Source organism: Cadophora gregata (genome assembly GCF_030347475.1).
Source record: "Cadophora gregata isolate MNR1 chromosome Unknown scaffold_2, whole genome shotgun sequence".
Classification (NCBI taxonomy): Eukaryota; Fungi; Ascomycota; class Leotiomycetes; order Helotiales; family Ploettnerulaceae; genus Cadophora; species Cadophora gregata.
In genome coordinates this window covers 1,342,041-2,347,345 of record NW_026695925.1, presented here as the reverse complement: position 1 = coordinate 2,347,345, position 1,005,305 = coordinate 1,342,041, and the positions used below count along the sequence as shown (strand labels likewise).

Below are 1,005,305 nucleotides of genomic sequence, written 5' to 3'. Positions count from 1 at the left end.
AAAAGAAGTCGTAGATAGATAAGAAATATATTAATATAATAGGACGTAGCTCTTATAATGAACTAACTTAATAACTCGCTATAATATATTAATATATAACTATAAATAAGCTCGAGGAAAATTATATCTATACCTAGTTAAGTGACTCCGGTGATAGTAAGCGGGATTCCGCGAGCGTTATAAGTCTGCTTAAGAAGGATATTATTAGTACGCCTCCTAAGGACTATATATATTAAGATAATAATAGCTCTAAGCTAGATAATAATATAGAGTTAATACTTAGTAATAGTAAGGAAGAAGCCTAAGAGCTAGAGTAGACTCTGGAACTAAGGCTACTTTAACTTAAACTCTTAGGACTAAGAGTAGGTAAAACTTAGGAAGTTACTTAAAGAGAAGAGAGCTTATATTAGGTTAGCTATAATACTCGCTACTAGACTAATATAGCTACTAAGGTTACTTATTAAGAACCAGGCCTTATTAGCTTAGGGGGTCTACTATAAAGGGTAAAGTACGAAGTAGTCTACCGGGACTATAAGTATATCAGATAGAGGATAGCTAGTAGCTAGGAAAGACTAACGACCTTTATATAGTACTTACTACTTTAGAATACTACTATTCTTAATACTAGTGCGCTACTAGAGGTAAGTAAGGAATAGGAAATTATAGTAGAAAACTGATATAATAGGATATAGGTCCATGTTAATAATAATAGTTAATACTATTACGAGATATATAACCTAGTAATATATACTAAACTCGGGATAGGGCTTATATATAAAGTTAGCTTAAGCTATAGTAATCGAAAAGTATAGGAGAATATCCTCGACTATAGTATATATTAGAAGTACTTTTATATATAGTAACTTACTACTATTAGGGATAAGTATCTTATATTAGAAGTTAAAATCAAGGGAGTTAAGCTTTAAGTAATAATAGACTCTAGAGTATAAGGGAACTTTATATCTTCTATTATTATACTTGAATACTACCTATTAACCGAAGTAAAAGATAAGGGATACTATCTAGTACTAGCGGATAATAAAATTACCTCTAAAGGACTAATCGAGGTCTAGACTACTCTAATCTATATAAGTATTACTAGGTACTTTGAAATAATCTAGTTTAACGTTATTAGGATTAGAAAGTATAATATTATCCTAGGGTTACTATAGATAGAAAAGTATAACCCTATTATTAATTAGTAGATAGGAAAACTTAAGTTTAGTTAATACTAAGACTATTATTATCTACTAGGAACAGAAGTAGTAAGTATTCGAGAAGTTAGCGCTACCTCTAAGGAAGAGCTCAGATATTAAGATAAGGGTCTACTAATAAAGAGTATACTATTAGTATATAAGAAGTTTATAGTACTATTTAAGGAGGAATAAGGTATCAAGGCCTTACTAAAACACTAGGACTATAATTATTAGATCGAGTTAGAACTAAGTACTAAACTGATATTCTAACTACTTAGGGAATATTTAGTAATAGACTTAATAATAATTAAGTAATATATTAATAAAAACTTAGCGAAGGGATTTATCTAAGAGTCTAAATCTCTATAGGGGAGTAATATCTTATTCGTAGAGAAGAAAGACAAGGGGTAATAAATATATATCGACTACTATTAATTAAATAATACTATAAAGAAGGATCGTTATATATTACTATTAGCTAAAGAGCTATAGGATAGACTTATTAGAGCTAAGATTTTTACTCAGCTTAACTTATAAGGAGCGTATAACCTCGTTAAGATAGCTGAGAGTAAAGAAGAAAAAATAGTATTTCATACTTATTTCAGTTACTATAAGTATATAGTTATACCCTTTAGCTTAACTAACGCACTAGCTATATTTTAGCGCCTAATTAATAATATTTTACAGCCTTACTTAGATATAATATATATATACTATTTAGATAATATACTAGTCTACTCTAAATCAGAAGAGTAATATATGAAAGATATTATAGCTATCTTCTAGAGGCTAGAAGATACTTATCTATTACTTAAACTAGAAAAGTATAACTTTTATATAGATAAGGTTATCTTCCTAAGCTATATAGTTACTACTATAGGATTAGCTATAGATCTTAAAAAGATTAAAGTAATTATTAAGTAAATAAGGCCTATAAATATTAAGGAAGTATAATTATTCCTTAGGTTTACTAACTTCTATAGGCAGTTTATTAAAGATTACTTGAAAATCACTAGGCTACTTATAGAGTTAACCTATAAGAATAAGGAATTCTACTAGTCTAATAGCGTATAAAAAGTATTTAAGGCACTTAAAGCGGCTTTTATTATAGAACTAGTACTTACTTCCTTTACTCTTAATAAAAAAATATATATAGAGATAGACTCTTCGGACTACGCTATTAGAGCTATACTTAGCTAGCTAGGTAAGGACGGAAGATAGTAACTAGTCGCTTACTATTTATAGAAACTATTACTAGTAGAACTTAACTATAATATATATAACAAGGAGTTACTAGTAATTATAGATATAGTACGCGAATAGAAGGTCTACCTTAAAAGCGCTACTTATAAGGTATAGATCCTAATAGACTATAAGAATCTTATTTACTTTATAACTACTAAGGAACTAAACTAATAGTAAGTTTATTAGTATAAAACACTTTCTACTATTAAGCTTCGAATTTCTTATATTAAGAGAATAGAAAATACTTAAGCTAACGCTTTAAGCCGGAAACTAGAGTACCTTATAAATAAAACTTATAAATCTTATACTATACTATAGAAAGATAGCGATTTATTAGTTATTAATAGCTAATAGCTAGCCGCGATAAGATAGCTAGTTATAAAGAAAATCTAGAAAGGCTATACTAATAACCCGGTTATAGCTAAATAGTAATACTAACTAGGCGAAAGGTTCTCTTTCTCCTTAGAAGGAACTCTCTTATTCTAAGGATAAATCTATATACCTATTAAGGATAAGATAAAATTCGTTATACACTAGTATAAGCTACTTGCTTATAGATACTAAGGGGTAGCTAAGATACTATCTAAGCTATCTAGGGAATACTACTTCTTAGGTATAAGGAAAGTAGTTAAAGACATAGTAATATTATATAATATATATATCCGGAATAAGGCTATATACTATACTTCATATAGACTTATAAAGTCACTAATAATACTACCTTACTTATAGAAATTAATCACTTTAGATTTCGTAGTTAAGCTACTACTCTTGAAAGACCTAATTATAGGAATCATATATAACTCAATCTATATAATAACAGATAGGTTTATAAAGTATATATATATAGTACTAGTACTTAGGATATAGAACACGCTTATAATAGTGTAAGTATTCCTTAGAATAATCTTTATAAGCTATAGAATACCGGATAAGATTATCTTAGATAAAAATAAGCTCTTTACCTTAAAGTTCTAGAAAACTCTTATTACGCTCTTAGGAATAAAATAGAAAATATTAACTATATTCTATCCTTAGACTAATATATAAATAGAATGAATTAACTAGATAATAGAGACTTATCTTTAGTGCTATATGAACTATAAGTAGGATAACTAGGTACAACTACTCTTACTTACTTAGTTTATATATAATAGCGCGGATTAAGAGATTATTAGAGTATCGCTATTCTACGCGAATTATAAGTATAATCCTATAGTATATAATCTACTAATAACCGGTTAGGGAACTGCGTAGAAGGTTATACTATAGGTAGATAAGCTTAAGTAGCTCTATAAAGAATTATTAGCTAATATTTTTTTTATCACGTAGAGATCTGCGATCTACTATAATAGAAAGTATAGTATAAGACTAACGCTTAAGGAGAGGGATAAAGTCTACTTACTTAGAAGGAATATTATAACTAAGCGACTAAGTTATAAATTAGATTATAAGAAGCTAGGATTATTTAGGATTACTAAAGTCAAGGGACTAGTTAATTATTAACTAGCTCTGCTAAAGATAATAAATATCTACCTAGTATTCTATATATCTCTTCTTGAACTAGTACTACTAGGAGTATTACTAGCTCTTATCACTGAAATATAACTAATTAATCCGAACGCTAAATATAAGGTAGAGGCTATTCTCGATTATTAGTATTTCTATAGTAAACTAAAATATCTAATTAAATAGAAAGGGTACTTATAATTAGAAAATACTTAAGAACCTAAATCTAACCTCCGCTGCCCTAAGCTTCTATAGGGATTCTATTAAAGAAATCTAAGTTTACTTAGAAAGAAGGGGACCTAAGGTTAAGAGCTAGGCCCTTGAAGAAGGATACTAAGTAAGTATTAGGTTCGAAAGTAGGAAACTAAGAAGTAGGATTATCTTTAATAGGCTTAGAGAGAGGCGTTAGAGAGCGAGTAGGAGTTACAGTTTTTCCTATCTTAAACTAATATATAGGTTATTTAGGAGTAAACTTTTTAATATACCCTAAGGTATTATAATTATAATATTTTAAGTGAATATACTTAGAGTATTATTTTAAAATAGATAAATCTAAGAAGTAGGTATAGGAAAAGCTACGGTAAAAAGAATAAAGCTTTATGAGTTACGTAGTACACTTAATATAGAGCGCGAGCTAGATACTCTATTTTTTCTTTATCTAAGTGATACTTAATTTCTTTATAATATTAGATATAATAAATAAGGAAGATAGTTATTAGTAACTATTAATATTTCTTAAGGTTATACTTAAGCGTAGGGACTACACTAAGCTAAGAGGGGGATAGTATTATAGACCTCTTAGCGCTATAGTTCAGTTAGCACTTATATAATAATAAAACTATTAGTAGTACTATAAGGGTATTAATACTAACAAGGGAGTAGTACTATTAATAAGGTAGTACTAGCTAGGGAATAATATAAGATAAGTAAGTAGTATTATTATATACTTACGCTTTAGTAGTAATAGTTACTTAGATTATAGTAGATAATAAGTCACGTGATAGATCCTTAGATCCTTAGATCTCTTTATAGGAAAACAGATCTAAGGATCTAAGGATCTAGTATCTTAAGGGATCTAAAGTAAACGAAGGTTCTATATAAGACTAGTATATTTACTATTAGATAAGAGCTTTATACTTAATTTCAAATAATATTCTAATACTTAGTAACTATCTTCTATTTATATAATACACCTACCTCTCGATTATTAGAGATTAACTGCAGCCTTCTGTATTTATAGTAAGTAAATACCGGACTATTATATAAAGCTACTAATATTATCTTCTCTTTATTATTAGATAGAGCTCTAATAATAGATATTATAAATTATACTTATACTCTTATCTTATTACTTAACCTTAACTTACCCCCTGAGCTTCGCTTCTTAAAGAAGAATATACTTTTAGTACTACTAATACTAAGACTACGTAAGTATAATAACCTAGATTTATTTCTATAGCTATTAGTCTAAGAGTTTATATCCTTAGATACTAGGATATCTGAAGTCTATAATAAATATACTTAAAAATAGTTTACTCTTTAATCTTAGATCACTTATATTAGTACTAATAGACTAGCTTATACTAATATAATAAGTTTAATAAGGCTAAGAAGTAGAATCCGGCTATATACTTAGTATTTTATCCTAAGGGTTATTACTAAAAATAAGCACTATTATATACTATATATACTAGATTAGTTAATATCAGATTTACTACTTAGAACTAGTCTTTAGTATAATATTAATTAATAGGATTTAATCTATACTATTATAACGGTATAATAAAGGTTTATTAGTAGCTATAATATAAAGTAGAAAAGATAGCGAGAGGAAGAGGTTCCTAAGGAGCCTTAAGAATAAGTAGGGAGGATATAGCTGCTAGCGAACTAAGCTAGTCCTAGGTTCGCTATATAACTCTAGTCTTATAGCCTTATAACGTTAGCCTTACCTACGTGACTCGCTTATTATAATTAGTTTATTATATTACTCCCTTCTCTAAGGAAAGCTTATCCTTAAGCTATGAAAAAATTTCCTATAATTTACCTTAGATATAATAGTATTATCTACTAGTCTATTATATATATTATTATCCTTTGCCTCCTAAGTAGTTAGCTATTTAGGGAGTAGCTTAAGTAGTTCTAGTTCTATAAGGTAAGCCTAATAAAAATCCTAAAGTTTATATAGATAAGTTATAAAGTCTCTAGTAAAGTAGAATTTAGAGTTAGGATTAAGTCCTTTCTATTTAGCTTAGTACTATAGAGTCCTATCCTATTTAAGGCGTACCTTTAAGATATCCTAGATCTCTTATTCTTATTTGATATTAATCTAGATAAGTTCTTATTCTTATAGTACTTATCTAGGTAATAAGTTATTATTATACTACTAAAGCTTATCTATAGAGAATATAAAGTGAACTTTAACTAAGGCTAGGAGGTTTAAGCGGAATAAGTAGCCTTCTTTTTTAAGGACCTTAAATAAGCTTACTTATTAATTATCTAGCTTCTTCTTTAAGTAGTATATCTTCTAGTTTCTTATTATTACTTATATAGAATCACTTACTTCCTAGTTAACTTCCTAGCGTAACTTATTTATATTATATGACTTCTTTTCTTATTAGTTATAAAGGAACTCTTAGGCTTTCCTCTAGATTTATTTATAATAATAAGTAAACACTTATATATTAGTGATATTTAGCTTCTTAGTAACTATTTATTTAACCTCTAGCTAGGGCTTATCTTAATCCTAACTAGTCCTTAGCTTATACTTATACTTTAATTAGTATAAGGATATTCCTAGAGACTTATATAAGAGAGTTAGCTAGGTATAGTCTATTATTAATAGGAGTTTAGACTAGTTATCCTAGTAATAGTTAATAAAAGGCCGGAGACACTAGTCTAGGTATTAATTTATAATCTCTATCTAACTATCTATCTAAGTGTAGTAGGTAATAGAGAGCTTAACTTTAATATTAAGGATATAGTAGAACTTATTCTAGAAAGAGGAGATAAACTATAAGCTTTTATCTAATACTATTATTTCCGAGAGCTTATTAAACTTCTAGTAGTTAGAGATAAATAGTTATACTAAGTCATAAGCTATATAAGTAGAGAAATAAGGGATTAATATTACTTCTTTAGAGAAATAGTTTATTATAATAAGTATAGAATTATACTTAAACTTATCTTTTAATATACTCTTAAAGTCTATAGTTAAGTATTATTATAAGCAGTTAGGGATTAGTAAGAGGTAGAGGTACTTTAGTGTCTTATCTCAATAATAATTTATACGATTATAAGCTAAGTAGTTCGATATAAACCTAGCTATATCCTTAAGTATACTAAGCTAGTAGTACTTAATATAGAGTAAGCCGAATATCTTAGACTTCTTAGGATAAGCTATAGAGATTTAGTTATAAATATACTAGATAAGTCGTATATATAAATTATCTATATTCAGAACTTATAGTTAACTTTTAAATAAGAGTAAGCTATTTTCCCGGAGAGTGTACTATAAATTAGGCTCCTTTAATTCTTCCTATTAAACTATTAGAGCTTTATATATTCAATTAATATAAATAAGCTCTATAACTAGATTAGTTTTATTATCTAACTTAAACTTAACTAAGGCTAAGTAGTATATATCTAAGAGCTTCTCTAGTTCCTTTAGAATACGTAGGTCTAGCTAGCTTAGGTAGATTAGGGTCTAAGTACGTAATTTATCCTTTGTCTTAATTTACTTATTAATATCTTATTCCTTTTATAATAGTATATCTGCTATAGTGTTCTAGTTTCCTAGGTAGTATATAATAATAAAGTAGAAGTCTACTAGAATCTCCGACTAATAGGCTTATTATCTTATAAGCTTCTTAGTAGTTATAAAGTATTTTAATACTTTATAATCTAAGAATACCTAGAAACGTTAGTATCTTATTTATAATATTAGCTCCGCTCTCTAGTAAGTAAGAGAATATATAATAGTAAGTATTTCCTTATTATAGATATTATAGTTAAGTTTAGTAAGGTTTATTATCTTTAATAGGAATATAACTAGGTACTAACTATTACTATACTTCTGCGATAATACTCTTAAGATTACCTTATCTAAGGTATTAGTCTCGATCTATATTTCACGTGATATATTATAATACTTAAGATAAGCAAGGGATAGAATAGCTTCTTTTAAAGCTTAGAATATAGCTAGCCGGGTAAGTGTTATCTTAAACGGGACTAAGGCCTTAGTAAGTTCTACTAGCGGTTTAGTAACTTTACTATAATTAAGGATAAATTTCTAGTAGAAGTTATAGAACCCTAAGAATAACTAGATACCCCGGACTATTATAAAAGGTTCCTAATTATTTATATATATTATTACCTTAAGGTCGATCTTAATTCCTTTAGTAGTAATATAGAAGCTAAGGAACTTAATCTTCTTAATATAGAATTCGCTCTTCTAAATATTAGTAGGGAGCTTATATTATTATAAGTGTTACAGGACCTTCTTAATATATACCTTATATTCTAAGGAGTTATTTAAGTAGATAATAATATTATCTAAGTATATAGTATAAAAATTATCTAGGTAGTTAAAGAGTATATTATTTATATACCGCTAGAATATAGCTAAGCTATTTATTAGACTAAATAGTATCACTTTATACTTATAGCTCTTATATTAAGTATAGAAGGTAATATATTCCTTAGATATAAGATTTATTCAGATCCGGTGAAATACGCTTTAGATATTAATCTTAGTAAAGATCTTAGCTTATCCTAACTAAGTAAACACCTTATTAATAAGAGGTAAGGGATACTTATCCTTTTAAGTAATCTTATTTAATCTTTAGTAGTTAATATAAAATCGTAAGCTCCTATTAAGCTTCTTTATAAAGAGAGTCGGATAAGTAAATAAGGCGTAGCTTAGGATAATAAAGCTCTTATTTAGATTCTCCTCTAAGTATTTCTTTATTACTTAGAGCTCCGCTTTACTTTACTAATATAAGAGACTATATTTATAGTTAATATCCTTTTCTAGTTCAATCTTATAGTCTAGGCTTAAGATAAGGTTTAGTAGAGAGTTAGTAGTTGTTTTTAAGAAGGCGCTAGTGAACTCTTTATACTAGTAGGAGAGCTTCTTATCTAAGATATCCTTATATAATTCCTTAGGTTCAAAGGAACTTTATAACTTAGCTTTCTAAGCTACTTAGTTAATTACCTTATTAATTTCGTTTAGTATTACTATAAAGAATTCTGATCTAAGGAGCTATAAGATATAGTAGAATACTATAGTATTAATCTTAATAATATCTATCTTTAGAGAGGTCTTCCTTTTCTTAGTAAAGTACTAATAAGGGGATACTATATCCTTTAGAACTATAGTAGGAGGTTTATATAAAGTAGGGTTATATAGTTCCTTTTCTATTTATCTAATCGAGTCCTATACTTAGCTATTATAGGTCTAAGCAGGGGGCTTTTAGATAGTTCTCTAATTTTCCTAGTATTATTAGTCTTGTTTTTTTTCTAACTAATAGTATTTCTTCTAGTTCTCTTACTTTATTATATAATATCTTTAAGAAAAAAGAGATAAGTATTAAGATTTAGTAGATAGTATATTTATAAGAGCGGATTCTCTTATATCTCTTACTATTTAAACTATTATTTAGTAAGAGAAGGGTCTTAAAGCGTCCTCTATATCTATAGCTACTTAATATTAGAATATATCTTATTAGTTAGTTACTTATATCTATAATAAGTCTAATAGTTATAAGGTATCCCGGGAGAAGGGAATTAAATAAGAGAGAACTATAAGGATATCCTTATTATATAGCTAGATAAGATAATAGTCTTTTACATTTAACTAAATATTAAAGTAAGCTATCTAAGTTTATTTTAAAATAATCTTATGATTCCCGAGATCTAAGAGAACAAATAAGATCTCTTTCTAAATATATTAATCGATTAGAATATTTAGAAAGATCATATAAGAGGCGATATTATTAGCTTATCTGTTATAGCTTTTTACTTATATAAGGTTAAGTAGAGAGGTAAGTTTTATACTGAATTTCCTTATAAGGTCTTTAGTAAGGCGAGTATTAATAAAAGTGAAACTACTTACTTTAAAGTTAGAAAGTATAAGTAATATAATTCTAATACTATTATAAAATAGTATATAAGAGATAATAAAACTTTTACTACTTATTAACTAATATATATTAATCTCCTTAAGATTAAGTATTTACTTTAAGAAAGAGTTTTCTCTTAAGGTTCTAAGTTTTCCGAGTTTAAGGAAATTTCCTCTAAGTTATTAACTTCCTTATTAGAAAAAAGACTAGTACTAAAGTACTTCTCTAGTACCTTAACTTCTATAACTATTATTATATAAAGCTCCGGGTAATTCTTAGTAATATAACCTATTTTCTTATAGTTATAGTACATGACTACTTTAAGAGAAAGGAGGATCGCTTTTAAAGTAGCTACTACTAGAGTCGAAGTAGTAAGAATAAGAATACTATTAGAGAGCGGAAAAGTAACTAGGCCTCTTTTTAGGAAAGTAAAAGTTAAGAGGCGAACTACTAGCGTAAGAGCTTAAGTAGTTACTATAATCTACTAATATTATTCCTAAGTTTAGTATACCTCCTTATCTAAGAAATCTACTATAAAGATAAAGTCTTAGAAACTTCTATTAAGAGTAAACTTATAGATTACTTAATCCTTAAGAGCTAGGTATAAGGAGTTATAAAGGCGAGTAGTAAAGCTCTTAATAAATAGGATATAAGTATCTTAAATAAGCTTTAAGAACTTTAAGTAGTACTTAGTAAATAACTTACTAGCTGCTATTTAAAGCTTATTGTAACGGTCCGGTATTTACTCGCTGTAAATACAGAAGGCTACAGTTAATCTCTGATAATCGAGAAGTAGGTATATCACGTAGATAGAAGATAGTTACTAAGTATTAGAATATTATTTGAAGTTAAGTATAAAGCTCTTATCTAATAGTAGACGTGCTAGTCTTATATAGAACCTTCGTTCGCTTTAGATCCCTTAGGATACTAGATCCTTAGATCCTCGGATCTGTTTTCTTATAAGGGGATCTAAGGATCTAGGGATCTATCACGTGACCTATCGTCTACTATAATCTAGGTAACTATTACTACTAAAGCGTGAGTATATAGTAGTACTACTCGCTATCCTGTATTATTCCCTAGCTAGTACTACCCTATTAATAGTACCGCTCCCTTATTAGTACTAATGCCCCTATAGTGCTACTAATAGTTTTATTATTATATGGGTGCCTACTGAACCGTAGCGCTAAGGGGTCCGTAACACTTATTTAAAGCTATCTTAGTATCTTATTACTTAAAGGTATTACTATAGATACTACTAAAGTAGCTAAGTATTTCCTTAGTATTTATAAAAAGGTCTATAGTACCGACTTTAAAGCGAGGGAGTAAGTAACTTTAGATATTACTCTTAGTATAGTTATATACTATAGCTCGTTAGGCCTTCTTACTTAGGTAGTAGTTAGTATTAATATCTAGCTTACTTATTATAAAGGTAAACTAAGTATATTATTCTAAGCTATTAGAAGTACTAGAGAACTTTTTAATATGTAGTTTAAGTAAAAGTCTCTTATAGTATCTTTAGTAAGTAGAGGTAAGCTTTACTAATACCTAAGAAGCGTTATCTTAGTTATCTCTAGATAATCTACTATTATTAGAGTTATTACTATCCCTTAAGTTAAGAGCTTACTATTAGGAGCTTAATAACTTAGACTTCTTAGACTTAGAAGTTAAGTTCTTAAGTATCTCTAGTATCTTATAAAAGCTTTTATCTTACTTTTCTTAGTACTTAGCTAATCTCTAAAGTTCTTTAGAGCTCTTCGTAACTTTAACTATTAATATAAGAGTAGTATATTCCTCTTAAGAGTAGTCTTATTAGTCCTAGGGATTATTCTCCTTAAGAGATATAATATTACTATAAAAAGTTAAGAGGATAATATTATTCTTCTTTCTACTATTACATTTATAAGAGGTAATATATAAGAGAGAAGAGGTTAAAGGCGGATTTCTTTCCTTTAGTATTAGTAAAGTAGTAGGTTTAATAGTAAGAAGAACGCTATATTATATTCTATTACTTTTCTAAAAAAGATTAAGACTACTTATAAGGAAGTATAAGTATAAAAGTAAAAGGTAAGAAGTAGTACTTAAGTTATAAATATAACTTAGTTACACTTAGAAGATACTTAAGGAAATAATAAGGTATAAGAGGTAAAGTAGAAAAGAGAGAGCTAAAGATATAACTTAATTATACTTAAAAAGTACTTAAGGAATTTAGTAAAAGTAGATATTAGGACTTTTATAAGTAAGGTTAGTCTTTTCTAATATAATAATATAATAAAAGTTTATTAGTAGCTATAATATAAAGTAGAAAAGATAGTAAGAGAAAGAGGTTCCTAAGGAGCCTTAAGAATAAGTAAGGAGAATATAACTACTAGTGAACTAGGCTAGTCCTAGGTTCGCCGTATAACTCTAGCCTCGCAGCCTTATAACATTAGCCTTACCCACGTGACTCACCTATCGTGATCAGTCTATTACAACTATTAGTCTAAAGAATAATATAAGAAAGGACTTTAGAATTAAAAGGAAAAATATCTTATTATAATTATATTCTTTATATTTCCCGCGTAGTTTTTCTTTAGATTTAATATATTATATTTTACTAAATATAATACTAAAGCTATTTGAACTCTAGGGAAGTAAAAGATTTAAAAAAGATTAGAAGATTACTAAAGCTACTACTAGAGGTAAGAGAAGAATACTTTCTAATCTCTCTTTACTTTAAAGTTATATTATTAGAGATAAGAAGTTCTAGGAATATCTTAAGGATTATTAAGAGAAATCTATACTATATATTCTAAGGTTAATAAGTTAAGTATCTTATTAGCTTAATAGATATTCTAGTAGATATAAGACTAAGGAGTAAGAGACTTTCTTAGTTCGAGATAAAATAGCACTTCTTTATTATTTACTAGGGTTCGAGCTATACCTTAAGAACTTTATACTCTTATAAAATATATACCTTATAGCGTGAAGTTAGGAGATCTCTGAAGTAGACTTAGTTAAGTTAAAATAGGATTACTAAAAGTAAGTTAAATAATATAAAGAGTTATACTTTTAGAATAATAAGGCACGCTTAAAAGTATACTTAATTAATAACTATTTGTAATAGCACGGTTTAGCGTTAGCTAGCACGTGAGCGAAATAACCACGGATCAGGTGATAACCTCTCTATTAGCGCGAATATCAAGCTGAGAAGCCCTCGATTCCGTGGAGGGCGCTCGAGCCTATATAGACAAATTCCCCGGGCTATTCCCGATTAGGACTAATTAAATTTGACGTAAAACTTGACGTAAACTCCTATAGTAGCGTAGAGCTATTTCCCTTTGCGTATAACTAAGTGGGTAACTGTCGGTAAACCCCTTCAGAGTTAACCGAGCTCCACCGAGTCTTACCGAGCTTTGCCGAGCTCTAGACTCTTCCTAATCGGGTATAGTAAAGAAGTGGTTACCACTACCTTTACACTATTCTATTCTCTACCTTAGTATATATTTTAAATTATTCTACCTCTTATTATTTTATAATACTAATATTCTCTTAGCTAATTATATATAAGATCTTAGACTAGCTTAGGGATAGTAAGCTATACTAATAAAATACTATATTAGCTAAGTTAAGGGAATACTTAATAACCTATTTAATATTAATATAAACCTAGTAAATCAAGCTCTTAAGACTAACCTTTTAAATCATATACTATAATAGGAGGTCCCTACTAATAGAGAACTAAGATACCTTAGAGTAAGCTAGAAAATCGCTATCTAATATATCTTATTCTTAGACTATTTTATAAAGGTAATATTTATTTATCTACTACTAATTTAGAAAGCTATACTAAAGAACTGATTTCGAAACTAGATATATAAAAGCTACTTTATAGTATATAGTAAAAGCGAAGTTCAGCTTTATATTATTCTTAAGGTTAAATAGAAGGTCTTAATTAGATATAAGTATAGCTAAAGAGACTAATTAAATATTAGGAATTATAATAATAGCTATCTCTCTTTTTAGTATATAGGAAATAGTAAGCTATAATATAGGAGAGCTATAGTATTCTATTAAGTATATAACTAGACTAATATTATAATTATTATCTGAGAATTTAAAAGTACTAAGTTAGCGACTAATAGTAAGTTACTTTTCCTAAAAGATAATACTTTAGAGCTTATTAAGTCTATTCTCTATTTAGAAATTATTAGGCTACTTAGTTTTATTAAGAAAGTTAAACTAAATAAGACTATATTATATTTATTACTATATAAAGAGGAAATTAACTAGGACTAAATACTAAGTAGCTTTATATATAGAAATCTATAGCTATACTACTTAAAATAAAATTCAGATATTATCTGTAAAATACTCGATTATCTGTATTTTTTTAATAAAATTATAGTAGATATTATCTGAATTTTATCTGTATTTTACTATATTTTACTACTACTAGGAATACAGACAAAATATAGACAATTTACAGACGTTATCTGCATGAAAAACCCCGTAGGGCTGGAGCAAGTCCAGACGAGCTATTTTGCGGGGTAAATAAGCCGTTATAGCTTTTTATCAAGGCCCGAACCCATGTTTGAGTAACCTATCTGCCTGTCATTATGTGCAACTATTAGGTGCATCTGTTATTCGAAGCTTCGGATGGAGCTTGTGTCAATGCTTTTGGTTTTGAAGTCTCGGAGACCTCGAGATCACCATAAGAATTCTTTCGACATAGGCGGACTCTGAACTCGATGTTCATCTGCTTGCACTCACCAGCCACAAGCTGCACCCCGCAGGATGGAGCTGCTCCACCCTCCGCGAATGGCACAACTCAAAGATTGCGTCTTGTGATGTCCTTATTGCGAGCCATGTGCAGAAACTCAGCCGGCATCAAGGCCAATTACAACAATCAATTGTCTTGTCTCCCTTCACAGCATTGCACCCCTGTATCCTCGAAGATCTCCTAGCTATGTCATCCTCTCGCGGTGCATCGTCATCAGTGCCTGTACCTAATACCGCGAAATTACGAGACAATCCCATCCAATCCCCCAGAGAACGGATCGATGACATTCTAGATACAGCACGAACGCGGAAGCTCACTATGGACTCCGCGAACAACTCGGGCACGAACAGTCCGCGACGGAGGAACAATGGCGATGCTACAGCGGGGAACGAGAGCAGTGCTGATGAGGAAACGAGTATCTTCGGGCACAACGGGAGGCAGAATGTGAACTACCAGAGCACGCAGCGGACGGATCCCAAGATCGTGCAGGAACAGCCTAGCACGGGCAGCATAAGAAGGTCAGGGAGAGTACCGACACAGGATCAGGAGACACCGCACAACGAGGATGATGAGGACGAGAGCTTTTGGAGGAGGGTAATATCAAAGTACGGGTCCATAGAGCTGGAAAATAAAGGCAGTGTCGCCAGGGACCATCTAGCCCTAGGTAAACATTCCTCGTCCTTGCGCTAGAGGTAGCGAAGTGCAGAGTGAGAGCTTTTCTGACACCTTACTTCTACAGAACGAACCTTCCTTGCTTGGCTTCGAACCTCCCTAGCTTTTGCTTCGATAGGCATAGCAATTACGCAACTCTTCCGTCTCAACACCACCTCAGCAGCAGCAGGCTCTGACGCGGATCCATATCAGCATCTGCGGCAGATGGGAAAGCCGCTGGGGGCGACGTTTCTTGCTATCAGTATAGTGATGTTGTTTGTAGGGTTCCACCGCTATTTTGAATCGCAGCATTGGATAATCCGTGGGAAGTTCCCGGCCAGTAGGGGGAGCATAGCGTTGGTTGCATTTATTACTTTTGCGCTCATGATAACGAGCTTAGTCGTTGTAGTCGTTGTTGGGCCGAGGGCATTTGAGAAGAGGTGAGGATGTTTGCATAAACTGGATGGTTGGTCTGTACTATCTTGTGTTGAAGCATATCATAAGGCGTTACATTTGGACTGGTTGAAAATAACAGAGGAGGCAGAGGCCAGGCAGGGTCTATACTTCTTCGGGAGATAAATGCTCCAATCATTATATAAGGAAGATTGAAGAGAAGTATAAAAAATTTGAGATTAGTAGCAGAGTACCTAGGTAAAATAGGTGAAGATCGCGCAAAGGATATCTGAGTGAATGTAAGATTACTTGCAGAGCACTTGAAGGAATGAAGTTATCAAAATTCCGGTAACAAATTATTTTCATCTTAAAACATTTTCTCTGGACTAGTTGCACCTTGTACGCGTCGTCAACCTCACGAACACATCATTGCATCACCACCTTGTGCCACTCAGAAGAAAGCTGAACAAGAACATAAAATAAATAACAGCCATGGCACCGAAAAATGCAGTGGACATCCCATCCTTCTGTACGACTCAGCTTGCCCTCCTAGACGCTGAGCTCCAATCTGAGCTCTCAGAAACCTCATCTCTCATCTGCAATACCTCGCCTACCAGTCTCCAACGGGCAGGCATAGCAATCACCAACCTAGTCCTCTCATCCCAGCGGACCGGCCTCGGCGGCAAAACGGTTGTCGAACTCACGCCCGATTCTGCAACATCCAGCAAGAAAGGCAAGGATGATGATGGCGAGCTACCAGAACATGGGATCCGAACGGGTGACATCATCGTCGTGAGCGAGCAGCCAGCGGGCAGTGCGAAGAAGAAGGAGGTTAGGGAGTTGGAGGAGAAGGGGTCGAGAGGTGTGGTTACGAAGGTTCAGAGGACGGCGGTTTGGGTTGCGTTGGACGGAGAGGAGGATGACATCCCGGCTGCGAAGAGAATGTGGATTGTGAAGCTGGCTAACGATGTCACGTACAAACGGCGAGTTTTTCAGCTCTTTACCGTCTATATTCTTTTGTTGTTCAAAACACTCCTGGCACTTGAAGTTGAGCATATGTTTCTGACAAGCAGGCAGCATGAATCAGACAATGAACAGGCTCCTAAAGATGAACCCGGATGAGTACTCGAGTTTTGTACGGGTTCTGTTTGGGTTAACTACTCCATCACCTGTGTCCGGAGATCTGAGTGAGGGCGAGGGCGGGAAGCTTGAGTGGGTTGATCCAAGTTTGAATGATTCTCAGAAAGATGCTATTCGATTTGCGTTGGCTTCGAAGGAAGTGGCCTTGATACATGGTCCTCCTGGGGTATGTGTTATATACTCTTACTATTTTGCATTCTTGCCTTTTGCTTTGAGCAGCGTTGTTTTGCAGTGGCAGTGGAAGTCCTGGCTTCGCTTTGTGTAACCCCTCTCTTTACTCCGACCATGTGGAATGGCTACACTGGAGGGCAGTCTTCCCTCTTCCCCTCCATGTATCATTCCTTCTTGAGTCTATTACTTTTGTAAATCTGCCACAGCATCTAATCATCTTATCCACTTCCCATCACAAACTTCGCTAACCTCAGGTACAGACGGGCAAAACGCACACACTAATCGAACTCATTCTACAGATGCTCAAGCAAAACTTGCGAGTTCTAGTCTGCGGGCCATCCAATATCTCAGTTGACAATATAGTAGAGCGTCTGGCTCCCCACAAGATTCCAATCGTTCGACTCGGCCATCCGGCTCGACTTCTACCTTCTGTGCTAAACCACTCATTGGATGTTCTCACCCAAACTTCGGATGCTGCTGCGATTGTTAAGGATGTGAGAAAAGAGATGGATAGTAAGCAGGCATCGATCAAGAAGACGAAGAGTGGTAGAGAACGAAAGGCAATCTACGGAGATCTCAAGGAGCTCCGGAAGGAATTCAGGGAGAGAGAGAAAAAGTGTATCAATACTTTGATCGGGGGCAGTAAGGTCGTCCTGGCCACTCTTCATGGAGCCGGAGGTTTCCAAACTAAAGACGAAATCTTTGATGTCGTCATCGTTGACGAAGCAAGTCAGGCGTTGGAGGCACAATGTTGGGTACCTCTTCTCAGAGCAAGCAAAGTCGTCCTTGCAGGTGATCATCTTCAACTCCCACCTGTAGGTATTGGAGAAGCCATAATTTCTTCATTTCAGTGTGCCTGGATTTGCTGGAGACATGTCTCATCTTCCAAAAGTGTTCCCGATGAGCAATTGCTAATCTACTTCAGACGATTAAGACATTGAATTCGAAGACGAAGAATTCCAAAACGAGCGAAACCGAGGGAATCATCAGAGGAATGACACTGGAAACAACGCTGTTCGATCGACTCCTCAAGCTCCATGGGCCCGGAATTAAGAGGATGCTAACAACCCAATACCGCATGCATGAAAAAATAATGAGATTTCCATCTGATGAAATGTACGAGTCGAAACTCGTAGCAGCAGACGGAGTAAAGGATCGACTTTTGGAGGACCTACCCGAGGTATTACCGACTGAGGATACAATCGAGCCTTTAATATTCTTTGATACTCAGGGAGGCGACTTCCCTGAGAAGAATGAAGATGATGTCGACAAGAAGGCTGGAAAGGGAATGATGGCCGAGAGCAAGAGCAACGAAAATGAGGCGGCTCTGGTCAAAAGCCATGTCCAGAACCTGGTAAATGCAGGTGTCAAAGCTGAGGATATTGCTGTTATCACACCATATAACGCTCAGGTATGATTTTCCACTTCCTTTCGGCGTATCTCGCATGTCCCGGCTTCTTCAGAATGCAAAGGCGCAACCTTTACATTCTGATCTAGCAATGTCTTCTATTCCACCTGGCACATATACTCCGCATCGCTCATCTCAAGTCCAAGTGTCTGAAGCATCCGAGCATTCTCTCAGGGACGTCGCAGGCCCCATATTTTCTTCCTTGCGGCCTGGAAGGGAAATCAATAATGCCTTCGCTCAGATATTGGAACTACTCCCAAGTTGGCAGTGGCTGGATTTTGCTTTATTGATTTACCTTGCTGAACCTTTCGGCGAGTTGCTCCGATCGTATGTCTCAAATGCCATTGGATATTCCTAATTATTGAGATGCCTTCGCCGCCGAGGTTGATTTTTCCAACGTGGTGGGGTTGGATGCGTATCTTATCTGTCTGGAGATCATAGCCTTGCTTCATTAATGCAATGTCGGGAAGTGGCGCGGCAACATAAACCACATGCTAATTGCGTTCATTATAGCTAGCATTAATGTCTCGTTCAATGAAGGAGGCATTTCCAGGCATCGAATTGGGTAGTGTAGACGGATTTCAAGGACGAGAGAAAGAGGCCATTGTCCTGAGCCTCGTCAGAAGTAATTCTGACCGCGAGGTAGGGTTTCTCAATGACCGTCGAAGACTCAATGGTAAGACTTCAAATTCCAAACGCCACCCCACTCAGAATGGAACGCTGAATTTGTAAACCAAACAGTCGCTATGACACGGCCTCGTCGGTCTCTAGCAATAGTCGCAGATTCGGAAACGTTACAGTGAGTTCAGACCCAGCAGATCAATCCTTGCCCTTGAGAAACCGCCCTTTGCTCTCACTTGGCAGACTGAGACAAGTGCTAACGACCGACGTGTGATCGATGTGCATGCAGAAGCAACAAATTTCTGAAATCTTGGATGGGCTTTCTCGAGGAGAATTCAGACTTGCGATATCCAAATGTAGCTGATCTGAATACGCAATAGAATTCGGGGCTGCGATTTGCGTGTAGGATCATGCCGCAAACCTGGTAAGGTTGTTGTTGGGTACATCGGCGGAAAATTATGAGCCTGCTCTTATTGCATATTTTGCGCAATATCGGAATTCAACTCCAGCTGTTGGTCCCTGTCCCTTGCCAGCGAGCCCGCAAAGCCCACGCGAGTCACCGGGGTTTGCGCGCATCAGACGAACATCCCGGGTGTTTCATATAACGAACATGCAGCAGGATGTCATGTAGTCCGCTAGCAACAGTGCGAACGAGGAAGCCAACAGGTAGTACAGTAGTATCCTTCGGACTATTATCAGTCGAACTCTCCTGAGTCAACTAATAAGCTCGCTTTGGGCGAGAATATCAGCTCGCTTTCAGCACTTGATACAGTAGTGTGAGCGGCATGAATGTCTAGAGATGACCGCATCCTCGAGTCAGTGTTCATGCGTGTGGCTGCTCGCTTGTCTACCAAAAGTAATTATCCCACACAGTATATTTAGTCCATGGTCTGTGAGTGCAAGTCAACAGAACGGCACCAAGTGGCCAGAGTTGTTCAAGTTATTCCTTGTCACACTGCCCTTCAGTTGAGCTAGCTTTCCCCTCTCCTTGCCCCCCTCCCGATTCGCTTCAGCCCCGAGGGAGTGGTGCCAGAGACATCATCAGAGCCCCTCTTTTGGTGCTCAGACACCACCAACACACAGCAGTGAGAGCACTTGTTTCATGCCGTCAACCATTTGCATTGAAGCCATCCATGATACGTCGCCAGGGCTCAGACGAAATCTGCACAAGGATGGCACAAGATAGAGGGTCACAGCCGGTGTCTTCCGACTCGATTGCAACTTTGCAACGTGGAAGCTTTCTCAAATCAACTCGTATCCCTCCTGCAATTGTACAGTAGTGGTGTCGGTTGTTAGCCACTCTCGGCATCACCTGTGCACACCTATGCAGCGGACGTGCATTCAAGCGCGCTGCTTGCTGCAAGGAATGAACGAGTGAGCTTCTGTCCAACAACGATAATATGTGCTCTCCTGGGCATTAATACTGCAGAGCAGAAGGTTTGGCCGTGGTCGTAGACAGTCTTTATCAACGATTTGCTGAAGCCGACCGTCGCAAGAAATGTGGCGGGCAGCTTTCCATGGAAAACTGGAGATCTTTGACCAGGCCCCTTGCCAGCGAGATCCAGTCTCGGTACCAATCGCCAGCACTCCACTCCACTCCACTCCGTGGATGAGGCAGGCAGGCAGGCAGGCAGGGAGGCTAGAACTCCGGAATCCTGAGAAGCTCCCAGAAAGAGACGACAAAGTCTCCTGGTTTCGGATGAAAGACCGCAAAGCAGCTCTGGCTGAACTGATGGAGACTTCGTTCGCACGCGAACAAGCCGCGCTCGACGACAGACTATCCACTTTGGGCAGTCTGGCTTGTCTCATTTGCTGAATCCAAGCACCTGCTTCGTGGGGTAAGGACGGAAGCCTTCCTCATGCGGCTCAGCAGGGGGGCTCGGGGGGTTCACTTTCTCAATTTCGATGGATCTCCCGTCCGGCCATTCAATCTTCCCTTCCCTTCCCTTTTTAACCCTCCGCTGCGCTGCGCTGCGCTGCGCTGCCCTGCCCATGCCTGTCGTCTCCTATCGAACCGGTTTCATGGGTGTCTCCTTGTCGGTCGATGACAGGCGTCGCAGAGTTATATGATCTGTGATGCATCCGCTATGCATAGACTACTGAAATTCCAGCTCTTCCTATTCATGGAGCAGGGAAGGCCCACGACAAGACCTCACCGATTGTGCTTTATGATGTGCAATGTCATGGCATGTGTCTAGAACATCTGACGCACTTCCGAGCCTACCCAACGCCACTGAATTTATCTCCAGGACCTGGCAGCAAATGTATATCTCACCGGCTCTGATCCGTCGCCTCTGAGCCTTAGGTGGAACAAGTCAGTCCTATCACCAGTCTTTACCATGAGCAAATTCCGAGGAACGGGAAAATGGCGAGCAGAGGGCCCGGCGCGCTCGAACACAGGAACTTCAATACGAGGGAAGACTATCTCACAACCCATTCCATTCCCGGACGACGATGAATTCCCAATCCGAACTCCAGGATGCGGGATAGCACTACCCCTGGGCGCAGATGGCATTGAAAGACTGAGAGAATCAACGGCGACCGACGAGATTGACAGTACATCCCACCAAACAGGCATTGCCGTGAGCGACTATACAACCGGCACCAGAACACCTCCTATGCCCACGGAGCCTCCTCCCCCTCTACCAGAAGCCCAAGTCATGCGTAACATCCAAGGGCACCGTCCCAATCAGCCCAGCGGGCTCAGGAACTCCATTGCAAGTGTGCCGGATGCCCCAAGCATTGACAAGCCACAAAGGAAGAAGTCCTCCTTGAGATCTGTCTTTGGAAAGCTATTCGGTAAGAAGCGGAAAGGAAGTAGCCCGTCAAGCAGTAAGAGAGCAAGCGGAACTAGTGATGTGCGAGCTGGGCAGCATCGGAGCGTAAGTACTGAGCAGTCCTCTCCAACTTCTGTGGCTAATATGTCAGAAGGATCCATCGGCATTGAATCGAATTACGCAAGGCACCATGAACTCGCAAAAGCGCTCAGCATCCCTTCCAATCAACGAATTCAATCGCGCACTTCGATCGCACAGCATTGTCGCAACCGACTTCCAAGATATAGGGAGCGATAATGCGACCGATCCAAACCGCGAATCATTACAAGGAGATAGGCAGAGTAGGCCGCGGAGGGCAACAACACCAAGCCGATTGTGGACGCCAAACAAAGTACCGGGATATGCGGATTGGACAGGGCTTTCACCGCGGCCAGCCAGCAGCCACGCTCGCGGCAGTAAGGCTATCTCAGACGAGGACGCCAATTCGGCGATTGGAACAGCGGTTACAAGTAGCAACCACCCGAACAGACGTTCCAGGAGTGTTGGTGAGCTACAAGAGGCTATGAGAATACATGCCGTTACAAGGCGGCGTAGCGACGAGATAAGATACTGGCGGGAAAGTTATGATCCAGGATTGCTATCCCCCATGTCCTCAAATAAGGCAGAGACGGAAGACCCCATTCCGGTTGAGACTGAAAATCCACGTGATGAAGAGCCCCCTAAACCAGAGCCCTTCAATTTTGGGCCCCTGGGCGAGATGGCGGGTATGAAAATTACGCAAGCTGCAAGTTTGGAGACGAGAGTTCAGCGGCTGGAAGGCCGAATGAATAAGGTGGAGAGGAGTGTGTCCGGGTTCAGGAACGACGCACCCATTCAGCTCCAGGATCCGCCCAAGAGAAACTCCGCAAGCTACCGAAGTAGATCGGGCACGAGACCAACAACACGACAATCAGAGGTATCTTTACCCAAGAATCCAAGATGTCGAGATACGCAAGCTCGAGGGGAATCTCGTGGAAGCAGACAAGGCAGCCAGAATCGGTCATCTTCCTACAGCAGTAGCCGGCCATCAACAATGTCTACGAATGTTTCACAGCTTCAGTCGTTTGATACGACAGCTGGAGAGTTGCTCTCTATTGAAGCAGCAGATTCGGCCCAGACTACCGCACGTCCGCTTTCTACTTCCACAACGATACGCGGCATTCCATCTAGTTCTCCTACCATGCCGGCCGACGGGACTCTGAATGGCGAACACTTCAAAGCTCTCACCGACATGATCCACGCCGAACAGTCAGAACGCCTGAAACTTGAATCTGTAATTCATAGCCTCCAACGTCAACTTCAGACCGTCCTATTAGCCAGCAGGAATACCTATCCCACACCCGACTCTGCTGCTCCTCCTCACGAAGGCGGTATAGAAGGCAGTAATTTCTCCAACTTCGAGCAAGATGACAGCAGTGACGATGATGGGCGGTACGTTAACGAAGAGGTCTTTCAGACGCCGAATGAAGAGCGGAATCACTTCGAAGACGAGATTTTCGGCGATGTATCCGGAAATACGAACGACGGGAAGAACGCTCCGCGCACCTTGAGCCTGAGCCAGATCACGCTGGGGAGGAATGTGCAGCCGAGTCTGAACTTTTAGCATATCTAGCATTTCCTGCATTTGTTTCATTTGTCTTTAGGGGAAAGGCTTTATATGATACCACGGGGATTTATGACTCGCGCCCCTTACGAGGTGGATGTTGTCTTGTATGATTTATGCGAAGCGAGACTTTGCTGCGGGTTCAGTCTGTACTGCGGAAAGCGATTGGGCGATTAGCATTTGCATAGCGGGATTTTGGTATTTGATATTTTTATAGTTGGGTAATGTACATGGTGAATGATATTGCATATTTTACTCCACTTTCGTTGAGGTACATGGTGATATTATTATGTGGTCTAGTTCGCCCCTAAGTCTGCAGACCCAAGATTGATGTAGCCTCAGTGTAAGAGTAATGGTTTCACAAGAGTGGCATGTCCTACGGTGTTGATGTTAAAAAGCCGTACTGTTGACAAGGAGCGTCGTTTGACGTGCCACATTCGCTAACTAAGGGGTTAAGCGAGATCTGCCTCGATGCCTTCGACTTCAAGGAATCAGCAAGACACTACTTAGCTCCCGTAGGTGACGAACAATATTTGCGCTGTGAGTTAAGCTATTATACAAACCAATGTCGGTCAGCCTCGCCGAGACGTCGAACTACCATAAGAGGTATGTTTGTCAATCTTGTGTGACACAGTCATGCACCAAAAACCACAGTCGTTTCCTACAGCTTGTGAGAAGTAACTGGACCAGAGAGTTTTCGTGATACAATCAAACGGATAGCTACTAGTAGCTTTGTAGATACCCCTGCTGTATCCACTTAAAGTTATTAGTTATTGTCAAAATGGTGAATCCAGATACCACAAGGTGAATGTAAACAAGTCGCGCCAGTAAACGTGTCGGAATCCCAAACTTACTTACGCCAGGTATCTAATTGCAAACTGTTCAATAGAGCGGAGCAAAGTATTTTCTGACAGAATGGAGATTGTGACCATCAAGAGAATCACAACTCCATGTTTTCGCGTCGAATCCGGACTTATTTGGAATCAAATCCTTGGTCAGAATATCTGACATGCGTATTTAGCATCAAAAGAAATGATTTCTGGGGTTATATATGGGATACGATTGCACATAAATCAAACTCTGAATAATGTAATAATTTTCAAAGGTTGAATGTGGGTAGGTCGACCATCCAAGTTGACCTTGACGAACCAGAAAATGTCATCAGGGAATCTTGGAGCCCTGTTTAAAGTAGCACAATTTTCATCCATTGATGACGCTGTCACTTTGTATTGTGGTGTAGAACACAGTTGAGATTCTTCTTCTAGACTTGCAGTCGGTGAAGTTGTGGTCACAAATGATTCGTACCAACCGAGCTGTGGAATGTATCGTGTTGCAAACCTAGACTCACTTGCAATCGGCTGTTCCAGAGTCCATGTAATAATGACCTGATACGCTCGTACATGCCTTTAGTACATTCGGATTTGTAGGATGGACAGTTGTTGTAAATGGCGGGAGTGCACAACATAGCTATGAGAAGCGAGGGTGGTGGGCTCTGAAGTTCCCAGGCGCACTTGCTCTTTCTGATGAGAAGGAGGAGCATCGCCGTAGGCTGACTATCTGCAACATCATATTCAGTTTATGGTTTTGATTCAGACTCAAATTGAGGTAGGGGATGCGAAGAAGCAAAGAGGAGCTCACTAGTGCAACGCTGTTAATATAAATAAATGCCATCTCGCATCCAAGTTTTCATCCATCTCCAAACCTCCATCTTCTACTTCGCGGTGAGGCCGACACCCACCCTTCTGCACTCCAGAATTTGCTTTGTTGCCACTTCAGTAGTTACTTGTAAGCAGTAAGTAGCTTTCTCAATAAAGGTAGGTAAATACCATGAAGTGTGTTTACTACATTGTATAGAAACACAGCCATGACGCGGTGTCTTGGATCCTTCCTCGATTTTCAAGATATGATTTAAGATAGACATCGATATTACCGCCTGGCTTAATCTAGAACAACCAACAGGCAACCCATTTGTAGGTCGGACAGTAGCCTTCTGTCTTCGATCAATCTGCAGGAGAAACTTGTCCTTTTCTCTGCCGCACGCCTCCAATCAACACTTTTATACAACCTTAATCTTTAGCCTCACATTCACCTGTTCCCAAATGGGCATAACATATGCTCGCTCGAAGCAACTTCGTATTCCTCATATACTTCGGTTGTTCCGAATCCTGCTCCAACGTGGCAATTAAATAAACACAATATTTCGAACGACAACGACACAATAGCATACGATGGCTGGTTCAACTCCAGAAGCAGTGGTTTCATATATTAGAATATGATATATATAATCGTTACGCTGATTGGTATCATCATCTCCAACGCTTACCTTGGTATGTCATGGTCATCCATACTTTGGTCTCTGGCCAAGGAGAAGTCTCGTCAGAGGAGAGGTCATTTGAGTGAGGACCCTGGCTTGGGTTTACTGAGACGTGTAATAAAACACTTCCTTATAGACAGCTACTGGCTCCCATTGGGTACAGTATACTTGTGCTGGTTACATACCTCCTTGGGAGCTCATTCCGTGTCGCTGTTGTGCGTAATCCCGCCACAATAAATCGGGCCAGGTCAACGAAGACTACATACGGATTCGAACCTTTCACAAAACCCACCACTTCTAAAGGTCCTACTTTAGAACTTGACAATGAACTAACTGCCCCAGCGCCTCCTTTACTTCGGTCATACAATCTACAACGACTCAACGTGTAAATGCGGCAATCATCTTGGCGCTTCTCTTCTACGTAGGACAGAAGTTATGCCTATACCTCTTCTTAATTGAGAAGCTCATGGTGTCCAGGCAAATGCCAGACGTAGAACAATTGATTACCTATGCCTCATTGGTATGGAAATTTTTCTTGTCAGCGTCTCTGGTATTGGATCGGCACTATTCATTTTCCACCTCGATACCTTTCAACAATGCGACTGGAATTTGTCGAACCGGGATTGCCAGACCAGTAGCTGCTACGCTCTTGGCCTGGGACGTGTTTGTCAATAAAGTCCTTATATTCGTCTTCGTTCGACGTTGTAAACCTGACATGGCAAGGGGTTTCAGAGAAACTTCCTTGTACCCATTTGTTAAAGGACTTCTGAACAAGATTATCTATCGAAACAGAAGGATCTTCGCGACGAGAAGTGATATAACACTATCCATCCCTCAGCATACACTTATATGAGTAATTCAAAATGCATTCTGGGGCTGTGTGAGTATTTTGGCATCGACAGTTACCAACTTCTCGCTCTTGCTGCACTGGACTGGGAAAGGACCAGTGTCGGTTTCCTTCATGCTTTGCACACTTGATGGTATGTCCATCTTTTGATTTGATTCCGTGTCCCAGAAGCGGCGAGGGGCAAAGATCAGACTATTATTGTATCTCACAGTGACTTGGGCTCATGTTGTTCTCCACTGGCAAGTCTACGCTCAACTTTCTCTTCTCAAACAGCTCATCTAGCTGCGTCGAATTCTATTAGGCTTAAATAGAGCCAAAACATCCGGATGGGAACCTGGTTGAAGTTTTTGGAAGACTATAGAAGTTGGGAGCCGTGACAGGCTTACAGATGCGCCTCATGAGATGGGCTTAAAACAACAAACACCAAGTGTCTACTCCACAGTACCACCCGATCCTTTGGTCTCTAAACATCCACCACCTTACTGTCAGTCGATGAAGATACCAGTCCGTGAATATGATAATAGCCTTCAAGTGCGAAACAATGGAGTACGCAGCAGGACCTAGGCAGGGAATGGCTGAGGGACAAAGCTGGGAGGCGTCCTTGCATTCGACCGGGTATCAGAAAGCACTTCAGCAACCGCATGATACATGCAGCAGACGTGTAGAAGTGAATGACAGACTTAAAATGTTCAAGACAGGCGAATTGACTTGGTAATTTTCAGACGGAAGGAGGTTGTCTTAAACCAGGCGGCAAAGATGTGAGTACATGACACAGCACAGTGCGTTGGGTAAAGATTGACTGAACTCAAAGAACTTCAAAATATTCCCAAAGCACCTGAGCATGTGCTCTTAACTCTCTTTTCTCCTCGAACCTCCCAAGGGTAGCTGTTGTTGACAAGAACATCGACTCGACCTCCTCGCATGTAAGAGATTAACCGAGCAACCCCCCTTTACGAGCCAGCTACCAACCAGAAGCGAGCACTCCGACACAAAAACATGCCTCGGAATTTCACAGGCACATTCTATACGCCCCTCACATGTGAAGTATGCCCCCCTCCCCCACCCGATACCAACATCATCGTAGCAGCCACCCACCATTTGATTTGCCACTTGGAACATGAAACACATCACTGTAGGCTAAATAGGCTGCATGTCTGGTATGTCTTTTGGTAGCATGTGGGGCGGAGACGTTCTAGAAAAAGGAAGTAACGAGAGAACATCTCATTCGTTGATTCGACTGTTTTCCAGATCTCCATCTGCTCCGTCCGCCGGACTGGGTTGCATCGCTCTTTAAAATAAAGGAAGGCAAGTAAGAGATAAGCAGGTACTACAGTGCCAATCGCTTAGCCGAGCAGTAGCAAGGAACAGGACCCCGGAAACAGGAATGGCAGTAAGCAGAAGCAGAGGCATATAAGCAGCGCTCATATTGGGTTGCTTTTGGTGCTGAGAAAAGCAAGGAAGATGGTGGCAAAAAGCGGAGAAGCAAAGCTCGATGGACAGCTCGATGGACAGAAGCAGAAGGTGGTGGTGTATCATTAGTGACAAGTTTGGGGATTCAAGGCAAAGAAGAAACGAAGCTGGAGAACAAGAAAGGCGACGCACAAATGCGTCGTCAAAATCCGAAACATGCAGGGAGAGCCACGCTTGCGGGCAGATAGACAGACGTGGGCCGAGAAGTTTTGTTCCTGCATCTGTCTGGCCGTTGGTATGGCAGGAATTTTGCCAATGAAGGAGGGCTGGGATCGTGTTGATTGGGTTCTGTGTCATGAGCGTCATGTATGCAGGCCTGCATACTGCTCGAGGTTCATTCAGCAGGCTGGATGAACGAATGATGATGGATTTCTGTATGAAAGAGAGGATGGTAACGAGGACCGAGGAATGTGGGTGATAATATACGGGATTTGTTATGTATAGCTCTTCTCCTGCATCGTACAGGACGCTAGATGTGGATGTTGGTACGCTTACTGCATATCTGCGTCCCAAATGGTACTTGCATGCTGTAAGGATGATTAAGGCGAGGGAGGGTTTGCATATTATTTATGTGCGCTGTATGCATGCATATGCATGGGACCTGATTTCTACATCTTATTGTGATTGTTATATGTTCGAGTTGTAAAGTTTTTCTTCTGTTTGTGGGTGTGCTGGCGATGTGATGCGAGGGAGCTGGTTTCTCGTCATAGCGGCGGTTGTGCTGATTTTTTCTTCAATGCTGTTGGCCAACCGCTTTGGGCGGTTTCTGTAACTCGGACACCTTTGCTCTGGCTGTCACCGCCTTTTTAGGAGGAGGCCCTGGCACTCACACTGTTTTAAACAATCTGACTTGTAGAATCAAACAAAATACGGTCATTATTTTGCCCTGCCATTTTTTTTTCCTGGTGGTGTACTCGTTCGTCTATTGATTGGATTGGATTGGATTGGATTGATGTGTATTGATGTGGAACGACGCCCCTCGCTGCTTTTGCTTTGGTCCTGGGAACTAGGGTGCTGGCGGTGGTTGGTTGATCTAATTCTTGACTGCTCAATCGATTGGCCTTTCCGCGGTATGGGACTGAGAGGGGCATTTCCGTCGGGCGGTGTAGGTGCAGTGGTGAGGAGGAAAAGCAGTGAGGTAGCTGATGAGACTGCCGGTTCGACGGGCAGCAGGGTAGAGTCTGTGGCGTTATTACCACGAAAACGACAAGAACGAAAACCGTTAAGATCGTGGGGGGAGTTAGGTGAGTGAGACTTGAGACCTGTTTTGGAAACGGAGTGGCTTTGAGACTGATTCGGGATGTTTTGGTTTGGTTGGAATAGAGGTATGGCAGCAGTGAGTTCCGAGCCATGAGTGGATGACCGTGTGGTGAACTGATACGGTGATCTAGGGAAGACAATCACTTGATCGAGACAGGCTATCGGTATGCTTTCTTGTGAAGTGGGTGGATTGGCGAGCGGCTTTGTTGACATCGCCTTTAGCTCGGCTACTGGTAGCCTCTCGGCATGTATCTCTAGCCTCACGTATATTCATAACGAAACCGGTTGGTCTCCCCCAAAAGCTGGACTATAATCAAAGTTCGCTTCAAACCTGATTGTCTCCAGTGAATATATACTCGCACCTCATTGGAAGTATTATCTTCGCGGCACTTCCAGTATATCTCTTTAAGAATGAGATTCCACCACGCTATGCGGTCGCGACTTGGGCTGATATTGTCGTCTGCCTAACGTATTTCGTCGGAGTTGCAATATGTTTCTGCCTATCTGCTATGTGAGATGTTGTTCCTCGCTCTGGCATACAAGACTGACGCCATAGATACCATACGGTGATGTGCCATAGTCGGTCGATGGACTTGTTTGGAGCACAGCTAGACTTCCAAGGTGTGATCCTTCTCATGTGAGTGAAATGAGCAGAGAGTATTGGAAACCCCTTCTTGCTCACGGCACGGCACAGAACAACACTTGCTGTTTGTTTACTCCTGCTTATCGCTAGATTTTGCAAGACCAGCGAGCGCTTGCTAATTTCCTCTCATGTAGGTGGAGTGCCACTATCCCACTCATATATTATGGCTTTCATTGTCAAAGTAACTTGCAAAATGCATACTGGACGATGGTAAGCACCTTTGGCGTTCCCTTCGAACATTTCTGACAAGCGGAAGCTATCCATTCTTGCAGCTCTCTGCTCGATATCAACATTTCACTCCCGTTTTCAAGAGCCTTTCCTTCGACCAGTTCGAGCAGCAACTTTTGGTAGCCTTGGACTACTCACCATGGTCCCCATCTACTATGGAGTATACAGAAATGGATGGGGCATGCAGAACCAACAGATGGGAATAACCTGGGTCCTTATAACACTTGTCTTGAATGTTCTCGGGGCCACAGCATACGCCTTCAAGGTTCGCCTAGTGAAGAAACACCTGAAGAACTCTCTGACTGAGATACAGATTCCCGAGAGGTGGTACAGGCGGACCTTCGATACATTCGGAGCGAGTCATCAGGTGTTCCACATCATGGTTGTGCTTGCTGCTCTCACATATACGAAAGGTATACTCCAAGCTTTCGACTTCGTCCATTCTCAAGGTTATAATCCATGCTCAACGCAATAGCATGACGCGGAAACCACGAGACCATTTGCATGAGTACTTGAAGCCATTGTACAGCAAACATTTTAAAGTATAACATAATGCATTGGCAACTGCAAGGTTGTACCAGCCGTAGACTTCCGAGAGCGAAGTTTCAATCAGATACTCCATCGGCAGCAAGCGCCATTCGCAATGCATTGCGGAGACCTCGTATTGGGCTATAAAGTGATAAAGCGCAGGGAACAGTCTCCGATGGATCAATCACGTTACTCGTAAATAGAACATGAAATTCATGCGAAAGTGCATTAAAGATCCCACGGCCGATACAGTCGAAACGTGAGATTCCCCACCACGCTCTTATCAAAGACCCTGCGGACCCTGCCGTCGTGGCCGCGCCGAGAGGCCAAGAATGTGGGCCAACCACCTTCACTTTTGCCTTCTTCTTTTGGTGGATGCTGAAACATTCGAGAAGGCCCGTCATCAAGGTTCCGGATACACTGGCTTCGGACCTGCAAGCTGTTTCCAGCAAGACGTCCGCCGACAGTATCAAAGATGCAAGAGATTCGGGGACGTGATAAGATTTGGCACAGGGGCGTTGAGAGCGAACCAGCCGGGGGATTTCTCGCAACTCCACCAGGGACCTAGGAAAGACGTCGAACGACAAATATGCCGAGGATGTTGAAGCTGACCAGGTGTAAAGAAGACAAGTGTTTGGAGGGAACCATGCCGTCCTACTAGACCTCATTTAGCCAAGATCCGCTTCTTCGAAGCTAATCTTGGGCAGATCGCAATTCACTATCAAAGTTTGACTAACATGCGACACATGTGGTAAAGTGTTTTGGCCGCTCAAAATCTGAAGTGTGGCAGCGTTGGAGAATTCGAGCCCGCAAAAATGATTCGGAGGCACGGTGTTTTGCCAGAATGAAACAGATTTATTCATCAAAACCGTTGGAAACGTGCCACACAGGCACAGCAGAATGCAATCGTCCGAAGGCAGCAGCAAATCTATTTCCTCATGCAGGTCTAGATTTGATGGCCAGCCAGACAGCCGAACCTTGTTAGCGTACTAGGAAAGAATCCGGGGGAGTTCTTGCGTCCGACGATTTGCCCAAAGGGACGAGAGGACGACTACTACTCCAGACGGGCTTGCAAAGCCAGACGAACTACTCGAGTAGGGAAAATTGCCCCTGCCTCCTGGAGAATAATAGTCTCTTTGCTCAAAGCCTAGTCCCAACTACTCTGGAGTTATCGATTGTCAATTGGCCACAGACTGGTACGGGAGCGGTCGCGGGCCGCTGATGGTGTCATTCTGAATTACTGTGAGACCTGGCATGGATTCTAAGCTCTAGACGTGTGGATCAAGAAGAGAGTACGCTCGTGTGAATTTGAAATAGTTCAAAACAGGGCCACGAGTGATTTGCAGAGTGTGAAGCAGCCCCCAACTTTAAAACGAGGATTCCGAAATGATTACCGGAGAACCGGCGGGCGGGCGACGTGTCTGAGAGTTCGAAGGGCGTTTCCAACCTGTCGGGTCTTCTCCCACTTCTTCCACTTCTTCTGGCCTTCCTCTTGCAGCGCCACGTTCTCGAAGTGGATGGGAGTCGATATGGACTCTCGGACAGTTTGATAGTGCCGGCCCACTTCACATGCATCCCCTTGCCATCCAGGAAAACTTTGTGCGTTTGGGTCTGGCTAGCAAGTCCCGCAGACCCGTTGTGATTTTGGAAGAACATCCGGAGCCGCGGGTGGGGAGGCCGCTATGGATTCGCTGAATGATAGCGGTGGTTGGCTTGGCTGGAGTCCATGGCTGTTCTCAAGTCCAAGCAGCCTCTGATCCTAAACAAGGGTCTTTCCCAATCGATAGGACACGGGACGAAGCGAGTCAGCCATGAGTTGAGTTCAGTCGAAGATCAGATGGCAGGTTGTGTGGAGTGGAGTTGGGAACAGACAGCGGCCGAGAGCTGTGCGGTTTTGTGTTCTTGTGCCTTCCTTGACAGTTTCTTATGATGCCTGATATCTTTGAAACGCAGACTGACGTTCTGACATGTCCAAGGTGCATAAGCAGACCCGACCTGCCCTGCCCTGCCCTGCCCTGCCTCGAGGAGTCTGTACCTGCAGCGTACCTTGCAGTAGAAAATGCAGAGGTCAGCGTCCCATTGGAAGACGAGCCAGAAACGGCAGCAGTCATCCCCCGATTCGCCGGGGCAAATGCATGGTCGATAAGACGGCCAGGGCCGGGGAGGTCTTGACTTTGACTTGTCGTCGCTGGGGGCAGAGCCCACGCCACCGAGTGATGCCCCTGCAGGATCGGGTGGAGGAAGGGCCGGTATCCCAGCATCCCACAAGCTGGCGGCCTGGCGACCTCGATGCCGTACCTAGCAAGCGTTCCCAACATGCACCAACGGCTGCTTCTGGAAGAGTCCACCAACAAGCCAGCGAGAGCGCCCTTCATCAAGGGAAAACACAAAATTTCGAGGCGGCATGGTGTTTGTTGGCGACGGTTGTGTTGCAGTAAGTGGTGTGTTGTGGTGAGGTGCCAACCAGAAACATGAGAGGTGAAAGGTAAACGTGAAGATAGACAAGCCAGGCCACGCCAGGATATGGATCTGGATCTGGATATGGAGAGGAGATGCCAATGCAAGTCCGTGTTCCCCAAAAGCAGTTAATTATGCCATGCCCAAATCCAACCCGAATCCCAGTCGATCCAGCCCCCACTCTGGAGGCAAGCAAGCTCAAGCAAGAGGGTGTGGTAAAAGCAGCAGGCAGAGCGTCCGAAAAAGAACCTTGCGGTCATCCTATCTTTAGCTGTGCATATCGCTTGCACGTAATGTACAGTACTACTTTTACTTTCACAAGTTGCATAATTAGCCAATGCAGAGCTATTATTATGCAATTTCCACAGTGACAGCGATTGACAGTGACGACGAGCCACACTGGCCAGGGTGCAGAAAATAAGACAAAGGTTTGATGTGAGCGCGCGTCCGTGGTCAGCAGCATGTGATACACTCATGAGCGTCCTCTTCGTGACGCTGTGGCAGATGGACCTGGGCGAAACGCTGAATTTCAGTCAATTGTGCATCTGTGTTCACAATTGTGCAGTCTGACTGGACAGGCATAACTGGCTTAGGGCTCGAACCGCCATCACCAGGTCGTCCTGGCCACGCAAGAGGTGAAGAGGTCAAGCCGTCCCTCCACACAGACGGACGGGATCGATACGCGGCTGCTATCGTCCTATCGATAGGAAGATAACGAAAATGCACTAAGACCTTCGCCTTCATCTTTCACAGCTCAACCGAATCAACCTCGACAAAAGGGTTGGGTAGTATCGTGAGTCCTAAACAGCTAGGCAGATAAACAAGGCCCAAAACGAAAAGCGACTTCAATTTTCCGATACCAAAGTTCAGAATAGTGCCAAACGCCAGCTCCAGCTGCAGGCGCGTTTGGACGAAAAAGGGTAAAAGGCTACATATCTACGAGAATAGCGCTCCCGACTGCTGGCGTTTATGTAATGCAAGCTTGTCTCTGACGCCATGAGAAGATCTCGATCTGAAGCCTCCGTTGACTTCTCGACGCGCTTTTGATCGTTGCTTCTTTCCTTTCTCTAGACTCATACCGGTAGATCTTGAGATCTTTCTTGAAATGGGGCTTTCGGAATGGTATTTGCGAGGCCAGAACGAGTTGCTAGCTAGAAACCAAGGCATGAACTGGGTTGCTCCAGTGGCTGCTCAAAAAGAGAAGGGGATGTTTTGTTCCTGCAGGAAGCCACCCTGACAGCCGAAACACTCGTGTCTCGATGACCACCTTGTGCCTGGAAAAAGTGATATCTCGTAATTTAGCTCTTGGGCGACTGCCAACGGGAGGGAAGAGACATGTGGGTTTCTGTGAGACATTTGGATCCAGAAGAGACAGGCCAGTATTCCGAGCAATCTGGCCGTTAAACACACGCATCTCGTTCGTCATCCATCCGTTGTGGGAGCTTGTGGCTGCCCAAAAGCTGGGAGACGGTTGTTTCATGGCTCGCTGGAATTTCTCCCCGCATCGCAGATCCCCTCCGCTCCCCTCTCTCCGAAAAAGACAGGTGGGGCTCAGTAAGGTCCATCTGATGTGAGGGAGGAGCTGAGCGTAGGCATGGGCATGGGCATGGATAGACATGGAATATTTTGTTGGAAGGGCTGAAAAGAAGTTTATCGGTCCGCTATCGATAGCGAGGACCAAGACTTTCTGAAGTCATGGTCGACAATTGATTGACTGCACTGCATCGCAGCCAGAGAGGCGATAATGCGGAAGGGGATTGCGATTGGCGACACCGCTGTGGGCGAAAAAGAATCTCTTCACTTCTATCGGGGACGCAGCGGCCAATGGTCAAGGATGCTAGCAAGAGGGTGACTGCAGCTCTGCCGGACACGAATAGTGTTTCCTTTGTTCACTGCATCCAATGTGCATCTTGGAGGGGCAAGCTGAGTTGTGAGTGGTTGTAGATTTGAGCGCGAGACGCGAAACACGTCCATCGTGCTGCAGCATCACGTCGAATAGAAACGACGACGAAATCAAGAAGCACCAGTACTCTTTTTTTTTTTTTGGCTCTCCCCCTCTCGATGGGAAAGGCGCATATGGCGGAGACGGATATGCCGCTTTGGGCATGAGAGCATGCTTCGCTCGTTCGTTCGCATGAAGCTGCGAAGACGAGCCCCCATGTTGCAAACCTCAATGCTAGTGGTTGAGACGTTGCGATGGAGTGGAGCGTGTAGGCTGTGCTGTCTCGCTGTGTTGAATCAGAACGGGATCGCCATATGAGACTGCATCGTCGGAAAGGACAGAGCGAAGCGACAGGACAGACAGGACAGACAGCACAGGACAAAACAGGCTCGAGCGAGGTCACAGTCCCGCGCCGGCCACACCGCACGTCGGGTATGCATTTCATCATGTTTGAATCGAGCGGGTTTCTGGCGTATAACGGTATGCAGGAGTAATAGCTGCGGCAAAGTGAAGCCCGTGATGTTTCCTGACTCTTGCTCTTGTGGAGGCGAAGTATCAAACTGTTTCCATTTCTCAGGCGAGCGGATCAGTTGTTATGATTGCAGAGCATGGAACCTGGGTGGGACGGGCTAGACTCTGTTGTAAAGCAACTTTATTATTGGAAGAAATCAGCATTGATGTTGATGCTGTTCGCAATCTCCTTTGACTACAACGATCCACCACAGTTGGAAACAGCGATCTCTAGGCGATATATCTGCAGTTATTTGCTGAGGTCCAGGTCCAGGTCCAGGTTCAGGTTCAGATTCAGGTTCAGGTTTCTGGTGCACCGAGGATCGGACTGTGCGAATCATCGTCGGGTCTCGTCCATCGCCAATTGATTGCTTGACAGTGCTCCGATTTTCACATATAGTCGCCACATAGAACAGAACACGATGTTGGATTCGGTGGAGCTGGAAAGCTACCTAGCGAGCTGAGTACGAAGTCGAAGTCCAAGGACGAATGGAGTGCGGTAGGTTGGTGACGCGTTATGCAGGCCGTATCCGTACCTGACCCTAGCCTCGTATGGATAATAATGCAATTCCCTGGCTAATGCACGCTGCCCTGGTTCCCTGGCTCCCTGGCCGCTCATCTTATTTTATCACTTGGTGCTGGTCTACTACTGGTACGGTACAATGGTAGTGGTAGTGGTAGTGGTAGTGGTACCCAGTGGGAGTGGATAGTGCAGGCGACGCGGGCTTATGCATGCATGCATGCACATAAAATACAGTAGTAGTAGTGCCGCGCTGAGAGGAACAGAAAAGTGCGAGCGGTGCAGCGTCAGAGCATCTGCCCTCGCTAGGTACAGTACAGTAGTAGGTTGGTACCCTTACCGTACCTTACCTTACCTTACCTTACCTGCCCCGAGTACTACTCGCCGCTTTTCCCCCCAGCTGGCCGCTCGACTGGCTGGCTGGCTGGCTCCAATCAGCATCACGCAATTGTGACCACGAAGGGAAGGATGCTTTAACTCAACTGTACAAGTATCCACTGAAGCCCGTCGCTGAAGCTCCCGGAAAATCCATCACTTCTCTTGGGCTGGTGGGTGGGTTTGCGCATTTAGCGTCGAACACCACGGCCAGCATGTGGTGGAAATCCCGGTGTCTCCCAGCCAAGCAGAACGCTGGGAGACGGCTGGATTTAGAAAATGGAAGCCCTCCCCACTTAGCCAGCGTGCCCGCGCCCCATCCCATCCCATCCCATCCCATCCCATCCCATCGCCGTCCGGCCTGTCCCATCCATGATCCATCCCACCCCATCGAGCCCATCCCATCTCATGCTGTCGTTGCCGGATGATGTTTCTGTTCTGCTCTGTTCCTGCCGACGCCCCCCAGACAGACAGGCCTGCTGGAGCCAAAAACACTACGAAAGTAGTCTCTCCCAGCCAGCCAGTCCCTAGACGCGGACCTGTCCTTCTGCACCCTGTCTCGTCTTAACTCCACAACCTAACCTCTCCTCACCACACCACACCACACCACACACATCACCCAATTCTTCATCTGCCTCTGCCCATCCCCAACTCATCCTATCCTATCCCATCACATCCCATCCATGCCTCCCCACTGCGACGCTCCCACTCCCACTACCCGCGCCCTGGTCGTCCTACCCTAGTCCCCCTGACCCTTGCCCCTGTCCGCTCGCCATGCATCCTGCTGAGACCTAATCCATTCTAGTCCTCTTTGCCTATCTTGCCTTGCCTTGCCTTGCCTTCTATCGCTCGTCGATCTACTTATTTTGTCAGGGTCCCCTTCACCACACATTCGCTTGCTCGTCCTTCAGGTTTACCTCCACCACGCCAAATCATTCTTCATATACCGACGACCGGTTTCCCTTTTGTATCTCGCTCTTTTGGATCATTTTCGATTTGTGCTTCTTCTTAAAGCCTTTCGACTATCTTCCGTACCTTCTTTTAGCATCCTGCTACCACTGCTTTCCAGCTCTGTAAACCACCAGTCGATAATTGTTCCAAAACTCGTTGGCAACATCACAATCGTCCTTTGCAACAGCATATGTATAATCAGCGTCCTCGACAATACAACTATTAGACAGTTTTCAAAAAACTGTTGTCCAGTCGCTCTCTAAGCACCACTTTTCTATCATCTAGTTTTCGAGTTTCGACACCTTCCAGCTCCAACAACAACCTGATAAACCGGACCGAACATAATCAACACTTTCATATCGAATCCTCAGAAATCAAAACCCGTTTGGTATGTACACAACAAAAACCGGCGTTGTCATTGACAAACCGCAAGACTCGTTCATAACTGACACACGGCAGACCAGAAACTGTTCACATTTTCGACATGGATTCCTCATACGCACACCCCCAGTCGATGGGGCAATCACCTTTCTTCTACTACAACCCAGACCCAAAACCCGATAACCGTCAACACGGCCACTTCTCGCAGCAGCCAAGCAACGTCCAGGTGCCAGTATACCATCCACACATGCAGCCAATGCCGTCGACTCCAATCTACTCGAGACCGAACTCAGCGTGCTCCCAACCGCCGATGCATCCGCAGATGTACAACAACGGATACCCGATGAACATGACCCCGATGGCCTCCCCTCGTCCGATGTACCAGAACCAGAAGCCCACGATCATGATCCAGGAACACGCTCCAAGAATGGTCCTGGAGTCGGATATGCACGAGAACGACCTGTGCTATTACCCATCAACTCCACCACTGTCCGCCTCTGGAAGCACGATCAGCAGTCCATCCAGCTGTGACGTTCTGCCAACCCCAATGAACACTGTTTTCTTCGGGATGGACTCCTTTGAGGGTGTCAAGGACGGCTGTCAGGGCGAAGTTCAAGCTGAGAACCTCGCTGGCGGTGACTGGGCACGCTGCGGATCTCCTCCCATGACTCCAGGTATGTGCAGATATTTCATGGCCTGTGCGGATGCGTGCATGATATGGCCGTGTCGTTGCGATGTACTCCTCGGATTGCCCGGCTCCATTTATTTAATCATTTACATTCATTACCGCGGCGGGATCCCTGTCGTAACTTAATTATGGTTTTGCCTATGGGGCCCTCGCTGACTCGCTCTTTTCTGTGCAGTGTTCATCCAGCCCAACTCGCTTATGAGCAACGGTAGCGCTAATGAGCTTCTGTCTGCGACATCTTGTCCCTCACTTTCGCCCTCGCCTTCCCCGTATCCACGATCTGTCATTTCAGAGCAAGACTTTGATTTCTGCGACCCACGCAACCTCACTGTTGGCTCTGGAGCTTCCCCAAACCCTCCTGCAATCAAGACATCCGCTTGTATCGAATTCCCTTCATTGCCCACTCTGTGCGCAGGCGACGACGAAGAACACAGGTACATGCTAGCGGGTGAGACATTTAGCAAGGCTGCCGAGATTCACGCGAGAACATTCAATTTCTCCACGTCAACCTCTCAACACGGGCTGCCAACCTTCGACCAATTCTCTGATCTCGACTCCGAGGAGGATTTCGTCAACGGCCTCGTCAACTTTCCCTCAACCGACAACGTCCAGTTCTTCGGCACCAAGAGGCAACGCACCTGTTCTGGCTCAGACCTTGTCTCCCTTGACCACGAGCCTTTCATCAGCGAGGACGACTTCGAAGACTTCGAGGATTTCGAGGTATCCGAGCAATTCGCTGCCGCTTGCCTCCCAAGCCCACCTGCATCGGGCTCAGAGACTGAGGTCAAGAAGGAGAAGCGTAACAAGAAGTCCAAGAAGGCCCACTGCGACGAGGACAGCTCCGAGTTTGACAACCTTGTTAGATCTCGAAAGTACACCGTGCCAATGAACGCCGCCAGCGGAGCTCCAGCTGAGGAGACTGCCACCGAGCAACAATCCACCGCCGCGAGCCAATCTGGTTCATCCGAGACTAATGGTGCTAATAACACCGGTACTGGATCTGATGCCGGCAACACACCCAAGCAGCCATCTGTCAACCGCCGTGGCCGAAAGCAATCTCTTACCGAAGACCCCTCGAAGACCTTTGTTTGTGAGATCTGCAACCGCCGCTTCAGACGCCAGGAACACTTGAAGAGGCACTACCGCTCCCTCCACACTGGTGACAAGCCATTCGAATGCCATGAATGCGGCAAGAAGTTCTCCCGCAGTGACAACCTGTCCCAACACGCTCGCACTCACGGTAGTGGTGCAATCGTTATGGGTGTTCTTGAGGATGGTGAGCTACCTAGCGACCACCCGGAATCAGCCAGCGAAGGCGAGCAAGTCAATACGATGGGCAACATCCTCTTCCGGGTTGCAGCTGGTATCTCTGGCAGCGATACCGATCCGTCATCGGACGGCAGCACTGACAACGACAGCCAAGGTCGTAAGAAGCGCAAGCGTTCTGAATAAAGGCTTTTTGTTCAGAGGTTTTGAGAGTTCACGCCAGACACGAATCTCACGACTACGGATACACTTCATAATCGGCCCACGCTACCTTTTACGCGATCGGTCACTAGGGATACTGGGGTCTCGCGACCACCTTGATGTTGTCATGAGGATGGGGGTTTTGCAAACCAAAAAGTCATTTGCGTTGCTTTTCTGATACAATTTCTCTTCTATGTATTAAATTTCCTTTCAAGAATTTCGTGCCAAATTAGCGTGATGACGGGAATTGGTGGGACAGGACAGGAGGAAGCGTGTACTCTGATAAGAGAGACGATTTTGGTTGCTTATTTTCTTTACATTCGCTGTATCAACACTGCGACGGAAGCGGGCTCACCGTCATGCACCGTCTTCTGTCTTCTGCATTGCAATTCTTCGCAGCCGGCTCTCCAGATTGTGCTGGTCACGAAATGTTACCAGTAGGGCCTGCTCTGTATAGAATCCTCTTCATATCAACCAGATTTACCCCTCGCAGTCTCCCCTGAACGATGTGAAAGTTTGACCATGACATGATCATAAAACAATATAGTACAAAGGTAAGTGGCCGAAGGCTAATGTGTACATGAGGTAACAGACACAGACCCATTGAGCCTAAGTACGATTTTGAAATTCGAAAGTTCTTGTGTTGTTGGCTCGTTTGTGGCACCTCTATTGTTCCGTCGAAATTCACTAAAAATTTTGGCCAAGTCCCCGCGAGCCTGAGGCTGACCATCATCCACCAAAAAATAAATAAAAAATAGCTCCAATACTCTCCAGTGGAAGGCGGGAAACTCAGCAAGCCATAATTCCGGGGAACAGGGTCGTTGAATGCCCACCCGCCAATAAAGCCGTGTGAACAAATGCCGTCCCAAGTTGGTCACGATCCGCCAAAGTCTAAATACAATACTGCATCTCAGCTCGGCAAGCCTTCTGCCGTCTGCAAGCTGCGCGGCTCGCGACTGCACCTGCATCTCCACTGCCGCTGTGACAACACAAGACAAGGCCCACCACTGACGGGATGACCGAGTCGCTCCAAGTTATCGCGCTCATTTCAGGCGGCAAGGACAGCTTCTTTTCACTTCTGCACTGCATCCGGAATGGGCATCAAGTCGTCGCCCTAGGAAATCTCTACCCAGCTCCTCCAGCTCCCACGCCGCGCCGTCCCGATGCCGCCAATCATGGCGGGGACAGTGAGGATGAGCAAGACCTGAATAGTTTCATGTATCAGACTGTTGGCCATACGGTGATTCCTCTGTATGAGCAGGCTCTGGGCATTCCGTTGTACAGGCAGCAGATTCTTGGTAGTGCGGTGCAGACGGGCACCAGTTACGGGTATGCCGATGTCAATACCGCTAAGGCGAGGAGAGAAGGTGATGTGGGGTCTTTGATGCAGGACTCGGGTGTCGAAGACGAGGAGCAGGATGAGACTGAATCGTTGGTTCCTCTCTTGAAGAGGATCATGGCAGAACACCCCACCGCAAATGCCCTCAGCACCGGTGCTATCCTGTCGACCTACCAGCGCACCCGCGTGGAATCCGTAGCCATTCGTCTGGGTCTGACTCCTCTATCCTACCTTTGGCAATATCCAGTGCTGCCACCAGTGACGCAGATCTCTCTCCTGGAAGACATGCAAGCTATTGGCCTTGATGCCAGGATCGTGAAAGTTGCAAGTGGTGGCCTAGATGAGAGTTTCCTCTGGCAAAATGTAGCGAATCAGCAGGTCATGCGGCGAATCGAAAAATCTATGAAGAGATTTGGAACCAATGGAGATGGGGCTGTGCTTGGTGAGGGAGGGGAGTTTGAGACGTTGGTTGTGGATGGACCAGCGAGTCTGTTTAAGGGTAGGATTGTGGTTGAGGAGAAGGATAGAAAGATCGTGAGAGAGGGTGGTGGATCTGCTTGGTTAAAGATCATGGATGCAAGAGTGGTAATGAAAGAATTAGAAGTGGTTGAGGAATCTCGATGTCGGACTCCTGAATTACTCGAGTCAGGATTCACCCGTATTCTTGCCTCACTTGACGAGGTCAATAAAAGGATTCTCTCACAAGATTCCGGCAGTTCAACCACGAATTCAGAGCCAAAATATGTTCCACATCCACACGTACCTACGCAGGAAGCCAAATCTAATGGTTTGACTCACTGGACAGTTACTGCAAATCAATCAGATAACAAAGCGTCCATTTCATTCCAAGCCAGCAAGGCAGTCGAGGAGATAAGACACCTTCTCCACCAAGCATCACTACAATCAACAGACATCATCTCAACAGTCATCATTCTCCGATCAATGCAAGACTTCGCCTCTATCAACAAAGTAAAATCCCAGGACCTATCCACCCATTTCCAAACACTAACACCCATCAGGTCTATGGTTCTCTCTTCACTAAACCGAACCCACCGGCTCGAGTGACCATCTCGAGCGGAAATATCCTCCCATCATCTCTCTCCATGATAATCCACCTCACCATTCAGAACCACTCGTGTCCACCAATTCTACGCAAAGCACTCCACGTTCAGTCACGCTCCTACTGGGCACCAGCCAACATCGGTCCTTACTCACAAGCAATATCCGTCACTCTTCCCTCTTCAGGCAACTCGCAACCGTCAAGTCTCGTCTCGATAGCAGGCCAGATCCCACTCATCCCACACACGATGAACTTACCTCATCAACAGAATCAAGATTCCGAGGAGAACTTCAACCTCCAAGCCGTTCTCTCCCTCCAACACCTCGTCCGCATCGCCCGCGAGATGCACGTCTCCTGGCTCACCAGCTGTGTAGCCTACCTCCCCACCAGCACAAACTCTCTCGTCTCTCAAAGATCCCGCATTCTAAGTGAAGCATGGTCACTTCTACACCAAGCACCCACTGATCACGAAGATGATAACGAAGACGAAGAGGCAGATGATCAACCTCGCGATCTCTGGGAAGAGAAGCATTACGCTGGAATGGAAGTCCGTGGCGCCGCCAAAGACGAGAGGGCGTATCCTGCATGGGATAACGTGGATATGAGTTCATGTGCGGGAAAGGATGTTTGTCCGCCGTTCTGGACTGCTGAGGTGGAAGAGCTGCCACGGGGGAGTATGGTTGAGTGGGCTGCCGGGGTGGGTGTTGTGGGTGGAAAGGTTGAGGTATGTTCTATTTCTTTGCCCCTTTCAATCTTATGGACTCGGTAAATTTCGAAATGATATGATCGCTAACGTATTTGCGTTTTTAAACAGCTGCTTCGTTCGAGAGGTGAAGAAGGCTACACCATCCACCAAACACATCTCCCCACGTCGACCATCTCATTCATCTCCCTCTCCCACAACTCCTCCCTTTCCTCCCTGGCCACCACATTAGAAGTAGCTCTCTCGTCCCTGGGCGCAGAAAAAGGGTCGCAAAAGGCAAGCTCCGCAGCTTGGGTAGATGTTTCTATCCCGGGTTTGTGGGAGCAAGGGGACTTCGGAGGTGCCGTGCCGTGCAGAAGTATTTGGGACAGAGAGGGGAGGAGGGTGGCGGCTGTGATGGTTTTTGGAGGCTTTAGATAGGTGATATAAGTTGGATGAATTGAGACGGCAATTGAGCTCGGTATTTTTCTGGTCTGCCTAGGGAGGGCTTAACCGAGCTGATGTTTACATTGTCCGGCAGCCTGATGTGAAGCAGGTGATAATTCGCGCAAATGCATCTGACGAAACGAATAAATCCGGCGATAGCTCCACTCCTTCTAATCTACTACATTTCCTTTTCCCTCTAAAATGTTGATTCACTACTAGGTACCGAAAAGTCAGAGACGAGGCGAAGAATTAATATCAGCAAATTCCACTCGCAGCCGTGTCCTGTATTTAAACATAGGATGCCATAAAGACTGGAAGAAGGTCCGATCCATTCTTAGATGTTCTTTATAGAACTTGCCAAGTGGATAAAATTATAAAGACAAGGGCGTATAGTCGATATAGAGCGATGAGGTCATCAAAAGCGCAGAGGAGAGAGGAGGAGGGAGCTTGGACGATCTATAGAATATTGAAACAATGGCTTCATGCTAGCCTTGTAAACAGATTTTGAGCTTCGGAGCTGTTCAAAATCTGGAGGGGTAATAAGGGATGACGAGGAGTTGTAAGTAGCTCTTGCAAAAGATATGTAAGTTTATAAAGACCACTCCATAATCGTTACCACTGAGTACTACCGTTCTAGTACTTCAGATGTGTTACTTAGATTGTGCACTGAGTCTTCTAGTAGTCATTACCTTCTTCCTTACTCAATATGTAAAGCAAGAAAAAAAATCCTCGCCTAACAATGGGGGCAATTGAGCCACCCGAGTAAAAAGGATTCCAGAGTTCATCACAGAAGAAACGGAAGTTGGATCTGGAGCAGATAGGTCATTAGCATCTGAATAATAGACGATGTTTTAGGGAGAACAAGTATCGGTGGGGTATTTAACTATTCTGGGGTGTCGAGGAGGAACTGTGGGGAGAGTAGGTGGCGCTTTGTTGATCTAATGGAAGAAAATTAGCAGGCTCAAGAGAATGGCTCCTAGTCTGGAACTATAAACTGGCTACTGTCCGAGTGTTTCTGAATGGTTTCTCAGTTTCTAGTATGGGCTTTGAAAAAGCCTGGTACTCATCCTGAATACAGTATTCGCTAGTAAGAATAGCACAGTTCAGGCTTGAGGATAACTTAATAAGAAATGACCTTCACTATACATATTTAAAGGTTAACTAGAGAATTTTAGATACATTTTGAGAAATAAAAGCTAATGATGTCAAAACAAGTAGTGACACCCGAGGCCACGAATTCAGGAAAGAGGTAAGCATTAACACTCATGAGGGAGATAGCTGCTGCTTGAAGTAAATACATTGGTCTATATTGCTTTTGAAATAAATCCAGGTATACCTAGCTAGTTGATAGCAGGAGTGATTATAACCTGCCAACTGGAGGCAAAGCCAGATGTGATAAAATCAATTAGTAACTTGTTCTTCCTTAATATCATATGTCTAATTATAGTGTCGAATATGACTGCGCCCCTTGTGCTTACTGACCGCTGGATGCTATATGCGAAACTGTTCCCTTTCTCTATCGTCCCATGAATACACAAGCAGGCCTCCCTGTCAAGATATCCCAGCGCTCAAAACCCTCCATCTAACGGCTCGACGTTCAATTGTGCTACTGGTCCTAGTTTACTGAGCAACGTTTGTATTCCAGCTAGAACTATGCGTAATTTATCTCGTCCGGCTGTGACCTGTAATTTTTCTTTTGCAGCTTCGGAAGCTCGTTCCTCGACTGCCTCCCTGAGCTTCTTTTCGTTCTCGAGTAGTTTTTGCAGATCTCTGATGGAGTTATCCTTCATTTGAATGGATTCTTCTTGTACTAATAGGGGTATTGTTAGTACGGACACAGATATACACAAGTAGAAGTAGAAAACCTTACTATTGAACATCTCATTAAGTCCTTGGATATCTTGGGTATTTTCCTCCAGGAGTTTTTCCATATTCTGGCTGTTTGTCCTGAGAGCCGCACAACTCTCTTCTGTGTGAAAGAAGAGTTCTCCTCCTTTGGTATCCTGGCCAACAAGTTTCCGTCTTTTGACACTATCTCCATTCTCTCTAGGTTTTAGAGGGTGTTTCGAAGGACTTTCGACAGCGAGTTGAGCTGGCTGAGAGAGAAGCGTTGGGTTTCGAGTGATATCAGACTGTTTTGGTTGAGGAGTGGCATGTATTGGAGCCAGCTGAGATTGTTTTGATTGTGGATTGGATGCTAGGTTTGGAGGAGCTTGTAATTGACCCGCCTGGACCGTCGGTACTGGATCTGTAGTAGCTCGCGTAGTTCTTCGCTGAATTTCGGCCCGGAGTCTTCCTAAGTCTTGGTTATCATCGAAAGGATACGTGTCTTTGATCTTTTTCCACAGGTCATCTTTCAACTGATAGACGCCATGTCCGACCGCAATGCCAATCTTTCGCAAGGCAGCAGAGATATTCCTTTGCCGACTCGCAAACTCTTCATCATGAGAGTCTAATGCTCCCGGCCTTTCAATCGGAATCATCAACTGCGCCTTTGTCGCTCGTGTTTTACACGCTAGCCTATGCATACAAATTTCCTTTGTGCCTCTTTTGGGCACGGGCTGGAGAATTTGTGCGGGTTGTGGAGTTGCTGTGACTCGATGCGGTCTGTCACCTACGGGGCATTCTGAAGCCATGTTCTGCGGGAGGTTAGTATGAAAACCTGTCGAAGTACATATGATATAAAGCTGCAGTGTAAAGTTAATCAGATATTTGGAAAAAGTTAGAGGGTGGTTTGCTAGGAAAAGGTGAACACATCGAATAAAACTAATCACAAAAGTGAGAAGTTTCCAAGGCCCCCTGCTGTCTGGACAATAAATAAGCTCTGAGACTAGAAACAAATAAGAGAAATATAAGCAGACGAAATTCCTACCTTGTCTTTATCCAAGTAGGTCTGAATCTGGAAATTGAATAGCTGTTTGAGATATTGAGCCGCGAGGTGAGATCTTCAGGGTGACTGTATTATTAGCAAAGTACCAAAACTGATAGGAAACATGCAAAACATACTCTCTGCAGAGGGCATCCAATAGATGTCCCCATAAAGTGCTTGGTTTGTGAAGAAGACGAAGGTAGGCATGTTGTCTCTGAAGTCTGTTAGTGAAAGGGATAAGGGACGTCAGCGCAGGGTGAGATAGTAGTTACGTGGCCAAGAGATGAGATGGAGAAAAAGTACTCACCTCGTCGCGATTGTAGAAAGTATCTGGCCGATGTGTCTCGGAGTCCTGATCGAGGTCACCTCCTTTCTACCGCAGAGAGTCATGTCGAGGTCTAGCTTGGGGTCGGTTGATTTCGTTTATAGATGTTCGGTAGCTATGGTAGCTTAGTAGACGATAAATGTCGGAAAGAATTCTTTTGAGAGTGAAGGCTGTAGTTTTGTGAACATATTTATGTGCTGAAGGTTGAAGGATGTGGAAGAATACCTAGGTAGTGAGAGCTATATAAATAGCCGAGGGGAGGAGGCTCCGCCTTGTACTCCTGCCTCTATTCACTCCTGCCTCAATCGCTTCCACAGCCACGACTGCAGGTATGAATTCAATACACAACTTCCTAGTGAATCTCAAAGAAGCAGGCTGAAGATTACAATTACCTGCCGTGTGGGACCGCCTATAACCTGGTAAGAAGTACTCATCAAAAAGGTCTAATAAGGGTAGTCACTACTCAGTAATACTTCGATCTAGAGTTTTAATTATCAAGGTATGATTTTGCTTTAACACAGTGAATAGATTGCAGGTAATATTAGTAAATAGAATAGGTCTTACTCGGGATGCCTTGTCAGGTATATGTAGAGCGGGAATAAACATTTGTAAAACCTGAAGTCGGACATCTGAATTGCTTTGTGATTGCCACAGGGAACAGTTGGCAACAATAACAAGAGTACGAAAAGACTGTCTCACTAAGAGATAATGACAATTAGAAATCAAGTCCACGTACGCAGTAGTAAAGTACTCATACGAATGTAGTACTATTTGTTGTGGTCACAGAAGACACGAGATGGCTAAGCGAGATCTCAGATCAAATAGTTCAGATCTGAAATCACATTGTGACTATCTACCACCCCGAACCAGCACCCTTACCTCCAAAAGAAGTATCCTCTATCTTCTTCTGCCCACCTCCGCCCCTCGTAGACTTCTGTTGTGCTGCCTCGTGTTTCCGTAACTCTTCCGGCACACGTGATATCGAACTTTTCGAGAGCATTTGCTTCAAGTCGTACATGACGTCCGCATCTTCATTACCAAGGAACGTAATAGCCACACCGGACTGTCCCGCTCTGCCTGTACGACCGACACGATGCGTATAGCTCTCAATGTTGGTGGCCATATTGAAGTTGACGACCAGACTGACATCCGGGACATCGATACCTCTACCGGCAAGATCTGTCGCAACCAACACATTCGTTGCACCGGAACGAATAGATGCCAAAGCAGCCTCGCGCTGCTCTTGTGTCTTGCTACCATGCAATGTGACTGACGAGAAACCCATGTGTTTGATGTCGCGGGCGACTGCATCGCAGTTTCTCTTGATGTTGACGAAGACAATGATAGGGGGCTGGAATTCTCCAGAAGCGAGAATTTCGTTGAGGCGCTTCTTCCTCTTGTCTTCACCGGACACAAATTCAACACGTTGCTCGACGGTTTCGACGGCTTCTCCAATATTGCCGATTGTGACGATGGCAGGTCTACGCAAGTACTTCTTGGCGATTTTTTCGACAGCAGACGGCATAGTAGCCGTGTACATCATAGTTTGCCTGTATCTGTCTTTTCCTCCTAGATGTCTGCTCATGGCTTGAGCATCTTCTGCATCGTCGGTGTCGGGCTTCTCGTTGGTTACAGGAAGTGCATCGAGGATCTTGTTCACGGACTCTTCGAAACCGAGATCAATCATACGATCAGCTTCATCCATAATTATGTAGCAGCATTGGCCGAGCACCAAAACCCGCCTCTCAATACAATCAACCAATCGACCTGGAGTGGCAATAACAATTTCCGCACCGTTTCGTAGATTATACGATTGCTCCTCGAGCGAATGTCCACCAACAATACTGACGCAAGTAAAGCCTAGCGGAGTTGCAAACTTCTTTGCTTCAGTTTCAATCTGTTGTGCCAATTCACGTGTCGGCGCAAGAATAATAGCGTACGGGCCATCGTTCTTGGTCATTTCGTTCAAGGGGGGGAGCTCTGAGATGTATACTAGCAACGGAAGCAAGAATGCAGCAGTCTTTCCGGAACCAGTAACTGCGACACCAATCAAATCTCTAGCCTGCAGAGCAATGGGTATAGCGGCTCGCTGGACTGCTGATGGTTGATCGTATCCAACTTGAGCAACGACATCCAGAAGGCGTTTTGGAAGATTGGACTCTTCCCAACTTCGCATCGGATTGGGAATGCTGCCACCCTTCGTACTGATGTTGAAATCTTCTTTGAAGATACGCCAGTCTCGTTCGCGCATATGTTCGAGCTTCTTCTCGCTCCAATGCTTATCCAGTGAATTTCGTCCTCCAGCATCTTCCTTTCTCCGCCTCTCCATCTCTAAGATCTCCCTTGCACGAGCGCTTCCTGCCTCGCCATCTCGTTCCTCCAGTGCTTTGGCATATTTAATCACACCACTTTCACTTATATCCTCCGCAAATCCTCCTAGGCGTCCGCGACCGAAGAAATTTGTCTCTGCGCGCTGTGAATATATGGGATTGTAGTCGGGGCTGGTATCCTCCTCAGCGTTCCATTCAAAATTGAACTTCTTCTCTGTAGTCCGCCGCCTTTTCTTCTTGGCAGAGAATGTTGACTGATTGGTTTCTGCGCCCATATATCGTGTCCGAGTAAGAGCAGCTTGGGTGTCTTCGCCATTTGCAGGCCGTTTCTCTCCAGCCAGATGCACCTTCCCAACAACAGGAGCAGCTTTTGTAGGTGCAGAATTCGTGGTGTTTTTCTCGTAAGCTGATCGACTTTCACCAGCTCTATCTGCGCGATTGGTTCTTCCAGCAGCTGGACCTGAGGGAGTATCCCCATTGCGCATTGCCCGAGGCCCTGTTGGCACAGAGGATGTGTCGCGGCCATTTGTTGGCCTGTCTAATGAGTCCCGTGAACTCTGGGAAGTGTAGCCGTTTCCCTCGAATGGTCGGCCATTTGCTTCAGCCTCCTTCTTGCGTTTCTGCTCTTCGACTTCCTTGGCTCTTTTCTCAAGAGCAAGTTTCTCCCTTGCAGCTTTGGATAAGAATTTCGGCTATGAAACCAAATAGTCAGTAAATGATGCGCAGGGAACTAGACTAGCATTGTGAACATCACTATTTGGAAGCAATTTTCGGGATTGACAACTTACCTTTGCTGCCGCCTCATCAGCTTCTTTCTTTTTCTTCAGGATATCTTCGATGCTGAGTGGTCCTCGATCCCGCGCGGCTCCCCACCCAGCTTTCTTTTTCTTCGGCGGCTCTTCAGGAGGCGGGGGTAAAGCTTCTGAAGGGGGTGGAGGAGGTAAGTCGCTCGGTGGTGGTGGTGCACTTGAAGACGGAGGAGGTGGAGGAGCCATCGAGTCTGGAGGAGGTGGTGGAGGTGATGGTAGCCTTCCGTTCATGTTGACTGTGACTGGAGGTGGCGGTATCGCAGTGTCGCCATTAATGTAGCCCGACATCCTTTACAGGCCACTGCGTTAATTGCTTATGGGTATAAGTAAAATGACTGAACCGGGTTCGAGTTGGTGTGGGTGCAAGGCTGTTTATTGTTAAAGGTTATAAAGTTGCAGTTGAGGGAAAACGAGACGAGGCTGAAGGCAAAGGCTCGAACATTAGTCAGCCAAATTTATCTTCAAACCACGACGAACAATCCGACAGGCAACTCAAGCTCCATCGAAGAGCGCCACCAAGCCATATTCATCATGGCGACAAATCCCAATCAGTATATCAAGCTCGCGCAGCAATTGCCCCCCCGACTTACAAGATTTTTCGCCCGATACCCACCACAAGCCATCGTCTCCTCATCAGCCCTTTCCCAAGCCTCATCTCCAAGCACCCCCGCCGCGCAATCAACTGCCTCATCTGCGGACCTGATACCTACAGGTCAAGATGGATTGACAGTACCCTCACCATTCAGAAGTCAGAAGCATCCAATCACGGGCAAATGGCATGATCCCGTATTCTCGTTAAGGAGGCAAGCAGATCTGGTCAAGCTCGCGCAACAGTATGGGGTCGAGGAATTAATGCCATTCTCGGTGAAGAGCACGGCGGAGAGACTGCGAAGGAGGGAGGAGAATGGACTGAGAGTCAAGGGAACTGGTATTGGACAACGCGTGAAGGGCAAGGAGTCGGAACGAACAATGAAGGGCCGGTACGTAGTGGATGAATATTTCTGCTTTGTGGATTCAGAGGTGATATTACTATCATAAGATCGCGGGCTGATGTCGTTATGAAACAGTTTGGAGAAGCGCAGACAGGCTATGTTGGAGATGCCGCAGATGATCCAGACATGGAAGGAAGTAAGTTTTCTTTCCTACTGTATAGTTTCTCCAGTTACTAACCACCGACGCAGAGAGGTCATGGCCGTGGATGGAAGAAGTGGCCGAAATAGATGCATTGCATTACTTCATAGGCGGAAGCATCAGACTCGGGACTGTACCAAAAGCATACCTTATGTGCGAGGCATGGGAGACGGCGTTACAGAATTGTACTATATCGTTGTACACCAATCCAGAAACTTCTACTACACAACAAAAATTCTGGAGAAACAAACACTTGATACCAATCTTGCGTTTCTACTTTGGCTACTGATCGCTAGCATAGACTCCGGTAGACTATTGGACCGTTCACACCAATCTCTCATGAATACTTCAGGATTTCCAGGTAAACACAGGAGCGTCTTTCATCTACCATATATTTTGCATGTGGTTCACGAGGGACGGGAGAAGAATATGTTCAAGTCATATAGTGCTTTGAACACAACCGTGAGACTAATAGCGGAATCGTGCTTCGGTTGGTTCGAAATCATCCGAATTGTGCAGAGAACATTCCTTTCAAGAACGAACTCTCGCTTTGCGAGGACACCGTTAATCATAAGGTCTTTGCTTCAGATCTTACCAGATTGAGTTGGCCTTGTCTGCATGTTGTTGCAAAACCTTCGACACTCATGCAAGTTGAGGGGCGGCTCGATATTTCAGACAGCTTGTTACTTTCGTCACACGGCTCAGATATCAGCTGGTTATTGGAGGTGGCAAATAAGGAAAGTTCAGAGGCTAGGGGATCCACGGCAACTGTACAGAAAGAGGCTCTAAAGACTACTCGTACAGCAGAAAATACCAACTTCTCTAGCATGTGAAACTCACATGAGAATTGTTTAGAGGTTCTTAACTAGTTGAGACGAGTCATTAAGGTCACTCATATTCTGTACAAGGAATATGTCTGGTGAAACAACCAGGTATCCAGCATTTCACTTTACGACCATCAGAACAATCGTTAAAACATAATTCTGATGCGAGCCAACAACCTCGACAACACCGTTCGAGCTCGTCCTGTGTTTCCTCATGTGATAAGCAAGTAGTGTCGTTAAAATATGGACGTGCCACCAACCCCACACCTGGCATTTTCATCCTCAGGCAGAGGACCCTTCCTTCCTCGCCTTCCCCAACCAATGTTCCAAGCTGCCCAACAAAAGCTAAGCGAGAGCCTTGATATCCCTGTCGATAGATTTACACGGGCTGTGATTCGTCGAGCTGGACGTCACATCTCGAAGCAAAACATGAACTTTCGCTGTTTTCATGCAATTTGATAGGGCACATCTCCTGGTCCCCTATTTTGTTCCTGACGGATCAACCGAGTTGGGACGATGGTGTGCTGGAGCTTGACACCGCCCTGCCCTGCCCTGGATCCCGTCCCGCAACTGCATTTGCATGTGAATTGCACACACGTCTCGGTATAGACCACGATCTGTGGTTTGAGCAAGGACTATCATGCCGGCGACCTCTTTTGCTGCTTATGAGATTTCAGCTACGATCAGCTCAGGAGACAGGTCATCATGCAAATTGGTGGGGTGAGGAATGTAGAAAGTCTCTCTCTCAACAACGAGGTGCATCCTCTCTCTCTGGAGATCTGAAAGAGTTTGGGCGGTGAGAAGAGTATGTGGAGAAGACCAAGGCTGAGTTTACCATGTCCCCCACCTCGATTTAACCTGAAAAGGTGCTGGTTTGAAAAGATTTGGGATTCTCCACGAATGGTAGTTGTGCAGGAACGCTGTTCCACGATAATCAGTACTAGCGAGGCCAGGCTTGCCGCTGTCAATCCTCTGTTGCAAGCCCTAAACTAGTGGTGGCGAAAATAGGGAGAATACGGAAGTGAATAAACACAAGAAGCATTGCTGCGACAGAATTGAGGTTGTAAGTGGTGAAGCTATCACTAGCTGGTACTTGTGTCCAGCAAGAGGCTGGCGGATGTGTAACAGTAACGAGTAAGTAACTGGCGAGGTTTCTGGGCAGCGAAAACAACAACAGACTGGATTGGCAGAGGCAATGCAGCGGTGGGACATCGACGCCGAGCATACTTGGTTAGGTACTGTGCTGGTCACAGAAAGAGAAAATGATATGCGCCGACAAGCTGCACAACTTTGAAGCCACATGCAATCAGTGCTTTCCATCTGCCCGCGTGCTCACTACTCGTCACCAAGGCTCAGGCTCTGGCTCTTCGAATAGCAGATCAGAACCATATCAGATGACGAGATGCTGCCCTTCTGTGGCTGCATTGGAATCGCATATATTACTTAGCCAACAAATGTCAAAATAAAGTGCTGATCTAGAAAACCAGGCTTGTGCAGCTGCGAAGGTGTAGATTTATATCCCTAGCCTGTTGGCTTGTTTGATAACCCATACTACCTTCCTTACCTTTACGTGCCTTACCCGGGCGACGAGTGAGAGGCGACTTTACTAGCGCTAAATGCAGATTTTCTGCCGAAACAGGCCCCCAGACCCTGCCCAACCCTGGAAGGAGCCAACGAGGGCCGCGGTGCAGGTTCAGGTGCAGGTGCATTGAGAAATTTGGCGGGACGACTCTCAAATAAAACCCACCGCCAACCCGCTCTCCAAGTCATTTCTTGATCTTGCTCCTCCACACCTGTTCTTCCCGACTTCAACTGGTCCGTATCTGCTTCTTTTCTACGCAGGTGCATCACAGGTGAGTTTACTGTGCCCGGCATTTGCACAATTGATTCGCAAGAAACTGACACGTCGTGCAGTGGTCTCGTCCCACAGAAACTCGACCGGTCCCAAACTCCCCAGTCATTGGCCCCTCAACAATTTGATTTCGGCCACCAACTCTCATTGCGAGATTCAATATACTTCAGCCGACCATCTGAAAGCCCAGCTACTTAATTGTTTTCTTCAATTGCACCTACAAAAGTCTACGACAGCACAAATTTCACACCATGGCCTCTACCGCGGTTCCCAAGCAGCACAACCTCCTTAAAAGGACAGTTACTTCCACCACGAACGATTCCTCGCCTTCTACCGCTAGAGGCTCCCCCAATGATACCCCAAGGCAATCTCCCTCCTCCACATCTCTCTCGTCTATGTCATCTCTGGACGATGTGAAGGACAATGGCTTCGGAAACCTCATTGATACGTATGGCAACAAGTTCGAGGTCCCAGATTATACTGTCAACGACATTCGAAATGCCATTCCCAAGCACTGCTTCGAAAGATCTGGACTGAGAGGATTGGGATATGTTGCTAGGGATATTGTCAGTCTGGCAACTACCTTCTACTTGTTCAACAAGTTCGTCACTCCGGAGTACATTCCAAGTACCCCGGCCCGAGCTGCTTTGTGGTTCGTATATACTATTGTCCAAGGTCTTTTCGGCACAGGTCTGTGGGTTCTTGCACACGAGTGCGGTCACCAGTCTTTCTCTACCTCCAAGGTTCTCAACGACACCACTGGATGGATCTGTCACTCCGCGCTTCTCGTTCCTTATTTCTCGTGGAAGATCTCCCACGGCAAGCACCACAAGGCTACTGGAAACATGGAGCGTGATATGGTCTTTGTCCCTAAGACCAGGGATGATTACGCCAGCCGCATCGGAAAGCTTGTTCACGAAATCGATGAGTTGACTGAGGAAACTCCAATCGCTACTCTGATTCACTCCATTGGACAACAACTTCTTGGCTGGCCCCTGTACCTGTTCGCCAACGTGACTGGCCACAACAACCATGAGAAGCAGCCCGAGGGCCGTGGAAAGGGAAAGTCAAATGGCTGGTTCAATGGTGTTAACCATTTCAACCCAAGCAGCCCACTTTACGAGGCTAAGGATGCCAAGCTCATTCTGTTGAGTGATCTTGGAATCGCCATCACTGCCACCGTCCTCGTCATGCTTTCCAAGACCTACGGTTTCTCCAACATGGCTGTCTGGTACTTTGCCCCATACCTCTGGGTGAACCACTGGCTCGGTGCGTATATCAAACAATTCTGGTTTAATGTTTGTACTAAATTGCTCTAGTTGCCATTACCTACCTCCAACACACCGACCCAACTCTTCCCCATTACTCTGGCGAGAGCTGGAACTACGTTCGTGGTGCGGCAGCAACTATCGACCGTGAATTCGGTTTCGTCGGCCGCACTCTTCTCCACGGGATCGTCGAGACCCATGTCCTCCACCACTACGTCAGCACCATTCCATTCTACCACGCCGACGAGGCAACCGATGCCATCAAGGTGGTCATGGGTAAACACTATCGCTCAGATGTCCGAGGAGGTTCTCTCGGATTCTTGAAGTCGATGTGGACTAGTGCTCGCTGGTGCCAATGGGTCGAGCCATCAGAGGGAGCAACTGGACAAGGAAAGAACATTTTGTTCTTCCGCAACCGAAATGGTCTCGGCACGGCACCACTCAAGCTCAAGGCATCCCAGTAAATCGGCCATCATCAGATGACTGAGTACATCATGACTGGAAACCGGGCGATGGAGCATGGGGGCGAATTGCATTGTTTGTTCGTTGAAATAGGGAGTCCGCAACGGTGTTATGGCGTCACGGTTTTGTTTTGAGTTAAGGCTCGGATCTGGATTTTATCGAGAAACGGTATCCAGACATCCGACGCAGACAGGATTCGCAGATAGAACTGTGATGATCAATTGTTTGGTTGGTAGAAGGTCGCTTGCTGCTTGCTGCGGAGACAATGATACCATTAGAGTATTTTGTATAGAGACGAAGACCAATTAAAAAACTCATACTTTCTCCCCAAGGCTGTTCTTGCATACACTTTCAATCTATTTGTGGGTTTTTGAGATACCACACTCATCGAAGGTGATTGTGAAAGTGGCGACTTCACATGTGATGTCAGACGAGCGGCTGACATTCCACTCGCTTGAATGTCAACAATGTCATCACGACGTCCGAGGGGCGGATGTCAAAAGTCCGAAGGAAAAATGACGGGTTTGAAGCTAATTGGTCAAATCTTTTTATTTCTCAGTCTCTTTCCAGTAGCACAGCTCGGATTTTGTCTAGCCGTTCTCCTCAGTATCCACACCATACCCCCATTATCGCCCTTCCGTGAGTAGGTGACCGCTAGTACTCAGTGGGAGCGGCAGCACCGCTTCAAGCCCGTGTTCATCCGGCACCTATATTAAATTACAATCTCAGTTTCAATCCGAATAATTTGATTCTGCCGCGTTCCACTTCTACGATGGGAGTTCTCGAATTGTCTAAGTCTTATTCACAAATCGTCTCACAGCTAGTTTCGCCTCGTCGCACCTTCGGAAGCAAAGTAGAGCTTCCCAACTCAGCACAGATTGGACAGAACCAAAGCAATTGATGTATAAACGACAGAAAGTTGCTCATCTTGGCACCCAGATTGAACGTCCCAAACAAGCAAATAAAGTACGAAACGCTGAACCTCCAGATCGCCCACGAAATCCCACTTGACTCTTTTAGACAGTCCCCTCACGACGCAATACCATTCTAATCTCAAGCCGTCTACTTAGCTTTATCCTAGAAAGGGAAGAAGCTAGACAGGGTGAATAAGTGATCCACCGAGGTTCAATTTCCTCTCTGGAGAGCCTGGAAGGAAGCTGTGCCAGAGACGCCATCTACTTTCGTAGAAATCTCAGACGATGGCGTCAGCGAAGCTTTGTATCACTATTTACGCCTGTGGCGAGGTATGGAGCCAGCTTATTTTGCTCCCTTCTCGAGTTTTGGGCTTGTGCTTTAGGATGGGGTGGCAAATATGGAATCAGATGAGATTAGGTAATATTAACCTTGTAAGTAATGTGTGACATTGGGTTCATTCTGGGGAAGAGCTGGGCAGTGAAAGACTAGAAGACGAGGAAGTTGATTGGAGAGATATCTACTTTTTCGACGACACCGATGGGGAAGGGTGCAAATTTACCAGTCGCGGGTTGTTACATCCTGATAATGATCAAAGAAAAGGATGAAGGACGTATATGGGCAGGTGGGCTTCCTTGATCGACCCTACACCAAGCGTGTGAAAACGTGGACATAACAAATATACTCTCTTGAAGGTCAGGCTCGCCCTTGCAATCTTGGTTTACCTCTGCTGTACTCTCCGATTTTCTCACACTCATCCTCCATACTCGAAGACACGGAGCCTGCCAGATTCGATCCATTGTATATGTTCGCCCACCTCTACTTCCAATGTTCCCGTGCAGACATCCCACCTCCATTCCAAGCTGCAAGTTCTCGACAGCACCCCCATATAATAATGTGAAACTTATATACACTCTATGTATGATGATGTAGAACGTATGGAAAGGCGAGGATGGCGATTTTGTGTTCTTGGACCGAGCCTGACTGGTATTTGTGACTGGTATATGTGACTGGCGAGGATGAGGTAGGTGCAAGTTGTCATGCTGAGGATACAGCAGTTGGCTCAAGTGGAATTAAATCAGCATTGTGTACAGAGATGTTACAAAATTCGAAGTGTGGAGAGGAATGCGAAGGAGGCGACTGAGAGGGCTCAGGAAAACTTACCTTTGCACCACCAAACCGAGATTTTGAAGCAAATGTTCTTCTGTTTAGGACTCCCGATATTATTACGCTGGTATTCGTAGATGTCGAAGACAAGAACATAACAGCCTTCCGGAGCTCGTCTGCCTAGCAAATGTCACTCCGCGGTTCTCCATAAATGTACCCGTCGAGGGATTTCAACTCACAAGAGAAGTTGACGTCGAATCGCACTCACAGACATCCACAGCTGAACAAGTGTCTGTTAGAAAACCAAGGAGGTCTTTCCCCCACAGGGAAGCAGAAAGTCAAAATTCGGTCTCCAAAAAGGACAGGATAATCCACCCCGGACCAACTGTCAACAACCCACGATGACCGAACTCTAAATCCGGATTTCCCCAGATGGAGGTGGTGTCGTTAGTACAAACATGTTGTCTGTTCTACAGCCTTATCAACTATGGAAAGTAGGTAGGTAAGTAGTGTCAGTTGCAGCTACAGCAGTCAAGCGCAGACGAATAGTGAGGATGCAGGTGATGGAACTCAGAGCAGGGTAGTAGAGTTTGGAATTCATGAAGGTTGCGGGTAATCTTGTGAAAGAGAAATGACAAGAAAGATTACAAATACTCCACATGGTTGACACTCCAACGATCCCCACAAGCCCTTGGGAGCAAGATAAGGAGAGATCTACCTGACTTTTCCAAATTCTCCGGGCGGAAGTATAAAAAGAAAAATATAAACTCAACGCTTAGACCGAGTTTAGTACTTCAGTAGTCCATGTACAGATATAGATATACTTCAGTGGTGTAACGTAACGTACATCAATGAGCGCACCCAGGAAAATAGTCTCCCTACCTGAACAATGTTGTGTGTGCAAAGGTGCAAGCCCAACAGAAGCACACAGACTCCAGATCGTTCCTTATCTGATGGTATGCATTACTCTGACAGGCTTCACTGGCATGTAGGTCAAGAATCCTGGGGCGAAGCAAAGTTTTGCATCCAAGGGAAGCAGATCTTGTCTGATATGGTCCCGAGGAATCTGCTTCCACTGAGGGATAGTCCTACACAGATCAGGAGGATGGAGCTCTGCTATTCCGCGTAAGGCTTGTTTGGTAGGACGAAGATTGTATGGCAGCTGATACTGTACAAGGACTGTGAGTTGAAGAGGTGCATAGAAGGCAACTCATGCAAGGAGAAATTGCGAATTTTCAGCTCCGTATTCTCCGTCTCGACGGATATTTCCCACTTGCTCGAAAGATGGGAATAGGCCTCGCCAAATACCCAAAGTTTCCTGAACAGGAGAGGCTTTGAGCTATATTTTTCCTTCACAAGACCTTCGGAGTCGCACGATCGAAGGACGCATATGAGACCATGCTCGGAGCGTAGGAACAGACCATACTTTTTGTCGAGCTTCGTAGATGTGGAGGGATGGATCAACCCGGAGAAATGTCGTTTGTGTGGCGGTGAGGGCTGAAAAAGCTTGTAAGAACCCTTGGAGTAAGTGGATTAGATCTGATTGTCGTCTTGGACAAGCGGTGGTCGTGGCTCAAAGCTATACGGAGAAGTGGCAGCAAACAGCCAGGAGTCTGTGCAATGATGCTCGCCAAGCTTTATCACTGCACTTTCAATGGCTGCTGAAGAGTACCATCCTTTGAGAATGAAAAAGTGCATGGTATCATCATTGTCTTCATAGTGAGCCGATATGAATACAATGATAATGAGACTTTCATACCGCACCTCGGTTTGCTTCAACAGTGATGCGTGAATGGTGGTTCACAGTTCGGGGACGATAATCCCGAGCCTGGCAACATACTTCCGATTCGGGAAGCTTGGAGCACCTACTGGCAGTGCGAAATGGCGCTTAGATAAAGCTCACATCCGCTTGAAATCATGAAGCTACTGTGTTCATAATTTAGCAGCCCAAAATTAAGAGGGCAGTTGAAAGAAATCAAATACGAGGCAGGGGCAGCAAAGACAGAACGCCTTCAAACCTAGAACAATTCTCTTGCGAACAAAACTCCTAGGTACCAAGGCACCAGGTTGCAAATACGAAAAGCCTCTTATGTGATGAAAAGAGCAGGCGCAGTAGTAGCATATGCATCGCAAACGATTTCGTTCGTGACGCCGGCTTTTTTTCTTTTTTTTTTTTTTTTCCAACGAGCAACCCAGCGTGTAAGCCAGGAGTACATTGCAGCGGAGCCATCTCCTCACCACAACTAAAAACGTGCGACAAGATTGATGATATCTTATCTATGCCAGTCCAGGAAAATCTTTCCTGCTTGTTGAACTTTAATCGATCCGATAGAGCAACATAGGGTTAGGATTTGAGCGGCAGAAAGTTGGGCTGGTCGAGAACTTCAACCGACAGAGATGGTACGATGTATGGTTCACACTTCGCAAGTTCGAAGGTAGATTTGCAGGAGAAGTCTCCGCTCTCCCAATGCCAGTGTCGAACTATAAAACGACCCACTGTCAAAGCTCAGTTCTGAGAATGCACTGGGCTCAGAGCTAGGGAGACGGTACATAGTAAATACTGTAAGTACCTACGACCCATGGTATTTGAAGCTTATGCCAGAGTAACGGAACTTGCCCCCCATCGCTGTCCCAACCCAATACAATAAGGTTCGAGTAGTTCTTGATTGGTGCTCGCATGGGGGTTGAAGAACCGGAGACGATCTCCAAGGACTAGAAAGTAGCTTTCTTAGTTTCGACCTAGGATCTCACGCTAGGATCTCAACCTGGTTTGAGGTTTTGTGACGTTTGTCACTTCACGATGGGATTGGCTCCTCTAGGGCAGACACCATGGAACTCCACTTCCCCTCAATAGTGGCGGAACATTAGTTCTGGGAGAAATTCCACGTTGATGCCCATCTAGTAGCAGTGGCCAGGACTGGCCAGAAAGGACCGAATGGCGCCGACGAGGCAAGAGACGAGGACCCTTGGTGGCCCGTTCTCTTAGGGGAAAGTAAATTATGTTCCTTTCTTTAGCCCTCATCCGCTACCCAAACCCCGCGTTTTGCGAATTCTTACTCTCCCCCCCCCTTAAACAAACGTTAAACCTTATGAAAACTAGGCGTCGTGTGGGTAGTCAGCTAGGGTGTTAATCCAATGATTGTGCTGATTTATAGCCTTAAGCAGGGCTTCAAGTGTATCTCGAACCTTCTAAAGCTACCCTTGTCTTTATAATTAACTAGAATCTGCTTATGCTTTAAGCCTTCTCAGGGGAGGTAACCGCTTAGAAAAGGCCGACCAGGACTTCAGCCCACAAAAGTCCACGTTTAACGTTTGTTTAGGGGGGGAGAGAAGTGACACGAAATTGAAAGTTCGCAAGAAGTAGGGGGTTTACTTTACTTTACTTCAATCAATCATGCCAGTCATCATCACTGATAGTTTGGAGTACCTTGGTGGTTTGTCCTCGGCACCTACCTTAAAGGAAAGTGCTGCCCTGGGTACACTGTCCTAAAACAGTCAATTCAAAATTAATTGCCACAAGTCACCTAGAAAAATATTAACAATCCCCGGACGGTAACTTAACTGTCGACTACGCAACAACTGTAGGTATAATAGTGTACTCAGTCCCGCGCTCCCCTCTATGGTATACTTTGTGTCGAATGCTTCACGTGGTGCGTCAGAAAAAGAGTTCATGGTGTTGTTGACGGAGATGTGCATGGTCGGTGACATGGACCCTTCGTGCAGAATTGAGGCGAACTCTCCCAAAACTCTGCTGTGACCGCCAGTGCCTGCCCACTGGCCCTGCTCGGAGCTTCTCACCGCTGCGGAGATACCGTATGAACTCAAACCGGCATCATGTGGCCTGGGCCGCCGTTCGCAGAAGTCTGTTGAACCGGTGAAGCCTTGATGCACGCTGGGCATCATAGCTGATGCGAGGAGTACTGGGAGAAAGGTTAGATCCACTGGACACGGACTCGACGCTGAAGGCTGACGATACGTCATCTTGAAAGTAACTTTACAGAGGCATGCATGTATGTAATGTTAATATCGATGCTTCGACATGAAAGAGAGTCAGAAGGAGATGTATAGTTGGGGTCTTTGGTATAGGGTTCCCTCAGACAGATCAGCTGCATAGCGATAAGCAGACAATATGCAGAACATGGTCAATGTAAAGAGGCACGGCCATAGCCATAGGTTGCTGACGGGTACTACCTCGTGGCAATGTCACTTGATGCCATTCCCAAACTCGCAGCAGACTTGGAACATCTGCTGGTATTCGGCCGGGGGCGAGGTGCGCAGAGAGGTTCGTGTTCGTTAGATGCCGGTGCAGCCGACGAGCCGAGAAACATCTGTGCAGGCATAGCATAGCATAGCATAGCATAGCATAGCATAGCATAGCATAGCATAGCATAGCATAGCATAGCATAGCATAGCATACTGCGCTACCGTCTCTCTCTGTACTCTAGTAGTCTAGGTACAGGAGAAGCGATCTGGTACGGTACGGTACGGTACTTAGCAGGAGTATGGGAGGACATGCAAAGGACATGCAAAGCACGGCGTGGCACGGCCGGGCATAGGTCGTTTAGCATGCCTAGATAACATAATTTTAACATGGCATGGCACCTGCATCGTTGATGCAGAATCGAATGCAGGTGGAGTGGGAGATCTGGCTGGGCAAGGTGGTGTGGTGCCGCAGTGCAGTGCAGTGCAGTGCAGGAAGGATGTACAGAGGTACCTAAAGTAGACTGACCTGACCCAGGCCCAGGCTGGCCCTCTTACCCTCTTGCCCTCTTACCTACCCTCTCACCCCCTCACCCCCTCACCCTCACCCCTCCACCCCCTCACCAACCCAGAACGCTCTCGCTAGAGCTGCTGGAGCCGCAGCCGCAGCTAAATGTAAATGTACCAAAGGTACCTACCCTAACTCACCTTACCTCACTACTGAGCGCCGTTGCGCCGTTGCGCCCAGGAGCTGGTCCTGACGGCCCTTGCGCATTGCCCATCAAATGGTCCGAGTGGACGTGGGAAAAGAGGGCATCCGCATCTAAAGGTACAGTACATCCCACTTTCATTCGGGGGAGGTGCCGGCTCCAGACCTGCCACGATAGCGGCTGAGATAGCGCCATACATTGTATCCCTGATCGCTGCCTGGATAGATGTTTTTCGTGGACAGTGACTGGAGGATGGCATGGCATGGCATGGCGTGCTGTGTTTGTGTTTGTGTTTAATGGTTCATGGAACAGCATCTCCAGTCAGTAATCGCCCAGGAAATGTGGTTGCTTCGTTAAGGAAGTTATAAGCGGATTGTTCATGCATTGCCCGCCGCATACTTGATTTGAGAGAGAAGAAGACTAGACTGGCAATAGGGTCGGATAGGGGACTGGACTGAGGGGAAGGTCGTGGGATGGCTCGCCATGAATAGCTCAGGATAGGTGGAAGTTCGATGAGGAGTGACTTTACCAACGACTGCCGTTGGAGGCAACGCAGCCGAGGACAAGGTAATGAACCTACCGTAAGCATTTACTGCACGACAGGAGCGGCTCACGCACCCCATGCTACGGCTACTTGAAGTAAACTTACCTACCTAAATAGTAGCTTCCCTCGGAGGCAACCCGGAGCTGTTCGTCTACTTTCCTAGTTCACAAGTGAATTTAACAGAAACAAGTTGTGAAGCCACCGCTGCAGATACTGTGCCGTAGATCGATGATCCGTACAAATTCAACAAACGTTACCGCACCGTACGACGACCAATTTGCTTCTTGTTCAAGCGTGGTCAGCTGAAGCGTCAGCTCCAAGCCTTTTCTGCTGGCTGCAGATTGTGAGGCGGCGGTTGTGAGTGGCTCATGGGCTATAAGATATCTTTTTATATGCCACCTTTTTGGTGTAGCGTCACGCCCATAAAAACAAAAACAGATATTGCTCGCTTGCCCATAATCTTGCTATCTCATGAAACACTCTGTTCGACGTGGTAGAGGTCACCGGATTGGTAGGCATATCTGATGAACACAGACTAAGGCAGAAGGCCCAATCCAGATTTAAATTGTGAATGATGCTTGATTGGATATTTTCCTGCATCTTCCCAGGCTAATAATCTTCGAATCCCATTCACTCCATTCTCTTGCTTGCATGGTCGTGTCCACGTCCCATCAGTCCATAACTTTTCTCATGTGTCCAGTGACTCCAATCCGAAGCTGCTCCAATATATCCGTCCCCATATTATATCGTCGAGGTATCATTCTTGAGATCCAGCTCTCTCGCTCTCCCAAAGTAGAACCTAGCCAAAGCTTGTACAGTGAAGAAATGATAAGTTCCAGAGACTCCTATTATCCCCGTCCCCCCCAAAAATTACCCCGCCATTGACGCCCCGCTGAGAAATTCGTGAATATGTCGTTGCCGATTTGGTGTTTATTTGGTGCATCCTTGGAGATCGAATGCGAAATGTGGCTCGGGCGTGGAGCCTGAGTTGGGGATGAGTGGTGAGTGTGTAGATTTGTGGATGAAACAGCTCTGGTCAGCCGCTACAAAGCGGGCAATGCCCTGGTACCACAATGTACCGCTCATGAGGCCCTCGTGAACATCTGTGCTCTTTCTTTCCGTCAACCGAAGTGCCGAAGAAGTGTGCCCCTGGATCCACGCAGGAAGTGTAGATGTAGTAGTTTTTCGTGTACTCGCACATGGTGTATTTATAAGTGTATGTATGAGTGGTTGTGTTGGTGGTGAGGATGATCTGCAAGCATGTCAGGACAGGCAATAGGGAAGAAGATATATGCCATGGACTTACAGAAGTTTTAATGTGAGATAGAGATGAAGTGAAATGTGAGAGGAGCTTCAACCGAGGAGGTGGGTATGAATTAATAGTGGTGTCGAGAAGGAAGGGCTGTTCCTGCAATGCCGCATGCCTTTTTATATATATGTCGAGCTGAAGAGCTGTGAGTGATGAGCAGCAGGGGAGGTGTCAAGCCGGTGAACCCCGGGCGATGTAGAACAATAAAAGCAAATTGATAAATGAGGACATATGATGAGGAGGAGGGACTACAAAGTTTTCTAGTCGGCGGCAACAAATTACTTATGTGAGGGCACGACCAGCTCCCTGAGCTATGGCCGCCAAGTTGCTTGTAACACAGAGCTCGACAGCGGCAGAAACGCAGGTCGATATTTGCAAAGCAGTGCGGTAGGCTGGAGCTCAGGGCAGGCATCAGGGAGGTAGGTTGAGGACAGGATATGGTGGGTTGAAGCAAGGGCAAGGACCAGGGCAATGGGGGACAGGGCTGGAGGCTGGTCAGAACGAGGTGGTTCAAGCTGCGAGGGTGATCCACCATCGAGTGCTCGGAATGAGAGATGATTCAGAACGGTTCTACCCCTACCGGGAGCGATAGAGCCACGACAGCCCTCTGGCTCTGGGCTGCCCCCATCTCATGGAGGGGTCCCTTCCCTAGCTCGTGTGGACAGCATGGGAATCATCTCACGGCTCACGTCCCCTCTGGCAGAGCATGGCATCCCAGGCCGGTTGTGATATGGTTACCGACGAATGCACAAGCCGATGCACCCGATACGTATGTGGATGCATTAGGACCGGCTGGGAGGAGAGGTGCACGTTCCAGAGGTGCAGTGCAGTGCAGCGAAGGGCAGGGTCGGGCAGGGCAGGGCAGGGCAGGATACATAGATGGTGGGTGACTAGAGGGCAAGGTATGGGCGAAATGGGTGGTGGGCGGGGGTGCAAAGCGGTGGCAATTAGCCTCTAACCGCTGGTACTGTATGAGCAGGTGGGAGTGAGCGGGTGTGTCTCCAGGGAGGGTAAGGTAACAGTAAAAGACAAGGGACGAGCGCAAAAGTGAGGTGAGGAATGGTGAAGTTGGAGGTGCGGTGCGGTGCGAGGTGAGGTGAGGTGAGGTGAGGTCGGGTCCAGCGAGATGGTCCAAGCGGAGGAATTTAGTCTGAGATGGGGATGGGGATGGGGATGGGGATGGGTGTGCCGTAGCGAGCAGCCGATTTGCTTCTGCAGGACGAACGAACGAACGAACGAACGAACGAACGAACGAACGAACGAACGACCGAACGAACGAACGACCGACAACGAAGGATGGATCGCTGCTGGCCAGGTCTGGGTGCAACTGGGTGGTCTGGGGAACGGTAGCTACAGTAGAGGAGCTGCAGGCTTGCTTCTTGGTTGACGTTGACATTGACTTACTGAGATTAGGAGTGCTACCTCCGTAGGTAAATTTACCTAGGCTAGAGAAAAAAAAAAACTACTTCTTGTGTTCGGCTTGACGATTTTCTTCAATGCCCTTGTGTTCTATCCCTAGCCCAAGGTATCGCATACCCCTGCCGCTCGCGTTTTGCCTCCCTGGTCCTGCCCTACTGTGCCCTGGCTGAACCCGGCCATTGCTACAGTATGGTCACGGCCAGCAATAAAGACAGAACCTAAAATAATACAGAACACAATCAAATAAAATAAATTGTTAAAACGTGCGTTGGCCAGCCATGCTTTGCCCTTGTCGCTCCCAGTCTGGAGATAGCAGGCTTCCTGTCCCCTATCCCCAAGAACAACCCATGGCTGTGAACCACCAGATATCCCAGTGCGCCGATGCTTCAAGTCCGATGCACGCCAGCCAGCCTAATGATCTGTCAACTCAGAAACTCGATGAATGGATCACAGATCAGCTTGCGGGCTGCCCCTCTTTTACCAAGATACCTTACCATGCCCATGTAAGGCAACTCTGCCGAATGTCTGCCCGTATTCATCCAGTGGTCGAGTACCGTATTTCCCTCTTCAATGCATTTGTCGATTCTGCCACACTGCTGGATTCAAGTATATACCAGCGAGATTATATACGGCTTCAAAACCGATGTTCTTGAGTTTGAGCCGCTTTCCAGGTCACGCCTCTGGCGTCTCCACTTAGAACAGCTCATAGGCGCGCATAGGAATAGATTCTGCAACCCCCGCATTGTTGAGGTTTGTTGCAGCTTACGGGGAGACGTTTGGGTACGCATGCGTATGCATCCTATGGGAGGGCAAGACGTGCTCGACAATCGTGCCTCACGGGAGACAAGACAATACATACATCATGCCCACACTCGGACGAGAATGAGACAGGATGGAGGCAGTGGAGACACTCCTCCTGTTCGCAGAGGACAGCGGGAGAAGGCAAAAAGAAGGCTCTTCGAAGCATCCCGGGATGATGCAGGTTCGGACACGTCTTGTGCCGAATTTCTCGAGATTGATATATGAGCTGAGTTTTGTTGAGCTGGACTTGACACACGACCTGTCCTGCGTGGAATGGTGGCACCACCAAGAACCGAGCAATTCAAGCGCCGTGCCTTGCCTTGCCTTACGGCAACGTTTTCGAGTGCCTGAGCGGGCAAGCACTGCAAACCGTTAAAGTCAGACTGAAGTCGCGTATGAATGAAAGGTTTTAGGTTGTCAGTCCGGAGGCAGGCAAAAGTTCAGAATACATACAGTACAGTACATATTACGAATCTCAACTTGAATGAAATGAATGAATGGATTGCAAGGTCAGGTTCAAACAGGATCGTCCCATCTTCGATCTGGAGGAGCCCATTTCTGTTGTGAAATGCCACTGCTTTTGGAAGAATTGATTCATTCTTCGAGGGGCTCCGCATTGTTTACGTCCGCTGCTCTGTCCCTGTTCCCTGACCAGCTGTCGTACTGTCGTACATCACACATCGCAATAGATCGACTGCCAAAAGGGGGAGATCTGAAGGACCAGGGACCCAAAAAGATACCCCGCGAGAAGCGTCATAGCGCCCTCGAGCCTGCAGGTGGAGCCCTGGCCTGGCATTGGCAATCAATACCCGTGCCACGCCATGCACGCGCAAGGGTTCGGCTTGAGGACTCGAGGTCTGTGCATCTGCTGTCAGGGACAGGGACAGGGACAGGGACAGGGACAGGGACAGGGACAGGGTCCACAGGTCTACAGGTCCACTTGCCCACTCCACCACCACCACCTGCACCTGCACCTGCGCCTGCGCCTGCACCAAACCTACTCCACTGCAGTACCGCTTCCAGCTTTCCTGGAACTTCACCGCACCCGACAGCGACGACTGAACGGTACTCACACTCACACTCACACTCACACTCACACTTGCGCTCGTCCTCCTACCTTCGTCTTGGTCCTCATCCGGTAACTCTGGCCTTCCGAGTACCTCACAAGGTAGCCGCGGGAAACTTACCGACTTGACAATTGAGCTGGTCCCCTCACACTCTCGTCCACGTTTGAGTTGCGGTCTATTAGAATGCTCAGACATGAGCCGAGGACGAATACCTCGGAGCGGATGTCCTGTCCTTGTGTGAGAGGTGCTGTAGCCTCGCATTCCAATGCACTGAAGTCAGACCAGATAGAATGTTTCGGTTCGGTGTCTTCTCATCCAAGCGTTGCCAGGCTGCTTGTGCTTGTGTGAGGTTGAAATCATTTAGAGGTCACGGCGATTCTCGGAGAATTCTCATCACACATTCTGACACTCCAGTCAACTCGCTCGCTTGCTCGTCCAAGGAGTACAGTCAAAGCTTCCAGTTCTTGAGCTGCAGCACAAACCACTACCAAGAAAATAAATCAAAAGAGGAAAGCAACAGAGCTTGTCCCAAGACCACTGCACCCACGAATGTTGAGGCTCCTTGACTCCTCGAGCGTGCATATTCCGAGGCGTACCGTACCGAGAAGCGTCAATAGGCAGAAAGTCAGGAGGAGCTCTTGTCAGTGCATCCTGATGAAAATTCCCCGAGACGTCGTGTCAAACCTTTCACACTTGCTGATGCAGCATGCCCCCCCTTTTCCTGCACTCTGCGCCAAATCTTGCTCAATTTGTTTGCCAACATCGCATGATCTGTTCTTTGAATAGCCCAGATCGCCAATCCCTTCAGAACAGGGGCCAAAGCGTTCCTCGAAGTTTCAGATTTCGCGGGAGCAAGCGCGGGTGATGTGGACCCCAAGCAGGTCATCTCATCCCATATCTTGTCTTGCCTTGCTTTTACAAAATGCCAGTCGTATCTTGTAGGCCGTTGTGAGACTGTCTTGGAAAGAGCTCCATCCAGATTCGCCTGCACCCCATATTTCATTAAGTTTTGGCAGGTCCGAGAATCAGTCTTTGGTGGGCTGTCGGCCCCACTGTGTTTGGAACAGAGTTTGGATGGAGTCGCAAGGCTGACTGTTACCAGAAATCAAACGCTGTAAACCAAAACAGCAACGCACCCAGAATTCAATAGCCGGTGTAGACTTCTGGAAATAGGCAATAAATGTACCCAGATTTAATAGTGAGGGAGATCCTTCTCCGAGACCTCAATTTGGAACGTCACAAGTGGCGTTCACACAGACTGTCGATGGGTGTTGAGAAACTCAGGGGGTCGTAATCCCGGTCCACACTTTGGCTTTGCCCGTGCCTAACATAATATCACTTTTGCTGATAGACCCCATCTGACAGTTTATTGATTGCTGGTGCAGAGTTTCATTCTATCACCAGAATGGTGACACCTGTCTGTCGGGTTTCGATCTCTTTGGCGTCGCTGGGAGGTGAATCCCAAAATGTCGTCGATCCATACAGCAGATCCAAGCCCGCATGTAGGAGTACAGGATGCTGAAGAAAGTATCCCGGAAAACCGGGACTGCCAAAAGGAATATGGGACGGGCGCACCGCGCATCTTGCATGAAAATTCCAACAATGAGATGTCACGCGGCTGAGCATGCATGATGCTGATGGGTAACACAGGAACTCGGAATCGGGGTCGAATATCCCGGGCCAAGACAACATCTCAAGGGACGAAAAAGAAATATGAAGGTCAAAGTCCCTCGGAGGATCGCAAATCGCTGCAGATCTGGAAGATGTGCTCACTTACCAAATTCGAATGCCTCGCTAACCTGATTGATGGACAAAAAGAATTTGATTTCCTTGCAGAGTGTATTCCGGTATATCAGCAGCTATTTGACGCCGGTCTCCTGATGCCCGTGCTGAAGACAAGACTTCGAAGGTGGGTTGATATGTACGGAACTGTCACCGAGAAGTGGACTCACCGGGACGATCGAAAGGAAAATATGTCCCATACCCCTCCACCTACAAGCGCCTATCCCGCACCATGCCATCAGATGAGAAATGGATCCCCCCAGCTTCATTTGCTAGTCTCTTTCATGTAAATCAAACAATCCTCCATCACATCAGAGCAACAACAGCTACAAGTCCTCCCATGATCCCGGCACCAAGTCTTGCCGCATTTGTGGGAGCTGCATTGGCTGGAGCAGAGGTGGTTCCAGAAGCAGTAGTACTGGCGGCGTTCGCGCCACTGCTGGTGATCGTTGCGGCCGCACTACCGGTAGCAGTAGGGTTACCAGTTGATGCAGTAGCAGTCGAGGCGCACGAAACAGCCGTGGGGAGGCCGGTGACTTGATTTGCCTTGCAGAACGCGAGAGCGTATTCGGTCGCCGCTTTTTGGTCGTCGAGATTACACTTGTCTACCAGACAGCATGCGATGCCCCCCAGAAAGTCCTTGTTGGCGCAGATACAGGTTGCATCAATTCGATTGCAACCGGCGATCGTGCTGCCTCCATTGGAAGTGAACTGATTGATACAGGGTTGCTGGGAGTCTAGAGTCAGTACTGGGACAACGTCGGGTTGACAAATGCGACAGGTTACACCAACGACTTACGGCGCAAGCAGGGACGCCGCCGGTAACACCTTGAGCGCTGATGAGGCTGACCAACGCACTGGCAACGGTAAGAAGGGTGAGGGTGAGCTTCATGGCTTGGGCGTTGTAGATTCAGCGCAGGATGTTTAAGGAGGGACGCGCGCGCGTGAAGGTGGGCGGATTGAGTAGAGCGTTAACAGTGTACAGTACTGTAATGCGACGTCAGCGGGTGGTGGGCGGCACAAAAGCAATGCTCTGCCCTCAATCGACGAAGCTGGACCGTAGGGGAAAGTATGGCGTTAATGATGAAAAGAAAGAAGGAGGAAGTGAGGGAGGGAGGGGGAGAGGGAAGTGAAGAGAAGATCGTTACCTTGAATAAGGTACTTATTGATTGATTCGTTTAGCCAGCCGGGCTGGGAGAAGTCCAGTCCAGGACAGGACAGGACAGGACAGCAGGACACCAATGGGAAGTCACTTCAAGGCTTCAAGGTTGTCTTCTTGGTGGTGGGAGAGCTTCATTGGCAGCAAAAAACAAGCCCCCTGGGCTGCCTGGCTGCTCCAGACCGGGCTAGCCCGAAGCTTTAAAGTCTGTAAAATTAAATGGGTTAGGGTAACGGTAACTCGCTCCAACTTCTTCAATTTCTTCTCTCTCACTACTCTTTGGTCTTGACAATATTAAAGACAACGACAAGGACAAAGAGGTTTGTTCCGTCCTTCCTTCCAATGTTGATTTTAAAGACTTCCATGTGAGGGGCATTATTAATTAATACCTTAACTGATCAGCCCACTCATACTGTAAATTTACTGTCACTTTCGAGGGCTTTCGGAGTCTTATTATGTCCGACTGTGAGACTTCCGCGAACATGCTTTATTGATGTAATTTAGCTGGACATCGAGGACCCCCTAGGCAAGACCTCGCATCGCTCTTCGCAGTACCGAAAGTAAATTAACTGCCGAGGACAGGAAAATGCACTGCCAAACGCACCACAGTATCTATCAATCCTGCCAGAGAAGCTCACTGTTCACTGTCTGGAGCCTTGATACAGCATATTCTGCTGGGCTGTGACAACGGAACAGCTGTTCTATCACATGGGTACAGTGCTTCCATGAAACTACTGGCAGTCTTCTCTACTGTAACATGCTTCAACGTGGTAGTCACTACTTGAGGTGGAACCTTCCGTGTGTCTCGGGTTTCCGAACACAGTTCATGTCAAACTTTGTCCTCGTCGAGCATTTCCAGGGTGGTATCCTGTGCCATGAGCACATCGGACGTCGGGCATCTGTGCTCCCAAATGTCGTGATACTTGCTCAGTACTGTACTTTCGTACTTTCGACCTGCTGGTAAGAGAATGAAGAATGGTGCAGAGGCACGGTAATAAGCAGAAATGAAACAGACGCGGCCAGACTAAATACCTTACCATTGTTGGATTAATAATTAGTCTTCTAGCCTATCAGAACTGCGTGTGGCGGGCTGATGTGCTGGACGGATGGTCGGGCCCGGGCTTGTAACAAACCGCCAATCGGCCGAGGAGCGACTAACTTCGCAAGCTCACTTTCAGCCTCTTTTGGTATCAGTCGAGGCCGAAACTCAAAGTTCAACATCACCAGCAGGGAGCCGGCAGTGATGCCTTTAAAACTGTCGCTCACCCGCGAATTCTAGGACCTGACAGTCTCTATTATTCTTTGGCCGGATCTTCTAGACGTCAACTACCTACTATCCGCAGTTTGTGGGGTACCCCGCAAGAAGCTAATCCATCACCATGGGGATGTGGATACTTGAGTCCAAGTCCATGGAACATGTCCCTGGTACGTGGCTCACGGAATTGTGTGAATACCCTCAATAACTTTTCTAAGGGACCACGAGATATTTTGACGACCCGGAGCGACCACAAGCTGCGACTGCTGATTCTGCCGGCTTGAAATGCGACACGAGTGGGAGTGTTCCGATCATCCTCATTCCTCAACCAAGCGATGACCCCAATGATCCTCTGGTAAACAAGTGGCAGCCGTATCTTTCCGCACGAGTTACACAATGGCTGACATAATGAAAACTATAGAACTGGCCACTATGGAAGCGCGACGTGATCATGCTGATCCTCTGCATCGTGTCCATCTTCGCGACATCCCTCGGGCCAATCCTGGCAGCAAATACCATTACAATATCAATACTATTTTCTCGAAGGTTTACCGATGTTGCCATTCTCACGGGGTACTTTCTTATCGGCGTCGGTGTTGCAGGTATATTGTGCGTTCCATCGGCGAGGATATGGGGAAAGAGACATTTGTTTCTGCTTGGTACTGTGATTACGATCTTTTCAAGTGCTTGGGGAGGAGCATCCACAAGCTATGCTTCGCTTTTGTGGTCTAGGATATTTCAGGGAATTGGTACAGCGTACGTCGGTCTTCTATTGTGCTGCTGATCACTGCTTACAGTATTGTTAGACCATTTGAGGCATTGGTAAATGCTGCTGTAGGAGATCTTTATTTTGTTCATGTAAGAAGAAACTACACGGCGTCTCTGACTGTTACTGATAATAAATAGGAACGTGGCAAGCGAATGGCCCTCACAAATCTCGCTGTTTTCGGAGGTGCCTTTTTTACTCCAATTGTGGTTGGTAAGATCACACACTCAATTGGATGGCCCTGGACATTCTACTTCGTGGCTATCTTTGCCGGTGCCTGCCTACCTCTGGTCATCTTCTTCGTACCCGAGACTGCATACCGCCGTGCATCGCATCTCAATACCGATTTGTTGGCTTCGGATGCAACTCATAGTCAGTCATACCCAAAATCAGAGGATCCTGACCACCAGATGCAGAATTTGTATCGACAAGTTCCCATTGCGGAGCAAAGTACCAGAGATGCAGAAACTGCCCACAATGACACTATGGGACCTAATCCGAGCATTCCTAAGCAAAGCTTCACTCAATCGCTTCTTCCTTTTAATGGTAGAGTCTCTGATGAGAATTTCTGGGAGTTGTTTCTCAGACCGTTCCCACTATTCGCACATCCCGCTATTCTTTGGGCGTGTTTGATTCAAGGCTCTATGATTGGATGGACCGTATTCATTGGCATAATACTCGCCGTAAGCATGACCTACAAGCTCGACCTACTCCTGCAAACACTCCAAGCCAAGGTGCTAACGTACTTTTCCTACTCACTAGGCAATCTTCATCGGGCCTCCTCTTCTCTGGGGTGAAGTCAACACCGGATATGCTTACACAGGTGCATTCCTCGGAGCAGTGATAGGCTTCCTCATAGCAGGAGCACTGGCCGACTGGAGCGCAAAGTACATGACACGGAAGAATGGCGGGATTTATGAACCTGAATTTCGAATCGTTCTTGTGATCCCGCAATTGATCTTCGGCTGTGCGGGACTCTTCCTATTTGGCATCACGGCGAACAGACTCGTTGACTATTCATATTACCTTCCAATCCTTGGTTTCGGTTTAGAGGTTGGTGGGATGGTGATTGGCGCCGTGGCTGCTTCACTCTACATTGTTGATGCCCATAGTAAGTCAATCATTACCAGTCATCTTTGAAAATGCTAATAGATGTAGGGGACATCGCCGTTGAAGCCTTCACATGTGTTCTCATATTTAAGGTAAGATCCTCCTCAAAAATCAACCTAGTCGACTAACTCGAATAGAACTTCTTCACGGCCGGCTTGACATGGAGCGCGTATGACTGGCTTGTCAAATCAGGGACCCTTGAAGTCTTCATGTGGATCTCAGGGATCCAGGTATTCATCTGCCTGCTAAGTGTTCCGATGTGTATGTCATATTCCCCGATCCCTCTCTAAACTCGCTCAAGTAGTCGCTGACCCAACACCTGAATCTAGATGTTTATGGCAAGAAGAACAGGAGTTTCTTCCACAAGCATGACATCCAGAAGATCACTGCCTCGGCATTCCGTGCGTGCTGGCCGCCAACGCGCTTGATGAAGAGAAAGAAGATCCTGCCAAACAATTGACGATGCAAGTCCGCTTGATTAAGAAGCCTCCAGCAGTTTTGCACATGGCTTTCTAGCCCGAATATGCAACCTGAAGATAGTGTATATCGATCATCGCTGAATTCGTATGGGTTAAAGAGCATCCGTCATATGACTGGATCCATTTCTTACTCTCTGGGTCAGGCCCTACTCCTTCGTAGCGCTCCCGTTATCCCCTTCAATGAAAACAAACACAACACTTATCCCACAATTGCCATTAATACAGATTAAGTCCCTGTCGAGAACCCTTCCGAACCAACAGACCAACGAGAAATAGTAACACCGGCGCCCCATATTGTCTTTGGGCATTGTTTGGGACCGACGCTGTTCGTTCCATGCTCAGCTCCCACCAGAACTTTAAATTTTTCACAAGTGGAGGACAACAAAAGTACCCCTCTTGGCTCACCAGTACTTAGGTCTTCATCAAGCTTTTCAGATATATCTAAGTTTATCGTAACTTCCCAGCTGTCTGGACCCAAAAAGCCAGACTGGACCGGAAAGGATCCGCTTGTCTGTTTCATCTTGAGCTTACAAATGCTCAAGAACATCATAGGTATGGATTGAGACTTTGATTGAATGTGGACTGGATGAACGAGGAGAAGGTCATATTCACCCCGAACTTTATGTGGTGCGTTCAGCCTATTCGCCTCCTTGTGGGTTCTGGGAAAGAACTGCAAGAAATCGAATCAACACAGCATCACACATCATCATCAAAATCTCTGGATCAAAAACACAATCATGTGGAGGAGGTCACATCAACGAAAACCGAAGTGAGCCCAGCTCGCCTAGCACAGACGAAATCCTGTTTGACTGGTGAGCAGCGAAACTACTTCACATGTATCAAAACAGATCGGATAAGCTGCGGCTGGTCTCTAGACCTAGACTGGTTACCGAGACTTTGATGTTCCCTCATCTCTCCTACTTTAGTCATAAGTGGTCGCCGAACCAAAGACGCTTCGTGCAGTAGTTGACACCTAGGCCGCTGTCACCTTGACAAGCGTACAAGAGCACTGGCAATCGAGCTATCTAGCTCAAGGAAACATTTCGATTGGCTTGTGAGGCATTAAACTTCCATTTTTAAGAGTATTGAAGCAGCTCAGTGACATACCTCACGTCTGCATTACCGTATTCGGTGCGGAGGAATGCTCAATCCGGAATACACATCTTTGTTCCAAAAACAATCCATATGTGTAACTAAGCAAGTCTATTTAGATGTTCTAGAAAGAGTAGTAGTTTACATCTGAATACCTTGGGGCATTGAAGATAATGCTGCCTCCTTGTCCAGGTCAGCCCCAGTCAGCGGAGATAAACAAGACGTTTGGGAAGCTGGGCTGGTTCGAGGGAAGCTAATGTAATGGAGATCAACATCAATCCCCTCCCTTGCCAACTATTCCCTGAGACCTCCACTAGAATAGGTTCCGGTTGAACCACGGAATTGCTTGCACATAAACAACAGTGCATGTTGGCTTGAGCTAAGCAGCCGACATTCGTATGAGACGCGTACAGTCTATGCCCACGACTTACGAGCCGTACAAGGCAGAGCTTGCGGTGTTATTTTTCTGTTAGAGAACAAATTCATTGTGATGTTGGTGTTTGGCATTCCGAGTACAGTGCACTGCAGTGCTGACAGCCAGTGGGCTCAGTGAACATGCACGCACAGATGTTCCTACAGTACTATCAAGGGTTCAGATCACACTACAACACTACTGGGCTAGATCTCACACTCCTGCATATCCATCCGCGTGTCGAAACTTCGCCTCGAAACTTAAGACAAGCATGACCGACTAACCAAGGCGGAGAAGACAGACAAGGGTATGGCAAGATTGGAGAACACGCAGACCGGGGACATGGCTCGACCACTATGCAGTGTTGTTGTAACATGCGTAACCCGGATCCCCACGATCTCATTTTGATATCGACAGGAATGGACTGCAACGTCCCACAGCACATTGTGAACCCTGGACTTGATCTCAAACAATTCGTCTCGGAGCTCGCTAATCCTCATCAGCAAGGTCTGCCACCGATCAATGATGTCAAAATGGGAGTACGATATCGATCGCGTTATGGAGTCTCGAGACAAGCGGCATTGCGCCGTACTTAAGGTAAGTTTCTGGGTGCTCCATACCTTGGCGAGCTTTGTTTCTCAGCTGTGCTCGATGATTTCTGCGAACTACGAACATCACTTCTCAGATGGGGTTGGCCTAGTAAATTACCATCGCTAGCCTTCGGAAAGACCATTAAAATCTAACTTTACCACAATCGCTGTCTGCCGGCTGTAGATGTTTGGCAGCCCTTCAATCTTGAACTACCAGCCTGTCAAACCTTTGCCGATGTATAGATGCCGAAACTATGTGGGTTTGTCTAAGGTGACATGTGCTAACTCTGTATTTGGTTCACTCGGAGCCCATGTCCTGGCCAACTTCTTGTTCCCATCTTCAGCGGTGTCTGCATTCGACCAAAAGTATGAATCACTGTTCGAAAGACGGAACTACCTCCGTACACATGCAATTTCCCATTCAGCGTCCCTCCCACTCGAGCTGGAGAGACAGAGGATCTCTGGATGACCAGGTAGCTGTTTAGATCTCGGACATAAAGCAATCTCCAGCCTAGCCCATCAGTCTGAACCCCATATAAAAGCGACATATTAAGGCAGGGACAAGGGACTGCCGCACAATCCGAATTCCCGGACGCTGGACCCTGATCCTAGATATCTCGGTTATCGTGCTGAGGGATGAACGACAGCAGCTTACGTCTCCGCGCTATTGCTCCCTACTGGCCAATTTACCAAGTAGGCCATTTTAGCCCAGTGTTGCAGCCCAAAGCTCCTTGTCTAGCTCGCTAGCAGAGATCTGACAGAAAACGACGAACTGCTAAGAAGAACCATTGCATAGCCGATTTGCAAGGGATGCAGGGCATGTCAAACAAGCGAGGTTTGCTTGGACGAAGTGTTAGTGTTAGGATTAGCATCCTAGCCTCATTCACGAAGTCAGTCCCCCTGAAGAGCCAGAACCCATGATCTCACGAACCCAGCCTTTCTCCTCTTCGTCACAGAGCCAACGGGTGACATTTCTGGCAGATCCGATCGCAAATCGTATCGCAGGTGGCCCACTGTGGGCAATGGGAATCACTGGGATGGGCTGTGCATGCACTCGCAGCGAGGGGAACGTGCTCCCGCCCATCAAATTCCTGGGATGTGGACGAACGGCTTGACTCGTGAGAAACAAATAGTTTGGTCTCCACAGTTCGCCAGGCGTCGTTGTCTTGAACTTTGACGTCCAGTTTCGTGTGTTGCCAAGGCAGCATTCGCAAGCTCTTCCTCAATGAGAGTGTTGAAAACCGGTATGAAGACGGTCGGCGAACACGTCGATCAACTTGTCTGAATCACATCCACTCTCCGTCGTGGTAATCTTCCGAGATACGAGAACGAAAGCAGGCACAAGCGAGAAAGTGTCCCATGTTGCGTTGAAATTTACTACATAAAACAAGGGTCTAGGGTATTATTCCTAGCACCAATCTACCTTACATTCAACAATCTTCCCTGCTCTAAATATCTTTATGATTTTGGAGCACCGTCAACAATCTCCCCATACGTCACAGCGTCGTAATCTCCATTGCAAGCTAGATCATACTTCGCTAACTCCTCGGCTTTCTCCTGCGTCTTCAAGAACGTCTGAAGTTCACACCATCCATCCAAGCGGTCTGTACCGCATTCCGCAAAATTCAAGCCAAGAGGCAGCGTGCGCTGATTGAGTATGAAGTGGATATAAGTTGTCTGTTCTCCACTTTCGTATTTTCTCTGCGCATTCAACGGTGCCGGTGTTTGGATGATTTCGATATCAAGCCGGGCGCCGAATGGCTCAAGGTGAGATACGGTCAGGTTGTGAGGACCAGGATAATGTGACGGGGGAAGGAAAGTGTTAAATTGCGTAAATCCAAAGGCAGTTAGGATACTCATGATATTGGTGTCGTGTGAGAAGTCAAAGTAAAGGCTTTGGTTCAGAGGGAAAGTCTCCTCGTTCGAGTCTAGCGTTGTGTTGATTTGGGACCCCGAGTAGCCCAGCGTGTGATTCTTAAAGCGAGCAACAGTCTCTTGCACATAACCGAGACCGACTGCACGACCCGTTGGTGACTGAGGATGGTCAGTAGGTGACACCAAACGGGTGAAATAAACTACCTGGAACGAAGAGCTTCCAGCAAAATATAGATCTAGCGAATATTCAAATCCAACCCATTCATCGTAGGTAAATAAATCACAGAATACACTATATCCGTACGCAACCTTTTTTCGATCAGTAAAGCCACAGTTTCAATGAGGAATGACTGACTGTCTCATAGGGGCACATATTCTGTGCCGCATAAGTATCTTCGATTGTCCACTCAAAGCCTTTGGCCAATGGTCGTAGTCGTTCCGTTGCGTTTTGGAGGTAAATATTTACCCATTCTGCTGTCGCATTCATACCGCCTTGGTTTCGGAAAGTGTTCGCGTTTCTGCAATTGTCGTATCCAGCGAGGGAGTTATTAAAGCCCTGTTCTTCGATAATCACTTCGATGGTCGCATTATTAGTCCATTCCAAACCGAAGAATCCAGCCACAAAGTACTCCGCGCTCTGACAGCTGTCAACAATGCGGTTCTAGCAAAAGATGGTAGACACTTACTTTTAACATCCGATCTTGTGTTGTTGTTCGGACGATGATCTTGCTATTTGGATTATACAGTTGTCCATATTGATAGCTGGAGCATTGAGAAATCAGCTATTGCCCTGAATTCTGCCCTCAGAAGTACTTCAGGGCCAGAGAAATTGGCCACTGCCTGAGTAACATACTAGTGCAAAATACCACTTTCAAACAATTCTTGTCGTCCTCTTGGGACCAAAATCTCCCTACCCAATTCGTAAACCCAAGAATTTAGGAACGAAAGCTCTCCTGATGCTTCAAATTTGCCTGTGAGGTTTGCAATTTTTAGCCCAAAGGCATGAACATTGGCGCCCGATGTAGGATACCGGGAGCCATGGCGAGAGAGCATCTACAGCCATGTCAATGCCATCATTTGACACTGGAATTTCGTGACTCACATGAACCTGAGTAATGTTGGCCCCAGAGGGTAGCGGGTATTCGGCTACCCCAAATCCAGATGGATTAGGAAAATAAGGAGACAGCTGTCCCATCAGTTGAAAGATGCTTTGATTCTGGTTTTGTCCAACAATCGGTATTGCTGTCTCAAGAGGCGTATTAGGGACAAATGTGGCAGTTGGATCGAATGAGACAACATTCGTCTGCGCCAAAAATGGTGCTCTTCCCGTGGCAGTAGGACCAGCCCAGAGTTCAGGACTTGTTTGGAAGTACTGCGGGACTCTCGTTGGGGTCTTTTTCAGTGCCTCCAGATCATCCTTCCCGTCACCGTGGGTTCCAGGCAGTGCTGCTGAGTTGCTGGTGCCAGCAGTGATAATCAAAAGAAGATTATCGAATAGCATGCCGAATGTGCAGTAGAGGATCAGTCCCGTGACTGATATCAACACTGCTTTGCTCCATATCCGAGCACTCCTGGAGCCCGTGAAAAGCTTTGATGGCACATCTTTTTCTTGAGCAGGCTCCATGCGATCCTTCGAGAGTAATGTGTTGTCCTCCGCCGAGTCCCGCATCGTGTTGGATAATAGCAAGCTCGTCTTGTTTGCAACGTCACCTCCTCGCGTTACAACATCCAGCTCCTGGTACACAGATGGCAGATCTACTCATCAAAACATGCGTGATGCTTTGTGGACTGGTCTCGGTATTCTGTAGAAGTTGGGTCTCGACTCGTGACACAGTTGTGTTGATTGTGATGAGTTGAGAGACCACGGCGATTAGTGAGGTTGTCGCGATTTAGTATGCCAAGAAATATGTAACCGAACTTGACAGGGGTGGGGACCAAAACAGGCAATGGAGAATTGTGACTTCTAAATCACCTATACATCATCAACTAGATCTTTAAGGGCGGCTTAAGAAATAATCCCATGTGAACCCGAATGAAAGTGTGGCATTTGAAAGAAGAGTATCTACCTCGCCACGTCTCCGCACGGGTTGAAGATTTCCATATCCCAGGCTTCAAATAAGTGCTAGAAGCTGACGTCAAGGTTCAGTACTAGAGGTTACTACCCCGCCATATTGAAGTATTCTTTGAATCACGAAACGCGATTCCTCTTGATTCTAAAATATTTGATTGATCATCGACCTTTCGATCACTAAATTCTTCTGGTTGTGTATTTTGACCCTAAAATGTCGCCCCAGATTCCTGAGAAGATGCTTGCTGCGCAAGTAGTTGAGGTATGCCGCTTCATTTGATACATCCACCTCTTGAATCAACAAAGCATGTAAGATACTAACTCACATCAACAGTTTAGAAAGCCCTACAAGATACATGAGATCCCAACTCCAGGAAAACATCTTGATGAAAATGACATGCTGGTCAAAGTAGCCGTTGCATCTCTTTGTCATACCGATGGCATGGTCAGTGAGGGGATCATGGGTACGAAACTTCCTTGTGTGGCTTCTCATGAGGGAGCTGGTACCGTCGTCAAAGTTGGCAGCGCGATCAAAGATTTCAAAGAGGGAGATAGAGTTCTGTGCAGCTTGACGTATCACCGCTGCGGTGAATGTGCGGATTGCAAGGGCCCTGAGCAGGACCATCAGTACTGTGCTAATGCCGGAGGATTTTTGGGCGTGACTATCGATGGGTCGTTTGCGGAATACGAAGTAGTTGATGGGAGAGAATGTTGCATATTGCCTGACAACTTGAGCTTCCAATCCGCTGCTCCTCTAGCGGTACGTAATTCTTGCGCGTTGAGGTTTTGATAATCTAGATTCTCCTCTCCGAAACATGTTCCAGAGGATTTGAGATGCTAGACCTAAAACTGTATTTAACAGCACTGGCTATCTTGAAGTGTGCTGGAATAACTGTTTGGGGAGGTCTGATAAGAGCTGGATTGAAATCTGGGGAGACTATTGCACTTGTTGGTGGAGGAGGCGGACTCGGTCATCTCGGTAATATACACTGACCTCTTAGTCCTTTTCCGATCCTTGAATCTTAGACTATATCTGTAGTGTTTCGAAGTACCGGCCAAATTATATTTGGAGAGCCGTACTGATTGAGCGACCAGGAATCCAATTTGCGAAAGCTCTAGGGTTGAAAGTCGTAGCAATCGATGCTCGAGACGAGGCACTTTCTTTGGCAAGAGAGTGCGGCGCGGACACCGTTATCGATGCTCGTCCTGGCAAAGAAAACACTGTTCAAGAGGTGAAGAAAGTAAACGATGGGAAGTTGGCCGATGCAACTCTCAACGTATCCGACTACGAGTCTGCAGCTGCTACAAGCGCAGCAGTGACTAAAATGCATGGTAAGTCGATACCAAAGAATAGTTTGTCCGCCATATGTAACTGATTCTAGGTGTGCTCGTGCAGATTGCTCAACCAACGAACGTGTCGGTTCCTTTCGCAGAGCTGGTTTTTCGCGATATCCGTATCCGCGGAAGCCTTATCAGTATGTTATTGCTTATAGAGTGACTGTCTCTGTCTTGACGATCACCAGGCTCTAGAGGAGAATGCCAGAAAATGCTCAAAGTTGCCTCGGAAAATAAGATCAGGGTCAAGACAAACCCTTTCTATGGTCTCAAGGAGATTCCGAAGGCTGTTGAGCTCGCACATTCGGGGAAAATGCAGGGAAAGCCGGTCGTGATCATTGACAGCGAAGCCATTCAGAAGGAAAGGAGATCTGGTCTCGAAATGGTTTGAATGGACACTTTCTTGGGAAGCGGAAGTTCAATATGGAGTTAGAACGGCCTGACACGTTCGAAGGAGGCAATCAACATTATTGTAAGGTTAAATAAGAGATTGGTGAGAATGTAACAATGTTTGTGAACCTGGACCAATATTTGTGACTCTAAATAAAAACAACGAAAGAGAAGTATCTAGCAGTGGTGTGTTGAGACATCTGTCGAAGAGACTCAGTGTGTGTGATCTACTGAAAACAGTGGAAATAAATGAGTGTTGTGTATAAGAAGGAACAAAATGGTGTCATGGAAGGACAGTTGAAAGCAAAAGCCAGAAATCCTGCAGAGCTGACTGTAAACATCCCACGATAAGCGATTAGATCCTCCGCAGCCGTAGAAACTTATTTCATACGCTTCACCTTTCGGTCTAAGGAGCCCGCGGGTCTCTTTCCTGAAGACATGCTTAGGCCAGAACCCTTCAACTGCGAAATTAGCGCCCCCAATTTTTCACGGTAAGCTTGAGGCGCAGGACCCCAGCCGATTGTACCTAAAATGGCAAGGATCTCTTCTAACTCTTCGACGAAATGACGAGCTTCAGGCAAGGGTTGCAAGGCGTCGATGACAAAGTTCCCGCCAGCAGGGCTTGTCCGGGATGTAGTCCCGATGAGACGTTCATAAAGATTTCGGTCGATTGACAGCTCCCCGTGTGGACGTCGCCTTGGCCAGGTACTGTTCTGGTATGCATCGTGGTTCCTTTCTCTGACGACCATGCTAAGAATAGAAACCAATGCTTTGGCTGCCTCGACCCGAGATGCTGGACTGAGTGGCTGCCGCTCGCTAGCGTTGGTATCGATGGCATGGACAATGTTGACCAGGGTCTGGGCGGAGCTTATCAGATCATGTTGACCGGAGCTGGGACCAATCTCGCAATATCGGTCCAGAAGCTCAAGTGTCGTCTGCGCCTTTGCGCCCATCTTGATGAAGTATTCTGTAGCACGAGTGTTATGAGACACAAGAGTTTGAAAATGGTTGAAGATGCTGTCGTCCATGACGAGGATCTTAGCCACAGTTGCCTCCAGATCTCTCCTGACCAGGACTGGCTCCAAGGTGATTTCGTCTCCCGACTTGAATAAATCCTGCCGATAGCTATCCGTATCTATCTCAGAGAAAGTCGCCAGTATATCACGAACGGTCTTCAATCTCTCTTTGATCACACCTCTCGTTTGTCGGCCGACTTGCACAGTGGAGTATGCTTTCATGAGCTGCCATTGGGTTTCCTCAGCATCAGAGTCGGTCCCCTGTCTAAGCTCCCAATGAAGCTCTTCACAAACATTGTCCAAGCCGAGATGTGAGATATGTTCGTAGGGGGTAACACCTTGCACCTCGTCTCCGGCCGCAAGTGGACGAGTACGCGAAAGCTGTTCCAGGAACCAAGTTATGTGGAGGCAAGTACCTGGTTCTTTGCAAGAACATGTAGGTTTTCCCGAGTCGGTAGTGCTGATTCGGATGCTGTATCTTTCTACCTCTGCATACGCAATCTGGAATGCATAGCGCGTCCCGTGTTGTCGGCAATGGTCGAGTGCGAAGACTCGGCACGTGGTATCTATCTCCTCCTCTAGATTGTCATCGTCCGGATCCGATCCATCGGATTCTTCGTCAGAACTGTGTTCCGAGCTAGAAGGCTCTTCATCGATGGGCACGGCATTCCCTTTGCCTTTCTCACCGGAATGGCCACCTGCATGTCCCCGAGATGATTGCATTGCTGGCGTGATGGAGAGCTTGCTGAAGCTCGATATGGGTGGAGACATGAGGAAAACGCAGGACAATGGAATGAATCTGCTGGATTGGGAACGCCATAGCGGCACATAACTGTTTATATAGAAGAAACGACTGTAGAGATAGTTACGAATTTCCTGCCTGTAGAAACAATGTCACCGTCAATTCTGAAAGCTTCTCTAGGCGCTGTGCTGAGCCATGCACCGTTGCAAAACGGTCTGCGACCAGGCCGCTGGTCTCCCAGAAGGCCGGCTGGAAGAGCAAAGGAAGATGAACATTTGTGTCATATAGTGTAGTTGGAGGGTTTTGGTAGAGCAATTGAGGGGTTGGAGGGGTTGCGCGAGGCAGCAACGCACCTCGCCGCACTTCGTGAGGAGAAGAATGGAACGGAGTCAGGGAGGTGTTGGTGTTGAGGTCTGCGGCCAGAACGGCAACCGAGAGAACAGAGAGAGCCTTGCCCTGGAGGAGGAGGAGCCGGCCTGCAATTGGTCTCTAGTACTACTCTAGCGAGGGTCAAGGCTGACAGCTGAGCACTTGGTTCTCCACCGAGTCCACCTCTGCCCTGCCCTGCCCTGCCCTGCCCTCCTTGTCTCTCCATTCTTTTCTTTTGACGTTGATGAGCAGCATCCATCCCCGCCCCGAGGTCGGTCTCTTCGACGCAGCTTCGCTCTTACTGTATGCGCGTCAAGCCCGTCTATGGCAGACGCTGAACTTACAATACTTTGCAATAGCGGCTCCATATATGGGCTTCCCACGCCAGAACGTCGGATTGGCCGTGTAACGATGGCTACCTTATTGTTGGGTTGGTTCGGAGCAGGCACCTCACCTCCACCTCCACCTCCACCTCCACCTCCACCTCCACTCCACCTCCTTCTGTTTCCTGGCTTCCGTCACACGCATGGTGCAGACAGACCAGTATCGAGCGAGCTGTTTCCAACATCGGCGTGTCTCGATTACAGCAGAACGCCGTGGAGGTGAACCGCATCCTCCCTCCTCCCTCCTCCCGCAAGTGATGGCCTGGAGCATGGCCAACCGCAGGTGCGGCGTGGTGGAGCGTCCACAGAGATGCCAGACATGAATGCACATTTTTCGCACCGTTGCATTAGGTTCCCAGGCGTATAGCTGCATACAGGAGATATCTACCTAGGCAAATTTCATACCCAGTAATCACAGTCCAGCAGGCAAGAGCGTTTCGGCCAAAACCGCGCGCCGCGCACCGAGTCCACTGGCTCTCATGTATACCAAGCATCTTCAGCTTTTCAAAGCTCGGCAGCCATTGGACCACAGGTTTACTATCCAGAGGAGATCGTAACGAGGGGCCGGGAAATAATACAGCCCTCGACTTTCGGGAGTTCTGAGTTCGCCACTTCAGCCCTATGCTGTAACCTTCATCCACTTGCCGACCCACAATTTTCAAGCACGGGAGAGCAATTTCGTCATATACAAGTCTTATTCGCCTATAATCAATAACTCCTGTTTCCTATTGTAGCCTATTGAAGGTCGAGAACAACTCTCCCTTGCATCTTGCCCTCGGACATCTCTTGGAAGACTTCGGTCAGCTTTTCCATTGGCTCAATTCTCAATCGAGTTTTGACTATGCCACGGGCAGCCATGTCCAATACTTCGAGAGCCTCACGCTGATTTCCCACAGCGCTTCCTTTGATACTATGGGACATTGCGACCATTGCAGCCGGAAAGGCTTTTGCAATGGGAACAGAGTCGCCCTCTGGCATGCCTACGCAAACCAGAGTTCCGCCGAATCTGAGCATGTCAAGAGCCTGAGCATACGCTTTGTTCGAAGCTGTGCAGACAATAACTGCTGATGCACCAAGTCCTGAACAGGCTTCAGCACTTTGTCACTCAGTATGGAAGTCAGAACCAACCTCCTGTGGCCTTCTTGACCTCCTCTGCAATTGTCTTGTCGTCGTATTTGGTAATATCAATGAAAACTTCAGCGCCGCATTCCTTCACCAGATTTTCCTTGCTTCCATGATCAATACCAACGATTCTCAAAGCCATTCCTCGAGATCCAATTTGGCATGCTAAATGGCCTCTGGTCAAGCCCGTCAGCGAGAGGTCGCATCAATGGGTGATGGGGGACTAACAATCCACCACCGGCGCCAGCTAAAATTTCCACAAGTCAGTCAATCATATCCTCGATACAGAAAGGAGTCTTTACTTACAAATCACAACCCATTGCCCAGATTTTGCATCAGACTTTCTCAAGGCTGAATACCTAAAATAGAACAAGGTTGTGAGCTTCGCTTTTCTATGCGGCCGTTTCTGCGACCTCCTTCCTCACAGCCTCAGCGATAGACTCACGTTGTCACACCAGCACACAACATCGGCGCTGCATCTTCGGAAGACAAGGCATCAGGAATCGGAGTGACGTAGGAAGCTGGTGCAAGGCAATATTGCTGGAATGTACCGGGGTCTAGAAAATACTTCATCAATTGCTCCACAGTTTCGGACTTCAGCGATCAGGCTTCACTTACAATAATAACCGGAGATCTTTTGGTTCTAGCCATAGCAGATCATGTTAGAATGGCGACACCGAGATTGTAGGGGCACTTACAAAGCAGACGCCGTCCTGTCCCTCGAGGCAAGGTGGGCATGCTCCGCAGGCATAAGCAATCCACTATTTCATTTCAGCTTAGGCTTTCAATTGATCACAAACTCTCCATGTTGATGTCTTTTACCTTGATGCCAACGCGATCTCCAACTTTTACTCGGCCATTCTCTGATCCTGGACCAAGCTTGTGAACAAACCCTACCCCTTCGTGACCGCCGACTTGCCCAGCCTGAGTCGGGTATGGTAAACCCCGCCAGCTATTCTCCATGACGCCCATGTCCGAATGGCAAACCCCTGAGTGTGTCCTATACGTCCCAAAAGGTCAGCCGCAGGAAGTTTCGTCAATGGTGCGGAACTTACAATCGAACGAGAACATCTCCTGGACCCGGCTCAGGGGTTTCAAGCTCCTCGATCTTTGTAGAAATACTTCCAGGCTTGTCGTAAACGATAGCCTTGTATTTCTTTGAAATGTCAAAAGTCTTTGCTGGAGTCTTTGCTGGAGTCGCGGCGGCCATTCTTGCTATTATCACAGTACTTATTTACGTTCTAGGTATGGTGTGAAGGGAGTTTGAAAAGTCAAAATTCAGGAGATTTCATACATATACATTGATTTCCGAAATCCACCAAGGCTTGAAAGCGGGGGACCTCTGACGGAGTTGATCCGAGGCATCATCCCTATCTTGATGTGGCGTAGAGCGATGGTGGAGTTGATGCGGGGTAAAGACTGTGACGCGATGATATCCAAGAATCTCGGACTTTAGCTAACGTTTCCTGTTTATAGATAGTCTTGTATGACCAACTTGACTATCTCCCTAGCCTCAGCCAGGGACAGGTGTGAATTCGTAATCGTAGAAGTTCTATTGACATGTTCCATCACCCGCGAAAATGATCAGACCCAATTTTCGCTTACCTGTCAACACTTATAATCATCAGACACCTCAAAAATGACGGACATGATACATGCCAGATCAGAGGTGTACTGTGATTGTTTTGATTTGCCCACTCATTCAGGGGCGTCTTTCGTCGGCCCGCGGGAGCAAAGTTGCCTAGGCATTTAACTGTTATACCATCGGGTTTCAGTGATGTATCCGAGAGACTTTGGTTGATTCTAGACAGTAAAAGCCTCGCTGATACTATCGACTCCCTTTCTTGTAAGCTTTCACAAAATAGTATAATGAAAATTTTCCTGCTTTAACATATTAATTGTATGTGAAAGACCCCGTTTCCAACGTCAAGTTTCATTGCACATCATCTTCACAAGATGTCTTCCGCTTCCAAGAAGCAGCCTGAAGATGTTCACGGGACCAATCTGCACGGAAAATATGGAGCTTTCCAGAATGAATTGTATAGAGGTTAGAACAGTTCTCCTGATTGGACACACATTATTTTGTAACAATTTTACAGCTGGAATGCTTCATCAAAGGCTGCCGCTCGTCACTACTGATCCAAATAAGCTCGAAGAGCAAGCAAAAAGCATAATGAAACCGACAGCGTACAGTTATGTAGCTGGAGGTGCAGGTGAGAGGGCCACGATGGACGCAAATAGATTGGCATTTCGGCAATGGAAAGTGGTTCCGCGTATGCTGAGACCGACAACACGTCGAGACTTGACCATCAAACTCTTCGGCGAAACTTACGGTGCTACCCCTCAGTCTCCAAATTCGAATATAGTTAATCGAATTCGGCCATAGAAACCCCTGTTTTGATGGCCCCAGTTGGCGTTCATACCATATTCCACGAAGATAAAGAGACTGGCCTTGCTCAAGTATGCTCCGAGATCTATAGGCGTTCCATATAAACGCAGTACTGCCTCCAGTTCTTCTATCGAAGAAGTCGCCAAAGCAAACGCAAACGGGCCTCGCTGGTTTCAGCTATACTGGCCACAAGACGAAGAGGTCACCGAATCCTTACTAAAACGAGCCAAAGAAAATGCGTACAAAGTCCTGGTCGTAACACTAGACACATAGGCTCTGGCGTGGCGTCCAGCAGGTCTCGACGGCGCATACATCCCTTTCATAAAGGGCATTGGAAACAGAACCCGATTTACCGATCCAGTCTTTAGAAGGATGTTCAAGGAGAAGTTCAATGCAACTCCAGAGGAGAAACCACTTGAGGCTTCGAGCCAGTGGGTAGGAGATGTATTCTCTGGCGCGGCGCATTCTTGGGAGCAGATTGCTCATCTGAAAAAACACTGGGATGGACCAATTGTTCTGAAAGTAATTCAAGTCAGTGTCTAAGAAGTGGCAGGTCAGAATGGATGAGCTAAATTGGTAGCACTCCGAAGATGCGAAGTTGGCTGTCCAACATGGTGTTGGTGGAACTGTAGTCAGTAATCATGGAGGTGAATTCCGTACTTGCTATTTCTGGATAAGTTAGCTGATATAGCCAGGTCGACAACTTGACGGGGCCGTTGGACCTCTGGAAATGTTACCGGAGATTGCAGAGGCAGTAGGAGACAAACTTAGCATCCTATTCCGATATTCGACAGTGGTATACGAGGAGGAGTCGACACTATCAAAGCACTCGCTCTGAGAGCAAAAGCTGTATTCGTGGGGAGACCAGCTATCTATGGTTTGGCAATAGCTGGAAAGGTGAGTCTCATCAATCGACAAATGAATGCTGCTGATAAGAGGTTATTCCCTCAGGCAGGAGCCAAGCAGGTTTCCCAAGGGGTTCTGGCGGATCTCGATCGATCTATGGGGCTTGCTGGAATAGTGAATATTGAAGGCTGTAATCGCTCCATGATTCGGAGGGTTGAGTATGGTGGAGATGTAAAGTCATCCAATTAGCGCCATATCATGTAAACTTCCTGTTCCTCATCGGCACAGGGAGGACAAGTGGTTTACTAGGATAATTGGAGAATTGACTACGGTAAGCTTTTCAATAAAATAACCTTAGTCTGTCTATTTAGTTTGAATGTTTACTTCGAACTTCACCCGTATGAGACAGAAATTTCCTCAGTCCAGGACATGTCATAGAGAGGGAAGCAGACCACCAGCATTTGGGTCGTGAGCCCTGGAAAATAGAACAAATCAAGTTGAATAACAACGGGATAACCAAAGTCTCACAGATAAGGAAAGACGGGTAAGTTTTACTTCGTTGTTACGGTTCGTCAAGAGAGAGTGTTCAAGATGCTTTCTGAAGTCTCGTCTCAGGGGACTAAGTGGTGTGCCGCTGGAAATAGGACCGCTAGCCCCGAATCGCCAGCCACTCCACAACGGCACCGGCCAAGATCGGGAAAAGCACAACTTCATTGGTTACATGGAGCTACAGGCGTGTCGTTGCTTCAAGGCTAATATAGACCCGTTATTGCTTTTAGTTGCCCAGCCCGGTGATAACAATTCTGATAAACGCTGTGGTGGGGTTGCAATCCGAAACCCCTCTTTCCGTGGCATCTCCTCGCTCACTCCATTACTACAACTGAGTGCTTACCTAGAGCAGATTAGGATTGAGGGCTCGACACCGTGTTGACTTTATCATGTCTGATCAAAATATTGCACCTAGAACCTCTAACGAGCTTGTGAATGACGCGCCAGTTGAATCAAGTAGTGCAGCAACACATTCGGGTGGAAGCAGTCAGAGTGAAACCATGGAAGAAAGTGCGCTTCAGCATTTAAATGTAAGCTGTATTTACCGAAGAGCTCTTGGCTTGTTTTTCGATGGTGTTAACTGCTCAGATTGATTACGAGAATGATTCTGCTATTGGTGGTATGACGCCGCAGACATCGACTATGAGCGTCAATTCTAGTGTCTACCAATTTGTTGAAGAGAATGGGAGGACCTACCACAGGTACAAAGAGGGTAGTAAGTTAATAGACTTTATGGCTCCTTTGAAGTTTGGACTGATAGGTTGATAGCATACTTCCTTCCCAATGATGAGGTCAGTTTACTTTCTCAAGCATGTCTGATTCTATAGGAAGATGTCCTAACAGTGTGATAAGGCAGAGATGGAACGACTCGGTAAGATCTGAAATAGTATCCTAGAATACGATGAGGCTGAATCTTTCCAAGATCTCCAACATCAATTGGTTTGTGCTGTTCCGTATCCTTGATCGCTTCCTCTGTTGACTCGCCTAGTGGATGCTCACCTTGCGTGACGAGATGCATTTATCACCAATCAAGAATCCTCGACATGTTTTAGACATTGGAACTGGAACTGGAATATGGGCAATAGAATTCGGTAAGTCTCGGTCTCTTTTAGAAATTCTCACGATCATCCTGCTCACACGTATCAGCAAACAGATTTCCTTCAACGAATGTGATCGGGACTGACTTGTCTCCAATCCAACCCGAGTTGTGTGTCAAAAAGCATCGAATGATAGGTAGAATCGCTAACATCTGTAGTATTCCGTCAAATTGCCAATTCGAAGTAGATGACCTCGAAGACGAGTGGAATTATCCCCAAAAGTTTGACCTTGTTCACGGTCGAGCTATGGTAACATGCTTCAAGGACCCAGCCACAGTCTTTAAATCTGCTTTTAACTCTCTAGAACCGGGCGGATATTTCGAGCTTCAGGATATGGCTATTCCCATGCGCGCTATCGACGACACTCTCAAGGGAACGGCAATGGAATTTTGGGCTGATACGACCATGAACGCTGCTGAGAAACTTGGCCGCTCTTGGAAGAACGTTGAGAAGTACTCGAAACTTATGGAAGAAGCAGGCTTTGTGGATGTGACTGAGAGGCACTTCCAGTGGCCTATGAATCCATGGGCAAAGGGGGACCACATGAAGATCTTGGCTACGTACTGGATGGAGGATATGTTGAGGGCTTTGGAAGGTTTGAGTATGGCTGTCTTAACAAGAGCGGGTGGCATGACGAAGGAGGAAGTGGAAACCTTGACAGCGAAAGTAAGGAAGGATATTGTGAATAGAAATATTCATGCTTATCAACCTGTGTGAGTTTCCCTTTCCGGCTTAATTTTTTCCTTTGCTGACGTGCGAAGTCTCGTTGTATATGGACGAAAACCTGAATAGGTAAAGTTGATTTGACTAGTTGCAATTCCGACACAGCGTTTGAGGTGAATACAGCTTTCTGCTTGATGTAGGTACTCCAAGTTTGTACTGTCAATTATCAAGGTGTTAAGGTCAAATCAAGTATTGTGGCAATAAATCCAAATCATCACCTGCCGATGAGGCTTTCAACCTGATCAACTATACAATCATAGTTCCTCAGTCCGCATCTAGACCCAGACGTGGCCTGCTTTCATTGACGGGATGGAAGAAGTACCTAGGTACTTACTTCGTTACCTAGTGCCTGCCTAGGTACCCACGGTAGGTACCTTAGGTACCTAACATAACTCACGTGCCGCTTCAATAATATGATATCCTCAGGCCACCATAGATTTGAGTCAGAATTTCACCTGCTTTGGCAATCCACATTCTCACACAACTAAGACTCGGACCAGGCCAACTTCCGATGGATCAATGACCTACATGCCAACATACTACGAAATTCTTGGCCTCCCTCAAGCTCTTCACGATGAGCCAAATCTGCCGGCGCAAACCTTGCGGACCGCGTACCGACGAGCACTTCTCCAAAACCACCCAGACAAAACCACTACGAATCATGCCCTGAACTCGAAAGCAACCACATATTCGATCGACCAAATATCCGAAGCGTTCAATACTTTGGCGAACCCAAAATCTAGAACCAAATACGACCAGGAACTAAAGCTTCAAAGCACTATTACACAAGATGGAGGGGTAGCGGGCAGGCAGGTGTTTCGCACGGGCATTGAGTCTGTGGATTTAGATGACCTGGATGTTGACGAGGCACAAGGCATATGGTATCGGAGTTGCAGGTGTGGTGATGACAGAGGGTTCTTGATCAAGGAGGCAGATCTGGAAGAGGCTGCTGAGGACGGTGAAATTAGTGTTGGATGCAAGGGATGCAGTCTTTGGTTGAAGGTCTTGTTTGGGGTCATGGAGGACATGTAGAGGGAGACTTCGATGACAGCAGGAACGGAAGCATGCATTCGCAAGCAGATGGATGGCCTGCTCTGCCGGCGTGAACCACCTGTTCGCCCATACAAGATGAACTCTGCCTCCTCAGCTTCCCGCTGAGGTTGGCTTACGAAGACTGGGTTGCCTTGCTAGGTTGCCTCTAGCATCGTCACCAGCGCAGGTCCTTTGGCGCATGAAGTCTTAAAATGCCAGGCAGCTAGATGCCGTGTCATCGAACTCAATTGAACGTATTCTCATCATCTCATGATATTGTGCCGACTTCCTATAGCTTCCATTCATAGCGCGAACGCAGTCTTGGTCGCCTCAAACTTGCGGTGTGATTCTTCTTGCAACGTCCAATTGTATTATCAGAGAACGCCAGACACTTCGTGTAAACAATCGAGCGTGTTGGAAGAACTTTATGTTGCTGAACAGATAGATCAGGAAGAGAGCGCGCCAGGAAAAATATATGCAGAGTGGAAGTCTGCACACCGCCCTTTGTGCTCCATTCCCGAAAGAGCGTAGACTAAAGCCTCTTTTGGCAGGCGCATCCAACTTCTGCCGCCGCTACCACGAGGAATTGAATCGAGTCCAGTCAAGTCCAGTCAAGTCCGGTCAACTCGTCCTCGATGTGTTAATCGCCCTGCCCTGCCCTGCCCTGCATAGACCCCACCTTGCCTGCCCTCCCCTCCCCTCCTTCTCTTTGCTCTTTGCATAGCCCCTCCTTACTTCCATGTTGTCAATGCGTCTTTTTACTTCTGCGATCGAACTCACGATCCTCTCAAGTTCTTTTATACGCCCAACCGTGTCGACCTTTACTTCAGCAACACAAAGGAGAGCACTCTCTGGCAATCTGTCCCGTTCTTCCGCACTCTACTCTCATAATTCACTGTAAGCTTCCCATTCTGCTTCTTATTTATTCTAATACTTACACGACATTACAGATTTCACCCCACTTGCAAACGACCACAAGCTCCCACATCCCGCAAAAACAATCCTCCAGCCTTCACAGCCACTCGAAATTGTTCGTATCGAAACCATAAGATGTGTAGATCCCAAGGCGAGCGGGACGTCGAGTCGAGCGGTATGGACGTTACCAAAGGCAGACAGATTCTCCCCGCGGATGTCGTTCCCAAACACTACAACATCACCTTGGAACCCAATTTCGAGACATTCAAGTTCAAGGGCACAGTGATTATTGACTTGGACGTGGCCAAAGATACGAGCGAAATCTCTTTGAATACTTTAGAGCTTGAGATCCATAGTACCAAGATTATTTCTGGCTCAGGTACTCTCGTAAGGTCAGTTATCTCTCTATGGTATCCCCCGGTGTGGTTGTCTAGCAGTACCCATGATAAAACTCCTGCTCTTACGAGTCGTCACGACCTACAAGACCAAATCGATCCGAATGTACAGCTTCGAGAGCTTCATCTTCTTATTGGATGCATAATCATATGGTGCAGGCATTGTAGAGTCCACATCGCGACGTGCTGCAAAGACGCATTTGGCAGGGGACCATCTAGTCATCAATTTCATCTACCCTGTGATCACCTCGCCTCACCTTCGAGTTACCCTCGGAATAAGTTTCTTGTACTGACTCGGTGTGCACCAGCTCCGATCCAGCTCTGACCTACGATGAGGACTCCCAGACAACCAAGATTGCGTTTGAGAAGACTCTTGAGAAAGGATCCAAGGCAACGGTGGAAATTTCCTTCACTGGGGACTTGAATGACAAAATGGCCGGATTTTACCGATCTACATACAAGAATGCTGATGGGACCGAATCTATCATGGCAACCAGTCAAATGGAGGCTACAGATGCCCGGAGAGCTTTTCCATGTTTTGATGAGCCAGCTCTGAAAGCCGAATTTACTGTGACATTGATTGCCGACAAAAAGTTCACATGCTTGAGCAACATGGATGTGTCATCCGAGAAGCAGGTTACATCTGAGTTCAGTGGAGATATTAAGAAGGCTGTTTCCTTCAACAAGTCCCCTCTCATGTCCACATACTTGATATGTTTCATCATTGGCGAGCTCAATTACATCGAGTCCACCAAGTTCAGAGTCCCCGTCAGAGTTTATGCTCCTCCAACATCTGACATCGAACATGGCCGATTTTCTCTGGAACTGGCTGCTCGAACACTCGAGTTCTACGAAAAGACCTTCGACAGCCAATTCCCTTTGCCGAAAATGGTGAGTCTAATAACACTTCTTCTAGCGAGCATTGGTTTTGATAGACGCAGGACATGGTTGCTATTCCCGATTTTGCTGCTGGGTAAGATCAGGATCCATCACAAGATATATATGATGTTCTAATCAGTATCTAGTGCTATGGAGAACTGGGGCTTGATTACCTACCGTGTCGTGGATCTTATGCTGGATGAAAAGACCAGCAGTGCTTCCACCAAGGAACGTGTCGCAGAAGTCGTTCAGCACGAGCTAGCTCATCAATGGTTCGGAAACCTGGTTACAATGGATTTTTGGGATGGTCTATGGCTCAACGAAGGGTTTGCGACTTGTATGTTGTCCGGGCCGTGCCTGTTTACCCCAATCCAGTCTGTTGGAGTACTTCGCTCACAAATGCACTTCCGGTCATGAGTAGTCGAACAAATGCTAACGTTTTGACTTCTAGGGATGTCGTGGTACTCTTGCAATGTTTTCTACCCAGAGTGGAAGGTGTGGCAAAGTAGGTTTGGGGCTCATTATTTCAAGGTGGAATGTCTCCATGTTTTCCAGAGACATGACTTTGTTTCTTCCCATATCACTGCAGATGTGGCAACTGCTAACCACTAGTTTCAGGCTATGTTACAGACAGCCTCCAAGGTGCTCTTGGTCTAGACTCGCTGCGCAGCAGTCACCCAATCGAAGTGCCAGTTAAGAGAGCTGACGAGGTCAACCAAATCTTTGATGCAATCTCTTACATGAAGGGATCCAGTGTCATTCGAATGGTCTCGAAATATTTGGGCGAGGATGTTTTCATGCAGGGTATCCGAGACTACTTGGTACGTACTATGTGGCTTATAAAGTCCCATTGGCCCGGGATTTGGGTTGGCTTCTTTTATTTTCCTATTTCGGATCTCAATCTTGATCTATGAGCTTGAAACATTTGCAAGCAGCGGCTAACTTCAAGAACAGAAGAAGCATGCCTACGGCAACACCCAGACCGGTGATTTGTGGTCAGCGCTCAGCAAGGCCAGTGGAAAAGATGTCGAGAAGGTCATGGACATCTGGACCAAGAAGATCGGCTACCCTGTGGTTTCGGTCACGGAGAATGAAGGATCAAACTCGATCCATGTAAAGCAAAACCGATTCCTCCGAACAGGAGACGTCAAGCCTGAGGAGGATACTGTCCTCTATCCTGTCTTCCTGGGCCTCCGCACCAAAGACGGCGTAGACGAGTCACTTGTCTTGTCGACCAGAGAGGAAGACTTCACGGTCAAGGATAAGGAGTTTTTCAAGCTCAACGCAGATCACTCTTCTATTTACAGAACTTCATACACCCCAGCTCGCCTGGAAAAACTTGGCCAAGCTGCCAAAGATGGCCTGTTGACAGTTGAAGATCGTGCTGGTATGATTTCAGACGCAGGTGCACTCGCAGCATCAGGCTATGGAAAGACTTCGGGTGTTCTTAACTTGCTGAAGGGCTTTAGCGAGGAGAAAGAGTTTATCGTATGGAGTGAGATCGTCTCTAGGCTCGGCTCTGTACGAGGGACATGGACTTTCGAAGATCAGAAGATCCAAGACGGTCTCGAGACATTCCAGCGGGACCTCGTCAGCGATCTTGCCCATAAGGCTGGCTGGGAGTTCACGGATAGTGATGACCATCTCGAGCAGCAATTCAAGGGCCTCCTCTTTGGCAGCGCTGGAATGGCCGGTGATAAGGTTATTATCAAAGCTGCCCAGGATATGTTCGCCAAATTTGCCGAGGGTGATCTAGCCGCCATTCATCCCAATATCAGAGGGAGTGTTTACGGCATCAACTTGAAATATGGTGGCGCGAAAGAAGTATGTCTCTCTGAATCAAGGATGCAACTCATTACTGACAGCTTCTAGTATGATGTCATTCTCAATGCATACCGAACAGGAAAGACGGCTGATGAACGTAACACCGCACTTCGATCGCTAGGCAGAGCCAAGGATCCTGAGCTGATCAAGAGAACACTTACCTTGCCATTCGGAGGTGAGGTCAAGGAGCAGGATATCTACATGCCTGTCGGCGCTCTCAGATCCCACCCTGAAGGAATTGAGGCATTATATACCTGGATGACCGAGAATTGGGATGAGCTTGCCAGACGACTTCCTGCGGGGTTGTCTATGCTTGGGTCTATGGTTTCGATCTGCACATCAAGCTTCTCCAGTCAAGCTGATATTGACCGGATTACCAAATTCTTCGAGGGCAAGAGCACGAAGGGTTTTGACCAAAGTCTCGCACAAAGCCTTGATTCTATCAAGGCAAAGAGCGCATGGCTTGATAGAGATAGAGAGGATGTCAAGCAGTGGGTTGAAGCATACCAGGGAAAGGCGATCAAGAGTGAATTGTAATCTAACGCTGGCGGATGTGTATTTTACGGCGGCATGATGGCGAGATTTAGCACCTATGTGCGCAGCAATTGAACTGCCCTCAATTATCTCAATTATCCTGTTCTTCATGCCTTGATTGTTCATTTCGGTCTTTTGTGATTTGAGACAATAATCCCAGCGGCTCGCTTAATTGACCAAACGCTAAAACCCGTACAGCATGGCAGCTGCTATTCACTGCCTTTGTCTTGAGGCATCCCCTTATTTCCTGCCCTGCTGTCCATCCTCTCTTCTAAAGAGTTCCAAACTCAGAATACAATTTTCGTCAAATCAACGCCACAGCTCTTATATTCGGACTTCGCAAAGTGTATGGCGTCATGACTCTTGCTCAACCAATACACATCATCGGCGCCGGCATAGGTGGTTTAACACTTGCTCGTTGCTTCAAACATCGCGGCGTCCAGTCTATAATCTTTGATAAGAGCCCTTCGCCCGCTCTTCACAACTACGGAGTCTCGCTGCAGCCATGGGCTACAAAGCTTCTCATCAATGTGCTCAATGTAGATGAGTCAAGTTTCGCACGCCGAGTCGCTGTTGATGGCTTAAGGGGAGGTACAGGAAAGGTCTACCCCAGTCTAGTGTCTGGTTTGGGAAGTGGAAAGGGACATGCTGAGCTACTGAGAGCGCATCAAGGCAGACTGGAGGAAGTGCTGAGGGAGGAGTTGGACATCAAGTGGGGTCATGCATTGGAGGGTGTCGAAGCGAACGGAACAGGTCATACATTAACTTTCAAAGACAAAGAGAAAGTTCATTGTGACATCGTAGTCGATGCATCGGGTGTCCATTCCCAAATCCGGAAGTCACTTCTGCCTCATGTGCAACTCAATGTCCTTCCATACGTGGTATTTCGAGGGAGTCGCCGTGTCGAGAGAGCTGCGTTTAAAGAGACATACGAGAGTTACTTCAAGGATGGGAACATAATAGAGACGAAGCAAGACGAGACACTATTGCAAATTGCTATCAACGACTACCAGCAAATTTCGGGCGCAGTAGATATAAGCTATATCTATTCACGGCCTTCCCACACAAAGTCCGAAGATCCTCTCCACCAGCCAGATCGCTTGCCCATCCAAGCATCTGATATTTCAGAAGAGTTCTTTGCCGAAATCTCGAGATTACAAGACCTAGAGCAGCCCTTTAAAGATGCTTTCGATGAGGGGAATGTGAGGAAGGGGAGAACGCTGCATTGGCTGATGAGGGATGTGCTTGTGAAAAGAGAGGAGTTGGAGAGACTCGCGAACCAGGGGAGAGGTGTGTTGTTGATTGGGGATGCGGCGCATGCTTTACCTGTGCTTGGGGGAGAGGGGGCGTGTTTTGCAATTAGAGATGCGGTTGAATTGGCCGGGTTTGTTGGGGAGGGCTTAGGAGAGCCTGGTGAGGCTGTTGTGGATGCAGAGGGTTTTTACGGCAGCATTTATACGGATTGGGAGGATGCAGTACGTATAGGTGAGCAGAGATTGAGAGAGATGCATCTTGAAAGACGGTCAAGTTTGTGATTCTATGACTTCTGCAGGAGGTATGAAGTATACGTACTTGATTAGGTTGACGATTCTTCGTATCCGGAATGCTTGTCAGTCGAACAATCTTGCTTATTGTTTCTAACTTGACTCTTGTCGTTCTTTGCTACCCTCCACACGCCAATTATAGCTTGTTTGATAACCGTCTAATGGCTGCATTTCTCATTCCATTACTGTTAGAGGTCTTAAATTATTAGCATCTCCAGTGCGGTTGCTCACTCATATTACCAAATGAAATGTTGTAATCATGATGGTTGAAGGTGACTTGGAAGTGCCTCATTCAGATCAGTGAATAATCACATAGTGTGCCTTTGAGGATAGGAAATTTAATTCATAAATACTAATTAGGGAATTTGCAAGCACAGCTTCACGCGATGTTCTGATTCAATAGCTGGTATGGGCATCAGCTCCTGAATAGCCGGGAAGCATTCGGGATATCGACTGCCGAGTCTCAAAGAGGAAGGTGTGAGCGAGGGAGACACTTCACTTGTTGCGTCGTGATACTCATGCTGAACTTTGAGGTTTTACACTGGACCATATACTGTTCATTTGACTCTTGTATCAGGTTCAGCTTGGAGTTACGATCATAGCCATTACGATGAAGCTTCCATCGCCAACCATCACGATCCTCGGCCAAGATCCAAATAGAAGCCATAGAATCAACGCCAATTCCTTTCAGCAGAACGCAATAACCGCTGTCAAGGGATGGCAATATGCTGCATTTTATACAGCTGTTTTACCGGGCAAAAGTGGATCTGGATGTCGTGTTAACCTCGCCCGACGTCAACTCCCTCTCGATCAAGTTGAGGCGAGTACCACTGAGTGGCAAGTCTTGACGTTTGAGGACTATGAGCAAACTCGTGATGATGGACATGATACCATATCTATTGGAGTTTGCGAAGGAGATGGAACCATCCATGTCGCATTTGATCATCACTGTGACCAGTGAGTCCGACATTCCTTCCTGAGCACAACAAGTTAATGGTCTGTAGACTGAAGTTCAGAATGTCCAAAATCGATGTAGCGAGTAATCCTTCTAGTCATGTCTGGGTAACTTCGCTTTTCACGGAGACAAGGTCTTATCTACCGGGAATTGAAACAGGCGATTTGTTGAAAGAAGTTACGTATCCAAGATTTGTGGCTATTGGCAAGGATCTGCTTTTCACGCACCGAACTGGCCAGTATGTTGAGACCAAAAATCAATAACATCTCAATGTAGCAATACTGTATAGTGAATTGGCTAACACAGACCTTAGGGCAGGTCTTGGTTCAGATCTACTGCACCGATATTCATCATCTTCCCATCAGTACACATTGATTGGCCAGCACTTGATGGGGGTAGCCAACAGTCCGTATATCAACGGCATCGACTACAGGAAAGATAGACTGCACATCTCGTGGTGCTACCGCAAGTTCGTCATCACTCAAAGCCCTGTAGTAACTCCACATGTTCATCAACAGCAATCTGGGCCGAATGGACCGGAGAATAACTATGATCTGTATTATGCATTTTCTGATGACCGGGGTGTGACGTGGAAGAATTCCGAGGGAAGAGTGATTGCTTGTATGACGGGCGGTGATGGTATTGAGACCTCCTCGATCAAGCCTGGTGTCGATATTGCAAGAGTGTACGAGATCCCGATGGGAAGTGGTATTTTAAATCAGGAGGGTCAAGCGGCGGATTGGGATGGTGGATTCTGGGTTCTGAATCGGGAGAAGGTGGGAGGTGAGGAGAGATGGATCGTGTATTATCGTAATCCGGAAGGTGTGTTGCTGCTTGCAGTGCGTGGTGATCAGACATGCTAACAACAAAGGCACTTGGACGAGGATGGTCATTGACAGCGTTCCAGAACCTACGGAGACTGGCTCGAGGGGTAGTGTATGTACTGACAGAAAGGGTGATGTTTATCTTGTATTGCCAGGGAATTCTGATCCAAGTCTGAATATCATGCGGGCGAGAAAGGAGGAGCAATATTCTAGGTTCGAGCCAGTATGGATGTTGGATGGATACGATGGTGAGCCGTTGGTTGATGTGCAGAGATTGGAGACATCTGATGTTCTGTCGGTGTTCACAAGAACAAGTGCAGGTGTAGATGGGAAAAGAGATGTAGTTGTACTTGACTTACTATTAACGGAGTTGTAGAATATGGAATTAACAAGCTGAATATTGGCTCAGCCGTGCACATTCAAAAGTGAACGGAATAAAGTCATCAGGGAATTTTGAGGTGAATCATTCGGGTCTGTGCCATGCTCACGTTCTCTCAATATTTCGAGGGTAGCGGATCTGGCTCGACTTTCGCCAACCATAATTCATTGTTTTGTCGCTCTGTAGGAGCCCACCCTCAACCTCCTGCCTACCTTCGTCCCGGATTAATTGACATTAACAGCAACAGCCACAACACATAAATTGGACGAATAGCAAGCGAAAGTCCAGACAAATGGTAAGACGCTTATTCCGAGACAAGAACCTTGGATTGACCATTTCAGGCACCTAAGAACCTTCCCGCTGCTGCAAAGCAACAAAAGATCCTCGAATACTTCCGAGAATCGATGAGCGTCTTTACCCTCAAGGAGCTCGAGAAGACCCTTTCGTCCGTCGCTGCGATTCACGCAATGCAAGTCAAGGACACCCTCCAAGCCATGCAAGACGAGAACCTCATTCGAGTCGAGAAGATCGGTAGCGGCAATTGGTACTGGTGCTTCATGTCGGACGCGAAGAAATGCAAGGAGAATATTCTGAACAAGTTAAAGGCTGAGGAGAGCACCATAACAACAGCGATTGCGGAGACGGAAAGACAGATCGAGGAGGAGATGGCCAAGCGCGAGGAAGATGATGAGAACTTGCTCGATGGCAATGGTATGGACAGGAAAGAGCTATTGGAAGCTCATGTATTGCTGTTGAAGGAAATGGAGGCTTTGGACAAGGAGTTGGCCTGCTACAGCGATAATGATCCTGCGGAGCTGCAGCGCAAGATCGTGGAGGCAAAGCAGCTGAAGAACAGTGCCATTAGGTGGACTGACATCATTGAGTCCCTGGAGTCTCACATCGGAACCCTTACCTCTGATCGAAACCAAACTGCGGAGCTCATGCTGTCAGCTTGCGGCGACGAGTACGTCTTCGGGGAAGGCTTGAAGGAGCTGTGATGTGCTCGCGGGTCTTTGGGCTTATGGATGATGGTGGAAGGAATAGTTTCTGACGTGAACCGATGTGGTACACTATGATATGGCTTTGTATTCTGGCTGGTAATGCTGAGCTTTTAACGCTGCCACAGGTGCAGGTGTATCGTCTGGCTTGTTCACAATGATGGCAATGCATGTGGATGTCAACATACATGGATCCTGGGTCGAGAAAGTGATGCACAGTCAGCAACGCAGCAGCACCACAGGACAGCCAATGGAGCGATGATGCGTTGCGTGAAACCGCAATGGGATACGCTGTCATGCATGCCACGCAATTGAGGGCATTACCAGCCATTTGCGAGGGGGCTCGTGATACGAGGGCGGGAGTCAGGTTCCAGATCGCGACATGTCTTGGTCAAGCTTTTTTCATCGTCATTGATCTCCGGTCTGGTCTGATCTGGAGAAAGCTTGTCTCTGGAAGAAACCGCATTGTCTGGGTCTAGAGCCTACAACAAGCCCGGGAGATGAGCGGTGGAATGCAAGTGCTCCGTCCGCCGAACGGCAGTCTTGGTATTTATCCAGGCGAACTTAAGGACGGTTTGTGGAAAGGACGAGGTAAGAAACTAACGTTCTAGTGCTCAGCTCATCTTCTTGCGAATTTTTGGGTCACATCAAATTCCTGTAGAAGTGGCAGGTATTTCCAGTTCTCGATGGTCTGCTGCCGCAGTGTCCGACCTGATGACGAATCCGATTCTGAGGCAGTCCCAGTGCCAATGTTGCCCCACGGCAGGCTGAGTCTGTCTCCAGCTTTCACCGATGGTCATAATCCGAGGTGATGTCTGGTACTCCCTCGTCCTCATGGTGGTTGCCACACATTGCCAGCAATGGAAGGTAACCCAGCGAATCAACCAAGATCTCGAAGCTGCGCGTGATGGGGAAAGCTGGTACCATGCATCGTCCCCTTTGGGACTGCTGCTGCTCAATGAGGAATTCTAGCCAGCTCGTGTGCTGCCTTTCTTACCTCGAAGCTACGGCGATGGACGGACGAGACGGCGTGCAATATCCTGGAGGCCTGGTAGTCTTAATGGTACTCTCACACCAATAAGATCCAATTCCAAGATCATTGAAGGCTAACACAAGCACTCCGCCACGATGACCACCTCATTCTGTATCCAAGACCTGCTACTACGGCAAATTACCTCTCTTGTGGATTCTAGTATCTCCATCTCCTCATCGGCAGCATCGGAACATCCTCGCTCCATTGATGTAATGCTGCTCTGGGACGGGTATACGTGTGCAGAGACCGAGCCTACGGCTTGGTAGCACACTTGCTTATGGTATCGACGAGGACTAAACACAATTTTGGGCACGTTTGATCGAAACCGGTCTTTCGTGATTGTTGAAGGCCGAGTGTCTCAACCTTTTCCAGGGGGCCCATACATGTTCAAAACCGCACGGATTTGAGAGCCAAACGTGACTCCTTACTATTTTTGGCTGGAACAGAACATGCGTTTAGTACTTCCCATCTAATCTTTAGTCTTTTTTATCAGTTCGGCGCATCTCGATAGTAGAGCTACCTGTTACTGTAGGCCTAGTGGGTTCGAATCAGGAGCTGCTGCTGCACTGCGCTCGCTACTCTACCTAAATAATTACCATTACCTTACCTGCAGCTGGAGGTCCGCCAGTCCGCCAGTCCGCCAGTCTCGAGCGTGACAGTGGAGTCCTTCCATTCTGAAGTAGGCGGAGGTCTAGCTACCTTTTGGAGACCTTGGAGTCTGGGAGTCTGGGAGTCTGGGACCCTCAGCCCACCTGCATTATTATTCAGAGCTAACACGGGATCCCCTCTGCTCGTCTCCCCTCTCCTCTCTCTTCCCCCTGCCCTGCCCTGCCCTGCCCTGCCCTGCCCTGCCCTGCCTCCTGCCTCGCCTGCCTCTGCCCCCTCAGGAGTCAGGACCCCTCCCAACTTCCCAAGCCGGCCTCGACTATTCCAGGGCGCGCAGCTAAAATTCCCAGCGCCTGCTTCCTGCACAGCTTGCCAACCACAACCACAACCGCAACCACAACCGCACGCACAAGCAACCTTGCCTACCCTGCCGCGAGCTTGTTGCGTGTTGCTTGCCTTCCTCTTCGGTTCTCGTTCTTCGTTGATAAATCGGCCTTATCCTGCAATTGCAGTGTTGCATCTATCCATTATTATTATCCGTACTTGTGCCTACAAGTACTCGAGTACACCAGCAGCTGCCTTACTCAAGCAAGTCTCATACAGTACATCCACCCTCAATACACGGCCCCCTGCTTTTGCCAGCCAGCCAGCCAGCCTCTGGCCCGTTCCTTCTTCACCCCAGCGCTCCTCCAACACTCCATGGTCCCCGACTCCCCCGTCCCCTCCCCTCTTTTAAATTTACGAATTACTGTACTGCACTACTGGCAACGCTGCACCGCTACTACCTTACTACTGTACTGTACTGGCACAGCAAGTCAAGTCCACCTCACCCACACCCACACCCACACCTGCACCTCTCCTCCTCCAACTGTCCAACAGGCGCGGCCCAGTTTTTCTAGGTCCCTGTTCCCCCGATCAGATCTCTTGACTTAGGTTCCATTGCTTGCTCGTGCGTCCGCGTCCTCGTCCCTCCTGATGCTGGGTTGACTTCTTCTTGCACTCCCCTACTCCCCTCCCCTTTCCTCCTACTTTCCTGCGTCCGTCTCCGACGCCTTGATACATCAATCCGACTCAGCGCACACTTAACTTACTTGCACCTTGGATGCTCGGCGCGGCACTGAGGTGATCTAACACCACCAGGTCAGATCAAGTCTTGGTTTGGTTGGGCCAGTCACACCAGCCTCTGGCTTTGCGCTCCGTCTGCCAATACGGGCCTCTACATGTGACCGGTCACTCGCCGCTGTCGAGTATCCCGAATACTTGGCAAACCACGATCGAATCTTGGCGATAAACACCTCACAACATATTGACATGTGCGCAAATGTCACTCCAACGACGTCGGTGTCGCCTCTACCGTCGAATGGTCGATCGTTTTTGTCGCGACTGACCGCGCCGTTGAAGTCCCGGACGAGAAACCTCACTGAATTCCACATCCGCCCCGACGAACCTCATCGAAAGTACTCGCCCGGCGACCTAGTGAGGGGTGCTGTCGTGCTCACTGTTGTCAAACCAATACGACTTACCCATCTCACCGTCTGCCTCCATGGCTTTGTTAGAGTCTTCAAGAGCCCGAATGGCGCGAACGATCCATTGCCGGATCTTGGGTTGACCGCGTCCAGCAACCCCAGGAAGTCACAATACTTTGGCAACGGCCATGCTTCTCTGTTCCAAGATGAGGTCACTTTATGTGGAGAGGGACGACTCGATATTGGTGTCTATGAGTTTAATTTCGAGTTGGAGTTCCCCAGGAAAGGACTGCCTTCTAGTGTTGACGTAGGAGTTACCAATCTACTGACCATCCTGCGTCTACCAGTCCAGTTTACTGATTTATTAATAGTTCGAGAGAGGAACAATTTCATACTTAATCACTGCCACGATAACAAGACCAACCTCCATAACCGCAACCTCGAGCTGCGACCAGAAACTTTCCCTAGTTGAGACGGTCGACATTGGACCTATGGTGCCCCCTAAACCACAGAAGATATCCCTCGAACCCATATCGCGGCGCGTTAGGAGGAGGAAAACAATCAAGAACAAGGAAAACGGGTCACCAGAAACCACAGAAACGGGCACAGGCTCTGGAAGTGAGGCTGCAAGAGCTGTAACATCGCCTCTTCCTGACGACTCGGCGAGTCAGTGCGGATCCGTGGACCATCAAGTTACCAGTCCGAGGAGTCCGGTTCCGAGCGAGATACAGAGTACGGGCAGTGCAGGTAATAGTGCAGAGAGTACGGTGAGTAGTAGCACTGGTCTAAGCTTCAGATTGGGTGCAGTGCCTTCTTCAGCAAAATCGACAAAGGATAGCCCAAGGAACAGCAGCAAGGTGTCCCTCTCAGACCAGACAATCACGGCCACAATCGAGCTTCTCAAGTCAGGCGTTTTGCCTGGTGATAATCTTCCCCTCAAAATCTCCATAAAGCATACCAAGCCGCTCAAAAGTATGCATGGAATCATTATTACGTTCTACAGACAGGGCAGGATCGATTCTGCACCTCCATTATCACTCTTCGCGGATATCAAAGGAAAAGACGCCGAGAGACTGAAGCATGAGGAGTACTATCCCAAGTCTAAGACTGGACTTGGAGGGCTTTCTCTGTCATCCGCTGGTTCGAGTAGCATGTTCAGGAAGGACTTAGCCCAGACCTTTGCTCCAATTCTAGTCGATCCCACGAGTCTGACAGCAGTAGTCAATGTTTCGGTCAGAGTTCCGGAGGACGTATTCCCCACAATCTCTGGTGTTCCTGGACAAATGATAGCTTTCAGGTATCACGTGGAGGTAGTCGTTGATCTAGGAGGAAAGCTTGCTGGCCAGCAGCGCCACGTTCCTCGACTGGGAGCCGTCGCTTTACCATCGAGTTTCGGAGCTTCTGCTGGTGCCCGCAGCGGAGAAGTTAATCCTAACATGCTAGCCGCATGGGGCGGAAGTATTGTTGACACAGCGAACATTCGACGAGAGAAGAGTGTGGTGGAATGTCGTTTTGAAGTCGTTGTAGGGACAAAAGATACGGCACGCAAGCGAGCTCGTGGGAACAGTTCTGTGAGGAGACTGATAAGTGATTGGTCAGACGAGATGTCTGTGGTGCCTGCACCAACACATGAACCTATCTATGAGGAGTCAGTAGCCACGAACGATGAACAATACAACAATCAGCAGTATAGAGATCCTTATCCATACTATGATCGACCGCCAGAACATCCACACCCAGACCATCAGCATCCCGAGGACTTTGCGACCGAAGAATACGATTATCAAGATCATTATCAGCCTCCTAACCATGCTCAAATACATGTACCACCACCAGAAATCCAAGCCGATGAGGGTCTGAGTGAGAAGGAGAGGCTACGCCGAGCTGAGGAGAGACTGCTTCCCAGTCAGCCACCAGGAGATGAAAATGCACCTTCATCTTCGAGAACAGTCATTCCTTCAATTGCCCCTTCCGTGCCGCCAGGCGAACTGGAAGAGGATCTTTATGGTCCAGACGATGCAACTCCTCAGGAAGCACCACGCGCGTTCCTTCCACCTTCCACTAGCACTCCTCTGGACATTCCTGCTGGTCCATCAGCCCCAGCTCCGGAAGATCTGAATCCAGCAGCAGGGCAGCTACCCACAGAAGATAAGCAAGAACTCGAGCGTCGACGATTGATTGCAGAGGCAAGCGCTCCATCTGAGTTTCCTGCGGATGAGGAAGACAATGCTGGTGAGGGAAGCAGCAGACCCCAGCACGAGCCATCGGCGCCTCCAATGTTAGAGGAAGATGAATATGGCCCTCAGTATGCACATCACAATCTACCGGAGTCGTCGACGCATCGTGAAGCTTTGCCAAAGTATGAGCGATGATCGGACGTGTCGGCAAAGGATTTTTGGTTGGCATCTGTACATAGCAAGAGAAGGATGTAATAATGAAGATACCCCTTGATGTTCGCTAAAACTATCTGATTTTGAGGCCCGGCAGTGACCTTATCGGCTGACTAAAACTTTCCATCAGAGTCACAGTATCTCGCTTAGCTTACCCCTTTTTGGTCGCTTCGATGTTGGGCGGAGCCGAGATATTCTATAATTTACTACCACCTTTGGCTTTCAGTGCCGTCATCACAAATTACTATCCCTCCCACCACCCTTTTCCCCAACTACTCCGTCCTTCTCCCTCTCAATCCTCGCCCTCGCCTCCTCATTCGCTCGTTTCCACATGTCAATCCTCCTCAAATGTCCGCTTTCAAATCCCTCCCTCCACCACCCCTCAAACCTAGGTAATCGCCTACCCCTCCCATCCTCTGTCGGCTCACCAGCCATCTTTCTCACCTCCTCAAAGTACTCCTCAAAATCAGGATACAGCGCCGAGAAAGGTACACCATCCCCTTTATACGCGATGCGATCCTTCTCCCATTGTATTTGGGCGGATAGGGGAGGCAGAGTGATGCGTCCGGCAAGAAACCGGGCCGCGAGCACGGCTTGCCACTCGAATACTTTGAAAGTGAAGCCGGCAGCTACGGCACCGACGAAGCAGAGCGTTGGGTCCTGCTGCCAGAATACGTGTTGATAGAGATTGGGGAGTCGGTTGTTGCGGATTGTTGAGGCGAGGTCGGGGAGGAAGTGGAGCGTCCAGGAATAGCTTTTCGGGGGTCTGGTTAGTAGGTGAGGAGATGGTGGTGGGAAGGGAGAAAGAGGAGAAGGATGCCTTACCCTGTTCCAAATATTATGTGGTCTACGTTATCGAGTCTTGTGCCGTCTTCGAAATGTACTGTTCGTTCGTTCGTGGATCGGTTAGAGGTGATATGTGTAATTGGTGGCCGGCGAAGGATGTTGGGATGTTGAAATGCGTAGTCGAAGAAGTATGGATGATCTAAAACTGTCAGCCTAGAAATATTGTCATGGCAGGAGATGATTTCGCTCACATTTTCCTCGTACAACACAGTTCAGTGGAACTTCTGTTATGTCGGCAAGAGCATGTGAAATATCTGGTCCTGAGATACTGGCTCCTACTACCACTGTTCGCTTTCCTCTATACTTCTCTGGCTCTCTCCAGGCTTTGCTATGCTCTACCATTCCTGGAAAGTCACGCGCCAATTCCGCTAGACCGGGAGTAAAGGGGATGAACGGGACAGTATAATGTCCAGGTGCAACAACCACTGCATCGAACTCTTCAGTCCACCATCTATCCTCCTTTCCATTTTCCAGCGGCTGTCTAAGAGTGAGAATCCATTTCCCACTTTCCACGTCCTTCTGAACCAACTCAACAGTGGTATCATACGCAACCCAGTCCTGATACCCGTTCCTATTCAACAGGTTCTGAATATACGCCTCCACAGCTGTCCAATGCCGAAACGGGGAATCTTCTCCATGTCTCTTGACATTTAATTCTGATCTCTCTTCCGGGAATGGCTCTTGAGAAAATGACATGGCAAATGCATCTATATTTGTCTCCAGGGTTGGATAGATTGAAGTCTCGGAGAAACGGTACTGCGTGCTGTGAGGTGTTTTGGTTGGAAGTTTGGAGGGGATGGGGAGAGTCTCATCCGCAGTACGTGATGCTATCTTGTCGAAGTCTGGATATTGCTGGATGTGGTCTTCTGGATCGGCAATCCTGTGTTGTGGTTTAGAAGGATTTTACTAGAAAGTATGGAATTATAATTGGATGAATGGGAACTGACCAACATCCTCCGGCTTTCTCTCTCCGCTCAAAAACTCTTATTCTGTCAAATACCTTCTCTTGCGCCAAAGCATCAACGGCTATTGCCCCAGCTGGACCGGCTCCAATAACTGCTACGGATTTTATAGGAGCCATGGCTTCAATATCTAATGCTACAGCTATTCATGGGACAAGGAAATGAAAATAGATTATGACATGTGATGGTATGTGAAAGCGCTGGAGACAGTCAAACGATGGATAGAAAAGCAACGCAGCTCACACACCAACCGTCAAGAGATCGAGGATCTACAGTCGACAAAAGTGGATAAGATGAAATGGTGCAATACATGCAGAGTGCCCCTCATTTCTTAGCTCCGGCAGAGCCGTGCAGCTAGATTTTTGAGCCTGAAGGACAGATACCACGACAAAGGAGCTGAGAGTTAAGATTTCTTATACTCGCTTGAGCTTAAGATGGCTGATGAACCTTGCGGTCATTGATGTTGAGGTTGTCGAGGATTCTGAGATACGGATGATGGTCGAGGAATATTTAGGATTGAGTAGCGCGACCCGGTACCCCGGAACTGTTCTTACAAGCCAATTCTAAGAATCGACAGAGATTCGGCAGAACTTATCATGGGCTTGCATGAACCTTTTAATTGAATCCGGCTTTTTGCAAGCATAGATTGACGGCAAGTGGTGGTACGGAAGGAGCACTTTAGGAGCTGTATCTATCACGTGACACGCGATAAGGTTTCGCGTTGCGCGTGGAAGGAGCGCGACTTCACATCTAACCTCACATCATGAGCTTCATCACTGAGCAACCACACTCAGCATGGATGATGATGAAGACGATTATGGCGACATAGCCGATGAAGATTTGATGGAAGCCGAATCCTTCAGTCAACCATCTCAAACTCTGCCAACATTTCGCTCGCCCAGGCCCGCGAAGCGGCGCCGAGTATCCAACGACTCCATCGAAAGTGACTATTCTGGCAATGAAGGAGAAGGAGGCAACAACAACAACAAGAGACCGAAATACAGGATACACATTGCTGAAAAGGATGTCCCTGCTGCGAAGATTATTGGCGCAACGCAGGCAGAAGCGCTTCCAGATTCAAGTCCTTGGAGGGAGCGAGGACCAATCTATAAGATATCCAGACCAGAGCCACCCACCAGACCGCCGACTTTCTCTGCGACCCCGCGACGGCCGGTCCCTCCAGTAGCGGACTTTTTTCAGAAGAGGAATAGTGCTCCTTCACAGGGGCATGACTACAGTCGAGAGTTAGAAGACCTGCCTTCAGACGCTTTCTCTTCCCCAGACAACGATGTGACTTCAAGGAAGCCAATTACGATAGGCTCTTCTCCTGTTCGTTGTAGTCAAGGAGGTTCTTTTCGCAGCCAGCGTCTCATCGCACCACAGCAAGGACTCCGTCAAACCACGTTATTTGGTGGCCGTGCTCCGGACGAGGTCTCTGCTTCTCAAGCCAAGAAGGTTTATAACTTCATAGCTGATAAACCGCCGGAGGCTCCTACGCACCACAAATTGGATCAGGAAGCTTTGCAGACATGGGTCTATCCAACGAATTTGGGCACCATTCGAGACTACCAGTACAGTATTGTCAAGCATGGACTGTTTAATAATCTCTTGGTTGCGCTCCCCACTGGTCTGGGAAAGACATTCATTGCCGCCACTATCATGCTCAATTTCTTTCGTTGGACTAAAGATGCTCAAATTGTTTTCGTTGCGCCTACGAAACCTCTGGTGGCCCAACAGGTAGATGCTTGCTTCAACATTGTAGGCATTCCCAGATCTCAGACAACTATGCTCACAGGAGATCAACCGCCCCCCTTACGAGCTGAGGAGTGGGAGTGCAAGCGAGTCTTTTTCATGACTCCGCAAACACTCCAAAATGACCTGGCGACTGGCATAGCCGATCCCAAGAGGATTGCTCTTCTCGTCGTCGATGAAGCTCATCGAGCAACAGGAAACTACGCTTACTGCACCGTGGTGTCTTTCCTGCGCCGGTTTAATAAAAGTTTTCGGGTTCTCGCCTTGACTGCAACTCCCGGAGCAAGCGTCGAGGCTGTACAGGAGGTCATCGACAACCTCGAAATTTCCAAAGTTGAGATTCGGACTGAGGACTCAATCGATATTCAGCAGTATGTGCACCAGAGAAACATCGATCAGATTGTACTGGAACCGTCAGACGAGATGATCATGATTAAGGATTTATTCTCGAAGGCTCTCCAGCCTCTGGTAAATATACTATGCTCACAAAATGCATTCTATTCGAAAGATCCGATGTCGTTGACGCCGTTCGGCATGTTGCAAGCACGTAAGAAGTGGATGGCAGATACAGGTCGCACTGCCAACATGGGGCTCAAGGGCATGATGAATGCCTTGTTCGCTGTTCTGGGAAGCATCGCCCATAGCATTAAGCTTCTGAACTTCCATGGCATAGGCCCATTCTACCAAGCAATCAAGGAGTTCCGAACAGGCGTGGAAGAAAAATCAAAACCGTCGAAGTACAAGAGTCAGATTACTGAAAGCCCGGACTTCAAGAAGATGATGGAACGAATTCAGCTATGGCTAAGTAAGGATGACTTTGTTGGCCATCCTAAACTCACTTGCCTCTGTGAGTCTGTTCTCAATCATTTCTTGGATGCAGGCGCAGGGAGACTGGGCGACGATGCCCCTCCTTCAAGCACCAGGGTAATTGTATTCGCGGAATACAGAGACAGCGCCGAGGACATCGTTCGAGTGTTGAACAGGCACGGCCCCATGATTAGGGCCTCGGTCTTCGTTGGACAAGCAGACTCGAAGCGATCAGAGGGAATGAACCAGATCAAGCAACAAGAGGCCATAAACAGATTCAAGGCAGGAAAGATGAATGTCTTGGTTGCCACTTCGATCGGCGAAGAAGGATTGGACATTGGTCAGGTTGATCTCATTGTATGTTACGATGCATCGGCTTCCCCAATCCGTATGCTGCAGCGTATGGGACGAACGGGAAGAAAGAGGGCAGGACACATCGTGTTACTGTTAATGAAGGGTAAGGAGGAACAAGCTTTCGTCTCCGCAAAGGACAACTACGAGCAAATGCAAAAGATGATCAGCTCCGGCGCTCGCTTCAACTTCCGGCACGATCTTTCCGTTCGGATATTGCCACGAGATATCACGCCTGTAGTTGATAAGAGACTCATCGATATCCCCATCGAGAACACACAGAATCCAGCATTGCCTGAACCAAAACGACAAACAAGAAGAGGAAAGAAAATGCCTGCTAAGAAGTTTCATATGCCTGATGGAGTAGAGACTGGTTTCCGCAAAGCATCAAATCTGGATGGCGGAGGTCGAGCTCGGACAGATCTTGGAGTTAGCGTCAAGCACAAAGCTGCGCCTAAAACACAGCAAGACGACCTGGCTCCAATCCTCTCGCCCAAGTCGGTCTTCCTTACGCCAGCTGAGGAGCGACTCTTCATGGACAAGTTCATAAACGTAGGTGACGATGAATGTCAAGAAGTCAGCGCCCCAAGCATGACTTTGCATCCTATTGCTCAGCGGTCTCTCGGCCCTGCAATCCATGTACCGCACTCACAGCGAACAAGAAGATGTGTCGAGCTGTTCAGTATCCTGGCGAACTCGCAGAAGATCGAAGATCGATACGCGAGCCCATACGGTGATACAGAACCCTCACGTAGCTTCTGGGACCCTCGGTATTTGGTTGAAGATGAGTTAAAAGTCGCCAAAACAGCGGGAAAGACGAAGGCACCAGCTAAGAGCGGAGCTGCACTGGCAAGGAAGAAAGCACCAGCGAAACAGAAGCCGGAACAGTCACACGTCATCTCGGACATTGAAAGTGAAGGCGATGAAACCGACCTTGAATCCTCAACTCGTCGTCGAGCTCCGTATGGATCAATATCAGGTGATGACAGCGAAGGGCAAGGAGATGAAATAAATAGCGAGGAACCCTCAGAAGACGAAGACTCGGATCTCGGCAGTTTAAAGGATTTCCTAGCGGATGGATCAAGTCCCAGAAAATCCAGGATGGTTGGATCGTCGACGACACCCCCTCCCAATACTGGACCTGCAGAAAAGCCATTCTTTGTCCCCACCCAGTCAACCATTGAACTGAGCTCCGACGACGAGATGCCAGATGTACAGACTTTGATTGAAAAGAAGCTGAAGCGGGTTTCGAAGCCGCCTATCGATCTTGATTCTGATTCGGGAGAAAATGAAGATGATGATGAGGAGGACCTCGGCCCTGTTCAACCGCAGCGGAAGCAAAAACAGAGAGCTGTAGTAGAGTCAGATAGTGACGAATGAATGAGCGAGTGATGGATACATGTATAATTTACTATAATTTGGGAGCATAGCGTTGGAGTTCAGGAGGCAGGCACACATATGTTCTTTTCTGGGAGTGCAGGACGATGGTTTCGACCTCTGGAGTTGTCTGTGATGTGTATATATTGCGACGATCACTTATATTAAGATATAGCACTTTTGAAAAGTAATAAGTATAAAAGTACACCTACCTATATTTCACAATAAAGCCAGCTATGGACGTGTAGAGATTTTCGTACTGCAGTAGTCCTATTATGCATTTCAACTGTTCGAGGAACGGTTTCTTGTCGGTCACGTAAGAATTTCCCCCGTCCGAGTTGGCTGAGCCGCAGAAAAGGGAGGTCGCTTGCGGAGTTTATTTACTTACTCATCAGGCCATTACATATCGGGTTCAAAAGAAACAAGTTCATCGCATCTAACCGTCGATTGGTAGATTTGGAACTCCGACTGATCGGTCCAACGGAATCTTCTTGATACAATGTCGTGAAAACTGGCTGACTCGGCATGTTTTGTTTTCCATGTAAAAAGGCTAAGCGAGATTCGAGTTGGTGGATCTGAGGAGGACGGATGATGTAGTGTCTGTGGCCTTGCCCCTCTTGCCTGCACATTGGCTCTGCCTAAAGAAACTCCTAGTAAATTCATTTTGAAATCACCTTTGGTCGTTGACATAATTCATGTCAGATAGTTTTCTGCTTTATCTGTGAATGTCATCGAAAGTTGGGTATCATAGCTATTTTGGTCCTTGTGTCCAGTGAGAGACTAAATTTTGGCGTTTTGTTGCTCGTTGTAGCTGGACCTCCCTCAATAAATCTCTTCGTATACACCACCTGATGATAGAGACGGCTCGCTCAGGCTGACCCGGCGGGAAGGGCATTGTTACTCGCCTTCGAGCACTTTCCAAATCTCAGGCCATACAAAAATTTGTATACCAAGTTTCTAGATCAACGAGCCAGTTCAGGCAATGTTGCTCAGCCATGGCATACCCAACTTCTTCATCTCTACTGCCAACTGAAAGAGATAATCCAAGCTACATCCCTGTCAGCACAAGCAAGACCAGATACTTAGGTAGTCTTACCTCTCAGCCTGCGCCTTCGCTTTATCAACTGTATCGCCCCAAACATAAACTCCATGCCGCCTAACAAGCACAGCATAAGTGTCAGGGTATTTATCCATAGCCTTCTCCAGATACTCCGTCAGATCCTCCTCGAATGGTGTATTCTCAATTACCGGGATCCGCAACGTATCATGATATCCCAAGTTTCCCTGCTTCTGGTACCCGCGACCAAATGCTTTGATCTGCTCGATATTGTTTATTTCGAAGATTTTGGAGTTGGTTGGCGAGGCTTCGAGTAGGAGGGTGACGAGGACGGCCCATTGGGAGTGTGAATGGATACAACATCTTGCGCCACGTTTTGTGAAGGCGGCCATGAAGAGAGGCGTGCATTGGGAGGGCTTGAATGTTGGTGGGGAGCGGAGGTATATGCGTTTCTTGGGATCGAGCTGCTTGGACATTTCGAGTACGTAGATGTCTTCTGGTTTCATCATCTCCTTCTGGACGCCTGATGGTGCGAGGTAGACTAGGTCCCTGAGACATAAGAGTAAGTGGTTGTTCTTCTTGTTTCTTGTTTGTCTTCCAGATATTAGACATACTCGTCGCGAATGCTTGCTCCTCCCCCTGAGTGCTTGTTAGTCTTGTGCGAGTAGGGTTGCGAGAGACTCAAACCGGTTCCTGTTACCCAGCCTAACCCCCAGAATTTCTTGCATAACTCTGGAATGAGATTCGCTGGGTGTTTGGGGTCGCTGGATTTGATAAGGTGGTCATTGTTGTCTGTAGCCGCTGGAGCAGTATCTATAGAGGGAGCCATCTTGCAGCGAACGGGATAAAAGGTCAATGTTGAGGAAATCTGGCGGAAGGAATTGTTATCCAGAACATGTAAATCAGTGCAGGTGGGTAGGTAGGTCTTCCGTATTTGTTGGCTTTGATATTGCTAGTATTGACGAGTGAAGATAGAGTGGTGGAGGGGTTCAAAAACTTCAGGGCGCGGGGTCCTCGGCCTGCAGCGCTAGTGAAAGCCACCCAACCACTTCAAAACGTGGACAGAGATAGTAAGTGAACTACCTCACTACCTAAGGGACAGAGGTAAAACATGATCCACAGGGCTTGCATTTTGGACATTGTGTTATTTGAAATTGATGGTCGTCTTTGATGAAGATTGCTTATTCATCCATGAACTTACTCCTCTACCTGCACACACAGAATTGGAGGTGCCACAGGCACAAGAACGGGCAGGACAGAACACTCCACAAGATGTACCCACAGGTCGAGGCTGATTGCGCAAGGACGACTGTGGGGTAAGTGAAGGCGGTGAAGCTGAGGTGATAAGTTGGAAGAGGGAGACAGGGAGCAAGAGCAAGGAGGAGGAGGAGCTATGGAATATTCTAGTCCTGAGAATCCAAGTCAGTGAGTGCTGTTTGCATCGAAAGCGAAATTACGTGACCAGTAAGTTACAACACGGGAAACCTAATGAAAGCTGGATGTCTTGGGAGATTTTAAAATGTAGCAATAGATATGCAACCCGTTATTCAGAGCCATGAATAATATCCATGGCCCTCAGCAGCAGGACATTTCAGTAAAGAGCATCGCTTGTTTCCAAGTGGCTTTGACACAAAATCACGACACCACGACATTCGGTATTGTGCTCATCTGCTTGTGTAAATTTACAATTGCGTGTCAAGGATCCCGTTTTCGGGTGAAGCTGATGCTTGTCATCCACCGGACTTTGCGATCAAAGGGAGCTCATCCATTGGTCAGAGTATGCCAGATCTGCTCAGCGGCTCTGTGCTTCCCCCTCCTTTCCCTGTCCCCTCTCTTGTACAGTACTGTAGTCTGCACTGAACTCGAACGTTCGGGGAAAGCGCAGGGCAAACAAACTTCAGGCAATTTACAGTAGATGATAAAGTCAATGCTGTACAGTAATGCAAGGTCTTCGGCTTCTACTCTATCTACTCTACTGTAGAGTAACCGCAGGCCGTGACACGTTTCCAAATTCACCCTGTACGACATTATTGCTTCTCGATACTGTAGAACAATACCCGGTGCCTGTCATCGATGAGGATGAGGCAGAGAGAGCGGCAGCCGAACGCTCACCTACCTAGCCAGCCAGCCCAGCCCAGCCCTGCCCTGTCCTATCCGCACTAAGCTACAGCCAGCAGCGCACCGCGGTGCCCCGGCACCTGCCCTGCCCCAGATTTACTTAAGGCCACCTGGCAACCTCCTCCTCAGCCGAACCAGCGAGTATTAAGCAACTCCTCAGCCTCCCACAATTAAATCTTCTCTTCCTCTCCCTCTTCCTCCCCATTCCGAAAGAGCTCTGGAAGCAACACACCACCCTCAGTCTTCTATTACAGTCGACTACTCCATTGTTCCATCTTTCTGTCAATTGCAATTTGATTGATCGGTCCGATCTGCTGTCGTCACTATGCGTTTCTCAGCAACTGCAGCCATCTCGGCCGCTGCTCTCCTGACAGGAAGCGTCAATGCCGATGCTCAATCTGTCCTGAGCGAGGCCAGCTCCTCTGTCGCCAGTGTTGCCAGCGATGCTTCGTCTGCAGCTACCTCTGCCACCGAGCTCCCAGAGCTGCCAACCTTTACTGTAAGCCCTTCGAGCTATATCCCTGCCCAAGAGTTTCGGGCTGGCCTGCAACTGAGTGCTAACGTATCCACGAATAGCCTACCAAGATTAAGGGCGACTTTGTTGAGCAGTTCACAGACGATTGGGAGGCACGATGGAAGCCATCGCACGCCAAGAAGGATACCAAAGGGTCCGACAAAGACGAGGAGTGGGCATACGTCGGTGAATGGGCTGTCGAAGAGCCACACGTTTACAAGGGAATGGAGGGTGATAAGGGTCTGGTCGTAAAGAACGCAGCTGCCCATCATGCCATTTCTGCCAAGTTCCCTAAGAAGATCGATAACAAGGGCAAGACCCTGGTCGTCCAATATGAGGTCAAACTCCAAAGTAAGAACACATCTCTAAATCTTCGAATTAAGCGACTGCCAATATCTTCCTCGAAAGTCATACTAACCGCTTTGTAGATGGCCTCGAATGTGGTGGCGCTTACCTCAAGCTCCTCCGTGACAACAAGGCTCTCCACCAGGAAGAATTCTCCAACGTCTCCCCATACGTTGTTATGTTCGGTCCAGACAAGTGCGGCTCCACCAACAAGGTCCACTTGATCATAAACCACAAGAACCCAAAAACTGGCGAATATGAGGAGAAGCACTTGGCAACTGCCCCAGCTGCCCGTATCGTTAAGACCACCGAGCTCTACACCTTGATCATCCACCCTAACAACACCGCCATCATTAAGTTGAATGGTGAGCAAGTCAAGGAAGCCAACCTTCTTGAGGACTTCCAGCCAGCTTTCAACCCACCCAAGGAGATCGATGACGCAAAGGACACCAAGCCAGACACCTGGGTTGATGAGGCCAGAATCCCCGACCCAGAGGCTACTAAGCCTGAGGATTGGGACGAGGATGCGCCATTCGAGATTGTTGATGAGGCTGCCACCAAACCAGAGGATTGGCTCGAGGATGAGCCTCTCTCTATTCCTGACCCAGAGGCCGTCAAGCCAGAGGATTGGGATGATGAGGAGGATGGAGACTGGATGTAAGAAATCCCTACGCACGGAAGTCCTTACGGCCTTTACTAATCATGAGCAGCGCCCCGACTGTCAGCAATCCCAAGTGCGACGAAGTCTCCGGATGTGGACCATGGGAGAAGCCAACGATCAAGAACCCCGAGTACAAGGGCAAGTGGACGTGAGTATCTCCAAATCCTAATTCAATGTACTATTCTAATTCTTAAAAGCGCACCGTACATAGATAACCCAGCCTACAAGGGCGTCTGGGCTCCTCGCAAGATCAAGAACCCAGACTACTTCGAGGACAAGCACCCAGCGAACTTGGAGCCCATGGGAGCTATCGGTTTCGAGATCTGGACCATGCAAAATGATATTTTGTTCGACAACATCTACATTGGTCACTCCGTTGCTGAGTAAGTGGCTCCTGTCCTATTCCGATCTTAGATATGTGCTAACATGATATCCAGTGCCGAGAAGTTCGCTGATGAGACCTTCAACGAGAAGCACCCTATCGAGCAATTGATTGAGATCGCCGAGAAGCCAAAGGTTGACGAGACCAAGCCACCTCGCTCCCCATCTGACCTCGTCTTCACCGAGGACCCAATCCACTACATTAAGGAGAAGCTTGACCTTTTCTTCACCATTGCCCAGAACGACCCCATCCAAGCTATCAAGTTCGTTCCTGAGGCTGCTGGTGGTCTTGCCGCTGTTCTCGTTACTTTCATCGCCTTAATCGTCGGTATCGTTGGCTTGGGTGGATCATCTGCACCACCACAAGTCAAGAAGGCAGTTGAGAAGACCAAGGCCGCAGCTGTTGACGCTAAGACCAAGGTCGCTGAGGCTGCCGCGTCTGGTGTTGAGCAGGCCAAGGCTGAGAAGCGTTCGACCCGAAGCACCTCATAGATTAGAGGCGCTAGATTGATAATTAGACAAAGCAAACCTGGTTTTATGGTCGGGAGGATGTGTTACAGTAGGCATCTGGAGACAACTCTTTTTCAAGGTACATTTGCATTTCCGTCTTTTTAGCCGATGTTCCTGTCAAAATTTGAGGGATGGGGAGTCTTTTCGCATTCCTGGGACATCTGTACTTTAGGCGCACCAAAATATTGAAAACAAAACTCCCAAGATACTTCCAAGCTTTCTTCTGCTATTGTGAATAGGGTAATGTGAGTGGTGCAGTGACCAGATTCAAGACTAGTTGGGCAACTCATATGTCCTCGCTACCTTTGCTGACATGCTCAAGCGAGCCCCTTTTCTCGAATATCAACATCACAGTGCTCGCTTGCCCTCCAGCTACTCACTTTCGATAGTCGGTTTTTGACTAGGCTGCAACCTCAATCACTTCAAGGCCTAATTGAATTTCTTTTTTCCCCTAGTCTTTCCCCGACAGTAGATGGAATTTACTTCTCTTCGTGTCGCATCTTTTAGAGCCAATTCCAAATTATATGGATGACTGCAGGTAATTTATGGAGGCTTCGAGGCATTTAGGCATTTTCTAATTTAATCTTGTCTGCAACAATTATGCCTGCTTGTCTATCTTCATCAAATGTAGGCAGGTAGAAGAGCACCACCTGCAAACGGAATAATCATAATGACAAGAGAGTCTTCGATTCTTCGCCGTCCTATCCCATCCTACACATCCCTGGCAACCAAAGAACTATCCAACGATCACTCAATCATCCATAGGGAACTGCATATCGCCGCTCTGCTTCCTCACTCTTCCCACACTCTCGCCGGCCCCCACAGCCCTGTCACCACCCTTCACCACCTGCGCCGCCCACCTCTCAGGCATGATACTCTCGAAACTAAACTTCCCCTTTGAATTTCTCAGCACTTCGCCCTCTTCCGTAATAATAGCATCAATCAGCTCATGCGGCGTAACGTCAAAACTGGGATTCCAGACGTCCACTCTCTGGTCCGCAATCGCTACTCTCGCCGTCTTGCTGACATCGACCTTGCCATCCTTGTCGACCACGGCGCCTGTGATCTGCGTGAGTTCTGTGCCGGCACGGTCTTCGATCCTGATACTGGCCCCTGTCTCTGTCTCGAGATCAATGCTTGTGGTTGGTGCTGCTACGATGAATTTGATGCCGTGGTACTTGGCTAGGACTGCTAGACTATAGGTGCCAATCTTGTTCGCAGTGTCACCATTACGCGCAACGCGGCTGCATGGTGTTAGCTTTCGTTCATAAGCTGAGAAGTAAGAGCTCTGAGAGACACATTGGGGAGGGAGAATTGTTGGAGACAAGAAAAGACTGGGATATACGTACTCGGCGCCTACAATGACAGCCATGATATTCTTCTCCGTCTTCTTGCGAGCGAAGAGTGCACCTGCCATGGAGTCTGTTATAAGCGTTGAAGGTATTTTTTCGTAGACAAGCTCGAAAGCTGTGAGGCGAGATCCTTGGTTGTATGGTCGGGTCTCAGTGCAAAAGGCATGGTCGAGATAGTTCATATTGTGTAGACTTCGAATTATACCTAGAGCTGTGCCGTGACCAGAGGTAGCAAGTGAGCTGTGATGGAAAATCAGTAAGAAATTCTGTGACCCGCCACTCTAACTGCTGCTCAAAGGAGATGAAGAGAATGTGTTTAGACGTACCCAGTGTTGCAATGCGTCAAAACGCTAATCTTCCTGTACGTTCTGTCCGGTGCTCCCTGCGTACCCGGCGGACTGGTAGTATAATATCTCAGCTCATCGTTCTCATCAACAGGTGTCAATATCGGCATCTGCTGTCTACGTAGGTACTCGGCTCCATATCTGCCAATCTTGCGGTTGGTGGCTAGATCATCATCCAATATCTTCTCTGCGGTATCGATGCACGCTTGTCTAATGTTTGCACATGCTGTCGTTGAATCTGACGTAGTAGTGTTGGAGGCAGCTTCGGAGCTTTGTTTCTTGAGGAGCTTGATGGCGTTCGACAGGTCGACGGCGGTAGGGCGACTACCCATGAGATAATCCAGACGAGAGCTGATGAATTTTAGGAGATCATCTTTTGAATTAGCACCTTAGAGGTCTTAGCTGTGTTTTCACATCATATCATGTCTTAGGAAGAGAATAAAAGTGAGACAACTAACCATCCTTCTTGGCCTCCAACTCGACTGCTAATGCGAGTGCAGCGACGATAGCTATGGCAGGGGCTCCTGTTCACACCTTAGCTATCGAAACCTCATCTCAACAAACACCTCCACAGAGCAGGTCCTAAGATGTACCTCTCACGCGCATCGCCTTGATGCAATCAAAAGCCTCCTCACAGGTCGAAACTTGGTCGTAAACAAACTCATGTGGAAGCTTCAATTGGTCCAAGACCTCCAATTTGCCCCTCGAGTATTTGATTGCTTGCAAGCCATGCTGTGCCATGTTTTCGGACCAAGTTGCTGATGCGAAAGTAAAATCGGAGAGCAAGATTTCTGACCGATTGAGCGTATTCTAGCAATCATTAAAAGCAGTAAATTACCTTGATTTTTAGGAGTATGAATGAGTATAATGGATGGGCAAGGAAACAAAATATTCTGGGCGGTGGGGACCGGCAATATTAAGCACCCCGCGCCTGTTTTGGGCGTAGCTTCGCAAGTAGTTTATCGACGAACCCCACAGCGCCACCCGGAGATCTGCGTGATCAACGACTTGATAACCAGGGCCGAGGAGATAACCCCAATCCTTCTCAGTCTCAATTTCTACGCTCGATGATCAGTTCAACTTGATGTGATACGAAAGCATATGTTCAGAATAAATATCACTGTTTATGATATATTCTCCCCGATGTTTGAGACTATCTTGTCTGTAGGTTGATCATTTCTTCATTTAATAAGTACATCTCAGCATAACTGCACTGGCCAAATGGGCTTTGCTCCGAGAAATCGAGCTGGGGAATATCTCACCCTGCCATCACTATTCACCAGAACTCCAAACCAGATCCAAACCCAGCGCCTAACAAGCCTACCGATGCAAAAGCTTCGTGGGCATAGTAGCCCATCACTGACATGGGCAAGTATATAGGAAGAAGTGAATAATGCATTTGCGGCTGGCGGTACAGCTGCTACGAATCTGAACGGCCCCTGCTATTTTGATTGACGATTTCTCCTGCCCTCAGTAGAGCACTGACAGGGTCTAGGATCGAGTCATCTGCTGATGAAGTAGAATTCATGAAGTCTCTGTTTCGATAATCGGGATGATCATTCGAGATAGAGTGGTGCGATACGATTGAGCCGTAACCGCGGATTGGGGGTATAGGGTGTGCGTACTCTCCCGATTTGGGATGAGCTTTTGAATGTTAACATTGGACTTGACAAGAGGTTGAACGCTTCTTACCATTTGGAGACTGCTGTGGATGGCCAGACAGCGTAGACTGGGGAGATAGAGATGGGGGTCTGATAGGCGGTAATTGATTTTCATAGGACTTCTGCGTGTACATGGCTGGGATTGGCAGGGCTCTCTCCATTGGCGGCTCCATCGGTGTCCGAGGGGAGTAGTACACAGATGATACTGTACTGCCGGAGGACGCCGTTGATCGATTGGTTGATTCTGAAGTCAGGAGCGGCGGTGGATGAGTATGGCCTGTCCGGTGAGCATGCTGTTGTGAACCAGTGAGGTTCAGAGATTCTGGGTGAGAAGCTCCTGAGAAACTAGATTGTCTATCCTTGACACTCGCAATACGAGGAAGTTGTTGATAACGACCAGCAATCTCGTCACGTTGTGCGTCTCTCCATGGAAGAGAAGGGTAAATCGAATCGCGATAGCCTGGCAGGACTGTGGGAGAAGTAGCCGAGACCTGAGGCGCCTGTGATCCCGATGCCAAATTTAATTTCGGCGTAGTTGATAGCTTTGGTGATGACTGGGCTTCAGCTGGCTGCCACTGACTAGAACTTGAAACAGGTTGTTCAATGCGGGCACGGCTAGGCACAGGCTCTTGTTGACTGGTGCTACTGCTCGCAGTTCCACTACTCGTTGTGCTGACATGAGCTTCTAGCTTCGGTCGTTTGGATACATCTGCATCGCTCGCTGGCGAGAGTCAGTGGGCAATTCATGAGCATAGCTAGGAAGTGGAGCACGACGTACTTTGCTGAGGATTTGAATGCCTAGCCTTGAATTCCAACAGATATTGCGAGTATTCAGCGTACTGTTCCGTCTTTTTATATTCCGCGAGCTCGTTGTTATACCGCTCTTTCGCAGAAAAGGCTTGCTGCTCATAGGGATCTTTCTCACCAGGTGAAAGATTCTGCCAATTTTCACCAACCAGCTTGGCAATTTCCGTGAACGATAGATTCCTCCCCTTAAGATCCTCACGCATTTTGTTTGAAAATATCACATAGGCAGATGGTGGCCGTTCCGGGGCATTCTCATCGGGTTTTGGGTGTCGTCTATACTTGCGCTTTGCGCCGGGAACCGAACCTCCTCCATCTTTGTTTTCACCCCTTGTACCCGCAGGCTTTAAGTCATCTCCGTGTCGGTCGTCAGTGGGTGTATTGCGAGGTGACGCTAGAGCTCTGTCAGAAGACAAGCCTCTCGAATTGGCTATTTTTCGCTGTAGCTTCCTCCGATGACCCAGCTTCACACCCAACGCATCGAAATCCGACTCTGTAATGTCGAGAATTGTATCCCAAGTATCAAATCCCTGTTCGATGAAGTCGTGGAGGTAGTGAGAGATACCCAGCTCAGCAAATATGGTTGCCAATTCAGTCATACAGTTGGTTGCGTCTGGAAACCGTCCAGGGCTTATCATCTGAAGCAGCCTTTAGGTTTTTCGGTCAGACTGATGATGGGTCAAAGCAACCAGGAGCCCTCGCCTCAACTGCTACCTTTGTACCGATATCCACCAGTTATGTCCCGAGGATGATATCCTTCGGAGAAGGGTTGAGAATATGTGTCGTGGAAAGCCACATCGATGTCTGCGGCGAAAAAAACTGTTAGAAGTTGTAAAGGGACATGTGCAGTTCGCGTTAACAGGTCACAAAGTCCTTCGTGTCTCGGGAAGCATCAGAGGGTTGGTAGCGTAAGGAGATGTCTTGAATGCCGTGTGTCTGTGTTGTTTTTGAGAAGACGGTCGTTCATGCAAGGTTTGAGGTTTTCAGGTCCGCTTTCACCAGTGACTATTGCAAGGTGAAGTTGAGGTTGTTCGAAGATAGACTGGGCCAAGACTGGTGGGTTTGTGTCCTTTCTTTGCGTTAGCGCAAGCTCAAGAATTGAAATATATTCTGGAGAAATGGCAGTTGGAAATGCCATTATGATTCGGCTACCGCAGACACGACGAGAGAGAGTATGGTGCTAGAAGGATTACCTGTCGTATAAGAGGAGAAAGCCTGGGACAACTGAGGTGAAGATCGACCCAAGTGGTGCGTGATCGAGATTGGTGACAAGACTTGGAGAGAGGTTCAGGGATTGCGACTGAAGATCCTTGAGTTGAGATGGTTGGTTGTGAGAGTGTTCAGTGCCAGTCAAGAGCAGTGGAGTGGAGTGGATTGGCGAAGTGGTTGAGGGATGCTTGGAAGAAAACAAAGAATAGAAGCAAAAAAAGAAGCGAAAGGCGTCCGTATTTGCTGCCTGTATGTACGTATAAGAAGAAGAACGAGACAAGACAAGAGGGAGGACGAGTGATGTCGTGCACTAAGGAATCCGATTAGGTGGTTGAGGAGTAGAGGTGGAGTGGGAGTAGGAGTGGGAGACTGGGAGTGTCGCACCGGGAGAGAAGGCGAGCGAAGGAGCAATGCAAGCTGGGCTGGGCTGGCCTGAGCTGGGCTGCATCCAGCGTGCCTTGAGGGGGAAATTCGCGTGGACTGCGCTGCAACAGGGGCAAGCAGGGCAGGGCCAGGACCACAAGAGGGCAAAGCAGGCCGGGTCAGGGCGGCCATTCATTCATTCATTCATTCCATTCTTGCCTGATCAAAACACAAAGGCGAGTCACGCAAGTTCAGGGCAAAATGGGACGGGAGGGACGGACCAAGCTGCTCCTCTCCTCTCCTCTCCTCTCATCAGAGCCGGATCTACGTCCGCTTGCGACAGATATTTAGCTGCTCTGTTCACCCAAATATTGCTTGACCACGCCCAGAGCCATGCATTATTGCTAGGCCAGCGGGCGAAGGCTGCTCTAACGCGGCGCCAGTGCCTTGGACGGGGACGTCAACGACGATGACGGTGTTGCTGCAGACCTACACTAACTACTCACGCAGGAGGGAAGGAGAGCTGCAGCCCCGGAGGTTCGAGGTTCGAGGTTCGAGGTTCGAGGTAGGTATCGATCACAACTCACATTTCGATCCCGCCTGCCTGTGGCAATTAGAAAACCAGGCCTATAAAGAGGGCTAGCCACACCAGGACAGAGCCAGGAAGCTGTCGGGTACCCACCAGTACCCAAGCCGTTATTTAAGTGGGCTCGAATTCCAATGCAATCGTTGATGCGTGCCCACGATGCTATCGGAGGCGGAGGTGCCTCCGCTACTGCCACTTGAGCCAGTCAGGGCGAAGTATTGGGAGTCCGTCCATGGCTGAATTGAAGAGCATCGAATGCCATTTCTGTAATTTACCTTGACTGGTTGTGACGACGATTTCACCTGAAGATCAACCTTTACCGATTGCCTGGACTGGTAAACCGTCGATGGTTGATCAACAAAGGAACGGAGTTTCTCTCCTCAGGTGCAAGAGAGGTAGGTGCGTAGGGTTTATGATAGCTGTCTCACATCACCCAACTCAAGGACTTTGCAATGTTCTTGAGAATGTTGCCCCTCTCCAGAATACGATAGTCAGGTAACTCAAGCCTTGAACAAATGACTGATGGCACATACTCAGCAGATGCTCCAAGCCATGGGAAGTTACATGCCAGTGATGAGGTTTCCAGTCAACTGCTCACAGGCACGGAAAGGCTTCCCTTCCTGAGCTTCGGCATCGCCATCCTGATCTCGATGCAAATCTGTTTGAACGTCTAAATTTACCTGCTAAAGAAACTCGCTAGTAGTGGTATGCCGCGCAGGGCATTGTAGTGGCAGATACATCTCGGTAAATTTACTTGATAGCCGTGGTACGAAAAAACACCACAACCACACCACCTGCACACAACCAGCCCATCCGTGACGGCACCGCGGCCGTCCCCTCCCTCGGTTGGATCTGAGCAATGCCCATGCCCCATGCCCATACTGTAGGTAAACGATATCTTCCGAAACCATGGGAAAGATGAACAACGAACCTTCGAGGTCTGACATCCAAGTTTCTGTTGTTGCGGCCAGCATTCTGTTCTGGTTCATTGCATTGGCTCGCTTATTTATAGCGTCCTGGCTCTCCAGCGCGAATGGCATCAGAATATCGATGCACAGTACGAATCCACGATGGCCATCACATTTCCCGGTTCTTGCACATGGCCGAGAAGGAAAGGCGAGGAAGGTGACCGACCGGCAACCCGGCTCCATGAGTTTTGCCTCTGCCAATATCTCGGTTATCGCTCATCGAGTCAGCCCCTGCGATGGGTAGCCAATAATGCCGTCCTTCTCAGACCAATTTGCTGCTCGTACAGGAGATGGACAACATCAGAACATCAGTTCATCATCATCAGATTTTCGCATTCCTGGAAATGCCCTCGCTTAAAGCATACAACAAGGGCTGTCCAAGTCCCATCCTTGGCTAATCAACCTTCTAGAAGCTTGTGTATCTGCTTCAAGTTTTAAAAGTTAATGGGAATGAGGTGATGCATTTGGAACCAGAATTCCCATGTTGAACCAATCACACTAGGAAGAGAGTTCTTCATTGTGGGTAGAAATGCACTACTGTAGCACTCCAGAATACCGAAAACTTAATAAACCACATCGTACGATGTTTCCACACTTTTGCGCCTCACCCACAATCCCCGCCCCTTTCAAGTGAGCAAGATGCCGACTTCCACGGCAGATATATGGCATGAAACGGAACTTGCTTGACAGATATCAATCACGGTCGTAAATCTAGGGTAGACAGCAAGAAGGCAGAATAACCTCACAAGCTTCCAAGTTGCTCGCAGACTCATGAGGCTTGCGAGCTCCTGGGATCTACCTCGGAACCGTAAATTCGACTGAAAATAAGCTATTCCTGCATCAGAAATGCCGTTTGTTTCTGAAATTCTACAACGTTCTCACGACGTGATCCCTAGATCTCCACTTTGCATGAACGCCTCATGGGCTTTTGCAGCACGTTGCTGATCAAGGCTTGAAAGCATAGGGTACCGCGAAGACAGAGAAGGGGCACATGAAATAATTTTGCAAGACGATGTAATGGCATGGATAGCCCTGAGACTTTTACACCATTTCAAATGTTTAGGCTTGAGCTGTGAGCCACTGACTGCAACTAATGTGAAAACAACTCTCTCACCTCTCCAGAGATATCTTGGTCGGATCATCACATGACTCGTGCAATGTTCGCAAGGCATGCCAGATTCAATAGAATTGGGGCCTAGATACCTATTGAAATAATAAATTGTCTGTCAGTCTACGTAGGAAGACATGTAGAACCCAAATAAAGGTTCAGTTCAGGCAGGACTGTATCCTGCTTGTTCTCACGTACCTACGCGTCCATCCATCCAGCACAAGTAATCCTGTAGCGTGATCCCTTATTTAGCCAAGCGGACGCAATCCAGGAACAGTTAACATGCCATCGCCTTTTATCTCAGACAGCTACTTCTTACTTAAAAACCGCCCGCCTAGGTGCGCATAGACCTATTGTCGCTATTAGTCTATTTACCTCTACTTACTACGTATAGACTATTTATTAGTTCATTTACTTCAACTTACTCTTTAGCGCTATACTACTACTTAATCAGGTAATACATAGGTCTAAGTAGGTTTTCTTACTACAAAGCGTCTAAAGGAAAATAGTATCGATTTATATAGAAATTAATTTCAAGCCGACCTTAATTCTTTAGTTACTTTACTATAACTTAATATATAACTATTTAAATAACTTCAGGTACACTATAGATAATAGGTAATCTATTTATCTATTTAATAAAATATTTATTTTTACTTATATCAATTTCCTTAAGGGTGAAGTATATATACTAAGACTAAGGTATTAATTTCTTACTTATACTTAGCAGAATAGTCTAACCGGAAACCTCCCTAGTATTTTCTAATAATACCTTTATATATAGACTTAAATATCTTCTAAGGATTAGAAAGATATACCTGATTACCTCTTATTATTCTTTTTATAATATCTTATTAATTAATAAAATTACGTCTAAGTAGGTGTTACTTAATATAGACCCTTGCCTTTTTTCAGTTAGAAACACCTTTATAATTTCTTAATTATATATTCTTATATAATACGAATTAATATCTAAGGATAAGAAAAGTATATAGAGTTACCTTATATTATCCTTTTAATTATAGCTTATTAGTTAATAAAGTTATAGCTAGGTAAGTGTTCTTATACTTTTATACTTACTTTTTTTCAGCTAGAAATACCTCTACGATTTCTTAACCACGTATTCTTATATAATACGAATTAATATCTAAGGATAAGAAAGGTATATAGAGTCGCCTTATATTATCCTTTTAATTATAGCTTATTAATTAATAAAGTTATAGCTAAGTAGGCGTTCCTACGCTTATACGTTCGCGCTTTTTCAGCTAGAAACGCCTCTATTATTTCTTAACTATATACCTAGATATTACTACTAACCCCTTAATAGAGTAAGATAATTATAGTAAGTAATATTATATTACTCTTTATTTAATAAGTTATTACTTATAAGAGTTATATAAGTTTAAGTATTAAGGTAGATATTAGCTACTACCTTACGTCTATTTTATTTACTTCAACTTACTTCGGTTTCTTATCTGTACTCTAGTTTTTTAGTATTAATTAAATTATATTATATATTATCTTATCTCTTATTAGCTTACTTACTTTAATTTACTTCAGATTACTATCCGGGTATTAATATTAAGTATTAGTATTATAGTTAGCTTACTTTACTTCTTTTCCTCGTATCTAAGTCTCTAATTAGCTTACTTACTTTAACTTACTCCCTAAGTACTATATCTACTCGCTAACTAGTACTTCCTCCTTAGTGTCTCTTATTATATTAGTATAATAGACTAAGCTATTTACTAGTCCTCTTAAGTTCCCCTTTAGTATTAGCTAGATATTTATTTTCCGGTATTTCTTATATATGCCTTTTACTCGGGGATACTTATATTTACTATTCGATAGCTTATCTTATTATTAAGCTATTTATAAGTAATACTAAAAAGCGCTCTAGTAAGGGAGTTAAATAGCGCGATCGATATACTCTTAGTAACTAATTAATTCTACCTGGACTTGGGATTAGTATTGTATTTATATCCTTTACTAATAGGGATAGTTATAAAGAGATTAGTAATATTAATTAGTAATAGGATAAAGTTCATAGAGTATAAGGAGAAAGTAGTAGTACTTTATTATTCAACGTAGTAAGCGCTGGACCTTATAAAGACTATATTATATTAGGAGTAAGTATAAGAGAATCGCTAGTTTAATTACTTTCAGTAGTATACTCTTTACTAGCTCTCTTCTTTATAGCTCTTAATATTCTTTCCTTTTATACTTCCTCCTTAACTACTTTATAGAGTATTAATAGCTTATTTAATAAGCTTACTCTCTAGCTCTTTTTATATTCCTACTTATTAAGCTAAGGAACTTTTATAATTAACTTATCCTATATTAATTAGCTAAGCTTCTTATAATTAGACTTCTAATTAGTATATACTATAGCTAATATAAGAATAGTAAAGCTTAGTATAAATATCTTAGGCCTTAGATAAAAATAACTATTTAGGAATAAGGAGTCAAAGAGAAGAGTACACTTAGTATACTATTCTTTTAATATCTAAAGGGCGAAAGCTCTATAGCTGCTTTTCCTTAGTATATCTAGTCCTATATAAAACCTAGGTAGTAACTCTATTAAAAGGAGGATTAAGTCAGGGTTATACCCTATATAATAGTTATACTTTAAAAGATAGTTTCTTTTCTTGATTAAGAGCAGATATTCACCTAAGAGCTTTAGTAATATATTCCGCTAATACGCTATATTATATACTTCTTTATATATAGTAGGTAGGTTATCTCTAGATCTTATTTCAGATTAAGTCTATACTTTAAGCCTCTTGCTATTATCTATAGTATTAGTTAGTTTAGCTTTATTAGTATTACTTATAGTACTCTTATTACTATTAACTGATTTAATATTACTTAGATATATATTATCTAGTACCTTACTAATAGAAGTAGTCTCTCTAAGTCTAGACTAAGTTCGTATTATAATATAATTCCCGGGTAATAGATAATAAAAGTTTTAGTGCACTAGCTTTTATAATAAAACCTTAAGACTTAGAGCTATATTAGAACTTGTAGCTTTTAGTTCTAGATATTTCCTTTTATTATTTATTACTTAATATAATACGAATATATATACTTTGCAGGTATATCCTTCTCCTTAACTACTATATCCTACTTACTACTAGAGCTTATTTAGTATTAGATTAATTAATAACTTCTATATTACTACTTATCTAATATCTGGAATATTTATCTTAGTTCCTATTAAGGTTATAGCGATTATAAGTCTATAAGTAGAACTTAAAATACGAAAAGCGTTATATCTTAAATCTCTATCTAATTAAGAAACCCGAGAGTAGAAGGTCTATATAATCTTAATAACACTATCTAAGATATTATTTATATAATATCTTCTTAACTAAGTAGCTATCTTTAATATAAGGTAGTATTATAACTAATATATAAGTTACTTATATTACTTAATACTATTAATAAAAATAATTATCTTAGGAATCTTCTTAGGTATAATTTCTTACGTATTAACTTTAATAGCTTAGTCTAGTAAGTAGTATAGTTAGTTAAAAATAGTGAGTTTCTTTCATAGGATAAGTATAACTACTAAGGATATATCCTACCTATTAATTAAAGTATGAATAATAGTAGTCGTGTATAGTAATAGCTCTGTAATAACTTTCTTAAAGCTTATTATATAAAGTATTTAATATAATATATCTAAAGGTAGTATTACTATATATCTAAACTATATAGTATTTTTAAGTAGTATTAATCGGAGCTCTCTTAATATAGTAAATTATACTTGGAAGTCCTTCTATTACTTAATGAAATATAGCTCGTTAATAGCTATAAGCCTAACCCTACTATTAAAGCTAGGTAATTTCAGGATTTTACGGAAGTCCTTAGAGATAGCTTACTTAGGAGATAACAGAATATAATTATATATACTATCTATAATATATTATAATAGTAAATCGTTATTATACTTAGTCTTATTTATTAAGAGATATAGTTTAGTTACTCTAAGTAGTTTAATATTAAAAAGGTATTCTTTACTAAGTTAATTCAGTGGAGTTATCTGGAGGCAGATAAGCTAAGTAAGAATATAATATAATTGAAATATAATACTCTTACTAAAGCTTATATAAGTAATTAAGATAGTGTCTCCTTTATTAAATATCAGCCTTCTTAAAGTAGATACTTACTCTTCCCGAGGGGTATAGTCCTAGTCTAGGGAAAGGTACTTTAATATTTGTTTTAAATACAAAGATATGACTTTATTATATAGTAAAGGCTTATTATAAGTAGTATCTATAATACTATATAGCTTTGAGAGTAGTATATTATATATAGTCTTAATCCTTTTTATAAGGGTTAGATTAATATACTAGAGATAGCTTTTATAACTGCGCCGGTCTCGGTTCTTTCGTGAAGGCTTTAAAGGTATTAGCTGCGCTTATCTATTTAATCTTATTATTTCTAAGTATTAGAACAACTATCTGATTAACTATAAGAAAGGAGTATAATAAAACTATAGTAGTAAGAATATATATTAAGGTAAAGATATTGAAATATTAAAGCTAGCGAGGTTCCCTAGTTATACGTTGTAATAAGCTAATAAGATATTAGCGATCGGTATTTCTAAGTAAGTTAAAGTAAATTAACCTATTATAGAGCTATACTAGGTAAGACTACTATATAAAGTACCTTAGTATCTACCTACCTAGGTAACTTTATATATACTACTACTATATAAAACCGACTTTATTATATCCTCTTATATAATATAGAAACAATAGTAATATATTAGAACTAGTGATATTCTTATATTATAAGTATAATAAGGTAATAAGATATCAGCGAGTTATACTTATAAGTATTAAAGTATATAGACTTATTCTAGAGTTCTATCTAGCTTATAATATATCTGCGACTAATATCTAAGAGTTCCTAGAAGTAAGTTAAAGTAAATTAACTTATTATAGAGCTATATTAAAGTATATTAAAGTAAATTAAAATATTACTAAGCTATACTAAGTAAAGGGCGAATACGTCCTTCGATCTAGAAATTAATACCTCTTAAAATTAACTCTTTTCTAAGTCTCTAACTCCTCTTAGAGAATTCTAGAGACTAGCGAATATCTTTACTTTAGTAAAGTAAAGTATAATTATAATAAGTAAGAGGTGAGATCTTTACTAGTTAATTAGGTAGTAACCTTTCTACCTCTTACGTCTATATAATCTTATCTCCCCTCCTCTCTTTCCTTCTACTTTTTCCTCTTCTTTTAATAACTTTAATAACTCTACTTCTTCCTTAATACCTCTTTTAGATACTCTCTTACTTTTATTCTTTCTTATTCGTATTAACTTTATACGTCTTTAATCCTTAAAAGTATATTATCACTTATTTCTTTAGCTAACTATCTTAGTAGTTCTCTTTCTTACCTACTTAAGCTCTAGTACTAGATAGATACACTAATAGATCCTCTCTAGTACTTACTTCTTCTATTACCTCCTAGTAACTAGTTAACTCTACTATTAGAAGCCTTATACTACTATATCTTAAAAGTAATATAGTAAGATACTATACTTTATATATTAATATTAAGCTACTTTATCTCCCTCGCGGTCTTTCTAAGTTACTAAATAGTAGGTAAAAGAGTTAAAGTATCTCAGGAATAATCCTATTTAGCTCTATTAAGCTATAAGCTACTAATATAATAGCCTTAGCTAACTTAGGAAGTACTCTCTTTAACTATAGTTAACTAAGCTAATTATATTCTCAGGTTTTTATTACTTTTATCTTAAGGCTACTTTAATAGCTTATCTTACTTTCTACTTTCGCTGAATTAAGGCTACTTTAATAGCTCCTATCTATTATCTTAAGGCCTTTATACTAGCTCTATCTATCGATCTTAAAGCTACTTTAGTAGCTCCTCTCCCTCTTAAAAGTAGCCTTATAAATATTAGTAAGTACGTTATACTTCGATATTCCTTATTATTTTATAAAACTAATCTACTTTTATAGAACTTTAAAGTTAAACTTTAATACTACTTAAGGTTAGTTTATAATAGTACTTAAGGTACTATCTCTTACTATCCTTTTATAATATACTATAAGTAACCTTAACCTCCTACTACTATAGAGGGGTTACCTAATATTATAGAGGAGTATTAATAGACCTCTGGTATAGCTACTTACTTACTTTAGGTATTATTTAAAGCTACTTTATTTATACTATATAACTATTATTTTTTTCTATACTAGATAACTATTATCCCTTTTTCCTATTTATTACTCTTATATTTCTAGTAATAGCTAATAAGCGCGATATAAGTTATCTATATATACTACGCCGGGGGCTAGCTTCTATACTAGCCGCACTATAAGATGTATCGCCGTGACTTAATTATTATAACTTATTTAACCTATTATCTATTATCCTATATTATTATACTACTATACTATTATAAGCTAACTATTAATACTGATATTTAAGTATAAGGGGCAGCTAAGGGCTCTAGTTACCTAGTAAAGGAATAAGCTCTTATTCCTCCTGGACTAGGATAATATAGACTAGTCTCTTATAACCTTAATTAAATCGTTCGATTACTATTAAGGAGACTAGTCCTATCTAAGGACTAATCGTAATAAGCTTATAGCAGAAGGCCTTAATCAGATCCACCTACTCTATTTATTTTAATTATAACGGTCCGGTATTTACTCGCTATAAATATAGAAGGCTGCAGTTGATCTCTAATAATCGAGAGGTAAGTGTATTATATAGACAGAAGATAGTTACTAAGTATTAGAATACTATTTGAAGTTAAGTACGAAGCTCCTATCTAATAGCAGATATACTAGTCTTATATAGAACCTTCATTCTTCTTAGATCCCTTAAGATATTAGATCCTTAGATCCTTAGATCCGTTCCCTTATAAAAGGATCCAGGGATCTAGGGATCTATTACGTGACCTATTATCTACTATAATCTAGGTAACTATTACTACTAAGTGTAAGTATATAGCAGTACTACTTGCTATCCTATATTATTCCCTAGTTAGTACTACCCTATTAATAGCACCGCTCCTTCGTTAGTACTAATGCCCCTATAGTACTACTAATAGTACTATTAGCATATAGGTACTAACTGAACTATAGCGCTAAGGGGTTTATAATACTATCCCCCTCTTAGCCTAGCGTAGTCCCCACGCTTAAGTATAACCTTAAGGGACGTCGATAGTTACTAACGACTATCTTCTTTATCTATTATATCTAGTGTTGTAAAGAAATCGAGTGTTACTTAAATAAAGAAAAAACAAAGTATCTAGCTCGCGCTCCGTATTAAGCGTGCTATATAACTCGTAAAGCCTTATTCCTTCTGCTATAGCCTTTCCTATACCTGCTTCCTAGATTTGTTTATTTCGAAACGATACTCTAAGTATATTCGCTTAAAGCGTTACGATTATAATACCTCGGGGTATATTAAGAAGTTCACTCCTAAACGACTTATATACTAGTTTAAGATAGGAAAAACTATAACTCCTACTCGCCCTCTAACGCTTTCCTCTAAGCCTATTAAGGATAATCCTACTTCTTAGTTCCCTGCCTTCGAACCTAACGCTTACTTAGTATCCTTTTCTAAGGGCTTAGTCCCTAACCTTAGGTCCTCTTCTTTCTAGGTAAACCTGGATTTCTTTAATAGAATTCCTATAGAAGCCTAGGGTAGTAGAAGTTAGATTTAGGTTCCTAAGTATTTTCTGATTATAAGTACCCTTTCTATTTAATTAAATATTTTGTTTTACTATAGAAATACTAATAGTCGAGAATAGCTTCTACTTCGTATTCAGCGTTCGGATTAATCGGTTATATTTCAGTAACAGGAGCCGGCGATGCTCCTAGCAGTATTAATTTAAGGAGAGATATATAGAATACCGGGTGGATATTCATTATCTTTAGCAGAGCTAGTTAATAATTAACTAGTCCCTTAACTTTAGTAATCCTGAATAGTCCTAGCTTCTTATAATCTAATTTATAACTTAGTCGTTTAGTTACGATATTCTTTCTAAGTAAGTAGACTTTATCTCCCTCCTTAAGCGTTAGTTCTATACTACGCTTTCTATTGTAGTAAATCGCAGATCTCTACGCGATAAAGAGAATATCAGCTGATAATTCTTTATAGAGCTATTTAAGCTCACCTGCCTATAGTATAGCTTCCTACGCGGTACCCTGACCAGCTATTAATAGGTTATATACCGTGAGATTATACTTATAATTCACGTAGAATAGCGATACTCTAATAGTCTCTTAATCCGCGCTATTATATATAAACTAGGTAAGTAGGAGTAGTTACACCTAGTTATCCTGCTTATAGTTTATATAACACTGAAAATAAGTCTCTATTATCTGGTTAATTCGTTCTGTTTATATATTAGTCTAAGGATAGAATATAGTTAATATTTTCTACTTTATTCCTAAGAGCGTGATAAGAGTTTTCCAGAACTTCGAGGTAAAGAGCTTATCTTTATCTAAGATAATCTTATCTAGTATTCTATAGCTTACGAAGATTATTCTAAGGAATACCTGCGCTATTATAGGCGCGTCCTGTGTTCTAAGTACTAGTACTATATACATATACTTTATGAACCTATCCGTTATTACATAGATCGAGTCATATACGATTCCTATAACTAGGTCTTTTAAGGGTAGTAGCTTAACTATGAAATCTAAAGCAATTAATTTCTATAGGCGAGGTAGTATTATTAGTGACTTCATGAGCTTATATAGAGTATAGTATGATACCTTGTTCCGGATATATATATCGCACGACGCTATTATATCTTTAACTACCTTCCTTATTCCTAGGAAGTAGTATTCCCTAGATAGCCTAAATAGCGTCTTAGCTACCCCCTGGTATCTATAAGCGGGCAGCTTATACTAATACGTAACGAATTTAATCTTATCCCTAGTAAGTATATAGATTCGTCCTTAGTATAGAAGTATACTATCTAAGGTAAAGGAGAATCCTTCGCCTAGCTACTTCTTTTATTTAGCTATAACCGGGTTATTAGTATAGTCCTTCTAGATTTTCTCGGCGACCTAGCCTATTAAGGCTAGCTATCAGTGATTAACTATTAGTAAATCACTATCCTTTCGTAGTACAGTATAAGATTCGTGAGTTTTATTTATAAGATATTCTGGTTTCCTACTTAGGGCGTCAGCCTTAGTATTTTCTATTCCCTTAACATAAGAAATTCGAAGTTTTATAGTAGAGAGTATTTTATACTATTAAACCTAGCGTCAGTTTAATTCTTTAGTAGTTATAAAGTAAATAAGATTCTTATAATCCGTTAGGATCTATACTTCGTAGGCGGCACCCTTAAGGTAGACCTTCTATTCACGTACTATATCTATAATTACTAGTAACTCTTTATTATATATATCATAGTTAAGTTCTGCTAGTAATAGTTTCCGTGAATAATAAGCGACTAATTACTATCTTCTGTCCTCGCCCAGCTAGCTAAGCACGGCTCTAATAGCGTAATCTAAAGAATCTATCTCTATACGTATTTCTTTATCAGGGGTAAAGGAAGTAAGTACTAGTTCTGTAATAAAAGCCGCTTTAAGTGCCTTAAACGCTTTTCGTGCGCTATCGGATCAGTGGAATTCCTTATCCTTATAAGTTAACTCCGTGAGTGGCCTAGCGATTTTCAAGTAATCCTTAATAAATCGCTTATAGAAGTTAGTAAACCTAAGGAATAATTATACTTCCTTGATATTCGTGGGCCCTATCTACTTAATAATTGCTTTAATCTTTTTAGGATCTATAGCTAATCTTATAGTAGTAACTATATAGCTTAGAAAGATAACCTTATCCACGTGAAAGTTATACTTCTCTAGTTTAAGTAATAAGTAAGTATTCTCTAGCCTCTAGAGAATAGCTATAACGTCCTTCACATATTACTCCTCTGATTTAGAGTAAACTAGTATATCGTTCAAATAGTATATATATATTATATCTAAGTAAGGCCGTAAAACATTATTAATTAGACACTGAAATATGGCTAGTATATTAGTTAAGCTGAAGGGTATAACTATGTACTTATAGTAACTGAAATAAGTGCGAAATACTATTTTTTCTTCTTCTCCCTTAGCTATCTTAATAAGGTTATACACTCCTCGTAGGTTAAGCTAAGTGAAAATCTTAGCTCTAACGAGTCTATCCCGTAGCTCCTTGGCTAATAGTAGTATATAACGATCTTTCTTTATAGCGTCATTTAATCGACAGTAGTCGATATATATTTATTATCTACTATCTTTTTTTTCTACAAATAAGATATTACTCCCCTACGGAGATTTAAACTCTTAGATGAATCTCTTCGCTAGGTTTTTATTAATATATTACTTGATTATTATTAAGTCTATCGCTGAATATTCCCTAAGTAGTTAGAATATTAGTTTAGTACCTAGTTCTAACTCGATCTAATAATTATAATCCTAGTATTTCAGTAAGGCCTCGATACCTTGTTCCTCCTTAAACAGTATTATAAACTTCTTATATACTAATAGTATATCCTTTATTAATAGACCCTTATCTTAGTATCCGAGCTCTTCCTTAGAGGTAGCACTAACCTCTCGAATACTTACTACTTCTATTCCCGGTAGATAATAATAGTCTTAGTAATAACTAAACTTAAGTTTTCCTATCTGCTAATTAATAATAGGATTATACTTTTCTATTTATAGTAGCCCTAGGATAATATTATACCTTCTAATCCTAACGATATTAAATTAGATTATTTTAGAGTATCCGGCGATACCTATATAGATTAGAGCAGTCTAGACCTCGATTAGTCTATCGGAGGCGACCTTACTATCCGCTAGTACTAAATAGTATCCCTTATCTTTTACTTCAGTTAACAGGTAGTACTTAAGTATAATAGTAGGAGATATAAAGTTCCCTTATACCCTAGAGTCTACTATCACTTAAAGCTTAACTCCCTTAATTTTAACCTCTAACATGAGATATTTATCTCTAATAGCGGTAAGTTACTATATATAGAAATATTCCTAATATACACTATAGTCGAAAACACTTTCCTATACCCTTCGATTGCTATAGCTTAGGCTGACCTTGTATATAAGCCCTATTCCGAGTTCAGTGTATATTACTAGGTTATATATCTTATAATAGTACCAGCTATTATTATTAACATAGACCTATATCCTATTATATCAGTTCTTAGCTATAATTTCCTATTCCTCGCCTACTTCTAGTAGCGCGCTAATATTAAGAATAATAGTATTCTGGAGTAGCAAGTGCTATATAAAGGTCATTAGTCCTTCTTAGCTGCCGGCTATTCTCTATCCGATACGCTTATAGTCCCGGTAGACTACTTCGTACCTTGCCCCCTATAGTGGACCCCCTAAGCTAATAAGGCCTAGTTCTTAATAAGTAACCCCGGTAGCTATATTAGTCTAGTAGTAAGTGTTATAGCTAACCTGATATAAGCTCTCTTCTCTTTAAGTAACTTCCTAAGTTTCACCTACTCTTAGTCCTAAGAGTTTAGGTTAAAGTAGCCCTGGTTCTAGAGTTTACTCGGGTTCCTAGGCCTCCTTCTCGCTATCACTTAGTATTAGCTTTATATCATCGTCTGGCCTAGAGCTGTCGTTATCTCGATACATATAGTCCTTAGGGGGCGTGCTAACGACAGTTTACTCAAGCTAATCTACAACGCTCACGGAATCTCACTTATTATCGTCAGAATCGCTTAACTAGATGTAGATGTGATTCTCCTTAAGCTCGTCTATAGTCATATGTTAATACGTCGCGGCGAGTTATCGTGTTAGTTTATTATAAGAGCTACGTCCTATTACGTTAGTATATTTCTTGTCTATCTATGACTTCTTTTATCGATAAGAGCTGGCTATATAACTAGGAAGGCTATACTCGAAGTATAGCTTCTTCTCTTATCGCTTACTTATAACTTTCTTAGATAGCCCGCTACTATATAGCTTTCCTTAATAACTTAGCTTCCAGAATATTATATCAAGTTCTATTTCCTAAGGGTAGAATAGTTTCTTATTATTACCCTCTCTTCCTTAATATATATATATTCCGGAGCGGTATTAGCCTTTCTTCTTAAGTACCCTCTCGTAGTTTCAGTTATTAATCTTGATAGCTATTTCGATAAGTTCTTATAAGTCGGTAAGCGCGTCTGATCTTACTATCTTATCTTTCACTCTATCTTTTAACCCTTTATAGTACTATACTTGAAAAGCGTCGTTATTCCAGCTAGTCTGATTCGCGAATTACTAGAAAGCGGCAGTATACGTAGTTACTAACCCGACCTGCTTTAAGTTCTAGATATTCCGTTCAGTAGTATAGTTCTAATTAATATCGCTGAAAACGTAGTTAATCCTATACTTAAAACCCTCGAAAGTTATAAAGATCTTCTAGGATTCTTTAGTTATTACTGTAGAGACTCTCCTATCCTTAGTCCGGTTCTGAATATAGTCTAAGAGAAAGGTCTTGATCTAGTTAAAAGTAGATCCCCGGAGGAAGGATAAAGCCTAAAGGACTTTATTAGTCTCCGTAACGAACTAGTAACTGTTAAAGCCCGTATAGAGCTTAACTTAAGTAAGATATACTCTAAGCTTAGATCAGTCTCTATAGTAGAGATCCGGGGCAGCGATCTTAGGTATATTCTTTAAGTCGAAGACCTTAGCAGGAGCCGAGTAGTTGTTCGACGATCCTTTAACAGAGGATATATTATCTTTATAAGTTAGTACCTCTAATAAGAAGGTGCTTAAAGTGTAATAGTCCGGTATTTACTCGCTATAAATATAGAAAGCTGCAGTTAATCTCTGATAATTAAGAGGTAGGTGTATCACGTAGATAGAAGATAGTTACTAAGTATTAGAATACTATTTGAAGTTAAGTATAAAGCTTCTATCTAATAGTAGATATACTAGTCTTATATAGAACCTTCGTTCTTCTTAGATCCCTTAAGATACTAGATCCTTAGATCCTTAGATCCGTTCCCTTATAAAGGGATCCAGGGATCTAAGGATCTATCACGTGACTTATTATCTACTGTGATCTAGGTAACTATTACTATTGAGCGTGAGTATATAGCAGTACTACTCGCTATCCTATATTATTCCTTAGTTAGTACTACCCTATTAATAGCACCGCTCCTTCGTTAGTACTAATGCCCCTATAGTACTACTGATAGTACTATCAGTATATAGGTGCCAACTGAACCGTAGCGCTAAGGGGTTCGTAACATTAATATAGCTATTAATAAGCTAGCTTACCTCGCCTAAGATATCTGAATATAAAGTAGGACTAAGTAACTAACTATCTCTAGATATACTTAGTATATATATACTAATTACTTTATCTTAAACTACCTCTGCTTCTTAATAGATAGTCTAGTTAACTTCCTCTTCCTTAGGATATACTTACGAGCTTATTTACTTATATTCCCTTAAATAAATAAGTATCGATTAAATAAGGAAGTAGTAAGACTAGGAGACTTAAGTCTATATCCTAATATCTATCTGTTCTTAAATAGATAAAGATCGTAAAGGGATATAATATAGTATACCGGAGCCTAGACTTTAGTAGCTATAGAATAAGTGTTCTAGTTTAGTACTAAGTATAAAGCTATATTTAAGTTAAATAGCTATAGCCTTAAATCCTAATATTAGCCTTAGTACTATAGCCTCCCTTATTATCTACTACTCCTTAATAGATAGATTAGTTCTAAAGATAGGCTTCCTTCCTTTATAAATTAGTTCTATTAGTAAGCTTCTTTTAGAAGTTAAGGGCCTAAGTAGTTAAGTAGAAGCCTGAGTTCTTAGGCGCCTCTAGACTATAATAATATCGATCTACTCTTATTCTCTATACTAATCTCCTTAGAATAATATATATCTTATATTATATAGCTATATAATTCGCTTATTCTAATATTCTTCTAGCTCTAGCTTTTCCGATAGATTATCCTATGCCTATTTATCTATATCCTTAGTTATTATAATAGTTAAGTATATACTTCTTAGTATAACAGTCCGGTATTTACTTGCTATAAATACAGAAAGCTGCAGTTGATCTCTGATAATCGAGAGGTAAATGTATCACGTAGATAAGAAGATAGTTACTAAGTATTAGAATACTATTTAAAGTTAAGCACGAAGCTCTTATCTAATAACAGACGTGCTAGTCTTATATAGAACCTTTATTCGCCTTAGATCCCTTAGGATACCGGATCCTTAGATCCTTAGATCCGTTTTCCTATAAAAGGATCTAGGGATCTAGGGATCTATCACGTGACTTATTATCTACTATAATCTAAGTAACTATTACTACTAAAGCGTGAGTATATAGTAATACTACTCGATTATCCTATATCCTTCCCTAGCTAGTACTACCTTATTAATAGTACTACTCCCTCGTTAGTACTAATACCCCTATAGTATTACTAATATTTTTATTATTATATAGGTACTAACTAAACCGTAGCGCTAAGGGGTCTGTAACACTATCCCCCTCTTAGCCTAGCGTGATCCCCACGCTTAAGTATAACCTTAAGAAACGTTAATAGTTACTAATAACTATCTTCCTTATCTATTATATCTAGTATTATAAAGAAATCAAGTATTACCTAGATAAAGAAAAAACAGAGTATCTAGCTCACGCTCTATATTAAGCGTACTATATAACTTATAAAGCCTTATTTCTTCTACCGTAGCCTTTCCTATACTTACTTCTTAGATTTATCTATTTCGAAATAATACTCTAAGTATATTTACTTAAAGCGTTATAATTATAGCACCTCAGGGTATATTAAGAGGTTCACTTCTAAATAACTTATATATTAGTTTAAAATAAGAAAAACTATAACCCCTGCTCGCCTTTTAACACCTCCCTCTAAGCCTATTAAGGATAATCTTACTTCTTAGTTCCCTACCTTTAAACCTAACGCTTACCTAGTATCCTTCTTTAAGGGCCCGGCTCTTAACCTTAGGTCCCCTTTTTTCTAAGTAAACCTGGATTTCTTTAATAGAATCCCTATAAAAGCCTAAGGTAGTAAAGGTTAGATTTAAGTTCCTAAGTATTTTCTAATTATAAGTACCCTTTCTATTTAATCAGATATTTTAGTTTACTATAGAAATACTAATAGTTAAGAATAGCCTTTACCTTATATTTAGCGTTTAGATTAATCGATTATATTTCAGTAATAGGAGCCAGTAGTACTCCTAGTAGTACTAGTTTAAGGAGAGATATATAGAATACTAGATAGATATTTATTATCTTTAGTAGAGCTAGTTAATAATTAACTAGTCCCTTAACTTTAGTAATCCTAAATAGTCCTAGCTTCTTATAATCTAATTTATAACTTAATCGCTTAGTTATAATATTCCTTCTAAGTAAGTAGACTTTATCCCTCTCCTTAAGCGTTAGTCCTATACTACGCTTTTTATTATAGTAGATCATAGATCTCTATATAATAAAGAGAATATCAGCTAATAATTCTTTATAAAGCTACTTAAGCCTATCTGCCTATAGTATAGCTTCTTACGCGGTCCTTTAACCGGTTATTAGTGAATTATATACCGTAGGATTATACCTATAATTCACGTAGAATAGCGATACTCTAATAGTATCTTAATCCGCGCTATTATATATAAACTAGGTAAGTGAGAGCAGTTATACCTAGTTATCTTACTTATAGTTTATATAATACTAAAGATAAGTCTCTATTATCTAGTTAATTCGTTCTATCTATATATTAGTCTAAAGATAGAATATAGTTAATATTTTCTGTTTTATCCCTAAGAGCGTAATAAGAGTTTTCTAGAACTTTGAAGTAAAGAGCTTATCTCTATCTAAGATAATCTTATCTAGTATTCCGTGACTTATAAAGATTATCCTAAGAAATACTTATACTATTATAAGTATATCCTATATCCTAAGTACTAGTATTATATATATATACTTCGTGAACCTATCTGTTATTATATAGATTAAATCGTATATAATTCCTATAATTAGGTCTTTCAAGAGTAGTAGCTCAACTATAAAATCTAAAGCAATTGATTTCTATAAGCGAGGTAATATTATTAGTGACTTTATAAGTCTATATAGAGTATAGTATATAGCCTTATTCCGGATATATATATTATATAATATTATTATATCTTTAACTACCTTCCTTATACCTAGGAAGTAGTATTCCCTAGATAGCTTACATAGTATCTTAGCTACCCCCTAGTATTTATAAGCAGGCAGCTTATACTAGTATATAACGAATTTTATCCTATCCCTAGTAAGTATATAGATTTATCCTTAGAATAAGAGAGTTCCTTCTAAGGAGAAGGAGAACCCTTCGCTTAGTTAGTATTACTATTTAGCTATAACCGGGTTATTAGTATAGCTTTTCCAGATTTTCTCTATAACTAGCTATCCTATTGTAGCTAGCTATTAGCTATTAACAACTAATAAATCGCTATCCTTCCGTAGTATAATATAAGATTTATAAGTTTTATTTATAAGGTATTCTAGTTTCTAGCTTAAGTATTTTCTATTCCCTTAATATAAGAAATTCGAAGCTTAATAGTAAAGAGTGTTTTATACTAATAAACTTACTATTAGTTCAGTTCCTTAGTAGTTATAAAGTAAATAAGATTCTTATAGTCTATTAGGATCTATACCTTGTAAGTAACGCCCTTAAGGTAGACCTTCTATTTATATACTACGTCTATAATTACTAGTAACTCCTTATTATATATATTATAGTTAAGTTCTACTAGTAATAGTTTCTATAAATAGTAAGCGACTAGTTACTATCTTCTGTCCTCGCCCGGCTAGCTAAGCATAGCTCTAATAGCGTAGTCTGAAGAATCTATCTCTATACGTATTTCTTTATTAGGAGTAAAAGAAGTAAGTACTAGTTCCGTAATAAAAGCCGCTTTAAGTACCTTAAACACTTTTTATATACTATTAGACTAGTAGAATTCCTTATCCTTATAAGTTAACTCCGTAAGTAGCCTAGCGATTTTCAAATAGTCTTTAATAAATCGCCTATAGAAGTTAGTAAACCCAAGGAATAATTATACTTCTTTAATATTTGTAAGCCCTATTTACTTAATAATTACTTTAATCTTTTTAGGATCTATAGCTAATCCTACAATAGTAACTATATAGCTTAGAAAAATAACCTCGTCCATGTAGAAGTTACACTTCTCTAGTTTAAGTAATAAGTAAGTGTCCTCTAGCCTCTAAAGAATAGCTATAATATCCTTTATATATTACTCCTCTAATTTAAAGTAGACTAGTATATTATCTAAATAGTATATATATATTATATCTAAGTAAGGCCGCAAAACGTTATTAATTAGACGCTGAAATATAGCTAGTATATTAGTTAAGCTAAAGAGTATAACCGTGTACTTATAGTAACTAAAATAAGTATAAAATACTATTTTTTCTTTTTCACCCTTAGCTATCCTAATAAAGTTATATACTCCTCGTAGGTTAAGCTAAATAAAAATCTTAGCTCTAATAAGTCTATCCTGTAGCTCCTTAGCTAATAGTAGTATATAACAATCCTTCTTTATAGTATTATTTAATTAATAGTAGTTAATATATATTTATTATCTACCGTCTTTCTTTTCTGCGAATAAGATATTACTCCCCTATAGAGATTTAGACTCTTAGATAAATCCTTTCACTAGGTTTTTATTAATATATTACTTGATTATTATTAAGTCTATTACTAAGTATTCCTTAAGTAATTAGAATATTAGCTTAGTACCTAGTTCTAACTTAATCCGATAATTATAGTCCTAGTATTTTAGTAAGGCCTCGATACCTTATTTCTCTTTAAATAATACTATAAACTTCTTATATACTAATAGTATATCCTTTATTAGTAGACTCTTATCTTAGTATCCGAGCTCTTCCTTAGAAGTAGCACTAGCCTCTTGAATACTTATTACTTCTATTCCTAGTAGATAATAATAGTCTTAGTAATAACTAAACTTAAGTTTTCCTATCTACTAATTAATAATAGAGTTATATTTTTCTATTTATAGTAATCCTAAGATAATATCATGCCTTCTAATCCTAATAATATCGAATTAGATTACTTCAGAGTATCCGGCGATACTTATATAAACTGGAGTAATCTAGACCTTAATTAGTCTATTAGAGGCGACTTTACTATCTGCTAGTACTAGATAGTATCCCTTATCCTTTACTTTAGTTAATAAGTAGTACTTAAGTATAATAGTAGGAGATATAAAGTTCCCTTATACCTTAGAGTCTACTATCACCTAAAGCTTAACTCTCTTAATTTTAACCTCTAATATGAGATATTTATCTCTAATAGCGGTAAGTTACTATATATAGAAATATTCCTAATATACGCTATAGTCGAGGATACTTTCCTATACCCTTCGATTACTATAGCTTAAGCTAACCTTATATATAAGCCCTATTCCGAGTTCAGTATATATTACTAGGTTATATATCTCGTAATAGTACCGGCTGTTATTATTAATATAGACCTATATTCTATTATATTAGTTCTTAGCTATAATTCCCTATTCCTTACCTACCTCTAGTAGCGCACTAGTATTAAAGATAGCAGTATTCTAAAGTAGTAAGTGCTATATAAAAGTCGTTAGTTCTTCCTAGCTACCGGCTATTCTCTATCTAATACACTTATAGTCCCGGTAGACTACTTCATACCTTGCCCCTTACAGTAGACCCCCTAAGCTGATAAGGCCTAGTTCTTAATAAGTAACCCCGGTAGCTATATTAGTTCAGTAGTAAGTGTTACAGCTAACTTAATATAAGCTCTCTTCTCTTTAGGTAACTTCCTAAGTTTTACCTACTCTTAGTCCTAAGAGTTTAGGTTAAGGTAGCCCTAGTTCTAGAGTCTAATCAGGTTCCTAGGCCTCCTCCTTACTATTACTTAGTATTAGCTCTATATTATTATCTGGCCTAGAGCTATTATTATCTTAATATATATAGTCCTTAAGGGGCGTGCTAATAATAGTTTACTTAAGCTAATCTATAACGCTTATAAAATCTCGCTTATTATTATTAGAATCGCCTAACTAAGTATAGATATAATTCTCCTCGAGCTTATCTATAGTTATATATTAATATATCACAGCGAGTTATTATATTAGTTTATTATAAGAGTTACGTCCTATTACATTAGTATATTTCTTATCTATCCACGACTTCTTTTATTAATAAGAGCTAGCTATATAACTAGGAAGGCTATACTTAAAGTATAGCTTCTTTTCTTATCACTCGCTTATAACTTTCTTAGATAGCCCGCTATTACACGGCTTTCCTTAATAACTTAGCTTTCGAAATATTATATTAAGTTCTATTTCCTAAGAGTAAAATAGTTTCTTATTATTACTCCCTCTTCCTTAGTATATATATATTCTAAAGTAGTATTAGCTTTTTTTCTTAAGTGCCCTCTTATAATTTCAGTTATTAATCTTAATAGCTATCTTAATAAGTTCTTATAAGTTAGTAAGCACGTCTAATCTTACTATCTTATCTTTCACTCCGTCTTTTAACCCCTTATAATACTATACCCGAAGGGTATTATTATTCTAGCTAGTCTAATTCGCGAATTACTAGAAAGTAGTAGTATATATAGTTACTAACCCGACTTACTTTAAGTTCTGGATATTCCGTTCAGTAGTATAATTCTAATTAATATCACTAAAGACGCGGTTAATCTTATACTTAAAACCTTTAAAAGTTATAAAGATCTTCTAGGATTCCTTAGTTATTACTATAGAGACTCTCCTATCCTTAGTTTAGTTCTAAATATAATCTAAGAGAAAAGTCTTAATCTAGTTAAAAGTAGATCCCCGGAGAAAGGACGAAGCCTAAAGGACTTTATTAGTCTCTATAGCGAACTAGTAACTATTAAAGCCCGTATAAAGCTTAACTTATATAAGGTATACTCTAAGCTTAGATTAGTCTCTATTATAGAGATCTAGGGCGGCGATCTTAAGTATATTCTTTAGGTCGAAGACCTTAGTAAGAGCTAAGTAGTCGTTCGATAATCCTTTAACAGAGGATATATTATCTTCGTAAGTTAGTACCTCTAATAAGAAAGTACTTAAAGTATAATAGTCTAGTATTTACTCGCTATAAATATAAAAAGCTATAGTTAATCTCTAATAATTAAGAGGTAGGTATATCACGTAGATAGGAAGATAGTTACTAAGTATTAAAATACTATTTAAAGTTAAGTACGAAGCTCTTATCTAATAGTAGATATACTAGTCTTATATAGAACCTTCGTTCGCCTTAGATCCCTTAGGATACCGGATCCTTAGATCCTTAGATCCGTTTTCTTATAAGAGGATCTAAGGATCTAAGGATCTATTATATAACTTATTATCTACTATAATCTAAGTAACTATTACTACTAAAGCGTGAGTATATAGTAATACTACTCGATTATCCTATATCCTTCCCTAGCTAGTACTACCTTATTAATAGTACCGCTCCCTTGTTAGTACTAATGCCCCTATAGTATTACTAATGTTTTTATTATTATATAAGTGCCAACTGAACCGTAGCGCCAAGGGGTCCGTAACACTTAGTGCTTCTTATAAACGTATAATATATTTATATTAGCTAGAAGAGAGTCTAATAGTAAGAGCAGGAGAAGTAATTATATTTCTACCTCTACTAGCAGAGGGAATAAGTATAATAATATAAACTCCTTATATAATATATTATTCATAAGGTTTATACTCCCCGAGGTATATTCCTAAGCCTCTAGCCTAAGGAGCTATTTTAAGGGGACAAGGATCCGAAACCCGTATAAAGTAACACGTGTAGAAAACAATAAAAGAAATATATAAGTATAAGGTATTATTTATAAGAGTTACTATCCCCGGGGTATATTCCTAAGTATTCCCCGGACCTTTAAACTATAATTAGTATACTAGAGGATCTAGGTCCTCTACTTAGGCCCGGAGGCTTTAGTAAGATAGACTTTAGTCTATCTAGCAGATTAAAAGAGCCCTTCGACTTAGGCTTCCTCTTACTATAATTCAAGAGTAAATAGCCCCCTTTATATAGCTTAATTTAATACCGAGTATAAGCGTCTCTTATATTAGAGATCTTACCCCTAGCTAAGGATAAATACTTCTAACACTTATAGTTATAACTAGCGCACTAGTTATAAGGCTCTACCTCTCTCTTACTATAATCTATCTCTATAATTCTAACTATATAAGCTAGCTAGTTCCGGGCAGGGCCTACTATAACCTGCAGCTATTACTATGTTTTATACTACTAGGCTCTAACTATAGTTAGAGGAGAGAGGTCCTAAGCTATAGTTATATAGCTAGGAAGTCCCTAACCTCTTTATAGTATTCTTATAAACATAGGAGCTTACTACTAGGCGTACTTAGTAGTAGATAGAATAGTACTAATAGCTGCTAGTATAGCTATAACTATAGCTACGCTATAAAAATCAGTAAGTGTTTAGATAAGTTAGAACTTATTATAGGAAAAGGAGTTCTAATAATACTTATATAACTAGAGTATCCTCTATCTCTATATCCTTATCCCTATCCCTATCCTCCCTATTACCTAGACTAAAGCTACTACTTTAAGTATTAATAATATATTTACTTAAATAATACTTATTAAAGTGTTAAAGGGTATATAAGTAAACTTACTTATCCTAACTACTACTACTACTACTAAAGTTATTATTATCTTCTTCCTTAGCCGGAGCTAAGGTAGGAGCCGGAGTAGGAGTAAGAGTAGGAGCTAGAGCTAAAGCTAGAGCTAGAGCTAAGGCAGGGGCGGGGGCGGGAGCAGTAGTAAGAGCTAGAGTAAGAGCAGGAGCAGAAGCGAGGGCAGTAGCAGCGGAGGTAAGAGCTAAAGCTAGGGTAAAGGCAGTAGCAGGGGTACTACTATATTATATAAGTAATAGACTTTAAGTGTAAGAGAGCTCTTTAACTTATAAAAAACCACTAAGTCTAGTAGTCCCTCTAAGGAGAGAGTAAGCGAGATATAGAATAGTCTCTTCTAAGACCGGGAAATTAACTTAGTACGAAAGCACCTAAGCTTAGGAAGGTATTATTATTATTACTATTATTATTATTACTACTATTATTACTATTACTACTACTACTACTAGTACTAGTACTAGTACTATAATATAATATAATATAATTTAATATAGGATTTAACTTAGAGAAAAAAAAAAGAAAGAGAAAGGAGAAGAGAATAAAGATATACTTACTCTAACTAACTCTAACTTACTTAAGCTACCTTAGATAAAGATTATTTACTATTATAGATAAGTATTATATTATTTACTACTAGTATACTATAATAGTAGTAAGAGACCGCTAGCTATCTGTAGCTAGAATCTCTAAGTAAGCGTTATTAATTAGCTTATTTACTTTAATTTACTTTAATTTACTTACCTAATTACTACTAAACCTGATTTCAAATACTAGAATATTATAACTAGCTATATAAGTAAGAATTATATTATTTATTATAAGAGAGTATTATAAATAGAGTGAGGTTTTAATTAAGGGTTAATTAAGCTATATAAAATAAAGCTATCTAGTTAGCTTATTTACTTTAACTTACTTAAGGATGCCCTATATTCTATGTCTTATTACTTTATTAGTATTAGAGTCATAGGCTAGGCGTAGCTACTATGCGATCTAATTAGCTTACTTACTTCTATTTACTTCAACTAGCTGATATCTGATACTTCGAACCTCTAGAATTAAGTACTTACTACTAGATATATTATAATAAATATATTATTCTATCCCAGGTACTTTATTATTTATAGTTAAATAATACGCGAGTAATCTATTATTAGTAATATCCTTCTGATCGCTAGTATTAAATTCTCTACTTAAATTAGTACCTATTACCCTTTTATAAGTAGTACTATCAAGGTATATTACTACTTTATTCTATACCTAAGAAGTATAAACGCGATTAAAATACTCGACTCAGTTAACTAATAGACTTATACTAACTATACAGATATCCTTTAACTTAAATAAGCTATTTAGTAAGGTCCTTACCCTTAGTTAAGAGAGATTATCTATTATAAGTCTTATTACTTTATTAAAAATATTATTAGAAGTATTAGTAGATATATAATCCCTTAGTATATTCTCTCTAAATTAAGACTCTAATATTACTTGTATATAATAAATAGTAGTATTAGTAGTATAAATACGATTAAAAGTAATATTAGTATTATAAGTAGAATTCTAGTAATACTTTATCTTAATCTTAATTACTCTATTTAGATACTTGAGGCAGAAGTCGGTAAGCTTAAAGCTAGTTCTATAGCCTTCCTAATTAACTAGGCTAGATACAAGTATAGTACGCTAAAGCTCTAGTATATAAATACTATCTTTAAGTAACTATTAGTAGTAGAATATCTTATATATATAGTTAGTTTAATAAGTACTAAGAAAATTAATAATTAAGGAGTCTATATAACAATAAAGTATACTAATATTACTATATTTAACTCTTTACTTAACTATAAGGAATAGTTTAATTTCCTAAAGGTATTAATATATAGTTATAAACCCCAGGTCTTTATACTTAGTACTATTAGGCTATTTACTATCTTATACTAATCTAGTGAAAGCCTGGAGCTAAATAGACTCGATATACGCTAGAAATATATTAGGCGTAAGACTAGAAAGGATATTATTATAAGCCTCGCGATAGCTGAAGTTAGTCTTAGTATATTTACTATAATAATCTTTTAATAATAATATATAAAGAATAGCTAGTATATAAGCTTTAAAACTATAGGGGAGAAGTATATCTAGAATATAGTACTTCAGATTATCCCTAGCTATTATAGTATAGCTCTAAGATATTATATCTCCGAGAATAGTATACTCCCCTCTACTAGTTCTAGGCGCTATTATCTAGTGTATATATATTAATAATAACCTAAGGTTATATTAAATATAGAACTATATACTAATACCGAGATACTAATTACAATAATTATACGTCTTCTCTATGTACTATTATTCGTCCTTAACCGAGTGAATATAATATATAATAAGCTAATCTCTATAGAGTAGCTATAGCCGAGACTTAAAATCCTTATCTAGATCTAAGTATAACTATTACTAGAAGATATTATTATAAACTCCTATAGTACTAGTAAGAGTCCCCTTATTTTCAAATATAGCTCTAAACTAGTAGTATTCCGTCCTACGGACTAGAAGAAGATTAAGCTCTAGTATAGAAGGAAATAAGCTCGTCTTATCTTAGAATATTATTTGTACTATAGTAAGATAAAGATCTTAGATAGTATCTATAATTAAGAACTAGGTAATACGCTTCCTAATAAACTATAATAGAGATTAATAATATACCGAGTTAGGCGATAAAAGTAAGACTATATTAAGAGGCAAAGGATAATTAAGACTACTAATCCTAAGGGAAAATACGATATCTTTCTAAGCGAGAGAAACCGTAGGGTTATATATTAATTATATTAGACCTATAATTAGTATCTCTAAGTAAATAATAATCGTAGCTATAGTTATAGCCTCTTAAGTCTTAATATAACTAAGGACCTTATCCTGCTTATTATCTTAAAAGTTAATATTATTATAGATAATAATACTTTAAGAGTTATAACTAAGCGAAGGAAGATAAGTCTATAGTATATATTAGTCTTATAGTCTAAGTAGAAAGAATTAATAAATAAAAAGTAAGTTAAAATAAATAGAAGTAAGTAAGCTAGTAAGAAAGTAAGATATAATAGCTAATCGATTAGCTAAATAGTAGAAGTATATCTATATCTTTACTTAAGAAGTAGATTAAAGTAAATAAGCTAATAGAAGGATAGGATATAGTAGGAACTAAGAACTAAGTAACTAAGAATAAGAATAGCGAGTCTATACTCTTACTTAAAAAGTAAATTAAAGTAAGTAAACTAATAAGAGGATAGGATATAGCAGGACACGAGAACTAAATAACTAAGAATAAAGAGCGTAGTAAGCCTATATTATCGCCTAGAAAGTAAATTAAAGTAAATAAGCTAATAGTAGATAAGTACTTATAATTATAAGAGAATATAAAAGTTAAGAGAGTTTAATTATATACTTTAGTAAGAGCCGCGAGTTCTTTTATTATAGTATTTCTAGTCTAGTATAAATAGTATATACCTAGACCTAATAAGACCTTAACTACTCGACGTTTCATACTAGATCTAAGAAAGTATAAGTCTAAGTAGGACTATATATAGTTAGACTGCTTCTTAGACTATATAAAGGAGAGTATACTAGTTATTATAATAGTAGTACCTTAAAAAGATCTTAATAAAGTAGTTCAGCTTTAATTATACGTGTTCCACGAAGTATACTTATTTTAAAGTAATAACTGAAGTAAGGCAGATTAGATAGGCGCTACTTCGTTTATACTTAAGAAACCCTACTCTATATCTATCCCTTTATTTATCCCTTAGATATTAAAAGGCCTAAAGTACTAAGTTTAACGTAAGGCCTTAAATTCCGAGTATAGTAAATTAAGAGAAATAGAACTAAACGCCGGCCTAATATTATCTAAGGTATATTAAAGTATCTTCTGACGCTACTTAGCTATATAGATATATCGTAAGTATATCTTATAAGTATAATTATCTTCTATAATAAAAGTAGTAAGGAACTTCCTAAGAGACTATTTATAGTACCTGAGAACTTTAAAACCCTACTCTACTATAGATCCTTTTAAGAGTCTTATCCTACTTAGAGCTCGCTGATATTATATATTCTCTAATTCTCCTTATATAGTATTAGTAGAATTAGAGTTACTATTAGAGTCTCCCTAAGAGTTACTATTAGATTCGCTACTAGAACCTCTATTAGAGCTATTAGTAGAGTCTCTACTAAAGCTATTATTAGAATCGTAATAGAATAAGCAGAGTAGGGTTAATAGTAGGAAAGAAAGCTTACTAGAGATATTAAATAGACTTAATAGGAGATTTAAAAGCTTACTAGAGATATAAGGTAGAGGAATCGATAGAAAGTTTAAAAGCTTACTAGAGATATTAAATAGACTTAATAAGAGGTTTAAAAGCTCGCTAGAGATATAAGGCCTTATAAGTGGCAGTTATCTTTCACGTAATAGGGGTAAAGATAGTAGTAAGGAAGGGCTACTTATACCGGAAGCGCTATAAGCAGGTATTATATTTAAGTTAGAATATTACGCGATTTAAGCTAAATATAATAAATAAAGCTTAGTATAATCGATAAAGGTTAAAAAGAGCTTTTAAATATACTTTTAATAATTATAATTAGTTGTAGTTAAGAGGTAGAAGTACTATATCGTAGTAGGTAGTTTAATATTAGCTATTCCTTACTAAAAGTATAGCGTAAACTACTAAAATACTACTATTTTCCCTTAGACCCTCCGGTAGGAATTCGTAAGCTCGCCCTATCCCTAGTATCTGATTAGCTTATTTACTTCAATTTACTCTAATTTACACTAACTTACTTACTGAGACGCTAAAGGCTAGATATGTAGGGCGTGGCACGAATTACCACCAAAGGAGGGTCTGATTTATAAGATAAATCGCCTTTACCTTTTCCCATTGCCCAAAGCCCATCCCCCCATTCTCGTCTCACTGAACTTCCATCCATCCATCGCTCAATAACGCATCTCCGGGGGTACGTGAACCGCACCGATCTCCGCAGGCGAGTTTGTCACTGCCAATATCTGTCAGCAGGCGGCCCTGTCGTTCTTCTTGAACCCCTCGCGAAGACAAGCTCTCAATAATCCACCACCGAGAAAACACTCCTCTCAAGCATCGCGCCGACTAGCAAGTACCTAGTAATGGCCTCATCGAACGACTTCTCTGCTGTTCCGGCATCGGCAACGGACGAACATGATCTAGCGCAGGTACGCCTCTCACATTATCTCGTTGATTGCAACGTAGTCCATGTTTTTTGCCTTCCCAAGTTCAGGCGCACAGCACAGCACAGTTGGTTGCGATCAACGTGGGCGATCCTATTTGCCCACGCTGGCTGTGATCTCAAATGCCCCGCTGCCCTCGTTGATGTTGGTGGAGGCAATACCGTGGGCCGTGGCAGCCCATGCGGCGACACCGGCAAGTGGTTTGGCATGTTGTGCCTGTTCCCCTGGATGCCTATTGAAATATGGCAATTCTCCGGCTGCATTTCCCGGCTCCATTCTCTGTCCAGAATTCCCATCTTCAATTTATCATTCGGTGCCATTCGCATTGGTGGCACAGGTCACCGCCCTCCCTTGCACCACCAGCTAACGCCTGTGAACAATCTAGACTCTCCAGCAAATCGCAAAGTACGTTCGACCTCGGTGTTGCCCCAGAAAGCCATCACCGCTTCCTCATCACATGCATGCCTTTTCATGATGCCAATTGGAATTGGATCTTTTTTTGTCCGGGGCTTGCTCACGGGTGGCTTTGGCGGCGAGGGTGCGGCCCAGCCCAGCGCTCCAGCTGTCAGAATACCACCCAAGCCGCCAGGCTATTTTCAAGTACGACGACGCCCGGCAAAGAGACCAGGCCAGACCCAATTAGCCTCTGCGCCTTCATATCTTTATATTCACTACTCTCTGTTCTCGAACACGACGAGTCATGCATACTGACAATTTTTGGCTCTAGGGGCGAGAAAACGGCGCAGGCTCTGGAGTCGAATCTGACCAGCCTCGAGAAAAAGATTGATGATTTGCTGGCGAGTTTTGAGGAGTCGGAGCGGGCGAAAGTAGACGAGGCGAATGGTAAACAGGGAAAGGAAGTCGGTGGTATTGATGGAAAGGGGGAGAAGGCTTGATTTGTAAGCTGTGATTGAGAGGAGGACAGCCCAGGATGAAGAAGATTCTTTTACTGTCCGCGGTCAAATTGGGTCACCATGTGGCAAACCTCTACGATGACTGATTCGCTACATCCCGATCAATGGTGCCAAAATACCGGCGACTGGAGATACACGAGAGGACCTATTGACGATGTTGGCATCGGGCAAGCTATGCTACCCTCCACTAATGCTCAACCCTAATTCAAGAAATCAGTTACCATTTGCGTCGTGTCCATGCTGTCTGCCATTGTTTTCCGCACGTTGTTTGACCTGTGTCATGTTTTATATTACTTTTCAACTCAAGTGATGCCGTTTCTTTCTTTGCTCACTTACTACCTCCGTGCAGGCAGTATTTCAAGAACGTTACCTCCTCAAAGTACCCATCAAGGTACCACTTACCAATACACTATCTGCTCTTGTACCAAAAATCATCTTCCACTCCCCATTCACTTCATTTCGGAATTCTGCTTGCAGAAGTCGTGTTTCACTTCACTTTCCTACCCCCATCTATTTCCCCACCATTCCCTACAAGAAAGCAGTCTACCTAGCTCACAACTGGAGCATAGCTGCTAGCTCGGGTTTCATGCACTTGCATGCGCTTGTAAGTGACATAGATTACGGAGGCTCGCCCGGCACTGCCCCGTCCTCCTCTTTTCTGTGACCATCCTGTTCAGCACCAAGCCTCTCCGCATTGCCAGGTAAGACTTGCTTCGCAAATCACACTCCAGAACTTCCGATATTTGCTTTTGAGATCTCATCATAACTTCTGATGTAAATGGCTATGATCCTCAAAAAGCCCCAAAAAGTGCAAATCGTAATTGAGCGAGTCGCGTACTACTGCTGTGAGTTCGTCTGCTGGCAGTTTCGGAAGCGAGAAGGAAAGTCAACAAACACTACCCGTGCGAGCCGTGCCAACAATCACTCTGCAGCAACATCTCGTCTTCATGAATATGAGCATGTAAACTCCAGTGTAAGAGCATTTCAGATTGGCCAAAACCAATCAAAAACGGAAAATGGTAAGTCGCCAGGGGGACACGTAAAAGGTTCAAAAAGAGTAGAAACGAGAAGCATTGTCCGGAAATTATACATTTATAATTACTCCTTTCTGCCTGAGAGCAGTGCATGCCAAATCTATCACCTATCCTGGTACAATCTATACAAATGTTACCATTCAACGCCGTCCCATGCAATGCTGTGCTGTGCTCCTCTAATGCAATTGACCACCATTTCGCTATGCGGATATCAAAAACTCCCTGACACAAGACCACAAGGAATGTCACCAGTCTAGACCCTCTCCATGCAAAATACTCTTCAATATACCAGCACCTAAGCCTTCAACAGCCTGCGCAACCTCCTTCTCGCCAACACAACTACCAACACGCTTTTCATCTCCTATACCAATTCCGCCTCCGAACTTTGGAGCCCGCCCTTTTCTGGGTCCGGCGTTCAAGGCTACAAATGAGCCGTTCCGGCCATCAACTGCGCTGATCAGGGACAGGGTCTCCAAGCTTCCGATCACGTCTCTGAATTCCGTGCTGGTGAGAGGGTGGAGAATCGAATCGCGAGTGCACAATTTGCAATATATGTCGTACAATGCTTTGATAGTAGGCGCCACATTCTTGGACTTGGAAGGTGTGGCCATAACGTTTGCTGCTGCTTCTCGCTTACTCTTCTCAACCGCTACCAAGGCGCATAAAGCTGCCTTTTGCTGGAGATTCAGAGTCTTGAGTCTCTGATTTGCTCCGTTACCGAAAGTGGAAGAGGTAATCTTATTGACGTGCGAGATGGATGCTCGCGGCGCGGTCTCAACGGTAAGAGCTCCCAGCGACTTGGCCAGAGCCTTCGCTGGGACGAGTTTGGTTGTCTGCTGTCTCGCTGGAGAAGCAAGATTCGCATTCTCCTCGAGTGGTTTTTTAGATGGGCTAGAAGGGCACTCCCGGTCAATCAACGCTTGATCATGCTTCTGCTTGGTCTCGGACTCAATCAGGTCAATGGCGCGCCTACAGATGTCGAAAGCCTTGCGCAAATCACCACTCTGGCTGGAAACCTTCCGAGAGCAAAGCTCAATAGCTGCTGGGTGAAGGAAAGGGACGTAATCTGGCGTTGGACTGTCGGCTGGAATGAGAGACTTTAGTCGAGTTACGATGACCATCTTAATCTGAGCGGCGCTGTAAGGGAGGAATGGTAGTAGTTGGGGCTTCAAGTTCCGGGCCTTGAGTCGAGGAAGGAATCGGTCGGTCATGTCCAGAGCATTGGCGATTCCGATCAGGACTAGGCGTGACGATTTCTGGAGGGACCACTCAAAAAGCTTGTACAGAATCTCTAGGTCCAGCGTAAGGATATGGTCGATTTCGTCAAGAGTAACGATATAGACCGTGTTCGATTTCTTTCTCGGAACAAACATTCCCTGCAAAGTCTGGATCTCATCTACCTCGACGACTTCGATACCCTCGCAAAGGTTCTCCAGCAGATTTCCTTGCAAGTCCTTAGAAGTCTTCATGCTCATACAATTGATGTATGCCTTCTTGACTGTAGACGATGATTCGAATGACTCTGTAACCTCGTTGACCATAGCGCTCTTTCCAGTCCCTGGTGGTCCACTGACATAGGTACAACCCCCTGACGTCTTGGCGATTGACTCCCTGACAAAACTCGACAATTCCTCTCGCTCAGACTCCCTTCCAACGAGTCGACCAGGTTCCGTGCTGCGTGTGAACAGTTGTCGTGCTTTACTGTAGATAGTAGTGATTGATCCCCCAGGTGTCATCGGCGTACGTGGAGTGCCAGGAGTCAATGGCTTTCCAGCGAGCATGACGCGATGTCTGGGAGTAACGGGAGCTTGCTTCGACAGCGCATCTCGATGTCGCGGAGTCTGAGGCGTGGGGTTTTGGATGCGCTTTGAGTTGCCGTCTACCTCCTGTGAGTCGAGTTCACTTTCGCTCGAAATCGGATACTGACCATTCTGATTCGCGTTGAAATGCGTCTTTGATTTCGAGTCAGAAAAGACAATTCGTCCTCCAGCAGCGCCGTGCTTTGCCGGTATCGACTCATCAATCTCCATTGGCTCGCCATCTTGTGTTTCGTTATGTGCAACCTTCGTTACGAAAGGGTTGTCGTTCTCGTCGTTGAAGATCTCAGGCTGGTGGCAGATTTTGACGCGTTTCGATACTGTAAGCTGCGATTAGTGGAGCTTGAGAAAGCCGAGGTCGACGACATACCAGAGTTTGTTGAGCTTCGAGTCCGCTTTCCTAGTACAGAAGATGCCATCGTGTCTGGTGGTTCTTGCTGTGATAGTTTGGTGGAGAGGGGTGCAGGTCGAGGTCGAGAAGTTGGTTGTTGAGGAAAGGAAAGTTAATGATCGGGTCTGGGTCGAGGGTCCGAGAAGAAGAGAAGAAGAGAAGATATGAAAAATGTCAGTCGCGTCCGGTACGCGAGACAGGTCCAAGCCCACGCGACGGGCGACGGGCGACGGGCGATGGGCGACGTGACAAGCTAAAGTGGTTTCGCGTTGAACCCCTGCCCTGCCCTGCCCTGGATTGAAATGTTCCAGGCGAAGAGGATGGATGACTCAGCCGTTATTCGAGACAGAAAACTGTTTACCTACCTAGGTACTTCTTGAAGTCAGGTCGCAAGCATTAGGTGCTTAGAATAACAATGGGGTTGTGGCCAGGTCGTAGCCAAGTCGTACTTAGCTGTGTCCGATATCTCTGCATGGCGCTGCTTTTTAGCTTTCAATACCGGTACATCAGGATATTCTCGACGCTCAACTCTCGACAGAAGCTCTCTTGGTGCCAGTCTACAGTAGGGAATTCTAGGATCCACACTCCCGCTGATACCTTACTTAGTTCGCGGGAAAAGAGGGAGGTTGGGGGCCCGAAGAGCTTGGTGTTCTTTTTGATCTGTGCGGCCATGCAATCTGGATGCCAGGCCAGGCCGGCAGGAGAGACATCGCAAAGAGACATGTACAGTACAGTACAGTACAGTCCCGTACCGTACAAAGAGACATACCATACCTACATGCACGAAGGGGAGTAAGATTTACTACTGTAGTGGATTGCTTCCTTGATCCTTCGTCTTCCTCCATCCTTCTCCATCCCTTCCCTTCCCCTCCCCTCACCAGCGGCAAGACATCAGCACGTCTCCCTCAACTTTCAACTCAACTCTGTCTTCTCCTGCAGCCCAGCGCTTGTTGAAGTTGAAGGCCACGCTGCACTTCCACTTCCACTTCCACTTCCACTTCCACTTCCACTTCCACTTCCACTTCCACTTTCGTGCGCTGCCATGCCCTGCCATGCTTCGTTAGTATCATACATAGTATGGGTATGGGCCTCCGACAGTACTCGTACGAATCGTACAATTTAATGTTCTGTAGCCGCCGGCAGGGATGTTTGCGGGTGATGACTGGCCAAGGTGCCAGCGCCTTTCAACCCCGCCAATCACATTCAGCTCGCGCGGACTGTTACTACCAAGAAATTGCCCACCAACGTTGACGTGGGCGTCTCGAGGTCTGTTTGTCCTGGACGCCCGTCTGCCCAATCGAGAATCTATCGCGAAATAGCCAGCTCCTTATTGAAAGACCGCATCTACCTGTGTTTCGCTTCGTTTCGTTTCGTTCCGATCCGTTTCCTCCGTCTTGCATCGTCCTTCCACCTCTCAGTTTTCACGTATCTGCATCTGTTTTGGCATCTTACTCTGCCTCGTCAGCGGGCCTCTATTGCGGTCGCAGCAAGCCCGACCTCGTCTTGTTACAGACCCCGCCTTGCCGGCAGCGATCTCTGTGCCTCAAGACAATAGCTTACCCGTCGAGTCCAGCATCCTATAAATAACACTTCGTGCATCAAGTGTCAAATCTTTATTGGACATTTGCATCCGTACCTGACGATGGCCGGCCGTCAAGGCAAGCCCGATGAGGAGCTCTTCTTCTCTCGGCCTTCAAACGGAGAGGACAGCCCAACTGTCGAACCTCTGAGAATATCCAAGCCAACCAGCCCCAAACCTCGAGCAGACTCAGCTGCTTCAGGACGAGTCAACTATCCGGCCCCGACCAGCAAACACAGCTTCCCCCTACCTCCCGGCGCATCGAGTTCAGCAAGTCCTCTGCCTTACCCTGATGACGACGATATCTATACTCGACCTTCGGAAACACGAAAGCACAAAGCTCCATACCCTGAAGATCCTAAACCATCTTCGGGCAGATCAGGTTCGGGGAGCCAGGGTAGACCAGCCAGTAGTGGCAGGACGGCTTCCAACGATAGCACATCAAGGCTGAACACAAGTCCCCTTGACAAAAGAGGCCCAGGTCTCGCAGAGCGTCGAGGCACTGCTCCAAAACCTCTCCCAGAATCTCCCGGTCCAGATCTACCGGACAAGGAAGGACTGTTTGCAAAACAGCCCAAAAGAGATCCTAAGCCTACTGCCGCCGCATCACGTCCGTCTCAATCGACCACTCCTTCATATCCCGAATTTCGCCAACAATATTATCCACCACCAGTTCCAGGCGCAGTTGAGCTTAATGGGGCATCATCAGAAAACCCAAATCTGATCGCCCCCAGCGCCATGAACCGATTCGCTTCTACAGCTTCGACCTCGACTACTCGAGCTACAAGAGGATCACCACCTCCCCCAGAGACCCCGATCGTGGGCCCTGGGGAACAGGCTGGTGGCGGAATCGAAGCAAGATATGCTGCAGCTGGAATATCAGGAACTGCTACCTTAAGTAGCCTGCAGGCACAGAATGCGGCAGCCGCGCAAAGGCAGAATCAGTATGGACCTCCACCCGTCCCGCAGCTTCCACAATCTCCTGGTCTTATCCCAGTCCAGCATCAGAGCATTCCCAGACCTTGGACACCGACGGAGTCGCCGGACAACCAGCCTCATGGTCCGCCTACTGTGTATCAAGGGCCGAACCAAGTGACAAGTTCCCCGCCTCCGGGGCAGCAACAAGGTAGGCCGAATTCGGGAAGTCAGCCAAACACACTGGAGCAAGACTTCCAGCGTATGCAAATGTCACCGTCTCCTCCTCCAGCTTATTCTAGTGTAACTCCAGGCAGCACAGGAGCCACTCAAACATACCCAAATGAGAAAGGCCGCGCTGGCAGCGTGCCAGCTGCTATCAACACGGCGCCCAAGCCAAATATTGCCTCCCCGCTCACATCTCCAGCTCTGCAACATCCGGGTCATCCTGCCTTTGCCAACGACCCGCGAGAAGAAGCATCAAACACTCAACAGGCGGCCGCACAGGCAGCTCCTGTCCAGCAGTTTGCGAACTCGTCACCTTTTCAAGGTGCCGGCCCGAGCTCACCACCTCCACTTCCAGAAGGTTGGATTGCTCATCTGGACCAGAATTCTGGACAGTACTATTATATACATCTCCCTACTCAAGCTACGCAGTGGGAGTTTCCAAAGGGTCCAACCCCTCTGAACCACCCAGATACAGTCCCATTATCTCCCACTGTATCAACATACGGAAACCCTCTCGCCTCGCCAGGATTCAGTGCTTTTGGCAAGACCCCTCTTGGATCACCTGGCTTCCCACCTCACACGCCAGGTTATGCAGAGAGTATTATGAGCATGACATCTCAAACGCCTACCGCTGCAGGATTCTCCGGCCCACCCCCAAGTGCCGGAGTTGATATGTACAAGATTGCTCCTACCAACGGAGTCTACTTTGGTCCGTATTTGCGTTATGTGAACATGGATATGGAGAGAGGCATTTGGCTGGGAACGATAATGTTGGTAACTGATGCTCCGCAACCACCGACCATTCACATTCACCAAAGTGTTGATTTGTCTCCAAATCCTCGCCAATTAAAGCCAAGCCCGATTTTCACACATCAGCGGTGGACATTTTACCGATACGATGTCGACTTGCAAATGGGCGAGGGACCAAGTGACAAGTGGACTTACGCAATCACCTCGCATTTGGGATGTACGCGGTACGAATTCTTAGTAGCTGGCCGCCATGAGACCAATTGGAGGTTCATAGCCCATTCTGGGAACGACTTCGCCATGAATACCAGCGTCAACGAGCGCTCCAAACTCGGCGGTATTGGATTTATGTGGAAGGACATCTTGCAAAAGAACGTAGAGTGTGGCGGTTTCCATGTGCAGTTGGGTCTAGGTGATCAGATCTATGGGGACAGATTATGGAAAGAAATCCCGCTGCTGAAGCAATGGCTAGCGATGAGTGGGAAGGATAATCGTAAGACTGCAGCTTGGACAGCGAGACATGAAGAAGATGTCTCACACGCGTATTTTCATTATTACACCAGCCACTTTGATCAGCCGTATCTGAGAGAGGCATTTGCTCAGATTCCCCACATTCTCCAAATTGATGATCATGACATGTAAGCTGGCAATTCTCAGAAGGACTCGAATTCAGCACTAATGCTATATAGTTTTGACGGCTTCGGTTCATATCCCGAATACATGCAATCGTCCAATATGTTCAAGAACATTGGACGAGTTGGAATCGAGATGTATCTTTTGTTCCAACATCACACGACCCTCGAGATCCTCAGGAATGTCAGCTCTGACACTGACCTTTTCACAATCACCGGATCAGGCTGGCACTTTGTCAAATATCTTGGTCCTGCAGTCGTGGTAGTAGGACCGGATTGCCGCTCCGAACGTAACCAGCGCCAGGTTTTAGCAGGACCAACATATCAAGGCATATTCCCGAAAGTAGCAACCCTGCCACCTAGTGTTCAGCACTGTATCTGGATGATTTCGGTTCCGGTTGTCTATCCACGCCTCGACACTGTCGAAAGCATTGCTCACACCATTACCACTGCTAAGAAGGGCGTAACTGGAACTTACAACCTACTCGGGAAAGTCACAAGTTCCGTTGCTGGTGTGGTTGGCGGTAGGGATGCGGTCCAGTCTGGATTCACATCGGTCAAGAAAGCGGTTGGGAAGTCCGGCTTGATGGGCGGTGTCCTGAATACCTTTGGAGATATTGACATCGCTGATGAGCTGAGAGACATGTGGACACATGAATCGAAAGACTTGGAAAGGACGTATTTGATCAGAACGCTGCAAGGGATTGCAAACCAGAAGGGTATTCGAATGACCTTCTTATCTGGAGGTAAGCAAACACACCATTAGCATTGATTGAAGGAACACAAACTAACACAACATACAGATGTCAATTGCTGTGGTGCTGGTCTAGTCCATGACCCAAGTCACCCGAGCGACCACAAGACTATGTATCAAGTGATCTCATCTGCAGTCGTAGCTGCTCCTCCACCATCCTACGTCCTAAAAATGCTTCACAACAACAAACCGCTCTACGTCCCGGCCAATGGCCAAAAGACCACCAACCAAGTCTCCGATACTAAGGAAGACATGATGGAGATATTCCAAACCGATACCAATGGTGGCCCACGCGAGATGAAGAAGTTGATGGGTAGGAGAAACTATGCTGCCTTCGTTGCTTACGACCCCGAAGCTGTGCCCGGCACAACGTACTCTGCGAACTCACACAATGGGCAGACGGGATTGGCAAAGTTGAGTTTGGCGGTCGACTTCATTGTGCAGGGAGACAGTGGGTTCGCTGCGCCGACCAAATACGGCCCGGTCATCATTCCCAGTCTTGAATTTGGGCGCTGATTAATGGGTGAGATGGAACGACAGGGTAGAGACAGAAGGGGTGAATTGGATTTGACGATTCTGCTTATATCCTCGCGAAAACTCTTGCTATTTAAGCAGCATTGGGACAGGATATGGAGTTGTAGGGTAGCGCCTGGATTTTGATGAAGCCTGTTTTCCCCATTTCGATACTCCTATTCCCTTGTAATTTTCTCAGGATAAATCGAAGAGAAGAAAGATAGCAAAAACAATACAACATGTCTAGAACAAAATGATGTCTTGATACCAATATACATGAGCACAAAATAAAACAAGACTTTTCAAATTCTGCATCAGAATATTACATTATAGTATCGTGTTCTACTTCAGAGCTTTGATGGTCATAAATTAAATAGCTTTCTGACCTGACTCATCGTATCCTCAAAATCCTTCACTGAATGTCCAATCGTCCTTGGATCATTGTAAATCTCGTGGTCGTTTCCGCCCACTTCCGTCTTATCTCCAAAGAAGTGGATAGTTGTGTATTCGACTCCACCAGGCTGCTTGGCCTCCTTCTCAAGATGCTGTAAACAGTACCTCTTGTCCCAGCCTGTAGGGAAGACATCGAATGAAATTTGTCCTCCAATTGAATATCTGTAACGGATAACTCGGTCAGCCAATATTGCTCTTCCTTCTCCTTCTCTTTCACATGCTTGTCCAGTATACTGTAGTAAGAATGCCATGGGGGACATATGTGGACGGATTACTGTACTCACGTCAACCCCAAATGCCCAAATTTCTCTCTCAGCACACCCACAAACGTCTCGCGGATCTTATGTTCCAAATCGTACACCTGATACTCATCCCTCTCCTTCGTACTCGCATTCCTCCCAATTGGACTAACATTGATCATTCCATTCCGAAACTCCACAAACGTGCCGCGCTTTATAGGAATATCCAGATCCGCAATATAATGCAGTATGAAATTAACGAGCTCTTTGAATTTTGACTCGCCCAGCCAGGAAATGAATGAGTGTGTTGCGAGGGGCTCGCCGAGTTTGTAAGCCGTGAGGCCGTTTTCTGAGAAGCAGAAGTCGAAGAGCGCGGTTACGTTGGTTTTGGCTGGAGCGCCGAGTTGTTCTTGTTGTTTTACTAGGTCGGAACCGCCGACGAAACCGATTGCTACTTTTTGGCGGAGGGCATGAAGGAGAGAAAGCATTTCAGGGGTGGCTTCCTATGGAAAAGTTCAGGATCCCAAGAACGATGAAATTTGAATTTGTGAGGTGAGGTGTTGTGCGTTACATACCCCGCGTGGATATGTGAGAGTTCCATCCACGTCGAAAAGGCAGATTGTATGGCCAATTTCGCGATCCTTTAATGCCGGATATGCAGCTGCCATTTTGACAAGCTATGGGAGGAATTGGGTGAAGTTTTGAAGCTGTGAGCTTTGAGGAGGGAGAAGAGTAAGACAGTTCAGAAACGGGATGGAGGGGTTGTGCTGCTGACTGGACCCCGCCATGGACCCCTCCTTGGCTGTCCCTCGCGTCTTGTCCCGGCATTCCCACATGTTACCCGACTTGACAGTTCCGACCAGTAACCTTGCTTGTCCACTTTTTCATGGGACTTCAAAGATGGCTAAGAGTGTTCTTATTCGCTGGTTCTTTAACCGTATCTGGCAATCGACTTTTGTCTAACAAGAACGAATGGACACTCACCCTTTATGTTTGCTGACATCGAAAACAACGATTCCAACGTGCTACTCTAGGATTGACCAGAAATCTAATTTTCCTCCACTACAACACCCCATTCATGAGATTCGTTTCCATACTTAATGTCATTCAACCACTAAAGTGCCTCCTATTAGCCTAGGTGGTCGATCCGTATCTTAAAAGCGTAAACATACCTTCTTCAGCAGCGCAGCGTAGTATCCACTGGTCCCATCACCCATCGGGATATCCAGCTCTTTGTCCCTGAAATTGATCGCTGAGCACGGCGTAATAAAGTACTGAGTACAAGTGTCAGAAATCACTCTCTATCTTACCCATGTACTGAACACGAAACCAAGTATGAACTTACCGCGGTGCCAGACACGAAAGCCTCAACTAGTCTGCCCTCTTTCCACGCCTCTTCTAGCTCAATCATAGTGTAGGTCCTCTCCACGACCTCCAAAGCTTCCATCTTTGGAGCGAGGTGCTTCGATCCCTCGACAAGTCTTTCTCTAGACAGCTCGACGACACTTCGTCGAGTAATGCCATCGAGAATAATCTTAGAATCCAGTGGAGCAGTTACGAGTTGCTGTTTTCCCTCTTTGGTCTTCCAGACTACGAAGAAGTTGCTTGCACCTGCTTCGGTCACCTAGTAGGGCTTGGTATCAGCTCTGTTTCTTGGAAGCGAATGTTTCCAGACAACCAATTTTGATGCTTTAGGGTCATGCAAACTCACTTGGAAATCAGATCCGAGCAGCCACAAGATTTGATCGTAGCCAGATTTTCGTCCTTCCATATGAGCTACGAATGCAGGGCCGTACTATCAGTGTAAGTCAGTAATAGATCTTAAGACATGTAAGTTAAGGCCTGGATGATTATCCTACAAAATATCCTCATCAGAGTCGAGAGGCTTCACTCACATTTGCTCCAACCTTAGCATAACCAAAGCCACCAGGCCAAGCCCTAACGTCACTCTTTGACGCAAGTAACTTCAATCCGGGTGCCCTTGGCGGACTTCCAGGTCTCGAAGCACTTGACAAATCTGGCCAAGCAACAGCAACGATGAAGAGAAGAGCTTCACCTGGTGCAGTCACACCAATTTCTGGTCCATTTCCAATAACAGCTGGTCTGATATATAAGAATGTTCCTGGCCGGCTCTTTGGGAGCCATTCTACATCGGTCAGTTACGTCTTTCCGCCTTTACTTTCGCCCCGGATTAGAATCCGCGTATAAAAACTTACTCGGGCCATCCACTTTCAAGAATGCCTTCATAAGCTTCTCCAACTCAACGGGATCAAACGGCGGGAGAGCAACCCTTTGCGAGCTCATCAAGAGCCTAGCACAGTTCTTATCAGGACGGAAGAGTCGAAGCTTGCCATCGTAACCACGGTAGACTTTCAGACCCTCGAAGCATTGAGTTGCATAGTGCAGACATGAAGCGATTGGTGACATGGTCAGAGGTCCGTATTGCTTAATTTCTGGTGCGTGCCAGCCGGCGCCGGTTGTCCATGTTACCATGACCACTTGATATTTTAGTATGGAATCTTTCAAGTGAAGGCAGTTTATCAAATAAGTCTGGGCTGAAACCCAAACGCAATGAGACGACACAAGTTGGAGTTGCCACAATCGGCCAAATGGATATCTCAGTGCAAAATTCACTTACTATGGTCTGTGCAAGTCTTCATGTCCCATACTCTAGCCAAAGTCAATTTAAATCCCCAAAAGCTCTATTCCCGCTTCGAGACATTTCCTGTGACGTTATATCGGATATCCCAAAGAGGTGGTGAGTCCATTGAAGGAAAGAAATCAAAGTTACGCACTCATGAGAATTGACTTCCGGAATATCCCTTGGATTAGAAGTTCTGGTAACAGTCAACTTCGAAGCGTCGAGCTCCTTGATGGCCGGTTCATCCTGCACCATCTTCTTCGCGGCGTCGATGCCGGAGTCGGTGAGGTGAGTCAAGCTCTCTACAGCATGGCCATTCATGACTGCGACAACCTCAAAAGTTACTGATATCTGAATGAACCTTGCCCAGTCGTCCAATTGATCACAATTCGAGGATAAAGCAATAGAAAGTTTGCGAGAAACGGATATGGAATTTAGAATGGAGTCCAGCTTCGATGTCGATGTATGGATGTGGACTGTACTTCGATGACTCGGCGCCGCTATGTACACTAGATCGCCCGCTCTAACAAACGCCAAGGGTGGATGAGATGACGGACGGAGGCACTGGGGTTTCTAATTCTGTATGTAATCCGATTGAACCCTGGTTGTTCACAAGTAAGATGCAGCCGATATAGAAACAAGATTGGCTGTCTTTTTTGAAATTTAGGATCTGTGGAGAGATTCGGAGATAAGGTTCTGGTTGAGATGACGCTTCCTGCAATTTAATTCTCGTACCTCGCATATTCCCCAACAGGATATTGGCAAGTGTCATCACGTGAAATACCCTTCAGAGGCGCTGGAGGGCAAATATCGGGGGGTTTTGGTATACCTGAAGGGCTATTAGATAGACCTATATCCTGCTTTGTTTTGGACTTTCATATTCCTTCAGCCAAACGTGCATCCAGAACAGAAGCTCACCGAGAATCAACATCCATACCAAGTCAATCCTTTCTATTGTCGAGCTTTCAAACCGAACTTGGTTCTGAGTAAATATGATATCATTCATCTAAGAAAAGGCACAGGAGTGCGTCGCTTCCCAAGCCCATCTCATCGCATTAGCTACTTAATCACACTCAAGCCTTCGCAACGGGCGAAGCAGACTCAATCGGCACAGCAGCAAGTCTCTTCCTGTTAACCAATCTGAACCCACCAACCAACAATACCAAAGCTTCCAAGCCCAGAATAACAGCCAGCGTAACCATAGCACCAATCACACCCGCGACAGCCTTGGACATACCACTGGAAGATGACGATGGAGTTGCGGAAGGCGTGGCAGAGGTGGTCGCAGTGCTGGAAGCACATAGTCCATCAGTGTTTCCGCATTGAGTGCACCAGGTATCTTGGTCTCCGATAGCAAACTTGTTCACTTCTGAGACGAATGTCGTCCATGGGAGAACTGTCTCGGCTTGTCCAAAGAGAGGGTATGTGGTAAGTGGATTGGCGGCAGCTGAGCCATTGGAGAAGAGGAAGCGGACCGAGATGTCGTCGACGCCTGGGTAGGATGTGTTGGAAACAGTCGCGTTCGTGACCAGCTCGAATGTCATTGAGGAGGCGTAATCGACGACGGCAGTGAAGTTCTCAGTCACGGCTGGGAGCTGAGTGAGACCGAAGAACGAGAGGAAAGAAGCATAGGCTCCAAACTGAATACCTACAGGGACCTTGGACCTTCCGACGATGGTATTGTTCAGCTGTTGAACGATCTGAGCAGCTAGAGTGGAACCTGCAATTGCCCGAATGGATTCAGATGCATTGTAAGCCAGGTTGAACTCATGATCATCGGCCAGAGTCCTCAATTGAAAGATGGCCTCGTCAGTAAGTAGATCACCGGATGGAATGGAGGCATTGTGGATCAACGCAACATTGACATAATCGAAAACTAAAGATATCATAAGCAAAAGTGCTCAGATGGATGCAGATTACGAGAGGGTTTCTTACCAGAATACGCATTCTTAAAGGAATCAGTATCTGAAGTGAAAATGCCTTTCACAACAGGAAGTAGGCTCGTGTAAAAGTCAGAGGTCGAACTGAGCTTGTTCAAGTACTCCTCGGAGAAAAAGTAATTGTTAGAGCTAACAATAGCTTTGTTACATCCCGACTGGCCTTGAAGCCATGCAGAATTCTCGGAATTGGCACCGCTTGAAGCAGAAGCGACAGCATTAACGGGAATAAGCTGGAAGCCATTCAATGGAGCAGAGACGCTTGATCCATTGGCAAGAGACTGGGTACCTAGTGTAGCTCCAACTGGCGGGTAGAGACCTTGCAAGAATCCAGCAGCTGAGTTCTGAAGCACGGCATCGACAGGAGCTTCAACGCTCAATTGAGAGGTCTTGACAATATCTGTAGCAAGACCGAAGATGCGAGACGAGGCATTAGAATCCACATATCGGCTGCGGTAAAAGTTCCCTGATTGGAAAACTTGTTGGTATCCGAGATCTGTCAATGAAGTTGGAGGAGTGCTCTTGGATGTGCGATCTCCATGGCGATGGAAAATATAAACACCAAGGACGGTCTCCTCTGCCTGGATCAGGGCCAGCAGGGATGAGATGAAGAGGAGCTCTTTGGCGAGCATGGTGCCTACAATTATTGCTTCGACGTGCTAGGGAGTCTCAGACAAGAGAAACAATCACGACTTCTCGACTTCTCTAAGAAGAAGTAAAAGAATGATACGAGAGAAAAAATGCTTCGGCGAGACTCCCACTACCGTCATACTTATTATATAAATAGTTTGTGGTAGCTGAGCGCCGTGCAGCAGATAAGGGGAAAAGAGAAGTCGGCCCCGTCAACTCGATGAGGTATGGCCAATAACAGGACTCCACCCGCTCCCAGTCCTAAGGTAACACTTTTCCATGGAATTGATCTCCGCACACTGAGCTGGTTGGGCCGTCTGATACGTCTGATGGGTAGTTACCCCTCCTCGGCCCTCTTAGAAGATGCCATTAGCCAATTGAAGGAGCTTTCACTTGAAGCTTGCCGTTCTTGCGCCCCTCACTAGCAAGCCTTTGTTTTGTCAAGCTTGTTTTTCGCCGAGGACTGTGCTTCCGCGCCGTGCTTTGCCTCCAATAATAAGTATAGAGGTGATGAGCTCATCAAATCCGGACTACCCGGACTACCCGGACTTCACGAATCATCTCATGATTCGGGTCCATAGTCGCTGACGGCGCAGGTCTCATGAGATTGCGGAGAAGAATGTAGGTTAGAGTAGAGACGAAGACGAAGTGTCGGGTGAAAGCCACGAAGCTTATAATATCCTGGCCCTGCGACAGCTTGTCCACTCAAGCGAGCTTGGCTGCGGAGCCGGCCGAGGGTCAGTCGAACTCTGCAACAGCGGTGCCTTTGCTTGAGAAGCTGGCTTGGCTGAGGTATTATGCGCGCAAGTATGCCTCACCGTCACTGACCATTGATTACCAAAGGTGTGTTAAGAGAATAAATCGTATCGTTAACGGATGGTGGAGGCGGCGGATGCTTGAAAGGACATGTGAGCTACTTGCTTCTGCAACAGAATCTACGGATAGTACGCTTCTGCCTATCATCATGGCCGCATATGCGCCCCTAGCCATAAGGAATACAGTTTCAAAATCTGAACCGTCAGCCCGTTAATGATACTCTCCGAAGTCGTTTACAACGTGGGTATAGAAAGACAACACCAGATACACCAAAATAGCCCATATTCTAGCAAAGAGTTTTGTATCCTCTCTTCCAGCGAGGCCAAGCAGCACGCTCCGCCTTCTCTTCAGCAATCAACTCCGGGAGATTCAGTTCTCTTCTGCCTGTTGTCAGATCCATATTTTTGGCGCGCATAATCGACGTTTTAAACCAAAATTTATAGGAAAGGTAGAACGTGATGACAATCGGAGCTGCTAGATAGCCCAGGAAGAAGTGCTGTACCTGTTCGGCACCTGTCAAATCTTCATACCCAACTGGAAACGCTCCAGTCCAGAATTGAGTTACCAAGACGAGGCAATTGAAGATAAAGCCTATCCAGGACCCGATAATGCCGGGTTGAGACTTGAATGCTAGCTCATCGAGTGTGTGCCCTTGAGCCTTCCAACCATGGCGAAATCGTATATGCGAAAGGCAAATAGAGCCCCACGTAAATATTGAAGATAGCCCAGAAAGAGCTAGCATCCAATCTAACACTGTCCCTTGCGATTCCGACTCCACAACGTATGCGATTAAGCCAAGAGACGATGCGAAGCAGATAGCCAAGAGAGGGCGGCCTTTGCGATCGATATAGCTGAATATTTTCGGCGCCTGGCCTTGATCTGCGAGTGCAGCGAGAGTCCGCGAGGATCCAAAAATTGCCGAATTTCCAACAGACAGCACTGCGATCAGAATAACGACATTCATCAAGGACGGTAAAATTTCAATGCCGGCGTTATTGATGGACTAAGGACAATTTTTAGTTAGCATAACTTTTCCAAAGATGAGATGCAGGTAGGTGGGATTGAGATGGACTCACAATGACAAAAGGAGATGCCGCTGCGAGCGCGTTGTCTCCTGTCAACAGCCGTGGTTCGTCATATGGAACGAGGAGCCCAACAACTGTCAGACTTGCGATATAGAATATCGAAATACGCCAAAACACCTGCTTGATAGCAGTTGGCAGTGATTTGCGAGGATTCGCAGTTTCTGCAGCTGCAAGACCAACCAATTCTGTCCCTGCAAATGCAAAGGCAGCTGTAACGAACACACTGCAAAGTCCTTTGAATCCGTTGTGAAATGCACCCGGATTGGACCAATATCTACCACCAATATAGCCACTATCGGGGCCACCCCCACAGTTCAGAATTATTCCCAGTAGGCTGCCCAATAGTCAGAACATTACTCCGGCAGCAGAGTATGTGCAATGACTTACATGTATCCTATCACAGCGACAATCTTGACGAACGAAAAGATGAATTCGGCTTCTCCATATCCCCTGACCCCAAACATATTGATAGTGACGATAAGGACTAAGAAAATGGTGACGAATATCGAGTGGCTATACCTCTGGTGTTCGTCCCAGTAGTTAACCGTTATAGATGCAGCGATGATCTCAAGGGGAAGAACGCAAAGCCATTGCATAGCGTAATTCCATCCCATGGCGAAGCCCCAAGCTGGATCCAGAAAACGTGTCGAGTATGCCGAGAAGGATCCAGCGACGGGAAACAGAACAGCCATTTCTCCAAGGGCGTGCATAGTACAGTACAGCATGATACCAATCAGTGAGAAACTGACGAGAAGCGAAGCAGGACCTCCAGTTTCAAGGGCCTTTCCTGTAGCTATGTAAGACTCCAATTTTGCTTCAACTCGAATGACTCTAGGAGATTGAGGCTTTCTTGTATACTTCAAAGACATGCTTATTACACAGCTCCCAGTCAAAGAAGTGGCATGCTCAAATTAAAGATAGCTACATACCTGAAGCGACAAAAAGACCGGTTCCTGTATGCCATTAGCAATCGTGAACACCTCATGCATCGGCAAACCCTACCGATAGAACCGCCAATTGCAATCATCTGCAAATGCCTTCCCTTCAATTTCCTTGCCAAAGGAGAGTTGGCCGTATTCTGAGCTGCCGCTTCAGAGTGGAAGACATGACCATTCGCCCCAATAACACCATTCGGGGTGATCTTCAAGAGAGGATCTCGCTTGAAGCTCTCAATAACCCGTCGATAATAGGGCTGGTGTACGATTGTAGTCTCTTCATAGTTGGGCTCTCGGATGCTTCCACTCTGGTAACTGGGAGTGGCAGGCTTCTTGAGGTAGCCATTTCCACCCTGTTCCACGTCCTTGTCATTCATCGTGCAGTCTGCGCGACAGCAGCTGGAGATCCTTGAATCAATACGGCCCCTCTTGACCCTCTCTATCTCCACCACTCTCCACAGAGCCAATGGTTGCTGCGGATCTAGGCTGTGACTTTCCAGCGCGCCTATGTCAGGCTCCTATGTAACGACGGACCTCGTTCTCCTAGATCTGATGCTCTGCGGTCCTCGAGAGCCTCGAGGGCAGGACGTTCCAACAGCGAAAAGGGTACGGGGGCGCAGCAGGCTCGCTATCAGGCTTGTTGGATTCGACGCGGGACGGTAAGGCTTCGACAGCAGTGAGGTGTTCCAACCTTTGCCTCTGATGGCGCCGACGACGGCATCAACTGCTGTCCGGTCCAAGTGATCCTGAGCGAGGACAGGATGGAAGACATGGACGGCGTTGAGTGAAGGGCTGACCTTCTCCTCATCCCCGATCTGAAGGATCGTTGCCCAGCCTGCCACCAAGCACTCACCCATCCTTTCTGGGAAGGGCCTTATCTCACGCATCGAGAATTGCATTGCTGGGGTCAGTGATAGGACGAGAGCAGAACAGGTGGGGCACAATCCCAGCAACATGGCATGGGCAGGGGTATGGAATCAGCCGAATGAAAATAAACTTTCTCGGGTCGCAACAACCTGCACGGCCAAGCCCCGGTTTTTCTGTCACCATGGCTGCAGCTTTCACAGTCGAGACAGCTATCGCGTCCAGGCAAAATACAGTTGCAAGTGTCTGATTGTGCCCTATCTTTGGAAGAGTCTACAAAGACTGATCTGATGAATGGGCTGAATCCTATCTCATACTGATTCCTATTTTTGGTCAATACTTTCCAAGCTGGTGCAGAGTAACTGCAAGGTGAGACGACGCCGAACTTCTGAGGTATGAGCGGGTCCACGCCCCAGAGGCACGATCCGTTAAGTTTAGTTTATCGGCATGGGTCTGATTCTGGATCTAACTTGCATGAAAGCCTCATCTGACACATATCCTGGGTCGGAGCATGCGAGCTCTGGCAAGAGTTGGAAAGTAGACTCATGGCCTATCTGGGTTATATTGTACATTATACAAGAACATCTGATGTCCCGCCTGGCCGTGTCCCATTGCCTATGCAGATATACAATCGTTTCTTTAAATGCCTGGAGCTATCGTGGTAGTCCTTACTTCTTGAAGTCTCCGAGTCTCGATGACACGTTCCTCTGTCTTTGGGGGCTCAGGTAGGATTTTTCCATCCGGGCCTCGAGGTTTCCTCTCCCAGCCAGTCTTGAATAACGGACCGAGCTTAAAGCGTGGGAAGGCATGTGCTTCCGTATTGATGACAACTTTGTCTAATGGGAGAAGGTCGTTAGGTGAGAATAGGAGGTAGAAATACTTCAACGTCTCAGCCTGTACTAATGTCAGTAGTGTTCAAAAAAGGGTTTGAGAGGCTACAACGTACCAGCCAGAAGCTCTCCATATTATCTTTGGTGACTGGTGGAATAATATCGGCGTTCGACAAGCTAGTGAAACCACCTCCATCATCCACAGCCGTGTAGTTCATGAAGGACTTGAACATTTCCCAACCCCACTCCCTGTACATGACATCGCCAGTGATTCTCCACATATAAAACAAGCTTTCAACAGTCTCTGGTCGTTGAAGATTGTGGACATCGTTGGATTTGATGACAAAGTCCTTCTTCCACTCGGTGTCCTCGGTATTGCTGAAATCAACAGTTACCTTGTGAGGCGCGGACTCTGGAAGAGGAGGGTCGTGGATACTGAAATGGGTAATTTCTGCGGCGAGGCCAGTTGCCATAGCTTTGTACATTCCCCAACAGGTTTCTGTCAATTCTCTTGCAAGCTTCATCTCTTCATCCTTCTTCCTGCTCCATGTTGGTAGTTTCTTCGCTTCTGCTTCAGAGATTCCACCAGTGGCGCCGAGCGCGATCGTGCCTGGCATGAAACAGACCAGATGGTCCATCTTAGGTGACAGTTGGCCTTGAAGACCATTGGGACGCTCACCGAGAACTGTGAACTGGGCCGTCTTAGAGTATGTAATTAGATGCTTGCGTACTCCGGCTAAAGCCTCATCCCATAGCTGCTCGTAGATAGGCTCCTCTTTCGAGGTTTGGAGGTATTGTTTGATCAGGTATTCATAGTAAGAGTCTCCGCGGCTACCCAGTCGAATGTTGTTGCCTCGGAAATGCCCGTCGTGGGCATAAATGTAGATGGGAAGAAGACCATCTTCCATGCCATTATCATCAATTACCTTGATGACCTTTTCTGCCTTTTCCCAGTAAAATGTTTCCCCGGTGAGCTTCGAGAGATATTTGAGCTCCAGCTGCAATGTTGCTGCTTCTGCCGTTGAAGAAGCTCCTCCATCGTCATGTGAAGGGACACCCAAATTAGTCTTCAGATTTACGCTGGCAAAAGGGACTCCAGATGGGGAGTCAAATGCTCCGATCAGGCGATTTGCTAGATCCGTCGCTTTCTCCAAGTAAAGGTCTTCGCCCTTCGCACCTTCGTCATCATCTGTCAGTGGTGCCATCTCCGGAAACTCGGTTGACAAGTAGTGAGCCGAGAGCAAGCCCCCAAGCATTCGAATGGTCGTTTCGAACGTGTTGACCTCCTGATCTTGATCGTAGTCTAGAGATGTCGCCAGCCATTCTCTTGCGTGGGACAATCTGCTTGTCAGATTCATCAACATCATGGTGTCCAGCGCATCCACGATAATCCAACCCATGCCATGGGGTGCCATCTGCCGCCCACGCTTCGAGACCGGGTGGAATTCATCTTTACCTATTGGAAACAGGAGTCAGTGCCAGCTCAGCGTGCGCAAGTATATAAGGGACATACCCCATGCATAGCGACTGTAAGCATCCCAGCTTAACTTAAATGCATCTGTCACTTTATCTCTACGATCCATCCAGTCCACTTTCGCTCCAGGTTTCTCTGCTTTTGACAACCAACTCCAGCCATCCTTCGACTTCGGTCCTTCTGTGGTATCACTGCTGAAAACCCCCAAGAAATACAAGATTGCCAGCACAAAGAATCCAGTTCCACCAAGTGTCCTTTTCCTTTTCCAAGCTGGCCGCTGCCGCCTTGAAGAGGCATATGAATATGGTTTGTCCTTGTACATCGGCAGATCCCCCCTAGTCTTGTCGAAGAAGCCACCCACTCGTTCTTGCATGCCACTCATAACACCTCCGTTTGAAAGTGACGCCGACCTTGCAGTCACCCCTGACGAGCCCCAAACTCTGTTCTCTAATTCCCGTTGTGGGTCCGTAAAGGAAGGGACATTTTTCGGTATCGAGAAGGACATGTCTTCGACAGCCTGTCTGCCAGACTCCAATACCTGAACTCCGGCTTCTCTAACCCTTTGCGAGACGTTTACTGCTGCTTGCGACGCTGTGCCTCGAAGAATGCTAAAAGCAGGAGAGCGATGCAGATTGAACGGATCGCGTACGTTCATCGAATATCCTGGGGCATGTCTGGAAAGAGTGGCTGCGCAACTGCTGCACGGAAAGACTGACAAGAAATTGTTCGATCAGTACACGTTGTATGATGATGGCTGGCAGATACCTTAGGACGTGGAAGGCTAAGCCCGCGTACCGCCTAAAGGCAAGCAAGCATCAAGGAGAAGCGAGCCTCGCCTTTGTCAGCCTTGCCATACCTATGTCGAGAATATTGGAAGTCCATAAATAATTATTTGAATACAAACAAAGGACGATCAAACCCGCTAGAGGCGGAAACTATGAGACCTCAACACAAGAATTAATCTTTGGAAAGATTTAAAGTAAAAGATTTACCTTTTCAATCCCATAATGTAAGGTTGCACCTTCCTAACATAAGTTCTGGAATAATTTCGTAAGTAAAGTAAATTCTCTCATGCAGCTGTAACGTAATTATGTATATCACATTTAGTACTTTATCTCAAGAACTGAACCTCTCCAAATATAGTATTGATCCTTGCTTCCATTTTTAAAGCCAAAAAAAATATGGGTCGTCACGATGACTTTCGACAATGGCCGTTCCTCAACCAGGAAGAGTTCGAGCTTGCTTGTGCTTTCTTCGATCAGAGATATGTCAGAGCAAAATTAGGCCCAACGAGAAAGATCTTCAAGATACGCTCCCGCCGTGTAGCAACTACAGGGAACTCGTATATTGAGATCCTTCGCCTGCTGCAGCCTCCTGATGATGCAGATGACTTGTCACAAGCTCTTGAGATGCTTGGTGGAAGTGGTGGGTTGGGCGAAAGATGGAAGGGAAAAGAGAAAGAAGATGTTGAGATGATGATCGATACAGTGGATGAAGACGGAGACCAGGTGACTGAACTGGAGCAGCCTCGTAGATTTGAGCTGACCTGGATATAGGAAGCTCTTCGTCCGTCCTCCTCAGCAGCCAATCTAGCAACTGTTAAGGAGCCTCCCCCTCAGTATACCCAGTACTCTCATCAACCATACGTAACATATGAGATCCATCTCCACCCCACTTACAGTATGCCAACTCTGTGGTTCACGCTACACGACCTTCCTATGGGTGAACCTACTTTCGATTTGGACTCTGTCTATCGCTACTTGATACCTCATGAATTCAAGAGCAAGCTTCGAGCCGCAGGAATCACAGGGGGTATATCGGCCGCGGTGAGTTTCAACATCTACTTCCTCTAGCATGCATCTCACATCCTGTAGCCTCACCCAATCACCGATGTTCCATCCTTCTTCATCCATCCATGCCAGACCAAAGAGGCCATGGAGAACTTCGAGTGTTCTATGGAGGAATATCTCATGGTATGGATAGGATTGGTTGGAGGCTGTGTTGGACTATGGGTGCCTCCTGAAATGGCGCACGGGGACAATGTTAGTTAGGTAACCACGAGCATCCTGGTGAGCTTGATCCAGACAGTCAATCATATGAGATTACTCAAACATCCCATCCTGCAAGCACACATCTTCAAGAATCAACTCCAATATTGGTCCACAATTCAGGTCATACATAAAATGGTCTTCAATTCCGCGCTGATATATGTAGCTATTAGACCAATTTGTTGATGCCACGCCACATGATGAATCCTTCCACCAACTCCAAACACCGAAAATGATCTCAAGCATAGAGCTTAGCCTAGTCGTCATCACTGTCCTCGTCCATAGCAACGTCGCCTTCACTGTCTTCCTCAGGCTCGCTTTCCTCATCTCGCCGCCTCTTCAGACCAGCCACACTATCTGTCGGGCTCCTCGCATCCTCCATGGTTTGATCAGCACTTGGTCCAGGTGGTGGCTTCAATGTTCCTCCCGATGCTGCAGCAGTCGTTGCCGCGGATGGTGGAGCGTCGAAAATGCTCTTTTGTAGTTCAGTAGCCGTAAACTCTCCTGCAGCTGCTGATGGCATTCTGAATGTGCCGTCCAGCTTTGCAATAACATCTGACTTCGACTTTGCGTATTGAATTTGCTAAAGATCAATATTAGCCACGACGCTAAGATATCCCGTCATGAACCAACTCACAATCTGCATTCCGAACAACTCAAATCCTTGCAGAGCTCTCATAGCCTGGGTCGCCGTTTGTACATCTCGATACACGATGTGAGCCTGGCCACGCATCTTCGTGGTCTTGAGAGCTACCACGTCGAGGACAGGACCGTATGTAGAGAATAGCATATAGAGAGAGATGCGCAGATCTGACTTTTGGATTTTCGAGGATGGAATATTCGTGACATAGAGAGTCTGATTCGGGGCATATGAAGGGATGTTGCCAGTTCTCTTGCGCGCAACGGCCGATTGCCCTGGTGCCTTTCCGTCCTAGATCTAGCAGTCAACATCGTCTGTGATGATATCTAAGGAATTGGTACATACAACAACGCGAGACATGTTGGCGAATATGCAGATGGGCTTATGTGACAGAAGCGGAGGAAGTTGTTGCAATTGTCCGGCGGTGATCAAGGAGAGAAGCTTCTTTTGGCGGGGTTGAAGTGGAATCCAAATATATTTCGATTTCAAGATCACAGTTAAGGTTTAGCGCTGGCTGCGCCAGCCACCACTCCTTCAGCCTTTCTAGATTGGCCTCAGGAACCAATCTACCCCACCATTACTTCAGCTTACTCTGCAGGTCAACTGCTTCGTCGTCCAAACATCTAAACCCCACCCCTTGATAGTAGAGAGCTCCTCCTATCAACCACAACAAATTAATCACCATGGCAGCTCCAGAAGTTCACCACCTTTTCCACCACCCGATAGCCGACCACTCCTTCTCCGCTGATAAGCAGACCTTGGCGGTTGCACGAGACACAAGTGTTGAGCTCTATGGACGAACAGGCAGTGGATTCAAGCTGAAGGATGAGCTAAAGGGTCACGATAAAACAGTCACCAGCGTCGACATTGCTTTGAACAGCGGACGAATTGTCACTTGTTCACAAGGTTTGTTGTCTGACTGCTAAAAGTCAACAACCATGCTAATGTCGAGAAGACAGAAACGCCTTGGTCTGGGAGCCATCGCCGACTGGATACAAGCCAACACTTGTCCTCCTTCGGATTAATCGTGCTGCTACCTTTGTTCGTTGGTCACCTTCCGAAACCAAGTTTGCCGTCGGATCCGGAGCGCGGGTTATTGCTATATGCTACTTCGAGGAGGAGAACGACTGGTGGGTCTCAAAGCATATCAAGAAGCCTATCCGAAGCACGATCACAACAGTAGCATGGCACCCAAATTCAGTCCTTCTGGCGGCCGGTTCGACCGATGCTCACGCAAGGGTATTCTCAAGCTTCATCAAGGGTGTGGATGCCAGACCGGAGCCCGGAGTTTGGGGTGAAAGATTACCATTCAACACTGTCTGCGGAGAGTACTTGAACAACTCAGCTGGCTGGGTCCATGCTGTCTCGTTCTCACCAAGCGGTGATGCTCTTGCGTTTGCAGCTCACGATAGCAGCATTACTGTTGTTTATCCAGATGGTGCCGATCAGCCTCCAAGGGCTGTTGTTAGTGTCAGTACGCAGTTGCTGCCTTTCATGAGTCTCATCTGGAACGGAGAGAGTGAAATAATTGCTGCTGGATACGATTGCGAGGCATACCGCTTTAAAGGTAGTGAAGGAGGTTGGCAACTTACTGGATCTTTGGAATCCAAGGGGAGACCAGGACTTGGCGATGCGCGAGAAGAGTCTGCTTTCAATATGTTCAAACAGATGGACTTGAAAGGCAAGACTAAGGATGATACTCAGCTGAAGACTGTGCATCAGAACACTATCAGCACCATACGTATCTATGAAGGGTCCGGAGGTGCTGTCCGGAAGTTCAGCAGTAAGTTCTCTTGAGTGTCCGTTTGAGAATATACTAACACTTTCCAGCAAGTGGCGTTGATGGAAGGATTGTCATCTGGAACGCTTAGAATTAGATCATTGAAAATACAGAAGTGTGTTTTATTCGTCTCACAATCATACCTTCTCCTTCTTTCCCATCTTTTGACTGGTCGGATTATTCTCATCTTTATACACTTTCCTGTGAAATTCAAGCTCGTAGTAATTCTTTGATCAGCAGGTTGCCATAAAGATATTGCCTATCTTGCCCAGAGATATAACGATACTCCACCCTTTCCACATTCCTGGCCTCCTCCTTCAGACTTCGCAAATGCGATCTATGACTTACAGCATGTGGAAAAATGGTGAAGACCGCTCAAGAAGCTCTCGAAACAGGCCCGGACCACCCGTACCATTTGAACGCAACGTCAGCCATGATGAATACGGCGATTTTCGTCGTGGATTCAACTGTCTCGCTGTCACTGATTGGTCATATTGAGAGGTAAGCCACCAATATCGCCTATCTTCCATAGCGGGCATGGAACCTGCGTCTTCAAACCTTCATGCTTCGATTAATCAATGGGTCTCGAACGGTGCTGCCATGGACAACACGTCGCCAGACCCCTTACAAGGATCCAGCGAATTCGAGCGGCAAGCTTCCGAAATGAGAGCCGGCTCGCAGCCTCATATGTCTTCTTTCAACGATACGAGACATCGACACGAATCAACTTCCCAAACCAACTCGGAACAGCAGCTCACAGCGTCGCCCGTGCATACGCTCGCATTTTGGTCAACGATTTCCTGAATAATCCAACGACCGACACTCAAGTACAGACTGGAGAGAGCCCAGCAGCTGCCAGTCCAGGCAATGACTTCGATCATCCCATGGTGACACCTCCAAAGAGCACATCCGCTCGCTCAAAAGCTCGCTCAGCTCCATCAGTTCGAACAGCACTCTCCGCCCTCCCTTCAGCCTTGGTGAGGAGCGCTTCCTCTTGCTCGATACACTGTATCACATCTGCATGGAAGCAACCAGTACCTACACTAACAGGCCCCCTCCTTCAAATCGTCACAGACACAACCAACTCCCTCGTCATAGTGGCCACAGCTCTCGTCACCACCCTTATCCAGCCTACCGCGGTGGTCGATTCCGAAGTGGAGCAGCCTATTTCAGAAGAGATACATTGATGGACAACACCTGCAGTATCTCAACATACATGTGGCGCCGGGCACGTAGCAATGTTATCGCGCCACAAAGAGCTGAAGCAGACGCTGTGCAAGCTATGCGAGAACTCTACGCGTGGAGCGTGGCTGTGACTCAGTGCAGGGAACGTGATGGCATAACCTTGGGCGAGGGCAACACCCGTGATTTTATCACAGGTATCAATGTTGCTGATGCAGCTGTGAGTTTGTGCCAGTGGCTTGGTGATGAATGGGCTTGTCATCGCTGTGATGATATTCTGCACGATTTGATGGGTTTGACGGAGACGGAGGCTGCAGGTGGCAGGTGGCAGAATTAGTAAAATCGATGATGACAGTCTGGACGGGAATATTGCTTAATGGGTTTCTTGTTTCTTGGATGGTTACTTTGCTTGAGACTGATGGTTTCGAAACTCGGCGATGCAAGGATAGATTTTGAACAGGGCGGGCAATGCGAATCGGATTTAAAGCTGTCGTTAATAAGTAACGGTTGCTCAGGGAATACGAATCACAATGACTGGGGAAACACTACATGAGGGTTATCGTATTGAGAATGGGGAAGGGCAGGCAGCTAGGTATCTCACAGACATTGTCTCTTCTGAAACGCTCCAAGCGAATTAACGTTTACATGGCATATTTATTTTGACTAGTTGATTGGCGAGGAAATCATCCAAGTCTCCTTTGAACAACGAGACCGCCAGGTCTATTTTATATATGCAACTTCAAAATCCGCGACCTGGCCGCTTCCCAACAGGCCGTTTGACAGCACCTTGTGAGGCAACCTTCTTCACAACTGTACCGATCGGCTTCTTGGCCGTTTTCATGGTCTCATTCTCCAGTCTCTTCTGCTCTCTGAGCTTGTCCTCGGCCATCTTTGCCTCAATCTCCATCTTCTTGTTGAATTCGGTTTCAGTAACTCGTTTCTCTCGTGCTGAGTACCCCTTCTCCTTGACTGAATAGAATACACCTCCCAGTTCAGCAAGCCATTTGGGGTCAACTGATGTTACGGTTGACATGTATTCTTTCGACGTCAAGATGAGCTCGTGATAGACAACATAATCAGGAAGATACCCCAAGCCATAAAGGGCGCTCGTGGGATGCAGTTGGACAGTCACACTCGTTCTTAGGTTAACATATTCCCCAATGCCTTTGACCTTGGCGGCCTGATGATAGTACCCAGAGCAGATACACTTTCTGATGACATCCCAATCGGTACCACAGCTGATCATGGCCATTTTCTGCATCTTCATGATATCCAACAGTTGCTCTCTGATTTCTTTTGCACGGCGAAGCGATTTGGGATGCAAGAAGTGACGAGTACACCAGGCATCAGAATACCCGTTCGACTTCCACTGTGAATAAACGTGTAGATACGTCAAATGATCGGACTCCGGAACGAAGAATTTCTCACGAGCAGCATCTGATTCTTCTTGGCGTTCTTTGGGTCTGTAAAACACACTGGGAACTGAAAGTACGGACACGATCGTCAGCATCTCTTCGCTACAGCCGTAATCCTCTGATGTGATTAGAAGCTTGGCGAGCGATGGATCCATAGGAAAAGCTGTCATCTTTGAACCAATTTCGGTAAGGTCTCCAATGTTATCCAGAGCTCCAAGCGCCCATAAATCAAATAGAGATGTTGTGATCGTGTCCTGAGGGGGAGGGTCCATAAAGTCGAAGTCTAACAGGTCTTTCACTCCTAAAGACTTCAAGAGCAGAACAGTATTGGCGAGATTGGTCCGCTGAATCTCAGGGATTGTCTGGATATACATCTCATCTTTGAATGCTGCTTCAGTGAAAAGATGATACGCTTTTCCAGGTCCTGTACGACCAGCCCGACCAGCTCGTTGAGATGCATTGGCTTGCGAAATGGGTGTGATTTGCAATGTGTCCATGCCCATTCTCGGGTTGTAGACCTTAAGTTTAGAGTAACCAGCATCAACCACGTACATAATTCCATCCACAGTCAAACTCGTCTCGGCAATATTTGTTGCCACAATGACCTTTCTGACACCTGGGGCAGCTTTGTCAAAGATCTTTGCTTGGAGATCCGCAGGCATTTGACTGTAGATTGGTAAGATACTTAGCTTTGGTGGGTCATTGAGAGCATTGAGACGCTCTTGAACCAATTCACAGGTTACTTCGATATCCTCCTGCCCAGTCATGAAGACCAAGATATCACCAGCTCCTTGTGACACATGAATAGCAAGAACCTGTTGGACTGCTTGGTCAACGTAGTCTTCGACTGGCGATCGATGGTACATGATGTCGACCGGAAAGGTTCGTCCAGGAATAAAAAACTCGGGAGCTCCACCATAGAAATCCGAGAACCGTTTTGAGTTCATCGTTGCAGATGTCACAATAAGCTTGAGGTCCCTTCGACGGGCTAACACCTTCTTGAATAGCCCCATAAGAACATCAGTGTTCAGGGCTCTTTCGTGAGCCTCGTCCATGATAACACACGAGTAACGATCAAGATCAGGCTCATTGAGAGACTCTCTCAAGAGCACACCATCAGTCATATATTTGATGGCAGTTTCCCTGCTTGTGCAATCCTCAAAACGAATTGCATAGCCAACCGTGCCACCAAGTTTGCATTCCATCTCTTCGCTAACTCGCTTGGCTACACTCATAGCTGCCACTCTTCGGGGCTGGGTACATCCAATCATCCCCAGCCTGGCGTACCCGTCTTCGTACAGAAACTGTGTAAGTTGAGTTGTTTTTCCCGAACCAGTCTCACCGACCACGATGACAACCTGGTTATCTCTGATCACTCTCAGCAGGTCTTCTCGCACAGCAAACGCAGGCAGAAACTCTCTCTGTTCCTTCAGCGATTTGCTTTGACTGAAGTTACTTGCTCCTTCGTTCTTCTTCATATGTTGACCGAATTTGCTGTTTCCCTGATGTTCTTCTTCCCCTAGGACAGGCGCTGCGCTGTCGCCTTCCTCCTCCTTGACACCCATGAGATTTCCCAAAGCAGTACCAGCCATCTTTGTTGCCTCTTGAGCTTGCTTTTGCCTCTCCTTCTGTTGTCGCTTTTCTTTCACCACCTTACTACCCTTTCGACTGAATACTGCCATGTCACTCTGATTGTCGCGCACTGCTGGGACTGGTTCCAACTGCTTTGAGAAAACTGTTCTTCCGTCCAAGAACGGAGGCTTGAGATCGTGGACCAGTAAGTGCACTCTAGTTGCTTCCTCATCATCCTCGAAATCTTCTCCCATGTCTCTTCGTTGTGCCACTCCCGATGTAAGCATTCGATTTGTTTCCCAAGCATCAACATCTTTCTGTTTTTGAGTTGCGCGAGCACTCATTCGTTTCCCTGTCTTTTTCTCTACCAGGGCTGCCTCCTGCTGCTGGTCGGCCCATGAGTTATCATAACTCGCGAAAGGGTTGTGTTCATCCTCCCCAAAAACGTGTCCAAACTCGTCTCCGGCGTACCAGTCTCTGTCGAGTGCCTTAGAGGCTTCATCGCTCACAGATGGCTCAGGTCCATCGAACTCTTGTTGACGAGGCGTGGCGGGGTATCGCGACTGCGAGCGTGGAGTTGAAGATCTCGAGCCATTGCCTGTGCGGCTTTGGGACCGAGATGCACTTGATCTAGGAGGTCCATTGCGATTCGTCGCAGGTCTGGCAGGAACAGCGAATCTGTCGTCAGAGCGCAAGGGGTTGAAGTCTAACTTGCGCCGCTTGGGGCTTGTCTCTCCGTCGTCTCTGGCCATTTTGCGGACGTTGAATTGCTGATGTTTACTTTGAAGGACTCCCAAGATTAATAAAGTCGCCTGAAAAGTATGGTCCTCAAGCTAGCCCTGGATAGGACTGGCTCCCGCTTCTTATCGCTAATCGCCAGCGGGGTCGCAGAAAAAAAAGTCAACAGAATTGAAGGAGTTGAACCGCGACTTGCTCTGCTTTTGGCATACAGCGACAGTCCAAAGGAATCACAATGTCGATGATAACAGCTACAGCATGGGTCCCTCGCGGATTTGCCGCTCCTTTTCCCACCAAGTACACCTTTGATGAGGAAGAGTTCCAACGTATCGCAGAACTCGCGAAGCTCCAGCTCGACGATGCAAATGAGGATTTGGAGGATGCGCGTAAGGAAGTGGCAGAGGAGAATGGTGACGATGCTATGAAGGAAGATTATGGATCCTATGACGAAGCTCCTTCCAAGTCGATCAAGTCGAAAGTGTATGTTTATTTGTTCCTTACATGTTCGTGGTAATTGACGTGGTCTATCATTAGAGACGAGGACGACGATTTGAAAGAATACGACCTGGATCACTACGATGACGATGAGGATGATCCACAAAAGCAAGGAGAGGGCATTGGAATGGGAATGTTCGGAAACGTAAAGTCTTTGGCATACCACGAATCGAATGAGGACGATCCCTATATTACCATGAAAGAGAATGAAGAAGACGATGAAGATCGGGAGGAGCTTCAGATATTGGCAACAGATAACATGCTGTTAGCTGCTAAGATTGAGGATGAGGTGGCTCATCTAGAAATCTATGTCTATGAGGATGGCGCCGACAACTTATACGTACACCACGACATCATGCTGCCGGCAATACCTCTTTGTGTGGAATGGCTTGACCTACCAGTTGGCAAGTCAAATGTGGACAAAGATTCTCGAGCAAATTTTGTGGCTGTGGGAACATTTGACCCTGATATCGAAATTTGGGACCTAGATACTATCGATTGCATGTACCCGAATGCAATCCTTGGACAAGGTGGGGAGGGCAACAATAATGGGACAGAAGAAAAGAAGAAAAAGAAAAAGAAGAAGTCTAAGAAGGCCAATGAGGAGTATCATGTGGACTCGGTTCTGTCTCTTGCTGCCAACCGACATCATCGGAACTTACTGGCATCTTCGTCCGCAGATAAGACTGTAAAGTTATGGGATCTTAACACCACTAAGTGCGCCAAGTCATATACATACCACACCGACAAAGTCTGTTCATTGGCATGGCATCCAAAGGAGTCCACAATTCTGCTGAGTGGAAGCTACGATCGTACAGTGGTAGCTGCGGACATGAGAGCCCCAGATGCCAAAGCTCCGACATGGGGAGTGGAGAGTGACGTTGAGACGGTACGATGGGATCCCCACAATCCAAACTTCTTTTACATCTCGACCGAGAATGGTATAATTCATTATCACGATATACGAAAAGCTCCATCTAGCCCGGCGGCAAGCAAACCGGTGTGGATATTGCAGGCACATGACGAATCAGTTTCTGCATTTGATATCAATCCTATCATTCCTGGATTCATGGCAACTGGATCTACAGACAAGCAGGTAAAACTGTGGAACATCCAGGCGTCCGGTCCATCTATGGTAGTCTCGAGAGACCTAGACGTCGGCAAAGTCTTCTCAACCACATTTGCGCCGGATGAAGAAGTTGGCTTCAGGTTATCAGTGGCAGGCAGCAAAGGTGTCGTCCAGATTTGGGTAGGTCTTCTTTTTCCATCGATGCAAATAATTATTAACAATAAAATGCAGGACACCTCTACAAATCCAGCAGTAAGGCGAGCATTCGCGGACAAAGTGGCGCCGGTGGATGGAGAAATTGAGGAAAGATTGGTAGGCGTACAGAATGATAGCAGTGACTCGGAATCGGATGACGGCGCGGAGGAAACTGGGGAAGGAAAGGGTGAAGGTTGGGAGTCAATGGATGAAGACTGAGCATTGCGGATTGATGGTGTTGGATGGACGGAAAATGAAAATCCGTTTGCACGGTACATGTAAAACGGTCGGCATGGTCTCCTGTCAAAATTCTATTGCCACGAGAGAGCCATGTTATCCAGACAAGGGCACGAGTTCTCCTGATGCGGCTGCAGCGATCATGGAGTTGCGTAATGGGGCAGGATTGCTCTTATAGCTACTAAGAGGCAAATATCATGTGCGAATTTGAGGGTCGTCTTAATTTAGACGTTCATGTTCCAGTGCATCAAGAGAAGTCACGATTTCTCCACAATGGTGGTGTGGAGGGGCTGTGTGATGCTGCTCAACGCCTCCGACGCACTGACGAATGCATGAGGATCTTAATCAGTTCATCTCATTGCCAGTCAATGCAAAGCCGCCTTCATCGCACTGCATGTGCAGATCTAACACACATCCTTGACGCCGAGTTGAAGAAGAGCTCGAGTACATCAGTAATCGTGGGTCTTTGGTCAGCGATGTAGGCGCTGGAAGTCTCTTGCGCTTGACCCGCGGGGTTTGTCGAGTGTGGACTACCTTGCGCAGTCTATTTATTTTGCTTGAGGATCTCGCAACTTTGAGTTTTGGGGCCGCAAGTTGCTCGGCTCGGCACCAGCTGCATGAGTATGAAGAAGACTGCGAGAGCTGGATGACTCTTTTGAATGCCTATCTGATGGACGCGACTGCTTCCACATTGTGTTCCTATCTGTTCTATTCAGGGTATTCGGCCCATACTGTATGGGATGTAGCAATTGTGAGCTTCACACTCGACGCGGGTGCCACAACTTTGTACAGTACCTAGGTAGTTGACGTGTTTCGTAAATTACTGTACATGGTGAGCTGATGGCGCTCGCTTGTGACGACAACCCCTGCATAAGGTAATGTTCTCTTGTTCTCTGTTCTCTCGGTCCTGAACATCAACGTCAGTGGCCAACTCGGACTTCGATCGCGCGCGCAAGCATTGGGTCTTGGGTCCTTGGTCGTCCGTTCCTGGCGATCTGAGCCTTTGATGATTGACTGGTCTGACACTGACAGCCTTTCTGCTTGAAACATCAGACATGGGATGACGCACCAATGACAGCTCTTGATCTCGCCCTCCCCTGCGGATTTGTTTCGACTTTTGCCCGGCGGCACAGCTTATCATTCGCCAGCTGGAGGCCCACGCCTACCTTGCCCATGCCCCTGCACAAGCCCCTGCCCAAGCCCATGGGTCCATGTCCATGTCCATGTCCATGATGCCCACCACTTCAGGAGAAACGAATCAATTTGGGGAAGGTCGAGGACTCGAGGAGCGGGCGACGCACGAGCAAAAACTTCCAAAAACACACTTCCGCTTGGATTCTGTTAGATTACTGCGTTGGGCCTAGAAGATAAACTTAGCATCTTGCAAACAGGCTCGGCGTGCCACCAACAGCGCAACTAGACACAGAGCCCCCGTTATTGGCTGCTGGCGTGCCCGGATTATCCACAAGTTTGGCACAATTGAGCCTATTCACGCCTCGTCTGGCCATCCTGAGCCATCCAAAGGATAACGCCTGGAAGAAGTCAGGGGTACCTAGGTAGAGTTTACCTCCCCTCCCTTCTCCCTTCCGTAGGGTTGAGGATCCCATCCCCATCCCTCAGCCGTCTGTTGATCCCCCTGCTGTTTTCCCGAGCACCATGCATCCGTAGCCCGCCGGCACCACTGCAGCGCCAGCAAGAAGGATTCTCCTCTGTTGCTCACTCTCACCCAGACTTTCTTTATCTTCTCCTCAACACGTTCTCGTTCTCGTTCTCGTTCTCTTGCTCCTCGAAGCATCATCAGCAGTATCAGCATCGCCGGGTCGATTCGCGTGCCAGCACTCATATTCACTCCTTCTGAACCTGGTTGTTCGACACTCCTTTTCGACATCCATTAACACTCCCTCAAGATCCCAAGATTTTCACCACACCAACAAGTTTATACAGTTACCCAACGGACCGCGTCCTGGTCATCACATTCTCTCTCTCTCGTAACATTTCCATCGCCGACGATTGAACAACATATCTACTCGACGTACATATTCCTCTCATATTCACTAAAAACATATCGCCCATTCAACAACGAAGATCCCCGGGTCTCCTCTCCACCTTGCTGCCAGCTAACGCACCTGTTTGTCCAAACGGAATCAATCTGAACAGTCACCTGGACCTCATCACTACTCGCGCTCATTCAGTCCGTCCATCATTCGGACGGTCGAAAAGAGCAGGTGTGGAGTACAGCAACAAAAGGTAGACCCCTCGCGACATCTGCACGAGGCCATCTTTTTATCCGGTTAACCCCACCCTTCACAACCCACCCACACCAGCAACCTCGTTGGGTGGAAGAACAAAACTCCTTGTCATCCACTTCCGATATCTTCAGCAAAAATGTCTCTTTCAAGAGCTTTCACAACTAGGCGCAATGCCAAAATGGAAGACGCTGCGCTCAAGAGAAACCTCACCACCAAGCACTCCTTTGGATCATCACTGAGACAAGTAAAGATCTCTGCGCCTGTCGAACTTCTATCTACGACGAACATGCTCTCATACAACGCACCAGATCTGTATCCAAGCAGTGGCGCCTCGAGGTCTTCCCAGTCCGGAGATGAGTCCGACAGATCGCCTTCGAACAGATCGACACCCATGACTTCTCCAGATACCTCATCGGTTGAATCCTCTCCTAGTAAGAATACCGAGATCACATCCGATTTAGCAGTCACTGACCTCGGTGCTCCCCTAGCTACTCCAGAGCCTAATCAACTATCATGTTACTTTGGCACCTCGAAATCAATTGCTTCAGACAATGATGCGCCGTTGATTCCAAAAAGATCGCCCTCACATACCAAGAAGCTCAGTGTCGAGAGATCAGCCTCTCGGATGTCAGCCTCCCGAAAGGGCAGCATGTCAACAGCTCGGTCATCTATCAACATGTTTGCCGCAAACCCAGATGTCATCGACCAGCACCCATTCGGCAACGAGCTCGCTCAGGTTTCCGAACTGGCTGAGGACTTTGGAATTAGTAAGGAGAGGTTAGCAGTCGTCGATGAGGAGGAGCAAGAACTGGCCTCCAGGGGCCTTTTCAAGTTCCGCGCAGAAGATTACATGAGCGAAATCCAAGGACTTTTCCTGAGTACCTTTGGCGATTCCAGACCAGCTATGTCATCCATGTGGATCTAACGGGACCGGCTCTCACCTGGATCCACGGCAGCACGCAATCCTCTTCTTGTAAATAATACTTTCTGGACCATTGTCCACTTTCATACGCTCCTTTTACGACACGTTTACATACTTTGTTCTTCGTCTGGCTTTACGGAAAAAAGGGGAGAGGAGTTATATGGTTCACAGGAAGGGCTAGATATCCCGGTATTGGGCTGATGGGGAGTTTGGGCTCCCATACATTCATTTTGTCGCTTTTGGCAATCACGGTCTCTACGATTCTTCTGTACATAAACGCTGTTTTTTACCGGGCTATCCGCGGAACGGGGTAAATCATACACACTTAGGACCGCAGATTGAAGCAAATAGGACACCAAAAATCGTAAATTATTGTTCCGTAGATTCCTTAGCTACTTGCATGGCTGTGAATCGTAACCTACTCATAGAAACGCAACCGGGCCAGGATCTCGTTCATCTACATGCAACACATCTTCGGCATATTCACCTCCGCAGAGTGTGGAGAAAGTACGCCACCATGGACCTCCTCCGCTGTGCGCCTCTCTGGTGTTTCTCCATGCAGAAGCACTCGAAGGACCTTCCGCGCAGCCAGCGCATGGAGATAACTCAATTCCGCAGTGGTCTGACGATAATTCATGTTGTCTGTACCCCGCGACTAGGGACTGCTTGCCTGCCATGCTCTCTTTGTCTGATCTACCAAACATCATCCCCGGATTTCCTCGCAATAACTACTTGGACGGAGGGAAGGGATGGTTGTCAAACCGTAAATGTTTGATCCACAAAGCTTCCAGATCTAACCCACGTGATATCCTGCTAGTCTATCTTGGGGTTAGTGTGTCATCGCTTGGCATTTGGCCGACTTAATTTTCCTTTCCGGATCTTCAAACCAAAGTCTTCCAACTCAAACCCACTAAGCAAATAGACAGCATCCCCCGACCTAGGCAAGACAACCATATATCACCGCTCAGTAAGTTTCCAATTCTATCCATTCACCTCCCTTTCATCTTCTGCACTCGTCTGCTTGCCTCGCAGATCTTCTATTTGTGCATATTTTCTGCGGGACAGAAGAAGATGAGAAGCAACGGAGATGAAGGACGCAAGAGAAGGAATACAATGATGACTATCACCATAAATATCTTACAGGAAGAGCCGTATAAGGTGGGCCTCACATACAAACACGGGACTGTGTGGCATCGTCACATGCAGTAGTCCCAGTGGGGTCAGCGGTGCTTAGAAAACTGGGTTTCTGAAATTCAAATTCCTCACACACTTTTGCTCGTATACTTTTGTTCTTACAAAGAGTGGTAGCTAACTGTTACAGTCTAATGATAGTGTGGTTTCTGGGAACTGCAGTACCGATGAAATACTGAGAGGAGGGCGAGAGGTCGTAGGCGATAATTCTCCGAATACACGCTGATTCGAAACCATATTCGGGAATTGACTCGACGCTTCGTTCCATGAGGCTCGCTGGTTAGCAAGGCTGTCCATACCCCCAACCCTACTGCTCATAAACATGTTCAAGTGTCAAGTCAGAGCTCGACAGCTCAGATACAGCCGATTATTTGGAACATACATGCGGGACGGAAGCTGGCGTATTTTGTTCGCAGGGCAGTTGCAAGTGCATGGGAGGACGGCTAGTCGTCGGTAAACTTGTTGTGAATTGGCTACAGAGCCGGGAGGTGACCCAGGTCTCAAGTATGAGGGTGATGTCGAGTGCGGAATGACGGGCAGACCTGACATCGAGGCAGCTGCAAGTGCGTGCCGATGGTGGCTAGTCCGGGTGGAAGAGACATGTATCAACATCTCTAGACTTTCCAGAAGTTTGCCAGAGTCCTCCGCCTCGGGCCAATCAATTGCGTCGACTCAATGAAATTTTAAACTTTCTACATTCCCAGACTACAGATGACTTATTTGGTATACTTGTCACTGCAGTCTAGCTATCTCATACGTAGTAGTACCATTGAAATAATCTATTTCTTCACGGATTGTTCCAATATACATTCATATGTGACCCTGTGCTTGTATCCCTCACTTTATAAACATCAGCTCTTTCACTACTACAATCCTGATAATGAAGAAGATCGCTTTTAAACAAGTCGTTGCAGGCGCAACAAAGATCGCACTGCTACTTTGCAAGTGTCGTTAATGCTTCTGGCACGTCCGAAACCGGATGCTTTTTTCGGTGAAAAGTTTGGTGATATATCTTCGTTGCCGAGGCCACTCAAAATATTTATTTGCCTTAAGTTTCCGAGTTGCACCGGTGACTCGGAGACACTGCCTCGTTCGGTTCCCATATAGCCAATTCTAAGTCTCCAGCCTGCCAACAGTATCAAAGTATGGTAATTTCAAATACTTATAGCCCCCTTTGCCATCGATTTAGATTGTTTCCTTCAGAAACATGGTAGCCCATTCTCGAGAAAAGAAAAGGCGCCACATCATATTGCTTCCAATAGATACCAACCAACTTCACGAGAGAAGTTTGGTATCAAAAAATTGAATATGAAGTCTCTAAACTTCCTTCGTCAGCTTGCATTGGCTGCAGGCACTCCTCACCACCTCAGTCCTCAGCACTCCTCTCGCCATCCACGGAAGGAAAGGTGATCTGCTATTGAGCACTTCCAACGATCTTCCTCTCTTGACAAATGATGGCCCTTACTATTGTTCTCGCATGGACTTCCGTCCACCACATCACAGCTGCCAGGATTACCGTCAAAGGCGAGTTGAAGGCTGTGAGTGGGATACTAACCGATACAATGTGCTTGTAGGGTAAGAGGAGAGTCGCTACTAACGATGACATATGGGTCTTCGCGGCTAGAATTGGACTGCACTGCGATGTTTTCATATTTCCATTTTGCTTTCTTCCCTTCGCGTGGTTTCGGTCAATGAATTCTGAGATTCTGGACTGTTCTGCATGGTACCGATGTCCTTGAACAGACTTGTAATAGTATTAGCAGTACATAGACTCTTCTCAGATCCTAAATAAAGTATCCATATTGAAATGTTACTACTAAGAATTCATCTGAGCGCAACTTTGTGACTGGTGTCTCTCACTCTTGAAAACGAGTATTGAGAGAGCTCCACATCGGCCAGTACTCCGGGAGGCTCTTCTCTGCAGTAAGGAGAGAGACATATCGTGGAAAGTACAATGCACATTGCGCAGACATTCGAATTGAAGCAGATTTTATTGATATCATGACGAGACATTAACGTGAGTCTGGCTGGTATCTCTCGTCGTAGTATTCTCCAACAGCTCGCCCTCCCGTAACTTCTGTCTTAAAATCTCCAGCATGACCCTCTCCTCGGCATCCATAGACAACCACCTGGGTATCACAATACGCTCTCCATCAATCACAATCTTCCCATCTCTGCCCTGGATATAGTCATCGAAACTCGACGACTCGGCATTCTCATCCTTCACCTCCTTCTCTGTCTGCTCCTCAACATCTCCTTTCTTGGGTCTATTGAGATCAACCGGCGTCCACCAATAGACAGGAAAAGTCCGCTGGATATTATTGACGACACAAGCTACTGCCAGCATCAAGGCGCTTCCAAGGATGATCAGAGGGACTAGCATCCAGCCAATCTTCTCGATGTCAGGTGAGGTGGAGGCGAGTAACGCTGTTGCTCCAGCTGGAGGGTGAATTGTTTTCGTGATACCCATCGCCGCAGAAGATAGACCCACGGATAGAGCACCTGCAATCCAGCGAAGGTTCTCAAAGTCAGAGTTCAGTTTGAACAGTTTCGTAATACCGACCCCAATTACAGAAGAGAATACCTGGCCGAGCAAGGCATTACGTGGTTGGCTAAGTGGTGAATCGATGGTGTTGTATTCCAAAATGGCAGCAGCGCCCTGGAACAGGATAAGTAATTACCTCTAAAACACAGAAATCGTGCCATACCAAACTGGCTATTATGATAGGAGCTCCATCAGACTGCAGCTTCTCGGTCTGAAATACCGCTTCGATGACCAAAATTCCACAGAACGCCCCAATGAAAGCCCAGAACCAAGTCACCACGTTTCCAACGTTCTTGGTGGGTTTCTCTCGGTGCCCTAGAAACCATGATATTGGTTTTGGGAGTAGGTGAAGTCGTGAGCGGGGTACAATGCGGTTGATGTACCTGTCGACATCGAAATTATAGGAAGAAATGCCCCTCATCGAATCTCCAGAGGAAGCGACTTGCTTTACTTCAATGAATAGATTCCGAGAGGGAAATTCAATTTAACGGAACAAAAACTGGTTAGGAAATGCAGAGAGCGAATACAAGACGTAGATGAAACAGAGTAGCCATACTCATGTCTAAGTAGGAAAATTTCGATGCTCCATAAACCCGAATATTTGGAAGTACCGCACGCAACTTGACGCAACAATGACAGAAGGATTGGGTATCTCCGGACCTAGGTCGCACCAGGCACAGGCAGCCTGGCCAGGTACAAACAAAAATTCATGTCATCACCGCCAACTCGGGCAAAGTGGCTCCTCCCAGTGATCCAGAATCCGGGGTAGAGCCAGAAAGTAGCGCTTCCTGCGGATTTCGTGACCTAACTACCGACTCGAGCCAGCCAACCAGAATAGAACCTCGCGACTTTAATTCATGTTGAGCCAATTACGGGACTGAGAGGGGTTGTTATTATATAAGAGTTTAAGGGATCCGGAATGCTATGTGTCACTAGCGTGGTTGCAGAACAAATCGTCATTCAGCACCCATCCGGATGATTTCAAATCACGTGGAACAAACCGATCCTCCTTTCCGAACGCCGCCCGAGCTGGAAATACCGAGTTTAATCCTTTAGAGTGAGATTGTGTTTCTACAGATTTGAATATGCTGAGAACTTGTAAGATTCTACAATGATCGCGGGGTGTTGGAGTTTGGGCTACTGTAGCAGAGCCCGCCTTCATCCCTGTTCTTGGCCTTGCTAGTCACCGGGCCATCCCGCACCCAATTCCATGGCACTCGAAGTTTCACCGGCATTTACACAGCATTTACAATCTCCGGTTCTTTGCAGAGCAGCTCATTGCCAACATTCAGCGAGACCTGGATCTCCAATACGATACCCTTGTTCACAAGTTCCAGGGGTCTCTCTGGTAGGGACAAGCAATCCTCAGAATGGCAATCTCATGCTGGTGTCCACAGACACCACGAACAGCCAGTGGCGTATTTATCTCGCGCAGATTCAAAAGCTTGCTAAGCTTTGTTTACTGATACCGTGTTATCACCCACCTCCGTCACCGCCGCTGCCCGAATGCGATGGGCCTGCATGCAGCTGACTCGCTCCCGACAAACACGCCATGCTTGAACAAGATGGCAAATTGTGTACGAAATAGATCTGGGATAAACCGTATGTGTGACATATTATGGGGATGGTCCATGAAGGCAAGCATTTGTGCTTTGGCACGGACGTATGTTCTGCTACCTTGTTGACTTGACACGTCCCTTAAGCGAGGGAAAAGGGGTAAACGCATGCTCCACTTTCCTGGCGCAGTCGCACCTACACGTCAGTTATTCTCCACGTTCTGTAACTCTGTTGCATATCGCAGAATTGTGGCTTGGGATAGAACTCGGATAATGAACTGACTTCGATGGCAAACTTCAAATGCCGTCAACACCTTATTAATTTGTGGCATATAACTGGCCATACTCTGATTATTGAAGCTGGGGCGGTCACGATGTTCAGCAGCATGTACTTAAAATAAACTCTATTGATATTTATTGTATCAGAGATTCACATTTACTACAGAATCTTTCTGGTATCAGCAGCATATACTCAATCAAAAGAGTACTCGATTTCATTGGAAAGATGTAATTGTGCAACCAAGTTGCTGGTACTGCTCTCCAAAAATCTCAAGTCGCCTACGCGGGGTTCGCCAAACTGGTAAACAGATCCCAATTTTAGATGCGCAGTACAATGTCAAGTACATTTGAGACCCCTGCGCTTCAATCGTGCCAAGATAATGCTGCATTTGTGGATAGCCAATGCTATCATAGGGCAGAGTAAAAGATACTCTCCTATTCCATCCCAGTCATTTTCGAACATAGATCAATCGATAGCTCAGACTGCACAATCAAAGGCTGATCAGTAGTCTGAGTATTCAACAGTAGAAAGCTCGATCGCTAGATCTACAGTGCTAGTTGGATAACCTGGACCCGTTCCCAAACACCTGGATGCAAAGAAATCAGTAAAGATTGGGGCAATAGTGATCTAATTGGAGTGGACAAACGATGCATCTCGCAAGTGTGTAGAAAAGTAGTTTCTGCCAAGCAACATGCGCTCAACCTGGGGACTCACTGGGCTTTTTTGCGCCAGATTCTGTAGCAATAGGGGAACACTAAGTGTTCGAACCTTGTTACGCCTGGGCATGGCCCGTTCTATGGTCTTTGGGCTGATATATGCGCTGTTGTGTCGATCATGCGCGTCATGATCGAAGTTCATTGTCTCGATCCAACCATGATCCATATGGTTACTTGATGGGTTGATCAAGATGCCAGGTTCAATTGGGATATTGCCAGTCGACGAAAGTCCGTTTGCAGAGGAGAATGTGAGCGCTGCATCTCTTGGCAAATATCCTTTCATCTCTTCCAACGCAGGGGTACCATTCGATTTGAGAGAACTGGCTACAGTTCCTGACCACTCAGGATTAAGACGTTCGTCATCCACCACCCTTAAGAGAATGGTGTCCTGGTCAATGTGAAATGCTCCTTTGCTGATGATGTAATCCTCGACATCAAAAGCATTCAGGTACTGAATCGTGGGGTATGTCTTCTGTGCCTCGACCAGAGCCAGTGCATCAATCAACGGGTTGAGAATCTTCGGTTCCAATCCCGAACTGTTAGCACTGAGATACTGTAGAGATAACGACGAGCTATATCCAAACACTGCTCGTCCTAGGGCTCGCAATGCGCGAAAGCCAGGACCAAGGAACCACCGAAGATTAAATATCAGCCTGTAAACATGAACTTAGCGAAGTCCATCGCGCCTTGGAACATGGTGCACGACTCACTCTTCCTTGGTATGATACATGAGAGCGAACCCGTACATGTTCATTATTATATCGTAGTGTGAGCCGCTTACGTCCATGAGGTATTCATACGCAACACTGAGAGTTGTCTGGAGCAGCTTCACGCCAAAGGAGCCGTCCAGTTGTCCCAAATCGGCGCTTTTAGGTGGTGAAAGTCGTCGAAGGACCTCGGGCTGTAGGCCAAACCAGCCATTTCCAAAGACCTCTTTCTTCAGTAGAGTTGCCGGAACAGGATTAAAGTGCTCTGGAACTAGAAGCCTTGGTACTGGAGCCGTTGTAGACTTTGTTTGTCTGTTATTTGGTAGTGAAGTAATCCCAACTGTAGGTCGTGTGGCTTTTCCTCCATACGAAGAGTTAGATCCTGGGTAAAGCGCAGTGTCGATCACGTCATCCGAATCATCCATCACATCTTTTGCTAATGTGACAAACTTAGATGTTGCCGCGACCAGACTATGGGTAGTTGCTGGGTCTTTTTGTAATGCAGCTGATCGAATCAAAGAATCGCTTAGGTCGACGAAAACGGTGCTCATATCTTGGATACATGCTTCGAGTGACTCAACTCTACCCTCCAGAGATTTGGTTGCAGCCAATTTACGGAGACGGAACGCCTCCTGGGCTCGTCGAATTTGTGCCCTTCGCTCCTGCTGACTTTAATTAAGAGGTACAACGGAAGTGGTGGATGGAGAAGAGATATTGGCATCATCAAAATAAAGCAAAGTTCATCCAAATAGACTTGCGAATGCTCAAATTTAGAAGAAAAACATACCTCTGGCACTTTCGAGTTGTCTGAGCTCTTCAATGGTCTTCCTCGTGACTTCTTTCGTGGTTGTTGATCGGAGGCTAGGTCTTGACGCTTCGACCTCCATTGTGTAGGAATTGATGGATCCATATCTATATCCTTACTAGATTGCAATAGATAGTTGTGCTCCTATCTAAACATCCAATGTTACCAACTCTGTCTGTGTAGAAGTGAAGTCGCTGAGATGACTTGACTGCTGAGAAATCAAGAGATTGGTCATCATCGCTTACGGCTTCCAGTTGCACACGTGCAGGTTCTCCTAAGTGTTGAAGAGCAATTTTTACGAGGTCTCCAGCTTCATATCACATGGAAATTATTTTAACGTCCATCCTAAAGCATGTTTGGTGCTGTATCCTTGTGTAATCGTACATGAAAGACTAATCATCCCACCCCAACAGGTTGTCAAGACCATCAACACTTCCCTCAATCAAAGCTTATTCCAACACGCAGTCGATGTGCTGTCAAACACAGTACGTTACCCCCACATTAATCATTACTCTCTATGAAAAACTTCGGAAGGACTGGCTTTGTCCCCCAGACGCCCCTTATAAGCCATTTGTTTGTGCCGGTGGACCATCCCAGATCCCCCTTCGATGTACATCTACAGTGTCTCTACATCCATTAGTTATTTTGAGTAAGACCTACCGCTGGAGGTGAAGGAGCTTGGGGAGCATTGGCGTGGATTACTGCCAATCGAGCTTCAAGGTACTGGTCAGAGACAAGCCCGGCTCGGTTGCCCTCACTGCAGATGTAAGCTTGGTATACAAACTCGGGAGTATGGGAGCTTACATCAATACGTCCTCGAGATATGATTCATCTTCGGAGGTGTTCCCAATAGTATTGCCCATCGACAAAGTCCGAACGTTCAAGTCCAAATGTCCACCCTCTGGCCAATTCAACCCCCGAAGCTCTTGTCTTGATGCTGCGACGGAACTCAGACTCATATGCTGTAAGACTTAGTGACTATTTCAGATCAAGAGCTCTTCTGTAGACTTGGCTGTTATTAATATCTGAGGAGTAACTCACCATAATGATCTGCGCAGCTTCATATCTGAAGGTGTGGGAGGCGATGGTCTTTACGTGTGAAAGAGCATAGTCCTTGTCGAACTGCTCGTGATTTGGATTTCGGATGGCAACGGTGATTTGGTTGGCAGAATCGAGATTGGCTAGCCATAGAGCGTCGTACTCAAGCACTGCCGCATGTTAGCATTGACTGTGTAGTGGGCTGACAGATTTTGTCTCGGTAGAAATTGAGTTCGATTGGGCGACCTGGGGAGACGTACACTGAATCCACAGTTCGTAGTCAAATGTGAAATGCTTGATCAGTCCAATCTGCTCAATGAAGTTGCCTCTTGCTGTGTCATCGGCATCTGCATTCTCAGGTTCGCTCTCCTTGAAGAAGGTGTGCAAGACCCAGAAATCATCCTATCCACGTCAGCACACACACTTTGATTGCAGAACAGAGCATGCCATCCAGAAGATAGGAAAAATGATGCGAGATAAGAAAGAAATTCATGTGTGTTGCGTACCAGGTCTGCATCACCGAAGAAGAAAGAATCGACGTCAACCTTCACGTACACCTTGGCATCGTTCGTATCGTACGTGATTGGATCAGTACAACCCCAAAGCTCGTAACCCTTGATGGCCTCGTGGCGTGTGTGCTGGCAGACGTGCAGCAAACTTGGGACGAGGCGTGGGCGACGGTGAATATCAGAGATGATGCGGAGTTGGCTATGTTCAGCATCATCATCGGTCCGATCGAGGGATTTGGGGTCAGGAGCAACACGTAAGAATCTCTTCTCCTGGTGATACTGGACAGCGATAGCGATTGACCACTGAGCTCACCGTTAGTATCCCAGCTACTGGGCATTCTCCATTAAAGCAACCCTCAAGGTTATGTTGACTTACAATTTCTTGTTGCAACTCCATAGGGAGCTGGGGGAAGACGGTGAATGCTTTCAAGTGCGGGACTTGGGGTGCGAGCAGCGGAGGAAGTTGATGGACTGCAGCGACAGTAGGCACCGAGGATGAGCTATGCGTCTGAACAAGTATACTTGTAGAGACTGCTGTCCCTAGGACACGTTGAGTGGTTGGGGAGCTTGAAGGAGTGTGCGCGACTGTGCTGTTTGACGTGCTGCGGCGCGCTACTGGTTTATTTTCAACTTCGCGGGCAGGTAGATTGGCTGCGAGTGAGCTCTTTCGTACATTGGAACGAAGAGCAGGGTGACTTGACGCCTTATAGGGACCTGAGAGGCTTCTCTGAGGCCCCGATTTAAAGTCGCTGTTGTTGGCAAACACTGACGACGATGGAAGACCTGAAGTACTTTTGCGTGGCGCAACCTGAGAACCGCTGATCTTGACACTGCTCGAACGTGTTGTATTGGCAGAGAAGCTTCTATTGATTGCAGGTCGTCCTTGCTCCAAAGTGAGGTTTGAGGCCACTGGGATACTGCTTTGCTGCGGAAAATAAATTGCAACAGGTGATCGAGGAAGAGAAGTGGAGTCCGAAAAGGACTTTTGGTCTGGAGAAGGTCTGCTTTGAGCCTTCGCACTGTTCAAGCGTGAAGCCAGAGTCTGGCTGAGGGCCGACATCGTTCGTTGACCGCGCGCGCGAAAAGAGGTGGACCGGGAAGAACGGACAGTAACAGCTCGAGGTCCTGTGAAAGGGTCCTCGAGCCCATTAGTCTGATTCAAGTTTGTCATCTTCGCGGTGTGTGGATGAATTGTTGAACCCTTGTGGTTGTCTTGAATGAATAGAGAGTATTGTTGGACTATAATGCTTAGTTTTGTTTTGCTTGAGACAATTCGGGGTGTGCAAAACAACCTGGTGTACGCTGGTGAAAAATTTCAATGATATTAATGACCTTGGATGAAGCAAATAACACGCTAGTGCTTATATTGGTGGTTATACTGGTACTCTAAGGTCGCCCTGAGCCTTGGTTCTGAGGATAACAGACTCCAGACTTGACCAAAACAAACGTGGGGGATGTCCAGACCAAACAGATCATACTCTTGACAGAAGTTTTGGTTGGCTTCCAAGTACACAGGAAAATTCATTCTGCATTAATAAGTAGGCATGTATATCTAACAATCTTGTTAGACTCTTCTTATACTTCCGGCTAGAATGTGTTGCCTGCGGAGATTGCATCATAATGTGATTCACTTTCAGTTCGCACTTGGCAGCAACCCAAGGAATGAATAAACTGCTGCAGGCATAGGGAATGTTCACAGAAACATCAAAAATTAACCATGGGGTTCAAAGTAACATTTATATCAGTGAACTACAATACTGATTAGCACGTCTCAAAAAGGAACAGTGCCGCGGTAGCACAACGACCACAAGGGCCTGTCATGACTTGCTTGACCATTGTATGTGCGGGCTACAGAACCAAACTAGCTCATGCTGACTTACCATCGGAAGTACCCCGATCACCCGGTCCAGTTCCATGGTATCCTTGCAAGTCAGCACATGGCACCGAGGTGATCTCGAGGAATGCAGTATCAACTCGAATCCCGAAGACGTCCTTGAATGTAGTATCTTCAGGGAGCAGAGGAGCGCTCAACATGATTGATCCCTTTACTCCACGAGGGGTATTGATATCGCTCGACAGAGTTGTGTTGCTGCAAAAATCGTCTGTATCAGCCTTTGGGTTCAAGGACGCCAATATGCCAGAGAGGGTTAGACGATGTGATGTAACTCACTAGAAGAATATTTGATTGTCACATAAGGTACCATTGGTCATAATTGGCTGCATAGATGAAGTTAGTACTGCCTTGTGCATTTGATCCTCCCATGTTGATGTGAAATTCAAGTCACCCTGGCACCGGAACCCCAGACAGCTCCTTGAAAAATGAAGACGAACCTGATTGGTTACATTAACGTAGCTAAGTCCATATGTCAGCTCTCTCCATAGTTGTATATGCTCCATGATCTGGCAACTTACAAATTCGTGTGCCAAGGTGTAACTTTGTTAATGTCCTTGAACTTCATCGCAACAGTTGGCCTCGGTGCTAGTTCGAATGCGCTATAAGCATTGAGATATCTTTCTTCCGGGCAGGGAGTATCTCCAGAGTAACCATACGCCTCGAGATCTGGGCTGAAAGTGGCAGGGACTGGAACTGTTCCATACTCAGGGAGAGCACCTGGGAGTTACATCAGCGTAACGTTCGCCTTGGCATCCCTTGGGAAGATCATCAGGGTGACTGCTCACCTATACCTAGAAGGTTTGTGGCTGTGATGAGGAGGTATTTGTTGTAAGTGTAGCTGGAATAACCATCATTGAAGAGGTCGACGAATGGAAAGAAGGTGTGGACAGTCTTTCTTCGCATCAGATGACTGGCCTTGAAGATTGCGAATGTCAAATACCTGGAAGTCGTCCACCTTGAAGCCTATAGCCTTGAGTCCAACATCGTGATCAACCCCAGAACGAACCACGAGCTGCTGCAACGTCAGCAGGCTCAGAAGGTAAAAGATTGAGTGTTGCGCACAGGATAAGAGTCCTTGGGAAAGCCAGGAAGGACTGTCAAACTTGAAGTCAGCATCACATGTTGAGATTATTCAATGATAACCACGCGACATGAGATATCAAATAATGCTGAGAGAGAGGGGTTCACAGTATAATACGTACGCTCACGATAAGCCTTTTTATTGATTCTCCATTGTTTCGGGATGAGAGACCGAGCAAGCTTATAGGAAATTGGGATGACCTGTTAGAAAAAGCAATATTAGACAGGCATTACGAGAATAGAAACAAGCTATCACCCACGAAAATGGTACTGTTGAAGGTACCAGTAATTCCGTTCGGGTAGATATCTGCGATTGGATTGGGAGCTGATTCTTTGCTGGTTGGGGCCAGTGCACCACTCTGAGCGCAAACTCCATTAAGAAGGAAGCTGCACAGAATAGCAATGTTCCATAAAGACTGAAGAACACTCATGATATGTTTGCGCATCTTGTTCTATGAGATAGCTTGAGTTGAAATGTTGTCGAACTGATGGTGGAGGAAGGCTGAGAAGGAAGATTTAGGAATGAACGAGGAGCCCAGCTTCAAAAGTGAATAGCCAGATGGAAAATCGCTTGAGGAGCTCAATCAAAACGTCGCTCCCCGAAGAAACAAGAATTAAAAAGTCTACGAAATGAAAACGTCAGTTTTGAATTTACAATCAGGGCAAAGAGGCAGCACGTCCATTTATTACACCCAGGGAATGCAGAGTTGTCTTAGCACACGCGGATCAGATCGTCTCCGGAATATCAAGCAAATTTTAGCTGCCGCTTGCTGCACTTTCATTGGCTTGGTCTAGCCAAAATTGGTGTAACAGACCGGGTGGGAATCTAAGTGTAGTGACCGGACGAACTAGATTGCGCTAGATCAAACCTTCAACATTAATGACAACATCGGACGAGAGCATGAACCCCCTGCGTTTGCGTCTGCGAGTTTCTGAACACAAAGGATCCGCCCGTCTAGATCTGACCACATATGCAGCGCCAGAACAACGACCGAGATATTAACTGGACAGCATGAATGATTGCCGAGAAGGTGGCAGGTCAGGGTTCACAGGACAGAAGGCCGCAACAGAGTGAGCGATGATTTCATCCAACGAAACCCTGCTTCGATTTGACATGTGCTTGGAATGATTCGAGAGCCTAGAGCTGTCCAGATTCAGTATTCAGTTCAGACATCCGCGGATAATGTCAACTACAGATCATCTAGGCCAGGTACATGTTGAACCAATCTACTCCCTGTTTCTCAGCATCATCCATAGCCTTCTTATCCTTCTCTGAAGACCAATCACCTCTGAGCGCAAATCCGTGAACTTGATATTCGTAGATCCTCAGTTCGTGGGGAATATCGGTCTTCTTCGCCATGACATCTTGGATTTGTCCGACGGTGCTATTGTTGAGGAGGGAATCCGAATCGCCTACCGCCAGTGAAAGAGGCTTTGAAACCGCATCGAAGTCACCCGGTACGGCCACAAGTGATGGGTGGCAAGCATAGGCAGCATCGACAACACTGTGAGCTGCAATAACTGCATAACGACCGCCCCAGCAGAATCCAATTGCTCCAACCTTTCCCGTCCCTCGAATTTGACGAACCGTGTTGATGAACGACTCGATCAAAGGCTTTGTCACTCCCTCGCGGTGCTTCAGCAGCCATGGCGGAAGGGTAGTTCCAACGGTAGCAGTGGCCTTGGTCTTGTCAATGACCGATAGATGCTCGCGCACCTTGAGAGGAGGCTCGACAGAGTTCAGGAATTCAAGCGGAAGGGAATCCCCCTGGTGGATATCTATACGCTTGATTAGCACAGGTTGCAGTTGTGTTACAATCCTTTCCTTGTGGCAAGATTTGTTGGTGTCATTCGCGAACTTCAAATCTCTAGTATTTCAAGGGGTGGAGAACAACAATGGACAAGTTTAGGAGGAGGAGGCTTTACCTGGAACATAGCAATAAAACCCAGCTTTCGCGTAATTATCCGCAAGGAGACGAACGTTCTTGAACTCCCATCCAAAAACTAAAAGAAAAGGTCAGAGAAGACTTGAGGAGAAAAACGAACTGTTTTAAAGGAAGCTTACTGTCCACAAGAAACACAATAGTCTTAGCTTTTGAGCCATCTTTCGGAGCTGCAATATACGTTTTCAAGTTGTCGATAATCTCAACTGAGCCTTTTGGCTCTCCACTTTGAATTCTGCCCGACAGGCAACAATCACTCATACCAATACCAGTAGACATTGTGAGCAGTCAACGACACAGAAGATGATAGTAATTGTCAGAATTGCAGTTCAAAAACTTCGAATACGAAACCAACTGCAAAAATCAATGGGAGAGAATAAAGACTGAGGAAAGGTGGGGGTTCACTACCGCTGTGTTGCTGCGATGACGTTTATATAGATGCTCGTGAGCTTGCCGCAGTCTAAACTTCAGTGATGCATATTTCTAGGAACAAGATTCACGTTTATTGGGTAATCGGATGTGGCAAATGATATCGGACATTAGTTATTCTCTCTACTATCGGTCGACTAGAACATCTGCTTGGGGGGAGGGGGGGGGGAGAGCCAATGCTAAGACGGACACCTTGTTGGAGAGTTGAAATCACGGACAAACGGCATTGCAAATAATAAGACTCGGTTAGTGGAAGATGCCACTGGAGGTTATCACGTTTCTTTGGGCAACTTCCTTGTCCAATCATGATCTAACGCCCAAATTGGGGTTCATTTTTTTTCGAATTTTTTCAAGAAGTGTCATCGGTGGCTATTTTTACAATATCTCCAACTCGTATTGTTGGGAACTGGCTCGTCTTCGTGATGCCCTTGGACGGCACATGGCACATATGAGTACCAAAGAATATTTTCGAATCAAATCTGCGTGTCTTTGCCAAGGTTACGAACGGCTGGTCGTTCTTCTCTGCTGTATCCTGATCAATGCAGATCATATGGCACCTTCGACAAGATCCCAACATTTTATATGTTTGCTCTCCTATACGTATTGATGTCCAGTGGTCTTCACCATAGGGTTCCTGGGTCTGGGAATGTGGAGACGCCAAAACAATGTTGGCTCGAAATACTGACGCGGAGGCAGGCCTGCCGCCTGCTCTTGAAATTTCCTTGTTCAAAGCATTGAGACTGGCAATATTGATGGCCAGAATTGGGCTTTCATTCGACAGCAAGATTGGCCTCTTCTTCATTTCAGTGTCCGAATCGGGGGGAGTTGGAGGAGCCAATGTTTCTGGATCGTGGCTCGCTTTTGGTGCGGTCAACTTGGGATCCTGGTGTTTTTGCATATGTGCCTTTGCATGCCTCGTGCAGAATCCTGACCCACCAGCTGGAAAGCGAGCGAGAGCACACGGAACGCCGAGTATCCTGGAGAAAAACTCATTGATATCTGGCCGTGCATATGTGTGCGCAACAATAGCGTCTCCGCAAACACGGGATGGCTGTGTAGCAGTCACTGATCCGAAAAGGGCCGGATTTGATGAAAGAGGCACCGAAATATTTTCGGCAGATCCAAGATAACCCACGCGTAATACACCTTCTGCAAAATCAATCTTTGGCCGAAATAACGCCATACGTGGGTGCCGCTTTTGGCTCAATGCTTGCCTGGTACCTTGATGGACCAGACACCATTCCCTGTCCCAAGCAAGTCCCTCTGGTCTCACTTCCCAGTCCGTGTTGAGTGGGACGTCAAGACCACCACAGCTCTTAATCGGGTAGACTGTCAAGCTTTCCACGGTAAGCTGGCCTATCCCAGAGATCAGTCTGCGTTTTTTGAAAGTAATCGCGAAATATGCAGTGACATGAGCAGTTTGCGAGGAGCTCTTACCAGAGTATTCGATACCTGGATTCACGGCAACAACAGGCGGAATTACGCTTTCTACATAGAAGTCGCTGATAAAAGCAATGAATCCGTCAATATCACTCATCGTGGACATAGCGCCGATACTTGCTCGAATAACGCCGGTGATCTTTCCAGAGTATATGTCTGTTTCGACACCACATCTGAAGCCCGCTATCCTCGCAATTAGTAATGCTCTTCTCGAAATTGCCAAATGTCAACAATGGTTTTCTTCTTCTTTTCTTTGTTCTTCCTTGAACTTGTGATAGACAAGGATCTCGTTTCAAGCTCAGAGGTGCAGATTAAAGTAAATCGTTACCTACTTGAAAAATTCTTTCGCATCTCCCACGCTTCAAGTGCCAGACATGCAGCAACACCTCCTGGGTTGCATAACCCGCCACTCCTGATGTGAAATTTGCGGACAGCTGCCAATTTCTCAAATTCAGTGTTACTGACCCAGGCTCCTTTACTGTTTCGCAAGTTGAAAGCGATGATAGGACCTTGACTCCCAGCAGTTGTCTTTGAAGCAAATCCATGGGAATACATTACGCAAACGGGGTCCGAATTGGCATGCCGGAGTGACACCAGGCCGTCATATAATCTTTGCGCTAGGAATGCTGTATGGTTTGCAATTTGCTCCATTGACCCATACAATTTCTTGTGAACATCAATAGCGGCATCTAAAGCCAAGATATTGTGAAAGGAAAGTGAGCCATCTTCCAATGCTTCGTGGAGGGAGTCTTCTTTTGAGGCATGCCATTGCTCCTTATTGCACAGTACCACGTCAACTGTTCCGCCACCAAAATACTTGCGTCCCTTCAAGATAGCCCCAGATTCCTTTCGGATAATCAGAGCGCCGAGATCCGGAAAGCCAAATATCTTGTAAAAGCTCAGCACTGTGAAGTCTGGAGATGTATCGACATTACTCAAATCCAACTGAGCTGTCGACACAAAAGCAGACGCGTCCAGTAGTGTATAGGTCGGCGAAATAATAGGGCTATTCCGGGCTCTTGCAGTCCATGAAAGTGGCAACCGTCTTCCATCCATGTTCGATTGAGCAGGATAGGCGAAGAGGTTTTTTGTTGACGGTAAGCTGTCTTCCGCGAAAGAATCGCCAGCCGAGAGCCACTGCTCTACATCATCGTCGTCAAGACATCGACTCGTTCTAGCATTCTCTCGAACGCCAACAAGACTCGTATGTGCATCTTGATGATAAGCGTAGTTGAAACCTCCCTCGCAATCCCGGAAGGCATCCATGACAATCTTTATTGCAGCCGTCGCATTTGCCGTAAATACAATATCAAAAAGCGCAGGGTCGGCGTTGAAGAACCGTAGCAATTTCAGACGTATGTCTTCAATTCTGTTTGTCGATAGTTGGGACGAAGGCGAGGCCGAGTGAGGATTGCCGTACAGATTGGACATCATGTCAGACATGAATTTCTCCATGAGTGACTTCGAATAGAGCGTTGTGCCGGCATGGTCGAGGTAGATGGCATCTTCATTCTTCTGTCAGCTGTCTGTGTAGACCTCATCCACCTGCAGCTCAACACTTACCCTTGAGCATAGGATACTCCTCGTTTCGGAATGCTTCTACATCGCGGTTGTATCCATTCGCCATTATCCAAGCTTCTCGCAATGCGAAGGGAAGTGTGGCGAGCTTTCGAGCTTTAAAGAAATGGCTACTTCATGCAATGCAAGAGCTTGTCCTAGTGACCAATCCTCCTCGGATTGTCAAACAGGTTCGAAGATGCTTTGCCCTCCTGGAGAGAATAGCATAAACAAGAAGTAAAGCCGGATTTTCATCTTCCTAAAAGACCTGGAATGTCTATGGCAAAGAAAGCAACGCCAACGCCAACGCGGAGCTCAGCGAGCAAGAGTGCAGGCGTGGAAAAGTGGTGGATGTTCCCCAACCTTATCGACAATCGGAGCTCGCCTTTGCCCTTGAACTACCAGTCTACCAGCCCGCGCTTGGCGTGGAGCTCTCTTAGCGGATTTCGTGCCTGGAAACTACAATCAGGCCGCCACGGACATCGCGACTGGAGTGTGCTGGAAATATTTTGGTTCGAGGTCATGCTAATCGGCACATCACACATCCAACATGCTCCGCCCAATATTACCACGAGCGCGATTCTGCCTCAACTCTTTCCGTCGGTCACTAGTCACTGTTCCAGAGATCAATCCAAATTTCAGTAATGGAGTCCCTGGGCTGCTCTCGACAGCCGGTTTCGATATTGCATGGACGCAGTATCAAGGTCTGATGGTTGAGAAGCTCAATAACCTGATAGCCGGTACGCTGACTGCACCCTTCCACAAAGAGTCGTCCTCGAGCAAAGATGCTTTGAGCTGGCATTGGAGCTTCTTGAGAAAGCTTATTTGAGGGGAGGGACGCTGGCTAACTCTTTCTAGGAGGAGACTACGAATCCAAACCACCGAAAGATATCCTCATCAAATACGCTCGCGATCCAAATTCCGCTCCCATTTTCAACTATGCATCAATGGCATTTAACAATCACTTTTTCTTTGAGGCACTGTCACCCGTGCCAACAGCCATCCCAGAAGCCCTCCAAGTCGAACTGGAGCAATCTTTCGGTTCCATTGAGACTCTAAGGCGCGAGTTCATTGTCACAGCAAGCTCGATGTTCGGCCCAGGTTTTGTCTGGCTGATGAAAAATCGGGCGGGAAAATATACGCTACTCTGCACATACCTGGCTGGCTCGCCGTTTCCCGGAGCTCATTATAGAAAACAGACGGTGGACATGAACACGGAAGACAAGTCTGTATCAGAGGCGATACGGAGGTTGCAGAGAGAAGATCCTGTGAACACTGTTGGAGCACATGGACAGCATAGTGAGAAGAAACTTGCACCTGGTGGAATTGACATCACACCTGTCCTCTGCATCAACACGTGGGAGCATGTTTACGTGGCAGACTACGGCATGGGAGTTGGTGGAGCCGGAGGCAAGAAGGAATATGCTGAGCGTTGGTGGCAGGCTATCGACTGGTCTAAGGTGGAAGATAGGGCGAGGCCGTCCCAGGGAAGGAAGCCAAGTCTGTTGATGTGATCTGCATTGTAGCATATCGGGAGAATTCAGACGGAAATTCGGGTAAGGGGCCCACGGCGTGTACTATACTGTACGAAGACGATAGGAATTGGTAGAAGGCTGTATATGATCGGCAATGATACCTTGGGCACTGCCATTACTCAATGGCTACGTTATCTGCTAAGCGAGCCGAAAACTCCTCTAGTGAGGCTCATAACCTAGCTCTGTTTTGATCCCTTGGACTCGCATCCTGGGATACTTGTTTTTTCTTTGCATTGTTGCCTCTGTTTTCAAAATTTCTCAAGTTCGCTTGTCCGTTTATGCAAATTAAGTTACGGTAGCAATGCTCAGATTTGGTTTCAATCAGTTGTCATTCGAATTAAACTACTATTCAGAAAGGAGTGTTCTCTTCCCAATCCAATCCCAACCATCTTCGACTTCAAGTGAAGTAAAGGGCATATTCAAAATCAAACGCCCAATAAATGCCGCCCGCTGAAAGTATTCTCAAAGCTCTCGATCATAAATCGAAGTGAAGAATGCACAAATGCCGCGCTAAGAATAAAATCAAACTGGTATAATGGATCCTCCTCAATGAGTGTCATCTTTCTTCTTTTTGGTATTTTCGTATCTTAGATCATGTTACCGTTGCAGTTAACTTCATAGCCGTCAGCCTTTTGCTTCAATGCTTTGGCAAGCATCAGCTCTCTCATCCAATCGATGCGCTCATCTCGGCTCTTGACAGCAAAGTAGTGAGTCTTTGTCTTCGCACCGGCGTCCTTGCCTTCACTGCTGCTGGCACCCATGCCACTTTCTCTCTTCTTCAACTTTACACCTTTGTCGATAGCGGCGGGAATGAGCTGGAAAGCAAAGGCAGACTCGTCTCTTTTGTCCTTGCTGCCTCGGGAAATATTCATCGCCTTGAAGGCTGCGTTGAGCTTGGAGCCGGACGCGAGAGACGAGCAAGCAATTGCATAGTCATCAACATCTATGTACTCGAGAGTCTCGAGTGCGTTGGCATCCTTATGCATGGCAAGACGAGTGCCTTTGAGGGTGAAATGGTGTTCGTGCCATTCATGGCGGAGCATCTTAGTCTTCCGCTTCTTCATCCAGCCTTGAGCTGAGATGTCGTCTGCAGTGCGCTGTGCAGGTTGCGTGATGGGTGACCATGGGTAGGAGTTCGAGTGTTGGTGGCCTGGGTGGGTAGGAGGCTGGATCTGATGGGCGTGGAATTTGGTCTGGGTAGGGGGAGCTGTGGAAATGTTCTCGTCGACACGAGGCATGGCGGGGAACGATGGTCGACGCGCGGAGGTTCGTGACTGTGTGCGGGTTGGTGGTGCGGCTGCAGGAGCGGGAGCATGGCGGTATGACATGTTGGGCGGAACAGACTGGGAAGCATCTCGTGCAACGGGGCCAAGGGGAACGGCAGTCACGGGGATATCCATCTCAGAGAATGGAGTGCCGAAGCGGTAGACAGCCGTGTTTGGGGATTGAGTTGCATTGCGGAGATCTGGGGACATCGCCTCGACACGCTCCATGCGGTATGGAGAGAAGGCATTGGCGCTTGCAGACCTCGGTGGTGGTTGTTGTTGCATTGGACGAGGCGGTGGAATTGCAAGCCGGGGAAGGTTGTGAAGCTTGTTTTGGGTAGGACCAGCTGGGGCTTGGAGCGTTGGAAACATCTCGTATGGAGGAGAAGGGGGCTCTTCTGAGGACCATTGCACATGATGTGGGTCCATGTGCTGGAATCTGAGGAACTGCTTGACATTCTCCTGTGGATCACGAAGCTGGACATTGCGAAGACTCGCTTCCTCTAAGTGACGGAAAGCAGGGACAGTAGGGCCGAGAACATCGGAGGAAGCAACAACAGATGGTACAGCATCGGAGACAGGTCGAATAGCTTCAGCAACAGCGCCAGCAGTAAGTGGATTTCCGGGATCGCCAGCGATCCAGATAGATCCACCCTCTGGGCTTACTGGGTGATCTTTCTTGAAGTTATCGATCAATCGCTGCTGCTTCCTCCACTTGGAACAATTCTCTCCTTTGGCGCACTTGTGGGGCTTGGGCATGAGTTGCTCTATACCGACGATGGAGACGGATTCGAGAGGCGAGATGATGTCTGTTGGTCCACGCGCTCGGTGTCGTCTGCGAGAACTCTTGCGACGCTTCGGTTCTTCATCTGAGCCACATTCCCCATTCCTCTCCTTTCTGGATGTATGTCTCAATGGTCGTTGGAAACCATTCTGTTGGAAGTCGACACAGGGTGAAATTGCCTCATCGATAGGAGTTGGGGGCTTCGGTGTGCCAGGTGCACTACCTCTGAGCACATGTATTTCGTTCCATACCTTGGTCCGTTGTCCGAAGGAGGGGATGTCGAGCTCTCGGAGATCCTCAAACTTGAGAGTTATCAAGATTGCGCCCGATATATCATTTTCTTCGAACTTCTCAACGATTGATGGCTCGAAGCCAGCATCGTACATCCATCTCGCAACTTGGCGTGGCGTCCATAGTGCGACCTCGTTCAAGTTCAAGTTCTCAACGGCATCTGTTAGTGAGCTCAGATGGCGGTGGTGGCGTGATGGGATCTCGGGAACTTTCGGCGCATACATTTGCGCTCTTTGGAAACTCGATGGGCGCGGAGTCAAGGGTGACATTGCCAGAGTATATTGATCTTCATCTTCTTGGATCGAGGAGTCAACGGAAGCTCGGAAAAGATGCGGTCCTCGAGGACCTTCAACTGCTGGTTTTGCTGAGATATCGAAATGGAAGCCACCGAACTCATTGGAATTCGGGCTGGGCGTATGAACCTCTTCAAAGGAGGACAGTGTCCTGTCACTTCTTCTGCTACTCTGGTTTTTGTCAGTTGGCGCAAGACATACGAGAGTCTCAGTAACGTACCGAGTTGACACTGTGGCGTGGAGAGTTGTCTTCTATTTCGCTCATATCATCCTCGAAGTCTGTGTCGAATTCGGTCGCCTCGGACATTGGCCGTGGCGCCAGCGCCTTCATGTTAAAAAATGCATCTCTTGGCTGTCCCTTTTGGAACATCTCTACTCTGGGGTCGATGGGTGTCATTGGTGATGTGGAAGGCTATTCAAGAGTCAGTACCCCCAGCGGAATCTACCTTAGTGGGTCGCCAACATACCATTGTGCCTGCTTTATAGTTGGGTATCTTCAGTGAGGGTATTGCTAGAATACTAGCTTTTGCCGTTGCCGGTTAACTTTCTAGTATATGCCGAGGATGATTACAGTATGACAGTGGTTAGGAAATCGCAAACAATCAAAAGTGGTAGAGCGCAAAAAGTCCGAAACATCAAGAAAGAAGACGCTGAGGATGCTGGCGCTTGGTCGAGTATATGTATCGAGCTCAACCGCCTCGATATCATGGGCTTTCGTCGTCAAAGCGCCAATGGCCAGCATAATGCTGGTATGCCGTCTGCATTGTGACCTGTGCTCAGTACTCTGCATGAGTGACTGTGTGACTATTCTTGACTTACTTGCTGCGAGCGGCTTCCTTCACCGTTGGCTGGAGAAGCGGTCGTTCGGTTGTCGGTGCAGATAGAAACGACCCCACGATGCAGCAATGGCCAGTAAGAACAAGGTTGCTGCAGGCGAGGCACAAGACTGCAGGATGTCCAATGAGGGGCCGGGAAAAGGCATGGATTTTCCATGGTCACTACAGGATATACTGTGATTGGGTACGGAATTAGATTTTACGCGCCCACCTGTCTCTCAGTCAAATCCCAGCAGCTTCGTGCGATTCGTCTATCCAGCAAGATCCAGATTTGTCGACGACCAAGAGTGGCATCGTTGCTACGGGACAAGTAGGACCCTATGTCTGCTAGAGGGAGCAGAAATCTAATGTTTACCACCTGACGGCCAATGACGCTCAGAAGATGGCCTGAGAATTGAGAACCCCTTTTCTCGCGAGTCGTGAAGAGGGAGCGGGCCGATAGCTTGTAGTCCATCCGTACAGCCTGTGGAGAACAAGGTGCGGGAGGAAGGGAGGAAGGGACCGGCTGCTTCCATATCTCTAATAATGGGAAGACTTGTAGTAGGCCGATGGGGAGATCACCAAAAGTCGGGGGCTAGGAGGGATGATTTGGCAAGAGGATCTGGGGGCTAGGGGTCACCTTCCAGTCCTCTTCACAAGGACAGCTGTGCGTGCCATATAAGTTTCTACTGCTGCAGGTATGCCATGTAGCTCTACCACGGAGTGGTCATCCTGCAGGTGCTGGGTGATTATTGTGCAGAGTAGTTCATCTGAGATTTGCGTTCCGTGTTCAAACGGCTGTAAGTGCGAGAGGTGATGTGCTGCACAGAATGTTCACTTGATATTCCAGGGATCACATCAGCCAGATGCACGAGATCCTCGCCTTCACTGTCCCGTCCCGCCCCCAATCCCAGTCCGTGGCTGGCCGTGGCGTTCTGGATATGGAAGAAGCGAAGCCGGACCAACCCCCTCCTGCCCTCCTGGAGTCCTGGTGTAGGTACTGTACCATGCTGCCATGTTCATGTTGCACCACTTTTCGACTTACTTTTCCGCATCGCTATCACATCCATTGTGCAGCGATCACAACCCCGCTTCAGTTTCTTTGTATTCTGAACTTGGGCCGCGAGGATTGTCTCAGACCTCAATGGATCCATATCAGAGATGAGGGAGGTCCAATTGTTCAGTCAAAACTTCAGACAATTAAAGTCCAGCCAGCTGCGCAAATATTTTCTGGTCACGAAGCTGTCCTGTCAGTGGCAGGATCTCTCAGGATTGCAAGAGCTGAGGTCCGCGTGACAAAGCATTGGGCCGCCTTTTGCCGAATATAGGGAGCATTGGATACAAACTGACCGTTGAAACCTCCCCCATTCTCAACGACGCAATTTTTGATGGGCCCTCATGTGGCACGACGGGGAATTGTCTCGTTACGTGTTTGACCCGAGATATAATGTCGAGCTTCTCCAGGTCTCAGGCAAGAGCTGGCCAATTGATGTGCAGAAAGCACACACACATCACTCATGTGACTGAATGTTGATGCGAGATTCCTTGCGAAATACTACAAGAAGAGACAGATCAGATTCATGAAGACCCAGAGGCCTACGAGCTCGAAGCTTTGATTGAACAATGGCCTGGTTTTGGAAGGATGGTGGGTGTCACGATGTTCTGAGATACTTAGGACGGCATCGAATCGCCACGCTGGAACCATGAATCTCCAGCACGCAAGAAACACACCCCGGAAAGACATATGGATGAACGGGAGGTCGCAGCTCCAGCAACCCAACTCAATTTTCACATCAAAGGACTAGTGTCAGCCTAATCAATCGCATTCGAGATGCGGTTTTTATGCCATTTACTGTTCGGGAGGTCCTTGACGAGAAGGAGATGAGGTCGCATTTCTGCTCGTCAAGCACCAGCACCAGCGGTGATTCCCAACTGCTTTGATAAGCAGGGCAGGGCGGGACGCGGGCTCCTCAAGCTTCTCCACCCGTCAAGCTTAAGTTTGCTGAAAACAGCACTAGTTTCTACACTATGTCGTTTGAGGGATCATTAAACGAGAAAGCCCCTTGTCCGGCACTGGATATCGCGATGCCACAGTGACATAACGGCTCCATATCCAGGCTTGATCCTGTTTGCTGATGATCCGCACATGCGTAAATGAGGAGCAGTCGTGCATCCGTCACGAACTCAAGGCATTAATTTTCTTCACTCTTGGCAGGATGGGATGAATAAGATCCTCACGATAATAATGGCGGCCAGGGTCGCGAGGCTCTCGCATGCTGCCGAGGGAGCCTACCCACTTCTGTCAGAAGCAAATGTTTTTTTATGCGGATGCGTATGCGGATGTGGAGGGGGACGGTAGGTACAGTATGTGGGGGGCAGTGGGGTAGGAGTGGAAGTGAGGCTAATTAGCTGTGCTTCGATGATGGAACTGATGGATAATGATCCAAAATAGAACTGCATTGGGCGGTTATGGTTCTCCCGGATCATACATTTGGCGCTGGCAGAAAGCGACAAAATTAGCTTTCAATAGTCTGAATGCTCCCAAACAGCCTGCTTTGGGATCATTTATGTTTCTTTAAATAGGATAATTTGCTGGTGCGCGATCTGTTATCACAGATTATGCAAGTGCCAGGGTAGGCTGCTCTGCTCACTCGCAGATGCAGCTAAGGTGTTTCTCCGCAAAGCTCACAGGCCTCATTGCGGCATGATTGGCAGGACTAAGAACTGGGGCCTCCCCTGTCTTCCCTGTCAGGACGGATTAACTGGACGGGAGCGTCCGTTGAAAAAGCCGCTAATGCGGGCTTGTGCGCAAGTCACATCCTCCTCTCCAACGTCGCTTCCATGCTGTCCAACCATCCGCCATCACGCGATGCCACACCTTCTTCCTCCCAGCGGACAAGCGGACAGTAGCAGTAGCATCATGAGGGCTGCCATCCCTGGTCCACGACTACTCCCTGTTGAAAGCAGGAAAAAACACAGTTCAGACCGGCATCACTGGTCGAAATGCTCGGCCAATCTCGACCAGACCGCCTTTTGGCGCTGCACTACGCGAATACAATACACCATTCGACGAACTCAAAGATTCCGAATATCAATGGCCTTCTCTCTTGGGACATTGGCTTTGTTCAACTGACGAGTGAGGGGCTTTCTCACCGCCGACTTCGCTTGTCGACGGTTGTAAGTGGTGGGAGCACCTTGTTCGAGACTCGAGATCTCCATCTCCATCTCCACTGAGTCTAACATTGTTGCGCTGAGTTTGACTCAGAGGAAGCCTAATGCCCCCTGATCTTGCTCCGCATACAGTAGTGTAGAAGATTGCCGGCTGATCGGAAGGAAGATCGACAGGCAGTTAGCTTCGCTGCTGTAGCCAGGACGTGCTTTGCAGACGAAGCTCAGAGGAAGCTTCCTCAGCGGATATTCCGTATCGTTCGTGCAATAGCGAAAGTGGTCCGTGAGAGCTTTTGGCGAATATGCAGGTAAGTGTAGTACAGTAAGAGCAAAGTGATTGACAGAAACATGGGTAGCTATCGAGCTGCATATTGCCCTGCAGGAAGCATGGACCATGAAAGACAGGGTGAGCATCACGGTGCGGTACTACTGTAGGAGTACGGGGCCAGGGACGGGAGCGAGGAAGAGAGCACCGGCAGCCGATCTGGTTCGTGAGACTCGAGTCGTCCGTCCGTCCCTTTCTCAGTGAGGCGACGCTAATCTGCTGTACAGTAAACTACTTTACTAACTTTGCAGTCACTCGTCCGCTAAAGGCAACCTTGACAGATCAAGAGCCTCTCCCGTGTGTACTTACTGTGGTACAGACAGGGGACGCCAATACTGTAGCAAGGATGCATGGCTAGTCGGGGGGGGGGGGGGTCGGTTGAACCATGGACTGCATGAGGCGCCTCGCGAAAATAGGACGATGACAGTCCTCTCCTCCTCTGCATGGCCTGCTTGTCCCCCCACTGGCTAGCCACCGCCCTTTTGAGCTACCAGCCCTGCACAATATTCTTGTCTTGGTGTGGTGCTGTCCGAAATGGATCCAACCAGCGTAAGGCGTGTGCTGCCCTCCAATATTCGACCTGCAGCAACTGGCTTCTCGTTGGTCCATACCCGGTTTCTGTCCAGCATCTGCTGAACAGAGCCATTCATGCCCCCCTGCCTTAGCCAACTTCCTTATGAACACCATCTCGAACTAGCCGCACGTGTGCATGTGGATTGGAGTACCTAGCCATCGATGGACGTGGGCTGGGCCGGAATAGAAATTCGTGTCAATTGGATGTCCAGAAATAGATCTCTGGATAATCGAGGCTTGAGCTGCATTTTGCAATGCTCTCATATATGAACCAACACACAGCTTCATCTGCATTTCACGCTACGAGAGTTGAAGGCCATCATTGTGTACCTGTCCCTCGTCGTCCTTCCTCTACAACTCCGCCCTCACAATAGTCCTCACCACCTCGAACTTGTATCCATATCAAAGTTAAGCTGGACTTGCTTTGACCGTCACTCATTAATAATTTAATCGGTCCCTGGTCTCGCCAATTATCAACTCGGCATATCCTGGTCTCCCATCACTGCAATATAGCACTTGGACCCGATCCGCTTGGCCCTGCCCCCACCATTTGCGTGCGAGGTACAAATGTCAACACAACCCCCCCAACCACAGCTCATGGGCAGATCGAACGTCGCAATGGCGGTCGCTCAACCAAAGCCAAAGCCGGCTCCAAAGGCCAACTCTACACCTAAAGGAAAAATGCAAATGCATCGAAGATCAAGAACAGGTTTGTTCGAATTTACTTTGATTCCGGTCATCTTTCCTGTTGTTACTTGCGTGGTGCCAATGCTAACTTGATCTCGAAGGTTGCTACACATGCAGATTACGAAGAAAGAAGTGCGATGAAGGGTCGCCAGCTTGTACTGCTTGCAAACATCTCGGACTCCGCTGCGAATACAAGAGACCCATGTGGTGGAGCAACAATGATCAACGGCGGATGCAAAAAGACAACATCAAGATGATCATTAAGCGGAAGAAGCTCACAGAGAAGACAACCTCTTCAACCACAAATCAAGTCATGACTCCGGGCTCGGAAACGCCTCCTGGATTATCACACTCTCTACCAACATCGGCCACCCTTTCTGATCCACTTGATCGCACTCGGTCCGCCTCTATCGATTCTCAATTGTCTCTCTTTGATTTCAACGCACCGCCACACATCGCAGACTACACGGCATACAATGCGCAAATGCATACATCACATTCGCAATACGCAATGTACCCCGATTATTCCCCGTATGAAGTCGATGTCAAAACCGAAAGGCAAATGTTTGTCAATGATATTCCAACTCGTCGCGAATCGACAATATCGACGTTCAGCACCTACCACCCGCCACCGCCTCCTGAGGCAATGCTCCCATCTTTTCCAGTTGAGAATGACTGGGAAGGAGCATATGGCGACCGAAGAGAATCCATGGCCGAAGAGACCTTAAATACCAACCTTTTCGACTTCTCGCATGGTCCACCTTCGACTGTTCGCCAAGTTGCCATAGAGCTTGACGAGGGTGATCAAAGACTTCTCGACCACTTTATTGCGGACGTCCTTCCTACAGTCTTCCCAATCCTCGAGACGAATCAACATGGGTCTGCGCGAACAGATTACGTCCTTCCTGCTCTCCAGAGTAACAAGTGCTACCTTCACTGTTGTTTGAGCATTGCGGCGCAGCATTGCAAAGCCACCATGAACATTCAGGGGGAACAGATCGACAACGATATCATGCGCCACCGATATGCCACGATTTCCGAGCTTTGCGAGGCACTCAACCGAGACACAGACCACTCGTCAATTTTGGAGGCAACCCTGGGCATGATTTTCTTCCAAACGTCAGTTGGCCGATATGATGATTCCCTACCAGACATCCCATGGCACCAACACTTCCAAGCGGCGATCTCGCTTGTCCAGAAACTTGAGCTGAACCGAATGGTTTCGGAATCCCATGATCTCATCCAATTTAACATGACTCTCACAGCTTGGATTGATATTCTCGGTTCCACCATTCAGGGCCGCGCACCAACCTTTGCGCACACATATCGGGAAAAACACTTGTCATCAACAAACTCCTCCCTCGGGCTGCGCGAGCTCATGGGATGCGAAGACCGAGTTATGTACTTGATTTCTGAGATCGCTTGCCTAGAGGCTCTCAAGAAGGACGGCATGGATGATATTCAACTCTGCCAGCATGTGCATGCACTTGGTGATCAAATCGGCCTTACTGAAATTGGCGAAACCGGCCCAAAGATTCCATATAACGCTAATGGTGTCCTGAGCCCCAAGCAATTGAGCAAGAACATGACAGCTGCGTTCCGCATTGCTGCTCGAATTTACTTGTGCAGTCTCGTTCCCGGTTTCACACCAAGCCAAGCAAGCTGTGTTGGCCTCGTTTCCAAGCTTACCCAAGTCCTCGAATTTATTCCTTCCGGGCAACTTGGCTTCGACCGCAGTCTCGTCTGGGTATATCTAATCGGTGGATCAGTCAGCACAGCCGACTCGCCATTCCGACCCTTCTTTGAAGAACGTCTTTCTGCTCTCGGCGAACTTGCCAATTTCGGCAGCTTTGGCCGTGTTGCCTGCCTACTCAAAGAGGTATGGGGCCATGTCGATGGACGCTTTAGTCCAGGTGGTGGAGAAGCACATTACGTCTCCTGGAGAGATGTAATGCAGATGAAGGGTTGGGATTTCTTGTTGATCTAGACAATCTCAGCCTAGGACCTTCGACTGGTTTTGAAGGCTACTGAAAAACTTACATTCTGCTGTTGTGCAGTGACTGGTACAGTGTATCAGATCACATTTTCACTTCACCTCGGACGTCGAGCGCCCATGATAGAGTCCCGGAGACGATTTATTCACACCGTGGGATTGGGGTTTGACGACGATGAATGTCCGAGCTGCGCTGGATTACCTCCGGACTTAATGAGCTCGAGAACGCATGATGAATGGGATGAGGCAACGAACGGAGATCAAGGACTTGATCTGGGAGGCTTGGGATGGGATGGGATCGGGGTTGGGAAGGGAAGGGAAGGGAAGGGAAGGGAAGGGAACAGGGCAGGATGATGACTCGGATGATTTACCTTTCCTACACTTCAACAATATCATTATATCAGTCGATATTTTGATTCACGTCCTTCACAAGCAATCTGGCATTTACATATTTTGGCATACCCACAGCAACGGCGTTTCGGTTGGGCATGTTTATTTGTTTGTTCTATTGCTTTCGGAAGGAAATCGGAACTGGTAGGGGCTCTGGGTACTCATCGGGTTGGGTGCATACAATACGTATGGGAGGGAACCCTAGATGGGCCACAGGGCTGGTTCTAGCTACCTGCGATTTACGTTCTTCGGGAGGGCGAAAAGGGGAAGCATGTCTCGAGGATTCTGAGAGGAGAGGCATAGGAGAGGGAACGGAGTTGAGCACTGCTCCTCCAATTAGGGATAATGGGGATCGGATCAGCATTCTAGGTTACGTCTTTGCATGGGCTTTTCCAGCGCTTTTGCGTAACTTGGGAATATGATTAAATCAAAGAAGTTGAAAAAACTGGATGGTTGCCACCTGCTCAATGCTGTGCTACTGCAAATGTGCCTGTGAGACTCGACGCTGAAGGATTCAATGCCATCTGCGCGCCCATGGTAGTCCAGCAGACGTTGTGGCGCTTGTCCGCTCATCCATAACTCTCCGGGAACGTTTCCGGATATTAAAATGCACGTGAAACCGAATCGAGAAGCGGAACACTGCCTAGGTAGGGTAGGTAGGTAGGTAGGTAGGTAGGTACCTTACCGTCTGGCGAGCTTTCGTGAGGTTCACAACCCGCGGCGCACCGAACTCTCAATATTCATTCAACAAGAATCATCGAGTCTCCCTTTGTTGCACACCGCATCGGCACAGAACGGAACTAATGGCAATACTCTATTTCACATTTGCAGCTCACTTCACAGCTGACTCCTGAATTCTATGGTGATGTTTTTCCTACTGGCTCGATTTTTGGCATGATGTTCAAGGAACTGGATCCCGGCGGCGGTGCCCGTACTCGTACATGCGTGCAACATCAAGCCACATCCAGACCCTCGCAACTTGAGTAAATTTACGACGGAGACGGGATCCACCGATCACCTGTCCTCGCCCAGGTGCCGTCCCTCCATGGCTTCCTTGCTTCCTCTTCCCTGTTTACTTTTCGTGATGCACCTGTGGCTCAGCGGATTCTTGCTTGCTGTTGAGCACACTGCGATGCATTGCAGTTGTGGACTTGGGGGACGACTGATGAGCGGTGTCGAAGAAACTAACTTACCTAGCTAGTGCCAGCTTCGATCCATTTAGGTGTCGCCTGACCCGCATGTGACTTGTGACTCCCGCCAGCACGGGCATGAGTGGACGAGGAACAATGGAACTTGGAACGGTCCCGAGGAGCAATTTTTCATCCCGAGCATTATGCCTTGCTAGCTAGTGGAAGTTCACCGTTCAGCTCGAGTTGTACGGCTCTCCGTTGGGCAGCAATTCGCCGCTCGTGGGAAGTACCTCCGTACCCAGCTTCCAAGTTGTTCCCGTACCCTTCCATGTGATCTCTTGCTGCGGAGGAAGTCTACGTACTCAGTCAGTCATTACTTGCTGTCTTGCGCTCCTCATTCGCGAATTATAGTCGTTCTGGACCAAGTGATCTCCGACGCTGTACCTTGTGTGCTGGGCGGGGTTCGTTTCGCACAGTGTACTGGTCTCCTTTCCTCTTTTAGAAGCAGGCTTTGGATTGCTATATTTTGTTGGACATGCTCTGTTGTATGGCTAGCCTGGCAGTAATTGCTTCCAATCCTGCAGTACACACGTTCTCGTCCAGTAGTTCAGCTTGCAATTGAAATTACCTCTTAAAATATTGAATCCTGTATCTCGGACTGTGCCGTATGTTATTACTCCAGTCATATTTATCCATGTCCTTCTTCCTGGCATTTGGATAGGTAGGTAATTTTCCCAAGGCCTGACCTATGATTGGACAAGAGCATTCTGGTCACATGAACAGGCTATTTCGCTTGCTCCTCAGGTCTCTCTTCGTCAGACTCCTCAGATTAGGCATTATCGTTCCAGAGCTCGAATTATAACCTGGATCTCGGATCATTGATACCTGAACGGCCAGGCACCAGGTACTTAAAATGGTGAATGTTAGGACTCAGGTGACCTGCGCGCTTGAAGAAAAGCCAGCGCCTATTTCAGCGCCAATTCTCCCCTCATCCAATCATTTCTCACCGACCTATTGTTTCATCTCCTGATGTATTCCCGACGCATCTTGAAGCGCTGAGCACCACTCGATTGCAGGAGTCAGAGGAAGACAGAGACTGCACCGCCTCGATTCTGTCGTGCCTCCCAGGGCGCCTTCCTCTATCCTATGAACAACATGGCCCCTCGAACCGCCGGTACATTTAATCTGTACCTAATCTAGCACTATCAAAGTTATTCGAAGATACACGGTCAACGCGCGAAGACCTTTGAGCCAGGGAGAATCTACTGCCGGACGATATTGCCGCCCCCACCGAGGCCGATGACGAAAAACAGGTGGTGATCAGGTAGGGACAAAGGGCACTATCATGGTTAAGAACCGGCCACCGTTTCTGGGGCTTCGTTGTGACGTTTGTTTCCTCATTTGTTTCTTTGTTGAATAACTCAAACATATATCCATTTACTGTCATTGACTCAGACTCGAACCTTTTGATTCACAATTTACTGTTTCTGCATCACCGTCACCACATTTCTTGTGTTGCAGTATAGTCTTACTATACACCTTTCCACACTTTCAGATCGTGCCATAATCACAAACTTCATCTGAATAACAGCTTCTTCTCGTGGAACTGCGATGAAGGGACCTCTGCCCGCCGGACATGCGCTGCTTGCGGCGATGTTCCTCGCCACCTTTGTCACGGCACGATCCCCGGATACTCTCTTCGAACGAGACTCGACTTGCCCGGATACATCTCAAAGCCAGTGTGCTCAACCAGGTCTACCCGACAATTTTTGTTGCCCGTCTACCGCAACATGCATACCACTTGCTGGAAATACGACCGTCCTCTGCTGTCCGAGTGGCAACAACTGCAATATCATCAAACCTATCATTTGCGATGTCAGCGCGCAGAACGTCACTCTCAATAATGCTAATACGCTGAAAACGACCGCCCTGACGATCCCATTACCAACTTGCGGCGGGCAATGTTGTCCTTTTGGTTACAGCTGCAACTCTGACAAAAATTGCGTTATGAATCAAGATCAACAAGATGCACCAAGCTCTGCAAGATCTTCGTCAAGCTCTTCACCCAGCTCTGCAACATCAGCTCCGGCTACATCAAGAAACCCTTCACCAAGCTCAACCACAACCTCTTCGTCTTCTACCAATACACCAGTTGTCATCACACCCAGCTGTGACAAATTTCCAGTTACAGCTGTGCTCGCAGGCTTCTTCCCAGGTCTGGCAGCAGGGATACTGCTTTCAATAGCTGGGGTCTGCATACTGGGCTCTCGCCGTAGAAAAGCAGCTAGAAGACGTAGCGGCTCTTCGTTTGGCAACATCTCCGAACCTCAAGCTAGTAGCGACATGAGAACGGATTTTCTGCGAAAGCCACCCCAGACACCATCCACAATAGTAGCAAGCACGCCTGAACGGCGGTATACGGTACAGCGGGTGAAATCCTTGTTCAGAAAGACACCGAGCTCCCCAGGACAAAGCCCGCGACTTGCCCCGCCTCCACCTTTAAACGTGCAGAGGCCCATGGCACAAAACAACAGAGCAGTGACTCCGCCTTTGCAGCGAGAGCCGAGCTATGAAGACATTAATATATTCGCAGATGGAGATACAGCCAGCGCGCTGAGGGAGCGTGAGCGTGGTAACGGACGCGCGAACGCGGGTGGCTTGGCTCCTCCGGGGGCAGTCAATATGAGGGGCAGCCATCAGACGACATTTTCCGATATGATGGAGAGATCTGGGCTTGCTGGACTACAGAAAGGTCAACGTAAGCAGTATCCTCAACTTCCAAACTCGAAACTGTACTGATTCACTGTAGCATACGTGTACAAGCGAGAGTCGCCTGGTTTCACTCCACCCAGATAATAAGGGAGTGTATTTTTTTTCATAGTGTTATATCGCGAGGCGTTTGGGGCATGGTCATCGGAGTCTTGAAAATACCCCAATCGTGGATTACTGGCATTTCGCATGGTGTTTGGGAGATTATTCCGTTCGTTACACTTACATTCTACCCTTCAAATATAATTCTTCTTTAACTCTGGTATACTTCCGGCTCGCTTGAGTAGTCTTGTTTGGTTCCATCTCTTTTGGAGTACTTGTTGTGTTATTATTGCCATTACCTTCCCATCTTCCCATTACAATGGTAGCTCAAAAATTTCGATCAAGCCAGCTCGATTCAAATGCCGTAAAGGACGAAAGCATGATTGAAGACCATGGCCTTGCTGGGGGATCCATACCGGTAAGGCTCTGTACCGGTCAGTCCAGAGCCTTACCTCAAAGATGTACCACATGAAGCTATCGGGCCCTCGCAGCCCTGCACAAAAATGTGCCTAGGCTGTTGTTTCTGCCGGTCTGCAAGCTGCTGCATCAGATGACCCTGGCCCGTTCCTTCTGGTATACATTTCCTTTGTTTAATTTATAGATTGGAAACCAAAAAGACATATTCTAAACTTAAAGGTAACTCGGACCAAAATGGGACCCGTTGAGTCTGGCTGTCAAGGTATTTGCTCCCTCCCCTGTTTGTGTAAGGCAGGCTAGCTAACACCAAGCAGAATACACACGTCCCGCGGCCTGACCCTAGTAACGCGTGGATACAGTCTCTATATGCTGGCAATCGCTACTTAGCGAATGCTATCCAACGGTTCGGTTACTTCCCAAATCTTGCTTTGGGAATAAAGGGACATTTTCCTGTGAAAAGAAGTGATTAAATTTACGGACACTCTTTCACCTTTCTCCACACACGTAGCAGCTGGTAGGTACGTCTTCTCTAGGGTGGTGGTGCGCTATAATCTTTTCAATAGGTCAAATCACAAGGCGATAAAAGAACAAACTGAGTGAAGAATAGTTGGGTTAATGGCAGACAAAGGCTGAACGCTAGGATTGTCCTTAAATTGAACGTCAGACACTCTTGGGACATTGTTGGAAGTGAACTTGACCACAACGCTCAAACCAAACCTGAAATCTTGTGAGGAGCGCCCACACAAAGGTACATATAGGTGTCGCCCACTTGAGAATGGAAGGAAGGAGGTCGGGGTAGAGTCGGGTGGTAACCCGATTGCTTTTGGAACACTTCCTACCTACCTAGGTAGGTAGGCCGGGGCGGACCAGGTGTTTTCTTTCCAGAGGTGAACGAACCTACGGCACGCCGAGTTTGCTATTCCAAGACACAACCACCACAGTCATTCACACGCGTCGCCGGTTGCGCAAATACCGCTACAAATGCAAGCTTAGTGGGGGAAGTTACCCATCGTGATAACTTCACCCTGACCGTCCTTTCTCCCCATCCTTTCATTCCACATCCCTTCACCACCGCCATTGGGAATCAGCAACAACCATGAATCGTCAATCGCCTTCGACCACGGGTCCTCAGGCTTCTAAGGAGAAACGCGATGAGAAGAAGCGCAAGTCCAAGTACAAGTTAAAGGCCGATAGTCTCTCAAAGGCTAAGAAAGCCACCGCAGGCACTCCTATTGAACCATCTCGCAACGTCCCTGGCAAGCCGCTGGTCGACTTCTTCGTCTTCGCCAATTTGCCCGCCGAAATTCAAGATGAAATCTGGGAGGTCGTCTGCTTCCAAGACCCGGCTACAATTTCAATCATTGTCGAGCCAGCCACTGTCAAGATGGTTGGACCCCTTCCCAATTTCCCCAGTCTCCTTCACGCGACTTCTGGCGCCCGTGGCATCGGCCTCCGATACTTTGAGGTCCTGACGAGCTTCGATGTTTTCCACCGAGAGTCTCTTCACACTGGTCTGAACCTTCAAGCCGCAGCTCTAAACCCTGCTCTTGTCCAAGCTGGTCCTGGTCAAGGCAATATTCATGGTTTCGCTCTTCCTCCGGCTACCCTAAACCCCACTTTTCCATGGCTAGTACCACATGCAGCTATACATGGAACGCATGTTGGTCTTCATGGACAGATGAATCAGGCAGCTCAGATGATGGGCCAATTTGGACCTGGACATGTCCTTGGCACCGCCGGAAACAATACAACCACAAACAATGGTCCATTCACGTATTACCCTGCTGCCCCAGCTTTGCCAGGATTTGGACCTGCTCCTGGAGGTGTCAACGATACCGGAGGAACATCTATCCCCGACAAGAACACAGTCATTCTCATTGGTGCCTTTCCAGTCATTTCTGGTAACATTGTTGGTCTCTGTAATGAACCAACTGCAACCCACCCGTTTATGCCTGTCGAGTCTCAAAGAAGTGTCCTTCCGGGCAAACCAGGATGCTGCAATTTCTATTCCAATTTATCTGCTGATAAGTTCAAGTACGTACTCTTACGCGTCCAAACATACACTCAGGAGAGCTCCATCTTGGTGGACAACAGCTGACTAGTGCTAGGCTGCAGATTGGCGATGTAGTCCAGTACAACTACCCGACATTTAGTCTTGCTGAGGAATCTTCGGTCACTTGTGTGAAGAATTTTATCTTGACGGAAAAGCAGCGCCAGGAAGAGATCTCTGCTATGCTCAGCAAGTATGCGGTCCTTCCTGCCTTCCCAGGCTCTGGAAAGCTCCCACCCATTTTCAAGGAGGTCGAGAATTTGGTCCTGAATATCTCGTTGCCACCCTGCGTCAATCTGAACGAGTACTCTGAATGGGCTACCAAGAATGCTAGATCATTCCTCTCCTCCCTATACGTCCGAAGTACTGTTCGTCGTTTCCCCAACCTCCGAACTCTCGACTTCTACGTTCCCGGAGACCACAAGATCAATCCTTTCAGCAAGATGGCTCTCAAGCACTGGCGTGACGTTGTCGTACGGGACTCTGATGGCATGACCTTAAGTCGTTCACAGATGGGCCTGTTGGAGATGATCATGGCTGTTGAGGTACGTTGTCTGGAAGTGACATATCTCCCTGCTTATCCGAATGTCTTGGGAGTGCTTTGGTACTCGCACACGTGAACCTGTGCATTTACTGACTTCCATAGATGGCAGCGATCCGAAAGGAGGTGGGCAACGATGAAATCCCAGCCTCAAGACTTCTCGTTTATGTCCCACAGAAGGCGGGTAGAATGGAGTTCGATGCGGACTTCGTCGACTAATCACTTATATTTGAGATCTCCCGAGTGGCATGTTGTCGCGAAGGATTATTACGGGTACGGGATGGCACATAACTGGCGTTAAGGGTGCCTTGATCTGATTTGTTTTTTGAATGAACTGCAAGTGGGTCGGCAGAACGTCTTGAATCTACAAAAAGGCTTATTACTTCTAGTAAGCTCCTATGAAGGAAGTAGGTAGGCATGCATGAAGTTTATCTCACGTCTCTTAATGGAAATAATCTGGATTATTTTCTTCCATCTTACGTTCTTCTTCAATACGAGTTATTGACACATTTGACGCGTCGCAGCAGTGAATATGGCAAACTGAAGTACTTGTGAACGCCGATTGGCTATAGAATACTGGATGTGTGTCGCTGTAGGTCACACACCCAGATCCAACAAATACCTCTACACATGGACCGAGAGAACGGAAGCAAAGGCACTCTTAAGATGGGAACGCAAACTTCGAAGGTTCCACAACGAGATGCCTGAACTGTATTGCAAGTAGGAACAGAAACTGCAGGATATCTGCTCTCGAATGTGAACACTGACCACTAATGCTTTGGGTGTGCCCTCGAGAGAAGTTTCAACGATGCGCAACCTGGACCACCCAAACTTTCACTCTAATCCAACGACAACTACGTCCATATTTGTACCCAGTTATAGCCTCCTCCTTGCTCGCCCCCTCTGTTTGATAACTAGTAGTCTCCGACAACCCTCTGAACTGGGACTTCGTCCACTGCTCCATAAGCTATCTCATAAAAAGCCATGCGCAAAGCGGAGAAATAGGTAGTCCATTGGAACTACATACCGGCATTCTCATGTCCTTCTCCATATCATTATGAAGCGTTTCAACATGCATGTAAATCGTCCCGTTCCGTTCTCTCGAGTATACTTCGGCCTCATGGGCGAACGAAGAGCCGCAATTGCTGCAGAAGTGACGCCAGACGCTATCTCCGCCTTGGAGGGCGGACTCGGCGTGCTGGGTGCTGGAAGCAATGGTGCCGGTGCCTCTGTAGCGCTTTGTTGGACCGGAGACTGTGAGGTCTTTCTCATGGAGTTTGATGTGGAGGGCTGTCGTTTGTCAGTACAAAGCAACGCTCGGTAGTCCATTTAGAGCGGAAAAGGAGGGGTTTGGAAGCTTAGGAGCTGAGGGTTGGGATGCGTACATCTGTCGCTTCCTGTCTGGCATTAGCAATTGAGATAGCAGCAAGACTCTAAGCTTGTTCGATAATTTGGCGTAGTCGCGCTCCATTGTACCTATACACAGAGACAGTGACCTTTGAAAGTCAGTTCCTGATCTATGTTATTGGTAGGGGGTGCTGAGTCTGGAAAAGACAAACATACCAAGAATTGGAGTTCAGAAATGATCAAATTGATGTATATGAAAATGTGCATTCAATATGCTGGTTTCATGCAATTGTGTGCAACTGGAATGCGGATGGAGAAGGTGCTTCCGTAGGCCGATTATGGTGGTCTCGCCGCATTCGGATAGATAGCCCACTGTCCATGGCTTTTCGGAGCTCAGGTCATTGTTTTGAGGTCTTGCAGAAACAAATAGTCATGATGACAATGTTTTCTTGTGACAATGTTCCGAAAGTAGATTACGGCTTCGTTGTCTTCGTCGACCAATATCTCAAGGGCACTGCCTCCATTAGACTTGCTGTTTAATAACATGTGTGGATGTCTCTACCATATCATCTCTTGGAATCTTTGAACAAGTTCTGTGATTCGATGTAGCACTTGAGTTCTCCTGCATATTGCGTCTGAAGATCTTCCAGATCCCCTCTAGAAGTAAGAAGTAGGTAATAAGAAGCAAGACCAAATAAATTGTGCTGTGTACGATATTCGCAGAATACCGGTTCTCCATCTAGTGGAACAACCTTCTGAATACGTTCCGATTTCAGAAGCCAAGCTGGGTATGATATGCTCTCTTCGGTGATCAATCTGTTCTTTATGTCCAATATGTTTAATCTGATGGGAACGTTTCTTGTAACTTCATCAACGAGCACCTGTAGGTTGTCAGTAAGACTTCAACGTGCATGGATAACAAAACTGTCTTGATATCTTGATAACACATCGATGATATTGCATACCTTAAAGTTACCTTTGCTCCCAACCGGTGGTACACTAGCTTCGCTGGTGTCCTCCCACTCGTAAATGGCAAACGAAGACCACTTTGGGTACGATTTGTAGTCTATCATAGCAGAATATACCTCATCTGGTGACGCCTTAATTTTTCTCGAGGCAAACGTTCTGACAACTGCTTTGCTGTCAGGAGCAGGTCTTCCTATGGGTTTTGAGTTGCTTCTATCTTGAGAACTTCTCCTTGTCGTCATAAGAAAGAGAAATGCGATTAGAAGGAAAGTCACACCAGCAACCAAACAGGCAATATCACAAGCCATTGCGGATAAGCTTTGAAGCAGAAGACACAATGGTGGTTCAAAGACAGCACTGGAAATAAATTCAAGAAAGGTTGGATGAACAGGTTGAAGATTAAATTTCGTCATTAAAACCACTTCTAGACCTGGGCAGGCTAGATGGAAAAGCATCATCTTATTCATTTGCCCGATGTACCATCATCAATCAACGAAATCAAGCTCTTTCCGAGGATATAAACTTTCCAGCCTTCGGTGCGAGCAGAACGAAAAGAGACGAGACGAGGCGTCCAACCAAAGCTACCTATGCTGGTGATGTACCTGAGACCCGCCAAATTAGCAAACCACCACCTGCCTATCTTGGCCTGGACCCCAAAGTCTCGCGAGAGCCGAGAGGAGGCTAAAGACAGCTAGCGAGATGGGACGGAATAGTCTTGGCCTTGCGAGGTTGGGCAAACGTCAGCTTTGAAGCTTCCTTTCCTTGCTGTTCCCTCTCACAATCTCTTGCACAAACATTTCAAAACAATTGCAGTCATTTGAGTCTTGCCACCACTACTCTGCGATCTTGCGACGTATCGCCTTGAAGGCAAAAACATCCGCCGTCGATTTGAATTTCTCAAACAGAACCCCCACCTTCCGCGACACATCGACACTCGAATAGCCACCCATCTCGATTGAACACAGTACAAGAAGGAAAATAATTCAAGATGGATCCAAGCAAGGTTTCGATTTTCAAGACCTACGATAAGCCTAGAGGAGAGGGTGGCTCCAACTCTTTTGCGACTTTCATGATCATTGGCCGTAAGAGCATCCAGAAGTGCTCTTTAGATGCGCTATTTGCTGACAAGCTCCAGCTGTATGCTTCTTCTTGGGCATGCTTTTTTCTTCCTTCCCCTACGACTATCCTCTTCTCTGGACCACCGAGGCTACACCTGCGGCCTATTACGATCAATTGGAAATCCATCTTAGGTTCCTCCATGCGTCTCCCCCGATAATCGCCCGAATACTCCACATCGCAATCACAGTCGGCTTCGTCGGCTTTTTCATCAAGCTCTTTAAGCCCTCTGAAGCCAACCTCCTTTTTGATGGCGCATCTCTGGTTCTATATCTTATCGCTGTTGTCGTCTATATCACCAACATTGTGAAGGGCCTTCGAATTGTGACATTGGGTGTCTACGGTGTGCCAGAAGGAGCCACAGAGATTGCAATTGGCAGAGAAGACAGCTTGAGAGTTTTGGCTGCTAGCAATACAATTTTGGCACTTGTCTTAGTTGGAGTACTGGTGCTTCAAGCTGGTCAGTGGTATGCTGAGCGCAAGGATCTTGACGAGGCTATCAAGTATGAGAAGGAACAGGAGGAGAAGGCTGCTACAAAAAGCCCCAAGACTGGAAGCCATATTACGAGATCAGCATCCAAGAAGAAGCAATGAGTGCGGACGCTTTTGCGGATGATTGGTTGTAGGATAATCGTGCTGTACACTTTTCAATTTCGTTGCATATGAGAGCGGAACATTCTGATATTTCTCTGAAAATAATAACTCCTTCTTAATGTTGTTAGTATTTGTGCTTGTGCAGGTTACTGACCTCTTTAGAGGCGGGTGGTCTTGTCCCAATGTGCAAAGTCTCGGATTGGCAAGAACTCGAGAATTTGTAGCATAGGCTCGATATCTCCAAACGCCGACTACATGTGGGGACTACCTCGACTTTCTTAGTAGGAGAAGAATTCCGTTTCGAAGCTACTTTCATCTGTCAAGACGCAAGCGTGCTTGGGAGGTTCTATAACTACCTGTAGGTTTCCATTCACTCCTCGGCTAACGCAACTCGCGACTCCTTCCATCTACTTCAGAAGTCAACAATCGTGTATAAAATCTTCATCTCTCCCGCGAGATTTTCCTACTCACAACATCCTACTTGCGGGCGTAGCCAAGGTCTGAAGTGTGGATTCCATCCTCAACCTTGAGCGTCTTCTTCAAACACCTACATTAACACATACGTCCGATTGTGAGCTCAACACAGCTTCTTGGACTATCATCAAACACTCTGGTAGATCAGCACTTTGTCTCCCGACACTTGCTCCTTGTTTTCAACGTAGGCATAACCTCATCTTCAAGCTCTCTATCTGAGTGGAAAGGCTCTCACCTTCAGGTGGGGCTTGAAGACCAATGTTCTCTCTCAGCATTCAATCTGACTTCTGTGCAGCTAGCTTCCAAGGCTCGCCGCTTTCGAAAATCTTAGCCAACACAGCACTACTCACCTCAACACAATTACCATAAACTAACCTCGAGATGGCGTCATCTGATACGACAAGTGAGCCACCAGTAAAGCGCCAGAAATTATCAGGGTCCAGAACCTTATTGAAGGATCTTCCTGCCGACCAGTTCCTCAAGTCAGTATCTTCCAGCTACTCGGTGGTTTCTGTACTAAGTTGATCATCTAGGCACGCCGCTCTCTGGAATAGTCCTCCTGTTACCATCGTGGTTCATGGGACGGAAATTTCGGTGCCCAAGGGTCTCCTCTGCTACAACTCATCGTACTTCAACTCCGCTTTCAATGGGTCATTCAAAGAAGGCCAGGAACAGAAGCTGGACTTCCATGATTGCTCTGCCGACACCTTTCAGATGGCAGTTCAATGGATCTATTTCTCCCAGGTCAACGTGCCAGTCAACCAAATAGCTGCCCAGGAAAGCGCAGTTGCCGGCAAAGATAACAACACGCAGATTGGCACCCAGGTTACCTGTGCTACCACCCAAGCCAAGTCGACCACACCATCTCTATCCCGTCAAAGCTCTGTTGTACCCACAGATCTTGACGCAAACCTGAGAACTTGGGCCACCGACGAGAACCTTGATATTCAATTCTACCCAGACTTTGCATTGAATAAGAAGGCTCAGAAGGTCTCTCGCTTGCTTGCGTTCTTGAAACTTGCCGACAAAATTGACCTCATCGGTCCCTTCGACTCGGTCATTACCAACATCAAGCAAGTGATCGCCTCTTCTCCAAGTAGGAGAGCTCTTCTCCCTGGACATGTTCGACTTGCTGCAGAGCTTCCCCCTACTCATCCTATTCGAAAGCTCTTCGCGGATGCTTGCTTTAGAGAGTTTGTCCAAGACTTGATACTCCAGACCTCCCCAACTAAGAACTTTCGGTTTGACAAGGAACTAAATGAGTTGGACTCTTTCAGTTCCGACTTGCTCCGGTCTTATAGACAAAGTGAGAGAAAGAGAGGAGCAAACAAGAAAGGCGCGCCTGAGTTCTCCTTCGTGGATCCTTTCACAGAATCGAGATTTGCCATCACAATTTAGACTGCAATTTCAGCACGGGTATTGGCATGAACGGAGAAACGTAGGGAGGTGGTGGATTGGCGGGATAATTGAGATTAATGCATGAAGATTATGAACAAATACTCAGGTATATAACTCATCACTTCAGGCGGTTCGTCTCGGAGGAGAGAGTTCAAGGCACAGTACATCTGAGGAAAGCATTTACAAAATGGCGGAGGGCAAGTATTTGTGGATTGAGGTTCACACTTAGATGGAGCATCTCATACCGAACGAAGGGTGACACCATACCCAGCAATAAGACTAGCAAACAAATGAAATCCTGAAAGATGACATGATTCTTGCTGCCTGTCAGCTTAGAGCCAGAAGCTTGACTAAGATCCACTGTCTTATCATAAGATCCAATGATGACAACCCAATCGTAAGAACATTTCCCGATAAGCTGGGAGAGATATATTGATCTGACATAAATCATGATAAGCGAGACGACTTCATCGTGTGATTGGGCGCTCGAAGTACGAGGACCAGTCAAGTCCTGGCTATCCTCGGCGCCGAGCCTAGTAATTCAGATGAGCACATAGATATAAGGTGTGCTCATCTCGCCGATGATAGTAAGGAAACAAACAAATGATAGATCTCTGTCACAAAAGGTAAATATGACTATTTCAGCACAAATAGAAATCGATGCCTCGCCAGAGGAAGTACGGCATGTTGTGAGTTCAAACCCGATTCTCAGCTCCGCCGTACAATGGCATGATTGGAGAACTAACTAAGATTACGAATACAAAGTTCTTCGATTTCGAGCACTGGCCTGAAATCAAGAGCGACATGATCAAAGCGATCGCTCGGTTGCCTTCTCACCCAGATGGTCCGATTGAAGTTAATGAGCAGCTGGCGGTGAATTTTGGAGGAATTACGAGTAATGCGACTGTACTTGTAAGACCTCCCATCCCATCAAGCTTAATCGTCCTAGTCTAGATTATTTCGCGTCGTTGTTGCAACATGTACGTTGCCCTCGTGAAGCAAGGGTATGGAAGTCCATAGGACGAAGCGAGGAACAAAACGACAGCATGACATACAGGATATCAGAAGAAAATAAGGAGAATTCAAAAGCGTCTAACAATATACACAGGCAAACACACTTACCGAGTTCCGCTGGCGTGGCGATATCTTCTACGTGCTCTCAGGAGAGCACACATTCCGCTTCGAGCCCAGCACTCCCCATCCCGGAAAGACGCTCTTCATCAGCAGCGAGATCCCAATGAGGTTGCTGAAGCTGCTGGCTGGACCCATTGGAATGCAGAAGATGGGCGAGGGATTCTGTGAGGATTTTAAGAAGAGGGTTGAGAGTGTTGTGAAGGAGAGGAAGGATGGGAGAACTAGTTAGGGAATGAGTGTAGATGTTGTTTGCAGGTCCATCTGCAATCTCAGACTCTCAGCAACGAATCAGATGGCCAAGACTGGCTGGTCATGTCGCAGAAGACGACTCTCAGACCCTTTACTGCTGTGTTTATTACTTGAGAGTTATGAGACACATCTCCTGCATCTGCGTCCAAGGGGTTTTGGCACAAGAAAGAACAGAGGTGATTAGGTAATGCGGGCAGCCAAAGGGGGCGGCATATGTCTCGAAATGAGGGGATCTCGACATTACCCGGTCGCCAACAGTTGCTGATCGTCAACTGGCTCGCACGGGGAAACATATATTTAACCTTTCTGGGGCGAGTCTAAAAGCGTCTCGCTCGTGGAGTGCCAGGATTTTTGTGATGATCAACTACTTTGTGGTTGCACTGTGCAGCGATCTACTGTACGGTTCGGCACGTTGGTGTCACACTGATCTGGGTCTTGATCTGGTGACACGCAAATGCTACCACGGAATACAGTTTGGATAAGTGTGTAGCACGCGTGTACCAGCCTTCAAAAAGACTGGCTTCATGTATCTCAATCTCGAGGAAGTATCGGTGTGAAGGGTAAGTGTGCTTTGCTTGACTGATAGTGACATGAAGCCTTGCCTTGCAGCATCACATTCTGTACGTGCAAGCTTGGCTAGTTAGACGGTACCATACCAAAAAAGCCAGGTGCCGCTGAGTGCCGTCTGAGCATGATCTGAAACCCATGCCGATTGCTCTCGAAACAAAATTTGGCCGAGGCCCCCCTGGAAAGCTCGAGGACTACCTCCGTACTGTAAATTCACATGGAGGACGGAGATGAAGGGCAAACATGGAAGGAAACAAACGGGGAGCACGAAGCCGTGATGGAAGGAAATGAAACATGACGGGGGGAAGGTCTAAATTTAAAATTAACCTTATCTGGGGTGGTCTTTGTTTCAGGCGATGAGATGGATACTGTAAGTCTGTAACGGGGAGGATAAGAAACAGACTGGGGGAAGTGACTGGGGGAGATGGGATAGAAACGAAGGATTTGGGACGACAGATGCGTCGAGCTGAAGAAGAGCAACTGGCTCTCAACTTACTACCTTACCTGACCTAACTGACTTGCCGCCGCCATCTTATGCCCTTCTCAGACTCAGACTCAGACTCAGACTCAGACTCAGTCTCTCCAGCCGCATCCACCCACGCGTCCAGCCCGTACGTAACGAAACGAACAAAACTGAACAAAGCGCATCGCCAGGGCATGCACCCACGAGTCCACGACACGATATCCAAAGCCAGCGCTTAACTCATCCCCAGCCCTGCTTCCCGCCCTCCAATCACATCCACCATGCACGCCAGAGTATCACACCTCTTCAGCATCCAGTCAGCTGGCACGCAGCCGGCGCTTAACAGGGCGGAAAAGACGTCTTGGGCATGGGGTGGCAGCAGGGGTGCGCTGCAAGCGTCCAGGATGCCGGGCCTGTTTCCAGTCTCCATACCGTTAGAGCGGATGCTGCTTTGAGGGCGGGTTAAAAATAACAATAATTTTTGGAGGGGTTGGAAAATTGTCCCCTCCGCTGATGGATGGATGGATGATGGGCGGCGAGTTGGCGATGGGGCGGCCCATCGACGCTTGCAGTACTGACCTTAACTACCTACCTGGCTGTGGGAGCTTGGACAGCTTGGATGCGCTGGATGATCCAGGTCGTTTGGACGACGTTCACTGAGGATGGCGCACTCTGGGGAAGAGGTGGAAGGAGGGGTTCGACGATTGATTGATGGTTATCCTGTTTATGCTTACCTGATGGTGATCGATCCCTCATGTGGCAACGGGCACGCTGGAGGGATCTTGGTCGTGTCGTGGCCTTGTTATGATTTGCGTTGCAGTCGATGCAAGGTACAGTTGTTGTGAGGACGGGAATAGAAAGGCCGGCATGGCCGCCGAACGGTCATTGTTATGATCAGATTTGATGTGATATGGCTGTGTCGTGTTTTCGACGGTCTCAGATCTGGCTCTGTTTATGATCATGATACGGTGGGAGTCATTGAGTCAGGAAAGCGGAACAGATGTTATAGACAAGTTTGGTTTGAATTCATTGCTTATTCTGGTATCACCTCCCACGCCTCTTTCTCCGAAACCATTGTCCAGTTCCATTTCAGTTTCCCCAACCAGAGTACGCCGATGAACGCCCATAATAGACAGGCATTTCCCTTGCCTGCCTAGAGAAAGTTCCCACCCCCAATCCTTTAAGTGGCCCACGACATGACATCCCAAAAGTCAAACCCGGTTTGGCTCTTTCGGAGTCTTGTGGTTACCTTACTCCAACGATGCTCCAGGCGGTGCGCCGAGCAAGATAGTGACGTGAAGCGTGACGTTTTCCTCCCTGCTTCCCTAACTGAGACTCTCTCGTCTGAGCTTTTATAATCGTGAACAAGAAATAAAGACATGTAAATCGTAATAGGTGTTTTGGTGTGAAGTAGTTTGAATTTGCGAAGATAAATGTCGTGACAAATGGGCCTTGGTAGAGAGAGGATATCCATGAAGAATGTAGTGATGAAGTCGCTCGGACGTTGCGTGGATTATTGTGAAGTATTATTATTCTATCTTCCTCCTCTTGCCTTTCGGCGCAGGGCTCATCCGTGGTGTATATGTGACCGTCCGCGTAACAATCTCTCTGACTTGGCGAACGCTCGATCGTGTGGATTTCGGGGATTTGATATCAAAGTATCTTCCCTTACTCTTGAAGTCCCAGTCGAATGGCGAGCGCGCACTTTTTGCGCTGAAGGGAGACCTCACAGCTGAGGTGGCACTCATAGGAGATTCCGCGCCAGTGAAGGCTGGAGACGGAGGTATCCTTAATCGTCCTAACCGTCCTATCGAGGGAGCTGAAGAAGGGAAAACGAATTGAGCGGATGGCAGGGCGGAGGTTGGTGATTTGTGAGTTTCGCAATTGCATGAGCAATCACTGTGTTCACTCGAGCCGGTGGAAGGAGCTGAAGTTGGCGTCGTTCGTCCAGAGGATAACTTGTCTCCAGCAACAGGGCTCGCCATGGTCTTGAGGAAGTCCGTATACGCAATGGGAGGAGTAATTGGGGTCTTGATGTACTCCTCCTGTTTTATGAAGTCGGCATATCCAGGGAGAGGGCTTCGCGCAGACAATGCCGACAGTTCAGAGGGGAAGGTCGACGTCATGGGAGTCTTGAGCTGCGGCAGCTTTGGCTTGGTAGAGGGAGGCATCTTGTCTCTTCGTTCAAAGTAACGAATGTTGTGAGATCAAAGAGTGACTCGAAGCACAAGTGGCCGGCAAGCTGCGATGCGATGACGGGTAGTCCGTGATGGGAGAAGGGAAGAGAGGTGAGGTCGACCGGATGGAAGAAGTATTATAATGTGACTGCTCAAAGGGCCGCCCTTGTTTTTTCCGGTATAGTACAGCTGTGGCAGAGTGGCCGTGGTGGCAGAGCAGAGCAAAGCGCGTCCGAGGGGCAGGATGGGGAGGGAAGGGAAGGGAGGAGAGGAGAAGGAATGGCAGGACAGGGCTGCTCAGGTCAGACCGATATAGCAGCCAGTGCTATGTGGGTTGGCAGATGAAGGCGCTTGCGAGGACGACTGGGGATTGGGGAGGTCGGTCGGCGTCGAGGGTGTTGGCGTTGGCTGCTGCACCGTCCTGCAGTGTGCATCAACTTTGTTGTGCTTGCTTGCTTGTTTGCGTTCTACCCTCGTCTCTTCTGAGGTGGCCGTGGCCTTTGCCTGTTTGCGCTTGTGAAGCGGCGAGGTGGTGAGGATGCTGGAGCAAGGATGTCGCAGGGCGGTCAAAAGCAGCGCTGCGGGTGCAGGGCAGGGGAGGTCCACGGGTGCTGTGGACTTGTGTGGAGCAAGCGAGGAACCGCTAAGCCCAATTGATTGGGATGTTTTGATCCGTGGCGACCGGGGAGCGGGCGGGACTTGGGACGTGAACCTTTGGGGCTCGGGAGCGCGAAAGACAGCAAGAGACCGAGACTAAGGTACTATTGCGACTTGACTGCCCGCCTTTTTGCTGGCTGCTGGTCTTCGTCGGCGAGCAGTGGTGGGGTTGGATGGGATGGTGGGATGGGATGGGATGGTGGGATGATGACTGAAGATGTGAGGTTTGGCGGGTCGGGGTGGCCTGTCGGATACACAGCTGACACTACGCCGTGTGATTCGTGCAGAGCTGACCGAGTAGACTTGTGCTGGCGGCGGACGGGTGCGGCGGCGAGTAGGAGGCCAGAAACGAGGCCTGCGTGGAGTGGATGTGATTCGCAATGGCAGCGCGAGGACAATACTGTACTGTACGGAGGTAATGGCTGGCCCGCTGCTGGGATTGGCCGTGATTCGCGCCTCGGGAGTGCAGATGGAAACAGCGTCTGAGAGATGCTGCTCGCTGATTGGTGTTGGATGGAGGAGATGTCTTCGTGAGGAGTCGTAAATTCGCTATACTTAGCAGCCACCGAGTGCTGGCAGCGCGAAAGTGACAAGAGGAAGAGGATGATGGGGGCTGCTGGTGAAAATCGCTGCCTTTCCTACAACGGTTGGGCTGTGTTGCAAACGGTTGGAAGTACAGTATCCGACTGAACCGTGTTGCGCTGGTGCTCTTTCGAGGTGGGATTGTTGATCAAAGGATGATATGAGACCAGGGTGTGCGTTCTAAAGGTCTCCGGCAGGACGGTTGCTGGAAACCGGACGACGAATGAAGGAGCTTGGAATGATGCAAATCCAAGGGGTACGGTTTGCGGCGAGGACAGATGTTGGATGAAGGAAGATAGATGTAAGCACTTGGACCGTGTTGGACTTGGAAGAAATTATGGGCGACATTGCTCTAGGATTTCTGCTTCATTATGTATTCTCTCCATAACGCCGGTCTTTGCGTCTGATACAATAGCCCGCGCGGCAGCAACTTCCACGATGTCTGAGGAATTCCCAGTGGTCGAATCATTAGTTATGGTCAAGAGCAATTTGCTGCTTGTGAAGATGGGCTTCAGGTTGGGCCAAGGACTCCCGCGCGCTTTGGAAATCTACAAGGATGCCAGCCGCCAGCCACGAGGATAACATGATCTAGCGACGTTGGAAAGAGGCTCAAGAAACTCATCTGAGTGGCTAGTATGCCTCCAGGAGCCAATGGTAGATACCTTGACAGGACGTGGGCCAAACAAGTGTCAGCAGCGCGCGGGTATGTCTGTTTCCATCTTCGTACGTTCAAGTGTTGATAACATCGAATGGGAGGTGTGGAATCACCACCCTTCCTGACAGTCTGCCGTGGCATCCTCTTCTTCCCCTCATTTTAATTCAGTTGTCAAACGAGAAGCTGGATACCTTCAAGCATTTAGTTAGAATCTTGCACCTGCAGAAGGACGCAGAACTCTTTTCCCGCCGTCATACTGTGACACTGGGAACTCAACGCCGTGGGGCACAGTCAGCGCCTGTGCCCATCCCGTGCATCGCGACTGGGTTGAAGATATAAGCTCTGCTATTCCATGTTATGGAGGGAGGCCTCTTCTATGCGGCCCGATTGTCCCCACCACCCAATATTACTTCAGATTCGAGAGTGCACTGACGATGGCTGGTATGGCACAGGAAGGTTCTGCTACCGCCGAGTTCGTTCGGATGCATCTTGTTGGATTATAGATGACTTGTTGGAAATCGTTCACTTAACTGCTCTTCTCTGTACCTCTTGAACCATGTTCTTGCTCTCTGTCTAGTATTTCGGCTCAACTACTTGTCAAAAGTGGAGGAATGGAAAATCATGCATTCCCGATCAAAAGTAACAGATGCCCAGTGCCCAGCAATCTGGAGCAGCTTCCTACTGCTTGTCATTCATGACTTTGGAAAGATCCCAGCCAGGTTGAACGAATGACAAATCTCGTCAGAAAGCCCCATATGGCTGGCGGGTAGGCATTCTGCACAACTATTCGTACAATGTTGGGGAAACATGATGCGGTTACTGCAGGCGCTTGACTGCGCGAACAATGAGTGAGCTTTGCCCTCGCCATGTGATAAACCCTCCCACCCATTGGGGCATATTCGTTTTGAGCGGCGTACATAATTTGCTAAAGGATCAAGGTGGTGTGAAGTGGCAACCGTGTGCTTCTTGTCTACGTAATTGAGGAAGGTGTGACCACTTCGGGGTGTGTTTTGCTTAGAGAAGAGCGGCAGGAAGCCCAGCATACTTCGCCATCACAGAATTGTGCCTCCTCCTGATTTCCGCGCCTCGAAACCAGCCTCTGTTCCGATCTATGGATCCGAGGGCTCTTCCTCTCTGGCTTTCGGTCTTAGATCCTCAATGATCCTTTACCATTACAACGTCGACCAAACCACTAAGGATGGTGTCTACTTGCCAAATGAATGGACCCGTGATGCATACTGCCAGTGATCAAACTCTTCACAAGATTACCCCGCACAAATTTCGGAGAATGTCGAAGTACGTCAGATCAGCTTCGCCAGCATGTTAGAAGGTCCATCCCGTCAACAAGATAAAAGTACGACACCTGCTGACTGACATATACCAGGTCTGATACGATTTCTAGGTCCATCATCTTCTTCTAATCCTCGAACCTCTTTTCAAAATGATCATATTACCAATAACAAGTGGTCTGCAACCCTCTACGACTTCTGAAAAACCTCCACAGAGCAAGCCTCAACCAATCTTCGTGACCCATCGTTATGAACGACTGCGATATTTCGAATAGGCTCTAGTAATTCCTCTGTCCAGTAATGAGTCTCTGTATAGTCTCGAACACAGGATTGAAGGACCGGAGAATCGATGACGCGAATCCCATCTGCGAATGTAGGAATGGCATTGTAAACAAACCTATTACGAGTGGCCTTCATCTCCTCTCGCCGGCGAAAACTCGCCCAAGTGGCTAACTTGACACATTCGAACACACCATGTTGCCGATTAAAGCCGGGAACTGGAAACTGTGAGTCTCTATTGCTGGATCCGCACACTAAATATCTTCACCTACGGACTCCTCAGTTCGCATTTCTGCCTGACGGCTCCACAAGAATGCCCACTACAAGACGCAAAGTACTCCGGAAGCAGCAAGATTCGTTCTCTGGCAAGATGCATTGCTCTTGCCTCTGCTTCTGGTAACGATGTTGTCTGGACCTTCGATTCTGACCATTATTCTGTGAAACATCTGTCGGGTATGGTCACAATAGTGTTTGACTTATTTGGCTTGCTGCTGTTGAACTTGGCACTACAGGGTCCATACTTTAATTACTGCCACAGAGAGGATCAATAAGAAATAGAAACCTATAGAACTATACATAAATATATACAGATATCTTGGAGACTCAAGAGTGTTCAATTGTGAGCCTTTTTTCTCCTGTTTGGTCGGCCAGACTTTGCGTCAACATGCTAAGCGAGATTTTCTCCGAGACTTCTTCACGAGACAATTGGATGACTGTGATTCAACCGTCTGAAAACTCTTAGATGCACCGGACTGATATTTTTGGGGTATTGAGCCGCCCACATAAAATACTAAGAGGAACTGTTCCCACGGGTTTACGTGACGGTGGTCAATCTGCTGGGCAAGAAACAGGAGGAAGACAATCCTGGCGTCACAACGATAAAGAAAGTCAAGGAGTACATGTGGTACAAAAGGAAACAAATTCAGAGATCGATCTCTCAATCAATAGCTTATCATTTCCGGCCATTGCTGATCAGTTCTTCCGGAACCGCTCCAGCTTGGGGTCCTGATTGGCACGGCTTTAGGTGAAGTATCTAAAAGACCAAACTCAATGGCATACCCAACGGACACAACAGCTTTTGCATACTTGTAAACACGCATGAAGGAGGAGAAGATTCTTTAGGTCTCTTACAAACTCGAACATGATTTTTTGAGGATCAAATCATACAATGTTCTGTATTTGCAAGTCATGTGCCATAGTGCTAGTGCGACGTCGAAGTTCTGAGCCACATACTTGGATACTCCAATGTCGAACCTTCCGCAGTCAAGATCTAGCAACCCAAGAATAACCCCTCCACTAGCCATCCTTCCAGTCGGCTTCCCCGACTATCCTTTGTAATGCACTTCAGCAATAATCTCTAGTCTGGTTCAGATCAATTGTTCGGGGTCCCCTATCCATGGTTCACGTCTGGCCACCTCGCACTGCCACCCGGACGCCACTCAATATTCTCTTCGGTCAAAGGCTTGAAGATGCTGCATTGTCTGGATTGAGAAGAACCCAACTCCTTGAGAAGAGCTGGGCAAAACCCGTCGACAGTGTCAATCTCCTCCTCAAATCTGAATATATAATTCAACCTGTTACTCAGCATATAGGAAGTGATACAAGCTTGTGCGATCATCTGGCGAGCCTCGTGGTTTGGACGGAGCTCGAATGCTTCGTGTATGTTCTCCGAGGTAATCTTGTTATGTCGGAGGGGATCCAAGTGTGTCGCCTTGAAAGGGCAATTGTGGTATACGACTTTGCAACTGATACTGTGAGCAGGTTGATTTCCCTGACCCCACCCACTGCTCCATTCACGTCAAGCACACGTGCAGAAAGCTCCAGCTTTGTTCTCCTCCTGAATGCAGTTTCGGTACATTTCTATTGCGTAGTGTAGGGTGGGGTGTAAGCCAAGTGTTCTCTGAATTTTTGAAACATGGAGGAAAAAGGTCCCAAGAGATCGATCTTGTCCGCAAGTTTGAAGAAGTTCAAGAAAATTGTGGTCCTTTCCGAAGCATCCCAGAAGTCCGACTCCTGTGGAACAACAATTTTACCGGTGTAAATCCATTGCAGCATCATTTGAGATGCCATCACAGTATCCTCCGGAAGACGAATAGTTCGCTCGGCTGCTTCTTTGAATTCACCGTTGAAAGCTCGATGATCAAAGAACTTTGAGTTTTGACAGAGAAGATCCTTGGAAACAGTGAAAGCAACTTCTTTGGGGCCGACAAGAATCGTAACATTCGGGTTTGGAAAAAGCTTCAACCTCCTCCTAGGGAACATTAGACACGAAACGTTCAAAGATTTTATTTCACTCACTCGCAAAACTCCTCTGCTATAAGATCAGCCATTGACCGCATTTCTGCGGCAAACAAGGTGCATCGCGATCCACCACAGGAATAAGCCATGGATCTCATTTGATGAACAAAAAGAAGGAAGGTGTACTCACTCGTTCCCTTCCTTGCCATCACGCTCTTTGCCATGTCTTGTTGAGGTCTCTGATTGAGCACCACCTTCACCCCAGTTGCCAGCCAAAGCTTGATAAATGTGCGATCCAGAAGATGTTGTTTTGGTTTCAGCTTGACCACCATTGACTGCGGCAGAGCTAATCGTGCCTCCAGCGTTCGAGTTGGCGTGATTGCTCGTACTTTTATGAGCTCCAGAGGCAGGGTGTCCATGGTCAAAATCACCTCTCTCGCTATTTGTAGAGCCCCCTCCGCTTCCTGACGCCTTCATACCGCTGCTCTCTCCGTCTCCCTCGCTTGTATCTTCACCTTCAACGTCGCTCTCGCCATGACTTACACCACCATGCTTCATGTAGTATCGCTTTTCGTCGGAGTAGTCCTCGCCGTAGGAAGACATTCTTGCTGAAATGTATTATTATGCGGCCGACTGGCGCTGAGTAGTTGGGCCTGTACGAGGTGCTGTTGAGGAAAGGAAGCTCAGAATGGCTGGTGATTTTGACGCAATAGATATGGTCCAAGAGAAGTCGAAGGAAACAGAATGTCACGAGATTAATTTGAGAACTTCACTTTATTACCAAAAGCGAATACAAGGAAAAGCGGAGCCAGCTTGGGACGTGGCCTCTATTTTTGCTGCCCTATCGACACGTTCGTCTTGCGTATATGCTGGACGGCTTCTTTCGAGCGTCAGGATCGAGATGAGCTACGTACTTTTGGAAATGTCACATTTCCTGGGAGGCTCGCCTGAAAATCTGACATGAGTACAAATAGTGAAAAATGCGGCAGTTGGGCCCTTTAACAGTCAGCGTGCTATTGGAGAACATGGAGTGATTCAATTGGCTACACTGGGATGAATCTGTACGCATAGATGATTCCCAAAGCCAGCATCAGAAAATCTTCCTCAATCAACAGAGAACACCAAATACGCTGGAAATCAAATTCGAAACGCCACTGTACATAATTCGGGAGGTCAGATTTTAGAACAGCCGCCCTTGTCTACTGTCAATCCCGAGGGCTTGAGTATGGTATGTACTTTTGATTACTTTCTGCGCCCAATTCATGAGGACCGACCTGTGACTGACTTCTCCGAACTCTAGCATAGGACGTTAGCAAGGAATGCAGCCGTCTCTGATTCGATACTACATACCCATCTCCAGTCCCCGCATTTTCTGACACTGGCCTATCAGTCAACGTCACTGGTGTCAATTCTGATCGGCCGGGACTCTGCGGGACCGGGTGCCTTATCATAGGACTGCTCGCACGATTTGGACTCGCGGTTCCACCTAGATTCGTGTACTCCATAGCATCTTCAGCAGGTGGACTTCGCGAGCGATAGCTCTCATCTTCACCGTTGTAGTACCCGGCTTGGCTAGGAAATCGGTAGGAATCAACTTCTGCGTGTGGAGACTTGGTGTATGCTGCTGAAGATGCCATAGACATATGACCGGCATTGGGGACATAGGAGGGAGGTGGCGGCTGTTGATTGTGTCGAAGCAGTTCTCCCATTGTACGTTGGCGTCCGCAGAGATATATTAGTGCTCCTCCGAGTATCAATACCGCGGCTCCACCGATTGCTATACCCGCAATTGCCCCAGTTGAGAGAGGTGAATGTGAGCCAGAGGAGGCAGCAGCAGTAGCAGATGTTGTAGGTGTAGTTGTTACGGTCGCAGTCGTAGGAGAAGACGTCGTAGAGCTTGACGATGGAGCAGCAGACTTAGTAGATGCTACTTCTGCTGGGAAGTTCTCGCCTGGACTGAAAGCAACAGTCGAGTTGTGTGCGAAGGCTTGTTGGACCTCTAGGGTCTGGGATGAGTTTGGATTGATAACGCCAACCATAATATCCTCCTCGCAAGCACCTGGGGCAGAGCAGTAGAAGAAGATCGGCTCGGTATCATTGATCAATACACTGAACTTGGGAGGCTTTTGAAGTTAGCAGTGGAAACTTAGCCATTTACAAAACTCACATCTGATAAGACAACATTGACGGGTTTGAATCCGCTCCAAAACCCCTGCTTCCCTACATCGACAACCTCGTACGGTATGCAGGGATACTTGTATTCAGCTCTTGCCACAGAGTGGTTCTGAGGGTAGAAGCGAAATTCTGACTCGTCAGCCAACATCTTCAACTGCTTCTTAATGCCTCTTACCGACAGTGTCTCCAACGTTTGCCGTTATGGAATTCGGAGTAAAGACAAGACCAGCCTATCAATCATTAGCAGGTACTAAATGTATTAAACACACAGAACTTACAGCTCCAACGTTAACCGAATGTGTTGCTGCAGGAGAAGCCGAGGTCGATGAGGGCACGACAGATTGTGTCTGCACGTGTCCCAAATGGGCAGCAAAGAGAAAAACCCCTATATTCGCTAATCGAAACATATTGACAACCACTTGCGAACAGAATCTCAAAAGGCTGAGCAAATCTGGCAGGATTGGGGATTAAGAAGTATTGTCAAGCAGCAATATGCTGAAGCAATTCCGACAATGTGCAGATTACAGACTACAGATGGCCGCTGGGAGGGGTGCTGGCACATTTGCCCTGTCTATAAACTGGCCTTATGTGGCTTTCAAAGGATGCTTTGTTTGGATGCTGATGATCTTTGTTTGCTCGTTGGACTAAGCGAGGCCACTCGGTCCCAGAGCTTCAAGCCCGATTACGGTCAAGGTTCAGCCGCTGCTCACGTATCGCTGGGGGCTGAAATCGACCATCTCCACACAGCCCGGCATCCAGAAATATGCATGGCTGGAAATAGATCTCGCAAGGCCTCCATGAGCTTAACTCTACAAGTTGACTGTGCACTTGGTCAGGACACTTGAGACATAAAGTGAAGCAAGTAGTGTATACAGCATAGCACAGAACGGATTGAGATATGGAGGAAAGCAGCCAAAGAGTAGGTATTTGTAATGGGATGTATTGTATGCGGATGGGTGCGCATCGAGTCCGAGTGGCCGATATATTGCATGCCCACAACAGCGAATCGGTGAAATCATGGCGGACAGAGAACCTTCCACATTGAGAATCGGCTTGAATATCAAGGCAAAGTCGTAGGCTAGATGCCCGCCTCATAGAGCGTGACAGCACACCTCCTGCGGAGCACTGTGCAGCCCTTCCGAGGTCCACGTCGCTGTTCCCTACAACTGCGTTCCTGTTGAATGACAGCCAGCACTCGCTACCATATGGAGGTTCTGTGTTTCAAAGGACTAGAGGGAATTTGCTCCATCTGTCGGTTATGATAGGCCTTGAAAGGGCACAACCCCAAATAGGATATCAGTCCATTGCCTGTTGAGAAGCGTACCAGCTTTGAAACTTCCATCTTTGCAGAAGATGCTCGGTTCTTTCTCAGATAACTTTTTCGAAAGTGGTGATTATTGGTTTAGCGGCCTACGGAATAATATCAGCATAGTCTTGACTCCACAAATCTCGGATACATACGTCAATAAACGTCTCCAAGTCTTTATCCAAAGCAGCCAAATCGTCCTTACGCTTCTTATTCTCTGCAACGAGGCCTAACTTCTTCTTCAACAGGCCTTGCCTCTGGCTTTCCAAAGCTTCGCGCTCTGCATGTTCATGGTCAATTCGTGCGGTCATGAGGGCATTTTCGTCTGCGTCTGTGTGCTCTGGGTGCTCCGCAAGGAATTGTTCGACTGGAATGAGAGGCAATTGTGTGTATTTGTGACTATGCAAATAATTAGCACGGAGGACAATGATACCACAGGAGTCGACTTGCTCAAAGGATTCGCAAGCAGCAATCTCTCCCTGAAGATGTCGTTGTTCATAGTAGAGGTTCTGGAGTTGGAGGTGTAGCTTGTCGACCTCTTGACGTGCTTCAGCCGTCACGGCCTTAGTCTCTCGAGCGGCCATGTGCGCATCACGATGAAGGCCCCGTAACTGCGCGAGGTAGGTAAGGAGAAGCTTCTGTTGCCTGGATACTTGGATCTGAAAGTCCTCGGAGGGCGTGGATGTGGCGGGGTGGTTCGAGACGAAGTCGAGCAGTGCGACAGCTTGCTCCCGGGCCTGAGCAGATGTTTCTAAGGCAGCCTTGAGGCCTGGATCAGTGACAATATCTTTGATTGCCATACTGAGCTGTTGAGTGTTTGATGATCTTGTGTTGGTGTATGGTAGTTGGTTGGTAGAATTTGGAGTGTTCGTTGAACTTGGCGATGGGCAAGAAAGCGGCCGGGACCTCAGCCTCGTCTCGGTACGATGCTGCCCTAAATGAGGGCAACGTGGAAGAGACGTGATGAGTTTCCATTTGACCATATGCATCACTGTACAAGACTTTGTTCGCAAATTGGAAACTACTGTCAATGCACAATATAATCAATCACTGAAGAAGTCAAATGGCTCCACAACTGGGGTGTTTAATGCATTATTCTTCATTCACGACATGCAGCTCATTAATGATGGTGAGTAAACACAAAGTTCTCAGAATACAGAGCACTACAGCCTACAGCCCATCATCCACCCACAGTAATCTCGGCAGTGGGGTCTTTTCTAATGTCTAACTCCATGAGCCCCTCTTGCTTCTCAATCACCAAACCCTTTTCATTGGCCAGATGCAACAAGCAAATAAAACAGTAACTCGTTGAGATATCGTTCATGGCCTGCTTCGGGTAGACGCTTTGCAGATTCTGCATCACAGACGTGAATTTCAGACTGCCATCTTCTCCCTTCATGGGTTCAGGCTGAGGAGTAGGTAGTCTTCCTGGAGCTTGGGTCGGCAAGTTCTGTCCAAAGATTAGAGCAGATCCAGCAACGGAATCGAGAATACCACTTACAAGATCGAGCGCCTCAATGCCCATGCCCTTCCACAGCTCTTCCTTCAATCTCCGGACATCCACCTTCTTGGCCACACGAGCATACTGCACATATTCCGGTCTCATCCTTCTGCTCTGAGTAACGAGTTGGGTGCCAAAAGCACCTTCTTCTCCTTCAGGAAGCTGGGTCATGCCACCATTCAATACGCTATTGATACCTGCCATCACACCTTCACCGCGCTCTTCGGCACCAGGCGAAAAGTGATCACGGGCATCCGCGAATTCGATGTCATCATCGTCATCAAGTCCACCTGGCATTGGTAATCCGTCATCCTGAAAGAAGTTTGCATCGTAATCTCCTTGAGGTGCATCATCAACGCCAGCAGGTCCTTCATTCTGTGCCCAGAAAGCTTCGTCCATTTCTCCTTCAGGAGCCTCTTCTTCTTTCCGTTGACCAAAGTTGTTGGTCTTCATACCAAGGCCAGATCTACGACTACCCATGCGAGCCTTGGGCTTCAAGAAGAGTCTCAGTAGCTGCTTGGAATTGAAGTGTTTGTCGTCCGGGAGAAGGTTTCTGGTTTTTGATTTCCAGTCCTTCTTAGGGAGAGAGATCACAGTGTTTGATGACGCCGGCGTGTAGATGGTCTCCGCTAAAGTTGTGGAGAGAGGAGACAGAAAGTCAATCTCAAATAATTCCTTCTCCTTTCGTACCTTGGTAGCTGATGCTGGCTTGTTGATATCTTTGATTTTTCGGATTCTCCAATGCTCTGGCCCGGCCCAATTCTTCTGCAATGCCTCGTCAAAATAGCTCAGGATGTCATCATGGCCACCTTGGATATTTGCGCCATGGTCCAGAGATACTACATACTCTCCAGTCTCTGGATCAAAGGCACCAGCTGCAGCACCGTCGCCATCCTCACCGTCTGCGCCTCCCATGCCGTCATTGTCGAAACCGCCATCGTGGACACGCATACGCGTTTCGATTGCCGCATCTCGAGCCCACGCCTCACCACCCTCTCCAAAGCCAGCGTCAGCGGGAATGTCGAAGTTTCCTAAGAGTCCGTCGTCATCGTCTTCAAAGCCCACTGGGTTGTCATCATCAAGGAAGATGCCCGACTTGTCGCCAACAGAAGTTTCGACAGGCTTGTCTTTCTCTCTCCAGTCCTCGGGCGCCTTTAGGAATGGAATATCCATAGTACCGGAAGGATCTCCAAGGTCGAAGTTCTTCAGGGAAGGGCAGATGTCCTGGTCGTCCAGAATGTCTAGGCTAGGGAAAAACCTGGCGGCAAGAGCTCCAACATCAATTTCCACATCCTCTTCGTCCTCTTCAGCGTCCTTTGAAGTCGTATCGATCATGGAATCAGGTTCAGTTTCTTCCTCCTCGATAACCTCGCCTTTCCGTTGTCGGCCCTGGCCCTCGCCAGATACATCACCGGCATCATCACTGCTATCGAAGACAATACGACCCTGTGAGTCGATTGCAAGATGGTTGAGGAGCAAACCTTTAGCGCCGCCTTCGTCAAAGTCTGCTGAAGCTTTCTTGAATAAAGGATCGACCGAGAATTCAAGTTCGAATTTCTTCAATTGCAGAGCCGCGAATGAGCTTGCTAAAGTTGCCTCTGATGAACGTTGGGCCTGCTCCGCTGGTAAGTAAATATTCGGTAGGCTGGCGAACCGAGGCAAAACGAATAGCGCGCTAGTAGGAAAATCTGTACAGAAACAAACTTAAATCCAAGCAAAGTCATGGACCTGGCAGCAAAACAAAAATGCGAGCAGAATTACCCAACTATTGTTACCATGCAGATGGTATCAAAAAAAAAAAAAAAATGTAGATGTGTATCCGAGTTGACTCGGGGACATGAACTCTAGAGAAGCTCTCTGACGGGGAGTCGAACCCCGATCTCCCGCGACTTGTCGACTTGACAAGCGGAAATCATGACCGTTAGACCATCAAAGATGAGTAGCTTGGAAGCTGCTTGTTGGGAGAATCTGCTTATGTGGATAATTATGGGAGCGAGTGTCTTGGTACTGCTGTCTAGGCGCCGGACTTCCCGGCCTGCGAGACAGAAGCGGCGCAGCAAATATGCCACTAACCGACTAGAGGAAAACATGTGTCATACCAATTTGACACCACTGTTGGTACGACTGAGGACACTTGGCACATGTCCTAAACTCTGTGTCGTCGCGGCTTCAATCCGGCACCGAAAAAAAAGGGAAGGAAAGCAGCCAAAAGGTGTGATAAACTCCACAGCCAGAAACGAGGCGGAACTTCGACAATTCAAATCGACACGATACAGGCAAGATTAGCACTAGCATAGCCATGCCAACAGCCGTTGTGCCTGCCCAAGCCCCCGAAATTTCAAAAGAATAATTCCGGAACGGGGAATTGAACCCCGGTCTCCTGCGAACACGATTACTGTCTATTAGACAGATCATGAGAGGCAGAAATGCTAGCCACTACACCATTCCGGACTGCTTGGTTGGATGAGAGGACATATCCTATCTAGCACAATAGCAGTACGAAGAAGAAATGGATATGAAATGGTCGACGTGGGGACCAAGCCGAAAGGAGCGGGAGTTTGTGGTTTAGTGGTAAAATCCATAGTTGCTAGGCAGTTGCGTGAGCCACGAAACGTCCAATCGATAGGCGCCGCAGGTCTCCGTCAAGCCTGGCGGAGCAAAAGGTATCGGTGCCAGAAACAAAATGTAACAGTGGACCGAAAATACTGTTCTGCAATAGTAAAGAAAATTGCCATCTGTACAACGATAAAGAAACCACTTTTCCACTACAAAAAAAAAGACATTGCTGATCCTTGATAACGGCAAAAAAAATGAAACAAATTTAAAAACATACAACAGCAGGTATTCGCTGGTGGTCACCCACCCAACTACTAATCTGCCGATCTGAGGCTTATGTATGGCAGAGCGGACGGGATGCCCAGTTTTCCTCAGTCTATGGTCGTATGTGACAGACAACGCTTTATTCAGCTACACGTAGCGTTCAAGAAGCGATGTCTCTCACAATAACCGATTTTTCGCCCTCTGACCTTGCAAGGGGAACACGCAACGCTAGAAATATGCCAATGTCCTACGACACGGACTGCGCTTGCAATCCAATCCTTTTTTGCTCGCGATAACAGGAAAAACAAATGATGCGCAATAGTGCATGCTGCGACAAACTATGACAAAAAGGTGTTACTTACCCGTTTCTTTGGCTTCTTCCTAACCACTCCATCTTCGTCCTCCACTTCCTCTTCGCTCTCCTCTCCCTCCTCGCTTTCACCCTTCTTCTTCTTATTATTTCCGCTGTCTGCCAATCCGCTCAGAAGCTTTCCGGTCTCGGTCGCAACACTGTCGACTCTGCTGGTGTAAATCTTGACGCAGCCGTCCAGGGTACAACTGGCTTTCTGAAAGTTGACGCCATCTCCTTCTTTGAGAAGGGACATGTCGTGAAAGTAGTCGATGAGCGCGAAGTTCCATGAATTGGCCGCATTGATCTTGTTGTCTGTGGCCATCTTCATCCATTCCTCGAAATTGGCAAGTAGAGGTACGCGCTTCATAGGCGTAACAGCCGTTCCACCAACCATCATAACTCCTCCATCCAGGTCATTCTCTTTTCCCAGTGTCCGCCGTGGTGTCTTTGGGTTGGAGGATGGAGAGGAACTGCCAGCTCGTTCAAAGTTGCTCAATTTCCGCATTGGAGATGCTGCCGCCTTAATCTGATTCATATGTATATCATGGAGGGCATGCCGCGACTGCAGACGTTTGGCCTTCTCTTGCGCATCATCGTTGAGTGGGATTCTGAGCGATATTAGAACAGTTGATAGACGCTGGGTGAAACTCCTTACTTCACAGGCGATTTGAAAGGCGATGCAGCCATAGAACCAGAAGCAACTCGGCCATTGCTGGCTCCACGAGGATTTTGCGCAACCCGAGGCATTGTGCGTCTGTTCTGGTGTTGTCGTTATCCGGCGAAAAGAGTTGAAGCTGAATCTTGAATTTCGTGTTTACTTTGCGGAGGACGCGCTTGTTTACAGACCACGCCCAGCAACCCGCTAGCGTGGCTGAATATCTCGACTTCCGTACCGGACGCTGCACTACCTGCCTCCATAATGGTGATACATGCAAGCTCTCACGACCGCCTCGGATTATTAAATGCAAGATTCTTCATGAGGAGGGTTTAATTATGCCATTCTCAAGTTCAGTTCGGATTGTCTGTAAAGCCAGCAGATGGAGATTCACTACTGAGCCCTACCTCCCTAGGTAGGTCCATTTCCTGCCTGCGCGAGCCTATTTGATATCCTGCCTTCCAGGTTCTTGGTTGGCCACTTCACTGCCACTCCAGGGGCTTCCAAGGACTCACTTCACTACTCCACCACAACTCCGTAAAGGACAGTACCTGGCCTGGCCTGGCTTATCGCTCTCTATCTTAGCGGCATTCTCTGCAGCTTCCCCATTGCGACGAGGCAGGGCACTGGGTAGCCCGCAGGCCTGGATCGCATCGCATACAGGGCAGCGTCATCGCTCCCTGCATTTGCCGTGGCTTGGGTGAGCTTGGAAGTGGCACCAATTGTCCCAGAAGCCGACACGACACAATGCTTGATTGCCATCCCCCTCCGGCTCATTTCCACTTCCACCTTCACTTACGCATCTAAATCTCTTTGTACCACTTCATTTTGGCTTCGACAATCGCATCAGCATCGCACAACTAATTCTATCCTCAATGTGTCCGAAGTAATAATGCTTGTGGAACATGCGACAACCATCTTCAAAGGCGGTGCCGAATCGCACATCGCGATCGCCCAGGACGTTTAGGTTCCGCGCCTTCTACATTACCGTGCTCTGCTTGGCTCTGTTGGCAGTCATCAGCCTCGTGGCAGACCAGTCTGCTAGATATCGACACGGCCCTCAATATGGAGTGGCGCAAAGAAGAGCTTTGGAGCAGCTGGACAGCACCCGACTCGTGAAAAGAGACGAAGAGGTGGGTCAGACCATGATATCTCCAGGATCCCTTTACCGTTTGAATCTCAAGCTGACAATTCTGCCCCTCAGTGTCGCCTGGTTCACCATGCCGAAGATAAATGTGCTTTTATAAAAGCAAACTGTCCGGACGAAGAAGCGGGCCTCTTCTCCTACCTGTCATTCTACTACTGCGGTCTCTCAAAGGCACAACCCGTAGCCTTTATTGTCCTCTCACTATGGCTCGCCTTACTCTTTACTACAATCGGCATCGCTGCATCGGACTTCTTTTGTATCAATTTGAGTACCATTGCATCTATATTAGGAATGAGCGAGAGCATGGCGGGAGTAACATTTCTGGCATTTGGAAATGGGAGCCCGGACGTCTTTTCGACGTTCGCAGCAATGAGCTCGCATAGTGGAAGTTTGGCTGTTGGAGAGTTGATTGGGGCGGCCGGGTTTATCACTGCAGTCGTAGCAGGGTCTATGGCATTGGTACGAGAGTTCAAGGTTGGAAAGAAGACCTTCGTTAGAGACGTTGGATTCTTCATCGTTGCTGCGAGCTTCAGTATGGTTTTCCTGGCCGATGGTGCCTTGCATCTTTGGGAATGCTGTGTCATGGTCGCATTTTACATTTTCTACGTAGTGGTAGTAGTTGTTTGGCACTGGTACCTGGGACGGAAACGGAGACACCGCGAAAGGGAAGCTGCTGCCCGTGGGCAGTATCTAGCCATGGCGAATGAGGAGATAGAGGTTTCCGAGGAAAATGATGATGACGAGGATGCGCCAGCAGGAACCCCACGATACAGAGATGTTGAAGACTTCGGGGCGTTGGAGCGAGCTGCAAGTCCAGCCAATGTCCACGACGAAAGTGACGAAGATGGAGATGAAGGGATGCATCTTGCGGCTGAGATGGCAAGCAGCATGCGAGTCACCAGGCCTGCTGGAAGTCGCAGGAATACGATAACCCCTATCCGCCCTAGCTTAGTAGGCGCCTTGGAGTTCAGATCAGTTCTGTCATCGTTGCAGAAAGCTCGAGGATCCCATGCACGACCGATCCATCTACGCAGATATTCGGATGATCCAACAACAGGGCTCGCGGCGCAGATTGATGGCACAGAAGCACCACAAGAGCGTTATTCAGATAACCCTCCGGGTACTGATCACACGCCGGGAGCAGCTGGAAACGATCCGTCAAGACTTGGTGCGCCAACCACAAGGACAAGAGCCGTATCTCTAAATGATGCAGCTAGTTCCAAAGCAACTGATCCTGCTGCTTTCACGGTGGCAACCATACCACATATTGGGGTCGTTGCTGCAACGCCAACATTTCCCCGAAACCTCCATGTCCCTGGGCCAAACTCTATACATAGTTCGCCCTCACTTTCTGGGCGACCGCCACCCTCGCCGACTTTCTCCGTCTCTCCTCCTCCTTCTATACACGAGAATCGAGATGCGAGTCCCGCACCCTCTCAAGAACGACCGAAACGCGACACGCTTGCACCACCTGAAGAGGGGTTTCCGGGGGCAAGGCATCTCCGTGCCGATTACTTTAGAGACCACGAACCTGAACGGGTCTCTCCACATGACTCTCCGAAGATGAGGTCTAGAGCTGCCCAGCGCCCTCGACTCCACATACCTGGCTCGTCATCGAGGGATAGCTCCCACTCACGAACACAGTCGCCAATTATCCAATTCCCAGCATATACCGACTCGCCTGCACCGATGTCTGCCATCAGCTCCAATGCCCCAAGTATTATGCTTCCAGAGCCAGAGATGACCTCCGAATCGGTATACGGTAGTCATGACCTAGAATATCAGGAAATGGCAAGACCTATCTGGTGGTGGCCCTACAAGTATCTTCCAAGCCCTCTCGTGTTGGGAACCACACTGTTCCCAACATTATGTACATGGCGGGAGAAAACTGTCTGGGACAAATTCGTCGGGCTTGTATCAGCGCCGAGCATTTTTCTTCTGGCGATCACCCTTCCGGTCGTTGAGTCCGAATCACAAGATGAGGAAGAGGATGAGGCTACTCTTGATGAGAGAGCCCCATCGTTGCCGAGACGTCACAGCAGCGCGGTTCCCCCGTTGACACCAGATAGCCCATCACTAGAGAATGAACCTGAGTGGATTCGTTACCGGCGAGCTACAGAATCCCATGGCCATACCCCAAGGTCGCCTCAGCTTCGAGGCTACAGCGGACACAGCTCTGCCGCAGTTGCTGTGTCAGCAGAGAACCTCAACCATCATTCTCACTTGGCATCAATGCCTTCGAAACACTCCTCCATCTCACAGATAGAGGACACTCCAGGTAATGCAGAGTTGGTGTCTTCGCAGGATTGGAATCGATGGCTTGTCTCCGTCCAAATATTTACCGCACCTTTATTCGTGGTGATTATTGTTTGGGCAAATAGCGCCGAGGGCAACACGAGCCTTCTCGTCCAACTCGTTCTATATTCCCTCCTGGGCTCTTTGATTGCATTTGCTATTCTGGTGCTTACGACCTCGCCAACAACGCCTCCGAAATATCGTTTCATCCTTTGCTTCCTAGGCTTTGTCGTTGCCATCGCTTGGATATCTACGATTGCAAATGAAGTTGTCGGTGTGCTGAAAGCCATCGGAGTGATTCTCGGGATATCAGATGCTATCCTGGGACTGACTATTTTCGCTGTGGGCAACTCTCTCGGTGATCTGGTTGCAGACATTACAGTTGCCCGTCTTGGATATCCAGTGATGGCGTTGTCCGCCTGCTTCGGAGGCCCAATGCTCAACATACTCCTCGGCATTGGCTTGAGCGGGATCTACATGACAATCAAGGGAGCAAACCATAAACATGCGAAACATCCGGGGAAGAAAATTGAATACAAGCCGTACGGGATTCAGGTCAGCGGCACCTTGATGATCAGTGCAGTCACGTTGTTGATCACACTCGTTGGTCTCCTAATTGTCGTTCCTCTGAACAAATGGGTGATGAGCAGAAAAATTGGCTGGGGCTTGATCGGGCTCTGGAGCGTGAGTACAGTTGTAAATTTGGCGGTCGAGGTGAGCGGTGTGTTTGATACCTCGAGGAAATAATTAGGCGCTATATTGCATTTTTGAATGATGGAAATCGGGAAGAAGGTGTTTGATACCAGGCCAGACTCATGACAGGCCAACTTTGTGTAATATCTGCTTATTTCCTACTCTGTTCAGCATTGTGGGCATGAGCTTGAGCACTATGAAGGGAGAAATTTTCCTAGAAATTCTCTAGTTTTATGACAGCAGTTGATTATGTCAGTGCACATAAGGATATCACTGCCACGTCGGCTTTCACAGCAGACCTAAGAGTTCAGTAGCCACCTGTATAGAAGGCACCATTCTCACGCAAGAGCATTGTCATACTTTGCTTCTGAACGCATCTACTCTGAACCGGTGCATATCGGATTCTGCTTCTACCTCACCTGTCGCTCACTACCATCATGATATCACATCAAGTTCACGATGTGGGGCGTTCCAATCGGTCGGTCCCTGCAACTTTACATCACTTGGCGCTTCAGGCCAGGCCTCCCCCTTTTCCTTGCCTGGGCCTGGTCCCTGGTAAATTTACAGTACAGTACAGGACTGTAAAGCCTCGGTCTTAGCTTTACCTTGCTGCAACAGTGCAGGAGCTGCACATGCGACCATGGATAGATTGCATGCAACTGACGATCACTTCGTAAGAGAACTACCTACCTGTAGGTATGCGTTTTGCCATTAAGAGAGGATGTCTGAGAAAGATAGCTTCCTAAATACAGAAGTCGGGGGAGTTGAGAACTGGAGAGAACCTTGGAAGGCTCCTGTCATAGTCCTCATGTGATTAGTCTACTTCCGTACGGAGTACCCAGTCCGGCTGCTCAGTCTGGAACATTGAAGCTCATTCATGGTTCCCAGATGCCCGTAAGGTTAGTGCGTGGGGGACAAATTTGAAGTCTCAAAATTCGCTTTACGACATTGGGGGATTAAGGAGCTGTGTTAATAAGTTTTGGTTATGTGCTACTCACAGATATAATCGAGCCTGGGGCCGGACTTACAAACGCCCATCCTGTTCAGCAGCTGCCAATCACTTGTTTGGATCACAGGCTTCACAGCTCACGATCATTGTCCTCGCATCGGCAAACCAGATACGATAGATTATTGCACTCTGCCACGATCCCACCCACTCCTCTGAGCCTACGCCTGCTCCAGTAGCGATCCACCACCTCATGCAGTAGTTCCCCAAGTTCAGCCACCCGTTGCCGCTGCTCACCACCGTCGAAGGCACCAAGAACGCGTCGGGACGAGGACAGCAAGCAGCTAAGCCCTGATAGAGGCAGCCTGCAGTGCCACGTAGTAATTTACAGATGTGGTTTACTCTTCTTTTATTTTGGCTGCCTGTTAAGTTATTTCATGAAATGACGCTGTGGGTCGATTTACTATCACTCAACACTAACACCAATACTGCGCGAGCTGCACTGTGCTTGCTGTGCTGTGCTGAACACCTTACTTTGCTGGCTGGCTGGCTGGGAGGGTGATTAGATGAATAGTTCTTTCGATCGATCATGTCGCATCCCAAGTTCCCTCCCTCATCGATGTTGCACTGTATCCTATCGTATCGTGAATTAGGTATCTACCTTAATCCATCATGCATTTTGGCCTGCCTGCCTGCCTACAGTACCTCCCAGCTTGGTTGGCTAGCTACCCTGCCCTGCCCTGCCCTACCTTACCTGGCTCACGAAGGGTACTACAGTAATACCTACCCAGCTACCTGCTCTGCTGTAGGTATTAATATTTACCTTCGTACTGCATGCCCAGCCCAGAAAGGGTCGTGACTGCCACCCCTGGACCGTACCTTACCTACCTTACCTACCTACCTTGCCTGGGCAGAAGCCACTTTCTTTCCCAACCCGACCGCCAGCTCCGTCCCAGAGAAGCTTGAGATTTGAGACTTGCAAAGTGTCGAGTCGCAGCCGTGGCATCTGATCTTTCTTCACCTGCACAGTGCGCACCAACTTGCCCGGCCTGAACCTGCACTTACTCCCTCTGCCTCTTTCTCCTGCAGTGCATAGCATACCTTACTTACCTAGCATTCACCGCGCCCCTCCGCCATCTACCAGGCACCGCACCGCACCGCACGCCCAACGAACCGTCGGATAGCCCCAATCCACGGCCTCCAACCCCGGATCCTTCGTGCTTAGCTGCGTGAGCACCGGCAATCGAGCCCAATGACCACCTCCCTGCGTCCAGCGCCGCGATCAGACTCAGACTCTCCATCCTGGCACGTCGACCTGCATCAACATCGTGCGAACAATAATACTAATTCTGCTGCCTCAACGGCAGCTCTAACGACCAGTAACGACTACGATCACCGCAAACCCCGACAGGCGCGCAAGCCATCTCCCGGCCTCGCAGCGCGTCTTAAAGCTTTAGGCTTTGGGAAAGATTCGAATGAGTCCAACCCACATCGTTCACCCTCCAACGATCGAATAGGCCGAATACCTGAAGACCAGATCCAGAAGCTCGACCTCATCCACCGCGCCAACTCTGTAAAATCTGCGAGGTCGCCCAATCTCCAACCTCGAGGACGAGCCTGGAGTGGCACCAGCGGGCTTCTCACACCGCAGGTGACTGGCGGAAGCTCTGTGGAAATCCCACCTGTTGACCTTAGAGTTTTGGAAGGTGGAACACGTCGGCCGTCATCCTCTGCGAGTTCGAGAGAGCGGGAAATGAGCACACATGCGGAACAGATAGACATGGACTCGCAGAAGTACCGGTTGCCAGAACATACTAACGGAAATGGAACAAAGGCAATGTCGGATACAAAGCAGGCACATATCGAGAGAGATATTCCCCCAGACGACGAAACGCCTCCCCCTCCAATATCTAAGGATACCCCTCCGGAAGGTACGACACCAGGCGAATTCGCAGGAGATGAGTCCTCCTTTTTCAATCCATTTGGACTACAGCGGACGGGTTCGATATACACACTCTCAAGGGTCTCTTTTGCAAACCAACTTGCTCAATTAACTTCGCTACAACTTCCAGATGCCGAATCCCTATCTACGAAGATCTCTGCGATTCCAACTTCCAAGGCTGCTTCCAAGGCGTTGATGGGAGCCGCAGAACAAATTCGAAGCTGGATCTCAAAGGCTTCTGAAGTCGTATCTGGCTTAGATGGCGAGGACGATGTCGAGTGGGCAGCTGCTGGAGGTAGAGAAGGCTTAGAAGAAGTCGACAATGCCATATCCAGGTTCACAGAACTCATCAATGTATACGTGTCGGCGATCGAATCGCTCCAGGGTCGGTCAGACATATCTACAGTTTCACCGGACGAGCTCAGGAAGGTTGTACTGCAAGTAGAAATGATTTTGTCAGAGTGGGAGAAGATACGGAGAACATTGAAGGACGTCAAGAACTCGGTAGAGATTGCTATGGAATGGGAAGAACTTTGGAATACCGTTCTGGGAGACATTGGCAACGAAATGGATGTTCTAGCCCGGCTGGTTTTTGAAATGGAGGAAAAGAGGCACAAATCATTAATGGCAGAAACTGGTGGAGATGGAGGACTAGACCTCAATGAATTGGCCACAATTGTGAACGACACGCCTCCTTCGAAAGCGAAACTCAACGCCAGCAATCGATTTAGCGTCACGGGCTCCTTTCCTCTGAGCCCGAGCTCGCCAAACCCTTCGACTGTTGCTGCACAAGATGATTCAAGTTTACTGGCATTGTTCGCTAGAATGCAACCCCTACGAGCTTCGTTGGACTTTCTCCCTATGAGATTGTCTACCTTCCATTACAGAGCCGAGAAGATATTCCCAACAGCCTGCGAGGAGCTCGAAACCAGGAGAACAGGTCTTGAGAGCAGCTGGAAGAATCTCGAAAAGGATGCTGAATCTCTCAGGAGAGAGCTAGGCGAAGACCGTTGGGTTTTGGTGTTCAGAGGCGCGGGCCGACAAGCACAAAAAATGTACGAGTCAGTCGATCGCAGTGTTGTCAAGCTCAAGGAGGCCGTAGAATCAGGAACTCATCTTCAGAACCCAGCTTCGATGGGCAAGAAGATTGAAAGTTACGAGGCAAAGAAAATGCATTACGGTCCGGCTATTGAGCGGGTATTGTCAATCATTGAAAGAGGTGTCAAGGATCGATTGACAGTAAATGGCGAGATCTTGCGACTTCACTCCGAAATGCAACGCAAGTGGGAAGCCCTCAAGGAGCAGATGAGTGAGCTTGATATGAGCCTGGAAGAAATCCAAGCCGACAAGAAGAACCAGCAGCTTCGAGATTCGATTTCAAGCATGCTCTCCAACGATCGATCTACAACTGGCAGCCATTATGATACCCCCGGCAGTTCGCCCGCTTCTTCCGTTGTTCTCACTGGACTTGCTACACAGGACTTGACGCCTATAAAGAATGGCAAGACTCGTTCAGGCACCAACCTCCCCCAACCCGGCGCAAGGAGGAATAGCAGCAACTCGACAGCTCAAACCCAGCTCCCTCGCAAAGGACTCGTGAATCGACTCTCTACCGTAGCTGCTCCTGTTGGCCGGGCTTCGCCTTCACCAGTATTATCTAGACAAGGCTCCGCAACCCCGACGGGCAACAACAGAATACCGCGACCCTCACTAACTCACAATCCCGATGGAAGACCGCGATGGAACTCGAGCGTTAACGTCAAAGACACGATCATCGGGCACAACTTCAAGCCACTGAGTCTCACCACTCCAAGTCCACACGCTCGTTCGAAGCCTCCCTCCGTGCATTCGAACAGATCGAACGTCTCCGTAGACTCGAGAATACCGTTGCGATCGCCTCTGAGTCGCGACAACACCAGTTCTCCAGGCCCCGATACGACCCCATCCCGGAAATCCATTTCAAGATCAGGATTCCGTGACAAACTTACCAGTCCCGGTCCTTATAACCAGCAAGTCCTTGCTCAGAGCTTACCACCCGCCCGACCCCGCCTGCTCGCCGCCAAGTCTTCTATGTCAGCTCTAAGCAACAGGACCAATAGACGAGCATCTATGCAACCGAAATCTAGCGATCCTACTGGTTTCAGCAGTCCTCCGCCGAAGCCCACGAGACCCGCATCGTCTCTGGCTACGAACAGACGTGTAAGCCTGCTTCCCCAACCTAAGGGAAAGAACAGCTCTGGTATCACTGGTAGAGAGTCCCCTCAAGCTATTGCCGGCGCTGCAAGTGCCATGAGGACCAGCAGTATAAATAGCAAGGATAGCAATGGCAAAGAGAAGAAACCTTGGAAGTGAACGTCTAAGGCTAGTCTCATTCTACTAGTTGTGGTTGGAATTTGCGTTGCCCCGGGATGGAGTTTCCGATATTGATGGATAGAAAAATCGTCCTTCATGTTAGAACAACATCGAATTTATCGATTGTGCGGTCGTGTGAACTACTCTTCGGTTGGGAACTCAAGTGTTGATGTTGGAACACGTCTATTACGACACCTTATTTCTGCAATGTTCACCATAGAGCGAATTGGCAGTCGTTGGTGCTCTGCTCCACCATTACAAGCACGGCGCATACTTGTCTGGGATTAGGGATCGGGGATTCTCGTCGACCTCAGCGCTTCGCTTCACTTCACGTTATTTCTAAGTCTCTATGGTTACAACTACAAGCGTTTCGTTGAGCTTTATTACAACAACTTTTCTTCTTGAGCGATCCCTAGGGTTTTGAAGTTTTTGCGATATGAAAGAACAATCCTCTGTTTTTTTTTTGCGTGTGCGAGAAACACACGCAGTAAAGAGAGTCCGGAGAGGTGTTTTAGCATGGGTTGCTAAGCACGCCTGGGTTCGGAAGGAGAGATAACATCTGGCTTTGTGTATAGGTTGTAGATATATGCGTGCGGGCACGGATAAGCGAGATGTTGTTTGTTGTGAGAGAGTAGGGAAAAGAGATAGTGGAGGCGGTGGAAGTGATAAGATAAGAAGAGATACCATATCTGTGTATGATTAGATGCAGAGCTTGTTCAAGTTAATCCAGAATGTGATACCCTGTGTTCGAAAATATCTTGTTCTCAAGGACCTGCAAGTGCCTCGGGTTTGTTTGGACTGCGAGGCATTTATTAGATTGTTGACTGCCGTGATTTCCATAAATGATATGCCCCTCTCTGGCTGCCGAACATAGTCTTCGGTGTAATGCTACTTTGTTCTTGTAGATTGGCCTTGCGTTGTCATTGTTTAGGGCCTAAGTCAATGGATCTCCTTCAAAAAGGGGCTGAGCCACAGTATGATGCATATTTGTTCTGTATTGCAACATAAGATGCTACAAAATTGCCAGCACTTCAAAATCACTTGCAGCTTTTCGAAAGTAAAGTTTTGAGATCATATAACATGGAGATACATTCGTGCCAATACTCTCTTAGGGTTATTTACTTCGATTCGAGAGACTGTTTATGGCTTGGAGATATCCACGTATTTGTAATGTCAGCATCGGCAGTCATTTCAAATTGCCACGGGCATGTTGATTATCCAGACTACTCTGTCCCAGTTTCTCTCGTTGCTCATCTGTGCATCTAGATCATACATACTTAAAGCCAGGTTTATGGATGTTGTCAGGCTCTCAGACTCAGCCACCCATCATCCGTCCAAGAAAAGAGCAACCGGTTTGCCCTAAAGATGAGAACGCCTGGCATCTGACAAGCTAGAAGAAAGCGCTCAGTACCACTTCTAACCGAGCCGATGATGCGTACCTGGCTAATCTTTTCTTCCTGTGTTATTATTGGAGATGAGCCGCTACTCGGTGAGCGAGCCTTGCATCAGCTGTAGCCTCGTCAACTTTTCGAACCGAGTACCTCCATATCTAAATTGTATATAAGAGTTCAAATGGTCAAATGTAGAGAATATGGAGCATTTGGAAAATATGGCAGGTCATTTCATGAATGTAGTCTCAACATTGACTATCACCTAATATATTATCCAGCTCAGTCATCGACAGAAATTGCACAGGAAAACACGTCCATGTACAAGTTTCTCCTGATCTCAAATCGATTCTGTTCGTCTCTATATGCACTGTCCACGATGTGTAGGTGTGTCCTTACAGCCAGCCTTGTCCCACCCGGCTTTGCTGATTTGAATTCTCCACTCAAGCTGCCCTACCATCCTATGGAACTATCGTCCCCCGCAGCCTCACCCCTCGCAGTCTCTCAACTGAGAATAAAATCAATGTCATCATTGGCGTCTTGGCAATAGTAGTTGCTACCATAAGTGCCATGATAGCCTGGTCCACCTGGAAGCTTTCCCGGAGAAGGAGGAGGCTCTTGCATGATGGTAAATCTAACCCAGTCATCCTCCTTCCGAAGGAAAACAAGATTAACGTAGTCTCACTGACTTGGAATAGATACTGAGAGCCAATCTATACCGTTTCGGAACCTCAGTGGCGTTCAGGACTCGAGCTTGCCATATGAGTTTGCTGTAAGATTTGGGAGGAGAATGTAATTATGACTGGGTCGCCTTTCATAATATTGAGCTTGGGGGCCTGGACAAAGAGTCTAGTATAGGAGTCATTAGTAAAGGATACGGAGTAGTGGCGCAATGTGGTGGATTGTTCATTGCAGACAGGTGATTTGGGTGGTTTGTTTGTCTATATATCTTCTAAGCGAGACTGCTTCCAAGTTGAGACATAGTCTCACTGCCTCTTGTATTGAAATAGCCTCGTGGCCTGTTATGCTTACACTTATTACACTTTAGAACATAGGAGGCTTCGACATGCACTTTGATAAACACGTATCTGAGGACAGGACATCAAAGTTGTTGCGCGGGGGGGGGGGGGGGGGGGGGAGGTGAGGAGGGTTTTCATTATTTTGCAATAAATCAGCTCACCGGTTAGTCGAGTTAGCATTATGTCATTGCCGTAATTTGATGTTCCGCCTCCGAAGCTGATTCAAGCATGGCACAGCAAAATATGGACTCTGAAATTAGCGTCTCCTCGTACAAATTTGGACTGCCAGCTTGTGAATTAGTGTACGAGGTTAAGGAGAAATGCTCTTGTAGCATAAGTTTTGAGGAATAGGCATCGCTTGAGGGTCAGCACAGAATAATAGAAGTTAACTCAGCTGCAATCCTTGATGGCATAGAGTGGCAATATCCATTCCGAAGTTTTTCGTACGTAATTCATGCGTTCTTTTAGTAGAAGGTGGGTAGTCTCGGTAAAAAAAAATACAAACAACGCCATAACCCCGAGTCGAAATATGAACAAAGAGAAAGAGTCGAGAGTCAAGTATCTACCGGTTCCCCTGCCATACGTCTGGTCAAGCCCTTTCCCATTTCGTCGCAGTATCCATTCATTCGTTCAGTATCATAACCCTCTTACATCTTGTCTTACATCTCGATGATAACTAGATCCGCCGCTCCATCTCCCCAAATACCAATTGTGCTCATGGCAAAGCCGACACCTGCAATAACGGTCTTGGCGATGTTGACCTTCATGTAACCCTCGACTTGTTCTCTGATCTCCTCTCCATTGACATCCTCATCCATCTCCTCTCCGCTGATGGTACCTTCGCTGTCTCGATCGCTGACACCCAATACCTCGTAGCTAGCGTCCATCTGCCTTCCCTTGCCCTTCTTCACTTTCGGCTTGACGGATCGCGTGCTAGTAGTTGTCTTGCTGATATACGGCTGGACGAGATAGTCGGCAAAGCCAGATGAGACTACGAAGAGCGTCGTCCATAGCAGATACGGATGTTTCTGGCTTCGTGGAGAGAGGAGGTAGGCGAGCAGGAATGATGTACTAGAGACACCGGCGAGGGTCCGCAGGTGCAGGACAGAGCTTGTATTGAGGTTTGCGAAGGCTTTTGAGGCAGCGCTTGCTGATGGGAGGGTCAAAAGTGTTGGGAGAGTGAGGGTGGTCAAGGAGTATGAAAGGCCCTGTGAAGTTAATTGTCAGAAAATGTTGAAGATCCCGAGGACTTGTAAAAGGAGAGTGTGCTCTTTGCAGTGCTTTAAGGGAGGCGTTCTAGCATACGGTGAGGAGGCCTAGTGAGATAGTTCCCACGAACTTCAACGTCGAGACCGTCCTTGAGGCCATAGCTGCGAGGATGATGATTCGATGCAACGCAATGGATCAAAGCTTTGCGCAACAATCGGATTGTGTCGGAGGAGCCGTCGTGGGTGTTGACTTGATGTGATTTGGTGAAGAAGTTGAGGTTCGGTGGTGTTGGCACGTAGTCGCCGACGCCCACGTCGACGTCTTTCAGCCTCGAGCTCTCCCCGCGCTTGGAACAATCCCTGTCCCGCCAAGGCGTATGCGAGTTTCTTGCCTTGCCTTGCCTTGCCTTGCATACAAAGTGGGTGTGGGTGGAAGGTGGCTACGGATACGGACCGTTCGCTTTTAACCTAGGCCGAGGCTGTTCGGATGTCCCTGACATCGCCAACAGTCAGACATGCTTTACTCCGGAGTACGTATTACGGCCGTGAGATAAGGTAGCTTTCGATCTGCTTTCCTGAACATGCCTGTCAGGATACAAGTACCACGTTTCCCTTCCACTTGACATTCTTGCTACAGCAAACATCGTCCTCATTAATCCAAAAAGCAAGCAGCGTGTCAATTGCCCCTTCTTCAGAGTCAGTCAACATGGCCGCCCTCCCCGAATCCGAATATATGTCCTCTGTCTGGAAAGACGGAATCTTCGACAAGAAAGTTGTTTTCTGTACGGGTGGTCAGTATCTGTCTCCTTCACATCCCTAGAAGTCCTGAACGTGCAGCTTGGGAGGCGTGTTCTGAACGGTATATTCTTCATTGCAAATCCGCTTCCAGTATACTTTGCGGCTTCCCGCACATAATGGTGTACGCCCGTGCTAACTCGAGATATAGGAGCCGGCACCATTTGCTCTGCGCAGGTCAGAGCTCTGGTTAGACTGGGCGCAAATGCCATGATTATAGGTCGAAATGTAGAGAAGACAGAGACTATGGCTAAGAGCATAGCTACGGCGCGTAAGGGCAGCAAGGTGATCGGAATCGGCGCGGTTGATGTGAGGAAGATACAAGACTTAGAGGGTGCTGTGGCTAGATGTGTCAAAGAGTTAGGAGGCATAGATTATGTCATGTAAGGGTTCTTCGCGATGACATCTAACGCGAAGACTGACAAACTCCAGTGCTGGCGCTGCAGGAAACTTTATTTCACCGATATCTGGACTTTCCTCAAATGCTTTTAAGACTGTCATCGACATCGATACCATCGGTTCCTTCAATACCCTCAAGGCCACCATGCCTGAACTGCTGAAATCTGCAAAGAAGAACCCAAATACCGGGAAAAACCCCTCGACTGGCGGGCGTATAATCTTTGTATCAGCAACTTTTCATCTCACGGGTATGCCGCTGCAAGCACATGCAGCGGTTGCGAAAGCGGGTATTGATGCACTCTCGGCAACGACAGCTCTAGAGTATGGACCCAGAGGAATAACATCAAACATTGTGACCCCCGGGCCAATTTCCGGTACAGAGGGAATGGCGCGATTGGGGAGTAGGGAAGCCGAGGGTGATGGCAGCGCCTACAAGAAGGTTCCATTACAAAGATACGGGCTGGTGAAGGAGATTGCTGATGGGACCATATACCTTTTTAGTGACGCAGGAAACTATGTCAACGGCGAGGTTCTAATAATTGACGGTGGGGATTGGCGTTCACCAGGAGCTCCTGGCGGCGCAAAAAATGCTTATCCAGACTATCTCCTCGACGGCACCTTCGAGAGGAAGTCCAAGTTGTAGATAGATTCAAGAAGCCAAGCTCTGTTGGACAAAACTGGCACCATGGTGATATAATCCAATTAATCCATTGACACTCCTGTAACTTTCTAGCGATTTAGTAACCTAGCGGCATGAAAATTGTATGCCGTTGATCGATCTAATATACTCTTCTCTACTTTCATGGCTGTGCGGTGTTTGCAGTTCACCTTTCTATATTCTGTATATTCAGTGGAGAGGACTCCTGTGCCGGCCCCTGTTGGCCCATTTATCTGCCTTGAAAGTTACACGACACAGGACAATTGTACGAGAAGAAAACTATTTCACTTCCATTCTCATTAGATCCAAATGGTCTGTCTCCTGATCATGGTCTCCTGTTCACAGCGCAGATTCTTAGCTCTTGACAACCACGTTAGCTTATCAAAGCAGTTCCCGAAGTAAAGAGAAACGTTTGTAACATATTGGTGTGGTTGTACGATGCATAGACTAGATCGCCGTTCAAGGCTTGTATTGGATAGGCTCTTACATCCAGCGTGGCAGCAGGACAGGGCAATATCCCCAAAGCATGAATCTGGCATGATCGAGTCATCTTCGAGGCATTTCTTAAGCAACTGATCTCTCGGAAAGTTGCGAATCGGCCTATTGGCACGGAAGCCATTTCCGTGCCAATGCAATTCTCAAGACCGAGACGAGAGGCAGGAAGCTATTCCCAAGGCCGAAGTAAGCGTTCTCCGGCAAATCCTTCAATCAAATGCTCTCGTTTTTCGTTGTTGCGATTCATCCTCCAACTGTTGTCAACCAACTACAACTACCAACAGAACACCTCAATGTCTCCTTCTAGCTGGGAACTTTCGAAACTGACTGATCGAGAGGCTGTCCACGGCAGGAACGAACGGTGCATTTTATGTTCGCTATCACGTCCAGTACAATCCGGAGCAGCCAACGTGCCCAGCTGGCTTGCCTGTCGAAGGTATTATTGTGAATGAGCAGGTTGCTTGATCCAGTCAAGCAACCTTACATGGCTAATCCTGGCAGGCGTCAAGGGACTGTCGCTGCCTCCAGAAGCAGTGCCTACCTACGAAGAAGAAGTATATAAGGACACCCGACTTGCATTTTGCATTTCCAGCCAGCGACGTCGACGTCTTTCCTCTTACTCTGGTCTGGAGTGTGGCCCAGCAATCGGGGTGCACTATCGACTGGCTAGGTGCTAGCCTACCATTCACGGCGGCGTTGTAGCATCGGAGCGGTCACTGACAATAATATATACTTCTGCACATCGAAAGTTGGTAGGGCATCGACGACAGAACCCTTTGTATGGTTTCCTCGGGGGCGGGCTCTTCCCCGATGAGTCTATGAACATCATCAGAAACTTTCCCGAAATGTTTGTGGCTTTGCTCCTGCTGGGCCAGTATTCAAGAGACCACGCCGCAGACCTCATTGACGCACATCTCGAGTCTCCACCGACCCTCTGCCATGCGCGACGGCAAAGCTGTTACAATCTGTCGGAGCATCTACAACGTGTGTGGAGAGATCACCACACTGTGAAAACCCTTCCCTTCCCTCCACGACGTGTGGCGAACAAATTGCGAGTGAAGTACAGTACAGCAAGCATGCCGATGACCCGCAGTTCGAACGTTGCTCGATCGAATATTTTCCCCGGAGTGTGTGTGGCCCCTTTGAGATAATCCAAGGGCCCAAACTGCCAACGACTTTGAAGTGAACATTGAGTTGGGACTCTACCACCCTATCATCACCACACCGATTCTTGCCTTACCCCTCTTGGTCCCGGGAACATTTGTTTCATCGGGACCGTCTGGTATAATAATGAACGTGGACAGTGCCGCGAGCAGCACAAGCTCGGGTCCTGGCGGGCCTTCCTCCAGAGCACATCGGGGAGCTATCGCGTCCCAGGCCTGTGAGACTTGTCGTTCAAGGAAACAAAAATGCGACGAAGCCCGACCAAAAGTCAGTATAATTTCATTTGTACACATTTGTGGCTGCCGTGTTCTTGGTACTGGCGCATCCTTTCGGCAAACTCTCGACCTTCATAAAGTGTCACTGACATGTTCAAGTGCGGATTATGCAGGAGGATCAATCTGGACTGTGTTTACCGAGAACCACAGGTCAGTATATCCACTCCAGTGACTTTATCCTGTGCTGATTCCCTGTAGCCGACCAAGTAAGACCCCAGCAGATGGCATTCGATGTCTTTTGAACCTATCTGACTTTCGATTCGGCAAGAAGCGTTCTTACTGATCATTTCTTTAAAGGAAGGATAAGACCCTCGTCGAGATTTTAGACAGGCTCAAGAGCTTGGAAGGCAAAGTTGACCGAATTCCTACTGGCAGAACCCCTCAAGGGTTCGGCCCTCCACAACATCCCCCTTCTTCTCAGCCCTCTTTCAATCCCGAGACAGAGCCAAGCACCTATTCAACACCGTCTGGTCGACAACCGCCTAGCCCTAATCAACCATATCGACATGCTTCCGCCGCTCACAAGATACTTTCCTGGCCTGCTCTGCAACAGCTTATGCTGCAGGTCCTACCGTCAAATGCTGGTGATTTTAAAACTCTTGAAAGTGACGGGACGGGGTTCATTGTTCGAATGCACAATGGGCAATCAAAGTTGCCTATGGATGAGCCACTGCAGGACCGACCTTTCGTTGGGATGTGCGTATAATACATACATGTTTCCCATACCCTTATCATATTTCTGTATTATTTTAAAGCGGCACTGTGCTACTCTATCACTTGCTGAATTGGTAGCTAACACTATATTTGTCAATTAGGCAAACTCAGGCGACTAGAAACTCGGGTGGTCCTCGGGTATGTTCATCTCTCCTCGATGGATTCTTAGCTCGCATCTTTCCTCATCAACAGTTCGTGGAAGAAAAGTACTCATCTGCTACAGATCATTTTCCCAGCCTTGACACGCGATGCAATGTATCGGCTCACGGCGGCGTATTTTGACACTTTCAATTTCCTCTATCCATTCATGGATCGAAGGACTTTTGAAGGCGATACCCTTGCTAAGGTTTGCAGTGAAGGCTTTGATGGGGACGTTGACTCGGTGATTGCCTTGATGATATTCTGTCTAGGTGAAGTTGCCATAGAAGGCCTAACCGGAAGTCCTGTCAGCGAGTTCAAAGGGCTCCCGTCCGGGGTACGAGGAGGCTCAATTGGTCGTCCACCGGGCTTGGCTCTTTTCAACGAAGCAAGGAAATGCTTGGGCTTTGTGATCACTGATAGCGAGTTAGAGAACGTTCAAATTTTCTCTCTATTTGCGTAAGTGGCCCCCTTCCACTCACCTCCAAATGAATCTAAGTCACGTATGTGGATAGACCCTGAAGCTCATGAACTTGTTCTTAGGTTGTATTATCAGTCATGTTCTCGCCATGTGGTAAGTGTTTCCTGAAAGGTGCCATGGTAATGCGACTTATTTGATGTAGGACTTTTGGAGGATGACCGTAAATGCATGTCAGGCCTGTTACATCTTGGTGACTTGGTATGTGTAACCTTCCCATTGACTACGGTTTGCTGACTGGCCAAGTAATGTTCTCGACTTCGACACACCCAAAGGGGATCTGATGAGGCGTGCTGTCTGGCATTGCATTATAATGGAGACATCTTTGCACCTGGAACTTGACCTTCCACTCACCGGGATTATCGAGCTCGGTGATCGAGTTGGTATGCCCAGCTTCAACGTCCCGTTCTGCGAGGCCGATCATGTGGGCAACCAGGCAACCAATTTTGGTACGTGTGGGGAACCTTTCCAACTTTTGTTTCGCCCCATATGAACACTTTGCTTTGATTTCCTACTTTATGGGCACAGTATGTTGACTTGCAACACTACAGAGGCACACTTTGCATCCTCACTTGCCCTTCGCCGCCTATGTGCAAGTACGAACGCACAGATCTATGATTGTAAGTGTCTTTTCCAGCTTCACACCGAAAGTAGGGACTCACAGCATCCAGCCATGTCAAACAGTGATACGTCTTCAAATGATGAATTTGGTGGGCCGACTGCAAATACACTGAAATCACTAGCTGCACAATTGACTCAATGGAGGGGTTTACTTCCTCGTGATCTTCAATGGCCGGAAGATGATCCCTCCGCTTTTCCTGCACCGCAGACCGTCAATCCAAGAATTTTCAATGAATCTCTTGATCCGAGTTTGTCAATACCACGGCCATTACATCCAGGCGCGCAACTCTTTTCAACAGATCTCAAAAGCGAGCCTATGCATTATCGATTTGTCTACGATATACAGGTTGCAGTACTACGGACGAGGTACTATTATGCCAAATACGTAGTGTATCGACCATTCGTCTATAAAGCTCTACATTTCCCTGAGCAAATGACGCAAGAGGATGCTCAGGGAGTTGCTGAATGTCTCCGGGTAGGTCACAAAGTCTACATATTGGTTCTTCATACTGATGGCAAAAAGTCCTGCTTAAAGTGGCCGCTGACAATGTCCCCCACTTCACGACATAAGCGTCTCATTCCCTACCTTTTTTGTTGGTCGCAGACATTCCTCTCCATACTCCTCATCTTTCACCTAACACAGCATAATCCAATGTTGCGAGATATACGAGCGCAGCTTTGTGGGCCAAGATTCGAGGCTGATTTCGACATCAGCGTGGCTCTCATGCAAGACTGGATCCGTGATCTCAAAGCGGTCGACCCCTTGGCTCTTTGGTGCTACAAGATCCTGCAACCTCTCTACAACTTGGAGCCATGATTCATGGCACGAATAAGTTGTTGTACATGACAAATTTAAAGCTTTGTCGACGGAGGCATGTAGTGGAGTCGCGGGCACAAATCGAGCCACTGTGCGGCTGGAATCGTTTACTGAGATTGAGATTGTGAGCTAGTGAGTGGTCTAAGATGTAGATATAAAAGCGTTCGAGGGCCCGCTTTCGAGGTGTCCACGGCTCCCATAGATGAGTGGAGAAAGCGAAACCAGAGCTGGAACCTGGAGAATATGACTTATTACTCAATTTAATCAATAGCGGACCCAAATACGTCTGCGTCGTTCACATTGAGGCCTAGGTGTTACCTTTTTGCTGCGGGTAGGTGAAAGGATGCGGTACGACTTCTAGGAGAACAGAAATGGCCTCAATTGTCGTCATTGGGAGATATCTCAGCATCTAGACCGGCGCAAACAAAATAAAGCTGGGACGAAGCGTGACTACATAGGTAGGACACAGGTGCTACACTTGACTAGACATATTGCTTCAGCATCGATGCTAATGTGCAGAAGGCGCCTCCAACACTTCAATTTTCAATATCATCCGGATCATCGAAGATTCGGTCAGAGCTAGTCTCCAAGAATCTGAAATATTTGAAAAGTCATGATTCTCCGAAAGGGTAACCACGTTCCTTCCCACTCGCTGCGTGAAGTCCATTCAGGAATCGCAACAGGAAAGTTTAGATCGCATCCATCATGGAATTAAAGGAGAGGGAGTACAAATGAAGCCATGTGTTTCAAGTATCATGCAATCATAGATCATGAACGTCCCCTAGCCATGCATACACTACACAGTCCAAACATCCTCTCCATATCTACGCGCTCTAGAACCCCTGCTGACGATGCCATTTCTCTTCCCAGCCAGGAAAATATGGACTCTCAGCCAGCGTTGCAACATTCCACTCCTCCTCTCCCTCCATCTCCGGCACCACCCATCCCTTAGCCACCTGCTCCGCTGCGTATTCCTCTAACTTCGGAATGCAGACGTGCTCAGTATGCCATGTACCTTTGTACTCCATCAGGTTCTTCTTGCCTTCCTTCAAGATCTTGAGGAGTAGGGCAGGGATATACGGCTCATCGCGAAACTCAGTCACGGGAGTGAAAAGCGCCTTGAAGTTGAAGACGATACCTCCACTCAGCGGCAACCTTCGCAAAGTCTGCCAATCGACTCTCAAGTTGCACTCTTCGATCTTCAGCTCTGGGTTCTGGACTTCCCGAAGCGCCTCGTGAGGATGTCCCGGTGGCATGAACAGAGGCGTGCCGACCTCAAGACCCCAGCTTCCTCGCTGGATCGGTGAGTTTGTTGCCATCTTGCTGAAAAACCGGTCCATACTGAACGACATCTTCTCCTTGTAGTCCGGGATCTTGCCATGGATTTGCTCCAGCTGCATTCCGATCTTTGTGCCGACGTTCCAACCCAGCGAGCTGCAAATAATTCCAGCACGGAAATAGTACATGCCGTCCTGCTCATTGCGGAGAACGATGGCAAAGTCTTCTGGGACGTTATTGAGAAGGACGTGAAGTGGGTGGAAACGTTTGATAAGAGTCTCTGTACCGAGAAGTTTGTTGTGGAAGGTTTTCTTGTCGTCAGAGAGCGAGAAGTGGGCAGGGTATCTGGCGCAGTAGAACTGAAGACACATTTCCATGAGTTCCTTGCAGGCGAGCTCAGAGCCGGGCAGGTAGTCGAGAACTTTGCTGCCGTATTCCTTGAATAAACCTTGGCGTTCTTTAACTCTTGCTGCGTAGGTATTTTCGACTTCCAGCCACCAGTCCGTCTCCATCTTCTGGAAAGCTAGAGAAAATCAGTTATGTACATAGATTACTGTTCATAGACTTACACATGGTCTGGTGGTACTTCCATCTCAAAGGTCGGTAAGGTCTTGGAAGAGCTTTGGTGATGGCGAAATTCTTATATGGCTGTGGAAGTGGGACGCCACTGAGAATATCGTATGCAGGGAAATCACCAATTGCTTTGATTTCTGCAGTGGAGAATCCTGTAGGTGTGTATTTGGGAACTTTGTTATCGAGATTGTAGGTTTGCGTGGTTGGTAAGGCATGCTCCACGAGGATTTCTCCTGATGGTTCGGTGCTAATGAATTGCTTCAAAGTCGCCGAGGGAAGCGTCTTCGCAAGTTCTGCAAGAGCCGACCGCCTCGAAGGTGGGAAAGCATTGATATAGTCTGGAGCGCTATTTGTAGAAGCTTTCTTGCTAGGAGAGATAGAGCGAGGTGGTGTTGATGCCCCTGAAGTGCGTCTTCTTCGGAAGTGAAGTCGTCCCAGGACAGCATCTCGTTGTCTCTTATTTATAACAAGGATGACGATTGTTGAAAGCAAGAACAAAGTACCGAGGCCGACCATCCATTGGTCTGGTAAAAATGATAAATTCACCATCACGGAACCTGTAGACTTTGGAACGAATCAGTCAGGATTCATGTGGTTAAATATCCCCGAAGCGAAGTGTGAGAAGTGAAGCTTTCAATCGTCTTTGATCTTGGAAGACCTGGCTGCTCGATAAGAAATCTGTAAAATGTCTGGGAACACAGGCCTTGGCATAAAAGGAAAGGAGCAGATGTAACTGCAGATATGCTCTAAGAGTGTTATCTCGACCGTCGCAGCTACTTATCAAGGACCACCGGACTTATGCCCACAGTCGAGAAAAGATGGGGCTTGATTGACAGCGACTTGGACTTGGGGGCGAACAAATGTTGAGAAATGGTACGACTATGATGTCCAACACAGAGAGATCCGTGAATGTACACCATTAAGTTACTCAGAAATCCGGAACAAGCTGGCGGGGGTGCATGGCCAGGTTATGTCCTGGGTAGACGAGATGCGCCATCTGTTTGGCCATGGGTAACAAGTCCGTATCAGGAATAGGTGAAATCTCCGCATTTGACTTCCTATTCGGGAGTGTCCAAGTCCAGGTCGAAGGCAATCATCTCACTTTAACACGGTCAAGATAATGGGGTGTAATGCATTGTCGTTAGTCAAGTACGTGTGTGTGAAGCGCGGGACAATTGTGATCTACGAAGGTTCTTCTCGATGAAAGCGTTCATCTCTTGCCCTCGGCCTCCTCCGCGTCTCCGCATGTTTGAGTGTCTCGATCTTGGCGTCAACGTCGGACCTGATGGTACTATACCTTGAACGTACTATGATATTAGATCAAAAGTGATAGATGAAGGAGTAATTTCCTTATTACTTGTAGTTATTCCATGATGCCCATATCCCCATGTGGTCCTGAGCTGAGTCTTTTGCGCATGGCAGTTGATGGGGAAAAATGATTACGTATACGGGATGTATGTGGGCGTCATATAGAGAAGTGCCGATGGGAGGAGGTTGAGCGGAATGACTCGTGCGTGATTCAGCTGAGGCTCAAGTCACAAGAGGTATCTAAAGTATATACATCAAGGTACAAGAATCTTAAATTAAGATATGGTATGAGGAAACAGCAATAGGTTGGTCGACAGGTAGGTAGGGCTTCCACCGGAACTACAAGCGCAAGCTCGCAAATGTGACAAGCCATTTAGCCGAGCAACACATATTCATCTTATGAAAGAGACAATAGGGAAACTAAATTGATAAATTCGATCTCGAGCTATTTTCGCCCAACAAAATTATCGTCCATGCCAGATGGACATGTGCAAACGAAATGGGGTATATGACCATCAAACCACCACCTGTACACCGATCCTACAAGCCAGGTCTGGCCCTCCGTTCCACTGATGCATATAGTAGTACTTGTACACCTTTGTGACCTGTGACAGATGCCGACCCAATGCTTGTACGCTCCTTTCCCAATCCACCCAGTCCCATCCCATGCATGCGAAACTCACAATACAAAACTCCGAATAAATCGCTCACTACCCGAACTGAACACGTAAAATTACGCCATCAAATTATCGTCATTCGAAACCAATCAGATCATCTTTTTCCACCGACTAAAGATTCCACCGCCTGTTCCTTGAGCACTGGGTGCGCGCGACCGCGGTTCGACAAAGCCTGATTCGCGCCGGCTCGATCTACGTCCATCGCCTTGACTTCCTTCCGAGCTCTTGATAGCCTCCCGTTCTCGACGTCGGGAATCACGCCTCTTCCTCCTCTCCTCGAGGTCCTCCTCGGTTCCCTCATCGTACTTGGAATGGCGGCGCGTTTTCCTCATACGCCTTCTCTCCTTCTCATCACCAGCCGTCTCATCCCCTTGGCCATCTTCAGGTGCAGTTTCTGGAGGTGGTGGAGCATCAGAATGATCTGCGACCCATGAATCCGTGCCAGAGTGAGGCCAGCCAGCCTTCTTGCGTCTCGACTCTTTCTCCGGTTCGCGCGCCTTGCTTCCATTGCGAGAGTCGAAATAACTGTCAACAATCGGGACTGATTTACGACGGCTGGTCTTGGGGGTTTCGATTTCACGCGCTGCACGACGTTCCTCACGTCTGCGACGACGTTCTTCGTCTTCGTTGAGTGGACCATCAATTTGTGACTTGCGGCGATCGGATCTCTTCAGGCGCTCTGGACCTTCAGTAAGCGGCTCCCCATCAGTATGGGTTGCCTCTTTGGCCTCCCTTTCTGCTCTCTTGGCACGGTGCCGCTCTGCTCGTTCAGCTGCCTTTGCCTCGGCCGCTTGACGTTCAGCTTCCTCGGCCGCTTTCTGTTCACGTCGGGCAGCACGTCTGGATTCTTTCTCTTCCTGCCGGCGAGCTTCCATCTCTTCTTCTTGCTTCCGACGACGTTCTCTACGTTCGACATCCTTGGCTCTTCGGGCATCTTCTGCGGCCTTTTCCATAGCTTCCTTCTCGAGTCTTCGCGCACGTCTAGCTGCACGTCTGGCCTCTTGAGCCTCTTGATCCTCTTCAGCGGCCCCACCAGTCATTGTAACATCGACATCCTCTGTCTCGGTTCGGTCTCTGGAGGGACGTTTGATCTTCCGATCTTCACGGCGCAGACCACGAACATCTTCGTCGACGGTAGCACGGCGTTTGGTCTCTGGGCGAGGCTTCGAGAGGAAGCCGCCAAGCATTCCACCAAGTCCAGCTGCCTTCTTGGTGCTTTCAGACCTCTTCAATCCAGACGATCCTAGATTCTCGGATGGGCCACCAGCATCAACCATGACGATATCCTCATCTTGTTTAGCCTGTTTTGACGATCGTCCGTTAGCAATTGGTTCCTTCGAAGATGGTATCCTGTGTCTCCGATAGGGCATATCGTTGTCTCCAGGTGGCATTGGTACAGCTGGGGGCGGACTGTTGAACACCATTGGGTCTTGAATTACCTTCGACTTTCGTTTGCGATCGCGACTCGACTTTTCAGGTGAGCCCTCATCAGCTCCAACAACCACAACATCTTCATCGTCTTCAAGGCCTGGGAGAGGGTCAGCTTTGTTTAATTCAGAGGCAATGAGCATCGGCGACTTACCACGTGATTTGCTGTGCTTCTCAGATTTGCTTCTCGATAGCTTGCCAGGAGTGATTCCAAGCATCTTCGCTGCTTTTGCAGACACCTCAGGTGGTGGAGAGACGAGTCCACTGTCGACAACTGAATGTCGCCTGGAACTGCTCTTGCCAGAAGTACTGGACCGCCGAAGCGGTGGAGCGGCTCCAAACATGCTGGTCAACCCCCTGGAAATAGGTGGTCTATCGGCCTTATCGGACGAGGAATCTTTTGAAGACGTCTTCTCTTCTTTGTCAATTCGTTTCGATTTTGACTCCTTGGATGACTTCTTTTCGTCGCTGGGGGAAGATTTGCGGTCCTTGGACGACTTCTTTTTCTCTTCTCTAGGCGCAGCACCCCAGGCACCCCATGAACTTCCATCGCGAACAACTCGGGGACGTTCCTTCTTCGAAGATTTAGGCTCTGGCGGGGGAGTAGGAGGTGCTTCAACTACAGGCTCCTCTTTGGGGACCTCCTTTGGAAGTTCCTTGGATTTGGTGGCTGATTTACTCTTGCTCGACTTTTTGGCAGTGGGCATTTCAACAACTTCAACGATGTCGTCATCCAACAAGTCAGTGGGAAAGCTACCGGGCACTGCTTTGTTCTTCGCGGTCTTCTTTGGTGGTGTCGGTGGCTCCTCGATGGTCTCCTTCTCCTTTTTAGAGGAGGACTTAGACTTCTTCTTATCCTCCTTGGCCGGGGGTGGCGGCGAGGGCGGCGCGGGAGGGGGAGGTGGCGCCGCGACTTCTTTGGGTGACTCAAAGGCTTTCAACCTATCCGCGATCTTTCCGCCCACAGGTTTCTTCGTAATTGCTGATGCCTTCATCGAAGTCGCGGATGCTTTCAATGATGTTGTCGTGTCCTTGGAGTCGGTGGCTTCCAGAAGCTTCGCTTTGTCAGCAATCGCAATCTCGTCTCGCGACGATGGCGCCTCCTTCGCTCCCGCACCCTTGGTGGGCAATTTCTTGCTAGCTCCCCAGAAACTGAAGAGCTCGGACTTGTCCTCGATCTCGACCTTTTCCTTGACGGGGTTGAGGTCGATCAGGTCTAGCTCCGGCTCAGCTTCCTTGACTGCTGCTGCTGCTGCTGCTGCCGCCGTGCCCAGGCTCTTTTTGGACTTCTTCAATTTGCTGTCTTTCTTCGACGACTTTGCTTCGGCAAGGGCGGCCTTCTCTTCGGCTTCCTTGGCAGCCAGTTCCTCAGCCTCCCGGGCAGCGTCTTCCTCAGCCAATTTTGCTGCAGCAGCAGCAGCAGCCGCCGCAGCCGCAGCTTCCTCCTCCTCAAGCTTCAGTTTCTTGGCGAGGTCATCGGCTTTTTTCTGCTCCTTTTTACTCAGTTTAGGCGCTTTCGCTGCTTTGGCTTTGGCATCGGCTATATAAACATTTGAAGTCAGTATTTTCAGTTCAGGTAAAGATGACTGCGCCATTATAGATCATAAGCTGGACGACGGATCCGAGCTTAAGCACAACAATGCAATTGGGGCATTGGAGCGTATGGTTCAACACTGACCTTCTTCCTTGGCTTTGGCATCTTCTTCCTCTTTCTTTTTGGCCTGATTTCAGATTAGCGGTATACTCTGGTTCCGTGTTGGTGACAAAAGTCTGCTTGACAAATTTAAATGACATGCGATCGCCCTTCAGAGTATTCGTGCATCGCAAATTCTCAACAAAGTCGAAAATGGACTCTGATCGTGAAAAAAAAACCTCGTGAACTTACCTCAGCTTCAGCTTCGGCCAAAGCCAATTCTTCAGCCGCTTTGGCCGCGGCCTCTTCCTTTTCAGCCTTCTTTTTGGCCTCTGCTTCATCTTTTTCGGCTTGTTTCTTGGCTTTCTCGGCTAACTTGTCTGCCTCCTTTTGTTCCTTCTTGCTGAGTTTCTTCGCTGGGACTTCTTTCTCTTTCTCTTTCTCCTTGGATTTGGTCTTCTCGGCAGTCGCTCCAAAGTCCCAATCGGGTTCAGGTTCGGTCAAGTCCATGGCAGGAGGTGTTGGAGCTGGCGGCGGGGCCTCAACTTCTATACCCTTTTTCTTGCTTCCCTTTTTGTCCTTCTTGGAAGTAGTGGCTCCCCATCCAGATCCCCAATCATCCTCGACAGCTTTGGGCTCTTCAATAATAGGCTCAGGTGGCGTTTCATCTATGACCTCAAAGGCACTCTTGCTCTTGGAAGACTTCTTCTTGTCCTTTCTCGAACTTGACGTGCCCCATATGTCATCAGCCTTGGGCTCCTCGATAGCGTCAGGTTTGATTGAATCTTCATGAAAGGATGCCTCTGGCGAAGCTGTTTTCCCCTTCTTTTTCTTGTCCTTTTTCGAGGTTCCCCATCCAAAGTCATCGTCACCATCTCCAACTTCAGGAACAGCAGGCGGTGGCGTTGGTGCTCGCATTGGCTCTTCAACTTTGGTTTCGACAAGTGCTTTGGAGGTTTTGCCTTTGGCTTTGGTGGTTGACTTCTGGCCCCAGTTCGTCCAATCATCGTCGTCCGCTTTTTCTTCAATGACTGGCGCGGGTGGGGGAGACACTTCCTTGGTCTTGGAACCCTTCTTTTTCTTGTCTTTCGAAGATAAGCCAAAACCCCCTGCTCGTATGTCAGCATGCATTTTGGGTGGTTGTAATCTGAATGCTACTTCTATTCGACCTGCACGAAAATCACCAGGGCAACTTACATCCACTATCTTCCACCACGGGCTCAGGCTCGGGCTCAGGGTCCGGAACAGGTTCAATTTTGGGTTCCTCTTTGCCCTTTTTCCCCTTCGCCTTCTTTCCTAATCCGAAGCCCCAGCCACTATCTTCCACAACGGGCTCAGGTTCAGGCTCGGGTATTGGGTCAACTTTGGCGGGTTCGTCCTTGCCCTTTTTCTTCTTGTCCTTTTTCGAACTCCCGAATCCCTGGCCTACAAGTCAGCTCCGACTCAGAGGCAAGGCGTATCCGACGAGAGAAAACCTCGCACGCTCTAGTGGAAAAACTTACCCATCCATCGTCCTCAACCACTGGCTCAGGTTCAGGAACTGGCTCAATTTTCGGAGCATCTTCTTTGCCCTTCTTTTTCTTATCTTTCTTTCCACCAAGAGAAAATGAACCCCAGCCAGCATCATCATCAACAACTGGATCGGGATCTGGTGTAGGCTCCTCAATCTTTGGCAACTCTTCAATGACTGCTTTGGCAGCTTTCTTTCCCTTCTTGTCCTTTTTCCCAGTCGAGAAAGATCCCCATCCGCTATCCTCATCAACAACAGGTGCTGGTTCGGGTTCAGGCGTTGGTTCCTTGGCCTTCGGCTCTTCCTTCGCCTTCTTTTTCTTGCCCCCGCCCAGCCCCCACGATGCTCCCCAGCCAGAAGATTCTTCAACTTCAGGTTCAGGTTCGGGGATTGGATCAGGTTCCTTGGTTGGCTCGACCTAGTGTGAAGTCAGAAGCGAGCTCGGGTGGGAAATTTTCGCTTGTTGAAATCTATGTCCACAACGGCAGAAAACAAGTGTGTACAAGGTACACAACGGAACCACAGACTGGCATATCACGCCTCACGTGTATGGAAGCGTGTCAAATGACGGTGTGCACTTGAATATCCAGATATCAGAAGCTCACACGAAAATTTGCTTACCTTAGGTTCTTCAACAGTAGTCTTGCCCTTTTTCTTCTTCTCCTTCTTCGAGACCGTCGCGCCCCAGCCGAAATCATCCGCAACCGCAGCCGGCTCCGGTTCAGGCTCTGGCTCAGGGGCCTTCTCTTCAATTTTTGGACTCTCCTCGATGGCGTTTTTGCCCTTTTTCTTCTTGTCCTTCTTCGAGACCGTGGCGCCCCATCCAAAGTCATCCACAGCCGGCTCTGGTTCAGGCTCTGGCTCAGGAGCCTTCTCTTCAACTATTGGAATCTCCTCGATGGCGTTTTTGCCCTTTTTCTTCTTATCTTTCTTCGAGACTGTGGCGCCCCAGCCGAAATCATCAGCCACTGGCTCAGGTTCGGGTTCAGGATCCGGCGTCTTCACTTCAACTTTGGCAGATTCCTCAACAGTGCCCTTTTTTCCTTTCTTCTTTGACTTGGCTGTCCCGAATGAGCCCCACCCGTCATCTGCTGGCTCTGGCTCAGGTTCAGGGTCGGGTAGCTTGACCTCCTCGACTTTTGAAATTTCCTCGATGGCGTTTTTGCCCTTTTTCTTCTTGTCCTTTTTTGAGACCGTCGCGCCCCAACCGAAATCATCAGCTGCTGCTTCAGGCTCAGGCTCTGGCGCGGGTGGTTCTTCAACCTGTATAACATATTAGGCACATGATATGAGCTACCATGTAATTTGTAGAAAGCAAATACACCAGCAGTGTGGCAACGCACTAGTATCTCCACTGCGGCACGACCCGAGATTGGCCCACCAAGTGTCGCATCTCATACAAGCGACTCGAACTAAACCATTGGCATGGAGAATAGAGAATGTACAGCAAGAGTGCAAGGGATATCCAGAAATGATTTGTAGAAACATACCTTTGGCAGCTCCTCAACAGCAGTCTTGCCCTTCGCCTTCTTGCCTTTCTTACCCGCAGTTGCAAACGACGCCCAATCATCTTCCACAGGAGCAGGCTCTTCGACCTTTGGAGTTTCAACTTTAGGAGGCTCAGGTTCGACCGCGCCTTTTTTCGCTTTTTTGCCCTTGGTCTTCGGAGCTCCCCATCCCCCGCCCCAATCATCTTCGGCAGGAGTCTCTTCGACAACCGCTGGGGTTGGTTCAGGGGTTTCTTCAACCTCCTCAAAAGCGAAGACACCACCCTTTTTCTTCTTCTTGTCCTTCTTTCCAGAGGAAAATCCAAAATCGAAGGTGTCGTCTTTCTTCTCGGGCATGGGATCTGGCTCCGCTGGCTTCTCTCCTTCCTCGTCAAGCGAACCAAATGAGAACCCTTTGTCCTTCTTCTTCGTCGGTTTCCCGCGATTCAGACTCCAGGGATTGTCTTCTGTCTCCTTTTTGTCATCGGTTGCCGGGGCTGTGTCTGTAGTAGCCGAGAAGTCCCAGGTACTTTTAGTAGTATCAGCTATATGGCCCTTTAACTCCCCAGCAAGCACACCCTAACTTACTTAGTCGTCCCAGTATTCCAGCTACTACCCCAAGACCCAAATCCACCTGTAGCCGGTTTCGTTCCAGTATCGAAGCTCAAGTCCAACATAGGCCCAGTATCATCCAGTTTGATTTCATGAAAGGCATCGAACTTCTCCGCAGCGGGAACCGCAGGTGCAACTTCCTTTGCACCTCCTTTTTTACCCTTCTTTTTGGCAGCCTTCGAGGGTAGAAAGGAATCCCATTCATCCTCAGGAGGGTTATCACCAGCGGCATCGGCGGTACCATTTGTATCGTCCTTCTTGTCCCCATCACCACCAGCTCCCATGTCTCCGGACTTGTCTCCTCCATTCCCTCCCTCACCCTCACCCTCACCCTCACCCTCGTCCTTCTTCTTTTCGTCCTCTTCATCATCCCATCCAGACTTGGCAGCGGCCTTTCCTTTTTTCTTCTTGGCTGCCATCTTGAAGCCATCTTGAGACTGGAAATCCACCGAGGTGGCCATCGTAGGGTCGGGGAACAATGAACGGTCTTCTCCTTTTTCCACCGAAGAAGGAGGGGTAATTCGGGATTCTGAGCAGTCGTGTGCAGTCCTTCTGGCAAGTGCATCGGTATTGGTGTCGTATGGAGGGACAGGTTCGTCGTCACTTGGCGATGGCTTGCCAATCCATTTTCCTAATGTGCCCAAACTTTCTGGCACTTTCAAAGGATGGGGTTTCGACTTCGACCTGCACGGCCACGTAGATTCCGAATGCGGATGTAGTTCCTATCGACGTTCGTTAGAATCTGAGTTGTTAGGGTCCACACCGCCGAACTGCGGCAGGCTTCAGCCGCTACTGCACTCCTGCAAGACCACAGCGCCTGGTCTGGCCTGACAAAAGCCGGTGAAAAGGAGATATAAGGCATCGCGGTCCGTACCAAATGCTTCCGATATGCACTTTCAACCTTCCTCGCAGTGCGGAATTGCACCCATGCCCTCGATATGAGGTTCAGCCTTATGCGCGTATCCTCCTCATTCCAGCCCCTACCCAACCCAGTCGTCAAGGCCCCATACTCGTTCTTTGGGCGATCCGCGCAAAACAACACACCCTCGACGGCAGCCATGGTGGATATTCGAGCTGGTGAAGTCGCGGATTGGTGTCAGACTCATCGAGGGCTAAGTGCAGCGACGGGATAAGGCGCAGGAACAGAGAGTGGATTGTTGATTTCGGATATCGATCGTGAGATGAGATGCAAAGAATATGAAGATGTCCCGGAGCCAGCGAGCGAGCGAGCGAGCGAGGACAAAAGCGTAGTAATAGTAGTGGTAATAACTCGGGGATGGGAAGGTCACACGGAAGAACTGCTTCGCAATAAGGGAAGGGATGGATAGGTATGGGGAAGAATTATCGTTTGTTTCTCGCCAAGGGGGGGCAGCCACGGGCACCTGAGACAAATTGCTGTGTATCGCTCTTATCGAGGAGGAGCGAGGGAGCTTTACCTGCCCTCGCTGCCCTGCCCAGGTATGTGCCTGTCTGTGCCTGTGCCACCCGCGCGATACACAGACGAACAATTGCGGGAAGTCGTGTCGGACGGGCGCACTACTTGCTTGTTCGGCGCGTAGATGAATGAGTACAGTACTGTAGTCCTCCAGCTGTTGAAGATATTTTCCCAGGCTGGCTACGAGTACGCTACATTTTATTATATTACAGAATTTGGTGCACAGGAGCCATGCATTCGGCGCTAAATTATGGGAGAAAAAACAAAGGAGGGTGCAGGTGCAGGTGCAGGTGCAGGTGCAGGCCACGGGTACCAGCAGACAGGCATTTACGGGAGCACAGCATACACTCGCAGACTGGGCTTGGAGCCTTGGAGCCTTGGAGGCCAGCGAGCGGCCACCGATCGAGGGGGGAGACGAGCGATTTGCTGGTGTCCGCGCAGGTCCCATAATTCTGCATACGGCCTCCAGCAGTCTCCGCCAGTCTCCGCCAGTCTCCTCTTCTGGGCCTCACCGCAAGTCCGGCATCAAATAGGGAGGGCGACAATTCAATTGTGCATAAAAGGAGGCCGGTCGCCCACCTGTGGTTGGTCTGCAGCCCTCGGCCACCAGCAGAGAAAGGCGAAGAAGTGTGGCAGCCATCCCAGCCCAGCCTCCCAGCCCGAATGACTTATGTGATGAGCCAGCAAACAAGAGATATGATTCGTTTGACTCGGGTTCGCATTGACAGCCTTCGGCCAGCCATGCATTCCTCAACCCGCCGAAGCTGGGTAAAATATAAATATCGCAGTGGAGGAGGCAGGATCAGGAAGGATTTCAGGACACGGTGCCTTACAGAAGGCCGCCCAAGGCAAGATGAAGTATCGTAATACTCGGAAGCTTCTCAGCACCTTTTCAGACGTGCAGTTTGCCGATCGAGGTCAAACGGAGCGCCTGGATGAGCTCGGAAAGTTCATCTCGCACAAGAAACTCAATCAGGCCCCCATTTCTCAGGATGCTCTTCGGACATGACATAACAGCGTGAGCGTAGTTCCTCGTCGGGCAAAAGTTCTTCATCTCTCTCTCCACACTTCGTCATGTCTGCAAATGGAAAGATGCCCTCGTCACTTAAAATGGAGACGACACTGCCAGGTTCAAGGTGGGTTTGCGTCTGGCCAGGAGAACCGCCGGCTGCTGATGAGGCATCGAGATCGAGCGAGCATGGAGGGGTAATGCTAACTTTCCAGGGGACCTCCCAAGCTGGTGACATCAGTAGTCGACTCAGTGGGGTGGATAAGAACTGCCGTGGCAAGCATTTTTTTGAGATTTCAACTGCTGGATTAATAATAACAGTGTAGGGATCGGGGAGGGGAGTTAAGTAAAATGTACTGGCACATTTTCACTGCTTTAATTGCTTTCCAATCTTGCTGAACATCCATCTGTATTTATACTTTTTATCATTTCAACGTCACAGGATCTACAACTACCCCAGCACAATGTCCAAGAATACCGTCATTGCAACCCAGAAACCAGGCGAAGCTGCCGCAGTAGAGGCACCTGTGCCAGTTCTCCGAGATGATTATATTTTGGTTAAAGTAAAGGCAGTTGCGTTGAATCCTACGGATTGGAAGCATGTAGCTTGGTTGACGTCTGAGGGTGCAAGAGTAAGTTAAAACTTGCAGCGGGTCCGGATGGGGTTCAAGTCCGTTATTGGCAGTGGTACATTCTAACACGACTTGTCCAGATCGGTTGCGACTATGCTGGCGTTGTGGAAGAAGTTGGAAGCAAAGTCACAAAGCCCTTCAAGAAGGGTGACCGAGTCGCCGGATTCGCTCATGGAGGTATGAAGAACAACTACACCGCAGGCCTCAATATTGACAGTCGATTTCAGGAAATGAGGTTCACAAGGAAGACGGAGCATTTGGTACTACAATAACTGCCAAAGGCGACGTCCAGATCCGGATTCCTGACAACTTGAGCTTTGAAGAAGCTTCCACCCTCGGCGTAGGCATTACAACAGTCGGACAGGGTCTCTACCAGAGTCTTCAACTCCCATTGCCCACCAAGCCCGCGACAGAGAAGACTTACCTACTCATATACGGAGGTTCGACAGCAACTGGCTCCCTTGCTATCCAGTTCGCCAAATTGTCTGGTTTGACGGTAGCTGTCACTTGTTCCCCACGTAACTTTGACTACGTGAAAAGTCTTGGAGCTGGTATGTGACATCTGATTTTCCTATATCCCAACTATAAGGCACAAAAGTAACCCGAGGCGTGACAATAGATGCGGCATTCGACTACAACTCCCCTACCTGTGCAAAGGATATTCAAGAATGGAGCGAGGGCAAGATTTCCCATGCATTCGACTGCATTTCCGAGGGCGACAGCCCCAAAATCACAGTAGGCGCTATGTCACTCTTAGGTGGTGTCTATTCCACTTTATTGCCAGTTCCAGCAGACCAGGTGAAGAGTATCAACGATAAGGTCGAGATGAAATCCACCTTGGGATACACAGTCATGGGAGAGGGGTTCAAGTTTGGACCTAATGAGATCCCAGCTAAGCCTGAGGACTTTGAGTTTGGGAAGCTGTTCTGGGAGATGGCTAGAGGATTGTTAGAGGAAGGAAAGGTTAAGGTACATAAGCCGAGTATGAACAAATATGGGAAAGGCTTTGAAGGAATTTTGAAGGGCATGGATGAGATGAAAATGGGCAACGTCAGCGGAGAAAAACTGGTATTTACATTGTAGGATATTTGAGTGGAAATGAGACACCAGAAGTATCAAAATGATATGATGATCTGAAACGCTCGTCACATCCAATGTAGCTACATAACAATATGGTATTCATAAGAGCTCGTTGCACTGGCTTCTACGGCCAGAAGTCATGTGTCTGTAGAGAAGTAACCGGGAAACAAACAAAAACATTTGCCAGAAGGTGGTCATGCTACTCAGTGCAAAAGCTATCCAAGTAGCGCAGTGTGGTATCTAATGCGCCCCAAGTGGAATATTCCCAAATCATAAAACCCTCCGAATGTGTGAAATCATCATGTCTGATGTTGGAAGATTGGCATTTCTGTCAGCGTCCGATGTCACTGCTGTAGCCACCGTTGTACCCATCGTGCATTTGTGGCTGTCCATAGCCTTGTTGTGGCCCAGGACCACTGGATACATAGCCGCCTTCATTGTCTTCGTCGTAGTATTCCGAACCACTGGCATCGAAGCTGCTCCGGCCGCTGGGATCGTCGTCTATGCCAGGATCTCCTTGTGGTAGATCGGACCAGGTCAAGCCTGCAAGCGCGGGGTATTGAGCAAGCAGAGCGGCTGGTAGAGTGTAGTTGCCGCTCGAGTCGATCGGGAAACCATTGGGGTCGAGGCCAAGTGGTTGAGGTTGCTGCATGTTTTGCATGTTTTGCATACGCTGCTCATTCCACACGCGTTGCCTCTCAATGGCTTCTTCGTCTAGAAGAGGCTTAATACATATCCGACCAGCTTCGGAGCGAAAATGTCGACCCAAAGCATCAGCGCGAGCGAACCGGCGCCCACAGCCCCAGGAACCACCTTGTTTGAGCTCGCCTTTACATACGAACTTTTTCTCTCCTGAATGCAAGCCCTCGTGACGCTTCCGGTCGTGCTGACGAGCGAACGCTTTTCCACATACGGTACATACGAACGGTCGTTCGTCGGTATGTGTGCGCAAGTGAGATCGCAGATTGTAAGCCCTGGTGAATCTCTTTGGGCAGAGAGTGCACTGGAAAGTGGCAGGGTGTTTTTGAACACGCTTAGCGTTTCCGCTTTCCGCGACTGAAGGTTGATATTCAGGATCTGCAAGACCAAGGATATAGTCGCGGTTTGGTAGTGATGATGTTGATTGTCGACGTCTACTTGGAGATGTGGCACCAGAACGATCATTTGGAGAGAGCGAACGGTGAGAATCCGGTGATCTAGATCCAAGATCACTCCCAAGCGAAGGCGATACACTTGAAGGGGTGTTAGTTCGAGGTATGCCTGTGCCGCTATTGTTAGGATCTGTGAAAGCTCGACGACGTCGACCTAGAATGGTTAGCGGCACTCATAAAAACATGGTAGAAATATATACCTCTGTCAGGAGGCGTCAAAGCATCTTGGTCAATGGACGGCTTTGGAGGCTCGAAGCTGTTTTGCCTTGAGGCGGGTGCAAACTCAACATTGATATCGGGTACCATCTGCTGGCCCATTTCATTCTGAATTTGGGGAAACGATTCTTGCTGGTTTTGCCCATAGATGCCCTGGCCAAATCCACTGTTGTTCATCAAATACAATGGGGTCTGGTGATTCATGTTCGGCAGTTGCTGGGGACCCAAGCGTGGCGAGATAGCGGGACTATGAGCAGGACTTAATCCTCGTCTCGGGCTTGCTCCATGCTGATTGTCTGACAATGAAAAGTTGCCAATACCAAGAACATTCTCGTAAATGCTATCTTGTGGTCGTTGCATTGGCGAATGGTTTTGGTCAATTGGCTCGAAGCTATCATGGTGACCAAGATTTGGGGAATGGTGGGCAGAGGAAACAGACACATCTGAATATTCCGAGGGAGTCCTTCTGTGGCCGGTGAATTGAGGGGGCATCATGCTCCACTCAACATTCTGTCCTTGCGGGAACGCTGCACTTTCTGGTCCCAATGAAGCATGCCTGGAGTGGTTTGGCGAGGACTGGAATTGATGGCTATTGAAGTTTGGTGACTGATGCGCCGATGCAGGAGAATGGGAATCTGGTTGCAACAGGTTCCCAGGCGGGGTAGGCGCATTCTGCGGAGAAGATATGTCTAGCTGTGATGGATTCACGGACTGATTTCGCGCGTGCGACTGGGATGGATCGTTGGAGAAGAATGAGGGGTCGTATTCAGCCGGGTTTGGAGGAAACAGTGGAAAGTCTGCACCGTCATTGAATCCCGCATTCATAAGGTCCTGTGTGAAGCTCCCTAGTTGTGGCTGATTGTAAGGAGACGATTGCTCCTCTTGCTTGAATTGTTGGAATGATTGGTCTTCTTGCTTGAATTGCTGGTTGAAATCCGCAGTAGATACGTAGGTGGAATCGCCGAGGCCGCCCTGCGAGAAGGCTTGAGTATTTGAAGTCATGAAATCGTTATTGGGAAAGCCGTTATTAGCATTGAAGCTGCCGTTCAGGAATTGCTGTTCGGCGCTTTGGATCTGGCTGTTGCTGTTATTGAGGCCGATTCCCAGTCCAAGTGATGCATTATCTTGGAAAGGCTGTGGGGAAGGCGAGTGACCATGATTTATATGATGCTGTTGATGTCCAGCGGACGGTGATCTTCCACGTTGTTGATCCATGCCGGCGTCGTTGATGTTGCTGTTCTTAGAACACCGTCAGGCTTTCTCGAATTGCTGTCAGCCTCACGTTGCGGGGTGGCTGAGCCTGAAGGAGGCTATGCTCAGGGAAGCGCGAAACAACGAACTGTCCAGTAAAATGCCGTCGCAAGTAGCAGCGGATGCTTCCAAATGCCGTTGTATGGAATCTGCAGAAGTTATGAAACCGTTCGAGGACTTCAGATGTCGCTGCCTGGATTTGCTGTTCCTGACCAGTTCCGTTGTAGTTCCTGGGCTAGCTTCAACAGCAATCGACCAGACGTCAGAATGTCGAGGAGATATTTGCCCCTCTATCGCGACTGCCTAGTCGATGTTTGTACAGAGTATTCGCTCGGGTCGCAGTTTTGCGTTGTTCACGGTATTATTCTCGACTTCGTGGTCGCTGGCGCCAAAGTCTGGAAAGGAAACTGTTGCGTCAGGCAGGGATGCGACGGCTGCTAAATGGCCCCCAAGTGCGAAGAATATGATCCAGACGTCGCCGCCGCAAAGCTCGTTATCTACAGAAGAGGAGGATGTCAGCGGATGATTGCGAGTGTGGATGTAAATGTCAATCTGCGGTGGGTGGTGGGGTTATGGAGCTGGTCGCCGAGTTGGAAGATGGGCGCATGGATGACTGACTGCCTTACCTCGCTGCGTTCACAGCAGATCTGCTGAATGCCCAAAAAGATAGTGGATCGATGGCGCTGCCTGTAGAGTTGACGGGAGAGTCGACGGATTATCTCAACCTGCTTGCTCCCAAAAGAAAGGTATTCGGTGGTGGGCTTGTTATCGTGTGATGGTTGCTGACAGACAGAGCAGTAGATTGAGCATTGAGCAGCGAGAGCAGGTCGCTTGTTGAAGCGCGGACGACGCCCGGGATTGGTTGACGCCCAGCTCTAGCTAATTTCACACACCGCGCAGCATTTGAAGGAACTCTACCTACTAAACCCAACTCAGGTGCAGACCAGCGCATCATTGAACTAGCAACATGTCGCTTCTTCCTTTCTCTTTGTGATCCATAAGTCGAGCCTGACAGTGCGGGCCCTCTTGGCGAAGTTTTCTTGCCAGCCTCCCGAGGATACGCAGTATTTTCGACATCCGGCTGTGGGAAGAGTCTCAACTTTCATCTAAGATATCTGATATTGTACTCCCAGAGGTACTTTCAGTAACAACCCGTTCTGTAAACACAGACTTTGTATTTCTTGCATTGGAAACTTTTACAACGTGCACTCCGATTCTCTAACGGCCGACAGTATTTGGCCTCCAGGGGTAACTTGGTCAAGTGGAGAACCATCCCTATCCGAATTCGATTTCAGATCCCCCATTGGAAGGATGCACTTAAATACCTTGCTAGCTAACAATTTCGGGCATGAAGGTGATCCGTATCTTCTCCATTCTCAGCTTTGAGGCAGTAATACGACAGATCCACTTTGTGTCAAATTACCTACACCAGTGGATTTAATCAACGTTCATTAGCAGTGGAGGTTGTGGAATCTGATGTAGAATTGGCTGCTCGAGCTGTTTCCGCTCGAAGACTTGCGCAAAAAACTCTTGAGCATGTCCCAGACGGTGTGGACAACTTGGAAGCGTTGACCCCTTGGAAGGATGGTTAAGCTTAATTGCCATGATGATCCGGTTACCCGACCCGTCTAGCTAGCAACCTACTCGGTGTAGACTACTCCGTAAACAACACAATGTAGTTGCACAATCTCACAGCAATTCCAAGCTCAATATCGATGATCTGTCAAACCATCCTCAAGCACTAACCATCTTACTCTTCTTAGTCCTCCTCTGTCTCCTATGCTGAAGATCAAGATATACAATGGACATTGCATCGTCACCCGTAGCTTTCATCCTCGATTTCGATGGTACAATAACACAAAAAGACACAATATCCACTATAGCCAATTTCGCCATTGCATTTCACAAAGCTAGAGGGGAAGACTTCCAAGACAGCTGGGACATAAACGCCGATACATACGCTGAGAGCTACGCCCGTTGTTTACATGGCTACAAGACAGCGAGAGAGGACCGCAAAACCTTAGCCGAGGAAATCGCATACTTGCGAGCAACAAAAGGCATCGAGGTGGGAAGTTTTACGGCTGTGAGCAAGTCTGGTATTTTCCAGGGCATTGGAGAAGAGCAGTGGCGGCAAGGTGGAAGAGACGCCATCAAGACAGGTGATGTGAATGTCCGCAAAGGGTTTCGGGATTTTATTCAGCTGCTTTGTGAATCTGGCGCGATTTGGGGTGTGGTGTCCGTCAACTTCTCGAGCCAGTTCATCCGTGGAGTTCTGGAAGCAAGTCTCGAAGCTGGCGCTGCTGAGCTTGAAGTGCTTGCAAATGATCCAGACGAGGAGGGAACTCTTCGAGGTCCAAGTCGCGGCCCGGTGATGGCAACTTCGGATGCGAAATTGGCTGCAATGAATGAGCTTTTGCAAAGATGGAAATCGAGGAGCAAGGCAGGGGTTCCAAGGGTGGTGTACATTGGCGACTCAGGAACAGATATCGAGTGCTTAACTGCGGAAGGAGTCATAGGAATTGTCATTTCTAGACGCGCGGAACCAACTCCTGGTGATTGGATGGCTACTGTAATGATGGATATGCTCAAGCGTGTAGGTCTCGAGCCCGTGCATGTTGGTAGTCAACAGGAAGGTAAGGGTTCTTCGTTGTACTGGGCACGGGATTTTGGAGAGATCATCAGAAGTCCGTTACTCGGTTTGGAGACAGTGAAAGACTAGTGAAGCATCAATCACTTCCACTTTTCAGCAGCCCCACCCGAGATCAAAGTTGAATTTTATACTCCAGGCATGACACCCAAGACATGGGACACAACTATCACGCTTTCAGCACAGGACGGATGGTGTCCACTAGCAAATATATGTATTATCTACTTCAATGAATGCTCTATCAAAGCCTTGTAGCCTTTGACTGCAGTTTCCAAATCCGATACTAGTAAGTGTTCATGGTCACTATGAGCCATCAAGATAGTCCCAGGTCCATATAGATATCTCTTATGGTCTCCCTTCAAGTTAGGGATGTCAGTCCCATAGTTGACAACAATTGTCTCAAAGCCTAAATTCTCGTTAGCCAAGTCCGGGTCAGATAAGCAACAAACTATACCTGGGACATCACTATCAATGTACACCGGTCCGTAGCCACCCAAGAACTTGACATCGAGCTCTTCGCCATACTTTTCTACCGTATCCGCGATTATCTTTTTAATGTCTTCTGGCGAGCCATCTGCGATCCTGATAGCAAGAAGGGCACTCGCATCCTCTGGAATAACATTGCCAGCCACTCCACCTTCCATTCGCCCAATGTTGAGAGTGGTGTTTCCATACTTCTCACTTGAAGGCAGCTCAACGTTCAGCAGCGCATTGAGAGCAGGTATCAGCATAGCATTGGCACTCTTTCCCAGCTCAGGGTAGCCACTATGACCTGCTTTGCCCTTCGCACTAATCTGCACGCCAATTATCCCTTTATGTCCGCTCGCAAGCTTGAGTTCCGTCGGCTCCCCAAAGATCACCGTATCCCATTCCAAGCCCAAATCATTAGCTTTACGCATACCATCTCCATTGATCTCCTCTCCTACGACATATAACAAACCTACATCACCTTCCCCGATCTTGTCCGTAGCAAGCAATTCCTCTACAGCAATGATTTGTGACGCCACACTTCCCTTAGCATCTACGCTCCCTCTTCCCCAAATTTCATCTCCCCTCCTCTCATATTTCCAAAACGGCGGTACCGTATCGATATGTGAGGATATGAGCGTACGCGTCTTCCGTGATTCACCAGTGTAGGCATAGATGTTGTTTCGTGCAGTGTGAGAAGAGGTCTGCGGTGCCACTTCTTGCAATTCGACGGTAAAGTTCTTACTTTCGAGGTACTTTGCAAGGTATTTGCCCACACTCTCTTCGTTGAGTGAGATCGATTGTTGTGTGATGAGACCTTTATGGAGGGCGAGGAGGGAGCTGGTCGACGAGCTTTCAAAGTGGGGTTGTAAAGGTTCCTGCGCTGGATCAATTGAGTGCGCTATCGGGGCCCAATTGGCGAAAAGAGCCAATGTTGAATGTGCAAGAATCTTCATAGCGGCGTCTGAAATGGATATAGACAATTAGATCAACAAAGAGAGAAGAATTTGTTGCTTGCGGAGCTGTGAAATGTTGTTGTGCTACGTAAAAACTCTCGAAGTTCGGCTCGGAAGAGGAGCCAAGCCAACGTCGACCCTGTTCAGAATTGCGTCATGAAAGTGGGATAAGAGGAAATAAGCAGAGCTCCCTGAATCTGTAGGATGAATTCTATGAACTGGTTCTGTTGATAGTTACTGTGATCATTTGGGTCCGCTTATGTTATGTACTCAGCATACAAAATTGGACCTAATCCTTGATCATCTTCCTGGTCTTATCTGAATTCCATCATTGCTAACCAATGTCAACAAAATTAGCGAGGTGAGTAAGATACAACAAATGGGAAGTTGATTCATCGAACGAGCATCTCGCTCACTGTCAAAACTTTAATGGTATATACAGGATAAAAAGTTTCCAGTGATGAATAAGGCTAGAAGTTCTAGGATTGCTCAACACTGGGTGTTGTGAACAGATGTGCCAAAGACCCTCATCATGCCCATTAACTTCATTCTCTCCCCCATGATCTCTTCGTATGGCTGATATTAACCAACATCTGCCGAGACGTTCTGGCACGATTTGCCAGACGTTACATCGCAAGTCTGTACCCGCCCTTTCGTCAAAAGCCGAAGATGTTCACGAATCCTCCTTTGGGCATGTCGCGAGCAACAGAGAGTAAGGTGTCCGGACGTATGGACAACATAACTCTTTTTGGGTGGTATGTCCCCTATCTTTTCATGTGTTTGGGGGCACCTCGTTTGAAGCCATGATTTTCTCGAATTCGGGGTCGTCCTCCCGAATCGAGAAACAATGTCCGTGTTTCCAGTAGGCCCTAGTCGACACCCTCACCCTGCTCCGAAAATCTTCGATGGTTTCCCTTTGCTCCGTACTAACACAGAGTACCGGATCCAACGGTTTGAGACCCGGTTCTTTCATTATTGACAATGCCGCAAGTCCCAAATATGAATGGTAAATGTCTTCAGGACATGTCAATTAGAGAGCTCTAATCTGGGGTTGGAGGGCACTTACCTGGCGGATTACCTGGTATTTTGCCAAATCCTCCGATAGCGTGTTGAGTTTTGTGAAACAAAAATCTACGAATGGCCTTGGTATCTAACAGAGAAGTATTGTCTCTTCCAAGAATCTATTACTCAGTACGGTTACTAAAACGCTCCAACATATTGAATCTGATAACTTACACTGAGGGATGCAGAAACCCAAAAAGAATAGCAGGTATCAACCGGTTTGTTACAGCGACCATTAAGTCCGACAAATTCATGCTGCTCAAAGCTTGTAGCCTGAGGGTCGTCTTCGTATACACCTGCCAGGTTCACAATGGGTCGCCTTGCCTGTTCTTGGTCCCCCTCCTCCTCCTCATCTTCATCTTCATCTTCTTCCTCATCTAAATAGCCCACCTGTCTCGACACAAGCCATCCGATAGTCGCAGTGTGGTCTGCGAGGACAGATACGGTATCTGTACTTGCATATTTACACGATGAACTGGGAAGTCGATTGAGGAGCGAGAGGGCTGCTATGGCGCAATATGTATACCCGGCTACAGAATATGTCAGCTATATCTGTGGCAATAAAGGATGGAGACACCGTACCATGCGCTTCATGTTCAGAGGACTCCGAGAATCCACCATCATAAGTCTAACATAGATCAGCTGTCAAATTTTCGCAATTATGCTCATGCATTGTACCTGTCCAGCCCGAATATGATCCACTAAACTTTCAGTGTCAACATCGTCTTGTTTGTCTGCTGTATCGCCCCCCAGAATCCATCGGACCGCCATACCAGTCTGGCAATACCTCATGTCTCTCCCACCCTCGATAGATCCATCCTGTGTAATTAGTTCTCCAAAACTACCATCCTTCCTCTGCAGAGTCCTCAGCCAGTTGAGACATATAGCCCTGTTCACTCTATCTAGTCCTCCGACGAAACTCAAGCACAACAACGCGAAGAAAGTTGCTGGCAGATTCGCAGGGTCCATCTGCTGTATCCCGTTGCCAACATCAACATAATACTGGTCAGGAAACCGATGGTTGGGAGATCCGCAGAACCCACCGTTCGGATGCTGGCTCTTGAGAACCCATTCTCGAATTCTTGTGCGATCCTGCTCAGGAAAAGTTGAGGAGCCGGCGCCTAGGAGATCCAGCGCAGACAGTATGAAGAAGGCCAGTGTCATGCGCGACGAGTCTGTGCTAGTGTAGACGGTTGGGAGCAGAGAGTTGAGACATCGCTGCCAATACTTGATGTGCTTCTCTTTTTCCAAAGTCCGCTCCGTCATCTCTGCTCACAGGCACATAAGTCGTCCGAGGTTCTGGTTATGTGCGTAGGGGAGGTGAGGCGAAGCTTGTTGTGGACGGGTAGCTTTTAAGCTCCGTGGCATGGTACAGAATGACATTTTGACTGCTTGTGGACCATCGAGCATGGAGCATGCAGGCATGGTGGACGTGGACCCCTGAATGTCTCGGCTCGGATAAATATTGGAACCTTATTTCTTCTGGTCTTGATCTCTTGACCCAGCTTGAACATTTGCACATCAGACATGGCAGCATGACCATGTTGTAAGACCTTGCTACGTCTCTCCGATCTCAGAAATCTCGACAGATATCACTGTCTTCGGCCCACCTCGCCTCCCTTCGTCTCATCCGCAAACTCAAGATGGCGATCATCTCAGGCGCGACCATCATAACGTCCTTGTCCCTTTTCCATATCACTCTCGCATTCTTCTTCCTTACAAATCCGAACGCCATAGCAGATCAAACACTTGTGTTTATAATAGGGGAGGCTATGGGACTGGTACAGAAACCCTACTTGTCTATTGGTTCTAATCTCAGCTAAACGAATTTACAGCCATACGTGCGCTCTTTCGAGACCCAGTCCGCCCCATTGTCTTTCCTCGCGGCCGTACTCTTCGTTGTAGGAGTCAGTGACTTGGTCTCCATCTCTCTCCCTGAAGAGATCTCGCAGTATCACTGGGGTTCACAAGGTTCGCTCCCCCGATTGCCAACCTGAAAAGAAGAAGAAAAGTAACCTCCACAACAGCGCCGGTGCGGCTTGTATTGTTCTTTGGGATAACTCTATACTCCTACGCATTCTCCAACAAGTCACCTCTATACGCCCCGAATACCTACCAGCCGAGCTTATGGGGCGAGGGATTGAAGAACAGAGTGCTCTTCACTTGGGCATTCGTTGAGATGATCACTTGGTTTTGGGTATTCGTGACATTGCGGGAGGAGAGGAGAGAGATGGCCATGAGGATCCAACAGAGAAGAGCGGCAGAAGAGGATATGATGTGATTACTCGGAATAAAGATAACGGTTTCTAGCACATCGTCTGTCTCCGTCTAGTGCTCTTGTTGGTGGTCCGAAAGAGATGAATTTGCATGGCGGCAAGCCTGGGTTGTTGACAAATCAATACTGACCGGTGTGTAAGGTGGATGGGATCATATGACCAGGTAGACATCTGTGAGTGAGATGTCGTTCAAGCGCTTCACAAGACCTCTGTACAGGTCCGGCTAACTTGAAAGCATACTAAAAGCCTTCTCGGGGGTCCTGGATCGTCCCTTTCAGCCAGTTACCAATAGCCAGAACGGTAATTTTCTTAGAAGATCATTGGTGGAAATCATAGTATTTACTGCGTTGGAAAGTTCCAGTCATGTTTGAATGAATAGATGAGCTATGCAAGGCGAAAGGAGCCCCAGAAGTGGCCCGGATGAATCCGCGCCTCTGGTAGATCTGATTCTCGCTATCTATGCCTTGCCGGGTGCTTTTAGCAGAGACAAGCCAGCAACAGAGTCTCTCCAACTCTCAGTAACCTCGCCAGCCCATTGCTCCAAGAAACCCTCATCCAGATGTTCCCTCAAAGCCTCCACCAGCCCTGGCGACACTCTCTGCTCTCCTCCTGTCGCATCTGGCAGTACACACTCGAGGACCTTGTCAATCCAGCCACCTTCATCAAGACCACTCTTGACGGTGGCAGACTTGCCAATCGTAGCCTGTAGAAGACGTTGTGCTAAATCCAAGGCTGTCTTGTTAGCTTCTGCTTGCTTGTCAGAGACATCCTTGCCCCTCCTCGAGATGTAACTACAGAGGTTGACTACTGCAGTTCCAACTTCATGAGCAGTATACAAGGTATGCAGAGTACTGGCAAAAGCCGGGACCAGGTCTTCCATCTTATCTATAGTGGCCAAATGCTTCTCGAGACTCTCCGCTAGATCCTTGTTGTAGCTATCAAGCTTATCCATAATATCTGACTCGCTACACAGCGCACGATCGCAGGCATGGTAAATGATAAAAGCCATTGCATCGTAGGTAGATTTCGCCAGTGCTTCTGGCCCAGTTAGGTCTTCAGATCCCACTTTCGGGATCTGACAGTTCTTTTGAAAGTCAATATACTGTTTCAGCCACTGCTGAAGTATTTGACCCTCACCGCTCGTCGGAGTTGATGGGTCAATGAGAATGAGGAGTTTTTGGGTAACGAGATTTTGCCGATACCGGTATTCCTGGGACGTGTCAGTGATTCGATACGTGGTGAAGATGGGTTACTCACAGTTGGACGCGGGAAAAATCTGCTCAGCTCCTCAAATCGAGGGCCAGAAAAACTTTCGTAGTTGGGGAAGGTTTCATAATCGTTGGTATCCGCGAAGGTAGTCTCAGAAAGCTCCGCATTTGGTGCTCCTCAAAATCAGCTTCGTCAACTACTTAATTGAGAGCAAAACATACCAACAATATCGTACTCTTGAATGATCTCAGCCAATGATCTCTTGGGCTCCAACAAACGAGCGACCTTGCTGCTTTCGACAACATACATAACTCTCGCTAAACTTCGAGATAGGCTGTCCTGGACTTCACTGATCTCAAACACGGAGTTGTAGCTACTGTGTTTAAACGAAAGCCAGACATTCTTGATCACATGTTCTTGAGCGCTTCTGTACAACCTCCGCTGCTTCTGAAGTTGTTCTAGTGGAGTTCGGGTGTTGTCAGAACCATTTGGAAGTTGGCCGAAGGGATGAGGATGGAATGTGGATATTCTGTCGAGAATAACGTACGACAGAGTGTCGAGTTGAACTTGCTTGAGTGATAAGCGTTCAAAAGCTCTCATGGCCAAAGATCCACAACCAAGATAGCAGTATAGGCGGACCAATATCAACGATATCTGGAAATTAGATCTGGAAGGCACCGAAGCAACTTCGAGCAGAACTGCAGCTTGCAAAAGATAACTAGCCCCACTGCTGTTGATAGGTACACGGCTATTACCGGACTCTGCCAGAGCAAGCTTGATCAAGCACATCGCTGATAGGATGCTGAAATCGTCTGCTGGGTGACGATCTGTTGAGGGGAGATCTGCCACAAGTTTATCGTCTCTAGCGGCCACTCGATAAGACTTGATAGATTCTTCTGCAGTCAGTGTAAGACAGTGTTTACAGCTGATGCCACATGCCTCGGAACATGACGTGCAGAAGAAGCTGCCACTTGCGCTTCTTCTTTCTGGACTGTAAATACGCTCCAATTCTGGTAGGCAAGATCCAAGCAGGTATCTCAGCTTATCCGAGTTTATCGATTCCGTTATTTGGCGGATAGTTGAAAGCTGCGTACAATGTCAGGGAATCACTATGCTAGGGCATCGCAAATAATTTTGAAGGCTGCCACTGGAGAACTTACGTCTCGGGATTCGGCCGTACGGTCCAGAGCGCCTCTGAGCTGTTTTCGCTCATCCTGGCTTAATCTTCCAACAAATGGTCTGAGATCATTGTACGCGGTATTTGCGCTGCCATAATCCTGCAAGTACTTAGAAATGGTAGAGCCTCGGTATGACACATTAATATCTCCCGAAGATATCGTAGGGCTAGGACTCTCAAAAGCAAACTTAATCAACGCCAAGGAGGCGTTTCTCTTCCAGCTTTTATCAATCTTGCAAGCTGGATCCAAATGCGCCTCAAGTTCTTCCCTTACTTGGCTATTGAGGCTAGTATTGTTGTCAGAGTCTCGAGCGATAAATTGCATATAATACTTACTCAGTACTGTTCAATTCTTTTGCTGACCCAATGTAGGCATCCCAGACAATCCAATCACTCAGTCGAGCCTCGGAATATCGAGAAGTTGTGTCTGTCGTACGGGCTCTTTTCAGCAGTGATCCAGTTGTCTCAAAAACTGTTTTCCAGTCCTGTACACTCTGAAGTAGTTCCAGTTTCATCCGCCAGAGTTCCCATTCGCCTTTTGCCACAGCTGACTCGGGTCCGAGAAGCGGGTCTAGAAGGTAGTCTAAACTGGCTTCTCTCTTACCATAAGACTTGGTAATTCTATGTAGCAGAAGCAACTCTTGAGGTGATTGTATTGATCGGGCAGGTAGCTGCTTATGGTCCTAGCCAGATGTCACTTCGATGCTACGCTTTAACCCATCTGCAGGGCCAACTTACAGCAGCTTGCTTAGTGGCAGTTGCGAGCTTGCCAATTTGGCCTAGCGCTAAGCCTCCCCATATCTTCTTTTGTACTTCAGGACAACTGGGCGACATCTGGACTTTTTAGCAAGGCTACAGCAATTCTGGGACGGACATGACTACTGAATATAGATACATGGTGGATATATTCCAGAAAGTGTAAGCATGATTTTGGGGGAATGTTTTCTCGAGGCTATTAGCAATCTGAGTAGACTTTAGCATAGGACTACAATTACGACAAGTTTGCATAAACCGAGAGCCTGGAAGATGCAGGGTTAGACTTGCCTGTCGAGCATGGTCCAAATCGTTTCTTGCAAGACATGCTTGGAAGCACTTCAGACTGGCATCTTCATTCTTTGGTGATGCTTTGACACATTGCCATCGTAGTTCACCAACGATCCGTGCCCAATTCTCCCGCGGAACAGGAAGAACCTCGTTCAAGGCATCGTCATAAAGCTCGGCAACCACTAGCTCTGAAGGGACTGTCTTCTTTTCAGCCAGCTCTTCCAGATGCACAAGAACAGCTGCTTTTTCGGTGGCTTGAGGTGAGAGGGCCCGAATATAGATTTTGAGTGCCTAGATATGGTATTAAGAAACTGAGATCAACCTAGTCACGTGTTTGGAGGATCATTCAAAGGAAAGGGCAGGGGCTGTGATGCTCTGGACATTGTTCTGCTCACCTCATGGTAGGGAGTATGTTTCTTTGCTAGTCGCTTGTCGACCAGCTTTAAGGCTTGCTTGAGACTCTTTGACTCGATTGCATTCCATATTTGGGCATCTGCTCGGTCCTGGAGTTGGTCCATGTCGTGTACAGGACAATGAATGATCCAACGTCAATCGTAGCTCAGGGTGGCTTTTGCGATCTAACGTCGATCAAGCCTAAGTAACCTGAGATGGTGGTTGGTAAGTGGAAGTGGGAGCGTCTGCGGTTGAGCCAGAAAGGAGAGATCTGGTACGCGGCCGAATTTTTGGGTGCGTGGAATTGCTCCTAGCCGAAGCGAAACGAACTTGAACAACAATGATAATAACGAGGTCACTTAAAGCTACACTACGACCACATCCTTACTAAAAAACTCAGACAATTCACTTCGTGCAGATAGGTTGAAAAGGCTCTATACAAATTCGACAACAAAAGCACTATGGCCATGTTCTTTACGTATCCAGGACTGATAAGCTGAAGAGTGTCGCCACCACTTCACCATTCGTCTCATTCGCGACTAGCCCGGCATACCTATCGTGAGGTTTCAGCGCATGAAGAAAGCTTTAGATCTGACTTTATGTCACACGCACGTAGTAATCAATTTAAGTATGACGACAGGATGGGGTGGATTGGATCAAGAGAACCGCTTCATGTAACTTGTCAAGTGCCCAAGAATCGAGCGATCCAGAGAAGAATTATTTGTTGGTCAAATTTGCCTATATCGTACAGCCCTGGCTCATTTGGCACATCCCGAATACATGTTTTAGCCCTTCCTGTGATCTTGCTTGTAATCCTCACGAGAACCAAGATTTCCCATCCTTCAGCTTGGCTTCTTTCCTCGCTGATAGCTGTACTAGTTAGCCAAAGTCATTTTTGTACTCAGTCCACAAGTGCCTATTTTTGATCCTTGACCATTTGGTCGATATACGCGGAAATGAACGAACAGGAGGAAAATCACAGAATGGCAAAAGGCGAACTCACCCATTGCTGTTTGCAGTCTCGATATGCTCTATTAAAGTGATCAGTGAATACCTTAATTCTATTGACAATGACCATTGACTGGAATTAGATCCTTGGGAAGGGTCATAGCAAGGTTTGACATCACCCACTGGAAATAATCTGTGCACATCTCTCTATCTCCCCCATTTCGATGCAGACACTTCAGACTTCTTGAAGCCGCCTCCTGACATGGGTCGAGATACTCTCCAGGTAGTTTGCTAGTCATCGGATTAGCTTGATGGGCACCCTATGGGATGCTGTACTATATTTGGTAGCAAGCAGGAAAGGAGCATCGAGAGACGACCTACCTATTGAATTTCTCGCTTGTCTTCGAGTTCCACGGCTCACCCGCATTATCTTTCGCGTCTTTGGAGGACATGATTAGTGCTTTGATGTAGGAAAAGCCTCCGGAATTGCAGTGATTTGCCGCAATAAGAATAGTCGTCTTGAAGAACGGGGGTAGGATGAGAAGTGCTGGCTGAGGACTCTTGAACTTGCCGAGGCTTGGCATCGCGGGATCTTATCGCTTACAGCTATTCTTCAGTTTGGCGTGATTCTTCGGTGAATAACGCCGCACTTTTCAACTTACTATAACTTTATTAAAAGTAGGGTAAACTTTATAAAAAAAACATAAGAGAAAAGAGATAGATTAGGGCTTTAACTTACATAAATTTTCATGTGTTTTAGTAAAATACTTATAGAGTTAATTAATCTTTAAGTTTAAGGATCTTTAATTTTCAAAAACCTCTAATTTTCACTGTTTTTCTTTAGTATATTATATCTTTAGGACTAATAATCTAAACTTCTTAAAAACTTATACAAATTAATGCGCTATTATTAAGCTTTCTTTTAAGCTAACTTTTATAAAATTTGGATTAGTAATAAAAAGTTATAGTATATCAAACAGGCGCGGCGTTCTAACTGGAGAATCACGCCAAACTGAAGAATAGCTTATATCAGAAAGGGCAAGGACCAGACATTCGCAGGAGTGTCGAGAGTGTCTCCTCCTTTGCATCCCTTCACGCGCTTTCATCCTGGACCTTACTTCAACGTCAGCCCATGACCTTGTCCTGTCGCCGCCCTTTTCCAGAGCGGACTTGACACAGAAGTACCACCCGCTGCGACTGTGCAGCAACTGACCCAGGGCATTGAATGTGAGGTGTGAAACATAAGGACTAGCCCAGTGGCAGAATCAGTACCGTCCTTATTCATAGACATGGGTCCTGCTCGAGGGAGGTCCTTATCTGGACTTTGTTTGTGAGTTATTAGCTTAGGAGTTGATGAGCGAGCCTTGACGATCTTTCTCTCCGTCTCTATCCTGTCAGTCGGCGAGCAGATCTACTAAAGCAACATGCTTTGGAAAGACAGATATATTCCAATGGTCAAGTCGGCCAAAGTTATTGCTGCTTCAGTAGTATGTTGCCTGGCAGATCTGCCTAGCACTCTTGAATGGTTTCTTTCATATTCTTCGTATCGGAAGTGATTTGACTTGGGCTAAGGTTCAACTTGCGTCCGTTAACGGCGGCCCACGCAATTCCCAAGCTGGTTATTGGGGGGAGCCATGCCCGTCGTTTCGTCTTCCAAATCGAGTCATACGATCCAGATCTCGATATCTCCCCGCTCTAGTCAGCGTGTGATGCCTCTTAGCCCTCCACACCTATATTGAATTTCCTCCATTTTTGAACTGGCTTGTCTCCACAATCCGCGCCCAACTGATAAAGTTGGTAATATGAACCTAAAGTTCTGGAGTCAACTGATGACATGTGGGAAGGTGCCGTCACAGCTGCTCCTCGAGGCGAAAAGAATACCTCTCTCGTCTCTGTGGCTTAACTGTGTCCTTGCCGATTACGCCGATTGGTATGAAATTGTCTGCAGGGACTGACTTGTCTTCTCTCACGGCCAAGTCTAGGCGTATCTTTCTGATCCTTATCCATTTCGAGGAACCCTTTCCATACAGACATGTTGTAATCGCATGCGAACCCCTAGAGTATTTCCAGTAAGTATTGCAGACAACGTCTCCGACTGATCCGTAAACTGGCCAAGGCATCCAGTCTCACGACCAGAAGCCTCGACTGACTTAGACGACGATAAGAGTGGCGTCTTGAAGGGCAATGCGCGCGAGGTATCGCGAGTAACTTCCCGCAAAGTGACAGATTATCCCTCGTTACGTCGGGAGATTACTGCGGGAAAAGTGTGGAGGACCTGCACAAGGGAGGGCAGGATCGAAGCGTCAGGGAAGTGCAAGAATAACGGCTGGACCATCGGTAGCGCATTACCATATTGATTTGTTTACGTCGACGAACCAAGCACTGAAACGAGCAGGAAGTGAACGATAGCCACTATTGTTCCCAGTGGGACCCATTAATTATAAGAGGGCTTAGACGCCACTCTCACGACACCTCATAAACAACATCAACTGAACACACGGAACTGACGATATATTCCGTCATACACTTCCCTGTTCTTCTTCAGTATCATATTCCTCGTCCAGAGTCGCTCAACTCTCATAGTCAGTAGATTTGATTCTCATGTTGTAAGATCCGCGATAGGGTGCCGCACCGTTCTACCTCTGTCCAAAAACCCTTCTTTTTCTTCGTAGAGATACATGTCATGCTCTTAATTCTGAAGATCATTTTGGAGATTCCCTTCGTTTCTCCTGTGTCCTATTTCGTTGTCAGAAAATACACACCCGAGAGACTTCTAACGGCAAGTTCCCAGACTACAGGCGCTGAATCAAAAGCGTACAATATGGCAACTCCAGATATTTACGTGCAACCTGGCACTTCGGATTCGTCTTACTCAAAGATAGCCAGTCCACCGAGGGTGTTTCCTTCCCCAAGAGAAACCCAGACATCCCTCAAAAGATCGTTCGAAAAGTACCTTGCAGCAGATAATGGCTCCGCTGCTATTGGGAAACTCTTCAGGCCCATCGATCATTTGGCGTACGAGGAACCTAAATACATTCACACTATGGAAGATTTGGGCTTCTCTGCAAATAGCGGTGTATCACCTGTTGCCGTTTCAGATCCATTCCCTTTGTTCAGCGAAGAGGCCATCGACATCATGAGGAAGGAGGTACTCGATCCTGAAGTCTTGGAAAAGTACAGCTTCACATCCGACATTGCACCTAGGCAAATTCGCGGCTATGCTCCTAAGTAATCCAACCCTAATTATAAATCGATATTCAGTCACTGATCTATATAGACACGGAAAGTTCATCTTCGAGGCATGGAAGCACCCTGAAACCCTCGCTATCATTTCGAAGATCGCAGGTCTGGACCTTGTTCCCGTTATGGATTATGAGATCGGCCATGTCAACTTGTCAATTCCAGGAAATAAGGAGGAACACAAGGACCTGAAAGATGATGATCAAGGAGGAGCTATCGTCGGCTGGCACAGAGATAGCTACCCTTTCGTTTGTGTGTTAATGATGAGCGACACAACCGGAATGGTGGGTGGCGAGACAGCTCTGAGAACTGGTTTTGGGGATATCAAGAAAGTCCGAGGTCCAACTAAGGTATGAGAGAGCCTCAGCCTCACCTGTCAATGTCTCTAACAACGACACAGGGATGCGCAGTTGTTCTTCAAGGAAGATACATCGACCACCAAGCACTCTCGGCATTTGGTGGACAAGAGCGTATCAGCATGGTCACTTCCTTCAGGCCTAGCTCTATCAGGATCCCCGATGATACAGTGTTGAACACCGTCCGACCTATTTCCAATCTCTCAGACCTTTACGGCCAGGCGGTTGAGTACAACCTTGAGAATGCCGAGTCACGTATCCGTCACATGCTCAAGAACGTACGCGATTCCATGAAAGCTGGAGCGACGGATGTCCGTACGATTAAGTCATTCCTGGAATTCGAGATTAAGACCCTTACCCATCTCAACGAGGAGATCGTTGACGAGTCTCTGGTTAAGAAAGGTTTATTAGCAGAAGTGTGCGAAGAAGCAGCTAAGGATAAGCGTCAAAAGCTCTGAGTCATCTTAAGGACATTGAACTTGGTAAATGAGAACCATATATTGATACCAGTCAATATTTCGAGAGAACGAAGTCTGTGGATGGAAAGCAGATATAACAGCTGTTGAGCGAGAAGTGGATTCTCGTCCTCACCATCAGGATGGTGTCGGGATTGATTGCCTTGATCCGAGCGCCTACGCTACCAATAACTCGGGTTTACATCGAAAACCCCTAACATGATGGTGCGTGAGCGAGGGATCCTGACAACAGCGCGATGGATAATGGTCCATGATCATGAATCTCTTACGGCGTTCTCCTACGGCCTTTCTTGTCATGACTGCTGAAGTCTTTCTTGGATTTTTGGATAATTGGCCGATCGCTAACCGCAGCTATGTGGGCTTTCTCACCTCTTTTCCTTATGTTTCTGCGGTATGTTCTCCTGGTCGGAGACGTTTCTCGTCGAGCAATTAAGCGTGCGGCAAATTCTTTAGTAGACTGTGATAGATTTTGGATACGAGACATAATTTAGCTTTTGAGTCATAATGCACAATGTGTTTGGGCTAAATATCGAGAGTAGTCAGTATCCCGCTCCATGAGATTCGTTTTGCCCCCGCCTCCTGGAGCAATTGGACTTCACCTACCACTCATTCCTCTGGCTGAGCGTATGTGAGTCTAAGCCAATAGCAGGAGATATATGACGCCTCACCATACATTTACCGAATGCATTCACATTATATTGCGACCCAAAGACTCCTTGGGCTCGGCTGCACGTTGTCAACGTGGCAAGCAGCTCGTCCAATGAAGCTGGCGCAGCCCTGGATTTGTTGTTGTCGCCTCGAACTTCGTCCTTCGCTTCGCAATGTACCGTTCAGGTCTCATAACTTACTCCGTACACAGTTACATTCAACCTCAAAAGCCGGGTGCGCCTCTTGTGAGAATCCGGTATCGACGTAGGGATGGGCTCAGATTTTTGAAGGCAAATGTCCAAGGCTCGCAAGGCTGGGGCTGGATGATCAAGCAAAGCCGTGAAAAGGAGCAAATTCAGGAACTGGCTGGTGGTGCTTTCACGCCCGTTGTGACGTTGATCACGTTCTGAAGATTGAACAGCTAAAGACATCAGTATCCAAGAGCTTTTTTAATGAGACTTTATTCACACAGAAACCACCTGCCCTTCCTGCCGTTAAATGGTAAAGGCACCCTGCCCTGCCCCAGCTACTCGTTGACACCAGACACCCCACATTCAGATGGAGGGGTTGGTCGTGAGGTCCAAGCCGACCTTGGACTAGTGCGTTGTGATGATTGATTAGTCTTGGCAAGGTTGCTTTGGAGCAGCCAAAGCGCCAACTCCATTTCCAGAACCTCGTACATCATACAGTATTGTCCTGGCAAGTCTTTCTTGCCTTCCTCACCCACGGGAGGGAACGACAACACTCAGATCCATTGACACTACGATTTACATCTCCGATCCGAAAGATATTCCCGCCCTTGTGGAAGCCGACTGAGGCCCTTAAACTTCCATATCGCTACAGTACCACATCACCAGCCCACCTCTCAGGTCGATGATACAACATGGCACCCTCTATAACAACCCCAAGCCAACCCGTGGCTGGCAGAAGAGAACCGTGGGTAGCTAGCAACGGGCGAGAAACAACACCAACGATGGTACGAGCAGGTACTGCGCTTGCCTCCAAAGCGAAGAATGACGTGCAGGCAAGCTCGACAGCCGTCCCCTTCAGCGGGCTTTGACTGACGATTTGTACAGCCTGCTACGTTATTCAAGACCGACCTCACAGATATCCGAAATCTTGTTACTTGTACAATCTGCGACCAGCTTCTCTACGAGCCTTGGATTTTGGGATGTGGTCATACCTATTGTTACTCTGTTCGTGCTACCTACCTCCATATCCTGCCCGACTCCAGCTAACATTTCCAAGTGCCTCTGTAGCTGGTTCACCACCAACCGTAGAAAGAAGACTTGCCCCGAATGTCGTGCGAAGGTTATAATGGTTCCTGCTCCGAATTTCCTTGTAAGTAAAGTTCAGCTTTATTGATGAAGCATGAAAGTAACAACCCATCTAGGTCAAGCAGATGGTCGATCAAGTCTTCACGAAGCGCCGAGAACTGATGCCGGCCGATGAGTCTATCGAGCAACACGCCAAGCGTAGAACAGAAGAGATTGAAACTGTGGACAAGGATCGTAATGGCCCGGATGGTGTATTCAAGGGCTTGTTCCCCAAACCCCGGGCAGAGCCCATGGTGGACGAAGCAGACGGCGGTATTTTGAGATGCCCGGGCTGTGGTGCTGAGCATATAGGCGGGCCGGCTTGCACTGTATGTGGATTGGGAGTGGAGGATCCGTATGGATTGAGCGACATGGATGATGATGACATAGATGATCTCGAAGATTTAGACGATTTGGAGCAAGACTTGGACGTCGAGATCGGCGCCGAGTTTGATCATCATCATCATCACGGTCAATTTGCACACGGCCACTTTGCCCATGCATTTTTGGATGTCGCAGCTCGAAATGTTGGACATCACTATGTTGGTCACTACAATCACAACCACAACCATAATCACAATCACCACCATCCCGGCTCACAAACCACCTCGGATTCAGAGGATATGAGCGGGCTGGACAGCAACAGCGATAGCGAGGACGATGACAACTCCCTGGACGACTTCGTAGTACAGGACGATCATCCACAAAACCGCCCCGGCACCGGTGTGAGCGGCAGTTCGGGCCCAAATGATGCCATCAACCTCATCTCAGATGACGAGTCTGATGAGGGTGGTGCAATTTCAAATCGCCGGCCACGACAACGTGTCCAATCAAATAGAAGTCCAGCCAGTTTGGGAAGCAATTCCGATCGAGGTTTCACCCCTTCTGAGTCTTCAGATATCCATTATGGCAATCAATATGGACAAGGTAGTCCTGCGAGAACAAGAAGTCCCTCAGCTCTGACCGTTACGGATACTGACACGAACCTCTCTGAAGCCGGCGACATGACTTCCGCCGAGCTTCTCCGACAATCTGGCTGGAGTCCACTCGATCATGGAAATGATAGTGATGCCGAAGGCCCAATCTCACCCTATGGATATCAACATGGTCGTTATGGCACTTTGCACACAGACGATGAAGATGATTCGGAGAACAGCGACACCACTACGGAAACAGCTACCGAGAATGGTCACACTGACGAAGATGACCGCTCTCGAGAAGGCCTTTCCCAGACACCAACCTCCTCAGAAGACCGTTACCAATCTCACATCCAAGCTGGTACTCACTTCTACGACCGCGGTCCTGGCGAACAACGAGATGAAGACTCTGAGGGCGATACAGATATGACTCCAAATTCACCAAGATCACGAGAGAGCCGCAGCGTGAGTGCCAGTCCATACTTCAACGGCCGTGGCGACAGTAGAGATCCAGACGGTGACCTCACTCCTGTAGCAAGAGGAGACCGAGGTGTGAGCGCTGTGACCACAGAAGGTAGTGAGATGGGCGGTCTGTATGAGGGTACGTGGGAAAGCGATCAGGTTATCGACCGCGGCCTACAAGCACAGTTCGATGAAATACGCAATGGCAATCGCGTATCTCAAGTTCTTGGTTACTCCAACGACATGCATTACCAGGAAGCCGATTCTTCGGACAGCTCTGTATGCCCACCTCCTGGAAGGAACTCAAGACGCCCTCGATCAGTTGCCCGTGTTCAGCAGTACGATCCTCGGATTAGCATGATGTTTGCTGAGCACCAAGCCGCAGCTGCACGAGGCAGCCAAGAGAACCCTATTTCATTCGACGACTGGGAGGGCCATGAGGAGGGTCGTCAAATGGGGTCCGCCTCCCGAAATTCAATGACAGCATATCGGAGCATGCCAGATCGTCGCATCGACCCCCTTCGCAGCTCTCGCTCTCCATCTTCCACTAGAATCATCTCCTCTTCTCAGAGAAACTCTCGTCTCCCCAGACAGTACTCTCGCCGTGTGTAGAACTTGACTTTCTTTCTTTCTTTCTTTAGGGACAACTAGGGCTGGTGGGAGCATTCTGCTGGTTCTGGTCTTCTAGCACAGCATTGCATGGTGTTGGTATGTTTTGGTGGGTGTCAATTATGGAAGGATTCTTAAATTTGAGCGAAAGGTATGTGGATATGTCATTGCAGTATGCAGCACAGGCGCAGGAAGGGTAACCCTTTGGTGGAAATCAGGCGTCATTGCGATATGTGACGGCAGCCAGAAACTTTAGAAGACAATAGACTTCTTAAGCGGGCCATTGATAAAGTTTGTACAGCCCTGTTCCCTCTTTGTAATTATGAGTCCGGCAGAAGATCTCACAATTTATTGGTGCTCTAAGTAAGCCTTAGTGCAAGTCGAAACCCATAGCCCTTTCCCAAGTTGGGTATCCTATTCGAATGGTTGGAACTCAAGACGCCTCAATGCCTGTGGGCCACCAAAAGTGTTGTAGATCTCCAGGCCAAAGCCGATTTTCGTGAAGTGCTCGCTTACTTCGTTATGATAGAACTCCATTCTCTAGACTACATTGCGATCTCGCAACAGAGTTACAGTATGATGAAAAGCGGACAAGCCATAGCCATGAATCCATTCCTTTCTTTCCCAATTCCATTCCCCAAGCGCTAAAAGCAAGTACTACAATGACACAAAATTTTCTTGCCCTGGTTATCTGTCCCTCTACTCCACGGTAACGGACTTGGCCAAGTTTCGGGGGAAATCGACGTTCAATCCTTCGGCAACAGCGAGCCAGTAGGCCATCAGTTGGAGTGGAATAACATTCAGAAGACCTTGCAGACAGTCGACGGTCTTTGGAATCTCGATCTTCTCGGCTTGACCGGCCTTGAACTCCTCGTCATTAGGATTGCAGATGACAATGGGCTTTCCACTGCGCGCAATGACTAGTGACTCATTAGTAGATTTCTCAAATCGAGCACCGAAACAACATACCTTGTTGGTAAGCATTGAGAGACTTAGCAAAGATGTCATCACGGGTGAGAATCATGATAATGGGCAAGTTCTCATCAACCAAAGCCAAGACACCGTGCTTGAGCTCTCCAGACATAACAGCCTCACAATGGAGGTAGGAAATTTCCTTGATCTTCAAAGCACCTTCCAAAGCTGTTGAGAATTGGCTACCTCTGCCCAAGAGCAAAAGACTCTTCTGGTTCTTGAATGTTCTTGCACAGAGCTCCTTGATCGGCTGGTCGAGCTTCAGAATGTCCTTGATTTGCTCCGAGATCTTTCCAAGACCCTCCATGATGTCCTCACGTCTCTTCTGCTTGGATGCTCGGTCTTCGCTCAACGATAGTGCGAACATGATCATAGCAATGAATTGAGATGTGTAGGCCTTGGTAGAAGCCACACCAATTTCGGGACCAGCATTAACGTGAACACCACAGTGGGTGAGGAGGGAGATAGAGGAACCGACAACGTTCACGATACCGACAGTCAGAGCACCACGCTCCAAGCAGTAGCGGAGAGCCATCAGGGAGTCGGCAGTCTCACCAGACTGAGATACAAAGACGCATGTATCATCACGGAAAACTGGCGCTTGTCTGTCAAGGAAATCCGAAGCCAATTCAACTGCGATTGGGATCTCAGTGAGCTCCTCAAATGCACCTCGGACAGCCATGCAGGAGTGATAACTGGTTCCGCAAGCAATGAAGATGATTCTTCTGCATCGGCGGATGGTGGCAATATATGATCTCAACCCACCCAGGGTGACCACTTTGTTTTCCACGTCAATACGACCTCTCATGGTGTTGACAACTGACTCAGGTTGCTCGAAAATCTCCTTCTGCATGAAATGGTCGAATTTGCCCTTCATGATCTCTTGGAGTTCCAGCTCGAGAGTCTGAATAGTTCTGACATTGGAGGATCCATCGGCCTTGGTCAGTCTGTGGATGTTGAGAGAACCCTCGTGGATGTGTGCAATGTCGTCATCCTCAAGGTACATGACCTTCTTGGTGTGCTCTACGATAGCTGAAGGATCGGAAGAAAGGAAGAATTCGGTAGGCATTGGCGCTCCATCATCAGTCATGAATGCTCTCGATTGCGATCTGTGCAGAAGAGACTTGTCAGGGGGCGCAAGAAGGTTGCCAGCTGCAAGGAAGTTGCCGACATTTGACTTCTTCAGTGCAACATTTTGGGATGCCTGCTCGGCTGGAAGGGGTCCATCTTCGGTATACTCGACGTCAACGAAGTCAACCTTCATCCGCTTCTCTGTGCGTACACCAATGACCAATGGGGAACCCTTTCTGGCCGCGATGACTTCGTGTGGGTAGTGGACGGACTTCATCAAAAGACCGAAAGCTCCCTGCAACTCCTTGATGACAGCCTTTGCCAAATCCGTAAATCCGATTGTTGGGTGTTGATCATAGAGGTATTTCGCCAGCTTGGCAATACACTCGGTATCAGTCTCAGTCTCGAATTTGAAGCCCTTCGACGTCAACAGAGTCTTGAGCTCCTTGTAGTTGGTAATAATACCGTTGTGAACGACAGAAAATTCCCAAGTTGGGTCGGATCTGGGCTTTAAGTCAGAAAGTGCAGGTGGCATGAGGATTCTCACAAGCTTACCTGTGAGGATGGCAGTTGAGTCTAGAGGGAGGGCCGTGGGTTGCCCATCTGGTGTGTGCAATACCAGCATGCGAGTCGAAGATCTTGGTCATATCTGGCTTCTGCTCCTCGATGAGTTGCTTCAACTTGACAACTTTTCCAACCTCCTTGTATGCGAAGACCTCATTCTTCTTGTCTCCGTCGACAGCTAAGCCAGCACTGTCATATCCTCTGTACTCCAACTATCCCAATCATTAGCTTGTATTCGAGGAGACTATTTTGGTCGAAATTTCGAATCTCGAAGCTTGGGGAGTTTGGAAGACGTACTCGGGAGAGTCCATTTACGAGTGTCTCGATGATGGTCTTCCTGTCCTTCTCAACAAGGTAACTATTGACATAGTTAGCAATTGTCTCCTTGCCATTGAATGCCCAAGAACAGCAGCAGAAGCAGCCCAGCCCAAACAAACGGCAAGGAAGAGTTCGATTATCTGAAGACTGTCCAATATCTGCAAAAGCAACGTTTCCTCAACTTACTTGATGTAACCGAAGATTCCACACATGATTGCAGTCTGCTGTCCAGCAAGAGCTCGGAAGATCAAAAGGGGCGCTTCGTTGCTGATTTGCGGGGTGCGAGGGGTTGTTTTTGCTGGCAGGACTCAAGAGAATTGAAGACACAAGGCAATGCAATGAATCAACGCTGTGTTTGCGATGCGATGCAACGGGTGGAAGGATAGATGGCTTAGTTGTACGAGAGCGGGAGGATGGGATGGGATGGGATGGGATGATGGGAGGAATGAAGTAAATAGTCGTTGAAGAAGCACAGCAAGCCAGACAAGGCAAGGCAAGGCAAGGCAAGGCAAGGTAGGTACGGTAAGGTACGGACACAGGCAGCTGGGCTGGCAGGTGTGAAACTCGTCTAGCTTAGCTCAGGTAGCTGGGCCCCCTGCCCCCCCTGCCCCCTCTGCCCCCTGGCCACCCCGGTCACCTTTATTATTGCTCCAACAACCAGAACAGAACCGAATACAGTCCGTAGTACTGTACTGTACTCAGAACTGTAATCGCACTGGAACTGAGCCAAGCAAGGGCAAGCGCAAGCGCAGGGCCGCTCGAGGGGCCCTTCAGCCCTCAGCCCTCAGCCCTCAGTCCTCAGACGCGATTCACTACCTATTCGCTCCTGGCTCCCCGCTCTTTGCGCTTACCGCAAGCATCCGCACGCTTGTGCAGTCCTGTCCTGTCCAGTGTCCAGGCCCTGTCTCTCCCTCTCTCTGCCTGTAGCCTGTGGCCTTTCCGAACGCGGAATACGTACAGTAAATTTACGAGTACAGTGTGCAGTACTACTGTAGGTATCTAAATTAGCTGGTTCACATGCTCCAGGGCTCTCTCCAGCACTTTTCGGTGCAAGCACAAGCTCCTGGGCTGGCAGTGCGGCTGATGCGACGGGCTTAGGATCCCGTCTCACTGCGCTGCTCGCTCTCGCCTGCGTTGCTGGTTGTACGGAACGAAGCTTCGGCTTGCACACGGGTCAACAGCATTAATTGGATAGGGGGCCTCGGCCTCGGGGCTCCAGCCATCAGGGATGGCCACTGGGGCCTGGGCTGGGCTGTAAATTTACGACGAGCCACAGCCACACAGCGTTCCATTTTTAGGAGATCTACAGGACGGTAGTCAGGGGTATTTCTTGGGACCCCATAGTTGACACAAGACAAGATCGTTTTCATCATGTCAACGACGCCAAGGCAGTGTTCAACACGGGCCCATGACGCGAGAGTGGAGTTCTACTGTACATTTCTTGCGTGAGTTGGAAAATAGATCAGATGTTTACGGAGTATCCATTCCATTCAATAGTGCCGGCAATTCCTCATCGCCATGTCATGCCGCTGGAAGTTTCTACGCGGGAGCAGGTGAATACGAAGTCTGTACGGATGCACATTTTTCAACCCATTTTACTTGCCTCGGAGGCAAACCTGTGGCTAAAACTTTGCCTCAACCTTTCTGAATCAACAAACAGAATCCATCCTCTACACGAGATCATGGCTCAACGGCGGGACGGGCATGAAACTTGAATATTGCCCCACGTCCCGGGTGAGCCGAGAGGTTTGTTGACGGAAGACTCTTTATTATCTGAAGTAGGTTGTCTCAAGCCTTTCCTGACACTTTGGATGATGAAAGAGAACGTTATCTACAGCAGAGTCAAGATCAAGCCCGCTATACGAAGTCTCGCAAAGTTGATTCTGACCTAGCATCGGAATTTTGGGCACGAGCTTATCTTCTTTGTTGCTGTCTGGCAGATGCTGCCCATATGTAGCTCTTGCCTGTCTTGAGAAGCTTGGATAGTCATGATATGGACAAAAGCAGACGAATACTTGAATCAGAGAGAGACGGCGGCAAGTCGATTTTCATGAATCCTCCAAGCAGCTCACATTTGTCAACGGCATCTGCAAAGTCCATGTTTGATCGTTCGCCACATCCTTGGAACAAGTCCTTGGATTCTGAGAAACGTCAAGAGTGTTATTATAAGACCAAAAGCAGGAAGCGAATTGTTCAGTCGCCGTCTGTTTCGGCCTATCAAGGGGTGGTTCAACTCTTGCGGCTGTCGATTTTGAATTCCTAGACTTGGGATTGCTGCCCACATACAACGTTTGCAAGTGCAGTCTTATCATATCTTAGCCACAAAAATTATCAATCGCCACAAGGCTCTGTGTGCTGATAGATATGAAAGCGACATCCTTTCTTCCACGACGGCTGGACAAACAGGTAGCCCCTCCCAGCCGCTCTCTGTACCAGCATGAGAAGCAATGCATGATCCCATTTTCCTACAAAATGCTCGTCACTCTGCTTTTCCAATATATATCATCTTCCAAACTCCGGGTATCATGAAGCATAAACTGGAGCACCACATCTTTTAATTGCGATGGCGCGCTCTCGCCTCCCAACTTTGAAAGTCCATCGAGCGAAATGGACACTTGGAGTCGCGTTGATCTCTGCAAACCTTGTAATAAGTTTATCCATGGCTAGGTTGCACGTAACGATGTAGAGAGCAACGTGAGGAAATGTGGGTGCGGATATGTGTCGAATGATGGGCACGAGTTTGCCCGTTTAGACCCAGTGACTGAGAAGTTCCATGGCCCTTGGAGCTTTCGAATTAGTATTCACCTGGTTCTTCGGAGCCATTTTGATCTATTCCAGTGTTGTGGTATCGCTGCTACTTTGGTTGATGATGTCGAGAAGTCCTTAACAACGTCGAGTCTATGATGTCGTCAGGCTGAAAACGAATACCTCTGTCTTGCCAAAAGGGTTGATATTGATAACTTCACTTGGATCATTGCTGATTAAAGTCAGCGTTGGGTGTGCTGAAGATCGACAACTCTAGAGATTCACCCACCTGAAAACTCGTGGGAAAGCGTCCTGACAGCACAAACAACATTGCTCTCAGATTGAACCGGAACATCTGTTCGAGGTCGATATGGCGGAGGGCGATCTCGATCCTCACGAGTACCTGATATGTCCGACCCCATCGTTGCTCATAGTTTAAAAAGATGTAAATCAAGTCCGGAAAAGATGCGGACATCAAAGCGGCTTGATAATCTCTAAATTAAAAAAAAATATTGGACCAAGTCTCAAGTCAAGACCTGTGGGAGCCTCAAGTATCGTACCAAAATTTGTCTTGCTCATCCATGGACGTAGTGCTAGTTCCCACATCTAATAAAGACTGGTGCTACCCTTCTTCACTTCCAGATCTGTATGTTGCCAGGAAGCACTAGGCTTGAATTCTGGTTCCGACATATTTCATGCATACATTCGAGACGCGACAAGCAGAAAAGGAGCATATTTACAAGTTCCTCGATAACTGTTTCTTGAATAGAAGTATTTCGAGAGCTGTGAACACTATGGAGATACTTATCGCAAGTGAAGACACATGGAGCTACCAGCTCGACGCCTGCTCTAGGTAAGGTAGCTTGCCGAACCGGACATGCGCACATGATGGAATGTTCAACTAGGGATGAGCTACAGTGGTACAGAGATCCAGTAGTACCTCAACTTGAGGTTTTTTTGGCAGAAGGAGAACAGATATTGAGAAGCCTAGAACATGGCTATCACATCCAAGATTTGAGGAAAGACATGTTCAGGTAAGCTTCATACTAAAACAATTGCAAGTTGACTCTCCAACAGTTCAGGTAAGAGGAGCATTGCATTCTCACGAGTTCATATGGAGGCAGAGGCAGAGTATCAAAAGAGGACCAAGGTAGCTGTTTGAATTTGGCGGCTTTGTTAGCAAAGCTATCCACCATCGGAAGAACATACAACTAATACGGTCCCTAACAACCACCAGATCATGCTGCAGATATATTGGGGACCGGAGTATACAGTAGAAAGCACGCTCATAAGATAGAATCTATGAATTCGATATGGTATTGTTACAGAGTAAAGCCTTGAGCTTAACCTATGCCAGAGCGCCTACGCAAGAAACAGATCATTATCTAGAGCTTTTGGTATTCCAGCTTGCCCTCCAATTTCTTCGATTCAGCAACCTTGCGTACCGCTTTGTTGAAGTCGTCTTGATTGACAGCGTCCCTGTAGTCCTTGATCGCGAATAGACCACTGTGAAATGTTAGTAACTGCTCTCGTTACAATACTGGGACAAACATACGCCTCTGTAACAACATTCCTCAAATCAGCACCATTGAGCCCATCACTCATCTTTACGACACTCTCGAAATCAACATCTCCCTCAGTAACCACACCAGCTGCATGAATTTTCATAATCTCCAAGCGGCCAACCTCATTGGGGAGGGGAATTTCGATTTTCCTGTCCAATCTTCCAGCTCTGAGAAGTGCGGGATCGAGGGTATCCGGTCGGTTCGTAGCCATAATGATCTTTGTCTTGCCAAGGTAGTCGAAACCATCGAGTTGATTGAGAAGCTCCATCAGCGTCCGCTGAATCTCACGATCGGCCGAGGTACCCTCCGAGAATCTGCGTCCTCCAATAGCATCAATCTCGTCCATGAAAATAATGCATGGCTCGTGCTCCTTTGCATATCCGAACATCTCTCTAATCAAACGTGCCGATTCTCCAATATACTTGTCGACGATTGCAGAGGAAACAACTACAAGCGGTCAGCCGTGCTCAATGACAATATAATGCCTGGAGCATACCTTTCAAGAAATTTGTCTCCAAACTGCTTGCCACAGCTCTTGCCAACAGCGTTTTTCCGGTTCCTGGGGGCCCGTAGAGTAGCACACCCTTCGGAGGCTTGATGCCGACTCTCAGGAACAATTCGGGATTCTTCAGAGGAAGCTCAATAACCTCCCGCAACTCTCTAATCTGCTCGTTCAGTCCACCAATGCCACCAAAGCTGACCTGACCTGGATCCTCCAGGGACATATTGTACACGAGAGGGTCGACTTCTCGGGGTAGCATTCGCATAATAGTGAGGGTGGTCATATCAAGAGCAACTCGGGTTCCCTGCTTCAGCGCAGCCTTGTCGACCTTCGATCTACATCCAACGACATATCTTGGACCGGAGGAAGCCTTGACGATGACTGAAAGTCCATGATTAGCTATGCTAGATGTTGGAGACTTTGAGGCTACTTACATCTCTCATCATCAAGCTGTTTCAAGACCTCTCCAATGATCTGCCCAACACTTTGTAGAGCTTTGATATTATCTTCCGTATGGTCAAAGTCCTTCTGTAAGCCCTTGATCTCCAACCGTAAAGCCTTCAGCTTAGCTTCCCATTCTCTGGATTCGAGTAGCTTCGTCTTGAACGATGCGAGCGCGTGTTGACGCTCCTCGTCAGACATATCGAAGTGCAGTAGTGGTTGTATAGAGATTCAGTAGTATGTCGAAAGGAGGCCGAGCGGTTCGTAGGAGTAGGAGAATGTTGGCGGACGAAGTTACTTGGGTTTGAAGTTCTGTTGACTGTGACACTCTACAGCTCACTGGTAAACGCGCAGTAGCAATTGCCTAACGCAGGCGCGGAACAATATGAACCCGTCCGGAGACACACGTGACAAGGATTCATTTCCCAGCACCTTATTATTGAGATAATTTTGTTCCAGTCAACAATCTAGCTGGAGCAGGCAGTCGTGATTAGAAATGTGATATTTTTGGGCTTTGCGACAAGACTTGCTGTTCCAGGTTCAACTCCTTACGTAGTTTCTCTGGAAATCAAGACATATGATCTCAGCATTCGCGTTTCTTCTCTTCGAACACAATTCCACAAAAGTATGGCTACTTAGGAAGCTTAACTTTCAGTTCTGATCTCCGGCTGCCTTTGGATCATTCGTTACAATCAAAGCGATAAGTGTACCTACAGTAGCAGTGTTCTACTACGAAGATATGTACCTGTGCCTAGTTAAGTTTTGGTCAACATGTTGTGTCATCTTGACTACCATGAAGGTGATGTCATCAACCACAGCAAGAAGTTAGTTTTGTCAAAATGACATTATTCGTCTACTTATGGCTTCGAGAAACACTTTATGTGATTTTCGTATTGAGAAGTTTGACTATCTGTACTTATATCAAGGGTCCCGTCAGCGAATTGAGAAACTTGGCGTCGAGGATCTGTTTGGCCGAGTAGGGCCGCGGAAGGGGGCTTTGAAGCGTGATATGTGGGAAAGATGAAATCGCAAAGTCAGGTTAGGTCCAGTGGGACAGGAGTCATCAATATCGTATCACCCCTGAAGAACGATCATACCATGTCCTGGACTGAAGACGTACTGGCGAATTCTTGAGCACCTATCAAGATCACACGCTGAATTGTCAACAATACACAGAGAGTGGGCAGTTCCACTCGGACTCTCGAAGAAAGACATTCTGTGACATCTGAGAGTTTTGATCTTCATCAGTCAAACAATCTCTTTGTCTGGCATTTGCAGATGCAGTCTCCTCACTGGGTTTCGGGGGTGGTGTCGGTAGGGAGAGGATGGAAGTGTTTGCTTTGGCGGTGGGATGATTCACGGGACGGGCCAATGAGATATCGGACAGGTCTGCTCCAGGGCACTTCAGGTATCCTATGATCGGAGGAAAATCGCAAGATCAAATTGCGATTATCTCTACGGCCTTCGTACGGCTGTACCAACGTAGGTATATGAACGGCCTTGTCCGATGACATGAAAAGATGAAGAAACCAGCAAGGATATACATTCAAAATCAGATGAACCTCCTGTACCTGTGAGTCTAAACCCAATAGCGACATACCAAAGAGATGAGAGCAGGATGTATGAACAACCAATCTGGTTGAGATTAAACAGATAGACCTCAGTCTCAAAATTCTGAATATGACATGCGGTTTTATCAACCATGGAATTCAATCGAAGGCGAGGCTGCAAAACAAGTGGACCACCTGTACTGTACCAGGCGGTTCGGCGGTTCCCTCCTCTTCCCTGCAAGAATCATTGCCCAGCTCCAGCCAGCATGGACAGCCTCGAGTGCAGCCGAAACCCTGTTGCTCACCGGCGCGATTTTCAACCCCTCCAGACCAGGATCTGTCCCCCACCAACCTCAAAGCTCCCAACTGAAAAAGCCCCTCACTGCCACTACATCAACCCTCTACATTCCTCACTACCTCCTCTTCCTCCTCCAAAGCCACACCCACAAAGGTCAGTACCATACCCCCCCCATCCAATTGAACCTACCACATACATAAACCCTACTCTCATCTGCTCGAGTGCGTATTAGCCCGCCGATAAAGGCGCATAGCATCCCCCACGGCGTTTGGCTGTCACCTCACCCCACATCCCCTCCTAGCATATTTCTTCTTCAACTCTGTTTGCCGATCAACTGACAATCTGTGCTTCGCAGAAGATAAAACTATCACGCATACAAAAGCAGGTGAGCTACCATCGTTCCTCCCGTTCTTTCTCAACGACTAACAATTATCCCTCCATCAGAATCCAATCATGGCCATTACCAAGATCCACGCTCGTTCGGTCTACGACTCTCGCGGTAACCCAACCGTCGAAGTTGATGTTGTCACCGAGACTGGTCTTCACCGCGCCATCGTCCCTTCCGGTGCTTCTACCGGTACGTAGCCTCGATTCGAATTATACAAGACCCCGCTGATTTGAGCTGTGACTTAGGCCAACATGAGGCTGTCGAGCTCCGTGACGGAGATAAGGCCAAGTGGGCTGGAAAGGGTGTCCTCAAGGCTGTCGCCAACGTTAACGAGGTCATTGGCCCTGCCTTGATCAAGGAGAATATCGATGTCAAGGATCAGCAAAAGGTTGACAAGTTCTTGATCGATCTCGATGGAACCCCAAACAAGGGAAAGCTTGGTGCCAATGCCATCCTCGGTGTCAGTTTGGCTGTTGCCAAGGCTGCCGCTGCTGAGAAGGTGAGAATTCTGGTCATTTGAGATAATCTCATTCTAAGAAAGTGCAGCAAATCCCACTCTACGCCCACGTTTCCGACCTTGCCGGTACTAAGAAGCCTTACGTTCTCCCTGTGCCATTCATGAACGTTCTTAATGGAGGGTATGCTTGTCAAAGATGAGAAAGCGAAGTGCCAGCTGACGAAGTACAGTTCCCATGCTGGTGGTCGTCTCGCATTCCAAGAGTTCATGATTGTTCCTTCGTAAGTCTTACCCGGTTATCTCCCCTGGGAACCAGAAACCAGTGCGGAAACTAACTTACTTAGCTCCGCCCCATCCTTCACTGAGGCCCTCCGTCAGGGTGCTGAGGTTTACCAGATTCTCAAGAGTCTTGCTAAGAAGAAGTACGGACAATCCGCTGGTAACGTTGGAGACGAAGGTGGTGTTGCACCAGACATTCAGACAGCTGAGGAAGCTCTTGAGCTCATCACCGAAGCTATTGAGAAGGCTGGCTACACAGGCCAGGTCGACATTGCCATGGATGTTGCATCCAGCGAGTTCTACAAGGAGGATGTCAAGAAGTACGATTTGGACTTCAAGAACCCAGACAGCGACCCAAGCAAGTGGATTACCTACGAGCAACTCGCACAGCAATACCAGGACCTCGCCAAGAAGTACCCAATCGTCAGTATTGAGGATCCATTCGCCGAGGATGATTGGGAAGCCTGGAGCTACTTCTACAAGACCTCTGACTTCCAGATTGTTGGAGATGACTTAACTGTCACCAACCCCATCCGTATCAAGAAGGCTATTGAGCTCAAGTCCTGCAACGCTCTTCTGCTCAAGGTCAACCAAATCGGTACCCTCACGGAGTCTATCCAAGCCGCAAAGGATTCCTATGCCGCCGGCTGGGGTGTCATGGTCTCCCACCGTTCTGGAGAGACCGAGGATGTTACCATCGCTGATATCGTTGTTGGTATCAGAGCTGGACAAATCAAGACTGGTGCACCAGCTAGATCCGAGCGTTTGGCCAAATTGAACCAGGTAAGCAATTGAAATAGCGCATATTTTTCACCAAATGTGATACTAACCCTCCGTACAGATCCTCCGAATTGAAGAAGAGCTTGGAGATAAAGCAGTCTTTGCTGGAAAGAACTTCAGAACCGCAGTCAATTTGTAAATACTGCTGGTGAATCGAATGTAACGAACGGGAAGCAGAACCGGGGATGACTTGCACCAATGGCTTTATGACGAATGAACGAAAAGTTGTGCTTTACATGTCTTATTGCCTCTTCAACTGCATGAAGCACTCAAGTGATAAAATATATAACCTAAAAAGTCCTGTGAATTCTCGTGATTATCATGGACTGGAACCTGGTTTGGAGCTGCGGTCTCCTTTTTCGATCCAGGGCCGCAAAGTTACGAGAAACGTCCAGGACTTCTACTTCGTAAACAAATTTGAAAGGGAAACATCACGAGAAATTTCACAGCAAGATTTATTGCAAAAACAAAGGAAGCATCAATTTCTTTGGGTTGTGTGTGCACGTGGAAGAATCTCACGACCTGAACCCGGGCTGAGGCGACTAGCGCAGTCTAATGAAGTCAGGCCGCAACCAGTTTCCTTGCCCAAGCCCTCCCTTTCCCACAATACTCCCGCGATCGCAAACCGTTCTCTTTCCACCCACGAATATTCGCACAAAACCGATACCACATTAAGTTCTGACTATTCTCGCAAACACTCCAAATCAAAAAATCTATTTTAAAATCCGTCATCATGCCTGAGAAGTGGGGTAAGCATTTCCTTTCTTTCCCCTCATGCCTAGGGCACGTCATGATGCGACGGCCACGTCGGTTTCTACAACAACACGATTCATATCGTGATGCAAAGCAGCGTGATGCAACTTCGAGATCGGCCATGCAGGAGACCATGTACAATGATGACATATTGTATATCTTGTATTGTAAACTGACCGCTACACGATCGAGCAGATGAAGAAGTGGACAGTTCCACGCCTCCCTCCTCGCCACCACAAGCCGCCGTGTCTACTCGCAGAAAATTCGACGATGAAGAAGATGATAGCGATGTGCTAGACAGTTGGGATGCCGCGGAAGACTCGGAGGTCGAGCGTGAGAAGGCAAAGGTTGCTGCTGAGCGAAAGGCCAAAGCTGACGCTGAGGCTGCCGCAAACAAGAAGAGCAAAGCACAACGTATTGCTGAAAAGCAGGCCGAGAAGGCACGACGACTTGCTGAAGAGAGTGACGAGGAGAGCAGTGAGGAAGATGAGGCTGCGCGACGTGAACGGCTTCGACGGACTGAGCAGGAATCCGATTTGAAGCACGCTGAGGATCTGTTTGGAAATATCGGTATCAGCAACTCCCGCAAGGCTACCACCGCCGCAAATGCCGTTGTGATCGACTCTAAAGACCCCAATTCAACTGTCGACTTGACCGCGCTCCCTCTCTTCGATCCCAAGACCAAGTTGCAATTCGAGAAACTTCGTGACACTCTCGTCCCAGTCATTTCCAACAACAACAAGAAGGCTCAATATGTTATTTTCCTCCAGGAGTTCACCAAGCAACTCGCCAAGGATCTTCCCAGCGATCAAATAAAGAAGATTGCTAGCACCTTGACTGCTTTGAGTAACGAGAAGATGAAGGAGGAGAAGAATGCTGAGAAGGGTGGCAAGAAGAGCAAGGCTCAGAAGACTAAGGTTGCATTGGTTGCCAGTAGAAATGTCTCTGCTGTTGCTGATACGCAAGCTTATGATGATGACTTTGGAGAGTAAGTTTGACCGGGATCTGATCAACTAGAATTTTTCTAATGCGTGACAGTGATGATTTCATGTGAAGCAGTCCAAGATTTGCAGTATTGCATTAAGCACCTCTTCCCAGATATACCCCGCCAGCAACACGTGCAAAGCCTCATATTGGCCTCAAAAAAAACCAGAGTCACCTCGGACACACAGTACGCGGCACCTACAGACCACAGACTGGACGTCAATCTCCACCAGGTTTTCCGCGGTACCACTCGATGGCATACATGCATGGCATGATTGGGGAGGTGGGCTTGCAAGGGGGTAATGGAAGAATGAGGGCCTTTCCTTTCATCATAGAATGCATTCAAACGCGAAATTAGAACGCGTGCTCTTGTCTTGCTCTAATGGAGCTTTATGCATTGCGGTTTGCTTGGATTCCCTTGCGGAGGATGTAGTTTGGTAGATGCATGGGGAATGAATATTATTGAGCATATCCACATCACCTGCCCATTATGCGTCATGTCATCGGTACGTGCCTAAGTCTCTTCAATATTTACTGCTTCTATCACTCGATGCCCACCTAGTATCCAGTCTGCCTTCGGGAGTAACACCAGAAAAGATGAGAATATGTCTAGTGACCAAATTGCTATTCAGCCCTCCTTTATTACTAGAATTATGGTATGTGGTCGTTGTGGGGGAAATTGAGGCGATTGTCTTACAGCACTAAAATCTATAGGAGAGCTATCTGCGAAGGTTAGCCTGCAGTGGCTATAGGTGGGTTGTTGGTAGTGAAGGTATTCCATCACCACCCACGTGAGCTACGATAGCTCACATCTTACTGTTTCCAGTGATTCGCTTCGCAAGGTTCCTCGAGGAGTCAACGGCTAAAGCAATGTGATGGCTTAAAGCCACAATGTCGCCTTGCTCATCCAAGACAATAATCTCTAGATCCATCCTTCCGTTCTTCACCTGCTTCGCTGTTGTTCTACTAAATAGCCATTCCACCCCGTCCGTCGGCAATGCCTTCTTAACATCCAAATTCAACAACACAGTCGGGTACCAAAACTTCCTCGGTGAGCCAGTCCCGGATCCAGCAGCCGTTTTCTCAGCAACCTCGAGCTGGAGATGGGCCTCAACGGGCATCACTATACCCATTGGAAGTCAGTAAATACGTCTCAGGAATGTTCCATGAAAGGTATAAGACATGCACACGACGATCGCTTGGAATTAATGATAAATAGACCACGTGTCGATGCCACAGGAAAATTCTAAGATTTTGGCAAGCAGAAGAAAAAGCCAGGTACGTACTGAACATGTCCACCACGTAGCCGATAGATTCGTTCGTCCATTTCTCTCCGTTGCTCATTCTGATCCACTGATCTGCCCAGCTCCAAGTTGCTTGGCCGTTGCGAGGGAGGTAGAACTGCGTCTTCCTGGTTGCTTTTCTGAACTCGGCAAACGGCATGGGTCCTGATTTCTTCCAGTTGTCATCGTTGTCCTCTTTTAACTTTATCAAGTCCACTGATAGAGGGGCTGGGGTGAGTGAGAACCCAGTGTCAAATGAGACACCGGATTCAGAGCTGATATCGCTTTGCGTAAGGGAGCCAGCAACCTCTTCCCGGCCATCCTGGGAGAGCGTGATATGGATTACTGAAGTCTGGCGACCCAGCTTAGTGTTCTTGACTGTAAACAGAGCTCGGCCCTCTTGAGTACGTCGAAGGAAGTCGAGATGTAAAGCGATGGTATGAGGTTGTTTTTGAGCGGAAAGTGTCGTATTGAAGTGAGCACTTGCAACTTGTAAGAATACCGAGGTTACGTAGCCTCCATGGGGGACTTCTGAATGTTAGCTGTGTGCTTCAGACCATTGGCAAAACTTGTCATTTCAGCAGTTTCTCGGTCATGCAATGACAGAGAATTAGACTTTCAAGCAGGGCAAAGGGCAGCTACCCAAGCCACCTCAAAGAAAAGAACAGAGGGATTAGATGTGTCAGAAGACGAAGTACACAACTTGCCTGAACCGATAGCCCAATCATCGGGAAAGAAAGCCTCGTAGAGGTTCGAGGATAGTGCTTTCACAGCTGTTGCGGCCGCGAAAGACTTCTCTTGGTTGGAACTAGTCATGACGATATTAAAAGGTGCATGCTCTTGAAGCAGCCAAAAGTCACCTGGAACTTAATGGTTCCTCCTGCGTCGAGGCCAAGGCTGAAGGTATCCTTACAGTAGCCGAGGCCGAGGCTAGCGAGCTTCCTTATCGATACCAACGTCACAAGCCAGACAGACACCTCGCACACCACTGTCAACAATAATGTAGCACTGTACCTGTAACCTCAAAGGCCACCCCATACTGAAGCCGAAGCATGTCGTCAGGTACTTCGATAAATGACCATCTGCAAGAATGTCACCGGGCTTCTCGGCATCTTGGAGCCTTATGATCGAAATCAGCCGCCATGGCATATGATCGACCCTTGTCGACTGGTCATGCCTGGAAAAGAAAAGGTGAAAGAAGTCAGCGATGGAGAACGAGATATGCGTCAGCATTGAGGTGGATCATGGCATGCTTGAGCATTCAAGGTCGAGTCTCGCGCCCGTCTTCTCGAAGTACTGAAGCCGTGCAGTTGATCCACCTGTCAAACGCCTGCGGAAATCCCAAGACTAATTTATCCCCGCTCTGAAACATCTTGCCGTTGCAATCCTAATCCTAACCGCCCGTTCCCATGCCTGAAACGTAAAAGTGACCTCTTCATCACCTCCCTTGAAGGCAGAGATTGGTTTTTGGGAATCGCCACAGATGCAAACCAGATGCCGAATGGTCAACGGACAATCAGCAAACGGTCAGTTGATAGTAGTGATTAGCACTCACACGCGGGGGCAAACGTGCTTTTCCGTGAACGTAAAAATAACTTCAATTCTTCGAGCTCCCCTAAGCGAGCCCTTCTAGCGCCGTGGAGGGTTGTACATACCTCAGGTTCTAAAAGAGGCATCCTACACCCTCGAAAACACATTCTCCCTTCCACTCATCTCCAACCCGCATTTGTTCTTTCAATAAGCATCATTGAAGCATTCACCTAGATGCCCGGAACTATATCTTCAACTGCGCGCGATCGCATTACCCAAGACAACGAAAGGACGATACACCCACCACTTTCCAACCGTTTGCGCCCCTTGGTGGGGTAAACTTCGAAGATGGGGAATGTCAGTAGCCGGCCTGACGATGGCGCTGCCCTCTATCTCAGGGATCAGGCTAGACGTAAGTATGCGTAAGAAGAGTTCATTGAAGAGTGTTCATATGTGCGCATAGTGTCAATCTCGTCCTTGTACGTTACAAATTCACGCCGTCGAACTATCCTCAACGTGGTGCCAAACGCATACCCAGCAACTAAGGTGTCTGCATCCCGAGACCTTGGAGATAACAATGCCGTAGAATATGTTCAGGTATTTGAGATTCCTCTTATCCGTCGGGACTTTACCATTGAAGTAGGAGATAACAGTGTTGTGAAATATGGCCATGTCTGATATCAATGTCCTGCTTTTGGGCTGCGATTTTACGAACAAACAAACACTGACTTATTTGCCTGCACCAGGACCCCGAAACGTTAACCGCCCCTTCCCCGAGCTTCATACTCAAGATCAATAATGACGACGAGCTTACCTTCAAATTCACATTTGTTGTCCGACAGACACAACAGGTCATAGCTGCGGCAAATGGCAGTACACAAGACACTGGCAGCCTGGACACATCCATTACAGGCCTCACTTACGTTTCCGCATCGACCGCCAAAGATGTAGACATTTTGGTGACTCGAGAATTTCATGCTGATCCTAACTTACACAAGAATGCAAATGTACAATTGGTAGGGGATTATTCAACTGGTGGGAGTCAATCAGTATCATTCGAATTTTCTTGGAGGTGGCGGCCTCCGAAGCCGGCTGAGGATAGGGGAGGTGGTTGGAGGAACAACTGCAGTGTAAGTCACAGTATATATTTGTTTCATACGCTAGCTAATCCTTCATAGTTTGTAGAGTATGATCCTCGTGCACATCGACTCGTTACTCTCGCCAGCTTCTCCTTTTGGGTCTCAAGTAAGTCATTTCGAAGCTCAGGGCCAACCGCTATATATACTTATGCCTTTGCAGATAACCAAGGCTTCCTAAGCCAGCCGAATTCTCCCTCACCCCCATTCCATCTCGTACCTCCACCCAAATTACGCCTTCCTTCTTCACAGTCTATGGACTCGAGAGTCAGTGGAACAGATACTCGCGAATATGATGAACCCATATCCCCAAACTTGGCTTCATTTGAAATTTCGACAGGGAACACGTCAATCCCACAAAAAGATTTGGTAAAGGTCGATGTGTCTTGTCAGCGCCCCGGAGAGGATATGAGTGCTACTGAAGATGGTCCTCTGTTTAGAGCTACGATGAAGGCTCTTGAGCAAAAGACAGGCAGCATGAGACAACGCATGAAGAAAGTCTTGAAGAAGGCAGAAGCTGCTCACATGGCACAAATCGACTGCAATGATGCCATCGCAGGTTTCATGGAAGCTCTTAGGGAAGCCTCGTCATCGAACGCAAACGCCGTTCAGCCAGCACTGGAGCATTACTTCGACAAGATTGCCCGTGAAATTCTGGGATATGAGAAGCAAAACACGATTAATTTGCAAAGGATCATCATCGACCCATTGACAAAGTTGTATAATATCGACATCAAGCAGGCCGAAGCCAAAAAGAGAGATTTTGAGGAGGAGAGCAAGGACTACTACGCTTACGTGTCTCGGTATCTTGGCCAGCGACAGGACTCTCTAAAGCAGAAGAAGCGAGCAGAAAGCGATACCAAGTACCAGACCAAACGCCGGAACTTCGAGTTAAAACGTTTTGACTACTCTTCTTTTATGCAGGACCTTCATGGCGGCCGCAAGGAGCAAGAAGTATTGTCACATTTGACAAAGTATGCTGCTGCTCAAACTACAAGCTACCTAGCTACTGCAAAGAAGGTCGAAGAAATGCTCCCTCAATTGGATGCTTTGAATGCAGAAGTGCAAGATGCCGACAAGGAATTCCAGTATCAACGTACCGAACGAGAAGAAAAGCGCCGCAATCTTGAGAAGAGCACAGTCACCTATGTTGAACCCGACACGGTGCCTGCAGTTATGATTCCTCCGCAGACCTCCCACTCTACTACCAATACTGGCAGTGCGTATATTTCCGACCAAGAGCTTGGCCGGCCTGACAGCACAGCAACGACATTGAGACAAGTGCCTACTAATGGAACAGCAATGTCTCATGCACTCAATGGATCTCATACGACCGAGTTCTCAAGATCACCAGGAAGCCTTTCGTCCGTTGTTGGCTCTGTTGGAAGCCCCGGGCCAAACTCAAAATTCCGAGGTATTCGCGATCTGGAGGAAAAAGATCACAATCTTGTCTCTAACAGCAGTGGTACTCAACGGAAAGAAGGACTTTTGTGGGCTCTGAGCAAGCCTGGCAGTCATGTTGACCCGCGAGGCCTGAACAAACAAGCATGGCACAAGTGAGTTTCTGGCCGGAACTAGGATTATTCACAACTAACCGAACACCAGGTTCTGGATTGTGCTTGATGCAGGTAAGGTCTCGGAGTACAGCAACTGGAAGCAAAAGCTCGACTTGCATATGGAGCCCATTGATCTTCGCATGGCATCTGTCCGTGAAGCACGTAATGCCGAACGAAGATTCTGCTTCGAAGTAATTACTCCGCAATACAAGCGGGTGTATCAAGCAACATCGGAAGACGACATGAACAACTGGATCTCGGCTGTCAACAATGCCATACAAAGTGCTGTAGAAGGCAGAGACATGCGAGATGCCCCGTCCAAGCAGCCAGAGGCACATTCTATCCGACGAGATATCGGCTCAATTTTGACTGGAAAGAGTTCTTCTATGAACTATGGTCACAACCATCCTACGACACAGAGTGCCGCAGCTGCAAACAATGGCGTTTTTAGACGAACCACGGTTGGTGCAAGACCTGCGTATCACCGCCAAAGTAGCAGTGGGTATGACGAAAGCCCCGACAAGTTGCTACAGGTCCTAAGGGAAGCTGACCAAGGCAATTGTTGGTGCGCTGACTGTGGCTCTGGTATTAAAACCGAGTGGGTGTCCATCAACCTTGCGATTATTCTCTGCATCGAGTGTAGTGGAATCCACCGTTCGCTAGGTACACACATCAGCAAAGTTCGATCTCTCACTCTCGACATCAACTCCTTTACCACGGATATTGTTGAGCTTCTTCTCCTTGTCGGTAATCGGGTTTCTAATATGGTTTGGGAAGCAAAATTGGACCAGTCCACGAAGCCATCACCACAGGCTACGAGAGAAGAGAGGCTGAGGTTCATCACAGCAAAGTATGTCGAGAGGGCTTACATTGAACCTATCTCATCTACATTGTCAAGATTTGCAACCGCAGATGAGACGCTTTTGGCAGCCGTCAAGAAGAATGACATCCAGCAGGTCATATACGCCTTGGCCTTGAGAGCAAATCCTAATGTTCTGGATAAGTCAAGAGGAACTCACTCTGTATTTCTGGCTCTCGCAGCTGCAGATCCTGCTTCTCCATCCCCTGTAGCCTCGCCTTCGAGACCTGACACCTCCGCGAAAGTTGTTGCTTTTCCAATTGCTGAAATGCTTGTCCAGAATGGAGCGGAGATTCCAAGTTCCTTACCTGCTTTCCCATTGAGTCGAAGTGCTTCTCTGTACATTGAACAGAAGAGTGGCCGGGGAACTTCTGGTAGTGATACCTTGGGCTCCTTGCCAATTGGCAATTCGGCTGAGAGGGCGCAAAAAGACCGCGAAGCACGACTGCAGAAACGAGTTAGTGCTGGAGGACGTCTTGCGAAAGCACCAATACCTGAGCGGTAGAGGAGCATTTTGGGCGGCTTAATGACGAGATGATCTGAAGATACCATGGACAAGATTTTGCATTGTTTGGCGTTGTGTTTGATTATTTGATCGCATGCTTTGGACAGGGCATGGAGACCATGAAAGGTGTGACGTTGGGGCCTACCATCAGGCTATGGGGTAGGGGTTGGAAAGGCAAATGGATAGTAATACTAATGGCTAGGGCTTTCAGGAAGAGGCGCTTGGTTGCAGCACTAGCTCTAGATATTGGAAAGCGGAATGTTCATAATGACTGTACAGATAGCTCTTCCTAGCATTGGAAGGTCTTTAGGAACATCTGGCTTCGGTTTGTTTCGGAGCGTTCGCTAAGGTGGAAGGGATCCTGCTTTATCCAGAGGCAGAATGTCTACTATCCAGTATGAAATTCTGGCCCAATCAAAAGTGCGAGAAGAGCCTCTCCGCTTAGACGATGACTTTTGAGAGATGGCTTTCCACCTTAAAGGCGTACCATCTCCGATGCGTTACTATTCTCTCTTTCAAAATTCTACAAACTGCTCATCTCCGCTACAATACATGCCGTTCTGATAGACCAATAGATATCCTCCCTCCAGGTAGTGGATTGTTCCAATGCCAGTCCATTGCATGAAGGGATTATGCCCAATGGCATGGCATGGCTCTACTCCATCGGTAAGCTGTAGACCACCTGCAGTCGGCAATCAAAGCTTTTATCGGAAACAACCACCCTACAGTACATGTACAGCACCAATGCCACGCGCGGCGGATGTCGGCACATGAAGCATGTGCTCTACCTACCTACTGTATACTCTACAAGTGGATCCTGTTCGAAGTATATCTTCGAAATCACGGGCCAGCTTACTGTTCATGCACGGTGACGTCGATGGGGCGAGGGGCGACAACCAGGGTGTCTTCCAAGTTTTGGATGCCGCTGCGGGGATTTGGCCCAAGGAGGGAAGCAGTACAGTACTCGTACCCTCTCCCTCTCCCTCTCAAGACTTGCCCTTGTTAGTTCGATTGACTTGATCTACGTCGAGCCGTCGCTGGCGTCGCGGCATCGTGCAGTACAGAATCGCTTCGCCCAGAAAACCGCCGTTCGCAGCCAAGCTTTTTGACGTTGGTTTGCCAAGCAAAGCTTGTATTTTGAGCCCTCCCCTCGTCCAGCCACCTCCACCCGCCTCGAACACTGCCGCGATAACCGTGTGGATCGATTTTCGCTGCAACTCTTGACCTGACGAGGCGAATGAATAGCAGTATACGGCGGAGCCAGAGACGACAATCTAAATTCACGCGCCTAAGACTTCCTCGTGCTTACGCTGCCTTAATTGGCGGTCCTGCCCTCGAGTTGCGTACGCCGAGCTTCTCCTAAGGCTCTCAAGAACGCCCAAAGTCAAATTCAGACTAACAACGACGACGACAATGGTGGATGAAAAAGACGATGCGCCGCTCAACAGCCACTCGAATGAGGCAAATGCAAATCAGCAGAGTGAAGGGCAAGTGAAAGATGCTGAAAAGCAGCCAGAGCATCAACACAAGCTGAAAGATAAGATGACAAGGAAGCAAGAGAAATTGCGACTGAAGGCCAATCCACCCGGGGGGTTCGATGCAACCCCGATTCCCTCTGCGCCAGATGGCTACACCATCAGGTTCACCTTTCACCGCGCGAAGAACCTCCCAGTTTCCGATCTGAACTCCCGCTCGTCAGATCCGTACATCCAAGCTACCTTGACCTCGAGTTTGGTGAAGAGGCACAAGGAAGACCCTGATTTGGTTATAAGGACACCGACCATACATAAAAACACAGATCCAGTGTGGGATACGGAATGGATAGTGGCAGGTATACCTTCGAGCGGCTTCCGCTTAAAGTGCAGGCTGTACGACGAGGATTCTTCCGATCACGACGATCGCTTGGGAAATGTCACGGTCTATGTCAATCGCATTGGCCCAGATTGGCAAGGGATAAGTGACGAGAGCTTTGATATCAAGAAGCGCATGGCGAGCAAGCGGGCATACATGATTCGGAGTTGTGCTGTAATGCTCAGCAGTGTGAAGATGAGCGGGAACCTTTGGCTCAGTGCCGAGTTACTTGGAGAATCAGACAAGCCACATGGGCGCATGTATACGGTAGGACTAACATCCTGGGTAAAGCATTACTCTCCCATGATTGGGAGAATTGCAGGCACAAAAGCTCCTGGGAGTTCAAAAGGACAGCCTCAAGGCTCCGAAGAAAATAAACCCAGAACAGAAAAATACGAGTGAGTCTTGGGCATCGTTTTGCGCGCCATACTAATAACTTGCAGCTTCCAAGCGAATCAGTTCCAACTAGAAGGTCCAGTACCAGCAGACCTATACCACCGTTTCGTCGAGTTTAAACCGTTTGTGAAAGGCATGTTTTCGAAAGCTGGACTACGAGGACGCGTTCTGAATCATGCCCTCCACCACCAACATGCCTCTGTTTATAACTTCAGTAATACTACTGAATATGGGACCGTGCGGCCTAGATCCGAAGAAGCCGCCCTTCAATTTTTGAAAATGGTTCATTTTGATGAAGGCGGTCGCATCTTCACCTACGTATTGACGCTGGATGGCCTGCTTCGCTTCACGGAAACTGGCAAAGAGTTTGGAATTGACCTGTTATCCAAACATACCATGCACAGCGATGTAAACATCTATATCGCTTGCTCAGGTGAATTTTTCGTCCGACGTCTTCAGCATCCCGAGAAATCCGCGACCTCTCCAGACCAAGAAACGCATCCTAATTCCGATATCCCTGGTGGTCCGCCAGACTCTCCACCACCAAAAAATCCTCGAAGCTACGAGCTAGTGATAGATAATGACAGTGGCACCTACAGACCCAAAGGGTCCGTCCTGCCTCTGCTGAAAGAATTCCTTGAAAGGAACTTTCCAGGTCTCCATATCATCACAAAAGAATGCACAGACGACGAATTGACGAAGATGAAAGAGGAGCAGAGGGAGAGGAAGAAGAAGGAGGGACAGAATATTCACATGGTGCAGAATAGTGATGATGAGATCAGCAGTAGTGATGAGGAGGCGCTGGATAGACACGAGAAGAAGTCGAAGAGAACAAGAGCCCTGGATGCTCTTGAGGATCCAAAGAAGGCCGCTAAAGACCTCATGCCTGTGAATCGTGGAAAGAAAGAGAGGGAGGAGAGGGAGACTGAGGGGGATAAGCCTGAGAGAGAGACTGGAACTAGCTCGTAGGGAGAGGCGAATGGTGGGAAGAGGATATCTGTATTATTCTGTAAGTGCATGGGGACTTGCTCATGGTAGTCAGGGGTGACATCGCATTCTTGTATTGATTTAATTTCATTTATAGTCTGGCAAGCGGATAGGTTCTTTTGCTGGTCTGACCTCAATTAATACTTTTTAATGCAGCATTCTCCTTTGTACCATATAGCAGTTCCACGCGCAGGACAGACTGATTTTCAGGCTTCTATCTTAGATATTTATTAGTTGGATTTCAATATTTTGCATCTTCTCTACATGATTTAACATGTTCATGTAACTGCAAGAAGCGGTACGCCTATAGTCATAAATCGAATGTTTTAAATACTCTGATATCTACAGTACAATGTACACTCCATCCATGCCTAAAATAACATATCATACTCTCATGCCTATATGCAACATCCTATGCATACCCCAGCCATACATACATACGATCAATGAGCCCAATGGAAGAAAGTAATTTGAAATATCCCTAATCGTCAAGGTCACTGAAGAAAAGAATCCCAGACAAGGGCAAACAATGCAACGCTGGTAGAAAGAAACCACCCCGAGTCCAAATCCTCCCCACTACCAGATGGTGAGAAAGGATGCACAGGGAGGGTAAATAATACGAAAACATCAACTCGCTAAATTCAACAACACCTTCTGCTCCTACCCATATTCACATCTGAACCCTTTTGTACGAGCATAATTAATCACACGTACACTCACACATGCGGACGTCAATGTAGACCAGTCTGCAGTGAATTGGAAAGTTCGCTCCCTCACTCGCCCTGTCCATGTTAGTTGAACTTCAAAGGCTCCTTATTCCCCGGCGTTTCTCCAGCAGGAAAGACCTCCTCGACCTCTCCTGGTCCTGTGATGGGACTGAAAGCTTCAACCTCCTCGACTTCATCTTCGTCTTCTTCTTCGATGATTTCACCACTTCGCTTGCCGACTATGCTAGCACTGCGACTATTGCTGCCTGTTCTGGCGTGGCCACTGCCACTTCCCGCTGGACTTGGTGATGAGGTGTTCAGCATGGGGCCTTTGAAGATATTCTTTTTTCGCTTGGCAAAAACTAGGCCGCTGGTATTGTTCGATCCGAATCCATGATTAGAGTTGCCCCAGGGGCTTTCGTTGAAATTAGATATGGGAGGTTGACGGACCACACGAATGTTGGATGGGAAGCTGCCTGTGGTCGGTGTTGCCGGGAGAACTTTAACAGAGTGGTGCGGACTTCGAGTTGGTAAAGGGCCTTTGCTCATTGAGATAGAGCCAGAGCCATTGGAGGATGTAGATGAGGCCTTGGAGTGGGTGTAATGGTGGTGATGAATGCTGCGAATCGAGGAGACGGACGAAGACGTGGATTTGCGTCCTCGGAGACCTGTACTGGACCTTCGGAAGGTGGAACGAGGCGTCAACGGCGATGGAGAGAGAGAATGGCGCTTGTTATTTGGAGTTGTATATATCCGTGCAATCGGTGGATGCGATTGGGTTCCCGGTACTAAAGCTGGCCTTGCGGCGGGAGGTGTCTTTGAGGTTGCAGGCCGTGGGCTTTGGTCCTTTGCCCCTGCTCTTGAACTGTTTGTTGACTTTTGGAGAAGATCAGGAGTCGATCTCGTCATTCTCTTTCCAGGTGACTTGGCACGTTTTGCCGAGTCCAGGAGCCAATGTTTCCAGTTAGCAAGCTGGTTTATAAAAGCATGTTGATGCTTCCGCCTTGGTGGCCTTAGTGAATTTCCGTTTGCTGGTGGGGCTAAAAGATCATGATTTGATGTGACCAGCTGTAACGTACTCCCACGAGATCTTGCACTTCTCAGAACACCTTCTTTGGGTGGTGGTATTGGACGACGATGGCGGGAAGAGCTTGCTGAACGTATGGAATCCTTCTCGATAGGCGGAGGGGCATCTGGGGAATCTAGCTTAGAAGTCTCCGGCACTCCAGGAAGACCCGTAAGAACGAGTTCTGGATAATGTGCACTCCGCCTTTCCTTCCGCCCCCTGCTCCTTGGTGGATCACTAAGCTTGAGTTCTTGTCCTTCTTCGTCAACACCTGTTAGAATCGGGGCCATCCGCTCAAGACGACTGCTTGCACCACTAAGTCTCCGTGAGGCCCGATTTTCTGCGTCTCTTTCTTTCCGCTTGCGTTCTCGCCGAGCTGCCTTGCGCTGCTCTTTCTCTATGAGAAGTGTCCACCAGCCTGCTAGAGGATCACACCGCCGTGCGAGGACATTTTCGATTACTTGATCTATGTCCACCCCCGCGCTGCGCATACGTTCTAAAGTCTCTTTTTCCAGAGGTGTGGTGAAAGGTGGTGGTTGCTGAAGCTTCAAGATGACTTGCTGAGCAGGTGCGTTGTCCGCCAAGAAAGGATGTGCCAGAATATCCGGCAAAGCTGGACGAAGTAGAGGTCGTTTGGAAAGTAGTGAGCCTAACAAAGCTCGAGCATCTGGTGTAAAGTGGTCTGGCCACTTGGGTTCTGTGGTCAAAATCTTGGTTCTCGTAGCGTTGTCGTCGTCTTCGTCGAAAGGTAACTCGCCGCTGAGAAGGGCATAGAGAATGACCCCCAGGCTCCAAACATCAACTTTCTCACCTGCATACTTTTCTGCCTTTAGCATCTCGGGTGCAGAGTAACATATCGTACCGCAAAAAGTCTGCAAATAGCTGGCCTTTCCTTCATATTCGCGGGTGAATCCAAAGTCGCAAAGCTTAACATTCTCGTTCTTGTCCAGGAGGATGTTTTCGAGCTTTAGGTCCCGGTGAACGCACTGCGAGTTATGAACGTAACTCACTGCGCCAACCAGCTGAGTGAAGATCTTCTGGACTTTCTCCACTGGTAAAGCTCCATGGTTCAAGAGGTAATTGTATAACTCGTCACCTGTAATCCAATTTATTAACGAGTTGATCTCAAACCCACAACTTATTCATACCTGGGCAGTATTCCAATACAAGCCACACCAGATTCTCCGTCACAATGACTTCGTAAAGCCGCGCAATATGAGGATGGATAAATTGTCGGTGGTGATGGATCTCGCGGGCGAGATTTGAGTCATCCTTGTTGGCAGATTTGAGAACAACCTGCAAGATTCCGTCAGATCATTATTCCAACCTCTTATAGTATTTCTTTTTCGAGCGTACTTTGGAACCATTGGTGAGCTTGTGCGTTGCTAGATAGACCTTCCCAAAGGATCCCTTCCCGATCAGACGCCCAAGTGTGTAATTTCCCACTGATCGGAGGTCTTTCGACGAGAACTCTCTGTGAAGGGTACACTGTCAGCAAATATATCTTCTCCACGATCAAAAGTTGCGACGTACTCCAGTAGCTCATGATATGAGTTGGCAAGCTGGTGATAATCATGTTAGCTTGCGCTTCTGCCAGAACGATTGGGAAGCTTCTGAGCGCCAAATTGAGGGGCATACCTTTGCTTTCCGACCTTGCGATTCAGCCTTGAGCCTTGCCGCCTGCATACCAGTCACCTTTTACACCTCCTACTTCTGTGTGTGCTGGAGGCTCTGAGCCCGAACATTCAAGGGGGCGTCGTGGTTTGGACGTTGTTCGGCTTCAGGTCGGTGAACAGAAAACTCTGGGTAATGTTGCTGCGAAGATGTTAGAGTCGTGAGGGAGTGCCTTGGAGAAGAGCTTCGGTCTGCGCATTGAATTTGGGGATAGGAGCTTGGCAATCAATTAGAGTGTTGGAGTGAAGATCAGTAAGATTCCAGAAAGATGAGCCGAATCATGATACAAAGTTGCTTGGGCGGTGCAGGGGGCTCCTTGATTCAGGTACATCCAGCGATGCTGCATGTTTGGCTGCTGACTAAGGCTTAGGGGTCTGTTCTCGTGCCGATGTCAATAATAGGTAAAAACGGTTCAGCTTCGGAGCACTACCCAAATCTCTGTTTTCTACTCATAGCAATTTTGTTGTCGACATTGTATTTGGTTGTAGTTACTGACCTTAGCCCTAGACAGGTTGCGAAAACAATTGAATGATTAACTGCACATAAGTATTACCTTTTCTCCATGCTGATCTACAGGTCACTGGATGTTGAAGAACTGCGCTTGTACTTTCGTCATGGAAATCATCTTGGCTACGATTCAATCATCCGATGATCCGTAAATATCTTGAGGCATTTCTCATCAGCATCACAGAATTGACACAATTACAAAGCCGACTAGTTTCTGGATTCCCAGTGTCCAACGGATAAGGCTGTCCCTTCAGAGCACTAGGACGGCCCTTGGGGGGAGCAAACAGCTTGCCTGTTTCGAAAGGAATTTTGGTTAAAGGATACTAACCGGAAACTCACGTGGGACTGAAATGATATTATCCACACCATAAAGAGAGCGTATCTAGAAAAGGGTTTCACCATCGCAAGAGAGCCCTTCTATTCATGTCTCATGCCAAATATCCGCTAATAGTACAGTGCAAATGCCTAAAGCATCTCAGTTGACCTGCGTTCCATACCCCCGGATTTGATCCGCACTAAAGTTTGATTAGTTTGGGCTTGAAATGTGGAGAGGGGATAACTTACAACGCCCAACTCTGGTTCTCTAGTTTCTCATTCTCTTTCAGCTCAATACCATCCTTCGTGACCACCGCGATAGAGTATTTGTCCAAACTTCTCGCATCTCTGTAATACAACACCTTCATGCTCTCCTTGACTGCCTCTACTGCCTGCTCCTTGGATAATTTTGATGCAGCGTCTTCATCCGGTGCGATCTTTCTCATAAGTGGTTGAGCCAGATGCGCACCATAACCTGTTGCCAAACTTGGCGAGCTGAATGCAGTACCCAGCAAATCGGTGCTTGCCAGGAAAGGCTTGCCTTCTCCATCCATACCGGCAACCAGAACTTGATTCCACAACGGGTTGAAGTCGGATCGGCGCTTGTAGAAGACTTTGGTAAGGTATGTGTGAAGGTTTTTTGCATTCAAAGTGTGTCCAGCGGTACCGTAAGCTTCTTCAGTGTCCAGGGAGGTGAGAAGTCGGTCTAGATATTGCATGTCTGAAACATCGCCGCCGAAGCCAACCACGGTAGTCTCCGCGAATATACGCAGGCGCTTTACATCGCTAAATCGAGCAAGGGAACCGTACGAAGCTATTCGGAGCCAGTTGTCAGTGGGCGCCTTGTCAAGCTGGGATTTGGAAGTACGAACCAAGATTATCTGCGGCAATGACAACACCATCCTTGAACTTTATGGCTAGAACTGAGGTACCGGTGACGACAGGAGTTTGCGTGTGTTGGCTTGGGCCATTGCTTTGAAGGTATGAGGCATCATATGCACCATAAACATCGTCTCTAGGCTATTATGTTGAAGTCAGCAACTCGAACAAAATATTCTCGCCGTAAGATAACCTACACGCCCCCAGGCCTGTGGAAGATGATTCATGGTGAAGGTATCTATGCGTGACTATTGTGTACAGATGTTCGTGGATGGTCAGTGTGGGATGATTCTAGGGTGCGTTGATGTTGTCAAGAAGCTTGAAGCTCCCCAGGTACCAGTGACGCGAAGCTCCGCTCCCTGGCGCCGCCCAACTCGCTTGCGCTGAAACCATGAAAAGTAATATGCCTCAGGCCGAAAAGCGCTTCTTCCAGATAAATCACAGCTCTTAGCATGCGTCTATCCTCAAATAAGTCAAATATGGCAGGATTGGTCAGTTACACAAGCAGCGATGAAGAGGACATGGGAGTTAATGTTTACAAAGTGAATGTAAGTCGGTGTTCAAGCACACATATGGGACACGCTGATAGGACGGTCAGGCTGCGAGACCTACAGATCCAAGAAATAACACAAATGGTAATCAGTTCAGTAAGTCTTTCTAGCCCATTCCTAGAGGCTCCTTTTAATGGACTGTGTAGATGTCCAGCAGAATGGAGCAGATGGATGTTCCCCCGATCGGGAGGCCCCTATCGTCGGTCCAACACTTGGGCCTTCTGCAAGCCTTCCAGAAGCTCAATCGCTAGAGGAAGAGGAAGAGGACCTGGCTGTGGCTCCATTATCACCTTACTCTGCCAGTCGGGCTCTGTCAAGAGACCTAACTCTCCCAAGTCTTCCAAACTACGACATTCCACCATCACCTCCAGGATCGCCTCTAGAGAGTACAAATGCCAAGTTCAAGCATTTTCTTGAATTGAAAAAGCAAGGAGCTCACTTCAACGACAAGCTGGCAAATTCCTCAGCGTTGAAGAACCCAAGTCTTATGCAGAAGCTGATGGACTTCTCTGATATCGATGAAGTCGGTCAATATGCGACGACATTACCCAAAGAACTTTGGAATCCTCACTGCTTTCCTGCGTTCGCTTTCAAGGAGGAACTCGCAAAGAGTCAGCAGAGGATCCTAAAACGGAAGGAGGACGAAAAGACCAGAGGCCCACGGGAGTCCTTGGATTTTGTACCCGCAAGTTCACCGCTGGAGCCGGGAAGCCGAAGTGGAACGCCATCTAGCGGAGGGAAGCCAGCTCAGAGCGCTGCAGAAAGAGTAATGGCAGGACTCGATAGAGGACAAGGTACAAAACGCAAGTCGAGGTTCGATAATTGAGGCAACCAGCTATGGGTAATAATAATCACCACAAGTGATGGCACTTTCAGCCCAAAGTCTGATGTGGCAATCGCGGCATTATCTTATCCAGGATGTTACAAAACGATCAGACATGTCCATGATGGATTTTGGGACATTGAACAGAGTGATCATAGAAGTCACGGGTGCTCCAAGGTTGTCAGGCACACATAGGTACCTTCTTGTCTCTGGCGGAAGCTTCAGCTGATGGAGAACTCCCACCTGGCCAAGGTCACGGGAATGTTGGCAATACCTACACGAGGACGATAGACACAGTCTTTTGCTCACCACCAGACATCCATTTCGCAACGATACTTCACAACATTGCTGTAGTCTAGGCTGGAATTAAGGAGTCCATGATCGGCATGAAGAGCTAGCCTGGTGCAGGCCTGGCCTGGAGGGAACTTAGCTACTTAACGTCCCACCCCACTATTCCGCCCACCCCCCTATTCCGGCCACCTCGCTTACATTCCGTATTTCCTATTCAACACTTAATAACTCTACATTGTGTCATCTTTTTAATTAGATATTATAGAATATGATTCTCCTTATTATTCCGGTTCTATAGGTATAATTTGATGTTCTCTAGCTGCAATTTGAGCTTCCCTGATAGCACGTGTTGTGATAAACTTGGAATTCGGGCTTATTTGAACCTTCCTCTTTTTCCTTGGTCTTAATCGCTCTAATCGTGCCTCTAACTCTTTAATCCTTATATTTGCTTGCCCTAATTTATAGTCCTTCTTATTAAATCCTTTTAAAACCTTCCTAAAAAGCAAATGACGTGTTGAAAGTTGGTCATGTGACCTAGCTGTCAAGGAGTGTAGTTGTAAGTAGATCTCTTTTCCAGCCTTCGGAGTCTGTATCTCAATTGACGTGCTAGAAACCTTTATAGGTAGTACTAGCGTATCTTGAGGCCTTAGAGAAGTTGGATCTGTCGATTTGTTACTGTTTTCTAATAGTAAAGGGCTTATTAATGGCTTTACAACTGATACCGGCTATAACCCTGTAGTTCTCTACCTAGCCTTAATATTAGACAGGGTAAAACTCTCTTACCGTGCCTTATAGTAGCATATAAGGAAATTGCGCTTGCCAATTGGAGTGGAATCGATTAGAGAACTCAACTTTTGAAGTTCTTTCCGGTAGGAACGTTTGAGAACAGAGAAAACCGTTAGATCAAGAGGTTGTAGAACGTGTGACGTATGTGCAGGTAGGAACAGAAGGTAGATATTGTTTTCAAGGCATTTCCAAAGGAATTCCGTAGTTTCGTGACTCCTATGGCCGTCTAGAATAAGAAGCCTTGCTGAATCGTCACGTGGTTGCGTTTGAGGGATAAAGACTTTCTCTAGCTACTCAAGAGCTGTGGCATCAGTTGTCTACCTATTTTCAGTGGCAGTGAAGTGCTACTGATCGAATAGGTCTAATTGAGACGGAAACCACTGTTGTTGAACTGATTTTCCCTTGTATATTACAGCTGAGTGTGTAGAACCACCTGTTGCAGATATACACTTAATAATTGACGTCTAAACACGTGTACCTGGCTGTTTCCCTTGTATCTTACGAGATTCGGCACTCCCTACAATAAGTCTATTAAGACTATAACCTTCTATAACACCTGTTTCGTCTATATTCTATCGTTGGTGAGCTGGAATCGCTTTAATAGCCGGAATCTCCAGTTTTTGGAACTACAGCTGTATAACTTCGGAATAAGCGCAATTGACACGTACGGAATCAACGTATATTTGCTTCTTGGTCTTTAGAACAGGGTTGCGTGCTAGAAATCGAGTTATCCAGTGTTTCCTAAGTGGTCGGTAGTCTCCCTGTAAAGCTAGAAGCCTCTCTCTAAAAACCCGAATCTGTGCGTGTGTAACTCTATAGCTAAGAGACTCTTGAGTAAGAACCTAATTAGTCAAACGATTCTCTACTACTGTAGGGAGTCTTTGCAAGTAACTTGCAGCTTCCTTATGTGATAGAGTCGTTGTGTTGCGGTCACGAAGTGTAGACCTTGGAACACCCTAGTTAAGCGATGCCTTCCGTAAGGACTTGCTATTTGCCACGTCCCTAAGTGCACACATGACGTTATACTCAGTATATTGAGGCTTTATAATAAGATCAATTCATATTCCAAATATCAAAGAAATCTATTAAGGAATAATGGAATTAATAATTATTGAAGTAGGTAGGAAGAACTGGCGATGAGTTAAGCGAGGTGGCCGGAATGGGGGGGTGGGCGGAATGGTGGGGTGGGACGTTAGTACCTATATCCACCAAGAACAGTTGCTAAGCCACCTCCATCCAGTGTGCCTTTGAGAATATCAACACTTATTGCATGAATGCCAACACTTGTATCCCTTTAAGTGTCATTCCTTTCCAACAGGTACTCGGTGACCCAACGTGGTATGTATTGACATGGGTCGGCTGGTTCTGCTGTCGCTAGTTGCCGTTTGGTTTGAGACGAGGACAAGTCGGGGTAAGCAAATCCCCCCGTGGCCCATTCTTCCAGTCGGCTGTGCCAAGAACTTCAAATCCGACAACATCCAACTATTTGTTCGACGTGAAATCGCTGTGCTATTTGCTCGCTTTATCCGTGCTCAGGCGCAATAGGCCCTGGTTTCCATTTCATAAGCTTAAAAGTTGTTTTTCACGACATCAGCAGAAACCACGGGCGATTGCTCCTTCCACTTGCCTCAGACATCTCGACATCTCGACCGACCAGCCTGCCAGCCTGCCAGCCTGCCAGGCTCCTGCCTACCTGCCTTGAGGAAAAATGGCTCCAAGGGAGAAGAAGGGTCAATTGAAGCGAAATAGGGTATGTCGAAGCTTGTTTTGCATTACTAGTACCGTCCGCGGCTTATCTGGCGGCGCTGACAGTCATTGACGCAGGCTGGAGCTTCAGAAGACAGCACCGGTGATTCCTCGAAGAAACCCCGTCGATCAACTCGAATATCGGAATCCCAAAGTACACCTGTATCGCAAAAACAACATTTGCCATCGCCCATAACCCAGCAAGATTCCATTTCGTCGACTGAAGCCTTCAAGGAAGGAACAGCAACCCCTCCCGAAGGTCGCCCGAGCCAGCTCCATCATCGACCCATTGACCAGAACTTCATTGACGGTCATGGCATATCATCTCCTCCTCAAGATACACAGGCATTCTCTCAATTTGTCTACCCTACGGCTGCCTTGTCGGAAGAAGTACAAGACGAGACGGAGGAGGGGGTCTGGGGCTATCTCCTCCCTCTTGATGCAAAGTACGGAAAGTCTTTGGTGTTGAAAAAGCGCAATGCTTGTCCATTGCCGGGCAAGATGGAGGACTTTGGCAAAGACAAGGACCGGAAGTCGAAGAAAGGCAAGGGCAAAGGCAAAGACTTCAAAAAGGAAGAAGAAGTCTACGAAGATACAAAGATGAACGGGATCGCGTCTGGAGGTTACCTGATAGGGCGGCACCCCGAGTGTGGTAAGTTTGTCACAGTGATTCCCTGAAGCATCAAATTGACAATGGTAGATCTGATTATCGATGATCCTATTGTCTCTAACAGACACTGCCTTATCTTCACCGAGAATAAAGGCGGGGACACCGTTGCTGTGGTGGAAGACCTGTCAAGTAACGGGACATTCGTCAACGAAGCTGTTATTGGACGAAACAAACGACGAGAGTTAGAAGATCAAGACGAGATCACCGTTCTAGATAAGGCAAGATTTGTTTTCAGGTACCCAAAGAACCGCGAAACAAGTGCTTTCTTGCAGCAGTACACGCTCCTTGAGAAGCTTGGAAAGGGGCACTTTGCAGAGGTGTTTCTGTGTGTCGAGAAAGCAACTGGTACCCGGTTCGCCGTTAAGATCTTTACCAAGCAACCGGGCGTGGAAGAACGTTCGAAGACCGAGGGACTGCAGCAAGAAATTGCGGTCTTGATGGGCGTAAGCCATCCTAATCTGCTCTGCTTGAAGGATACCTTTGATGAAACCAATGCTGTGTATCTGGTTCTGGAGCTGGCCGCGGAAGGAGAATTGTTCAATTGGATCGTCATGAAGCAGAAGTTGACTGAAGAGGAGACTAGAAAGGTCTTCATTCAACTATTCCAGGCAACTAAGTACTTGGTATGTTGTATCCGAAGCTCCGCTCATTGTTGTACTTGCACTGATACCTATCAGCATGAGAGGGGAATCGTTCATCGAGATATTAAACCAGAGAACATCCTTCTCACAGACAAAGACTTGCATGTGAAAGTAGCCGATTTTGGGTTGGCAAAAATAATTGGAGAGGAGTCCTTCACCACAACATTATGTGGAACTCCTAGCTACGTTGCTCCCGAAATTCTGGAAGACTCGAGACACCGTCGATACACTAGAGCCGTTGATGTCTGGTCATTAGGTGTAGTACTCTACATCTGTCTCTGTGGATTTCCTCCATTCTCAGACGAACTCAACACGAGAGAAAATCCATATACTCTCACGCAGCAGATCAAGACTGGAAGGTTTGATTACCCATCACCGTACTGGGATTCCGTTGGAGACCCAGCCCTAGATCTGATCGACCGAATGTTAACAGTTGATGTGGAGAAGAGATATACCATAGATGACTGTCTTGAACATCCATGGACCACAAGAAAGCCACTGAACCCAAACGACAGCACTGATGGACTAGTTGGTGGTCTTGCCAACTTGGACTTTAGCAAACGGAAACTGGCTCGAGAGCGGACTCTCCTCAGCAGCATCAACGACGTGAAGATCACTAGGGTCATTGACATCGAGCCAACAAAAGATCCAGTCAAAGTCTATGTCAAGAACCCAAGTGCTAAAAACTTGCAGAACAAAGTTAATAACTCTGCTCCTTCAACGGAGTCCAACGGGGCGCCTAAATCAATTCCTGGGGCGCCGAAGCAAGAAGAAACACCTTCAGCGGCGAGAGATCCGAATGAGTTCATGGACCTTGGTGGTAAGGGTGACATCGAACTATTCGGCAACGAAGGTTCGATTTATTCTAAGAATGAAGTGCCAGTGAAGAGTTTCTGATTGATGAGCAGGGAGTTAAGCCTGTTCTTGACAACTGATTCCACTACACGTAGCCTGATCACTCTTGCACATTGTGACCAATAACGGCTTCTATGTTTTGTAATACTTTGCTTGTACATACTGATAGGGAGGTCAACAGTAGGGTTGGGAAAAAAGTGGAGTCGGTCGTTGTAGGTTGATTTGGCGACGGTTAATATCCTTGATTGGAACGCGGAGGAGTTGAAAATCGTGGTATTTGAAAGGGAAGTCAAAGCAAATGAAATCATTATGACTTGGTATTTTTGGATTACTTTTCTCAATTTTGACTCGATCAAGGGAACATATATCCTTATTTCTATATGGCTTACAAAATGTGTCAATTATGTATCTCAAGGTCCCAGAACTCCATTTTATGCAGCCATCCCAAGCTTAGCCGTAGCATCAGCTGTCCCAGACACCAACCAGAACCGACGATTCCATAATCTACAACATGACTAAGATTTTTATACATGTTCGTTAAAAGTGAGTGAAGAATCGTTGATATCATGCCACATTTCCCGCCATTCCCATAAACAGCGCCTGAATGGCTAACGAGATCGACCAGAAGCCGACCTTCTTCAAGCGTCTTAATCGTGCCTGGCTGTCCACCACATCTTTGGCAAATGCTTCGTAAGTCTCAGCTGACAAGTCTTCCATCAAACCGCTGTCGAATATTGTCCAGCTACCGTCAAACTCGCTGGCTCGCTTTACGATTCGGCAGTTTATTGGAATGAATGTCTTTTGGGAGTTGATGTACGCCACGATCGGCCGGATGAGCGCCTGATTTATATAAGACAAGTCGCGGGTGAAAAGAGGTACTGCGGCTCTGACGTCGTTGAGGTGAACTCGGAGATCCATGACGAGGAACCGCTTGTCGTCGTCTCTGCTCATCTTCTCTTGATAAGCTGCTCGTTCCTCAGGGGTGTTGAGGTCTGCTGTCCGCGGATTCTCAAGGATGTGGATGTAGCGATTTGATGCTACAGTAGCTTCCATGCGGTCGTAGAAATCGGACATGACTTTTGCGATACTGTCATCGGTATCTGCTGGAAACATGACGTCTGCTACAATGTCTACGTTCCCTTCATGGATCCATCCAAACGGTCCTTCAACACCACGATTGAGGTGATCTATTTTCAAACCGTCGATACGAAGTCGGCTCTGCTTCTTCCAGGGACTGGATTCCCCACTCGGTTCGTCATCATGATGCACGTTTGCAAAACCGTGCAATTGTCTGGGATGGATCGTAAAAAGTGATCCGTCGAATGCTCCTGACATGTTGTTCGCCGAGAGGAAGTCGTAGAACAGCCATTGTTTCCTCAACTGCGGAAGTTCACAATTGAAAATGCTTACCGAGAACGGTCTGAACCCGTTCGGTTGATATATTGTGACCAAAAGATCCTCCATTTTGAATGAGTCAATCTCAAAATCTCCTGGATGGTGCTTATGACGGTATGTCTTCGGGTCGACATATTCTCCACCCCAATGAACAGAAGTCCTGTCAACTACGCCTCTAACTCCTTTTACCTCAACATCACGGAGAAGGCCTTTCCCATTCCACCACTTTACAAATGATAGGGTGACGTTGACGGTCCCGATCGTCAAGTCGAATTGCGTGTAGTTTGTATCTTCCTCCTCTTCGTCCTTTCGTCCTCCTGCTTCAGCTTGTCTCTCCGCCGCTGCCTCAGCTGCAGCACTCATCGAGGATCCTTTACTGACTTTCGTCCTTCCTTGGCCCGGCCTTCTGGACACAAATACATTGTGGAAAGTGATGACACCATTCCTCCATTTTGGTACAATTGCGGACTCAAAAACTACCTTCACTCCTGCGGAATGTGTAAGGTAATCGCCGATCCATCTGGCTAGAGTTTCTACCGAATCATCAGTTTCGTGACCTTATCTTAGGACTTGGGAACAAACCTTGTGCTACAACGGTATTAATGGAGAAAATAACGAGCGAGAAGAAGGTTGTGGTCCCAACTAAAACCCAAACAATATTTCCCAGGACAAACCACGAAACAAAGGCACTCCAGTCGTCGATATTCCAGGGCCGAGAACTCCTTATAGAAAACCATTTAAATCGGACTTTTAATCGCGACCAAAACCCTGTTGCTGCCGCAAGCAATTCCTCCTTCGTAGGTCTATGCATATGTGGAAGATGAAGGTACGTACTCGGCTTGGAGTCCAGTACTGGGGTTTCGGTTTTTTTCGTAACGGGGGAAGCTTTGAACGAGTTGTTTCCATTTTGAACTTGCTTGAGAGTATTCTGTTCACTTGCTGCAGAGCTCTTGTTTCTCCTCGCGCTGCCCCTTTCTCTTCTTCGAGTGTTCGAATGGATTTCCCTACGCCATGCCTGCTGCGCCAAAGAAGCGATCGTTTTTCGGGGAATTCTGGTAGTAGTACAAAGTGATTTTTCTGTAGTCGCAACACATGCGGCAAGTGCTGATGGTGTCGGCGTCGTCGAAGGGCTAAGATCTATGAAGAGAAAGCCGCAGGAAGCAAAGCTTTTAGACACCGATCTCTTCGATGAAGGTGTTTGAGGTCGTGGTCGGCTCCACGAGAAGGCTCTTGTCGAATTCTGTGTGGAGTTTGACCACGGGAACGCGGATTTTCGAGGTAATCCGGATGGCTTGAAGGCCACGAAATGGCTTGCTGGATCCCGGAAATGGGACCACAGCCTCTGCGTTATATTTGAAGACATACTCTCCAGATCATTCTGAAAACGTGCGAACTCTTGAAGTCGCAAAATCCACAGAATAATCGGAAGCAGAAGACAAGCACGCGAGGGAAAGAGGAGAACTCAATTTTGATGACGCTTTACTAGGCTTTTGGTCTGGATTTCTTGGCTGGACGCGATGCACTAGCCTTAGCACGTGCCACAATCTGGTCTGAGCGCCCGGGACAATTTTCTCACAACCTTATCTGATATCGACAATTCAAATTTGTTCCCCCACCAAGAACCCTCGTCTTTCACGTCCACACAACAATGCCCGCACCCACCGCCCTGCTAAGAAAGCCAGAGGAACTGGCGGAGGCTGCCAGTGTCCCTTTACCACAGGGTGCGTGGACTTACCGCTTGCCGTGATTGCATGGACTGACAGAATGCAGAGGACGACGATGAACTTCTCCTTGATGCGCCAGATGCGGAACCAACAGATTTGAATGCAGTTCAGCCAGTGGAGGGAGATACCGAGATGCACATTGATGAGGAGGGTAGACCAAGATTTGCACCATCTAAGACCGCTGTATGGTCCATCTCAAACATGCAGCGCAAGTAGACGCTAATGCCTGGCAGGATCGTGTGGACCGAGTTGAAACCAGAAAAGTACCTATACCACCTCACAGAATGACGCCCCTCAAAGCAGTCTGGCCAAAAATGTACCCACCACTTGTCGAGCACCTGAAGCTGCAAGTTCGCATGAACATCCATTCGAAATCCGTTGAGCTCCGATCCTCCAAGCATACCACAGACCCAGGAGCGCTACAGAAAGGTGCCGATTTTGTGCAGGCTTTCTCTCTCGGCTTCGATATCGACGATGCGATCGCTCTTCTCCGTCTAGACGACTTGTATATCCAAACATTCCAGATTCAGGATGTTAAGACTTTGCAGGGAGAGCATTTGGGCAGAGCGATTGGAAGGATTGCAGGCAAGGACGGGAAGACCAAATTTGCTATCGAGAATGCCAGTAGGACGAGAATCGTACTTGCAGATTCGAAAATCCACCTTCTGGGCGGCTTCAAGAATATCCAGATTGCCAAAACGGCAGTGGTCAGCTTGATTCTTGGTAGTCCTCCGGGCAAGGTTTATGGGAATCTGAGAACTGTGGCGGCGAGGATGAAGGAGAGATTCTAAATTCTAAATGGAAGGATTCCGGGATAGTTGGCATTCTTGGCGTTGGAGGCTTCATACGGGGGGCGTTCTTTTGGCTGGCAAAAAATCATACGTGCCATGATATTAACTTCACTATTGGGACATACGTTTGGCATTGGTAGATTGCATAGTCAGCATGATGTTATGGGTGGTACTTTGCTGTGAGATACCACATGAAACAACCAATCATAGAGAATAAAGTTTCTTGCAAACTTGACGAGTATTCAATGTTGATTGGAGTATCTCTGAGTTATTGAAAACAAGATTACTGAGGAGCCTCCGACAAGAATCTTGCGAAGCTCCAGTAATTTCGTAGATGCTAACGAGAGAACGCCGGAAGACATGAACAGTGTGTCAGGCTACTCTAAGATACTGCACTATGTCACTTACCTATCCAATGGCATTTTCGTATGCTGGAAAACAGCTACTTACAATTTACATGGAGATATGTTCTACAGCCAACAAAATATCAACCCAGCTTTCAATAAATCATAGCGAGTAGGCAATCCTTTGCCTACTCGCTTTGAATCGTAGTGACAACGAACGGTCTTGGCTGAAAATCAGCCTGCACGTTTGTTACAGACTTGTATCGCAGACAGGTTTTCGAACACATGTTACATATGGCAATTAGAACATAATTTTGTTTGATGTTTGGTATTGCATTTAACTATGCTAGACTGTGAGGTAGCAACCCTTCCTTGAGTGCTCTTCATACCGTCCAGAGCAGTCAAGACCAAGTCAAGTGCAAGGCACCCAACTCCACGCTGCCAGAACAATTTCCCATTATCAAATCCATACAAGCAAAGGAAGACCAAATCACCCATCCTATCTTCTTCCACTACAGGTCATTGCCACCAATTAGAGGAAACGTCAACTCCGAATACAACGCAGAGCAAAACCCATATACCATCCCTTCATTGCATTGCATTCGTTTAGTGGGCTGTGATTGATATCTTCTTCGACTCGTGCTTCTTTGCTTTTGGAACGGTGATGGAGAGGACACCATTCTTCATACTGGCAGTGACGGCCTCCTGGTCAACGCGAACAGGGAAGGTGAAAGATCTTGAGAACTCGCCGACGCTACGCTCAGAGACCCAGTATTTGGCCTTTGGCTCCTCCTTGACAGTTTCCTTGCTCGTGGTAGCGACCTCAGTATTGGTATTGCTATTGTTTGCAGCTGGATCGGTGACCATAACAGCGTCCTCGTCCTCGACTGTGGCCTTATGGGCAGCTGGCTTGGAACTGTCGGAACTTTCGATGGCGGCTGGGGATGCAGAGCCCTCGATGAAGCCAGATGGGGGAGTGCCGGATGTGTAGGAGCGCTCGGTGCGACCACGTACGGTGATGGTTTGGACATCCGTAAACTCGATCTCAACGTCCTTTTGCTCAATGCCAGGAAGGTCGCCGTGAAGCTCGTAAGCATCGGTCAACTCCTTGACATCGAACTTGGGTGTGAAGGACTTCATGATTGAGCGGCTGTGACGACCCTCAGTGCTGTTGCCGGTGCCGGTGTTGCGTGAGTGTTGCTCGAAGTCGTCGAGGAGACGGAAAAGTGGGTGGAAGGAGGTGTTGTTGGCGGAGGGTGAAGCGAAGAATGAGCCTGGGAAGAAAGACATCTTGCGTGATTGGTGAGTATTGAGTCTCTTGAGAGATTGTCGGAGTGATTGTTTGAGTCTGAGTGTTGTGCGTGCTGATTGCATGAAGTGTTTGTTCTTTGTTGTGTTGTGATGAAAGAAGGGAGAGCTGTCAGAGGAATCTCATCTGGAATTATATACCTGAGAGGAGCATTTCTACTGGGTGCTAGAAATTTCCGGAATGAAGCCAGTCGATGATTCTGGCATCATCGTGAGGCTTCATGTTGGCTGTGTTGTTGTGGTTGCATAATGTTCAGCACGCTCGGGTATCTTCTCCAACCCACTAGAAGTTTCTACGGATTGCCAAAAGCAGCAAAACACCACAGATTGCATCCTACTCGCCGACATACATTGCATCAGGAAATCACTTCGACTCCAACCATTACTGACAACGAAAGAATAAGGTTTTCTGTTAATCGCTCTCAGTTTGGGTGTTGTTGCGGCTGCAGGACATGAGAGAAGCTCTGGAGTGGCAACAATCAGACCCCTGAAGCTGTCTCTACTATTATCAATCCACAGTATCTCCATTTCCGTCTGCAGACTAGAATACTGGACAGTTTGAGGGTACAATTTATTTTTCTCATTTGATCAGGCCATTCCTATCATTGCTCCATCGCCTGGTAAAAATGAACATTTTGAAGCTTCCTAGAATGTCGGTTCCGTGTTTCTAGAAATTTCGCTTAATTTCGTCTGTCGCCGCTTTTCCCATCTCCAATCAAAACAACCGAGAATCGCTAAGACTCGCACCGCCACAACTAAAACCGCAGCGTTCCAATTTGTGACAGACTATCCCCTCGCTGCGATTCCATCTCCACAACGCCACCACAATCGATCCATCGATCCCTCGCCCCTGCTCTTGATTTTCTGTCCCCACGTCATGGCTCCACCAGCCTTGACTTTCTCTTTGTGTCTCTCAATCGCATCATTCTTCCACAATATATTACAAGGGCATTAGGAAATACTTATTCATGCATTATTTACATGAGGTTTGCAGGTTTGTAGCGCTGCTTTAGATTCTGTCGGCCACTATCCTCGTCATAAGGGGCAAAATATGGTTTCGTGATCTGATTGGCTCGTACTGACCCTGATATCCACACCCACCCCAAGTGACTGAGACTGAGGAAGAGGGACAATTAGTGAGGATTGGCACCAGACGTGGTATTCCAAATAGATAGCTTCTTCACTCCAAGATTGTATCTCCGAGCAGTTCCCCGGGCTGTGAGCGGCTTCCCGACATTTGCGAGATTTGGTCGGCCCCAAAGCCAGAATCTCGGTACGCTAAAGTAGGGTGTATACATACAACTTGAATAGAACAGAAGGAACTCTAAGCAACCGGCGCCAGGAACAGAACGGCCTACCGGATCCTCGGTTGCCAGAACATTTGGGGCAATCCGGAGAATTTGTTGAAATCCCCACCAGAAGAAAAGTCGATATTGTACGTGAAACTCGTCGATCGCCTTCCAATCAGTTCGCAGAAGAGGAACTGATGATTTGAGAAATCGACGAAGCTCACAGTTGCACATGGCCGCAAGTATCAAGTCCAATCCAGGTTTCAACAAGTATTAAGTCCTCGGCTAAGTCTACAAATACTGTTCCTCGCGCTATGTATGTAAGTGTATGCAGAAAAATTACAATACATCCAATGCAAGTTAAGCTTCAAGCTTATTCTGATCCTAAATACATTCCTCATACGGCCTTCCTCTGCAATATAGGTCGTGGCGAATCGTTACCATAGTGTCGTTTCTCAGTAAACACCTTCGTGAAGAAGTAAAGTAGAAGCTCCTGGCAAAGACCAGCAATGGAAGAGCTACATGTACATCCAGTAGATTACTGGAACTGGCGCATTTGTGGGTATGATCCCATTGCAGGCATGTTGGGTGCAACTGGGCTCGGTATTCGATGGAATAGACTGAGGAGTCTCCGCCCAACAGCCCCTTCCAATTCAGTGCCGTCGCGTGCAATTTTGACCTCCCTATTTGAGTTCCAAGGATTTCGTAGTCCTCTCGTTCGGTAAAATGGCAGGCGGGTTGTAGATACCCACTCTACTTGGAATGGCTTACCCCAGGCCTTCGATGATGCTTTCGAGTCTGGATCCTCATCGCTTCGATTGCTTTGACTCTCATCTTCTTCATCTGCGCCTTCAGTCTCGTCTCGCTCTACCTCCCAAAATATAGTGCCTCGTGCTGAATCATCTATGATGCGTCCTTTAGGTGCATACTCCGACGCAGGGGTTGGTATAGCCTTTGGTAATTCCGGGTCTTCAACTGTATGAGCTTTCGGTGCAAATTCGATGGCTGCCGCTGGGTCGTCGTTGATCGGAGATATCATTTTCGCATACCCAAAATATTCGCCAGATTTGTTGGCAGAAAAGACCAAGTAAACATTGTCCGCGGTCTAGGCAAGAATATGTCAGCAAACAGGTACGAAACTCGTTACATGTTTACTTACCTGGTATGCCTTATTCAAGGCTTCTTCGTTGTGAGATTGAGTAGCCCAAATACCGTTCCGTACACTCAGCTCCAGATCTTCTACAGTCAAACTTTTCACAATGAAGTACTTGTCTTTGGCTCCGCTTGAGCCGCTAGTCTCATCTGTTGTCTTAGACTCAGTAGCCTCTTCTTCTCCTTCCTTGGATTTTGTGTCGCTATCTGGCGTGGTACTGCGGGCCACTGTTGGGTTTGAGGGCGGAGTGAGGGCTGCTGGGCCAGTTGGGACAGTCACACCAGCCGCCGTTCCAACAGAATTTCGTCGTAATCGGCTTACTAGCCTGACCGTCTGGAACCGAGAATCGTGTATCTTAACTTGCGCAGCAGCACATGCTGCCTCATCCTTGAAATTTGCGAACGCACAGTTGCTTTTTGAAATGAGGAACAGGGACTGGAGCCCAACTGCTTCTTTGCACACATGGAGAACCAAACTCATTAAACCAGTCTGTGGTGGCAGATTCCCTATCCAAATCGCGTGGCCTGAAATACAAAGTATTAGCGGGAACGACCCTGGAAACCTTGTGCTGAAAAGTCATAAACATACCGCTTTGACGAGGCTTTCGAGGAGGTCCTCTGACAACAGAAGATTGGGCAGAGCTGGACCCTAAAAGAGATTGTTAGAAGCAGGGCTTCACGCCGATGGAATTTGCCCTCGTATGGACTCACCTATGCTGCTAGCTCTTCCCGGAGTGCCGCCAGTCGAAGAACCACTGAGATACTCGTTTGCACGCGGCTGACCTGGTTGTCGGGCTTCTCCCAAGAAGCCGCCTCTTGCACCGTATGATCCGGAGGAAGAAATTGGATAAACCTGACCTTGAATGCCGTACTGGCTAGACTGAATCATGAAAGGTGGGTTCATCTGCTGCTGTTGGTTCAAGAAGCCCTGGCCTTGGTAGAATTGATTACCATTGCCAGGAGCAGATTGCTGTAGGTGAGATTGCGGTGTTTGACCTGGTCCATACACTCCCTGATACTGCCCCTGATACCCCATACTATACTGCATATTTTGGAAAGGTTGGCCCATGGCTTGCTGGTTGGCGAATTGAGGTACATTTGGAAATGTGTACATAAGAGGAGCAGGAGATGGCCCTGATGAATATCTTTGGGTTGCTGCAATATTGTAGTTCTGATATGTCGCATCGGGTAATGAGTTCGCGAGCGCTGTCAAGCCGAATGGGTCTGATTGAGCTTGTGAATATTGTTGAGTGCCATTGGGATGCGAAGCACCCTGGAATCCTCGACCTCCTTCATTTTCACTGTACTGAGAGTTTGAGTTCTGTGTCGTATTGTGTCTCTGTCCTTGCGGGTTGTGCGAAAAGTCGCCAGATGGCGATGTACCAGACATGTCTCCCATATAGCCTTCGTATATCGTCGGCAATTGTCCCCAGAACTGTCCCCAGAAAAAGGCCATATTAGCATTGCGCTCAGTGTAAACACAGAAGATAGAGATCCATGTCGTGCTGAACAAGGAAATAATCTGTGAAGAACAAGATAACGACAATATAACGCCTGTACAAAATGAGGGAGAGAGATTGGAGTACCTCTTCAAGCTTCTGCTTTTCTGTTTCTTCGAACTCTGTATTAATCTTCTAAAATACCTGGGGATAGGTCATGCGTGGGTGGCGAATACAACTGAAAATAAACTTTCTGTTCCTGAAAGATAGCACTCTCTAATGCGACGTCGAATGGACTTTGAGAGAGCAGTAGATGTGGGGGAGGCGCAGGTGGCTAAGTTTGGATGAGTTGACAACGGGAGAACAAGAAGCCGTTCAAGTGTATTGAAGATCTGAAGAAGGGAAGCAAAAGTGTCAGTGTTAAGCCTTTAGTTTGCCTCTAGCGGTATGCCATCTCAGAATGATGATTGGACGCCGACTTACCAGTGAGAGAGCAGTGACTTCAGAGATAAAATATCTTGGACAAATGCGGTGGTGTGCGCCGGAGAGATTCGAACCGAGCCGTAGTAGTCCGACAGGGACGTTGAATGAGCAGAGACGTATATAGAAAGAGTGCCGCTAGACAAGGATGGAGAGACACAGCCGCAGGTAAGTAGGAACCAGAAGAAGAGACAAAGTTTCAGAGCCAGAGTCTCGGGACGTTATGAAGAGGGCTTCTGGGGATGGAGTAGCTTGCCTCTCGGAAGACGCGAAGGGCAGAGGAAAGATCGCCAGGCACATGGATGAGAAAGATCCCGTGTGATGTAAGTCATGTAAGTCAGAAGAGGCCACGGGACAGGGACAGGGACATGGAACATGGAAATGGAAATGGAAATGGAGGGAAAAGGAAGAACAAGAGTAGGTAGCTCGAGGGTAGATAGGAAGAGACGGGCTCCCGGGCACAACCAAGGAAACGAATGAGCAGGACATCGCCTGGTGCATTCTTCTCGACAGGGTGCAGTGAAGAGCAGAGCAGAGCAGAGCAGAGCAGTGCAGTGCAGTGCAGGCTGTCCAGGCCAATCGAGACCGGCCCCCCATTTGCCTAGCTACTGAACAGTACAGGACATTAGCTACCACGAAGCCCTAGAAGCCAGGGCAGGGCATGGCAGCATGGCAGCATGGCAGGGTCTTGCGCAGAACCCTCCGACCCACCCAGGGCGATGTGAACGCCAGGGCCAAGGGCCGCTCGCGACTGGCAAGCCCCTGCGGAGCGTTGACATTGGCAAGCTGGGCCTGGCCTGCCTGCCTGCCTACCCCGATGTGGCATGTCGATTATTGCCAGATATGGATGGCATTCCCAGCAGGAAAGGGAAAGGGAAAGGGAAAGGGAAGGGAAGGGAAAGTCGTAAGTCAAAGTCAGTGGGATGAGGTGACAAGCCTGACTCTGGCTATCTGTGCCGTGTGGAGTTCGGCAACAGCGGTGGAAGAAGGCTGGAGCTGGAGCAGGAGCAAGAGCAAGAGCAGGAGCAGGAGTAGCACCAAGGGCTTGAAAGCGAGCGCTGGGACGCTCGCCTGCGGGGGGAAAGCGAAGCGGCTTTTTCGGATTGGCCATCTTGATGAATGGTATTTCTCACTTCTCCATGACTTTCGGCACTAGCAGGGACCAGATACAGGCACCTGCAGCGGCTAATCAATTAGCAGCCCGACCGACCCTCCACCAGCACCAGCACCAGCACCAGCGACCCTGAACTCGGCCGTCGACCCTTAATCCTTAATCCTCAATCCCTAATCCTTAATCCTTAATCAGCCGTTGCTCTGGAGCGAGTTCCATTCTCACAGTAGAGTAACTTACAGTACTTCTTAGTGACCCTCTTGCTCTGTTTCTTCTGGCCGGGCCTGGCTTGGACTACTGGCTTATCTACTGGCTGGCTGAACGGCACGCCAGAAACCGTCGGGATGGTGAGGCGCTCCCGGTGGGGTGGGGTGGGGTGGGGTGGTGGGTTGGTGGCGATCGTAGTGCGCACTGCAAAAGTTGGTACCTTCCGTACAGTACCTGTACTGTAGGCAGGCAGGCAGGCAGGCAGGCAGGCAGACAGGCTAAACCTACCGAGGCAGCGAGGCACCTGTTCTACCTACCTTACCTACCTATCTACCTTACCAGTCAAAGTTTGACGATGTTTCGCTACCGACCTACGGAACTGTACTGTACTTTCGGTATTCTCATCTGCAAAGCATGTGAATATTGGCACTCGTAATACTGTACCTACCTAGCTGTAAAGAAATAGATCATTGACAGGACTTTCGACTGGCCCGGACCTTATTAAACTGTTGAAGTTGCGTTTCTTAGACATGCATTAACTTAGACAGCTGGGGATGACTTTCCCTTGGTGGCTTTGAGTGGCAAAAGTCCCTCCCTGTAGTGAGCTAATGTAGCCCTCGAAAAAGCTAAATAGACAGGGGCGCTACGCTTAGCGATGGGAGGAGGAGGAGTCGCTTGGATCCTGCTCCTGCTCCAGTCTTAACAATGGGGTTGACGTTACTTCGTTACTCTCTTCATCCTCCCCGCTCAGTACTTCTGCTTAATTCTCTCTGCGTCTCGTACAAGAGACAACTGTCCCCATAGTCGCACTACCACTGACTCAAGCATATGCTCTGCAGCTCCGGGATAAACAGTAAGTGGCGAGCCAAGGGCCCAACGGCAGTTGTTATCCGCGAGACGTCAATCAACTCGGAAGCCATCGGTAAACAGGGCAACGCTAAAATGGTACATGCTCACCCTATGAGCCACTGTTGCAGATGAATGTGTGGCAGTTTACCTTGTCTTCTTGGACATTTCTACGTACTCTACTTACAATATGTCTAAGTATATTGCCCTTTTAGGACATCTTCCAACTATTGTTTCTGCTGCTGCATCACAAAGAGGTTCCAACATTGGACATTTGCAGAAGAGATCTGCCTCATGCTCCATTTTAGCTGTGGCTGCGTCTAGTGTTTCATCGATGATCGACTTGAGATATGCAAACACGCAAAGAAACGCTCGTACGAACTATTCCAGTCCTTTGACTCGACTTCAAAGTGCTTCGGTCTATCTCCTAGCGCTTCAGAGACTTGATGCTCATCTGAAGCCGGTCATTCTTAGACGACGAGTACGTGGATGTGTTGGAGGAAATGAGTAAATACAGTTGCATACACCGTGCATACAAAATTGTGAGACCACAAGATTCCTGGGACCCGGTACGCTCCATGCATTCTCCACGGCGGTGTCTATCGATACAAGTGGCAAATGCACGTCCAAGCCCAAAAGACAGGGTCGGTAGTCAGGGGAGCAGCGCAGCCTGCCTCTGCCAATACTTGGTAATTGGTGCAGGGCATAATATCACGCGGCGATGATGATCGGATGGGAGATCAGGGTCTTCAAAAAGTCTCCTCTTGGAAGCTTACCTTATAATTACAAGGTCTGTCGTCTTACAGTAGTGGCAAAGAGGGCGAGGAGGGTGAGGAGGGTAAGGTCGAGGTCCTACTGTAAGGTAAGGTAGTGGGAATAAGCCTTGGCGAACTTGGACCCTTGACCCTTGACCCTTGAATCTGACAGGGCGAGGGGCTTGACTGCTTGACTGCTTGAGTCGAGTTGAGTTGAAGGTTCAAACGGCTGGTGAGCCACAAGCCGCAAGCCGCAAGCCACAAGCCAACCAGCCACAATGATGCAATGTCTTCAGGTTCCGAGACGTCTTCCACAGGGCTTCCGAAAGAGCTTACAGAGTCGTCAATACGTTCTGTATCTCGAGAGAAAAAATACCAATTGACTAACATCCTTCTTCCCCAATACGATAGGGCAGTTCCAAATCGATATGTCACTCATAGGTATGCAGCGCTGCAGGCTCTTGTGCTTATGCTCCTCTCCTCTCCTTGCAATGGTATTGTTCGGTTTCAGCGAGAATGCGACTGATCGACAATGTACGAACCTGAGCTACAAGAATAGACATACAAGTATGGCGGCAGCGTTAAACCTTTGATAGAACCCTGGATCAGATCGGTCCACTTCGCAACACGCCACACACGGGCTGTGCCAACGATCAACGGACTTTCAGCCCTGTCTGGAGCAGAGATCTTCGTGTTACTCCAGAGTCCAGGTCCTTTGGAGTGCCGACAGACTTTTTCGATCATCATGAATCTGACGCGTCCTCTTACAGGTGGCTTCGCGGAGCATCGCACCCGCATGCCACGTACGGAACTCTCCATTTCAACCCCTACGATGTGGAAAGCAGCTGGGCTCTGATGCCTATGCTATCCACAGTAGTCAAAAGCAAACTTTGGTATGGACATGGAGCAAGGTTGCCACTGCATGCTGCTTTTAGCGAGCTTCCGCACACAGTAGAAGCTGCGAGCTGTGGAGTTCGGCTCGCTTGGCGACCTAAACATCGACCCATTTGGCCTCTATTTGCTCTAGCTACTCTGTTGTTCTTCCTGAGTTGCTCGGTAAAGCGCCCGCCGTAAGCATGATTCTATATTGATTACCTGGTAGCAGAAAGTTAAGGTCATGAGGCATTGGTATGTCTTCTTCTTGTTGTTCGCTTCTGATCAATGTCGAGTCGTCAAGCGGTCTCTCAAGGACATGTGAAGCCACCCAAGTTATTCAGAAGACTTGCTATCATGAAGCAAAAGATATCCTGGACCACTCTAAGCTTAGCTTATTGATTTTGGATATCAAAGAAGCTTGAAGCTAGATTCATCATAGCGTCCTCACACCGTTCATTGCTGGAACGCATGGTGCTGATCTGGAAATAAGACCGACACTGCTCAGTTCGCAGCAACTTTGCAGGCTTAAACACCGGAACTCGGCTTACAGGGTCACAGACCGTTGACGAGGTGATGTAAAGAAATCCAAAGGAATACTCAGTAATGGGGCAGCAGGAGCGCAGGACTTCTTCTCAAGCTATGTTCAGATTAAATCTAACAACAGAAGTATGTCCAGATCTCCTTGGTCTTTCGGGGGAACCTAAGAGGCCTTTCTTCCTGACGCTTCAAGTTGAGACAATATTCCTATGAATCTATCAACGTGCTACTAGTGCCTCAAATGTGGCAATGCTTGGACATTTTTGATCTTGGGAACCCCTGAAAAGTGTCTCATGCTGCACACCTGTCTGAACAAGTCTTATACTACTCTCGAGAAGTGACATCGAGAGAGCACAACGAGCATTTGGCCTACTGTTGTGTCGGCATGGTTCAGATTAGAAAGGACCTTATAGCTTCACATGGTACCTAGCAGTGATTTCGTTCTGGGGAGGGTCTAGAGCCATGAATGCAGTGATGGCGCAACGCTACTCTTGTGCTTATCGTCCCAGCCCCCACACGCATCTCATCGTCCAGGCTGTTTGATTTTAGTTGATCAGAAATTGACAGTGTCTTCGCCCTCCAGGTAGCTGGTCAGTCATGCGGTGACCAAGACTGTCCAGGACATCTGATTTCGCGGCCAAGGTGCATGTGCTTGACTACGGTTGTGACACCTTTTCCAACCTACAGTTTTCCCGCCCACTCTTGGAATTGCAGTATTTACTACAATCCATCTTCAGATACTACAATATGGTAAAAATTACAGTTCCATAGTACGGACGGGAGGTACGGGACACATGTTTTAGCGATAGTGACCCATTCAGTCTGCCACAGGACCCCAACAGCATCGATTCGTACCGAGAACATTCTCAATGCTTCTCCACAATATATCTCAACCGCTGAGGGAAGATAGCTACTGATCGAAGATATCTCCACGTCAAAGGAGTATCTGAGATAGAGAGCGCCATGATTGCGCCACCGGCTACACAACATTCGGTATGCGAATTCACTAACACGATCGCCGATCCAGGCAGCCTCCTGGTTCTGGTTCCAAAACTGTCAGGGACTCAACCCGGGATGCTCTCCTCCCTCAAATGAGCCATGAATGCACCGAGTAGACGTGCTTGTGACTCGGCCTCACTCTATTAACTTGAGTAGGTTCATTTGTCATCGCTTTGGTCATTGCTGCATTAACACAGTAGAGCCATGGGGAAAATTCAGAGGCTCGATAAGGACAGAAAGATATCCTGGCTACAAAGGTGAATCACCTACCGGAAAGGAACCAATCTTCAGCCTGCATTGGTCTCTCACACAAATGACTTCCCATGAAATACGCCATGTAACATTTTCCCCTTCTCTCCGAACACTTAGCGACCGTTGTCTCCACACATAGACCAGCATCAACAAGCTCACACTAAAGATTCCATGGAGCTCTAGAATCACAGAGACAGGAGTCTAGCCAGGGTAGCTGGAGTGCAAGAATATGGGATTCTGAAATCTCGATACCCTTCGTACCTGCATCCAATTTAATGACTTTCCTCTGGCGGCAGCACATGACCAATCACCAGCTGTGAACGACAAGTTGCTAACGAATATGCAGAGTCTCCACAGAGTCTCCACTGGCTGAAGACCAATCGTGAGCCTTTGTTTACGGGGAGATACTTGCAACTTGTGAAAGACAGATCAGCTCGCCGTGTCCGGTGGCAAGAACACGGCAGTTGAACGTAGAGTCTAGATGCTTTATGTGAAACTTTTGGGCACAGATCGTTCCTGTATGACCCTCGTTGTGTTTGTATATCGCAATCGGATAGAGAAAGAGGGTCTAGACACGGCATTTTCCCATGTGTGATCAGAAACACGAAGGGGAGGTCTGCGCCACTCGGTCTTAAGCGACGGGAGTGATGTGGCTGAGATGTTGACACGGATGGTGGCGAATACTTGATTAATGAGAGAACTACGGGGTTGCTGTACTTTGAGCTGGTGCTGTTTGTGGAAGTGACCTGGAAATGGGAAACGAGGATTTTAAGGCCGTTGCGGTAAGGGAAATATCGCACCGTTTGTTTAGGTGACTCAAAATGCGAACTGGAGCTTCCCAGAGAGCTTCAGATGGGAGTTTTGGTGGCTCCCTTCCATATTAGTATGCCGATTGGATTTGCATAAAATTTCTATGACTACATCCTGGCCTTGGTCAGAGTACGAGTGGATGATGCGAGGTTAGCGGTATTTGCGAAGCGGTAGTATCTGTGAATTCAACTCTAAAGAATGCGCCTCTTGTAGTAAGCTCCGTCGTCTGTGATGTGAAAGCTTCTGATAGTGGCATGCTGTGTAGCGATAGCGAGTAACGATTCGGCACTATCGCACTTCATGTTTAGTTCCAATGGTCGTGGTCTCGGTCAAAGCTGCTTGCTCAAATTCCATGCTAATGTACAACCAACCAGACGCGCCATACCATGCCCAACCCATCTAATCCCGCTTGAGCGGCTTGTAGATCTCCTCAATACCTTTGCTTGTGATGATCAACATTTGTAGACCATCGCCAACCTCGATATGTCTCTCTACAGCACTATCAAATGCATCTTTGACCAAGTCCTCGACCTCGCTCCTCGGTAATGGGATCTTCTCTCTCTCCTGCAACGCATGCCCGACCCCACTGCCCGGCATGTACTGGTTTTTGAAGTTGACCTGATTGTCCAAGAATGGCATGATCAAGCTTGCTGCCGCACCTGCTGCTCTGCACTGCTCCCGCTCATAACTGCCAACCGGATCATATGAGTATACCGCACCCTTGCCCTCCTCATCTAGACCACCCAGAATAGCTGTGACGTAGTATGGGAAGAAGCGCTTGCCGTATAGGATGGTGGATAATCTCTGTGCGCAGGCCTTGACACTCATGGGCTTTCCGTGTTGGTATCTGTACATCTTGACTATGGCATCCAGGCGCTCCTTCAAAGCCTCCCCATCTGCAGCAAATCCTACTACGGAGAGAACCAGCGTGGCATCGTCTTGAGATGAGGTCGTTCCGCCGATCTTGAAGACTTTCGGGGCGTAGCGGGTGTTGATGTTGTAGCCGGATGTGGATCGAGTGTCGCCTGCCATGATGGTGAAGTCTGCGCCGGAGATCGCGAGGGTGGAGCCGCCATTGTCAGTATAACTAGATAATATATCAACAAATGCGAAAATAAAAATCTTCGATCAGCTGGTAGCTTACGGATAGAAACCGTGCTGTTTGTTGCCAGCAGCGGCTGATGGAGCTTGGTTGAAGGAGTAGTTTGGGCCGTTCATCAACGAATTTTGGCTGAACATGGCAGACATCTTGACTCCAAATCTAAGAGGTGGAGATGTGAGGTTAGAAAGGGTGTGTAAAGGTTGTTGTCGTGGATTTCTGAGGTTTGGTGAGGTATCGTTGAACTGTCTGCTCAAAGAGCTTTGAGGTTCACGCGTCCTCGCAGCCTGTCGTGCCTGCCTCAACTTAGTTTTAGCGTTGTTAGGTGACAGGGGTAGCTCCTTCATGTGGTATTCGCAGAGTCCACCACAGCCTCGAAGTTGCGCCAGATAGGACAGAATCGTAGCTTCACCATGGATACGTATGATAGCTTATCTCGTACATATCCTTGATTTATTTGCTAACGCTACAACAGTGCCTCGAGGAATATCCGCCGTAAGGCATTACAGAGAATTGCTGCGCTGTCCGCGACGTCATCCACCGCGACCTTCGACAATTCAGATCTTGAGCGACTCTCCAGAGGCTGCCCAGGAAAACCTACTGCTAAGTCCAATGGGACTGGAAAGGGGAGTTATGGATCACTGGCACAGTCACCTATGGTACGAATGGTTGTTGTGGGATGTGAGGTGGTGTATTAAAGGACGAAGGTTGATTTGCCTATAGAACATAAGAGAGTTCGATGTCTTGCTGGCTCTTTGCAAAGCAGCTCCTCTGTTGGAAACGCCTCAGAGTGCGAGAAAACTGGCAGAACAGCTCTCTCCTTACATCCTCGAAGCGCATACGCAAGCCTTTGTCCCGTCCCCTTTCTTCCGAGAAATTGAACCGTCTCCTACTGAAGCTTTAAGTTACAACCTTACGACGGCTCTTCTTTCTCTCGGTATAAACCACGAGTTCCTCCAGGAGGCAGTTGCCGAAAGACTCTGGAACTACCTACGGCATTGCCTAGATGCTGCTGAGTCTGCATCTTCTCACCATGTCGCGGGCGACTCTGCTGAGGTTGAGGATGCTATTCATGTTGCCGGCCTGACGCTCTCCATATTAGGATTTCTTGATGCAGCTGCCACTTATGCAAATTTTTGGACACCTTCGGAGAGACTCGCTCTGATAGAGCGGGTACAATGTGTCCTGTCCGAAGGCTTCTTAGTTGCTGTTGAGACAGCATTTTCAACCATTCGCAATTCAAATTCCCAACATAGCAATGTCAAAGAATGGAAACGACATGCTCGACATTATGCGGCTATTGGAAGACCTCTTGGAGCTATGCTCCTGCAACGAAGTTTCATGTGGCTCTTGGTCGCGGGTACTTCGCTGCTAGTTGCTGATATCGACGTTCTTAGAGGAAGTGATATCTTGGATCTACTAATGTCAGGTACTGGAATTTCCAGACCTGATTCTCCAGGGGCTGGCGAACCGGATTTTGCAACTATTGAGACCATGGCGGATATCGCTGCTGACGAGATGAGCCTTCTAGAGGATGGAGCGGATTACCTACGACTTGGGTCAACATGGCAACAGAGGCTAGCATTTTCTGTTAAGTCTGGGGCTCTGACCAGCTATCTTAACTGCGCTTTGATCAACGAAGATGCTGCAGATGCTGATACCTTGATGACTTGGCTAGAGGATACCCTTGCAGACCCAATTCAAATGGCCGATGAGACCCTTGCTAGTGTGGTTCTTCGGTCTATGGCCCTCATCTCCAAACTTTCCCCCGGATTCGCTCCCAATGTCAGTCGTCTCTTACCACGGTTCATCGTTCAAGGTGGTGCTCGAGGTCAGACTATTGCTGTTGCTTCATCGTGCCTGGCGTATGTGCTGCAGATACTGTCGCAAGACGCTGTCATCACAACCCTCTATACTCTTGGAAATGTTCTCAGCTCTGGAGCAAGCAATGAGAGAGCGCTTGCTGGTGGTATTAACGGCGATTTGAGCCTTGATGGTAGTGTAAATTCCACCTTTTACAACGGAAAGCAATCTACGGGTAGTTCTATATCGTTAGTGATAACGGGCGATGAAGATACATCGGCGGTGTATGGAAACGTTGTGCAAGCGATATGCGGTGTGGCTGATTGCTGCAATGATCCCAAGATCACTGCCTTGGCCCAGTCTATGCTTTTGCAAAAGATTGACAAGGTTAGCAAATCCGTCGACGCCAAGATCATCACGGAAACCACAGCATTGGCATTAAACGGAGGTCAACTGGAATTCCGCTCAATGCTCAAGCTCTATGCCAGAATAAGCCACGAGGGAGTGATGCAGAATAACGAGGCTTTGGTAAATGCTGTACGTTCAACTTCAACTATGACGGTCTCAATTTAACACATGTAGGTCACGAGAGGCCGAGACTACCTTTCAAGCAGCCTAAAGAAGGAGTCTCCGCTTTATGAAATCTATCTAGAACATCTATTGGAGTCAATAATCAGCCTAGGAGATGTCCACCAGGCTCAAAACTCCCGCGAGGCCGATGTCGAAGCTGCAGCACGCGAGATTGCTCAACTACTCCAGCCGCTTGCCTTGTTAATGTCCAGTAATGATCTAGCAACGGATGAGACTCTAAGCGAGGAGATGCTGTCACTTATTCGAGACGCTTGGTTCAATATTGTTGTACATGGTTTCAGTACCAACACAGAACGCGGCAAGAAGTATATCAACGAATTGCGACTTATCGCCATCCATTCCCAGCCTCTCGTGGCAGAGCAGAGAGGCGAACAAGTTGAGAGTGATATCGAACTAAATACTGTTCTTCGCCGTGGCATGAGCTCTGATCATGAAGCAATGCAGAAAAAGCGACTCACTGCTCTCCTCCCGATGAAAGCGTCGGATATCAAAGGACTCAGCTACCGAAAAGTCATATTTCTTCAGGCGGCGTATCTGGTCGAGACCTTGCGAGCCGATTCTGGAGACTGCACGAAGGCTTTGACGTATTTCTTGGAGCCTAGCATGCGGAAAGGTGAGATGAGCAGTACGATGGAATCCATTACTTCTGCTGTGATGGACACATATTTGAAGAAGACCATGACAGGCCACAACCCGACTTTCTCAGCCCCTTATGTTGCGAAGCAATTGGCGTCAATCTTCACTGGTTGCTGCTATCGCATCGAACGAGTCCAACAAGCAGCAATGATTTGTGCAGATCGGATTATTCGAGATGTTCCATCTGCTCTCTGCCACAAGTCATCTTTGTTCGCACTGCTTGAGCTCCTGTCACTCATGTGGACTAGCTGTCTGGAAGCAGAAACAGATGAGTACGAGTGGAAGTCATCATTCGTGTCTACTAGAGGCAAGGTAACGATTGAATTATCTGATGATTTCGACCTTCGCCGCCGGACGTTGAATAGCTTGTACAAGAAAGCTCGCGGTTGGGTTAGCACAGTGATCAATATCGCCCCTCAGGACGTCAAAGGCCTTTTGCAGACTTATCTCTCTGAGTACGATGACGAGGGTGCTTATGGCCATGTATCCCTTGGTAGATCATTTGCTGCAGAAATGGGAGGACTTATACCGGGTTCAGACCAACGTCTTGGTGCGATAGATCGACATGGTGACTGCAATATCAACACCGCCTCGGATTTCATAGCCCAGTACACTACTCGACAAGAATATCGGTATGCGGAAGCACTTCCTGATCATGATGCGGAATGGCTACAGTTCATGCACCTCGACACTAGACGTGAATCAGTGGCTTCCAAAACAGACAAGGATTTCGAAGATGCAAGCACTGTTCTTGCTCACTTGGAAGCTCGCACCCTCCAACATAAGTTTATTCCTGTCGGTGAGCTTCGTGACATCCTCAGAAGAGCTGCTGCATTACTTTGCAGGACAAAAAAGGACGAGTGCGCGATCGTACATCACTTGGTCGGAATTCCATTTGCCATATTCACTAAGCAGTCCATCAAACTTGGCATTTCGCTATGGCTAGGTGTAATCAATGAGAATCCGCGTATGGAACCGCGGATTCTCATGGAGATTGCCCAGCAGTGGGAATCGACTGTCCACAAAGGTCTGGGAATTTTCAATTCCAGATTTCTGTAAGTTCTGGCTCCAAGACGATTTCCCGGGACTTCACTAATTCCTCGAAAGACATCCCGATCCCTTCTACATTAAGGAAGAATTTGCCCCTAGTGACAGGCCGACGTTGTTGAAGAAGCAGCAGGTTGCTCATAATTTACTTGCGCCTCACATGCGCCTTCTACAGTTCCTCGGCAGTCACTTCAATGCTACCCGTCTAGGTAGCCCTAATACTGAAAAGGTCTTCTTGAGACTTCTGGATGTTACACTCGAGGGTCTCAAACATGCCACTGGCCACCCTCTCGCACGTGAGATTCGATTCCAGATTATCTTGTTTGCCTTGAAGGTGTTGAGACACAGCATTGCTCTGGGATTCCGTGAAAGATGCTTATTGAAGGATCGTATCCTGTCAGCAGCTCTGACCTGGTTTACTTTCGCTCCATGCTGGTCTTTCGGAGGCAACAGGTTGCAACTGAAAGCTGAAACTCGTCTGCTCGCAGATGTCATTGTGGCATTGCGAAATGTGCAGATGATTGGGGAAAAAGCGACACCTTTGATGAAGTCGCTGCAGGCAAAGGAGAGTCTACTTCAGATTTTGATCGAAAGCGAGTTGCTCAGACTCACCGTGTGGCTACATCCTTTGAATGAGATGCGAGAGGCCCATGTTCCAGCACCGCCTGGAAAAGGTCCAACGGAGGTGAATGGCACTTTCTCGAGGTTAACAGTCTTTGCTAATACTTCCAGGCTACTCTTACAGGTCTTGTAAGAACTGCGTGGGCTGAAAGCGCGTCTCTGGCTCTTCAGCTGGTAGCTAGATTCCCTTCCGCGAGACTGCACAAGGAAGTTCGATGGCTCCTGCTCAACTTCCCTGATAAAGCTATCTCGGAACCGGAGGCAGTGCAAATCTTGTTGGGAGAGACACTGCCTAGTGATGTTTCCTTCCAGCTTAAGGTCAGTCCATTTGTTTCAGCTCATGCTTGCAAATTGTTACTAATCTTAATAGCACCTCCTGTACTGGTCACCAGTAAACCCAATCAGCGCAACGGCCTACTTCTTGCCTGCATACCGAAACCATCCATTCGTTCTGCAGTATGCAATGAGAGCTTTGGAAAGTCACTCAGTGGACGTGACGTTCTTTTACGTCCCACAGATTGTGCAAGCTCTTCGCTACGATGCTCTTGGTTATGTTGAGAGATACATCCTTGAGACAGCCAAGTTCTCCCAGCTTTTTGCTCACCAGATCATTTGGAACATGCAGGCAAATGCCTTCAAGGACGAGGACTCGACAGTTGTAAGTCTCAAAGCAAGAACTGGGAAAGTGCTTTTACTGATAACGATCAGCCCGATGCTGTAAAGCCAACTCTTGACAAGGTCATGACTCGCATGGTAGATGGCTTCTCCGGAGTCGATAAGGTCTTTTACGAACGAGAATTTACATTTTTCGACGAAGTTACTAGCATCTCAGGCAAGCTCAAGCCATTCATTAAGCGACCAAAGCCAGAGAAGAAGCAGAAAATTGAGGAAGAGTTGCGGAAGATCAAGGTCGAAGTTGGGGTATACTTGCCAAGTAACCCGGACGGAGTTGTGATTGGCATCGACCGAAAGTCTGGAAAGCCTCTTCAGAGCCATGCTAAAGCTCCTTACATGGCGACGTTTCGGATCAAGAAGAACAAGGGAGATATGGAAGGCACCGATGACCTTCTAGAAGAATCCAACAAGACAGCATCAGTCCCAACGGACAACACTATCGAGGTCTGGCAATCTGCTATTTTTAAGGTTGGAGACGACTGTCGGCAGGATGTCCTTGCTCTTCAAATGATTGCAGCATTCCGAGGAATTTTCCATGATGTTGGCCTTGATGTTTATGTATTTCCGTATCGGGTCACTGCCACTGCTCCGGGCTGTGGTGTCATTGATGTCTTGCCAAATTCCATCTCTCGTGATATGGTTGGACGAGAAGCTGTGAACGGGCTCTATGATTATTTCGTCTCAAAGTACGGCAACGAGGATTCACTGCGCTTCCAAGAGGCACGAAGTAACTTTGTCAAGAGCATGGCTGCTTACTCACTTATCTCATTTTTGCTTCAATTCAAGGACCGTCACAATGGCAACATCATGATTGACGATGCTGGACACATCCTCCACATAGATTTCGGCTTCTGCTTCGACATTGCACCCGGTGGAGTCAAGTTCGAGAGAGCTCCTTTCAAGCTCACTTCGGAAATGATGGCAGTGATGGGTGGGCGTACAGATCATCAAGCCTTTAAATGGTTTGAGGAGCTGACTGTCAAGGCCTTCCTTGCATCACGACCATACGCGGAGAAGCTATCACAGCTTGTGCTATTGATGATGGACTCTGGTCTGCCATGTTTCAAGCCAGAGACCATTCAGAATTTTAAGGATCGCTTCGTGTTGGAAAAGAGTGAGAGGGAGGCGGCTGATTTCATGAAAGGATTGATCAAGAAGAGTTATTCTAGTTACTCTACTGGAGGTAAGTCGTACATCAAAGTATCGTCTCGAGAGAATTCTTACTAACAACTTTGCAATAGTTTACGATCAGTTCCAACTTATGACCAACGGAATTCCATATTAATTAGATTGTAATAGAGAGATATCCCTTCGAAGAGATTCGGCAGTGACTCAATTGGAGGGTTGAAAATAGAAGCGGTCATGTCAATATATTATCAAGCGTACTAGCAGTTGATGTGTCTAATTTCGATTTTCTGGCCTTAAATTGGACAATCACTAGCTAAAGTAACTAAATGCATCGCCTACGCAATTTGCGTTGCCGATTCCGTAACGCGAATGACGTATTCGCATCATCAATTCCAATTATTTCCAAACCTTGACTACCTGGGCAAAGCACGATACAAGGACGCTGAAGGAATATTGCTCTCTGAAAATGCCAGCCTCTTTCATTCTTGACAGTAGAGCAGCAACAGGGTTCTCCAACGCCGCTGCCTACGACCTTAACCGACCCTCCTACCCACCTGAAGCTGTTGACAAACTGCTCACCCACCTCGGGGTTGCAGGTGTGTCCAGTGCGAAGTTGGTCGATCTCGCCTGTGGAACTGGTAAAACTCACCGAGCTTTTAGCTGCCAGGCCAGAGGACTTTGAGATCATTGCTGTGGAGCCCCATGGCGGGATGAGAGACATTCTTGTTGAGAAGGGACTTGGGGAAAGGGTGAAGGTTGAGGATGGTAATGCTGGGGACATGCCCATTAAAGATGATTGGGGAGATGCATGTGTTGCTGCACAGGTGAGTCTCAGGTCTCTTGCGTATCAAAGGGGAATTTTACTAATGAGTCGGACCAGGCTTTTCATTGGTAAGTCTCCTCAGTGGTTTTAATCGAAGCCCGAGCTGGTGTTTACATAAATAGGTTCGCTACTGAGAGTTCTTTGAAGGAAATTCATAGAATTTTGAGACCTGGAGCTGCATTTGGCATGATTTGGAATATTGACGATTGTAAGTTGATTGACCATCATACATGTGGAGACGTTGACCTTTGCAGACAATGCTCCCAAAGATCATGCGGCAACTACTCAATGGGAGCAGAAGTTAAAGGACTTGGTTGATACAACGAATGATGGCCATGATAGATTCAGAGACATGAAGTGGAAAGAGGTATTTGAACAGCAGCAAGACACAAGCCCACTGCAGACATTAAGGGACACCTTCACTCATAACTTCCCATCTTTCTCCCTTCCACTTGGAGAGGAATCTGTCAAGTGGACCCACTGGCTCAGCGATGAGAATATATGGGCTCGATTCAGCACCTTGTCGCAAATTGCGAATCTATCAGAAGAGAAGAGGGAGTCTTTCCACCAAGAGGTTTTGATTGCTTTGAAGGAGCATGGAGAGAGGAACGAGAAGGGAGAGGTTGCAACGCATGGCATTACTTTCTTAGCTTGGACCTCTAGAATCTGAAGCTGTCAGAAGTCCACTGTTTAGAGAAACACAAGTGGCTCAATACCAATTGCCTTGCCTTATGGACAGCTTTAATTCCTTTTTAGCTCTTCAAGAGATAAACCCAACGCCGTGTCATTGTCTCGATGACCCCCAGAACTCCAATTAAATGCTGACTTGTTTGACAACTCGCCCAAGTAATTCCGCTCAATCTGCGGAGATGTACATGACTATTTGTGTAATTAGCAGCCATTTCCTTGAGAGCGTTGGATAGCTCACCATTGTTCCCCCGCACAAAAGCATCACCGTAACTTCTCCTCTTTACGCCATCAACATGCTCCTCGCACTTCTCCAGCGCTAAGTTCATGTAGCCATCAATGCTTTGTAGCTCTCCTAGCGCAAACATCAGTATTTATGACTACGCTCAGGGAGCTTGGCCATACCCTTGTAGACTACTCCGCTGTTCAGCTTGACAGTAACTGAGCTACCGATGATCTCGCTCAAGAATCCTGAAGGGTCCTTGCCTTCGCCTTGGGTGGGAGTACCATTCTCCATGTCGATTTGCGCTGTCGATTTGCGCTGTCGATGTTCCGAGGTGGGGTTGTTTGCCTTGCGACAAAGAGCTTTTGGGTCGGCAAAAGCAGAAGGGGAAAAGATAGAATGAGTCCTGTGGCTGACTGTATGATGCGATTCCCGGAGAATGTTTTGTTTTGAAGATAATCAGGTTGACATGAAGTATTAACAAACTTCTATTGAAGTGCAACTCGACGTCTTGCTGAAGTGAAATGACTAGCGCAGGACTCGTCGCGTCCAACCGTCCCCACTTCAACTCAGCTCACCTCTACCTCCACCCACTTCGCGCGAACCACCTGCACAGAACTCAGTTGCTGAAGCAATGGAAGACGACTTCGGTGACCTGTCCGCTGAGGAAACGCCAGCTCCCCCAAAGCTCGCCCCAAAAGTCAAAAAGTCGCTTTTCAGCAAAAAGATTACGGCAAAGATTCCTGACAATAAAGAGCCTGTCGACCTCTTCAGTCGCGCAAAGGATGTATACCATCTCCAGCAGGCAGAGGAGGAGCGCAGACGACAGAGGAAGTTGGCTAGGCTTGAACGAAAGAGGTCTTCTATGAGTGCAGATGTGACAGAGCGAAGTCTGATGGAGGAGAAGAGGAGGCGGGTGTCTGAGCAGAATGATGCGCACACGCCAAACGACGACGCTGTCAATGATGTTGCTGAGACGAGTGAAATTCGCAGGCGAGTATCGGACCATATGTCTACGTCTATGAGTTCTAACAGATCCCAGAGACTCTGCGTATTCTTCAATGGGTAAGGAAAGATACAGAGTTCGAGGCTCTCCAACCACACTCTCAGCGAAATACACGAAAGAGCTAAGTGCACGCAAATCCGAGTCTCCGAAACCACAAAAGGACATAGCGAAAGGGTATATATCTTTGAGTGATAGCGATGGCGACGGTGCTGGTGACACCGAAAATGAGAGTGTGAATGGTACCTGTAGGTTTCCTGATATGAAAGCGAACCATCCGATATCTCTGGATGACGATGACGAGGATTTTGGGATTGCTCCACGAGTGGTACCGCCCTCGCGTCCGCCTCCACCTGCTGAAGACGATGCAAGTATGTCAGAAGAGGAATTTCCAGAACTAGTTGCAGCCGCAAAGGAACGACAAAGGCTACAGGCAGCATTGAAGGCAAAAGCGGAAGCCGCTGCTGCAAGCAAAATTCATGGCGATATGGAGGGTGATGACATTTTTGATACAGAAAATACATCTAATGATTTGGAACCAGTCATCGAAATACTCATTACGTCCAGGATTCGTGGCTCAAAGCCTGTTGGTGTTAAGAGAAAGCTATATGGAAAATTAAGGGAGGTACGATGGGCGTGGTGCGACAAGCAAGTATTTGATGGACAGAAAATGTCACCAGAGATGAAAGAATCCATCTTCCTTACTTGGAAAGGCAATAAGCTGTATGACTTTTCAAATTGCAGTGGCTGCGTGGAAGGAGGAGGGAAATTGTCGGTGGACAGTCTCGGCGACGGCAAGGTGCACTTAGAAGCCTGGACGGAAGAGACTTTCGCAGCCTGGAAGAAGGGCCACGAAGCGAAACAGAGAGGAGAGCGGGAGAACAGTGAAGATGAACCAGTTCCGGAACCGGCATCGGTGCAGAGAACGAGACTGATTATGAAATCTCGAGAATATACGGACTACAAGCTCATGGTCAAACCTCACACGACAGTCCAGAAAATTATGGATGCGTTTCGGAGAGAGAAGGATATTGTAGACGAAAAGGAGATCACACTTCATTTCGATGGAGATAAGCTCGAACCTGACGACAAGGTCGAGGACACGGAGCTTGGGGATATGGACTCGGTAGAGGTTCATATTCAGTGACCGTTTGCTTATCAGCATGGCGTTACGGTGTTAAAGTACAACTATGATACCCGGATATGGTGATGATGGTTTGGGATGTGGCTGGAATCTTTGTAAGCGCTTCTTTTGTTGCTCTAAGAATAATTCTTCTCACTGGAATTTACGAGTTCTACTGCGGCATATTTAAGTCCAGGCTGTGACGATTAATGGATCATACATGATGGTGCCTTATAGGTACAGCACGCGATCGGTTCGAGGGGAGGCATCGGAACGTGAAGTTCCAGGACGAAGCCCCTCAATGAAGCCCCAAGACATTCTTCCATTTGTCAAGCTGTTTTAAGGAGTCTGATCGAAAGCTAAGTTCACGAGACTTGTGAGAAGAGTGGGTATTTCCCGCCTGTGGACTTGTCGCCCTTGAGATGAGTAAGAACACATGGAGCAGAGTATACGTTAAACGTTCTCGTAAGCCTAATACAAGTAGAGGGATTGGGCAACTGCGCTTTCATGTGATTTGACTTTGCCGCTTTGATTGTCTAAGATATGCACAGAACCTGTGTATACTTCGGATTTGGACATTTAGCAGCCGATTTTCTACCTGAGTTTCTCTCTAACCTTAAAAGGTTGTAACAATGAATCTCTTTTAAGGAAACACACCTTAACTCCACTTTTAACCTGATTCAGTCTTATAAACTACACAGAAGTAAATAATTCAGAGTTCGCAACTTGACTTTTGAAAGTCAAAGTACAAGGGTCCTAAATGTGTATTTCAGAGGTAGGGATATATTAGGTTTTCTAAAGACACAGAGCTCCCTTGGCAAGATTTCCTAGATAGGCAACTTTTCTGAAGTCCGCACTCGTGAACTCTATTGCTAAGTCCCCCTAAGGCATAGATCTTATTTCTTTTCGTCAGAAGTAAAGCTCTTTCAGACCATTTGAAAGAGTTCACTGTTTGGTAAGAACATCGGACTTTTCATGGATGCGACTCATTAGCCGCATGAAATATGTGGATCCTGGCAGGGGTGACATCTGATCTCCCGCCATAATGTAGCGCAGTGGCCGCCGATGTTGAGACAAAGAGAACCTTGGGAACATTCGACATCTTGGCATCAACAATATCCACTCCGTTCCCTAACCTCTGTGCAACAACATGTTCTCCTCGAACTTTTCTCCATAGCATCTGTAGCCCGTGGAAGGAGCTCCTGCTAAAAATGACGGACGAATATGGCTCGTCGCCCCCCAAAGTGTACGGGAGGATAGCGAGACCTCGAGGATGGCTGCCCTTGAACAACGAAGAGGTCAATCCGATGGCTACCCATGGAACCGGAGCTCTCGTTAGCCTTATCAAGTCTCGCTCGAGTCAATCTCTGCATACCATGCAGAGGCGACCATCATCGATTATTCGTGGTAGGGAATCGCTGGATGATGAAGAGGTGGGGGACAGACGATCGCGAGAATACGATGATGGAGACGACTTCAAGAGCATTGACGAACGACGTTTGAGCCTCATTCTCAATGGACCTCAGATGCGAAGCCAAAGGCTTATTGGGAATAGCAATCCTCGATACAAGTGGGGTGAGTAACTTCTGAGCCGTTTCTTTTCCAGCCGAGCACTTGCCAATGGTGAATTTCCATTGTCAAGTCAGCGATTCTGATGTGACTTGCAGAGAGGTACTGGAAAACCGAGGAACAGTTGAAGACCATGAAGAAGCCGATGTAAGCTTTGGGAACCCCGCCATGCTGTGGAACAATAACTGAACACTCATACCTTAGTCGCCAGTACTACGAAAGGACCAACAGCTTGGTGCAACAATACATCTACATCGATCGACTCCTCGACTCTTCTCTCCCTCACGACCTACTGAATGAGTATAACAATACACCAGGAAGTGGCCATCAGAGTTCTGCAGCCCTGCGAGATTTAGAAGTTCCCCCTACTATATCTGAAGAACCTCCCACACCAGAGGACGATGACTTCGTCGCTGTCAATGGCACGACAACAAAGAAAGTCAAGAGAACCCCCCGGGACCTCTACAAAGTTGCTAGTGAAATCACACCTTTACTTGGACGAGACGATGAGGACGAGGATGACTTTGACGGACCACGCCCTGAGATCCCTGGAATGGAAGACGACAGTGTTGAAAGTGGTGACAGAATCGTTCAGATCGCCATATACGTGAATCTAGCAGCCAATGGGATCCTCCTAGCTGGAAAGATTGCCGTTATAGTGCTCACCAGCTCTTTGTCCGTATTGGCCTCCCTGGTGGATGCTGCTCTCGACTTTCTCAGCACGGCAATCGTGTGGACTACAACAAGAATGATTGAATCTCAAGATCAGTATCAGTACCCTGTTGGTAGAAGGCGTTTGGAACCTATCGGTGTCTTGGTGTTCTCGGTCATCATGGTTACTTCGTTCTTCCAAGTTGGGCTCGAATGTGTGAGCAGACTGCACTCAGGAGATCATTCCATCATTCAGCTCACACTTCCCGCTATTATTATAATGTCGAGTACTGTCTTGATCAAGTTCCTGTGCTGGCTCTACTGCCGCCTTATCAAGAATTCGAGTGTTCAAGCATTAGCACAGGATGCCATGACCGATGTTGTCTTCAACATTTTCAGTATAATATTCCCGCTTGGTCAGTACAAGTTTCTTTTCGAAGTCTTGTGATATCTAACTTGAGTCTAGTTGGATTTTACGCAAAGCTATGGTGGATGGACGCCTTAGGTGGCCTTGCGCTATCACTCTATGTCATCTTTAACTGGGCAGGAACATCAGCTGGCCATATTCGCAACCTCTCTGGTGCAGCTGCAACAGCCGATGAACGGAATGTTCTCCTCTATCTCACGATGCGATTCGCTAAAACCATCAAGCAAATCCAAGGCTTGCAAGCTTATCATGCCGGAGACAAACTCAATGTGGAGGTGGATATTGTACTTGACGAAAACATGAGCTTGCGAGACAGCCATGACTTGGGAGAGTCACTGCAATATGTTCTGGAATCAGTACCGACTGTTGATCGAGCATTCGTTCATCAGGATTATGCATCCTGGAATCTTCCAACACATATGCAACAACAAGGAGAGTAGACTGGCGACTGAATTGTATGACAATGGCTGTGGTACAGCAATGGTATAAGTTGCGGAAGTGTGGTTGGATATAAGTTGCTCTAATTGGAGTGGGTAACTTTCTCTCACGTCGAATTGTATTTTAGAGTCATTCCTTTGTCTCCAAGGAATATGCTTATGCCGGCGCGATAGAAATCTAAGCACTCCGAGAAGTATGGATGCTTTGTATATACCACTAGATGAGGAAGGACAGTGGCTAGTACAGGTTCTGAAATATCGGTGGTCGGGAATACTCGCGTCTTCTTGGTGTCAATGAGATAGGCTTTCTTAGAAAGCTTCACTATCCAACCTCGCTTCAGACACTCGGCCTGGGACGGCGTTGCTGCTCTTATTGAAAATCAGACAGAAGTGCGACATTGAGCACACATCAATGTCCAAGCTCCCAAATACATAAAATATCTGTGAGTCCAGATAGATCAAAACCTCAGAGCGCCCAGCGGCCCCAGCATCATGGGCGGCGCCTCCCATCTCCCCAGCGGAACCATCCCCTCATGAAGCAAATGCAATTTCATCAATGTCCCGCAAGCGCATAGCCATAGTAATCTTGTTCATGAGATCATGAACTGAGATCTACAGAGGTTGATTCTACTCAATATTTCAACGCCTCGATTCACGAACCCCCCCAATTCCCAGTGAGCAGCGAGGCAGGCAGCTTTCCAAGGTTTGTTCTGGGATGAGCACTTGGGATAGGATGACGATACATGGGCGAATGGGGGCAAGGGAGGACAGACATGTGTTCCTCGGAAGAGAGACTTCTCCATGATTAGCGTCAATCTCGGACGACAAGGTGACTTTATGTCTTGGAAATGCCAAGTCGTGGCCTTTTTGGCTGCGGGGACTGGACACTGTGGACAGAACTACACAGGAGCTTATGCAAGTGGCGATTGAAACTAACTCGATTGATCCGGTTGAAGATTGCTGTACGTGAGTTTTGTGATTTAGCTAGTTCCCGTTGGTAGTATTTAGATGCCTCTTTGGCGTTGTGTTTACATAAGGTAGGGTGTTTGTTCGTTCTTTTACCGAACGTGGGACGGGATTTTCGGCTGGGTAAATTCCATCGAAAGAAGATGGGCGAGATGGGAACGGAATGGAGAGGGAAACGAGTGTTTGGCGATCGAATCTGGTGGATAATCCGATCTGAACCCGATCAGCAGGACAAGGATGTGCAATTGCTCAATTGGAGACCAAGCACAGGGGTCGAAAACAGGGGATTGCCTTGCACGTGGGGTCAGGGACAGTTCTTGCAGTTCTACCTTATCTTTCCTAATCTCTCCATTGATGTAAATAAAGTATTGCGCTGCTGTGAAGAAATATAAGGGTGACTACGAGGATACTGAAAGCTCCGGAAAAGGGGTGGGATAAAGGAGATTTGGAGGCTCGTACTCGCTCGGAGTGGAAGATATTTATTGCCTGCTCGGCACGTCATCATAAAATTTACCTATGTAACCTTAAACTTCAAATATGCGCAGTTACCCCTGAGTAATGGAATCGGATGGTAGGTCCATGCATTGCCAATACCGGAACGCGGATCTGTCGACTGCCCTGGACCCTTCATCGCGGCATCGACGAGAGGCCGTCGCAGTTGGGATGATCAAGGAAGAAAGAAAGAAAGAATGAAAGAATGAATGAAGGAAAGAAAGCGGGAGTCACAGATGGGGCAAGTTGGAAAATGCGGGTTTATGCTTATATTTATAGATCTGAGGAGAACGACGCGACTGCTTAAAACAAGCTTGCGAGATGATCTCAAAAATTAAGTTTCTCGAGTCAAACTGGTTTGAACTTTGACAAGCAGCTGTCAATTTCAGACAGGACATCAGATGAAGCAATGGGCATAATGAACATTTCGGGCATTAGTATCGGCATTCCGGCGGATCCATGCTCGACTGTATTGACTCTGCCTTGCCGTTTCCTTGGAAGTGACCAAAAGGGCATGTCATGAACAGTGCGTGCTTGGACACCGGTCGGAATACTTTCAACGTTGGTTCTCCTTTTCGAAGGTCCATATGGAGCTGCATCCAGATCCAGACGTGGGTGTGTTGGACAAGTGGACTTCCATGAGAGAGAGAGTCTGAGTGTCTGGACTCTCTGAGTTACAGCAGATCAACCCGGATCCATGGTTTGCACTCTGACTGTACAACGGTACAACGGAGCCATTCGCTGCAAGACTCTACTCTGTCCCGGGGGACGCGATCCGAGGCTGTAGATTATTTTTTTTAAACATGATGATATCAAACGGTGGCATTGGGATTTGAAAAGCAATGATCGAAGCGAGAGGTCCGGAAGAAAGCAGCCAGAGCCAGAGCCAGAGCCAGAGTCAGAGAACCCTGGATATGCATGGATATTTTATATCCACAGGGACGCATTTCTGGACAGAAAATATTATTGCCATTCCATAAATCCACGCCCCAATTGTCGAAGTGCGATCCTCATTTGTGCTAGCCCAGGGACGGCTGCTGGGTAGTCCACGCCACAGCTGGCTGGATCCAAGCTAAAGGCGCTTTCCACCTCAGCGAAAAACACGAGCTCCCAACACAGAGCAGCAGCAACCTTGCCTACCCTACCGAGCCTAAGGTAATTTACCTACTCTACCTTTTACATTTTACCTTTTACCTTTTACCTTTTACCTTTTACTTTTTACCTTTTAACTTACCTCCGTACCCTGCCTCGCCTTGCCCACCACACGGCCCACACCAGAGGACTCGACTCCTTCGACTCTTTCGACTCCTTCGACTCTTTCGACTCTTTCGACTCTTTCGACTCTTTCGACTCCCTCTCCTCTCCTCTCCGACCTCCTCTTTTTCTCCCGCCTCATCGTCGACGTGCTGACTGCACTGCACTGCACTACACTGTAATTGCTGCTCCCTTTGCCATCGCTATCGCCAAATACCCCCTTCGTTTCTCGCACGCCTGCTGCCTTCTGTTTTGTGAGTACCTTGCTGTTTTCTTGTCCCTGGCCACCCTGGATTCCGTAGCCTGGATTGGACGGTCTAAAATTAGGGATTCATCGCAACATCAACAAACGACTCAGCCTCTCGAATCGCCTCCCCAAACTCCATGTCACCAGCGAGCGAACGACATCACCGATACCGATGTGAAGGGTGGGACTACCTGCGGGTCTTAGATCATCATCGTCGTCACATCGACACTCTTTTCAGCCTTCGCTCGCACTCTAACACGACTACTGGCGTGTATCCCTTACCTCTAGAACAAATCTTGCCCGAATCACGGTGGCAGTTGTCGTGCATTGCATGCAACCCGTCACGATTGCTTCCACTTGGTCAACCCACCAGTCCCAGGCACCGGCTACCCGCATAAGTTCTTGAACATTTGCTAATTCCAACCTCCTGGTTCTTCCAGCCAGAAGACCTTTCTCTCCTTGAGGCTTCATTGACGACCACATACCCGATTCTTTTCGTACCACTTGTTTCGATGCACAGCATACGACGTGATTGAACAATACGGCAGATACTCTACCCTGATTCTAACCTATCCACGATATAATATCTTCCATATTTGCATTACTGCACGGCCTGCTTGTCGTATGAGTTCGAGAACGATATACAGTCGTTCTCGATCATAATCTTTACTACATGCCGAAGTTTCCCAAAGGATTCGGGCGGCGCAAATCGACCGCGAATGAGCTGGACGTGGCTCAAGGGACAACCTCTGAACCATCATTCAAGGTGTTCGAGCGTGAAGACGGCGCGGGTCGTTCATTCGACGGGGGAAAGAAGTTCGCGAAATCGGCAACAGTGCCGTTGAGACCAAAGACCTCGACAGTTGATGACGACAACATGTTCGAGAGCATTTACAATCGGTAAGCATGCAATTAAAGCGCAATTGTGCCAGGGGAATTATGGCTTTAGTTATATCATATGATTACTGACTGTTGTGAAGTGACAGTGGTGCTTCCAACACCAATACCATCTCAACCACTGATAATTCATCTCGACTGAGTGCAGCATCTACAGCTCCTTCATCTACGGATCTGCCGCGACGGGACGACTGGAAGTCACCTCATGACAAACCATTCAGCGACATCCCGTTGCCTCCAGTACCAAAATCAGCATCTGCTTTCTCACTGAAGAATGCCGGCCGCACTCTATCTTGGGGAAGACACAGTAAAGGGCAAACTCCACCTCCTCCGATATCAAAAGAACCACAGTCGCCTGTACTTGATGAGGAGCAGACGGGCAGACAGAGAGCCGTGACAGCCTCGAGTTACGCAAGTACAGCAACTCCTCCAAAATTAGATGAGAGAGATCTGGGTTTGAGCCTCGGAGGGGATTTTTCGGATATGTTCAATGGTATTGACAAGCGCAGGAGTGCCGTCATGGATGCTGAAACAAACAGAGCCATGTCACGGAGCCCGGTAAGTGTGCCGGTCCACATTCAATCTCCGAAATTCTAATTTTCGTATCTAGGACACCGCCCCCTCTGGTCCTGCAAATCGTTCACTCACTGCCAGTCGTTTCAACCAACCTTCCCCGCTGAACATCGACAAGAGCAAGCAGATTGAGCCATCGCAGTATTCATGGAGTAGCCAACATTCTCATGAAGGTTTAATGGCCGGTGCAAGCCCTGTTTTTGCACCCCATAATACACCTCCCCCAGTCCCACAGCACAATTCTACTACACGCACGACAAATGACAGCCCAGCATCCTATAGTCGACCACAAAGACCAGGTGGGCCACTAAGCGGACTCCGACGTAGTAGTGCCATCATGGAACCAAAACGACAATCCACCCTGGAATATGGAGATGCCGTTGATGAAGACGCCAGGCTTCTGCGGGAGTCAATCAGTGCAAGTCGACGCATGAACGATACTGGTTATGAGTCGAAGGTTCGTGATAGTTGGGCACTTCCTTCGGACTCTGGGTACAAGGTGGACGATGCAACAATTGCAAGCTGGGGTACTGGTTCTGTTGATGCAACGCCAAAAGCACGGAAACCTGTTGCAAAAGTCTCCGAGGACAATATGTTTGACGTTCACATTGCAGCTTCTGCGAACTTAGCACAGCGATTTAACGAAAAAGCTTCATCGCCGTTGATGGGGCAAGCCGCCCCCCAGAATAAGGTTATGACGCCAGCACAGTTTGAACGGTACAAACAGGACCAGGAGCGTCTCAGGGGCTTTGGAGGTCAGGCCAAGGAGGATGACGAGGACGAGGAGGAAGAGCCATATGATGATGATGAAGACGAGGCCGAGAAGAACAAACAGCTCGCCAAGCAACGTCGCAAACAGGAGGCCCATATGGCGGTGTATCGGCAGCAAATGATGAAGGTTACTGGAGAATCACTTCCTCCGGCTCGCCCTAGTATGTATGCGACACAGAGCAGTCCAAACCTGGCCAATGGTGTTGAGGACGGCGAGGAAGAGGATGAGGAAGTTCCACTAGCCATCTTGCAAGCACATGGATTTCCTAATAAGGGCAAGCAGCCCGTAAGAAATATGGCCAGCAACCCCAACCTTCGGTCTGGAGCCCAGTCAACTGCCGGAGGTGTTGTTGGTGCGGATAGCAGACTGCCAGTCTTCGCCAGAAACTTGCCTCAGGATCCGTATGTTGGTGCAGGTTTGGTGAACCCAATGCACAGGGAATCTCTGGCATTTGGTGGCGGAGCTGGCTCTGTAAATGGTGGTGCCGCTCCCAGGGGTTTGCCTCCTGGAGGTTTGGTTGGAGTAATTGCGACAGAAGAGCGTTCTCGAGCTATGAGGAGAGGTAGTCCGAATCCCCAAGGCGACTACGGGCCACCCCAGGGTAGTGGGTTTAACCCCATGGGGATGCAACCACAAGGAGGCGGTAGCATGTACAATGGTATGGGGCCAATGGGTCCTATGAACCCAATGATGATGACTGCTGGAGATCAAGCACAGATCCAAATGTCACAACAAATGCAGCAGTTCATGCAGATGCAGATGCAATTCATGCAAATGATGACTGCTGGCGGCCAGGGTCCACCAAATGGGCATTTGACTCCACAAGGTGTAGCAGAGATTCCGCGTCCTGGTAGCGCCCAGCAGCTTCGTCCAGGTAGCTCCCATAACTTCGGCACCCATCAACGAGCAATGACCATGTTGGATCCAAATTCAGTGCCATGGATGCAGGGTGGGAGCGGGAGCATGTACTCGCCCTCAATCCATGCCCAGGGAGGCTATGCCCCGTCTATCGCTCCATCTGAGCGAAGCAACGTTGGACTGCCGGGCCGGTATAGACCGGTGTCACAAGCTCCCCCACAAGCACAGGAGAACAAAGCGAGAGCATCAACCATGTCAGGTCTCGGCTGGGAGAGCAAGAATGGCTCTACCATCAAGATGGTGAAGAAAACAACCAACGCCTCGGACGAAGATGATGAAGAAGGATGGGAGGAAATGGCGAAGAAGAGGGAGAAGAAGAAGTCTCTCTGGCGAACCAAGAAAGACAAGGACCATAACGGACTCAAGGAAATGATGGGATACGCACAATGATGTGTCGGGTGCATAGATTCTGGACGAGATGAGTAAAATCTGTCACATACATACTGCATTGGAGCATATTGGATGGCGTTCAAAGAATTGGATCGCAGTTTTGGATCAACGTAAGCAAGCTATGTTGATGTTGCAAACCAGCCAAAGCAAAGTTGGCACGCGTAATAGTCATGCATGTCATGGACTTGTAATAATATAATTCAGGACACCCAGCTTGATATCCTTTGGTTTTGTTTTCTCTACCTGAATGCATTGTCAATCCTTCTCTCCTATCCAACCCTGAAACACCTAAATCCAATTGTAAGAATAAACCACACATCAACCGATCACGCAATCTTCCCCGCCGCCCAATCTCTCCTCTTAACTCCCAGTTCTACGGCCGCCAAACCCCAGTCCTCTCCATGGTTATGGCTTCCACTGGTAATCCCCGCCCTCGCCTTGGCCTGCTCCTCATCCAGAACCGTCAACAGGCCAAAGATCAAAGGCACACCTGTGTCGAGCTGTACACGCATCAGGCCGTGCGAAACTGACTCGGCAATGTACTCGAAATGCATAGTCTCGCCCTTTATGAGCACCCCGATGGCGATGATGGCATCGAAGGGACCGGATGAAGTCTTGTTTTCCAGGGAGAGGGTTGTGAGGTCTGTGGTGCTTGAGCCGAGGAGGTCGCCTGCGCCGAGGGTGGAGGAGGTTGTGGATTGGATTTGGGAGGCGGAGAAGAGTCTGTTGGTGATCTGGTGTTAGAATAAAATAATGGTATGAGTATTCCCCAGAGGAGTGCTGCCGGGTAGGGAAGGGAAGTTGTAGGGGGGCATGTACTTCGAGCAAGCAATTGGAAGCTCCCACGATCCCGGCACGGATTGCACGACGATATTCGATTCCTTGACTCCGGAAGCTAGGAGTTTTGCCTTTGTGCCTGCGAGAAGCGGCTCGATTATAGCTGTTTAATGTGTAAACATGGTTAGTCTCCTCCATGGTGCCTGCTCTCCGGCATGGCGGGGTCAAACGTACTGGTGTTCCAGCGTGCGTGAACGATGCCGATGCGGAGACTGCTGCCGTCATGCTGTTGAGCTTCTCCAGGTCCTTTGAGAGATGCCATTGTGGGTTTGGCGATTCTTAATTGGGTGGTTAATTGTTGGTCTGCTGGAGGGGCTGTGAAATTGAGGAATGAGGTTGATTGAAGCTTGGAGTTGTGTTCCTGGAGTGTGAGGTGAGGGGCATTGGAGGTCGAGCTAATGTGAGGAGGGGAGGGTCTGTCTGGGTCAGGTCAACTGGAGGTTAGCGGGTTTCGAAAGCCGACGCTCTTCGGGTGCCTTTGTTTACTTTTCGCCATGATCAACCCATCTCTTCGTATAATTCAATGTTTCCTACGTCTATTAATCACTTTCTGTCAGATTTGAGACCTTGATTGTGGCATTTTCTTCTCTTCTGGGCGTCGAGGAACCACCGTGGATATCCACAAGAAGCTACCCATTATCTACATCGCCCAGACTGGGTATCTCTATGGTCTTTCTGCATTCTCAGTCTCGGTCTCAATACTTTCCAGTCTTCAGTATGAGCCCTTGCTAAAATTTGCTAATTATGGGAACCGTGTTACAGCTTTAATGGGCGTCTCTCTAGTCGTCCAGCTCTGAGATGATATTCCTTCCCAGAATAACCTTCAAATTCCGGTCCTCTGAGGCCGCCCCCTCCAACATCACTCTGCCTCATCTCCAGATTTCACCAACAAAGCTAAATCCGGAGACCATTTCGAGAGCTGCATTTGATTGCCTCTAGCTCTGGAATTCCTGGAGCTAGGGCAAATGCCCGTCTTAGAATCAGAGCTGTCTTCTGGATTTTCAGTGTTGCTGTTAGAGGGGCAATAAAGTGGCACGGCAAGGCCGATTAAGCCTGGAGTAAGAGCTGAAGGCTGCGATGAAGGTTGAGGCTATTCATTGCTGGGCTGGAAAGTCTTGCTCAGGCTCTTTGCAACGACCAGCATTGCAGCTCAGACAGAGGTCCATTGTAAAAACCCACTACCAGGGCATTCGCTGCATATTATTGAAGGGCCAGCGCTTCAAGCACCGATACGGTTCTGCTACCATTGCAATAATCCGGCGTCAAAACCATACGTGGTCCTGATGGACATGAAACAAGACGATCCGAACGAGCCTTTAAGCGGTCAATACTGGGAGCACAAACTGGAGCGGGTCAACCAATTCAAACCTGGAGAAATCGACTTGCGTACTTGATGTCAGCTCACTGCACGTTCGGCTATGATGATTATAAGTATTGTAAGTGCGAGAACTCACTCACATCGTGCCTCGATCGGGCGAAAGTTGCACCTCTCACGACTCGACCATGCTCCCAAAAATAAGCCCCCCCCGCCCCCTCCTATATCCTAAAGCAGGAAGACGTACTAACTATCCAAGCCATACCCTATGCGCACTCTCTGCGCACCCTGTGCGACGCACTTATTGTGCATCCTTCGCTCTGCAGGTCAGCGCAGCTGCAGGGCCTCTAGCCCAATGGATCGTGCCGCCTGCTCTGTATTGGACAGCCTGATACACCAACATCCCTCCGTATCAAAAGGATGCGATGTGCCCATCCGAGCCATCGTACAATGGGGCGCAGTCCGGTTTGTGCTGACTTCTCTTCTTTTTCATCCTTCGATCTTCCTGCGTTGTTAATATTACGCTTCCCCACACTGTTGAGCTGAAGCCTTTTGTTTCCTTTCTGGTTCTTTTGATGGTTTTACGATTTCGTTGAGTTAGAGAGAATCTTACTGTTCTTTGTCATTTTATTTGGTGATGTGGGCAAATGCTATGATATGTTCAACCCTCAGCCTCGTGCTGGCTGTGATGGCGATTGGGGGCCAAGGGCAGTTATCAGAGGATTACACTGTGGAGTTTAGGCTCGACAAAACAGAAATCCAACTGGATGAGCAGATATCAATTTTCTACACACCTCAGCTTGCATTGTCGACATTGCCGGTCTCTGGGCCAGTCCGCAATTTGTCCATATTTCTGCTGGAAACAAATGCCACCGACGGGCAAATAGATGCCTCAAATACGGCAAAATTGCTTGATATCCAGTCTAGTAAGCAAAGGCTCATGGCAGATGTGAGAGAAGGCGGGTTTGCTTACAATCGACAACTAGACATCTGTATATACCGAAACATCCAAGCTGAATGTACCGACACGCCCTTCGAGTCAGCAGTGCCCATCAAGAGCGCAATTGAAACCCTGAAACATGCCGCTTTCACGACGAAAGATGAGTCCAGGGAAAGGACATTTGAAAACTTATTTTTCTGTTTTGCGAGCAATACTGCATTAGGCGATTATTGTAAATACTACAGCGCGATATTCAAGATATCACCCTTTATTGGAGACGACCAGACGACCACAAACTCAACATCCCCTACGACAACGTCAGCACTTTCCGGACCAGGACGAACGTCTCAAGGTGGTGGGCATCTCAAGGCAAAGCGAGATCTGATTCTGCCCAGTCCTGGCACGCTAATGCGCGTGCTCGACAGCCCAGACTCCAACTTCATTGAGCTTGCGCCCCCCCAAGGAACCCCTCAAGTTACTTTCACCACCTCACCGAAGTCAACCACGATCCTCCCCCCAAGCACCACTAGTGATATGACTACAGCCACAAATCCACCAAACTATGTTGCGACTATTACACCAGAGTCCACAATTACCGACACGGATTCCACAAAAAGCGACGTCCGACTTTCAGTTGCAGCCAAAGTCGGGATAGCCCTTGGTGCTCTAGCATTTGCACTTATCCTCCTCATCCTAGCTCTCCTCTTCCTCCGTCGCAAACACGCTCGCCGTAACCAACCCGAACAAGTAATGCTCACACACAGCATGCAGACCGATTCCTTTTCTCGCAACCTTATTACCGAAAAGGACGACCCAACAGCCTCACCTACCACTACGCCCATCGACGAAACTGCCCTCCCAAGCCAACGACACTCCGCGCTTGCATCGTACGAGTCTGTCCCTTCAGCACCATATGCAGGAGTCGCAGCAGCCATCCCACGACGCAAGCCAACTGCCGCGACGATGGCGAGCACGGTATCCAGAGGCCTTAGCACTACATCTGGGACGTCATCTAGCGGGGCGATGAGTCCGCGGTCGGGGGAAGGCTTTGAACAGTACCACGATGAGCCAATCTATGGGGATGCGAGGCATTTACCGCAGGTTTTCCCGGGGAACACGCGGGCCATGCAATCCCCATTCTTGAGTGAGGAGGGGATGACGGCGGAGGAAATGGCGAGGTTAGAAGAGGAGGAGAGAAGGATAGATGCTGCCATCGCCGAGGCGGAACGGCGGTAGTAGTAATTGTTCTGAATGCAAATCTGGAAGCGCGTGATTTTCCTTATCTTCTCATGGCCTGGAGTGTTGGCTGGGCTGTCACCGTTGCCTAGCGTTGTTGATCATGTTTCGACTTTAGCGAGCGTAAAATAGGGGCTTGATGACTTGGTAGACTGAAGAACCATGATTTGACAAGGAGTGAGTGCCAATACATCATAGCGGTATTGAGATTTTGGAATAGCAAATGATTGATAACAAAAACTCTTCTTTTTCTGGTTTCAGAGACAATGTCAAGCAATTATATCGGTTTTCGGTTTCCCTCGTACTGGGACATGGGAATGTATACGATCACACAGAGGGACTGATATCCTGCCATGTTAATCGAGCAAAGACTGTGTCAATTTCCCCTCACTTGACGGAGATCCAGCTAGCATGACAAAAACAAGGTGGAAATAAGGACGACATCTTCATTTGGAGCAAAGACGGAGTATCAAGAACGTGAGAGAAGCCTCTGCTCATTCTCTCCTTTCGTTCATCCATTCAATCTAATAAACCAGTCTCCTCTCCTGTGCTCTTCTGTTTCTATAAGTAGATAGGTAATGCCACTACCATGAGTGCGATCCGGGGAAAACGCCACTTTCTGTTCGCCGTCAATGCAAGAATACAAAGAGAAAAGTCCCTGAGACACCCGATAGTAATAGGGGCCCCGGGTGGTAACGAGTAATAAAATTAGGAAATACACAGAAGGAAAAACTCTGCGCTGAACCGCTGCTTTTGATACCATCACTAGGCAACACAAAATGATCTCACCCGCCACGCCTCGACCCCAACAGGGCTCTTTCAACGCCGAAAAATAAAAGTACCCTAATTAGTATCTAGTACCCATGGCCATGAAACGACCCGTTGCCTCGGCCTTGTTGCGGTTGCTGTGGCGGAAAGTATTGCTGTTGTCGGGGTGGGTATTGTGATGGTGATTGTCTGCCCTGCTCAAGCCCCGCATAGCTTGGTGAAGGAGTGGACGCGCTCCATCCACCACCTTGTGCGAATACCCTCGCTGCCGGCGAATTCCCCCAGCCTTGTTGTTGCGGCTGTCTTTGAGCTTGCGGGTATTGCTGCGGATATTGACCCATGTTATACTGCTGCGGTGCACGGTACTCCGACACCATCTGCTCCTGGTAATGCTGCTGCTGCTGGTATAGAGCCTGCTGTTGCCTCTGCGTAATAGCATTTTGAACAGCTTGGCTATTGATGCCTTGCTTTGCTTGCTGTTTTTCTCGCTCCCTCACCTCAATAGCTCCGACTAGGCCACCAGCAGGCGCTTGCCGGTTGTTATTGTGGGCGATGCTGATAAATGGGGCTCCAGTCATTTTCGCGATATGCTCTTGTTCGCGGGCTGAAAGAGCTGCAGGAATATCGCCTGTGCCGGATGGCCCAAGAGCCACATTGGCACCGCGCGAACTTGGTCGTTGGAGTAAGTCCATAGAGCTGTTTCGTGAGTGGTGGGCCATATAGTCGTTCGATCGATTGGCGAGAGGGGGCGTCGGTGTATTGGCACGTAGAGCATTGCTAGAAGGCTGGCGCTGGTGTGCGTACAGTGGTGTTGGAGGTGACATAGCAGCTCGCTGTTGAACAAATTGCTCTGGAGTAATCGACATTCTGCTCCCCGTATTACCACTGGCAGCCATGCCAGGTTGCCATGCCACTGTCCGACTGTCCGAGGAGTTGTTTCGATAATGAGCATTCTCAGGCGTGATAGCTTTACGTGCTGGTGACCTTGAATCCCCAGCACTGTCAGGTCTTTTTGCTGGACTTCCATGCTGTGTGGATCGATCCGCAGTATATGCATTTAATCCAGGGCCAGGGCTGGCCGCTCTGGCATATGCTTGGGCTGGGCCAGGACTTTGACTTCTTGGTTGAGCACCCGAAGCAAGATTAAAGGTGGGCCCAAAATCTATCTGGATTGGTGGCGAACTGGTAGCTTGGCTACTCATATATCGTGAATCTTCTGTATTGCCGACAGTCTTCATAACACCAGCTCGTGGCTTTTCGATGGACTTTCGGGTATCAACAGAACGTCTGGTACTAGCATAATCGGGGGATGCGCTCGATGCATCGTCTTCATAGACACTGCTGGCATCGGTATTTTGGCGATAGAGTTGATTTTCGGCACCCCGAGCAGGTCTGTGATCGTCACGCCCGATCATAGAAAATGCTGCTTGGTCGATAACATGCTGTCCTGAGCTACCTGTGCTTATTGATGTTTCAGCGGATGCAGGTGTCTGGATACTGGAGCTGCGGACAGGGAGAGGCTTGCGTACGATACTCGGACTGGTCTGGAGGCGTGGCTGGGATGCGGTGCTGTATGTTGAGTCTGTCGATTGCTGGTGAAAATGGCCATGTCCAATGGGTCCACTGGGACTATTCGACGAAGGGGAATCAAACGTTTGTGGTGGCTGATACATACGGTTTTGCGGTGCTTGCTCATCAAATGATGGAGGTTGTGGAGTTCGAGAATCGTCCGGGGAAGGCAAATTACGAGAGGTAGATGGGAAATTCGAAGATGGCTGTGAAAAGTTCGTGGGCGTATTAAGCTCCGTAGAATGGGACGGGGAGGAATCTTCGAAAGAAAATCGGGGTTTTGATGCTGTTACCAAGCCTTCATTCAGACCGTCATGATTAGCAGGAAGTCCATTCAGGTTGGCAGCTGGCAGTACCCCTCTGTCGCCATTCGACGGCTGTCTGTGATCCTCATCTGTCCTAGCATCATCTCCATGTGCATGATAAGCAGCAACACCTCCAGCACCAGCTAACTGCGAGAGTGTAGCATTCGACATGCGGCTATTAGCTCTACGCAATTCTGGTGAGTGGTATGGCTTGCTTATTGGCATAGCACCAGGACCGTGGGCGAAAGCTGGGGGAGCCGCGACTGGCTCTGGCGTTGTAGCGACTTGCAGCTCGTGCAGCTCTCGTACGGGCGTGGATCTAGCGACCTGTTCGTCCTCTGAACTGATACGCTCAGGCGTAGAGCCAATCTCAGGAAGGTACCTCTGGTCTGGAATATCGCGGGATTCGGCTACACCCACAGCATGCGGTGGAGGTGTTGGGGCATTCTCATAAATTCCGTCGTAGTTCGACGGTGGCTGATCTCGAAAACGATCAAGTCCTTGGCTCTCAGAGAAAGACCGACTGTGGGCGCTAGGTTGGGATCTAGGAGGAGGAGGTGCAAAAGCACCGACCCCAGGCGGAGCAGAGTCCGTTCGTGGGATTCCAAAAGTTCCATCTGTTTGGCCGCCAGGGCCCCAGGCATTCGCAGGGGTAGACCTAACAGAAGCTCCGTCGTCGAAATGTATCCTGCTGCGAGAGGGCCCAAAACTGTTTCGAGTGCTTCTCCTACTGTTATATCTGCTGTTGGCCTGGCTGCTGCTTTCAACAGCTGTCATCCGTTTGCCCGTCAGCTCCTTCATTCTTTTCCGCCATTCCCCCTCCCTCCAACTAGCACTTCCAGGCTCCAAAATGAGACTTGATACATCAAGAATCTCGAGGTAACCATATCTCCGGTGTTTCGGCATTGCAAACATCAGACTTCTGAGATCCGTGGTGTCGGCAACCAATCTGCCAGGACGTCCGTACAATCCAAAAGTATCAAAAACGGGGAACAACCAACGCAACATCATCTCAAAACCAGTAACCGCGGGATGGACCTCTGGCATGACAAAAACGAACCCTTCTGTAGTCGACGGTGGGTTTGAATGGATGGTGATAGACCCCTCCACCTTTACAAGCGTTGAAGCATCAATCAACGGCTTAGACTGAGGGTAGATGGCAAAAGCCGAGTAAGCATCGCTGATAGTGGCAATTGGGCGGACCTTTTTGGTTTTTTTCGTATCATAGAACTTGATGTCGCCCTTCAAAATTGGAGGTCGGGATCGGTCGTAAGCTGATTTCTTTTTGTTGAGCTGCTTTTGAAGCTTCTGTACCTCTTTCTCGTCAGGAGGTGAGATGACACACCAACAGCGCCTCCATGGTGTTCCCGCCCCAAAACGAACTCGTGCCCAGTCAGCAGTTGGGACTCTTGCCCGGTCCATGATGATGTTGATATTGTTCAGCCCTTTCCCTTTGCCGGCAATCAGCGCACCAGTGTAGGCCTCTTGCAAGGTGGCATGTTCAAACATGGCAAGTCGAATGCCCGCTGTCCACTGAATTAACGAGTGGTGAGAATTGAAATGTAAAAGGTATCGATTTTTGCCGGCAGTCGAAATGCTGAGAACGTTCTGCAATGGAGCTTCGCTGTCGGCTCTAGTTGGAAGTGCTTCAATCTGGTAATATGTGAGCATTTGCGTCTTTCCTCTTTACCAGATATTATGTACCATTTTGATCGATGCATCGGTAAGATTGATAAATTTCGGGAGGACTTCTCCATCTTGACCCGCAGCATCAAGCTCCGCGGCATCCCACAATGATAATACTGTTCCTACAAGCTGTGCAAAACATTCGGTCCATGTGCGGTCGGCGTTTGGTCTACCATCTGCTTCAGATTAGTACAATACTTCTCTAAGAATAAGAAGCACGAACGCGTATTCTGGTCGTCTAGTTTTAGGAAGTACCCCTCCTGGTACAGTTTGTTTGCATGACTATTAAGAAATGTGAAAATGGGCTGAAGCTCAGGCAAAGTATCCTGGGAGACATCCATCATGGATGGATGATATGTCTGTATCATAGACAGAGGCCTGGAACTTGACACAGCGCGTTCCCGTTGAACTCTTGGCTGGCCACCGTTCCCGTCCATGTTGTACTGAGAAGATCCAACGGGCATCGTAGGGGCATGTCGAACAGGCTCGCTCCTTGGAGCTTCATACTTTTGTGTGGGCGCTGTAGGCGTTGGGCTTCTCTGCGAATCTCTGTGGTTGTTCGAGAAGTTGGACATGAACGAAAGTACTGGTCAAACAGCAAGTCAGCACGCTGGCATCCCCAACTTTCCCACAACCCATGCATACCTCGACTTCGGGCTGACATCTTGGCTGAATTGCAGTATTCTCTGGGTAACGAATGCGATATTGTCCTCCTATATCAAATGTTGCTCTTCCGGCGATCCGGTTGATCTTCAGTTTATTGACATATGCAGACGTAGGCGGCGTGGTTGAGCTTCGCAGCTGCGACGGTGAGACAATCAAGTAATTGTGCTCCTAAGAAAATCTCCTAGAACAGCAGGACCCCAAAGCGCAGGCGAAAAAGGATGGTAGATTGAAGGCTGGGTTGAAAATGAGATAGGTCGTGGTCGTCTGGTGCAGTATACAGTATACAGTGAGAGCGAGGGCGAGAGCGAGAGTGAGAGTGAGAGTGAGAGTGAGAGTGAGAGTAGAGTGAGGTACTGTACGGGGCCTGAGCTGGTGCAGCAGATATCTCCAGGGTTGATCCGACTGAACGGGCAAAAACGTCACAGAGACTGGCAGCTGGGCTGGGCTGGGCTGCTGGGCTGCTGGGCTGCTGGGTTGCAAGGGCTGGGTTGGGCTAGCAGATCTTTTGCCGAGAGTCGGGAGACGACAGGAACGGCGGACGGTATGGGAATGGGAATGGGAATGGGATGGAGGTGTTGGTTGGAAGAGGCGCAGGTCGCGAGGCAGGGCAGGGCAGGGCAGGGCAGGGAAGGCTGGTGGGACAAAGAAAAGAAGGGTGAAGCCGAATCTTCTACAGTACAGTACAGTAGAGTAAGAGTAGAGTAGAGGTGTGTTTTCTCTCTCCACAAAAGCATCGAGTCGTCTCGTCAATTGAATGGAAGTCCGTCCATACGAGCACACGAGCGCTTTTCCTCTTCCGTAGCTTCCTTAGCTTCCTTAGCTTAATCATCGCCGGATACGCTTTCGCTTCACTTCCGAGCGGAAAGACAAGACGAGGACGAGCCATTTCCCTTGGCCTGTCTTTGGACGCGTCATATAAATAAATAACTTATGTGGCGCGGCGTGCGAAGTTCAAGCTACTGGATCGCTCGAACCGAAGGCCGAAGGACAGGACAGGACAGTAGAGAAATCCAGTCTCTTGTCATTGAATTCCAATTCAAATCACCTGGATGCCAATCGACCCGCAGGCTTGGAAGCTTGTGAGGCACCATACTGGTGAAGGCGGATGGAATACGAGCGGAGCCCCCAGGAACGAGCTTCCAAAAGCCGTTGATAATGTTGCACCGCACCACCGGCCACGATGTTGTTGCCATTGACGTCTCGCTTTCAGTTCGGATCCGAGGAAATGCACTCGGAATGATCAGCAAGAAGACGATAGAAATATAGCTACATGTCCATCGGCCAGACTGTAGAATCTGGAGCAACAAATATGGCTCTTGACTCTTGAGGCTCTCAGATGATCGAATCATGCATGACTATGACCACTGCTCTTGTGCTTAAATTGTCTTCGGTTCAGACGCAACTGGGCGTCTCAAAGCAATAGAACTGACTTTTATTGACAACCGCCCGAACCTTGAATCGAAGCTTTAAGCGGCGAACATGACACCTGTCCAATGATCAAAAAGTCATACTGAGTCGTCATTGCTCATGCACAAACCAATTGCATTCTCCGTTCTGGAGACTCTGGGATAATTGCGGGTAGCTTTGGAAGCTTCCAATTGGTACATGGATTGATATATAGATTATCTAACGTGATTAGATGAGAATAGAGGAAAGTGGTAAATCTTATGCAGACTGAAATTTCGGCTTTCTGTCTTGTACAGGGCATGTTTATGCGTCAATGAGATGCAACTTGCAACTTCGCAGCGAGGATGTAGGCCAAATCCTAAAATACCTTACAGTAGCCTCGCACCTCGCCTGACACCCGCCTGCTTGCAGGTTGCACAGAGTGTTACACCGACCATGCCCAACCTTTGCGAAGCATTAATGTAACCTCAAGCCAATTCGGATCGAAAACATCCAGTACTTCACTTCCCTTCAGGGGGAGAGAGGTCGACTTGGGCAGGCTGAAATAATGCCAACTGTTTGAGTTTTCCCCCGCAAAGTAAAATATCCTGCCAAGCTTTAGCAGCCCGCTCCAATCATTTCTTATCGCGGACAATCTGTTGGGCCCTTCCCGCTTCTCAAAACAAACATCATCGATGATCTGCTTGTCTCCCGCAGTCTTCTCCTTCTGAAATTACTAACGACGCTGGAATGAGGAGGTCGACTTTACGAGTACCAGTTGCGCGAGCCATAATCCCTCAATACCGCCGTTCTCTCACGAAAAGCACTTCAAGATGTCGCCTAGAGCAAGCAGCAGCTTCAGTAGCAACCAGTACTGACCAGACTGTAGTGCAACGTGAGCCTCTACCATTTCGATTCGAAACCGGCCTTGCTTTGTTTGCGAAAAGAGCACCAAGGCCGTTCCCTCCGCCCTTCCTTTCTCCGCCATCAGGCTCCTTCTCAGATCCTCTTAGCACTCACGATAGGAGTCGCGACCGGCGTCCTTTGGTCAATGGGCAGAAGATCAGAGGATACACGAACGGAGACGATGCAGTATACGCGAGCGATCAGTTCATTGCGGCAGATGATGGAGTTGGTGCTTGGTCTACGAGACCTGGGGGCCATGCCGGGTTCGAACAGCGCTGCCCTCGTCGTCAATCCATGCTGACACACACAGGCTCTGGGCAAGATTGATACTGCATTTTTGGGCTGTAGAAACAGAGGCTGATGCGAATCGGCCACGGCCTCCAGGAAAGTTCTACATACCCACACCGATCGATTACCTCCAAAGGGCCTACGAACAAACCATCGAGGCCACTTCGCAGCCAAATGAATGGCAAGGAACAACCACGGCTACTGGAGCGCAATTACACTTTCAGAGACCTGATTCGGATCCGAATGCTCCTGCTAAGCCTCTTCTCTACGTAACCAATCTGGGAGACTCTCAAATTCTGGTTATTCGGCCGCGTGACGGGCGAGATGGGGACCGGATTTACAAGACAACAGAACAGTGGCATTGGTTCGACTGTCCAAGACAGTTAGGAACTAACAGTCCAGATACGCCTCGAGAGAATGCTGTGATGGACAAGGTCGAGATTGAAGAAAATGATGTCGTGCTAGCCATGTCGGACGGAGTTATTGACAATTTATGGGAGCATGAGATCATTCAGAATGTGGTCGATAGCATACAAAAGTGGGAAAACGGGAAAGGCGGAGAGAGCGCTGGCGATCGGACTGGCGGAGCTGGTGGAGGAATGAAGTTTGTGGCAGAGGAGTTAATGAAGGCCGCCAAAGTCATAGCAACGGACCCATTTGCAGAGAGTCCATTCATGGAACACGCGGTCGAGGAGGGCTTGGCAATGGAAGGAGGTCAGTCCCCTGTACTTGAGACTCATGTGTCTGTCTAACCAAGATCTAGGCAAATTAGACGATATAAGTGTAGTTGCTGCTCTTTGCAGACGGAGCAAAGGTTGAAAATGGGCTGTAGAGGGGCAACAAACAGCAACCTGCTACAATGAGGCTTTAGCCGTAGGAGTGGCCAGTTCCATATCGCCACGAGAAGTTGGCATAGACATCTTGAGGCGAGGAGGTAACACGTGTGATCTGGAAAACTTGGGATGAGAGCAGCCCCAAGAACTGGCCAAGGTGATCTGAGGAGACTGTCATATTAAGGGAATGGTGTCCCGGCGAAAGCCACGTCTGACAACGAAAATCGATCCGACCAAATGACTTTGTCATATTCGTTGTGAACTGCAAGGGTAATGAATGACATTCTGCTGCTGCAACAGTAGAAGTTTGGGAGTGTAAGGCTGAACCAAAGTCATATGCAATTGCAGATCGTTCTTAAGTGTTTCTTCCTTTCTTCGTGCGGCTCCATAGACACTCAATGTATGCTCGGAATAAAAGCACATTCCTTTGAATTTTGCCATTGAATCGTTCTGCAAACAAAGTGTTGAGGCATTGCAATTCTTGAGCTTCAGCCTTGCGCCTGGGCTTGGCAACTGATAAGCTTATCGGCGGTAGCGCAAAATAAAACTTCAAATTCCCAGACAGCAGCAGGGAACGAGCCCAACGACGACCAAATCACATTACACATTAAAAATGAGGGGCAAAAGATCCAAACAGTACCGGAAGCTTATGCAGCGGTATGGACTCAGTTATGGCTTCCGCGTACCATATCAAGTTCTTCGTAAGCCTTCCAATTCCAATCCTTCAGTTCGACACTCACCATGTGCTCTAGTTGATGCGCAAATGATCAGGGATGCGGACAAATTCAAGATGGATCTCGTAGGAGGACTGGAACGGACGCTCCACGGCGAAGTAAAGCCAAGTATGCGCTTCTATCTAGCTGTGGAATGTACCTGCTAATCGAGCCAGTGATCACCCAATGCTCGATGCGCCATCTCTACGCTGCGGCATCAGAACCAGGCGTTTCCTATCTCATTGATAAAGCAAAAAAATACGAGCGAAGAAGGTGTGGTCACCGACCAGAAGAGTACCCCGAACCGCTGAGCACGCAGGAATGTCTAGCTTCAGTAGTTGATCCGAAGGGCAGCAAGACAAATAAGAATCGATACGTTGTTGCAAGCCAGGAATTGGAAGTACGGAAACAGATGAGAGAAATTCTAGGTGTACCGCTGGTGTATATCAATAGAAGTGTCATGATTATGGAGCCGATGGCTGAGGCGAGTACGGACAATAGGGAGAAGGAGGAACGGGTAAAGTTCAGGGCGGGATTGAAAAGAGGCAGTGGCAGTCTCAAGAGAAAAAGGGAGGATGGTGAGGACGAAGAAGAGATGGCAGGGGCTGAAGGAGAGATGGATATACCCAAGAAGAAGAAAAAGGCGAAGGGACCCAAAGGTCCAAATCCTCTGGCTGTAAAGAAGTCAAAGAAGTCAACGGAAGAAGGATCGAGCCCTTTTGATCAGAAACAGATCAAAGCATTGGTTGTTGGAGAGTCAAATCCAGAGAAGTCAGATGGACCTGAACACGGTGCTAAACGAAAACGAAAGAGGAAGCCAAAGTCTGGGGCTGAGCGTGGAGGAGCTCTTGGGGCAGAGGTGGCTGATATGGAGGATGATTAGGTAGTTTGGGGTTACGGGAAGGGCGTTCTAGTGGTTCGGACTGTTAGATTGATAGCAATCAATAAATACCCCGTAAAGAAGAGCTCTGGGGATTCTGAACGGGCTATTTCTCTTCCTCAATAGCAAGGGTTGGCTATTATGAATGCAACCAAGAAACTATGGCAAGTAAAAGAAGAGAGTATGAGAGTAAACGAAGAATCAAATCAAGTCAAATTCCAGATAGTACCTGCTCGAACGAAAATGTCCCGAGTTCCGCAGTGACACTACTAGCAGCCGTTTGGACCTCCGCAAGCCACCTGGGGATGATCGATCAGTGACAGCAAGCCCCACCCCACCTTGAGTCTCCTTGTTACTTAGCGTAACAAACCCCCTGCAGTACACGACTTCAAACAATCATCCCCTTAAGCACGACCTCGAACCACAAACCAGTGCTTCAGAAAGCATGCGTCTGCCGGAGACGAATCCTATCCCACGAACAGAGGAGCGCTTCCAGCTTCAGACAACCCCGTCATAGGAAGGTTTGGATGAGAGGAACGGCGGCCGTTGCGACACGAGGCGGTGGAAAGCTCAACCAATATGCCGGGGAGCGGACAACCAGTGAACAAAGAAGTGGCTCTTAGCAATGGCCATGTTGTGCCCAGTACAACTGTGGCAGAACTCGACGACTTCGGCCTACCGGTGGTCAAGCATAAGGTCGCAATGCCAGTAGAACCGGAGACTAAGGACGATGTCGAGGAGAGACCATCTAGGCCCGGAGTAAATGGGTATGTGAAGGGGGAAGTTTCCAAAATCGAAAAAATTGAGGAATCGATCGGTGGTGCGAAACCCAAGATTGAGAGTTTAGATGAGGAATCTAGTGGGGATGAGGAATTCAAGGACGCCCGCTCAACGCCATTGCCTCCTGGAACACCGATACCTACGTCTCAAGACCGGGAGGGTAAAAGCCCAGAGGCAATGAGAGCTGCTACTACAGAGCCACAGAAAGTTGCGGATACTGTCAAAGAGGAACCCAAGACGATTGATGCAACTGTGGAAGAGTCTGCCAAAGCCGCAGAGACGAGTCGGCCCCCGGAGCCAGCGATGTCAGTAGAAAAGGAACCGGATAGTGACAAGAGAAAGGACGGAGAGAAAGGCGTGGACGCAGAGCCAAAGGATGCCACACATGTTCGAGGGCAAAGTTCGCAGAATGGCGGCATATCGGAATGGTCACATCAGCATACGACACAATTAGATGCTAAGACAACAGTAGTGGAAGAGGATGAGTGGCAGACAATGCCAGCCTTTGCGCCATACGACATGTACGATGATGACAATAGGCTCATTGCGAAAGAGCATAACTCAGATGTCGACGAAGATGTGTATGAAGGTCTGGGAGGTGCTGGCAAGGGGTATACACGAGTTCAACTAGACGAAGATGCTCAATCAGCAACGAGTCTGGACGAGAATACTCAATACCTATTCAAAGATTTTAATGGAGGAACCGGCGCTGGCGAGCTAGAAGACGAAGAGCAACGGGATGCCACGTCGCAGATGCAAGCTACGAAAGATCTCTTAACTGAGGGACAAAGGATTGCCTATGTTGGAATGACACGATTAATCCTGTCAAATATGGTAACTGCGGCCGAATCAATAAACCATACCCGGGGAAGCAAAAAGGAGATCCAATTATCAGCGGAGGCAATGCAGATGTGGAGCCAAAAGATGATGGTCCGACTCTATGCACATATGGACATCAGCACAGCGGAACAGATCATGATTGAGCAATTGGCCCAACACGGCGTTGTCCCTAAAGACTTGACCCCCACACTCATGCAAAACGCCCGAGTTAAGAATCCTATGGCGGAGAAAGAGCCCCCTGCCCCTGGCAATTCGTCGCCCAGACCCGAGTCAATGACTTCAACAGATAAGAGTTCGCGGTTGTCACTATCATCTAGACCCTCAATATCCTCCTCCAGACTGGAGGAAGAGCCCGCACAAGCCCCTCCTCCATATGAAGAGCATGATGGCGATGATCTGCCAGAAGTCCGTACTCCGTCACAACTCCCAACCACAGCAAACCTTGACATTGACCTTCGCTGGACTGTTCTTTGCGATCTGTTCTTGACCCTGATCGCTGATTCGGTATATGACTCCAGATCTCGGGTCCTACTGGAGAAAGTGGGAGATAATATGGATGTATCATGGCTTGAGATTTGTCGTTTCGAAAAGCGAGTGACAGATGCACTAGAAATGCAGCAAGCTGCTGAAAAAGAAAATTGGAACGAAGATGAGCATAAAGAAAGCCGAAGAAAGCTGGCTTTGAAGAAGCGCTACATGATGATGGGTCTCGCTACTGTTGGAGGTGGTTTGGTCATTGGTCTCTCTGCCGGCTTACTAGCACCTGTCATTGGGGCTGGATTGGCAGCAGGATTTACCACTATCGGTGTTGCCGGTACAGGTGGTTTCCTTGCAGGAGCCGGAGGCGCTGCCATCATTACATCCAGTGCTGCGGCCTCTGGTGGTATCATCGCCGTCCGAGCTGCGAATCGAAGAACAGGAGCCGTTAAAACGTTCGAGTACCGACCATTGCACAACAATAAGCGAGTGAATCTGATCGTTACTGTTTCGGGATGGATGACGGGAAAGGTAGATGATGTACGATTGCCTTATAGCACTGTTGATCCCATCATGGGCGACATATATTCAGTGCTGTGGGAGCCTGAAATGCTGCAAAGTATGGGAGACACCATCAATATCTTGGCTACAGAGGTCAGCATCATTCACTACTCACAAGTCTCATCTAACATACAATAGGCTTTGACCCAAGGTCTCCAACAAGTGCTCGGAAGCACCATTTTGACTGGTCTTATGGCCGCCTTGACACTACCTGTTGTCTTGACAAAACTTGCTTATCTCATCGATAACCCTTGGACTGTTTCTCTTGACCGCGCGAATATGGCTGGCCTCATTTTGGCTGATTCGCTTATTGACCGAAATCTTGGCACGCGACCCATCACCTTCGTGGGATATTCTCTTGGGTCTAGGGTCATTTTTGCCTGTCTCAAAGAACTTGCTAGGAAAGGGGCTTATGGTCTTGTTCAAAATGTCTATCTCTTCGGTTCGCCAATCGTTGCCAAGAGAGATGAGTACTTGAAGGCTCGATCTGTGGTTGCTGGAAGATTTGTCAACGGTTACGCCAGGAATGATTGGATTCTGGGCTACCTATTCCGTTTGACAAGTGGTGGTATCAGTCGAGTCGCAGGGCTTGCTCCTGTAGAAGAGATTCCAGGACTAGAAAATGTCGATGTCACAGACCTTGTGCCAGGTCATATGGCATACCGGACAGCAATGCCCAAGCTTCTTCGCGAAGTTGGTTGGCTAGTGGAAAGCGATGAGTTCACCGAGATCGAGGATCCAGATCCTGAAAACCACGCACAGCGCCAGCGAGAACTCATCAACGAGATCGAAGAGGCTCGAAAAGAACTTGAAAAGAAAGAGAAAGAAAAGGAGTCGAAGGGAAAATTTGGCTTCTTCAGCCGGAAGAAGAAGAATGTGGTTGAACGTAAAGAATGGGAGACATATGAAGAATCCAAAGGGGAGCCGGTGTCTACCCGAACCGAAGATGGCCAAGGCAATAACCACGGTGTTCTCTTTGATGTTGACGCCATCCGTGCTGAGCTTGCGAGCGAACACATGGAGGTGAAAGAGCTCAAATCTACGCTCCCTCCTATGAAGCTCGATTTGAGCTCTCCTTCCTTAAGTCCTGCTCATCCCCGTACTTCCTTAAGGGAGACGCAGTCATATGATGGCTCTTCGATGCTCAAAGTCAGCAAACCTTCGCCAGCTGCCTCGCCTCGCCAGTCCAGTAGCGAGTGGATTCCATCAAGCAGATCACCTCCAGTCTACGCAGCAGAAGAGGAAGAAATTCAGATGACATTCGACACTGCCTACCGCTCTCCTCCCCCTTCAGCTGGAACTTCTAGCAATCACCTTCCTCTTCGCGCACCATCCCCTCTCAATCCACCTACGCCAGAACCCACAGATCGAGCTGCGACATTGCAAAGACCAGAATTGAAGAGCAGTAGTACGCTGCCGGCTACCCTCGCTCCCATGGATTTTTCGCATAATGCCTGGGCTGATGATGATGATGATTTTGGCACGGAGAAAGATGTTCAGATGACTTTTGCATAGACAATTCCTGTTGTCTTTGATACACAACCTAATTTATATGTCCCCGTCCATATATGCGGGGCTTCTGGATCTATCGACGGTTCTTGGTGATGGGGAGTCCATGCACGATGGTTGCAATCATTTGTAATTGGCGCTTGCAATGGCAGTGAGTTTTGCACGTATGCTGCATATGATTTCGGTGGGCAGGGTCCGCGTTTCCCCACTTGGCCATTTAATACTTGAGTTTCTGAAAGACAGCATTGCATGGCATGGTTTTGCGAGCAGCGTTGCATGGAATGGCGGCGAGATTCTGTTTCACTTGAGTGCTCTTCATATTTTCAATGTTTATTCTCTTCCAGGCTGTACATATACAAGCAGCCTGTCGCTATGGAATGTAGTCTTCTGCTTGTTGGAGCTGGTGGGCGTCTTGGGATCGTACTTGGGACGGATCGAAAGTACAATTGTCTCTGGGAAGACGGGTCGCTCGAGGAGGAGCAAAAATATAATTCGAGTTATACGTTCTTATTCTCCTTCCATAATCTGTGCTTATCGGAATATTTGCAAATCCTTCTCATTAACGAGAGACTGGTCACCATGAGGATCTCATTCATTTCTCCTAGTAGTGTTTTACATTGTACAATCTAGCGTGCATGGAAGTAAATATATGTACAAAGAAACCTACATACACCCTACAATTGTATCTCACTATATATCTTACTGTACCATTATGCCTTTACGGATACGAACTCTCCAGAGTATCTCTTACTAAAGCCAAATTCTGAATAGCAGCAAGACCATATTGCGCAACGTCGTTCGTTCCTGGAATCCAGGGGGCTTCGGTGACAGGATGAATGACCCTGGCACCAGCCACATTCGTCTTGTTCCACGCCGCAGTAGGCTTCAACCCATCAGATGAGTAAAACTGCTGCCACGCTCGGGCGGCTATAGTAGCATTATTTTTTTCGTTCGCCACGTACGCAATCAGTCTCGAATGGCCCTGATACAAGTTCAGTGAGCCGAAACTAACGCCGTATCGCGCAATCTGCTCAGCGCTGCTAGCACGGAAGTAGTAGCAGTAGTCTAGCCAGGCGTCCTTGAACCCAGCAGGTAGATCGGAGCCGTAGTACTCAATCGCCTCGGATACCACTTCTGGTAGACCGAAGACAGCGGATAGATGTGAAACTGCTACGTAACCAGTATTGTTGGGATCCGCTGGAGGAGGACCAAGTGTGCTGGATGTGAGGTTAAAAAGTGATGTGCCGGTCACGAAACCGTTCTTCAAAGCAGCGATGCCACTGATCGTGTTGGTGAGTTTCGTCTTCGCTTCTTCCCATCGGGCACTGCGACGTTCCCAGGCGATCAACCATCCACCTGCCAATGCTCCCCAATCCGTACCAAGACCGATGGCTACTGATGAGCCCGGTGTGGGAACCCAGCCATCAGTGCGGACTTTTCTGTTTGGGTCGAGGATTCCGTATGTGTTGACAGTATCGAGGAGTTCATCCATAAGCTCGCCAACTCGCTCGTCTCCGCCGGAGAAGTAGTAGAAGTATTTGCGGTATTGCGGCTGCGAGATACGGGCTTGCTTTGCGCTATCTGAGAAATGCTGGACCCCGTGACGGGTCCCGAGACCTTTCCATTTGCCAATATGGTAGACGTCTACCTCACCCGTGTGGCGGGTCAATGCCTCTGCAAAGCGGTAGACATCTTGTCGGCCAGTGCGCAGGAAGTACAACCAGAAGAACAGATCTGGTGACAACTCAGAGTTATCCCAGCCATAACCACCAACATCGTAGCGCCATGAATGACGGTCCGTATCATAGGTGTGCATGAAATCACCATAGTCAAGGAAGCCGTACCATCTGCGCTGCTCAATTTGCTCCTCGTAGAACTTGAATAGGAAATCAAGATGGTCTTCAATTACAGCTGCTTGGGGACTGTCGGTGTCTGGTAAAGACCAGTAGGTGCCAATGGCCTTGGACTCTTGTAGGTATGCGGACTCGGCGGCCAGAACTGGAGGGTTATGGATATACTCTGTTAGCCCTGCGAGTGTGTCTCTCGTGGGTGTCTTTTCGAAACCGAAAAGGTAAACCTCGCTTGTTCTGGCGATGCCGTAAGGAGTGTCGAACCCGGGTTCCCAGTCTTCATAAGTGATCTCAAGAGCATCGAGTTGATCCTTGTAGCCATTTTGGCCTAGACCATCATGGTATGGGCGGAGGTCGAGAGGTTGCGCAGCTGGGTCATAGAGCCAGACTGTGAGGTCACCTTGGTCTGACGATGCATTCGAGATGTCAAGTCCACTGGGGAAACGTTTCCAGAAGTCACGAAGCCCCACTGCCAGACCACCCTACAGAATGAGTCAGTGCTGGATTCTTGCTATGTCTTTGGGGATTGTGGCATGAAGTGATTGACTTCAGGCAGCACGTAAATGAAAGACCAAGCTCACCGTTGTTGCACCACCGAGGTACGCCAAACCACCTGAACGAGTTCCTCCAGCAACATTAACCCAGCTCTGGCCAGCTTTGGTTCGTTTCCTCAGAGTGAAACCATCCGAGGACAGTTGATTCAAACTATAGTCGCCCCAAGTTGGAATCCATCTGAGTCTGGAAGACACTCTCACATCCCATGTGCTGGTAGCTGGTAAAGCATCACCGTCGACTTGTGCCGTTCTCACGACCTGACCAGGATCTCTTCTCAAACCTGTGATACCTTGTACGGCCTCGCTGATCAAGCCCCCGTCAACACCTGCGAACCTTACGTGTCGGTCATACTGAGCCTCGTCCTTCAGCAGGACACTGAATCGGATACCCACACCAGTGATGAGATCTTCGTTTGCAGCTCCATCGAACACCAGACTATGGACCAATCTGATGGAGTCTGAATTGGCGTACAAGTAGAATCGCAAGACGAATGGGAGCCAATCCTCATGACTTCCACCATCCTGTACTGTGTGGTTGCCACGAACAGTGACCAAAGCCCGAACAGAAGCCTGCTCAGTAACAGTGACCTCCTCAATCTTGCTCAAGAAATTGAAGTAATTGATAGAAGAGTTTGCACGGCCTTCAGATGTGTCTGCAACGCCTGATTGGGATTGAAGAACAAGGTGTCCGTCCTTCCCAATGACTTTTCCGCTCTTGGTTTGGATGCTGTCGATGAGAACGTTGCCTGTCTTTGGAAATGACGCTGTGAGTTTCCCTGTGCTGACAGTGACCTTGGAGTCTGAATCTGTGACGGTGATTGACCCAGTCTTATTCGTGAAGGGAGAAGTTGTAGTATTCTTCAACTTCTGTGCCGTGACGGTATACTTGTCGGCTAGAACATCAGAAGCAGGAATGGCATGGCCAGTCCACTTAACTGAGCCATCTGCCCACTGACCTGTGACCCAGCTCTGAAGTTCGACTTGCTCATTAGATGAACTTGACACAGTAAATGTGGTATTTCCGGGATAATGTTGTCCTTGGGCCCAGGGAAGTCCGAACGTTGTGCCATAGTTGTACGTCGGCTTTTCACCAAGCCAATGTACTGAAGCAGAGTTTGTTGTACTGGAATTGGTAGAATTGGGAAACAACTGAGGTGTGACAGAATCAAACAAACCACAGAGTGCAAGAGAAAGAACAAGTCGTCGTGACATGATGGGCGAGTGGCTCGAAGCCTTATAACCGGGCTTCAGAGAACAGTGCCTCAAGGAGAAGAAAATGTCGAGAGAAGGACGAGGTGGTCGAACCTACCTTCACCATCAGATATAGTGGGGGTTATATATTTTAACAAAGTACCCCTCATCATAAAGTAAAGGATGATCCACCCCTGAGCACGCAAAGTTTTCGGGTTATTGCTAAAGCGACACAGAATTCCATCACATTAGCCAAGATGGCAACATGACTTCTCTTTAAATTGGTTTCCAGTGGGGTTCGGTCGCTGCTGCTCTGTCGAGCTGCCTTCCCTGGCAGTGCGTCCGAACTATCCGCTTTAATCTGTCAGGGTTTGCAGTCAACAGGGGTGCCTAAGTACAAGAGTCCTGGACGCCGAGAGAGATGTACCATACCACAGATCTCGCGGGAAAGGCTGTACGCAGGAGTTTGAAAAGGATTCTGACTCTTGATCAGAGCAGAATTCAGAAACTCGTGGCCTCGGGTTAAAGTAGAAGCGAAATGTAAGGTACCGTACTGACATGCAAATTGATCGTCGTCCAAGACTTTGCTCTCGCTTATCTTCCCCGACCTCTCCCCTCTCCCCGCAATATTTTCCCGCCAATCCGCGTGCTCTGGGATCAACAACCTTGAATTGAGGTTGACAGTGCGGAAGTATCGCAAGAAGGCCCAGATGACCCAGAGATGTGAAAGTGTTTAATGGTTGCAAGGCCACAAGGACGCATCATATCGATAGTCGAACTGGGGGTTGATGCATAGTAAAACGCATTGCCCCAGCAAAACATTCATTCTAAATACTTGGCATCCCTTGAACAAATAATCATAGGAGAACAACACGCTGAATAGCAAAACATAAATGGCAAAGTTGCTTCATAACGCTTCATTATTAACCTGATATGCTAATTCAAAAGACACAAAAGTAAACGCCTAATCCAACCCGTGAGGTAATGGATATTTGCATTGCGCCAGTGGTATCTAAAACTTTTCGAGAATAGGAGATCTTTCTACCAGAACGCCGACGTGAAGCACATAGGAAGTTCGTCCTGGTAAAATATGTACAAGCGGAGAGTGGTGTTCGTTTTTGGTTTAGGGTAAATCCCGGATACCACAATGAGTTACCCAAGTCCTAGTAAGGTAGTTATTCGCCTTCAGCTCAGCGCCGCGTGTGGTTCTGGAAATGTTCAAATAACATCATTTCGCTCCCATCCGAGTGGTTTGATGTTTTCGATGCCTTTGCCAGGATGCGGCTTGTCGGTGTCCTTGTATTCGCTTACAAAGGGGTTGGGATCCTCCTTCTGATCAAGATTGCCTAAAGTATGATTGACCTCCCGGTGCTTGGCCTCATCTGCTCTGATGTACAACAAGAGGTCTTTCATAGTTCTGGAGCCCTCGGGCATCTTCCAGTAATTGACAGCCAATTCGGGGATCTGGAACTTGGGGTCGGACCATTTCTATATAGGTCAGTACTTATTCTCGTCATTAGATACGCACGGAAGTAAACTCACAGGAAGTTTGCCGGCTTCAATATCTTGAATAGCAAGCGTATATGTAAGGACAGCCTCCTCCTCTAAATATCCGACAAATCTATGACATGTTCTGGGTGAGATGAGGTAGGAGAGGAACATCGAGTTGAAGAAGACACCCTGAGCTCCAAGAATCATGAATTTCATGAACCAGCCAGGCTCAGCCATTTTGAGGAATGTAAGAAGGTGCATTCGCTCATTGTAGGCTTCCTCCAAAAGTGTTTCAATCCATCCATTATCTCTCTTGAGTCGTCTTAAGCTGTGGAGGTGGCGGATCATGCCGGCGACCATTCCTGGGACACCCGCAACTGATTCGAGGAAAACCATTCTGACGAGCCACTTGGGTTCGCTCATACCGTACGGCTTGGTCTCTACGACCGCATTGCTATCACCAACCTTCTTTGGCACTTCGACATCATGCTTGTATCGGGTTGCAGTGTCCATTCCAAATCGAAGCAGACGGACCATGAATAGAGCTATTCTGTCGGAGAAGTCTTTTGGCTCTCGGTGGGCGTAGTAGATATCCTTTCTCATCTTCTGTTCATCATATCTGCGAATAGGGGATGAGCTCATGGGGGCCAAGCATTAACAGAAGAACTCACGGGGGATGTGGCCATGCAGCTTCAGTCTTCTTGATGTGCTCATGGTCTGGAGAAGGGAAGATATCTCGGAGTTGTGTTTTGCGCGTGGAAGAGAATTGACGGCGAGGTTGGTAGAGACCAGTCGTCAAACCAAGACTTGCTGTGCTGTTCGAGACTGGATGACACTGAGAAAAGCTGGCCACTGCTCTCGAGAGCTGTGCAGCAGACTGCTTGGAGATCGGAAGTCTTGTTGATGCTCTTGCGACATACATTGAGGTTGATTAGCAGTCAAGACTGAATGTATGAAATGACAAACTGGTAGTTGGACGAGAAGTTGTTAGCGTTTGCCTGGAGCAAGCATCGAGGACAGGACTTTATTTTGTATAGCAAGAACCAGATCGGTGCCTCAGGGAGGTCAGGTCGAGGTCAGTTCCAGGGAAGGGGTGATACGGCGCAGCCGCGTGCAAAGGCCAAAGGGTCCCGAATGGCCGACAACACCCAAGGTTACCCAGTGCTTGGCCCGTAAAGTTCCTAGAAAAACGGCGTCTCTCGTATAGGAATAGGAATAGGAATAGGTAATCGTAACCGTAATCTAAGATGTACCCTCTCACCTATTGTATTGGATATCGTTTCAGCATAAGTAGGAAGTAACGGAAATGGAAATGAAATAGAGGACTTGGATGGAGACCTGCGACCAGGATGCCACGGACACCATTTGTCAGCTTTAAAGCTCAGCCTTGCGGCGATGACTCCCGTGCCCGTCTTTGTCTTTGACTCTTTGTGGTCAGGTCAGGAATGCGTGTGGAGGGAGATCCCGGCTGCCTCCGAACCCACGCCTTTTTGGCGCGAATTCTTCCGCCGCCTCTTACTCTCCAAGTGTCATCAACATCAAACCTCTTTGTGCAGATGACCGACCTGGGATGGGAGGATACGTGCAAGATATTTCCACGGCCCCAATTATACGATTTCTTTCGGAATCCGGGTCCCCTTTCCAAGATGAGAAATCGTAGGACTACCCGCTTTCCCTTCACGGCCACCGGCCACCCTCGGGAGCTGGCCTAACCATTCGGTCCATACCTGGAAGTACTTGTACTTATGGACGTCTTGTGCACAGTCCAAATACCTCTTGGGCTGTTCAACTACTTAGTTCTTTGTTGAAGGGTGATTTATTCATGAGGTTGATCCAGCAAAAAGAATGTTCAGGCGGCCATGCTCCAGGACGTGTCTACCCTTCCGTCGACTACGTAAGTCGTGATAGGGAAACATCGAAGGAATCGGGCTTGTTTCCCTCCTGGTCTATACCGCATACCTCCGTACAGCCTATCATCTGTCTGGCGAGATCAGATGTACTATTCTTCCTCTGCGCTCGGCCTTACGCTGATCACTTTTCACCTATATCCATTCTCAGGTAAGGCAATGGAGGGGATGGTGTGAGTTATCTGGCGGTTTTGCACTGGCCTTGACGCCGATAGGCTATTGCGTTGCATGCCCTGGTAACGTTTGCTGTTTGAGGATTCCTGAGGGTTGTTTTTGTACTGAGAATACCTTGGTTTGTCAGCAAAATGTCAGAGATACGCCGTAAGCACTAGACACGCCGCTCGCGAGAGTTGTTGTCGGCGTTCACAGATACATACTCAATCATTCTCGCTACTTATCCCTCATACAGTATCTGTAACTTTACTTTGAACACCTTTTTTGGCGCTAGAAACTCCGCCGCCGTTGCGCAAGATGTCAGACATCAATCCCACTTCTGGGGAAGGTCAGAAACCGCGGAACACACACAATGCAGCATGCCACTGTGGAAATGTGAAGTTCACAGTCACTTTGGACAAGCCTTTCCCTCTACAGAAAGTAAATAAGTGCAACTGCACAATCTGTACTCAAAAAGGCTACGTTTTTGTTTACCCACCACGTCGGGATATCAAATTTACGCAAGGTAATCTTGCTGAAATACTCCCCCTTTCTTAAGTCCAGGAGCTGATTAGTGCCAGGATATGAAACTATGGGAGCCTATAAATTCAATACCAAGCTTAAAACCCACAAGTTCTGTACGAACTGCGGAACCAGCATTCTGATCGACTTTCACGGCACGTCGCCTGCTAAGCCTGACCCAGACAATGACATTTTAGCCATCAATGTACGTCCTCTCATGCTTCACTCCATTCTTTCGTCTACCAGATGTGTGTAGGCATGGTTAGATATGGCAAAGTTCTGTATACCGGAGCTAATCAGGACCTCAATTAGGTGAGAAACTTCACCGATATCGATATGGATGCCATGGAGTACACCTACTTCGATGGAAGGAAGTTGATACCTCGTGTGGATTAGAGATCACCCAGTGGGTTGCCGAGAGATATTGTCGATGATTAACCTAATCTTGGGTTCTTTATGTCCCAATCCCATTCGTGACATGGTGTTTGAAGGCGGGCAGTGTGGTGCAAGAGTCACAGAGGTTTTATAAACAAGATGTATTTTCTCGATAGTATCAAGTCAGAAAAGAACCATGTAATGGCCCCTTGTGCCTTGTCATCCACCAGTTGTTTTGACCGAAGTGACGTATTTCCAAATTGCCTTTGTCGAGGCCAACTTGGCCTGCAATTGGCTATCAGGCGAGCCTCTTATTACCCACATTCTGGACACAAAGTATCTATTTGTGGGAAAGGATGCATATCTAGTAAGTGTACAGCAGTAAGAAAACCTGGCTGGGATTGATGTCGGGAGCATCTCAAGAGTCAGATTCTAAGCAAACCACACCCTTGTATTCCAGGCAAACAAGAGTGTCAATGATCTGTAGAAGTAAAGTATAGCAACCAAGCAGATATGTAGAGTTTGCAGCAAGCAAGAAATATCATCGAAATTTACAGAGCGATACTGATGTTCCCATCACGTGCAATCCATCAAGCCAATCAGATCTAGCCTCGGCCCGCTCCGAGCTGGGCTGCGACGATTGGAGACGAGCATGTTTGAGAGAGTTCATTTAGACGACACGATTCAGGTGTAACAACTGAAGTCATTCGCACAAAGCTAGAGCTACTCGCTGTACCGACCGATCCGATATATATCTTCATCCTATCTCTGGAGATAGCCCAGACCTAAATAACATTTTCCACAGTCCAGCTATCTCGATTACGAATCTTACGACAGAATCACTGGCCAGCTCAAAGCACGAAGTTACAGACAGTATGGATCACTCGCATATGGATCATTCGGGGATGGGGCACGGCGATATGGGACATGGCGGTACGGACCATGGACCAATGTGCAATATGAACGTGAGTTGAAAGCCAGGCGTCCACCCGCCCTGTGGAAGCTGAGCTGATACTTGGATCGTAGATGCTATTCACCTGGGACACCACAAACCTCTGCATTGTCTTCAAATGGTGGCACATCCAAACCACACCCGGCCTCCTCTTCTCCCTCCTCGCCGTTGTAGCCCTCACCGCAGCCTACGAAGCTATCCGCTCAGCATCCCGCAGATACGAACAACACGTTAACAAGAAGGCCGAAGCCGCACCCAGTAAGCCTTCCCCTCCCCTCTCTCAACCCCCAGATCCACAAGTACTTCATAAATATGCCTTTTCTTTCATGTCTATCTATGGATGAATGGAAAACGAAATGAATAAATGAAGCTGAGATTGTGTCTTTTCCCGCGGGTGTAAAGTTGGAGCTGTTACTGAAAGGACGCCTTTCCTGTGGACAGGACGTAATCAGGTGGAGGTTAGCCAAAAGGCACATATCATCAAGGCGGTGATTTATGCGGTGCAGACGTTCTATGCGTTTATGTTGATGTGAGTCATACCTATTCCTCGGTCGTATACTGCGGGAGATAGCTTACTAGGAGAATTTACAGGCTCCTCTTTATGACTTATAATGGATGGGTGATGCTTGCGGTTGGCGTTGGGTCGTTTGTGGGGTATCTGGCATTTGGAAATAATACGAGTGCAACTAAGGACTCGGCATGCCATTGAGGGCGATGATACCATTTGAGATGTCGAGAACGTGGGGTATAAGAGCAGGTGGCATGGCATATGCAATGGGTTTACAATTCACGCGGGCGTATTTTGGGGACACAATGTGTAAGTGGGGAGAAGAGGATGTCATTGGACAATTCCCCAGTGAAAGAAATTACCAATTTGGTTGCATAGCTGAGCTACGACTTACTATCCAAATTCGCTTTGCATGCAGCTGATACCGCAAACCCATATAAGTATGGAAATAAAAGACACCAAGCTGCTTCATCAGGCTATCGGGTCTCATAAGAGGTAGCTATACAGCAATTCCAAACCCTCTCAGTGCTGAGACCGCACGCTGAAATTAATCACAAATCATCTGCTCCAGAAATCCCACGCTCAGAATTCCACCGGCTATCAAGGAAGCCCTCATATGATACAGTCGTAAAGTCGTTTCCGTGCGTATGGACACTTTATCCACGTTCCCTTCCCGTTCTCCCATCCTGTCAGACATCAGTACTTTTAACTTGGTCATCCTGCCCACTGTTGATTTTCACCTCTTCATCATCGTCATCCTCGCTCGCACTCGGCGTACTCCTGCTAGTAGCCAGCCCTTCGCCCGTGATACTCCTCGTCAAACTCGAGTTCCTAGAGTAGATACTGGCGCTCCTCTCCGCATTAGGCGTGATCACCACCCTGAAGAACTTCGCATAGCTCTCCGCCAGCTGGCGCTCCTCAAAAGTCTCGTCCTCCCTCTCCCTGACTTTGCCCGGCAGCTCCAACCCAACTGTGAATCCCTTCCGCCTGAAATGCGCACTCCACTGCTTTAGTTCGGTCTTAACGTCGCCATTGAAATCCAGATCCCGCTTCAGCTTATCGATGACCTCCTGCCTGACCAGCGACCACATGTACTTCGCCCTCTTGGGCAGCGAAGCTGCATTGACGACATCTTCGCTGAATTTCTCCCACTCGCGCTCAGATACACCGTATTTCGTGAGCTTGGGATCCCATGCGAACCCAGAGGCTAGAGAGGCTGTTTTCGTGGGGACTCGAAGACGGCGCTGTGTCGAGGGAGGGATGGGCGTTGCGACGAAGGAGATGCGGCGGTTGGAGACGACTGAGGGGGATCGCTCGCCGCCCGATGAGGTGGGAGGCACGAGACTGTTGCCGGAGCTCTGAGGTCGCGTTTGTGTCCGTCCTGTGCGCTGAGATCCGCTGCTGTGGTTGTCGTGATTAACATGATGATCTGAACTGAGGGGAACCAATTATCGGGAGATCGCTAAAACATGCGGCGATGAAACTGATAAGAGATTGGGGGGCCATACGATGATTTCAGCGGGTTTACAAACTTTTTGTTTGTGGACTTAACGGGCTTCTTAGCTTTCTCCTTCTTTTCTAACTGGTCGAACGCTGCTAATATGTCGGCCATGTCTGTATTGATGTATGTGGTATTGTAAGTTGATATAAGACGATGCGATATTGATGTCGATGATAAGTATGTCGCGACGCTTGGGGAGTGGACGTTAGAGATGTCGAGTGATGGGAGAGGAGTCGGGGAATATACTTTTCGTAGAAGCCAGAACTAAAAGGGCGGTGGCTGTGTACGGCTATCTATCGTGTGAGCAAAGACGACCGGACGGCGACTGACTCTATAAATTTGAATGGACACAAGACTGGAACAAACAGTCTAGTCTCGCTGTAGTCTCCGTACGGTTAGGAAGGGCATGGGCATGGATACCAAGCCGGGGCGCTACATCGCGCGAGCAAGGGCCCTGTTGGACCGTGAGTTTGTTCCAGGCTTCCAGCCCTCCCACTCCCTTCTCGCTAGCTTTGGCACAGTAATCGATTACGGTACTTCAACACATCGTCTCACTTCCGTTGGCTCATGGAGTCGCACTTGCATCCACTCTGGCACTCACTGGCTGGCTCATCGGCTGTTCCATCCACTGTGCTGTGGAGAGTGTGAGCTGGGCCGGGCTGATATTCACATGTTGCCTGGAAAGCCAGCAGCCTGTAGTGCCCAGGAGCCAGCCCCGACGGAGTAAATTCACGACGTGTCACTGCACTGTGGTGCATCGCTGTGCTACATAGGCCCAGAGCTGACAAATCGCGACAGCTCTGGAAGCGTCATTTCATCCACGAGCGTTCGCAACCCTGAAAGAAGAAACAGAGCAGAGCGTCTTCGCCGATGCAATGCAATATGGCTCATAAGCACGCTGCGCCAAAACGCTCGAAAACAGCGCATGATGGACAGATCTGCTGGAGCACAAGACATTACATCTTCCACTTTTCAGCGCCGCTCTCGTTCTGCCAGATACACCGTAACATCTTGGAAGCTACCCCTCGTTTGAGCCGAAAGCTTTGCGACTCAGACCTCTGCAAGCATCATCATCATGAGCTTCCAAATCCGCTACGTAACCGCCCAGGTATTCAGCCCAGTTCGTCGTCTTGGCCCATCGAATAGACTTCTCGTGCCCAAAGCTTAAACAAGTGGACCCCCACCGCGCGCTGCAAATCTTTCAAATAGTCTCACAAATTTTCCCGACCTAAAGACCAATCTCAGAAGCGAAATTTTCACCGTCATGCCACATGGTTGTAAAAATGGAATATATCAGACTATGGGGAAATTTTTGCGTGGTACCTGGTTTCTATGACCTAAGCGAGAGCTTTTCAGGGGACTTAAACGAGCTCTGGGCCCTGATGACAAAGTTGACAGACTTGGCAGAGCGCAAGGAGTGACATGGAAGAGTCCAATGCTTTCGAGACACACATTTTGATAGTAGCTTCTGGAAATGATACTGTAGTATGGTAGGCAACAATACGTTAAGGAAACTTCCCAGACCCACGGATTTCTAAAGTCATTGCCCCATAACTTGTCCTCGTCATCCTACAATTTTGCAGTGCTGCACAGCCCTCTAATCTAGTAAGCCCACTCTACTTGTCGTTTTCGTTATCAGGACCCATCCCTAAATCTTCGCCACCCCCGCAGCCTCACGGGCTTGCTTGATATCCGCATCCGTCAAATCTGGCCCGCCGGGTATCTTCTCCCCGAGTCGATTCATGTTGTAGAGGTTATCAATCATGGGTTCGTCACCAAAATGGGTATTGTGCTTGGACTCGTAAGCATTGATGTCATTGGGAAACCCGTGGAAAAGACTGGAATCGGCAGTCTGTTCTTCCTGGACTTGGAAGGTATGTTCCTGAACGAAGTGCCGCACCGCGTATGAAATCTAGAGAAACATACCTCGAACTCGGGTTCTTCCCCATATGCCAAACGAGCCGCATCGACAAGCATCCGTGCAGTCATACCCCATACTTTGTACCTCATCATACCTTCATCTTCCTCCTCGTCGAGCTGTTCGGCGATAGCTGCCTGTCCACCTTCTCTCATCTTTGGCTTGGTAACCTTCTGATTGTTGATTGGAACATAGAAGTTGTGCATCCGCCATTGGGTGCCGTGGAAGTCCAGCCATTGACCTGCGTACCAGTCTTCTTTCTTCCCAACTATCTGGTCCCCTTCTTGAACTTCGTCTTGTTCTCTAAGAAAGTTATGAAATGGAGCTGAGAAAACACTATGAAAACTCAGCATGATGCCGTAAGTGCTTCCAAAAGAAATGACAGGACTTGGGTGTACTGAGATGATTAAGGTAACAGTCAAGGGAGCCACCTACGCTGCAACTTCCTTTGCATCAAGACGTGGTATCATGCTATCCTCTACACTGGCAGCCTTTTCCCCGCCATTGTCGTCTGAGTGCAGGAATGCAACACAAGGCCTTACTGCGAGTGCAGTCTTTGCGAAACTGAATGGTAATTGACATAAATGCTCAATTCGAAACGGACGAGGAATCTTGGAGTCGTCTCGAGGAAGACCAATCTCCTCGCAAGCTTCCCGTCTAGCTATATCGAATGGCTTCTCCTCAAGCGTATCTGCTTTACCACCAGGAAAGGCCGCTTGTCCTAAGTTGTGTCAGACCAGAATGCATACATAAAATTAAGTGACCTATACCAGAGTAATTTCTGAGAGTTGAAGCACGCATAGTGAGAACAACGCGAAGGTCACCCCGGCGGTCTGCAAATAGTAAGATCAACACTGCAGCTTTCCTGCTTAGCGGAAGCTTGTCCCATGTTGTGAAGGGGGGAGGTGTGTACGCCCTCAATCGAGCAATAGCTGCCTAACACCATTTAGTTACCGATTTGCACAGAAGCGACAAGTTGAAGAATACATACCAGTGACGCGGGAGTGAGCGGAGCCATGCTGCTTGCATCAAAATATTGAGCTTCCTTGATACTCTCGATAACCTCTTTCACATCTCTCTCATTGATTTCGATATCTGATTCCGACGCTGGTTCTGAGCCAGTGTCCAAACTTTCTAGAGACATTGTATATCGGAATTCAGATATGTCGTGGTTTGTCTCTCAAGCGGCTTAGCTTTGTCCTCCATCTGTCCAGCGATAATGGATGCCCCAGTGCGGGGTATAGAGGAGATCCATCAGGCCTCGATCTCTCACCATCAATGGTCGCCACTGCCCCTCTCTTATTTTCGGCCATGGCGAGCATGGGTCGGAGATCCAAGCGACCTAAGAGACCTCGGCAACTTTATCCCCAATCTCCCGTGTTCCCCTGCTACAAACACTGCTTTACTACCCTGTCAATATCTGGCTCTTTACCAACAACTGCATTTCTTAAGAAACTGGAGATTGTCGGAAGTCCTGTCTCCCATGAACGCCTCAAGATGGTGTCATTCAAACTACGAACCAAATGGCAATAATGGAACGAAATGATTGGTATATAATGTCGCAATCCTTAGCATTTCCCATGAAACACGATAGGATCTGCGGGGTACTGCCCCTCATCAGCTTCTCTCGAGAATACAGGTCCATAAGAGCTGGATATAAGATAGAGCTCTGCTCTACTGATGTACGAAACTTTTTAACTGCGAAGAGTTATTGCCATTGCATAAGCTAGGCACTGTTCTGCGCAGAATCCATCGACACAAATTCAAAGTCCAACGATTCCCAAATACAATGGCTCCGACACCAATTCAGGAGAATCTGGTAAGCTCCAACAAGGCTTACTCTGCCAGCTTCACGCAAGGCCACCTTGCGTTACCTCCTGCGAAGAAGTATGCTGTCGGTACGTTCGCCAGCCATAATCTACGTCCCGAATTTCAAATGCATCTCCAATACGGCAAATCGACAATGAGCTTCAGCGAAGATCCCAATGAGGTCCGAAACTAACAATTCAAAGTTACATGTATGGACGCAAGAATCGACCCCGCTTCAGCATACGGCATCTCTCTCGGTGATGCCCACGTCATCAGGAACGCAGGAGGAAATGCTCGCGACGCTCTTCGCTCCCTCGTCATTTCCGAGCAACTTCTTGGTACTCAAGAGATCATTCTCGTCAAGCACACCGGGTGCGGCATGCTCACATTTCAGAATGAAGATGCCACTGGCATTGTGAAGAAAAACCTGGGGGAAGGAGCTGCTGCCGAGCTGGCTGCTTTCAAGGGAGACTTCCAGCCTTTTCCAGATTTGGAGGCTGCTGTCAAGGACGATGTGGAATTCTTGAAGTCAAGCAAGTTGATTCCGGACAGTGTTACCATTAGCGGATGGGTATATGAGGTCGAGACCGGGAAGGTCAAAAGTGTGATTTGAGTGGCGCTTGGATCGTAGGGGATGGAATTGAGGATTGGGTTGAGCTGTTTTGCTGCCTTCAATTGGAGTGTGGCGCACTGGGTATGACGCTGCAAAATACCCTGGAAGTTAGTGTTGTTATTCCTTTCCGTGCTGATTCCATAGAAATCTCAATAAACCACCGCTTCTGAACTCGGGGGTTTCCAGAACTTGCTTGTTTACACAGCCTGTAAGACTGATATTTTCTTGTTGGCGAAGAAACCCGTTGTGCAACTGGGGAAGCCTTGGGTTCTTGGGTCTAAGGTCGTTCGAAGCAGTTGAGTTCGAGGATTATTATACACAGCTTGGCTCATTGCAACCTATCGGATCAGTCAGGTCAGCACATCTGACCGAAGGGAAGTTACCTGCGTCTCGAACCCGCCAGCTGACTTTCTGCCAGCCTGGATCATCATCGTCCATCCCCACTGCCCCATCATCCCCATCATCCCACCTCACCTCCTCCCTTTCGAAATCGTCTATCACAAGTCTCCTCGTCGGCGCCAATGGAACACTAGCTACAATTGTGCTATCGTTCGAACATGTTGTAAGTGTTCCATTGCTCCATGGCCCCCGTTTGAGCTACAGCTGGTGAAGCCGGGGGCGGGTGCATCCGAGCTTCCCCATATCACCAATAGTAATGGACGGCGGACGCTGAGCTCAGGCTCAGGCCCACCTCAGGTCCCCGCACCCCAGCGGAGCTCGAGACCCCTGCCATCCATCCATCCATGGTGAGACCCATAGCTACGTTACGTTCTGACATCAACACAGCTCCTCTCTTCCGCAACATCCTCTCGACTCTGTGCAAACAATTATCAGAAACACAACTATGGGCGGAGAAACCATCGAGACCGCGAAGCCTAAAAGCACTTATCCGAAGCTCTCGGACCATCCAGTTGGACAATGGATTCCAAATATCTACAAGGAGCGTATTTCTCAGTTCTATGGTGGGGGGCAGTATGAGGGCAACAACCTGCGAGCGTATGCCACTATTCGTCTTACAGAACGCCAGGACAGAAACTAATCGTCAAACGCAGAATGATGGACGAGGGCGTTGCGTCCGGAACGCCGCATGTGAAGCTCTCTGTCTGGGATGCTCCTGACCTCACTCGACCGACTTTCAAAGATGCCACTAGCCACACTTTCAAGAAGACATCGGTTGGGGAATGGTTCGGTCCATCTTGGTCAACCCATTGGTTCAAGGTGCAGCTCACTGTGCCAGCTAAGCTTTGCAAGAAAGAGCTACTTGAACTACATTGGGATGCAAACAATGAGGGTATGGTGTGGACAGAGGACGGCAAGCCGCTCCAGGGATTGACCGGAGGCGGAGAACGAATAGAATGGATCCTTCCCGACAAGTTCAGAGATGGAAAGGAGCACACCATCTACATCGAAATGGCCTGCAATGGCATGTTTGGAAATGCTCCTGGTGGAGACTCAATTCAACCTCCGGATCCCAACAAGTACTTCCAGCTCAGCAAAGCTGATATTGTGGCTGTCAATAGTGAGGCTCGTCAATTGTGGATTGATATCTGGATCATTGGAGATGCTGCAAGAGAGTTTCCAGCCGATTCATGGGAGCAACATAAAGCCTTAAAGGTTGCTACTGCCATCATCGATGCCTTTGAGCTGGGCAACCAAGATTCTATCATTAAAGGCCGCAAAATTGCACAAGAGTACCTCGGTAAGAATGTCAGCTCATCAAAGGTTTACAATACGGGGACTCAACCAATTGTCTATGGTATTGGTCACTGCCATATTGATACTTGTTGGCTCTGGCCGTGGGCAGAGACCAAGAGAAAAGTAGCCAGATCATGGTCAAACCAATGTGACTTGATGGACCGCTATCCAGAACATAGGTTCAGTGTATCGCAAGCTCAACAGTACAAATGGCTCAAGCAGTACTATCCTTATGTGTTTGACCGTGTCAAGGAGAAGGTTAAGAAAGGCCGCTTTCAACCTGTTGGAGGAAGTTGGGTCGAGCATGACACAAACATGCCGAGTGGTGAATCGCTTGTCCGCCAGTTCGTTTACGGCCAGAGATTCTTTGAAAGCAACTTCGGAGAGAGATGCCGTACCTTCTGGCTACCTGATACATTTGGATACTCCAGTCAACTTCCACAGCTATGCAGATTGGCCGGCATGACTCGATTCTTTACCCAAAAGCTAAGCTGGAACAATATCAACAAGTTTCCTCACACAACATTCAACTGGGTTTCTCTTGATGGTAGTCAGGTCATTTGCCACATGGCTCCATCTGAGACCTATACTGCAGAGGCAAACTTCGGAGATGTGAAGAGATCTGTAACTCAACACAAATCTATGGATCAGGATGAGACCTCACTTCTTGTGTTTGGGAAGGGTGACGGAGGTGGTGGGCCCACTTGGCAGCACTTGGAGAAGCTTCGAAGATGTCGAGGAATGAGCGACACCGTTGGAATGCTTCCCAGAGTTCACATGGGTGATTCCGTTGAAGACTTTTTCGACCGCCTTGAGAAGAAGGTTGAAGGCGGTCTGGACTTTGTGACTTGGTACGGTGAGCTATACTTTGAGTTACATAGAGGTACCTACACGACTCAAGCAAACAACAAGCGGAACAACCGCAAATCGGAGATAATGCTCCGCAATGTTGAGTTGCTAGCGACTCTTGCAAGCATCAAATCTGGATATAAATATCCCAAGGAAAAGATCGATGACATGTGGGAAGCTGTTCTGCTGTGTCAGTTCCACGACTGTCTACCTGGTAGTTCTATCGAGATGTGTTATGATGACAGTGATGAGGTAAAGTCAACCAAGGAGCTCGTTCGAATGCATGCTGACACTGGTGAAGCTCTACGCGAAAGTATTCGAGACTGGTGAGAAGATTCTGAAAGAGCTGGAAGAGCTTCTCGGCGTTCAAGAAGCCGAAATTGTTAAGTCCGCTGAAAATTTGGTTGCACTGAATACCATGCCCTGGCATCGCCGAGAAATTATCTCGATCGGTGATGGTAAAGCAGGTGTAGCATGCGGCGATGGGCAATTGCTGAACATTAAGACCTTTAAGATCGCTGAGACTCCTGAGGTTTCCGTAGAGGAAATCAAGAGTGGCGTCTTTGTTTTGCAAAATGACCAGCTTCGCGTGCAGGTCGATGGTGGCTGCATTACATCGCTCTACGATCGCAAAGCAGAGCGAGAAGTAATTGCCAAGGGAAAGAAAGCCAACCAGCTGGTGATTTTTGACGACAAGCCTCTTTACTGGCAAGCTTGGGATGTCGAAGTTTACCACTTGGACTCGCGCAAGGAGTTAACGTCTGGTGTTACTAAGATTGTTCAGCAAGATGCTCACCAAGTCAGTGTCATGACTGAGACCAAGATCAGCGACAAGAGTTGGGCAAAGACCTATATCACTTTGTCCGCAGCTTTCAAGGGCCAGCAGTCTTATGTTGAGATGCACAGCGAGGTAGAGTGGCGAGAGGATATGAAGTTCTTGAAGGTGGAATTCCCAGTCGATGTCAGAAACACTGAGGCTTCATACGAGACTCAATATGGTATTGTGCGACGACCAACTCATTACAACACTACGTAAGTCCGAATTAACATATAGAAGAGTATTGCTAACCATATATAGCTGGGACATGGCCAAATTTGAGGTCTGCTGCCACAAGTATGCAGATCTTTCCGAGCACGGCTATGGCGTATCCATTTTGAACGATAGTAAATATGGTTTCGCCACCTGCGGAAACTTGATGCGCCTTTCACTCCTCCGTGCTCCCAAAGCACCCGATGCACATGCTGATATGGGTCGTCACCACATCCGCTGGGCTATTTTGCCTCATCAAGGTGATCTTGGCTCCACCACTGTCCGAACTGCGTACAACTTCAACAACCCACTGAAACTTGCACAATCTTCCAAGAGTCTTGAAGCTTCGGCATTCAGCAGTCCCATCAAGCTCACAGGTAACCAATCCCTGATTCTGGACTGTGTAAAGAGAGGTGAGGACGACGAAGATGTTAGCAGAGGGGAATTGGCCAAACGCAAGGGCAAGAGTGTAATCTTGCGTATCTATGACAGTTTGGGGGGAACAAGTAAGGGCACGATCGAGACATCTTTGGATGTGAAGAAAGTCTGGAAAACCAACATCTTGGAGGATGACGAGGAGGAAGTCAAGGTCGAGAAGGGCAAGATAGAGATTACTCTCAGGCCTTTCGAGGTTGCAACATTCAGATTGCAATTGTAGTTTCCCGGAAGGTCTGAAGCAGCATGGTATTATACATTACGGGATAATGAAACAAAATCAGGATGAATTCCTGCTTTGGATTATCTTTTTGTCTGCAACAGATCCACCTGCCTACTGTGACCGCCTGTTTCCTTGGTGCCGAAGAGCGTCGGATTCTAGATACGTCAAAAACAATAGGTAGTGCCTTGACAACAATGTCTTGCTGACTGGGTGAATATTCGATGGGACCCCGCACGCGGCGGCGAAGCATCCACTGCCCTGCCCAGGCGGGCGTACCCTGCAGAATCCACTTTAATCGCTGCGAAAGGGCACGGATCTTACCCGAGGGGGCTATTCATACGCCGACTTCAGCGACAACTGCATTTTTGAATCGGCTGACTTGGCCAACCTTTCCTTGACACAACAGGAGAAACGGACAATCGATGCTCCGACATCTATCGAATTTCTGCAGAGTCATCACTCATCCTTCAGCTTCAACTCTGGCATTCCAGGAACATGAAGTTGTACGCCTCAAAAAAAAGACATGCCGAAATGTCTAAGTTTAGGTACGGCGTTGGGATGGAACAACATGACGAGGGGATAGATGCCACCTTCCCAATGGCGCACCTGGCTAACAGAAAGCATACTTTCCGGACACATCGACGAATGAGATATCGAAGAAAACGGGGAGGATGCAGAGTCGGCCTGTATATGTACCACATCGTTTGCAAGAAGCTGCAGATTTCAAGGCTGAGTCGTAGATCTTCCCCTGCAGCTTCCTGACAAACGCATGCACCTACAGGCCTACCGGCCCCCAAGCAACCTCCCTTGGGCGCTTCCCTCATGCCTTTATGGTGCTTCTTCTCTCCTGCTTTAACTTATTCTGATCTTCTCCATGAAGATCATTCTCGGTATGAGTGGAAAGTCGATGTGCATCATTCGGCGCTTCTTTCTTAGGCTATTTCGCTTAGGGTCGGAATCTCCTCCTCATGATGGTTTCTGGCCGCTGAAGTGAGAAGGAAGTCAAGGATCTTACTCCTCATTGTCCATGTTGGGCTGCGCATATTTCTAAGCCTTGTGTTTCCCGAGACTGGGGGTTGAGATGGCTCTGATCACAAATCGACCTTCACTAAGAACCGCTTCCCTCTCTTCGGAACTATAAGACTGAGGTTTACCTCATCATAGACATATCCCAACTCCATTCTCAGCACCAAGTCAGATATCGATCATTTTCAATGAAACTTCTCAATCTCTCGATCGCCCTAGGGCTCTATTCATATGTTGTCTCGGCCCAAAAAGCAGTCTTTGCACATGTCGTGGTTGGTAACACGGCTGCTCACTCCCAGGCCACATGGGCTCAGGACATCCAGCTAGCGAAGAATACCGGCATCGATGCTTTTGTTTTGAATATAGCTTATCCGGATGGTAATATCCCTGGGCAAGTCGCGAACGCGTTTGCGGCTGCTGAGGCTGCTGGCAGTAACTTCAAGCTGTTCTTTGCTTTTGATTATTTAGGAGGTGGACAGGTCAGTCAAAGTCTTCCACTTTGTTGAGCGAGTCTCATGCGTAAGCCGAGAAGACCATATAGCAAAGAAAACCTATGTTTATAAAAGGAGACAAAGCTAAAACGGTGACAGAGGTGGCCCTCGACCGGATCTAATTCTGTTTTGTCATACCTGAACCAGTACAAGAATAGTCCCGCTTACTTCCACTACAACAATGCTCCTTTCGTCTCAACTTTTGAAGGCGTCGACGATAGTAAGTTCTTTTCTTGATGCTCCCAACAGTCTATCTGGTCTTGACAGAGATGAGCCTGACTTTGACTTTCCGTAGTCAATCAATGGGCAGAAGGTGGACCGATTCGATCCGCAGTAGGAGCGATCTATTTTGTGCCCGACTGGTCAAGTCTAGGACCTCAGAACTTCGCGTCGCACTTAAGCAACGTTCAAGGAGCCTTCAGCTGGGAAATGTGGCCCAACGGAGCCAGCAATAAGACCACAGACAGTGACTTCGCCTGGAAAGGTGCTATACAGAGTAAGAGTTACATGATGGGCGTGTCGCCATGGTTCTTCCATTCTACCAACGGGGGTAAGAAATGGGTCTGGAGAGGCGATGATCTATGGGCAGATCGTTGGGCTCAAACCCTGCAAGTCAATCCCGACTTCGTGCAGTACGTCTCCCATCTCGCTAAACCTGAAATTTCTCGCTAATGGAAAAACAAACAGGATCGTTACTTGGAACGATTTTGGCGAGTCTATGTACGTCGGTCCAGTTCGATACGGCAGTGAAATTGCTTCAGGTGCCGAAGTGTATGTCGATGGTCAATCGCATGAGAGCTGGCTTGACTTCCTGCCTTACTACATCGCCAAGTACAAAGGAGACCCATTTGACATTACCCGCGACCAGATGCAGTACTGGTATCGTACGCACCCAGCTGCAGCAGGAAGTACCTGTGGTGTAGTCGGCAACAATGCTGATCAAGGCCAACAAGAACTCTCCCCCAATGATGTGGTCGAAGATGGTGTGTTCTTCAGCGCACTGCTCACCTCCCCAGGAGAAATTCACGTCCAGATTGGCAATAATCCGGTGACTACTTATAACGGTAACGCGGGGATCAATCATTGGAGTCAGCCTTTCAATGGACAAACTGGTGCACCGAAGTTTAGTGTTGTGAGAGGGGGGACTACGACAGGTAGTGGGGTTGGGAAGGAGATCACGGCGTCGACGACTTTGGCGAATGGGTGCTCGAATTACAATCCCTGGGCGGGAAGCTTTTAAGGTACAAAATCATTGGTTCGGGAAAGTCGAAAACAAATGGCATTTGTATTGTACCAAAGTGAAGATGACCGTCGATAACTAACAAACACAATCTGTAGCCTATGAAAAATAGAGTTCCCTCTAAGCAAGTTCGTTTCTCTGTCCTCGATCTTTTCTCTGAAACCCTCCTCTTTATGCCATACTAGCCTTCGTCTTCAGCTCAAACCCATCCGGGGCGTCTGTCACCTGCACCATTCTAGTCAGCATTGTCGGTTTCTTAATCTCTCAATATTGTATCTGCAACCTACTAGGATCCTGATTCTCAAACTCAAGAACTTGAATTTTCTTCTTCAAACTCTCCCTCTTCTTATCTTCTCTCGTCTTTTGCTCCATCTCCCTCCTCTTCTCCTCTTTACTCGGACCAATAAAACTCTTCCCCACCTTCTCAAGCACCTCCTTTCCCCTCATCATGCTCTCCATGACGCCATACTTCGGTGGCATAGGCGTAGCTGGTCCATCAGCCCTTCTCGCACTATTTGTGATGATGTGCTTCTTTCTAGTCGGAGACCAATGTTTGAAAGTGTTCGACCAACTACGCTTGACATTGCCCGGTTTTGGTAGCGACGGCACGGAATCTCGCTCCTCATCTCCTTCAGTAGTAGCACCTCGCCCGGCGTGTAACGGGAGCGAACTCTCCGTAAGATTTTTGGCGTCTGCTTCGAATGATCTTCTCCTCTTTACAGATTCGTTTATTTCGGGGAGAGGAGAACCGAGAGGAGGAGGGAGTGTAAGGTGGTCGCTCTCCATGCTGAACATGGGACTTGCAGATGTGGTGGTGCGTTTGCTTTTGATCGAGGAGCTGATCCTGCTGGGGTCGTAAATGCCCCATTCTAGGGTGTCTTGCACTGTGAGGATGGGTGATGGTTCATTATCGTAGGTGACGGTGATGTCTTTGGGTTTCGTCCGTCGTTTTGCATTTGGAGCAGTTGGCGTAGATAGCAAACGGAGTGGCGAGGTGGCTAGAATTGGTGTTGTTGGATTGGCTCTTTTGTTGGCACTTGAACTGTCTTTCCCAAGCTCTTCATCGTATCGAAGTTCTCCTTGGGAAAGGATCTCCGGAAGAGTAGTCCTCTCGTTTGAGTCTGTTGAATACACACTCGTCGGAAAGCTAGGTAGTGGGAGCGATCCGTTTTCTGGCTGATTTTGGGTTTGAGGACCTACTTCTGATGGAGGTAGCGGAGGCGGTTGCATGGTTTTGTCGGCACTCAAATTTGGCTTCAAATTTGGTCTAGATATATTTGAGACCTTCGAGTTGTGTTCGGAATCATTGTAGATGGGTGAAGCCAGGTATTCACCTTCCGAAAATGAGGATTGCTCGATAGACGTGCTCGAGTTCTTCGTTGATCCGGCTTGCTCATATTGAAAAATAGGTTCAGCTTGGTTGTAGACACTGCCTGAGCTATTTGACGATATACTTCTTATAAGCGAGAGTGGGAGAGGGGGACATGCTTTCTGGGTGGGTGACAGCTGTTGGTCCTGCATCGGCACAGCTGGCTCAGATCTTGGGTCGAAGCCTGTTAAATGAAGATTCTTCTGAGAAGATTTGGTGATAGGTAGTGTTGGTGTCTGTGATGTTCCAGAGGCAGACGAACGTGGTGATCGAGACAGTTGAAATGTTGGTGATCGGGGGGATGGTGCTGGCTGCCTGTTAGAGCTCCCAGCTGCTTGCGACGCAGGCTCGGATACTTCTTCTTCAAACTTCTCCGGGGATTTGGGGCCATCAATCGATCTTTGACTTCTTCGTGGATTCTTATATGGAACACTTGGTGTATCTTTGCCTTCAGAATTGCTTGGGAGGCGAGATGGAGGCAGGCTTGCATCTGGAGAAATAAAATCTTCCCTGTCTCGTCGTGACAACGAATTGGTCGAATCACCTAGTTGAAATGAGAAAGGTCGGAACGATACCGTATGTGAAACCATACTGGCGGTCCAAAGCCAACATGGATTTGGAGTGAGGGAAGCTCGACAAGAGAGGGAAGCCCGACGAGAAAACACGAACTCGAATCTCCATGCCCAAAGCTATTTTTGTGAAGCAGCAAACGAGAAACAAACAAAGAGCCATGGCAGATTTTGCATCAATGCGAACGTAAGACTGCACTCTTTGTTCAGCCCTGGGAAATCCATACACGAGAAGATGCGATATATTGATGACGGCACTCATTAAACAAAGAGCGTTGTTTGTTCATTCCACCTTCATTCATTTTTTGAAATATTATGGTACAGTACACGTCTCTCACTATTGCGCGCAAAGTTGTTAAATTTAGAAGCCAAATATGAACGGAAATTTGTGCGTTAGATGGGAGCCAACCTCGCCAACAACAAAGCCTCTACTTTCTGCGGAAAACGTTTGAGACAGGTTCTTCCACATCTTATGTAGTCATTTCAGTGATTCTTAAAACACCGAAGAATTGATCTGTATATGTAGCTACCAAACGCCCACGCACAGTATCATGGAATATAATAGCTAATCAGGAATAGATCCGGCCACATGTTAGAGAAAATACCAGGCCTATCGTTCACATGCTCAAACCAATTGCGGTACTTACACACGAAGATGTCCTTTGCAAAAATTCTAGCATCATCAATGAACCAATTTCATTCTCTTGGACCTGTGTCATGGATTCCTTTCTTCTCCAAAGTTGTGGAGTCTTAATTACTCCAGAAGCCGATCAATCCCCCGGCAACAAAGCTTGAGTAGCTGGTTTTGGGACACATCAATGTCTTTGACCCGTTGAGCCCGAAAGCAGTCTCTCGAGGATTAGTAAGTTTTGGTCTCACTGCTTTGTCAATTGTGAATAAGTGGCTAGTACAGGAATTCGATGCAGATGATACAGTAGAATCCTTTACCGTCCCTTTCCAGCCTCCAATGACCGTCAACATCAATACGACACATATCAAGTGCACATTGATTTGAATATCCAAACGGTGGCATCGGTTCCATGGAGAATCTAAATCCCCATGTTCATTTGACTCGCAAGTGTCAAAATCCAAAAATTGCCAAGGCCCTCCTAATGGGCACACAGGTCACGGAATTGTGTGTAGCCCGTGGAAATGCTTTCATCACTTCTATTATCACATACCCAGTATCTAGAGTCTTTTCTGCTTGCTATCATGTTGGGTTAATCTGAGATCATACGTCGCCTTCCAAATTCTCGCCTGCTGCCCTTCTCAGAAACCCCGCGACCTTCTCAGGCATCACCAGGTGAGGACCGTGAGATACGGACAGTCGTTCCGTCTCAATCTCTCCACCCTCCTTCCTGACTGTTGCTATCATCGATTCTTGCAATTCGAGAGGGAGCGGTTTGTCGTTCTCGCACATCAGGTACGATGTTGGAATTTTCTTCCAGGCTGCTGACTTTGTTTTGGTCATGAACGTTGCGAGAGATTGAACTCTTAGTTTGGACACCCACTCGTCAGCCTCCGCAGACGGAAGATCATGATAGAAAACATCCTTGTTTACTTCGTCTGGGAATTTGAGATTTCCGTCCTGTGAATTTTGGTCAGCAATGGCCGTCGCAGAAAAGACATGTAAATAAATTCTCACAGCATCCGGGACCCAGACCGGTAACGGCCCACCTAGAACATCCGAAATGCTGGTTTCTTCAGGAAGAATGAACGATGTAACAAAGGCCAACTTTGTTACTCCTCCTGGCTTTCCGTCGCGCTGTCGTTCCGCCTTACTCAATCCATCAAGAGCACTGCAAGCAGGAACACCCCCCCAGCTATGGGCGGAAACGATAACATCAGATCCAGCGTCGATTTCTTTCAGAACTACTGATCTGACCGCAGCAATATCCTCATCAAGTGATTTCACTGCTGGTACATTTCCTGTGCCTGGGAAAGAAAAAGTGGCGCACTTGTAGCCCTGTGGCTCAAGGATGCTGATGACCTTGTCGAAAAAGCTGGGGCTGTGCCAAGCCCCATGGCAGAAGACAATCGTTGGCTTAGACATAGGCATTCCGGAGGATTGATATTGAGTGATTTTGCAATGAAAAATTCTTGGACGATGACAGAACGAACGAAGATGCGCGAGTGTTTTTGCCAGACTGAAGAGACGTGAACTCTAGGGAGAACAGAATTTATAGCTTTGGGAATGAAGATCTTCAGATACAAGTGCTGAGCGGCACTACAGTATACTAAACAAATCGAGTCTTGGCATCCTTGCTGCACCCGAAGCCGAGCACTCTTTCAGCGGGAGGCCTAAGCATGATCTATACCGTCCATAGGGGAAGAAGGTCTCGGGCCTGGATTTCCTTTGGGACAAGACTTGGATCTCTAAAGAAGCTACTGATGCGAGAAACTGCACGATGGGCCCAATCATGTACCCACGATCGTGTTCAGCCCCATTGTTCAGCGCTCGCTTCTGCTGGATTAGTGCTGACAACACTCACCTCAAGTCGCCTTGGCATAGACGACTTGAATAATAATAACATGTCCGATCCCGAACACCTGTCGAGTGCAAGAACAACAACCCATTTTATTTCTTCTCCAGGAACCACATGATGGATCAGATCATGTACTTCCACTCTAACCCGGTACCTCAGAGGTCACATAAAAAATCCACTAGTGGTTGCCGAGCTTGTAAAATCAGAAAAGTGAAGGTTGGAGAGTCACCCAGCGTCTGGTTTATGATTTCCATGTGCTGATGAGGTCCAGTGCGATGAGCAGAAACCTGTATGCAAGAGGTGTCAGGTACATTTCAAGAATATCACGAGGTGTGATTATGAAACCTCGAGAAACAAGATGAGGGAGCCTAGAGTAACAGCGCAATTTATACCCCATACGATGGTGGAGGTGCCACTATCTAAGAATACTCCACAATTAGCCTCAAGTAAATCACCAAAGGAGTTTGCACTCTTCGATCGCAACATACAGGCAGAGCGTACTTTGACTTGCTCCCGGTATTCTGCCTCGCAGACCAAGTGTTGCAAATGTCCTTGCCACTATCCTGGTTTGTCTAGCTCCACGGGCTTTCAATGACGACAACTAAGTTTTCCGGTTTAGAGTTTACGAACATGCTACTTGATTTAGTGTTTGGTATATGTAGGATATGTGGCAATTATCCGAATCTATCGCCCAACAGCAGCGATTGCAACCCTGTCATTTCGGATGCCATCCTCATGCCGGGCAGAATTGATCCCTTCCAAATGCTCCCTGCAAAGAGCAGTCCACGGGTATATGCGTTGATGCATCATTGTACGTCTTAAAACAGTCTGGGAGCATATGTCACTGCTAAGATTGAGAGCAGGGAACACATCTCTAGCACTTTTCCCAACCCAGATACACTCACAATACTGCACCAATCCATTATGGCTTTCAGCGGCGATATCCAATCCAACACTCTTCAACACGACGCTCTACGTAGCAGCAGTTCATGATGCGGGACTCCACGGTTTCAAAGACACAGTCGAGTCACTCTTCTACAAAGCCCAAACTATCCGAGTGTTGAACGAAGCGTTGCGAAATCCTTCTCAGGCAGTTACAGATGAGACACTTTCCGCTGTCTTACTCCTTACTCATATTGTTGTGAGTAACTTCTCACGACCTCCAACTATTGTCAACAAAACCAGCAATAAGCAATTGGATTTGACTTTCGTGACCAGTGTATCATCGGGGAACCCGAGGAAGTTGAGACTCACCTCAGCGGGCTTCGACAGATGATCGATCTCCGCCGTGGAAGCCAAACCTTTTCAGTCGCAGGTGTTTTTCTTCACATGCTGTGTACCACAAATCATTTGACCGCCGTGATCTCGGAAAGTAAAGCTCTGCATCCGCCAACTTCACCATACACACCATCTTCGATCAATCCATCATCATCTGCTCCCTTTGACGAGTCATCAATGCTCAAAGCTTTCGCTATTACCTCTGGGTTTCATTCAACGGTTGCTGATATACTGTATGAGATGGGCTGTTTACATAACGTGCTTGATGCCTTTTCGAGCAAACTTCTACCGCATATACGCCAGTCTTTCGAAAATCTAATGGAGACTATCGAGCGGATGGGTCAATTTAATTTGAGAGAAAACGAGGTTTTGGGACCTTTATTAGTAATAGTAGATTTGTAGGCCAGCAGGATAGCGACACCATGATTCACCGGATAGAGAACTACCTGACATTCCGAGAAGATCTAACAACAAATGACCGATTTGTGAATAATTTCAATGGTGTCTGTGTCGTGGTAGGATAGCACCTTGACCTTGCTTGCAACTTTTGTTACTTAGTGCTTGGTAAAGAAAAGGTTGTCAATCAGGTAGTGGTATATCTATGCTAGCGTGCTTTTCTATCTCGTTGTATAAAAAGTCTAAGGATACAATGGAGAATTCTTCTTCTGCTCACTTATACTCTTCAGCAAGAGACTTAAAGCCTTGCAGTAAATCATCTCTCAGATCCTCCCATCCTTCAAGTCCAATACTAACTCTCAAAAGTGTCGTATCGACCTTGGAATCTGTCATTGAACGCCACTCAATCAAGCTTTCAACACCACCCAAACTAGTAGCGTGATGGAACAATTTCAGCTTGCTCGGTAAGTGGCGAGCGAGGTTCATCTCCTTGAAGTAAATAGAGAAGACTGGCCCATATCCATTGGGCATCTGCTTCGTCAACCACCCATCTTTGATATCCTCAGCTTGTAAGCTAGCATGTTCGATCTTAGCCACGACCTTCCTGATGATCTCGCCGTCCTTCGATTCACCATCCCTCTCAGGATGTAGCGCATCATCCAACCAAGCGACCAACTTCGCAGTATTGGCAGCCTGTCTCTCAACCCGAACCTCCAAAGTGCGCACACTTCGGATACCCAGCCAACCCTCCATATTACCCATTACGTTACCGATGAACTGCCTCTCAGCAAACAATTTCTCAAACCAGCCCTCTCGCTTTGGGTTCACCGCCAGAATACCACACAGCATATCAGAGTGACCACCAACATACTTGGTTCCGCTATGCATAACGATATCTGCCCCCCAAAGAAAGGGATCTTGCAGAGGTGGCGGCCCGAAAGTAGCGTCGACTGTAAGGAAGGCGCCCCTTGCATGAGCCTTCTCGGCAAACTCCTTCAAGTTGTACGCCGTACCAGTTGGATTCAGCGGCGTCTCAACATGCACGATATCACCAGGTTGGAGATCTTCAGCCGGGCAGTCTAGAGCAATCTTTTTAAGCCCCGTGAGCTTCTGATGGATATCAATGACGCCGTGGCAGCCATGGTAGCCATCTCCAATGGAGATTTGCTTGGGGTTGAGGAAGACCAATAGGGCGTGGAAGGCGCTCAGACCAGAACCGTATGTCAGCGTTGGTCCTTTGAGGATGTCTGAAAGAATGGCTTCAAAACGAGTGGTGTTTGGAGTGGTATATCGAGAGTAGATATGGCCCTCGAACATCTCTCCAGGCTGTGATGTTTTTTGTTAGCCAGGTTGCCCACTTTTCACTTGCAATAGTTAAACTTACCTGACGCTCTGCCCACGACTTCAACTTATCTGGATTTCGGTCATATCGGAAGGTGGTTGAGACATGCATTGGTGGAGCAACATCAGAGCCCTGGTTCAAGTAGTCATCTGCGTGGATAGTCTTGGAAGACAGCGAGAGATTCGAGAGTCCGTGATCCGTATGGTGATCTTCCTTGTTCTCCGAGCTGAGACCATTTACTGCTGGGGGCGTCATCGTAACGGTTGCTAAATTTACTTGATAATGAACTATAATATTAGCAATGGGAGACGATTGAAATCATGTATCAAAATGAAGATTTGTAGTGGAGTTACAATTGCGCCTTGTTGGCGACATGTGTGGGGAGTTCGTTAGCGTCCGGCCGGGCCAATACCGCCACTCCCCCAATTTTATGGTTGATCTTAACTTATCTCGCTTCTCACTATTGACAACATCATGGTAGCTAATCTCAAAGCTCCAGCTATCGGGAAATCTTTTGGTGATAACGACCACTTCAACAGCTTCGATATTCTGAAATCTCACCTCGCTACATAATATCTGGCTACTCCATGATATCTTTCAATGATATCATCACCCAAGTCACTTCTGCTAGTTAAGATCCAAGGACTTGGCTTGGTATTGAGCACTTATCTATTTATACTCTCGGTCGAGAGAGACCATGCTATATATCTGTATGTTGAGCTATATAACGCAAATGGGTATCTTTCAAATGCAACACAGCCAAACGCCAATTTTCAGCCAACGTATATGTCCAGTCATACATCGTCAGCCACCTCCCAAACTAAATTTTCCGAGGCTACCTAACATTGACCAAGCCGTCAAATGTATATTCAGCGTCATATGCCTTGCCAGGATATTTTTTCATCCATTTCTTAACAGCTGCTTGAATTCTCTCCACCACTAACTTTGCATCACAAGATTCCATCGACAGACCTACAGCCTGACTCCCTTCATTCACATACACGTCGTGGACCTTCGACTTGTCTAGAGCACTTTGGACAGCACTTAAATCTACAGGATACCTCAACACCAACCTGTGCAGCATCTCTGCATCTGGGATCTTCTCCAGAGGAAGACGCGTGGATTTGGCACGCATCGGTCTCATGGGTCCGCCTGGTACAGATGGCTCCATTGATTTTCGCCTTCTCATCAGATATGCACGCGGGTCGCCATCTGGTAAACTTGTCTTGAAGGATGGCTTCGCAAAATCATCTCTAGGAGCAACTTTCTTGCCGGCTTCGAGGTTGGCGATAGCAGCATTGTAGCGATTCTTGTGTGGCGATGATCTGACAATTTCATGCGCGAGATCGACTTCCAAGTCCTCATCTTGAAGATTAAGTCGGCGCCGTTTGACAACAGGAGTAGAAACTTCTGCTTCTGCTTCTGCACGAGCAGCTAGAATTTCCTTCCGACGTTGACGTGTAGCATCTTCCTTTCGATGTTCGAAGTCCATTGCCCAAGCAAGTTCGTCGTTTTGATCGGGATCCAGGCTGTTCGGCGTATGGCCACTTCGAGCTGACGGAGAGCGTATGGTACCACCTGTCAGGACTGTTTGTCGTAGACCGTCTTGTTGCATATCATGACCAGCCGCCCTCATAGGAGGAACGAAAGGTTTGTTCACTCTCTTTGGCTTCGTTGAGCCACTGTGCTGCGGAAACTTTTGACTTGGGCCATTGAGGATATCCCTGGCAGTGTTGAAGTCAGTATTGCGACTGAGGACACCCACGTCATCACCCAGCAGTCTGACATCCGAATCAATTATTGTTGGAATTTTGAATGTCGTAGCAAAGACTATATCCTCTGGTCCTCTCTGAGGCTCCTGAGATGAAGAAGATATCTGTCCTAGATCAAAGGACTGGGAACCATCCCTGTCTACTATTTGGTGAGGCCTAGGCGTTTTGAAAGTCGGTTCTACATCTGGAATTACAGGATCCGACGAATGTTGAGGCGTTGGTAGACAGGTCAGCGTGGGCTGGGGAGGTGTGTCATCAAGGACTGCAATTGCTGAGCTATGAGGAATGTAAATGTTCTTCGGCGGAATCGGTGCATTCATTTTGGAAATGATCCATGGATTCAAGGAGTTTCCAGGGCTTTCGGGACCGTCTGAACTGGGTTGTGGCAGGCGTCTAAGATTCTGAGACGATCGATTAGACCACCGACCACCTTCAACATCTTCGCTAAAGTCCTGGGACATGTCAACGCTCCAGTTTTGCCCTTCAATCCTCTCCAACTCTGCAGTTTCATTAGTAGTAGGGACAAGCTCCCCATCTATCTTGGATGCCAAATCCTGGGTCAGGTTCTGCGGAGCCATGATTTCAAGAGGCTCGACAGCATGCACGTGTTCGCTGGAGCTGCCATGCTTTCCCGAAGACTGATTTCGAGACATCAAGAGCTCGAAATTGTTAGTGCCTACGGCGAGTTTCTCTGGTGTGCCTGTTATAGTTGAGGCCAGGGGCACACCATACACGTTCTTGAACAATTGCTCGACAGATTCCAGCACAAGAGACTCATCTTGAAAAATCACATCGTCTTTCGCAGGCTCGACATTCGGATCGTAGCTCGATATAGGGCACTTTATGTTCAGCCGAAGGAAGGGGTCTTTGGGCTTCTCTTCGCCTTCCAGACCAGATCCTTTAGCATAGTATTTGAAGATGCTCACGAGCTTCTTCATAGTACCTTTGTCGTGTGTTACCGGCCTGGAGTCAACTGAGATGTACTGGCCATGGCCCATGCTAGTAGCTTCTGGTTTCGGCATGAAAACTTCGACGGTGAACTCATCTGATCCAGATTCCGTGGAATTGCTAATCTGGGCTGCTTTGGAAGCATCCTTGGATGTATGACTTATTGAAGTCTTCTCGGAAAATGCTAGGGACTTCTCAATACATTGAGCTGCCGCGTCTCGTCCAATAATTTTGGATGCTACCTCTTTCATCCCATCATTAGGACGAGGAGTAAATGACCAAGAACCCTTTCCTCCACTGGCTACTCTCATACAGAACCTGACTCGGGGACGGGCAAAGGCATATGAATACAGCAGTTCTTTGATTCTTTTCAGTGTCTTCGCTGAGTCTTTCAGGGCGGTCTGTCTTCGAACAGGGAGATTGTAAAGAAATTTTGTAACAGAGATTTTGGTTCCGACTGGATGAGATGTCCGGCTCTGACTTGCGATGCCACCAGGAGCTTTCAACTGGACGGAAGTCGCCACAGTCTCTCCTTCAGTCCTAGTAGTCACGGAAACCAGTCCTAATTGCACAGCGCTTGCGAGAGCTTCTCCTCGGAAGCCCAAACTAATGCCGCCAATGGACTTAAGTTCTTCGAACGACCTCAATTTGCTGGTGTGTCCACGCCTGCCGAGAGCATCAAGGTCTTCTTGAGGTATACCCTGGCCATTGTCTCGGACTTCGATCTTATCAATGGTGTTTGGGGATATCACAATATCGATAGACGAAGCTTTCGCATCAAGAGCATTATCAATGAGTTCTTTGACAAGAGATGTAGGGGTAGTGAGAGCTTGCGCTGAGCCAAGGAGGTGGACTGTTGCATCCGGAAGCGCTGTAATAGCCATATTACGACGAATAGAGGCCCCTCAGGTTGCTAATGCAGTCTAAGAAGCTCTAGTAAATGGTGACGAAGCGACATCGACAAGGAAGCCGATGTTGATGATGGTGATGAAGCAGCAGCAGATCGCAGCCTTGCATGAATGCCCCGCGAGGCTGTCGTTTGAACCAGCCCAAGTCGGGACGCCGCGGGAGTGGCAATGAGTGTAATCGGGTGGGTTAAAGCGCTTGCTGTACTTTCTCGACCATGAATTCCTCCGTGTTGGATAATACGATAGAGATGATAGAAGAATTTGGTGTGAATGCTGAGAAGGAAGATGAAATCGTGGGAAGGGAATGAGAAAGGAAAGGGAACGAAGGGAAATGACCCTGACTAGTGCTATTTGGCGAGGCTGGCAACCGCACCGCTCCAGCAACCCCTGCCAGCCCAACCAACAAGTGCCTGCCTGTGACTGGGCGGGCAGTTGACTTGACTCACAAAGGTCGGGTCACAATAATAAACTAAACTGCAGTAGAAGTTGGAGTCGAAGAAGTCCCGCTCACCAACTGCGAAATTCCACTGCTCTCGATCCACACACCAGACCTCCTCAATTGTTTGGACCAGTCGCCAGCACGACGTCTAAGCTTCTGTCCAGAGCGCTCTGGGTGCGCAGGTCGCCAAACAGATTTACATTCAATTATCCTCTTGCCAGAATGGCCACCAACGCTGCGTCTCACAACCCGAGTAAGTAACAGCGCAATTGTCTTCAACTTGAGACAAATTGCTAACAGCCTGCTCAAAAAGTCGGTGAGGAGACCGGTCCTGTTTCTGGAAAGCCTCTGCCCGTATCCAGCAAGACCAAAGCTGCTCTCGCAGATGCAACAAATTCCAGCCCTATTGGCACTCATGTCGCAGGCCAAGATGCGGGCAGCAAAGTTGGGATGGCGGAGGCTGGGACTAAAGTGAAGAGCGAAAAAGAGCGTATGCAAGCCCAGGTTAACCGCAAGATTATATCCCATGGGCGAAGCTAATCTCTGCTGCAGTTGAGCGGGAGCGAAAGAAGGCCGAAAAGCAGGCGAAATTTGACCAGAAGAAAGCCAAAGCTGCAACTGCGGCGCCAACTACCAGCAAGACAAAGGAGAAGAAGGCCAATGCAAGCAAGAAGGCGGACGAGGGCGTGCTGCCTCCATATATCGAAGACACCCCATTCGGCGAGAAGAAGATCATCAAATCATTTGATGATCCACAGTACAAAGCATACAACCCCACGGCTGTCGAGTCAGCGTGGTACTCGTGGTGGGAGAAGGAAGGATTTTTCAAGCCTGAGTTCACAGCCGATGGCAAAGTCAAGCCGGAAGGTTCGTTTGTTATCGTCGAGCCACCCCCAAACGTCACTGGTGCTCTCCATATGGGACATGCGCTCGGAAATGCCCTCCAGGATGTCATGATCCGCTTCAACCGAATGCATGGTAAGACAACATTGTGGCTACCTGGCTGTGATCACGCTGGTATTTCCACACAGAATGTTGTTGAGAATATGTTGTGGCGCCGTGAAGGCAAGACTCGTCACGATCTGGGCAGACCGAAATTTGTGGAGACTGTTTGGGACTGGAAGACTGAGTACCACCAGAAGATCAATACCGTTCTCCGTAGAATGGGTGGTTCGATGGACTGGACTCGAGAAGCATTCACCATGAACGAGAATTTCTCAGCTGCTGTTACAGAGACATTTGTCAGTCTTCATGAGGAAGGCATTATTTACAGGGAGAATCGACTCGTAAATTGGTGTACGAAGCTCAACACCTCTCTTTCCAATCTAGAAGTCAGCAATAAGGAGCTCACTGGGCGGACCTTGCTTGACGTTCCCGGCTACGATAAGAAGGTCGAATTCGGTATCATCGTCCATTTCAAATATGAAATTGAAGGTACAGATGAAAAGATTGAAGTAGCAACAACTCGTCCAGAAACCATGCTTGGAGATACCGGTGTTGCCGTACACCCCGATGACGAACGATACAAACATCTTGTTGGCAAGAACGCCATTCATCCTTTCATTCCAGGTCGGAAAATGCCCATTGTTGCTGATTCTTATGTCGAGAAGGACTTTGGTACAGGTGCCGTCAAGATTACCCCTGCGCATGATCCAAACGATTTTGCGCTAGGTACCCGTCATAATCTAGAGCGCATCAATATTCTTACTGATGATGGATTCATGAATGAGAACGCTGGGCCTTATGTTGGACAGAAGCGATTTGATGTTCGATATACCATCCAGGAGGATCTGAAGAAAGCTGGCTTGTATGTGGACAAGAAGGACAACGCCATGACTGTTCCACTCTGCGAAAAGTCGAAGGATGTTATCGAGCCACTTCTTAAGCCACAATGGTGGATGAAGATGACAGATATGGCAGCTGCAGCTCTCGAGGTTGTGAAGTCGGGTGAGATCAAGATTCTGCCAGAAACAGCCGAGAAGAGCTATATTCGCTGGATGACAGATGTGAATGACTGGTGCTTGTCGAGACAGTTGTGGTGGGGACACCAAGCACCGATGTACTTTGCACAGATAGAGGGCGAGGAGCACGATGAAGCAAACGGCAGTCTTTGGTTCGCAGGGCGTACGGAGGAAGAAGCTCAAGCTAAGGCAAACAAAGCCCTTCCTGGAAAGAAGTTCACCTTGAAGAGAGACGAGGATGTTCTAGACACATGGTTTTCGTCTGGATTGTGGCCTTTCGCTACTATGGGCTGGCCAAACAAGACGCACGATCTGGAAACTCTTTTCCCAACATCAGTTCTGGAGACTGGATGGGACATTTTGTTCTTCTGGATCGCCCGTATGATTATGTTCAGTCTCAAACTCACAGGCAAGGTCCCTTTTACGGAAGTCTACTGCCACTCTCTTGTGCGTGACTCGGAGGGCAGAAAGATGTCAAAATCTCTAGGCAATGTCATTGATCCCCAGGATTTCATTGAGGGTTGCTCGTTAGAGAACTTGCATAAGAAGCTCTTGAGCGGCAATCTCGCGCCGAATGAGGTAGAGAGAGCCACAAAGTACCAGAAGACTGCTTTCCCTGATGGAATTCCACAGTGCGGAACAGATGCTTTGCGATTCGCACTTGTATCATACTCCACCGGGTCCGGTGATATTCTTTTCGATGTCAAGGTTATCCATGCCTACCGCAAGTTCTGCAACAAGATTTACCAAGCGACTAAGTTCGTACTGGGCAAATTACCTGCAGAATTTGTCCCCAACAAGACCGCAAAGCTGACAGGCAAGGAGTCTCTTGCTGAGCTTTGGATTCTGCACAAGATGACTATCGCCGCAAGGGACATCAATGTCGCGATTAACGACCGAGAATTCCAGAAATCTACCTCTGTTGTCTACCAGTTCTGGTACAATCATCTTTGCGATGTTTATATTGAGAACTCAAAGGCCATTCTCCAGGACGGTAGCGAGGAAGAGAAGCTTTCAGCCCTCAATACTCTGTACACAACTCTCGAGAGTGCACTGACTATGATACATCCATTCATGCCATTTTTGACGGAGGAATTGTGGCAACGCCTTCCCCGCCGCCCAGAGGACAAGACTCCCAGTATCGGTTTGGCAAGATACCCTGTCTATGACGAATCGCTGGACCGTCCTGATTCCGAAGCCGCCTACGAGCTTGTTCTCGACATATCCCGCGGTGTTCGTTCCCTGATGGCCGAGTACTCGCTCAAAGATGAAGCTAAAGGTTCGCTTAATTGCCCCTTGAATCAACATCGCTTGCTAACGTAATTCCAGTCTACATCCAATCGAATGATACCACCTCACATAGCACCATAACCGCGCAAATTCAATCCATCAAATCACTCTCCGGCAAAGGTGTTTCGTCCATCGACGTCCTTTCAACTACCGACTCCCGCCCTGCGGGCTGTGTCGTCTTCTCTGTATCTTCCACTACAGCCGTGTTCCTCCACGTCAAGGGCCGCGTCGACATCGACGGCGAGATCGCCAAGGCTGCGAAAAAGCTCGACAAGACAAAGGTCGGTATCGAGAAGCAGAAGAAGATCTTGAACGATGAGGGTTACAAGGAGAAGGTTAGCAAGGAGTTGCAGGATATTGAGTTGAAGAAGTTGGCAGATCTTGAGACGGAAGCCAAGGCTTTCGAGGAGACTATCAAGCAATTTGAAGTGCTGAAGATGGAATAGATGCTCTCATTGGCGAAACACCCTAGAAATTCTCTGGATTTGCTGATGGTCTTGTACATGTCTAAACAAGACATGGATGAAGTTGCTCGATAAAATAAGAAAAAGTCTCTCTGAATGTGTTGGATACTTTACACGATGATGCTGATGACATCGCAGAGTGCCTGTGTATAAGTTAGACGAGAGGGTAAAAGTATCACAGCAGTGCAGAACTCTTGAAAATTTCGTGTTGAATTATAGAACAGTTCATATCATGCATTTCGAGGTCTTGAAGTCTATACTCCTGTCTCAAATAAGAATGTCTCATACGCTAACCATCCAAATACACCCATCCGAACTCCATGAACCAGATAATAGTCTAAACCCCGATTCTTGACCCGTTTAATCTTTCGAAAGCCTCTGCCTCCTAGGCTCCTCTTCGATGTCCCCACTTGCGAACACATCCTCATCATCCGTAAAATCATCACGATATGCACCATCTCTCTCTCCGTCGTTTTCCCACAGGCTAATATCATCGTCTCCCATCAACGCAACAGCATCTGTATCTTCCATCCCATCCAGATCGCTGTAACCCCGTTGGCTATTCCCCACAACCAATGCTCGTTCTGCAGTCCCAGCTTCTAAAGCCTCGATTTCCAATTCTTTCGCTCTAGCCATCGTTCTTTGATAGATTATAAATCCTACTGTGGCACCAAGAATAGCACCAAATGCTATACTGGCATAATTTATAGCCTTTGTCTTTCCGTCCATCTTGCCGCCATTCTCGGCAATGCTCGCTAATCTGCTACCGATAAATACATGGATAAGAAGTTTGGGACTCGTAATTGCCGTCGCGAGAGCGAACGATAGCGGATGGACTGTTGGAAACGTCGAGATCGCCGCATTGGACAAGCTGTATGGTAAAGGACATAGCCTAATCATGCAGAGGATCTTTATCCCATCATGTTTCAGCGTGAGAGCCAGAGCCTCAAACCGCTTATCCTGCCCTACCAACTTATTCACGTATTTCGACAATACGGTCCTTGAAGCCAGGAAAGCAGCCGTGGATCCAGCAACTGTAGCTGACGCAACAATGAACCAGCCATTCGGAAACCCATATACAAAGCCCGCTATCGTGATGGTTGTGCTGTAGCCTATCAAAGGCGGAAAGGAGCTGGTAAACGTCAAGAGCCAGAGTATCGTCCACCCTCCACGCACGTTATGCCACTTCTTAGCAGCAGGGGCGAGGTATCCAAAGATTCGCTCATTGTAGATCATGAAGAGGACGAGACCGACATTGATGACGAGCAGTGCTGTCCCTGCGGCGACCCGCTGGGCTACTGACAGCGCGAGAAAAGTCTTGATGACTTTACGCTGGACTTTGGAGGCGGAGGAGAGGATCTTGGTTTGGTAGGACTGGTTCTGGTTGCTTCGGAGAGAGTATGGGGAGGAGTGCGCACGGTGGCGCCCAGTGGAGAGACGGCGCGACCATGGCGGGCGGATGTTCTGTCTTTCCGGTGAAGGCGACCCGATTGGGGATATGGGGAGGGCGAGAGCTTTCGCCGTACTGCTGTAATCGGCGGGCATGGTGATGGTTGTTGAGGAAGCGGATGTGGAGGGGTTTAGTGGGCTGTAGAGGGTGGAATGAACTTTTGGGTGCAGGCAGTGACTCAATATCACATCTGGGGAATCATCGAAATTGTGAACAGAGCCGGAGTTGAGGGAATCGTGGGTGCTGGTGTTGGTGTTTATGGTTTGAAGTGAGGAGTGAGAAGTAAGAAGTGGTGGGTGGATCTGAGGCTATGCTTGAAACAAACTGTCCCTTGGAGAGAGAAGTTACAAAACACAAGCAAGGGCTTTGGGGGAGCAGTATGTCTTTCCTGTGAAATAAAGAGAGATGTTCCTGCAAAATAACTGTCAAAAGAGAGGTGCGACAGGATATCTCTCCAAGATTAATCTACGAGCCTGTACGGAGTACATTGTCCCAAGCTTAGGTGACGTAAAGAGAGCCATCTCCAGCTAAGTACGGAGGTATCACAGCGGCGGTTATTATACGAAACTCCGACCTTCCACATGACTTTGGTAGCTTTCATCGAAGTCAATTTCTAAAGTAATAAAGGACAAGGGCTTCCACTAGACAAGTGATCTATTTTCCGACACCTTTGTACACAAGATTGTACATCGTTCTGGAGATAAAGGTATCCAGAAGGGAAGGCCTTTGCTCGCGCTGCCATGTTCAGGCCAGAACCACCTGCAACGACCAGAGCAGGCGTGGAGCGGCCCTTTAAATATAAGTAGGACCGACCAATCAAATACCCCTAAGCTCTCCCCCAGATCCCGTCTGGCATCCTCATCCACTCACTCACTCAGTCCTCAGTCCAGAGTCCAGTCCAGCCTCACCTAATCCCGCCTTGTACCCCTTCTAGTATAATATTCATTTACCCGCACCGCACCGCACCGCACCGCACCGCTATGCAGCACACCCGCCGTCGCTCCCCATGATATCTACAGACCGTTTTGCGTCGACGATGTAAGAGCCAGGTGCCATTTCGTTGTCGCCCTGCTCTGCTCTTGCTCTCTGTCTATCATCTGCGCGGTCTCACCTATCTGCCTGCCCCGTTGCACTTCAGCGCGCTCCTTCCTCAGCCCGACCCTCGCGCACCACTCCGCCTCCCCTTCTTCCTACCTCTAGGTGTCCTTCGTCGCCCGCCCGGCCTTCTTCTACATTTGAGCAATTTACCCAACATTCGATCCCCCCATCGCAGATCGTCCATACAAACGCCGAGATGGTGTCCGACGAGACGTACGAGCTTTGCCTACCCGTACTCCAGGACGCGAGCCTTGAGGATGAAGAGAAGACCGACAAGCTGGAAGAATTCCTGAAGAAGGAAACCACCTTGGTTGGCAGATCTCTAGAAAACGCGGTCCTGGACGTGTTGTGGCGATATCGAGAATCCTCGACCAACCCTAGTTCACCCCCGCCGATGCGACACACTGTTTTACGGCGCGCAGCATCTCCAGCTCCATGGCCTATCCCTCGTGGCAGCAGTGGTACTCCAGTATCGTCTTCTCCTCGCCTCGGTGTGAGCCCTCTTGCTCCCCCTGGATTCGTGCCACAGCCCTTCACGCGAGCGAAATCGTCGACAGCCTCTCCTTTCACATCACCCCGCCCTTCCCCTAGACTTGCTTTCTCCAGTCCGGCCATTCCTCATAGTCCCAGTCTGAACGCTTATGAGTTCCCCACCGATACATCCCCTACACAAGACATATACGGGGACTATGGTAGTGATAATGTTGACTGGTTGGTAAATGATGATGGTGGAAGTAATACATCTTCTTCAGCGGGTGGGCAAAGTGGTCTCAACGCCGCCGCCGCAGAGTATATCTCTCCTCAAAACACGGAAATGTCTCCTTACGATATGTTGCGCAGCATTCTTGGTCCTTCAAAGTCAGATGAAGAGATTGAGGCGGCCCTTGCAATGCATGGATATGACCTAAGTGCCACTATCATGGCATTTATGGAGGGCCAGACAGGGGATGCTTCCAACATAGCCCAAGCCAACGATGTCAAAAATGCCATTTTGATTGGCAAGTCAATGGCTTCAAGTATTTCACGTCCTATTACTCCTGCAGGACAGCAAAAGAGTGGTGTGGTCTGCAGATTTTGGCTGTCTACTGGACAATGTCTCCGAGCCGACTGCAGGTTTAGCCATGACCTCAGTAACCATATTTGCAAGTAAGTGATCTCGTATCCAGGTGGCCTGGCTTCTCCTTCCGTGCTTCTATTAAACACCCTTGGCTATGGTCCTGCATACATCATAGCTCGTCTTGGCGATCTGACTCTTGACGAGAACCGGCAATACTGACTATAAATTAGATACTGGGTTGAAGGGAACTGCCTCGCTGGTGACACTTGTATATTTTCACATGATCCATCACATTTCATGAGTCGCATGAATCTGGAGGGAAGCAACACGCCCCCCCTCCAGAGTGCTCATCCAAGCTTTCAATTCCAGGATTTCAACGCATTCCCTTCCTTACAGCCTCTGCAGGACCAGTGGCCCAATTCTTATAGCTCTGCAAATGCTTTTGCTAATTACCAGGGAGCAAGCTTCACTCCTCCACCGCCTGGTTTCAAGGGCATGCAGGGATATACAAGCGATGGTTCGAGTCAAAGATCACGGCCAAGTTCTCGACATCAAGCTCGGGAGAATATGCCCGCAGCCCCTGCTCTAGATGACACTGAAGCATTCCCATCCCTTGGTGCAGTCACTATCAAAGGTGGAAAGAAGCATCATGGAAAGAGAGGAGGTCATGGGCATGGCCACAAGGAGAACACTGCTCCTAGCTCTCTCGCCGAGGTAAGTCAAGCCTCCTTAGAATGTCTAGATTGAATGTCATGTGTTGTCTTAGGACGTTGAGCGACAAAAGAAACTGACTTTGGCTTCCTGGGATTTAGGTTGTCAAGATGTCACCTTCCCCTGGACCAAGTATGATAAGACAGGATGTAAAGAAGATAGGCCGAAATGGCAGTTCCACTAGTATTCGCAATGGGGAGAACAGTACCGCAGCACAAGCCATTCCATCACCTCAACATGTTCCTTGGTTAGAGACCGGCGAAAGAGCGAACAAAGCATACCTCAAAGCCAGACAAGATGCTATCAAGCATGGAGGCTTGCGGAACAAGTTCCTGCAGAGGTATGAAAGTCATGTCTGGTGACCACGAATTCGCTAACAAGTAGATAGCGCTGCTCAAGCCTGGAACCGCAACGATGCTCGTGCTGCAAAAGCTCTAAGTCTTAGAGGCCAGAGCGAGAATGATGCCATGCGTAAGGCACATCGGGAGGCCGCTAGAGAACTCTATGAAGAACGTAATAGAGGAAGTTCCTCACATTCTGAGCTTTACGTAGATCTCCATGGCCTTCACCCAGAAGAAGCGGTCGAATATCTCGAGAAAGTTCTCTTAGAGAACCAAAAGGAGACAAGACCTGTTTATGCCATCACCGGTACTGGACACCACAGCAAGAATGGCAAAGACAAGGTCGGCAAAGCTATTCGAAACTTCTTAAATGAGTGGCGCTATGCATTCAGCGAGTTCTCTGTTCCAGGGGATCGAAACAACGTTGGAGGCATTCTTGGCATCGATGCTAGGTCCTTCGACAAGTCACTGGCTAGAGATGGCGTTGTAGCTTCAGTAACGGCATCTGAGCAGGCTGATAAAGAACCCGTTGACATACTTTCCGAGGGTCACGAAATCGGAGCAGGAAAGGTTCGCTTGCTTGTGCGTGATCCTCCAAAGGGACCCAGCGCAAATCGATGACTGGACTAGATAGAAAGAATAAATAAACCAGTAAAAATTGTCTAGTCAGCGATGCTTTTGGAACTAGTGATTGTTATTCCTCATGTTCACGTATTACAACTTCCGACTACTACCTTAGTGAAGATTGTACATATTGGAGTGATGATCAGATTGCAATTCCATCAGCCGCCACCACAGCATCATGAGGTGACGGCTATATTGAATTCATCTGGGAAATATATACATATATAGAGTTGCCGTTGTTTGCTTCTTCAAGTTATTTCGACCTTGCGGTGGAATGACTAAGGTAGAAAGCCCGCGTAGGTAATGGATGGAAGTCAACAAAGACACGTGATCTCGGTGCTTTGTCAGAAAACGCTAACGTGGCGCTAAGCATCCAGTCAAAAGCCTTCAGACACAAAGCAGACCTCTCACGACATCCCACCCAAGATCTCGACGAGCGCTTCTGGCTCCTCGTCTCTTCAGTCCATGCCGCTGCATGATGCCCTTCAATGACGTTGACTATGACGAACTCATCAAAAGACTAACAGACAATTTTAATATTCTTGCAGATGAGGTGCAGCTCCTGTCTGACCGCAAGCAGATTTTGGAGCACAAGTTGCGCTTTGCACATGAGCAAGTAAGTACATGATATTTCATTTCAACAACACTCATACCTGTCAAATGATGAAAAACATTAGCTCTAGATCTGGAGCTGCCAAAGGCAGCGACGACTGACAAACACCATGTATCCTGATTCTTCAACCTTTTAATCAAAGCACTCTTCATTGCTTCAGCTGCTGCATTGCTAACCAACCTCTGCACAATAGTATCAATACCTCGCCGATAAGTATGCTTCGGGGGATCCCGAGATCTCAAGTACTTTAGCAAAGCTGCAACTTCCTCCGGATCTACAAATCTCCACACCGGACGGTGTCGGAGTCGTACCACTTCCGCAGCGGGCACATATCGGTTCTAAGCAACAGACAGCAGTTGCTATAAGGGACGGACGAAGGGCGGCACAAAGTCTTGTGGCCTTGGCAGGCAAGTCGACCGGATCTACCGTTAGCGGAAGAAGTATATCCGGGACAAGCAGTAATGTGAAATACTCGGGGCGAAGGACCTCTTTATCAACTGTGTTGGAACAAGACTTCACCGTCCAAGGGAAGAAGAGCTCGTTATTGTGTCCATTCTCCCGTCCAGCTAGATCGAACGACGCCTCGATGAATGCCGAAAGGTCTCCAGGGTCTGGCACCCATGAATCAGACCAGCCATTGACTCCTTCCGAAGTGAGAGACCCGACGCGTCACCATTCTTCAGACCCCATATGTGCAGCTCTATATGCCGAGACTTTGAACTCCCCTCCCCCATCAGCCAGCGGCTCTGCTGCGAAATGTCCAATACGTTACATGGACCAACACTCTCCAGAAGAGATTGCTCAATACTTTGAAAGCCACAAACATGAAATCCCACGAAGCCACGAAGTCTGTGTCAAAAGATACCAAAGAAACGAAGATGATATTAGGAAGTTAGATGCAAAGTACGGAAACTTGGTCAGCATGATTCAGGGACTCGGTCAAAAACATCAGCCTATGTTGCCTACGAAGGAGGAAGAGGAGGCCATGGAGCTGGAGAAAACATCAAATGAACGGGTGGAGAACTGGGCTCATGCGGTCAGTGCTGATGGGGTTCATTCTGAGGAAGATGTACCGGATAATGAAGAAGAGGATCGCGAAAGCAGATTCGACAGACCCTTGAAAGAGATTCGGGTTGGCGAGTCACCAAGTCGACCTTGGGGTATCTCAGTGCCTATCTTCGATCCACCCGAGGGTCAAAGACCAGTGTCACCCCCACCAGCTCCTGTCGCAGCTGAACATACACAACGACCGGTAGGAAAGTGTCCATTTGGACATGGTGCTAAGGTTGAGGAGCAGACGGTACCTCTACCGATAACGGAAGAGACATCCGCTGGGAAATGTCCATTTCCTCATGCTGCAGCCAAGAAGAAGGAGGAACACGCTGCAGAGTCAACTCCACAGGCCGCGCCAGTCTTTCATAATCAGCCAACTTTCCTCCAACCTCCCGAGTCGGCAAAGGCGGCCACAGTTTCACAGATGATTTTTACAGGGCCTGTTTTCATTGGATATCCCATGGAGCAAGCTATCACTTTTATGCAGCAGTATAAGGGTACGCAATGAGTTACGAGAGGGGGGATTGTTTTGATAGGTGTGCTTTAGCGACGGCGTTTATTGAGAGTTGTGCTAGTCTTCTGAGCGTGGCAGTGATACTTGACAGGCGAAAGTGGCTTCTCCTTGATGATCTGGTTTGAAACAGCAGTCTAATAGAACAAATTGATATTTTTGACATTTGAGAAGCTTATTTTTCACACTTGGGTTAGCAATATTGGTGTTGACTTTATGACATATGATTGACTAACTCTTTGCTACACTAATCGTCTGACGTCCAATTGGGGGCCGGCCTCTAACAACCTTAAGCCTCTTCATGTTCTGCATTTTGGATGCACCTCAGGAGGTAATCGTTCGTGGGACTTCTAACAATGCGATTCCCTTTGTATATCTGTTTATTGCTGGGACCCATGGTACTGCTGAGCCAGCGTCCGTTGGTGTTTAGCCAGGGTTACACAACAGCCAACCGCGGCAACTAAAACATGTAAGTGGAATGAAGTTGAAGTTTACGCGCCCAATCATTATCGCCATCAGGAGCTGGTGCCACGATCAACCTGATAACGAACCCTTCTTTGCAACTGGCTGCCCTCTGATTCAGGCGCAAGGTTTTGGATCCAGGAACCCTGAGAAGATCATTCTGCACCCTGGCTAGGTCAACATCATTGTTTTAGCGGGCTTCCAGAACTAAACAGGAGAGACGCCGCGCAATCTGATACGAGGGTAGCTCCAGCCGCCAGGAAAGGAACTCTGTTTCATTTTGCTTTTCCATATTCTACGAACCCCTGGCGACATATTCGAAGCTGGCGTAACCTCTAAATCATCTGCCATCACTCGCGCCGTTGGCTTGTACCTCCCCGATTCTAGATGCGCCATCTCTAGTCCATTTCTTCGTCCCGGATGCCATAGGAAAAGACCAGCGTAGAAGACTGCTGCGAAAGATGAATGCCAATGGAGTGCTGTACTCCAAAGAGGATTTCAAACCGCCCATAGTCTCGCCTGCGCCGATTCAGGGTTCGGCTTTCTCAAAGCTCCCTGATGAGATAATCGAGCAGTTAGTACTGGAGACTTGAACTTCCATAATCTTTGCGCTGACAGCCTGCACCTAGGATTCTGCAGCTTACGAACCCGAATGTTTTTGCATCGTTGATACTTTTGAATCGAAAGTGGCGAACAGTATCGCAGCAAGCCCATCTCTATGCCCACCATTTGTCTCGGTGCCCTTCGTACGCAGCAGCACACCGATCCTGTCCAATTTCGGTGGATGAGAAGAGTTTACCACACCTTCGTCGACTGTTTGCCCGAGAGACAAAGCGAAACTTATTCGAAGCATATCTGCGACCTACGGAGACGATCATACAATTAGTTTCAACATCGATAAGCTCTTCTTCAGCTCCAGGAGGGGAGGCTTTCCACTTCAGCCTGTCCCCGCGGGGTCACTACATTTTGGCATATAGTTCCTCTCGAATTCACGTCCTTGATGTGACAGGGCCCGAGATAGCAGTGAAGAGGGAGCTTAAGATACTACGGAGGCCTGCATCGACAACCATAACAGACGATGGTGTTACACTCGCCGTTTTGTCAACAGACCTCCAAGTTGACTTATACGACTTGTCCGGAGAGCATCCGAAGCACACTCGTGCTGTTGCTTTGGATCATACTCCGCGGACAATAGCTTTATCCCCAACAGGATCTGTTCTTGCTGCAGCGTATGATTCTGGCGTAGAGGTGTCATCTCTAGATCCAATTTATGCCAGTACCGACAGACGATCCGTGAAGTGCTATGCTGCAGATTCATTATCCTTCTCCAGAGACGGAACTCAGCTTCTTGGTACAACAATGCAGTCTCGCAACCCAAGTACGGTTATTCTCACGGCACCTTATTATGACCCTAGCGGCAGTTTACCTGAAGATAGTGTAAGCTCACTTTGGACAACATCGATCCTTTTCCCAAATGGCAGCCGGGATTGCAGTCACGCAGTCCTGCTTCCTAGTTCATCAGATGGAGAGGTAACGTGGGCATTTACTTACGATCGAATTCTGGAAACCTTCCGTACAGTACGCATCGATGACCTGCGGAATGGAACCACATACTTCACTGGGCCGATTGCTGAGTCTGTGTCCACTTCAAGACTTTTACCAAGCACATTACCTGCAGCAAGCGAATCTGGAGACCTAGTCGCCTCGGGTTTTCAAAGTTCTATCTGGCTCTACGGAGTCCCAGAGGATTTAGAGGCAATACCAAACACCAAGGATAGTCTTACCAACAGCCCAGAGAGTGGAGTGAGTACACCCGCCAGTTACCTTGGGCGTCGCAATAGTGCGCCATCGTTGAGTTCTGTCTCCAGAACCAGGGATAGCATCAGCAGAACCCCACAGTGGCAGCTACTTGGTGATAAATTCAGAAATACCTTTGTTGAAGGCCGCAAGGTTGGTTCACTTGATCGCGTAAGTGCTTTGGCATGGGTCAATACTGACTCTTCCACTTTCCACGTGGAGAGACTGGTCGCCGTCGCTCCTGGCGTGGGAGGCTTGGATACCGTAATTGAAGATGATGGCATGAATCCAGTCGATGGGGGCCGAATTTCCATTTTAGACTTTGCTTATGCCCCGTCCGATGGCGAGAAAATCATTATTACTATCGAGGTTGGAATGAATGAACCCGAGGTCTTAGAGGAGGAGCACAGAGATCTAGATGCAGAGGTTGCAATCGTTAGGAGACGGACGGTCGCCCAGAGACGTGGGAACCGTAGCCACGTTTCCCGATCAGCTTCAACGCAGCCTCTTTCTCCTCGTTCTGATCCACCGGCAATGCCAGTCCAAGATATGGGTGATCTTTTCTCCTCTCGAAATCCAATTGCGAGGAGAGTTAGCCAGCAAACAACGTCGACTGAGAGATCGGAGACGACATCTTCTCTTGACGAGGATCACGATGCTTTTGATGACCCTTACTCTCATACCAATCCGAGATCTGGCACTACTCTTCGTCGTGCTGCTACTGCAGCTGCCGTAAACAGGAGATTCCATCCCCGGGTTGGTCAAGAACATATCGAGTATCGTCGCGCTGATGGGAGAGAGGAGCATCCACATGAGAGTGATGCCGATAACTGGGTGCCACCACCTCCTCCTTACACTCGGGATCCTCTTCCTCCTCTGCCAGAACACATCCAAAGATCTCTACTGGCAGAGGCTGCTGCTGCCACTTTAGAGCGCTCAAGAACCCATCGAGCTCCTAGCCTTGACTTTCCGGGATTGGACTCAAGCTCATTGCATCGATCTCACACGATCGCAACTATGGCATCCTCCAGCACAGCGGAATCTCGACGAGAGCGATTTCAATTTCATAGAACGATGAGCGACGACACGAACATGAACTCGGACCGCGTTTCATTTGAGGAAGATCCCAGACCCATGACTAGCCCAAGGGAAGAATTTGACGATCTGTACGATGTTTCGCCTCAAGGGTCCCCACAGCCATCCCCCCGTCCTCAAACAGCCACGATAAATCAAATACCTAGAAGACCTGTAGGTGCGCCCTCGAATGTACTTTCAAACCTGCCTGCACCATCGACGCCTTCGAGCCCTCCGCCTGTAATGCTAGCAACTTTAAATCAGCCTGCTTCTCCTATTCCACAACCTCCACAACCTCCGGATATGACATCTGATCGCGACAGCCACAGCGCCCCAACAACCAAACAATATCAGCTAGCTGCCCATCTAGCACACAGGGAAGCCGTACCTGCCTCCACAGGTCACGAAAGAGCTCGATCTCAAGCATTTATGGAAGTCGTTTCTGCAAACACAGGACATGGGATGGTACGATCTGAAGGCGATTCAAGTCAAGCGCAGAGTCTCAATAAACAAGTCCCTCCACGACCTGATGACAATCATCACCTCAATGAGCTTCCTCCGCCAGCGCCGGTACCTCACGCCCAGCAGAGAATCATCGAGTCATGGCAAAGCCCTCCAAGACGGAGCGAAACCGTTCCTCTCACTGCTTCGCCCCCACAAGATATGGATTCAAATCCATTGCCAATCTGGAGGAGAGCTGAGACTGCGCCAGTGACAGCTCAAGATAGCAATGCCATCCCACCGTCCTTGGTGTTACCAAGCGCCGATCAAGTTGCTCGTCTCAACAGTCGCAAAGGACGACCTAGGGGGCTCAGTGATCCTCGACGTCCGTCAGGGGGCTCTCACAACAGGACTGCCTCTGGCGGATCTACGCACAATGCGCCCGCCAAACTAACGCCCGAACAAGCATTCAATGCTGGCCAGTCATCACGAGGCCTGGCTGGCGCATATGGATCATCTCCACAACGCTATAGCCAAGGACCTTCCCCACAAGGCAGTCCATACTCATCGTCACCATCACGTCGGCCTAGCGGGAATAACCACAATCGCAGTCCTTCAGGTAATTCATCTAATTTACGCCCCCCAATGCCACGCCTGGAGACTATTCACAGCCAGACGTCAGACCGCGGAGAGCCGTCGCCGTTCTTCGGCCAGAAGTCAACAATGGTTGGAAGACAGCCCAGCCGAGCCGAGAGGAGTGCTGCCAAGAATATCAAGGATGCTAAGAAGAGGGGATGGCGTGCTAGCATGCGAAAGGAGAAGAAGGACAAGTTTGGAGATGGAGCAAGTAGTGCTGGGTGGACTGACGTCTCGAGGGAATCGGGAATGCCTGGGAATTATGGGGAGAAGGAGAAGAAAGAGGGCAAGTGTGTTGTTATGTAGTGCGTGCATATATACCCGATTGATTCTGAAATTAGAGTGTGAAGTGCGCTGTGTTTTGCGGCCGTTGTGAACATCTTCATTGTAGTTTCTTCAATAATGATAAACACTTGATGAATGCTTCTTTATGCTTAGGCTTTGAAATCTGTCTGATATTGTGCAGCTCTCCTGCCACTGACCTTCCGTCATCACATGCTTGAGTCGTACACACGAAGTGGGTCATCCTTCATGGCCTTATGGGTCTGTCCTTGGCCGTTTCATAGTGGTGGGTAGCGGTTGTAAATATCTCCTTCGCTCTATAATTTTGAGCGTGGGTTTGATATGTGCTGGGACTGGTCTTACTGGTTATTTATTATCTTAGGTAAAGGTAGAAGATGTGTGTTTAACTATCATATAGAAGGCACAAATAGTAGCTTGGTACCGCATGACCGAGACTGCTTAGGTGTCCTTATTCTTATTCAGTCGTTGTTTGCACGTTGCGCGAGTCGCTTTTATTTACTGAACTCGCGGGCTTAAGCGAGACGAGAAGAGGGTATGGAATCGTACCACCACAACCTCGTTCTGGCCGCACTCGTTCTTGTTACTCGGCAATAATTACCACATAAACTTGCTGAGTGATTAATTATCTGTCTACTTGAGCAAAAGATTTCCACGGAGAGATATGCCACAAAGCTCATGGGTTTCTGGAATATCCTATACGCAACTGAAAGGTTGTTGAGCACTGAGGGCAGTAGAAATATATGTTTTTAGTACTCAGTTTTTGTGATTATTACAGTGTAGGAAGGTATGACTACTATTATTTACAAGGTCTCTCTTTCTTCCAGTAGCCCATTACCGAGCTAGGCCTACGCACCGAGCCTCTCATTTGCTCATCAACAGCCCTATTTTCAGCAGTGGACATCCTCCACTCTTGATACCAAGAAAATGATCAATCCGCTATCCAGATCCCTCATAGGCCAATCTCAATTCCCTCCACCCACAGTCTGTCCCAGACCCTATCGACACGAATGCCAAGCATTAAGTAAATAGAAAGGAAAATTAAACAAAAGAAAAAGCGAGCAAGTAAGCAAGCAATTCAGTCATCCTCCCAGGGCCAAACCCATTTACTCCAGCCCCCATTCTACAGTACATACAGAGCGCTGACTGCGATGCCCTTCTCTTCATTCCTTCGGTCTGAAGAGATGAGAGGCTGATTGGCAGAGAAGTAGGCCAAGGTCCCAATCATATAAACGCCAAACCACTTTTTGTCATTCCGTCAGTGCTTACTAAACTGAACAAACAGAGAAAGAAAAGAAAATTCGTTGTTGCTGTGTCGCAATCATGATGTTTGGATTAAAAAAGATCATGCAATGGCGCTATCATTGTCGAGGGTGGTCCATCGACGACGCGGCGCTGAGTCGGCCATCAACAACTTCTGCCGAGCTTCCAAGATATTGTTGATTCTCGGATGGAGTCACAGTGCGGATACTGTGCTGATGTACGAAGCCCATACTAGTAGGTCTTTCGTCATTTAGATCTTCAGAGAATTTCCCCAGTGCTGATGAGCCCTCCCGGGAGTGTCCAAACGCTGTCGGTCCTGTCACGCTTGATAATGAGGAAATGTCAGAGTGACGCTTGTTTGAATTACTGCGGTCAAACGGGGTTCGTGAGCTATTGCCTCCAATATCCAGGGACTGCTGAGTACGGTGTTGGTGGAGAAATTCTGCTCCCGGTTGGGTGAGGTCGACACTCTGAGATTTCCTCCTTGAGCTCTTTCTTGGTACAGATGGCTTATTGGATGGTAACCGAGTTGGCATGCCTGGAACCATGGGCGCATTGGATACTTTCGTCCGTCGTGAACTGGCCTTTGACGTGGCTTTCGAAGGGAATCTAGATGGAAGCTCGATGCCGCCTCCTGGAATGTCCAGACCTGAAAGATTTGGTGGTATGTCCGATATCCTCGTAATTTCAAAATCATCGTCGGATTCTTCTTCTTCCGTTTCCTCGTCAGATCGAAGAGGTTCCACTAACGTGCCTTCAGTCTGCGCGGGTGTTGATTTCGAAGGCCCGGCGCGGACCGGCTCGTCATCGTCTGAATCGATTGGTCCACTTCTGACGACGCCAGCAGTGGCAACAGGTATCCCCTCAGGTGGAGTCTCTTGACCTGGAGCGTTTCGAGCCTGCATCCCAGGAGGCATTCTTGAGCTTCGGACAACTTCGAAGCCTTTACCCTTCTCTTTGGTCTTGCCTCCAAATAAGCCTTTGAACCATCCAGCAGCAGAGGCTGGAATTCCAGTGGGATCTGCTGGACCTGTTTTGATTCTCCGACTTGGAATGTTAGCATTCAAAGCTGGACCGCGTACTCCGTAGTAGAAATCCACCTCTCGAGTAGTGTAATCGGCTTTGGACCTCCTTGGGTCACTTGGACTGCCATCAAGCGCAGCCCCTGGAGGAGCAGTTGGAGTATTTCGTCCCGATATTGACGGGCCTTCATCAACTGCCTCTGGGGTCTCTGCCTCTGGAGAACTAAAAGTCTTGTTTGCCCAGTCTCCACTCGCCCATGAGCCTCTGCTTCTGGCACCCGGGGAATACGCATCCAATGTAGGTCGACGTAATCTGGGTGGTCGGTAGTATGGATCGGACGCTTCGGCTGTAGCTAGTCCGAGGACTGGTCGTCTTCCTGAAGGTGCTGCAGCTGATGGCAAGAACGAATATGTGCTTGCCTCTCGAGGTGTGGTTGCAGTGTAGGAGCTATTTCCTCCACTACCACTGACCTGCTGGGGTGGGATGGCGCCAAACGGCTCGACATTGTACTCAAGGCCAGTATTCTGACTGTTGAGTAAGATAGTACTGCCTGCCGACTGGCTCCTATTTCTGCCATCGCCGACCACATATGACTTCCTCTCATTCTCCATATCTAATATGGCTGCGCTTGACAATTGGCTCTGTCGGGATGCAGCATCACGCCGTGGTAAACGTTTAGACAGCTGTCGCATACCGAACACTTTGACAAGACCACCTCTTGCCGCTCCACTCTCGTCTCCTCCAGCCCCTGCCATACGGGCTGCAACTTCAATTATAGTTTGTACGGCATTAAGAAAGAAGCCAAATATCAGCACAAGTGCATGCATTAACAAAATAGCATAGCCGATCCACCCCTTGGGTCCTTCCGTAACACCGAGCGATGGAGCAAATGCAACCATGAGAAGAATTGTAGCGAACCTCACAGCAGAGAAAACGGTATGGAAAGCGTTCATCGAAGTTGGTGAGTGAAATGGTCGGAAGGCGTGGAGTGTAAGGATAGTGATAACCTCGCAGATAGCAAGAATCACGATTTGTGCAATTCCAGAGGGCTGAACAGCACCGATAACGACACCCCGAACGAAGGTCAATGTGATTGGAATAAGGGCAAACGGCGCAGCATTGTCCGAATATGTATTGTACAAGGATCCATAAAGAAGGACCGTTGGGAGGTCGTCGAAAAGATATGACTTTGGTCGGGTGGAGGCGATAATGTAGAGGAGCCAGATTGCGAATCCAATGATGAGCACCAGCATTACAACTGCAAGGGCAACAGTGTATGCAGGTGACTTGTTGGCCACCACCAGTTGAAACATCGATAGTGCGACGATAGGTAGGAGAAAATAATTAAAGACAATGCGGATAACATTGCCAATGGAGAAGGGCATATTCTTCGCCCGGAGATCCTCTTCTGGTGTGTTGCTAAGATGTCGATAGGCCCATCGGATGAAAAACCCGATTTGTATCAAGACTAGAACCACTGCAAGGATCACTAGGAGCCAAATAGTCATGCCAGCCCATACATCATCGATCCCACTCAAGCCCACCAGTTGTCGGAGTTTGTCGAGACCATATTCGCCATGCACCACATATATCCCGTCAACAAGTCCATGATTGGAAGTCGTGTTACGGACAAAACTCTCGTTAAACATCAAGGTTGACCATGATGCCTTGCTGACAATAGGCTGGTAAAATCCGGGGTAGCTAAGAGTGAGACCTCCTGTAAGAACAATGAACTGGATATATTGCAAACAGTCTCCAAATCCAGGAGTGACCAAACGGAGAAGGTCTGCATCACGGCCATAATTAGTGGTCCAGCGAAATGTATCTGTCGTACCCCACGGGCTGAAAATTGCTGCAAAAGCAGTTGCAATTGCAACCATGATCAAGATGACTGCGGGGATATATGTGAGGACATTGCTTAGAGTGTTCCCGAGATCTGGTGTAATGACAGCAGAAGTACATCCGATTGGAGTTGCGGCTTGATCTCCATACTTAATCAGAAGTGTTGCAGCAATGGATGTGAACGAGTATGTTGAGAAGAAGTTGTTTTTCAATTGAAAAGCTGGATAGCTTTGAGGATCGCTCCTGATAACACGACTGGATTAGTGACACTCTGATATATCTTTGCAGTACATGAGATGAGACTTACTCATTGACAAAGAATTTCGGGCCAAGGGGACAAGATGCGTTGATGAGCGAATTGCAGAAGTCTAGATCCTGGCTCCAGGGCTCATAGGTCAGTACATTGACCTTATTTGACAGTGTTGTGAGCTTCGGAAACTGTGCCTCTGGATATGGGCTGTCGACAATCTTCCCTCCGTTCAAAGTCGAATTGCTGTTCCAATATTCTGTATCATTTGCTCCTGGGAGGACAAGTCGAGGCGCATCCCCGACTGTTGAACCAGTAATGTTGCCCCATACCGTAATAGCGAGTTGGTGGTTCGGATCGGTGGTATTGAATCTGGCATCGACAAACAGAGGAACGAATTGCAACTGGAGGGGCCGATTGCTCTTCGCAGCATCTGACAGGCAATTTTGGAAGTCGACCAGGACTGCAGATGCTGGCACGACCCACAGGCTGGCAATCAGCACCAGCAGAAATGGAAACATGGCAATCGAACCCCTCCTCCGCACCTCAAAGCCCATCTTCTCCCGTCTGCCCGTCTGTATCAACCTGACAGCTGCCCGGGCACCGAAAGATGGGTTTGCAAAGTCATTCCCATCCCATGCAGCCGGTCCGGATTCTCTCGAGTCCGCAGACATTGTCATTGCTCCCTGAGGTTCGCTGTCCCACCCATCGTCGCCCTGCGGTTGTAGGATGAAGGCCTGGTCGCAGCTTTTCGAACTATCCATGGCACTGGGTCGTCAGGGCCGTAACATCGACGAGCGAGTTCAGAGCTCCACGTGCAGTGCGTGCAGCAGCGTTGGAAGGCTGGGTTCGTAAATTTGGCACTTGGCTTAGGAAACCATCATGAAGTGGAGCGCGTCTCTCGAGGTCCAAAAGGTAAATGTCAGGTCGCGGAGGGACAGGGTGAAGGGCAGTGCGGTGCTGTGCTGCTTGGTGCGGGATGATTGCTAGACGGGCTTCTCTGGGTCGTGCCTGGCGCGGATGGTCGTAGTGTGAAACGGCGCGGCTTGCCAGCCAAACCAGGCCTAATAAGGTACTCTTAAAGGTACTTTGCCTGTGCAGCGTTGGGATCAGAAGCCGTCTCTGAACCTGCGCCACACTTCACTTTAGAGCGTTGTTGAGCGAGGGATGGAGAAAACAAAAAACCACTCTTGGGAATTGCCTCACACGAGGGAGGGACGGAGGAGGGAGGGAGGAGGATGGAGCTGGATCTAGTTGGGTCTGCTGAGTCTGGAAGCAGACAGAGAAGTGGAGTTAGAATTACGTTGGCAAGGTTTGGGTGCGGAGCCCTCCAGTCTGCAAAGACTTCAATACATTATACAGGATCCTATATTGCTCTAGCCCCTTTGCGCATTTCCAGGCAGGGCGAGGGCTCGTATTATTCAGAGTAGTGGGAGAAGGGGGGCGGGGACGGCGATGGGGACGGGGATTTTCAGAGAAGTTCAAGATTTTTACCTGCCTTCCTGCCCTGCTTCGCCGACTGGACTGAGCCACGATCATGCCTCTTGCCAATAAATTGGCGACGATACCAGCGATGCGCCGAGTAATAGCAGACCCAAATACCGTAATCAACGCCCGGAAAAGCGAAAATTCATGCCGAATTTACAATCCCATACCCCTTCAGTGCTGTGAGCACTTTTGTTTTCCAAATACAAGCAGCATCCCAACCCAGGACCCAGATGGGAAGTTTGCAGCGATGATCCACAAAAGCTTCTTTGTGTCAGTGGGAGAAAGGTGGCGCCGTTCGTAACGACAACCCTTCTCAACGGCGTGTGATTGGTAGGCTTTGGCTATTTTTGGAACTGTGGTGAGCCGGTGGAGTTCGAACACGGGATGACGATGTCCGCACTGCGACGTTCCCCTGTGCGAAGCTTCTCATTGGAATCTGGAGTCCATCACGTGTAGTAAGAAATAGGTACCTAAGGTAGTCTGTCTTCCATCCGAGTGTTGCCTTACACAGCATATCTACTCTGAGGTTTCAATACGGGTCTTACGAGCTCCAAAGTGCGGAATCTCGTTGGTAACCTTCCAATTTGGAGTAGGAAACCGATCTTTGCCTGCCCCCTCACCCTTTCGTCAACCCCATACCACACCCATGGAGTCATCCTCCTATACCACATGTACTCATTCAGTAAACAAAACAGCGCCGTTGGATATCATCCCGAAATGCTACAACACTCCTCCAGAAATGCTCAGATGCAATGCTTTTTTGCAAGATGAACTCATGAATAGACTCAAAATAGACTCCTTCTACAGACCATGCAGAAATTTCACCTCCTCACAGATGGCATCCGTGATGCGATTTTAGCAGGCGCCGGTAATGCTTTTGCGAACGAATCTCGGACTGCCATTGAATCAGCAGATGAGGCTGGAGCGTAACTACATAGACTTACCAGCTTCTGTATCAAAAACGACTGTCACATCATCATGCTCACCAGGGTACTCTGGCATGTCTAGACACACAAACTCGTGGTCGATTCCAGCTTCAGAGCCCTTTTGAGCTTTTGGCAGAGAAAATTTGGCGTCAACAATTCGTAGAGAGAACGTCTTCTTGTTACTAGAGGTTTCGAAAACATCTGTGGATTTCAATGTGAAATTCATGGCCTTGCCGTGGCTAAAGTTTTCGAAGAATGCCAGTAGCTGAATGACCTTCTCCTTTTGAACTATCTGCACTCGAGTTGTGGCTGCATCCCACTTCTTATATATAGGAACGACCATTCTGCGGCGTGATATATTGAAGGAACAAGCAATGCCGTCGAACACTACTGCAAATCCGGTCAAGGCAGCTTGGAACAGGTGGAGTTCCTGGAGCGAAGGAAAGGAGTATTTGCGAGTCGACTCGGAATTAGCGATAGTCTCGAGAAGTATCGTTGCAAGTTCGCGTGGCAGTTCTTTCGGCACTTGAGACTCGGCCACCGATGCGGTCATGTCTTGTTGAGGCTGACGCAGGACTTTGACTTCGGTGAGTGATTTAACGTCCAATCGTACCTTGAGTTCTCCGGGCTCGACATTGATACGATCTGTGATACTTCCTCCTTTGAAGTCGATGGCAACACGCAAGTTCTCCGACAGGACTGTCTTGTCAGTCTGAAAATCTGTATGATCGAAGTTGATAACTCTAAAGCTTTGCCACTGAAGTGGTTGGAGGCAGGCTAAGTCGCCGTCAAGATCAGCTATGGAGAAACCTGTAATTGGCGCTTCGGCAATAACATCTTCACCTTGGCCCAGCGCAATTCCAGTCAGGAGGGTGTGAAATCGGATCCGTTCATTTATGTCCTGGAAAGTACAGACCATTGTGTACTTTGATTTCCCATCGTCGATCTTGAGTGATAATGCAGGCGAGCCTCCATCTCCCCGCAAGAATCCGAACTGGACTGGTTGGCTGGGCAGGAAGTCTTGATCGATACATCTGAGATGCTTAGACCTTGTACTTGTGTTTAAGCCTAGACGGAACCCTCGGTGCAAAGTACGTGGGCCTGTTGCGGCTTTGATGATTGCAGTCTTCTCAAACAACTTGAAGTGGCACTCTGGTTGAGGTTCCTTAGGAAATGGCGGTTGTTGGCTTTGGTCGAAGTATTGGAAAGATTGCAAAACGGTTTCAAAAACAAGCTCCTCGCCTGTACGTTGAACCATGACAGATTGTGTTCTCTTCTCATAATCATGCATACCCCATAGAGTCCTAAAGTCATACTCGTTACAGTGAAGTAGAAGCACAAAGCCCCGGGGAAGGCTAACTTCAATGGTTCGCTGAGTCGCTCTCCAGCGAACATCATCCCATGTAAGGCCGCGAGATTTGTCGGATTGTATGATCAGATTCAGAGTACCATCTTGACTCGCAATAATGGCGGTAGTAGAGCTTTCTTTCATACCACGAACCACGGATATCAAGAGCGCCGAGTGATATTGTTGAGGAGCAGAAGCTTCCACCAGGGTACCCTCAACAAACATTCTCCCGAAATGGAATGTGCGACCTGTATCTCCCAGAGGCATTGCTTCAGATAGAGATCTTACCGAAGTCAGTCGTTGACTGTAAAGTAATGACTGATCACCTTCACCTCTGACCCAGATTGAGGGATCCAAGCCCTGGGTCAGTGGAGCATCCTTGGGATCAGGCGGGAGAAAATTATTTCTTTTCATTGACATTGTCAGCTTCCTCAGACTCGACAACACCGCTTGCCGAGACTCTAAGACATCTCTATTTGCATCAGGTGTGCTTTTTTGCGTCTGAATCTCAGGATATTGAGAAGTTACGGTCTCTATGATCCACAGACTCTTAGCTAAATCTGCATATGCTTGCGCTCGCATGATATAGTTGGCTTGTTGGGTTTGAGGTGTACTAGGAAGTTCTCTGACAGCAGTCTCAAGATTCATCCTGCCCTTTAGAAACCACCACAAAGCAACTCTGACAAGTTCCTCCAAAGAACATTGGGACAGAGGCTTCGATGCTTCCGTGGAAAGCCGAAAGAGAGTGAACAAATGCGCTGTCCGTCTCTGAAATTCGTGAAGAGCATCATCTCCCACAGCTTGAGCCGCATCCTGAAGAGAGAATGTTGAAGTTCTTGAGAGTGTTGCTGGATTCTCTGTCGGAGGGTTGCCGCTAACAGGGACAGATGGTTGAAGGCTTCTTGGTACAGCCAGCGATGGTCCAGAAATTCCTGTATAGCTATCTGCTGAATGTGTAGGTGGATGCGAATCATTCGGAGTTATGGGACGACTTGAGCTTGGCCGACTTGACGAAGCACTGGGTGGTATTCCAGGTGAATGCGGTATATGAATGTTGTTCCTCGTGTTGATCTGAAGTTCCGCAAATTGAGGTGTAGGAGCAGAAGATCCTGCAGTTTCGGCACCAGTGAATAGCTCATCAGGGTCAGAAGTACGAGCCTGGACGAGAGCCTTGCCTTCTCCAGATCTCATCTCTGCCTTCACCATATCGGCAAAGGATCGCCTGTCGCCCTCCGATCGAGTACCCAACGGCTGGAATGAATCATCGTCTCGACTTCCACTAGGGACATTTGGAATGTTGGAATTCGGTTCAATGTTGGGTATTGACTGGAAGCCTGTTTGTGTGCGTCTGATGGGTCCAGGCCGAAAATCATCCATGTTTTGAGCGCGCTCGGCGAAGCTTCGTCCATAACCTTCAGTCATCGTCACCTTTCGATCTCTTGTCTGGCCATGATTTGGCTGCCCTACTTGGGGATGTGTATGAGCCCTCTTTCTCAATCCTATCTCAGCAACTGGCGAAGTAGCTTCATCACCGCCCTCACCAATCACTTCCGGCTGTTCATCTGTAAATCGTACCACAAGGCCTTTCCTGTTTCGTTTCGGGCTCGCTGAACGACCTCGTGTGCTCTTCGAAGTCGGGAGATCTGAGGCTGCTGGCCATCGACGTGCGCTGGATGTATCGAGGCGTGTCAAGGGTGGTGGAGAAGAAGGACTCGTCCCAACCATGTGCAACTTGTCTGAAGGGCCATGTAGAAAGTCGTCAACGTCGTTCTGGGATTGGGACTCCACGCTGGCGGACTCTTTCTTCTCCTTGAAAAGCTTCCCCATGAAGCGATTTCGCTTCTTCTCGCCATCTTTGGGGCTGCTCGAATGTGCTTCCATGGCCACGCGATCAACGGGAGACCAGATTGTGCTAATGAGGAGTAGAGACCCGCATACAAAGACGACTCGAGGGGTTGTCTGCGGCGGCAGCAGCTATGTTTACGCCGCAATTGAGGAACAGTCACAACAGTTGGGGGCGCATCGACTTGTTGGTGATTGGGACTGTCTGGCCCGAAGGTATGAATGCCACAACTGCGTTATCATTTGTTCAGAGCTCAACAAGGGTTATTTGAGACCCACGTCAAGTTTCATGCACACCTCAAGGTTCGTATCAACCAACTGGCTTGACCAAAGCAGAAACGAAGGGCCATGGAGCCCCTCGAGATAACGAAAGTAACGGGCTGCTATCTCCATGTGACTGCTGGCATTAGTCTGCGGACGGCCCAGAGTCCAGACGGCCTCAGCCTTCCAAGGTTCCCTTCCCTTCTTCTACTGTATTATTGTGTTCAGGGGTTTCGGGTTCAGGGCCAGCTTCGCGTCCCGTCTTTAAGGTACTGTAACGAAGTAAGGTACTCTTCGCCAGGCCCAGGGAACGATTGACAACGTGAAGCCACAATGTCTGGATATCTGACACTGTTCTGCATTGATTGGTGCAGCTGTTTACTGTTTATTTACCCCCGCTTGTGGGGATGGCCAACTTGATACCTAACGAAGAGCCCGATTATTAGACGAGACTGGCCAGAAGACACCGCACCGCGGAGCAACAGAGATGACCTTAACAACAATCGCAACCCACGACAGAACGATGTGTGGTGGCGAGCTACGAACCACTTCTGTCGATTCCTAACGGCGATCGGACAGAGATAATACAGACGATGGGTGTGGCGTCTGCGAGACCAGGAAGAAGCACCATTTTCAAGGGCAGGCTCCGACGGTGGCTTCGTGCCCGCCAGAGGTACAGATGTAGCAAAGCATAGCATAGCCTAGTCGTCAAAGTGCGCAGTGCATATTATATGCAGAACAGCAAGAAATGGTGGCCACGACGAATGAAGAAGATGGCTAGTGGTACGGTATGACACCAGGGCACATCCCTCTGCAAACGAGGTAGGGTGGGAGGGATAATGGAGGGAAAAGGGAGCGAAGTCAAGCCGGACCCTGTGCTGCTGAAAACTAACCCCTCCCCTCACATTCGAAATCCCAGCTGCAAGAATTATGAGCAGTTGCTCCAATGTCTGGTATGACAAGTTGTAGCTTGGCACTGCAAGATCTGGGCGCACATGCATCAAGCATGAAATTCGTGAGGTTGGGGATGAGATAGGATGGGATGGGATGGGATGGGATGGTGATGGGTGGACACTGGACAATGGGGCCTGGGGTTGTACGATCATGATGCTGATCGCCTTCATCCCTGCCATCTCGAGCTCTCCCCAAACCAGAATCATGGACCAGTAAATTACCGCATACAAAACTCAAAATAAATGAAAACTCAGGCGTTGCAGCAAGAATTTGCCAAAGGCTGATGGCACGCTGGACGGAGCAAGAGCTTCAGAAGTAGAATATTTCTGAGGGGAGTTCTGCGCTGTGGTACAAAGGCGAGGAAGGATACTTGTTGACCCTTCGGCCACGACCGTGAATCACTGAATCACTCGGTGGGAGTGCCCTGTTGGTCCTATCTTATTAGGTACCGGTACCTTAGGTTCGGGTCACTGTGCCCAAGGCCTCTCACTACTGTACTGTATTTATTGTCAAAGACTTCCAATTACCTTCCCCAGCCTCCACTACCCAGGGTACCTTACGTGCAAGTGTGCCCAGTTGTGTTACACCCCACCTGCCCCCTTCTGCTCGCTCATAGCTACCTACCATACCTACCTACATATCCTGCCCATCAGGTTCAGTTCCGGTTCCAGTTCCGGCGCCAGCTACCGCCCCGGCTCCGGCTCCAGCTTCATCGCAGGTCTGGGCCAGCGTGGTTGAAGGGACCATTCACTTAGTGACCTTACCTTACTTCGTTACCTGCCTGAAGGCTTAAGGAAGCTCGAAGCCACCACCGCTCCCCGATTAGCGCAAGCGTACCACAGGCCGTGCGTGCGGGTAAATCGTCAGAGACAGCTGGACAGGGATGCTGCACTGAACCACTCCACCGAACCCAGCTCCAAGCAAGCTATCGATCCCTGTACCAGCAAAGCTGGCCAACCAAGTAACTTAGCCCGCAGCCCAAGCCACTCCACTCAAGACCTGCCTCGATTGACTCTCTGTCTCTTCCTCTCTCTGTCTCTCTGTCTCCAGCCCAGCTCAACCTTCCTGTCTTCTGTTCTCTCCACCTCCGCGCGCTCGCTATCTCCCGAGCAGACTAATCCGACCTTCACCTGGATCAGAAGTTCCTATCTTCTCGTCTCCTGCTCTTCTTTCCCTTCCTTCTTCCTTCCTTCCTCTCAATCTACCCCAGGCAGCTCAGGAAACGTCCAGTTACGTCAATTGCATTGCATGGTTATCGACAAGCTTCATCTTCTCGGATCCGGACAGCCAACTCAGCAACAATGGACGTCAATTCCAATGCCGCAGAACTAAAGACGCAGGGCGTCGTGGAAGCAGCTCAAGACCCAAACAGCTCTATTACTGCAGAAGATGCGGAACAGAGAATTGTGGCTGAGAGCAAGAAGGCTGGAGTCGCTGCCTTTTCCTTCGACCCAGATGCAACGCCCGAGCAGAAGGCAGCCCAAGCCAGAGCTGTATGCACCCTCTTATTATCTGCTCCAGTGCCAATTGCTGACTTATGCAGCGTATACCAGAGGGGTTCCACCACGAACACAAATCGAAAGGAGTTGCAGTTCCAACAGATATAGATGATGGAAAACCTGGGGCATACGATCTTCCCCCACCTTCTACAGCTGGAGCTCTCGCACCTACCGCACCTGCTAAAGACAAGAGCGGAAAACCCATAACGAACGGTGTCAGTGGCCAATTCATCGACGACGACGAAAATGACAGATGGGTGGAGAGAACTGGCTGGGCGCCAAGATTTGGCAACGGTGTGTCGAGCGCATCAATCGAGGAGGAAAGTCTAGCAGACCACCAAACTTGGGTTGAGGGAAAGCTAGACGACAAATTCTTCGGTGGTGAGTGTTCTCCGATTTTTCAAATCTTATGGCTTCTAATTGGCGTCTGGCAGATTGGTACCATAATACTGGAGTGATTATATTCGCCTGTCTTTCGTCCTGGTTTGTAGCCGTTTTGGGAGGTGGACTTGCTTGGGTATTCCTGATTATGGCTATCTGTGGTACATATTACCGAACATCTCTTCGCCGAGTCCGACGAAATTTCAGGGACGATGTTAATCGAGAGCTGGCAAAGAATAGGCTCGAGACGGACACGGAGAGTTTGGAGTGGATCAACAGCTTCTTGGTCAAATTCTGGCCCATTTTCCAGCCTGTGCTGGCAGAGACTATTATCAACTCCGTTGATCAAGTGCTGAGTACTTCAACACCGGCATTTCTGGATAGTCTTCGTATGAAGACTTTCACGCTTGGAAACAAACCTCCTCGAATGGAACACGTCAAGACTTATCCAAAAGCGGAAGACGACGTTGTGCTCATGGACTGGAAATTCAGTTTCACGCCAAATGATCATGCGGACATGACTTCGCGCCAAATCAAGAACAAGGTTAACCCGAAGATTGTGCTCGAAATCAGAATCGGTAAAGCCATGATCAGTAAGGGGCTAGACGTGAGTTATTGAATTACTCAAATTTTTACAGGACATTTAATTTACTAACCCATCATCCTTTAGGTTATAGTAGAGGACATGGCGTTCTCAGGACTTATGCGAGTCAAGATCAAACTCCAGATTCCGTTCCCTCACGTGGAGAAGATTGAGATTTCATTCTTGGAAAAACCCACCATTGACTATGTTTGTAAACCACTAGGTGGTGAGATGCTTGGTTTTGATATTAACTTCATCCCTGGTTTGGAATCATTCATCTTGGACCAAATCCATGCGAACATTGGTCCTATCATGTACGCTCCTAACGTCTTCCCGATCGAGGTTGCGAAGATGCTTTCTGGTTCGGCTGTTGACCAAGCTATTGGTGTCATGGCAATCACTCTCCATGGAGCTCAGGGGCTGAAGAACCCAGACAAGTTCGCTGGAACTCCCGATCCTTACACGGTATTGTCGTTCAATAACGGAGCTGCCCTCGCGCAGACAAAGATCATCAAGGAGAATGCTAATCCAAAATGGAACGAAACGAAATATGTCATTGTCACATCCTTCAACGACAGTCTCACTCTCCAGCTATTTGATTACAATGAATATCGGAAGGATAAGGAGCTGGGAACTGCAACTTTCCCTCTGGAGAGAATACAGGAAGTCACGGAACACGAAAATGAGCAGCTCGAGGTCATGGCCAACGGAAAAGCCCGCGGGATTATATCTTCTGATATCCGATTCTTCCCTGTGCTTGAAGGCCGGGATCTTCCAGATGGCAAGAAGGAGCCGCCTCCAGAGTCAAACACTGGTATTGCAAAGATCATCGTTGAGCAGGCGAAAGACTTGGATGGCACGAGGAGTCTTCTTGGAGCTCTCAATCCATATGCTGTGCTACTACTCAACAACAAGGAGATTCATATTACCAGAAAGTTGAAGCGAACAAACAACCCCATTTGGGACAACGGTTCCAAAGAGGTGCTCATCACAGATCGCAAGACTGCAAAGCTTGGACTTGTCATCAAAGACGACAGAGATCTCTCAGCTGACCCTATCCTTGGCACTTATCAGATCAAGCTCAACGACATGCTCACACTGATGGAGAAGGGTCAAGAGTGGTACAACCTTGCGGGGGCAAAGTCCGGCCGTGTCAAGTTTACACTTCAGTGGAAGCCCGTAGCTCTCTCAGGCGTTGGAGCCGGCACTGGCGGATATGTCACACCCATTGGTGTCATGAGATTCCATTTCAAGAATGCTCGTGACCTCCGTAATCTGGAGACTCTTGGAAAGTCAGATCCGTATGTTCGAGTCCTATTGTCTGGGATCGAGAAAGGCCGTACTGTCACATTTCAGAACAACCTCAACCCAGACTTTGACGAGGTTATTTATGTGCCTGTTCACAGTACACGTGAGAAACTAACTTTGGAGGTCATGGATCAAGAGACAATCAATAGCGATCGTTCACTGGGCTCAGTTGAGCTCCTCGCCTCTGACTACATATCTCAGGCTGAGAACGGTGAATATCTTGTCAACGACGCGAAGAAACCGCAGGCAGGAGCACTCCGCATACACGGGAAGGGCTCTCCAAGGGGTACCCTCAATTATACCGCATCTTTCTATCCTTGCTTGAATGTTGCGGATCCTGAAGATGAAGCAGAGCTTGCGGCAAGGAAGAAGTCGGCAGAAGAGGCAAGAGGTCGTTCGTCAATCGAAAGTAGCAGATCTGGCGACACGAAAGGAGGAGATGCCGTCGCAGTTGCAAACAAATCGCTTGAAAACGGCAAAATCGATACTTCTCTGGCGCACACTCTTGCTGAGGGCGAGAAAGAACAGACAGAAATTGAAGAGGAGAAGAAGCTGCCCAAGATCCATCTTACACCTGAAGAGCTTCTCAAGTACGAATCCGGACTTATCATCTTCAAGCTCATGGACGTGGATCTAACGCATAGCAACACCCACGTGGACGGTATGTGGTCAACCCTCCCCTTTGGCTTTCCATTTTGCTAATCCTAGTGTAGTGCTTGTTGATGATATGAGCTTCCCGTCCTATTCGTCGTCCAAAATAAAGTCCAGAAAAACGACCATCGACGAAATTGGAGACAGTTTTGTTCGCGAGCTCGACTTCTCAAGGATAACGCTTCGTGTCCGAGAAAAGGGTGAACTGAAAGGTGATGCGAAGAAAGACAAGGAGGATATTATCGCTAAACTCACTGGCAACACTCTGGATACGCTTAAGCAATGCCTTGTAAGCCCTGGTCGCTCAATAGATAAGGGCTCACCAGCTAACTGTGACGTAGAATAACCCGACCGTACTCAAGCTCAAGGACGACCAAGGACAAATTTGCAGCGTCAAGGTCAGCTTGAAGTATATACCAGTCAAGATGCAGCTTGATCCAAGTGAGAGTATGAACAATATGGGCAAACTCCGTGTGGACGTGCTCGATGCCACAGATCTCCCATCTGCGGATAGGAATGGTTACAGTGATCCGTATTGTTTGTTCGAGCTCAACGGAAAGGATGTTTTCAAGACAAAGGTTCAGAAGAAAACTCTCCATCCGGCCTGGAACGAATACTTCGAGGTCGATGTTGCTTCCAGAACTGCCGCTAAATTCACTTGCAAGGTATTCGACTGGGACTTCGCGGACAAAGCCGACATTCTAGGTAATGCAGACATCAATCTCGAGTTATTGGATCCTTTCAAAGCACAAGAGTACAACCTCACCCTGGACGGCAAGTCTGGATCTGTAAGATTACGCCTACTTTTCAGACCAGACTATGTCACAAGATCACGCCAAGGGTCGTCAACCTTCTCTGGGACATTTGCCACACCAGGTAAAATTGTGACTGGAGTCGCCGGAGCTCCAATCAAAGGAGTTGGATTTGCAGCTCATGGTGTAGGCAAAGGCGCATCCTTCATCCGACATGGTTTTAAGAGCAAGAAGAAGGAGGAGGAGACCAATGGTGCTGAAATGGAGGCAGAAGATGTCAAATTCGCCAATGGTGGTGGATCTACTGGACTTCGACGTGCCAGCAACCTCCCACCACCATCAGCCAATCCCGAATCACCCGTCACACCTCCAGGAACTGCTCTAGGTATCCCCGGCCACAACCGCACGAAGAGCTTTGGCCAATCTTCTATGCACAGTACTAGTCATGGTGGCTCTAGCGCGCCTACCGGAACAGGTAAGATTGTCTATTTCGTTTCACAACAATTGGATATGTACCCTTGGGACAATTGTCTTAGACTTGATGGATGTCCATGTCCTGTTGGGACTTGATGATTTTGGATTCAAGAGAAGTGTCTCTAGACGAGAGGGAACCTGATGTCTTCTTCCGAGTTAAAAGAAAACATCAGTTGCTTCAGCGCTAACATTGTAACAGCAAGTTTCACAATCATGTCCGCAAGTGGATATCCTCCATCCTCCAATGTCATGGTCTACATGAAGCAACTAGGTCCGAAGGCCAAGACAGTCCACAAGACGGACCATATCAAGTCGGCTTCTGGCACTGTAACATTCAACGACAAGAAGGAAAGCTTCAAGTGTGCTTGTTCGGCGGATACACAATTCCAGATCAAAGTAAAGGGTCACAACACCTTTGGTAGCGACGATGACCTCGGGGAAGGCCTCTTCTTTGTCGACGAGTCCGGTACTGGATTGGAGAAGTCTGTTAAGGCAGGTAGTGGTCAGATCGTTCTCAAGAGCAACTTTGTGCTCAATCCCGTTATCGAGAACGGAGACAACAGCCCAAGATCGAGTAGTGGAGGACTGCGAAAAGGCCTTCTAGGCAAGACGGGACGAGCCAGCAGAGAGGTCACCCCTTCATAATCTGGTTCAGCGGGCCAACACTTCACGGGCGGGTAACCAATGGCGTTCTGCTGCTGAAGGAACAGACTGATATTAAGAGCCAGCTGGCGTATGGAACAATCTTTGTTGGAGACAACCTTTCCAAGCTCTAGGCATCTGGATGGGCCAGAACGTATGCAATTGTAGCATTTCCTCTTTTCCTCTTTTCCTCTCTTTATGCGATGGCGATACCACAGCGAGATGCTTCTGCATTTCCAATTTTGTTTCTTCCAGTCTTTTCAAAAGACAATTTTTGGAATTGGAGTGGATGGGGTAGGGGCGGATGGATCATGGAGATCCTCCCGGAATGGCGAACGCGTTGATATATCCAAATAAAAAGTCTGTTGAATGCCGTTGAAATCCTTGAAATCTGGTGAAACGTCCTTTGTTGTCGAGTAGACTGTGCTATTCAGACATTTAGTGCTGTGACTTCGTTTGAGCACAATCGACTTTGGATGTACACTGAAGAGGGAGATAGTAATAGAAGTCGGACACAGGCTCCATCAAGTCAAAGCTGTCCTGAGCTGTTAGACACCAATCATGAACGGCTATGACACATCGGAGAAGGGGACTCTAATTAACCTTCTACGAAATTAACACAAATAAATATAGTTCCTAGTTTCACCTTCCATATGATTTTCTGCTAATGGTAATCAGTTGCCGAATAGTTGTTTACTTTCACGCGAGATGACACATCCTTCGCTTACTAAAGCCACATGGCAGTTGGAAATTCCTACTTCTTCCTGTTTGATACTCGACATCACTATGAACTGCTCCTTCTTGAATTATAGATCTTTTCTGCGTTTTCAGTTGAACAGTCGTATTTTAAACAATGCCGGTTCTGAATGGAATAGTCTTTCTGGATGACGTCCAGATTCCATGAGTAGATAGCATCATGCTGCCAGAAAACATCAAATCCAACACTTCTACACGAATGGTCAAAGCTCACATACGTATGATGCAGTCAATCAGTCCATTACAATCCAGGTTCATTGACATTACTTATTTATTCCCATCCCAAGTCATGTCCCTCAAATCGCAACGCCCCATTCCCCTTCCCCTTCCCCTTCCCCTGCCCCATTCATCCATCCCACCCCTTCTATATATGGGAGAGAAATCCTAGCTACCTAGGTGGTAGTCACATGTATTCATTATGATCTTCCTTGCAGTTGCTTCATCCCGCTTCAAATAAGAGGGAAATGACAATGTCTCGCACGCAGATGCTAGCTAGAAACGCATTCAAACTATGCAGAGAAATTTATCCTTCAGCGTCGACGAACTCATCCTGTGTTAGATATTAGCATATGAGCTCTTGGATCCTCCGCATATTGTAGAATTGCCAATGTCTACCCGTATCTGGAAGTCGTTACAACATATAAATGTGGGATGAACTCACCAAACTCTGGGTATCAGTATCCTCCCTCTTCAACGGCGCAAGCTTCTTCCCATTCGCATCCACAGTCGGTAGATCTCTCTTCAAATCATCACTGAAATCGATCAGGGCGCTCCCATTCGTCCGCTCTTTGCTCGTAGACCTGAGCGTATTCTCTAGGTCCTTCTGCTGCTGACCACCATTGACTGTTTGGGCGGCTTGGAGATCGGCTGGAGGCTGGTAAGTGGGAACGGGAGTTGTGGTATTGTTTGGCGTTGCGCCATCACTTTGGCTGAAATCGATAAGGTCATTGGTGTGTGACGGTTGAGGAGCTTGGTTTTCTGATGAAGCGGAAGCGGCATGGGTTGAGGTATAGGAGTCGCTACTGGTATGAGGTGGAATTGGGTTCTTCTCGGTGCTTTTTTGACCTTGGACGATGGGTGTTACTGCTAAGATCTGTTCTGCTTGTTTCTGAGGCGTAGTTCCGTCGCTGCAACTTTTTAGCTTGGAATCATGATAAAAAGCACAAGATAATCCACTTACATATTTGCGTTCAAGATCCAATCCAAGTCTTCTTCACCCTCATCTGGACCTCCAGGGCCGCCTTTCACCGGTCTAAAAAGTCTTGGGTGCCACTCTACCCCATCTTCAGCTCTCCTAGCCGCTTCATCTCTTTGCATGTCCTCGATTTTAGTCTTTTCGTCTGTCGCGACCTCGTGATTACGTTCTTTCACAGCCTTGGCAGTAGCGAACCATAATTTCTGAGATTCGCGCTCCGCTTGCTCCTCGAGAGGCCGGACAGTTGGAGGCGTATGCTTTGCTCTTGTAGCATCGAACAAAACTTCCTTCTTCCCAGTCTGGAAACCAATCAGTATATTAGCCACCTGGTACATTCGAATGACCAACCTTTACATCCTTCATGGACATCTCTCCACTCCACATCCCCGATAACTCATACAGGATCTCACCTGTATGGTCATTCTTGATTACGCCTCCAATGGCATTGTATGTCCCACCAAAGTACCCCTTTGTTTTGAATTCGATATCAGCACTTAGTCCCAGTTCTGGACACCGCACAAAACTGTGATCTCCAAGCTCATACTTCATCTTTCCAAACAAAATACCCCGCGCATACATATTTGGCTGGGTCAAGATGTATCTCTCTCCCTTCCCACCTTCTCCTCGATTTAGGAACCGCAGGATAGCGATCCCTTCCATCATACTAGCAGCCGAGTTCCCTAAGAATTTACTGCGTGGCTTCAGACAACCGTCGATTCGAATATGGTGCTCGGGTGCCATGTAGAAGTAGCTCGATTTAGGCGGGTGGTGGGAGGTTTGTTCGGAGATGTAGTATCCTTTGGTGTTGTCTGGAAAGTCCCAATAGCAAGTAAACGTCTCTCCCAAAATTGGGTTGAGTGGTTTCTTGACTCCGCTACATGACCGTCAATGTCTCCCATTCCCAATGTAATAGACTCGAAGCAGTACTTACGGAGGTTTGATGTGCCATCCACTCAAGTAGAACTTAACCACCGACACGAATCTCTGCGTCGGATCTTCGATATCAGGCATAGGTAGAAGGGTTTCCGGGTGTGCCATGAAGCTATTTCCCATCAGTATTCTTTTTTCTCAAATTCCCTTATAGAATAAGCACGCACTTGGTGATTCTCTCCAACATACTCCTAGGCTCCAGAATAAAAGTCGGCAGCACCACTCGACTCAGATCCGCGCCTGGCCTCAGCTGCGAGATGATATGCGACAATACTATTCCCAACCCATATCAGTAAATGCCCCCCTCGTGTAAGTCGTCGAAGTACGTAGGACGCCTCACCATTTCCCTGATCGGGCTCCACGACCTCGTCCTCCGGGCCATCCGACCTCGACTCATCGACCGAAGACCTCGCGCCTGCTTCCCACGTCACCATTAGCACAATGCCTCTACGTCTGGCCAACATGCCCAGCTGTCTCCCTCTTGGGTAGTACTTGGAGCGTTGAGCATGCAGCCTGGAAGAGTACCTACTTGCCGCGGAGGCCCGGCGATGCGCATGTCCCAAGCTGACCATCCTCACCAACTGTGTGCCGGGTGCCTCTTGTGTGTATTCCTCGTGCTTGTTCGCAGTTGTAATTCGTGGGTTGCAGGGAGAGCGCTGTTTCTTGTTCTTCGTCTTCGTCTTGGGGGTGTTGATAAGTGAGGCTGTGTCCTGGAGTTGCGAGGTACGTACAGGTTAGGTTGACGGACTGACTGTACTGTACTTGACGGAGGCCGGTAGTGAAAACGCAGGCAAATGACGCAGGAGAACAGCGGGAGGGGAGGGGTGAGGGATCAAAATCAGCTCAGAGTTTGGTTGGGCGGGCGTGGGCGCGGGCGTGGGCGTGGGCGTGGGCGTGGGCGTGGGTGTGGCACACCGGGCTCGGCCGTCAACTGAGTAGTAGTGGAGGAGGAGGAGCTGCGGGTGGTTTGGTTTGGTTTGGTGGGGTACTGTAAAAACAGCATGGGAACTTGAACCTGAATGGCCGCGTTGGAGATCTTTATTGGCTATTATTGGCACGCCTCCGTCATCGCTATCACAGCTCTTTGAAGATGAAATTTATCTTGGGATTTTCTTGGGCAATAAATACACAAGGCGTCTTCGCATTTTATCCAGCTTGGTACTCTTGGAAGACGCATGTATCACTCTGCACGTCTCGTCTACCCAACCCACAAGACCAGCTACACATCATTCACATTAAAGTAATGACATGAGATGTCCGCCGTACATCTCTGCACATGCACTTTCCAACAACCCAACCTTTTTGTCCGTCAGCTGCGCAACCAAATTCAAGAATTCAAGACAAGACGTCACGTCACATCTTACAGCAACGGCTTGCAACATGGAGTAGAAATAGATACCACGGCTTGCCTGCTCTCTGACAGGTCCAGATTGCCGACTCGTCCAACAAGCGAAGGATGATAGGATATCAACCAAGCTTTACACGTTCATCTCATCTCATCTCAAGTACCTCTTTACGAAACAAAAGCTTTCTAGGCTCCCTCCAGTCGACTTTGTACGAAGAAAATGCTTCTCACAAGGGCTGGCTGCGTATCCGCGTAAGGGAACCCCGCCATTTGTTTCTGCCAAGCAGGGCAGCCAAGATGTTTCTTGTTCTTTACCCCCCGGCCTACGGTTCTAGTTCCGAACTGAAACCTGTGTACTGCTTCAAAGAAGGTACGATATATGATAATTACAAATTATAAGTCACGCGTTAAGCATGAATATAGAGGTATATTTCGTTACAGTGTAGTGTGCAGTGTTCAAGTTCCAAAAGATTAGATTATCGGAGCTTTAGGTACGGAGGAACATCTACAGTAGGAGCCAGAACCCGAATTTAAACGAAGAGCGAGAAGCGAGGCTATCTCATGGCCTTGGCACGAACTATATCTATGCAGCTGATCAGTATGAGGAGGTTTGGTCTGAACTGAATGTCTGTTGATCCCGGACTAGTGGCAAAATGTTACTGGTGTTATTACGAGTTACTATTACAAGTTGGAGGATTCGGCTGGTAGTCTGACCTAGTTTCGGATTCCTATGTGCTCAACGTACCTGATGCTTAACCAAGCTAGTAGTTATCACTTGAGTTCAGATTCCCCCATTGGAGTACACATCAAAGTCGATTCTTCGGAAGGCGTTTGCGGCGTTTCATTCTCCAAATTGCGATAGGAGACATTCTTAGGCTTATGGCATGAGAAACTCGGGATGTGGATGTCTGGCAAGCAGATCCTAAGTAGTCACTGCTGGAGAAACGACTGGGAGATATTTGAACTTTTCCCATGCTGCTTTTGGTGCTGATTTCTGTTGGTTTCTGGAAATCATTCTCCCAAGTAGTACACAGATTATTCCTTTTCTTATTCTTTCTCATTTGCCTGACCAAGACTACAGCGACATATGGAGAGAGAATATCATCCGGCAGACCTGAACCAAAGAGGTCAAATGAAGCCCTGTCTATTTCCCGTGTCGACAGCCAACAGGGCCTGATCTGATTCGATGTCCATAGAGAAGACATGAGGGCCTATGATGCGAAAATCGTACAATACATTCTCTCCCTTACATGCCCGTTTAAGTTGACTCGAATGCTGGTGTAATAACCACATCGTGGATGTGAATGAACCTGAACGCCCAGATACTGCCGCCCAGTATCAGTCAACCACTCCGTAAAAATCTCCTTCCGCAAGTTTCCACCCAGAACTTCCTCTCCCCGTGCTATAATCTCTCCTCCTGAACCGTATTCTCTCGGAGCAGATTGCAATCCATCCAATCTCTAGTATCTCTTCCTCGTAGGCTCAGGACTTGGACTCCTGCTCGCACTTCTCTCATCCCTGCCTCTAAGCCTCAACCACTTCTTCGTGCTCAATTCAATCTCCCTATCCAGCTCCGGGCTCGGGTTCTTTCTATGGATGAAATTGCAGAAACCGCCACGAACACATCCTTCCCCACTATTCAGTCTGCAGCAGGCTTCGCGGAAATCGGTGACGGGTGATAACTCGCAGTAGATCGGACGCGCGGCGTACCATCGTGAGTTGAGAGCGTCGCAGGCCTTTTGCGCGGAATCTTCATACTTGAAGCGTGCGTAGACATTGCCAATGAGATCTGCAAGACATAGTTAGCATGATATTTCTGTGACGGGGAAAAGTAAAACGTACGATCATTATTATTGTCACACACAACCACCTCCTCAATCTCTCCAAACTTGCACATCTCGCACCAGAAATCTTCGTAGAAAGCATCAAAGTGATTCTGCAGCTGGCTGGCATTCATCTTGTTTTTTGGATCGTAGGCTGGGTTTTGGTAGAGGTTGGGGAGGAGGATAGTTTGACTGTAGGAGGGCTTGACGTGCTTGCGCGAGCAGCGGTCGCCGTGCCGACACGCGCCAATCTTGTAGTAGAAGGAGCAGTTGACCTTGTCTGCTTCGGTACCGAAGATACTGGCGAGGTAGTTCGCCATTGTGGAGGTTGTGTTGACTCGAAAGTGTGTTGCGACGATGCTTTGCGACGGACTCGAGGCTGATAGAGAGTTGCGCTCTGCTGGAAACTTTTGCTGTTGGCCGGGATTGTTTGCACTTCGGTCTGCGGATCGATTGCTGAGATTAGAGGTGATTCCTTGAGGTGTTGTGAGGATGTTCTGGGGAAGCGCAGCTCGCAGGCAAAAAGCTCAAGATGTCAATCTGGAGAAGCTCGGGAGCGCCAGAGCTAGTCTAGATTTGTGATGGCGCCGCGAAGCGAGGTATGGATGACTAAAGTCTGGGACTTGTGGCGGATGCTTCGAGAACTGCTGTCTGGTTTCTATTGACTTTGGTATTGCTTTGGTAATCAATATACAAGCAACAGTTGTGTTTTGGCTGGGGTATCTACTCGTAGTGATTTTTTGTTCTGCTAGCGTCTGTCCCTTCCTTGCTTCTTTCAGCATGTTAGGAGCGTGCAAGAAGTCTAAAGGACAGCTCACTATACTTGTGTTTTTAGAGACAAGTCATTATCCCTTCCACATATCTTGAGCGTTGTAGCACAACTAGTGACTTTCTCACCAAGGCAACCGGCTATCCTAAGCACTTATAGTGAGATTATGGTACATCAATTTCAAGTATTCTAGAAAAGCTTAGTAGATTCTGAGATGATCTGGCTCAGCGGTCTGTTTCAATGACGCATTGTTCATGATGAGAGTTGCAAGTCATTTCATTCGCAGTGAGAATACACTTCCTTGAAAGTACCACAACTCCAGATATCACCCTTTGGTGCTATCAAGTTCCAAAGTTCTCCAGTACCACTACCAGGTGCTGTATTCCAAGAAGGGTCCATACTAGATAAGAACATCTTGCATTTGGAAACGAATTTTCGACATAAGAACAGCACCGGTCAGGCCTCCCTCCGACCAAGAGATGGTGAGATCCCTGCAGACTGTCAGTTCTTGTTCTCCATATCGTCACGGGATCTCGACTTACCCAGTCTCTTCCGTCTTGTCAGCCCAGGGATGTGGGTAGACACAATACTGGTATGGGTTTGGTGGGGGATCCGTGAGGCAATACAGCGAGGCGGTCGTCTCTCTGACTTCCCCTATGATTATACCAAGTCAGTACAACCTTCTTTATGCCTAAGTCGGGTTTCTTTGGGCGTATATATGTCCCAGGTCACGGGTGACACCTGATCAAGGAGAATTGTTGCCCGAAAACACGTACATGGACCTTCTGGTGACATGGCTCTTCCCATCTGAACTTTGCTGTCACCCCGTGCATTGCAGCCTATAAAAGCCCACGTATATGGCTGACCTTCTCCGAACATGTTCGTGCAGAAAATTTGGCCGTGCTGCATGTCCCGGATAATAGTAACACAATTTCTCACGTTACTGTCCCATCTTGTACCGTTCCAGTATTCATAAAAGTGGCGTTGGTTTGCGAAGTTGACGTGTACTCGTGCGACGTATATGTCCTTGCCGTTGTAGACTCCTTGACCCTTCAAGGGAAGTCAGCGCTGATCTTTTTCAATATTTCGCGCAAATATGGAGAGTGCAAGCGGAATTACTGGCCTTTTGACCATATAGATAGATGTGCTCACCAGAATTAACAGCACACATGCTGAAGCGAGGCTCATTGGTCTGCTAGAATGTCAGTACTTCTCATCATTCGTGCATGTTATCACTAAGCTTTGAGAATAATCACTGGCTTACCCCAAAGAGTACGTGACTGCCTGTAGATTCTCCGTCCCGATAAGTCTTGAATCGCTTGAGCTCCGTGTCATATACAACTTTGGCAACACCAGTATAACAGTACGTTGGAATTCCTCCGGTAGGATTTCTCTGGCGAACTTCGAAAAAAGTCCATCCTATGATGCGTCTAGTATCAAAGCCTTCCGTCTTCTCAATCTCCCAGTCGTCGACTCTCTCAACTATGCCGCTAAACGACCACTGAGGAGAATTTTGAGTCAGCATCATATCTGTGGAGAGACATCTCAAGTGGCGGATTAATGGAAGGAGATCGGAGGTTGTCTTGAGAAGACGCAGTGTTGGGATGATTTTAAAATATGCAATTGGGTTTAATAACCCCGGGAACACTCACAATATTTTCGCCCCGTCTTATCTCAATTTCTTCAAGCTTGATAAATGGCTTGATGATATCTTCACCCAAGGGATCACGGTGTCTGTAAGAGGAGAGGGTCGGATTTGTAGGATCGGTAGCAATCGAACAGGTATTGTCGGTCAAGCCAAGAAAGTGACCAGCGTTGTCCTTGGAGAAGGTGTCTCCAAATCTAAGTAGAAAACATTTAGTACAATTTTCTCATATCTCTCGCTGAGAACGGTGAAGCAAGCTGCCAACTAGCTTCTGCAGAATTCTCCCCGACGATAATGGGAGGAGGCTGGGGAGGATCTCAAGGCGAGATGAGATTACTTACTGAAATAGAACTTCTCCATTTGATAGGATGGAAGATCTACCAATATCGCGGGCGTAATTATTGGCAGTGACTCCTGTTTTCAGCCTGCATGCCAGTAAATTTGTGGGGTTGGAGCTTTGAGCTTACCATCCCGGTGGAAGCCCATTGGTGTTTGATGGACGATGACTGGTGGCCATGCAATATGTCTTTCCCTGATCGTAGCTCTCATCTTACCTCTAGCAACCGAAGACAACATCTTCGCTCTGCGTTGTGGTTGATTACGCGCTTGATGGTGTTTGTTGTGTGGAAGGAGCGACCAGCAGGGTAGGAAAACAAACATGCACAGCTGTCTGGGACAGGCCTTGGCACGTGGGTGCAGCTAGGCGAATGAATTATCATTCCAGCCTAGTGGGCCCATGTAGGTGATTGGATTTATGTTCTAGCACTTCGAAAGACTGATGGGACCATAAGTTTTTCGAAAGTGTTGTGGAAAGAATTATCATTTCATAGTTAACTAAGCGAGCGAGCATGGTGCGTAGACAATGCCCCAGTGTAATGATTTCAACTGAGGTTAGAGCACTCGACCGAAATACCATGCGGAGGAAATCCCAGACTCCTTTAGGATGCTAGGTTGTTCAAAAGTGTCGGAGAGAGCACATTGCAGCTTGACCAAATGCTGTTGCTCGCGGTCCAGATTACGCTGCTCTTTGCATTTTGCAGCCTTTCAATCCAACCTCGACGCTGTATGATGTTTTTTGAAAGGTTAATCACTTTTTAGGAGTGGTTTAAACATCAACTAAGGTAGACTGTATCATTTGAAGAAAGGTGGGATTCCTCCTCTTCGAATGCATACTCAGTTTGTGTTAGCCAGCCAAAATTCACACGAGGTATACCACTCCCACACCTATAAAAACCAATCAAAAAGAGCTAGTAACAAGCAGTTTAGAATCCATCTTCTTAGAAACTCTCCTCTGGTGTTCAGATCTCCAAGCCATGCGATGTAATAAGCAACAGGTTGTGGAAGTATCAAGGAATCACGAATTGCTTCATGTATTTCCCAAGCTGTTCTCGCCACATATCTCTCCAACAGCATTAAATGTAAGCTCTGAGTTGTTTCTAGTACATATGACTGTTAAGAGAGGAATTAAATAAGGGGCACGTTGTTGAGGGAGCTACAGCTTGGACGATATCTCGTGATATGCGCAGTCATGGAGTCCGTTCTCTTCCGCACGAGATGAACAATGGTTACAGTACTACAGTAACTCATACAGGAGTAGCATATAAAGCAGGCTATTCTTCAAACCGGACATGATGTGGCCAGCCGCAAGCCTCTTTCAGCACCACAACAAGACCAACAGAACGATATGGCATAACTGCTAAAAATGTACAGTGGCTAGCAGAACCATTAGCAAAATGATGAAAAAGAACAAAGTCCAAGTGAACAAACTTCAACATTTTACCAAAGGGCCCCTGCGGCAATTGAACCTGCAACCTTCCAATAAGTCTTGATGTTGGAATCAAGTTATCTTGGAATGAAGTTATGCGGAGGACGTGATAAACCACTACGTTGAGAACCCTTTGAGTTGATGTACAGATCTGCTTATTGGGATAGATGTTCTTGCTCAGGAATTGGATGCATATGATTGAAAGGATGCTGGAACAGGAAATGAGAATTGGGGGGTATCCTTTGAAGTGCCGTATCCACGTCCTACTCTGGTGACCCAAGAGTTCTTGAGGGACAGAAACGGCTTTGGCTTCTCATGTTCATTTCAATGAAGTAAGAGATAAATAATGTGTGCGCTGGCGATCGGAAACTATCGTCTTGGGTTTGAGCAAAGATGACATTTGGTTTTCAGAAGTCAAAGTTGTTTGAGCCTATGAGCTGCTCCTAGCCCACATGTATAAGAAACACAAATGCAGATAATATCTCTCTATAGCTGTTCTTACCTATAGTCTGCTTTCTAGAAAGGATCAAAGCAAAGCCCAAACATTTGCTATCCAAGAAAGCTCCTACTAACCTTGACAAGGCATTGAAGTGCTTAGCGAGAAACTTTATTTAATCCAAACAAAACACGAACGCTCCCAAGTACAAAGCTACAAACACAAATATAAATCATGAACTTATTAGGAAACTTCAAAGGCAATATCTCTAAAATTTAGGGACCACTGGAGTATATGTATTCATGTGTGTTTGTGTATGAAGGGCGGCGTTGCCCACCTTGACAAATTCCATATTCCTCGCCGAATGCCAAGTATGAAGCAGAACTCCTCGGTTCAGGTGAGCCCACCTGCCAGAATTGACAATAAGGGAAGAGAAAAGAAACATATATGGTTTTTATATAATCAAAGCAATGCGAACAATTCCATGTCGAATATTACCCAAACTGGCGTCTTTAACCAGGTTGTCATGAATACGATAAAGGCCTACCCTCTGAAACGTATCAGGCTCGCCCTTATTCATTTCCCTCAGCAACAACCCCGCCCCACTCAAAATGCGTAAGCACCAAAGTTCGTCAAGAACTTTGCGGCGATTCTGACAAGATCTTTCGTAGTGTTGAGGTTCCAGGCAGTCCCACTGAGCAAATGCAAACGGCATCCGTGCTTCTAGGTCCAATATAGTTTGGGGCTGACTCCTCTCAATCAGCACTTTTTGCATCGATCCTTGAATCGCCAAACTTCCTCCACTCGATACCTGCCCGAAAGGAGATCTTGCCCACTGTGGTATGACTTTCCAGCTAATTATTTTAGCTTCTTCGTCATCTGGAAATTCAAGCATTGCTTTGGGCCAGGTAACCGGACTGTCGATGGCAGCCCAAGACCAGCTTGGGGCACGGTATTGGGAGGGTGGTGGGAGGGGAGTTGTTGCGAAGTCACGACACCAAAGAATGGAATGGATGAGGTCGTCGCTCCAGAGACCGGCGAGGTATTTTTGACCGCTCAGTGAAGCAATTTCGGCAGCAACTCCTGCGAGAGCTGGAAGCTTGTCCTTGGGAAAAGTTAATTGTCGATTTGTGTACTCTTTAACAATATCTCGCCACAGTTTGTTGAACTCCTGAGACGGCTTCGTAAGAGGCGTATCCCAGCACCTTTTCCGGCTGGTTGTCACTGTTGTGCTGACAGACAATGTTTTCAAATTCTCCCGCATCCGGCTTACGATGTCGAGCGTGGTCCGGTTGCCTCCACATTCCCACGCCATTCTTGTCGAAGAATAATACAAGACCCGAGGAGAGAGAATTCGTTCCTGTAGCGTCCAAGCGCGCTTGGACCAAGGTGAGTCGAGTAGCATCGTGGTAGGCGTATCCTCGCACAAATGTTCAAACTCATTGTAGCCTTTAGAACAAGTCAAGCACATGGGACTCGACTCGTCCACTTTCTGCTTTTCAGCAAGTGGTTGTTTTCCGCCATACCCAGAATTCCCATCACTGGCAAGACATATGGTAAGGCTACTATGGGAATAAATCATGTGCATCTGAGATGACTCAGAGACCCAATCATCGATACGATCTTGTAGGATGCAAAGTGCGTCGATCCATAGGTACTTTAGCCCAAGAGCACGAGTGATACGCACAGCATCTGAAAACGCATTCGATAAAGACGATATTTCGATGCCTTGAGTCATCGCCCTCAGTGTCTTTGAGGTTGTCTTAAGGATATTTCCAGCACCCCAGCAGTGGCTAAGTGCCACGTACGGGCTTGGGAAGTCATTCGACGACTGCAGATGTATGAAATTGCTATCAGTGCCGACGTTCAAGATTCGGGAAGGGAAGAAGTCTCTCGATGATCTGGAGCAACTCTTGTGGTTCGTAGAGCAATTTGTAAGCCATCGACGAGCGATGTTCATGGGATCAAATCCTTGACGACTGCTCTCCGGTGTCGTGATTATGAGGTAATTTTCCTCCTCAACGCCTTTGTCTTCATGTTGCGATGTGAAGAATTTGTAGTAATGATAAGAGTCCTCGATATATCGGGCTGTTGGCCGCTTTCTTGGATCGTCTGATAACATGCTGGAGATGACATGGAGACCATGTTGGCGATTTAAGCCTAGATCCTCGTCAATATCCCACAGATGGTGTATCCAAGTCCAAGACTTCCTGGGATTGATATGATAGCTACCGTTCCCCGTATCGAACGCTCTCAGTTGCTCGAATGACTTCAGACTCTGGCGATGTATAATGGTTGCCATCTCAAGAAAGACACAACCCAAGGAGTAGATGTCGCTGGCACCAGTTCTGACGGGCTTTCGGCTCTTGAATGCCAGCTCGGGAGCACAATACATAAGAGTGACAGCACAGCGGCTTTCCGCAAAGATAGCCGATCGCGGATCCTCCATGGGCAGAGCGCCACCGAAGTCTGAGAGCATTACATGACCTCCGGTAACAAGAACATTGCTTGGCTTGATATCGAGATGCTGCCATGACTTCTCATGCATATAGGAAACAGCGGATATCAAACATCCAATCCATTTCGAGAGGTTCGAACTTTTGATTAAAGGTGCTGAACAATCGTTGAACATATATTCCGACAAGTTTCCCTCGGCTACTGGAGACATGATAATAGAAAACTGATCCCCAAAGGTATAGTATGCCACAACACCAATGATGTGAACATGTCTTAGGCTGCAAAGAGCTACAACCTCCCGTTGGGCCTGGAATAAAGCGGCAGGGGACTGATTAAGCGATGGCCGAATCGACTTCCTGGCAAAGTAGGTTTTGGTACTTGTGTGAAGAACCTCATCCACTGTACCGAATGAGCCATATCCAAGCCTCCTGACAAATTCAAAGCCAGAGGTAGTCTTTTGATCAGTGAGTGATTTTGTGGTTGCTGGGCAAGGATTTCTGTCTTCGCTTTGCTCTGTGGATTCTATTTCTTCACTTTTTACGCCATCAGCCAGATCACTCGAATAGTGCATCTCCTGACCATCATTCTGTGTGTCTTTCTCGTGGCCACTAGTGCTTTCATGGGAGCGTGTTGATCTCTTCCCATTTCCACTTCCTGGCCCATTCCGGGGATTGTAGCCTGTTCTAGAATTGTTCATGTTGTTATTGTTGTTGCTGTTCAAGTCGTGTTTGGGTCCATTGCCGTTTCCATCACTTCCACTATCATCATCATCATCATCGTTCCCCTCGTCTGGTGGTTGACCTTGGTTCTCATGATCTTTTGTCCACGGGTCTTTCCAGTCTTGAATCATCCGCATTCCAGCGGTGAAGTGTCGACTGACATGTGCACATCTGGTGTCCCAATTTATAAAGGTTTCACCACAAAAGCCACACTGTCTTTTCCAATCCGAGTTGACGTCAACGTACCATGCTTCGACATTTGCATTGCATCCATGCGCTTGCCTAACATGATCTATCAGCTTATCCTTGCGGTGGAAATCATGTCCAATTCTTAGAACGTTGCCTAAGCATAGGTTGTGGGAATTTGAATGCTGTCCAGCCAAGTCGATGTGTGTGCCACAAATATGACAAGCCACATTTCCATTTGAGTCATTGATTATGCATTCCCATCGTCTTTGGGGCCAGTGTGTTTCTTCGTGTCGCTTCCCTGAATGGAAGACAATTAGCATCAATGGAGTTTTGGATTCGCTAGAAGATTCTTGGAAAGATATGGGAATGAACGGTGAAATGATCCTGGCGATGCCAACTTGGTACTTACAGTCGGCGAGATGTATGTTTTCTTTCAAACAATATGTTCCATCTGACTTGATACGAGTACATTGATAAGGCTTCTCTCTATTGGCGTTCTTGATCGGCCTTTTCTGCCTCTTCCTTGATTGGAAATGATTTTTGGAAGTGCTTGGGCGTGATTGATAAGCTGAATCGTGAACTCCTCTGTTTGAGGGTTGGTTTGCTGAGTGCACTTCCCGGTACCCTGTAATGATCTGCGAGTCAGCAGCTGCTCCTTTCCGCCCTCCAATGAGCCCCTTGAGGAATCAGATACAATTCAGACGCAAAGCAAACAAAAAGTATCATCAGCGCGAGAGGGTCTTACACTCTGCTGTATATTCAGGTGGGATACCATGCTTGTATGATGAGACTACCATGTCCTCGATACGAGGCAGTAATTGAAGCCTGGCAGAGATACAAAATTGCAATTGTGCTGCTGATATACCAATCGAAGCAGCGAAATTCTCCTCGTCCTTTGGCGTTGCCGTCAAGTCATTCTTGAATTCTGCATTTAGACGACGCTGAGCCTCAAGAAAGTCCGTACAGCTGGGTCTCTCTGCTTTTTGTGAGACGATGCTTCCAAAGCCGAATCCTTGCTGGGTGTTCTGCTGCTCTGGTGGGATAATAAGATCTCGGGCTTGTGGCATGATAGACATGGGCTGGTAAGCTCCCCTGTCAGTCAATAGCGATGAGAAGCTTTGATCGATATTTGAAGGGCCCCAGAACCCGTACCCGTTCGGTAAGCTGGCTAATGAGGAGTTGAAATTTGTTGTTGAAGAGTTATCGTAGGGAATTTGTAAATGTGAATTGGACAACGGGACATACTGTGAGATGCCCGAATCGGTTTGGTTGTATGTAGTAAACGAGGAAGGCCGCGATGTCTCAAGGGAAGGTATTGAACCCTGGAAGAGTAGACCGGTGGATCCAGCGCCTGGGCCGATTCCGAGTTGTTGACTGGATACAGCAGCCATTTGGTTCCCGACACCAATGGGACCAAGAAGTTCTTGACTTGATGTATTGATCCTGCAGGTCTGGCAAACACATACAGTGTCAGGAGTGCCAGCAAGACAAGGGAAGGTTTCTATGGGCGAGAAGTGAGTTGTATGGATTGGCTTGTACTGGGAGAAATCTTACGAGTGTAGGGAAGAGATGATTGAATGAGTTGAGAACTGCCCGGGGTTTCTGATGACTATTCAGAGAAGTCAGCATTGCTGTATCACTGTGTGGATGATGTGACGGTATTTGTGTTTGACAAGACATTACCACTTACCTGATATGCAATGACCGGGTTATTCGTTCTGCAAACACTCACTTGGCCAGGGTCATAGTTTGGATAATTGTTGATTGAGTTTTCAGGTGCAGGAAGGTAGGGCCAAGCTTCATTTGACTCAAGGCGAATCTGGGCGGTCGCATACTCTTCAGGTTGGAATGGTGGATTTCCCATGTAGCTATTTGAAAGTCTCCTTTGTTTGTTGGAAGAGGATGCCTGCATGGGACCTGGACGGCCAATAGTGCGGCGCGATGGTCCAAATTGGGAGGGCTTGCCATTTGGATCAGATGAGGCTGCGGTATTGTTGTACATTTCGAGACTATTGACGTACTTAGTTCCTACCACACCATGGAGGAACACTTGGTGGAGATCCGGGTTACGTTCCGTTGACAGTTGAAAGGACTGAAACGAAGAATGGGGAGAAGGGCTTGAAGAAGAGACATCGACAGCATGGTCGTTGTACAGTTCGACAAAAATGAAACTAAATTCCCAGACCGGATATCCTGAAGTGGGAAAGGGGATGGCGAGGGCGTGGAAAGGGCTGCGAGGGCATACACGGGGCAGACCTATTCACAAGGAATTGCACAACGAATTGTGGACGAATCAGACTCGATATAGCAGACGAAGGTTCAGACGCCTGCCTTTATACGCTCACCGATAGAACAGAATGAAAATAGTGTCTTGACAGGGCTGCATGTCGCCGCTGGAAGAAACCGCACATAATACGGCGGAGTATGTGTTCACGACGAGGAGCTGAGGGGACCAAATGTTACAAAAGGACAACCTCTGCTCCTCATCCCTTTTCTTTCTCTAGAACGAGCAGCAAATACAAAAGTAAAGCTCAAGTATCTGCGCAACTTTGCAAGAGACAGAAGGGTTTGAAATTGCCATTGACCTGGATACATGTCGTTGAACTTCGCCACAACACTTCGCCACGATGTGGCTTCGGTGAACGCAGGCAGCAAGGCTCTGCTGCCATATAGAGCCGCAGACCTTCCACGATTTGGGAGAGGCAAACAGACTATTATTTTGAGATCGGTGTGGGATTGATTTGTGCATGGAACCTGTGACGTACGTCTAGGGCCGGTGTGGACTTGCTCGAGAAGGCTACTGTAGGGCCAACCAAGAAAGTGCGAGGACATTGCCAACCGCCTTCACTGCTTGCTGTCACGAGGCCGTGAGAGTGGCAGTCGGTGCTGTAGTCGCAACACATCCGCACAGTACTCAGTCTGGAGGAACCTTGAGCGGACCAAGTCTGAGGCGAGGAGTGGATGGACAGGATATTGTACCACCTACACGGGAGAACGCGGGGGGACGTTGGCTGCTGGAAGGACCTTGGAAAGTGATTCCTTGGCACCGCACGTGCACTACTGTACGCTTTCGGCTGGTATCTAGATACTACAGTACCTCAGACACGTCGGATACTCACCTGAAGCCGGTATGGAATACTTGTCACAAGTTAGCCCAAAGATGCTTGCATCTTGTCACATCACATCCGTGCTGCCAGCTCCATTGAAGATAAGGCAGCGAAGGTTTGAAGGGTTTTCAAGAATCTCAGATTTATCCCTATGTCAAATAAGTTCGCAGCCGATTCTCCAGAACTTTCACTTCCAGCAATACACATTATGACATCAAGTGTTCTCAGAAATTTGACAGCTTCTTTGGATGATTTCATCCCGAAGGAAGTACTTCAATGGCTTGCAGGGATGAGGGAAATTATACACGTCCTTCTACCGGCCTTTCTATAAGTGTTTGCGGTCTACATTTATCCACTTGCCTGGATATTCACCTTACGATCATCGAGAGGATGGAAATTTGTTGCTTGCTTGAGTATTTTCCTTGTTTTCATTCTGTGCGTTTGGATGTTTTATAATGCCAGCCAAAACCAGGGCAGCGTGTTCCCTCCCTTCATACACATTCCCAAAGGCAACGGACCAGCCTGGAACTCCTCCGAGCTTTAGGTTCTTTCTCGGCCTCTGACATGGGCCTGTACCCTCCGTCCGGCGATGAAATGTGCTCAGCTGTGCAAGCTCTGCTGCAAATAGCCATGTCGTTGATGATTCGTCCCAAAATGGCATGTATTGCCTATTCCCGGCCGTCCTCCATCATATATCATTAAGTATCTCGTGGTTCATAAAGCGTTTTCTTCAATGAATCCGTCGGAATTTTTCCAACCTAACTTCCTGGACCCTGAGTGAACCACCATCCGACAACAGCCCCGCCAGTGATCAGGATAGCCACCAGGAGGGTGATGATTAGGCAGGTAATTCGACATCGTCGCTTCTCCTTGTGTTGTTGCGCCAGCCAATCGTTTTCTTGCTCTCGCTCGCTGTGAAGCATTAGCTTAGCCCAAGCTATATTATCCATAACCCCAGTCTTGACCTAGCAGTACGAGAAAAAGTCAATCTAGACGTACCCAGTTTTCTTCATTTCAATTGTGCTCGTAGATGCACTCCGTCCGCTCTCCAGATCGCCCACTTCGGCCTCATGAACCGCCACCGAGAAGCGTTTCCAGAACATAGGATCCCTAACCAATCCAGAAGATAGAGGAGCTTGCGAGATAGGACGGGTGAGGTGTACCTGTTTTAACGGTGAGGGCCGGGGAACGTGAGGTTGCTTGCGTGGTTTGCCCATGGTGGCGATTTTGAGTTTCAGATGTCGAGGAGCGACAGAAAGTTCTCGAGGAAATTCTCATGCAGATGCACTGGGCGGAAAACTCTCGAGGATGATTGAATTTACCGACCGAAGTCACACCACGATCCCGCTCGTCGGAAATTTGTTGCGATTTTGCTTCTTCTTTGCTTTGTGAATTTGTTTTGCTGCGGCGAGAACAATTATGTGGCAAGCGATTATATCGGTGCTGTCAGTTCTCGTATGCAAGCAAACAATGGATTGTGACCACGTTTTCGTATTTTGGAAATCAAACGGCAAGTGAATGAACCAAATTGAAGGCAGGTGCAGCTGGAATGTCAACGAGAGTAGGAGCTGTCGGTTGGACCTTTCTCAGGAGCAGTAACGAATGAGCAAAGGAGCAATTATGAAACGAAACACCAAAACCCGTGAAGCAGTGCTTAAAGATGGCAGATGTAAACAAGAAACACACGGCTTCTTTAAACAAAACAACAACTCCCCAGTTTTATCATCAGCACGGTGAAAGGAGGAAAATCCTGGATCCTTGATCGTAGAGAGAGGGGTTGAAGTTTGCCCAATCCAGATGGATGATGCACAATCGATTGAAGGCTGTTCAGTGGGTATTGTCCCTCACCCTGCAAGCTGCCAGGTACAAACCTGCGCGGACGCAAGTCCAGCGAATGAGAATGACGGCTGCAATTCTTGTGCGCAGGAGCCGTGGCAAGGCTGTGCTGGCATTCAGGGTTGCCGAGATGACTTCGTTGGAGCTTGAATACTATTCTGTGGAAGACTGGGGAGAAGGTGGGATGTCCATGAAGAAGTTTCACAAACATCTCCACAATTGCTAATCTCCGTTGTGGGTGCAAATGCGTCAAGTGAGGTTGAACAAGGGAGAGAAAGGTCTAGATTAGTATGGATAGGAGAACGCGTGGAGGCAACATCCAGGGGTCAGGATTAAACGCTTTGAGAGCTAGTGGTTGCTTGCTTTCCAGGTTTCTTGATATGGCCGTGCATGGCAAACTTTACGAACTCCTTGCGAGATTGTATTGCACACCTTGAATTCTGTTTTCAGGTCAAAAAAACGAGGCAAACGGAAAGCCCAACAAGATAACACAAGTGACTCTTCAAGCAGCAAGGGAGATGTATTTGTTGCCTATTTGATATCGGCTAAACACCGTAAAGCGGCGAGCGAGACACCTCAATGCCACCCAATATTTGCTTCCAAGTTCCAACAGATAGGGTATATCAAACCCAATTAATACTCGGAATAAGCATTCGCCACTGAGACATACTAAATCGAAAGAGCTTCTCCAACAATGGGCAGCTTGAATGACCTAGATACCGGCATACTACCATACTGGCAAGTCAACGTTCCTTCCAACGAACGGGAAGTCGACTGCCCACTCTTCCTCCAAAACCTCAAACCCAAAGAGCACGCCATTATCGGCACTCCAGATAACGACTACCACATTTTAACCTGGGGCGAAGTTCGCCAAGCAATCGCCATCAACGCCCTCGATGCTTTCCAGCGCATCCCGTCCGATCTCCGGCGGTACCTGGCTTACAACCACTACCTGAAGGAGAAGTACGGCAGTGTGATGAACTTCGTGCTTCGTGAGAGACTGGATTGGACTGAACCTATTGTACCAGATGCTAAACTATTTGAGAAGGAGAGCGATTTGAAGATCTTGTGGAATGACTGGCCATATGGTATTGATGCCAAGATTGTGCATCTCGTGGTATGGACGAAGTTCGAATTGGAAGACGATCCAAAAACAGATGATCTGACGGACGAATCGAGGGCGATGATTGAGGAGTTTGTGGAGAGGACATTCAGGGATGTGGTGGGTGCGGAGAATGTAAGTTTGGATTTCCACGGCCTGTTACTTTGGATGGATGAGGGCTGATAATTAACAGGTTATCTGGTTCAAAAATTGGCGGAGCTTGAAGTCTATTGGTACTGTTGAGCATTTCCACGTCATGCTTTACGATCCGGATCCCGACTTTGTGAGGAAGATTACGAATGGGGATGTGCCATTGAGTCAGAAAATTTGAGCGGAGCTGGACATGATTGAATAGGTACTTGGAGTTTGGTGATAGACTAGAAAGGAGCGTTATTAGAGCTTATAATTAGTCGATATGCGAATTATGATTCTACAATACAAGTTTTGACTATTTACTTTCAGCCCACAATACAATCCAACATAGACCAGTAAGCTGTCTCTGCCAGTGAACCTCCGTAGCTCAAAACGCCTCCCCTGATGAAGTCTCCGAACGCCTCGCTTCAAATAGTCTTGACAAGCCAATCTTCAGTATTCCATTGCAACACCCAAACCTTCCTCCCGGTCGCGTCTTAGAGCGTCATCTCGATCATCTTGCTCCTCCCTGATCTTGTCGTCGTAATAGTCTTTGATGCCTGCCAGATCGGGAGGGATGGCTTTGCTTTGAACACTAGGGGCACGTTCCACGAGTCTCAGTTGTTCTGTGATAGACTGGATGATCTCCTCTACCTTCTTCTTGGTGTTCTTATTAGGTCGAGGGTCGCCAAGGATCTGTTCAAGCGTTGGGAATATGGTATCATGTCGGAAGTGTGAACGGTATGGTGTGTGCTGAGGAATGATTGGGCTCAACGTTGCATCGCAACCTATGGCGATACTGGTCTCGTGTGCCCACGCTCTTGCCACATTTCGGGGAGTGTAACCTCCGCCGCCAACTAATAGGAGAGGAATTCCCAAAGACTTGCAAAATGCTATACAAGCCCCGTGACCTTGTACCTGAACATTGAAACGACCCAAGCGGTCTCCAGCCAGCGAATCTGCACCGCACTGCAATACAATAGCCTCGGGTCTGAAATGATTCTTGCACATCGAAACAATGGTTGTGAAGAGATGAATGTACTGCTGATCATCGATCCCGTCGAGAAGAGGGACGTTAATCGCGTGGTGAGCTCCTGGGTTACCCTCATCTGTTGGTCCGGTTCTGTCGAGGTCGCCGGTACCAGGGAAGAAGTTCATGCCGTCGTATTTGTGGATTGAGAGGGTCATGACACGATCGGTTGACCAGAATGCTTCCTCCACACCATCACCATGATGTACATCAATATCGATGTATAACACCCTCTGATATGTTCGCAATAACTGCAGAATGGCCAACGTGATGTCGTTTACATAGCAAAACCCAGACGCTTCAGCCTTCTTGGCGTGATGTAAACCACCAGACCAATTGATGGCAATATCAGATTCGTTGTTACAAAGCTTCCGTGCTGCATCGATAGATGCCCCAGAGTACATGGAACAATAATTGAACAGGCCCTCAAAAATTGGACAGTCCGAACCACCTAGGTTGAAGTCCTTCGGCGTATCATCGTCTGGCAACACCACTTTGGCAGTTTTGAGATAATCCAGATACTCTTCGCTGTGAAAATCCTCTAACTCCTCCCTCGATGCTTGGCGTGAAACATATGTATCCATACCGGCGTGCATTCCATAGGACATGATCAAGCTCTTTGCCAGAGTCAATCTCCAAGGCTTCATTGGATGGGCATGACCGAAATGGTGCTTCTCAATTTCCGGATTCGAATGCCATGACACTGTATATCCTTTTGGTCGCACAATACCATTCTCATCGATTTGCTGTCGAACTTTTGCGAGCAGATTTGCGTTGTGACGGTCTCCATGTTGACTTAGTGGCTCCCAGTATTCCTGAACGATGCCATTCGAAGAGACCACCATTTTGGCTCCGGCCCTTGGACCACCCCAACTAGAACCTGACTACCCTGAGAGCCCAAGCTTATTTGAAGAGGTTGATCGCTATTTCGGAAGCTCGTTCTCACAGATCGCGCACTTGAGGCGGAGTTCACAGATTTCGAGGGAGATGTATGTTCAATCGTGAGTGTCTGATAGACCAGCTTATAGAGAAGGCGCAAAGCTCGAGAGTTGTGTCCTGGTTTTCAAGGCGAGTTGAGGTGGTAAGAGTCGATGGATTGCTGGTTGCCGTTGACTGACAGTCGCTTGCGACAGATATCTCCTGGAGACGTTGGAGATGTAGACGTGCAGTCGGATGTTCTAGGATGGATTTGGGAGGATTCTGGTACAGCTGGGAGTGGAGAATATTGCAGGGCAAATGAAGATATAACGTCTCGATTCTCTAGAACAATAAGAGGCTTGAGTTGGAGTCCAGTCCAGACGCTTGCATGGAGTCCTTCGAGAACCTCATGCATCACTACCTTAGCGTGCGGCTACTTTGTCAGCTGCCTTAGCGTAAGGCTGGCGCGTCAACCCTGGCCCAGTCAGCCAGTATTGGAGGTAAACTTCTCGCCTCGCCGCCCGCTCGGCGTCATTTCACCATCAACCTCGTCTCCTCTCTCGTCTTGTCCCCCTGCCACCCTATTTTCATCCACCACCCCGATCAGGCCAAAGCCTCATAACCGTGTCCGAAGAAGGAAAGCGCGGATAGCACAGGCATTGCAATTTTTCTGCAGGTGAGCAACGACTTTACGACGTTCATGCATCCATTCATGACATCTCCACGTCTTCATCTATTTGGCGCATCGTGGTAAGCCTTCGCCATTAACAATCATGCCCAGAGACGACCTCTCCATAGATTTCATCAGGGGACCTGGCAACATGGCTCAGATTGAGCAAATGGATGCCGCGCAGGTTCTCGATGAATGGACGAATCGAGCTGCCAACCTCCCCAACGAGATTCAGCATTTCCAGGAGGAGATCGAACACAAGGATAGGCAGCTAGCAGACTGCCAGGCAATCATAACTAAACACGACAATCAAATCCAGAAATGGATTCGCCAGAACGGAAGCCATACTACCAACCCCAAGGAGGAACAACTGAGCAAGATCATATTGGCGAATTATGACAAGGCTGAAATCTTGACCGCTGAGAAGGTGGCACTGTCGCAAAAGTCAAAAGAATTGATGGCAAAACATCTCCGCTGGCTAGACCGCGAGATCAAGACTTTACAGGACAGAGGAGAGATGCCGAACGATCCAGATCTTCCCTCGACCCTCCGACCTCAACCCGCTGTTCGACATGCCGCACGCCCCGATACTGGTGTCGCAACCATGCCTCTAGCCCCGATCAATAACGCTGCAGTGGTCCCACGACAGCGACACCCAAACCAGTACCCACAAGCACCCTTGATCCCACCACATCTGCAGGCTCAACATGCGAATAGCCACACCTCATCATCAGCTCCTGCGACGCCAGCTTCCGTCACACAACAACAGCGAGCCCGCGAATCATCCCTAGGTGCTGCGGCGAGAAAGGGTCCTCGGTTGACAGGCGGCCTGGGACCTCTTCCGCCTAGCAATCTTGCAAACCGCGCTTCTTCGAATGGTCCTGGTACCCCAGGACGAGGCGGTACACCAGCAACAGCTGGAGTCAGAGCTGGAAGTGCCGGTCCACGAGCAACAATAAAGACTGGGGGCCACAAAAAGACAGCACCGCAAGGAAGCAGACAGAGTGGACAACCACGTAAAGCCATCAATAAGAAGTCCAACCTAGGTCGCGTCAAACGAGCAGGCAATAAGAACTCCCCTTCCACGAACGATGACAGCGAGGGAGGTTCCGGGTCCGAAGATGAAGACGACGAGGTCGCCACGCCACCTCGAAGAGATGCCGATGGAGATGACGAAATGGGAGAGCTGGATGATGAAGACGGAGCCGATGACAAGAAATACTGTATCTGCCAGAGCGTCAGTTTCGGCGACATGGTGGCATGCGACAACGAGGCTTGCACATTGGAATGGTTTCACTGGGGCTGCGTAGGTCTCAAAAGCGAGCCGAGCGGAATCTGGATATGCCCTGTCTGCACAGAAAAGGCACGGAAAGCTCAGGGACAGTGAGGTTGTTTGGGCAGGATGGTCTGTTTTAGCGTGGCGTTTGGGATTCAGGGAGGATTTACGAAGCATCTCTTACGAAACACGGGATGCAGCAGCAAGTCCAGGAAGGCTTACGAGTCCTATCTTGCATTATGAATAAAAAACGTTGATTCGATCTTTTGAGTCTAGATATCACATCTCATGGTAGTGTGAAGGCGGAACCATATTAGGCGAACCCCTCATTTTCTGCCGCTTTTACCCCACCAGTCCATCCTGGGACTTTTCGTCTCATCTGTCAGAGGCGATGTAGAAAAATCAACCTCCTTTCAGAGTTGAATTGCGATACAGATAGTCTCTCGGTATAAAGCTTTAAAGAAATGACTGTCCAAGGATTGCCCCAGCTAACTTATCATCCACTATAATATATGAGCCGAAGTTACTCAACCTCTCCGAACGTCCCTAGTTACGTACCTACTTGCCCTCAACAACCAGAACACAATCAAAATTTTAGAGGTCGATCTCCGTGCCGCAAATATGAGAAAATATGAGTACCATCTCGAGAAAACTAATTATTATTGGATCCATGGTTTCACTTCATCGGGATATCGATGGCCCACCTTTGAGTGACGCAACGCAGACATGTTGCACATGAAAATACGGTAGTGAAAACCCCTCCAACGTAACCTAAACATTGATCCAACCACTCACTCTTGGAACCTCTCACGCTCCAGACTCTGCATATAACAATTCTGCTCCTAATCCGAGGTTTATTCGGCTCCCGCCTCCTTCCTTCCGCTAGTACAGCTGTCAACTCCTGTTCGTTCCACTTAACTGGATGATATTGAAGGTCTCTAGATAAAATCTCGAAGTTCATATCCAAGCTTAAAATCCTCCAAATTTCACCACAACGCCCACAATCCCTTCAGAATGCCACCCCTTCTTACCCCCCACGCCCTTGCAAACCTCACCGGTGACCCTCACACTATCATCTCAGTCTCTAACCTGCAAAGCACCCTGCCCCTCGCCACCGACGCCTGGGGCCGCCCCAACATCACGCAACCACTCCTCCTCAGCTCCCGCATCTCTCTCCTCCACCCATTCACAAGCGCCTCATCCAGCGACACCGTCGCCCCCTCCACAGTCCACTACGGCACCCTGTCCAAAGCCATCCTTGCCGCCTGCGCGGAATTCAAGGATCTGTGTGATGATGATGTGTGTCCCGTGCCTATGCATCTAAGGGCTTTGGTGCAATTTGTGCATTTTTACTTGACTGGGAGGGATACGCTACCAAGGTTTCCGTGTCAGGAGAAGGTTGTTGAGGGGCTTTCTGGTAAAAGTCATGGTGATGCTAAGAACGATGCGGAGAACGATGCGGTCATCGAGCCCCTTCTCAAGAATGTGGCGATGAGGCTTTTTGAGTTGGAGATTCTACTACCGAAAGCGTCACTTATGGGTAGTGGAGTCAGTCTGAAGGGGAGCTTTGGGTATGAGGTTGGAAAGGATGGACCAAGTGCCTACTCAATGGTTTTGAGGTTGAAGGAGTTGAGGATTCCGACGGTCGTTGGTGTTAATGCGAATGAGAGGCTGGCGAAGCAGATGGTGTATGTGGATGTGGAGATGCAGAAGTGGGATTGGATGGTTGATGGATATTGTGCTTTGGAGGAGGTGGTGGTTAAAGTAAGTTCTAATTCCTCTCACTCACTCCGTTTTAATCATCTCAGCTTGAGTTGTCTGCATATATCAGCCTCCTTGAGATGGGCATCTTTTTTGTATTGTACAGCTTTTAGGATCTCAGACTAACACACCCACAGAGCACTGAAGAATCCAGCTTCCAAACCCTCGAAGCACTTGCCCAACACCTCATCACCCGCATTATCAAATACATCCTAGTCCCGCACTCATCATTCAAATATCACTCTTCATCCCCCTCATCTCTCACTCTCCCCTCCGATCTCCCCCCCTCTTCTTCAGCCAGCAAGCCTCACAACCACCCCCGCATCAAGATCTCATTGTCGAAACCCACCGCTGTCACATTCGCCAACGCACCGACTGTGGAGATGGCGCTTGATTCTGATCCGGAGAGTGATGAGGTGGTGAGGAGAGTTTGGGAAAGCGCGAAGATAGAAGGGGTCAGGAAAGTGCCGTTTCCGTTGCAAGGCAGGTTGGATGAGTGGATTGAGGGGAAGGATAGGATTTAGAATTTGAAAGTGATAAGAGAAAAAGAGTTTTAGGTACTACATCTAAGCGTAGGTCAGAGGATTAGGGATCGTGCTAGTGTGAAGGAAGTGGAAGTCATCATGCTGGGTATGTCATTCAATCATCGGGAACATCGATTTGGGTTGGAGATATCTCTTAGCTCAAGGGACCTGGCATAATTGAGCTTGTTAAAACATGGCTCGGACAAGATACAGACGCTCGCCTAAATGGGGCATCCGTGTTGTGCAAAGATCGCTCGCGCCAGTCACAAGCATTTCATGTCTCAAGAGCCTTCTCAAGAACCTTCTCACGTCTTGATTCTGATATCGGAATCTAGCTAGATGTATAAGGAGCCTTGAAGACCAGTAAGTATGCACGAATATGACAAGTGATGATCAAGCGGTGCTTCCAACAAAACTCCATGCTATGCCAAGATGACAAATTCTCAAGCTCAAATCCGTATTCACTACCCAAAAGCTTCTTGTTCCAAGATCTCATGATCTCTCAAAGTCTCTCAGGACTCGCAGCACCAGGCATGACCGTCTCCCTGGTATGCTCAGCCTCAATCTCCAATCCCTCTCGTTTTATCTGATACGACCTCACACCAACATATACACAAAGTGCAGTACCAACCGTAAATGCACTTCCAAGCAAGATCAAATTCACAGGCACCGGGTTCCCATCAAAAACTTTGTGGAGCAAAGCATCAAGCCCACTTTGGCTGAAGTTGAAGAGGCCAGCAAGACAAATGATGAGGCCGTAAACAGTACCGAAGGTACGGAATCCGAAGACTTTTGCGGCAAAGTCGGAAACGGTGGTGTAGTAGAAAGGGCGGTAAAGGACGAAGAGTGAGACGTTGGCGTAAGCTGCCCAGGAGTAAGGGAGGCAGCCTAGGACGCCGATCGTGGTTGCAATGGTGACAAGTGCGGAGAGGACGAACGTGGTGCTGGTATTGTCAAGAACGAGGCCGATGAATGGGATTGAGAGGATACCGCCGAGAGGGAGCGCTACATCGAAATATGTGTTTATCTCCACGGCTTTTTGGTAGGATCCGAGGATGTATTCGTATTGCGGACGAATTGTGGCGACGAAATAGTTGATACGGGTCATTTGAATCATGGTGAAAAGCGTGATTAGGATAAACCATGGAGACAAAACTTGCTGTAGAACGGTCTTGTTATGCATAGCTCCCCAAACACCAGAGATCTTGTTCTTGTGCTCTTCCTGCTTGAGATGCTTGGCACCTGACTTTGAACCGATAAGATCGGTGATCTCTGAAACGACCGACTGTCGATGTTGACGACGTTCCTCGCGTAGGAGAGCCGTGTTTTCGTCGACTTGATCTTCGAATACATCGTCTGTATCCTCCACCTCCTTGACCAACTCTCCAACAGTTTTATAAGATGCCTTTGGCATAAGAAACAGCTGAACAATCAGAATAAACGCAGGTACCACCAGGTATGCTAGAAAGAACTTCTTCGGCCAGAAAGTGCCATCGCTCCACTGATATAATATGCGATAAAGGAGGAAAATCGCACTAGATGAATCGAATGCTCCGGTGAGCAAAGCCAAAATAAGGCCCGAGTGTTTGGGAAATGCATTCGACAATTGAAACGAAGAGATGAAGACAAATGGTCCACCAAGAGCCAAAAAAAGATAACCGGGTATGTAACCATCAAAGGGCAATTGCCATGCGAATGCAAAAAGAACAGCACCAATTGCAAGCAGAAAGCTTCCTATCAGTCCGCATATTCTTGGACCGAAAGTGTCCAGAATAGCTCCTATGGGGAGAGCTGCCACATTGGTCCCTACTGCCGCAACAGTAAACATCAGATTAAGATGTAATTCCTGAGCATAACAAGTCCTGGCTCCCCGGTCGATTTCGTCTTTTGTACATAGGTCCCGATATACTTCTTCGCGAATAAGGACAGGCTTGAGGGCTGCGTAGCCAAACACGATACCGGCGGCAAACAAACAGTAGACGATAGCAATAAAGATTTGCACTAATTGATCCCATGAGTCAGTGATGGACTCCCAACGTCGGGGAGGAAGCAGCAAGAAACATTGTGAACGGAACCTCCAAATTTGGATTTCAAAGAGAACTTACGAATTCTGGTTGATCGCGGAACCTCAAAGGCTCCGATAGGATGTACATGTTCCGCCAAAGCAGGCGGCGGATCCCAAGCTCCAGGAAGAGGGCTGAACGAGAGTTTGCGATCTCTCGATGACGGCGATCCTCCATCCGACAGAGACCGACCTCGCTCTGGGTAAAGCGAAAGGGACTCGAATGAAGAAACTCTCTGCGACAACGACATAACTGCTTGACCTCCAAAACAACTTCTTCGATGCAGGACCTGACTCCTGAATCCTTTATATATACTCTGTCACTCCTCCTCGCGCCCCTCGGGCCCCTCGGAGCGGCGGTGCTTCTCGCAGAGGGATCAAAATGAGCAAGTGACCTGTGGAGAAAAAAAGCTTGGGCACTACTGTATGGCGGGGTAGGTGGTTTAATGGCGTCAGCGGTTAAGGGATCGCTGCCAATTGACTCTTTGCAAAAATGGGCAGCTGGTACACGAAAACGGGACAACCGACGAAAGCCTGAGATGAGATGAGGTGAGATGAGATGAGAAAAAGTAAAAAAAGAATCGATGGGATCGTCTGTCTATATATGTGCAGCTAACACCAGGCCCTCTGTCCAGAGATAAGTGATTATTGATAACAATGGAAAGTAACTACAGTAAGTGTTGAAAGAAACAGCGGGGCGGCTGGCGGGAAGAGATAGAGGCGTCCGCACTACTGTAGCGGGGTCCGGTTATGCGATCCCTGTCTCGTGCAGAGCACCAGCGACTGCAGTGCAGTACAGTAGCGTCTGCTGAACGCTGCGAAGAGAATTCGATACGATAGGCGGGCCGCGGGCGCCATCAGATTTTTACTCGCAGCCTCTTCAACAGTGACAGCTTGGCTGGCATATTCTCTTCTCGGTGTCCTCCGTTAATTTTGAGGATATAGTTGGTGGATGAATGGTTCCTTGTTATTAGTGATATCCGCTGGGTCTAGATTTCGAGGTTCCATTCAGGTCTTTCAAGGTTTTTGAGCGTGTAATGACACTACAAATTCTTTCTTTTGACAGGAACTAGTTGTCCCTTCATCGCTAAGCGAGGTTCATTGTTTTGCTCCTTTGGAGTTCCTTCTCTTGCCAAGTAGATGTATGTAGTTGTAGGATTTATGAAACTTGATTTCCAATCTTTTCCATGAAGATATTCTCAGAATGTGGTGGTCAAGTCGGCGCATCGTGTAGTGCCATGCCGAGTTCTTTTTTGACTCATGGATGATCTGAATTGTATACAGAGTTACAAATATTTATCAGGTCCTGAGCGCACACGCCTTTGGAAATCTCTTCATTCTTTACAATGTACTCAGTTTCCGGTATCACCTATCATCGGTAAGTCTTCCATCCAATCTATACCTCTCTAATACTGACTCAGTAATACACACATCTTGACTACACCATGCCCTTTGCTCTCATCCTCTTTACCCCGGTCGATATACTTTGCACCAAATCCCTAGTACTTTAAAATGCTGCTGGGCGACATGGGCGAGCCGCCTAACCAGGAATCTCGTGATCGGCGCAATCCTAACCTTTAACAGTTTCATGTGCCATGAAGTACATTTACTTTCTGCAGATATCTGGTGTTCTGGAAAATGATCACTATGTGTTGGACAATGATTGAGTGGGGGCTGATTGGTGCTACACTGCTGCTCGTTGTTTCTCTCGCAATGTGTTCTTTTACTTAACGAATCGAGGTCTGAGGAGCTATCAAGACTTCAGTACGAACGTAGACCATGAACTAGAGCATGGTTGGTGCTTCATTATCTATTGATTTCTCTACGGTACTACGATATATCATACAGAGCATTGATAGACTACCTTTGGGCTGTGTACGTGGTAATACAGTGAATGCAAGAATGATACCCGAGAGGACTAATGTGCGTCACAAGTAAAGAATGAGGACTTGCAAACTTATATGGTACCATCAAACCCCTGGCCGATATTTTCGCCCATGTCGCCCATCATTCCGCTGAAGAAGTTGTTTTCGCCGCCAAACAAATTACCAAACTCTCCAACGCCAAGAGTCATGCCCATAGCCTGCTCCAAACCATCGCCCATTGCATAGTTGCTGAAATCCATACCGACGAGGTTTGGGTCAATCAAACCTCCGTAGCCTAGGGCCATGGAGGCTTGGGGCATGTTTCCATAGCCACCGAACTGCATCTGTTGCCATTCATTAGATGGAGTGAAGTTGCTGATGCTGCCAGAACGAGTCTGAGCTCCAGAATTGCCAGTTGCGACCTCGCTGAGAAGTTGGAGAGGTGTGTTGGATGGACTGTAGCTGGATTGAGGACGTTGTCCGTTAGGAATGCTACCAGGCACAGCTTGCGCTTCGGAAGACATATCTGGAGCAGCCGTGCTAGCCCCGTTCAAAGTTCCTCCCTTCTCCTCGCGTTGACGGTGGAACCAGGTTTTGAGCATAAGCAGAACCATGAGGAATTTTGCAGAGGGTCTGGATTTCTCGTCCTTGGCAGACTTTCTGAAGAGGTCGACCAAACCATCCAAGTATTGCTCAACCTTCATATTGTCTTTATCAATCACCTTGCCGAAATGACTACCTGGAGTAGCTGCTGCAAAGTACATTTTGATGAGCACCACAACAGCGTAGGCGACCCGAACAAAGCTTGCCACTGGAAGACAGCGGATGACATCGACGTCGAATTGCAAGAAGTTATTGAAGATTCCATCGATTGACTTCAAGCAGATAGACAGTGCTGCAATATGAGCACCAGTCAGAGTCATCTGCTCAGCATTTGCGGCAGAATCTCGAAGGAGGGCATCTGTAAATGGTGGCTTGAACTCCTCGACATTGTGGTCAACATGCATGGCAACCTCGTGCATATAGAGATTGATAACGTGCTCGGTTACCTGCAAGCCAGCTACACAAGGGTGAGAAGTATGTTCGCAATAACATGCAGCGGATGACTTACGGGAATTGGACTCTTGAGGGATTTGGCTGGCCCACTTTTCTAATTCGATCTCAAATCCTTTCAAGGCGTATTGGACCTTAGGGTCAGAGATATTCACGGTAGCACTTGGGTCATCCATGGAGAATTGAGTACCAATATCCTCTGCGATATGCTGACTACGAATCCAGTGGCAGAAACCCTTATCTGAAGGAAGGGCATCTGGTGAGGTCTCCAGGAAATCAATGCAATCTTCCATGAAGGATGTCCAGCGGATCAAGTTCGGTCGACGGAGGCCCATAGATGCGTTGCAGCAAAGAAAGTAGCAAGCAAGCCAAGTACGTCTTGATTCAGCACTCTCAGCATCTGGGAAGGGAGTTCTGCGCCAGGGATTATCTCTGAATAGGCCAGCACCTTTAGTCTTCTGCAATTTGCTCTTCTTGTTCATGCCGATGTCAATAGCCATGACAGAAGCAATATGAATCAATTGATAGAACTTCAGTTCCTCAAAATGCTCTGGTGGCCAATACCAAAGGCATGATATGATCAAAGCTTGGATCAACTCGATCGTTTTGTCTCCATTACAAATGATCCGCTCTGCGTAGATGCTCATGACTTCCTTTGTCAATGTTCGTTGTAGGTCCGGGTATAATGAACCTGCACCAGCACTAAGGATGGCCAAGAAGAGGATGGGTTTGGTCTTCCGAATTTCTGCTGCGGTTGTACCTTCAGGAAAGACAACAGCAGGCATATGGGGAGCCATGTTCTTGACATAATGATTGAATATCACGGAAGCAGTCTCGGCTGTTGTGAGGCCTCTATCAATGATGTCCATATACTCATGAGCGGGTGCTGACTTCTGAGCTTCAGGATTTGTTGTTTGAAAGAATCCAGTTACTTCAGCCTGCTTCTGTATGCCGGTCGAAGCTGGTGTTGAGGACTCTGAAGTTCCCAAATGAGCATCGAGCTTTCTCTTCTGACCGGCAACAACCATTGGTGGCGCGGATGATTTTCTGTCGCCTTCAGGCGCTCTCGGATATTGCCATTCATCTGCGCGGACTTCTGAACGGGTCTGGGTATATGGTGTCGAATATCCTCCGCTGGTAACCTGTTGATATGGGTTGTGTGGAGCTTGACTTTGCATTCCATTGTCGAGGCTTTGAGCAGCGACCGCAGTAGCAATGGCAGTGCCAGCTCCTTGAGCCTGAAGAGTAGCTGTCAAAGCATTGATCTTTTTCTCCAGCTCCGCGACCCGACTATCAGTCTTCTTTTGACGCTTCCGACTGGGAACAGTAATGACGCACTGGCGATTGGCCTTCGCACATCTCTTACATGGTGCGTCGGGATTATTGAAGTTGGGTTCGCAGCGAACTTTCAGACCTCGACAGGCTTCGCAGGCTCGCGATCTCTTTGGATCGTTCGCATCGTTACCACCGTCTTGTGAGCCACTTCCACCACTATGGCCGAGGTTTCCTCCGGCGGACGGCGGAGTGTTGAAAGTCGTCGATGTTTGGTAGGGAGAGGCGGCGGCTGGTGAGCGGGAAGGGTTTGGGGCAAGGGGTGTATGCAATGTCGAGCCTGCCTGCTGCTGATGGCCGTAGGTGCTTGCACTTGCGTTTGGGTTTGCGTTCGCATCTCGCAGTCTCGGATCGAGGCTCTGGAGATTGTTGTCCATCATGTCCGTCCAGTCCAGTCCAATCCAGGTCGTCGGTGTGCGGCCGTCGAGTATCGGGACGGAGGTTATTTTGTTCAGGTTGGCCGCGCTCGCGAACTCCTCACAAGAGGTGGTGGCGCGCCGACGAACATGTCTGTGCACGGTGGACAGCTCAGGAGCTCCCCTGCCCACTACCTGGGACCTTCCAGTGCTGCTTCACGATGCAGGCATATTCTCGTAGAAGCTCAATTATAAAGTTGTTGTATAATCAGAAAAAGGAGAGTTCATTTTGGAGTAGGAAAGAATTACCCTACTTTGTCAGTTCTCACTTCCCAGTTCTGATTAGAACTCCTGTATCTACCTGCTGGGATGGTTGACGTTATCACTTGAAGATTGACTGAACTAGCAACCCCCGGATTGTCCAAAGGAAGAATTCACAGACACTTTTCAATGTTCCCTTAACAACCTTGACGTATAAACACCGGCGACATAATTCTAAACCATTGTTTACTCAAGGGCAAATAGCCATTCCAGCTCCAAGATGACAATGGATCTCGACTTGCCCTTTTCGGACTGGCATGCTCTGCCATCCAAAAAGGAATGGGACAGTATTATCCTTTCCGGCTTTACTTCAGAAAGTCCTACAAAATAAGAAGCTAGAGGGTCTCATACTTGAACCAATTAAAAGGACCTGGTGTTGAGAGCATTTCTGGAAGCCAGGCTTGTTGGTTATGAGCAAGTTGACGAGGCGTTGTCATGCTGCCAAGTAGAATACTCATCGTTCTGCGAGTGAGCCATGATTTCTCGAAAAGTATTCCAGAAGCCCTGACAATGCTTTAAGCCTCTTTTACGCTCCACTAATTCCAGCGAGTCTTTGTAGGCGGTGATATGATACGGATATCATAAAGCCAGGCACTTGGGAAGTTCGTCTCATAATGGTCAGCACCATTCGTCCGACTGGCTCATAGTATTGGAAGTATTATAACGCATCAGTGTAATCCAAACACCAGCCTATTTGCTTTGCAAGAGGTAGATTTGAGAGATTTCAAAGCTCTGAAGTTCCGAAACCGCTCGAGGACTTTGAGCACCTGTTTATTTTCTTATCGGCCGCCAAGCGAGACCCCTGATATTTTTGATAAGGCGGGACGGCTAGGCTACCGACGGGAAGTCAAAATAACTCGAGCCTTGTCTCATCGATCGCGTGCTGTCAACAGTCTTGCAGCTCCCTTCCATACCCCATCCCAAATGTCTACGGGACCTCTGTCTATAACTGATATACTTGCCATCTGCTCCTTTCTTGATTAAAAGTCTGGGGATCCGCCCCGCCCTTGACACCACTGTAGCTTACAAACAACCACCCTGCGGCGGTATATTGCCCCTCGCACATGGACGGAGAGATGCAGGATAATTGAGTTAAAGCCTGTGCAAACTGGCATAGGTAGGTTTATTTCCTCCCTATGCACATTCATATAGCAATGCTGATAGCATCTAGCATGTGTCATTCCCCTACGGCTCCTTGAGCTTACGCACCAGCTCTCCCGCCGCCGGTTTTGCTCTCCACCAGAACGATCAATCGAAGCAATCCTATCAACCTAAGCGAAGCAAATGCGCATGATACAAGACTTTAGATACCGAGATATAACTTCCACTGGAATACTCTTCGAATTGAGAATCGCTGCTTTCCATTACCGGGACGAAATCCAAGACCTGCGCAACTGTCGAATTGCATCCTGCCTGACATCCCAGATCTTGCAAGCTTCTCCGGTTTGGAAACATACACCTAATTAGGGGTTTTAATACTGCCGATATAAGCTCAAGATGGATCCCGGAACTGTGTCCGCTGGCGCTTCGACTCCAAATAGTGTCTTAAATGATCGACCTCTTCCTCCACTCCCGAGTTTAGATGCAGATAGTGTGGCAAGTGGAGAGACGCCAGGAGAATATTCTGTCGGTCCTCAACAGAGATATGGAGATGTTGATACCGAAGCTATTGCTGGTAAGAGGTCAACTCTGAATTCGGAAGGCAATCAGCAAGATTCAGAACATGGGGCTCGCTCATCAGCGGACCTACCTGCTGGGCTCAAAAGATTATCATTAGGGGTGGCCGGAGCTTCTCCATATGATGGCCCTGGCTCTGAGGGCAACTCACAAGGTGTGGACGAATTCACGTCTAGAACTAACTACGTTTCTGGAGAGGACGGATCCTCAACCGTGGAGAATCAGGCGAGAACATCGGTTCGCCCAGCCAGACCTGCTCAGACACCTCCTATTGTTCGCAGTGGCGACCGAGTACCTAGATCTACTCGCAACACTCTTCACAGTGAGAATGCATCAGGATCAGACTCGGCAGGACATTCAGCCCTCCGTCGGGATACAGTTAGCCGGACTAGAAGCCGACATCACACCCTTGATGGCGGTCAGAGTACGGATCAGACCCAGTTCACTATCCCTAAATGGCAGCCGGATGCAACTGTCACGTTGTGTCCAATTTGCAGAACACAATTCAGTAAGATTCTTTCTGTGATTTGTAGATATTCACTATCAGTGACTGACCAGATGAATAGGCTTCTTCGTGAGGAAGCACCATTGCAGGTACACGTTCCACATTATTGCCTACCGAGATATCTATCTACCTATCATGGAATACTACTTACTGACTTTCGTAGAAAATGCGGGCGTGTAGTTTGTGGAAGCTGTTCACCTCATAGAATCACAATCCCTTACCAATACATTGTCCAGCCACCGACGCAGGAAGCTCCCCCTGCTCCGCCTGCTCCGCCTACTCGGCCAAGGCTTGATCCTGTACGTACTGAAAGTTCGCCAATGGTTGAGAATCTTGGTGGAGGAGAGCGAGTGCGACTTTGCAATCCTTGCGTACCTGATCCGAATATCGCTCCTCCACAGGTTCCTGAATCGACAACCAGCCAGCCTAGACTCGCTCAACAAGGCCATACCCGCTCTGTGAGTAGTGTTGTAACTTCGACTCAATCGAGAAATACCGGTCACACTCTGTCAACCTCGTCGCATTACTCACAGAGAAGGCCACGGGATATTATGAATTCCTACAACACGAGTACCTCTTCGTACTCAGAGAGAAATACTCGCTTGGGGCCTGAAGACTTGCAAAGTCGATCTCGAAGCAGCACGGTAGTTCCTATTTTGTTCATAACTCTGTCAATTTCTGACTGTCTCCCAGGTCGGTACCAATCGAGACCCATCTAGCATGGTAAGAAACTCCTGGATAACTTGCTGTAACTTTACTAATGAATGCAGGGGAATGCTTCGTCTCCTCTTGGCCAGTGGACAGCACAACAAGGTCGCTCCGAGCAACCTCGGATACCGTCAAGCCGGCCATCTCCTACACCTCGTCGTGTCATCAAAGAAGAAGACGAATGCTGGATCTGCCACAAGGAACTGCCGTCACGAAATCTCGACAACTGGGAAACCATACGAGCTGAGCACGTAAACAACTGCCTTACCCTCGCCATGCAGGGTCCCTCAGCATCAACATCTCCCTCTCCTCCTCCAGCTCCAGCTCCGATCACCATCCCAACTCAGTCACCTCGGAACGTACAAATGCCAAGTAGTCAAGCAGAGAGCTCACGCACAGCGCGAGTCACACCTATAATCGCCCCTCCCATCGCCAATACACCTGAAGCGCGCATGGCAGCTCGAGAACGGGCTCATGCAGCTGTAGTCCTCGCATCCAGTAGCACCAGTCCGGTCCGACGAAGTGGTGTATTCCCCTACAAAGCGACAGAAAAAGACTGTATAGATGACGCTGAATGCACAATCTGTCTGGAAGAATTTGAAGTAGGAGAGGATATGGGCAGGTTAGAGTGTTTTTGTCGTTTCCATCTGAAGTGTATCCGCGAGTGGTTCGTCAATCGACCTGGGCAATGCCCGGTCCATCAGCATGGAGCTGGATACTAGCATTCTGCTTCTTATTTGGTCACATCTTGTTTTCGTCTCATTGCATATCGGCGCTTAGTTGGATTTTGGGGCCGGATTTTGGGGCCGGATTTTGGAGGAAGAAGTCTGTTATCATTTGCGGGAGTCTGTTCACTTGCTGTGGCTTTGAAGTTCTGCGTTTTTTCTTGCATATGCATTCGCTCGATACCACCATCTTTTTAAGCTCATCTCGATTAGACTACTACTGCTACGAACAAGCAATTAAATTCCCACCTCAAATTACTCCTTCCCTCCCAGTCTCTTCCAAAACAAGTAAATTCCTTGATCAAGGTTCGTAGGCTTGACCCCAATTCTCGATGGATGGAGGACAACCCCGCGGCGGGGTATCGAGACAAGTTCAACGTGAGGCGGGCAACTCTAACCGAGCCCAGCAACGGTGCGGTCAATCTGCATCCGCCAAATGCACGTATACGAGCGGCATGCACAATCCGTCCTATCCAGCACCGGAACGTTTTCATGCCGAAGAGATTCGACGTGCAACAAAACCACCTCGAAGAACTTTTATTGGATTTGTTTGGTTGCTCTGGTGGTGAGTGATCACGGTGGTGGTTAGAATGCGGAGTAAGCTGATTGTGCAAGGGGTGGCCGGGCGAGAAGTGTTGGATGAGAGGGAGGAGTGAGGGGATGGATGATGGTGCCCGCTATGGGAGGTATGGGGGAATTGTTTGGGGACAGGGTCTTCTTCCTGCTTGGAGTGTCCTTTTCTAGGTAGGGCTGAGATTAGTGGAGTGCAGTGCGGTCTCGTTGTGGTAAGAGGGACGAATTTTGAGCGTCTTGACCTATATGTTTTAAGGCTGGGGTACAAAAAGTACGGTACTGAAGATGCTCTCTTCCAAAATACTCGTCCCTTTGCCCAAGGACCGGATTCATTTCATAAAGTAAGTACATCTTCGGCAGTAACTGCCTTCGACAATATAGAGAACACTGATTTTCTTCCTGCCGTCAAGCCTTTCCCATAAGATACAAAGATACTAGGCTTTGTACTATAGTAGTCGGAACTACTTGGACATAAACTTCGAGGGCGAACATCGAGCATGTCGGTAACCATATCTGAATTGGGCTGTTACAGCGATATCTGCGGGAAGAAACCCTTTATCAACCGTGGAATGTCCTCTCACTCAATTTGAGGATTAGAAGACAATGGCAAGAGTCGGACTCCGTTATGAAATTTGGAGATGTAAATGTCAATCTTGAATGATGTGCAAAATGAGAAACAAGAAGCCAACACCATCCAGTCACTCCACTCTTTACTGAGAGATACTTTGACAATCCCAAAGTTGCAATAATCGCTTAAGTGAATTACATTCATGCCCTTTAGAAAGAAGACATGCGAAAAGCAAGCATCGTGTAGATAGTCGAAAGCTCGCAGCAACCTCGTAGGTACTCGCTATGTGGAAGTTCCTATCAGTAATATCCAGATCCGATCGCCCAAAAATAGGAGAGGGCAAGAAGGCTGGGAATCAGATGAAATGATTGTTGATCACGTGACTAGAGAACATTCCGATGCCATCCCAAAACCGAAGATTCTTGCATACAAATTGCCACATTGGGAAAATCGCTAGATGCATTGATCCCTCTCGGATCCTCTGGCCGGATCACTAAGCCAAGATATTGCTTACAGTCCCTCTGCATCACAGTGGCTGTCACGACTGGGCATCAATCTCCATGATGATCAGAGAACAACCCCCACGTGCACAAGTTTCAGGGTATTGCTGGGCTTACGAAGGGAGCTGCATTAAATCCACAAAGGAAAGTCGATAGAGTTGTGGCGTATCGATATTTGACGCCTCTCCTGAAATTGATCCCAAATGTGTTTGGTTTCGTGCCCGTTAACTTGTACTAACAGGGCAAAAAGGCGGCTTGATGAGTTGCTGAGTGGCTTGCTAATGTTCCATCCGGGAGACCAGATGGAGATGAAGCTTGGAGCACCAAACAATAAATAAGCATTCTTTTTGCGGCTGAAGAATATGGAGCTTGAGCCTTTCTGATACCGTAGCGCTGTACCTTGGACGAAAACTAGGTATGGTTTACCCCGTAGATGTTTCTTCCTGGATACGGAGGTACAGCGGTTAAGTGTTGTCGGTGGAGCAGCAGGGGGGGTTCAGAGCTTAACTTAAAGGGGTAATATCACGGAAATGCGTCTTCTATTGAAAGTTGTATAGGAAAAGCATCAAAGTAATGATTAATATTTAGTAAATCTCCCTTCTGCCTCAATAACTGCTTTGCAACGATCTGGCATACTCTCGATTAGCTCTCTAAAGGCATGCTCTCCAACCTTTTCCTACGTATCCTTTACTGCAACTCGAAGGCGATCGTAGGACATATTTTCCGGGTAATTATCTTGAAGGTAATTCTTCATAATATGCTATACTCTTTCGATTGGATTAAGGTTAGGAGAGAATGCCGGCCAAAAGATAACGATGATTCCTCTCTCAGCGAGCTCTTGTTTTGTCTCTCCGGCAGCGTGTCCAGGTGCTCCGTCTTGCATAAGGACTAGGTCTATTCCCTCTCTCCTTTTCAGCTTAATGTATCCATGAATCACGGGTACGGTGTGTTGGCAGTAGGACTCTTGTTTTATAGAGCCCCAATCCTTCTCCCAGAAGATCCCAGGGCCTTGGGTATGCCCGTGAAAGCAACCCCAGAACATCCAGCCTTTCTTTCTTTGATACCGCTCTACGATACAGGTCTCGTCCCACTCCTCTCCTGCTCTTCGAGTAACCTAGGTACGTGTATGCCTTCCTCCGGTAATCCAAGTCTCGTCGGTCCAAAGTATCCGGTACTACTGCTCCATTGTCCAATCCTTATGCTCTTGAGCCCAGGCAAGTCGGATCTTTCGATTTGTTTCGGAAATCGGTGGTTTTCGCATTGCCAGGCGTCGGTGGAAGCCCTCTTTCAAAAGGGCAGTACGAATAGCGTCCTTTTTAACCCCAAAATCAAGTGCCTGAGCAAGTTGGGCATAGCTCATTTGACGATTTTCTCGACTAGTACACACAAATTCGACTAATTCCTCGATTTGAGCTTGTGTTAGTACTGGCGGACGACCCGGCTTCTTCTTTGGGGTAGCTCGAGTATTGCAAGAGTAGTATATTTGACGAATCGTTGGATTATTAGGTAAATAAGCTTGAATTCGAGAGTAGGACCAGCCAATTGAACGAAGAAGAACGATATCGCGGCGTTGATCGCGTGTAAGCTCAAGAGCCTTAGTTTTTTGAGTCGAAGACAGAGCTGAGGGCGAAGGCGAAGGCGAAGGCAAAGGTTGCTCCGAAGGTATTGAGGGTACAGAGAGTATTAGAGAATCCATTATACAAAAGGCATTTAATTGATGTTGTTGTCATGAGAATCTACATAAGTTACAATAGAAACGCGTGCAAGACGCATTTCCGTGATGTTACCCCTTTAAGTTAAGCTCTGAACCCCCCCTGCTGCTCCACCGACAACACTTAACCGCTGTACCTCCGTAGATAAATTTACCTTAGGTAGGTTCCGTTCTAGACAGGTGTCTCGGGTTTTGCTACTTATGAGATTATTTTTATTCTGGACTTGGGCCGCTGCAGCTCTTCCCGTGAAGGGCCGTCAAAAGCCAGGTCCACATCCACATCCCACCCCCTTTTCTGCTGGACAAATTCTGGGTCTGATGGGGCATCGAACACCGTAGGTAATCCACCATTATTGTACTGTATCTCTGGTGTGTGGGGAATTTGGCTAGACAACCTGGAGTGCAGCGCAGCGCAGCGCAGCTGTCGGCCATGGAGTGACAGCTTGGCTTGTAAATAGAATGTTGCAGGCAAAAAACTTCAGTCCAAGAACTCCGATCCCTACGGAACGCGGAGAATTGGGCGATAGATGCAGCGATTTGCCACTTGGTGGGATGAGTTCTGCAGCACGAACGAAGAAGACGAGGGATGATGATAAATTAGGCTAGGCTAGGCTAGGTAGCCTGTGACTGTGTGGGGCCGTTGCCGTTGCCGTTGAGCAGGAGGTTGCAGCGAAGCAAAGCACGAAAATAATGCTGCGGATCAGGACTGGCTGGCTGGGAGCCTGGGAGCCTGGGAGGGAGAGGGACCAAGGCCAGGGCAGGCCAGGCGGGCACAGGCAAGGGCAAGGGCAAACAAGGGAAAGCTCGAGATTAAGAGCACATCCACCCCCTGCTGCCGCCACTTCTGGGCTAGCAGGCCCCGCGGCGTGCGCCGACCTGCCTGGGTGCCCTGCCTGGCTGCTGGGCGGGTTTGGACTTCACTTTTGAGACAAAATATTTAATTTCCATAGACTACTACTACTACTACTAGGGACCGACGTTTGGTAGGTAGGCAGGCTGGCAGGTATGCATACGGGCACGGGCACGGGCACGGGTACATAATAAACAAAGAATCCCATCCCATCCCATCCCGTCTGTCCTCGAACCTCTTCCATCTCCACTCTACTGTCTTCCCGTCATTCCAGGTGTACGTGAACCAGCTGTCAGTAAGTCACTCATTTTGTTGAAGCCAATCCCAATCATTGCCGCCGCTCTATCTTTTTTCCTGTTCAGAGCTGCAGCTTCTACCAATTACGTCAACGTACCTTCCCTGAAGGATCGCCAGCACGAGCTTCCGCTAACAGCTTCCCCTCTCCTCTCTAGAAAAGCTAGTCTATCCTCCTCATTTTCCATCCCCTATCCTCTATCCTCAATCAACAGAGAACACACACCAATTCTTTATAATCTTACCTCCGACCTCTATCAAACCCCGATACGTTCACATCCTTAGAATGGCTGCCTTGAAGAATGCCCTCCCAGGACATCTGAAGTCCGCTCTTGGTGGCTCTAATGGGGAAGCTGAGTTTGCCAAAAAGCATCATGGCAAGACTCAATCGCATATGGTGAGTTGGTATTTCCTTTCATTGCTTAAGTGGAGCCGTAGATTCACTGCAGACTTGGGAGACAACTGCAGACATCAGGCCTGGCTCAAAGGTCAACTCCTGAGAAGTTGCTAGAGCTTCGAAGATGGAACTCGTCGTCTAGCACGATCTTTCAGGACCTCGAATATCACACAACTCTCCTCGAAAGAATTGCTTCTGGATCAATGACACTATCATGGACGACATTCCCCGTCTCCCAGAGCTCGACGTGGATACGTGGAAGACAGGACACCAACATTGTTTATATCTCCCAGGAATCTGTATCCACGCCTGTCCTGCATTTCCTGGAAGCAACGAAGATCTTCACTATCAGCCCATAGCTTTCGCACCAGGTACGACAATTGTACCATTGCCAGAGATCAAGTTTTGGGAAACGCACCCAGCCTTGCGACCTACCAGATCGGTAACCCTCCAAACATCAAGAATCGCCCCGCAAGTTCAGGAAGGCATATCTCCGCTCTCCTCCCTTCCAGCAGAAGTTTGGGAGAACAGCGCTTTCAGAAACAGCTTCATGGAAGCGGCTTTGTCTGCTCAACCTGGACGTCCTCACCCTTCGTCTCCAAATATGCCAACCTACCAACGTCCCAAGTCTGCAGGTCCTGGGTTACTTTCTTTGGCAGCTTCTGCCAATCCTCCACCTCAAAGCACTACTCGTGGAGTTTCTCCTGGAGACCACAAGTCTTTCAACGCTGCTGGTCCAGAATCATCCTTCCAAGGATCTCCTGCTCTTGGCTTTGCTCTTCCTGAAGGTTATAAGCCTGTCAATCTCCTTACCCACGGAGTTCCCAACAAGCCTTGCGTTCCCAGAAAACCCGCTTTACTTCAATCTGGAGGTCCCAAGTCTGCAAGATCTGCTGTTCCGCTTGCTTTTTCTTACTCGCCAACCATGATGGCTTCGGCACTGCTAACAAACCATCCTCAGGCTTTCGAGAATACTTCGACGTCAGTGGCTGCCAGTCAAATGCGAAATGCTCTCAACAACCTCGCAGATACCGTTACCGATCCCACAGAGAAGAAGGTATGTTTGATTCACAATTCTTTCGTAAGACTTTGCTAAATGAATTCACAGCTTTTCGAGACGGAAATGGATAACTTCTTTGCGCTATTCCGAAGATACCTCAACGACAAGGCGAAAGGAAACACCTTGTAAGTCGTCGATTTGGAGAATGGATTACGTAGGCTAATCGAAGTCAGGGATTGGGACCGTATTGCACCACCTGCCGAAAACCAGGTTGTTGACTACAATGACCTTGCGAACTCCGAATCTGTCGGCTTCTTGAGCAAGCTCGCTGTCCTCAAGCTCAACGGTGGTCTCGGAACGTCCATGGGATGTGTTGGACCAAAGTCTGTTATCGAGGTCCGCGACGGCATGTCCTTCCTCGACCTCTCAGTTCGACAAATCGAGTATCTTAACCGTACATACGACGTCAATGTTCCCTTCGTTCTCATGAACTCGTTCAACACCGACGATGATACCCAGAACATTATCAAGAAATACGAAGGGCACAACATTGATATCTTGACCTTCAACCAATCCCGATACCCCAGAATCTTGAAGGATTCCCTCCTCCCTGCACCAAAGTCATTCAACTCGCCAATCTCTGATTGGTACCCACCCGGACACGGTGATGTCTTCGAGTCTCTGTACAATTCTGGTATCCTCGATAAGCTCATTGAGCGTGGTGTTGAGATCCTCTTCCTTTCCAACGTCGACAACTTGGGCGCCGTTGTTGACTTGAGAATTCTGCAACACATGGTCAAGACTGAGGCCGAGTACATTATGGAGTTGACCGACAAGACCAAGGCAGATGTCAAGGGTGGAACCATCATTGATTACGAGGGGTCTGTTCGTCTTCTCGAGATCGCTCAAGTTCCAAAGGAGCATACCAACGAGTTCAAATCCATTAAGAAGTTCAAGTACTTCAACACGAACAACATCTGGCTGAACTTGAAGGCCGTCAAGCGCATCGTAGAAAACAACGAGCTCGAGATGGAGATTATTCCCAACAACAAGTCAATTCCAGCTGACAAGAAGGGCGAGTCTGATGTCTCGATTGTCCAGCTTGAGACCGCCGTTGGAGCTGCCATTCGCCACTTCAAGAACGCACACGGTGTCAACGTTCCACGTAGACGCTTCTTGCCCGTCAAAACCTGCTCTGATCTTATGCTTGTCAAGTCGGATCTGTACTCATTGAAGCATGGTCAACTCCAAATTGATCCAAACCGTTTCGGCCCAGCTCCTCTTATCAAGCTCGGCAACGACTTCAAGAAGGTCTCAGACTTCCAGAAGCGCATTGGCAGCATCCCCAAGATCATTGAACTCGACCACTTGACCATCACTGGAGCTGTCAACCTTGGCCGAGGCGTCACCCTGAAGGGTACCGTCATCATCGTAGCAACAGAAGGCAGCACAATTGATATTCCTCCCGGATCTATCCTCGAGAACGTTGTCGTTCAAGGTTCACTGAGACTGTTGGAGCATTAGAGTGGTCAAGGGTTCTTGTATGTTATTGGGTGGATTTGCTTTTCTGTGGACAGAATTTCGTGGCATGGGGCCCTCGACTGGGCATTTGAGCAGTTTCGTGGAGTGCAGATGTTACCTACAAATCGGTAGTACTATGCGGTCCATTCTATAGATGATTCCGAACCCTGAATTTCGTGTAATAGTCTACTTAATGGTTCATTAATCTTGCATACCTAGACAAAACACGCAATCCGTTTAGTCTGACATAGAAATATACAATAGGCATGTGCAAGTCCTTTGTCTGTAGGTACCGAGTTATTCTATTTTGAGATCCACGTGATGTGATGCATCTTCTCAAATCGATATCTTGGCTCAGCCGACAACGGATTGAGACTAGATCTGCAGCGTCGGTATATTGTATCACTCAACTATGTCTATATAGCATCTCACACATCTCACCTCTTAATACTCGCTGCTCTGCTCTCCTCCCCAATAGCGCCGACATTCACCAAACTTTGGAAGCCAATCAGACGTAACTATCGCCTGACCGCCCGTCAGGATTAGGGTTTAACCAACCAAATGGTTCTTGGGCTTCAGCCTCATACAGACGACCAATCTGATACGAGTATTGGGAATGATACATTTGATCAGTGGTTAAGAATTTGCTGGAGAAGACAGGAGTGTGGTGGATGTTTGGGTACAAGACATGCGAGGTGTAGTTGGTGTCCGGCTGTAAGATTACCTACTGGACCTCTCTTATCATATTTGCTCCTTCAAGTCCACATGTTATCCCTGCCTGCCGTCATTGAATAGGAGGATGGACAGAGAGGTTTGAGAAGCATCGATGGCCATCTGGCTGACAGACGTACAGTCAGGGACATGCATTCCCAACCCCTCACATCCCCAACTCCTCGCTCCGTTCTCTCACCCAGATATCTGTCCTCTCTGGTACGAGAGATGGGAACTGCGGACCAGTGCCCTAGGGTGTCACGTCTCAACCATCACTTTTCTGACGTGTGTCGCGAGTGTTCTCGCTTCGTTCGTGGTCATGGGGTTGGTGATCGCGACATTCTTTCTTGGGAGAAACGCGAGACGAGCTTGGCTGGATAGGGGCAGAGTCAGGGGTGAGGAGTGGTGGCGATTCTGGAGAGGGTGGAGTCAGTGGAGGGTTGCGTTGGTTGACGTTGCGAGGAGTAGTTCAGAGCAGGAGGTCGAGGACGAGCAGAGGCCGTTGTTGGATGCTGAATAGAGGGAAGTGGTTGTAGGCAATGCTTGTATATATTGCCGACCTATTGTTGGTTTTCGGGATCTGATAGGGCTCCTCGCTCTTTATATATCAACCCTCACTCTGCCATGTGGCAGAGAGAATCTGTCTCTCCTGGTGGTCCTAGTTGGTGACACCAAGATGCAACGATCCCGGTATTCCCATCTATCCGGTCCTGGACACGACGCTCCATTGTAGTACTGATCTGATGTAGGGTATGGCAATTGTATTGTATCGGGCTTCCCCGACTACTTATCCAGAGCTCACAGGAGGTATGATAGCGACCTCATCTCCCTCTTTGATTGTGAAGTCACACCCAGCATCGGTGTCCTCCGGCACGTCAACATACTCTAAATTGACCGTCACGAGACAGCTCTCGAGAACCTTACTCTTCATACCACTGTATCTCTCTTCAAGCGTCTCGAAGAGTTTCGTAATTGGAAGAGGTGCTGGCAGATGTTCGGAGTCTTTCGCCGTGTAGGAACCAGCGGATGCGAAGTACAGAATTTTAAAATGCCCTGCTGGCACCTTCGCAGGGGTCGACATGACGAACTGAACGACCTTCAAAGTATGATCTTCAGCTGGTCAGCATATGCAGCTATCGACGTAGGCGGTTGGGTTTCAGAAATGTTAAGTAGAGTCAGAGATCTTGGTGATATTGACCACATATCGAGACCAGTAAACTGGCTGGTTCAGGTAATACATGCTATTTTGTTCATCATACTTGTGAGGTGTAGGAGAGTTACAGAGAGACTGACATACCTATCAGGAAATGGACGAATTGCGGTTGTCTGTCTGGGATGGACAAGTGGGATTTGTCGAAGGGAAATTCAAGAAAAATTTGAAGAAGTCTGATGTGCACGGGCCAGCCGATAGTCACGACTGTCGCGTCGTCCAGATATTTTTTGGGACATAGCTGCTGGAAGGAAGGAAAGTAGTTCCCATGTAAATCAAAGTGATTTCTCGCTGCCATTTCTTCTTCATTATGCTTCGGTCTTCCCAAAATCGAAAACAGATCACTCAGCCGTTTGTATGCTTTCGATGTCTCGCAAAACACAACCGCAGTTGGTTCAGCACAACTGCTCGAGGCCTTCTTGGGGCATCGCAGACCACAGCTTTACAAATTGGAAGACCTGGAGGACTTTGGAGGCAGTTCCATGCTGGTCGTGTAGTAAGATTAAGAAGTACTCCAAGTATTATGTCCACTTTCTAATAGATTTTCTAGGCTCGTTCTTCGTTGGAATCCCAGACAGATACATCTTTACCCTTTCAACCGCCACCGATACCGATCCGCGAGCGCCTGCGACAATGGGAGATAGAGAATGCCTCATCTCATCACAACATAGGCATATTGAAGGATCAGCCTGCACCCGGGGAGGTTGGCAATACTGTTCTAGGAGCTTGCTACGATGACTTTGGCGGCGAAGTTCAAGCTATATCGAATCTCGATGAACAGCCTCAAGCTTTGGACTTGGAGAGTTTCGATATGGTCGATGTTGGTGACTCGCGGAACTTCTTCTTACCTGGAGATCTTGTTGAGCTTACGTGAGTTCGGTTCCTCGCCTCTTGTACTATAGTGCTGATTCTACAAGTTCTGTTGGTAATCGGCGACAGGAGTTGGCCATCTACATCCGGGACTTAGATCATCAGGCCCAATTTTATACTATGTCCGGTCGCTGGATAATGCGAAGCTCGGCGAGAATAAGTTTCTTCGTCCCTGGGTTTGTCCACCCCCGGGAACTCGATGAGTTAATTCCATACCTACCTCGCGAGGCAGTTGACTCGACCATGGAAGGCAGATTACAAAGCTTCAATGAATCTGTTCCTATCGGTATCGGACACTCACTTGTAAGGAAAATGATCGAATTCTGGAACAAAGCCGATTCCACATACCAAAGAGCTGCGATGAATCTGGACGGTGCACATGAAAAGGTGGCAGATACCTCATATTACAAGTATTGCACACTTCAAGAAGTCGCTGCAAGAGTCCTCCCGAAGAGCGTGCCAAAGAATGAGGATGGGAAGTACGAGTGGCCGGTCCTCTATGCTGTCCACCGTTCAATTTTGAAAGACGATATTGGCTTCTCGGCACTGGCATCTAGCACGGCCGTGAGGTCGACTCCGCAATACGAGATCAATGGATCCAGTGAAGTTGAATGCATTCGTCGAGTTGTTGGATGGGTTCGAGAATATACGGATACATTACTTCGCCAAGATGCAGCAGGAGAGAAGGCTCCTTCCGGATATTCAGAAGTCGTGAATTTTGTGAAAACAGCTCAACGTCTCATCGATCTAAGCCGGGCCAATCGCTCATTTACCCCACACGGGGCAATTGGACCTTCCCTGATAACGCTGGAGCCAGACCAGAATTTTAGAACTGGAACGTCTAGAGAACGCTTCACAGTTACTGATATGTTCTTCGTAAGGTTTCTAGAGTCTTGGGCGTGCTTGCGAAGCTTTCCGCCATCATCTTCATTGCATGGAGTAGGATCTGCTATTCTGCGAATGATTGACCGTTATCCAGATGTGAAGTTAAATGTAGCGACGGCATGGACCTGCCTGCTGGAACTTGGAGCCCTGCCCCCATGGGAAGGAAGATCAACCTTCGACCTCAGACTTCCTTACGCAGGAAGACAAGACGCAATTATGCATCGTTTGCACCCGCCAGTGTCCCTTGCTGGAGGTTTGACGGAAGATAAGCTAGCTGCTATGCGGCAAGATTGGGGTACCACGCCCATTTATTGTGTTGACGATGCAGATGCACTCGAAATTGACGATGGCTTCTCTTTGGAGCGGACAGATGAATCAGGCACTTACTGGGTCCACGTTCATGTTGCCGATCCTGCAGCTCACCTTGATCCCCGGGGCCAGCTGAGTCAATTTGCTGAGAGGGTGGCCGAAACCGTATATTTGCCCGACCGAGTTGTGCCTATGTTACCACCGGCCTATACTCAGAAGCACTTCAGTCTTGCTCACGGGAGACCCTGCTTGACGTTCAGCACCAAGATAAACCTACAAGGTGAATTGCTTGACAGTAAGATCACGCCTGGCACTGTTCGGAATGTCAAGTATCTGACAAAAGACACCTTTCGAGAAATCACAATGGGACACGATCCACTTGAATATGACATGTATGTCGTGGGAAACGCCAAGGCTAAACCTAAGGCGACTCGACGATTACTCCGAAGCGATGAGGTATCTGGAGAGGAGCGAGAGAACATGAGAATTCTCCAGACCATTGGCGAAGCTCGGAAAGAAGTGTTACGAGCTAGAGGCGGCATCAGTAAGGGAAATCCCCGGCCACTAATACACATGTCTTTCAACGGATTTCCCTGGACCAAACCGAAAAATCTTACCGACAGCCTCCACTTCTTCGGCGATCCAACAATCCGTGTCGGAATACAGAAGTCCACTGGAAGCTTGGTAGCTAGTGATGAGATAGATACTGTGGGCAATCTCATGATCTTGACTGGCGAGGTGGCTGCAAGATGGTGCAGTGAGCGTAGCATTCCAATACCATATCGGATTACTCCTCGCATCCCATACAAGCAAAACCCCACGGAGTACTACGTACAGACTCTGCGGCCCGCAGAAGAGCAGGGAGTACTTACTACCGAGATTATGCGTAATTACTTCACACTTATTGGGAAAGTACAGCCATCGACAATCCCTGGCCCTCATGTCGCCCTTGGTCTGGACATGTTTGCTAGGGTTACCAGTCCTCTTCGCAGATTCGGCGACCTTCTTGCTCATTGGCAGATCGAGGCTGCACTATTAGAAGAAGCCAGAACTGGCCAGTCACTTGTTGGGAAATCAAACGCCGAGTATTTGCCATTCTCTCAAGCTCAGCTCGATGAAATGCTTCCACACATGGCAGGCCGAGAGAGACTCATTGCTAAGAGGGCGGCTGAGGCACAACGGAGGACGCTACTTCAGTTCGTCCTTCGATCTTGGAAATTTGGCGAAGCCAAACTACCTGATCCTTTGGAATTTACTGTACGAAGTATAAACCCCGACACTCGGGTTGCTGGAGGATTGATTTCGAAATTACTTCTTGGCGGGCAAATGAGCATACCGTCCAGCATTGAGCCAGAAGACCTCGAAGTTGGGGATAGGTTCGAGGTGGAAATAATGGAAATCAATCTTGTCACGAACCAGATAGACTTTAGATGCGTTCAGCAAATAGAACCAGAGGCCGGAAGTGGTTGCTAACAGAATGCATTGTGTTTAGGAATCACAGGTTGGGGACTTGTAACGATATATAAATAATTGTACATTATTTCTTCTTTGCCACGATGGAGTCTGTTAACTTCATGGCTGGCGCCTCCTTTTGTAAACCCGCGTCAGCCAATGATAGCCAAGAACTAGGAAAGGAGATGAGAAGTGATCACAGGATGTCATGGGGAGTTGGAAGACTGTGACACCACCGACAACTACCAAGACTCCGTACAGCCGTCATGTGCATATACTCAGCCAGAAAGCACCAGGAGCCCCCTTTCGAAACAGAACATAGCTACACCTCGCGATTTTGTGTTGCACTTTGCGACTGGGGAGATGGATTTCCTTCAGCCTTTGAGAATTACAAAATGGCCCTTATATGTCCATCCGTAGGTACCCTCATAGACGATTTTCCCTTGTGACCCAATGTCTGACCTGCGGTGCATGGATGCTCTGGCCTCACCAATAGCCGTTTCAAACTTTGAAAAGAGGTTCAGAAAGAATGTATTCTAATATGATCAGTGCAACTTTTCTAGTCGTATTCGACCTTTCTCTTTTCAGAAGGTCACGACTTGTGTTGGTTGTCTTTGGTCTGTATGGAGATGCAAGTACTGTCTGAGAGACATTTTGGCCCGTTCAGGGAATTCAGATGCAATCTAAGAGAAATTTAGGATAGTAAGCAACAGTGAAGTGATGGAAGAGAACCAAGTTCTGCACAGTTCGGTTTTCCATGAATATATGTATCCTTTACTTCTCAGGATTTTAAGCTCTTTGAGTGCTTCCTATCAGACAACGTCTGTTACTCGATCCTGACGTACTCTTGTACTCGGTTGTTCAATCCAACCTCCGCTTGGCACCTGCACCATTTCCCTCCAAGCTCGATGTACCTACGGGGGTCGTAAAGGAGTAGCTGAAGTCCAAATCCCCAACCAATTCTCTCACCAAGTTCACAATCCTCTGCGTGCTTCCTTCTACACACCTCTGCGCCACTTCGATCACAACGACACTTCGAAACCCAGGTTCATTCAAGTTTTTAAGACTAAGAACTCCGTCACTATGGTCTAAAAACTCATCCGTGATGCGAAAGCCGGCAGGAGCTTGAAGATACGGCGGAAGTGCTTGGCCGTTTGTGAGAGATGCTGAGATTAGCGCAATAAGCGTTGTCACTTTGTGTGATTCATGATCATTAGAATCGCGTCGAGAAGCAAACTGTGCAAGCCAGGGTAACTGGGCATGCGCGGCAGGAAATGATTCGGATGCATATGCGATAATGGTAAGATAAGTTGTGACACTATCCCAAAACATTAGCTGGATCCAGTCAAAATGACTTGGGCAGGGCTTCGGTGTCGGAGAAACTCACTTCTGGACCTCTTCCACCAAAGCTGAGTAGATTTTGATAGGAAATTCCCCTCCGACTTTTATGTCCCATGGGATGAAGCCAATGTTTTGTCTCATGGAATTCACTAGTGCAATTTCTTTGTCCACATATTTCCTCATCAGCTTTTCTAGTCTTTTCCTATGGCCTGTTGCTGAATCCTTATCACCGCATTGGTCGCTAAGCCTGAGGTCAACCATGGCGGTAACCGAGCTGAGATATTTAGCGAGGATAAACAAAGAGCCGCCAAGATCACGGCGAAGGACTGAAGCTTCTGTGATTGGTACTGGAAATATCGTAAAGATATATGCCACGACGACACCTGCGCCGACAGTGAGGAGCCTGTATGGGGCCAGCTTGTATGTAGGGTAGAAAGGCTGTCCAGTTGCCGTAGCCGCTCGAAGGCCGATGACTCGTACTTGCAGCTCATATTCTATCCACCTGTTAGTCGATATCGCCAGCAGGGTGCGCGATGTGTGTAACAAAGAAGAGAGACTTTCCAATAACTAGCACATGGGCAAGACAGCCTGCCACAATCGGAATCAAGAATCTTGGGAATTTTGCAACAAAGTAGAAATAAAACATCAAGAAGAAAGGAACAGCACGATGACCCCTGCTGTCTTCTGATCCACAATATACCCTGGATTTAACATCAAGTTAGAAATCGCTTATTTCCATTTGTTTTGGGAAGATTAGTTGCAGAAAATCACTGTTGTAGCTCTGTTGCATAAGAAGGGGACAGGTACTGCTCGAACAACGTACAGTTGATGTAGGCTCCGATCATGCCGATAAAGGTTACCACCAGATTTCCCAGCAAAATGAAGATAGCACTCCCTGAAGAAGAATTCATCCCAATTCCAATCATAACCAAGCACCAGACCACCCTTTGTCTGATGAAGAACTTATGGGTCTGCCTAACATAGCACATGACAGCGATACTCATCACGGCAATAGTGACTCTGACACCAAACCTAACAGCATCAGAGCCTAAGAACTTTGGTATGTATCGAAAGTAGTTTCCAAAGCGTTGCCAGAGTGTCTTCGGGGGAAGATGCTCAGGATCTTTTGATGCTCGGAATGAGTCTCCGATGTACACAGCTTCGACGCCAGCAGATTGGTCAACATTCGCTGTTGGGTCTGCATCCTCTCCGGTGATGAGTCCCCTGACCCATTGGATAATTGTCTTGAGTTTTGGCACAATAATACGCTTTTTCTTGAATGTTCCGTCTGTAGCCTTCGCTTCGGCATATCGTACAAGCTTCAGAATAGCCATACAGACAGAGTAGAGCAAGTATTCCATGTACAGAACTACATGTAATCTTTTAGAAGTACTCACCTCACTGGAAACGCTTTTCAGCACTGATCTATCTTTCTTGGGGTCTTTCGATGGGCTTGTGTAATGTTTTGTTGTCGTCTGGAAAACGGAGCTGAGACCCCTCTGTTCTGCCCAGAGACGCAAATGGGTGGATCTTTGCTCTCGAAACTCTTCAGTGCTCCGTAGTAGGAAATCGCCGAACCCTATATGCCCTGGTTGAGGATTTGTAAGACCTTTCTCGATATCCTCAGGTGTCGCTGTTGGTGGGGGTATGAACTTGAGGGAGATCAAGATGTGAAGAATACTTTCGTCCAGAACTGTGATCATTCTGTCGAATGATCCGTTTACTTCCTCGATCATGTTTTGCCACTCTTCCCGGTCATCCTGGGAGAAGCCGCCAAAACTGGTTCCGGAAGCTGTTTTAGGCAATTCACTTGCTTCGCTCATTCTCTCCACAATATCTCCAATTGTTGATAGGCCTGAGACTGGGAGCGTGATATCTCGTAATAGGTCGTATATCTTGCGGATATCTGTTTCGGTAAGATATCCGTATGCAGTTTCTCTCTCTGCAAACAGCACATCATCTCGAAGCTTGGCTTGTAAAGCAAGAATACTCCCCGATGCTGCCTTCAAAGCGCCAAGTTTCTTCTCAAACACGGCTTTTCGCTCTTCTTTCATGTCACCTTTGTTCGCTCTATCGGAATTGGAGCTGTCCATTGGCGTGCCATCACACATCTCCAAATGGTCCAGGACTTGAACAAAGTCAAGCTGGGTCTTCAACAGCCCCCGACAGCTCTGCAGAAAACCAATCACCTCCCCGAAGAACACCTTCCTCGATGAAACTGGAATAATGAACCGTGAAACTCCTGCGGAAATGCCATAACCAGTAAGGAAAGCATAGAGAAGCTCCTTTGTAAACCTTCTGGCGTGCTCAACAGTCGCCTGTTGGGGGCCATACGTGAAGCCAACCAATGTGAAAATGGTGTAATGGATGGAAGGAATCTTGAGGGATAATCGGCTTGCTCGGAGCGTGTTTATTCCGAACATGTTGACCATCAGGAATATTGCATTGACCACAGAGGCAGATGAGTTGTAACCTAGAGCGACCGAGGGTGATGCATCTGGAGGAGTAGTGTGCTGACGAGCTTTGACTCCCGCCCATATCCCTAAATAGACCATTCCACATGCGAAGCATGTCAAGAACTGACATCAAAATCACAGATTAGAGTTATAAAATGGAAGGAACCAATCTGGCAAAGTGGCACCGTGAGTGGATGTTGCAAGTGGGAATGAAACTCACCAGGCACAGAAACAAGTTCATCAGATATTTCCCACGAGGTAGAATGGGAACAGAAATGATGGATATGATGATAATAAGGTATCCAAGGTTCAAGTAATTGACTGCAACCGAGTGTTTTTGGTAAATGCCCATAGCAATGACTGCAGAAATCGATGGTTTGACCATGATCATGAAAACCTGTGGTGTGATGCCGATTCTCCTCCATGCTCGGCGAAGTACTGATTGCTTCGGAAGAGGCGGGCTTGACGGAGAATCATTTTGGAAATTTTCTGCATTTTGCTGAGGAAAAGGTTTTAAGGTGGCAGGTTTTGTAATGCTCGAATCGACTTTCATGGAAGTCGATGTTGCATCGAAATTGTTTCCGCTTGGTGATTGATGCGGCGAAGGCAGTGGCATGATTGACTGGTGATAGTTTCGGAATCGATTATCTTCTACTAGTAAATGGAAGAAGAGACCATAAGTGAGTTATTACAAAATGGTAAAAGGGGTTTCCCGTGAGAAATCAAGGAAGGATAGGAGTTCGGCACAAGGGGAACGTCAGATCCTCATTCAAGAAGCACAGTTCTAATAAGACCCCGCTATTTGTAGCCCAGTGTATCGGATAATACGGCAGTACTGAACAGTTAATCAAGCTGGGGGTCGGAGTTAGTAGTAATGAACATGCCATCAGTATGCGTTCCATAGCACATGTTGATGACAGGGCTTGGACCATGCAGGGTGTACACTAAGCACCTCAAGACCACAGACTTCATTGTTGCATCAACCACGGCCCCAAATTCAAGATTAGTAACATAAGAGCATCGTCTCACTGGGAGCCTTGTTTCGCTGACGGAAAAATAAATGGAATATACATCGTTCCAGCGTACGGAGACCTCCAAACTTAGCGGTTTGCCCGCGTCCCTTGGCCCCAGGCTGTTGACTTCGAAGCCAGTATTTTGTCGATAGCGAGTTCTTGACACATTAGAAGTGCGAATCGAATGTAGTCCAGATGGCCACGAAGAAGTATTGCCAAATTATTTTCCGTTACAGTTGGAGCTGTACCTACATTGTGAGATCCCGGCGCGACTCGTCTGCTTCGCTCCGAGTATATCTCCAGCTTACTATGTGCGTCACCGGATTGTGTGAAAACAGGCGGAGCTGAGTGTTAATTTTAAAAGCTGCATATGAAAAGATACCATATTCTTGTTCAATGACACAATAAAGAGTTTACTAATGAATCCCTCATCAAGGTGTTCACAAACATCGTGGAAATTTAGCTGACGCTAACGGCCGTATCATACGACCGGTATAAATCTTGACACTTGCTTCTGACATGAACTATGCGAGCCGCGTTTGTTTCCTTTCCGAGTGCCGCTTAGCGACTAAATTGATATGAGTGACGAAGAGTGGACGAGCTCCGCCTGGGTATTTAGGTCAACTGAAATCTACCTTATTTTGGCATCGAAAATTAACTTTGCTGCACGTGACCATGATCTGCTATGATGATGAGATTGACACGAGACCAACATCTTGGGTTCAGGCATAGGAGGAAACTCTAGGATCATTTACTAGGTAAATTCTTTGGTGAAAAAGTTTTAATTTGAAGCTAGATAGCCTGACCAACATACTTTCCGCTTGTTGAAATGTTGATGGGAGCAAAGCTGCATAGTAAGTTGTAACAAGCACAAGTTATGGGACTTTCGGATTTGATACTGTTGATCAGAATAAATCAGGTAGATTGGTCGCACCCTGAATACTGACAAACTTCAGGCCTTGGCCGGCTAGTGTATACGGCTTTCCAGGTCTTTCGGGATGACGCCCCACCTCGCCTCTGTCTAAGCGAAGGCAAACATAAATAAATGTTTACTTGGTTGTGCACGAACATCCTTTGAATTAGAAAGAGATTGAACTTTCGCCACAGATACATTCTTCTTGCTGAATGTTAGTACGTACATAACGACTTTGGGTACTTCCGTTGGCTTATCTGATTTTCTCCTTCAAGTCAACTTTTCAGCAGAGTTTAAATTATTCTTCATCCACTACAAAGGGAAACTTCATTCTGTCTCAGTAGAGTATGATTAAACACCATTTACAGACATTCTCAACATCAATGAACACTTAGCCATGCCAACAAAGCTTACTGGTCAAGCTAAGTACGACCAGGATCATGTAAGAAAACCGCTGTAGCCCCACCGGATGTATGTTTTCTTTTTAGGAAAGACGGTGCTGTACCATATCAAGGGGCTCTACCACCACAAATAGGTTATAACAGCAAGAACTCCATCACTTCAGACTCTCAGTCTCGTTTTCTTGCCCTCTTTTTGTATAGCAGCATCTGGTAGTGACAGCAAGTTTCGCAGATTATCAATCGGTGACTATCACAGACTATTACACAGGCCTTCGCAACCTTCTTACTCTCGGAACACATATCCCATTTCTTCAAGCATTGACAGAAAACCCTGTACCTTAGAGGTATTCTACGAAAGTATTAGACGAACCATTCAATAATCTAGTGTGGGCAGCGACTGATGATGTTGCCACTTGGGTCGAGGACACCGGCAGGTGAAACCTTTCTTAGAGCAGCTGGTATCTATGACAACTCTATAATTCTCAAAACGATCTAATGACATCCCAAACTAGGTCCCAATGAAGTCCGATGTGTTGCCCGTGAATCTCCTGGATTTTACCGCACTCTCGTTGTCGGCGGAATCTACGAGTTCTTCAGACCAGTGGATATCAAGTCTGTCTCCACCTACAATCATGCTCTGAGGAGTTGCATAGACGCTCATCCACGCATGAGCACCACCATTGCCAAGCATAACACCGACTCACCATACTTCGAATTTTGCTCTCGCATTGACTTGAGCCAGCACATCTAAGTTCTTCAGCATGGCGGTGGGAATGGAGAGCTTGAGTCCTCAAGGATACAAAGAGTTCTACCTGATATTGTTGATGAGCCTTTGACGACTACGATTCCGTCCTGGAAAATTGTTGTCCTGCCGTTCTTGGGGAAACGATTCTTCATAGCATTCGCCTACTCCCATGCCTTAGGTGATGGCTTGTCAGGGTGCGCATTTCACCGAACATTCCTTGAAGCTCTCCAAGAGCAACAATTGGAGACGGATTTGATCTGTACTCCGACACGCAAGCGTCTCAGTCCTGCATTCGACACACCCGAGAACCTACCGATCTCATGGTCTTATCTCTTGTCCCCGTTCCTTGGACAATACCTCCCGAAGTGGATATCCTCACTTTTTGACTTCAGCTCAGAGTTGAATGATGTTACACCAAGTACCTGGACTGGCACACCGATCTTCTATGACGCAAAGACTCATCGCACTGGAGTAAGCTTGATAAGTATCGACAGGGATACAGTGGATGATGCTCTGAAATTATGCCGCATGAATGGAGCAAAGCTCACAGGTTTGCTTCATCAGCTGGCTCTCGATGCACTTTCAGAATGTCTTCCCAGACCTCATAGTTTTGACAGATTTGGTGCTGGTACAGCCATCAACATGCGGCCAACGGTCAGAATCTCAAATGATGAGATGGGTGTGTTCGCATCGGGAGATTTCCAGATGCATCCTCTTCGAAAGGACACATGGGGTGAGGATGGAAGTTTTTCTTGGAAATTGGCCAGGGCTATCACGGAAAGACTTGCAAGCCGGGCAAGAGAAGTCCAGGATCAGCCACTTGTTCTGCTAAGGTACTTATTCAGTATACGAAATTGGACATTGTCAAAGATTGGCAGTCGTCGTGGTGATTGGTATGCGATCAGTAACTTGATGAGTTTGCAGCCTTTGGGAAAGGTTGGTCAATGTAATATCAAGGAGATGGTATTCTGTTGCCCGACGGACGTGAATGGTGGCGCTGCACTGTCAGTCAATGTTGTGAGTGTCCGGGGTGGACCGATGAATATCACTGTCAACTGGCAAGCTGAGGGGTTGGACTTGGGGACTTTTGACAATGAGGCTGCGTTTGTACATGCTGTTTGTCGACATGTTCAAGCTGGGTTTATTCGCTTGGGCAAAACTATACATGTTCCTGAGAACACGAATCAGTATACATAGTCCGGGCTCTTGATTTTGGGGATCGATGCTGACTTGAGAAGGAGATAAGGAAAGATACAAGAACATATGTCTACTTAGCTGTCTTCAGTAAGACGTAACTTCTATTCAATCGGTTAGATCGTGCCCGTTGCACCATATGTTTCTGCTTATTGCGGCCAGACTTGCCCTTTATAATGCTCAACGGGAACAGTACTCGATGCTCAAAACAAATTCCCCTGCATTAAATCCTTCCATCACATCCAGTCACCACCTAGTATCCCCTCACCCCACTTCCAGTTATACAAACGTCCTCTCTTCGTACCACCGAGTAGCTCTGCGTCCCTTGATCTGACAACAAGTAGTGGTGTCTGTCGGCTTGGGTAGAACAACTGGACCAGAGGCCGTGGTCCGGTATTCGGGAGAACTAGGAATGACATTTCGTGTGGAATATGGCTTACTGGTGGAGCTACGAAATAGATTGGTACTAGTGTCCTGGATTCCCGTATAGTAAGGCTTGCTCGAAGGTCTAGCGAAATGACGACTGCTGTTTCCAGTGGATGGTGGAATCTTGGTAGGAGTGGACATCTAAATTGTAGAGTTTCTTGCAGTGTACGTAGCTTTCTGGGAAGACTTTGGATTTCAGGTGGTTCTTGCGTCTGTGACTGTAGATATGAAAGTCTTGCTTCGTCTATCGACGATTGCAACGTTGATGTTCACGATGATCACAACGACAAAGACGTTGTGTCGTACGGCGACTGCCCAGTCACGGACTGGCCATCGAATAGGGTAGGCCCAGATAGAGCCTCGGGAGCCATGATAATCCACAGAGGTGACAGTTCCTCGATCTGTGGTGACATATGGCAGCGGACTGTATGTAGTGGTGTGCGACGGAGGTGCTGTTACCGTTACCGTTCGGGTGACTGTAATTGGATGCAAGCCCGTACAAACAACGTCAGTGTTTCGTGTGTAAATGGAAGCAGACATAGGACAAATGGTACGAAAAAGGCCGAGATACTAGAGAACTTCGTTTAGTTGAAAAAGGAGGGATGTCGAGCAATAGGAATTCTGAAGTAAAACAGGTTGTTGAAATAATTGGAATATTGAGAGCTTAACAAATTCGTCAAGGAAAACAAAAACAGGGAAACAGAGTTAAGGAATATGATATTGAATGAGAAGAAAGTACAGTCTGGAATAACCAAGTTCTTGTCGTAGCGGAGCTGAACTCTAGATAAAACTGTGGTTACCTTGGGCCCGCACTTTCCCAAGAACCACCCCCTGACAAGTTCTCGTCAGACGTGAAGAAGCATGTTGGTTGCTTGCGGTGAAGAGGCCGTGCTTTCTATACAGCTAACAACCAGAAGTGCTGCGGAACGAATTTATTCTCATACTATGCAACTCTTTCGCAAGCTCTCGGGGGTTGGTCCCGCAGACTGCTTTCACCCACCTAAGTCGCCTCCATGCTCACACTCCCAAGAGAATTGCTGGCTGAACTATGAAAGAGCAAATGCACCTACATTCAGTCATTGTGGCTGGTTGGAGCTCGCTGCTGTCAGCAAACAAGCCTGCACCGGCTACAATCGCAAATACGAAGAATTTTCGGCAGTAATTACTTGACGCATGGGACATCTCACCTAAACGCACACACATGTACCACAGTGAATATTTGAAATCTTCCGTCAGCAAAAATGTAGTTTGGCTCGTAATGTCTTGCCGCAACCAGACGACGGCATGCCAAAGAAAAGAATCGTGTCAAGGACAGCCCCGTTCGTCTACTGTAGCAGTGGGCCTTCCGTATGCTTCCTCGCAGCCACACACCCAAGCGACAGCAAGCAGACATCACCGAGGTGATCACAGCATCACATCACAGATGGTGCCAGAAGCGTTTGAACGAGAAGATTCCGTGGAGCAAAACCTTTGTTCTGGAAGATCGTCAAGCATGTTGTGGAGATCTCGCGTCTGCGGATATACTAGATCCGCTTGTTACAACCGCCAGTTTAGTTACTCCGCAGCTTTGCTCATGATCCCGTGCGGGTACGGGTTATAAGATCGTGGTATTCCAAAAAATTCAATTGGCAAACGCACCTCAGCTTCTACATTTTATGCTCTGGTCCTGAAGACAATGGCGAAACCCGGAAAGTTAAGAATTGGGGTCTTCGTCCCCGTCGGCGCACAGCTCTTAGATCTCTCTCCTATCGATCTCTTCGCGATGCTGAGTCCAAAATATCTCACGGCATGTACGCTTCCTGCTCCTCTGGTCAACCTAGGGACACGCTCGGTAATACATTACATCGCGCTGCCACAGACAGGAGCCCATGTTGAATTGACCGCAAACGCATTTCTCAAGGTCTCTAAAACAATCAAAGATGCTGAAGTTCAACCAGGACTACTGGACATAATCCTTATTCCAGGGCCAGATCCGTCTTCAGTCTTCGAGGAAGATATCTTGGACTTTGTAAGGGCTCATGCTGGCTGGAAGGGGAAAGATGGAGAGTATGTTGACATGTTGTGCATTTGTACCGGCATATATATGCTAGGTCAGAGCGGAATTCTGAGAGGAAAGAGTGCCAGTGGTCCAAGGGCATTAGTACCTGCCCTGAAAAAGAAATTTCCTGATGTGAAGTGGGTAGATGAGAAAAGATGGGTGACTGACGGAAATATTTGGACGAGCGGTACGCATTTGGATACATTTCCAATCTCCATAAAACCCATTCCATTCGTCCTAGATCTGTGCTAACAACTACGTCAGGAGGAATCACGAATGGACAGGAGATGATAGCAGCGTATATCAGAGAAAAGTTGCCTGGGCCAGCAGCGGAAGCAGTCCTGGAAATGGCCGATGTAGGGGACAAAGGTGTCAATTATACCAGAAGCAAGTCTGGCGACATTATTTGGTGGCTGTGGCAAATACTCAAGGCTGTGGTGGTGGGGAAGATTAGTTCCAAGAAGAAGAAGGCTTTGTGATGAACATGGACCTGTGGACTCAAACTACGTTGGAGCAAGATGTTTAGGATGCTCATTTTGTACTGGTGCTGTCATCGGATCAGCTTGTAAGGAACGGGGGGAAAAATTGGGATGAGGATGCTGTTATCCAGTTCCCAGAACAAGTTCCTCTCGCAGGATTTATTTTGAGTATAGATAAAGTATGGAAAGTATATGAAGCAGTTCACTGCTATGGATGTAGTCAGCCTCAAGCATTCCATTTGACATACCTACCTGATTACCCTGTCCACACGTGACGGTCGGCGGGGCGATTAGGTAGCTATCTTAGCGTGGTTAGTGCCCGCTGGAGAAAAAAAGAGATCTTGAAGCTTGCTCGCCTCGTGAAATATTCTGTTAGACACCGCTCCTCTTCTTTCCCAAACAACCCAAATCCTGCTCCCCACACAGGATTCCTTGAGCCATTTTGTCAATTAGAGACACTTGATTCTTCCCGTTGATTTCCAAGAACAGTCATTCAACAATAGACAAAATGTCTCTTCTACCAGGTAAATCGGTCTCAGCATGCATCTCTTCGCCATGCTGCAATGCTCCTGTTAATGACGGTGAACTAACTTGAACAACAGTTGCCACCTATGGCCTTCAGGTCCCACCTGGAGATAATATTATACCGGCAATTGCTGACTTCCCTGCTACCGTAAGAACTTCTGCTATATCTTTTTCTCCAAAATGTCTGCCAGGGTTCTCCAGTGCGAAAAACTTCCAAAGCTGGACTCGAGCTGCAAAAAAAATCAAAGCTAACCTCACTATAAACAGTTCCGCATCACAATGGCTGCCATTGATCCCAGCGCACCCGCAGATGCTGATGCAAGTGTCGAAGGCGTTGCTCCCCGTGCCACCCTGAAGCTCATCCGCCAACCTGATGGATCCGAGGACGATGAGGACTCTGAGGAGTATATGCGTGCTCTGCTTGCTGAGAGTGATTCCGAAGAGAGCGAGTCTGAGGAAGAGGAAGAGAATGGAGGCCCAAGCGATCCAGCAAAGTCAAAGAAGGCTAGAAAGGCTGCCGCACTTCAACAACTCATGGACTCCCTCGGCGGTGCTTCTGATGAGGAAATGGAGGATGCCCCCAATGGTGCGGACGGAAAAGTCAGCAAGAAGGGAAAGAACAAGGCCACCAGCGACGATGAGGAGGAAAGCGACGATGACAGTGACGATGATTCTGAGGATATCGAGGTTGAGGAGTTTGTTCTCTGCACGCTTGACACAACCAAGGTATGCTGCTTGGCCTGGGCTCGAAATCTTACCATGCTAACTTCCATTAGAACTTCCAACAACCTCTCGACATCACCATTGGTGAGCATGAGCGGGTCTTCTTCAAAGTTTCTGGCACCCACACCGTCTACCTCACGGGAAACTATGTTATTCCCCAAGAAGATGGGCACAACCACCACCACGAAGTCTACGATTCTGATGAGGAGGAGGATGATGAGGACTATGACTTGTCCCCTGATGAAGATGAGCTTGATCTTGAGATGGATGATGACGAGAGCGATGATCTTGATACCCTTGAGAACCCCCGAGTCACTGAGGTCAATTCTGACGATGAGGAGGCTCCCAAGCTTGTCAGTGCTGAGAAGAAGGGCAAGAATAAGCGCTCCGCTGATGCGATCGAGGAGGGTGCTTCGCTCGACGATATCATGGCCAAGAGCCTGAAACCTGATTCTGCTGATGAGCAGAAGTTGAGCAAGAAGCAGCTTAAGAAGCTGAAGAAGAACAATGGCGAGCCTGCTGCCGTCAAGGCTGACGAGTCAAAGAAGGTCGATATCAAGGAAAGTCCTGCTGCTAAATCCGACAAGTCTGACAAGAAGGTTCAATTCGCAAAGAACCTTGAGCAGGGCCCAACTGGGTCTGCTGAGAAGGCAAAGGCTGCGCCGGATGCCAAGGGCAAGGCTACCTTGGGCGTCAAGATGGTGCAAGGTGTTAAGTGTGATGACAAGAAGCTCGGTACTGGCCCAGCAGCCAAGAAGGGAAATAAGGTCGGCATGCGTTACATCGGCAAGTTCGAGGATGGAAAGGTCTTTGACTGTAAGTCTTTCTGCATCTCTTGACGGTGGTTATAGACTAACAACCTCGGCAGCGAACAAGAAGGGCAAGCCTTTCTCCTTTAAGCTCGGATCTGGCGAGGTGATCAAGGGATGGGACATTGGTGTTGCTGGTATGTCAGTGGGTGGCGAGCGTAGACTCACCATTCCCGCAAGCCTCGCCTATGGCAGCAAAGGCGTCCCTGGTATCCCTGGAAACAGCACCCTCGTCTTCGACGTCAAGTTGTTGGAGATCAAGTAAAATTCTAACAGACTCTTCGTTCCTGTTACGCATGTTTTCTGTTGACCTTTTGCGAATGCTGAGGTGGAAGCTTTGCTTGTCGACTCCTCTCCGCTGTACAACTCCCGATACACCTCTCATGCAGCGATTTGGCTGTTTAATTTCCTTACACTGTGTTACGCCATACCGTTCTTTTGCATAAACCTCCGACCTTCGTGGTTCTGTGATGAACTGTCTTGTTGGGATGGGAAGCAGGAATACGATATGGGTCAAGGGGTTTGCATTACAGGCGTATCTGGCAAAAGTTGATTGTCTCTTATCTGCGGACCGAGACCGCGTCATTAGTACCTAAATAAAATTCAAGTCAATCGTGCCCCATGCTGCTATTTGAAGTCGTGAAGGAGCGTGTAGTTCGCACCTGCCTCGGTGAGTGACCATCTATGAAAATGACAGGAACGCTAAGACTGTGACCAGAACAAGGGAAGTACATCCTCATTTCCAAGCAGGCCGCCAGATTAAGCATCATCAACACCGTCGCACCATCGTCAGCAACATAATTTACCCACTATCATTAGTTCTCGGATTGGAACAGGAAACGCCAATCTCTGCCCTCGACAGCAGTACTTGCTTGCATTGCCACTGCGTGACGAAAAGCAACAATAGTGTTCTAGGACTACATCATGAAGAGAGTACACAGCAAGACTGGCGGTGACCGACCAGGCTCTGTAAGCCCAGAGATTGAGGTACCTGAAGCACTTTCAGAGCATGGAACAGTCAACAGGGTCCCAAGCAACTGTGCGATGCTTACTCCCCCAAGTTCGCCTGAGGACCATAACCGACCTTCGAAGCTTCGAAGACATGGATCGAAGCTGATCACAGCCTTACGTTCATTGAGGAATAGCGGTAAATACCCTTCAGCACTTCCGAAGCCTGTCCCAATGACTGAGAACAACAGTATCCGCTGCCTCAGTTGCTGAATTAACCCCTCCCATAAGTCCAAGTCGAAGATTTTCTGCTGCTGCGATTGTTAAAGCACAGGAAGAGCCAACTGTGGTCCGTCGAACACAATTTAAAAGCCGGCCAAGCCTGATATCTCTAGACAGAGGCGTTTTGGAGGTAACACCAGAAGGTTCGCCATCTACCAGCGCAGAGTCTAGCCGAAACAGTGGGAAATCATCTTTACTTAGGCCCGGGGAGTCAACTGGCAAGACCTCACTCGACTCGAAGATCTCTTCGAAGTCAAAGATTGGTTCGCAACATTCGTCTGAGAACAGGAAGGTGGCCACGAAGCCAGTAACTGCTGGTGAATATTTCCCAAACGAAATACCTATTTTGGCACCCATTGTGGAGAGTCAAGAAACACCAGAGCCTGTACCAAGTACTTCCGCCAATACAATTCCGTGAATCCACTTTGGTCTGAGTACTAACATCCGAACCAGCTATTGTCACCGTTGAACGAGCTGCCGCAGCTAAAGTATTCTTTGAAACCCACTATAATCATGCCACCTCAGGGATGTTGACACCACGCTCTATTCGCAGAAGGCAACTGGAAGGTGCACTTTATCACGAGCCCAATTTGTCCTTAGCGGAGCAAGATGAGAAGCGGCGAGCATGGGCTCAGGACGAGACCGTAAGTGGTCACACATTGACGCAGCGATATCACGTTGATTCATGCCCTGTACACTCTACGGCATACTAGTTTTCTAGCATTTGCTAACCGTCCCTCAACCTAGGATCATCTTCGAGAAATGAGGGCCATGAAGGTCCGGGCTGGAAATGCATTGAGCGGCAAAGACATAACGAGTTCTCGCTACGAAGTCGTAAAGGTCCTAGGAAAGGGCAGTTTCGGGGTCGTCCGTCTCGTCAGAGAAAAACTTGATAAAAGCACTCCATGCGATCCTGAAAAGAAACGAGAAATATACGCCATGAAAGTCATTCGAAAGTCTGACATGTTACGTAACAGTCAAGAAGGACATCTTCGGGCAGAGCGGGATTTCCTGGTTGCTGCAGAGGGCTCTCGTTGGTAAGTCCAAGATCTTGAATACCCCATGGCATTAACCAGTGCTTCGTACCTGGCCTGAAAACGTTGGCTTACAAGTACAGGGTCGTACCGCTCATTGCAAGCTTCCAGGATTTGAACAATTTGTACCTTGTGATGGAATATATGCCCGGTGGTGATTTCTTGGGACTTCTGATTCGCGATAACGTACTTTCCGAATCTGTGACCAAGTGGTATATGGCGGAGATGATTGTCTGCATTGAGGAGGCGCATTCGCTTCGCTGGATCCATCGAGATGTCAAACCAGACAATTTCCTTATTTCGGCGTCCGGACATCTAAAAATTTCAGATTTCGGCCTAGCATTCGATGGGCACTGGTCCCATGACCAGGCATACTTCAACAATCACCGGTATTCTCTGCTTTCCAAGTTGGGGATCAACGTGGAAGGCGACAGTATCGACATTAAAGAGGGGAGAATGCTTGCCCACAATTCAGCCACTGGCAAGGACAAACGACATGAGCGAACATCATCCAATGGTACGGATAGCGAAGGAATCCTTAACTGGCGAAATCGGTACGGTAATAGGTCACTGGCGAGGTCTGTCGTGGGTACCAGTCAATACATGGCTCCAGAAGTGGTGCGAGGGGATCTATATGATGCCCGGTGCGACTGGTGGAGCGTTGCAGTAATATTGTATGAGGTAAGTGACCATTCAAGCCCTTCAAGCACTGCAATAACATAGCTCAGTGCTTGTACGGCCATACTCCGTTCCTCGCTGAAGAAGGTGGAAGGCAGCAAACGAAGCTCAATATTTTGGTAGCCACTCATTCCTCTCACCAGCTTTCTGGCTCCCCACTGATCGATGCAGGACCACAAAAATACATTTAACTTTCCTCACAAGCCGATCGTTAGTAAGCGATGTCAAGATCTTATTCGAAGCATCATTCAAGACAAAAGCACCAGACTTTGCTCCAGACGGTACAGAATGAAGGACCATCCTTCAACATCGCACCATGTTACGGATTATGCTGGCCGTTATGTCTTTCCTAACGATGCCGAGGAGATCAAAGCCCATAAATGGTTCAGAGATATCCAATGGGATCGACTTCACATGATGGTGCCACCCTTTGTTCCTAGTATCAAGTCTGTTGATGACACACATTACTTCGATGAGGAAGATCCAATCTCAGACTTTTCTGAGTCTATATCTGGGCCACCCCCAACCGCCGACGAGATATCTGATGCTCTCAGGCCGTTCAATAGAGAGATTCAGGTTCTGGCAAAAAGTTTTGTCGAACGGCCCCACGACTCGGTAAAGATGAGAAAGGTTGAGCGGGAGATAGATGCATTCGCAATGTGTGATGAGCAAAAGGAATACCTCAAGGCGTTCGTTAAACATTATGGAAGAAAGGAGAAGAAACGACCCAGAGATCGTTTGCTGAGAGACAAGGATACGGCACCAAAGGTTCTGGAGTTGAGAAAACGAGGTGCGTTCTTGGGATACACCTATCGAAGATTCCGTCCCAATAGAGAGAGATACTTTCAAAATGGCACAATCGGACAAGGATGTGTTGCTGGAAGTATAAGTGGGAAAAGAGCTGTTTGGCACCGAGCAAGATTGAGCATACACTGATTCAACTAGATGTGATTGGGGTTATCTGTTTGCCGAGAATGCTGTAACGAGCAGGGCTTCAATCCAAGCTGTCATGTAAGCAAAGCAGAGCATCATTTTGAAGTGAGCAACTCGGACTCTCTGTAGGCAGCATACAGTTTGATTGAACAAAAAGTCAAGCGGCATCGTCTCTCCTTCCTTGACTTGTGCTTCGGCTATGATGCTCTGGTAGCGTTTCTGGAAGGGATTTCTGGAAGTGAGTGCATTGCTTATGAAAAAAAAGAAGAAAAAAGAAAAGGGGGCTACACTTGTGGCCTACTCTCTTCATTTTCATGCATCCGTTAACCAACAGGAAGATGCTTTAGGTACGAGTGACATCGAGTGACTCGGCGTTGATCCGTGAACTTCAAGAGTAGATATGCTCAACAGGACTTCTCATGTTCTCTCTCCTGCCTATTACTATGCAGTTTTTGCTGACATGGAGTTCCAACATCCGTTCGACTTGCTGAAACCTGCTTTACGATGAACTACGACCATTGAGTGCGAAATCATGGCAAGGGCATGTTCATGTTCACTCGGTCTTGTAACTCTTGCTATCGAATCAGGCTTGCAGCGTCAATGAGATTCTTGCCATTCACGAGCTAACACAGTCGAGCTGTAGGATCTCTCATTCGGTGGTAAAGTGACTTTAAATGGTCTCTAGAGTAGTTTTGCAGCCCACCGACTCACTGGAGCGGGATAGAGTCACTATAGCGGTGGATTTGTGAAAAACACGAGCTCAACAGCACGCAGCAGTGTATTGACATTCAAGTGATGCTTAATTTGAAGACTGCAGTCCTTCGGTATCATAAAAAAAGAGCTCGCATACCCGTTGTTGAACTTAACTCTAAGAACCCGACCGATTCCTTGGAAGTACACTCGCCTGTTGTCACAAGTATCATACACCCTCCTTCCCATTGCTCAAACTCTCATCATCAAGAAATCACCTGGAAAAGAACCTTCCAATCATGCCACTCGCCAAATTCCCAGCAATTCCTCCAGAATACATGGCACTACCAGCCATATTCGATGCCTGGCCGAACTTGTCACATCTCGAGAAAGCCAGGGTATTTGTGATTGTCAAACTGAGCGCAATAGCTATCAATCTGTCAGTTATGGCCTCTCAATTCCACCCACTGATTAGGAGTCAACATACCAACCAACGTCAACCAAATAAATTCAAAGCTGAAAATAGCCACGAACGCCAGCGCCACCCAAAGCAACGGCTGCGAGTACAGTGCGATCCAGAAGAAGCGGCTATCGGTTGCATTTATAACTTTGACTGAAGGGTCCGACGACTCGAATACCCAATGCGAATCCCCCGTCTGCGCATCGACTTCGTTCCACCACCGAAGGCCGACGAGGCGCCGCCCAGCGATGTTCTTGAGGTAATAGAAGTCGGCTGCGAGGAGGAGAATGGTGATAATGAAGATTAGGACGCTGTTTTGCGAGTGTTAGCAATTTCATAATTGGAGGTACTCGCTGTTCTTGCGCCTCGAGTCTGGTCGCAAGCTTCCCAGAAGTGCCAGAGAAGATAGTCAAAACGTACAAGTTCTTGGTGAAGAGCAGTCCAAACAAATACACCAGTAAACTCGCTGCAAAGACCTTGTGTTAGTTGCTTGATTGATTACTTTCAGGCCACATCAACCCCGAGAACTCACAGATCCGGAACCCGAGGAAACACAGTAGCGTAATAGGATGTGAGGATAATCTCCAGCTCAGCGAGCCCTGCGGCTCTTGATTTGCTTCCATCGTTGGTCGTTGTTGACTTGTTGAATGCGAGGGATATTGAAGTGAAGAGCCGCGTACTGCTGCTTGTCTTGACTCGAAGAAGCTACAGTAGCTTGACCCCCTGTTTGCCAAGACGGCTATGGAGAAGGCTGATCGGTAGCCTTACCGCGATGTACCGAGCTTATCTTTACTTCCGACGAGGGATTGACTTCATGATAATAATAAATCTTCAATCTACATCCTTCAATCACAAATTGGTTCTCTTCGAAGGGTTTGAAGCTCCTTCATGATACCTACTTGATGTTTGCAATATGTCCACGTCCAGTATCCTCCGCCGTGCTCTCTTATATGGTGCCTACCCCTCAATATGGAAGCTCTCCTCCCCGACCTCGAAGACAACAGCAATTATTCCACCCTCTTCCAACATGCCCACAACAATGCGGAAGCACATGCACTAATACATCCCCTTAGTTCCCGCATCCTCTCCCAAATTCCTCCAAAAATCCTTAACCCTCCCACCCCTCGACACCGTCTCCTATGACCTCGAAGACAGCGTAACACCCACCCAAAAACCCACCGCTCGAAAAGCCCTCCTAGAATTCCTCTCCTCCCCAACTCGACCCTCAAATATAAACGAGCTCTCCGTCCGCATAAACGCTGTCTCATCAGGATTGGCTCTCGACGACCTCACGACAGTCCTGAAAGCGAAACATGTCGATGCCATCGTCGTACCGAAGGTAAACAAAGCGTCAGATCTGCATTTCGTAACGGATGTCTTAAGACATCAATTGCCGTCTCGACATCCTGGAGATGGAAAAGCGAAGGGTGAACAGGAACAAGAACCAGTCAAGATCATAGCATTGATTGAAAGCGCTGAGGCAATAATGAACCTCTCGTCTATTTGCGCGTCATCTCCTTACCTCAGCGGTCTGATCTTCGCCGCGGAAGACTTCGCGCTCGATCTCTCTCTCACGCGGACGCCCTCGCTCACTGAATTTCTGTACGCACGCTCTGCAATCGTGACGGCTGCGCGGGCGTACTCCTTACCATCGACGATAGATTTAGTCTGCACCAGTTTCAGAGGTGATGAGGGGGTCAAGAGATTGCAAGAAGAGTGTGTGCAGGGACGCGGGTTGGGATTTAATGGAAAGCAGTGTATACATCCGAGTCAGTTGGAGGTGGTGCAGAGGGAGTTTGCGCCGGGGAAGGAGGAGGTAGAGTGGGCTGTTAGGGTTGTTATTGCGGACGAGAAAGCGGACAAAGGGGGCAGGGGGGCCTGGACGCTAGATGGGAAGATGATTGATGTGCCAGTTGTAAGGAAGGCGAGGAGTGTCGTGGGTAGGGCGGAGAGGTGTGGATTTGATGTGAAGGAGTTGAGGGAGAAGTGGAAGGGCCAGGAACCAGAGTAGAGAGTCTGGGTACGAAGAGATGTGTGAACAGACTGGCTTTCATTATGAGCCACAGAACACCGACTCTCCAGCCAAACTCCTCATATACGCAGCTTTGGTCTTCATCTGTCTTTAGATGGTGATGCTTGTGTAAAGTTATGTAGGTATTGTTCTGCACCAAGTACTGGCTAGTATCTAAAAGTACACATGCTCAATGGCATATTATGTCGCTTCGAGTCAACGGTATCTCTACCAGAAATGATGAGGCTGCCAAAATCCACTTTGGTGAATATCTGCCCGGAGCTTATACTCATCATGTTGATAACCATGGGATGACTCTGGATGTGGTATTGGGAAATGCTCTGAGGTCGTCTGTTCGGATTCATGACATCCATGACTCTGGCCTCCTATTTCATGAAAACCCTGATTGGCACCGTTTGATTCGGCATTCGAGTTGCCGAGCTCATCGTAATACTCCTCATTCGCATTACTAAGACCTTGCTCATATGCTTGGTACATTTCCCTACTGTTGCCATGATCAATACAGTAAGCCGTCTCGGCCAAATCATGGCCATGTTGCTGATTCTCGTAAGTAACTCTCGCATTATAAGCAGGCGACGCGGGACTTGAGGACTTCCAAGATACCTCACCAATAGCGTTATTCGAGCCATCATATTCGACGTGATAAAAATTGGATTGTCGCTGCATCTGCCGTACATATAGTGACTGGGCCCCAGCTAAGGGTGGCAGACTGGCATTGCCAAAGGTGGTGCTACTTAGAGAAGTACCCAGCCACCCCCCGGTCGTAGGCAGCCCGAGATACGTCACATTTCTGCTGCTCACATCATCTTCCTGACTGGCGTCCTGTTCCGCATGGTAACTTGATTCCCCTTGTTGTTGAAATTGACTTTCAAAATGGGTTGGATTGTTGTTCAACTCGATATTTAAGCGAGATTGGCTTGTCTGAGAGACAATTGGTGAGGCCACTTGATTTTCCAACAAAGGTGCTTCGCCATGGCCCAAAGATTGTTCATCAGAGTCTTCGTATATAGTCGGAAGAGATGGATTTGAGACCCTGCTAAGTAATGGTCTTTGATTTGAATTGACTACTACTCTCAAGCTTGTAACTTGGTGCATATCCTCGTTTAGGAGACGTCCGCTGTCAGTCTTCAGGAACGGCATCCTGCGATTCGTTTGGTTCTCGACCGGTAGCTGCTTCTCATTACTTGTTTCTCGTAGAAGAGGTACTGTTGTTGATGATCGCTTGGGTACTTTGACACGGGCTTTCTTTGCGATTTCATCGCGGGTGAGTGGCTTAGCCTTGGATACCTGAGAATCATTTAGCCTTTGGCCTCCGGCGCCTGTCCGCTGGCTATGTTCGCCAGCACATGCACCCTCACGCCAGCCCAGTGTAGGATCAAAATACTCAATGACAACGCGCTTTCGGCTCGGACCACGCTGATCAATTATGTCTATCTGCTCAGTCTGGTCTGTGGAGAGAGCCTTTCCGGTTCGCTCTTGTCGCTCTGGCAGAGTGGCTTGCGTCTTGCGCATTGGAAACTCTGGCAATCCCATGACTCTATCTTGCTGAAGCTCGTTGGTCGTGTCATTCCGAACTTTTGAGGAGCTGTTACTTTCTGTGGATAATTGGTCAGTTGACTTATCGCGTTGAACGTCTTCATCAGGTCTTAAATTATGTCTTTCGCAAATTTCCGGTGATCCATTCGTCTGATTCAAGTCCACGGTGAGGGTATTTTCAATGCCTGTACCTCTGAAAATGCGAGTCTTCTCTATTGAACGACGAACGGAATCAAGGGTGAGACTGATGTTTCTTTGATCAAAGCTGCCGTGTCGTGACGTGGAAACAGGAGACCTCTGGCTTTCAGACCAGGACACGTACGTAGTAGCTTTTCCCGAGACTCTGCTTGAAGAGTCGGGAGGATTGGTGGAATGATCGACTCTTTGAGAAGCATTGTAATCGTGGCTTACTTGGTATTTCTCGAAAAACGGCCCGGCAACTTCGAAGTCTCTGCTTGGCTCAGATCGAAGATCAAGAGGCTCTGAGTCTCTGTACTTATCTCTATCCCCTTCAGGGTCCAGTCGCTTGGAGTATAAGTTCGGCTCTTTCCTGAAAACATCTTGCGCTGCACCACTACAATTGGGCGAAACAGCCTGTAAGTGTGCCCTGGTTGGCCTGAAAAATGTCGATATCTCATCTTGCATCCTCGATGACTTCTCCCTCTCTTTTTCACGAGACCTTGACTTGACCATATTCTCCTTGTCGCTCTGCGGACGCGCTCTTGAATGTTGCAGAAACTCCATTTCGGAAAAAGCGAGATCGGGTACTATGATAGATCAATATGAATTGCTCCTGTATCGTAGAGAATACTCACGCCCTCGACGTCTTGCGGGGGATGAAGCCCGGCCGTTGTTGAATAAACCTAGACCATTGGAGGGTCGAATCTAGACCTGTCAATCGGCTGCTATGTCCGAATACATGAGGACTCACAGTTAGGCGATCTTGGGAAATATTTTTAGAACGGAAGTTCTGGATCAGCTCATCCCCGGCTGTATTGGCTGCGTTCTTGCTGCCCCCCCTTCTCTCTCGCTTCTTCCTACTCGACCTTTCTCCGCTGGCCCTCTTTCGCTTCTTGTTCTTCTTTTTAGGTTCATATATATCTTCACGTGTCTTGTGGCGCGGCCTCTTTTCAAATGTCTCCTTAGGATGATTCGGCGTCGAAGAGTGACTGGGCAGTCCAGATTCTGACGAGGCGACCCTCTGCTTCTTCCGAGGTGGAGGTGAGTACATCTTAGATTGATTTAGAATCACATGCTGGGTTTCGTCCCGTGTTGACTGATGCGACATGGATTTGACTTGGACCTCCAGAACCGAGCTATCTGATGATGAGTCGTGTCCCTTCCTTCTTTTCGAAGGTCCAGAACCATGTGCCGACTCTAGGGGGGCACGAACGGGAGGGACTTCAGCTTGTGCTGCTCTCTTTGCTTCTTTCTCTTAGACGCGGGATGTCAGCAAGAGGGGTTCGTCTCTGGAATGGACATTTACTCACTGAACAGGGCTTCCCCCGTTACCAAGGCATCGTCTTGATCGGTATTGGTTTCGGTTTGTTCGAGCCATCTTCGCACATAATGGTCATCTTCTCTCAAGTCAATACTCAGACTCTCTTTGGGCAGCTTCGCAGGAGGAGGCTTCGGATGAGCTTTCGCTCTTGAGGCATCCTTGTGAACTCGACGGTCTGGATCTTCCGAGTTGCGGTGATACTCCCGTCTATGACGGTTCTTGGAGAGTTTGGGCATGGTTTGTAACTCGCCACTGCATCCTCCTGTTCGGTATCGAGTCTCCGTGGTGCCAACCGGGTTGTGAATGTGAATCTCAGTGACGTGGTATTGTTTTGTCAGAACTTCTATTGATAGCTGGAACACTCGGTCGAAGTATCGTCGTGCTCTGCTCCCTGGATTTCCAGAAAAGAGTTGAGGTCAAGTCTGACCATGATTCAGACTCAGATGGGAAGTTTCGAGGCGCTACCTCCGCCATTGTAGGCAGTTACGCAAATCGTGCGTGCCATATCCATATCGTGCCTGCCCAACTAGGTAGGGTCAGGCAGCAAGTGTCATTCGAACTTCCAATCCGCACCAGAGCAATCCGTATCTGGCAAGGTCTAGAGATAGATTTCTTCTTGTGTTGAACCGACACCAAGTCTGTAAAGTATTTGGCGGCGGTTGAACTCTCTCCAGTTCATCGTTCTGGGATCGAGACTAAACATTACCAAACGAAACATCACCGCTTAGGAGGCCTTAGATTTTTGCGGCGTCCCTGCATGAGAGCTGGCCGTGGGAGAGGTCGGAACCTAGCGTCCTTTGGCCTGGCTGGCCTGGCACACACGGTAGCGAGGGTAGGTACTGTAGGTATGTTATGGTGCAGTGAGATGGCTAAGGACCGAAGTTGACGGCAGCGAAGTTAAAAAGCGGTGTGGATCGACTACAGCCCTATGAGTTTTCCAGCGATCGAATATGCAGCCCTGGGAGTTTTGGTCTTTTGTCTACACTCGCAGTCTCTTTTAGGAACTGTAATATGACGAGTCGAATCCTTGCCTGCAAGCACTCTTTTCTTTGTGAGGTTGTCACATGAAGTGCAGCTCATGCGAGAAATGCCGTCTAGAGGTAGCTGAGAATCGAGCACAGTGGATTGGATCGCCTCATCGCGACGCAAGATCGGATTGCTGTTCGTCCCGCTTTCTTGGATAGCCCTACCTCAACATGAGAGCATGTTCGCTGTCTTAATGGTGTCAGGGTGTATTAAAAGGCTCGAGATGACGCTCGAGATGACCACTCAGCATCTGAGCTTGGCATCGGGCAGAGGACAGGAGGAGGTGCAGTTGGTAGTAGGTAGGTCAAAAGTTGGATGAACAATGAGCTAGCCGCCTTGAGAAGAGGTCCGCACACGACTCACGGAAAGGATGACTTATGATGCGATCAGTAATTCGATTTGCTGGAGCTCTCAGCCAATGCCCCGTCGACTTATATATCTCTCTCAATATCCATATAGCTCCGAGGATCCTGCTGCGTCATTGTAGATACCAGGGTGATCAGGTACTTCTTAAGAAAGTTCACTGCCGCACACAAGCGGATGGGAATAATACTGTACAGTAGCTTTGGTGTCTGGAATAGAACGAATTCTTTGCTAAAGAGCCCAAAGCAGACCAGCAGTGTTGTAGTATAGGTAGAGTTCGTAAGCTGCGTGTCCGCGATGGGACCAGACAGCCACGAGCTAAGGTAGATGTGCCGATGCCGATGCAGGAGCTGTGTGGTGTGTGTATGGGAGAAGGCTCCATTCTTTCCGACCCAAGCAAAGTAAGTAAATTTACCTCTACCTTTCTTACCTTTCTTTTATTTTTATTTATTTATTTTTTCCCACCTGCTCATGTCTGGTGATGGCTCTCGAATGGATTCCATTTGAGCCCAGCGAGCCCAGCGAGCCCAGCAGAAGTCACAGCAAACTCAAAAAGCAAGGGTCACACTAAGGTAGGGTAAGGGTAGAGGGGTCCGCAGGAGAGGGGGGGGGGGGGGGTAGCTACAGTACTGTTGGGTAGGTAGCGTCTTCTTATCGATAAGAGGGGCAAGCCTCCCTGCCCGCCTGCCTGTCTGCCCTCAACCTTCCTACCTACTCTACTGTACAGTAGAATTATTCCAATGCTGGAATCATGGACTCCACTCAGCTCCGCCCTCCATATCATATCCACCAGGTTGGACCCTTGGCCATGCCTATGCCCATACAGTAGGACCCTGAGTGGAAACGGTTGATCCAGGTTTCACATGGAAGTAGACAGAATGGAAGAAAGCTTCTGAGCCAGGAAACAGCACAGGACAAGACATGGCACGGGTGCAAGGAGAAGAGAAGAGAAAAGCAGAAAACTACCAACTGTACTCCTTAGGTGTTCGGCTCTCCATTGCTTGCATTCGAATGCTCCCAATTATTTCTTTTTCAAGCAGAATCTCGACCAGGTACGAGTACGGTATGTCATCCAGCTATTCACCCCATCCCTCTTCTCCCATCCCCCTTCTCCCATCCCCCTTCTCCCATCCTCGGCTCGTCCATGCCTCGCCTGGTGTGCACACCCCGCTAGAAAATCACCTTCAACCTATCTCATCCCACTCGGTCCTCAATCACATCACATCATCATATTTCATCCAAGACGGGGACGAGGGCTCGACATCTGTGAGCCTATCCCAACACATCCACATCCACATCCACATCCACATCCACATCCACATCCACATCCACATCCACATCCACATGCAACTCATCCTTGCCACCGCCTGCCGGAGCAGACGATTAAAAAGCAGCACGTCAAACGCATACAGAACCTGTTCGCCGACAAAGCTGCAGTGCATTTTGCATTACATCTTCTTCCTTCATGGAAATATCCTCGCAGGCTCTGGATTCTGACTAACACGGCCAGCCCGCATATTGAGGCTTGATGTCGGAATGCTTCTCTGGCCCGCCTCGATACGGGATCATCACCTCATCGGGTGAGTATTGGGGCATCAACTGTTTTTCAATCGTTGGCCGTGGGCTATAGCATGACCTGGGTATCATCGACATGTTGCTCTCCCCAGATCCGGAGCCGTACAGGATGTGTAGATTGCTGTCGATAACATATACTGCCATTACTATATGCCTGGAAGGACAAATATTCCTAACTCCGTAGAGTGAAAGAAGCCAACATGCATCCGATGCCAGATTTTTGCCCTTGTACACACATGAAGCTGCAGCTTTGCTTTATCTACTTGAACAGGCTATGCTATGCTATGCCATACCATGCCATGCCATGCGCAGGCAGAGGACGTTGGATGCACAGGCCAAAATGCGCTCCAATCCGGCGCCACAGCCCAACTGGCTGCATTACATTGCATTACACCTTCGACCTCAGAGTAGAGTTGACATCGACTTGACCTCAGCTTGGTACTGTATAATTATGGTGGACCGTCTCCCTCACAATGATTTCTGGCTCGGCTTGCCGCAACCACTGCCATGGATGGCTTTGGCCGCGGCCAATGCTATGAGCCGCCATGCGATGCTCTAGTTTTCCTGGTGTGCTCGACCTTTGTCTGACCGGGCTCTACGCGGCGTGAGGTTGTGGTGTGGGTGTGGGTGTGGGTGTGGGTGTGGGTGTGGCGAGCACACTGGATTGGAGGAGCAACCTTGCTGCCACACCACACTAACCCCGGTCTCCACCCCACTTGGATGCTTCCCAATTGGAACCTGAAGTCCTCACTTGCCAGCTGCTCAGTTTCGTAAACGCACCTCATGCAAAAGCCATCAAGACATCAGTCAATTCTTGACTGCCCCTGTCAGGCTGCGCTGCATGCAGGCAGGTGCAGGCAGGTGCAGGCAGGTGCAGGCAGGTGCAGGCAGGTGCAGGCAGGTGCAGGCAGGTGCAGGCAGGTGCAGGCAGGAACTCGCAAGCTTGGGCAGCAGCAGCAAGCATAGAGAAAACCAACCGGTCAACCAAATTCCAACGACGGCGAGCCGTAACAGTGAAGCGCAGTGAATGTAGGTAGCTTCAGAGTAAATGTGCAATAGTGAAAAGCTCAGGCTCAGGCTCAGGCTTGGTTTGGTCTAGCCTGTCTGGTCTTGGTCTGCCTGGAATGCGAACAAGCTCAAAGAGTGAGCCTGGAAAGCGCAAAGTCAAGTCAAGTCAAGTCAAGCTGGGCAAGTCAAAGTAAAGTAAAGCACCGCAGAGCAACGCAACCTGCATTGAAGTGAAGGTAAAAGTGAAAGAAACAGCGCGCGCGCGCTATTGCGACCTCAGCGCTAGTGGATTAGGCGAGACGAGGGGCAGGTCAGAGCCTTCATATTCCCCCGCTACTGCACTGCACCACCTTGCTTTCCCTCTCCTCTCCTCTCCTCTCCTCCAACAACCAACTCTTCTTCTCTCCACTACATCCTCTACTTGCGATCCCCCCAGAATCGCAACTTTCTCCCTCCTTCTCCTTCTTCAATCAAACGTGCGTACTGTCCTTTCAGTCGTCCACCAAGATTGTCGGTCATCTCAACCAACAACATCCATCAACTTCATCTTCGACCTCGATCACCCATCCCACCCACGACGGCACCACTCTCTCTCACAGTTCGTCTGATTCTTCTGCTTGCTATGCGCTGACCTTCCTGCTCCTCCTCGATCTCCTCACCTCATCTCAATTTACCTCCCACATGTCATATCACACAACTCCCTTACTACTCCGCGTGAGCGGGGGCTATGTTCTGCCTCGATGTACTTTCTTTGCGTGATCCGCGTCCCCTCCGTCCCCGTCTCTTCACAGCCACCACCGCCATGACGCGCTCTATTGTGTCTGGATGCGCGCGGAAATTGAGACTTTGAATTCAGGTTACTCCAACAACATCCCAAAAATGTCCAAGCTCTTTATTGGGTAAGTTCACGATTGCGCATTTGCGCTTCCACCCTATCAGTCCAACAAGAGCTCACAACCGATATAGTGGCCTTGCATGGCAGACAGATGAGATTGCGCTTCGCCAGAAGTTTGAGGAATTCGGCGCCGTTGAGGAGGCTGTAAGTACTCCATATCCGTCCGTGGCATTATTAACTCTAATCACAATTGATCAATAGGTCGTCGTAAAGGACCGTGATACTGGTCGTAGCCGTGGTTTCGGCTTCGTTCGCTATGGATCCGATGCCGATGCCGAGGCTGCCATTACCGCCATGAACAACACCGAGTTCGATGGCCGCACCATTCGTGTTGACAAGGCTTCCGAGCGTGGCTCTGGAGGCGGCGGTGGTGGTATGTGCTTCTGCAGACATCTTGTGTAACCACAGCTAATATTTCATAGGCGGTGGATTTGGAGGTGGACGTGGTGGTACGTGCCGCACTTGACTGCTTTCACGCTACCAGAGCTTGAAGCATCATTAGGCTTAGACTTGTTCAAGGCTAACGAACCTATAGGTGGTGGTTACGGACGCGGAGGCGGTGGATATGGTGGTACGTGCCTTTCCTGCTACTGCATTATCATTATCCAAGGTCATTGGTCGATGTTGAGGTTCCTCGCTCATCTTGAATGCTGAGAATGGATCCTAATAACGCAACCATCAACTATAATTGGGCAATCACTGACAGATGGTTACAGGCGGCGGTGGAGGCTACGGAGATAGACAACAGGGCGGAGGATATGGCGGACAACAGGGTGGCGGCGGCGGATATGGTGGACAAGGTGGTGGATACTCCGGCGGAGGTGAGTTATTCCGGTCGACTTCCGTCGACATACATGTTGCGTGAGCTCTTACTAACATTGCGAGATAAAGGTGGTTACTCTGGAGGCGGCGGCGGATATGGAGGTGGAGATCAACAACAAGGTGGTGGCCGCTGGTAAAAGATGTCGGCCATGATATTCTCTCGGACCTTGCTTGCGTCGGTACGTACGTTTTGAGGACAAGAAAAGTCCGCTGGGGTAGCAGCGAAAGTTAATTGTGTGGTGCGAAACTTGAGGATCATCGTATAGATGGTCATCGATGGTCAGCCTGCGTGGTCTATGGATGCGGTTCCTTGGCGAGCCTTACGCTCTGCTCGGCGTTTGGGGGGATTTCCTACCTGTTATTGTCTCACAAATTCACACGCTGAGCTTCGAAATTTCGACCAAGATCATTCTGATCGAGGGTCATTGCGGGTTATTTCTGACGACTGCACTTACTGCAGGTCTGATCTGTCTATGGCGGTACTTGCCCAAATTGGGAAATGAAAAGGCTTCTCCGAAACTACTTCTCCGTCTCTTCTTGCTCGTCTGTGCTACTGACCTTCTCAAGTCCACGGCCGAGTGCCTCTGCTGTGGCCTGACTTCCATCAAGATTCGCCGCATGCTCGAGCTTCCTGACTCTTTCGGCAAGGTCTTTGATGTGCTCATCTCCACTCTCTGCACTCAAACTATCCAGAGCCACATCCAAGTGCAGAAGATAATCCTTGTTTAACCCACTCGGGCCAATGCTTGTGTTGATATGCTTCGCTAGTCTGTCTGGATCTTGCGGTCCCATAAACTGGTCATTGTCTGGTGTGCCGATATAAACAAGTGTCCGTATTGTTGGAGAGCCATCGCTAGGGTAGAATGGAGTGTAGTGGATGGTGTATCCATTGATCTCTCTGATGTCCAGGTATTCGCGAACTTCTGCGACTTTCGAGGCTTCGATTCGGTACGCCACTCCCCAGACCTTTTCGGATCCGGAAGGATGAGGGTCGTCCAACGTCTCCCAAAACGAGCGTTCGATAAGAGTAACTACTCTTCCTGGTGCCTCAGGCGTTCCTCGATGATCTTGACTGCTTCAATGTCAGTAAAGAGCGTTGGATAGTAGGAATGCTCCATACCTTGCCTGATTCATCCATAAGCCCTCGACCTGTGTCCATTAACAGAAATACAAACCTGCCAGAATCGGCGAACATATCCAGTTACAAAACCTGGTATACGTCGGTCTACATTGTGATGAATGACAGGATCTCGGTATGCAGTGGTTCAGCAGTCTCACCGAAATGCGGTGGAGGTTTCCATATCAAACTCCTGAAATGGCATGTCTGTCAGACTCGAAGCCCAGAACTCCCCGGACGAATGGCTTACCCGTAACCAAATAACCAGAATTCGGACTCTGACACTCCCGAGTCAGCAGACATGATGAAGGTGTGAAGATGGAAGGGCTGAAGAAAAGTGTGGGAAGTTGAAATTAAAACTACGTAATTCAGTGGAGGAGTTCCACTGAGCTGGTGCCGAGCCAATGTTCTGGGCCGTTGTCCAGTCAAAGCATGGCCTCGCTATCAAAGAACAATCACAAACTGCTGGAGTTGTCAAATCCCCAGACTTTGAATTCTTTGGACTCGAAGCTAAGCTGTGCAGCGATTCCGTCCAGAGAGAGTCCAATCCTTCCCGGCTCGTCCTGCGCCGCACTGCACTGTCTCGATCTGGGCTGTGGACTCCCGCCGCCCAAGCCACGTCCAGCGACAGGGCTCAATCACGAACACCAGCTCTCGAGGCTGGCAAAGGCTCCTGCTCCTGCTCCTGCTCCTGCTCCTGCTCCTGCTCCTGCTCCTGCCCTCCCCTTCTGTGCAACTTGACAACTCCTCTCCCCGCTGATCAACACATCACAAGTTCTCCCTCGATTCTATTACCTACAGGAACCTCAAGATGGCCTACAATCGCACCTTCAATCCAGACTCACTACCTGCGTAAGTCAAGCTGCTGTGCCCCCGCCTTAGTATAATAAATCCAGCTGAACCTCGATCCTAGATTCGCAGAACCCGAGAGGGTAATATCCATTCACCAACACTTGGGACGATGACGCGGTGCTAATAGCCGATACAGAGGAACTCGCCTTCCTATAGCCAGCAGGCGCAACCTCAACAACCTCATCCTACAAGCTACGCAGCACTTCAACAACAGCAGCAACAGCAGCAGCAACAACAACAACAGTACGCGAAGCCTGCCCCTCCCCTCCCAAATCAGCACGGCGCTCCTGGACACTCACCAGGACACTCACCCGGCATGCAACCTTCGAACTACGGCTACGGCCCTCCTCAGCAAACCCATGGCTACGGATCCCCTCCTGGCGGCTACGGCCAAAGACCAGCTCCTGTTCAGAACAGACCACCACCAGTCTCCAGACCTCCCCCATCCCCCGCTCCTCCCAACGGTGCAGACCCTGCCCTGTGGCCCCTTTTCAAAGCAGTTGACAAAGACGGTATACTTATCCCTCCTCGAACACCATAGATGCAGACACTGACATCTGCCCGCTCAGGAACCGGCCATCTAACAGAGAAAGAGCTGCGCGCAGCACTCGTGAATGGCGACTGGTCCTCCTTCGACCCACATACTGTGAAGATGATGATTCGCATGTTCGACAGCGATCGCTCAGGTACAATCGGCTTTGAGGAGTTCTGCGGGCTCTGGGGCTTCCTGGCTGCTTGGCGATCACTCTTTGACAGATTCGATGCCGATAGAAGTGGAAATATCAGCCTGGATGAGTACACGAATGCGCTGGTCGCGTTTGGATATAGACTTAGTCCGCAGTTCGTGGAGACGTTGTTCAGGACATTCGACAAGAGGCGCGATGGGGCGATCAGCTTCGATCTCTTCGTTCAGAGCTGCATTAGCTTGAAGAGGATGACTGACGTTTTCAAGAAATATGACGAGGACAGAGATGGTTTCATTCAACTGTCATTGTAAGACGCTTCCCGAAATCCTCCTCGTGGAAAGTATGTGGCTAATAGTGCAAAGTGAGGAGTTCCTGAGCGAGATTCTTAAACAGAGATAGTTTTGCTTCAACCACACGGTCACATATTTGCATTTTTACATTGCCCGTATGTCCTATTTTGCGATGTTTGTTACCCTTGCGTGGATGATCTAGGAAATATCCATAGACATAATACGATACCCAAACTTGGTCTGAATTGCTTGTTTGAGCCTCTGTTATTGATTCGTTGTTTCTTGACCAGCTAGGACCCGAGCTGGGTGCTTGCATCGAGGATGCCAGTCTTCTCCGCCTTGAAAAATAATATGAAGTTTCTGTGGACGCCTGTTGGGTGGAGAGAAGAAAATAGTAGCCGATCGAGGCGCTCAATTATTTTACTACAAATCCGTGAAATAAATCGTTACACCAGATGTACTGAAATAAATCTAGGACATAGATATGTCCATTAGCTATTTCTAAAAGTTGCTTCAAAACGGTGTTTCTTTTACATAGTTGTAAATAAAATAATGGAGTGTTTAATCGATTGGTTTTTGTGTTTTTATGGTGCCTCAATCGGCTATATAAATCTCCGGCCAACAGGAAGCACTGTCTGTTTTCTGAATCAAGTCATACTCGCCACAAAGGTTGAAGCCATGTGACGTTGATGCATATTTCCAACCAGCCAAGCATGGGTGGACGATAATCTCCTGTATGCAAGACATCCAATGCAAGCAGCCAAATGCCAATCGGAAGAAGTATACTCTTCTCAGCCCTGAATGAGTAATTCTTTTCGGAAACTGCCGTTTGGCGCCTGCGGGGGTTGTTCAACTCATCCTAGGCGGCGATCTGGTGAAACTCCTTAAAGGCTCACCGATGGACGGTGGATTCATTCCACCACAAATATTTCCCAGCTTCAGTCAAAAGCTGACCGTTAGGCGGTCTATCCCTCTCGTTCAATGGTGTCATCTTGCCAGCCAACCCTGCAAACCCGGGCGACTATGAACATGCTTCCCGGAGCACATGTTGGTTCAGCTCAGCCTCGCGAGCGGCCGCAGGAACGATACTGAACCGCCCGCCTATCAACATAGAAGCTGAATGGGACCTCTCCAATGATATCCCAGAACAATCATCTCACTCATTTGTGGCTCTCAAGTTGAGAAGCGCTGCTACTCTCCCCCCCCTAAACAAACGTTAAACGTGGACTTTTGTGGGCTGTAGTCCTGGTAGGCCTTTTCTGACTGGTTACCTCCTCCCCTGGACAGGCTCGAAGCACGAGCTAGATTCTGGTCAACTGTAAAGGCGAGGGTAGCTTTAGAAGGTTCAAAATACACTTGAAGCCCTGCTTAAGGCTAGGTATCAGCAGAATCATTGGTATAACACCCTAGCTGACTACCCACACGAGGCCCAGTTTTCATGAGGTTTAACGTTTGTTTAGGGGGGGGAGAGAGTATTCGTTGCTGACGTGAGGGCACCACGCACACCCTTGGCGGGCTGGGGGCTGAATATGTACCACCCGATTCCGCGGCTGTGTACCCCTAGAGATGCCTGGAGTATTTATAATATCTCTCTTTCTCTCAATTCCTCATGTTATTTATCCACTATTGAGCTTTGTCAATACTTGCTCTCCCATTCTCTACAAGCCACATTGTCGTCTGTCTTTTGAGTGTGGGACGTGTTGATCTTCGAAATACATCAGAATCATACTTCAGCCTCGTTTGCAACCATGGCTCTGGCCGAGAAACTTCTCGAGAAGAGCAAGATGCTCGACGAGCTACTCCCCAAACCCCCTCGAGAAAACCTCAACACCCACTTTGTCCTTGGTGAAATCATCGACCAAATTGACCTAATCAAGGATGACTTCCCACTCGTCCAAATTGCGACTCTCAAACAGCACCTTTGGGACATTCGCAACAAGAATGTCGACCCTGAGATTCACCTTCGCGGATTTCTCCATGTCTTCAAGAATACTGAGGTCTTCAAAGACGCTTTTGAACAGCTCGATGAAGGCATGAAGTTGCGCATCAAGGCTTTCATGGACGGCAAGAGTGAGAAAGAGGTTCTAAGTGCCGGAGGCAGGACGGGAGAGGCGTTCGTTCTGCCTCCGAGTCCCCCTGTTAAACACCACTTCCGCAAGCTTGTGGAGGATTTGAAGGAGGACATCCACGAGCTGTTCCACCCCGAGCATAAGGCTAAGGAGGGTGAGGTTGTGCAAAAGTTGGGGGTGGAAGCTAGTACCAAGGGTTACCCAAGGATTTTTGAGGATGCGGCCGAGACTAAGACTATGGAGGTAAGACTTGCCACTTTCATTTAACGCAATGTTCCTATGGTGCCAAAAAGCTCTGGAATTAAGGACTTGGTTGTTTACTGTAGCTGGCGGGCGGTTAGCGAAGTCGCTTGCTCTGCAGAATTGCTTTCGAGATTTGTGAAGCATTGGGTATCAGGAACTGACCATCTACAGGTACATGGAAACACGGACTTCCGCAACTGGGGCAAGAGCGTCTCTAACACTCCGAAATGGACATTCGTTCCCAAGACGATCCTTGGTCTTCAGAACCTCGTCAAGTGGGCAAAGACCAACGACTTCCGTGTGAGATGTAGCGGTTACAGACATTCCTGGAGTTCTACTTTTTCTGAAGATAAACAGATCTTGGTCTCGCTACTCAACCTCGAGCAAGTAACCACCATCCCGGATGTCATGAGTATTACAGCCGAACACATCGATCCGGATAATGAATTGAAGGTCATCCAACTCGCTGCTCCTGAGAGCACAGCTTCCGCAGGAGCTGATAAGGCTCTGGTCCGAGTGGGGGTGTCTGTCACTAACGAGCAGTTCAGACGATGGGCAGTTGCGAATGACAAGTGGACATTACCTGTGGATGTCATTCTTGTCGAGTAAGTTTCCTCTCTGTCGCCCACAGAATCATCACTAATCAGACCCAGGGTCACATTTGGGGGCGTAAACGGTCCCATATGCCATGGCGCAGGTCGCCGCCATCAAACCATCAACGACTACGTCCGAGCTGTTGAATATGTCGATGCCAACGGCGAGCACCGCACCATCTCCGATCCAGCACACTTGAAAGCCGCAGCGGGATGTTTTGGTCTTTTGGGCATAGTAACACACATCACTTTTGCCTTGGACAAGATGAGTTATGCTATCATGGAGCCCTACAAACCCGACATTGGGCTCGCCATTCCACCTCTCTCCCGCAACGATATCCCCATTGCGCTCCGCAAAACTTTCACAGACGCTCAGTACGCCGCCGCCTTAGTAGAGTTCAAGAAGCGTGCCCAAGAGGACTACTATAGCGAGTGGTTCTGGTTCACGCGCTCGCAGCAGGCGTGGGTCAATACGTGGAATGCCACGGATGAGAAAGAAGGTGCGGTAGAGTATCCTAGCCCATTCATGACGTTCGTTCAGTGGATTGAAGGCTGGCTGGGAGGTGTTATTACGGAGAATCCTATCTTCCAGGCAATCCCTGGTAGATGGCAGGCGGCGATTCTGTCGACGTTTGGTATGGTTGCTTTGCCACCGTTTGAATTTGTTGGGTTTGCGCAGGGAAAGACGGAGACGATTAAGACGAGTATGCCGAATGCGTTGCATTTCAGACGTGGAGTGAGTTTTCCTTCCTTTCTTTATTTCTATCACATCATTCAGCAGACCAGTTCAGTAGTGGAAAAGTATTCAGTACTGACCTCAAGAACAGATCCAAAACTCCATCGTCCGCGACATGGAGTTCCAAATCCCCATCCCTGCCCTCGCCTCCGACCCAACCCAGCCAGACTACAGTATCGTGCAACGCGCCTGGTGGGACATTATCAACCTTTGCTACGAAGATGACGACACCCCCATGCGTCTCACTCTTGAACTCCGCATCATGGGCGACTCCAACATCATCATGGCGCCCCAAAACGGTAACACCTTCGGTACTGCCTCCATCGAAGTCATCAGCATCCCCGACGCTGTCACCGACAACGAATGGATCCCTTTCCTGCAACGGGTTGCAGATCTATGGATGTCGTACCGCGATGCTCATGGTGTGCTGCTGAATGTCCGCCCGCATTGGGCGAAGGAGTGGGAGAGTATTAATATGCGGGGCAAGCCGGCGAGGCAATATTTGAAGGAGGATGCGTACAAGGATGCTATTCCGCTGTTCAGGGAGACGTTGAAAGAGATTGGAGAGGGGCAGGGCTGGGGGCTGGAGGACATAAAGAGGAGGTTTTCGAATGAGTTGTGGGATTATATGATCTATTCGTAGGAGCTTTATTTGGATGATTTCTTCTGGGACTTTTGCCGTAGAAGAGATATGAAGTTAGGTTAAGTTTCTTGTAGGTCTGCTTTCCTAGGACTTTCGGGTGGGCGACTTGGATAGCACGTATGGATAAGCGTGTAGGAATCTAGACAATCAAAGACACTCTCACTTATGTGTCATCATGAGAAGCAGCTGTTATCGCAATTGTGAACGACAAGTAATGTTTCGTCAAGATGCGACACAGATCGATCAGGTATAAATGGGAGCCCTATCAGCTGGGCTGTTGCTAGGGTTGACATTTCGCTTCAGGCTTCCAATGGGCTTTGTTTTCAGCGGTCTCAGCGCGATCACGTGCGCAAGTCAACCCTGGCAGCAGCCCAGCGGATAGTGAAGCATACTTCCTCGCGTCCCAACAGAAGTTGGCGGAGGACTGAATGAAGTTCTAGTCACTTTTGTGAAGCTTTGATCTAGTATATCCCATACTGAGCTGGTGTGAGACTTCTGTAATTATTTTGGGGCTGAGGAATCTCTGTGATGCGGAAGGCTCAGGGGCTCGAATGCCGTGTTTTGATTTCCCGCTGCTAAGCGAGAAATCTGGGAGAGCGTCGTGTTTCGTCTCAGCTACACATCTATATACAGGTCATCTCCGACTATAGACATTTGAAGAAGACAAGTTCCGAGTACAGTGTTGCGTTCGATTTCATAGGCGACTGGACATTCGTCCTCTTATTTGGGTTCAGGGAATGCTGCATGGCTCTTGTGGAGGATTGAGGCTAGACTTCTAGGACTCTGGAATGAATAACTGAGCCACCTGTGAAGCATTCACACGTAAGATACTGCCATGAAGATGTGTAAAGTTACTCATAAATGCTGGTCACGAATACTCCTGACCATTCCGTGGAGGCCTGAGGTGTCCGTCGCTGCTGAACCCCAGCATCTTCAGTCTATGGTGGTCGAGCTCGCCCCATGATATCTCACTCGTCCAAATAGACTCTGCATAATCCACCCCATACCCCACCTCCCGACAGCTAGCAGCAATTGCTGCTGAGCAGCTCCCCACGAGGACCATGTCCCCTTTCAACCTTAGGCATCCAACTGCAGTCAGCGCCAAAATTCCCACTGCGCCTAGTATCAACGCCAACAGTATGCCTAACGATGAGTATCCCGCGGCCAACATCTTGCCTGGATGGTCTCCATACATATTTCCATACCCCGCGCCACCGAATCTCTCGCTTCGCCCACCATTGAAGTCCTGGAACTCGATCTTAGAGAGGAAGATAGCCTGTGAAATGAGCCAGTGCAGCATAGCACTGAATATCAACATTGGAACTCCGTAAACAGGAGGAAGAGAGAGCCAGTACGTTGAGACTTGCGACCCAATGGGCTTACTGACGCGGAGCTTTTGAGGTGCTCGAGAGATAGCGTTCCATTCTGCAGCTTGGACGTATGCTGTGATCATTGAGTTGAAGAGGAAGTATAACATTGAGACAATCAGTTGGGGTGTGTTGACTAGCAGGACGATATCTAGGAGGGAGGCTCCGGCGAGAGACTCGAAGCCGATAATCGCAAAATGATTTTTGGAAAGTAGGCTTGTGAAGATCGGTGTTCCACGAGCGGCGTCGGCTCGCAGTGCCATTGTGAGGAGGAGAATAACGATACAAATAGCGAGTGTGAATAGGGCGTAGGAATTTATGAAGCGACGAGTGCTGATTGCATCCTTGCGTCGGTGGTGGCGTCTAGACCATGGGACCGGACATCGTTGATCGAGCGCTGGCCAAGGCTTCTTGAAGAAAGAAAAGTCGCGTGTGCTGAGGTTTCGAGTATGGCCATCATGCCGTTCGAGGAAAGAGGCAATGGCGTCTCCAATTGTGATCAGGGATGGCTTTCCGACTTGGAAAAATAGCGTAATCATAGCGGCTACTTTGACTGCGTTTGCAACAATCACCACAGCCAGAATGGTCACACTAATTTCAAGTTTGCAGTCTTCTAAGAATGGCTCCGCGAGGCAGTACTCTGTTTCTGCTGGTGGGATTGAACTGTCTCGCAGTCCGAACTTCGCTTTGGACGGACGACATATATTTTCAGCTACTCCATTTGCATCGTTTTTGTCTTTTTCGTGATATTTCTTCCCTGGCTGATCACACATCCAGACATAGTTTCCAGTCAGACGCCACTTACCGGGCAGTCTGTCGTAGTCTGTTGAAGTTGGAGCCACAAGTACCAAGGTGCGGTGGGTAGTCATCATAGTGTTCGTGTACAGATGGGCACAATCTGCCGAGCTCAAATTGTCCCATTGAGTTGCTGATTCGGTCAACATCCGGCCGAAGATATCTTCTACCCTGGATCTATCGAGCCCTGGGCGAGCTCCTTCGGCGTTTGAAATGGAAAGGTTGGTGAGATTAGTGTCAGCCCTTGTGAAGAGGAAAGATCCGTCCAGCTCAGACACAATGTATTCGGTGGTGACTTGGCTGGTAAACACGATACTGTTGTAGAACAGATGCAGCGGAAGTGAGCTGAGACATAGTAGTATCCAAACTAGCTTTCGCCATTTGGAAACACATCGAAGATTTCGGATCGACGGAACACCAATATCAAACCAGCGGCCTTTGCTATGAGCTTCATCGAGGTCGTTCCTTGAAGGGGCAATGGCGATTTGCATGCAGTAATTTGAGGCGCCGAGCAGCAGAGTGGAGAGGATGTTAATGACCAAGTGTGAGGACAAACTAGCTTTGCTGACATTGTTGCAGCTTCCTCGCATAGCAATGTAGCTCCCATCTTCTGTCATTTCAAGATGGCTTGCCCAACCCACGAGGCTGAGATTGACGATCAGAATAATGGCTGCCAGAAATACGCAAGTGAGAAGTGATTTGCGCCATAGTCGATGACCACGTTTGACAGGCGGTATGACTTGTCCAGAAACCAAAGAAGTGCTCTCAAAAGGAGTCTTCATTATTGCCGGCACCTTAAACATTTGATGACTTGTTGGTAGTCAAAAGCGGAGTGAAAGGCTCTGCTAATGAGTTATACGGACAGCTAGGAATGCATTCAAATCAAGCCACTTAAGTAACATCAAGACAAATCGCGGGTCGAGAATATGCAGTTGCGCGCTCTGCTATTCCTATTTGATGGACAGCGACTTGGCTACTATTTCCAGAGGATTTACTGGTCTGCCCAGCCTGAATCAGCCCTGCCGAGCACGCAAATATTGCCAAGAAGGATCTAAAACTTCAGCTGGGGTTCTATCACGGAATAGGAAGACCATGGAATCAGATCCATCGCGCAACTGACCATACCGCAAGTGCTTCATCCTATGCAGGCGCGACTGGGGCAGCTCGCTGTCAGTGTAATATTGAAATTCTGACACATAAGGAAAGGGGGAAAACCTAGAAAGGCAGAATAGAGCTATCAATTGCTCTTGTCGACACAAGGTCTATCCGATTTTGTACAAAAAATACTGCCTGTCACACAAGGACTCCATCCAGATGTGCCTATAACTCCAGCCAGTGTTCCAGCGCCAGTGAAAATGCTTAATCCGATTCGTCTTCACCCTCACTGTCAACTACCCTTTTCGTCACCACATCTTTGATCTCCTCGCTGAGGAGTTCTCCGACATTTACACTATCAGCAAGTATCTCTCTGCCCTTCTCGACATCAACATCCATATCCTCCATGATCAGTCGTACGACAACTTCTGGGACCAAAACAGACTGTACATAGGCTGTAAAACCTCTCGCAGACATCACTGGATCATGTGGTAACCTCTCCTTTAAAAGCGGAGTGAACTTGCGCATAATATTCTCTGAGAAAATCCGCAAACCACGGGCCCCATAGTATCCAGGTGTCAAATTGGACGTCATTTTCATGAGGTTTCGATCTTTCCCGCCAAGGACAGTGTCGTCCATGAGCTCCCTGTAGTACGAATGTTGCCCATTGATCAATTTCTTGATGAACGCATGATGCTTCGAAATCCGAGAATCTAGGCTATCCCAGTCGATGGTTGGATAACTCTTGATTTCCCAATCATCCTGGGCAGTTCTGGTCTTGTGTTCCCTACAGAATTTCTCTTGGGTTCGGATGTTCATGACGCCATTCTTGCTGTATGCCCTGATATCCTCGGGATCAACAGTTGCGCCGCACATTGGGCAACGTGCTTGCTGTGTCATGGTAGAAAAGTCATAATCTTCCATACTTTGTGATCCTGGATCCAGCTCATCTTGGTCTTTGTCTATAAGTGATTTTGCTTTTGAGATCAAGTCAGGTTCCAAGCCGATCGCGTAATCCTTAAGTCCTTCTTTTTGCTTCGCGGGGGATTCATGCAGTTGAGGTATACGAAGCTTTTTCGTAGCTCGTTCAGCTGAACCCTCGTCTGAGTCGCTGAGATCGTCCATATCATAAATCTTCAACGATTTTTGCTCGGTTTTTGTTGGTCTCGGACTGTCTACATCAGAGGAGGGCTTGTATTTCCTTCGTTTGGGAGTAGATTCCGGGGACGTTTCAATGTCGGAGACAACTTTGAGGTGCTTTGATGTTTCCGACTTCAGCGGGCTGTCTTTCATCTGGCCATAAACCTTGAACTTATCTTTTCGTCATTAGCACCATTTGTATGAAGGGAAAACACTGGACTAGCACCTTTTGGTTTCTTCTTTGATACAAGAATCTTGACCTGTGATTTTGAGCCGTATTTTGTCTTTACTTTCTTTCTACGCCGCACAGATCCGAAATCGTCCGTTTTCCATTCCTCAAGCTTGTAGATTTGCTCAACACCATTCCTCTTTGTACTGCCGTTTGAGCCAATCGAAGAACTGCTGGAGCTCGAGGGTAACTTGCTGCCCCTGGTTTCCTTCCGAGTGCCAAATGAACGATCTGTTTCTGTTGCTTTTTTGGCGGCTACATATTGTGTCCTCGGTGGAGTTGACTTGCTGTTTGATATTGAGTCCCCTAAGTTGGCAGATCCACGTATATATTGGCCTTCTATTATGTCGTCTTTTCCATCATCAGAAGAACTTTCTGGCTCACGAAATGTATCCTCCCGCTCCTCCTCCGTAGGTGCTTTCTTCATTTCTTCCGTGGGCCATTTTGCAGCAGTTTTGGGAGCCATCGGAGCTGGAGAGTTGTTTGTTGAAGCATTTGCAGCATTGATACTTTGCAACAGAGGAGCGTGTGTATAACCACTGCGAGTCAACCCAACACGCCGTTGCTGGGTAGATTCAAGGTGAAGTTTACCTGTCGGTATTGTCATTGAGAAAGAACGCGTCGTCGCGTCAAGAAATGGACATTCCCGAAGCACTGCTGCAGTGGGGCAGTCTCGGTGTTGTTGATATTCGGCCGGATTGGTATTGTGCTGCGGTATGCGGCAGTCTGAATAACCATCAAATAAGGTCTCAATTTTAATTCGAACGTGAACAAATCCGGAACAATCAGCACGGTACCTTTGAAATGGCTACATGAAGTCGATACTGAATCGCGAGGCTGGAACGTCGAATGGTCCAAGCTCCTGTGCCGAGCAGTTTGGTTCCTGAGCGAACCGTATGGGACGCAATTGTCCTCGTAACTTCAGGTCAACATCTCCCCGTTCAGCACTTAGCGACGAAGATGGCGTTGAACAGAAAATATGCAGCACTTCCGGATCTGGTGTGTAGCTTGAAATATGCAGGAAAAATTATGCTAACAACGTGCCAAAGGACTCTGCGCCGGATATCTATGAAACTCCTGAGCTGACCGATGACAACTCCACAGCTCCAGTATGTGGACTCCTTTGCCCCTCTAAGCAGATACTTACACAGGACAGACGGGCAGAGCACGATCTGATTCCACATCTTCATCATACAAAGACTTTGATGACGAAGAGAATGACGCCCCTGGAATCTCCCGCTCGCGTCTTCATCCCGACGAGGCCCGTACGCTTTTCTCTCCCGCACAAATCGATGCTCGTGATGTAGATTTCTCCGATCGAGTTACTGCAAAGCGGAAATCCTACAAAGCTTCCACCAGAAGACAGCGGAAACGACAGGATGGTACTGAAGAATATGGTGACTTCAGTGATGACGAGGATGGAGAGAGCTTAGAGAGGAAGCTGGCAAGGTTAAAAAGAGAAATCGAGGAGGTGAAGGAGGAATACGGAAGGAGGCAAGCTGTAACAGAGGACACGGGTGCAGATGAAACCATTGATTTCGGCCAGGATGTGACAGATCTGAACAGAATGCTGGAAGGCATGTCACTCCAGAAAGGAACAGGCAGCACGAATGCAGGCGCGAAGTTCGCAAAGGACTTGGGGACAGGTATCAAGGCCAATGGTCCGCCGCAAACATCACAAGCCAATGGCGATTCTGCTACCTACACAATCACATATGCGCCAACGTATCAGCAGAGCCATGCTCTTGCCAAAGCAGCAGATTTCGACGGGAGATTGGCATTAATCGAGAAGGCTCTTGGAATAAGTGCTGCAGAATTACCGTCTTCGACAGCGAATGGAGTACCGAGGCCTATACTGCCAACTCTCGACACGCTGCAACGTCAAATCTCTGTTATCTCAGAATCTACGCCGTCATCACTGGATAGTATCAGTCGGAGGGTTAGAGCTCTGACACAGGAGGCCGAGAGGATGGAAGACTCACGAAAAGCGGCAAAGGTCGCTCAGGATGCATTGAGGGCAGCAGGTGGAGACGTTACTTCTGAAGATGGCGAAGATTCGGAACAGGTGGCTAAAATCAACGCTCTATATGGTACATTGTCAACTATAGAGAACTTGGCACCTCTTCTCCCATCGCTGTTGGATCGGTTACGCTCTCTGAGAGCGATCCATACAGATGCTGCTACAGCTAGCGATAATCTACACAGAGTAGAAACGCAGCAGACTGAAATGGCGGCGGACATCAAGAAATGGAGGGAAGGGCTTGAGAAAGTCGAGGAAGCATTGAAGCAAGGGGAAACTACGATGAATGGGAATATGAAAGCTGTTGAGGGCTGGGTCAAGGAATTGGAGCAGAAGATGGAGCAAATGTAAAAACTAAGCATCACGAAGTGATTACTCTACTAGATACCCAGAGATTTTTCAATCAAACAAATTTTATTGCATTACATTGCATTGCAATTCATTAACAATTCTTTATCTAGTCTCGTGCTAAGTTGCTACTTTAGTTCAGGGATCGTCGTCTCTCAGCCCTGCGAACTCGTCACCAACGAATCCCGTCCAGAAACCTGTCCAGATGCCGAGCCTCTACAACCCCTTGGAAGTGATCCCCAACCAAGGCCACCTTCAACAATCCAGCTAGATCATTCTCTCTACTCACTGAGATGCGAACCTTTCAATTTCGATTGTACGTGCATATTTCAGTTTGAAACTTCAATTAATTCAAGGCTAATACAAATGCTCAACAGTTTCTTGCCATTCTGCGACGCGAGGTGATAAGGCTGAGGACAGGGCTGTAGCACAAGTCAACAGAATCAAGAGCACGCGCGAGGCAGGACACAGAAGGATAGGTGCCATAACAGATCTACGGGAGAAGATGTCAACATGGCAGGGCCGACCTTCCGTCAAGGGCTCTACGGAGACGATGCGGATGGCCCTGTTAACCTTCTCGCTCGTTGGATTACAGTAGGTGACCGCTGTCAATTGGCAAGGGGATTTGCTGATGATGCTGTCTAGATTTACTTGGGGTATTGAAATGACTTGTAAGAATTCATAGGATATCTCCTGTTTAAAGAGCAGTACTAATTGGAACCCCAGATTGCACACCATACCTTCTCTCCCTTGGGCTCACAAAGTCGAAAACCTCCCTCGTCTGGATCGCAGGACCGATTTCCGGGTTGATAATGCAACCCATCGTGGGGGTGATAGCAGATCAGTCGAAATCGAAATATGGCAGACGGAGACCGTTCATGGTCGTAGGGTCATTTGTAGTAGGGGCTTGTCTGATGGTATTGGGGTGGACGAAGGAGATCGTGGCACATTTTGTGAAGGAAGGGGACTTCAGAAAGGAGTGTACAGTCACATTGGCTGTTTTCTCGATTTATGCGATTGACTTTGCTATCAATGCTGTTCAAGGGAGTTGCAGGAGTTTGATTGCAGACACACTTCCTGCTCCAAAACAGCAAGCAGGGAGTGCTTGGGTACGACTCCTTGCCAGACTTTGTGGGAGTATAAGGCTAACAGAACAAGGCCAGCAGAATGGTTGCTATTGGCCATCTCGTAGGCTATATAATTGGAACCGTTGACCTTGTTGGGATTTTTGGTCCTTCATACGGAGATACCCAATTCAAGAAGCTGATATTGCTAGCTGCATTTGCATTGGTATTCACAGTTGCTGTCACATCATGGGCTGTCACGGAGAAAGTCTTGGTATCAGGAAGAGACGACCATGCCCCGTCCAAAGGTTTGACTCAAATTGTCAGCCATATCTTCAAAGCAGCGACCACCCTACCCCCTCGGATCCAAGCCATATGCAACATCCAGCTGTGGTCTGGAATTGGATGGTTCCCATTCATGTTCTACAGCACGACCTTTGTTGGCGAGATATACTTCAGATATGATGCTCCGCGGGACTTCAAACAGTCCAAAGACGCCCTTGGAGAGATTGGCCGGATAGGCAGCTTCTCACTTGTGCTTTTCTCCCTCGTCACATTCATAGGGGCACTTGTCATTCCACTATTCGTCAAGTCGCCCGATGAAGAGTCCTTCACTGCCAGACCTCCAGCAGCTATTGCAAATGTCGTCACAAAAGTCAACAAATACAAGCCAGATCTTCTCACAGCTTGGATCTACGGCCACCTCCTCTTCAGCAGCGCCATGATCCTCGCCCCAATGGCACACTCCTTCCGCTTCGCTACTTTTCTCGTCACTTTATGCGGAGTACCTTGGGTATTTGCTTCCTGGGCACCTAACACATTCATGGGAATCGAAGTCAACCGCCTGAGCAACAGTCCCTCACGACGCCTCTCGTCATCCTCACCTATCGAACTCGCCGCCTTAGAGAAAGGCGGCTCCTCACCCGACGCAGCTTCTTCTGGTGAGCTCTCAGGTCTTTACTTCGGCATTCTCAACATATACGCTGTGATACCACAATTCATCAGTACGTTCATCAGCATGATTGTCTTCAGCATTCTAGAGCCGGGCAAGAGTCCGGAGTTGGCGCATGATGCGGATCCCAGCGAGCACCACAGCACGGATGGCCCGAACGCGATTGCGGTTTGCTTGTTCATTGGTGCCATTAGCACCGTCGGTGCGGCGTTTGCTACCAAGAGATTGAGAGCATTACATAGAGGGGGGTATGAGAAGCTGTAAAGCCAACAGCGAGAAAGAAGCGGTGTATCAATAAACCTCTTGAAACGACGTATAGAGGTCGCCAGAGTGTGCAAAGAGTAAGCGAGCGAGCAAGCGATTGAAAGTTTAGAGCAATTTGGGCATCGAAAGAGTTTCATGTTTCTTGTATGACATATTTGGAGCATTTGTGTTTGATTGTTGCACGATGTACTTTAGATGGATAGATCGCGAGGCGTTCTTGCTAGACTGACTGGATTCGTTGATATTCAATTGCCGTGAGGTTGAGTGAGTGAGACCACTGACATTAAGTGGTGACGAACAGGCTTTGAGATCTCATTGCTACAGGATGCTGGCGTGCTAAAGTTTTCAAGCTGGAACGCGATGATAGGAAATCTGCGAATGAAATGCTGGGGGTCCAAGGCCATGAAGAAGCCCTTCTATTTTGTTCAAAGACCCCACTGCGTCTAGGACGAATCGCAGTTTGAAGGTCTCATCTCATTGGCCGAAATTGTACCTCCGAACTTTGTTGCAGATCGCACCTCAGTCAGTCATCAGTCAGTCAGTCAGTCAGTCAATCGGCCAGTCAGCCAGTCTATCAATCTATCAGTCACTCACCAGCTAACCAGACTGTTATTCGCTTAAACGAAAAAGGGGGTTTGCGCCAAAAATAAGCGAGGGACGGCACTTCGACAACAAGAGATGCGAGAGCATTACCCGCAAGACATTGTTCCGAAGTACTCAGTTCGGATGATTCGTATGCATCCTTGTTGGTGAGCAATGCATGCATCAGAGGCTGCCCTCGCTTGAGAAACTTCATGGCCTGAACAGCATCTGGTCCTACCCTGGCTTTGCCAAGTTTCGAGAAGAGCAGAAGATCCATGTTGTTTATCGGAGACACTCCGCTTCCATTCCTACTCCAAGCTACATGCTCAGGTTCGGCTAGAAGCCCTAAAACTGATCAGAATTCAATGGCTGTCAAAAAGTCTCCGGTGTATGCAAATCCTGTAGCTCCAATTACTTATTTTACCCCACAGGTCCTAGCAGCTAGCTTCTACAGGCGGATCCGAGAGCCAGGATGTTGGAAGTCTCGTCGGGCGGTTTCGTGTCGGCCACGTGGTTTAAATGTATTACTCCTGTCATAGTCCACTGCGGTCATGAATCACCAAGAAGTCCGATAAGGAAAATCAGTGTATGTGTCGTAAGACCAGTTGACTATCTAGGCTGTGTAGAAGCGTCCCAGCTTCAACGTTCTCAAGTTCTCGTTTTTGCATTGGAAAAGGCTGTGTGGTCCCAAGCCATCGGTTCCGGAGGATTAGTCCCGAGCGCCAGAAGTGGGGTGATTGTCGCCTTTAACCAGGCGATAGGTAGTGAGAGCTCACCGTGGAAAAGATATGCACATTTTTCCTAGATCCAACAACTACGGGATCTGGAAAAATTGCATGAGCGATTATTCGCGAGCTGTGATTCGTTGAGCATTGTCAAGAACGGGTCTTGGTTCGATGTGCTGATCATAGTCTATTCAGACTTGGTTCGGCGTCATCCCACCGAAGCCTCGAATTCATGCATGGAGGGGACATTCTGGAAGGTCCTTCAATTGGTGCTAGCTACGGAAGGCAGATCCAGCTAACGGCGAGATGGCCACCTCGTGTAGAATAACAGTACTACAGTAGAGTCCCCAGCACCAACATCGAAGCAGGTGATGGTTCGGAAACGAGGCCTGTCTGATCCGATGCAAATCATGTGGGAGCATCTCAGCATCGATCGAGAGAGTGGAGTCATAGCCACGGGCCCCTTGTCGGATTCGGTATGTTGACCGAGTCGCTTTTCCACCGCCGTCACCGGCCAATATTCTTCTGTTCTCGTCCATGACTTCGTTCGTCAAGGCCTTCACGGACCGAAGATGCAGCCTTCCTGAAGCTGCAGCCAGAGCTACTCTCTTGATAGGGTAATATCTGCTTGGCTTCCCGTCTCTGCAGCAACTTTCGTCATAGTAGGGAGCGAGAAACGTTCGAGTCGAACTGTCGAATTGTCGACCTGGTCGGCTTGTTAACTACTGTAGGAGGTACATGCTCGCAAGTCCTGCGTTGGGAAAAGGCAATAATGAAGAGTCCCAACGGCAGAAAGAACAGGGTCATTTCATATCATATCTGGATATGGCAGGCAATATCACAGCGGCTATACAGTAGCCTGCAGCAGTCGCGATGGGCTGCAGGCCTGGCCTGGCCATCCCAGAAAACCAACGGCGCACTCACTTTCTACCCCACACTTTGGCCCAAGGAGCACCGTTCGTGGTTACGGGGACGGGGACTGGCTCTGGGACGCACGCTCGTGAGCCTGAATCGCTCGCTGCATGACCTGAACCTCGTCTTTGACGATGGGCCCCCTGCCAATTAAGCCCATCCATCTTTGGATCATAGCATCAGCTCATTCGTGAGGCGCAGGTCAAGCAGTAAATCTTTTGCAGGCGGCGGGCGTGGGGCGTGATTGGCAGGGTCTGCTATCGATTATTGGCAGGGTAAATTGGGATGGCGGCATGGCGGGGAGGCGAGGGAGGGTTGATGGATGGGTTGACGATGGAGGACCGTTGGAGAAAGTCTAGTGGGAAGATTTGCAAGTTGGGATGTTTTGCCTTTGTCCTTTCATGCTTGACAGGTCACTAGACAGGCATCTGCAGATACCTCTTGCTGGGACTGGGACTGGGACTGGGACAGAGATGTCGGCGCGAGGATGATGATCTGTATGGTTACCTGATCTTTGCTTGCTCTGCGTGTTTACATTTACATGTATGTACCTTGCCTTTTTGGTGGCATCCAGGGGAGGGCTCGGTAGCAGGTAAGGTACTAACTAGTACACGAAGAGACGATAGGACGATGCTGCATCGCTTTCTTTTTCCTTTTTATTTCCACCTATGATCTGACAGGTCAGAGGGGAATCGTCTGCCACGATAACCATCAAATCTGCAGTACATATTGTCTTGTATTGTATGTGGGATGCTCTGATTGTCTGGAAGATAGGTAGGTAGCCGACCTGTGACTGTGACCAACGTTCTGTCCAGCTTCCATTCTCTACCTTCCTTACCTTAGGGCAGGCATGGAAATCCGGGGCGGGCCAGAGTGAAACTCCCTAAATCTGAGAACCCGAGACTGGGACAGGACGAGAAAGCTCGACTTCTTCCAATGCAACACTTACACTTCAACTTCAATTTCAACTTCAATTTCAACTTCAACCTCAACTTCTACTTGGACTGCGCCCATCCGTCCTGTCTCCGCAGCTGGCGTGGACCCCATTATTCCATTCCATTCTTCGGACCCCCTCAAAACGCCCCAGTTTCTGCAGTTGGCAAGGAAAAACGTCCAGACTGGGTCAAGGTCCCTCCACTCCACCACCAGACCCGACGCCGCCCCAAGTGCAGTGCAGTGCAGGGTCAAGTCCGCTGCGCAAGCAAGCAGGCAAGCAACCACACAAGTCTCGAGCCGCGCCCCAACCCGCATAACCTCCTCCCGCATTCTCTCGACTCCAAGCATTTCCTAGTCCTTCTTCTATCTCACTGATCTTCTGCAAACATCAATCGATCAACTGAACTTCAGAGTTATTGGGAAAATCACTCGAGTCGCCACGGAAAGGCTTCCACTTGGACACGAGGCTTCCCCCACCCCGCGCTACGCCGCACCAGTGCGTACTGAGGACGACGAGACCCCGTCGAGATTGTATCTTATCTTCGACTGGGTAAATCTGCGGATGAGGCTTCAGACACCTAAGTGCATTAGACTCGACGACATCTAGCGAATGTGCACAATATAACCCACCGTCATCCTTAATTGCGTCGCCGCCTTGCGGCACTGCGAGGCAGAGCACATCCCACCTCACGGACAACTAACCTACCTACGACAAGATGGCTGGCCTATTCAGCAAGCTCAAGGGGACATCTGTCAGTACCTATCCTTGTCACTGTTTCTGTCTATCCTTGGGTTATAGACCTTACAATGGCTTCTGATCTACGCAGCGCAAGCCTTGAAGATTTTAACTAATGCTGGCGCTTTCTAGGGAGCCCCGAGTCCAGGCGTAACGTCCACTTCCTACAAGAACAAGAAAGATGTCGAACCAGAACCAGAAATTACACCTCTGGTCAAGATGCTGCAGCATGCAGGACCTATTCGTAATGATGGAAGTGACAAGTTCTTTGGATTAGAGAATGTATGTTCTGGATGCGAACCCTTATTGAATATATACTAACATCAAAACAGTTTGGAAATACATGGTCAGAGTCAAAAGGCAGATTTGTTGGCGCTTAGAAACTAATGGTTCTTAGTTATTGCAATTCTATAGTTCAAGCCTTATACTACTCAGTACCGTTCAGGGAACACGTCGTACGATATCCTCCCCATTCGCCACTAGATACACCGAACGGACATGCAAAAATTGTTACTCCAGTAAGGGCAGCGATACAAAATGGGGGTGCTGTTTCGCCTGCCAACAAGCCAAAGGGTCTGACGGCGGCGGAAGCCATGAAGCGGAGGGCAGCGATAAATGCAGGACAACCAGTGCCTGCGAGCCCCGGACAGCGGCCAGAAGATAAGCCAGATTCTCCGGAATATAAGAAGAAGCATGCCATGCTTGCAGGGCCTATTTTGGAGCTTACGTACGAAAATGCGAGTTCTTACGGCATGGAAGAATCGACTTTCACAGCGCTGAAGGACATTTTCATGGCTCTGATTGCAAATAACTCCCGGACTGGTGTTCTGAGCCCTCAGAGATTTCTGGAGATCTTCAAGCGCGACAATGAGATGTTTCGGACATCAATGCATCAGGATGCACATGAATTCTACGGACTGGTCCTGAATGCGGTTATTTCAAACGTTGAAGCAAATGCACAACGAATAAAAGAACTTGCATCTCCGAAAAACGAAGAAGGATTGGTTCACTCTATGACTGAAGCAGTTACATCAGCAGCATACGCGATGGGCCTAGGAGGTGGCACAAGATCACCTGGAACAGGATGGGTACACGAAATTTTCGAGGGAGTCTTGACATCAGAGACCAAATGTTTGACGTGCGAAACGGCGTCACAGAGGGACGAGACTTTTTTGGATCTTTCTATCGACTTGGAACAACATTCATCCGTCACTTCTTGTTTACGGAAATTCTCGGCAGAGGAGATGCTTTGCGAAAGGAACAAGTTCCACTGCGATAATTGTGGCGGTTTACAAGAAGCTGAGAAGCGGATGAAAATCAAACGTTTGCCTAAGATTTTGGCTCTGCATCTCAAGAGATTCAAGTACACGGAGGATATGACAAGGTTACAGAAGTTGTTTCACAGAGTCGTCTATCCTTACCACCTTCGGATGTTCAACACGACAGATGATGCCGAGGATCCAGACCGTCTGTACGAGCTCTACGCCGTTGTGGTCCATATCGGTGGAAATGCCTATCATGGCCACTACGTATCGGTCATTAAGACACAGGATCGAGGCTGGTTACTATTCGATGACGAGATGGTGGAACCAGTCGACAAGCACTACGTACGGAACTTCTTTGGCGACAAGCCTGGAATGGCATGTGCCTATGTTTTGTTTTACCAAGAAACGACCGTAGAAGCCATGCGGAAAGAGCAGGAAGCTGAAGGTTTGGCCGAGGTGGCACTTGCATCGGTTGAGGCTGACATTGCCCTGGGACACCCACAACCCAACGGCACTCACCCGTCTTCGGTATCCAAGGCCGTTTCCATCCCGAATACTCCAGTCGAAGATAGCTCGGACTTTGTATCACTGAACCATGCCGTCACCGCTCCTCTGCCTATATCGCCCCATGTCCCAGTCAGGACTCAGACTAACCCAGTGGCATCGCCGTCACTTCCAAACATCGATGCATCAAAGACCAGGACGAAAGAAGACAAGGAACGCGAGAAGAAAGATCTCAAGGAGGCAGAAAAAGCTCGCAAGGTTGCCGAGAAAGCGGCCGAAAAGGAGCGAATAAAAGCCGAAGAAAAAAGAAGGAAAGACCTGGAAAATGCCAGGAAAGTCCAGGCCGAAGAGTTCAAGAAGGCCATGGCAGCCAGCAAGCAAAGCGCCTTGGAAGACGAAGAAAAGAGGCGTAAAGAAGCAGCGGCCAGTGGTTCTGAACCGCCAAAGGAAAATGGCCACGATAAATTCGGACTCGGTAGCCTGAGTCGAACCCACAAGGGGAGCAAGAGCATGAGTCGGAAAAGTTTTGGTTTCCTTGGTGGGAAGAGCGGCGAGCGGACCTCTACAGGTGACGACTCATACACAGCGGTGGATGGAGAATCGGGTCCTCCAACGCCAGAAAAGAATTCGAAACCATCGAAAACTAGGACCAGCTTTGGTTTCGGGAAGAAAAAGAGCAACTTGAACCAATAATGTTGTTTAGCGCAGCACGCCGGAATTGTATATTTGGATGAGCATATGGCACGGACCTGTTGAAACTTAAAATACCCTGAAAATATCATGTGGGCGAATTGGTTCATTTTCTGAAGAAAAGAGAAGATGGATGGACATTACTTTGGATGAGTTGGATTGGTGCTGAAAGACATGGGAGATACTATTCTTGGCATGTAATGTCTGCGTTGGATACCGATGGGATCCAACGGGAGTTTCTTGGAGCTATAATTGTGTTTGAAGGCATTGAAGGCATATTTGGGGAAATGATGGATTGTATAGCACGCGCTCGCACAGTTCGTAGCAGCGTTGTGTCTGGATATAATGGAGTGAGATGACTAGTAATGAAATTCGACGGCATTTCTTCTGTGTAACTGCTTCTCTTTTACCGTGATACTACAGTCAGAAATCTACTCAGTGGAATAATATCTCGAATAATATCTCGAACAATATCTCGACCCAAGGAATGGTAGTGCATGACTTGAGAATTTTGCTTTCAATTATGATATGCTTGATATGCCTCTGTTTGTTTTCAAAGCTGCAACTGTAGTCCCACAGCGCAGCCCAGCCAGCACGACTCACATACAGATGACAATCATTCCAACCCCCAAACGCCTTGCCAATGCCTTCCTTTCATGACCTCGCTCTATCTCCTCGCGCAAAAGCCGGCTCAGTGACTCCTCGCCAAAAGTCTCTTAGCCGTTCATTCCCTCTTACTTCGCCAATAACAAACATAGCGGGATCCTGACCATAGATTCGTCGTCGCCACCACGTTCCTTCTTTCCGGCAAAGCTTCTCATCCCAGGAAAAGCTCGTATACGATTATCACAGTGTTAATCAATATCAGGGGTACTATCTCAATGTCAGTTCTCCGTCTATACTGGATCCTATCTCATCTCTTCCAATTGGCTCTCTACACCTCTTCTAGAACCATGTTCTACATAGGAAAACCCACGCAAGGAAATAGGGGACTAGGTGAAAGAAGAAGAAATCATACTCCTCATCAGCGTCCGCACACTCGTCATCAGGTTTATCAGTTTGCTCTTCACGCTCGCATCGCCGCCACTACCCGTCCCAAACGCCGGTTCTGAAACACTATTCGACCATCCCACTAGTTATCTCATCAGTACAGGTTTGTATAATTCTCTTGTCGTTAGGTCGAAAAGGGTTGCGGTTGCGTAACTGCGTGGGCAGGAATCGGGGTTATTTACCGCGCGCGAGGAAACGGTCTTCTGAAAGGATCGCTATGGCGTTCACGAGGAGTACAGAGACTATTTGCACATATAGTCAGCATTTGTGGATAGTAGAAGGGGAAAAATTAGTTATATGCGCAGCGCAGTGTGTTCAGAGCATCTTCTTGACAGATATCCCTCCGCGCAAGGCATTTTTCCAACAGTGTAAAATAGAAATGTGGTGTACGAACTGTAGATCAGATTCCCGAATGCAAAGAACATCATCTTTGCGGTTTTGCCTTTGATATGTGCTGGCGTGGAGATTTGGGAGAGGTGGTTTGGGTTGGGCTTGATGTAGGCTGGAATTGGGGTTCCACGATGTCCAGTTGAGGTCGGAAGGCTGAGCGCACAGACCAAGGGGATTGACGAGGCTATTTCGTGGAGAGAAGGCTTTGGACTTGGATGTATTTGGGTTTACTTAAAGACGTTCATGCAATCTCGTCTATATGAATGGGATATCTCGATTCGGTATTTCCTGATTTGATTTATCTTTTAGGAGGCACTGCAAATATGGCCCTAGCCGGAAGCTCAAGCTCTCTTTCACGTAGAGCTTTGGTACCTTAAGGAGAACATTGTATAACCACGTGACTGGCGCGAAAAGTCCCGTCTGCCTGCTCCTTCTCTCCCGTTTCATCTAGTCCAGAAGAATGGCCTTGTCAATTCAATAGTCTTTTTCATCAAACTAGACTCTAGGCTCTGACTGTCGAATCCAAATTTACATTTCGTTCTCTTTATAGTCTCCTCCCTTCTTCGGCACCTATCCTTGATTTTTAAAATGCACCTTCAAGTACTTTGCCAGTCAGAATCCTTCCCATAATTCAACTTTGCTACTACGTTACAACACTGGTCAGAATGTGGTCGAGTCAACTCCCTAGATATGTTACCAGGTCCATTACAACATGTCGGAATTATTGAAGCTCTGCAAACGTTACGGTTTCCAACATGTTTGTTGGCGAACGCCATCTTCAAAGAATGTAGGTTTCTGTCACCACCATTTTCCTAAGTTTTTGAAGTTCATCACCCTGTGCAGTATCAAATTCATATTCATCATCTGCCCTCAGCAAGATCCACCTATAAGTACAAGAAGGTAGGGACCTACCTAGTAGGTAGGTAGGCACCCCATCAATATGAAGGGTCACGTGGCGATCAGAAGGAAGCTTGAATTTCATGCTACCGTATTTCCGGAGCTTCACGAACCATTCGTCGGAACATGGCTCCTTTTGGAACCAATCTCTGACTTTGGTCGGCTTTTGGCGTGCAGGTCTCGGGAATGCTGTCCGGAGGCTGTATTCAACATGGAGGATGTATGTCATTCATATCTCTCCCGATGATCAAGTTGACAGATCGACGATGACCGCAAAAACAGAACGGGATATGACTGCAATTCAGGAAGCTCACTCGCAGCTGGCCCAGCGGTTCCCTTCTCTTTTTTTTTTTTTGCGCAGCCCAGCAATCCTGAACCTGTCCTCCATTGATTGCAATTCGGGCTGCCATCCTTGAACCTTTTCTCTGGTGGGGTTGATTGGGCGCTGATGGGCTGAGCTGGTCGTCGAAGACGTTCCCCACTGGCCACATCAACAAATTCCGAGCTTGAGATTGGACGAGGAACACAGGTCGATCCATAGTCCGCGAACGCATTAATAACAAGACGAGACCAGGCCACACCAGCAGCTGGGAAAGGCAGAGGCAGAGGCAGAGTCTTGCTTGCCTTGCTTCGAATTGCCGTCCTTTTCACCGCTGCTGTGATTGCGACTCAGGGCCTGACTGCCGACGAGTCGTCTCACAGCCGTGCACGGGTTAGAGCTAGCACCAAGGTAGGCCGAGCAGAGCCAGAGTCGAGCAGAGCCAGAGTCGAGCAGAGCCAGAGTCGAGCAGAGCCAGAGTCGAGCAGAGCCAGAGTAGAGCAGAACAGAACAAAGCAGCTTTTTTGCTCTCCAGGAAGACATCTGAATAGTATTGACGCGGCCCAGAGGAAGTGGTGTTCTGAGCAGAATTTGTCACTTCCAAGCTCACGACCTAAGCTCTCAGCTCCAGCTCTCCAGCGCAACGATTGGTCCCTCTCGCTGTGCACCCCTCGCCTCCTCGCTGGAGCTCCAGCTTAGCCGAGCGCAGTCCCCAAACCCACCACACAGCGCTGCCCCTCGATTCACTCACTACTACACTCAAATCTGGAACACCAATTGTCAGGCGTATGGTCCAAGGAATAGCTCAACCCCCCAATAGTTGCTCTCCTTCCCACACTGCTCCCGTCCTTGTCTACAACCCATCACAACCTCATCGCAGTGCAAGTCGAGCTCCTGCTGCATCGTCGCCCGGATAACGCACAGCTCAGCTCAGCTCAGCTCTGCTCAGCCCAGCTATCGTTATCGACAATTGAAGCTCTCGACCCGTCGCGATAGGACTATCTAATCTCTCCACCCCTCCTTCCCCCTCACCACACTTGGGCATGCTCGCAGCCACGAAGACGATGCCGCCTCGATCCTCGTTGACGTCGTCCTTCTCCGTTTCGGATGCTAACAATGAAGTTGTCTGTCCATTGCGCAACCAGGATGGCTCCAGCTGTCGCAAGCGTTGCCTCGGCGTGAGTGCTCTACTCTGCTGTGTCTGCTGCACCCCTCATGAAGCTCTGTACGCTTTGTCTTGAACAACCATAGTAACGGAGGTTTTGGGGCGCAGGAAAAACGATATCGCTCCATGCAAGAGCACATAAGACGAGCGCATCCCGAACATTACATTTCTAAGCTGCCTGCGACCGAGGAGAGCTTCCAGCTCATGATTAATACCCCGCCATCCGAGCGACCACCTCCACCTACAAGCTCCAATTTGGCTCCCCATGGTGTGTACCACTTCTGCACATCGTGACAGTGTGCTAACAGCGACAAAGGCTACGGCAACGACCGACATAGCTATTATGGCGAAGATTCAAGTACCCCAAACACGCCCCGAAACCTGGACGAATACCAGTCTGGCAATATGTTGCCAGCCGCTAGTGCCGCGGCAGCTCTTGCACAGCTACATAACCACAAACTCGAGAATGATTGGGAGTCGGAAGGGGTGCGTGAACTCTATTTTTCAAGACAGAAGAATCCCTGATTATTGACAACCATGTAGGACTGGATGTCAGACACTGAAGCACACAAACAAGCAATGCGATCCTCAATAGAGCTACCCCCGCTCCATGGGAACCACCATTTGGAACCTACAAGCGACCCCTTTTCCCACCTCAACGCACATCGAAGAAGAGAACTTCTCCCTTCCATTCTATCTACATCTCCACCTGGCCGTTCGTCCACTTTACCCCCAATTCAACGGAACCCGGGTCCAAACCGTCCACGAAAACAATCCGTATCTAAGCGTGCTCGGGAGCCACAACACAGGAGACAAAAGTCAAGAGAGAATGCACATCTGAGGCGAATGAGCTACGATCGAAAGGCCTTCTCCGCCGAACCATCAAGTGCATTATCAGCTGTATACGGAAAACGATGGGAGGATCTCATCGACGCTGCAACATCAGCAACAGAAGACGTTGACGACGATCGAACCCCTGTAAGTCTTTCTGTAAAGATTTCGAGCACAGGCTCACAGGTCCAGGTCCCACCATCTCCGGTGTCCGTAAATCGAGCTTCAATGCCGCCGTTCTCAGCGAACCACTACCAAGGCTATCAAGCATCGCCACTTCAGCAAGCTCTCACCCCGCCATCCAACATTCCTGATGCACCAGAGCCCTTTCCATCAGTTGAAAGCGGAGAGAGCGGTGACAACTTTCACATCGAATCCCGTGGGCTCTCTGACTCGTCGCCAAGTTTCTCTCCTCAAAGCATACAGATATACTGTGCTGCATGCCAAGGTATTTCGTTGCTCAAAGAGTCATACGCCTGTACAGAGTGCATATGCGGGATCTGTCAAGCTTGTGTAGACGTTCTCATGGCTGAGCAAGGGGCCAGGCGGAAATGTCCTAGATGTGCTACCATCGGTGGAAGGTTTAAGCCTTTCCAATTGGACATTAGATGATAATCATTCTTATTCTACTTTCTTTCACTCGCACCTTTCAGGTATAGGGATCGGTTCTGGGTACGGGTCTTGGGTATGAGTACGGATTGGGTATCATAGAGAGGCGTTTTGAGACTGGATTACGGCTGGCGTTCTATTGACATTCAACATGAATTTTCTCTTGTCTTTTTTTGGGATTGCTTGTTAATTGGGTAGGGTCTAGTCTTGGGTTGCATGGGAGGGATACAGTCCTGGATGAGACTTGAGAGTTTGCATACACGTACATACGGTAGCTTTAGGTATGCGTGGATGCACGATAGGCACGGTTGGCCGATGTCTATAGTCAAAAGAGACCAAAATGAAAAGCATTAATAGTCTTACAGCTATTGAATCATTGGTAACCAAGGCCTGGTAACCGAGGACGCCTAAGCCATGTTAAAGCAGCCATCAAGGAGTTCGCCATAGGCAATTATTTGACCAAAGAAAAACGTGACAACCAAGATCAGAGCTTTCAGTTGTCAAATAACGTACACTCACGTAATTCTCAGTTTCCGAGCATATAGACGTTACCTGAGAAGCCGAATATGAAGTAACTCTTTAGAGACATCTCTCGGAGTCAGTAGTCATAACCATTCCGAGATGAGCGCATGCCTTGACGTCCTCAATTTGTTAAGTATCACTGTTCTCAATTTCCTCAAACTCATTCTCACGATCTTGACATTGAAACTCGCTGAAGAGGTTATTGTGGGAAAGGACTTTGCAAAACCGCTTGTGTTGGCCCTTAAACAAGGTCGGTGTCTGTCTCGCAATTGTACTTCGACAAGAAGCATCCGACTTGGATTTTGCCCCTTCAAGACTCGATGGCCCCGTCAGATGCTGCTCTGGAATTGTTTGGGCAAAACCCTAAGAATATCATATTGTCAACTCGTATCGGCCATTTCTTTGAGGTTAGAAGCAAATTTGGGTAGTTGCATGCGATATTCACAGCCTATTGGTGACTCGCATACAAGAAATACAATGTATCATGGGACGAGATTTTGGAGGGATTCCCTCAGTTGAAGAGACGAGGTTCGGTCTTATCCTCTTGAGTGAGGCGTGCGTGCGTGCGGCTCTTCGTGTTTTGTGCTTACACCCAAGGTGGCCGCATGAACCGGATAGTCCAGATCCGGGGTGCTTTCAAATAATTGCTGACAGAGTGGTAGCTGCCGGCTTGGCTGTCGGTTTGAAGCACCGGTGCTGGTTGAGACATGGAATTTCAGGTTAATGTGAAGCTCTTGGGATGTCTAGCCCTATGGAGTTTGTGAATGGAAGAGGAGTTGGTGGGCAGGTGGGTGAAACTGTGAGAAATTGCGAGGATCTTTAGGCGAGAAAGTAACGAAGAAGGAAATAGCAAAAGTTATTAAAGGAGATATAATGCACGACCAAGCCAAAAATCAATATGAATCCAAGGACATGTTTGTTAAAATGTTGCAAGAACAAGACTCAGCTCGGTCCTGTGAACTTGGGCGCGGCGCTCTGATGTTGTCTTCCTTGTCTGCATCCTGGCCAAAGAAATGAATTGATTTCCAACCCAAAGCCTCACAACAAACCAAGATACAAAATCCAAAAGAAAGGCCATACAAGCTGATCGCCTCTGATGCTTCTACTCGGCATATCAATCGAAGAAAAGTCGTCGTAACATCTTCTCCTGCCAAAACTGGCACAGTCCAAGTCCAAGAATTGGCTGTTTACGTTTGAGACCTCACCAAGTCCCCAAGCCATTTCCCCCGCGCCATCAGAAACATCATCCCCACAGGATGCGGAATGAACGGGTCACATAAGGCGGTGACAGCGAGGGTTCGGATTGTAGAAGAGGCTCGGTCAACTTGAACCAAGTCCGAGCATCGATAAATGGTGAGGACATAGAAAGAGAAGAGGTACAACTTGGAAAGTACTGTAGCATCCTCCTCCTCTTGACAAACAGGTAGACAGGGCCAGTGTGAGGTTTAAGTTTCGGTAAATACTGCCCGCTTCACCTTGCCCTTGCCCTTGCCCACGGCCTTTCCGCATTGGAATGCATGGGGGGTCTCGACTCTCGACTCTGGAGTCCACTCACTCCATGCCAAGTAAATTTACTGCGCCCCCTCGTCTGCGGCTGCCCTGAGAGACGGCAGCTGCCCTTCCTTCCCTTCCCCTGCATAAGTCGATCAGCGAAGTGCCGGACGTCATGGGCTCGATGGGGCACGACAGAAACAGACATCCAGAGCCGAATGGCGTTTTGACTGGAATCCGGCTCTGGCAGGTCCGGCTTGTCCAAGAACCTCTCCTTCGCTTCGCGTTTTGCAATTCCAGTTCCATGGCAGAGCAGAGAACCAGGCCAGGCCAGGCCAGAGGAGAGGAGAGGAGAGGAAATGGATACCAGGCCTGGGCTTGGGCTGGGCTTGGTGCGTGCTCGATGGGCAGACGACGCTGATGTTGACGCTGATGTTGACGCTGATGTTGACGCTGATGTTGACGCTGATAGTGATATCGATGCTTCGAAGTGAAAGAAAAGGAAGCCCAACCCATCCGCCTCGCGTCCACTCTCAGCCGTGAGGGGAAGAGGAAGGGAAGTGACAAAGCAGAAGATCAGATCAGATCAGATCGAGCTGATGTGTTTGAAAGACAGAGGGTTGGCCCGATAAACTCTAGTGTTTCTGTTTATCGTGTCGACCTGCCTCGTGCGTGCCGCACCCCCCGGCTGGAGATCCCAACTAACCCAACCACGCTTCTTCCATGCTTTCGCTGGTACGACCTCACCTTTCGCTCACGTTCTTTTTCTTCCTCTACAGTACTCACTTTTCACATTCACGGCGACTTCCAGGAATACAATTCTCCACTCATCCCCTCTTTTCCCCGCACACTCATCCTTTAAGTACTGAGACTCCATGCGCTTGCACCACCCGAACATGCTCCCGACGAGCACAAGGACGTGGTCAGTGTAACAACCTCAGCTCCGGACTTGTACAAGAAAGAAGATCCCCTCTTTTCGCCGACCTCTACACCGACCAGGGTTACACACAACAATTCAATTCGATCTCAGCTTGCTTTTGCACTTCAGCGGACTATGACCTACAGCGTCTCTACAATATCAACATACGCAACAATCTCCCTCACCACATGAATAAATTCGCGAATATGTCGTTGACAGTCAAGCATCTCAATTCAGATGCCTCGTTCCTCCTTACCTTTCAACCAGTCCCTTCATTCCCTCCTCCACCTGGCCAGACACCAACCACCTTCACTGTCGTTCTCGATCCCTGGCTGGCCGGCCCTTCAAAGTTCTTGCATTCCAAGTTCTCGATCTCAAGACACAAGGCCGAATCATGTATTTCGTCCCTGAATCAACTTTCCGAAATCGATCTCGTCGTTATATCCCAGGACAAGAGCGACCACTGCCACAAGGAGACCCTCACACAATTACCCAGGAGTGGTGGAAAGACCCTCATTCTGGCTGAACCGTCCGCTGCCAAAGTCATCCGAAGCTGGAAGCACTTTGCTCCGGAGAAGGTTATCACACTCCCCAAGTTCGAAGACCCTCGATCTGGCAAGCCTTCAAACATCTACCGAATCCCAATTCCTTCCACGTCGTCCAATGGCCGCTCAGGCGAAGTCACAGTTACCTGCCTCGCGCAAAAGCCGGATATCACACGAGTCCATACAGCCATTGGCATCACCTACCGACCTCCACACAATATCGAACCCTCCTTCGAGATGACACCTCCCGCTACACCAAAGTCACAAAGTTTCTCAAGTACATGTGATGATCAAGCACTGTCAGTTATTCACGCACCACATGGCTGCACATACAAGACCGTCGAACGCTACGCTACAACCCATCTCATTGAGCAACAAGCGCTGCCTCTTACAGCTCTCCTTCACTGCTTCGATCGCATCCAGAACGTCTGGTACCTTGGAGGGAATATATGTAGCGGTCTTCCAGGTGGTCAACGTATCGCTCAAGGGCTCTGTGCTAAGGTCTGGATCAGTGCTCATGATGGCGAGAAGGAACTCAAGGGCTTGGCCAACAAGAAGATCGTGGTTCAGAAGTTCGAGCGCGAGGAGGTGGAAAGCGTGATCAGACCTCGGTGTCCAAGAGTTTCCAGCAAGAGATCCGGTACTCAAGCTGTCGTGCTGGCTGTCGGAGAAGACATCCGCTTGTCGAACCACGTGAGCCTTGGTCCTGGAGAGGATGATGAGTCTGAGAAGAAAGTCAAGCTCAGCCGCCTTATTGCCCAAGTCAAAGTCCCTCAACCCGAGCCGTCGCCTGTTGATTCCGAACACAAAGTCAACGTCGACAGACTTCCTTGCCATGTCCAAGTCCCTCAGCCAGAACCTTCCCCTGTGGAATCGGAAATGCGATTGGACGCTAGCACGACACCCATCGGCTACCCAATCTCACCACCAGCAACAGTCCGCAGCATGTGAACACCGATTCGCACGCACTACAACTGCATGATCTTTTTTTGAAGACCATATGAGCTACAGCTTTGCTACTTGTTCCCACTGGACATCTAGCATCTACCTCAAGTCTACGAGCTTTTTCTCCTTTTTGTCTTTTTGAAAGATGTCTCCTTGGACATATGGATTGGTATTTTTGCTTTCCACTTGGCGTACCAAAATTGGTGACGAATGACACGACATCTTTCCTAGCATAGCAAGCGGCGTTTAAATTTTGCTTTTCGGATTGGGAATGGCAGAGCGAGCGAGCGTGGGTGGCTGCCTGGCGCCTTTCTACTTCATAGAAAACCGATACGATACCATACGATGAGATATACCCCAGAGGTTTGCGAAAAGCTATCAGAATTAGATAGCAGAATGAGTTTGTAAGATAAGAAGTCGGAACTTCATAAAATGTGTAATTGGATCACTCAGAGTCGACATTCTCTATTTTCCCCAACCCCCTATCGTGATTGAAATGGCTCTTCACTTGGTAAGATGCTGTCAATCACTTGTGCTTGGTTGAGACTCTAGGACTAGTGGTAATCATTTCTTCTCCTTCAACATCGCTTCCCTCATAGCAGCTCTCGCACTCCTACTACCACCCAGCTTCGGCCCCTTCATAAGCTCCTCTTCCTTCTTCCCGCCTGGCCCTCTAGCAGCCGGCTGCGCAGGTGCCGCCTTCTTCCTCTGTCTCGCAGAAACCTGATCTAAAAAGTCCCTCCTGAACTCCTCTGCGATCCTGTCGTCCGCTGCTTGATCATCGTTGATCCTCTCTGGTTCGGGGGCAGGCTCCTCGTAGATTTCCACTATGGTATAGTTAGCACATGGCCGATGTATGACATTTATAGGGTGGCGGAAATGCTAGACAGAGTCGAGCGGATAGGCAACGTACATCTATTCTCTCTCAAGACAGCTTCAACCAGCTGGTCCCGCTTGATATCCTCACTGCCCCTCCTCTTCCTTGGGACCCACACCGTCCCATCCCTATTCAATCTGACTTTCTTCTTCCTTCCCCCTTGCACAGGCTCTTCCACAATCTCGCCGTCCATCCTCCTCCGCGCGTTGTTCGTGCGCTCGATATTACGGTTGCGCGCTTCGTCGCCGAGATCTATCTCTTGGAGTTTGCCGATCGTTGCGGGTTGGCGCTGTGTTGGGTCCTTATTTCTTGCATGGTTGGGTAATGTAGTGACAGATACAGAGACAGCAGTTGTGGGCGTAGATGTAGATATAGCTGCTCCCGAATCCTTATCCGTTGCTACAGCTTGCGGGCCGTCAGCGGCACGACGTTTAGCTAATTCCGAATCTATATAAGCCATCCTTCCTCTATCAGTCACAATCCAATGCCACAACACAAATCCGAGTCCAATTTATAGGAAACCAAAAGGGAAAGACTCACATATGCCTATTCACATCCCCTACGGTACCCGTCTGCGGCGCAAACTTCCTCGGCACACCACTACTGAGTCCTACCGTATCTCCTCCCTTCTCATCTTCAGGCCGTAGGATCAACTCCCCTTCCTCGTCCCTAGCTACGTGCCCGCTAGCTTTGAACTCCACGCCTGAGCGAGCCTTGTGCTTTTTCCGTAGGCGTAGGATCTCGGCCATGGATACGGCGTCGCTCTCAGTTGTTGCTTCGTCATTTTGAGGAGAGGGAACACTGGCAGTTGAGATCAGCTCGTCGAGGCTTTGGGCTGCGGGTATAGCTGCCGCATCTCTGATTGCTGCTTGGGGTGGTGGAGAGAGGGTTGTTGGAGGAGCTGATTCGTCGTCTGCTGGAGCGCGCTGGCGGTAGATCTTGCGCTTTTTGGAAGGACGAAAGAGAGGAGCATTCGCTGGGTCTGGATCAGGAGTTGGAATTGGTGGTTCTGACATATTAGGTGGTCTGATGTTGTTTGTTAACCTATTAAGGAGTGGTTGCGTGAGATTGCAGACTCAAACTCGAAGCTAGAGATGGAATCCGGGGTAGCTGGTGTGGGGCGTTTATTGTCCGCTTAGGGATTAGTGGCGTTTTGATCCATTTCTGTGCAGACATCACTCTGAAGCTTTTTCGCTTGTTCTCTCTCGAAGGGCTTGGTAATACTTTATATCCTTCCTAATAGCAGTGGTAAATCTTTTGTCCGTATGTTTCGCTTCAGATCTCGCGTCATATAGTTTCATAGGTAATACTTGCCGTTATACTTGATTGTGCGGTTATCATTCTACACTCTCAAGAGAACGATATTGCAGCTTCAATGTTCCAGCTTGAATATGTCACTTTGAATTTGGTTATCTTATTTTAAATTTTTTATGACAGCTTTCCACAAGAGCTTTTCGCAACTGACTTATGAACTGTAGGATGGCTCCGTTCCCTCGGTTGGGCCCTCCATTCTCGCTGAAGGCTAATTTCCCGAAGTTATCACAGGCCGTGACGCACTCCACAAAGCAGTCTTGAATAAAAATGAGTCCATGATTCGACTACTTCTTGATAGAGGAGCTGACCTCGGTAAAATAGACTTCAACGGTCTAACAGTGCTGCATGTAGCGGTTGAGAGTGGTCTGGAATGCATAGTAAAACTTCTTCTGGAAAGCACGAATTGCAATGTGAAAGATTCTTTAGGGAAGACAGCAATATTCTCTGCTGTTCAGGTTGTTAATGATGCTGTAACCAAGCCACTTTTGAATTCTGCTATTGATGTCATTTACCAAGATATTATGGGCGAGACTGCACTTCATGTTGCTGTTAAGAGCCGGTCGGACTCATCAACTGTACTCCTACTTAAGCATGGCGCCGATATCAATGCATGAAAAAAAGCGTGGTATGACAAGCTGTAAACTACTTGATACGGAACAAGTTGATTGTAAGCTTGCAATCAGGGTCAATATTAGACCTCAATCCCTGTCGTCGAGACTTCCTAGTAATACCATCCAAGTTCTTCTGCAGAAACAGACACGAAAGTTCAACTAGCTCTCTCTCAAACTTTGCACTTCATGTTTGAGTGTCTTCGGAAAAGGGTTATGATAGTGCTGACCATTCAAGGAAATGTGGTATATTGCGTAATCGAGGACTAATGTTAAAGCTCAGACAGAGTGTCCCACCATCCAACACATGACTACAAAGATAAGATATTTGCATATTAGGAAGTTCGAGACAGTAGAAGAAGAAAATAGAGTAGTAATACTAGGCAGATCCATCAACCAGAGGGCCCAGAGTTTGCGTGAAGTAAGTCTTTCCTTTGGTCATACTGACCAAGAAACTTGGAAACTTCATATTGCCCATGTGTCCAGTTCCAGCTTTCCTGCCAACAGGAACCATAAGAATGACTAAACCAAATCGTTAATACAGTTCCGGAAAGCCGAGACGAGAGGAGCCACTTACGCTTTTCGTCCTTCTTGTAGGGAAGCAGAGGCTTTCCTTGGTGAGACAGACCAATGTTCTTGGCCACGTGCTCTGCTTGCTTCCCAGTGAGCATCGCTTGTGCCCTTTGCACGGCAGAGATATCCCCCACAGCCCATACGTTCTTCGTGCCTTTGACCTGTAAAAACTCGTCGACAACGACGTAGCCGTTCTGGTTAAGGAATTCCTGAGGCACATAAGATGAATTAGGGATCAGGCCGGCAGTTGGCAAATAGAGATCGGTAGTGATCTTTTGTCCGTCCGAGAGGGTAAGTTCAGTACGGCCATCAGGGGTCGTGGCGGAGCCTAGGATTTTTGTTGAGGGTGTAATGGTAACATTCACGGCTTTGAGTTGCTTTGTCGCCGTTTTGGAGACGTTTGGTGGTGTACCCTCGAGAACTTGAGCACCACTCGCGATCAGTGTGATCTTCTTAACTTTCCCATATTCAAATCCCAGCTCTCCAGCCGTCTCTACTCCTGTCGGACCTGCACCACCAACGACAATCGACGTAGCTTTCTTGACCTTGGCTTGGAAGTCATGTAGCGCATCGCGTGTTGCTTCGTAAGATCCGCGTGCCTTCCTAAAATCCAGGAACAATGAATTAGCGACATTGCTGTACATCCCTATTTCCACCATCGATGGCAGATGTTTGCATGCACACAACTCACCATGGTACGTCTCCTCTCGTACTTGAGCCAGTGGCAAGGATTAGATCATCATAGCTGATGACTTTCTCTCCATCAGCTCCCGAGACAACGACGGTCTTAGCTGCAACATCCAATTTCTCCGCAGTACCAATTATCAATTCAAATTTGTTGCCGTATTGTTTGAAGCCTGGCGCAAGCTCCTGGAAGAATTTTTCGTCGGCGAATTGCCCGGGGATGATGGCTCGAGGAGTAGCAAGATTGAAGTAAAGATGCGTTGATTTGGATACAAGAATGACCTTGACCGCTCCTGTTTTGGGTGCCTGTTTGAGAAGCTTGTGTGCCGTACCCACGCCCCCGAAAGAACCACCAAGAATCAAAACCGTCTTCATTGTGCTGTGAGAGATGCGATTTCTCGATTAGAAGTGATAAGACCTTGGAAAGATTCTGAAGTTGATTTTAAGTATGTGGCTGAAGGATAGAAGATCTGACGAACTTTCACGCCTCGGGCGTTCTCCAGAGTTATATCGAAAAGTCCATGGGCCCGGAATTATGGTTGAAGCTTTCGCAATTTTAATGCTTGGTAAACCACAGTATCCACCGTCCTTGATCAGGTAATGAGACGAATTGTCAAACGATGAACGGAAAAGCTTATCGAACTGCTCTCTCCAAATCTGGAAGCGTGGTTGCGACTACCAGACTAGAGGCTTGAAGTTGTTTGTTTTGCCGCAGCAAACAGCCAATAGAATGAGGAAGCGCAGACATGGTGCGGAGTCGTCCTCGGAACTTCGCTTCACGTCTGTTGCCGCAGATTTTCCGCGCGAGGACCGCAACCAAAGAAGCGCACGGCTCGACCAATCAGAGGCAGAACCGCAATTCATTACAATTCCGGAGGTTGTCAGTGACAATGAGTCCGAGAATTAAACCTCCAGTGGTTTGTCATCAGTTGTCGTGGCTTGTGCTGAACTTTCGACAAAGCCAACTTGCAAATTATCTTTACAAAGCAGAATGCCGACATTGTCGAGTCGTCCTCACGCAGCCTTGGAGACTTACAATAGCAAAATGTTGCTCTCAGAGAGTCGTTTCAGGCACCTCTGCCATCCTCCTCCATCGAAGGCATCATCTCTCGCAAGCCAGGCTTCTTCCAGGAGAGGAAGGATCTTGCTTCGATGTTCGAGGGAAGGTTCCAATACTGGCGTAGCAGAAAAGACACATCTGAAGAATGATTGATCTTCTGGACTTGCGACATATCCGATAATGTATACTATGTGTAAGTTATGTGTCAGCGTTTGTCTTTAACAGATTTTCTAACCATTGTACGAGCATTGCAGCAGTCATTCTTCAAGCAGCAGGGCAAAGTGATCAACCCCAGCCCAAGAAGGAAAGAACATCAAGAAGCATATTTCACTCACGGGGAAAGATTATGACGTGCATTATGTCGCGAGGCATCTGAGTTCGAAGAATCATCATCGCTTCTTCTGCCAGAGGGCACGTCTCTTGGCGAGATCCTTGAACAACCAAGTACAGGTAAATCGAAGCAGCAAGGGCAAACAGACGTGTGACACAGGCCTGGTTGTGTAACGATGTGTCCGCTGGGGCAGCTGGCTTCGAGTGTACTTGGAGACAAAGAAGAGCTTGCTCGGTCAACCCGCGTTGTAATTCATGCCTGATGTCGTCGACTTTCCGGTCGAATGGAGTGCTTCCATTTTCACTTCCCATACAGCCAGTCTGGAGTAGTTGGACTTTATTTTCATACAGTGCAGCAATACGACCCTGAGCAAGGTACGACGGATTAGCTTTGAATGCGTCAATGAGATAGCGGCCATGGTCGTAGCACTTACAATTTGGAGGATGGCCCAATTACTTGACCCAATGATGGTTTCCAGCCTGATATGTGAACGAGGACTAAGTGCATGTGAATGTAGCGGAAGGAGGCTAGGTGCCTTCCCAGATGTGATGCAATCGAGTATATCAAGCCAGATGATTACCCCAGATAAAAACTTGAAAGACGTGACTTTCTCATTTGGTTGTCCCTCCCATACAGGCGGGAACAAGCTGGCTGCGGTGGGTTCAAGTGTCCCAAGCTCAGTTGACTGGCTCCAATATCCTTGCAGCGTGGTCGTTGTAGCTGCACGTAAGTGGATCTTCCAAGCAGTTCCGTGGCCGGCAAATAGCTAATATTCCATTAGCGCAATCGAAAGTAAAATAATGACATAGATCAAACCTCGAAGTATATGAGCTGCACGACAGCCGCCATTAGCCCAAGATTGTCCCTGGGACAAGCTTTGAACACAATCCAGTGGTCAACGTTCTTGATTGCCTCCTGAAACTCTTCCAAGCATATAGAAAGATGCTTTTCTTGTTCCACCATCGAGTGGTGAGCAACACATCGCTGACTGGCCAAAAGAATACTTCCCCTATGGTAGGCGCTTAGCGCCAAGCTCGCATGGTACAGCGGTTTCGTTCGCAACAGTAAAGAAAGAAGCCAACTACGGCCACCTTCTGCAATTTGCGGCTTGCTACAAAGTCAAATGGTGTCAGATTTGTCATTTCCAATGCTTGTCCGGTAAGCAAGCTCCAGATGATGGGATGAAGAACAGTACTTACTACATTGGATGCTGTAAAGGAAATACATGATCAAGGAAGTGCATGAGCAGGACTGTCTCATTTTTTGAGACAGCAATCATCTCAACAGGTGGAAAGTTAGGGCATTCCTGATTAGCTGCGGGCGAAGAAGACTGATTTCTATCGGATACAGATGACTTGGTCGCAGCGTCCGTTGAAGCCGCCTGCTCATATCAGACCACCAATACCGAATGACTTGAAGAATGACTTACAGGTGAAGTTTCCGAGCCAGTAGGCTCCAGCATATTACCTGCGGAACCGTTGTCTGCGACTTTATTGCCCGATTTAGGAGCTAGAATGGTTCCTCCCCCCTTTTCCTCGTTCCCGGGAGATTTGCGAAATCTTGACAGCGTTGTCCCCAAACGACCTTTCTTCCGGGAAGTGTGTTTAACGATTTGCTTTATGTTGTTTGCCATAGCTCTTTCTCTTTCTCCACCATCCATCCATTCTGGCTTGGGACCATAGCCGTAACATGTGATACTGAGGGATTCACAGATCAAGCATATGTCACGTCTCTCGTCACATTTCTTGCGACGGAGCCGACAGGTCCAACAGCCTTGCTTGCTACGTAGCGGACCGCTCATCATGGATATTGTAAGTTGTTGATCAATGTCCTTGCCGGAATTGGCTCGCGATGCCTGAAGATGTCAGCGACGCCAAGGTGGACGGTCCGAAACTTTACAGTTCATGATCACGTGATCGGAATTCAGCTACGAAAACCTCGGATGAAGATGTATTTGAACGCAATCTCACGTTCATCGATAGTCTCTGCGGTCAACTGGAGGTTCTGAGACTATTCTCAAGCCTGCGTGCTTTTTGCGTACATATGAGGCACCTGCTCTCGGTGCCAATACTTCCTCGCCAGATCCCCCGAGGATGAAAAGAATACATCCGGCTAGCAGTTATATTACACACAAGCAACACATCAAATCTAAATCCCAGATTGCCGAGCCTACAGCTCTATATTCGAGCGTCCAGCCCTTTTCAACACTCTCCACGTCCTCCTTCCCCAGAAGCAACAGCTATTTGCTGCTGTTTCTGCCCTCCACAGAAGACATAGCTTGTCCTTTCGTCTTATTGAGTGGCTATCTGCCTGGATCGGAGGATTCATTGCACAAGTTTTTGTAATCCATGTCACACTCTTTCCCACCTCAGACATCGAGTAGTCGATCATGCTCAGACGATCCGGAACGTTCCAGCTCCCGCTCCCGTTCCTTAAGCTCCTTCTCATACTCCGCCTGCTCAGTCTGTTCAATCAGCTCATCGAAGTCGATCATTCCCCCAGCATTGTTATCTCTCTTCCTCTCCGCCGCCTTCAGCCCGAGAGCCTTCCTCTCCTCTTCCGCCTTCGCAGCCCTCTTCGCGTCCCTTTTGAACTTCTCCACCCAAGGATTATTGCCCAGCGTGTATGGGTTCTGGCCCGAATAGCCCATGACAACCGCTCTCCTAACTTCCGGCAGATCTAAAAGCTTCTGCCAATCCTCCTTTACGGTCTGGTATTCACGAAGCTCGTAGTCCTTCAATCCCTGAGTGCCATCATGCGTCCAGAAGTAAATGCGCAGAACGCCTGTCTCGTGGAACTTGGGGACTTCTCCTGTCCATGCGATCTTCAGTGTGGATTTGAGTCCGGACCAGTAGGAGTATATAAGACCCTCCTGCTCGTCCGGGTGGGAATCGAAGAAGACGATCGGGGTGCCAAAATCGACCCGGATGCTGGGTTCGTCGGATGCCATGGTTAAAGGTAGGTAGGACGAAGTGATTCAACTGTAAATATTATGGAGGAGAAGGTTGAAGCCGACCTGTACAAGTAAAGTAGATAGAATGAGAGGCAGAAAGGATATCGCGGGCAATTGTACAGTGGTGGTCTAGAATAATTCCCACAGAAGGTGCCGAGACTCGTCGTCATTTTTGGACGAATCCCAGCCCAGCCGGGTTTCAGCCGAATCACCCGCTTTCATTTGCATCCCGAGCCGGCCGAGCTCTTAGTCTGCTCGGCATGACATTTCAATCTTCTTCATCAGATAGAATTATATTGAAAACCGTACAGTCCAAAATTATGTTTAGATTCCTAATTGGAGAGACTCTATCAAGTTAGGATCCAGAATACTTTTCATTAATGCAGTAAGTGTCGAAATGCGCTCAGGAGTGGGGTTAATGTGCCGACGCCATTTTCCTGGCAGGTGATTCATGGTGCTTGCAGACAACTGCCTCAAGTATTTACTCTCTCTACTCTTCCTCACACCAAAATTGTCAGTAATCTAATAGCCAAACGATGCCTGAACCAGAAGAGAGTTCGGATGGCGTCTCAAAAACAACTTTCACGGCACTGTCAAACCACCTCCCTCACTCCATCGCTCTTCTCCGCCGCCTACAGTTCATGAACATGAAAGGCGGGAAAACACCCAATAGCCATGTCTTTACAATCTTTGAGTCTCCCGACATCTTCACAGTTGCGTATCTTGATTTTTTCCCGTGGAACAGAAACCGAAATGTGGCTCTATTCATCTATGGAAAAATTAGAAGGAAGCCAGATCGAAACGAAGTGTCAAGAACAGGTTCTTGAAATCCTCAGACGAGTGAAGGATATTGAAGGCCCTTATGTGCAAGTGAATGGTGCGAGAGCAACTCCTGGGATAGTTCTGACAGGAAGCCTAAATGAGAAGGTTCTCAATCTTCTAGAGGAGCAGCAGAGGGTAAAGCAGGCAACTGGTCCTCACTTCAAATTTATCTTTGAGGCGGGAAATTTACCTCCAGATGTGGCGCTTCACAGTGAGGATTTGGTGTATTCGGAGATCCGAAGAAGCGATGTCCCACTCGTTCTGTCTCGGACTGAAATACCCAGGAAAGAGTGTGTAGTGGCATTTCCAATGCTATCGCCGCCTTGCTGATGGGGAAATAGGAGGCCTATGGTACTTCTGCCGAGCTTGGCCGTCTTTTTCAACAATGCGCCAATTGCTTGGGGCTTCTTAGGTGACGAAGGACATCTCTTCGCCATGATGCTTTACTGACAAGTAATAGGCCCGGATGCTTCGTTGACCAGTTTACATGTCGAGGTGAGTTTGAATTCTTCTCCTTGACTTCGATATACATTAAAAAAAGTTTCAAAGGAGAATTATCGTGGCCAGGGTCTGGCTAAAGCAATTGCGAGGAACTTGTTTTGTACAAAAGCTTCCGACTTTGGACCAGAAAGAATATATCATGCCGATGTAGGTACCAGTAATCTGCAGAGTCAAGGGGTCTGTAAGAGCCTTGGAGGAAAAGCCGACTTCTGTGTCTACTGGACATGGATAAGGCTGTGAGCAAAGGAGCCGTAATAATTTGGAAGGTATCTATCATTTCCCACCGAGTACATAGAGCAGGCTATTGCGCTTTCCTGCTCATGATGAATCTATTCATACATCTTCACGTCCCATTGAACGCCACGCTTGAAAATCCCTCCGCCATGATAGATCCTAAACCCAGCCACCATGACCCCCACCTTTGTTTCATACATGCAAGACAAAGACCAAGAATTTATATGCTGGAATAATACAGATTGTTTTAAGAGAGTAGGTTTCGCAGAGAAGGAGATGCACTCGCCCCGCCATTAACACGACCATCATTTGGTCGAGCATTGCTATTGGGAGGATTCATAGATTCTCTGCTCTGAGGATGCGATTCGCGGAGTAAAGGCGGGCTACCATGTGGTGGTCCAAACGGATGGCGGGGATGCATTGGAGCATGGGAGTGAGAGAATGGATGCTCAGGAGCCCTTGGAGGTGGCCCCCCGTTGGTCAAGTGTTGAGGAGGCGGTCGCGTAGAAGCGTACGATGGATATGTGCCGTTTTGCATATAATCTGCTGGAGAACCCATGCTACGATGCGGTGAAGGCGGATGAAAGCCAGTCGGACCTTGTGGTATCTGACCATTTTGGCGCGGAGAGTGCGGTACGCCATGTATTGGTTGCCGCATTTGAGGTTGGCCATTATGTGACTGCATGGATCCAGAGTTACGTCGAGGAGAGTGGCTGCCATTCATGTGGTTTACCAGGGGCCCAGTCTGGGCCCCAGGAGAGTGTCGTGGCCAGTTGTATGAAGGGCCATTAGGCGGGTAAGACGGAGGAGGAGGAGGCCAGACAAATGGTGCTGGCGGTGGTTGGCCCATTTCTGGCTCGGGGGTGGCAATCCGAGGTGGTTGGCTGAAATCGAGAGGTGGACGCGATGGTTCTCGAGTGGTTGACGTGGGTGGAGGCGGTGGAGTAGGCTCTTTCCGAATCTTCTTCCAATGGCACTGATGACATTGAAATTCAGTAGGAGTGATGAGCTTGGCAGGATTTTGGTGCAAGGCTGCTGCTGCCAAAGCCACATTGGTGCCACCAGTGTCTTCAGGAGAGCCGTTCGCAGCGTGGCCATTGGTCAATGGTAACTCTCTTATTGGAGCTTGCTCGCTGTCTATCATCATAGGTACATCGGCAGCAGGCTCAGAAGTTTGCGTTGGTGCATCTGGTGGGAACGGCCACCATTTGGGGCTGACATCAACGTCGCAAGTGACGCATATCTTCGATGTACTGTTCTTGGCAACTGAATTCAAGTCCCGGTACGAGTCTTCCGTCTTCACATTAGAAACCGATCCTTTCCCAGTTGATGCATTCCCATTCGTGCCAGTAGTTGTCGAGCTTCGTCGGTTAGGAACTTGTGCGGGAGTTGCTTGAGGATTCAAGACCTTCGTTGACTGGTTAACGAGCGTAGCCTTGCGGACTGTACCAGTCAATGTCAAATCAGCCTGCTTGAAATTTTGAACGTAGAGCTGCAAAGCATTCAGCCCCGTCTCTGGATCAGCAATGTCATGCATTCGGTGAACAGTTTTCGTAGGGACATGGTCCTTGCACCATATGCCCGCTGTCATCGTGCCTACATTTTGGCCTATGTTGACAGCTATATTCGGTTGATCACGTCGACCTTGCTTAATGGGGGATATATCAAAGCCAAGGAGATACCCTGCTTGGTGGGCACACCCAACGTGTACTAAGTATGTCAGGCTTAGACGCTCATCTTTTAAGAGCGGAAAACATACCTGGTGTTTTGCAACATTGGCAACTGACACATGCACCCTTGTTCTTTTTGCATACCTTGCAGGTCTCGTCATATCTAGCTGTGGGGATTGAAGGAATGCCCTCCGAAGGCTCAAGAGCTTTTGCGTTACCAAACTTGACTTCAGGGGTAAAAACAGCACAAGTGACATGGACCCAGTTGTTATTCGCGGTACGTTTCAATGGTTCTCGAGGATTGACGGGTCTGTTCTGCTCTTCTTGCTTTTTGCGAAAATAGTCGGCCGCCTTTTGATTAGCTTCTCGTTCGATTCGCTCTCGCTCACGTTCTTTCTCTGTTTTCTTCTTGTGGGTGACTTTTGGTGGCTCAACAAAGTCGTGCTCTGTATATTCTATTGGGCAAAGGGTGCACTTGTATTGCTAGAGGCTGTCAGTAATGAATGGCCGTGAATTGCCACCGTGTACTTACGATCGAAACCTGAGGGTTCTTGTCATTGGAGCACATATCGCAAATCCATTTGCTTGGGCTTCGATTTTCTCCCACTACACCATAACAGTTGCGATGGACAGTCATTCGGCATTCTTTGCAAGATAGATGCTGGTCACCCATGGGGTCCATCTGTCCGCAAATTGCACAAGGAAGTATCTTAGCTTTTGGCGGCTCTGGTGGTGGTGGAGGACCGGCAGGTTTCTCAGCTACCAGTTTCTTCCTCGCTGCAGGTACTACAGCCACATCCACACCAGGTTCGATGGTATCTCTCTCAGGAGCGGCTTTTTGCTTTTTCCGTGGCGGCTCAGGTCCCACCGGTAAATTAGCCAAAGCTGGTGCTGGCGTCCCGTTTGTGGACAGAGGTGCAACTGGGGTAACGTTCACTGCTTCGTTGGTAACTTCGTTGGCTGCAGCTAGCTCCTTCAAGAGCTCCTCATCGATCTTCCTCTTCCAAGCTCGACCGCTAGCCTGCGTCGCTTTCTTGACCTCGTCTATATCTTCCCACTGGATACCATAACGTCGCCACAGTTCAGCGCATCTCCTACATAAGGCAACCATGAATTGGTTGCCCTTATCTTTCCCAACAGGCTTGCCACCAGCCGGATTATCGGATATCATGGTACCAGCTGGCGTATTTGGAGCACGCCGCCATTGTCGGGACTCCCTCGTCGTGCAAAACTTGCATTGAAACGATCTTTTCCTATCACGAGCTTTCTCGTTGTCGAAAGCAGAATCGTCATTTTCGTCAGCGACATCGTCTTGTAATTTTCCAGTGGTGGCCTCCGCTCTCTTCGCCTCCTTCTTCCCTTTCCGACCGCTGTAGCTTCCCCAGATATGCTTTCCACGCTCCGTCTTCTTCCAGGTATAATAGAATCGAACAATGTTTGCGGCGCTGACTGTTTTGACGTGTTTCTTGAGGCTGTGCCATTCTGATCCAAACTTCGTGACGCCGTCTTCGAACTTTTTGAGTTCCTGCGGACTAAGATCGGGCTCCTTGAAAGTTCTCTTGTCTGTCTGTGATAAGACATGGAGGGCTTGTTCAACATCATAACCATTGAGATGCAAGGTATGAAGTGCGACATCTAGTAGATTTGTCGACAGGTCAGGAAGTCCAAGATGCCTTGCAAGCTGCGCAGCACGGCCCATGTAATCAAAAATCATTTGTTCTCTGGCCGGTATTGGGTGCCCTTCCGGATCGAAACCTGTGACAGTTCTTCCAGGGACCTCTATGGCTTCAGGCAGCTTGTAGAGCAAAGTTGCAGTGCTGTTCGGGTCGCCATCTTCGTAATCTTCTCCTCTATGGACATAGCCGGGAGGTTCATCCATCACCCACTTCGGACGCTTCTCTCGCGCGATCTTGTCGGCCTCCAAAGCGGCTATCGTATCCTTGTGCAGCTTGGTATCTTTCTTGTGACCACCTCCTTTCACATATTTCCTTTTAATCTCAGCAGGTTTGACATACTCCACAGGCCTACCAGGCCAGATCGGAACAATAGCTTGATGCCGAGGGCCAAGACGTGAGCTCGCTCTTGGATAAATCCGGTCATCGTAATCTAATGCGTCCTCAACTTTGCAATGAATGCCAAGATATCTGAAAAGCCACAGGCTGGCCTGGTGTATCTGTTCCGCTGTGCCAGGGTGGAACGAAACATCGACTTCACTGGACACTGGGCTTGTCCGACCAGTATCGGGATCATCGCCAGCGGCTTCGTGAGCTTCGTCATCATCGTCAATATTCTCATCATCTTCGGTTGGGTCATTGACATTTGGGGTATTGCGGGCTTCGAGTTTTTTCTCCTGCGCTTTGCTACATGGCCCACAAGCCCAAGCAAATCCACGGGATGGCTTCTTCAGTAAAGGAGGATTCACGCAACTCATGTGATATGTATTGTGACACACTGCACAGTCCACTGAGTCATTGCTTGATATCTGTTAGTTGATTTCACATTGTTTGATGGGGGCAACAAACCTTGCACAGTACTTGCTGCACCGTTTGCAAGATTTAACAGCACTTGTCAACTCTTTGCCACGTCCCGGCTCAACGACTATAAATTTCCATCTTTCGTCAAGAACTTTTTTAACTTCGGCAGGCACATTTATGACTTGACTCGTTGGGATGACATCGTAGTAACGGTGAATGTAGCGGTCGTAAAGCTTTTCGTACCAGAACGAATCTTTCGATTTTCTAAGCTCGTCCAGCTTCTCAACTTCGGACTTGTGCTTGATTTGACATTTTCCTCTAAGTGCTGTCAAAGGGCTCACATCAGAGTGCATAGATGCAAACACCTGCCGAGTGTCGTTCACTTTGCGCCCAATATCTTTGGCTCGATAATACCAGTTCAGGCGCAAAGCATCAATAGGCTGGGTAGCGTCGTTGTTAATGTGGAGGAACTCCATGATGCGACCCAGATAATACGGTTCCCCAGGAGGCTCACAGACAAGATACGCGTGATCTAATAATATCAGTCATTGATTCTTGTTATGACTGCGAAGAAAGGATTGCAATCATGTACTTACCATTGACTTCTAGAACGGTTCCATCATCAGCTACAAGCTTTTTATTCTTCAGGCGCCCCCCACAATTTTCAAAACTCAGCATATTCGAATCTTCGAGGCTATTTCCTGTGTACAGGGCGATACTGGATCTTCGGGTCACCGCTTGAGACGTGTTCTGTGGTGGGACTTGAAGCTGGGGTTGTTGTAGGGGTGCCTGTGTTGCTGCCTTTCTTTTCTTCGAATGACCGCCGTTAGCTGTTGGATTGGCAGAAAACGTAGATGTCCCTGGTATAGGATCTTTGTGGTGTATTGGAATTGTAGGGGCATTGTCTTGTATAGTTCCGTTCGAAATTCTAGTGGCATTTTGCGTTTGCCCAGCCTCTGTGGTAGACATCGCTTCCACTGTCCTTGTTGCTTTGCGCCCAGTGCTCTCTTTCAGAGGCGGCGCTACTTCGAATTCTGCATCCAGTTCTTTATCCTCAGCATAATTTGGTCGAGAATTCCCAGTCCTGTTGCGCGACCGTGTACCGTAAGGGATTGCAGGACCTGTACCACTTGATGCCGCATCCTTCGTAGAGGGGTTTGAGGAGTTGGAATTAGATGCGGTCATTGGCTGCGATTCTGCCGCTCGAGAAATCGTTCCATTTGCAGCGGATGATTTGACCGTGTCTGTCTTCGAGACAGCTGGCTGAGGAACGTCGGGCGCGGCTTCGCCAGTCTCATTCGAATTCGGATCTTGTGCTAGAACGTCGTCATTGTTCTCATGTGGTGAACTGGCATGTGTTGATACTGCGATACTCGAGCGACGTGAACCATCTTTGGCCATCGCGGAATTTCTATAGGCAGCTCTGGCGCTGCCACTCTCCTATTGAGTGGAAAGGAAGCGCTTCCCGCAAGATCAACGGGCGAGAAGCGCTGAAGTACGAGGCTATCGAACGAGGGCAACAAGACTGCGACCCATCAGAGTGAAAGTCCGTGTTGGATCGACTGTGCGAAGCGTAGAGTGAAATATCCAGAGAAAAATCGCGTTGCGGTGCGTGCAATGGTATACGTCCTGTGGACTAGATCTACGCCAATGATGCTGGAAATGGCAGGAGACAAGGCTATGCCATGCATGGAATAGGCTTGTCGCAAGAAGTACCTGGCAGGTGTATTGAGAAATCCGTTTATGTCTCGCAGTACTGGAAATGAGTGAGGCGCCTCGTGTGGGGAGTTGTCGTGGATTTTACGGTTTGGGGGGGAAGTAGATGTTCGGGAAGGAAAGTTGATGGTGGAAGGACGGATGTATGTTGCGCTAGGTAGAGGCAGGGCATCCAGTCCCATCCCTCGGGCAGGGGAGACGACCACCAAGCAACATCACCTTACATGCCCCAATAAAGCATAGTATTTTACACAAGATCAATCCCAGCTGGCGTGCCGCCTAACTTCGAATACTACCAGCACAGCAGGAACTTATCATCACTAATAAAGCACAGAGCCTGAATCTTGAGGGGGACCCTTGAATCACCTCCTCGACTTGGCTATGTTGCACTTTTGCCAGGGTCCAATAACTTTGTATAATGTTCTCACAAGATAGGTTTTGAAGACATACGAGTCTGAGTCACGCACGAAGAAGCGCATCTAGTGGGACAGAGCATAAGGTAGTCTGAAAGAGCAATTCATCTATTCCCGTGGGAGGTAGTCAGCCCAACCCTACCCATGTCTCCTAAGCAATTGCCTTGCTCTCTCCCCTTTTCAGAATATGGCTTCAAGAATATTTTCCAGTGTACCAACGAGCAGTATGCTCTACACTTCATTTGCGATTCGGGTCGCTTCTAGCAAGTTCCCACCTGCTGCTCTCCACCCCTTTTTGGTTTATCGGGGTAGTCGTCCGTAAGCTCTAAGACATTTTGGACAGGCACAGGCGCGCAACAGCATTTACCACTTGAGAAGGAAATCTGTACGGCAGGGAGCCTGAATCTCACAACGGGTCCAAAATTATTATACAGACGCGATGATGTAACTTTTGGTGCATACTACGGTGTAGTGCCTACAATGTAGAGTATCGGATCATGAGTGGCGAATCATCATTTAAGACCGTTCCTTCGGAGTAATGATTTGCTCGGCCCCCAAAGGTGTTTCTCATGCTACGGTGGATAGCATGGACGTTTCGATGAGTTTTGCACTCCTTTCTACCAGTCTAGCAGCTGGTAATATTAGTGAGTTGACGATCTGGAACTCGAAATCCGAGGGCATCCTTCAAGCAGTGCTGGGTGTGCTGGGTGTGCTGCCAGGTCGAAACAGTATTGCTTCTTACCAGCTCATAAAAAGGCTGAGCTTTCCACATCCTTGGCCGAGAAGGGGAGAGAATGCTTCCCGAAAATGGTCTTCCTTGCTATGGTCGAAAATCTGATAGGCCAGATTTTCCACGACTCTTGCGCCAGTGTCAGTGTAGTTAGTGTAGCCTGTAAACCTGTCGAGACTGGTGATCACGGCGTGGAGATGCTGAAATGCATGAGCTTCATTAGAGCTGGCCACCATGGCCACCAGATGAATTGGATACCGCGGTTCTCATGAAGCGAAGCGCGGTGGCAGAGTGTGGACTCTGTGGAGAGGTGCCAGCAGTTTCCTCCACGGCCGCCTGTGATACGGTGATGGGAAGGTGAGGTTCTGTGACGGGGGGCAGGGGTTGAGACACTAGACCATATCGGACTAGAGCGATCCAGTACATGGGCTCAGGGCCTCAGGCTGGCCTCTCTGAGTCTCTGGCTCAGGCTGCAGGTGGGCCCCCGAATCTCATCCGCCCGCCCTCCGCTCCAACGTCCCAAACCAGCTCCACCTGGGCACGTGAGACCTGCCCTTGCGCTGCCAACGGCCGACACCAGCCGGGACGGCTTTTCTGCCGCCCAGCGTTATTTCGACTTCGCAGCTTCAATGTCAGCACAACACAACACAACACAGCACAACACAAAATACCAAACACAAAACACAACAGCAGACGCGACAACATCACCCGCTTCTCTTTTTCATTGCTTCCCGCCCTTCCCTTCGGTAACTCTGCCTCGCTAGACCACCTCTCCCTTGATTGCTCACAACGATTCTGCCTCCCTGCATTGTTTGGCTTCATGGATCCGGACGCGTGCGGCAAGCTGCAGACGCCTCCTCGCTTAGCGCCTGCAATATGAATGTCAACAAGACCTTTCCCAGGAATGCCACAACGTGTCACAGCACAACAATAAATGCCCACACCAGCATTTCCCGAGCCGGAATAAAGAGAACCATTGATGAGTTTCAAGAAAAACAGAGCGGTGGTAAGAGCGTTCTTGGCGATATCACGAACAGATCGGAGTTTCGTCGGCCCGCGCTCCCTACCAATGGTCCCAAGCTCTTGAAAGCGGGCGAAATTCGTGATGTTATTGATCCTCAAGGTCCCTCGGAATACTCACAACGGAGAACTCTCGCACTCACTCCGTCGGCGAAGTCAAACCCGTTACTGGATCTATCTCATCCAGCCTACGGTTTGCCAACACAGTTGACCCAAAACCTTGCTTTGCTTGGCATAAAGTCAATCTACCCATGGCAATCCGAATGTCTTTTGAGAAGTGGCGCCCTGGACGGGGAAATAAACCTTGTTTATACTGCCCCGACTGGAGGTGGAAAATCCCTCGTTGCTGATGTATTGATGCTGAAAAAGATTATCGAGCATCCTGAAAAGAAGGCCTTGTTGGTTCTGCCCTATGTTGCACTTGTCCAGGAGAAGCTGAGATGGTTGAGGAAAGTTGTAGAGAGTTTGTCTAAATTGACAGAAAACTCTGATAACAATCAACGACCAACTCTCTACCGGACTCGTGGCGACGAAAATTTAGTGAAGGTTGTCGGGTTCTTTGGTGGAAGCAAGACGAAAACTACATGGCATGATATGGACATTGCTGTTTGCACGATTGAAAAGGTGCGCCACCAAATTCTCTTTGGAGTCCTCTAACTCATACAGAATAGGCAAATTCGCTGGTGAATACTGCCATTGATGAACACAACATCAAGAATCTTGGCGTGGTTGTCATGGATGAACTTCATATGCTCGATGATGAGGGCCGGGGTTACATCCTCGAACTAATGGCTACAAAGCTCTTGAGCCTTAGCCAAAATGTTCAGCTGATTGGAATGAGCGCTACTCTGAATGTAGGCACGTTTTCCAAAGTTGTTGGTATCTATTCCTAATGTTTGGACAGAATGCGGAATTGCTCGCAAAGTGGCTTGACAATGCGAAGTTCTATATCTCCAGATATCGTCCTGTTCCAGTTGAAGAGCATCTTGTGTTTGACAATGCAATTTACCCGGCTTCGAGCTCAACAAGATTCTTCAAAACAGCCACCCAGCTGAATGCTCAGACACAAGCCGAAGGCCAGACTCAACTATCGACACAAGCAAAACCAGAACCTTGGAGAATTATACAGCAATCGGAAAACAAAGAACTTTTAAATCCTTTGATCAATTCGGTCATTTCGCTTGCAAATGAGACCGCAAGGTCAGGATACGGTGCATTAGTATTCTGCAGTAGTCGGACAGGCTGTGAAAGAGATGCCGAGCTGATCAGTATGGCTTTACCACAGCCCTATGAGGTTGATACACTGATAATGGACCGTCGAACAGAACTTCTCAATGATCTGAGAAGTACGCCTACTGGTCTGGACCAGGTGCTGGAGAGAACGGTGCCAGTCGGGGTTGCATTTCATCGTGGGTAGTTTTAGAAGAAGATGGATTTTTCTGTCGCTGATAATGGATAGATGCCGGCCTGACAACTGAAGAACGCGATCTTATTGCAACGGCGTACGATCAGGGTATCATCAAGGTCATTGTTGCAACGTGTAGTTTGGCAGCAGGAATTAATCTTCCAGCGAGAAGGGTCATTCTTCACGGCGCTCGGATGGGTGCTGATTTGGTGGGACCATCTATGCTGTAAGCATTACCAACCTTCACAGATTCACAATACTAATTTCCATGAAGCAGACAAATGAGAGGGAGAGCTGGGCGGAAAGGTAAAGATGAGATTGGGGAAACCTATCTCTGCTGTCAAAAAAGCGATCTGGAGGATGTCGCCGAGCTCATGGAAGCCGAGCTCCCAAGTGTGGAGAGCTGTCTTGTTCCCGATAAAAGGGGCATCAAGAGGTACGCCTATAACATGCCTTGAAAGCCTCTGTGGATACCACTGATTGCATTGACAGAGCCTTATTAGAAGTTATTGCCACGAAACTAGCTTCGGATGATGAATCCATTGACGACTACATGAAAAAGACACTCTTATATCACTCAATGGACCACGAAGAATTAGCTAAAATGGTGGAATCAACAATGCAGGATCTAGAGGGAGATCAACTGGTCCAACGGACTAATGAATCCGGCTTCAAAGCTACTCTCCTGGGTGAAGCTATAGTAGCATCCTCTTTAACACCAGAAGACGGGCTTTTCATCCACCGAGAGCTCCGCAAGGCTCTACAAGCGTTCGTCATGGACGGGGAAATGCATGTTCTCTACTCTTTTACCCCAGTTCAAGCTGCGGTGACAAATATCAATTGGCGAATTTTTCGGAAGGAGATGGACGGATTTGACGAGAGTAATCTGAGAGCCATGGATTTCGTCGGACTGAAACCCTCTATCATTAACAAGATGCAAGCACTTAAACTCCTCTGGTGCGAGTGAGGAGCTAGACTAACAGATTGAAGGGCTCACGGCGGCACAATGAAAGAGACCACCCCTCAAGAGATTGAAACGGCCCGTATTTACAGACGTTTCTACTTCGCTCTACAACTCCGCGATCTATGCAACGAGGTTCCCATCCACACCGTAGCTCGTAAATACGATATTCCACGAGGAATAGTCCAGAACCTAGCACAGACATGTCATGGCTTCGCAGCTGGGATGATCAAGTTCTGCGAGCGGATGAACTGGGGAGCTCTAGCAGCTGTACTTGATCATTTTTCTGACAGATTGAGAGCTGGTATGTTATGTCTGCCATATCTAAATTCTCAGCAAAGGAATCCAAATGATTGTAGCTAACAGTTTTCAGGAGCCAAAGCAGATCTCCTAGCACTAGCAGAAATCACCTACATAAAAAGCCGAACAGCTCGAGTCTTCTGGGAAAACGGATTCAAAACAGTCGCAGCTATAGCTGCTGCAGATGTCAAGGATATCTGGCCTGTCTTGCTCCAGGTGAACACTTCAACACGCATTTATTACAGAGGTGCTAAGTGAAGATGATGCAGGCACAGCCAAAGAAATCGAAGCTTCCACCTGTGGAGGAGGCCAAATACCGCGAAAAGCTCATAACCAAAGCGAACACGATCTCTGCGTCCGCGACGAGACTATGGGGTATGACTCGTTCAAAAGTTGAGATCATGGAGACTTACTGTATACAGAAAAACAGATGCGAGAGGAGCTCGAGGAGGAAATGGAGTATTAGGTTGGCTCCACATACACGACAAATTACATATAGCTAGCGCTCTGATTTCCGCAAGTATCACATATCTTATTCGGAGAGCATTATTGATAGGCCCCACGCAGATAGTCTTTCTAGGTAGCAGAGATATCAACATATCCCAGAAATTCCCTGCGCCAGTACGCTTCCTGCTAGCGTGCCAGAGACCTCCCCACACGTTGAACAAAATTCACAGAAGTCAGGATACACCAACCAAAACGACTTGTTCAATCTACGAAGCCCTGGTCATCAGAACACTTCTCCTGAAACCCTCCCATCCTCCAAGATGTCGACCAGAACCTCCACCCTCCCCTCACCAGCTATCCCCACCCCTCTCTCACCATCCACCTCATCCACCCCCAAAAACCTTACCCTCTTCACTCTCCTCCCGTCACCATTCCCATCCCCAACCCCATCTCCACTCCTCAAAGTCCTTCCACCCCTCAAGATCCCCACAATCACAACCACATTCCTCCTCTTGGCCCTCTCCTTCGCTACCCATTCCCTCCTCTCCTGCTCCGTACACCTCTGGAAATACCACTGTAGCATATCTCTCCTCGAACGCCAAAGCCCGCTTAGAACCAATAGGAAAATGGAGATGAATACCAAGCCCCCAATGTGAGGTTGATGGTCCTGGAGCCAGGCTTCGATCTTGGTGCTTTGGAGTGTAATGAAGCTCATACCCTGGGAGGGGGTTGCGGTGAGGTCGCTTGGGGCTTGAGCTCGTATGGCTGAGGAGACGGTAGTGTTGGTGATGTTGAGAGGTGCGCCGGCTGAGAGGAAGTGCATGGTTGATTGAGGGTGTGGCATTTCGAGAGAGGTCAGGCTGTTGAGGTCCTGGTTTTGGAGAAGGCCTTCGTGAGGATTTCAGGGATGTCTGGATCTTAAAAACCAGAGGCAGTAAACCGGGCGTCGGAATCTGCTGCGACCTAGAAAGAGTGTCGAGGTGGTAACGCTATTTTGTATTCCTTTAAGTGATACCGGAATCGCATATTCACTCTTCCTCCCTCTTGTGTAAACAATAGTTACCTTAGAACCGTTGGAGGGACGTACACTGTACGTGGGAGTGAGCGTCAAATCATGGCTAGCTCATGCTAAGCGTAGGCACTAAAAATCAAGCAGAATGGGACATTCCGGTCAACAATGGCGGTTTTGCGTTGGAATGATAAAAGCTTGGTATAGTGACGGAAGTGTGGATTTACTATGATGGTAGGAGCGAAGCGGGCCGTTTCGCTACCATGGATCCTTCCCACTCTGTTATTCGATTCTCGCTCCACTAAAGAGAGCGTGGAATGGAGTCGCTTCAGATCAAAGATAAAACAATGTAGACGGAATCTTGATAATTCCTAACACAAGTCCAGCCTACCAAGACCTCGAGGCAAGCATCCCATACCAAGTCTCGCTTAGGCCAAACATCAAGTCAGATCCTACTCAACAAACTCACGGTCACCTACCACTTCCTAACCTGTTCTTCCCTCCGAACAGGATTAATCTTTATTAAATGGCCTGGTTTCTTTGAATAATTAACACAGAACGATATCTCCTTTGACAGTCTTCTCAAAGAAATGAATTCAACAAAGGGAAGTAAGAAGTCAACAAAGGCTCCCCCTACGAGTGAATACATAAGTAGCGTCCATGAGTCCTTGTAGAATAAAGTATGTAAATTAATGCAAGGTACATAGTAACAGAATTGTCAAGCAAGCAGCTCCATACACTAAACTTCAAAGGAGATCACTCTCGTGACAATCCAAAGCAAGATGTCTTTCGGACAAGAACTACCAGTCTCCCCAGCGAGAACTCACAGCGACAACGAGCACGACGATACCAATTCGCAATCATCTCAAGAAATTATTGACTCGAAACCCACCAGTCCCTCTCATTCAACGACCGCAGAAGACGATCTCAAGAACCTCAATTTCACCGAGCAAGACATCTCTTCATCCGACGATGGGGGAGAGAAACAGAGGCCGACACCGAACCCGGGCTGTTCAAAGACCCTGAGTCCATCCAAGCAAACAGTGCCGACATCCAAGAATTCAGCCGTCTCGCCGAATCGCTCTCACTCTTCGCATCCTGCCTCATAGTACCTCGACTTCCTTCGCCTCCTGCTTCACCAGACAAATCAAGATCCACTCACAATCTCCATCTCAATGTCAGCATTGATCCCTTCACCGACGCGGACAAAACTGAAGCGGAGTTTGGAGCCGACTTGCTGGAGTTAATTCAGGATCCGTCGCACAAAGGGAACAGTGAGTTGATTCAAGGGATTGGAAATTTGATGAGGAATTGGAAGGGGTTGCATGAGGGTTTGGAGAGGTGGAGGGCCGAGAAGAAGGGGGAGAGGGTTAGGAAGATGTATAAGCTGGAAAGGGAGGGGTAGGGGAGGTGTTCTTGGAGCGTATTCCAGCATGGAGAAGATTGCAAATCCAGCTAGCAACTTGGCTCGTCTTATGGAGGGATGAATATAATCAAATGTAACCACCATCACAGTTTCAATTTGGATGAATGACAAAACTTAGAACATGTGACGCAAAAGTGAAGTGTGGAGTAAATAGAAGAATTCTCAAAGACTAAAGTGGGTATAAGTAGGAAGCAAGAGAACCCCCGTGACATGGTCGATGCCGACCACCTCCGTCAAACTATGTACATACAGAACACCAACTGTATCAAGTGCCGTGCCGAGCAAGTAAAGTATTGAAACCCTAACGAGCCCAGACACTCCTTTACCATAAACATTAAAGTCATAAACCATGACACGGCATCATGGCCTTCAATCTTCCCACCTCACACCGTCTGTCAAACTTTCAACTCAACACTGATCTCCTCTCTCACTTTCGCACACCACTTCCAAATAGCCTCCTCGAATCCCTTTAGTGCCGTCCTGTCTGTACCACTTACAACGCCCATTACATCCACTTTAAGTACGACTTCCCATCTCAACTCGGCAGCTTTGATCCAATACCGCAAGTTCTCCGCACAGCGATACGGCTTGCCGAAATCCGTGTGCCACTTGTCAATAGCTCCGAATGGGCGCTTGCTCTTCCTCACAACCGCATTATGTAATTTGACCAATCTCATTCCAGTTCTCATATCATCCAGGAATTTGGTTGGTAGAGCCTCGTCAGCGACCTCGTCACTAGACTGGAATTCCGGAAGTGTCTCCGCTTCTGGATCCATGGATTTGATGAAAGCGTATTCCCGCTCAACATTTCTACCCTCCCAGGAATCATCGAGCCAAGTCCAGCTCGCCCGTTGCTTCCTCTCTGCCTCCTCCATAGCTTCCTCCTGGCTCAACAGGTCGTAGACGCTCACTACCCACTTCTCCATTGTCAACCGCTCCTCAGTTCGCATTCCAGCAGCGAAATTCCTCGTCGCCATGCGCTTGAGAACCTCCATGACTGAAAGCAGCTCGGCTCGGATCTTGCGTTCGGACTTGATTGCTGCAAGTCGCTGAGGCTGGTTGTGTGCTGTGTAGTACATTTTCGCAGCTCGAATGGCAAGTGTCATTATATCTAGAATGTGCATGCCCTGCAGCTCGTGCCAGCCTCGATTATCGTCTGCTGCGGGACTCTGTGGCTCACTGCCAGGTTTTTGGGGAGATGGTGGTGCTGATGTCGGATTTTGTTTGGCGTCTTCGAGTAGCTTCACAGCATCATCCAGGCACTTCTGTAGGTCGTCCTTGAGTTCTTCGAGAGTTGGCGGGTGTGGAATCTTCTTCTCGCGGTGATTGTATGTGCTAACTGTTGGAGGGAGCATATGTGGATGATCTGGGTCTTCCTCCTCCTCGCCACTGAAATAATCGTAATCCTCCTGTGTAGGACTTTCCACGAGCATGCCTCCCAGTCCCTGAGCATGAAGCTCGGGACTACTTCCCATGGACGCATATGACGAGTCCACATCTGATCCTAGCACCCTTGGAGTCAGGAACGAAGTGTCCAAAGCCGACAAATCCAGCGTGCCTCGAGTATCCTTCTTCTTCGCCAGTCTGCCTCCTTTTCCATCCAGTAGCCCTGTCCGCGCAAAGTAATATTGTAGATGTGCAATGCTGCCCAGACTTAAGACGCTCTCTCTCGATTGTGCCGAGGCAGCGAAATTTGTTCCCTGTGGCCTCACATAGCCACGTCTCTTTGGTTTCTCCAGTCCACCTGTTGACTGTCGATTCGAGTAGCTCGCAGATGACGACCGCGATACTGAAGTCCCAGAACTGTTGCTGCCTAGAGAATCTCTTCCCATTGAGCTTGCGTCGCCGGAGTACAAAGAACCCGTCGAGCCCAGGGAGACACTCCGCGAGAGCTCAGGGCAAGCTCCAATAGCTGGGGTAGGAGATGTGGAAGGCGAAGGGGATTCTCTGCGAAAGGAAGGCTTCGCTCTGAGGGGTTGTGTAGTCGCCATGATTTGTGTACAGTCCGTGCTTTCGAAAGACTGATTGATTATGCTGCGTTTGATCTGTTATTGCTCGATTTGATTGTTCCTGAGGCTCTGAAAGGAGTTACTAGCAAGTACTTGTAATTAGGGCACGCGTAGTAAGATGCGAACTGCCTTGGACACCGCCCTGCAGTGGCCTTGCAGTGTTGATAAACGATTTGCAAGAAAAAGGCCGGTTGCTGTGGAAGTTCGTGATACACAACGTCTCCGTGTACGAGTGGATGTTCGATTCGAAATTATGGCTGGAGGTCGGGCTGTTCCAAATAGGAGGGGGCGACAGGGGTGAGGTCCAGTATCGCGTCCGCTTTGAAACGGAATGAGTGCAGCGATAACCCACCGTGTTATTGATTTTAATCAACAGGCATAAACTTCTAGAACCCTTCGAGGCTTTCGACGTGTCAAGAGACTGAGTTTGTAAGAGGAAGCTGAAAATAATCATACAAGATCTTGATACCTTACTGTTCACATTACAGCACAGAAATAGAATTGGAATATTCAAGGCTTCTGCTCCCTTTAAGCCATTAATCTCGTGCTCCGGGCAACCGAACGCGTTCCTGAGAAATGAGCACGCCGGCCAAAGTATCAACTTGCATTGGTGGCTAAACGGTGAGTCGTGGCACTTTCGCGAGGTCTGTTTGATGATCCAAATTTGGAATCGATATTGCAAGGAATGTCAATCTGGCCAGCCAACAGTACCATGCCTCGTGCCTCGTTACGATTTATTCGTGTTTCGATATTCTCTTTGCACGAACGATTGATCTGTGCTATGGATGCTAGCTTTTGCCTCGGCTGAGTACTTCTCTTACTCGTTGAATAGCAGATCATATTTCACGCCTCTATCGACGGCTCCCCAGAAAGCCACAAAAACAGCCTCCAAACCTTCTGAAAAGTGGCTGACCACGTGATGTTGAAATAACTTTCTCGTTGACTTTACGAGTTTGCTGCCGAGGTAATCAATGGTCACTCAAATTGTGTGAAGAGACGTGGTACAGCTGCGAGGTCAGATTATTATTCCCCGCTTTCATCCACTGATGATATCGACGAGCGGCAGGTTGTTTGGTGCATTGTATGGAGCATTAAAGCTGCGAGGTGGACATGACCTCCGCTTGTGGTAAAATCGAGGGTAGCTACTGGAAAATACTATCATCGTTTGAGAGAGAATAGTAGGGCCTCGTAGTCTAACATAGACTGCCTGGAAGTGTTTCGGGGATGTGTTTACACCTTTTCACATGTCTCGCTTGTACGATTCGCAGCTCTTTTGACATCATTTTGGCCCAGTCCAGCCATTCTTCGCAATGAAACAGGCAACGAAATAGCAAGTTTGGCAGAAATGGCCCAGGCGAACTCAATTGTAGGCAGCCAGAAGCACAATTGCTTTTCAGCGGCTATTATATGAAGTCTTTAAACGTCCTTAGCAGATCATACGACTGCCCCGAAAATCTACAACAAACCCCCTCCCTACCTTCCCATCCATCCACCATCAACAACCAAAACATGTCCACTCACATAACTACTAGCACCACTTGCCAAATAAACCACGCTCCCCTTGAAATCCTCTGGTACGCCCCATCTACCCGCCGGAATTCTCTCACTAATACTCTTCAAGCGATTCGCATCTGCCAATAACGCGGTGTTCATCTCCGTAGCGATGTATCCCGGGGCAATAGCATTGACCGTGACACCTTTCGAGGACCATTCATTGGCAAGGGACTTGGTGAGTTGTGCTACAGCTCCTTTGGATGCGGCGTATGCTGGGACGGTAAGTCCACCTTGGAAGGTTAGGAGGGATGCGAAGTTGATGATACTGCCTCGACGGCCGGTGGAAGAGGGCTCAAGGGAGAGCATGTGTGCGCCAATGTCACGGCAGAGGGTGAAGACTGTGGTGAGGTTGACTTGGATGACCTGTTTATGTTAGACTTTTGCTCGTGCCTTATCTTCTCCTCAAAATAGAACTTGAGACAAGCTGAGAGCTGGGAAAGGCATACCTCATTCCAATCGTTGTCCGGAAACTCAGCACATGGATGTCTCCGCTGGATACCAGCACAGTTCACCAGGATCCGGATCTTATGCCCATCCTTCAAGATTGCAGGCGTGAGTGCCTTGACGTCAGCTTGCGAGGAGAGATCTGCTGTGTAGATAGTAGCCTTTCGTCCTAGGGCTTCAATTGCTTGTTGCGTAGCAGTGTTTGATCGGTCGCGCTGTCAGAACGTTAGAATTTGGAAGTCGAAATTGAGAATTGCTATTAGTGGAGAGTGGGAGAAACTACACCTGTATCAAAATGACATCTGCACCGCACTCAGCCAGAGCAACAGCTGCAGCTTGTCCAATACCCCTCGTTCCACCTGTGACAAGAGCAGTCTGCCCCTCCAACGAGAACATTGCCAGAGTTTGTGAAGCAGCCATCTTGTTTTTTCTGTTCTATTCTTTCTCAGTGAATCCGATTGATCGTTGTAAAGAAGTATATCAAGTGAAGCAACAGAAAGACGGAAGAAATAACGTCAGAGAGTTTGTCGGCACCGGCAAATGAAATCAACAATTCTGGTGCAGGCCAGACCTCCGAGAACCCCTCCTCCGCTACAATGTCCCTCCGAAACGCGGGCACGACACTGCTAGTGTGCAGCTCCCAGTGGGGAAAATTGCCGTTTCCAGAGGGCGTTCCAGCCACAAAGCCACTGGGCACCAGCTGGGCACCCCGCGTGAGGGGTCCACGGCGGGGCACAGTGGAGGGCATCATCCCTGGCACCTTCCACCGAAGCTGCATGCCGTCAGAAGCCGACCTCGCGATTTCGCTGTTACAGGACAAGTACAAGTGGGATGGGATGGGATGGATTGCCATCTTGAATAGCCGACTTTCACACCTGCTGGACGGCGTAAGACTTATTTCCTTACCTACAGAATTTCCTTGCACTTTATTGTACATGAGAGATTATCCTTCTTGTTCAACTATCTCAATTGAAGCATCCGGAAACCCCTTATTGAACACTTTCGAAACAAGAATTTTGCGAATTGAATAGGAAACCTTCAAGATGGCTACAGCGACAAAAACTGAGAAAGTCGTAGCTTCAGTACTCCACGGAGTAAAAGATTTGAAGATAGTGAGTCTCACATTATGGACAGAGCCCAAGTTGTCGTTGCGATGAAGATATACCTGCTAACTTCCAACCTCCAGGAACATCGCGATCTCCCAACACCAGCCTCATCCGAAGTCCAAGTCGCCGTCCAATCCACCGGTCTCTGCGGTTCCGATCTCCACTACTTCAACCACTACCGCAATGGCGACATTATCGTGCGAGAGCCTTTGACACTCGGCCACGAATCGTCCGGCGTCGTAACAGCAGTCGGCAGCTCCGTCACATCTCTCCAAGTCGGCGACAGAGTCGCCCTCGAAGTCGGACTGCCATGTCTCGAGTGCGAGCTGTGTACGTCTGGACGCTACAACATCTGCAAGGAATTGCGGTTCAGGAGTTCTGCGAAGTCATTTCCCCATTTCCAGGGGACTTTGCAGGCGAAGATTAACCACCCTGCGGTGTATTGCCATAAGTATGTCCCAGATCCCAGATCTCCTCAAAACTTGAAATGTCAAACCTTTACCCAAGGCATGAGAGGAAGATCGTAAAACGAGAAAATAAGAGCATGTAAAAGCTAACACAGCCCAAAGACTGCCACAAAACGTCTCCCTCTCCACCGGCGCAATCCTCGAACCGCTCGGTGTAGCCATCCACGGCATGCGCCGCGCCTCCCTCCCCAAAGGAAGTACGGTCCTCATCTTCGGCGCTGGAGCAGTCGGCCTCCTCTGCGCAGCAATGTGCAAAGTTTACGGCGCCTCCACCGTAATCATCGCCGATATCCAAGCCGAGCGCGTCGAGTTTGCCGTGCAGAACAAGTTTGCTGACCAGAAGGTTGTGGTGCCGATGAAGAGGCCGCAAGCGATCGAGGAGAAATTGGCGTTCGCGAAGGAGGTGGCGGAGTTAGTTAAAGCGACAGTTGGTGGGAAGGAAGTGGATGCTGTATTTGAGTGCACAGGCGTGGAGAGCTGTTTGCAAGCTTCTATTTATGTACTTCTCCCCTTTCCTTCTTTTCCCCCGACATGATTTGAGAATATCTCGCTAACCACCATCAATAAACAGTCTACCCGCCCCGGTGGCAGGATCATGCTCATCGGAATGGGCTCACCCATCCAAACGCTCCCCATATCCGCCACTGCTCTCCGCGAGATCGACCTCGTAGGCGTCTTCCGCTACGCCAACACCTACGACGAAGCTATCAAGCTCGTCTCGAGCAACAACTCTCTTCTTCCCGATCTCTCAAAACTTATCACGCAGACTTTCAAAGGTTTCGACGACATCCCCAATGCATTTGCTATGGCCGGTCGCGTGAAGGATGATGAGGGAAATTTGGTGCTGAAGGTTGTGGTAGACACGACGAAGCTTTGAAACGATTTGCGAATGGAAGAATATTTGCTAGCAATGAATGTAAAGGAAAGGGATGGGATCGTAGACAAAATCAAGTTCGCGATAATATAGTAGAAATAAGCCGGTCGAGCGCCATTTGTGCTTCATTTCGTAGACACCTATTATAAGCCGAGGGCGAGAATTCAATATCAGGAGACTCCAAATGTATCGCTGGTATCGCTGGTATCGCTCTGAGTCGCCCAACGCGCCTCGCTACCGAAGCGAAATCAACAATGCAACAAACAGAACATTCCCCTGTTCAAGCCTCGATTCACTTTCGCCTCATTAACTCTTCACTCTCTCCTTTCGTCACTCGTAGTCGTCTCACTCTCATCTCTCCTCTCTTCACTTTCCACCTAGTCCACCTCAAAGTCAATGTCCAAAATCGGCATTGCCTCTTTACAAGCATTACATCACATGAATGTAATTGTTTTCTGATTTCTTTTCATCTCAATTAAGCCCCAGGCTTTTTATCATCCACTACCTCCCACTGCCCCCCCCCGAAACCTCCTTCCAAGCACGCTTCTGCTGTGGTATTACTATGTACAAATGCATATCCTCTCTCCTCTCCTCTCCTCTCTACTCTCCTATCACCCGAAATTCTCCAATGAAAACCTCTATTTCGAGGGAATAAAAAAGTGAGTGTATCGACTTCACACGAGCAATCCACAACCCACCAACGCCAAACCATGCAATGCAACGCAAGACATGCAGAAATGCCTCTCAATCAAACCCTAGACCCCATCATAGAAAGAAACACATATACACATACGCACCCAGAAGAAATCGCTATCAGACCAGCAAAAGGATTTGCGTTTCGTCAATGACCAGGAAGAATGGCATTCCAAAATCACCAAGACACACCCCTCCACTCGAAATCGCCATCGATATTGACCCACTTGCCCTGATCAATAGCCGCCTCCCATCCCATCATAACAGCCAGTATCTTGCAGCCCATACTACTAACTGTGCACACAAGACGATCACTAGCCTTCCCTAGAACCGCGAGATCCATCAGGTATGCTCGTCCGACAAGCTGTCGTAGTCGCAGAGCTTCGTTTGTAGGTGGTAGATTCGTATCAGGCGTCTCAACAGCTGTAGCTGGGACACTGGTCGGCTTTCCCAAGCTCCAGAACATGCCGGCGAAGAAGCCACCTTCCCAGCCCACATTCTCATCGACAAATTTGCGGATTGCGCCGCCAGTTGGCTTGGCAGAGTCGACACTTTTCTTCGAGGCCAGGCGAATGAGTTCTTGAGCTCTTACTGCATGAGAGAATTCGTCCGAATCGTAAACGTCTGGGTCGTCGGATGCTACGACGAAGATACTGTGCATCTCAGCCATCAAGTTCTCTTCTCCACCCGGCCCTGAGCTGTTGAAAGTATCGTAAAGGATCCCTCGTGCCTTATCGCCGTACCGATCGAGTGGAACATATGCATCCTTGTACTGGAACTCGTAAGGGTGTCTGTCACCATGACGAACGTGGACGCCAATGATGATGCCATTCTCTGTTTCTGGTGGGGGCCGAACAGTCTTATCTAGGAGAACGGAGATGCGGTCCTCAACATATTTCTGATCCCCATCGTTAAGCTTGAAAAGTGCCTCATAGCCAGCACGAGCTAACGCATAAATTGGCTTCTGGCGATAGACCTCCATCTTGCGGGGGTCTTCGAACTCTTCATTGAATGATCCTCCTAGCGTCCAGGGAGCTGTTCCAGCTGATACCACCAGATGGCGGGCATGATGTGGACAAGGAAGCATCTCGTGTCTTGGTGGGGGTCTGCAGCCTGGATTTGGCGGAGAACGAAAGTAGTTGGTATAGCTGCCGTATGCCCTATATAATGTTAGTATACCGTCAATGAAGATGTTTAATTCCCATACCATCTCGAGTCATCGACAAAGAAATCCCTTCCTTCCTTCTGCGCCAATCCGTAGGCAGTCCACATCATCATCAAAGTCTTTCCCAATCCGGCATCCGATGTCTCCATCACGAAAATCAAAGTCTTCTCGCATTCCTTCGAGTCGATCAACCCATCCGTATTCTCTCCTACCAGCGACCCCCCTTCCTTCATCGTCGTCTTTGCTTTGGGTCCAGGGAGCAATCCATAGAATTCCGCCTCAGCTACATCCATGAAATTCTGGTCCACGTGGTAGTAATTGTGATGGAAATGCTGCTTATGAATATGAGCATGTAAATCTGCAACATGATTCGCAACCTCCATGTTCTGCTGACATATCTCTGCATATTGCTTGGGTTGTAGAGGGAATTCGTGATCCGGAGGAATTGAAACGGTCCACTTGGATCTCCCCCGTTTGTCTGTAACCACAACCGGGGTTGGGAAATCTGGCAATTCATCTTCTCCAACAATCTCAAACTCCTCCCCAGAGTGTGTACTCCAACCCACAGGCCGCCTAACTTGATCTAACTGTAATCTCATGAATCGTAGTCCCACGTATAACATCGTCAATACACCAACCACCCAGCACGCTGCCCTCAGACATCTCCTCGGTGTATGGGTAGGTGTTGGCTTCCCATGCCTGGGCACTGAAGCTGGAAGTCCAGGAGAAGGAGGTGGTGAGACAATCAGATGTTGGAAGCTGAACCGAGAAGAAGTCGAGGATGTGGGACCTCGATCCGAGCCATCGTATTTCCCTGGTCGTAAGCTCAGCCGAGGAGACTTCCGTGACGAGAGAATCATATCTGCGTGTGTATAGGTTTTCTTCAAGTCAAGGCGAGGTGGCATTTGAAAATAAATGGCGCAGCCAAAGTGAAGGGGGCGTTTCTGAACCGAATCGCAGAAATCGTACTGTTTGAATAACTGAAGGAGCGTAGCAAGTACTTTTGGTATTTGAGAAAATGAATCGAAGAACTCGTACGTCGTGCAAAGAAGATCGACCGTTGAATGGGTCTATGAAAGTGCTATTGTGCCTGCACAGGAAGAATAAATTAGGGAAGGGACATCAAGACATTGAATCCAGAAATTCGAGGTCGAGACCAGAGCCGGACGACGAAAGGGAGTGAAGACAGGGACGCAAGGCTGTTTTATTGATTGAATAGGTACCGAAGCCACACCGCGGTGAGCCAACGAGAACCGGCACCGAACAGGCCAAAGATTTCAGGAACAAACAGAACCACGGAACCTACGGCCCACCTATCGAAGTGTCGGAGACAGATTAAAAAGCTGTTGTTGGATAGTGCTTGGCAACCGAATCTGGACTGTGGAGAAGTCCACCAGGGCGCGAGATAGATTGCGGGTGGAGGAGACGTCCAAATGAGGCACTGGTGAATCAAGAACCAAATGAGTTGGAGGAGGAGAAGAAGAAGGAAGCAGGACAGCAACGTGGTCGGTCGTTGAAGAATAGAAACCAGACCAGACCAGTCCAAGTGAAGTAAATCTGTCTGTCCAATGCGATGCAAATCCTCGCTCCGTCCCTGTCGAGCCTGTTCAGGATCTACATGCAGCCGCGGCAGACAGGAAGAGAAACAACCAACAAATGAACAGGCCGGGTTGATCGAGTTTGTCGAATGAAGTGAAAGTGAGTGACGGCAAGGGAGGAATGGGAAGAGATGATGACGAGTTTCCGAAAGGAAGGGGAGAAAAATGGTCATCTCATCCTGGATTGCTTGTCAGAAGGAGAAGGAGAGGAGAGGACAGACACGACGGGGCAGCAGAAACCGACTTGATACACGATGGATAACAGTGCGTTGCGTTGCGTTGCGTTGCGTGGAGGGAGGAGGGAGGGGAGTGTCCGTGGGAAGGAGCGAGCCCGCACCCGTTTGGCGGGTCCGCACAGGGCAGGGGAGAGGGGAGCAGGGCAGGGCAGGGCAGGGCAGGGCAGGGCAGGGCAGGGCAGGGATTGCGTGGAAGGCGGCGTGGAAGGCGGCGTGGAAGAGGCGTCGAAGGGAGCAACGTGGATGGTTGAGTTTTGGGACCACCAGGACCTCCAGGGAAAACTGCATATGCACGATTCGGTTTTGGAGGCGATGGGTTGGGATAGGATAGGATAGGATAGGATAGGATAGGAATCATAGGTAGGATGAATGTACTTGTATGTATAAATCCGGTGCAGGATGTTTGTTTTCTATCACACATGGACACAACTATTGCTTTTCCTCCCTTTCTCTGCCTCTTCCTCTCTCGATTCTTCTCCCTCTTCCCCTTCCCCTTCCCCTTCCCCTTCCCCTCATGATCGACTGCAAAAAGTCAAAGCCAGCCTACCGAAACACCAACACCGAATTCCAATTAGCATCCTCGGCTCGGGGCGATCAACTACTGTCGCCTTCCTCGCTCCACGCCCATCCCATGATCCCATGCAACTCTGAAACAGTCTAACGCACAAAACTCCGCCTACCTCCCAGCCAATAATGGGGCACATATCAGAGCCAACGTGATCAGATGATTCAGATCCGACCAACATCATGTATCCCCTCCTTCAGGTCTAGCCTCAAACGCGAAGAGTTGCAAGATGGAGATTTCAAGCATTTGGGAGGGAGCAGGCTTTGAGATGAAAGCCGCATGTTCGGATTACTTTATGTGTTTCTCACGATCTTCATAAATGTGCAGATATGTTTATGCATCCGAATCTGTGCCTCAGCTCAAGAAGACGTGAAGAAAGGGGTAAATCTCAAGCGAGCTGTCACCGACTTCTTCTGACCACAAGACTCGAATATCCAGAAGCTATTTACATAATACCACACACCTGCAGTCAGCCGTCAGCATCTCCGAATAATTCATTTAATGGTGCTATCATAACTCGAGTTCGTATCAATCCTTCCCATCATTCCTCTTCTCTTAGTATTTCTTGCCCGCGTACCGCCACCAACCACTTATCTTGAATTTAACGCTGTACCAAACGAGATGTCCCAAATATAGCTCCGGTACACCCAACCAGCGTACAAACAGAATCCTCCGTGTTTGATGAAACCGGTTATTCCACTGGGGTTGTCCAAAGACTGTTAGTTCATGGTAAGAAAGAATATGGGACTGCCAAACGGCATGTTTGTTGACGAAACATGTCGGTTGGTTAAACCGAACGCAGCCTGTCAGTCCGTTCGAAAGTTCTAAACATCTTTCCGTAGCGCTATGCTATCTATAAGCAATATCAAGCCATATTGCTCTCTATTCGCCTGCGCTATCTTACCATTACATATGCAGTACACCAATACATATCAATATAATTTCAGTTGTTCCAAAAGGTCATAAACAAGTAAACAGCCATTTACAGCAACAAGGACAAGGGTCTTCACTTCAACCACTCGCATCTCACTTCTCACAACCATCCCACCCATCACATCCCGCAAAGAATCGTCATCACCCATGATAACCCACCAGTAGAATGCCTCCGTATTCTCTCCTACCACTTCTTGTCGTTTCTTTTCCCTCGGGACTCATACGATTAACATCTGTCATCTCTCCCCCAAGCCAGCTACGCGTATACGACAAGAAAAAGAAGCAAACAGACAGAACCGATTCAGCCTCAGCCTCGTATCACAAACAGAATCTCTTGCATACTGTACAAATCAAGGAGAAAAGGGAGGGGGGTTATTTCATCACATAATGCATCTCATTATCCGCTAGTCGCTCAATCGCTCGCTACTTTCTCCCTTCTCCTTTCCTCGCTCGCTCGATGAATCCATTATCATCTATCAACCACATCCACCTCTATCGATCATGGTATCTACACAATCGTCCATCCGGCCCATCCATTTCCATTCCATCTGATCCATCACCATCCATTTCCATTAACGCTCAGAACGCCGAGTGTAAAATATTCAAAGTCCATCGATCCCCACCACTCAATCTTGTGCGTGCCCAATAACATATATTACATGTGGCAGCGAGCCACATCCCTCTTTCTTTCTCCCTATCTAAAGAAATTGAACGCGAATCGAATACTTTCTTCCTCCGTTCTTTGTGCTGCAAACCAAAACCAAAAATCGACAAAGGGATCAAGATGCGCTATGGGGATAACGACGGACTGCAAAATGGGGTATAGAGGAAGCAGAATTAGAACTGAGGCAGTGTGAGATGCCACTCGTTCGCCCAAACGCCGAAAATCAAAATATGTTCACCCCACCGCCAAACATACACTCTTACACAGATCATTGCTGATCTCATTCATACCTCCGAGGCGACCGCTGGTGGCTCGGCAGATATTACCAATGGGGCCTTTGCTTCAGCACCCAACAGGGACTCGGCGAGGGTATCACGTTTCCGCTCGCTGGCTATCCGAACGCTGCCTCGAGCACCCTTTACCAAGTGTCCGCTCTCCACACGATCCTGAATCATTTCGTCGAGCATCTTGCTCATCTCGTCAACACTCTTCGTTCGCTTGCGAGTTTTCGGCGATAGAAGACCAACCGGACCTGCTGCCAGAACAGGAGATAGCGGACCGTTGTCAAGTAGCTGTGACGCACGTGCAGAGACTGGACTCAGAGGACCATTCTCCAGCATATGCAAGGTTTGGGATGCTCGTGGACCTTCAGCCGTATCTCGCGACCTTGCGGCGCTTCTTAATGCAGCCAACATCCGATCTTTGTCATCCAGTCGAGCTCGGAGATCAGCGATTTCGGAATCCTTCTCCTTGAGCAACGCTGCAACACCGTGATCCTCGCCGACCATAACGCCATTCTTGGCATTTGAGAATCCAACCGAGGTTCTGGAATGACTTGACCTCCTAGCTTGAATCAGGCGCTTTTCGAGAGTTTGACAGTATCGAGTCTTATCGGCAAGGTCTGCTTGTAGCGCACGATTTTGGGCTTGTAAGGATGCGGTACCATCACCAAATTCCCCTATCGAGTCCTCATCCTCGGCAGACCCACCCGATAACCGTTCCCCAGAAAGTCGTTGACCATTTGGTAGTGCACCAACAGTGGATACCGAGTTCACCGAAGCCGTACGCTCCAGCGAGTTCCTTCCGGCAGTCGAAGCTGCCATAGAAGAGCGCATGGACATCTGAGACAAATGACCATTTGATGTCATGGCTGACAGCCTTGGATGCATACCCAGTGAGGAATACGAGCCACTTGCGTTGACACCTGTTGACTTCGAACTGAGAATAAGACGATTGAGATGCTCGATACGCTCCTTCAGCGCCGTTCGGGCAAGTTGCATCTCGAGCATCTGCTCCTCATGACGCTGTTCAGCTTCCTTCTCGCGCTCTCGCTCGTCATCCTCATCTTTCGCTTTTGCTTGACCATCAAGTTGACCCCGAAGTTCGAGAATCTCCATTCGATATCGTTCGAGAAGTACTCTTGCACCGCCATCTCCGCCTGCTCCCAATGCCTCTTCGGCCTTCTTGGCGTGGCTGACAATGTTGTTCTTTGCCCTCGATGCAAACTTCAAGGTATTGAGCGTCTCGCCAGTGTGCGTGTTCTGTGCAGAAGCACTGCCAGCTGACCCGATTTGGATCGTGCAAAGAATACTGACAAGCGAATCTCCCGACAAAGCTCCTTGCAAAAGTCGAGTGAGTTTACTATCTCTGTAGGGAAGATGCTTCCCATCCTTGTCCGTAGGTTTGCCGTCCTTGTCCTTGTCTCCAGATAAACGAGCAATGACCGTACCAAGAGTCAACAAACTCTTGTTAATATGGGAACCTTCGGTCCTTCGTTCCTTGGTCTCGGCAGCTCTCTCGGACCCAGCCAAATCGATTAAACTCAATGTTGAGACACGTACGCCTCCTGGAAGAAGACCAGATCGCTTGTTATCACTCATTGCCGCTCCTCCTGGAATCCGTTCCCTGCTTTCGACGACAATCTGGACGACTGCATGACTCCGAGAACTTCTGGCATTGAACTGCGTACTTGATGTCCTTCGAGCGTGATCACCTCTGGCAATCACTCTCAACAGTTGCGTGGGGCTTTGTACGATCTCCTCCTTCAAAGGACTCGCATAGACACCTCGTTTGCTGTCCTCCCTCAGCTTGATTTCTTCCTGCTGAGGTACACCTGGTCCAGGGATTGTGCCAGCTGGTGGGGCGCTCAACAAATCATGAATCTTCTCGTTGTAAATTTCCAGGTAACTGACCCGAAGTAAAAATTCTCGAGAAGGAGTTTCGCGAATGTATGAGAAGATGTCTGTGATGGCAAGTGGGATGACACCTGGAGAAGTGGCAGTTCCCTGCATAGAGAATGTCTTTCCTGTTCCAGTCATACCGTACGCAAAGACTGTCCCATGATATCCTTCCATTACTCGTCGAACTAGTCGTTTCGCCGAAGAATCATAAACTTTGGCATTATTGTCATGAGTTGCGAAAACGTTATCTGCTGCTATTAGCTCTGGCAAACAAAAATACGATTGTTAACATACCATAATAGTAGTCTCCCCCTTCCTTTCCTCGGTATGCAACCAGTGACCTCCTTCCGTCTACCATCCACTCGCCGTCCGTTTTCACAGGCTGTCCATTGGTTCCAGCATCTGGGCGGACTCGAACGCTGACTATGACATTCCCCTTTCCCTCGGCCGGCTTTGACATTCTGTGATCGTCCGTAGCATCTGCCGAGAGTTCTCTCCCTCGAGGTCCATCTCCGTTATCCTCAAAAGTCGTTGCTGAGGTCGAATAAGAATCTTGCGCAGATGAGCTACGACTCTGTGGTGGCGAAGGGAGGCTTAACAGACCATCTGATCCTCGTGCCCCTGGCCCACTAGATATCGATCTGCTGTCTCCGCTACCATTGAGTAGACTGGGAGTAACATTGCCAACGTAGCTTTGGCTCTGACTCTTTGGACTCGATCCGGTCTTTCGTTTGCGAGCTTTGGTGCCGGCAGGACTCGTATCTGTGGATTCCCTTCTACTTCCGACTACACTGGATATTGGCCCTCCTGGAACAGCTCCTCCAGATAACGGACTCGGTGGCAGACTTGTAGTTCGAATGCCCCGAGGCGGCTGTGGAAATGCGTTTATACTAATGGTCTTTCTTATCGTCTTGCCGGCGCCATTTACTCCGGGAGTCGCTTTCGATTTTGGGAGTGTTGATGATCCTCCATTTCCTCCAGGGGTGGTTGGATTTGGGAGATGCGACGACGAAGGGGCGCGGAGACCGCTTTTCGGTACATTTGGTGTTAACGATCCAGATTTCAAATCGGAGATGGAGGAAATGTTTCCCGTGCTCTTGCGCGTCTTAGACACAGGCAATGCCGGTAAAGCGGTTGTTGGTGGCCCATAAGACGGCCTTGACGGCCGCGGTATGGAGGCTTGCATCGTGAATAAAGGAGTTGCAGGACAAAATATGTGCAGATGAGGACTGAACGATAATATACAGGAGGCTGTCGTCCTTCAGTGGTCTACCAAGCCGTAGATCCCTAGCCCTCCATGAAACTTGGGGCTGCAAGACCCAAAACTTTAAATCTTTGATATCTGGAACAGGGTGTTAGAATGGAGTTGCCGGAAAATAAGCAAATGCCGTCCAATAAACGTCTCGATGATCCAGTAAAAGGAGCTGTTCAGAACAAACCCCGCTGCGTGGAAAGGTGAAACGTTATAATATGCACCTCAATATGCCTGAGCAAATGCCAGGCTGTTTGATAGCTGAGGCGTCAGTGCGCTTGCATCTGAAAATGTCCTCGAAGATCGTTTCGTTAAATTCTCAAGAAGGAGACGAGATCGTTAATGGAAGCTTTTCTGGCAAGCCCAACTTCTTGAAAGCAGATCAAAGTGGGGGGGATTGAAGTCACAACTTACGTACGGTCTTTGGATCGCACAAAGGTCTCGTTATCGGCGACGTGTACCCAACCCAGCTTGTGGCATGCACTTCCTTTCAAAATTATGCAGCAGCCCGATTGGTGAATGGTCCTGAAGTCGCGGGTGCTTAAGTATATTTTCCCGGCACCCTTGTACTGACAGCCGTTGGCAGGTCCGCAGGGAAGAGCTGGTCCAAACTCTCAATGCCAACAAAGAAAAATGAATCAGTCCTGTTGCGAGTATTTGAATTGAGGTACGCTTTGTCGGAGTTAATTGTCCCCAAAATGTTGATTCTCTTGAATTATGCGACAACTTTCGTGGACTCAATGTTCCTCAATCGTGTTATATCCCCAGATAAGGAATTGGCGCGGGAGATGGACAAGCCGTCGTTTCGATTTCGATCGTCAGCCGGCTGTAGATTCGTCGTCCTAGGCTAAGGAGATTTTTGTAGCTGGATAATACGCCTGATATATGTTTCGGACTCGAGGTGGTTTTGGTGTAAGTGACAAGAGAAGGGAACCTGCAGCACGGTTATTCGATGCCGCGAGCCGACGACTGGTGGTTTCGAACGATTGACAGGAGGGAGAAGGTCGGACGGGAGGGGTCTGTGTTTCGAGGCGACAGCGCGTGAAGGTCGTCCTACTGCTGACAACGAATGCGTGATCTTTCAGAGAGTGGAAATCGCGTCGAAAATGCAAAGGCGGAGAGAAATTAGACTTGGAGAGAAAAAAGGATAGAGGTTCACGGCGATGGCGATTGCAGCTGCAGCAGTGCAGTGCAGATGGAAGCATGCATGTTCCGTGCTGGAAGATACACCCCTACACGGGCCGGAGTTGGTTAATCGGTGCAGTTGAGTTGAGGCGCCAGGAGTAGTGGCAGGCGGGGATTCGGATTGGACGCGGCGACAGTGCGTGGATGTGGATGCAGTGCGGATATGTACGATGCGATGCGTGGGACTAGTACTGTGACGGTGGACCTGCGCCGAGATGAAAAAGAGTGGGGAGGTTTATAGTATTGCAGCTTATGCCGGCGTGGCAGAAACGACAGACAGACAGATAGGCAGATAGGCAGATAGTCAAGCGTCGATGAAAGTAGTGGTGGTGGTGAAGAGAACTGGAATATTCAGAAACAGAACGACGCAAGAGTGTACAGTACGTACGAGTACTGTACAGTAGCGGAATCTGTACCTAGCAGGCGAATAGCTGCGCTACCGGGCCAGACGGTCGACAAGCTCGCAGTAGTGGCAGCGAAATTTACGAATTAGGTCGAGTCCGCGCACGATGTGCCCCTGGGGCCTGGCCTGGCCTGGAGGCTGGCTGGCTGGCTCCTGCTGCAGCGCTGCGCTGCACTACTGTAAATTTACGCTGCGTACTTGTACTACTACTGACTTACTGCTTCCTGCGCTGCCGAGAAGGATGGGAGGATGGGAAAGGGGCAGTAGTAGTTGGAGGCGGCCTTTCCAAGAGCGGACTTGGTGCCTTTTTTGGCTCTTTTTAGTGCCGGGCGGAGGTTATGTAGGTTAAGATTGCGCTTCCGATTGGGACTCGAGTCACTCGACAGAGCTTAAACCCCTGAGTGCCCCCCCCCCCCCCCCCCCCCCGCGTAAGTGGTGTACAAGTATTTTGGTGGTGGGCCCTGGTGGTGGTGCTGGTACGTACTCGTAGTGGTGTGTTTTCAACTCCTTTGCGCGTGGCTGATCTCTTCCCTACCTAGATCCCTGCCCTGGCCGGCCTGTCCTGTCTCCAAGATGTCACCCAAGTCGGTGTTGCAACTGCAGAACAAGCATATCTTTACTTCTCTGAGAGCTCCCCTTTCTCCCACCACCAACTCTATAAAATTACTGCTCGACAGGAACGGCAAGTGCCAGTTCAACTGACTGCGACTGTACCACAAGCTCGCAGCCAGAAGCTGCCTCGGTACGGTTGGGCAGCGACAGAAGGGCCGTCAAGAGTCTCACGACTTGCTCTCCATTTGCTCTCCTTTCCCCCTCAAAATAGCTGCTTCACAATGATCTGCCAGCTTCATCTCTATTATTCTCTAGCTCATTCCACGGACGGACCACCAGTCATTCACTGCTTGCGCCCGCTGGCGACAAACGCGCTGGTGGCATAGTGTTGATCAACAGCCTAGGGGTCCGACTCCATGGTAAACAATTGGACCACAGACCTCGACCAGATGTGAAGAAAAGGGTAAAAGGTTCGGGACGACGAATAAAGCCCGGTTCGAGATGTTTCTCGTGGCACATGCAACGAACGTCGCTACTCCACCGTAAAAACAACAGGCTGCTCCACAGATATCATAGGACGACTCTCACAATCCTCATCAGACCTACGACAAGAGCTTATTTTATGCAACAGCTACTTCTATCACTTCATTGGGTTTCCCCATGATGACAGACGCAAGTTAAGAAGAGATTGATCACAAAAGCTAGGGGAGATTCGACCATTCCCTCGTGGGAGAAGGGTTCTCAAGATTTGCGGAAGGTGATAGTGGCTTGCTTAGTTTCTACTCCATGAAATGACTGGATAACCCCTGACACCCTGGTGGTGTGGCTGTTCACCTGATGCAACATCGTTTGGAGACTGTTTACCAACTGTCTTGTGTTTTATTTTATTTTTATTTTCCGGCAGCACAGCTGGAAAATGACAAATCCCGGTCAGTGAGGAATTTGACGATCGGGGATAGTGACACAGACCTGGCACTGCAACAACGCGACGGCGATCATCGAAGATTATATTGTTCACGGACCTTCAGATGAGACCTTCTCGTCCCAAGCCTGGTTTGAGGCTCAACCAATCTCCGAAATCATACAGTACTATCGATAAAGCAATGTTCGGACGGTTTTCGTTTTATTAGTTTGATCTGTTCAGGTTCTGACACTGACAGTGTGGCTTGACATTGACATCTCCACATTTTCTTTTCGCACTGATCTCGCTTGCCCAGTGAGGTGTTGTTGGTATCGGTTATGTTTGGTGGTGTTTGTTTTTCTGTGTTCAATTGTTAATGCTATTGCAGATTATATACATATGCATTGCACCCAGAACTCTTTCTCACTTCCTTCCCTCCCTATCATCATTATCACATCTTTGTCTCATTACCTGCCAGTTTCGGCCACCCACTTCGAAGATCCGTTCCTCAAACACTAAGCCGTGTATGATCCTTCGCTTCTAAACACCATTCCCCCACCCCAGAGTCCATTTTACAAAGCACGGACGCCTCGTCCGATACTCCTGGTATCAAAAACCTCTAGCATTCCAGCGCCGACACACTCACCCAGAATCCACTCAAAAGACATCCCATGGAACTGTTTCCACTTCCTCGTCCTGCCCGGTAGCACGCCGAACTCTCCTCGATTATGCCGTGCTGCGCTTGCCGGATCGTCTGCTGCGATTCCTCCGTCCCAGCGTTGACGCAGCAGCGATTCGGGTGCCTCTCGGAACTTGGATTTCGATAGCAGTGACAGCATATGCGCTCGTGCGTTTGCTAGGAGTTTGAGAAAGGGTCCAGTTGTGGGGAGGGCGATAGAGTAGTCTCCAAATCCTGGCCCTTTTACCCCTCCCCCGCTCCCTCCAGCTGCGTGAACAGCGCCCTCGCCGCCGACTGCAGCTAAAGATCCAGAGGCAGCTTTTGAGATGCTATTCAGAGACGTCATGGTCCCCCGCATACCATCTCCAGGTCTTGAGTACTTATCATTCGAAGTCCAGCCCGGCGTTGCCGTGGTCAGAAACCCAGCGAGCATCAGCGCCTTCGCTTCTTCCTCTAAAAGCTGCGATCTCGATACCTTCATCGCAGTCGGAAATTCATGCAAGAGCTTCACGAACTTTTCTCTGATTTCCTCTTCCACGCCACTCTTCGCAATTATCTCGTCCAAATCTTGAACCATAATCAATGCTTCCCCCATACTGCCCCTCCCTCCAACTACAATCTTCCGTATTGCCCCTCCACGTATCAGCTCCGCTATCTCCCTCTCCACACTCGTTGGCGAATTTAGTAGCGCTTGGATATGTGAGACCGTGACAATAGGCGGTAGTAAAGCTCGGAAGTTCAAAACTTCTGCAATGCGCGTCGAGTTCATGCCCGTCCTGTCCTGAGGAATGGCACTCCACATCCTGCCTCGCACATACATAACTGCCTGTGAGACATCTCTCAACGTCAGATCGGTAGCTAAACTCTTGACAAGTCCCACATCATCCAGCCTGTCCCCGAACATATCCTCATCTTCATCATCCTTGGTTTCGGATTTCGAGGTGGACCTCTGCACTGGCTTTCGCCGAGGCAAGGCAGAGAAGGATGACGAGCTGGAAGAGTTTCGTTTGAACGCTGGTGGCTTGGTGGGTTTCTTTATCCGACTTGAGTGTGCAGCTGAAAATTTGAAGCTCATCGCTCCTCGTGCGCCCCAAATGACTTGTGGTTAGAAGAAGATGTTTGGGGAAACAAGGGGTGCTGTTGTTTAGAATCGGGAGCCCACTCTACCTTATCGCTATCGTGATTAGTGCCAGCTTGAATGCCGTCAGCCTTTCCAATGACGCCCCGCCAGCTACTAGCCGGCCCACCTCCTGTTTTGCTCGGGGCTACCTTATTTTTGTTAGTGGGGCCTGACGCTTTCTTGTGTACACTTCACCCGGTGATGCATCATCGGGCGTACTGGCGGGCGTACTGACGGGCGCTGCACATATAATAGGCACTTCTTCAACTTTTGCTTCCACCACCTTCAACAACTTCCAGACTCTTGCAAGAAAGCAAGATGGCACCTACTGTCATCTTCATCAGACATGCTGAAGCTCGTCACAGTACGTAATCTCAAATACACAAAAACGGCTTTGAAATTCCAAACTAATAGGAAACGCAGATGCCACCAATAAGTCTCTCCACGGCCATCGTAAGTCCAGATGCCTATCTGGACCACGACAATAGATCGTTCTGGAAGCTAACTTTTCTCACGGGACTACAACATACCTGACCCTGCTCTCACAGAGCTTGGCTTCGGAGAACAATGTGACGAACTTGCAAAGCATTTAGAAAATGAGCTCCCGTTGGCACATGAGATAGAACTCATCGTTGTCAGTCCAATGAGAAGAACACTTCAGACAGCTCAAGTAAGCAAACTTTCTTTTCGCTTCGACGATGTCACACCCTACCTTGGACCGCAATATCTCTGCTCGGTGGTATGCCGAGAGAGACTTTACGGGTGTGGATATGCTGACATTCTTGTAGCAAGCACTTGGCTGGCTGATGAAGAAAGGTGTACCAGTCATCCTGCGTGCAGAGTTCCAAGAGAACTCTGCTAAGCCATGTGACACTGGATCTCCGATTCCAGAGATGGAGAGAGAATGGCCACAATTCGACGTAAGTAGACATCATTGCGCATCCGATCTCTATCCTTGGTACTGATCAAATCATCTAGTGGTCAACTGTGGATCCCAGATATCCTGCAACTGATGGCTTGTACGAGTGCTCCAGAAAAGGGTTGACACGGCGCGGCATTGCAGCAAGAAACTTCTTGCGAAACAGACCAGAAAAGATCATCGCAGTCGTGTCCCATGCTGGGTTTTTGAGGACAAGTCTTTGCTCCAGGAGATTCGACAACGCTGACTACAGAATCTTCAATTTCGGAGAAGAAGATGAAGGCGATATACCTCGCCTTGTTGAGTGGGAGCTTACAGAGGTTCGTCCGACTCACTGGCTCTCGTGATAAGCCAGGCTGCCCAACACTGCTTGAAAGCGCCATTTGTGCTGACACTCCATACAGACAAAGGGTGGAGGCCTTGGAAAGAGTGAAAAAGGAGTCTTTGAACTGAACGATGGTGACTATGCTCCAGAGAAGCCGGAACCAGAAGAAGTGGTCAGCGAGAACCCATCATAAACAGCTGAACGTTCTGCCACTGCAGGCCCACCTTTGGAAGGCATTCCTTCCTCACATCTGAACATTGTAGCTGCTCATTTTGGGCTAAGGGATAGAACTGGCAAAATGGACCCATAGATCAGTTAGCATAACTTTCAGTTTGAACAAGACTCGACGTCGTCACATGGCGTGTGATACCCAGCCCTCGAGGCTTCCTCGCGCATGCTAACTCCAAACAAGACGAGGCACAGAGTTCTGACTGGTGTATATGATTCTGAAATTTAACTGCGTAGGAAGGCACATTGATTCAGGCACACTCTTATATCGGCAACCCCGTGACACGAGTAATATGAGAGCTTGGCGGCTGAAACATCAGCCGTCCCCAAGCCCCACGCTGAAGAAGCCACCCAGCTGTTGAGGCTGAAAACCAGTCGACTTCTTGACTGTTGACTTTGCTGCCTGGAAGCAACAGCTGAGCATGTTACAAGACTTATTCGTGACTCAAGTGGGAAGTTGGCAATAATGTCTAATACAACTTGAGAGTTGATGAGGCCGGCGAGGCTGGCTGGCCAGGGTTGGTTTGTACTCGGACCGCTTCGAGGTCCCGCCGCCGATGGGAATATGCCGCGATGATTCCCGATCCATGTTACGTACCGCGATCTCGGAAATTCCTAGTGGCAAAGATGTTGAAGGAGGCGAATCGAAATTATGTCATATGCAGCGAGGTTCGTCCCGTTTAATAAGGCTGAGTGGTTTTGGATTGAAGAGACTAACGTTTGAGTGGTTCAAGGTATCGTCCAGTATTGTTAGTCCGTGGCTTGGTGAAGGATGTGGCTTGGAGAGGCGGCGTAGATCCTGTCCAATGGCTGGGTATGCTGGAGTGTAGTCGGCATCTGGAAGTTCCGTGTGGCACTTCTGGCTTTCCAGGTCAGGTCGTTGGTCGTTGGATGGCGATAGCTCAGGATAGGTACGGAGAGAAAATATTACCTCCTTGATGCTGACGCAGACTTCTGCGAGTCTTGGTTGATTCGATGTCAACGGCAGCGATTTGATGCTACCCAGGAGATCCCGAATCCTTGCCCGCTCCGACCTAGCTGGGAGGCTGGGCTGGATAGAGGCGATGTGGCGCATGAAAGTGCTGTGACGAGGCGAACAAATTGATCAGGAGGCGACTCTTGCATCCTTTCATGAAAGAGTAGGGATCTACCTGACTTTTGCTGATCTCTTCGAGGCTGCAAGCATGGCCGACGGCATTATCCCAACAACCGGCTAGTGATTGAATTCATGGGGCTCCGGCAAACGGTACTGGCCAGGGACAGAGAGCCGGTACTGTTAGATTTGATATTCAACTCTATCGGATGATAAATTACACCCGCCATCCATCTTCCTGATGTTGTGGCTGATCTTGCGAACTGTATGTTTGCATGGAAGTAGCATGTCTAGCTACAAACTTGGAGGTGCGAGCTTGTCAAAAGCGTACAAGAGCCGATCAGTACGGACGGAGTATTGGCAGACGCACGTCAGATGGCAGCTCCACAGCGTTTTGGCTCGATCTGGCACCGTCGTGGAGAGGAAAGCCGCATCAGGAACACTGTGCCATGGAAGGCAGAGCAGGCCATGTGGCAAAAAGACAGCTTTCCTACCTTTCCAGCAGCAGTCCAGTAGTGCAGCCACACCCATATGGCCGGTAAGATCAACGATACAGTAGAAACTTGTAGACCTAGCAGAAATTGCTGTAGCCGCACCGCAGTAGTAGCCAGAACCAATGGTTAGAGATGTACAAGATCGTACCCAGTTCGGCAGACAGGGCCGCTTGAGGATACCAGGGCACTGTCCGTGGTGGTACCCAAATTTGAAAGTTTTACTCGCTCTACCTCTGTAAATACCTTACTTAGGTACCCTGCTTAATTTGCAGTTGTTTGATCTCGGAGGCAATAACTTGGTGAAGGGAAAGCTGGAGCTGGAGCTGGAGCTGGAGCTGGCCTGGGGGCTGGGGGCTGGGCTGGCGCTGAGGCAGCTGGAGCTCACTCATGGATCATGGAGCTGATGCTCCCCGTCTCTCTCGTCTTGGTCTTGTCTTGCCTGCAGGTGCTTGTCGGAGCTGTGAGGTGAGGTCGAAGGGTTCGTGCAGGCAGGCGAGGCAGGAGGCAGGCTCGCAGGGCAGTTGACAGTGGCCAAGGCCTTCCAATGGGAGGCTTCTCCTGATCAGCCAGCCCTAATGTGGGCTAGTGCTCGCGCCGGCGGCCGGCATGGTTCGACGACGGGGTCCCGCTCTTTTCGACATAGCCACACTCACACTCACACTCACACTCACACTCACACTCACACTCTACGCTCACTCTCACTCTCACACAGGCACTCACCTCACGCTCCCAGGCAGTAGGTAGTCAGGTAGTCAGTCAAGTCAAGTCAAGTCAACTGGCTCCGCCGCCGTCATTCACCACACCCACACCCGCACCACACCACACTACGACGCCGAAGCCTTCCCTTCCTTGCGTGCCTAGGTAGACCAAACCCGCAACAGCGTGCCTCTCAACCACCTCGCACCACTGCCGTAGTCAGCCCTCAGCTTTCTTGTGTTTCCATTGTACCTACTCTTACCCAACCCAACTTCCTACTTGCCTTACTTGACCTTACCTTGCCATCTGCATCCACCTGAAAACCTGTCTTCGACTCGATTTACGTCCCCCTCCCTCACGGCTTTGCGCAACGATGCCTTTCTGAACTTCGACCTTCAGCCCGTCCTACCGATTGAGTCTTCTCCCGTACTACTGGCTGGGCTGTTAGAGCTTCCGTCGTACCGAGTTATGTCCAGCGAGGTCGCAAAGAGCAACACGGAATTTCTGTACAAACATTCACAGCTGCGCGCAACTTCTCCAGACACAAGTCTTTCAAAGTGCGATCTGGTTAGTACAGTGATGTTACATTGCAATGTTGTGGCCTTGGCTAATTCCAAGAGAAAGCAGCCTTGCGATTCGATTTCAACCTTTTGCCCCTCCTCGAATACCAGTCCGCAGGACCTGAGATGCAATTCTGACGCCAGACGAATGTGACTTGGACATCACGGCGTTATCACCCTGGGTCTCGACCCCTCTTTCGCAGAAACATACAGGCAGGTTGGCTAGAGACTCTATACTTTTTGTACCTTGAAACATATCCCTCATGGCATCAGAGAACCCAGGAGTATCAGCTCCTCTGTTCAGTACGACCTTGTCCGAACCTATAACCACCACTGATCCTGATCCCGCGCGATCCAAATCCCTAAAGCGAGGCCGCTCAGATCAAGTACCCGCAAACTTGACATCCATTGCGCATGCTGGGCTTGCCGGCTCTCCGTCCCCGAAATCACCACGCTTCAAAGGGACTTTCTCTCCAGGATTCGTTCCTGTGCCTTTGACTGGCGAAGCAGCCTTGGCCGACGAGCGGAGGAGGCTCGAGGAGAACCAGCGAAGACAACAAGAGCCTGCCATGAGTGAGAATCCCGGCCACAAGGCTCTGTCGTCACTTATGGCTGGTGGCGGGACTGGAATGAGTAAACCTCAAGATGCGCCTCTCGCAACAACCACATTGAGCGAAGGGCTGTCAACGGCTGCAAATGCAATCTCTATTCCTAGCCCTATGCACTTCGAGACTTCTCCACAAGAAACCAGCCCGGCCAGTGTGACAAGCCTCGCAAGTTTAGGCAGCTCGGCGCAAACTGCAACCGCAAGCTCAACTCTCGTCGCCAGTCCAGCAGCAATGACGAGTGCTATCGATGCAGAAGTTCGAGAACCAAGACCAAGCAGCAACAACATGCTCCAAACACCTAGTGATGAGCAACAACCTAATCGTGCCCTATCTTTTCCGGGAAACTTGCTTGGCCAACAAGATCCGCGAGTGCCTGCCAGGGGTTTAAGTTTGCCAATGCCAGGACAACAGTTGGCACCAAGGTCTCCGTCACAGAAGAAACACAAGTGTCCCTATTGTGAGACCGAGTTTACACGACATCACAACCTCAAAAGTCATCTTTTGACCCACAGTCAAGAAAAGCCTTATGTCTGTCAAACTTGCCAAATGAGGTTCCGACGTCTGCATGATCTCAAGCGCCACATGAAGCTCCATACTGGCGAACGACCGCATATCTGTCCAAAATGTGATCGCAAATTCGCCCGTGGGGACGCACTAGCTCGTCACAGCAAAGGGCAGGGCGGCTGTGCTGGGAGAAGAGCTAGCATGGGAAGTTTTGGAGGAGATGACGATTATGAGGGCTCAAATGCCGGGGACGGCGATGAGAGTATGATGGATGGTGTTCTGTATGCGAATGGAACACCACACCCCAATGAGAGCGAAATGACGGAGGAGGAGCGACGCCGGTACAGCCTACCCAGTATCAAGGCTCAACATGTATCTGGCCCTGGTAGTGGAGACAGTTACTCTAGCCATTCGCGAACGCCAAGTACATACCCACCGGCAGGTCCCCGACCTGGCCAATCCTCTGGAGGGCTATACCCTCCAAATGCTGACCGAGGCGGATCTTCGGCATCGACCTCTCCTAGTATGCAAAACAGTATAGTCGGTCACACTCCCAACACAAGCATTTCCTCGATTCCGCTGAGCACTGGAGGGAATTCCATGTTTTCACAAAGCGGTATGACAGAAAGTCCGAAACCTCTTAGTCCTGGAGGCATGCATTCGCATCAACTTGGCCACGATCCGTCGTCAATAAACAGACAGAGATCGCCAAGCCTCACTACACAATTTCAACAACAGCACTTTGGTCGACGACAGTCAGGCCGGTCTTCCCCTCCGGCAATGTCTCCTGGAATGTCCCTCCCCTCTCCCCATGGCACATCTCTCGTTCCTAAACTTCCTGCTCTGGCAGGTTTAGCTCCACCTGATCAAAGGTATACATTGCCAAGTCAGTCATCAAATCAACCGTTGCCCGCCAACGGTAACCATGGTGGTCAACCTGGCCCAGGTTCTACTTCCCCAAGTGCTATGTATCAGCCACAAGGTGGACCTACCTCCGGGCGAGGATATCCAAGCAGCCCAAGTCATCAAGGTACGGGAAGTGGTGACAGCAGCAACAACCTCTTTGCATCTGGAGACCGAGGAGTGTGGAACTACGTCCAACAATTAGAGGACAAAGTCAAGCAGCTCTCGGAGAAAGTCCAAGCCATGGAAAATGCGGAAAAGAGCCAGGAAGACAAGTACAATCACCTTTTGGAGGAGGTCATGTCTCTTCGAAGACAAGTGAACGGACAGAATGCCCCACAGCAGCCACCTCTCCAGGGGCACTCATAACAATAATATCGATAGGACACAGGTACACGAGAGTGTTCTAAGTCAACATTTTGGCGTACAGTCGTTTCTGGGTGGCGTGGGCTAGCGAGATTCGATGTAAGATAGACATCAGATTCTGTTTGCAATATTTTTGCATGGAAGGAAAGTTGGTGGAGGCGTTGGGGAGATTATGTGAATCGGATCGTTGCAAAAGCACCCTTACCGTTCTTAGAGACATATGGCTTTCTCTCGCTGCCTGCTATGATTCAATTGCTTTCATTTGTTACAGGTGGGATGGGAAAATTTTACAGGGGAGGGGGCAGGGTAGGGGCACTTAGGTTTGGGACGGGAGACATCAAGCTTGTACTATAACTTGTTCACATATTCCTAGCAGTTGCTCTGGTTACGTGATACGAGAAAATTACATTTCTTCATATCTTTTCTGTTCAATAAAGACTTCCATCTGCAAATGTTTTGATTGCAGGTCAGCTAAGCGAGGACCAGTGTGAAGTCCTGGTGATAACCTAGCTAGTACTTGACTGTCAGGCCAAGTTAGTGTTCCATCACTTGATTTGACTGCTTTTGAAGCTTGGAGTCGATTCGAGCCAGGCTCATGTGCAGTCTCTTCAATTCGTTAGCATTCATTCTGCACCGCATATACGCAGGAGTGTAAGGTGGTAATTAATTGCATGATCAAAGTCCAGACCTCCCATGTGCTCTCAACAACTCAAAATCACCAAGCTCTAGCCCAGAAAATAGTACTTCGTAGACCTCATCGTACAGTAGGGAGAGGTAGATGCAGCTTATTCGCAATGTATGATAATTAACATGTGATATCTACATAAAGACCTCATGTACGAAGGCAGGAAGGTACCTAGGCATGTTTCAGAACGGGCCTCCCTTTGGAGCCGCTAGATAGCGTGTGGACGTCATAGAGGCGGGTCCAAGCTCCATGCCTCATCAATCCCGAGTTTGAGCAACCTCCCTTATCCTCCACAACTTTTGCAGGACTTTCATGTGCAACCAGATTCCCTGAATAGATAGTCCTGTGCAGTCTACCGCAGACTACTGGGAGATCTCGTATTTGATGCGATGGCCACCCTTGTGAGTGCACCGCTCAATTCTGAGCCTGCGAACCCTGAGGAACGCAAAGACAACGACCTCCCACCCAAGAGCTACGCCGATGCTGTTGAAGACGAAGCCCCTACAGCTGCCACAAATGGATCAAAGATTATGAATGGAGTAAATGGCGCAAGCGGAAACAATGGCGTGAATGGCGTGAGTGGCGCAAGAAGTGGGAAGCACACAGCTTCGGTTTTGAGGATTGTTGACACTGGCGCGCCGGAGAAGAAGGATGTGAAGGAAAAAGAAGGAGAAAGGCCTGCAATAGAGAGGCAAGAGTCTAAGCAGGAATACACTGCTACTGTATGTTCGGAGCATCCTTAATCGTAACATGTCACTAAATAGTGCCCAAGGGCCTTGATGATACCCCTCGAACTCCGCCTCGTAATAAACATCGCAAAGCTGGATCGAAAAGCAGCAATAGCTCTATTGGGTCTTCAATTGAAAAAGTCAAAGTCAACGGGGATCATTCTGGGAAGGAAAGCAAAGTGAAGGACGACAAAGACAATACAGTTGTATTCGAAAAGTTCAAGGAAGAGAAAAATGGAACCAAACTTGTGAGCGTCAAGCCAGCTCTCAGCTTTGAAAAGCATACACACGAAAGTCACAAAGACACCTTCGAGCGACGTAAAGAAGATGGACTTGCAAGTGGCCGAAAAGCCGGCCAGAGGTGGGAGAGAAGTGCCATTCGCTGGGCCCCCTTGAACGTGCCTCTACAGAGGAGACTCCAGACCTTAGTTGTGCTTTGGCATACGCTCTGCATCGCTCTCTGCGTGTCGACATTCTTCTTTCTTTGCGCCATACCTTTGTTTTGGCCACTCCTGATTCCATACATGATTTACTGCATGGCATCTACTGCATCGACTTCTGGGACACTGAGCCATCGATCGGAATTTCTACGCTCATTGCCCATCTGGTCACTTTTTGCATCTTATTTCCCTGCTAGGCTTCACCGCACTCAGGAACTTCCTCCGACCAGAAAGTATATTTTTGGATACCATCCCCATGGCATCATATCCTTGGGTGCCTTTGCGGCTTTTGCCACTGAATCTCTTGGATTCGGACAACTATTCCCTGGCATCAAGAACACCCTTCTCACTCTTGATTCCAACTTCCGAATCCCAATATACAGGGATTACGCTCTGGCCATGGGCATAGCGTCCGTCTCCAGAGAGTCATGTGAGAATCTACTTTCAAAAGGCGGTGCAAATAAGGTAAGTTTCAAGGTCACAAGCAATTTCGCTGACATTGGTGGCTATGCTGACCTTGTTGACAGGAGGGTATGGGGCGAGGTATCACCATCGTCATCGGGGGAGCTAGAGAGTCTTTGGATGCTCAGCCACACCAGTTACGACTCGTCCTCAAGCGTCGCAAGGGATTCGTCAAGATGGCAATACGAACAGGAGCCGACTTGGTCCCAGTATTGGCATTTGGCGAGAATGATCTCTATGACCAGCTACAGCCTGACTCGCATCCCAAGATCCACAAGTTCCAACTTTTTGTTAAGAAGCTCTTAGGTTTCACCATCCCTCTTTTCCATGCTCGGGGTATCTTTAACTACGATGTTGGTCTCATGCCCTATCGAAGACCGCTCAATATTGTGGTTGGAAGACCGATCAGAGTGATGCAGAGTTCACAGCCAAGCCAGGAAGAGATTGATCGCGTTCATGAGGAGTACATCCAGGAACTCGAGACTATCTGGCACACGTGGAAAGACACCTTTGCCAAGGACCGCAAGGAGGAGCTCTCTATTGTGGAGTAAATGATATTTTCGAGGGCGCAATTGTGTAATACAAGCAGGGAACGTTGTTAAAAGTATTGACCCGTATAAAGGGATGACCCGGAATGGTTTTTTAGGATTCGGAATGGCTGCATGGCGGGTTGGAATGGAGTCTGGGGGTAGTCTGGTATCGGTGCGGGGGGAACTCTGTACAGGAAAGCATTTGTACATCAGGACTCGTTTGCTCGGGTTTTTTCTTATGTACATACTGAATCAGCCGTCATGAGGTTCGACATCATTAGCAGCTTCATTGGGTGAGGCCAGACCTATTGTCGTAAAAGTTCAGCGGCAGCGATCCCGGGCCCTGGAGTATTCCAGAACATAAAACAGATTATCGTCTTGAGCTCTCCACAGCGTCTTCAGCATAGCTACGTAGTGAACACAGCTGTCACAAGAAGAGCTGCCCCCCCGCCCCCCCCCCCCCCCCCCCCCGAGAATGAATGAGGCTCCGAGGCGGTCGAACTGAAAACTACCTCCTAGCTCTTCCAGGTCAGCCTTACTGCTCCCCAAACTCCTGCACAATCATCCCACGAGAATCAACAAACCATTTGTCGTCTCGTTTATGTCATGTTTCTTCTCTCATCAGACGACTTCCCCTTTCCCTCGACCCGCTTTCGTCTAAACCCTGTAGTCATTCTTGAGGCTTGAAGAAGCCGAACACGAGAACGAACAAGAAGCTATCTCAGAGTTCATGGTGAAGCAAATCAGGCCAAAACTAGTAGTAATGGGCCGTAGCATATGTCCACTGCTCGTAAGACAGACAGTCTTGGTAGGTGAGGTTTCTGAGCGGCGAGTTGAAGCAATGCGCAGCCAAGATCACGCTGGTCAGCACTAAATCTAGAAATCCAGGGGCAGCCAATCAGCGGCAGATTGCGCATCGACTCGGATTAAAAAAATACACGTATTAAGGAGACCGCCTTCCAACCCTCAACGATCTTCAACGCACCACGCTCTTTACCTCGACTTCACATCCCCCGCACACGAACGGTACTGTTTTGTATTCGCAGCGATGGGAATCCTCGAAATCATCACGGTGCCACTGGGCGAACAGGTCTCGCAGCGCGGATTGGGCATTGTGGTCGCTGCGGGTTTCGCAGCTTTCTTGGTCGCGTCTGTCGTTCTCAATGTGCTGAGCCAGATACTTTTCAAGAACCCAAATGAGCCGCCTGTGGTTTTCCATTTCTTCCCTATCATTGGGAGTACCGTTACGTACGGTATGGACCCTTACAGGTTCTTCTTCGACAACAAGGCAAAGGTCAGTTACCCCGTGACGGATTCTGTTGGGGACTTAGTACTAATTGATTTATAGTATGGCGATATCTTTACTTTTATTCTGCTAGGGAAGAAGACAACTGTGTATCTTGGGACGGATGGGAACGAGTTCATTTTGAATGGAAAGATAAAGGATGTCAACGCCGAGGAGATCTACACAGTTTTAACGACCCCGGTTTTTGGAAAAGATGTGGTCTATGATTGCCCCAACTCGAAATTGATGGAGCAGAAGAAGGTGTGTTGGAGCTATAACGGAGAAAGGCGCAATAGATACTGACTGTTGTTTACCAGTTCATGAAAATTGGTCTCACAACAGAGGCTTTTCGGTCGTATGTCCCTATTATCCAGGACGAAGTCGAGACTTTCATCAAGCGCTCCGCAGCGTTCAAGGGAAGCAAGGGCTCTGTCAATATTCCTGCGCAGATGGCCGAAATCACTATCTATACCGCCTCTCACTCCCTCCAAGGAAAGGATTGCCGAGACAGATTCGATTCTTCATTTGCTGAGCTCTATCACGCTCTCGACATGGGCTTCAGCCCAATCAACTTCATGCTTCACTGGGCTCCTCTTCCTCACAACCGCGCACGCGACCATGCCCAGCAGACTGTTGCAAAGACTTATATGGAAATCATGGAGGCGCGCCGAAAGGATAAGAAGAGCCTCGATAACTTGGATATCATGTCTCAGCTCATGCGTTCAAGCTATAAGAATGGCGTTCAGGTTCCAGACATGGAAATCGCACACATGATGATTGCCCTTCTCATGGCTGGACAACATTCGTCTTCTTCCTCGAGTTCCTGGATCATGCTGCGCCTTGCCTCTAGACCAGACATCATGGAGGAGCTGTACCAAGAACAAATCGAAGTTCTAGGTTCCGATCTCCCAGCTCTGCAATACGAAGATCTGGCCAAACTCACCAAGCACCAGAACGTTTTGAAGGAGGTTCTGAGACTTCACACTCCTATCCACTCGATTATGCGAAAGGTCAAGTCTCCTATGCCAGTCCCAGGGACAAAATACGTCATTCCTACCTCCCATGTACTCCTTGCATCTGCTGGCTGCTCAAGTCGTGACAGCACATACTTCCCTGATCCGATGAAATGGGATCCTCACCGATGGGACCCTGAGTCCGGTGGCGTCTTGGGTACCGATGTTGAGGAAGAGAAATTCGATTATGGTTACGGTCTCATCAGCAAGGGTGCCAAGAGCCCATATCTTCCATTCGGTGCAGGAAGACATAGGTGTATTGGAGAGCAGTTCGCCAACGTGCAACTGGTAACCATCACCGCTGTGATGGTACGTTACTTCAAGTTCAAAAATATCGACAACAGCCAGAACGTCGTCGAAACAGATTACACGAGTTTATTCTCGAGACCTTTGGCGCCGGCAATGATTGCGTGGGAGAAAAGAGAGTAGGCGAAAGTTTGATGGCCCCGGTAATGAGTTTGATGTGCATAGTCAGGCGTCTCTGGGTGGGGATACAATAAATATAGTAATAGGTGGCTCTGGCGAAGTCCGTGGACGGATCTTCGGCCTTTGAGCTGCTGCATTGTATTATCGAATTCTACATGAACGTTGAAAGAATATATTGATACTGATACCTTCCTTTCCAAGTGACAAGAATTATCCGAGCACTGGCAGGAGATGTGATTGGTGTTGAGCGTCATAAGACTTGGCCAGTCTGGTGCAGCTTTAGCTTTTGCCTTGCCGAGGAACACATGCCAGGCCAGGGTTCAGTGTACACAGAGTTTTAGAACGCTCGGAAGGCTCTCCAAATTCCAGAGGGATGACGGATGGGCTTTTCATACTTTCGAGCCTCCAAACTTTCAATACCGAACCTGAGATAACCTCGACATTCATCGCTAGTACTGCTTGAAACCACTTGAGCATTTTCTAGATCCATTCGTCAGTTGTGCCATGATTGCCCAGCACCCCAAGCACTACAACCGCCCGAAAGATTACCGACTCAACAAAAGAGTGGATCCACAAGATCATACCAAGGATCGCCCCCGACTTCTCGAAAGGTCGAACAACTTGGAACTCGACGAATTGCCAGTCCTTCTTCGTTCCCGTGCAACTGCGACTGCTTGAGAGCAACTTCCACTCCTTTTAACAACGCCATTCAGCTTCATTCTTGCCGCACGTACGAATTCAAGAGCGCGATTTCACACCACAACTCCTGAGCGAGCACAACAACGACGGAATCCCCGCCTCTGACACCCCCACCACTTCAACTTTATAAAGACGCCTTCACCCATTACCGTGCCGGAAGAATTTCACGATGGTTTGCACAAGTCCTTCGCTGACTGTGGAGTCGTATGAGGAGAGCGATGGTGCGGTTGCGACTGGGAAAGACGACCGAGACGACAAGCCCATTTATAGGAGACGGCACTCCTCATTTCACCCGCGGAGGAAAAGCACCGAGTACGGTATGGATGGCGATGATAGATTACTGCTCAAGGTATACGCCCATCATATTTCCCTACGCAGCGTTCGCGCATTGACGTTGTAAAAGGTCGACATCTTCCTCTCTGAACTAGAACGACGCCTGGACTTCCTGGAGAACTACGGAAACCTCAATTTCGATGCTGGGATCTCACGAGCGTATGCTACACTACAGGCCGTGCGAGCTCGGTGCTCTCAAGCCTCGGGAGAGGTAATTGGGGCCGGGAGACGCAGGGCGAGGGTTATGGTTGAGACGGTGGAGTCAAGGTATCAGGATGCGCTGGCTGCCAAGGAGACCATGGGTGAGAAAATACACACAGGGATCGGATTGCTGGAAGCTATACTCTCGGAATTCGAAGCTCGGGCATACAAGATGAGGGAGCAGGGCTTTGTAGGCGCAGCTGGTACTCTGATGGACGAGGGACGGAGAGTGGTGGATGAGGGGATCGAACGAGCGAGAGAAGTCGTCGATGAGGGTATTGAGAGGGCTCGCAAAGCGGCGGAGACTATGGAGGAACATATTCAAAACGCCATCGTTCGAGCGCGAGAGCATGGTCTCATCAGATATGAGGATTTGCCTGTGCCATGGCGGGTCAATCCTCATATTGTAAAGGGGTACCGATTCACGGAATCAAAAGTCGATTGTGTACGATCTATGTTCGGTCTCTCGAACGAATTGGTTAACATCTGGTCACACGCAATCGGACTGTTTATTGTGCTGGCAATTGCTTTCTACTTCTACCCTACCAGTGTCAATTTCTCCGTCAGTACGAAGACCGACGTTTGCATCGCCGCGGTATTTTTCTTCGCGGCCTGCAAATGCCTCGTTTGCAGCACCATGTGGCACACCATGAACAGTGTTGCAGACCAAACACTCATGGAACGATTTGCTTGTGTTGATTATACTGGAATCTCGCTGCTGATCGCTGCTTCGATCATGACGACTGAATACACCGCTTTTTATTGCGAGCCTGTGAGCCGGTGGATCTACATGACTCTCACAGCGACACTAGGTATCGGTGGTGTCATTCTTCCCTGGCATCCGACCTTCAACCGCGCTGATATGGCGTGGGCACGAGTAGCCTTCTACGTTACTCTTGGTGCGACGGGCTTTGCTCCTGTATTGCAACTTAACCTCGATCGTGGTGGAGCTTGGGCGTGGGAGTTTTACGCCCCAATAGCGAAGAGCATTACAGTCTACCTTGTTGGAGCTGTTGTCTATGCCAGTCAGATCCCAGAGAGGTGGTGTCCAGGTGCCTTCGATTACATCGGAGGTAGTCACAACCTGTGGCATTTTGCTGTCCTGGGAGGTATTCTGTTCCACTATATGGCCATGCAAGAGTTCTTCACAGGTGCTTTTGCTAGAGCCGACAATGGGTGTGGGCTATACTGATTTTTGTTCACATGTTTTACATGGGGTTTGTTTTGGGCATGGCGACGGTGTCGGAGCATCTGGTTTGGATATCAATAATGTGATACTTGGATGATGTCACAGAGAAATGTACAAATGGTCGAGCTCTTTTTTAATGTTGAGATTTACAAAGCTATAGTTAGTTCTTGGCTGTTGGCTGTTAAGGATCAATCAATGCTTGGACTTCCAATGCTATGCATATGGTTCCTCCTACTACCACGTCTTTCCCTCTTTTGTGTCAACTTCCGGGGTATAGCTACCCACCTACCCTTCCACCTGTTCTTCCACTGCTCGACAGACTTCTTCTAGAAACGGTCAAAGCTTCTTCTATCCTCTCTTGCACCGCTCTCGTTCTCTCTGTTGCATATCGCCTCTCAGCTATAACCACGCGCCTCCCATTAAGAAGCAAGGAAGCCGCATACGGCCAATCTCAATTCCATTAAAAGCACGCACTCGCCTCTTTACCCACAGTCCTCGCCTTCTTGCTTGCAGCTACCTGCTCACGCCAGTATACCACTTTGGTTCACAGTTATCCACTTTCAGCCAGCTATGGTGAACATCGTCTCCAGATTGGACTTTAGCCTGCCTGCATGGTTTTGACTCTGCTTTGCTTGCTTCCTGCGAGGCGGGCCGAGACGAGAACAGGTGCAAGCAGAAGCGGGCAGAGAGGCAAGAGAACGTGAAGTGATATATTTTTAGTGTTGCGCTTCTGTTGCATATCGTACTTAGCTGTTTAGCCACATCTATTCTCCTAGAGAAGTTGTCCACGAGTACATGACCTTATGACACGTCGCTTGAAGTGAAGTTCTTAGATGCGTTTGTTGATTTTCGTACTTGATTGCCGAACGTCAACCTCGGAGATGGATGCTCGCTTGGTCGTCTGCTTGTCAACGGCATCCCGTTTGAGGACCCAAGCACTCTCTGCCACAGTCGAATCAAGCCATAGCACCCAATTGGAGCTCGTTTCCTGAAGCCACTGCAGACAGATAGATCTGAGCCTCCTCACAGTCTCCGTATCGGTCGTTGAACAACGATGTCTCGTAACCGGGACGCGGCTATTCGACCCGCGAACGCTGCCTTGGAATATTGAGGCGCGATAGCTCTGCCCCAGGAATATCTGTCGGGCGATAAGGAACGCTCTATCCGGGTGTTGGACCCGAGGGAAAATGTGGTGGCTGATGAGAAGTCCCTGCTTAAGTTAGCATGTTCATAGCGAGGTGGTCTGGTTAATATGGGTAAATGGACTCGGCTGGTGAGCCGATACCTGCAGTCAAGGATTTTTCTTAGCTGTGGTAATTGACAGAGTCGCGCATATTTGTGGTTGTTGAATTGATGGTACGATTGAGGTTGTGAGATGTCATTGTAACGAAAAAGTTGTTGCGAATGGCTGCTCACCTGTATGTTTATGCTACGTCATTCTGCTATGACAGAGGAGATTCAGCTTGTATTACGCTCTTGAAATGAAACTTTGGGCAGCTACCAAAGTACTTGGTCTGAATGACTAGGTTGATGGGTAACCAGGCAATGTAAGTCTAGAAGTTTTGATCTTGTTCTCAGGTTGAAGGTAACGTATGAACAACAATATGCAGAGCTCAAGGATGTCATCAGCTTTCCGGAATCTCTCTATTAATGCTAGCTGCAGGCTTAGGCACCCCTCAGATGCGAAACTTCATCATCCTGCATAATGAATGTGAATTTGAATTGAAGTCACGGGATATTGCACTAAAATATTGAAATTGCCGTCTTCACTAGTCTGTCTTTAGACACTTACTGGTGTAGATAGGGGCCCGTCTTTGACTGTTTTAGCTTGTCTTTGGAGGTTTTCGTAAATGAAGGGAGAGTACAGGGCGATCCTTGAAGCCACCCCTCCCTTGACTTTGCCCCCACATTGAGACTGTCTTCAGTAAGACAGCCAATAGACGAGCAGCAAGACTCATTATAGCCTCATGGATCGTTCATATCCTTAGCGAGGGTTTGCAGTTGTTACCTATTGTCATGGATATACATTCTCCAGCAAGCAAATGTATTGACATATGAAGAATTCAAAGTCTCAACTGTCCCTACCTTCTGAACCCGCTCAGAATCATCTTCTATAAGAGATCTGCCTTTTTCTCTCATTTATAGGCTACATCGAACACTTTCATCACATTTCATTCAGTATTTCTTTCATCCCACACTCTTTGCACATCACGTTTCTCTCACAACCACAGTCATTGAACATGAAGACCTTTATCAACATCGGCTTTACCGCCTCACTAATTAATCTCACTTTGGCATCAGTGACTAATCACAGCCGGATGAACGCAGCCAAGCCCAAGAGAGCTTTGCTTACATGTCTCGAGACTTACGGCGGCGGCTCTGTAGATTGTGGAGGTCAGGATAGCTTGTTCTGCTATGATCCTACCCTGGGAGAAGTAAGTTGTGCTCGATCAAACACTATCACCGTATCTGACATCCAGATAGACTTGCTGTGAAATGGACAATGGCTACTGCGTAGCGGGCGATTTCTGTGCTCCTGTTGCCGGATACTGTTGCACGAATGTAGGTCTTCGCTCCATTCTGCTACTACTCCACAACCTAACGACAACCCCAGGGCGAAGATCCCGAAACCTGCGCAGCTCGTCTCAATTTTACGCTTCCTTCATCTTTCTCTCTCGCCCCTGCCACTGCACTGCACGCTTTCACTTTCTCTAATACGTCAGCTTTAATTGCTTCACCTACACGAGCTCGATTAACGACCACGAGTACGTCTACCATCCGAATAAGCCTGGCCTTAGTAATTCCGACAGAGGCTGCCACTCAAGTCGCAGCTCTTACTGTCGACACAGACGGAATGACACCCCAATTTACTGCTCCAGTTGGAAATAATGTGACACCAGATGACATATCGCCTGCCGATGCTACCAGACCTGCATCAGCGACCCGGACCGGCGATAGTGGTTTTGTTGCTTTTACTGGCGCCGCAGCCGCCAACAGGATCACCGAGATGGGAAGTTCATCAGGGCTCGTTGTCGCTCTTCTGGGATTAACTCTCTGGTTTTGAAGATGGTGTAAGACTTTTTTGTGGAGAATTAAAGCTCAAAGACAGGGAGAGACATGAGAAGGGATGAATGTTTTGATATATCGGTTTAAGCGAGGGCGAAGCAAGGATTGTGGACGAGCGAAGCGAGGCGGTCGGGGTGAATGCTTAAAGATGAGCAGTCTAGCATTAAGGAGCATAATGGGATATTAAAGGTCAACATTCATCTCAGTTCTACCATTCAAGTGTCTGTCTTTGTGCTGTGACATAAGATGTGCAAGAGAGGTTCATAAATTGGTACGCTGCTCGTAGGTTGGTATGAACGAAGACAATTTAGAGCACTGATGGCAAAGAGTCCATTCCTTGGCTTTCGCTCTCACAGGAGAATTTTCCAATTTATTGAAGTGACAGTAAAGAGCCTGTATTTTGACGATACTAATCCTATTCCTGTATTAGAACCGCTCTGTATCTGTCTACTCGGTGTTGACTAAATACTTTGCAGGTCACCAAACAAGAGGCACTTTGTTTGTTCCAAGTTTTACCTAATTTTAACCCAAAACCTAGCTCTCAAGTTCAGATATAAGAAGCTCATGGGGTCCTTGCTTGGGCCCATTCTCGCTCCTTTTTCATATTTGTCCGGAACGCAAAGTCGTGGGAGGGTTCTGACATCATCTCCAGGCTTTGTTTCGCTAATTTGTGCCGCGCTGCAAGCGAGGACCAGGGGAGGGGCGTCGTCGACTGCAGAGTCTTGCTCTACCAGCCTCCAAGAGCGCAGGCTTGCTGTCAGGGTGACCCCACCTCGCTTTTTGTTGGTTAAACAATGCCTCCTCTTGTATTTATTACATGCGCAGGATCAAGAGTTTGGTATACCTTCTGCTATCTGCGCCCCATTTTGACGGGACACTTGTGTTATCCTCGGTCCGGAAACAAGTGAAATCTGCCTTGCGAGGACACTCTTTCTCTTTGGAGAACATTGACTACAGAGGTAGACCGTGTTTGGGAAGAAACAAAAGAAGCAAAGTGGCGTGCTCTGCACCGAGAGCCTGGATGGCACTCTTCCCTTACACTTCAGCCGCCTTGGCTCTCATGGAGCTGAGCGACATGACGACGGCAGCTTTCTGGATGTCTTGGCACCCATTTCAACTGGCTGTTGCGTGAGACTTCATGCAGCGCTGTGCCGCCAGATGATAAGAGCTGTACACATCTCCAATCATGGTGTACCCCCAATACTTCGAGATTCCGCTTTTGAAGGATGGGTGTGGGCACACCAGTGTTGTTGGCTGGTTCTGCTGCCTCTTGTGCATGGTGACATGTCGAGAGCCTTATGGGGAACGGCAGATAAGTAGCTGCACAATTCCATTACCGTCTGTTGCGAGCTGAGGTCAGCAACCTGAAGATTCCAAAAGAAATAGAAATGTCTCCTGGGTATTTTGCCCCAGCGAGCCCCAGGGGCCAAAGATTTGATGAGGATGTCCCTTTGACACCGCATGTTCCCACATCAGCCCAGAGCATCTGAACCATTCTAACTTTCTATAGAGTTACATCGCCAGGCTACAGGAAATCTCTCCCTTCTCCTCTCATCAACGACGTGTTTGGGTCGACTCATTCAAAGTCCCATTCAAGGAACTGGAGCAGCAGCACCAGAGTTACCGTGACCGGTGACGATTTTGAGGATACAGATCACCTTGTGGCGGAAAAGACGAGGTCTAGATTCATCTCAAACGAATCCTGGTTTCTTGAAATTCTGTGCTTATTGATAGGAGCCTTGTCTTTCGGAGCAAATGTTGCTCTTCTTGCAGTCTTTCATGATAATCCACTCCCGCAATGGCCCGTTGGAATCACCTTAAACACACTAATCGCGCTTATCTCTGCCATCACCAATGCCTCCTTGGCAGTACCTTTGGCCAGTGGATTGGGCCAACTGAAATGGAACTGGTTCAAGCGGAAGGCTTCGCCCCTGACCGATATGGAACTGTTTGATGAAGCAAGTCGTGGTTCTTGGGGAGCTATTAGACTGCTCTCTTCGGGTCGTGGGGGGTAAGCAACTTCATTCCAACCAAAGCGTAAAAGAAACTAAAGACATTAGGTACATCGGACTGTTCGGTGCTTTCATTACAATTGCTGCGCTCTTCCTAGGCCCCTTCTCCCAACAAGTTGCGACATATCCGACCAGAGAAGTAGTTTCCAATCAACTGGCTAGTGTCCCAGCGGCGCTCAACTATACACCAGCGCTTCCAGGAAATTCTGGCTCAAGTAAGAATCCTGAATCAATATATCCACATTCAATTGATATGAAATAGCTGGATTTGTTCCCATTCTGCCAATGAAATCGGCTGTCTTCCATGGACTTTTCAGCGAGTCGGGTTTAGCACAACCAAAGCCAGTCTGCCCTACAGGAAATTGTACATATCCACCTCTTACAACTCTCGCTACTTGTAGCACCTGCGTAGACATCCGATCTGTGATGATGCAGTATTGTGCTGAAGACGAAGCTGACGCCTCCAATTGTGGATGGCAGGCAATAGGGGCCAAATTGCAGAGCTCTAACGATGCATTCAGCATGACTACATTCATACCATCCAAGTCCGGAAATATGCCTCATTCCAATATCATGAAGTTTGTCTTCATGGGGACCGAATCCAGGAATGGAACCGCTGGGGATCTGCAACCCTGGGCAACTCAATGCACGCTTGAATACTGTGCTCAGATCATCAACTCCAAAGTAGTCAACGGCAAATTGACAGAGAATGTGACCTCTGAGATTCGCAATACGACAGTGGTTGATACATCTAACAGCATGGGTAAAGCTGAAATAGTCATCATGACCCCAGATAATACCTCCGTCTTCATCAGCGAGCCAGCGGCTCTTGGAATTCAATCTTGGTTCACGACACTGTTCTCAAACGGATCAGCATCTCGGAATTCAGACTTCCAATCACTCGACCCAGACGCCCTAGTCGTCGTCAATCTCACTGTTGGAATCTCAAGTGGCACAACCTACTTTGATACTGACATAATCCAGACATTCTACTGGGACTACTACGAGTATAATGACGGAATACCTCAAGCGATGAAAGAGTTGGCAACAGCAATGACAGTAGCCTTCCGTTCTTTCAAGTCGGTATCTATTTACGGAGAATCGACGAGCACACAAACATATGTGTACGTTCAATGGATCTGGATTATACTCCCGCTGTTTGTCGTTGGTGCCACTGCCGTCTTTCTGGTGTTGGCGATGATGAGTACGACTCGCAACGGGACCGAGCTGTGGAAAGGTAGTGCGCTGGCCATGCTATTCTATGGGCTTGATCATGCCACGAAAGTTCAGTTTGGTACCGAAGGAGGGTTCGACGAGAAAAAGAGGAGGATGAGAAGTCTCAGGGTTTACTTGGACGAGGACAAGAACTTTGGGAACGTGCTGAGATCGTGATGTGCGAACAGGGTCATTTCGATGTTTGTAGTGGTGGGATATATTTTCTGTTCGTTTGAGCCTATAGCTTGGGAAACATAAGCATTATGCGATTTTAATGTCATAATCTAATGTTAAATCCATGGACATAACAAGGAAGCCTCTTCTATTTCATGCTTCGGAATCCTCTGCAGCATTTCTGATCTTCTGTTTTGAATTTGGGTTTTGCATATATGTTTGTTCCTCCAAAATCTAAGCATCCACTTTTCCTTCCACTTGAGCGATGCTGATGCCAGACCCAGACTTTTCTTCCGCCTCAGTTCCATGAGAGTACTGCATGGTCGGCACGAAGCCAGCAGACTTCCTTGCGCTACCGATGGTGTCGTACAGTCTATTATTGATCAGCCAAGTCTCAGGTGTAAAAATTTATGAAAGTTCATTGAGAAAAACTCACTCGTCAACTTGCTCCAAAGTCATATTCTTGGTTTCGTACACGAAGAAGTAGACAAACAGAGCACAAACAAAGCAGCATGTTCCCCAAACGGAGAACACTTTGGCGCCAAGACCGGCATTGCCTGGTCCTTCGTCAACAAGGTATGGTGTGGCATAAGCGATAGCCCAGTTTAGCAACCAGTTGCGACCAATTCATAGCGCAACTGATTTGGCGCGGAGACGGAGCGGGAAAATCTCCCCCTTTATTTTTGCCCTTTTAGTGACAGCTTAAGCAAGAATGTTTGGGGCAAACTTACCACAACGACCCAACCGACAGGGCCCCAGGAGCAGGCAAAGAAAAATATGTAGAAGCAGACAAACGCAATGAGCACCTTGTTAGCAACTTCTGAGTCTGCGGTGACGCCGACAATTGCCACGATGAATTCGCAGAAGCACATTCCGATTGCTCCGAAAAGAAGCAATGGCCGGCGGCCCCATTTCTCCACAAGAACTTGGCCTGGTATGGTAGAGAATACGTTGACCAAGTTGGTGATAAGTGAGATGGTAAAAGGGTTGGAGATACCGCTGTGCTTGAAGAATTGAGTTCCATAGTAGAAAATGAAGTTAATTCCAGTAAGTTGAGAGAGCCCCATGATCGCACATCCAGTAAAGAGACGCTTGCGTTGCGAACCACCCTTTGAGAAGCATTGAAGCCAAGATGAGCTACCGAGTGTAAGTTCATATTGATGATTGGCGATGATCTCATCGAGCTCCTCACGGAGAGTTGGTGAAGTGACTGGAAGGCGTCGAAGACGACCAAGAGAAGCTAGAGCCTTTGCCTCGTCCCCTTTCTTGACAAAGTATCGAGGTGTTTCTGGCAGATAAAGCAGCCCTCCTGCATGTATAAGGGCCCATAATGCTTGGATCGCGACTGAAATTCGGTAGCTGCCACTATTGTTTCGATTTTGGGTTGCGTTGTTGACAATCGATGCCAGGAGCAGGCCTGTGGTCAGCGCCAATTGGTAGCTAGTAAAGTCAGATCATGTCTATGCAAGAGATAGAACTTGAAGCCTTACGTGGAGATCAATGTCCCTCTAATCCATTTTGGAGCAGATTCGGATTGGTACAGTGGGATGAGCACCGAGACAACGCCTAGCAGACAATTAGCCACGAGAGAAACAGCCAAGAAACGTAACCTGTAAAAGCTTACCAACTCCAGCTCCGGCGATAGTTCGTCCTGCAATGGAAAGTGGAATTGCTGTAGCGATTGTTTGCAGAGTAACTCCAATATTGAACACGACACATGCAACTACAGCTTGTCTGAGCTTGTCGTGAAGATTTGATATCGCACGTACTTATCAAGCCCATCTTTCTACCGATTCTATCTCCAATGCTGGCTCCGAAAAGTGCACCAACAAGTGTTCCAACGGAAAGCATTGACACGATCAATGCTTGCTGACTCGAAGAAATATATTTGTCACCTGCGGCGTTCGTAGTAGTTGCAAAGAGCTCGACCCAATAATCTGCGAGGAAAAAAAAGCTTAGTCCTAAGTCATCAAAGTTAAGGGTGAAGCGCATTTACCCATAGCCAGAATCCCACCGATAGTTCCGGTGTCATATCCAAAAAGAATGCCACCAAATGCTATGAAGGCCCCCATAAAGATTGCTGGAAGGGATGACCCCTCAGCATCGTGATGGAGGTTGAAGAAGCCCATGATGAAAATTTAAAATTGCAGAAGATGGTCTAGGACAGGATTTTGACGAGCAGATGAATTGAATAAGTCGGAAAAGAGGATGAAGCTCTCATCTTATAGACTTCTTGACGGGGACGATCAAGGTGTTCCCTTGCGATGGACACGGGATTGCTCCAGATACGGATCTGGGGAAAGGCGGAGGTACAGTCCACATATCTCCACATCCCCACGATCCCGACATTCAGCTCGAATGATAAGATCAAGGGATGCGGCAGCACTGACTGAGGCAGGGTTTTGGACTGCATGATTCGCTGGAAATACTCTCCCAGTGCTCAGACTTCTCTGGCTGTCCCGCCGAAAGAGGAAACTGCGACAAACTCCGCCTGAACTTGGCATTATATTCAGACAAACAATCTCTTCGGAGCACATCTTTTAGGCATGGCTCCGGGAACTCCGTATCGAAAACGACTCGGGGCTCTCTGGCTTGTCTTGACCTGACATACGTTCATGACTAAGACACATTCTATGCCTCTCATCCTCATGAATGGCACGGAATCATGCGCGAGTACTTCTAATAAAGTAATTTGATCCTGGCATAGCTTCCTCTCGATGTTCACTCTGAAGCTGTGGGAAATAATGTGAGGATAGGTTTGACAAATTACAAGTAGTAACCGTACTGGATTTTTCATTGCCATTCGCATGGTCAAAGCGGGTGAACGATCAACTAACCAACTTAAATCTGGGTGAAAGTACAGTTGAAACGCTAAATACTGATTGCAGGGATCCAAACCAAGGAAAGCTTCGCCAGACGCATATTTAGTTTTTACATTTTGAAGAGCTCATGAAAATCCCAGGAGCTGGTTCGCTCGCTGAATCATTTTCTGAGCACCTGGTAATCCCTCCCCTGCTGGCTCACTCAGCTTCGACAGACCCATTGAACTCAAACCAAACTCCTTTGCTTCACCAGATAGGGACTCAATAGTGGCTCTGCCAATGTGCTCCGACTCGCCCTTTCCTCCAGGGAAGTCTGGTGCAGGTACTCCAGCTGCGAACGTCTCTCGCTGTTGAGCCAAATACTTCGCGTTCAGTTCGGTGGCTGGGCATACTGGAATGTACATGACGCTTGAATCTGTTTTACCAGTGTGTACTTGGTCTACTGCATGAATCGCTACAAAAATAAAGTCAGTCTTGATCACATACGAATAGAGTTGGCTAAACTTACTATCACAGTGCCATACCACGAAGTCGCCAGGCTTGATTGTAGGGACATGTACCATGCTGTGCTTCAAGTTGAGGTGGGGATGTAAATCGTCATTGAACTCTTGACTAGAACCGGGATTGGCTCCATGAAGAGTTGAATCCATCTCTTTGGCACTCTTGAGCTTCCAGTTCTCTGAGCTCAAATACTGTGACGAATCACCTGCAGCGAAGCCCCCAGGTGATCGCACAGGGTCGAACAATGGTCTGAGGAGAAAGTATGCAGTTGCCAGTTGTAGAAGAGGGTTCACCAAGAGAGTACCTTCTCGTGGCGAGGTATGGGAAAGTCCCAACCAGCCTTGAAACATTCTGTACATGGAGCATCCACCTGGACCCTGGTAGAGATCGGTAACGGCAGGAATTCTCGCACTTGACTCCCACGGATCGTATTCTTCCCATCGACCTTGGAAGACTTTGTCGTAGACACCGCCGAGACCGTATCCATTGGGTTCCCAGCGTTCCACACTTCCACCATCAACATGCGGTCCTAAAGCAAATTGGTTGTCGCCTGGCTGTCTGATACGAATCCGATCCGCGTACGTGAGTGGTAAGGATGTCGATATGAGAGCATCTTTATCGTTTGTGTGCCACATATTCATGAGCGAAGTCTGTGCCAAAATCAAATTTGGATGGAGTCGAGCTTTCATTTGTGCTGGGGACCAGTATAATTCAAAGATCTGGGGATTGTCAGGTGGAAATGCTGCGCCATGGCGTGTTAGGACTTTCCGAGTAAGTGGATATTTCTGGCGAAGAACATACCTTTGGTGGAAGGATTTCGCTTCACGTAATCCTCAACTTCATTCTTGTAACCTCGAGCTTCATTTTCTGGAATGACACCTTTGATGACTGCTACTCCTCGTTTCTTGGTCTCATTGACGAAAGTCGAAGGAGCATTTCTCAGGTCCTCGAATTCTATTTGTGGAATAATGTCGGGACCTCGCTGTCGGACAATTTCGTTCTCAGTTGCCAATTGCTTCAAAAGCCGTTGCCAACTTTCTGTCAGCCTTTCTTCATTTCCTCGGATCAATTGACGTTTGATGTCGGTAAATCGTTGAGGTAAAGGCTCCATAACAACACCCGAAAGGGAAGGAAACACAGCAGATATGTCACCTTCTGCTTTTGGCTGTGAGACTGATTGACTTGCAACATGGCGAGTAAGTCTGGGTGATTTTGAGAGAAGGCCTGTTGGCTTCAGGGCGGATTTCGCTACGCAAAACATGATGAGGTTGTTCTGGCTCTTCGATGGAATGGTAGAGGATGACTTCGTCGATAGTTTGGAGGCTCAGGTAGAGTTGACGCAGAGTTTTGTTTCGGTACCAAAACACGATTCGAGAGAGCAGATCCTTTCAGAAATCCTATAAAGTATTTCGAAATCGCGGAGCTATTCCATTCCTCAAGACAGGTGCACGAATATGGCGGACCCCGCAGCGGGTACTATACTTGATTTGGCGACTCCGACTTTTGCCAAAAAATATCACAGTGGCGACTGAGACTAGGTTGGCCTAGTCTTTCATGACGTGGTTTGAGGCCTCCAGCAGTATTACTGTCTACTAATTTACCTGAGGCTTAAAAGTCGAGCCCAGCGGACCTGTTATCACATCTCAATTTGATCAGACGGGGTGGGCGGATTATCCGTCCGCCGTTAAGCGAGCATTTGTTTTGCATCATCGATTTTGCTCAAGATGCCAAAACAGGGCGCTGTGATTCGTCTGAATAGTTCCGGGTCACCTTAACGGACGCACGTAACAGGCAGGCCAGCTCCTTGCGGCGCAAAAGCGATGCAACTCATTGAAGGCATGCCCTACGTGGTGACTTGGAAGCTGCCGAATTCTTTTTGGCAAAATCGCATTTCCACCTAATCGTTGACAGTCTTACAAACAGTTGATCCGAGAGTCATAGATTGTAACAAGGACGATCAAGAAGGATGTAATTATAAGTTTCTGGTTTTTCCAATGGAAGGTTGACGTCTCACGAAGTGTATAAAGTCCCAAGGGAAGTGAATTTATTTAGGTGTTCTCGGTTGCCGGAAATTGGCAGTGTCCCCTCCACACGAAAAGCTCATGTGCTGACTGATAAAAAGACCCAAATCGCCCTCCAACGTTCATTGTAACCCTGAAGGAAAACCAGGATTGAGATTTCCTTCCAGACATGCATCAAATCCATCGAGATCAAAAGCAGGATCAAACATGCCAAACAAGTCGATGTCTGTTATGGAGTCGAATATTGACGGGTCAAAATCTTGCATAGAAATATCAGAGTGCTGTGTATCGGCATTCGTCATTACTGCTACAAATAGTTAGTGGTCTGATCACTACTAGAAGTAGATATTATCTTACCACTCTGAGAAGTACTTCCAGGCCCTGGATGTTGACTATTTGCACGAGTATGAGAATTGCTCCTTGTATGTGGTTGATGCGATCTCATAGTCTCCGAGGTCGACACCGTAGAAAAGACTCGGTCCATTTCTTTTAACAATTTTCTTCCCATCTCTGCTGTTGCAGCAGCTGACCAAAAAACACCCTCAAGTGCCGACAAAGCATCACATAGTGTTTGAAAATGGCCACGAGATCGTGCTCGATGGGCAGGGAGCTTGCCGTATCTTATTTCTCGATATGAGATGCTCATGGATAGAGACATTGCATAGGGTACAAACGGGAAGAGCACCAGTTGATCTTGAGGTGCCCGACTGAAAGTTGAGCTGAGGATAGAAGTAGATAAGCTTTGTCTGAGGAAAGCCGTGGATGAACGCCCAGGGTCGACCCATAATTTCGTGCGGCAAGAGAGGATTGCAACAGCGTGATAGAGAACTTCGATAGATGCTGTTATTTGTGAGTAGGGATACTCTTAGCTATTGAGCCTATTATGACACCGCGACAAAGGCCACAAACCTAGAGCTGTAGTTCCGATGTGAGAACTGCCACATTTCAAGACCATATCTTCAAAGGCGGGAAAGTCCCAGCTCAAAACTGGGGTATCCCCAGAAACAGCGACCGGACGGTAGAGCTCAATGACTTTATCCAGCAGTGTTATTACTTCGAGGAATAAACGGAAAGATGGTTGCTGATGCTGGAAGCATTGATCTAAATCTTTTCGAAGATCTCTCTCGTGCATTGAGACTGGGCGTCCATTGAATGCTGCATTCATCCTGTCCATTGCCCAGATACAGCATAATAGGGTCGTATTACCCTGATCTGCGTGCTCTTCTTGTCCTTTGACATGTAGTCCCAGCGATTGAACTTGATGCACTGCTCTCATACAGAACCTTGTTCAAGTTAGCCGAATGTATCCAAATTCAGCCCAAAACTGCGGAAACCAGGCAGTACATAACTAATGGTTTGGTATAAACAGGCGCTGGTATAGGACACCACTCACTGAGAAGAAAGGTCTTCACCCGGGGGATCATCACTGAATTGCGATAGCAAAGCTAAGGCCTGGATGAGCACGATCTTGTTCTTTACGAGACCCATCTCAATCGTCATTCTCATAGCTCCGGAAATCTTCTCACCAAACTCCCTACAGCTCAAGCTCGCATCACCAAGAATGAGATATGGCCCAGCAGCCTGATTCTTAGAGGCGGCTAGGCAGATGCCTTGCTGCAAAATTGTACTGTCTGGCTTCGATATCTGTGAACTTTGGATTGTGCTCTGGTTGACCACGGGAAAAATTGGAAAAACCTTATCGAAATATATCTGTGATAGAGCTTGAAATCCATCAGGTGGGGGCATCGTAGACAGACACTCCTGTTCTAGTAAGGGAATGAGAACTTTCTGTATCAATGATCCAGATCGATAGAACAGGTTCGATGGAGATTGTAAAACCTGGGATGTCTTCTGAGACCCATGGTTCAATGAGGAGTTCAGCCTAATGGCAATGTTAAGATGTGATCTCATCAATGTTACACGAATTTTTGGTAACATCTGAATTGTTACAGGGTGAGAAGGAATGTACGAATGCTGCAAAAGCTGGAGATTGGACGAACGCAGTTGTAGACAGGGAGAACTTACCAGACCCCGATACTGTCATCTAATGAGGCCCCTCGCGTGGCATCAGGACTCGTTGCTGCTAAGAAAATGCCCTCTGGATTGAGATCCCCGATAAAGCGTGCATTGCGGGTAGTAGACGAGTTGTTTCCAACTTCCTCATCTGGGTCATGCAGTTGAGAAACTCCGCCTGTGAGTTGCCTGTCCACTATCTGAGGTGCTTCAACTAATCTAGGCTCATCCGGAACCGAAGTCTGATTATCTATAGCGCTTTGCTGATTGACCAATGCAGTGTTGTCGCGACCTACAGGCGTAGAAACAGGTTGGCCATTCGCATTTTCTCCATGGGTGCATCGTTTCTTTCGCCGACGGCAGTAATCACAAGCTTTGCTCGTTTGTAACCTTTTGGGACCAGTCTGATCCGAGGAGACGAACTTGAACACGGCCGCCATCATGCGATAATGTCCTCCGCAAGGTCTTGGAGGGGCACCATGTTGGAGAGCGGAGGTTTGCAGATGAAGGAGGCCGCCGACAAGGTCTTTCTTTATGTAATGGTGAACTTTGAACTCCGGTCCAGAAGCCGTGCCGAGAAAAGTGTTCTAGCGGTAACATTTCACGCCATCCACGACTGGCTGAATGTGTTTGGCCGAGATATTTCAGCTCTCAGCACTCCCGACCTGTGAAGGGTGACGTCCAGCGTCGGAGTCGGATCCCTTGTTGAGCGGGGACACGGAGTTCCCAATCGGGAAGCCCGATCGCAAATTCATCGAAACCAATAAGAGTTAGTTAGTGCTCGTGGGACCCAGGTTGTTCGGCTGTCTTGGCAATTGTCCGATTTGTTCTCTTCATTTCATGGATCTCTTGGCTGGATTATGCTTCTTACTCTAAATTTATCTACTTACCTTGACCTTGGCTTATATTTTGACTTTCCAAACCCAGCCAACAATCTTCATCCTTGCCGCAATCATAAATATCACCCCCATCATCATACCAGCCCCTGCATACATCTGCGCATACAAGTAACCACCCCCATGAGCTTCAATCAAAGCACCAGCGAGTGGCTGTCCAACCAACAGTGCAAATCCGCATATCGAAAACACCATTCCGAACCTAACTCCCATCTTGGACGGATCTTTCGTCAGACTTCCCAGAGAAGGAGGAAGCATGCCCTGGCCTGATGCCATGAGGAATCCATAGAATGTGTCAAAGAGCAAGAGCGAGGCTTGAGTATGTACTGAAGCCCAGCAGAAGAGAATGAGGCCTGGCAGAAAAGTGAGCGGAATCATGAGATTTAGAGGCCCAACTTTAGATGCGAGGATTGCGGGAATAAGTCGTCCTGCTACTCCGACGCCATTGATGATCAGAATCAAAGAAGCCGCAGCTTTGTCATCGATTCCAATGATGTTTCTCCCAAACGAGCCAAGCTTAATCAAAGTTAGTTCTAGGTTCTCGCGTGCTTCATTAAGAATGGTGACTCACATAGAACACCGGCACCCACATCCCCATGAACGTTAAAAACATAGCAGTACAAAATAGACTGTACTCCAGCTCTTTAAAGGCCCCCAATTCGATGATCGGCCCTTTCGCTCTCCTCAACTTCATCGGCTTAAGCACAAAATTGGCGGGAAGACTGGTGGCCATCACCACGAAACCACAGATGCGCATAGCCCACGAATAACCTAAGCTTGGAAGAACGTTCTGCAAGATTGCCGCAAACACAAGACCTCCAACTGAGTTCCCAAGAGCGACGATGGCGAGGGCGAAAGGCCGCTTCTTCGAGAAGTAAGTACCTGCAATGCTCATTGTCGGGACGAAAATAAGTCCTCCTCCAATTCCCAGACATAAACTGTGAGAAAGCAGGATTTGCCAATATGTGGTTGATATGGCGGCGGTAAAAAAGCCAATGATTTGGAGAGATGTCCCCAGGAACAAAAGTTGATGGAAGTATCCCGCGTCTGAGAGACGTCCTGAGAACGCTCCAAGGACTAGCATGAGAAAGGCGTTCAACGAACCGATCCCTATTTGAGGTATTAGCAAAGTTCTATCGCAGTATGAAGAGAGTATGGAAAGTCAGGAAATGCCGTTGAATTGAGATATATGCCTTACATGAGATTGTCGATGGAGGAAGGTGCAGTGCTGCGACATAATGATTCTGTAGTACTCCATATGCATTCAAGAAGCCAAAGGTATTGAAACCAGTTTGATGTGCGAAGAAAACAACAGTCCAGGCTTTGATCCCTCCATCCGGTGGTTGGTCATTGTTGAGAGGTTCCAAGTGAGATTTCTTGAACGCCAGACCTAGAAATTTCGCACAACTCCCGAAGACCAAGCCTTTACTCGTCCCTTGATTCCTCTCATTATCAAGCTCTGAAGTTTCGTGATCGCTAATCGAAAGCGGTGCTGCGGCACCGGAGTTGTCGCTTCCTTGAATTGCGACATTTTCCTCGCCAACAAGCCCCTTTTCCGAGTCAATAACAGCCAAGCGAGGATGATCGTTTATGTCGACCATCGTCGGCCAGCCTAGATGAGCGATCCAAACCAAACCCCCCCAATAATACAGTTAAGAATATACTGGCCAAAGTCTGAGGCAAAATTGGGCTTTAGTAATATTTTCTTGATCTACCCCACCCTTGCACCAACCAGATTCCACATTCGAGGTGGGGCAAGAGGGAAGAAAAACGGGGTATAAATGAATTTTTCTGCTTCATAGACTGGGAGAAGCGAAAGCATCGGGATTTGAGCCGCAGATAGCCTTTTATCTGAAAGAGAAAAGGCATGGAAGAGTAGAGGCTTATCGGTGTCTGCACAATGCGCATTGTGATTTGGCTTGTAAGTGGATTGCAGAGCTAAGGGCGGAAGGAGTGATTGGGTTGCGGTAGCTCATGTTGGCTCAACAAGCACTCTGGAAAGGGTGCCGAAGCGTCTTGGACGAGACTCGCTTCAAGAGACTGGAGAGAAGCGTCTCCGCACGGCAAGGCTGCGACAAGGTACTCTCGGGGACCTCCACGCGATGAGGAATCTGCGAATTTTGTCGAATATTGGCCAAGAGATTCGGCTTCAATCTCCTGTGAAATCATTCCTTTGCTGCTTACAACTCATCCCAAGTACATAAGTAACCGAGCAATAGCAAGACGCTCGCTAGTGCGTCAATAGAAATATTTCAGATGGCGCTCGTAGGTTGTTGGACTTTATTTCCATTTCCATTTCATATATCGTAACTGCATGGCAGTGACACTTCCTTGCCGGTTCATACAAAGTCAGGCTCTGCGCTCCTCGCTCCAGAAGAAGGGTATAACGCAAGTCCTCAAACATTTTCAAGCCCACGGCAAACTAGTTTCTCTCGGCACGAGTGGCCCCCAGGCATTAGAAACTTCTGTACTGTCGGACATAACCTGGTATAGCAAGAAGAAGGGATCCTATGTGCAGAGAAACAAATAACACTAATCAAAACAGAAAAGCGCTGACAACCACTCCTAATTCTGACTCCAAAACGCCCATAGAAAGATATCTGACCCAACGCATGGATGGCAGCCACTTTCGAAACCATGTCTTTCTTTCCAAGCTCAAATGGCCACCTTGTTGTTTGCATTTGTGGTGCTGAAGCACGAAGTGGCGGGGTCTCTTAAGAATAATGACCGCGGACAACGTAGGTGTAGACCATAGGAGATGAATCCGGTTTATATACAAGAAGAGGATCTGCGGCTTGAATTATTCAAAAGGTGTGTCGCATTTTGGACATAGGATCCGCTCCTTCCATGTCTCTGGATCTGCACCAGGCCGCAGATCTGTTACAGCAATCATTGGGATGCCATCACTGTCTTCCTGAATCATTGCTTTCAAAGTTCCTTTATATATTGGATTTTTCGCTTTCTTGTTCGTTGATTTTGCAACGCCGTTGGTGCCTTCTCCAACAACGCGCTTGTATGTTTTGACAAGGTAATCGTCAATTAAATGATTCTCATGGAACCAGACTTTGCAGGCTGGATTGTCGCAGATATACATGGTAACTTCGGGGTTGAAATAGCCACCGCAGAGACAATGTTGCCGCAATTGCTAGTCAAATTGTTAGTTAATGAAATCATATCATTGCTCACAACAACTTACCGAAAGCTCTTGGTTTTTCCTGTTGTATGTCTGCCGCCAAAATAACTTCGATTGCACATTGTCATCCTCCTCAGGCCAGTGATACACATCAGCTTTGCCGGCGAATGAGAGAACATCTAGAACCTCCATATAGTTTGACGCAATCAACTCGTGGCTTCCATGGTAAGTGCGCCTTCCTGAGTCTTTGCTGACTTGATCTGCGGCTTTGACAGGAGGCGCGGGAATTTCTTCAGCCCAGTACATCCAAGTAATCTTCACAATTAGCTATATCTCAGGAAGACGTGGGGGATAGAGGTACCAGCGCATAAACATGTTGGGCATTTTTGGCCCTAACTTGCAAGATCCTCGCAACCCAAAAGTCTTTGGGCCTTCCCTCTGTATTATCCTTATCCGGTGGTGTGTCCTCACCCCTTACAAATACGAACTGGTTGTTCTTATAGACCTCTCCTTGGACTGCAGCAATCGTTAGATTGGGCTGTTGAATTCAGCAAAATTTACGTACTGATGAAATTGTTGTACTTTTTCATGCTGTCCCATTCCTGATTTGGCGTAACTGCATAGTACTGATCCAACTCTCCCTCTACCCGGGCACCCTTTGCTACGAATGGGCTGATTTGCAACTCAGCAATTTCCGCAAGTGCTTGTTGCTTTGGGCTGAGTGTGCCGGCGCTGTTCATGATAGGGTATTCGACCTTGAAGGGGACTTTGGCACTCGTGTCGGCGGGAGTCGCAGAGCGAGATGTAGTAGAATTCTTTGCCCGTTTGGCAAGCCCCTCTTCTGCTGGCAGACCATGTTTGGGAGCCATCGTTACTGCTCGTGAAGTTCGAGGGAGAGTGTCTGCACGGATGAAGCGAACGCGATTCAGACCAGAGTCTTGGTAATAGTGGACTACTGTAAATTCGTTCTGGCAAAACGCCGTGGGTAGTGAGTGTGTGAAGCAAGCCGTCACTCGCTGTCTTCTTGACGAAGATGATAGCGGTTAAATAAGATGGGAGTGTCGCGGCGCGCACTCAACGTGAGAGTAATGATAGAGCCAGACAATGCGATTGTAATTGTAGAATTGGTTGGAGAAGGAGGCCAAGAGGGTCGCACACTCGAGGGCGAGCAGTTCTGCTTCTGCAGAAGAGGTGGGATCAACGCGCTCCGAGGTTGACTTTACTGTAGCTCCTCCACGCGAAGAAAGTACGCTAGGCTAAGAATAAAGCCCGCCTTGGCACTTGCTCGTCAGATCTGGATCTGCAATGAACAGATTCTGTGAATCTTTCGCCCTTGGAATAAGATATGAAGCTCTATTTTGAACTTGACGCCAAACTCTCTAGTTTTAAATGGCCTCCAATTCTACTCTAGAAGTCATTCCTGAGCACGTCGACTTGGTATGCAGTCAGCGAGAATTCCAGAACAGAAAGTTCATCACCAGGATCCCGTGAAAGATAAAATGGCAAACAGAATCAAGCGACAAATTCAGCAGACTTAAGACTGGTTCAAAGTACGTGTGTATTGATTCCATATCAAGATTAGGGGGAAATCGGCTTGAGAAAATTGGTATCAAAAAAAAAATCCCCTCCAAACTCCCTCACGGTTGCTTCTCCGGTCATTGCTGTCGCATCCATTATCACCAGCGACTGCTCAAAGAAGGTGCACTTAAGCAGTGGTCTCTGCAGCTGGGCCCTTCTCCACTACCTTCTTCTTGAACAGCTTATTCTTCAACTTATCAGCGAAGCCGATGGGGTGTTTGGGGCCAGCTGGAGGGTCTGGCTTGTGGACGTTGCCTCCGCCGCCTCGTCCAGTGTGAAATGTCTGGTCCTCCATGCTGGGTCGCAGAGCAACATCCGGAATCGCCATATCGTCCTTCCTCTTTGTAGCTTTCATTCCGGGCGAACCAATGTTGGCTGCTCCACCCCGGCCAGTGCTGAATGCTCCATCGCCGTGCTCGCCAACAACACCCTCGCGAACGATTTCACCATCGGTGTACCTAGAACACCGTCAGCTCGTAGCGACAGTTGTTGTACCAAAGGCATACTGAGTCGAGTCTGGACCAATGTTTCCAGCTCCTACGGGACATATGTTAGCTGCCATGAATTTCAGATCGCAGGAAATAACGTACCTCCACGGCCATGGCTGACCTCCACACTGTTTTTGGTGCTCATATTGGCGAGGGCTGATATTCGGTCTCTTCTCGGTCTAGTACGGGACGTAGATAGTCAAGTCGGAGGGATATCTCTACATGTAGAGTGTCAGAAGGAGCAAGTTTGCAGGTCTGAGAGATGAGCAAATATAGGCGGCAGATCAGGTCAGGGAAGTTCGGGGATCATGAGAGCAAGAGCAGAGAAAGTGGCTTTCTTGGCATGGCTCTGAGGTATTATTATTTGCCCTTTCCCAGCCCGCTGAGTTTATGGCAGGCCCGTCATCAAGGCCCCCTGTGGTGCGGGACGCCTGCAGGCGTTCCGAGCAGCTGGGGAAGCAAGTAGAAGTACCAGGTCCATTACTGGTGGTTGGCACGTACCCTGATGTATGTTTAGAAATTGGGGGTGACTGTTGAGATGTGTCAAAAGAATGTTGAACTAGAGGCAAAAGCAAGTTATCATCTGATGATGTGAAGATGTATACCTACATGTGCAAGGCAGAGCTGGGGTGAACGGAGGGGTGAAGCTTAGCAGATGGAAAGAAAGCAAGCTGATGGAAGGGGGACCTCTTGATTATGAGATGGGGAATATAAGGCTCAATATTGTTACTATTTCACGGCACATCTGCTTGCGACTCAGCTACGATGACGCATCGGCATCACTTAGGACAAAATCGGGCCTGTCAGGTACCAGTAGCAAATAAAAGAGACTCGAAATCTATCAGCAACCACAGGGCGAAGAATCGAAGCTATGATAGGTAGTCAACAAGACCGCCCTGTGTCATTGGTAAAGATAAGCTGCCCGGTCTTCTTATCTCTCGGGATTCTGGTAGGCTGACACCACTTTAAGCGGACTTGCTTGAACTCTTCTAGAACTTTTTGCACTTTGACATGCATCCCTTTAAGCTTGATTTCATTGGGACTGGCGCCGATCTTTAGCAATGCTAGATTTCTGTTGCATGTCGCACTTTTTTCGTCAATGTTTTCGTAGCGTAATCGTATGGTAAATCCTTATCAGTGCCTCCGATGATAGGCCATATTGCACCTTCAGCCTGATTCAACACTCGCCCCAGCCACCCTGTAAAGCTGTCTAAGATTTGAGCTACAGAAGTAGAAAGGTGGGCTTCTTGTTCCTGAAATTTCGAACGAGTCATTAAACTATGTCGCGCATTCATCTTTCTATAGTGTTTGTTTGGAAATAGTCCAATCACACGCTGGTAGTTAAGCGAGTATCCTTTTATCAGCGCGAAGGTACCTTTCAATAGTCCTACCAATAAGAACGAACATCATGGTGCGTTCTCAGAAGTCTGTGCTCGGAAGGAGGAGGGTGGAGTTTGTGAGATGAGTTCTTCGGTTTCAAATAAACAACGAATTCCTGACCAAGAGCATTCAAGAGGATGAACGACTGGGAATACATGATCAACTTGGAAAGTCAATACCTGACAGCTAGGATTGTCAGTATCAAGAATTGACGTCCGAGTATAAGCACCGCAAGACCGATTGAAGGAAAAAGATCCGATCTAATTGACACAATGAAACCGACAAAGAACCCAGAATATTTTACTTAGCTTGATAGCATGGAGTCACTCCCGCTGGCAAATTCGAAAGCTGAACCACCTGCGAAGAACTCTGGATCTACTGATCTGTATATTTCAGTAGAGCAACACATTCTCGTTTGCAACCTTGAATTCCGCTTTAGGCATGCAATCTAATCCCTCGCCCACCATGCACCATGTTTCTCTCAAGCTGGTCTCCTCCTAGCAAATTCCTCCAAATCCGTCCTCGTCGCTACACCTAACACGAATCGTCTCCTCTCATCCGTTACTACGGCAAACTCTTGTTTTCCAGCTTCCCCATTCTCTCCTCCGTTGAAGAACAGCTCTAGCTCTTCGAGCGGTGTATCCATCGTAATGACCTTATACACCCTACCCTTCCTCCGAAACTTGACCATTGCCTTGGACACCTCATCTGCCTCTTGTACCTTGCCAGCCTTAAGGAGGATTTGTAGATGTGGGATAGAGAGGTAGCCTAGCAGGGCTCGGTTGGTGGCAGATACGACTGTAAGGTGTGTGTAGTCTCGCTCAAAGGCGGAAAGGAGGGCATGGGATATTCGGTCTGTAGGGTTGCAGGAGAGGGCGGAGGGAGGATCAAGGTCTTCTACCGTTGCCTACTAAGTGTTAGACCTCTGCTTCTTCTATATAAAAAACGGATGTTAACTGAGCTGCTGAAACCTACCCCTCTGTATCTTGACGAGTATTTTGAGGTTAGAGGTTGGGATGTTGTGGTTGTTTCGGCCATTTTTGATACCGCATTATTGCTTTGTCCTGGAATACTATTCTCCATGGTTGCCATAATTTGGGAGTTAATTATGTTGGGGTATGACCTTCGTTGTTGACTTTTTGAGAAAGGTACACTTGGAGGGGCAGAAAAGTTCTGAAAGCCTCAGGATCAACCGTTGTGTGATTGGTGAATGAAAGAAGACTTGGCCTGTGAATACTTACTTTTTCAACAGACACTTGCCAGACATAATATACGCTTAGTCTTAGGTAAATGCTAAGTCGCTTGACATTTCTTTCATTGTTTACTTTCACGCAGTTCATCTTCTACCATGTATGTGTGGTACTTAGGTACTGCTTTTCTTCAGCCCCTCCGTCTATTCTTCGGTCCCGCTACGTCACCCGGCCGCACCGCAACTTTCAGGATGGTCCAAGCTCCCCTGTCCTTCTCCGCTTTATGCGGCGAGGTAAACTCCTATCTCCCTTCATCCACAACACCTCGATTTCGAGAAGTGCTTCGCGCTGGTCACAATCAATTGATCTTGTGCCTGTACTCTTTCGTCCTTGGTTACTTACGAGCCACGTCTCAACTGTTTTCAATCTGCGGCCAATTGGCATCCCCAGTCAGACCTTGAGCAGCCAGTACTTGCGGATAAGCTCAATTGTACGGAATTCTCGTACCTGCATTTCCTAGACAGTCGAATTTATGTCGCTTCGATCTGAAATAAATCTGTACCTGTGTTCCTGCTCTTCCCATCTTGAGACACATGATGATTTTGGCACTTCTGTGGAACTGACGTGTTATTCTCCTAGAACCAGTCAACATGCCTCTCCTCTTCCCCACCCAAGGTACCCTACACGATGTCTTTCATCCCGCCCTACCTTTTGATCGTCGAGAAACCTGCTTCGCAAGTGCTCTTCCTCACAAGCGAACTCCTCTCGAGGCGCGTGCTGAACTCTATCCTACATGGAGTGCCATCGACGATGCCAAGAACAAGGCAAATGCTTTGAGTGCAGAGGCGGCGAAGGAGTTTGAGAAGGCGAGCGCAAAGGCACAAGCGAAAGCTGGAACCATCGAGCTCTACTCCGCGAAATACTATGCTGCCTGTACTTTTGGCGGATTGTTGGCCTGCGGTCTTACACATACTGCCGTCACACCTCTTGATCTGGTCAAATGTCGTCGACAGGTCGACTCAAAGATGTACTCTGGCAATTTCCAGGTAGGTATTGATTAGATTCAAATTTCATGTCCTGTAATCACACACTCACTCTGTGTCATAGGCTTGGGGAAAGATCTATCGAGCGGAAGGGTTCCGTGGTGTCTTCACCGGATGGTCGCCCACCTTTGCAGGCTATAGCTTCCAAGGAGCCTTCAAATATGGAGGCTACGAGTTTTTCAAGAAGTACTACTCTGATCTAGCTGGGGCAGAGAATGCGGCGAAGTACAAGACGGCTCTTTATCTCTCAGCAAGTGCCTCTGCTGAGTTCATTGCCGATGTTGCTCTATGCCCCTTCGAGGCTGTCAAAGTCCGCATGCAAACAACTATCCCGCCATTCGCCAAAGGTACATTTGATGGAATCAGCACAGTCACTGGTAAGGAGGGGTTCGCCGGACTCTACAAGGGATTGTACCCGCTATGGGGTCGCCAAATTCCCTATACTATGATGAAGTTCGCCTCCTTTGAAACCATCGTCGAGATGATCTACGATCGCCTCCCCGCTCAAAAATCCGACTACGGCAAGGGAGCTCAGACTGCTGTTTCCTTCACAGGTGGTTACCTTGCTGGTATTCTTTGCGCTATTGTCAGTCATCCTGCTGATGTCATGGTTTCCAAACTGAACGCGAATCGTCAACCTGGAGAAGCTTTCGGTAAGTATCATATCCTACTTCCTACTTTGAATCGCTTGCGTCAAGGGATACACCACTAATTGACCTTATAGGCGCTGCTATGGGAAGAATTTACAAGGACATCGGATTCTCAGGTCTCTGGAACGGTCTGCCTGTCAGGATTGTCATGATTGGCACGCTCACTGGTCTACAGTGGATGATCTACGTGCGTAAACCTGCTTTGATTCTAAACACTTTTCAGCTAACACTTCCCGCAGGACTATTTCAAGATATTCATGGGCCTTCCTACCACAGGAGGAGCCGCTCCCCCAAAGCAGGAGAAGGCCTAAGGAAATACTCTGTGACGACTAGGTCGACTAAGGACGGAGCAGTTACGGCAGTTTTGTTCACTTGATGTACATACCAGAAGCAGTGTAAACCCACTTGAATGATTCTTTCCACTCACCTTGGAAGTTCCTGGGATGGAGACTTTGGATGTCATTTACCACTTGCTCAATCCTCGGGCTAAAGCTAGCGAGAGTTTTATTGACATTGAGTGCTCTGGGTTGTCTTGTGACATTGAAACCGATTTATACAGTTTCTACACGATTCTGAACCACAGATGATTATTGCTGTGCGGGACATCAGAACCCTTCCAATCCCCTGACCAGCCCTTATCTCAGCACACCTTCACATCCTTACACCCCCCAAAAGTCCATCCCTGGCACGATCCTCTATCCTCTCCTCCCCACGGCACCAGTACCAACAATCGAAGCCTCAAACCAGGCCTCGATACACTGCCCCAGTACATCTCAGATTTACACTGGCAAAGGGACATGCTCACAGGCCCTTGGCATCGTCTCTTCATCAAGGGAGGACTCGATGGTTGGCTTACACGGGTATGGTGAAGAAGCTGCGAAAAGTGAGGAAAGTGTTGAGAGCGATATCATGGAGCGAGAAGCGAGTGGATCGAGTGTGCAGTAGAGGCTTCCGGATGGTGTGGCTATGGAGGTGTGGTGGGGACGGTAGCGTGGGAGGAGGTTTGGGGTTGGGTGTGGAAGCAGGAGTTGTGGAGAAATATGGATTTGGTTGTGGGAGTGGTGAGTCTGGCATTTTGGCGATTGTCTTCTTTTTGATATTCTGTTACACTTCGAGGAGTTATGAGCAGACTAAAGTACTTTGGACAGCTCCTGAGCAGTTCAATCTAGGTGCTATACTTGGAAGGCCTCATCCGTCGGCTGTATTGTCTATCTCTTATGTTGTTATTAAGCTCACGATTTCCGGATTCGTTAAGCAAGTAGACAGTCAGCCAAATCATTCACAACGAAAGCTTTAGTCGCCATTTCATTTCACTTCAAACAGTCTCGACCTTCCTACGTACCCAAACCGACTAAAACCTGGCATACAATCTAAAGGGAAGTTCCCAATCTCTCTCCTATTCATACGCCCAACCCGAAGGTCTCGTCTCCCCAGGCATAATAGTCCACAACGTCCTCCTCCCATCCCTCTCCATCGTCACCGCCCACCTTCCACCAGGGGGTAGCGAACCTGGACCCGGATACCCATCTTCCTGAAAAAGCATTCCCTGGTGCGTTATCAATGGCTGCTGGGGCTGCGGCTGGACGTGGATCTGTACGTGGTAAGGAGGGCACGTGGGGATGTAGGGAAGAACAGGCTGGGTAGGACCAGGGAGTAAATGTGGTTGGTAGAGAGGGTATTGGTAAGGGATGGGGCCGAAGTATGGGCCGGCAGGGAGGGTGGGTTTGGGCATGTCTGCTATGAGGTAGCAAGGTATAGTGTAAGAGGGTGGCTGCGCAAATTCTGGTTGTGCTTGCGGCTGCGGTTGTGTGATTTGCGGATTGATACCCTAGGGCATGACAGCTTGAGGAGGAGGGACATGCTGTGTTACCTGCTGTTGTGGCTGTGGGTGCGGTTGGATTGTTGGGATTGACTGGGATGGCGGCGGTCTGTTTGTTGGAATCAAAGCTGCAACTGTAGCAGCAGGGATAAGTATGTGATCAGGCGGAAGCTGGCTCGAGTATGGTGGAAGACTGCTGTTCAAGGAGCGTTGGCTTGCATTTGATGGCAGGCTTGTGGGTATCATGGGTGGCTGGCTGGTGTATGCTGGAGGTATAGACATATTGAAGGTGTTTTTGTTTACTGTAGAGTTGAAGTGAACTTTCTGGGGCTGCTTTTAATGCTATAAATGTGGATTATTTGATTGTCGAGGCAAGTAACGAGTTGAATGGAGAATATATGCACTTAAGTGACACCTCCTTAACGTGAAATGGCTCATGGCTTTTAAGTGCACGCCTTGAGTGTCCCATTACCTACGTAGCTCTACGTGGTTGTAAATTGCATGAATGTGTTATTGTCGCTAGCTTTCAATATAGTCCGTGAGGATTGGTATTCAAGCGTAAAAGAACACCTCAACACCTGCAATCACGAAGTTCGCTACACATGTAACCAAGATATGACTGGATAAATTGTCATAACGTCTTCTTTGGGTATCATTGCACTCTTGCCAATTCACAAGTTCTGGGTATGCTATTTTCGAGTTCTAAGGCAATTGTATTCAGAACCATCCATCTTTGTTTGCCTGTCTATGTCGTTTCAGTTCTATGGACAATAAAATTTAACAATCCTATGTAGCACCAAGGGAACCACATTTCGTCTGTCCATCAATCATAACCATTATTTACATCCGTAGCATGAATATCGACTCTCGTTCCTTTGTATCCTTCCTTGCTACCCAGGTAAGCTTCAAAAGTGAGCAAAAGGCTGATGAACCACTCAAAGAAGTATTTCTTCCTCGTCCTCCAGAATATTCTCAGTCTTCTTCTGAGACCCTCTTTTACTCTCCTCTGCACCGCCCTTTCCGCCGGCTTTAGTCAACATGTCCATTATAGACGACTTTTTCCTCTGCGGAAGTTTCTCGTCCTTCTTGACCTTCGGCTCCACCCCCTGCACCTTTTTGATTTCTTCCTCGCTAGTTCCTGTGCCAGTACCCTCGAGAAGCATTCTTGCTACAGCCTTCTCACCAGCCTCTTCGGCTTTGCTGCCGTCCTCACTATCACCAGCGACACGGCCATCAAGAGTCAGCTTGCTCTGTCCTAAAGCATAGATAGCTTCTTCGACAGTGCCCCTTGTGACCAGTCGAACCACTTCAACCTCTCTCACTTGCCCGACGCGATGAGCTCTATTTTCGGCTTGGCGATCATCCTGGGGATTGAAGCTGCCATCGAAGATAATGACCTTGTTGGCGTACATCAAGTTGATACCTGTACCGCCAGCCTTCGTGGTAAGTAGGAAGGCAGTGATACTCTCGTCCTCTTTGAATGCATCGATGAGCGGCTGACGCTCCTCAATCTTGGTGCTTCCATCTATACGGGTGTACACGATTGATGACGTGTTCATGACCGCCTCAAGGATATCCAGAACAAGCGCAAACTGTGAGAAGATGAGGACCCGATCCCCATTCTTCTTATAGCCCTTGACTAGCTCAATCATAGTCTCAACCTTGCCAGAATCCATCCACGCCAAGTTTGGAATATCAAATGATCGAATGCATGGGTAGTCCAAACACCATTGGTGGAGCCAGAAATCAGAACCCTTGTGCATCTCATCAATCAAATGAGCTCGCTTGTGGGAGGATGGAAAGTTGACTGGGTCCTTCTTCCGCAGAATATCAGCCATCTTTTCAATCTTCTCGTCTGTGAAATGGCGACGAAAAAGCAATGGATGAATTGCTGCTTTGCGAAGCTGCATCAAAGGGTTGTTCTCCTCGGTCTTTGGTGCCTTGACACCTTCGAGACGAGCCCGGGCACGCTCACGAGCAGCATCGATGTGGCCATTGTAGACACCCTTCTGGGACTCATGTAACTCGCAATACTGAACGCGGCAAAGCTTTGCAGGAAGATGCTTCAATACCTGTGCCTTCTTGCGGCGGAGGACGAAGGGCGTGAGCATAGATCTGGCTCTGGCAATTCGTTGTGCGGAAAGCAGAGCTGCGTGATCTGCATCAGACGTACTAGCCTTTGCCTTAAAGATATAATTCAAATCTTCTTCCAGTTCTTTGAAAACGTCTGGGAGGATGAATGCAAGAAGGGCGGCCAGTTCCTGGAGATTGTTTTGTAGAGGGGTTCCAGTGAGGAGCAGTCTGAAATTCGCAGGAATTTTGACAAGTCCTTGGTATCTCTGAGATTTGACATTCTTCAGCATGTGTCCTTCGTCGTATACACAGACCTGGTTTGAGTTAGCTTTCGGCTCTGTTCGGGCTTGCAGAGTACACATACGTCTGGTCGCAGTCTTTTCATGAACTTGTTGTCTTCCTTCTTGGCTGCCATATCATATGTCGTAACGACAACGTTAATGGTGTCCCGGTTGTCTAGAATCTGCATTGCCATCTCTGTCCGTTCCTTTTGAGGACCTATATAATATTAGCTGTAAATCTATTCAAGGGATTCATCGAACGTACCGTGGTAGGGTTCGATGGCCAGTTGTGGGGAGAATCTCTGGAACTCTCGCAGCCAGTTCTCCAAAGTTGAACCAGGGCAAACAACCAAATGGGGCCCAGGATGACCAGTCTCAACAAGATGCGTCAAAAATGCGATGACTTGACACGTCTTTCCCAGACCCATCTCATCAGCCAAAATGCAGCTCAACTTGTGTCTATACATCAAAGCCAACCAGTTGAGCCCTACAACCTGATAGTCTTTCAGTACGCAATCCTCAGCCATCATCTCTGGCTTCTTCAGAAACTGGACGTTGCCTCGCTTTCGTGTGCTACTAACAATCTTGATATCATCATCTCCATTGTTAGATGCAGCTGCACTGCTTGGAGAACCAATTCCGGAATCACGTTGAGATTCTGCATCATCTTCAAGCGAAGTCATCTCGAGCTCCCCCGTTTTCGAGGCACCAAAAACATCAAATCCCCACCTTGACATCTCCTCCGCCAAAGGCTTGCCCAAGTCTCCGCATCTCGCAACCAGCGTGTCAATAGCTTCATACCCCTGAAACATCTCGAGTGCGGTTTGAACGATTTTTTCGCCGACAGGGGCCCGATTACTCTTCTTCCCGCTCTTCGTTGCTTTCGTGTTCTCAACAGTCCTAGCAGCATTGAGAGTCTTGAAGGGGCGAGCAGCAAGCATGACCTCGGCAATCTCTTTGGTAATGCTGGTAAGCTCTACAAGATCGGTTGCTTTGCAATTATTGAAATATTTCAACACCCGGCCTTCGAGTTCCGGATCCTCCTCTGACTCAGAAGCAACACCAGAATCTGAGTCGTAGTCATCAAATTCAGCTAGAGCAGGAGACTGTTGTTGTTTGAGAGGCGATGACATAGGAGCCACGGCGGGAGAAGATGCATTTCGGCGACCCTTCACAAGTTTTCTCTTTGGCTTTGGTGGAGGGGTTGCAATAGTAGCAGGGCTTCTCTGTGGCATAGCCTGTGTCGAGGAGTACTTATCTCTGAGAGATTGTGTAGGTGCAGCAAGAGTCCTCTTGAATTGAGGCTCTGCCTGTTGAGGGCTCTCAATCTCATCGTCCGAAATGGAGATGGTTGTACGCTTGGGCGTTCGTTCCTGTTTTTCGCCTACGTGTAGATCCGCAGCATCATTGAGGTTGCCTTTGGCCCTAACCAACAGATTGTGTGCATTTAAGATAGACAAATCAGGGAACATATTGCGCAGTCTGACTATAGACGCTCGAAGATTCGCCTCAATCATCTCTGCAGTCATGTCCTGGACAGGTCTTGCTCGGTCAGGTCGCGTCTGTGTTTGAGCTTTTCTTCCTGGGATAAGAGGCTGGTAACCAGAATTCCTAATAACATCTTGGAAACTGGCAGTTCTATTTGCAGTCTTCGGATGCCCGTTGGGAGCGGAATTGCCAAAGGAGCTGTGAGTGCTGTTCGACACAAATGTAGTGGGTTTAATGTTCGCACTCTGCATTGATACATCGTCGTCGGAGCTAGCTCCCTGGAACTTTGGTCCGTCATCGTCGTCGTCGTCTATTGTAATGACTGTCTTCTTTGGAGGAGCTTTCGTGACTATGCCAGTAGGGGCTTTGTAAACCGTACCAGCAGGCGCCATACCCTGAGCCAAGTTCGGTCTCGGTAAAGGAGGAGGCTTCTCAAGCTGCGAGCTTCCGCCAAAGTACACAGACCGTGACCCCTCTGAGTCTCGTCCAGTGAATGGAGAGGAAGCTGGAACCTGAACGATATTCTGGGGCGTCCCAGGTGGGCTTGAAGCAGACTGTGCGAGTGATGGGCGGTCAACAATCTGTGTGGGCTGAGTTTGGTAGGTATTATTGGTCGGTGTATCGGGGACATAATGTGCAAACAGATCATCGCCGCTGTCATTGTCGGAATTGTAGGCATTGGTATTGTGCTCCGAATTGGAAGCAGACTTGTACCCATTTGCCGTCCTTTGCCTCTTCGCATCTCCTCCGCTTGGTGCGGTCGCAGCATCCACAGAAGCCATATTGTGGACTATGTACGAGTATAATGTGTCGGAGATACGTGGAAGAAGCGAGATATCGAGATCGAAGTCTGTGTTCAAGTTGAGGGTATGCAAGGTGAGCGTAGCAGAGCCTTCTATCCACCACTACGGGCTGCCTCCCAAGCACGCAGAAATTATGAGGATCGGGAGACTGGTTTTTCTCAAGATTGTATGCAAGCGTACAATAGCCAAAAAGAAAAAATGTTGTGAAGGGGCAGTCTGCGTGGGTAAAAAGAGGGGAAGAGGGCGAACAGGAATCGTGAAGATCAAAAAATACTTAACGCGGGCGCACGCGATGCACGTCGTCGCGGTCTAGGTAGGATAGGTAAGCGACTTTGGAAAGTGAACAGCCAGCTGCAGAATGAATTTTGAATCACAAGGATGCCTACATATTGACGCGTCCAAGTTGAAGGAAAGCAAAATCAGGAAATAGTATCACTACTTACCAGCACACAACTTTCATATTTCTCCACATTCGCGTTCTCATGCCAAACCTCCTTCCTGACAAGGTCATTTTTGTCTTGGCCGAAGCAAGCGACTCCAACGCGAAATCACCAGCCCAAAAGCCTCGTCTAGGTACCATCAAACCTTCAACACCAACAACCAGACTTCCCAAACGAACGCCACAGGAGGTCCTTTCATAACCACCAGCTCACCAGGATGGCTACTAGAAGGAACGTACCGGGTGAGAAGACTCCCCTCGAGAAGGAATTGTCTCAAAACCTCGGAGAAAAGAGCATCATTACGCCTGCAGTCCCCGGGTGAGCTCCTCCTCGTTGAATAAATGGTCACATGAGCCTTGTTATAACCATGACCTAGACATGTGATCTTCAAGCTCCTGGGATTCACGTTCGCTATGGTGGTTTGTCCTATTGGATCTTACTTCCTTACACTGAACACTATTTTCAGAGGTTGATTTTCGGTTCCAGGTGGATGCGAGAGAAGCTAATACGGACCAGGCAACTCAACATGGGCAGGAGCTACAGCAGCGGTCATCGCGAATGTGGTATTGATAGGCTATGTGCTTGTGGCTTTCAACGAGGATCAGACAGAGGCGTTAGAGGCTGCGCAAAAGGGGAAGGAATCGAAGAAAGGGATTTAATCATGTGATATTTACCGTCGAGAATTGGCTTCGGAGTTTGGTTGCGATAGCAGGAGGGCAAAAGGGTATTCAATTTGTAGATTTGCCCATTTGCAATGTCATTAAAGTCATCATAATTGCAGCCATCCAGCTTATATATCCACAACGCCATTCGGCAAGCCAGAGTACACACAATGTCGGGTCTGGTATCACGACATCAAGTCCGTCAATCCTAAGGTGGAGAGACAAGGCTCACCATGCCCACATCCAAACCATCCGACCTACGGCCGATTATAACCTGATCAAGGCTTGGTAGTCCATCCCCGATTACCTGAACTCCGAAAGACACCAAAGATCCATATTGTCCTCTACCATCAATTTCAACTCAGCTGATCCCCTATGATCTGCTGAACCTTTTTCCAAACCAAGATTTCCTCTTCTCTCCTGCCGCCGGTCGCTGGGACTCATTTTGTGGTGGACCTGCATAACCGTTGGACTTTCCAAGCTTGATAGGGACTCGGGACGCAGATTCCTTCCTAGGAACCTGAGGAACTTGAGTCGGGTATCCGTTTGCTTGTCGTGTCTGGCTATTACCACCGTAGTGCTGCTGTTCTTGCAGGTTGCTTCCAGGGGGGGCATATTGCGGGCCTCCACCGAATCCTGTAAATCCATAACTTTCTCCAGGCTCTTTCATCGGAGGTAGAGGTGCAACACGATCCACCGAGCTGTTCTCGCTTAGGGGAGTCTGATAACCTGCGGGGTCTGAGCTGCCACTTCCAGACGCAGTTGCTACGGTCTCATAGGATGACTGGTTGCCGGGCATAGGATACACTCCTTGACTTCCGTTGAAATGCGGTTCAGATGCCGTCCGGGGATATCGAGCACGATTTGGGTGGTAACCATTTGAGTGGTCATTGTAGTAACTATCTGGTCTTGTCATCCCATTGGCTCTGCCATCCGCATAACTATCAGGTCTGTACGACTGCGAACGTCCACCATAGTAACCATTCGGACCTCGGGGCCGTTCATCTGTTGTGACTTGTGTTCCTGAAGAGCATTAGCTTCTGTTTCAAAATTTGATGCTAATTAAGCTGGGCTGAGGCGTTCCGCAATCAAAAAAGAAGGAGGCAGGGAGTTGCATTCGCTAGTCACTAGAGAATGTGCTATGAGGAGCGAAGTTTGACTTTACCAAAGCGCAACACCACTTCCAAGGAGGTGCGAATGCTTGCACTTTGACATCCGAGCTTTGAATAGTCACATATTCTTCAAACTGAAGATATGTGTAGCGGAACATGACGAGGACAGCAATTCCAAGCTCATTGATGACCCAGCAAGACAGAGGATAGTTATAGAAAAATCATTGACATACCTCCAAAATAGCTGCTTTGGCGGTTATAAGTCGATTGTCCGTCGGATTCTGTAACATAATTCCGGTCAGCGTTATTCCCACCGACAATGCGTCTTCCGCATTGAAGCAAAAGCAGTCTGACCTGTGCGAATGTATGATTTACGTGAATAGTTTCCGTCAATCGCCGCCTCAAAAGATCGTATGGTATCGAGAGGTCTCTCCCAGCGGCTTCGAGTAGGATTCGATCGGTCAGGGTCGGCTGGTAAGAATTTGCTATTAGTTGAAGCTCACATTCAAAATATAGCAGTATCAAACGAACCTATAGGGTTTCCTTGATTGTCTCTGTGTTGAATTGCTCGAATAGGTGCCAGTGATGCCTTTTCCCTTGCAACCACAGCTATTATGAATCAGCCTTTGTAGATTGTCGTGTATATTATTGTAGTTACTCACAAGGCTCAGCTTCGTTCAGTGCCATCTGAGGATCTGTGGTAATGTTAGCAGGATCCTGTGAAATACATTGAAAGAAAGTTGTTGAAGACGGACCTGCTTTCGTTTGAAGACGTTTGGATTCCTTCTCTGCGTGCGACTCGTGGAGATCAATCTTGTTATGACTGCTGCTGCTACTTTTGCGGGAATGGGTTGAGCGAAAGCTGAAGTTCGACTTTGCTCGAGGTCGCTGTTGTCCTGGCGGAACGGGTAAAGGGTGATTCTTTGAAGAAGACATCTTGAAGCTGGAACCGCGCGCCACTCTTGGTCTCAGAGCTGTTTGTGGGTCTGTCGATAACTGCGATAGCTGTAATTGCGATCCGTTTCCCGGTATCAATGTGGGGACCGAATGCTGAAGGATGGCGATGGTGGACCCTACGTCTCAGACGACGCAACGTCAAAACTGTGGAGGCTGGGCTGGGTAGGTATTGAAATAAAGAAACCCCTCGGCCGTCTGGAATAATTCTGTTTTCTCTTGGATTGTGGGAAGGCGTGTGCTGTTTTACTGGCCAGGAAATATGTTGAGGCTGCGAGTGTGCAGGCAGTTATTTCAGCGAGTGAGGAAAATTAGGTGAACCGCCTGGTCTAGCTCCAAAAGCCGATAGCGAATGATGCAGTATGGAGTCAAGAGTGCGTATTCGTAGCGGTTGTGATTGATTCAAAGGATGCAATAAGGAAAAGATAACGATTGATGTGTTGAGTAAGTATTAGATGGAGAAGTGGATGGTGGAAATGAAAGAGGGTGGGCTCTGCTCTGACAAGAAATCACAAGTCTGGGGATGGGGATGAGGATGGGGACATATGACGAGAGATGGGGAGGCGGTGCCGTGCGGGTTGGGAACGATATTCGTACCTATGGATTGGATGCACTTGCCCTGGTACAAGCTGTTGTCACTGGCTCGTCCTCATCGTCGCCTCCTGCGCGCGCACTCTAGCCCTGAATACGGGCATAAAGTTTTTTTGCAACAGACTTTCAGGGTACATTATTGGTAGACACCACGAAGTTCGAAGTCCCTGGGCATCAAGCCCCCAGAGACCCGAACACTACAGTACGCGAGAACGCGCAAGCTGAGCTAGCTAGCCACCGGCGGAACTCTAAGCAGTCCCCTCGCCACGATTTGATATTTTGGGATTCATAATATGCCTCTACCAACTTCTAGAGGGGGTCTCTAGTGAGCACGAACTGCCAACTAAGGTAACTTTGGAATTTGTCCCTCTGGCGCAGCCCCGCCTGCTTTTCGGCGAAGATCCTGTATCAAATGGCATTACTGACTTGGCACCAGGTAACACACGAAACAGACAGCTACCGATTATCTGCAGGAATAATGCAGCCAGCCCTCCATCAGCTCCTTCTCGTAAGATTCTGTGCAAATGGCGCCCAAAAACCTGTTGTTGGTATTACTTTGTTTTGGTGGCTTTAAAGGGTGGCTGTATCTCGTTTTTCCATCGGGAATAACGGCAATGGAAGGCTGGGGGTCGTACCGGCCTTGATCCGGATCCCTCGGATATGGGAATCCCATATCGCTCGTTATTGACTGGATAAAGTTGATTGGTTGCCTTGCCGACTGGCAAGTGCTCGGCAAGGTGAGAAGGGGAAGGGTCAGGTTCTTCCGAACGGACCTTTATTTACCTTAGTATTAGACTACACTGCCCGGCTTCCCTAGCTTACCCACAGCGTAGGTAGTTCTCCAAGTTGCTTTGGATCTTTGCAATGTCATGTATTCTCTTAAACAATCTGATTTGACCGACAAGTAGGGAAATTGCAGGCTTCCAGTATTTTGCATTTCGAGATGACGTTGCCAGGAGCAGTAACTACTTTTTGCCAGGGGTCTCAATACTGTAAGGTATGGAGAATCGAGTGGGGACAACTCGACTCGGCATCGTTCTATCCTAGAAGTCCGACAACCGTCGCTTGCGTGTTTTGTTTTGAAGTCAACCTAAACGAGGAAGAGACACGATTACATAGGAAAGAGATGGATCTGAAAAATGCCGGTCGGAAGTGGGTTCAATTGTTAGAACCCCAAAATTTCGGAATCCTGCTTTAGCAAATCTCGTACAGCGTTTCACATCATACAAGTCAAGACATTTTGATCGTGCGTGGTAGGAGGGCAGGTCTAGAGAGTCTTTTTGATTGACTCCCATCACAGTTCTACTAAAAGTATATAAGAAACTGGGCCGAAACTTGAAACAGAGGATGTGAATTGGGCTTTCGCTGCAAAGACACATAGCCAAAACGAGAAACAGTTGTGCTAAATTGTCGTGTTATTCAAATTCGTTGCGGCCCGTGAATTGAATCGTGGGTGACTTTGCCTGACAATCAAGCCCAAGGTATATGGCCGCATGGGGCTTGAGGAGTTACTTTGAGTCCTAGGGTTCTTAATGAAGAGACATGGCTGGCAGTCAATAAGTACCAGCCTTGCATGAAAGTCCCAGGGCTTGTTCCCAGTGGTTCTCTTACCTCGGCGTCCAGACCCAGTCACTGGCATTCATAGATATCTGTTGCTGTAGAGCGATTGAGCCGAGCCCCATCATAGTGTTGCCATTTTGGTTTCGGTGTAGTGAAGAAGCATGGCCGTACTCGTAAGTTCTGAGCGCAGTGGCATAGACCAGACGATCAATTAAATATCTTCCAAAGCAGGCGCTTGACCAGTTTGCTTGCCTGGCTCAAGCTCTAATTTGCGATACCGCCACTTGAGCAGAAGGAACGGCTCGGACACCAGTGACAAACCCAAGTCCACGGTCGAAGTAGAATTTGACACACTGCAAGAGTACAGCAAAGCTTCTATATAGCGCTTTTCGCATAAGTATGACGCCTGAGCACTCCCTATCGATCGAAACAGCCATCACCTAGTAACACTCAACTTCATGGTCACCATCCAGAGCCCTTTTGTGATTGTATTTGCTTTATTCGGATTCTACCAGCAAGGCCGTGCGCTTATGCTCATTTTGCCCGTCCCAATCCAGTGACTGAATGCCGCAGTTCATCAATCAACTTCCCATGCGTCCAACTCCAAACCAATCCTCTTATATCGAAGATGGGTACAACATGATTCTGACCGAGGCACCGAAAGACTTAGGAGGGAGGTTGTTTCTGAACTTGGCTCGTACCATACCGGAGTTGCCTTGAACCCTTCATTAGCCAGCTTTCCATATCCCCATCCGCTCGCGGCCTACCGTGTGTTCTGCTGATTGTGCCCCAGATAACTCTGATCTTTGATCCTCTGACCTCCTTCGACGCGCGGTAAACGAAAGCAACCTTCTTTCCGAGGTAGAAGCTAAAAAAGTAAGTTTTCCTTCAGTACTGAGATCTTGAATCCAACGTACTTGGCTCCCTTGGTATCAGAGACACCCTCGATTTGGATCAAGCTGGTACCTGGGGTGGTGTTGCGCTTGCCACGCTGGTAGCTGATGTGACGGCCCCTACGATATCCATGTCAGCTCCGGTACTTCCATTCTCATTCTGTATCGTGTCCCAATGCCCATTCCTTCAATTGCTTCTCGTTCCTCCAAGCTGCAGTGCTGACGCGCGAGTGTATTCGGTGGTTATAACTCACTTCACATAGACTGGAGGCAGAAGTCAGCATTTTTTGTTCAGAATCCGTGGAGCGATAACAATTATCCTGGTCCATTGAATAGATCTTGGAAACCGTACGGTGGGAGAAATGAGGAAGTAAACTTACGGCGGTGTCCGGCTTCTGAAGGCATCTTTGCTGAAATCTCTCGTACTATTTCTAGATTCGAGAGGTGACGGAAATGTTGTCAACGACACGTCCTGGCGAGAAAGACTTCGTTGGGCGTGTTTGGCGTCGAGTTGTCGTTGACCTTCAAATTCAGAAAGCAGTTTCGCAATCTGAGTGTGGGCGGCGTGGATCTAAGCGAGCCGCCGGTGGGCCTTGCAGAAAGCCGTATCACGTGATTGGTCACGAATATCCATCCTTCCCAAGTTTGAAGTAAGTGTTCAGCTACGAGAAGAAAATTCAAGATCTTGGTTGTGTCACTCTTCAGGAAATTTCAAGTTGCTGCTTCGTCACTACCTTTTGATTGTTGATTTGCTGAGCATCTGAGAATCTTTGAAGCCCAAGAGCTGAAGCTTCTCTCCCCTTCCATTATCAACATGATGCAAAAGCACTCCAAATAATTTGAATAAGTTAGTGGAATCGTCCAAATACAGCCTCCATTGTCAACTGAAACTCAATGCAAAGATCGAGTTATAAATCCTCAATATTGTCCAGCAGACCCATTGGCCACACAGGATGCCATTCTGGATGGTGCCCAGATAGGGCAATCTTCCAACCACTAGCAGACTTGCACACCTGCACCACTAGCAATCCCGACCATCCCTGGAGAAATCATCAACCGTCATTAACTTCAATGGGTTATAATTCATCGAGATTGTAGTCCAGCCATTTCGGACTTCAAGCTTGCGGGCATCCGCTTGTCCTTGCTTGACTACTCATTCATTGCTAAGTGTGGTGATTGATGGAGTTGGAATTAGCGACTTTGGTATGATATTCATCCCGGATGGTCAAAAACGGGAAAGAAACTCGTCCTGAGAAGGAAATCTTGGCTTTACGAGCAGTTGCGACATCCACTTTGTGTCGAATCCATAGGTAGGCTCGTTCTGCCAGGTCTATATTCCACAACTTCAAAATCGACGTTAGTCACAGCAGAGACTTGAACCTCCGTAAAAACTTCCGGAGGTCCCATAAGCAAGGCTGAGAACCAGTTTTAATGCGACCTGCTTATAAACAATCCAGCCAGACGTGAGGACTTGGACCTCCACTTCTGCCGCAGAATGATGTGTATAAAGACGAAAGGGAGCAAAGGCACTGGAATGATGCATATTCCAGAGTGAAGTGGTCCCAGTGTACTCGGATCATAGATAAATAGATTTGGATATCTCTGGTTGCCAACCCCCTCAACAGCTCGAGTCCATCTGGCGAGCCTTTGCACTGTCTCTTGTCTCCGGTCGCGCACCCTCCATATCCACTCCGCCTCCTAACAGTCCGGTAATTAGTCCCAGCACCTTCGGTGACTTCCAAGAAACGCGCAGTGCGTCTGTACCGCGAGTCGTAGCGCTGTGGTGGGCTCTGGATAGCTGACAGTGGCACTAGCAGTGAGGTTGGAATAACTCCGTTCCAGCCGCCGTTCGACCCCGCTGTGCTGTACATAGCGGTAGCTCCCTCGCTCGAATTTGATCCATCCTCCGAACTCAACATTTTCCTCCACATCCTCGACTTCCTCCTCAAGACTGCCCTTTTCCTTCCTCCTGCAACTCGGACACCTTTCCAATCCTCTACAGCCCTTCGAGTAGGTCTCAGACATAGTCAAGATGGCGGACACCTTGATCAAGCCCGAAGAACCGCACAATGCTGGGTGAGTTGCTTCAACTTTCCCCCACTGGTCGCTCTACGTCACTTGAAGTCAGGAATCAACAAAGATCTGTGGCATCTCGACCCCAACATTCGGAATACCTGGAGAATCTCTGCAGAGCTGCAGGCTGTTCGAGCACTTGACTGTCTTATTTTTGCATTTTCAATTATGTTTGTCTTTCAAATCGCGGTTACTAATCGTATTTTACCCCACTAGGTCAATTGAGCTGAAAGACAACACCGTCGTTGTTGTCCTGGGTGCATCTGGTGATTTGGCAAAGAAGAAGACCGTATTTATCTGCAGATCAAGGACATTGTGAAGAGATGCTAACGTTAATACAATTAGTTCCCGGCCCTTTTCGGTCTTGTTTGTTGCCCGTCCTTTCCATCTTGTAATCCACTGACGTGCAACATGACAGTACCGCAACCAATTTCTTCCAAAAGACATTCGGATCGTTGGATATGCGCGGACGAAGATGGACCATGAGGAATACCTCAAGCGGGTCAAATCATACATCAAGACGCCTACGAAGGATATGGAACAGCAGCTTCAGGATTTCTGCGATATCTGTACTTATGTTTCTGGACAGTATGACAAGGATGAATCATTTGAGCAGTTGGAAAAACATCTTGTAGAGATCGAAAATGGACGCGAGGAGACCAACCGCGTTTTTTACATGGCACTCCCACCCAGCGTTTTCACCACAGTTTCCCAGCACCTGAAGAAATGCTGCTATCCCAAGAATGGAATTGCAAGAATTATCGTAGGTTATTGCTTTACAGAGCTTCGACCCCAAAGGCTAATTTTACAATTACAGGTCGAGAAGCCATTCGGAAAGGATCTTGCTAGTTCGAGAGAATTGCAGAAGGCTCTGGAGCCAAACTGGAAGGAGGAGGAGATCTTCCGTATTGACCATTATCTGGGGAAGGAGATGGTCAAGAACATTCTGATCTTGAGATTCGGTAACGAATTCTTCGGCGCAACCTGGAACCGAAACCACATCGATAACGTTCAGATCTCTTTCAAGGAGCCATTCGGCACCGAGGGACGTGGCGGATACTTTGATGAGTTCGGTATCATTAGAGATGTCATGCAGAACCATCTGCTCCAAGTCTTGACTCTCTTGGCTATGGAGAGACCAATTTCCTTCTCCGCGGAAGATGTTCGGGATGAGAAGGTCCGCGTTTTGCGAGGTATCCCAGCGATCGAGCCAAAGAACGTTATCATCGGTCAATACGGCAAGTCTCTTGACGGAAACAAGCCTTCATACAAGGAAGATGATACCGTGCCAAAGGATTCCAGATGTCCTACATTCTGCGCAATGGTTGCTTTCATCAAGAACGAGAGATGGGACGGTGTGCCTTTCATCCTGAAGGCCGGAAAAGCTCTCAATGAGCAGAAAACCGAGATCAGAATCCAGTTCAAGGACGTTACTTCTGGCATTTTCAAGGATATTCCACGAAACGAACTTGTTATGCGGATCCAGCCTAACGAGAGTGTTTATATCAAGATGAATTCCAAGCTTCCCGGTCTGAGCATGCAAACTGTTGTCACAGAACTCGACTTGACCTACAGACGCCGATTCTCAGACTTGAAGATCCCAGAAGCCTACGAATCGCTTATTCTCGATGCTCTTAAAGGCGACCACTCTAACTTCGTCCGTGATGATGAATTAGATGCTAGTTGGAGAGTCTTTACACCTCTTCTGCACTACCTTGAAGATAACAAGGAAATTATTCCCATGGAATACCCGTACGGTATGTTAACTTGGCTAGGAATCTCTTTGCACATAGAACGCTAATTTTCGATCTAGGATCGCGTGGACCTGCAGTTCTGGACGACTTCACTTCTTCATACGGCTACAAATTCTCTGATGCAGCTGGATACCAATGGCCAACCACGCAAACGGCACCCAACAAGTTGTAAGTATGCATCTAGATCTAGAATCAGGTCAGGATAGATAGAAAGAATTCATGTTAAGACTACCTTCTTTGGCACAGCTAGTTGAGTCAACAAACAACCTCCCCGTTCGGACGCATCTCAGTCACTATCCTTGTCCCTGGTCTACCTAAAAAGGTCTGTCTATTGGCAATGGTACAGGCTACGAAGAGAATATCGTGCGGTGGATCTCGTGATAACAAATTTTCTCCCCTCTTTTGAAAGTATCGATGCGGGCGTCGCAAAAAGGGTTGCCTCGACTGGCAGGATGGATAGCAAGATGATAATTTTGGCTCTATGAGCAGCAGCACCAAATAATGGATCTGAGCATTATTCTAGTCATAAAGCCGTGACTTCAGTCTACTGTCAACTGCGTTGATTTTCTGTGCTTTGACTGGTGCGCTTAGCGTTAAGGATGTTGTTTAGTTGCGGTGAGCTGTTCCCCACTTATTCACTGCATGAGGTATCGAGCTGCCGGAGTCAAGCGTCCTTGAACAAGTCTTTCTGCTTACCTAGACCCGGAAGAGCCATGGAGCAGCGCGTCGGGATAGTTAATTGACTCGGAATTCTGAGTCTGCATCAGAATACCCAGTTTCCACCAACAGTGCCCAAGTCCATAATCTTGGAAAAGCTACAACAGCAACTCCACTTCCCTCAGAGCCCTCAGTGTAGGCGCACTCTCAATCATTTCCCTTAGCAGCCTCTTATAGTCCCATCCTAGACCCTTCGCAGCTATAGCCGTTAAGCTTGCCTGATCATCTCGTCCCGGTCTTCCAGGGCCGGTCATATTCTGCAAACTGTTTGAGCCAATGTCCCAAAACCACATAATATACATTTTTTTCCTTCAAAATCAAGGTTTCTGGAGAAGTACTCACTGGCTTCATGTTAACATCGAACAACGCAAACCTCTCCCCATTCTCCTTTGCCTTCCCAAATCTCCGCACGTCAACTCTGATGGGCGCCGTTGCACCGAGCAATTTTGCAACGCCCTCACACTCCTTCATCACCTCCCCATAAGTTACACCCGCCTCACACTCTTCCTGAGTGACAACCCTCGAGTTAGCAGTCACGGCTACAATGCCATTATACGGCGCCACGCCCTGCTCATGCCCAAACCTCGTTACGATAGGTAATGCCCAATGAGTTGCATGTGATGGCGAAGGCGGCATGACCGTCACTGTGGCTTCTTCGCCGCTGAGATATTCTTCGATCATCACGCTTGATGAGTCCTTGAATAGTAAAGAGAAGTGTGCTGCTAGGGAGTCTGTATCGTGACAGACTTTTACACCAAAACTGCCTCTGCCGCGGATTGGCTTGCCGACTACTGGATACGGCAAATACAGTTCTTTCAACGTAGTATAGATGTCCAATTCTGGAGAAGTATCTATTGTCCATCCTTGCGGTAACGTAAACTTCCCACATTCTTTACTCGAGTTTGTGGAGTAAGACCTTAGGAAATCATTAACCTTCGCTTTATCGTCACCAGTCTCCACCAACTTGGGCGGTTGAGCAATGATTCGAAGACTATCTTGGTAGGCGTCTAAAGCAGGCAGGTTCTGGAGCGGGTGTGCAGAGAAGAGGATTGTGTTCGCCCAGAGGTGGGTGGTGGTGCCATTTCGGAGGGCAGAGAAGATTCCTGATGTGGTGTCGGGGAAAGACCAGTGGGTTTGGTTAGTAGGTGAGGGAGAGAGGATGGGGGTGTGGATTTCGATGCTGGGCTGCTCAGAAAGGGACTTAGAGAGTGTGTAGGCGATGTCGGCGCTGGAGTCTTGGTATCCTGGATACACGCTTAGTGCAAAGCCTGGAAGAGGTATATTGAAATGAAACAAAGTGTAGTAGATAATTTCGGTTACGACAATTTAATTGAGCTCACATATGCTAACCTGTAACTCTAAACTCGGAGATACAAGCCATTAATAACGAACCAAGAAATGGAATGACTGGGAGGAAATGAAAAGCATTGAGCACATAAAAATCAAAAGCATCAAGAAAACCACGAGATTTTAACCTACCTCCTGGCTTCATAGGCTTTCTGATACCATTTATAAGTGGTAGTTCGATAGCTTGGTGGAGAACCGCAAGTCGTATTTCTGGAACCATTGAGGACATTTTCCGTGATCTTGGGCTTTTGAAATCTAGATGTGATAGCTTTGGTCTCAAAGTAGGACGCTTGAATATTTGACTCGGGAAGTATGAGATGGAGGTCAGCGACATTGTATTTTCCTCGGAAGGTCAAGCGTTGAGAGGTTGGGTGATATGATTGTTATGTAAGACGCGGGGTTGATTCCCTCTCGGCGGATCTTGACTTTGTCTAACGTAGCCTTTCGCATGCAAAGTGCTATAGACTTGCGATTCAATAATACTTGGTGTCTTTCTTGACGAAGTCTCCTGGCTTGGGAGATTCTAATTGAAGCATAGCAGACAAGTCATCCGGGTCAACCCAAGCGAAGCCGCTACCGCCGTTCCACTACTGGGGCGATCCGAGTTAAGATCATCACATGTATTTATAGAATGAAAATGAAATCGAGAGAATTTTTGTAGCAATCAAGGTTCATATCTAAGAATGTCTGAACGCCAAGTCCGTGTACTCTTCAAGCGCCTTTTCTGGAGCTTATATTCACATTCACCAGGAAGTGGCCTTTGATGCCTCGTGAGCCTCGTCTAGGACCAAAAATCCAGATTTAGTTCTTCGCAGTCTCCTTCTCCACACTCGTATGTTGTATCTTTGTGGCTTCTATGTCTGCTCCAAAGTTACTAAGGGAACATGAGCCTATCATCAGATATATCTTTCGGGACTTTCTGCCTTTTCATGCCTCTGCCATCCTGGCATTCAAGTAGATCTAAGGCGGTAAATATTCCTAGGCTGCAATTAATCAGGTCACACCAGCCTGTTATCACTGATTTTAAAGTGGGAGGTCAGACGGACCATGGAGTCTTAAGTTTTGGTTATGTTACCAGTTCAGTGAGGATAGGAGCTGGCTCTTGGTCGACCTTAGTGCCAGTCTTTCGTCGTACTAAGTATTAGCCCCCACCGTTATGAATTATTCTCCCACACTTCAAAGTCTTCTAACTTATTGTTAATATAGTACTCCGACTTAAGCTCAAGTTGCCAAAGGATCTACCAAAAATCATTTCCGGAGCTGTCGTGGAAGAAGATTCCAATGAAGTCTTTATTCTCTGAATCCTTCTTACAGACGTCCTAAGCCTTTCATCGATACGATCTCAACCTGTACAGTTTACAAAAAGAAGAAAAAAACAGCCATCATGCCTCCGATGGCATTTACTCCCGCCTTACAGCGTCACACACCTTGTTGGGAGGTTTTAGAGCTAGGCCATCCTGGCCATCTGGAATGTTACAATTGCAAGAAGCTACATCCTATCACCGACGTATTGGCTCATCCCGAATCATGGTCAAAGTGCAGGACAGGAGACCGAAAACTTCGCGTGGCAGATTACATTCATCCAAATTTCGACTTGCTGATATTTCGTATCATTATGAAACAGCACCGTCAAGGGCAAGACCAACGACACCTGCTGGAGCTACTCACTTACCGCGGCAAAGCTACAATCGAAGACGCTCAAGTCAAACAGTTTATTGCAGAACCGAGAATCGCCAACGGTAGCCTATTGATGCGTTCGCAAACGACATACGTAGTACCTTATGCTCAGGTATCCAATCAAGAATATCTGTTTGACAGAAATCTGCTGAAGTGTCCGCACACTTGTAGATGGTCACCTGGTAATAGCATCGTCACCAATCGCTTGCACCGATGGGTCAGAATTCTCAAAAGCTTGTCAGAAGATCAGCAGGAGCACATCATGGACTATCGTTGTGATTTCTGCCCAACAGAGTTTAATGTTAGTCTTGAGCGACTCAAAGGCCAAGGCGTAGTTCTTCGTATTCTCAAATGGCAGGACATCGGCACAGGTCTGTCTCCCGTAGATGAGGACATTCCGTCACTCACGTCTCGTGGTCTGCATCCCTGTTTTAGTCGGAAATATGAGAAAGTAAGCTACGAATCCCCACGAACTAGGTTTGAAGGAGCTGAACCCGGTGGAGACCCTGCTGCTCTGTCGCAAAAGGAAAGAGAGGAATTGTTTGCATTGTACAGCACATGGCGAGCAAAGCTGCTAAGGTGTAGAGACAAAGTCCGCTGGCCCCTACTGGGCTATGGCCGACCCTTCCCGCAGCACTATGGGCCTTATTATGAGCGTCAGATGCGTATGGGGAGAGAGCCACTTGGTCTGTGGTGAGATATGTCGACTTCCTGATATAAGCGAGGGTGTAGGTAGAGCGGCCGTGAAGAGTGGTGGGATGTGTACCTAGGGGTGGGTGCCCGTCGTCGAGCGAAAACGTGATACTAAGTTTCCAAGAGTCGGGTTATCGTAGGTGTAATCTTACGGTGATGCTGCGCAAACGCGAACCATGTCTTGTACTTTGTAGCATTTGAAGTCAACTCACTTCAAGATGTATAGGAACTCGGTACACCTCCAAATGTTGTTTCAGAGAAGATACAACGTGTGAATCGGATTCTAAAGTCACGGCTTCTGCAAGTTTAACGTCAACCATCGAAGAATTGATTTGAGCACGGAACTTGAGCATACAGTGGGGTTACCAAGGTTTTGATTCTCTAGTAGAGCTGTTCCTGGACTTATTGCATGTCAAAATAGGGTTAACAACATGTAGTTAGTCCAAAAGCCATCATTAGAGCTCACGATAGGCGGTAATAATGTAGAGGGGGTGTGAATAGCAAAAAAGGTTCATATTTAAGATCCAAGATCTCCAAACGCCAGACCCATGCCAAACCCATATGCTCTTCACGCCAATTTCTTCAGAGATTCTTCGATTGCATTTTCTTCAGCCTCGTCGTTCCCTCGTACACTCCCCGGTCCACTGCTGCTGCTACTGTCAAGGTTCCTCCTATGATAGCACACAGTCCAGTCAAGAAACCAGCCAGGCTCTTGGTTCGCTCTTCGCGGTTGATAACTTTCATTGGGGAGATGTCCTAATTAGTGTTAGTAGATATCATAGCAATTGCTGTGGAAGAACATACATATGAGAAAAAGACTCCGGGAATACCGCCACGAGCGTGTAGCTTCTCCTTGTGACCTGTTGCGGAATCATCACCACCGCTCAGGCTTCTCCTGTGGCTTGTGACGGAATATTGATGAGTTTCAACGCTGCCATCGTCCAGATGACCATACTGTCCGATTCCAACATGGTCGCCAGGGATGTTGGCGGATGAGCTGTCCCATCCGAGAGGCAGATACGAGGTTGGAACAACTTTCACGAAGTACATGAAGTTGTATGCAGATTCAGAGGTGACTTGCTCGGTATCGTCCAATGGGTTGATGTGATGATTTGTCCATGGCATCTGCTTGCTTCCCAATTTCTTTGTGACACTATCGGGAAGTTGTGGTCCGAATCTAAGAGCGTGGATGTGATGCGAAAAAACATGTCCTCCAGCAATTGGGGTATCGAAGTAGTTGTTTAGATCGTGAACGTGCATGTTGCCATTGCTGAAACTCCTTCCTGGCGCTATGTGGAAGTTTCCAACGACCTTGTTCACCCGAAGACCTCCTTCAATCCGACATCCTTCTTTTCTCTGCTCATCCAATCGCTCTCCGTAGTGCTCCCGCTCGCATTGCTCAACGTTTTCACCTCGTCCAAATGCCCACGAAACACTCGCGTAAGCCTCTCGAACTTCCTCGCAGGTGTTACAGCAGCCAGGTTTCTGAGCGTTCGGGGGAGGATTTGCGCCATAACATCCACCGCAGTAGTCGGGGTCCAAATGGGTAGCTTGGTCGTCGGCATTGTGCCTGGATACGATTAGTAGGCCGATTTGTCTAAAATGTGTCTGGAACTCACAACTCCAGTAATTTGATATCAATTGCCGCACCACCCTCTGCTTCTGGCGCAAGTCTCACTTTGTGCACACCATGCATGATACCTGTCTGCTGCTCTCCAGAAACGTCCATCACATCCAGTGTCAAGAGCTCGCAAGGTATTCTCGGGAAAGTGATATTGAGATGTATCTCCATTTTTTCACCTGGCAGAGTCAGTAAAGCCTCTTTCTACCATGGCGTGTGTGTCCGTACTTCTTCCCTTGTCCACAATCAGCTCCGGGTGGACAACTATACGCCTGTAATCTGCCCATTCTCCCAGCGCCAAATACAGAACGATCAGCAGTGAAGCTATCGTAACAATTCCTCCCGAAGTCGTGCGGACTCGGGCTTCATCGACCGTTTTGGTGAAGGCATCTAGCCTCGTAAATCTTGACTTCGCAGGCATACTACTTCTTGAAGATCGCAAGGAAATGGAGGGGATCTGGCTGTGAAGCCTCGCGGCGGTGGTGGCACCAGTGCACTTAAAGATGCATAAATCAAGGGAAATACCAATCAATTAGCTGGAAACATGAAGTGAAAGAAGCGTCGATGCGGAGTCTCGCGAGTTACTTGTTGCGCCGAACAGTTATCTCGAGGTCTTGCGTGTCCTTGGGGGGATCAATTCACTGAGGCCAGATCATGAACTTTACCTCGTTCGCACTAGGTTCGTGCACCCCTGCTGCTACTGTACTGTACTGTATTGCTGCTGCTGCCCTGTCGCGCCGCAGGACCAGGGACAGCCGGATAAGGTACTTAAACTCTTAAACTGCATGGCATGTGGGGGTCCTCCAAGGCTCGAGACTCGAGGCTCTTGAAGGAAGTGCACGCTGGCGGATTTTCAAAGTCGAATTGGAATTGTTACTGTACTAACTCGACATGATAGCTGAATGAAGGTAGCTGTGAACCAAGCAATTCTCATCACCCCTGTTACTGGGAAGTCATTAATTGACATGCACTTCACTGGCTTTGAACCGTCCTCAGATGAGAAAACGTTGAAGATGTCTCGGCAGTCAGCACTTTACACAGGCATCGTGCTGGTGCCTTGTTCGGGAGCCTCTCGTTCGCAACATTTGACGATCGAGTATCAAAGAAAAGAGACCTGGCCCGGTGCAAGATATGGGAGTCAAGTTTTGGTAGGTATGATTCACTCGATCATGACTTGACGATTTGCCTACCTACCCAAGGTAAGGTAAGTAAAAAGTCGTGGCTGTGACTGGGGTGACTTCAATGGCAACCTACCTAGGGACCTGGAAGCCAAGCCATATCACGGGGACGGGGGGTGCTGAGTCATCGCACGCCCACCCTCCCGCGCCCAGAATCTTCGGCTTCAGCCTTGCCCTCACGGCTTCCTATTCTTCTTTCATACAACTGAGCTTTCCTTTGTCTCAATCCACCACCACCGCCACTTTGCTACTCCAACACCGACGTCTTTGCTCGCCAATACAACACATTCTTTTCTTCTTCATTTCGACCTTCTTGGAGATACCTTCTCCGTCACAGTCTTTTACCAGAAAAACACCCGCAACGAAATCTGCGACAGCTACCACGAAACACCGTCATCCCACCAAGCAACACCAGCGATTACGGATCGAACCAAGAACAAACCACCACCAGCATAATCGCCATACTCGCATTCACAAACGACCTCCTCAGTTACAAGAACCCCACAACAAGAAAATGCTCAGCAACCCCCCCCCTCGAGGGCCCCGAGGCTCCTCCCCACAGGTTCGTGGCAGAGGACGAGGTGGTGTACAAAAGCGCAGAGCTGGCGGCGCAACGACGAGAGTTGATAAAGATGGTGACCTGGTCATGGATGCGGCTGCTACGACTGCTGATAAGCCTAGGTTAGGGAGTGGCAGAGGCAAGATCTCGCCTGGCCGTACAGGGCGTTCACAAGGTCCAGCCTCGCGCTCTGGTGGAAGAGGAAATCATGTTTCCGACCGGGCCAAGCAAAATATCATCCGTGGCCTAGGAGGATCACAGGCGAACGTTCTTGAGTCACGTATTACAGGAGGAGGACCGAAACTTCAAATTAGTGGCCTGAAAGACAGCAAAGCCGCCAAAAACCACGATGGAGGTCTTGAGGCACTACTTTCTTTCCTGGAGCGCAAGGCCAACGGACTAGATTCGAAGTCAAATAGAACTGTTAAGATCAAGAAGGTATGTCTACTACATTGATGGTGTGGAGGTAGAATTCTACGCGTCGCCCGTCTCTTTACACTCGTTCTTGATCACACCCACCAATATCGAGTCGAGGAACGATGGACATCCCCGTTCATACCGAACCGTTACCTGCAATCGCTTCCAAGGTCCTTATGCCTTGCTAACAACAAAATAGTCATCCATGGTCGGTGACTCCGTCTTCATCACTGCCAGTCCAGACGACATGGCTACCATTCTGAAGCTGAACAACTTCAACTTCGCTGGAGCAATCTTGAAAATCAGATCCCTTGATGCAGCTGGAAAGGAGTCTGAAACTTCTGCTTCGACGTCAGAGGTCAAAGACCAGTTACGGGGAGTCCTAGCTGCTAGATACGATACTGGCCTGAAGCTCTTGAACCTGTCCGCCCTTGTTGCGGACCCCGGACTGAACTCGATGGGTATGTTCAACGGAAGTACCAATACATCAAAGATCTTCCCAGCTTTGATGATTGTATGCGATGAGCTTTTCAAGACCAGAAGAGAGAAGAGAGAAGCCATCACCAGTGTCACTCTCGCAGACAATGGCCTAAGCAAGGTTGACGAAGTTAACCTCCTTGCCGAGATGTTCCCCGACATCAAGAACATCGACCTATCTCGAAACAACCTCACAGACTTGAGCTCTATTGACGCATGGCAAAAGAAGTTCCGCAATATGGAGCACCTTATCCTCGTTGGTAATCCAATTGAGGCCCAGCTAGCAACACTTAAGGACGAGATCATGAAGCGCTACCCAAAGCTTCACACGCTGAACAACATCAAAGTCAGAACACCAGAGGAAGTTGCCATCAAAGTCGCGGCTGACGAAGCTGCGAGAAATCCATTCCCAGTTCTTGGACCTCAATTCCAAGACGTCGGTGGCGTTGGCGCAAACTTCGTCACACAGTTCTTTGCACTCTACGACACCAATCGTACCGGCTTTCTTGGTCAATTCTACGACGCCCACTCCAAGTTTTCTCTTGCGATAAACATGACGGCTCCAAGAAGTACAGAAGTCTCGGTTCCCGTTCAGCCTTGGTCGGAATACACCAAGCACTCTCGGAACCTTCTCAAGATCAACCATCTGAACGCCAGAATGAATCGTCAATACAAAGGGGTGCAGGATATTCAAACAGTCTGGGCCACCTTACCAGGGACTCGACACCCAGATCTACACACGCAGGGAGATAAGTACATGATCGAATGCTGTCCAGTCTCTGGTCTTCCAGACCTTACCGGCCAAGCTGCCCATGGTGTTGACGGACTTATGATCACCATCCATGGCGAATTCGAAGACCAAGCACCGAACAACGCCGAAAAGTCACTCCGCAGCTTCACACGCAACTTCGTACTGGGTCCTGGCGCTCCTGGTGGTCCACAGATCCGAGTCGTCAGTGATATGCTTTCTCTCCGAGGATGGGCACCCCTGCCGCACCCCATCTCAACGCAAACGCTACAACAACAAGCACTTACTCCAGAGCAACAAGTCCTTCAACAACAAGAGGCTATTGCAACCCAACTAACGGAGAAGACTGGAATGACTCTAGAATATTCGGCTATGTGCTTGAACGAGACCGGATGGGACCTTGAGAAGGCCTTCGCTGCCTTCACTGCGAACAAGGTAGGCCAACACTCCTTCTCCTACCATAGTCAACCCTGGTATTTTGACTAACATTCAATAGGCAGCCCTGCCAGCCGAAGCATGGATCGGAGGAGTTCCCAGATAAGCGAAGGCTGCGAAGTGAAATGGAAGAGGAAACATGATTTGTTACGGAAGTTGCCTAGGGAATGATGGAATGGAAGTGATTTTGATTCGTCCAACTGCACACGGACGGGATATGGGAAGAAAAAATTGGAGATATTGCATGACATGCACTGGGAATTGTGCTTATGTCACAGGAGTTTTTATTGATTTTCTTCTGCTAGTAAGCAAGCATGGAGTTAGGGCGGAAGGGCAGGATGGGAGGTCTATTCAATGCCTCATTCTGCAAGCATCGTGGTCATCAATCAATGCCATCATAGATAAATGGTATGCCAGACGGAAAGACGATCAGCTGTCTAAAGGCACAGTTGGTCACTCGCTTCCGCATCCTGACGGAGTTACATAGTGTCGAGATACCAATTGAAGAATTTTACAGTCTCTTCTCATCAAAGTCATGGAAATAAAACCTCAGCCCCCTTTTTTTGACTGCGGGTCGCAGAATTTGATTTACCCGTCTTTACTCTCTGCTTTTAATCACATCTTAACAGTCATTTGGACATACTATACACCGGCAGCCCAAGTCACAATCTATTGAGCACAACTTCAGATGTGTGGAAACTAAAGCGAATGGATTATTCCTTTCACAGTGACCGATTCATTGTCCAGTCTCCAAACCAAACACTAAACACTAAGCTCAAAAGGTATCATATGTTTCAACCGCCACCAAAACAAATATCTATTCACACAACCTCCCCAACCTATAAATCAAGGCAGCTGACCGATCCCATTGCCACCCTGACTCTCATACGCCTCCTTCGCCTCCACATTTGCAATAGCGCTCTGCAGCGCACTAGTCAGGTCGATATGGAACAACGGTCTGTTCAGCCCATTCACCACAGCCGCCCGTCCCGCAGTCCTAATCGCCACATTCTTAAGATCGTTGCTCGAAAGTCCGCTGTCGGAATCTGCATTGATACCATCACCGTTTGACGGGCGGTTGGCCTCTCTTGTTCGTGTCTCCTCGAGTTCCTTCTCGTTTGCCGTCCGCTCAGCAGCTTGAGCAGCAGAGTCTGAACCGCCGAGCTCGGCGACACTGAAAATGGGCTTCCAGCGGTGTGTGGATGTCGAGTCGGGAGTTGGGTAGCCAAAGCCTGCGGAGACGAGGGCACGCTTGGTCCAGCGATTGTTGATGGAAGCGAAGTGCCAGTCGACCGTAGAGGGAGAAGCGTATTTGTCGAGTTGGTTGCGGACGTCAATTAGTTGTTGTACGGAAGTGATGTCGACGTTGTTGACGGAGGAGAGGTCTAGGATGATGGCTTTAAGGGTTGGGCGGTCGGCGTGGACTTCTGGGGCCTTGCCGCGGCGTGGGCCAGGGTCATTCCTATAGATTTGTTAATGAATATTCTGAAAGATTTGGGTAATGGCGGAACGTACCAAGGGCGATCACCAGGGCGAGGGTAGTGGTCGAGGTTTGTTCGGCGGGTGGTGGCAAAGACGTGGTTGGTCAACTGATCCAAGTAATGATTGGCATTTGGATAGTTGAAGCCCTCAGAAAAGCGGTATATAAAGACTCCTGGATATGGAACTTGAACTTCAATATCCGGGTTGGAGCCATCACCATGATCGAGGGGCAGAAAGATGTTTCTGCTTGAAGAGTCTTCGTGGGCTCCTCCGGATGTGGTGAAGGTGCCGTTGTTTGGGAGGAAAGGCTTGCTCTCGTTGCCGACAATGGATTCGCCAACGAGGGAGTGGACCTTGACCTTACCGAGAAATCTCCCCTTGGCTTTCAATACTCGATAAAGAAGAAGGGCAAGAGACACGCAGATTGTTGTGTAGATGCCGTTCTCGATGGAGGAGAAGATTGTGACGAACACTCCAGCGAAGAAGATCGGCACCTCGAGTGGTGAAACCCGCCAGAATTGGTAGACAGTATTAGGAGGAGTGATAAGATCTCCTACAGCGTGAATGATGACTGCTGACAAACTGGCACTCGGAATATAGAAGAAAACGGCGGGAAGGGCATAGATAGCTAAGAGGACGACGATTGCAGTGATCACACCCGCAAATGGGGTTCTGACGCCGGCTTTTGACTTGATAGCAGTTCGAGAGAATGACCCGGTGGCTGGGTAGGCTCCGAGGAAAGGTCCAAGGAGGTTGGTAACACCAATGGCAACCATTTCTTGGGATGGGTTGATGATGTAGTTGTTGATCCGTCCGAAGGACTTCGAAATAGCGATGTGCTCAATCAACAGGACAATGACAGCCGAGGGCAGCTCGCCAGCGAAGATGCTGATTATTTTTGTATTCACGGTGGGGACAGCAGCTGCTGTGAAACCTCTTGGAACCTTCTGGAGAATCTTGAACAGTGGCTTCTTGCGGTGGTGTCTGTTCACAAGCCAACTGATCATAGTGTACAGGAGAATGACGAATGCAGTTCGAAGAGTGGCGATGAAGAAGAATGTTTTCTGCCTCGTCGGCCACTTCTTTGCAGCAAGACTGCATCCTGCTCTAATGGCATATAGGAGGAAAAGAGCTGTGAGTCCCATCGCGGCATCCAGCGTCGTGTCCGGAAGGTGCTTGAAGGAGTTTATGATGACCCTGAATGTTTCGGCTCTGGTATCGAATTTCTTCGAATATCCCATCATGGTTGGAACTTGGCCAACAGCGATGTTGATTGCCGAACCCGTCATGAATGCGGAGATGGACACCAGAGGAATAAGGTCGACGATCCAGCCAGCTCGAATCAAGCCAATGAAGACAATGATAGCTCCGCAGATGATGGACAAAGCTGTTGCGATGACAGGTCCTGGAACTTCGGGATTGGTTTTGGCGGCATGCTTGACGATTTTACCCACGAGAGTAGACATGACGGCGACAGGCTGTTCAGGTTAGTTGGAGTTTTAGAATTTGATTGAAGAAACTTACGCCGATGGTAATATCCTTAGAAGTAGCAAAAAACCAATAGATCAGAACACCCATGAAGGATGTGTACAGACCATATTGCGGCGGTAACTCAGCCAGGACAGCATATGCCATCCCCTGGGGGACGACAACAGCACCGATGGTGATACCTATGAGGGAATTAGTTCATATCATACTGTTATGTTACAGATCTGCTTACCAGCAACCATGTCACCAGCAAACCATTGGGCGTTGTATCGCGTGATCCAATGGAGGAAGGGGAATAGTGACCAAAAATATTGGCGAACATCTCGTCCATTTGGTGTGACATCTTTCACCCAGTCAATCGCGTGGGGTTCTTGTTCGACATAGGTGTCTGCGGTTTGACTCGAGAAAACAGATTCTCCGCGACGAATTTCGTCGTCCAATTCATTTCGATAGTTGAGCTTGATACCGAGGCCTTTGGCCAAGGCATGTCCGACTTTGGTCGCAGACATCGTGGTGTATGAGCCGGGAGCCGTTGGTGTTGGGCGGAGAGTAGTGAAGCTTGGAACTCAACTACCAAGAGAACCAAGATGAGTCCAAGACGGGTGGCAGAAGGACAAGAGAAGGGATCTTATACAAAGATCTGTGATGGGTCCGAGGAAATAAGCTAGTGTGGGGGTAAGGTGCAGGATGCCTGCCAGAATTATCTGAGGCACAGCGGGAGACCAGGGCTGAGACTCCGTTGCTGGGAATGGAGCCAGAACCGTGGGGACGGAAGGCCTAGATGAGAGGACCTCGTGCCCAAGGGGTCTCAGGCTTGCCTGACTCAAAGTTTTTACGCAGATGAAAAACAAATTACGGACAACTCAGGGTCCAGACGAGGCGGCCGAGGTCGACGTGATATCAAAAAGGCACTCGCTGGAGGGTTGCGCAGCGCCACCAATAGATTGCGTGCTTCCTGGGCAGATGTGATTCGTGACTTCCAGACTACAGGCTCGGGCTGAGGAAAGGAAGCTCCAATAACGTTCTGACTGACTCTGGCGATGAAGGACTAGCTGAAGGTCGAGCTTGATCTGAGGATGGCAAAGAGGAGGATCAAAAGGCGTGAACAAGATCTGCAAGTGTACCACTCGAGATGAAATAGCTAGGTGATATAGGCGGGTTGGGACTTTGGCAGTCCAGTACCGAAATGGTGACGTTTGCCCCGTGTAAATAAATATGTTGAAGAGAGAAGAGCAACTGCACTAAGAACGAGACAGACCGAGCGGATGTAACTTGGGAGGTACAAAGAGGAGCGCTAGTAGATAATCGGCAATAAAATAAGGTCTGGTCGTACGAAAAGCAATTCGACAGATAGACAGGCAGACAGCGCAGACTTCTGAAATCTTCTGAAAGTGTCCTGCCCCGACCTCTCTGAGTTTTGATGATGGTCTTGTACCGATGGTATCATCGGCAGCCATGCCTGGAAGGTGGCTAGCTCCGTCGAGATCGCCGCCGGAATGAATGGTGAACAAATGAACATACACCATACCATGACTAGGGGGCCGAGGGGGCCCAGCAGAAAAGATGGAGCGCACATGCTCAGGACGAATGATGTCCGATCAGCGTTGCGGGAGAGGGGCGCACCAGGGCGTTGGAATTTGCACGCGTGGGCCACAGGAGCACTACTTGTCAAGCACGCCATTCTCTAGCTTACAATACTGTACCTTACGGAGACGACTACTGACGAGGCTGAGGGTAGTGAAAAGGAGGAAAGGGAGCGGGCAAGCGAGCGAGCAAGATGGACGGACGGATGTGGCCACCTCCACGTCTTACTCTTACAGTAGGACCATGTTGACGAGGACAGACTCGCAGAGTAGAAAGTAAATAGAGGGTAGCTTACGGTCTGGTTCCACGCAGAGACCGGGACCGGGACCGGGGCACCTGAATCCCAAAGCCAAGCTTACCTAAGCTTAAAGGACATGCTGGATGCTGGATGCTGGACACTGTACACTGGATACATGATACTGCAGCAAAAGGGGCAGTTGAGGCCCTGAGGGTCTCAATCGCATAAACTCAGCATCCAATCCAATAATATCCAATATCATCTCCTCGCTCTCTGTCTCATATTATTCTCTCTCATATCAAATGTTGGTGGTCTGCCCATACGCATCTGTAGAGAGCGGGCCAGCCGCCACACAGCCTTGCATGGCTTGGCAAGATCGAGCCCTGCTCGCCCTGGTGAAAAAGGTTGCGTGCGGTCACTCCAGCCAATCAGCAGCGACGCCCATGATGTGATACCAGGGATAAACGCCCCAAAAGCACATCATTTGCATCATGGCCCTGGAGAGGCTGGCGATAAGCAACGTCGGCAACTCGACCGCTCGCTTGATCAAGAAAGGACTTTGACTTGGACATGACAGAAATGAAATGTTTCTGTCTCGCCTCTTTCGCCCTTTGCCTTTGTTCCATTTAGAATTTGTATTGGACAACGCCATTTTCATCGCCAGTTATTTTCATTATCAATTGCCAACTGTCGTCTGCCCATTGTCTGTTCGCCCTCCGCTGTCATGGGGCCTCAGCCTTGGAGGGGAAAGTTGACCACTGTTTCGAGGATTTTACTGAATCTGAAATTGATATTGAAACATTTCCAAAATTGTGCCGTCTTGGGTGCACAAATCAAGCATTCCAAGACAGCTCCAAGAGATGCCTCAAGCTTGTCTTTTGTGTCACATCCTCGATTGCTACCCTGGACTTAGCCGATCTTGGAAGCCCGTTGTTCATTGTAGCATTTGGAACTTGGTGTAATCCCAACCACACTTGGTGCTGTAAAATACTCTGTCTTAGCTCCTGGAATAGTGGATAGAAAGTGATCCGCTTGAAGCAGAAACTATTCAAGCTGAGTCGCACCGCGAGCAGACTGTCCTGGTTGGACCATCCAGGCAGGTAGACAGCACCTTCAACGTAATGCCACTGGTGGAAGGAAATCCTCACGTGTCTCCGAAGCTTGACGAGATCCATTTGTTTCTTTCTTTATGTCTCAACACGGACTACCCGGCAGGCAAGGTAAGGTAGGTAGCGTTCTAAGCCTGGAGTACTTTCACGTGCGCATCACGTGCCAACACAAAAGTCCTAGGGCACCTCCATGAATGCTCGGGCGGTCATTGCCTGACCAGAAAACCACTGCTAGTCATGGCCATGCTGAGTTTATACTGAAGATAAGTTCGGGCCCTGTCAACTGATTGTCTATAAAACCTCGGTACTCGTGTTGGCGGGGCCAGGCGAATCGTCGCGCGTCGCGTAAAACAACATCACACTGACTTCAGCCTCAGCATACAAGAGGACCATGTGAGAACTTCATACGGCCCAATACTACTCAATCATTGTTAACACTTGTCAAACATATCTTCAGCTCAAATTTAATACAAATGGAACGGTGCTAGTACAACTTCATATTCATCATGTCAACCTCACCTACAAAACAGAGCATCCCCAACCTTCCCCCGCCCCATCTTGCACCTTCTCTCCTCAACCCTCCACCCACACCTCGCTCACGCGCACTCAGGCGACTACAATCAGCGCATACACTAGGCCAATCGAACAATCAGCCTTCACTGATATCGCAGCAACATAAGCAAGTCCTGCAGAGGACCCATTCGCCCGCGAACAGCACCTCAGTCTCCCATCACAGTCGAGGACGGTCGAATAGTGATGCGACAAACATGTCGATTCCCAACCCAGGCTCTGCCGGCAGGCGGCCAGTTCATTCGAAGAAACCAATAGCTGCAGATACGCTGTCTCTCGACCGACTGGTGAGAGAAGGACCTCCAGATGGAGATGTAATTGGCGCATTGGAAACAGTGAGGTTGAAGATACTGGATCAAGGAATAAAGAGTGATACAGACGGCATGGTAAGGATTCTTCGCTTCTGCTACCCAAGAAAATCTTGCTCATAGCTCCATAGTCATCCCTCAGAATATACATATGGCTCATCCTGCTTAATGCCCCCATCCTCGAAACCGACGCCTACCTTGCCCTCATCCACCGTGGAGCTTCACCCGCCTATTCCAAAATCCGTAACGATACCTTCCGAACCCTAGCCACCGACCCCCTCTTCCGTAGACGAGTCAGCGAAGCAAGTCTCATCCGGCTACTAAATGCAGTAGCATGGAAGCTCCATGACGCGAAAGAGGAGCGGGCAGACACTCTTTCCAAGTCAAGTAATAAGCTCACGCATACAGCAAATGCACATGGTAGCCCAGAATTACAAAATGCGACACCTGCTATGAAGTCTAGAGCTCGAGCTCTTACTTTGACAACAGCGGGCTCTGATGTGGGTACGTCGGAGCCAGGTACATATGTTCAGGGTATGAACGTACTGGCTGCTCCATTCTTATATGCGGCCCGGAGTGAGGCTGAAGCTTTTGTTGCTTTCCACCGATTCATCACCGTGGAGTGTCCTGGCTATGTGCGTGGAGCTATGGACGGAGTGCACAAGGGACTCGCCCTGGTGGACAAAGTTCTGGCTATCGTTGATCCCAAACTAAGCCTCTACTTGATTGGTAAGGGTATGAACGCAGAGCTCTACGCTTTTCCTTCGGTTCTGACACTTTGTGCCTGTACGCCTCCCCTGCCGGAAGTTTTGCGCCTCTGGGACTTTTTGTTTGCTTACGGGGCTCATCTCAATATCTTATGCATTGTGGCGCAACTTGTTATTCTCAGGACTTCTATTTTGAGTTCTCCTAGGTATTTCAACCCTATGAGTTTTAAAATGCATTGAAAAGCTAATACGATTTCAAGTCCCACGAAGATCCTGCGGTCGTTTCCGCCTCTTCAGGCCGAGACTATCAAAGCTGTTACGTTGTCTTTAATCAAGAAGATCCCTGACGATGTTTACGCCGAAATAGTAGCTCACGCCAAATGATTTATGATCTTTGAGCATCGCATGGCGTTTTGGGCTGCTGAAAACTTGGGCATTATCGGACTTGCATGAGAAATGTGTTATGACTAGCATTTCAGGCGCTTTTGGGATGGGCTGGGATGTGTGATAAACGTGTACTATCAAAAAAATAATGTTGACCATGATTGATGACCTAAAGTATCTTTCTTGTCTTCAAAAATTAGCACCTGCTGCCGTGACGTCCAAAGGGATGGTCCTGGTTGATTGGGTGCCTTTTCCAAGGTTGGAATATGAAAGTCCTGGAATGCACGTGTAGCATCAATTGACTTCCTCACGAATCAACAACCTCCTCCCACTTTTGGACTCAGGAATCATCAACTCATCTGATTGCACTCTACAAATATCAAGGAAGGAGGAGTGATAAAAGCTGCAGTTGACGTCTTTGACGTTGGCTACCTGCAGAATGTTAAGCGCACGTGTGGGTAGCTCCTATTCCATTGGTCTTAGAGAGAGCCGGCTGCAAGGTACCTGGAGTAAAAACTGGGGGCTGACGATCCCTCAACAGCAACTTCAAGCCAGCAACCGACTACCCGAACACACGCACTACGGGAGTGTGCATTCGGCGTCAGTCTACCCCTCTCATTCTTATAAACGTATAAATACAAGTTCCATTTCCTCCCTCGTGTTATGTTGCTTCCTTATTCAACTAGGCGAAGTTCACAAGTCAATCGTTTAAACCTCTTCTTCTCGACGCGCCGAACCTTCCACTCGCTAAGCCTCACCCTACTGCTCGCTATGGCGTCCCTCTCGACTTGCCTTATGCTGGCTTATGCCTTCCTGGGCTTCTCGAGTCTGAGTACTGTTGGTGCTGAGGTTCCTGGTACTCCGGATGTGTCGCCGAGTTTGCAAGATATTCTGGACAAGGCGCATAAGGGCCCGTTGTATACTTATCCAACAAGTCTCACGCAGGGAATTATACCGGTGTGTACATTTCTGACTTCCGAGCCCTCATATCTATCAAACTGCCAAATCAGTTGCTAATATAATCGTGGTTAGAAAGGCATACATTCTCATAATGACTGTAAGTCCGTCATGCCCCGGATATTGGTGTGTTTACTAACGCTCGAGACTTAGACTGGCGAGATGTACCACTCTACAGTGCATTGTCAGTGGGAGCTATCTCCATCGAAGCAGACGTATGGCTGTACAACGATACGCTCTTCGTCGGACATGAGATTAGTGCTCTCACCAAGCAACGTACCTTTGAGTCACTGTACATCAATCCTATCTTGGATGTGATCAAGCGCCAAAACCCGTCAACGCCGTTTGTGAATGAGAAGACCCTCAACGGTGTTTTTGACACAAGTTCCGGGCAGACGCTGTATCTGTTTGTGGATCTGAAGACCAGTGGAGCGAGTACATGGCCTGTTGTTATCAAGGCATTGGAACCACTGTAAGTTTTTGACTCTTTTCCCCAATTCCTCCACGTGATATCAAACATTTCTCTTCATTGAAGCCTTGATACATTGCATTTAACATTCAATACCTCGGCTGACACAATTAGACGCGCTGCTGGATATCTCTCCTCCACAAATGGCACCCACTTTACCAGCCGTCCCGTCACCGTGATCGGCACCGGAAACACACCACTCTCACTCGTCCAGCCGATCGAGGAGAGAGACTATTTCTGGGACGGGCCCCTCCCAACTCTCAACACCACATTCTCCAACATCACCTCTCTCGTCTCACCCATAGCTTCCTCCAGCGTAAGCGCTGCTCTCGGCAGTACCGTTCTTGGCACTGGCTTGAACGACACGCAACTTGAAATCCTCAGAGGGCAAGTGGCGACGGCACATGGGAAGGGTATCAAGGTTAGGTATTGGGATCAGCCTGGCTGGCCTATTAGTACGAGGAACGGGTTGTGGAGACAATTCAGGACAGAGGGAGTGGATTTGATCAATGTGGATGATTTGGAGGCTGCTGCCGGTTTTGGCGATACTTGGTAATGATGATGAAACTACGACTGGCTTTGTGTATTTAGAATGGGAAAACTGGCAAGGATAGGTATTACAAAGAAGATAATTAATGAACATATGAACTCATCTCTTGATTTCAATACGAGATGTGGCTGTGGTGAAATGATTAATCACGAAATCAGAGATCGAAGCTATATTTGCAAATTTACAAGCCAGTGTCCAACCTTCGACGGCGGGGTTTTCACTTTGCTCACGAGATGGGCTTACGGTTCAGGTGGCTCCAGGTTGAACCAGATTGGGATGTTGACCAGATTTGAGTGTGTTGAGAAGGAGCGAGAGACGTACTTACTTCCGTCTGCATTCGAGAGTGCTCCACTTTAGCTCTTCCCGTCATCGTCGTTTCTCTTTTAGCATCAGCTCAAGCTGTGTATCCTCTAATACCGGTACACTGCTTGAGGAGCTGAAGTAAACATACTTTCAACACATCTGTCACAAATTGTTATCTCATTCCAGTATTAGCACGTCTACGAATCTCGCTTATTGCTTGACGAGATACAGACGCTTTCCAGACGCGATTATGCCACTCAGTTCTCATGCTATCTCCCTAAATCAGACGCAAAAATCAGCTTTCGCTATGAATGCTACGAGCCCGATCCACACAGACAATAGATTCAGAGTTGCGGTGGAAGCAAGAAGAGCAGCCAAGTGGGATCGACTGTAAGATAATGACACGGTTCTGAAAATCACAGCTGATTTATGTCAGCTCTCGACGAAAGGAGGTGTTTCGACTCCACCAAAAAGCAACGGGGTGCGAAATCCCCCCAGCTTTTGAGGTGCAGGACCCAAAATGCTCAATCACAAAACTTGAAGCACAAAGCAGCGCCGCCAGCTATCTCGACAGCTTCTTCATCTACAGCCCCCACGAATACACCGACGATGACGAGAGTCAGATAAAACGTCATGCTATGTCCCCAAAAAAGCCGCCTCTTGCCACTAAATGCAAGACGACGATTGCTTCCAAGGTGGAAAGAGAGAAGCGCTCGAGACCAAGTCAGCATTCAATGCCAGTCCGCTATATTGGAGGAGACGTTTCTCGCAGCAAAGTAGAGGAAAGTGTTGGGGAATTCGCAGGCTCAATCGAATACATGAGGCTCGTCTTAGATCCTGAGATCGATTCGTCAGGAATCATGCCAATGAAGCCTGGAAGGTCGGTCTCCAGGAGCTATCGACGTGTACTCTGGGGCTCACTTGTGCTTTATAGGAAGGAGAGGCAACAAGAAACACGAGAAGCAGATCTGTCCTCCTCAGATAACACAGGCATTGGATCCCCCCAGAAAAGATCAAGGCGAACTACGAGTAATCCGCAAAATATCTCGACTTCAGTCAGCAATCCATCTCGTGCAGATCTTACAGATCGGACCAAAAAAATCACGTTTGCGACGCAGAATTCAAGGGGGCGAGGATCCTCGAGCTCGTCCGGCTTATTGAGTGGCTCAGAGACGAACATGGTTTCGATGCTGGATGGTAAACAAGGCTACACAGTGTCATACAAGGAGCGCTCAAGGTCGCCTCCGAAAGATAGGGAAGCGACCGAATCCTCAGAAGCATCCCGATTTCATATAGAGAAAGGGCACAGCGCTGAGCATATTATTGACCAACCAGCTGCAAAACATGTTAAACAACGAAGAGATAGTGGTTGCACAGAAGAACCAGAGAACCGTGATGAGCAATGTCTTGATCACAACTCGAACTTCGGCCAACTTCAGTCGGGGAAGGGCTGCAGCGACTCAACCAAACCGTCTTCCAACCACTCCACTGAAGCATCGGAGTCCCAAAGCTCTCATATTGCCAACATAGTTTCTGAAGGAGAACGCAATCTACGCATTGACATTGCACCGCCGTCTCCATATACGAACAAGACGATCTTGAAGCAAGTTTCGACACAATCAGCTTCTCGATTGATTCGACCTACAAAGGAATAAATAAGAGATCATTGGAGGCCCAGAGCTAAAGCGCTGTTCCCCGACATAGAGAAAAAACCACCGAGGACAAAACTCGGTTTCAGCGAAACCACTGAAGAAGTTGCTAAGAGTGAAGAGAGTCTTGATGCTCTAGACCTAGCTAAATACGTCGAAGCTTCAGCAACGAGGAGGACGTAAGTGGCAAACATGCCAGTCACATCATCAACACCAGATGTATACGGGATTGACCGAACTCGTCGTGTTACAGGTGCGGGCCACTGTCTTCGCTTAAGTCTCGGATGGAATGTCAATAAACGCCGACTGATGCCAGACGTCGTTACTACAATAGATGCATTGCCGCACGTGTGCTCTCCAAGTTTTGCGAAGCTATTCTCATGGTAATATTTTAAGTCTTGAGATCATGGAAGTGTGCAACTGGGTTGGTTTGGTGTGCTACAGGACAGCTGGATTATAGAATACAGGCTTGGTCGTGAAATAAACGTAACTTACCTACATACATATAAATGCCAGAGTCTGAACCGCGGTTGACATCGACTGCATAATTGCTCGCGTACCAGCCCATGGAAATCAGCGCATGTTGAGTAAGTATTCAAGGAACTCGAGAATTTTTGCACCCGATAAAGCTAGCACACTGCAAAATAATACAGAGATGAAGGATCAGTAGTTTCATCACTCCAGGCATGATTCATTAAGTATTATTACATCCACATTATTCATGACCCTGCCAATCCAATTCCAATCCAAGCATGACACTGTCATAGACCTTGTGCCGGTTGAGCTTCACCAGGGACCAGACCAGATTGAGTGGGTGCGTGAGAGAGTGAGAGAGTGTGAGTCAGTCATCCACTGAATTCCATCGACATCGAGTCCATTCCACTCCATTCAATGATGTTTAAAAACAGGAATAAACAAGGATCGCCTATAAAAGAGAATGGTATCATCGCTGTACTCGAAAGGGAAAATGGGAAATTCCGACATCCGCGCAATGCTCCCCGTAGTGCTTAGAAAACAAAAATCGGATTGTACGAATGAATGTACGAAGGCATGTGATCGTCTGCGAAATTGTGGAGCGAATGTTTGTGTGTTGCAAGTCCGTGTGGAGGAGAGATATTCGATGCAGAGGGGTGAGACGTGCTGTATGAGCTTTCAGAATGCATCTTCAAATGGACAATCAATGCTATCGTGTCCTTCACGCTCACAAACGCCGCACCACTTATCCATGTTGACGACGCCGCTTTCCTTTCCTGCCACAGGACCGGATTCCATAGGATTAGGGATGATCCTAACGGGTGGGCTAGGTTGGTGGAGGGAGGAGAATGAGGCCTTGTTCTTCATGGGCGACAGAGGGGCAGGCTTGTATTCGTCTTGGGACGGCTTTGGTGATAAGCCGGCCTTGACCACGTCCTTTCCAGTTCGAAGGTGATTGGCTTCTCGGGTTGCTCCGCTGTTAGGACTAAACATGTTCGTACACGTAAGGATATCATGACCAGAAGTCTCGCAAAGCTCACAAAAGCTCTCATTGGCAGAGGAGTAGGTATCACTCTCTGGCATGGTCTCGAGGGTGTTTCCTCTACGGTGATTCTCGGGCGATGCTCGCGTATCTCGATCACGCCAGCTGACTACTGTTCCCTTGGAATCTCGAATCGAGGAGCGATCTTGGGTCACAGTTCCAATGCTCATTGCACTCGCCCTTTGGTTAGTGCCGTTGCTGGCACTTCCTCGCCTCAAACGCTCTACCTCACGCTCGAGCTCATCCTCTCTGTTGACTTTTGATTCGACAGTTGCTCGTAATTCTGCGACTTCTCGCTCCAGCTGCTCACGAGCGAGGCGATCGTCGATCGAGTCTGTCCCACCATTGCTCGGCTTTCGACGTGATGCCTCCTGTCGGTTGGTTGGCGTCTTCTGGAGATCCCCATTTGGACTTCCCATGTCAGGAACGGCATCCCGGCTCAATGAGTGTATGATAGCCTTCAAGCCTCGTATCTCGTCGTCGCGCTGCTCGAGCTCCTTGGACAAGGACCCGGACTCTCCGTTGGGACCCACGTTCATGGCAGCTGCTGCCTTCTCTCTTTCCCGTCGTAATTCAGATCTCGTTCGCTCCACTTCGCCTCGCAGGAACTCAACTTCCCCTCGAGCTTCGGCTTCGCCACGTCTCGCATCCTCCAGTCCTTCTTCGAGCTCTTGTACAAGCTCTTCCAACTGCTTCAGTTGTCTGGCGACACTGTCGACATCTTCGCCTCGTTCCGCGAGTTCCCTGACCTCTTGCAGTAAATCTTCTACCCTCTTCTCGTAGACTCGTTCCGTCTCGGTGCTGGCCAATTCTAAAGTATCGATCGTACTTCTAAAATCAGCTCGGTGGGCATCGAATTCTGCAGTCAACATCGCAATCTTCTCATTTCTTTCGCGTAATATGGCCCGTAATTGAGCTGAGTCTTTATCCTCCATGCTCCCCCTGTTTTGCCTGCTCCCAACTTCTGGAGAATTCATCAATGCCTGGACTTCGACCAAGCTACTTTCCATCTCGGCCAAACTTGACGCCTGCTCCTTCAGTTGCTTGTCCCGCTCTTCCAGTTGCCCTCGTAATCTATCGAGCTCGTCGTCGTTATTCGCTCTCGAGGCAGACCGCGAGGCGGGGCGCATTTTCGTATTGAATGAAGAGACAGAGCCAAGACTTCCGTTGGTAGTCGCCCGAGAGACTCCAACAGGCGTAAGCTCATCATCGCTATAGTTCATAGGAATCTGACCCAGAGCAGAAGCACTCCGTGGTCCAACATTGGCTTTCAGTCCATTCTTAGGCGCAAACCCTGGTTTCTTGCTTGGATCTCTAGAATCTTGTGTGCCCCGAACGCTCTGTCCAAACTTTCCAGGAGCAGGGCTTCCATATCGTGCAGGTGTTTTCGATGATGGCGTTCCGATTGATGGTCTTGCGCTTAATTGTGGCTTTCGCAGAGGTGATTCGGGTCGGGGCAGAGAGGGACGCGACTTCTTGACTTGGGGACTTGGAGCTCGTCCTGGTCCGACAGACTGACTGAATTTGGGTACGGATGGAGTCGGCGGTGTATATGCCCTTGAACTTCCTTGGCCAGCTACTCTGAAATTCCCACCTATCGAAGGTGTGGTTGGTGTGAGTGGAAACGAGCCTTCTTGGGACGAAGGAGAGCCTCGTCTGATCGCTCTATTTATTGGGAGAAATATACCAGCTCCTGGAATCGTGGTATTAAAGTACGATACCCTTTGTGGCGTGTCAGCACTCCTGGCCATCATCTAGCGTTTGTATGTCTTACCCGTCAACATCGCCATTGTTCTTCCCCCGAGTTGCGAACTCTTCACTCAACTCCACCCCTGCAAATGTTCCCTTCTTCCCTTGTACCGTCCCGACGAACTTTACGGTTCCGTACATGCTTCCCGGAACATCTACGAGGTCTCCAACCTCAAGATCCTCTCCACCTCCCGCACGGGAAGGTGTAAATGGCGGCATCTTGCCGGGTATAGAATCGTCATCCAACACTGTGCTCAAGCCGTATCCTAAGCTCTCATCCGGGATACTTGAAAGGGCGGAAGGAGTCAGGGCGTTCAGGGATTGCTTTCGCAGAAGCGCGTGCGGCCTGGCACTCGGGCCCAGAGACGCGCCTGAGGAGGGTTGCTTGTGCGAAGTGTAGACCGCCCCGAGATTTGGGGTTGACGTGGAGTTTATGCCGTTGAGGATCGAGGGTCGCGGTCTTGCTAGAGAGCGTCGTGTTGACATTGAAAAGCGCGGGTGGAGTTGTTGTGTTTGCGAGTTGGTCGTTGGGCCGTTGACCAGGGGGCTAGCGAATGATGCAAAGCACCAGATTGGCAATTTCTCTCCGACAAGTGAGCTTGTGGACGACGCTTACCAATTCTTTAGTCGCCAGGGAATTATTGTATTTGCAAACAGATGGCTTCGTAATTCGTGATCGCGTGAGACGGTAATTACGGTAATTATGTAGGAGCAGAGGACGCGACAAACGTGAAGGACCTAGGTAAGGTAGGGAGGGCCTTGAACGACGGCTGCGGTGACGGTTGGGCTAAAAGAATGAATGAATGGCTGCGAGAAGCAGTAGGTAAGGTAGGAAGAAGCAGAGAGGAACGCAAAGCGCGTCGGGGACAGACTCACTGCGAAACGAAAGAAGAAAGACGAAAGAACTTGCAAAGGGAGGAGGCTGCAGCAGTTGAAGCATATTTCAAAGGCTCCTGTGCAGTGTGCCCGCAGCTGAGCTGGTCCTCGCTGCACATCCTTCAAAAGCCCCTGCAGCCCGCAGTGAACACTGAGCGGCTTCTCCTTGTTCACTGGTTGGCATCGGAGAGTAGACGACAGTACATCGGGCTGTGTTGATTGTGGAGACGGCTCACAATGCGAAAGGATGAATGAACAGGATGACCAGTTTAGAGTCAAAGAGGGTGGGCAACTGTTTCTGCTTTGTTGTGATATATCCAGACCCGGATTTTGAGCTTGACCGTTGGCAACTCACAGTCTTTAGGCATTGGGTGCCTGGGTTTGTCCGTTGGAACCAGCCTGGATGATTCCTCCTCCTGGTTCAGGAGAATATCTTCTACGCAGCTAGGTATCTATCTTCTTTCCTTTCCTTTCTTTGGCTTCAAGCTGCTACCCCAGCTCGATCACATTGCCTCACCGTTCTTTCTCCTCTACTGTATCATACCGGCTGCGTGCCCCATACAGATTAGTGTCCGTCCCCATGACCGCCACTATCTCACTTGTAAACCGGCAAAACGGTTGGGGGCCTTTCATCTCACATGAGTCTCAAACTCTCAAAGCGTTGTCAGACACCCTTTTACTCCCTCTCATGAAAAAAAAGAACGGAGAGGTTTGCCGGCACTGCGTCGTAGATCTTATTTAATGTTCCTGGGGGTTTTGAAGACATTATGGCATAGCTAATTTAGCCGAGGATTGCCCCTGTTCAAAATGCAGGTACTCCCGCAGCAGGGGAGGGGCCAGTCTGTCACCATCTAAGCACAAAGCCTATGAAGGCCATGATTTCATAGGAGACAATAGCGATCTACAGCTATGTCAAGACACACAAAACTGGTTTCCCCTAAAGCAAACGTTGTCAATTGAGGAACACTGAGCCTCGTCGCTGGGTTACGATCTCCATCGGCAATTCCTTGGACAGCCAGCCCGAAGACTCCCTGGGTGATAAGTTCGGAGGTACGAAGTCCGTGGAACTTCACGGCAAAAGGGCTCATTCTAAGTTATGTTGATGGGCTGTAGTGCTCTGAAAGGTCCCGACTGCTTTATGAACGCTGCAAACAAAGATTGGAACCATATTTTGTTCATTTATACCGCCGAATATTGGACAATCCTCTGCTGAACATCTTGTTGTGCCAGAGACCGGGTTGGAAATTCTCGAACATATCAACTCGGCCAGATAGCAGCGATACTTGGTAGCATGATTTTGCTTCTGGTACGGATAATTGTACACAGCTGTTTCTTTGCTCAAGAGGGACGAGTGATCCTTAGCACTGACATGCTCGTGTATTGTACAGAGACTGGAGCGTGTATTTCGTCGTGGACAATATTGGAAGTATTGACATATGTCGCAACTTCGTTAACCGCATGTAATTGTTTGGGTCAAAGTCCTTTATCTGATCTAGAAATTCTTCAGTAGCTACACATTCTTTTTGAGGCTGTGGCAGTCCACGATGTTCTGACTCAATGGGCTCGGAATATTAATGAAGCGTCACGCCAACTGCGCGGATTTAACTTTACGCACCATACAGAGTTCGACATCGAATCGTACTGTGCGAGAAAAATTCCCCGAGATTAACCCCTATTTGGCAGGCCTGCGACGACTCAACACCTCTACGTGGTGCAGGCTATCAACTCCTTTGGGAGGCTAAGATTGAGTCAAACGACCTGCTATCCTCTTGCATACAGCATACCGACGATCGAGACAATACAGATACGAAACACAACCTCCGAAGAGCGCTTCGTAAAAGGTCGACCTTAGAACAAGGCTATAACAAGGAGGGGTAGGAATAGGTTCTATCCTACGGTCATAGTAAGGGGGGAGGAAAGGCAGGACTTAGAGGAGGGTTCCCGGATACAGTCGCGTAACAAGGAGTTACTTCTATTTCTTCTACTAATAACTCGTGTAATAAGCGTACCTCTCCGCCTCGTTTGTATCGATTGAGAGAGGTTCGTTTGTATTCTACGGAAGAGATCAAGGGAGTGTAGGTAGCCTGTTAAGTCGAGGAGAGTTATACGAGTTAGGTAGTTAGAGGTATCGTGGACTCTAGCGAAAGGTTATGCGTGTCACAGTTTCAAGAGAGTCCTCCCCTTCGGAGAGCGCAGTTGCTGAGTATAAGGATCAGCTAGCTGAGGTTTTTGAAGTTTTTCCTCAGTCGTGGAGTATAAACCACGAGTAATATATCTGTCGGAAGGTATACCTAAATAGGGGTCGATCTTGTCGATATACGAGGATAGCACGCTGTAGCAAGGGAGTAAAGGCTACAAACCTATTTACTGTAAAGTCGCATTCAAGAGTAGTAGACTGTCTTACATAGCAGCGAAAGCTAGTTAAAAAGGACAATAAACTGGAATTACACACACACACACCCCCATTTGGCACTGCCTCAATCCGGGATTTGACTACATCGATCATCCGGATCCAGTCTCCTGGGTTTCGAGAGAGAGCTTTGATCTACTATTGCCCTTAGCTTCGTCCGAGCAGCAGGAAGTGACATGAAAGCCGACCCTTTCGAGCTTTGTAAGTAGTGAGATTGGCCTGTTTTCAATGCTGACAAATTAACTTTGAATTATCTCAAAGTACTGTTCCGTATTGGTGAGTTATCCTCGTGCAGGTTCTTAGTGCAGATATTCTTCTTGGTACTAGGCGAGGTAAACAATGCCGGTTACCACGCAAAGAACCAGGCATAGATTATTCCCAACAGATCAAGATTGCTTTCAAGTCCTTATAAGAGTCCAGGACTTGGGAAGCAATTAGACAGGTAGACGTCAACTACTGTGCCAAAAAGTAGTCCCATGAAAACCAGTTCTGGAGGCCACCAACGCAGTTTGGGGCATGTTGGAAGATTACGTATTTTCACTAGGCTAAACTTGTGATAGTCTCAAAACTAAGCGAGGCAAAAAATTGTTACGAAAGCTGAAAGGCTCTTTCGAACTTCTAGAAAAAAAATTGTGCGGCGTTTTGACCTTTCCCCAGTTGCTCAAACATCCCCAAGCCTCTGGATCTTTGGATCTTCGATGGTTCTGGTCCATGGTGTGTAGTCAAACTTATTCGAGCGTCAGTCGAAACACAGAGAAAACCAATTGCAATCGATCCCTCTATCCGCCGCGCTGAGTCGAGTTCGCGCCTATCGATTTGTCTTAACGGGCTCATAGGTTGCCGGGCTTGGTGCTGGATCAGAGCTTGAACATACTACATCTTGGGAAGGGGAAGACTGGTCATATGAAGGTGGGTGGAATATGGGATAGTGGATGGGAAGGACACACAGATGCGGGAGATCAAAATTCAGAAGCTATGCGGCATTCGTCACAAATAGAGAAATCCAGGGTATAAAGCAGTGCAATCGAGCTTGGTATCCACGCGGTTATACCTAAAAACTCCTCTAGATTTGCGTCTGCGAAGAAATGCAATTCTTCATTTTCAAAGAGACGAAACGCAATGCATATCTGCCAACGCCATCATCCGTATATCATATGCTATTCAGGGTCATTACTCTCCGTGTTCGTCACCAATCTTCTCCAACTTCCCAAGCTCGCGCTTCTCCCCAGTCTCTCCAATAATTCTGATTCTGTCCAAGCGGACCTTGTCACCATCTCCATCGCCATCTACAATGAAGAGAACCAGACTTGAAATGTTCTGGAACTTGACGAAGCGTAGAGAGATGGTCGCAGTACCGGTCTCATCCCAGTCCTTGGCCTCAAGTGTGATGCTTTGTGTTGCTGGAACATCATCTGCCTCCTCAAAGCCCAGTATGTGTGCTCGATTCGAGTAGATCTGTACAGTCCTTGGTCTCACCGGTACTTCGTCGTTGTCATCCGCTGCTGGGGGAAGGGAGGTAATCTGTCCACGGTTAGTGGCGTCTTGAGGAAGCATCGAAGAGCCTTGCCTGAAGTGTGTGCACTTTCAGTGTACACTGAAATGGCATGAATAGCATAAGCTGTTCATCAGTATCACTTTCAACCCAGTCCTTACCAGATGTCGCTGAAGCTTTGCCCTTCTGTAAGCCAGTTGGCTTGCCACTGTCGACCAAAGTCCTGACTGTGCCAAAATCGCTGTCTGCGTTCAGAAGCTCCAAGCCCTTGATATCCACCTGATCTGTCACATCATTGTAGCCTCTTGGAAGGTCTCCCACACGCCAGCTACTGCCACTACCAGTTGCTCCTCCAAACCCAGATGAACTTGGACCTCCTTCGGCTTCTGCGGCAAGCTTCTTGACAACTTCTTGCAACTTGCGGGGATCTGCACCCTTGACTTTCTCAACGACTTGACCAGACTTGAAGATCATGAATGTGGGCATACTATGAAGCTTGTCAGCAGTGTCCTAGGTCTGTCCATCGCTGATCTCTACTATCTGTAGTATACTCACGCAGTTACCGCATACTTCGAGGCTATCTCCTTCTGGGTATCAACATTAACCTTAACGAATGTGATGTGGTTTGAGCGTGAGAGAGAGGCTGAGAGCTGTTCGTAGAGGGGAGCAATTGTCTTGCATGGTCCGCACCAATCTGCATAGACTACTTGAGGTCAGTACAAGCTCTAGAGCTCTGGTGCCATCGAGACAGCTGATGAAGGAACATTTGTCAGAGGAGTGGCGGGGCAATTCACAGTCTGTAACCACGATCTGCGAGGATTGGAGTAAATCACTGAACTGCTTCGGCGAAGCAATCTGGACCGTTTTCGACATCTTGGATTTCGCGTGGTAGTCGGAGTGTGGTGTCTGGTTCTGGTCGTGGTTTGGGCATGGAGGGGTTAAACAAAGCAGAGGAAGGGCTTTGGCTTGGCGCGCCGTCCAGAAGGCAACAAGCGATGCGATCTGATCAGTAATTCCGTCCCACCTAAAATTCCACCCCGAAATTTCATCCTTTTTCGACACGACAATTCACAAAGAAAGTCCGTTGAGCAAAGCGCTGAGGCGTAATATGGACTCTTACAGGAGCTTAAGATACTCCTGGTAGCGCTCTGCGACTTTCAACGCGGGACGATTAGTCGAACCATGTAGAGCTTCATTACTGGTCGTCCTATTGGCTTGTGAAAGTCCTTGCATTGCTTAGAATTCATCTAACAAATCTCTGTTTCTTACGAGGCTCTTGCTTGCTACAAGTTGAAGTCATACATCCGGTTATCTCAATGTTGCTTCGTCTGTCTGATCTATACTTGCCTTCACTTTCAACCATATCTTCTATTGTGTTAGTTTAACCCATATCATTTCACAATTGCGTGTTTGTAAGGAATCACATTCATGTATCCGAGAATTTATCTATCGTTTCTGTTTTCTGCAGTGGTCTCTTATGTACAAGAAAACGCAGATGCCAAAGCCCATTATGCACTCCACAACAGCTGTGCTTCCTCGATATTCCAAGCTCAGCGACGTTAAGGTATCTCGTAACCATCAACAAATCCAAAGGATCATGAGTCGAATTAAAGCGTTGAGCGCTTTGTGATGACGTCGAACGCTCAAAGCTGAGGTCGAGATCTTTACAAGAACTGTAAGGCTATTAGTACTGATTAAAAAGTCCACCGAGGGTTCTACTTACGAAGGCGATACCTCCAGCAAAGATCATACCAAGGGCAGAAACTCCGTTAAGAGAAGCTGCGCCAGTGGCGTAAGTGATGGGGCTGCCAGTGGCAGTTGGAGCCGTTACCTTTCCTTACTGTCAGTCCCAAGATCCTCTAGCTACCCTGGGAAGGTTGTTGAGATCACTTACAACACCGGTGGACGCAACTGGCGCAGCAGTGGACGACGCACCTCCATTGTAGGTAGAGAGTGACGAGGTTGAGGTACACCCACAGACCGTGACCGTGACAGTCCTACTGCGTGTTAGCAAAATTGATCCGCTGACTTGAGCCTGCTTACTCGGCAGCGAGAGCGACAGATGCCATAGCCATAACAGTGGCGACGAAGTTGAATTGCATTTTGATGCCGGCTGGGTTTTGTTGTTGTTTTTCTTTAGAAGAAGCGAATTAAAGTGTTGGGAGGGGTAATTTGAGTGGTTGAAGGTGACGAATCGAAGATTAAGTGGGTCAAATGAGTGTGGGTAGTCGTAGATGAAGGAGGAAGTTGGGTCAGGAACAAGGCGAGCACAATATATGTACTCGCGTCAAGTCGGCTATGACAACATCTGGCAACGTTACCTATTGAATAACTATGGGCAGCTCCTCATCCTGTTATCCATTGACGGAGATGAATAGTCCCTTTCATATTCACCCGCCCTCGATACTCGCCGTCCATCCTAGCCACAATCTCCTCGAACACAGCCGAATCATTGGGACCTCGTGGAAATCACGCCACATGTCTAATTGCAGGATCCTTGTACTGCCTTTTGATAATCTATCACCTTGCAAAAGGTCACGATTTAGCACAAGTGTTCGACTTCTAACAAGATATTTAACACTAGATCCAAGAACTCGTCAATGAATGAGCATACGATCTATTTGAATGATATTTGATTTATACCGATTGACGGGTAATCCCTTCTGGTTTCTAAGATATGGGTTGCAAGCTTATCTTTCGGTTTAAATGCATAGCTGTTTAGCTTCTACAACCGGATAACATTCGTGAAACGGTTCCTGGTACCTGCATCTAGACCTTGGCCATACAGAGGTTTGCGGCACGATCCTGAACCACTTCCCTGTTTATCACCTCTGTACTGTTGCATTCATTGGTGGAATTCACTGGGAGATACTGGCATGCGCCTACGCAAGCTGCATTATCAAGATTGCTTTGAAGCGGCTTGAGGCGATCATTGATATTGAACCCAAATAAAGCAGGAGCTAGGGCGATGACTTGACTACGCAGCTGCAAACATGCGAAGGACGCCAATGCCGTTGGATGAGCCCAATCTTCCAAAGGATTTTGCCAGTGGTAAGATCCTTCTTAGATTTCTGTTATTGATTTACAATTACTCTTTTGGACCAGGGTCGGATGATTTGTTAACGAATGTTGGAAAGCCCCTCACCACCCAGATCGGACCATCTCGAAATCGACAACATACGCGTCCGACTCTATGTATATTCAATATCTACACAATATCATAATTACCGCTTGGAATTCAGGTAATCTATTGCGCACTCGAGACAAAGGGACAAGACATTCTCATCGAAGGGGATTCACTTTCTATTCGATCTTTCTTCAGGAACATACCTACGTTATAACGACTCAACCACGTGAGTTCTGTGACACTATATTGGTAATACCTACTGCTGTTTTGTGCCGTGTCACCAGCACTGGTAGTATGAAGGCAGAACAGGGCCCCCTGCTTCGTACGTGGATGAATCGTGTTAACAAGCAGGTCGCGAAACGATCTAAATAGCAATATGAAAAGCGAGAACAGATAGCTGTTACGCATCACAATAGGATGAGTACTTGGCATATGAACAATTCATGTATTTTTGCGACTTGTGAGTCGTCATTTACATAAAATGCTTTCGGTACATTTGTAGCTTTAAGCTTCTCGAAAAGCCGTCATAGGCCAGGGAGCCAGAATGAATGTAGACCCTGAGTCGGTAAGTGGCTTCTTGCCAAGGGGTCTATCCATCGTCTTGGGGGACTGGTATGGCGATCTTCGTTGACATGTTGTTCTTATTGAGTCTTGTAGAAGTCACAGTTAAAAGCCGGAAATCACCTGCAATGCTATGGAACTATACCATCCAAGGGGCAGAGCTTCAGAGGTAAAATGGGTTTGGAACTGCCTTTGGAGTTCGAAGGTTCGTAACAAGCAGCACGTCATGGATCCTAGGGATCAGTCAGACCTCACGATTCTAGCATTGAAAGGCCTAAAGTTACCATCCAAACGCATCATAAGATAGCAATCACCCATCGAAACAATGTGGTAACGATGAGTCGGACCCATAATTGACGAAAATCACTGGTTCAGGCATGCGTCCTCCATGTGACGAAGGGTTCGAGGGTGGCACGAACTCCAGGCATCGTAATACTCATGCAGTAGTACAGGGACTGTGGAAAGCCCTTACTCAAGAGTGTCACTTGCTTGAGACATTCTACTCAAGGTTGAGGTGATGTGCGGCTAATCACTGCAACCAAGTCCATTGAAAAGACGGGATCGCACCCAAGATTCTCCAGTTCTTCTCCAATCTGCTGACGGCCAACTTAGGTCATGGAAACCTCACATCGCCACGTGAGCGACGGGTCTCTCACAGCCAGTGCTTTTTGAAGCAGTTGTGTATATTGCGTTGAACTCCTTTCGGAGTTGTTGAAGAGAGAAAAAGGAACACCAACAGATTCGAGCAATATATAATGAATTTTCCATGCTAGCGGCTTTTCGAGAAGCGACAACGCTAAGGCTTAAAGCTCGTTAGCGCCTTGATTGGTTTGATTAACCCCGCGCTATCGGTGGTTGGACTAACCCCTCATTGAGTTGCTTTTCGCCAGGCAATTTATTTTCGCGATCACAACATTTCGAAAATCTTGTCCGTGACCAACCTACGATTGACGGTATCCCTCACAACGGATACTGATTAGTTGTCCCCAGAACCAAAGAGCAAAATGTCTGCCGGTCAAAAAACAGGTACGAGTCATGAAGAGGCAGAATGAAGGGAGATGTTTTCTAATGTGACAAAATTGCAGCAATTATCTCCGTCTATGATAAGACGGGGTTATTGGACCTTGCCAAAGGCCTGATCAAGCATAATGTTCGTCTCCTGGCATCTGGAGGAACTGCTAAGATGATCAGAGAGTCTGGCTTTTCTGTGGAGTAAGTATACTTGCCCCAAAAGGACTTCCAGAAACATTTCACTGATATCACGTTTAGAGATGTATCTGCCATTACCCACGCCCCAGAAATGCTGGCAGGTCGAGTCAAGACCCTTCACCCTGCCGTACATGCCGGTATCCTCGCACGCGACCTTGCCTCTGACGAGAAAGATTTGGCTGAGCAGAATATCAACAAGGTGGACTACGTCATCTGCAACCTCTACCCATTCAAGGACACGATTGCAAAGATCAATGTCACAATCCAAGAAGCCGTGGAAGAGATTGATGTCGGAGGGGTCACCTTGATCCGTGCAGCTGCTAAGAACCACGGCAGAGTGACAATCTTGAGCGATCCATCTGACTACCCAGAGTTTCTGCAAGAGATCGAGAATGGAGAGGTCAGTGAGCGGAGCAGAAACCTTTATGCCCTCAAGGCTTTCGAGCATACCGCGGACTACGATGCGTCTATCTCAGATTTCTTCCGCAAGCAATATGCTGGAGAGGGAGTTCAGCAAATGGCTCTTCGATATGGAGCGAACCCCCATCAGAAGCCAGCTGCTGCCTTCATGAGGCTCGGATCTCTTCCATATAAGGTCCTGTCTGGATCTCCTGGGTACATTAATCTCCTTGATGCTCTCAATGCTTGGCCATTGGTCAAGGAGTTGAAGGCTGCCCTTGGCCACCCTGCTGCTGCAAGCTTCAAGCATGTCTCACCCGCAGGAGCTGCTATCGGTGTTCCTCTTACCGCTGATGAGAGAAAAGTTTATATGGTTGATGACATCGAGGGTCTGGAAAATTCGGCACTCGCCCAAGCTTACGCTCGTGCCCGTGGTGCTGATCGCATGAGCAGCTTCGGAGACATGATTGCCCTGAGCGATATCGTTGATGTTCCCACCGCCAAGATCATCTCAAGAGAGGTTTCGGATGGTGTCATTGCTCCCGGTTATGAGGATGCTGCTCTCGAAATCTTGAAGAAAAAGAAGGGTGGTAAGTACTTGGTACTCCAAATGGACCCTGAGTACAACCCTTCTTCTCAAGAGTCAAGAACTGTTTACGGCGTCACCTTGACTCAACACCGAAACGATATCCAAGTGTCTCCTAAGTCGTTCACTTCCATCATCACACCAAAGGAGTCAGCACCATTGCCAGATTCTGCTCTTCGAGACTTGACCGTTGCTACAATCGCTCTCAAGTACACCCAAAGCAACTCTGTCTGCTATGCACTCAATGGTCAGGTCATTGGGCTCGGAGCTGGACAGCAGTCACGTATTCACTGCACTCGCTTGGCGGGTGACAAGGCAGACAACTGGTGGTTGCGATTTAATCCACGAGTTCTCGGTATCACTTGGAAGAAGGGCACTAAGCGCGCAGACAAGAGCAATGCCATTGACTTGCTTGTCAGTGGTCAACTTCCCAAGGAGGGCGCCGAGAGAGAGGGCTACGAAGCCTTCTTCGAGGAAGTTCCAGCTTCTTTCACAGAGCAAGAGCGCTTGGAGTGGCTTGGAAAGCTCGGTGAGGTCGCGGTGTCCAGTGATGCATTTGTAGGTTTCTGAATGCTATCCTGGAAATAGGCTAACACCGATAGTTCCCCTTCATCGACAACGTCTACAGAGCAGGACGATCAGGAGTCAAGTACATAGCTGCTCCAATTGGAAGCCAAAACGACACGGCTGTCTTTGACACTGCAGAGAAGTTGGGAATCACTTTCGTCGAGCAGAGCATTCGCCTGTTCCACCATTAGAGAAGCCCTGTGAGATAGATGCAGTGGTAGGACAAAATGGGGAGACCAGAATAGATACCCCAAATAGATTTCCGTAAGTCAGGATAGGACAGGAAAGAATTGCGAGAGAATATTTGACGCACAAGTAGCACTTTCCTATAGTTGATATGCGCTTGTTGTTACCAGCTTTCCGCGACCCTCAGCAAGTGCTGCCTGATCAATCAACTGGGCGCTTATTCGCTCTGCAAGCCAGAGCAAGTTTGCATTCCGAGTGAATGCGAAAACTCTGGGCTTGCCATGATACATACCGAACTTCTGGGCTTCGATTCTGATGAAACGCTTCTGTTCTTGTCGCTTCCATTTCCTGTACTATCGTAAGTTCTGTGGTTTTCGCAAGCGAAGCCAAAGATTCAGGAAATGCCTAAAAAGGCTCGTTCCATGATGATAGTTGATTGGAAGACATGCCCCAGTAAGGTTTGGTACTTGTGCTGCAATTCTCTAGCTGCCTGGTAGTTCTGATCGTCTCCCTCGCCATTTGATGTTGATTTGAGTGCTGTCAAGTGACTGCATCGAAGCGCCTGAATTCAGCAACTGGTAAGAATTGTATTGCCAAGCTCTCCGCGTTCGGCTCCTGGTAATTTTGGTCGCTTGATAGCAGGAAATTGTTGCGAATTGTGGAAAATGACGGCGGTAGCAAAGCCTGTTCGGCCCGTTCATTTCACGCCTGGCAGGATGCCAAAATAGGTACATAGAATTATTCTGACAAAAAGACCGGAATATCCTGGCCAAGGCCCTAAAGCCCACTTTTTGATATTCCGACAAGTTCTTGATAGCTAATATGCCGTGCTATTCTAGGATGATTGTCTAAAACAACCAAAATAGACGTGGTTTCCACCTCCTCGACCCTTTAGATCTATTAATCGCCTCGCTTAGCAGGGTGTTGATCAGTCTGATCAGTGGAGATAGGATACCAATATTCAACATAGCCGTCATTCTACTACGAGAGATAAGCTTTGGTTGTTCTGATACTTGGCACATTTTGATGGCAAAGGATAATGTTTCGTCCAAGAATTCATAAAGACATTGTACCTGGTGCGGCGGCAGTTGGGCGTTGAATTATCGATCATTGTTTCCCAAGCCACCTAGTAAACTTACCCACCAGATACTAGACGTGATACACCTTTAATCTGCACTCTTCGCCGGGCTTGGGTCTATGATCGGGAACGGCTCTATGGAACTCATCCGACCCGCTTAGATTGGTGGTTGATACCATCCAGAACTTGCTTGTTTCCTGCAAGGCACGAAAGCATACACATGTCCACACAAAGAATGGTATCAGGTATCTGAACTTTGTCAAGGCTTAGTTATTGGTTCGAGGAAGCTTGTCCTGAGACCTCACGGCCTCCCGTTGGCTGGGGATCCAATATGGAGAAGGTGCGGTACCAACGGGTATCTTCGCCATAGCACGCACGCATGCATCGGTCCAAGCACCCAAGCCAGAAATAGTCCGCTGCTCTTGGGAGTGCTTCCAGATCTCTTCTTATATTCTTCCAATAGAAACATGGTTTTCTTTAAATAGAGTGGTGCGGCCGACCAACGCCTTGATAGGACTCGCTTCGCCGAGTAGTCTGGCTTGACAGCTCAGCATTCACCCGCCACCCCAGGAGAAATCTCGAGCATCAGCGCTAAGGCATGCATGCATTCAACTTACAGTACTCGAGGTAAATAATGCCGTATCCTGCAGCGTCTGAGTAAGAACTGGCACCATTTCGGGGTACAATCATCCAGATTATCACTCGCCACCGCAAAGTGAGATGGACTGAATCGCAAACCAAAGCGCAGGCCCGATATGCAACCCGGATCACTGCTTTGAAATGCCTGCCGTCAGGGCATGGCGTCCTACGTCCCACGGCTGGGAATTCCCCATTATTGTGGTCGTTTCGAGCAGCTGGCTCATGACCTTGGGTTCTCTCTCTCCCACACTTTGCCCAGAACACCAGAACACCAGAACACCAGCAGCCCTGAGTGGCCTCGTTTGTTTCTTTACCGCCGAACGCCCTTGCAAGCCCAATGCACGTCCGGGGTGGCTGGATCTGCGATGCAAATCATTCGTCGGCTGCGCACAAGCGAGGGTGTCCAGCGAGAGCCTTTCGTGAGCCAGGCCCTATCACAGCGGGTAGACAGGGGACACCAATCTGCCCGCAGCTAAGCACAAGGTCCCGAGCAGATTATTCCACTTTTCCCTCCACTACTAAGCCTGTCCGCCCCTCTCTTCCCAAGCTTCCACTCTCCTCGTGCCGCCCAACCAGCGCGCCAGGTTCTCCTCCAACACTCTCAAGACCAACCTGGGGTCCTCATCAGCCGGCCAATTGGACATGCAGGATGCTTTCTCTGCACAGTGCAGTGCAGAATGCAGGCGCGAAGCTGACCAGCTTCATTGGAACATGGCCATCCTTACCCCCCGCCGACGACCGTCCAGAGGACTCGAGGGCGCCAACGGCACAATGGGCTTGTTCTCCCTCCCCATTGTCTGCCCTCGATGTCTGAGTCTACGCTGCGTAGGTCTATCTCTCCTCAAAGAAAGCGAATTTTGAGATCTTTGTGTGTTCTTTTGCTCAGTTGTGTCTGCTTCTTGCGCAGCAGCGCTAGCTGATGTATATCTTCCTTTGTTGTACCTGGGCTAAAGGATTCGCCCCTCAGCCTCGTTGATATACCACAGTTGAAAGCCGCCCTTCTCCAAAACTCAGAGACCTCTTTCTCGGCCCCAAACCAAACCGGATCAGCACCGTACATGCAAGCACTAGAACACGACTAGGCGTCTATTTTCGACGCAATTCCCCCGTGTGCTGCCAACGACGTCCCTGGTACCCTATCAGGGCCAAGAGCCACGACGCTTGACATCTGATTCTACCAATACTGCTCTTCCTCCCTGGTCTGTATCCCGCCGGCTGCCATATCTGCTCCCCATTCCCCCCTCCCATCCACTTACTGATGGTGCGTAGTAGCCTCAAAGTCTGTCTCAAATTAGAACTCGCGGGCGCGCGCGCCTCGAACAAAACCCTCTACCTGCCCACGAGTTGAAGACCCCGTCTTGTCTTCCCTCGATAGCTGGTCTCTATCTGTAATCTTTGTTCTTCAAGGCATCATCTGTATCCTGTCACATCACAGCATATCATCGTCGCTCTGGTATTCGACCTCCCCTTCGTGTGCGGACTTGCAACCGTTATTTTTTCTTTTCCATAGATTTCTTCCTATCCAAATATGTCCAGTCAGTCCTCCCTGCCTCAAAGTTGGCCATACAAGCAACTTACACCCGACCCAGTACCAAACGAAAAGAAACGACCCGAACCATTAACACGAGAACGAACATCATCGAGCTCCTCGGACCAATCCCTGAAGGTCCCTCGAACGCCGCGGTTTGCTGAAGCAACGACGGTATATTCTCCAATAGAGGCCAGTGAAGACAGCCGGTCTCCTTTCGCAGATCCACCCGCCACCAAAACACAGTCCTATATGGCGCAATCACAGCCATCAGATATTGGCTTCGGCTACATCTCACAAAATGACCCATCGCGGCAGACCGTTGAGGTCCCACTCACACCTGGCTCGCCATTGAAGAGTGCCATGAAGGTGCCAGGTACTCCAGGAAGACGGATCGACAATCCATTGAGTCCAACATTCAGAGAAGAGCAGATGTTGGAGAAGCAAGAGGAAGTCACGGAAAAGGAGCAAGCGAAGGATCTGGTATGTTTGGATTTGACAGTTTATCAACCTTGCTTCGCTAACATCTTCGTAGAAAATCAAGATACGAGTCCGGATGGCCAAGTTTGTGCTACGGGGCGTCAATTTCAGTTGCAGTCTTATCGTTCTTGCTATGATCGCGACGACATTCCAAATATTCAACGCTACGAGGCATCTGGCACCACGAAACAATCTCCCACCTTGGGCAAAGAATACTCAAACATGGCCACAACTGGTCATCCTCATTGTAGCATGCATTTCTCTGGCTCTCTGCTTGGTTGTTTTCTGGAACTACTTCCGAGGCGGACACAAGCGAGCAGAAAAGGTTGCGGTCTATTACACTCTCTTCGCTGTGGCATTCTTCATCTTCAGCGTTGTCATGTGGGGTATTGCAGCCGGAATTCTTCAGGGCTCGAAATCAAACAGCAATAACAAGGATATCTGGGGTTGGTCATGCGTCGACAACAAGAGGAAGCAGCTCTTCCAGGAAGAAGTTGACTACGAGCTTATTTGCAGATTGAACGTAAGTTTAAGAATTTTGCCCCAGTCAAGATCCATTACTAACAGTCACTTCAGAACTGGGCACTTGTTTGCTGCATCATTGAGATTGTCCTTGAGAGCATTACGATTCTCCTCTACGCAGTTGTCTTTTATAGATACTACTCCAAGCAACGCCTACGCAAGTCTATGGATGTCCGTGACCGCGCCCGCTCCGATCTCTACCTCGCGCAACTCCGCTCGCAATCAGCACCGAACACTCCAGGCTTTGGCCCAATGTCACCGTCCTTCTCCCAGCACATGAAATCGCCTCGCTTCCCACCATCCGCCTACAACAACTCCAGCATCGCCGAAGAAGGCTTCGCTGGACCTGGAACACGCTTCGTAGAAGCCAAACCAGAGCACACCATCGCCGCGAAGCCCTTCGCTCTTCAACCGCCACCCATCAAGATCCACAACGCCACTCCAAAGACTCCTCAGAACGGCTTCGACGCACCAGCGCCAAAGCCAAAGGAGAGAGTTATCGAGCACGCAGCCGCCGCACCAGGTGAGCAACAATACGCCGCTGTTCCAATTCCCGGCGCCTACGCGAGCCCTTTGACGAGCCCCGGTCTCGCACAACCACAACACCGCAGATTCGGAAGTGTCGGAGAGGCAATTACGAGCGACAGGAGGATCGAGAGCCCTCCTGGATCTCCAAGAGGGTGGAATTGAACAGGGAAAATTGTCTGTTGAGGTGTTGGAAGACAGTTGTATTCATTTCTTGAGAGCCTGAAGGCACAGCCCTTTTTCCAGTTGGGAGACCAAATAAACCCTTTTTGTGTGTATGGAGTTTTGGGATATATCAATATGTTTTGGAACGGAAATTTGGGGAAGGTGCAAATGAAAGAATTGTATGTCACACTCGCTGGACGTCTACTAGCTGTTAATATGGATCAAATATATGGATTGATATCGATAGCTATCATATCACTTCTATTTTCATCTCTCTATCTTGACTGTGATACTAAATCCATCTCCAACCTGTCCAGGATTATATAAACTGTTCTTCTTACATCATGGAACACTGAACCAACAAGCTTGGACTCAACGGACGCGTTTCTCCGCCTTCAAGCCGAGAAAGTGGACTTTATGCCTCTCATGTTAGAGGCATGAAAACGCCACCACATGGCAGCCGATCACGACGATCTAATATCCTGCTCGACTACCCTTAAGCTCAGATATGGGAGAAGTGAAAGTAGAGGATGCCGTGTTAAGATCTCAAATCCCAACCCGAACCACTTGATCGTAAGCATGCTATGTAAAATACTGGGAACGTAAGACAAGCAGATGAGTGGAGTTATAAGCAGCTGTCGGGTATCGGGAGGCGAGAATTAGGTCCACCAGGTCTCGGTCGATAGGCCAACTCTGAGGCTCGTCCTTGTCTGAAGCATTGTGATCTGGCACGAGGAGTGGTCTATCAACCGGGATATGTTGGCTCGTATCAGCGCTGGAGATACATTATCTCTTAAAAGTAAAGTATGCGGCTTTATCCAATTGGTATTCCCAATGACTGCACCGAAGTAGGCTGAGTAAGATCTATCTCGTATTCAGGACGGGTTCACCTCGCCTCCCAACGATACGTTTCAAGTGAGCCTACATCTGCAAGTTGAGACCATATATCTCGTTGTCTAGATACCAATCTTTCTGTAAGTGAAAGGATAGATAGGTGAATGTGCATAGCTTACAGAAAAGAGAGCTAGAGCAGACTGGACTGGTCAAAGCTGTCAACCGAGGGGCCTGGGTCAGAGTAAACATCACCGGACTAAGTCAACAAGAACCGACTACAAATCCTTCCGGTACTGTTCCACGTTTGGGATCTGACCTGAAAGGAAGATCGACAAGCCTCTCATGTTCGGGGAGCTCTGACAACAAGACAAAGCTTGCAGGATTCTGCCGTGATCAGATTGCCCTCCTGTACTTACAAATATCGAAAGCCACGAGTGGTTTGATGAACTCATCGTATTGCTGCATTCGATAAAGCCATATCAGCAGCACTTTCATAGTGTACACAGCATGAATCTGTAGATCAAGCTCATGCATCTTCCAGCCTCAGCAACATTGATACCCGCAGCGAGTTCCCAGCCACGTCCATCTCCCACAATTTCCTTATTATCCCATCACATTATCAACCTCAACTTCCTACTTTCCCACAACACCCTTCGCCTTCTCCGCCAACTTTCCCGCCTCAGCCTCTACCTTCCCAACAACAGCCTTGACCCCGCTCGCCGCCTGTTGCTTCGCAGCCTCCTCCTTACCTCCCCACTTGTGGTACTGCATCCACCGGTATCCCTGTGTGAGCTGCGCGCCCTCATTGACAAAGTGGCAGAGGAAGAGGAGGTAGTTCTTGGGTTGGACAGCGAGTGCATAGCGCATGAAAGTTGCGGAGTAGATGGTGAGGGCGCCAGTCATTTGGCCGGAGATCCTGTGGAAGCAGAGTTAGCATATGTTCATATCGGGAAGGGAGGTTTGGCTCGGAGAGCAATGGGTTTTGGTCAGGATGAGAAGCTGTAGGAGTAGCTTACAGTTCGGGACTCTTTTGCGTATCCATCACAGCAGCAACGGGAATACCAAAATTTGAAGCCGGACCCCAGAAATCTGTATCCCAAACGTAATCAGCAGAGTCCAATTCCAGTCCTTTACAATATCTCTCGTTCGTATGGCGAGCAGGTCCCGGGACAGCTGCTCAACGCCGAATCGCAAAGTCGGAATGACTGATTGCCAACATTTTTCGAGGAGTTAAAGAGAGCACGTACGTGTGGAACAGAGGTAGTTGGTGGTCGGGTTTGAGCGAATCTTCGCGTTCACTGCTTTGATAAAGGCCGCCATTATGAGAGGTAATGTGGTGGAGTGGAGAGTGTCGGTGGTGAGAACGAGTTCTTGATATGTTGGGATTCATCGCAATTATCCGCCGAAGCAGCTCCCTCCGAAATAGTAGGAACGGTCACGTGCGATCAAATACCCCTCCCAAAGCAAGCTTCTGTAATCCATGCAAATTCTGTTTCGTTTTAAATGTTCTGATCACGAAGTAGAAGTATAAGTAGACATCAACGTTCACTTGATTTGTGGTGGCTGTCTATGCTACAAATCTGCAGTTTTGGTATGTAAAGCCAAACTCCCCATCAACGCCATTCTTGTGCAGGATTTTTGTCCGCCTGTGCCCAATTTCCTCATAAACAGTGCCTTCATTCATAAACAACGCTCTGACTATCTTCTTGGGGGAGGAGCAAAGCCTCCCGGAGGAAATCCCGGAGGTGGTCCTTGTCCGAATCCACCTGGTCCACCTGCTGGTGGGAATCCGCCAGCAAATCCGGGGGGTGGTGCTGTAGCAAGTTAGTTCTTGCAATCCTCTACTTCAGAGCAAGGATATCTTACCTCCTCTGCCAAACGGAGGTGCGCCTGGGAAGCCACCTGGGAAACCTGATGGAGGACCACCAACACCAGCCGCTGGGCCCTAGTCACTGTTAGCACACATCCAAAAGAACCATATCAAGGATATACACGTACGGCCAATCCAACAGGTGCGCCTCGTCCAGCAGGTCTCGCAATTCCAGCACCAGCAGCCAATGTACTTGAGATTCCACCTGGTGCACTAGCTCCTAACCTCGCGGATGGATCTGCTGGGGGAGGAGACTCGACTGAGAGGGAGATAATATGTGCCCCACGGACGATCGTAAGACCCAGTGTACGTTTCTCTTCGTTCTCGACCATCGCTGCTGAGCTGCCGCTGGCGCCTGGAGCGGCAGACTTGTTTGCCTTGCGCTTGACACGTCTGAATTCCTCGGTATCCGCGAGCACCAAGTTCATGTGCTATTCCAAAAGTAAGCAATTGCCCAAGATTTTTCCAGTACATGAAGATCGCACCTTGTCGAAAGCCAACATCTGTCCAACCATTTGCCGTCCATCATTCATGGTCACCCTCATCCGGTAATTGATCTAAAAACATATCAGTACGCGTTCCGCCAGATTGTTAATCGTGAGAGCTTCAAGAGCTTGCGCACAGGATGTAACGTACGAGGCCGGCCTAGACAGAGGATAGAAGTCAGCCTACAATGTCAACATAGAGCTTGAAGAGCTGGAGGAGGAGGAAGTCTAACTTACCATCTTTCCTTGCTTGTTCGCCATGATGATTTTGAGATGCACGACAAGGGCTTCTCTGGGGTTTCAAAGAATATGATTTGAAGTACTATGACTTCAGTCTTTCTCTTGGGCTTGGACAAGCTTATGGAGTTGAGACCTGGTGTTCCTGAGAGCATTCTGGGGCAGTTGTCAAGAGCCTCCAAAATTGTTGCGCTAGTTCAAAAAAGGTTTAACGTATTTTATTTTAAGCGATGCGGCCGACCACACAGGTTGAATTTGGGAATCATCGAACTTTTACAATCCAACTCCACGACGACAAACACACCTTCACGACAACCCCTCAGCATCAATCATAATGGCTGAATCCGGAGAGAAGAGCGGCAACCCCATGAAGGAGCTCCGCATCCAGAAGCTCGTTCTTAACATCTCAGTTGGAGAGTCTGGTGATGTACGTCTTTTCGCGCCATGAAAATCCCCGCCAAGATTACGAACATTGGATATCTTCAATCATCAGCCACAAGGAGTCTGCACAGAGCTCATACTGACATTATATATAGAGACTTACCCGGGCAGCTAAAGTTCTTGAGCAGCTGAGCGGTCAAACCCCAGTCTACAGTATGACCCTCTTCTCCACGATCTCCGCGCGCAAGTTCTGACCCAATTCCCATAGGCAAGGCCCGTTACACTGTCCGAACTTTCGGTATCCGTCGTAACGAGAAGATCGCCGTTCACGTCACTGTCCGCGGACCAAAGGCTGAGGAGATCTTGGAGCGTGGATTGAAGGTCAAGGAGTACGAGCTCCGCAAGCGCAACTTCTCCGAGACTGGTAACTTCGGTTTCGGTATCAGCGAACACATCGATCTCGGTATCAAGTACGACCCTGCGATCGGTATCTACGGAATGGACTTCTTCTGCTGCATGTGAGTATCTGGACAATCTGGAAGGATACTGGACCGCCATTGACAAGATTGTAGGACCCGTCCTGGTGAGCGTGTTGCCAAGCGCCGCCGCTGCAAGACTCACGTTGGATCTGCTCACAAGATCAAGCGTGAGGAGACCGTCAAGTGGTTCAAGAACAGATTCGAGGGAATTGTCAGATAAACGGGCTGAACTCAAAAGTGGTAGATATTGCATGACTGGGTTGGGATGGGGCGTGCTGGTTTGATCTCGGACATTTGCATGTACTTTGAATGACAGCCACAAAACAAGCAGCTCATCAACACCAGCACTCCAATGGAGAAGCTACGGCCAAAAGCCCGACCGGCTCCCATACCGGCTTGTAGCAGTCTACACCATTTCTTTTTATCTCGTGAATTTTATACTTGGAGTTGGGAGTTTTCACGATTCTCTCCCGTGTGCGAGGAAATATGTCACACTGCAGACTTGGACCGTGGAAGATGTGATCACTGGCACATGGATTACATAGCCAATGAACATATCAAACCCGAAACCTTCAGATTACTGATCTATCGTACAAGAAGAGATTTTATGTCAAGTGCCTGTCTTAAGTGGCTGTATCCCAACACCCCTCGTCAATGCCCGGTTCTGTCTATGGTTTACTCCACAATAAGTCCTATACATAATTCGGTGAAAGATCAAAACCTCCTCACTTTGTCGAGTCCGTCCCATTTATAACATTATTGAACATCTTTCCAATAATCGAAGGCTACCAGATCATTTCATCAGCACCCGACTCTTGATCAATCATAACGATCAACTCTAAACAGAAAACATACCTCTTGTCTCTGGTCACTGAATCCTTCCTTGAACTTTGCACTTCCTACTCCCTGGTGCTCGCTCGCACCACTCCTCTGATCCTGACTGCCTAACTGACTTGCAACTCCTGGCGTGTGGTTGTTCGACGCTCCCGCGCGACTATATGCCGCCTCAATATTCTTGACTCCTGGCGTCTTGCCAGAAATAAGATTTGAGAGGAAAGACTTCTCGCCTGTCTGATCTGCGGAATTTGCTGAGTTGGACATCTTCGGTTTTGTTATTGAGGTCGTGCTTTCAAGAGTAGGATAGTGATATATAACAGAACAACTCTCTTAAGTGAAAAAAGAATTATAATCATTCAGATGGGAAAAACTTCCAGGTACCATGATCATTTTACATCTACCATCTTCCCTACTTTAGATAATCAACCTTTGTCTCAATCTAACTGGCTATTCATGTTTCTCACCTAACAAAGCGGCGGACATCGAAGCGTCATCTTGAATTAAGGGTCTCTAAATTTGTTCCTGAGGACAGCGCTAGGACTGGAAGAATGCACCATGGTCGCTAGTGCAATCCTGCTCCAGATCTCAAGCTTTCTGGCATTTTCGATCGACAGGGCGTTACATCTCCTGGACACCCTGATCACACTGTTTGTGCATCCGAAATTCACATTAAGATGGTTTACTTCCGACTGGTAAAAAGTACTGATATTGGACGGCAAATTGGTCATAGCAATTATGTAATCGTAATAGATTTCAAAATACGGGTACAGATATATGCATCACATTCCCACAGCGCCATCCACGCCGTCCAGCACGCTCATTTGCTGGACTTCATTATCGAAACATAATAGAATCGTACAATCATCTCCGTTCTGTCCCTATCCCCTTCCATGAAAGCTCGGAAAGTCTACTTTGGTGATGATCCGGAGGTGAAGCTAAGGTAACACATGTCAGCCTGATAACCTTTTGTAATTAGATGTATTCAATGGTCGTACCTGTTCCACATCTTCCCAATCACTCCTGTAGCAGGCTTCATATCATTGAAGCTCTCTCGTCGTGCTTGGGCGTTGGCATCTTGGCTATTTCGCTTCTGGTTCATGAGACCTGAAAAGAGAGTGTTCGAGTTCTGAACAGAGGACATGTCAGGCTCGGATCTTGCACATGGGACTTGGAAGTATTTGGTAAAAAAAAATGCTGATTGCACTGACCCTTCTGGCGGTATCGGTACCTCCAACGTTATTGGCTGGTGTGGACTCGATACCAGTTCCTCCAGTGACAGCAGTAGTCTTTCCTGATGAGGCCATATTGAAGATTGAGATTGATTCGAACTGATGAATTCTTGTGTGAACGCTGAAGATAGATATGGAATTGGTATGAAAATTGTAGAGGGTGTGTAGAATACACATAGATCAGAAAAGTGAGGGGAGGTCACTCATATATCACCTATCTTTCCCCTCCCAGTACATACCGGAGGAGGCCATGCCTCACAATAGCGTTCTTGCAATCCACTCCAATCCCAATCCATGAAAAGCATTAATAATGACGTTGATCAACCGGCCTACTCATCCATCTCGCCTGCCCATCATCGCGCATCCAATACACTCAGCCTCGTACATAGAGGTAGAACTTACCCCTCACAAATGGCATGATCCCTTCTTCTTAACCAACCAAAACCCTTCGGTCCATACCCAAACCGGCAAAAACCTACCCCTCCACACCTCCCCCAGACCCTTAGAAGGACAAGACTTCCGATTCAGATCGTCCACAGTAATCGAGCTCGAAAGCCCAATCAAACTCTCGGAATTTGAAGGGCACATGCTCCTTGCGTGACGAGGGTCTGTGAAACAAAGAGCCTTTCCACGGTGAGCAAGTCATGACGAGTAGTTGAGGAGCTTCCCGTGTTAGTGCGATCGCGGGGTCTCGTCCTTTGGATGTGTAGATCTTGCTGACTTTGGGAAATCGTACACGTGAGATTTGTTAGGAATTCGTGACTTTGCTGACTATGAAAATACATTGTCCAACAGCTTGTCAGCTCTTGGATTGTGACGAAGAAATGCTAAATTGTCTATGATGCTTGTGGGGCACTGGGGACGTAAGTACTGTACTCGAGTACATGCTCTTGATGTTCTCAGATCATCCAATCACAACCCGTAAATCTCGCCCTCCCACACCAGGCAGTACCGAGCATAAGCCTTTCCAAAGGCTCACTTCTCTACATCTGTTTTTCATCATTCAAACTGTCAAAACCCGCCCTCAAACCCGCAAATTTCGCTGAAACGGTTTCTCCTTCGATGGAAACCTCTAGCGCTCGATCATCTCCCCTGACCCACAATTTCAAGTCAACACCACCTCATCTTCACCTCCAAATTTTCGAGAAACGAGCTTTCCAGAGGCGGGGTGAGGAATGTGGGAGGCCAACTCACCTCCGCGGCGTGCAACAAAGACCGCCCTCATGCGCGTTGCCAGAAGATGATTGGTGGACGGCGAGAGGGCGGTAGAGAAGTCCGAAAAGGGCGACAAAGAGGGCGGCCTGCGACTTGCAACAAAACTTTCTTGCATTCCCAGAAGGGGCCGTGACTGGAGTTCCGAGATCCATTTAAATTCATTGCTGTGCTGTGTGAGATGCTTGTTGTGTCCTCCCGAGTGTCGTTCAATTATAGATGCTCCCGAGACCACATTTGATGCTGAAAAAAAAGCAGTTTTTCGATACAGTATATAGAGAAAGTTATTGATATCATTCATTGACAGACTGAATGGGTGCGCGAGTAATCATGACTAGGTCAAGTAAGAACGTGTTATAACCTTCCAATCAACAAGCAAATCCTTAAGACTGCTGCTCGTATCGTCTATTCATCATCATCCACTTCGTTTCCTTCAGCCCATTTCCCCATGCTCCAAAAGACGCTCAAAATATCTACTTGTCACCTGGCTTGACAATCTTACAGATAAGATCTGATCCTCCGACCGAGTCACCCTCCTTGATCTGGATGGAACCGACCTTGCCAGCGTGGGGCGCGGAGATAACCATTTCCTGTCCATTGTATTAGCATTCCGCATTTCCAAGACATAGGGCAAACTCACCATCTTCATTGCGCTCAGGACAGCAATTGGATCACCCTTCTTGACCTCGCCACCGTCCTTGACACGAATCTCAACAACAACACCAGACATAGGTGCTCCAACTTGGCTGCTGTCTCCAGGATCGGCCTTGGGTCTGCTGGTATTCTCAACAGCAGCGTTATTATCATCGACTGTGACTTGACGAACCTCGCCTACAAATCGTTAGCACTCATTCTGACAATCGAGATGGCATAGTTACCATTCATCTCGTAGAAAACCTCTCTCTGGCCAGTGGTATCCGACAAAGGACCAACGGCAAGAAGCTTTAAGATGAGGACCTTGCCCTTCTCAAGCTCAACGTGGAATTCCTCTCCAATCTCTGGCTTTGACAAGAAGTATCTAGTTGGTAGGACACTCAGATCACCATACTTTTGGATAAAAGTGCGGTAATCTTCGAACACCTTGGGGTACATGGCGTAGCTGGCGACATCACATTCGGTAACACTTCCGTACTTGTTGTAAATATCCTTCTTGATCTTTGCAAGATCGAGAGGCTCCAAGGTCAGACCAGGTCGCTTATCAAGCTTGCGTCTACCACGAAGGGCATTTGTTCTGAGGGGTTCGGGGAATCCTCCGTATGGCTGGCCCATGAGACCTTCGAAGAACTCGAGAACTGATCCTGGGAAATCAAGCTCGCCAGCCTTCTTTTGAACGTCATCGAAGTTAAGCTTGTTGGAGACCATGAACTGAGCTAAATCGCCAACTACCTTCGATGTTGGAGTAACTTTGACGATGTCGCCCAGTAAGTCATTTGCTTGTTCGTAGGCCTTCTTGGTCTCAGCCCATTGAGCACCAAGACCAAGTTGAGAGGCTTGGAACATCATATTCGTCAATTGACCTCCAGGGATCTCGTGTTCGTACACTTCTGGGTCGGGTCCATCTGAGAGAATGTTAGTCAAGAAGCACTTTATGAGAAAGGTTCTACGTACTGAGGCCAGCTTCAAAAGGCGAGTAGAGCAAACGCAACTGAGCCCAGTAGGTGTCAATCGCGCGGACATGATGAACGTTGAGGCCCGGATAGAGATCGGAACCTTCCAGAGAAGCCAAGACTGCACCAACAGATGGCTGACTGGTCATTCCGCTCATGGAATCAGTTGCAGTGTCAACAGCATCGGCACCAGCGTTTGCACATGCAACCATCGAGGCAACACCTGTTCCAGCGGAATCATGGGTGTGAACATGAATGGGAAGATCTGGATACTTCTTGCGAATGGCGCCAATGAGGAGAGTCGCAGCTTTTGGTTTCACTGACACAAGAGTCAGTAATCACATTATCCGGTTTTCAGGGTGAACTTACAAACGCCAGCCATGTCCTTGATTCCAAGAATGTGGATCTTGAGGGCAACAAGTTCATCGACCAGGTTCAAGTAGTACTCAAGGTTGTACTTCTTGTTGGGATTCTGGGCGGGTAATTAGTACATGAAAGATGATCCTGTAATGACACAATGAGATGACTATCGATTATTCGCAAGTTCAGCTGCCCCGGGCAAGCGAGTGCAACAGAGTCCAAGCGGTAGGTTACTGAGCCCGGCTCAAATATTCCCATGGTAAGAATGGCTATCAGACGGCGTCTGATCACTCCAAAACTTGAATCATTGTACGGGAAAGTCGAGCTAAGAGCCCGACTCGGCCAAAGCAGCCGCGTTTGCATGCTTTGCCGTACCAAGATGATAGTTGAGTTTCTGTTGAGTCTTTCCTGTGTAGTCACATGTCGCACAATGATATCTCTTCGTAGTGAGAATTATTGTTGTGACGCTCTTTAGCCGCTGGATTCTTGACAACCTTGACGATACCAGCAGCCTTGTTCTTGTGACCTTGGGTGCCTTTGTGATTTCTCAGTTGATTTCCTGCGCCAAACTTGACGTTGCAGATGTTGCATTTGAATTTCTCCTCAGCCAATGCTTTTTCTCTTTTGTTTTTATTGTCAAGGGCAATCCGCTCTGGACCGCGAGTTGCAGCATCTCGACGACTGTTACGAAGCTTTCGCTCTGCCTCGATTGCATCGATTTCCTCAGCAGTGAGAATCTGATCAGACTCGTGAATCTGTTCCAGCAGAGAGAGATGTCCACACAATCCATCATATTCCAGAGTCTCTGCAGCCCACGGACAGAGATTAGGGTACCCTTTGTAGGTCTTGCTTCGGTTTCTCATTGACCAGAAGAAGAGTGTGAATGAAGCTTCGAGGAGGAGAAATAAGGCGCGAAGCGGAACTCTTAGAGACGCAGGTGGGAGTGGCATCCAGCAGAGAAGGCCTTTGTGGGTTATGACATATCCCTCATCAACAGCACGCTTCACGTTGCTCGGAAAGTTCTCTCCGCAATTGCACTGTCCCATGCGCGTGATGACACCGCTGCGCTTCTCGGTTCCACAGCCAATGTAGAGCAGAGGTCGATGGCCCACTTTTTCCAGCACAAGTACATATACACCCCAGATCTTGGTGAAGTTGGACGGCAAGCTCTTGAAGAACAAAATGCTAGGTGGCGTCGTGGACTGAACGACTCGGAGTAGATCGGGGGCGAAGCTGATCATACGCCGTCCGAAAAGCTCGTGAAGCACTTCTTGAGTTGGAATGATCGAAGCAAAGGTTGGGTTCTTCCGATTAGCCGGAGAGAGTGATAGACATCTCCAGCAGAGCCAAACCATGAAGACAATGATATCGGTAGTAGAGGGCGCCATTTTCAATTGCCCTGAGCATCTGACAATGAGCTGTGTGCTGTATACAGAGACCGAAACTCAGTTGACCTGGGCTGACGACTCTGAGTTGAGTGCTGTAGACGGATGCTGTAGGTGGCAGAAGCTCAATTGCCCTGGGCTTTTGATGCTCTGGTGGTGAAGAGATTGAGGCCGATGATGTAAGTTGAGGATGAATGAGGGTGCAAGATGAGGGAAATGCCCCTAAATGCTTGCCCACCTTCAGAGGAAGGTACATCCAGTCGAGATGGAAAGAGCCCTGCCATGGCTACTGAGGCGGCCACATGAGCAAGGAGTTGTCTGAGCCGGGCTCAACAAGGTCCTGCTATTTCCAGAGAGGTCCCAAAATGTCCTGAAATGAAGTCCTGACATTGGAGTTGGATATCATACCTTTTACGCTCGGCGCACAAATGTACACTAGTACTTCGAAAGTCTGGGGGAAATGTGAATAGAAACCCTATAAACTCACAAGCATGTCGCCACTGAAGCACACCGTTCCTTCAACAACACCGCCGGCCTTGTGCACAGCCTTGATACCAACCTCAAGTTGTGCAATATCATTCAAGGCATCGAAAATTCTGAAAATATCCACTCCGCTAGCCGAGGTCAGTATCGGGCGCATCTAAGTAGAAGAACTCGCTTGGATTGGGAACGCTACTTACTGCTTCTTTGCTTGCTCACAGAAGTGGAAGATTGCATTGTCTGGTAGCGATGAGTACGCCACTCCATTGGCGCCACGGAGCAACATTTGGAAGGGGATGTTGGGAATCAACTTTCGCATCTTCCGGAGTCTGTCCCATGGATCTTCATAGAGGAAACGCATGGCAACATCGAAAGTGGCACCACCCCAGCACTCGAGACTGTAGAGGTTGCTGTAAGCATGGCTGGTTTCCTTAGCGATGTTCAACAGGTCAACTGTTCTCACACGCGTAGCGAGAAGCGACTGGTGAGCATCACGCCAAGTCGTATCCATGAGTAGGCATCCCTTATTCTTTCGGACAGCCTTCGCGAAAGCCTCTGGGCCCTCCTCAACAATAATGTTTCTCCATCCCTTCTGGCATGGAACACTGGTATCGATCTTCTTTCCAGCATCATCGAAGAGCTCAGGCATGATGATGTCGCCCTTGAATTTGGGCTCACCGATCTGTCCCTTAATACTGCTACCATTGACGGCAACATCACCAAGATACGCGAGCTGGCCATCGGGTTAGCAACTGATCTTATGAGCATTTACCGAACAACGGTTTGGTTCGCGGCTGGGGAAAATGTGAGACTTACTAGCTTCTGGGCACGGTTTTGACTGCCAACAAGATCGAAAAGCTCAGGCGTATCGTCAATAAAAGTAGTCCAGCAAGTGCCTTCGATGAATGTTGGATGGGTGAGAAGAGATGCCAAGAAAGGTATATTGGTTTTGACACCACGGATGCGGAATTCGACCAATGCACGAAGCATCTTGCGGCGAGCGATTTCATAGGTAGAACCATGGCAAGTGCATTTCACAAGCATAGAGTCGTAGTGGGCTAGTCTGCATGTTAGCAAATGAAGAAAGACCGGCTAGGTATCCGAGCATGAAATGAAGCCAACAGATATCACAAAAGTCTCTCAGAACTCTCATAACAGAGCATGATCGTCGACGAACAGTCCGTACACGGTAGCTAAATCAAGGAAGACTCACGAGTAATGATTGCACCTGCAAATCCATTTCCACCATCCAATCTGACACCATTACCACCAGCCGATCTGTAAACCTCAATCTTTCCGGTATCTGGCGAGAAACCCTTTGCAGGGTCTTCCGTCGTGATACGGCACTGGATAGCAAAACCTCGGGTAGAGATTCGGTCCTGGGTAAGTCCAAGCTGAGCCAATGTGGCGCCTGCAGCGATTTGGATCTGAGCGGCAATAAGATCAATGCCAGTGATCTCCTCAGTGATGGTGTGCTCGACCTGGATACGAGGGTTGATCTCGATGAAGTAGTAGCGGTTCTTTTGGTCAACCAAGAACTCCGCAGTTCCAGCATTACGGTAGTTGACTGACTTGGCGAGCTTTACAGCATCTTTTAAGAGGTTGTCTCTGACATCGGCCGGGAGATCCTTGGCGGGGGCAAGTTCGACCACCTTTTGATGTCTTCGCTGGACGGAACAATCACGCTCATACAAATGAACGATGTTTCCATGGTTGTCTCCCAGAAGTTGAACCTCGATGTGCTTGGGCTTGTCGAGGAATCGCTCCACAAAGACAGTGCCATTGCCAAAAGCAGATTTGGCCTCAGAGGTGGCTCTCTGGAAGGAATCTTCCAAGTCCTTCTGCTCTCGGACAACTCTCATACCACGTCCACCGCCTCCATATGCTGCCTTGATAATAATCGGGAATCCATATTCATCAGTAAACTTCTTCACATCTTCGAATTTGTCGACTGCTCCCTCGGTTCCAGGAACGACTGGCACGCCGGCCTTGATAGCAAGGGTTCTCGCAGAGACCTTGTCGCCAAGCGAATCGATAACTTCCGGGGAAGGTCCGACAAACTGCAAGCAAACGTTAGCAAGAAGCCAAAAGGAATCACATGTAAAAGTAACATACGATGAGGCCAGCCTTCTCAACATTTCGAGCAAATTCTGCATTTTCGGACAGGAATCCGTAACCTGGGTGGAAGGTTAGAATATACACTGGTAGGGAGGTATAGATTCCATACCAGGATGAATCATCTGGACTCCATGTTGCAGGGCAATCTTGATGATCTCGTCCCCCGCCAGGTAAGCACCAACTGGAGTATATTGTCCGCGCTTTCCGATAACATAAGCTTCATCGGCTTCTGCACGAAGAAACACAATTAGCAATTGATCGTAGAGGTTGATTGTAGGAGGGTTTACTGACTCTGTCTGTGCATGCTAAGTCGGTCCTCATAACTGCCAACCCGTTAGCCCCGCGTATGCATCGCCAACTTTCCAATTGGTACCTGAAGACTGCGACGGTCTGGAGTGAAAGTTCGTGGGCCTGATTGCGAGTCAGCAGCTGCAGAAAAGCTCACAAAGCTCCAAAAGAGGCGGTCAGAGCTGGCACTTACAGTACGGAAGATCTAGAGAATCAAACGCAGAGATTAGCAACTTGCTCATGGCTACCCCGCAAAGCAGGGCACATACACGAATAGCTACACAGAGTCAGCCTCGTACCCTCGCACAGCAGATATGGGAAAAGGATGTACTTACGGATTTCTCCTCGATTGGCCACTGTAACGTCCCAAGACTCCAGGTTAGCACAATGGATTTCGCAGGAAGAGCTTCTACAACAAGCCAAGAGCTGGCCCGGACCTGTACTCACCGAGGATCTTCTTCAGTTGCATGATACTAGAATTGGCGCGGATGCGGTGAATGTTTTGCGATTGCTGCGAGTCCTTGCCCTCCTCAAAGACCTCGCTGTAAGCGCCATTGGGATCGTGGTTGTCCGTCATGATTGCAGTGGTGTTTTGGGGACAGGAGGAAAGGAACGAGCAGTGAACAATGAACGGAGCTTGGGTGTTGACAATGCAACCAAGGCAAGCTATGCGGGCGCCGGCTGCGCTGCAATAGGGAGCGAAGAGCCGAGCTCAACCGGACACCGTGGTGGGTGGGGAGGAATGGATGAGGGGTCAATTGGATTGGATTAGATTGAGCTGATTCGAACAGAGCTTCTCCAGCAACGCTACCAAGTAGCTGGTTGGGATCAACTCAACCCAACCCGGATAAGCGGTGTTGACAGGGTGCAGGTAGGGAGTAATTGTATGGCGATGGAGGAGGGGCAGCTCGAGTTGATGAGAATGAGAACGAGAACGAGAACGAGAATGATACAAGGACGAGGAAATGGTTCAAGCTGGAGGGGGACCTGGGAGTTTTATCTATTTTATCCTGTGCAGTGCAGTGCAGTGCTGTCCTGCTCCTGCCTCTGGTCCTAGTCGAGTCCTAGCTTGTCTGATCTGATCTTGGTGTGTCCTGTCTCTCAACCAAACCTTGCCTGCCGTTCGCTCGGCGTCAGTAATTACCTACCTTGAGGTAGGATTAGTTTCGTGGTACCTCCGTATGGAAGCTGTGTTTTGGTTTGGCCAGCCTTGGTCTTGGGCGTGGGCTGGGTCGTACAATAGGTAGGAAGGTAGGCTTGGTTGTAGGTAGGGTATGGAAGGTGAGGTAAGGTACCTACTGTACCGAGCTACCCTACCTAGTCAGTCGGTGGGGTTGCTGTACGGTGCTCGTGCTCGTGCCCGTGCCCGTGCCCGTGCCCTGATTACTGACATAAATTTACCTTACCTTACTGTATTTACTTGCCCTGTCGAGCCCTGCTGGCCGCCCCTGGCTTTGCTTTCAAGGTTCCTACTGTATCTTACTTCGTTAGGCATTCTCCACCCACTCCCACTCCCACTCCCGAGTCCCACGCCCACGCTACCCGCATACCTAGCTACTCACAATATGACACTTCTTTGGCCCGGAGCCAATCACAGTCGCCCGATATGGCAATACAGTAGGTATGCAAGATCTGGCGAGTCGCACGCAGATCTGAAGTTTCCGTGCATCTGCAGTATGCTGTAATTGAGTTTCATTGCCGGGGATCGCTGCAACAGGCGGGGACCTCCTGGCCCTGGCTGGCGATAATGGCACTCAGTGGAACTCCCCCCCCTCCCGCGATAAGCTTCTGAAGCTATGACATATGTGTTGGAGCACAATGCTCGGCGGGCTCACAGTCAAACAAAACAGAGATATAGATAGACACAGCTGATACAGCACAGTGGAGACTTGGAGATCTACTGCCAAGTATTCCAAGTATTTCATTATAACTGATCTGCTGCTATCCGTTCAAGTGTGTATCTGTCAGTGCTGAGGCAGATGTAACTATCCGGTGATCATATCCACGAACAAAAGAAGTCCGCGCAAATCCAGAAATTGATGCTGCAAAAACTTTTTACATCTGCGAGATGAAAAGAAACTAAAGGGGGAAAATTACATCGGAGGGTTGCCGAAAACTGGATGGGCGAGTAGACTGTCGTGGAAGACTAGGTACTAACCTACAGTACTGTACTGATGGTCAATCATGTTCCTGGCAGAAGTTTCTTTGTCGGTGCAGTTATCGAATGGAGTCACACGCCAAGGGTCACAGCCAAGAGCTAAGCTGTTGGAAGCAAGCCTCGAGATATTTTTTCCTGTTACCTCATGTGAAGCATAACAGCCGTGTGCAAATTTCTCCACCAGGCGCCGAGTTCGGCAGCACTCTGCAAGGATGAGACGAGCGAGGCTGAGATGATGCGAGCAGATTGGAGCACTACTAACACATGTATTTCCGCCGTGCATCCATTTGCTACCGACTATAGCCGCTCGAAAGAAATACCTCAATGGAGTCAGGTCTGAAGCAGGCGAGCAAGTGTAAGCCATGTGAATATTTATCACGCTCGCTGGTGGATCTAGCATGACTGGAAGGTTTCTCTGAGTCGAGTGACCCTGTCGTAAACCTGCTACTCACATGTCGAAAGGGCAATCGTGCAAAAGTATGCTGGACATGTGTGAAAAAGGGCTTTTCAGAATACATCAGAGAATCTAGAAAACGCAAAGTACGAACGCTCCTATCAGTTACAGGTGTGCCCCATCCGGTGGACCTTGTCAGGAAACCACCCAATGCACGGAGGCCATACAACTACAGTCATGATGGGAAATATGAGACATGAACCCCAAGAATAACCCCCGCTGTCAAAACCAGAAAAGGTACACCCCCAGATGCTCCGTCATTATGTAAATTTGTACCTGTCATCCCCCAACCTTAAAATCCACCATAGCCAGTTGGTTGTGGCGCAAATCCGTTTGTCTGGGCGAAGGGAGCTGGTGACTGACGTCCGCCTGCTGAGCCAGCAGTGATCATAAGTCGATTACCTCCAAGGATAGGAGCATTGCTCTCCTCCTTCTCTTGTGATTTCTCACGCAACTTGCGTTCCTCGTTGTCCTTCTTCAAGATCTCGATAGTCGAACTCTGTTGAGCAAGATAGTTGATCATGAAGGGCATCGTGTAGTCAGTAAGACCATGACGCCATGAGATTTCCAGGACGACGTGAATCGGGATGAGATCGTAGCAAGCATAGAGCATGCCGACGTAGCACTCACGGCTTCCAATATCGACGAACTGTGTTCTAGGTTAGCGAGGGGTCTTATCTTTCTGTCTCCGGTGTACGTACATATCTCAACAATTCCTCAACAACGTCTGACTTGCCAGACATAGCAGCGGTTTCAATGGCATCCTTGAACAGCTTGTCTTGCTTAGAAAGGGCAATTGACTTCTCCCAACGCTTATTCTTCCGGTAGATGTTGGCAGCAATCTGGCGGAAGAATACCAAGTCATGACGCTCGAGACGTTGAGCCAACTCGACAGGGTCGTAATTGTCATAATTCTCAACAGAATCACGCAGGGTCTTGTAGTCCTCTTCCTCGATCAATAAGTCATTGATGGCGCTATTGACAATCTTCTTGTTCTGAGATTGAACATTGAGGAGGAATGGCTTGATAAGAGGAATATTGTCCGACTTCTCGAACATCTTCACAACGCGGTTGACGTCAATGCGGGGTGTCAAAGCTTGAAGCAGATCGGTCAGGAGAGAAGGCTGCTCTTGAAGATAGAAGTTGAGAGCTCGATAGTAGATCTCCAAATTTGCAACTTTGACGACAATGTCTTTGAAGGAGTGGTGCTCCCAGGCATCAGTAGCGCGTTCCATCATGGCAAGAGCTGCATTGTCCCATTCGTCGTAGTGGCAGTACAGAAAAACCAACTCTGGCCAGAGATGAGCATCCTCGGTGGCGCGAAGCATCTTCGGAATGTTGATACGACTCCAGAAAAGCTTCAAGTGCTCCATCACACGATCTGGGTGGTATTTGGACAAGGCGATGCCTAGTTCCGTAAAAATTCCCATATGACAGCGTTCTAGAGATAAATCGTTAGTAGTGAAACAGGAGGCGACAGTGATAGCGATGATGTTGGATGTTAGTGACAAGGAAAGTCCAGAAGTTCGAATCGTGGTCCAGTGAGGTCAGACAGCGTCCGAAAGTACTTCTGAGATAGCGACAGTCCAAGTGTAGTCATGCTAATGGACGCCGTCGATAAGAACTTTTGAGAAGCTAAGAATGCGTCCGAATCGGGGCTCCCGATTCTCCAAAAAGTCGAGTTGTAGTGGTGTGAGACCGGATAAGAGCCAGTCTCAGCTGCTTGAGCAGCAGCAACCATCTTGAGGTGGTTGGGTCCGTCCTTGTGCTTCTTGTTGCGTCCGGGAATGATACAGAAGGAGCAATGCTAAATGGGAAGGGGCAAGGGGGTGGAGAGAATCAAAACATAAGGAAGGAACGAACGTACCTAGACCCAAGCCTTGCTCGAGGAGAGTGATCAGCTCGTCGAAATAGCCATTATGCTCATATTGCTTGACCAGATCCTGCAATTCCTCGGCATCAACAATCAAGTTCAAGCCGCAAATCTGAGCAAGTCGGAACTCCTTCTTCTCGACACATGCCGCGTTGACTTGCTTCCAGACCTTGATGTTATTTGCCTTGCGGGCACACTCAACAGCAGCCTGGTAGTCTTCGAGATGAACAAGAGTTGTTGCCAGCTTAGCCCAGTTCGAGATGCTCGTGAAGAAGATCTTGGCAGCTTGGTGGTAGCCTTCGGCATAGGCCTTGTCACCAGACTCCTCGACGTCAGCGACGTTTGTACCTCTGAGGAAGTCTTCCAATTCGCTGAGTTGGTCGGTACGGGCATAGGCGAAAGCCAAGGCAGTATCGATGGGTGGTTCCCGGAGGGTCTTGCGGGCCATTCGAAGATACTTGATCAAGTCATCATCCTTGCCTGCATGGGTAGCAATCTCAATGACTTCGTTGTAGTTGCTTGGGTCATCAGCGCGGATGTATGAAGTAATACCATCGCTGACACGGAGACCATCTAACTGGGCCTTGGCAACTCGGCTCCATACCTCTGGAAGCTCAACACGCTCAGCGTACTCTTGGGCACGATCGATACTAACAACGTGCTCGACAAGGACGTTGGCTGCACTTTTATGATCGTTGATCTTCTTGTAGACCTCAAAGGCTTCCTCGAAAAGACCAACTTCGACGCAAATCGTGGCAATATCCGGGGCATTGTAGGCGTCTAGTCGGTGGATGTAGTCCATGACACGGCCTTTATCTGCTTTCGTCGCGGTCAAGATCAAGAGGTTTTGGAGGTTCTCATTATCACTGCAAATATGGATTAGTTTGTATCTGTCAGGTAGAGTATGGAAAACGTGCCTGAATGGTGATGGTTCAAGCACGATCTTCTCCAACAGCTCAATCAGCTCCACGGGAAGATCTGCTGCCAAGAAAGAAGCAACGGCAACAGAGACCTTGTCGGGCTCCGTGGACTCGGGAACGGCAGTCGAAATTACTTGATCGACGACAGACCGACGATGGATGTTGTTCGCACTTAGGACGAACGACCACAGCTCATTATCAGCTCTCTCCAGAAGGTACCGCGCTTGCGCTTTGAACATGGAGTTGTCGTTTGTGATGCTGACGAGTTCTAAGTCATTGTTGCCTTTGCTATAGGCAATGTACTGATGGATAATTAGCATGGGAATTGCTGAATATTCTGGAGGAATGTGGTAATGCATGGAAAGAAGTTAGAGGGGGGACTTTACCGCAAGATTAGGATCACGCTTCTCACAATATTTTCCTGAGAGAAAGTGTAAGCAGACTGTTGACACATGCAGTTCAATGCCATGGATCACATACCGACGATCAGAGTGTCGTATTGATCATTCTCCTTCAAGAAGCGCTCAGGGTTATTGTTGCTATTTGCGAAGCAGGGTTAGCAACTACTTAGATGACGTCGCAAGGTTTGATAGCAGTCAATCACCCACAAGCAGAAATGTAACATACCTGTCAATATAGATCTTGGCAAGAGCATTGTAAACAGCTTGCTGCTGGTTACCAGCGGCCAATGTAGCCTCCAAGAAGGGAAGGAGAATCTTGAGGCGATTCCGGGATTCAACCTCGGAGACAAGTTCATCAATGGGAATCGAAGCCGGGTTGACAGTTTGGAGAAGGCCCTTGATGATCGACTCGTCACAATCAACATCCAACAAGCCACCAACGACAGCCGGGGTTCTGGCTGGGTTCACTCGCTGGACGTAGACCTCAATAGACTTAAACTGTTGGTTCTGGTAAAGATAAAGGACCAAGTCGTGAATGAAGTTGAAGCGGTCGCAAACGATGATCAGAGGCAGTTGCTCAGTCAGCTTGGCTTCTTTTAAGAAGTTCTTAACTTTTTCAGCGTTGTAGTAGTTACTGTCACGACAAATGCGCTCGACCTCAGCAAATTGACCCATCTTAGTAGCAGCCTCGATGTACTTGAAGTTAACATCTTGGTCCTCGCTAAGATTGACGATGCTACCGAGATAGTAGAAAAGTCCCTCAGACGTCTTGTACTTCTCGAATAAATCAATCAGTCTAGTTGGGCCTAGAAGATCCGAATATTTCGTTGCGATTTGTACCACAGCTCCGAGATTTTGCCGGATGTTGCTCTTCAACATGGCATCCAAGCAGTCCAGTGATTGCTCGAGTGACAATCGACCAAAGAACCCGTTGAGCCATTCTTGGTTGAAGTTCGGTGTTGCTACGATGTTGACAATCACACGCTTGACAGCCTCCGGGTCATCGTAATGCTCCAAGGCACGCTGAGAGAGGCCAGCTTGCTCGCAAAGAGCTGCAATGCGGGCTCTATCGTAATGAGAGAACATGTCATTACCCAAAATCGCATCAGCGACTTGAGGAGCATTGACAAGGTTCATCTCAAGAAGACGTGTCTGAAGATGGCCTTGCTCAGGCTTGTTGTCCTTGAGAGCATCTAGAAGAAAAGCCGTGGCGGGCTGGACCATGCCCTGTGATTGGAAGACATCGACAACTCGCTCAATATCAACCAATGAACCACCTTCGCTGTTTGCAAGTTGGGTAGCAAACTCAGTGGCTTTGTCTGGGTTAATTCGTACCTACCATGGGGTTAGAAACGTGTACTCGGGTCATGGTAAGAGCAACTTACGATATTCTGAAGAAGCACAACGTAGTCAGGCTGGTAACCCACTTGTGTGGCGTATGGGAGAATCTTATCGAATTGGCCGGTTTCCGCAAACGCAGCCACAACCTTGGGAGGAACATTTGCACGCAAGTAAATGCTAAGGGCCAAGTTCAAATCATGTGGTCTCACAACATCACCCAACTCCTCAGAGCAATCAAGTTTATTCTCCTTCATCCACTTCTCCAGCAGATGCTTTCGGTTCTGGGCAAGAACGGGTCTAACGAGCTCGAGGGTTTCGTGCTTGTTCAGGGTTCCCTTGTCCAGAAGCATGCCGAAGTACTGAAGGATGACAGATAATTGTCCAGGAACAGCTGGCAAGCTCTTGAAGCGCTCAATGGTTTGAGGGGTGCGAAGAAAGCCTCGAGGGGAGTTGGCGGCAATCTTAGCAGCTTCGTTGTAGTTTCCGGCGCTGAGCAATTGATCGAACTGTTGTGCATACAAATTGTCCGCACCAGGTAGGCCAGCTCTTGATGCAAGCTTGACTGCAAGACCCGAGTTGCCAGGATTCTGAAGAAGGTATGGAATGATGGTGGTCTCATCAACTGCAACAGATAGGACCTGGCCCTTACGATTTACTCCCTGGTCATCAAATTAGCTAATTATCCTCTCACGTGCAGTGAAGGGAAAGTTCATTTTCTGAGGATATGACAGGACATATAGTGCAAAAGGAAAAACAGCATAATAACGACATAGACCTGAAGAGGTGATACATACCACGATACCAGCTGACTCGGCATCCGAAGCTGTGATGAAGATAGTCTCACTCGATATCCGGTTCATGAAAATACATGTACCACTCTCCAAGTCGTAAAGGTGGATGAAGCCATACTTTGTAACCAGGTAAATGATGCTGTACTTTTGCGAGACTTGCATAGCAACTGGGAAATCGTTAACAGCCTCTGTCGGAAAGTACACATCGACAGCCTTCTTTGGGAAAACCGGGTTCGATGCCTGGTGGTCGACCTCGACAATGTGCAGCTTGGCACCTGTGGCTGTCCGAACAGAGAATGTGAAGACCTTAGTATCCGCGGGAGCACCTTCGAGTCTTAATGTTCCGAAGGCCGCCGCATGACCCTCGATAGCTTGACTGATAGCACGATCTCGAGAGTATAGTTGCATAGCACCAACAACTCGTCCTTGCTGCTGCGTGATACCAACGACCACCATCCATTTTCCATCATCGCTAACTCGGTAGTTGATGATTTGGCATCCCTAGAAATAGATTAGAATTGACGACGGTTATCTGCCAGGGCTGTTGCTTACGGTCAAGTTCTGATTTCTCTTGAAGACCTCAACTGGAGATGCCTGGTTTGGATCGAAGACATCCCAGTGGTAGACTGCGGTATCTGTGACCAAACCCAATGTTGTTTCGCTGAACCACTTCCAGAACACAACATCCTCATTCATCGTAGCCGACTTCAGCTTTTGCTTCTGACCGAGGTCGAAGATCTGGAGCGTCCGGGATTGAGCCTTCAAGGCAATGATATTCTTGGTCCAGTGCATGATGGCACTATCGGCCTTGATGGGTCTGCGGATGACATTGCTGCCATTCTTGAGTTCGATGATTACGACTTCAGGGGATGCGGCTCCCGCTTTCTGTTCGCGGACGCAGATGAAGGAATCGGATTCGAGGGTCTTTGAGTAAGGGGTCAGCTCAGCTCTGAATATCGCCCGCGAAGTTCGGAATACTTACACATGAGTTGAATCCAATTGATGCTTGCTATAGATGTAGATGTCAGTTTAAGATTGCCAAAAGGAGCTGCCTGGGCGCCTCGCCCATGACCGCAGAGACCTCCAACTCAGGTCAACTTACGTCTACACCAACTGAAGAGCTGGTTAACTGCAGGCAGATATTAGTAGTCTTCACATTTGAACGCAGCTGGATTTGAGCTTGTTGCTCACCTGGAGGAGCTCCGTGAATCTGATGGGCAAAGCAGGCGCCATCTTTATTGTTTGCGCTGCGCGAGGGGCGCCGTGGACCCGCGACTGTGCTCAAAGCTCAGCAAGTCGAATATGATGTAAGGAGAAGTAGATGTGCGTCGTTATCGAAGCTCCCATTAATGTCTGGGATGCTGAACGTGGTGATGTGAAGGGTGAGATCTAGGTAATGTGGAGTGCGTTGATGGTTCCAGGTGTCTTCCTCTTCACGAACAACACCTGGACTTGAAGGTCCCACTTAAAAGCACCCTTCGAGCTAGCGCCGTTCGAACGACTCCTGAGTCCTGACAGGGGCAGCGTCCGAAACGAAACACTCACTGACAATCCAAGGCAGCGATAGAAGTTCACCACACGAAGAAAACGATACCTAAGTAGCTTTGAGAAATATCTCTTACGGTAACTCAATCTTCTAAGAGGCTTCTGACTACACCCTAGAAAGCGGTTTTCAACTCCTCACCACATTTCCGGATCTATTTTTAGCGGCTGTGCCAAGATATCATACTTGAATTAGGAGTGTCTAGGTAATGAATAAAACGACTTGGACCGTTGTAAAACTACCTAGAGAGAATAGTTTGTGCCCTGTGAGTATTTAGGCAAGCCTGTGGGGAAGCTCTTACCCTTCCATACGAACTCAATAATCATGGATTTGGTCAACGGTCAATCAATAAAGCCAAAGCCAGCTGCTCTCTCCAAACATTGGATAAGTATGGAGGATAGGTCAACCCTTGGAAACTTGCTTATTTGGGCCGCAGACTGATTCTACTGCTTGTTATTCATTCTTTGTTTTATTTTGATGCTTTCTGCTGTTGAAGCTGGGGGATAAGACACGCGGCAGGATTCTGAAGGATCATGGTCTCCAGGCCAAAGCCTCAACACGTTCCAAGCCATGCTGGGAATTGGATACATTGGCACAGGAGCGAGACTTCTTCATTATCAATGTCGTGCAGCTCTACGTTTTGTGGGACGTCGAAATTGTATCCTTCATCTCACCTGTCTCTTCCACTTGAGATCGTCTAAGCATTGCAGGCAAGTGTCCCTTCTGCCTCAAATTTGAATTCTGATATCACGCATTTATAAATGCCTTACTTTGCACCGAAAAGCAGTCGGCTGTTGCTTAAGGTTGCTATTATATAATTTATCAATATCTGAGCAAACGTCTCTTGGCTGGCAAGGTCTCTCGTAGTCTTCTCACAGCCTTCATTATGTTTGCTCAGGCATTACATATGTGCCCCTTCCATAATCACAGTTTCGAATTGTTTCTTAGGTTGTAGCTAATTTGATGTCATGCTCTGCTCTAACTAGCGTCAAACAACCATCTTGTTCATGACACCCGGTAAAGCTACGCAAGGCCGTACTCCATGACTTGTTAGATTGCTTCAACTTTGGGAGCAGCCGTTATTGTTCATAATGTATTTGGCTCCAGAGGGGTGCAAGAGGGGCCAGTTTTATCGTGTGGAGGAGTTTTGTACCAGCAGCACTGGGATAAGGAGGCCATTGGCGTGTAGGGTATATTTGCACATCATAGAGATTGAATCAGTAACCTTGCATCGCTCCTTCTCATAGTATCGAGTGTTACTTAATTATGTGATACCCTAATGCTCTTTGCTATCCCTAGGCAGACGGTTCCATTGGTCTCAGATGCGACATGAAGAAGAGCACATGTCATCGACTTTGCACGCCGCTTTGCTTGAAATCATGCAGGACTTCACAGTAGCTACATAAAATATATTCACCCACTTCTTGGCGCAGTAGTAGTGAAGTTATGACGGTGAGGACATCTCAAGCTAACCTCGCTTATCTAGTTTTCTGTATATATCAGGCGAAGCTGAACGTATCCCAAGCAAACCCCAACACTATAAAGAAGATGAAAACTGCAGTTTGAAATAATCCGAGCGATTGTAAGTTGAAACATTGCCACCCTGGACCCGTTGACGAAGGCTCTGAGAACTAATAAGAATTTACGAGATTAGTTCCCAGGCAATCATCTTCCAGGCAAACAGTCAAGTTGATTGACGACGACAACAGTGGCGAACGCGTCAATCAACGTTCGTACAACGCAAAGATACAAGCAATAAAACAGAGGAACGACACAGATATCATGCGGAGTAGCGATACTGACATATCTTCAGAGTCAGCTCCAATCTCCGCAATCCAACGAGAAGCTTCGCTTCTCAACAATGTCAGAATCTGCCCAACCACGAGGCTGGAAGCCCTTTTGACATGGAATACAAGACTAGTGAAGATAGCGGGATGAGTTCAGAATCAAGGACAATGACTGAGGATCGATTGAATCTCTCAAAAACCATGATGCAACACATCTGCCAATCCAATCAACAAAGTCAGACCAAACTGCCGAGAGTAATCAGCCTGGTATTGGTGATACGAGACTTTCAAGATCGTCACTGAATCACAAAATTCATGCGGCCACTCCAACATCTGAACACTCACCAGAATTTCCGATCGTTGAGACGTCCCACCAAGATGAAGACCATGGAGAGGAACAAGCCGCTGAGTCAGCTCGAATGTATCGGGGTATTGGCACAGGCCGTGGTGCTATGTCTGTCAAAGATACACTCTCTTATGCCTTGCCCAATGTCAGCATAGAGCAGCAATCCGGGCGTGAGCCGGATTTCGTTGGAGAGGCCTATTTCCATGACCTGCGCTATATCCATGTCAGTGTGTCTCTGCCTATCATGGTTCCTGACATAGGCAACTGACAAGGACACAGGCCCAGGAGAGTCTGGAAGGTAACTACGTGATTGTCTACAGCCCACCGGACCCACGGGGGGCTTTGAGACCTACAATCCAAGTTTCACAACAAAAAGAATTGGCATGTTCTCGCTGGGACCGGCAACACCACCAGATAATGGGAGGAGACAGACTTACAAATACAATGGAGACTGGGCTGAAGGAGAATTATATTTCAACGGCTGCTTGTGCCTCTTCAGGGTACAGCAGAGAATCTCCCAAGATGGAACCACGGTTGCCTGTACCGTACAACTTCGAAAGCCTGTCGACGAGTACCACTCTGGCATGCTAGAAAAAGTTCTCAAGTTTGGCACAAGGAAAACTGGTTCAAGGATACGATTTGGCATAATACACCTCAGATCAATCGAAGAACAGGGGAAATGGCCAATCTCCCTTGGTTTCGAGTTCATCGCTATGAATTTGGCTACGTGGGAGCTTGCTACCAGTGAACAAACTCTCCAGCGCGTTGTTGGTATCAAAATCCCAGCTAAGAATGACGTTGCGTCCGGATTTCTGCTCAATCAAGGTGAGTCGACTATATTGGAAATAAACTTAGGAAGTCTATCACCATGCGAGATGAATGCTCCCAAGCTTCAGATTTAATTGGTAATAATTATAACATTGAATTTCCATAGTACTTCGCTGGCCTGCCGATATGTCATACCTAGTTCACGAACCAAGGCATCTACTAGCACACATGGCTCCACGAGACCGACAGGCTATGGGGGAGAATGATGGATCATCTGGACGGGGTGCAAAGACTTGGGCAGAGAAGTTCGAAGCTTCTAGCGCTATTTTCAGCACGAGAAGAGATGAAACAACTCGCCATTGGGGTAAATGAAAACTCAAATATGCTGGAAGGGTTGGCAACAAAGGGTTTGATCTCGAGGATGAGAACTCGATGACGTGTCATATAAGTCTATGATCATTTTTAGAAACTGGTTTCTACGCAATCAGCTGCTAGCTTCTGAACTTCTGGGCTACTTCGAGAGATGTGGTTCGAGAGCTGGTAGCTTCCTAGCGAAGCATGTTGGGCACCTGCACTTGCATCTGTCATAGAGGAAAGTACCAAACCCACTAGGCAGGATGTTGTACCAAATCATATCTTTATTTTCGTCTAATACGTTGGAGCTTTGCCCTGGCTGAATAGCTCCTAGACATCCACCGTCAGGTCCTTACATTGCTTAGGGCGCACAGCAGTGCTTGATAAGAGCACAGAATGGTGCTGAAAGTGTCTTAATTCTGTGCTCAGAAGCAGTTAGGCTTATCTCAAGAAGCTAGTACTTCAATAAAAATGACAATGTACTTCGAAATTCTTGCTTCTCATGATGCATGAGCATAGTAGCACCCAAGAAGAAGCTACCAATACCATGAATGGTGTGACACAGCATGACCAAAACCCGCTGCTCAGAGCTCCCGAAACCCAAAATCCTAGCCCCTGTGCTATGACAGATAACTCCTTGTAGCCCGTATACCAATTATCTCAAGCAAGAAAAATAAGTCTTTCAAATGGCGACTCCAGTAACCAGGCATTTCATGTCGGCATCATCCCAATACTCATCCCTCCACTACCACCAGCCCTTCCGCTCTGCTGAGCAAATTTCAGACCACTCGTCTTCCTGGCTCGAGATTTCCTCTGCCCAGGCCAGCTTTTCTTCCTCACTCCAGAAGTGCTTTGACCAGACGCAGAACCAGTGCTTGTCCTTGGCTTGTATCTCTTTCCCCCTCTACTCTTACCTCGACCCCGATAAGTACTGCCAGCACGGCTTTGCCCTGTTGACGCAGAATTTGTGGAGCCGTTTCTCGAAAATGGGCCGTTACTGGACTCCTCAAAATATCGTGATCTTTCAGCCAGCTGCATAGCAGCTTCAGTTTCTTCATCGACTTCAAAATCGTCATCCTCCTCGTCTATACCCTGATCTTCGTCGTCCACACCTTCATCATCTGTGACAAGATCTATCACATTCTGGTGATTCGTATCCATATCTTCATCTTGGTCCTGCTGCTTGGCACCTCCCATGGCCTCCTCATAGCCGGTTTGGAATTGCTTGATCAAAGAAGTGAAATGTTTCCCATATGTATCCACCCTTTCAACATTGATGCCAGGAATTTGGCGCATTGCATCCAAAGTCGTTGTGAAGCTGATCGCCATATCTCGGAAGTTGCTTTCCGTGAAGAAAGCTCTCCTGGCGCCTGCCTTATTTCGCAGTTTCTCTTCAAGAGATTTTGCTTTTGGTACAAACTCATGGACCACAGCACGATGGATCTCATGCAAGCCCGCCATACGCTGATCTATTGTGATTGGGCTAGCGAAGCTGTTGACTGGAGTATTCAATGCTTGACATCTAGTTCCTTTCATTGACTCAAATGCATCTTCCTCGGTGTCGCTTTCGTCATCCGAGACAACGAAATCGTCGCGCTCGTAGCCCGCGCCTTTACTTGCCGGATTATTCGCTTTTGATTTCCATGCAGCGGCAGAAATTGGGGATGTTAGCATCGTTGATGTAGGATATTTTGGAACACCTTGAGACTTCTGATTTGCAAGAGATGATCCTGGAACTTCCACAGTAAGATAGATTTTCTGCTTTCCCGTCATGTAGTCACGACAATTTGGTCCAAGCTATACATCCCTTAGCATTATACAAGAGAGCATTCGGACAAAGGAATTCGTTCTTACCTTGACATAATCAGATGCGAACCCGCTCTTATTCATAACGCTGTCTTCCATGATAGCCCTTTCCAAGAGGAGCCTGTAAAAGAGCCGCTCGATTTCGCTCCGAGCCACTTTACTTGCGACACCGAACTCTGCGATGCTGCCTTCCATCCGGCGTAGCTTTGCGTTGGCTCCACCAGTACCACGCAGGACTTCTACGCAATTGAGCATTGTGAAGGAGTAGAGCTGAACTTGTTTGACAACCCTCATAGCGGCTTTGGCATAGTCCGTGAAATCTACTATATCGAAGACGGCGTCAGAGCAGCAGTTGTCGCAGGTACGATGGCAGTCTTTCTTCACAAACTTCTCCCCAAAATAAGCTAGAACTTGTGATCTGCGACAATCTGACCGATTTTCGCAGTACTGGATCATTTGTTGAAGCATCGATCTCTGACGCTGCTTTTGCTCTTCGCTGCCTTCACTTTTGTCAATGAAGCCCTTCAGCATGGAGACATCCTGATAGCCAAAGTAAAGATAGCATCCGGATTTCTTTCCGTCTCTTCCTGCTCGGCCCGTCTCTTGATAGTATCCTTCCAGACTTTTGGGAACAGACGAGTGAACCACAAATCGGACATCGGGTTTGTCAATGCCCATTCCGAATGCAATTGTAGCGACAACCACTTGAATCTTACCAGTCTGCCACTCGTCTAAGACGCTTGATTTTTCCTCGCGCGTCATACCTGCATGAAAGTGGTGCGCCCTAATCTGGTGCTCTTTGACTAGCTTTTCTGCAAGTTCTTCGCAACCCCGCTGTGACAGGGCATAAATAATTCCAGTTTGCTTTTTGTACTTGTTTTTGACAAGATCTGCGATTTCTATGACCATTTTGCTCATAACGCCCTTGCCCTTCTTCAATCGTACTTCATAATGTAGATTTGGCCTGTTGAAACTTTGCACGAAAATGGGGCATTTGCGCATCTTCAGATTCTCCATGATGTCCAACTTGACATTGCCGGTTGCAGTAGCTGTCAGAGCCATCAATGGGACCTTGGGGAACTGTGTTCGCACATTTCCAAGAGCCACGTAATCAGGTCTGAAGTCATGTCCCCATTGACTGACACAATGTGCTTCATCGATAACAAAGCGAGCAAGCTTGCGCTTCTTATAAAGACGTGTCAATGCATTAATCATGGCTGTACTTTTGTTGATCAGCTCTGGAGTAATGTAAAGAAGCTGGATGTAATGTTCTGGGCGTTCCTCCCTGAGAAAGTTGTAGATCTGTCTTTTATCGGGGTCGGGAGTATCGCTGTTCAGAGTTGCAGCTTGAACGTTGACCGCACGTAGATGTTGTACTTGATCGTTCATGAGACTCAGAAGTGGCGAAATCACAATCGTTACTCCGCATGTCGTCCCAGTCTTGACAACAGCTGGTAGCTGGTAGCACAGTGATTTTCCTCCTCCTGTGGGCATCAGAACAAATGCATCTTGCCCGCTCAGAGTGGCATTTATAGCATCTAATTGATGTCGACGAAAACCCTTCAGCTTGAAACGTTCCCTCAACACCTTTTTGACTTCCTCTGACCATGGGTGGTCGAACATGTTGCTTTGATCCTCATCGACATGCGAGTACATGGTCTTTCCATCTGCCGTACTGCTGGGTTTGGAAGACATCGTTGGAGCAGGTTCGGAAAGCACAGTGTACCTTGACTGCTTTGGCAATGTGCTCGGCAGAGATTGACGCTTCTCGACCTCCTGAGCCATCTCAACAAAATCATTGTCATCCTCACTGTCGCCGTAATCGTCCTCAATGCCATATGGCACCTCTTCTTGAGCTCTGACGTGGCCATCATGCTCTGGTTCATCCGCCAGAAACTCGTCAAGCTCATCATCATTGAAATCATCGAAATTGAAGGGCGGGGTTTCTTGATAGAAGTTTGGCTGCTTTACTTTCTCCGGGGATGGCCACACTTTCTTGAAATTTGTCGGCTGGGACTCCGCGAGCGATGTGTACTGCACAGACTGTCGGGTCGGGGACGGAGACGGCGGCGGTAAGCAAACATTTGATGAAATTGCAGAATGAAGTCCCAAAGTAGACTGTGTGGGCATTTCCTTCGGGAAATGAGGATTGGAAGTAGCTGTCGAGCTGAGTTGAATTGACGGAAATTGAGTTTGCATGATGATCTGAGCACTCCCGATAGTACTGGATCCCGAGGGTAGCGGCCCAATGTTTGCTTTCCGCTTGGCCTCACCGGACTGAGTAGAAGCCTCTTGGTTTGATTCTGTCCCAAAGCCATCCCTTATGGCCCCCGATTCATGCAAGAACCTAGCCACGTCTAGCTCAGTCCTCTTGATCTCCTGATTGACCGAAGCTTGCCTCTCTTCTTGATGGCTTGTGTCAGCATTACGCTCAAGAAGCTCGTAGACCTGTTTTGCCAACTTCTTCTTCTCATGCATCAAAATCTGCCATCCCGCTTGGAGTTCGGCCAGCGAAGAGTAGGCCTTCCCCATATCTAGCAAAGCTATGCGTTCAGATTTCAATTGCATAGGTGCAACGTCTCCCTTGTCCACGAACGACATCGACGCGATTGCATTTTGAGCGAGCAAATTCTGAACTCGTTGATGGTATAGGTCTATTGCTGATGGTCGAGTTAGATAGAACATAACTAACTTCCGATCATCCACACCTAGAGACGAGCGTGGCATTTGTTGGTCAGATGGGGGTGGAACATGTTTTGCAAACGCCACTTTTGTTGGCGAGTCCCGCTGAAAAGGAGACTGTCTATTCTCTGATCTCACTGAGAGGTTCCGTGAGATTGGACGTAGAGGACTGCCGGTCCTTGGCTTCACGTTCTTGTAGTCCCTCAGTCTGGGGTCGTTCTGCTCAGATGCTGGGACACGTTCCATCTTAGAGTTTGCTTGCGACCCGGTCAAACGAGGGCTGTTCTTGATTGCGATCCGGGGAGAGGAGCTAATTCGTTTCTCAACATCAGAGTATTCGTCGTCCTCAGAGTCTCGAATGATCGTCCGAGTTCGACGTTTCGGAGTCTTATGTGGTGTATGTGGCGAAGAGAGTGTGGGGGACTTCACTCTTCTCAATGGCGAAGCAGCAACCTGCACCTTTGCAAGTGGGCTCATTACTGGCGATGCCTGTGCAGAGGTAGGAAGATAACTTGAATCTCCTAACTGTGGCCGAGTTGATGGATCATCAACAGTAGACGAGACTCGACTGGCACTCTTTCGCGTCCGAGTCTCAATTCTACTGATAGTCTCAGTCACTTGTACCTCTTCAATATCGTTTTGCTCCATTAGAGAATCGACACTGGGCTTTGCAGCTTTGCTGCAGGACGGCTGGAACAGCGGGCGCGTTGATTGCGATGGAAGCACATCGTCGATGTCCACAAAGTCATTAGCATTCGAGTACTGGCCCCGCACAGTCTTCACATATTGTCGTTCATAGCTGTCGGTTCTTTTGGATCGTCTTGGGGACATTTCAAGGCTTTTGCGCTTCCTAGACGACCTGGGCAAAGGCTCAGCTCTGGAGGCCGAGTCTTCACGCCATAGACGTATAGGGTCTCCAAACACTTCGACCGAGCTGCTAGATCCAGGTGCACGATTTCCGCCATCTTCGTCATTTGTTAGGTCTACGGAATCGATTGTGTCGAGCCTCGATCCCGGCTTTGGGCGGGGAGTTTGCCGAGGGGTTCGTGGAGTATGTGTTTGTGTCTGTAGGGATTTCTGGATCTTTGGTGGTAAGGAGCGGCTCGCCGATTGTCTCGAGGTAGGAGAGTCTACAGATGTCAGTGTTGGTAAGAAGTATTGGGTCTCCCAACGAACCTTGTCCTTTCAAAAGATTCATATAACTTGAGCTTAGCGAAGTACATGAAGCTGCTGTGGATGAAGTTGTAGATGCTGGAGTCGCCAATTGATGCTGGCTCATAAGACTAGGCCGCGATGGCCTTGTTGTTGAAGATAGTCTACCCATTGACTCGTTCGTCGAAACCTGTCTGGAGTCTTGTAGGTGTGATTTTGCTGTCACCGATGCGGGGAGGGCTGGCCTGGCGAAAGTTTCAACGACATTGACAACATGTGCAGGCCTCTGGTGCTGAGGCGGACTCGGTGCTGCTCTCGGGATATCCAGGTCTGCTTCCTCTTCTACGGCGTTCGCATTCACAGATTCATGTCCAGTAGAATAGGTCTGGACTCCGGCGTTCACGCCTGATGCCGGTTTGACTTTGCGCGATAACAACCAAGAAATATGACTCTCAAGATTATGCCGAGTCATAGGGACTGTGAGCAGATTTCATGTCTGATTAAGTCCATTTGTATGGTCTATGGCCGTTGTAGCTGCTCCGTAAGGCTTTCGTGGTGTTGTTATTGACTTTTTGGTGGCGGCCAAAGTATCCTTCGCGTCGACGCGCACAGCTGTGAATCTTAGAACTGGAGATCACGTGGGTTGGCGCCGTTGCCTCGTTGATGACCGCCGCCCTAGCTCTGAACTTATCCAGCTCCTCACCAGAAGACTGGATGGAAGAGATGGGTCATAATCGTCCTCCTGATGCACATTTTCTCCTCTGGAATAAGCAATCTTCAGCTCAATTCAATTCTTCATGAAAATTTGGGACCCGCTGTGTCTTGAGGAAGGTAGGGCGCCGCAGCTTGTCCTGCAATGCGACCTCCCTCACCAAGATTATGCAAGCATCCGTAATCCGGACAAGTAGCATTCTCTCACCATATTTAATGTTGAGATCATTCAGATCAATCAAGAGGTTTGTTTAAGCTCAAATTAATGACACGATTACTGAAGTAGGACTACAAGCGAAGCTGCTATTGCAACATTCTAAGTCAAGATGGCATTGTTTCTAGATTTCTCAATTTTACAAGAGTATACAATGTCCAACACGCATATCACACTTGTTGCTCCCTGTTCTGCTATTAGATTCACCGTTGAATATGATTAAGAGACATCTTCTTTCCTGGATTTTGCTGGTCTATCTGCAGAAGGCATCTTCACAGAAGTCGACCTTTCAATCCGATCTTAGGCATGGTACCAACAAAACTCGAAATCTCCAATTCCCAAATTGCAAGACTCAACGCCCACCGATTTGCTCTTTGGGGATGGGTTTGATCCAACACAACAGCAAGTGTATACCGATTGTCATGATTCCAATAACCCAAAAAGTCTTGCCGAAATCTTTTCCTTGGTATCGGAAGATAATAGCAAAGACAATGCCACCAAGATTTCCACACGCCCCCGTAACTCCGGAGATGATACCGTTCGCGTGAGGATGGACGTGGGGAACGAGAGCAAAGTTGGCCCCATTCCCTGCTTCTAAGAAGAAAGCCATGCCTGCGATGAGACCCATCATCGTGGGTTTTGACTTGGAGTCCAGGACGCCGATGGCGATCAAAAATGCGCCAGTAACTAGACCAAGAGAATGAAGCCAGATCTTCTTGCTCCACACGCTGCGGTTTGTTCGAAGAAACAGAACGTCGGCTACCATGCCACCCAAAGGCCTAAAAACGACATTGAGAAGCCCGAACATAGCTGCCCATCGCCCGGTACCAGTCTGGCCAAGTTGTGGGAAGTTCTTCAGGTAGCTAGAATTTCCGGTTAGTAAAGCAATATGAGGCGCTCTTATGTAATTGTAGATTGAGGAGGTTCGACTTACTAAGTTCCAAGAATCGAGTTGATTGCAAGTTCAGCACCGAAAGAGCAGAAGTAGCAAAACGCGACGACTGCGGTCTGAGGGCTGAAAATAACAGCCAGTGCTTCTCTCAAGGATGGTTTGACCACGGTCTCGCCTCGAGCAGTCTCAATCATTGCTTGTTCATCCATTTTGGATTCAGGCCCGCTCAATGATCCATGCTTGGCATGGGCAATGCCTGCCTCTTCATCCAGACGTTTGTCATCGGGAGACATCATTGGGGAGTCATTGTCGGCCGCCTTCTTATCAGTGATGGCGCCAGGTATGGGAACAATATCCCCACTCGCACGAGCTCCGTGAGCCTGGAGATTGTGCTGGACAGCCATGTGCCTTTCAGCCCACTTCCCAGTTGGCGTATCTTGGCAAAGAAGGAAAAGTCCGATGGCTACTGAAGTGATGAGAATGAATGGGACAATGAAAGAAACTCTCCAAGCGACGTGTGGAGTGAGGTGTCTCTCGTTGACAAGAGAGTCATATATTGCCGGCATTACAAAGTAAGTTATACCTATTCAAAGAACATGATAGTCAGTTACCATTTCGTAGTAAATACAAAGTGCATCAGGTACATGGGGAGTAGAGTGGAAATTGACTGACCGCCTCCAGCATTTCCCCACCCCGCGGTGAGTGCGTTTGAAGTCCCAACGACATTCTTGTCAAAGAATCCTGTAGACCACACTTGGCAAGGAACAAATGAGCCTCCCAGAATACCGATGAAGAATCGAAGGACATATAAACCAGCAGGACCCGAGATTGTGCCTGCCAAAGCCGTTGGTAGTGCACCGAGCAAAAGACAAGCAGCAAAGGTGACTCTCGGTCCGAAATGGTCGCAAGCTGGTCCAGCTACAAGACGCACGATGAGACTAAATGGCATGTCAGACGGTGCAATATTGTAGAAGTTGGTATGTTGCCTACGTAGCAGTGAGGGCAATGATATTGGAATTGGCGATTTCATTTTGGCTAAGCTGGAGATCTTTCTTGATTGTGTGTGGCAACAAAGGTGGAAACGCATACCACGAGAGGAATGCGATCACTATATACTAATCAGCAACTGTTTTATATACCACAATCATGACCATTATTGTGTTCAGCCCTGGCTTGATGGATCTCAACTTGGACATGAAAAAGGAACTTACTGAAGCCAAACCAAGCGAAGAAGAAGACTCGACCGTACTTATTGAATGGGTTTAGGACAGGAACAGAGCGAGCTTTTCCGTTTATGGGATTGATTTCTGGTGCCTGCCACAGTGTAGTAATTCTGGATCCCATCTTGAACCGAATTTGAGAAGGCGTGTCGGTTGTGCCAATTAGATGTTACTGGGGAGGAGTGCTAGAATTCTATAAAAGGATAACTTTGACTTCAATTTGTCCAAGATGTAAACAAAATTTCGGGTATCTTGAGCAGTGTCCGGTCATGCTGGTATCGTGGTTGCGAAGTGATGAAAGAGTCAGTGCACTTATAGCATACACAAAGATAACCGACATCAGCCCGTAATCACAACATCTCCGGACGACCAGCTAGAGTAGACGTGCTTGTGAGCCAAGGAGTAAATTCGCGGGACGGTCCCTATGGGGGTCCTTGGGTTGCCAGCTGTGGCTGATCGGGCGAATGAAGCCATCAGATCGATAGAGCGATGATTGTGGAGACTACAAGCCCAATGCATACGAGAAAGCCAATGTCGAGCCACCCTTTGATAAGACCCTACGCTTCCCAGAATCGATGATGGGGCCTAGGAGATCTTGAAACTGCCTTTCAATCTCCCGGGTGAGTATGATCAATCAGCCGTTGCGGTTCTAGAACAGTAGCTTGCATGTCAACTAGGGCCCAAATTTCTGGATATTTTGCGTTGATGTACAGCAATGAACTGGTTAGTCGAAATACAATTCACATCACAAGCCTGTAATGAGGCGTCTGATGCTTGCTCTCTTGGAAAGGCTTGTGTCGCGGAACGGCTCGGTGAGAAGGCTTGTTCTATGCCTCAAACAAAGCGCAACAAAACCGAAAAATAAACAGCAGCTTCTGACATGATAGCTCTATGTTGCGCGATGCAGCAATGAATCGTAGAATTTCAGGATAGATCAGCGCTGAGCTTAGAATATGGTCCCCAACTTGAGTTCTCAAAGCCCTCTGTGGACTCTAACTGGAGAACGCACCACCGACGAGCTTATCTGCAAACGCGAAAAAGAGACGATGCGGCTGCCAATCGACATGCCACCTCGTCACTATTATCACCCCTGGAAGATCTCTTCTTTGGCTAGACCGTGATGGTTGTTGTTTTTTTGGTACGCCACAGTTGAGGTTGTCCGGACAAGGTTGGCCCCTTATCTTTGACGAATCCCGAACGGGAGGTCTAGCTTTTCCGGGTCTCCGCCCTAGAGATAAGCAGAGGCAATTCACATCAACTTCTAGTACTTCATAGAGTCTTCCATCTCCGCGGCTTGGATTTGGTCATGATCGACGGTAGTCATATCTCGAAGACCTCCATCAAGCCCGAACTTTGGCTGTCGTGACCTGACCTCAGCCGCCCAACCATCTCTACGATGCCAAATAGATTCCAACTACGGTCCGAATCAGGACAGAGTCAATCTGATGACTTAGAAGGAGTGACTCCGCTCAACAACGTCCTTTCTTACCTCGTTGCTGTAGTCTTTCGAATTTCTCCTGCCGGTTCTCTCCCAAATGTAATCTTTGAAATTGTAGCCAACCTTCGTCAGCAATATTCCTACCACCCTACCAGTATCGCGGCCCATGACGCAATACTCACTGTATCACTGCTCGGGACAGATCAACTAGCTGCTGGAAAAGACGTTTCGGAAGGTTCCCGCCAAAACACCATGGAAAGAGCATGATAGACACTCTGTAGAGATGACAAGCGGCTTAGATCAAAGAGAGAGCATTGCATTGCTTGTCAGGAACTCTACTTCCTAGTATGAAATTGACTCTCGAGGAAACAAAGTCGAATTATGACAGGATCCCTTAGAATTTCCGCTTCCGATTGTACGTTTCAATTCCCGAGATTAGCTGCTTCCCTCCTCATCCCAACGGAACAAGAGTACATTTTCCTCAATCCAAGGATCGCGCCGGCCCTCGCCTCTTGCTCATCTTTACATACCAATTGGTATATCCGAATAGCTAGCAAAACCTACTCGTGAGTCGCAACTGGGTATTGTTCCCTCCAACAGTCCCTAGCCTGATCAACATCGCTTGCGTCGCGAAATACATGCAACACCAAAATGCCTTATCAAAGGACAAAGCAGATTGGGTGTTCCTAATGCATGCATTTTTTAGCTTCAGAATAATCATCCAGCCAATCCAGAAATATTCACAGGGTACACTTCGACTCACGCATACCAGGTGATTAGCATTGAGATTTTCCAGTCAATACCGGAATACTCGTGCTCGCTGATAAATGAAGAGAACGCAATGCTTGTAAAGCTGACTCGCCTGCGATATTTAGCCCATATTCATAGAGGATAATCCACATATCGTGTTTTGATCTTATTTAACGAAATGGACTCTGACAACCAAAGAAAATAGGGCAACTAAGCGAATGTCTGCCACAACACTTCATCCTGATAGCACTAGGTGTGATATAATCTGTGTTCGAATCAATGATATATTACCTCTAGTAGTGAAAGGTACATATGAGATAGCATTGCCACTGATCCGTATTCTGCGCCCTAGGCCTCTGGACTTGTGCCCACACGATGCGGGTAGCAATACCAACGTTTACCTTGAAACAGTCTCGCTGTTTTGTCTGTCTTCTTGATCGATCATGGATAGATATTAGCAGAGCAGTGCCTGAAGCTTGAGTTTGCAATAGAACTTTCTGATCGACTGTCTTGACAGTAATTTGGAGTGGCCTAGAGCAAACTAGGTTAAACCAGCTCTTCATCTCCTAGAGCAGAGAGTTTTACTCCAGCGAGCATAGTACAATATCCAGCGAAGATTTAAACCCCTCCTCAGGCTTGAATTCACAAATGTACAAACCACGTTCGTCGAATCCTTGCAGCTACTCCCAGGCCTAATCCCTTGGTTGCCCTGTGAGTCTCCCAGACCCTGACCCCACAACAATCAGAAAAAGGAATGCAGCTTTAGGACTTCACCACGATAAAGATACACAATCCGTTTAACTTGCCATGATTCACAGTGTAAACCTGAGAATTGTACCGCGGCTTGCCGCTGCGTTGGGTCAGAAAAGCTTTCACTGTTTATGTAATTGAGTGATAACGTCTGCGCTCGGTATAAGAAAGAAGTAACTGGCGCAATACCATCACTGGGATGATAGGCCGTTGTTGGGGTTATTTTTTCATGTGCACTGACTGTGTCGGTACATCTTCAATGAGGTGGTGGATACGGATCGATCATTCCTTCCGATCTGCAACAAAACCAATCGTAACGAATTAACTTCCGGCACGATCCTGCAGCCTGAATTGGCACTCCTGTATGTGGATTTAATTATCTGCATCTCTTAAAGGATGATTTGTGGCATGCTGGACCATGGAGGGTGATGTTGCCGGTGAAGTTAACGAATGCCAGCTCAACCCGGAAACTACCAGCGCCAGACGTTCCTAGACAAGAACAGGATGGACATTCGAAAGGAGTGCTGCAGTAAGCATATTCGAAACAATATGAAAACATGCATTGTGACACAGATTAATCTACCAAGACACAACGTGAGGTAAAATTTACCCCTTGAGGTTGAGTGTGTCTGACATGTCTCTAGGGAAGATGATCCCCGCACAGCAAGAAGTCTAGATGAGGCTCTGGATCTAGTCGTTGTACTACAGACGCGCGACAATAAGAGGTGATGTAAGGTCCCAATTTTGTAGCTAAGATTAAAGTCACACATTCCGAACTTCAACACAGCTGCGGCTGATTGATACTTCGGAGTTACGTCACGTACACCCCAATTGATGACACCAGCTCAAGTCGTCGCAATGTAGAGACAGGAAATCTCAGAAAATGCTAACTTCATTTCCTGATTCTATAATGAAAGCGCTGATACAATCTTGAATGGTCGTAGGAATTAGGCCAGTGACGTTGGGAGGGAACTGCACTAAATAGCGTCCCTAATCCCAAAATATCATAGGTAACCAAAATTCGCAAAGGTTGTCAGTCCAAAATAACAATAGTGGAATGCAACTCAAACATGCTCCAATCATGAGGGAATACAGATTGCAAGGCGGACCTGTGAATTCTTAGGGATTTACTTCGTAGCCCACACTGCGGGCTTCTCAAAACCATGACCTCTGGCAATCCCCTCCTGTCACTGGAGGACTCTCAACGACACAGTTGCAAAAGACAATAGAATTTGAGAAGTACAATGGAATATCAGAACAGCAAGCCCGAGTCGCTCGACTCCAATGCGACACGCAGAAAGAGTGACAGTCCAACGAACACGAACACAACGACAAGTACAAACACAAAATACACCAACATGAGTCCACCACCAAGACCAAGCCGCCCATCAGGCTTCGGCAACGCTCATTTCAACCCATGCGTACGAGTCTCACCCCTTCTTCATATCAGAAGCATCATTAACCCTCAGCACCAGTTCCATACCTTCCAACCCCAACCTCAGAAGCCTCACCACCCACAACAACCACCACACTTCCAATACGGAACACGACTCCAAACCCGCCGCAAACAAACCTTCTCAGCACCTCCACCACCTATCCAGCAAAAGCCCGTCGCGCCCGTGGCACAACTCTCACGAAAAGCCGACCTCACGATCTCCGAAGCCGAGCAAGAACGTCTTCACCAACTCGCCAAACAGCTTGCCAAGGAACGGACCGAGCAATGGGTCGAGAGCCTATTCGAGATGCATCCGAACGTCTGATCTTCTCAGTGGCTGAAACGGGCAACGTGAAACTTACGGGGCCGAAACACCAACCCCGTGCTGTGCCCCAATAATGGAGGTGTGATGGATGAGTCGATAATGCGAGAAGAGTTCAGATGGAGATGCTTTGTGCTTGACTATGGGATGACATGAAAAGAGTGGTGTACAGTTGAATGAGATCTCCAATAGCAATGCACGAGGGAAGCGAGGAAATTTTTGGAAATGGAACCTTCAAATGTGTGAGAAACGAAACTGAAAAGTAGACTTACTAGTTGGTGAAAGTTGCGACTCGGATTGACAGTTAGCACAAGCACAGATTAAATACCATTCCACCTTCCTCACAGATGGCCATTCAAAAAAGTAAAAACGAGGTCGAAAAGCAGATGATATCAGATTGACTAAAGCAGGTTGTACCATTTACATCGCAGAACGCCTCGCCTCATGATTGTGTGGATGCAAATGCTCGGATAGCCACTCGCGCAGCCGCCATTGCTGTCCACCCTCTATTATGCGTCCGTCCCTGCCATGCCATTGTTCTCTCCCATTTTCCGTGCCGGATCCTGATGCGTGAAATTGATGACTTGTTTACAGAGCAAATGCGAGGACCACACCAGCAGCGACAGCAAGTCCGCCGCGAGCCATGGTCGATGCAGAGTTGCCAGTGACGGTCGATGGGCTGCTTCCCGTGGAGCTTGGGGAGCTGCCGGTGCCTGTTGGGGCGACGGTTGGGGTACGGGTGGTGGAAAGAGTGATGTTGGCGGTTGGGTAGACCACTACTGGTGCAGAGGCAGATGCAGAGTGGGTGGATGGGACGTATGTGGAGGTGCTGTTCACGGAGACGGAAGAGGCGCTGTAGCTGGAAGATGTTGGCTTAGCGGTGTATGATGGACCGGTAGAGATGTGAACGGTGGTGGTTCCGCCGGTGACAGAGGCAGAGGAGGAAGAAGAGCTGCTCAATCCAGTAACGTGGAATGGGAAACTGAATTGGAAGATTGGGTTAGCATCGGACTTGGTGGAGTCGAGTGTGAGCTTGAATCCGTAGGTCGCGAAGCTCTTGAGATCCTTGGGCACAGTCCACGCGAACTTGCCGGTGGCCTGGTCGATGCTCTCTAAAGTACGTGTCAGTTATGTTCTACATCAAGGGGAAGCGGGTACACGAACGAGCGACGGTTGCTCCAATCTCAAGAGTGGAAGGGCTGGCACCCTGGAGGAGCTGGATGGTGATAGGACCTGGGTGCTCGGTGGATGGTTGCCATGTGATGTCCAGGACTGAGCCAGCCTCGACATTCTGGTCCTGGGTTGGGACTGTGAGGGCAGCAAATCCAGCAGTCTGCGCGAAAACAGAGGAGGTGAATGCCAGAACGGCAGCGGCAACGAATGAGTATTGCATCTTGGAATTACTGAAACGTAGAGAGAAGATCTAAAGAGTGTCACGTATCAAAGGATACAAGTTTGGAGATGGTGGAAATATTATGCTGTCTGAACTTCTGAAGTAAGGTAAAACGGGGGGAAGCGTGCGATACTTTAGAGTGGGAAGCAAAGTTATATAAGGGCCTGGCGGTTCCAAACAACAAGGCGCCCTCCCTTCCCCTGCCAGGCCAAGGCCCAGCGTAAATTTACCTAGCTAATAATAATGCCGACAACTGGCAGGCATCGCGGATATTCTGAGCAGAGCGATGCGGCACAGGAGAGTTAGGGAATTTAAGAGATTTTAGGGGGCGATGCTGGGGGCGTGATTCGCTGCAAGCTCCTGGCGTGGAGCGGGTGTCCTGCGGGGAGGAAATGAGCTTTGGGCGGAATGACAATGACAGGGGGTGGGAGCGGGCTGAGCGCGCAATGGAAATAATAATGGTCGTGGAACCTGGAATGGGAATGGACGGAGAAGTGGGCTGGGCTGGGCTGAGCCAGGACTGGGGACTGGGGACTGGGGCCTGGACGCGATGAACTCTGTGCCGGCAGAATGCAATAATACAGTACTGTAATAATGCACAAGAACCGCCGTTTGTGAGCGATTTAGTGCTGATATTTTATGCACTGCACTGCCTCCAACAGAAGAAGCGAGACGAGATCCCATGTTTCCACTGAGGACGGGCAGGTCACATCACATCACATCACATCACATCACTTCACTTCACTTCACTTCACTTCAACTTGCCTCGCTCTCACCGAGTCGTGTCCCAAAAGGGAGATTCGCGACCTGCCAAAGCCGCAACCTTGACTGGCCTGGCCAGCACGCAAGACAAAGACTTCTTGATACCATCTTCCTGCTTCTGACTCCAGCGTCATCGACGGATGAAATTGAGATTGCGCCGGCTGGCAATAGGCATCGAAATGAGCTGCATAGCATTGGCCTCTTCGTGCTTTTCTGTGGGTTCATTGCAAAAGTCGTCCGTCTTAACTTCTGTTGGCGTCATCTGTGATGCTTGCTCAGGGCGCCCGATCACCGCCAGCCATATTGCTAGGAGGATCTGGTTCCTGGTGCGTGCCAAAATAACCCCGACTAACCGAGAACTGGGGCTGGGTACACTCGGTACAGCAGCCTGTGGGTGAGCCGGAAGCACCGTTACGCGCTGAAACCACTCATCGGTCACCTTCTGTTATTGAAAGTCGCTGCTCCCATCGGACGGTGCAGAGTGCAGGCAGCCACAGGACGGGCAGCGTGGTATTCTCCGCGTAAGGCGTGCAAGGCGTCGGAGCTGAGCAGACAAGGCTGAAGCTGTGCAGCAAATAGGAGAAGAATAATGCTAACCACTTACCAAAATGCTCAAACTCTACCACCATATTAAATTTACTTTGTCTGAGTTCCGATTTTCCAGTGGGAACGAGAGTTCACGAAAGCAAACGCGAGAGACACCACCGCAGCAGGGAACGATCCTTGAGAGAAACAATTTAGAGTTGCATTGTCACTCTTTGCTGTTTTTGGCTACTTCATCTTGAATGTTCCTGACTAGTGATGCTGCTAGGTAGCCCGAGCCTTATCTCAGACAGACACTTTCGCTTGCCTTCTCTACGTGGACTCCCTATCTAACCGCTTTAGGCTGCTTAGTCAGTGCGTCCACGTTTGAAGGCTGCGAAGCGTCTGAGGGAAAATAGTGCCAATTTGTATGGAGATTGATTTCGAGCCGACTTTAATTCTTCAGTTACTTTTTAATAACTCAACACATAACTATTTATATAACTTCGGGTACACTATAGACAGTAGATAATTTATTTTTCTATCAATTAATATATTTATTTTCACCTGTATCGATTTCCTTAATATCGAAGTACACGTGCTAAGACTAAGGTATCGATTTCTTACCTGCACTTAGTAAAAGTCTAACCGGAAACGTCTTTATTATTTTACAACTACAACTCTTATTAATAAATAATAAACTATCTGTCTATAAGAGACCTAATTAGAACAATCTCACGTTTACAGATTAAAAATCCGTTAAGTGCGCATTTCAGGATAAAGAAGTAGGTAATATTTCTAAAGAAAACCTCTTGATTTAACCGGAAACCTCTTGACTGTTTTACAACTACAACACTTATTAATAAGCTGTAAAGTAGGTCTTCATAAGAGACCTAATTAGAACGATTTTACGTTTTTAAATCAAAAATCTATCGAGTGCGTATTTCAGGTTTAAAGAATAGGTGATATTTCAAATTGACTTCCTAAGAATACTTCAAAAGTTTAAGGGAATGTTATGAACGTACTCAGAAGGAGTATCACGTGTGTCTTAGCCCTGAGGCTCGGTAGTATTGCTGCATAGAGAAGCTAAGAACTAGGAACGAAATCACGGGACTATATATCACGTGATAGTATAGAGCTTTTGGAACTATAGGATCTAAGGTTCCTGGAGCTTAGGATCATAGGACCTATAGGGATCTAAGGCGAATAAAGGTTCTATATAAGACTAGCATATCTATTATTAGATAGGAGCTTTATACTTAACTTTAAATAGTATTCTAATACTTAGTAACTGTCTTCCTATCTACGTGATATATCTACCTCTTGATTATTAGAGATTAACTATAGCCTTCTGTATTTATAGTGAGTAAATACTAGACTATTACACTTTAAGCACCTTCTCGTTAGAGGTACTAACTCATGAAGATAATATATCCTCTATTAAAGGATTATTAAACGACTACTCGGCTCTCGCTAAGGTCTTCGACTTAAAGAATATACCTAAGATCGCTACCCTGGATCTTTATAACAGAGACCGATCTAAGCTTAGAGTATACCTTACGTAGGTTAAGCTCTATACGGGCTTTAATAGTTACTAGTTCGCTATAGAGACTGATAAAGTCCTTTAGGCTTTGTTCTTTCTCTAGGGATCTGCTTTTAACTAGATTAAGACTTTTCTCTCGGATTATATTTAGAACTGAACTAAGGATAGGAGAGTCTCTATAGTAATAACTAAGGAATCCTAGAAGATCTTTATAACTTTCGAAGGTTTCGAGTATAGGATTAACTGTGTCTTCAGCGATATTAATTAGAATTATACTACTAAACAGAATATCCAGAACCTAAAGTAGATCAGGTTAGTAACTATATATACTGCCGCTTTCTAGTAATTCGTGAATCAGACTAGCTAGAATAATAATACTCTTCGGGTATAGTACTATAAAGAGTTGAAAGATAGAGTGAAAGATAAGATAGTAAGATCGGACGCGCTTACCGACTTATAAGAACTTATTAAAATAGCTATTAAGATTAATAACTGAAACTATAAGAGAGCACTTAAGAAGAAAGGCTAATACCGCTCCGGAACGTATATATACTAAGGAAGAGGAGGTAATAATAAGAAACTATTCTACCCTTAGGAAATAGAACTTAATATAATATTCCGGAAGCTAAGTTATTAAGGAAAGTCGCGTAACAGCGGGCTATCTAAGAAAGTTATAAGTAAGCGATAAGAAAAGAAGCTGTGCTTCGAGTGTAGCCTCCCTAGTTATATAGCTAGCTCTTATTAATAAAAGAAGTCGTGGATAAATAAGAAATATACTAATGTAATAGGACGTAGCTCTTATAATAAACTAATATAATAACTCGCTGTGACGTATTAATATATAACTATAGACGAGCTCGAGGAGAATTATATTTATACTTAATTAGGCGATTCTGATAATAGTAAGCGAGATTCCGTGAGTATTATAGATTAGCTCGAGTAGACTATTATTAGCACGCCCCTTAAGGACTATATGTATTAAGATAACGATAGCTTTAGGCTAGATAACGATATAGAGCTAATACTAAGTAATAGCGAGGAGAAGGCCTAAGAACCCGAGTAGGCTCTAGAACTAGAGCTACTCTAACCTGAACTCTCAGGACTAAGAGTAGGTGAAACTTAGGAAGTTACTTAAAGAGAAGAGAGCCTGTATTAAGTTAGCTATAACACTTGCTACTAGACTAATATAGCTACTAGGGTTACTTATTAAGAACTAGGCCTTATTAGCTTAGGGAGTCTACTATAGGGGGCAAGGTACGAAGTAGTCTACTAAGACTATAAGCGTATCGGATAGAGAATAGCTAGTAGCTAAGAAGGACTAACAACTTTTATATAGCACTTACTACTCTAGAATACCGCTATCCTTAACACTAGCGCGCTACTAGAGGTAGGCAAGGAATAGGAAATCATAGCTAAGAACTGATATAATAGGATATGGGTCCATATTAATAATAACGGCTAGTACTATTATAAGATATATAACCTAGTAATATACACTAAACTTAGAATAGGGCTCGTATATAAGGTTAGCTTAAGCTATAGTAATCGAAGGGTATAGGAAAGTGTCCTCGACTATAGTGTATATTAGGAATATTTCTATATACGGTAACTTACTACTATTAGAGATAAATATCTTATATTAGAGGTTAAAATTAAGGGAGTTAAGCTTTAGGCGATAGTAGACTCTAAGGTATAAGGGAACTTTATATCTCTTACTATTATACTTAAGTATTACCTATTAACTAAAGTAAAGGATAAGGGATACTATCTAGTACTAGCGGATAGTAAGGTCGCCTCTAATAGACTGATCGAGGTCTAGACCGCTCTAGTTTATATAAGTATCGCTAGATACTCTGAAATAATCTAATTTAATATTATTAGGATTAGAAGGTATAATATTATCTTAGGATTACTATAGATAGAAAAGTATAACCCTGTTATTAATTAGTAGATAGGAAAGCTTAAGTTTAGTTATTACTAAGACTACTGTTATCTACCGGGAATAAAAGTAGTAAGTATTCGAGAGGTTAGTACTACTTCTAAGGAAGAGCTTAGATACTAAGATAAGGGTCTACTAATAAAGGATATACTATTAGTATATAAGAAGTTTATAGTATTATTTAAGAAGGAACGAGGTATCGAGGCCTTACTAAAACACTAGGACTACGATTATCAGATTGAGTTAGAACTAGGTACTAAGCTGATATTCTAACTACTTAGGGAATACTTAGCGATAGACTTGATAATAATTAAGTAATATATTAATAAAAACCTAGCGAAGGGATTTATCTAAGAGTCTAAATCTCTATAAGGGAGTAATATCTTATTCGTAGAAAAGAAAGATAGTAGACGATAAATATATATCAACTACTATCGATTAAATAATACTATAAAGAAGGATTATTATATATTATTATTAGCTAAGGAGCTGCGAGATAGACTTATTAGAGCTAAGATTTTCACTTAGCTTAACCTAAGAGAAGTATATAACCTCGTTAGGATAGCTAAAGGTAAAGAAGAGAAAATAGTATTTCGCACTTGTTTCAGTTACTATAAGTATACAGTTATACCCTTCGGCTTAACTAACGTACTAGTTATATTTTAGCGTCTGATTAATAATGTTTTATAGCCTTACTTAGACGTAACGTATATATGCTATTTAGACGATATACTAGTCTACTCTAAATCAGAGGAGTAATATATAAAGGATATTATAGCTATTCTCTAGAGGCTAGAGGACGCCTGCTTATTATTTAAACTAGAGAAGTGTAACTTCCACGTGGATAAGGTTATTTTTTTAAGCTATATAGTTACTATCGTAGGATTAGCTATAGATCCTAAAAAGATTAAAGTAATTATTAAGTAGACAGGGCCTACGAATATTAAGGAAGTATAATTATTTCTCAGGTTTACTAACTTCTATAGGTGATTTATTAAGGACTACTTGAAAATCGCCGGGCTACTTACAGAGTTAACTTATAAGGATAAGGAATTCCACTAGTCTAATAGCGTATAAAAAGCGTTTAAGGTACTTAAAGCGGCTTTTATCGCGGAACTAGTACTCACTTCCTTTACCCCTAATAAAGAAATATGTATAGAGATAGATTCTTTAGATTATGCTATTAGAGCTATACTTAGCTAACCGGGCGAGGATAGAAGATAGTAACTAGTCGCTTACTATTCGCGGAAACTATTACTAGTAGAACTTAACTACAATATATACGATAAAGAGTTACTAGTAATTATGGATATAGTACGTGAATAGAAGGTCTACCTTGAGAGCGCTATTTATAAAGTATAGATCCTAACGAACTATAAGAATCTTATTTACTTTATAACTACTAAAGAATTAAACTGACGCTAGGTTCGATAGTATAAAACACTCTTTACTATTAAACTTTGAATTTCTTATATTAAAGGAACGGAAAACGCTAGAGCTGATACTCTAAGTAGAAAACTAGAATATCTTGTAAATAAAACTTACGAATCTTATATTGTACTGCAGAAGGATAGTGATTCGCTAATAGTTAATTACTAATAGCTGGCCTTAACGGGCTAGGTCGCTGAGAAAATCTAGAGGGGCTATACTAACGACCTAGTTATAGCTAAACAGAAGAAGCAGCTAGGCGAAGGATTCTCTTTTACTTTAGATAGTACGCTTCTATACTAAGAACGAATCTATATACCTACTAAGGATAGGATTAAATTCGTTACGTACTAGTATAGGCTACCTACTTATAGATACTAAGGGGTAGCTAAGATATTATCTAGGCTATCTAGGGAATACTACTTCCTAGGTATAAGGAAGGTAGTTAAAGATATAGTAGTATCGTGCGATATATATATCCGGAATAAGGTATTACACTATACTTCGTATAAGCTTATAAAGTTACTAATAATACTACCTTACCTATAGAAATTAATCGCTTTAGATTTTGTGGTCGAGCTACTACCCTTAAAAGACCTAGTTATAGGAATTATATATGACTTAATCTATGTGATAACGGATAAGTTTATAAAGTACGCGTATATAGTACTAGTACTTAGAACATAGGACGCGCCTATAATAGCGCAGGTATTCCTTAGAATAATCTTCGTAAGCTACGGAATACTAGATAAGATTATCTTAGATAGAGATAAGCTCTTTACTTTAAAGTTCTAGAAAACTCTTATTACGCTCTTAGGAATAAAGCAGAAAATATTAACTATATTCTATCCTTAGACTAATATATAGATAGAACAAATTAACTAGATAATAGAGACTTATCTTCGGTGTTATATAAACTATAAGTAGGACGACTAAGTGCAACTGCTCCTACTTGCCTAGTTTGTATATAATAGCGCGGATTAAAAGACTATTAGAGTATCGCTGTTCTACGCGAATTATAGGTATAATCCCACGGTATATAACCTACTAATAGCCGGTCAGGGTACCGTGTAAGAAGCTATACTATAGGTAAGTGAGCTTAAATAGCTCTATAAAGAATTATTAGCTGATATTCTCTTTATCGCGTAGAGATCTGCGATCTATTATAACAGAAAGCGTAGTATAGGACTAACGCTTAAGGAGGGAGATAAAGTCTACTTACTTAGAAAGAATATTATAACTAAATGACTAAGTTATAAATTAGATTATAAAAAGCTAGGACTATTTAGGATTACTAAAGTCAAGGGACTAGTTAATTATTAACTAGCTCTACTAAAAATAATAAATATCTACCCGGTATTCTATATATCTCTCCTCGAACTAGTACCGCTAGGAGTACCGCCTGCTCTTATCACTGAAATATAACTAGTTAATCTGAACGCTGAATACGAAGTAGAGGCTATCCTCGACTATTAGAACTACTATAGTAAAACATGATATTTGATTAAGTGGAAGGGGTACCTATAGTTAGAAAACACCTAGGAACCTAAGTCTAACTTCTACTGCCTTAGGTTACTACGAAGTTTCTATTGATGAAACCTAGGTCTTCCTAGAAGGAGTTCCTAAAGTTAGGCAGCGGTTTATTAACTAGGTGGAACTCGGAGGAGTCGCCGGCGGGCGGTAGTATAGGTGGCTAAGTAGTAGAAGCTTACTTCTCCCTCTTTACTACTTCCCGCGCCTCTACTTTCTCTACTCTTTCTTTTGCCTTAGTCTCGTCTAACTTATCTAGAGTTCTTAGATCACGACGAAGTATTTCTCTCTCTTGCTCGTGAAGCTCGGCTTAGCGCTACTCGAGCTCGCGGACGCGAGCTAGGCCGGCTATAGCTGCCTTAAAGGCTATATCTCTCTTAAACTTCAGGCGATCTTCCTCTATACGAAGACTTTGGAGGTTATCGATAGAAACCTAAAGAGTATCGTATTTCACGCTGCGATAGATATACTCCTTATACCTCTAGGACTTTTTATTTAGGACTACGTAATTGTGATAGTAGTGAATATAATTGGAACACGGTATACTAGGCGAGCTGTAGGAGTTGATTGTTTTAGTAAGTGCTATCTTTTGTTTATATTTAGTAGTTTTGGAGAATATAATGAAAGAAGAAGACGGCTATAGGTCGTCGTCGGTATTTCCTTTAGTATACTTAAGCGTGGGGACTACGCTAGGTAAGAAGGGGGATAGTGTTATGAACGCACTTAGAAGGAGTATCACGTGTGTCTTAGCCCTGAGGCTTAGTAGTATTACTACATAGAGAAGCTAAGAACTAGGAACGAAATCACGGGACTATATGTCACGTGATAGTATAGTGCTTTTAGAACTATAGGATCTAAGGTTCCTAGAGCCTAGGATTATAGGACCTATAGGGATCTAAGGCGAACGAAAGTTCTATATAAGACTAGCACATCTGCTATTAGATAGGAGCTTCGTGCTTAACTTTAATAGTATTCTGATACTTAGTAACTATCTTCTTGTCTACGTGATATACCTACCTCTCGATCATCAGAGATCAACTGCAGCCTTCTGTATTTACAGCGAGTAAATACCAGACTGTTACAGGGAACTACTAATCCAAATAACTTAAGGGGTAGCTTAAAAGATAGAGAATTACAAGGGCTTTCAAATAAGCCTTTATTTATAAAAATCCGATAGTTCTAAGGTATTAATATACCTGTTTTAATATTCTTATCAGATGACGACTCTCCCTTACCAAAAGTTGCTGCAGGACCCTCAAATACTACCATTTTCCCTCAGACCCTCCGGTGAGAATTCGTGCCCGCCCCCACTTAAGCCACTCTAATTGGGTCGGTTAGGGGGGGTGGGCGAATGTATCACCAAGGAGGGTCTGATTTATGAGATAACCCGAGCCCCCGTGCCGTCCAGCCGACGGCACGTGCCTCAAGTTTCCGAGAAATGGCAAAATGGTCAGGGAATGCAAGGTGGAAGAGCTCAAAAATGGCATCGGGTTGATACTCCTTGTGGGTTACATAATTTGGCATACTGCATTCATGTTCCATTCATGGAGATGGTTCCAATTTAGCTATTATTTTCCCTGTGCGAAATGCTTCCCAGACGGAGGAGCTTGAGAGAAGCTCTCGCCAGTCCCACTCTACTCTCTTCGCCAAGTGAGGAAGAGTAATAATAGTAATGCTTTGACAGCGCAATTGGAAATGCCTGCCGGAGCCTCCTCTAGCCTTGATTAATCTTCTGATTGCTTGAACTTCAGTCCAGGCTGCAAATTGTGTTTGGATCTCGCTTAGCCTATCATGCTACAACACTAGATAACTAGTGCTGTTACCAAGTGTTCATTATGGTCCCGTTGAATTTTTGATCAAGCTTTCAAAGGTAGAAGCGAGTCTGCATCGAAGCGTCAAGCAGTTTCATGGCAACGGCTTCTTTTGACGTCAAATAGCTTGTGCTAGCTAGTTTTCCGTGAGCGATGAGCCAACATGAGGTCGACCAAGAGAAGCGAGCGAAACTCAGAGGTACGCCACAGACTTCAGTGGATCAAGTCGAGAGAGAAATAAGTGAAAAAGAGGTCTGGTTGGCGATTTCGAGGCGGCATTCGTTTCCTGGAATGTAAGTAGATGTACACGTCCATTTCGTTCCTGATGTGTTGTCAAAAGAAGCCGATGATGACCCAAGGGATTCCGCATGTAAGCATATTCCCAAGCGTGTAGTGCAGTTTGGCTGGGCTGAGGAGCCTATGATTCTCATCTGGAGAAGGATTCACTGCTATTACTCAAATACTCAGTCCATTGTGTTGCAAGGTGTCTCTTGCTGACGGAAAGACAGTCTTTGGTAGTAGAATCATTGCTTCTCAAAAATCCAAAAAGAAGAGCAGGCCAGACTGTCGAACGACCATATAGTTTGACCTTGTAAATGCGAGTTTGACGTCTCTCCTAGGCTCGAGGACTTATTTATAGAGCCCAGTTGGACTCGTATCTTAGGACAGACTTTGGCGAGGTCACTTGATGGTTTCATGAAATATGGATTATTCCTTCCCGTCTATTGTCCCTCATGGCAGCTCTACAATTTTCAGCACCTGATTGATCAAAGTAGTAGTTGAACGCACATTCTTTGAGCACACTTCCACTTACGATTGGTATTCAAGACTTCGTGAAGTGCCTCGGGATAAAGCTTACCGATGTAAACCTGGAGTACTCAAGCGAGAAGCGTTCGATCAAACGAGGCGACGCGCGGCTCCGGAGCTTCCCCCACCTTTCAAAAATACCCCGCGCTGATCTCCACGCCCGCTTCCTCCACAACATCAACATAAGTGTGACTAGGTTTGTACAGAGCTGTCAAAATTATACCATCGTTCACATTTGAGCCCCAAAGTATTTCCAAGTCCATGATCACAGAATGGCTCCAGCAGCAACGACCCTCAGCAACGAATCCTCCGGAAATGCCAGCGTCGGCGCTCTTGGAAAGACTGTTTCGGGTAAGAAGCTCAGGATCAGATCGTATCCTAAGTTTGAGAGCCTAGAAGAAGAGAGACTGTACCGCAAGCAACATCTCGCTGCTGCGTTTCGGGTGTAAGTCTGATCAGATACAAGCTCCCCAGCTTGCGCGTTGTCAGTTCCAACAAAAACTCAGGTTCGCGGAGCGAGGTTTTGATGAAGGTGTTGCAGGGCATATGTAAGTCTCTGATTCTAATAATCCATTTAATGTATATTTCTGATACTTCACAGCTCAGTCCGAGACCCTATTCTTACCGACCACTTCTGGCTCAACCCTCTCTCGCAACACTTCTCCCAAATCTGCGTCTCCGACCTGATCCTGGTCAACGAAGACGGCGATGTCGTTATCGGAGATGAGCCTATCAACGCGGCAGCATTTGCAATCCATTCCGAAAGTAAGCCTCCGGATCTAAATTCTAATCTCAAGTGACTAATCTTTCTCAAGTCCACAAGGCTCGCCCCGATGTTCACGCAGCATGTCATGCCCACTCCGTCTATGGCAAAGCTTTCTCTGCCTTTGGGCGAAAGTTGGACATGATAACCCAAGACTCCATCCGCTTCTACAACTCCCATGCCGTCTATGATAATTTCGGCGGCGTCGTCCTCGACCGTGAAGAAGGCATGCGCATTGCCAGCGCTCTCGGCAACGGAAAAGCCGCCATCCTGCAGAACCACGGACTCCTGACGGTGGGACATAGTGTAGATGAGGCGGCGTTCTGGTTTATGAGTCTGGACAAGACGTGTCATGCGCAGCTGCTTGTTGATGCTGCAAGTGCGGGAAGTGGACATAAGAAGATTTTGATTGGGGACGAGGAAGCCAAGTATACTTACGGACAGGTAGGCACGCCGGAGAAGGGATGGCTGGCGTTTCAGGGATATTATGATGAGATTTTGGCGAAGACTAATGGGGGTTTCCTGAAGTAAGAAATTCAATGTGACAGAACATTCAGAATATAGGAGTATGTAACAGACTTTATCTTTTCGCCTTATGAAATCACTTAGGCTACTCTTTGTTATGTTTAGATTGGCACGAACTTTCCGACATCTTTCCAGAACTCGCAGCGCTTCGCTAACGCATCCAACTTCAAATTCTGGAATCCATCACTATTCACTACGAACTCCTTCCCCGTCTTCCAGAGCTCAGGTACTCCTGGCTGATCTACATCAGTAAGCTTGTTCTTATTGGGATCACTGTTCTGGAAGAAAGATGCAAAGGCACCTGTGAAGCCTTTGTAGATAAGTGGTTGTGACTGCTGTACGGCGTTGACTTGGTTCCACTTTTCGATCATCTCGTCAGCGACTGATTTCTGAAAGATTAAAGTAATCGAAGACTTACGAATTGCGTGTCACTCGCATGCTTAGCAGGCGAAATCGTATACTCTCCCACGTAACTCCTCTTTCGAGCTCCTCTCGCCATCCAATACGCCGGACATGCGAGAACAACATCTCGGTAAATCAGACCGGCTCTGACATACGTGGTGTTGTAGTTTGAAATAGTCTCTGTCGAACCCACTGCAGGATACAGGTCTTTCAGACGTCGGAGATTGCGGTCTGAGAATTTGGGCAGGAAGCCTTTGACCCATGCGTCGAAAGATGCGCTGCTAGAGTTGAAAGCTGGAGCTCCTGAGCTGACTTCGTTGGCGAGCCCAGGCGGTATGAAGTTTTCTCCTAAGCACAATTAGCATCTCCCTTCAGAAACGAAGCTCGATACAGAAAGAGAAATATACCTTCATGCGAATTATAAAATCCAAACCCAAGATCAATATCCAAATCCCCCTTTTCCGTCACTTCACTCAATGGCCTCTTCAAAAATGTCCCGTCAATAACTGGCCCCCATGTAAAAGTGCTAGTTGTAAACTCATTCAAACTCGCAATTTGTAGTGCCGCAGTCCTCAAAACCTGCAAATCAGCGCTCTTCAAACACTTCAAGGAATCAGGTCCAGCACAACCGCTCAAGTTCGCGAACGTGTCGTAAACGGTTTGTGATTCCTCAGAGTCGTATCTGTAGGTCTTGGACCAGAACGGTGAGGAAGCTACAGCTTTGGAGAAGAGACGGGGGGAAGTGTTTCCATTTCCGTTCGCGAGGACTTGCGCAATGACGCTGCCCGCTCCGGCGGACTGACCCCAAATACTGACATCTTTGGGATCGCCGCCGAATTGCTTCACGTACTTCCTGGTCCATTCTAGAACGGCTCGCTGGTCTAGTAGCCCTGGATTCAGATCCGAAGTTGGAGATGAGGCTATCTCAGCACCTGGTAGGAAGCCGAATGCATTGACGCGATAGTTGGGATAGATGAAGAGCAGATCTGTGGAATTGGTGACATTGAGGACTGGGTAGCCTCCTGGTGGGATGGTGAATGGTCCGCCACCTCTAATGAAGCCACCGCCGTGGAAGAAAATCACGACTGGTCTGAGAGGTTTGGAGGGCGTCCAAGGTCGGGAGAAAAGACCAAGGTAGAGGCAGTCCTCTGAGCCATTAACCTGTGATGTACTTGTAAGTAATGCTTCAGTGATGGTACAGAGAGTAATATACAGTTCTTTGTGGACAGAGGTCGAAATCCTGGTTTGAGTCATATGTCCCATTTGTGACGGAAAGAGGTGGTTGTGGTGCTCTGAATCTGTTCTCTCCTACTGGCGGAGCGGCGTAGGGAATTTTTCTCCAGTAATTTATGTCATACATTGACGAATATACACCTTTGAAAGTCCCATAGTCTAGTGGCACAGACACTTGTTGTGCCTGTGCGGAATAGGCAAAGAAAAACAGCAAGTGCACCAGCAATATGACGAAGATTCTTGGCATAGCTTATTGACAACGCAAAGTCTGGAAATGAAGTCTATATGGAAGGTGGAAAACGGATGTGTTGTAGGAGCAGCTCTTGTCACTTGACTAGCAATTCCTGCGCTCGTTCTACTAGAACAGGAGGATGTATATATAGTGTTGGCACTGAACATGTCATTGAGCGCCAAAATGAATCAAGCCGGGGTAAAGGCGGGGTGCCCAGTCAAAACTATGGGGTACCTGAAATGGGGTAAATGGAATTGGGCAATTTCGTCCAATCTCGAATAAGGATTGGAGGCAATGGAGACTGGTTAACGGTGGAATTTCTGGGAGGGATGATCAGCTCGCTAATTGATCACCCGAAGCTGGGGCAGTTTGTCCGGAACCCAATGCAAATTAATTTCCTCTCGACCCACGTAAAAAGGCAGAAAATGATTATGAAAAGAGGGACAACCCGTCTTTTGGACGTATTCATCATGGATTGCAACCTTGACCTTCTGCAAGATGATGTAAAGTTATAGTGCTTTGGCAAAACACACGTTCAAATCTGTAACCAAATCAGAACTCCACGTTTGCTCGATCTATAACACCACAAAGCTATCATGCGCCCAAAATAATCTGCAGATGCAAGCAAAACAGAAATGCTTGAAGATTGCAAGGAAATCCACACAAGTAGATCACAAGAACACCTATCGATCCCAAAGTAGCTGTCCGTTGCCAATTAATACTATTAGCGATAATGTCTCGCATTCCTTCGGGGTCTTGGCCCCTGGATAAAAACATCTTCCTGGCCGCCGAAAGGAGTTGGCGGAAGTACCGGTCGGTCCATAGGTGGTAGGCTGTCGTGCTTGTCTTCCTCTCTCCTCTGCACCATCTCTTTCATGATCAAGATCGCGAGGTCCGGATTCTCGGTGAAGAAAATCTGGGTCTCTTCAGGGAATTGCTCCCATAGCCTCGCCTGTAGAAAGCCAACTCTCGCGAAGACTTTTCTGAGGAGCGGATCCACCGAACTGACTCCAGCTTGGAGATTCTGGCAGGATTTTAGGACGGCGGGTATAGCAGCATCCACGCCGGCTATTTCAAAGCTAGTGGTTTGTCAATGTCAATATCAAGAAATATCACGCTGAAGTGTGACCTACCTGTTAACAACGAAGGATGATATGGCTACCTTGAAGTCTTGCATCAAATACCGTTCGGCACACACGTAGACATCTATACTTAGAGAATACGCCAGTGACCATGTTCTGATGTCTTCCTGGGACATTCGTTCTTCAGGTGCGGTGTCTTCGGTAGGTGTGACGGGCTCCCCAGGTGGACGTGCGCCTCTCCTACGTTCTCTTTCCCGCGGCCTTGGTTGTTGGGGCCGAGGGTAGCCATTCCGCCCAACTACAATAGGTCCAGGAGGACCTATATAGTGTCGTGGTCTAGGAGGTGGGGGATTTCTTGGTGCTCCGCAGGACCAGCATGGAGGACCCATCGTGTCTAAGAAGCAAGCTTGGCACCCACAGCCGAGACGGTGTCTGCCTGGTTCTTTGCGTAAAGACTGCTCGAACGCACGCTGAACATTGTTAGTATTGCATTTACAGAAATAGAGATAACAGAAGCCACAAAGGCAAGGTGATGTAATCCTACCTGTCTTCGACTTTCTAACCTTCTCCTACTCCTGGTACTAAGAAAGCTGTCAGTTGTCATGGAAAATCCTCTCGATCTTACAATGGCTTCATCCAGGCCAAAACATTGAAGGACATATGGGACGCTCTTACCTCTCATCACTGGCACTTCCACCACTATCTGTCGCATCATCGCTTTCCGAGTTTATATTGTTACTGTCCTCTCTGCCCTTCCCTTTGTCAACATCAGCAACTGTGAGAATATCAGCAGAAAGCAAGCAAACACTCCATGTCGACCGACCTAGAACCGTAGACATCGTCTTAATCGGCGAAAACTTCTCCTCATACAGATATGCGACTACGAAGCTGAATATGTCTGGGTTTTCTTCCGGCAAATCAATGGCCTGCTCGCCTGCCTCTTTGAACTCTCCATCCAATGCCTTCCTGAAGTATTCCGACTTGCACAAGATATCTCTGTGTATAGGGAAGGTCTCGGCATGTGGCCCAACTCGTACAGGAATTATGGCAGAGGAGTAGCGACTAAGTGCAGTGTTAGCTTTTTTGCTCAAAGAAGGTACTTTCAAAGTGCATGCGCAGAAACAGGCTGTCGGTATATTCGTCTGACTGGAAAGAGCAGCTTACCCGTCGGCAGTAGACAGCCAAAGATCTTTTCTTGGGTCAATGAGGTCTTTCGGTTTGACATCTTCTCTGACGAAGTCAAGTACCACAACATCTGGTGTAGTTGTGCTTGGAGCTCTCATGACAGCATTCAACGATGATTCTCCTCCGGAGGAACATTTCTTTGGCGATTCCCGAGTAGCCATTTTTTGGTCTTCTGCGACGCAGAAATTCTGCTCGAGGGTAACATGAAGAAGGAGTTTGGAATTCTCTGGGGAAAGATCTTATCACCAATGTATGCAGCCGCCCAAGTGCGCAATTGGAACCAGGCTGCCTTGTGCCGCCCACACTCGATCGAGGTCCTTTGTTGCCTTCCCTTCCCTCACCGAGTGAGAGAAGGTCCTGCAGCGGACAACACCGCGCGACTCATAAATGGGCCAGCCAATCGTAGAAAACGTGAAAAATACGACTCTCCACCGAGGGGATCCCGCATCGGAATATAGATCTTGAAGTCGCAGGACAAAGAAGCTTGTGTATGACGCACCAGGGTGCGCGTGACGCTTTTGTTGGATAAGATATCATGAATTAGTCCCATGGCCATCTCCACTCCAGAGGCTCAAAAACCCCTGTGTTCCTGACCACTTTCAGCTTGGAACGTACCTAGAGGCAAAGGTGCGATGCGGGTGCGTTGCAACAGAGGATAAGGGCGCATGGGTTGGCAGACAAGGCTGTAGAACGATAGGATGAGAGCCTCGGTCGGCTAACGAACACAGCCTGCAGGTGATTGATGAAATACTCCGCATGCCTACCCACGCATGCGACCGAGGAATTGCTGCATATGTAGCAACAGACTTCACCTACCTAAAGCACAACATTAGGCCATGTCAGTCGCTATCCAAATAGTGAAGGTTTCAAAAGCATCAGATTGTTCCTTGCTACAGAACTCGGCTCATTTTCTGACCCATGAGAGGTAAGACAGATCATGCCGAGTAATTGTTCTTGGCCGTGCACCTTTCATGAACAAAGTGTAGAATGAACAAGTGAAAGAAACGAAAATCCGTAGAAAGGACCGGATATGTCGGACGAACATAGTGATATACTACAACCTGCCTTCCTATCAGGCAATATCGACAACAATCTACAATGAATATCCCAAACAACGCTAATGCAGACAAAGAATTCGACAAGAAAATCCGTTAAATTTGCAGGTAGTGCCGCCTACTTCAGTACGCAACGCCCCTATACCCCCCATAGCCGGGGAGCTGCGGTATCGCAGGCTGTCGAGGCGGACTCCCTCCAATACCTCCCAGCGGAGCTGCTCCTTGCACCAGATTTTGGTCCTCCCTGGTGTCGGGTTGGTAGAGACTATGTGAGGTTGGGGTGAATGGTCTTCCTAGTTGAGGCGCAAGTGATCCTTGCGTCGTTGTGGTATAAGATCTCATGGGTGTTGCACCTCGGTACGGGTTGGCAGGTTCGTTCAAGAAACTGTCATCGCTGTGCTTGCGGTCAGATGGATACACATCAGACGACAGCGGAGCTTTCGCAGGATCCATAAGAAGCGAGTTGCGTGCATCGAGTGGAGTGAGGTTATCAAGGTCTCGGTTGAGTTTTTCTGACAGATGTTAGAATGATTGCTCTGCATAATACAATGGACCAAACATACCAGCCTCCTTGCGTCTCTTACGGTGGGGATTCTCTTTGCAGCATATGATGATGGCGTTGACTGCAATCAGGATAGCCAGGATAGCGGTCAGACCAGACTGGACGGCCATGAGCACGACGCCAGTCACAGTTTGAGTTGTTTGCGCTATGCCCAATTCCTCCACGAAGACAAGAATGCAGACAATTGAGAGTGCTCTGACAACTTGGATGACGATGTTGATAACATTACCAGAGCGTCTCTCGTAGGGACGATTCCATATGAGTAGGCCAAGCACTGACTAGGTTAGTATTCTTGTTCAGAAACATACTCATGGGACTCAACACTTACTGCAAACCTCAATGGCGAGTTGCGCAATGGTTTGAGCCAAACCACTATTTGGAAGTAGAATTAGCATTTTTCACTCAGGAAATTTCAAATCTATAGAGACAAATTCGGGACGTCTAGTAGTGCAAAGTCCTGCGGAAGCTTTACAGAGAAGAGGGGATTGGGTTGTACTCACTGGCCATCAGCTGCTGCCAAGACGCAGCCCTTCGCGAACATGTAAATGATTGCTGGAACGAAGACCCACCAGAAGTCTTTCTTGTAGTTGTCATAGAAGAGACTGTATTTGAGCCAAAAGTCTTTGTTTTCGTACAATCCTGAAGCATCTCCATCCATCTTCTTCAGTGTTCTGGCTGCATGCCAAATCTTGAAGCTGAAGAAAGCTAGGACACCGGTAAAAAGGGCTAGAGTCAGACCTGCCAGAAGTTTAGCAGCCCAAGAATCGCCATGCCTATCTCGAGTCAGCATGAACTATGAACGAATACTCAGATACCACTCACGTGAACTGAAATATACAGTAGAGCACCCATATGCCATAGAGTACGAGGATGAGTTGCACAATTGCACGAGCCATTGTGCCCCAGTAATGTTTTCGGAATCCAACCAGACTTTTCGGGAAGGATCCAAACAGGGCCCAGGTCTCCAAAATGACCTTAAATAGCAGGATCCCAACAGCGATCGCAGCCACCACGCATGCCACAATCAGTAGTACCGTCATGAATGTGTTAGCGGAAGGAATTGACAATTGTTCAACATAAGCTTTGATGCCATTTACAGTTGTTTCGACAGTGGAAGTAGAGTTTGATGAATCGATACCAGAGGATAGCGAGGAGTCGACACTAGTCTCCAAAGAGTCCCGAGCCTGAAGGAATCCAGCCTTTAGAAGCTCATAGGACCTCTTCGAAACTGACGATCCATCGCCATAAACGAGGGTGGCATTACGAAGGAATTCCACACTCTCCGTTGTCAAGTTCCCGCCAGTAACGTTTCTGAAGTTGTCGATAGATGTCTGCATGGCGTTCCAAGGAATCAGACCTGCACTGAAGGCAAAGTTTTTGGTAAAACTTCTGTAAACCGGTGGGTAGTTGACAGACATCATCCCGTTCATAGCAAATCCTTGAAACACTGATATCACTTCAGTAAACGAAGGGCTCATAGTGCCAACTCCCGCCGTACTTCCGCCAGCCGCAGCCCCGATTGCTGAAATGCCAGTAAGAACTAATGCCGCGCCAGCCACTCCTGCCGCCACGTAGGAAACAGCCGGGACATTGACGGTTTTGCCGTTGTTCACTGTCGAGGTAATGCAAGCGACATTGTCTCCAGTGTCAAGAGCTTTCAATTCAAGCGTAGCTTGTGCAGCGATATCGGGCACGCTGAAAGCAATCGATGGGATCAGGGAAGCATACGAAGGAGGAATCTGCTGTGTTCCTGTGGCTGAGAATGTACCAGAGGGAATAGGACAGAGCTGTTCAACATATGTATCTGAGGAGCAAGGGTTGAAGGTATTTTCGTACACTTTCGTCCCGTACGCCGTAACGTTCAAAGTCGCAGTCCTAGGGGAAGAAGAAGTAAGTACAAGGGCACGCAGAAGCAACGGTTCCGTAGCGATAAGGATTACTTACACATTCATAGACCTGAGAGATGTTCCCGCAACATTGAAGGTGACCGACTTCGCGTCATTGTTGTACTGAATGTCGAGATTTTGGACCGTTATGTTCGAACCCGCTAGACATTCGCTGAAGCCCGATGTCTTCAAAATCTGATCTGCAAGACCTCTGCCGGAGAGGGTTCCAAGTAACAATAAGGAAAGAGTTGGTGATATGAAATATGGCCGTAACATTTTGTCGAACTCGACGGTGTCGCAACGATTGGGTCGACTCTTTCCGGCCCCGGGTATTCTGATTTATGCTTGCTCTAGGTCTATCCTCTATTCTTTCGCTTCCTTGCCTTGTGTGTAGCTGTGTCGTAGTATGTATTGTAAAATCTAGAATCTCTTTCGGTGATTGAAAAGTGCTGGGATTGTATGGGCAAAATAGCCAAGGGTCTACCTGGAAAGAAGAATCGAAGAAAAGGTCCAAAAATAACGCGGTTGGTGGGAGATGGGTCAATATTGGGGTGGATTCTTTGACCTCTGCTCAGATGGAAAACGAGAGACAAAGACTGAACGATTGGATGCAACGACGAATTGCACAGACGAGAAACAGTGGTGTCAATTTCACACAAAGGAAAAGGCGATGATGTACCCAAGCAAAGAAGGACGGAGCGTGAGGAGAAAGGTACGGAGGAGTCAGGACTCGGGGTCAAGCCTTCAAGGTCAGATCTTCAAGCCCCAGGGAGCCAGCCAGGGCAGGCAGGCGGCAGGGTCAACGACGAGTCGACGACAAACGAACGAACGAACGAACGAAGAAGGCCCATACGAAGTATGCCAGGGGTAAAAGATATGGGGCGGGCCCACACGAAACCCACCAATTCAGCGCCATCGCAATGGAAGGGATCAACAGCCAGTATCAGCCACTCACCACCGCTGGTCCCTACAGTAGCAGGTGCAGTGGAGACGCCAGCAGCGGGACAGCCGTTCCCTGGCGTCGACAGGGCCGTTTCGATTTCGACACCGGAGGCTCCCGACTACTGGAATCCAGCTGGTCGTTTAGCTGCAACCAGAATAGATCCACGTTCCCCTGGCCAACGCTGCGCCTGCCAGCATTTGATTCGCTCTCAGCACTGCACGGCAATGAATGAACACGAGAACTATGAAACTCCACACAAAAGGAAAGGCTGGAAACTTGAGTGAGAGAAAGAGAGAGCCTGCGTGTCGATGGTCGATTAGTAACTCGCACTCCAAATGCGCAGGCTCAAGGTTGAAGCGAAGGCAGCCAAAGAATTAATCATCAACGGGCACTCTGTTGATGAGAGTGATTTCAATATTCGGATGAACCAAGAGATCCGACACTTCTTACGTTTGATCTGGCAGGCTGCCCTCCCCTCCCTCCTCTCCCCTTCTTGGGAAATGCCAGAATTATGCACACTTGGCTAAGCGAGCCCCTGGCTTTCCCTTCCTCCATTCCCTTCACCAAGTTCACCTGGATTTTACCTACTACTGCCCAGTGCCCAGTGCCTAGTGCCCAGTGCCCACTACTACTGTAATATCCAGATATCGAGGGACGCGTATAAGCGTCTTTAGTGCCCGGACTATGACACCAGACGGGGATCAAATGAGGTCCAGAATCTGAGTCTGCGCTTGACGCTTCGAATCAAATCCAAATCAATCAAATCAAATGCTCAGATGGAGAACTCGAACTCTTGGTCCCTACAAGCAAAGATGAGTGGAGGTGCTCCTCATTGCATGTTCATGCGAGAATCGAGGTCTACTGCCAGAATGGCCCCACCAGGCCGGCAAAAGGCACATGTCTCCTGGAAGCTCGAGCCTTGCAGCCTCCACAGCTCGATCCTCTTCACACAACACTGTCCCAAACCTCCATAGATGTCGACGACTCGACCGCCACTGGCTTCTTTTTTTCCCCATCATTATTCTGGTCAGGGACACGGCGGCTGTGCCGCAACCACACTTGAATGCGGCAGATTGCAGAAGCACAGACTGCGCATAGAAGATACCTTTTATGTACCTAGGTACAGTACATTTGTTTCTCTCCACTTGCGATTTCCTCAATTTGCTTGGGGGCTCCAAAGAGAACCAGCTCTCACGATTGGGAGCGGCTGCATGGCTCTTGAGGGTACTCTCAACCAGATGCATCCAGATAATGCTCTCCAGAGAGAGAGTCACGGCCCTTAAGCTTGCTCCTCCTAACCTCATCATCTGGCTGGTTGGCAGTCGAGTTCCCCTCCTCGCAAGGTCCTATTCAAAAACACGTGATCTAAGGTTAGTAGGTGTCGTGACCAAATTGTTTGCCTACCTTGAGGTATCCTAGGTAGGTAAGAAAGGTATACAACTCGAGCACTCCTACTCGGCGACCTATCTCGATGTGATTGTTGCTCAGTCTAGTCGGCCCATCGCAGGGTTTGGTATTGCTTTTATAAGTTAAGGTACCTAGGTACGATTGCGTTGAGCGCAGCATGTGCCTTCTTTGGGCTGCAGAGAAAGGGGAGTGCCAAGAAGCACCATAGTCAGCCAGCGAATGGCTCACGAGGCTAAACAGTACTGTCAACGTCTTGCACGAATAACGGAAAATGTTGCTTCACTCCGGGTCTACTCCACTTCACCTCAGCCTTCCAAGAGTACCTACCTAGGAGTAGGTAAAGTCATCGTCCTCGTGTTCGTTCAGTACTGCTGCCTGTCTTCACCTTGGCGACGCCGGTTGCCCGGGCCTTCATCTTGCCGTTCTTACAATTCGATGCCATTCGTCCAGCTTCAGAGCCCTGTCACCCCGAGAAGAGGCGGTTTGACACATCTCAATCCGAATGTTCGCTCCTTCATTCATATTTTATCTTCACCGTGCTTGCTCAACGTCTGAAAATCCCTGTCTTCTATCTGCTCTTTGTTGACTTGCGCGTACTATCTTTCTCCAGCTTCGAAGCCATATGTAATAGGTAGCTTATTATCCTGGTCACGCGTTGAACATGGCTTAATGCCACTATATCAACAACATGGAGAAGAACGTCGTCAACACGGAGGGCTCTGCAAGAGAAGACCTTGCGGAGTCCTCGAAGTCATCAAAAGCGATGAAGGGGGCAGAAGAGAAGGCCCCTGATGTTACACCGCAAGCAGCAAACAGTGACGATCCTCAAACGGACTATTCAAGCAAAGCGAAGAACCACACAAAATTTTCTCATTATTGGGTCATTCAGTTCCATCTCATTGATTGATATGAACCTAACGTGATTCTAGAGGATTTTCTCTTATTCCACTACGAGCGACAGGACCTTTCTCATTATCGCTGCAGGTGCACAAATCGGAACAGGAACGGTGAGTTGCAGCTTCTTAGTTTGTAGAATTCATGCTGATACAGAAGCTCCAGACTTTGCCCTTGATGAACATTGTCTTCGGTAATCTCATCAACCGTTCAAGTCACGACTTTTGATAGCTGACTGTTCGCTAGGAAGTCTGGTGGGAAAGTTCAGTGACTACTTCATCCCTGGCTCAACCACCACGAAGAAAGAGTTCCAGGATGAACTGAACAAACTGACGTAAGGGAGCTCGTTTAGTCTACCTCCTATATAGCTCGGCAGCTAATTCTGCCTACGATAGATTGTACATTGTGTACTTGTTCATCGGCAGATGGATTCTATCTTACTTTTCTATGTATGCGTTCCGCATGGTGGGGCTTCGAATGTCGGCCAAGCTTCGTCTTGAGTACCTGAAGGTATGCGTTTTCTGTTGATGTTGAATCGTTATCTTACCTTATGGCATAGGCATTGTTTTCACTTCCTATCTCCACTCTCGACACTCTTCCTAGTGGTCAAGCTTCAAACACATTGACGAACACTTCCAATACCCTACAAATCGGGATATCTGAGAAGCTAGGAATGATACTGCAGTTTACAGCCCTGATATTCGCAGCGATTATCATTGCCTTTACATACAGCTGGTCACTCACTCTTGTGACTTCTTCTGTCCTTGTATTCATGTAAGTATTGGAGCACATTTCCACTATCGAATATGTCTCGTCTTGGGCCATTCCGGTAAAGTAATTGCTGAATTCGCCTTCACGTAGAGCCTTGGTCTATGGTACTGTAGTTCCGATCATCATCAAAATGCAGAAGGAGATGGAACACGCCGATGAGAAGGCCTCCTCCATTGCAGGCGAAGTTCTTGCTTCAATTCGAATGATTGTCGCATGCGGAGCCGAGGGTCGAGTTGCGAAGAAATATTCAGGTTGGATTCAAGAATCTCAGCGAAGAGGCCTGAAAATGTCCCCGATGATGGGAGTCCAGTTTGCGCCTCGTGAGTTGTGCTTCCTCTTCGCTTTTCACAGTCACTGACCTCCCCTGATAGTATTCTTCGCCATATATGCGTCAGTGTTCTCAACTTGTTATACTTGACATGCTGTGTTAACTTGAAATAGTGTAATGGCACTTTCTTTTTGGTTTGGATTCAAGCTGTATCTGGAGAACAAGATCGACAATGTTGGAGACATTCTGATGTAAGTACTTCTAATATTGAATGCTCGGACTCGTATTAGATTTGACCACAGTCCAGCGTATTGATGTCCGTGATGATGATCGCATTCTCGGTAAGCCAGACTGCAGGACCCATAATCGCCGTTACGAAAGCTGCTGCAGCCGCTACCGACTTTTTTGCTGTGATTGATGCCCCCAAGCCCTCAACAATTGGCCTCGTAGCTCCAGAGGTATCTTCTGCCAAAGAAATCACCTTCGAGTCTGTGACTTTTGCTTGTATGGACTCCTCCAGATCCTGCCCCTGACCTATTGTTGTGTCTCAGATACTACTTTGTAAGGGGGCACATTTTGCTGACATCACGTAGACCCCAGTCGGCCTCATGTCAAAGTGCTTGATGATCTGAATGTACTAGGTGCAACTCAGCACATTGTACCGAACTAGACTGACGCTGAAGACAGATCGAAATCGAGGCCGGAAAAATCACCGCCATTGTAGGTGCATCTGGATCGGGCAAGAGTACCATCGTTGGTTTGCTTGAGCGATGGTATGAACTTGATGGCGACAAACGATTTGTTCTTCCAGAGAGTGCTATCAAAGACGAGAAAGCCGAGAAGGAAAAAGAACGAAAGAAGAATGAGGACAAGAATAATGGCATCACAGAAGACCTGGTTGTCGCGGAACCTCCTGTTCTTCTAAGTGGCTCTATATCTGTCGGAGGACACAACCTGGACACAGTAGGTTTGAAGTGGTGGCGATCACAGATCGGTCTTGTCCAACAAGAGCCCTTCATATTTAATGACACAATATACAAGAACGTAGAGTTTGGCCTGATCGGATCTCAATGGGAGCACGCGGATGAAGCAACCAAAAAGAACCTTGTTGAAGAAGCATGCAAGGAAGCATTCGCCGACGAGTACATCACCCGCCTGCCGCAGGGCTACGATACCCCTGTCGGCGACGCTGGCATCAAACTCTCAGGCGGGCAGAGACGTACGTATTAGGTTGTCCACTTCTAGTCTAAGCTCCCCAATTTCTTGTTGGGATATGACTTTGCGTTTTCTCAGTTTGTGATAGTCCAGCAATTATTAACTCCGTCATCTAGAACGACTCGCCATTGCCAGATCCATCATTAAGCGACCTACGATCCTCATTCTCGACGAGGCTACAAGTTCCATAGATGTTCGTGGGGAGCGGCTCGTCCAAGCTGCGCTGGATAAAGTCAGTGAGGGTAGAACTACGATTACGATTGCCCACCGCCTTTCAACGATCAAGAAAGCAGACAAGATCATTGTTCTGAAGAGAGGCAAGCTCATTGAGCAAGGCACACATGACGGTCTTCTCGCAGATGAGAATGGGGCGTACTGGGCTTTGGTCAATGCACAGAAGCTCTCTATGGGAGAAGGATTCGCAGAAGAATCAGACCTCATAGAAAGTTCCAAAGATCCTTTGGCACGAGCAATGAGCACTGCAAGCGGCGAAGCCAAGGTAACAGAATTGGACGCTGCTTGGAAACCAAAGAGCTTTCTTGGCAGCTTTGGTCTCCTTATGTATGGTATGTGTTAAGCAGCTCGGCCTTTCCCTTTGCAAATACTTCCCTCTGTCTCTAGAGGTGCTGGGAGACATGTCCCATCCATTTCAGATAACGCTGACCTTCGCGCAGAGCAACGAATCCACTGGCCTTGGTATCTTCTCTTGTGGGTACAAACCAACTGTCACTACTGTCATCTATTTCACTGACCTCGTAGAATTATCGCCTGCGCTGCCGCCGGTTCAAGTAAGTTCAAATCCTCCATTGGTTGTTTTCGGTTCTGTTTGCTTTCCGTCGACTATGTAGCAGCATCGGCGTATTCCCACCTTGCAGGCCACCTCGTTTTGTTTAGTCGACAAGTATAAGTATCTTGATTTGAAGATACTCATGTTTATAATTAGGTTACGCCATTCAAGCTTTCTTGTTCGCGAAGATCCTGGGAGTCATACAGCTACCTGATGCCGCGCTCGCCAGCGCGCGAGATCACTGGGCGCTCATGTTTTTCGTTCTCGCCCTTGGCTGTTTCGTCGCTTATTTCACCCTCGGTTGGTCGTCCACCAATATCTCCACGGTAAGAACAACAATGTCTACAACGATTGTATGTGCTAATTGTGCCTAGTACATTGCTTGCACATATCGCCAAGAATATTTTCAGAGCATCCTGTATAAGCCAATTGACTTTTGTGAGTCTATTTCCGCGTTCTTCTGCTGGATTTTCTCATCATAGTCGTGAGACGTGAACTTAAATCCTTCATATGAGTTGTCTTTCTGACTCTTTGAGTATTCACTTGACATAACAATACTAACTACGAAACTCTCAGATGATAAGTAAGTCTTCTGGTGTCCTTTGTTCCTATTCTATCGAAGCCCACCTCTGTGGTCTCTCCTAAGATAATTCCCATCTCCAAAACCGGTTCCGGCAGTAGTAATTATCACCTGGGATGGCGTATTAACTCCAATGCAGTGAAGAAAACAGCAGCGGGACTTTGTCCGCCAGGGTAGCGAACGATCCGACCCAGCTTCAGCAGATGCTGGGCATCAACAGTGGGTGTTCTCCGGTTTTCTATTCTCCTTGACGGGTTAGCCGGGGAGGAATATGGTCTTTGCCCTCCTCCTCAGCCAATCCTTTCGGCTCCTGTATGATCGTAGCACTCTTAATCTCTTCCTAGAAGGGAATTACTAACTACGAGCTTTTCTAGTGGCAATGGTCTTTACGGCCGCACTCAGTCTCGTTGGTTGCATAATCATTGGCTTCATTTACGGCTGGAAGCTCACTCTAGTCACCGTTTTTGTTGCAATGCCCATAATCGTGAGTATTTGCTAGCTTATAAGTTGACAATCAGCACTTGTACACATTGTGCTAACATACATCTTCAGATGCTCGCCGGCTTTTTTAGAGTTCGATATGAGATTCAATTCGAAGCTTTGAACCAAGCGGTCTTCGCAGAGAGTTCCAAGTTCGCTGCTGAAGCTATTGGAGCTTTCAGAACTGTCAGTGGTTTAACCATGGAAGAGATGATCGCCCGGCGATATGAGTCTCTACTTCAAGACCACGTCAAGAAGGCCTTTATCAAAGCTCGTTGGTCGACCTTCATTTTTGCTGCGTCTGATTCTGTACAACTGCTTTGTATGGCTCTTGCGTTCTGGTATGGAGGACGTCTTCTAGCCTCAAGAGAATACGATGCTGAATCATTTTTTGTCGTCTACAGTAAGTATTGGTGATTCGATATTTCAATTGGTTTGATGAGACTTCTTGTTCTCTTGATGGATTGTTCAAATATGGCTAACTCATCAAAGTCGCTGTTATAAACGGTGCAGAAGGGGCAGGAACGTTGTTATCGTTCGGGCCTAACCTTGCACAGGCCTCAGCTGCTGCTAACAGAATACTGAGCTTCAGAATTAGACCTAAAACAGGTGCCAAGCCTGCGTTGGAATTGCAAGATATGTCAGGAGGAGCGAAAATTGAACTGCGAGACCTGTGGTTCAAGTACCCCACTCGAGATGTCCCTATCTTTACAGGGCTCAATATCACGATTGAAAAAGGACAGTTTGCAGCTCTTGTTGGTCCGTCCGGATGTGGAAAGACAAGCATTGTGTCACTCCTCGAGCGGTACGTAGCGTAAGAGACTCCATTAACTCAAACATCTGCTTACTATTGGCAAACTAGATTCTATGATGTTCAAAAGGGCAAGATTCTCTGTAACGGAACGAATATCTTCGACTTGGATGTTCGCGAATACCGCAAAGCTATTTCTCTTGTTGCACAAGAACCAACACTATTTCAGGGAACCATCAAAGAGAATATTCTTCTAGGTGTTGACGAATCCACAAGCTTAGAGAAATTGCATTCAGCATGCCGTGATGCAGAGATACACGATTTTATCATGTCTCTCCCTGATGGATATAATACCGACGTTGGAAATAGAGGCATTGCACTATCCGGCGGACAGAAACAGCGCATTTCAATCGCTCGAGCTCTGATCCGCGACCCGCAGATCCTCCTGCTTGATGAGGCAACTTCTAGTTTGGATTCCGAGAGCGAGAAACTCGTACAGGCTGCCTTTGAAAGAGCTGCAACGGGTCGTACAGTGGTTGTCGTAGCACATCGGCTGGCAACTGTCCAAAATGCCGACGTGATATTTGTTCTTGGCGAGGGAAAGGTCTTAGAGACTGGTGATCATAACGCACTACTACGAAAGCGTGGGGTTTACTACCAGATGGTAAGTTGGATGGCCTGGAATATTTACTTCGACCATATGCTGACACTTGAGCAGTGCCAGTCCCAAGCTCTCGACAGATAGGTCAGCTCTGAGCAGTCCTTGCTATGCCATGAACTCTTCTTAGTCCTCCGCTCAGACCATGACTTGGACCCAGACGCCACGATGTACAGGTTTATAAAGGGCAATCATTCCTTCTTTCTTAGATCTATCCTTGCTACAAGCAAATGATTGCTGAACACTTGGCCACTCGTTCCGCTTCTTGATGTACTATAAACCAATCGCTACTTTGTAATGCAAAAATATTGCCTAAACATTCTTTGGGAGACCTGCATAAGAGGCAGGGTCTCAGGCAGACCCGCAGCATGAGCTGTCAAAATACCAAGTGACTGCAGAGTGGCTATCAAGCGTAAATTACTGGTTTGCTTAATCCACCACAGATTTGACTGGACTGGACTGGACTGGAATGTCTTGAGTGGCAAATCCGACTGCTGCAATGCCATGTCCTGTTGTACAAGACTCTGCTCGAGCTTGACTGACCGTTCGATTCATTGCTTATGACTTGTTGCAAATAAAGGTAGGTAGGTCAAATTTATCCCGCCAAGCACGACATATGTCGGCACATGTGACAAGCCCCGGACAGCTCACCGTCTCGGAATTGAAATTTACCAGGTTGATCGGGACCTCGACCTTGGGACCCTGCGAAAATCAAAAGGCCCACTCCACTCACGGATCAGTGAGTAATGTAAACACGATCAAATTCTCCAGCCAAACAGCATCGTCGCTTCATGCTGCACACGCTGTCAGAGTTTGCTGTTCAGCTTTCCACTTCATAATCATCTCCTCCACAGCTAAGGTAAACCTGCCTCCTGTGGTGTTAGTCGACGGTACGCGCCAAGACTAATCAGGTAGTCAATCGCCACCACCCGGCGCATCCCAGCCCCAGCTTTTTGAACGGAAACTAAACAGACAGCTCCTCCAGGACGGGCCAGGCCGAATCATCAAAACAACAACAAATAAATGTTTTCGTTGATCCAACAGCCATCATGATGGCTCCAGATAGACGTCGTAGAAGCCCCGAGGGCTCCAGTATCAGCAGAAGACGCAAAGATCCACACGCAGATTACAACGAGTCACCAAGAATGCGCGCTACGCCTCAATCATACTCATACTCCTCATCCTCATCGTCAAGCTCAAACTCTATCGTCGACATTTCGCACTCCTTTCCCCCGAAGCGCTCTGGCATACGAACTTTCTTCACGGCCCCATCAGAGCGGCGACTGCGCAAGCGGAGGAGCAGTCGTTTGATGAGAAACAATAACTCCTCCTCGTCCTCCGTGAACAGCAATCCAGACCTGGCATACGGCCATGGATATATCAAGCGTCCAAAACTTCGGCGGGTGCGGTCTCGAACCGGGAGGGAGATTGATCGAGAAAAATATGGTGATAGACACAACGAGAGACACTATGAGAGGCATAGCGACAGATATAGCGACAGGGAGGGAGGAAAGTCGCGCCACAATGAGAGAACCAGAGAAAGCACTGGGAGTGGCAGTGCTAGTGGTCGAGGAAAGTTGGGAACCACAGCCGAGATTCTAGCTGTCGGAGCAGGCCTCAGAGCCATTGCATCAGAACAGAATAAGAGAGATTTGCGGGAGGCACGAATGGGCAAAAAACCGGAAATGGCTGCTGTCAGAGACAACAACGGTCACACTTATATCGAGAGTCGCGGAATTGGATCTTCGCGGGTATCACATGGACCGGACGAGGACGGATGGGAGTCTGCTTCGGATTCCGAGTCTAGTGTTGATTCCAGACTGGCATTCGGAAACGATACAAAGGGCGGATGGAGTTTCTTCGGTAGGAAGAAGCACAAGCCGATGAGCAGAAAGAGCAGCGTTGTTGATCCTCGATTATTTGGACCTGCAAACTCACTCCATGGCGTGGTCACTCAACCTGTCGGCTTTGGGGATGTCTCCTGGACCTCGACTAGCGACTTCGGTGACCAGCGTGAGGTATTTCAGCAAGAATCATATTCTATCAGACCTCAGCAAAGCCATAGCAGCTCTATGTCCCAGGTTCCTCTTCAGCAAGTTCCCCCAATGCCAATGTCGGAGAGCGATAGGGGCGAACCTCCCCGATACACCTCAGAACCACAATCCTACACCCCGATCAGACCGGACCCTGTGCCCATTCAGATCCAACATCCCAAACCTTTCACCCCTGTGTCCCAGAGCGTCTATGAGCCAATTTACCCTACCAGGTCTGAATCGGGCGGCATTCTAAAGAAGCCGCCATCATCTTCTGGCCGCGGAAAGTCTCTTGCCGAAGTGGCCGTTGCTGGGGTAGCCGCCGCTGCTATTGGTAGCATGATATCGTCTGCAAGAGATGACCGCAAAGATAGACAACGAGAGGAGGAAATTGAAGCTTTCGAGAGAGACCGTATCAGACCTCGTGAAAGTGAGAAGCGAGAGACGAAAGATGAAGGACGACGAGACAAGCGTTCCAGTCCGCCGCGTGAAGACCGCAGAGACAAACGTCGGGACAAGGACAAAGATGAGACTGAGGAACGGCGTCGAGTGAGGAAGCGAGACGAGCGTCGAGGAGAGACACGTGATGAGAAAGAGGAGAGACGCGAGAAGCGACGTGAAGAGCGACGAGCTGCTGAACGTGCGGATGATAGATTCGACTCACGCCGCACGAAGAGCGAGGCTTCTGTCTCAACTACCTCCGTTGACCCTTTCCAATTCCAGGTCGATCAGAATGCTTTCCCCACCCCAACGATCGAAGCTTCATCGGGCCATAAGCGAATCGAGTCTGTTCCCACAGTTGTGACGGTTGAGCGAGAGCCAGACTTTTCACGTAAGCGGAGCTCCTCAATCAAGGACCAATCTTCCGCTCCAGTATCTGAGCCACGGGGAGACCGTTCAGGCTCTCAGAAGGCCTACTCCGACTGGGATGAGCAAGAACAGCGCTACAGGGGAGGAGAAGTGCGGGATCGTGTTCTTCACGATGCTGAGGCTACGATTCGAGATGCGAAACACTTCACTGGACCTTATGATACGTCTGTTATCACTGCTGTTGTTGCTGCTGAACACCACCGCGAGACGAGAGCTGATGAGAGACGACGTGAAAGACAGCAGGACGCCAAATACGATGATTACGATTCAAAACCTCGTGATGCGACTCCCGCAAAAGATCCCATTCAAGAGGAAGCCGACAGAGCGTACCGAGAGATTGTCATGGCCCGGAAAATTGCATCTCAAGTCATTCGTTCTCGCAGTCCATCTCCTGATCCCTCGGTTGTACACAAATATGAGAATAAGGATCAGGAGCAAGAGGTTATTCGAATTGTCACCCCGCCTGGTATGGAAGAGCATAAAGGCAAAGGCCCGTATGATGCACCAAATGCCGACTTCCGCCTGGATCACGTATTAGAGCATCCAAGAGACCTAGAAACTTTCAACATTCCTTCCTTCAGTCTGAGCCGTTCGAATACAGAACTCGCCTATCTAGTGCGCGACCCTGACGCTTCAAAACCTCGGCCACTTCTAAACCTCGTTCGCCCAACTCCAACCCCATCGCCTCTACCTGAAAAGCAACTTGCTCGTTCCGATTCAAGTCGCAAGACCAAGTCAAAGGACCGCGAGTCCTCAAAGCGCTCATCATCGTCGGATATTGTCATTGGGCCGAAGGGCAATATCATCGCTTCTCCAACGGCATCAGCTGTCTCCAAGGGAGTTACATGGGGCGAGAACGAAACCAAGCACTACGAGGTAGAAAGCCCGTCTGAGCATCGCGATGAGTTCGTTTCGAATGTGGAAGTGAAGCCCAGTGACGGTTCTATCGAATCTGCTATTCCGAAGGGGGGTAAGGGATGGGGTGCTATCGCTGCCGGGATCATCGGAGCTGGCGTAGGAGCGACTGCCGCAAGCGAAATATCCAAGTCATCGAAGTCTCATGAGGGCTCCAGACCGGCTCCTTACGAATACCGTGGTGTCGTAGTAGAGCCCGAGAGTCCGACGCGGGGAGAGGAGTATCGTGGCGTAATCATTGAACCAGAAAGTCCACCACGAAAGCAGAGACAAAGAAGCCCGCCATCTCCTGGTCCAAAGCCGACAATGCCTCAAAGCCCTCGCAGTTCCCAAATGCCAGGTGCTTTTGATGATGATCTGGACTTCACAGCAACAGTTGCAGCTGGACTCCAAGATACTGGCTTTGACCCTAACATTGTGATAGACGACCCAACATTCCGCAGGCGAGATTCGCCACCTGGCTCAAATGATCACAAATTTTATCAAGCTCCATTTGCTGAGACTGTCACTGATCTCGGAATGAACCCATCTGAGATCTCGAGGACTAGAGGCACGGAAGGATTCATCATTGGAGAGGTTGCTTCAACACCCAAGGATTGGCCAGTTGTTTCGCCAATTGAGGACGTCGATTCTCACAGCAAGCTCAGCAAGAAGGAGCAAAAGAAACGCGACAAGGCCGCAAAGCGACAAGGCGGGGTTTCAACTCCAATTGAAGAGCCAATTGTGTCCCGGGAAGTCACTACGACAGAGCCCGAGTCTTATTTTGAGGCACCGTTGAGCAAGAAAGAACAAAAGAAACGTGATAAAGCAGCAAAACGACAAGGCAGCCAAGTTGAAGATGCCCCCCCAGTCTCAGAACCGTCGGTTGCAGCAGAGATCGTGCAAGAGCCTGAAAGCTACTTCGAAACCCCCAAGAAGTCTAAGAAGACCAAGGGGGCGTTTGCTTATGACGATCTTGTTGGCGAATTGCCTCGTGAACGCACTGTCTCTGTGCCGGTTGATGCGTTTGATGACTTGCAAAATGGGCAAGATGAATGGGCGGACAGCTCGAAAAAGTCAAAAAAGAAATCGAAGCGCGATAGGTAAATGCTCCTCGAAACTATTCCTTCTCATCTACTTTGCAATCCTGTATGATCTCTACTTCTTGGCATACTCTTGATCATCAATCTCTGAAATCACTAGATATTGAGAATACTGACCCTGATATCGTTTACAGTGAACATTACGAGTCACCCGCCATATCTGCCCCCATTGAAATTACGTCTGAATTGGAACGTGCGAGTAGCAAGAAGTCAAAACGTGACAGTGATCGATATGAATCTCCAGCTAGGTCAGCGCCATCGTCAGAAATTTCGTCCTCGAGCAAAAAATCTAAAGAGAAGTCAAGTCGACGAAGTGGTCAGTTTGACTATGATCCAACTGATGTTGCCCTTCCAGCTAGTGGTGCAAATTCCGAGATCTCTTCAGTGAGCAGAAAATCGAAGGAGAAATCGAGTCGCAGAAGTGAGCAGTACGAATTTGACCCGACAGAGGTTTCTCTTCCACCAAGTACACCTTCCGAAACTAGTCGAGACGGGGATTTTGAAGATGCTCGGAATACGCGGAGATCCTCCACGAGGGACAGCGGCATCTTCAACAGCGAAGACCGCGGGGAATCCCGATCCATTGTCTCCACTGGGACGCCACGATATGACGACCCAGAGCCTCGGAAGAAGAAGAAATCAAGAAGTGGTACGAGTGACTATGACGACACGAGGTCGGTTACCTCTGCTCCAGCCGGCGACGACTATGACGAGAAGAAGGGTAAGAAGAAGGACAAGAAGGGTGGTGGCATCTTCTCTGGCCTTTTCGGCTCGAAGTCCGAGTCGGGGATTAGGGATGAAAGTCCCAAGCGTTCCAAGGACGACTTCGAGGATGTCAAAAAGAAGAGCAAGAAATCGAAGAGAAGTTCTGTCCCAGATTCATCCAGCATATACGGAGATATGGGATCTGTCTCTGTCAATGACCTTTCACGAACTGTTTCCAATAGTCATAGCCACGACAATGGCTCGTATGCATATGACGACGGAAATGATGACGCGCTCCCCAGTGATGGAGAGAAGAGGAAGAAGACCCGTTCAAGATCTGAAAGCACATCATCCAAAAAGGATTCTTTTTTAGATAAAGCCGGCACCCTTGGCGCGGGTGTCGGCCTTGCCGGTGTCACTGTTGCTGCAATCACCGCTCAACATCACTACCAGCAATCGAATGCCGAGAATGCTAATGGCAGCACGGCCATAGAGCGAACTGTATCCAGAGGCTCTGACCAGCTATTAGGCCGGGATGAGATCCTAGATCCTGAAATCACACAGCGACAGTTCAGGCCTTCAATCGATCCTCAATATGGCGACCTTTTACCTCTGCCGCCAAGCGATCCTGCTTCACCTAACGCTGAACCACTTGATGACCTACCAATCCTACCTGATAGCCGCCCAGATACGCCAGAGTCTGAGCGGCTAGCCAGAGAGAAGATCAGAAACGCTGTTCGCAGGAACGTGCAAGATACGCCAATGAAATCTCCGAGTCAGAGTCAAGTTCCGTTGATCTTTAAGATGGGGGGGAACAGATCCATTCCTTCTTCGCCTAGCACAAATCGTGCATCCCCGCTACCATCACCTGCAAATCCTGGCCAAGAATCACTTGGACTTCAAAGACATCGGTCTCGACCGACGTCCTGGGATAACTCGAAAGAGTTCAAGCCCTTGTACCTTGTAGAAAGTACACGACGAGGCTCCAATGTTCAGCTTGCAGATGATGAGCCTCTTCCCGAACTACCGCCCAGTCAACGAACATCCAGGAGTTCATCTCAACTTGATCGCTCAGAAGAGTCTCATTCTGGTATACAAGATCGTGGATTTGAACCATTATCCATCAATACGACTCTCGCCTCTGCCCCTGGCTCGGCAGATTTACTTGGATCTGGACAATCCACACCAAAAGCAAATGTGCCACGAGGTTTTGACGACATTCTGGAGACTCCAAAGCACTTTCAGTTGTCCGATGCCGTTACTGAAGACGCCACCCAACATGAAGGGCCGGTAAAAAGTGCGCATTCCAGCTCTCTCAAAGAGGATGCAGTAAAAATGACTGTTGCTGCCGGACTTATTTCCAGTATTGGTTACTTTGCCTCAACTCACACCCACCCCAAGACAAATGAATCATGGCTTGACAAGTTGCCTTCTGCAAAAGATCAACAGCCGCCAAGGGATGTGTCTGATGCAGCTTCTCAAGTGTCACCCATGGAGAATTTGCTGTCAGGAGAGTCTCGCCCATCATCCGTTGATCCTGTGAGCAAAGACAGGAGCTCATACCTTCTCCAGTCTTCACCCATGTCCAAGAAATCCGGCGACACGAACCTCAATGATCGAAATATAGGTTCTCCAATTAGCAGACAAAACCTACAGTCGGATAGAGACGCACTTAATAGCATCCAGGAGAGATTCGACGATGTTGGAGCGATTGAATCAGCATACGATGTCAGCGAAGATCGGAAGAGAACGCTCGAAACCCTTTCTGGCTTGAGGGACGACTTGATCCCGCAGCCTCCATCCCGTGATATCGAGGAGCCGAGCGATGAGTTTACCTCGTCAAAGAAGTCCAAAAAAGACAAGAAAAAGGACAAGAAAAACAAGGGATTGTCACGTTCTGATGCGAATGATGACATCTCGCTTCCTGAGCTTCGGGCTGCATCTATTCCGGATGTGACCCTACCCATTGAGTCCGAGCCTGCCGAGGACTTCTTCTATTCTTCCAAGTCTAAAAAAGACAGGAAATCTAAAAAGAAGAACAAGTCCACGCTCTGGGATGAAAACGAGCCCCTTCCACAACAGACCAGCGAGCCTTCGATGCCAATCGGCACGGACGAGCCCGAATCAGACACTTTCTTTGATGCTGAGCAAGGGCTTCCCGAGACCATAAGGTCCGAAGAAATCGCTGTCCAGAACGACGATATCTTGAAATTAAAGGGCCAGAAAGGCAAGAAAGACAAGAAGAAGAACTCGGCTTTTGCCTGGGAGCCTGAAGCGAGTGAGATGCGATCTGAGGCAATTAACCCTGCTCAAATTCCTAGTGATAGGCCAAAGTCCTGCGATGTTCAGCAAGATCTGGATCAAGTCCAACCCAGTGCTGAACTTGTCACTCCTGTCGTCGAAGGCCATGATGAGAAGTCGTTGGTTTCCCATTTCCAGGACTCTGACCGCGGACCAGAAATGAAAGAAGAGAAAGCGCTTGACCCGAGCCAATTCATAGAGGAGAAATTAACGCCACACATATCAACGGAGGAGCATTTTGACGAGCTTCCTTCGTCCAAGAAAAAGGGCAAAAACGACAAGCGGAAGTCGAAAGCCGTATCTGACTGGAATGTGCCAGCAGAGAAAGAAGGACTGCAGCAAACATCAGAACCATTGTCCGGCGTCATATCCGATTTCGTGTCCGCGCCCGTGGAGGCCCATCTAGCCGAGGAGATTTTCTCTTCAAAATCCAAGAAGGACAAGAAGAAGGATAAGAAGAAAGCGAAGGGAACTGCCTGGGAAGCTGAGCAGGATCCCACGCCACAAGTTGACCCAATTCTCAGTGGATCCAGCCAAGACACGGCAGGAGAAAGTTCTGCCCTCAACGATACCCCTCAATTCGATGACTTCTCTACCCCAAAGTCCAAGAGCAAGAAGGGCAAGAAGTCGAAAGTCACTTCTTGGGAGTCAGCAATCGATACACCGACTGCAAACGACTTGCCAACCTCGGCTGAGGAAAATCGAGAAGCAGACCACGACATGTCGGTAGCAGCTACAGAGTCTCAAAGCATTAACGAATTCACTTCCGTGTCGAGGAAAGACAAGAAAACGAAGCAAAAGAACACATCACTGTCTGTATGGGACGGCGAATTGGAGAGTGATTTGCCAGTAGCCACCGTTTCCGTTTCCGAGAGCGGTCCCGATACCCAAGATACTGCAGAAGGATTGTTTGAAGAATCTTCTTCTTCCAAACAGAAAGATCGGAAGAGAGACAAGAAAAAGAGCAAATCAGTCCTGGGTTGGGAGCCAGACTTAAATGAAGCCGAGACACAACCGGCTTTGAGGCTTTCAATGGATGATACGCCGGCATTTGCTCAAGAGTCTTCATCCTCCTTAGATTTGACCCATCTCTCTGCCAGTCATGAGGAGAAACAGGAGTCTACGATTACTGACCTTCCACAAGGCGCACAACAAGAGCTAGAGCAACCCTTGCCAGAACCCGCAATTTCCTCAACCCCGGCGACCCATGACATCGACAACAATGCCTTGAGCAAAATTGAATGCAGCGACTTACCTCCAGATACCACATCTCAAAAATCCCACCCCGAGGCTGGCGACCATATCCCTCTCAATGACGAATTAGAATCGTCTAAGACCAAGCAGTCTAAAAACAAGGGCAAGTCCTCTATGAATTGGGCGGATGAAGTCGAGTCCAGCTTACTGGAGTCTGCACAAATTGACAATGACCAAGCACCAATTCCTGACGCAGCTCTTATTGACGACTTCAACTTCGCGGAAACCAAAAAGGGCAAGAAGAAGAAGAAGAACAAGTCGACTCCCGTTTGGGAACATGACCAGGAAAGCACTGCGGCGCAAAGCTCCGTGGAAGTCGAAACGCCTGTATTCAACAGCGCTGTATCGGAGATAGACAAGCAGAGTCGCAGGAAAACTCAGCAATGGGACGAGCCTGAAATAATGCAGGAGCAAGCTCCAGTGTCTGAAACCGTCAGAAGTGTCGACACAGAAGTATTTGATGATTTCACGGCATCATCTACCAAGAAGGGTAAGAAAAAGTCCAAAAAGACTCGTCCATTTGGCGGTGATATTGATGAAAGAGAAAACCTTGAGGAGGTTGCAACATCTAGCGACGCCATAGGCCTATTGCCCGGACCAGAAACCCCATTGTCAAGACCCACCCCTCTCGGTGGACCTGGAGGTTGGCCAATCACCCCTGCAACTCCCCTGACTGGCGGTGAACAGCCCAGCGGTGAAGTACCAAGCTCAAGTAGCAAGGGCTACTTTCCAGCAGCTGCAGCAGCTGTTAGTGCTGCCATCTTCGGCTCGAAACTTTCTCAAAATGATTCTTCTTCATCCACGAAAAAGATCCCCATGAATGATCCAGATTCGACCTCTGTTGGCACTGATGAGCCACTGAAAATAGAGACTGAGTCTAGACCACTTCCCGATGGCTTGGCTGCTGGTTATGATAATGATCAAATCAGTCTCGCTAGACAATTGCAGGAAGAGTTTGGCAAGAAATCATCAAAAAAGGACAAGAAAAAGAGGCAGAGCTTACCGTCAACGCCAGCTGTACTACCTTCAAGATCTAGAGGCCTTGACGACGATACCGGAGGTCATCCGCGTGCCCGTAGCCTCTCCATTGGACCTGCAGCTGATCGTTCCGCCATGAGTCCGACCACCAATCAGCGTAAGAACGTTTACAGTGAAGACCAGCTTGAGCTTGCTCGACAACTTAAGGCGGATTTTGAGTCTGGAAGCAAGAAATCTAAGAACAAGAAGGGGAAGAAAGGTCGTTCAACTCAAGATGACGACCTATATGACAAAGACTTTGAGCCTGATATGGCTCAGACTTTCGACGACCCAGTTGCTGCCACAGGGGAAAATGCCACAGTAGCTGAAAGTTCAGATGCCGGGAAGCCGGATGGTTTTGCTGCTGGGTATCAAGAAGACCAGCTGTCTCTTGCACGCCAATTGCAAGCCGATTTTGCCAAAAAGGCTTCGAAGAAAGATAATAAACGTCGAAGCACGTCACAGACGCCGGCAGAGCATGTACCATGGATCGATACCATCGCAAATCAGAGCCAATTCTCTAGCTTGGATCCATTGTTAGGCGGTGACATTGCTGCTCTGCCTGAAGCGGCTGTTCACGAAGACCCGCCACTACGCGATGGTCTTGATGTCGGCTACAACACCGATCAACTAGAGCTGGCCCGTCAATTGAAGGAAGAATTCGGTTCTGGTTCTAAGAAGAAAAGTAAAGACAAAACGGCCAAAAAGCGTGGCAGCCTAGTTCAAACCAACAACGAAGATGACCACTCATCTGATCCGAATGCTGGTAGTTGGGATGACCAACCAGCTTTCGACGCCCTGACGCAAGATCTCGAATCGTCTCCGAATGCTGATGCCGACTTTGCTGCCATTGGGAAGAAATCAAAAGGCAAAAAGGAGAAGAAGTCCAAACGTGGCAGCTTTCTGCCAAGCACTCCAGATGACGTGTTGCCATCAGGATCTGGTTTCGAGAAGCCTGCCTTATCACATTCGGACGGTGCGGGCGCTGTTTTCACTGAAGAGCAGCCCACCGAACCGGCATCTACAGAAGTAGAGGATGAATTTGCTCCGATTGGCAAGAAAGACAAGAAATCGAAGAAGGGCACAAAGCGGGGCAGCCTTCTCCGAAGTACGATTGACGATGAATCCTCGGACATATCTGCCAAGCAAGATGAGACCTCATATGACGCCACTGAGGACAAGTCAAGCAAGACACAGGCCACGGAATCTCCTGCTGCAGAGCTGGACGAAGGTTTTGAATTCTCTACTAAGAAAACGAAAAAAGACAAGAAAAAGCGCCAAAGCTCGCCAGCCGTTGAGGACTTCTTCGACCCATCTTATGATAGGCAACTAGTGCCGAACGCCGAGTTGTCGAATGTCGATACTGCGGATGCATCATGTACAAAAGTAGTTGGCGACCCAAACGATGATTTTGGGTTCCCTCTGTCGAACAAGGACAAGAAAAACAAGCGTGGCAGCTTACTGAGAAACGAATCGTTCAATATTAATTCCGAGGGCCAGTCCGACGAACTTGGGGAAGAGGAGAGTAAAAGAGATGCCTCTCTCAACCTAGTCATTGATGAGCAGCAAGACAACTTCGACATTTCGCCTTCAAAGAAGTCTAAAAAGGACAAAAATAAAAGAGGCACTCTACTTCGCAATGAATCTTTCAATGCCCATGCCGAGGGCCAGGTCGAGAGCAGCGACGGCCAATCTAAGTCTAGCAATGATCGCGTCTTCGATGAAGCTGCCATTGCTACGCCAATCGACGAGGAACAGCAAGACGACTTCGATTTCTTGTCTACATCATCAAAGAAGAAGCGAGGAAGGCTGCGAACGAGTGCCACACTCAAAGATGTCTCGGAACCTCAAGTACGGGATCCAGTCTTACAGTCCGAGGCTGACACCACGGACAAGGACGGAGCAGCACCTTCAGCACTGAACCGTGATGTCCAATCAGTTGAATTTGCGACCAAGCCCAGAAAGACTGGTAAAGACAAGAATAATCGCAAAAGTACCCGGCAGACATTCGATGCAGAAGACTCTTTCAAGAACTCGGACGATCCCTCATCCTCCAGAAATCTAGACCTAGTTTTTGGGATCGCCACGTCAGAAAATCAAAACCAAGCCTCGCCCGATGAGCCCTCTTCTGAGCCAGCCACTACCCGTGTACCTGAAGAGGAGAATGTTTCCAGCCAGACTGCGTCTCAGACAGAGAACGAGAAACCAGAAGACGCTTTCGGAGACTTTGCATTCACCAAGAAGTCGAAGAAAAAGGATAAGAAGCCGAAAGGTTTTGGGAAGACTGTTCTTGAGGACGAGTCGAGGTTTTCCACGCCTCCACTAGATCCATCTTCCGAGTCAAAAACTGCTGATGAGGCGTCCCGGCCAACGAAGCATGCGTCGGAAATCTTTCCTTTAGGTGGTGATGAGGAACAGTTTGTCAATTCTTCCCTCGCTCCAGCTGCTGACAAGCCCGTGGATAATTGGGATGACTTCTCAACCAAGAAATCGAAGAAGAAGAATCGCAAGGACTCGTCCAAACTGGATTCGGAGAGAGTTTTCATACCGTCTGAGCCCATTTTGGAACCTTCGAAGGACGTCGCGCTGACTCCTTTGCCCTTAGATCAAATCGCAGGAGACAGTGAAATGCCCGAACCTAGAGAAGTGGAATCAACAACGACAACTGCTCTGAAGGATGGCGATGGCCTAGCGGACGAATGGAGCTCTTTCACTGTCAAGCAAACCAGTAAAAAGGACAAGAAGAAGCAAAAAGCTTCCTCCCAAACTGGTTCCACTCCTTCTGGAAATTCAAACCCATTGGATATGGATTCGGAGCCAAGCCAATTTCCTTCAGCCACCATTTTTCCAGATGACATCAGAACAGAGTCATTCAACAGTGAAACTCCCCAATCTCAATTGTCCGACGGGATGAAGGCTATAGCCACCAAAGAAATGGAAATGGAAGAACCAGTTGATGCCGTGGCCTCGTTTCCATCAAAGAAGTCCAAAAAAGGGAAGAAGGACAGGAAGTCTGCGACTTCAACCCCGGTTGAGTTGGTGATCTCACCGTTAGCTGTAGATGTCTCTATTCACGAAGGAGACAAGTCGACCTCCACCAGCTCACAGGAGGTCAACATTTCAGAGGACGATTGGGGCGCGGTTCCATCCAAAAAGTCCAAAAAGGCTAGAAAATCGAATAAATCGGGTCACTCCACACCGATCGAAGAGATGTTGACTGCAGTATCAGAGCATAGTTCTATAGACGAGTTCAAAAAATCGCCGTCGCTAACAGAGCCTGTCCCAGCAATTTTGAAAGAAGCCACTGAAAGTTCCAAGGAAGTCCAGGAAGATCCTGTCTCTAATTTAGATGACAAATTTATCATTCCTGACCCCGCCGATGAATGGGGATCGGTACCAGCTAAGAGGTCCAAGGACAAGAAGAAAAAGCGTGGTTCTGGGATTTCCACGCCATTTGAAGACATATCACCTCCAGTTTCCGAGCAGCCCGGCTCAGCAGATTTTAGCCAATCTTCGACACAGCGGGACCTCGATCTGGATGGCACTGACAAGACTGGACCACCTATCGAGGAAACAGTTACCGTAGAAGAACAAGGTGAAGATTGGGATGACTTGTCTTCGAAAAAATCCGAGAAGAAAAAGGACAAAAAACAGAAGCATTCCGGTCTTTTCTCCCCTTTAGAAGATGCGCTACCTCATGGTCAAGAAGCGGATGATGTAAGCCAACTTGTCATGCCAATCGAGTCAGAAGAAGCTGCGGCGCAAGTTGAGAAATCCACGAAAGAAAACGGTGCAAGTGAAGCCCAAGATGACGAGGAATGGGCAACTTTCTCTGTCAAGCCAGCCAAGAAGGATCGGAAGAAGCAAAAATCTGGCCTCTCAACGCCCGTGGAAGAAGTTTCCAATCCCAAAGTAGATAAGAAGCCTGTCGAAACTGGCGAGTCGTCAGAGCCAGTCATCGCTTCGGCAGAGGATACCGTGCAGGCTGAGAAGCTCCACCACGTTCAGACAATAGAGGTGCTCAAGGATCAAACGGATGATTTGGGAGCATTCTCTGTGAAATCCTCCAAGAAAGGCAAAGGGGAGAAAACCAAGCGGAGCTTGGGTCTATCTACACCAGTCGAGCAATCGGTCCTACCAATATTAGAACAGTCCACTCTCGAGTCCGACGTTCCTTCAATTCAGCCAGCATCGTCAGAACAAGCATCCATCGATCTGATCGGGCCACTCACCTATGCGGAGACGAGAGAACCCGTAGTGGACAATAGTGATAAATGGGGTATGGAGTCTGTCAAGCCGTCGAACAGCAAAATGAACCACATGTCTAGGCTTTCAACGCCTATTGATGCATTGTTGACACAGGATGAGCCTGAGCCCCTTTCTGCCGACCCCATTCAAGCCACAGCTTCACCTAGCATGCCAGAAGACCTTGGCCCTGGACAGACCTTCGAAGCCATGGACGAACAAGATGAATGGAGGACTTTCTCGGCACCCAAATCAAAGAAGGATAAGAAAAAGTCGCGTCAATCGGGCATGTCGACACCAGTCAAAGAGCCAGTGTCTGACCTCCAGCCTGAGTTGTCAGCCGAATCAAAGCAAAATGTAGCCGACCGTGCAGGACCCGTGGAAACACATAGCCATGACAAAGTGGAAAATCGTCCACATGACCAGGCAGACGAGTGGACTTTACCCTTAAAGAAGTCCAAGGATAAGAAAAGGCAGTCTTCCCAGCCGACAACACCTGTCGAGGAGCCTTATCTGTCCATTACTCAAGGAGCTCCATTGGAATTGATAGAGCCGCTCGATGCTGTGTCAAATGAAGCCCTGAGCTCTACACATGGCGTGGTAAAAGATACTGGTGAAGGGGAGCACGAAGATGATTGGGGAAGTTTCTCCAAAAAGAAGAAGAAGAAGGACAAAAAGAAGGCAGGGTTCTCAACACCAGTTGAAGCATTACTACCGCTTACCGATAGCCAAACTTCCTCAACATCTGTCCAGCAAGTTGAGGCTGCATCAGAAAAGGTGGATCCCAGTGAAGAGACGACGATCAAATTCGAGAGTCAAGTAGATGATGACTGGAATTCTTTCTCGACGAAGAAAGGAAAGAAGGATAAGAAAGGCAAGAAAATAAAGTCCGGTCTATCAACGCCAGCTGAACAAGTCTCGACGACCTTACCCAAGCAAGAAAATCTGGTTCCCACGGAACAGACAAGTGGCGCAGAACAGATCCTGCAAAATTTGGAGGAGTCACCGAGCCGTGGTCTGGAGCAAGATTTGGGACCCAGTGAAAATTCAGCTGCCGACTGGGCCTTTTCATCAGAGAAGAAGTCGAAAAAGGACAAGAAGCGCGAATCCGGCATCTCGACGCCAATCGACGACTCGCAAGTTCTCGATGAAGTACCCAGTCCGTTAGACAACACAAGCACACAAGCCAACATTGCTGACTCCAGGAGCAAGGAAATTGATCTCCCAGCTCATGACGCCGATGCCAAGGACCAGACTCCCTCCTTCACAGAATTGGAAGATGCAGCCAAGGACGAAACTCTACCTGAGGAAGATTCCTTCGGATTCGTCTCCAAGAAATCCAAGAAATCGAAAAAGGAAATGCGGAAGTCAGGCTATTCTACGCCAATCGACGAAGAGCAAGTTCTTGATGCGCCTAATCCAGCGGTTGCCGCCAGTCAGTTCAGGAACTTCGGCATCAAGGATCAAGACGAATCTCACTCCAAACCTTCATCTGTTATGGACCATGATATACTCCAACAGCCACCGGAGGAGATTTTTGATTCGGCTCCTAAGAAGTCCAAGGACAAAGAGGCCAAGAAAAGATCCCGTGCTCGTTCGGAGAGTGGACCCACTCTTGAACAGCAAGAACTCAATGCGGATGATATGCCACGACCTACCAGCCTTGTCGCCCTGGAGCATGAAGCAGAAGCGCAGAATCTGTTCACCAGCGATCTATCCCGAAAGTTGTCCAAAAAGGATAAGAGAAAGCGACAAGGAACAGTTGATATTGTGAGCGACAGCAAAGGACCAGTTCCCGCGCAAATGACTTCCTGGGTAGATGAAGTCGAAGAAGCAGAAGTATTGAGAGCTCTTCCTGTAATTCAGGAAATTGCCAAGGACGAATCTTTGTCTCACATCGCGCCCACCGTCGAAGCAAATCCTGACGACTTTGTACGCCCCAGCAAGAAAGGCAAGAAAGGGACGAAAAGAAACTCCGTCTCGACAGATTCCACACCCGTGGCAGAGTCCCTTCAGCGAACTGATAATCGAGATTTGCTTCACGACTCATCAACTTCAAGTCATATTCCTGACATGGTAGCAACCGGAGCTGCCATTGCGAGCACCGCTCTCCTTGGTAAAGCAGCGACGTCCCACGATGATGGCGGTACAGCCAACAGCGGGTCATCTTCAGGAGCGGCTCCACCAACAAGAAAACTTTCTAAGAAAGAAAAGAAAAAGAAGAGCATCGATCGCAGAGCACCGCGAGAGGATGACATATTTGATGACCCCGCACTCTGGGAAGGTGCCGATCCAAAAATACACGAAGAAGCAGAAGAGGGAGTCGACGATGATGACGGATTCTGGTCTCCTCCTCAACAGGAGGAAGAGCCAGGCATATTTCAGGAAGCCAGTCAAGAAGACAATACTGAGAAGGAACACCCAACTGCCATGCCACCAATAGAGGCTACCAAGTCAATGTCCCCAACGGTTGGTACATTGCCTAAGCCACAGTCCAGAGATGGCCACGTCCTGATGCAGGAAGAACCCAATCCTGTCCACCACCGTCACCCTTCTTCAAGCCACGATGTCACAGAGTCTCCTGACTTATCAGGGCAATTCCAACCGCTGAGTGATCATGCGGACGAGTTTATTGTCTCATCCAAGAAAAAAGACAGAAAAAAGAAGAGCAAGAGCAGTTCCAACGACTGGGAGTCTGAGACTTCACGAGATCTAGATGTGGCACCGCCAGTCAGCCAACTGTCCACTGTTCTTACACCAACGGTCATTGACGCTCTTGTGGATAGAGAAATGCCGTCTGACCAGCAACCAGCTAGCCAAGAACACATCTTCACGCCAACAAAAAAATTGTTTGAGCAGCAACACAGCAACAAGGACACTCCTAGCCAAGAAAATTTCGAGCTCGGTCAGTCCAGACCACAAAGCAGATCTTTTCTTTCCAGAATCTCGGACCTTCCAGTCGTGCACGAGGAAACCTCTACGCAAGTGGAGACCGAAGAAAGTCGTATCCATGATGCGGAGGCAAACCGTGATAGCGCTTTTGTTACTGGCTCTCCCATTCCACCACAGCGTGGCTTTGCAGATAATCATGATCATGTCCGTGATAGCGGCGTGCATCTACGCGACTTCTCGCCCGCCGAGAAAACGCGAGCTCCTGTCAAATCTACTGATGAGGCCCTTGCAAGACTATCATGGCCATCAATAGATGAAGAATCCGAGACTGTAAACCTAAATACCGCTCAAAGATCCAAAGAAACGAAGTACCACATCGACGAACTACCATCCACTGAGTCTCATGATTTCAAGCAGCCAAAGGGCGAGACAGCCACTGATTTCTATCGAGTGCAGAGAATGACTCCTATAAAGCATTATGAGGAAGAGACTTCAAGCCGAGACCTTCTCCCATCTCAAAGAAACAAGGAGGAAAAGCACACAGATCTTCATCGAACGTCTACCATCCATGTGCCACGAAAGACAGAGGGACAGAGTCTGGTAAAGCAGCGTATGCAGCATTTTCAGCAATTCGACACTCCAGACTTGTCTCGATCTCCAAGACCCCAACTCTCTTCGTCTCGTTCATCCGAGAGACTTAAAACTGAAAGACAAAGGGAGAGCTTTTCCGAAACTCCCTCCGTCCAATCTCTCAAGAAGGTTCAAAGCGGGCGACCCAGGGACGAGAGCCACACGGAAGTTCCTTCTCTTCGGTCTCTCGAGAAGCACAGGGATGAGAAACAGTCAGAAACCCCACCCAAGTTCGAACGACCGAAAGAGGCCAAATATCCTGAGCTCTCCTCATCTCCAAGGCCGAAAGCTGAGCGGCCCTTGGGGATAAGTGAGATTGAAGCTGGCGCAGCCGTTGCGGGTGCATCTCTAGGGTTTGCCGCCGCACGGAAACTCAGTCAGGAACAACGTCCTACCAGCGCGCAAAGCCAGAGATCAACATCGAATTCCAATATCAACCGGCTCAGAACGCCAGACGCTAAGCGACCAGACAGTGTCACCAGCAACCGTTCTGGAACCCCACCACTCAGAAGGAGCGATCGAAAGAGTGGGGACCTAAGGTTTCTCAGCCAACGGAGCAAGCCGGACCTCGCCAAAGAAGCTGAGCTTGCAACCTTAGAGACTCCAACTTCAACTCCAACTCCAGCAGTCAACACAGCAAACCCAACCGCAAACGAGGGCCGGGTCCGGGCCAAAGACATGGCAGATGTCTATGTAAGTCGAATCTTGATATCACCTCGAATACTGCTAATCTATGAACAACAGGATGGCTTTGGTGAAGGCCGCATGGGCTCACCACGATCTCCGACTCGACCCCACTCCATGCGCCGTCGACAAAGCATGCAGGTCCTCGACCTCGAACAAAAGCTTGAACAATTAGCTGCCGAAAACCGTATGCTGGCTGATGCAAAGGCTCAAGCTGATCGCGCCTTGCACTCGAGCCAAAATGCCCCGTCGGCCTTGGTCGAAAAGGATGCTGAAATCGACGGTCTCAAACGTACTCTCGAGTGGCTACAAAACGAAGTTACAAGGCTTTCCGAAGTCAATGAGGGTCTGACAAGTGCGAATATGACCATTGCGCGGCAGCATGGAGACCAATACGGGATACTTGAATCACAACACACGCAGACTGCGCGCGAACTCCAAGAGGTACGCGACGCACATGAAAATTTGTCGGCTGGTATGGAGGGCATCGTTAGGAACGAGGTTCAAAATGCTGTATCGGATAAAGACCGCGAGATAGCTCAGCTACGGGCTGAACTGGATGCAGCCAAAGAGCAAATTCGGGATATGCAAAGGCAGATCCTTGCATCCAAAGCCAACGACCTCGCATTCCTCACCATCAGAGACGAGGACTACTTCGACAATGCGTGCCAACAACTGTGCCAGCACGTTCAACAATGGGTTCTCCGATTTTCGAAGTTCTCCGATATGCGAGCGTGCAGACTTACAAGCGAAATCAACAATGACAAAACAATTGATCGACTTGACAACGCAATTCTGGACGGTTCGGATGTCGACAATTACCTCGCAGATAGAGTCAAGCGTCGGGATGTTTTCATGTCGATGACAATGACAATGGTGTGGGAATTCATATTCACACGATACCTTTTTGGCATGGATAGAGAGCAGAGGCAGAAGCTCAAATCTTTGGAAAAGACGCTTTCCGAAGTTGGACCTGCAGCGGCAGTCCACCAGTGGCGCGCCACCACGCTTACCCTGTTGGCAAAGCGTGAAGCCTTCCGTGCACAGCGAGAGCAAGATACCCAGGCAGTTGTGCATGCAGTTCTTGAGACCTTATCAGAGATCCTTCCCCCACCAAGCCATCTCGAGACACAAATCGAGGAGCAGTTGACCAGGGTTATGAAAGCTGCCGTTGATCTTTCCATTGAGATGAGATGCCAGCGCGCCGAATATATGATGCTCCCACCTCTGCAGCCAGAATATGATGCCAATGGGGACCTGGCGAGCAAAGTGTCTTTCAACGCGGCGCTGATGAATGAGCGTAGCGGGGACACCGTCTCCAATGAAGAGCTTGAAGAACAAAAAGCAGTGGTGAGGATTGTCCTTTTCCCACTGGTCGTCAAAAAGGGCGATGACAGCGGAGAAGGCGACGAAGAAATTGTGGTGTGCCCTGCACAGGTCTTGGTTGCAAAACCAAAGAAATCAGTTAGGGTTCTGGCACCAGAGGGGAACAATTCAAGGATTTCGATGCAGAGCTCAATGCCTGCTGGCGATAGCGTGATTTAGACGGGCGAAATATCTTGGTCGGCGAGTTTAATGACTGCATAATAACGATGGCGTTTCTGGTTTAGAGAACGCATGATGATTTGTAGGATTTGTTGTAGTTCTTGTAGCTCTTTACTTACCTTAACAAATAATAACTAGCACGGTTTATGAGGCTCGGTCCAGCTGCTTAGTGGTCCATGTTATTCTTGAAGGTTTGAACGCAAGCTGTAAACATCAATATTGACGAGCACGGGGTGGGATATTCCAGCCTTGCAGCCGATTCCGGAGCAGGCCAGCGCCAGATCCTCGGTCCCCCACAGGCGTGTGACGAATGCCCAAAGGGCAAAAGTAACCTTCAAATAGAGAAGGTAAATGCTCCGTTGTCCTGTCAGTCATGCTTTATGCTTGATGATTCACCTTGTAAAGTTACTTCCATGCCGACGAGGGGCTCAACGCACAAGGCAAGGCTATCCTGTCTAGCGAAAGTCTACAGGTCTCGGATGTTCAACGACTTCCATTATTTCATCCAGTCCATCCATGCTTTGACGTTTCTATCCTTCGTCCATGCTTCTGTTCCGTCCATTATTCGTCCCCCCCTGCGCCCCTTCTCGAATGTGAACTTACCCGCCTATCGCCCAGCCCCGCCGCCCTTTCAGAATCCCGGAAATATGGTTCTCCAGTGCCGAAGGGCGCAGGCTCCAGGGTGGGCCTTCAAGGATCCTCGGGACAGTGCCCCCCGCCCACTACTGGTACTGTACAGTACAGCACGCAACCTTGGAAGCTTGTGCTTGTCCGGCTCGGGTGCAGGTCGACAAAGTGCACAATTGCGGTCAAACCATTTTGTAATGCCCTCGGCAACGACCTCGACCTGATTGGCTCCCTGGACGACAGATAAGGCTAAGCAGGGTACTTCGCCGCTACGAATTCTTTATCTTTGACCTCTGAGAGGTGTCGAATATGATGATGAACAATTTGCAAGTGCCAAATCAAACGTAAGGCCCAAGACGCTTTATTTTCACCGGAGCTGATGAATCAGGCAATGGGCATTCGGCTGAACTGTGAGACGGAAGAGGGTCGGGGCTTAGGGCGCGCGAAAATGCACTTTCAGAAGGTAGTGTTGTTAGATGGGTGATGTGAGGTGAGGGTGGGTGAGGTGTGCAAGTGTTGGATGTGGAAATTCTGCATCCGTGAAGGATGATTAGGCGTATGAGCTGCGAAGGTGCAAAAATACGAATATGTAAATAGTGTGTCTGGGCCTATTGGTCTATCTGCTTGGTACCTGAGAGGATATCCTATTGCAGTTGCAGATGTGCCCAGGATATATTGTAATGCTTCAACAGGGACAGGAAAATTTGGTAAGGGAGGACTTATGGCTTCCAGTCGTTCATTGGAACATGGTGATCGAGACAAGGGCAATCTAGATCGGCCCTTTGACTGGACGCCTGATCGGCATCGAGGTCTTCTGGTGTGTCTTGGAAGATATCTAACCTCTCCTCTGTCAAGAAGGAATGCTATCACGGACATTCACCAAGCAAATGCCCATCAGGTAGCGCTCATATTGCACTAGTGCTCTCCGATACGGCATTTGTTACACTTTGATATTATCTATTGCGGATCTTGGTATTGGGCTTACCTGCTGCAATTTGGTCCCTTGGAAATCAAAACAAATTTGTCCAATGCTGTGCGAAATCGTGCCACATGAAACATACATTGCACTGCATGCCGTTGCTACCCCACACTTCAAATTTTACCTGAAAGGTATCTTTGGAGTGTCGCGTGTGATATGGTCTTTGATGCCCCGAGAGACCACATCGTCAAGTTCGCTGAACGGGAAATGGCTTGCATGAAGTTGACCCTGGCCCCTGAGGAAAGAACATTTTTTGCTCCGAACCTTTCCCTCGGTGCTCCGTGCTGAGAATGCTTTCATGCATTTCTGGTTGCGACTTCGCAGGTGCAAGATTCGGTTCTCACAAGGAAAGCGAAGTGAAGAGAGAGAAGAGAATCGAACAGAAATACAGGGGTAGCTACATACAAGCCAGCCAATAGCTTGTCGAGTCTCGATAAGAGTCAACACGTTACTCAAGCCCTGTATCACTACTGCTTGGAGCCTTCGAACTTCTCGAATAATAAAATGCAAACCCGCGAAGACGGGCTGCAACATGGGTTTCTACTATTTACCCGTCCTGTCGAAGTGCACAAAAACGAAGCCTGGGGTGTCCTAGACAACGACCAACGAATGAGGATGTTGGCAAGGGCTGCGCGAAGAAAAGATCCCACGTTGGCATGCTCAAATGCTTGCTGGTGACATGGAGTGGAGAGGAACAGGGCCAAGTCCGCATGCAGATCTGGTGGAGCCAAGACTAAGTGCCAGATCTCCAGTGACGCGGATAGGGGATGCGGATAGAATTATTGAGATGCCAGGCCTCAGTAGTGGCCTTCGCAGGCCAGATTTCAGACATACCTATACAGGATCGCAGCGGAGACGAACAACTGCCTGGGGTGTGGGATATAGGGCATGGGCACGGGCACGGCATCCTGTGGCATTGCAAGCAGCACATCTGGGGTATCAAAGACCTGGCGTCTGCATCGCCTATCTATACATCCCAGTCTCCGGGTCTGGTCTAGCTCATGCCCAATGCTTTTTTGCCCTCTGCTTGTGGTCTGAGTCGTCTCCATCAAGCTCAAAGCTTCCTGGCGCCTCTTGGTGTTAAAGTGGATGCGTGGGAGGTCAATCGATGCTGGCGGGAGTACTAAAGGACTGAGATCCCCCGACATTTCACGCTTTGTTTCTGCTTCCTTGTGCAGAGTTATTTAGTCTAATTACTAGTCGTCCTCAAACGCCGCCTACTTCGCCGACGCCAGATAATAGATAGGTTGACAGAAACGCCTCTATCTCGCCCGGATACTTGGCACTCCTACATATATCCACGGCCTCGCTCCCTCTGAATTCGGAGTTCATTCTTCGTATTTTCTCTCTTGGATCACGAGTATATTTAGCACAATTCGTGTTACAAGACAAAGGTTTCCGACGTCACTTCCTGGGAACCACCCTACACTCGCCGATCTCGGCACTTTTTTTTCTCAACACCGTGGACTGTCACTTGAGCAGCAATCGTTCCCGCGATGTCTTCTGGATTTGCTCCCAATTATGCGTGGACTGGCCCGCCCACCCAGTACAATGGAACTGGAGTTGACGGTGGTGATTCTGGTAAGAAACCCCACCAAAGGAGGCTGCCCCTACGCGGTTACCCTGCGACGTTCAGATAGCTTTTTCAAAGATTCTGACTCCTTAATTAACAGCCACCGAAAACTTGAACCAATGGTTCTCTCCTGGTGACCAGGCTTATATTCTTGTCTGCTCTGCTATGGTCTTGGTTATGGTGCCGGGTCTAGGCTTCCTATACTCCGGTCTTGCTCGACGCAAGTCTGCTCTGTCTATGATTTGGGCGTGTATGGCTTCATTCTCGATCATCACCTTCCAATGGTACTTCTGGGGCTACTCTCTGGCTTTTAGCTCGTCTGCAACCAACGGCTTCATTGGAAACTTGGGGCATTTTGGCTTGAAGCACACTCTTGGAACGCCATCTCCAGGATCCCCTCTCATTCCAGAGCTCCTGTACTCCTTCTACCAGGTAAGCCATTATCTATACAGTGAAATAAATATAGCAAAATTGACAAATCTGCAGCTTCAATTTTGCGGTGTTACAGCGGCAATCATTATGGGCGCTGTTGCTGAGCGTGGTCGACTCATTCCCGCCTTGGTCTTTATCTTCGCTTGGGCAACGATCGTATACTGCCCAGTCGCATGCTGGGTCTGGAATATTAACGGATGGGCCTTCAACTATGGTGTCCTCGACTATGCTGGAGGCGGCCCTGTCGAAATTGTTTCTGGTATGTCTGCTTTGGCATATTCGATGGTTCTCGGTAGACGTCAAGAGAAGATGATGTTGAACTTCCGTCCTCACAACGTTTCTCTGATCACCCTCGGTACGATTCTTCTGTGGTTCGGATGGTTAGGTTTCAACGGTGGATCCGCTTTCGGTGCCAACTTGCGGGCTGTCATGGCTTGCTGGAACTCTTGCTTGACCGCCATGTTCGGCTCCATCACTTGGTGTCTCCTTGATTACCGCCTTGCAAGGAAATGGTCCATGGTTGGATGGTGTTCTGGCTGTATTTCGGGTCTCGTCGCCGCCACCCCAGCTTCCGGTTTCATCACTCCATGGGCTTCAATCGTTCTCGGTATCGCTGCTGGTGTTATTTGCAATTTTGCTACCAAAAGTAAGTTTTCTACTCAGTCGTAAGTGATTAAGCATTAACATTTTACAGTCAAGTTCTGGATCCGAATTGATGACAGCATGGACGTGTTCGCTGAGCACGGTGTTGCTGGCATGGTCGGACTTATCTTCAACGCATTATTTGGCGCAGACTACATCATTGGTCTCGATGGAGTTAACAATGGAATTTCTGGCGGATGGCTCAACCACAACTACAAGCAACTTTATATCCAAGTTGCTTACATCGTGGCTTGCACGGCATATTCTTTCGTCGTATCTGCCATTCTCGCTTACGGCATCAACTTCATTCCTGGCCTCCACCTACGTGCTTCAGAAGAGGCCGAGTTACTTGGTATGGATGATGATCAACTCGGCGAGTTCGCATACGACTACGTTGAGGTCCGTAGAGATTACCTCGCCTGGACTCCGGCAACAGACGAGCCAGAGAAAACCGAAAGCAACATCAACCCCAGCGATCGTCACGGTATTCCACAACACAGCGAGATGATCAATGGCCAATCGCCAGAGGAGGGTTCAAGCGGGCATGAGCACACCGGAGTCATGGGCGATCGGCACGGTGTTGCCGCTGAAGATCAGATCAAGGAGAAGCACAACATTGTACCACCAGCAAATGGACAATAAGATGCATCTCGTAATTAGCAGTATAATTTGTTTGGGTGGAGATGAGTTGTCATTTTTGATCTCATCTCGGTTTAAAGAAGAGGAAGCTTGGATACTGGGTTGGATGGAATGGAGTTACCTTGAGCGATATCCCTTGTCTGCAATCTACGCTGAGATATACCAGCAATTTTCTATGCTCTCGCGATCCTATATTTTTGTACCTCTAGCACTGCCGAACTCACACTATCTACTTCAACTACCAATTTACAGTACATTACTCGGCATCAGCGATCAGATCTCTAATTCGAAGATGATACGTGGCCGGGTCGCTGCATTTTCACTTCTCCGAAGTAACGTCTTCATTTTGGCCGACCAGGTCTCCGCCAACCATTTCAATCCGACAATAATCGCACGTCTGGTACCAGCACAGAGTATTTTCTTCTGTCAAGATTTTCTGGTGCAGGTTCATTCTTATCGTCGTCTTATCTCATAATCCACAGGTGATGCAGTCATACGCCCAAACATCTGCAAGCCGGAATATTCCCTACCCACACCAAGCCAATACATGGCATTCCAGAGCACTTGAGCAAGTTCTAGACCGTCAGAGAGACTCTCCACGTCTGTGCCCATCCCTAAATTTACCTCTCCACTCTTTCACAGCCTCAAAAGTCAATCTGGGGAAGCATGTCTCATACACAGTTTCAATCAAGAGCATGACGTCGCTTTTCACCCAACTGCACATGCGCATCGGCCAACGGTTCCTGCCGTTGAGATCGAGCGATGTGGGAAACCCTCAGCCTGTAAAGGTCTACCCGTCCTGAACAGATTCCTCTCCATGTCTCTCAATTTTCCTCTCCCGTTCATTTGCTAGATAAATATACCTAAACCGTGCCAACCTTCAGCTCGAGACGCGAGGTGGTCTGTAAGGCATGCAAGGCAGAGAAGCGATACGGTGTGGCTGGGCGTGATTCTTATCATCTTGGCACATTTTTGTGGAGATAAGGGAAGGGGGAATGAAGCTCTTACGGAAGGCAATTTGAGGACATGGGCCCTTGTGAGAAATAGGGATCAGCACAGCATCATGACAGATATATCCCTGTATGATGGTATGGGAAAGGGAGCTGGGAAAGAGATCGGTATCTTTGGCATGAATCAGCATTGATTGATAGCAATGTTAGAGGAGCAAAGCTCCGCCTATTGACTGATACCCATATCGTCGATCCATGGAGATTACGAAGCTTGGAGAGCTTGACTTTGGAGCTTGCATCTCAACTGGGGTATGTTACCGATGCAAGAGCAAGTATATGTGATGACATGCCAGAGACAGGGGGGAAGTCTTGAGGGTACAGGACAAGACGAGGGTATTCGAGATAGAGAATTCGAGAGAGGGTGTGCAAGATAACACCTGCCGGGCGTGGGAGAAGCGGAGTGGCTCGAGGTATACTTTCTGATGGCGAAGATTAGAGAAGATCTCGGTGTGGTTTGTACAATTGTTGACCTGCATTCGGCTGAGTGTGTGATGCCCAGGACTGCCGTCCAGTTTGAGTTTCAGCTTGCCCTGAAGGAACAGTCTTGCATGAAACCTGGGAAGCCATCTACCCTACCTATAGCTACCTAGGTAGGCGATTAGAAAAAGTGTGGGGGGAGAACGAGATCTTGTACCTTAAGAAACCATGTCACATGTTCGGCAAGGCTGACGATTCTCTGATCCACCTGCAGATTTGCAAGCACAAGATGCTGTGCAGGTAGGATGCTATCAGAGGAGTAAGTCAGACGTTGTCTGGGGCATGTACTTGATCTCTTATCTACAGCCTTATCCATGACTTCTTTCTTTTAATTTCAAGGTCAATGCTACAGGCACGTCGAACAAGGCTGAGACTAGATTACAACGTAAAAGCCTCGTCGGCTTAACAATGATATACACGGCCCTCTTTTCGCTCCAGTCCACATCTAAGAACGCATTAAAAGCTACCTACTTCCTACTTCTGCAGAAACATAATACTACAGATACTCTGCTGTAGGCCAAAAATCGCGAGCATTGTACCTTGTATATTCAGCAAGGCTACGAGACAATCTTCCAAGCCTGTCAGCCTTGCAGTTCCGCAACAACATCTCTGGAGACGACCTCCGCCTTTTGATTCCTACAACACCAACACCAGCACAGCATCTCCAAATGCATCGCGACACCCCAAGACTAATTATACGGTCAAATTTTGAGCGATACTAGCCAGTACCAGCCCACATCTTAGGTGGTTCTTACAGATCAGATCTTGTCAATGTCTGGCAAGGCACCACTCATCAGTCCATCCTCAAGATGGTGCTCCAGGGCGAGCGGATATTCAAGGAAGTCGACGTAGGAAACTTTCATGTACAGAAAGGAAGACAAAGGGTTGTATACAAACCATTAGGTCTGCTGACAATGTTGACTCGCATTCTGCCAGGTTCTCGAACTCGGCGACAATCCCCCCCCTCGAATGGCACATTGGCGAAACAACTTGACTGCACTATCGCACGACTTTAACCTTTATTTTGCCGCATATGGAGATAAGATTCATATCACAAGGCCTTATGATCTCTGCCAAACTCTCTCTATCATTCCCGACCTAGTCCTGCACCTTCCGAGTAGTGCGCAGGGAATCAATGTTGGAGGCTACATCGACCAACATCGACCTCATAATGTCAACAACATGAAGATCGGAAAGCTTGGAGATTTTGAAATACTGTTAATAGCTTGCGATGATGGGGATGTTATTGGTTATTACACACGAGTTTTGGAGAGGGAAGTTGAAGAAGGTGGTCGTCCACCTGGTAGTGAATGCGACAGCCCGACAAGTTACACTCAGCCGTGAGGTCCATGCTTGTGTATTAGCAGAGACCTTCTCTGATGTATTTAGGTTCTTCCATGACAATGTTGGGATCAGTGCGTGGGGTCTCGCCATACACCAAGTATCTAGATTGATTGCGGTTGGGTCCAATCACCGCGAAGTTACTGTCTTTCAACCGGCTCTTTCAGTTGGCTACGACAGACAGACAGGCAGTCGGTACTTTCAAGACCGCACAGGCAATAGTTGGCCAGGTCGCTCCTTTCCTTCCGGGGCTAGCCGTTTCACACCTGTCGGAAAATTAGATCTTGGGTCAGAGGCACTGGGAGACTTCGGTAAGTGCTCAACTAAAGATGTTAACGCCAAGTCCTGGCCTGTCAGGTCAATTGGTCGTAGCTCAAAATGTTGACGATAGCTCCAGAGCACAAGGATTGTCGGCTGACACTGCCTTTGGGACCGTCTGGCAGCAATATCCCTTCTATTGATTTTGTCAGCGATGAGAATGGTGAAGCAGGCGTAGTTTTGGCAACCGATGTCAACGGCAAACTTGTAAGTCCATTTTTGGTCACTTCTCTTTGAGTCAATTGGCTCCGAATATGGTGGACATATTTGGCCATATAAAATGCACTCCATTGACTGGGCTGTACGCTTGAAGATACTCGTTTTCCCTTTCAACTCACGAAGCTCAAACCCCTGTAGGGGTAGGTTTGTTGTGATTCCGTTGCCATCATACCCGGTCTGCGGCTCGTGTGAGCCAAATTCATGTTCAATGTCATCAAAGCTGGTGTTTGTGAAAGACACCAACTCTGATGTCACTTTAAGCATTACTAACTTTGCTCAATCAGTGGTCTCTGAATCTATCCAGGCGAGAGACTCTGGAATGGCCAGAGATTCATCAGGAACCGGGCTTCGCACAGGTATTTGATGAGTTTGAAACCCGGTAAGCGTCACCATTGTTCAGCCAAATACTGTACAATATGCTTCTTTGTGACTTAATAAATTGGCATTGACATATGTCAGAGGCTGGGGTGTTTTGTGCATCCCAACGAGCTATTTCATGCTTGTTAAATCGTAAGTTCTTCCCATGCGAGTTTCATGCCGTACGACCTTTACTTTCGCCGTTTATCTCACCAGATAACTCACGCAGACCCCAAGAAGCTCTCGGCGTCACGAATTTGGATTCTGTAATCAAACTTAAGACCGAATCATCAACACACTGCTTGCAATCACTGGATATTAGTTCTAGTGTGCCTTCTCTCAGGAATAGTTCCATGGTTCATCCTTCGTGTTCTTTCTTCCACCCTTCTTATCAACCTCTTCTCAGTGAACTCGTACTCGAGACTTGTCCGACTCCTCCAGTCCAATCAGGATCATCATGGAGTGTTGTGCATTCGTGCATCCTGGACTTGCTGCAAAACTATCGGATTACGAAGCATATGGTATATCAACCCACCTCGGTACCTGAGTGTCACGGAGACGACTGGGTAGAAAGGCTGATGGACATCTTGAGGTCTGAGAATTGGTATTCCGATGCTGTTGGAGAATGGATGCTTGAAACTCATTCCAGAGTCACCCATCACTGGAAGGAAGGCGGAGCATTCTTCGATGCTATCAAAGCTCTACAATTTCTACTCCAATTGCCGATAGATATTCGATATCGGATTAACTCTTGGGAGGGTCTACACAAAGCAATGGCAGATGGCGAAGTATTTGGAAATGAAGGTCTGGAACTGACAAGATTGTCACTCGCTCAGGTCATGTCTCTCAAGAAAAAGAAGCAGGCGATCCCTCACCTACAAGAAGGCAACATGGCCGTCATTAGAACCAGTGCCCACGACATTGAAGTTATACCACCGAACACGAACATGTATGTACATGGTGGAACCCATCCTTTCATCTCTCAACAATTCTTGTTAACAGCAAATTCTTCACTTTCCAGTCTCGAAGCATTACTAGAACAAGAGCTAATGGATCATGTATATATAGGATCAGCACACTCTGTAGAAATTTCCTACAGCAGACATTACCACACGAGATCCTACAAGACACTCTTGATCGATTCGACCGGCTGAATATGTTTGCTGTAATTCCTGAGTTGTCACTCTTGGTTGTCGCCTCACAGAAAGGTCGCGTGGCACTCTTCACGTTGACGAGACTCGAGGATGACTTCTCTGATGTTGGCCCTGTGCTGATGATCCGCCTTGACCGGATTTTGCCACCAACAGAGCATGAGGTGGATTTCCGACCCAATGTGCCACTGTTGGGTATGGCTGTTGGGCCGTTGCAAGGCAAAGATAAGGACGGAGGCATGCAGAGGAAGATTTGGAGGCTGATATTGCATTATATGGATCATACGGTATTGAGCTATGAGTTGAAGAGGGGAGGGGATGCGGATGGCTTAGTGGTTCTTTGAATTTTGCGTAGGCACAACAGTATGCACAGCTTGAGTGTGAACTTGGTGGTGTCAGCCAAATCTCATTGCGTCCTTATATAAGGACAAGGGTGCGTTTGATTTTATTTGGTCCTAAATACCCTTTACGAGAACTAATGCAGTCAATATACCGCCATGTCTCTTGCTTTATGCGCTTCTCTATGAAAGTGACTCCCAAGGTGTAACGCGGTCGACTGCCTATCCAACTGCTGTGTCATGTTTTGTTCGGGTTGCCTCGCAGTGCCATATTCTCTGAAGTTCCAGCATGGGCGCCGCTTTCAGTTCGGTTCGCTGCCCTGTACCGTACCATATTCACCCAGAGAATACCTCGGAGGTATCGCATGAGCCCAAATGCAGTGTAGGATGATGCATAGGCACTAGAGTAACTGGTAGGAGAAGCACTGGTTTTGATACTTTCAATCCTTGAATCTATGAAACTCATCTCCATAGTTGAAGATGTATCAGTGGCTATCACCGGACTCTTAAAATGCCAGGCTTAGGAATTTGCGGGAAGCGAGATGAAGACGGAGGTTCCGAGAGAAGTGCAATCTGAAAGGGGGGCGGCTTATACTTCGTGCTACTCCCCGTTCAGCCCCGACTGACGTCTCTCCTGCCCTCGCTCTTTCCTCACTCTTCAACAGCAAGTGAATGATGGGAGAAGGTACTTGGTAGGTGGGCCACAGTAATCTGGCCGGATGTTCTACCGTGTCTCGTCGCGTCCATGCTACCGCTTGTTCCTTCTTATCTGGTAGAAGTGTGAGAAGTGAGCGACGACGACGGGGTACATATTGCTCGATGAGTTCTGAGAGCACTCGCATTACTTTATCTGTTCGAAGCTGTCTTGGAAGTGACCTTCTTCAACACCTCTCGAGGACGAGCACCTGACTCACCAGCCCTAGTTCTGATCGCATGCGCGTTTCGTTACGTACCAGACTCAGACTCTTATACTGTCATTTCTGCATGCTCCACTGCAAGGTTGAAGTATGCGCCTGACTGCGTAGTTGTACAGGCTCCATCGTAATCAGCTCATCTCTTTTCTTGTTTAATATCGCCTGCATTTTCAACTGGCAGTTCTCATTGTCTCCGCCACCAACCTACTTACTAGGCACTCAAGATCTGGTATGGCAATATGCTAACTTTCATTTCCGTTCTACTGTCCGACTTAGTAAACTGTTTGCTGCCTCCTCAACAAATAAACAGCTGATCGCAATTCGTTTGCTCCAACGAAATACCGCACTTACCCGCTATAAGCTGAAATCACTACTTAAGACTCTGGGATATGCCTCTAATCCGGAAAAAAAGAACTGTAATGAGAAAGGATGATTTGAGATCAAGTAGGGGTAAGGGACCGCGCCCCATATCTTGAGGTTTTCGTGTAGATCGTCCCAATCCTATTGACTAGTGACGTTTAACTTCCCTGTCTAATCTAGCCATTTTACTTTCTTCCTGTAACAGTAAGAACTCTTCTACCATCATTATATCGATGACGCAAGATAGCATACATTCCTCACTCCGTGAGGAGTATAAAAAGTAGCATAAAATAAAGTAAACAATGATCTCTGCATTTCGCTTCGCTAAGCGACTGGATTCCACCCATGTGACCCCTTTTCCAAGCGGACCCATGTTGAAGTCACGGGGAAAGTAGTCCCTTTAACTGGCTTTGAACTGTGTATTACGTCGAGCAACAGTTTACTCGCTCATGAGAGAGCCCATACACAAAAGTTATCCCAGCTCGTAATAAAGACCACAAAACCACACAGCGACTGATGAATATGAGGAGGCACTGGCGAGATCCAGCTGGAGGCTTATCAAAGCGACTGCCACCCTCCAGGCCATCTCGACCTATGCTAGGATGGTCTGACAGGCTGTTGATTGTAAATCAACAAATCGTTGGAATTTGTTAGATGTATATTAGAGTCCTCATCGCCAATCAATCGCAATACTTATCTCAGCAGCCTCTTTATCTATTCCCTGCCAAGCCTTCGAGTATCAACCGCGCGCTGTCTCCCAACTTCATGCCTGAATCTTGATAAAACCATAATAAAGCTTGACACAGCGGGTCCCCATTCCTTTTACTCCCAATCTAATCATCTAACGGTAACAACAGTGCGCATAAGTTCAAAATTTGGCTTCTGGGCATCCTCATTAAAGTATCGGAGCTATCGTTTTGGGTGTGCGGATCCCGCTGTTTGGGGGAAAGTGTAAGTAGGGAACGTGGCCGGTGGGGTTCCTAAACTTCTAAACAGTTCTTCGAATATCTCGAGTGGGTCGTGATGGAATTCGGGGTGGTAGGTGAGAAAGACCATCAGGTAGGTATGAGAAATGCTGGATTGAGGAGAACATGGGAGACAGGTTTGCAGACAGTTGATAGGAGTTTCAAGTTATTTTGAATTTTTGTGTTATTTACCATCCATCTCGTACTTCTTACATACATCCATTGATTCTTCACTACTCTCCTCTCTTCTCGTCTCCTCTTCTTGACGTCCCCGTGTTCAACCTCCACCATTTAAGCATTAAATAACCAGCATTCTGCTCGTTCACCCTTCTCTCTTCTCTACCACATGCAGCCCATCTTGTGATGAAAGCTCGTGGTATCACACTTACGTACAAAGATACATGAGAGATAGGAACGTTGGAACCAAAGGAAATCGCCTGCCTCTCGCTCTCACACATCGCTATCAACAATATACACAAAGAGGCCGTATAGTCTAGTTTCCATACAATGCAAAGCGACCGCCTCCCCCTCTGAGATGAAGGAAATTCAAACAAGACAAGAAACGGATCTGACAGACAGGTAGGTAGAAAAGGTAAACGAAGGTAGGTATCTTTAACGCCCGAGCCCAACAACACCTGGCTCAATTTTGTGGAAATAACGACAGCAGAGTCGACAACCAGCTCCGCTGATGGCTTGATTGAAGCATGTAAGAAAGAGAAAAGTACGAGACAATATGCCTGAACCCCGAGATATGCAGAAGGATGATTCAAACACCTAAATGCAGAATACGCTAATAACAGGAAGAAAGACAGAGCAGATGCTGATGTGAGTGACGTGGTTTCCCGGGGCTCAATCCAGATGATCTTCATTAAGCAAGCTTCAAATCCTTGAGTTGCCTCCAAGGTTTAGCCATGACATGTCAGCAGTGTTTGTGGGCACTTGGGGAACAGCAGGCTCAGCTCCAGGGAAGCGAGTTGTCCTGTTGTTGTCGAAATTGCCCGTATTCCGGCCCAGTGATGTAGCATAGACACTTTCCGAATAATTACTCGTGCGAGCGTTCCACCCACCACCGCCTCCAACAGGTGTCCAAGTACTTTGCTCGTTCACACTTGCTGGAATACCACTGGAGAAGGCATCGTGTCGATCATCGTTGAATGATGACATTGAACTGATGGAACCTGACCTTTCGATCTTGCCCGACATTTCTCCAGAAAGGGGGAACTTGCTAGAAGGATGCGCAACTGTCGGACTCCCAGACATCACTCGATTCAGTTCCGGTCGGTCTCCAATCTTCAAGGGTGGTACGATAGCCGAATTGCGCGCTGGCATTTGGTGTATCGAGTACTCTGAGCTCCGGTCTGATCCCTCATACGTAGTTCGTTTTGAGCCAAATCCGAGAATGTTCAGTGAACTTCCGCCGGACCAGTATCGATTCCAGCCTGAACTTCTCCTCGTACTTCCACGTCTTCCACCTCTAGTGCTTCCACGGGGCCTGGGTCCCGTTGATAGCCCTGGCGCTCCAGTTTCCGCAAATGAGACAGTCTTCTCGTCTCTGGTGGCGTTTTGGTATGGCTCCTCTTGTGGCATGGGCTTGCTGATATTGCCCTTGTAATTTTTGTTGAAGTGACTGCTCGCGTCACTTCCATTTCCCTTTTCATCCCCTCTGTTGTGGCCCACACGGCCCATCAAGATCGCCATAGAAGAGAAGGAGCCTTGTGACCCTGATGGCTCATGACCCTGAAATTGTCTCGTCGTCGTCATTTGCGGTGGTCCGCTGTCCGGAAAGTCCATCTTGTTCTTCTCCTCCGGCAATCCGCTTGCACGTCTTTGATGTCCAGCCTCTACGTGCTGCCTCCTCTTCCTTCTCCACCGGAAGCAGAGGAGCAATGCGATCAGTATCAAAGCTACACCGGCGATCGTCCCTAATACGGCCCCAAGAATTTTTGTTGGGACAGGTGTGTCACCGCTTATGCCGCTTGCTGCTGCTGTGGAAGATTGTGCCAAACTTGACGCCGTGGCTGATGCTGATGTTGAGGGTGACAACGATGAGGATGGCGTCGTTCCAAGGCCCTGCTGTGTAACTGCCTTCGATCCAAGTTTGTCTGTGGCATTGACCCAGGCATTGGATCTTGCCTTGAAAATACACAGCACATCCTCATCATTTCCTCCAGTGACCACGACCATTCCGCTTTGATCTCTCGCCACGGTAAACGACGTCCTGGTGCTCGTAGGGGCTAGGGTTCCATTGTAGGCTGGCCAGTCTGCCACAGTGAGCTCGGCTCTTTTCTCCACATCCTGTTCCGTCACTCTCTTCTCCATGATAGGTGCCGAATTCTGGACTGGATTTCCATCGGCATCAATCAATATTGTTCGATTGACAGTATTAGGAGACACTGTCATATCGAAAGTGTAGATAGTCTTGCTGCCGTCGTTCCCGTTGAGAGCAATCGCTTTGACGTTGGAAGTATTGTACATGGGATTAGCAAATGATGCATTTGAGTTGACCCATGACTTCGAAGGGCTGAAAATCATGGCCTGGGTATTAGTTTCACTGCCTCCAATATAAATTGCCTTGCTCTCGGTCCATGGAAGCAGTATCGGAGAAATTGCTGGCGGAGCGATTGCTTCGTACGCCAGAACTGCGTATGGAGGCGAGGCTTGTACTGTGAAAGTTTGAGATGAGGGTTTTTTGGTGCCATCCTGTGTTCCGGCGTAAATCAGAATTGAATCGGATGTGTTCAAGTAAACAGCGTCGTGGTAGAGGCGGTTTTCTGTGACAGCAACCGTTGGGTATATCGTCTCCCAACTCTGGTTGGCAAATGTATACCGTTGTAATCCTTGATAGCCGGTGTCGTTGGCATTTCCTCCCACAATGTACAATGCTGCAGCACTCGTGTCATTTACAGGCGTCGACTTGACGCACACTCCCCCAGTTACTGGAACTCCCATCGGTAACTCAGACCATTCAGCACCCCTTTCCATCTTCAATGACTGAAAAGCAACCGATGAGTATGTGAAAAGTGTGTTGTTGAACAGCGTCGAACACGAGTGGTCCAACGAGTATTTGGGCGTAGGGAGAACCATGGTGAAAGGAAGGGGCTGTCGTGCTTTCGAAAGTTCGTTCAATTTCAGCTCCGGCACGCAGCCGTGTATTGTCTCTTTCGTATACAGAGACTATCGTGACATGTCTTCGAGTTCGCAGAAAAGGAGGTACGGTTTGTCGAAAGGAGAAAGTATGCTCTCAAAGCGATCGGTTCTGAAGACTACGGAGAAGAGTTCAACTCAAAAAGGATTCCCCAGATCCAAGATGAACGGTAGTGAGAGTTCTCGAGAACGCTGACAGGACCAAACAGAGTTCGCATCGAACACTGCGAACGTACAAGGTCAATTGTTTCCCGAGGCGAAAATGGTTTGGGATGTTTGGTGATGCTCGAGGCACAAGGTATGCCAGTCACTGAAACGAAGATGTCGAGAAGCAGGTGTTTGTCCGGTGTAGTTGAAACTGTGCAGCACTCAGTTGATTCGACAAGTCGACTGGCGAATGCTTGTGAGTCTGGCACGAGTGTACGAAGGATGGAGGAGGGCCCGGCGAGGTCGAAACACGAGACGGTCGAGCACGGAGACAGGAGTGGAAGCGAAGATGATTCGATTCGACCGTTCGACCCTTCGACCCTTCGACCCAGAACAGACAGAGCGAGCTCCACTCCAGCCAGTCAGTGCCAGTGCCACGAATGGACGAGCGACGAGGGCCTGCCCTGCCCTGCACGATGGATCTACAAAACAGAGTCGGTAAATCCGTTTCCACTCTTTCTTATGCAAAGATGGCTGGCGCGGCTGGAATTGGGTGAGGGTTTGGAAGAGCTGGGGAGGGGGGAAAGGGGGAAAGGGGGGGGGGACGTCGCAGGTAGAGAAATATACACCAGCAAGTCAAGTCAAGTAAGTGGGTGAAGATTGACGGTTTGGAGGGTGTGCCTTGAGAGTTGACAACACCAAAAGGGGAAGTTGGTGATAATGGCTGGAAGGGTAGGCAGTGACCGAAGAAAACAATGGAACGAGCCAGAGAGAGACAGAGAGAGACAGCTGCACCGAGAGCAATCTCCCTCGCGCCCTCGCGCCCCCAGCGGGTTGATGGTTTGAGGGAGGATTTTCAGTGGTTGCCGTTGCCGTCGAGGGCTTAGCGTGCCGGGGGACCAGGGCTGAAGGAGTTAGTGGCGGCGGATGGTGCTTGGCGGGCTGGCGGGCTGGCGGGCTGGCGATGGAGATGGTTTTAGCTTGTCAGACACCGCACTGGACAAAACGATGATGTTGGACGGTTGCCTGGCAAATATACTGTCAGGGAAGAGAGAATAGAGAGGAACGGAAACAATGTTGGATCTGCCTGTGATGTGATGTGATGTGATGTGATGTGATGTGTTATGTTATGTTGTTTGACGGAAGGAACAGAGGGATGGAGGGAGGACGGCAGAGAAGCCCACCGCCTATGTGCTGCGACGGGCACACGCCGCGAGGACAAGTAAGGTATTTACTACAACAGTACCTACCTACCTACCTACCTGCCTGCCTGCCTGAAGCTGCAGTCAGCTCCAGAAGTAACACACTGAAAACAAATATACTTTTCAGTTCTTCTGCTTGGCTTCAGCAGTACTGTTACTACGGAAAAGCAAGCTCACGCCGAGAGACTGCCTTGCCTTGAGGTACGGTACCCGAACAATTGCAGCAGTCATGCCTCAAATACGGCTTGTTCTGTGACAGATGCTGGGGACTCGGGGAGTGAGTTACGAGGAAGAGAAGAGAAGAGAAGAGAAGAGAAGAGGTGAACTGACATGTCCCCTATCCTCTCCTCTCCTCTCCTCTTCTTTCCTCTCCTCTTCTTTCCTCTCCTGTCGGTTTGAACGTCGAAGTCAAAATAGCCACAGCGCAGGATCCCAGCCAGGCCAGGGCCAGGACCAGGGTCGGCCAGGGTCGCAGCAAGCCCGGCCCCAGTAGTCAAGTAAACGGGGGGTCCGTACCTGCATGGGGCGAGTGCAAGAAAAAGCCCCATGATTGGCCCTCTCGAGGCCCTCTCGAGGCCCTCTCCAGGGAACATCCGCATCGGGCTTGGTGGAGCAATCATGAAACAACCAGTCCCTGCCACTACAGTAACACCCAGCACTACTGTACAGTAACACTAACACGCTAAGGGACAGTAACGAACCATGAGTGCTCGAGTGCTCGAGTGCTCGAGTCCTCGAGTCTCCATAGCCAGTCGAGTACGACGATACTACGAAGTCCCGTTGACTTCAGTCAGGGCCCAGGGGGTGCCTGGGCAATCACGACCGCCAAACTTTTGGAAGCTGCTGTGCGGCTGCTGACAGCTCACCGCATCCTCTCAGCATGCAGGACATACGTAGGTAGATACAGTACAGTACAGTAGATACGGGATAGCATGTCAGGAACAACCCTCGAGATCTTAATAGAGGCTCCATTCATACTGTATTACGAGCTTCTTATGCAGGACGTATGGTACACGTACACGTACACGTTCACGTTCCCGACCGAGTCTTGCATTCTGGTGACACTGCATCACATCAACTCATACATCGATGCGGAGCAGACCTTGCCTTGGCCGTTAGATGCATGGCTGGAAGCAATATATTTTCATTTGGAAGCATAGGCACAGTGGACACCGCTCACGCAATTCGCTTCCTGGAGTCGTCCCCTTTCGTGACTTTCCAAGGTTGTCTCCAGACGAGTGAGCCCACCCAGCCGCAACGACCAAATTCGATAGTCCTACATGCTCTGTGCCATTATTATCGCCCCACTCTGTTGGATTGTATTGCATCCATACCGTTAGCGGTCAGACTCTGAATCCCTTCACGTTCGGGGCTTTGACTCTGGCAGGACTTGGACATGCACAATGCACATCATTCTTGACAGGCTGGCAGCAGCCAGGAGGCTTGTTCCTCGTCCTCATGAGGCTGTGGCACATGTCCCGAGTCTTCATAGCCAAACGCTGCAGAGCACATTATCGTTGGGAGACTCTTAGTGGCTGAGCACCGAAGCAGCCAACCAACTTTCACCACAGCGCACTGTTACAGTTGCAGCCTGAGTCCCGACGTTCAAACACCACGTTTCCGATTGTTTCTGAAATACCACCCACCGTTCAACCAGCCAAGACGGCTCTGATAACTCCCTGCTTCTCCTGCTACAAGAACTGTGCGCTCTACTATTTTTGCCTTACTACTGAAGAGTCCAGACTTGGGCTCTTGTTGGGTAGGATACCGGTACTTTCCCAGATGCTTCAATCATGGTTTCCAGTCACTCAGAGCAAGTTGACGCGAGTGGGGGTTCGTCTGTAGGCTTCTTCCGACGCGGATTATTGGAGAGACTTGACTTGGACTCGGACGGTGCCACTGATTTGCCCTTGCTCTGTTCAATACCTATCGATACCGATACCATGCCGTACGATAAGTTACCACAAATCCTGAACTCCGCCATCGTGTTCTGCGCTCCGATCGCCCTTCAGCCCTCTGTTAGGCACGATTGATTATCATCGTATCGCCCCCCTTCATAAGCGCTCAAGATCCATCTCATTTCATACTGTAGAATAATGCAAGATTCCAGGTCATGTGTTCTTTTTGTGGGATGTTGAAGCGCGCGCTGTCTGGGAGAGACTCCAGGTCGACTCGGCGCTTTGATTGGCTGTCACATCCCAGTCAAATATTGGAAGCTGAAGCATCAAGTGAACAATCCGGGGCTTCATTGGCAACACCATCGAGTCATGATGACACAATTCAACACCATCTACCTGATCTCCAGACTTTTATCTTACAGAATCTCAATGGTGCAGCAGAATCGTCGTGGTCACGTGTACCTTGCCCCCCGGATACCTGGGTCTCCTTCCAGGTCGCACACCGCTGGCTTGCATTGCATCGAGGCTCAAAAGCAGTGGAACCTTTCACTTCAGCGTCTCGCCCCAAATATAGGACTTTAGCTCACTTTCCCATCTCGCCATCCTGCATGTTTCCCGGCACATCACATCACAACACACTTGGCGAGCGGTATTCAGACGACCGTTGTCTTGAGAATCATCCGGTATTCTTCAATCGCCACGCTCAAGATCATGAGTGATGGCTGCAACCATCGAGTATCGTATCGCCCGTATCTTTCTTACGTACCCGCTGACTCCAAACACCCATCTTTTCCATGTTCGACGGGTTAATCTCTGGTCGATCTCGGGTTGTTTTAAGCTTTCTATTTTTGGTCTACCGGATATGAATGGATCGCATTGTTTTGCTTCCGAAATCTCTTTAACCGAACTTGGACTCGGCTCTCTGGCTGGTTGCTTCAGCCCAGCCCGGCGGTAAGCAGCTTGCCGAGATGTTTTCTCTCGTCTCTCCTTCAAGGTGGTAGGTGTGGAGAGTCGACTGTTTGCGCGTGGAGCGGTGAGCTTCGATTGCGACTTGAGAGTCCGGGTTGGTGGGTCGAGATTGATCATGGGTTCAAGAGTTCTGTCACTTTAGCTTTTTCGGGTTCTAGCAGGCTGTCTCTTACATTGGACAGTTTGGGTGGTTTGACAGGTGCATCTGCTAGTACCGTAATACGCTAGAGGACTCGAGGCGCTTTTCTTCTCGTTGTCAAGCGGACGATAGCGAAGATTCACCATGCTAGTATTGACTGCGTGTGGTAGAGTTACACGTGATTGTCTTCAAGCCTTGAACTCCATTCTCAAGCTATCTCACCGTGTTGTATCAAGTCTTCGACTGTATGATGAATAATTCTCGATCAGAAACTACTCAAGCAAGAAAATGGTACATCATTGTGCTTCTTATTTCTATCGTGAATGTTTCAAAGCACTCAATAGATATCACAATGAGGTCCAGTGACACCCTTTGAGAGCTTTCACAGATCCTGCCAGAACCACGACAAGGAATTTATTGCTATGCGAAGCATCAAGATGAAGTATTTCACAACTAAGCGGCTCTAGATTAGCACGATGAGGCTTCAGAAAGTCGTCTTGTTATTTTGGGATATTGATCATGGGGGCAAGGCGATATCTGGAAATGAGACGTGACCAATGATCCGTGAAGAAGATACGACCCCAAGGGTCGGAAGTCAGTAGGTAAATATAATAATAGGATGGTCATGCTGGAATCCCGGTTCGAGAGGAATGATACAGGGCAGCCTGACTGAAAGTGTTGGAAATCATTATACAATGCGTCTCAGCCTTCTCCGATTATCTTCTAGTGTGGTTCTCATACCCACAGTTCTCTCTTGAAAATCATTCTACTATGTGTTGATAGCTGGCAATCCTGTTGTCATTCGGAATATGCACCTAAACTCCCACAGGCCTCACCATTGGAAGTTCCTCAGATCAGATTTGGGAAGCTTGGGATACTGGGTTATAGGCTATTGAAGACTGAGATATTTCACATAAGTATCATGGATTTGGGTGCCTAGGTTGAACTGTCAGTGTTGCTTGGCTGCGCGATGGAAAATGAGAGATACAAAACGTCCCGGAATGAAGTCGCCGTGAACCCATGATATAACTGAATCTGTGTAGCTTCCTTAAGGAGGGACGTATCTGAAATATTTCACACCGATCTCAGACTCCAAGTCAGTGATGTTGAAAGTGGGTGCTTTGCGCTTCTTTGCGGTGGCGTGCCGAGAACTTCCCATCCTCAGGTCTGCGAATTAAGCGAGCACGAAGTAAACAAAAAGAAGTGGGGAAAGTAAAAACTTGGCTTTGCTAGGATAATTGAGAACTTATGCTGCCATCGACACCAAAGATGAGAAAGTTCCATCAAATTAAAGAATAAAAATTGTAAAACTCAATTGGAAACCTATCACTCTGTTATCGCAAGTTATGAGGTTCCAAACTACAAACCTAATTAACTAGGGTTTTCGTATCGTCGAAATTGTTGTTCGTTGTGGAATTTGCCCAATCGATCCCGCCTGGTTTGTTCCAAACCCAGCGTGCCTACCACGCCAGGCCGCCTGCCACGTATCAAGAAATTGATTATTTCCTACATATACGCGATAGCACAGAGCCGAAGCATGAGGTGGCTGTCGCGCGTGCAAAGTGAGGAGACCATTCACCTGCCCAGCTCAGGCTTGTGCGCTGTTGCATCCTGGAGTAAATTTCTCGACGGCAAAACTTCATTTACGATTATTTTAATGGTTTCGTTCGGTATGGTTTACAGTCACCAGGATCTCAGCAAATACCCGCAAGATGAAGGCTGTTTAGCAAATTCTGAGGAAGAAACACCACGACAGGAGAATGGCACAATGACTAAATAACAACGCAATCACAGCACCAGATCGTTGCATAATGATACTAATAATGAATAATTGGAAGACTTTGGTGAAGTAGAGGAAAGACCTGAGAATGGACAGCCCGAAAGCGAAGAATATGATTGCATAGATTTTGAACTTCGAAACCCACAGGCCCGAACACATATTGACAACAGCAATACACCTTGACATTCTCAACTCATCTAATCCTTGTTCTGATACTGAGGTTAATGCGCATGAGTGCCATTCACCAGTTCGCAAGCGTATCCAACGCAGCATATATTCCATGGAGAGCAAAGAGTCATTGTCACACTCAAGAGAAGACGACATGTCTGATACGCGTCATGGACCCGTCAACCATAGAATGCTGCCTGCGAGATACATATTGGCAGAAGACAAGGAAAGACATGAGGATGTTCCACATTCCTCAGGACTCATATTGAGTAAGTTGTCCTTTCATATACTTCCACGATATACCTCGTCAAGTGCGCTGACAACCATAGTCGCGTCGAATACGAGATCCTCACTTTCGATGACTGGAAGAAAGTCAACCGATTGCCCCCACTGTTGACAACTTTCCTCTAGAACACTGGGTGTACTGGCTCTTTATGTTAAGAAAAAATTCTGTAGTGGAAAAACTGGATTCTCACAACCACTCCTCTATACAGCGATACCAGTCCCCACACCACTCGCGGCAAGTTGTGTACCCTATGTTCCTTTTCCAGTCTTCCAGAGCCCTGCAGAAAACCTCGAGCCGAGCCTCGTGTCGGATAAGCTATCAGCTCCTGTCTTGGAACTAGACAGGCTGTTTACCTACTTCGCAGCCCGCCAGTAACTCTTTCCCGCAGAAAGTGGAAGAATTGTACAGCCACCCAAGTACACATTGTCAGCTTTCTTGTCACAGCAGAGAAACAGTACTAAGAAGGTCATGGGAAGAGCTTCAAGATTTCCGAACAAGCAAGTCCATTTCATCGAGGTTCCATTAGACTCGAATGTGCCAAAGCAGCTCATTGTTCATCATCCACTTCCGAAGAAACATACACAAAGTTCTACAGCTATCAAAACCTCCAAATCCCCATACAAGTTCCCCCTCTTCCCCATGTTTCCTTAAGAGCTCCGTACCCTAGTCTGTAAGTAGATTCCTGCGATTTCCATGGATCACAGAGAAATTGCCTACAGCTTGCTCCTCAGGGAGACACGCCGCTCGCCTCGGCCACATTTTCGCTCTGTACGACTTCTCCTTCACCTAAATCAGCCTCCCCTGGCCTCTTTTGACAAACTGCCACGAATATCGCTGCGAAGCCCAAAAACTCTGCACGGACTTCCACGCCATCTCCTCACCCAACTCAATCCACACATACGCATCCTTCTTCGGCGCCAACATCCCAGCTTCATCCGTCTAGTTGACCAATTTCCACCCAGCTGAATTCTGGGATTATACTACAGGGCCAAGTACATGGCATAGGTTCGTCACGGCAGTGTGCTCGAATCGAGGGCAGATTCGCAGCTTGGCATTCAGCTGGAAGGTGTGGCATGGTTTTGAGGCTGGGAAGAAGATTAAGCATAAGGAAGTGCTGACGTGGGAGTTGGAGGTGTGGGTGTTGGTTAAGGGGGATGTGGAGTTCGATGCTAAAGTTATGCAGCAGATGTGGAGTGGGAAAGAAGAGAGTTGAGTTGAAGGGGTTGGGTGAGGTGGTTTGGGGAGAGGAGAGTATGGTTAGGCTCGAGTTTGGGAAGTTAGTGGCGGAGAGACGGAGGGAGTGGGAGGTTGTTGTGTTGGGTAACCGTATCTACTCTTCTTGGTTCCATGTTCAGGGATGGTGGGGTAGTGGCTAATTTTCGATTCATAGAGGACTAGGATGGGGAGGGAATGAGTATGGCCGGTTGAGGAAACCTTACGAACTGGGTGGTTCCGAAGGTTTAGATTATGGAGGCTGTTGTTGTGAGCAACGAACAATGGAATGAGACATGAAGAGCAGATTCTAATTATTTTAGCTGACTTCTGAGATGAGAGAGCCGTTGTCGACTGATTGACTGTGTTGAGACACTGACATGGTGTGGCGAATGTATGAAAGGTAGTGAACGAACAACTCTATAAGACGCATACATCCTGGTGAGAATGACAGTTTTTCGGCTTGCATGCTGTGTTTTTGATTGTTTCATCTAATAGTGTAAAATAGTGCTCGTTTGGATACATCACCTGCTGCATGTTCACATAGAGTATTGAGTCTGGAAAAGATCAGGAAATAGGCAGAAGGTCATTCTATCTGAACTCTGTGGTAATTTTGCAGAAGCTCGAATGAGCATGCTTGATGGTTGGGAAATACAGAACGCTCAACGCCTTGGTATTGTTCTTTTGAAAACATCTTAAGTCGCCTGTGTCGTTGATCCCGGCGTTCACTTAACGCAAATACTTTGGATTGCAGCTTTGTCGACACGAACTAGTTCTCAGCACTCGATCTGGAGAACCTTAGAGGTCGATGGGTCTCTGAAATTGGAGAAGGGCTGATTGTAAATGGATCTAACTCCTCGACGTCTTTCAGTCAGAACAACATTTTTTGCAGTGACAACATGATGGCCGTACCTGTTCCGCCGTTTTCATATGGAAACTGTTCTGGTGCTAATTCTTTATCTGATCAACGAATATTCTCACAGCACCAGCTTCTATCTCCCAGAACTCTTTGGCATCGACCGATATTCGAAGTTGCACCGATGTCCAATGAGAGAAATGCTTGGTTATGCGGTGGTCTTGTTTTGGTTCACTCAGTCGCATTGTGTCTATATCAAACATCCCATCTTCAAGGCCCATGACTTCGAAGATTTCTTCAACCCCGAGATCGTCGGGTCTGTTGTCAGCTTCCAGTTCAAAAGATCTGGGAATTGAGTTGTTGATCATCGCCACTTTCTTTAAGGAAGCCGTGGGGCAGCTTAGCAGCTTCTTCCAAGATGATTTGGAGTTCGAAGAAGATATTTTTGGAACTCCCAACCCAGGTTGTATCAAGGACCAGATTGACTCAAATCTTTGGCTCTCCCTCAACGTTGCATCCAGCGTTGAAGTCAGTCAAAATATTGAGTATCTCCTCTCGCCTCCTTACAGAAACGTACAAGCGGGCACCTCCCGTTTCCTCCACAGAAAACCCTGTGATCTAGGTTGTCATCATCCTTGATGGCGACGATCCGTGGAATCCATGCAGCATATCGCCAAATTTTCAAACTGAGTTCGCGTGGCAGGGTTGACAAGCTCGGAGGGTGGAAATCAAGTTTAACAGCAGAGAGGGGCTGGCATTGTGGGCTGTTTTGGCTGTTTTGGCAAAGTAATAAGAGATCGAGAGGGAGACATTTCGACTTGACTTAAGTGCTCGAGTATGTCGTTGCAGGTGACTGTCTGATCTGCTATGATTTTCAAGATGGAGGATCTCGTCCGATGTCCTGGGTAGAGGATGCTATCACTGTCGTGGGGTGAGCCTAGGATCTGCTTTGAGAGCGTTCGCGTTTTGATTCGAGGCTCGGCTGTTGTTGTATCGCTGCAGATTGCTCCACATATATCTTTCGTGGGGTTGGAAGGTTGAGAACTCGTGGGACCGTTGGCTTCATCATCTTGAGAACGTCGCCAGGCTAAGAAGCCAATCGCCGTTTCGGTTATCAATCGACATCGCTGCCACAAGGCATTCACCCTTGGGAAACTATACAATTCATGCTAATCACAGAGATGACAGGATATATTGAAATACCCGAGCGCAGAAGACAGGGGAAGTGCTGAGAATACTTGAAAAAGAGAGCTGAACGAGGAAACTCGAAAGAGGATAATCTAGTTTTGAATTCCTTGCAAACTCAAACTGGTAATAGTTTCTTTGAACGTATCCACAGCATCATAGCTCTATGTGGTTAGCAGTACTTGGGATGTGATTGCCATTACTCACACTAAATTTCATGTCCAGTAAGGCCCTGATGACCCAGCAAATGCCAGTTAGCAAGAAAGGAGCGCAGAAGCAGTGCCGTGTTGGAAACATCACAAAGGGTATGGCCACTGTTGCAGAACGACGCAGACCTGATGATCCCGTATTGAGAAGCTGGTCAGACCGACCCTGCAAGAATAACGGGAGAACGCGGAAGTAAACAAGACCAATGCGGCAAGAATAAAAGTGAATCTGACGGATGTCGCGGCACACTTGATGAACATACTTTACTTGATGTCTTGTTCTACAAGGAAGTCTCTGCCCGTCTGAAGACGGGATGGCAAGACATTAGCAGAAGCACTCCTTCAGCATGCAGATCTAGATTTGGAAAAAGCAAAACCACAATGATCAGACACTACCAGAGATCTCTGTCCCATTGCCACTAGAGCAAGGCTTGCTATTGATGCCGCAACAGTGAAGTATCCTAAGCAGACTGAGCTGAGACTCTGCAAGGAACGTCTCTGGGAGGATGACAATCTATGCTGGACGAGCTTGGTCGTTGTCTTGAAGCCACCGTGGCTTTGGTCAAGAAGAGGAGTGAAGTGAAAAGCCCTTGCCCCCTTGCCCTTGCCGTTGCCCTTTCCAAAACATTCAATAGACAGATGGATGATGTGGCGTAGAACGACCTACCTTAATGGTCATGTCATGTCTACGTTGAGAGGGAGAGAGAGAGAGAAAGGAAGAGAGAGCGAGCGAGCAGGGCAGGGCAGGGCAGGTGAGGTAAATTGTAAATTCACCTTAGCTTGCCGTTGCTTCATGAGGCGGCGAGTCCGGGGAGCGTGGGCTAACCGAGACTTCTGATAGGTCGCTAGCGACGTCTTGCTTCCAGGCCTCTGCCTTCCAATTCCCTTCCCTCGCCCAAGCTGGCCCAAGCCACAGAAAGTTTTCTGCATGGAAGCAATAACTGCGTCACGAATCCTTCTAGAAGCCTGCCGCCGGGTATTATACTTATTATCATTATTACATGGCTTTGTCGGAGCAGGGAGTCTCGGCCGCAGCCTGCGCTGGGCGTCTTTGGGGCTGGCTCCCGGGCCGGCGCCCAGGGTGAGTTGAAGTAGTGGAGCGAGACTGGCCGCTGACCCAATGACTAGAGGAGAAGCAGTCATCTGGAGCTTGACTTTGGGGAATTCATGCATTTGCTCTGGCGCCACTGATGGCGTAGAAGGATTATCAGTGGCTCCTGAGACCCTTCCAAAGACTTGCCTCGACCTTCCATCACATTGCATGCCGCCATGCGAGACGCTTAGTGCTGAGCACAAGGGAAGGACGCCACAACCAGGTAGCTGGGATGGGATCCAAAAGGAGTCTCTAGAGACTTAGTGCTGCCACGGTGATTGCTGTGTAGAAGCAATTCCATGTTCTAGATGCATAGAGACTGGCATAGAGTTTCCGATGCCATTTCTGATGGGCATTTCCGAACTCTGAAATGCAGACTATGGTCTCTCCCATTGCTAGCATCTACAGTTCAAGATGCCATGAAGGGTCTTGTAAATGTTGGTTATCAAGAAACCGCCATAACTCAATCAGTCTTACTTCTCTATCGAGCTCGATTCGGCAGGAGTCCTGGCAAGGGTCAACAATGGACGTTGAAAGGCCCCAATCAACAACACCATTCGGGGCCAGACAAGGGTGCCCTTGGCGAGCCAGAGCTGCAGCAGCTGCAAGTATCTGGCCGCCTGGGTTCGTCTGTACCGTATGACTCTGTGGCATACCACCCCCACTAGACGCAGTCAAGGCTCTGGAGCGGCAAGGCTGAGCGCTGGCGCCCCGGTGGAATGATGGTGTCTTTGGACTTGACAATGTGAACTGTCCGCGTGATGCGACTTCAGTTGGTAGGTAGGTAGGCAAATGCCACCCGCCGCTCAATGCTTCCTAATATCGGAGTCCACCAAGCGGTAAAGTACTAGGTACTGCCTGGAATAGTAGGTAAAAGTCGGGAGCAGAGCTGGAGGGGCACGACTTACACGACTCCCCACCAAGAATGTGGTCTACGAGGTTCACCTCGCGCTTAAGAGGGATGTTGAGCTCAATGGGCAGTTGCAGGCGAGCGTTACGCAGGAGTATTACAATATGAACGCTCTACTCCGTAGAGGAGCCCATCGGCGAGTACATTATTACAAAAATACTACTGACGTTTGTTTGTGTGTCTTGCTTAGCTCTTTGTGGTGGGGGTAAGGGCATGATCTACCTGTCGAGCATGGGGGCAAGCAGATTGCATGGCCTGGCGCAGCGAATCAACGCCCAGTACGAGTAGCGAGAGTCGCGATAGGTAATGAAGGCTGGATGAACGGCCGAAAAAGCAACAACCCCCGCGCCGACGAGGAGAGGAGGGGAGAGGAGAGGAGGGGAGAGGAGAGGAGGGGAGAGGAGAGGAGAGGAGAGGAGAGGAGAGGAGTGCAGATGCACACACGCATGCATGCATGGCCGGCATACCTGCATACTGTGCAATACAGAAAAGTACCCATCTAACCTGGCCTCCCGCCTCGACATGGATTAAATAATAATGTAGGCAGGGCGGGTCTCAGGGTGCAGTACTCGTACTACCTCCTAAGGTAGGTAGGTAGTAGTAGTACGGTGGAGGAGGAGTGGAGTGGAGAGAGGAGGGGCAGACCGAGGAATCAGCTGCAACCATTCCACTGCTCGAATCTGCCCAATCTCCCCTTCCGAATCAGAGTAGGCACAGTCGGTCAGCCAGTATATCTACCTACTGTAGGTAATGTGATGTGATGTAATGTAATGTTATGTAGGTACGAATAGCAGCGCCATCGACAAATAGTTCCTCACCTTAATTGTCTGCCAGCACCCAAGGACAGCTTCATCAAGCTCTGCCGCATCTGCCTCTCTTCAACTTTTCACACCATCCACCATCCACCTTCCGCCTTCCACCTTCTGCTTCCCCACTCCGTCTTCTCCCTGCATCCTGAAATTCCACTTGCACTTCCATTTCGGCGGGCTCGCTCATCACGGAGGAGGAGCCTTGCTCTTTCTATCACTTGCCCGTCCGGGTAAGAACCACTGGAACTACTGGAACCACTGGAACCACTCCACTCCACTCCACTCCCATCCACTCTTGCGCGCCAACCGGAGACACTACTGAAAGAAAACAGTTGCGTGCTGCATTTTATGACCATCGCGAACATCGTTTCAAGTCAGAGATACAGACTTCTTCGTTTTCCGAAGAAGACTACGCCCTGCCTTGCAGTCAAACAGCTGGCTGACTTGTACAAAATTCGAGAAGCACTTCACCCACGGCCAGTTCTGCTCAGCTCAGTATCAGCGAGCGACTTTCCCCTCCACCACTCTGTCCATCAATCGCATCGCAAGCTAGCCAACGGCCAGTTCCGGCTTTCAACTGCTCTGGTGTAGCCTGTACCGTACCGACGAAAAAGTAGGAAGTCACTTAGGTCAATTAGTAGTTGGTATTAGCACATCAGGAGCCAGCCAACCGCGACTGCCGACCACATCTTTCGCACCTAACAGGAAAGATTGCCCGGCAAAATCCATTCGCTCAATATCTTGGAGGAACAACGACCGTCGGCCCTGAAACGCTGATCACGAAAAGCTTCAACCACCAGCCAATTCTTACTCTTGCGATCCGATCCTCGGAACATCGACGTGCTGCGGAGATTGTCGCCCTCTTTTTCTTCTCCCTGTCACTCGCTCTCATATTCAATCGTTCTACGCTGTCGGTGAGAGCCGTTTGTGTGGAGGACAGGCAATGAATGTTGCGCCTCGACCTCTTCTCTTGTAGTACAATTACGCCCGAGGCTCCAAGAGTGATTACATTGGACCTTCAACACCACCATAGCAGACCAGACCAAGCTTTTGCGATTTGATTGTCTCACTTCACCTTCCACTCATAGCGTCCCTACGCCGAGTCAAGAGCCACATGGAATAAGCTTTCGCATCGCAATTACGCATAATTTGCATCCGCTGCCCCTCGACGCTCACAGCAACACCCCGCTATCACAACCCAAGACACCACCCATACCGATCGCACAAGGGCGGAGGCACAAAGGGTTCATGATGAATACATCCAGTGGCTGGGAGGGACAAGATCCAACTCTTTCTGTGGCACAAGATGACTTCCAACAATTTCTGGACATGGGAATCAATGGCCTAGGTGACGGGCTGCAATTCGACTTCCAAGATTTCAACCAGCAAGGTGCCCAAATGATGAGCCAGGCAGGAGGTGATGCTATGGACACTGGGATTGAGAATGGTAACTCAGGCATGGGGCAGGATACCACGATGCAGGAACACATACCCGCGATGACAGTTGCTTCGAATCACCCTTTGATCCACGCCCCGGCTCTCATTCATGGACATGCTTCAAATGAGAGGTTATCTGAACTGGACGCCCAAATCCAGTATTTGCAACACCAGAGACATGAGCAACAACAGAGGCAACTGCAAGAGCAGCAGCGAAATTTCTATGCCCAGAGCCGAATGATTCCCCCAACTCCAAACAGTGTAGAAATGCATGGAGGCGGCCCTCATTATTATTCTCAACCAGACCAACAGCAACAAGCGATGTTCGAAAGATACCAGATGCATGTAAAGGAGCAAGAGGTTTGTTTGCATAGGTTTATTTCCCTTTGGCCGTGTTTCTGATATTGTTTAGATGGCTTTCACCCCACTAGTATCGCCAGCTGTGACCCCTCTAGATCCTCATTTCAACATTCCAGAATACACTGTTCCAGGTGCATACTTCAGCCCGCTGAGCTCCCCAGCACTTCACGCACAAAATGATCATTCCTCAGTCTATGACCAGCGACTATCTGGAACAACAAACTCGCCGATTGATACAAGCCATGATAGCCACTCCGCTCCGGCAAGCTCTACGATACTTGCAAGAAAAGCTAGCAAAAAAGTACTGCAGCAAAATCCAAAGTCTCGTGGTGCTCGTGCCGTTCGCCAGTCGCCTATCGTCAAACCTAGGAAAAGTAAGAAGAACAGTATTACAGCACTACCTGCACAAGCTCTGGGCAATATTTTAGAGCCAGAACATGCTCAGTCTACAAGATCAAAGGCTGAAAGTTCGTCACACTCTGCGGCCAGTACGGAAGAATCAGAGAACGGATCGATATCTCCCGAGCACCTGTCAGAGATGGCTCCACCTCCCGTGCCAGCCCCTGGTTCCACAAAGGCGTCACCATATATTCAGGCTCAGAATTCGAGTAGTAGGGCGAAGCAGTTGGTTCTTGGATCCCCTGCAACTCCGGCTTCTCTCATGAGATTGACACAATCACCACCGATTGGTCAACCTGGGAGCACGCAAAATATGGATTTGGATGACCCGGGCATGGATGGTTTTGCCTTGCCAGAATCTGCGACCTGCAGGCCTGAACTCTCACGACTTGATACTCAAGATGACGGACAAGTTACACCTACGATGAACTCAATAGGCGTAAAGGCTCCATCATTTCCAACCTTGCCATCTCCAGCATTCACACGTCCAGGTACTGCAGCATCAAGTCAAAGTCCACAAATTGATGCTCTCAATGGATCAAACGGGACTAGTACGACTACTCGCAAGACTCAACAGCTTGCAGCTCGATCCTCGAAAAAGCGTGCCAGCAGCTCTGTGCTTGTTTCACCAGCTCTGTTACCCAGGATATCACCGAGCATAAAACCTCTCCTGCCTGGAGGGACCAACGGGTCTGGTGATACTGCCTCCCTACTGCTGGCAGCTTCGAAGTCAAACTACCAGAACATACTCGAGGGCACACATCTACCAGGAGTTTCATACCCCCAAGAACTTTCTACGAATCTGACTTCGAAGCGCACATCTCACAAGATTGCTGAGCAAGGCCGTCGAAATCGGATAAACTCAGCATTACAGGAGATTGCGACTCTGTTACCCCGCGCTGCCAAGGATAGTGGAGGAGAGAAAAGTGGAAGCGGAGACGCAGGAGAGACTGCTGAATCTACCAATGCAAAATCTGCAGCCCAAAGCGCAAACAGCAAAGCGAGCACGGTTGAGCAAGCAATCGAGTATATCAAGCAACTCAAGCAGGATATTGCTAATGCGAACAAGAGAGCAGAGGAAGCAGAGCGACAACTCAAAGAAAAAGCCGCGAAACAGGAAGAGGAAGAGGAAAAGGTGTAGGGTGTTGATATGGGGTGGAAACATGGAGTGGAAACATGATTTACTGGAAATTTTGGAGTTTATGATACCTGGGCCTGCTTTATGTATAGAACTGGAGGTTATTAGAAAATCATGGCGGGGCGCTTGGGAAGCTGATGCATAATTATGACCTTATGTAGGATCCTGGAACTGACATGTCATTCTCGGAACGGGGAGCATCACGATAGCCAGAGAGTGGAAGAGGTAACCAATGGAAATACGACTTAGTTTGATATGGCTTCTCTGTAAATTTGACAATTTTGAGCTCAGAGGAGAATGAAAGATAGAAGGGATTTTGAGCTGGCGTGGAGTGTCTACATTCATTATCACTGGACTGAGTACTGGTAAACCTGCAGGCAATGTTTTCTTTCGGGTAATGGTGACGCTCGAACGGGACTGGCCAGCTCGAAAATGGAGTGTCTGAGCGATATATGCATTCGGGACTTCAAACCCAGAATCAGATCATTCCAACAGTTGTTCAGCCGGGCCTCTGTGTTTCTTCTGTCGCGAATACCCCAATATGATAACACACATCATAGGTATCCAGGGCCTACCAGGAGCCGTGCCCAGAGAAGTGTGGAGCCTATGCCAGGTCCAGTGCTTCGGGATATTGCGATAGAATACTGCCCATGTATAACTCAAGTTATCCTTCAGACCCAGCATCCTTCACTCATTGTTCTTTTTCAGCTCTAACTCGAAAATATCCACATCCAATTCCTCCATAATGCCCAGCACGACACTCAAGCTCTCCATATATCCATTAACAGCAACCCTCAGCATGCGGTTGGTCGTCGCCTTGTATTCCGTCCTCAGTACGCTTTCCTCGCCTTTCTCTACACTCACTGTTCCATTTGCCGCCCAGATGGTGGACGGTATGATAGTAGTGAAGGACCGGCGGACGAGAGGGGAGAGCTCTGCGTCGACGACGAGGGCTTTGAGAGCAATGGAGGCAAGGCGGGCGGTTGGGAGGGGAAGGTCGATTGTACTGCAGAACTGAATTAGTTTGGTTACATGGCTAAGGGAGTGGAGAAAGCTTTTGTGCTTTGAGAAAAGCACACACAGTGAGCAGGGAAATTCTGGATCCAGGGCTGTGGTCGTCATGGTGATTATCGACTTGGTATCAGATCTCCAGGAATTGAGCTTGCATGAATTTGATAATCTCTGGAGTGGCCCCTGCTGTGGCGTCTTGACAGTGGCTCAATTGGCATGTAAGCAAAGCGGCGCCGAACAACATTGGAATTTGGATCATGGCACGCTTGCATGCATCATAAAACCTGACAGGTTGACCTCCCAATTTGAAGTGCTGTCCATAGAAGCCGGCATTTCAATTGAATCATCATTTTGAGTTTCCAAACATTTCTATGGTAATGTAATAAAAAGACCCTGGAGCTTCAAACAGGAGGGGAAGGCTGCTTTAAGGGGGGCTCGGGGTCCTGGTTGCCATAGGTGACCACGCTAGTTTCTTCCACATTGAGCTAAAACCTCTAAACATCGTTCGTTCTAAAGCTCCATATCAACTTCAACACACCGAAGACAACAACACTTCCTCTTTGTACCCGTCTCACTATTCCCATATCGAATCCGTATTTCTACTTCTTCTGCCTCATAGACTGCGATTCATTCCATTTGAAGAGTATGCTCTGTTTATAGGACGTCAACAAAAAACAATAAACAAGTTCCAGGTCAACAAGTCACGCAAAAGACAAATCGCCACGACTCTCCCACAATTGCGTCACGTTCGCGCACCGCACTTCATAATGACGCCCTCCGTGAAGTATGGGCAGATAATTGAATATATTCCAGGTCAGAACTCCTCTACAAGCTCGGCGCATGCGACCTGTGCAGATAGTCAAGTCTGCGTAGCTTGTTCAGCACACTTTGCTAACTTCCACAGACCGGCTCTATCTAGCATCCTTCACTTCTCCGCCGTCAGCAGATACGCTCTTTCCATACCCCGATCCGGCGCCATCCCGTCGTTCTCCGAGCAAGCGCTCTGCCCGAGCTGTGGATGGTCCATCTGCCGTTCTCTCAGAGCGAGATCGTACTCCACCATGCTACTTTTCAATTGACGATACCCTCCTATACAATGCTTTTCACCACGACTTTGGACCATTACACATTGGACACTTGTATCGATTTGCCGTTCAATTCCATGACATCCTCGGTGCCCCCGAGAACAAGAGCCGACCCGTGGTATTCTGGAGTAAGGCGGATGCGCGGAGTGAGTTTTTATTCTTCACCGCTTGGAATCAAAACTAACATACTTAGGTCGAGCAAATGCTGCCTGTCTGCTGGCTTCCTACATGGTCCTGATCCAATCTTGGGCCCCCCACCTTGCTCTTGCCCCCATCGCACAAGCCGATCCACCTCTCATGCCATTTCGCGATGCAGGATACAGTCAAGCAGACTACGGAATTACAGTACAAGATGTGGTATACGGTGTTTGGCGGGCAAAAGAGCAAGGATTTTGCGCTCTGTCGCAATTCGACCTGGAGGAGTATGAACGATACGAGAGAGTGGATCAAGGAGATTTCAACTGGTTAACTCCAGACTTTCTTGCATTTGCATCCCCACAACACACTCCCGTGGCACCAATCTCGCCAACGTCTCCACTATTTGCCACGTTACCATCGACTCTGAAGGCAGTTGACGCTCACCCAACTCTTCCTGGTCCATTCAAGAATGTCCTCAAACATTTCTCGGAGCGAAATATCGGCTTGGTGGTTCGATTGAACTCCGAGTTGTACTCGCCTTCCTACTTCACTGCCCTAGGCATCCAGCACTTGGACATGATTTTTGATGATGGAACATGCCCGCCACTGAGTACTGTTCGAAAGTTCATTACTTTGGCGCATGAGATGATCACTGTGAAGAAGAGGGGTATCGCTGTGCACTGCAAAGCCGGACTCGGCCGCACTGGTTGTTTGATTGGCGCTTACTTGATCTACCGCTATGGATTCACCGCCAACGAGATCATAGCCTACATGCGTTTCATGAGACCTGGCATGGTTGTTGGTCCTCAACAGCACTGGCTTCACCTCAACCAAGGAACCTTCCGCGAGTGGTGGTTGGAGGAGCAATTTGAGATCAAGATGAAGGAGAAGATGGCGAGCATGGCACCGCATACCCCAACCAAGCTGTCCCAAAAACAGTATCTTCTCAACAACCAGACCGCAACCCCTCCTAATGGAAGTCGAAGGTCACCACTTGGTGAAGTTGATAATGAGCAACGTAACAGTATTGGTGTCCAAGAGGATTGCCTGCCGGCTCCTACGCCTGGCCAACCTCGAAAGACGAGCAGAGCAGTTGATCGCCACCACCCTTACAGCCGCAATATTTCTTACAGCACAACTGAGGACGAGCACATGCTACAAAGGGAGACTGAGATGATCTCAATTCACCGCTCATCAAACGAGGATCCTGACGGCGAAGATGAAATTCAATTTCGTATGCGAACCAGTCGCAAGTCATCTCGTTCTCCAACTGGTCGTAGCATAAGCCAAACCACCACCACAATCTACAGTTCCATCGATAACGATAGCAGTAATGATATCGAGAATATTGTTTCCGGTTCTCGGCCCAAGACTCCCGGTGCCATGAAGTCAGGAAGCGGCTCAAGTACGCTCGCCAAAGTTCGTGGTAGCCCAAAGCGAAGCGGCGACAGCCTGCGAGGTAGCAAAGAGCCTGCTGGTGTGCGCAAGACCAGCGGGAGAGTTGGGAGCATTAGCTCCTCTCGTAAGGTCTCTGGTCTGTAAATGAGCCACTTGAATTTTATCGTGTTGGCAAGACTCACCATACGTATCCATCATGCTGTACTATTTGTGCTTGCATAAAACTGGCGTCTGTGGAAAGCATATGAAAACTGGGCGAGGTTGGCGTGGGCGTTTAATCGAGGGAGTGACTGTGCTGTTGATCTTTTGATTCGTACTTGTCCTTGTTGAGTATATTGGGGGTTTGGGTCTGCTGCGTATTTGTATTTTTTTGCTTACCGGTACTCGATGCTTACTTTTTTGCTGTTGTTGCTTGGATCGTACGGAGTGTGGTTGGCCGGTTACTTGCTTTTTGGGATGATGACGATGAGATGATGTGGATGGATAGTGGCTTGTGCTGCTATTAGCAGGTGTGCTTGTTTACTTGTCTTTCTCGAGGGTCTTTTCGTGCTTGGGTCGGCTTCCGCCATGGATAAGCGGGCTACTTCTCGCTGTTAATTCATGAATCATGACCAGCAGAACAGTATACAGATGATTAGAGAATCAATTTCACAGAAAATAAAGATTGCACAATTTGCCAATCCCCTAAAATTGCGTCAAGCCTAACCCGGGAGGCTTGGAATCAATTCACAATGACCGCAATCAAGCCAAAGAAGATCCTGTCTGAAAGTCTGGAAATTTGCCTATTTTTTTTTAGTCTACCCCCATGCCCCCTTCGCAAAAAACAAAGAACAGAGAACAGCCACAAAGAGGCAAACCAAATGAGCGGTGCATCAATCGTAACATCCATCCTTAAAAGGACATCTGCCCGAGAGGGGAAAGCGATGCCAGGGGATCGAGAAACAAGTAGATGTAAAGACAGGAGGGTAACTACAAAGTCTGGTGCATTAGAGTCTAAAACCGCGTAAAGCAAGGTTGCGAATCAACGTCCAAAACCCCTGTGTATGCTTCAACCCGCCCAGTCTTGATCTCGATTGCTGCTAAACATGCAATTACCCCAGCCCAGATTGCTTGTATCCGTTCTTCCATACATCAACGCCTAAACCAATTCTTTACTCAGCATCCGCCTTGGGCTCCGTTGGCGCAGCAGCCTCATCAGATGCAGCAGCAGCCGGAGCAGCGGTCTCAGTGGCAGTTGGCTCAGCCTCTGATGAAGTCCAGAGGGTCTATGGTGACATGAAGTTAGTACAGTCCTGTGTAACAACAGTAATCTACGTACCAAATTGTCTCTCAAGAGTTGCATAATCAAGGTAGAGTCCTTGTAACTCTCCTCGCTGAGGGTGTCAAGTTCTGTTGAAGAGTTAGAATATACTTCTTGACCTATTCAAATACCGCTTGGTCCAAAGTTCAAAGTGAGGTACATACCAGCAATAGCATCATCGAAAGCTTGCTTGGCAAGATGGCAGGCTTGATCGGGCGAGTTCAAGATCTCATAGTAGAAGACGGAGAAGTTAAGTGCAAGACCAAGTCGGATTGGATGTGTTGGTGCGAGATCAGTCTGTGCAACCTCGGTGGCGTTCTTGTAAGCCTCAAGGGACTTGTCGGCAGACTCCTTTCGCTTGTCACCAATGGCGAACTCAGCGAGGTAACGGTGATAATCACCCTTCCTGCATGTACCTAATTAGCACTCGTCGCAAGATTCACACAAAAGGGCAAACAAACATCTTGTGGTAGAAAACCTTGGACTCTCCGCTCTTAGCAGATGGAATCAAGTGCTTTTCTAGAACCTCAAGAATATCCTCGCAGATCTTGGCAAGCTCAGCCTCGATCTTCTGGCGGTACTCCTTGATAAGAGTAACTTGGGTCGAGTTTCCCTTTGACTCCTCCTTCTGCTCAATCGAGGTAACGATTCTCCATGAGGCACGGCGGGCACCAATAACGTTCTTGTAGGCAACGGACAGGAGGTTTCGCTCTTCAACGGTGAGTTCTTGGTCCTCGGACGCAACGGACTTCATGTTCTCCACCATTTCTAAACCCACTTCAGTATATTGCGCAGAGCACATTGCGGTCGATGGGTGCTAACCTTCGTAACGCTCAGCCTGCTCAGCAAGCTTGGCGAGATAGACGGAATCTTCGTAACCCATGATTGCGGTTGTGAGAATTCTGTTGGCAAGAAGAAATCAGTATGCGGACGAGACAAAATCGATGCAGATGTGGCAAGGATGGATGGGTTTGGCATGATCGATGGATGTGCGTTTGGTGCGGAGTTGAGCGAGCGGTCTGACGTCCGTGGCTTTAAAGAACTCTCAAACACTCAGAGCCGCGCTGAGTCAAATCGAAGTACTGATCCGGATAGATTGACCCCAGAATGTCCATCATCGTGTTGATGGTACAATGCAAATGAATGCTGAAGTCAGAAGATACCCCTCGATCAAGGAGAGGGGCAGGCGCAGAAAGCTGGCACAATCGCTAGGGCGGTTTGGGGGGCTGCAAATGCCTCCTTTCCCAGGCGAATCGATTGGGTGAAAGTATCGAGAAATGCATGTCCGACCATTCCTCCATGTGGAGGAGAAATGGGAAAGGGGGGAAACAATGAGAAGGGATGACGAAATAGGAGACCAGACACTCACCAGAACGGAATAGGGCGTTTGGATTGTTTGTAGAGTACCGGAGATGGTCGGTGGTGAGTGGTGTTGGGTATGCGACGGGCCTAGAGGGTGTTGTTTGTTGATGGAGTCAAGATTCGAAGAGGGAGGAGGTTGTTGAAGTGGAAGCGGGATCGAGAGAGCACCCTTTTCGCTAGCGTCTAATTAGGTACGTGGTAGGGAAAGGGAAGGAAGCGATGCGGTGCGCTTCGTTCGCTGCGCTGCCTGCGCTGCCAAAACAATCTTGGTTGGTTGCGCCTGCAATTTGATTCGATCGAGGTAAGGTACCTTGCCTCGCTCGACCGACCCGACTGGAACAATGGAAGGAATTGCAGGAAAGTGCTTGGAAAGTGCGGAGCGGTGAATTACACTGTGCCTAGGCCTTTTTATTTTCTTTTGGTACAATAGAGTAGAGTCCAAATAGGACTTTCAGACAGAGATTCTGTTTGTTCGTGATCCGGACCCGTTTTCAAATCGGTTGAGAAGCGTACGGCACGGCACGCATGTAGCGACAGGTAAGAAGGTACTTATAAGTAAGTTGTGGCAGGAATATTATATTCTGAAGAGTGTGAAGGAGCGGAAGCTTGAAGGGATATTGAGTGGCACTGATAGCAGTTTACAGTTAGAGATTTGGTTCATCCCCAGGGAACTCTGCTTCTATTTGTATCCGCAAAGCCATGTCGGTCCTGGTCTCAGTCCCAGTCCCAGTCCCAGTCCCAGTCCCAGTCCCAGTCCCAGTTCCTTCTCTCCATCCATCGTCCACGTTATGATCATGCCCTCGCAGGGCTGACGTCCCAAGCGACAGCGAGGTGGATCCTTGTCTTCATGCTTTCTCACGATGCCAGGCTGGTCGCCTGACTGTAACACGATCAACGCCCGTCCAAATCTCATGCCCTGCAAACGCAAGTGGCCAGCAAGTCTTGCCGGTGCGGTACCGTGATTTACAGTAAATTATGATACCGCCTTGCTGGCCACCCAATCGCCAAAAGTGTGAAACCTGCTGGATGATGACCTGGAAATGGAAACTACTTGGTACTAGGTAGTCCTGGCGAGTGTGGCAGTGCTGGAGTTGGCTGGGCTGGGACACTCAGTCCGTGAGGAAAGCGAGGAAAGGTAAGGTAGAGAGGAGGGAGGGGAGGGGAGGCCCTTCACGATACTTTTGCGGAAAAATAGATCTTGCGGAGCCCTACCCAAAGTTCCCAGAAATTCATGCAACTTGACCTCACGATGACGCTGGGGGCTCTGGCTCCTCTTCGGCCCTGCGACATCCATGATCCAGAATGGACCTCAACGGGAGGATTGAGGGGTCACTGGTCACATGATCTTATGTAGGAGCAAACATCACGTGGCATTGTAGCAGTCTTGGAGGAAGAAATGCCGAGCAAATACGGAGTACGGTGCCCCAATTGACCTGCCTGGTGGCCTGTTTTCAAGCTGCAACTGCACGCAAGTCAAGCAAGCTCGCTCGGCACCAGTCAACCCAACGCACCTCCTCCAACCACAACCCTCCATCATACAGTGACAACCCCTCAGTGCAGTTGTACAAATCAGAAGCTTTCCCCCTCCATCTCAATCACTTCCCATACTTCAACAATCATGTATCGACAAGCTCTTTCCAAAGCTGTTCGCCCAGCTCTTCGTTCATCCCTCCAATCCCGGGCTGCATTCTCAACCACCACACGAGCCATGGCTGGCGGCGACACTGGAGCTCCACGGAGCACCGGTACCGGGTCCGTAGCTCCCTGGGGTAATCCTGATCATATCACAGACAAATGCTAACAATTCTGCTTTCGATAGAGATGCATTCACCAAGCGCGAGAAGGCCAATGAGGACTACGCCATCCGCATGCGTGAGAAGGAGAAGCTTCTGGAGCTTAAGAAGAAGTTGGCAGAGCAGCACGAGCACCTGAAGAAGCTCGAGGACCACATGTAAGATCATGCCACAGAACGAAATACACCAAATGGGATACATAGCTGACAGTGAACCTCTGCAGTAACGAGATATCGAAAGGTCAAGGTGGCGAGCAGAAGTAAGTATAACTTTGTACAATGTGGAGGATAGGCCTGCTTGCATCAAGCAATGCTGAATGTCATTGCTCCTACAGCTGATATATTGCGGCGATCATGGCATGGAAAGGAGACAGGTGAAGGAATGACGAATTGTATACAACATGTGGATTTGCAGCACCTTGGGACACAACAGAACAACCACTTCTCATGGCCTTGTTGTCTCTTCTTTTTGGTCTACTTTACACTGTGCACACACTCTCTCATCGTGCCTGTCGTGATTCTCAATACCCATCCGGGCTTGCAATAGCTTAATACCGAACAAATGCTGCCAATCCCAAACCTCGATCATTTTCAAGATGCCCACATAAAGTGCCAACGCCAACCTGAAGTAAATCCTCCGACCAAATTAATCTACTACTTTCTACCCATGACAGATCGGTAGAATGATTCCGCAGCTTCACTTTCCGGTCCGCCATATCCATTTGGACCAATGCTTTGGACGCCCTTCTGGGACTCGGCAATCTTGTTTTGCAAAGCTGATGCATTCTCATCAATCCATTGCAATTGTGTTAAGTGGCTATTCAAAACCCGGACAATATGTGACAACTGGAAGAGAGCGTTAGCAACAAAAGTAATTGAACTTCAGGTATGCACTTACAGGATCATCGGCTTTACTAGTCTTGCTCAAAGTGGTCGATGCATCATTGATGGCATCAATCATACTTGAAAGATTCTTGCCCATATCGTCAAGTCTATCGGTCAGCTTCTCGGCAAGCTTGAATGTTCGTTCTCTCTCTTGATCTGGACCTTGCAGAGTCTCCCCTTGTCCAACTTGGCGTTGAAACATATCATCAACCTCTGTCTCGTAACGGTCGAGCCAAGAAGCCAATTCGTCTTGTTGACTCTCCACGTTCGACAACTGACGTTCAATTTCCGCGCTCTGTTTTTCAGCATCATATGTGCTTAAATACAGCTTCTGGATTTTCTCCCCATTCTCAACCATCAATCTATCCCAGGCTGCTACCTTTTCTGCTTGATCTTGGAACTGCTTATGATAGCTCGACAAGTCAGATGCCCATCGAGTGATGATCTCGTCCATAGTCTTGTTCTTCAGACGGGTCAATTGAGGTGTAGGTCCAGTAGTTGATGATCCAAATCCTTGCGTAGGACCTATTTGGGAGCTGGCTGCGCCAGTTGCTGATCCTCCTCCGAGGCCGGCTCCTAGACCAGACCCCAGGCCAGTACCTGAGCCTGCACCTGATCCCGGTCCACTGGAAGCTGGTGCTGAAGTGGTTGGAGCCGCAGTCGAAGTTGAAGTGGGAAAGAGACTTGGGGTTGTCGAAGCGGCAGTAGTATTTGATGTCGAGGTTGCAGAAGAGGCGGCTGCGGCCGATGCTGGCTGGGGACTTGCTTTCAACCCACCGAACAGACTGGGGGTTGTGGAGGGCGCTGCGGAAGTACTGGCTGGAGCAGCACTGAACATAGGAGATGCAGAAGCCGCAGCTGTTGTGCTTGGCTTGAAACCACCAAATGGAGATGGGGCAGATGTTCCAGTAGCTGGGGTCTTATTGAACAGGCTGCTTGTCGCAGCTGGCGCTGTGGATGAAGGTTGAGCACTGGTAGTGGTGGTTGCTGGAGTGCTGCTCTGGAAGCTGAAGGTGGGCTTCGGAGCTGAGCTGGTCACAGGGGTTTGGGCCGACCCTGTTCCAGAGGTGGCAGGAGGCTTTCCGCCAGAGAACATTCCACCACCGCTGGATGTGGTCGCAGGGTTTGAGAAGAGGGAGCTGGTAGTCGCTGGAGTTGAAGAGGCTTCGGCGGGCTTCGATGTTCCAAAAGAGGGTTGACCGACAGACCCAAATAATGATTTGGATTGGGGATTGTCCGTAGGAGGAGGACCAGCAGGAGTAGTAGAGTTGGCAAAGCTGAAGGCGGGTTTGGCTGGGGTCGTTGTTCCTGCCGAAGCAGCATTGAATAGACTTGACCCAGCGGGCTTGGTGACATTACCACCAAAAAGTCCGCCAGCAGTAGGTGCTTTGTTCTCGTTATTCGCCGGGGTTGAAGCTTCACTGTTTTCCTTTGCCTGGCCGAACTTGAATCCGCCTGCCCCTCCAAAGCTGGGTGTCGTCGCATTTGCTGTGCCGAATAGACCAGGAGTAGTGGTGCTCGATGATGCTGCTTGGCTGCCAAACATCCCACCTGGAGTAGCTCCTGTACTTCCTCCGAAAAGATTTGGTGTTGACGCTCCTGAAGCTGGGTTGGAAGCTGGTTTGGCGCCGCCAAAACTTGGAGCCTGACCACCCGCTGTAGATCCACCGCCAAACGAAGTTGGTCCTGATGCCAAGTTTCCAAAGAGACTTGAGCCTGTAGACCCTGCTGGCTTTGCTGTAGTGGTTTGGGCTGCGCCAAAAGGAGAGGACGTGCTAGGTGTAGTCGATCCAAAGCCTGCGAAGGGACTTTGACCAGTGCTTGTCCCTGCCGCACTGCCAAAGCTGAAGGAAGATTTGCCGTTATTCGCCATGATTGCTTATCGTCCAGAGAGGAAGTCGTTGCTCAATCGAAGGCTATATCGAAGTCGAGGTCTCGATCTGTGGAAGCTCTGGTTAGCTTTGGGTTTATGAGAAAGCGCGAGACAAAGGAACCTTTCGAATGAATTTAAGGTGCAGCTTCTGCGGCCTCGGTTTGTGTTGATGGGACAAAAGGCATTCGCAGGAAATGCGATTGAAGCGGTGCGTTGTACGAAGGTGCAACAACAGTACCTTACCTTAATAACTCGGCTGGGGTTGATTGAATGAAGCGCGTTGGAAGTTCCAAAATTTTAGCGCGCTTTGGATCAGGCTGGGCAGTGGGCTGGCGCTGGCCTTGTCTTTGGCACGAGCATGCATGGGTGGAGAGACAGAGAGGGCAGGGCAGGGTTGAAGACTTGGCAGAACGAGAGCTCCTCGCTCTAGAACGTCGAAAGGGGGCTTTTGCTTTGCAACAACAGTCCTCAAGAGCAGGAGGTGGAAGACTGGCCTTTCGCTTGCTTCCTCTGGGAGAGTTTTCTGGCCTTCTAATACAACAGCAGCAGCAGCATCAATACCAGATCTACCCGAAGTCCCATTGACCGAAACATGGCAGACGACCATGATGAGCGCTTGGAGCCGCCAGCCAGATCAAGCATCGACGACCCAGGAGCACACGACTTGGGTAAGAATTACGTCTATTTCTCGCAAGCCTGACCTTACACTGACAATTTCTAGAATCGTCAGATTCCGAGGACCACTTCTCGGACGCTCAGTCTGGCCTGGAGCCAACATCCACGGACGACACCCCTGTTCCTGCGGTAAAAGTCCCCCATACTCGAGTTGAGAAGGTGGACGACGAGGCCAGCTATGGAGAAGAACCTGGAACCGAGGCCTACCGTCTGCGAGAGCAGGACGCTGCACCTGATGAGATAGCAATTGTTCCTGAGCACACGACACCAAGGATTAGCACACCTATCAGCAAGCCTTCTACACCTCCCGGAGGGCAGCCTATTCCATTGATGATAGTTGAGAAGGTCGACCCCTCGTCTCCGAGCCATGGAGAGGTCCCGGGGACTTTGGCGCACGATATGCGTGCCGCAGATGCTGTGCCAGATCTTGTTGTGAGATCTGGAGAACGCAGCCGCTCTTCAAGCACCCGCTCTCGAGCAGGTAGCACCCCTGGAGACCTCCCGATTCCCATTACAAAGGTAGAAAAGATAGACTCTAGCCCTCGACACGGAGAAGTTCCAGGGACAAAGGCCTACGAGTTGAGGAGAGGAGATGCGGAGCCAGATATTGTGGAGGAAGTGGGCGAGACACCAGGTAAGGGAATTTCGATATCTTGTACTTCAGAGCGATTGACCGGATCAGGGTCGCCAACGTCTCCTGGTGCTAGGTCCCCAATTATAAACCACGCGAGGCGGAAGTCTTCTGCGGCTGGAAGGAAGGGGCCGACACCTGTCACTACAGACGAATATAACGAGGATGAGGATGGGTCGGATGGTGGATTTGGCGACGATTTCGATGATTTTGAAGAAGGGGAGGATGCAGAGTTCGGTGATTTTGATGATGGTTTCCAGGAGGCGGCACCTGCTCCCCCTCCACCACAGTCTATACCAATAACACCTTCATTTGTAAGTAGCAATTATACTGGGTTTATACAAATTGCCCCGTCTACAAAAATGACCCATTGTTAATCCACCCTCAGCCCGTCCTTGATTTCGCAGAACTCGACTCCCCGGAAGATATACAAGCTGCAACTGAGAAGTATATGAACGCTCTTTTCCCGTCAGACTCAATTCATACATCTGTCCTACCACCACTTTCAGCCGAGAACTCCATTTTCTTAACACCTAGAAGCGCTTCTCTATGGTCACAACTCGTGGCTCCTCCACCACTACAACCACCAAACTGGATCCGGTCTCGAATCAGGAGGTTATTCCTTGTCTCACTCGGGGTGCCAGTCGACCTCGACGAGATTCTCCCAGCTTCCAAGCAGAAGAAGCTCATTCTTCCATCCATGAACCTCAACCCAGCCTCTGGCTCACCCAGAAACTCGACCGAGTCCCGCCCGATATCTCGTCTCAAGCAAGGCGAAGGAAACGCTTCCTCCACGTCCGTCGACTCGCAAGGCAAGCCATCTCGATCAGACTCACGGCGGAGGAAAGGACCACCTCCGGCTCCACAACTCGACCTCATATCAGCAAGGCAGCTTTGCAGCTTCACGGATGAGGCATTAGAAGGTCTCACATTGGAAGAGCTGAAAGCCCACGTCAAGAAGTTGGAGGATATGCAGGGGACCGCCAAGGAAGTGTTAGAATACTGGACTAAAAGGACGGATGAGAAGTTGGGCGATAGGGAGGCCTTTGAGGGTGTAATTGAGAATCTGGTGAAGCATGCTAGAAAAGTACGGAAGTGACATGGAGCTGTGTGTAGCAGGAGTAGGCGTTAGTAATACCCAATCAAGACCTGATCTTCAGGAGCCACCCAAAGACCACATTTCCATGAGGTAGTGGCATAAGCCAGCTTCTGTCTTTAGTTGTAGTAACAATTTGGCTAGTATGAGCCGCGAAGCACGAGACAACGACGAGCGTCACCTATCACCAACGTATTTTAGTGGAGAGATGTCAAATTCCAAAGTCCACTTTCTCAGCGAGTGAACGATGAGTGCTCTATTCGAGTTGAAAAGACTTTCATCGTCGTCTACCGTATATCAACAAGTCAGCCTGAGAATTATCACTTTATAAAGCACCCTCTCTTCTTTGATTGTTGGAAAGCTGACCATGACATGGCCAGCCTACAGGTGCTTTGGGACTACAGTTAATGGAGGGTCATTCGTACCAACTTATTGTTGGCCACACGTCTTGCATCATTCTCACCCTCGAACTGAAAGAGATTGGATCTTAATGGGGCTGGATGGTTGGAGGGCTGGACAGTTCAGTACCTTTAAAGTAAAGCAAGCCTGTCATCCGGAAATAGTGAACAAATTCGGCAAAGAAGCGAAGAAGATGCCATCATTGGAAACTCCAAAGGTACTGGAATGGCAGGAGTAGAAGGGGAAACAAGCCTATCACTCAAATTATTCTAGGGTTGTATTACTTATAATAGGTGCAGAATGAGTCTCTTTTAACAACATCTGGTGTGAGTTGGGGTTCTGGGTATACAGTATACAACAATGACATGTCTACTATCTAAATCAATTCTCAAAGTTTGAACAAAATACCTTTCACTCTAGAGTAGTAAAGAACGTTGAGTGATTGAACAACATATGAGCTCCAGTGGCGAGATTCGGAATTCCAAATGCGGCTTTAGATACCATCCTGAACATAGACCTCCATATGAAGGCACACATATCTCCTAAGCCACTCCTACGAAATTGCAATGAGAAAGTTGTCATGGCGCAAGAACGGCGTGGATTACCGGGACATTCGATTACCTACCATCTCACCAGCACCAGACGCCGGTGGATTAAGTGAATTCCACGGCGCATTGAATCATAGCGAAGAGACCAGAGCAAGTGCAAATTCTTATTGATATCCATGCAAAGAACAACGATTATGAGCCTTAAGGGCAAGTAGGCATGCGCAGTAATCCTATCTCAGGAATCGAGAGACCAACCACAAGGAAAGTATCAGGCAGAATAGAGAGGCATCGAATCGAGATCAAGATCGACCGAAGAACGACGAGATCCTGGGTTACGAAAGAAAATGCGAGCGCTTTTGCAGTCAACTGCACCCGATTGTAAGAGCCCACCACTTGAGGTCAGTAGGAAGACTGTGTGATGCAAGAACACAGGAGCAAGTAATGCAATGTCATGAAAAACGAAGGAAAACGGGCAGTGCTACCAGTACTGGCCAAGAGAAGGTGTGGTGACACAGCTAATCCTGTGAGGTGTAGAAGACGTACAACCCCAAGCGTAATGTGTAATGAGGGGGGAAAACCATCGCTCAAGCAAAACCATGCAATGCGCCTAGTCCGAAAGAAGTCCAGCAACTATCGATGTATCCCCAATCGCAACGCACCATATCGACCGCAAAGCAACAACCTATCGTATCATCGTTTTTCGTCCATCGTATGCGTAACCGCCGGAGAATGCAACGCACCTTTTGAAGTAGAGTTGAAAGTTTAGAGTCGAAAATCCAGAATCGAGAATCGCGTAATGAACCGAAGCAAAGAAAAACAAATGCTCCACGTAAGAACCATCGCAGCAAGGAGAGACTGATGAGGACATATGAAAAGGAAGGGCCGAGTCGCAATGCATGTAAACGTCAAGAATCTGTCCTTATCAAAGTTCGCAAAGGGGTATCCGCAATGAAGAAAGAACCGCTAGACATGCCAGAGTCGATGCATCAAATAGGTACGCGAGCTGAGACTGAAGATTGCTGAGGTGTAGAAGGGAGATTTCGAAACGTTGAGTTGCAGAGCTGAAGAAAATACCATGGAGTGAAACCAGGAAGAATGCGAACCGTATTTAATAAGCGCCAGGGAGTTGCCAGTGAAAGTCGGAGGTATCTCTTGCGTTAACAGAGTAAGAGACAGACAGGTTGAGCTGGTACCGGCTAGAGGAGCGACTAAGGGGCATGCCGTCTGCGATCTTCACAGATTCAAGGGGAGGCGTCAGTCTGCAGAAACATGGCTGTTAGCAATACATTCTTAGAGATTAAGACAAGGAACCCGTTGTCATGAGCTGATGAAGGGATCTGCGATGTCGGTTTGATGTCAAAGAACGAAGGCCTATTTTTACAGCTGCTGCTTTTGGGAGAGTGGAAATGTAAGAAAATATGGATGGTCCTAAACCAGCCAAGGAGTAAAATACTTAGTAACACAGGCAATGGAGAATTTTGAAAGAGTAATGAGAACCATTCCGGAGTTCTTGTCATACTGGTGATTGGAGAGGGTATGGTCAGGATCTGAGCATGGAAGGAAAATTCGTGCACCAGGCAGGACGGAGAACTGATAGACACTACTGTTGTAATACTGAGGATACATTGCTAGGAGAGCTCGCACAAACAGCAAGACACCCTATATGTGTTGGGGATAGAAAGAGAGTCTAAACTTTTTGAGGCTTTTGAGAACGAGGAAAAGAAACGTGATTGCGGTTTGGAAACCAGTGATGCTCCCCACAACCTCCCGCAGACAGACAACATTAGCCAACAAGCTGGAGCCAAAATAGAGAAACAAGCTCAGAGCGTACATGTGTAGGAGGAAAAAGCAGCGCATGTCAGACCCTTCGTGGACACGTGAAAAAGAGACATCTAATGCACTTTTTGTACATGGCATCATGGAAATGCAGATCCCCACCCATCCGATACTTTTGAAGTAACGCTAAGAGGAGAAACAGCCATCCAGGCGGGGTTAGAAAAGAAGTAAAGCTGAAGCCACTAACGTGAAGATCAAAAGTTGACTGTGCAAGACGCCATGCGCTATACTCCGTTCCGGGACATGGAAATATGACGCTTACTGCGAGAGGTTAGAAGAATTGAAGCATCATCACGAGGATTCCTGCTTACCTGCAGAGGTTGAAATTGGCCGTATGGGTGTGCGGGAGGCATGCCCATGGATGAGTATTGGGGTGGAGGTGGAGCTGGGCGGTACGGAGTGCCAGCTGGTCCAGAGTTGTTTTGAGAGCGGCCCCAGGATAGACGAACACGGGAGTTGCCAATTGGGTAACCCTGCATCTGGTTGATGGCCATCTCGGCGGCGTGGCGCTGAACGAATTGGACAAAGCCGCATCCCTTTCCGGGTGGGATCTTGACGTAGGTGATCTCACCGAAGCCCTGGAAGAAAGAGCGGAGCTCATCCTCGGTAACGTAACCAGAGAGACCTCCAACGAAGACGGTGGTGTTATTAGGATCGGTAAACTGGTTCATTGGCTGAGGTGCACCGTAGCCACCACCTCCATAGCCCATTGGTGGTGGAGCACCCATGCTGTACATACCAGGAGCAGCTGGCATACCAGGTCCCATAGCAGGTCCACCTTGCATGGGCATGCCACCGGCTGGGCCACCGCCGCCAGATTTGTTCTTTGGTGTGGCTGTCGAGATGCGCATGGGACGATTGCCACAGTAGACGCCTTGCATCTCGCTTAAGGCACGTTGTTGGTCCTGCTCGTCTGCGAAGCGAACAAACCCATAGCCACGGGACATACCAGAAATAGGATCCGTCATAATCTTGGCAGATTTACAAGACGGGAAGCGAGCCTGGAAAAGGGAAACCAGGACATACTCGTTGACCTCTGGTCCTAGATCGCCGACAAAGATAGAGAATTCAGGACCGCGGTCATCACTGTATGTCTCGTCAGCTTTATATTCCAAGTAGATAGGGAACATAGAAGAATAGGATTATGAACCGGGAATCTGACCGTCTATCAGCAAGCCCACCGCCAGAAGCCCAATTCAGCTTGAATGGTCGGGAGGTGTTAGGGATCATGGAACCGTTCAGTGAGAGGGCCTTCGCAGCGGCGGCGGGGTTGGCAAAGTCGATGAAGCAGTAGCCAGCATTTCTGTAATAATATGCATTAGTGAGAAGATCGGCGCATAATCTGACAATATTGAAGTTACTCACCCAGAGAACTTGTCTCTAATCATCTTCACATTGACGGATTCTCCCATGCCGAACCAAACAGATCTGATGAAGTTCTCGTCGATCCATGGCTCAAGCTCGCCCATCCTGACAAGTGTTAGTTCTGGTCGTGTTGAGTCTCTGATAGCGTAGCGGGTGGTGAGTAAGTCAACCCCGGACGAGGAGGGGAGACGAGACGGGAAGGAGCACTTGGGGACAGAAGGCGGAGAGTTCGTTCAATTGGTAAGAACGCAACAGGTAAAGAAGTGTTCCAAGGAGGTATGAGTGTGTGATGGAAATGGGTGGTTAGTGGATTGCGACCGTGCGCAATCCGAAAGAGCCACACAAACAGTGAAGCCTTGATCGCGTCGAGAGCGAGCTAGGAGTGATAGTGGCAAGAGCGCAGTGGTTGTGATTAAGGGAGGGGAGTGTACTGAGAAGGGAAGGTGACGGTGAATAACGAATGAGTGTCTGTTGACTTACCAAAGTGTGGTCTTCGCGTCGCCGCTGACGCTACCTCCTTCTTGGCCACCTTGTTGTTGGAAAGGGGCAGGAGATCCACCTTCTTGGCCACCTTGTTGCTGTCCAGCCTGAGGTGGCTGCATGCTTGAAGGTGGTGGAGGGCCTTGTTGCTGTTGCATACCGTTGCCAGCATTCTCCTGAGAGAACTGGTTTTGTTGTTGATTTGGGTCGTATTGAAACGCCATTTTGATCTTGACGTGTGCGACGGGTGAAAGTGTGTAAGGGGTTTACAAGCGTGTACTGTGTGAAATAAAAGAGGGAGAGGTGGAGGAGTGTTGTGGGTGGTGAGGTCGAGAGAGGTTGAAGGACGAAGTTGTTGTGGAAAGAAGATGAAGTTGGAAGATCGAAGGCGAAGGCGACGTGGTCTATTTAAGGCTAGTTAGCGAGGCTCCCGGAGTGAATCAATGGCGCTTGAGTAGTAGTGAGTAGCTAGCAGACCCTAAAACGGAATATGGATAGAAAGCTGTATAAGACCCGTGGAGAGATGCGGAAGGTATTGGGAAGGTTATGCCGCGTCCGATGAATTGCAGAAAGAGTGAGATGAGTTTTGCAAGCTGCAGACTTCAAGGAAATACAATCAAGGCTGGTCAAGAAATCTCACAAGCCAGAGCCTAGCTAGAGGGAACAGCTTGATTTTTTTCTCCAACATAACAGAGATCGCGGATTACGTCACACACTATGTGATTCATCTATTGAATGTATTATGAGTAGAACGACCAACTAGCTGACAGTCCCTTCCATAAAGGTACTTGCTGGTCCTTGACCACGATGCAACGGCTAGAACTCAACAACAGCTACCTAGTAATTCAAGCAGCCCGAAGTATGGCGTCAGTACATGGCAAATTTGGTTACAAGGCCAATACAGCAGTGCCCTAGAAGAATATAATGCTCGGAAAGCGCTGGTGGAGAGGCTGAGCATGTCAAGAGAATCTTCGAATCGGACAAAATGCCAGATAACACTCTCAAGAGCCAGAGCAGAACTGGACGGGACCAAACAGAGCGCGCAAGAAGAGCAACAATTCATCAGAAGTGCAATTCGAAATAGGAGAATGGTGGCACGGCACGTGGGCCATGGTGTAGTTTTGTTCGTGTGCCTCTCATCAGCCTGAGCGAATATGTGAGTCTCAGTCCTCACATGCAGATAACACCAACTAACGACATCAGAACTCAATGCGCAGAATTTCAACAACAGACAATAATCAGACTCAAAGGAACTTGTTGAGCAGTGTTCCATGTACGGTGATCAAAAGCGTGGATTACTTGAAGTTTTGAAGTTTTTCGAAGCCTTGAGGTTGGTAAACTTACTTCGAATACTAACAGCAGTCGCGACCCTCTTCCGCCAACCACTTGGTTCGGTCAATACAATGGACTACAAAGCAGCGGAAACCACACGGTCGAAGAAGTTTTGAACAGCACTGCATTTGCACCTCCTTCCAAGCTTGCCTATGTATTGCCGTACCAGCTGCAAGGACTTGTCCTAGCTCGCGAAAGAAAAGACTCTTTTCAGACCACTGTCGAACAAACCGTCGGTAGGACAGATGCAAGCTGTGAGAGAAGACGGGGATCAAAGGAGTAGCTCCGCCTTGTATGATGTTCCCAGAGCACTTCTGCCAGTGGTCCTGTTTACTGACAGCGATGTGCCAGAATTCCGAACCACGCCTCTCCGAGGTCCATCCTGTCCTTTCAACGTCATGACTACGACTCAAGACATACAGCCATTGCATCCGGATGGCACAGTAGTCCAGAAACATGTCCAAGAAGTTTTGAAGTTCCAGGTGGACGTCCCTGTTCACTAGCCAAAACAAGAGGCAGGCATGAGCAGTAACATACGCAAATATGCCGCAACAACATTGGCTGCACACGACGTGTGCAGCCTTGGACAAGAGGGTGAGGAGGAAGGGAGCTGGAACTGCTAGGCACGTGTAGGAACTCCATGCTCCAAGGAGCCAATCCTTTGTCTGCCCATCTCATCCGCCCAAGCCTTTTCATAAATCTTTTAACTAACAATCCACTTGGATGAAAGTCGAAGTCCCTCTGGCTCCACCGACATGCAATGAGACGAACGGCAAGCGACGCAGCATGTCCATCTTCCAAGTACGAAACACCCCACACGACTCGACTTGCAAGGAAGCTTTCAGGCTCGTAAGAGAGTGCATCGTCAAGAGTCCGCTGTTTGAATGCTCTGTGTTACCAGACTCAGTCTCCATTACATTCTGGAGCGCTGTCCATAACCCTGGAGGTTTGTCACTTGTACAGCTCCGCTACAGAGCAAATGTTGCCGCCTCCCTCGTAGGCGAGCTCAATGGAGTCGCTCATTTTCGTTAACGAGTAAAGTGACAACAAAGTTTGTTGGTTTACGCGCAAATTCCAAGGCAATGCAGTGAGTCTGCCAGAGCAGCTTTGGTGCTGGCAAAATGCATGTTTCGTTTGCAAACAAAGGAAATTTCTGTTTTCTATGGCTCTACTGGCTACGCAACTGGGCGGCCAGTCTAGTGCCACTCGAGGGGAGAGCTTTGCGCATATGCCACGGCCTAAGCCCATGACAGCTTTCCCCATGATTTTCAAATGCACAGCTTCTGAGTTGATGTATTCCAATCCAGCACCGGTGTCTTCCGCCATTCTTGGAAGGGTCTGCCAACCACAAGAGGGATATCCGGAGGCATTGCTTACCTCAAGAAAATTCCAATACCAGTACGAAGAAGATATCCAACCCAACCTTCGTAAAGTCGTTACTGCGGCGAAAAGGCACTGGAAGCGACAAGCGTGACGGAAATCGACTCGACAATTGTGACAGCGCTTGCGACAGCAGAGGATTCGTAGACGAAAAGTTCTCAAAGATGGTGGTATTCGCGGGAAGAATCGCTGAGGATGACTTCAAATCCTGACACAACACAACCAAGGTCAGCAAAGTTAATTCTGGCTAGTTTGAAGCAGCGGATCCAATTGCTGTTGAGCTCTAGAAACTAGCTGCCCACTGCTGTAGAGCTTTGCGCTAAGCTTGCCATCAAACGCGCATCCGGAAGACCTGCAATGCAAACTGGCGACGTTGAAGCAAAGTTTGCGCCAGCAGTCTCCAGACGCCCATCTTTGGCATCTGGATTTCCAGAATGCAACAGTACTTCCGAGCGTTACGGCATCCAGTCCGGGCAAGCAGAGCTCTGGCAGTGGTATGGGCATAGCCGGTGAGGGGTTGTGTTGGGACTGAGCCTCTATCGCGTGCGGTCCAGTGAGGCGTGAGATCTCCCTCCAACTTACGTTTGACCTGCTGAAAAACTAGGATTCCGATGGGAAAGCAGTAAATTCGCAAACACCGGCGATACGAAAGGACACGAAGGACCGAGATATCGACAGGAAACAATTGACGCAAACAGACCGGCAGAACGACTTCGATAGGGTCGACTTGTGATGACGGTGGGATGGGGAGGTGGGAGAAGAGGGAGGAGAGAAGGGTAAGGTAGGTAAGGCAGGTGAGTTGAGTGAGTGAGGGTAAGTGCAGGTGTGTAATAGCGCGCGCGCGAGCGAGCGAGCGTGCGAGTGTGGGTATTGGGTATTGGGTAAGAAGGAGGGGAGGGGAGGATGGAATGGGGAGCTAGCTCCCCTAAACTCTATGCCGTGTAGTGAGTGGTAGTGCGAAAGTTCGTCGTGCAGGCGCAGGACTAGATCAAGTGGCTAAGTAGGCATTTGGGCTTTGTGGCCAGTGATTAGGTGGATGACTCTGGCTACCTAAGGTACGTTTGTCAATCCGCGAGTCACTTTCTACTGTATGCAGTTCCATGCCATGTGCTTTTCAGTAGTGTTGAGTTAGTATTTTAAATTTACATCAGGAGCTCTGCCAGCGATCAGCCAGTGTTCCTGGCGGTCGAGGTGTTCTGCTCTGCCCTGTTCCAACTTCCAGTACTGTAGCGTAGCGTAGCGTAGCGCAGCTTGGTGGTCAGGGCGGGCAGTTTTTCAGCTTGGACCGAGAGACACAGAGAGAAACATGCATCGGTCGTTTTTTCTGTCGACCTGGCGCGAAGACCAGGGCACCCCAGGCCGAACGAGGATGCGCGAGTTAGGTTTTGGGTGGGCCACACGAGGCTTAGGCTTAGGATTCCTCGTAAGGGACTGGGTCTGGGACTGGGACTGGGACTGGGACTGGGACTGGGACTGGGGCCATCGGTGCTAGCTAGCCTGTACGGAGTAAGCCTGTACTCGTAGCACTGCACTTCGCGTACCTTGGACTTTCCAGCCACGGCCACGGCGTGCTCTGGTGCTCTGGTGCTGTGGCCTGTTGGTTGATGCTGCATTGCACGGTGGACGGGGATCTCTCCCTCCCACTACTGTAGCAGCTGCTCTGCATTTGTTGTCCCTCGGATCTGGATTGTGCATCTCGAATTTGTGCAGGATGCTTGCACAGTTGGTCCTCTGTTTGGACAGCCGGATGGAAAAGGGCGGCCAAGGAGGAGGGGACGCCGATGAGAGAGGGGCTGAAAACCCGGAAACGGACTCCACGAAAATGATCTGCACGTTTGAACGCCTCTTTTCTTTGGTGTGTGTGAGGGAAAACATGGCCGTATGTATGTATGTATGTGTATGTATGGTTGCACATAACGACAGCTCCGGTGGCCGTACCGTGGTTCAAGAGGCGGTGCTGAGCTGACTACTATCTCCCTCCCTTAGGCGAGGTTATGTTGTGATTCTATTTTCCTGCGTGTGCGCCAGACAAACTTCTCCGTTCTGTCCAGGAAAGCAAATAAGAAGAATAGGGGCTTTTCATAAGGCTTGCTTCTGATGCTCTCAATGATTCCGCAATGTGGCCAGAGCGTTGCTGCATCGTAGCCCAGTACCTTTCCTGCTAATAGAGGTGCCATTTAACAGTCTGCTCATCTGTCCTCTTGAACCTTGCTTTTAATAACGAGCCGAGCTGTGAGAAAGTCGTGGCATCAAGCAGACAGACGAAGTCAGTGCCACACATCCAGCATATTTCTTCTTGATGTGGGCATATGGAAGTTATATTCTCATCTTGTTTGCAGCTGTACCTTGCATGAAGTATCCGTCCTTCCGATGGTCTTCATGCATCAACTTCCCAATCTAGATGCAAAAGCCGGTATCAACTCTGTACCTACCTAAGTATTTAACTCTCTACGAGAAAGAATCGTATGTCGCAAGGTTTTGTTCTTGCTTACTTTCATCCCGTTCTGGTGGGTTCTTCCCCTCAAACTCCAATATCAAAATATGCTTTCCCAGACGTCATTGCGGGATCGAGGCCAGGTCAATGCATCCTGGGTATCAGTGACTGGTGGAAACAATGCCACTTTGACTAAATATCCAATCGAAAGTCCAATGTCACAAATAGAGACCACCAAACTCCTAATCCGAAAGCAGGCCATCAGCACCCAGACCACCTGAAGATGCTACAGGGAACCACAGCAACAAAACAGACAGTGCAAGAATCACCAAAATCGAACACGAAATGTTTCAAGCGATACATTCCATACAGTCCTTTTCAAATACTCGAAAGTTTAATAAAGAAACAAGTCTTCATCCGTCGGCTCGCATACCATGTTTGTTCTCAACAAGAAGCGATCAAGCCTCACAACATGTATCTACCCTGTCTAAGAGATGCCATTCGCAGCTGCGCAAAGCCCTATGATATTAAGGGACCACAACCCCTTCACATCCTTCCCTGTCCCACATCAGAAACCCTGAAATGCTGAGGTCATGAAAGCCATCCACCCTTCCCGAGGCCCTCTTCGGCACTTCACGGAGGGAAGATCGGGCCCTCAGTTTACTTGCTCGGTCCCAAATCCCGAGAAGTCCTCAACACATTTTGCACAATCTACAACAAACCCATACCCATCCTCGAGAGAAAAAGGTACGTCCCTTTTTCCCCTCCATGCAGCCATAGTCACATCCCAAACACGCACAAAATAATGCCCGACTTCCTGCGACCGCCAGGGCAGGGCAATCTTCCTGCACGTAATAGCCAGCAAAGACGATTGGCTAGCCGACCACACAACGCCTGTCGAGCATCGAGCATTGAGCATCCAACGACACCAGACCAGAGCCAGACAAAGTGCGGTAAGGTCAAGAGGCCAGCAGGAAAAAAAAAATCGACCGGACCCTGAGATTCCCTACCTGCACCCACCACGATCGGATATCTCATCTCGTCCTGACCGCGTCTCGTATCGTCAAATCAGATCGCGTTACACGAGTCGCACGACCCGTAAGTGCCTGATGGATCGAGCGTGATTGGATTTTGATAAGTGAGACCCTGGACTTGTATCGACTCACATTGTATGGAAAGTTGTGATGTATTTTTATGAATTTATGCAAGCAGGCATAAACCGACCTTGATCGCTTGCAGCTTAGATGTGTGTTTACACTCCCAGTGCTTGCTGCACAGTTCTGCAGTTCTGCAGTTCTGGCTCTTGCCAGTTGCAAAGCAAAGCGCGTACTCACAAGTGACACCTCACCTCCATCCAGTATGTCGGATTCTCCATCCGACCAACCACTCATAAGACACACGGAGATCCCTCCTCCTCACCATGGAAATCCCATCACCCCTACATACCGCCCGGTGCCTTCCATCACACTGACATGCAAGCCAAGGCAGTCAAAGTCAGGCAACAAACAGACAAACAAGTAAATAGTACCCAGAACTGACTCACGGAGCAGTCAAGGGTCCGGACAGAATCTGAGCAATCACAAAAAGTTCCGAGAGCTAGCAGAGCAGCCACCCAACAAGATCAACCATGCGTTACACAGTCAAGAGAAAGCGATGCAACGAACAGGGAGATTAGGGGTTCAAAATGATGTGGCTGGTCGGTGTAACGTGTGGTGGAGATGTAGTTGAAGATCGACGATTAGGTGAAGTATTGATCGGACTTGTTCGAGGCAGGAGCAGCTGCTGGGAAATGATCCAGAGACAAGATAATTTGTTTACTTGCAACGGTCTAAATATGACAGAGTACATGTACGTATGATCTGATATCCGTGTTATCTGTACCGACTTGCAAGCCCCCTTAGACGTTAATTGTGGACAAGGCAAACACTCTCATGGCCTGGAAGAGGGACGGCCAGAGTCGAGTACTCTCTTTACATCATAGTCGACAGAAATATATCGTACGATTCCCAGCTCTAAGGTGACTCTTAATGGCTAAGTGAGATCTTAGTATCTTACTTTTATAAACAACATTGTATGAGCAGATAAGTTTTAAGAACACACAGGATCTGATCTTGACTGATGGATCTCTTATGACAGCATAGCAGCCACTGAAACTCGTATCTATATCCTTGCAACACGCATCGTTCACTACATCAAGGGAGAAACGAAAAAATGTCTCGAGCGCGCCAGAGAATCCATCAATGTACAGGGTGAGAAAAGACAGCATAGCCTATTTTGAGACGTCCAAATATCTCCCAATGCGGATTCAACTCCCAAAACAGATGTGACATGGTTTGGCAACAGAGAACTAGTTTAAGCGCTGCGAAGCTTCCTTTCTCAACCCAACAGACAAGTCATGGTCCCTTTTCTGCCGGGCGTTCGAAAATGGCACATGAAACCCATTTGTTTACCAGGTTTAGACAGCGATTGGTAAGGAACCAGTACCCGTTTCACTTCACTCTTCGCGATGTGTATGCATGCAACAAGCCCGCCACGAGCCCGGTTTCCAGGAAACGGGAACTTACAAGACGCAGCATTTGCAGGAGGAATGAGAACTGGCATGTTCAGTAGCGGTGTACTGTATGTTCCTTGACATGGTTGGTGGGCAATGATATCTGGACTCAAATCATTCTTGTAGTGCTAATAAAATTAACAACCATCACAAGATAGGACACAATCACTTAGACAAGCATGTAAGACAAACAGAAACATAGCTATCATAAGCGTCTGAATTTCCACCCATGTTATCTCGTCATCCATCCTTCCATCTGAACTATCTACTCCGCTAGTCCATCTCTCATGCATTTCATCTGAGTCAGCCTATTCATCTCCTCCAGTCCATGCCAACCTCACAAGCGCTGAGTCCAACCACCAGTTGAAGAAAAGATTATAAAACAAAAAGTAAAAGCCCAGACATTCCCGTTCCCACCCGCAGGCCATGATAGTAGAAATTCAAGGAAGAAACACGTGGCAACGAATTGTTCATCCATCCCTCGGAAACCGTCGGAGGAATGACAAGCCAGATGCCATCCCAAACAGAAGGGGGCTGCAACGCATTGCAAAGAAAGAAAGAAAGAAAGAAAGAAAGAAAGGGCAATAGTCTCCCAACCCCAGAGGATGCGTGCCCGTTATTTGTGGTGCAGTGCCTCTCAACTCCATTTGCCTGAACGCCATGGCCGTTTGAAGTCATCAGATGTTGCAAAAAAGTCAAATAACGGGTATGAAGGGTTCGCGACGGTGGCCTTGAAGAAGCGAAGCTCCTCCAGCATCGTGGCTTCTCGGACACTTCTGACTACACAAGTCCAAGGCCGAATGGTTTGCTCAGCTGCTGTGTGCGCGCATGAGAAGCTGTTTAAGCTTAGCACGGACATCAGTGGCATGATCAAGAATGACTTACTCTGGCAAGCGGATCTTCTGCATCTGCAGTCACAATCGCAGGACTCTCCAAGCTCCCATGATTGATCGGCCCAGTAGTTGTGTATGCACGAGGCTCGAGGGGTGGTCGAAGTGCAGAGTTCCCTGGGGCTGGTGGCGGCGCAAGTGTGCCGTTTGATGCTCCGGCCTTTGGAGACTCATCCTTTGGGGATGTGCGAACGTCTCTGCCCTTTTCTAATAACGCACCACCTAGCGTTGCACACTTCAGGATGGTCTGGATCAGATGATTCTGCTTGAGAGGCTTGGACAAGTATTCGTCCATCTGGGCTTGAATACACTTCTCTCTGTCACCAAGCATAGCATGGGCAGTAAGTGCAATTATTGGTGTCCTTTGGGTACCAAGACTTCGCTCATATTCACGGATCTTGGCTGTAGCCTCAAATCCACCCTAAGCTGAAGTTAGTACATCGAGTGGTTTCGAGTTCGATTCAACTTACCATAATTGGCATCTGCACATCCATGAGAATGACATCGTATCTCTTCTCCTTGATAGCATCGAGAGCTTCCTGGCCATTTCCGACGACGGTAACAACATGATGATACTTCTCCAAGATTTTGACTGCCAAACGTTGGTTAACGATGTTGTCCTCAGCTAGAAGAATCTCGAAAGACTTTGTGTTGTCGGCTAGAGATGGAGCAGCCCTATTCTCCAGTGCGGGGATCATTCCGTTTCCAAGGTCAATTGTCAAGCATGGCGTGGTCATGTAGGAAGTGATGCCCAAATCCAATGCTGACTTTAGACTGACGTGGACAACAGGTGCCAGGAGAACAATGGGGATGTACTTGAATTCGTCGATTGATCTCAACCGTCTGGCAGTTTCGATTGAGTCCACGATAATAACATCAAAGGCAGATGCAACCTTCGATCCACCGCCTGACAAGTTGATATGTGTCTCTGACTTCACGACTACAGGCATGAGTCCAATCTGTCTCAACATGGTGATGATTTCTCTGCCATGGCCAGTCTGTCCCTTATCAATAAAGAGGACATTATGGGCTTGATACGGCTTGAGTTGCTTCTCGATAAAGCTGATATCGGATGTCGCAAGTCGGACTGTGCAAGTGAAGTAGAACGTGCTGCCCTTGCCATATTGACTCTTCACCCAGACGTCTCCTCTCATCAAGTTAACCAGCCTCTTTGAGATTGAGAGTCCAAGACCTGTTCCACCGAACTTTCTCGTCATGGAACCGTCAGCTTGTTGGAATGTATCGAAAATCAGGTCAAGCTTATCTGCTTGAATGCCGATACCGGTGTCAGAAACCGAGAACTCGATCGCGTACTCATTGGGCGCACACTGATCCTGCTCGGCTTTACGAATTGTCAAAGATACCTCGCCGTGCTCAGTAAACTTAATGGCGTTACCCACCAGGTTGAGAATAACTTGTCGTAGACGGAACGAGTCACCCACAACATGGTCGGGAACTGAGCTGTCCACTCGGTATGTGAGATCCAAGAACTTCTCGTTTGCCTTAACCGCCAAAGTCTTCAAGGCGTTGAACACGATTCCTCGAAGGGTGTAAGGAATTTCCTCCATAACCATCCGGTTAGCTTCGATCTTGGACAAGTCCAGAATGTCATCGATAATCGTCAACAAACTGTTTGCCAAGTTGTGGACGATGTTCAACATCTCACGCTGGTATTGGGTGAGATCAGTGTCCAACGTGAGCTGGGTCATTCCAATGATGCCGTTCTATGAGGCCGTTAGCATTTCTCTCAGCTGCGAAGTATAGAAGCGGTAAAAATGGACAAATGCAGAATTTCGGGACCCCCTAGAGCGATGATTACACTATAACGGAACTAGCTTACCATGGGTGTTCGGATCTCGTGAGACATGTTGGCAAGGAATTCGGACTTAGTTCTATTGGCGAACTCGGCTGCTTCTCTGGCAGCAGTATTTCGCTGAATGGAATCTCTCAAGTTGAAGACCATCTGGTTGATTTTTCGCTTCAGCTCGTCCATTTCTCCGGATGCCTCAACAGTGATCAGCTTTGTAAAGTCGCCATCAGTTGCAGCGTTCGTAATGTCGCCAAAAGCTCTGACTTGCGCGGTCAAGTTCATGGCCATGGTGTTGACATCTAGTTAGATTAGCAGAAGTTATGTTGAAGTTGATGAATGTGGAAGTGTGAGGCATACCAGTTGTGATTTCCTTCCAGCGTCCTCCGATTCCAGCCACATCGGCTTGGCCACCCATCTTGCCATCAACACCCACATCTTTTGCCACACGTTGCACTTCATTCGAGAAGATACTCAAACGGTCTACCATATTGTTGATGGTTTCCTTTAGAACGAGTATTTCTCCAGCAGCTTCAACCTCGATCTTTTGGCTCATGTCTCCGTTTGCGATAGCTTGGGTGACTGTTGAGATACCTCTGACCTGGGATGTCAAATTGCTTGCCATGGTGTTAACATTTTCCGTCAAATCCTTCCATTTTCCTTCAACATTGTCGACTTGGGCCTGACCTCCAAGAGTTCCGTCTGTTCCGACCTCTCTAGCGACTTTGCTGACCTCAAAAGCAAATGTGCCTAATCTATCAACCATGGTGTTTATGGTGTCCTTCAACGATGCGATTTCTCCTTGTACCTCGACTCCAATCTTCTTTGTCAAATCTCCCTTAGCTACGGCCGTTGTAACCTTTGCGATTTCTCGCACTTGTGTCGTTAGATTCATAGCCATTCCGTTGACATTTTCGGTCAAGTCTCTCCAGGTACCCTCGACATCGTGTACAGTGGCTTGTCCACCAAGTTTTCCTTCTGTGCCGACCTCTCTAGCAATTTTGGTGACTTCTCGTGCAAACTGCTGCAGTTGGTCCACCATGGAGTTGATGGTCTCCTTCAGCTGCATGATTTCGCCCTTACATTCAGCCTTGACTTTCTGGGTTAGGTCTCCTTTTGCGACAGCCGTAGTAACCATAGCAATATCTCTGACTTGTGTTGTAAGATTGTTGGCCATTGCGTTGACATTGACAGTCAATGTATTCCACATGCCCTTGACTCCTTCAATCTCTGCCTGTCCGCCGAGGATACCTTCCGTTCCTACATCTCTTGCTACACGAGTAACTTCAGCTGCAAAGGTTCTGAGTTGATCCACCATGGTATTGATCGTCTGTTGTAGCTGTAAGATCTCTCCCTGGGCTGGTCTTTCAATTTTCTGGGTCAAGTCTCCGTGGGCTACAGCAGTGGTTACTGAAGCAATTTCTCGCACTTGATCTGTAAGGTTCTGGGCCATGACGTTGACTTCGAAACATTAGCAAATCGTTCCGATTGTAAACATCGCAGAACTTTTAAAGGCTGCATAGGCTTTGGGAACATACCGTTGTCTGTCAACTCTTTCCAGGTTCCATCCACACCAGATATTTGTGCTTGACCACCAAGGATACCTTCTGTACCGACTTCTCTGGCGACTCTAGAAACTTCACTGGAGAATATTTGCAGTTGGTCCATCATGGTATTGATGACCTAATTGCCAATTAGTAAAAGTAGTAGCATGAGTAGGTTGATGATGGAACTTACCCTCTTGAATGTTGTGATTTCAGGGTCCATTTCCACGGAATGGATTTGAACTTTCTTGCTCAGATCACCACGAGCTACTGCAGTAATGATTTCTCCAATTTCTCGCAGAGCTTTTTGGAATGCTTCATTTGCCTGCTGGTGTTTCTTGAGCTCACGCTCGAGGGACGCAACACGCTTGGCCTCGAACTGGTTTATGAGGTGCTGTTGATGCTGTGCTTGTTCCTCCATTCTAGCCTCAATGGCAGACTGCTTCAACTTTCCCTCCTTGATTTGTTCAGCTTGGTCGACAATCTCCTGCTGTAAAGTTTCGATGAGTTCGTCATTGCTGAGTTTAGGAAGCTTTTGGGGTCGTTCTCCAGTAGCGTTGTCTCTGCCCGTCAGCGAAGAGTTCATATTGTTGTTCTGTCTCATCGCAGAGCTCTTCGCTGCTCGCGAGCCATTGCCAGTGAGGACATCTGCAAAGGCAGATGGGGCACCTGTCTCGTTTGGGGTATCTGGCAGAGTGTGGTTGTTGACCGTGCTTGCCTTTGCCTCCAAGTGCTGTATCCTCGCAACCAAAGCAGATATTTCGTATTCAAGAGCAGCTTTGGATGAGGTCTCAGTTCCTGGAAGTTTTAATGCTTGGCTGGCCTGAATCGCGGTGTGAGGGACATTTGTCGCGAGGCTCTGCAGCAACGAGCAAGTTGCTGCAAGAGTCGATTCGTCGGCCATATTGGTACTATCTGCAGCTGGGCTGCCTTGGTAGATGGTTGTAGTCGCTGATTATCCGGGCATTAAGTATGAAGCTGGTTCTGGAAAGCAGAATAACGAAGGCTAGATATTCGAGGTAAGAGTCGTTCAGATGTCCTGGGAGGACTGCGGTAGATCGAGGACTCGAAGACAGCGCAGAGCAGTCAGTGGCAAACACGGAGTGAGAGCCTGGGAGCGTAAATGAGCGGGAGGAACTCCAAAAAGGAGTCTTTTGACGAGTTCACTTCCGCTCGGTGGGATGTATCGAGAAGTGGTCAAGGTTCTTCTGGTGGTTTAAAATGCAGTCCTAGCAAGCGAGGCCGAGTTGCCGCTTGAGGTGGAAGTTACAGTCGGGGCGTGCTTGGACAAAGGGGGAGGGGTTCCAAATGTCCGCCGAGCTATCTCCAGAGAAAGGGAGCGGACACGGGAGGCTCAGATTTCTTTGTGCTGGAGCCGTGGTATTGAGGCTATTGATAGAAAATGAAGTGAAGTACGTTGAAGGAAGGGAGGTAGGGTAAAGAAGGTCGTGGTCGTGGTCGTGGCCGTGCAGAACACCAGTTGGACGTGATAGTGTAGACTGAATTGCACGGTAAGTACTGGACTGCATCCGTATTCAGAACGAAACTAGGATTGGATAGCGATAGTAGTAGGGAGCCACAAATCCCAATCCCGCCTGTCCACGAGGTGAGAGAGCAGAGGACAGTACAGTACAGTACAGTACAGTACAGTACTGGTGACGGTGACAGGGTCAGGGACAAGGACAGGGACCAAGATCAAGGCCAAGACCAAGAGCCAGGGAAGGCTTGGGAAGCGCAGCAGAGACGGCCAGTTGTTGGAGCTTACGATACCGTATGCAGGCAAGGGGCGAGCGTTGAGTGGAGTGTGCAGGTGGGAACCCGACTTCCAATGGGGAAGCATAAAGCCGAAAGGCAGAGGCAAGAGGCAAGGCAGAGGGACCCGGAGGACCTCGAGGGCAGCGCAGTGCGCAGTGAAGCGCAGTAGTGCAGCGCGGAGGCGGACAAGTCAACAGAGAGCAAATGCACAGCACAGCACTGCACAGCACAGCACAGCACAGCCCTCAATAATAACTAAGGTACGAAAGGTACAATACTGTATTGTCAAGTGGAGGCGTTCTGACTGGCTCGAGCCGCCGCCGGTGTTGCGGGCGGGTCGAGGGTGCTGCACTGCTGGGCGAACAGAACAGAACCAGAACCAGAACAAGGGGTAGGGGTAAGCCCTGACTTTTCGACAGTCAGTGCAGTACATGTTCCGTACAAGTATGCAGAGTGCAGAGTATGCCAGTGACACGAACACTGCGCTGATAGGCTGGAACGGGGAGTTGCTTCAGCGCTGAGTCGCTGACCCCTACTGTACCCAATGGGACCTGCCCGTTGGGTCTCGCAGACAGGGGTGCAAAGGTCACGGGAGAAGATTCTGAGATTTACCTTAGGCACCTAGGTACAGAGGCATAGACGGGGACGCGACAAACTCAGTACAGACAGAATACTGTACAGTAATGTAATGCGTGCGGATGTTCAAGCTGGGGTGGTGCGGGTGCTGGAGCTGGAGCTGGAGCTGGAGCTGGATAATGTTTCAAGATGAGTGACGAGGTGGCGTTTTTGGATATGCAGAAGAGCAGTTGAGACCGCAGGGATCATTTCCATCTCGTCTCATCTCATCTCATCTCATGTCATCTCATCTCATCTCATCTCATCTCATCTCATCTCATCTCATCTCATCGCATTTTCAGCGTCGCTTCATTCATCATTATTGGAGTTGATGCGGTGTCCAATATCAACCTACAACAATCAGATAACTAGAACCCGGGTTCATCCTGTGTCTGCTGCTTCTGCATCGTTTGCTTCAAAAGTAGCTGAGCGCATGCGCATCCATGCATAACCACTGCTTGGGATCGTTGTCAACATACCATTAGGTACCGTCACAAAACCCAACCTATCCAACTGGTCCTGGCTGCCCAAGTATCCTTACTGGTACAATGCCGCCCCGGACCAGGGAGATTGTGAAAAGTTCGTTTTTGGAGGAGAAAACCTCGTTGTTCAACCTCGTCAACGCCCTTTGGGCATATGTAAATTATGCCCGACAAATCACGCTGGACCAGAGGACCCCTCTTTTGGTAACATTTAGGAATGTTAAACCCTCTAGATTGCATTATTTAGCTTGATGGCTTGCACGCTTGAAGACGGGCTCGACGGGCTGGTGACGGACGGTACCTGAAGCTAAGCCACGCCATTCTAAGATTGCGATGAACAAACACGAAACGATGCTCTGAACCCCTAAACCGATCTCCGTCCCTCATCGTCATTTGACCGCATATCTTCTCCTGTCGCTCTCTCCCTTCTCTCGTCCCTATCCTCTCATCCCAGATATGCCGACGTTGAGATCGATATGCAGCATCTGACAGCGTCTACTTGGTGTTTGGGGGAAATAAACCCATACCCTGAGGTGTGGTTCTAGGAGTTTCTTCCCCACAAATAGACCTATTCCAATGAGGTGATTGGATAGCTGTCCTTACTGAGGCTCGTGCTGATAGAGACAGGGTAGGGGTTTATTTCCCCCAAACACCAAGTATCTGTCTCCCAAAAAAATCCGAAAACTAAAAGGATCACCACGAAAAACCCACACACCTGAAACGTAGTCAGATAGGCGAATCAGCCGATCCCGTTTTGTGGCTCCAACGATCTTCCCACCGTATCTGGCGAAACCTTGACGAGAAGGGCAAAAGATCATCAACAACCCCCGTCAGCACTCCACTTCAAACAGACTTCAACTCGTCAACATGAACCCCTTTCAAAGACACTTTATCCCATCGACGGGATGAATTCCACAGTCACATCTCCTCCTTGCCTACCCATGACCTCATATCCAGTACAGTATCGTCAATCTGCTCGTCTCAGCTACCGCAGTTTCAGCATTCCTGACAATCAAGCCACACAGCCATACCAAACACTGCACAGCTCAGCATTCCCGTCCTATCCTCGTGCAAAAAAGGCATCAAAAACATAAGGTACCACTCTCCACTTTTCTTCACAACCATTTGGACTCAGCAGCCGATCACACAACCATCTCCGTTCGGTAAACCGGCTAGCGGAACATTCATACTGGGCACTTCAAGCACATCGAGTAAGATAGCGAGTCGTGATTCGTGCCAGTGGAGACATTCGCCTGTTTTGGACCCAGTCGTCCTGAGGAATGGTTACAACGTTGCGCCAGTGGCAATTGTCAAGACGAACTCCACCAAAAGTCTCCAAAAATGTCCAAATTTTCTCCAAAACTCGGAACACAAGGAGCAACAAAGCCGTAAATTTTCCCATGCTTGGAGACATGCTCCAGTAATTTCGGTCGGCGACACCGAGATGCAGTTCTTGTCGCTTGGCTTGTTTACTCGCGATCTCGAGATTATCAGATCTTTATTCATTCTGTGAATTGTTTGCGTGTTTGCTGTGTTGGTTTCACACTCCAAAGTACTACTACTCCCTCATAAGAGCACGACCTCCCATTCCCACCGGCAGTTGCTCGCATCCTTACAGCCTCGCTCACATGCAGCCATACACATTCGATAGGATACAATATCTTCCTTACAAGTGCGTACATGAGTAGCCCTCCACATCTGTATGGACAAGTTCCATACGGTGTACGGTGCTATACAACCCCCCACTTCAGTGCAGCGATGTATGTTATCCAATGAGCCATCTCGACATTCAGGCCCGTACCACCTTTCTCTCCCGCCGCGACGCCAAGTACCCTGAGTGGTGCGTGTATGCGTGACCACTGCATTTGGCTGGCTTGATGGCTGTTGGAGATGGGTATGGTAGTCATAGGAGAAAGGAGTATGATAATGTTAGTCTGAGAAGCAAGGACCATGTCAATGGATCTCGTCACAGAAACAAATTTATTCAGTAGATGTCCTTCATTGGTTGCTGCTAAAGTACTTTCAAATACAAAATTAACACTATGGTATCTCTTCCAACGCCAGTTCCGCGAGCGAGCAAAGCAAGCATTATCATGTGCTGTATCAAATAAGCACCTCATCTCCATCATCATCATATTATTCCTCCCATCTCAAGTTGGCCGACCTCATACCAATCCCGATCATTGCCAACTCCATTGAAATGCCCTCCAGGACCCCCATAAACAAGGCCAAAGTGTAAACTCCAGAATCAATTCACCTCCTTGGAAGATTATTTGCGCCAAATCTTGGCCCGCCAGCTGCAAGACTCTGCCTGACAATCATCTCCGCGGCGGCCGCTGCTGCAAGACGCTCCTTCTGCCTCGACCGATCTCGAAGATAATTTGCGGCTTCGGGTCTCATTCTCAGGATCCTCAAGATCATGTCATCGCTTGGATCGGCTTGGGCTTCCTTTCTCTTCTCCTCTTTCGCCTTCTTCATCGTACCCAAGTTTCGACTAAGCATGATACTCTTCGATCTCCTCATAGATGTTGCCCCCATGAGACCTCCAAACGAAGCTCCCAATGTAGGCGGTGCTGAGAGACGATTACGCTGGACGTTGGCTCGCTGTATAGATGCTGTCGTCATACGCTCGGAAGTACGGATGAGGTTCTCAGTTGTGTCGAAGTAGAAGAAGTTTAGCGAAGCTAGCTCGTGGTATTTTGGTGACTTCAAAACATCAGCTGGAACACCCATGACTTCGCCCGTTTCTTCGTCTTTAGCATGGAAGAATTCGAAAAGGAGCTCGAGCCACTTGAAGACGATATCCATCTCTTGTTGGGTGAGTGGACGTTGGCTCGATGGTTTATCGGAGAGTGGAGGGACGAGGAGACCTTCTAGAGCTAGGAGGACTTCTTTCCAGAGGCGGGTCATGACCATGACCATCGATGCCTCAGTCAATGTTTGTTTCATGATGGCAAAATTCTCGTCAAAATAAGTAAACAATGGCTTCAGGGCATTCTCGACGTCCAGTGGCGTAATAGTTGGCATGATTGACTGCCTGCTCTTCCATAGACTCGTTACCGAAGCCGATATACCTCCCCGAGATAACAGGTGCCTTAACGCATCTGTTGAAAGAGAGGCATTTATATATTGGGAAAGCTTGCCACGATTAGCACAAATGAAGTACCCGAAGAGAATTTGTTCGCATACCTTGTCAGTAATGTTTCGTGTCATGTCTCTCTCTGTTCTTTTCAACAGGCGGAAAGCTTTGCCAAAATAAAACTGTATATCATCCCTCTCTCCTTCCATGCTGACTCGGAGAAGCAACCTTCCTTGAGTGTCCAAATTCAGCCAGTACTCTCGCGGCATATAGTCGCTAAAATGGACTGGGTCCAGTTTGAGGGATGTTCGTCCCACGAAGTCATGATCGCCAAATGTATCCCAATCCCACACTGTAGCGATAACGTTGAGAGCACCTTGTACCGTAATATCAACGGACTCATCCCAACGCGGATTCAGGTTTCTCATCACAACTCTCGTCTTAGCGAGTCGTTTCTGATACTCGTCGCCAAGTACAACGTAAGGATCACTGGTACCATTTGGATCACACGCTTTAAGCTCCTCTGCCTCCACGATTTTGATCGTAAAAACGTACTTCGAAGGCCGTCGTTGCTTGTCTTTAGGAGGGGCGACTTTGGCTAATACATCGGCGCATGCATCAACGTTCATCGTCTTCTCAAGCACATCCAGTTGCTGAATAGCATACTCAATGTTGTTTAGCTTCACAAACGACTGTCGATGAATGTTAGAAGGTCGTTATTGCACTAAAACAGATGTTAACTTACCTCTGGATAAAACTGAAAAGGCTCGATCTTCTCTTTATTGTTCCACGCATCTTTTGCCAGCTGCATCCACTTTTCCTGCTTCGTTTGTGCAGCAGCAGCTTCCTGAGCAGGTGACAACCGATCCATCTCTTTAGTGAACCTTTGTTCCAAGACTTCGCAGTATCTTGCAAGTCCCATGCCGAACGACTTGGATAACGCGGTCATAAACTTAGCATACTGAACATCATCGTCCCAACCTAGGGTGAAGATCTGATCTGCCAGTTGATTGAACATGCGGAAAATATCAATCACCGATACACTGTGTCGTTCGTCATCAGTGGCAGGTCGATCACGGTGATCAGATCTGACTTGGAACTGGTCTTGCTTGATGGCCTCATCAACAAGCTCCACCATTCTTCCATCAGAAACCCGGATCCAGCGCCACACAAAATCTGCGAGAAGTTCTTCAATATTGAATGCGAATGGGCGCTGTGGAAGAGCACTATGGTGGATACGTCGAATCTCAATCAGCTCCTTGTAGAGGTCAAATCCATCTTGCAGATCGACTTCGGAGTTGTTGGCCTGGGCCACCTGAAGAATTCGCTGAATGAGGTCTCCAGCATCATTCTCAAAGCTGGGAAACATTGTCTCAACCAGTATTGTCAAGGGATTAACGCCCATGATATCTGGATTTTTCCTGTACCGTTTTTGTATCCGCTCGCAGAGCTTTACGACGGACTTCCCCAACTGGACAACATGGAAAAATTGCCACTCTTCTTGGTTCTGTGGCACTTCGGCCTCCAGATAACCCCGATACACAGAGGCAGCTTTGGTGCGAAGACCTTCTGCCAGCTGTGCCTGGTATGCCTCGAGTTCGCCCGAGCCTAGGTCGAATGAAGGGTCGCTATGAATATGGCATTCTAGTATAAGCAAGACAGGACCCGGAGAAGGCGGCTTAGAGTCATAGCAGTGTTGAAGCAGATCGTAGAGGTCACGAAGTAGCCCGTCATTCAAAGTTGACAAGATTTGGCGGTACAGGACAAAGTCTTGGACTGTCCATTGGCTTTGGTCTATGTTGCTAAGACTGGTAACGGGCGCATATGTACTAGAACGTTTGTTCTCAACTGGTGGGCTTTTGGCAAATTCGAAAGAGGCGTCCAGCTCCTCAAGTCCAATCTCCTGGTCCAAGAACTTCTGAGCCGCAACATCTAGAAATAAGACGAGTCTTGAGAATTGTGGGATTCGCCATCGAATGCAAAGTTCATTGAGCAATTCCAGAGTCGCTTTCGAAAGTGGTGGAGCCGCACTCTGACCTTCAATTGGTTGGGGAGCATGCAACTGATCAAAAGTCATGGCATGTGATAGAATTGACCTGTAGAACGATCGTGGGTCTGGCGGTATGAACGTATAAGTGGACTGTTCGAGGAACAATCGGCCAGGTTGGTCATCATCCAGGGTCAATGAACTCATATCGACAGGTTGATCGAATCCATAGGCGGACGAACTGGATTCGACCGGGCTTGCGATAGATCTTGCCAACTCCGAATAAGCTTGCTCGTCATTCGGTGATGAAGACGAGGATCGCACTGGTGGTAGAGGCTTATTTGAACCTGACGATAATTTTACAAGCTCAGGTCTCGCTTGTAGGATTTCCGCCATCATGTGAGAGAGGTCTGGCCCTTCTGCTCGCTTCCAAGCTTGATAAGCATCCTCGAGATCAAAGTCGTCACTCCGTAGGGTACGTTTAGTATTGGCATTAAGGCAATGTTGATATGCTTTGAGATCGGCAAGGGCAGCCTCCTCTGTCCAGAGATTCTTGTTAGAGTCGATATCAGACTGGACTTGAGAAAGAGCTAGGCCGAATATTCTAGCCACGACCTGGACCATTGGCATGTCTTTCACGTCGTGACTGAGTGGTACGATGACCTCAATACTAGCTCCACCCGGTCCATCCGCAGTGTCGACGTATAAATCCTGGTCATTCGTGAGCAGCTTGCTTTCTAAAGTCGCCAATCGGCTCATGAGCTCCGGCTTGTCCTTGTCGTTACCGTGGGCTTTCAAAGTATTACTGATCAACCTCACAAACAGGGCAACATGGCGGTCGACCAGTGGTTTCCATGAATCGTCGTCGGGGGCCTTGCCCTTTTGTAACGCCTTCGTTGCATTAGAATAAAAGATCAGAACTAGGTCTTCTACACGCCGCTCCTTGTCCATTCGTCTTCGGAATCCTGCCTCCGTGAAAGCTGTATAAGCTTCGGCAAAAGTTCTCTTGACTGCTGCATCGTTGTAACCCGGGAGCCTTTCGGTATTGACTAGAACTCCTTGTATTCGTTTCTCGAGTGGTGACATGAAGCCATGGGGAAATTTGGCACTTTTCGTATCCTTGATCAAAGAAAATTCTTGGACCAGATCCCCAATCATAACAGTCTTCCGTGCTTTGATTGGCTTGGGTGCTGAGACATATTGCTTCCTCTTTGCCCTTGGTTGGAGCAGGTAGTGAAGATATGCAACCCGCAAAGCAAATGTATATGCATCGTTGTAGCTCACTGCTTTCGCCCGTATTCTGGACGGGTTGCGGGACATGCGGTTCTCGTTTTGGATGCTGTTCATACGCCTACTCGCCCTTGGCCGCGACGAAGCGGACGACATCTCGCAGATGATAGTGATGGAGTTCGAAAGGAGGGGGTTTCGCGCTGCCAACTATTTGGTGTGGCGATGGAGTCGGAGGAGATTGGTACGAGCGATAGGTATTGTGGTATGCCTGCTTCCCTGGGCTGCAGCACCGAGCGATGGACTGGCAGGTCAGAGACGCTTTTTTGCGCAGCTTCTTTCTTTACTGGGAAATCAATTTCATGATCGACTGCCAATTTTGATCGATCTAGGATCCTGTACTAGAGGACTTAGCAGAGCAGGTCAAGCTTGCAACAGGCGGTCATTCCTGGTCAGTGGAGTGCGTAGCTTAGCGCAGCGTAGCCTCATCCCAGGCCAGGGGTGGTTTGTAGCGGGGCTCCCGTGTGGTAGTGCGTCACAGATTTATGCGGACAGAGCCTCGTGCCGCCGGCATCCAGGAATACTTATATATCTCGGAACTGAGATGTTCAAAACACAGAGAGATCATATTTCCAACTCGAATTACTACTTTCCAATCAATAGTGATTCAAGAGATGAGTCGTAACGGTCAGATGCTTTTGTTTTGGTTTTGGCGGCTGTGCATCGGACAGCCTTGTTTACATTACCAAAAGCACCACAGGCACTTCCAGTGGACAAGCAGCACGTTGAAGGTTATTTACTTTCACAAAGAAACCGACTCTTGGGTTGACCACACATTACTAGCAAGTCCAGTGTCTACGAAATTTTGCCGAGGCCATTGTCTTCCTTCAACCTTGGAGGAGAACAGGACGAAGAGGAAGTGCATCCAAATGAACGAACTTGCATTTCGGGAGTGTTCGGAAGGGGGTTTATTTTACTTCCTTGTGCTATTTTAATGATACCATTCATTCAAACCGAGAGAAAAAGTCTGTGGTTTGATCAGTCGATGATTTGAGCGACCGCCTTTTGGCCCCCTTGTCTTCTTAGGCGCTATTTCTCCACGTGTCCATACCTTCGAGGTTCGCTTGTGTCTCACAAGTTTGCGCATAAGACTGGTCATGAAAATTCTGTAGATGATATCAACTTGGATCTGAGGAACTGTGAAGCTCGTTGGGTCGTTTTAATATATCTTCAGGACATCTCAACGTGCTGGGTACCAAAAAAAGTGTGAAGACTTTCTTTCGGCGTTTGAACGGATATGGGAAGCAGAAACCCTGGGATATCACCCAGTTACGCGAGCTCAAGACGAATTTCATCTGGCTGTTTCCTGCTGAAGCCTTGAAGATATCTCATGAATGAAATTTGTTGGTACAAACCAATACGGTCGTCCATTTCTGCTTCTGAAAGGTGAACTCTTCTGCTTTTCAAACTCTTTCCACGTACTGGCCCCCGAACTCAGGGTTGAGCACTTGAATTCTTCAAGTATATCTGCCGAAAAAATGATAGGAAGTTTTTATGAGAGGACTATGGTGAAAAGATGTTAATCTGTGGATAATCTCAATTTCCCTTACACTACTGGAAACACCCCGGGTCGGAGCCGCAAAGACTCCTTCTATCTAACCATCGAAAGAGGGGGAGTATACATTGAAAATGGATTATACTGTCTGTCAATTCTGTAGAAAGAACATCAATCAATTACTTCAAACCAGTCCATTTGTTGACCCCCTTAGGATATCAGCCTCTGGAGTCGCTTTTGTTATTGGTGCCGCTTTGGGACGTCGGCGTCCAAGCGCCAAATCACCACCCGCACCCTTGCCAGTCCAGTCGCCGTGGACTAGACAACGGACCCACTTCTTCTCCAGAGGTCGTTCTCCGGCTGTCAAAGCCCATCCATCCTCACTTCCATTCACTACATGTCTACTCATCTCAACCCACACACTCACTTCTACAACTCCAACGACGCTCCGATCTAAGATCAATTCGCCCTTTGCCCCGCCAGTTCGATCTCACTGCTGGCTATGGGTTTCTAAGCCGCAAGAAATGAGTGTTCGGCTCCGGACTGTGCTAAGGGAACGAACCAGCTTCGAAACAACGCTCATCTCGGACGAACTCGAGCGGTCATGACAACCAGTCTTCCGAGCCCCGACCTTACTTTCAGCGATACAGCCTCACAACCTGACGAAAACCTTCTTGCCATACCGAAAACTTCTGCCGCCTGCCAACCATCAAATGATATGAAGGCGTCGGACTTGTCTGACGACTCGGACAGCTACCACATGGGCACGCCCGCCTCGGTAGCTTCTGACAATATGGAGAAGCTGGGCATTCTAGATGCAAGAACCAAGATATCAAACTTGCTGAAAGATAAGGAGCAAGAATGGACGGCTGTGGCGGAGCGGAATGGCCCCTTGCGGCTGCTGGACTTACCTATGGATGTTTTGAAGGAAATCGTAAAAGAGGTAAATACTGCCGAATCTGCGATTTCACCTGGACATATTATGCCTGGCGGGCTCTTCCTACTTCTTTTGAGCCACCATCTCCTATCTCTGCTCGTGGGGATATCTGTTGAGAGGTTGTTACTGATTTTGTGGATAGGTAACCCATACGAATGACTTGACCGCTTTAGCATTGACGCATTCGGCGCTCCATAATCTTGCGATTCCTCACATTTATTCCCGCTTCGACATTGTCTGGCCTGACGCAGCAGCCACTACAGATCCGAGAACCGGCGTGGATGCCTTGACATACGGGCTGGCAACTCTATGCATGGGAGACGTATTCACTGACCACAGTAAACCCCAATCATTCGCGTGTACATACTGCGGCACGGAGAATATCACAGCGTGTAGTCATGGGCTTAAATCTAGTTCGGGGGGTACTCAGCGACGGCTGGGAAATCAATATCCGCAATTCACAAGAAAGTTTTCCCTCGGAAATGGACCAACGGACTGGGTTCAGGAATATCTCATCACAAAAGAAAGTGGGAAAATGCTAGGAACTCTTGTGGCTCTTGCTGTTGCCAGAATGGTTCATCTTGAGACCTTTGTATGGGACATGCCAACCGGAGTTCTACGCGATGTTTGGCTTGCCCTGTCTTCTCTTCAGAATCGGGATCCGACTCAAGACTGTCGTTTGGAACGGGTGTGGGTTCGATGGCACGATAACTCGGATCCATCTATTCCAGCTCCGACGCAAGGTCCAAACAATGGCTCCAGCACAACTCCTCAAATGTTGGCTAATAGCCAGCTAACATCTGTGGGTTGGACAGTCCCGCCCGGCTCCCTTGCAACCTCTCAAGGGTCTTCGTATCCCATACCATATTCACAAAGCCGTGTTGAGTATCCTACTCTTAGTGTACTCCCCCCTCTGAGAAGTCTTTCGGTTCTGGATATTGACGAACTCGATTATCTGGACGAGATGAGTGTTCTTATTGCGAAGTCAAAAGATCGCTTGCGAGAGCTTAGGGTTGGCGTTTCTGCGAAGGCAGTAAACAGAGATTTTGCTATTGCTTGGGATGGAACAGACCTTCACCAAGTTGACCATAAAGCACAGTGGCCGGGTGCTAGTACGATAGGCGAACGGAGATTGGGCGGTGTTCTTGGTGTACTACTCGGGAGGATATTTGACATTCGCAAGAAGCAAAAAGCGAAGCCCGAGAAGAAAGATCGGAGCACCTCCATGGCGTCTTCGACCCCCATTCCTTCGGAAACTCAACAGATGGCAGCAACTGCAGCATCCATGGATTTCAGTCATCAAGATACTGAATTGACATTGAATCACATGTCAGAGATCGTCGGAGGGGGCAGCCATCAAGATGGCTGGTCTGGAAAGGAGAGTACAGATTATAGTGAGGCTGTTCTCTCCTCTCCCTTGAACATAGATGCCGCACAGCCAACGAACAACACAAATGGCTTGGATCTTCATCCTCCCCATCTATCAACGGCAGGAGTCGATTCCGCACAATCTGATGTTGACTCGCTCACGGCTCTGATATCAGCTCACGACTTAAGTACAGCAGCCCAGAGTGCTGTCACAAACTCGGGAGCTATGCATATAGATATCCCTGCCGGGCCTCCTTTAAGACGATCTCATACCCAGAGTCAAAAACAAGCACATTTTTCAGAAGTAAAGCCTGCGGAAAGGGAGCGTCTGGACGGCAAATTGAAGCTGCAAACTTTGGAATTGGAGCGAATTCCTTTGTCAATAGCAGTTCTTCAGAAAGGCTTCGACTGGTCGGTTTTGACCAATTTGACCATACTTGACTGCGCGCAACATGATAGACTTTGGGTCATGCTAAGGCGGCACTTCCAACCTACACCTCTCAATATTTCGCATTCTTCGAAGCATCAAGCTGGTGTCCAGTATCACCTCAACCTCAGGAGAATTCACACGGATGCCGCATCTCCGGCTCTGATTTCTTTTCTAAAAGAGACTCTAGCACCAAATAGCCTTGAAACGCTCTTTCTACAGGATCGGAGGCGACCGAGTGGGACCACTGCGGTGACAATAGTGAGTTTGCATTACCTACTGAATTACCACAGTATGCTAAATTTTTGAAGGATGCGATCTATCGGGGCCCACTCAAAAGACACAGGGCAAGTCTCAAAAGGCTGATGCTCGACAGCTCTGACAGGGTGCCACGATCGGTTGCTAGTGGTTCAGACAATTCACGATGGAGAGCTTGGGTCCCGAATCGTGATGTGCTGAATTTCATTACCTCTGGTAGGATGAGCAGTCTTCGGGAGTTAAGCATTGCGATAGACTATTCAAATTGGGTAAGCTTTGGATCATCTCATATATCTTTTCCATTCTGTACCATGACATCCCAAAAGGGGCAGCACACTGTCTTTGGCTTCCATTCACGCCATAGTCAATGCCGTGCCACACTGACATGAACTCCAAAATGCTAACCTTACATAGCATCACTTCCTCCAACGCCTACCCCAGATTCCCCATTTACGCTCACTCAATATTCCATTTATAGCAGACCATGTCACACCAGCCTTTGATCCTCGGGAACTTGCCATGCAGGTTGTCGATGTCATTGTTCTACGGCCTGAAGTGGAGCTATGTTACATGGGTGTCTCCCACAAGTGCTTTGAGATTCTGGAAAATCGACCTCATGACGATATTCATGGGTCGGGGGATAATCACTCGAGTGCTGTGAATGGTGGGCCAGGTGCTCAAACTGACGAGGATGATGAGGATGAAGACGAAGATGGAAGCGATGAGGACGAAGATGATGAAGAAGAGGAAGATGACAATGGAACCGCGATCGGTGTCCCGCTTGGAGTCGATCCAGATGAAACAGAATCCGAGATTTCGGATCACGATAATTCTGACTCCGATTCATGGGATGGGTCTGACGATGGGCGGTCCAACGTAAGACTTCGATTGAGAGAGATTCTATTTTACGACGATAAGGTTTCGATTTTCAAAGCCCGTCATGGGAAGCTTTAATATACCGAATGTAGCCAAGGGCTCCACTTCGGGACGAGCTTTGTTACAATTTTGGAGGAGTTCTGAGCGCATTTGGGAGCAGGAAAGAAGCATGGCAATGGCACCAGATACGTGGAGTCGGATTTGAAACGGGAGTCATGGGAGCACGGCGAAGTGGTAAGGATAACGGAAAACATCAGCGGTCAGTCAGTATCTCAGAAATGGAAATGCCATTTTCGAAAATAACAGAAGATATTCTCGGTGAGGATTGTTTCCTTACCACTAGAGTATAATTAACTTATGCCATGTGGCATGCACTCTTCTTTGTGGTTAAATGCGTGCTCCTTGCGTGCTTACAAACGTGCAGTCTATCCTTAGTAGGAAGTTGTTGCGCGTCAAGGTAATCCAGCGGCTTTTTTTGGGGTCTGTGTTGGCATAAGCAGACGGCGTAATGGGCATCACGGTCACACCCTGCAAACGGGTCTCCACCAAGTGTGGCATAAGAGGCTCATTGGCGCTGAGTGACGGTAAGTGGTAACCGACCATTGGCACCATTTGACGAGAAAGTATTCTTGGTGTCGGCGACCGATATACCTCGATGCAAGGCGAAGATGGACGATGGAACTATGTGTAACGTTATCACTAAGTAGATGTCATCTCTTGCTATGTTACTAGCGATCTGCAAGACTTCCTCCAGTTCGATGCTTGGAGAAAGATATTTGCAGATTGTCCAATTTCGCTGGTTCTCCTGCAGCCACCATTGCTCAATCTCTCTACTGTGGTAGGACCGCTGACGCTCCTTGATGCTTTCGGCGGGTATGTTAATTCTCGCTCCTCTTCACACTGTGTCTACTCCGCAGCTGCTGACCGCCGAAAGTATGTATTTCGGAGTATCAAGAGTCCGACTTGCAGCAAGCTGCTGATTCAGGCTCATGGCTAGAGAACGAGGATACAGAGCAACCCATTTGGGTAGTGCTTTAATTTCACGAACTTCGGCTCGGATCCTGAAGTCCAAAGTATGTGAATTTGCAGGACATGATTCCAAACTAGTGGGAAGACTTCGAATATCAAAGGCTTAGTCAGAGCACGACTCTGGTTGGCAGGCTCGAGCTCAAGGCGCTCTTGGTCAGCCAGGCGAGGCGAGGCGAGCGTGCTTGAAGCGCGCTTAGAATGTCACATGAAAACTAACGCGATGCTATTTCGGTCGGGGCGGAGGCGCGAGTTTGTTGATCCGCATGAAACTCCCGCCGCATCGCACTGCATACCTATCCGCACAGCCTTTCGCGTTATCGGGCCCATGAATCATTGGCCTTACTGTATTGCCTTGAGGGGAGGCTTGAACTCTGATGTTTCCCTCGAGACAAGCACTGCTGGGCAGAGATCAAGCCACCACCAGATGAACGACAGACATGTGTCGAAGGGGCACGGGACTCCAAGCTAGTTGAGGGTCCAGAGGATCCGCATGCTGGAGCGGGTAGATAAACTCCTGAAACGCCTAATTCGTCTTTATTTTGGTGACACTTGTGGGAGGACCCGGGGTGAAGGCGAGGCATTTCTCAAGGAACGCCACAAAACCTGCTTTGGACGGCACATGAATCGTAGATCGGATCGGGTAGGTGTTTTCGCCATTGCGACAGTGCTCTTACTTCCACACTACATCGGCGTATGCAGGAGCAGGGAGAAGGTTTCGTGGGGAAATAGTTGTTTGAAGGTCCAATACCGGTAAAGGTGGCTCCCCAGTTCGCTTGTTTGAGTTGTTTTATTACACCTGCTGCTTTTACATTCAAACTTAGCACTGGCCACGAGCGGATCTGAGAAAGCCTGGACAGGAACAATCTCATAGATCCCCTTTGTTCAAGCGGCATCAGAAAAGCTCACCATGCTCGACACTCAAACCGGAGTAGGCCTGGCATCGGGATGAAGATGAAAGGACGGTTCGGTGACTTGCTGGGCCCAGGCCATGAATTGCGACTCTGTGAGAAACACTCCGGGCTGCTCAATGCCTTGTAGGGGCTAGAATTTGAATTATTGGGCCTCATGGGTCAGCGACGGCCTCAGTTCAGTGTCTTTGGGACGGCACACGCGAAGTACCGCCAGTAGTCAGTAACTTGTTGAGTTGTAGCAGTACACCTAATAAGTCAGAAGGGGCATTGAGACTCGAGTGATGAAGTTCTCAGAATTCGGCTGTCCTTGTTTCCTACCATTATCACTCCCTCGTCTGCCATCAGCCATGTACACCATCATGATCGATGATCCCAAATAATTATTGACACTTCAATGATAGACACCGAGATCTTGTCTACCGCGAGCAGTATCTCCCGAAAGCCGAAAAGTACGGGCGTAATCATTAGTAGTACAATTAATGTTGCACCATTCCTGGGGCACGATAGTCTGTTTGAAGTTTGGAGAAATCTTAAATCTTATTTCTCGTGGCTTGGGACTGCCGTGACAGACGGGAAGGATCTCACAGGCCTCGCGATTGGGCCGGCGGGTATTTTCGAGTGCTTCAACCCTGCCGGTGCTTGTTTTGAGCCATGGTTTGCTGTGTCTGGTTTGATGAGGTGCGAGGGTGCGATGGGATGGGATGGCTGTGAGGTTCAGCCCTTGATGCTCATCACACCAACATGGGGCCTCGTACACGGCTAGGGAGCTTCCATTGCTGGAGCTCCCCCTGCCCTGCCATGCCTCGTCGTCTCTTCTCTCGCGTGGATGTCAATTGACATCAACTTGCCTGCCTCAAGCAAAGAGCATCCGCAGCTCCCCTGACCTGGGTTGACCCCTCGCCTGAGCTTCCGAATCATTGCTTGACGCCTGCTGTTGGCTTCACGGAAGATCTTGTCAATGTATTCTCCCTGCAGCGGATGGTTACGCAAATCAGCCAGGCAGCAGAACCATTCACGGTGCGCCGATTCAGCCCTTTGTACGAGTACTCAGCGCCGTTCAGCACCTTCAACATAAACATACCAGTAGGCTTCAGCCATAGCGTCCAGCAGTACAGAGTCGCAGAGCCGGGGGCCAGTGAGTTTCCAAGACACTTCGCTGCACTCGAGCTTTCAAGATCACAGCACTCGGTAAAGGCATCGGACGACGTTTCCATTCCCTGGAGCTTGGGTGCAGAACAGCAATCTAACTTGGCCTATCCCAGTCAGTCCCCCAGTAGTAGTGATGTTAATCATGGTAGTGGGGAGCCAGTGGATCATGATGTGATGTGACGGTTTTTAGCTTTCCAGTTGCGTGCCAGAAGCACAACCTCTACGCTTCAGCGCGGTTGATCTGCAATAACGCTGTGTTGGGCAGGGCTGCTACGCGCGATTACAGCGGCTGGGATGTCACTCACTTACTCACTCCAGCAGTTTGACTGCTTGCCTCTCCGCAACCAACAACAAGGAAGAGGACAGTAACCAGTACAGTAGTACTTCTATTTCGGTGGCTAGAACAAGGCTGCCAAAAGTACCGTCGGGGCGATAAGCCACTGCTACTGGCCCAGTCACAGTTCAAGGGCTGGCGACCCAGTACAGTGGTCACTGGTCTGGGAAACTTTCTGCACCCAGGACTCTCTCTCTCTCTCTCTCTCTCTCTCTCTCTCTCTCTCTCTCTCTCTCTCTCTTTCTCTCTCTCTCTCTCTCTCTTCTCTCTTCTCTCTTCTCTCCAGGCCTTCACTTGACCACCTCCCCCGTTCATGACCAACAGGGTTTGGCGTTGTTTTGATGCAGCTGGCAGTCCTCTCATCTCAGCAGCAGCAGAGCTGCGACGGCTAAGAAAAGGGTCTCGTTGGGATGTCCTTAATTATCTTACCAACCAGGCCTGCTTTGCGGCGAAGACACCAGCCTCCAGCCAAACAGCCCGAAAGCCGCCTAGCGACGGCCTGGAGAGCCTTGTCGGTTTCGCACTAAGATGCACAAAGTTCCAGCGAGCGGGAGGGTCATCTTGGGTGCATCTGAGTCTGACTAGGCAGGGTAGCTTGTAGTCTGTTCTGTCTGTGAGCAGTAGTAGTAGTGAGGGTGAGGAGACAAGGAGGCAGAGGCAGACCAGGGAGACCAGACTAGCGGGTCAGGGTTACGGATCCTTCTGCTGGTGCTGCCAAGCTGCAACGATCTGCCAATTGCACCCACCACGCCAACGCCTTCTTGGGCATGGCTAGTACAATTGCCTTGTTATTATGGGGGAGTTGAGGCGGAGGGAGGGCATTAAATGTTCTAAGAATCCCTCAAAACATCCAAAATAGGATCTCTGTCCATTGCACCTCCCCCTCTGCCAGACCTCCACTTCTCAAATGAGCCTCAGTGCACACTTCTCCACGTTTAAAGATCCTCAAGATCCCTCGAGACCTCGACCGACCGCTTTGTCTACTTCGAGCATCATCTCATCTCTTGCTACTTTACATCTCTTCTAAATCAATCCGTATGTGCCGCCGCTGTCATCATCCACAGCCCCAGACCCAGCCATGGATGCTTTCTATATAGACCCGAGTGTACAAGACTCACGTCAATGCAGATCAAGATCCAACAGTCGTCTCTCCTCGACTGCCGCACAGCTCCAGGGTTTGAATATTACCAACCTATCGCCTCCAAACGAGCAAGGAAGAACTTCCTCAGGCAGTCATCAATCTCCCAACTTTCGCACTACATCATCTCCAGAGTTCCTTGATCAAGGCTCCCATCCTTCGCCCAAAACTATTGTAACAGCTCCAGTTCCACAGCAGTACACCCCTTTTCCACTTCTTTCTGATAGTGACTTGGATGCCAACTGGTCCTACCTCAACGCAACTGAAGAGCATTCGGGTTCTGCGCCACTACTTAGGCTCGACCCTGCCCAATCTTTCCAGGGAGAGCATCAGCATCTTAGTGATCAGAGATCCATACGCTCAAATTCCAATCCCGCAACCATGAGGTATGCATCTGGTACTTCTGAATCCTGTCAACTTAGTATACTAATCAACTTGTACAGCACTCTCGGTATCCAGCAATTTGACTCCCGGTTTGATGCCGGTATGCACTCTGGTATTCGTCATACTTATACATGGCCTCGTAAGTTGTAGAGCACAACGTAGAATTCTCTGATACTGACTCTTGTAGAATTCGAGATGAATGATCAGTTCATTCCTCAAAATCAGAACCTTAACCCTGGACAGTTGACTCCATCGCTATACGATGAACCAAAGCTTCTTCCAGTGTACTCGAGATCTCTTTCATCCAGTCCCCCTCGGGCCAACCTTACTCCAGAGCAGAGAGAGCTGAAGCGACAGCGTGACCACGCTCGACGGGATTCGAAGACTCAACTGAGGAGGGAGAGATCCGCAAGCAATACAAGCAATCGTAGCAATCCTTACATTACATCTCAAAACGGTTCCCCAGACTTGTTACCCAGGACACTTCCGGAATACACATCCAACCTTACTTCATCTCCTCTCCTTTCACAAGGCTCGTTACAAAGCTCTCCTGCCTTGGGAAGCAACTCTTTCCTCGCCCCATATTCACCTCCATTGAACGACCATTCGTCCTCAGACATCTATGGACCAGTCTTCGCTCTGTAAGTATACATGCCCTTTCCCATCCGTGTTACAGCAACTTATTCCTGCGCTTAGGGGACCGAACGATTTCACATCGAACCCAGCATACTCTCTACCTTTCTCCAATACTGGTGGAGAGCCTGGAATGCAAGCATTTGCCGGCCGGCCGCATTCTCTATCTCTATCTTCAGCTACCGATCCAGCCATCCAGTACCGAAACCAAGTGAGTCCTACGGTGGGATCGACTGAATCCGGCGACCATGTGCGAGTTGTCCACAGCCGTCCTAAGCCACAATGCTGGGAACACGGCTGTAATGGGCGACAATTTTCCACATTTAGCAACTTACTTCGCCATCAACGAGAGAAGTCCGGTGCAGCACAAAAGTCAAGCTGCCCAAACTGCGGAGCTGAATTTACGAGGACTACTGCCAGGAACGGTCATATGGCACACGACAAATGCAAGTCACGGAGGAACTCATAAACGGTCGGTTGTTCATGCATGCATGCATTCATTGGGCGGCGTATATATTTCGGACGGTTTACTGGAGTTAGACTAGAACACTCGTTTGGTTCAAAATGGCCGCAGTGGGAAAACACTCGACGGTGGGACTTTTATACCCTTCTTTTAGCATGATATCATATTCGATTTTTCAGAGAATATACATTTACGAGCATGGGTTATAGCAAAGCCGAATGGGAAGTGACACCTCCAAGCTGAAACCATGGGCGCACCGCACATTGGCTGCTAAATGTCAAATGAACCAAGGTGGGAAGATGGGCAGGCAGTCCCGCGGAGACGATATTGAGACCGGGTGTTTATTGTTCGAAACACTGCCAACCATGCAGAGGCGAGATTTAGTGTCTAGGTCAACGTTACCAGCTTGCCTGCCAGCCAGGTCAGGACAGGCACCTAGAGTGTCCCAAATAAGAAGCACACAGGCAGCTTCACATGGCCGCACGGGAATGCGCAGTTCGACTTATTTTCATTTCAGGTTACAGTACCAGTATCAATACCATGACCAGTAAACAACGCCAACGACAGAGGCAGACAGACAGCCAGCCAGCCAGTCACGGAAGAGTTAAAGATGGACAGACGTTGACAGTACTGTACGGCGTGCTGTCGTTGGCGCACATAGCGAGCAGGCACTTGCAATGGCAGTGGTTTGGTTTGGTTTGGTTTGGTTTACATAGCCCCTTTTTAAAATAGAACAGCCGTTTGCTCAGGTTTTGGTCCTGGCCTTTTCAGTGCAGGGCAGGGCAGGGCAGGGCAGGTGGGGCAGGGTGTAGCGTGGTGTCGGGTGCAGGTGGTGTGGTGTGGCACCAAGCCCCTCTCCCGCTCCCTCTCCCTCTCCCTGAGTCCCCAATCGTCTCCCCTCTCCTCCTCCGAGTCCTCTCCACAGTAACTACTACTACTCTCCTCTCCTCTCCCATCCCCTGCCCTGCCCGGCCCTGCCCTGCCCTGCCCCTGCTCTACCGGGCCACCACTCCAGGCAGGCAGTCAGTCGCAGTCCACTAACCCAGGCCAGGTCGGCTCGATGGGTGCCTGTCATCGCCTGTTGCTGGTGCAGCGTGCATGCAGCGCGCCTAACTTCGTAGGTAAAATATGCACCTTTATGTAAGCTGATGAGCGATGCAGCCACTGAACTGAACAAGATTAAATTACTTCTATTACCTTACCTTACCCACGGAGGTAAACCTGCCAATCTTTGGCTCGCTCGTGGTGATCGCAGCCGTTTCTGTACGCCCAGCCTGCCTCTCCCAGGAAGCGATGTTGATGTTGTCTGGTTGTGTTATCATCATTTGGACAGCTTTGCTGCCTCGATGCGATGCGATGCGATGCGATGCGATGCGATGCATCGGTGCATTTTGGCTCCCTCCCCTCGCTCCCCTCGCTCCCCTCCCTCTTGGCTTTCTGGTACCCGATATTCATCTCCCGTGGACCTCAACCCTTGATCCTATCCCACGTCAACGGTCAACCCCTCCACTCTCCAGTCGTCTCGTCTCCCCTCCCGCTTCCTCCCATCATCTCAAGATGCAAGTTGCATGCATGCTGTGCCGTCGGAATACATGGCGCACACAAGAATCTGAAACGGCTGGGGGCTGAGAGAACAGAACAGAATAGAACACATGCTCGACCGGGTGATCCCAGTTAGTCTCTGAGCTGAGATGTCCTGCACGACCTCATTTCGCGGTGTGCTGGAATATGACCACTGACTGGCCGTATTTATGGAATGAGCGATGTCCAGCGGCAACTCTAAGAGTAGACATGTCGCGGCCGGTTTACTGTCCTACCTGCCACGTCCCGTCGGTGAAAAGAGAAGACCCGTCTTAGACGTCCTTCAGCCTTACGGGCTGGGCGCTTGTACCAGTGCGACGGAAGCTTCATCTCGTGGACAAAGGACGCTCGCTGTTGTTGACACCCGGAATGGGCTGAAGAGGTCGCCGTGCTGTTCGACGATTACACTTCTTCGGTCCGCTGTGCCGCCTTGGAGACGACGATGACATCGTTTGCACCACAGAAGGACATCAATATTCTTCTGCTGCACAACAGTCGGTGTGCAAGTTGCACCGAGGGTCTTCTGTCGGTGGGGGCCAGAAGGTCTCGAAAGTAGCCGATTTCAACTTCGATTTTCCAGTTTTGGTTCAACCAATCCACTTTCGTTCTCTACCGGCCGAGAAAGAAAGTCAATAGTTACACCATTCTGACTATTGCTTGCTAACATCGTCGTACTTCACATAAGACGTCCTACGTCGATGTTCTGTCGACTTGTCCTTCGTCAACTTGGAGGTTCTTTTGCCTTCGAAACATTTGAATTCTCCGGGAAAATCCCCTTGCTCCGGAACTAGTCTCGAGGACTTCGCCCTGTTCCCACATGTCAACGATATTCCACTACTGGAAGGATCACCACAGCAAGAAATGTACGTGAGCTACGAGTAGGCTCAAATTACTGGATGTTTCTTCTGCTGTGCGCCATCCAGCTTGTGTTTCGCCAGACCCCTCCAGAACACCAGCCGAGTCGACCCCCGTTTTGTCGTCTGCTCAGGACATATCGGCCATATCGTTATTTTGGCCGCTTTCAAGTTGCATCTACCCCGAGATATGAGCTGGTAATCGGTGTGGATGTCTTGAAACATGGTGAGGACATGTCAGATCCAGATGAGGATTTCACCGACCTCAGTTCCATGTGGAACTATCATCTACCCCAACGGAGGGATATCTTCACTTGCTACGCAACCAATCGTCATGAAAGATACTGGGCTACATGCCTTGCAACTATCTAAACCCCCTGTCTTCGAATAATATCAACATTATACGGGTCATCCGGTTGATACTGGAAACGCATTTATGCCAGATTGCTATACAGTAGCTGTTCCCTTTGTCCACCGAACATTTCTTGCATCTGATGCTGACAAGGAAATTATTACTTAGAAATGTAGTTTACCCGCGAATGACAAGCTTCGACAGCAAATGGGACATCTAGTGAAGGTTCCCTCCTCAGCCATCGACATACTTTCCGGACATGGTATGACTATGCTGGAAAAAACAATCGGAGCAATTCGTTTGGCTCTAGGGCTCAGGTAGAATCAGAACGATGATCAGACTAGCATCTGTTACGATCCTTTCTCCAAGAATACGCACTCTCTGAGACAGTGATCTGCCAACAGAAGGACTTCGTGGGATGACAACGAGAGACTCGTTGTTCCCAGGACGGTCAGATCGCAGGCTATGATCGGTCTTACCGCTGATATCAAAGCTTCATTGATCTCCTCAGGGAGCAAGAACTCTTGTCCCGGCATGCTTCAGATCAAAGTGGGTATTGCCCGATCCAATTCACATGTCGTTGTCGACGTCCCATACATTCCAAGCCTCACCATCTGATTTACTCTGTAACAAACACTCAAGCCACATCTGATCGCTGCGATCTTCGTCTATTGATTTATGTTCCTGGCGGCACAAAGAGTTGTCTGGCACTAATGCATGCTCGGTCAGTGCTGAGCTAGCAGTGCTTTGAACTTTATTTACCAGATACTATTTGGGGACACTTACAATCGGATTGAAGCACGATTACCTCACATGTTTCTCGATATTCATTACCATGAGATCGCGGATACTGGATTTAAGTTTGATCTGGGACGATCCTACGCCAGTCAGTACTCACACAGTAGGTATCGTCAAGAGTTATTTCAAGTGAGCTTCCGAGAATTGGGCTGCTCATTCACCGGTTGATACCTTTCTGACACACCAGTGTCAATTATAGATTATTAGACAGAGCTGTTAGGTCGGTTTCCCATCCCCGCCCGTTCGCGCCATGTGTTGTGAAAGCACACCCCCCTACAAAGAGTGAACCGCGAGTCTGAGATTCCCACTAAAGTCTATTCTCTATATCAAAAACGAAGAACCGCACATGTTGTTTGGCGTACTAAGTCATCTCTGGGCTCTCCTTACTCTTTTGTTGTTCCTAGCATTGTACTGGTCTCGCCTTGTATTAACCTGGGAAGGGCATACTTGAACGATATCTTTCTATTGAAAGGACCTCCTCTGGACCCTATTCACACATGCACTTATTTTCTGAAACTTTGTCTACACTACCATTATATTCTTGCTGTTATAATGCAGCTTCAATCTGGAAAGTTGTTCCTCTGGATTCGACTCCCACGCTGCTGCGAGTCGTAAGTAGGCTGTAGGTACCTTTCCAGACTTAACGGCTAAGCGAGAATGACTATCACGGCCTCTATCTTTAGCTGCTTCGCGATGGGAGCATCCCGTTTCAGTGTGTCACCTGAACAGCCATTTGAAAGTTCGCTGCTTGATGTTCTCGGATACCGGTCAAAGCACAGGGCTCATGAACTTGCCCAGAAGTATTGAAGCATTCGGCTGACATCTTGATGTGGCTTGGGGTAGCTAGTCATGATTGCATCATGACTCCAACGGGTTCTGGAAAGACTAACAATACTACCCATAAACCTGTAGTATCGAGTAACTGTAATTAACACCAAGAAAAATGGAAATTAGATTCGAATGTATTCGTTCCCTCGGCTAGGGCACAAACTTAGGACGTTGCTGTTGTCTTTGGTTCATATTCTTAACCAGATTATAGAACTAGCAACACGCCTTTGGACTTATATTTAGGAGCCAGTAAGAACACATGGATCGCTGTGAAAGTGATTTTCGACTTGGGATTTGGGATTTGTTTACAGTTGTTAATCTGCCCTTTTCCAATATTGCTGCCTCAGGACTGCAGGCTCGCTACTTTACGCCAACCGAATCAACGCGTCGTCGCGAAGCGCGTTTTCCATTCATCATTTTCCTCTCATCAACATCCACAACTAAACACCGCAACGCAACACCACGAAGACCCTTTAACTCCCGTACATCTTCCAACTCCGACTACCTGACCATTCTTTTCATATCTAAACATTCAAGAGTGGGTTTCTCACCCTGAAATATCCCTCCTCAATTAATTCTACTAACTGTGGGGTTCAGTGTTGGAAGCACGTCTCGAGCAGGCTGATCTTCTGAAGAAGGTGAGGATTCTCATGCATTAATGCTCTTCTTTTTGCGTACTGACTTCATTAGATCGTTGATGCCATCAAGGATCTCGTCCAAGACTGCAACTTCGACTGCAATGATTCCGGCGTTGCCCTCCAAGCTATGGACAACTCCCATGTTGCGCTCGTGTCGATGATGTTGAAGGCAGAGAGTTTCTCCCCATACCGATGCGATCGCAACGTTGCCCTTGGTCTCAACCTCACGTCCCTTACAAAAGTGCTCCGCGCCGCCCAGAATGAGGATATCCTGACCATTAAGGCAGAGGATGCCCCTGATGTGCTCAACTTGGTCTTCGAGAGCAGCGAGAGTGACAGGTTGAGCGAGTATGACTTGAAGCTCATGGATATCGACCAGGAGCACCTGGGTATTCCAGATACAGAGTACGCTGCTACCATTAGCATGCCTTCTTCAGAGTTCAGCAGAATCTGTAGAGATCTTATGGCACTCTCTGAGTCCGGTATGTTTCCCCTCTCCTTGCTTTGATTCCTCTTAGCTAACACATGGTAAACAGTCTCGATCGAAGCATCAAAGGACGGTGTCAAATTCTCTTGCTCTGGTGATATTGGAAACGGTGCCGTTACCCTGAGAAGCCACAGCAACGTCGAGAAGCCAGACCTGAACGTTGAGATCGAGCTCACTGAGCCTGTCTCCTTGACATTCTCCCTCAAATACCTCGTCAACTTCTGCAAAGCCGCTGGTCTGTCAAAGACTGTCAAGCTCTGCCTTTCCAACGAAGTCCCTCTGTTGGTCGAATATGCCTTGGCTGGAAGCAGTTACCTTCGGTTCTACCTGGCTCCTAAGGTAATTTATCTACTGTCTACTTGATTGACATTTGCTAACTATTTATTTAGATTGGTGATGAAGAATAGATGGTTTAATGGCGGTACGGTAATAAATGACGGTATGGGGGTTTTCAGCATATTACAAAATGCGGCGTGATGGTTGACTTTATGGATACGGACGACTGCTGTTTTTTTTACATGCATGGGCGAGACTATGGAATTTTCTGTACCCGAAACTACGTGTTTACGACATGAAGAAATGCAACTTTCCCATCTGACTCTACTACGCACAACCAGCTCATATTTGGAATGTGCATTTCTCATGTGCAGGTCTCAACTCGCTTTAGGTCTAGTGCGGGGTAGACCGCAGGAAGATCAACCCCACCTCTGTCACAGCGACCATGACTCCGAGATAAGAATTTAATTTCTGAGGAAGCAAGAATGCGACTCGCGCTGGCAATAATTCTGTATGGCTTTCTTTTGTAACCTTTCATAAGTCTCATTTTCTCTCCTCCTACCACTGCTATCTTCCAGCCATATCCTCATCTGCAAACGCAGCAATGTCTTCCGAGCACCCAGTGCCCGAAACCCGCGTGCTTGCGGTTGCCAGTCATGTAGGGATACCACACCGATTCCTAGGACGAGACTGACAGTGCTGAAGGTTGTTTACGGGTGAGTCTGCGATTTGAAGACTACGTTACAGCGGGGGACTAAGGTCTTACAAAGATATGTCGGAAACACCATGGCGACGTTCGCAATGCAGTCTCTGGGCTGTGAAGTAGCTGCTCTCAACACTGTACAATTCAGTAAGATTCCGCCACCTGTCAGCAGTCGAAAGGGGGACATAGCTGACGAGAGATACAGGCAATCATCTAGGATACGGTCAAGCAAAAGGCACCCGTGCGACAGCGGAAGAAATTACAGATTTGTACCAAGGCCTCAAAGATTCCTACCTCGATGATTTCCAAATGATGCTTTCTGGTTACCTCCCTGGTGCAGCCTCCGTCAATGCAGTCGGAACCATCGCACGAGATCTGAAATACAAATCTACAATGAAACCCGGCAGTTTCTTCTGGGTGCTCGATCCGGTCATGGGAGATAATGGGAAGTTGTATGTCGCAGAGGATGTAGTGCCAGCATATAAAGACTTGATCAAGGATGCTGATTTGATACTACCGAATCAGTTCGAGGCAGAGTAGGTTTGGAGTCTTGCGTTCAGGTAAGGAGCGTATCGCTGATTAGACTAGAACTCTGTCAGGAGTGAAAATTGTGGATATGGAAACCCTGAAGCAAGCCATAACGACGTTACACGAGCAGTACAGAATCCCACACATCCTGATCACCTCGATAGCCTTCCCAACACCAGGCGCAACACCATCTCTCTCCGTTGTCGGTTCGACCTTCACTTCCAGTGCGACACCACGTATCTTTGGAATCAAGATCCCAGCTATAGATTGTTTCTTTAGTGGCACAGGAGACATGTTCGCAGCGCTAATGTTGGTTCGACTCAGAGAAGCTGTGAACAACACGGAGGGGCTGATGGACACTGCTGCGTGGGTTAGCGGGGATGAGGTCGAAGCTACAGAATTACCACTTGCGAAAGCTACGGAGAAAGTACTTGCTAGTATGCATGAAGTTCTGACGAGGACGAAAAAGCAAAGAGACGAAGAACTGGAGAAATATCATAGCCGGGTTGGTGCACGAGATTCAGAAGCAGATGCGAAGAAGTTGAAGCTGGTTACGTCGAAGGCGGCAGAGGTTAGACTTGTGCGGAATTTGGACTGCTTGAAATTCCCTGAAGTGAAATTTACGGCAGAGAAGGTATAGATTGGATAGATAGACAGATGGTGTTGAGTTTCAAGCGGCGTTGGGTTTGGCAGTGTCTTTGGATTGTTTAGATATATCCACGTCTAATCACGAGCAAACGGGGATTTCCTGCCTCTGGCTTGCCGGACGTCTGTCGTCTCTCGTCTATTTTCCATGATCCCATCCATTAACTCCTATCATCCAGTCATATCTTCCCCATAAACCCAACCTTAGCCTATAGAGCAAGATCTCGAACGCCTTCTACCCGGTACTTCCAAATCCCCCAGCACCTCTAACACTCTCCTCCAACTCCTTGACCTCAAGTACTTCTGGCGTATAAATCCTCTCCAGAACCAACTGCGCAACACGATCCCCCTCCTTGACCTCAAAATCCTTCTCGCCGTGATTGAAGAGCAGGACCTTGACCTGGCCGCGATAATCCGCGTCAATGACTCCAGCGCCTGTATCAATCATATGCTTGGAAGCCAGACCAGAGCGGGGTGCAATTCGACCATCTAGAGAACAGACAAGTATTAGAAAATCTTCAATTGACTCTTGTAAATAGAGAGAAAGGTATGACAAACAAGTTCCTTCCGGCACAGCCATACTGATATCCGTATCAACCAAGACCTTTCCCCTTGAAGGAACGACCGTATCCTTCGCAGCATACAGATCATAGCCCGCGGCGAACGCGCTCCCTCTCGTAGGCAAGCGGGCCTTGTCGCTCAACTTCTTGATCAGAAGAGGCGGCGCTGCCGAGACTTTGGTAACGGGGACTGGGGCTTCGGCGGCGGACATGGCTGCTTCGATCGATTGGGATGGAAGTTCTGATTGAGATAGGGATGTTGGATTCGGTTTTTGGCGTTTTGGGAGGGGTGAGTGGGGTGGTGATGTTGCGGACATTTTTGGATTTGGGGAGTGGTGACTTGACGCGTGGATTTGTGAAGGAGACGCGAGTTGACGCGATGGAGTTTCAGGGTGGCTGGCAGGTGGACTGAAATGTACGCGCTTCTTGGCTGAGGATTAGCACTTTTGGGTACGCAGAATAGGGGCTGGAAGCGAGTAGCGATGAAGGTTGTTTTCGTACTTGGATGTTGGAAAGTCGATTTTGGGCGAATCATGATCTGGAGATGTCTTCAAATTGATTTCTGGTTGCCCAATCTCATATTTCAGCTGGGTATCTGCTGGGTAGTCATGGTCCTTTTCGGCTACATCGTTGCAAAGTCTTCTGAGTACTACCCGAGGTGAGAAGCTGTAGAGGTCAACAGCCTCCATACCTGACTTTGAAGAATCAACTAATGCAGCAAGAGCTCTGTGCAACATTTTCTCTCCTCCATTCTCCAAAAGGAATGGCACGCCACTAGGTTGCTGTGGTTTATGAACCCAGACCAAGGCATCACGCACAGGATCATACGGGATAGATTGAGCAACTTCTCCCAAGAACTTGCGGTAATCTATATGGAAGCTTCGTGTTCCGCTCTTTGGGAGCTGGGTGTGCCTTGATGATAGAGACGCACTTGCTCAGACATATTGGATGCGTGTTAATAACTCACCTATTTCTTGACCGTCGGCTAGGAGGTGAAGTCGAATGGGGAAGGCATCCGAAAGAGCTTTTCTGCTGGAAATACTGCTGTCATCATGTGAAAGCTAGATACCTTCGTGAATAGATGTTTTAATTTGTTGGGTTAGTATAGAATGGAAGTTTGAGCTGTCTTAGTACATATCAAGGGAGGACGAGAAATTGAGCAATGACAGAGTCAGTATTGACTAAATCGGTTTAATTCACATGGTACTCGCCGTGACAAGTTCCTATCAGTGTTGACACCTCAGAATAAACTTCAACTTTTGACACAAGTAGTTATAATTTACAACGAATACCTTGTTTGTTGAAAAAGATTCGATGCGAATGGTTCGCTGGCGTCGTGGCTTTCATCGCCCCCTTGCATGGTTTATCTATCATCTTCAGGGTAATGCAAGTCGCGTTCGATACTTGGTAAAAGAAGAGAGAGTTCATTTATTCCTAATCTTTCGAGAAAGCTATAGGATGATTGAGCTTTTCAGTAATACCTCGCGGCGCTGACGCAGTCATGCACCACTGTTCCACAATCTCGCTAAAAATCAACTCAAAACAAACAAAAGTTCAAGGGTCTGTTTACAGGCATTGCTGTGTCAGTGCCTCTCTATCTAGCCACAATCTTATAAAAATGGCAACAGCATTTGGATAGAGAGAAGACAGCCAGAGACTTGTCCTAGCTTTGGGTTTTGATATATGCACCTAGAGTGGCATGACACACTATGGACAGAAAGTCGTGGCAGCTAAATGTGTGCAATGTCTCCCAGCTTTTAAGGACACTTGATATGGGCGTTTGTGAGCAGGATGTTTAATGATGAGCGCGTAAACACATTTATACTTATCCATGTTTTACCCCAAACTTTGTCCTTGACTATGAAGTCAGCTTCTATGGATTAGAAGTCCAGAATCACCAACCTCGTCAGCGATATCATGGTATCCACAGCATTGAAGATATAAATTGGCTTGCGTCTGCATACCCGGCAACGATGAGGTAATTCTCGCCAGCATATCAAACGTACTGACAACTACGCAATAAGTGTTCTGCTTTAGCTTCATCACCTTCTCATCCATCACAAAAGTGACGATGAAGAAGAGATTACTGACGCCCACCGCTACGCGAAAGCACAGAACCAAGGTGGGCTCCCACAACCCGTGAAGGCGGGAGGACCTTGTCTTGATGTTATCCGACAAGGAGGATATTTGGTAAGGTTTTTTTATGATGGTATGGTTTTGTGTGTGTGAGGGGGGGGGGGGGGGGGGGGGGTTGGTGTTTTTTTTGTGTTTTTGTGTTTTTGTGTTTTTTTGGTGCTCCGCAAGAGTGTGTGTGTGAGAGAGGAGAGAGGAGTAAGGGATTTATTCGCCATGGCATTGAGTCTTCATGGTCGGGTTCACAGCATTGTTAAACCAGTATCGAGTTTCTCCTACTTGATATTAGTTGCCACCACGAAAAGATGCACTGTGGGTGAGAACTTGCGATCTAATTACCGCGGTAGGTTGATGTTTTGGTTGACTTCTCGCCTGCTGCACGTCAGAATTTCCTTCGCTTGGAATAGGAACCATAGTCAGGATAGAGGGACTTACTATTTTCGGAGAGGTTTCGCTGGTAGATTTTGCTTTGTGGATATCTGCTTCTTCTTCTTCGGTGTGACTCATTTGGAATTTTGAGCCCCTTTGTGTTGGCTTGTGTTTGGTGGTACCCGTTGTCCATAGTGAGGGTTGGGTAACTTCGAATCCGACGGTATTGATTCCAGGTTGACGACGTCAAGGCAGTAGATTTAGCCTGACTACCTCATCAAAACTTAGTGCGCACAAATGATTTGACGCGTTGTTGATATTGGATATTTTGAATTTGCCTCATGGTGTGTGGTCCACTAGAAGAGCGTCTTCGGCTTTTTCTCTTCTTTTTCTGGCGATGATGTTGATGTCTATGGTTGTGGTTGTTGATTGTTGTCGCTTAGAGGGCAGATCGCGGATTTTCGTGCAGTGCTGCCCTTCGACCGAGGAAGCTTTTTCTCCGTGGCCTTCTTAGCAGCTTGTGCCGCCTTGAACTCCAGGTAATGGTCTGAGACCAGGAATGACATTGGTCCCAAAGCGCTAGCGTTGGTGCTACTAGCGTGCTTCTGGAGGAGGTCTTTGACGGAACTATCAAGGCCTTCTGGAATATCCTCGTCGAGACATAGAATCGCATTAGCGAGTCTAGCGTCTCGCACATCAATACTGCGGTCGTTGAAATCCGATGTGTCGTTACTTGAGGTGGAGTGGTCGTCGCTGGTCTCAGAAATGTTGTCTGAGAGTGCGAGTTTGGAGAGGGCCTCGATGAGAGCGGAGGCTGAGAGGGTGGTTTTCATGGTGGAAGACATGATGAATATTTGCTCTGTAAAGAATAGAGCTTGGAAGAATATTCGAGAGACGGAGGTCTGGTCGAGCGAAGCAGGAAGTCAGATATATGAAGATTGAGCTTGCAGAGTACTGAGTTCAGAATGATGGAAGATGAAGAGAAGGAAAAGCTGTTGACCAGAGAAATGAGTCTTAAATACAACTTAGGTACAAGCTAGAGTTCTTAGGTTCAAGTCAGGGTCTCGTGAATATATCTTCCGAGGCACTACTTCATGTACTTGTGGTACGCTATATCTTTGAACCACTGTTGAGGCCAGAGAAGCTACTTGTTGACGAGAAGTCTAGTCACACAATGAACCAGTGCTGAAAAGACCTTATATTGAAAGCTAAATACCTGTCTGTCACAAGTCACTCGACAATATAATTTCGTCTGAGTTACATAGAGTTGATAGTAGGAGCATGCAACTAAATGCCAGCCCAAGACTAGCTCCATCTAAGAGCGGGAAGTGTGATTGAACAAACTGATATTCGAGTAGCATGAGCCTCGTAGCCTTCTGATGGCATGTGATAAATTATTGTTCGAGAGGAAACTAGATCGGCATGCACTTGAAAGGTAATGAATGTAAGGTGGCGGACTACCAAACTTCACTATTGTGAACTCAAAATGGCACCACTTGAGGCTGTACGTATAATGACACTCATATGAAACAGATCTAGGGTTCTGTAAGTATGTAACCAAAACACATAGAAATATCAACATTGACGATAAAATCTTGCAACCTTATGCTAAAATCAGACCAAGAAAAAATCATGAAAAGGGTACAAACAAAAGGGCGCCAAACAGTGCATTGAAAATCTTACCAAGCACAAACCCTCTATATCTATATGCCCCAGAATTCAGCCACCTCTTTGACAACCTTCTCTGACGCCGCAATCGGAAACTCATGGCCCTGTCCCTCTAAAACCCTGTAGTCGACTCTCCCGACTCCAACTGCAATCTCAATATCAATCCTCAACTCCTCCACCAGCACGATCGCATCTCTCTCCCCCGCAATAGCCAATAATTTCTCATCCTTCTCCCCCAGAACCCTCCACCAAGGTCTCGGCCCTTCAATAGGACCCCACATCATACTACTCACGAAGCTCTTTACAAAGCCCGTGTGCTCCTCTAACTGCCAACTCACTACGTCCGCAACTGTGACATTTGGCCTACTTTCCATAACAACAGCGTTATCAAAATTAGGGTCTCGGTTCCCCTTCGCTTCATCACCGAGCGATGGTTCCTCTTCACTTCCTATCTTCATAACGGGTCTTTCGGCCGGCCGTCCTCCAAGCCTCCCTCTCACGATCCATTCTACAAATCTATCAGGCAGAAAGCCAGAATACATAAGCCGAGTTTGCCACCCAAAATGCTCTGATCGAAACAATCCCCCAGGAGCAAGCAGCACAACACCCTTCACCATCTCCGGGAACGCAACTGCAAACTCGGCAGCTATTCCCCCACCAAGCGAGTACCCAATGACACTAAACCCTCCTGGCATCCACGGAATAGGGGATGAAGTGACAGCGAGCAAGATCTGCGTGCTGTACAGACGTGTATCGTGGGGCAGGTCAACGCTATCACTGTATCCACGACCGAAGAGGTCGAATAGCAGGACTCGGCACCCTTTGGCTACGAGGCTGTGGGCAATGTTACTCAGTGCTATGCATGGTGTGCTGATGCCGTGGACAAAGAGTACCTTTCGCCCGTCTTCGGGACCCCACTCGTAGACTCTTGTTGTGCCGTACTGGTCAAAACGTCAGTTCTCCATGGCCTGTCCATCTTAGGAATGAAGATGTGTAGGTATTTTGACTCAGCTGACATACAGGACTTGTCACATCTCTCCCACCGGGCAGCACATCTGGCGGATACGGTAGCTCATCTCGCTCCTCCTTGGAAAGACTGCGCATCTGCCATTGCCGTGGACTTTTGATGATTTTCTTGCGTGGTGAACGTACTCTCAAGATGCTGTAAAGAGCGAGTGTCGTCGCAAGTGAACATGCGAAGACGATCCCAACTTTGCCGAGTTTCGGCAATTTTGGGATTCGCAGGATCATTCCTTTATTAGATTCGAGATGAGGGAGAAGCTTAGTGGAGAGAGATACTCATTATCTGATTGAAGAGCCTCTGATAATTCGTGTTAGTATGACATTTTGAAAGCTTGATACATTCATTGTAATTCTTGATTCTGGTTTTGAGGAGCGGAAAAGATACTGTCGGGTATTTTATGACCCCCACTCTCCACCTAGGCCTGAGCTAAACTTACGTTAGGCGACGACAACAATAGACAGGGGTAGAGGGGTAACGTCAAGAGATGATGATTCTCCTCAGTAGAGATGCTTGGTTTAGCAAAAGTCCATGTAAATAGTCACAGGGAGTAAGAACAGCTCGAATTAATATGTTCGATATTTGTTTACTCGTCCGCTACCCTGCTTGATAATATATATTATTATCTTCGAAAACTACCAGGAGCTCGGAACCGCAACAAATTACAGTATGCCTAGTAACTTTTATTACATCCAGTTATTGTACTCCACATAGAGACATACCCCGGACCAATACTTGATACACAAACTACTGCTCTCTATCATTGGCTCTCTCAGGCGACGCTTCTGGACTCTTCTCACTCGGAGCAGATCGGCCAGCGCCCTCACCCTCAACCTTCTCAATCACTGCTTGTCTCACATTCTCGTTCCATCGAGGACTCTGCCATGCATAAACCTCCCTCATCATAACGTCAATCTTTTCCAGGCTCAACCCCTTCGTCTCGTAGACCACAAACCACGCATAAACAGCAGCCATCGCACATGTGCTTCCCCAAATAAAGAACACTTTCGACTGCAAGTTGGCTTTATCCTCGTCTACAAAATAAGGAGTAACGGACGCAATGACAAAATTGAAAAGCCAATTTGAAGCGGTGCTGAGTGTAATTCCTTTGGAGCGGATGGTAAGAGGGAACACCTCTCCGGAGACAGCCCAGCCGGTAGGTCCCCAGGTTGAAGCGAAGAAGAAGATGTAAATACACACGAAGGCAATGAGTACCTTGTGAGCGATGGCCCCGCCGGTCGTGGTTCCGAAAATGGCGACGATGAATTCACAGATGGACATGCCGATGGCGCCCCAGAAAAGGAGAGGGCGGCGACCTAACTTGTCAATTGTCCAAAAAGCCACGGGGGTAGATGCGACGTTGACTATATGCTTGTGAGTATATGTAGTCTCCACAGTGTATTAAGGATATCTACTTACCAGCACCCAAAATGATCGAAATGATGAAGGCATTCTTGATACCAATAGTCTTAAAAAAGGAAGTTCCAAAGTAAAATATGAAGTTTACACCAGCCGTAGAAATATTAGCACAACTCCAATGATATGATATGTAAGGAAACGGATTACTCACTTAACTGTTGCATGACCTGCACCGAAGTCCCAATAAAAGTCCGATGCAAATTACTTCCCATTTTCAATCCTCCACCAAGACACGAAAAGAAACTCCCAGACCCAGCCCCAGCACTGACTTCCTGAATCCAGCTCTCCTGCAGCTCATCAGTCTCCTCAAGGACGAAGGGTGAGTTGGCTGGCTGACCACGGAGCCTGGAAAGAGACTCGCGAGCCCGTTCCTCGTCACCTTTCATGATGTAGTAGCGAGGAGATTCGGGGAAGAAGAGGAGGCCGATGCCGAGGATGAGAGCCCAGGCAAATTGGAAGGGCAATGGGGATGCGATAAGCGCCCGTGTTGGTGTAGTCTTTAGTTCCGAGGTTGACGCATGCGGAGAGGAAGATACCGATCGTGATGGCAAACTATTCGAGAGTCAGTACGAGTTGAATGATGACAATGAGTCGGAACTATTGAGTACTGACCTAATATCCACCAACAACCCGGCCTCTGATGCTCTTGGGCGTGATCTCACTAACATACATAATAACACAAGCCGACACGAATCCCACACCCAGGCCAGCAATAGCTCTTCCAGACGTAAGACAGGCAAAATTCCCGTCTGTCACAACCTGAAGAACAACACCAACAATGTAGATAGCACAACCCACGATATTCGTATTCTTGCGACCCCAGCGATCAGCAGCCCATCCGGTGAGCAAGGCACCAAGGAAAGTGCCAAGTGAGAGGATAGAAGTCATTAAGGATTTTTGCCAGGAGGGCAGGAGGTGCCCTCCGAAGGCGTTGGCGTCAGAGGAGGGAACGCCGAAATCATGGTGAAACTTGTTCATGGCCAGGATGCCGTTGATGTAACCCGAGTCGTAGCCGAACAGGATACCGCCAAAGGCTGCGAAACTGCATAACAAAACACATTTGAATGTGATGGGTGCCTCAGCACGAGCAGGGAGTGTGGCAGCGACGACTGAAGCCATGGTCATGATGCGATTGAGATGGATTGGGAGGTGTCGGGAAGAGCAAAGTCACTTTCCGATCAGAGAGGTGCGGTCCATCGAAGTATTTAATGGATCCGAACCCGACTAAAAAATCCAGTACTATCACGAGGGAAAGAGATCACAAGGTGACCTGAGACCATACTCAAAGCATTTTGAATCGAGGAGAGTCTAGATTTCAGAAGAACCACTGGGTTCAAAGTAACCTTCCAGATCGTCGATCTAGTGACGAAACATGATGGAGCGAAGACCGGATCATGGTAGTGTATACTCTATGGGAAGCGATCATGACCTCTAGAGGAACGATGGGAGATTGAAATTGAAGCCGTTGCCCGAATGATGCTGGGAATATCCGTCATTATCCCTGTAACGGGTAGGGCTGATAGGCGGTTTCCCTTGACTAGCCACAAAGAGCTTATATGGCGTAGTGGAGAGACCCATTTTCGTCATACCCAATTGAGAAGACTTGAGAGGACTGAGTCGCCGGAAGTCCCATAGCACGCTGCTACTCGTACCTTGTAGGCACTGCAAAGCATATAGATGTTGTGAGAGAAATATCTCTAATTGAAAAATCTACTTGAGCGTGTCCTAAGCATGACCATTATTAATGTTATAATGCCCACCCAATGCTCTAATGCGGAAGATCCTGATAAAGATGAATGATGTAATTGAGCTAAATGGCATGCGCTTGGCTTTCCACTGGATTTAATCCAGGAAAAGCAGACCCCAATGCCGTAATAAGATTGAGCACGAGTACAACAGCTTCAGGGTTGGATATAAGGTAGACTGGGAAGAAATAGTCGGGCACTCTATGTGCGATTGTTCATATCGTGACTTGGTTTGGAAAATACCAACTCTGAGTATCAATAAATATAGCACATACTCTGCACCACGAAACTTTCCTTGTCTGTAAATAAACAGAGCAGAAAAAGAGATATATGGACTTGACATTGTGCATCGTAACTATGCATCGTATTGCTTAGAGCATCCACCATGGTTTATATCAATCGAGAAGGAGAAAAACAATAAAGACGTACGTCCTGGTATCTATAAACGCAACACAAAACATGAGGTCATAACACCGTCTCATCTATATAGGAGAGAAATATCCAGCTTCCAAACGCCTCCAAGCGTAAACACGTAAATCATAAAATATCATCATTGATGACCGTAGTAGGGCATCTGAGGCACACTTTGAGGCGAGTTCCCGTACGAAGATGCACTACCATGAGCTCGGCTCATTGGAACTTGAGGGAAATTTTGGCCTCCGTTGACGGCCATTGGATCGAACCCAAAACCAGATTCGTCGACTCCTAACATATTCGAAGTCGGATAACCTGAGACCGGTGGTGCAGTAGAGAAGGTTTGCGGGACCGAGTACCCTGATGTTTGCTGCATGTTGTAGTTCTGGTTGGTGATCTGGTTGGGAATCTGGTTGGTCATCGAATTAGAGAAACTAGAATCCATGGACTCAAAGCCTCGAACCGATTCAACTTTGGGATGCGAGAAGCCAGAATCGATAGATCCAAAAGCACGGGATTGATCTAGGTGGCCTATGTTGCTCGAATCTATATTATTGAAAACGCGAGACTGATCCATGTGCTGGGCACCAAATGTATTTGGATACATATGATGACTGTGGTTGTTATTTGTGTAGTGGACCTCTTGCTGCATTGAACCATGAATACCATAACCATTAGATGAGCCAGCAGTTTGGAAATATGAGGGTTGCTCGAACCCTGTCGAGGCAAATTGCGAAGTGGTTGGGATATGGGGAGAAATGCTGTCCATATTAAATGGACTCTGTGATTCCATTTTCGCCCGACTGATGGGGGTCACTGGTGTAAGAATCTGCTCGCCGACTGGACTGATGATTGTGTTTGCATCGACTGTTTTCGCTTCAACCAGACGGAGAATGGGAAGACTGATGTGCTCCATATGCTTGGCAAGGTGCACTGTCAATTTCTTCCACGTCGGGAAAGATTTGCCACAGAATTTACAGGGCTCATCTTGTGGTCGTTGCTGTGTCTCGTGGTGGCATCGTTCCAACAGTATCCAGGCGGGTTCGGTCAAGCGGGCCTTTTTGATGGCTGCTTTCGTTTTCTGCTTCGGCTCAGGTAACTTGTGCTCACGAACAAGATGCTGGAGGAAGTTGTCTTTCCGATAGCAAGGGTGTCTACAATCCTCCACCTGGCATACCCACCACTCAAGGTGACGATGTCTCTCATTCTCATGACGCACCCAGTCTGCTTTCCTCTTGAAAGACTTCGGCTCTTTACACTTATCGTAAGTGCACGTGAAGGGCTGTACATCTTCATGGACATGCTTCGTCCAGTCTGATGGCTTTTGGAATTTCTTGGATTTGAAGCACAATTGACACTCAAACTCAGCTGGAAGGTTCTTGGTTGGGGGCATTGGAACCCCTTGAGGGAAAGTATCCTCATTTAACGCCCCTTCACCCGGATTAGAATCGTTGTCAGAGAAGTCTGTTACAATATGAAGGCCCGAAGGAGTTCGGTCTGGTTCGCGTGGGTTTCCTTTGGCATCTGTTAAGACCACTGTCCCTCCCAAGGACAAGCAATGAGGCCCAGCGGAGCAATTTCGCGCATTGATGGCTTGTGAGTGCTTGACTCTCAAATCGAGCAAGTTCTTGTATCGAATCTCCTGCTGGTGGGCGATTCTACTCACAAGCCACTTATGGCGTGGGTCCATGTCAGGATTCAAGCGGCGGACGTGGGCTTTGAACCCATCGTATGTCGGTTCGATAGGGTCTGCCTCTTGCTCAAATGCCAGTTTCGGGTCATTCTCGTCTGCTTCATCGTCTTCGTCATCGTCCTCGTCACGTTCCTGGGTGTCCAGATGTGGCAGCTCAGGTCGAATTGCCTCTACCTGGCTTGGTGGTGCTGCCAGCACAGGTGGACCGCCTTGGCTTCTCCAGAGATCTGCAAGCCCTGTTTGTCCTGCCTTCTCTTGAGAAGTCAATTCACTTCTGCTTCTGGCCCTTTTGATTATATTCTTGGCGAAGCCCAGATGGACTGGACTTTTGGGAGACGTCGTCGTCGCCCCGACAGAGGTACGACGAGTGTGGGTTGTGCCAACAGCTGCAAGAGGGCCAGCCATGGCGACGAAAGCGGTATTTATGTTAGGTGTCGGTCTCTTGCCAAAGCTAGGAGTTCTCATTGGTGGAGCCAGAGTACCTTGGCTGTTGTGTCTCGGGTACTGGGGAGCTTCTGCTTCTTCAGGAATATTCTGGGTACTGCGCGTGCGCTTGAGCTTGCTGTCACTTCTCTTTCGCGCGAAATTTGCCAACCGATCCAAGCCTTGATCGAAGATACTATTTTGACGTGGACGGTTGCCTTCTCTCCCCTTTCCGCTACTGATAGACAACTTCTTCAGGAAACTGCCGTCAGATACTCCTTCGAAGTCCGCCAGGCTGGGCTCGCTCTTTCGCCTCGTCCCCCAAGTGGCTGCACGTGATGCAATGGAGATGGCATCAGCATGAAAGTTGTACTTCATCATGGCCTCATTTGCAGTTTGCGGTTGGTGGAAGTCGTCGTCTTTGATGTATGGAACGGATGGAGCATCCTTCCAGATTCGCGTATGGTTCACGAGCTCAGCCTTATCAGCATCGTTGATATGATCGCTGGTGAGATCAAAGTATGTCTGGCCATCAACAAGACGGTTCTCATGGAGGCTAGCTCGGTCATCGTCAAGAGGAGGAATGTCGTTATCTATCTCTTCCTGAGTTCGCCTGCTGCCAGTATCACCTCTTATGTACCAATTTTCATGGCGCGAAGGTAAGTAAGACGGAGAGGGTTGTTCGTCGTCACTGCTTCCGCCAGCTTGGGATCTCCACTCTTCGACTTCGCTATTCTTGTGAAGTATCTTCCGCCTATCCTCCTCTTCCTTCAGCGTGGAAATTTCTACATTTGCGACCACCTTTCTCGTTTCTGGGTCCAACCCGCGCTGCCCAGTTACTTCATTGGTTCGCCAGGATCCATCATCGTCTCTCTGTACAGCATGCGAGCGATGTTGAGGTTGCTGGACGGGTATTTGACCAGCAAAATCCCGGCTATTTGTTGCGCCATATTGTTGAGTCGACTGGACAAAGGGGTACAGGGGATTTTGTTGCTGCTCATCTTCCCAGAGGGAGACCATGAGATGGGGGCTTTGTTCAGGACGAGATGGCATGGTGCTTGGTCCGACACCTTCGCCGCTTGTGTGGCTACTGCTTCCACTTTGGTCTGGAGTCAGCTGAACAGAAGTGGTTGTTGGCGCCAGTGACTGCCCGCTTGGAAAGCGCTCGTTGCGCAAACCGCTGGTCAGCTCGTGCTGAGAAATCGCAGTATTGTTCTTTATGTCATTGATTGCGCCGTTTGGCGACGGTGTGTTGTGTATGCTGCTATGGATTGGGCTGATGGGGTATCCCGAGTTACTAAAGCTCGCGCTGGTCGATTGACTTTGAAAGCCTGTTGGCAGGGCAGGTAGTGGGCGGTTGAGATCAGCAGATTGGTACGTTGATGGGTACGCAACGTTTCCGTGTATTGCTGTTGTCGGGATCGAATCTGTCCGTTGTACACCGTCGTCAAAGTTCACGCCAAAGAAGGGGTCACTTTCGTCCAATTCGCTGGATTGATAGTTGGTATAATCCGACTCTCCTGGAGTGTATGAAGGACTGGCAGAGTTACTGAGCGTATGGGAGTGAGTATATGGTGACAAAAGAGTTGTTCCGAATGGAGTGGTAGGTACGTTGTGATTCAGGCCCAGGTCGTCGAAGTCTTTCGAGCTATGATGGTCGACAAGAGGGGAGGTAGACGGGTATGTTGAAGACATCGGTATGACAGGAGGAGGAGGCTATGTTGGATCTTGGTCTATTATAAAGAAAGGGTTGTGCTTGATGGAGCTCGGTTGAGCGTGTGTTGGGTCGGCTTGTGTCAAGAGGCAGCAGGCAGGGCAGTGACCATGATGTGCAGCCTTGGGAACTGGGAAATTGTAGTAGGGCGGCAGGTATGCAGCGCGGCTGTTGTTCAGACGAAATCTCGAGCTCGAAATAGCAGCGGAGTTGAAGTGGAGTGCACAGATTGGGGGAGGGAGCTGGGAGCTCGGAGCTGGGAACTGGTAAGAAAAGAGGTCGATCTCCGAAAGCGGGAGATGGGTAAAGCAGAATCGCAATGCGACGCGACAGAATGTATTTCAGTTCTGATGATGGGGCCCGAGGGTTGAAGACATGGAGGTCGCAAGTACAGGAAGTTGGAGAGAAGACAAGGTTAGGGAGCCAGGAGAGTTTGCGGGTAGAGGGGAGGGGGGAGGGGGGAGGGGATGCGATTGCCGCTAGAGCTAACGATAAGCTGCGGGCATGGCTGGCATGGCTGGCATGGCTGGCATGGTAAGTGCTGGTGAGTTACGGAGTATGGGCATGGGTGGCATGGTGGCATGGGCTTAAACATGGGCAGGCTGTTGGCGTTTGAGTTTGACAGGAGGGAGCAAGGAGAGCAGAGAGTCAGTCGAGAACGCCTCGAGAGACTGCCTTTGCGACAGAGCATGACATCCAATCGAGATGGCCAGGAAGATGCGAGAGCGAGCAGACAGACTTCCGGTGCGGTGAGGGTAAGAGTACTGTACTGTACTAGGCTAGGTAAGGTAGGCTGACTTGCGGGCAGATGTGAGAGATGTCGATGCGATGCAACAATGGTACACAATAATGCACCAGACACAGACACAGACACAGACGCAGGCGACAGACACGGACCCTGAGAGAGCTCCAACAACTGACCTGGGGCAGGACAGGGAAGGCCACCGCGATAGAGTCTGTCTAGTAAATTTACAGGCAGGTAAGGTAAGTCAGTCAGGGGTTGCAGCACTGGTTTGGGTCCAGTAATGAGAGCGGCACCAGTGGTGAGAGCAAGGTAGGTAGGTACTTGCTGGCCAGGTGCAGTAATGGAATACTTACTGCTATCCACCAGCACCTGCACCTGCACCTGCACAGACAAGCCCACCTCTCTCTAGCCTGTGGAGTTGCTGGCTACCTTCCATTTAGCAAGGCTCTCCCCACGGAATACCTCACGTACTCCAGTCAGCCTGGCCCGTGGCTGTGCTGGCTCGCTCCATCCAGCAGGATGGCGCAGTCAGACTTCCTCTTACCAAGGGGAGACTGGCGCGTGTGTGTGTGTATGTGTGTGTGCTATGTGTGTGTGCCTCTCAGTTCATCTCCACGCATCTCGTTCTTCTATGCACGTTCTGTCTCATAATCTGACATTGAATTGATGATGACCGATGACCAGCATTAGAAGTTGGAATGGAATTTGACTTTCGAAGCGAGTGTTGGCCAGCGTACGGAGTAAGTTACAGTGCAGTACTGTAGTATTTTGGGACCATCTCAGATCAAACCCACAAGGGAACGGAGCGAAGCGCTGAGCTTCCAGGGTCCCTGTCCCTCCTGTTCTCGGCGTATGGAGAAGCTTGATTTAGCGATATCAGGACACCGAGCAGCGTCGGCGGGTGGACTTGGACTTGGACAGGGACTTGGACAGGGACTTGGACAGGCGAGACAGGGAACGTCCACTGCAGAAAACTCGCTAAACAAATGCCTTCTCCTTCTCTGATGCCGCGGATGACAGAAGAACACACTCCCTCCAGCCTTCGTCCATCACACCAGATCGTGTGCGAGATCCAGCCTTCCACACCGCATACACGATCATGCCCACAATCGAGTTCGTGACTTCATCAAAGTCAAGCACAGCCACATGCAATGACCCTCGCACGAACGGCATGGGAAGCTTGTATCCTCTCCGCAGCACCTCGCACCTTCAGCAGCACCTAATCTGTCCGAGATATACCTCCTCGACAGCCTCGTCCGCCAGCCAATCCCACTATCAGTCCAAACTGCTGGGACCTCACTGCGGTCCATTCTATGGATCGAGAGACCATGGTTTCACGGCTCATTGAGGCTTCGCAGGGGCTATGATCGCATCTTCTGCATGGCATTCCATCTCAAAAGTGAGCTGAAACACAAACAAGCTCCGGACTCCCGATAACCAACATGTTATCGATGGAGGCATTCTATGCCAGCACTTAAAAAAGGAGCGAGCGAATCATCATCAACAGCACTCGCCGGGAAATTAGGCCGCAGGGCTCTGTTTTTCTTGGTAGAAGTTCACAAGTGTGAAACTTGGGCTGGCCGCTGGCTCACTCGATGAAATGGACTTCATGCATCGATCTGTTAAGTGTACACTCTCCACGGAGATCTCTTGGCTCTTTCGTCCGCCACTTACCCTGCCTCTACCAGCTGTCGCACCGCAAATTCGAGAAGCATACTGATCCGTATTTTGACAAGGCTCGGGAGGTGTACAGGGCTGCTCCAGGAGAATCAGTAAGTCAGTCACCTGCAAAGAGCCGCCCGGCTGATGTGGAGCCTTCGATCGTCACTGCCGCTTCACAAGCTCGAGCCAAGAAGTCGCTCCCTTGCCTTCCCCACACCAGCGCTTCTGGCTCTATCTGGTTTGCTTGCTACAGATTCAGTGTTTTCTCGTTTGCGTTTAATTTTGTTTACGTGCCTCTTGCCTACCTAGTCTTGTTGGTTTTAAGGCCGATCTTGGTCAAAGTTTGCCAATTGTACACGTTGACTTTGTGAGGAATTCCATCCAATGACCAAATCCGAAAGCTTTCAGATCTCGTGTATCTATGTATCTTCGGTAGCCAGGTAATGGTACAGAGTCTCTTTTGATCTGTGAAGCTTGCATGAACTCTTGTATCTCGGCCCGGTAATATACAGAAGTTGTATCGCATTTTACGCCTCAGCAAACCTTCTTTCAGCCAATATGTGCGTGTCGTTTGGCAGACCCCTAGGCATATATATACTCTGCTCAAGTAAGCAACCAAGCATTGCAAATCCCGCCCTCATTCAATAATCAAGCGCTGGAGCCAACTCTTATTTTCTATGTCACCTCCGCTTGGTTTTCTCCTGAGCCTCCCACAAATACTGCCGAGGCGCAAAGGAACCCATGCAAACACTTGTGATATTTGGCTGGAGAAGCGGATTCATCCGTTTAGAGAAGCAGGGGCTTTCCTGAACGGACAGATGTCATCAGACCATGGCACTTTTCGGCTCATGTCGCGTCTATCGTGATCGTTGAGTACGCAGGGTCAATTCCCCATTGCCCCTCGATTGTGGAATGGAGAATTCGGAATCAATTCTCAGTCTTCTGTATATCGTGTTTCTCTATGCGCGAATTTCCTCCCCAATTAAATCTCAAGTTTCCTATCTTTCTTTCTTAACGCCGTCTCATCGTAGCTGGCTTCGTTATATTCGTTCATTCCCTATCGCGACAACCGAAACCTCGCGAGATCGACGTCATTGAAGCGATGAATCCAGCAGAATATGCTTCATATGAGGCAAGGCTCGTCCGCAGAATCGACTAAGGTATCTTTCACATCATACACTCCTTTACAATGCAATAGCAAACATGTCTTCGAGACGAGATAAGTAATTAAACCACTACCTCCCTCGCCCAGTCGATAACCGTGCCTCAGCCATAGCATTCACTAAGGTTGTTGATAACTTCGCGCAGAAGTACTTGCCATACATGTGTCCGATAACCAATAGGCCAAACCATATTACTCCCATGCGCTGCAATGGTAAAATGACTTTTCATCTCCCACATCATCCATTCCCTAGTCTCGCCTCCCTCGCCTCCTTTATTTGTTCACTCTCGCTTAACCCCTTTTCCCTCTACTCTCCATCTCGCCTCTTATTCACAACTCTGCTCACCTCATTTCTCCATCCCTCCCAGCTCGCCATTCGCCCTATCAATCTTCAGTCAACCTTGAAGTCTCCCTATCACATCAGCATTCTACGCCCCTTGTATCCTCGCGACCCTCCTCCTCCGTCAATGCCGCGTGCGCGAGAATCACAAACTCGACACTCTGGAAATCAGCAGGATATCGACATCCAAAACTTGCAAAGCTGTGTGTCCTGGGCATTGCGGAATTGGCGGCGGGTGGGAGAATGGTGGTTCTCAATGGGGTGTATATATCAGCTGTCGAAGGGGAGAAAAGGAGGAGTCAAGCGGGCTCCAAAGGAGCCGTGCAAATGGTTCGAATGAAATGTGCGGGAGGTAGGCATGATAGGTGCTAGAAATGCTTATATTGAGATTTGAGCGATATAGATGTGGATAGCGGTCCATCTGTCACGGTATAGATGGAAAGATAATGACGCAACGACTAAACATGCAGTTCTATGGTTTGTATTCCCAACCAATAGTAGTCGGCAAACTACTGCTCTTGTTCTTGTTAATGGTTTCCGAGCTCACTCTTAAGTTACCTTTGAGCGAACACGTTGAGTGCTCATGCACCCCGGCGGCTTTCGATGTCTTTCCGAATCGACCGGGTCGTACAATCTGTAACGCCGTCGTCCTATGAGGCAGATGATTCTCCTCGTCCGGCTCGATCATCTTTCAACTAGATTCCCAGACGCTAGTTCTTCATGAACCCACCATCTCCACACACTAAGTGCTATGAAGGAGGCAAATAGGTTTGGGAACAGTCTCCGCATACGGCTTTTCATGTTGAGGCAAGTTGTCCAGTGTTTCTCAACTTTCCAACCTAGCCGTCAAAACAATCAAGCTTGCATACGCACCCACACTCAAAGCCGTCAATATAACCACCGCATTCCCACTTGTCCTGAATCTCTTCCTTCCCAACCCATCCTCACCCACCTCACTAAAGAACTGTCTGTTGCCCTCATACCTCCTATACAAACTCACCATCAAGACACCAACCCCGTACGTAGCGAACAGCGCACCAATACTATAGAACTCGGCTGTAAAAATCTTGAGAACCACCAGCGCGAATGAGAACTGTCCCAATGCAGTACGAATATATGCCCCTTCAAACGTCCGTTGTGCGGCACGTATCTCAACGAGTCTGTGAATGGGCTGCATTAGCTTGTGAAATGCTGCAATTGGAAGATACGTAGGTGGACGTATTTGTTTTCTTTCGTTTTCAACTTGCTTTTTACTCTGTGGGAGATTACTCCGCAGGGGTAGCAAATATAATCGCGGTGTGTTTCGAGACCAGAAGAGGTAAACACGGTATGGAAATAGTAGACTTACTCTTGTGCTGTCAACACCACACTCCTAGCCCGATGTAGTCGTAGGTGAAGCCTATCTTCCGGATGTGGCTGTAATACACTCAGTAACGACGGCCCTGACATTTGTTCGCTGTGCCCTTATCCAATATCTCGTATTGCGCTTCCCTCCCTTGTGATGTCTGATCTCCCTGTGCAGCTATGAAACCTCGTATTGCAAGAGTAATCGGTGCTATTCGGTTTTGGAAGGCAGGGAGATGCGAAATTGGACCAAGGGAGGTCACGGTGCAGCCAGAGCCCGCAAGGAGTTTGTAAAGAAGAGGGTATTGGAGATACCGCTGGAAACAACAGGCACACAGAAGTGGAGATGGAGCTTCGAGTTTCAAGCTTGCAGACTCAAGAGCTGCTTGCAGAGAAAGAAGGGAGAACAGGAATGCCAACCCACCTCAAACATTCCATGGAAGTGATTCAATAGCGGCATCTTGGGGACAGGCTTTGTGTAACGTCGCTGTCTACTGTGATCTAATGGCGTGCTTGATTGCGAAGGTCTCGTTGGCTGGCTGTCGTCGATCTGCTTATTTCCGTGACGTTGAGGGCTGGCTGGGTGGGTGGATGGCTGACAGCGACAGCGTGGGGTTAAAGGATCACAGATGAGGTGGTGGGAGTGGGAGATGGGATGGGATCTCGAGCTGTCAAGGGAGGGAGAGAGCGGGATGAGAGTCAGCCACGCAGGTGTGCCGCCGCCCTGCAGGAGTGGAGCTCCGGGCGATGCTCCGGCAATGCCAAGACTTTATTCATCCCTCGGAAACGAGGCGACACAATTGACCTTACTTTGTGCAAAAGGGGAACGTTTGTTTATTGTGCATGGAATCGTGATGTTGTGCACACGACAACAGACGTTACCTACACCTAGATAAGTTCCCTCCCATATGCAGCTGGTGACTGGCACCGTATTCTCGGGAAGATGCCTGGCGAAGATCGAGGTCGGTCGGGAAGCTGCATCAGCGAAGTTGGGATGGGATAGGACAGAGAAGTCAAGTGCCGAAATCGAGCTTGGAATGCCGTCCGTCTCATAGCTTGGTCCCATCTCATACCCAGACTTCCGAGACAAATGATTCAGACACCCGCTCTTGATTCAAGCAAGGCAGAAATTCACCAGATCCGAAGTATATCAAGAAACCAAACTCCTCGAATATCTCTTCTCCTCTCACTCCTCTTCATACAGTACAAATCGCAGCGCATCTCCATTCCCTGCAAATTCATGGCGTCCTTGTCCTATTGCGAACCCCTCACCCGTCTGGCTGTCCATCCGAACACCCTCTCACATTTGTACCTATACATACATATAAAAGCGATTCCCAACATTTCCAAGCGACCTGTTGATCACATTGCATGCCTTTTCATTGTCCGTCCTGCACTTCCCGTCTTTTCGTCTTGTTCTCCGTCGTCAGTTGTCGTTACTTGTACAGTGGAGAATCCTTCGGGTGTTCACCGCCTTCTTGTCCCATCCAACTCTACTGTCTAACTAGGTGGAGAAACCGCGCTCAACGGTGCCAAATCGAGCTCTCTGTTGTTTTGAAATCCCTCTATCAGCTTCCTCTGGTCTTGGGGGTGCGCTGTTCTGAGGGTTCAATGCTTGTTCGCCTCTGCTGGTACAAGTTGTCGTGGGTCGTTCTGACGGTCCAGTCCCAAGCTTTTTACAAAGTCTGCTCATTACCCAAATAGCAGTTTATGTTGCCAGCTCAAGGCCGTGGGAATTTTTTCCTGTCCGTCTTAATTCGGTGGTCGTTTCGACATCGAGGTCGCTTTTACCTTCCATCCCCGATTTCTGGACGCTCGTAGATATCGTACAGACCAACTGCCATAGTTGCGCTACTCTCTAGCTCCCTCCGTCGCCACTTAGTACTCGCAACAGTTCTCAGTGGGTGGTCGGCTAAATCAACGTCAGGCTCGACTTTGCTATTCTGTTCCAAGCCATCTAGCGTCCTTGGTGTGGGGGTGGATAATACATTCCATTCGAGGGATCTCCATAGCCATAGCCAGGCGGGGGTGGTGGATGGTCTTGATCGCTGGGAAGATGTGGCAGAGGCTGCTGTCCACCGTGTGGTCCATTCCATCCAGGATAGTGGTCGGGGCCAGCGCTAGCTGGCTTCTGATACGAGTATGGCTGTTGCCAATTCGAAAATGGTACCGGGGGTAGAGAATGGGCAGAATGCGGGTGCTGATGTGGTTCGCTCGACGTCACCGAGATTGGATCATGGGTGGCCACAGTGCTCGCCGATGTCTGTATTGGAGGTGGATACATGCCTGAAGACTGAAGGACGCGGGGTTTCGTCGTGTAATGATCGTTGATTGGGGGAGGGGGTGGATACTGCGCATACTGAGTATTTTGATGTTGGGTGTGGAGACCTTCGAGATTGCTGTACGAGATGGAACGCTGGGGCACCGACCAGCCAGGATCTTCTCGAGGACTGGCCTCAGGGTGAGGGGTCGGCCAATTCTGTGGGGGTGGGATTTGAAGACCTGGGGTGAAGGGGGAGAATGCAGGAGTTAGAGGTGAGTCTTGCGGATTCACTCTCCAATAAGGCTGGGAAGATTCTGTCTTCGGGTTCACCGTACTTGGGGATGCATCCGGAGCCATCCAATTTGTAGTTCCATGGTGCGCTGGCTGTGAGTATTCAAAGTTTCGAGACGTGGTGACAACTGCAGCATTGTTAGGAAACTTGGTGAGCGAGGAAGAGAGAAGATCCTTGCCCTTATTCTCTGGGGAAAAGCTTTCCGTTCTCTGGCGCTTCATCTGAGGGCCACCAAGATCCTGGATAGGGGGCATGCTGAGATGGGGATATGGAAGAGTTTGGGGAATCTCTGATTGTACCTGGCCCGACGAAGTCGATGGGGATGATTCTTCGGAGGCTCTTTCTGTCCCGCTCTGGGCCTTCGACCCTCTGCGCTGAGCTTCTGGAGGTGGCTGTTGATCGACTGGATAGAAATTGCATTCCTTCTTCAATCTAATGCAGTTCGAGCATCGGTTATGAGGATCGCCTGGGGCTGCAATGCACCGAATTTTCCTTCGACGGCAGTGACCTACGTGCTGCGCGTTAGTTCTGGGAAACTCAGATGCTTCATTTCATAACTTCATTTCGCTATAACATACCACATGCCACAGAAGTTCTGTGGTAACCGAGTTTATTCCTCCTCTTTTCGGCGGACAAAGCAAGTGCAGCTGCATCGGCCGAGGCTTGACCGCGAACATTTGGCGTTGACATTGATCTTTTGATCTTTGCGGACTTGGATGCTGCTAAATTTCCTCTATTCTTCATACTCGGCGAGTCTGGCTTCATCTGAGCAGGTGAGGATGGTTGTACGTGGTCCAAGGGGGGGTGGGTGAAACCGGGGATCATATTCGAATGCTCCAAAGAGTTCGGCAGTGGATACTGATACGACATTGAAGCTGGACTCTCTTCTGGTCCTGAAGGTGAATATGTATGTGGAGGATCGCCCAGATTCCACATGCCGGACTTCGAATAGAATGGTGCTTGGACAGAGACTGCCATCAATTACGACTCTTCCCCATGCGCCTCTGTTCTAAGAATGTTCCAATATTGGACAGGGAGAACTTCCTCTCCAAGAATTGCTGGGAATTTCCCTGGCCTGAAAACAGGATGCAGGCGATGGTATGCTTGTCAAGGTTTTTAATTGCTGAACCCTTCGACTGGCAGTATTATTGCGTTCAAAATGGAGTCAATAACAGCAAAGATGCGAACTGACTGAAAGACGTGTGAGGTCGATTTAAGCTGGTTGCGGCACGTTACTGGCGTTGAAGGCCGAGAGAGGAACACGGGCGGTAAAGAAGGGCACCGAGACCTAGTATGCCGGTCTCAAGTGGTCTTTGAGGGCGCTTTGTATCTTCAATCGAGAACGGGGTAAGACATGCGGAGACGAAAGGACTGTCTGTGGCTTGAGCTGCAGTAGTGAGGATTTGTGCTAATTGCACACGGCAGGTAGACCAGTCGATTTTTGTGTCGTATGGGATAAGCAGTGTCGCGGGGGCAAGGTGTTCAACTGGTTCGACAACGAATGGGAATTGAAGGCTTCACGCCACTAGCAGCATAGTTCCTGAAGCCCTTTTTGAATTCCACAAATATCCTTTTGTGGTGGTGTGAAGGTTCTAAGATAGGAAGGGAGGGAGGAAGGGGATGAGAAAAGGAAGATTCGAACCGATGATGGCTGGCACTAAGCAAGTGAAGGAAGGAAGATCAAAAGGCTAGTCCAAGGGCCGAAGTCAGTCCACGAGTGTCAGGAAAGGATTTTGCAGTGGCAAAGAAGTCGGGGAAGCTCAAGAAGAAGCATATCTGAAAGATCATCAAGAGCAGACCTAAGACTTGGGTCCAACATTGGAGGTTCGTCTGCGACGCCACGAGATTGGGTAACATTAAGGCCAAGATGCCCCCTGGAAATTCGTGACGGATCAATTCGATGCTTGTCAGCTTGAAATCCACCGGCCCAGCCTGTGCAGCCCTAGCATACTTCCTCTACATGGCAACCCTGGTCGCTCTGGCGCCATCAGTTCTATTCTGATGTCGTCGTTCGGACTCTAACTCGCTCCCACTTACCCAATTCTAGGGATTAGTTTACACTAGATAGGAATGTTGAAAGGGGTCCCTCCTTGCTGAGAGTTTGCTAAGAATGACCTGACCTTTGGGTTGATGTTGAACTGACTGCTTGGAAGACCCGATCCGGCGGCGAACAAGGTCGGAACAGCAGAGGAAAGCGTCAAGACTTCTGCACTAGGCACTATTTGGCAATGCTCACGTCCTGGACAAATTGAAGAGGCAGCTATACGGACCTCCGCCCTTGCCAACAGCCTCAAAAGGTCGGAGACAGGCTTCTCAAACCACGGTCAAGAACCGGGGTGGCCAGGGATCCGGCCTACATTGCCCTCGTTGGGACGATACCCACTTACTACCACTAGGCGCAAGTTCTTTGACAGCTCCCAAGCGTGTACCAAAAGAACCGTGAGCCCCTAATGCTCCACCAAACGTCAGCTTCGCATGTCGGCGATTTGCAGGGCATCCATCCGCCATCCGCCAGGAGGGTTGAGCAGGGCATCGGCGTTCGATAGTCGGTTTAGTGTTGCGCCACAGCACCATCAGGACCATCACAATCGTGTAGGGGGGTTGTCCTAAGAGGAATGTAAGCGAAAAACCCAGCTTCAACTTCCCTGGTGACAGCGGTGCGGTGCACTTTGGCCCCAGCGGGCGCATCCACCCACCTAACATCCAATGGAACAGCCCTGCGATCAGTCGACCGACACACATACCAAAACAACCCAGCAAACAGCACCGTGGGGCGTCTACATGCCAGAGGTCAAGCCACCGACTCTCATGGCGCTGGCCAATCCGACCCCTATCCAGTACTATGTGTCAGTGGCAGGCGTGTCTTCTAAAAATTTCCTTGTACCACCGTCAGCGCATCTCTGTTCGTCGTCAATTCTAATTCTTGGAAGTTATCATCCATGGCACTACCCCCCAGTCCACGAGTTCTGCTTTTTCCTTAGCTATCCAGGATTTCCTTTCGCTGCAGCAGATGCCAGTTGCAAGGGTAGCAACTGTCTCCACCTGAGCATCGTCCCATGCTCCATCATGCTCGTCTTGATCCATTATTACTGATATTGGCATGTCATGTCAGGCACTTGCTTTACTGCGTACGCTTTACCAGCTCATCTCACGTCCCCTGTCTCCTGCCATCTAGGCGCTGAACCATTGGTTGGGAAGGATAGAGATTAAGGTACTACGGAGCTCGCTCCAGCCTGCAGTGAGGATCATAGATCCCCACGTCTGTCAAGCCTTGATCGTTGAGGCATCTTGTCGATCAGCCTTTCTGAGTTTGATCTTCTCGCGGGTCCGGGATAAGGAAGTTGGCGAGGAGAGAGGGGAAAGGAAACAGACGAGACAGACAAATCCAGGTTGAGAAATCAAAGAACCCACAGAGTTGGGGAAGTGAAGGGTCATGATTGGCACGTGCGAGCATGAAGGTTTCGTTAAAACGAAGATCTGACGATGGATCATGGTCGTGTGGCATTGTATGGGGATAGGCCGATCATCTTGGCATATCGAAACTACTGTGCTGGAACTGCTATCTCCATCCTTCCTCGATTGGGACGTGGCAAGCGAGCAAGACATTCCCATCTTGCTAATTTCCAGGAACGTGGATGATGGGATCGTTACGGAACGCGAGCAGAGTTGTTTGGGACCGAACGGAACCGGATGCTGCTGAATAATGTGCTGCTAGCACGTGTGCGGAGGGTATGTGTCGATCTACTGGGACCATCCGGTCGCCGGCCATAGTCAAGACATGAGAAGCTGTAGCCGTGGGGCTTTGGGAACTCCTGTTATGAAATCTGGGATCTTTCAACCTCTGAGAAACTTTTAAGTTATTACTACTGCAGGGAGTGCTCAACGACATATCCAGGATTCATATTTTCAGCCCCTATCGGTCGCGAGACGCAGCGACGCACCGTCGCAAACTAGTCATCCTCGATGCCACGCGATGGATCCAAGTGGGGGCGTCGAAAATAGGGTACGCGAGGAAGCTCGAGGGCTAACTGCTAAGGATTAAGTTAAACCCACACGCTTTTCAGGGAGCGACAGAGATATCATGCGCCCTAAGTACAACTCCGTACTGGATTAATTGCTTGGTACTTTTGCGCATACGCAACTGAATATCGACTGATGTTAGTCATGCGAACATGTAGATTTAACTGGACAGCCAGCTTCTTGAAGAGGCAAGATCAAAAGTCAACAGGAACTTCGTCCAACAACAGTGCACAATTCCCCTGGCCTCCAGAACGCCTGCTGACGTAGTGAGGTTGATGTCGTTCTTGACTCAAAACAGTCTTTTGTGGCTGGCTGGCTGCAGAAATCGTCTTGTCCCTAGATACGGCGGCCAACTTGCTGCTCTACAGCTGAGCTGTCTGCAACAACCCATGCAGAGCCTGATACAGATACAGATAGCAGAAGCCGACGACCATTCCCGAGTATAGTCGAGAACATCGCAGGACCCATTTTGTTTTGCCGTTTTCTCTTTCACGTGTGCGGAGTCCTGTTTGACTGACTCCGATGTTGAGATCGGCTCGGTACTATATCATTGAGACAGACTCTCGCTCTGCCCTTCACAAGTCTTCATACCCCGTTGCACATCCTCCACGGCTCGAATCTTCCGAGCGCGACGGACCCCGCCAGAGAGGCCACATCCGAAAGCCCCTGTAATTACCACTTTTGTCGATCGATCTGCTCAGAGATTTCGAGAGCAGTTAGGTAAGAGGGCAGAATTGTACGAGACAGCCTCAAGCGGCTCTGGCATCTCACACGCCAGTAGTACCCAGCGCCCAGTGCCATAAGGCTGCTTGCTCTACGTTCAAAACGGCCAGGAGATATATATCCTACTACTAATACTGCCACAACTAGCAGTGCATGGCACGAGTGACCGTTGAGTCGCTGGGTCTGTAGTCTGTACTGCGTGCTGGTGCTGGTGCTGAAGAACCGATCCGAGAAAATTCTCCGCCAGCCTCTTGGGCTCTTGATACCTTACCCTTACCCTTACCCTCTCTACCTCGGCCGACAAGAGAAAAAGTCGGGGACCTGCTACAGCGCTTGACAGGCCGGCGCAAGGCATTGGTGTGGTGGTAAGCCCTGCGAGTGGCTCGCGGTCGCAAGAGCCAAAGTGGCGATCATATCCAAGTGGAGCAAGGTATAATTAATGGGCCTCGAAAAACCTTTCATCCTGGATTGCCACGAGCTGAAGAGGCTGTCAACATTTTGGCTAAATATCGTGCGTGCAGTAGGTAGATCCGACCTACGGGAGGATCCCGCGCCGTGTCCAGGGAATCCAGGCACGTCCTGTGAGCGGCGTCCCCCTTTCATCTAATATTCTCGAGCCTCTGTATCAAACTGTTATTAGTTGCACATGTCTGGATCTTTTTCTCAGTATCACAAATTTGTTGACAATATAGAAGACACGATACTCCAGCTGCTCATCGTACTCGGTTATGCATTATCCACTTCTGTACTCTTTCGGACCGGATTTCCGACTCCTTGGTCGCGAATCGCGATCACAATTATGAAAAGTGCCCAGTGATTTGGGATACGTGAGACCCTGCCTACGCGTGCAGCTGCACCTGCGAGTACGATTCAACGAATCACACCGAGCTTTAAGCTGCATGCTGCCCAAATATAGGAGACTTCAAAGCATATCCAAGGCTAGATCTTAAGAAGTTAATGGGCATTTCCAGGCCCGATCGAGTGTGATCGAGTGCAGATGCTCTGGAATGATTCTGAGACATTGCGTCGACAGGAAAGTTTGCTCCATCTCTCTGAACAGCCAAATTAACGCAATATTGACGCGAATCCTATTCTTGGAAGCAGATATTAATGATAAGACGGGGATGACAATGCATTATGCAGGTCACCATAACCAAGGTCTCTGAGGTTCAATATGTAGGGCACGGACCTCGTTTGATACAGTTGACATTTATGATATCGGGAGTGATATACATAGTGAATCAATGCTTCCTCGTCCTTGTTGCTTAAATTAAACAACAAAGCATTTTCACGCACCTATCTTTATTTTTGGTTTATTTGCTCTATATTGAACGGCGAGCAAGGTCTTAGATTCGTCTCTGTTCTCTGGAAACTCAATATTAGGCGTGAACATTAAACGACTGAATTTCGGCTGTTATCTGTCGATAAAAGGAGCCTTTAATCTGAATTCATTTTACGAGGCCCTCGGTACCAAAAAGGACGAATGGCACTGCGCTCAACCTCAAAGATGTATCTTGTCACTAGTGCTAAACTTAAGCAATGCACGGATTGTATCTGCTCCACGGCATACGGGCTGCATGGGTTCTGGTACATCTGCAGAGCAATCTGTTGCTTTCACGAGACACTTTTCCTCTCCTTCAAAATCTGCACAATGTCTTCAATCTTTTTTTCAAATAGAGCCAAATTGGCATGAAAACCTGGGCGAGAATCGACAGGTCCGTATATTGTGTAGCAATTTGAGTGCGGCTGATTTCGAAGATCGTAGATCTTGACGAACATCATTTGGACAAAAGGGCTGCAGGAGCGTATTTTCTCGTCACAGTCTGCAGAGACGCAAAGGTTATTGGGTTTCTACTTCGGTCTCCAGCTGGACAGGGTCGTGGGACTCGAGACGATATCAGCATATTCTGAGTAAATGCTTTCCTTGCCTCAATTGTTGCTCGTTCCACAAGCCGGTCATTATTTTACCCGTTAGTCCTTGCAGCCTCCTTATCCAGCCTCAACATCAAATGATCTTTTGGAAGAAGTAATCTGAGTCTCGTCTTCAGCCTCTGCATAACATGCAAAGTAGCTGGACCGCGGCAGCAACTGGCATGTCTGCTCTTGAAAGACCTGGAAATGCTTTTATCCTTGAAGAACGCATGCATTGTTGCATCATCTTCCACAAACTGCCGGTAGGTCGTCAAGGTTAGAAGCCGGGAGATTCATTTTCTCCTTCATAGAATTTGGACAGTAGCATTCCCGGGGCGTAATGTAGGAGCATAGTGCGAGATTAATGAGTACGTGACAGCAGAAATATTCAAAGAATATGCACCAGGTTATTCTAATCTCGAATCGCCACTCCCGGTGAAGAAATATTCCTCCAAACAAGCACTGATATGCCTATCTGAGTGCCAGAAGTTGGCATTTTACTTTCTGAAGCGTTCCTCTTTTGCCATTAAGGTTCGCCGCCCAACGCTCTTGTCGTTCTCCTGTTATGTTCGAGTTGGAACTCCGGCTGGAATTGAGGAGAGGGCATGGCTTGGAGATAATTCCCCAAGACCTTGGTAGTTGTCTGCTGATATGAAGTGGAGAAGTTCAGCATTTTGACACAGCATGTTATGGATACCGCATGAATAAGGACTGGAAGAGGCTGCTCGCTGGAAACAATTTTGTATGTTTGGGAAAGTTGAGCCGCCGTGGCCTTCTTGTTGCGGTTGGTTGCTGTGGACAGCTCACAGAGATAGTTTGGCTTCTGCCACATTTGATAAACATAGAAATATTCTGCCAAAAAGTTCCCCAAAATAAAATTTATATCCTCCTCGTATAGAGTCGTATGGAATATATCTCGTTTAGTTCTGTGATGATCCTTGGCACGGACACATCCCTTTTCATGTAACCCAAAAATCTAGCTTCCCACCTCACCATTTGACAACCACACCAACACAGCTCCATAACCCCATTCACTATTTGATACTTGATCCATTGACAAGTCAATCCTCAGAATGAGACTCATGAAATACCTCTCAAGCTTCCTCTGCGCTTCTCAATCAATCATCCCCTCACCAGCTTCCACGACAAACTTCACGCTCCAAGTGTGGCTCGACAAGTTCCCCCTTAATCACCAATACATCTCATGGTTTCCCATCCCCGACAAGCCTGTCGGTCTACCACTATTCCTCAACTCACTACTCATGATCTAATGAGTCGCAGGGCCGCGGCTACTTCGGTATCCCAATACGGAGTCCAGCAGAGCCGCTCCCCGTAGACGACCGCGCAGTCTTCACAATTAACAGTCCCTCTCCAGGATCACTATTTTTTTCGTCAACGAAACTAGGCAATCAGAATAACTTCGTCTTCGTCCAGCAAAGCGGCGAGGTTGAGTACGGCGCAGAGATTCCTGTAGAGTTCTTCGCGCCATACATGGGCAATTTCACGACGGTTGATTTCACGCATTGGCCTGACCTGGAGACTATTCATGCTTTGGATTTCACTCCACCGGAGTTGGTTCTTGGTGAGTACTTCCAATTGAAGTTGATCTGGTGCTATTCTATCTTTGTTTTCCAGAATTTGTCGTTCCTTGGAGAGCATTGCTCATGCGGGATTGACGATAGGTATGTTTCTGGCTTGTCCAAGAGAACTTGGTCATGGCAAGGAGAAAGGATATCGCTTAATGGCTATGACTCGAATGTTCAGGCATCCTGGCTGTATTACTCTTGATTGGCTGGTTCAAGAAGATATCAAAGAGGAGAGCATTGACAGTGGGGATTCAGAACCTGCTGCGGACGGTCGAGGTTTGTAGCCGAAAAATGTAAAACGGACGCCAAAAACTTATAGTCGTGCGATGCATCTTTTTGATAGTGTCTAACAATTAGGTAACCACCATTAATTCATCGTAATGGGCTCGTGAAGTATGCTTTCCAGGTCAAGTCTTTTGCCTGTGTTGGGGTATTGTGGGGAGTGCTGCGGCATTGTACCTTCAAAGCTCGGCTTTGCACTATGAAGACTAAGTGCAACAGTGAGATTTTAGACACTCGTGTTGTGTGTCTCATACAACGGGTGAGTCACGCCGCCTCAAACTCTACATCATTTTCTCACAGTTCTCATAGCTGCTCTGAATACACAAAAGTTAGCTGCTGTATAAAACGAAGTCTGCTCCCTACTTGGTATCAGTGCCTAGACTGGTAATTTCGAAATTGAGAGATTTCATGCAGGGTTTAAAGATAGACATCCCTGCAGCAATATATTCGATAATGGCAAGAGCTTCGTCTTTGATCCGACATGGGTCTTTTACTCCAGAATTCGATGATTTGGTATCCAAGACCATGCGTCGATGGAAAGTCCCGGGGCTATCAATCGCTGTAATCGACAACGACACTGTCCTTTCAAAAGTATGATTTCATGCCTCCGCATTCTGAGGAAGATGCTCAGATGTACTAGGGATATGGTTACAGTCGTTATCCTGGCAAGCCAGTTAATCCAAGTACGCTGTTCAACGCAGCAAGTATGGCGAAAGCATTCACGGCGACTGCAGTCTCTTTACTCGTCGACGATGACGAACGCTTCCCCCATGTGAAATGGACGACTGCTGTCGCGAGTTTGATTGGAGATGATTTCGTACTGTCGGACAACAGGACCGATCAAATCACTGTTGAGGATATTCTCTCGCATCGGACTGGATTGCCACCGTGAGTAACTTCATCGCTCGGGGAAGGTAGACTGATTTTTACTGAGCTTTATTAATACAATTTAGTTGTGACGATGCTTGCTATGGAATCAATGCCAAAGTCTCCGATACGCCCAAATCAGTAACAAGAAAGCTTCGCCATCTCCCCCGGAGTCGGCCCATCCGCACGACATACCAATACAGCAACGTCATGTTCGCAGTAGCTGCCCATCTCGTGGAAACCCTTACAGGCCAGCATCTTGAAGACTTCCTACGTGAGAAGATCTGGGATCCTCTGAAGATGAATAATACTTTCTATGCAGGAGAAGACCTGGAACAACGCCAAGGTACTCGAGACATGGCCACCGGCTATGGATATGACAAGGAGAAGAAGGAGTATTTCGAGATTCCTTGGCCTGTTCAACCTGAAGGAAGGGGTGCTGGAGAGATAATTAGCAGTGCCCTTGATTATGCAGAATTTCTGAAATGCATGATCAACAAGACCGAACCAATATCAGAAAAGGGGCACGAGGAGCTGGTCAAGCCACGGATCGTGACGGACGAAACGTTGAAGCCCTATATGAGTCACGTATGCTACTCCCTGGGTTTTGAGACATTCAGTTATCACGGTGAATTGATCATTGGTCACGATGGAGCCACAGATGGATTTACCAGCAAGATGATATTCATACCTCGTCTCAAATGGGGATTTGTTTCGTTCGCCAATTTTCAGGACGGATATGAGGCACAGCAGAAAATATGCTGGGCTTTGGTCTACGACTTATTGAGCATTTCTCTAGACAAGCAACTTGACTGGGACGAGCATTTTCAGAGGGAGCATGATGAGAACCACCCCGACACTAAAGAAGATCGATATCTGTACCCAAAGCTGCCAGAACCTCCATTGCCGACGACTTTGGAATTGTCTGCGTATGTCGGAGAGTACTGTCACCCTGGATGGGGAACTCATATCGTCGATTTCAAGGATGGAAAGCTGCAAATCGACTGTAGGGATCGAACATGGAAGTACATCTTAACGCTCGTGCATGCCTCTGGCGAGTTCTTCGTGGCTGCTGTGAGAATGCTTGATGTGCGCGAGAAGTTCAATCTCAGAGCAGAATTCAGGATAGGTCCTGATGGTGGAGTAGGCGCTCTAGGGATTGAGTACATTGAAGAGCTGGGTGGAGAGAAAATATGGTTCGATCGGGTGTAGATGGGTTGCTTACAGGCAGCATTCCAGGCAGATGAATGACCGATACTTACTCGAAATCAAATAGTGAGGAGATTCTCGAAAATGAGGTGTGATTCAAATGAGCGTAAGTCATGCTCATTAGAAAGTGCACTAAATAGGTCCGACGAGGAATGGATTGTTGAGAGTCCTGGTGTAACTCATCTCCTACTGTATGCGAGCTCGCAATCACCTCACCGCAACACCAGCCCCCCGGTCGTGAGTCAAGAGTGATACCAAAGCGCCGGTTAGCATCTATGGCAATCGTGGGAAACCAGCTGACCACGATATCGTGCGTGGCGCTCCCTGAGTCCTGGTTGTTGGGATTCGGGATTTGACGCCGACCACTCAAACTGCATATTCGCTAGGGTTTGGAGTTCACCAACAGTCCTGTTTCATTGGAACTCGAATCAGCAACACCTCCGAGCAGTCGCAACAGGTTGAGATGGAGCTTTGGCTGGTATGTCGCCACAGATGGTATCTTTTCAACTTAGCTTGTTGACTCTGTGTGACAAATCGTGGGGTAGAATTGGTTTTCGAATGACCACGATCATCTCTCGGGCCAGATATGAACCTTTTCCAATCCACTCATATTCCCTAATTTGCGGCATGTCTGTCATGGAACCTTGAATGTTTACCCTTTTCAACTAAACTTCCTTCTAAAATCTCATATTTTTGTGTGGGAAAGTCTAAATTAGGGTATGCATGCCATTTCTCTGCTCATCTATCGAATTCTTGCAGCATACGCCACCTTCTTGGGACGCGAGACATCTTGCATGTTACTAAATGGTAATGTCTTGCCTTGAGGTTCACATCGTTCCTGTGTCTATTTGAAGGCAACAAAAGATAGCAAAGGAATGTCTTGTCTCAAGTCTGGAACATTGATTTCATATGTTGAGATCCCTGTGGAACGTCAAATTAAAGCGACTTTCCAACTGTACGATATGTTCAAGATCCGTATCAAGCCCAGGGTAGCCTTGCGAACCGGACAATTTCTCATTCTGGACTCTTTGCTTCTTTTTGGAAATCTACCTTACTGACTGCTTGGAAATTGGCCCCGTATACAGATGCAGATTACTATAGCCGGGAGCTTATTGATGCTTGGTATTGGCAGCAGAGTAAGTATCTGCTCCAGAAGCTCGAAGCATTGATCGATACATGACGTGACCTAATTTTCAGCCGCCGTACGATCTAATCATTGTCAATATTGGTACGATCTGGAATGTTGGAAGGGGAGATCGTCGAGCTTAGGCTCTTCGACAATCGAGGCTCGGCATGTGGAGAAACCGGTGGGATCTTACATAGGATCTCGATTGCATGCACGTCAATATAAGTGGTGAGATGGCGCAGACTCTTCCACCAGTAAGCTGGATTTGGCTACGTCGTATTTGGGGGCGGCTGATTCAGTTACCCGGCAATTGTTCATTAATCGGAGAAACATTACCTCCACCAAGAAACACACCGATACCATCATGGGCTCACACGTAGACATTCTGGCGGCTTCGCTCGAGATCTTCCAGCTGTCGTGTTGTTGGTGGCGATGCGCGCATGAGCCAGTCTCGCCAGTCACATTGTCATGGCTCTCTCGCTTAGCCTGGGAGCTGCGCCGCGAGCAGTGTTGAGGTTGCTAACGAGTGGGATAAGATACCCTTGGCTTTTAAATCACGATCATTTCTGGAGAGACGGGAGGATTTCAACTTTGGTAACCGTCAGCATTTAGTATATCCAGATCAAGGTAAACTTTTTCGGAACGGAGCGAAATAGGTTAGCGGTTCTGAGAAGGTAGGCGATCAACATGCCAGTGTCGTAGTGGGGGCTCTGTTGACTCCATTAGATCCCAGCAAGCCGTATCTCACCTGCGGTAGTCTGGAGTGTGCTTCAGCTGGACACCTAAAATCTGCAGGAGGATTTGTGTGCATGCATCTTGGCCTACCGAAGTTACACGTACAGCTGACTAACTTTTCCACCTTTTACCTTCACTGATGCTGGCTGACTGGCTGGTCGTCTGCGTCGAGGCATTACCTGATAGCCGTTTAGGAAGCCGTGCCACAGAACGACTTTCGGTAACTGGATTCCTTCAAAAAGCCTTTTACATGCCTGTGGATTGTTAGATATCGAGTTGAAGCCATGCTGTAGTGCTTTTTTGTGATGGTGTTCCAGCCTAGGAATTCATTCGAGCCGCTCCTCGAACCAGGTTCTACCCTTGCTCGAAACCTCTCCAGATTCTCTCCACACCATCCCAGACGTATCCTACCTTAACTGGTTCATCCAATAGATACAATCAACAGCGTGGCGACAAGGCGTCGGTTTCTCTGACTAGTGTTTCCATCCTTTTACTAATCTGGACCCTCCCGCCCTTTTGTTCGGCGCAAGTCCAGTTAGGCCCTCTGTCCTTTTGATTTTATAGTTCCTGCTTCTTACATTATTTTTCCACTTTCCAACACTCTAAGTCACTTATGGTCCCCATTCACTTCATTGACGGCGTCACTTGATCAAAGTTCCTGTCCGTCTCTCGGTATCACAGAACTAGCAATAAAGACTGGCTGCTCCCCCATCCGCAACGAAACATATCTGCCCTCTACACCTACACAGATCACAGACTGCAGGATAACCTCGATATCGTCTGCTTACTACACAGCCGATTCTTCAGTCACATCCCAAATAGGAAATAGTGGATCGACATCGGACATTCACAGAACGTGCCTTCCTCTTGTGAATCTTCCGAGCTCGCCCACAGTCACGTCACAGTTCTCTTCCGCCCTTTGATACCCAACAAGAACAATAAAGTGACTATTCGTTCCTCTTCATCGTCGTGCAGAGTCTCCTGTATAACGGGACTCACGAGGACGAGACTTGGTCTTCCATTTCTGTCTCTCCACTCTCACTCAAGTTTTCCAAGTTTACACGACACCTTTGGGAGTCGATGGCCTACAATGATGCAGTCGAAGTCTTTCGAGACACCGAGTATCCCATGATGAAGGGTAAGCATATCTCAACCCCCAAAGCTCTTCCATACTCAGCGTTAGCAACAGGCAAGATTTATCTTGACCATGGCGGGACTACCATCTACGCAAAGTCATTGATCGAGGACTTTTCGCAGAAGATGATTCAAAACCTTTACGGAAACCCTCATTCGGCTTCGGATCCTGCTATGCTTTCTGGCCACCTGGTAGACTCCATTCGAATTCAGGCTTTGTCATTCTTTGGCGCAGACCCGGAGCACTTCGACTTGGTCTTTACGGCCAATGCTACAGCTGCTATCAAGCTTGTTGGAGAGAGTTTCAGAGATCTAGCAGCCAGTAACCCAAGACAACCGTCATTTTGGTACGGCTACCACAAAGACGCGCACACTAGCATTGTTGGAGTACGCGAATTGTCGAACGAACGTCATCATTGCTTCATAAATGATGATGAAGTCGAGGATTGGTTGAATGAGCAAGTGGGAGTAACAGGCAAGCCATTGAACAGTGAAGGACTACCAGGATTGTTCGCTTATCCGGGACAATCTAATATGACCGGCAGACGACTACCCCTGGGCTGGACCAAAAGATTGCGTGATTGCCTCACTCCGTCCTACCAAAACACATACTCCCTCCTCGACGCAGCTGCGCTCGCAACCACTACACAGTTGGATCTCAGCGACCCGGATTCTGCGCCAGATTTCACAGCTGTCTCTTTCTACAAGATTTTTGGATTCCCCGACATTGGCGCTCTCATTGTACGCAAGAAATCCGGGCACATTTTGGGTTGGCGCAAGTACTTTGGTGGAGGAACCGTCAATGGATTGACCGTCATCCATGAGGCTTCGGTTCAACGAAAAGATGTAACATTGCATGACGGCCTGGAAGATGGCACTCTCCCTTTCCATAGCATCATCGCTCTAGGCTGCGCGATTGAGGTACATCGAAGACTGTACGGAAGCATGAAGACAATATCGCAGCATACGTCTTTCCTTGCCTATCGTCTCTTTCATGGGATGAAAAGCCTCACCCACTACAATGGTGTCCCTCTCTGCGTCATGTATACTGATCCGGACCGATGCACCTATGGCGACGCCACGACTCAAGGATCCACGGTAGCCTTCAATATTATGCGCTCGGATGGGACATACATTGGTCATTACCTAGTCGAAAGAAGTGCAAATGCAAAGGGAATATATCTTCGGTCTGGCGGGCTTTGCAATGCTGGTGGTATCGCTAGCTATCTCGAAATCGAACCATGGCAATACAAGCGCGCATGGTCAGCCGGCTACCGCTGCGGCGAAGGCAAAATTGAGTTAGTCAACGGAAAGTCAACAGGAGTAGTGAGAGTGAGCTTGGGAGCCATGAGCACCATCGCTGATGTTGATAACTTTCTATCTTTCTTGGAAGAGGAGTATATTGAAGGCATGGACAAGATGATGGATCTCGCAAAAGTTGACGACCTAGGTATTGATCCCTTTGGCCTGGAAATCATGCGCAGTAACGATAGTGGGTTTGCTTCCGCGGCTCATTCTGCTGGCCACTCGTTCTCATCCCCTGGACAAGTCAACGCTCGTCGAATGATAAGTTCTCCTAACTTGAGATCTCCCATGAGACCAAGAGAACCACGGGTTTACGCTCAAAAGTCTTTCTACGACCGTCGACCCACCACTGCGACTAGTCATATCAGCCAAGTCAGCCAGAGCAGTCAGATCTTTCGCCCACCACCACCTGTTTCGTATAGTCAGAGACCAGAGACTGGAAGAACCATGGTGCCAGCAGAAAGCATTCGGTTCTCTGAGTCAATTGACAGAGCGTATTATCCATCGATGCCTGGCAATTTTCAAAACACACAAACACAAAAGGGACGAAACGTTCTGAAATTCTGGAAGCCAAGAAAGCCCCTTACAAATGCAAGCGGTAACAACAGATGACAATATAGGCATAAAAGGCGTTAGGAGTCAGTGTGTTTCATTCATTGGAGGCGTTATGACTTAATATATGTGAGATAGCGTTGGCACTTGCTGTAGGATTGCGTTGCGAACGGGCTTTAGGCTAGCAGGTCCCATGGTTGGAGTTGGAAAAGGCCTGTGTAGATGGATAATATCCTTGCGTAGAAGGAGGTCTGACGCCTTTGAAGAAGAACAGTAGCACTAGCAGATAATCAATCGACTCGCTTCAATAATTGCTACCAGAAAGTGAAGCGACATGTCTACGGGATCTCTGAGCAGACTTGCTCCTAAGCTCATGGCAAGTTCGTTGAAAGGAGCTCGCGGGATTCTCTCCCTGGGCACGGCGATAGCCACGCAGCCGATGATAGTTGGAAAGAAGAAGCCAGCTATGCTTGAAAGATATACTGGTATGATAGAGGGTGGCTGAGAGTGCCTTTCGTGGCTTCATTTGAAAAGATCAAGCCAGACAGTGGCTTCAATCAAAGCCAAAAGCCAACAGATACAAAGCCATGATTCCAAAGCAAACATGAGACTCTGCTCGGTATCAGAAACAATTGGACGAACTCTGCAATTACTGGTGTCGACTCGACCCAAACAATATATGCGTACACAAGAAGTCGGCCCATCGTCGTCCTTCCTATAGATATCTTATCTTCCAAGAAGCGCAGGTTGAGGGGCAAACCCATCCATCACTCGGTGACTTAAGAAACGCCGTACGCCTTCCATGTTCTCTATCTGTCTGTTGCCAATCCCGTATCTGTGTGCTTGCTTCTTCCCAAGCCCTTATGCTGTATATGTGTAGTGAGGTTGCGGTGTGATTTGGCTCCTATGCCATTATGAGAGAGATATAGCACCTCTTCGATTGTCGCGGATGTGGAGGAAGGCTTGGAAACTGCAGCCGACGAGGAATAGCTATTGTTGGGTATTTGGTTAGCTTGGAGATCGATGATGATAACGGTAGATTTTGTTCAACGGCATTTTTTGCTTTGCTTGCTTCTCCATCCATCACAGAACCATTGGAATATAGATGGTAGAGACGTGATGATGTTGGAAGAGTAGTCCGGAATATTGTAAACCTACAGCATAGACTATCACAGCGGAGAAGACGGTTGCGGCGACGGCGGCATGGTTCTCTGGATCTTCTATCGTGCCGGTCATGGAGTGGTGGTTTGCTTTGAAGAGGGCGCCGATGACGGATAGGATCACAATGGCGAAGCAGGAGATCACAATGCTATACGTTCCAATACATTAGCTTGGACTCTCGCTGGCCGACCTCCCTCTCCCTTCTTCCATCTGCTTGGATACGACGATGGAAGCTCCGAGCGCAAGTCACTTCGAAACAAGGGCTGCGCATCGTGGCAAAGAATGGGGAAACGCACCATGACCATGCTTGCATAACACCAAAGATCGGCTTCATTTTGACGGCTTGTGATAGTTGTGAGGGGTATGAGTAGCAGTTGGGAGCTGGGAGGGTAGAGAGGTGGAGTGCTTTGAGGAGGCTGAAGCATGCAGGTGAGGTCGAGATGCGCTAGTGATGTGACGATGGTTGAAAGGCTTGGCAGCGGCGGAGCGGAGCGGGGGTCGGTGGAGGGAAGAAGCATCTTCAGCTTCATGTCGCTCTACAAGGTTGGAAGTCTACCGCCGTTCAAGGCTAATGCGGGGGTTTCGTTTTATTACGTTGCATGATCGATTCTGACTTTGACTCCTTACTCTCGGTGACTTGCATATCTTGCTTGTCTTTCGGCCTCCTGTTTCTGTTGATCTTTGAGCCACTGTCGGAATCGATTGCCTTGAATTGCCCCAATATTCAGATCAGCTTGTCACCTTCAATATCGGTACCCTTTGCTTGTGCTTCAGTACCACTCAAATATTGTTTTGAAAAGACCGCCTCTTGACCAAAGGAGTCGACCTCACGATGGTTGGGTAGGTTCAAATCTCTTTATTCGTTTCTGTTCCCCAAGGCTGTTCTACTTCAGATAGGACTTTCTCTTGATTCCGATTCAGAGCATGTTTTGAAGTTCTTGGAAAACAGCAGAGTCCGAATGGACCCGTAATTCTGCATTTCCTTGTCTCGGTGAGAAGATACGATTTCCCGAACATATGATAGGCTTGTTTGTGTTAACAGCATTGCTGTTGCTGGATTTCGTCGTCGTTACCTTGGAGATTTCTTCCAGGTTGTCTCACTTTCCCTGAGATATGGCTCGTTCTGGGCTTCAGACTCCACGAGTCAAAGTCTTGGTTTGATCTCAAGTTAAGAACGTTCTGATAAAATTACTGTTACTGTCTATGAATGGATAATTGAGGATAAAGATGTTTTTCGTATGCGCCTGTTTGGTGGTTGAGCAAGTCACCCTGGTCAATACCTGCATTTTCGGCTGCATTGCCAAGTTCTTGGGGATCGCATGAATCATTGATTTATCTTCTTCCCCTCTCTTTCCCCGCAAATGAAATGATTGAGAACATTATCTTAACTTGGCTGTCGTCATGACGTGCTAGACCATTTTCCCCTGCCAGTCCTGCTTTAAATGGTATCCTTTGCAGGCATATTTTACAACCAACCCGCATGTATATTGTGCGCCATTTCTTCACTGGTATGCACAATTTCCTCGCAAATATAACAACATGATTACATTGACATTTTATAGACTGGGGAAAGTAGAGTGGGTCTTTATGGTATTTGGTTTAACCTAGAAGGGTGCCTATTTGCAGGTATTGATGTGAATCAATATCATACTGCACGTATTGAAAAGCACGTACATGCAACGCTACGGCAAAGTTTCCGAGATTCTCGTTGCCTAGACCAAGACCAAACTCACCGTCCCAATCCTAGCTGGCCAACATTTGACCTTGGTCTAGTATCTTTGAAGCTTTTCGGTTTCTTAAGTCTACGCTATGGTCGACGAACAGAATTTCTGGTGGCAGCCTAACCAGATAAGCTTTCCCATCTCCATACGACCACTACTTTTCCTCGAAGAATCAGCTCCCTGCACGACTGACAGGAGCTTGGCTAGTCCGAGCACGGAACCTGTTGCTCGTTCCGTATTTTCTGCAGGTTGTCTAAAGCCACGAAAGTACTTTGGTGTGAAACCACAGATATTCGGACACTGAACAACCGACGCCACATACTCTCCCGGCACTTCATCAGCCCGTAAGGCAGGAAAAAAGTATCTCCATGGTTCTGACGAACGAGGACACGGAAAGAAACCATCGTAGTAATTTAAGCAGATCTCGGGTTTCGTGCTCCAATGATTGGTATTGATGAACTCCAAATATGCCCAGGATATCAATAACCTTGGCAGTCCATACAAACTCGCTTTCACTTAACGCTATTACCAGTACATGTCAGCTCCCGAACGAGATGTTTGAAACTCGTCGGCTGTAAAAGGAATCCATGGCGGCAATATTGGGGAAATGCGGTCAGGTGGGTCGCTGATTTTTGAATCACCCACGTCCCTCCCAGATCAGAGCGTCTAGGTTGTATTCGCGACAAGCATCCCCATCCCCTCTCGTGTCTAGATCCGGATGAGTTGACCATTGTGTTTCGGGGATCAGGGGCTCGCTTAAAAGTCTTTCAGGGGTTCGTTGCGGAACAAAAAGCTTGGTATCGACTACCAGCCACTCCGGACGCTCTATTCCAACCTCCAACCGCCGTCCTACATCGGTCTGACAAGGCCCATTCAGCCGTCACACAATAATAATGGCGTGCAAACTTGCAAAGTTATATTTTCTCGGCCATGGGATGCCATGCCTTTCCCAACCACCGCCAACGACCTTCATAAGCCCTTCAGTAAGAGAAAAACAAAGAAGAAGGCAAGGAGACAGGCGCCAAGCTTGTACGAACACGGCGCTTCGCCTGTCAGCAATGCTCGGCGACCGCTTAACAGCTGTGACGAGTAAGCTCGCAGCTTAGGCTGAAACATCAAACAAATGTGAACAACTTGTCAACTGTTGGCCGTCCACGGAGGCGGCCTGTGCCTGCGTTCCTCGAAACATCTAGGCGCAACCCTGCGTGAGATGATGTGCAACTGGGTAAGGTAAGGCGTATGTTGACGAGAGAAAGACCGTGCTGGGTGCCCAAGCTCGCTGTCACCCAAGCTAGCCGTGCTTGCCTGTCTGCCCCTGCCCCTGCCCCTCGGATTATTTGTTCGAATGTTTCCAAGAGAATGGAACAGACGGACGGTTGGACTCAGATCTCCGAGATGGATGGTGTTCATACTGGAAAGTTACTGGGCAGAAAGGGCGCAGTCGTGCCTGCCCATCCCACGCAGGTAACCAACTAAGTCAGTGCTTGCTGCAAGGTTCCCTGCATATGTGTGTGAGTGTGAGTGCGAGTGTGAGTGTGAGTGTGACTGCACCTAAGGCAAGGCAAGGTAAGGTGGAAGGATCGTTCGTTCGTTCGAATTTCAATATATTATGACGGCGTCCCGCAGATTGAGAATGCGTGTGAGTGGTTACGTGTTGAAATACCCGTTGGCACGACTATTTAACTCCCTTCACCTTTACCGAAATTATCCCTCCGTTGGATTCCTCACCCCCAACGCTCGTTTAAGAGGAAGCATAACCCTCCACACTGCGACTCTTGAATCTCTACAACCTTCTCATACTCTCTCATCTTCGTCTTCTGTTGGAAGGTAAGCTCCCACACCTCAGCTGCTTTGGGATGCGCATAGCTAACTAGCATACAGAGTGTCACCGTCCATTCCTTCAGATAAACAAACAAGAGTACTTCGAGATGTACACCTCCTCCATCGTCGCGGTCTTCTCGACTGTACTACTCGCCTTTACCAACGCCCAGTCCACCACTGAGCCCATCACTGGCATTCGCGGGAATGCGACCGTTGTTGAGAACAACCCAGTCGGAGTGATCTACACAGCTACCCTTCCCGAGAAGCCATTCTTCAATCCAACAAACCCAAAGGGCAACGTTAAAGGATCCATCTCTGCTGCCGCAAATCCCAATGGCATTGGCGTGAAGTTTGCGGTCAAGTTTGAGAATTTACCAACCACAGGGGGTCCATTCCGTACGTTCTCAGCCACTATTCATCATACATACTTTGGCTAACAGGGAAGCAGTCTACCACATTCACGATGCTCCTGTCCCCGCTGATGGAAACTGCTCCAAGACTCTTGCTCATGCGGACCCTTACATCCGCGGCGAGGCACCCGCTTGCGACGCACAGCTCCCACAAGCCTGCCAAACCGGTGACCTCTCCGGGAAATATGGAAACATTGCATCTGACCCCTTCGAAGCTACCTACACTGATGATTTCGCATCTACACTCCCGGGCATTGGCGCCTTCTTCGGCAACCGCTCATTCGTCATTCACTTCGCCAACAAGACGCGTATCACATGCGCCAATTTCACGCTCGTCGGCTCGAACGACACAGCAACTGTGCCTCCATACCCAACCACCATGCCCACGACTCTTCCAAGCACTGTTCCCTCGACAAGTGCCACACCAACCTCGTCTGGTCCACCAGTCGAGTTCACCGGAGGTGCCAATGCAGGTGCCGCATCTATGCTGTCTCTGACAGCTGTCTTCGGACTCTTTTTCATGTTGTAAATGGTATGGTGGGGTTGTAATGGGCTACAAGATGTTTCGGGGTGTTAATAAGAATTCTTTCTGCTTTTCAAAATGGAAGATGGTAATGACGGGGTTAATGATGCGGGCTAGAAGAGAAGACCCGGTGGACATACAAATGTAATACTAGACGTTGCGGCGTAAGATACCACGAAATCGATGACTTCAATGACACCCAGGTACCTTGGTACAAGCAGGGCGAGTAACCTCTCTGGCCCTCTGTTGAATCTCACCCTCCAAAGCTCACCTCACTCACTAAATTCCACCTAACCAAACATCACGAACTTTCCAACACGAGCTAAGCTCTGGCTGAGGTCGGTGCAACATCAAGCGACCCTGACCTCCGTGCACAATAAGTTTAGAGTTTCAAGATGCCAAGACTATCAACCAGCGGTGACGGCCCGTTTCAGGTTTCTTCTTGGGGACTTCTGGCTGGGGAACCGCCCCCTTGGCGTCTAACGGAGGTAATTCCTGGACCTAGAGCCCCAGGTTTCATATCCTCGTATTCTAGATGGTGTTGAATCCGAGCGGAGCGCGGGGGAAAGATAAGGATGTTAAGTAGGTAGCAGAAGTTGCGTCGTTGACATTAGGCCTCCACGTGATGAAACAGCCACCCGAAAGTCTCTCGCAACCTCCTGTGTGGGTTGGAAGTTTGGAAGTTTGGAAGCTTGATACTTACTCACCGGGAAGTGCAGATCCGGAGATCGTGGCTTTACGGAAAAGTCGTTCTTTGCAGCTGAAGCTTGAAGTTCGGTGGCAGAACGAGGGTCGAGTGCTTCAATTGGGTTTGATGGCACGGTTGTTTAGCTGCTAGGTGAGAGGTACCACTGCTGGATGTCGTTCCTTGATTCTGTTCCGTCAAGGTGTTCTGTCTTCTGGGTAAAGTCCCTCCTGCACAGGTATGAGAAGAACTTGGGGCCTTGCCGGCCGTTCAGAGCTTCCCAGGAAGGGTTAGACGGCTATTCTGATGGCCAAGAGTCTCCATGCTCTCTCTCTGCTGAAGAGCCTTCCTGAGACTCTAGTTTGGGACTGCTCATATGGCTCTCTGTCTCCTTCATCTGAAAAGATGAGACCTGTTCTTCGAGCGCATCCCTTTCCCTATGTTTGTCCTCTGCTTCTCCACCAAAGAAAGGCACAGAGATACTCAAGAGAATGGATTCAAAGTTAGGTTTTCACAGATGGAATACTGTTGTTTGCCTAAACAAAAATCTCGGATTTGGAAGTACAAATCTCCACATGAAAGGTTGACGTCGACGAGAAGTTTGAAAAGGGTATAGAGCAAGGTTATTGTTGGGTATTGGGTCTGATTCGACGATCAATGATGGAAGAAGTGGCTTCTATCTATTCCAATATTCGGTGAGCTGCTCAAGAGGATCTGATGCTCAATCTGCAGTATAACGTCCTGTGAAGCGAGCAAAATCCGAACAATTTCATATTAGAAGCAGTTGCGATTACCCTGTCTCAACGTGTTCTGGCTGAGAAGATTATATCAAGTGGCAAAGCAACTTGATCTCCTTTTTCAACTCGCTTTTTCACGGAATACAGAAAGCGGAAAGTGGATTGGATAGTGGACGCTTTTCCCTCTGTTCCTGACTATGTTCTTCAGAAGTCGCAAACTATCCACCAAAGGAGAATTCATTCGCCGATCTATGCTCTCTCCAGTAAAGCATCATTCATGGGTCTGACAGCACTATGCACGGAAGCCGAACAACATGTGTCAACTCTACCAAGCCCACCAATCCCCTTCCCCCATTCAACACACTAAACCGCGCCATCTTCCCATCTCTGCCGTCGCACGCTTCAGATCCGAGAGCTTCAACCTCTCAGAGGCGAACAACTGCAGAAGAAGACAAACCAGACTTCTAGCTCCCGATGGCTTGGTCAACCGACTGGACGGTAGGATGTACCGTTCCTCGGTTCCTGCGTGTCATAGAGGAGATCTGAAAGTGGCTGCATGGCTGCGGGATGGGCGGATCTGAAAATCTTATTCTCTGCTTTATTCCCATGTTGAAAAAGAAAAGAGCTTCCCCGGATTGTCTGTGGTCATCAGTCGTGTGCGCTGTCGTGATTTGGGTGTGGTGTCTCTTCTTTCCTTTACACAACGTTTCTGGGTTCTTGGAAACTCGAGAAACATGGCTGAAGATAGAGGTCCTGAACTGGGTGAGTTGCTCCTCGATTGATGATGTGTAGAGTCAATGCTGAGTGTAGTGTGCCATGAAGCCGCTGTCTTGGGTCTGTTCTTAGGCCTGAGCTTGGTATTTGTACTTCTTCGAGTCTATGTTAAGACATTCTTGAGTAAGAGCTGGGGAAGTGATGATATCCTGCTCGTTCTTTCTTTGGTAGGATTCTCTTATCTACGAGTCCACGGAGTAAACTCCGCATTCCCTTGAACCTCTGTCACGAGAGCGAGACTGATCATACCACATAGATATTCTTTACAACCTACTGCGCCTGTTCAGCGACAGGTGTAAACTATGGTACTGGTCGCCATGCAACAGACATACCGCCAAATGACATCCCCAAAGCTCTATACTACTGGTTTCTCTGCGAGATATTCTACGCCATTACAACGCTGTTCATCAGACTTTCAATCGCAGTCTTCCTACTCCGGATCTGCGTCAAGCCTCTACACAAAAACATCGTATACATCACCTCAGCAGCTATGATCGCCTTCACCATCTTCTACTTTTTCCTCGTCATCTTTCAGTGCCATCCAACGAGTTACTTCTGGGGACAGTTCGAAGGGAAGAAAGGGTCTTGCATTAATCCGGCGGTGGTACCGAATGCAAGTATTGCTCATTCGGCCGTGGCGTTTACAGCGGACTGGATCTTGGGGTTACTTCCGATAGCGTTGATTTGGGATTTGAAGATGAATACTAGGACGAAGGTTTCAGTTGGGATTTTGATGTCGTTGGGATTGCTGTCAGTGTTGTTTAGTCCCTGGTATATCTACTCACGATTAACACATGCACAGAGCAGGAGTAGCTACCATGATTCGCGTCCCATACATCAAAGTCCTAGCACTTACCGAGGACTTCCTCTTCGCCACAACGTAAGTACCCTCCGTTTGTAAACCTACCGTATCATTAACACTTCTATCACTGATCTCATTTCCAGCGACGTAGCAATATGGTCTACCGTAGAACCCGGTCTCGGGCTCTGCGCCGCAGGAGGCGCAACACTCCGTCCTCTCTTCCGCAAATTCTATAATCTCTCCACCCTCCGCTCTCGACCAACACGCAATACGCACCATCGAGACAGCCACATGATAAATCTAGATCACCAACAACTCGGCGGTATCAACAGCTCGAAAATTTCATCACAATCCAGAACTCAATCCCACACACAATACCACGCACAGATCCATTCAACATCTCACTCTCACTCCCTTTCACAATCACGATTCCAATTTCCCTTCTCCTCCTCATCTTCATCCTCGCCCCCAGACAACGAAATCATCTACCTCCGTTCCGACACGATAGACACCTTCCGCAGTCCATTTGGCGATTCAAGAGAAAACGTCAAGGATAGTGACAGTCACAATAATAGCAGAAGCCAGGATGAGAGGAAGAAGAGCGAGAGCTCAAAGATGGGAGGGATCAAAATAGAGCAGACGGTTGAGATTTCTCGTGTTGAGAATCATGAAGATCTGGAGAGTGATGGTGGTTCACTGAAGAGCGTGGAGAGACCGAGGACTGCAAAGTCAAGTTGGGATTTGGTGTGAGGGGGTTGGATGCCATCTATCGATTAGATGATAATGTACTGTATTTGTTTACTATTATGGAGCGAGTGGATACTTGGGGGTTATGGAGGGGCGTTGGGCGCCAACGTAAGGCTCGGAAAATTTGAAAGGTATCCCTTGGAAGGCCTTTTTGGGTGCTGGTGCAATGTAGGTATATGTGTGGCTTGATATGGATCGAGGGGCAATTGGTATCTGATTAATCGAGCTCCATGGTGGAACCATGTTCCAAGCGAGGGGCAAGTAAGCTTGGATCAGGTCTGACGCTATGAGAGACATGGAGAACGGCAAGCAAGGAGGCACATCCTAGATTTGAAATTTAAGTTAACAGAGGAAATGTGACGTGTCGTGTCGAATTGAGTATCTGAGCACACTATTCGTATGAGAAAGTTACTGTAGCGGATGAGGCGTGGCAGCCACCATGCACATCATCTTTGTAAAAGCGGGCTATTGGTCAGCACACTTTGACGCAGACGTATCGAAGGGCTTAGAGAGATGTTGATATAGATAGTGGGAGTATATTATAGATATAAAGATAATAACAGATAGTAGTATCAGAGCGCCTTCTGCGTCATATTTGGATATCACAACGATTGCAAGCAATTGCGGAAAGAATGAAGAATACTGTAAATCCAATCCAGCCCAACCAAAATACCAATTCGAAAACAGACCAATCTCAACCCAATAAAAGCCCAAACCAGCAGACAACACCTGTATCTGACCAAACGCCGCAGTGTATCAACCTGCCCTAGATAGCCCTAAAATGCATATGCAATTGCAATAAAGAAAGCCTGCTTGTAACAGCAAATCCCGTAGAGGGAGCCAAAATCGAACAAGAAAGAACTGAAAGTCGTCTCATCTCCACGTTCCGTGAATCCCCGCCCTCCTCGGCCTATGCTTCAGTCCAACATCCCCAGCACCCATCAAACTCTTCCACCTCCTCCCCACGCTTCCCCTATCCTTTCCCAGACTCCGCGCGCAATCCTGCCAATCGCTCTTGGTCAACTTCAGCTTCTCAAGAACAAGCTCAACAAGTAGGCGATCTTCTTCTGTCGACCATTCGCTCTTGAATCCGGATCCTTCTATACTTTGAAGTACAGTCTCGCCTTGGCTCTGGGCTTCAACTTCCGCTAAACGCAAGTCGTGGAAATCAGAGCGCTCGAGGCCAAGAGGTATGATTTCTGGCGCGAAGCGCATCCGTTTAGGTGTACTGGGTCGGTTTGTCGGGTCCATGGGCAGTTCATCCTCCTCACTCTCCTCCTCATCGACATCATGACGAGACATCTCGTCGTCCTGAGATCTCCTCCTCTTGTTGATACCGCGCGGTGGAGCAGTGATCGTGCGCTTCGCGATCTTCTTCCTGGGTGTGAACCCGGCTGTCGAGTCCTCGGCGCCTTTGCGCTCACGCAGTCTTAGCTTGAATGGTAAGGAAGGAGGATCTGCGTGTGTGGTTGGTGGAGAGGGAAGTTGATTTGGAGGCGAGAGCATGGACTGTAGGGCGCGGCATGTTGAGTAGATGTTGTTGATTGTTGTAGGGCGAGAGGAGGATAGCGGTGGTGAGAGCGGTGGTGATGCGAAGAGTGCGGATTGGTATCTAGTCTTTGGCGTTTGGAGAGAGGAGTCGCAACCTATCGCTGATGGGAGTAACATTTTTCTTGATGCGAGAGGAAACGTTGTGGTGTTGTTGTCGAATGTTGAAGGCTGAGAGATTCGATGCGATGAGGAATTGGTGAAGCGCAATCGATGCGCCGGGAGACTTCGGAGCTCCGCAACGTCGCGATCAAGTCCTGAAAGTTGCGCAGATATGAAATTTGCGTCGACGAGAATCGCGATATTTAATGTTATCTGTCTGCGACGATGTGGTGGGTTGTAGTTATAAGTTGATGGTTGTCAATGCAGGTCCTGCGTGTACCTTGATGTAGATGGGAGAAGAGCGGCCGGCCGTTGAAGTGGGCACAGCTGTTAAGTATTAACATGGGCTGGCTAATCCTCCTCGCACCCCTGCACCCACCACCACTGGCCACTGGGGGGCCTCGTGATGGCCCGGCGACAGGGAGAGGGGAGGGGGAGGGTAGCAATCGTGGAATTGTGGAACAGTTACAGCCCTCCCTCCTTCTCTCCCTCAGTAAGGTATCTGCTCTACGCTGCTCTGCGCTGCTCTACCTTAGCTTAGTGCTGGATACAATGCTACCTAGCCTGATCGTGTCCTTCCTTCTTGTGTGTTAGATTTGTGTGAAATCCTCCTTGATCCCGCCACAGAGAGTGCAGCATTTCGCTCGTCTCCCTCGTCCAACCTATCCTATCACCCGCCCTTCCCAGATCCATGATATGGCTTCTCCCATCACGCTCAATGGTCTCAAGGCCGGCCGACGGCTAGGGCTTTTCGATGTCATCTGAAGTCAAATAGTCCTATTCCTAGCTATTCTAGCTCTGTAAGGAGACTTTCCTCCATGCTGCCGACGGGCACTATCGCAACCTTACGGGAGAGAAGCAGACTTCCTCGCCCTATAGTAGCCCTGGGATGGGACTACTTCCCTTAGCCGTTGCTTGTGAGGGACAGAATCTCGATCGTGAATGTAAGTCTTCGATTTGGATCCCATCCTTCGTCGTCATCGACTGTTAGCAACATTATGCCATGGCAAGAGAAAACCACTATACACGCTCTCGGCGCGTCTTGCGACGTCAAGATCTCGATGAAATGCTCTGCTGCCTTGATTTTCCCTTGATTCCTCTAATTGGGATTGTCAACATTGACTTCACAGGCTTCGAGCGTGACGCAAAGCGCCGTCGAAGTCGCTTTGCTCTGAGACAGCAGCTCACTTTCAGTATCTTATCGCGCTCCCTTGAAGATATCTCCACCCCTCATGCAGGGCAGTGTAGACCTGATGCAGGGCGGAAGCTCCGCGTCTGAGGCGCAACGAGGAAAATGTGCAAAGGATGAAAAGGCCGACTTGCCTGCGAGTCATCCAACAGAGGGTGTGTCGGGGGCATGATATGTGAATGGCCAGTTTTCCTGATCATGGGAGGAGTCTGGTAAGATTGCCTTGCCTTACCTCTGCTGCGCGACGCGACGCGACGCGACGCGTGGACGTGTCAAGTCGCGTAGAGTGGTTGTTGCATTGACGAATCATCGCGACGCTCAAGAAAGGGTGGCATTCATCGCTTGCCCAAGGCGCCGATCGGATGCAACAGAGCAGAGCAGAGCAGAGAAGAGAACACTGAGATGTCGGTGACATGACTCGGATTTGTGACAAGAGTGCATAAATCTGATAGTCTAGATCAAAGTCTCGAATCTTGCCGTAGCTTTCAAGAACAGCCCCAGGATTGAAAGTCCAGCACCCTCAACACTCAAAAATGCTCAACGATACTCATGGTCATGTGACTCCATATTCCCCTCTGCCCCCCTCCTCACGTTATCGTAATAATAATGGCTGCAGGGAAAGCTGCAGTTGCAAGCCACCAGAGTGGGATGTTAAGGTAGGCTTTTGCGGAGCCCTCGTTTGAGTTCCCTGCGAGGTGGTATTGATGGACCCTTCAGTCCCCCGCTCAATAGTCTGTGTTTTTAGGTATTTCCCATAATAATGTGCTTGATTATATGCGTACTACAAGCAAGGAGACACACCTTCAGCCCTTGAACGGGAGTTGAAACCAAACATGTTGTTAGTACGAAGCCCTTTTGGCTTGAAGAGAATTGTGACAGCTCCGTTATTGATCAACGGCGAGGTTAAAACTTTTAACGATTATGCATCCCTTGACACCAGTGTCACTCTAGAACTCATCAACAGCGAAGCGGTCTGCTGAACGGATCGTCTCTGGGTTCATGGGTTCGCATTTCCCTGCAGGGAAAGATATCCGGGCGAGGTAGGCGTCGACTTGTTTCTGGGTGTACTTCATGATGGGAGCTGAGAATCTGGATCGAAGGAATAAGAAAGACTTTGTAATGACTTGAGGAGATCAGGAGATGATAACCGAACGTTTTATTTATGAAGGTCTCTCGATGGATCTGAAAACGTAAATTACCTAATTGCGCCGTTTGCTTCTTGTCATGAATTTGATCAACGGGAGTTAAATCGTCCCGATGTCATGACAAATTTGCAGAGAATTCCAAATGAAACAATTGAAATACTTCGAGGGCCAACGACCTCGACTGGCTTGACTTCATTGGACTCTATATCGGGTTTTGGGATTTCGTACACATGATAATGGAAATGTAACCATGCTTGTGGTTAGGGTCCTCTTGGCGAAATCCTGGGGCGTCTTTGACATCCCAAGGAATCAATATGCTTAGAGTGACATCCCACTCTCCGCAAGAAACTCTTATCGCAACAGCGGGAAAATGGCTCCCTTCAAGATGACCCAATGGCATCTTGCCATTAGCTCTTCCTGTTTCTCTTTAGATTGAACGCTGCCTCTGCATTTGTCATTCGAACGACGACTCCCAATGGCTTCTCACAACAACATCCGAATCAACAGTGACCGGCTTGACAGCACCTTGCAGTCCACCTGTACGTCATGGGGAGCTTTATCAAACTCCACGGGCATGCGCCGGCTCGCATTGAGTCAGGAAGATAAAGATGTTAGAGACTGGCTTGTGCAGGAGTGCAAATCGCTGGGTTGCAATGTGAAGGTCGACCAGATGGGAAATATATTCGCGACTCGAGCGGGCGCCTCGAAAGACCATAAGCCAATCGGCATGGGTAGCCACTTAGATACTCAGCCGGCTGGTATGTTTGGTTTCTTCAGAGAGACAGGTCGACGCTAACTGAGGTGCAGGAGGAAGATACGATGGAATCCTTGGTGTACAGTCAGCCCTAGAGGTGCTCCGAACTTTGGAAGAAAACAAGATCGAAACATACTGTCCGATTGCGCTGATCGACTGGACGAATGAAGAAGGAGCGCGCTTTCCAGGGGCAATGATGTGCTCTGGAGTTTGGTCTACAAAGTCGTCTACGGGACTGGAGGGTTGCTACGCTGTCAAGGATACTGAGGGCATATCGATGAAGAAGGCATTGCAAGATACGGGATATTTAGGCGAAACACTCTGTGACTACCGTGAGAATGGATTAGAGAGCTACTTTGAATTACAAATCGAGCAAGGGCCCAAGCTCGAGAATGCCAACAAGAAAATCGGTGTAGTGACTGCAGTCCAGGGAATGAAGTGGTTCGCTGTCAGGGTGTCAGGCGTAGAAGGACATTCTGGGACAACTCCAATGAATGGTCGTTCAGATGCTCTTGTCACAGCTTCAAGGATGATAACGGCAGTCAGTGAGACCGCTAAGTCAACGGAACTCGGAGTTGCGACTGTCGGTGTAATCTCGAACGATACACAAAGCCAGGCTACGATACCTTCAGGAGTGGAATTTATAATCGACGTTCGTTGCTCAACTGACAAGATGGTCGACGACCTTTGCACAGCAATCTTCAAGGGGTTCGATGAGGTAATACAGAAAGAAGGCAACAGCACCAGATATGAAGTTGTTCGAACGTGGGGTCTTCCTGAATCTATCTTCCATGAAGATTGTATTGGTGCTGTACGCTCGGCTGCTATTGACGAAGTTGGACCTTCGCAGATTATGGATATGAAGAGTGGAGCGGGTCATGATGCTGCGTGGACGAGCAAAGTTGTGAAGACAACGATGATCTTCGTCCCCTCAAAAGATGGAGTCAGTCACAATCCAGCGGAGTACACGAGTCCTGAAGACTGTGCCTTGGGAGCTCAAATCTTGTTGCAGGCTGTTCTCCGGTACGATGAGAAAGTAAAGCAAGGTTACATATCATGATCTATCTGTATCAGATGAGCGTCACTATAATTTCCAGATCAGTCGTATTGTAGCTGTGGCAATTTGAGCGGTTACATTATAGCCTTTGCTTCAGCTTGCACTACATCTTCAGCTTCTTTGGCTCCCAGAATACATGTTCCCCATCTCTGGCCATCTTCGTCAGTTATAATCCTCTTTCTTAACTTTACCTCGAGGCTGGCTCGATCTTGAGCTCGGAAACAGCTGCTGCGGAAGAAAGCCGCCCCCGGAATGGCCCTGGAATTCCACCCCCGCAATTCCCCCGCCTTTCTGCAACCAATACTTTTTCTGGCTTACAGCCTGACTTTTATCAAAATCAATTCCGTGATGGATTCCGGGCCTGAAGAGGTTGGTTATTTCATTACTTCTCAAATTTTTGATGATATTATTAAGACCGTGATTTCTTCTGCAATTCCCTCTCCAGCAACTTGTTCCCCTTGCCTCGGACACGAGAACTAAACGATATGGCTATCCTCGACCTGCTCCGTGCCACTGGGACCGCTGCGTCCGAGAACCCATTCCAATCATTAGCATGTATTGCCATATTCGTTCCCATAATCTATATCCTAGCCAACGAAGTCGTTCGGAAGCAAGCGAGAGTTCCTGGGCTCGGTGGACCAACTGGCCTGCCTTTGATAGGAAACCTGTGGCAGATTCGAACAAATGCAGCTGAGAAATACCGACAATGGTCTCGTGCTCATGGAGCTGTCTACCAGATACAATTGGGCAATATTCCGGTTGTGGTAGTGAACACTGCAGCGTCTGCGAAAGTGTTGTTTGGACAGAATGCTCAAGCTCTTTCTAGTAGGCCTGAGTTCTACACTTTCCATAAGGTATGCCTTTTCGTCTTCCCAGTCGTCGGATCTCGCTAATAAAGAATAGGTTTTGTCAAATACTGCGGGAACTACCATTGGAACTTCTCCATACAGCGACTCTTTGAAGCGCCGAAGAAAGGGCGCAGCTTCAGCTCTTAACCGTCCCTCAATTCAGACATACATTCCACACTTGGACTTGGAAAGCAAAGACTTTGTGTCTGAATTATTGAGATATGGAAGATCGGGGGAGAAAGCTGTTGACCCAATGCCAATGATCCAAAGACTGTCCTTGTCACTGGCTCTGACTTTGAACTGGGGCATCCGTATGGACACACAGGATAACGCTCTATTCGACGAGATCACCCATGTTGAGGATGAGATCAGCAGATTCCGAAGCACAACGGGCAATCTACAAGATTATGTCCCACTCCTGCGACTGAATCCATTCGGTTTCGGTTCGAAGAAAGCTGGAGAGATGAGAGACCGTCGCGATGTTTACCTAAAGGCATTGAATAAGGGTTTGGAAGACAGAATGGAGAAGGGAACGCACCAGCCGTGCATTCAGGCGAATGTTATTTTGGACAAGGAGGCAAAGCTCAACAGCGAGGAGCTCACGTCCATCAGTTTGACCATGCTTTCAGGAGGTTTAGACACGGTAACAACGTTGCTCCAATGGAGTATTGCGTTACTGGCGCAGCGACCAGATATTCAGGAGAAGGCTTGGAAAGAGATTTCCGAGTTCTATTCGGATGAGGAGCCACTTTGTGATCCATTGGATGATCAGAAATGTGCATATATCGCGGCACTTGTACGGGAATGTCTCAGGTAAGTCTGAAAGTTGCCAACGACTTTAGCAGTACTGACGAAATCTAGATATTTTACCGTTCTTCGGCTAGCACTTCCTCGTGCCTCGATAAAGGATGTCACCTACGAGGGTGTGGTCATCCCAAAAGGAACAGTATACTTCATCAATGCCTTCGCTTGCAATAGAGGTACGTGAAACATTTGGTGTACCAGTAAACAATATGCTAACAGCATGCAGACGAAGCGGTCTGGTCCGACCCAGACGAGTTCCGTCCAGAAAGATGGCTGGAGGTCCCAGACGCCCCAATGTTTACGTACGGCATCGGATACCGCATGTGTGCGGGCTCCTTGCTTGCGAACCGAGAGCTCTACCTTGTGTTCATTCGGATGCTCAATTCGTTTGAGATTCGAAAGTTTGATGATATCGATACCCATCCCGTATTTGGAAACTCGGATCCCACAAGCCTGGTGGCCATGCCACATAGATACAAGGCGAAGTTCGTGCCCAGGAATCCGCGTGCACTGGACAAGGCAATGAAGAACTTCAGCGTTGTTGACGAGCCTGCGTAAATTGATAATGAAGTTGATTGAGCCTCATAGAATGGATCCAAGTAGCACAGAACTTAAAGATGCCTGCAATGTCATTGGTTCTATGTCTTTTTGAATATTGATGTTTCATTTTTCGATTCTTTCTTAGAGCGCAGGACTAGGTCTGTTTTTCGATCAGATTAGCTGGCTTGTGCTAGTCACTGTTCACTCGCGGCGAAGCTTGCCCGATTGGACTAGCAGCGTCCTAAGGTCTGACACGCTTACTTTCATCGTATGCCTCATTCCTCAGTCGACTCCTAAGCTATAAGTATCCAATTACCAAGCTTTCGTGGTGAAAGCTATTGTACCAGGTTTTCGAGAAACAGAAGTGTGAACATTCGAATATGGCTTCGAGTAACCATGGCTCTCTGCCGTTGTACGCCGATACACCTCTCGAGCTTCTTACAACTCCCGCATTTGAGACGGGGAAGGTACTCCATATGAGATTCTCTCTAGCAAACACATCAGTTAATGATCTTTAGAAAGACAGCTTTACTATGGCAGCCTCACATATGACGTTGAGCCACAATGCCCTCATCAGGGGTTACAATAGCATCTACCAACAGGCCCCCAGACTGTCCCCATCAGATTATCATGACTTCATTGGATACTGCCTTGCCTGGCATAGATGTAGAGCAGCATCATACGCACGAAGAAGTGCATTATTTTCCAGCGATCGAAAGGGTAACAGATCAGAAAGGTATCATGGATAGCGAAGCAAAGGAGCATTGTAAGTCTCCCCACTTGAACTTTTTGTATGCACCAGTGCTCTTCTGACGCAGTACTTGCCCAGCATCCTTCCATGAGGGACTGAAGTCTTTCAAAAACTACCTCACGTCACTCAAAATGCCCACTGATTTCAGACCAATCAAGCTCCTCTCGATCATGGACACATTCTCGCAACCCCTCTACTCGCATCTCGCCTCAGAGCCTCAAGCCATCCTTGCACTCTCCCGCTTTGCTTCTCCTGAGCGACAATTCGATCTCTTGAAGATCGAGCATGAAGAAGGGAAGAAAGCTGTGACTCTTGACTTTGCATTCAATGTCTTACCTATTTTCATGAATAACATGGAAACAGTGGAATTCGAAGGAGGAATGTGGAGGAATCATCCTGAAATACCATCCATTGTGAGGTGGATTATGAAGGTGTTGATTCCGCTTTGGAATGGGCGACAGTGGAGGTTTTTGGCTTGTGATAGTCAGGGAAGGAGGAAATATTTGGTTGCTTGAGACTAGTGGCTGAGGTGGTGCGAGATTAAAACCTATGTAAGGAGGGGGGATGGTTACTTTGGACTTTGAAGTGTTGCCTCCCAGGGAAAATTTGCCAACTCCGGGCTCTGCACTTTTCCTCCAAGTCTATCACAATAAATGATGCATATGGTTCTTGCTTGAAAGTCAGTGTTTGCATTCTCTCAAGCTTTACATCACAATTTTTTTATTGTAAATTTTTTACCCACCGATTCAAATTGAAGAGATCGCCGACGACCTGTGCATCTCTGCATCGATTACTCGAATCAAATATTCGAATCAAATATTCGAAGCAAAAACTGGGATCAAGTGCAACTACAAAATTGGCAAACATAAAGATACACCAGCTTATTCAGAGAAGTCTCGAGTTGAGAGTGACATAGCCTCAGCCACGATGACAATAACTTTTGTCTTCAGGGGAAAATTTCGTTTCGTCAGGAGAATCTGCCGATGCCAGATACGATGTCTTCAAAATCTTGTAGATATAACTGGTTGACATCAATATTTTTACTGAAACTATACTCTGTGACATGAATTCTCACTTTCGTCCTCGGCCCAAGGCTATATGTTGCCGACTCTCTTAAGGCAAAAGAGGCGTTCAATATCCAAATACTCGACTGATTCGTCGGATTTGAGATGAAGATATAACTCACAAGTAGATTGAAACATTATGATCAACTTAATTCTGGTATTGTTAGTTCACCCAATCGATTTGCCATACACAAACTTCAAACTCTGCGAAAAGGGGCGACCTCGCTTAAACTCCACGCAAGACCTGCCCACTTTAGAGAAACGTGGGTGTGTCATCATCGAGATAAGGAATATTAGGGACGGGCAGACGATGATGGCCGACGACTTGCAAAGGTGGGGAGGCAATATGCACTCCAGATGATTGTTCTTTGCCTCTGGCTACTCATAAGTTCCTTTTCTTGACTGGGTTGTAGGAAACGTTAGATTTGAAACACACTCGCTCATTGTCATCAGTTTCTGGTTTTTGTTATTCGACCCAATAAAGTATGGCCGAATACGATTTACTCGTTCTAAATGGACTTGTGGTTACAGCGGATGAGACTGGGCAATTTGATATTGCTATCAAATATGGAAGGATTACAAAAGTTGTACCACAAGGGACCCTGGCTGGTGTCATTGCCAAAAAGACGATTGATGCGCAAGGAGGGATGGTAATGGTAGGGAGACTATCAAATGTGTTTGAGAAACTGGCTGATTTTTCTACAGCCGGGTGGAGTTGATGCCCATGTGTGAGCTGCTGTACCAATAGCTCCTCCTATCTGAAATTAATTCGAAACAGACATCTGGCTGAGCCAGCACTGTTTGGCAAAGGGAAGTCTGCAGATGACTACGAGTCAGGTATTTTCAGCATAAAAAAGTTGTAATTTCAATTATGTTACTTACAAATATACAGGTAGCAGGTCAGCGATTGCTGGCGGAACCACAACTCTGATCACATTTGCTCCCCAAAGGAAGACAGAGCCGTCTCTTCTGGCAGCCTTAGCAGCAACTCATGAACTTGCCAAAGATAAGTGCTACAGCGACTACTCATTCCACCTCATCTGCTCCAATGCAGGTCCGCAAGCTATTTCAGAGTTTGCCGCTCTCAGAGAAGCTGGTATCTCATCACTTAAGATCTACATGACCTATGAAGCTTTGCAGTTGAGAGATTCTGAGATTTTGGATGTCTTGTTTGAAGCACGGAAGCAGAAAATTGTCACCATGATACATGCCGAGAATGGAGCCATCATCGATTGGACGATCAAGAAACTGGAAGAGAAGAAGCTGTTCGATCCTAAGTACCACGTTACAAGTCATCCGCCAGTCGCGGAAATCGAAGCCACTTATCGAGCTATTAGTCTGAGCAGCTTCATTGATGTTCCGATTCTCATCGTTCATGTCTCCTCACCATCAGCTGCAAAACACATCTCTGATGCTCAGAGGAGAGGACTTCCAATTTATGCAGAGACTTGCCCACAATATCTTTTCCTCACTAGGAAAGATTTAGAGAAACCTGGCTTCGAAGGCGCGAAATGTGTCTGCTCTCCACCACCGCGTGAAGGAGAGCAAGATCATGAAGGGATATGGCAGGGCCTTGAGAATGGAACCTTTACTGTTCTTAGTTCAGATCACTGCCCCTTTTTGTATGAAGACACGCAGGTGGGCAAAAAGTCGGTTATCAGTGCTGAGTATCCAAACGGTCGTTTCAAATACATTCCAAATGGGTGTCCTGGCGTTGAGACGAGGTTGTCGTTGGCATTGTCAGCGAATCGATTGAAGTTACAAAAATTCGTGGAAGTGACATCAACAAATGCTGCGAAGCTATATGGGCTGTACCCTAGAAAAGGTGGCCTAGTTCCAGGTGAAAGTGATGCCGATTTGACGATCTGGTATCCAGAGGGAATGAAGGAATATGAACTGACCAATTCTATGGTAAGCTAACTTTGATGATACACGTTTCGAAACGATGAGCTAACAGTAGTTTTAGCTACACCATAACGTCGACCATACTCCGTATGAGGGAAGAACCATCAAGCAATGGCCTCGGTATACCATTCTGAGAGGAGAAGTGGTCTGGGCAAAGGATGAGGGTGGCTTGGTTGGCACGAAAGGTTACGGAAAATTTCTGAAGCGAGACGCGAGTTGTCTGGCTGGCAGTTTGAGCAAGGAAGAGTGGAACGTTGAAAATTTCTGATGCTTTCCAAACATTGAGACAGGATTTTAAGTAGCTAGAACAGCAACCTGACCGAAATGAGACTTGAGAGCACGGTAAATGACAAGCTCCTCTATCTGCATATTATTCTTGGCAGTGATTTATTCTACATCAGGTAGAGAATTTGGAAGTAATGGCTCACGCCAGTGAACGTTTTGCAGCTCACTGGATGATTTCGCGTCAGGGAAAATTTAGCGAACAATTCAGGGGGGCGAGGAGAAAACGTAAACAATACTTTATATCAAGTTTAATTTAGGATATTGCTACCAAGCTGGACCAAAATATCCGAGCTTTCACTCCGAGCGCTATCTACTCGAGAAGCGATCTAAGTCTCCAATTAATTGTAGCACTTCTTATCCTGGTATTTCCAGATTCATTGCGAACCGACTTGCTGCAGTCAAAGGTGGGGTGTTCGTATGTGACTTGACAACTTTGGCCGGCTAGCGATAAGACATCCGTTATCAGAAACAGCGTCCTTGATAATATTTGTAGTTAGCGAAAAAATACCAATCACATTTAACTGATGACGACGTTTAAAGTTCCCAGGAGTGGGAGGCCTGGACACTCGGACTAGCTGGCCTCGTTGGTGGTTAGCCATTAATCAGAATAAGGCTACAACAACTACCGCATTCTGTTTCGAACAGTCTTCCTGTCCTGAGACCGGATTTGCTGATTTTCTCTTGTTTTGACTAGATCTTGATATCAAGTAACAAAGACAGCTTGTCTGAACGCCAGATCAGTATCATCTGCGGATATGGGAAGTGTCAAAAAACAAACTCGTCACGTCGACGTTTTGATAGTTGGGGGCGGACCAGTGGGTATGTATGGTTCTGCCTCAAGTCTTCGAAAGATTTTCAGGCTAAAGAATATTCTCAGGCCTGATAACAGCATTCCAACTAGCAAAGTTCGGTCATGCTCATTCAATCGCCATTATCGAGAAGCACCCCAAGTCCGCTCAAGACCAGTACGGAAGAGCTATCACTTTGTATCCCAGATCCAGTGAACTTCTAGACGGACTCGGTCTTGCTGACGAGCTCGCTCAAGACTGTTTTGCCTGTCGCAAAACTGTCAGCTATGACCCAAACGGTGTTGAGGTTTCAGGACGAGGCTGGTCTTTCATGGAGGATATGAAAGATACGCAATGGGACTTTGCACTAGTATTGAGACAGAAATATCAAGAAAACATCTTCAGGAGAAGATTAAAAGAGTTTGGAGTGAGCTTAGAATCTCCTGTTGAGTTGGCGGACGTGAAGGTGGACGAGTCAGTACCCCAAGCTGGATACAAAATTACGGCCAAGACCAGAGATGGAGTGACTGGGGTGGAGGCAACTATTATGTGCAAGTACTTGATTGGTGCAGATGACGGCAGGTCATTTGTACGACGAGCTCTTGAGATCCCATTCGATGGGAGTACGTCCGAGGACAAATGGGTCCGAATCGACGGCGTAATTGAAACAGATATGCCCAAGTCCAGAGTTTACGGCGCCATCGAGTCACCAACGCATGGCAACGTATTGTGGGCAGCCCTGGATCACGGAGCAACTCGCATAGGGTTTGCCTTCACAGCAGATCGTCAAAAAGCGTATGCAGTATTCAATGAGGAAGCTGCTGTCGCTGAAGCAATTGCTTCGGTGAAGCCATTCTGTCTGAAGTTCAACCAAGTAGATTGGTGGACTATCTATTCCGTCGGGCAAAGAATTGCTCGGAGTTTCCTTACCAAAGGCTGCGTTTTTCTCGCTGGAGATGCTTGTCACACGCACTCATCGGGAGCTGCGCAAGGTATGAATGCAGGAATTCACGATGCTTGTAACCTGGGTTGGAAACTGTCCTTGGTGCTTGATGGTGTTGCCCCACACTCGCTCCTGGAAACTTATGAGAGTGAGAGGCTACCGAATGTTCAGAAATTGATCAACTATGACAAAGATATCTCGAGGTTGATGACCATGCAATTGCCAATTAGTTGGGAAGGAGATCCTAATGCTGACCCGAACGAGATATTGGGTGTTGTCATGGAAGAAGCTTCGACTTTCACTTCGGGATTGAGCATCGCTTTCGATACGAACAAAATCAATATTAAAGGATCTTTCAAGTCGAAGGCAAGTCCAGCGCCAGTTTCGCCTGGGCAACGCGGTCCTGATGTTCCGCTCACGAAGCCAGGAACGAATGAAGCCACACGACTTCACAGAGAGACTCCGAATAACGCAAAATTTCATGTCGTTGTCTTCGTCGGAGAGCCAGAACATACTAGATCATCTCTGAAGCTCGTCTCAGAAGCTTTGAGTGCGTCAGAAACACTTTGTAGGGCCTCGCTACCTGTATCTTGGCTCACGGTCGTGGCGCGAAGTGGTCCATCAGCTTTCGAGTTGCTTGGAATCATGCCATTCGGAAAGGTATTCTATGACGAGAAGCAGACAGCTCATTTGAGATACGGTATTGATGTAACGGCAGGAGCTCTCCTGGTGCTGCGGCCTGATGGTTGGATTGCAACACTAACAACACTGGGTGCTGGATCGGTTGAGGAGCTGGAGAGCTATTTCCATAATATCCTGCAAATCAAATGAGATTACGTAGGACCTTATCAATGAAATGGGGAAAAATTATTGCTCATATTTTGAATTACATGAGGTCCTTTCAGCTTCAATCACGTACCTGCCGTGTCGCCGTGGTGAAAGCCAACGCATCGTATGAGACCTGTCTCTGTCACAATGGAGAACCGTAAATATCTCTACGATAGAGTGATATGTATTGGAAACACAGAGAGTAGCACTTACGTCTTGTATTCTCAGGTGTATCCCTCTCACCATTCACTTGAGATGATTTGCATTCGGAGCTTCTGCTTGCCTACTTGTCAACTTGAAGCCACAACAAGATGTGATTTTCGGATTTAGATAGGAATCTTAGTGTCATAAAGTGAAGAGAACCGACAAACAAACACAGAGCAAGAACAGGAAATGAAAAGACAACACTTAATGGACTGTCTACATAGAGACCGGATAGGCACTAGGTGGCAACTGGAGCTATTACTGTAGTGATTTTACTTTATCTTTGTCAAAGCGTGTTTCGTGTGGGAGTACTTACTCAAACTTTAATCTTTTCACATGATCCCCTATCTCCCTCTCCCTTCTTTTTCCTATCTGTCTCTCTCTCTTTTTCTTTCTATCTCTCTACACAGTAAGTCTCTCTAATCTCTCCACAGTAGGTCTCTCCACGGTAGGTCTCTCTGATCTCTCTACGGTAAGTCTCTCTAATCTCTCCACGGTAGGTCTCTCACGGTAGGTCTCTCACGGTAGGTCTCTCACGGTAGGTCTCTCACGGTAGGTAAGGAGGTAAGGTCCGAAGGTAGGAAAGTGGAAAGGTGGGAAGGTCTGAAGGTGGGAAGGTCTGAAGGTGGGAAGGTCTGAAGGTGAGGAAGTAGGTAGTAGGAAACTATAAATATTATCCATAGAATTAAATATATAAAAATAGAGGAAAATTCCATTATCCATGATTATAGATTTATGGAAATTTCCATGTTTCATTTTGTATAGCATGAAATCTATAATTATGGAAATATTCTCCATAATCATGAGTGACGAGTCTCTATTCCTATGGAAAGATTTTCCATAAAAGACCTCCATATTTATAGAGAATATTTCCATTGGAATGGAGAGCCGTTGCCACCGTAGTGAGGGGAGTCATGGAAGATGGCACTATGTGTGCCTCGCACTTTTCATTGTCGTGGGGTACTTTATTATGGATTTCGGCAATCGTGATATCATCTTGCCATCTCAAGCTGTAAGAGTTTTGTGCGACTTTAAAGGTTTATTTACCTTCAAAATTTACCCCTCCAAGAACCCCTCATTCTCGCTTCGAGGCCCTTGCCAAACAAGCACCACGAACTAATAGAGCCTAGCGTGACACTAGCGGCCGTCCCTCCCACAGCGAAAATGAGGTTTCTGGATGTCTATGACCAAGGAGAAGATCCCATCCAATACAACTCGCTGTGTCTCCGTATCACCTCTACAAGATGGCGCCCTCGACATCGCAAGTCTTTATTGACGGGTCGTTCGCCGACCTCGCCCAGGAGTTGGCCGAGTACCTCCACATTGGATCCGAAATCCAACCCCTCCTCGACGAGAACAAGAAGGATGATGCCCTCAAGAAGCTGGTGACCGCGTCTGCTGCGCTCAACAGTACCCCAGAGAAGGAATTTACCGCAGCATACAATCTCTTGGTCTACCTTGTGGTTCAGTCTCCCAGTGTCAACATGTTCCTCCCACGCATGTGCGAGAACCTCTCAAAACCCATCACGTCCTCCCCCATCAATGGCTCTGGTCTGGCGCTCAACGTTCTCACCACTATCTTCAACCTCCTGCAACCTGATAACGATGTGCGATTCAACGTGTTCCAAGCTATCTTGCGATTAGTCAAGACAAGTGGTTTGTACGAGATGCTTCGACCACAGTTGACAAAGTTGGATGCCTGGTTGGCAGAATGGGAGGTTGATGAAGAGGACCAGCGCAAGCTATACTGCCAAATCGCGGATATTGCAGAGGAGTCTGGCGAGGAAAAGTAAGTTCGGACAAACGTAAGGGCTCATTGTCACATCTAACATTTCCCGCAGGCAGTCATACCAATACGTTCTCAAGGCTCTCCGCACTTTTGACCCTAAAGAAACCGAAGAAATCTCCTCCACCGAAGCCCAAACTATCTCTCTCCGCGCTCTCAAGACCGCCCTACTTTCTAATACACACTTCGATTTCCATGACCTGACATCTCTTCCCACCATCCAAGCACTCTCCGATTCTCACCCAATATACTCCGAACTGCTCGAAATTTTTGCTGAGAAAGAACTTGAGGACTACAACGACTTTAGGGACGAGCATGAGGGCTGGATCGAGGAGGAGGGGCTGGATAACAGCAAACTCCACCGCAAGATGAGACTATTGACCCTCGCCAGTGTCGCAGCAAGCACCAACAGCCGAGAGCTCGAGTACAAGCGCATTGCAAAGGCCTTGCAGATCCCAGCTGAGGACGTTGAAATGTGGGTTATTGATGTCATTAGAGCTGGTTTGATCGAGGGCAAGCTTTCGCAACAAAAGCAGGTCTTTTTGGTCCACAGAACGACATACCGGGTCTTTGGTGAGAAGCAATGGCGCGAGGTCGCGACAAGACTTGATCAATGGAAGGAGAGCTTGAGAGCAGTTAAGGAGGTTATCAGCAGGGAGAGACAAGCTGCCGAGGCGCAGAAGGAGCGTGAGATGCACGAGGTTGAGAGGAAGGTTGCTGGTGCTTCAGGAATGGGCGGTGGACGAAGAATCGGCGGACGTGATAACATGGTTGAGATGGGTACTGACTGAGGGGCTCAAGACCATAAGTCTTTCGGCTCCAGCAGCACATCAATGTCCAGAAGTTCATTTTGGCAACGGCGTTATTAGAGATGATTGTACACTTTGGAGCATAGCGTCTGGCATGATGCGGGATGGTTGTTTTCAACGAGGGCTATGATGATTTGGGACACGATATCCTGGATCAAGAAGCCAAATGAAGTGAGATAATAAAATTCGCATTGAGCATGCGTGCTATGACTACAACCTTGAAGTTATCACAAAGGTCCAGTCTTCCTTTCTTCCCATCCCTCTATTCTTACACTCCCGGTTATACCTCGATCTAAAAGTTCTTTCCCAACCTCTGCTCGAGTTTCTCCCGAGTCTCCTTGTACACCTCATCCGGGGTCTTCGTAGCCACAACCTTCACTACCCTATTCTGGCCAGCGAAATAATCCACTACAGGCATGCTCGTCTCGACGAAAGTCTTAAACCGCTTCTTGATACTCTCGGCATTGTCATCCGACCTTCCACTGGTCTTCCCCCTCTCCAAAAGCCGTCTTTGCATCTCCTCCTCAGGGCAATCAAAGAACAAGACAAACTTGCTTGGGCAGACCGTCTCCTCAAATTTCAGAGCCTGATCCATCTTCCGCGGGAACCCATCAATCAGGAACTTCCCCTTGTGATCCTTATCCTTCTCGACAACCTCCGTCATGGCGTTCTCCAGGAGCTGGACCGTCACTTCCATGGGCACGATCTTGCCATCCTTGATGTAGCTCTTGATGAGGTCGCCGAACTCGGATCCTTCACGGTCTTGCTCTGCGCGGAGGAGATCACCGGCGGAGAGATGCGTAAATTTGTAGTCGCGGACTAGGTTCGCGCATTGCGTGCCCTTTCCTGCACCGGGTCCGCCGAGCACGAAAAGGACTGTTACGGAGGAGGGGGAGAAGGTGGGTGTGTCTTTCTTAGGGCCGGCGATTTGTTCAGTGGTTGGAGGCATTTCTGCATATGGTTTGGAATGTCAGCGAGAGTATTGATAGGTAGAGTGTATCTCGGAAAAGAGATGTGAAGCTCCTGGAAAGCTCGTTGCCTCATGATCCCGGCTCTTAAAGCGGCTCTCAAAATGAAGCAAGCAGCTTCACAGATGTGAGATGCAACTGCCTGCTCCTTGCCATTGAGAGGATATACGGCCTCTTGCCATTACGTACCGACTCGACTTTTTACCATCAAAGCATAGGCTCCAGATCCCGCAAGCACAATACCAACGAAAGGCCAGACTTTCAGTGGGCTCGAATTCGGGTTGCCAGAGGCGTATCCTCGTCTCGAGACTGGCGATGGTGAATTGCGAATTGAGGTTCTGAAGGAGTTTCGAGATTTAGAATTTAGGGATCGAGGGAGAGTATAAGATTGGCAGAAGCGCCGTGAAAAGAGTCGCGGGAGCGGGTGTGCCATTGTTGCAGGTGACTGACTGGGTTTGTCTGACGCAGCGTGACGACGTGCAGGAAGCTTGAAATGGAGACTTGAAGATGGTGCTTGGCAGCCCCTGGAAAATAAATATCGCTAAGCGGGACTGGGGAGTCCACTTTCATCAACACAGCAGAGGTGTGTGTGCATGATGTCCTATTAAATATATGCAATGCATATATATTTGATGTACAATGTGTATTATTGCTGACTTGATATGTGTATGTGCAATAGCGTTTCGTCAGTGTACGAACGTTAACGATGGTTGGAGAAAGCGCTGCTAGTGTGTGAGTGCTGTGAATGGTGTGAGTACCGCGAGCAATGCACTGGTAATTCCTACGTCCAGTCTGATACTGTGTCATCTTCAATTATGACAAGTCCGAGACCTTCGGTTTGTTATAGATCAAATTCTTCAGAGCCTTAGCAGTCTGCCAAAGTATCTCCCTACGGTACCAAAGTCTGTGGAGTTTATCATGCCTCTAGTGTCATGAGCGATCTATCAAGAACAGTCTGCACACCAGGAGAACGCTCATTCCTCCTAGCTTCACCAAGCATGTCTTTAATCTTAGCCTTCAGCTCACCTCTTCCATCCTTGAACATCCCGAAAACACCTCCGACAAAGCACTCGACGATCATCTCAGCTGCTTCGGCTCTCTTCAATCTCATGATCTCTGTACCTGCGCCACTCGCAATTTCTAAAATCGTAAAAAAGTTGAGTGCTAGTTCGTAGCGATTCGACCCTTGGGCATTAGTTCTCTTTCGAAGACCATCAAACAGAACCTTTGAGCGCTCGTAGAGAGTGAGTTTCGTAGCCACTGTGACTTTACTTGAGGCCGTGCCCATTTGGGTAATCCCCAGAAGCTTTGGTAGATGGCTGAGTGGAGATGGATCTAAGAGCTTGATATTCACAGCTCGGAAAAGAGCCGAGATACCAGCTGTCGTCGCTGCCGACTCATGTGAATTGTTTCCTTCTTTGGTGTCGTCGCTTGTATCCATCTTGTCCTCGCCGTTATAATCCTCAAGTATGGGAGCGACGACACTGTACACATCGTCAAACATGTCTATGTCCGTGCGAGCCTCACTATACTCTCCAAGGCTAGAAAAGGCATTGGGCCGATATGTGTCGTTGTTGCGCTTTGCCTCCCGGAGCGCAATTTTCTTCATCTGCGCGGCAATGCTGGGCTCAGCAGTCCAGAGTAATTTGCCGGATTTCGTGAACTTGACAAAAGCGTCAAGCACTTTCTCTTTGCCATCGAAGGTTTTGAGTGCAAGAGCCTTCTCTAATGCAGGCCAAATGGCAGCAGCGCTCGCGCCACTTATCTCGGTTCCAGATGAGACCACAACGTCCGCAATCGTTAAAGCAGCTGTATGCTTGATGGTCCATTTGGCTGACTCAAGGCGTTCGACGGCTATCTCGTTAATCTCCTTTGAGTACAATATAACAGCACGCGAGCCGCCCACATTCTCGCTCCAAGTCTTGTCAAACTGCTCCTTGACGTGCTCGTCAAGATCATGTTTAGCGAAGAAGACAAAGGGTAAGAAGTCTGAAGCCACAGAATTGAATCGATCTGTAGCAAATTTAGATACAGCGTAGATGATTTCGCCTGAGACTTGTCGTCGTGTTTCGTCTTCCGCGTTGAAATAAAGACTCTTGGCATACGAAGCGAGCCTCAAAAGACCATCATCAGATCCCAAGCGAGAGAGATATCCGGTTGCTCTGGCATATGCAGCACTGACAGCGTTGTTACGATCCAACACTGCTTTTTCGGTAACCTTGAGGAAAGCGTCTGCGTGTGATTTGAAGACAAAGGCGTGTCTCATAGCAAGGCTAACAAGTACTCCAGCGCATCCTATCTTCGATGGCATTCCAATGGACGTCTTGATAGCATTTTCAAGCCGGTAAGCGAGATCTTTCATAGTGGACTCATCAAGTTGATCGAGGCACTTCTCAATACCTTCCATCAATGGTGACTGGGAAACAGCTGTCGATCTCGCATTGTCGATCTTCGCCTCGGTCAGATTGTACTGCGCCGCTCTGAGGTAAACATAATCGATGCCCTCCTGCTCCATGGTGCTGAGAAGTCCTAGGAGTTGTTCAACCTGATGAATTAGCAAATAGAGTTCTTAGATCTATAACATGATAAAGGTGCTAGCTTACTAGGTGTGGAACGAACGGTAACAAGGTCTTGCCGCCATTCTTGATGATTTTGAGGACAGTAACTGTTGCGAAAACACGAACTTCCTTTGCCGAACTCTCCATGCCCTGGCTTGATAGCAGAAATGGCAAAACCTCTTTCAACATAGCCTGAGCATGTTTCGATTCCGTTCCGGCCTCGATTTGGCGTACAAGCGTGTTCGTCAGTACCATACTGAGCTTCAATGCAGCCTCTCGGACGGAGCCTTTGATATCATCGAGAACCTTGAAAGCGACCTGCCAGATGTCTGATAGATGTTTCTCATATTTGTCAAATTCGCGTCCTTGAACAAGGTCGGCGATAGCAGCACAGCTCGCTTGCCTTGTTCGCCATTCCTTGCCCAGAATGCTTTTAAGGAGGTCGGCCAGAATCTCGTCGAAGTACTGGTTGATAGTGGCACTGGAGTCTTTCACGAGAGCTGTCCAGATGTCGTTCATCGAGCGCTGAACATTTGGATTCGGGTCAAAGCGGTACCTATATAGCTTAGGGTACAATTTGGGGTCTATTTCGGAGTCTGAAAGAATGTTGCTCAGTCCGAATCTACCAAAAGCAGCACGTGTTGACCAAGTGGCTGCATTTGAGGCAAGAGACATGAACTTGTAGACAAGACTTTGATCCCCGACTTCATTCGCCAGAGAAATGATGTCTTTGTAGGAAGTGACCGAGTTTCCTTCTCCCGTTGGCAAAGCACCAGGCTCAAACAGCTCGGTATCGTCATCAACCTTGAGCTGAGCAGATGTTCCTGTGAAGGACGCAACCAGGTCCTTGACAAGTTTCTCCCTGAGTTCCTTGTCTCCTTGCTCATAGACCAAACTTAAGCCACGAGAAGCTGTTTCTTGGACCAATTCGTCCCTTGCAGAGAGCAGCCCCATGAAAGCTGCTTGACATTCTCTTAACCGGGCTTGTATTTCAACTAGGTGCCCACAATTCTGAATGAGACTGAACAGCCATATACCAGATGCCTTTTTCAACGAAGGCTTGGTTGTTTTGCAATCTTGAAGTAGCTTCTGAAGTATCTTCTCCAAGGTGAAATTCTTCTTTGGTCGACCATTGTAAGCTGCATCGATGTCAAGACTCAGAAGAAGTACGTCGGAGTCCCAGCAAGCACCGAGACAACTGATGGCCTCGCCAACAGTGAAATGTATCTCGGCCTGCTTTATCTCAAATAAGCTGTAGAGCCCACCGAGTATGAGTGAAAGGGGATCCTTAGTATCGGATTCTTCAATCAGTTCACCTTCGAATATCGTAGCCAAGCGGCCAAGTGCAGATATCGACTTCTCGTTGCCTTTTTTCGCATCTGTTGTCAAAAGCTCAATTACACCGGCTGATTTTGCAGTACATGCGTCTAGTTGCTCCGAAGTGAGGACGCCAGACACACTGAGTTGTCCAATTGCATTGAGGACAGCTTCTTTCGTAGACGCATCTGTCGCGCCGCAAAGAACCTCTAAAAGGGAGACGATGGCGGTCTGGGTATCGCTAGAATCCCTAGACTCGGCTCGTCCGTAGAAGGAACTTCTGCTAAGCATGTAGCCAACAGCCAGAATGGAGCCGTGGACTTTATTGGCATCTGCTCCCACAGCAGTGGACCACGGCCTGATGTCCAACAATAATGACTGTAATGCCCCATGGACAGTCTGATCGTTATTCGCAGGATGTGGTGCTAATATCCCAAAGGCTTGTGCAGCAATAAAACGAGTTGCGACATTGTTAGATTTGATAGATGGAAGTAGCTCCAATGCTCGTTCAGCAATTCTGCCAATCACTTTGCCTGGACTAATCGACGCAATCTCGACGAAACATCTACCGCAATCGGACAGTCCATTCGCATCGTTGCGTAGCATCCCCTCGAAAGAAGCAGTGAGAAAAGTGAACAATGCATCCTCGTCGACAGACCGAATGTAATCTTTCATGGTCTTCCGCGAATCTTGGTCAGTGCGAAACAAGACATCTAGCTGGCGCTCCCAATCTGCATCAATTGTCAAGGGTGTCTCCGATTTTTGCAAAGCAGTCATAAGCAACATCCGACGACAGTAGTTGACAGCAGAGGAGAAGGCGTTAATTCTCGACCCTGAAAAATTGCCAAAGACAGACACAGAATCAATCTCCATGCCACTCTTCATACTGTTGGCGACGCTCGAGTTTTCTATGAGGCTTTGCGATGTGAAGAAGACTTTTACCATCTCATTCCAGTCAGGAAGAGGGCATTCAGAGGCCGCGGCTATGGAATTCAGAAGTCGGTACCAGTAGGGATCCTGTATGGCCATTAGTCCGTGATGCTTCACAACAACTTTTCACATACCAGCCCTTTCTTACCCTCCTCTACAACATCACTGCGTTCGTCGGTACGACCACCAAGAGCAAGTATGTCGATCCATCGTCCAACAACGTCGCTATACTCGAGACATCGATTCGCCCAACGTACAGTAGCAAAACGAGCTCCGCGAACGACCGCACCTTCCTCAACAAGAGTCATGTACTTGAGGAGAAGGAGTCGTAGATCGCTTTTCAGATTCTCATCCACTAAGAGACTAAGATTAGCTCTCGTACTTGAGAGACTCAACGAGAAAATGGCAAAAGAACCATGGGCTTCTTCTTACGTGGTGGGGAAAAAGCATTTAGCAAACTCGCCAGAGCTCCTTCGATACTTACGAAAAGGGCATCGGAAGATCCCTCTTCAGTCAAGGATCGAAAAAGCCAACGTATCAGTGATAGATCTTGCTCTACCACAATGGAAGGGGTTGTCTTTGCAAGAGAACCTAAGGTCTCATATGCCAAAGCTCGCAAAGTAGCAGCGTCCGTGGATCTCTCGTGGGGAACTGGCCAGCCTTGGTCTTCGATATATGTTCGCATGAAGCCAACGAGTTGCGGTGCAACCTGTGCAAGATCATCAATAGAGCCGATTCTGGCAACCCAATTCATGTAGTTGAACAAGGCATTTCGAAACTTCACAGTTTCAAGACCTTTAGCCGGGAGATTTGTATTGTCATCAGGCGAGATTGCCTCTTGAACTAGTTGTTTTTAGAGTCAGTATTTTGATGCTGCTATCCGATCCAATTCTCATCCAAAACATGAAAGAAATTGGATAGACATACCAATTCTGACAACTTTATGTGGGAATGTGGTGGATACAGCAGATTTACTCAAAAGGACTAATATCTTCGTCTGGAGAGCAGGCTTGAGTGTGAAGTAAATATGCAATAGCCTTTCAATAGTTTCGTGATCTTCCAGTGAGATCGTAGATCGCTTAAGCAAGTCATCTCCAATACCTGAAATCCGTGAGTTCGAATCACCAGATGCAAATAGGGCAGGAAGAAACCGCTCATCGTCCGTAAAAGCACCGCTTGATAAGAACGCCAGGACAATGATCTTAGTCTGGGTCAGGTTCAGTCCCTCATCAGATGATGGGTCCCAGGCTTCTTGCTTGCCGTTCAAGGTTAAGAACTCATATTCTGGAACTGTGAGGCCCGGGCAAGTTATTCCCGACGCGCTCGACCTGATCACAGAAAGAAGCATGAGCTTCCCAAACCACGATGCTACGAACTGCGCATCATCTATATGAGTGTCTAATCCCAGTTGGAAGCGCAGCTCGATATCTTCTTTACTGCCACGTAATGGAATACGAAGCTGGGGAAGGAGACGAAGAAATAGATTGAAGATTGTAGCACATGTTGGTTTTCCAGAATCTTTAGCTAGACCGTGAAGAATTGTCGGTAACAATGCCATTTGTTCCTGATGTCCAATAAGTAAATAACATTCTGCCCCTTCCCAAAGAAAAAGACTCACCGAAGACGACAATTTCCCGACACTCTGCTGGATGAACATGAGATCAAAATGCCGTATCATCGGAGAATCTGGATTTTCCTTGTACTGCTTCAATAAAGCAGCTACGGGCAAGACAATATTCCTGGAGGTACTCAGCGACATGATTGGACGATCTGACCAGCCACATGGGAAATGGAGGATGAGATTGCGGCGATCTCAGACTTACTGGTTTCCAGCAAGGCGAATCTTGATATGCTGGCATGTTGAGATGACCTTGTTGCGGACTGCTGCGTGGTCACTAGCAAGTTTAAGGAGCAATGGGGGCAAATATGGCTTCAGGATGGATTCGAGCTTGTCATCCTTGGCGAGTGCAATGCGCATCTCAACCTTGCCAACCAGCTCCAATTCCCGGTCCATGGTGGACAGATAAAGGTCAATCTTTGAAAACAAGACGTTGCTGATGGCTCAGATGGAGCTTGACCTCCGTCCGTCTGCTTGGTTGTTGTTGTTGTTGTTGTTGGAAGTGCAGAGAGCGATGTGACAGCTCATCACGACTGGTTTTTTGTAGAGGATATGGAAAATCTAAGAGTTGAGGTTGCAAGTGGAAGCAAATATCAAAGGAGAACCCAAAAAAGGGACGGGGATTACGAAAATGTCGTGCCTTCCATGGATGTCATGTCCACGCACTCTCTGCTTGCCTTCTCTTCCTTTCTCTCTTCGCCGGTGATGGCCGGTATGGCGAGGTGATTACTTGAGCAGCGGGGTTTAGGTTTTTCCGCTCCGACATTATTTACTAGTTGGGCTGGATCATGGCCAGGGGTTTTCCTGGTCCTTTCTCACCTGATTCTTCACAGTTTCACTTGAGCCCTGAGGCTCCAAGGTCCCATCAATTCGATGTATTAAAATACGGCTTGCTCCTTTGGAACGACGGTTTTAGTGGTATCTGCTCTGATTGACTCTGGCTAATGGAACAAGGGAATGCGGTCTCACCTTTTGTCGGCGCCACAGCCACAGCACCTCCCCCAGCCCAGCTGGATTTTGGATTTGACGCACGCCACAGCTCTGTTGGAGTGCCTGCAGAATTACGAGTAGGAAACGGGAAATGGAAATGGCCTTACCTCTGACCTCGCCTAGGCAATGTACGATGGTATGTTACTGCCCTCTGCGTAACAGCTCCGCGCCAGTTGAAACCTTTGGGCATATGCTCATTGATGGCTACACACTTCACCAACCTTTGTACAGATGCAGTTTCAATATTCGCTCACGAATACATATGGACTTATCTACATGCCCAAACGGCTTGTCTTTGCAATGTGACCTTACAAGATGATGGCTACAATCGGAGAGAGCTCTCTGACTGCCGAGCTGGCTAGCAGCTCCTTGGAGCCGTTTATCTGGGCAGAAATTCTCGATCGTCGAGTGTAAGGGATTTGAAGGCAGCTCCGTGTCCTTGTCTGGGACGACCTTTTCACCTGGCATCTCTTCCCAAGCTGCCAAGTTCATCGTCAAGGACGACTTAAAAGATCATTAGTCGCACTTCCGTTCCCCGCCTTTGTGGGGAAGGAGAGAGCCGGCTGAGAAGCACCTGGCATGCAGATATTTTACCTATTAAGAAGACAATTTGTATGAGCAGTCACTTTTATTTATTTTAACCACTTCGGCTTTCCATCAGGAGTATTTGTCGGGCCGGCTCGTGGAAGACGATGTTCGGAAGGACGAAAGCGTCGCCATACCTACTTACGCTCAATTTTTCGGCCACATTTTTGACGCTTTCCAGCCATGCGGTCGCCTACTGATCCCCATGGCGCACACTAAATAACAAACAGCACCAGCACCACACCCAGCACACCCAGCACACCCAGCACACCTAGCACACCACACAGCTCTGCTGGCCGCTATGATGTTTTCTATGAGACGGAACCTTCGACTCAGCCATCCATCGCCCAACGACCCGCAATTGATGTACCCGCGTCAGGACTGTTGTTCTTGCTTGCCATAAATATGTCGTTTGTGCAAGATCGGATCTGCAATAATCTGACCAGCGATTCGACGACCCTCTTGGCCTTCAAAGCCCTGCCGAGGGTGCGAGTCTAGACCGCTGGCAGCATTGGGACAGCCGCATGTTAGCAAACCCTGTTCAGCGTGGACAACCTCCAGGCAGAGCACGGCAGAGCACGGCAGAGCACCACCGTCGTCATAACAGCTCATGGGGCTTCAGGAAATGCACGACAGTGTGCAGGGGCTGCCTTGTAGGCAGGCTGTAGCGTCTGGCAGAACATGAATGAACATGGAAGTGGAAGTTGAGGCTTGATGCCGCGCCCGAGCCCCCGCGCCTCGATTATAGAGTTTCGCTTCCTGCTAGTTTGGGCTAGGCGCCACAGCAATAATGCCTCGAGAACGAGAACGAGAACGAGAACAAGTGGACCAGCGAGACCAGCGAGACCAGCGAGACCAGCACCAGCACGATGATCGACTCTACACTACACATGGGTATTTTCCAGACAATCTTCGTCATCTTTTGCACTTGATAGGAGCGTTCTTCAGACCTTCACTCGTGTGCTTGCTAGCCGAGCTGGTCGGCGTAGAAGCAGAAGCAGAAGCAGAAGCAGAAGCAGAAGCAGAAGCAGAAGGAGAAGCAGACGCAGATGCAGTAATGTAGGTAATAATGCAATTCTTTCGCTTCCGGAACGGCAGGTCAACAACAATGAGAGCGACGATCAATGATGCTGCATTGCTGCCAAGCATCACGAGTGAGGAAGCAATCAGATTGTGATCTAGGCCAACGCCAACACCAATGCCACACTACCCTACCTGATGGTAGTCCCGGCCGGGTCAGTAGTAGTCCATCGAAGAATTCAGGGACTTCTCCTACGGAATACAAGCACGAAAAGGCAGGCGCCGTCCACCTGTCAAGTCAATTCACCAGGAACGAGATGCTTCCAAATCGTCGTCCGCTCTGCCAGAATGGACGTTCCAGCATGTGCAATTTGCTGGTCTGACAAAGTTGCACCGACCGATATTGCAGATTGTCAGAGATTGTCCAGGCTCGCCAGGCTTATATTTTCCATGTTTTTCATCCTTACTTCAAACTCGCTACCTTTGTTGCTGATCCTCTCACGGATCACCATGAGGTGGGTGTTTCCAGTCGTGTGGTAGATTCACTGCATTTAGCTTTGGAGAAACGGTCGGCAATTAGCGTCCTCCACCGGCTCTGTTGTCCCTATTAAGCATTAGCAGGACGCCGTTGATGTACTGCACCAATCTATGAAAGCCACCTGCCATTGCCGAACACAGCACACCTCAGTTCGTATACTTAGCTTACAGCTCATCAGCCTCCCCTGTTCGCATCCCTATCCCTATCCCTCTCCCCAATCTTGTATGAAAGTGCCATGGTGGCCAAGAGCAGGTGTCCGGGTTTATAGCCTACATGGACCTAATAATTCTAGGCTAAGTGACATTTCCGTCATGGTCACGTTCGGTGCAGACCGAGAACTTTTCTCATGCTTGGTCTCGAAGCGTCCAGTACTACATATGCTAACCTTCCCACATGCTTCTATAACAGATTGTCACGATCGCTTCAAAAGAGTTTGCCGCCCGTTATCAAGTCTGGATCGGTCAAGAGGTGTTCGAGCATTTCATTCAACTCAATTTCTTCTCCATTATATCACCGTCAGCAACCAAGCATGGATGTTTCTGCAACAAAGAATTTGTGAACTTTCTTGTCGCTACCCGTTGTCACAGCCAGATGAAGTCCATCATCTGCTGTTAGCTTATCCCCGTCCAGTGTCCTTGGTGTCGATGCATTTCGACCACTCTACCGATGCAAGGAGGTCGGCGCGCCGAACCTCGTTTGCCATTCATAGCCCCAAGGCAACAGGTTCCGCCATCTTCTCCACAGCCAGGGTTTGCATCCTCCAGTAATCCCCCAGCAGAGGGACGGAGAAGCAGGATTCCTCCAAGATCGAAGAGTGGTTGCTGGACCTGTCGAACTCGCAGTATATTTCGTTCTCCCTTCTGGATCCTGCAATCTGACTAATAACCCTGTAGAGGTCAAATGCGATGAAGGACGTCCAACATGCGGAGTACGATGATAAATACTCAAGGTGGTTTGATCCCTTTGCTAACTGGGCCATAGCAATGTCAGCGTCTTGGTCACTCCTGGTGAGTATCTTATGCCTCTTCTGCGTCTCTTCTGACCAAGATGCATCAGTGATTACAATCCGAGAGTTTCATTCAAAGACGATACGCCGAGAATATTAGAACGAACACAGCAGGTCACCACGACAGGTAGCCATGTTTGGGATCGTATGTGAAACATATCGGACCGTCAGGGTTTTAAGCTGATAAGACACAGCAAGTGTACAAGATCAGGAGCCAAGAACCCGAGCATCAGAAGACATATTACCACCTTTTTCAACACTAACGACCGATGATGAGCGGGAGAGGAAAGCAGAGTCTCAAGATCCTGGAACATTCGTAGTTGTTGCGAACTTAACGAGCTTTGCGGATTTACCAGAATATCGGGATGAAAGTCTTGGAAATATACGACGAGGGTCTACCTATTCCGAATACGAAGGCGATACTGATGGCCAGGCTTCAATATCTGGCAGCATAGCAGAAGAGGCTGATGATCCCAATGTGAGTCTTGACCATACAGTCCAACCTTTGTGTGACAGTCTTGTCGCTTATGGACACTTTATTAGTAGTTCTGGAATACGTTGAACCGTAACTGACCGGGGGTTGTGAGCGATAGGTAGTAATCTTGAAGACGTTTGAGGATCCGTTTCGGAGACCTTCCACGCCTTTGCCCTACAGACCGAGTGCAGCCTTAGTATCACCTGCATTATCACTCTCAGCCAGCTATATACAAACACTGCCAAGGCGAGATAGTTCATACTTTGATTCCAGCACAGTTTCTCTTCTGGACGCTGCTCGCCATGGAGGAAAAGACGCCGAGTTGCTGCATCATTACCGAACGATCATTTCACCACAAATCATCGGCATAGGGAAGAGTCAGGGAGACGAAGACTTGTTTGAAGTACAGGCTCGAGAGTACCCACCGGTCAGTCGCGATATACTATTTGGGGATAATACACTGATAGCAAGCAGCTTTTCCATGCAATGATGGCACTCTCTGCTCTAAGTATCGCACACAAGAAAGGTTCTCACGATGCCCATGCTTTAGAGCATTATCAGCAAGTCATTCCGGCTCTGCAGAGCACAGTAAAAAGCACCCAAGACTCCTATGTAAGTACACGTCCCTTTCATACTCCTTGCAGCTTTCAGATCTTGATAGTTTTCTGAGGTTTAAGCATTTGAGAGACCTTCTCTGTTCATGCAGTTAGACGAGGTCTTTGCTAATTACAGTCTAGTCCGATGGTGCATTGTTGACACATTTGGTCTTGCTCTTCTACGAGATATCCGCAAGGGAATCAAATATGTGGCAGCACCATTGCGATCAACTTCTAAGGATAATTTCCATGCGCCGACAAACACAAAGCATTGACCATTTCGACTTCATTATATGGATGATCTACTGTATCGATGTCTACGCACTTTTGAGTGCGAGTGGTATGGGAATGTTTGTCGAGGTCGTTCTCAAACAGAATATGCTGCCACTACCAGAACGATGTTTGCTGCCAGAGAGAGTTGGACAACCTCAGGTCATTTACCCTGAAGAACAAAGTTACTTCCCAGAAGTAATCAGTATCAACCAAGAGATCATCCTTATTGCACTTGAAGCGGGTCGCCTTGGCAGAGCCCTGAGAGCAGAAGCCGATCAACGACGTTTCGGAAACGCTTCCCCTGGCCTCGAAGATACATACCAAATGAAACGATACGATAGGATTCAAAACCTTCATCAAATACTGCATGATTCGAGAATGAAGTGGAGATCTCAATTCCCAGACTATTGGACCTGGCTAAGATCTCCGGAAAACCTTCCACCTAGAGTCTTCGAATGGGTGGAACATGTACGTCATGATCTTCTCAAGTTGTACACTGGCTGACAAGTATAGTCATACCTGCTTTTCCGCGTCTGTATCCTCTACACGCATACCAGCATGTATTCAGGTCAGCTAGACCACCCAGAGCCCGACACCGAAGCCCACATTAATGCATGCTGCGCCGAGATCCTCCATGCCGTCAGCATAATACTTTCTAAAGAACGATTTGACTTGCGATTTATCGTATTCCCGTTATTTATGGCAGGCTTTTGTACACGCAACCTAGTAGAGAAAAACACAGCCCTGAGATTCATGATGGAAGTCGAGAAACATGGATATGGCGGAAGTACGGACAATGTGCGGAGGCTCCTGCAGACCATATATGAGAAGCAGCGTATCGCTGTCATGCAGACGGGTAATGCGAACTCGGTGGATTGGATAGACGAGATGGAGCAGAGCGGACATCGGTTGATTATGTACGGGTTATAAATAGGTATGCCTGGGCATACCAATAGATTCAATGGAAGTGGAAGTGGGGAGAGATGTGTAGTTTGCTGGACGGAGGCATGGAAACAATTTCGAGGCATTTTGGCACTTGATACCCATTTGGAGATTTGGTTTGTTAATGAGCAATCAGAAGATGCGGATATAAAAAGCTTCTTCCACTCTTTATCTTCCTCCCTGTGAGTGCCAAGGTGAAGTTCCCATTGACTGGTAAGTAAACAATGAAGCGAACACTGGTGGTGTTATATAAAAGGCAACAGATTTTGCACGGCTGTAGGTTTTCGGTATTGATTGAAGTGTATTATGATTGGTTTGAGTTAATTGTATGCACACCACGGTATTTTTCAGCCTTGTGCACTGTCACCCCAAACATATCAGCCCTTTTGGTGTGGGCCAATCATCTCCCCGCTTCCGATTGCGCACACCCCTGTCAGCCTAGTCTGGTCATGGAGTTCATCTTGAAAGACCTCAGTCTCTGAAGCCGCCTCACCACGTCCGCATGATGTTTCTACAGACTAGCAGCTTCACTCACTGCTGACATTCATTCTGCCATCACCTGCCTATTCACCAACAAGCCACGAAAGACCAGCCGAGGATCTAGGTACATAAGCATTTAATTCTGGTCGATTAACCCACACCCAAACACCCCGCCAGAGTTCCTACGTCACGTCGACGACGACTGCCTTTCGCCTTTCGCCTTATATTTTTCTTTCCGAATTTCTTGCAGAACCTCTACTACTTCCATCACCCTTCCGTCCACGTTGCCATCATGGAAGAAAGTATCGACTACTTCGTAGCCTTCACTGGCGCAAGTACTGAAGTTGCGAGACGATATCTAGGCTTGACCGAAAACAACACAGAGCAAGCCATCCAGCTCTTCTTCGACTCTCCCGATCTTGCCTCTGGTGCCGACCAGATCCCACAAGATGCCGCTCCTCCAGTGCCTATGTCTACACGGCCACAGACCAGCGCGCAGAGAAGTGCCCCACCAGAATCAGATGAGGAGGATCTCATGGATATGGACTACAACGATGGTAGTGATGATGAGGCATCAAGAGCTGCAGCTATTGGGAGGGCAGTAGAGATCGAAGACGACGAGGCTATGGCTCGACGTATGCAAGAGGAGATGTATGCAGGCGGAGATGCCAGTGGGGGATTCGATGCAGATGGAGTTCGTGCTCCTATTGGGCGTAGGACCGAAACTCTTGTGGGTGGACCTGATGCGGAATGGGCTCCAGATGATATGCATGCGGCTGTTTTGCAGCAAATGCGAGCCAGACAATCCCGGCCTTGTATGTCTTCTCGCTTCGAAGATGCTGAGTAGTACTGACCTGTCACAGCTCGATTGGGAGTCTTTAACCAAGCACCAGTTTCCTCAATTTGGGAAGAGAACGCAGATCCAGCAGCACGCCGCGAAGGCCTTGCTCGCGCGACTGGAGGAGCCTCGGAGTCATCATCGAAGAACGCCCGGTTAGCAGAGTTGTTTCGACCACCCTTTGAGCTCATGCTGCAGGTACCGTGGGACACAGCGCGAGATAAGGCAAAGGAGGACGGAAAGTGGATTCTGGTCAACGTGCAAGATCCTTCATTTTTCGACTGCCAGCAACTCAACAGGGATATTTGGAAGCATGAAGGGATCAAGGAGCTCGTGAAGGAGAATTTCATTTTCATTCAGTACTCGAAAGACGACCCCCGAGGTGCTCAGTACGTCCAATATTACTTTCCACTGAAGGATAGTGACTCCGCATACCCACACATCGCTATAGTTGACCCGAGAACTGGAGAGCAGGTTAAAGTTTGGTCGGGACCACCAGTCCCACCGGCTGGAGACTTTCTCATGCAACTTGTGGAATTCCTCGATAGATATAGTTTGGATGTCACGAAGAAGAATCCTGTTGCCAAGCGGAAACCAGAGAAGTCGAAATCTATTGACGTGGACCGACTTACTGAGGAAGAGATGCTAGACCTTGCTCTGAAGAACAGTCTTGCAAGCAATGGTTCACCTGGCCCAAAACCGGACGATCCAGATGACCTGACCAAGAGTTTCGGAGATGTGAAGGGCAAAGGAAAGGAGATTGCTGAAGCGGACCTAGCCGAGCAAGAGACCAATGTTGGTAGCAGCCAACCTCAAGCAGATTCACCTTTCTCCCGCATATCATCCACAAGTCCTCACGTTGAGCCTGCCACTGGGCCACGAATTCAATTTAGACATCCAAATGGCCGTGTCGTGCGCAGATTCAGCCAAGATGATACAGTGAGAACGATCTACGAATGGTTGAAGGCAGAGCCGTTAGAGGGCAAGGAAGGAGTGCCCTTCGAGCTAAAGGAAGGTGGGGGAATGGGCAAGGAGATGAGAGATCTGATCGAGCACCTCGATGTCACGATCAAAGATGCAGGACTCGGCGGTGGTACAGTCATGGTGGAGTTTCTCGAGGACTAGACATGATACCTTGTGATAAGATGTCGTTTCACAGCATATGGGATCTCATGCATAGGCGTTATGATAGTAAAGTCTTTTCATTATGGCATGCACATTGCAGGTTAGGGTTGCCATCTCACAGATTCGAGATACATGGCCGGCGTTGTTTGTCCCTTTCCGTTCATGCTCGCTTCGTTCGGCTCTGCATGTAGAAGGGAAATCGGGGGTTGGTGGGCAATTATTTGAACCATAGATGATATGATGAATGAGCAAGAAAGCATCTAATGTTTCTGGTGCATCACAAACACCTCAGGAGCTTTTGTTCGAGAGTCACTGTTAGGGTCGGTTTGTGGCTGATTGGACGCCAACCTGCATATCTGACTGGCTCTCAGTCGCTTGGACCATATGATGATGTTTTCGTGACCCCTGGCTGCTATCAACACGCCAACAGCCAAGGCCGTTGAACGATTGGCTGAGGGGGAGCATGCAAGTGAGATAACAACAAAACATTCCGACGGTATTTCCGCACCAGGAAAAAGCAAAACACTCGATAGACGCCGCGGTAGCAAATGGATTCTCTGCATTCCCTTCCTTTCTTTTTCCCTAACTCTGACTCTGAAGTTTACGGGTGTTCCTGATTTCATCTCTTTTCTCCGACTTGTTCGACCTTCCGACCTCACTCCTTGATGCCCTGGGTATACGTTTCTGTTGTTTTGGTGCATGCCCTGGCCTGTCGTGCTTACCTTCCCCGGATTCTTGAAACGCCGACGACTTGAATTGGCTTTGGATTGGATTTCCATTCCTGCTTGAACCACGGTCCATACACGCTCTTTTAGTCTCGGGCTCCGAGCATCGTTGTTTACAGCTCTTAGGACAATCGACTCGAGAGATCTTCTCTTTTCTTCCCTTTCTTCTACAACTATATTCATTCACTTGTTATCAAATTTCCTCACGTAAATTACGTGGTCCTGTTGTCCCTCACTTTCGCTACTTCGAGTCCGCGCCGACCTGGAGCGACCCCACCATCACCACGTTAACGACCTCGAAGGCTCCGCGCGCCTTTGCTTACTTGCGAAACTCACGACCCGACCGACCGTCTTTTTCCCGGTACGCATGATAGTTCGAGCCGTGGATCGACCCGAGCTCCTGTTCATGCCCAGCAGCAGCTTTGCCTGACTGACTCCTTCATCCGCGGCTGGAGCAACCAGTTTCTGCGACACAACATCCTTGCCAATAGAGCTTAGGGATATCCCCAGCAGGAGACCAAGCTTCGGCGGAACAGAGCACACGAGTATTTCTCGTCCGTACCTGCCGACCTCTTCCTCTGGAACAGAATCTCTGCACAATGGCAAGCGGCGGTGGCATGATGAGTGGTGTCGTGGATCCAGAGACGCTCTATACCAAGCAGAATTGTATAGGTATGGTGCCTTGTCTACAGCTGGACAAGAAAAGAAATGCTAACGGCAAATAGGCGGTGGCAGTTTTGGCAAAGTCTACAAAGGGTGAGTCAGCTTATGGTGTCTTCCCAAGCTATCTAGAACCTCCGCTAATGTGCTGCAGAGTTGACAAACGCACCGGGCAAGCAGTTGCTATCAAAGTGATCGATGTCGAAAATGCAGAGGACGAAGTGGAGGATATTATACAGGAGATCTCTATTTTGTCGGAGCTACACTCGCCCTACGTCACCCAGTACTACGGATCATACTTGAGAGGTTCGGACTTATGGATTGTCATGGAGTTTTGCTCGGGGGGCAGTTGCGGAGATCTGATGAAGCCAGGCTTAATTGGGGAGGACTACATTTCAATCATTATACGGGAATTGCTTCTCGGTCTGGACTATCTCCATGCAGATAAGAAGCTGCATCGGGATATCAAAGGTACGACACATACTCCCAGAAATGACTGTCACAAGAACTAATAGGTTTGCAGCTGCCAATGTGTTGCTAGGATCTAATGGCCAGGTCAAATTGGCAGATTTTGGGGTTTCTGGACAGCTCTCGGCTACAATGACCAAGAAGAATACTTTCGTCGGTACTCCATTCTGGATGGCTCCTGAAGTTATCAAGCAGTCTGGCTATGATCACAAAGCAGACATCTGGTCATTAGGGATTACGGCTTTGGAACTGGCAAACGGCGAACCTCCCTATTCTGATATCCACCCCATGAAAGTCCTCTTCTTGATCCCAAAGAATCCACCACCAGAGCTAGAGGGCAACTTTTCAAAGGCATTCAAGGAGTTTGTTGAGTTGTGTCTACAGAAAGATCCTCGGAAGCGACCATCTGCTAAAGAGTTATTGAAGCATCCATTTGTAAGAAGGGCAAAGAAGACATCGTATCTGACAGAGTTAGTTGAACGATACGAGCGATGGGCAGTACATCATAAGGGCGACGACGATGATTCAGACGACGGACATGAAGAAGCCCCACGATCAACTGCTGGCAATGAAGATCTGTGGGACTTCGGTACTGTGCGACCTGCAGGTGGTAGGGGTACTGCCAGGGGTACTGGCAGAGCTGGTCTTAATGCTATGGGAGAATCAGCGACAAATGCGAGATCATCAAGGTCATCAGAGAGCGAAGATGATTACGCCGAGCGACCACGAAGCTCATCTCCTACCAAAATGAAGGATTCAGGATATGTCTCGAGCGCAGATACCGTCAAGGCCATGAACTCTCCTGCCTCAGCTCAACCACCACGTCAAAATTCACCCCAGAGACGACCTGTTCCGAACTTGCAGCCTACCTCTCCGGCCAAAATACCCCTACCACCATCTCCAGAAAAGCACAGATCATTCGCACCGGAAACACCGCGACCAATTCAGCAATTTTATTCTCCTCCCGATACCGACTCTCCAGACTATGACAGATCGTTGCAGGAGCAACTTCAACGAGACATGGGATTCTTGAATATAGGATCGACACCCTCGCCTCAAATTGTCAAGTCGCCTCCACCTTCCAATTATCAAAAAATGGAAAGAGAATCAGACCCTGTTTCTCGACTCCCAACACAACAACCGCTGCCGAAACTCGGTCCTATCAAGCTGCCAGAAATACCGCCATTCCGTGGGCAGCCATTGCAGAGGGTTACAAATCAACCAAATGCAGGAATGTCCAAGCCATTGCCAGCATCTCATTCGCAGCCAATAGCAACGCAAAACGTTAATCCTCGCCAACTCGGCCAACAACCTCTACCTGCTCTGCCATCGAAATTACGGGACAATACTCCATCGCGAGAAAGCTTCTCTTCAGAGTCCTCGCGAACGCCAACATCCATGCCGTCGCCAGCACCTACGAGTCCAACTGGAGAGCTTGATGCTTTAAATGATGTGATCTTTCCAGCTCTTGAGGAGGCTCTCAAGCGCCGGCAGTATCATCTACAGCAGATGTTTCGCAATACTGGAACCACACCCAGGCAGCAACGAGCGCAGGCAGCACACGAGAAGTTGAGGAAGTTAGTGTACAAGCTCGCTCACGTCTGCAAAGAAATTGACCATTTCGATAAGCAAGAGCCTGTTGGAATGGGAAAGGACGTAGATGTTTTTCTCGAGGGGTTGCTAGAGGAGATTCTAGTTCGAGTTGAACCTGCTGATGATGAGGAAGGTGATGATAGACGATGAGGCTATGATGTGATGGGCTGGGAGTACGAAGCTGGGTTTGCCACGGATGTTTGGGACGGCGTTTGGTCTCTATTGGACCCTGAATTATTGACTGTATACATGGCTGGCTGGTAGATCACATGTTGGTGTTTGGCTGGCAGGGATGGGTGGCTGTACTTATTGAGACTGACGGACCGATGGGTTGGTGGATGGATGGACGGAAGAGTGTAAATACCCTAGAAACGAAGCATCACGCATACCACACTACATTTTTCAGAAGCGTTTCGGAGGATGAAGATCAGCACTGAATGCTATCTCGTTTGCCTTATAATTGTTTCCGAAAATCTTGTACACTACTTCCCGACTAAGGAGGCAGTCAGCAATAACTCACTTCGCAGTCTGCGATATGCAACACGGATTGAAAATTATGCTGCTTCGCACGCAGCCTTCCAGCGTAGAAAGTTACTTGGTTTGATGTAATCTTACTTTACTTCCTTTTACTTCACTCTCTATATGTCTGTCAACCCCCGCTGCATCACCCCACTACCCTCCTGCAATAACTAACTCGAAATTTTGCGACAGGCAACAAAATACATACGGCCGATAGACGGCAGCTTCTGCTTGGAAAATGCCGTCATAGCGGAATGGGCGCGGGACAAAAATATTGTTTGATGCAATTTCATCGCAATTCTGCGCATTTTTGCGTCACAAATCAATTGCGATGTGCAACAATACCCAACAAGAAATCACGTCATTGTGGAATACGAACAGTGGGCATTCATTTCAATTTCATGTAACTGTCCCGACTTGCGATGCGCAACACAATAGACGACTTCAGTTGGAAATGCTAAGCGAGCCATTTCGGCTTAGAGTAAACAAAGAGAGCCCAAGCTCCAATTCATCGTTAAAAGGTGATATACAACAGTCTCCACACCATTTTCGAAATACAAATTTGAGTGGAGTGAATTGTATCTTCGAATGGCAGCAAGGAACGGCAGCGAGGAACGGCATGCTTCCACTAGCAGTCTATAAAATAACCACGGCTTTCCAGTCTCCTCACTCCATTCCACCACCACCACCGCTGCCGCCACTCCACACATCGCCTCTCTATCTATCTCAGAAACAATCGCAATTACTCCATCATCCGAAATCATATCTTGAAATATTACCAACTCAAGTGCACCACCACTGTTGCCGTAAATTGTGCTTTTTCAACACTTTTAAGGCAAGTGGTGCTCAATTGTTTGCGCAACCTCACATCAGCAGCAGCGGCCCCCTTCGATATCAAGGGCTTCCTTGTCAACATATTGAAGTGAATCTCAAGAACGTTAGCATAGTTACTTTCCTCCTCACCACAAAAACCACATTGTCTCTCCTTCTCCAATATCGAAACATCAGCATCCTCTCCACCTCCAGATTTATTGCCTCTAGTAATCATTCTCTAACTCTAAACAGCTACAAGGCTCTCAAATGTTACAAGTAGAGTGGACAACTTCACTTTCAACAACACTACCCCTGCCAGCGTTCATACTCCTGGCTTGACCACTTCGTGCCTTGAATTCAACCCGTCCAACACAAAGCAACTCATTACAAGTACTGCATTTAGGCTCCTCTTTATCCACTCGAATCCACGATCTTCAAAGCTCTTCGAGTCCGATAACTCCTCAAGGCGGAGCTTATCACTGCCAACTGCGAGGTCTTGACGGAGGAACACACTGCACACGCAATTCAATAAACCACTTGAATTGATCTATATCATTCATAGAGCAACGTGGAACAACCCAAATCCTCCTCAAAAGCCCTCGAGAGCGACCAGCAAGCATGCCTGCCTCGATCTCAGCTGAAGACCAAGCGTCTATCGACCATCTCTTTGACTTTCTAGAAGGCCGTACGTCAAAAAAGAAGATCAAGAAATACCTTGAGGTGGCCAGTGGTAATCGAGACTTTGCTTTAGAGCTCCTGTCGAGCTCTCAACCGGAAGGAGAAGACTTCAGTGAGGATGAGGTTGTAGACGATCAAGCAAAACAGGACCACATTCGAGAATATCACGAGGTCGTCAATGGCATCACCGATTCAGCCATTCGGAGTACAATCGATAATATCATGGGACTCTGCCCTTACGAAAGTCCAAGACATGTTCTGAATGTATTTCGCCATTTCCATGGGAACAAGGAAGATACAGTAAATGCTCTATTCGACCAATTTGTTGTCCCAACTGAGAAGCGAGATAAAATGGTGATCAGACAGGACGCTGGCAAAGGTAGAAGCAGAGAGGGTGCTTCTGGTAAGGTCATCAAATCGGAGCCTTCGGAATATTTCAGCAAGAACCCATTAACCTCCCGCAGAGATACATCCTCTGACTTGGAGTCCCGTCCACCGTATACTCCACCGTCCTCGAGCAGTACATCATCACCTCAGCACGGCCTCCCAATGAGACCCATTCCCGGTGCTGACTGGAGCTTCGGCGAGCTCCCTACTCTACCAGAGAGCCCAAAGATTCCAGCCTACCAGCTCACTGACGATGATGGCTTCGAGGTGGAGGGCGCGAATATCGAAGTGTCGCCGGTGAAGAACGAAATCGATGACGAGGATCTTTACGGCTTACCACTGGAGAATATAGCTACAAGCTCTCGCAAAGCTACAGATCCCGGATTGTCATCCTTGTCTGACGAAGATGCGGACATTGAAATGTCTCCCCCCAAAGACGACTCTGGTTCCGGATCGGATACAGAACATGAGGTCGATACCGATCATTGTGGTGGCGGGGAAGACGAAGATGATTCTGACGTGGACATGTCCAGTGGAACTAGCTTGAAAAAGACCCACCTCGTAAGAGATGCTTCAAGGGAAGAGGGAAAGGAAGAAGAAGAAGAAGAAGAGGTCAAGCTTACGCAAGACGAGAAGGAGGCACACCTTTTGTCTCTGTTCCCGAAGGCTGGTATTGAAGGCGTCAGAAGAGAATTACAGCTCAACTTTGGCAGGATGACTGACACAGCTGCTGATCTAGAAGATCAGTATGGCCTTGGAGGCAGTGATCGAGATGAGAGCGGGACGGTTAGCCCTGGGGTAGGCCCAAGTCGCGCCCGGACATCTCAGACAGCATGTCTCAAGAGACCAGCAGTAAGTTCGGTAAGCTATCAGCTTCTTCCAAAACGACCGGAATAATCATATTAACTTGATTCTCCTCAGGTTGGTGGCCGTCAGCCCAAGCGATCTCGTTCGATTGAGGAGGAACCTGATGCCGAGGAAGAGGAGAACAATCACGAGTCAGCAGACAAGTGGGTTCTGTAAGTTGACGCATGCGCAAGTATAAGTACCCAACTAATTTTGACAGGAGTTTCTTGCACACCGAAAATGGTGTCCAGATAGAATTGGACTCTGGTATCCATCCCTGTCGGGTCCCTAAGGCGGCGCTTCTCAAGGTCCCAGGCTTCCGAGACTGGCTAGAGGCGAACTCGCGTCAAGACAAGGCCATGAAGATTACTAACGTTTCGCTTGAGACGTTCAATCTCGCAATGATGTGGATCGTCTGTAGTGTTGGTCGCTTGACACCTAATCAACGTCGATCAAAGTCAGACGAACTTACCGCTCTGATCGATTTGGCTGTCTTTGCTGAGAGCGTAAGTCTGCCACTTGGTAATAAGACCGAATGGTTCATGAGCTCGTTAAAGACTACGCTCGTGAAGTATCGAAAAGCTTTGAGAGGTTCGCACATCCGTCGAGCCTTCGAAGACTTAAGGGGAGGTCACCAAGTGCGCAAGCTGCTGGTCCAAGCCTCTCTCAGAGCTTACGTTGAGTTCCACTACGCTGGTGAGGACCTTTCCTTTTCCGGCTCCGATTCTGAAGACGACTCAAGCATGAATCCAGCCCAAATTGCAGCGTATCGCAAGCGAAGATTTTCGTTCGAGAAGGAATTCAATACTCTTAAAGACTTCCAAAGCGAGCTCTTACTGCAATTCCATCGAGTGTGGTGGACTCGACACTCATACGACCACAAGTATAGCAGCCGGCACTTCTGTAGGATCACGAAAGTAACAGATCCCTTGACAGATGAGAGTTTCCAGGTCTAGGAGTTTCCCTTGAATGTCATCCGTCCATTCCTTCGAAGTCCTGCAAATTTATTGACAGATGGGGCGAGAGCAGCTTTGCTAACTCAAACCAAGACCTTCGCAAGTCTGCATTCATTCCAATACTTATTCCAAATGGAGGTAGAGACATCTAGCAAGATTGACTGGAATCTCGTACGCCCAAGCACGTCCGACCGGACGACATAGCATTATACAACATAGCAAGGCACAAGGAGGCAGAGCACGGCGCCCATATTTCTTTCCGCGTCAATTCTTATTTCCAATTCCCCAAATTCTATTCCGATGCAGGTCTGGCGTTGGCGCACTCTACTGGGCATTGCATTATGGATTAACAGCGCGCAGAGAGAGAGAGAGTGGGGGGAGCACCATGCGACCTTCAATCGCTATTCTCAATTGGCTGAGGAGTGATTTGTCTGCTTAATTGCGATGAAAGAGGATGCTTCGGCTGTTTCCTTCCCTCCTACACAAACCGACTGTTCCCAGCAGATAGTAGATCGAACACATGCAAGGAGAGATAGAGGTTATCCGGACTTCCAGAACACTACATAGCATAATTGAGAACTAAATGAACATTTACTGCGAAACAGGAAAAGAAATGACAAGTCTAAGTACTAACTGCATGAGGAGCTTCTTTTTGGATATCATCATGGCTTGTTCCGCTTACTTATTCTCCGTTCGGTGTATAATTAAAGCCAAGCATCATCTAGTGCTCGGGTGTGTTCTTGAAAGGAGCATACAGGATCTAGATTCTTTTGTTTAAAACCAAGGAAACAAGTTCATCAGACATAGTTTAGTCATCATCGTTGCACCGCTATTGAAACGGGCTTCAGTGCTTGACTCTATTGGTAATCATCATATGAACGGCCTCAAGCAGGCACCAAAGTAAGGGGTATCGCTCTACATCAACAATCTCCAAGCACCAAGAATCAAAGCAGCGGTACCAGTACATACTCCCATCAACCATTGTAGAGTCAAGATTTGGTGTTAGCATTTGAGCCGGAATATGTGAACATGCAGGGCTAAAACTTACCTGGAACTTAACCGCCTCCAATTTCTCCCTCAGCCCAGCGACCTCCTGCTCAATCTTCGTTTCCGTTTCCTTGATCTTCAACTCCTGGACATTTGCTTCTTCCCTGATCCTGCCCTTCTCTAGATTCAGATCTAGCCTCACAGACGCTTGCGTTCTGCCCACCTCGTCCCTTAACCTACTATTTAGCTTTGCCAAATCATTGGTCAAGCGTTCGTGGGAGGCTCTCGTGGTCGCAGATTCCGTCGAATCTGCAGAAAGGAGTTCCGAGCGCAGTTTTGCAAAGTCTACTTTCTGGGTATATGTTGCTTTTGCTTGGTCTTCGCGGAGGACCATGGTACGGGTTAGATTTTGGATACTGAGACGAATTAGCTGAATGTCATGTAAGAAATTAGGACACGCGCACCTCTCTTCGATTACATCGCTGAGTACTTTCATCATAGCTACTGACTGGGCCTCTGTGAATCCTTCTTCTTTCAGCCGTTGGACGAATTTAAGTGTGTCGAAGTGGTGGTCTCGAGACTGGCGAGCAGTGGCGTGGAAAGCCCGCCTGTGTGCTGGATTCTGCAGAATACTCGTCCTTGGCCGCAAAGTAGCATTGTTTCTTCTACAGGAGGAAGTACTGTTCGGAGGTCCATCTCTTTGCCGTTTCGGAGGATTGTAGGTTGATTGAGTGCTTATTGCCCGTAGGGTATTTTGTTGAATCGGTGCTTGCCAGCTCAATCTGGGTAAAAGAAATCTCGGGAGGGTCTTGGCTATGCCTGCGGTCGCCATGTTTAAACCGCGTTTTGTTCGGTAAGGAATTGTCTCTTCGTAGTTTCTATGGATGGCAATGCGATTGTTGAGCCAAATTCCAAGGTCGGACTTCGTTCCAAGCCATCGGACCCTGTCACGTGGGAGGGGAATTAGCCCCGCAAGGCTCGCGACTGCCCACTAAATAATTATGACTCTGCAGCTGCAAGTCAAAGGCATCTCCAAGCCGCCACAACAACCATCACAGTCCTTCGAACTCTGCACAGTCCTCGAAGTCGAAACCGTACAATCTGAAGCCTGTATTAAAATCGAACAAATTCTTCATCATGGCGGCGAACGGAGATAGGTACGGCAATGACATGGATTCAGACTCTGATTCCGCCCCAGGCTCCCCTGGCTTGGATGCGCAACAGGACTTTGATGACCATGTAGATGACCTCGAAGATAAGCCCATCAAATCCGCCCTCAAGAAATCTTCACACAAGGAGCCTGCGCCGACGATAATACGCCCAACACTCCCTCCACAAACCGAGCCCAAAGACCTCGATCTCAAATCCTTGACCCCCCTCACCGCAGAGATCATTGCAAGACAAGCAACAATCAATATCGGAACGATTGGACATGTGGCGCACGGAAAGTCGACGGTCGTGAAGGCTATTTCTGGAGTGCAGACAGTGCGATTCAAGAACGAATTGGAGAGAAATATTACCATTAAGCTTGGTTATGCGAACGCAAAGATCTACAAGTGCGATAACGAGGAGTGCCCAAGACCAACATGCTTCAAGAGCTACAAGAGTGAGAAAGAGGTCGACCCACCCTGCGAACGTGAAGGATGTTCAGGTACATATAGATTGCTAAGACATGTCTCGTGAGTATCTTGAATATCTCATAGGAGGCAATAGCTAATCCAGATGCAGTTTCGTCGATTGCCCTGGTCACGATATTCTCATGAGTACTATGTTGTCTGGCGCAGCAGTTATGGACGCCGCCCTCCTTCTGATCGCTGGTAACGAATCATGCCCACAGCCTCAAACCTCCGAGCATTTGGCAGCTATTGAAATCATGAAGCTAGATAAGATCATCATTCTACAAAACAAGGTCGATTTGATGAGAGAGGAAGGCGCAAACGCACACTATCTGGACATTCTGAAGTTTATCCGAGGAACCGTTGCAGGAGGAGCACCAATCATCCCAATTTCCGCCCAACTGAAGTTCAACATCGATGCTGTAAACGAAGCGATTGTCAATACTATTCCTGTTCCTCTGAGAGATTTCACCCAGGACCCACAGATGATTGTCATTCGGTCGTTCGACGTCAACAAGCCAGGTGCTGAGATTGAGGAGCTGAAGGGAGGTGTTGCTGGTGGCAGTATTTTGCACGGTGTTGTAAAGCTAGGCGATGAGATCGAGATCAGACCCGGAATCGTGACCAGAGATGAGAAGGGAGCTATCAAGTGCACGCCCATCTTCAGTAGAATCGTCACCTTGAACTCCGAGAACAACGAGCTCAAGTATGCAGTACCTGGTGGATTGATCGGTGTTGGAACTCGAATCGACCCCACACTTTGCCGAGCTGATCGTCTGGTTGGATTCGTTCTTGGATTGAAGGGCAGACTACCAGATATCTACATCGAAATCGAAGTCAACTACTACCTCCTCCGCAGACTCCTGGGTGTCAAGACTGCAGATGGAAAGCAAGCCAAGGTTGCCAAGCTTGCGAAGAATGAAGTTCTGATGGTAAACATCGGATCCACGGCTACCGGTGCAAAGGTTGTGGCTGTCAAGCAGGATGCCGCGAAGTTGGTTCTTACGAGTCCGGCTTGCACAAACGTAGGGGAGAAGGTTGCGTTGTCTCGTCGTATCGAGAAGCATTGGCGTTTAATTGGATGGGCTACCATTGCAAATGGTGTTACGCTCGACCCAAGCACTTCCTAAGACGGAGGGATCTGTCTGTTAGTTTATCATGCATGTTCGTCACCAGCCGTTGCATATGGGAGTTGATAGATGGGCGGCAAAAGCTATGATAAGATGAATAAGATCATTTGCAGAAAGCAACTGTCAGGGTTTTCAGTGCTCGGTTCTCGTTATGCTATGCCTTTTCAAGTGCTTCTCTGGCCGGGTTATTCTACTGTCCAGTGATCACAGGTTTCCGTACAGATATAATCACATGGACTTTAGTTCCTACATCGCAACGTTTTGTTGTATTGATTCCATCTTACCTGCATACATGGAAAGTCTTGAGAAGTCAACAGTACTTTGGGCTTGTTATCAGCTGGAGCGCTTGGAACAGGATTTAGGAAATGGCTTCGTCTGCATGGGACGAAAATAATGGGCACTGGTCGGTAGAGTATACAACGAATTGTCTTTATCCTACTCAGGACCTGCAAGTTGAGTAGCCGACCAATTGCCTCTTTGACTCTTATCATTCTCTTGTCTTACCAATTTGGTCAACACAGTAAGGCCTTTCGCTCGAGAACGTTTCTTGAGAAACTCACAGGTTTATCAACGTAAAATTCCTTTTCATTGATAAGGTCTTGCGTAATCTCATTTGATTTGTAAGATATTATGGAAATAGCTCTTCAGCTCTTCAGCTCCTCAGCCGATCCAGCACCCAGTGTTGTTAGTGTTGTATCGACTACTCGCTTCAGCAGAAGAACACCCCGTATGCAGAATACCCCCCGTTATGCTTGTGTAGATCCTCCATTCCTAGCGCCGATACATATCGAAACGGTTAATTCTTGCAACCGTCTGGTTGGGGTCCAAGATATTCATCTCGGCGAGATAATCTGTATGGATTGCTCGCTCCATTGCAGTCACCATGTTATGTGCCGCCGTATGGGAAGGCAGAAAGCCATGTAGTTCGACCAGGGCAGACCATACAATGAATGAACCTCTTGCTACCTTCATCCATTTGGTACGGGAGGCCTCGATTTGTTTCTAATAATATGTTAATGGCATAAAGGAATAAACTTATAGATATGCTTACCATAGTAGAAGTATTGGTATCACGAGGGCGGCCGGAGCGGCGTCTGTTTTGATTTGGCATAACGAGCAGGTGGTCTCTATGGCGGTTCGCATTGCGGACTCGATTCTTCAGGAGTGCAGGACCATGGTCGCGCATGGTTGCAAGGGCATAAGTGACAGGTCGTCCCTTGTTGGATGAGACTTCCAATTGAGCCAGCAGAGCATTCTCGCGCATAACGGTCAGTGGCTGACGACTATATGTTCTGCTGTTGTTAAAGGAGTTGAGTTCACGGACTGGCGATGGGCCGGGTGTATTGGTAGACATAATGATGCTGTGAAAGGTGAGCGGAAGTTAACGTACAAATTGGAAGGAAATTCTTACTGTAGTAATGCGTTGGATAAGCTTGTGTTAGGTTCTGGAATATCTGAACTGAGATGGCGTTATGTAGCAGATGTGGTTGAGCAGGTTGATTGTTGATGAAGAGAGGGAGCTTGGGGTAAGGAGACTGTCTTTTGTAGTCATTTTCACAAGCAGATTGGCACTAAGGAGCTGATTGAGCTCTCTGTGGGAAGTCGCGAGGTGGTAATGTTTGGGGTGAATTCCTAACCGAGTGAATTGCTCTTTCCAAGTTTCCATATTTGACGAATTCACTCACATCACATCATCTCGTCTTCCTCTCCACTTCTTCATTTTCCAACTTCACTCCTCTAATACTTAACCCACAACCGCACTCGCGGCATAACTCTAGGTGGGAGATGCTCTGGTGTGATTGTGAGTATTGTTATCCCCTGGCCTTACTCTGCCAGTCTGTTGATGGTAGTAGGCACAGCGTGACTGTTCGTCAAGCAGAACCAGTCTTCCGGTATTCGATTACTGCCGTTGTCATCAAGGCTATCCCGTGTATAACAACGATATATCGAAACCTCTATTTCACGAACGGAATACAGAGTGCCGTGGCCGGTTGGCATAACCAATATTTCGACTCCAGTTATCAACTTCGTATACAGAGCCCTATTTCGTTGTTAGAGTATATTTGTACAGCATAAAGACGTCTCAGTTTCTCATCTTCTATATATTATGAAATGGAGGAGGAAGTAATGAATAGGAAGCAGTTGGCTGCCAAGGTATTATGCACAGCTTATATTCTCTATTCAACAGACTAATCAGCTACAGCATTCAAAGAGTTCTACAGTTATGATCCAATGTCCAGATTGTAACATGCCCATGGAAGGACGTTTACTGCGGAGGCATAAGTGTACGAATGCACTAAGAGAGTGGAACGAAGAAAAGAAGTGCAAGTGCTTAAAAGGTTGTGGCCAATATCATCAGCCATCCAACATCGACAGACACGAGTCATTATGCCAGGGAACTCTACACTACACTTGCCCGGATTGCAATGCAACCTGCCCTTTGCATTACAGGACTCTGCACAGGTGCAAAAAGGTGATGAGGACCTGGAATGACCTGGGCCAGGTATTATGCTTGAATGGCTGTGGGGAATGGTACCTTATAAGCAATGTCGAGGCGCACGAAAAAGGCTGTAAAGGGGAACCAGTCAAGAGAGATGTTGATGGAAAGTACTTATGCCCGAAATGCGGTCGCTCAAGCGGGATAAGCAGAAGAATTCGAGAGCACATACCAGCATGCGATGGGACTAGAAAGCCCGACATATTTCGAAGTTACTACAGCGATCCGCGGGTAGAGCATGCGACATATCTCCAATTTTGTTTCGGTAACGGTTTGGACCATGAAGGCAATACTGGAGTTATGCCCAGTGAGGTTGTACGAGTTGTTATTAATGAAATGACAACGCAGTGTCTTACTCAGGGCGATATAAAGGTCGAAGAGGACGACACTGCTACCGCATTCGAAATCTCGGAAGCAAAAAATAACGGAGAGCTTGCCAACTATGCTGGAATCGACGAAGCCGATATGCTCGACGATGATTGCGATGATGATCTGGAAGACGATTACGATTACGATTACGATAACGATAATGATCAGGACGATGCTTACGATGAGGATCTGGAGCCAAATTCTATTAGCCCCAAAATGCTTGATACGATGTCCGTTCGAGATTTTAACAACATGAAGTTGGCTCATTATGGAGAGACGGAATACATACAAAAAACTATGGTCTGTAAAGGTGTATCTTGGAGGCATGGCAAATTTCCATGCCCTCATAATGCTCAACTATCGATCGACAATGCTATCCTATACGAGCGAGTACTGAAGCATAAGTCCTCGACAACTTTGGCGTTGCGCTTGCAGAACCGATGTCACGACTGTTGCAAAACTGGAAACCGTCTCGGGAGATGGAGAAGCCTCTCAAAAATATCTGCCGATGGTGTGTTGTTATGCTCCTGGGCGAAATGTATTGAGCCAAGATGGGATCTGAAGGTTCGCTGTGAGAAGCACCATATGAAGCATCGTGAATGGAGACCATCAGACAGTAAGTTAGAGTCAAATTTGCCTGTTATGTTTTCATTACTAAGATTCTAGGCAAATCCAAAACCAGTGGCTGGCAAGACCGAGTTAACAACCCTAACCGAAGAAACTCAAACCAACCAGGCTCGAGCATAACGACCTATCAGGAAATGCACGACTTCTTAGCGTCCCGACATATCAAATTACCCAAAGAGTTCCAAGGATTAAAAAATTACCTGACTGGCTCTCGTGACGGAATATGCCGCTACTTTTATGTGGACACAGAATGTGATAGAGTCGCCGGCCTGCTATTTGAGATAGCCATCTACCGTGCAGACGGCACATTACTCCTCGACACGAAGATCAATCATAATTGCACTCATTGCCAGATCTTGTGTAAGAGTTCTAGGAAAGGAAAAGGCTTCGCTACATGGGTCTACGGCATAACTCAAAAGTCAATCGATACCGTCACCGAAGGAATCACTATGACCGAATTAACGTCTAAGCTCAAGGAGATCGGCATTAACCATAATTCAATTATGATCGAGTGGAGTACCAATTATTTCGACTTTCACGCAGTTACGAGTTCCTTAGAGCATAACGAGGAGGGTGCGAGCAAATTTCTGCCCAGCAAAGATCACTGGATCCGAGCACCAATTCATCTGTGGCAAACCCTAGTACCGGGATCACCTAGTTATTCCTTAGAGTTGCTCTTTGCAAAGGTCTTCCCAGATGAGTATATAGGACAACATCACACAGCTAAAGTTGACACAAATAAACTTATGCGTATGGTGGAGAAGGCAATTTATATTTTTGAGTGAGAGAGGGAATCATTTATGTTTTAGTTGTTGCAGAAAAGGTTGGAAGTATTTGCATTTATGTTTTGCTGATTGCAAAATGGATGAAAGAGATGTATTTATGAATATTTTGCTGATTGCATGGGCTGCTACAAATTCATAGAGTATTAGCTACTAGGTTTTTTATCTCTGATCATTGTTTCCATACTTTCCGGAGTTGGAGTTACGGTGCTCGGCTACTACGCTCCGTTCATGATTCTCGGCTCGGTTTTCGGCGCCGTCGGAGTCGGGCTCCTCTCAACATTAACTCCAGACTCTGGCCACGCAAAATGGATCGGATATCAATGCATCGCTGGCATTGGCATAGGTTTAGGGATGCAACAGCCTTTGATCGCAGTCCAGACTGTCCTCGACATTTCTCTGGTTCCCATCGGTACCTCCATCGTCATTTTCGTCCAAACCCTTGGGGGAGCGCTTTTCGTCTCCATCGGTCAAAACGTCTTCTCCAACAAGCTCGTAGAAGGCCTCGCTAAGTACGCACCCAGCGTCGATCCTCTCTCCGTCCTCAGAATCGGAGCTACTTCCCTCCAGAGTTCGCCAGATCTCAATAAAGCCGACCTTCCAGGCGTCATAATGGCGTATAACGGCGCGCTTACGCAGGCTTTCCTCGTGGCTGCTATTATGGCGGCGTTTACGATTATTGGATCGGGCTGTGTTGAGTGGAAGAGCGTCAAGGGGAAGAAGATTGATACTGCAATGGCATAGATCGTGTCATGTCACATCAAGTTCTTAGTACATGTAGGGATATACGATCGATGCTTCAGTAGCGGGATCCATCAATCGATTGTTGCATTAGCCAGGCGTTAGAGCGGATGGGTTTAGGGACAAGTATCTCATTTTAATTTTGCATGTGTTGCTGGAAGTGCGCGAGCGAGCGGGCTTTGTTTTGTTTTGTTTTCTGTCGCTAAGCGAGCGGACCACTCTCCTCTGTTTCATATTATCTCACATGAATAGATTGATGGGATTGATGACAGGATGGAATAGACAGTACATACCTACAGCCATAGATAGATGTATAGATACTAGATAAATTCTACTCTAACGATGGGTATCGAACCCATCCTCTTCGTCGGACCCTTTCGCTTAACAATCTGGATAGATGAATTAGGAAGGAGCCCCGTCGTTTCATAGGCATGAGGCAGGACAGAATACCTGAATGCCGGATACTGGAAATATTCATGTTATTTTCTTAAGTGGGAAAACATAAAAGGGACGTTTGATTGCCCATCATATTAGGGAGGATCCAGCAAACACGTAAACCTTTAAGAGGAGGTTGCGCAGACTATATCTACAGGTTTGGTACGCAAACAGAACTCATCTTAAGAAAGGACTCTCTTTAGCTCAGAGCAGTCTTGTGCGGCGAGGAGACTGCAAATACACTTGTAGATTTCTCGTGTGAGGAGGCAGAATGGAATATGGTAATGATTATTGCCTTTGTTTATTCTATAATGTCGATTTTCTCGCTATTTATAAAATAGCACATTTGCTCGGCAACCCACAAGGGCCCTCGCTGTCTTTCTCCTCTTTCTTCTTCTCCACAATATTCTCCTTCGTTGTATTTGTGTTTTGTTCTTGGGTATTCTTCGTTGTTGTCGCTCCATTCCCGTTCTCAGCAGCCTTCACCTCATTCTTTGCACTGTCACTGCCTTGTAGTCAAGCGAAGTTGACGGACAAGACCTTCTTGCCGAATTGCTCGCCCTGAATGGTGGCAATTTCAAGCTCGAGGGCCGAGGGTTGACGGGATCCATCGCCACCTGCGAAGGTTCCAGCGCCCCATGGGGAGCCGCCGTGGACTTCATTAAGGTTGGTAAGTTGTGGGAAGGTGTGTGCGTAACCGAGGGGGACGTAGACGACTATTGTGAAAGAAAGGGTCAGTATTTGTTCACGAGTACATTGTACTGTTAGAGGAGGAACACTTACTGCCATGGTGAGCAAGGGTGGACATCGCAGCGATAGCTGTGCTTTCTTGTCCACCACCTGGAGTTCCGGTGGAGATGAACACACCAGCGAACTTGCCCCAGTAGCCACCAGATCCCCATTGGCCTCCAGTGGTATCCCAGAATGCCTTCCATTGGGCTGGGAAGTTACCGTAACGAGTTGGGATGCCGAGGAGGAAGGCGTCGTAGGTTTGGAGCGTTGCGGCGTCGATTACGGGGTAATCAGACTTGGCAGGAGCGTGCATCTATGGTAGTGTTAGAATATAATTGAGTGGAATGCGAATTGTGAAGGATCGAGATATGAGGGATTGTTCGGGATAAGCACCTTTGTAAGGACTTCCTGAGGGAGAGTCTCAGCAACTTGGTAGATGTCGGCTTCAATGCCAGCCTTTGCAAGACCGGCCTTCTCAGCCTCGGCGAGAGCCTTGATGTGGCCATACATGGAGTACTAAGAAGACAGAAAGTTAGTAAAACGGCAAAGCATATCGGCAGATACAGTGGAGATGCAAATCGAGGTAGTTGCTTTATTGGCATTACAATGATGTCGGTAGTCACGCTGCTACAACCTGTAGGGAGAAACCTTCAGGCATAGCGGGGTAACTCACAAAGACGATTGCGACCTTAGGAGCCATGGTGAGAGATTATGGTGGTTGGGATTGGGACAGTTGCAGACTTGAGTGTTTAGTTGACGGAAGAGAGACAGGCGAGGTGTGGAATGAATGAAGGGTCCGGTCCATTCGAGGGCACGCAGGTCTTTATACGTCGGTAAGGTAGGTAGGTAGGGAACCCTGGGTATCTTCGTCCCTGCCCCTCACTCTCTCTGGTGAAGGGTTGTTCGCATCATCCACCCCAGGTACCTTCCGTACCGTACCCTAGCCAGCCTAGCTGCATGGCCAATTGTCCAATCAAATAGTGCCCAGCATGAGGCCTTCGGGGCCACACTGGCCCCTCCCGGCCTAGTGCGCTGATGACAAAATTAATAAGCTGCGCTGCATCACCAAATCATGACTGATGCTCACAGATCGAGGGGGAGGGGACGACCAGGAGCAGAAAAACGTTCTCACCCAGGCCAGCGCCAGCTTGCTAATAATGGCTTGGTGAGCTACGTGTTTGGCGACGGAGCTTGCAGTTACCTAGATCTGACTGATGATTATTATTTGCGACACTACTTTGGAGGAAGGAATGTTACGTGTGAGACGGAGGTAAGGTATCTCGGGTATATTCCCTTCAAGTACTTTCGTACATGTCCACGCAACTCCAGGACAGTACAATTGCCTGCCGTCCCACGGGACCAATGCGATTTGCTACACCGTTGCTTGAACCTAGAATGAAATCCCGACAACTATTTCTTGGTCCTAACCTATACGTTGTGTATCCTATTTCCTCACTTACTGCTCGAATGCAGCAATTGATGTGGCGAATCGGCTTCAAGCAGTGCAGACGTATTACTACAGTAAAGTTTATCTCAGCTCTCAGACTTCGCTCAGGGGCAGGGGTAAGACAGACTAGAGACTTGATTGGTAAGTTAATTAGCTTAGTAAGTCTTGGAAGGTTCAGTGATTATTAAGTAAGAGGCCTCTTCGCGAAGCGTCTAAGGTTATTCGGGGCTATTTTAGTGTAATCGTCGAATCGCTTCGGCGATAATTGCTCTTTAAATAATAACTATTACTTGTATAATAAAGGTATCGAATAAGTCTTAAATGAAGGGGGTAGATTTAGATTTACTCTATCGATTAATATTATTTAATTCCTGAGGTCTAGGAGTTGAAGATCAGGTATATACCTTTAGATTTAAGTTGAAATCTCGTGTTTATTAAGCGATACGCGTTTTAAAAAGATATAATTCTTTAAATACTTTAAAAGATCTTAATACGCTATAACTATTTCTTTAATATTTGAAATGTACTTAAGAATAGAAAGCTCTCTCTTTCTGAATATCTAATTTTTATTTATATAGCTATGTTTTTAAAAGTAGGTATACTTGATTTTATAGTCTTTTAAAGATGATGTAAAGGTAGTGGTAACTACTTCTTTACTATACCCGATTAGGAAGAGTCTAGAGCTCGGCAAAGCTCGGTAAGACTCGGTAGAGCTCGGTTAACTCTGAAGGGGTTTACCGATAGTTACCTACTTAGTTATACGTAAAGGGAAATAGCTCTACGCTACTATGGGAGTTTACGTCAAGTTTTACGTTAAGTGTAATTAGGCCTAATCGGGAATAGCCCGGGGAATTTATCTATATAGGCTCGAGCGCCCTCTACGGAATCGAGGGCTCCTTAGCTTAATATTCGCGCTAATAGAGAGGTTATCACCTGATCCGTGGTTATTTCGCTTATATGCTAGCTAACGCTAAACCGTGCTATTATATTATATTAAGCTTAAATTATACTGCCGGTGATGGCGTAATAATATCCTGACGACTTATACTCGTTACCCTAAGCGAGCCTTTGTTTTTTAACCCTTATCGTTACTACTTTACTAGCGCTACTTACTCAGTTATACGATAATAGACAACTTATACGAAGTTATAAGACTACGCTTGGCCTAGCGTTATTTAAAAGCTAGAATCGCTTAGCTTTACTATTAGTTAGAATTGCGAGGCTAGCTAAAAGTAGATAAGTGCTTGTTATTACCTAATACTCTTATATTAACCCTGAATATCTAACTAGGTCACGGGACTTAGCTATATAATCCGACTACTAAGCGTCGTGCTAGTCGTTAAGAACACTCCCAACTCGGACTAGCTTCTTATTCGCTATTAGCTATTACGAGAGCTAATATCCCTCTTAGAAACGTTATTATATTATAACGGCGAATAAGAGCTACTTCAGAGAGCTAAGCGAGCCCACTAGCGTGCTCCTAGCAGTAGTAGAAAAGACCGTTTTTATAGCCTTTATTCTTTAATACGCGCAGCTCCCTGAAAGAACTAATCAAATCCTTGAGTTTAAATATATATTTAACTTATAAGCGTAAAACACTAAAAAGAGTTATTTTAGTACTTATTATAACGGTTATTATTCTATAATAGGACAAGATACGCTAGTACGTAACGTAACAGTTACTATTCTACGTTATAATAGTGAAAAGAGCTTTTATTAGGCTTATACGCTAAAGGGGTTGTTTTTATAATCGACTTACCCTTTAAAAACCCTTTATTATCACTTAATAATATCTCAGTTAAACGTTAACTGATTTCCGCGATTTTAGTAGCTAATTAATAGTACGAACTATGAGCTCTCGATATAATACTTAGGGTAGCTATAATAATAGCTCTCCGAGTAGAAATACGACTTCTACGGAAAATCAAGACGAATCGAACCAATTAAGAGTCGACGACGAAGCTAAGTTATTCTCCTCGATTTAAGGTACCCCTACTAGAGTGCAAATACCTAGCGCTAGTAATATAGACTAATCAGAGGTAGAAGAAGCTTCTACAGCTAGACCTAGGTCTCGCTTATAACAAAGAGATTCAGCTAATAAGAGTCTAGTAGACCAAATCGCCGAACTACGTAGTATAATACGAGAGCAAGTTAAAGAGAATCGCTTATTACAGCGAGAACTACAAGAGCTAAAAAGCTCTAACTCTAACCCTAATCGGGTAAGAGACGAAAGCCCCTCAAGGTATATTCGTGAAAATACGCTTGGAACGAATATTACAGAACGTACCAGGGGTAGGCAAAGAGATAAGGAAAAAACGCCTATAACGCGTATTACAACTCTGTCGCCTAATTGTTACGGACCCCTTGGCGCTACAGTTCAGTTAGCACCTATATAATAATAAAACTATTAGTGGTACTATAGGGGCATTAGTACTAATAAGGGAGTAGTACTACTAATAGGGTAGTACTAGCTAAGGAATAATACAAGATAAGCGAGTAATACTACTATATACTTACGCTTTAGTAATAATAGTTACTTAGATTATAGTAGATAATAGGTTATATAATAAATCCCTAGATCCTTAGATCCCCTTATAAGAAAATAGATCTAAGGATCTAAGGATCTAGTATCCTAAGGGATCTAAGGCGAATAAAGGTTCTATATAAGACTAGTATATCTACTATTAAATAGAAGCTTTATACTTAACTTTAAATAGTATTCTAATACTTAGTAACTATTTTCCGTCTATATAATACACCTACCTCTTGATTATCAGGGATTAATAATAGCCTTCTGTATTTATAGCGAGTAAATACCGGACTATTATACTTTAAGCACCTTCTCATTAGAGGTACTAACTTATAAAGATAATATATCCTCTATTAAAGGATTATTATCAAGTAATAACTTAGCCGCCGCTAGGACCCTTAATACTAAAAATTGTAACGGTCCGGTATTTACTCGCTATAAATACAGAAGGCTGCAGTTGATCTCTGATAATTAAGAGGTAGGTATATCACGTAGACTAGAAAATAGTTACTAAGTATTAGAATACTATTTAAAGTTAAGTACGAAGCTCCTATCTAATAGTAGATGTACTAGTCTTATATAGAACCTTCGTTCGCCTTAGATCCCTTAAGATACTAGATCTTTAGATCCTTAGATCTGTTTTCTTATAAGGGGATCCAGGGATCTAGGGATCTATTACGTGACCTATTATCTACCGTGATCTAAGTAACTATTACTACTGAAGCGTAAGTATATAGTAGTACTACTTACTGTCCTATATTATTCCCTAGCTAGTACTACCCTATTGATAGTACTACTCCCTTATTAGTACTAATACCCCTATGGTACTACTAATAGTTTTATTATTATATAAGTGCCAACTAAACCGTAGCGCTAAGGGTCCGTAATACTATCTCCCTCTTAGCTTAGTATAGTCCCTATACTTAAGTATAACCTTAAGAAACGTTAATAGTTACTAACGACTATCTTTCTTATCTATTATATCTAGTATTGTAAAGAAATTAAGTATCGCTTAGATAAAGAAAAAATAGAGTATCTAGCTCGCGCTTCGTATTAAGCGTGCCGTGTAACTTGTAAAGCTTTATTCTTTCTACTATAGCCTTTCCTATACTTACTTCTTAGATTTATCTATTTCGAAATAATACTCTGAGTATATTCGCTTAAAGCGTTACGATTATAATACCTTAGGGTATATTAAGAGGTTTACTTCTAAATAACTTATATATCGATTTAAGATAGGAAAAACCGTAACCCTTACTTGTCCTCTGACGCCTCTCTCTAAGCCTATTAAGGATAATCCTACTTCTTAGTTCCCTGCCTTTGAACTTAATACCTACTTAGCGTCCTTCTTTAAGGGCCTAGTCCCTAACCTTAGGTCCTTTTCCTTCTAAGTAAACCTAGATTTCTTTAATAGAATTCCTGTAGAAGCTTAAGGTAGTAGAGGTTAGATTTAAGTTCCTAAGTATTTTCTAATTATAAGTACCCTTTCTATTTAATTAAATATTTTAGTTTACTATAGAAATACTAATAGTCGAGAATAGCCTCTACTTCATATTTAGTATTCAGATTAATTAGTTATATTTTAGTAATAGGAGTAGGTAGTACTCCTAGTAGTACTAGTTTAAGGAGAGATATATAGAATACTAGGTGGATATTTATTGTTTTTAGTAGAGCTAGTTAATAATTAACTAGTCCCTTAACTTTAGTAATCCTAAATAGTCCTAGCTTTTTATAATCTAATTTATAACTTAATCGTTTAATTATAATATTCTTTCTAAGTAAATAGACTTTATCCCCCTCCTTAAGCGTTAGTCTTATATTACGCTTTCTATTATAGTAGATCGCAGATCTCTATATAATAAAGAGAATATTAGCTAATAATTCTTTATAGAGCTGTTTAAGCTCACCTGCCTATAGTATAGCTTCTTACGCGGTACCCTGACCGGCTATTAGTAGGTTATATACCGTAGGATTATACCTATAATTCACGTAGAATAGTGATACTCTAATAGTCTCTTAATCCGTGCTATTATATATAAACTAGGTAAGTGGGAGTAATTACACCCAGTCGTCTTACTTATAGTTTATATAATACTAAAGATAAGTCTTTATTATCTAGTTAATTCGTTCTATCTATATATTAGTCTAAGGATAGAATATAGTTAATATTTTCTACTTTATTCCTAAGAGCGTGATAAAAGTTTTCTAGAACTTTAAAGTAAAGAGCTTATCTCTATCTAAGATAATCTTATCTAGTATTCTATAGCTTATAAAGATTATTCTAAGGAATACCTGCGCTATTATAAGCGCGTCTTATATTCCAAGTACTAGTACTATATACGTGTACTTTATAAACCTATCTATTATTATATAGATTAAGTTATATACGATTCCTATAACTAGGTCTTTTGAGAGTAGTAGCTCGACTACGAAATCTAAAGTGATTAATTTCTATAGGCGAGGTAGTATTATTAGTGACTTTATAAGCCTATACGGAGTATAGTGTAATACCTTGTTCCGGATATATATATTATATAATACTACTACGTCTTTAACTACTTTCCTTATTCCTAGGAAGTAGTATTCCCTGGATAGCCTAGATAGTATCTTAGCTACCCCCTAGTATCTATAAGCGAGTAGCTTATACTAGTGCGTAACGAATTTAATCTTATCCCTAGTAGGTATATAGATTTATCTTTAGTATAAGAGTATACTACTTGTAGTAAAGGAGAATCCTTTGCCTAGCTACTTCTTCTGTTCAGTTATAACCAGGTCGTTAGTATAGCTTTTCCAGATTTTCTCGGTGACTTAGCTTATTAAGGCTAGCTATTAGTAATTAATTATTAGTGAATCGCTATCCTTCCGTAGTATAATGTAAGATTCGTGAGTTTTATTTACAAGATATTCCGGTTTCCTACTTAGAGTGTTAGCCCTGGCGTTTTCTGTTCCCTTAATATAAGAAATTCGAAGTTTTATAATAAAGAGTATTTTATACTAATGAACCTGCTATTAGTTCAGTTCCTTAGTAGTTATAAAGTAAATGAGATTCTTATAATCTATTAGGATCTATACTTTATAAGCGGCGCCCTCGAGGTAGACTTTTTATTCGCGTACTATATCTATAATTACTAGTAACTCTTTATCGTATATATTATAATTAAGTTCTACTAGTAATAGTTTCCGCGAATAGTAAGTAACTAGTTATTATCTTCTGTCCTCGCCCGGCTAGCTAAGTATAGCTCTAATAGCGTAGTCTGAGGAATCTATCTCTATACGTATTTCTTTATTAGGGGTAAAGGAAGTGAGTACTAGTTCTGTGATAAAAGCCGCTTTAAGTGCTTTAAACGCTTTTCGTGCGCTATTAGATTAGTAGAATTCCTTATTTTTATAAGTTAACTCTATAAGTAGCCCGGTGATTTTTAAGTAGTCTTTAATAAATCGCCTATAGAAGTTGGTAAATCCGAGGAATAATTGTACTTCCTTGATATTTATAGGCCCTATCTATTTAATAATTACTTTAATCTTTTTAGGATCTATAGCTAATCTTGCGGTAGTAACTATATAGCCTAGGAAAATAACCTTATCTATATAGAAGTTATACTTCTCTAGTTTAAGTAATAGGTAAGCGTTCTTTAGCCTCTAGAGAATAGTTGTGACGTCCTTTATATATTACTCCTCTGATTTAGAGTAGACTAGTATATTATCTAAATAGTATATACACGTTACGTCTAAGTAAGGCTGTAAAACGTTATTAATTAGACGCTAAAATATGGCTAGTGCGTTAGTTAAGCCGAAGGGTATAACTGTGTACTTGTAGTAACTGAAATAAGTACGAAATACTATCTTTTCTTCTTCTTCCTTAGCTATCTTAACAAGGTTATATACTCCTTATAAGTTAAGCTAAGTGAAAATCTTAGCTTTAATAAGTCTATCCTATAGCTCCTTAGCTAATAGTAGTATATAATGATCCTTCTTTATAGTATTATTCAATCGATAGTAGTCGATATATATTCGTCGTCTACTATCTTTCTTTTCTGCGAATAAAATATTACTCCCCTATAGAGATTTAGACTCTTAAATAAATCCCTTCACTAGGTTTTTATTGATATATTACTTAATCGTTATTAAGTCTATTACTGAATATTCCTTAAGTAGTTAGAATATTAGTTTAGTACTTAGTTCTAACTTGATCTGATAATCGTAGTCCTAGTGTTTCAGTAAGGCCTCAATACCTCGTTCCTTCTTAAATAGTACCGTAAACTTCTTATATACTAATAGTATATCCTTTATTAGTAGACCCTTATCTTAGTATCCGAGCTCTTCCTTAGAGGTAGCGCTAACCTCTCGAATACTTACTACTTCTATTCCCGGTAGATAATAGTAGTCTTAGTAATAACTAAACTTAAGTTTTCCTATCTACTAATTAATAACAGGATTATACTTTTCTATCTATAGTAATCCTAAGATAATATTATACCTTCTAATCCTAACGATATTAAATTAGATTATTTTAAAGTATCTAGTAATACCTATATAGATTAGAGCAGTCTAGACCTCGATTAGTCTATCAGAAGCGACCTTACTATCCGCTAGTACTAGGTAGTATCCCTTATCCTTTACTTCAGTTAATAAGTAGTACTTAAGTATAATAGTAGGAGATATAAAGTTCCCTTATACCTTAGAGTTTACTATCGCCTAAAGCTTAACTCTCTTAATTTTAACCTCTAATATGAGATATTTATCTCTAATAGTAGTAAGTTACTATACATAGAAATATTCCTAATATACGCTATAGTTGAGAATACTTTCCTATACCCTTCGATTACTATAGCTTAAGCTGACCTTATATATAAGCCCTATTCCGAGTTCAGTATATATTACTAGGTTATATATCTTATAATAGTACCGGCTATTATTATTAATATAGACTCATATCCTATTATATTGGTTCTTAGCTATAATTTCCTATTCCTCGCCTACCTCTAGTAGCGCGCTAGTATTAAGAATAATAGTATTCTAGAGTAGTAAGTACTATATAAAAGTCGTCGGTCCTTCCTAGCTGCCGGCTATTCTCCATCTAATATACTTATAGTCCCGGTAAACTACTTTATACCTTACCCCCTATAGTAGACCCCTCAAGCTAATAAGGCCTAGTTCTTAATAAGTAACCCCGGTAGCTATATTAGTCTAGTAGTAAGTGTTATAGCTAACCTGATATAAGCTCTCTTCTCTTTAAGTAACTTCCTAAGTTTCACTTACTCTTAGTCCTAAGAGTTTAGGTTAAAGTAGCCCTAGTTCTAGAGTCTACTCGGGTTCTTAGGCCTCCTCCTCACTATCACTTAGTATTAGCTCTATATTATCATCTAGCCCAGAGCTATTATTATCTTAATATATATAGTCCTTAAGGGGCGTACTAATAACAGTTTACTCGAGCTAATCTACGACATTCGCGGAATCTCGCTTACTATTATTAGAATCGCTTAACTAAGTATAGATATAATTCTCCTTAAGCTTATTTATAGTTATATATTAATATATCGCAGCGAGTTATTATATTAGTTTATTATAAGAGCTACGTCCTATTATATTAGTATATTTCTTATCTATCTACAACTTCTTTTATTAATAAGAGCTAGCTATATAACTAAGAAAGCTATACTTAAAGTATAGCTTCTTTTCTTATTACTCGCTTATAACTTTCTTAGATAGCCCGCTGCTATATAGCTTTTCTTAATAACTTAGCTTCCGGAATATCGTATTAAGTTCTATTTCCCGAGAGTAAAATAGTTTCTTATTATTACCTTCTCTTTCTTAGTATATATATGTTCTGGAGTAGTATTAGCTTTTCTTCTTAAGTGCCCTCTTATAGTTTCAGTTATTAATCTTAATAGCTATTTTAATAAGTTCTTATAAGTCGGTAGGCGTGTCCGATTTTAC

The 1,005,305-nt window shown here is 47.7% G+C and overlaps 302 protein-coding genes across 320 annotated transcripts; 155 read left to right on the top strand and 147 right to left on the bottom strand.

The window, feature by feature from the left end:
• Positions 1-15,017: 15,017 nt before the first annotated feature.
• ONS95_008051 (uncharacterized protein) lies at positions 15,018-15,926 on the top strand (the record flags this gene model as incomplete). The annotated part of the gene is made up of 2 exons (XM_058501587.1): positions 15,018-15,495; positions 15,571-15,926. 2 exons carry the CDS (start codon positions 15,018-15,020, stop codon positions 15,924-15,926), a joined length of 834 nt encoding a protein of 277 aa, XP_058362907.1.
• Positions 15,927-16,367: 441 nt separating this feature from the next.
• On the top strand, positions 16,368-19,595 carry ONS95_008050 (uncharacterized protein; the record flags this gene model as incomplete). Its single annotated transcript, XM_058501586.1, has 7 exons — positions 16,368-16,858; positions 16,953-17,181; positions 17,447-18,001; positions 18,112-18,597; positions 19,108-19,270; positions 19,336-19,393; positions 19,505-19,595. The coding sequence occupies 7 exons, from the start codon at positions 16,368-16,370 to the stop codon at positions 19,593-19,595; spliced, it is 2,073 nt and encodes a 690-aa protein (XP_058362906.1).
• Positions 19,596-20,194: 599 nt separating this feature from the next.
• Positions 20,195-23,872, top strand: ONS95_008049 (uncharacterized protein). The gene is made up of 2 exons (XM_058501585.1): positions 20,195-22,097; positions 22,147-23,872. The coding sequence occupies exons 1-2, from the start codon at positions 21,555-21,557 to the stop codon at positions 23,632-23,634; spliced, it is 2,031 nt and encodes a 676-aa protein (XP_058362905.1). The 5' UTR covers positions 20,195-21,554; the 3' UTR covers positions 23,635-23,872.
• A 6,503-nt stretch (positions 23,873-30,375) lies between these two features.
• ONS95_008048 (uncharacterized protein) lies at positions 30,376-30,871 on the top strand (the record flags this gene model as incomplete). Its single annotated transcript, XM_058501584.1, has 3 exons — positions 30,376-30,378; positions 30,425-30,661; positions 30,710-30,871. The coding sequence occupies 3 exons, from the start codon at positions 30,376-30,378 to the stop codon at positions 30,869-30,871; spliced, it is 402 nt and encodes a 133-aa protein (XP_058362904.1).
• A 3,657-nt stretch (positions 30,872-34,528) lies between these two features.
• Positions 34,529-34,999, bottom strand: ONS95_008047 (uncharacterized protein; the record flags this gene model as incomplete). The annotated part of the gene is made up of 1 exon (XM_058501583.1): positions 34,529-34,999. The coding sequence occupies one exon, from the start codon at positions 34,997-34,999 to the stop codon at positions 34,529-34,531; it is 471 nt and encodes a 156-aa protein (XP_058362903.1).
• A 3,164-nt stretch (positions 35,000-38,163) lies between these two features.
• ONS95_008046 (uncharacterized protein) lies at positions 38,164-38,874 on the top strand (the record flags this gene model as incomplete). Its single annotated transcript, XM_058501582.1, has 1 exon — positions 38,164-38,874. One exon carries the CDS (start codon positions 38,164-38,166, stop codon positions 38,872-38,874), a length of 711 nt encoding a protein of 236 aa, XP_058362902.1.
• A 72-nt stretch (positions 38,875-38,946) lies between these two features.
• On the top strand, positions 38,947-40,200 carry ONS95_008045 (uncharacterized protein; the record flags this gene model as incomplete). Its single annotated transcript, XM_058501581.1, has 1 exon — positions 38,947-40,200. The coding sequence occupies one exon, from the start codon at positions 38,947-38,949 to the stop codon at positions 40,198-40,200; it is 1,254 nt and encodes a 417-aa protein (XP_058362901.1).
• A 1,030-nt stretch (positions 40,201-41,230) lies between these two features.
• ONS95_008044 (uncharacterized protein) lies at positions 41,231-43,737 on the top strand (the record flags this gene model as incomplete). Its single annotated transcript, XM_058501580.1, has 3 exons — positions 41,231-42,523; positions 42,574-43,338; positions 43,429-43,737. 3 exons carry the CDS (start codon positions 41,231-41,233, stop codon positions 43,735-43,737), a joined length of 2,367 nt encoding a protein of 788 aa, XP_058362900.1.
• A 1,308-nt stretch (positions 43,738-45,045) lies between these two features.
• ONS95_008043 (uncharacterized protein) lies at positions 45,046-46,545 on the bottom strand. Its single transcript, XM_058501579.1, has 2 exons — positions 45,614-46,545; positions 45,046-45,553 (listed from the first exon to the last, which is right to left on the bottom strand). Exons 1-2 carry the CDS (start codon positions 46,377-46,379, stop codon positions 45,312-45,314), a joined length of 1,008 nt encoding a protein of 335 aa, XP_058362899.1. The 5' UTR covers positions 46,380-46,545; the 3' UTR covers positions 45,046-45,311.
• A 77-nt stretch (positions 46,546-46,622) lies between these two features.
• ONS95_008042 (uncharacterized protein) lies at positions 46,623-47,250 on the bottom strand (the record flags this gene model as incomplete). The annotated part of the gene is made up of 4 exons (XM_058501578.1): positions 47,163-47,250; positions 46,920-47,052; positions 46,750-46,826; positions 46,623-46,699 (listed from the first exon to the last, which is right to left on the bottom strand). Exons 2-4 carry the CDS (start codon positions 47,000-47,002, stop codon positions 46,623-46,625), a joined length of 237 nt encoding a protein of 78 aa, XP_058362898.1. The 5' UTR covers positions 47,003-47,052; positions 47,163-47,250.
• Positions 47,251-47,494: 244 nt separating this feature from the next.
• Positions 47,495-50,474, bottom strand: PRP28 (mRNA splicing protein prp28). Its single transcript, XM_058501577.1, has 2 exons — positions 50,056-50,474; positions 47,495-49,997 (listed from the first exon to the last, which is right to left on the bottom strand). Exon 2 carries the CDS (start codon positions 49,750-49,752, stop codon positions 47,791-47,793), a length of 1,962 nt encoding a protein of 653 aa, XP_058362897.1. The 5' UTR covers positions 49,753-49,997; positions 50,056-50,474; the 3' UTR covers positions 47,495-47,790.
• Positions 50,475-50,607: 133 nt separating this feature from the next.
• ONS95_008040 (uncharacterized protein) lies at positions 50,608-51,296 on the top strand (the record flags this gene model as incomplete). Its single annotated transcript, XM_058501576.1, has 3 exons — positions 50,608-51,056; positions 51,144-51,204; positions 51,258-51,296. 3 exons carry the CDS (start codon positions 50,608-50,610, stop codon positions 51,294-51,296), a joined length of 549 nt encoding a protein of 182 aa, XP_058362896.1.
• A 2,525-nt stretch (positions 51,297-53,821) lies between these two features.
• On the top strand, positions 53,822-55,941 carry ONS95_008039 (uncharacterized protein). Of its 2 annotated transcripts, none has more exons than XM_058501574.1 (2): positions 53,822-53,884; positions 53,946-55,941. In XM_058501574.1, the coding sequence occupies exon 2, from the start codon at positions 54,135-54,137 to the stop codon at positions 55,200-55,202; it is 1,068 nt and encodes a 355-aa protein (XP_058362894.1). In that variant the 5' UTR covers positions 53,822-53,884; positions 53,946-54,134; the 3' UTR covers positions 55,203-55,941. The 2 variants fall into 2 exon arrangements, with proteins under 2 accessions (XP_058362894.1, XP_058362895.1); XM_058501575.1 differs by having other exon boundaries at positions 53,822-55,152; positions 55,203-55,941.
• A 13,829-nt stretch (positions 55,942-69,770) lies between these two features.
• On the bottom strand, positions 69,771-70,356 carry ONS95_008038 (uncharacterized protein; the record flags this gene model as incomplete). Its single annotated transcript, XM_058501573.1, has 2 exons — positions 69,771-70,193; positions 70,264-70,356. 2 exons carry the CDS (start codon positions 70,354-70,356, stop codon positions 69,771-69,773), a joined length of 516 nt encoding a protein of 171 aa, XP_058362893.1.
• Positions 70,357-70,875: 519 nt separating this feature from the next.
• ONS95_008037 (uncharacterized protein) lies at positions 70,876-75,574 on the top strand. Its single transcript, XM_058501572.1, has 10 exons — positions 70,876-70,943; positions 71,026-72,048; positions 72,097-72,233; positions 72,300-72,634; positions 72,685-72,736; positions 72,785-73,327; positions 73,407-73,755; positions 73,803-73,846; positions 73,892-74,015; positions 74,084-75,574. Exons 2-10 carry the CDS (start codon positions 72,003-72,005, stop codon positions 74,212-74,214), a joined length of 1,761 nt encoding a protein of 586 aa, XP_058362892.1. The 5' UTR covers positions 70,876-70,943; positions 71,026-72,002; the 3' UTR covers positions 74,215-75,574.
• Positions 75,575-76,073: 499 nt separating this feature from the next.
• Positions 76,074-80,130, bottom strand: ONS95_008036 (uncharacterized protein). The gene is made up of 6 exons (XM_058501571.1): positions 79,305-80,130; positions 79,056-79,255; positions 78,889-78,964; positions 78,558-78,839; positions 78,407-78,511; positions 76,074-78,361 (listed from the first exon to the last, which is right to left on the bottom strand). The coding sequence occupies exons 1-6, from the start codon at positions 79,869-79,871 to the stop codon at positions 77,786-77,788; spliced, it is 1,806 nt and encodes a 601-aa protein (XP_058362891.1). The 5' UTR covers positions 79,872-80,130; the 3' UTR covers positions 76,074-77,785.
• Positions 80,131-80,219: 89 nt separating this feature from the next.
• Positions 80,220-81,996, top strand: ONS95_008035 (uncharacterized protein; the record flags this gene model as incomplete). Its single annotated transcript, XM_058501570.1, has 6 exons — positions 80,220-80,532; positions 80,605-81,030; positions 81,069-81,249; positions 81,366-81,602; positions 81,653-81,745; positions 81,794-81,996. The coding sequence occupies exons 1-6, from the start codon at positions 80,485-80,487 to the stop codon at positions 81,994-81,996; spliced, it is 1,188 nt and encodes a 395-aa protein (XP_058362890.1). The 5' UTR covers positions 80,220-80,484.
• Positions 81,997-82,098: 102 nt separating this feature from the next.
• ONS95_008034 (uncharacterized protein) lies at positions 82,099-84,200 on the bottom strand. The gene has a single exon (XM_058501569.1). The coding sequence runs from the start codon at positions 83,780-83,782 to the stop codon at positions 82,376-82,378; it is 1,407 nt and encodes a 468-aa protein (XP_058362889.1). The 5' UTR covers positions 83,783-84,200; the 3' UTR covers positions 82,099-82,375.
• A 373-nt stretch (positions 84,201-84,573) lies between these two features.
• On the bottom strand, positions 84,574-87,418 carry ONS95_008033 (uncharacterized protein). Its single transcript, XM_058501568.1, has 9 exons — positions 86,683-87,418; positions 86,450-86,627; positions 86,326-86,388; positions 86,246-86,270; positions 86,073-86,184; positions 85,934-85,986; positions 85,856-85,874; positions 85,634-85,803; positions 84,574-85,584 (listed from the first exon to the last, which is right to left on the bottom strand). Exons 1-9 carry the CDS (start codon positions 86,835-86,837, stop codon positions 85,241-85,243), a joined length of 1,119 nt encoding a protein of 372 aa, XP_058362888.1. The 5' UTR covers positions 86,838-87,418; the 3' UTR covers positions 84,574-85,240.
• Positions 87,419-87,583: 165 nt separating this feature from the next.
• Positions 87,584-88,013, top strand: ONS95_008032 (uncharacterized protein; the record flags this gene model as incomplete). The annotated part of the gene is made up of 2 exons (XM_058501567.1): positions 87,584-87,674; positions 87,727-88,013. The coding sequence occupies 2 exons, from the start codon at positions 87,584-87,586 to the stop codon at positions 88,011-88,013; spliced, it is 378 nt and encodes a 125-aa protein (XP_058362887.1).
• Positions 88,014-88,388: 375 nt separating this feature from the next.
• Positions 88,389-88,854, top strand: ONS95_008031 (uncharacterized protein; the record flags this gene model as incomplete). Its single annotated transcript, XM_058501566.1, has 3 exons — positions 88,389-88,547; positions 88,597-88,663; positions 88,712-88,854. The coding sequence occupies 3 exons, from the start codon at positions 88,389-88,391 to the stop codon at positions 88,852-88,854; spliced, it is 369 nt and encodes a 122-aa protein (XP_058362886.1).
• A 946-nt stretch (positions 88,855-89,800) lies between these two features.
• Positions 89,801-92,263, top strand: ONS95_008030 (uncharacterized protein; the record flags this gene model as incomplete). Its single annotated transcript, XM_058501565.1, has 9 exons — positions 89,801-89,941; positions 90,000-90,126; positions 90,180-90,202; positions 90,264-90,282; positions 90,334-90,350; positions 90,400-90,502; positions 90,558-90,618; positions 90,667-91,221; positions 91,732-92,263. 9 exons carry the CDS (start codon positions 89,801-89,803, stop codon positions 92,261-92,263), a joined length of 1,578 nt encoding a protein of 525 aa, XP_058362885.1.
• Positions 92,264-93,002: 739 nt separating this feature from the next.
• On the top strand, positions 93,003-96,813 carry APE2_3 (Aminopeptidase 2 mitochondrial; the record flags this gene model as incomplete). Its single annotated transcript, XM_058501564.1, has 9 exons — positions 93,003-93,160; positions 93,214-93,570; positions 93,882-94,464; positions 94,515-94,546; positions 94,599-94,789; positions 94,904-94,957; positions 95,071-95,273; positions 95,407-96,276; positions 96,325-96,813. 9 exons carry the CDS (start codon positions 93,003-93,005, stop codon positions 96,811-96,813), a joined length of 2,937 nt encoding a protein of 978 aa, XP_058362884.1.
• Positions 96,814-96,975: 162 nt separating this feature from the next.
• Positions 96,976-98,619, top strand: ONS95_008028 (uncharacterized protein). Its single transcript, XM_058501563.1, has one exon. The coding sequence runs from the start codon at positions 97,167-97,169 to the stop codon at positions 98,343-98,345; it is 1,179 nt and encodes a 392-aa protein (XP_058362883.1). The 5' UTR covers positions 96,976-97,166; the 3' UTR covers positions 98,346-98,619.
• A 345-nt stretch (positions 98,620-98,964) lies between these two features.
• ONS95_008027 (uncharacterized protein) lies at positions 98,965-100,509 on the top strand (the record flags this gene model as incomplete). Its single annotated transcript, XM_058501562.1, has 4 exons — positions 98,965-99,311; positions 99,359-99,547; positions 99,623-100,131; positions 100,181-100,509. The coding sequence occupies 4 exons, from the start codon at positions 98,965-98,967 to the stop codon at positions 100,507-100,509; spliced, it is 1,374 nt and encodes a 457-aa protein (XP_058362882.1).
• Positions 100,510-100,916: 407 nt separating this feature from the next.
• On the top strand, positions 100,917-101,510 carry ONS95_008026 (uncharacterized protein; the record flags this gene model as incomplete). Its single annotated transcript, XM_058501561.1, has 1 exon — positions 100,917-101,510. One exon carries the CDS (start codon positions 100,917-100,919, stop codon positions 101,508-101,510), a length of 594 nt encoding a protein of 197 aa, XP_058362881.1.
• Positions 101,511-103,427: 1,917 nt separating this feature from the next.
• RIM8 (ph-response sensor protein) lies at positions 103,428-107,524 on the top strand. Its single transcript, XM_058501560.1, has 3 exons — positions 103,428-104,922; positions 104,987-107,397; positions 107,460-107,524. Exons 1-2 carry the CDS (start codon positions 104,461-104,463, stop codon positions 106,985-106,987), a joined length of 2,463 nt encoding a protein of 820 aa, XP_058362880.1. The 5' UTR covers positions 103,428-104,460; the 3' UTR covers positions 106,988-107,397; positions 107,460-107,524.
• Positions 107,240-108,932, bottom strand: ONS95_008024 (uncharacterized protein; the record flags this gene model as incomplete). The annotated part of the gene is made up of 4 exons (XM_058501559.1): positions 107,240-107,759; positions 107,831-107,990; positions 108,043-108,731; positions 108,799-108,932. 4 exons carry the CDS (start codon positions 108,930-108,932, stop codon positions 107,240-107,242), a joined length of 1,503 nt encoding a protein of 500 aa, XP_058362879.1.
• A 676-nt stretch (positions 108,933-109,608) lies between these two features.
• Positions 109,609-113,103, top strand: MPH1 (3'-5' DNA helicase; the record flags this gene model as incomplete). The annotated part of the gene is made up of 1 exon (XM_058501558.1): positions 109,609-113,103. The coding sequence occupies one exon, from the start codon at positions 109,609-109,611 to the stop codon at positions 113,101-113,103; it is 3,495 nt and encodes a 1,164-aa protein (XP_058362878.1).
• A 764-nt stretch (positions 113,104-113,867) lies between these two features.
• MDE1 (Methylthioribulose-1-phosphate dehydratase) lies at positions 113,868-115,114 on the bottom strand. Its single transcript, XM_058501557.1, has 3 exons — positions 114,772-115,114; positions 114,197-114,706; positions 113,868-114,148 (listed from the first exon to the last, which is right to left on the bottom strand). Exons 1-3 carry the CDS (start codon positions 114,984-114,986, stop codon positions 114,076-114,078), a joined length of 798 nt encoding a protein of 265 aa, XP_058362877.1. The 5' UTR covers positions 114,987-115,114; the 3' UTR covers positions 113,868-114,075.
• A 1,255-nt stretch (positions 115,115-116,369) lies between these two features.
• On the top strand, positions 116,370-119,235 carry ONS95_008021 (uncharacterized protein). 2 transcript variants are annotated; one of them, XM_058501556.1, is made up of 5 exons: positions 116,370-116,774; positions 116,852-117,791; positions 117,845-117,943; positions 117,993-118,178; positions 118,233-119,235. In XM_058501556.1, exons 2-5 carry the CDS (start codon positions 117,313-117,315, stop codon positions 118,666-118,668), a joined length of 1,200 nt encoding a protein of 399 aa, XP_058362876.1. In that variant the 5' UTR covers positions 116,370-116,774; positions 116,852-117,312; the 3' UTR covers positions 118,669-119,235. The 2 variants fall into 2 exon arrangements, with proteins under 2 accessions (XP_058362876.1, XP_058362875.1); XM_058501555.1 differs by having other exon boundaries at positions 116,370-117,140; positions 117,218-117,791.
• A 202-nt stretch (positions 119,236-119,437) lies between these two features.
• On the bottom strand, positions 119,438-121,123 carry MRI1 (S-methyl-5-thioribose-1-phosphate isomerase; the record flags this gene model as incomplete). The annotated part of the gene is made up of 5 exons (XM_058501554.1): positions 119,438-119,930; positions 120,036-120,278; positions 120,365-120,770; positions 120,841-120,906; positions 120,976-121,123. The coding sequence occupies 5 exons, from the start codon at positions 121,121-121,123 to the stop codon at positions 119,438-119,440; spliced, it is 1,356 nt and encodes a 451-aa protein (XP_058362874.1).
• A 679-nt stretch (positions 121,124-121,802) lies between these two features.
• Positions 121,803-123,446, bottom strand: ONS95_008019 (uncharacterized protein; the record flags this gene model as incomplete). The annotated part of the gene is made up of 3 exons (XM_058501553.1): positions 121,803-122,026; positions 122,075-122,764; positions 122,822-123,446. The coding sequence occupies 3 exons, from the start codon at positions 123,444-123,446 to the stop codon at positions 121,803-121,805; spliced, it is 1,539 nt and encodes a 512-aa protein (XP_058362873.1).
• Positions 123,447-153,867: 30,421 nt separating this feature from the next.
• Positions 153,868-155,149, top strand: ONS95_008018 (uncharacterized protein). The gene is made up of 2 exons (XM_058501552.1): positions 153,868-154,038; positions 154,439-155,149. The coding sequence occupies exon 2, from the start codon at positions 154,515-154,517 to the stop codon at positions 154,947-154,949; it is 435 nt and encodes a 144-aa protein (XP_058362872.1). The 5' UTR covers positions 153,868-154,038; positions 154,439-154,514; the 3' UTR covers positions 154,950-155,149.
• A 682-nt stretch (positions 155,150-155,831) lies between these two features.
• On the bottom strand, positions 155,832-158,322 carry CDC6 (AAA ATPase). 2 transcript variants are annotated; one of them, XM_058501551.1, is made up of 2 exons: positions 157,929-158,322; positions 155,832-157,880 (listed from the first exon to the last, which is right to left on the bottom strand). In XM_058501551.1, exons 1-2 carry the CDS (start codon positions 158,029-158,031, stop codon positions 156,247-156,249), a joined length of 1,737 nt encoding a protein of 578 aa, XP_058362871.1. In that variant the 5' UTR covers positions 158,032-158,322; the 3' UTR covers positions 155,832-156,246. The 2 variants fall into 2 exon arrangements, with proteins under 2 accessions (XP_058362871.1, XP_058362870.1); XM_058501550.1 differs by having other exon boundaries at positions 155,832-158,138; positions 158,189-158,322.
• A 1,529-nt stretch (positions 158,323-159,851) lies between these two features.
• ONS95_008016 (uncharacterized protein) lies at positions 159,852-163,580 on the top strand (the record flags this gene model as incomplete). Its single annotated transcript, XM_058501549.1, has 3 exons — positions 159,852-162,316; positions 162,368-163,056; positions 163,114-163,580. 3 exons carry the CDS (start codon positions 159,852-159,854, stop codon positions 163,578-163,580), a joined length of 3,621 nt encoding a protein of 1,206 aa, XP_058362869.1.
• Positions 163,581-163,939: 359 nt separating this feature from the next.
• On the bottom strand, positions 163,940-164,937 carry SEC53 (Phosphomannomutase; the record flags this gene model as incomplete). The annotated part of the gene is made up of 3 exons (XM_058501548.1): positions 163,940-164,192; positions 164,315-164,772; positions 164,845-164,937. The coding sequence occupies 3 exons, from the start codon at positions 164,935-164,937 to the stop codon at positions 163,940-163,942; spliced, it is 804 nt and encodes a 267-aa protein (XP_058362868.1).
• A 380-nt stretch (positions 164,938-165,317) lies between these two features.
• On the bottom strand, positions 165,318-167,231 carry ONS95_008014 (uncharacterized protein; the record flags this gene model as incomplete). Its single annotated transcript, XM_058501547.1, has 8 exons — positions 165,318-165,383; positions 165,442-165,543; positions 165,615-165,893; positions 165,981-166,064; positions 166,165-166,415; positions 166,486-166,767; positions 166,908-166,939; positions 167,065-167,231. 8 exons carry the CDS (start codon positions 167,229-167,231, stop codon positions 165,318-165,320), a joined length of 1,263 nt encoding a protein of 420 aa, XP_058362867.1.
• A 752-nt stretch (positions 167,232-167,983) lies between these two features.
• Positions 167,984-169,479, bottom strand: ONS95_008013 (uncharacterized protein; the record flags this gene model as incomplete). Its single annotated transcript, XM_058501546.1, has 2 exons — positions 167,984-168,786; positions 168,846-169,479. 2 exons carry the CDS (start codon positions 169,477-169,479, stop codon positions 167,984-167,986), a joined length of 1,437 nt encoding a protein of 478 aa, XP_058362866.1.
• Positions 169,480-170,579: 1,100 nt separating this feature from the next.
• On the bottom strand, positions 170,580-172,690 carry GAP1_1 (glyceraldehyde-3-phosphate dehydrogenase 1; the record flags this gene model as incomplete). Its single annotated transcript, XM_058501545.1, has 5 exons — positions 170,580-171,296; positions 171,370-171,712; positions 171,766-172,165; positions 172,308-172,331; positions 172,381-172,690. 5 exons carry the CDS (start codon positions 172,688-172,690, stop codon positions 170,580-170,582), a joined length of 1,794 nt encoding a protein of 597 aa, XP_058362865.1.
• A 1,126-nt stretch (positions 172,691-173,816) lies between these two features.
• On the bottom strand, positions 173,817-176,136 carry MNS1 (mannosyl-oligosaccharide alpha-1,2-mannosidase; the record flags this gene model as incomplete). The annotated part of the gene is made up of 3 exons (XM_058501544.1): positions 173,817-174,071; positions 174,124-175,463; positions 175,521-176,136. The coding sequence occupies 3 exons, from the start codon at positions 176,134-176,136 to the stop codon at positions 173,817-173,819; spliced, it is 2,211 nt and encodes a 736-aa protein (XP_058362864.1).
• Positions 176,137-176,332: 196 nt separating this feature from the next.
• Positions 176,333-177,652, top strand: ONS95_008010 (uncharacterized protein). Of its 2 annotated transcripts, none has more exons than XM_058501543.1 (3): positions 176,333-176,531; positions 176,625-176,989; positions 177,038-177,652. In XM_058501543.1, the coding sequence occupies exons 2-3, from the start codon at positions 176,663-176,665 to the stop codon at positions 177,332-177,334; spliced, it is 624 nt and encodes a 207-aa protein (XP_058362863.1). In that variant the 5' UTR covers positions 176,333-176,531; positions 176,625-176,662; the 3' UTR covers positions 177,335-177,652. The 2 variants fall into 2 exon arrangements, with proteins under 2 accessions (XP_058362863.1, XP_058362862.1); XM_058501542.1 differs by having other exon boundaries at positions 176,333-176,989; positions 177,038-177,307; positions 177,356-177,652.
• On the bottom strand, positions 177,653-178,664 carry MSL1 (U2 snRNP complex subunit msl1). Its single transcript, XM_058501541.1, has 3 exons — positions 178,515-178,664; positions 178,167-178,460; positions 177,653-178,112 (listed from the first exon to the last, which is right to left on the bottom strand). Exons 1-3 carry the CDS (start codon positions 178,527-178,529, stop codon positions 177,786-177,788), a joined length of 636 nt encoding a protein of 211 aa, XP_058362861.1. The 5' UTR covers positions 178,530-178,664; the 3' UTR covers positions 177,653-177,785.
• A 188-nt stretch (positions 178,665-178,852) lies between these two features.
• On the top strand, positions 178,853-180,040 carry ONS95_008008 (uncharacterized protein; the record flags this gene model as incomplete). Its single annotated transcript, XM_058501540.1, has 3 exons — positions 178,853-179,075; positions 179,125-179,952; positions 180,000-180,040. The coding sequence occupies 3 exons, from the start codon at positions 178,853-178,855 to the stop codon at positions 180,038-180,040; spliced, it is 1,092 nt and encodes a 363-aa protein (XP_058362860.1).
• A 487-nt stretch (positions 180,041-180,527) lies between these two features.
• On the top strand, positions 180,528-181,136 carry ONS95_008007 (uncharacterized protein; the record flags this gene model as incomplete). The annotated part of the gene is made up of 1 exon (XM_058501539.1): positions 180,528-181,136. The coding sequence occupies one exon, from the start codon at positions 180,528-180,530 to the stop codon at positions 181,134-181,136; it is 609 nt and encodes a 202-aa protein (XP_058362859.1).
• A 29-nt stretch (positions 181,137-181,165) lies between these two features.
• ONS95_008006 (uncharacterized protein) lies at positions 181,166-181,468 on the top strand (the record flags this gene model as incomplete). Its single annotated transcript, XM_058501538.1, has 1 exon — positions 181,166-181,468. The coding sequence occupies one exon, from the start codon at positions 181,166-181,168 to the stop codon at positions 181,466-181,468; it is 303 nt and encodes a 100-aa protein (XP_058362858.1).
• Positions 181,469-181,782: 314 nt separating this feature from the next.
• PRP16 (DEAH-box RNA helicase prp16) lies at positions 181,783-185,033 on the bottom strand. Its single transcript, XM_058501537.1, has one exon. It carries the CDS (start codon positions 184,868-184,870, stop codon positions 181,871-181,873), a length of 3,000 nt encoding a protein of 999 aa, XP_058362857.1. The 5' UTR covers positions 184,871-185,033; the 3' UTR covers positions 181,783-181,870.
• A 4,204-nt stretch (positions 185,034-189,237) lies between these two features.
• ONS95_008004 (uncharacterized protein) lies at positions 189,238-190,026 on the top strand (the record flags this gene model as incomplete). The annotated part of the gene is made up of 2 exons (XM_058501536.1): positions 189,238-189,532; positions 189,590-190,026. The coding sequence occupies 2 exons, from the start codon at positions 189,238-189,240 to the stop codon at positions 190,024-190,026; spliced, it is 732 nt and encodes a 243-aa protein (XP_058362856.1).
• A 3,060-nt stretch (positions 190,027-193,086) lies between these two features.
• On the bottom strand, positions 193,087-194,632 carry ONS95_008003 (uncharacterized protein). The gene is made up of 2 exons (XM_058501535.1): positions 193,923-194,632; positions 193,087-193,873 (listed from the first exon to the last, which is right to left on the bottom strand). Exons 1-2 carry the CDS (start codon positions 194,178-194,180, stop codon positions 193,214-193,216), a joined length of 918 nt encoding a protein of 305 aa, XP_058362855.1. The 5' UTR covers positions 194,181-194,632; the 3' UTR covers positions 193,087-193,213.
• Positions 194,633-194,818: 186 nt separating this feature from the next.
• ONS95_008002 (uncharacterized protein) lies at positions 194,819-198,009 on the bottom strand. 4 transcript variants are annotated; one of them, XM_058501531.1, is made up of 4 exons: positions 197,806-198,009; positions 197,022-197,680; positions 196,310-196,964; positions 194,819-196,181 (listed from the first exon to the last, which is right to left on the bottom strand). In XM_058501531.1, exons 1-4 carry the CDS (start codon positions 197,926-197,928, stop codon positions 196,149-196,151), a joined length of 1,470 nt encoding a protein of 489 aa, XP_058362851.1. In that variant the 5' UTR covers positions 197,929-198,009; the 3' UTR covers positions 194,819-196,148. The 4 variants fall into 4 exon arrangements, with proteins under 4 accessions (XP_058362851.1, XP_058362853.1, XP_058362852.1 ...); XM_058501533.1 differs by having other exon boundaries at positions 197,022-198,009; XM_058501532.1 differs by having other exon boundaries at positions 194,819-196,964.
• Positions 198,010-198,459: 450 nt separating this feature from the next.
• On the bottom strand, positions 198,460-200,541 carry ONS95_008001 (uncharacterized protein; the record flags this gene model as incomplete). The annotated part of the gene is made up of 6 exons (XM_058501530.1): positions 198,460-198,580; positions 198,628-198,785; positions 198,865-199,031; positions 199,122-199,263; positions 199,368-199,673; positions 199,747-200,541. 6 exons carry the CDS (start codon positions 200,539-200,541, stop codon positions 198,460-198,462), a joined length of 1,689 nt encoding a protein of 562 aa, XP_058362850.1.
• A 342-nt stretch (positions 200,542-200,883) lies between these two features.
• Positions 200,884-203,063, bottom strand: ONS95_008000 (uncharacterized protein). Its single transcript, XM_058501529.1, has 9 exons — positions 202,605-203,063; positions 202,467-202,545; positions 202,327-202,358; positions 202,205-202,276; positions 202,050-202,155; positions 201,783-201,981; positions 201,702-201,723; positions 201,541-201,587; positions 200,884-201,459 (listed from the first exon to the last, which is right to left on the bottom strand). The coding sequence occupies exons 1-9, from the start codon at positions 202,788-202,790 to the stop codon at positions 201,237-201,239; spliced, it is 966 nt and encodes a 321-aa protein (XP_058362849.1). The 5' UTR covers positions 202,791-203,063; the 3' UTR covers positions 200,884-201,236.
• A 482-nt stretch (positions 203,064-203,545) lies between these two features.
• ONS95_007999 (uncharacterized protein) lies at positions 203,546-204,566 on the bottom strand (the record flags this gene model as incomplete). Its single annotated transcript, XM_058501528.1, has 3 exons — positions 203,546-204,123; positions 204,271-204,348; positions 204,410-204,566. The coding sequence occupies 3 exons, from the start codon at positions 204,564-204,566 to the stop codon at positions 203,546-203,548; spliced, it is 813 nt and encodes a 270-aa protein (XP_058362848.1).
• Positions 204,567-205,065: 499 nt separating this feature from the next.
• Positions 205,066-207,783, bottom strand: ONS95_007998 (uncharacterized protein; the record flags this gene model as incomplete). The annotated part of the gene is made up of 4 exons (XM_058501527.1): positions 205,066-206,072; positions 206,154-206,339; positions 206,489-207,661; positions 207,720-207,783. 4 exons carry the CDS (start codon positions 207,781-207,783, stop codon positions 205,066-205,068), a joined length of 2,430 nt encoding a protein of 809 aa, XP_058362847.1.
• Positions 207,784-208,263: 480 nt separating this feature from the next.
• ONS95_007997 (uncharacterized protein) lies at positions 208,264-209,227 on the top strand (the record flags this gene model as incomplete). The annotated part of the gene is made up of 2 exons (XM_058501526.1): positions 208,264-208,453; positions 208,572-209,227. 2 exons carry the CDS (start codon positions 208,264-208,266, stop codon positions 209,225-209,227), a joined length of 846 nt encoding a protein of 281 aa, XP_058362846.1.
• A 608-nt stretch (positions 209,228-209,835) lies between these two features.
• On the bottom strand, positions 209,836-212,351 carry ONS95_007996 (uncharacterized protein; the record flags this gene model as incomplete). The annotated part of the gene is made up of 3 exons (XM_058501525.1): positions 209,836-212,052; positions 212,102-212,293; positions 212,349-212,351. 3 exons carry the CDS (start codon positions 212,349-212,351, stop codon positions 209,836-209,838), a joined length of 2,412 nt encoding a protein of 803 aa, XP_058362845.1.
• A 4,978-nt stretch (positions 212,352-217,329) lies between these two features.
• ADV1 (Transcriptional regulatory protein pro1) lies at positions 217,330-219,436 on the top strand (the record flags this gene model as incomplete). The annotated part of the gene is made up of 2 exons (XM_058501524.1): positions 217,330-217,471; positions 217,551-219,436. The coding sequence occupies 2 exons, from the start codon at positions 217,330-217,332 to the stop codon at positions 219,434-219,436; spliced, it is 2,028 nt and encodes a 675-aa protein (XP_058362844.1).
• A 3,137-nt stretch (positions 219,437-222,573) lies between these two features.
• Positions 222,574-223,818, top strand: ONS95_007994 (uncharacterized protein; the record flags this gene model as incomplete). Its single annotated transcript, XM_058501523.1, has 2 exons — positions 222,574-223,720; positions 223,772-223,818. 2 exons carry the CDS (start codon positions 222,574-222,576, stop codon positions 223,816-223,818), a joined length of 1,194 nt encoding a protein of 397 aa, XP_058362843.1.
• Positions 223,819-224,396: 578 nt separating this feature from the next.
• Positions 224,397-227,261, top strand: ONS95_007993 (uncharacterized protein). Its single transcript, XM_058501522.1, has 4 exons — positions 224,397-224,452; positions 224,505-226,224; positions 226,299-226,785; positions 226,887-227,261. The coding sequence occupies exons 2-4, from the start codon at positions 225,287-225,289 to the stop codon at positions 226,998-227,000; spliced, it is 1,539 nt and encodes a 512-aa protein (XP_058362842.1). The 5' UTR covers positions 224,397-224,452; positions 224,505-225,286; the 3' UTR covers positions 227,001-227,261.
• Positions 227,262-227,853: 592 nt separating this feature from the next.
• On the top strand, positions 227,854-228,105 carry ONS95_007992 (uncharacterized protein; the record flags this gene model as incomplete). The annotated part of the gene is made up of 1 exon (XM_058501521.1): positions 227,854-228,105. One exon carries the CDS (start codon positions 227,854-227,856, stop codon positions 228,103-228,105), a length of 252 nt encoding a protein of 83 aa, XP_058362841.1.
• Positions 228,106-228,694: 589 nt separating this feature from the next.
• Positions 228,695-229,672, bottom strand: ONS95_007991 (uncharacterized protein; the record flags this gene model as incomplete). The annotated part of the gene is made up of 2 exons (XM_058501520.1): positions 229,094-229,672; positions 228,695-229,009 (listed from the first exon to the last, which is right to left on the bottom strand). Exons 1-2 carry the CDS (start codon positions 229,559-229,561, stop codon positions 228,695-228,697), a joined length of 783 nt encoding a protein of 260 aa, XP_058362840.1. The 5' UTR covers positions 229,562-229,672.
• Positions 229,673-230,249: 577 nt separating this feature from the next.
• On the top strand, positions 230,250-230,804 carry ONS95_007990 (uncharacterized protein; the record flags this gene model as incomplete). Its single annotated transcript, XM_058501519.1, has 1 exon — positions 230,250-230,804. The coding sequence occupies one exon, from the start codon at positions 230,250-230,252 to the stop codon at positions 230,802-230,804; it is 555 nt and encodes a 184-aa protein (XP_058362839.1).
• An 84-nt stretch (positions 230,805-230,888) lies between these two features.
• On the top strand, positions 230,889-232,991 carry ONS95_007989 (uncharacterized protein). The gene is made up of 3 exons (XM_058501518.1): positions 230,889-231,162; positions 231,574-231,760; positions 231,812-232,991. The coding sequence occupies exons 2-3, from the start codon at positions 231,660-231,662 to the stop codon at positions 232,674-232,676; spliced, it is 966 nt and encodes a 321-aa protein (XP_058362838.1). The 5' UTR covers positions 230,889-231,162; positions 231,574-231,659; the 3' UTR covers positions 232,677-232,991.
• A 317-nt stretch (positions 232,992-233,308) lies between these two features.
• Positions 233,309-234,039, top strand: ONS95_007988 (uncharacterized protein; the record flags this gene model as incomplete). Its single annotated transcript, XM_058501517.1, has 3 exons — positions 233,309-233,365; positions 233,442-233,588; positions 233,785-234,039. 3 exons carry the CDS (start codon positions 233,309-233,311, stop codon positions 234,037-234,039), a joined length of 459 nt encoding a protein of 152 aa, XP_058362837.1.
• A 2,579-nt stretch (positions 234,040-236,618) lies between these two features.
• On the bottom strand, positions 236,619-237,260 carry ONS95_007987 (uncharacterized protein; the record flags this gene model as incomplete). The annotated part of the gene is made up of 1 exon (XM_058501516.1): positions 236,619-237,260. The coding sequence occupies one exon, from the start codon at positions 237,258-237,260 to the stop codon at positions 236,619-236,621; it is 642 nt and encodes a 213-aa protein (XP_058362836.1).
• A 5,328-nt stretch (positions 237,261-242,588) lies between these two features.
• Positions 242,589-243,067, bottom strand: ONS95_007986 (uncharacterized protein; the record flags this gene model as incomplete). Its single annotated transcript, XM_058501515.1, has 2 exons — positions 242,589-242,979; positions 243,027-243,067. 2 exons carry the CDS (start codon positions 243,065-243,067, stop codon positions 242,589-242,591), a joined length of 432 nt encoding a protein of 143 aa, XP_058362835.1.
• Positions 243,068-243,152: 85 nt separating this feature from the next.
• ONS95_007985 (uncharacterized protein) lies at positions 243,153-243,569 on the bottom strand (the record flags this gene model as incomplete). The annotated part of the gene is made up of 1 exon (XM_058501514.1): positions 243,153-243,569. The coding sequence occupies one exon, from the start codon at positions 243,567-243,569 to the stop codon at positions 243,153-243,155; it is 417 nt and encodes a 138-aa protein (XP_058362834.1).
• Positions 243,570-244,171: 602 nt separating this feature from the next.
• On the bottom strand, positions 244,172-245,548 carry ONS95_007984 (uncharacterized protein; the record flags this gene model as incomplete). The annotated part of the gene is made up of 5 exons (XM_058501513.1): positions 244,172-244,262; positions 244,317-245,089; positions 245,134-245,270; positions 245,317-245,371; positions 245,420-245,548. 5 exons carry the CDS (start codon positions 245,546-245,548, stop codon positions 244,172-244,174), a joined length of 1,185 nt encoding a protein of 394 aa, XP_058362833.1.
• A 961-nt stretch (positions 245,549-246,509) lies between these two features.
• Positions 246,510-247,247, bottom strand: ONS95_007983 (uncharacterized protein; the record flags this gene model as incomplete). The annotated part of the gene is made up of 2 exons (XM_058501512.1): positions 246,510-246,551; positions 246,603-247,247. 2 exons carry the CDS (start codon positions 247,245-247,247, stop codon positions 246,510-246,512), a joined length of 687 nt encoding a protein of 228 aa, XP_058362832.1.
• A 380-nt stretch (positions 247,248-247,627) lies between these two features.
• Positions 247,628-251,867, bottom strand: ONS95_007982 (uncharacterized protein; the record flags this gene model as incomplete). Its single annotated transcript, XM_058501511.1, has 4 exons — positions 247,628-247,897; positions 247,949-249,562; positions 251,131-251,728; positions 251,776-251,867. 4 exons carry the CDS (start codon positions 251,865-251,867, stop codon positions 247,628-247,630), a joined length of 2,574 nt encoding a protein of 857 aa, XP_058362831.1.
• Positions 251,868-252,680: 813 nt separating this feature from the next.
• ONS95_007981 (uncharacterized protein) lies at positions 252,681-255,964 on the top strand (the record flags this gene model as incomplete). The annotated part of the gene is made up of 2 exons (XM_058501510.1): positions 252,681-252,908; positions 252,980-255,964. 2 exons carry the CDS (start codon positions 252,681-252,683, stop codon positions 255,962-255,964), a joined length of 3,213 nt encoding a protein of 1,070 aa, XP_058362830.1.
• Positions 255,965-257,629: 1,665 nt separating this feature from the next.
• ONS95_007980 (uncharacterized protein) lies at positions 257,630-261,900 on the top strand. The gene has a single exon (XM_058501509.1). It carries the CDS (start codon positions 258,109-258,111, stop codon positions 261,148-261,150), a length of 3,042 nt encoding a protein of 1,013 aa, XP_058362829.1. The 5' UTR covers positions 257,630-258,108; the 3' UTR covers positions 261,151-261,900.
• A 754-nt stretch (positions 261,901-262,654) lies between these two features.
• On the top strand, positions 262,655-263,640 carry ONS95_007979 (uncharacterized protein). Its single transcript, XM_058501508.1, has 3 exons — positions 262,655-262,921; positions 262,987-263,166; positions 263,237-263,640. Exons 1-3 carry the CDS (start codon positions 262,723-262,725, stop codon positions 263,332-263,334), a joined length of 477 nt encoding a protein of 158 aa, XP_058362828.1. The 5' UTR covers positions 262,655-262,722; the 3' UTR covers positions 263,335-263,640.
• A 576-nt stretch (positions 263,641-264,216) lies between these two features.
• On the bottom strand, positions 264,217-264,925 carry ONS95_007978 (uncharacterized protein; the record flags this gene model as incomplete). The annotated part of the gene is made up of 2 exons (XM_058501507.1): positions 264,217-264,765; positions 264,863-264,925. 2 exons carry the CDS (start codon positions 264,923-264,925, stop codon positions 264,217-264,219), a joined length of 612 nt encoding a protein of 203 aa, XP_058362827.1.
• A 546-nt stretch (positions 264,926-265,471) lies between these two features.
• Positions 265,472-266,602, top strand: ONS95_007977 (uncharacterized protein; the record flags this gene model as incomplete). Its single annotated transcript, XM_058501506.1, has 3 exons — positions 265,472-265,556; positions 265,712-265,943; positions 265,993-266,602. 3 exons carry the CDS (start codon positions 265,472-265,474, stop codon positions 266,600-266,602), a joined length of 927 nt encoding a protein of 308 aa, XP_058362826.1.
• Positions 266,603-268,641: 2,039 nt separating this feature from the next.
• ONS95_007976 (uncharacterized protein) lies at positions 268,642-271,319 on the top strand (the record flags this gene model as incomplete). Its single annotated transcript, XM_058501505.1, has 11 exons — positions 268,642-268,701; positions 268,750-268,757; positions 268,849-269,247; positions 269,367-269,403; positions 269,489-269,862; positions 269,947-269,977; positions 270,027-270,082; positions 270,128-270,330; positions 270,433-270,501; positions 270,553-270,977; positions 271,026-271,319. The coding sequence occupies 11 exons, from the start codon at positions 268,642-268,644 to the stop codon at positions 271,317-271,319; spliced, it is 1,956 nt and encodes a 651-aa protein (XP_058362825.1).
• Positions 271,320-272,152: 833 nt separating this feature from the next.
• Positions 272,153-273,686, bottom strand: ONS95_007975 (uncharacterized protein; the record flags this gene model as incomplete). Its single annotated transcript, XM_058501504.1, has 2 exons — positions 272,153-273,120; positions 273,167-273,686. The coding sequence occupies 2 exons, from the start codon at positions 273,684-273,686 to the stop codon at positions 272,153-272,155; spliced, it is 1,488 nt and encodes a 495-aa protein (XP_058362824.1).
• Positions 273,687-274,965: 1,279 nt separating this feature from the next.
• On the bottom strand, positions 274,966-282,885 carry ONS95_007974 (uncharacterized protein; the record flags this gene model as incomplete). Its single annotated transcript, XM_058501503.1, has 10 exons — positions 274,966-276,683; positions 276,738-278,123; positions 278,262-278,304; positions 278,469-279,325; positions 279,414-279,636; positions 279,719-280,144; positions 280,348-280,989; positions 281,217-281,742; positions 281,802-282,547; positions 282,700-282,885. 10 exons carry the CDS (start codon positions 282,883-282,885, stop codon positions 275,245-275,247), a joined length of 6,474 nt encoding a protein of 2,157 aa, XP_058362823.1. The 3' UTR covers positions 274,966-275,244.
• A 974-nt stretch (positions 282,886-283,859) lies between these two features.
• On the top strand, positions 283,860-285,984 carry ONS95_007973 (uncharacterized protein; the record flags this gene model as incomplete). The annotated part of the gene is made up of 4 exons (XM_058501502.1): positions 283,860-284,901; positions 284,982-285,078; positions 285,129-285,452; positions 285,521-285,984. Exons 1-4 carry the CDS (start codon positions 284,734-284,736, stop codon positions 285,982-285,984), a joined length of 1,053 nt encoding a protein of 350 aa, XP_058362822.1. The 5' UTR covers positions 283,860-284,733.
• A 328-nt stretch (positions 285,985-286,312) lies between these two features.
• CRZ1_1 (DNA-binding transcription factor) lies at positions 286,313-288,563 on the bottom strand (the record flags this gene model as incomplete). Its single annotated transcript, XM_058501501.1, has 2 exons — positions 286,313-287,286; positions 287,333-288,563. 2 exons carry the CDS (start codon positions 288,561-288,563, stop codon positions 286,313-286,315), a joined length of 2,205 nt encoding a protein of 734 aa, XP_058362821.1.
• A 662-nt stretch (positions 288,564-289,225) lies between these two features.
• On the top strand, positions 289,226-291,441 carry ONS95_007971 (uncharacterized protein). Its single transcript, XM_058501500.1, has 2 exons — positions 289,226-289,345; positions 289,398-291,441. The coding sequence occupies exon 2, from the start codon at positions 290,401-290,403 to the stop codon at positions 291,316-291,318; it is 918 nt and encodes a 305-aa protein (XP_058362820.1). The 5' UTR covers positions 289,226-289,345; positions 289,398-290,400; the 3' UTR covers positions 291,319-291,441.
• Positions 291,442-291,467: 26 nt separating this feature from the next.
• ONS95_007970 (uncharacterized protein) lies at positions 291,468-292,670 on the bottom strand (the record flags this gene model as incomplete). The annotated part of the gene is made up of 2 exons (XM_058501499.1): positions 291,468-291,652; positions 291,701-292,670. 2 exons carry the CDS (start codon positions 292,668-292,670, stop codon positions 291,468-291,470), a joined length of 1,155 nt encoding a protein of 384 aa, XP_058362819.1.
• A 772-nt stretch (positions 292,671-293,442) lies between these two features.
• On the bottom strand, positions 293,443-294,998 carry ONS95_007969 (uncharacterized protein; the record flags this gene model as incomplete). The annotated part of the gene is made up of 5 exons (XM_058501498.1): positions 293,443-293,684; positions 293,737-293,851; positions 293,907-294,262; positions 294,315-294,360; positions 294,411-294,998. The coding sequence occupies 5 exons, from the start codon at positions 294,996-294,998 to the stop codon at positions 293,443-293,445; spliced, it is 1,347 nt and encodes a 448-aa protein (XP_058362818.1).
• A 377-nt stretch (positions 294,999-295,375) lies between these two features.
• Positions 295,376-296,013, top strand: ONS95_007968 (uncharacterized protein; the record flags this gene model as incomplete). Its single annotated transcript, XM_058501497.1, has 3 exons — positions 295,376-295,513; positions 295,568-295,703; positions 295,760-296,013. 3 exons carry the CDS (start codon positions 295,376-295,378, stop codon positions 296,011-296,013), a joined length of 528 nt encoding a protein of 175 aa, XP_058362817.1.
• A 452-nt stretch (positions 296,014-296,465) lies between these two features.
• ONS95_007967 (uncharacterized protein) lies at positions 296,466-299,956 on the bottom strand (the record flags this gene model as incomplete). Its single annotated transcript, XM_058501496.1, has 9 exons — positions 296,466-297,218; positions 297,266-297,390; positions 297,439-298,303; positions 298,378-298,681; positions 298,731-299,077; positions 299,133-299,228; positions 299,277-299,357; positions 299,439-299,729; positions 299,834-299,956. The coding sequence occupies 9 exons, from the start codon at positions 299,954-299,956 to the stop codon at positions 296,466-296,468; spliced, it is 2,985 nt and encodes a 994-aa protein (XP_058362816.1).
• Positions 299,957-300,647: 691 nt separating this feature from the next.
• ONS95_007966 (uncharacterized protein) lies at positions 300,648-301,363 on the bottom strand (the record flags this gene model as incomplete). Its single annotated transcript, XM_058501495.1, has 4 exons — positions 300,648-300,701; positions 300,835-300,862; positions 300,963-301,070; positions 301,161-301,363. 4 exons carry the CDS (start codon positions 301,361-301,363, stop codon positions 300,648-300,650), a joined length of 393 nt encoding a protein of 130 aa, XP_058362815.1.
• Positions 301,364-303,462: 2,099 nt separating this feature from the next.
• On the top strand, positions 303,463-304,833 carry ONS95_007965 (uncharacterized protein; the record flags this gene model as incomplete). Its single annotated transcript, XM_058501494.1, has 3 exons — positions 303,463-304,007; positions 304,057-304,369; positions 304,420-304,833. 3 exons carry the CDS (start codon positions 303,463-303,465, stop codon positions 304,831-304,833), a joined length of 1,272 nt encoding a protein of 423 aa, XP_058362814.1.
• Positions 304,834-305,375: 542 nt separating this feature from the next.
• Positions 305,376-309,725, top strand: ONS95_007964 (uncharacterized protein). Its single transcript, XM_058501493.1, has 2 exons — positions 305,376-306,523; positions 306,576-309,725. Exon 2 carries the CDS (start codon positions 306,902-306,904, stop codon positions 308,804-308,806), a length of 1,905 nt encoding a protein of 634 aa, XP_058362813.1. The 5' UTR covers positions 305,376-306,523; positions 306,576-306,901; the 3' UTR covers positions 308,807-309,725.
• On the bottom strand, positions 309,427-312,138 carry GFA1 (glutamine--fructose-6-phosphate transaminase (isomerizing)). Its single transcript, XM_058501492.1, has 5 exons — positions 311,915-312,138; positions 311,708-311,768; positions 311,402-311,622; positions 309,773-311,349; positions 309,427-309,723 (listed from the first exon to the last, which is right to left on the bottom strand). The coding sequence occupies exons 1-5, from the start codon at positions 311,938-311,940 to the stop codon at positions 309,503-309,505; spliced, it is 2,106 nt and encodes a 701-aa protein (XP_058362812.1). The 5' UTR covers positions 311,941-312,138; the 3' UTR covers positions 309,427-309,502.
• A 3,720-nt stretch (positions 312,139-315,858) lies between these two features.
• Positions 315,859-317,182, bottom strand: RPT4 (26S proteasome subunit rpt4; the record flags this gene model as incomplete). The annotated part of the gene is made up of 4 exons (XM_058501491.1): positions 315,859-315,979; positions 316,029-316,485; positions 316,535-316,921; positions 316,975-317,182. The coding sequence occupies 4 exons, from the start codon at positions 317,180-317,182 to the stop codon at positions 315,859-315,861; spliced, it is 1,173 nt and encodes a 390-aa protein (XP_058362811.1).
• Positions 317,183-318,666: 1,484 nt separating this feature from the next.
• Positions 318,667-319,255, top strand: ONS95_007961 (uncharacterized protein; the record flags this gene model as incomplete). The annotated part of the gene is made up of 2 exons (XM_058501490.1): positions 318,667-318,982; positions 319,185-319,255. The coding sequence occupies 2 exons, from the start codon at positions 318,667-318,669 to the stop codon at positions 319,253-319,255; spliced, it is 387 nt and encodes a 128-aa protein (XP_058362810.1).
• Positions 319,256-319,282: 27 nt separating this feature from the next.
• Positions 319,283-320,872, top strand: EMP7 (Enolase; the record flags this gene model as incomplete). Its single annotated transcript, XM_058501489.1, has 6 exons — positions 319,283-319,406; positions 319,463-319,716; positions 319,764-319,855; positions 319,905-319,955; positions 320,019-320,736; positions 320,795-320,872. The coding sequence occupies 6 exons, from the start codon at positions 319,283-319,285 to the stop codon at positions 320,870-320,872; spliced, it is 1,317 nt and encodes a 438-aa protein (XP_058362809.1).
• Positions 320,873-321,466: 594 nt separating this feature from the next.
• Positions 321,467-322,478, top strand: HCR1 (Translation initiation factor 3 subunit J component; the record flags this gene model as incomplete). The annotated part of the gene is made up of 2 exons (XM_058501488.1): positions 321,467-321,482; positions 321,682-322,478. 2 exons carry the CDS (start codon positions 321,467-321,469, stop codon positions 322,476-322,478), a joined length of 813 nt encoding a protein of 270 aa, XP_058362808.1.
• Positions 322,479-322,939: 461 nt separating this feature from the next.
• ONS95_007958 (uncharacterized protein) lies at positions 322,940-325,433 on the bottom strand. The gene is made up of 3 exons (XM_058501487.1): positions 324,461-325,433; positions 323,757-324,281; positions 322,940-323,593 (listed from the first exon to the last, which is right to left on the bottom strand). Exons 1-3 carry the CDS (start codon positions 324,567-324,569, stop codon positions 323,277-323,279), a joined length of 951 nt encoding a protein of 316 aa, XP_058362807.1. The 5' UTR covers positions 324,570-325,433; the 3' UTR covers positions 322,940-323,276.
• Positions 325,434-325,631: 198 nt separating this feature from the next.
• ONS95_007957 (uncharacterized protein) lies at positions 325,632-329,339 on the top strand (the record flags this gene model as incomplete). The annotated part of the gene is made up of 6 exons (XM_058501486.1): positions 325,632-325,695; positions 325,747-325,880; positions 326,030-326,413; positions 326,462-326,528; positions 326,583-327,975; positions 328,025-329,339. The coding sequence occupies 6 exons, from the start codon at positions 325,632-325,634 to the stop codon at positions 329,337-329,339; spliced, it is 3,357 nt and encodes a 1,118-aa protein (XP_058362806.1).
• A 1,413-nt stretch (positions 329,340-330,752) lies between these two features.
• On the top strand, positions 330,753-332,555 carry ONS95_007956 (uncharacterized protein; the record flags this gene model as incomplete). The annotated part of the gene is made up of 2 exons (XM_058501485.1): positions 330,753-331,588; positions 331,634-332,555. 2 exons carry the CDS (start codon positions 330,753-330,755, stop codon positions 332,553-332,555), a joined length of 1,758 nt encoding a protein of 585 aa, XP_058362805.1.
• Positions 332,556-333,364: 809 nt separating this feature from the next.
• On the bottom strand, positions 333,365-336,032 carry ONS95_007955 (uncharacterized protein; the record flags this gene model as incomplete). Its single annotated transcript, XM_058501484.1, has 5 exons — positions 333,365-335,442; positions 335,495-335,642; positions 335,703-335,820; positions 335,880-335,908; positions 335,985-336,032. The coding sequence occupies 5 exons, from the start codon at positions 336,030-336,032 to the stop codon at positions 333,365-333,367; spliced, it is 2,421 nt and encodes an 806-aa protein (XP_058362804.1).
• Positions 336,033-337,002: 970 nt separating this feature from the next.
• Positions 337,003-337,948, bottom strand: PRE4 (Proteasome subunit beta type-7; the record flags this gene model as incomplete). The annotated part of the gene is made up of 4 exons (XM_058501483.1): positions 337,003-337,042; positions 337,092-337,656; positions 337,715-337,862; positions 337,919-337,948. The coding sequence occupies 4 exons, from the start codon at positions 337,946-337,948 to the stop codon at positions 337,003-337,005; spliced, it is 783 nt and encodes a 260-aa protein (XP_058362803.1).
• A 178-nt stretch (positions 337,949-338,126) lies between these two features.
• Positions 338,127-339,927, top strand: ONS95_007953 (uncharacterized protein). Its single transcript, XM_058501482.1, has 3 exons — positions 338,127-338,269; positions 338,320-338,368; positions 338,419-339,927. Exons 1-3 carry the CDS (start codon positions 338,174-338,176, stop codon positions 339,096-339,098), a joined length of 825 nt encoding a protein of 274 aa, XP_058362802.1. The 5' UTR covers positions 338,127-338,173; the 3' UTR covers positions 339,099-339,927.
• Positions 339,928-341,656: 1,729 nt separating this feature from the next.
• ONS95_007952 (uncharacterized protein) lies at positions 341,657-344,470 on the top strand. 3 transcript variants are annotated; one of them, XM_058501480.1, is made up of 4 exons: positions 341,657-341,922; positions 341,997-343,211; positions 343,266-344,082; positions 344,138-344,470. In XM_058501480.1, the coding sequence occupies exons 2-4, from the start codon at positions 342,612-342,614 to the stop codon at positions 344,143-344,145; spliced, it is 1,425 nt and encodes a 474-aa protein (XP_058362800.1). In that variant the 5' UTR covers positions 341,657-341,922; positions 341,997-342,611; the 3' UTR covers positions 344,146-344,470. The 3 variants fall into 3 exon arrangements, with proteins under 3 accessions (XP_058362800.1, XP_058362801.1, XP_058362799.1); XM_058501481.1 differs by having other exon boundaries at positions 341,997-342,570; positions 342,619-344,470; XM_058501479.1 differs by having other exon boundaries at positions 341,657-342,570; positions 342,619-343,211; positions 343,266-344,470.
• Positions 344,471-348,654, bottom strand: MDM31 (Mitochondrial distribution and morphology protein 31, mitochondrial precursor). Its single transcript, XM_058501478.1, has 2 exons — positions 346,062-348,654; positions 344,471-346,012 (listed from the first exon to the last, which is right to left on the bottom strand). Exons 1-2 carry the CDS (start codon positions 346,840-346,842, stop codon positions 344,649-344,651), a joined length of 2,145 nt encoding a protein of 714 aa, XP_058362797.1. The 5' UTR covers positions 346,843-348,654; the 3' UTR covers positions 344,471-344,648.
• On the top strand, positions 347,128-347,994 carry PNO1 (pre-rRNA-processing protein pno1; the record flags this gene model as incomplete). The annotated part of the gene is made up of 3 exons (XM_058501477.1): positions 347,128-347,200; positions 347,250-347,386; positions 347,437-347,994. The coding sequence occupies 3 exons, from the start codon at positions 347,128-347,130 to the stop codon at positions 347,992-347,994; spliced, it is 768 nt and encodes a 255-aa protein (XP_058362798.1).
• ONS95_007949 (uncharacterized protein) lies at positions 348,655-349,730 on the bottom strand. Its single transcript, XM_058501476.1, has one exon. It carries the CDS (start codon positions 349,710-349,712, stop codon positions 348,945-348,947), a length of 768 nt encoding a protein of 255 aa, XP_058362796.1. The 5' UTR covers positions 349,713-349,730; the 3' UTR covers positions 348,655-348,944.
• On the bottom strand, positions 349,731-350,279 carry ONS95_007948 (uncharacterized protein). The gene has a single exon (XM_058501475.1). The coding sequence runs from the start codon at positions 350,172-350,174 to the stop codon at positions 349,866-349,868; it is 309 nt and encodes a 102-aa protein (XP_058362795.1). The 5' UTR covers positions 350,175-350,279; the 3' UTR covers positions 349,731-349,865.
• Positions 350,280-354,755, bottom strand: ONS95_007947 (uncharacterized protein). Of its 2 annotated transcripts, XM_058501473.1 has the most exons (6): positions 354,010-354,755; positions 353,674-353,918; positions 352,799-353,522; positions 352,677-352,736; positions 352,095-352,612; positions 350,280-352,040 (listed from the first exon to the last, which is right to left on the bottom strand). In XM_058501473.1, exons 3-6 carry the CDS (start codon positions 353,484-353,486, stop codon positions 351,474-351,476), a joined length of 1,833 nt encoding a protein of 610 aa, XP_058362793.1. In that variant the 5' UTR covers positions 353,487-353,522; positions 353,674-353,918; positions 354,010-354,755; the 3' UTR covers positions 350,280-351,473. The 2 variants fall into 2 exon arrangements, with proteins under 2 accessions (XP_058362793.1, XP_058362794.1); XM_058501474.1 differs by lacking the exons at positions 353,674-353,918; positions 354,010-354,755 and having other exon boundaries at positions 352,799-353,634.
• Positions 354,756-356,015: 1,260 nt separating this feature from the next.
• On the top strand, positions 356,016-357,068 carry ONS95_007946 (uncharacterized protein). The gene is made up of 2 exons (XM_058501472.1): positions 356,016-356,269; positions 356,370-357,068. Exons 1-2 carry the CDS (start codon positions 356,153-356,155, stop codon positions 356,679-356,681), a joined length of 429 nt encoding a protein of 142 aa, XP_058362792.1. The 5' UTR covers positions 356,016-356,152; the 3' UTR covers positions 356,682-357,068.
• Positions 357,069-357,189: 121 nt separating this feature from the next.
• On the top strand, positions 357,190-358,995 carry ONS95_007945 (uncharacterized protein). The gene is made up of 3 exons (XM_058501471.1): positions 357,190-357,366; positions 357,522-357,981; positions 358,028-358,995. The coding sequence occupies exons 1-3, from the start codon at positions 357,212-357,214 to the stop codon at positions 358,121-358,123; spliced, it is 711 nt and encodes a 236-aa protein (XP_058362791.1). The 5' UTR covers positions 357,190-357,211; the 3' UTR covers positions 358,124-358,995.
• Positions 358,996-360,722: 1,727 nt separating this feature from the next.
• Positions 360,723-361,802, bottom strand: PRE7 (Proteasome subunit beta type-6). The gene is made up of 2 exons (XM_058501470.1): positions 361,544-361,802; positions 360,723-361,486 (listed from the first exon to the last, which is right to left on the bottom strand). Exons 1-2 carry the CDS (start codon positions 361,645-361,647, stop codon positions 360,799-360,801), a joined length of 792 nt encoding a protein of 263 aa, XP_058362790.1. The 5' UTR covers positions 361,648-361,802; the 3' UTR covers positions 360,723-360,798.
• A 109-nt stretch (positions 361,803-361,911) lies between these two features.
• On the top strand, positions 361,912-368,156 carry STT4 (phosphatidylinositol-4- kinase; the record flags this gene model as incomplete). The annotated part of the gene is made up of 9 exons (XM_058501469.1): positions 361,912-361,919; positions 361,974-362,157; positions 362,222-363,838; positions 363,884-365,583; positions 365,636-366,260; positions 366,308-366,514; positions 366,567-366,854; positions 366,905-368,054; positions 368,113-368,156. 9 exons carry the CDS (start codon positions 361,912-361,914, stop codon positions 368,154-368,156), a joined length of 5,823 nt encoding a protein of 1,940 aa, XP_058362789.1.
• Positions 368,157-368,465: 309 nt separating this feature from the next.
• On the top strand, positions 368,466-369,492 carry ONS95_007942 (uncharacterized protein; the record flags this gene model as incomplete). Its single annotated transcript, XM_058501468.1, has 5 exons — positions 368,466-368,595; positions 368,660-368,823; positions 368,880-368,890; positions 368,945-369,030; positions 369,077-369,492. The coding sequence occupies 5 exons, from the start codon at positions 368,466-368,468 to the stop codon at positions 369,490-369,492; spliced, it is 807 nt and encodes a 268-aa protein (XP_058362788.1).
• A 186-nt stretch (positions 369,493-369,678) lies between these two features.
• Positions 369,679-370,026, bottom strand: LSM6 (U4/U6-U5 snRNP complex subunit lsm6; the record flags this gene model as incomplete). The annotated part of the gene is made up of 3 exons (XM_058501467.1): positions 369,679-369,701; positions 369,751-369,864; positions 369,915-370,026. 3 exons carry the CDS (start codon positions 370,024-370,026, stop codon positions 369,679-369,681), a joined length of 249 nt encoding a protein of 82 aa, XP_058362787.1.
• A 340-nt stretch (positions 370,027-370,366) lies between these two features.
• On the top strand, positions 370,367-371,882 carry ONS95_007940 (uncharacterized protein; the record flags this gene model as incomplete). The annotated part of the gene is made up of 2 exons (XM_058501466.1): positions 370,367-370,725; positions 370,775-371,882. The coding sequence occupies 2 exons, from the start codon at positions 370,367-370,369 to the stop codon at positions 371,880-371,882; spliced, it is 1,467 nt and encodes a 488-aa protein (XP_058362786.1).
• Positions 371,883-373,069: 1,187 nt separating this feature from the next.
• On the top strand, positions 373,070-374,945 carry ONS95_007939 (uncharacterized protein; the record flags this gene model as incomplete). The annotated part of the gene is made up of 4 exons (XM_058501465.1): positions 373,070-373,433; positions 373,526-373,574; positions 373,632-374,494; positions 374,545-374,945. The coding sequence occupies 4 exons, from the start codon at positions 373,070-373,072 to the stop codon at positions 374,943-374,945; spliced, it is 1,677 nt and encodes a 558-aa protein (XP_058362785.1).
• Positions 374,946-377,694: 2,749 nt separating this feature from the next.
• On the top strand, positions 377,695-381,669 carry ONS95_007938 (uncharacterized protein). Its single transcript, XM_058501464.1, has 3 exons — positions 377,695-378,801; positions 378,882-379,356; positions 379,409-381,669. Exons 1-3 carry the CDS (start codon positions 378,575-378,577, stop codon positions 381,449-381,451), a joined length of 2,745 nt encoding a protein of 914 aa, XP_058362784.1. The 5' UTR covers positions 377,695-378,574; the 3' UTR covers positions 381,452-381,669.
• Positions 381,670-381,777: 108 nt separating this feature from the next.
• Positions 381,778-382,550, bottom strand: ONS95_007937 (uncharacterized protein; the record flags this gene model as incomplete). The annotated part of the gene is made up of 3 exons (XM_058501463.1): positions 381,778-382,174; positions 382,271-382,391; positions 382,463-382,550. 3 exons carry the CDS (start codon positions 382,548-382,550, stop codon positions 381,778-381,780), a joined length of 606 nt encoding a protein of 201 aa, XP_058362783.1.
• A 1,690-nt stretch (positions 382,551-384,240) lies between these two features.
• On the top strand, positions 384,241-385,779 carry ONS95_007936 (uncharacterized protein; the record flags this gene model as incomplete). Its single annotated transcript, XM_058501462.1, has 1 exon — positions 384,241-385,779. One exon carries the CDS (start codon positions 384,241-384,243, stop codon positions 385,777-385,779), a length of 1,539 nt encoding a protein of 512 aa, XP_058362782.1.
• A 443-nt stretch (positions 385,780-386,222) lies between these two features.
• ONS95_007935 (uncharacterized protein) lies at positions 386,223-391,512 on the bottom strand. The gene is made up of 4 exons (XM_058501461.1): positions 390,753-391,512; positions 390,331-390,693; positions 390,126-390,283; positions 386,223-390,074 (listed from the first exon to the last, which is right to left on the bottom strand). Exons 1-4 carry the CDS (start codon positions 390,769-390,771, stop codon positions 386,634-386,636), a joined length of 3,981 nt encoding a protein of 1,326 aa, XP_058362781.1. The 5' UTR covers positions 390,772-391,512; the 3' UTR covers positions 386,223-386,633.
• A 1,397-nt stretch (positions 391,513-392,909) lies between these two features.
• ONS95_007934 (uncharacterized protein) lies at positions 392,910-394,172 on the top strand (the record flags this gene model as incomplete). The annotated part of the gene is made up of 3 exons (XM_058501460.1): positions 392,910-393,328; positions 393,376-394,067; positions 394,117-394,172. 3 exons carry the CDS (start codon positions 392,910-392,912, stop codon positions 394,170-394,172), a joined length of 1,167 nt encoding a protein of 388 aa, XP_058362780.1.
• Positions 394,173-394,774: 602 nt separating this feature from the next.
• On the top strand, positions 394,775-395,979 carry ONS95_007933 (uncharacterized protein). The gene is made up of 3 exons (XM_058501459.1): positions 394,775-394,887; positions 394,939-395,028; positions 395,076-395,979. The coding sequence occupies exons 1-3, from the start codon at positions 394,800-394,802 to the stop codon at positions 395,780-395,782; spliced, it is 885 nt and encodes a 294-aa protein (XP_058362779.1). The 5' UTR covers positions 394,775-394,799; the 3' UTR covers positions 395,783-395,979.
• A 148-nt stretch (positions 395,980-396,127) lies between these two features.
• ONS95_007932 (uncharacterized protein) lies at positions 396,128-400,343 on the top strand. The gene is made up of 2 exons (XM_058501458.1): positions 396,128-398,530; positions 398,576-400,343. Exons 1-2 carry the CDS (start codon positions 396,359-396,361, stop codon positions 399,950-399,952), a joined length of 3,549 nt encoding a protein of 1,182 aa, XP_058362778.1. The 5' UTR covers positions 396,128-396,358; the 3' UTR covers positions 399,953-400,343.
• A 321-nt stretch (positions 400,344-400,664) lies between these two features.
• On the bottom strand, positions 400,665-403,562 carry ONS95_007931 (uncharacterized protein; the record flags this gene model as incomplete). Its single annotated transcript, XM_058501457.1, has 2 exons — positions 400,665-402,278; positions 402,378-403,562. 2 exons carry the CDS (start codon positions 403,560-403,562, stop codon positions 400,665-400,667), a joined length of 2,799 nt encoding a protein of 932 aa, XP_058362777.1.
• Positions 403,563-404,759: 1,197 nt separating this feature from the next.
• Positions 404,760-405,954, bottom strand: ONS95_007930 (uncharacterized protein; the record flags this gene model as incomplete). Its single annotated transcript, XM_058501456.1, has 3 exons — positions 404,760-405,029; positions 405,084-405,651; positions 405,704-405,954. The coding sequence occupies 3 exons, from the start codon at positions 405,952-405,954 to the stop codon at positions 404,760-404,762; spliced, it is 1,089 nt and encodes a 362-aa protein (XP_058362776.1).
• A 1,456-nt stretch (positions 405,955-407,410) lies between these two features.
• On the top strand, positions 407,411-408,010 carry ONS95_007929 (uncharacterized protein; the record flags this gene model as incomplete). The annotated part of the gene is made up of 3 exons (XM_058501455.1): positions 407,411-407,618; positions 407,674-407,819; positions 407,927-408,010. The coding sequence occupies 3 exons, from the start codon at positions 407,411-407,413 to the stop codon at positions 408,008-408,010; spliced, it is 438 nt and encodes a 145-aa protein (XP_058362775.1).
• Positions 408,011-408,864: 854 nt separating this feature from the next.
• ONS95_007928 (uncharacterized protein) lies at positions 408,865-409,650 on the top strand (the record flags this gene model as incomplete). The annotated part of the gene is made up of 4 exons (XM_058501454.1): positions 408,865-408,954; positions 409,016-409,199; positions 409,344-409,470; positions 409,533-409,650. The coding sequence occupies 4 exons, from the start codon at positions 408,865-408,867 to the stop codon at positions 409,648-409,650; spliced, it is 519 nt and encodes a 172-aa protein (XP_058362774.1).
• Positions 409,651-410,138: 488 nt separating this feature from the next.
• On the bottom strand, positions 410,139-411,061 carry ONS95_007927 (uncharacterized protein; the record flags this gene model as incomplete). Its single annotated transcript, XM_058501453.1, has 2 exons — positions 410,139-410,850; positions 410,958-411,061. 2 exons carry the CDS (start codon positions 411,059-411,061, stop codon positions 410,139-410,141), a joined length of 816 nt encoding a protein of 271 aa, XP_058362773.1.
• Positions 411,062-411,316: 255 nt separating this feature from the next.
• ONS95_007926 (uncharacterized protein) lies at positions 411,317-412,466 on the top strand. The gene has a single exon (XM_058501452.1). It carries the CDS (start codon positions 411,357-411,359, stop codon positions 411,675-411,677), a length of 321 nt encoding a protein of 106 aa, XP_058362772.1. The 5' UTR covers positions 411,317-411,356; the 3' UTR covers positions 411,678-412,466.
• Positions 412,467-412,598: 132 nt separating this feature from the next.
• ONS95_007925 (uncharacterized protein) lies at positions 412,599-414,012 on the bottom strand (the record flags this gene model as incomplete). The annotated part of the gene is made up of 5 exons (XM_058501451.1): positions 412,599-412,742; positions 412,877-413,204; positions 413,304-413,589; positions 413,639-413,804; positions 413,860-414,012. 5 exons carry the CDS (start codon positions 414,010-414,012, stop codon positions 412,599-412,601), a joined length of 1,077 nt encoding a protein of 358 aa, XP_058362771.1.
• Positions 414,013-414,657: 645 nt separating this feature from the next.
• On the top strand, positions 414,658-415,290 carry ONS95_007924 (uncharacterized protein; the record flags this gene model as incomplete). Its single annotated transcript, XM_058501450.1, has 2 exons — positions 414,658-414,766; positions 414,881-415,290. The coding sequence occupies 2 exons, from the start codon at positions 414,658-414,660 to the stop codon at positions 415,288-415,290; spliced, it is 519 nt and encodes a 172-aa protein (XP_058362770.1).
• Positions 415,291-416,134: 844 nt separating this feature from the next.
• On the top strand, positions 416,135-419,522 carry AMS1 (Glycoside hydrolase, 38 vacuolar alpha mannosidase; the record flags this gene model as incomplete). Its single annotated transcript, XM_058501449.1, has 4 exons — positions 416,135-416,286; positions 416,343-418,086; positions 418,136-418,866; positions 418,913-419,522. 4 exons carry the CDS (start codon positions 416,135-416,137, stop codon positions 419,520-419,522), a joined length of 3,237 nt encoding a protein of 1,078 aa, XP_058362769.1.
• Positions 419,523-419,658: 136 nt separating this feature from the next.
• Positions 419,659-422,441, top strand: ONS95_007922 (uncharacterized protein). The gene is made up of 4 exons (XM_058501448.1): positions 419,659-421,027; positions 421,139-421,259; positions 421,335-421,671; positions 421,727-422,441. Exons 1-4 carry the CDS (start codon positions 420,737-420,739, stop codon positions 422,277-422,279), a joined length of 1,302 nt encoding a protein of 433 aa, XP_058362768.1. The 5' UTR covers positions 419,659-420,736; the 3' UTR covers positions 422,280-422,441.
• On the bottom strand, positions 422,442-424,238 carry ONS95_007921 (uncharacterized protein; the record flags this gene model as incomplete). Its single annotated transcript, XM_058501447.1, has 2 exons — positions 422,442-422,504; positions 422,567-424,238. The coding sequence occupies 2 exons, from the start codon at positions 424,236-424,238 to the stop codon at positions 422,479-422,481; spliced, it is 1,698 nt and encodes a 565-aa protein (XP_058362767.1). The 3' UTR covers positions 422,442-422,478.
• Positions 424,239-425,153: 915 nt separating this feature from the next.
• Positions 425,154-426,566, bottom strand: ONS95_007920 (uncharacterized protein). The gene has a single exon (XM_058501446.1). The coding sequence runs from the start codon at positions 426,274-426,276 to the stop codon at positions 425,449-425,451; it is 828 nt and encodes a 275-aa protein (XP_058362766.1). The 5' UTR covers positions 426,277-426,566; the 3' UTR covers positions 425,154-425,448.
• A 185-nt stretch (positions 426,567-426,751) lies between these two features.
• Positions 426,752-428,555, top strand: ONS95_007919 (uncharacterized protein). Of its 2 annotated transcripts, XM_058501444.1 has the most exons (5): positions 426,752-426,919; positions 426,975-427,269; positions 427,323-427,514; positions 427,567-427,844; positions 427,922-428,555. In XM_058501444.1, exons 1-5 carry the CDS (start codon positions 426,818-426,820, stop codon positions 428,381-428,383), a joined length of 1,329 nt encoding a protein of 442 aa, XP_058362764.1. In that variant the 5' UTR covers positions 426,752-426,817; the 3' UTR covers positions 428,384-428,555. The 2 variants fall into 2 exon arrangements, with proteins under 2 accessions (XP_058362764.1, XP_058362765.1); XM_058501445.1 differs by having other exon boundaries at positions 427,567-428,555.
• ONS95_007918 (uncharacterized protein) lies at positions 428,556-430,099 on the bottom strand. Its single transcript, XM_058501443.1, has 2 exons — positions 429,762-430,099; positions 428,556-429,703 (listed from the first exon to the last, which is right to left on the bottom strand). The coding sequence occupies exons 1-2, from the start codon at positions 429,972-429,974 to the stop codon at positions 428,651-428,653; spliced, it is 1,266 nt and encodes a 421-aa protein (XP_058362763.1). The 5' UTR covers positions 429,975-430,099; the 3' UTR covers positions 428,556-428,650.
• A 41-nt stretch (positions 430,100-430,140) lies between these two features.
• Positions 430,141-433,654, bottom strand: ONS95_007917 (uncharacterized protein). Its single transcript, XM_058501442.1, has one exon. It carries the CDS (start codon positions 433,321-433,323, stop codon positions 430,555-430,557), a length of 2,769 nt encoding a protein of 922 aa, XP_058362762.1. The 5' UTR covers positions 433,324-433,654; the 3' UTR covers positions 430,141-430,554.
• A 94-nt stretch (positions 433,655-433,748) lies between these two features.
• ONS95_007916 (uncharacterized protein) lies at positions 433,749-440,488 on the top strand. The gene is made up of 5 exons (XM_058501441.1): positions 433,749-434,039; positions 434,100-434,276; positions 434,339-437,026; positions 437,077-439,753; positions 439,830-440,488. Exons 1-4 carry the CDS (start codon positions 434,009-434,011, stop codon positions 437,481-437,483), a joined length of 3,303 nt encoding a protein of 1,100 aa, XP_058362760.1. The 5' UTR covers positions 433,749-434,008; the 3' UTR covers positions 437,484-439,753; positions 439,830-440,488.
• TVP38_2 (Tlg2-vesicle protein) lies at positions 437,862-439,046 on the bottom strand (the record flags this gene model as incomplete). The annotated part of the gene is made up of 1 exon (XM_058501440.1): positions 437,862-439,046. One exon carries the CDS (start codon positions 439,044-439,046, stop codon positions 437,862-437,864), a length of 1,185 nt encoding a protein of 394 aa, XP_058362761.1.
• On the top strand, positions 440,246-442,779 carry ONS95_007914 (uncharacterized protein; the record flags this gene model as incomplete). Its single annotated transcript, XM_058501439.1, has 4 exons — positions 440,246-441,195; positions 441,337-441,820; positions 441,919-442,157; positions 442,206-442,779. 4 exons carry the CDS (start codon positions 440,246-440,248, stop codon positions 442,777-442,779), a joined length of 2,247 nt encoding a protein of 748 aa, XP_058362759.1.
• A 395-nt stretch (positions 442,780-443,174) lies between these two features.
• ONS95_007913 (uncharacterized protein) lies at positions 443,175-445,135 on the top strand. Its single transcript, XM_058501438.1, has 2 exons — positions 443,175-443,398; positions 443,589-445,135. Exons 1-2 carry the CDS (start codon positions 443,258-443,260, stop codon positions 444,954-444,956), a joined length of 1,509 nt encoding a protein of 502 aa, XP_058362758.1. The 5' UTR covers positions 443,175-443,257; the 3' UTR covers positions 444,957-445,135.
• Positions 445,136-445,204: 69 nt separating this feature from the next.
• ONS95_007912 (uncharacterized protein) lies at positions 445,205-449,793 on the top strand. Its single transcript, XM_058501437.1, has 2 exons — positions 445,205-445,995; positions 446,051-449,793. Exons 1-2 carry the CDS (start codon positions 445,883-445,885, stop codon positions 449,673-449,675), a joined length of 3,738 nt encoding a protein of 1,245 aa, XP_058362757.1. The 5' UTR covers positions 445,205-445,882; the 3' UTR covers positions 449,676-449,793.
• Positions 449,794-450,416: 623 nt separating this feature from the next.
• On the bottom strand, positions 450,417-455,487 carry ONS95_007911 (uncharacterized protein). Its single transcript, XM_058501436.1, has one exon. It carries the CDS (start codon positions 453,833-453,835, stop codon positions 451,031-451,033), a length of 2,805 nt encoding a protein of 934 aa, XP_058362756.1. The 5' UTR covers positions 453,836-455,487; the 3' UTR covers positions 450,417-451,030.
• Positions 455,488-455,518: 31 nt separating this feature from the next.
• ONS95_007910 (uncharacterized protein) lies at positions 455,519-461,410 on the bottom strand. Its single transcript, XM_058501435.1, has 2 exons — positions 456,477-461,410; positions 455,519-456,427 (listed from the first exon to the last, which is right to left on the bottom strand). Exons 1-2 carry the CDS (start codon positions 459,685-459,687, stop codon positions 456,354-456,356), a joined length of 3,285 nt encoding a protein of 1,094 aa, XP_058362755.1. The 5' UTR covers positions 459,688-461,410; the 3' UTR covers positions 455,519-456,353.
• A 503-nt stretch (positions 461,411-461,913) lies between these two features.
• ONS95_015046 (uncharacterized protein) lies at positions 461,914-467,746 on the top strand. The gene is made up of 7 exons (XM_058508731.1): positions 461,914-462,356; positions 462,407-462,743; positions 462,797-463,350; positions 463,414-465,295; positions 465,348-465,574; positions 465,627-466,512; positions 466,711-467,746. Exons 1-7 carry the CDS (start codon positions 462,165-462,167, stop codon positions 467,154-467,156), a joined length of 4,524 nt encoding a protein of 1,507 aa, XP_058362754.1. The 5' UTR covers positions 461,914-462,164; the 3' UTR covers positions 467,157-467,746.
• A 503-nt stretch (positions 467,747-468,249) lies between these two features.
• ONS95_007909 (uncharacterized protein) lies at positions 468,250-470,935 on the bottom strand. Its single transcript, XM_058501434.1, has 4 exons — positions 469,453-470,935; positions 469,090-469,403; positions 468,571-469,036; positions 468,250-468,459 (listed from the first exon to the last, which is right to left on the bottom strand). Exons 1-4 carry the CDS (start codon positions 469,843-469,845, stop codon positions 468,433-468,435), a joined length of 1,200 nt encoding a protein of 399 aa, XP_058362753.1. The 5' UTR covers positions 469,846-470,935; the 3' UTR covers positions 468,250-468,432.
• Positions 470,936-472,839: 1,904 nt separating this feature from the next.
• On the bottom strand, positions 472,840-473,522 carry ONS95_007908 (uncharacterized protein; the record flags this gene model as incomplete). Its single annotated transcript, XM_058501433.1, has 2 exons — positions 472,840-473,168; positions 473,222-473,522. 2 exons carry the CDS (start codon positions 473,520-473,522, stop codon positions 472,840-472,842), a joined length of 630 nt encoding a protein of 209 aa, XP_058362752.1.
• Positions 473,523-474,371: 849 nt separating this feature from the next.
• ONS95_007907 (uncharacterized protein) lies at positions 474,372-475,499 on the bottom strand (the record flags this gene model as incomplete). Its single annotated transcript, XM_058501432.1, has 4 exons — positions 474,372-474,462; positions 474,514-474,625; positions 474,748-475,021; positions 475,236-475,499. 4 exons carry the CDS (start codon positions 475,497-475,499, stop codon positions 474,372-474,374), a joined length of 741 nt encoding a protein of 246 aa, XP_058362751.1.
• Positions 475,500-478,271: 2,772 nt separating this feature from the next.
• Positions 478,272-483,184, bottom strand: ONS95_007906 (uncharacterized protein; the record flags this gene model as incomplete). Its single annotated transcript, XM_058501431.1, has 5 exons — positions 478,272-481,480; positions 481,592-481,807; positions 481,928-482,683; positions 482,737-482,791; positions 482,873-483,184. The coding sequence occupies 5 exons, from the start codon at positions 483,182-483,184 to the stop codon at positions 478,272-478,274; spliced, it is 4,548 nt and encodes a 1,515-aa protein (XP_058362750.1).
• A 1,863-nt stretch (positions 483,185-485,047) lies between these two features.
• On the bottom strand, positions 485,048-485,506 carry ONS95_007905 (uncharacterized protein; the record flags this gene model as incomplete). Its single annotated transcript, XM_058501430.1, has 2 exons — positions 485,048-485,201; positions 485,289-485,506. 2 exons carry the CDS (start codon positions 485,504-485,506, stop codon positions 485,048-485,050), a joined length of 372 nt encoding a protein of 123 aa, XP_058362749.1.
• A 1,313-nt stretch (positions 485,507-486,819) lies between these two features.
• On the top strand, positions 486,820-487,558 carry ONS95_007904 (uncharacterized protein; the record flags this gene model as incomplete). Its single annotated transcript, XM_058501429.1, has 2 exons — positions 486,820-487,362; positions 487,421-487,558. 2 exons carry the CDS (start codon positions 486,820-486,822, stop codon positions 487,556-487,558), a joined length of 681 nt encoding a protein of 226 aa, XP_058362748.1.
• Positions 487,559-487,670: 112 nt separating this feature from the next.
• On the bottom strand, positions 487,671-489,835 carry HOS2 (histone deacetylase). Its single transcript, XM_058501428.1, has one exon. It carries the CDS (start codon positions 489,232-489,234, stop codon positions 487,813-487,815), a length of 1,422 nt encoding a protein of 473 aa, XP_058362747.1. The 5' UTR covers positions 489,235-489,835; the 3' UTR covers positions 487,671-487,812.
• A 2,432-nt stretch (positions 489,836-492,267) lies between these two features.
• ONS95_007902 (uncharacterized protein) lies at positions 492,268-493,538 on the top strand (the record flags this gene model as incomplete). Its single annotated transcript, XM_058501427.1, has 2 exons — positions 492,268-493,017; positions 493,152-493,538. 2 exons carry the CDS (start codon positions 492,268-492,270, stop codon positions 493,536-493,538), a joined length of 1,137 nt encoding a protein of 378 aa, XP_058362746.1.
• A 502-nt stretch (positions 493,539-494,040) lies between these two features.
• On the bottom strand, positions 494,041-495,851 carry ONS95_007901 (uncharacterized protein; the record flags this gene model as incomplete). The annotated part of the gene is made up of 2 exons (XM_058501426.1): positions 494,041-495,539; positions 495,644-495,851. 2 exons carry the CDS (start codon positions 495,849-495,851, stop codon positions 494,041-494,043), a joined length of 1,707 nt encoding a protein of 568 aa, XP_058362745.1.
• A 1,706-nt stretch (positions 495,852-497,557) lies between these two features.
• ONS95_007900 (uncharacterized protein) lies at positions 497,558-500,230 on the bottom strand (the record flags this gene model as incomplete). The annotated part of the gene is made up of 2 exons (XM_058501425.1): positions 497,558-498,525; positions 498,577-500,230. The coding sequence occupies 2 exons, from the start codon at positions 500,228-500,230 to the stop codon at positions 497,558-497,560; spliced, it is 2,622 nt and encodes an 873-aa protein (XP_058362744.1).
• Positions 500,231-501,390: 1,160 nt separating this feature from the next.
• ONS95_007899 (uncharacterized protein) lies at positions 501,391-505,618 on the top strand. Of its 2 annotated transcripts, XM_058501424.1 has the most exons (7): positions 501,391-501,644; positions 501,699-502,712; positions 502,771-502,798; positions 502,873-503,353; positions 503,403-503,432; positions 503,480-505,056; positions 505,126-505,618. In XM_058501424.1, exons 2-6 carry the CDS (start codon positions 502,025-502,027, stop codon positions 504,137-504,139), a joined length of 1,887 nt encoding a protein of 628 aa, XP_058362743.1. In that variant the 5' UTR covers positions 501,391-501,644; positions 501,699-502,024; the 3' UTR covers positions 504,140-505,056; positions 505,126-505,618. The 2 variants fall into 2 exon arrangements, with proteins under 2 accessions (XP_058362743.1, XP_058362742.1); XM_058501423.1 differs by lacking the exon at positions 505,126-505,618 and having other exon boundaries at positions 502,771-503,353; positions 503,480-504,399.
• A 3,178-nt stretch (positions 505,619-508,796) lies between these two features.
• On the top strand, positions 508,797-511,559 carry UGP1 (UTP-glucose-1-phosphate uridylyltransferase; the record flags this gene model as incomplete). The annotated part of the gene is made up of 4 exons (XM_058501422.1): positions 508,797-509,823; positions 509,997-510,092; positions 510,144-510,220; positions 510,269-511,559. The coding sequence occupies exons 2-4, from the start codon at positions 510,036-510,038 to the stop codon at positions 511,557-511,559; spliced, it is 1,425 nt and encodes a 474-aa protein (XP_058362741.1). The 5' UTR covers positions 508,797-509,823; positions 509,997-510,035.
• A 1,314-nt stretch (positions 511,560-512,873) lies between these two features.
• On the bottom strand, positions 512,874-513,652 carry ONS95_007897 (uncharacterized protein). Its single transcript, XM_058501421.1, has 2 exons — positions 513,565-513,652; positions 512,874-513,508 (listed from the first exon to the last, which is right to left on the bottom strand). The coding sequence occupies exon 2, from the start codon at positions 513,346-513,348 to the stop codon at positions 513,055-513,057; it is 294 nt and encodes a 97-aa protein (XP_058362740.1). The 5' UTR covers positions 513,349-513,508; positions 513,565-513,652; the 3' UTR covers positions 512,874-513,054.
• A 135-nt stretch (positions 513,653-513,787) lies between these two features.
• On the top strand, positions 513,788-517,014 carry ONS95_007896 (uncharacterized protein; the record flags this gene model as incomplete). Its single annotated transcript, XM_058501420.1, has 3 exons — positions 513,788-513,973; positions 514,028-514,347; positions 514,395-517,014. The coding sequence occupies 3 exons, from the start codon at positions 513,788-513,790 to the stop codon at positions 517,012-517,014; spliced, it is 3,126 nt and encodes a 1,041-aa protein (XP_058362739.1).
• Positions 517,015-517,854: 840 nt separating this feature from the next.
• Positions 517,855-518,595, bottom strand: ONS95_007895 (uncharacterized protein; the record flags this gene model as incomplete). The annotated part of the gene is made up of 2 exons (XM_058501419.1): positions 517,855-518,311; positions 518,381-518,595. The coding sequence occupies 2 exons, from the start codon at positions 518,593-518,595 to the stop codon at positions 517,855-517,857; spliced, it is 672 nt and encodes a 223-aa protein (XP_058362738.1).
• A 384-nt stretch (positions 518,596-518,979) lies between these two features.
• On the bottom strand, positions 518,980-521,406 carry ONS95_007894 (uncharacterized protein; the record flags this gene model as incomplete). Its single annotated transcript, XM_058501418.1, has 3 exons — positions 518,980-519,035; positions 519,158-520,913; positions 521,011-521,406. The coding sequence occupies 3 exons, from the start codon at positions 521,404-521,406 to the stop codon at positions 518,980-518,982; spliced, it is 2,208 nt and encodes a 735-aa protein (XP_058362737.1).
• A 1,707-nt stretch (positions 521,407-523,113) lies between these two features.
• ONS95_007893 (uncharacterized protein) lies at positions 523,114-525,541 on the top strand (the record flags this gene model as incomplete). Its single annotated transcript, XM_058501417.1, has 2 exons — positions 523,114-523,158; positions 523,878-525,541. The coding sequence occupies 2 exons, from the start codon at positions 523,114-523,116 to the stop codon at positions 525,057-525,059; spliced, it is 1,227 nt and encodes a 408-aa protein (XP_058362736.1). The 3' UTR covers positions 525,060-525,541.
• A 1,183-nt stretch (positions 525,542-526,724) lies between these two features.
• ONS95_007892 (uncharacterized protein) lies at positions 526,725-528,219 on the top strand. Its single transcript, XM_058501416.1, has 2 exons — positions 526,725-527,707; positions 527,785-528,219. Exons 1-2 carry the CDS (start codon positions 527,158-527,160, stop codon positions 527,997-527,999), a joined length of 765 nt encoding a protein of 254 aa, XP_058362735.1. The 5' UTR covers positions 526,725-527,157; the 3' UTR covers positions 528,000-528,219.
• A 288-nt stretch (positions 528,220-528,507) lies between these two features.
• On the top strand, positions 528,508-530,321 carry FPR4 (peptidylprolyl isomerase fpr4; the record flags this gene model as incomplete). Its single annotated transcript, XM_058501415.1, has 5 exons — positions 528,508-528,523; positions 528,602-528,672; positions 528,792-529,250; positions 529,301-530,063; positions 530,116-530,321. The coding sequence occupies 5 exons, from the start codon at positions 528,508-528,510 to the stop codon at positions 530,319-530,321; spliced, it is 1,515 nt and encodes a 504-aa protein (XP_058362734.1).
• A 659-nt stretch (positions 530,322-530,980) lies between these two features.
• On the top strand, positions 530,981-533,934 carry ONS95_007890 (uncharacterized protein; the record flags this gene model as incomplete). The annotated part of the gene is made up of 7 exons (XM_058501414.1): positions 530,981-531,203; positions 531,256-531,678; positions 531,740-531,930; positions 532,034-532,323; positions 532,404-533,001; positions 533,049-533,117; positions 533,170-533,934. The coding sequence occupies 7 exons, from the start codon at positions 530,981-530,983 to the stop codon at positions 533,932-533,934; spliced, it is 2,559 nt and encodes an 852-aa protein (XP_058362733.1).
• Positions 533,935-534,686: 752 nt separating this feature from the next.
• On the bottom strand, positions 534,687-535,816 carry TVP23 (Golgi apparatus membrane protein tvp23). Its single transcript, XM_058501413.1, has 4 exons — positions 535,614-535,816; positions 535,502-535,547; positions 535,109-535,392; positions 534,687-535,050 (listed from the first exon to the last, which is right to left on the bottom strand). The coding sequence occupies exons 1-4, from the start codon at positions 535,702-535,704 to the stop codon at positions 534,896-534,898; spliced, it is 576 nt and encodes a 191-aa protein (XP_058362732.1). The 5' UTR covers positions 535,705-535,816; the 3' UTR covers positions 534,687-534,895.
• A 67-nt stretch (positions 535,817-535,883) lies between these two features.
• On the bottom strand, positions 535,884-542,025 carry ONS95_007887 (uncharacterized protein). Its single transcript, XM_058501411.1, has 4 exons — positions 540,140-542,025; positions 539,581-540,083; positions 539,465-539,534; positions 535,884-539,416 (listed from the first exon to the last, which is right to left on the bottom strand). Exons 1-4 carry the CDS (start codon positions 540,384-540,386, stop codon positions 537,321-537,323), a joined length of 2,916 nt encoding a protein of 971 aa, XP_058362730.1. The 5' UTR covers positions 540,387-542,025; the 3' UTR covers positions 535,884-537,320.
• On the top strand, positions 535,898-537,092 carry ONS95_007888 (uncharacterized protein; the record flags this gene model as incomplete). The annotated part of the gene is made up of 2 exons (XM_058501412.1): positions 535,898-536,034; positions 536,155-537,092. Exons 1-2 carry the CDS (start codon positions 535,995-535,997, stop codon positions 537,090-537,092), a joined length of 978 nt encoding a protein of 325 aa, XP_058362731.1. The 5' UTR covers positions 535,898-535,994.
• A 2,922-nt stretch (positions 542,026-544,947) lies between the features above and the next one.
• Positions 544,948-545,976, top strand: ONS95_007886 (uncharacterized protein; the record flags this gene model as incomplete). Its single annotated transcript, XM_058501410.1, has 7 exons — positions 544,948-545,021; positions 545,089-545,161; positions 545,219-545,390; positions 545,440-545,466; positions 545,553-545,588; positions 545,734-545,838; positions 545,909-545,976. 7 exons carry the CDS (start codon positions 544,948-544,950, stop codon positions 545,974-545,976), a joined length of 555 nt encoding a protein of 184 aa, XP_058362729.1.
• A 382-nt stretch (positions 545,977-546,358) lies between these two features.
• On the bottom strand, positions 546,359-547,675 carry ONS95_007885 (uncharacterized protein; the record flags this gene model as incomplete). Its single annotated transcript, XM_058501409.1, has 4 exons — positions 547,207-547,675; positions 547,118-547,149; positions 546,960-547,064; positions 546,359-546,911 (listed from the first exon to the last, which is right to left on the bottom strand). The coding sequence occupies exons 3-4, from the start codon at positions 546,971-546,973 to the stop codon at positions 546,359-546,361; spliced, it is 567 nt and encodes a 188-aa protein (XP_058362728.1). The 5' UTR covers positions 546,974-547,064; positions 547,118-547,149; positions 547,207-547,675.
• A 92-nt stretch (positions 547,676-547,767) lies between these two features.
• On the top strand, positions 547,768-548,893 carry ONS95_007884 (uncharacterized protein; the record flags this gene model as incomplete). Its single annotated transcript, XM_058501408.1, has 5 exons — positions 547,768-547,808; positions 547,870-547,888; positions 547,945-548,320; positions 548,378-548,801; positions 548,857-548,893. 5 exons carry the CDS (start codon positions 547,768-547,770, stop codon positions 548,891-548,893), a joined length of 897 nt encoding a protein of 298 aa, XP_058362727.1.
• A 1,639-nt stretch (positions 548,894-550,532) lies between these two features.
• Positions 550,533-553,068, top strand: ONS95_007883 (uncharacterized protein; the record flags this gene model as incomplete). Its single annotated transcript, XM_058501407.1, has 4 exons — positions 550,533-551,096; positions 551,268-551,701; positions 551,750-552,425; positions 552,517-553,068. The coding sequence occupies 4 exons, from the start codon at positions 550,533-550,535 to the stop codon at positions 553,066-553,068; spliced, it is 2,226 nt and encodes a 741-aa protein (XP_058362726.1).
• Positions 553,069-553,936: 868 nt separating this feature from the next.
• ONS95_007882 (uncharacterized protein) lies at positions 553,937-556,012 on the bottom strand (the record flags this gene model as incomplete). Its single annotated transcript, XM_058501406.1, has 1 exon — positions 553,937-556,012. One exon carries the CDS (start codon positions 556,010-556,012, stop codon positions 553,937-553,939), a length of 2,076 nt encoding a protein of 691 aa, XP_058362725.1.
• Positions 556,013-556,589: 577 nt separating this feature from the next.
• ONS95_007881 (uncharacterized protein) lies at positions 556,590-558,160 on the bottom strand (the record flags this gene model as incomplete). Its single annotated transcript, XM_058501405.1, has 2 exons — positions 556,590-557,641; positions 557,692-558,160. 2 exons carry the CDS (start codon positions 558,158-558,160, stop codon positions 556,590-556,592), a joined length of 1,521 nt encoding a protein of 506 aa, XP_058362724.1.
• A 383-nt stretch (positions 558,161-558,543) lies between these two features.
• Positions 558,544-560,065, top strand: ONS95_007880 (uncharacterized protein; the record flags this gene model as incomplete). The annotated part of the gene is made up of 3 exons (XM_058501404.1): positions 558,544-558,693; positions 558,744-558,803; positions 558,851-560,065. The coding sequence occupies 3 exons, from the start codon at positions 558,544-558,546 to the stop codon at positions 560,063-560,065; spliced, it is 1,425 nt and encodes a 474-aa protein (XP_058362723.1).
• A 502-nt stretch (positions 560,066-560,567) lies between these two features.
• On the top strand, positions 560,568-562,342 carry ONS95_007879 (uncharacterized protein; the record flags this gene model as incomplete). The annotated part of the gene is made up of 4 exons (XM_058501403.1): positions 560,568-560,656; positions 560,708-560,733; positions 560,789-561,171; positions 561,221-562,342. 4 exons carry the CDS (start codon positions 560,568-560,570, stop codon positions 562,340-562,342), a joined length of 1,620 nt encoding a protein of 539 aa, XP_058362722.1.
• A 3,871-nt stretch (positions 562,343-566,213) lies between these two features.
• Positions 566,214-566,613, top strand: ONS95_007878 (uncharacterized protein; the record flags this gene model as incomplete). Its single annotated transcript, XM_058501402.1, has 3 exons — positions 566,214-566,249; positions 566,366-566,515; positions 566,566-566,613. The coding sequence occupies 3 exons, from the start codon at positions 566,214-566,216 to the stop codon at positions 566,611-566,613; spliced, it is 234 nt and encodes a 77-aa protein (XP_058362721.1).
• Positions 566,614-566,619: 6 nt separating this feature from the next.
• Positions 566,620-568,695, top strand: ONS95_007877 (uncharacterized protein; the record flags this gene model as incomplete). Its single annotated transcript, XM_058501401.1, has 1 exon — positions 566,620-568,695. One exon carries the CDS (start codon positions 566,620-566,622, stop codon positions 568,693-568,695), a length of 2,076 nt encoding a protein of 691 aa, XP_058362720.1.
• Positions 568,696-569,509: 814 nt separating this feature from the next.
• On the bottom strand, positions 569,510-570,170 carry ONS95_007876 (uncharacterized protein; the record flags this gene model as incomplete). Its single annotated transcript, XM_058501400.1, has 4 exons — positions 569,510-569,565; positions 569,711-569,824; positions 569,925-569,984; positions 570,137-570,170. 4 exons carry the CDS (start codon positions 570,168-570,170, stop codon positions 569,510-569,512), a joined length of 264 nt encoding a protein of 87 aa, XP_058362719.1.
• Positions 570,171-571,821: 1,651 nt separating this feature from the next.
• Positions 571,822-574,318, top strand: ONS95_007875 (uncharacterized protein). 2 transcript variants are annotated; one of them, XM_058501399.1, is made up of 4 exons: positions 571,822-572,526; positions 572,622-572,781; positions 572,830-572,999; positions 573,057-574,318. In XM_058501399.1, the coding sequence occupies exons 1-4, from the start codon at positions 572,392-572,394 to the stop codon at positions 573,954-573,956; spliced, it is 1,365 nt and encodes a 454-aa protein (XP_058362718.1). In that variant the 5' UTR covers positions 571,822-572,391; the 3' UTR covers positions 573,957-574,318. The 2 variants fall into 2 exon arrangements, with proteins under 2 accessions (XP_058362718.1, XP_058362717.1); XM_058501398.1 differs by having other exon boundaries at positions 572,622-572,999; positions 573,057-573,491; positions 573,537-574,318.
• A 2,371-nt stretch (positions 574,319-576,689) lies between these two features.
• ONS95_007874 (uncharacterized protein) lies at positions 576,690-578,381 on the top strand (the record flags this gene model as incomplete). Its single annotated transcript, XM_058501397.1, has 1 exon — positions 576,690-578,381. One exon carries the CDS (start codon positions 576,690-576,692, stop codon positions 578,379-578,381), a length of 1,692 nt encoding a protein of 563 aa, XP_058362716.1.
• A 442-nt stretch (positions 578,382-578,823) lies between these two features.
• ONS95_007873 (uncharacterized protein) lies at positions 578,824-580,327 on the bottom strand. The gene is made up of 2 exons (XM_058501396.1): positions 579,793-580,327; positions 578,824-579,713 (listed from the first exon to the last, which is right to left on the bottom strand). The coding sequence occupies exons 1-2, from the start codon at positions 580,266-580,268 to the stop codon at positions 579,239-579,241; spliced, it is 951 nt and encodes a 316-aa protein (XP_058362715.1). The 5' UTR covers positions 580,269-580,327; the 3' UTR covers positions 578,824-579,238.
• Positions 580,328-581,553: 1,226 nt separating this feature from the next.
• ONS95_007872 (uncharacterized protein) lies at positions 581,554-582,806 on the bottom strand (the record flags this gene model as incomplete). Its single annotated transcript, XM_058501395.1, has 3 exons — positions 581,554-581,696; positions 581,752-582,350; positions 582,439-582,806. 3 exons carry the CDS (start codon positions 582,804-582,806, stop codon positions 581,554-581,556), a joined length of 1,110 nt encoding a protein of 369 aa, XP_058362714.1.
• A 657-nt stretch (positions 582,807-583,463) lies between these two features.
• ONS95_007871 (uncharacterized protein) lies at positions 583,464-585,455 on the bottom strand (the record flags this gene model as incomplete). Its single annotated transcript, XM_058501394.1, has 6 exons — positions 583,464-583,678; positions 583,827-584,187; positions 584,256-584,588; positions 584,639-584,933; positions 585,022-585,203; positions 585,252-585,455. 6 exons carry the CDS (start codon positions 585,453-585,455, stop codon positions 583,464-583,466), a joined length of 1,590 nt encoding a protein of 529 aa, XP_058362713.1.
• A 735-nt stretch (positions 585,456-586,190) lies between these two features.
• ONS95_007870 (uncharacterized protein) lies at positions 586,191-586,772 on the bottom strand (the record flags this gene model as incomplete). Its single annotated transcript, XM_058501393.1, has 1 exon — positions 586,191-586,772. One exon carries the CDS (start codon positions 586,770-586,772, stop codon positions 586,191-586,193), a length of 582 nt encoding a protein of 193 aa, XP_058362712.1.
• Positions 586,773-587,528: 756 nt separating this feature from the next.
• On the top strand, positions 587,529-588,047 carry ONS95_007869 (uncharacterized protein; the record flags this gene model as incomplete). Its single annotated transcript, XM_058501392.1, has 2 exons — positions 587,529-587,887; positions 587,939-588,047. The coding sequence occupies 2 exons, from the start codon at positions 587,529-587,531 to the stop codon at positions 588,045-588,047; spliced, it is 468 nt and encodes a 155-aa protein (XP_058362711.1).
• Positions 588,048-588,579: 532 nt separating this feature from the next.
• Positions 588,580-593,877, bottom strand: SNT2 (putative PHD type zinc finger protein with BAH domain-containing protein; the record flags this gene model as incomplete). The annotated part of the gene is made up of 5 exons (XM_058501391.1): positions 588,580-590,042; positions 590,092-590,485; positions 590,535-592,476; positions 592,525-593,008; positions 593,073-593,877. The coding sequence occupies 5 exons, from the start codon at positions 593,875-593,877 to the stop codon at positions 588,580-588,582; spliced, it is 5,088 nt and encodes a 1,695-aa protein (XP_058362710.1).
• A 540-nt stretch (positions 593,878-594,417) lies between these two features.
• ONS95_007867 (uncharacterized protein) lies at positions 594,418-595,622 on the top strand. The gene is made up of 2 exons (XM_058501390.1): positions 594,418-594,691; positions 594,949-595,622. The coding sequence occupies exon 2, from the start codon at positions 595,144-595,146 to the stop codon at positions 595,441-595,443; it is 300 nt and encodes a 99-aa protein (XP_058362709.1). The 5' UTR covers positions 594,418-594,691; positions 594,949-595,143; the 3' UTR covers positions 595,444-595,622.
• Positions 595,623-595,904: 282 nt separating this feature from the next.
• Positions 595,905-601,037, top strand: ONS95_007866 (uncharacterized protein). The gene is made up of 10 exons (XM_058501389.1): positions 595,905-596,979; positions 597,027-597,209; positions 597,260-597,764; positions 597,815-597,986; positions 598,035-598,196; positions 598,253-598,696; positions 598,751-599,025; positions 599,095-599,237; positions 599,291-599,396; positions 599,444-601,037. Exons 1-10 carry the CDS (start codon positions 596,212-596,214, stop codon positions 599,485-599,487), a joined length of 2,802 nt encoding a protein of 933 aa, XP_058362707.1. The 5' UTR covers positions 595,905-596,211; the 3' UTR covers positions 599,488-601,037.
• On the bottom strand, positions 599,752-600,291 carry ONS95_007865 (uncharacterized protein; the record flags this gene model as incomplete). Its single annotated transcript, XM_058501388.1, has 1 exon — positions 599,752-600,291. The coding sequence occupies one exon, from the start codon at positions 600,289-600,291 to the stop codon at positions 599,752-599,754; it is 540 nt and encodes a 179-aa protein (XP_058362708.1).
• A 222-nt stretch (positions 601,038-601,259) lies between the features above and the next one.
• ONS95_007864 (uncharacterized protein) lies at positions 601,260-601,782 on the top strand (the record flags this gene model as incomplete). Its single annotated transcript, XM_058501387.1, has 1 exon — positions 601,260-601,782. The coding sequence occupies one exon, from the start codon at positions 601,260-601,262 to the stop codon at positions 601,584-601,586; it is 327 nt and encodes a 108-aa protein (XP_058362706.1). The 3' UTR covers positions 601,587-601,782.
• A 264-nt stretch (positions 601,783-602,046) lies between these two features.
• ONS95_007863 (uncharacterized protein) lies at positions 602,047-605,168 on the bottom strand. Its single transcript, XM_058501386.1, has 2 exons — positions 604,382-605,168; positions 602,047-603,981 (listed from the first exon to the last, which is right to left on the bottom strand). Exon 2 carries the CDS (start codon positions 603,892-603,894, stop codon positions 602,299-602,301), a length of 1,596 nt encoding a protein of 531 aa, XP_058362705.1. The 5' UTR covers positions 603,895-603,981; positions 604,382-605,168; the 3' UTR covers positions 602,047-602,298.
• Positions 605,169-605,231: 63 nt separating this feature from the next.
• On the bottom strand, positions 605,232-606,576 carry ONS95_007862 (uncharacterized protein). Its single transcript, XM_058501385.1, has 3 exons — positions 606,196-606,576; positions 605,913-606,125; positions 605,232-605,829 (listed from the first exon to the last, which is right to left on the bottom strand). The coding sequence occupies exons 1-3, from the start codon at positions 606,328-606,330 to the stop codon at positions 605,386-605,388; spliced, it is 792 nt and encodes a 263-aa protein (XP_058362704.1). The 5' UTR covers positions 606,331-606,576; the 3' UTR covers positions 605,232-605,385.
• A 154-nt stretch (positions 606,577-606,730) lies between these two features.
• On the top strand, positions 606,731-608,360 carry ONS95_007861 (uncharacterized protein; the record flags this gene model as incomplete). The annotated part of the gene is made up of 4 exons (XM_058501384.1): positions 606,731-607,022; positions 607,097-607,467; positions 607,586-607,982; positions 608,055-608,360. Exons 1-4 carry the CDS (start codon positions 606,954-606,956, stop codon positions 608,358-608,360), a joined length of 1,143 nt encoding a protein of 380 aa, XP_058362703.1. The 5' UTR covers positions 606,731-606,953.
• An 868-nt stretch (positions 608,361-609,228) lies between these two features.
• ONS95_007860 (uncharacterized protein) lies at positions 609,229-612,095 on the bottom strand (the record flags this gene model as incomplete). Its single annotated transcript, XM_058501383.1, has 2 exons — positions 610,258-612,095; positions 609,229-610,210 (listed from the first exon to the last, which is right to left on the bottom strand). Exons 1-2 carry the CDS (start codon positions 611,118-611,120, stop codon positions 609,229-609,231), a joined length of 1,845 nt encoding a protein of 614 aa, XP_058362702.1. The 5' UTR covers positions 611,121-612,095.
• Positions 612,096-612,586: 491 nt separating this feature from the next.
• On the bottom strand, positions 612,587-619,489 carry ONS95_007859 (uncharacterized protein). Its single transcript, XM_058501382.1, has 4 exons — positions 618,062-619,489; positions 616,995-617,733; positions 616,686-616,943; positions 612,587-616,639 (listed from the first exon to the last, which is right to left on the bottom strand). The coding sequence occupies exons 2-4, from the start codon at positions 617,575-617,577 to the stop codon at positions 614,496-614,498; spliced, it is 2,985 nt and encodes a 994-aa protein (XP_058362701.1). The 5' UTR covers positions 617,578-617,733; positions 618,062-619,489; the 3' UTR covers positions 612,587-614,495.
• A 1,767-nt stretch (positions 619,490-621,256) lies between these two features.
• On the bottom strand, positions 621,257-622,438 carry ONS95_007858 (uncharacterized protein; the record flags this gene model as incomplete). Its single annotated transcript, XM_058501381.1, has 1 exon — positions 621,257-622,438. The coding sequence occupies one exon, from the start codon at positions 622,436-622,438 to the stop codon at positions 621,257-621,259; it is 1,182 nt and encodes a 393-aa protein (XP_058362700.1).
• A 363-nt stretch (positions 622,439-622,801) lies between these two features.
• On the top strand, positions 622,802-623,920 carry ONS95_007857 (uncharacterized protein; the record flags this gene model as incomplete). Its single annotated transcript, XM_058501380.1, has 6 exons — positions 622,802-622,847; positions 622,907-622,936; positions 623,032-623,222; positions 623,272-623,403; positions 623,462-623,722; positions 623,807-623,920. The coding sequence occupies 6 exons, from the start codon at positions 622,802-622,804 to the stop codon at positions 623,918-623,920; spliced, it is 774 nt and encodes a 257-aa protein (XP_058362699.1).
• A 3,141-nt stretch (positions 623,921-627,061) lies between these two features.
• On the top strand, positions 627,062-629,182 carry ONS95_007856 (uncharacterized protein; the record flags this gene model as incomplete). Its single annotated transcript, XM_058501379.1, has 1 exon — positions 627,062-629,182. The coding sequence occupies one exon, from the start codon at positions 627,062-627,064 to the stop codon at positions 629,180-629,182; it is 2,121 nt and encodes a 706-aa protein (XP_058362698.1).
• A 1,071-nt stretch (positions 629,183-630,253) lies between these two features.
• DGA1 (diacylglycerol O-acyltransferase 1) lies at positions 630,254-632,045 on the top strand (the record flags this gene model as incomplete). Its single annotated transcript, XM_058501378.1, has 3 exons — positions 630,254-630,586; positions 630,637-631,497; positions 631,560-632,045. The coding sequence occupies 3 exons, from the start codon at positions 630,254-630,256 to the stop codon at positions 632,043-632,045; spliced, it is 1,680 nt and encodes a 559-aa protein (XP_058362697.1).
• Positions 632,046-633,072: 1,027 nt separating this feature from the next.
• On the top strand, positions 633,073-634,751 carry ERG11_1 (Lanosterol 14-alpha-demethylase; the record flags this gene model as incomplete). The annotated part of the gene is made up of 3 exons (XM_058501377.1): positions 633,073-633,318; positions 633,373-633,570; positions 633,627-634,751. 3 exons carry the CDS (start codon positions 633,073-633,075, stop codon positions 634,749-634,751), a joined length of 1,569 nt encoding a protein of 522 aa, XP_058362696.1.
• Positions 634,752-635,119: 368 nt separating this feature from the next.
• Positions 635,120-638,663, top strand: ONS95_007853 (uncharacterized protein). The gene is made up of 2 exons (XM_058501376.1): positions 635,120-635,796; positions 635,851-638,663. The coding sequence occupies exons 1-2, from the start codon at positions 635,617-635,619 to the stop codon at positions 637,171-637,173; spliced, it is 1,503 nt and encodes a 500-aa protein (XP_058362695.1). The 5' UTR covers positions 635,120-635,616; the 3' UTR covers positions 637,174-638,663.
• Positions 638,664-639,328: 665 nt separating this feature from the next.
• On the top strand, positions 639,329-640,407 carry ONS95_007852 (uncharacterized protein). The gene is made up of 3 exons (XM_058501375.1): positions 639,329-639,605; positions 639,655-639,732; positions 639,785-640,407. The coding sequence occupies exons 1-3, from the start codon at positions 639,411-639,413 to the stop codon at positions 640,232-640,234; spliced, it is 723 nt and encodes a 240-aa protein (XP_058362694.1). The 5' UTR covers positions 639,329-639,410; the 3' UTR covers positions 640,235-640,407.
• Positions 640,408-640,930: 523 nt separating this feature from the next.
• On the top strand, positions 640,931-643,765 carry ONS95_007851 (uncharacterized protein). 2 transcript variants are annotated; one of them, XM_058501374.1, is made up of 4 exons: positions 640,931-641,591; positions 641,747-642,247; positions 642,297-642,463; positions 642,511-643,765. In XM_058501374.1, the coding sequence occupies exons 2-4, from the start codon at positions 642,177-642,179 to the stop codon at positions 643,638-643,640; spliced, it is 1,368 nt and encodes a 455-aa protein (XP_058362693.1). In that variant the 5' UTR covers positions 640,931-641,591; positions 641,747-642,176; the 3' UTR covers positions 643,641-643,765. The 2 variants fall into 2 exon arrangements, with proteins under 2 accessions (XP_058362693.1, XP_058362692.1); XM_058501373.1 differs by having other exon boundaries at positions 640,931-641,695.
• Positions 643,766-643,828: 63 nt separating this feature from the next.
• ONS95_007850 (uncharacterized protein) lies at positions 643,829-644,166 on the bottom strand. The gene is made up of 2 exons (XM_058501372.1): positions 644,074-644,166; positions 643,829-644,010 (listed from the first exon to the last, which is right to left on the bottom strand). Exons 1-2 carry the CDS (start codon positions 644,094-644,096, stop codon positions 643,872-643,874), a joined length of 162 nt encoding a protein of 53 aa, XP_058362691.1. The 5' UTR covers positions 644,097-644,166; the 3' UTR covers positions 643,829-643,871.
• A 98-nt stretch (positions 644,167-644,264) lies between these two features.
• Positions 644,265-645,766, bottom strand: RGT2_2 (High-affinity glucose transporter rgt2; the record flags this gene model as incomplete). The annotated part of the gene is made up of 6 exons (XM_058501371.1): positions 644,265-644,312; positions 644,369-645,077; positions 645,128-645,203; positions 645,262-645,360; positions 645,407-645,574; positions 645,634-645,766. The coding sequence occupies 6 exons, from the start codon at positions 645,764-645,766 to the stop codon at positions 644,265-644,267; spliced, it is 1,233 nt and encodes a 410-aa protein (XP_058362690.1).
• An 818-nt stretch (positions 645,767-646,584) lies between these two features.
• On the bottom strand, positions 646,585-648,221 carry ONS95_007848 (uncharacterized protein; the record flags this gene model as incomplete). Its single annotated transcript, XM_058501370.1, has 3 exons — positions 646,585-646,913; positions 646,968-647,702; positions 647,762-648,221. The coding sequence occupies 3 exons, from the start codon at positions 648,219-648,221 to the stop codon at positions 646,585-646,587; spliced, it is 1,524 nt and encodes a 507-aa protein (XP_058362689.1).
• Positions 648,222-649,103: 882 nt separating this feature from the next.
• Positions 649,104-651,437, bottom strand: ONS95_007847 (uncharacterized protein; the record flags this gene model as incomplete). Its single annotated transcript, XM_058501369.1, has 5 exons — positions 649,104-649,288; positions 649,339-649,821; positions 649,891-650,264; positions 650,375-650,863; positions 651,007-651,437. The coding sequence occupies 5 exons, from the start codon at positions 651,435-651,437 to the stop codon at positions 649,104-649,106; spliced, it is 1,962 nt and encodes a 653-aa protein (XP_058362688.1).
• Positions 651,438-651,896: 459 nt separating this feature from the next.
• On the bottom strand, positions 651,897-653,491 carry ONS95_007846 (uncharacterized protein; the record flags this gene model as incomplete). The annotated part of the gene is made up of 3 exons (XM_058501368.1): positions 651,897-652,406; positions 652,462-653,000; positions 653,089-653,491. The coding sequence occupies 3 exons, from the start codon at positions 653,489-653,491 to the stop codon at positions 651,897-651,899; spliced, it is 1,452 nt and encodes a 483-aa protein (XP_058362687.1).
• A 1,199-nt stretch (positions 653,492-654,690) lies between these two features.
• Positions 654,691-655,892, bottom strand: ONS95_007845 (uncharacterized protein; the record flags this gene model as incomplete). The annotated part of the gene is made up of 4 exons (XM_058501367.1): positions 654,691-655,035; positions 655,087-655,338; positions 655,385-655,539; positions 655,589-655,892. The coding sequence occupies 4 exons, from the start codon at positions 655,890-655,892 to the stop codon at positions 654,691-654,693; spliced, it is 1,056 nt and encodes a 351-aa protein (XP_058362686.1).
• An 836-nt stretch (positions 655,893-656,728) lies between these two features.
• ONS95_007844 (uncharacterized protein) lies at positions 656,729-657,234 on the bottom strand (the record flags this gene model as incomplete). The annotated part of the gene is made up of 3 exons (XM_058501366.1): positions 656,729-657,059; positions 657,108-657,138; positions 657,192-657,234. The coding sequence occupies 3 exons, from the start codon at positions 657,232-657,234 to the stop codon at positions 656,729-656,731; spliced, it is 405 nt and encodes a 134-aa protein (XP_058362685.1).
• Positions 657,235-657,978: 744 nt separating this feature from the next.
• Positions 657,979-660,085, bottom strand: ONS95_007843 (uncharacterized protein). The gene is made up of 5 exons (XM_058501365.1): positions 660,062-660,085; positions 659,711-660,007; positions 659,445-659,642; positions 658,774-659,376; positions 657,979-658,648 (listed from the first exon to the last, which is right to left on the bottom strand). The coding sequence occupies exons 2-4, from the start codon at positions 659,807-659,809 to the stop codon at positions 658,951-658,953; spliced, it is 723 nt and encodes a 240-aa protein (XP_058362684.1). The 5' UTR covers positions 659,810-660,007; positions 660,062-660,085; the 3' UTR covers positions 657,979-658,648; positions 658,774-658,950.
• Positions 660,016-663,070, top strand: ONS95_007842 (uncharacterized protein). The gene is made up of 4 exons (XM_058501364.1): positions 660,016-660,705; positions 660,767-661,355; positions 661,427-661,539; positions 661,592-663,070. Exons 1-4 carry the CDS (start codon positions 660,310-660,312, stop codon positions 661,661-661,663), a joined length of 1,170 nt encoding a protein of 389 aa, XP_058362683.1. The 5' UTR covers positions 660,016-660,309; the 3' UTR covers positions 661,664-663,070.
• Positions 662,749-663,084, bottom strand: ONS95_007841 (uncharacterized protein; the record flags this gene model as incomplete). The annotated part of the gene is made up of 1 exon (XM_058501363.1): positions 662,749-663,084. One exon carries the CDS (start codon positions 663,082-663,084, stop codon positions 662,749-662,751), a length of 336 nt encoding a protein of 111 aa, XP_058362682.1.
• A 96-nt stretch (positions 663,085-663,180) lies between these two features.
• Positions 663,181-663,453, bottom strand: ONS95_007840 (uncharacterized protein; the record flags this gene model as incomplete). The annotated part of the gene is made up of 1 exon (XM_058501362.1): positions 663,181-663,453. One exon carries the CDS (start codon positions 663,451-663,453, stop codon positions 663,181-663,183), a length of 273 nt encoding a protein of 90 aa, XP_058362681.1.
• Positions 663,454-664,106: 653 nt separating this feature from the next.
• Positions 664,107-667,795, bottom strand: ONS95_007839 (uncharacterized protein; the record flags this gene model as incomplete). Its single annotated transcript, XM_058501361.1, has 3 exons — positions 664,107-665,558; positions 665,609-665,742; positions 665,791-667,795. The coding sequence occupies 3 exons, from the start codon at positions 667,793-667,795 to the stop codon at positions 664,107-664,109; spliced, it is 3,591 nt and encodes a 1,196-aa protein (XP_058362680.1).
• Positions 667,796-668,102: 307 nt separating this feature from the next.
• VMA21 (vacuolar ATPase assembly integral membrane protein vma21) lies at positions 668,103-668,998 on the top strand. The gene is made up of 3 exons (XM_058501360.1): positions 668,103-668,574; positions 668,633-668,724; positions 668,773-668,998. The coding sequence occupies exons 1-3, from the start codon at positions 668,474-668,476 to the stop codon at positions 668,913-668,915; spliced, it is 336 nt and encodes a 111-aa protein (XP_058362679.1). The 5' UTR covers positions 668,103-668,473; the 3' UTR covers positions 668,916-668,998.
• A 293-nt stretch (positions 668,999-669,291) lies between these two features.
• Positions 669,292-670,966, bottom strand: ONS95_007837 (uncharacterized protein; the record flags this gene model as incomplete). Its single annotated transcript, XM_058501359.1, has 6 exons — positions 669,292-669,941; positions 670,264-670,311; positions 670,385-670,501; positions 670,562-670,639; positions 670,693-670,725; positions 670,786-670,966. 6 exons carry the CDS (start codon positions 670,964-670,966, stop codon positions 669,292-669,294), a joined length of 1,107 nt encoding a protein of 368 aa, XP_058362678.1.
• Positions 670,967-673,752: 2,786 nt separating this feature from the next.
• Positions 673,753-674,433, bottom strand: RPL33A (60S ribosomal protein L33A; the record flags this gene model as incomplete). The annotated part of the gene is made up of 4 exons (XM_058501358.1): positions 673,753-673,850; positions 673,903-674,003; positions 674,053-674,148; positions 674,405-674,433. 4 exons carry the CDS (start codon positions 674,431-674,433, stop codon positions 673,753-673,755), a joined length of 324 nt encoding a protein of 107 aa, XP_058362677.1.
• A 266-nt stretch (positions 674,434-674,699) lies between these two features.
• On the top strand, positions 674,700-678,367 carry ZWF1 (Glucose-6-phosphate 1-dehydrogenase). Its single transcript, XM_058501357.1, has 9 exons — positions 674,700-674,875; positions 674,931-675,737; positions 675,843-676,104; positions 676,318-676,390; positions 676,447-676,467; positions 676,520-676,864; positions 676,919-677,858; positions 677,915-678,023; positions 678,102-678,367. Exons 3-9 carry the CDS (start codon positions 676,061-676,063, stop codon positions 678,103-678,105), a joined length of 1,536 nt encoding a protein of 511 aa, XP_058362676.1. The 5' UTR covers positions 674,700-674,875; positions 674,931-675,737; positions 675,843-676,060; the 3' UTR covers positions 678,106-678,367.
• Positions 678,368-678,670: 303 nt separating this feature from the next.
• ONS95_007834 (uncharacterized protein) lies at positions 678,671-680,344 on the bottom strand (the record flags this gene model as incomplete). The annotated part of the gene is made up of 3 exons (XM_058501356.1): positions 680,052-680,344; positions 678,915-679,816; positions 678,671-678,829 (listed from the first exon to the last, which is right to left on the bottom strand). Exons 1-3 carry the CDS (start codon positions 680,251-680,253, stop codon positions 678,671-678,673), a joined length of 1,263 nt encoding a protein of 420 aa, XP_058362675.1. The 5' UTR covers positions 680,254-680,344.
• Positions 680,345-681,125: 781 nt separating this feature from the next.
• ONS95_007832 (uncharacterized protein) lies at positions 681,126-684,331 on the bottom strand (the record flags this gene model as incomplete). The annotated part of the gene is made up of 3 exons (XM_058501354.1): positions 681,126-683,859; positions 683,909-684,089; positions 684,139-684,331. The coding sequence occupies 3 exons, from the start codon at positions 684,329-684,331 to the stop codon at positions 683,046-683,048; spliced, it is 1,188 nt and encodes a 395-aa protein (XP_058362673.1). The 3' UTR covers positions 681,126-683,045.
• On the top strand, positions 681,304-682,293 carry ONS95_007833 (uncharacterized protein; the record flags this gene model as incomplete). Its single annotated transcript, XM_058501355.1, has 1 exon — positions 681,304-682,293. The coding sequence occupies one exon, from the start codon at positions 681,304-681,306 to the stop codon at positions 682,291-682,293; it is 990 nt and encodes a 329-aa protein (XP_058362674.1).
• Positions 684,332-685,602: 1,271 nt separating the features above from the next.
• On the top strand, positions 685,603-687,830 carry MEX67 (nuclear mRNA export, poly(A)+RNA binding protein; the record flags this gene model as incomplete). Its single annotated transcript, XM_058501353.1, has 3 exons — positions 685,603-686,085; positions 686,264-687,724; positions 687,786-687,830. 3 exons carry the CDS (start codon positions 685,603-685,605, stop codon positions 687,828-687,830), a joined length of 1,989 nt encoding a protein of 662 aa, XP_058362672.1.
• A 740-nt stretch (positions 687,831-688,570) lies between these two features.
• Positions 688,571-691,203, bottom strand: SUL2_2 (Sulfate permease 2; the record flags this gene model as incomplete). The annotated part of the gene is made up of 4 exons (XM_058501352.1): positions 688,571-689,186; positions 689,240-690,684; positions 690,731-690,876; positions 690,927-691,203. 4 exons carry the CDS (start codon positions 691,201-691,203, stop codon positions 688,571-688,573), a joined length of 2,484 nt encoding a protein of 827 aa, XP_058362671.1.
• Positions 691,204-693,810: 2,607 nt separating this feature from the next.
• ONS95_007829 (uncharacterized protein) lies at positions 693,811-695,760 on the top strand. The gene is made up of 3 exons (XM_058501351.1): positions 693,811-694,581; positions 694,635-695,416; positions 695,471-695,760. Exons 1-3 carry the CDS (start codon positions 694,132-694,134, stop codon positions 695,592-695,594), a joined length of 1,356 nt encoding a protein of 451 aa, XP_058362670.1. The 5' UTR covers positions 693,811-694,131; the 3' UTR covers positions 695,595-695,760.
• Positions 695,761-695,828: 68 nt separating this feature from the next.
• Positions 695,829-697,669, top strand: ONS95_007828 (uncharacterized protein). Its single transcript, XM_058501350.1, has 5 exons — positions 695,829-696,048; positions 696,136-696,551; positions 696,627-696,651; positions 696,705-697,023; positions 697,135-697,669. The coding sequence occupies exons 2-5, from the start codon at positions 696,258-696,260 to the stop codon at positions 697,574-697,576; spliced, it is 1,080 nt and encodes a 359-aa protein (XP_058362669.1). The 5' UTR covers positions 695,829-696,048; positions 696,136-696,257; the 3' UTR covers positions 697,577-697,669.
• A 491-nt stretch (positions 697,670-698,160) lies between these two features.
• On the top strand, positions 698,161-699,678 carry ONS95_007827 (uncharacterized protein). Its single transcript, XM_058501349.1, has 3 exons — positions 698,161-698,263; positions 698,310-698,753; positions 698,808-699,678. Exons 1-3 carry the CDS (start codon positions 698,181-698,183, stop codon positions 699,526-699,528), a joined length of 1,248 nt encoding a protein of 415 aa, XP_058362668.1. The 5' UTR covers positions 698,161-698,180; the 3' UTR covers positions 699,529-699,678.
• A 312-nt stretch (positions 699,679-699,990) lies between these two features.
• On the bottom strand, positions 699,991-704,050 carry ONS95_007826 (uncharacterized protein). The gene is made up of 2 exons (XM_058501348.1): positions 702,813-704,050; positions 699,991-702,760 (listed from the first exon to the last, which is right to left on the bottom strand). Exons 1-2 carry the CDS (start codon positions 703,271-703,273, stop codon positions 700,675-700,677), a joined length of 2,547 nt encoding a protein of 848 aa, XP_058362667.1. The 5' UTR covers positions 703,274-704,050; the 3' UTR covers positions 699,991-700,674.
• Positions 704,051-707,243: 3,193 nt separating this feature from the next.
• On the bottom strand, positions 707,244-708,438 carry ONS95_007825 (uncharacterized protein; the record flags this gene model as incomplete). The annotated part of the gene is made up of 4 exons (XM_058501347.1): positions 707,244-707,594; positions 707,641-708,052; positions 708,121-708,268; positions 708,360-708,438. The coding sequence occupies 4 exons, from the start codon at positions 708,436-708,438 to the stop codon at positions 707,244-707,246; spliced, it is 990 nt and encodes a 329-aa protein (XP_058362666.1).
• Positions 708,439-709,229: 791 nt separating this feature from the next.
• On the bottom strand, positions 709,230-709,667 carry ONS95_007824 (uncharacterized protein; the record flags this gene model as incomplete). The annotated part of the gene is made up of 4 exons (XM_058501346.1): positions 709,230-709,238; positions 709,289-709,396; positions 709,460-709,562; positions 709,609-709,667. 4 exons carry the CDS (start codon positions 709,665-709,667, stop codon positions 709,230-709,232), a joined length of 279 nt encoding a protein of 92 aa, XP_058362665.1.
• A 1,469-nt stretch (positions 709,668-711,136) lies between these two features.
• ADE17 (bifunctional phosphoribosylaminoimidazolecarboxamide formyltransferase/IMP cyclohydrolase) lies at positions 711,137-714,205 on the top strand (the record flags this gene model as incomplete). The annotated part of the gene is made up of 4 exons (XM_058501345.1): positions 711,137-712,279; positions 712,339-712,465; positions 712,523-714,005; positions 714,050-714,205. The coding sequence occupies exons 1-4, from the start codon at positions 712,258-712,260 to the stop codon at positions 714,203-714,205; spliced, it is 1,788 nt and encodes a 595-aa protein (XP_058362664.1). The 5' UTR covers positions 711,137-712,257.
• A 2,538-nt stretch (positions 714,206-716,743) lies between these two features.
• On the top strand, positions 716,744-719,372 carry ONS95_007822 (uncharacterized protein). Its single transcript, XM_058501344.1, has 4 exons — positions 716,744-717,116; positions 717,187-717,452; positions 717,507-717,928; positions 717,981-719,372. The coding sequence occupies exons 2-4, from the start codon at positions 717,446-717,448 to the stop codon at positions 718,725-718,727; spliced, it is 1,176 nt and encodes a 391-aa protein (XP_058362663.1). The 5' UTR covers positions 716,744-717,116; positions 717,187-717,445; the 3' UTR covers positions 718,728-719,372.
• Positions 719,373-720,604: 1,232 nt separating this feature from the next.
• On the bottom strand, positions 720,605-721,291 carry ONS95_007821 (uncharacterized protein; the record flags this gene model as incomplete). The annotated part of the gene is made up of 3 exons (XM_058501343.1): positions 720,605-720,887; positions 720,988-721,060; positions 721,219-721,291. 3 exons carry the CDS (start codon positions 721,289-721,291, stop codon positions 720,605-720,607), a joined length of 429 nt encoding a protein of 142 aa, XP_058362662.1.
• A 217-nt stretch (positions 721,292-721,508) lies between these two features.
• On the bottom strand, positions 721,509-722,808 carry ONS95_007820 (uncharacterized protein). Its single transcript, XM_058501342.1, has 6 exons — positions 722,564-722,808; positions 722,478-722,486; positions 722,327-722,398; positions 721,970-722,272; positions 721,838-721,916; positions 721,509-721,785 (listed from the first exon to the last, which is right to left on the bottom strand). The coding sequence occupies exons 1-6, from the start codon at positions 722,585-722,587 to the stop codon at positions 721,670-721,672; spliced, it is 603 nt and encodes a 200-aa protein (XP_058362661.1). The 5' UTR covers positions 722,588-722,808; the 3' UTR covers positions 721,509-721,669.
• A 21-nt stretch (positions 722,809-722,829) lies between these two features.
• On the top strand, positions 722,830-723,977 carry RPL11 (60S ribosomal protein L11). The gene is made up of 3 exons (XM_058501341.1): positions 722,830-722,990; positions 723,100-723,157; positions 723,213-723,977. Exons 1-3 carry the CDS (start codon positions 722,898-722,900, stop codon positions 723,464-723,466), a joined length of 405 nt encoding a protein of 134 aa, XP_058362660.1. The 5' UTR covers positions 722,830-722,897; the 3' UTR covers positions 723,467-723,977.
• On the bottom strand, positions 723,978-724,951 carry ONS95_007818 (uncharacterized protein). Its single transcript, XM_058501340.1, has 2 exons — positions 724,725-724,951; positions 723,978-724,669 (listed from the first exon to the last, which is right to left on the bottom strand). Exon 2 carries the CDS (start codon positions 724,522-724,524, stop codon positions 724,243-724,245), a length of 282 nt encoding a protein of 93 aa, XP_058362659.1. The 5' UTR covers positions 724,525-724,669; positions 724,725-724,951; the 3' UTR covers positions 723,978-724,242.
• Positions 724,952-725,167: 216 nt separating this feature from the next.
• Positions 725,168-725,564, bottom strand: ONS95_007817 (uncharacterized protein; the record flags this gene model as incomplete). The annotated part of the gene is made up of 3 exons (XM_058501339.1): positions 725,168-725,195; positions 725,256-725,386; positions 725,469-725,564. The coding sequence occupies 3 exons, from the start codon at positions 725,562-725,564 to the stop codon at positions 725,168-725,170; spliced, it is 255 nt and encodes an 84-aa protein (XP_058362658.1).
• Positions 725,565-726,321: 757 nt separating this feature from the next.
• On the bottom strand, positions 726,322-734,365 carry PYC1 (pyruvate carboxylase). The gene is made up of 17 exons (XM_058501338.1): positions 733,387-734,365; positions 733,275-733,295; positions 733,209-733,216; positions 733,133-733,144; positions 733,025-733,062; positions 732,943-732,974; positions 732,761-732,880; positions 732,649-732,710; positions 731,747-732,593; positions 731,350-731,591; positions 730,734-731,266; positions 730,541-730,667; positions 728,678-728,780; positions 728,310-728,627; positions 727,580-728,260; positions 727,342-727,532; positions 726,322-727,291 (listed from the first exon to the last, which is right to left on the bottom strand). The coding sequence occupies exons 1-17, from the start codon at positions 733,514-733,516 to the stop codon at positions 727,175-727,177; spliced, it is 3,582 nt and encodes a 1,193-aa protein (XP_058362657.1). The 5' UTR covers positions 733,517-734,365; the 3' UTR covers positions 726,322-727,174.
• Positions 734,366-734,704: 339 nt separating this feature from the next.
• On the bottom strand, positions 734,705-743,643 carry ONS95_007814 (uncharacterized protein). Of its 2 annotated transcripts, none has more exons than XM_058501336.1 (12): positions 742,069-743,643; positions 741,980-742,006; positions 741,860-741,886; positions 741,430-741,801; positions 740,881-741,378; positions 740,131-740,745; positions 738,972-740,080; positions 738,825-738,883; positions 738,731-738,765; positions 737,419-738,646; positions 736,253-736,992; positions 734,705-736,200 (listed from the first exon to the last, which is right to left on the bottom strand). In XM_058501336.1, the coding sequence occupies exons 1-12, from the start codon at positions 742,108-742,110 to the stop codon at positions 735,844-735,846; spliced, it is 5,109 nt and encodes a 1,702-aa protein (XP_058362655.1). In that variant the 5' UTR covers positions 742,111-743,643; the 3' UTR covers positions 734,705-735,843. The 2 variants fall into 2 exon arrangements, with proteins under 2 accessions (XP_058362655.1, XP_058362656.1); XM_058501337.1 differs by having other exon boundaries at positions 736,253-738,290; positions 738,342-738,646.
• Positions 743,644-744,696: 1,053 nt separating this feature from the next.
• ONS95_007813 (uncharacterized protein) lies at positions 744,697-745,793 on the top strand. Its single transcript, XM_058501335.1, has 3 exons — positions 744,697-744,776; positions 744,833-745,378; positions 745,488-745,793. The coding sequence occupies exons 2-3, from the start codon at positions 744,937-744,939 to the stop codon at positions 745,691-745,693; spliced, it is 648 nt and encodes a 215-aa protein (XP_058362654.1). The 5' UTR covers positions 744,697-744,776; positions 744,833-744,936; the 3' UTR covers positions 745,694-745,793.
• A 139-nt stretch (positions 745,794-745,932) lies between these two features.
• Positions 745,933-751,891, bottom strand: SGS1 (ATP-dependent DNA helicase sgs1). The gene is made up of 3 exons (XM_058508730.1): positions 751,340-751,891; positions 747,530-751,293; positions 745,933-747,472 (listed from the first exon to the last, which is right to left on the bottom strand). Exons 1-3 carry the CDS (start codon positions 751,785-751,787, stop codon positions 746,387-746,389), a joined length of 5,298 nt encoding a protein of 1,765 aa, XP_058362653.1. The 5' UTR covers positions 751,788-751,891; the 3' UTR covers positions 745,933-746,386.
• Positions 751,892-752,022: 131 nt separating this feature from the next.
• Positions 752,023-755,511, bottom strand: ONS95_007812 (uncharacterized protein). 3 transcript variants are annotated; one of them, XM_058501332.1, is made up of 5 exons: positions 754,344-755,511; positions 754,123-754,240; positions 753,805-754,070; positions 753,175-753,715; positions 752,023-753,103 (listed from the first exon to the last, which is right to left on the bottom strand). In XM_058501332.1, exons 1-5 carry the CDS (start codon positions 754,474-754,476, stop codon positions 752,593-752,595), a joined length of 1,569 nt encoding a protein of 522 aa, XP_058362650.1. In that variant the 5' UTR covers positions 754,477-755,511; the 3' UTR covers positions 752,023-752,592. The 3 variants fall into 3 exon arrangements, with proteins under 3 accessions (XP_058362650.1, XP_058362651.1, XP_058362652.1); XM_058501333.1 differs by lacking the exon at positions 754,344-755,511 and having other exon boundaries at positions 754,123-754,318; XM_058501334.1 differs by lacking the exon at positions 754,344-755,511 and having other exon boundaries at positions 753,805-754,324.
• A 276-nt stretch (positions 755,512-755,787) lies between these two features.
• On the top strand, positions 755,788-759,050 carry ONS95_007811 (uncharacterized protein; the record flags this gene model as incomplete). Its single annotated transcript, XM_058501331.1, has 2 exons — positions 755,788-758,711; positions 758,766-759,050. Exons 1-2 carry the CDS (start codon positions 758,535-758,537, stop codon positions 759,048-759,050), a joined length of 462 nt encoding a protein of 153 aa, XP_058362649.1. The 5' UTR covers positions 755,788-758,534.
• A 585-nt stretch (positions 759,051-759,635) lies between these two features.
• On the bottom strand, positions 759,636-760,440 carry ONS95_007810 (uncharacterized protein; the record flags this gene model as incomplete). Its single annotated transcript, XM_058501330.1, has 2 exons — positions 759,636-760,159; positions 760,212-760,440. The coding sequence occupies 2 exons, from the start codon at positions 760,438-760,440 to the stop codon at positions 759,636-759,638; spliced, it is 753 nt and encodes a 250-aa protein (XP_058362648.1).
• Positions 760,441-771,054: 10,614 nt separating this feature from the next.
• Positions 771,055-772,076, top strand: ONS95_007809 (uncharacterized protein; the record flags this gene model as incomplete). The annotated part of the gene is made up of 4 exons (XM_058501329.1): positions 771,055-771,227; positions 771,289-771,330; positions 771,384-771,547; positions 771,598-772,076. The coding sequence occupies 4 exons, from the start codon at positions 771,055-771,057 to the stop codon at positions 772,074-772,076; spliced, it is 858 nt and encodes a 285-aa protein (XP_058362647.1).
• A 95-nt stretch (positions 772,077-772,171) lies between these two features.
• On the bottom strand, positions 772,172-773,952 carry ONS95_007808 (uncharacterized protein; the record flags this gene model as incomplete). Its single annotated transcript, XM_058501328.1, has 4 exons — positions 772,172-772,429; positions 772,489-772,820; positions 772,880-773,633; positions 773,686-773,952. The coding sequence occupies 4 exons, from the start codon at positions 773,950-773,952 to the stop codon at positions 772,172-772,174; spliced, it is 1,611 nt and encodes a 536-aa protein (XP_058362646.1).
• A 709-nt stretch (positions 773,953-774,661) lies between these two features.
• ONS95_007807 (uncharacterized protein) lies at positions 774,662-776,365 on the bottom strand (the record flags this gene model as incomplete). Its single annotated transcript, XM_058501327.1, has 6 exons — positions 774,662-775,016; positions 775,071-775,489; positions 775,564-775,600; positions 775,695-775,794; positions 775,843-776,081; positions 776,184-776,365. The coding sequence occupies 6 exons, from the start codon at positions 776,363-776,365 to the stop codon at positions 774,662-774,664; spliced, it is 1,332 nt and encodes a 443-aa protein (XP_058362645.1).
• A 1,017-nt stretch (positions 776,366-777,382) lies between these two features.
• Positions 777,383-779,983, bottom strand: ONS95_007806 (uncharacterized protein; the record flags this gene model as incomplete). Its single annotated transcript, XM_058501326.1, has 6 exons — positions 777,383-777,771; positions 777,823-778,095; positions 778,150-778,193; positions 778,322-778,594; positions 778,644-779,696; positions 779,766-779,983. 6 exons carry the CDS (start codon positions 779,981-779,983, stop codon positions 777,383-777,385), a joined length of 2,250 nt encoding a protein of 749 aa, XP_058362644.1.
• A 2,762-nt stretch (positions 779,984-782,745) lies between these two features.
• On the top strand, positions 782,746-788,548 carry ONS95_007805 (uncharacterized protein; the record flags this gene model as incomplete). Its single annotated transcript, XM_058501325.1, has 23 exons — positions 782,746-782,937; positions 782,987-783,064; positions 783,117-783,144; positions 783,198-783,285; positions 783,347-783,461; positions 783,511-783,725; positions 783,813-784,042; positions 784,094-784,112; positions 784,164-784,241; positions 784,298-784,494; positions 784,584-784,624; positions 784,678-785,209; positions 785,322-785,771; positions 785,880-785,913; positions 785,965-785,993; positions 786,149-786,318; positions 786,367-786,434; positions 786,712-786,791; positions 786,947-787,056; positions 787,125-787,455; positions 787,545-787,857; positions 787,915-788,467; positions 788,522-788,548. 23 exons carry the CDS (start codon positions 782,746-782,748, stop codon positions 788,546-788,548), a joined length of 3,978 nt encoding a protein of 1,325 aa, XP_058362643.1.
• A 584-nt stretch (positions 788,549-789,132) lies between these two features.
• Positions 789,133-808,634, top strand: ONS95_007804 (uncharacterized protein; the record flags this gene model as incomplete). The annotated part of the gene is made up of 3 exons (XM_058501324.1): positions 789,133-793,361; positions 793,496-807,098; positions 807,150-808,634. The coding sequence occupies exons 1-3, from the start codon at positions 789,511-789,513 to the stop codon at positions 808,632-808,634; spliced, it is 18,939 nt and encodes a 6,312-aa protein (XP_058362642.1). The 5' UTR covers positions 789,133-789,510.
• A 3,102-nt stretch (positions 808,635-811,736) lies between these two features.
• On the top strand, positions 811,737-813,529 carry ONS95_007803 (uncharacterized protein; the record flags this gene model as incomplete). Its single annotated transcript, XM_058501323.1, has 4 exons — positions 811,737-811,821; positions 811,914-812,245; positions 812,300-812,891; positions 812,940-813,529. 4 exons carry the CDS (start codon positions 811,737-811,739, stop codon positions 813,527-813,529), a joined length of 1,599 nt encoding a protein of 532 aa, XP_058362641.1.
• A 2,293-nt stretch (positions 813,530-815,822) lies between these two features.
• On the top strand, positions 815,823-818,743 carry ONS95_007802 (uncharacterized protein; the record flags this gene model as incomplete). Its single annotated transcript, XM_058501322.1, has 8 exons — positions 815,823-815,897; positions 815,950-816,353; positions 816,403-816,665; positions 816,752-816,879; positions 817,176-817,270; positions 817,351-817,401; positions 817,478-818,197; positions 818,317-818,743. 8 exons carry the CDS (start codon positions 815,823-815,825, stop codon positions 818,741-818,743), a joined length of 2,163 nt encoding a protein of 720 aa, XP_058362640.1.
• Positions 818,744-821,855: 3,112 nt separating this feature from the next.
• On the bottom strand, positions 821,856-824,060 carry ONS95_007801 (uncharacterized protein; the record flags this gene model as incomplete). Its single annotated transcript, XM_058501321.1, has 1 exon — positions 821,856-824,060. One exon carries the CDS (start codon positions 824,058-824,060, stop codon positions 821,856-821,858), a length of 2,205 nt encoding a protein of 734 aa, XP_058362639.1.
• An 8,927-nt stretch (positions 824,061-832,987) lies between these two features.
• On the top strand, positions 832,988-833,416 carry ONS95_007800 (uncharacterized protein; the record flags this gene model as incomplete). Its single annotated transcript, XM_058501320.1, has 1 exon — positions 832,988-833,416. The coding sequence occupies one exon, from the start codon at positions 832,988-832,990 to the stop codon at positions 833,414-833,416; it is 429 nt and encodes a 142-aa protein (XP_058362638.1).
• Positions 833,417-838,228: 4,812 nt separating this feature from the next.
• On the top strand, positions 838,229-840,317 carry ONS95_007799 (uncharacterized protein; the record flags this gene model as incomplete). Its single annotated transcript, XM_058501319.1, has 2 exons — positions 838,229-838,777; positions 838,830-840,317. The coding sequence occupies 2 exons, from the start codon at positions 838,229-838,231 to the stop codon at positions 840,315-840,317; spliced, it is 2,037 nt and encodes a 678-aa protein (XP_058362637.1).
• A 684-nt stretch (positions 840,318-841,001) lies between these two features.
• ONS95_007798 (uncharacterized protein) lies at positions 841,002-841,436 on the bottom strand (the record flags this gene model as incomplete). Its single annotated transcript, XM_058501318.1, has 2 exons — positions 841,002-841,320; positions 841,396-841,436. 2 exons carry the CDS (start codon positions 841,434-841,436, stop codon positions 841,002-841,004), a joined length of 360 nt encoding a protein of 119 aa, XP_058362636.1.
• Positions 841,437-841,861: 425 nt separating this feature from the next.
• CDC14 (cell division control protein 14) lies at positions 841,862-844,708 on the top strand. The gene is made up of 3 exons (XM_058501317.1): positions 841,862-842,138; positions 842,230-842,556; positions 842,604-844,708. The coding sequence occupies exons 1-3, from the start codon at positions 842,093-842,095 to the stop codon at positions 844,088-844,090; spliced, it is 1,860 nt and encodes a 619-aa protein (XP_058362635.1). The 5' UTR covers positions 841,862-842,092; the 3' UTR covers positions 844,091-844,708.
• A 389-nt stretch (positions 844,709-845,097) lies between these two features.
• On the bottom strand, positions 845,098-846,129 carry BMH1 (14-3-3 protein; the record flags this gene model as incomplete). The annotated part of the gene is made up of 5 exons (XM_058501316.1): positions 845,098-845,211; positions 845,265-845,335; positions 845,411-845,652; positions 845,708-846,014; positions 846,069-846,129. 5 exons carry the CDS (start codon positions 846,127-846,129, stop codon positions 845,098-845,100), a joined length of 795 nt encoding a protein of 264 aa, XP_058362634.1.
• Positions 846,130-848,226: 2,097 nt separating this feature from the next.
• ONS95_007795 (uncharacterized protein) lies at positions 848,227-848,739 on the top strand (the record flags this gene model as incomplete). Its single annotated transcript, XM_058501315.1, has 4 exons — positions 848,227-848,360; positions 848,428-848,559; positions 848,625-848,660; positions 848,736-848,739. The coding sequence occupies 4 exons, from the start codon at positions 848,227-848,229 to the stop codon at positions 848,737-848,739; spliced, it is 306 nt and encodes a 101-aa protein (XP_058362633.1).
• A 315-nt stretch (positions 848,740-849,054) lies between these two features.
• Positions 849,055-851,158, bottom strand: NUP62CL (Nucleoporin-62 C-terminal-like protein; the record flags this gene model as incomplete). The annotated part of the gene is made up of 2 exons (XM_058501314.1): positions 849,055-849,246; positions 849,299-851,158. 2 exons carry the CDS (start codon positions 851,156-851,158, stop codon positions 849,055-849,057), a joined length of 2,052 nt encoding a protein of 683 aa, XP_058362632.1.
• A 571-nt stretch (positions 851,159-851,729) lies between these two features.
• ONS95_007793 (uncharacterized protein) lies at positions 851,730-854,312 on the top strand. The gene is made up of 5 exons (XM_058501313.1): positions 851,730-851,826; positions 851,880-852,467; positions 852,516-852,778; positions 852,853-853,591; positions 853,705-854,312. The coding sequence occupies exons 1-4, from the start codon at positions 851,751-851,753 to the stop codon at positions 853,561-853,563; spliced, it is 1,638 nt and encodes a 545-aa protein (XP_058362631.1). The 5' UTR covers positions 851,730-851,750; the 3' UTR covers positions 853,564-853,591; positions 853,705-854,312.
• A 2,289-nt stretch (positions 854,313-856,601) lies between these two features.
• On the bottom strand, positions 856,602-858,412 carry ONS95_007792 (uncharacterized protein; the record flags this gene model as incomplete). The annotated part of the gene is made up of 5 exons (XM_058501312.1): positions 856,602-856,604; positions 856,655-857,429; positions 857,506-857,646; positions 857,709-857,813; positions 858,189-858,412. 5 exons carry the CDS (start codon positions 858,410-858,412, stop codon positions 856,602-856,604), a joined length of 1,248 nt encoding a protein of 415 aa, XP_058362630.1.
• Positions 858,413-862,354: 3,942 nt separating this feature from the next.
• ONS95_015044 (uncharacterized protein) lies at positions 862,355-863,239 on the bottom strand. The gene has a single exon (XM_058508729.1). It carries the CDS (start codon positions 862,813-862,815, stop codon positions 862,393-862,395), a length of 423 nt encoding a protein of 140 aa, XP_058362629.1. The 5' UTR covers positions 862,816-863,239; the 3' UTR covers positions 862,355-862,392.
• Positions 863,240-863,505: 266 nt separating this feature from the next.
• Positions 863,506-872,001, bottom strand: NIK1 (histidine kinase osmosensor). Its single transcript, XM_058501311.1, has 7 exons — positions 870,320-872,001; positions 870,121-870,265; positions 868,943-870,043; positions 868,616-868,884; positions 867,246-868,499; positions 866,771-867,196; positions 863,506-866,721 (listed from the first exon to the last, which is right to left on the bottom strand). The coding sequence occupies exons 1-7, from the start codon at positions 871,028-871,030 to the stop codon at positions 866,695-866,697; spliced, it is 3,933 nt and encodes a 1,310-aa protein (XP_058362628.1). The 5' UTR covers positions 871,031-872,001; the 3' UTR covers positions 863,506-866,694.
• A 344-nt stretch (positions 872,002-872,345) lies between these two features.
• ONS95_007790 (uncharacterized protein) lies at positions 872,346-879,795 on the bottom strand. The gene is made up of 4 exons (XM_058501310.1): positions 876,803-879,795; positions 876,168-876,749; positions 873,280-876,116; positions 872,346-873,207 (listed from the first exon to the last, which is right to left on the bottom strand). Exons 1-3 carry the CDS (start codon positions 879,428-879,430, stop codon positions 875,232-875,234), a joined length of 4,095 nt encoding a protein of 1,364 aa, XP_058362627.1. The 5' UTR covers positions 879,431-879,795; the 3' UTR covers positions 872,346-873,207; positions 873,280-875,231.
• A 1,635-nt stretch (positions 879,796-881,430) lies between these two features.
• ONS95_007789 (uncharacterized protein) lies at positions 881,431-884,770 on the top strand (the record flags this gene model as incomplete). Its single annotated transcript, XM_058501309.1, has 4 exons — positions 881,431-881,769; positions 881,906-883,819; positions 883,870-884,085; positions 884,231-884,770. 4 exons carry the CDS (start codon positions 881,431-881,433, stop codon positions 884,768-884,770), a joined length of 3,009 nt encoding a protein of 1,002 aa, XP_058362626.1.
• Positions 884,771-889,193: 4,423 nt separating this feature from the next.
• ONS95_007788 (uncharacterized protein) lies at positions 889,194-891,600 on the top strand (the record flags this gene model as incomplete). The annotated part of the gene is made up of 4 exons (XM_058501308.1): positions 889,194-889,639; positions 889,697-889,776; positions 889,825-890,278; positions 890,334-891,600. The coding sequence occupies 4 exons, from the start codon at positions 889,194-889,196 to the stop codon at positions 890,737-890,739; spliced, it is 1,386 nt and encodes a 461-aa protein (XP_058362625.1). The 3' UTR covers positions 890,740-891,600.
• Positions 891,601-893,210: 1,610 nt separating this feature from the next.
• Positions 893,211-893,540, top strand: ONS95_007787 (uncharacterized protein; the record flags this gene model as incomplete). The annotated part of the gene is made up of 1 exon (XM_058501307.1): positions 893,211-893,540. The coding sequence occupies one exon, from the start codon at positions 893,211-893,213 to the stop codon at positions 893,538-893,540; it is 330 nt and encodes a 109-aa protein (XP_058362624.1).
• A 1,638-nt stretch (positions 893,541-895,178) lies between these two features.
• POL30 (proliferating cell nuclear antigen) lies at positions 895,179-896,678 on the top strand (the record flags this gene model as incomplete). The annotated part of the gene is made up of 5 exons (XM_058501306.1): positions 895,179-895,242; positions 895,744-895,784; positions 895,837-896,266; positions 896,321-896,610; positions 896,661-896,678. 5 exons carry the CDS (start codon positions 895,179-895,181, stop codon positions 896,676-896,678), a joined length of 843 nt encoding a protein of 280 aa, XP_058362623.1.
• Positions 896,679-897,151: 473 nt separating this feature from the next.
• Positions 897,152-898,418, top strand: BUD16 (putative pyridoxal kinase; the record flags this gene model as incomplete). The annotated part of the gene is made up of 5 exons (XM_058501305.1): positions 897,152-897,205; positions 897,253-897,263; positions 897,318-897,397; positions 897,456-897,786; positions 897,839-898,418. 5 exons carry the CDS (start codon positions 897,152-897,154, stop codon positions 898,416-898,418), a joined length of 1,056 nt encoding a protein of 351 aa, XP_058362622.1.
• Positions 898,419-901,895: 3,477 nt separating this feature from the next.
• On the bottom strand, positions 901,896-902,330 carry ONS95_007784 (uncharacterized protein; the record flags this gene model as incomplete). The annotated part of the gene is made up of 1 exon (XM_058501304.1): positions 901,896-902,330. The coding sequence occupies one exon, from the start codon at positions 902,328-902,330 to the stop codon at positions 901,896-901,898; it is 435 nt and encodes a 144-aa protein (XP_058362621.1).
• Positions 902,331-902,998: 668 nt separating this feature from the next.
• On the bottom strand, positions 902,999-904,532 carry ONS95_007783 (uncharacterized protein). Its single transcript, XM_058501303.1, has 2 exons — positions 904,174-904,532; positions 902,999-904,094 (listed from the first exon to the last, which is right to left on the bottom strand). Exons 1-2 carry the CDS (start codon positions 904,402-904,404, stop codon positions 903,189-903,191), a joined length of 1,137 nt encoding a protein of 378 aa, XP_058362620.1. The 5' UTR covers positions 904,405-904,532; the 3' UTR covers positions 902,999-903,188.
• Positions 904,533-904,921: 389 nt separating this feature from the next.
• ONS95_007782 (uncharacterized protein) lies at positions 904,922-905,455 on the bottom strand (the record flags this gene model as incomplete). The annotated part of the gene is made up of 1 exon (XM_058501302.1): positions 904,922-905,455. The coding sequence occupies one exon, from the start codon at positions 905,453-905,455 to the stop codon at positions 904,922-904,924; it is 534 nt and encodes a 177-aa protein (XP_058362619.1).
• A 750-nt stretch (positions 905,456-906,205) lies between these two features.
• ONS95_007781 (uncharacterized protein) lies at positions 906,206-906,718 on the bottom strand (the record flags this gene model as incomplete). The annotated part of the gene is made up of 1 exon (XM_058501301.1): positions 906,206-906,718. One exon carries the CDS (start codon positions 906,716-906,718, stop codon positions 906,206-906,208), a length of 513 nt encoding a protein of 170 aa, XP_058362618.1.
• A 555-nt stretch (positions 906,719-907,273) lies between these two features.
• On the bottom strand, positions 907,274-911,979 carry ONS95_007780 (uncharacterized protein). The gene has a single exon (XM_058501300.1). The coding sequence runs from the start codon at positions 911,561-911,563 to the stop codon at positions 907,889-907,891; it is 3,675 nt and encodes a 1,224-aa protein (XP_058362617.1). The 5' UTR covers positions 911,564-911,979; the 3' UTR covers positions 907,274-907,888.
• Positions 911,980-916,317: 4,338 nt separating this feature from the next.
• On the bottom strand, positions 916,318-917,295 carry ONS95_007779 (uncharacterized protein; the record flags this gene model as incomplete). The annotated part of the gene is made up of 3 exons (XM_058501299.1): positions 916,318-916,651; positions 916,840-916,907; positions 917,260-917,295. 3 exons carry the CDS (start codon positions 917,293-917,295, stop codon positions 916,318-916,320), a joined length of 438 nt encoding a protein of 145 aa, XP_058362616.1.
• Positions 917,296-918,792: 1,497 nt separating this feature from the next.
• ONS95_007778 (uncharacterized protein) lies at positions 918,793-920,368 on the bottom strand (the record flags this gene model as incomplete). The annotated part of the gene is made up of 3 exons (XM_058501298.1): positions 918,793-919,517; positions 919,569-919,898; positions 919,969-920,368. 3 exons carry the CDS (start codon positions 920,366-920,368, stop codon positions 918,793-918,795), a joined length of 1,455 nt encoding a protein of 484 aa, XP_058362615.1.
• A 6,749-nt stretch (positions 920,369-927,117) lies between these two features.
• On the top strand, positions 927,118-927,914 carry ONS95_007777 (uncharacterized protein; the record flags this gene model as incomplete). Its single annotated transcript, XM_058501297.1, has 3 exons — positions 927,118-927,273; positions 927,326-927,626; positions 927,727-927,914. The coding sequence occupies 3 exons, from the start codon at positions 927,118-927,120 to the stop codon at positions 927,912-927,914; spliced, it is 645 nt and encodes a 214-aa protein (XP_058362614.1).
• Positions 927,915-928,365: 451 nt separating this feature from the next.
• On the top strand, positions 928,366-929,991 carry ONS95_007776 (uncharacterized protein; the record flags this gene model as incomplete). The annotated part of the gene is made up of 3 exons (XM_058501296.1): positions 928,366-928,503; positions 928,553-928,800; positions 928,866-929,991. The coding sequence occupies 3 exons, from the start codon at positions 928,366-928,368 to the stop codon at positions 929,989-929,991; spliced, it is 1,512 nt and encodes a 503-aa protein (XP_058362613.1).
• Positions 929,992-932,929: 2,938 nt separating this feature from the next.
• On the top strand, positions 932,930-934,900 carry ONS95_007775 (uncharacterized protein; the record flags this gene model as incomplete). The annotated part of the gene is made up of 2 exons (XM_058501295.1): positions 932,930-932,987; positions 933,039-934,900. 2 exons carry the CDS (start codon positions 932,930-932,932, stop codon positions 934,898-934,900), a joined length of 1,920 nt encoding a protein of 639 aa, XP_058362612.1.
• A 1,023-nt stretch (positions 934,901-935,923) lies between these two features.
• Positions 935,924-936,335, bottom strand: ONS95_007774 (uncharacterized protein; the record flags this gene model as incomplete). The annotated part of the gene is made up of 2 exons (XM_058501294.1): positions 935,924-936,149; positions 936,298-936,335. 2 exons carry the CDS (start codon positions 936,333-936,335, stop codon positions 935,924-935,926), a joined length of 264 nt encoding a protein of 87 aa, XP_058362611.1.
• A 3,315-nt stretch (positions 936,336-939,650) lies between these two features.
• ONS95_007773 (uncharacterized protein) lies at positions 939,651-940,482 on the top strand (the record flags this gene model as incomplete). Its single annotated transcript, XM_058501293.1, has 2 exons — positions 939,651-939,939; positions 939,992-940,482. 2 exons carry the CDS (start codon positions 939,651-939,653, stop codon positions 940,480-940,482), a joined length of 780 nt encoding a protein of 259 aa, XP_058362610.1.
• A 2,150-nt stretch (positions 940,483-942,632) lies between these two features.
• Positions 942,633-944,224, top strand: ONS95_007772 (uncharacterized protein; the record flags this gene model as incomplete). The annotated part of the gene is made up of 5 exons (XM_058501292.1): positions 942,633-942,660; positions 942,721-942,839; positions 942,929-943,422; positions 943,475-943,552; positions 943,618-944,224. 5 exons carry the CDS (start codon positions 942,633-942,635, stop codon positions 944,222-944,224), a joined length of 1,326 nt encoding a protein of 441 aa, XP_058362609.1.
• Positions 944,225-945,094: 870 nt separating this feature from the next.
• ONS95_007771 (uncharacterized protein) lies at positions 945,095-945,889 on the bottom strand (the record flags this gene model as incomplete). The annotated part of the gene is made up of 1 exon (XM_058501291.1): positions 945,095-945,889. The coding sequence occupies one exon, from the start codon at positions 945,887-945,889 to the stop codon at positions 945,095-945,097; it is 795 nt and encodes a 264-aa protein (XP_058362608.1).
• Positions 945,890-948,779: 2,890 nt separating this feature from the next.
• On the top strand, positions 948,780-950,019 carry ONS95_007770 (uncharacterized protein; the record flags this gene model as incomplete). The annotated part of the gene is made up of 2 exons (XM_058501290.1): positions 948,780-948,963; positions 949,013-950,019. The coding sequence occupies 2 exons, from the start codon at positions 948,780-948,782 to the stop codon at positions 950,017-950,019; spliced, it is 1,191 nt and encodes a 396-aa protein (XP_058362607.1).
• A 482-nt stretch (positions 950,020-950,501) lies between these two features.
• On the top strand, positions 950,502-952,226 carry ONS95_007769 (uncharacterized protein; the record flags this gene model as incomplete). Its single annotated transcript, XM_058501289.1, has 4 exons — positions 950,502-950,870; positions 950,920-951,677; positions 951,726-951,844; positions 951,895-952,226. 4 exons carry the CDS (start codon positions 950,502-950,504, stop codon positions 952,224-952,226), a joined length of 1,578 nt encoding a protein of 525 aa, XP_058362606.1.
• Positions 952,227-952,772: 546 nt separating this feature from the next.
• Positions 952,773-953,474, top strand: ONS95_007768 (uncharacterized protein; the record flags this gene model as incomplete). Its single annotated transcript, XM_058501288.1, has 2 exons — positions 952,773-952,974; positions 953,038-953,474. The coding sequence occupies 2 exons, from the start codon at positions 952,773-952,775 to the stop codon at positions 953,472-953,474; spliced, it is 639 nt and encodes a 212-aa protein (XP_058362605.1).
• An 892-nt stretch (positions 953,475-954,366) lies between these two features.
• ONS95_007767 (uncharacterized protein) lies at positions 954,367-956,279 on the top strand. The gene is made up of 5 exons (XM_058501287.1): positions 954,367-954,679; positions 954,729-954,751; positions 954,802-954,860; positions 954,916-955,934; positions 955,990-956,279. Exons 1-5 carry the CDS (start codon positions 954,509-954,511, stop codon positions 956,194-956,196), a joined length of 1,479 nt encoding a protein of 492 aa, XP_058362604.1. The 5' UTR covers positions 954,367-954,508; the 3' UTR covers positions 956,197-956,279.
• A 444-nt stretch (positions 956,280-956,723) lies between these two features.
• Positions 956,724-958,806, top strand: ONS95_007766 (uncharacterized protein). The gene is made up of 2 exons (XM_058501286.1): positions 956,724-957,032; positions 957,091-958,806. The coding sequence occupies exons 1-2, from the start codon at positions 956,969-956,971 to the stop codon at positions 958,773-958,775; spliced, it is 1,749 nt and encodes a 582-aa protein (XP_058362603.1). The 5' UTR covers positions 956,724-956,968; the 3' UTR covers positions 958,776-958,806.
• Positions 958,807-960,176: 1,370 nt separating this feature from the next.
• Positions 960,177-961,737, top strand: ONS95_007765 (uncharacterized protein). The gene is made up of 2 exons (XM_058501285.1): positions 960,177-960,765; positions 960,818-961,737. Exons 1-2 carry the CDS (start codon positions 960,221-960,223, stop codon positions 961,551-961,553), a joined length of 1,281 nt encoding a protein of 426 aa, XP_058362602.1. The 5' UTR covers positions 960,177-960,220; the 3' UTR covers positions 961,554-961,737.
• On the bottom strand, positions 961,738-963,120 carry URA6 (bifunctional uridylate/adenylate kinase). Its single transcript, XM_058501284.1, has one exon. The coding sequence runs from the start codon at positions 962,518-962,520 to the stop codon at positions 961,864-961,866; it is 657 nt and encodes a 218-aa protein (XP_058362601.1). The 5' UTR covers positions 962,521-963,120; the 3' UTR covers positions 961,738-961,863.
• Positions 963,121-963,455: 335 nt separating this feature from the next.
• Positions 963,456-969,358, bottom strand: ECM29 (proteasome component M29; the record flags this gene model as incomplete). The annotated part of the gene is made up of 7 exons (XM_058501283.1): positions 963,456-965,084; positions 965,143-967,431; positions 967,479-967,699; positions 967,777-968,187; positions 968,272-968,908; positions 968,963-969,083; positions 969,168-969,358. The coding sequence occupies 7 exons, from the start codon at positions 969,356-969,358 to the stop codon at positions 963,456-963,458; spliced, it is 5,499 nt and encodes a 1,832-aa protein (XP_058362600.1).
• A 1,969-nt stretch (positions 969,359-971,327) lies between these two features.
• On the top strand, positions 971,328-971,600 carry ONS95_007762 (uncharacterized protein; the record flags this gene model as incomplete). Its single annotated transcript, XM_058501282.1, has 1 exon — positions 971,328-971,600. The coding sequence occupies one exon, from the start codon at positions 971,328-971,330 to the stop codon at positions 971,598-971,600; it is 273 nt and encodes a 90-aa protein (XP_058362599.1).
• Positions 971,548-975,687, top strand: ONS95_007761 (uncharacterized protein). 2 transcript variants are annotated; one of them, XM_058501280.1, is made up of 10 exons: positions 971,548-972,072; positions 972,274-972,936; positions 972,989-973,023; positions 973,077-973,102; positions 973,152-973,246; positions 973,296-973,579; positions 973,695-974,003; positions 974,051-974,188; positions 974,314-974,913; positions 974,959-975,687. In XM_058501280.1, exons 2-10 carry the CDS (start codon positions 972,762-972,764, stop codon positions 975,373-975,375), a joined length of 2,079 nt encoding a protein of 692 aa, XP_058362597.1. In that variant the 5' UTR covers positions 971,548-972,072; positions 972,274-972,761; the 3' UTR covers positions 975,376-975,687. The 2 variants fall into 2 exon arrangements, with proteins under 2 accessions (XP_058362597.1, XP_058362598.1); XM_058501281.1 differs by having other exon boundaries at positions 971,548-972,936; positions 974,314-975,687.
• Positions 975,688-976,159: 472 nt separating this feature from the next.
• ONS95_007760 (uncharacterized protein) lies at positions 976,160-977,830 on the top strand (the record flags this gene model as incomplete). Its single annotated transcript, XM_058501279.1, has 2 exons — positions 976,160-976,682; positions 976,731-977,830. The coding sequence occupies 2 exons, from the start codon at positions 976,160-976,162 to the stop codon at positions 977,828-977,830; spliced, it is 1,623 nt and encodes a 540-aa protein (XP_058362596.1).
• A 1,324-nt stretch (positions 977,831-979,154) lies between these two features.
• On the top strand, positions 979,155-981,426 carry SPS1 (putative protein serine/threonine kinase; the record flags this gene model as incomplete). Its single annotated transcript, XM_058501278.1, has 4 exons — positions 979,155-979,227; positions 979,281-979,311; positions 979,370-979,686; positions 979,739-981,426. The coding sequence occupies 4 exons, from the start codon at positions 979,155-979,157 to the stop codon at positions 981,424-981,426; spliced, it is 2,109 nt and encodes a 702-aa protein (XP_058362595.1).
• A 1,800-nt stretch (positions 981,427-983,226) lies between these two features.
• On the top strand, positions 983,227-985,615 carry ONS95_007758 (uncharacterized protein; the record flags this gene model as incomplete). Its single annotated transcript, XM_058501277.1, has 4 exons — positions 983,227-984,525; positions 984,595-984,692; positions 984,740-985,211; positions 985,262-985,615. The coding sequence occupies 4 exons, from the start codon at positions 983,227-983,229 to the stop codon at positions 985,331-985,333; spliced, it is 1,941 nt and encodes a 646-aa protein (XP_058362594.1). The 3' UTR covers positions 985,334-985,615.
• A 704-nt stretch (positions 985,616-986,319) lies between these two features.
• On the bottom strand, positions 986,320-987,294 carry ONS95_007757 (uncharacterized protein; the record flags this gene model as incomplete). Its single annotated transcript, XM_058501276.1, has 2 exons — positions 986,320-986,878; positions 986,927-987,294. The coding sequence occupies 2 exons, from the start codon at positions 987,292-987,294 to the stop codon at positions 986,320-986,322; spliced, it is 927 nt and encodes a 308-aa protein (XP_058362593.1).
• A 198-nt stretch (positions 987,295-987,492) lies between these two features.
• On the top strand, positions 987,493-989,208 carry GCD11 (eukaryotic translation initiation factor 2 subunit gamma; the record flags this gene model as incomplete). Its single annotated transcript, XM_058501275.1, has 2 exons — positions 987,493-988,141; positions 988,191-989,208. The coding sequence occupies exons 1-2, from the start codon at positions 987,600-987,602 to the stop codon at positions 989,206-989,208; spliced, it is 1,560 nt and encodes a 519-aa protein (XP_058362592.1). The 5' UTR covers positions 987,493-987,599.
• A 771-nt stretch (positions 989,209-989,979) lies between these two features.
• ONS95_007755 (uncharacterized protein) lies at positions 989,980-990,562 on the bottom strand (the record flags this gene model as incomplete). Its single annotated transcript, XM_058501274.1, has 2 exons — positions 989,980-990,210; positions 990,260-990,562. The coding sequence occupies 2 exons, from the start codon at positions 990,560-990,562 to the stop codon at positions 989,980-989,982; spliced, it is 534 nt and encodes a 177-aa protein (XP_058362591.1).
• Positions 990,563-991,878: 1,316 nt separating this feature from the next.
• ONS95_007754 (uncharacterized protein) lies at positions 991,879-993,486 on the top strand (the record flags this gene model as incomplete). Its single annotated transcript, XM_058501273.1, has 2 exons — positions 991,879-992,690; positions 992,741-993,486. Exons 1-2 carry the CDS (start codon positions 992,006-992,008, stop codon positions 993,484-993,486), a joined length of 1,431 nt encoding a protein of 476 aa, XP_058362590.1. The 5' UTR covers positions 991,879-992,005.
• A 228-nt stretch (positions 993,487-993,714) lies between these two features.
• Positions 993,715-994,227, top strand: ONS95_007753 (uncharacterized protein; the record flags this gene model as incomplete). The annotated part of the gene is made up of 1 exon (XM_058501272.1): positions 993,715-994,227. One exon carries the CDS (start codon positions 993,715-993,717, stop codon positions 994,225-994,227), a length of 513 nt encoding a protein of 170 aa, XP_058362589.1.
• Positions 994,228-995,175: 948 nt separating this feature from the next.
• Positions 995,176-996,091, bottom strand: ALTA7 (Minor allergen Alt a 7; the record flags this gene model as incomplete). The annotated part of the gene is made up of 4 exons (XM_058501271.1): positions 995,176-995,375; positions 995,443-995,704; positions 995,785-995,907; positions 996,065-996,091. The coding sequence occupies 4 exons, from the start codon at positions 996,089-996,091 to the stop codon at positions 995,176-995,178; spliced, it is 612 nt and encodes a 203-aa protein (XP_058362588.1).
• Positions 996,092-1,005,305: the final 9,214 nt, after the last annotated feature.

Excerpts from the sequence above, each read along its gene's own strand:
- ONS95_007822 (XM_058501344.1), top strand. Across the intron at positions 717,929-717,980 it reads AGGAGCAAGCGAAGGATCTG|AAAATCAAGATACGAGTCCG; the intron begins GTATGTTTGGAT and ends ACATCTTCGTAG.
- RIM8 (XM_058501560.1), top strand. The coding sequence starts at position 104,461 with ATGTGCGCAAATGTCACTCCAACGACGTCGGTGTCGCCTCTACCGTCG. Across the intron at positions 104,923-104,986 it reads GACTGCCTTCTAGTGTTGAC|TTCGAGAGAGGAACAATTTC; the intron begins GTAGGAGTTACC and ends ATTTATTAATAG.
- ONS95_007919 (XM_058501444.1), top strand. The coding sequence starts at position 426,818 with ATGATGGATCAGATCATGTACTTCCACTCTAACCCGGTACCTCAGAGG. Across the intron at positions 427,515-427,566 it reads ATATGCGTTGATGCATCATT|GGAACACATCTCTAGCACTT; the intron begins GTACGTCTTAAA and ends GATTGAGAGCAG. Across the intron at positions 427,845-427,921 it reads TACTCCTTACTCATATTGTT|TGTATCATCGGGGAACCCGA; the intron begins GTGAGTAACTTC and ends TTTCGTGACCAG.
- CDC14 (XM_058501317.1), top strand. The coding sequence starts at position 842,093 with ATGACGCCCTCCGTGAAGTATGGGCAGATAATTGAATATATTCCAG. Across the intron at positions 842,139-842,229 it reads GATAATTGAATATATTCCAG|ACCGGCTCTATCTAGCATCC; the intron begins GTCAGAACTCCT and ends TAACTTCCACAG. Across the intron at positions 842,557-842,603 it reads GAGTAAGGCGGATGCGCGGA|GTCGAGCAAATGCTGCCTGT; the intron begins GTGAGTTTTTAT and ends TAACATACTTAG.
- URA6 (XM_058501284.1), bottom strand. The coding sequence starts at position 962,520 with ATGCCTCCAACCACTGAACAAATCGCCGGCCCTAAGAAAGACACACCC.
- ONS95_007767 (XM_058501287.1), top strand. The coding sequence starts at position 954,509 with ATGGCCGAATACGATTTACTCGTTCTAAATGGACTTGTGGTTACAGCG. Across the intron at positions 954,680-954,728 it reads CGCAAGGAGGGATGGTAATG|CCGGGTGGAGTTGATGCCCA; the intron begins GTAGGGAGACTA and ends ATTTTTCTACAG. Across the intron at positions 955,935-955,989 it reads ATGAACTGACCAATTCTATG|CTACACCATAACGTCGACCA; the intron begins GTAAGCTAACTT and ends CAGTAGTTTTAG.
- ONS95_007829 (XM_058501351.1), top strand. The coding sequence starts at position 694,132 with ATGTCAACCTCACCTACAAAACAGAGCATCCCCAACCTTCCCCCGCCC. Across the intron at positions 694,582-694,634 it reads AGAGTGATACAGACGGCATG|TCATCCCTCAGAATATACAT; the intron begins GTAAGGATTCTT and ends ATAGCTCCATAG. Across the intron at positions 695,417-695,470 it reads TCTATTTTGAGTTCTCCTAG|TCCCACGAAGATCCTGCGGT; the intron begins GTATTTCAACCC and ends TACGATTTCAAG.
- ONS95_007926 (XM_058501452.1), top strand. The coding sequence starts at position 411,357 with ATGGGCATGGATACCAAGCCGGGGCGCTACATCGCGCGAGCAAGGGCC.
- ONS95_007783 (XM_058501303.1), bottom strand. The coding sequence starts at position 904,404 with ATGATCCTGCGAATCCCAAAATTGCCGAAACTCGGCAAAGTTGGGATC. Across the intron at positions 904,095-904,173 it reads GGAGAGATGTGACAAGTCCT|TACGGCACAACAAGAGTCTA; the intron begins GTATGTCAGCTG and ends CGTTTTGACCAG.
- ONS95_007827 (XM_058501349.1), top strand. The coding sequence starts at position 698,181 with ATGAATGCTACGAGCCCGATCCACACAGACAATAGATTCAGAGTTGCG. Across the intron at positions 698,264-698,309 it reads GCAGCCAAGTGGGATCGACT|CTCTCGACGAAAGGAGGTGT; the intron begins GTAAGATAATGA and ends GATTTATGTCAG. Across the intron at positions 698,754-698,807 it reads ATGCCAATGAAGCCTGGAAG|GAAGGAGAGGCAACAAGAAA; the intron begins GTCGGTCTCCAG and ends TGTGCTTTATAG.
- ONS95_007851 (XM_058501373.1), top strand. The coding sequence starts at position 641,625 with ATGTCTCCTGGGTATTTTGCCCCAGCGAGCCCCAGGGGCCAAAGATTT. Across the intron at positions 641,696-641,746 it reads GAGGATGTCCCTTTGACACC|AGTTACATCGCCAGGCTACA; the intron begins GCATGTTCCCAC and ends AACTTTCTATAG. Across the intron at positions 642,248-642,296 it reads CTCTCTTCGGGTCGTGGGGG|GTACATCGGACTGTTCGGTG; the intron begins GTAAGCAACTTC and ends TAAAGACATTAG.
- ONS95_007948 (XM_058501475.1), bottom strand. The coding sequence starts at position 350,174 with ATGGAGATACTGTGGATTGATAATAGTAGAGACAGCTTCAGGGGTCTG.
- ONS95_007862 (XM_058501385.1), bottom strand. The coding sequence starts at position 606,330 with ATGGCTGCTTCACAAACTCTGGCAATGTTCTCGTTGGAGGGGCAGACT. Across the intron at positions 606,126-606,195 it reads CAGATGTCATTTTGATACAG|CGCGACCGATCAAACACTGC; the intron begins GTGTAGTTTCTC and ends ACGTTCTGACAG. Across the intron at positions 605,830-605,912 it reads CGGACAACGATTGGAATGAG|GTCATCCAAGTCAACCTCAC; the intron begins GTATGCCTTTCC and ends TAACATAAACAG.
- ONS95_008039 (XM_058501575.1), top strand. The coding sequence starts at position 54,135 with ATGGCCTCTACCGCGGTTCCCAAGCAGCACAACCTCCTTAAAAGGACA. Across the intron at positions 55,153-55,202 it reads CTGGGTGAACCACTGGCTCG|TTGCCATTACCTACCTCCAA; the intron begins GTGCGTATATCA and ends AAATTGCTCTAG.
- PYC1 (XM_058501338.1), bottom strand. The coding sequence starts at position 733,516 with ATGACGGACAACCACGATCCCAATGGCGCTTACAGCGAGGTCTTTGAG. Across the intron at positions 732,975-733,024 it reads CAGACCGTCGCAGTCTTCAG|TTATGAGGACCGACTTAGCA; the intron begins GTACCAATTGGA and ends ACGGGTTGGCAG. Across the intron at positions 732,594-732,648 it reads TTGAGAAGGCTGGCCTCATC|TTTGTCGGACCTTCCCCGGA; the intron begins GTATGTTACTTT and ends GTTTGCTTGCAG.
- ONS95_008034 (XM_058501569.1), bottom strand. The coding sequence starts at position 83,782 with ATGTCTCCACCCATATCGAGCTTCAGCAAGCTCTCCATCACGCCAGCA.
- ONS95_007953 (XM_058501482.1), top strand. The coding sequence starts at position 338,174 with ATGCGTCTATCCTCAAATAAGTCAAATATGGCAGGATTGGTCAGTTAC. Across the intron at positions 338,270-338,319 it reads TTAATGTTTACAAAGTGAAT|GCTGCGAGACCTACAGATCC; the intron begins GTAAGTCGGTGT and ends TAGGACGGTCAG. Across the intron at positions 338,369-338,418 it reads CACAAATGGTAATCAGTTCA|ATGTCCAGCAGAATGGAGCA; the intron begins GTAAGTCTTTCT and ends TGGACTGTGTAG.
- ONS95_007814 (XM_058501336.1), bottom strand. The coding sequence starts at position 742,110 with ATGGCGCCTGCTTTGCCCATCAGATTCACGGAGCTCCTCCAG. Across the intron at positions 738,884-738,971 it reads GCCAAGATCTATATTGACAG|CAACAATAACCCTGAGCGCT; the intron begins GTATGTTACATT and ends CTTCGCAAATAG. Across the intron at positions 738,647-738,730 it reads AGCGTGATCCTAATCTTGCG|TACATTGCCTATAGCAAAGG; the intron begins GTAAAGTCCCCC and ends ATTATCCATCAG.
- ONS95_007790 (XM_058501310.1), bottom strand. The coding sequence starts at position 879,430 with ATGTCGTCCGCTTCGTCGCGGCCAAGGGCGAGTAGGCGTATGAACAGC. Across the intron at positions 876,750-876,802 it reads CTTTTCAGTTTTATCCAGAG|TCGTTTGTGAAGCTAAACAA; the intron begins GTAAGTTAACAT and ends ATTCATCGACAG. Across the intron at positions 876,117-876,167 it reads CACGAAACATTACTGACAAG|CTTTCCCAATATATAAATGC; the intron begins GTATGCGAACAA and ends AATCGTGGCAAG.
- ONS95_007761 (XM_058501280.1), top strand. The coding sequence starts at position 972,762 with ATGCAAGGAGGTCGGCGCGCCGAACCTCGTTTGCCATTCATAGCCCCA. Across the intron at positions 972,937-972,988 it reads CTGGACCTGTCGAACTCGCA|AGGTCAAATGCGATGAAGGA; the intron begins GTATATTTCGTT and ends ATAACCCTGTAG. Across the intron at positions 974,189-974,313 it reads AAAGCACCCAAGACTCCTAT|TCCGATGGTGCATTGTTGAC; the intron begins GTAAGTACACGT and ends ATTACAGTCTAG.
- ONS95_007873 (XM_058501396.1), bottom strand. The coding sequence starts at position 580,268 with ATGTCAGAACCACCAATTCCAACTCCTGATCCAGACCCAGCGAATGCT. Across the intron at positions 579,714-579,792 it reads GGGGATGTGAATAGGCATAT|GATGGCTTATATAGATTCGG; the intron begins GTGAGTCTTTCC and ends TGATAGAGGAAG.
- PRE7 (XM_058501470.1), bottom strand. The coding sequence starts at position 361,647 with ATGTCTGCCATGTTCAGCCAAAATTCGTTGATGAACGGCCCAAACTAC. Across the intron at positions 361,487-361,543 it reads AAACAGCACGGTTTCTATCC|TTATACTGACAATGGCGGCT; the intron begins GTAAGCTACCAG and ends TATATTATCTAG.
- TVP23 (XM_058501413.1), bottom strand. The coding sequence starts at position 535,704 with ATGGAAGCAAATCAAGAGCCGCAGGGCTCGCTGAGCTGGAGATTATCC. Across the intron at positions 535,393-535,501 it reads CTGCTCTTCACCAAGAACTT|CGTCCTAATCTTCATTATCA; the intron begins GTACGTTTTGAC and ends CTCGCAAAACAG. Across the intron at positions 535,051-535,108 it reads TATTTGGTTGACGTTGGTTG|CTATTGCGCTCAGTTTGACA; the intron begins GTATGTTGACTC and ends ACAGATTGATAG.
- ONS95_007947 (XM_058501474.1), bottom strand. The coding sequence starts at position 353,543 with ATGGCCTTTTTCTGGGGACAGTTCTGGGGACAATTGCCGACGATATAC. Across the intron at positions 352,737-352,798 it reads GGGAAGAGCTAGCAGCATAG|GGTCCAGCTCTGCCCAATCT; the intron begins GTGAGTCCATAC and ends AATCTCTTTTAG. Across the intron at positions 352,613-352,676 it reads TCGAAAGCCTCGTCAAAGCG|GCCACGCGATTTGGATAGGG; the intron begins GTATGTTTATGA and ends TTTGTATTTCAG.
- ONS95_007971 (XM_058501500.1), top strand. The coding sequence starts at position 290,401 with ATGGACATTGCATCGTCACCCGTAGCTTTCATCCTCGATTTCGATGGT.
- ONS95_007946 (XM_058501472.1), top strand. The coding sequence starts at position 356,153 with ATGCTCTGCAGCTCCGGGATAAACAGTAAGTGGCGAGCCAAGGGCCCA. Across the intron at positions 356,270-356,369 it reads AACAGGGCAACGCTAAAATG|TATATTGCCCTTTTAGGACA; the intron begins GTACATGCTCAC and ends AATATGTCTAAG.
- ONS95_007853 (XM_058501376.1), top strand. The coding sequence starts at position 635,617 with ATGGTTTGCACAAGTCCTTCGCTGACTGTGGAGTCGTATGAGGAGAGC. Across the intron at positions 635,797-635,850 it reads ATGATAGATTACTGCTCAAG|GTCGACATCTTCCTCTCTGA; the intron begins GTATACGCCCAT and ends ACGTTGTAAAAG.
- ONS95_007979 (XM_058501508.1), top strand. The coding sequence starts at position 262,723 with ATGGTCAAATGTAGAGAATATGGAGCATTTGGAAAATATGGCAGGTCA. Across the intron at positions 262,922-262,986 it reads ATATGCACTGTCCACGATGT|CTGCCCTACCATCCTATGGA; the intron begins GTAGGTGTGTCC and ends TCTCCACTCAAG. Across the intron at positions 263,167-263,236 it reads GAGGAGGCTCTTGCATGATG|ATACTGAGAGCCAATCTATA; the intron begins GTAAATCTAACC and ends GACTTGGAATAG.
- ONS95_007765 (XM_058501285.1), top strand. The coding sequence starts at position 960,221 with ATGGCGCCCTCGACATCGCAAGTCTTTATTGACGGGTCGTTCGCCGAC. Across the intron at positions 960,766-960,817 it reads GAGGAGTCTGGCGAGGAAAA|GCAGTCATACCAATACGTTC; the intron begins GTAAGTTCGGAC and ends CATTTCCCGCAG.
- ONS95_007912 (XM_058501437.1), top strand. The coding sequence starts at position 445,883 with ATGAATGCCAATGGAGTGCTGTACTCCAAAGAGGATTTCAAACCGCCC. Across the intron at positions 445,996-446,050 it reads CCTGATGAGATAATCGAGCA|GATTCTGCAGCTTACGAACC; the intron begins GTTAGTACTGGA and ends GCCTGCACCTAG.
- ONS95_007850 (XM_058501372.1), bottom strand. The coding sequence starts at position 644,096 with ATGACTTTGGAGCAAGTTGACGA. Across the intron at positions 644,011-644,073 it reads ACTTTGGAGCAAGTTGACGA|ACTGTACGACACCATCGGTA; the intron begins GTGAGTTTTTCT and ends GATCAATAATAG.
- ONS95_008037 (XM_058501572.1), top strand. The coding sequence starts at position 72,003 with ATGGGGATGTGGATACTTGAGTCCAAGTCCATGGAACATGTCCCTG. Across the intron at positions 72,234-72,299 it reads ATGACCCCAATGATCCTCTG|AACTGGCCACTATGGAAGCG; the intron begins GTAAACAAGTGG and ends TGAAAACTATAG. Across the intron at positions 72,635-72,684 it reads TTTCAGGGAATTGGTACAGC|ACCATTTGAGGCATTGGTAA; the intron begins GTACGTCGGTCT and ends CAGTATTGTTAG.
- ONS95_007826 (XM_058501348.1), bottom strand. The coding sequence starts at position 703,273 with ATGTCAACACGACGCTCTCTAGCAAGACCGCGACCCTCGATCCTCAAC. Across the intron at positions 702,761-702,812 it reads AACAATGGCGATGTTGACGG|GGTATCGTACTTTAATACCA; the intron begins GTAAGACATACA and ends CACGCCACAAAG.
- ONS95_007935 (XM_058501461.1), bottom strand. Across the intron at positions 390,284-390,330 it reads ACTAGACGACCAGAATACGC|ATGGTAGACCAAACGCCGAC; the intron begins GTTCGTGCTTCT and ends AATCTGAAGCAG. Across the intron at positions 390,075-390,125 it reads CCGATGCATCGATCAAAATG|ATTGAAGCACTTCCAACTAG; the intron begins GTACATAATATC and ends ACATATTACCAG.
- ONS95_007892 (XM_058501416.1), top strand. The coding sequence starts at position 527,158 with ATGGCGAAACCCGGAAAGTTAAGAATTGGGGTCTTCGTCCCCGTCGGC. Across the intron at positions 527,708-527,784 it reads CGGAAATATTTGGACGAGCG|GAGGAATCACGAATGGACAG; the intron begins GTACGCATTTGG and ends CAACTACGTCAG.
- PRP16 (XM_058501537.1), bottom strand. The coding sequence starts at position 184,870 with ATGGCCAGAGACGACGGAGAGACAAGCCCCAAGCGGCGCAAGTTAGAC.
- ONS95_007866 (XM_058501389.1), top strand. The coding sequence starts at position 596,212 with ATGAATGTCAACAAGACCTTTCCCAGGAATGCCACAACGTGTCACAGC. Across the intron at positions 597,765-597,814 it reads AGTCGGGGTTGCATTTCATC|ATGCCGGCCTGACAACTGAA; the intron begins GTGGGTAGTTTT and ends GATAATGGATAG. Across the intron at positions 599,397-599,443 it reads GTCCGCGACGAGACTATGGG|AAAAACAGATGCGAGAGGAG; the intron begins GTATGACTCGTT and ends TACTGTATACAG.
- CDC6 (XM_058501550.1), bottom strand. The coding sequence starts at position 158,237 with ATGGCATCTTCTGTACTAGGAAAGCGGACTCGAAGCTCAACAAACTCT. Across the intron at positions 158,139-158,188 it reads TCGAAGCTCAACAAACTCTG|TATCGAAACGCGTCAAAATC; the intron begins GTATGTCGTCGA and ends CGCAGCTTACAG.
- ONS95_007949 (XM_058501476.1), bottom strand. The coding sequence starts at position 349,712 with ATGCAATCAGCACGCACAACACTCAGACTCAAACAATCACTCCGACAA.
- ONS95_007993 (XM_058501522.1), top strand. The coding sequence starts at position 225,287 with ATGAATCGTCAATCGCCTTCGACCACGGGTCCTCAGGCTTCTAAGGAG. Across the intron at positions 226,225-226,298 it reads TTATCTGCTGATAAGTTCAA|GCTGCAGATTGGCGATGTAG; the intron begins GTACGTACTCTT and ends GACTAGTGCTAG. Across the intron at positions 226,786-226,886 it reads AGATGATCATGGCTGTTGAG|ATGGCAGCGATCCGAAAGGA; the intron begins GTACGTTGTCTG and ends TGACTTCCATAG.
- ONS95_007899 (XM_058501424.1), top strand. The coding sequence starts at position 502,025 with ATGGATCCCGGAACTGTGTCCGCTGGCGCTTCGACTCCAAATAGTGTC. Across the intron at positions 503,354-503,402 it reads GTCGATCTCGAAGCAGCACG|GTCGGTACCAATCGAGACCC; the intron begins GTAGTTCCTATT and ends ACTGTCTCCCAG. Across the intron at positions 503,433-503,479 it reads ATCGAGACCCATCTAGCATG|GGGAATGCTTCGTCTCCTCT; the intron begins GTAAGAAACTCC and ends TAATGAATGCAG.
- NIK1 (XM_058501311.1), bottom strand. The coding sequence starts at position 871,030 with ATGGCCGACGAATCGACTCTTGCAGCAACTTGCTCGTTGCTGCAGAGC. Across the intron at positions 868,500-868,615 it reads ACGAGATCCGAACACCCATG|AACGGCATCATTGGAATGAC; the intron begins GTAAGCTAGTTC and ends ACGGCCTCATAG. Across the intron at positions 866,722-866,770 it reads CAGAAGATCCGCTTGCCAGA|CTTCTCATGCGCGCACACAG; the intron begins GTAAGTCATTCT and ends AAGCTTAAACAG.
- ONS95_007913 (XM_058501438.1), top strand. The coding sequence starts at position 443,258 with ATGATGCCCTTCAATGACGTTGACTATGACGAACTCATCAAAAGACTA. Across the intron at positions 443,399-443,588 it reads TGCGCTTTGCACATGAGCAA|TATCAATACCTCGCCGATAA; the intron begins GTAAGTACATGA and ends TCTGCACAATAG.
- ONS95_007958 (XM_058501487.1), bottom strand. The coding sequence starts at position 324,569 with ATGACTAGTTCCAACCAAGAGAAGTCTTTCGCGGCCGCAACAGCTGTG. Across the intron at positions 324,282-324,460 it reads TGATTGGGCTATCGGTTCAG|TCCCCCATGGAGGCTACGTA; the intron begins GCAAGTTGTGTA and ends AACATTCAGAAG. Across the intron at positions 323,594-323,756 it reads CTACGTGGTGGACATGTTCA|TGATGCCCGTTGAGGCCCAT; the intron begins GTACGTACCTGG and ends CAATGGGTATAG.
- ONS95_007916 (XM_058501441.1), top strand. The coding sequence starts at position 434,009 with ATGGCCACCAACGCTGCGTCTCACAACCCGA. Across the intron at positions 434,277-434,338 it reads AGTGAAGAGCGAAAAAGAGC|TTGAGCGGGAGCGAAAGAAG; the intron begins GTATGCAAGCCC and ends TCTCTGCTGCAG. Across the intron at positions 437,027-437,076 it reads GCTCAAAGATGAAGCTAAAG|TCTACATCCAATCGAATGAT; the intron begins GTTCGCTTAATT and ends ACGTAATTCCAG.
- ONS95_007945 (XM_058501471.1), top strand. The coding sequence starts at position 357,212 with ATGTCTTCAGGTTCCGAGACGTCTTCCACAGGGCTTCCGAAAGAGCTT. Across the intron at positions 357,367-357,521 it reads AATCGATATGTCACTCATAG|AACCCTGGATCAGATCGGTC; the intron begins GTATGCAGCGCT and ends AACCTTTGATAG. Across the intron at positions 357,982-358,027 it reads TGTTCTTCCTGAGTTGCTCG|CAGAAAGTTAAGGTCATGAG; the intron begins GTAAAGCGCCCG and ends ATTACCTGGTAG.
- ONS95_008049 (XM_058501585.1), top strand. The coding sequence starts at position 21,555 with ATGAGCAAATTCCGAGGAACGGGAAAATGGCGAGCAGAGGGCCCGGCG. Across the intron at positions 22,098-22,146 it reads GAGCTGGGCAGCATCGGAGC|GATCCATCGGCATTGAATCG; the intron begins GTAAGTACTGAG and ends ATATGTCAGAAG.
- ONS95_007875 (XM_058501399.1), top strand. The coding sequence starts at position 572,392 with ATGCTCGCAGCCACGAAGACGATGCCGCCTCGATCCTCGTTGACGTCG. Across the intron at positions 572,782-572,829 it reads CTCCAATTTGGCTCCCCATG|GCTACGGCAACGACCGACAT; the intron begins GTGTGTACCACT and ends ACAGCGACAAAG. Across the intron at positions 573,000-573,056 it reads ATGATTGGGAGTCGGAAGGG|GACTGGATGTCAGACACTGA; the intron begins GTGCGTGAACTC and ends ACAACCATGTAG.
- ONS95_015046 (XM_058508731.1), top strand. The coding sequence starts at position 462,165 with ATGGACGTCAATTCCAATGCCGCAGAACTAAAGACGCAGGGCGTCGTG. Across the intron at positions 462,357-462,406 it reads AGGCAGCCCAAGCCAGAGCT|CGTATACCAGAGGGGTTCCA; the intron begins GTATGCACCCTC and ends TGACTTATGCAG. Across the intron at positions 463,351-463,413 it reads TGATCAGTAAGGGGCTAGAC|GTTATAGTAGAGGACATGGC; the intron begins GTGAGTTATTGA and ends ATCATCCTTTAG.
- ONS95_007863 (XM_058501386.1), bottom strand. The coding sequence starts at position 603,894 with ATGGCGACTACACAACCCCTCAGAGCGAAGCCTTCCTTTCGCAGAGAA.
- ONS95_007818 (XM_058501340.1), bottom strand. The coding sequence starts at position 724,524 with ATGTCCAACTCAGCAAATTCCGCAGATCAGACAGGCGAGAAGTCTTTC.
- ZWF1 (XM_058501357.1), top strand. The coding sequence starts at position 676,061 with ATGGCGGACACCTTGATCAAGCCCGAAGAACCGCACAATGCTGG. Across the intron at positions 676,105-676,317 it reads GAAGAACCGCACAATGCTGG|GTCAATTGAGCTGAAAGACA; the intron begins GTGAGTTGCTTC and ends TTACCCCACTAG. Across the intron at positions 676,468-676,519 it reads TCCCGGCCCTTTTCGGTCTT|TACCGCAACCAATTTCTTCC; the intron begins GTTTGTTGCCCG and ends GCAACATGACAG.
- ONS95_007887 (XM_058501411.1), bottom strand. The coding sequence starts at position 540,386 with ATGCCCAAACTCTCCAAGAACCGTCATAGACGGGAGTATCACCGCAAC. Across the intron at positions 540,084-540,139 it reads AACGGGGGAAGCCCTGTTCA|AGAAAGAAGCAAAGAGAGCA; the intron begins GTGAGTAAATGT and ends CCCGCGTCTAAG. Across the intron at positions 539,417-539,464 it reads CCCCGCAAGACGTCGAGGGC|TACCCGATCTCGCTTTTTCC; the intron begins GTGAGTATTCTC and ends GATCTATCATAG.
- ONS95_008043 (XM_058501579.1), bottom strand. The coding sequence starts at position 46,379 with ATGGCTTCAGAATGCCCCGTAGGTGACAGACCGCATCGAGTCACAGCA. Across the intron at positions 45,554-45,613 it reads ACTTAATGAGATGTTCAATA|TACAAGAAGAATCCATTCAA; the intron begins GTAAGGTTTTCT and ends TACCCCTATTAG.
- ONS95_007922 (XM_058501448.1), top strand. The coding sequence starts at position 420,737 with ATGAAACTTCTCAATCTCTCGATCGCCCTAGGGCTCTATTCATATGTT. Across the intron at positions 421,028-421,138 it reads ATTATTTAGGAGGTGGACAG|AGGTGGCCCTCGACCGGATC; the intron begins GTCAGTCAAAGT and ends AAACGGTGACAG. Across the intron at positions 421,260-421,334 it reads TTTTGAAGGCGTCGACGATA|TCAATCAATGGGCAGAAGGT; the intron begins GTAAGTTCTTTT and ends GACTTTCCGTAG.
- ONS95_007813 (XM_058501335.1), top strand. The coding sequence starts at position 744,937 with ATGTTCTCGCTGGGACCGGCAACACCACCAGATAATGGGAGGAGACAG. Across the intron at positions 745,379-745,487 it reads CGGATTTCTGCTCAATCAAG|TACTTCGCTGGCCTGCCGAT; the intron begins GTGAGTCGACTA and ends GAATTTCCATAG.
- ONS95_007780 (XM_058501300.1), bottom strand. The coding sequence starts at position 911,563 with ATGTCTTCAACATACCCGTCTACCTCCCCTCTTGTCGACCATCATAGC.
- PRP28 (XM_058501577.1), bottom strand. The coding sequence starts at position 49,752 with ATGCGCAATGGGGATACTCCCTCAGGTCCAGCTGCTGGAAGAACCAAT.
- ONS95_007852 (XM_058501375.1), top strand. The coding sequence starts at position 639,411 with ATGAAGACCTTTATCAACATCGGCTTTACCGCCTCACTAATTAATCTC. Across the intron at positions 639,606-639,654 it reads ATGATCCTACCCTGGGAGAA|ACTTGCTGTGAAATGGACAA; the intron begins GTAAGTTGTGCT and ends ACATCCAGATAG. Across the intron at positions 639,733-639,784 it reads CCGGATACTGTTGCACGAAT|GGCGAAGATCCCGAAACCTG; the intron begins GTAGGTCTTCGC and ends CGACAACCCCAG.
- ONS95_008003 (XM_058501535.1), bottom strand. The coding sequence starts at position 194,180 with ATGAGGGGCATTTCTTCCTATAATTTCGATGTCGACAGGTACATCAAC. Across the intron at positions 193,874-193,922 it reads CTATCATAATAGCCAGTTTG|GGCGCTGCTGCCATTTTGGA; the intron begins GTATGGCACGAT and ends ATCCTGTTCCAG.
- SGS1 (XM_058508730.1), bottom strand. The coding sequence starts at position 751,787 with ATGACTCGGCATAATCTTGAGAGTCATATTTCTTGGTTGTTATCGCGC. Across the intron at positions 751,294-751,339 it reads GAATCTTTTGAAAGGACAAG|ACTCTCCTACCTCGAGACAA; the intron begins GTTCGTTGGGAG and ends TGACATCTGTAG. Across the intron at positions 747,473-747,529 it reads TCGCATCTGATTATGTCAAG|CTTGGACCAAATTGTCGTGA; the intron begins GTAAGAACGAAT and ends AGGGATGTATAG.
- ONS95_007812 (XM_058501332.1), bottom strand. The coding sequence starts at position 754,476 with ATGGGATCCAGAATTACTACACTGTGGCAGGCACCAGAAATCAATCCC. Across the intron at positions 754,241-754,343 it reads CTTCGCTTGGTTTGGCTTCA|TGATCGCATTCCTCTCGTGG; the intron begins GTAAGTTCCTTT and ends ATTAGTATATAG. Across the intron at positions 753,716-753,804 it reads GTGGGGAAATGCTGGAGGCG|GTATAACTTACTTTGTAATG; the intron begins GTCAGTCAATTT and ends TTCTTTGAATAG.
- ONS95_007933 (XM_058501459.1), top strand. The coding sequence starts at position 394,800 with ATGAGGGGCAAAAGATCCAAACAGTACCGGAAGCTTATGCAGCGGTAT. Across the intron at positions 394,888-394,938 it reads CGTACCATATCAAGTTCTTC|TTGATGCGCAAATGATCAGG; the intron begins GTAAGCCTTCCA and ends CATGTGCTCTAG. Across the intron at positions 395,029-395,075 it reads CCACGGCGAAGTAAAGCCAA|TGATCACCCAATGCTCGATG; the intron begins GTATGCGCTTCT and ends TAATCGAGCCAG.
- MDE1 (XM_058501557.1), bottom strand. The coding sequence starts at position 114,986 with ATGGCTCCCTCTATAGATACTGCTCCAGCGGCTACAGACAACAATGAC. Across the intron at positions 114,707-114,771 it reads GGAGCAAGCATTCGCGACGA|GGACCTAGTCTACCTCGCAC; the intron begins GTATGTCTAATA and ends CTTATGTCTCAG. Across the intron at positions 114,149-114,196 it reads GCGAAGGCGCAGGCTGAGAG|CTTGGATTATCTCTTTCAGT; the intron begins GTAAGACTACCT and ends ACAGGGATGTAG.
- MSL1 (XM_058501541.1), bottom strand. Across the intron at positions 178,113-178,166 it reads AGTTGTTCGGAATGCAGATT|CAAATTCAATACGCAAAGTC; the intron begins GTGAGTTGGTTC and ends ATTGATCTTTAG.
- ONS95_007932 (XM_058501458.1), top strand. The coding sequence starts at position 396,359 with ATGCCGGGGAGCGGACAACCAGTGAACAAAGAAGTGGCTCTTAGCAAT. Across the intron at positions 398,531-398,575 it reads TCAATATCTTGGCTACAGAG|GCTTTGACCCAAGGTCTCCA; the intron begins GTCAGCATCATT and ends AACATACAATAG.
- ONS95_008033 (XM_058501568.1), bottom strand. The coding sequence starts at position 86,837 with ATGGCCGCCGCGACTCCAGCAAAGACTCCAGCAAAGACTTTTGACATT. Across the intron at positions 85,987-86,072 it reads TTGTGTGCTGGTGTGACAAC|GTATTCAGCCTTGAGAAAGT; the intron begins GTGAGTCTATCG and ends GTTCTATTTTAG. Across the intron at positions 85,585-85,633 it reads GGTCAAGAAGGCCACAGGAG|GACTTGGTGCATCAGCAGTT; the intron begins GTTGGTTCTGAC and ends AAGCCTGTTCAG.
- ONS95_007843 (XM_058501365.1), bottom strand. The coding sequence starts at position 659,809 with ATGAACTGCGTGAAAGTAAACAATGAAAGAAATGTCAAGCGACTTAGC. Across the intron at positions 659,643-659,710 it reads GGCAAGTGTCTGTTGAAAAA|AACTTTTCTGCCCCTCCAAG; the intron begins GTAAGTATTCAC and ends TGAGGCTTTCAG. Across the intron at positions 659,377-659,444 it reads ACTCGTCAAGATACAGAGGG|GCAACGGTAGAAGACCTTGA; the intron begins GTAGGTTTCAGC and ends AACACTTAGTAG.
- ONS95_007897 (XM_058501421.1), bottom strand. The coding sequence starts at position 513,348 with ATGTCGACCCCTGCGAAGGTGCCAGCAGGGCATTTTAAAATTCTGTAC.
- ONS95_007793 (XM_058501313.1), top strand. The coding sequence starts at position 851,751 with ATGGCAGACGACCATGATGAGCGCTTGGAGCCGCCAGCCAGATCAAGC. Across the intron at positions 852,468-852,515 it reads GGAAGTGGGCGAGACACCAG|GGTCGCCAACGTCTCCTGGT; the intron begins GTAAGGGAATTT and ends TGACCGGATCAG. Across the intron at positions 852,779-852,852 it reads TACCAATAACACCTTCATTT|CCCGTCCTTGATTTCGCAGA; the intron begins GTAAGTAGCAAT and ends ATCCACCCTCAG.
- ONS95_007920 (XM_058501446.1), bottom strand. The coding sequence starts at position 426,276 with ATGCCTATGTCTAAGCCAACGATTGTCTTCTGCCATGGGGCTTGGCAC.
- ONS95_015044 (XM_058508729.1), bottom strand. The coding sequence starts at position 862,815 with ATGTGCAACCATACATACACATACATACATACATACGGCCATGTTTTC.
- ONS95_007766 (XM_058501286.1), top strand. The coding sequence starts at position 956,969 with ATGGGAAGTGTCAAAAAACAAACTCGTCACGTCGACGTTTTGATAGTT. Across the intron at positions 957,033-957,090 it reads AGTTGGGGGCGGACCAGTGG|GCCTGATAACAGCATTCCAA; the intron begins GTATGTATGGTT and ends GAATATTCTCAG.
- ONS95_008018 (XM_058501552.1), top strand. The coding sequence starts at position 154,515 with ATGCCTTTTCATGATGCCAATTGGAATTGGATCTTTTTTTGTCCGGGG.
- ONS95_008036 (XM_058501571.1), bottom strand. The coding sequence starts at position 79,871 with ATGCGGGACTCGGCGGAGGACAACACATTACTCTCGAAGGATCGCATG. Across the intron at positions 79,256-79,304 it reads CCAACATTACTCAGGTTCAT|ATGCTCTCTCGCCATGGCTC; the intron begins GTGAGTCACGAA and ends ACATGGCTGTAG. Across the intron at positions 78,840-78,888 it reads CACAAGATCGGATGTTAAAA|AGCGCGGAGTACTTTGTGGC; the intron begins GTAAGTGTCTAC and ends GACAGCTGTCAG.
- ONS95_007910 (XM_058501435.1), bottom strand. The coding sequence starts at position 459,687 with ATGGAAGCACATTCGAGCAGCCCCAAAGATGGCGAGAAGAAGCGAAAT. Across the intron at positions 456,428-456,476 it reads CGTTTTTGATACAGAAGCTG|TCCGAGATTCGTTCGCAAAA; the intron begins GTAAGTCTATGT and ends ATTCAATGGCAG.
- ONS95_007980 (XM_058501509.1), top strand. The coding sequence starts at position 258,109 with ATGACCACCTCCCTGCGTCCAGCGCCGCGATCAGACTCAGACTCTCCA.
- ONS95_008021 (XM_058501555.1), top strand. The coding sequence starts at position 117,014 with ATGGAGGGTGATAAGGGTCTGGTCGTAAAGAACGCAGCTGCCCATCAT. Across the intron at positions 117,792-117,844 it reads GAGGAGGATGGAGACTGGAT|CGCCCCGACTGTCAGCAATC; the intron begins GTAAGAAATCCC and ends AATCATGAGCAG. Across the intron at positions 117,944-117,992 it reads GAGTACAAGGGCAAGTGGAC|CGCACCGTACATAGATAACC; the intron begins GTGAGTATCTCC and ends AATTCTTAAAAG.
- GFA1 (XM_058501492.1), bottom strand. The coding sequence starts at position 311,940 with ATGTGTGGAATCTTCGGTTACATCAA. Across the intron at positions 311,769-311,914 it reads GGAATCTTCGGTTACATCAA|TTACCTTGTTGAGAAGGACA; the intron begins GTAAGTTGAGGA and ends CTATGTCAATAG. Across the intron at positions 311,623-311,707 it reads TCGTAAATGGACTCTCCCGA|TTGGAGTACAGAGGATATGA; the intron begins GTACGTCTTCCA and ends TGATTGGGATAG.
- HOS2 (XM_058501428.1), bottom strand. The coding sequence starts at position 489,234 with ATGGTGGTCTCTTCGAATGGCATCGTTCAGGAATACTGGGAGCCACTA.
- VMA21 (XM_058501360.1), top strand. The coding sequence starts at position 668,474 with ATGGCTACTAGAAGGAACGTACCGGGTGAGAAGACTCCCCTCGAGAAG. Across the intron at positions 668,575-668,632 it reads ATTACGCCTGCAGTCCCCGG|ACATGTGATCTTCAAGCTCC; the intron begins GTGAGCTCCTCC and ends ACCATGACCTAG. Across the intron at positions 668,725-668,772 it reads ACTGAACACTATTTTCAGAG|GCAACTCAACATGGGCAGGA; the intron begins GTTGATTTTCGG and ends AATACGGACCAG.
- ONS95_007964 (XM_058501493.1), top strand. The coding sequence starts at position 306,902 with ATGGTCGATCAAGTCTTCACGAAGCGCCGAGAACTGATGCCGGCCGAT.
- ONS95_007820 (XM_058501342.1), bottom strand. The coding sequence starts at position 722,587 with ATGGCGAACAAGCAAGGAAAGATG. Across the intron at positions 721,917-721,969 it reads GCGCACCTGTTGGATTGGCC|GGCCCAGCGGCTGGTGTTGG; the intron begins GTACGTGTATAT and ends AACAGTGACTAG. Across the intron at positions 721,786-721,837 it reads ACCTCCGTTTGGCAGAGGAG|CACCACCCCCCGGATTTGCT; the intron begins GTAAGATATCCT and ends AACTTGCTACAG.
- ONS95_007917 (XM_058501442.1), bottom strand. The coding sequence starts at position 433,323 with ATGGCTATTACAGCGCTTCCGGATGCAACAGTCCACCTCCTTGGCTCA.
- ONS95_007952 (XM_058501481.1), top strand. The coding sequence starts at position 341,881 with ATGGCTCCAAGGGAGAAGAAGGGTCAATTGAAGCGAAATAGG. Across the intron at positions 341,923-341,996 it reads GTCAATTGAAGCGAAATAGG|GCTGGAGCTTCAGAAGACAG; the intron begins GTATGTCGAAGC and ends TCATTGACGCAG. Across the intron at positions 342,571-342,618 it reads AGGGCGGCACCCCGAGTGTG|ATCTGATTATCGATGATCCT; the intron begins GTAAGTTTGTCA and ends TGACAATGGTAG.
- ONS95_007911 (XM_058501436.1), bottom strand. The coding sequence starts at position 453,835 with ATGGTTGCAATTGCAACTGCTTTTGCAGCAATTTTCAGCCCGTGGGGT.
- ONS95_008028 (XM_058501563.1), top strand. The coding sequence starts at position 97,167 with ATGACTCTTGCTCAACCAATACACATCATCGGCGCCGGCATAGGTGGT.
- ONS95_008000 (XM_058501529.1), bottom strand. The coding sequence starts at position 202,790 with ATGCGCAAACATATCATGAGTGTTCTTCAGTCTTTATGGAACATTGCT. Across the intron at positions 202,156-202,204 it reads TCAAGGTGGACGACTTCCAG|ACTGTCCACACCTTCTTTCC; the intron begins GTATTTGACATT and ends ATGCGAAGAAAG. Across the intron at positions 201,460-201,540 it reads GACAATCAAATATTCTTCTA|CAACACAACTCTGTCGAGCG; the intron begins GTGAGTTACATC and ends CGATTTTTGCAG.
- ONS95_007859 (XM_058501382.1), bottom strand. The coding sequence starts at position 617,577 with ATGCAAGCCTCCATACCGCGGCCGTCAAGGCCGTCTTATGGGCCACCA. Across the intron at positions 616,944-616,994 it reads AGGGGCACGAGGATCAGATG|ATTCTTATTCGACCTCAGCA; the intron begins GTCTGTTAAGCC and ends CATCTGCGCAAG. Across the intron at positions 616,640-616,685 it reads AGGGGGAGACTACTATTATG|ATAACGTTTTCGCAACTCAT; the intron begins GTATGTTAACAA and ends TAATAGCAGCAG.
- ONS95_007842 (XM_058501364.1), top strand. The coding sequence starts at position 660,310 with ATGCCTCTCCTCTTCCCCACCCAAGGTACCCTACACGATGTCTTTCAT. Across the intron at positions 660,706-660,766 it reads TGTACTCTGGCAATTTCCAG|GCTTGGGGAAAGATCTATCG; the intron begins GTAGGTATTGAT and ends TCTGTGTCATAG. Across the intron at positions 661,356-661,426 it reads TCAACCTGGAGAAGCTTTCG|GCGCTGCTATGGGAAGAATT; the intron begins GTAAGTATCATA and ends TTGACCTTATAG.
- ONS95_007918 (XM_058501443.1), bottom strand. The coding sequence starts at position 429,974 with ATGACGCCCCCAGCAGTAAATGGTCTCAGCTCGGAGAACAAGGAAGAT. Across the intron at positions 429,704-429,761 it reads AGTCGTGGGCAGAGCGTCAG|CCTGGAGAGATGTTCGAGGG; the intron begins GTAAGTTTAACT and ends AAAACATCACAG.
- ONS95_007938 (XM_058501464.1), top strand. The coding sequence starts at position 378,575 with ATGCCGAAGTTTCCCAAAGGATTCGGGCGGCGCAAATCGACCGCGAAT. Across the intron at positions 378,802-378,881 it reads TTCGAGAGCATTTACAATCG|TGACAGTGGTGCTTCCAACA; the intron begins GTAAGCATGCAA and ends ACTGTTGTGAAG. Across the intron at positions 379,357-379,408 it reads GAGCCATGTCACGGAGCCCG|GACACCGCCCCCTCTGGTCC; the intron begins GTAAGTGTGCCG and ends TTTCGTATCTAG.
- ONS95_008010 (XM_058501542.1), top strand. The coding sequence starts at position 176,663 with ATGGGTCGTCACGATGACTTTCGACAATGGCCGTTCCTCAACCAGGAA. Across the intron at positions 176,990-177,037 it reads TGGATGAAGACGGAGACCAG|GAAGCTCTTCGTCCGTCCTC; the intron begins GTGACTGAACTG and ends ACCTGGATATAG. Across the intron at positions 177,308-177,355 it reads CAGGGGGTATATCGGCCGCG|CCTCACCCAATCACCGATGT; the intron begins GTGAGTTTCAAC and ends CACATCCTGTAG.
- ONS95_007909 (XM_058501434.1), bottom strand. The coding sequence starts at position 469,845 with ATGGCACCCGAGCACCATATTCGAATCGACGGTTGTCTGAAGCCACGC. Across the intron at positions 469,404-469,452 it reads TGTCCATGAAGGATGTAAAG|ACTGGGAAGAAGGAAGTTTT; the intron begins GTTGGTCATTCG and ends ATTGGTTTCCAG. Across the intron at positions 469,037-469,089 it reads TGGATCTTGAACGCAAATAT|CGACGGAACTACGCCTCAGA; the intron begins GTAAGTGGATTA and ends AAAAAGTTGCAG.
- ONS95_007828 (XM_058501350.1), top strand. The coding sequence starts at position 696,258 with ATGTTGCTTCCTTATTCAACTAGGCGAAGTTCACAAGTCAATCGTTTA. Across the intron at positions 696,652-696,704 it reads CATACATTCTCATAATGACT|ACTGGCGAGATGTACCACTC; the intron begins GTAAGTCCGTCA and ends CTCGAGACTTAG. Across the intron at positions 697,024-697,134 it reads ATCAAGGCATTGGAACCACT|ACGCGCTGCTGGATATCTCT; the intron begins GTAAGTTTTTGA and ends TGACACAATTAG.
- RPL11 (XM_058501341.1), top strand. The coding sequence starts at position 722,898 with ATGGCTGAATCCGGAGAGAAGAGCGGCAACCCCATGAAGGAGCTCCGC. Across the intron at positions 722,991-723,099 it reads CAGTTGGAGAGTCTGGTGAT|AGACTTACCCGGGCAGCTAA; the intron begins GTACGTCTTTTC and ends CATTATATATAG. Across the intron at positions 723,158-723,212 it reads CGGTCAAACCCCAGTCTACA|GCAAGGCCCGTTACACTGTC; the intron begins GTATGACCCTCT and ends CAATTCCCATAG.
- MDM31 (XM_058501478.1), bottom strand. The coding sequence starts at position 346,842 with ATGTCTTCAAATATAACGCAGAGGCTGTGGTCCCATTTCCGGGATCCA. Across the intron at positions 346,013-346,061 it reads TAATACCGTTGTAGCACAAG|AAACTCTAGCCAGATGGATC; the intron begins GTTTGTTCCCAA and ends ATGATTCGGTAG.
- ONS95_007867 (XM_058501390.1), top strand. The coding sequence starts at position 595,144 with ATGATTTGCTCGGCCCCCAAAGGTGTTTCTCATGCTACGGTGGATAGC.
- ONS95_007989 (XM_058501518.1), top strand. The coding sequence starts at position 231,660 with ATGGCGTCATCTGATACGACAAGTGAGCCACCAGTAAAGCGCCAGAAA. Across the intron at positions 231,761-231,811 it reads CCTGCCGACCAGTTCCTCAA|GCACGCCGCTCTCTGGAATA; the intron begins GTCAGTATCTTC and ends TTGATCATCTAG.
- ONS95_008002 (XM_058501532.1), bottom strand. The coding sequence starts at position 197,928 with ATGGATCCATCAATTCCTACACAATGGAGGTCGAAGCGTCAAGACCTA. Across the intron at positions 197,681-197,805 it reads ACAACTCGAAAGTGCCAGAG|GAGCGAAGGGCACAAATTCG; the intron begins GTATGTTTTTCT and ends TAAAGTCAGCAG. Across the intron at positions 196,965-197,021 it reads ATGTATCATACCAAGGAAGA|GCTGATATTTAATCTTCGGT; the intron begins GTGAGTCGTGCA and ends TCATGTTTACAG.